At 39.9% G+C, this 1,036,121-nt stretch overlaps 3 protein-coding genes and 1 pseudogene across 9 annotated transcripts; 2 read left to right on the top strand and 2 right to left on the bottom strand.

Moving 5' to 3' along the window:
* The first annotated feature begins 16,294 nt into the window (after nt 1-16,294).
* Nucleotides 16,295-823,682, top strand: nckap5l (NCK-associated protein 5-like). Of its 6 annotated transcripts, none has more exons than XM_060827141.1 (21): nt 16,295-16,380; nt 169,741-169,858; nt 316,056-316,129; nt 383,495-383,558; nt 438,772-438,905; nt 509,153-509,243; nt 561,549-561,692; nt 637,361-637,429; nt 640,226-640,264; nt 641,394-641,513; nt 717,980-718,084; nt 734,770-734,949; nt 736,324-740,204; nt 743,330-743,507; nt 744,514-744,657; nt 755,070-755,157; nt 767,911-768,228; nt 769,201-769,355; nt 776,168-776,297; nt 777,347-777,519; nt 822,178-823,682. In XM_060827141.1, exons 2-21 carry the CDS (start codon nt 169,835-169,837, stop codon nt 822,460-822,462), a joined length of 6,396 nt encoding a protein of 2,131 aa, XP_060683124.1. In that variant the 5' UTR covers nt 16,295-16,380; nt 169,741-169,834; the 3' UTR covers nt 822,463-823,682. The 6 variants fall into 6 exon arrangements, with proteins under 6 accessions (XP_060683124.1, XP_060683123.1, XP_060683126.1 ...); XM_060827140.1 differs by lacking the exon at nt 16,295-16,380 and adding an exon at nt 74,409-74,511; XM_060827143.1 differs by lacking the exons at nt 16,295-16,380; nt 169,741-169,858 and adding an exon at nt 74,409-74,511.
* Nucleotides 616,124-617,097, bottom strand: LOC132817295 (DCN1-like protein 3; annotated as a pseudogene).
* A 562-nt stretch (nt 823,683-824,244) lies between the features above and the next one.
* LOC132817412 (ly6/PLAUR domain-containing protein 1-like) lies at nt 824,245-875,237 on the top strand. 2 transcript variants are annotated; one of them, XM_060827845.1, is made up of 4 exons: nt 824,245-824,374; nt 824,728-824,896; nt 825,349-825,486; nt 874,918-875,237. In XM_060827845.1, the coding sequence occupies exons 2-4, from the start codon at nt 824,848-824,850 to the stop codon at nt 875,151-875,153; spliced, it is 423 nt and encodes a 140-aa protein (XP_060683828.1). In that variant the 5' UTR covers nt 824,245-824,374; nt 824,728-824,847; the 3' UTR covers nt 875,154-875,237. The 2 variants fall into 2 exon arrangements, with proteins under 2 accessions (XP_060683828.1, XP_060683827.1); XM_060827844.1 differs by lacking the exon at nt 824,245-824,374 and having other exon boundaries at nt 824,620-824,896.
* A 131-nt stretch (nt 875,238-875,368) lies between these two features.
* Nucleotides 875,369-963,972, bottom strand: gpr39 (G protein-coupled receptor 39). Its single transcript, XM_060827843.1, has 3 exons — nt 963,950-963,972; nt 962,960-963,828; nt 875,369-876,020 (listed from the first exon to the last, which is right to left on the bottom strand). The coding sequence occupies exons 2-3, from the start codon at nt 963,777-963,779 to the stop codon at nt 875,455-875,457; spliced, it is 1,386 nt and encodes a 461-aa protein (XP_060683826.1). The 5' UTR covers nt 963,780-963,828; nt 963,950-963,972; the 3' UTR covers nt 875,369-875,454.
* Nucleotides 963,973-1,036,121: the final 72,149 nt, after the last annotated feature.

A 1,036,121-nucleotide genomic window follows, 5' to 3' on the forward strand; every position in this document is an offset into this window, starting at 1 on the left:
ACACAATGCTGATTGTAGCACAGTGTCTATTCATCTGTTGTCATAGTGTCTGCCCAGTTTTGCCAATATACCATGCCTCAGGCATCCTTGTCTACAGTGTATGAGGTAGACAACATTGGCCGAGTCACATGAATATCTGCCATGTACATGATGGGTAGTATTCCCATGATCTGACATGTCTTGCAGAGATTGCCATGGCAGGATTGTGTAGTGTTGTGGTTGATGTTGTCCTGAAAGCCGAATAGTTCTGCAAATGATAAGCTGTTTAAGGTTTGGTAGTTGTCTGAAGGCAAGAAATGGGGGCATAGGGATGATCGCAACAAGATGTTCATCATCACTGATGGCATGTTGAAGGCTGCGAAGAACATAGGACAGTTTTTTGCTTCAGTAAAGGGTACTCTATCAGTTGTATTCTGTGTCTGTCTTCTGAGGATATTGTTGCAGTTCTTTTCTGTGGCACGAATGCTCAAGCCATCAGGAGATGTGTTAATGCCAGATACACCTGCCGTGCTCACAAGATAACACAAAACATCATCCAAGCACAATGCAGCATCGCCCATACTCTAAAGACCAACTGCAACATTGTCATCAAACCAGTAGACAAAGGAGGAGCCATTGTCATACAGAATAGAATGGACTACTACAAAGAAACGTACTAACAACTAAACAATCAGGAACGCTACAGACAATTACCTGTCAATCTGACCAAAGAACACACCTGTCAACTCAACAGATTAATAAAGACCTTTGATCCAGACCTCAGCGTATCCCATGCACTCTCATCTCATGTACTTCTCGCATAGGAGATTTCTACTGCCTCTGAAGATACACAAAGCCAACACACCTGGTTGGCCAATCGTATCAGGCAACAGGACCCTGGATCAAAGGCATCTTGAAACCCACTGTACAAGGAACCACCAGCTTCTATCATGACCCTACAGATTTCTGACAAAAATTCAGCATCCACAGACCAGTGAAATCATGAACATTCCTTGTCACAATAGATGTTTTGACACTCTGCACCAGCATTCCCCATGATAACAGCATTGCTGCAACAGCCTCAGTACTCAACAACAACAATTGCCAATTTCAAGATGTCAAGTTACAACCCCTCTGCTTCATCCTTGGCCACAATTACTTCACTTTTATTAACCAGTTCTTCATCCAGACACACGGAACAGCCATGGGGACCAAATATGCCAAAATTTCCATGCTCAAGTTTAAGCAAGACTTCTTTGCTGCACGGGACCTCCAACCAATGTTGTACACCAGAAACAATGACAACTTGTTTTTCCTTTGGACTCATGATGAGGAATCATTGAAATAACTACATAGTGTTATCAATTAGTTTCATCTCACCATTAGCCTTACCATGGACTACTCTTCAGAATCAGTCTCATTCTTGGACACACGTACCTCCATTAAGGACTGACACCTCAATACCTCACTCTCCAGCAAGCCCATGGATAACCTCACAATGCTGCACTTCTCTAGTTTCCATCCTAAACATGTAAAAGAAGCTATTTCCTATGGACAAACCCTGCATTTACATAGGATCTGCTCAGGTGAGAAGGAATGCAATGGACTCTTAAATATTTTGAAAGATGCCCTCATAAGAATGGGATATGATGCTCAACTCATCGATCACCAGTTATGATGAGCCACAGGAAAAATCTCAATGACCTCCTCAGAAGACAGACACAGGGTACAACTAATAGAGTACCCTTCACTGAAGTGGAGAAAGTATGTCATGTTACTCAGCTGTTGACACTTTGCTCACACTGTCTGACACTTTTGAACACCTCCAGATATCTATTATTCGACCTGTCAACACTCCATTCACACCATTTGTCTGATCCTTTAATCTCTCTGCCCAATGATCACTCTGCCGATAATGTCTGTGGCTGTGTGCTTCTCTCTCATGTCACCCAATGAAGGGACAATGCTCTGAAAGTCTGTGATTTCAAATAAGCCTGTTGAACTATAACCTGCTGTTATCTAACTTCTGACATGATGACTTGTGTAGTATCCCTACCAATGATCCAGGAGGCCTGATTCAAGTCCCCTTGTTTAGAGATACATAATAAAATATTTTAGATAAGGTTCCCCAGAGTAGGCTATTGTACAAAATGCGGAGGAATGGGATTGTGGGAGGTACAGCAGTTTGGATCAGTAATTGGCTCGCTGAAAGAAGACAGAGGGTGGTGGCTGATGGGAAATGTTCATCCTGAAGTCCAGTTACTAGTGGTGTACTGCAAGGGTCAGTGTTGGGTCCACTGCTGTTCGTCATTTTTATAAACGACCTGGATGAGTGCATAGAAGGGTGGGTTAGTAAATTTGCAGACGACACTAAGGTCGGTGGAGTTGTGGATAGTGACGAAGGATGTTGTCAGTTACAGAGACACATAGATAAGCTGCAGAGCTGGGTTGAGAGGTGGCAAATGGAGTTTAATCCAGACAAGTGCGAGGTGATTCACTTTGGTCGGAGTAACCGAAATGCAATGTACTGGGCTAATGGTAAAATTCTTGGTAGTGTAGATGAGCAGAGAGATCTCTGTGTCCATGTACACAAATCCTTGAAAGTTGCCACCCAGGTTGACAAGGTTGTTAAGAAGGCATACAATGTTTTAGCTTTCATTAATAGAGGGATTGAGTTCCGGAACCATGAGGTTATGCTGCAGCAATACAAAACTCTGGTGCGGCCACACTTGGAGTATTGTGTACAGTTCTGGTCACCGCATTATAAGAAAGATGTGGAAGCTTTGGAAAGGGTGCAGAGGAGATTTACTAGGATGTTGCCTGGTATGGAGGGAAGGTCTGGCAAGGAAAGGCTGAGGGAGTTGAGTCTGTTTTTGTTAGAGAGAAGAAGGTTGAGAGGTGACTTAATAGAGACATATAAGATAATCAGAGGGTTAGATTGGATGGACAGGGAAAGCCTTTTTCCAAGTATGGTGACAGTGAGCATGAGGGGGCATTGCTTTAAATTGAGGAGTGATAGATAGAGGACAGATGTCAGAGGTAGTTTCTTTACTCAGAGAGTAATAAGGGTATGAAATGATTTGACTGCAACGGGAGCAGATTCGCCAACTTTAAGTACATTTAAGTCGTCATTGGACAAGCATATGGATGTATGTGGAATAGTGTAGGTTAGATGGGCTTCAGATTGGTATGACAGGTTGGCACAACATCGAGGGCCAAAGGGCCTGTACTGCGCTGAACTGTTCTATCTTCTATATATTCTCCTTTTACCAATATTTACTAGGATGAGAATTCTTGATTTTTCTATTCTGCCCAACCAAGAATGTGCTGGTGACATGGACTCTGGTGCTGCTAATTTCCTGACAGCTAGGATAGCAATAGTTCAATCATTGCTTTCTTTCTATTTCCGACGTTAGTAAAAAATAACTGGCCTCCATTCACACATCCCTTTAATATTATACCTGGTGTTGGATACAGAGCTGAAAATGTGTTGCTGGAAAAGCGCAGCAGGTCAGGTAGCATCCAAGGAGCAGGAGAATCGACATTTCGGGCATGAGCCCTTCTTCAGGAGGGCTTTTCCGAAGAAGGACTCATGCCCGAAATGTCGATTCTCCTGCTCCTTGGATGCTGCCTGACCTGCTGCGCTTTTCCAGCAACAAATTTTCAGCTCTGATCTCCAGCATCTGCAGTCCTCACTTTCTCCTGGTGTTGGATACACACTGGTGTGGGAAGTTTCGTTACTTAACCTGAAATTCAACTTCAACATGGCTAGAATGGATAAAGCAGAAAATAGCAGTGCAGTGCAATTATTCAGTGTTTTGAAGTGATGTCTTACAAAGTTTTGAGATTACTGTGCATATTTTGTCCTAGGCCTGGAGGGGAGTAGTGCCAAAATTCACAGATGATATAGAATATATAATTTGTTATTTAAAAGATCAAAGAAGACTACAGAGGTACAATTATGAAATGAGGGACTGGTTTAAAAAGTAAATCAGCACAACAAGATGCATTTAGATTAATGAAAACAGGACTAATTACACTCTTAATGGAAGTAGCTTCAGTGCTGTTGAAGAGCAAAGGGTTTTGGGAGTACATGGATACAGAAACTTAGGACATTTGAAGTTAATAAATCCCTAGCAAGGAGTAATGGAATTCTAAGTATAGGTGTATGGAAAAGCTAAGAGTCAATAAAGAACCTATATAAAACCTTCAGAGTACTGCATACATGAGTGAACTTAAGTGATGCATAGCATACATGCACTGATGTCAGCAGATGTGGCCATATTTTAATGGATTGAATAAAAAGTCCTCTTTAGACTTAGTTGCAATCACATATTCTTCAGAAATTTAATAACTGTTCACGGATTGAAAGAAGCAGCAATAAATGAACTGTTGAAAGACAAGGACAAACTGTTATACAGGAATTTGAAAGCAATTAGCCATGCCTGGGAGGAGAAAGAGTCAACGTTGCATGAACAAAACTGTTTTAACAACTGCTTGCTAAATGGCTGCCATAAATATAACTGATTCCCATACAGGAGTGAACTGCATGATAGTTGTGTCTTTACACAGGCAACTAGGCCAAATGTAACAAGAAACAGGGAACCTACTTCTGACAGGAGAGCTGGTCCAGAGATAATAGCACCAGAGGCAGAGTCAATAGTTTGGATGGAAAAATCTAATAGATTGTTAATGATATTACACCATAAACTTAAATGACAGTAAATTGTATAAGGATTCAATTCCAGCAGTACTTCAAAGAACAATAGTGCACAAGGATTGAACCTTGGACATCCAGAGACAGACACTGTTGTTTAGAATCATAGCTAACTCCCATAATTAATTAGGTTGTAGCTAAGCTGGGTTGTGCATCTTAACTTGATCACTCAAGAGAGCTTATTTTGGTTGCTACATGCTGTTACTTTTAAATAATTGTTTCAGTAATTGTTTGTCTATGAGATTTCCTAATAAGTAGTTGAATTAAAGGTAGCTTGCCTACAACATTGTGTAAGTTCTGCATATTTCCAAGGTGTAAAATAAACACACCTCATCCAGAATAATCACCCACTTGAAAGGAAATAAATAAATAAAAATAAAAAGATAAAAATCCATTCCTGAAACGATTGATAGAATGAGTAAATTAGTGGTTGTTACTCACAGAATGTTCAAACATTTGTTGATTTATAGGAATATTTCACTATATTTTCCAACAGCAGCAAATATTGTAATATCTTACGTTTTTAATTAGATAGTTTTTTGTAAAACTAATTATGTTTTCTAATACAAATACCCAGTCATAAGAACATGGAAAGTAAGAGTGGCGTAGGCCATTTTGTCCATTGAGCCTCTCTATCATTCAAAATAATGAATGTTGATTTTCTGACATAACACCAGAGTTATGCTCTATCTCTCAACACCCCTTGATGCCATTAGTGACTAGAAATCAACTATTTTTTCCTTGAATATATTAATTGACTTAGCCTCAAGTGGAGCATTCCACAAGTTGGCCCCCGTCTGAGGGAAGAAATTTCTACTCATCGCAGTCTTATTTGGTCTTATCCTGAGATGGCAATCCATGTTTGAGGTCCCTTCAGAAAGGGGAAACAGCATCCTGCCATTTGGTCTCCACAGTCTGATCAGAATTTTATATGTTTCAATGAGTTCCCCTCTCTTCTAAATTCCAGTGTATACTGGCCTGGTCAACTCAATCTCCTCTCATATGATAATTGTGCTATCCCAGAATTCGAATGATTTTTCACTATACTCCCTCTATGGCAAGTAAATCTTTTCTTAGATAATGAGACCAAAACTACACATAGTGCTCCAGGTGTGGTCTCATCTAGGCCCTGTGCAGCAGCATTAGGGCATCCTTGTTCCTGCATTCAAAGTTTCTTGCAATAAATACTAACATACCATTTGTCTTCCTAACTGCTTTTGTAACTTGTTTGCTTGCTTTCAGTGACTGGCCTACAAAGACACACATGTCACTTTGTATGTCAGTATTTCACATTTTAAATAATACTTTGGCATTCTGTATTTCTTACCAAAGTGGCTAACTTCACATTTATCCACATTATATTGCGTTCTGTCATGTATTTGCCCACCCACTCAGTTTGCCCAATCGTTGTGTAACCTTTTACATCTTTCTCACTATTCACAATCCTAACTAGTTTTTTTTTGGCACTAGCAAACTTGGAAACATTATATTTAATTCCCTCATCTAAATCAATGATATATATTGTGAGCAGCTGAAACCCAAGCACTGAATCCTGCGATACACTGTTAGTCACTACCTTTCCGTCTGGAAAAGACCCATTTATTTCCTCTTTCTTTTCTGTCTGCTAACAAATTCTCTGTCAGTGTACTACCTCCAAACTCATGTGATTTAATTTGGTACGCTTGCCTCTTAAGGGGTTTTCAAAACCTTTCTAAAACTTCACATCCACTGGGTCTCGTTTAACTATTCTATTAGTTACATACTCATAATACTTTAAAATAGAATAAAGAACTGCAGATGTTGGAGATCTGAAACAAAAACAGAAATTGCTGGTGAAATTTATCAGCTGATGGATAACAGTTCTAAACAAGAGTCACTGGACTCGGAATGCTAACTCTGCTTTCTCCCCACAGATGCTTACCCAGCTGTGTTCGGGAAGTTACTTGAGAAGATTCTGAGGGATAAGATATACATGCATTTGAAAAGTCAGGGTTTGATTAGGCTTTGACAAAGGGTCAGTTAGACTCAAAACATCAGCTCTTTTCTCTCCTTACAAATGCTGCAAGACTTGCTGAGATTTTCCAGCGTTTTCGCTTTTTTGGTTTCAGATTCCAGCATCCGCAGTAATTTGTTTTTATCCTTTGATTAGGAATAGTTAGCCTGGCATTGTGAGTGGGAGATCACAAATTTATCATAGTTCTTTGAGTCCAAGCAACATCCTTGTAAATTTCTTTTGCATTCTTTCCAGTTTTATACCATCCTTCCTATAGCAAGGTGACCAAACTGAATATAACGCTCCAAATGCAGCCTCACCAATATCCTGCATAACTGCCACATAACATCCCAACTTCTATACTCAATGCCCTGACTAAAGAATGCCAGTGTACCAAAAGCCTTCTTCGCTGCCCTGTCTATCAGTGACTCCACTTTCAGAGAACTGTGAACCTGAGCTCCAAGATCCCTCTGTTCTACCACACTCCTTGAGGCCCTACCATTCACCATGAAGCTCTTATCTTGATTTGACTTTCCAAAATGCAAGACATCACATATATCTATATTAAACTCCATTTGCCCTTTCTTGGCCCAGTTACTCAGCTGATCAAAGTCCTGCTGCAAGTTCTGATAACCTTCCTCACTGTCCACGATACCATCTATTTTTGTATCATCAGCGAACTTACTAATCATACCTTGTACTTTCTCATCTAAATCATTGATATAGATAACAAACAGTCATGGACCCAGCACCCATCGCTGAGGCACTCCACTAGTCGAATCCGACAAGCATCCTTCCACTATTACCCTCTATTTCTTACCATCAAGCCAGTTGTGTATCCAATTTGCCAGTTCACCCTGGAGTCCATGTGATCTAACCTTCCAGAGCAGCCTACCATGTGGAATCTTATCAAAGACCCTGCTGAAATCCATATTGACTATATCTACCGCCCTGCCCTCGTCAACCTTCCTAGTCGGTGTGGACTAGTTTAGGCCAAAAGGACTGACTCCATGCTGTAGGACTCTTTGACTCTATGACTTTAAGCTGACAGACCTGCTGAACTTTACCAGTAATTTCTGCTTTTGTCTCAAAATATTCTAGTTAATTTGTCGAACATAACTTTTTGTCTAATCTCATTGATAATTCCTAAATGCCATGTTATCACATTTTTTGATGTGGATGTGCCAGTGTTGGACTGGGGTGGACAAGATTAAAAATCACACAACATCATGTTATAGTCCAACAAGTTTATTTGGAAGTGCAAGCTTTCAGAGCATTGCTCCTTCATCAGGTAGCTTGTACTTTAAAATAAACCTGTCAGCCTATATCTTGGTGTTAAAGATGATCACAATGTTTATAAAGACTCTACCACTTCCCTTTTAGATTTAGGCAAGTCTGAATTTAATGAGATGAGATAAAAACTGTCCATAGTAAACTGGAAAAATATGCTAATGAGTAAAACAACTGTGGAGGATGCAAAAGGGCTTACATAAATGAAAAAAAAGCAGCATAGGATAGAAACAAAAAGTAGCAAATGGCCACAAAGCCATTTCCAAGAACTACTAAAAGGGATTATGGAAGGAAAATGCAAGAGACATCAAAATCAATAAGAATGGGAAAATGGCAGACATTGAATAATTACTCTGTCTCAGTATTTACAGTAGAAAAGAAGGATAGCGGGCTGGATGTCCCATAGAAATTAATGGTGAATCTGGGACAGGTTATAAATTATTATAAGTGAAGTATCAATAATGAGAAAATTAATGGAAGTGACAAATACCCAGGACCTGACTGTTCCCATTTGAGGGTAGTAAAGCAGCACATTATATGTACCATAACTATCATCTTTTAGAGTTCCCTAGATACTGGAGTAGTCCTGCTGGATTGGAAAATTGCACATGTCTGTCCGTCCCTTCTTTTGAGAGGGTGACAGAGGAAAACCAGGGAATTACAGTCCTGTTATAATCAAGAATGGGGTAACTGAAAACCGCAAAATTTTCAGTAATCAGGCAGAGAATCCATTTGGGATGGATTTATGACAAGTAGGTCATGCTTAGCAGACCTCATGAAAAGTGTTGAGGAGGCGACTAATGTAGTGGACAGAGAAATGTCTATCAATTTTGTTTGTACCGATTTCCAGAAGGCATTTGATAAAGTCCCACATAAGAGATTGTTAATTAAAGTAGAAGCCAATAGAAATGAGGGCAAATTGTTGACATGGCTGGGAAAATGGTTATGTGACAGGTGACAGAAAGTAGGGAAATGGATAGCTACTCAAATTAGCAAGATATGTCCCACCAGGATTTGTGTTAAGGTCTCAGTTATTTACATTAGTTATTAATGACTTGGATGATGGCATAGAAAGTCATATGTCTAAGTTTGTTGATGACCCAAAGTTGGTGAATATTGCAGATTGTGATAGTGATAGTGATATTAATAGACTAGACGAATAAATGAAACTGTGGTAAATCGATTTCAATGTAAACTACTTCAGGTACCTAGATCTTTAAAATGCGTGGATAAGTGCAGAAAATAATCAAGAAAGTTAATGGAATGCTAGCCTTTATATCTCGACAACTAGCGTAAAATGATGCAAAAATTCTGCTGCAGTTATGCAAAAGAGAAGCAGAAGGCTGGAAGATCAAAGCAAGCCAGGCAGCATTAGGAGGAAGAGAGGTCAATACCTTAGATGTAACCCATATTAAGGACTGGGGTTGGGTGTAAGGGGAGCTGCAGATAAAGAGGAGTGGGGCGTTGGGTTCGAGTCGGGTGGTGAGGTGGGGATAGACGAACATAGGTCGAAGGTACAACCTGGTTGGTTGATGGGAGGAATGAATCCAGTTTGTAACTGGAAGGAAGGGTTGATCAGAGGAATGGAAGGGAGGGGGAGGGGCTGGGAAGGAAGTCAGGGGAAGGGAAGGGAGGTTATTTGAAATTGAAGAACTAAATGTTTAACCCTCCGGGTTGTAGGCTGTCCAGGCAGAATTTGAATTGTTGTTCCTCCAATTTGCGTATGATTTGCTGTGGCAATGGAGGAAGCCAAGGATGGTCATGTTGGAAAGGGAGTGGAGAGGGGAATTAAAATAGGCAGTGACTGGGTGATCTGGTTGGCCCCTGCAGGCCCGGCTGAGATGCTCTGTGAAACATGCTCTGAATTTACATTTGGTGTCCCCGATGTAGAGGAGGCAACATTGAAAGCACCATATATAGTAAACTAAGTTGGAGGAGAGGCAGGTGAATCTCTGTCTCACCTAGAAGAACTGTCTAGGGCCCTGGATGGAGGGGAGGTGGGGTGGTGCGCGGGCAGGTTTTGCATCTTTCCCGGTTCCAGGGGAAGGTACCTGGAGGTTAGGGGGGTGGAGGGGAGTGGGTGGTGGTGGGAACCAAGGATTGGCGAAGGGAATGGTCCTTCCGGAAGACAGTGGGGGTGGGGGGGCTGGGGGGGAGGGAGGGGAAGCTGTACTTGTGGTGGGGTTGAATTGGAGTTGGATGATACGTTGGTTATAGAAACTGGTGGGGTGGTAAGTGAGGACAAGGGGAGTCCTGTCTTTATTGTGTTTAGCATGGGGAAAGCATTTAGAGCAGTGGAGCAGTTATACAAAACCTGTTTAGACACCACAGAGAGCAGATCTGGTCGCTACACCTTGCAGGGAGTATAATGGAGTCTTCCAAGAATGATATCTGGACATTAGGGGTTAGGTTATGAGTAGAGACTATATAACTTAAGCCAGCTTTCTCTAGAAATTAGAGGTTTAAGGGGTAATCTGATCAAAGTCTTTTATATATTAACAGGAAAAGACAGGCTAGATACAGATAAAATATTTCCAATGGTTGGGGATTCTAGAACTTGGAGACAACATCTAAGAATTAGGGCAAGAGCATTCAGGAGAGATGTTATGAAGCATTTCTGCACACATAGGGTGATAGATGCTTGGAACTCACTTTCACAAATGGTACTTAATTCTATATCAGTTGTCATTTTAATTAAGAAATACATAATGTTTTTATTAAACAAAGGTATTCAGAGATACGGACCAAAGGCAGCTATATGAAGATAGACCACAGATTTAGCCATTGAATGGCGGAACGGGTTGGAAGGACTGAATGCCCTACTCCTGTTCCTACATTCTTATGTTTCCTACACTAATGTTGGGTTTAATTGATACTACATCTGTAATTTCCAGTTTTCTCACTCCCATCTCTTTTCAGTCCTAGAAAGCTTTTATCTTCTTGGATATAGGAATGTGCTATGGTAATGAATACAGCACAAGCCTTCTTCAGCTTGATCTTGTCCTGGGTAATTTGGGAGGTCTACCAATATAAAATATAATTCACAGGATCCTTTTATTATACAGATTTTGGCTGTATCATCTCTGAAAAAGGATTGGTAACACTAAAGGGCAGGTGCCTTTTATTTGTTAGCTCTGTCAGATGCCATGTCATCACTATTAGGTCAATCAAATAATATTAAAGTTCATAAAAAATATAGCTTTCCTATTTTTGAGTACATCAAAGAACTTCTGGAAAGCAGAACCTCTGAATGAGGAAACAACTTTTCATATCTCTGAAGGTCAAGTTTCTAACAGGAATGATGTTCAATCTAGAATGAAACTGGATCAGGCATAGGTACACTGCATTCTTTTTGTCTTCAAGGTGAGCTTTCATCACTATTTGATGTGAGCATTGTGATTAAACGTCTGCAAAACCTAGGATTGTGACAGGTTTGCAAAGTGACCTCCAGTTTTAAGCTTATGTGAAAGATTACTGCAGTTGTTGGAGCAACTGGCCTAATACTATTTTAATCTATTTCTTCCTCAGGAATAATTATGCTTTCTTGAGATCTATTGTTCTTGTGAAAGTGAGAATTACACAGAAAACATACATGTTCTCATAAATGAATATTAATGCATTGTATGAAATCTGTTATAGGTGAAAATAAATTCAAAGGAAAAATTTAAAGGAAAATAACACAATTGCAGTATAAATTTGTTTTAGCAAACAATTTTGAATATTAGTATGTACTTCAGTGTAGAAAAAGGGACAAACTGATTTTTTTTAATTGTTTTTCATGCAGCAAATGTCATCAACAACCACGAACATGAAACGAATCGAAGAGTCAGTCCCATCACAGGAAGCAAAGTAGCTGACACCACATTGCTAAAGGCTTGGAATTTCCTCTATTAAAACAAACATTTTTTTTCTGCAGTGACCCTTCTGTGTTTTATATTCAGAGGTTCCATACTGTGACTAAAGAAGATTATGCAGCATTCCAGCATTGCTTCCTGAAAGAAATGTAATTAAAATAAATTAGTTGAGTTTAATATAATAGCGGTTGAGTTAAAATGAAGGGTGCAGAACACATTTTTTCAGCAACAATGCGCACACAATGCCTTAAAAATAATGTTTGATGTTCAATATTTTGCTGTCAATAGTACTTTAATAATCTTACATTTTGTCTTTTTTGTTATCTAATTGCAAAAGCTTTGGATCATCACTGTTCCAATATGGCTTGAATCTGACACTTTGAAACACCCAATGTATTTAACTGTCTTAAAGTAGAATTTGCAGTCTGAAAAGTGCTATTTCTCAAAGTTTAACATTGAGAACTAATATTTAGCTTAAAATTGTCAGAAAATTAGCCCAGCTAATCTGGACTTTTGTTACAGCTGAAAAAGTGCAGAAATGATTTAATACCTTTGCATCTGTTGTCAATTTTGAAGCAAAGATAACAATGTTTACTCTCTGGAGTTTATTATAAGGTTTCAGTGCATAAGTGACCATTCAGGTTGATCAGCACTCAGAAGGTTCTGCTAGTTACAGAGATTCTGAAGACTACAGAGATAGGACAGAACAAAATCATGAAGATATTTAAAGACGGTTTTTATAATATGTTGTGATTTTTATGGACTGAAAGCAATACATGTTATTAAGAAAAGAAAGTGAGCAGGAAATGTTCCAGAAGAGGACAGGGCATCAGAAGTTTAAATCAGTAGAGAATGATTAGGACTGCTTTGAATCTGGAAGCAAAAAAGAGATGTTTGAGCATTTCAGTAGCTGGTCTTATTGAGCAATACAGGGTCATCTGTGGATCAAATAGGACTGCAAGGTTACAAGCAGTCTGATTCAGTGTGAGACAGAGACTGGCTAGTGGAATGGAATTCGTGCTACATGGAGAGAATTTGAGATAGCGGCTGAAGATAATGGATGTTGTTATTGGAAAATGGATGTCAAGCATAAATTCAGACAGACTGAGGCAATAGCAGCATGAAATGAAGTGGTGCAAAGTAAATATCAGTGTATATGGATAAGCTGAACTTATGTCTGTGGATTATATTGCCAGATATCACCCTGTAGATGCGGAACCAGAGTGAACAAAAACAGGTCCTTGAGGAATGAAATACTCCATGGAGGCTGATATCTCATCACCAAGTCACCCTTTATTTACACAAGCACAGTACACAGACTCTGACTAGTCAGCTCAGAGCCAGTCCCTAGAGTGGTGCAAATCCCTGACACTCCTGTTAATATCTGTCAGCCTGGACTCCCTGATTTGCCAAGGTTAACAGCTCCAATCTGTAACTCATACTCAATGAGTTCCACATGGCCAATCTCGTCCTAATCACTACAAGGAATTCCAGAGATTATGTAGTTGAAGGATAGCTAGGAAGAGAGGCCAGTGCTGTATTTAGTGTAGCCATCATCAGGAATGTAAGAACAGAACAAGGTGAGGGGCCTTTGTATTGATTTGACCAATGAAAGAAAGGTGTACGTAGAGGATGGTGCAATTGTCCAAGAGAAATATCACAGACAGGCTGAAGAGCACAGAAATGAATATAAAGCTCTCAAGTCACAATCACAGGAAATTGTGACTTTGTTTAAGCTAACCTCAAATGCTGTGGAAGACATGAAGACCTGATTGGTCAGATTTAAACAGCTGAATGTGGGCAAAATAGGCACTAGTTTGAAGAGATGAATAATGATTGTGAAAGAGAGGTAATTATTTTGCTAAAGAAGGTAAATCATGCAAGTTATCTGAAGTAGGCTTATGCTGAAACAGACATTGGAAGTTTAAGTTAATAACTTAGAGCAATATTTAAATAATCACAATCTTTTTCTATATTCTTTTACAAACCTATGATGGCTATTATAAATGCATCCATTTTATAATTGACTTTAGCTAGGCTGTGGTGAGCCAATATTCATTACAATGATCAGACATTTAATTATTACACTGTATTGATTACCTCATCATCACAGCTCCCAATGGACAATTTCGCTTTTATCGAGTTTCTTTTTCACAGACCATACTTATTGAGAAGTGACTAATAACAATAAAGTTAATAAACCTTTTTAGATGCACATATCAGTGTCTTTTTGTGCAGTTATAAATTAACGTAAAGCATAGTCATCCATACAGTTAAATAACAGAAATCTCGAACTGAAAGGGTGTTATGTTGAACTGAGATTTATACTTTTAAGTTAGTAAACCACTTTGCAATTTAAATCTGGATTAAAAATCTAAAATAAACATGATTCCCCTCAACAAAATACTTTCAGAAATGCAAGCAGTATCTTATGCACAATGATCTGGATTTTGAGAACTTCTTAAGTTCAATATTTTGGAAATCGCGCAATGTCATAACACTCTTAAAAGTGAAGAGTATGATTGGATAATGTTCACTTTACTTGTTGTTGATTGATTTTTTTTATTTGAGTTAAGCATACCATGCTAATTTAAGTTCACATTGACTGTTTTAAGACTTACTGAACTACATTCCAAACATAAACCCCTATTCACATAAAATGTTACCTCGGTTATTTACTCGTCAAGATTCAGTTACAACATTGACAGGTTTTCAAATTTTTATCTACCATATTAGGGCAAATCTTAAACATTTTAGCTGTTATCATGCACAAAAATGTCTCAATTATCTTCAAATTATTTCCTGTACCGTATGCCCTAAATCCCTCTTGAATGCATTATGACTGGGCCTGGGGGTAAGTCAGAGGTCATATCCTCCCCTCACTTGCTTTAATAGATTCCTAATCCACTTGACAAGATCTGCTTTTTTCTGTAGCAGTTGCCAAAGGAAATCATTGTGGTAAGTTCTGTTCTTAGTAACTTTAACATATAGCTTAATGTGGAGAACTGATCTGCCAAAAAGGAGAAAACAATAGATAATCATGATGCATTTGAGCTGTTGTCATTAACTGACAGTACTCTGCTGTTCATTGAATAGAGTCTTTCACTATTAAAAAGCAGTGCAGTGGATTTGGGAGACAAAGATAACTTAATCCTATTCTTCCATAAATGTAAATTCATTTTCTTTTTATTTTGTTAGTTTTTCATGTTGTAAATCATAGAATTTAAATGGAGAAAATATCAATTATTGATCAACTTTAAATAATGAGACAACTTTACAAGTAAATGTATCACAATAAGCAAAAGATCGTGGGCAAGCTGTAGCGTTTCATAACTGTGTTCCTCATACATCTACAGAGAATATAATTTTAAATACATTCTTGCAGTGATTCAAGTAAGCATTATATCTTGCGATATCACTTTACAATCTGACTGTGCTAAGTAATTAAATGAATGACTGTCAAGATATTCAAAACCTGCGACAAAAATCATAACTAATTTGCAGACACACCAATGCTAAACTTATAACTAAAGTGAGTATCCCAAAGATTCAACTCCGTTTCAATTCGGTCAGCGAATAATGCACTTTTTAAAAATCGGCTGGTAACAAAACAAAATTGATATAAATTGTCTTATAATCTGTGGACGCAATAAGTTCAGCTCATAATATTTGGAACATCAGAATTTTTCAAAATACTTATTCGTATTCTTCTCTGACAAACTTGTCACTTTATTGATTCCTTCATTTAAAGTGATCATCACCGATCAGGCCAACATTTATTGTCCATTCCTAATTGCCCTTGAGAAGGTTAAAATGAGCTTTCTTCTTGAACTGCTGCAGTCCAGGTAGACCAACAATTAGAGAGTCATGAGGGAAATAGATCAGGTGAATGGCAAAGGCCTTTTCCTTGGGGTGATTTTAAAACTAGACGGAATATTTTAAGGTGAGAAGAGAACGATTTAAAAGGGACCTGAGGGGCAACATTTTCACACAGAGAGTGCTTCGTGTGTGGAATGGACTGCCAGAAGAAGTGGAAAATGCAAGTACAGTAACCACATCCAAAAAACATTTGGACAGGTACACGAATAGGAAAAGTTGGGAGGGATATGGGTCAAATGCAGGCAAGTGGGCCGTGTTTAGTTTGGGAAAGTTGGTCAGCATGGATGAGTTGGACAGAAGGGTCTGTTTTCATGCTGTATGACTCTATGGCTCTACGACACTATGTATGCCAAGATTTTGACCAAGCAACACTGAAGAAATGACAAAATATTTATAAGTATGGATGGTGTGTGGTTTGGAGGGGAATGTGCAGGTGGTGTCTTCCCATGCATCAGCTCTCCTTGTTGAATTGGAAACTAGGAATTCTTCTACAAATCCTTGCTTCCCAATTCAATGACTAATAGGTGTGACTAGTCTTTGACCTCTTCCTATCTTACACTGCTCCTCCTACACTTTTTACTAGGTCTGAAATAAAGGTCTTAGCTTGGAGTATCATTTCTCCCTCACTGGTCTTTCAGAAGTTCCTGCTTTTAAGTGCTTCAAACTGTGTGAGTACCTCTTAAAGCAATAAAGTCTTTAAAGCTGTAAACTCATGTGGTCTTGTGTAAGTTTCTTTTCCTTAGTCCATTGGATTGTTTTTTCCACAGTTGTACCTTGTAGTATTAAGTCATAGTGCCCACTATTGTACATCATGTGGTATTTGCACATAGAAGGATGATGCCACCATTTCTCAAACAAGATTGGAGTAAAGGCTTATTTGATTTACCTTTGTAGAGGTACAGCCATTAGACAATCTTAGCAAGAAGAAATTAAATGTAGTTATCATATGATAACAAGACACATTAGCTAGTTAGACGTTGTTACAAAGACAATTAGGAGACATAAATGAAATAGATAAGCATTGATCTTATTCAAGGTCCAGAGTTATTCTCCCAGTTTCTCTACTCAAGAATCTAGGACATCATTACTTTAGGTGAAGCAATGCAGGCTCTAATATCAACTCTTTCAGAACCATTATCTTCTAAACAGAAGCATCTTGCTGATGGGTTGCTTGTGCCGGTACTGTCCTTTACGAATGCTCTTAAGCTGCAGTGCCAGTCAAAGGGCCCCAATGATATCAGGCAAAGAGCATCACCTACAGAAGTGGATGCCACTGAGGCAGGCAAGTGAACACAATCTTTCAACATGGCAGCACAATTGGAATCCCCTCAGATTGATGGGGCAAGCCCTCTGCAGGTATATTAACAAACTGTGTAGTGGCCTTTCATCCTTGTGATCCTGAAGGTTGGGACATGGAATCTCTGGGTATGTGGGTATACCTACTAGAGAAGGTGCAAACCTTGACCTACTCTTGGGAGATAAGACAGGGCAGATGACTGAGGTGTCAGTGGGGGAGCACTTTGGGGCCAGCGACCATAATTCCATTAGATTTAAAATAGTGATGGAAAAAGATAGACCAGATCCAAAAGTTGAAGTTCTAAATTGGAGAAAAGCCAATTTTGACAGTATTAGGCAAGAACCTTTAAAAGCTGATTGGGGGCAGATGTTTGCAGGTAAAGGGACAGCTAGAAAGTGGGAGGCCTTCAGAAATGAGATAACAAGAATCTAGAGAAAGTATATTCCTGTTAAGGTGAAAGGAAAGACTGATAGGTATAGGGAATGCTGGATGACTAAAGAAATTGATGGTTTGGTTAAGAAAAAGAAGGAAGCATATGTCAGGTATAGACAGGATAGATTGAGTGAATCCTTAGAAGAGGATAAAGGAAGTAGGAGTAAACTAAAGAAGGAAATCAGGAGGGCAAAAAGGGGACATGAGATAGCTTTGGCAAATAGAATTAAGGAGAATCCAAAAGGTTTTTACAAATATATTAGGGACAAAAGGGTAACTAGAGAGAGAATAGGGCCCCTCAAAGATCAGTAAGGCGGCCTTTCTGTGGAATCACAAAAAATGGGGAGATAGTAAATGAATATTTTGCATCAGTATTTAATGTGGAAAAGGATATGGAAGATATAGACTGTAGGGAAATAGATGGTGACATCTTGCAAAATGTCCATATTACACAGGAGGAAGTGCTGGATTTCTTGAAACGGGTAAAGATGGAAAAATCCCCAGGACCTGATCAAGTGTACCCGAGAACTCTGTGGGAAGCTAGAGAAGTGAATGCTGGGCCTCTTGCTGAGGTATTTGTATCATCAATAGTCACAGGTGAGGTGCCGGAAGATTGGAGGTTGGCTAACATGGTGCTACTGTTTAGGAAAGTGATAAGGACAAGCCAGGGAACTATAGACCGGTGAGCCTGATGTCGGTGGTGGGCAAGTTGTTGGAGGGAATCCTGAGGGACAGGATGTACATGTATTTGGAAAGGCAAGGACTGATTAGGGATATTCAGCAGGGCTTTTTTGCGTGGGAAATCATGTCTCACAAACTTGATTGAGTTTTTTGAAGAAGTAACAAAGAGGATTGATGAGGGCAGAGCAGTAGATGTGATCTATATGGACTTCAGTAAGGCTTTCGACAAGGTTCCCCATGGGAGACTGATTAGCAAGGTTAGATCTCATGGAATACAGGGAGAACTAGCCATTTGGATACTGAACTGGCTCAAAGGTAGAAGACAGAGTGGTGGTGGAGGGTTGTTTTTCAGACTGGAGGCCTGTGACCAGTGGAGTGCCACAAGGATTGGTGCTGGGTCCTCTACTTTTTGTCATTTACATAAATGATTTGGATGCGAGCATAAGAGGTACAGTTAGTAAGTTTGCAGATTACACCAAAATTGGAGGTGTAGTGGACAGCAAAGAAGGTTACCTCAGATTACAAGAGGATATTGACCAGATGGGCCAATGGGCTGAGAAGTGGCAGATGGAGTTTAATTCAGATAAATGCGAGGTGTTGCATTCTGGGAAAGCAAATCTTAGCAGGACTTATACACTTAATGGTAAGGTCCTAGGGAGTGTTGCTGAACAAAGAGACCTTGCAGCGAACTTTCATAACTCCTTGAAAGTGGAGTTGCAGGTAGATAGGATAATGAAGAAAGCGTTTGGTATGCTTTCTTCTATTGGTCAGAGTATTGAGTACAGGAATTGGGAGGTCATGTTGCGGCTGTACAGGACATCGGTTAGGCCACTGTTGGAATATTGCGTGCAATTCTGGTCTCCTTCCTATCAGAAAGATGTTGTGAAACTTGAAAGGGTTCAGAAAAGATTGACATGGATGTTGCCAGGGTTGGAGGATTTGAGCTATAGGGAGAGGCTGAACAATCTGGGGCTGTTTTCCCTGGAGCGTTGGAGGCTGAGGGGTGACCTTAGAGAGGTTTACAAATTTATGAGGGGCATGAATAGGATAAATAGACAAAGTCTTTTTACCTGGGATCGGGGAGTCCAGAACCAGAGGGCATAGGTTTAGGGTGAGAGGGGAAAGATATAAAAGACACCTAAGGGGCAACATTTTCACACAGAGGTTGGTACGTGTATGGAATGAGCTGTCAGAGGAATGGTGGAGGCTGATACAATTGCAACATTTAAGAGACATTTAGATGGGTATATGAATAAGAAGGGTTTGGAGGGATATGGGCCGGGTGCTGGCAGGTGGGAGTAGATTGGGTTGGGATATCTGGTCAGCATGGACGGGTTGGACCAAAGGCTCTGTTTCCATGCTGTACATCTCTATGACTCTATGACTCTATGAGTGCTCCATGGCCCACTGCCAGAAAAACAACCTGTCTGGTTTGGCAATCTCAGCACACAGTGCCGATGCAAGGTAGCCCTCCTTTGTGGAATGTTAAATGCACAAGTTGCATTACGCAATTTGAGGAAATTCACTTGGAAACAAGAGTATGTGAGGGAAACGTTTCAATGCATTTCGTAATTATCTCTCTGTCTAACTGCCCCTTTCACCTTAACCAAGGAATCAGGAAACTTCAACCCATTAACTCTGTATTATCTCTACAGTTACAGGCAAATCCACTGACTATTTTCAATGTTTTCGGTTTTAAAATCCAATACATGCTGAGTGTGTTGCAATGATTGTCAATTACCATTAGCAAAAGGGAATCTGAAATATGTTTGTTATGAATATGCATAACCTGTTTCTCTGGTTTCTCTTTTCCTATTTCAAATCACTTAGTTTCTTCTCTGACACATTGGCTTCATTCCAACAGTGTTTGTAACAGGTAAAGAATTATTTGAAGACATTAAACAGGTTTTATGCAATTCATCTATGAGAAAATAATTGTAGCAATATTATATCCAAACTCCCACAACCCTTTGAGTGCAAATGCAAAGCCCATTAAACTATTAAGAATCTGACACTGGAGTCATGAGTCATGGTTTCAGGTCATAATTTTGGTCAGCTATGAAATCATAACAGATATTAAGATTTACGGTTCAGGTTTGATTTTGCAAGGGTGAGATATGAATTTGACCAATGTTGTTAAAATGCACACCTTTCGCATAATAGCTGCCTATTTATAGCATAAATACATTATGGTAAATCTATGCATGCTATGAGTTCCCAGGACTGTAAAGATATACTTCATGGAACCTGAGATGTTAAGGTTGTCTGCATTGATAATCAATATACACAATTACAACAAAATAAACCCCACAAAAGGCAGTGGTGATTTGAAAAGTGGTTTTCTATTTTGCTGATTATTCTAACAATTATTTTACAAATGCTAATGGCATGTTACTTCAATAGACACTTGCATGGTATCAACAGGAAAAGTAGAAATGATTTGTTCCTGACAATTCAAATTCATTTCATGTAGGCCTTATAACGTTTTGTTAATAAATATGAAAATATTCTGTACAAAAACTTGATGCCTTAGTTGTTAAGATTTGCAAATTCTGAGAAGTGTAGAGTTTCTGAGAATTCTCACAAATTAATGTTGAAAGCAAAGATTCCAACCACTAGCACAGGCTCGATTTTCTCCTGGCCCACATGAATATTAAAGAAAGCACCTAATTTAAAGAGCAGACAGCTCTACCCTCCCTTTCTGTTTCCTTACAATGGAATATCTGTTGCAGCAAAGAATTTTGAAATTGTATGAGCCAGGGAATACAAAGCAGTGAAAAGGAGTTAGATTGTACCTGTGGGGCTGCCAAAAATCACTTTGGCTGCTGCTTTCTAGGAGGTCTCAAGGCACTCATCCCATCTAGCCCCCACCCAACTCATCCTGCTCCCCAACCCCACCCTTAGCTGTTGGTAGCTTCAATCTGTTTTCTAGTAATCAATATGGTACATTTTAATAAATTAAAAATCAATGTGATTGTTGTGTCCTTTGAACACAATGGGAATAAATATCAGGTAAGAAGTAAAGTAGGCTTTTGACACACAATCCTGTCCATTGCATAAAGTTAAGATTCTGGTAGCAAAAGATCACTGGACATCACCAGCTGGTCAGCATTTATTGCATATCCCTAGTTGTCTTTGAGAAAGTGGTGGTGAGCTCTTTTTCCAAACCTCAATGCTGTTTGGGAGAGAATTCCAATATTTGTCTCACTGACAGTGAAGGAACAGCAATATATTTCAAAGTTCAGGTTAGTAAGTGACTTAGAGAGGAATGTGAGGTTGTGGTGTGCCCATGTATCTTCTGCCCTTGTCCTTTTAGATGGTAGTGGTCATGGGTTTGGAAGACGGTATATATGGAGCCTTGGCAAATTTAGTGCTACCTGAAGTGAAGCATGGTATCATATTAAAGTGCCTTTTAAATGACTTGAATAGGAGCTAATGAACAGTGATATTAAATTCAGTAATGGAGTTGGAGATGTATGACCACGATCTCTGATTGAGAAGCGGCTGCTGTATAAATGTACTACTTGGCTCCTTGTTTTTTTGCCTGAGTGCTTATTAATACATGAAACATAAATGTACTTTATAATAAATAGGATATAATGCGTTATTAAAGATCGAAAAGGAAGTTATTGTCAAGCAGTTTATAAAACCCAAATGATTATAAGAATATGAACTTACTGTGCAAAGTACTTAAGTATGATCTTGCATATAGTTGTGATATGAAACATCATGAAAAACATTTGGCTATGAATCCAGAATCTGGCTTTTCTAATGGTGCATTAGATTGATTGCTGATCTTTGTAGGTGGCACGGTGACTCAGTGGCTAGTGCTGCTGCCTCACAGCACCAGGGACCCAGGTTTGATTCCTGCCTCAGGCGACTGTCTGTGTGGAGTTTGCCTGCGTGTGTTTCCTCCCCCAATCCAAAGATGTGTAGGTCAGGTGAATTGGTCATGCTGAATTGCCCATAGTGTCAGATACATTAGTCAGGGGTAAATATCAGGTAGGGGAATGGGTCTGGGTGGGTTACTCTTTGGAGGACCAAAGGGCCTGTTTCCATCCTGTAAGTAATCTAATCTTTGCAACTCTGATTAAGCATGTTGCATTTGGTAGTCCTATATGTTAAAATTCAGAACCATTGTTGCAGTGTTTTGTTAGCATTGGTGTATTATAATTAAACATGAAATATATGACACCTGGAACAGAAAATATGTAATTATGAAAATGAAATACTGTTTATTAATGGGATGAGAAGGGATAGGGATGTGAGAAGCCATGAAAATATAGGAGTAACGTTTAACTGTATGGCAATTGACTAATTGAGCAGATTGGCTTGTTGTCTGAATATGCTGCGAGGAACATTTTGAGGGCTGTACCATACTAATATTAAGCATGAGGTTCTTGTAATGCATGTGGTAGTGTGCCTACCTGTGAGCCAGGGCTCAGGTTCATATCCCACTGCTCCCTAGGTGTGTATTAATATCTTTGAACAAGTTATAAGAAAATAACTATTAACATAAACATAGCTGGTTGTGGACACAGCTATTTTGGGAAATGTCCCGGAGGGGTGCAGAGGAGGGAGGGAGAGTGTGTGATACAATATTATAGATATGCCTAATTTCAGATTGCACTCTAATAACATTCACCACCCAAAGACAGGTCTGACCCATAGTAACATGTCTTTCACCACAATTTATATAAGATTAGATTCCCGACTGTATGGAAACAAGCCCTTCAGCCCACACCGACACTCTGAAGAGTAACCCACCCAGACTCATTTCCCTCTGACTAATGCACCTAACACTATGGGCAATTTAGCATGGCCAATTCACCTGGCCTGCACATCTTTGGACTGTGGGAGGAAACTGGAGCACCCAGAGGAAACCCACACAAACAGTTGCCCGAGGCTGGAACTGAACCTAGGACCCTGGTGCTGTGAGGCAGCGGTGCTAACCACTGAGCCATTGTGCCTAAAGCAGCAGGTTCTGAATCCACCCTAGCTGGAGCAGGTTTGAACATGTACTATGAGCATTAATCTGATCCACTCCAGCCATTGAGCCAACTGAACCAATAGGTCACCCAAGGAATCTGAGTTGCTGTGGCAACTTACACTTTGAGAGGACCTGGTGAGGTAAGGACCCAAGACAGACAGTCAGCATCACTTGACTGAGCAGGTGAGAAAAGAGCACTGATGCAGGCAGTCAAAGAAGAGATTGATTCATTTGAGTTGATCGGAATTTGTTCTTGCTGTACCACAAGGAAACAGTTCGTTTTTCATGAATCTCTGGAAAATGGTTAAGGTCTTGTCTGCTCTTTAGTTATAACATAGCCTACAAGACAACAGTCTGGTGGATGCAAGAGGAGGCCTCTGGTGGCAGTGGCAGCAATGCTAGGATGAGTCAAACATGGGTCCACTCTATTCTGGGGCCTCCTGCCGAGCAAGGAGCAGGTCTTGCACTGACTCTACTGGCCCAGATTTGCAGGCTGAGCCAAGGCTTCAGGTCTGCAGCTAGGCCTGGGTGCTGGAACGAGCGGAATCATCAGCAAAAGGGACAGGTGGAGGACCCCAGAACTGATGACTGGCGTCAACTTCTGAAGGATGGAGAACAGGAGATACAGAACCCACGCATCCCCAGCTTGGACACATTATCGTGATTGTCATGGCAGCGGTTGCAAGTAACCAAGATCCGAGGCCCCATTACAGAGACCCTGGCTGATGTCAAGCAGCGAATGGAGGAGCAGCAGAGGTGGAACAAGAAGAGAGAAAGATGAACTCTATTGCAGTAAAATCTTGCATTATATCCATTACATTCATTCAAGATGGCACCAGAACGTATCAACAATCTAAATCCAAAGTTGCCTGTACAATATTTTAAAAAATTAACTATATAACTAATAAATGAAAAATTATTCAGGATGGCAGGACAGGTGATACATCAAGGCTGCAGCTTTAGGAAGTTTCTATATACCGTTGTGATCCATGGGTACCATGTCTGAAGTAAGCTTTCAAAGTTCAAACAGTTTCAGTTCAAAGTTTATGAGCTATAAGCTGAACTACAGACAAAGCAGTGAAAGACAGAGAGAGAAATTTACCTGGACTCTCTGTTAGGTGGTAGTCTTAATACTTAAGATAGAGTTTTTGATTTGGACAGTGGTCAGAGACAGGAGAGTGTGACTGTGCAGTAGATAAAAGGATTCAGAGGACAGTGGTGCAGGAATGTTAGCCTCTGCAACTGTCCAATAGCTTTGAGATTGTCTTCACTTGTTTGGATCAGAGTCAGGGATGTAGCATGGATGGCTGAACCAACATTGGCACCATGCTACCAGAATCCATTCAAGATTGTGCATCAATAGGAATTTAGGAGTTGTAAAGGATAGAATAATGAGCAGGAGCCCAGCTGACTGCGTTGTTGTCAGGTGCCAGGATTTGGAACATTTGCCTCGAGCTTGAGAGAACTTACAGTGGTTGTAGGGTGATCCAGTGGTCATTGTCCACATGGGTATCAATAATGTAGGCAGAACTAGGAAAGCGGTTCTGCATAGAGAGTGTGAGGAAATGGGCACTAAATTAAAAAGCAGAACCTCAAAGGATTTAATCTATTGATTGCTAAGAATACATATGATGGTGTTAATTTTCCAAAATTCCTCAGTTTCAACAAAGATTCCATCAGGCTGGACAGTAGCAAATAAAATGCTTCCAATAGAGATAGGAGAGATAGAAACAGGAAGCCTAAGCCAGTCGGCTTGATGTCTGTCATGGGGAAGACGTTAGAATCAATTAACTATTAATCAGTTAGAATCAATCAATTTTGCATTTGAAGAATTCAAGATAATTGGAAAGAATAGACATACTTCATTAAATTGTGTTTAACTAATGCATTAGATATCTTTGAAGGAGTAACATGTGCTGTGGATAAAGAAAAATACAGTATTTGAATTTCCAGAATGGATTTGATAAGATGCCACATGAAAGGTAATTGTGGAAGATAAAATGGTGTAGTACATTAGCAACAAGATAAGATTTGCTGGCTAGCAGTAAACAGTCTATGTGCAAGTGGATCTTTTTTCTGTTTGGCACCAGTGAAATGCTGCAGGGGTCTGTCCTTGGGTCTCAGTTCTTCCAGCTTACATCAGTCACTTGGACAATGGCAATGGAAGTATTGTAGCTAAATGTACAGATGATTCAAAGATTACTTGGAAATTATGTTGTGAAGAAGACAAAGAAGAGATGGACATAAACAGCTTTAGTGAGTGGGCAAAAATTTGGCACATGGGGTAAAAGCTGGGAAAATATAAAAGTTGTTCACATTGATAGGAAGATTATAAAGTAGAATATTACTTAAACTGAAAATGATTGCAGAATTGCAATAGGCAGAACATTTATAAAATCATGAGGCATCCATACCATATTGGGTAAATAGACAAAGTTGTTTTACCTGGAGTGGGAGACTTTAAAGCTAGAGTGCATAGGCTTAAGGTGAGAGGGGAAAGATTTAAAAAGGGACATTTTCATGCATATGTTGGTTCCTGTATGGAATGGGAGAAAGTGAGGACTGCAGATGCTGGAGACCAGAGTTGAAAATTTGTGGTGCTGGAAAAACACAGCAGGCCAGGCAGCATCTGAGGAACAGACGAATCAACGTTTCGGGCATTAGCCCTTCTTCAGGAAAGAGGGCATGTCCAAAACGTTGATCCTCCTGTTCCTTGGATGCTGTCTGGCCTGCTGTGCTTTTCCAGCACCACATTTTTCAACTTCTGTATGGAATGAGCTGTCAGAGGAAGTAATGGATGCGGTTACAGTTACAACATTGAAAAGGCATCTGTCTGGGCAAATGAATAAGAAGAGTTTCGAGAGATATGGGCAAAATGCTGGAACACGGGATTGGATTAATTTAGGATATCTGGTTGACATGAACGAGTTGAACCAAAGGGTCTGTTTCTATGCTGTATATCTCTATGACTCTATGACTCTATTTGAGATTGAATCTGTAAAAGGTAGAATGCAATTAAAGGAAGTAATCAAGAAGACTCATTATTACAAGACGAGTTAGACATAAAAGTGAGGACATTATGCTTCAGTTATACAGGGCATTGATTAGACTGCATCTTGAATACTGAATGCAGTTTTGATCTCTCTCTTGCAGAGTAACTGTATTGGAGGCACTTCAGAGGAGGTTTATTAGATTGATACTTGGAATGAGTGGGTTGTCTTAAGTTGGATTGTTGGGCTTGTTTCCGCTGGAGTGTGACTCAAACTCTGAGACTCAAAACCTTAACTCTGTTTCTCTCTTCACAGTAGCTGCCAGACCTGTTGACTTTCTCCAAAGTTCTGTGTTTGTTTCGGATTTTCAACATCCTCAATATTTTGCCTTTATTATGTTCGATAGATTCTTGTGCAGCAAGGAAATCAAGGGTTATCACTGGTATGGAACACAGATGGAACACAGATGGAATGTAGAATTTTGAAATAGAAATGGATCAACCATGATTTTATTGGATTACAAGCCAATAGTCTACTTCTGTTCCCCTTTTGTATGTATATTTTAATCCGGACCTATGATTAGTCATGGTAATTTCTCCAATTTTCTTTTAATCTTGTGCCCATCCAGGAATCTTTGTTGCTGTTACTCCTGCCATTGCTATGTATTGGAAAGGTTTCCAAGTTAATTCCCAACCAGTTTTGCTAAGTTATAAACATACTTTATTTCTGCTCAAAAATGACATATTGTGTCAATGCTTTTTGTCTTGAATTTATCAGGACATTTTACAAGAATACACATTCAAGGGGAAAACCAATAGTTTGAAAGGAAAGGGTTGATTGTTTATCAAATGGTCTGTTATTAGCAGAGGTGTTGCTATGGAGAATGCATTTGTTAGTCTTGATTGAAAGTTACTAGCCAGGCCTTTTTAAATTTTAGACAAGACAGGTTAACAATGATTGGTTAGGATTTTGCTCTGAAAAATTAACCAGCAAATGAATACCTCCTTTTTTTGTTCAGTTGAAACACGTGCAGTACATGCACAACTTCTTTTTGTCTGCAAAGAATAGAGCACTGTTTATTAATTTATATAGCTTCCAGAATATGCGTGTGTGCTGCTCTGTGAGCCTCACTTACAATTCTAAATTTATTATCAGTACTATTCCTGGCATATTCAGAATTATCCAGCAAATGTTGTTCAATTGTTGATCACATCCAGTATTAGACAATATGTTGTGAAATTTGCAAGCATGGGCTTCAGGTCACTTTCAATATTTCCTTATTGTTCGTGGTTCAATGATCATGCTGCTTAATGATCTATCGGTCTTTGGGACATATTCCTATATTCCTGGCGTCACACTGATGCTGAAGTTCATATACCAGATTATTCATTTGTGAGAGGCAGAATGTCTTTTTGGCTTGACAACAGTATCCTATTAGGCGAAAGTGAGGACTGCGTACGCTAGAGATTAGAGTCAAGAGTGTGGTGCTGGAAAAAGTACAGTTGGTCAGGCAGCACCCGAGGAGCAGGAGAAACGACTGGGAATGTGAGTCGAGAGGATGGAGAGATAAATTGGAGGGAGTGGGGCTCGGGGGAAGGTAGCTGAGAGTGCAATCGATAGATGGTGGTGGGGGTGATGGTAATAGGTTAGACAGAAGGGTGGAGCAGAAAGGTGAGAAGGAAGATGGACACTCAGCACAAGTCATAAAGGCAGTGCCAAGTTGGAAGATTGGAACTAGGATAAGGTGGGGGAGGGGAAATGAGGAAGGGCATTTTTCAGGACCATGAGTGACCTGCTTAGAGTTTTTTTGAGATTAGATTAGATGCCCTACAGTATGGAAACAGGCCCTTCAGCCCAACAAGTCCACACCGATCCTCTGAAGAGTAATGCACCCAGACCCATTCCCCTGCTGGATATTTACCCCTGACAGATGCACCTAACACTATAGGCAATTTAGCATGGCCAATTCACCTTACCTGCATATCTTTGGACTATGGGAGGAAATTGGAGCACCCAGAGGAAACCCGCACAGACACAGGAAGAATGTGCAAATTCCACATAGACAGTCATCTGAGGCTGGAATCAAACCTGGGTCCCAGGGGCTGCGAGGCAGCAGTGTTAACCACAGAGCCATCATGTTGTCCCCAGTGATATTCAGTGAGAAATGATCTGTTCAGGATAATCACTATCACACAAAATGGCTTTGGTTCATTCTATTTCAGCATCAAGCTTGCGTAATGAACAAATTACTCAGACCCTAATTTTGAAGGCAACTTACACATGTCCAGGACAATGTGCAAAACGCTACTGATAGGCCTTCAAGCAAACTCCTAACATTCCCTGGGGTTTAGATTAGAGTGGTACTGGAAAAGCACAGCAGGTCAGGCAGCATCCGAGGAGCAGGACCTTGACCTTGTCAGAAATCCAACCACTATCAATCTCTTGGCATTTTACTCCCAACCCAAAACTTCTTTGCAGTCAAAGAATTTGAATCCCAATAGGGAAGCGAGTGATTTGATGTGTTGTAGAATTCTGTAATTAATTATCTAAATTCCTGCATCTGGCACACATTTGCAAGTCATTACTTGTTGTTTATTCTTGGGTTTTTGTCTTTAATTAATACATAAATTGCATTAGATACAATAATTTAATGGATAAAAATCAATTTTAATCTAAAAGTTAAATTTTAGGGGCTAACTTATCCATATTACATGCTTTCTTATGGGAAGTCTTTTATTAGCATGTTTTGTTTAGTAAGCTGCTTTCCAGAAACACATTATTCATGCTAAGGAAGTGATAGCTGTATTCTTACAAAGCCCAGAGGAAGCATACTCTTCCTGATCCAACAGAAGTAATTTCACTCTGATATCTTAGGGGCTCTTCTGCTATTTTGCCAGCTTTTACTAAACAGACCATCTATCCCAGACATGGTACTTAGTAAACAGTTAAAATGGCACTCCTATGTCTGTCATTTCCCAATTTGCATCAACTAGTAATACTCCTGACTGCTCAGTGAAAGGTCTTGAATAAAATAGCAGTGGGGAAGAAACAGGGCAAAGTTTACCACCCCTCTTTTATCTATGGGCATTAGGTGATAATACCTTTCTCCTAGAGTGTCACTAGGTTTCACATCTACCAATTCAGAGGTATTGATTGTATCTGCTTGTCTATGCTGAACATAATTTTCTACTTATTCAGGACTTACGTTAGAGGCAGTGGGATCCAGATAGTAATGATATAGTGAAAACAGGATAGTCGGAATCACAATGACAGATATGTTTCTTGCATCAGAGAAGGTGAATAATTCACTGCATGAACATGAGCCTTTATTCTGAGCTAGTACTCAGCTCAGCTGGGTTTCTACCCAATTTAGGTTCTGATCCATATATTGTACTGGGAAAGAGGAATGAATATTCCACCCATGTCAGCCAACATTGGGATCTTCATTTGACATCCTAAGAAATATGCCATCATGTCACCCAGTAGCACCAGGAGAACCCACAGTAATGCATTGAAGAAAATTTCAATCCTCAAAAACATAGAACCACAGAAAATAGGAGCAGGATAGGCCAATTGGCCCTTTGTGACTGCTCTGCTAATCAGTATGATCATGGCTGATCATCCAACTCAGCACCCTCTTTTCACTTTCTATTTATTACCCTTTGATCCCTTTAGTCCTAAGAATTATAGCCAACTCCTTCTTGAAAATATTATGTTTTGATCTCAAAAGCAGCCCTGAAGAAAGATGGCTTGTTGCTGAAAGGATTGACCATTTTGATTTGGAACAAAAACAATAGTTTTCCAGTGATTCATTTTGACCATGGAAAGTCCATGAGAATGCTAATGTTTCCAAATGTCCTTGCAGATCAAACAGCCTGCCTTGACAACTAAGGTAATACCCATTCTCAACAGGTATAAGGGAAAGTCTCCCATTGGCATTTCTGCAAATTGTTTGATAATGTGAGAATGTAATACATATGTGCCCTTCCAAGTACAGAAAAGGAAACTGCACTATGAATGACAAATATGGTATGTTAGGTTGGACAATATAAACATACATTTCTGAGGCTTCAGATGGAATAGTAGCTTGAACATAGTTGAGGAAAAGGTCAAGGAACAGATGGTGTAAGCATTGTAGATTGCAGAAGAAGGGCAGCTCAAAGCCAGAATGGCAGAAGGATGAAAATGTTCATCTGTGAGGAACACCCTTTTGGACAGCAACATTAGTTCTTAATTATCTGTCCTAGTTTCCTACAGACAGGAAAATTGTTTTTGGCTGAATAAGGGTTCAGTTCTAAGTGTTTTTATGGGTGTGGATCTTTTGTGAAACATAGTTGTTTTGTGTTTTGTGGGAAATATTTCCCAGTATTTCCAATTTCCTGCTTTTGTAGATCTTGTTCCCTTTCTCAATCCTGTGCATTTTAATTGGTTTAGATAATTATTTTCATCCTATTGTTTTTTGGTAAATCAAAACTTCAATATTGATGAAAAAAGAAGTCACATTTTTTGTCTTGCACTCATTGGGACACTTAGCAAAAAATACCAAAAAAGGGGAAATCAAACATTATACTGTACCAGAGAATCCTGATTAGTTGGTAAAGTGCGTCTGGGAGAGATACTGTCAAACCTTTAGAGATATTGTCAATATTGTAGATAGGCCTGAGTTATTTATTCATCTTAACAGCTTAATGCAGAAATAGGGTGCAAAAAGTCAACTGGCAGGATAATTCCTGATAAGATAAATTTTCACTCTATATCAAGCAAAATCATAAATGGGACTAAAGTTATCACTTTAGTTCCTGAAAAGTGTCCAGTCTACCTTAGCGTACCATGGAATGATATCTAATCTCAAATGTTTGAACAACAGGTGAAGCTAGATATTTCATGCTGCTCCCCTACAGTAGTAAGGTGAGCAATGTTCACCACTAATAAAATGCTGCCTTCGAGACAAAAAGACATCTGACCTATCACACAAATGCATAATATGGTATATTAATCTGTATGCTTGAATGATGTAGGTATGTAGCCATATTACACGAATGACTGGAGGATTGTATCAAGCAACATGTTCATCTAGACATGGAGAATATGCCAGTTAAAGATGACTGACAGATAACTGCCAAACCTTTGTTTCAATTTTAAACAAAGCATGTTGACTGGTGAAGGCATTGCCTTGAGAAGTTAGAAGGATAATGGCCGCTACCTATTTTGTTGAATTGAAACAGGTGCAGTGTATGTACTTATTCTCTCTGTCTGCAAAAAGCATGGTCTTATATTTTGCTAAATATAGCTTCCATTGCAAGTGCACCACACTGCAAGGTCAGCTGATGATTTTAGTTGGTTGCCAAGACAATTCTTTGTACACTCACAATTACTTGGCAAACATTGTCCGATTGGGAAATCACACCTGGTGATAATTTCTCTGCCTTGAATTTTGCAAGCATGGGTTTGGTTGGGTACAGTCAGTACCTTGCTTAATGCAACAGTGAAAGGAATATCCCATTTAGTACAATCCTTTCTTCTCCAACACACCTGACAAAATTGGTTCATTGAAATTAAAGTACAAGTTTCTTGTTGTTTCAAATACTCTAAGCAGAAATAAGAACTTGTCTTTTACCTCTTTCAATGCTCACACATCTTCTGTTGTTCCTGATGGACTTCTTTTCAAATTTTAGGGTTTCAAATAATTAGCCCTTTCTAACACATTGAATGCAACGAGAAAAGTGGAAGTGAAGCTGGTGCTGGCAAGCTGTTGAACATCACACTAACTACTAAATACAAAGTCCTGAGATTCTGGGAGGAAGCTTTTTCAGAGAATAATTGAATGTGAAAGAACTTCTGTCTGATTTTGTGCTGCATAAAAGGATTTTACATATAAGGTAATGGCTGTTGGACCTTGCCACAAGATAACTAGATCCTTACAGTCCTTGGAGCATATTTGTTTCAATTGATGGTTCTCTTGCTGTTATTCCAGGTTCAGCGTTGCAATTTCTGCATTGCTTAGATTGTTAAAATTAATATTTTAAATGTTGCATTCCCACAGACGTTTAGCATTTTTGGACACACATAGTACTAAAAGGCTGTAAATAACAGAAATACCTCATACGATGCACTTCCCTCATTTACATGACATATGGGAGCTGAGAAGGCACTGCAGATGTCTTGGATTCTCCTCGCCTCTAGATCATGTGAAAGCTGTCAAGAGAGTAGAGCCAGTAGCACACACCCTTTTGTTGATTATTATCAAATTCCTTAGCATAGATTCAGCTGTAAAAAGTGTGATCTTTGAAAGCGCTCACAGCTTGAACATTACATCTACAATTACATCTCTACATATCACCTCAGAAATGTGATCAGCAGCAAAGGAAGTCTTAAAGTAGTTGTTGGGTCTAGCCCTAATTTTCATTCCAAGAAGGGAACAGTGGATTTTCACCAGTAGTCCAATGAACTCCACAGTTTAAATCTTTTCAGCCAAGTGTAAGGTGCAAGTTTTCAGGCACCATTATAATCTCATCCAGTCTCAGAAAGTATTGGGATGCTTGCTCAAATTGCTTGACTGGATTATATACATGTTTTAGATTGGGATGTCTGTCCACTCCCAACATTGTTTGCACTGAAGACAAAAATGACAATGCATTCACAATCTAACAATCCTTTCAATGGTCTTCAAACATTCCCTGTAACTACTGCAATTTGTCTATGAATTTACTTATTGCAATATATTTAAATATATTTAACAATATATATACAACAATGCATTGAATTGGTGACCAGTGTTTCATTCAGCATAGATGAGAATTACCTGTTTATTTTGATGGCTAGTTGATCCAATTATAGTGCCTATAGCAAAGGGAGTATGACTACTATCTTTTGTTCTTTTGGCAAATTATACAAATAATCTATCTCTTTTTGTACCTTACTGCAAAAGAAATTGCATTACAATACAACATCAAATGTTTAGAAAGAATAGAAATTATTAATGTTTATGAACATTCTAAGTGCAGGTTATCATCAACTAGAAGAAGGTGAGGACTGCAAATGCTCGAGATCAGAGTCGAGAGTCGAGAAAAACACAGCAGGTTAGGCAGCATCTGGGGAGCAGGAGAATCGATGTTTCAGGCATGAGCCCTTCATCAGGCATTGATTCTCCTGCTCCTTGGATGCTGCCTGACCTGCTGTGCTTTTGCAGCACCACACTCTCGATCAACATTCTAAGTGCAATCAGGCCTTATTATCCCAGTTCATTCCTATTAGAGACCAGCTATTGTGATTAATACTTCAGCTACAAATATAATGTGCTGCACAGCAACCAGAATCATGCAGATACCTCTATTACATGATAGAATTTATTACGACATTTATGAAAATTTTGTGTTGCTGGATGGATACTGCCATCATCTTTCAAGAGATTCAGTATACTTTTAATCGTTTCTTGAGATAATAACATTCTGTTAATTGCCAATGCTGCACCAAATTATTCAGAAGAAGCTGATTAAGTTCACTTCATGCTTGGAATCTAATCCAGTATTTTTCTAAGCAATCAGCCAAGCAAACCCACCCAGAGTTGGATAGGAAATTGTGAACATACACAGTATTTAATAGATAATTGAAATAACTTGTATCTATCTTGATTTCATCAAATCAATTCAATTTACCAAGTGAATTGCCAAATTTACAGATTAGGATTGATTCTTGGTCTCTGTACAGTTAGCATATTTTAGGTTTTAAAAAAATCAACCCCGTCAGACACGTTTAGGGTGGATGTGACTGGAACTTGGACCTACAGAGGTACAAGAATTGCCACTGCATCACAAGAGCCCTTGAAGTCAGTAATGCAGACAATTGTAACTGATAGGATTCAAATCTGCACAGAGAAACCATAAAGAATTTCAAGCTTATGTCCTTAATAAAATGCAACATTGAGAACTGGTGTTGATAGGATTTGTACAGTTATGAGGAGACCACAGTGAATTTCAAATACAAAGTCATAACTGCTCAGCCATAGCTATAGCACTGATGGTTGATTCTAACTATGTGACTTCTTTTGCAGGGGATAGTTGAACAGGTGTTCTATTCTTGATGGTAGTCCAGTGATGTTTGTTGGAAGTACAGTACATATCTATGGACATTGGATGAGGATAGGCTTTGTCTTAGGTGTGATAATCCCAAAGTTGAATAACTTGCTCACTTCCACTTTAATATTCCTCAAAAATCCTGTTAGTGGTAATCATTAGTCATAGAGTGATATAGTTATACAGCATGGAAACAGATCCTTCAGTTCAACTCATCCATGCTGACCAGCTATCCTAAATAAATCTAGTCCCATTTGCCAGCATTTGGCCCATATCACTCTGAACCCTTCATATTCATATACCCATCCAGATGCCTTTCAAATGTTTTAATTGTACCGGTCTCCACCATTTCCCCTAACAGCTCATTCCATTCACACACCATCCTCTGCATGAGAAAGCTGCCCCTTCGATCCCTTTTAAATCTTTCTCATTCCACTTAAACCTATGCCCCTAGCTTTGGATTCCCCTACTCAGGGAAGAGGCCTTGTCTATTTAACCTATCCATGCCCCTCATGATTTTATAAACTACTGTAAGGTCATCTCTCAGCCTTTGATAACCAGTGAAAATAGTCCATGCCTATTCACTCTCTCCCTCTAACTTAAACTCTCCAACTTTGGCTACATCCTTGTAAATCTTTTCTGAACCCTTTCCAGTTTCACAACATATTTCCTGTAGAAGGGAGTGCAGAATTGCACACAGTATTCCAATAGTGCCCTAACCAATTATTCAAAGTTTACAAAAAGCGCCGAAATATCTTTTGAATTTTTAAAATGTTATTTATTCCATTTATAGAATTGTCAAAAACTTATACTTTTTCTTAAATGCTTTTTTCTTTAATAATTTTTAAAAAGATATTTCAGACAGCAATCTCAAATTCCATTGTTTGAAGATCTTAATTTCTGAAACTTATTTACAGTACTTTCTAAGGCCTTGGCATCCTTTGTTAAGGATGGCCCACAGAACTAGACAACACATTCTAGCTGAGGATCAATCAATGATTAATGAATGTTCAACCATAGAGTCATAGAGATGTACAGCGCAAAAACAGAACCTTCAGTCCAATTCGTCCATGCTGACCAGATATCCCAACTCAATCTATTCCCACCTACCAGCAACTGGCCCATATCCCTCCATCCCCTTCCTATTCATATAGCCATTCAGATGCCTTTTAAATGTGACCTCCACCACTTCCTCTGGCAGCGCATTCCACACACACACCACCCTCTGCATAAAAAAGTTGCCTCGATGTCTCCTTTATAATTTTCCCCCTCACCCTAAACCTATGCCCTCTAGTTCTGCAATCCCCCACCCCAGTGAAAAGACCTTGTCTATTTACCCTATATACGTCCCTCATGATTTTATAACCCTCTGTAAGGTCACCCCTCAGCCTCCTATGCTCCAGAGAAGACATCCCTAGCCTATTCAACCTCTCCCTGTAGCTCAAATCTTCTAATCCTGACAAAATCCTTGTAAATCTTTTCTGAACCCTTTCAAGTATCACAACATCCTTCACAACATAGGAAGGAGACCAGAATTGCACGCAATATTTCAACAGTGGCCTAACCAATGTTCTGTACAGCCGCAACATGACCTCCCAACTCTTGTACTTAAAATTCTGACCAAAAAAGGAAAGCATACCAAACGGCTTCTTCACTATGCTATCTACCTGCGATTCTACTTTCAAGGAGCTTAAAACCTGCACTCCAAGGTCTCTTTGTTCAACAACACTCCCTAGGACCTTACCATTGCCTTTCCAAATACATGTACATGTTATCCTTCAGGATTCCCTCCAACAACTTGCCCAACAAGTTGTCAGGCTCACTGGTCTATAGTTCCCTGACTTGTCCTTACACCTTTCTTAAACAGTGGCACCATGTTAGCCAACCTCCAGTCTTCTGACACCTCACTTGTGACTATTGATGATACAAATATCTCAGCAAGAGGCCCAGCAATCACTTCCATAAGTTCCCAAAGAGTTCTACGGTACACCTGATCAGGTCCTAGGGATTTATCCACTTTTATGCATTTTAAGACAACCAGCACTTTCTCCTCTGTAATATGGACATTTTTCAAGATGTCACCATCAATTTCCCTATATTCTATATCTTCCCTGTCTTTCTCCATCGTAAACACTGATGCAAAATACTCATTTAGTATCTCCCCCATCTCCCGTGGCTCCGCACAAAGGCTGCCCTGCTGATCTTTGCAGGGCCCTATTCTCTCCCTAGTTACCCTTTTGTCCAACAACCTTTCTTTTGTACTCCAATGACACTTAATTATAAATTCAAGGAATTAAGTTTTAAATAGCTTTATCATCTTGTTCTGACATTTTCAATGGTTTGTGAATGTGAACTCCCAGATCTCTCATTCCTATACTGCTGTAAAAATGGTCTCTTTTATTTTACACTAGATTTCTGATCCCTACTTCAAAAATGCTCAAATCCACACTTTTCAAGTGTGAGGGAGGTTTCTGATGAAAGGTTACACCCAAAACTTTGACGTCTCCACCTCCTGATGCCCCCTTACTAGCCATGTCCTTCCTGCTAAGATTTGCCAAAACTGAGTGTAGTACATTTAAATGGGTTTTATTAGAATACATGAAGATATGAATATGGAGCAGGCTACTGGTTACTTAAGCCTACACTGCCATTCAATAAAATCATGGCTGCACTGATTATACAAAGCAAACCCACCCCAATGACCTTTCACTCTTCCCTATCAAGAATCTATTTATACACCTGTGCCTTAAAGAAATCCCCAAAGGTCAGTGGCCTCCCCCAGAAATTTAATTGGATTCACATTAATACAATGGAACCACATCCACAAGCAACTACTCTTTCCACCATTGACATTTAGCAGTAGCAGTGTGTATCATTTACAAGATACACTGCAGAAATTCACCAAACATCCTTAGACAGCACTTTTCAAACCTATTTCCATCTAGAAGGACAAGGGCAGCAAATGCATGGGAATACTATTACTTGCAAGCTCCCCTCCAAATCACTGACTTGGAAATAAATCACCATTCCTTCACTGTCACTGTGTCAAAATCCTGGAATTCCTTTGCTAATACTATTGTAGGTTTACTAGGTAAAAACAATGACTGCAGATGCTGGAAACCAGAGTCTAGAGTGGTGCTGGAAAAGCACAGCAGTTCAGGCAGCATCCGAGGAGCAGTAAAATCGACGTTTCGGGCAAAAGCCCTTCATCAGGAATCAGAAATGTCGATTTTACTGCTCCTCGGATGCTACCTGAACTGCTGTGCTTTTCCAGCACAATTCTAATCTAAACTATTGTGGGTTTACCTACAGTACACAGATTACAGCAGTTCAAGAAGTCCGCTTACCACCATCTTCTGAAGGGCAATTAGGGGTGGGCAATAAATGCTCACTCCCATGAGTGAGTGGCACGGTGGCACAGTGGTTAGCACTGCTGCCTCACAGCGCCAGAGACCCGGGTTCAATTCTCGCTTCAGGTGACTCTCTGTGTGGAGTTTGCACATTCTCCCCGTGTCTGCGTGGGTTTCCTCCGGGTGCTTCAGTTTCCTCCCGCAATTCAAAAAAAAAAGGTGCAGGTTAGGTGAATTGGCCATTCTAAATTGCCCGTAGTGTTAGGTGAAGGGGTAAATGTAGGGGAATGGGTCTGGGTGGGTTGCGCTTTAGCGGGTCGGTGTGGACTTGTTGGGCCGAAGGGCCTGTTTCCACACTGTAAGTAATCTAATTTAAAATAAAAACCTCTGCCTCCACTTTCTTTTGAGGATGAAAATTCCAAAGACACTCATCTATTTGTAAGACAAAAAAAACCCTGTCTGCTGAGTCTTAAACAGTATTGTATAGTTTTACAGTCTTGCACAAGAGAAAACAGCTTTTCCAGATGCACCTCAGGATCTTACATGTGTTAGTCAAGTTGCTTCTTATTCGCCTATGATCCAACAGATACAAGACTCTCCAACTTTTCCTCATAAGCCAACCTGTTCATTTCAGATATTTGTCTAAAAAACTTCTCTGAACTGCTTTCAATGCATTTACATCCTTCCTTAAGTACAGAGGCTAACGTTGTACACAGTGCAGTAGATGTGGTCTAGATTAGAGTGGTGCTGGAAAAGCACAGCAGGTCAGGCAGCATCTGAGGAGCAGGCAAAACGACATTTCGGGCAAAAACCTTTCATCAGGAATGAGGCAAGGAGCCTCCGGGGTGGAGAGATAAATAGGAGGTGGGGGGGAGAAGGTGGCCAAGAGTACAATAGGTGGATGGAGGTGGGGATGAAGATGATAGGTTGGAGAGGAGGGTGGAGCGGATAGGTGGGAAGGAAGATTGGCAGGTAGGACAGGTCATGAGGATGGTGCTGAGCTGGCAAGTTGGAACTGGGTTAAGGTGGGAGGAGGGGAAGGGGATGTGGTTTCACCCGTGCCCTGTACAATTAAAGCATAACTTCCAAACATCTGCATTCAATTCCCTCCCAATAAGTAGCAGTATTCTATTGGCTTTCCTAATCACCTGCTGCATATACAACTTTGTGATTAATGTACTTGGATTCCCAGATCCAAGAGGTTTGTAATCTTTCATCATTTAAATAATACCATTTCTTTTTTGACTTTTCCTGCCAAAAAGCAGAAACAATTGAAAGTTTTTTAATCTCAATTCCCACCTTCACTTTCCCACTATCATTCTTTCTTTGGCACGATGGATTTTTAACATTGTCACAACCTGCAATAATAAACCATTAAATAAACTGTTAAATAAATAGCAATCAATAATACTCTCTAAGCTACTAAATGATCAACTACTAATCCTCTTTAAGTTAGACTGTCCAGATCCTTAATACCTGGGACAAATTATTGTGCATGTCCAATAAAAGCTACATCTATTCAACAGAGTAGAATGTAGTAAAATATCCAAAGTGTGACACAGGCTAACAAAGCCATAAGAAAAAGGCAATCTAAGCACTAGGCTTTAGAGATAGAATTGGAAAGTAGGAAAGATATGCGAAACCTATCTCAGACCTGCTTTTAACCATATATCAAATAATGTGTGCAGTTCTGTGCACCATGTTAGAAAAATGATATCAATGCTCTGCACGGAAGCTTTGATGATTTAGTGATAACAGAAATGGTATCAAGTGTAGGCATATCAATAAAGGACTGACAGGTTAAATCTCTACTGCCTTATAAAAAGAAGGCCTAGGCAGACTTTATTTAAGTTTATGAAACTATGAAAGGCTTTTTCTCCTGTGGGGAAGAGCATAACTAGAGGCCCTTAATGTAAAATAGCCACCAAAAAAATCCAATAGAGAATTCAGCAGAAACTCCTTCACCCAAAAACTGTTGGACATGAAACATAACAACACAAAGAATGGCTGAAGTGAGTCATATCAATGCTGTTAAGAGGAAACTAAACAAGCATATTAGGGAGAAAGGAATAGAAAATTGTAATCATTGGTTTAAATAAGAAGTGATTAAGGAGGCCTGAATGGGGCATCAACACACCTCATTCATGATGAAGGGCTTTTGCCCAAAACGTCAATTTTCTTGCTCCTCGGATGCTGCCTGACCTGTTGTGCTTTTCCAGCACCACTCTAATCTTGACAGGCATGGACTGGTTGGGCCAAATGGCCTGTTTCTATGCACTGTATCTCATGTAATCCTATGTAAATGCACATAGTGTAAGCATGTTTGTGCCAGGAAAATCTACTTACAAGATATTCTGGAAATTATAACATGTAGAAATCTGGTACCAATTAGGTGGCTGAGGTGTCCACTTCCTTTTCAACCACCAATTTCCTTTTAGACAAGAAATTGGCAGTCAGCAGGTGATAATTACAGCATCTTTCCCTTAGTGCCCAATAACTAGCAGTTCAAACATGTGGTAACTTTCCATATTTTAATGGACTTGAACCACTATATCTGAGTTCAGTGACAAAGTGTCTCATAAGTATGTTTCTCCAGTCCCAGTGCGAATATAAGTTGTGCCAGCTACACACACAAAAGTGAGTTAACTGTTGTTTGTGTTGACTCGTGGATTAATTCAGAGAAAGTGCTAGTCAAATTAAATACTTTTAGTTGTTATATTACCCTCCTGCTGCCCCTAACAGTCTTCTGTAAATACTTCATGTGGTTATGATTTCGCATAATGTACATTTGAAGTATTATATTATGCTTTTTGGAGAATACAAAGCAAATTTGTCATCCAGATCTGGAAATCCCCAACACTCAAGGCTAACAAATATTTTGTGAAAACTCCAGAAGGAAAGGAAGGCCTGTGTGAGGAGAAACTACTTGAACACATGTTGAACATTAAAATTGCAATACAATACAGCACAAAACAGATCTTTCTGCCCACCAAAGAAATCAGGATATGATTTTTTAATAGACATTCTAAGTTTTTAGGAAAATTAAGTGATTTTAAAAATATATATTTAGTTGTATATAATAACAAGAGTGAAGAAGGTAAATATCAACTGGTTTAACACATGTTTGATTCTGACTATATTTAGTTTCCTAAAGTACTCTTTACTTACAGTTTAATTCATGCACACATACTCTCAGCAGTAGGTCAGAACATTTGTTCCTTCCTGTTCTCTTCACTTAATCATGCCACTCTGACATCATTTCATCAGTACAGATTGTCATTAAATATCCTTCTGATGTTAATCCCACAACATTACAACAGCCCAAACGGAAAGCCATTTCAGTGATGTCATTGTCTTGAATAGTTGCTGGTTGCAGATTGTAGGATTTCAGAAAAATTGGGTCAATTTTTTGTGTGATTTCCTTGGGTCTGCAAGTTATAAATACTAATATGTGTTGATTTGGTAATACTTTCACAGAACAGGACAAAGTGGGTTCTGAAATTTAGAACTCAATACTCTCAGAAGAATTATAAGGGGGAGTTGAGCACTGAGAGGTGGAGTTTCCACCCAAGAGCTGGAAACGTCAAAATGGGTGGCACATTTTCTCGTGCTGGTAGCAGAAAATAGAGAAATAAATACATCTAAAAATTGAAACATAAAGATTAGAACTAGAAATCCTACACACAAAAAAGGAGACAGAATTCCAGGAAAAAGGAAGAGAGACCAGAAAGGAAAACAAAAGGAGTGCATTCCAGGAAAGGGTAAAGGAAAAACTGAAACAGGGAAGGGGAAAAGACAGAGTTCTATTTGAGATGACTTAAACTGAGAAGGGAGAATAACACTGGTGAGAGAACTGCACCAACTCAGACTTAATGACCAAATTTGAATACTTCAACCATTAATCCCGGAGTTTGATCAAGAAGAGGTGGACACTTATTTATATATTTGAAAGGTTAGCGCAAGAGTTAAGGTGGCAAGTTCAACAAGTAATGCTGGTATGACACTGCAGGCTGACAAGGGAAGCTCACAAATGTTGCTCCCTTCTGTCTGAGGAGAGTGCATTGACTATGAATAGCAAAGGGGGCTATTTTAAATGTGTACCAGTTAATGTCAGAAAAGAAAAGGCAAAAATTCCATACCCTCGTATTGGAAGTGTGTTGAGGCCTCACCGAGCATACCTGGATTTTAAACAGCTCAAAGCAGCTTGCTTTTAACCGTTGGGTATGCACACTTAAACTGAGACCATCTGTGGAAACCTATGTGAATTAATTCTCCCCAAGAGCTGAAAAAGTTAGTGACCTCTCCAATCTGGATGTATGCAGAGAAAGAAGGGGTAGCAGCACCTAGGCTGGTCGCCAATCCTGCTGAGAGCCAACAGTTAACACCCAGACCCATAACTTCAGGGATGCTAGGACCTGGAAATTGTCACAGACCAGAGAGTGATAAGGCCAAGATATAAGACAAGATGGACAGAAAAAGGACACCAAGCAATGAAAGTAGAATTGCCCCTGACCAGTAGAAGGCAGGATCTCAATGATAGACATATGGAAAGTGACTCCCAGTGCAGGAATGTAAGGCATGTAAAGGAAAATTATTGGGTTTGGAATTCAATAAAATTTTAAGCTGCAAAAGCATTGTCTATCACATTAATGGTGGTCAGTCTCTGCTCAGGCATAATAGTTGACAAGGACAGCTATTCAGAGTTTGTGTTTAAAGGATTGCCAATAGCTTAAACAGCCAGAGAGAGAAAATCAACAATCTTGACAAAATATGCTACTGGGGCAAAAAGAAAATTTTCCATTTGAAAGTAAATTAAATTCCAGCACACTGATAAAAGAACTCACAAGGAGACTATTGCTATGGTACTGGTTAAGTTTGCTTGCAGGATAAAACTTGTTACAGGTTTTGTAACAGTGGGTGAATCTGAAGCTTTCTAATATCAGATAGAAATTTTATTGGTAAAGGTTTGGTTAGCAATATGATACCTCTGTCTAAATGGAAATTTAGAGAGGTTCAGAAGCCTAGAGAGAGCTTATAAGCAGTAACAGAATGGCAGGGTACCGAAAGAGCTTTGGAAGCAATGGGACAGTAAATTCCGTGTGGGTTGAAGTGTCTCAGAAAGGGTCAATTGAATTAAATCAACAGGAACCAACAAAGAAGTTCAAGAAAATTCAGAAACAAAACTGAAGGTAGCAATTAAGTTGGGGTAGACCTGGAAGGAGATTAGAGTGGTGTTGGAAATGTGTAGCAGGTCAGGCAGCATCCCAAGAATAGGAAAATCGATGTTTCGGGCAGGGGCCCTTCATCAGAAATGAGGCTGGAAACCTTGAGGGATGAAGAAATGAATGGAGGGGGTGAGGCTGTGGAGAATGTAGCTGGGAGTGCAATAGGTGGATGGAGGAAGGAGTAAAGGTGATAGGTCAGAGAGGAGGGTGGAGCAGCTAGGTGGAAAGGAAGATGGACAGGTTGGACAGGTCATGAGGAAGGTGCTGAGCTGGAAGTTTGGAACTGTGGAAGAAGCCTTCCACATCCATCAAAGTTTCACCTGCACTTCCACTAATGTCATTTATTGTATCCATTGCTTCCGATGCGGTCTCCTTTACACTGGGGAGACTGGACGCCTTCTTGCAGAGCGCTTCAGAGAACATCTCTGGAACACCTGCACCAATCAACCCCACCACCCCATGGCCGAACATTTCAACTCCCCCTCCCACTCTGCTGAGGACATGCAAGTCCTGGGCCTCCTCCATTGCCACTCTCTCACCACCAGATGCCTGGAGGAAGAACACCACATCTTCTGCCTTGGAAAACTTCAACCCCAGGGCATCAATGTGGACTTCACCAGTTTCCTCATTTTCCCTCCCCCTACCTTACCCCAGTTCCGAAGTTCCAGCTCATCTTCCTGTCCCACCTGTCAATTTTCCTTCCCACATACTGCTCCACCCTCCTCTCCAACCTATCACCTTTACCCCTTCCTCCATCCACCTATTTTACTCCCAGTTACCTTCTCCCCACTCCCCTCCCCTCCCATTTATTTCTCCACCCCGGAGGCTCCCTGCCTCATTCCTGATGAAGGGCTCCTGCCTGAAACTTCGATTTTCCTGTTCCTCGGACGCGGCCTGACCTGCTGTACATTTCTAGCACCACTCTAATCTAGACTCTAATCTCCAGCATCTGTAGTCCTCACTCTCACCTAGTAGATCTGGAAGGGTCACTTGAATTAAACTGTGCTAAAGTTAGACCAGCTGAATCAGACAAGGTTAGGACATAACTCAAAGAAGTTAGGTCAATGGCTTTAAAAGAAGACAAAAAAGAGCCACAAAAGATAACAAGACAGGGTTAGAGATCTGATTAGCAAGATACTTCATGGTAAATTTAAAGGAAAACATAAGTACTTCTCAGAAAGATGAGGAGAACATGAGGGAGAAACCTCACTTAGTGGAAGTGCCATGCGAGTATGTCAGAAGTTGAACATCCACCTGATGTAGCCGTTTTTCTACATTATGTGGAACAGGTTAGAGGAAAATCCATTCCCAAAATGTAAGAACAAAAGTTGAGTGCAAAACCTACTGCAGAAAGCACTGATGGAGATTATCAGGGGCTTGCCAATGAGGTAAAAATAATACCTCCCACTGAGAGTTCAAAGGAACAAAGTTTCAAGCCTTGAAAAGTCCAATCATTTGGATGTAAATTGAAGACAACCTACAGTAGGTAAAGCCCAGATTATCACCCACCAATGTCCAGGAAATAAAATCTGTAAGAAATATCTGGATTTGAGGCATGGATTATAGAAGTGGGCAGTGAAAGTTAAAAACTCAGAAACAACACAACTGAGGGATGAAGCTTGGTTGCCAACATAAAACCAAGATTCAAACCCAGATTCAGATGAGGACAGTGAATGTAAAAAGTGTTTGTGCTGCACATCCCAAGTTTTGTCCCATTAGGTACACTGACCTTTGTAGCGGAATGCTGACTATTAAGGCAAGGAAGAAATATTGTTCATGTTCATTTCTTGTAGTGGGAGAGATGTCATGATAGTGGTAAAATATGGGCTATTCATTTACAAATCCAGTATCTGATTTCACTTCCGAGACAATCATGGATTTGAATGGTTTTTAACAAGGAAGAAATATGGACCTGAATTGGCTGCAGCAATCACCTGATGACAGATTCAGGTAAGTTCAGGAAACCAGTGTGGAATACAAAAAATCATCAGAAGTGAAATTGTTACTTTAAAACATGGAAACCATTCAATTGAGTCAGCTGTCAAGATATTTGCAGCTCCTGATTTCATTTATGAGAAGGTGCACATTTTGGAAAAGGTTACGACTATCCAGCTTGGAAAGACAATAGAGCCATACTAAGAGGCATAAATGAATCATATTTCAGTTGCTTTGTGGAGAAGCAAACAGAGAGAAAGAAAATGGTTTGGTACCAGCAAGGACTGGAAGTTTCTCTCTGTCCTTATTTTCTCCCTATTGTATTGAAAATCCACATCAGTAATCAGAACAAATTAGAAAGAAAAACTCAAGGATTTTACTAATTTTTCTATTGTTGCGAATAGAAGATATCAACAAAATCAGTAATGGTCTCAGGTTAAAATACAATAACTCAAGGCCTCAAAGAATGCTTTAAATGGCATAATCTTCCTATTATACTAGACAGTCTTCCCTTTTAAAAATGTATAATTTTATTTGTGTGTATAAGGTTGGGAATAAGGTACCTATTTTGATTCATTCCATTGGCTTCATCTCCTATATATTTGTTTAACATTGAATATTACATCATTATACAATACATCAGAAGTGGAATTTCATGACCTCTCTCTTTCTATGCTCTTCTGGACATTAACTGTTCTCCATTGTGTAGGGTAATTGTCTGGGAGGGTTAATTTTGGAGACTGCATTAGGCTCCTCTCAATCTGGTAATGTTACACAGTGTTTGGGTGAAGAAGAAAGAATCCAGCACGAGGTCTCCATGGAGACAGATGTTTTATCTCTGGTTCTTGATAATATTTGAAATTATATCAAAATAGTCCACATAACTTGCACCTACAACTACCATGCAATAAATCACATTTTTTTGTGTGAAATAAGTGCCCCTTCTCATTAAGAATCAATAATAATTTATCCTCTAGAATTGCAAATTAGATCAACCCTTAGATTCTACATCGAAAGAAGGTTTCACAGCAGCACTGTACTCCAAAGACAATTCACCAGTGGCTTGTACTGCAACAAACCACAAGCAATACTCTTTTACTGGTATCTGTTTCTTAACAGCATGATCCTTTTTGACAGACAATCTATTATTTAGGCATTGGATATCATCAGTGTAGATTTCATATTTTGTACATTTTTTAAATAATATAATCATTTTATATTGTATATTAAAGAGCTTTACATAGCATATTGATAGTTTCAGTAACAATTTTTAAGCATTCACAAATCCAATAATAAAATCATTGACCCATTTTAATTAAAGTTTGACTTGCTGGTCGATTTTAACTTGAATCAGTTCAAATTAATGAGAAGTTCACAGGCTACATTAATCTACTATTCACAGGTGGACATGCCTGATGATTGTGATTGTAAGCCACTTTGCTGTGCCTTTCCATCTTGCATTCCATTTGTCAGTTACCTCACCTGTAATATGTTATAGCTGTACATATAGACCATGAATAGAACAGTACAGCACAGACACAGGCCCTTGGCTCACCGTGTCTGTGTCAATCTGAAGCCATTCTAAATTAATCCCATCTGCCTGCACTTGGTTCATATCTCTCTAATCATATATCTGTCTAAATGCCTCTTAAATTATGCCAACATACCTGCTTCTATCACCTCCCCTGGCAGCATGTTCCAGGAAACCATCACTCTCTGTGTAAAAAAACGTCCCTCATACATCTCTATTAAACTTTTCCCCTCTCACTTTAAACTTATGCCCCATAGTATTTGACATTTCCACGCATGGAAAAAGACTCTGAATATCCACCCTATCCATGTCTGTCATAATTTTATATATACTCCTCAGTCCGACACTCCTAGTGAAAACATTCCAAGTTTGTCCAACCTCTCCTTATAGCCAATACACTCCAATCCAGGCAACATCCTGGAAAGCCTCTTCTCCACCATCTTCAAATCTTTCACATCCTTCCTATATTGTAATGATTAGAATGGAACAAAACACGAAATATGGTCGAACTAAAGTCTCATCCATTTTCTCAAAATTATAGAACTGGGTGTACAGAGTATAAGGAGAAAGTGAGGACTGCAGATGCTGGAGATCAGAGTCGAGAGTGTGGTGCTGGAAACGCACAGCTGGTCAGGCAGCATCCGAGGAGGAGGAGAATCAATGTTACTGATGAAGGGCTTATGCCCAAAAATGTTGATTCTCCTGCTCCTCGGATGCTGCCTGACATGCTGTGCTTTTCCAGCACCACACTCGTGTACAAAGTATAAGTTATTCTAGCTCTAATGGATATATATTAGACGATTGTGAACCTAAGGATGTTTGCTAAAGTCTTCCTAAATGCCTTTATTACTTGTGGGTCCAGGTCATGATTTTTTAAACCCTGATGGGAACATTTCATTTAGCAAAGAGATCTGTTAGCAAACAGGTTCCTTTATGTTCTTAGAAAAGACAAGCTAGAAAAGATTGTTTTTGACTCGGGGCAATTGGTAATTCCCTAAGTGGAATCATCAGTTTCCAGAATGCAGCAGACTGTAATAATATTTCTCTGCAATAAGAGATGCATGACCATGATGTCATTTGATGAAAATTGCACGTTTAGTTAATGGCAGGGTCTTGAATCACCAAATATCAATGTTATTTGCACCAAGAAAGTCAATTTAACTGGAAGAAACATAAGAGTTGGATGTACCAATTGTGGAAATCTTATTGCTGTATGTGAGCTTATTGCTCAATCTTATTGCTACATATGATGACTTACTGCAACTAATTTGTACCAGCATAGCAACTCTCTAGACACAAGTGTATACAGATGTTTGATGTTAAGGATATTGCCTCAGCTTCTATAGGAAGATTTTTTCCAACCTAAGTTTCCAATCTCCAAATCTCATGTGATATTTCACTTTAATTGTTTGGGGGTGTTGATAAGTTTCAGTTGTAGTATGCTAACACCTCTTAGGATCAAAGTCTTCAGTGTTTCACAAAATATAAGACTGAAGGCAGCATACCTGCATACAATATTAAAAGGTATTCATCTCATTTACTTTATTTTATTACCTACAGAGTGACGACACTGAGACTTGAATGCAGCTAGGAACAAAGATTAAGTTGGGAATTTGCTGTAGGTGGGCTATATCTGGTAAGCTTTTCTCAAGTCATATTGAGATTCTAAGTTGAACTTTCACTTAGAAAATTAAAATTACAAGCCTGGTTTACTAGAAACTGCCTGGTAGTGGAAGTGATGTCAAGCAGTTAAGATTAGTTTGCTGAATAGTTATCAATTACAGTAGCAGGAAGTTGCCTTAGCAGTTGCATCTTGGGTGTGAGTTATCAGACCACACTAAAACAGATAGGTCTTGCAGCTATACAAGGTGAGGATGACAAGGCCTGAGTGTGACAAGGAATAAATACTAACTTTGGGAATTTAGTGCAGGCAGGGATTTAGTGTCAAGGAGAAAGGAGGCAGTGCTTTTTATGCCTTTTATCATTCTCTGCCAACTGGTGAATTTTTAAAGACAATAATTAGTTTAGAAGGTAGGTGATTGGGGTGTTATTTGCCTGTGGTGATAACTGCTGGCAGCTTGTCATTGGAGTTGCTGCCACAAATCAACTTTTCCATCCTGAGTCTAAGGATCTGTTTGGCTAACAATGATAGCAGATGAGCCACTCATAAATCTTCACAAGAAGAGGCAATCGGTTTACCAACAAGATGCAATTTTTTGCAAGATAACAATATGTCAGATGAACTAAACTTGGAAGAATTGTAAACTGAGAAGGGGTGTGTGTAACTCCAAAAGAAGATCGACAAGTTGGTAGAGTGGGTGAATAGTAGCAGATGAGATTCAATGCAGAAAAGTGTAAGTTATTGCATTTTGGTTGAAAAAGTTCAATTCTAAAGGGGATGTTGGAGCAGATGGTCATGGGTATATAAGTGCAAAGATCATTGAGGTGACAGAACAGGCGGAGAGAGCAATTAATTAGGCATATAGTGTTCTCTCCTTTATCATAATGGCATAGAGTAGAAGAGCAAGGTGGTGATGTTGATATTTGCTTAAACCTCATCTGAAGTATTGTGTATAGTTGTGGGTGCCATTTTTTAGGAAATATGTGAATGCGTTCGAGAGAGTGCAGAAGCAATTTACAAAAATATTTCCAGGAATGAGAAACTTCAGTTATGAGGATAGTTTGAAGAAATTAGGAACTTTCTCCTTAGAGAGAAGATTTGATGAATGTTTTCAAAATTCGGCTAGATAGAGTAGATAGGGAAAAGCTATTCTTGTTTCCAAGTGAAAAGAAAAGAGGGGTTGTAGATTTAAAGTGATGAAGCAAGGGGAATGTGAGGGGGGAAAAGACCTTTTCATGGAGCTAGCAGTTTGGGTATGGAATACACTGCTGAAAATGTGGTTGAAGCAGCTTCAATTGAGCCATTCAAGAGAGTATTGAATAATTATTTGGAATCTAAATGGTGTGCTGAAATATGGAGAACGGCAATGGTGGCCCCAGATGGTAGAACCAGTATGGATATGATGACCTGACTGGCCTCCTGCACTAAAGTAATTCTGTGATTCTGCAAGGTTGTAGTTACATCAATGAGTTAGGCATAAGAGTAGCAGGGGCAAGAGATGGCATTCAGACATTGTTGGGATCGGCAGTTGTTATCTCTGAATCTCCACCCAAGACTGTATGATATCCCTAGATTGGTTCATATAATAAAACAATTGGTTTATGGCATTTAAGCTTTTATTTCTTTACATTGGGTTGATAGATTTCCACAAAGGTAATAATTTCTGGATTACTATCTGAGCCATAAGCAAATTGGGATAAGGTAAATAAGATTGAAGGGTAGAATGTACCTTCAAAGATTTGAGAGAGACAAATTGTGTTTTCGTTTATGGAGCATCAGCATTGGTCCCAGGGAACAATGGAACTGTACTGTTGTGACAATCTTCTCTCAAAGCATGCAGTGAACAGTGACCTGGCAAATCATATAGGTAGGTCTGTAGAGAGGCTTTTAATCAAGTAGTTGTGTTAGGGATTCCATAAGAAGAGACTTGAAGAATTAAAATGAAAGGACAAAGCAATAGTGCAGAGTAGCATACTGGAAAAGTATGACCAGAGTGCACAAATGTAAAAGTGCACCAGCAAATGTGGTCAGAGAAGAGCGAGCTTATTTTAAGGTAACAAAGGATGAGGAAGATTCAGGTGAAAGGATACTTAGAAATCCAAAGTTGATGCAAGAAGAAAGTATATCAACGTGCACAAAGTCAAATTGAACAAAAAATTGACAAATTGACCAGCTCAGGTACTCAAACTCCTCAGTGGATATTTTAGCTGCAGTAGTGCTGAGAGTATTTGCTGGTTGCACATCACTGCCATTTCTCCACAGCTGGTCAAGGAAGAAAGGCATCGGTCGTAGGTTCTGAGGAAGGGTCACTGGACCCGAAATGTTAACTCTGATTTCTCTTCACAGATGCTGCCAAATCTGCTGAGCATTTCCAGCAATTTCTGTTTTTGTTACTATTAGCACTATGCTGCCTCTGGCAAGGAAGCATTGGACTGCCTCCAAGGGCAGGTTGGCAATTGGAGACAAGACGGTACCAATAGATATCCAGGCAGAGGTGGAAACACATACAAACCCCCAAGAAGTCTCATCTCAGGACCCTCCTGAGGCGGCCAGGCCTTCCACCTCAACCTTCCTTGTCCCACTTAATTCAAGCCGTAATGGATTCATTTGCTTCTGGACAGGCCACATTCTGCATGACCATACCTTCAAGATACAAAAGCCCCAAAGGTTGACTACCCAAAGCTTTAAGGTGAATGGGCTTCATTCTCAGATCCCAGGACTGTATTGAAATGTAGTGAGAGGGAACACATAGGTGGCATGTGTGACACTTCATTGGATATGACTTATCGCACCTGTTAATAAATGTTCAGCTTTCTCCAACAACTGTGCGAGGGCATGTCTGCCCAGCTGCAACTACAAGAGCCTCACCATCTTGAGCACTGGACGATGTATGATAGTCCGAGCTGTGAATGAACAGTCCCCGCACCATGTACATAATATGAGAACTTGAAAAGTGTTTGCAACTTTGCCAAATGCACATCACAGCTATGAGTGAATTTGATTCATGATGCTGTATGATGTGATCAAGAGTGCTTTGGGTTAATTTTTGTAGTCTACCTAGGAGCTTAATGTCTGAAGTTCAGACAGCATATCATGTTCTCAGTTACCTTTCACTTGCACTATACTGTACTCCCAGACTGTTTACAGTGGAGGATGTTTCCCCTGAATGGGGGAATCTCGATCATGGGACACAGTTTCAGGACATGTAGGGCTTTCAGAACTGGGATAGAGAAATATATTTCTTCTTAGGGTAGTCAATCTGTGGAATTCTCTACCTTGGAGGGCTATGAAGACTTGATGACAGAATATATTCAAGAAAGGTTTGATAAATATTGAGACATTTAAGGCATTAAGGGGTATGGAGAGAAAGCGGTAATATAGCATTGAGATAGAGGATCAGCTTTCATGATAATGAATGATGGAGCAGACTCGAGGGACCAAATTCCTGCTCCTAGATTCTATGATCAATGACTGATGACAATCCCCCTTGATTTAACTGAGAACAATTTTCCTTAGAATTTGAGATGTGGCCACTGTACAGTGTTTAAAAAGTGAGGTCTGCAGATGCTGGAGATCACAGCTGCAAATGTGTTGCCCGTTTCTACCTCCTGCCCAAAATCCACAAACCTGCCTGCCCCGGCCGACCCATTGTCTCAGCCTGCTCCTGCCCCACCGAACTCATCTCCCAATACCTCGACACGGTCCTGTCCCCTTTAGTCCAAGAACTCCCCACCTACGTTCGGGACACCACCCACGCCCTCCACCTCCTCCAGGATTTTCGCTTCCCCGGTCCCCAACGCCTTATTTTCACTATGGACATCCAGTCCCTGTACACCTCCATCCCCCATCACGAAGGACTCAAAGCCCTCCGCTTCTTCCTATCCCGCCGCACCATCCACTGACACCCTCCTTCGACTGACTGAACTGGTCCTCACCCTGAATAACTTCTCTTTTCAATCCTCCCACTTCCTCCAAACTAAAGGAGTTGCCATGGGCACCCGCATGGGCCCCAGCTATGCCTGCCTCTTCGTAGGATATGTGGAACAGTCCATCTTCCGCAACTACACTGGCACCACCCCCCACCTTTTCCTCCGCTACATCGATGACTGTATCGGCGCTGCCTCGTGCTCCCACGAGGAGGTTGAACAGTTCATCAACTTTACTAACACCTTCCATCCCGACCTGAAATTCACCTGGACTGTCTCAGACTCCTCCCTCCCCTTCCTAGACCTTTCCATTTCTATCTCGGGCGACCGACTCAACACAGACATCTATTATAAACCGACTGACTCCCACAGCTACCTGGACTACACCTCCTCCCACCCTGCCCCCTGTAAAAACGCCATCCCATATTCCCAATTCCTTCGTCTCCGCCGCATCTGCTCCCAGGAGGACCAATTCCAACACCGCACAGCCCAGATGGCCTCCTTCTTCAAGGACCGCAGATTCCCCCCAGACGTGATCGACGATGCCCTCCACCGCATCTCCTCCACTTCCCGCTCCTCCGCCCTTGAGCCCCGCTCCTCCAACCGCCACCAAGACAGAACCCCACTGGTTCTCACCTACCACCCCACCAACCTGCGCATACAACGTATCATCCGCCGCCATTTCCGCCACCTCCAAACGGACCCCACCACCAAGGATATATTTCCCTCCCCTCCCCTATCAGCGTTCCGCAAGGACCACTCCCTTCGTGACTCCCTTGTCAGATCCACACCCCCCACCAACCCAACCTCCACCCCCGGCACCTTCCCCTGCAACCGCAGGAAATGTAAAACTTGCGCCCACACCTCCACACTCACTTCCCTCCAAGGCCCCAAGGGATCCTTCCATATCCGCCACAAGTTCACCTGTACCTCCACACACATCATCTATTGCATCCGCTGCACCCGATGTGGCCTCCTCTATATTGGTGAGACAGGCCGCTTACTAGCGGAACGCTTCAGAGAACACCTCCGGGCCGCCCGAACCAACCAACCCAATCACCCCGTGGCTCAACACTTTAACTCCCCCTCCCACTCCACCGAGGACATGCAGGTCCTTGGACTCCTCCACCGGCAGAACACAACTACACAACGGCTGGAGGAGGAGCGCCTCATCTTCCGCCTGGGAACCCTCCAACCACAAGGTATGAATTCAGATTTCTCCAGCTTCCTCATTTCCCCTCCCCCCACCTTGTCTCAGTCGGTTCCCTCAACTCAGCACCGCCCTCCTAACCTGCAATCCTCTTCCTGACCTCTCCACCCCCACCCCACTCCGGCCTATCACCCTCACCTTGACCTCCTTCCACCTATCCCACCTCCATCGCCCCTCCCCCTAGTCCCTCCTCCCTACCTTTTATCTTAGCCTGCTTGGCTCTCTCTCTCTTATTCCTGATGAAGGGCTTATGCTCGAAACGTCGAATTCTCTATTCCTGAGATGCTGCCTGGCCTGCTGTGCTTTGACCAGCAACACATTTGCAACTGTACAGTGTTTGCTGAGTGCAGGGCTGGCACATAGTATCAGTTTGAGATTGATGTAGCACAGTGAAATACAGCAATATGTCCACCCCTTTGAGTGGTCACTGCCGGAAACCATGAAAAGCTACCTTGCTTTGTATCTGCACTAAATGACAAGTCAAAATAGAAGTACTTTGAGCATTTAAGTTGCAGGTGAGAGGAAAGTGCAAAAATGCAAAGCAAGATAAGGGCATGGAGACAATGAACATTAACGTATGCATAATGTGAATGAGCACTAGCAGAGCAAGTATGCAGCCCTGAGAAACAGACGAGTCCAATCCATGACTTGGGTGCCTAGCTCTGTATGTAAAATGTCCTTGTAGCAGTATTACAATGAAAGGTGCCCATGCACTCTAATGTGTACTATTCAAGAGCAGAACCGTACTGTAAGTGAACTAGTGGTGCACCATTATAATGGTCTCAGGAATGAACCCTGTGGCACTCCACCCCTCTCTGATTTCTGTTGGTTAGCCAGTCCTTTATCCATGCTAATAAATTACCCTTAACCCATATGATCTTACCTTGTGTCTTAAAGTTTTTATGACACTTTAACAAATGCCCTCTGGAAGTCCATCTGGGATCCTTTTTGCTTGTTACATCTTCAAAGAACTCTAGCAAATTACTCAAACAAGATTTACCCTTCATAAAACTATCTTGATTCTGAAGGATTGTGTTTTGACATTTCAAATGTCCTGTTATTCCTACCTTAATAATAGATTCTAATAATTTTTCAATGATAGATGTTAAACTAGATGGTTTATAATTCCCTACTTTCTGCCTCCTTCTCTTTTTGAATGGGGATGTTAAATTAACACTTTTCCATTGGAACCTTCCTTGCTCCCAGGGAATTTGGAAATATTTGCAGCCAGCGGATCCACCATCTCTTAATTTTTGACTCACTTGTGGGATGTGGGCATCACTGACTGGGCCAGCACTTATTGTGTCTTCTGGTTGCTCTTGAGAAGGTGATGGCAAGCTCCCTTTTTGAACTGCCGCAGTTCATATGCTGTAGATAGACCCACAATTCTGTTAAGAAGGGAATTCCAGGAGTTTGACCTAACAACAGTGAAGGAGTCTGTCATGTTTACAAGTCTGAATGGTAAGTGGCTTGGAGAGAAATTTGCAGGTGGTGGTATTCCCTTGTATCTGCTGCCCTTGTCCTTCTAGATGGAAGTGGTCATGTGTTTGGAAGAAGCAGTCTAAAATTTTCTAGCAAATTTCTAAGTGCTGCTACTGAATGTTGGAGGGAGAGGATACTTGTTGTCATTTCCTTTAAGACCCCCGGATGGAGATCATCAGGCCATGGCACTTGTCTGTCTTCAATCCCAATAGTTAGCTCAGTACTTTGCCCTTGTGATGATGATTGCTTTAAATTCCTCCCTTTATATCACCTCTGTATTATCTATTACTATTGGGATCATACTCATGTCTTCCACTGAGGCAAGTGGAAAACAAAGGCAAAATATTGATTAAGTGTCTCCGCCACTAGATGATGCAAGTAACATACCAGAAATAGTGTGTGACCTTGGGTTTCAGAGATGTGAGGGTAGTGTCATGATGAAAGGCTGAATAAATTGTGTTTATATTCTCTGGAGGTTAAAGGAACAAAACATGTTCTCATTGAAAGATGCAAGATCATTAAGGGGCCTGACCAGGTAGATGCTGAGACATTGTTACCCTTTTATAGGATATGTAGACCGAAGAGAAATGGTATCAGGATAAGATTTGGTTCATTTAGGACTGAGATGAGAGAAATGTCTTCAGTCAAAGGTTTGTGAATAGAATTAAGGTCAGCGATACAGATTTTGTTCTCTTAGAAAATTGAGGAAAGTTTGAAATGGACAAGAAAATGGAGTTGAAGCCCAAGATCAGATGTGATCACATTGAATGGCAGAGGAAGTTTGATATGCCATATGGTCCTCTCCTGTTCTCATTTCCTCTGGTCACTCAAAGCTTTACTTTGCACTGCTGAGGGATAGTAGTATAGACTGCCGAAGGGCTTATGTAAATATATTCCAGTATAGCTTTCCGAGCCTGACCATGCCGCCTGGAAGTAAGTGATAGGTTGGAAGGTTCTTTCATACAAGAAGGAAGAAAAATTCCAAAATTCTTAAAGGCTAGTTGTGGAACAACTGGTAAGACAAGATATTTACCTGCCTATCTACTGGGCAGTGGGAAAGTTAATAGTCTGGTTTACAAGAAGAAACTCAGAGTCATTTACAAAAAGAAATACATTATAGAGGTTTGATTTTAACAGTCTAAGTTGAACTCACCCTTCAATCATTTTTTAAAATTGTGCAAATGTTTTGAACACTGGCAGCACCTTAAAAGATCAAGACCTAAAAGCAAGACCGAATTATAAAAGACAAACATATTAATTTCTTGATCAATGAAGCACTGTAGTTTTGGTCAAGATTTTATGTGAATCTTTTCATGATCAGTTAACTAAATGTAACACAGACTGCTTTTGTAAACTCAATGGCCTTTTGAATAAAGCAGAGAGTGAATGAACAGTAGTTTCCTTGTTAATCCTTTCAAATTAAATGGGATATTTTGCATCTTGTACTGTTTCACCCTTATCTTTCAAGTGCAGGGGTGAGCAACATATTGTAAACTTATGGTAAATATATCTTGGGGTAACAGAAAGTTCTGAATATTTTCAGTTCAATGATTGAATTTGGCACACACCCTATAAATCAGCATAATATTCCCTTGAAGTTCCTTCACAAAATTGCTACCTTGTAAGCTTACTATTGACATTGGTCATGTTTACTTTTCCTGCTTTAGTTAACTTCTGATGGTTATTTTATATAAAGATTTTCTGCCTAAATTTATGAACAAGGAAATAATAATAAACTGCATTATTTGACGTTATATAAGTAAATAACTTTGGAACTTTTCAAGATCCTTTCAGTTTGCTGGCATAATATACCCACTTGGCTAATGCTTTATGCAAGGCGAGGACAAAGCTTCTTTCCTTCCAAACATCCTTCAACCCATTGGCTTTGAAGTTGAATGCTGTAATCTTTAAACTTCAATCATTTGTGGCTTCAGCTTTTGAAGATGAAATTAGCTTTTCTTTCCGCTCATCATTCACAATATGCAAATCGATATTTAAAAGTTGCAATTTCCCATTTAGTGGAAATTAAATTTCTTAGGCTTATAATGAAATTAAAGGCCCAGAAGAAGCATCAAATAAAGTTGGATGCTTCCTAAAGGAAAGGAGAAAGGAAAGAAGAGTGCAAAAGCTCAGCATCTAGTCTGTAGTTGATCATCTGTAGTTTGCAAGTTAAAGAACAGTTGCCAGGGTAATGGATAGGTTGTGTTCACTTTCTCATGTAAAGAGACCGTTGCAGCATACATTGGAGGCTAGAATAAAGACTTGCATTTTTTTAAAGAGGCAGTTTGTTATTTAATATTTGCGAACTATGTTATAAGTTACAAGCCAGTCATCTCTTTTGTTTCATAAGAGGGTTTGTGAGTCTCCAACATCAGCATACAATTAATAATTTCAGGTAAGAGTTGTCAAAAGTGTGTTTCAGTTATGTCGAAGAATGATTTACTTAACCTTATGTGCACTCATAAACTCCAGTTTTTTGAAAAGTTAATATTCAAATGTACTTTAATTTATCATAATTTGATCTCAAAATCATGGATACTAATTATGTTCCTTAACTATTTGTCATAATTTTTTAACACTTTTTTTTTGAAAAATTTCCATATTAAGTACGGATCATCAATTTTGTTGTCTAGTTCGCTTAATATTTTGGATGTTTTATTTTGGGCACATTTCAAAAGTACAATTGTCAGCAAATATCATAATACCAGATATCCTTCTGTAGATATTAATATAACTCATTTATTATATGCCTCATTATGTTACTTTAAATTTTTACAAAGTAACTTTGTTTATATAAATTTGTTGCTTCGTGTGCTAAACTAGTTTCTCTAAGCTGCTGCAAATGCTCCAATAGTTTTCTTCATTCTTTCAGGAACTAATAAAAATGTATTCTTAGATTCAAGCAATCTAAACTGAAATTTTTTTATTAATGTCTTAGATATAAATATGCACTTTACCAAGGGTTCCAAATGCACAGACTCCCTGAGACAAGTATTTCAAAAATAGGTACTTACTGAAAACCCATCGCTAAATAATTGGTGTACAAATTTATTGTCATGTCAAAATAAAGTTGTGTTAAATTCAAACAGGCAAGAAGAAAAATAAATGATGATTCCTATTTGTCAAATACAGAGTGTTCATTTGATTAACAAATCTAAAGGTAGGAGGAGGATAATAGGAGGTTTTCATGAATCATATAAATAAATATTGATTTCTGGTGGCAGTCAAAACTATATCCTGTGTGGATTCTCACATTGAGTTCATTTAAGAATGCCACACAGATAGTAGTCATCTGTGGTGCTGTCACCACTGCCAATCCACAAACAATTTTAACCCATTTATTGCTAAAGGCAACTCATTCATTTCTATGTTTTCGTAAAAATAAATAACATTTTCTCTTTCCATTAACTATTATAAGAATGAATAGAGAATGCTAATGGGCTAAATACATCATTTCTTTTCAAGTGATTTGAACGTTTTCAGTCATTTTCTGTTTATAAGGTTCCTGTTACTTCGTAACTGTCATTTAAAAATTGACATGAAATTGTACACCGGATGCTAAAAGAGCAGTTAAGAATTTCAACGTACATTTTGGTTTAATGGAAATATATTTCACTTTAATTAATTCATCCAGGGTCCTGTATTTTGCAACAGGAAAAAGCGGAATTGTGGATCAGCAGTTCAACATGACATCAAATTAAATGTCATGAGGTTGACTCATAATCAAAACTGGTGATGTTAAGAAATGTTTCTCTTAATAAATGGAGATTTCAAACCTGTTGTACTCTCCATTCGAAATTATTTTAATCCTCCATATTTCAGTTTATCAGTGAGAGGAATTTGGTGAGGTCATAGTACATGCAGATATGGGCTTCAGTATTTAAAAATAGCTGCATGCAAATTGGAACATCAGTGGACTTTCATGACTACTTCTTGGCAACTAGAGATGTTAAATTAGAAATAAATGTAAAAAATGTAAATAAAAAGGTGGTGGTGATGGTGGCGAGGTGGGTGTGGTAGCTTATTCCTTGCTGTCAGTAGACAAACGTAGAATGGATATCCCTAATTATTAATATCATTTTATTTCTTAGTCTGTCCTTTACCTTCTATATGGGAAGTCACTGATACAACTGAAGGAATCAGAACCTTTTCTGGATAAGTGAACTAATGCACCAGATGTCACATCTCATTTGTATCTATCCCAGCATACCAACTATCACAGTTCTTGAGTTGAATATCAGTTGGTACAGAGGCTGAAACCACTGTTTCTTTTCAGCTCGAAGGAAGCAGGAATTAATTTTTTCAGAGTGACGTATGTTCCTTGAATGACTATAGAACATGTTTGAGGTAAGGTGATTTGCCAAGTTGAAATTACATCTTTTGTTCCTGGGAGAAAGAAATGTATCAGATTGAGTGTAGTTAGGATTCCCTTCTCTGGCATTAGGCCAGGACATCATGTGGATCTACTGTCTACTGATGTGATTGTGAAACTTTTGTTTGTGGAGGACTCCTGAAGCTCTGTATTATTGATACTCCTGTTAACTTTTTAAAGTGTGGCATTCAACCAAAAACATCAGTGTAATAAATACATAATAAATCCTACTCAACCAGCAAATCTAAAGATATGATTCCCTCGAGCTTATGAGATTCCCTTGTGCATACCATTGAATTCAACGATCTTAATGTGTCAATTTATTGATTGGACAGTTTGGTAATTATGGCTTTGTTCACAATATAACCTAAAGGGCATTGCTAGTACCCTATATTTGCAACAGGTATAAGGGAACCATAATTTCCCAGATATGTACATAAAAAAAGGACAAATCCACCTATACTTAATGTCGTCGAGACCTGTGGGAAAAGGAAAGGGCAGATCCTGTTATGTGGTTCCCTGAGTTGACTGTCAAAATCATTTTTCAAAATTCCTCATCGCCAGAACTTGCCAACAAACATCAAGTGATTGCTTGGCTAGTGTTGAGAAGAGCACTACCCATCAGAATCTAGATGTACACCTGCAATCTCTCCACCACCAAATGTTCCCCTCGAAACAGCTACAGGGTGGGGGGCAGGTGGCGTTGAAATTGTCACACATCTCTTTCTGGAATGTACCTTTGCAAAGAAGGTCTGGAGTGAGATGCAATGTTTTTTGTTGAGGTTTGGCCTGAGCAACTCCATGACGCAGGGCTCTGTACTCTATGGGCTATTCCCCAGGTGTACACTGAGCCAAAACTCGACTGAGCCTGGAGGACCATTAATTCAGTGAAAGACACTCTTTGGTCTGAGTTGACATTGGCTGAATATTGTAGACTGGTATATTCCAAAGTCCAGGACTATGTGCGGAGGGGAGCACTAAATCTCGGGGCAGCTGCTGCCATGGTGCAGTGGGGAAGAATCACCATCTAGGATCTTTCTGCCAAAGTGCAAGGAGAGTCCATCAAGATTGAAGATCCCCTCATTACCTTAAAAAGAATGTAAATAGTTTCCTGCATTAGTCAAAAACGCCTTTGTTTTGCAACTGCAGGGAATCTCTGAGGCATGTTAAATTCCAAAGTGTTGTTGGTTTTCTGTGCAATGTTTATACAGAACTGTTTTAGGACCTTTTGTATGCACTAATAGATTTTTTAAGAATGTAATATATCTTTGTGATTTAAAAACATCCATCCCATCCAATTACTGCACCATCAGTTTACTTTTTTCAATAACCTGTTCACTGATATTCAGTTTGGGTTCTGAGAGTGACATTCAGGTCCTGACCTCCTTAAAGTCTTCATTCAAACATGGATGAAAGAGGTGAATTCTAGGAGTAAGGCGAGAGTGAATGTCATCACGGCACATTTAACTGACTGTGACATTAAGGAGCCCGAACAAAACTGACATCAATGGGAATCAGAGCGGGGTAAATCCTCCATTGGTTGGAGTCATACTTGACATGCAGGAAGATGGTGATCATTGGAGGTCAATCATCTCAGTTCCAGGACATCACTACAGGAGTTCATCTGGATATATCCTAGCCCCAACCATCTTCAACTGCTTTATCAATGACCGTCCCTTCATTATAAATTTAGAAGTCGGGAGGTTTGTCAATGATTGCAGAATGTTCAGCACCATTTGTGACTCTTCAGATACAGAAGCAGTTTGTGTCTAAACGCTGCAAGACTGTGACAATATCCAGGCTTGAGCTGACAAATGACAAGTAACATTCATCTGATACAAATACCAAACAATCACTATTTTTCACAAAACAGAATTTCACCATCATCCCTTTGACATTCAATCTGGCATAACCATCCCTGAGAATGCCACCTTCAACATTGTGTATTTTACCATTGACCAGAAAATGAACTGGCTACAAGAGCAAGGCAGAGATGAGGAATCCTGCACCAAGTAAGGCATCTCCTGTCTCCCCAAAGCCCGTCAACCACCTACTCGGCACAAATCAGTAATGTGATGGAATACTGCCCAGTTTCCTGGATGACTGCAGCTCCATCAAGACTCACAAAGCTCAACACCATTCAGGACAATGCAGCCTGTTTGAATTGCACACATCCACAAACATTCACTCTCTCCACCATTAATGTCTAGTAGCAGAAGTATGTACCATGCACAAGGTGCACTGCAGAAACACAACAGGTTTCCTTGGCAGCGCTAACATCGATAAAGACAATGAGAGCAATTGCATGGTAACACCGCCACCTGCGAGCTGCTCTCCAAGCTATTACCCATCCTTATTTGGGGTTGAAAAGTATGGTGCTTGACAAATTAGCAGGTCAGGCAGCATCTGAGGAGCAGGACAGCCAATGTTTTGGGCATAAGCCCTTCATCAGGAATGTGGAAGGGGGCTGAGAGATAAATAGTGGTGTGATGACAGTCACTCTCACCTCATTCCTGGAATTCAGCTCTTTCATCCATGTTTGTATGGGTGGGACGGGAAGGGGAAGGTAGGTGGGAAGGTGATTGGTGGATACAGATGGGAGTAATTGTGCTAGGTCAGTGGGGGACAGTGGAGTGGATAGCTGTGAAGGAAGATGGACAGGTAGGACAGTTCAAGAGGGCGGTGCTGAGTTGGAGGGTTGGATCTGGAATGAGTAGGGGAGGGAAGATGAGGAAACTGGTGAAGTCGACATTGAAACAGTGTGGTTGAAGGGTCTCAAGGAGGAAGATGACGCATTCTTCCTCCAGTTGTCAGGTGGCTTGGATTCAGTGGTGGAGGCAGACCAGGACTTGCATGTCCTTGGGGGAGTGGGAGGGGGAGGTGAATTGATCGGCCACTGGGCAGTGGGGTTGTTTGCTGTGTGCCAACCAGAGATGTTCTCTGAACCGCTCCACGAGTTAACGTCCTGTCTCCCTGGTGTACAGAAGACCATATCGATAGCAATGGAGACAGTAGATGAGACGGGTGGATGTGCAGGAAAATCTTTGCTGGATTTGAAATGATCCTTTAGGGCCTTGAACGGAGGTGAGGGGGGAGGTTTGGATGCAGGTTTTACATTTCATGCGGCAGCAAGGGTAGATGCCAGGTGTGAAGGGTGGGTTGGTGGGAGGAGCGTGGACCATCATTATTTGGAAATGTATTGCTGTTCCTTCGCTGCTTAAAATCCTGGAATTCCCTTCCTAAGGGCATTGTGGATCTACCTACAGCACATGGGCTACATTGGTTTAAGAAGGCAGCTTACTACTGCCTTCTCAAGGGCAATTAGTGAGGTGCAATGAATGCTGACCCAGCCAATACCCACATTCCATTGGTGAATTTTTAAAAATTATGAAAATATCATATCCAGAAGGATTTAAATGGGAGAAATCCTAGAATGAATTTTAGGTCTTTTGATCATCATCTCTTCATGACATTGACAGGATCTGTCATTGCTGTGACTTTAGAGAAATACAGTAAGGGATCAAAACTGACAAGTCTCTGAAAAATAAATAAAATTTATAAAGGGAAATGCTCCATATTCAAATGCAATCATTTTAAAATCTCTCCATGGCATCCCTCCTCACTGATGTAAGTTCATGGACTAAAATATTACCCACAGTGCTTGTGGCCTCAGGCCCCCAGGCTGAAATGCAGGCCTTTTACCTGATCACATTCCTCCGCAGCTATTTCATAGATGTCTGCCCACAATTATCTCATGTTTCGATCACAGGCCCATTTGCAAGAAAAACCCACTACAACATCTGGATAAAAACAAATTACTGTGGATGCTGGAATCTGAAATCAAAAGAGAAAATGCTGGAAAATCGCAGCAGATCTGGCAGCATCTGTAAGGAGAGAAAAGAGCTGACATTTCGAGTCTAACTGACCATTGTCAAAGCTTTGACAAAGGGTCAGTTAGACTTGAAACGTCAGCTCTTTTCTCTCCTTACAGATGCTGCCAGACCTGCTGAGATTTTCCAGCATTTTCTCTTTTGGTTCCACTACAACATCTATCAGCCAATCAAATGCTATTGAGTTCTTTAGTAATGGCGACACCATTGAGATTGATTGACGTGATTCCTTTTGTCAAACACCACTGCCAGTGTGATGTGGCCTGAGTATTTCCCTACATGTTAGCTGAAGTAACATACATCAGAAATGTTGATACAGATGTCTCGAAGCTTATTAGCAGGACTTACGCTGTTATTTGAAACGTACACATCATGGGGGTGGGGGTGGGGAGGGGGGGGGGAATGATTCTGTGCTTGTTGACCAATTATACTGTTACATCATATGTACAATTCTTAACAAAATACATTGACTTCACTGCATGAGCATGGAGTCATTGCGAGCTTGGACCTTTATACTAGAGTGTCACCTGTTATAACGTTATGTAGCTATCCTAAAGTACACAGTCTCTATGGGCTGGAATCTATGTATCAGTAGCCGGTACTGGGATTGCAGTCTGCAAAGAAGAGATGCCCTGACCTAATAACTCCATCATACTGGTAACATTTTCGGAGCACCAGTTTCAGCTTCTCTCTTGCCCACCTGTCCTTCGGAGGTGTAAAATTCTGCCTGCTAACTCTCTTTCTCTCCATAGATGCTGCCCGATATGCTGAATATTTCCTTTTCTTCCTGTTTTAATTTCAGATTTCCAACAGTAGTTTGTTCTTGAATACTTAGACTATTAGCTAACTGTAGAAGAAAAATTTGTGAATGCATATGTTTGACTTGTTTTGTCTACCTCAGAAATGTGCTCCAGTATGACCAATATGTTCATTTCCAACTATTCTTGCTTTATTTACTGGCTTTTCCTTCTATGCATACATTCAGAATACATGCTTTGGACTCTTGTTTAATCATTCCTGTCTGTCTGTTGATTATCTACATTCAGTTATTAATTTGTTTATGATAAACTACATTAACTAGATCTTTCCTGACCTAATTAAGTTTCACCATCTGTTTGTACTGTACATGTAAATCTTCAGAAAACCAAATAGCAATGCATTCAAAATTTGAACTATAAGATTTTGACAGGTCTTGAGTTATTTCTGTACTCATGTCTAAGTTGATAATGCAATATATTATTATGTACCATTTAAAATATATTTAAAAAGCACTAAGTTACCCATGGATTTACAATAATTATAAATTCTATCACAGTGTTTTAGAAACAGCAACTTCAAGTCTTAGGTTCAGCAAGCAAACATTTGCTCTTGCAAATGCTGAGGACGAGACGAGGCTAGTTAGCCAGGTTAACTTATTCCAAAATGCAAGCGTTTAAGCACTGTTTATAATTGTTGATGTAATGCAGTGTATCTTATTATCTAAATCTCAGCAAAGGTTTCTGGTTTCTGCTGACTTCTAAGACAACTGAGCCTTCAGTTTTCCCTTATTTCTGTGATTAGTTTGTGGAGGTCAGTTAGCTCAGTTGGCTTGTTTGCAATGCACAGCGATGCCTACAGTCTGATTTCCATTCTGGCAATGGCTGAAGTTGCCATAAGGATTCTCCTTCTCAAGTCTCCCTTTGCCTGCGGCATGATGACCCTCAGTTTCAATCATCACCAGTTGTCTCTCTCGAATGAGAGAGCAACTCTATAATCTGATAAGTGTTTAGTGATTTTTATCTCTGTGGTCTGTGTAGAAATGGATAAATGTTACAATTTATGTTCTTAGCTAGGTTCTCAGAGGAATGGAAACATATCCCATCTTCCATACATTATTAAACATTTCCCATCATGCTTCACAAAAGAGTCAATTCTAAACTATTATTGCATTTAAGCATCAAACTTAATCAACTGTTTGACTTCAATTCAAAGAATGTTAAAACGTGGAGACTGATTATTTGGTTCATCAAACCTGAGCTGATGCTGTTCTCTACATAGACCACATAGTTTCAACCAAGTGTGAAAATACTGCTCTTTAACATTAGGTTTTAACAACTGCATCAGTCAAAGTTGTACAGGTGTAATTGAAAATGTCATGTGATTTTAGATGTACCATGTTGAAGTAGTCCAGAAGTAACTTTTCTCTTTAACCCTCTCCCATGCTTTACCAAGCAGCAATCATTATTGACACTAGTTCATATAGCCATACTCTGTTTTTTTTCTGGCACAGTGCATAAAACCTGCTTGATTGAAGGTGTATGTGTGAAATATAATATTGACAAATGTCTCTCACTTCAGGAATCTGATACAATATTTTACAAAGTCTAGTCTGTGCTTAAATACAGATCTTCTATCAAAATGTCATTACCTGAATGAAACCTACAATGCCACTATAGTGACGCGCTGTACACTGTCAATGCTTTTGTCTGTTAATGGAATCTTGTGTTAAACTGACTCGAAGTATTTGTTCCGTGGCTGTTGTAAATGTATACTGAAATAAAATCTGCCATTAGGACAGAAGTAATAGGGCTTATTCAGAAATTTCAATGGATCAACAATGTAAAGATTTCTTTTTCCTTACCTATTTCCTCTTCCCTAAGGGCACACTCCTGTTCATGGGAACAGTTGCTACTTACTTTGATTTGGACTGGATAGTCTGATATTGCTGGTGTCAGTTTGGAACTTGTTAATTAAACAGTTAAAGTCAAATTATTCCAGGGTTTGATGATATTTCATATCAAAGGTGGTTTTCAAATAATTTCACCATTATGACTCAAGCAAAGCATCCAACTCTTTGTTCATGTTTGAGCTGTTTCACTTTAGTATTTTAGCATTTAAAGTTAAAAAAATTTAATGATGAAACATATTTGATGATATTATCTAATTCCAGTTCCTAAAAGGGCCGGTATGAAATGCCTTACATTCCTTTTTGCCATAGAGGAAGTGTAACAAAAAATTACCAAACTGATCCCTGGGAGGAGGAATTGTTTTGTGAGAAGAGATTGAGGAGACTGGGCCCACATTCTCCAAGGTTTAGAAAAAATGAGAAGCAATTTCAATGAAGAATATAAATTCTTATAGCGTTTGACAGAATTGGCGTAGAAAGGACGTCTCTCCTTGCTGGAATATCTAGAATCAGGCATGTTTTCTCACATTAAGAGGTCAGCCATTTAAGAGGAACTTCACAACTGAGGCTGATGAATCATTAAAATTTTCTATCTTACAGTGCAAGGAGTATATTTAAAACAGACCAATTGCTTTCTCGATGTTAAAGATTTAAGGTTTATGTAGATGTTGAGGAAGAACAGCAAGCGAGGAAGAGGTGGAGAGGTGCTTCTGTTACTTAATGGTGTTGTTAATATGATTGAGAGGGATATCCGATGTTCAGAAAACCAAAATGTGGATACAGGTTGGGTGGAGATAGGGAGTGATAAAGGCAAAAAATCACTTGTGTGAGTGATGTATAGCCCACTCACACTAATCACACATTAAGGAAGGGGCATAAAAGAAGAAATAATAGGAGCTTGTTAGAAAGGTATGATGGTGATCATGGGTGATTTAAATCTACATAAAAGCCAGAAAACGTAGAGTCACAAGTGTAACCTAGATGAAGAGTTCATAGAATAGTTCCTTAGAACAGCATGTTTTCGAGTCATTGAAAGTGCGGATTATACAGATCTGATATTATGCAACAAAATTGGACTAATTAATGATCTCATCATGAAGGCATCCCTGGGTAGCAGCAACAATAATATAGTTGAATTTTACATAGAGTTTAAGGGAGAGAAGATTGGACCTGAGACTAGTGTTTCAAATGTTAGTGTAGTGTTTATGAAGGCTTGAAAGCTGAGTTGGCTAAAGTAAATTGGCCAACTAGATTAAAGGATAGATGAATAGAAATGCGGAGTTAGACATTTTGAAGGAATATTTTGGAATATGCAGAATGGATACATTTCAATGTGTAACAAAAATTACAAGGCCTAGACTTACCAGCTGTGATTAATTAGAAAAGTTAAATACGGCATCACATAAAAAGAAAAGTATATAACTGAGCAAAGGTGTGACTAAAATCCGGAAATTGGACAGAACATAAGAAAAAAGTAGAGTGACTGAAGGTTTAACAAGACAGGTATGGAAAATCCTCACCAGAAATCTCAAAACAGATAGTAATGTTTCGTAGAAATGCTTTGAAAAGAAAAGAGTTATCAAAGTGAGCACTGGTCCTATGGAAAGTGAGTTTGGAGAAATCATGCTAAATAAATAGTTGGCGATAAATGAATCAAACAGATATTTTGTATCAGTCTACCCACTGGGGGGACACAAGTAGCATCACGAAAATAGTTAACAATCAGGAAAAAGAAGCAATGAACTAAGGAAAATCACAATTGTCAGTACAATGATTGTGAGTAAATTGTTGATCTTATAAATCTTTGTGTTCTGACAGACTCTAGAAGGGTCTTATAAGTAGTGAAATTATTCATGCATTGGTTTTAATTTTCCAATATTTCATAGCTTTTGGGAAAATCCTATTAGATTGGAAAACAGTGAATGCAATTCTTTTATTCAAAAATGAGATAGGAAGCTAAAAACTCCAGGTCAGTTTATATTTATAAAATCTTTTATGTTTATAGCTGGCTTTCTTTTGATCTCTAACTTTTCCAACTTTATCAATTGTTTGGTCATTCTTTGTTGATTTTATATTCTGCCCAAACCTCTGACTTGCTAAGTTTCTTGGTATAATGGTATACTTTTCCTTTTAGTTTGATGTATCTTTAACATTTTAATTAACTGTAGATGGTGGATCACTCTCCTGGATTACTTTCTTTCTCAATGGAATGAATCTATTCTGTATATTCTGAAATGTACTCTTAAATGTCTGCCACTGCTTCTCCCATGACCCATCCTTTAACATTATTTACCAGTTCACTTTAACCAGATTGGCCTTCATGCCCTCAAAATTCCCTTTATTTATTATTTTTTTTAAAAAAGTCGCAGACCCACTTCACTCTCCCTCAAACTGAATGTAAAATGGTAAAATCTAATCATGTTATGGTTGATACAACTTAGGGGACCTTTGCTATGAGATGATTAATTAATCCTGTCTCACTGCACAAAACTGGGTCAAGAATAGCCTGTTCTCTTGTCAGCTCCAGAGCATGCTGTTCTGAGGAGTTACTTTGAAAAAATATTATGAATTCCCAAGAATTTTGAAAATCTCCTCAAAGTAGAAATATAAAAATTCCGGTATTTAACTGATAAATATTTGAAGAAACTAATTGAAGATTAATAGGACAACAGAGAATTCAGACAAAGGGGGCATTTCATATCCTTCAGCAACTCACTTTCTGTGAGTACAGACAGCTGCACAGGTTTGTGGATAGGAAATTAACCAACAAGAAGTGAATGTTCTTTTGATTAGAATTTATGTTCTTTTGAGACAAAGAAATTTCTAAGATTGTTTTAATTAATTTAGAAAAAAAAGAGGCTGAAGTGCCCCTTTGAACTGTAACACAGTGTATGGAATGAGCTCCAGAGGAAGTGGTGGAGACAGGTACAACTACAACATGTTGTCGGGTACATGAATGGGAGGGGTTTAGAGGGCTATGGGCGCCAAGTGCTGGCAAATGGGTCTCGATTAATTTAGTCGGCATGGACAGGTTGGACTGAAGGGTTTGTTTCTATGCTGTACATCTCAATGATTCCATGAGTTTAAGTGCACACAAAGCTGAAGAACACTCTGTTCCTTACAGTCAGCAACAGAGTAACTTTCTCATAACAGCAGTTACAGAATCTGTGTTCTTAAGGTAGGAAAACTCTTAATTTACACAAAGTCAAGGACAGCTGGGTTAAGATGATACTATCCAACATTTCTACACCAGAATGGCGAATATTAGAAACCTCATTTATGAACTGGGTATCCAGTGATATAGATTAGATTAGATTATTTACAGTGTGGAAACAGGCCCTTCGGCCCAACAAGTCCACACCGACCCGCCGAAGCGCAACCCACCCATACCCCTACATTTACCCCTTACCTAACACTATGGGCAATTTAGCATGGCCAATTCACCTGACCCGCACATCTTTGGACTGTGGGAGGAAACCAGAGCACCCGGAGGAAACTCATGCAGACACGGGAGAACGTGCAAACTCCACACAGTCAGTCGCCTGAGTCGGGAATTGAACCCAGGTCTCAGGCGCTGTGAGACAGCAGTGCTAACTACTGTGCCATCGTGCCGCCCACAATGTTGCCGACCTTCCTTCAATCATAACATCGGAAGTGGAATGGATGCTGCCTGAACTGCTGCACTTTTCCAGCAACACATCTTCAGCTTCCAGCATCTGCATTCATTCAAAGTTTGTGAGAAGATTTGTAGCTCGGGTGCTCTTTGTTGTGGTTCTGTTCGCCGAGCTGGGAGTTTTTGTTGCAAACATTTCGTCCCTTTCTAGGTGACATCCTCAGTGCTTGGGAGCCTCCTGTGAGGCGCTTCTGTACTGATTCCTCCGGCATGTATAGTGGTTTGAATCTGCCGCTTCCGGTTGTCAGTTGCTGTCAGCTGCAGTGGCCGGTATATAGGGTCTAGGTCGATGTGTCTGTTGATAGAATTTGTGGATGAGCGCCATGCCTCTAGGAATTCCCTGGCTGTTCTCTGTTTGGCTTGCCCTATAATAGTGGTGTTGTCCCAATCGAATTCATGTTGTTTGTCATCTGAGTGTATGGCTACTAAGGATAGCTGGTCGTGTCGTTTCATGGCTAGTTGGCGTTCATGGATGCGGGTTGTTAGCTGTCTTCCTGTTTGTCCTATGTAGTGTTTTGTGCAGTCCTTGCATGGGATTTTGTACACTACATTGGTTTCGCTCATGCTGGGTATCGGGTCCTTTGTCCTGGTGAATTGTTGTCTGAGAGTGGCTGTTGGTTTGTGTGCTGCTATGAGTCCTAGTGGTCGCAGCAGTCTGGCTGTCAGTTCAGAAATGCTCCTACCATACATCAGGAGCTTTTCTGAACTGACAGCCAGACTGCTGCGACCACTAGGACTCATAGCAGCACACAAACCAACAGCCACTCTCAGACAACAATTCACCAGGACAAAGGACCCGATACCCAGCATGAGCGAAACCAATGTAGTGTACAAAATCCCATGCAAGGACTGCACAAAACACTACATAGGACAAACAGGAAGACAGCTAACAACCCGCATCCATGAACGCCAACTAGCCACAAAACGACACGACCAGCTATCTTTAGTAGCCATACACTCAGATGACAAACAACATGAATTCGATTGGGACAACACCACTATTATAGGGCAAGCCAAACAGAGAACAGCCAGGGAATTCCTAGAGGCATGGCGCTCATCCACAAATTCTATCAACAGACACATCGACCTAGACCCTATATACCGGCCACTGCAGCGGACAGCAACTGACAACCGGAAGCGGCAGATTCAAACCACTATACATGCCGGAGGAATCAGCACAGAAGTGCTTCACAGGAGGCTCCCAAGCACTGAGGATGTCACCTAGAAAGGGACGAAACGTTTGCAACAAAAACTCCCAGCTCGGCGAACAGAACCACAACATCTGCAGTCATTGTGCAATCCTTGGCGAACAGGTAAAAACAATGTTCTGCATCATTGGCAATTCCTCAGAAACTAAAGTGGTCCATGTTCAAATGCAACAAGATATGGACAATATCCAAGAATGAGCTGACAAGTGCAAATTCATGCTGCACCAGTGCCAAGCAATGATTATCTCCAATAAGAGACAATCTGACTATCGCCCCTTGATATTCAATGGTGTTACTATTACTGAATACCCCACTATCATTGAATTCCCCATTATCAATATCCTGGGTTATAATTGACCAGAGACTCTATTGAACTTGCCACATAAACATAGGAGGTAGAAGAACAGGTCAGAGGCTAGGAATACAGCCCCTGATAAGTCAAAACCTGCCCACCATCAACAAAGCTTAAGTCAGGAGTGTGATGGAACACTCTCCACTTGCCTGGATGGATGCAGCTCCAACACTCAAGTAGCTTGTCATCAGATACACTGCAGAAATGTGCCAAAAATCTTTAGTCAGCACCTTCCAAACCCACGACCACTTTCATCTGGAAGGACAAGGACAGAAGTTACATAGGAACAATACCACCTGCAAGTTTCCCTCCAAGCCACTCACCATCCAACTTGGAAATATTTTGTTGTTCATTCACTGCTGCTGGGTCAAAATCCTGGAATTTTCTCCCTCAAGGCATTCTGGATCAACCTACAGTGCATGGACTTCAGTGGTTCAAGAAGGCAGCTCACCAGCACCTTCTCAAGGGCAACAAGGGATTGGCAATAAATACTGGTCAGCCAGCGATGCCCAAATCCCACAAATGAATTTAACAAACCCTCTCTTGAAACAATGAATGCAATTCTATTTTATAGTTCAAGCGATAAATAATTCTGAGAAAAGAACTTTAGTAATGTTGCTTGCCATTGGTAAGGAGAGGCATCACATAAACAACATATCTAGTCATTTCATTGTTAATTGAGAAGATGCAGAAAAGATCTGGAAGGTTCTTAAAGATCAGCTTATTTACAAAGTAACTTTGAGTTTAACTTTGAGCTGGTTATCAACCACCTGATGAAGGAGCAGTGCTCCGAAAGTTAGTGCTTCTAAATAAGCCTGTTGGACTATAACCTGGTGTTGCATGATTTTTAACTATTTCTGATGAAGGGCTTTTGCCCAAAATGTTGATTTTCCTGCTCCTCGGATGCCGCCTGACCTGTCGTGCTTTTCCAGCACCACTCTGATCTAAACTCTGGTTTCCTCACTTTTGCCTAGTTTATTTTTAAATTTGCCCACCCCAGTCTAACATGGGTATTTCCAAATCTTGAGTCAGACTGGTTCTATTTCCCAAGAGGAATTTATAAAGTGCTACATGGATTGACTGCCTGTATTGACTGCTGGCAGATTGTGTGCTTCTTGAGCAAAGTGTGATGTATCTGCAAATACAATTCTGCAAATGCAAATTCACCTCATGGACTTACATGTGTGTGTACATGTGAGGGAGAGAGAGAGGGTGTGAGTGTGCACATGTGAGTGTGTGCATGTGAGTGCGTGTGAGAGAGTGTGTGCTTGGTAGAGTGTGTGCATGAGTGTGACAGAGTATAAGCCTGAGAGAGGGTGCGTGCATGGGTGTGTGTGTGTGTGTGTGTGTGTGTGTGTGTGTGTGTGTGTGTGTGTGTTTGTGTGTGTGTGTGTGTCTGAGAGAAGGTCTGTGTGAGGGTGTGAATTTGTAAGAGTGTGTTTATATGTATGCTTGTGTGAGAGCATATATAGTGTAGTGGGGTCACCTATAGTGTGACATGAACCCAAGGTCCTGGTTGAGGCCATCCTCATGGGTACCAAGCTTGGCTATCAGCCTCTGCTTGACCACTGTGCGTTGTTCCATATCGTGTAGTCCTGAAGGACACCGCACAACAATGGCCAGATAAGCATGTTCCCTCCCAGCCGGGGAACACTTCAGCAGTCAGGGACATTTGACCTCGGATCTTCCGGTGACCATCATCTAAGACAGACTTTGGGATAAGCAACAACTTATGCTTGAAAGCAAATGTGAACAACCTTTCCCTGCAATCAGCTCTATGACAGTTCTGAGACAAGACATTCTTCTTTAAGGCAGAGGACAACAACAGAGGCGCATAATGGTCTGGCAGGTAGAAAAATCACCAAAACTTCACCCTGGTGTGTGAATTAGAAATACAATTACAAAGACTTGGATCCAAACAAAGATTTTACAAATATTAAAGCAGGCTAGTTATTATTACTGTTTATAGTGTTACATTGCCAAGGAAGAGATACCAGCTCAGACACTTTCGGCATATGCATGAAGAAATACAAGAAAAAACACATTGACGATGATTGTGTGGTGATAATGAGTGACCGCAATTAACAGCAAGACCACTAAGTCATCAAACAAGTGTGTCAGAGAACAACATGTACCTCTCCTAACAGGTTTATAGTCACAAGGTCAGAACATGTTACCAAACCTAAAAGCAAAGCATTGAATTTGAAATGTAAGCCTTGTGAACTCTATGTTGCCTATTTCTTACATTACCAAATTGCCATTACAGGCCTATTAATAACCATATATATCTGTTTGGAATAAGTTTTCATCTTGGGAAAAAGGGGATGTTATGTTATGTCTCATTGTCAGCATGTTAGTTTTCCATCAAGAGATATTCTTGTGATATCTTCACTGTATCACAGCATACAACCTGAGAGTAGAAAGATCTCACACTCTTTTTTACCTCAGATCTTTTGTGTGATAATCGACTGAAAGCATGCTCCTCTGTTGTAACATAATAGCTTAAAGTCTCGACATCTATGTGTCTGAGGAATGTAATATTTGTACGTTGTATTTTGTAATTATAGTAAGTATTGTTGGATTCTTTAACATCAGAATGCTGGCACCCAGCTTCTTATGTTACAGGAGACAACATATGCATTGCTGCCTCAGGCCAAAACACTCTGCTGGAGTATCTCAACGGTTAGCACTGCTGCCTTACAGCACCAGCGATCCAGGTTTGATTCCAACCTCGGGCAACTGTTTATGTGCTATTTGCATATTCTCCCTACATCTGTGTGGGTTTCTTCTGGTTCCTCCCAGAGTCGAAAGATGTGCAGGTAAGATGAATTGGCCATGCTAAATTGTAGTGTCCAGGGTGGTGCAGGCTAGGTGGACCAGCTAATGGTAAATATAGGCTGACAGGGATAGGGAGGAGGCTGAGTCTGGATGGAATGCTCTTCAGAGAGTCAGTATGGACTTGATGGGCCAAATGGCCTCTTTCAGCATTGTAGCCATCCTATGATTCTGATTGACATTGGAACACAGACAGTCTATATTCGACAGCAATGTTGAGAGGGTGCTAAGAAAATGGGCAGGCAATTTTATGTAGGAAGAGGGATTTAGGGAGGATATTACCATTAGAGCCCTTAATCCATGAACTGCCATGTCTAGTTAAGTTTTAGAGCACTTTGAATTTCAAATAACATGTTCCTTAAAATTAGTTATGTTCTTTTTAGGATGCTCATGTAATGTTGCAAATATATTGTTGCTTCACTGCAACATCATAAAGGCCAGGACAGTTCTGCAATATTCACAAAACATCCTTTAGCTCACTGAGTTAATCAAGATGCTTCAGGGGCTAGCTTTAGCTGCCACAGGCGTGCTTCAAATATAAATTACTGCAAATGAAAAAGTACATTCCTGTCCAATTAGAGTCCACACTTAAACATAGTTAGTGTTATCTATGGGTTATCAGATTGTGCAAGAGATTAAATTAGAGGATTAGAAAAAGAATTTTCAGTTAGAGCAGGAAAATACTGGGCTCTTCACATAACGTTGTCTGTGTCTTCATGTTAATACAAACATAGTGCATTCCTATTTAATTTTGAGAGGCCTGAGTGTAATGCTATATCACAGAAACAAAGGACGAATGTATTTGTTGGGGGTGTCAACTTTCCATACTTGCCTTTCTAAATCCTGGAAATTTGGCAGCTTGCCTGATGTGGTGGTGCATACAAATATTGACAGAACACTGTGGCATTTGTTATACCCCATTTAGAAAGCAAATTATTAAAGGTCTGCGAGAAGAACTCGAGTACTGTGCCTTTTTCAGTGCTGGCATGACAATTCACATAAAACTTACAGAAATCAGTTTCCCTTTACTAAACTAAGCTTCTCATTCATCAGTAGATTTAGGTAAGTGTGTGCAATTTTATGTTTTTTTAAATCCTGTGCTATCATATTTATTTGTTGTTCTTCAGTGCTGTTGTGATGAATTGGTAGCTGTTATAGTGACACTAATTAGTAGTTATCAGCCCAATTAAATTTGCAGTGTAAAAGATAAATTCAAATATGACATTCAAAATTGCTGAATGCAATTTCACCTTCGGGCATGGTAATTAACAATTACTGATTTGTGTGATTTTAGCAACTTAGTTAAAAAAAAATGATATGAAATAAAGAACAGATTCCATATAACCAATATAATGATTCATATTCTTGATCCAAGTTTTTTTGATTATGGATTATGCTCTGGCCAGTAAATCAACAAATTTGAACAGACTTTTCATATATTTATACAACTGAAAAGTTACTCAAGATGTCTCTTCTCTTCATCATACTCTAATATTGCTCACATGTCCAAATTGCGTCTAAGTGCTCCAAGATGCTGCAGGGCAAAAGGTAGCCCATGCTATTGTACATCAGATTATATTAATGCTCGCTCTTTTCCTTCTTGCATCAAATAAATCCTGCTTGACTTTCCACAGTTATTTTGATCAGCAAATTGCAGTTGTGAAATATTATAGCCACAAGTTTTAATTACCAACTCTGTGTTAGATAAGGAAGTGCATATTTGTACTTTATAGAGTTTTGCAATTGTTAAGAATTAAATCACTTTCCACAGCATATTTCAAAATGTAAATTAACGAACAGGCTGTACAAGGAAGCCAGGCAATAGTAATTGATGTGGAAATTAGTAAAGATAAAGGGCCATTGTTTTGAGCACAAATTAAATTGTGCTGTGTTGGAGTATTAACATACACAGAGAACTCAGATGATGTGTGAGCAAATGTGCATTGGCAATCTGTGTAAATGTCTTATTAATTGAACCCTGGATTACAAGTGATGAACAAAATGACTTTAGAAGGCCACGTGATGTTTAAGGAACTTGTTCTGGCAAAGAATTCTGTGATTAAAGTAGAATTCATGCTCCCCATTTTCAAGATCACATTTCAAAAGTCTAGAAAAGACAAACTTATTTTATTCAAAATCCTTTGCCTTATCAAGCTCTCTTAAAAAAAACCTAACAGGCGAAACTGATCTTCAGCAACAGTTGAAAAAAGTGATTGTAAATCAGCAGTCCATCATGCATGTTGCTCAGTAAGGACCCTCTTATGGCACAGTGATAGTGCCCCTACTCCAGGCCTGGGAGGCCCAAATTAAAGTCTCAAGTGCTCCAGAGATATGTAATAATACTCCTGAACAAATTGATTAGAAAAATAGATTAAACAAAAAAAGTGTTCCTTAGTGGAACAGAGAAGAAGAATGCTATTAAATTGGAGAGAGTGCAGAAAAGATTTATAAGGATGTTTCTGGGACTGGAGGGTTTGCGTTACAGCGAGAACCTGGTAAACTGGGACTTTTATCACTGGAATGTAGGAGGTTGAGGGGTGACAAGAGGGCATAATTTTAAGATGAGAGGAGAAAGATTTAAAAGGGTGCTTTGCATATGGAATGAATTGCCAGAGAGAGTTGTAAATGCAGGTACATTTATAACGTTTAAAAAACATGTGGATAGTGTGTAATGAACTTACAGATGAAGTGATGGATGCAAGTACAGTTACGATATTTAAAATACATTCGGATAATAGCATGAATAAGAAATGTTTGGAGAGATATGGGCCCAGCGTAGGCAGCTGGGACTAGTTTAGTTTGGGATTATGGTTAACATAGACTGGTTGGATCAAAGGGTCTGTTTCCATGCTGTATGACTCTATAACTCTAAATGGTACACCAAAATATATATCTCGAGTCAGTGTAAAAATATTGCCCCTTAAATCTTTTTAAAACCTTTCTCCTCTTGATTTAAAGATCTGCCCATAGTGAAAAGACACCAGCTACTTACCTTATCTATACCCGCCATGGTTTTATAGACCTCTATAAGTTCATCCTTCAACCTCCTCCGCTCCACTGAAAGAAGTCCCAGCCCATCCAAACTCTCCTTATAACCCAAACCCTCTATTCCCAGCAACAACTGGGTAAATCTCTTCTGAACCCTCTCCAGCTTAATAATATCCTTCCTATAACACAGCAAGCAGTACTCCTGAAGAGGCCTCACCGATGTCAATTACAACCACAACATATTGTCCTAACTTATATTCTCAAAGGTCTGAGCAAAGATAGCAAGTGTGCTAAATGCCTTCTTAACCACCCTGTCTACATGTGATGCAAACTTCAAAGAATTATTTACACGAACTCCTAGGTCTCTGTTCGACAGTGCTACCTAAGGCCTTACTTTGAATGAATAAATCCTGCCCTTATTTATATTACCAAAATGCAAAACCCTGTATTTATCCAAATTAAACTCCATCTGCCATTTCTCAGCCCATTGACCTAATTAATCATGATCTCTTTGTAATCTTAGATAACCTTCTTCATTATCCACTGCACCACCAATCTTAGTGTCATGTGTAAATTAATAACCATGTCTTCTATATTCTCATCTAAATCACTTATATAAATGACAAATTATTGGGATGAGGTTTTGTTTCAGTTAATCAATTCATCAGCTTAGATGCAAAATCAGCAGAACATTCAATGAAAACCTGAATTTCTATGCAGAATATGTTACATGCATTGATACTAGAAATCAATTTTATTCAGTGGTCAGTAGAAAAGGTTAGGCAGAAGTGGGTACTGCAGATGCTGGAGGTTAGAGTCAAGATTAGAGTGGTGCTGGAAAAACACAGCATATTAGGCAGCATCTGAGGAGCAGGAAAATTGACATTTCAGGCAAAAGCCCTTCACCAGGAATGGCTTTTGCCTGAAACATTGATTTTCCTGCTCCTCGGATGTTGCCTGACCTTCTGTGCTTTTCCAGCACCACTCCAATCTGTGCACTTAATCAATTTTAAAACATGAGTAAGATATTTTATGCTGTCCTGGGCATTTCAATCATGATTTTGAGAGTGAAGAAGGGGTTAAGGTGATGTTGGATGTTGATGAATTGTAAAATAATTACAAATTGCTGACAGAGCAGCTGTTTGTGCAGCAGATTGGTGCAATAACACGTAGCAAGCTGTAAGCTTGTCTCTATAATTCCCCGACCAGTCATTTTCTCAGTTCAGCTGGTAGGTTGGCAGGCTAGAAAGCAGAAATGAACCATTGTCTCACATGGAGAGATGACAGGAATTAATCTTCCCAAATGCCTCGAGGTGGTTAGTCATACAGTGATATTGGTACAGGCCTTGACCCCTCAGCTGGGGAATGTTGTTCAGTGAAGTCTGGGGATTTAAACAAGTGAAATTTTAAGATAAAATATCTAAACAGTAATTTTAATTCCTGAAAACTGTTTCAATTCTATTTTGGAAAATCTGCCAGTTGACCTAGTGTTTTGTCATTTATTTTTTTCCAACCAGATGTTTATGGAGACTGATATTATGCATCTTCACTTTAGCATTTCAAAGTCACATCAGTATAATTAGACATCATTACCTGACAGAATTTTTAAAATTCCCTTGTCATTTCTCTCACTGTTAAAGGAGATGTGCTTGCCTTTAAGAATGGGGTATTTGACCAAGTCAAAATTTTAATTCATGTTCACAGCATGCTAAAAATGTGCCAGTGCCAAGAATTCTGGAATGAATACAACTTGCAGGTTACTCATTAAATGTCTTGAGTAAATAGGCTAGAATTTACAAAAGGTGTGTGGAGGGATTAATAACAATCTGTTTTGGTTCATTGTCATTATCCCTTTGAAGCTGACAGCAATTCAGGATACTAGTCTTGCATGAATTAACATGGCAGTCCTGAATTTGCACTCTGTCCTTCTGAGCTTTGATACAGGGCAGAGCCATGGTTGTTTTTTTGTAGCCATATATAATTAAAATCAGTGAGAATGCCAACTTTCCAACTCCAACATAAACCCATAAGAATTTACACCTTGTTCAGTCTGGTGTTTCAGAGTTTTTAACAATGGTGTGATTAATAACATTCAATGAACATAACTGAACACATCTTAAAGGAGGCAAGAAGCTGAAGCATTTCACGTTGCTTTCTTCACAACACGGACTCAAGAAGCAGATTTGAGAAAGGGGACACCAATGTATGCAACATGCAAAGACGGTGCTGATTGGTTGAGACATCACTGACATGGAGATGCAATGAGAATAGTTAACTGTCAATCTTCCTTTTCAGATTAGGCAGGCATTGTCTGATTGGCAGGATGTTGCCGTGGCAATGCAGCAGAGATTGGCAGTCTCCATTATCTTTCTTTTTCCATGAAAGGAGTGCAAAGTACATGCTAATACCTTTATCATGGAATTAAAGGGGCCCTGGATACTGTCCAAATGTTCTTGTTCTCTCAATGTATAATCAATCGTGTCTCTTTGAAGTTTGTAGTTTTCTGTTTGGAGCCTGTCAAAAAACCTTTAATGTGATTGGCTGTTTGGATAACTTGGTGTCCTCACTGCAGCTCAGTGTTGGCATTGCTCAGCTGTAGCAACATTGCATGATGAGATGTGTGAAAATAATCACTCAGAAAGAGTTCCTTCATAGCTAGAGGTTTGTGCCCAACCTTTGCAACAGACCCAAACTGCAGCACTAAGTGATCTTACAACCACAAATATGGAACATTTTGGAAAGAGCAAACAGTGTCTTGCAACAATGTTATAGATTAGAGGAAATTTGAGTGAAACTAAAAGGATATTAAATTAAGCATTTTTCAGGGATTTCTGTAAAGTTTTGAGGAAGTTGTAGTAGACAAGTGGGAGAAGGCCTGCAGAAATTCATAGAATCTTAGAATCCCTACAGTATGGAAGTAGGCCATTCAGCCCATCAGGTCCACACCGACACATTGAAGAGCATCTCACCCAGATCCACACCCTATCCTATCCCTGTTACCTTGCATTTCCCATAGCTAATCCACCTCGCCTCTACATCCCTGGACACGATAGGCAATTTAGCATGGCCAATTCACCTAACCTGCTAATGCTTGAACATTAGTGAAAATACAATAACTGAATAGCATTGCCAATCAAATCTGTTTTCATTGCTTTTCATTAACTTCTATATTCATTTTTGAATCTTTGCTGCATGCTGCATTGCAGAAGGCAATGCCGAAACAATATTTTTGGAATAGACAGCTGGCTTAAACCTAAATCTTTTGTTTACATTTGAAAACTTAATCTGTCAATAGCAACTGGAGATTGGAACAAATTATTTTGAGGCTTACAGTGAAAATAGTATACCATTTAGTAATATTACTTCTCTACAATGAGAATGCTCAAGCTGTAAGCGCTTTATTTTCCCTCTCTCAGAGCATTGTGAATCTTTGGAATTCTTTTCCCCAGAGAAAAGTGGGAGCCATTCAATACTTTTACAGTAGAGTTAGAAGAATTCTTGACTAACAAGGAAGTCAAATGTTATCAACTCCATGGAGACATGGAGTTGAGGCTCAATTCCAGCCAGCCCATTATCTATACTGAATGGTATATCTGGTTTGAGAGTCTGAATGGCCCTGTTTCTAATTCATAGAACATAGAACATTACAGTGCAATACAGGCTCTTCGGCCCTCAATGTTGCGCCAACCTGTCATACAAATCTGAAGCCCATCTAACCTACACTATTCCATGTACGTCCATATGCTTGTCCAATGGCGACTTAAATGTACTTAAAGTTGGCGAATCTACCACTGTTACAGGCAAAGCTTTCCATACCCTTACTACTGTCTGAGTAAGAAACTACCTCTGACATCTGTCCTATATCTATCACCCCTCAATTTAAAGCTATGCCCCCTCATGTTCGCCGTCACCATACTTGGAAAAAGACTCTCCCTGTCCACCCTATCTAACTCTCTGACTATCTTATATGTCTCTATTAAGTCACCTCTCAACCTTCCACTCTCCAACAAAAACAGCCTCAAGTCCCTCAGCCTTTCCTTGGAAGACCTTCCCTCCATACCAGGCAACATCCTAGTAAATCTCCTCTGCACCCTTTCCAAAGCTTCCACATCCTTCTTATAATGCGGTGACCAGAACTGTATACAATACTCCAATACTCTGGCCGCACCAGAGTTTTGTATAGCTGTAGCACGACCTCATGGTTCTGGAACTCGATCCCTCTATTAATGAAAGCTAAAATACTGTATGCCTTCTTCAACCCTGTCATCCTGGGTGGCAACTTTCAAGGATCTGTGTACCTGGACACCGAGATCTCTCTGCTCATCGACACTACCAAGAATCTTACCATTAGCCCAGTACTTTGCATTCCGGTTACTCCGACCAAAGTGAATCACCTCACACTTGTCCGCATTAAACTCCATTTGCCATCTCTCAGCACAGCTCTGCAGCTTATCTATGTCTCTCTGTAACCGACAACATTCTTCGTCACTATCCACAACTCCACCGACCTTAGTGTTGTCTGCAAATTTACTAACCCACCCTTCTACACCCTCATCCAGGTCGTTTATAAAAATGACAAACAGCAGTGGACCCAACACCAACCCTTGCGGTACACTACAAGTAACTGGACTCCAGGATGAACATTTCCCATCAACCACCACCCTCTGTCTTCTTTCAGCAAGCCAATTACTGATCCAAACTGCCATATCTCCCACAATCCCATTCTTCCACAGTTTGTACAATAGCCTACTGTGGGGAACCTTATTGAATGCCTTGCTGAAATTCATATACACCACATCAACCGGTTTACTCTCATCTATCTGTTTGGTCACCTTCTCAAGGAACTCAAAAAGGTTTGTGAGGCTCAACCTACCCTTCACAAAACCGTGCTGACTGTCCCTCATCAAATTTTTTTTTTGTAAATGATTATAAATTCTATCTCTTATAACCTTTTCCAACACTTTACAAACAACTGAAGTAAGGCTCACTGATCTATAATTACCAGGGTTGTCTCTACACCCCTTCTTGAACAGGGGAACCACATTTGCGATCCTCCAGTCTTCTGACACTATTCCTGTAGACAGTGACAATTTAACGATCTATGCCAAAGGCTCAGCAATCTCTTCCCTGGCTTCCCAGAGGATCCTAGGATAAATCCCTTCCGGCCCGGGGACTTATCTATTTTCACACTCTGCAGGATTTCTAATACCTCTTCCTTGAGAACCTCAGTTACACCGAGGCTAGTAGTCTGCATCTCAGTATTCTTCTCGACAACATTTCTAGAGTGAATACTGTCGAAAAATATTCATTTAGTGCTTCCCCTATCTCCTCTGACTCCACACACAACTTCCCACTACTATCCTTGATTGGCCCTAATCTTACTCTCAGCATTCTTTTATTCCTTAAATACCTATAGAAAACCTTAGAGTTTATCTTGATCCTATCCCCCAACAACTTCTTATGTCTCCTCCTGGCTCTTCTGAGCTCTCTCTTTAGGTCTTTCCTGGCTACCTTGTAACCCTCAAGTGCCCTAACTGAGCCTTCACATCTCATCCTAAGATAAGCCTCCTTCTTCCTCTTGCCCAGAGATTCTACTTCCTTCGTAAACCACGACTCCAGCGCTCGACAGCTTCCTCCCTGCCTGACAGGTACACACTTATCTAGGACACACAGTAGCTTTTCCTTGAATAAGCTCTGCATTTCTAATGTGCCCATCCCTGCAATTTCCTTCCCCATCCTATGCTTCCTAAATCTTGCCTAATTGCATCTTAATTGCCTTTCCCCCAGCTGTAACTCTTGTCCAGTGGTATACACCTATCCCTTTCGATCACTAAAGTAAACATAACATATATTCATATGTTCACATTTAGAGAGTAAATATCAGACTATTCAGATTTGTTGAACAAGCCCATTTATGAGATAGGTTATTACCCATTTTACCCCAAAACATTTGATTAGTTTTTATTTCTGAGGAAAGGTCACTGGACCCAAAACATTAACTCTGATTTCTCTTCATAGGTACTGCCAGACCTGCTGGGCTTTTCCAGAAATTTTTGTTTCCATTTCTGATTTACAGCATCCACAGTTCTTTCAGTTTTTACTTAGTCTTCTATTTTGTTTGGGGTGAATTTCCTTACATTTTCCCACATTCTATCCTTAGAAATTCACTTCATTGCTTTTGTAATAGTGAAATGCATTGGAAAGGAATTTAACTCAAATTGGAACCCAAGACAACTGAAATGAAACATCAATGTTATAGTTTAATTGTGTTAAAGGATGAGACTTTGTGAAAGTAATGAAAGGATTCTATTTTCACTATATTAAGTACTGTAATCTACCCAGCTTCCAATTTTCAGTGTTGAAGCAATTTAAAATGAGAAAATAGAAAAAAAAACCCTATTGGATTACTATAGTGCCAACATCATTTTAATTCTGTTGGGAACTGGTTCGTTTAATTCCATTTTCCTATGGTTTTATTTATTTTATTCATGTGCTCTCCCTTGAAATTCCCTTAAATGTAACTTTAATTGTAATTTTCACAAACCAAAGACTGACATATCTACCACAATTCTCCTTAGCATACTTTATGTATTGATGGTCTATTGACTAATTTTATGAATCCTGTACACATTACAAACTAATATGTTCTGCAAACAATGTGGAGTTGGTCGACATAAATTGTCTGACTGGATGTGTGTTGGTATCAAGTCGACAGTCGTACACTGAATGCTGCTGATCGTATGTTCAATTTTTGACCAATTGTAATATTGGCGAAGAAATGATGTGCAGGATTTATTACCATTCCCCAAGGCAAGCAATTAATGCCAACTTTAAGGTCTCATCCTGTAGCCCCTGCTATTCAACCAGTGGCAGGTAAAGTTCCCACACAGGAAGCCCAAAAAACAAGCTCTCTTAGGATTTGTCATGGCTTATGTTGAGAACCCTTGCTGAAAGATACTCAGTGCCTAATTGAGAGACCTGTTATCACAAAGGGTAGGCCAACTGAAAACCATATCACTGCTCTTGCTTCTGACCGCTCCATTCCCAAACAACAGCCAGCTACCCAGTCCTAACCACCATCCTGCTGATCCTGGACCTCTGGATTGCTAGCAGCAACCACGTCTCCCAAGTGGTGTTGGCAGTGAGGACATATCAGTCTCTGACTGACTGGCAACTCTGAGGATGGAACTTCTGTCCTGGATTCTGGGCCATTAATGACACTTAATATGAGAAGCCTTCCCCAATAGAAATGACATGAGGCTCTGATCAATTCTCCAGGCAGAAGGTAAAACCCCTTCAAAACTAGTGCCACTTGCCTGTGTTTGGCCCATGTCCCTCTAAACTTTTCCTGTTCATGTACCTGTCCAAATGTCTTTTAAATGTTGTAAATGTACCTGCATCTACCACTCTGACAGTTCATTCCACATATGAACCACTGTCTATGCAAAAAGTTTGCATCTTTATGTCCCTTTTAGATCTTTCTCCTCTCACCACAAAAATATAACCCCTACTTTTGCACTCTCCTACTCTAGGGAAAAGACCCATTCGAGTCACCTTATCTATGCCTCTCATGCTTTTTTTGTTTAGATTACTTACAGTGTGGAAACAGGCCCTTTGGCCCAACAAGTCCACACCGACTCGCCAAAGTGCAACCCACCCATACCCCTACATTTACCCCTTACCTAACACTACGGAAAATTTAGCATGGCCAATTCACCTGGCCCGTACATCTTTGGACTGTGGGAGGAAACCCACGCAGAGAACAGGGAGAACTGCAAACTCCCCACAGTCAGTTGCCTGAGGTGGGAATTGAACCCAGGTCTCTGGCGCTGTGAGGCAGCGGTGCTAAGCACTGTGCCACCGTGCCGCCCACTAAACCTCCATAAAGTCATCACTCAACCTCCTATTCTCTCGTGAAAAAAATCCCAATCTATCCAACCTCTCCTTATAATTCAAACCCTCCAGTTCTGACAACATCCTAGTAAATCTTTTCTGAACCCTCTCCAATTTAATAATATTCTTCCTATAGCAGGGTGACCAGAACTGTACACATTACTCCAAAAGTGGACTCATCAACCTCAACATGACATCCCAACTCCTACAGGATGAAGTGTCTGATGAAAAATTATCCAGGTTCAAAATATTAGCTTGCTCTCTCTCCATTGATGTTTTCAGTACAGATTCCAGCATCAGCAGTAATTTACTCCTGTATTCAATGACCTGAACAATGAAGGTAACGATGCTAACCGTCTTCTGAACCATCTTGTCTACCTGTGATGCAACTTTCAAAGAACAATGTTCCCGAATTTCTCAGTCTCTTTGTTTAACAACAGTACCCAGAGCCCTACTATTAATTGTATGGTAGTAAAAGCCCTGTCCCTGTTCACCTCACCAAAATCCAATATACTGCGTTTATCCAGATTAAATTCCATCTGCCACTCCTCAGCTCATTGGCCCAATTGATCAAGATCCTTTTGTAATCTTAAAAAAAACCCTTCACTCTTGGCTATACCACCAATTTTGGTGTCATCTACAAATTTATTAACCATATCTCCTAAGTTCTCATCCAAATATATAAATGACAAACAACAGTCATCCAGCACCGAAACCTGTGGATCTGCAAGGGTGAACAGCAATGCCATATTTTCCACTTAGAGAGCCTGCAGTCTCTAGAACTTAACACCAAGTTCAATAACTTTTCAACCTGATCCCATCCTTCTGCAATTTTACCCACCCCACTCCAGACTCTAAAATGATATATGTTGCTTTTAGTACAATTATCCATTCTCACCTACTCCGAGGCATATTATCACATTATGTGGGGTGTTTTCAGCACAACTTACTAATTTTCACCTACTCTTAGATCTTATTAAATGCACCTTTAAAATATTTTATCCAAAATCCTCTATACAGGAGGAATTTAGGAACACAAGCAGTCCATTTAACTTTTTGAGTAGGTTCCATCAAATGTATGAATGAACTCGTTTAACCATGTTTCTTCTCTTTTTCTGGCAAAAAAAACTGCCTTGAAAATGCTTTAAAGTAACCTAGCATCCACATCACTTTAAAATTATGATTTGACATCCTAGGATAGTTTGTCTAAATCTATCCTGTATTACTTCTCTTTATAAATTTGAAGCTCTCAGTTAGATCACACTCAATCTTCTAAATTCAAGGGAATACAGAACAATTTCAGAAAGAAACTGCACACATAATTTAATTCATTAATTTCTAGTTTAATTCTGGTGAATCTTTTGTCTACCTTTTCCAAGGCTAAACAAAATTCCTGAAGCTCAGTGGCAAAAACACAACAAGATTTAAGGGCAGAGCTCTAAATCCAAAACCACAATTTTTCACATTTGATTTCCAACATTCTTGGGATGAAGGCCAGAATTCAATTTGTCCTGTTGTTAAGTTCTTTGTATGACATGTTTTTAAAACTAATTCTTTGTGCTGAGTTTACATGGACATCAAAATGCTGATGCTCCTCTGCAGCATCTGGACATTTGGCTTGAGGAAAGTATTGTGAATTGTTTGCTTCAAATCCAAAGTGGATGACCTCTGTCCTAAGTTAACACATGCTTCCACATTGTGACAGCAACCATGAAAATGTATTTATTCTTAAACTTGAGTAACAATACATGATCTGCTTCTACATATTCTGGTAAAACTAATTTGTCTCTGTTTATAGCAGCTTCTATGATGAACCACCCACACGACATTTACTTTGAATAAATAAATGCTCATTTCCAACATCCCTGATGAATTACAGCAATCAATGTAATTACATGTACTTTCAATCTTTTGTGTACATATTTACTTGCATATCCCTTGACTCCTGCTTCCTGTTCCCCGAGGATAAGAAGCTATTGTTAACAAAGTTTTATGCATAGAAAGCTTTTGTGGTTTGTTTAAAACCCCTTTCAATATATTTGTCATACAATTGGGCAGTTGATCCATTTATCCTTGCTTTCAAATCAAACCTTGCCTGGTTTATATGCATTTTAAATGACTAATTACAAATAGTGACTAACGTAGACATTCATAGAGGCTTCATCAAACAATTTGGGAAGTGAAAACAATATTAGAGACTCACATTCCAAAAATGTTGTCTCCTTTGCTCTCCTGAGGGAATGACTAAATGAGGTATAATTTCTTGAGACTGACTTTCCTTTCCAGCACCACAACTTACATGAACTGGGATAATGTGCGTCTACATACTATTTTATCAAAGGATGTATCAGACATCAGACTCACCCTTTCCTTACGTTGTTTACAGATGTAAATTTTACTTGAGGCACTTGATAGCCATCAATAATTAAGAGCAGCAATCCTGGACAGTGAAGATGACACCATTTATACTGTCAATTTCATGCAATAAAATATCCCAATGTGTTTCAGATGGGAGAAATCAAGTTGAGCGATATTGAAAAAACTGATTAGCTATAGTCAAGAAGATCATCCTGATATTTAAAGACAATGACCAAGATTTATGAAGATTTCTGATTCTAACTATTGATGACCCAAAACTCTGATTGAATTGAATAGTGATAGGGGAGGGAAATACATGAGAGAGTAATTTCATGCCTGGGACAGAGGGTTGGAGAACTGGAGGAATTTGTAAACAAGAACCAAGGTTTTGAGTCTTGTCAACTTAACCTTCACAAGTCAATAAGATAGATCATATAAGGTCAATCGCCCATTATACACTCACTTGATATTCCTTTATGCTGGGGAATGAAATATGCTTTGAATGCAATATTAACTATTTTATATTCCTTATAAACTGAGAGATATGGAAGCCCCATCTAATATAAGATGCATCAGTGGAGACAGTGATGAAAGCCAGGATTTTTCATTGTCATCTAAATCCTTGAATTGACCAACTATTAAGAGGGTATCCTTTCCCTCTCTCCATTCTACCTCTGAAAAAAATAGTTTGGAGGTGCATTGAAGCTGGGACATTGTTTAGTTGCGAGTGAGGCATTATAATCAGTCCATGATTCTTGGAACCACAAATCTATTTTGGAAAAATACAGTGTACTGTGAACAAGAGTAAGAATAAATGTCTGAGGAACTGAAATTTAATCTTTGGCTTGTGTAGAATTCCATTCAGATTAATGTTCAGGGCATTCTTTAATCACCTTCAAGCAAATAGATTAGTAAGAAGCTTTCCCGGGGGATCACTCACTGTTTATTAGATTTGATTCCCAATAGTATGGAAAAAGGCCATTTGGCCCAACAAGTCCACACCGACCTTCCAAAGAGTAACCCACCCAGACCCACTCACCTACCTTATACTTTACCTCTGACTAGTACACCTAACACTATGGGCAATTCAGCACAGCCAATTCACCTGACCTGCACATCTTTGGATTGTGGGAGGAAACCAGAGCATTCAGAGGAAACCCACGCAGACACGGGGAGAATGTGCAAACAACACACAGTCACCTGAGGTGGGAATCAAACCCAGGTCCCTGCAACTGTGAGGCAGCCACTGTACCACCCCATAAACATTCTAGTTATTATAGAACAGTATAACACAGAAGATCACCACTCAGCCTATCAATTCTACGCTAACTCTTTCAAGGAACAATCTAGTAATTCCTGCTCCCAAGATCTCTCTTCATGTGCTTTCCATTTTGTTTCCTTCAAATATTTATCCAAGTTATAGTTGAGGGCTACTGCCGATACTGCATCCATCAACCCTATTCACAGCATTCCACTCATTTCAAATAAATTGCTGTACTCTTATTGCCTCTGGTAATTCCACCAATCATATCGGGACTGGATTAGATTATTTAGTCCCTGAGCTTGTACCATTTTTCAATAAGATTATATTTGTCTGTGTTCAAATTCCATACACATATTTTTTTCAAAATGCCATAATGTTTGTGGATACATAAATTCTATTGGTTTCAGATTTAAAAATAACAATCAACCTAATGCTTTTTATATTATTATTCATTTGGAGGATGTGGGCATTGCTAGCTGGTCCAGCATTTATAGCCTACCCCTAACTGCCCTTGAGAAAATACTTGTGAGCTGCCTTCTTGAACTGCTGCAATCCATTTGATGTAAATACACTAATAATATTGTTAAGGAGGATGTTCAAGTGTTTGACCGAGAGACACTAAAAAAATGGTGATATATTAAATCAGCATGGTGAATGACAATGGACAATAGACAATAGACAATAGGTGCAGGAGTAGGCCATTCTGCCCTTCAATTCTGCACCACCATTCAATATGATCATGGCTGATCATCCTTAATCAGTATCCTGTTCCTGCCTTATCTCCATAACCCTTAATTCCACTATCCTTGAGAGCTCGATCCAACTCTTTCTTAAATGAATCCAGAGACTGGGCCTCCACTGCCCTCTGGGCAGAGCATTCCACACAGCCACCACTCTCTGGGTGAAGAAGTTTCTCCTCATCTCTATCCTAAATGGTCTATCCCGTATTTTTAAGCTGTGTCCTTTGGTTTGGCACTCACCCATCAACAGGTTTGAAGGCGAACTTGCAGGTAGTGGTGTTCTCATGTATCTCACACCATTGTCCTTCTATTAGTGGTGGGGGGAATGGAAGATGCTGTTTGAGGAGCCTTGAAATCACCAGTTGAGGAAGAGTTCCAAACTTGTACCCCCTCTGTGTGTAGAAGTTTTTCTTCAGTTCTCAGTTTGTCAACAGTTAGCCATTCCAATCAATACTATAATGGAATAATAACAAAATTGTGCTGGAGACACTCAGCAGGTTTGACAGCAATCTGTGGAGAAAGAAACAGAGTTAATGTGATCAGTTCTGCATGACCACACTGAAGAAGACTCATGTTGGACTCAAAATGTTAACTCTGTTTCTCTCTCCATAGATGCTTCCAGAATAGCTAAGTTTCTCCAGCAGTTTTTTTTTTGTTTTTATTACAGGTTTCTAGCATCTACAGTATCTTGCTTTTATCTTAATGTCACAACTAGAACTGTGCGCCACTTCTACTTTCTCTCTTTTTGCTGTTTCCCATTTGGATACAATTAAAATCTTTAGCACCAGAGGTGTGCATGAAAAACATGTGGGATTTAGTGAAAGGATGAGATTTTCCTTGGTGAAAGTCCCTGTCAGCTAACAATCTGCGGTTAGGTTATAATGGGGCTCCTGGTCAAACGGGGCTGTTCTGCACCAGGCCATAATCTAACTGTCCAATTTCGCATGAAAGTATTTTCCAAATTTATGACATATTTTTAAATATTTCACATTACACTGGTTTTACTTTATGCATGTGTGCAGCATCCTTTTATTTTGGACTAGATTAATCAGAGAGTTAAGCGTATTGGCATGTTTCATGGCTATCATGCATTGATAGTTATCGGCGAGCAGGGTACTTTTCTTTTACTATGGAGGAAACAATTTTGTGTTTTATTGTTCACTCTAATTTTTTAATTATGCCCTTGTCTTTGATATCCTAGCCAAGGGAAACAAGTTTTCTCTATCTAAATTTCTGACCACAGCAGTTACAGTTTACATTCAGTGAGGAGGAATAGCCTGCAGATGATAGAAATTCATGAAAGATCATCACAAATGTCTCCATCATTTCTTCAGCTATCTCCCTTGGAACTCTGGGATATTGTCCAGCTGGTCCAGTTTATTTACCCATTTAGTTTTTCAAGCAAATTCTCCTAATAAGCTCTGTCCTCTCGCTATCTTGAATGTTTGGGGATACTATTCGCGTGAAATGTGACATGAAATAATTGTTCAGTTTCGCAGCCATTATTTGTTCCCCATTACTATATCTCCAGCGTCGTATTCCGCGACCAATGTCCACTTCTACCTCTCTTTTGCCCTTTACATATCTAAAGAAACTCTTACAGTCTTTTATATTACTGGCTAGCTTACCCTCATATTTAATCTTCTTCTTCCTATTTCTTATTTTGTTGCCTCTATTGGTATTTGTAAGCTTCCAAATCCTCTGGTTTCCCACTGCCATTTGCCATGTTGTCTGATTTCTCTTTTGCTTTTATGCTAACCCTGATTTTCCCTGTCAGCCGTGGTTGCCTCATCCTCCCTATACCATGCTTCTTTTAGCTTGGGAGGAGTCTCTGCTGTTTCCCCTGAATTACTCCCAGAAACTCCTGCCATTACTGTTCCACTATCTTTCCTGCTAGCCGACTCTCCCAGTCAATTTAACCCAGTTCCTCCCTCGTACCTTTGTAGTTGCTTTGATTCAGTGGTAATATTGTTAATCTGATTCAATTCAAAGTTTGTGAGAAGATTTGTAGCTCGGGTGCTCTGATTCTATCTTCACCCTCTCAAATTGAAGAGTAGGTTCAATGATATATGATCACTGCCTCATAAAGGTTTCTTTACCTTAAGCTCCATTATCAAGTCTGCCTCATTGCACAACTCTAAATCCAGTATTGCCCGTTCCCTAGTTGCCTGCACCATAAGCTGCTCCAAAAAGCCATCTCGTAGACATTCCACAAATTCCTTTCCTTACAAACCACTGCCAACCTGATTTTCCCAGTCCAGCTGCATATTGAAATCCTCCCAATCACTGTAACTTTGCCTTTCCTACATATCTTTTCTACCTCCTGATGTGACATCTGACCCAGCTCCTAACTACGTTTTGTAGACCTTTACATAACTCCAACTATGGTTTTTCACCTTTGCCGTCCCTCAATTCTAACCACACAGATTCTACACCATCTGTCCCTGCTTTGAGTTTTGGGAACTGAGTGATGGGACTGCAAAACACTTTAGCATTGTCACACGCTCATACTTTAGATATTAATTAAAAATATTACATTGTCAATTCCATTGGAATGTGGCCACAATCTATTTTTTTGGCCAAATATTCTGTGTGTGCTATGGAAGAATGCAGACTTTTGAAACTGTTAGAAAAGCATCATATGAAGAGGACTTGAGTCTATAAAGAGATTAAGGAGGGTCAAGTGAACAGAAAAATATTGTTGTATGGAGCATCATAGGATGTATTGTCTGTGCGCTCAAAGATTTTGGTGGGTTGAATCGAAAGGTAGTGTATTATTTCAATGGCGGGATTGGCTTGAGGCACAGAAGAACCGGGCACCTGGATTACAAAATAAAAACTTTATGTGTGCATGAAGTTTTGAGGGAGCTAAGATAAATGTAGACATTTTCTGAAACAGAATACATTCAAAATTAGGGAAGATTTTCTACAGTTTTGCAGAGTAGTGGCGAGACCACATCGAGAGAACAATGGTCATACTGACATGCAAATCAATCCAGAGAAGATTCACTCAACTGACTCCTGTGTGGAACATTTATTTCAGGTGGAAATCTTGAACTGACTGACTCTGGATCTGGTGGAGTTTAGGCGAACAACATGTGATCTTGGTGACCCCAGAATATTCCAAGTATTCTTTTCAAGTTGAATTCTGAAACAATATTTCAGCTTGTGTGTGAGATTACCAGGAGCGGATGGACTATGAAACTGAAGGTTATCTCAGTTAAGAAGATGTTGGATGTTTTAATCCTCTCAAAGTGTCGAGTATTTGTGAACTCTCTTTCCAGATAGCAATGGAGGATAAAACATTGAATATTCCTAAGGCAGAAGCAGTCAGATTCTTGACTAAGAATGACGCACTAACATTGTAAGGGCAAAGGAGGAATGTGTGATTGATGTCAAAATCAGATCATCCACGATCTTATTGCATGACGGAGCTGTATTGGTGACTTACTCCTGATGCTAGTTTCTGCATTTCTGTTGACTTGAGATACTGAAAAAATTATGAGATGATTCTCATGAACATGAAGACATTTCCTTTCAGATTATTGGGCACAGTTTTCCATTGTGACTTTTAAACAGCACTCAAAAGCACTCAGGGAAGTTTCATGGTATTGGAGAAAGGTCAGGAGCGTAGGGCAAAGTGAAAGCCTGCCTTGAAATCAGATTGGGTTGAATGGAACTCTTTAATTCTGCTCATTCCTTTCAGTTCTTGTTGTGAGGTGAGTTTCATTAGCAAGGCCAGCATTCTGTTGTTATGTAATTTCTATTCAGAATATGGTGATAAATCTCAGGGATTCTTGTGGTACAGGAACACTAACAGGTATGTTACAAAGAGAGAAATAGGGTTCTGAACCATTTGATAGTGAAGGCAGAATGATATAGCTTCAGGTTGGTGTGCTGTGTGACCTTGGAGATTGTATTCCTCACCACTTGATGCTCACAAGCTATGGAAATAGTGAGACTACATTCTTTGTTTTCAAAAATTAAAGTGATAGTCATACAACATATAAACAGGCCCTACAGCCCAATACAACTACGCCAGTCAGAAAACACCAACGTACATTATTCCCAGTTACCTGAAAACTTATAGCCTACTATGCCCTGGCCGTTTTTGCTTAAATGCTGCATTGTATTTTTATACACTTAATGATAAGGTCCTAGGGAATGTTCTTGAACAAAGATACCTTGGAGTGTAGGTTCATAATTCCTTGAAAGTGGAGTCGCAGGTAGATAGGATAGTGAAGAAGGCGTTTGGTATGCTTTTCTTTATTGGTCAGTGTATTGAGTACAGGAGTTGGGAGATCATGTTGCAGCTGTACAGACATTGGTTAGGCCACTGTTTGAATATTGCATGCAATTCTGGTCTCTTTCCTATCGGAAAGATGTTGTGAAACTTGAAAGGGTTCAGAAAAGACTTACAAGGATGTTGCCAGGGTTGGAGGCTCTGAGCTACAGGGAGAGGCTGAACAGGCTGGGGCTTTTTCTCTGGAGCATCGGAGGCTGAGGGGAGACCTTATAGAGGTTTACAAAATTTTGAGGGGCATGGATAGGATAAATAGACAAAGACGTTTTACCCTGGAGTTGGGGAGCCGAGAAGTAGAGGGCATAGTTTTAGAGTGAGAGGGGAAAGATATAAAAGAAATGTCAGGGGCAACTTTTTCATGCAGAGGGTGGTACGTGTATGGAATGAACTGCCAGAGGACGTGGTAGAGGCTGGTACAATTGCAACATTTAAGAGGCTTTTGGATGGGTATATGAATAGGAAGGGTTTGGAGGGATATGGGCCGGGTGCTGGCAGGTGGGACTAGATTGGATTGGGATATCTGGTCGGCATGGACAGGTTGGACCGAAGGGTCTGTTTCCGTGCTGTACATCTCTATGACTCTATGACTCTACAACTGTCACTTAGACAAACATAAACTTAATGAAAATGGATTTAAGGGTTTGATGCAAAGGATTGTATTGTCTTGATGAGGTAACAAAGGGGACGGATGAGAGCAGTGAGGTACTTTTCACCGTTTAGCCCAGAATTGGATACAATATACCAACTAATGCCAAAATTATGTTTAATGAAATTTAGTATAATGTTCTGTCTTTGTACTCCTAGACAGTAATTCCATTTATAAAGCCTTGAATTGTGTGCTTTATTAGCTGGTTTGTTAACCTGTCCTTCCTCCTCATCTTGCTCCTCCTGCCTCCATTTTAAAATTGCAACATTTAGAATCTATTGTCTCTTCTTAGCCTTCTTAACAAAATGTATCAGCTCACATAATTTTGTAACAATTACCATTTGTCTGCCCCTTCCACCAACTCCTCAATATTATCTTCAAGTTTGCTAACATCTTCTTAACTGTTTCCTACATTTTGTTAGTTTTGTGTCATCACAAGATTTGGAAATTGTACCTTGTAAAAACTAGATCATTAGAGTCAGCAGTGATACTAGAACTGAACTTTGAGAAATGTGAATGTTAACTGTGTTCCAATCTGAAAACGACCTTTCATCTCAAACATTTCCATTTCTTTAACTAATCTTGGATTTGTGCTGTTGCTGCTCTTTTACACCATCGGCTACAGTTTTGCAAACAAGCCTAATAGGTGTTTTTTATTTTAACAAACACCATTTGAAAGTCCATAAACATTAACTTCACTTCCCTCATCCACCCTCTCTGTTATTTCATCATGAAAACACAATCCTGTGTGTCAAACTGTTAAATTCACTTTTGCTCTCCTTTAAATACATGTTCGTCCAAGTGGCAGTTAATTTACTGCAGACTATTTCTTAAAGTTTCTCCACCACTGAATTTAAACTGTAATAGCTAAGGTCTAACATTACTCACCAAGCTGTGACTAAATAAGTTAGATTGTTTCATATGCTGACTTGTTCCAGGTGAGTGAAGGCTGCTTTTTGTACTCTCTGAGGAAAGCTACAACAACATTTATGACAAGGTCATGGCACCTCCATTTTAAGCATGTAGGAATTCATTCCAGTCAGGGAATTTAACAAGATTGCTAAGTTTTAACTACCATTACATACAAATATATATTATACATAAGAATTAGGAGGAGCATTAGGCCATTGGGCCCCTCAAGCCTGTTTTCCTCATAAGATAATTGCTGATCTTATGGCCTTACATTCCCACCTCCCCTCAACCTTTCACCTTTTTGTTTATCAAGAATCTATCTTCTCTGTCTTAAAAATATTCAAGGGCTTTACTTCCATACATTGTGAGGAAGAGTTAATCCAATGACTCACAGCTCCCTGCGTAAAAAAAATCCTCATCTCTGTCTTAAATTGGCAACCGTTTTTTTAAAGCAGTGATCTTTAGTTTTAGAATCCCACAGGAGGGATCATCTTTTTAATGTATCAAGAACACTCAAGAATCTTTTATGTTTCAATCATGTTGACTCTAATTTCACAAAATTCCGGTGAATACATGCCAAGCCTGTCCAAACCTTCCTCCAGGACAACCAAGCATCTTTAAACAGCTTCCAATGTATTTACATTCTTCCTTGAATAAAGACACTAATACTCTACACAGTAATCTAGACATCATCCCAGTGACGCTCAGAATCACTAAAGCATAGCCTCCCTATTTTTGAATTCAGTTTTCCCCTTCCTCAATGAACAATAACGGTCCATTAGTTTTCTTGATTACACGTTGTACCTGTGTATCAAATATTTGTGATTCATGCACTAGAATAACAGATCCCCCTGCATCTTAGAGCTCTGCAATCTCTGACCATTGTGACAATATGCTTTTCTATATTTTTCTATATGATATTTCATTTGCCAGACCTTTGCTCAATCAGTTCACTTGTTGATATTTTTGGACCATAAGAACACTAGTAGTCCATTCAGTCTGCGACCCTGCCTTCCCTTAAATGCCATTTTCCCACAACACCGCTACATCACTTAATGTCATTAGACTGGATTTGAATATGTTCAATAAATGAGCTTCCAAAATCCTCTGGGACAGAGAATTCCAAAGGTCTACAAGCTTTTTGGTGAAGAGATTCCTCCACATCAAAATGACCTGCCCCTGACAAGGAGATTATGTGCATTGGTTCAAGGCCTCTAGTTAGAGGGAGCCCCATATCTGTATCCATCCTGTCATATCCTGTAAGAATGTTTTACATTTCGATGCGTTCACTTTCATTCTTTGAAATTCTAGAGTACAGACTCAGTATATCTCCTCAAAACAATACCACCATCCCAGGGATTAATCTAGTTATTGCAGTCCTTCTATGGCAAGTGTATCCTTCCTTTGGTACAGAGGCCAAAGTTGTAAACAGTAATCTAGGTAATCTCTCACCAAGGCTTTATACAACCAGAATAAGATATCTTTACTACTGTACTCAAATACATTGAAATGAACGTCAACATATCATTTGCCTTTGTAGTTTCTTGAGGCATCTACATGCTAGCTTATAGTGACAAGGACGCCCACATTCCTTTCAACACCCAACCTTTCACCATTAAGAAATACTTTGCTTTTGTTTTCCTCCCAATGTGAGTAACGTCACATTCATTCACATTATGGACATGTTCCAACTGTCGACACAGACAGTTCAAGACTTCTTGAAGCCTCTTTGTACTTACCTGACAATTTACATTCCCAGTTGAAAAGTGTGATGCTGGAAAAGCACAGCAGACCAAGCAGCATCCGAGGAACAGGAGAGTTGATGCTTCAGGAAAATAAGCCCTTCTTCAGGCACATGGAGGGGGAGTGGGGCTGAGAAATAAGTAGGTGGGTGTGGGTGGTATTGTGGGGAAGGTAGCTGAAGGGCTTTTGCCCAAAACACGACTCTTCTGCTCCTCAGATGCTGCCTGACCTGCTGTGCTTTTCCAGCAGCATACTTTTTGTCTCTGATCTCTAGTATCTGCAGTCCTCACTTTCTCCCAATTTACATCGCCATCCAGCTGGCACTAACAACAACTTTGGAACTACTACAATTGGTCTCCAAGTCCAAAGCATTTTTACAGATAGTTAACAGCTGTGGACCTAGCACTGGCCTTTCCATAACCTCATTTGGCACAGCCTGCTGTCCTAAGAATTATCTGTTTATCTACATCTCTGACTTGTATCTGTTCTCAATCCATACTTGTATATTACCCCAGTCCCATGCTCTCTAATTTTAATTACTAAACCTCTGTGTGGGACCTCATCAAAAGTCTTCTGAAGATTCCAAAAAACACCACAATCACTGGTTTTCCTGTCTATGCTACAAGCATCATCTTTGAAAACAGCAAAACATTGTCAGACATCGATTTCCCTTTCAATGATCCATGTTAACTCTGTCCAATTTTACTATTCTTTCCTAATGATAGTTTTGTTAATAGAATCAAATATTGTCCCTAGTATTGATTCAAGCCAAGAGGTCTGTTGTTCTCCATTCTTCCCTTACTCTCTTGTTAAATGGTGGAAATACAGTTGTGGCCTCCCAGTCAGCAAGAGACTTTTCAGATTCTACAGATCTATGAACATTATCTATCTATTAATTGATTATCTCAATTGCTACTATCTTCTACACTTTTGGATTAACTCATGTTTTCTGAGAGATTTTTCAAACCTCAATCTAGCCAATTTTTCAATTGCTATATTTTTCCTGACACTAATTTATTTAGCTCCTCAGTTTCACAAGTCCTTCAGTTGCCTAGAGTTCCTGGGAGATTTTTTTGTATACTCCTCCATGAACAAGTAACCATTTAGTTTCTCTGCCATTTCCCTGTTCTCCATTAAGACCATAAGCTACAGCAGTAGAATTAGACCGTTTGGCCCATCAGGTCTGTTCCACCATTCGACCATGTCTGAAATAAATACTATAAATTCTACTGTCCACACTTGTATTGGCCCACGTATATCCTTGATATTTTCTCCTTTTACACATCAATCGAAGCTTCACAGTCCACCCGTATGTTTTTTGCTATCCAGCATTCATAATCACTTTTCCATTTTCTTATCAGTTTCTTGGTCTTCATTTGCGGGGTCCTAAATTGCTCTCAAATCTCAGGTTTACTACTGTTTATGGAATTTATATAAAGCAATTCCTTATATTAAATGTAAGCTTTGACTTCTTTCATTAGAATAACTTACTTTCCACCCTATCTTTATGGCATGAGCAATGATTTTAGGAGTCAACTTTTGGTCCTTTCATCCAAGTCACGTATAATAGAATCCCTACAGTGTGGAAACAGGCCATTTGGCAGAGCAAGTCCACACCAACCCTCCAGACAGTATCCACCCAGACCCATTCCCCGAATTGATGCAACTAACCTACACATCCTTGAACACTACAGGCAATTTAGCTTCACCAGTTCATCTAACCTGCACATCTGTGGATTGTGGGAGGTAACCAGAAGACACGGGGAGAATGTGGAAACTTCACAGTCACCCGATGCTGGAATTGAACCTGGGTCCCTGGTGCTGTGAGAAAGCAGTGCTACCACTGAGCTACTGTGCTGTCCAAGTGGCCACCCAATATAAATTGCGATAAGTAGAGACCGCAGCTATGGTTCCCTATAGTACACCACATATTATGTTACCAACCAGGGAATGACCCATTTATGAACATAGAACATAGAACATAGAAAAATACAGCGCAGTACAGGCCCTTTGGCCCTCAATGTTGTGCCGATCCAAGCCCACCTAACCTACATTAGCCTACTATCCTCCATATGTCTATCCAATGCCCATTTAAATGCCTATAAAGAGGGAGTGTCCACCACTGCTACGAGCAGGGCATTCCATGAACTCACGACTCGCTGAGTAAAGAATCTACCCTCACATCTGTCCTATACCTACCACCCCTTAATTTAAAGCTATGTCCCCTCGTAATATCTGACTCCATACATGGAAAAAGGTTCTCATGGTCAACCCTATCTAAACCCCGAATCATCTTGTACACCTCTATCAAGTCACCCCTAAACCTTCTTTTCTCCAATGAAAACAGCCCCAAGTGCCTCAGCCTTTCCTCATACGATCTTCCTACCATACCAGGCAACATCCTGGTAAACCTCCTCTGCACCCGTTCCAGTGCCTCCACATCCTTCCAATAGTATGGCGACCAAAACTGCACACAATACTCCAGATGAGGTCGCACCAGATTCTTATACAACTGCAACGTGACCTCAGGACTCCAGAACTCAATTCCTCTACCAATAAAAGCCAGTACGCCATATGCCTTCTTCACAGCACTATTTACCTGGGTGGCAACTTTCCGAGATCTGTGTACATGGACACCAAGATCCCTCTGCTCATCCACACTACCAAGTATCCGACCATTAGCCCAGTACCCCATCTTCTTGTTATTCTTACCAAAGTGAATCACTTCACACTTATCTACATTGAACTCCATTTGCCACCTTTCTGCCCAGCTCTGCAGCTTATCTATATCCCGTTGTAACCTGCCACATCCTTCCTCACTGTCAACAACTCCACCGACTTTAGTATCATCTGCAAAATTCCCACCCAACCTTCTAGCCCCTCCTCCAGGTCATTTATAAAAATGACAAACAGCAGTGGTCCCAAAACTGATCCTTGTGGAACACCGCTAGCAACTGCACTCCAAGATGAACCTTTCCCATCAACTACTACCATCTGTCTTCTTCCAGCCAGCCAATTCCTAATCCAAACCTCCAACTCACCCTCAATGCCATACCTCTGTATTTTTTGCAGTAGCCTACCATGGGGAACCTTCTCAAATGCCTTACTAAAATCCAAATACACCACATCTACCGCTTTACCCTCGTCCACTTCCTTAGTCACCTTCTCAAAGAATTCAATAAGGTTTGTGAAGTACGACCTGCCCTTCACAAAACCATGCTGACTATCCTTGATCACATTATTCCTATCCAGATGTTCATAAATCCTATCCCTTGCAATTCTCTCTAAGACTTTGCCCACAACAGAAGTGAGACTCACCAACCTATAGTTACTAGGGTTATCCCTACTCCCCTTCTTGAACAAGGGAACCACATTTGCTGTTCTCCAGTCTTCAGGCACTATACCTGTAGACGACGAGGACATAAAAATCAAGGCCAATGGCTCTGCAATCTCCTCCCTTGCTTCCCAGAGAATCCTAAGATAAATGCCATCAGACCCAGGGGACTTATCTATTTTCACCCTTTCCAGAATTTCCAACACCTCTTCCCTACATACCTCAAAGCCATCCATTCTAATTAATTGTGACTCAATATTCACATCGGCAACAATGTCCTGTTCCTGAGTGAATACTGACGAAAAGCATTCATTCAGTGTCTCCCCAATCTCTTCAGCCTCCACACGCAACTTCCCACTACCATCCTTGACTGGACCTATTCCTACCCTAGTCATTCTTTTATTCCTGACGTACCTATAGAAAGCCTTTGGGTTTTCCCTAATCCTTCCAACCAAGGACTTTTCATGTCTCCTCCTTGCTGCACTTAGCTCTCTCTTTAGATCCTTCCTGGCCATCTTATAACTCTCAATCGCCCCAATTGAACCTTCACGCCTCATCTTTACATAGGCCACCCTCTTCCCTTTAACAAGGGATTCCAATTCCTTATTAAACCATGGTTCCCTCACACGACCCTTTCCTCCCTGCCTGACAGGTACATACTTATCAAGGACATTCAATAGTTGCTCCTTGAACAAGCTCCACATATCGATTGCACCCTTCCCTTGAAGCCTACTTTTCTAAGCCACGCATCCTAAGTCATGCCTCACCGCATCATAATTTCCCTGGCCCCAGCTATAACTCTTGCCCTGTAGTGCACACTTATCCCTCTCCATCACTAGAGTAAAAGTCACCGAATTGTGGTCACTGTCCCTAAAGTGCTCACCTACCTCCAATTCTAACACCTGGCCTGGTTCGTTACCCAGAACCAAATCCAGTATGGCCTCACCTCTTGTTGGCCTGTCTACATATTGTGTCAGGAAACCCTCCTGTATACATTGGACAAACCCCGACCCATCTAATGTACTCGAGCTATAGCTTTCCCAGTCAATATCTGGAAAGTTAAAGTCCCCCATAACAACCACCCTATTACTTTCACTCTTCTCCTGAATCATCCTTACAATCCTTTCTTCTTCGTCTCTAAGACTATTATGAGGCCTTTTGAAAACTCCTAACAGGGTGACCTCACCTTTCCTATTTCTAAGCTCAGCCCGAACTACCTTAGATGGTGAGTCTTCATCCATCGTCCTTTCCACCGCTGTAATACTATCTTTGACAATCAATGCCACACCTCCCCCTCTTTTACCCCCACCTCTGACCCTACTAAAACATTTAAACCCTGGAACCTGCAACAGCCAATCCTGTCCCTGTTCTACCCATGTCTCCGTAATAGCCACAACATCAAAATCCCAGGTACCAACCCACGCTGCAAGTTCACCTACCTTATTTCGTATACTTCTCGCATTGAAGTATACACACTTCAAGCCACCTTCCTGTTTACAGGCACCCTCCTTCGAGATTGATGCCATGTTCCTAACCTCCCTACACTCCAGGTCCTGCACCCTAAAGCTACAGTCTAGGTTCCCATGCCCCTGCAGAATTAGTTTGAATCCCCCCAAAGAGCACTAGCAAACCTCCCCCCAAGGATACTGGTGCCCCTCAGGTTCAGATGTAAACCATCCTGATTATAGAGGTCCCACCTTCCCCAGAAAGAGCCCCAGTTATCCAGAAACTGGAATCCCTCCCTCCTGCACCATCCCTGTAGCCACGCATTTAACTGCTCTCTCACTCTGTTCCTCGACTCTGTATCACGTGGCACGAGTAACTAACCAGAGACAACAACTCTGTTTGTTCTAACTCTGAGCTTCCAACCTAGCTCCCTGAAAGCCTGCGTCATCCCTCTTCCTACCTATGTCGTTGGTGCCAATGTGGACCATGACTTCGGGCTGCTACCCCTCCCTCTTAAGGACCCGGAAAACATGATCAGAGACATCACGTACCCTTGCACCTGGGCGGCAACATACCAAACGTGAGTCTCTCTTGCCCCCACAAAACCCCTATCTGTGTCCCGAACTATCGAGTCCCCAATAACTATTGCTCTGCTCTTCTCCACCCTTCCCTTCTGAGCAATGGGGACAGGCTCCGTGGCAGAGGCCTGAACCCCATTGCTTACCCCTGTTAAGTCCCCCCCACTCCCCCACAAGTATCCAAAACGGTATACTTGTTCTTGAGGGGAACGGCCGCAGGGGGTCCCTGCACTGGCTGCTTCCTCCCAGTTCCCCTCACTGTCACCCATCTGTCTGCAATTTTTGGAGTTACTACTTCCCTAAAGCTCCGATCTATGACCCCCTCTGCTTCCCGAATGATCCTAAGTTCATCCAACTCCAGCTCCAGTTCCCTAACACTCTGCTCTGCTCTGACTCTGCTCTGTTCCTGTTAATCAGCCAATCTTTTGCCCATGCCAGTATATTACCTCCTCACTAGGAGTTTTTGTTTTCTGTAATAGCCTTTGATGTTATACCTTATCAATGCCTTTTGGAAATATAAGTACAGTGATCCACTAGTTCCTCTTGATCCACAGCACATGCTTCCTCAAAGAACTCCAGTAAATTGGTTCAACAAAACCAATTTTAAAAAAGGAAACTTTAAATATATATTTGAAGAATGCTAATTTTAATAACTGAACATGTGTACCTTCTTAACTTTCATGAATATTGTAGCAGACAGAGAAGATGGTTGTTTCTTGTGTTTTCTTTGGCTAAGCCTGAGATATGTTGAGCTTTTTTGTGGGTATATTTGCCTCCAGGCCCAGTGAATTCCTTCGCCGTACCTTTCCAAATGCTCCTTGTTAATTAACTTCTCTGACCCTGTGGTGTCAGCCATCACCAGTTGTGGACCCATATTACAGTGCGTTGTTCTCAGAACAAGTCAGTGGATGTCTGTTGAAACATTGGTATCCCTTGCATCAGTGCCTTCTTTAAAAGATCGCTATGCATCTAAATGAGCAATGGCTCATTGATGGCAGAATTTGATCATGGAGAAGAGGAATTTAGCACTGTGATTCTCCACAGCGATCGGGACGTGCCAGTGGACAGGGTGATACAGGGTAGGTGACTACTTTTCTCAGAGCACCAGCAGAGGAGGCCATGCCACCTGAACCTGGCAACCTGGTTTGAGTCACCACTGGTTCACTGCAGTCTTCAGGGTGCAGAGGGATGGCTAGCAGTATTGAATGAGGGCCAAATGTCCCTTTCTGACAGAGACAGGGTGGTACCAAGAGGGACACATTCAGAGGAAGAGCCACAGATAGACCTTCAGGACTTTCCTCTCAGGACACTGCAGTGGTAACCTACCCTTTCACCTCCAACCGCCTTGCAAATCCCCCTCAGTCCACCCACCTCCCACCAACCCTTGTAATTTAAAACTGAGGAGGGTCAACTGGCCTCTGGCAAGAAGATTGTCCATGTATCTGGTCTGTCCAGACACAAGATTAATTCAGGGTATCCAGAGGCCTGTGACCAGTGGAGTGCCACAAGGATCGGTGCTGGGTCCACTACTTTTCATCATTTATATAAATGATTTGGATGTGAACATGGGAGGTATAGTTAGTTGCAGATGAACACCAAAATTGGAGGTGTAGTGGACAGCAAAGAAGGTTACCTCAGTGTACAGTAAGATCCTGATCAAATGGGCAAATAGGCCGAGGAGTCACATAGAGTTTAATTTAGATAAATGTGAGGTGCTGCATTTTGGAAAGATAAATCAGGGCAGGACTTATACACTTAATGGTAAGGTCCTGGGGAGTGTTGATGAACAAACTGACCTTGGAGTGCAGGTTCATACTTCCTTGAAAGTGGAATCATAGGTAAATAGGACAGAGATAAAGGCTTTTGGTATACTTTCCTTTATTGATTAGTACATTGAGGATAGGAGTTTGACCACCTCTGGAATACTGTGTGCAATTCTGGTCTCCCTGTTATAGGAAGGACATTGTGAAACTTATAAGGGTACAGAAAAGCTTTACAAGGATGGTACCAGGATTGGAGGTGTTGAGCTCTCGCGAGAGGTTGAATAGGCTAGGGCTGTTTTCCCTGGAGCATCAGATGCTGAGAGGTGACATTATAGAGGTTTATAAAATCATGAAGGGCATGGATAGGGTAAGTAGACAAAGTCTTTTCACTGGTTTGGGACAGTCCAAAACTAGATTTAGGTTAAGGGTGAGAGGGGAACGATTTAAAAGGGGCCTAAAGGGCAACCTTTTCATGCAAAGGGTGGTGCGTGTATGGAATGAACTGCTAGAGGATGTGGTTGAGATTGGTACAATTATAACATTTAAGAAGCATCTGGATTAGTACATGAACAGGAATGACTTAGAGGGAAATGGGCCAAATGCTGGCAAATGGGACTAGATTAATTTCAGATATCTGGTCAGTGTAGATGAGTTGGACCGAAGGGTCTTTTTCCGTGCTGTACTACTCTATGAGTCTAAGTGTCCCAGGGTACCCGACCAAACCTCCAGACCAACAGGCTCCACTGCTGAGCAGGCTCCCTCCAGGCTTCAACTCCAGAGAGTACTGAGGCATATTGGGAGGGAGAATAAAACATATTAAGGCCATCTTAGTGACACGGGTGACAAAGACTTGCACAGAATTGTGAACGTTTGTACAAACGTATGTGCTTTAACCGTACGTGTTTGTTAGTCTCCCTGTGTAGGGGTGAATATCATTGTTCGAGCATCAGGCATCACTTCATGGCCACAGATGAGTTCTATGGATAAGGTCTGTGCTGAGAGACCACTGCATTCTCTGGAAGCAAGAGAATCAATACATAAACACTGACACCTTTGGCCCTCCTCATACAACAACCTTATTATTTTGTTGCCTGTGTTCAAACGTGTAGCTGTCAATAGGTTGTCCAGTAGCATCTGTGGGAAGGGTTGAAGACACAGAAGGAGACACTGGTTTAAGTTAGTCAGGGAATAGGGATTCCCAGGTCTGTGTCATGGGTCTGTGAGCAAATTACTTTCCCTTTAAAAGCCCTATCACTGATGAGTGCTACAGGCTTCTTTCTCACAGGTAGAATCACTCACCCTACCCAGTCTGAGTGTGGCTACATTGTGTATTTTCAGTTCCCAACACGGTGAAAGGCAATAGTGAACACTGTTTTGCCAGGGGCTTCAGTCGCCTCTGAATGTATCAGTGATTCTATGATCATCCAAATCCCTTCCTGCTAGCACCTGCCATAAATCCCACAGGCTTCACACCTTCCCAGGGTTCCCACCATCCAAACCGTTTACACACATACTGTCACCTGACTACCTTTACTCCTCGGCCACCAGTATGTGAGGTGACCATGGTAAGTGCAGTTATTCACTGTCTTCCACTTGAACACAGAATGTTCCAGACCATGGACCACCTTCCTACTCACAATTCCCCTTTCCCAGCCATGCTTTACTCTATCTCCTCCTTTCCCAGCATGCTTTACCATATTCCCCCTCGCAGTTACTGTTGCTCCCCCCCCACCCCCCACAGTTCTAATTCTCCCTTCCTCAGAACCTGCAGCTCCTAGTAATGAAGTAAAAACAATGACTGCAGATGCTGGAAACCAAATTCTGGATAGTGGTGCTGGAAGAGCACAGCAGTTCAGGCAGCATCCAAAGTGCAGCGAAGTCGACATTTCGGGCAAAAGCCCTTCATCAGGAACAATTCCTGATGAAGGGATTTTGCCCAAAATGTCGATTTCGCTGCACTTTGGATGCTGCCTGAATTGCTGTGCTCTTCCAGCACCGCTAATCCAGCTCCTAGTAATGAAGGCTAACTTGCTGAGTCTAATTCAGACTACAATAGTCACTTTTACACCCATCCTCCCAAATCTCTTTTCCCTTAGTTCCTGTTGACAGTGCCACAGGACTGACCATGGCTCATTCCCTTTGAGTGACTTAACTGGACAGCTCGATGAGAAGGTCATTCATTTACCCAACTAATTCAGTCCTAAATCCAGACTGACCACTATGGAGCCACAGAACTGACTGTCATCCACCCTCCGAACTAGAGAGGCACCAATTCCCTGACTGGAATCACCTCGAACAGATACCTAACCTTGGCTAATTCCATGGACTGGTATGGGTGACTGCTTTTGTCTTACCAAACTGACTCTCCCTGATTGAATAGTGCTTCCATTGATTTCAATGAGAATGAATCCGTAAAACTATGAGACATCCTTGCTGCAGTGTGTCCGCCGTGGGCACGTGGTGTTTGTGTGAGGTTGATGTAGCACATGCAGTCCAGCAGGGCAAGCTGCCTGCCTGTGTTACTTCAATAATTGGCAAGACAAGGCAGGGATACTGTGAGTATGCAGGTAGCTGTTAAGTAAGCAAGCACTTAGAGAGCAAGTGAGCAGCCTGAGATGCTGCCTGGTCTGTTTCATGAGCGAAGTGACAGCCCTTGTGAGCAAGGAGACCCTGCTGCAGCCTTTCAGTGCTTGTTGCTGCTCTACGCTGAAATCCGACGCTGTACCTTCAGACCTTGTGCTCTGCCAGTGTATCAGGGAGGTGCTATGACAATCATTAGGGATGGCAGATACCAATGTCTCCATGTATGAGGGAATGCATGTGGCTGCTGCTTATCGAACTTGCCTGGGCTTCAGCTTGGTCATAGGTCATTTGGAGGTCATTCCAAGTCAGCATCGAGCTGAATCTGCCAAGTATTTCCATGTTGTGTTTTCTTGACTAAATATTGATGAGGTGAGTTGGGCTTTTATCAAGGTATTTAACAAGCAATAATCTGCTTTACTTGGCAACATTCAGCTGTTGTAAAGAGAAACTTGCTGCAATGCTTGTGAAAAGCATGAAAGATGGACTGAGTTTCTCCCAATGTCGAGGTCTGTGTCACAGAAGCTCTCATCCGATGCTGCCATAAATCTCATCGCAAACCATGTCATTCAGACCCCTATATAAGACCACCCAGTGTTAAGAATGCTGTAGAAATTTCTGTTATGGTCACATAACACTTGTGCTTCTCAGGCCTCAAAAATATCCTTGCTCAGTCAATCAAATTAAATGTGAACTGTTCCCCAAATATTCAAACCCACCCCCTGTACTATCTATTAGCTAGAATTGTGAAGAGTTTTATTGTTCTTGAGTGACTACAAGCATTTAATCAAGAAATTTCTTCCATTGCAGAAAGTGAAATAATGAACTTACATAAATGCCATTTTAAATAACTGAACCATATTGTTTTATTCAAAAATGAAGGAACAGTACTGAATTTCCATAAACATTTAAGTTTGCGTGAGAGAATAGAGCATGTGTTAGATTCATTCAGATTGTTTTCTGTCTTTGTCATGATTTGGAGGAGCCAGTATTGGACTGGGGTGGACAAAGTTAAAAATCACACAACACAGTTATCGGCAAACAGGTTGATTTGAAGGCACTAGCTTTCAAAGTGCTGCTTCTTCATTAGGTGGTCCACTTGATGAAGAAGCAGCGCTATGAAAGCTAGTGCCTCCAAACAAACCTGTTGGACGATAACCTGGTGTTGTGCGATTTTTTATTTGTTTCTTTGTGCTTGTGTTCCAGTTCTACCTTTTACCACTAGATGGCTCTATAATTTTACAATATCTTTGAAGAGCCACCATTTCATTAGTGGGTGGCCCTGACTGGGAGCTGCAAGGGTGTAGCCTATTGGAACAGGTAAAAGAGATCTGCAGAAAGGTACGCAAGAAAAAGAAAGGGGAAAAGTTTATTATCAGGTATATTATCAGATGCTTGTCCTTTCATCCTTTGTTAAATCTTTTGTTATTTTTGTAATAGTTTGTGGCAGATTTATGTACTCCTGCACTGAATGCTAACTGTGCTGGCTGGCTTGAAGATCCTTTAATGTATCAAAGGCATTTAGCAGCAGTAAAATCTCAGAGTATAGGTCTGCACAGTGGCCTAGAGGTAGGGGTGGCAATGGTGGATGATAACAGGCTACTACAGCTCTGACAGGTAAGAGTAGCTGGTGGAAAATAGCATACACAGAGAGGAGTGATTGCAGACAATGAATAGGGAAAAAGAGCTGCTGAAAAGTTAAAGGGAAACCTTTAAAGTCAGCAGAAGGAAAGGAGCTATTTAATGAGCAGCTGGTGAATGTTTGTTTAAATCTTATTTCTCTTAGTTACTTTTCTAATAAACAGAAGCAAAACAAAATAATTCAGTGCCATGAAATGCACATCCTACCCCATTTGGGAACTCTAGGACCTACCTGTGTCCAGGACATCACCATGAGTAGGAAATGTCATCAGTTGGAGGATATCAAACACTTGAGCAGCAACTAGTGCCATTGAGGTGCATCTGTGAGGCTGTGCACAATAATCACTAGCTGTTTACTATTGTATGTGTATATTACTTTTAAGAGGGATTTTGAGGGACTTCACGTGCTATGTGTATACAATGTTGTGAATCTGCCTGGTTGTTAGTCTATGGTGTGTCTAAAAGCCAAAGGGTCAGAAATCAATTGGTTTGCTGTCTTTTACTGTTTTAAATAAACTAACCCATGGAGTTAATCAATACCTGATTGATTGTTAGTTCATTATCATTAATATGACATGGTGAGCATTGGTGGAAACATGGTGCTGATGAAGCCTTTTATGCTTGAACAGATAACAATCGAGATAATCAACAGGTAGAACATGGTCAACAATCTTAAATTGTGGTACTGTACCGCGCATGATGCTTTGCTTGTTACATATGAGTGTGTTAAAAACACAACTTACTCAGAAGCGGCAAATCCCTCGTGAAAGGTATGTTTAATTGACTTGAGAAAGGCAAGTCACTAGGAGTGTACTAAATTGATAGCAAGCAAGGGAATATCAAAGGCATACTGTCTGAACATTCATAAAATTCCCTAATTTTATTTGGGATGCAATGGAAACGTTTAAACAGATTCAGAGCTATCGTTTCAACATTTGGGTGTGTCCGATGGAGAAAAGCAAATCATTAATATTTGCTCAACAGTTGGGAACAAAGTCCTACCAACTTTAATATTTCAGAATTAACATTAAAAGAGCCAAAAGATCCTTCAAATATATGGACCACACTAGAAGACCAATTCAGAGCCACATTAAACTTCTGTCTTCACCAACTACAATTCAAATCACTTATCCCGAGGTTTACAGAATCTGTATTTGACCTCATGAACAGATGTCGAGAAAAGGGCTAATAATGTCATTTTTCAGACTGGGAACTAGCAACCAAAATTGTTGAGTAGGTGGTCTACAGAATATTCCCGAAAAGATTTGCTAGACAGGCAGAAAATGTTTATGTCCAAAGAACTATTGAAGAATGGGTAGAATTATATACTGATCCTCGCAGGTCAATGAAGCTGACAGGTCCTAAATATAAGCTTGATGGCTGACACAACTACTCGAAGACCTAAACATAGAAACCTGTGGAAGGTGTGGCATTCTACATGCAGAAACCAATTTTTTAAGGAATGTGGCAGAAATGGAAAAGGCTGATGGTACAATGAGCAGTGCATCAACTCAAACTAAGAACAAGGAGTACCTTTAAGCTACAATACAGACCACCTAGTATCCAGGCAGAGGTGTATTCGTGAAATAATTGACAATGTGGAATCTGACAATTTGCCGCACTCAACAAAGAGTGTTTATGCTGTCACTCTCATTGAAAAGCATGAATGTCACTGAACCATCCTAATAACCTATCTTCTGAAAATTTTTGACTATTCATTAGTGGTTAAGATTGACACAGTATTGAGTAGCAAAATAAACCGCCCCTGTGAGTTTGAAAAAAATACAGTAACCACAGGCATGGGAAGCCATGTGAAAACCTACAAATGTAAAACTTTCAGCATACAACAGTTTCCCAATGCAATGTACCGGATCAATACTGCTGGATTCCAAATACAATCAATCTCCTGAATGTCACGGATGTTGCACAGCTGTTTGAATATACCAGGATACCATGACCACGTACCAGTCACAGACTATGGAATCAGTAAGACATGGGTGGCATAACAGAAGCTGCAGCATCTATTCAAGAAATAGGGCAGCAAGGTGGCACAATGGTTAGCACTGCTGCCTCACAGCGCCAGAGACCCGGGTTCAATTCCCACCTCGGGCAACTGTCTGTGTGGAGTTTGCACATTCTCCCTGTGTCTGCATGGGTTTCCTCCGGGTGTTCTGGTTTCCTCCCACAGTCCAAAGATGTGCAGGTTAGGTGAATTGGCCATGCTAAATTTCCCGTAGTGTTAGGTGTAGGGGAATGGGTCTGGATGGGTTGTTCTTCAGAGGGTCAGTATGGACTTGTTGGGCCAAAGGGCCTGTTTCCACACTGTAAGTAATCTAATCTAACTTGTAGAACTGGATTTGAAAGAAGAATGAAACACTTAGCCTTTTTCTGAATTAGTGGTGCTATAAGTTCAAACCTCTGCTCTGATTGGAAAAAGCTATGTTGACAGCTCAGAGGAAATCTGAGATGAAGTCTTTAGAAGATCCCTCTGCTCATAGAGTCATAGATTTATACAGTGCAGAAAAGGCCCTTCGGCCCATTGAGTGTGTACCACTTTACCACTAAAGGTATGCTATTCCCAATTTCCTGCAATTGTCCCATATCCCTGAATGTTATATTATTTGAAGTGTTAATCGAAATATTTTTTAAAGGTTTTAAGATTTTTGGCCTTCACTAACTTCCCAGGCAGTGTATTCCAGATTACGACCAGCCACTGAGTGAAAATGTTGCCCATCAGATCCTATTTAAATCTTTCCCATCTCATCTTAAACGTCTGCCCTCTAGTTTTGGACTCCACTCCCCCACCCCAGGAAAAAGACCTTGACTATTCACCCGATCTATGCCCCTCATGATTTTATAAACCTCTACATGGTCACCTCTCAGCCTCTAATGCTTCAGGGACAAAAAGCCTATTTTGCCTTCCCCTATAACTCAAACCCTGCAATTCCTGCAACACCCCCATTAAAGTTTTTTGCACCCTTGCAAGTTTAACAACATCCTTCCAATAGAAGGGTGACCAAAATTGTGCACAGTATTTTAAAAATGGCCTCACCAATGACCTTACATTTCCAATATGATGTTTTAACTCTGATACTCAATGTTCTGACCAATGAAAGCAAGCTTCCTGTTGCTATGAAGCAATCATCCCAACACCCAAAAATGAAGCTACATTAGAACATTATTTCAATGAGCCAACACACACAGCAACACAGAGAAACTAGGCAGAGCAGAGGAAAATCACCGATACAGTACATTCGAAAAGAATGGGTACCCAATGAACACAGTCTGCCAATTCCTCAGCAACAAACCCCAACATGTAGACAAAACATGTCCAGAAACCTGAGCCACCCTCCCCTACATCAAAGACATCTCAGAAATGACTGCCAGACTACTCAGACCTCTTGGCATCATGGTAGCCCACAAACCCACCAACACATTAAAACAGCAGCTAATGAACTTGAAACACCCTGTGTAGACAACAAGCAAAACTAATGTCATGTACAAAATAGCTTGCAAGAACTGTACAAACACTACATTGGATAAACAGGCAGAAAACCTGCCACCAGGATACATGAACACCAACTAGCCACAAAAAGACATGATGAAGGGCTTATGCCTGAAACATCGAATTTCCTATTCCTTGGATGCTGTCTAACCTGCTGTGCTTTAACCAGCAACACATTTTCAACAAAAAGACATGACCCAGTCTCACTAGTATCCTTACATACAGAGGAGGAAGGACACCACTTCGACTGGGACAACACATCCATCCTAGGAAGAGCAAAACAGAGACGTGCACGAGAATTCCTAGAAGCATGGCATTCCAGCCAGAACTCTATCAACAAACACATTGACTCAGATCCCATTTACCCCCCCCCGAGAAAAAGAACAGGAAATGACATCACTACAGAAATGGCGTCCCCACAGGAAATAACATGCCTAACCCAAGGAAACCTAAATATATAAGTAGAAAGCGGGCCATGCCACCAGTGATTCATCTGGAGGCTCATTGAAGATGTTACCTAGGATGGTGATGAAACATCTGAAAACGAACCTTCCAGCTCAGTGAGCAAACATATATCCATGCCTCCTATAAAAAACAGTGAACCCAGCACCAATCATACGAGCCTCCACAATCCAAAAAGCAACCCTCTACCATCACCCTCTGACTCCGATCATCATGCCAATTTTGTATCCAGTTGGCTAGCTCCCCCTTGATCCCATGTGGTCTAACCTTGCTAAACAGTCTACTATGTACAACCTTGTCAAATACTTTGCTGAAGTCCATTAGGACAATGTCTGCAGCTCTGTCCTCATCAATTTCCTTTGTTATCTCTATAAAAAAAACTCAATCAAGTTAGTGAGATATGATTTGCCATACACAAAACCAGGTTGACGATCCCTATTCAGTCCTAGCCTCTACAAATGCAAGGAAATCCTGCCACTCAGAATTCCCTCCAATAACTCATCCCTGTAGAGAATTCTGAGGGGTTCCTTCTGGTTCTAATGATATGGGTAGAAAGTAGAATGAGTTCCTGCAGATCTTCGGGCCATAGAAATAAGTAAACAGGATCTCAACAGTCACAATTTCCAGATTATTCCAAGTACTACTTGACAGTGAGAGTTAGAAATAGAGTGATACAACAGATGATGGAGTAGCTGCAGTGAAGATGCATGAGAGGGGTTCACTGGGACCAGTTCTGAGGAAGTGGGACCTTGACAGAATGGATAGGTGCATCTCAATACTGCTGGGATACTGATCTTATGGCTGGCTTGCTACTACTTGGGGAGAAACTTTTGGCAAGGCAACAGGAAGCATGCTCTAGGTTTTGAAAGAAGAAATAAGGCACTCCAGGATTAGGAGAAACAACACTACAGTAAGCAATAGTAGGGACAATGTGAATATCCAAACAAAGCGTAAATTAAGTTAACAGCAAGTATGTACTCCACAAACTGGGATTGGGTTAGGGAGTTGCAAGCACTGACAGCAACTTGGGAGAATAGAACTAATCAATAATAGTTCAAAAAGAGAGTAAGTAGGCAGTAAATATTCCTGATAAAAGGTGATCAGGGCAGATAGGCTCCAAAAGAAAGGAGCAGAGGTGGCAGTTTTGATTGGGAGAATGTTATAATAGACAATAGACAATAGGTGCAGGAGTTGGCCATTTGGCCCTTCGAGTCAGCACTACCATTCATTATGATCATGACTGATCATCCACAATCAGTACCCTGTTCCTGCTTTATCCCCATAACCCTTGATTCCACTATCTTTAAGGGTTCTATCCATCTCTTTCTTGAAAGTATCCAGATACTTGGCCTCCACTGCTGTCTGGAGCAGAGCATTCCACATGTCCACCACTCTCTGGGTGAAGAAGTTTCTCTTCAACTCTGTTCTCAATGCCCTTCTCCTTATTTTTAAATTGTGTCCTCTGGTTCTGGACTCACCCATTGGCGGAAACATGCTTCCTGTCTCCAGAGTGTCCAATCCTTTAATAATCTTATATGTCACAATCAGATCCCCTCTCATCCTTTAAACTCAAGTGTATACAAGCCTAGTTGCTCCAATCTTTCAACATATGATAGTCCCGCCATTCCGGGAATTGACCTCGTGAACCTACGCTGCACTCCCTCAAAAGCCAGAATGTTCTTCCTCAAATTTGGAGACCAAAACTGCACACAATACTCCAGGCGCGGTCTCACCAGGGCCCTCAACAGATGCAGAAGGGCCTCTTTGCTCCGATACTCAATTCCTCTTGTTATGAAGGCCAGCATGCTTTCTTCACTGTCTACTGTACCTGCATGCTTGCTTTCATTGACTGATGTACAATAACACCTAGATCTTACCCTTTACCGAACTTGACGCCATTTAGATAGTAATCTGCCTTCCTGTTCTTGCCACCAAAGTGGACAACCACACATTTATCCACATTAAACTGCATCTGCCATGCATCTGTCCACTCACCTAGCCTGTCCAAGTCACCCTGTATTCTCATAACATCCTCCTCATATTTCATCTTGCCACCCAGCTTTGTGTCATCAGCAAATTTGCTAATATTACTTTTAATGCCTTCATCTATGTCATTGTTGTATATTGTAACAGCTGCAGTCCCACCACTAAACCTTGTGGTACCCCGCTTGTCACTGCCTGCCATTCTGAAAGGGATCTATTTATCACTACTCTTTGCTTCCTGTCAGACAGCCAATTTCCAATCCAAGTCAGTACCTTGCCCCCAATACCATGTGCCCTAACTTTGCTCACTAATCTCCTATGTGGGACCTTATCAAAGGCTTTCTGAAAGTCCAGGTACAATGCATCCACTGGGTCTCCCTTGTTCATCTTCATAGTTACATCCTCAAACAATTTCAGAAGATTAGTCAAATACAATTTCTTCTTTGTAAATCCATCCTGACTGACCTATCCTGTCACTGCTATCCAAATGAGTAGTAATTTCATCTTTTATAATTGACTCCAGCATCTTTCCCACCACTGCCATCAGGCTAACCAGTGTATAATTCCCTGTTTTCTCTCTCCCTCCCTTCTTGAAAAGTGGGACAACATTAGTCATCCTCCAATCTGCAGGAACTGATCCTGAATCGATAGAACATTGGAAAATGATTACCAATGCGTCCATGATTTCTACAGCCACCTCCTTCAGTACCCTGAGATGCAGCCTATCAGGTTCCAGGGATTTATCAGCCTTCAGACCTAACAGTCTATTCAACACCATTTCCTGCCAAAATATATTCCCTTCACTTCATCTGTTACCCTGGGTCCTTCAGCCACAGTTACATCTGGGAGATTGCTTGTGTCTTCCCCGTTGAAGACCGATCTAAAGTACCTATTCAACTCTTCTGCCATTTCCTTGTTCCCCATAATAAATTCACCTTTTTCGGTCTTCAAGGGCCCAACTTTAGTCTTAACCATTCTTCTTTTTCTTTTCACATACCTAAAAAAGCTTTTAGTATCCTCTTTTATGTTTTTGGCCAGTTTGCCTTCGTACCTCATTTTTTCTCTGCGTATTGCCTTTTTAGTTATCCTCTGTTGCTCTTTAAAGGTTTCCCAATCCTCCGGCTTCCCACTCAACTTTGCTATGTTATACTTCCCTTTTATCTTTATACACTCCTTAACTTCCCTCATCAGCCACGGCTGCCCCTGCCTCCCCTTAGGATCTTTCTTCCTCTTTTGAATGATCTGATCCCGTATCTCCTGCATTATATCCAGAAATAACTGCCATCCCTGCTAGGGTATTGAACCATTGAACTTTTGCCAGCTCCTCCCTCATAACTCCATAGTTCCCTTTGTTCAACTGCAATACTGACACTTCTGATTCTCCCTTCTCCCTCTCAAATTGCAGATTAAAACTTATTATATTATGGTCAGTACCTCCTAATGGCTCCTTTACTTCGAGGTCCCTGATCAAATTCTGTTTGTTGCTCAACACCAGATCCAGAATTGCCTTCTCCCTGGTAGACTCCAGTACAAGCTGTTCTAAGAATCCATCTCAGAGGCACTCCACAAACTCCCTTTCTTGGGGTCTGGTACCATCCTGATTCTCCCAGTCTACCTGCATGTTGAAATCCCCCATAACAACTTTAGTAGTACCTTTGCAACAGGCCAATTTCAACTCCTTATGCAATTTGCACCCTACATCCAGACTACTGTTTGGGGGCCTGTTGATAACTCCCATTAGCTTTATCCATACTGACTTTGCATCTCCTGATTCCATGTCCCTCCTCGCAAGGGACTGAATATCATTCCTCACCAACAGGGCCAACCCACCCCCTCTGACCGTCAGTCTGTCCTTTCAATAGCACGTATAGCCTTGAATATTGATTTCCCAGGCCCTGTCCACTTGAAGCCACGTCTCAGTTATCCCCACAACATCGTACCTGCCAATTTCCAACTGAGTCTCAAGCTCATCCACCTTATCTCTTATGCTTTATGCATTCATATATAATATTCTTAATTTGTTACTCCCCTCACCCAGCCTATCAATCCCTATTTCACTTGACCATACTGTATGATCCCTTCTTGAGTTTTCTGCACCATTGATTCTGTTGTCTTTCTTAAGGTGATAGAGTTGGTTGTAAAAGCTTTTTTAAAATGTATGTGAGATCCTGGGCTTCAGAGACAGAATATAAAAGCAACGAAGCTATCATGAAGCTTATTATCACTAGTTTGGCCTCAACTGGAGTTTTTTTTTTGTCCTGTGGAGGATCCAAATGCTTTGGAGAGCACGCAGAAAAGATTTGGAAGAATAGTTGTGGTACATCAGTTATGTGGATGGATTGGAGAAACTGGGGTTGTCTTTCTTCGAGAAGTGAAAGTTGACAGGAGATTTAATAGAGGTATTCAAAATCATTGAGTAGACAGATAGAGAGAAACTGTTCACATTGGCACAAGCTTTGAGAACAAGTGGATGCTGACTTTAAAGAGAATGGTGAAAGCTGATAAAGTGAAATTTTTTTTTAATGTAGTGAGTGGTTATTGTACAAAAAGCATTGCTTGAAAGGGTGGTGAAGGTAGATAAATGTAATTTTCAAAAGGGATTTGGATGTCCTCTGCAAGGAAAGAAAATTGCAAATCCATAGGGAATGACTGGGGAATGCAACAATTACTCTTGCACGAAGCCACCCTGGACTGAAAGAGCCCAACTGCCTTCTTCAGTGCTGTAACCATTCGGTGATTTTTATAGAGTAAGAAGTTTGAAGTGGCTGACCAAGGTGATGCTGCATTATAGCGATCATTAGGTTGCTTTTAATTTTATAGCACACAGAATACAGGCCTTGATTATTTTTGTTTACATCCTTGAAACATTTTTGGACATTTTTGCAATGACATTGTTTTTCTTCTAGCATGATTTAATAAATAACTGGTATTATATTATTTTATCTGCCAAACTATGATCATTCTTAATATTGGAATTGTTTTTACACTAGGGCAATTTAGCTTAAAATATTTAATGTGGCAATATAGTTAATCCCAGCTACAAATCCAAATTGATCATTCTCAGAGTGCTGTCTGTTAATAACTGTAGCATGCTTTTCTTAAATGCAAAATCTTGGATGGATTAATCTGCTTATTGAGTACTGCTGCTTTGATCATTTCTTTACGCTTTGTCATAGGTAAAAAGATTCCATGATTGTTGTATAGGATTCTGAAGGACTCATTGAGACTATTTCCTTCTTTTTGATTTTGCTGTGTCACGAACCTGAGAGATTCTTTATCATAATCTACTGTGTATTTGAACTAAATATTAAATATTAACTGTGTTTTATGGTATTGTGGTAACATTCTGCCAAAGTGTTTCAAGCTATTTTAGGACATGCTAATTGAAATATTGAACTTTCCAGGAACTTTTGACAGATATGGAGATTAGATATGTGGAGCTGAAAATGTATTGCTGGAAAAGCGCAGCAGATCAGGAAGCATCCAAGGAGCAGGAGAGTTGACCTGTAACCATTGCTGTAGAAGGGCTCCTGAAGAAGGGCTCATGCCTGAAACGTCGATTCTCCTGCTCCTTGGATACTGCCTGACCTGCTGCGCTTTTCCAGCAACACATTTTCAGCTCTGATCTCCAGCATCTGCAGTCCTCACTTTCTCCTATTAGACATGTGGAGGCAAGGTGACTAAGTAGAGTAAAGCTACACATTAGCTTTGACCTCTTTGAACGATTGAACAGAGTTGAGGGACAAAATGGCACACTCATATTCCCAAGTGAGCTATGTCACCAGGCCATACATCTTGAAAAATGGCAAATGTCTGTCAAAAGAACTAAATAATTGACAACTCTTGGGTGCCAATATATTTATTTTTAAAAATTGATTGAGCAGAATAATGTTTTTAAACCACATCTGCCTTTAGACTGTTAATTTATAAACAAAACTCTTTTAAAAAATGTCATTTTCTCTTTGGCGCATAGTACAACCACTTGTTAATTTGTGAGTCTATCACACTGAAATTCTACTTCATTAGAAATCTTCTCTTGCTTTCCCACTAGACATGACATTTATTGGCAAAGAAAACATGAAATATGCAATTAGTGTGCAACTCACTGGCTCTTGTACTTCAGATGGCTGGCAACCGTAACAATCCATGTCTTAATTGATTTTGAAGTTCCGAACATGTTTGCATTATTTACTTAGAACTGAAGGATCTGAGAGGTTTCCTTTTATTTAGATCCAAATAATTCTTTCAGTTTTACAGATTATTCTTTCATAACTTTCCTTCTGATTGGACTTGTGCCCACAAAATATGGAGAATAATTTTGCTTGTGAAAGCATGTGAGGATTGGGCTGTTTATGGTGGTTTGAAGAAAGAATACTTCAGTCCGTAGGAACAAATTACTGCAGATATTGGAATCTGTACTGAAAACAACGTGTGCTGAAGTCACCGTGGGTCAGGCAGCATCCATGGTAAGAGAGCAAGCTAACATTTTGAGTCTAGATAGCACCTCTTCAGAGCTGAAGTGAAGTGTAGAGGGAGCAACATTTATGCTATAGTTTGGTGTGGTGGTGATGGGATGTGAGAATGACAGAACAATGGTACGTCTCCTGCCAGATTTGAAAGGACAGTAAGTGGGATGAGGAGGGCGATGGAAAGCCACAGACTCCCATAGCTATCTTCACGAAGCTCTTCAAACTGCATGTCCTGCAAGGGCTCCATCTGATTCTCCGAATTCCTTTGCCTACGTTGCATTTGTTTGGATGATACCATCTTCCAAAGCAGCGCTGCTGACATGACCCATCCCACTCACTGTTCTTTTGAGTCTGGCAGATGACATACCAGTGTTCTGCCATTCTCACATTCCGATCACTTAATGTAAACTACTAATATCTTTTCTCCACTAGCACCCTACACTCTGCCCACGCTATCATCCCCTCCCTGAACTATAGCATAAATGCTGTCATTCCACACTTCATTTCAGCTCTGATGAAGAGTCATCTAGACTCAAAACATTAGCTTGTTGTCTCTCCATGTATGCTGCCTGACTTGCTGTGATCTCTAGCATTTGTTGTTGTGAATACTTCAGTCACATTAGCATCAGATTCAAATTACAGAAGTGAAATCAATGTTCCTATTTAATGCCCTATTCAGTTGCTTATTCAAATTCAGTTCAAACAAAATACAAGTAACAAAACTACTTGTTCATATTTATTTGCATTTAAATATTATATATAAATGTAAATGAACCATAGTTCCTAGTGCAGCAAAATTAAAGCAAGCATCAACATTTTGAGACTGTTCCCAAAATATTTCAAGGTTTTGCCATGCATTTAGGAAAGAATTTGTATTTACACAGTGCCTTTCATAACCTCAAAGTAGTTACCAGCCAGTGACATAGTTTTGAAATGTAGTTGCTGTTGTACCTCTTGACCAAAAATGGAAAGGAAGGTGCTAAGGATGAGACAGGTCGCAAAAGAATGAAAATGCAATGAAAAAAAATGGCCTTCAGGAAATTTTCGGAAGAGTGAAAGAATTGTGAGAAAGTGGAGGTCTTAGTATCTACTTGAGAGTAAGAAGTAGGACAAATACTAATGCTTGAGCAAAGGAGTTAATGAAATGGGAGTAAATCAATTTTTGGAAGAGTACAACATATGAAAATGGAGGCAGGAGCCCTAGAGAATAAAGTGAGGTTGAAGAGAGTTCCATACTGGAGAACAAAGGGAAGAACAATGATCTGAAATTCTATTTATTGGCAACAGAAAACCAATAGACTACCATGAGAGGGAAGATGTGGTGAGGAAACTGAGGATATGTCCGTTGTGAAGCAAAGGGGCATGTTATCATGCAATAGCATGAGTTGCATTGCAGTTCAGCATTATATTCCAATCAATATTTGTTTCCCACCAGTTTAGCTCATACCCCATTACCTTCACTTTTTTAAAGGTATTTATTCAGAAGCCAACATGTAGATGTTACGAAGTTTTACTAGAAAAATCTATAGTGTTCTGTATTGCATTATTTCTGACATTTACAACTTGATTTTGTGGTTTTCTCAGTTATTCAGCAGAAAAGACGAATTTGGCATTTTTGTTCAAGAATTTTAGTAATTTCAGGAACTTTTAGCACAATGGAGTCAATGAGTACAAGTAGACTGCAGGTATTTTATATTCCTCATTCATGCTGAGGTAGCAAACTATATGTTTGTGCCGTCGGTAACAATCAAATACACTGCTGCTGATGTTGTGAGAGCTGAGGTGAACCTCCTGTTTGCTGTATGAAAGCTTGTTTCAGACCCTGCCATCATTTGATTATATTTTTCTCCTGTCTGCAGTAGTTTACTGCAGACCAAACCCGAAATAGATTTGAAATTGTTGTCAATAAAGAATTTGTTTTGTCAATTACTGAGATTTTGGCCACTGATACAGCAACTTTAATCCACAAGCCTGAATGAAGAAATTTTGCAGCTTGCATTGATCATGCTGACCTTGTATTGTAATGACCACCAGTTCCAGCTGACTTCTTGCTTTAAGATGAAAACTGAGTACTAAATTCTTCCCACTGATTGACAACTCCTTAAACTCAACTTCTATTATGCCAAGGGATGAGGCAAATACTGGAATATGACCATTTTCTCTTTGAAAGACAGTCTTTCTCTGTGAATGTCAAACACGATCAATTCAATGCGGGGAGATGATGGAATTGAGCCTGCAGCAGTTCTCCACTCTCAGTCCGAATATTGGATTGGATTTTATGGCTGCAAACTGGTGTGGGGCAGTGGTGAGGCACACCCAGCTCACATGAATGGAAAATATGATGTTGGGTCAGCATATGGTCTGCAGACCAATTCCTGAAATTATGTAGTTGGAGTAAGCGCAGAAATTGGAAGCTCATCTGTTTTGAAATTGCAAATTAACCAGCTGTTGAACTTTTTAAGGTCCCAATTACCTTCAATTTTTAATTTTACATTGCCTTTTTGAGTGTCTGATGGGAAAGTGTTTGAGAGTGCTTTCCTGCAGCTATGATCAAGTGACACAAAGGAAATGACCACCAGCGGGACAATGGCAGCATGTAGCAGCAGATTCTGCTGGGGATCGTGACAGCATCTATCAGTTTCTTGATTCATTTACTGATAGTTATTTGACCTTTTCGCAAAGAGACAAAGACAAGGGGGGAGTGGGGTCTTTTAACTGATTGCCATGACTGACTTCCTGTTTATGCCATAAACCCTCAGCCATGTGATATCCCAGCTTTGACTCCAAATTAGATGCAGTGCCCTTGCTTGCCCTGTCATTTGGCCACCTTTCTGCTGAGCTGTCACTAATTTGATTTGTCAAATTATGATAATGGCGGTAGAGTGGATGCAAACAAACTATCACTTTCTGTTCAATCTCCCTGATCCCACTGTAAAGGGGAAATTGGGAAAATGGAAATAGTCCATTCAACTCAACTAGTCCAATAATGCTTCTTGTTTTTCTATATTATCCTCAGCTTTCTTTTCATTCAACTACCTATCTTGTCTGTTATACATTCACATATAGAGCAAACATAATGAAGATTTTCATTATGCATTTCAAAGCCTTGAAAGCTCATCTATTAAAAGACGTTTCTCTTGCTCTGTTCCTGAATATTTTACATTTAACCCTATTATGTCTCCTGGTTTTAGATCCCTTACTCATATATATAGCCTATTTCCACTTACTCTGCTCCATCCATTTGCAATGTTAAGAACTCCTATTACTTCACACCTTAGACTTTGGAGAAACATAGGTTTTATTTCATTTGGTGGACCTGCATCTAAAGTCCTGGATTTGGTGCTGATTTAGCTGGGGCATTGGGAACTCCTGGTGTTGTGTGCTCCTCCTTGTTACATCACCCCACAATGAAATTTGCAGTACCTGGTCCAACTGGAGCCATGGTGTTTCCCAGTGGGTTTGTCAATCTTCCATATTCAGACTTGAAATGTTAACTGTTTTCTCTACACAGCTGCTGTCAGATTTGCAGAGTATCTCCAGCAATTCCTGTTTTTGTTCTGCTATTCCACCAGAGTATCAGTCTGATAAACATTTCTTGCACTCCCTCTGTAGTCAGAATGTCCTGCCTCAGAACTGCATACAACACTCCAGGTGTGCTCTCAGCAAGGTCCAGTACAATTGCAGCAAACCATCCCTGCTTCTGTACTCTCTTATGAAGGCCAACTTACCATTTGCCTTCTTCATCACCTGCTTTACCAGGATGCTTACTTTCGGCAAGCAATGTACAAGGACACTTTGGTCTTGTTACATTTCCCCCTTCTCCAATCCACAGTCATTCAAAAAATAATCTGCCTTCCTGTTTTTGCTACCAAAGTGAATGATCCACACTCATCCACATTATCCTTCATCTGCTATGCATTTGCCTACTCAGTCAACTTGTCTAAGTCAAGCTGAAGCATCTCAGCATCCTCTACACAGTTTCCCCTCCCTTCCAATTTTATGTTGTCTGCAAACTAACAGATTCCACAGATTTAGGATAGCATACTTCTCAGTGACAAAGTTTTTTTTGTCAAGGAAAGACCTGCTTCATTCCAATTTCATCTGACTGGGAGTTTACAAGCACCTATCAATTTGCAAACTGTGTCAACAGCATTTCACAACTAATTGAATCACAATAATTAGACTTTGTGGCATTAAAACACCATTACTTGTTAAACATAGCTGGATTTTTGCAGCAAAACAATGCAATGTGCAATATGTATTTTAAAAAACATGCAAAACATGCCATTATAAAATTTCACATTAACTGAGCATGATGGATCAGTTAGTTTTCTGCTGAAATGTAGCATGGATATTTGTTTACATCTGCTGTTGTTTAGTAGTGACACTGTCAAAATGTTATGGATTCAAACCCCATTCCAGAGACTTTAGCATCAACTTCAGTGCAGGACAGTTAGATTGCTCAGTGTCATCTTTAAACTGAGCGCTGTGGCTGAATGTAAAATATTTCATTCTAATATTTGATGAGGAATATCAGAATTCTTCTGATGTCTTAATCAAAATTTATGTCTCATGTAACATCCTTGAAACATATTATCTAAATACTTACCATATTGCTGTTTGAGAATCTTATTTTGTGTATAAATCAACTGCCAAGTTTCCCTTTATTACTGTGGCAAAAGAAAATTCACTTCAGTATCATAGACGATTGATTTAAATGAAATGCCTTTTGACAATGTCTCAGAATGCCTCACATACAATTAAGTATTTTTGAAATGTAGTCACTGATTATCTTGGCTTTATAACAGTGCTGCAAGTTCCTGGTAACTTAGACTTAGACTTATACATTGGGGATACCAAAGATAGACTGGGTTGTTGCTTTGTAGATCACTCCATTCAATTAATAACCATGACCCTGGCTTTTAGTGGCTTTTCATTTTACGTTACTGCTTAACTTCCACTCTGATCTCATTGTACTCACCCCTTCCACTATGTTCTCTCAGAACTCAATAAAAGTTTGAGGAGGAGCAGCTCATCTTTTCATCAGCCAATTCAAAATCTTCTGGACACAAAAGACAGCAACAATGTCAGATCATGGTTTGTGATCATTCTACTGTGTCATTTATTCCTCCTCTAGATTCATAGAACATAGGACAATACAGCACAGAACAAGCCCTCGATGTTCCCAGCTCGTCCCCCCTACTCTATCCCATCATCATCCATGTACTTATCTAAGGATTGTTCAAATCTCCCTAGTGTGGTTGAGTTAACTACATTGGCAGGTAGGGCATGCCACACACTTACCACTCTCTGAGTAAAGAACCTGCCTCTGACATCTGTCTTAAATCTATCATCCCTCAATTTATAGTTATGCCCCAATGTACAAGTTGACGTCATCATCCTAGGAAAAGGACTTTCACTGTCTACCCTATCTAATCCTCTGATCATCGTGTATGTCTCTATCAAATCCCCTCTTAGCCTTCTTCTTTCCAATGAGAACAGACCCAATTCTCTCAGCCTTTCCTCATAAACCTTCCTTCTGGACCAGGTAACACCCTGGTAAATCTCCTCTACACCTTTTCCAATGCTTCCAATTCTTCCCAAAATATGGCGACCAGAGCTGTACACAGTATTCGAAGTGTGGCTGCACTAGCGTTTTGGATAGTTGCAGCATGATATCGCGGATCTGGAACTCAATCCTTTTACCAATGATACCTAACGCACCATATGCCTTCTTAAAAGTACAATCAATTTGGGTGGTAACTTTCAGGGATCTATATTAATGGACTCCAAGATCCCTCTGCACATCTATACTACCAAGAATCTTTCCGTTGGCCCAGTACTCTGCCTTCCTGTTATTCTTCACAAAGTCAATTATCTCACATTTGGCTGCATTGAACTCCATTTGCCACCTCTCACCCCAATTCTGCAGTTTATCCAAGTCCCCCTGTAACCTGTAACATTCTTCCAAATTGTCCACTACTCCACCGACTTTAGTGTCGCCTGCAAATTTACTAATCCACCCACCTATGCCTGCGTCTAAGTCATTTATAAAAATGACAAACAACAGTGGTCCCAAAGCAGATTCTTGTGGCACACTACTAGTAACTGGACTCCAGGCTGAATATTTTCCATCAACCACCACTCACTGCCTTTTTTCAAAAAGCCAGTTTCTAATCCAAACTGCTAAATCACCCTCAATACCATGCTTCTGTATTTTTTCCAACAGCTTACCATGTGGAACCTTATCAAAGGTTTTACTGAAGTCCATGTATACCATGTCAACTGACCTACCCTCACCTACATGCTTGGTTGCCTTCTCAAAAACTCAGTGAGGTTTGTGGGACATGACCTGCCTTTGACGAAATCATATTGATTATCTGCAATCAAATTATTGCTTGCTCGATGATTATAAATCTTATCTCTTGTAATCTTTTCCAAAACCTCTCCTACAACGGAAGTAAGGCTCACTGAGCTTTAATACCTAGGTTGTCTCTAGTGCCCTTCTTGAACAAGGGCACAACATTTGCAATCCTCCAGTCCTCTGGTACTAAACCTGTAGACAATGATGACTCAAATATCAAAGCCAAAGGCTCTGCTATCTCTTCCCTGGCTTCCCAGAGAATTCTCAGATAAATCCCATCCAGCACAGGGGACTTGTCTACTTTCACTCCTTCTAGAATTGATAACACCTGTTCATAACTAACCTCGATCCTTTCTTGTCTAATATCTCGGACCTCATTCTTCTCCTCGACAATCTTTTGTTTTTTTGCTTAAACCATCACCATCCCATTTTGCTTTGCACCATTATTCATTTTATCACATTATCTCTTCTGCTTTCTTCTTTATCAGAGAATTTCCCTTTTGTTCTTTCCTCCTCACCTCTTTTTCTTCCTTCTGTACTTGCTTTAAAATCTGTTGTATCTTTAACTTTTTTCAGTGAAACATAACTCTGTTTTTCTCTCTCCACAGTTGCTGATTAATCTGCTGAATATTTCCAGTTTTTTTCTGGCTTTGTTTCAGATTTCCAGCAGAGTTTTGAACTTCTCCCATCTTCCTTTGCCTCTCTCAAGACCTAGCTATGAGTTGGATTCACTTCAGAATGCCTGGACCTGTGAGCTATGTTGGGATGGTCAGTTGGCATTGGCAGCTTGGTAGATTTTACAAAACTGAAGCTTGAGATATAATCTGGAGCAAGTCATAAATGGATACTACACAAGCTAAAGGAAGGCTGAAAAGAAATCTTTGGATCAGCAAGAGCCAACACAACAGGTCATCAAACAAAGGCTACGGAGTGCTTTCTCAGTTTTCCCTTTGTCCCTGTTTATTTTCCCTATTTGTCTATCACTGCATGTACTCAAGAGGAGTTTATAAGGGAACATTAGTTGTATTAGTAGTGTTATGTACCAGCGGTTTATAACTGTTTATCTGCAGCTAGAGTCAAATTACTTGTAATAAACATGATTTGGAGATGCCGGTGTTGGACTGGGGTGTACAAAGTTAAAAGTCGCACAACACCAGGTAATAGTCCAACAGGTTTAATTGGAATCAGAAAGCTAGTGTGCTTCCAATTAAACCTGTTGGACTATAACCTGGTGTTGTGCGATTTTTTAACTTTGTAATAAACAGTTACTCTTGTTAAGTACAGAAACCAGACTCCTGCTTTCAATCAACCTCACCCTGAACATGAGGTAAATTGGGGAATCTTAGTGCATTTTTAAATAATCTTTAACTTTCGTGCTAACTCTGAGAATAGCAGATCTTGATTTCTTGGACACTATCCCAGTGAGTCATGACACAAGACCAAGTTTGGCAGATTTTTTGATCTAGACGGGATCCAGGGTTAGAGTATAAGGCAGTTCGCATCTGACGGAATTATTAACATGAGAAGATAATTTCTATCTTCAAAGTGTAAAGGGTTATTCCTGAGATGAGCTAACCAGAGTTGTTGTGCGTATTCTACAAATTCTCATATGTCCACTCAAGGTGTAGAGAGTACTGAATAATTTAGTGTGTGGTGAAAGCAGTAATGTACACTCAGTCTTAATTGGAGCCTGATATCTCACAAGAGACAATAATCTATCATAGATGTAATTCAGTTAGCTACTAAATAATATATGACAAACTTTTGCTGCTTAACCAAGTTGGAACCTACCTTTTGACGAAAACGTTGTGTGAACATCCTTCCCCATCTGGGATCAGTGGTCACAATTTTATGATTTTTGGCAAAGTCCAAGTTGCGTTGAGTTAATCTGAGGTGTTTTGCCATGATGCCTAGTCAGTTCCTTTGCCATACCCCCTACTAAACCTGCCTCATTATTAACCTATGATGCCTCATAGGATCTCTCACATCTGATTTCCAGAGTAACTCACCACTCAACAGATATCCTGGAGTTCACCAGCATTCCTTGCCCTTGTGACGTGGACGCAGCTGAGCTGAGCTGTCTGTCTCGAGCTGTCCTGCATGGTTGTGGACATTTGCCTTGGACATGGGGATATTGGTGAGCTCGGAACTGGAGTACATGCTGAATAGGATTTCCACCCACCTCAGTTGCAGCAGTGGAGGCCATACCATCAGATCCGTGTCAGTCTGATCTAAGGTTGCCACATGGGTTAAATCGGCCTGGAGGCATGCACAGCAGTGTAGCAAAAGGATCAATGATCTCCTCCACTTTACATTCAACCATCTTTTCTCTGAAACCTCATACTCATTCTGTCTCTGCTACTCTACCTCCCACCAAAACCTTTGCTCTATCATTTTCATTGTCGTCTGCAACATTTGACGAGCTCGTTGTGACCCACCCAATATTTGATACCAATAATCCTGTGTGCTATCTGCACTGCCTAATCACTTGCTTGAGACCCCTTCCCACTTGCAGCAACAGTAGTAGCTGTGTCGCACACTTTAATCTCCTGTAATACCAAAATCAGCTGACAATAGGGCAGTGAGAGTCAAGACAGGTGATCTGCTGTCCATTATTCCGCTTCTCACCTCTTATAAGGAGAAGGTCCTGACTTAGACTGCCCCTAGCAGGCCCTGGACTGGTATCGGATGCTGCTCTTGACTTACTATGCTGGAACACCTTATGCGAAGGCCATCCCCTTTGACTTGACTGGAGACTGCTAGCAGCTATACAAAGCTTCTTGGCTTTATGACAGCACTAAATGGCATAGCAAGATATCATTAATATGAACCTGACCTCTCTGGATGAAGGTCAAAGTGCAAAAAAGGCAAGACAAGGATGTGAGCATTCAAGTGGGGTCAGAGTGAGTGAACGTTAATAGTCCAAGTGAAGAGCCCTGAGATGCAGCCGGTCCAATTCCAGAGATGGGTTTGAAATCCTGAGAGCACTGTGTCCTTGTAGCAGCATGATAATGATATTTTCTGGCACAGCCCGAGCTGCAGTACTCTAAGCAGCTCAGAGATACACCATGGAGGGGTCTTAGAATCTGGTATGCGTTCAGTGCTAGTGTATGTGGACATGGACAGTGTGTGCGGCTCGTGCCCTTAGAGCATGCCTTAAGATTTTGGTGCCCAGTTTCCAACATGAAGGCCATTTTGAAGAATTGGCAAGCTGCTCCATCAGGTGCTCCCTTTGGGTTTTCAATTTGGTTTTCTCTCTGTCAAGTTTGTTGGTGAATTTGGGAGGATGAGAGACTGAATATTAAACAGGCGAATTGTGCTGTTAACAAGGCATTTGACGCACGCTCACAGAATCATAGAATCCCTAGAGTGTGGAAACAGGCCCAACGAGTCTACACTGACCCTCCGAACAGCCTCTCACCCAGACCATCCCCTACACTATCTCTGGAATCCTGTGTTTCCCTTGGCTAATGCAGCTAACTTACACATCCCTGGACATTATGGGGTAATTCAGCATGGCTAATCCACCTAACTTGCATTTGGATTGTGGGAGGAAATCCACACATAAACAGGAGAACATGCAAACTCCACACAGTCGCCTGGGGATGGAATCAAACCTGGATTCCTGGTGCTCTGAGGCAATAGTGATAATCACTGAGCCACCACACTGCCCCATTTGAAAATTTTCCACAGCCTCATGAGAATCTCGATATGCAGTTTGTAAGGAGCATAAAAGATGGTGGGAGTTGCTGCTGACAATGAGATGGGCCTTGCTGAATTTGCCACCCAATTCTGCTACACATCTTGTCATTTGGACCCTTGTAAGATCCCACTCCATAGGTCAATTAACACCAGCAGGAATTTGCACAAGATATCCCAGATGATTCTGGCAGAAAGCAAGATTTACAATGGGCTGGCAGTGTTACCACATAGCATTGCAATAAGGCATATGGGATTAAAATGGCAATCAGTTCAGCCATGATTGTATTGAACAGCAGAGGAGGTTCACATTGCACAATGCTTATATTCTGCTCTTATTTTTATCATGTGTTAGGGTGTACATTCCTTTCAAAGAACTTGAAACCCAAACTTTGCAAACAGATATATATGTGAAGTTGCATTTTTAAGTAACCGCAACATAAATTAATTCTGCTAATTATAAATTTTGCTAGAAGCAACATACTTTTGCAGACATTGATTAAGTTAAGATTCCTCAGTTAACAGCTGCCTTTGTGATGCTGCTGGGGAGTTTCTCATTCATAGTTATTAATCCAGCAAAACATAACAGAGACCCACATGAGCACTACATTGGTGTGTCCTCTTCGGGATCAAAATGACATAGGAGATGTTACTTCTCTCAAAGTAAGTATTCCAGGACTATTTTCCTCAAGATTTATTTGGCTGATTGTATTAAGTTGCATATGTCACAGTTGGATTGCAAATGTAAAAGGATTCATTCATTTAATATTTTCCATTGTATTATATCGTGAAGAAGTAGATTTTCATCTAAGAGCAACAGCAAGTAAATCCTGAAACTTTGTTTTGAAAACTTTGCATGATAGTTGTTTAAATGTTCAGCAAATGGTAGAAAAGTAAACAAATGTATGCATTGGTACAATAAACTCTTTAATCCTGAATGCATGTTGCCTATGTTTTTAAAAAAAATGCTTAATTTTACCTTGTGTATTTTGAACTTTTGTGCTATTTTGGAAGTAGAGACGATGTAGGACAGTGTTTCAGAGCTTTCTCAATATAAACAGCTTCCATTAATCTTACTGTTACGTAAGAATTAAGAGGTGGATTAGTCTGTTTATTCACATAATTGCAGCAACCGCATATAATTGTGTTTTGTGATCGTCTTTGCAAACTGCCATTCTGGCATTGTTCATCCAGACATTGGTAATCAATTTACCTTGAGTGTCTGCTTATCTGAACTATTTTCTAACAGCTAAATTTGCATTTTATAATTTGTTTGAATACAACACAGATGTAAGGCATTTTTGTAATCTTACAATAATAGCAATTTTTGAGATTATAGAGATTTATCTTATTGTTTATTGAGGAGGAATTCCCTTTTGAAATTCTGTTGCTTTCCTAATAGCCCAGTGGTTATATTGCCACCCACTCAGGGAGGAATAAGCAAGTCATAGAAAGTAATAAGTATTTTGCCTAACTACTTCATACAATGCAAGTGAAAATGGAGAAGTTGGAGCAATTAGACAGAAATGATCTTGATGAAAAAGTGATGCTGAACATGTTGGTGAAAAGGAACATGCAAAAGCACCAGCTACTGAAGGCATACCTTCAAATGTCAAAAGAAGTTGGAATACAACTAGCAGCTGATCTGACTGCAATTATTAAACATTCTTGAACATGGATGTTGGCAAAAGATTATTACAAAGGTTGATTACTTTGGTCTCACATTGATTTGTTGTCTGTCTCTTTTAAATCCAGTACCAAAAAAAATGAAGCAGTTGAATTTTTCCAGAGGATAACCTGGAGATTTTTAGTTGGAGATTTCTAGATTCCTGATGTATGTACTCTTTTTCGGTCGATGATTTCATTCTCCTAGGAATTCAAGTGTGAACCACGAAAAATCAGGACTAAGGGGTTTCAAAGATAGGTACAAATATGAGACTTATGAGGTAATCACAAACTACCAAGAGAGAACAAAAGGCATAGCCAGCAAATTTGCTGGTATTATTGGAGAGTCAGATGTTTGCACGATTGCTCATAAATGTCAGTGTGAAACAGTGAAATGTGCCATATGATCAATGGTGATGTCGAGCATTTGAAAACTAGTTATTCTGCCCATCCATCAAGTTTTACTAGGTCAGGCTTCATTATTTCTTTGAAGTTGGCTTAGTGAATTCAAGATTCAAGGTGGCAAATTCAATATTGTTAGGGGCAGCAGCAATAAACTGCAACAGTGAGTTCAGAAGGTAAACCTTGAGGAAGATCACCCACAAGGAAGGGTGTCAACATGAAGCAGCATTGTTGTTTTTCTTGCTGAGGGGATGGTTCCTGGAGACATCAGAAGAACATGTAGACATGGAGAAAAGTGGCTACGGCAGTTAAATCTGACATTCCACACGCCACATTTGCCATAGAATTGCCAGAGGAGATTTAATAATCTCTGAAGGACAGCCAGGGAACTGAATGTACAGTTGCTACTGCATTAACTGTGAGAATAATGATTCATCTCAATTACATGCCATGCCTTTGCTGTGATATTAATTGGTAAAAGAAAATTTGCTCTTTGGACCAGAAACTCTGAACCACCTTAGGCATAATCATTGCTTCTCAAGCAGGGTTACACTGGACTAAAAGGCGAAGTGTTTGAATAGAGCCTGCACTTGAGAATGAAAGCAAATACCCAAGTGAAAATAAATGAAATTGTTCTTATTTGTAACTTTGGGCAGCTAAGCTATAGTAGATAATTGACAATGCAAGACAGATGAGCATGACATGCTTTGACAGTAGATGCCCTGATACGAGTAGCTACCCAGCAGTAACTGTTTTCTTCTTGCATTAAAAAAAACTAGTTCAAACAAAGACAAAACACAAGCATGGGAAGAATAATTATTTAAGTACATTTGGTCAAGGATGACATATAGAAAGTGCAGTGGGAGATGGGAATAATAGGATGTGAGCTGTCAAGTGGTTGGTAAATGAATGTAGAGGGAACAGCATAATTGGTTTCTGCTTTATGTATATCGATGGGCTGTTAGATTCAGATGGTTCCTTATTCAAAGGACATGAAATCAAAGTTTATTTTTCTTGTATCCTTTAGGAAATCTCATAGCATTAACATTGGGGTTGAAAGCATGCACTGTCACTCTCTGGTGTTACTATTACACTGGTCACAATGTGTATTTAAATATTTTTCCCACGTACCAATATGGCCAACTATACACTTTGTCTGGAGTAAACAAATCCATCATGTAAATCTCTAGAATAATCAACAACATTATTAAATTATAATGATAAAATTAATTTGAAAAAATATGCAAAACTGATTAACACATGTTTTAAAGTCTGAGAAATCTAAATAACTGTAAACATGTATGAGCATATACCAGTTAAAGAATAATAACAACACTTGCTTTGCTGATTAACTTTGGAGAAAATCCCTTTGGGCGTGATGGTCATTATGTTTCATAAAATAAGAGAATAAAGTATGAAATACACCAGATTGCCATTAGTCTGGTGTCCTTGTCCAATGAGACAGGTGGTTGTTACTAGACACATGCAGTTGTCCCTCTGGCATCTATTTTAATACAGTTCATTCAGGATATTGAAAGGAAGTCATCTTGAAGCCTTTCAAAGACAAAAGCTAAGCTAGGGATCTTTCTCCTCACAGGCTGGATGCTGACTGAGCTCCAAAACAATATTTAATCGCTGCATTCCTGGCAGCCATAAACTCAGACATGTGACTTCCATTAAGTACAAGCTGTTAACTATAATCATGTGACTCCCAGTAAATCCAAATCAGTTGACTAAAGTTGTGTGATTTCCAGTAAACAAATTCAGTTAGCTTAAACCATGTGACTTCCAACAAGTACCCTAAAAATGTTGAACCCCATGGTATCCTTTCAGTGACCGCCCCCCAAGAAATATATGTCCCATTAATTCAACTGAATCTATTTACACAATCCTTTAGCTTTGAATCCTCAAAAGTTATCAATAGGAAGATAACTGTTCAAAAGGAAAGTGAATAAAAATATGTACAAAACGTTTCAAAGAGAATGAGGTAAAAGCAGAACGCTGGACTCCATGCATTTCTTTCTCAGAGAGGTTCTATAGGGATAGTGGAACAATTGATTTCTTCTAGGCTGAGTCATGCAGACAAAGAATGCCCTGTATTTCATATCCAATTCATGTTGAATTTGCTGCTAAATGCAAATTCAGCCAGAGTTTGTTGCTTTGAATCTTTGTCTAGAGCTGACAGTAGAGGCATGAGTATGTGTGGATATGGCAATCCAATCAGGATGGTGTTAATCTTCATCATCACCCGCAGGGTGTGAACTTTTGTGGAGGTTCTCCTGTGCCTTTATTGCAAAGTCAGTCAAAGAGCTGAAGAAATTCCTGAAATTGACATGAAAGGCATTTACCATATCTGCTGGAAAAGCACAGCAGGTCAGGAAGCATCCAAGGAGCAAGATGCTCCTAGGCATCTCCTGCTCCTTGGATGCTGCCTGACCTGTTGTGCTTTTCCAGCTCTACCCTCTCGACTCTAATGACCAGCATCTGCAGTCCTCATTTTCTCTTAATTTACATAATCTGTCCCAGTTTTTCACAGTTCTCCTGTTGGAATTATAGCATTTAACTGGAGGAACCATATGGAAACATAAATGACAAATGATTGACCCTGGTACTGATTGTTTTGAAGAGGTTATGTTTCACAGCCACAGCTTTTGTACTGAGACCTCCATATCTGCTTCATTATGGTAAATAATCAAATTCTACTGTAGTGAATAAATGTGATTAAAAAGTAGAATTGTTGACGTACTCATTGAGTACTTAGTGAGCCATGCAGAGATACAGTACTTGGGATTTGTCCCATGCTTTTATGTCCTCTATTATTCTGGGCTGTCTGCTCAAATCTTACTTTTCTGTCAATAGCGGATCCACCCTTGCTTGCAGGAAGGAAACTCCAACATATCGTTAATTTATCTTATGGTGGGCACTTTATGAAAAGTTTCAATTCTGTCCAGTTCACCAACTCCATTTATATCATGGGATGAAGTAACCTGATTTCTTCATGACGTGGGTATCATTTCCCTGCATGGTGAACAGTGAGAGTCTTTTTCCTTAGATGGTAATAATTAGAGAGAGGGGACATAGCTTTAAATTGAGGGATGATAGGTATAGGACAGATGTCGGAGGTAGTTTCTTCACTCAGAGAGTATTAGGTGTATGGAATGCATTGCCTGCAGCAGTAGTAGACTCACCAATTTTACAGGTGTTTAAATGGTCGTTGGATAAACATTTGGATGAGAATGGAATAGTGTAGGATAGATAGGCTTCAGATTGGTTCGACAGGTTGGCGCAACATCAAGGGCTGAAGTGCCTGTACTGTGCTGTAATGTTTTATGTTCTATTAACTTCTGGAATAGTAAAAATAGAAAGACCAGTGTGAGATGGTATTCAGTGCCAAGGAAAGCTATGTAATGTGCATCATCAACAAAAATATCCATCAATAAATTGCATTAAGTTCAATGATCAAACTTTCCAGTGCTTGGATGCACAACCAAACCACTTTTAAAAAAGTCTTCAATGGGGATTCCACATCTAGCAGATAGCATCGAAAGCAAATGGGGTTTATGGATTTTGGCAGTACAGTCTTTGGTTATGCAACAAAAATATTAGAGTTAATGTTTCCTAAACATGTGTTCATTCAATCCTGGAGTAGACACGTTTTGTGTGGACTCCTTATGTAAATAAGGTTGGAGTGGTCCCATTCCATACTGCACTAATCAACATGAGAACTACACCAGAGTCACATTATTGATCAAAGATTTGGAGTGGGAATCACTGCAGCAAAGGAAGGAGAATAACTGACATACAATGTCCAAAAGCTGTGGAATGGGGACTAATGAGAATTGACAGAACCATGTAGCTGGGAATGAATAAGTGTGGAACCGAGTTTTACCAAAAGTCAGCTAAGTGTCAATTCTGGGGAGTTTTGTGGAGGGCTTCTCTCTGTGAGTGATCTTACAGATTCTCTGTTGCTCACCACGTTATGTATGCATCACATTTCTATGCCACTACTCTTGTGCTATGAAGCACTGACCTCATTATGTATGCACCACGTTTTTCTAGTGCTACTTTTGCATTATGACGCACTCACCCACGGTGCAACTGCTCAATGTTGAAGGGTCCTTTCGGGATTCATGTCACTCGAACCATATTTGAACCCCAGCCTTGCACCAGGTCAAATGTTGCCAACCAGGAACTGCCTTTTCTAATTGATATAGTGGGAGGGAAACCAAAAAGAAATCTATCCAAGGGCACACAGGTGGCGCAGTTAACATTTTGTTGCAATGTATTGTTATTTTACATCACCATCTGTCTGATTGACTGTCATACTAATTGCAGTTACAAGAATTTAGCTGTTCAGGTTACATGTACTTAGCAGCATACCATGTTGGAATCATGTCTAAAGGACCGCGACTCTTTCCCTAATGTCCAGTGAAGCAAAACACCACATGTAACACTTCCATCCCATTGTTAACATTGTTTTATTAAATGACAGGAAAAAAGAAGAAACAAACAAAAGAAGCTTCCTTTAACTCTGTGGCTAAAGAGGAGCTGCTTCCTTCGCAACCGACAACAATTTTACAGTCTATGAATGATGGCTTTAGCCAATTCACATCTGTTGGAAGCAAAGGTCAGTTCAATCCTAACGGGTTTGTTGCGCCTAATATTGAACTGCCCTATCATGGTGATGTTCCTCCTGCTCAAGGTTCTCACCTTCTTCCTTGAAGACTGTTCCCATTCTCCCAGCCCTTCAGTGTCCATCGCATCCCAATGAAAACTATATTTTTATAGATGAACATATATTTTCCCAAGTGACTCTCCATTGTCCATACTGTTTAGAGGCTGAGAAGATTCAGCCAGCAAGGTCGCCATTTACACAAACTAAAAGGGCGTTTAGTTTGAGAGGAGTGCATCAGCAGTCTTCTTTCCAAAAGATAATTTCAAGTTGCTGAAGGAAGTAATCATCATTCCATCACTTAAAATCTTCATGATGCAATTTTGGTTTATTTCCAGATAAAGGTTTTCAATCTCAGAAGCACTATTTTAGCAGGTCGTGTCTGATTTAGTTCATGCTACTCACACAAATGTTAATGGAATATAGACGATAAGTTGTGATGGCAAGTAGACGCCAGGATTCATTGCTAATAATCTGTAACTTGACCTTGAGTAAAATTGACCAGTTTATCTATGATTTTTATGCTGCTTCTGTTGAAGCAGTGTTCTCTTCATGAGTCATCTAATGTAGACTCTCCAAGCATTTTTGGACTGTTTAATGATATCTAACCTTTTGCTAAGATTGAAACGTTGACTAATCTTTGATGAAGCCACTAAAATGTCTATGACAGTTTGAACCATTATAAATAAGTACATTGTTATGCTGCTTCTTTTCATAATTATTCACTTTTTTATTTGTAATAATGAAGGGGATATCTTGGTGAAAAATGAGAATTCATGAGCTATGGAAGTTTCTCTGTAAAGATTAAGAATCAAGAAACATTTAATGTTATTGGTATTTCTTGAGAGGGATTGTATTTGGATTTCATTTTCAAACTTGAAATAGATAGGTTGGCATACATGAAGGCATACATCATGGTTAAAAGCTATGCACAGAATTAGGTTAGATATCGAAAGTGTTTCTTTCTACTGTGCTGTTGATATTTGTCACTATACACACGTCCAGCTTGTACAATGAGAATGCACAATTTCTGAAAAGGGCTGGATGAGTTCATTGTTTTGGCAAATATTGGCAAGGTCACTTTGTGATCTTCTGCAACTTGTTTAGATTGCCCTTGGGAGTTGAAAAAAAATATGTCTCCAATTTTTTTTCCCTGATCAGTCCAAACTTGTTTCTTGCATTTCCATAGAGGTTACAAGATGCAAAGTGCAAAGGAACTTTGAGAATCATGGAGCCTAATTTTCCCAATTGAGTGCAGTCCTAACATTTCCTTCATTCTTGGGTTAGTAACCAAGAAATGGTCATGGTGGATGTCAATAGTGAGGTACTCAGAGGCAGATAATTAAGGAGCAGCCTGTGGGCACTCTGTTCTCTTAAAGATGGTCATGGAACAGAGAAGTGGAAGGTTCAATGTTAGAGTCTGCAGCAATCTCCAGTTAGCAGGTCCACCAGAAGAGCTACACACTGCTGAGGCAGGTAGGAGACCATGTGACAATATCAAAATGGAGGTGATGTCATCATCCTTCACCAGTTGGCCCATAAATAGACCTATTTAACAATTCACTGCTGTTAGACAGATAGTCTCTGCTCTCCTGAATTCCTATGTCCAGTATTACCACTTGGGGGTGGAGAGCTATGGATAACAAACTAGATTGCTTTTAAGGCCTGAGAAAATTTAGCTAATTACATTTACTTGCAGAATGACTGTTTGTTTGATACAGGCTTTGTAGAACAGATATTATTTTCTTACCTCTCTTTTCACCATTTAGGATAACTTTCACTCAAACCCATTGCTACATCTTCCCAGTTTGTTAAACAGATTGTTACTTACAGCTTGTATTGACCCTGCGCTATATAGGTGTTGAAAATCAGAATTACGTGTCTATACTCAATATTGATTGCTCTTCTGATCTCGCCCAACTTAATTCGTGTTCAGCATGACTCTGTCTTCTGTAAGCATTGGAAGGATAGATAATCTAGACAGCACCAACAGTGCACAAAGATGATTCAAGATGAATATTAAAAATAAAATTAGTGTCAGTTTTGAGTGATGTCAGTCCTTAACAAAATGAACTAAGTGCTACTGAATAATGTCATTTGTATCAAGGTATAATATTAGTAATAATTCTTATTGGGAAATAGCAGCATAGTGGTAATTTTCCTGGATTAGGACCAATGTTCCTTCTAAGCAGTCTGCACATGATATTTTATTGTTCCAGAAGTTCTTGCTATGTCTAGGTCTCATAGGTTTCTGCAGCAAAAAAAAGTGGCGGAAGCATCGTCTCAGAATCCAGATCCCAAGGTAATGTTCTGGGGACACGCATTCGACTTCCACTATAAATGACAATGAAATTTGAAGTCAAAAAAAATCTGGAGCTAAATTAATTGAGTCTAATGGTTAACCAGCAACCACTGCTGTCAAAATGCAGTCAGTCCTTCAGGGAAGGATGTCTGATGTCCTTATCTGTTCTGGTCTACGTGTGACTCCAGCAATGGAGTTGATTCTCAACAACCCTTTAACATGACATTGAGAACGAATTAGTTTAAGGGCAATGAGGAATGGGCAGCAAGTGTCAGACTTCGAACTGATGCCAGCATCTGATACGAAAATAAAGCAAATAGTTCCCAAAACACACAGAATATATTTGATATAAAAGAGTTTAGAAGACTCCTAATATGCCTTTACCCTTTAATGAATAGTGAGTAGATAGTAAAGATTTTCTGAATGCCAATATTGTGAGGCATATTATAATTAGAATCGTTAAAAGGAATGGATAGTATTAAAAGTGGATAAATCCCCAGGACCTGATCAGGTGTACCCAAGAACTATGTGGGAAGCTCGGAAAGTGATTGCTGGGCCTCTGACTGAGATATCTGTATCATCAAAGATCACAGGTGAGGTGCTGGAAGACTGGAGGTTGGCTAACGTGGTGCCACTGTTTATGAAAGGTGGTAAGGACAAGCCAGGGATCTATAGACCCGTGAGCCTGACATCAGTGGTGGGCAAGTTGTTGGAGGGAATCTTGAGGGACAAGATGTACATGTATTTGGAAAGGCAAGGACTGATTAGGGATAGTCAACATGGCTGTGTGCATGGGAAATCATGTCTCACAAACTTGGTTGAGGTTTTTGAAGAAGTAACAAAGAAGATTGATGAGGGCAAAGCAGTAGGTGTGATCTATATGGACTTCAGTAAGGCGTTCGACAAGGTTCCCCATGGGAGACTGGTTAACAAGGTTAGATATCACGGAATACAGGGAGAACTAGCCATTTGGATACAGAACTGGCTCAAAGGTAGAAGACAGAGGATGATGGTGGAGGGTTGTTTTTCAGACTGGAGGCCTGTAACCAGTGGAATGCTACAAGGATCAGTGCTGGGTCCACTACTTTTTATCATTTATATAAATGATTTGGATATGAGCATAAGAAACGTGGTTAGTAAGTTTGCAGATGACACCAAAATTGGAGGTGTGGTGGGCAGTGAAGAAGGTTACCTCAGATTACAACGGATTCTTAATCAGATGGGCCAATGGGCTGAAAAGTGGCAGTAGGAGTTTAATTCAGTTAAATGCGAGGTGCTGCATTTTGGGAAAGCAAATCTTAGCAGCACCTATATACTTAGTAGTAAGGTCCTAGGGAGTGTTTCAGAACAAAGAGACCTTGGAGTGCAGGTTCATAACTCCTTGAAAGTGGAGGCGCAGGTAGATAGGATAGTGAAGAAGGCTTTCCTTTATTGGTCAGAGTATTGAGTACAGGAGTTAGGAGGTCATGTTGTGGCTGTACAGGACATTAGTTAGGCCACTGTTGGAATATTGCATGCAATCCTGGTCTCCTTCCAATCGAAAGGATGTTGTAAAACTTGAAAGGGTTCAAATAAGATTTACAAGGATGTTGCCAGAGTTGGAGGATTTGAACTTTCGGGAGAGGTTAAATATGCTTGGGCTGTTTTCCCTGTAACGTTGGAGGCTGAGGGGTGACCTTACAGAGGTTTATTAAATCATGAGGGGCATGGATAGGATAAATAGTCAAAGTCTTTTCCCTGGGTTGGGGGTGTCCAGAACTAGAGGGCAAAGGTTTAGGGTGAGAGGGGAAAGGTATAAAAGAGACCTGAGGGGCAACTTTTTCACGCAGAGGGTAGTACATGTATGGAATAAGCTGCCAGAGGAAGTGGTGGAGGCTAGTATAATTGCAATGTTTAAAAGGCATCTGGATGAGTATATGAATAAGAAGGGTTTGGAGGGATATGGGCCGAGTGCTGGCAGGTGGGACTAGATTGTGTTGGGATGTCTGGTCGGCATGGACGGATTGGACCGAAGGGTCAGTTTCCATGCTGTACATCTCTATGACTCTATGTCTCTATACGATTTCTCTCAAATGCTTTTAACTGTGAATGTAAATCAATTTGAGCCTGATTTGATGTCAAAGATTAGCAGAAATAAAACCAAAAAGAAAGATATTTTTATCTCATTCTTGTGGTATTCGGAATGTCGTTATTTATTTCCCATTAAATTCAGTTTGCAAATATTATTTTAATTTAAAAACATGTTTAAGTTCATAAAATTTGGAATACAAGAGTTCCTGTTAAACTTTACATTACAAAATTCAGAAATAAGAAGGATTATATTCAATTGTTTTCATCATTCTCCACACTGTGAACAGCACTTAGACAAGAAGATCGTGTTTATATCTCAGGTTGCCATGATGTAAGAAGGGAGGGTGTAGTGAAGCCACTGAGAAAGCTCAGTAATATCAATGGCTTGTGATGAACTCAAGCCTGTTATAGATCCCTTCTCAGGTTCAGTGGTGTCAGTCACTCCCTTAGGCAGCACTGAGTATCTTGGTACTTTGAGATTTTACTGCATACTGCCCTAATTATAAGGCAACATAATCCAAGAATGTATTAATAACATCCTTTGTGGTTTGGACCTTCACTTGTATTTCTTCAATTTCCCCAGTAGTCTGAGCCACAAGATGAAGTTAAGCTTGTTATGAAATGTTAAGTTGCATTGCTTCGCAGCAAGTTAAAGATATATGACAATCTTGGAATCACTTTCACTTCCTTTTAACTATCTTTGTATAATATATAAATCATGAATATACTCTGCTATCACTTAAGCTTTCAAGCTGTTTGAGCAAGGAAACTGAATGAGCAAGGATGGAGTAATCTGAATTGAAGAAAATGAAGAAAAGTAATGATTTTTTTTTGTGTGATCATGAGGGTTTGTGATGATTTGCCATGGCAGATTCGCTGCCGATGATTAGCCACTGCCGGTTCGCCATCAGCATTTCTCCACTGGGGTGGTTTGACCTCTGGAGACTATTCGCCACCGGAAATATATATATGTACTGATTCTTTTCCCTCCCGGCTGTTCTTTTATACTTCTCAGTCCCCTTTATTTATACAACAACATAGTACATATTGATAAAAGAGGAGGTAAAATAAATATCATTTTATTGGTTAATTCTAACTTTAGGAAAACATTCTCTCATAGCACTCATTGCGGCCTGTTCAAAGTCACAATGGATATACTGTGGTCTGCAATTAGGTATCAAGGACTTCACCATTTCAAACATGCATTCATACGTTGAACGTTGCTTATTTGGTAGAAGTATGTACAATATTGGATGAACCCCATCAAGTCTTTTTGCTAAAATACAATATGTGGATCCATCCATTACATTGGCCCCTTTGTTCACATCGCCAAAACTTAATCCTTGAACCACTCTTGGATAGTTTATCAAAAATATATATAAAACCATCGTGGTAAACCTTCTTATTTCCACGTTTACTAATAATTTCTGTTTCCTACTAAAAATTCCTGTTCCAAAAATACAAGCTTAAAAAAAAACTCTCCTGTAATGAAAATAAGTTGTTACTGAAACAACGCAAACACTACCTTAACCAATATAATGACAATTTTATATACCACCAATATTCAAAATATACGACTTACTTGCAGTGGCAAATCGTGTTCAGTGGCGGTAGCTAAGCGTTCTCGGTGGTCAAAGGGCAGTGGCTAATTGTCAGCGGCGAATCTGCTGTGGTGAATGGTCCCATCCCGGATCATAAAGCTTGGTTAAAGATCAAGGAAGCAGCATTTGCAATCATTTCAACAATTTCTCAGGACTTTCAAAATTGTACTTCATGTGGCATTGATAGGTTGGAAGGATGAGGAGTGTCTTGTTAAATGTTAGGATTATATCCACGTATATTTTACAGCTTCAGGATTAGTGCAGAAGCAAATGTGGACTCATTGGGTCATTCCTCTGGAAATGTTGTTTGTCTCTGCTGCTGTTTCTTAATTCACATCAACTTCTATTCATCTGTCACCATGTGCATGCTGACTTACATTAAATCCCAGCCAAGCAACATATTGATTTTAAAATTCTCATCCTTCGTGACTTTGCTCTTTCATATATCTATAATGTTTCCCAGCTCCTGAACCTTTCTAAGATATTTGCACTCTAATTCTGGCAGGTTGAGCATTCTTGCAACATGTGCCTGCTTCCCTCTCTCTCACTTTACTCCTCTTAGACACCTTAAAACATATTTTTCACCATTGATCTTGATAGTTCCTTATGTTTCTGAGTATCATATTTAATTTATGTGCCTTTATGAAGAGTTTTAGAGTATTTTGTTATGTTTAAGAAACAATAGTTTCAAAATAACCTTTTCAACATTTCTGAAATAATTCTTATGGGCATGAATTCAAATGATAAGCTACGTTTAACTAGTCAGTTTTGTTCAATATTTTAGACTATTAAAAAAGGTATTACTGCATCTTTACTGATGCAGAAGAACCAACAATAGCAGCATGAGTACTTGTGATACCTGGCCAATTGATTAATATTAACTTGATTCTAGAAAAGCAGATAGGGCAGGGATGTAGGTATAAATGGGCAGATGACCTACCCCACCCAATAACCTCTACGAAATTTGGATGAAAACTCACCCTTGTAAAATAATGAATCAGAAGATTTCAGAAGCAAAATTGGAGCTGAGGTAAGAGAAGATGCTGAAAAGCTAAGTTTAAAGTCTGGTTGATTAGTTATTGCAACAAGCTAGTGCAGTTGTAAGTAAGAAACAGAGAATATACTTGATGATCCAGAAAGAAAAGGAGTATTGTGATGAATTTTGACCTGGAAACAGTAGCAGGAAAATTTGTAATTACTTCAGAACGTTTGGGGAATGTGTGATTTTTGTCAAAAAGAACTTTGAAGACTTTGATGTTTCACAAAGGGATCAATTATAATTTTTGAAAAAAGATAAAAGATCCATGTGTCTGGCAACCCTTGACCTGGGAGCTAGATGACGGGAATTAAGTTTCAAAAAAAAACTGAAGCTGGTGCGGTAAGCAGACAGGAAGGGAAAGGATGAACTGGAGACCAGAGTGGTCAGCATGCCAAGTCAGAGTGCTGGATTCCTGAGCAGCTAGGAAGCACATTTTGGATTGTTCTGCTGTTTTTTATTGTCACTTCTGAATATGAAGATAAAAGCAGTTATAGTATGTTCAGGCTATCATGACTAAGAGAAGCTGAGAGCTGAGACAGTTTCAGAAACAATTTCACTGTTGTGTAGAATAATTGCAATGGCAGTATCTAGTTGCCTTTGGAGAATTGGTTAGACCCTTGAAGGAAGGGACTGGAATTCTGCACAAGAAAAATCCAAACTTTGAAGAACTTTCAGGCTCACATTGGGGTCATAGAGGTAGAATGGACTGCCTAGTAAAAGTGGGAGATTTGTATATAATTTATATTATAATTATATACAATTCATATTTAGTACTCTTTGATTTGTCTATTAGTATGCGTTTAATTTATGTTGATTTGAATTTGTATTAAAGTAAAATATAAAAATATAGAGCTGAAAATGTGATGCTGAAAAAGCGCAGCAGGTCAGACAGCATCCAAGGAGCAGGAGAATCGACGTTTCGGGCATGAGCCCTTCTTCAGGAATCTTTCTGAAGAAGGGCTCATGCCCGAAATGTCGATTCTGCTGCTCCTTGGATGCTGCCTGACTTGCTGCATTTTTCCAGCAACACATTTTCAGCTCTGATCTCCAGCATCTGCAGTCCTCACTTTCTCCTATAAAAATATACAAACTTGATCAGAAGTTTCTTCTTTTGGGATCATTAAGTAAATGTGGTTCTTTTGGTTTCCCGAATCTCTCAAGGATTTCACCATAATCATGAAATATTTATTAGCTTAACATTGATGAAATTGATAATGCAGGAAGAGAAAGATGGAATTAGATCACTGCATAAGGTGATTCCATCATTGTTCAGATGCTGCAATCAAGTGATTGTGCTGTTCTACAAATTGCAAAGAAACAATAATTTTCCAAAGAGATACAGGTGTCAATAAATATCACTGATTGCAAATGTGCAATTCAAAATTCCCATGTGTGGAGTCCTGAACATTATACCATTGAATTTGTGATATGTGCCACCAAGTACATGGAATGTTATACCCTTAAGTCTGAAGTGTTGAGATAACAGATGTTGAGGCCAATCATGCTTTGTGCCAGTATCAACTGTTATTGCCTGACATGTTTATACCTGAATAAAATCTGGATACTTGTCATTCTGGGTAGATTCTAATGATTCAAAAACAATTTTTGCCAATTAGTGTTTTTAGTAATGATTGCAAGAAAAAAATCATGCAGCTGGTAATGTGCATGATAATATGCTTGGATCTGTAGGACACAATACTTTGTTGGGGAAGACATGTAATACTTATCGCAAGATTATCTCCCAGGAGGTACCTTCTCTTTCTCAGAGTGTGGGAAGGCAAACTGGTGGCAGTTGAACCTTGGAGGTTGATAGAATCCATCAGTGCTAAGAAATATTATACAGGGCATTTTGGATCAGCCATGATACCTATTGTATAGTGGGTAGGCTCAAGGGCTGAATGATCTACTCCTGTTGCTATTTCTTGTTGTCTTATGGTCTAAAAATCTTTATTATCTCATTCAATGGAGAAAGAATTGCAACATCATCCCATAAATATGGTTTACCCTCACCTGTTACTGTTCTACACAAGATTGATGAGCTCTGAGTTGCTATTGTCCTTTGAAACAAAACTCAACAAGTTTCTGAGAGAAGGAAACATTTCCAGTTACAGGCGATAAGTTGCTATTTATGATTGTGATGAGTCATGAGTGTTCAAGGTTTCCCAGAATTGCATTGGAGAGTGTCAGAGGAATTTTCCAGAGCCTTTCTTTAGATTAACCTGCAAAATGTTTTCCCTCATATTTTGATGCTTCCAATAGGTAGTGTGCTTAATGGGTGGGTGCATCATTTGTTAGGTTGCTCTGTTTATAGCATCAGACAAGTTTGTGCCTGCTGAATTAGCTCCTGGGTTAGTAACACCTCAATTCTAAAATTTCTCCTCTTTCTCATGTTCTACTGTAGTCTTGCCACTCACAATTTGTAAAATCTCCCTTAAGCCTGCAACTATCCCAACCCTTAAGATCTTTGCATTTCTCTAACTCTGTCTTCTGGGTGTTCCTGCTCTTAATTTTTCCAGCATTGGCCTCCCTAGCCTTCTCTGACTCTCTCTCTTTTAAGATGATCCTTTAAAACCTATATCTATTTTTGGTCATAGAGTCACAATTCTGTACACACAGAATACGATCTTTTGGGCTCATTGTTTTTGACTGGGACAGACTCAATCACTTAAATATTCTAAAATCATTTTCTCACATCTAAATACTTTTTAAATGTTACGAGGGTTTCTGTCTCTACCGACCTTACAACCTGGTCAGCTGTTTTTAATGCAGGTTGTCAAATTTTATTAATTTCTGTTGTGAAGTTCCAAGAGATGTTTCCTAATGTTGCAATTTCTACATAAATGCAAGTTTTTTTTTCATTGATTTGAAGTTGCCTTTCTCTCATCCTAATCAATAAGGATGCCCAGGTATTTTTGAACACCAACACTTACTAATCTCTCCCCATTTAAGAAATACTCTACACGTCCATTTCTCCAATCAAAGTGTACACGATCTACATTCTATTTCATCTGCCACATCCTTGTTCAGTCGCTCAGCCCCTCTTTGAAGAGGCTATGCATCATTCTCACAATGCACATTCCTTGCCTAGTTTTGTCATCTATAACCTTGGACTTATTCCATTCGTTCCTGCATCCATATCATTGTAATAGGTTGTGAACAGCTGAGGCCCAAACACTGATCATCTAATAGCCCACTACTCCCAGCTTTCCAACATGGGAATGACCTAATTATTCTTACTCTCTATTTTATTTCCATTAACTAATTCTCAATCCATGCTGTTATATTACCTTGCATCCCACGTATTCTAATTTGATTTACTAATCAGGAGGTTATTTCATCCATTCAGGCATAAACATTGTATTTCAGTTCTGTACTCAGAGGGTAATGAATCTTTGGAGTTCTGTAAACCAGGGGGCTGTGAAATATCAGTCATTGAGTGTTGAAGATAGAAATCAGCATTTTTCTGTCAGTGACATTAAGGGATATACAAATAGCGACAGAAAATGATATTGAGGTGGATGATCAGCCATGATCCAGAAAGACAGAGCTGACTTGAGGAACTGAATGGCTGACTCCTGCTGCTATTTTCCTATACTCACAAAGCTAAGTTTTATTTGCTATAGTAATGCATTTTTTTTCCATCCTTTGTGTTGGTTGAGCAATTTTTGTATCAAAGAAAGAATTTTTATGTTTGATAAATTGTTCAATTATGAATTTTATTTACATGAAAATACATGGGGATTTTGGTATATTTGAATTGTTCACCATTTACTGACTTCTGTTGATTGATATCCCATATATTATATGTATAATAAGCATTTCGTTCCTATTCACTGAGCAGGAAAATTTAAATATTTTCAACATCTGAGTGGGTCTGTCAAGTAATGTCAAAATAAGTGAGACATTGAAGACAAAATTCAACTTGGACTTCAGTGGGAAGAAAAATCTGGGTCCACAAATAATGTTATAAGTGTTTTAACGAAGGCAAAAATAAAATGCTAAATTATTATGCTTGAACAAAAGACTGATTTATGTTTTGTACCATTGATGCATTTTTCATCGATTGTGAAATTAATATTATTTGAAGAGTTCTAGAAAAAAAGTTTTAAATCATTTATAATGTTATGGCTTGTGATTAGAATAAATTATAATTTCTCTTTGCCTAATTGTGTGTTTTAATATAAATTGAGTTGATCGCGAACATTTATTGCTATCTTTTTCCTATGAATGTTCATGGAAATTGCAATTACAATATGACTGAGTGAGGACAAACTTGCTGATTAGCAATCCTTACGAGTCGGCATTTTTATTAAATTCTTTGTAGCTGAAAATTGAAACGAAATCATGATTAAAAAGAATTTGCCGTCATAGTTTGCAGAAGATTTATTCTACCTTGTTAATCACTTTTCATTCTCATTGCCTTTAATATAAAATACTCGATGCGACATCAGTTAGATTTTCTGAGGTGCTGGAAAGCAATTATATTTTTCACAATGCCAATATAAGATAAAAAATTGCGGTGCAACACTAATAAGACTGGAATTTATTTCACCATGAGGAAATTAAAATTATAATCTGATAAATCTGAAATATTTTATTGTTGAGAAAACTATTCTATTTAAATGAGCAGTGCATTTTGCAGTGCAAACTGTTTTCTTGCCTAATGTTAACAATTTTGCTTCTCTCAAGGGCTTGCTTCCTTTGGAAACAACAAATTCCTATGCATTCCAAAGTGCGCTCTGATTAGCTCATAACTGATATTTAGTATCATTTCATGCACCAAAGCAACAAACTTACAAAGAAATGAAATGTTGAAATGTTGGGACGATGCAATTGTACACTTTTTTTTTGCTTTTACTCTGTTGGTTATTGTTGAGACTAAATACATCTTTACCAAAGGTTGATGGGTTTAGCTTCTAATATCTGAGAGCAGATGTTGATTAGATATTACAACATCATGAAACTTTGTCCCAGGTTACAGTGCATTATGTGAAAGATACAAATTGCACTTGGCATATAGTATCTGTGTGGAGGCTCTATTTGAATTGTAAGTATGACTTTGAAATTGAAAAGACAAAAGGAAGACTGAAGCATAAGAAAGTAATATAGAAAACAGATGGCAAGTAACTTACTTGAGAATTATTCAATTTGTCTGCCACTATTTCTACGTTGAATATTTGTTCAGTTTTGGCAAAAATCATGTTGGGTCAATGCTGTTTGGATATTTTCTATGTTTGTAATGTCGTCCATTGAAAGTCTGATGTAAACATTTTCCAGTGGTCACTCTCATATTAAAAGTGACCATAAGTACCTGCTCGTCCTACTTATAGCTGCTGTATACATATGCCCACTCACTAAGCTGCTGATGATGAAGGTGTTTACATCATCCTCTTCAAGTGTAGGGAGCTACAAGGCTTGCTTAGTTTTGTGTGGTAGAGCTAAGCAACTCCCTGGAATAACGAGAAGAGCTTCTTGAAATCAACAAGATATGGGTCCAGAAACTGCAATGGCCAACTAGCTGTTTCTGTATTATCGGCTAGAGTTGCATGTCAGAACAAGACAGAAATCCTATTGTAGCTGACTTCAATAAATTGCCGGGGAAATTGAGTACTTATCAAAATGGAATTTTCAATGTCCAAAAAAACTCCAAATCTTTTGCTTAGTGTGTCGACAAGTTCAGTAGGGCACGACTAGCAGTTAGAGGCAAGGCAGGAGGATTTAAAACCTGCTTTAACACCTACATAACCATTAAACTAAAGCTCTGACTCATCAAGGGCTGCCCTCACACAGCCCCTGCCCCCAAATTACACCACACCATCCGATGAGACATAACCTAACTAGACCCCACTGCCACTACCCACCTCCATGACACCACTGGACCTGACACCCACCAATCTCCATCCCTTCACTCCCACTTTACCCATCAATGCCACCTGCCAGCCTCAACAAACTCCACACTCCATTGCCTGACTCAATACTGAGCCACTCTAACCACAACACTGTTTACCTGATTCCCACCATCACACGGAGCAGGACAATTGACGTTTCGGGCATGAGCCCTTCTTCAGGAAGAAGGGCTCATGCTTGAAACGTTGATTCTCCTGCTTCTTGGATGCTGCCTGATCTGCTGTGCTTTTCCAGCAACACATTTTCAGCTCTCATCTCCAGCATCTGCAGTCCTCACTTTCTCCCAACATCACACCCCCACCAGACCTGACACCTGCCTCAACCACTGCCCGAGACAGCTGAAACCAGAACCTCACCCCACAGGATCAATATCGCCCCCGAAAACAACCCAACACTGCTGTGCCTAACTCCCACTGCCATTACCCACATCAGACCAAGCATTCTCATGTCCTCCCCTAGCGAGAGCTGAGCTCTCCACTCATCCACTTACCTGGCAATCTAACCCTTAACTAACCAGTACTTTACTCCCACTGACCTGGCACCCAACTGAATATGCCCCTCACCAAGCTGCTATGCACTTACTTCACATAATTCGCCTTTCACAGTAGCTGTCAAAGTGGCTACTGGATGTTTAGACCACAGAATACAACATTTCCTGCAGCAAAGAATTTCTGAGGTATTATTTACTGCATGCTGGCAACTGCTTACCTGTTACATTGATATGATTAATATTGTTGCAGAGACTTTAATGAGGAACAAATTTTAGGTCTCACTCCTTTGAAATCCCAAGTTGTTATGTCCACAATACATATCACCTCATTATAATGGGTGATGTATGTAGCACTTCTCAATATCACACCCTTTTAGACCCTTCCTGACTTATATTGTTGTTAAGCAAAGGTACTTAGGGATTTGAGCCAAAGGCAAGTATATGGAGTTACCCATAGATCAGCCATGATTTCAATGAATGGTGAAACAAGCTCAAGGAGCTGAATGACCTAATACTGTTCCTGTTTTCCATATACAACAATAGGCATTCCAATATTACAATATATCCCAAAAGTGCTAGTCTTGCATGTTCACAAATCCTGGAAGGTAGTAGAGCATGGAGCCAAGGTGTGCAATACTTGCCTTTGTAAATCCAGCAGGTTAGGCAGCATCCAAGGATGCTGTTCCTTGGATGCTGCCTGACCTGCTGTGCTTTAACCAGCAACACATTTTCAGCTCTGATCTCCAGCATCTGCAGACCTCACTTTTTACTTTGTAAATCCAGGAATAGATTACCAGAGCAGGGAGGTTATGCTCTAACCGCATGAAGTGCTGCTCGAGCCACAAATAAAGGATTGCACACCAGTCTGGGCACCACAATATAGAAATGATGTAATTGCAATCAACAGGGTACAGAGAAGATTTGGCAGTATGCCACCTGGGCTGGAGTGTCAAAGATAAGAGGAAAGATTGAATCGACTGGGGTTATTTTTCTTGGAGCAATGACAGTTGAGAGACCGGAGAAAGTATAAGATTATGAGGGGCAGGAAAGGGTGGAAAGGAAGGCACTTCTTCCATTAATGCCAGGCCAGAAACCAGGGGCATTGATTTAAGAGAAGAGAAAAAGTTAATTGGTGAGTTGGAGAAATGTTTTCCCTCTGACTGGTGGTATCTAGACACATTGCCCAAAAGGGAGGTTGAGTCAGAAACTCTCACAAAATTTAAATAATATTTTGATTCTCATTTGTGCTCCTTATCCTCCAGGGCTATGGTCCAAAAGCTGGAATACAGTTAGTTCCACAATAACACAATGTTTATGTTCTTGTGCATCCCCACATTATAGAAAAATACTGCTTTAAAAACAGCGTTTAAAGTGTTGGCTCTGTAATCGTGTTACTGCCAATACACATTATAAAAGTCTGCACTTTAGAAACAGTGTCCTCAATTTGTCAATCATGTTAGAGTGAATTCGCATTAATGAAACACATGTTATAGCGGAACGACCTGTATTGGATTAATATAGACAGCCGTTTGTTGACTAGCACAGACATGATGGACTGAATGGCCTCCTCCTGTACCATAAAACATAGAGAGATGTTCAGTGTGCCCTTGTGATTGAACGTTGAAGAGCATGATAGTGCTGAGAGGGCTGGGCTGGCAGGTGGCAGGTGTTCAGACAGATGGCAAGACAATAAGCTGTACTCAGCTTTCCTGCTGGGGTAATGCAACTTGCACTGGCCCTCACAGCCACCTCTATCCAAACTTGATGGATAATTACTCCGGGTATGCTCCTAGGAACGAGTAGCAACATGATCAGCCTCCTCATCCTCAATCACCAGGACCTACAAGAAGTGATCAGATGGGTAGCCATCAACCTAAACAAAACGAGACCTAGGAGTGAGGCTGCACTTCATTCAGGTGACGGACAGAAAAGACAGGAGACCTCCCTCCCCCAAGTTTAAAATCAGGGTTCTAATCTGATCCATTAAATCCCTTTGTTCCAATTGTATGACCTTAAACAGAGTGCCTCTGCTTACAGAAATCTGAATTGACAAGACTGCACATTAATATTGACACTCTTGATGGCCTGATTTAAAATGTCACATAAATTTCTATAGCAGATCTGAAATAATGATTAAAGAGTCTGACTCTATCTCACATGCTTTGCTTCCCCTGGCACATTGTTACAGACCTTCCAGCTTGTTTCGTGTGGTCTACACAAGGATGTTTGGAGAGGTCAGCAACAGATTATATTGACAGAAAGAAGTCCCTTTCCTGATGGAATATCTTCTGTGACTTAGATTAGTTTTCATGTAGTTTAGAAAATCTCCTTATGCATTGTCACATCTCTGTTTTCTGGGGTATCTCCAGTATTCACTTCACCGGCCTAATATTTGTTTATATTCATGAAGGTTTTTCCATTAATAGCATTAATAACTATGTACGTGATACACAGAAAATCTGTCATAGTTGGCTAATAATTGATGCAATTAAGTGTGGGATGTAGTTAGATTTTATTCAGGTCAATTTGTAGCTGTCTGAACTGATATTGAGTAACTGTAATCACTTGTGGTTTTCAAACTACTTGGACTGAATGGGGAGATTATAAAATAAACCCTGATTCACAGTGATTGGACTGTGGCAGCACTTGGAAACTATTTTCTGTTTAACGAAGTAAATGAAATAGATTGTGTTGAAAGCAGGTCAGTTTAGTTTTGGTTTGAGAGTTTCTCTCAAGGTATGGATGGTGGAGTATTGAATGAATTGGAGTTGCTGCTAGGTATGTGCAACCTGGACACTATGAGACCAATTAGATTAGTAAGTGACAAAGGCTGGAAGTGGCAAGTATAGGGAATCCTGAAGAATGTTCATTTGTTTTGGTGGGAAATAGAGCAACAACAGCTGTCAGAGAATCAAAACATTGTTATAGAAGACGAGGAAGCCATTCTGCCCAATGTGTCTATGACTTCATGTAGCTTTTTCATTGCAGAAAAACATTCTAAGGTACTTCACAGGATCAATGTCAAATAAAATCTGACATCAAGGACACATAAGGAATTCTGAAGAGAGGAGAGTTTAGATTAGATTAGATTACTTACAGTGTGGAAACAGGCCCTTCGGCCCAACAAGTCCACACCGACCCGCCGAAGCGCAACCCACCCATACCCCTACATTTACCCCTTACCTAACACTACGGGCAATTTAGCATGGCCAATTCACCTGACCCGCACATCTATGGACAGTGGGAGGAAACCGGAGCACCCGGAGGAAACCCACGCAGACACAGGGAGAACGTGCAAACTCCACACAGTCAGTCGCCTGAGTTGGGAATTGAACCCGGGTCTCGAGCACTGTGAGGCAGCAGCGCTAACCACTGTGCCACCGTGCCGCCCACGTTTTAAGGTCCATTTGAAAGAAGTGGAGACATTTAAGGAAGGAAGTTCAAAACTTTGATCATAGATACCTGAACTATGCCATCAGAAAATTAGGAATGCTCATGAGGCCAGATTGGGGGAAAGCACTTTTAGAAGTTTCTAAGCGTGGAAGAAATTACAGGGAAAAGTTGGAGTTGTACCTTTGAGGAATTTCCAAACAATGAATCCGAACATGAAATTAAAATATTGCTGTTATGGGGTTCTGAGGTTCAGATCAGGGTTAAACTGGTTAAGTAGTGAAATGTTCAGCCGGATAAGGTGGTGGAAGAATACAGTGCAGAGTTTCTGATAAAAACTGAGACAGATGATTTAATTATTGCCAATGTTAAAACAACAAAGAAGATGAGAAAAGCAGATTGTGTTGAAAGCCAAAGGGACAAAGGACTTTAAGGTAGTATTGTAAATAATTCACATTGATTTTTGATTGGGTGTATTAACTTACTGCAGTGGTAAATTAATATGTGGCGAATGGTAGAATTGACACCATTGTCACCTGAATCTGAGAACTTACATCACAAAGCTGCTTCAAAGAATCCCTTGGGGTTACTCTAAGAGAAGCAATGCGATCTATCAGTATCGTAACCAACAGTCATCCCTCAACCAATGCCAGAAACACATTTATTGCTCATACTTTCATTATCTGTGAGATTTGCTGCCATTTTGTTCCACACAAGTAGTGATTTCACTACTGGCCTATAAATACATTCTGAGGACTTGCTATATGAACACAAGTTCCTTCTTTCTTGCAATGCCTTTACAATAGGAAGTCAGGAATCTGTTTTCTTTGTTTTCAGACTATTTTCTATATTTATTGCATGCATGTAGATTGTTAGCAGAATCCTAGCACGGTTGAAATTGTATATATTGGAGGCTTACATGAAAAATGCTTAGAAATCATGATCATAAAGTCTTTTCCTTGTCATGATTCCAAATTACTAATGCTAGATATTTATAATGTAGTTAACTGAGAAGCTTTAGTCTCATGGTCCATTTATTAAGCTGTAGGATTGAAGTATCCTATGTAAAATATATATATAGTAAGATATTGCACATCTTGAGTAATTGTGTAATTAAAGGTTTGCTGATTTTGCTGCAAGTGGGGCATTCACTTAACAATGAAGACTGCTGTTATAACAGATGTTAGAGGTTTCCTTGAAAGGAAACTCCTCAGCATCTAATTATAGAGTGCGCACAAGATTAACAGATGTTTTGTCTTCACTGTAGATTAAATATAATGAATCATTTAATTTGCTTCTTTTCAGGCACTTAAATGTGACCTGTACATACAATTGAAATATGCACATATAATAATATTCACTTAAGACTGGTTCTGCTTAAAGTGAATAAATGCTGATGAGGTGCAGTTTAGCCATCATGATATTGAAAATGAAACAAGCTTGAGGAATCTCTGTCCCTATTTTTGTCAGTCAACATCCATGCAAATGGATTTCCACTCTGCACTGATGCTGAACTTGCCAATGAAGATGCAGAGCATGGCTTGACTTCAGAGTGAAGTGGTATGAAATTCTTTGAAGGCAGCAGACTCAATATTTTTTTCCTCAAATAAAGGCAAAATACTGCAAATGCTGAAAATCTGAAACTAACACAATGCTGGAGAAACTCAGCAGGTCTGGCAGCATTTTCTTCAGTTCTGTAGAAGAGTCATACAGCCCTTGAAACATTTACTCTGTGTCTTTCTGCACAGATGCTCGCAGACCTGTCTGAGCTTTTCCAGCATCCTCTGTGCTTGTTTCAGTATTTTTCTGTTGAAGTTGCTCTGTTATAATCAGAAGTGAATGCATGTCTTCAATCCCTCTGAAGATCAAAGAAACAGCCACTTTGGATGGAATCTTACCAGAAATTGAATAAGTGTCATTTTCATCAAGTTTCATGGTGCGTTTCTCTATGTGAGCCATAACAGGTTTTCTGGCACTATCTTCCTGAACTCACCTCATTAACTAGGTAATACGGGCCAATGGATTTTCCTCTTGTCCATTGATAGCCTGTTTCTCCCACTCTCTATCGGCAGAAATACTCATTATTGCTGGGACATCTCTGGATGTCTGGTGCTGGCATCATATTTAAAAAGAAGGTGTGTACTTGATCAAATGCTATGAGTATGGAATTGGCCTGCTTGGATTGTGACATTTGCCCCAGATGTGGCAGAGAAAGGAGATTCATGCCTAACTTTGTGGCAGGAACCCTGGAGACGCTGCTCGATTGCAATGGGACAGATGAGGAAATCACCCTCTTTCCTTAGGACTGGAAGAGGTGGACATGATGCCAGACCCTACCAGCCTGATCTGAGTTTGCCATTTAGATTAGTGTGGTGTCAATCATCTGGAGGAACACCCACAATGTGGCAAGAAATTGAACTTTACCTCTCTGCCAGGGACTGTGCCACCATCTTCCCTCTGCTATATTACACTCCTTCTAGCTCTTCTACTGCACCCACTCCCCAGCAAGCGTAATGCTCTACCACTCTTACTGTTACATGCAACAGCTTCCCTCGCTGATCCTTAACCACCAAATCTCCTAGTCTATTGACACCGCATGACCTCTGTCCTGTCTGTTCGTTCACACAGGAAACGTAACCATCTTTCCCTGACGAGCACCAGCACGAGCAACTGTGTCAGTTACTCTTATCTTATACAATCTCTACTTTTTTTTTCATTTCAGAAGAAAATAGCCCACAATCGGGCAAAAGAGCCAAGATGAATGGTAGGATGCCTGCCATTCAACTCTTCACATCTCATGAAGAAGGTTACCCCAGACTCCGTATTGATATTGGATAATGTCCTTGTCTTACTGGCCCCTTGACTGAAGGCTGCCTCCTTTATCTTACTCCCCTTTAGCTTTGAAACATGGCCATTTGTTTGAAACACATGCTAGTGCCTAGCATGTGAACAGGTGATACATGGTGTAGATTATGGTTGATGTCCAGTCCCTAGACTAATTGATATTGACTACCATGAGAAGCTGAAAAATGTGTTGCTGGAAAAGCGCAGCAGGTCAGGCAGCATTCAAGGAGCAGGAGAATCGATGTTTCGGGCATAAGCCCTTCTTCAGGAATGAGAAAAGTGTGTCAAGCAGGCTAAGATAAAAGGTAGGGAGGAGGGACTTGGAGGAGGGGCATTGGGAATGTGATAGGTGGAAGGAGGTTAAGGTGAGGGTGATAGGCCGGAAAGGGGGTGGGGGCGGAGAGATCGGGAAGAAGATTGCAGGTCAAGAAGGCGGTGCTGAGTCTGAGGTTAGGACTGAGATAAGGTGGGGGGAGGGGAAATGAGGAAGCTGGAGAAATTTGAGTTCATCCCTTGTGGTTGGAGGGTTCCTAGGGGGAAGATGAGGTACTCTTCCTCCAGGCATCCTGTTGCCATGGTCTAGCGATGGAGGAGGCCAAGGACCTGCATGTCCTTGGCGGAGTGGGAGGTGGAGTTAAAGTGTTCAACGACAGGGTGGTTGGATTGGTTGGTGCGGGTGTCCCAGAAGTGTTCTCTGAAACGTTCCGCAAGTAAGTGGCCTGTCTCCCCAATGTAGAGGAGGCCACATTGGGTGCAGCGGATGCAGTAAATGATGTGTATGGAGGTACAGGTGAATTTCTGACAGATATGGAAGGATCCCTTGGGGCCTTGGAGGGAAGTGAGGGGGGAGGTGTGGGCGCAAGTTTTGCATTTCTTGTGGTTGCAGGGGAAGTTGCCGGGAGTGGAGGTTGGGTTGGTGGAGGGTGTGGACCTATCGAGAGAGTCGCAGAGGGAGTGGTCTTTCCGGAACGCTGATAGGGGAGGGGAGGGAAAAATATCCTTGGTGGTGGGGTCTGTTTGGAGGTGGCGGAAATGACGAAGGATGATATGATGTGTCTGGAGATTGGTGGTGTGGTAGGTGAGGACCAGTGGGGTTCTGTCCTAGTGGCGATTGAAGGGGCGGGGTTCAAGGGCGGAGGAGCGGGACGTGGAGGAGATGCATCGTCAACCACGTCTGAGGGGAAATTGCGGTCTTTGAAGAAGGAGGCCATCTGGGTTGTTCGGTATTGGAATTGGTCTTCCTGGGAGCAGATGCAGCAGAGGCGAAGGAATTGGGAATATACAATAATTGACTTCTTGCGGTTCCTTCGATTTCCTGTCGATGAGATCAGAATACCGACAGCAGCAGAATAATGCAAGATCTGCAGACCAGATTTCAGATTCAGATAGGCAACAGTTATGAACTCTGATATTTGAAATATTATTAGGTTTCAGATCTTTCAGTTGGTTTTACTTTGTCTCTCACCAACAGAAAGAGAGAGAGCTTTTTTTTCCTTGAAAGCATTTCTGACAACCTGGAGCGTCGGAGGCTGAGGGGTGACCTTATAGAGATTTACAAAATTATGAGGGCCATGGATAGGATAAATAGACAAAATCTTTTCCCTGGGGTCAGGGAGTCCAGAACTAGAGAGCACAAGTTTAGGTTGAGAGGGGAAAGATATAAAAGAACCTAAGGGGCAACGTTTTCACGCAGAGGGTGGTACTTGTATGCAATGAGCTGCCAGAAAAAGTGGTGGAGGCTGGTACAATTGCAACATTTAAAAGGCATTTGGATGGGTATATGAATTGGAGGGATATGGGCTGGGTACTGGCAGGTGGGACTAGATTGGGTTGGGATATCTGGTCGGCATGGACAGGTTGGACTGAAGGGTCTGTTTCCATGCTGTACATCTCTATGACTCTATAACTGTGACTTCCAGGTCATAGAGTCATAGAGATGTACAGCACGGAAACAGACCCTTCGGTCCATGATGACCAGATATACTAAACTAATTTAGTCCCATTTTCTAGCACTTGACCAAATTCCTCTAAACTCTTTCTATTCATATTTGCATCCAGATGTCTTTTAAATACTGCAATTGAACCAGCCTCATCCACTTCCTGTGGCAGGTCATTCCATACATGCACACCCTCTGTGTGAAAAAGTTGCTTCTTAGGTCCCTTTTAAATTTTTCCCCTCTCACCCTAGACCTACGGCCTCTAGTTATGGACTCCCCCACCCCAAGGAAAAGACCTTATCTTTTTACACTATCCATGCCCTCATGATTTTATAAACCTCTGTAAGATCACCCTTCAGCCTCCGACGCTCCAGGAAAAACAGCTCCACCCTATTCTTCCTACAGCTCAAACCCCTCCAAACCTGCTTGTAAATCTTTTCTAAACCCTTTCAAGTTTCATAACCTTCCAATAGGAGGGAGATCGGAAATGCATACAGTATTCCAAAGTGGCCTAACTAATGTCCTGGACAGCCGCAACATGACCTCCCAACTCCTATTCTTGATGCTCTGACCAGTAAAGGAAAGCATACCAAACGCCTTCTTCACTATCCTATCCATCTGCAACTCTACTTTCAAGTAGCTATGAACCTGCACACCAAGGTCTCTTTGTTCATCTTTGCAAACACTCAACAACCTTAGTCCAGAAGGTTGTTGCTAAGCAATGAACATCACAGGTTTGAGAGATAGGACCATAAAATCCATATCTTATTTCTCTTAAAAGCTTTACTGAACACTTCACCCAATATTACATGCTTTTTCAGAAAATGGCAGATAATCCACAGTTCTTTTGAATTCCAGTTCCAAAAGAATTACACAATAAACACTCTGGCCACACAGCTCTATATTCCTTTTTCTCATAGTTCATAAACAGATATGTCTTCTTAACAACTTTACAGAGTGGCTGCAGAGAATCTATTTCCCTGGCTGGAAAGTCTACAACCAGAGGTTATAATCTCAGAAAATGTGGTTCAATATTTAAGAAAGCGACAAAACTTTTTCAGTTCCGGGAGTGTGAATGTTTGGAATGATGTACCTCAAAGGGATTGAGGGACATGAGGACAGGACAGACATATTGCTGCAAAGGTTCAGCTTTTGATCTTACTGAATAGCAATGCAGATGTGATGAGCTGTATGTTTTACATCTGCTCCTACTGCGTATGTTCTTGCATATTGTTTGGAACTTAAAGAATTGATATACCAGTAACAGTCAACACAAGTGATTGTTAGGTTTACAACAGATCCAAGTTATAACCTTTACTGATTTTAGTGTATTCCAAGTCTTCTGTTGCCTTCCAGTCTGATGATCACAATGTATTCCACATAACAAGAATTATGCTATGCACATCTGGATTATGCTCAAGATGTTATTAATCCAAGTCTGTGCCAGTTTCTGGGCCAACTTTAGCAGCAATATTGCAAATAATTTTTTATTGGAACTTGAATTGTGTTTTAGTTGTAGTACAATCAGATCTTGAAAAAAGTATATTGAATAAAGCGAGCTGACAAATAAATTAACTCACAGTTAGTGAAGTAGAAATTCACTTCCATATTTGTAGTTTACAAGTATTCAGATTCATGCAAAAGATAAGTTCTTTTTCTCTAACCATCCCAATTTAACCAAACCATAGTCACAACTATGTCAATGGACCTTAACTTTAAGTGAAGTGTAAAGCAAGGAACTGACATGAACCTGTCTGTTAGAAAAAAAAGTGTTTCCTCCATGAATCAAAACTGAAAGGAATATAACTCAAGAGGGATAAACATTTTTGAATCACTCAGAAAGGAAACAGAAAACCATTGTGTGATTTTTCTTTCACAACCTTGAGGTAAAGTGGGAGAATTTGGGGTAAAAGTCAGATACCATAAATACGTGTGCCCTTTAAGAAATTTAGGATACACTAAATTGACTTGTTAAAACCACTAATACAAGGCCTAATCCTTTGTGTACTGATTTACTGAACCTCAAGATTTGGCATGTCTGTGCAAACCGTATTGCATCATGTCCTAGCCTGTACCAAAAATAAATGTTCCCAGACCCATGGGTGGGTGGAATGTGAAGAAACTGGTTTTGAAACCACTATCACATGCATTCATCTGAATCACATTCAACAAGAAGGGTGCAGGTATGTTTATGTAGGCTTTAAGTTCCAAAGTTGGTTTTGCCTTGGACAGTGGTACCTTTGCTGCTCCTCACCTCACCTAAAGGCACGAGTCTGTTTGTTGGGTATAATTCCTTAGATCACTGCAATATCTCCGTCAAACAACAATTATTATAATCTGAATTTAGATTGTGAACTGGCAAAGTGTATTTGTGCCAGCTCCTGTTTTATAGTCATGCTGTAAATGGAGTAAAACTGTTTCATATTTCAGAATAATCAAAAAGATGAAAGATTCAAATGGGGAAGAGTTAGACAACTGTGTAGTTTTATTTATTTAATTTTTGAGAAGTGTGAAAGTAAGGCCTTAATCTACAGTTGCTTCAAGTTTGCAATTGTGTCTTAGCCGCTGTTTTCAGTGTCAGCTGCAAATTCTGTTCCTTAGCTGTAATCCCCATCTCTCTACTTACAGTTTCTGCAACTAAACTAGACCCTGAGATAAGATTACAACCATAAATTCACACCACTGTTAATGCCACTTATTTCTAGTTGTGTATCTGCCAGACCTCGTTCCCATCTCTGTTTATATGTTGCTGAAACCCTCATCATAGCTGTTATCTCTGGACTTCAGCATTCAAATGTGCTTTTGTCTGGACTCCCAAATTCTACCTGCCATTGTGGTCAGCTGTTGGCTGTATCTTCCCTTGCTTATTTTCAAACTTCTCCATTGCCTTGCCCATCTCTACCTTTGTAATTTTCACCAGATCTACAACTCTCCAAGATATCCTCTAATCCTGGCTTTTCAAAAATTATTGACTTTTTCTTGCTATACCATGGGTGGCTGTGCCTTCAGTTCCCAAGGCCCTCAGCTTTGGAATTCCCTCTCTAGAGTACTCTGCAAAACTACTTTTCCTCCTTCCTTGTTGAAGCTCCTTAAAACACACCTCTTTAATAAAGTTTTTGAATTCTATGAAGACCTCTTCAATTAGGCTGAATATTTCGTAGTTCTGTATATGTCATTTGGAATTTTATAGCTTACAATGCTGAAAAATATGTAAGTATAAATATGAAACCATGTAGAGAACTATTCAGTCAAATGAAGAATGAATGTAACAATTCCTTAAAATGTAACTTATCTGAAAACATTCTTCAAAAAGAAAGCACTGCAGCAGATTTCTCACATAAGAAACATTAGATTAAATTAGATTCCCAACAGTGTGGAAACAGGCCCTTCAGCCCAATAAGTCCACACTGTTATTGGCCCTCATTTGGTGAAGGGGGTGTTTACTTATGCAAAGTTACCTAAATGTTTGGCTTTTTCCTGTTTAGTGTAGGTATTAGGTTAAAATCTTCGAGTAAAAAGTGAGGTCTGCAGATGCTGAAGATCAGAGCTGAAAATGTGTTGCTGGTTAAACCACAGCAGGTCAGGCAGCATCCAAGGAAAGAAGGAACAGCCCTCCTGATGAAGGGCTCTGGCCCGAAACGTCGAATTTCCTGTTCCTTGGATGCTGCCTGACCTGCTGTGCTTTAACCAGCAACACATTTTCAGCTAGGTGTTAGGTTATACCAATGAGCAAGTGACAATTGGTGGTTCATGAAGTTTGAGGGAGTTGGAATGGTAAAGAGTAGATAAGGATTTTACACGTTCATGGGTGGTTCAAGCAGAAGGTTACGATGGTTCAGGATAGTTAGCAGTAGGATGTTTCTCTCTTGTGAAATACGAAGAAGTGGTTGGGGGTGGGCATTGTTCAAAATAAGAAGCCATCCAGTTAAATTGGAGTTTGTTGCAACCAGTCACTCAATGAGGTTCCCCAATTTAAGTTTTCAGGTGGGATACGTCTAACTGTTAAGCTCTGAGCTGTTTACAATGAGTTGAATATTATAGCCATTGCAGTAGATATTTATGGGGGTGTTGATGTTGAAGTTAACAGTCATTTTTGAGACTCTTAGCTCTAAAGGTTGCTTAAACCCCTTCTGCCTTGATTCCTTTTAGAGTCATAGAGATGTACAGCATGGAAACAGACCCTTTGGTCTAACCTATCCATGCCGACCAGATATCCCAACCCAATCTAGTCTCACCTGTCAGCACCTGGCCCATATCCCTCTAAACCCTTCCTATTCATAAACCCATCCAAATGCCTCTTAAATGTTGCAATTTTATCAGCCTCTACCACATCCCCTGGCAGCTCAATCCATATACCTACCACCCTCTGCGTGAAAAAGTTGCCCCTTAGGTCTCTTTTATATCTTTCCCCTCTCACCCTAAACTTATGCCCTCTAGTTCTGGACTCCCCAACCCCAGGGAAAAGACTTTGCCTATTTATCCTATCCATGCCCCTCTATAAGGTCACCCCTCAGCCTCCAACACTCCAGGGAAAACAGCCCCAACCTGTTCAGCCTCTCCCTGTAGCTCAGATCCTCCAACCCTGGCAACATCCTTGTAAATCTTTTATGAACCCTTTCAAGTTTCACAACATCTTTCTGATAGGAAGGAGACCAGAATTGCACGCAATATTCCAACAGTGGCCTAACCAAAGTCCTGTACAGCCGCAATATGACCTCTCAACTCCTGTACTCAATACTCTGACCAATAAAGGAAAGCATACCAAATGCCTTCTTCACTATCCTATCTACCTGCGACTCCACTTTCAAGGAGTTATGAACCTGCACTGCAAGGTATTTTTGTTCAGCAACATTCCCTAGGGCCTTACCATTAAGTGTATATGTCCTGCTAAGATTTGCTTTCCCAAAATGCAGCACCTCGCATTTATCTGAATTAAACTCTATCTGCCACTTCTCAGCCCATTGGCCCATCTGGTCCAGATCCTGTCGTAATCTGACGTAAAGGATGACAGGCAGGACTCCTAAGTGAGATACTTTTCTCTTTTTTTCATTTGCACCCCTTTGCAGGGGTGTTTAAATATCTGTTCTCAGAGTTATGACCCTCACAAGATGTCAGGCTACTAATACACGAATACTTGTGTTATTTTAGGTTTTAACCTCCCCTATTTGCTGCAAGACACTAAAGGCAAGACACTAAACTTCTGCATGAAGTAGCTTTTACTGAGAGTGGGGAGGTAGTCAGACCCCTTGTTATTGCTTCCTGATATACTTCTCTCTGTGTTAAAAGTTTGTCTGATACTCTGCAAATATATTATTCCAATGGTCTCACACTTTGCTAACAATGACTAAATTTGCATCTACAGTCATTATCGTTTGGCTGGAGTAGACCTCTTTTAGATAACACGCTTTGGAATTAAAAGTTAACAATATCCATGGTACTTGAGGTTTCTAATCCATTGTCATGACAAGCTAAAAAGGACATGCTATTCTGAAAGGGTTGTGAATCTTTGGCATTCTTCACTTTCAAGAGTTGTTTGTGAATGGGCAGCATACAAGGAGAACAATATATATATTACAGAGAATCGTCTCTTCAAATGTTGCCTCACTGATCTTTTCTCCTTGCCATGCTGAACCTCCATTTGCTCCTTCTTTATTAATTACTGCATATAAGCGAGTGCCCATTGGAATTCACATATCCTACAGTTCGTTTGGAAGGGGCAAGTTATTCCCATAGGTACACTATCTCTCAAAGGTTTTGTTAAGCTTAGACTCTATCTCTGTCACAAGTCGAAATGCATTACAGCAGTAGAGAGTTTTAAAAACTAAACAAACTTCAATTGCCATAGCACCCACTCTGGGAACATATTGATTACACTTGAAAATGTCTCCACAAGAACAAACGACTAATTGCAATAAACACAGATAGCACTGTAAACTCTACTGCAATTACACTGTAGCTCCAGACAATTAAAAGAACATCAATTCCACCTTCTCCATCTTATTTCCACCTTCTCCATCTTATATTGTATCAATAGTGTGGTCAGTCATCTCATTCTCAGTGCATGACTGCTGGATTAGATTACTTACAGTGTGGAAACAGGCCCTTCGGCCCAACAAGTCCACACCGACCCGCCGAAGCGCAACCCACCCATACCCCTTACCTAACACTACGGGCAATTTTAGCATAGCCAATTCACCTGACCTGCACATCTTTGGACTGTGGGAGGAAACCGGAGCACCCGGAGGAAACCCACGCAGACACAGGGAGAATGTGCAAACTCCACACAGTCAGTCGCCTGAGGTGGGAATTGAACCCAGGTCCCTGGCGCTGTGAGGCAGCAGTGCTAACCACTGTGCCACCGTGCCGCCCTAAGGGCCCAAACATATTTAACTGCTTCATCAACGATCTTCCTTCTATCATAAGATCATAAATAGGGATAAAAACAAAAATAGCTGGAGAATGTTTTGAGTCCAGTGACCCTTCTTCTGAACCCAAAACTTCATTTCTGAGGGAGGATCACTGGACTCAAAACATTAACTCTTTTCTCTCCACAGGTGCTGCCAGACCTGCTGAGTTTCTCCAGCTATTTCTGGTTTTGCTTCAGATTTCCAGCATCCTCAGTCCTTTGTTTAATTTCAGAAGGAGGGATGTTCCCTAATGGTCAGCATCATTTTCAACTCTTCATGCAATCTTTGCTCATTTGCAGCCAGACCTGTATTATATTCAGATTTCGACTAAAAGTGGCAAATAGCACTTGTACCACACAAGTGCCACCTAATAACCATCTTCAAGAAGAAAGAATTGCCATTTAGCTGTAATATATGAACTATTAATATTTAATTCTATTAACTAATTCAATATCTAAACAAAAAAACTGACAGATCTATGGTTGGTGGAACTCCAAAACATAAACAAAAATTGCTAGAACATCTCAGCTGGTTTAGCAGTATCTGTGGAAAGAAAGCAGAGTTAACATTTTGGGTCCAGTGACCTTTCTTCAGAAATGATGGTAGCTCGAAAAAGGATGGTGTTTATGCAGAAGTTAGGGTGGGAGGAGTAAATGATAGGTGGAGATAGAAACCAAAGAGAGAGAAAAACAGTTAGACAGACAAAGGAGTGGATAAAGACCAGTTTAGGAGAATGAATAGCTGCTAATGGGACTATTAGTAGCTACATGGAGCAGATATTGAGTCGATATGGACTCGATATTGAGTCCAGAAGGCTGCAGAGTTCCCAAGTGGAAAATGAGGTGCTGTTCTTCCAGCTTGCAATGAGCTTCACTGGAGCACTGCAGCAAGCCTGAGTCAGAGATGTTGGCCAGAAAACGTACAGGAGAGGCCAAGTTTCTAAAAAGCTCTGATGTGAATTAACAGTACATATGTTAGAGCAGCTCACCAGTGGTATTTTACACATACCATTGTTTATAGTATGGGAAAAGCTCAAGAACAAGGAGCAACAACCATTTCTTCTGTAGAAACTGCCAGAGACAAAGGAAAAGCCATTATATAAGATAGGCATTGAAGATTTCCCTTCTGTTTCAATGGCATCTTGATAGCCTTAACAATAGATGATCAAATCTCCTTCATTTAGTATGGATTCCTTCCAATGTATACCAGTAGCCATGATCGATGCTCGACTTGGGAAGAACTAACATTATAAGTTTGTTTGTTTGTCACAGAACGGCAATAAAATCAAAAAAGCAAGTAGAATGGAATATAAAAAACATCTCCCTCAAAGGCTTTGTTAATTTGTACAAGTTGAAATGCATCACATTGGGAGAAAATTTAAAAAAACAAAGAAACTTAAAGTGCCATAGCACCCATTCAGGAGCCGGTTGATTACATTTGTAAAGAGACTGCCTCAATAAGAACAAAGAATTTGTTGCAGTAAACAGAGAGAGCGCTGTCAAATCTATTGCACCGACACTGTCGTTTCAGACAATTATAAGAATATTAGAACCATGAAATTCTTACTTTTTTCCCTATTCCACCTTCCCCATTTTCTAGTTGTTGCATTTACTTGATTGTAGCATATGTAATGATTGTGAGATTCAGGATAGGTTTTACCTTTTATGTGATGTTTATACTTTAAATGATGATTTGAAAAAAATAATGCAACAAAATCTTACTTGCTATCTGAGAACTAGCTGACTGATTTCTTCATAGTTTTATTTATGTTCTAGCACATACTGAACTGAAAAACATTTGGAATGAAACAGTCAAATGACCTCCCTGTGTTCAATGTTCTCATTGAGAAATTGGCCAGGGGTTTTCACTGAATGTCTGTATAAACCTGTCTTCACTGGTTAGTGTACACATTAGGCTTTCTACAATTCCATGTGCTCTAAGTTAAAAATCACACAACACCAGGTTATAGTCCAAAAGGTTTAATTGAAAGCTAGTGCTTCCAATTAAACGTGTTGGACTATAACCTGGTGTTGTGTGATTTTTAATTTTGTACACCCTCAGTCCAACACCGGCATCTCCAAATCATGCATTCTAAGATTAACCTTATTGACAATCTCACAGATACATCTCAAGGCATGTGTTCACTACGCAAACCTGATGCTGAAATAGGGCATATCAAAGCCATCCTGTCGAATAATGGCTGCCTTGGTCTGATTACTTCTCAATCTGTGTCAGACAAACTCCTTGAAGGCCCTATAGCTGTCACTCTTGGTCCTAAAGAATGCTTTATCTATTCCAGGCTGAAGGCTAAAAGATCTCAAATGTTTGAGCAATAGGTGAAGCCAGTTATTTCACTGCTACTATGCAGTAGCAACACAAGTAGTGTTCACCACTAACAGGATCCTGCTATCAAGCCCAAGTCAGAAATAAGTAGTGTGGGACAGTAACAAAAATGGAAATGGCTGGTGAAACTCAGCAGGTCTGGCAGTATCTGTGGGAAGAAAGCAGAGTTAACATTTTGAGTTTATTGACTCTTCATTAGAACTCGTTAATGTGGTACAGTGTTGGTATGATGCCAGGTATATAGACCATATACCCAAAACTTTGTATCAAATGATATATCCTTTTGTTGTTTGCAATGAGCAAGGTACTGTCCGTACCTAAGCTCTCCGCGCATGCACAACTCACTTTCATAATGGATGAAATTCGGAAATTTGATTACATTTGCTAAATAATCTTGAATATATGAGGAATTATGCTGACAATCAATTTAGAATTGTTAGTTGGCCTCACAGTATGTCGTATTTGAGTGTACTGGAAGTTACATTTTTAGTACCTGTTTTCTGCAGAAGGAAAGAATTGCACATGGGTTGTGCCTGTTTCAGTTGAAAAACAACAGATGACAGCCATTCACTAGTTCATTTCTTAGGCCAATATCCTGATTAATCAGCATTAAACTGTGTGATTTAAACTTTAAACAAAACTTAGCTGTTAACTGTCAACCAGTATTAATGGGTTCTCACTCCATTACACACCCCTCTCACCAATCTGAGTCCACTTACCATTTACTTTCACTAATCAGCAGTCCCCGGTTATAGTGTAAATGTTGGTTTTTCCTTTGAATTTGATTTCATGTGAAATATTCTCAATACAGCAAAACAAAGAGCTTCCAAAAATATATATTTTTCTCAGCAATACTCAAATTCTGTACTACCAATGACTATCTTCATAAAAATCAAACTTTGTTATACCAACTTCAAAGTGCGAAGAGAGAAATGTATCCAGCCATCAAGACTTAGTCACAACAGAACCAAACTATCTCTCCTTGAGGTGCAAGGGTACTTGCAGCACTGAATTCCCCACTTTCAATGTCCTGGGGTTTACTACTGACCATAAACACTGTGACAACAGAGGCAGATGGAATCTGGGCATTCTGCAATGAGTAACTCATGCCCTGTAGCTTTGTGTAAGTCAGGACATAAGTCAGGAGTGTGCTGGAATAGTTTTGACTTACCTGGATGGCTGCAGCTTCAACAATACTCAAGAATCTTGACATCATGTAGATCAATACAACTCGTTTGATTGGCAACCTATTCACCAATCTCAACATTCATGCCCCACACCATTGAGGCATAGTGACAGCAATGTGTACCATCTAAAAGGTGCAGTACAGATATTTACTAAGGCTCCTCCTTCCCCACCCAGAGCCTCGAACACCTTAAAGGAAAAGGGCAATTTATATATGAGAACACTTCCATTTAAAGTTTTCCTCCAAGTCTCTCCCCATCCTGACTGGAAATATATTGCCGCTCCTTCAGTGTCACTGGGTCAAAGTCCTGGAACTCCCTTTTAAACAGTAATGTGGATGTCCGTATCATACCTGGATTGCTACTGTTCAATAAGGCAGTTCAAGAGCACCTTCTCAAGGGCAATTAGAACATAGAATGTTACAGCGCAATACAGGCCCTTAGGTCTTCAATGTTGCGCTGACCTGTGAACATAGTCTGATGCCCATCTCACCTAAACCATTCCATTATTATCCATATGTACGTCCAATGCCCTTAACGTTGGCGAGTCTAGTACTATTTCAGGCAGGCCATTCCACACCCCTCCTACTCTCTGAGGAAACTACCCCGATACCTGTCCTAAATCTATCACCCCTCAATTTAAAGCTGTATCCCTTCATGTTAGCCTTCACCATCCAAGGAAAAAGACTCTCACTGTCGATGCTATCTAACCTCTGATTATCTTATACATCTCGATTAAGTCACCTCTCAACCTTCTCCTCTCCAATGAAAGCAGCCTCAGTTCCCTCAGCCTTTTCTCGTAAAAGTTTTCCCCCATACCAGGCAACATCCTAGTAAATTTCCTCTGAACCCTTTCCAAAGCTTCCACATCTTTCCTATAATGCGATGACCAGAACTGTATGCAATACTCCAGATGCAGCTTTCCCAGTATCTTGTACAGCTGGAACATGACCTCTGAACTCAATCACCCTACCAATAAATGCGAAAACACCATATTAACAACCCTATCAATCTAAGTGGCAACTTTCAGAGATTTATGCACCTGGACACTGACATCTCTCTGTTCTTCGACACTGCCAAGAATTTTAACATTAGCCCAGTACTTTGCACTTCTGTTACTTATTCCGAAGTAAACTACCTCACACTTTTCCACATTAAACTCCACTTGCCCTTTTCAGCCCAGCTCTGCATCTTGTCTATGTCCCTCGGTAACCCACACCATCCTTTGGCACTATCCATAACTCTGCCTACTCTGGTATCATCCACAAATTTACTAACCCAATCTTCTATGCCCACATCCAGATCATTTATAAAAATGACAAATGGCAGTGGCCCCTAAACAGGTCCTTGCGGCACACCACTGGTAACTGAGCTCCGGGATGAACATTTCCCATCAACCACCACTCTCTGTCTTCTTTCAGCTAGCCAATTTCTGATCCAAACTGCTAAATCACCTTCAATCCCAAAACTCCGTATTTTGTGTGATAGCCTGCCTTGTGGAACCTAATCAAATGCCTTACTGAAGTCCATATACACCATATCAACTGCTTTACCTTAATCTACCTGCTTTGTCACTTTCTCGAAGAACTCAATAAGGTTAGTTAGGCACGTCCTACCCTTCACAAAACCATGTTGACTATCCTTAATCAAATCTGAGGCCCTCAAAGTTGTTAATGACAAATCCAGCTCATTGTGGAATAGTGTCTCAGTGTGGTCCTTTCTGGCTGCATGCTTCAAAGTAAAACAGTACAAACAGTGTCAGCTCAAACTGGAAACATGTATGTCTATTTTATTTCCTTCTAAGTTACACTTGATGCAAGGGGAGACAATGAGATTTGTGAATTCTCATTTTGTGCCCATATTAATTTATGCTAATAATCTCTGATTAGTGTTTCTAAATATATAAACGAGGCCTTGGATCAGTCTAGGAATTATACAGAGCATTAATCGGACAGACTGCTGGCGGAAACAAATCTTGCCTTGCTAAATTGTGGTCAGGTTTGAAGTGCACATATTATTTGTGTTTGTGGAGCTTCTAATTCTGAAAATTTTCTTTGATTTATAATTTACAAAAAGTACTTCCTCATTTTAAAGAAATATAGTCAAAATATTTTCCTAATTTTAAATTACGTTCCTGCTTTTTGAATCATTAATGTTTTAAGGGATAACTATCGGTTATTATAATGAATCATGCTGAATCATACAGCAGGTTTTAATAAAAAAATCAGAGACGTATAGATTGTATATGGTATTGCTCATAGTCATGTTCCAGCAATAGATGATTAACGAGTAGTGTCAAATGCTGCAGGCATAGTTTGAAGATGTAAATCGGAAGTCATACAAATAGCAATAATGAGCCCAACCCATAGAATGATCTATTTACTCTCTTTTATTCTTTTATTCTTATTGACAAATCATTTTGCTGTTTGCTCTGTTTTTCACATTTGGTGTATTTATTGCAACAAATGGTAAATGAATGAATGATGCGAAGTTACAGAAATTCTTTTGGACCCTTAACTTCTTTTGTACATAAGTACGTATCTCAAATCCAGAAACATTGTCATGTGTTGATAAATTCCAGTTTTACTGCCAAATATTTTGCATCATACAATATATCTGTGCTTTTTTCGCATATTCTAAAAATATTTTATTAAAATTTTGTTAAATTAGGTTTTTTTTCATTTTTAATTAGCAAGAGGATGAAATTTCTGTTGTGTTGAAACAGTGAGAAAAGAATTTCGTCTGTTAAATATTGTTTTACTGTGGGATAATGTGGACCCAGTGGTAGTGTCACTGGGCCTGAGTTTATGATTGTAATGTTCCCCACCCAATACATTGTTACAGGTATGCCAATAATGTTTTTAAAAGTGATGTAGTACAGAAGATCAAATTCCAAAAGTGGTAATTTACTGATGTACCATGAATACTTCTAAAAGGTACAGCTGGAAAATTACACTTTGTACTTTAGCATTCACCAGCTGTAAATAAGTGATTGCCCCAGTTACTGGAAGTGACGGGTTTGATAGGAGGTACGATTGGTGTAACAAACTTTTTTTTAACTTTAGAGATGTCTGATTGGTTCCATACTGAGTTCATTTATCTATTAATTTCGCAACCTAAAAGGAAAACAAAAGCCGTGGCAAAGATAAAACAGAACTATATCAACATTCAGATTACATTCAGTGTAGTTATATTTCCTTTCCTATTTCTGGCATCCAAAATGGATACTAATCCATCAATAAATCAGTTCTTTAGAGAGATGTAGCTTAGTCGGTAGAGAGAACATTTTAATAATTTTCAGATGAAGCAAATCTCGTGAATGAATAATAATTCAGCTATTTTAATGTGACTTTCCTGATTACTTCAGCAACAGAATAGAGAATGCAGAAGGCTGATAAGAAAGTGAATGAACTAATCCATTTCCAGAAGTGTATAAGAAGAAAGTAAGAAAGTGTGAAAGCATGTCTCATTGCAGCAGTATTCTGGTGAGTAACTAAAATTCCATTTTAAACATAACTATAAACTACATTAATGTCACTGTTGTTGCAAATATACTACATTTTAAAATATTAAAAAAGCACTGTTCTAAATCTTTGAGTTACGCCCATCGTAAACAAATTAAGAGTTTCATATTTTGACTTGTGAGTGACTGCGGGGCAATGGCAATTACTTCTAATATTTTGCTTTTGAGTTTTACCTTCTCTTTGGATAGGTTCTGATCATTATCATTATTGTTTGGTTTTGCCCAGCTAATTTAAAGCCCTACAAAGATTTTAACATAGTCATTGAAATTATTCTGAATTCTTTTTAATGAAGATAACAGGAAGTTGATTAATTATTCCTTACAACCTATAGGTATTTATGACACTGGTGAAATGATTCATTTGCCCTATTCCTCTTTCAAGCTGAGAGATGGTTTAGATGGAAGCTATTCTAAACTGCTACCAGGGATGAAAGTTTGCACATTTATTTACTATTGTATATTGAGGTTAATGCGGTACAATGGTTGTGACTCTACCTCTGACCTGCGAGAGTAAGGTTCAAGTCCCATGTTCTCCAGTGATGTGTGATAACATCTCTGAACAGGTTGATTAGAGAATATATAATCAATCTAGGATTGCTAATTAAGAGAATATTACACATTGAGGCTCTTGATGTGCAGTGGTAGTTTCTTTACCTCTGAGCTAGGAGACTCCAGTTCAAGTACCACTTGTTAGTTTTAATTTGTTGTTCTCCAACTGCCCCGGTGAATTAGTAATTAATTAGTTTGTCAAAAGGGTGATTTGGAAGTGGGCTATTAAATAAAATATATTGAGGGGTTCTTGAGGTGCAGTGGTAGTGTCTGAAAGTGTTGCTTTAAGAAGAAGTTGGACAAGACTTTGAGTTGTAAGGTCAATAACTTCACTATAACATAGAAAGTGTTATTTTTGTTATAATTTATTCAATCTTCCCATTCATAGGTATTTGTATCATTAAGCTTTTATTGGATAAAGCATAAAGAAGTGATTAATATTTAAATTGTTAACCATGTGGATTTCCAGTTCTGAGAAATAGAAAGGACTTGTTCTAACTCACATCTCAATTCTGCACCTTTTTTCAAGCATCATTTTTTGGTATAATTTCTGCATTCAGATAAAAGCTAATCATTTTATTTTGTTAAGTTCACTGCTAATTTTATGTTAAATCTTTTGGAAGAATGTTTTGTGCCATGTTTCAGTCAGTCCAATTTAATCTTCATTGATCTTCTGGTTTTAAAACTTACTGATTCTCCACATCAAGTAACTTCCTTGTCTCTGTAATACCAATCACCAGCTGAAGTCGACGGTTTAACCAGGATTTTTCCATTCTCTAGCCTCTCCCAATTTGTGAAGGTGGAGCACTATCCTAAAATTCTGATTACTGAGACATTGGCTTGGGTACAATATTCAAATGAGAGTGTTCATCATGTGTGTGAAGCTGCAGAGTAAGTTTTCCCAGGCTATGACAACGTCAAATTAGAATATCAGTGTCATAACTAAACCAAGATAGTGATCAATAATAGTATCTTTGTTCTTACTAATCAAACGGACAAGAATTAACTGAACATTTAAACATGTGACTTTCTATAAGGTTCAGTTTTAGGCTAAAGCTTAAATAGATTTTTTTTCAAAAATTATGATTATCATTCTGATGTTAATGGTCAATTTTTAGACTTGCAGCGCAATTAAGATTATTTTTGTTTCATAATACCCAACCCACCTCCCTCTGTCTCCAATCCTATGATACAGATAAATTCCAGGCATCAAATGCTTTTCTTTATTCATTCATGAGGTATGGGCAACACTGGCCAAGCCAGCATTCATTGCCCGTTCCTAATTGTCAGGAGGGCGGTTAAGAGCAATCACATTGCTGTGGGTCTGGAGTCGTATGTAGGCCAGACCAAGTAAAGATAGCAGATTTCCTTCCTTAAAGGATATTAGTGAACCAGATTTGATTTTCCTGACAAGCAATAATAGTTTCATAGTCATCATTGGGACTCTTAATTCCAAATTATTATTGAAATTAAATTCCACCATCTGCCATGGTGGGATTCAAACCCAGATTCCCTGAACATTACCTCGGAATCTGGATTAATAGTCTAGCAATAATACCACTAGGCATCACTTGTACCAGTTATATACCTGCGCTGTGGTCCTTCCTAACCTATCTGTTGCAACACGTCTATCCACATGAACAGGAGCTAATTGATCAATTACTTAAAATCATTCATCAAATATCTTGCAGTCTGCACAAAAATACTTGAACTTCTTCAGTTATTTGAGCGTATAACTAGTCAGATAGATGAGGGGCAAAAAGACAGTGTCTATGTGTTTTTAGTTAAAAATCACCTGATGAAGGAGCGTCGCTGCGAAAGCTAGTGTGCTTCCAATTAAACCTGTTGGACTATAACCTGGTGTTGTGTGATTTTTAACTTTGTACACCCCAGTCCAACACCGGCATCTCCAAATTATGTGTTTTTACAAAGCATTCAAAAAGGCACATGTGGGAGAGGTACGTGTTCAAGAAGAAGGTGCATGGGATTGGTGTTATAAATTAGTAAGATTTGAAGGATCATGCACAAAAGGAATTGTGAGAATAAATGATTCATTTTCTTATTGGTAGACTATACTGGATTGGTATTGCAAAGATCAGAGCTCCAGTATCCTCTATTTACAATTCATGCAATACCTTAGAGGCAGTTGAAAATGTGTTGCTGGTTAAAGCACAGCAGGTCAGGCAGCATCCAAGGAATAGGAAATTCGACGTTTCGGACATAAGCCCTTCATCAGGAATGAGGAGAGGGTGCCAGGCAGGAAATCCTTGTAGAGGGAGGAAGAGAGCTTCTTCAAGGAAGGCATCCTTGCAAGAGGATTCGCAGTAGGTTAAAATCATCGGGTAAAAAATGAGGTCTGCAGATGCTGGAGATCACAGTTGAAAATGTGTTGCTGGTTAAAGCACAGCAGATCAGGCAGCATCCAAGGAATATGTAGAGAGAGGAAGAGAGCTTCTTCAAGGATTCCTTGGATTCCTTGGATGCTGCCTGACCTGCTGTGCTTTAACCAGCAACACATTTTCAACTGTGATCTCCAGCATCTGCAAACCTCATTTTTACTCGAAGATTTTAACCTACTGCGAATCCTCTTGCAAGGATGCCTTCCTTGAAGAAGCTCTCTTCCTCCCTCTACAAGGATTTCCTGCCTGGCACCCTCTCCTCATTCCTGATGAAGGGCTTATGCCCGAAACGTCGAATTTCCTATTCCTTGGATGCTGCCTGACCTGCTGTGCTTTAACCAGCAACACATGTTCAACTGTGATCTCCAGCATCTGCAGACCTCATTTTTTATACCTTAGAGGCAGCTGAATTAACTGACAATACACAGTTAAATGGAAAAGTAAGGTGTGAAGAGGTGCAAAGAGACTGTGAAAGGATTTACACAAGTTAAGTGAATGGATAAGACCCTGGCAGATGGAATACAAGGTGGAATGTGAAATGATCCATTTTGACCAGGAAAATAAAAAATCACAAACACATTCTTGAGTGAAACAATAACTTGATTTTATAGGATGCTTTTAATATGATAAAATTTCCCAAAGCATCCTACAGGGGTGGTTTCAAACTTGACACCACCGCAGAAACTGTAAAACCTGTGCTCACACCTCCTCCCTCACCTCTATCCAAGGCCCTAAAGGAGCCTTCCACATCCATCAAAGTTTTACCTGCACATCCACTAATATCATTTATTGTATCCGTTGCTCCCGATGCGGTCTCCTCTACATTGGGGAGACTGGGCGCCTCCTAGCAGAGCGCTTTAGGGAACATCTCCGAGACACCCGCACCAATCAACCACACTGCCCCGTGGCCCAACATTTCAACACCCCCTCCCACTATGCCGAGGACATGGAGGTCCTGGGCCTCCTTCACCGCTGCTCCCTCACCACCACATGCTTGGAGGAGAAACATCTCATCTTCCGCCTCAGAACACTTCAACCCCAGGGCATCAATGTGGACTTCAACAGCTTCCTCATTTCCCCTTCCCCCACCTCATCTTAGTTTCAAACTTCCAGCTCAGCACTGTCCCCATGACTTGTCCGGACTTGTTCAACCTGCCTAGCTCCTTTTCCACCTATCCACTCCACCCTCTCCTCCCTGACCTATCACCTTCATCCCCTCCCCCACTCACCCATTGTACTCTATGCTACTTTCTCCCCACCCCACCCTCCCCTAGCTTATCTCTCCACGCTTTAGGCTCACTGCCTTTATTCCTGATGAAGGGCTTTTGCCTGAAATGTCGATTTCGCTGCTCGTTGGATACTGCCTGAACTGCTGTGCTCTTCCAGCACCACTAATCCAGAACCAATCCACTGGAAATATATGAACAGAAGTTGGTCAAAAAGCAGGGTTTGAAGGAGCAACCAAAAGAAGGAAAATGAAGCAGAGAAACTTGAGAAAAAAAAATTCTAGAATTTAGGGAGTTGGCATGAGATCAGGAAATAATGATGGATGTTGTTAAACCAATCACACCAAAGTAACATGTAAATACAGCAAGCAATTAAGAAAGCAAATGATATGCCACTATTAATACAAATCGAAAGCAGTAAAAAAAGTGAACCACTCTTAGCACAATTGTATAAGGGCTTATTAAGAGCACACCTAGAGCACTATATATAAATTTTGATCTTTGTACCTAAGCACGTGTCTCTTTATCTTAGAGGGAGTGGTTTCCAGAATATAGAGTTGGTTTATAGGGGAGATTGAGTACGCCAAGCTTATTTCTGTGATATTTTTAGGAATGGAAGTTGATTTTTTGAAATGTTTATGATTCTTAAAAATCTTGACAAAATAAATGCTTGCAGACATTTCCATGACTTGGGATATCTAAAACTGAGAAAAAGCCTCTGAATGAGGGATTAGCCATTTAAAACAGACATTAGGAAAGACTCCTCCATGGTGGAAAGGCAAGGACAGGTGGAGTGTGTAATCTCTCTAGAGTCTCACATTTCAGGTTTGTTGGTGAACAAAGGCAAACACTTCTTGTTTCTGAATGACATATCACTGAAAAGTGGGATAATACAGCCAATTCTTCTATAACGCTATGGTTGCATTCTTGTGCAACCTCGCATTATAGAAAAATCGCGCTTTAGAAACTGCAATTAAAATGTTGGCATTGTAATTGGTTACAGCCAACATACGTTTTAAAAGTTCATAGGTTGTAGAAACAGCGTCACCAAGTTGTCAAATGCATTACAGTGAATTTGCGTTGATGAAATGTTTACAACAGAACAACCTGTACTCTTTACTGGATATTTCATTGCCATTAATCATTTTTTCTCTATGCCAAGTCTGGTGTCCACCTAATTGCCAGTAAAAGAGAGTAGACCACTGACAAGACAAAACAGAAGAGGCACTTGTCTTGTGTAACAAGACAGTTCATTGCCTGAAAGAAATAAGTACAATTTATATTAATTTGCTTGATTTAATTATTTAGGGCCAGCAGGAGGTCTCCATTAATTCCTCCCAAAGGCTTCGCGACATCATCAAATTGGCTGTAGCTCAATCTAACCTGGACATTAACTTTACCAATACCATTACCTTATATACTATCTGTTGGACCTCAGTTACATGATGGATCCAAACATGCATTTAATTCCTTCAGTGGGAAGCAGGCCAATCGGCCCATCGAGTCCACACCAACCCTCCGCAGAGTGTCCCATCAAGACCCATACCCCTATCTATCCCTGTAACCCTGCGTTTCTCATGGCTAATCCACCAAGCCTGCATGTCCCTTGGATCTTATGGGGAATTTACCATGGCCAATTCAACTAACCTTCTCGAAGAAAGTGAGGACTGCAGATGCTGGAGATCAGAGCTGAAAATGTGTTGCTGGAAAAATGCAGCAGGTCAGGCAGCACCCAAGGAGTAGGAGAATTAATGCCCTGGGCATGAGCCCCCCCTCAGGGCTCCTGAAAATGGGCTCATGCCCGAAATGTCGACCCTCCTGCTCCCTGGATGCCGCCCGACCCGTTGCGCTCCCCCCCCCCCACACCAGCAACACATCTTCAGCTCTTGAAATGCAGGACAACTAACTGCATCAAAGTTTACTAAGCTTGATCCTCCTGCTCCTTGGATGCTACCTGACCTGCTCCGCTTTTCCAGCAACACATTTTCAGCTCTGATCTCCAGCATCTGCAGTCCTCACTTTCTTCTGCATTTCAAGACCCATGTTTTGAAATGTTGCTCTTGAATTCCAGTTTTAAACTTGCAGTTTTACTAAAAAAAAAATCATGCAACCAAACTTCTAGTCGGTGTCAGTCAAGATGTTGCTAAGCAATCTGTCTCTTATGTATACCTATGTAAGTAAACTTTGATGCATTTAGTTGTCCTGCATTTCAAGAGCTGAAGATGTGTTACTGGGGGACGTAGCGGGTCGGGCATCTGGGGAGCGGGAGGGTCGACGTTTCGGGCATGAGCCCTTCTTCAGGAGCCCTGGGGATGGGTGGGGGGGGAGCTCATGCCCAGGGCGTTGATTCTCCTGCTGCTTGGATGCTGCCTGACCTGCTGCGCTTTTCTAGCAACACATTTTCAGCTCAATTCAACTAACCTACACATCTTTGGATTGTGGGAGGAAACCTGGAGCACCCAGGGATGTTTTGACAAATATGTCCTAAGGCCCTCCAAAGAGGTATTAAACAAGATCTGACACCTAGCCAAATAGGAAATATTCAAACAAATGATCAAAGGCTTGGTCAAAGAGCTAGGATTTATGCAATGTCCCAAAGAGAGAGGAAGGGAGAGGATTCCACGGCTTAGATACTAGGCAGCTGAATATACAGCTACCAAAGTTGGAGCTGTTCAAAATGTAAAATGAATGCAGATATCTTCAAGGGTTGTGGGGCAGAGGAGGTGCATATAATGGTGCACAGCAGATGGTGGAATTTGAATTCAATAAATATCTGGAATTAAGAATCTAGTGGTGACCATAAGACCATAAGACATAGGAGTGGAAGTAAGGCCATTCGGCCCATTGAGTCCACTCCGCCATTCAATCATGGCTGATGGGCATTTCAACTCCACTTACCAGCGTTCTCCCCGTAGCCCTTAATTCCTCGAAACAACAAGAATCTATCAATCTCGGCCTTGAAGACATTTAGCATCCCGGCCTCCACTGCACTCCGTGGCAATGAATTCCAAAGGCCCACCACTCTCTGGCTGAAGAAATGTCTCCGCATTTCTGATCTGAATTGACCCCCTCTAATTCTAAGGCTGTGTCCACGGGTCCTAGTCTCCTCGCCTAACGGAAACAATTTCCTAGCGTCCACCTTTTCCAAGGCATGTATTATCTTGTACGTCTCTATTAAGTCTCCCCTCAATCTTCTAAACTCCAACGAATACAATCCCAGGATCCTCAGCCGTTCCTCCTATGTTAGACCTGCCATTCCAGGGATCATCCGTGTGAATCTCCGCTGGACACGTTCCAGTGCCAGAATGTCCTCCCTGAGGTGTGGGGACCAAAACTGGACACAGTACTCCAAATGGGGCTAACCAGAGCTTTATAAAGTCTCAGTATCACATCTCTGCTTTTATATTCCAACCCTCTTGAGGTAAGTGACAACATTGCATTCGCTTTCTTAATCACGGACTCAACCTGCATGTTTACCTTTAGAGAATCCTCGACTAGCACTCCCAGATCCCTTTGTGCTTTGACTTTACTAATTTTCTCACCATTTAGAAAGTAGTCTACGCTTTTATTCTTTTTGCCAAAGTGCAAGACCTCGCACTTGCTCACGTTAAATTCCATCAGCCATTTCCTGGACCACTCTCCCAACCTGTCTAGATCCTTCTGTAGCCTCCCCACTTCCTCAGTACTACCTGCCTGTCCACCTAACTTCGTATCATCAGCAAACTTCGCTAGAATGCCCCCAGTCCCCTCATCCAAATCATTAAAATATAATGCGAATAGCTGTGGCCCCAGCACCGAACCCTGCGGGACACCGCTCTGAAAAAGAATTTCTGAAAAAGAATTTCTGATAAATCCATTATCGATTGTCGGGTAAAACCCATTTGGTTCACTAATGTCCTTTAAGAAAGGGAGCTGCCACCCTTACCTGGTGTGGCTTATATGTAACTCCAGACCCACAGCAATATGTTTGACACTTAACTGATCGCTGCGCAATTAGGAATGGGCATTAAATGCTGCCTAGCCAACGACACCCTCATCCCGTGGATGAATAAATTTTTACAGAAAAGGACAAGGAAGGATTTGAAAATGAAGACAAAATTTAAAATTAGGATGCTGCTTGACTGGGAGTTGATGTAAGTTAGCATGCATAGGCATGATCGGTGAATGGGACTTGCTATGAATTAGAAAATCAGCAGTAGTGATTTATTTGAATGACCTCAAGTTCACAGCAGGTTGAATGTGGGAAAGCAGTCAACAGAGAATTGGAATAGTTCATTTTTGAGGTAACAAAAGCTCTTAGGCAAGGAGAGACTAAAGTTAGAAGATGCTGCAGAGGTGCAAATGTACAATCTTAGTGATGGCAGAAATATGTGTTCATAAACTCATTTCGGCAACAACTATCGCGTAGAGGTTGCAAAGAGTCAGCTTTTGCTCAGGGAGGCTAAAAAGAGATCAATTTTAAACATTCTCTGAGACACCGACAGCAGAGCAGAATCACATTTAAACATAAGAAAAAATACAGACCCCCTTACTTCCATTGTGTTCAGTTTATATCCTTCTTTGTTATGACCAGTTTTTGGGTGAGCTCTTCCAATTTTCTGACATTTCCATTTGGGATATCCCAAATCGTCTAGTTCCTCGGAGAGTGGGAATGAAGTGTCTCCCCTTCTTCATTCACCCACCCCCTCGGTTAGTTGCAGCAAGGTGGATCCCTTCCCTTGTGTTACCTTCCTCCTAGACCAAATGAATTGGTGATTTAGGAGGTGCCAATTTAGACTTTGTTAAGTTAGCAAAGGGAACTTTTTCTAGTTTTCTAGTTCTTAAATGTGAAAGAATAACATTAATAATATGACATGCATACTCCCAGATTAGAAATCAGAAGTGATCCCTAAAGAAAGTTCAAAAGATATATGGATCATTCTCCGAGTTGTTCTGAAGAGTGACTGTAGAATGTTGTGGCTGTTATAAATGGAGCATTGATGTTGGAATTGATCAATCGATTTTGAGATTCTTGGTTTCATAAAATAGGTTTTATTGATTTTTTTGGGTTCTGCTTCCTTTCAATGATGGCTAGTTGGGAATTTGTTTGACCTTTCTTAACCTGCAGTGCAAGGATGTTTAATGACAGTTTTCAAGTTGTGAACTTCACAACCTAGTAGTATGTCAGAGCATGATCACATGCAATCTAAAGTTCCAGTCATTTTTAAATCCCTTTTGTTTGTGTTTCGCGGGAAGAGTGAAACACAAACTTGTCTGCAGGAGATGGCATTTTGTGAACAGAAAGGTGAGTAATCAGCCTCTGATTATCTTTTCCATTTTAGTCTTTCTCTTTGAAATTCCCCTGACTTTGTACAGTATGACCTTTCATGAGTCCACACAGAACTCAACCGATCACTGAATTCACAGTCAGCTTTTGACTTTAGCAACCCTTTTTTAAAAAGCATATGTTGGGATTAAAAGTGAAATATGTTCAAATAACTTTGACATTCTGATCTGTGGTCCTGACAATCCTCAAGCTCAATTTTCAAAATACTGCTCAAAGGTCTAATTCTTCCGAGGTATTGTAACTACCACCAGATTGCTACACTGTGCTAATTTTCTCTGTCACGCTGCAACTTCTTATTTCTGGCTCATACCTCAGATTCCATCTTCTCCACAATTGCATAGCAAACCTGAAATGCAACTCCTTTTTCAGATCACTAGATCTTCAGCAGAATAGAAATTATTTCCCTTCTTTTAATGGTACTAGCTGCCATACTTTGGTAAGTAAATTTAAATGTCCCAGTGTTTCTTTGGAAAGCTACCCAGGTGTGCAAGTTGGAATTTTACAAAGTCACTGAACCTACTCAGAGTTAAGACACTTTTGGAATGTCCCAACAGTCGAGGGAATTTCCCATCACGCTTCCTAGAAAATTTCTGTTGAGTCCTTGATTCAGGATTTCTGAGGTGTCCTGTACTGCAACTTCTGGGAAACCACCAGCATATTTTCCATGATGTTTCTGGTCTCAGCTTTCAAGGGACACTATCGTCTGGCCATTCACTATGTTGTGCTATTGTCATGATGTCAATGCCCTTGTGCTGGTGCTCTCCCTGGAATATTTGAAAGAGCATAAGAAATAGGAGCAGGAGTAGGTACTTGGCTCTGCGAGCATTTCCCATAACTTCATGAATGAACTGATTATGCCCTTACCTCTACCCTTCTATCTGTCCTCAATCCTTCATTTCTTTATAGCTGTGGATTCAGAGCAGTGCCTAATCTTCATGGAACTCAGAATTAATGACACATTCAGCATCCGGATTTGCTCCTTGCATCTGAATATGCATCAATGAGCTGTCTCTGGATGAATCTTGAGATCACATCAGAGTTTTTGGCCTCAACAAATTCCTCAACTGGATCAGTAGGTAGTGAGCACACTCAGGCTCAGTGCGTCCATCTTTGTCAATGACCTGTCTGCTAAATTTGGGATAGCAGTCCCTGGTCTGATGTAATGAATCTCTTCAATTTTGGGGTCTTTTGAGTACAGCTTCTGCATAATTGTGTATTGCTCTGAAATGTAAAAGCTTTTTGGGCATGCAGGATAGTGAGGGGACTGCTAGGAATAATGCCCACTCCTTGGTAACTGAGTGACTTACACAATAGCCGACGCCTTACATTATGAGGATGGAGCTGTTTTTCTGTGTGATATAGAATTAGTTTAAGCAAGTTATTACTAATATTTTAATTTCGTTTTGAGTAAATTCTATAGGAATACTTAAACATGTTTAGTCGCTGAGTGTGCATGGTGAAGAGGCGAGTTTGTGAAGAGGGTAGCTACACTGGTTGAGAGCAGACCAAATGTTCTTCTGTCACCTAAGTAACATATAATTAAAGTTGACCCTAAATTTTTTGACATTAATTACATGTAATTACCTTTGTTTCTTTGGCTTTGATGCTTTCCTGCTGACATGGCAATCCATTCTTCATTTAATAACATGTCACTGTATTTTTTTTGTGCGTTCCAAATTGCTTTCTTTATCTCCTGGCAAGTAATGTGTTTGTAAGCTGTCAGTTCAGGTTTAATAACTTGGTAGAAAATGGAAGCTTGAAGTGACTGACTTCATTGAATAGGTATGCGTGATCGCATAATGTTATAGCTATTTTGAAGTAAAACTTTGATCATAGGTGCTTGTCTTAAATGATTACCAGGCAATTTTTTTCTACTTCACCATGATTACATATTAGTTGTGTTATGCACTAAAGACTGGGCTTATTACAGCTGCCATTTAAATGTCTGATAAACAGCATTAAATATTTGGGTGAATTAAGATTGTTTGGACAATACAGATTTTTGCCATGCCATCATCTTTATCTCTTCCATGATTAAAGGGCATCATTTGTGTGGTTGCATTTTTGCCTATCCTTGATTGCCCTTGAACTGAGTGGCTTGCTGGACCATTTCAGATTGCAGTTAAAAATGAACCATATGGAATGATTCACGTGTATGCCAGACTCTGTAAGGATAGCAAATTTCCCCGAAAGAACATTGGTGAACCAGATGGGTTTTTACAACAATTCACTGTAGTTTCATGGCCATTACTGAAACTAAGTGCGTTCAAGAAAATTTTCTTTAAGATGTCTAAAAGGGGTCATGAAATATTTTTAGCAAACAAAGTTAAGGAAAATCCCAAAGCCCTTTATTTTTATATAAGAAGCAAGAGAGTAATGAGAGTAAAGGTTGACTTACTCAAGGACAACGGAGGAAAATTACCAGTGGAATCAGAGAAAATGGATGAGATTCTTAATGAGTACTTTGCATCGGTTTTCATCGAGGAGAAGGACATGACGGATGTTGTGGTTAGGGATAAATATTTGATTATTCTAGATCAAGGTGGCATAAGGAGGGAGGAAATGTTGGGTATTCTAAAAGGCATTAAGGTGGACAAGTCCCATGGTCCAGATGGGATCTATCCCAGGTTATTGAGGGACGTGAGAGAGGAAATAGCTGCAGCTTTAATAGATATCTTTGTAGCATCCTTGAACATGGGTGAAATCCCGGAGGACTGGAGAATTGCTAATGTTGTCCCTTTGTTTAGCAAGGGTTGCAGGGATAATCCAGGTAATTATAAACTGGTCAGCCTGACATCAGTGGTAGGGAAGCTGCTGGAGAAGATATTGAGAGATAGGATCTATTTGCATTTGGAAGAAAATGAGTTTATCAGTGGTAGACAGCATGGTTTTGTGTAGGGAAGGCCATGTTTTATAACTTAATAGAATTCATGAGAAACTGACAAAGTTGATTGATGAGGGAAGGGCTGTAGATGTCATATACATGGACTTCAGTAAGTCATTTGATAAGGTTCCCCATGGTAGGCTGATGGAGAAAGCAAAGTTGCATAGGGTCCAGGGTGTACTTGCTCGTTGGATAGAGAACTGGCTGGAACAGGAGACAGAAAGTAGTAGTGGTAGTAGAAGTAGGGAGTTTCTCAAAATGGACAACTGTGACCAGTGGTGTTTCACAGGGATCTGTTGCTTGTAATATACATAAATGATCTGGAGGAAGGTGTAGGTAGTCTGATCAGCGAGTTTGTAGATGACACTAAGATTGGTGGAGTAGCAGATAGTGAAGGGGACTGTCAGGGAATGCAGCAGAATATAGATAGATTGGAGAGCTGGGTGGAGAAATGGCATATGGATTTCAATCCAGGTAAATGCGAGGTGATGCATTTTGGAAGATCCAATTCAAGACCAAACTATATGGTAAATGGAAAAACCCTGGGGAAAACTGATGTACAGAGTGGCCTGGATGTTCAGGTCCATTTTACCCTGAAAGTGGCAAACACAGGTCGATAGAGTGGTCAAGAAGGCATTCGGCATGCTTTCCTTCATTGGACGGGATATTGAGTACAAGAGTTTGCAGGTCATGTTACAGTTGTATAAGACATTGGTTTGGCCACATTTGGAGTACTGCGGACAGTTCTGGTCACCACATTAGCAAAAGGATGTGGATGCTTGGAGTTGTTGGAGGGAATTCTGAGAGACAGGATTTACATGCATTTGGAGAGGCAAGGACTGATTACAGATAGTCAACATGATTCTGTGAATGAGAATTCATGACTCACTAACTTGATTACATTTTTGAGTACATAACCAAGAGGATAGATGAAAGCAAAATGGTAGACGTTGTCTACATGGAGTTTAGATAGGCCTTTGACAAGGTTCCACATGGTAGACTGGTTAGTAAAGTTAGATCACAAGGGATCCAGAGAGAGCTAGCTAATTGGATGCAAAATTGGCTTGACAGCAAGAGACAGAGAGTGGTAGAGGGTTCTTTCTCGGCCTGGAATCCTGTGATCAGCAGTGATCTGGAAGGATTGGTGCAGGGTCCACTGTTGTTTTGTCATTTACATAAACAATTTGGATGAGAATTTAGTAAGTTAGTAAGTTTATAGATAACATGAAAATTCATGATACTGTGGACAGTGAAGAAGGTTATCTAAGAGTACACCATGATTAGCTGGGCCAGTAGGTTAAGGAGTGTTAGATGAAGATGAATTTTGATAAATGCGAGGTGTTACACTTTGGTAAGATAAACCAAGACAGGTTTACACAGTTATTGGTAGGGCCCTGGGGAGTATTGTTGAACAGAGAGACCAAGGGGCTCAGGTGCATAGTTCCTTGAAATTGGTGTGACAGGTAAATAGGACTGTGAAGAAGACATTTGGCACACTTGCCTTCATTGGTCAGAGCATTGAGTATAGGGGTTGGGGTGTCATGTTGTTGCTGTATAGGTCATGGGTGAGGCCACTTTTGGTGTACAACTTTTTCACACACAGGGAACTGCATGTATGGAGTGAACTGCCAGACGAAGTGGTAGATACAGGTGATAGTTACAACATTTAAAAGCCTTTTGGACATGTGCATGCATAGGAAAGGTTTAGAGAGATTTCGGCCAAACGCAGGTGAATGTGACAAATTTAGTTTAGAAAACCTGGTCAGCTTGGACAAGTTGGACCAAAGGGCCTATTTTTATGCTGTGTGATTCTATGATTGTACAAATTTAAATTACACCAATGGCTGTGGTGAGACTTGAACTTGTGTCTTCAGTGCATTAGTTTGGACTTCTTGGTTACTAGGATCAGTGGTGCTGGAAGAGCACAGCAGTTCAGGCAGCATCCACAGTGCAGTGAAATCGATGTTTCGGGCAAAAGCCCTTCATCAGGAATAAAGGCAGAGAGCCTGAAGCGTGGAGAGATAAGCTAGAGGAGGGAGAAAGTAGCATAGAGTACAATGGGTGAGTGGGGGAGGGGATGAAGGTGATAGGTCAGGGAGGAGAGGGTGGAGTGGATAGGTGGAAAAGGAGCAAGGCAGGTAGGACAAGTCCGGACAACTCATGGGGACAGTGCTGAGTGGAAGTTTGGAACTCGGGTGAGGTGGGGGAAGGGGAAAGGAGGAAGCTGTTGACGTCCACATTGATGCCCTGAGGTTGAAGTGTTCTGAGGCGGAAGATGAGGCGTTCTTCCTCCAGGCGTCTGGTGGTGGGGGAGCGACGGTGAAGGAGGCCCAGGACCTCCATGTCCTCGGCAAAGTGGGAGAGGGAGTTGAAATGTTGGGCCACCGGGCGGTGTGGTTGATTGGTGCGGGTGTCCCGGAGATGTTCCCTAAAGCGCTCTGCTAGGAGGCGCCCAGTCTACCCAATGTAGAGGAGACCGCATCGGGAGCAACGGATACAATAAATGATATTAGTGGATGTGCAGGTAAAACTTTGATGGATGTGGAAGGCTCCTTTAGGGCCTTGGATAGAGGTGAGGGAGGAGGTATGGGCACAGGTTTTACAGTTCCTGCGGTGGCAGGGGAAAGTGCCAGGATGGGAGGGTGGGTTGTGGGGGGTGGGGGGGGGGGGGGGTTGGACCTGACCAGGTAGTCCTGGAGGGAACGGTCTTTGTGGAAGGCAGAAAGGGGTGGGGAAGGAAATATATCCCTGGTGATGGGGTCTTTTTGGAGGTGGCGGAAATGTCGGCGGATGATTTCGTTTATGCGAAGGTTTGTAGAGTGGAAAGTGAGCACCAGGGGTGTTCTGTCCTTGTTACGGTTGGAGGGGTGGGGTTTCCTCATTTCCTCATTTCCCCTTCTCCCACCTCACCTTAGTTCCAAACTTCCAGCTCAGCACTGTCCCCATGACTTGTCCAGACTTGTCCTGCCTGCCTAGCTCCTTTTCCGCCTATCCACTCCACCCTCTCCTCCCTGACCTATCACCTTCATCCCCTCCCCCACTCACCCATTGTACTCTATGCTACTTTTTCCCCACCCCCACCCTCCTTTAGCTTATCTCTCCATGCTTCAGGCTCACTGCCTTTATTCCTGATGAAGGGCATTTGCCCGAAACGTCGATTTCGCTGCACTTTGGATGCTGCCTGAACTGCTGTGCTCTTCCAGCACCACTAATCCAAAATCTGGTTTCCAGCATCTGCAGTCATTGTTTTTACCTTCTTGGTTACTAGCCCACTGATATTACCACTTCTGCTTCAGATTTCTTTTGCAACATCAATTCAGTGCTTTTCAGTGAGAGCACCTGGAGGAGGAAGATCTTTGCCTTTGCATCCAACTGGTCCCAGGTTTCAGAATTGAAATGAGTAAAACTTTACAAGTTGGAATATTATTCTGCTGTTTTTGGAGTGCAGCCAGAAGGGCCTTGCAACAGGGTTTCAAAGCTGCAGGCTTTACTAATGATTAGTGTTCCATTAGATTGCCTGCAGTGTGGAAACAGGCCTTTTGGCCCACCAAGTCCACACTGACTCTCCAAAGAGTAACCCACTCAGACCGATTCCCCTACATTTACCACAGACTAATGCCCCTAATACTATGGTCAATTTAGCATGACCAGTTCATCTGGCCTGCATATCTTTGGATTTTGGAAGGAAACTGGAGCATCCAGAGGAAACCCACACAGACACGGGGAGAATGAGCAAACTCCACACAGACAGTGGAATCGGACCCGGGTCCCTGGCACTGTGAGGCAGCAGTGCTAACCACTGAGCCATCGGGCTGCTCTCTTTTCGTTGGGCATAAAATTCAGCCAAAGTTCAACCTTTGGTGACCTGAATATGCAAATACAGGTTGGGTCAAATCATGTGGAACCCATTTTGAGTGCATTGAGCAGTGGGCTCAGTTTGAGACTGGGTGGGGGTCAGTTGGTGCAGGAAACCACCTTAATTTTGGAAGAACATACACATTTTGCTTGAAGGAGCAGATGCATCTGATTCAAAGGAAATGCACTAGGTTGTGTATTTTGCAACACAATTTGACACAGCTTAAATGTTCTTCATGGAATCACTGTTAATCTCTCATGGTAATCAAATACATCACTGACTACATTATGAAACATGCTTTTTCTTCCTTCTTAAGATTAAAATAAGGGTTTCAATTTGGATAGTATCTTTTTACAAGGAATTAATTTGTGCATCTAATCCCTTCCCCTCACATGTCTTAGAGTACAATAACAACATATCTGGATTTAGCTTGCATTAAAGTAAAAAAATTGCCATCTGTTCAAGTGATAGAATATGCCCTTATAATGCATTAGCCCTTTTTCAATCAGAAAGACTGTGATTATAAGACCATAAGACCGTAAGACAAAGGAGTGGAAGTAAGGTCATTTGGCCCATCAAGTCCACTCCACCATTCAATCATGGCTGATGGGCATTTCAAATCGACTTACCCGCATTCTCCCCGTAGCCCTTAATTCCTTGTGACATCAAGAATTTATCAATCTCTGCCTTGAAGACATTTAGTGACCCGGCCTCCACTGCACCGCAGCAATGAATTCCACAGGCCCACCACTCTCTGGCTGAAAAAATGTCTCTGCATTTCTGTTCTGAATTTACCCCCTCTAATTCTCAGGCTGTGTCCACAGGTCCTAGTCTCCTCACCTAACGGAAACAATTCCCTAGCGTTCACCCTTTCCAAGCCATGTATTACCTTGTAAGTTTCTATTAGACCTCCCCTTAATCTTCTAAACTCCAATGAATACAATCCCAGGATCTTCAGTCGTTCCTCGTATGTTAGACCTACCATTCCAGGGACCATTCGTGTGAATCTCCGCTGGACACGCTCCAGTTCCAGTATGTCCTTCCTGAGATGTGGGGACCAAAACTGGACACAGTACTCCAAATGGGGCCTAACCAGAGCTTTATAAAAAGTCTCAGTAACACAACTGTGCTTTTATATTCCAACCCTCTTGAGATAAGTGACAACATTGCATTCGCTTTCTTAATCACGGACTCAGCCTCAGAGAATCCTCGACTAGCACTCCCAGATCCCTTTGTACTTTGGCTTTATGAATTTTCTCACCGTTTAGAAAGTAGTCCATGCTTGTATTCTTTTTTCCAAAGTACAAGACCTCGCATTTGCTCACATTGAATTCCATCAGCCATTTCCTGGACCACACTCCCAAACTGTCTAGATCCTTCTGCAGCCTCCCTACTTAGTACTTACTACCTGCCTGTCCACCTAACTTCGTATCATCGGCAAACTTTGCTAGCATGCCCCCAGTCCCTTCATCCAGATCATTAATATATAACTTGAACAGCTGCGGCCCCAACACTGAACCCTGCGGGACACCGCTTGTCACCGGCTGCCATTCCGAAAAAGAACCTTTTATCCCAAGTCTCTGCCTTCTGTCAGACAACCAATCCTCAATCCATACCAGTAGCTCACCTCAAACACCATGGGCCCTCACCTTACTCAGCAGCCTCCCGTGTGGCACGTTATCAAAAGCCTTTTGGAAGTCTAGATAGACCACGTCCACAGGGTTTCCCTGATCTAAACTACTTGTCACCTCTTCAAAGAATTCCAACAGGTTTGTCAGGCACAACCTCCCCTTACTAAATCCATGTTGACTTGTTCTAATTCGACACTGCTCTTCCAAGAATTTAGAAACCTCATCTTTAATGATGGATTCTAGAATTTTACCAATAACCGAGGTTAGGCTAATTGGCCTATAATTTTCCATCTTTTGTCTTGATCCTTTCATGAACAAAGGGGTTACAACAGCGATCTTCCAATCATCCGGGACTTTCCCTGACTCCAGTGAATTTTGAAAGACATCAACCAATGCCTTTGCTATTTCCTCAGCCACCTCCCTTAGAACTCTAGGATGTAGCGCATCGGGGCCAGGAGATTTATCAATTTTAAGACCTTTTAGCTTTTCTAGCACTTTCTCTTTTGTAATGGCAACCATACTCAACTCAGTCCCCTGACCCCCTTTAATTGTTGGGATATTACTCATGTCTCCCACTGTGAAGACTGATGCAAAGTACTTATTAAGTTCTCCAGCTATTTCCTTATCTCCCATCACTAGGCTTCCAGCATCAGTTTGAAGTGGCCCAATGTCTACTTTTGCCTGTCATTTGTTTCTTATGTATTGAAAGAAACTTTTACTATCATTTTTAATATTACTGGCTAGCCTACCTTCATATTTGATCCTTTCCTTCCTTATTTCTCTCTTTGTTAACCTCTGTTTGTTTTTGTAGCCTTCCCAATCTTCTGATTTCCCAGTGCTCTTGGCCACTTTATAGGATCTCTCTTTTTCTTTAATACTTTTCCTGACTTCCTTTGTCAGCCACGGCTGTCTAATCCCTCCCTGGATCGTCTTTCTTTTCTTGGGGATGAACCTCTGTACTGTGTCCTCAATTATACCCACAAACTCCTGCCATTTTTGTTCTACTGTCTTCCCTGCTAGGCTCTGCTTCCAGTCTATTTTTGTCAGTTCCTCTCTCATGCCCTCATAATTACTTTTATTTAACTGTAACACCATTACATCCGATTTTGCCTTCTCTCTTTCAAACTCCAGACTGAACTCTACCATATTATGATCGCTGCTTCCTAAGCGTTCCCTTACTTTAACATTTTTTATAAAGTCTGGTTCATTACAAAGCACTAGGTCCAGAATAGCCTGCTCCCTTGTGGGCTCCATGACAAGCTGTTCCAAAAAGCCATCCTGTAAGCATTCCATGAATTCCCTTCTTTGGATCCACTGGCAACATTATTTACCCAGTCCGCCTGCATATTGAAGTCTCCCATGATCACCATGACCTTGCCTTTCTGACATGCCTTCTCTATTTCCCGGTACATGTTGCACCCCTGGTCCTGACCACTGTTAGGAGGTCTGTACATAACTCCCATTATAGTTTTTTTGCCTTTGTGGTTCCTCAATTCCACCCACACAGACTGCACATCATCCGACCCAAGTCATTCATTGCCATAGATTATCTTTCCTCTGTGATCTGAATGTTAAATTGCTTTTTGCTGAGTCTCCTTTCTTCACATTCCAGTCACTACATGGGATTATCAAAGTCTATCTAGAGTTTGATTTAGTGTAATAAAGCTGTATTTTCTGGTCTATACAGGTTATGTTTTGTTTCAACTTAAAATCAATGGAATTGAAATTTCTGCACTTTCTATATCAGGTGGATGATGCAGCACATTGATTTTCTTCCCAAGCAGTGAAATCAAAAAGATCACCAATATATCTGACTTTGAGTCATAAAGTCTGTTCCTGATTCTACACCTGTACCACTTGTGTATTGCACTGAAAATTTCTGCTTCATTGTATATTTCTGATTTTGCAAGAGAGGAATTTATTCTGAGCAATGATGCTATGTGGAATTGACATGCCTGTTTTAAATTGGAAAAGAGTTATCAACGCTATGGGTGGAATCTTTTATAGGGGTGTCAAAGATATGGCTTTGGCAAGAATTGTGACATAGTGCATGAGAAATCCACCAAGACCTATTAAATTTTCAGAAGCAACTCACTGCATCTTTTATCTATGTTCTAGGAGTCAAGGCGAGATTCTTCTTGAGAGCGGCAAAAGTTGCCAATTAAAGGGAATTATTGCTTGTTAATGACCTTATTAACTGCATATCTTGGTTCTTTAATACTCAGCTTCCTTTCCTCCCACCTTCCTGAGCAATCTGGATGCCAAGAATTCTCATCATGTAAGTCAGAGTGGGTACATGGCGACTTCAGCTCAGTACTTGCTCCAGATGAGTTCTATGTTGGCTGCCACGCACCTCAGGCATATACTCCATGGACACAAGCCTCAGCCACCCTATGTCCACGGCCATTGGCAGTGGATATGTGTCAGTCTCTGAGAACCTTTGTGCCACATCTCCAATCCATCTACAGGATGATTCTGCACCTCAGTGTTGCAGCTCCTGGTGAAACGGCAACTTTCATTATATCCATCAAGGACAATTTGTAATTCAGGGACCTGTACCCAGCTCGTGGACTGGTCCATACTGCATAGAGTCGTAGAGATATACAGCTCAGAAACAGACACTATGATCCAACGTGTCCATGCCAACCAGATATCCTAAATTAATCTAGCCTCATTTACCAGCACTTGGCCCATATCCCTCAACTCTTCTTGTTCATATGCCCATCCAGATGCCTTTTAAATGTTGTAGTTGCACCAGCCTCCACCACTTTCTTTGGCAGCTCATTCTTTCACATGCCACCCTTTGCATGAAAAACGTGCCCCTTCGGTCCCTTTTAAATCTTTCCCCTGTCACTTATCCCCTTGTGTTCTGGACTCCCCCACCCCGGGGAAAAGACCTTGTCTATTTACCCATCTCTGGACTACTTGCTTGCTTGCTTAGTGTTCACTCAGTCTGTCACTTGTCAGATGCTCATACCACCCTTGCCTTGCCCTGTGCTTTTGCACTGTGCCCTTCAGACAGATGTACCAAACTCACCATACTGCTTTGGGGAGACTGGGCACCTCCTAGCAGAGAGCTCTAGGGAACATCTCTGGGACACCCGCACCAATCAACCACACCACCCCGTGGCCCAACATTTCAACTCCCCCTCCCACTCTGCCGAGGACATGGAGGTCCTGGGCCTCCTTCACCGCCGCTCCCTCACCACCAGACGCCTGGAGGAATAAGTCTCATCTTCCACCTCGGAACACTTCAACCCCAGGGCATCAATGTGGACTTCAACAGTTTCCTAATTTCCCCTTTCCCCACCTCACCCTAGTTCCAAATTTCCAGCTCAGCACCGTCCCCATAACTAGACCGGACTTGTCCTACCTGCCTATCTCCTTTTCCACCTATCCACTCCACCCTCTCCTCCCTGACCTGTCACCTTCATCCCCTCCCCCACTCACCTATTGTACTCTATGCGACTTTCTCCCCACCTCCACTCTCCTCTAGCTTATCTCTCCACGCTTCAGACTCTCTGCCCTTATTCCTGATGAAGGGCTTTTGCCTGAAATGTCAATTTTGCTGCTCCTTGGATGCTGCCTGAACTGCTGTGCTCTGCCAGCATCACTGATCCAGGTGCTGTATTACCATGCGATTTAGTACATATACAAAACCAGGAAGTTTGTCATTGTTGTCAGCAGTTTCCATTTAAGTCAAAGAAGACAGTTTTCTTTAAGGGAGTTAAGGGCAAACAAAAACAGAAAATGCAAAAGAAATTCAGCTAAAGAGAGCAAACAGAGTTAGTTTTTAAAGTTTACTGACTATTCTTCAGAACAGGGACAAGGGCAGTTTCTGATGCCAGATCAGGGGCTTGCACATGGTCAGTCAGTCATTCAGGGTGGTCAGAGTCAGGAGCATCTCTTAAAAAGGGATAAGGAGCTGAATCATAGGTAGCACACCACTATCCTGACTCTTTCAGGCCTATTGTGGGCCATTTGCCTCCTCGAATGAGAGGCAGCTTTTACAGAGATGTAAAGTAAGTGGCACAGCTGATTGCTTTGGTGCATGTGAGGAGGTGTCCTGAGCGAGTGAGTAGGCAGCAGAGCCGACATGCATCATCAATGGAGTCAGGGTTGGGATGTGTGACAGTGAGTGATGTTGCAAGCACCGGTGAGAGTGGTAGAGCATGAGGTTGGTGGGAGGTGGGTACAGGAATAATGATCGAGCAAGAGTGAGATATTGAAGAGAAAATGGTGGCAGTAATGCTGGCAGAGTGGAGAATGTCAACCTTTTAAATTTGGACTAATATCCCTGGCCACAAAGCAGGATATCAGTTTCCCATTGTTTGCTATTTCTGGGGAAAATGTCAGAAATTGTGCAGAGCAGTGCCAGACTAAAAGTACTTGTCCAGATGCACAATGGCTTTTTAAAGATGGAACCAGTTCCAGAATATTCTATCAACCCAGAGTTGTTCTGGCTATGGCAGGTGGTGGATTTAGGGCTAGAATTGGGTGAGAGTGATGCTATAAGGGTGAGGTTGACAGTTAATGAGGAAGTTTGGGAAGATATGGCAAAAGATCTTGCCATGCCACATGGCGAGAGTCCCTCTGTGAAACTTGATGCTTAAAAGTAAATTCATCTGTACAGTGTTGATGAGTTATATGACAATTTGGTGTTTATTTTATGGTTATAATTTGGAGAGCCACACCATCACTGATTTGTGTTAACGTTAGCTGATGTTAAGCAGAACTGTGATAAAAAATTAATTTGCTTCCAATTCTTGATGACCTGTTGATATTACAACATTTCCAAGGGTGCTGCTATAGTCCTTCCTGAAGTTCTTTATTTTGATGGTCATTCTTTGTTTGGCTTTCAATGATCTTCTTGTACAAATACAATGTTATCAAAAAATATTTAAAATGCAATTAAATACATATGAAAAATTGAAATAAAAAGTTTCTTACTCCAGAAATCATTATTTCTTCCTCAGACTTGTATGCATGTTTGCTCGGTGAATTCTTTGCCGATCTTTTCTCCCTTTATTAAAACATGACCAAATGTTGAAAAGATTGGCAGACTGATTGTTAACTTGTTGGGCCATGTACAGTACCTTTAGCCAACAAATCCTAGAGTGGGATTTGAATCCAGAACTATTGTCCCAGAACGTACTGAGCCAAAAAGCCTCCTGAACCGTATACAGTGAGTAACTAACCAAAGACCTTGGGTGGAATCCTATAAGGGCCTGAACAGTGTGGACCATGATAAGAAAAATGGGACAATTGAGAAGTTGGACCAGGCCTTTCTCGATATTGTGAACACCTCCTATTTTCAAACAGAGCCCTTGGCATTGAGATGAGATTCTTGATAGGCAGCGGTGAGATGCCTATTAAGGGGCATTATTGCTTGTTAACAGCTTCATTAACAGTGAATTGCCCCTCATTAATATTCAGCTTCCTATTTTACCATCCACTATCAATTACCTTTTACTGGAAGTGATCTGCAACCACAAAATATCAGGTTGAACAGAGTCACTCTCCATCTGATCAGCAAAAGCATGGACATCATTTACTCTAGATAGGAACTACCATGCCATTGCAAAATGCTGCTACACTTCATTTACAATCATATCATTAAGCATGTGTAATGCATGTGGTCTGAAAATATTGCGCTGCAAATGTTGATCACAGACACTGTCCACCATGTCTTTGTAAATTTCACATGGCAATCTCAATGAAGCAGATATTACCACCACTGACTTAAGAAGAGGTGGATATTTCTTATAATATACACAGTACTAGCAAACTTCCAAGGGCATTGTAGGGCACAGAACCAATCCCCCCTATATCTGCTCTGTGAGTACAATGACAGACACTACTACACACAATGTGAACTTCCATGTTTGATGTGAGGATAGGATGGGAAGCATTCAGAACACATGGAATGAGAGAAAGGTAATTTGAACATAAAAAGGAATGCGTGAAAGACAGCCTGGAGAATGATTGGTGCTAATGGGGACTACTAGTGGCTGACAGTGGGTTGATTGCGGTAGGAGCCTAGTGATGACAAGGCCTGGTGTATAGGATTTGGAGTAAGCACATGGGAGAAGGTGCTCAGGCCCTAAAATTATTGAATTTGATATTGAATGCTGAAAGCTGCAACATCCCCATCCAGAAAATGAAATGCTGCTCTCCCAGCTTGGGCTGAGCTTTGCTGGAGCACTGCAGCAAGCCTGAGACAGCGATGTAGGCCAGGGAACCTGATGGTGTGTTGAAGTAATGGGAAATGGGAAGCTCAGAGTTATTTTTGTTGAGAGAACATAGATATTTTGCAAAATGATCACCCAGTCTTCATTTCATCGGCCCAGTATGGAGGAGACCACATTGTGAGTGTCAAATACAGGAGACTAGATTGAGTAAACTGCAGGTAAATTGCTGCTTCATCTGGAAGATACATCTGGACTCTTGGATAGTGAAGAAGGAGAAAGTAAATGGGCAGGATTTACACATTCTGGAAATGCATAGGGAGTTGCTATGAGGGTGTGGGGAGATGTTGGGAGTGGACCAAGGTGTCCTAGAAGGAACAGTCCCTGTGGAAGGCTGACAAGGGAGGGGAAGGAAATATGAGCCCAGGGGGTGGCAGTCTGCTGGTGGTGGTGGAAATGGTGGCTAATGTGATTGTTGGTGGGGTAGTAAGTGATCCTATTGCTGTTCCGGGAGGGAAGAGAAGGAATGAGGGCTGGAGCGAGAGATGGGTCGGAGAACTGGCTGAGAGGCACTGTCAACTGCGGGAATCCTTGTTTGATGAAGAAAGTGAACATTTCAGAGGCCATTTTGTTGAAGTTGGCATCATCAGAACAGTTGTGAAGCAGATGGAGGAATTGGGTGAATTGAATGGAGACTTTATTAGAAGCAGGGTGTAAGGTTGTATAGTCAAGATAACCATGAGAATTGATAGGATTGTAATGAATACTGGTGGCCAGCTTATTCCCACTATCTTCTCCAAACCCACTGACTCCCATAGTTGGTCAGCATGGGTGGCACAGTGGCTCAGTGGTTAGTGCTGCTGCATCACAGCACCAGGGACCCAGGTTCTATTCCAGCCTTGGGTGACTGTCTGCGTGGAGTTTGCACATTCTCCCTGTGTCTGCGTGGGTTTCCTCCCACAGTCCAAAGATGTGTAGGTTAGGTGAATTGGCCATGCCAAATTGCCTACAGTGTGCAGGTTAGGTATATTAATTGGGGTAAATGTATGGGAATGGGTCTGGGTGGGATACTCTTTGGAGGGTTGGTGTGGATTTGTTGGGCCAAATGGCCTGTTTTCACATTTCGCGATGCTATACCTGCTTTTCATTTATATTATGGGTGAACTACACCCTCGAATCATTTTGCTTATGTTCACTTTCAATGGCCGTAAATACAAACTCTTTTTTGGAAATAGCTGAGTGCTTGGCTGTCTGTGACAATCCCCTACAGGATAATGATAGCTTGCTAGTCTGTAGTGGGCATTGGAGACAGAGTAGAGGTGACTTAGAAAGGATGAGAGGATGGGATGTGGCTAAGGGCAGGTAAATTGTGTGACCAAACAGTAATTGGGGCAAGAAAGAGGTGCTGTGTGTGGTAGGATGTGTCAGCTATGTGTCATGTACTGCAGCTCTTGGATTTGCTTTCTCATTAAATTGCCAGTGAAAGGTATCTCCACAATACCTAAACTTGGCCATTTTTAGACTGGAGTTAAAGGTGGCTCTGGTGTCAGAGATTCCAGTCTATTCTGGGATATCCAATCAGTGGCGAGTTCTTCTGACTATGAGAAGTAGTAGATTGGGCTAGCATTGTATGCAAAGGGTGCTGTAGAAGTGTGGTTGGTAGTTAATGAAGTAAGTTTGGGATGATATAGCGAAAACTCACTTGGCCTCATGGGAGAAAAGCGCTTTGTGAATCTCGACAAAATTAATATTTGGAGGGATATTGGTGAAGTGAAGGAATGTGGGACTAGTTTAGTCTGGGATTATGGCCAGCATGGACTGGTTGGACTAAGTGTCTGTTTCCATACAATATGACTTTGAGTCTAAAATTGACACTTAGCATACTATTTTGGATTTTCCATTCTAATTCATATTCTCCAATAATCTTTCATTATTGAATGAAGTATTCTGAGGTGAATGCAACCTAGAAGCTTCTTTACATTTTCATATTTCTTGTATAATTAGCTTGTTTTGCATATTTCACTTTTGCACAGTAGAAACAGAATTCACATCATTCCAGGCTTTGGGAAAATGCAAATTAGAATAACTCAGACACTAGGAGAACAAGTTTAACTCTTCTTGTACACATATTTACATAAATATCACCTAATGCATGAATAAGAATATATTTATTAGTGATGATAAGGCTATTTACGCTTCGATGGACATTTGCTCATTAGATGAATTTTTCAGCTAAGGTTCAATAACTAAAGTTCAGTGAGGATTTCTTATTCCTGACCACTATCCAGTGAATCATAGGGCTCATTAAGGTCCCCCAAGTTAGATGTCTGGTTAGAGGGATGAAGGTCTCTTTAACAAAAGGGACCTTAACAAAAGGGTCTACAGTGTATTCTAAAATGACTGTTTGAGGTCCATATTCTTAACTAATTATGTTGGAATTCAGCTCTTGATTGTCTAAAAGGGTCATCACATAGTTATACCATATACCAGAAAAGCCAATAGTAAATTCTCAATTTTTCATGTGTAAGCTATTCTTTACAAAAGATGAATGCACTGATTCTACTGAGTATTTCTAGCGGAGGTGAGGGTTAAAATCTAATTGTTGAGTTTATCAATAGCACACATCAAAAGGCTAGTCAGCCAAGGGGAAGGCAACATATTCCTACACTTTTGTTTTTGAATTTATCAATCAAGAAATTAATTTTACAGTTAAGCTTCATTGCACTATTCATCTGCAAGATCACCATTTCTAACCGATATTTTGTATATACAGTGGTGTTATCGCTGTATTCGTAGTAGAAATCAGCTCCAATTTTTTCCCGATTGAGAATATATGCAAATTTCTCATTTGTACTCACTCCTTCTTTTCACAAAATCAATTTGTTTCATATTTATTCGTGGGATGTGGGCATTTCTGGTAAAATTACAACCCTAATGGCTGTTGGTCCTGATGGATGAGATTTTATGGTGAAACATCTCAGTAAGCCTCACGAGAGAGAAGCCCTCAGTGAAACTCAACAAAAAATAATGTTTGGAGGGATATAGGCCAAGTGTAGGCAGGTGGGACTAAGTCAGTTTGAAAGTATGGTTGGCATGAACTAGTTGGACCCTAAAGAGGGGAAAGAAAATTGTTGTGACTGAATCCTAGTCTTGGTGACCTGTGTCACGATCAGGTGAGAAGGTGAATTGGCTTTCTTCTTTTTAACTCACTTGGTTGGCTGTAATGAAGATTTTAATTGTTTTTAAGCATACAACAGTATCATATTTTGATGAAAACACAGTATTAGTCAAGAGTAAGGAGCCAATTACAATATTTTTCTCAAGTGAAAACAAGAGTAATTCTATTACTTTCAGAAAAAAATATAAAATATGTACATAAAGTTTATAAAAGAGAAGAGCATCTGATGTGAAAAACATGTTTTTAACTGCATAAAATCTGTGTCCTTAGAGTTTTTGGGGTTTTAGGTTTAAGCTGACACCACAATTGTTTGTTAGCGACTGGAATCTTCTTCATTAGCAAAATTTGACTTCATACTGAATGGATGTTTTTCTAATGTGGTTTTCACAAGGTGTTTCTTCTAAGAGGCAGAGAGAGAGAGAAAGAGAGTAATCCCTTCAGATTCGCTGTAAAATCCACCAACCATCTCTCTGTCTTACCCAAAAACTGTTGAATGAAGTACAGTTCAGTTTTGTAATTATGTATCTGGCTTTACTGTTATTTTAAGCTTGATAATCTGCAGTTAAATGTTCCATCCCAACATTTAATATGTTCAGACAGTTGTAAATAAAACAGGAGATACAGATCGGAGTGACCGATTTCAATCGTATTGGTGACAAGTTAAGGTCAGACTGGGTCTTGTTTATTGATGATTTCATGAATGCACTCAACCCAAGTCAGGTGATTATAACGGCCATCTTGAGTTAGTGATTTCTCTTTTTAAAATCAGTTTAGTTCATGAAAAGTAAGAGACATTAATATCAGATGAGGGGAATCCAAATTTGATAGACCATTTCTACCACTATCAGAAAACATATCATGCTGTATTCTTATTTACATATTTTAAATGTTTGTTAGACCATTTCAGAATCAACCACATTGTCATGGGTCTGACATCACACATAGTCAAGAAGACATAAGAGCACTGGATTGTTTCCTCAAATGACTATATTATAACCTGTTATCACCAATTAGTTGGTTTTTGTGACAGTTTAGTTCTTCAGTCAAATTTTCATTTTCAGCATGGTCTGCACTTGCACTTTGAAATGACTGAGTTGTTTTAACATATTTGTTAACAAATATTGATTATGAAAACCATATTGAATGTTAATATGATGGAATGGACACTTACCTCACATTGAATTTGTAATTACATGCCTAAGTGCCAGTGAGAATAACATAACCATAGCCTACAACGTAGATTTATCAATGCTGTTTGTTTGGAACCTATTTATTTCTGTACAATTTTGTATACAACCAGTTCAACATAGACTAACAAACATAAACCCACTTGGGACTTCACTCTATGTCATAATTAAGTCTATTTCATGCCACATGTGTTTCAAAGCATTTCTTGTAGCCATAATAATAACCTTCTCACACGAAGCCTGATTATGAATTGCTCTATCATGAATACACTTGACTTGAACAGACAGGACCATTGATTGAATCCTTTCAACTTTTTGTTTGCATTTCTGCAAATTCTTTATCATGTACTAAGTCAACCTCTAAAAAAGATATCTATCTCTTGCCTGGTAAATTCTTTATTTGTATTTTTTTCCATTTATTTCTGACAGTATTCAAATAATGTTTTATAAGCTTCCTTATGGATTGATTCTCTGAAGGCAGTCAGGCTGATTTAATGGTAATATGCATAACTTACCTTGAGGCGATGGGGTGTGCAGATGTGGCACCATCACCTTACTGCTGTCAACACTGAATATGTAGGAGTGAATTCTATGGCCCAGTTGCGTGCAGTCCTAATGCTGGAATCCAGGATTGACCATGCCAGGAGTCAATGAAGTAGCTCTTTTGTGGGTTGTTTAGGACACAGGTCAGATAAATACCAGAAGCACGGAAATGAGAAATTATGGCTACACCGTGGAATTAAATTTGTTGAGTTTCAAGTTAAGAAGTTTGATATTGTATGTTGTTCTAATGAATTGCTTTACTTTATTGAAATGAAAGCCTTGACTGAAGCTTCAATTAAAAAATAAAGTAATTTTTCTTGATAGGAAGTCTCGACTACAATGCAATCCAAATGCGTTTGTCTAAATTAGAATTTTGTTTTGTTCTTGACTTCGTCTATGAACAAGTCATCAGTCATCAGATCCAAATTGTCTTGAGTGATTTTTCAGTTGGGTTTGTTTATTTTATATCTTTTATTATTTAATAGGAATCCAGGCCAAACCACTCAGGCAACAAATAATTCATTGCGTCTGTTGTGTTTGTTATTATTCAATCCTCTGAAATATTAGTTATAGACTAATTTGTAACATTGCATTAGTTGTTGCTGTCCAAGGAAAGTAAAAACCTTGTAAAACTAGTGAGAATTTTACTTGTCATATCAGTGTTGCTACCAAAGTTGTCTTTCATGACTTCTGCCATGTTTCATCCTTACTTGGGCTGAAGCCCATTCCTAGAACTACTTCTTGGAAATTCTGTGATTGAATCTGACTTCCCTCAACTCATATTATTGTCATTTTCTTGCTTGAGCTTGGTTTTGGTTGAATGAAATATTTTTGAGCTGGCCATTAGATCTGTAAGGTTCACTTCAGTTAACTGTTCTGTATCCAGGTGAAGGTCATATTCAGAAATAGTCTGCTGGACTTTTAGAAATAATGGCAGAAAAATAATGGAAATAAATAGCATATCCAGCAACATCCTCAGATGATTCCAACGCTCCTCCCCCAAGTCCCTCCTCCCTACTTTTTATCTTAGCCTGCTGGACACACCTTTCCTCATTCCTGAAGAAGGGCTCATGCCCGAAACGTTGATTCTCCTGTTCTTTGGATGCTGCCTGACCTGCTGCGCTTTTCCAGCAACACAGTTTCAGCCAACATCCTCAGAGAGAAAAGCAAAGGTAACATTTCAGGTTGATAACTTTTCAGCAGCACTGGAAATGGATTTTGCTCTTGCTTTTGATGAGCTTTTCAGTTGTTTTGTTCCACTGGGTTACATGTGAGAAAGAAGGATGTAGGGGTGCCTCTGTGCTTTTTCTAACATTGAATTTGAGCGTAAAATATTTGACCATTTTTTTCATGTTGCACTTCTTACTGAAAATTGTTGCTTTTATAAATATTTTCTGGTGTAGAAACTTTTGAATAGCTGTTGTATGATTTTCTTCATTTGTAGTTTTGGTGTAGGCAGTGCCTTGGAGGAAGGTAAATCAGAGTAGAAGTTGGAGCAGTCAGGAAAATTGGCGTCAAGGAAGGCAGAGGTCAAGCTGTGTTTTGGTTGTATGGAGGAAAGGCAAAGAATGAGAAAGGGCTGAAAGGATACTTGGCAGGGAGGATCTAGGGCATTGATACAATGTATACTTGAACATTGTCAAAAGTCACATGACATCAGGTTATAGTCCAACAGGTTTATTTGAAATCACAAGCTTTTGGAACGCTGCCCCTTCATTGCACCTGATAAATGGGCCGCGCTCTGAAAACTTGTGATTTCGAATAAATGTGTTGGACAATAACCTGATGTCGTATGACTTTTGACTATGTCCATCCCAGTCCAATACCGGCACCCCACATCATCACTTGGACATTAGTAGATAGAAAGACCAGAATGTTGTTAAGAAGATTAGTGGAGATAAAATAATCAAGACATTCTAAAATCATGGGTTTAGATCAGAGTGGTGCTGGAAAAACACAGCAGGTCAGGCAGCATCCAAGGAACAGAAAAATCAACGTTTTGGGCAAAAGCCCTTCATCAGGAATAGAGGCAGGAAGCCTCCAGGGTGGAGAGATACTCACTGAGATTCTTATGGAGAGAGGAGGAGAACTTCTTCAAGGTAGGCATCCTTGCAAGAGGATTTTCAGTAAGGTTAAAATCATGTGCAAGTGGAAATTAACATGGCAAAAAAAAAATCCAAACCGTTTTGGAAGGGGAATGAAATCTAGCATTAGGCATGGGAAATGCTTCAGGGAAGAAATGGCTGAAAATTGCTGAAGTATGTAATCTCAGCATTGAGACTGAACGAGTTATAGCTTTTCATAAAATTAAATGATCTTCAAGTAAAGATGTTGATGAAGACTCAAAACATTCTTATGAACAGGTTTAATTGTGAGAATGTTTTGAGCCTTTTTTTATCCATACAGGTAAATATCCAAGTGGAGGTCCAAAGACATCAAAAGAATAGTTTGAGAAATTTCATTGTTTCAGTTTTTTGTTTTAGTCTTGGTAAATTTTCATTACTGTTTATGGTCATCCCTTGAATCGTGAATCCAATTTAATGGAGAAGCATAATTGGATCTATGGTTGAGTTTCAAATGTCTATGGAATATACATCAGGCAAGTTGTACAATGGCTATCAGTGAAGATGAAAGATTTCTTAAATTTGTTAAGATTGATTTATTCAGCCTTGGTTCTAGAAATATATTTACTGTCAGTGGAAAGTACTGTAGACATAGGGAGCAATCTGTCTATCTGAACAGATAGGCCTGACGCACACTTGATATTGGGCTTCATGTCTCAATTACATGATATCACTGAGTACAAGATGAGTTGGCTGCCTCCAGGCATTTCCCCGGCAGAGACAAAAATGGGAAAAATACAATTAAATGGACAACTGAGACATACTGATCTGACTTGTCATTTCAAACAATATTCAAGAAGCTTGAAACCATCCAGGATAAAGCAGTATGCTTGATAATCACCACATCCACAAACATCCACTCCCTCCACCACTGATGCCGTATATCAGCAACGTGTACCATCTACAAGGTATGTTGCAGAAATTACCCAAAGATTCTTAGACAGCACTTTCCAAACCCATGATTACTAGCATCTATAAAGACAAGTGCAGCAGATATATGGGAACACCATCACCTGCATATCCCCTTAGGCACCCAACACCCTAACTTAGAAGTGTATTGCCATTCTTTCGTTGTCGCTGGGAATTTGTGGGTCAACTTACAGAATGGGGACTGCAGCAGATCGAGAAAGCAGCTTGCTGCCACATTCTCAAGAGCAACTCGGAGCGTACAATGAATGCCCACTCATCCATAACCCATGAGTGAGTACTGTTTTTGAAAAAAATGGAGGTCCATTAAAACCAGTACATTAAGTTCCCCTTATTACAGGCTTGTTACTATGTTTTCCCACCAGGCAATTGGGTGAGGGGGAAGAGGATAGGGGATAGAGATGCAATTGGGAAGTGGAGTCGTCTATGGTCTCAATGCTGCCATGGAAACAGGTAGAGCATTCTCTGCTCCTGCCAGCTCCATATATAATCAGCATTTTATATTTAATTTTCATGGCGGTCTCTTTAACTTGATTAGTAAGGCCACTTGCAGATTATGTTTTCCTGAATGGATTTGTCTCACTATCAATTAGATTGGATGCAGGCCATACAAATTGTACAATGAAGACCTGAAAACAAACAAGCAAACACACATGCACACACGCACTATGTCCATAAACCGTAAGGGGTACCTGACCGACAGGCTACAAAAAACAAATGTATATGGGATACCTGAAAAGTAAAACAGGCTATAAAGGGCTTAAACCTCCTGAATCTGTCTGCCACTGAGCCACTATAACATCAGTGGAGGTGCAGGAGAAACTGCATATGCAGCAGCTGAAACAACAAATCAAGTGGTGCAATGGCAGAAATTCCAAAGAAACTAGGGCTATAACAGAGTAGTAAACAAAAAGAGTATTGGCCCTCTCTCAAGACAATGTTTGCTGTTATTCAAACTATCTTAAGAATATATGTAATTTCTTCACAGTATCAATTACTATCATAATAATGAAAATAGCATGAGAGGTGTTAAAATCATCATGTTGATTTTAAACAAATACGCTTCTTGGAAATATAATTTTTAGATTTTTTTAATCAACTAAATGGACAATGTTAGAATTTAGACCTGTCCTTTATTTTAGTAAATAGGCTCAGGGAAGACTAATGGTCTAGTCATCTGTTTTTATTTAGGTACAGCTCTTTTTTTAGAGATGTTTGGAAAAAAGATAGCAAAACTGACAGATACTTGACTTCTGGATAATTTTTCAAGTTAAACTTATTCAATAAAGAAGTATCTCTTTCAATGAGTATAGATATTCCAGAAAAATATAATTTACTGAAAAAAAATTACAGAACACTGGGGCTTAGTTACAAACAGTCAACACTGCCAGACTCTGTAATTTTGTTGACATTTGTAAGTAATAGTTTGACTCCTAAACAACACATGAAATGTGTTTTGAATTCACAAAGGGTGTATTTAGTGAAGTCATTCATGGTAGGGAGATGTTTACAGGTGAAACCAATAACTAATTGAGTGTATTACATTCTTGGGAATGCAGGAGGAAACATCTTGTGAAACCACCAATGTTTGGAGAAAATAATTTGTGTTCTTTGCCAGAAATGGGAGATAGAAGAAGTCAAGATTTCTTGCAAATGATTTATCTCCTATTTCAAATGAAGCATAAATAAGCACAAAGAGCCAAACATTTTGACAAAAAAAATCAAGCAATTGACTATTCAACTATTCAAAACTGCAACTTATTTACAAACACCCTAATGAATTTTTGTACTAAATCTGCCTTTCTTCTGTTATGCCAGCGTAATGCCAGTGGAAAATGCAAGTTGGGGGCTGGGTTTGGGCCATTAAACTGTGGTTAATTCTTTGCAGTGTGACTGACTGAAGAATGTGTAAGTTATGAATCATTAGTAGGCAAATGAGAAAATACCAGTTTGTATACATTCTTGAGTATGCCACTAGGTAAAACACAGAGGTTGGAGAAAGGATTTAAATCTATCTAGCTCCAGTCTTTTTCTTTACGGACAGGTGAGGTTTGTTAATTCACTTGCAACGTATTTGATCTGGATGTTGTTCTCAGAACACTTTTTGTTTGAACAAAATGTTACTCTAGGCAATTCCTTTTAGTGCAGAGGTAAGTTTTCAATGTCAATTGTCGTCTCAAATATAGACAGTGTAAACATGTTATTCCTGTCTCTGATCTGAAGCAGACTGTCAAAAGTTAAACTCGGTTGTGGGATCAGTATATTGACATTTTTGGTATCTGATAAAAGTAGTTCTTTAGTAGAAAACTTGTAGGTTTGCCAACAGGTGGAATTACCTCCCTGACGCTAGTTGGCTCTCTTGTTTGTTTTTATCTATTTTGGGAAGAGGTAAGATATCTTCCAAAAATTTGACTTAATATTTTTAATCAATAGATTTAGAAGTTTTATCCAAATGCCTTTTCTGATATATTTTTCATTTTACTGCAATAGTTTATTCTTTCATTTGAACCTACTGTTTTCTATGTAGAGGATATTGGCAATAAAAGTTGTGCCATTTAATATGGCTTTAGCAGACATCTCAAAATGTCTTTAAATTGTATAAGAAATACATATAGCTAAAAAATTGCATCTTAATTCTCTCCGAAGTATTGCAGAGTAATGAGATCTAGTCAAAGCGTTAGTTGTGGGCATTTCTTTTTCCTTTCACTTTATGCAAGCTCCAGCTGCTTTTTCTTTTAATTTGTTTTAACTTTCTCTTAAGAAGTCTGCTGTGTTTCGGCTGTGTTGTGCCTCAGTCTTTTGTTATGGTGTCATGGTAAAATTGAAGAAGCAGCATGAAGAAGGTTACAAGGCAAACAAAGCGCAGATTTATGCACATATTTGCAATGCAACAGCAAAGTTGCATGTGTTGTAAATTTGCAGCTGGCACATAGCACATTGGTTTACAATTGTTTAACCTATTTGAAGTTCAACATGAAAACTTCTACATTTTGTCACTTCATTTGTACTAAACTCTGCAACATGAGGTTAACCTTGTAGCAAAATTCCAATCTACTTGTGAGTCTAAACATTTGAAACAATGGTTCTGAAGTGACTCATTTTCTTTCCGATGTGTGCAGTTGCCAGGCAGATGCTGTACTTTGCACTTTGTACCGGATGTCTTTTCATTTACTCAGATTACTGAGAGTAAGTGATTTTAAGTTAATGATACATTAAACTTTGAGGCATAATTTAAATTAACATGAGACATTTCACTGATTTTCTTTCATCTCTAGATATAAAGAGTAGCAAACCGTTCTCGTTTTCAGTTCTCTTACCTTCTCCCACCAGCCTGGAAACACACTTTCATTTATTTCATATTCATAGTGTCACATTCATGGTAACATATCACTTTTGTTAATATGTCATGATTTAATTGGTTCATGGGATGTGAGTTTTGCTGACAAAGTCAGTATTTAGTTCCAATACCTAATTGTCCTTGAGATGATAGCAGTGAGCACTTTCTTGAACCACTGTGGACCTAATGACGTAGGCATGCCCAGGATGTTACTCGGAGGGAACAAAATTTACTCTTCTAGTGATAGTAGAAATCTAACTTTTGCGTGAAAACAATGCTTGGAATTAAGAAAAAAACAAGCATTTTCTACTTTTGGAGATTGACAGCGAATAATGAAAAACAAAGCACTGTACTAGAAAGTATGCAGTGCTGTCTTTCCAAGCCTTATACGTTCAGGTAGAAATGTGAACACACAATGCTTGGATCAATAAATATTTCTTTCAGCCTTGGTATCTGGCTGTATCATTAAAAAGTGCTGAATAAACACGATGCTATTTGGGGTACTGTTGCTACACAGAAGCCATTTCATGGAAACAAATAGAACTAAAGTAGGAGCTGAATGTACCATCTCGTATTTTCTTTCTGATTAAATTTGAGGCACACAGGATGGTGCATTGCATGGTAGAGACAACTCTTGGTCTGAATGAAGGATTCTCTTGTATTAATTATGGTGTGAGCATGTTCCAAATTGCATCAAGTTCCATTCGTTCTTCACCTCTGTACTTACTGACTGACCATAGCTCCAGATCCTGCAAAGCTTTGAGTTTAACATTTTCATTTTTTTTCAGATTCCTGCATGATCTGACCTCATCTATCTCTGTAACATCCTCCATCTCTGTAACCCTTAGTGTTTATTCAGTTCTGGCCTCTTAATTATCTTCATAATATTACTACTGGTTGTCATGCTTACAAATGCTTAGGCCCTGAACTCTGGCATTCCCTATGTAAATTTTTCTCTCGCTCACTTCCTCTTTCTCTCTTCCCTCTTTAAGACACTTAGTGAAACATATCTCTTGGAGCAAATCTTTGGTAACCTGCCCAAATGTCACCTTACTTGACACAATGTCAAATTATTTCCCTAACTTGACTACAAAATGCATTAGGATGTTTAGGGTTGGCATGGTAGCTCAGTGGTGAGCATGCTGCCTCACAGCAACAGGTGCATGGGTGACTATCTGAATGGAGTTTGCACAATCTCACCACGTCTGTGTGAGTTTCCTCCAGGTGGTCTGGTATCCTCCCACAGCCCAAAGATGTGCAGGGTAGGTGGATTGGCCAAGCTAAATTGCCCATAGTGTCCAGGAATATGTAGGTTAGGAGGATTGGTGCAGACTCAGTGAACTGAATAGCCTATTTCTGCAGTGTAGTAATTCTATATTAAAGATACAATGTAAATGCACATTGAAATATAACTGCTGGACCAATTAATAATGCTCACTGATGTCCAGTTTGGCTTCCATCAGGGCCATTCAGCTCTTGAACTCATTATAGCCTTGGTTCAAACACGGACAAAAGAGCTGAATTCCAGCTGTGAGGTAAGAGTGACACCCCATGACATCAAGGCTGCATTCAACTGAGTGTGGCATCAGGGGATCTTGGCAAAGATGGAATCAATGGATATTGGGGCAAAGTTTCTGGTGGTTGGAGTTATAACTGACCCATAGGAAGATGGTTTTGGTTGTTGAAGGTCAGTCATCTGCAGAAATATCCTGGATCTGAGGAGTTCCTCAGGCTAGTGCCCCAGGCCCAATGATGTTCAGCTGCTTCTTCAATGATCTTCCTGACATCATAAGGTCAGAAGTGGGCATGTTTGCCAATGATTGCATTATGTTCAGCACAATTCATGATCCCTCAGATATTGAAGCAATCCGTGTTTAAATGCAAGATGATCTGGGCAGTATCCAGGCTTGGGCTGACAAATGGCAAACAGCATTCATCCATTTAAATGCCAGGCTATGACCATCACCAAAATGAGACAATCTCACTCCCGCCCCTTGACATTCAATTGACCATCGCTGAATCCCTCACTATCGATATCCTGGGGATTACCATTGACCAGAAACTCAACTAGACTTAGCACATAAACACAGTGGCTACAGCAGGTCAGAGTCGAGGAATACTGCAGCAAGTAATTCACCTCTTGACTCCCCAAAGCCTATCTGTTGTCTACAAGGCACAAGTCAGATGTGAAGGAATACTCCCAACTTGCCTGGATGATTGCAACCCCAGTAACATTCAAGAAGCTCAACACCATCTAGGACAAAGCAGTCTGCTTCATTGGCACTACTTCCTCAAGCATTTACTCCCTCCACCAGGGACACTCAGAAGCAGCAGTATGTACCATCTACAAGATTCACTGTAGAAATTCATGAAAGGTCCATAGACAGCACCTTCCAAACCCATGACTCCTTCCATATAGAAGCACAAGGGAAACTTGTGCTCAGCGGGGGTTGGAACCTGTGGAGTAGTTCCAGTACGCAGAAGGATGAGAGTAGGGAGGACATGGACAGGATTTCACAGCCACAGGAATGTGCTGGCAGACAGCAAGCTGGTTTGAAATGTGTCTACTTCAATGCCAGGAGTATTAAGAATAAGTTAGGTGAGCTTGCAGCATGGATAGGTACCTGGGACTTAGATGTTGTGGCCATTTCGGAGACATGGATAGTATTGGGTCATGAATGGATGTTGCAGTTTCCAGGGTTTAGATCTTTCATTAAGATCAAGGAAGACAGTAAAAGAGGGGGAGGAGTAGCTTTGTTAGTCAAGGACAGTATAACAGTGGCTGAAAGAACTTTTCACGAGGACTTGTCTACTGAGGTGGTATGGGCTGAGGTTAGAAACAGGAGAGGAGAGGTCACACTGCTGCGAGTTTTTAAAAGGCCTTTGCAAAGTTCCAGGGATGTGGAGGAGAGGATTGGCAAAACAATTCTGGGCAGGAGTGAAAGGAACAGGATGGTCATTATGGGGGACTTTAACTTCCCCAACATTGACTGGAAATGTTATATGGTGGAGGTGGGTACTGCAGATGCTGGAGATTAGAGTCAAGATTAGAGTGGTGCTGGAAAAACACAGCAGGCCAGGCAGCATTCAAAGAGCAGGAAAATCGATGTATTGGGCAAAAGCCTTTCATTCCTGGTGAAGGGCTTTTGTCCAAAACATTGATTTTCCTGCTTCTGGGATGCTGCCTGGCCTGCTGTGTTTTTCCAACACCACTCTGATCTTGACTGGAAATGATACAACTCGAGTAAGTTTGATGGATCAGTGTTTGTCCAGTGTGTGCAGAGGGTTTCCTGACACATTATGTCGATGGACAGAGAGGAGGGGAAGCCACACTGGATCTGAACTTGGTAATGAACCAGGCCAGGTGTTTGATTTAGTGGATCGGTGAGCACTTCGGAGAAACTGACCATAATTCTGTTATGTTTAATTTAGCAATGGAAGGGGATAGATACATGCCACAGAGCAAGAGTTATAGATGGGGAAGGGCAACTATAATGCGATTAAGCAAGATTTAGGAGACATAGAATGGGGTAGCAAAATGTTAGGGATGGGGACAATCGAAATGTGGAGCTGGTTTAAGGAACAGATATTGCCTGTCCTTGATAGGTATGTCCCTGTCAGGCAGGGAGGAAATGATAAGGTAAGGGAACCATGGTTTACTAAAGAAATTGTATCTAGTATTAAGCAGAAGAGGGAGGCTTATGTGACGTTGAAATGACATGGTTCAAATGAGGAGATGGAGAGTTACAAATTAGCTAGGAAGGATTTAAAAAGAGAGTTAAAAAGAGCAAAGATGGGACATGAGCAGTCTTTAGCAGGTAGAATAAAGGAGAACCCGAAAGCTTTCTATAGGTATGTGAGGAATAAAAGGATGACCAGGGTAGAAATAGGGCCAGTCAAAGACAGAAGTGGGAAGCTGTGTGTGGACCCTGTGGAGATCAGAGAGGTGCTAAATGAATATTTCTCATCTGTTTTCACTCAAACAAAGGAAAATATTCTAGGGGAGAAGACTGAGATACGGGATATTAGACTTGAAAGGACTGAAGTTAGTAAGGAGGAGGTGTTACCAATTCTAGAATGTGTGTAAGTAGGTAGGTCCCCAGGGCCAGATGAGATTTATCTGAGGATTCTCTGGGAAGCTAGGGAGGAGATGGTAGAGTCTTTGGCCTTAAGTTTTGAGTCATCATTGTCTACAGGTTTAGTACCTGAGGAAAATATTTCTATTTTTCTACTCTTATGAAAACTTCAGACTTCCACACATTATAATCCACCTGCTACTTTGTTGCCCCTTGCTTGACCATTTGAGGGGCTGCAGTGAGGTGAGCTGTCTCAAGTGCAGAAGGACAACCAAGCAGCTATGGATGAGAATGCTGGAAGAATTCCACCCCAGCTAAATTCTTTTGGTTGCTGAAAAAAATTTGGGCTTTGCTGAATGGGGCATATGAAGAGGGTAGGAAAGGTGTTAAATTCCACACATTGACTTTCATCATTTTCCCGGACAGCTCTCCTCATGACAGGATAGCTCACAGCTTCACTTATTTCTTTCCCTGAAGGCAACTCACATCCCATCTGAGGTTCTAACATTTCCTATTGTCCTCTCACTTTGTGCCATGCAGTCACTTCTTCCCCTTGTTAGAAGAGTTGCATAAGTGCTCCCATGCCGTGATAAAGCTTGGCATCAGTGCCATAAAGATAAGTGAAGTGCAGGATAGATGAAGTGCCTTCAAACAGGTTGGAAATCATTTGTTAAGAAGCAATGGTACTCTCTGAAAGAAGAGGCATTTTTTGCAACAGCTCCTGAATGGAAGTGCCTAGATCTCTTCAGTATAATGGATCAAAGCCCTCTGACAAACTACTGACAAGTGGAAAATGGACACAAATGGATACTCCCTCCCCCAACTCCCCACAGAGACCCTGAAGAGTGCAGTATGTCAGAAAGTGGACCCAACATCACTTTTACAGGACTTAATTCTTTATGCAAATTGAAACCCACCTCCCTTCACCTGAAAACCAAACCACCCATCCCAATTTGCTGTCAGTTGACCATTTCTTTCTATATCTATTATGAGCCTTTTATAGCCTCGTACTTTCAAATTTATACATCTTTTCAGCTATTAAAGGGAGCTTTCATTTCTATATATTCATGAAATGTTGTGTTCCACAATCAACTCCTGCATTAAAATGCCTTAAGGCCAACAACCAAAATGCAATCTCTTAAATTGTAATTGCAAATAAATCTGAGTTATAGACTGCAATTTAGCACAATGAATACTAGCTTGGTTTTAAAAAAAATTATGAACTTGGTTGAAGCAATCAAAATGTGAATGGCAATTCTTGATTATAATGAGGAATAAAAGGAGTAGATTTGGAGCTAAGTCAGAACTAAAATGAAAACTGATCAGTACCAAACATGAATGTAAATATTCAAATTTACATAATATTGAATAGCTTTTCAAATGCCAAGTTGAATTAAGGCATGCCTTTTTTATAACTGCTGCTTTCTTTGACATGATCCCAGAATGCAATTATTGATAAACTAAAATACACAATTACTTTTGCTTCCAGTTCTTCAATATAAATGAAGAGGAAAGGTGCATTTTGTGATAGCAAGGAACTTTCAGGCAAATTCAGTTCTGAAAGGAAAAGCTGAGATTTAAAAAAAGAATAGTTTAAAAGCCAATTATTTTGGCTGCTGGACACACCATACTCTGTGACAGATGTGATATCTATGATTCAAAAGTACACCTTAAGTAGGATCGTTTGCTCTCTCTGGTGCAGAGGGCAGAGGAGGGAAGGTTGGGTGATGGCATTACTGATTGCCATTACCTTCCTGCCTCTGCCTGAATTAAATTCTAGGTGGAAAGACTGACCTTCCATGTTCTTGAATCAGGTAATTTGCTGAATGTAGCTCAGGAGCTTTAATTAATGATCTAGAACTTTATTTGCTGGTATGTTGGCTATTTAGAAAGATTTGTCAGAGTTTATTAACCTAGTGTTAAAGGGTGAAATTGACCAGCAATGCTAAACAGGTTTTACAGTCATTTTTATTTTTTATTTTCCATTGACTTTGAAATAAGGTGAACATTTTATAAATTTTGACTGCCAATTCCTTATGAGTCAGCTCATGCTTCTGGAATTAACTAACTTGACTCACCTTAATGACCTGAATATATCTTCCAGATTTTGTGATAACAGCACTTACTTCCGGAATAAAAGCAAAATATTGCAAATGATGGAAATCGGAAATAAAATCAGAAAATGTGAGAACTACTCAGTAGGTCTGATTGTGCTTTGTAGAGAAAAACAGTTACCATTTCAAGGCAAATATAACTTTTCCTCAGAAACCTTGAAAGGTTCTGATGAAAAGTTATATTCAGCTCAAAATGTTGAACATGATTTTCTACTTCCTGAGGTGACGAAGATAATAGCGAATGCAAGTTAAGTGAGAGTGCAAAAATCAAAATCTTGCCTTTGAGGTAAACCTTTGCAATTAAGTCGTCCTCCTCACATGGTGATTTTTTTTTGCCAGCAGGAAACGAAGAGCCTTTATATGTGCATTTGCAGCTCATTAATTCCGCAACAGATTAGAATTAATTTCCCCTTCCCACTTGAGATACTTCATAAAACAGAAGCATGACTCCATGCACTAAGTGCGTGCCCATCATCTTTTCTCATTGGCCTTCAGTCCGGTTAAGTATGTCGCTTTGTCTGCCTCTAATGCAAATGAATGAGAGGCAGTGTTGAAGGTGACTCAGAATGTCCCAGCCATCATGATCCACTTATACCACTGCTGGATGCGGACCTATGGTAAAAAGACGTTTTCCACCATCCAGGCCATTGGCACTACATCCACAATCATCCACTATCTCACCGATGTTCATTAGCAGCGGAGTGTACTGCAGAAATTTACTGAAGATCCTCAAACACCATCTTCCAAACCCATGACCATTTCCATTTAGGACAAGGGCAACAGATACATGGGAACACCACCACCTCCAAGTTCTGCTCCAAGCCACTTACCATCCTGACTTGGAAATATATCATCATTCCTTCACTATTGCTGGGTTAAAATCCATCCCTAATGGCATTGTGGATCAACCCACAGCAAGTGGACTCCAGTGGTTCAAGAAGGCAGTGCAACAACACCTTCTTAAGGACAACGAGGAACAGGCAATAAATGCTGGCCAGCCAGCAATGCCCACATCATATGAGTGAATTTAAAAAAGGCCCAGGTGGCAATCCCATCCTGATAGCCTAAGGTTAGCAGCTTTCCTAAATTTCTTTGCCAGGCAATCATTTCAATGAGCTACTGGGATCTCTGTGGCATTTACCATTCTCTGATGTTCTTTTTACATGAGCTTACAAAGTTAGCTCATTCCTTGACATGGCTAGTCAAGCACAAGGGCATTTTGACTTTTGGGATTGTCCCACAGGAATACCCAATATTCATATTGCATGATGGCACCTCACCAGGAATCAGAGGATGCTGCCATGAATCAGAAGTCTTTGTCAACTGAAAAGGATTCTGTTCACTTAATGTTGAAACCTTTCGGGATTAGAAGAGCCAGATAATACAGGTCTGTGGTAAATGTCCAGGGAAATGTCACAATTCTCACATTCTGGATCACTCATAGGTACCAACCCCTTTCAAAGGCTTTTGGCCATAGAGGATGGTAGTTGGGTGACAAGTGATACAGGAGAAAGTGAGGTCTGCAAATGCTGGAGATCAGAGCTGAAAATGTGTTGCTGGAAAAGCGCAGCAGGTCAGGCAGCATCCAAGGAACAGGAGATTTGACGTTTCAGGCATAAACCCTTCTTCAGGAATGAGGAAAGTGTTCCAGCAGGCAAAGATAAAAGGTTGGGAGGAGGGACTTGGGGGAGGGGCGATGGAGATGCGGTAGGTGGAAGGAGGTCAAGATGAGGGTGATAGGCCGGAGTGGGGTGGGGGCGGAGAGGTCAGGAAGAAGATTGCAGGTTAGGAAGGCGGTGCTGAGTTCGAGGGATTTGACTGAGACAAGATGGGGAGAGGGGAAATGAGGAAACTGGAGAAATCTGAGTTCATCCCTTGTGGTTGGAGGGCTCCTAGGCGAAGATGAGGCGCTCTCCCTCCAACCGTTGTGTTGTGTCTGGCGATGGAGGAGTCCAAGGACCTGCATGTCCTTGGTGGAGTGAGAGGGGGAGTTAAAGTGTTGAGCCCCTCCCCCAAGTCCCTCCTCCCTACCTTTTATCTTTGCCTGCTGGACACACTTTCCTCATTCCTGAAGAAGGGCTTATGCCCGAAACGTCGAATCTCCTGTTCCTTGGATGCTGTCTGACCTGCTGCGCTTTTCCAGCAACACATTTTCAGCTCTGACAAGTGATACACTCTTTATCCTGATGGCATCTCTAATAAATCCTGTGAACACGCTCCATAGAGAAATGCAATGCCAGCCACATGTCCTGTATCATAGTGGTGTGCTGCCCTCTCCATAGTCTTTGTTTCCAAAGTGGGGATATGTTGGCTGGAGAGGAGATGCAAGAATAAGAGCAAGCTTCCAAAGAGGAAGATGAGGTTGAAAATCCTGAGTTAGACCAGATGATTATCCCAGTCCCAGCAGTGCTACAGAATACAATGAGCCTTTACTGAACCTTGCAACGAAGAAACATCCTTTGTGACTTTGCTATCAGTGCTATTAGTTATAAGTGTGGATATATTCCCTCAATTCAGTACCACATTTTCTCTGAGGACCTGAATAACCTACTTGCTGCTCCTAATTTGTATGTTCAAATGTTCACCCTTCCAGTCAATTAACAGGTAAATTAGTCATTGTCCACCTCACAGATTTCAATGTTGTAGTGTAGCTTTGAGAATCCCAAACATGAGTTCGACCATTTCCTCCCAAAGTCTGTGGACAAAAGATCGAGTTCATCAATGCTCTCAGTAAGTGCATGTATAGAGTTCACTAATTGGACATTGAAGTTACTCTATCTTTTCCCTCTCACCAAGTCTAGGTATAAGCCTGACATCTGCAGCAGGGGTGGAGAGAGCCTGCTAACTTGTACACCCTTATGACTTTGAAGACTATCATGGATGTTCTTTGAGTGCAGTGAAGGGCTGTGGCCTCCTGAGTGTTTCCTGCAAACAGATGCAGCCACACCCTTCTCGGCCTGAATTTCTGGAGGCAGAGGGGTCATTGCTAGAGTGGAGGTGGAGAAGAACTGCTGGGGTGTGCATTTGTCGCCCCTTCTCCCTGTGTGTGTCTGCAGGCAGCACTCTGTCACCTTGAGAAGATGGGCCACCTGTGTGAGGCTCAGGTATTTCACTCCCTTCCATATTACCATTAATGTTGAACAACCATGGCCAGAGGGCTTAATTGCAGGTCCAAGGGTATATCAGGCAGACACGCTACTGAACCTGGATCTCTAAGGTGGATGATTTTTTTCCATGTAGGCAGCAAAACATTTGCATGCTCGAACCACCACACCACTGAGAACATGGAAGGGCTCCTTATTTTGCTCAAGTCTGCCTGAACCTCTAGCAATTTCCTTGATATTTCTCTATCCTTCTCTGCTGTTTCCCCATATGACTTATGGCCAGATACAGAGGCACATCTTCAGCATGAGGCTGAGGGGATACTAGGTTGCCAACACTTCTCTGAGAGTCAGACACCTCCAGCATCCTAACCTCCACTGGCTGTGGAGACCTCAATGAAGTGCTCATCAGATTGACAGAGTACTCATCAAAGTAACAGCGTCTGTGCTGGTAAAGGATGCAGGTACATGCCATACAGGCCTAACCTCTGAAGGTTTGAAGGGCTTCCTTCTCTGAGATGCTGCTGATGCGGAGGACATCAGGCTGCAGTCTCTAATGCCATTTGAAGTCCTATGTGGCACTAGCCCCCACTGCTGAACAGACAAACTAGGAGCTGAATTAGACCTTTTGGCTTCTTGAGCCAGTTGCAATATCCCTTTGAACCCCTTGCTTGACCAGCAAGAAGGTGTACCTACCTCTGCCTCAAAAATATTTAATGAGCCCCCACCTCCACCACTTTCAAAGACAGAGTTCCAAATTTACACAAACATTCTCTCTCATTTCTGTCCTAATTTTAAAGCTGTATTCCCTACAAGAGGATATATCTTTTCCACGTGTAGCTTGTGAAGACCATTCAGGATCTTACAAATTCAATCAAGTTGCTCCTCACTCTTCTAAATTCCAGTGGAAACAAGACCAGCCTGTCCAACTCTTTCTGGTGAGACAACACATTCATAACAGGAACAAAAGCAGAAATTGCAATAAAAACTCAGCAGGCCTGGCAGCATGTGTGGAGAGAAATCAATGTTAACATTTCAGGTCCAGTAATCATGAGACATTTATATCAGATGTCAATCTAGTACATTTCCTCTGAAGCGTCTCCAATCCAATATTTCCTTAAGTAAGGAAACCAAAACTGCAGGCAGTCTTCAAGATGTACTCTCACTAATAGACTGTATAACCGAAGCAGAACATGCCTTGATGTTCATTTGAAATAATGAATAGCATCCTATTAAGGTTTCTTGATTATGTGCTGTACCTGCATATTAACTTCCGGTGACTTGTGCACAAGAACACTTAAAATTCCTCTGCATTCTTTTTCCAGTAAGGTAATACACCACTTATATTTTTCCTGTTGTCAGAAAAGGACAAATTAATTGCTGAATGTTCAGAATATCTTTTAGATTAGATTAGATTACTTACAGTGTGGAAACAGGCCCTTCGGCCCAACAAGTCCACACCGACCCGCCGAAGCACAACCCACCCATACCCCTACATTTACCCCTTACCTAATACTACGGGCAATTTAGCATGGCCAATTCACCTGACAGAGGAAACCGGAGCACCCGGAGGAAACCCACGCAGAACATGCAAACTCCACACAGTCAGCCGCCTGAGGCGGGAATTGAACCCGGGTCTCTGGTGCTGTGAGGCAGCAGTGCTAACCACTGTGTCACCATGCCGCCCGGCAGACCATTATGATTATTTTTGTGCTCATCCCGGAAAGAGCAGAGTGTAATTTTGGTCACTGAGTAGCTAACCCATTTGCAGCTTTCCATCAGTATAGGAACAGTCCTTGTCTTCCCTGGGCCTTCCCTCAAAAATAGGTAAGGATCTGCATATCCACCACGTCCCCACTAAATTTAATCTTCTCACCATGGTTGTGTGCCAGCTTCTCAGGCAGTGAGATGTAGAGAAGGATTGATTGTGATGGGGATGATTGCAGGAGCATTTTATGAACCTACATAACCATGTGTGGTGGTGAGCCATTCCCAGTAAGTGAGAAGGAAGTGCAGAGGGCATGAAGATTTAGTAACAAGGAGGCAGTAAGGAGTGCAGATGAAGGTCAGAGTGAATAGATGTGGAGCTGGAAAACACAGCGGGTCAGTCAGCATCCGAGAGACAGAAGGTCAATGTTTCAGGCCAAGCCTGAAACATTGGCATTCCTGTTCCTAAGATGCTGCTCCTCATGCTTTTCCAGCTCCACATCTTTTGGCCCCATGAAGAGTCAGTAGCTTGAGAGGTTGAGGTGGATATGAGTCCTTGATTCCACAGAAGCACTGTTTTTAATTGTGTACCACTTTACGTCATCTGCCACTATTCTGTAATGAATGAAACAATATCTAATTGGCATTTGCAGTAAATATATTAGTCATGCCTAACATTTTTTTGCAATGATATGAATTAGTTTTTATTTAGTAAAAGCAACTGTGCCTTTGTACTTTTCCCTGCTGCAGAGCAAAAGAAATTTAAAGGATCATGATTAACAATTTATTCAATTCTCAAGCTTGGTGGATGAGGAACAGTCAAGAGTTCCAGAAGGGTGCCCAGCTCCCTTCAGGCTGGAGCTTCTATGCAGAATAATCTGACGTAGGTAATAGAATCTCATATTTATAAATAAGATTAAAAAAAACACAGTATGCAACTGAATTACATCCATGTGCAAGAATAGAATGGCATTTTGGTGTTGCCTGCAAATGTTATGTTGCATTAATATATATATAAATATGTATATCTTTTACTGGTTGCAACCCCAATCTTCTGTGCTGCTTTATCCTACAAAGAGTAATAATAGGGTTTGAACAGACAACTCCAGTTCAAGAACTAGCATCATCTCATTCATTAGCGGTCACAGAGGCCTTTTTGAATGCTATACATTTAATACTGCTTTTTTGGAGTTTGAGCTATTGTACTGTCATATCAAATATAAAAAGAACACCTCTTTCACATTCCAGCAATGCCTGAAATAAGTTGCATTAGAATTGCACATTCACTAGAATAAATGGGGTTACTGTATTTTAGGATTTGAAATCCAAGTGCTATTTTCTACATTTATCGTCATATATGCTCATGTCCTTTTCAATTTATTAAGTTCTGTACTCATACCTGTGGATGAAAAGAATAGTAAAAATACTAAAGTTATGAACAGGGTGGGAAAGAAAGCACTTGCAAATTACAAAGAAGAGCAGCGTATGAGGATTGAGTGCCAGTGTTATAGAGAGAGGATGTCATGGTTAGCTTGATGGTTTGCCTCTGTGTCAAAACACACAATGAGGTAGAGGGTCAAAGGAAAGTAGCTATCAAAAGCCCCATTTATACTACAGCTGCGCTGGACGTGAATCATTACAATTTCACATGAAACTCTTCTACAAACAATAGTGATAAAACAGAATCCACAGCTGACGTGGAGAAAGAAACTTCCCTCCAAGTATGGGTTTCTCTCTACCTTAGTAATTTGAATCAATCCTGAACATTACTCCTCAAAGATCAAACGTTGGTAAAAATTCCAAGATGAGGTTTGAAATTAAACTGAGCATTTGTTCCTAATTTATAATAGCTTAGAAGGGCTCTTGTGGCACAGTGGTAATGTCCCTATCTCTGAACCAGGAGACATGGGTTCAAGTCCCATCTGCTCCAGAAGTATGTAATAACATCTCTAAACAGGTTGATTAGAAAGTATCATATAGTGATTTAGATGTCACTGATACCATTGGATATTTTACAGTAAAAACTAACGGTAACAGAAAATGCACCAAAATAGTCTGTATGTTAGGAAAATCCCCGTACAGACTATTCTGAATATGCAGACCTCGGTTGCTATGACAATTCCTGGCATAATATGACTTTTGGGTGAATACAACATACTTTATTCTTGGAACTCCTCCTTCTCCTAACTGATCTGCCAACACTCACCATCCCAATTCCCACATTGAGAAGATTTATTTCTATGAAATTCTTCAGAGCTTTTGGCATTACAGAGGAACCTCGATTATCCTGCATTCGATAATCTGAATATTGGATTATCCAGCAAGATCCCAAGGTCCTGATGCTTGGCTAAAATATTGACATTGGATTATCTGGAATTCAATTAACCGAACAAAACACTCCCCACCCATGTCCTTTGGATAATCGAGGTAACTCTGTAACTTGTGTTTGTGTTTTTATGATAGGAGATAAAAATAGAACGTAAGTAAGGATTGGTCGTATAGCTTCTTACACCTAATCTTCCATTCACTCAAATCAACTCAATTTTTTCACCATGTCTCTATATCACTTGATCCCTTAATAATCTTAGTCTTGAATATTGACCGCAATTTGGGGTACAGAATTGCAAAACCTCACAACCCTTTAATGGCGAAATTTCTCTTCATCTCAGTCCAAATGACTGATCCCTTATCCAGAGAAAACACCCTCTAATTCTACGCTCTTCAGTCAGAGGAATAACCTCCCTGTAGTCAAGCACTGCAAAATTTTATGTATTTCATTAAGATCAATTTTCATACTTTTAAACTCTAAAGTGAATATATTCTTTCTATCTCTCCTTATATTAAAACCTTCTTATGCTAGGTGATTAAATTGTGAAAGTGTATTGCATGGTAGGTATATTTTTCTTTTGGCTAAATAACTTTAACTGTACCCAGTGCTCCAAGTGTGGTCTCATTAAAGCTCTATATAATTGCAGCAGGATATCCTAATCTTTCTACTCCAACTCCAATAAAGGCTAACATACAATTTGCTTTCCTAATTATTTGCTGTACTTGCCAAGTTTACTTTGTGATTTATGAACAAGGAAACCCAACTTTGTCAGCATTCAACATTTACTAGTGTCTCACCATTCCTCCAAAGTGGATTATTTACATTTCCTTATTGTAAATTCTATCTGCCTCCTTCATTCCTGATCACTTGGTTAACAATAGTTATGATTTACCATTCCATTAAAAATTCACTTTCATCTGAAAAGTACAGGCTCAAACATTATTTTTGCTAACTAGCAGATAGATATCTTTCTACTCAGGCTTTATAGCCCAGAGGAAGGGGCACTACAAGTACACCACAAAAACCCTATTTAATCCATACAGATTTCTTTTTAAGTCAACATCATTCAAGATGCTATCACATCTGGGAGGAATTGAAGACTGCAGATGCTGGAGAGGTAGAGTCAACATGTTTGGTGCTGGAAAAGCACAGCAGGTCAGGAATTCCTGATGAAGGACTTATGGCTCAAACATCGACTCTCCCGCTCCTCAGATGCTGCCTGACCTGCTGTGCTCTTCCAGCACCACACTCTTTGCTCATGCTACTCCTTATAGCGAAGAGACTTGTACTCAGGCCTGTTAGCCCAGAGATAGGGACATGACCAGTGCATCACAAAATGCATGTGGTATTTAATTCAGCTGCACACTGGTGCAGCTCAACTTCAGGGAAGCCACTTCAAAGGAACAGCTCCGTCTTTCAGCATGTTCTCACCCACACATGTAAGTCTCCAATGTTTTTCTGACCATATTTTTCTGTACCATTAGCCCATGGTTCAGGCGGTAATCCAGCAATTGTAACCTTTGAAAGCATGGTAGTTTTCAAAATTTATGGCATAGCAGGAAGTAGTTTGGTCCTTCCGGTCTATGCTGGCGAGAACAGGGCTATCTGGCCGAATTTTTCTGTTTCTTGCTCCATACAGTCCTCGACACTACCGCACTTCAAGTACATATCCAGGAACATTTTTGTAAATGCATTGAGGCTATCAACCTCTATCACTCTTTCCTGTAGTGAATTCAACTCTCTTCTAATCTTTCTATCAATCATTTTAAAGCTGCAACTTTTGTTTATTGATCCCTTTGCTAAAGGAAATAGATCCTTCATGTCCCCCTGTAATTTTCTACATCTCATTTAAATCTCACACCTGCATTCTCTGTTTCAAAGAAAACAAGTCCAGCTTATTCAATCTGCCCTTACAGCTAAACTTCTCCACTCCTGACAATATCCTATCTATCTCTCTGGTGTGATTGCATGTTGCTTGTAAGAAAGCGATTTGTCAGCCATTCTCTTTGCTTTCAAGTGATTTTGACCTCACTTTGCTTCCAGCTTGCAAGGTCCCTTGGATCCCATAGGCTGCTATTTTTCTGACAAGTTTGCCATATGGGACCATGACAAAAATTGATCTAAAATCCATGCAGACTGCCTCAGCCCATTACCCTCATTGACCTCCCTTGTTACCTCCTCAACAAATTCAGTCAGGCATGGTCATCCCTTGACAAATTCATGCTATGTCCTTGCTTCAAAATGTTGGTTTTTACCCTTCTTTAGAATCTGTTCCAGGAATTTGTTGGTTAGTTTGATCATTGACAGTACTGCAAATCCTCAGTTTCTTCTTTTTTAAACAATAATGGAATATAGCAGTTCACTGCCACCACATTTACAGCCAGAATGGATTGGAAAATAATGGTTAAACTTAATGCCCTCACTAGTCCCTCTGTAGCTTCTTATCACCAGATACATTTCATCCAGGACTGGTGGTTTACATCAAATTTACAGAATAGTGACAGCATTGAAAGGAGTCATTCAGCATGTCAAGTGAATTCAGACTCTTTCCAAAAACAATTTCGTTCATGCTCTTCCCCCACACATTTCTCAAAGCTTCATAATTCTTTTTCCCTTTAGGTGCTTATTCAATTCTTATTTTTAAACAGCAATTGAATTTGCCTCCACTTGTCTTCAATATTCTATTATTTTTCATTTGCAGCCGAGAAGAAAGGAAGTAGTAATAAGTAGTCTTAGCAATCTGTTCTTTGCCACTCTTATAATCACAATTCAGCAAAGCTTTAATGCGTAATTGTTAATTGGCAGCTGCATGCGCATAAGATTTAATGTGGCAATATATACTGTTTTATGGATATTGCAGTTTCTGATTACTTTGAAGTCTGTGTGGTGCTGAAATCGTTCAATTCAGACGACATTTTATGGAATGCCTGCACATTTTGTTATCACATCCAAGTAAACATTGCTGCACTTTAATGCTCTTAAAACCCCAAAATAAACTTTAATCTTATCTGACAATTCTGATATGAACCAACTTTCTAGCTGTTAAACTGTTTATTGCACGTGGAAGCCCAAATTATACATTCAGAAGTGAGCTCCAGCCTCATTCAAGAAGAAAATAGTTTCTCAGTGATTTGACAATTACACCATTACACACTCCAACTATGTGTTGTGTATTGAATTTTGCAATTGCTATAAACCAACTTGGCAGGAACTTGCTTTTCAGTTACTGCCCAAAACAAAGGATAATGAGCTATGTGTCAGTACTTCCCCTTCACAATCTTCTTCAACACTAAATGATTAGTATATGAACTTTTATTCCACTATCAATAAATTTCCTATTCCCCCATTTATTTTCTTGTTTTTTTCTTCATACTTCATTTCTTTTTCTGTCTTATGTTTATATAAGTAATGATATTTAGGACTAAATTTTCAATCCAGCATCAGGAATATTAAGGAATACTATTTCGGGCTCATGACATCCCACTGCGTCAATGATTCAACAAGATTTTTGAAGGGAATTCGCTTGGATGATGACTTGGCTCCCATTTCAGGGCAGGTAGTGTGAGAACTAATTCTGGAGGGCTATTACAAAAGGCAAATTGCAAGCATAACTGGACTTGCCATGCCCTGGGGTAAGGGAGCAGTCAGGAAAGCAGAGAACCTGATGCCTCACGGTCCATATAAGTTTATATATGTTCACTCCTCAGTAGTCCTTAAACGTCTGTGCTCAAGAGACGACAATTGTTTGCTTTTGTTTGAGTGCCTCAGTTTGTTGTTCTTTTTCAAACATGAAACTTTATTAGCAGCCACAATCAATAATGGTTCTGTGATGTGCTCCTGACATCTATGCACTACTGTACCCAGAACAGAAACTCTTCCTGTTACTAACTTTAAACATTTGATTCTGTTATACTCCAGCCTGACAATAAGCTCTTCAATGAACCTAGCATGTTAATTAGAGATACGCGGTAGGCCAGCTCTCCCCAACATTCCCTTTAGTGATTATGATGAGGTGAGCCAGGTGGACCTCATAGAATATGAATTTCCTGATCGGGGCTGTTAAGCAAGTCCAATCAGAGAGCCCTGGCTGACAGATATAAACAAGAGTCTCAGAGGTTTCGTCCACTCTTGAGAGCTGGCTCTGATAAGTTAAGCCAGTGTCAAATTCTATGCACATGTAAATAAAGGGTGACTTGATGATAGGATATAGGCCTCTGTGGAGTTATTTCACAGTACATGAGGGATGCAAGTTTCACTATCGCATCACACTTTGGGTAAATAAGTTTCTTCTGAATTCTATTGGTTTTCTTGGTGATTATCTCATTTTGATGGCCTCCAGTTATGCTTAGCACTGCAAGGAAGCATTCTTTCTCTATCAAAACTTTGAACAGTTTTAAAAATCTTTATTAAGTCACTCCTTTTTGTGCAGCAGTAGTTTGTGAGGCATGTGCGTGACCATCTTGGAGAGGTATCATCATATCTAAATCAGGTTCCCATATGTAATAAATATCTATAAATGTTTGGAATGGTGCCAATAATTCATTAACAATGAAGCTAAATATGGATAAATGTGAGAGAGTTTTTTTTGTTAGAAAAATTAGGAGGTAATAATTACTTGAAAGGTGTCAGCCTAGGTGGCTTAGAGGAGTAATGGGATCTAAAGTATATTACAACAATGACAAAGGTTGTACTACAACTTCTAGGCCATAACAAACCAACTGAGAAATACTGAGTTTGGATTCTAAAGGGGTAAAATTGAAAATTCATAATTGTATGAAATCTCTATTGGAGTACCGTGTGGCACCATATTATAAGGAACAAATGCACTGAAGAAAATGCGCAAAATTTTTACAAGGATAATCCTAGTGGATTTACATATCAGAAAAGTGTGGGTGGGTCTTACCTCTTTCGACAAAAGAAGGCCAAGAAAGACCCTAGTCCAAGGCTTCCTCTCTCCCACCTCAGAAGTTAAGTATCAAGATCATGCTATTACTCCTATGTCTCACATACTGAGAAAAAGAAGGACTTACATTTAAAGGATGCTTTTCATGACAATAGAATATTTCTGAAATTTGCACACTTGCAGTAGCTTATTTGTCTAGAGCACATCTCCTCATGACCAGATAACGTGTTTTTGTGATGTTGACTGAGAAATAATAATTGGCCAAGTTACTAGGGATAATGCCTGTGGTCTTACTCCGAATAGTGCCATGGGACATTTTACATCCATTCAAGAGAGCAGCCATAACCTGTTTGTAATGTCTCATCTGAAACACAACACAATAAATGTGAGGTGCTGCATTTTGGGAAAGCAAATCTTAGCAGGACTTATATACTTAATGATAAAGTCCTAGGGAGTGTTGCTGAACAGAGAGACCTTTGAGTGCAGGTTCATAGCTCCTTGAAAGTGGAGTCACAGGTAGATAGGATAGTGAAGAAGGCGTTTGGTATGCTTTCCTTTATTGGTCAGAGTATTGAGTACAGGAGTTGGGAAGTCATGTTGCGGCTGTATAGGACATTGGTTAGGCCATTATTGGAATATTGTCTGAAAGATGTTGTGAAACTTGAAAGGGTTCAGAAAAGATTTACAAGGATGTTGCCAGGGTTAGACGATTTGAGTTAAAGGAAGAGACTGGACAGGTTGGGGCTGTTTTCCTTGGAATGTCAGAGGCTGAGGGGTGACCTTATAAAGGTTTATAAAATTATGAAGCGCATGGATAGGGTAGATAGACAAAATCTTTCCCCTGGGGTTGGGGAGTCCAGAACTAGAGGGCATAGGTTTAGGGTGAGAGGGGAAAGATATAAAAGAGACCAAAAGGGCAATGTTTTCACACAGAGGGTGGTACGTGTATGGAATGAGCTGCCAGAGAAAGTGGTGGAGGCTGGTACAATTGCAACATTTAAGAGACATTTGGATGGGTATATGAATAGGAAGGATTTGGAGGGATGTGGACTGGGTGCTGGCAGGTGGGACTAGATTGGGTTGGGATATCTGGTCGGCATGGATGGGTTGGACCAAAGGGTCGGTTTCCATGCTGTACATCTCTCTGACTCTATGACCTCTGACAGTGTAGAAGCCCCTCATCACTGTGCTGGAACAGCAGTCTCTAATTTATGTGTGCAACCCCTTAGTGAGGTTTCAACTCAGGGCTTACTGACACAGAGGCATGAGAGCAATGAACTGAGTCCTGACTGAAAGATTGTGACTCCACAAGCAATGTTGGATAATCTTGGAATAAAAACATTTTCATACATTTATGAAGATCCGAGGTACCTTTTGAGAATTATTGTGTTAACTTGAAAAGCTGTTCTTAATTTTTTTAAAATCTCAAAATGCATCACAGATATTACCTTGAACTACAGCAATTGTTATCATGTATACAGACACAATAACTGTTCTGCATAGAAACAATGACACAAAAAGCAAACTAAGTAAGTAGCAATGTTGAGGGAGGCTTGCGGTTGAAACTTGCAGAATATACCAAATAATGTTTGAATGATGTTATGAGATCTTTAATGGCTACAGAAACACGGAGATGATCTTCTCTGTCACACCATATCTGAAGGCATCTCTGACAAGGCAGCTTAAGATTTGTGCTCAAGTCCTTGAATGGGGTATGACCCTGAATGCAATGCAAGAATGCAATCAAGGAACAAATTCTAACAAGTTGTCATGCAGGCAGAGCAGAGCAGAGAAATGCCCTTTCTGCTTTTTATTACCATCATTTCTGGGCTCTAAAGGTTATCAAGCAACACAGTTAGAATTCATAATTAGCTTAGATTGCACATTTTAACGTTTTCGTTTAATAGTTCTGACTCTTAGTATTTCTTCATACTATGAACTTGTGTTTCAACCATAAAATGATTTCTTCCAAATGTATAATTGCTAAGTCACAGTACTTTTGATTCTCCTGCTCCTTGGATGCTGCCTGATCTGCTGCGCTTTTCCACCAACACATTTTCAGCTCTGAACTCCAGCATCTGCATTCCTCACTTTCTCCAAAGTCACAGTACTTTCAACTTAGTTTATGTTGTATGTATTAAGTATGTGCCTTTGCAGAAGGTTAATTGATACTGAAAACTTCATGTCATGCAGCATGCATTCTTCTAAGTGTAACTATTTTTACTGAATAGTTCAATGTGAAGTAAAGAAAATGAGTTTTGACCAGTGAATGCAATGTGTAGAATTAATATTGTGAAAAGATGTGTCTTGAGACCATGCATTTTCCTTCAAGATTAGTAGCTTATTCCCGAGAGAAATTGTTTTGTGAAAGTAATGAACTTACTTTAAATAATAATAGATTGAAATCACCACAAACAAATAATTGTAGCTTCTGTTTCCAGAAAACTCTTAGATATTTTATGTAAATTGCACTTCAATTTTTGTGGGATTGTTGGAACTTAGAAACATGAATAGCTATTTCATCCTTTGAGTCAGTCCTGCCATTTGTTGTGATCCCAGCTGATGTTATTACTGAACAAATCAGATCCCAGACCAAAATCTGACTTGATAGATCACTATTTTCTTTTGATTTTCACGTGACCATCTCTCACTGAATATAAACATGCAATGTTGCAGAGTTGGTATAAAAAATAAATCAGAAGTCTAATTCACAATAGAAAAGAAGATGAGATAGAAAAACTTAAACATGATGCATGAATTTTGAGACTTTGAAATAGACAGTAAAACATAATCCCATTAACCACAAAAACACTCCTTTACAGATCTCAAGAACACTCAAAAACACTCCTTTACAGTTCCTGAAAACAATCCTCATACAGTACTCACAAGAGAAGAATCCCTTTTTCTAATTCCTTGTTAGGTTTAATTTAACTGTGACTTCAACTCCCAGTCTAGAAAATCTGATTACCTTCACTGGAGCTTTCATACATCTGAGATTAAATTGCCCCAGCTTAAAATACCTCTTCAAGGTTTTATTTAAACAGTTCTAGTCTGGAGCTATTAATAAACTCCTTTCTTTAATGTAATGTATTTTCCCTTTAGGTCTGCTGTTTTATGCATCCATCTTCTCCCAAGGACTTCTGCAAAACATTTCCAATTGAAATGGAGATTCAACCCCTGCCCCTGCCAATTTTTTTCCATTGCTTCATTGTTAACTGTCTTACTCTACAAAAACCCGTCGCTCTAAAAGCTTTCTCTTCATCAAGTTGTTTTACAAGCAATCATCATGGCTACTGTAGTGCTTAAAAGCTAATCATTAAACACTACAGACATCCAGAAAAACCCATATGTCACTTCAAAATTCAAATATTTTAAACTAAAATAAATGATACTGAATTGGGAGGTATGGTTAGTAATTTTGCAGATGACACCAAAATTGGTGGTGCAGTGGACAGCAAAGAAGGTTACCTTAGAATGTAAAGGAACCTTGATCAGATGGGCAATTGAGCCAAGGAGTGGCAGATGGAATTTAATCTAGATAAATATGAGGTGCTATATTTTGGTAGGGCAAATCAAGACAGGACTTATACACTTAATGGTAAGATCTTCGGGAGTGTTGCTGAACAAAGAGACCTTGGAGCGCAGGTTCATAGTTTCTTGAAAGGGGAGTCACAGGTCGACAGGATAGTGAAGAAGGTGCTTGGTATGCTTGCCTTTATTGGTCAGTGCATTGAATATAGGAGTTGGGAGGTCATGTTGCTGTACAGGACAGTTAGGGCACTTCTGGAATACCGCGATCAGTCCTGACTCCCTGTTATAGAAAAGATGTTGTTAAACTTGTGAAGATTTTGAAAATAATGACAAGGAAGTTACCAGGGTTGAAGGAATTGAGCCATAGGGAGAGGATAAATAGGCTGGAGCTATTTTTCCCTGGAGCATCAGAGGCTGAGGGATGACCGTATAGATGTTTATAAAATCATGAGGGACATAGACAAGGTCTTTTCTCCAGGTTAGGGGAGCCCAAAACCAGAGGGCATAGGTTTAGGATGAGGGGGGAAAGGTTTAAATGGGACCTACGAGGCAACATTTTTATGCAGAAGGTGGTGCATGTATGGAATGAACTGCCAGAGGAGGTGATGGAGGATGGTACAATTGCAACACTTCAAAGGCTGCTGCGTGGGTTATGAATAGGAATGGTTGAGAGGGATATGGACCAAATGCTGGCAAATACGGTATCTTGTTGGCATGGACGAGTTGGACCAAAGGGTTTGTTTTCCTGCTGTACAGCTCTATGACTTTATAGCTCTCTGTATAAATCTCATCTAACCATTCAACCTACATCAGTTAATCAACGCAATCGAGGCTGAACTGTGATCTGACTTCATATGCTGTGTTTGCCTAATTGATAAAATTTCTAGCAATTTCAGACTCAAGAATGCCAATTTTTCTAGCATTAATTGTAATTTTTCCAAAGAAGGTTCCAAACGTCTTCTACCCTTTGAGTATTGAACTGTTCCTAACTTCACTCTAATGTGAATGTGAAAGATAAGGTGCCTTACGTTCAGGTGCATCACTGAGCTAATATCCCAGCAATGGAGCCAATCTTTTCTCACCCACCCACCTCCATTTCCACCTCTGGCCCCACTTCTGGAGGGGTTGACTTTTATTTCAGCCTTTCATCAACACCCGACCATGAAAATGAAATTGGTGTGCATTTGCCAGGAAAAAGGTGGGGGTTGCAACATTTGGAAGTGACTGTCTCATAATTTCTATCTCAAAGGAGAAAATTCAGCACTTTCTCTTTCTTTCTCTCTCTTTTTTCTCTCTCTCTCTCTGTCAATTTGATCAAAACCTTTCATATATGCTCTTTAGGACATCTCCCAGATTTTGTTTTGCCCATGAATCATGCCCCTCCCATCTCTTTCATTCGTACTTGAAATATATACCTTTGCTTTTCCGGTATTAGCCAGATTGAATAACTTTTCACTCTGGTAATATATGATCTCATTAAATCAGACTATACTTGTGGTGGGCAGGCTACTTTATCAATGTGTTACTGTTTGATATGGATATGAAAACATCTTAATCAGTACAAATTGCCCCAATGGGATTTAACTGAGATAATTTGATCCAACTCAACAAAGTGATTAAATATTGATAAGAAGTGAAGTAATTGAGATAAGAGGAATTTCATGTCATGTCAAAAGTATTTAACTTAACTATTTCTAAGGCAAATTGGTCATAATTACCACCTCAGCAGGTGCGTATTTAGGCAAATGGATCAATTACCCTCTCCAGATGCTGATGGTAAATGTCAAGTTATTTTTAGTAGTGCCTATTATTTATATGTTTCTTGGATCCTATTTGCTGTACTTTACTTGTCTGGCAAAGTAATTTAATTGAGCTAAGTAGTAATTATCAACAAATTGTTGGCCAGATTTGCCAACGCATGAAATTTGGGTGTCAAAATTGGTTGCACAGACAAAAACAGACAGTACATGTGTCTCATGAAGTGATGGAATGTATGCACACATCCCACTCCAGACGTGTTGAAATTTGGTAGAGGCAGAAAAAAAGATATTTTGAGTCTGCCTGAATTTCCAAAATGACTTCTCTGAATCAGCCTGCACTCACTACCCTTCCACTGAACCTATTCCAACTGGGCATCCTGGGGGATGTTTAGAGGAAAACTACAGCTTGCTCATCTCAAGCAAATGAGGACTAATACTCAATACTTGATATGTTTCAGGTTTAGGAATCAATCTCTGTGCTCAGTTTGCCCTGGCTTGCAAACATAAACCAATCTCTCGACTTTGACCTTTTTGCCATTATGGACTGAACCTTACTTTTTTTGTGAAGTCTGAGTTGCGTCGAGTTCTTTAGAGGGATTTCTATCATGGTGCCTCGCAAGTTTTGTTGTGCATCTTTCCAAATTCACCTCATTAACTATCTACCCTAATTCTGTGGTGTCTCTCACCATTTGATTCCCACACCATCTTGCCATATGCCATTCCCAGAACAACTTGCCTCTCAGAGAATATCCTGGATTTCATCAGCATCTCTTGCACTTTTGCCATCTTCAGGATCTCCTTGTGCATCTAAGCATGGTTAACCATGGTCAGTCTGAAACTAGTTCCTGACATTTGCCCAAGACATGGCAGACATGGAAATTGTCCCCTGCTCTGCAGATAGGAATCCAGGTGAGCTGCTGGACAGGATGGTGCAGATGTGGGACTTCCCTTTCCCCAGGACCAGCAGTAAAGGCCAAATCTCCAGATCATGCCAGCCTTATTCAAGATAGCCACCCAGGTTAAAGCAAACTCAACTGTTTAGAGGAAAGCATACCACTTTGGGAAGAAGATCAGCGCCCTACATACTATCAACTTAAGTGAGATCCATCTGTTTCTGATACCTCACACTCAATTTATCTCTGTCTCAAAACTCATTTCCCAACAAGGCTTATGCTCAACTACTCTTAGTATTACATGCAATATCTTGCCTTCCTAACTGTCATCCCAAAGCACCAGCGCTATTGACCCTGCACACCTTTTACCCTGCCTATTCTTTCACTCCGGACAACTCCCCATCTGCACCAAAGCAACAATTGTGCCAATCATTTGGTCCTCCTTAATACTCATTCCCCTCTCATTCTAAAGGAAATCAGCCCTTAATTGAGCAATCCAAAAGATGCACAGGTTAGGTGAATGGGCCATGCTAAATTGCCCATAGTGTTCAGGGACGCGTAGCTCAGGTGCAATAGTCACGGCAAAAGTAGAGTAATAGGGTAGGGGAATGGGGCTGGGTGGGATACTCTTTGGAGGGTTAGTATGGACGTTTTGGGCTGAATGACCTGTTTCTACTCTGTAGGGATTCTATGAAAAAAAAAGACTCAAAATGGGAGATTGGTTGTCATACATTTGGCTCCTCAAGAATTATGTGGGCAGCATCCTAACTCTGGCTGCCACAATTGGCTGACTGACCATGTGTGAAAGCCCCTGGACTTGTATCAATGTCTGCCCTTGATTTACTGTGCTAGGAACCCCTGAACAAATGATATCTCCCTTGACTTGATTGAGCCCTGCTCACAATCATGACAAACTTATTTTCTTTGTGCCTGCCCTAAACAACAAGGCAAGACAAAATTAATATAAGCCTGGCATCTTTGGCTGAGGGGGAAATGTATAAAAAGGAAACTGTGAGCTTCCAGGTTGGCTCAGAGTGAGTGCCATGACAGTGAGCGTAGAATATAGAGGTGCACCCTGGATCAGTCCATTAGGAGGCTGTCTGTGTTACAGAACACACAGCAGAATAGCAATGACAGTTAACAGTGTAGACTAAGGTGCAGCATTAAGATGCAGAAGTGTCCTGTTGTGGAATGGAGATTTGCCATGATTGTTCTTCGAAGTTGGCATATATCAGGTGGTAGTGTCTGCAGATGTGAGCTGTATGTGGTTGGTGTCAATGGAGCATACTTTGAAATATTGGTGTCCAGTGTTCAACATGGAGATCCTTCAGAGCAATTGGTGAGCTGAATTCACTAAGTTCTGGATCAGCACAGCAGTTCAAGCAGCATCCAACGAGCAGCGAAATTGACATTTCGGGCAAAAGCCCTTCAAAGTACCTGCTCTGGTTTCCATGTTGAGATTTCTTAATGTTGGGTTTGTTTGGTGCATTAGGCAAGATAGGAAACTGGATATTAATGAGGTGGATTGGGCTATCTGTATAGTACTTAATAGCAAGAATATGGCAACTTGCCACTGTCTAGATAGAAACTCGCCGCACTGTTTGATAAAAGCATAAAAGTTGAAGTAAGACTGTCCTAACATTGAGGTCAGCCTTGCTGGACTTCTCATCCGATTCTATCAAAAGCCTCATTGCCTTGACCCTGATAAGATTCCTCCTTATGAATAATAAAATGAATGTATTGAGAATGACCATTCCAAATTGCAAAAGAGTGTTTACATTGAATTATTATACATTCCAAATGTATGCTATGTTTTGGTGAAGAGTCAAAAAACTTGAACTCTTATTTCAAACTTACTTTATTGTCATTGAACAGATAGTACTGAATCTAACCAGGAATCAGCAAAGTGTAATTTTGAGCAGGTTTTATGGATGGTTTCTCTTTGGAAACCCAAACATGTTTATTCACACATTCTTCCCAAATTTGCCTCATTATTCTTCTACTTGTCACAGGCAGAAGTGGCCAAGACTGGAATCCGGCACTGTCACCATCTTTAAAGCCCAGACATGCACCCAGTCAAGTTCTGCCACATCTTATTTGCCCCAGATATGTCACACAAAAAGTAATTGGCACCCCATTTTGCCTTATGAGACATCCCACAGGGACCTGGAGGTCCTCGTGGACTGTGAGTGAGTGCCGTTGTTGTCCATGGATTGTGCCCTGTAACGTTAGTGATAGATGGGGGTTTAGAGGAGTAAGCAACAAGCTGAAATAGTCAGGTTGCCACTCTAACTTCCATGTTGGGTATTGCTCCTGTTTAGTTACTATGCAGTGGGAGGGAGAATGGGTGATAACAAGGAGGTGAGATGATATAATAATGAGGATGTTAATGCATGCAAATAGACATTGTGCAGTTCAGTCGTGCGAATAACGTCTTGCTGCTAACCCTTTGGTTGGAAAAGGGGACTCTTTGCTCTTGTGACAGCAAGATGCTCATCATTTCCAATCTCATACAATTCTCCCAACTTTCACACCCTGTCCACATCATTCAGGGCTGTAAGGATTCTGCCCATCATGTGTACACATGTGTGATATATATATATATATATATATATATATATATATATATGTATGTATGTATGTATGTATGTGTGTGTGTGTGTGTGTGTGTGTATAAATTTATTATTTGCGCATGTATTCGCATATATACACACAGTTATGTTTGTATGAAAAATAATAATTTTGAAGTGCTTTAATAAAACAGAATTTTATTTCAGGAATGAATAAAATTTAGTATTTCTTTTCAAAACAGCCCAGTTATGAAAATATTCTGACAGTAGATTTTGATTTATGAATGCAGAATGGCAATTCTCAACGTTAACGCCTTGATATTCATGAAGTTACTTTTCAATTTGCAAATAAATAATGGCAAATAACCATTAGCCTCACCAATGCTTTGGCAGCAAGAGCTGACCCTTGAGTAATTTCTTCAACTGAGTCCAATGAATCCTTGTACTAATCATCGATTGAAGCTGAACGTTTATGGTGAGGTACATATAGCTTTAATGATCAATTGAGAGCATACCAATTGAGAGCATACTTTGAACACAAAACATAACTTCAAACCATCAATTACATTGCCAATTGTAAAGTAATTTCATGAATATCAAGGCGTTAATGTTGAGAATTGCCATTCTGCATTCATAAACATTAGGAGATCATTACTTCAAATTATTAATTTGGTTTAAATGCTTGAGAGACCAAATTTCATTGATTATTGTTATGGTGCTTTAACTTAAATGATCAGGGTGAATACACTTAGAACAGTTATTTAGTTGGAGACATAAGCTGATCATATTTGCTTAAGGATCATTTTAAAAATGCTTTTAAGGGTCTATGCTTAATTGATTATACACACACGCTTGTAAACTATAGGAGTCTTAACTACCTAACAATGGAGGCATTAGCAGAGAATCTAACAAATGATATACTGGTATATAAATCAAATTCACAGTGACAAGAGGCAGTTAATGTTTAGATAATTTACACAGATAATGGATCTCTGCAATTATTTGCATGTTTTATTGCAATACGGAAGGAGACACTGCAGGTGGGACACTATTTTGTCAACCAGCAGTGAGAGACATTGTGACCTTTTAATACATATACAACATGGTACTGGTCAGTAGGCTATGATGGCCCATCGTGACCTCCATCTGCTATGCCAGCTGGCCCTCAGACAGATGGAAGAGGACATTATAAGAATGGCTCCGAGACGAGGGCAATCTCAGTCGATGAATGTATCAAGAAGCTATTCAACCTGGTTGCTGAATGGCATGAGCCTTCATTTCCAGATGTCTTTTGTGAGATAATGTACAGAAAAAGAAACTGCACAAGGTTAGAGTTGATGTCATTTCATGCAGTGCAAAATTGGACAAACTTGATAGGTCTATAACTTTTTACATAATTTTATGAAATTAGAACCAACAATGAGAAAAGCTTAAAATGGACAAATTGACAACTATTAAAACAATTGAATGTAATTCTTATTGGAATGGCAAACTTGTGTAAAGTTGAGAGACAAATGTTGACAATACTGCGAGAGAATTCCCCTAGTCCCCCTTGGTTCGTGCCATGGATTCTTACATGTTTACTGAAGGTAGACAGACCAACAGTAAACAGTCTGATCTGACAGATAGCAATAGATTCAACAATGCAGAATGACTAGAATTTTGTACTAAAGTGGTACCTTTTTATATGTTCAAGTAAAATTTGATGTAAACTTAAGAGCACTACCATTCAGCCAAGACATCAATATTCTCAGAAATCTTGAGGACATGAAGGCATTATCAAAATATAAGCTTTGTCTAATCCATTACCTAATATCTCTAAGCAATGAAGAATTCACATTTAAATTGATTATTTGTATTGGTTAACAACATATTTAACTGTGATCTTAACATTATTAAAAATCACATGACACCAGGGTATAGTCCAGCAGGTTTATTTGGAAACACTATCTTTTGTAGGTCCCTCATGAAGGAGCAGCATTCCAAAAGCTCGTACTTCCAAATAAACCTGTTGGACTAAAACCTGGAGTTGTGTGATTTTTAACTTTGCCCACTCCAGTCCAACACTGGCTCCTCATCAGCCTGACATTATTAAGAATTCTTAATCAGCTAAACTGGTTTGAGAAGTCAAAGGCATCAATTAAACAATAAAGTATGAGATATTGTAATGCAATTTACCACTATTTTATTCTTTTGAGCATGGCACTTTGAACTGCATTGTCAAAACAAAAAAAATTGTCAAGAATGTTATGGACCAGACTACACCATTTCAAAATATATCAAGGGGATAGCCTAGACCTTAACATTTACCTTATTTAAAGAATATTATGAGGTACTCTGTTCCAGATGTGATTTGATTTGACCACAACTAGGCTTTAAGCAAACACACTTTATTCTTACAACACAGCTACAATACAAACAAAACCAAGAAGAATTGGCATAACTTTAACTTTAATGAAATAATTAACAAAATAAGATATATGTTGTTGTGGTTCTGCTCGCCGAGCTGGAAGTTTTTGCTGCAAACGTTTCGTTCCCTGGCTAGGGAACATCATCAGTGCTGTTGGAGCCTCGTGTGAAGCGCTGCTTTGATGTTTCTTCCGGTATTTATATTGGTTTGTTCTTGCCGCTTCCGGGTGTCAGTTTCAGCTGCAGTGATTTGTATGTGGGGTCCAGGTCGATGTGTCTGTTGATGGATGTTCTTGCCGTTTCCGGGTGTCAGTTTCAGCTGTAGTGGTTTGTATATGGTGTCCAGGTCAATGTGTCTGTTGATGGAGTTTGGGGATGAATGCCATGCTTCTAGGAATTCTCTGGCTGTTCTCTGTCTGGCTTGTCCTATGATAGTGGTGTTTTCCCAGTCAAATTCATGTTGCTGGTTGTCTGAGTGTATGGCTACTAGAGATAGCTGGTCGTGTCGTTTTGTAGTACTAACGTAGTTTACAAAATACCATGCAAGGACTGCACAAAACACTATATAGGACAAACAGGAAGACAGCTAACAATCCGCATCCATGAACATCAGCTAGCCACAAAACGACACGACCAGCTATCTCTAGTAGCCATACACTCAGACAACCAGCAACATGAATTTGACTGGGAAAACACCACTATAACTGTTGATAATCAATGATTATTGAAAGGTATCAGAACAACAGGAGCTGAACCAATCTGCAAAATTAAGGACCATAAAACCAATTGCTTTCAACTACCAATGTCAATGCTATCGGTAATCTCCATAGAAATGGTGTGACGTTCAACTAACTTTTCAAGACCTGTTGGGAACTGATCTCTACTTTTATTTGAGAACTTTTATCTTTTGAACTTGCATACAGATTGAAAATAAGGATTATAGACAAACATTGTCTTAAGATTTATTTTGCTGAAACTGTGTTGCTGGTTAAAGCACATCAGGTTAGGCAGCATCCAAGGAACAGGAAATTCGACGTTTCGGGCCCCCCGAAACGTCGAATTTCCTGTTCCTTGGATGCTGCTTAACCTGCTGTGCTTTAACCAGCAACACATTTTCAGCTCTGATCCCCAGCATCTGCAGACCTCACTTTTTACTTTAAGATTTATTTTGTACATAATAATTAATAATCTCACTCTTTTTATTAATTCAAGAAAGCCAGGTCAAATTGGGTCATTTTAAAACTTAAGTTCTTTAGAGTCATAGTGAAAAGGATCCACAAGAGAAAAGATCACATGTCCTTGTTGCAATCTATTAAGGGGGTGGGAGAAAACAGAATCGGAGCCAGATCATCCCTCATCACCCATGAGCTGAACAGTGTGAGGTGTCCTTTCTGGAATCTAATGAATTGGGATCCTCGGCTGGAGCCAATTTGTAATGATAGTGATGTTGTGTTGCTGCCTCCACCTCTAACCTACCCAAGTCTTTGGTTGCAGACAAAAATCAATTATTGTGAGTTGAAAACCATGCCCTTTAAATGAAACATATCTGAATCCTGTTGACATCCATAAATGTGCTACTACTGTGTAGATGGAATTAAAATCCAATATATGCATCAGCTAGAGGGCCTGAGAATGATTTTCAACTTATACATTCTACCAATAATTAGATAATGGATTAGGATTTTCATGTTCTGTTTGGGCTTTCAACAAGGCATTTGTACAGCAATGACTGAACTGCAATTTAACTCTTTGTTAATCAAACTTGGAGGAATAGAGAGAGATAACAGTGTTATATTTAATCATATTTATTGCACTACAAGTTGAAGCCATCATGCATTTTAGTCATGTAATTTACAAAATTATATTCTCCTAAAGATAACACATGCTTCTCCATAGAAACTAAATTATCATAAGTGTAATAATTTTTTTATCAGAGAATGATAATTACTGTTATGATCTAAAGTCGTAGAACACTCAAAATCCATAAAAGCAAGATTGTTGTTAAAGTGATCTTCAATCGTCCATAGTTCAAAGTATGAATTATATGTTTCTAATGCCAATTATTTGTCTTGATCATAATGTACAGGTAACAGTTTAACTATAGCAACAAACAGTTATCCCTGTCATCACCAATCTCATGTTTCACTTCAGCGGTATGTCTGTGGTAAATTCACCTGTGGTAGTTTTATTTTCCCTGATTCACTCAACTTCTAACTATCACTTTGCGTGTACTGGGAAATATTGAAATATGTCCCTCTTGTTAAGAACTGCAGTTTCTTTTGGTTTTTATATTGAGATGTCTCTGCTCAGTAAATAATGTGTGCTTTGAGAAATTGAGCTTCTGAGTAAATTATTTACACAATCATTTGTACACTTCCTTTTCTTTTAATGTAAAAAAAATTCCAAATGTTTATGTAAACTTTCCAAAATTGTTTTCTAATTTTTCTTTAAGCGTAATTAGGAGAAATGTCGGCAGTCTATGATGGAGATGATATGTGTCTGGATGTTCTGTCAGATGACTAATGACAGAACAAAGCTATGAAAAGTGCCTAATCATGAGGCAGTGGCAAAAGAATGAAGTAAAATTGTGAGTGAGAGTATGGTGCAATTTATCTTGGCGAATAAGGTGAAATAGGAAAGTTGCTGAGGCAGCCAAGAGGATGATCAATTATAATATCAAGATGGTCCATCAGTTCCTTAAAACTGATGAAGTCAAAAGTCATACAACATCAGGTTATAGTCCAGTTAGTTTATTTAAAATCACAAGCTTTCAGAGCTGACTTAACCTGATGAAAAAGCAATGCTCCAAAAGCTTGTGATTTTAAACAAACCTGTTAGACTATAAGCTGGTGTCATGTGACTTGTGACTTTGTCCACCCCAGTCCAACACCAGCATCCCACATCATTAAACTTGATGGAGGTGAGTATGGAGGGATCAGGGGCTTGGAATTTAAACAAATAGTTGATAGTGAAAAACATAAATTAGGGTTATCTTTGCAATTGAGGTTGGGGCAATTCATATTTACCATTCACAAGGAGGCAGTCGCAGGTACCTGAATGGATCCTTCACAGAGTTTGTGAGAAGATTTGTAGCTCGGGTGCTTGTTGTTGTGGTTCTGTTCGCCGAGCTGGGAATTTGTGTTGCAGACGTTTCGTCCCCTGTCTAGGTGACATCCTCAGTGCTTGGGAGCCTCCTGTGAAGCGCTTCACAGGAAGCTCCCAAGCACTGAGGATGTCACCTAGACAGGGGACGAAACGTCTGTAACAGAAATTCCCAGCTCGGCGAACAGAACCACAACATCCTTCACAGAAAAAGGCAGTACAGCTATTGGCTTTGAATAGGATTCAAATCTTGGATGTGATGGCAAATAGGAACCAAAGAAAAAGTGATGGGTTGCAGTTTGGATTAAGAGAGACAAATTACTCAGGACAGAATGAAGAAGAGGTGGCATAACTGAGTGAAAGGGATGATCCAAAGGAGGTCAAGTTAAATATAGGAAGATTAAAGCAATTGTTTCGGGTCTAGAACAGCAGCCAAAATGAGCACTCAGTGGGCACCATCTAATTCTAATATGAAGAGAATTGGTTACAACATCATGAATATGCCCCTGTTGCACAGAGAGCCAGCATTGTGTTTTTACTGTACACAAATATATGCTCCGCAAACTCATGGGCAACAATTCTCTCATTATACTAATTATCTAGTTGCTTGACACCTACAATACATGCTGAAAAATGTGTTGCTGGAAAAGCGCAGCAGGTCAGGTTAGGTCAGACCTAAGATACATAGTGGTTCCCCTGTTCGGTATCAGGCTCCAGTTAAAAGTAAGTGCACATTAGTATAGGTTACATTGTCTTAACGTTAGAACAACTCCAATCAAACATACAGGACATATGTACAATGCCAACTAGTCGCTTCCAGGAACAGCCCTGGAATGCTGATGTGTTCAGTTTATTTCAAAATATCAGGTAACCATTTCAGATATAACTCTCTCTTGCTACATTCTTCTCTGCATGCTGTTAGCTTACATGCCAACAAAACTTTTTTTGGTTTCAGCCACACAACTGAAGCAATGGAGAATGCATTGAAGCAACTTTCTTCCTATTTAGGTCCCAACAATGGTAATACTCTGAAAGTCATGTTGTTGAATTCAATGGGCACTTTTCCTTCCAATCCAAGCCAACAGGGCAGCACTGTGGCTTAGTGGTTAGCAGCATCAGGGTTCAATTCCACCCCTGGCAACTGTGTGGAGTTTGCACATTCTCCCCATATCTGGGGAGATTCCTCTGGGTGCTCTGGTTTCCTCCTACAGATGTGCCAATTAGGTGCATTGGTCATGCTAAATTGCCAATTGTGTCCAGGGATGTGCAGGCTAGATGGATTAGCCAGGGGAAAGGCAGGATTATAGGGTAGGGTGGTGGATCTGTGTGGGTTGCCCTTCAGAGAGTAGGTGTGGACTTGATGAGCCAAATTACCTGTTTCCACACTGTAGGGATCCTATAATCAGCACTCCTGTCCGTATCTTCAAATAACAACTCAGCGCTTATCTATTTCAGGGATGATCCTTCATGTTCAATACCTGTTGTAAGTCACATCCAAACCCACGTGGATTTAATAACGGGGCCATGGAATTAAAATGAGTTTTTCATCTGATGGCTATGTTGCTTTACCTAAATCGTTCACCTTAAAAAAAAGTTGCATACATTACTTCAAAGTATAATCTACTTCGGATCCAACACCAAAACTGTTTAGTTGAAAAGATAAACCTGTGGCAAAAAAGTATATGAGACTTGACATGTATAAATCTTTGATGATAAAACTCAACTTTGTAACTGAGCAGATAAATTAGAGTAATTTTATATCATTTCTAAATGATAATTTAGATGATCAAGATACTTTGTACACATTTCTTTTAACATTGGGCTTTATATCACATTGTTGACTTGTAAGAAAATATTCTAAAATTATTAACCTTCAAGACACAGTGTGCAGCCAAAGTTCCATCATGCCAATGTTTAGAAGGCACATTCTTTATCTTGCAGAGAGATTTGAGAGAGACTTTCAAACTTCACTGGAATCCCAATATTAAAATGGGACTGCACTATTGCATGCAACAGAAGATTTGCTATTCTGTAAGTTTAGTGAATAATGCAAACACTTTACATCAGCAATTGACAAAAAGAGTGAGATGCTGTGGTGCTTGCTGTCACAGTGATATAGAAATCAATTAAGGGATTTGGTTACTCGCCAATGGACCTGCTCAATCTGATTAGCTTTGTATTGCAGCAAGTTATGTTCATGGGAAAGCAATGGCAATTGAGGTTTTCAAGAAACAAGTTCAGGATATGCATTTTGATATTTTTATGTTGCTCAGATCATCAAGGCAGGTTAGTGAGGTACCACAGATTAGAGAGTGCAGCAGTTAAATACTCCCCTTGTTCTCCATCAGTAGACAGAATGGCCCAAATGACAACCTGTAAGTAGCAAACATTAGCGTTTCAGGGATCAGTCCACAGGGTCAGGCCATCAGTCCCACACTACTCTAAATATTTCCAAATGACCGCAAAAACCTATGAACATAAATCTCACACAATAGTTGCAATGACAGCAAAATCGTTACAATGTTATTGGTGAAGTAATAAAATCCTGAAATCAATAATGTATAAATCTTCAGTGTTATTTTTATATTGTGACAAAGGTGTTGTGCTGCAGACTATTCCTCAGGAGACTTGAGAAAAAATGAATTGGGTCAAGGCAATAACAGTTGGATTCAACATAAAAAAAACCTTTTGAATCAAAATAACTCTGGTCAAAAGTTCCTTCAGTGTTAACATTTAGTTTCTGGAATCTTATCTTTATTCAGGAAACATAGTTTAATTCAGGATCAACTTTTACCATTGATTGTAAAATTGCCAAGTGTAGTTAGGTGCATAATGCTGCTGCTTGAAAATTTCGCTGCCAGATTGCATTGATAAGAGAAACAAACTTGGCATATTTGTTGCAATCAAGACATTTGAGATTGTTTATGTTTTGTTGAGATATAATTGGGAATTAAGATTATTTACTAAATATTTATACTATAAAATGATTAGAATCATAGAATCCCTACGGTGTGGAATCAGGCCATTTGGCCCAACGAGTCCACACCAACACTCCAAAGAGTAACACACCCAGACCCATTCTCCTACCCTATTACTCTACATTTACCCCTCAAGAATGCACCTAACCCACACATCCTGAACACTACGGGCAATTTAGCATGGCCAATTCACCTAACCTGCAATCTTTAGATTGTGGGAGGAAACCGGAGCACACGGAGGAAACCCACGCAGATTTGGGGAGAATGTGCAAACTCCACACAGATAGACTTTCAGAGATATTTATTTTTCTCTCACTTAAAGTCACTTAATTTTAATAAGAGGACCATATCCCTGACCCCTCCTTTTGACTGTGTGGAATTGAAATTTACTGTCTTCTACAAGAAACATGTCAAGTAGAGAATAATTCTTTTGGATTCAATGTGATTTCAAGGTATCAATGTGATTTTATATATACATATTTTGAAAATTACGTAACAGGAATAGCTAACATGCGCTGGTTTAATGCAAAGGAAAGAATAAGCATGAGGAAGTTCTATTTTCACAGTGACCAAGTACTGTGAGAACTGTTCTGATGACATATCTAATTGTACTGAAAATGTATTAATACATTATGTGTGTTTATGCTAGTTATTCTCCTTTATGTGTATTACTTTTTAATCTTGTTATAAAGTAGAATTTCAATGTAGTGTCAGTTCAAGGTGTTGTAAGTATTAAATAATCTGCAATGGACAAGCTAATATGGAGATGCCGCCAATGACTGTCAGTACTGCATAACTATTAGGGAATGTCACTCAGTCTTATTTATATGACATAATCTTACGTCAAAAGCAGTTTTGCTACCTGACTTTACAAATAAAAAGCGACAAGTCACAAATATGTCCTTATTCTCACATGTGCCATTTCATTTTAAGACATTTAGATAGAGCTCTTACTTGTCCATTGATCAACAATGATATTTTCTCCTTGCTAACCTGACCAGAATGTTTCCCAAAAGCTGTGAAAATCTGAGATTGAAGTAAGGTGACCTGCACACCTTCTGAATAGCCATTCATGCACACACAAATGCATTGGTGATTGCTCATCTCCAAATCTGTGTTTCAACATCAAGATGTGTTGAAAAATGTGTTGCTGGAAAAGCACAGCAGGTCAGACAGCATCCAGGGAGCAGAAGAATCGACATTTCAGGCATAAGCCCTTCTTCAGGAATGAGGAGTGTGCGCCAAGCAGGCTAAGATAAAAGGTAGGGAGGAGGGACTTGGGGGAGAGGCGTTGGGAATGTGATAGGTGGAAGGAGGTTAAGGTGAGGGTGATAGGCTGGAGAGGGGGTGGGGGCGGAGAGGTCGAGAAGGAGATTGCAGGTCAAGAAGGCGGTGCTGAGTCCGAGGATTGGGACTGAGATAAGGTGGGGGGAGGGGAAATGAGGAAGCTGGAGAAATCTGCATTCATCCCTTGTGGTTGGAGGGTTCCTAGGCGGAAGATGAGACGCTCTTCCTCCAGGCGTCGTGTTGCCATGGCCTGGTGATGGAGGAGGCCAATGACCTGCATGTACTTGGCGGAGTAGGAGGGGGCCACTCGGACTCAGCACCACTTTCTTGACCTGCAATCTTCTTCTCGACCTCTCCGCCCCCACCCCCTCTCCGGCCTATCACCCTCACCGTAACCTCCTTCCACCTATTGCATTCCCAACGCCCCTCCCCCAAGTCCCTCCTCCCTACCTTTTATCTTAGCCTGCTTGGCACACCCTCCCCATTCCTGAAGAAGGGCTTAGCACGAAATGTCGATTCTCCTACTCCTTGGATGCTGCCTGACCTGCTGCGCTTTTCCAGCAACACATTTTTCAGGTCTGTTCTCCAGCATCTGCAGTCCTCACTTTCAACATAAAGAGGGCAAATTCAAATTTCAAACACTTTTACCTGCACTGTATTGTGAAATTACTACTGTAAACTGTAATCCCATATAAAAGAAGTAAGAAACCACAAGGTTGTCGTTCTGCAATATCTTTTCTAATGTAGAAATCTCAATCAGGTTTGGTGTGGCCCAGGATACACTTGCAGTCTACCTTCATTACCTGATGTACATGCTGTTGTTTACATCTCTGAGCCCCTACAGTCCGCCAACTCTAGGATATAGTTGGAGCTTATAAATGCTGATATGACACAGGTAATTAATGGACTCCTCTGGTCTTGGCCCTAATAAACCTATTGGAAATACAGAGACAAGTAGGGAGAAATCTGGCAGAGATGCCAGAGACTGTGTAGAACGTTATATAGTCAGTATAGTAGGGCATCTAGAACCTTGAGCTTTGTCATGGCTCTTGGCTGGCTGAGAAGGGAACATTTTTGCCCATTTCCTCAGGGCCACACCAAGAAGTTGGAGTGGTGTTAGCCAGCCGTGACAAAGCAGTAAACCCACAATCCCTTTGCCAGTGAACCCAGAGCCTCCAGTAAATGGAGACAAGAAGGATGTCTCTGAAGGAGACCCTTGGAATTCAAGGTTTTCAAGAATCTTTGCCAAAATCATGGCATGCAAATGGGTATTGCTCTGAACAGGCCACTTCAGTGGATACTTATATTTGACACACACCAAGAAGTAGTGGTTGTAAATGAAAAGCTAAAGCAGCATAAAGACACACTGTATATGTATATTGACACACTGTATATTGACACACTGTGAAATTAGATATATGAATATTTCACTTTGTACTTTTGTTGTTTGATTATAATGCACATTATGTGTATTCTTTGGAATGTCCTTAATCAGAGGGAATATTGTACTGCCATGCTTCATGAAGGTTACTGAAGGACATCTCATGTATAAGAAACGATATGGCAATGTGTTAGAAGTCAGTCAATTAGATGCCTGTGTGTGGAATGTGACATGGCTGAACATGCAGCATTTGCTGACTTTCCATAAATATCATGCTGAGGAGATTGACTGAGATTACTTACAAGCTTGAGAAGTGATGTGCTTCTCATGCTCTCATGGCCCTATTGCTATTAATACCTTCAACTGCTTATTTACAAGTATGATGTTTTTTTTATTCATTCATGGGATGTGGGTGGTGCTGACTGGGCCAACTTTTATTGCCCATCTCTAGTTGCCTTTGAGAAGATGATAGTGAGCTGGCTTTTTGAACCACTGCAGTCCACTTGGAACATGTATACCCATGATGCTGTTAGGGAGGAAGTTCCAGGATTTTGACCCAGTGACGCTGAGGGAACACTAATATATTTCCAAATTAGGATGTGAGTGGCTTGAAGGGGAATCTTCCAGATGGTTGTATTTGCACGTATCTGCTGCCTTTGTTCTTCTCGATAGTTATTGTTATGCTGTCTAAGGAGTCTTAGTGAATTTCTACAATGGACCTTGTAGATGTTGCACAGTGCTGCTATTGATCATCAATAGTAGAAGGAGCAAATGTTTGTGGATCTGGTGTCAGGACGTGGAGAAGTCAACGTTTCATGTGTAACCCTTCTTCAGGTTATACCCAAAACATTGACTTCTCCACCTACTGATGCTGCTTGGCTTGCTGTGTTCTTCCAGCCTCCTGCCTATCCACTTTAGATTGCAGCAACAACAGTTTTTTTTTTGTCTTAGTCCTGTCCTGGATACTGTCAAGCTTGAGTGATGTCAGAGTTGCACCCATCCAGGCAAATGGGAAGCATTCTATCACACTCCTGACTTATGCCTTGCAGACGTTGGCCAGATTTTGGGTAAAAACAATGACTACAGGTGCTGGAAACCAGATTCTGGATTAGTGGTGCTGGAAGAGCACAGCAGTTCTGGCAGCATCCAAGGAGCAATGAAATCGACATTTTGGGCAAAAGCGCTTCATCAGGAATAAAGGCAGTGAGCCTGAAGCATGGAGAGATAAGCTAGAGGAGGGTGGGGTGGAGAGAAAGTAGCAGAGAGTACAATGGGTGAGTCGGGGAGGGGATGAAGGTGATAGGTCAGGGAGGAGAGGGTGGAGTGGATAAGTGGAAAAGGAGCTAGGCAAGTAGGGCAAGTCCGGACTGGTCATGGGGACAGTCCCGAGCTGGAAGTTTGGAACTAGGGTGAGGTGGGGGAAGGGGAAATGAGGAAACTGTTGAAGTCCACATTGATGGCCTGGGGTTGAAGTGTTCCGAGGCGGAAGATGAGGCGTTCTTCCTCCAGGCGTCTGGTGGTGAGGGAGCGGCGGTGCAGGAGGCCCAGGATCTCCATGTCCTTGGCAGAGTGGGAGGGGAAGTTGAAATGTTGGGCCACAGGGTGGTATGGTTGATTGGTGCAGGTGTCCTGGAGATGTTCCCTAAAGCGGTCTGCTAGGAGGCGCCCAGTCTCCCCAATGTAGAGGAGACCGCATCGGGAGCAACGGATACAATAAATGATATTAGTGGATGTGCAGGTAAAACTTTGGATGTAGAAGGCTTCTTTAGGGCCTTGGATAGAGGTGAGGGAGGAGGTGTGGGCACAGGTTTTACAGTTCCTGCGGTGGCAAGGGAAAATGCCAGGATGGGAGGGTGGGTAGTAGGGGGGTGCGGACTTGACCAGATAGTCACGGAGGGAACGGTCTTTGTGGAAGGTGGAAAGGGGTGGGGAGGGAAATATATACCTGGTGGTGGGGTCTTTTTGGAGGTGGCAGAAATGTCGGAACATGATTTGGTTTGTGCGAAGATTGGTAGGGTAGAAGGTGAGCACAAGGGGTGTTCTGCCCTTGTTACGGTTGGGGGGGGGGCTCGGAGGGCGGTGGTGCGGGATGTGGACGAGATGCGTTGGAGGGCATCTTTAACCACATGGGAAGAAAAATTGCAGTCTCTAATGAAGGAGGCCACCTGGTGTGTTCTATGGTGGAACTGGTCCTCCTGAGAGCAGATACGGCGGAGGTGGAGGAATTGGGAATACAGAATGGCATTTTTGCAAGAGGTAGGGTGGGAAGAGGTGTAGTCCAAGTAGCTATGGGAGTCAGTGGGTTTGTAAAAAAATGTCAGTGTCAAGTCGGTCGTCATTAATGGAGATGGAGAGGTCCAGGAAGGGGAGGGAGGTGTCAGAGGTGGTCCAGGTAAATTCAAGGTCAGGGTGGAATGTGTTGGTGAAGTTGATGAATTGCTCAGCCTCCTCACGGGAGCACGAGGTGGTGCCAATGCAGTCACCAATGTAACGGAGGAAGAGGTAGGGAGTGGTGTCACTGTAATTACGGAAGATCAACTGTTCTACATAGCCAACAAAGAGACAGGCCCGTATGTGTGCCCATGGCTACCCCTCTGGTCTGGAGGAAGTGTGAGGATTTAAAGGAGAAATTGTTGAGGGTGAGGACCAATTCGGCCAAACGAATGAGAGTGTCGGTGGAAGGGTACTGTTGGGGACATCTGGAGAGGAAAAAACGGAGGGCTTGGAGGCCCTGGTCATGGCGGATGGGGGTGTAGAGGGATTGGATATCCATGGTGAAGATGAGGCATTGGGGGCCGGGAAAACAGAAGTCTTGGAGGAGGTGGAGGGCGTGGGTGGTATCTCGAACGTATGTGGGGCGTTCCTGGACTGGGGGGAATAGTACAGTGTCGAGGTAGGTAGAGATGAGTTCAGTGGGGCAGGAGCATGCTGAGACAATGGGTCAGCCAGGGTGGTCAGGCTTGTGGATCTTAGGAAGGAGGTAGAACTGGGCAGTGCGGGGTTCCCGGACTATGAGGTTGGAAGCTGTGGGTGGGAGATCTCCTGAGGGTGATGAGGTTCTATATGTTCTGGGAGATGATAGTTTGGTGATCGGAGATGGGGTCATGGTCAAGAGGGCAGTAGGAAGAGGTGTCCTTGAGTTGGCATTTGGCTTCAGCGGTGTAGAGGTCAGTGCACCAGACTACACTGCGCCCCCTTTATCTGCTGGCTTGATGGTGAGGTTGGGATTGGAGCAGAGGGGTTGGAGGGCTGCGCGTTGTGAGGGTGAGAGGTTGGAGTGGGGGAGGGGGGGTAGAGAGATTGAGGCAGTTCATGTCCTGGCGGCAGTTGGAAATGAAGAGGTCGAGGGCAGGTAATAGGCCAGCGCGGGGTGTCCAGGTGGATGCTGTGTGTTGGAGGTGGGCAAAGGGGTCCTCAGAAGATGGCGGGAATCCTGATTGTGAAAGTAAGCTCAGAGGTGGAGGCGACGAAAGAATTATTCGACGTCATGGCGTGTATTAAATTCATTGATGCGTGGACGGAGGGGGATGAAGGTGAGCCCATTGCTGAGGACTGATCGTTCGTCCTCAGTGAGGGGGAGGTCTGGGGGGATGGTGCAAACTCGGCAGGGCTGGGAGCTGGGATCTGGTGTGGGTGTGGAGCGGGGAGTGGGGTCGGAACCTGTAACTGGAGTGGGTGTGGTGGTGGGGGGAATGGGGGTGGAGTCATGTGCAGGGGTAGTGTTCCCCTCGGGGTTCTGGGGGGTGGGGATAGTGACAGTGGGGTCTGTGGGGGGCGTATCAGCAGACTGCAGGTGAGTGGCACTGGTGGGGGTGGAAGTGGTGGTGACCACGGCAGTCGTGTTGGTGGAAGTCACTGAGTGTGTGGCATCAGCGATGATGTGAGGGGCGGAAGTGATGTCACGTGTGATGCGTGAGGAATTGTGAGGGGCGGAAGTGGTTGTGGGAGTGGCCATGATAGGGCCGAAGTGACATCATCAATCAGCGTTGGGGTGGCAGCCGCATGGCTAATGGCGTCTGGGTAGTTTCCGAGGCCAGGGGAATCTTCTGGAATGTTTGAGGAGTGCTGGTTATGGAGGTGGGTAAATAAATGTTTGTTGTACTTACAGTTTTTGATATTTGAGATGGAATTGAAGTACTGTTTGTTATCCTGAAACGTCGATTTTACTGCTCCTTGGATGTTGCCTGAACTGCTGTGCTCTTCCAGCAACACTAATCCAGATTTTGGGTAGTCAGGAGATGTGGGATTCCTCGCCTTTGATTTGTTCTTATGGCCATTGTATTTAAATAGCTAGACCAGTTTAGTTTCTCGTCAGTAGTAGCCCCCAGGATGTTGGCAAGGAGTTACTCTATGTAAGGCCAGTTATGTCTTTCAATCTGTGATAAAGTTCTGTTTCCTGTGGATGTTGGGGTTTGAGGATGTTGGTAGTGAGGTAGCTGTGAATGAAAGCTGTCAAAAGCTGCTGCACGTTAAGTGCAGGCAATGGCTTGCAAGTATTGGTCACAGTGGTACCTCATTCCAAAGCAAGATGCTCAAAGATGAGCTTGTTCCTGTCAGCAGTGCCACATCTCTCTATGGTCCAGGCATCTTAGAATGGTGTCACTCTCTCTCTGCCTTCTTCCCTGTATTCCACACTGTCATTGTCATCTGACGAGGTGTGCAATTCTTCCATGTCGTCAGTTGTGAATCTTTTTCGTTTAGCATTGCATATTTGACTATTTCAGCAGATAGGTCAAGATGTCGGAAGCTGATTTTCAGCGAGCCAGTGGTCAGTTTCCTGACTCCCCTGGCCAGTTTACGTCCTGCCTATTGACACCCCTCCATGGAGGCTGTCATGACAGCAGCCCTGTCAAGAGCAGGTAGCCCTTGTCACTCAAGATCAAACACTGCACTTGGCCAAGGGCCTCAGATAGCTGTGGGAGCTGAACATTCTGTGAAGCAATGAGTCATGACAGCTCCCTGAGAAACAGGCACAGTATTTTCGAGTGGTCACAATCCAGTTAAATATTAAGAAAGATAAAACCTCCGCTGACTGAAAATGCAGCTGGCTTCTGCCAGTAAGCTCTAATGGCTACTGGAGTACAGTCAGTTACGCTCTGTACTCATGGGAATTACACAATGACTTTAAAGTTAAAACTGCTCTGGTGGCCTGGCTGTCAGCATCAATTGATTGGCCCTTCTGAACAGGACATTGGTAAGTTCTATTTATTGCAGCCCAGGAGATGACACATATCTATTCCACATGGTGCCTTGGATATGCCATTAGTGGTAAAAATGTAGGAACACAGTAACACTGAGAATGACTGATATAGGATTCCTTCAAAATCCATAGGATTGCGTTCTTCTTGAAGGAGTGCACAGGTCAATGACCACTTCCTGGGAATACCTGAGCCATCCCTAGCATTGGACATCTGAAGGTAGTTGGTATCTATTCTGAACACATGCTTACATGCCAGTCCTCTTCAACAATGATGATGTCCCTGGTTGTCTATCTCGTGATCTCATACTGCATCTACTGGTACAAGTTTCTGGCCTTGTAGTCTATGTTGTTTTACATCTATGATCCTCTTCTGGCGGATCCACACCATCACTTCCTGAAGATGCAAAAATATTGGGTGTATGAGAGCCATTGTGAATCCACAAAGTGAACTTGAAAAGAAGACAGTGACAGATATGACACCTCTGTTGACATGACCTTCCATCTTCAGAAAATGATCCAATGGAAGTGCACGGCCATTCCATGATCACACTCAAAACCCCTTCCACCATACTGTGACCTCCTCCTACAAAACTGATCTCGTGTAAGCTCAAACTTCATTGGTAGTCCGATTTGTCAATATGCACAGTGATGCTGCAACAGTAGCATCCACCTCCACTCTCCCTCTGATAGACTACATCTCCTTCTGTTGTATTTCTGCACTGACCTCAGAAAGACTTCTGAGATAGCTCGATAACATTACAATATTTGACAGCCTGATTGAAAATAATCAATTTTATTTTCCATACATTGAATCAGCTATGAACACACTTAGACCAAATCATTCCTGATGAAGGGCTTTTGCCTGAAACTTCGACTCTCCTGCTCCTCGGTTGTTGCCTGACCAGCTGTGCTTTTCCAGCACCACACTCTCAGCTCTAATAATACAAGTCAGCCCAGTAACCAAAATGAACAAATTTACAATGTCACATTACTAAGTATAGTTAGCAGTTAATAAACTTCCAGATATTGTCTCAATATGAACCCAGTCTCTATGGTATGTGCACATGTGCTAACTTGCAAGATACTATATCACATCACATCTGTTTGCCCTTGACCCACTAAACATCGCACTGCTCCTTCCCCCATTATTTTGTAGCATCAATTCATCATCTTCACACAGAGATAACAGCCTGTGCCTTCATCTCAACTCTCCCACTTTACCTACCTGCTGTCAATCTGGGGTTTACTCCTTCATCCTTGACTTGCCGGTAGTATCCACCTCTCAATGATCATGTAGCTTCCCTCTCACCAGCTGAATCAAACTTGCCTCAAGCTTATTATCTCTTCTCTGACTGTTAATGTAGTGTGTATGTTACATTTGGCTCCCTTGGACATACAACATCACATTGCTACAATGATAGATGCCCTATGTAGGCCAGAGCTCCTTTTTGACATCTCCCCTCCCCCCACTCCCCCATTGACACATGGTAGTGCCATGTTATCATAATGTTTGAGGCCCTGAACACCACTTGGCAACCTAAATGCTTGCGCCATTTGAGGTCCTAACCACTACCACCGCAACCACCATCTCTTAACCCCAACCCTTTCTTGCCACCAATAGACTGTCCAGCTTCCTATTCTCCCCTTCCCTGTTGCTGAAATGGCCAAAGATGAAACCTAGCTTCAGAGTGCACAAGCTCATCTGGTGTACATCACCTTCAGATTATGAGGAAGCAGATGGCACATGCTTCCCATGTGCTAATGACTTTGTGAGCATTCTGGTACCCAAATACATGATAAATAGGTTCCTGCCTCTGGGTGAGCTGATGCCTGCTCTGCCGCTGACGTGCCATTGATTGAAATGCTATTGTTCAACCTGATGCAGGAAACTGCGATTTTAATGCCCTTGTAATGAATACATCGCCCCCACCCTCATTGCCAACCCTGTTTCCTGTTCTTACATGCTCCCATTAAGTAGCAGCCAGTGAGTAACTGAGCTGGATCATATGTGAATGAAACACAACCTGAAGATGAAATGGAAAAGTTAGATGTGTAATATTAAAAATAAGTTTGAACTTGTTTTATTGAATGTATTTATTTGTTGTTAAAAGAATGCAATGTATTGCATGTTGCACACAATTTGATACTAAGTAATTTGAAAACTGACTGTAACAAATAACTTATCTTGGTGCGCAAGTTGGTGAAGAGGTATCTACAAAGTGTTGAATGATATAACAAGTATTAATAAAATGTAACAATTCTTGTCTAAAACAGTGCAAATGAAACATGAGATAAAAGTCACTCTGTTAATGGCCCTGAAATATCTTTGGTTTATACTCAGAATAGATACTTGTGGAATCTGCCTCATGTCAGCAGTAAAAGAACAATTGGAAATTGTTAAGAAAAGACATGGGATAGCATTCTTATAAGGCTGTAAGAGCAAATATTTGATACTGCATATGAGAACTTTGGAGCTGTATTTCAGCACAGCAATTTATTTGATAGCCCTGTCATCACTCGTTCCATTTATTGTATTTTCTTTACAGATTTGGCAGTTATAAATCTGTTATCTTCAGGTACAGATGGGCGGCACGATGGCATAGTGGTTAGCACTGTTGCCTCACAGCGCCAGAGACCCGGGTTCAATTCCCCCCTCAGGCGACTGACTGTGTGGAGTTTGCACGTTCTCCCCGTGTCTGCATGGGTTTCCTCCGGGTGCTCCGGTTTCCTCCCACAGTCCAAAGATGTGCGGGTCAGGTGAATTGGCCAAGTTAAGTTGCCTGTAGTGTTAGGTAAAGGGGTAAATGTAGGGGTATGGGTGGGTTGCGCTTCGGCGGGTCGGTGTGGACTTGTTGGGCCGAAGGGCCTTTTTCTACACTGTAAGTAATCTAATCTACTGTGACTCCTCACTGTTTGCTGACTTCAGCTTCCTTAAATTTTATTTCATGACATTACTACAGCCTTTGAACAGTTTTGGGTCCCTTATCTAAGGGAAGACAGATGAGCGTTGAAGACAGTCCAAAGATGGTTCACTCGGCTGATACCGGGTCGGAAGGACTATCTTGTGAGGAGAGGTTGAATAGATTAGGCTGTACTGATTGGAATATAGAAGAACGAGAGGCAACCTAATTGAAACATACAGGACTTGACAGGATAGCTGCAGAAAGATTGTTTCTCCTTGTGGCAGAGTCTAGAAGCAGAGCATATAATCTCAGAATAAGGAGTTGCATATTTAAGACAGAGATGAGAACATCTCTGGGACACACACACTGAACAACCCCATTGCTTTGTGACTGAACACTTTAACTTTCCCTCCCACTCCGCCAAGGACTTGCAAGTCCTTGGCCTCCTCCACTGTCAAACTCTAGCCATCCAACACCTGGAGGAAGAATGCCTCATCTTCTGCCTTGGGACCGTCCAACCACACAAGATCCATGTTGATTTCGCCAGTTTCCCATTTCCCCTGCCCCCACTTTATCCCAGATCAAACCCTCTAAGTCAGCACCGCCCTCTTGAACTGTCCTACCTGTCCATCTCTCTTCCCACCTGTCGCTCCACCCTCCTCTCCAATCTATCACCATTACCCCCGACCTTCATCTACCTATCACATTCTCAGCTACCTTCCCCCTAGCTCCACCTCCTTCCCATTTGTGTGTCAGTCCCCTTGGCCCACAAGCTTCATTCCTGATGAGGAACTTATGCTTGAAACATTGATTCTCCTGCTCCTCAGATGCAGTCTGACTGGCTGTGCTTTTCCAGTACCACATGTTTCGATAGAGATGAGAAGAATGTCTTTTCTCTCAGAGTTCTGAATCTGTAGAATTCTTACTTGCAGATGGCTGTTGAAGCAGGGTCATTAAGTATATACATGTTTGAGATAGACAGATTTTTAATCAGTAGGGGAATCAAGAGTTATGGGGAAAAGGGAGGAAAGTGGAATTGAGAATGATTAAATCAGCCATGATCTCATTGAATAGTAGAGCTGACTCAATGGGCTGAGTGGCCTTCTACTGCTCCTATGCCGCATGGTCTTTAAGTTTTTGATGCAAATCTTTATATGGTATATATTTAAACGGATGTAACATAAATATCTACAGGTGACGACAAGACTGTAATCTGTTTCAAATGCCACGAGAAATCTTAAGACCAAAGCTTAAGTATGTTAAATAACCTCAAATTATAACTAACCATTGCTGTCTGTTCATGGATGCTTGCATAGACTTTACTTTCCACTCAGGATGCATATGCAAAAATCAGTTGATGGTTTGATATTACTTTTAATGTGTTGAAAAATAGCCTGCATTAATGGTTGCACAATTTTATAAGGTGCTGCTGTTTTTGCTGCAGATTCTTGCACTGTTCCTAGGAAGAAGCTTAGTGGCAGACAAGTTAATTGTGCAGGACATTATGAATCAGCTTCCTGATGGCAGCACCAAACTACAGTATTCAATTCTTGGAGGTTTGGAGAATGGTAGCCCCTTCCTGATGGCAAGCTTTGGAAAGCCCCTCTGCAAGCATCTTCATGTCAAGCATTCACATTAAAAGGCAATATCACCAGAATTGTGCATCTTTCTGATTGTGTTGTCCATGAGTTAGCAATACATGCCACAAGATTCCTAACTGCAGATAAATGATGTACAGCACATGAGGTGATCCACCTGCTGGAGTTGGAGGGAATAGAAACTGTTATTTCTTCTTTGGTGAGCATTGTTCAACAACAAGTGATGATTGGAATTGGATGGTGGCAATCAAAAGGCAATAGAGCAGGGTGCTCTGTGGGAGGAAGAAAGTCTGAGAGTTGGAGGCTGTCTGAGGCAGGGGATGGTGATTCCCAAAGTCCTGAGAGTTCAGGGTAACTGTGGGCAGCTGAAGGATATTAGAGCAAGTGCTGAGGAGGATGTATAGCAGATTGTGGTTTAGGAGGGGTTGGGGAGGGTGCCACTGTCCTGTACCACTGATAGCTGGTCATGGCTGATTAGGGGATTGAGAGAGCCTTAACTGAGATCAGGGCAAGGGTGTTGGAGTAAGACATGAGCGTGATTGTGGGAAGCTCAATGTTGGAGGCATGGTCCATAGTTCACTGTCACTATTTTCATTTCTAGGGTCACTGTTCCAGCATCCATGAACATGATACCAATGAGAAGTGATTTCAAGAGTGATCCTCCAGGATAGTAGTGATTGCTAAGCAGTGGGTGAAGATCAGGGTGTTTCTGATGCTGAGTATAGCATGTCCCATTGTGCTTAAATGCTCAGACAGGAAGGAAGGCCTTGGTAATTGGTCATTTCTGGTAGCTCTGTGCAGCTGCAGAGAAACTAATCTTTACTGTGATCTCCATCCAAGTCACCTTAGTTTGCCAAGAGGGCTTTCTGCAGCACAGAATCTGCAGTGGGGTTTTGAATCTATGGCAGGATGGTAAGAACTGTGATGTGAGCACATGATGATGACACAATATGGGGAGGGAAGTGCGAACAGATGTGTTTTCCAAAAGCTCTTCATATAGTGGGAATGATACTTCTGATTTTGAGTCATAGAAATGTACAGCATGGAAACCTTTGGTCCAATGTGTCCATGCCGACTAGATATCCCAACCCAATCTAGTCCCGCCTACCAGCACCCAGCCCACATCCCTCCAAACCCTTCCTATTCATATACCTATCCAAATGCCTCTTAAATGTTGCAATTGTACCAGCCTCCATCACTTCCTCTGGCAACTCATTCCATACCTGTACCACACTCTGAGTGAAAAAGTTGTCCCTTAGGTCCCTTTTATATCTTTCCCCTCTCACCCTAAACCTATGCCCTCTAGTTCTGGACTCCCCGACCCCAGGAAAAAGACTTTGCCTATTTACCTCATAATTTTGTAAACCTCAATAAGATCAGCCCTTAGCTTCTGACGCTCCAGGGAAAACAGCCCCAGCATGTTCAGCCTCTCCCTTGAGCTCAAATCCTCCAACCTTGGCAACATCCTTGTAAATCTTTTCTGAACCCTTTCAAGTTTCACAACATCATTCCGTTAGGAAGAAGAATTCCATGCAATACTCCAACAGTGGCTGAACCTGTACAGTCGCAACATGACCTCCCAACTCCTATACTCAATACTCTGACCCATAAAGGAAATCATGCCAAACGCCTTCTTCACTATCCTATCTACCTGTGACTCCACTTTCAAGGAGCTATGAACCTGCACTCCAAGGTCTCTTGTTCAGCAACACTCCCTAGGACCTTACCATTAAGTGTATAAGTCCTGTTAAGATTTGCTTTCCCAAAATGCAGTACCTCACATTTATCTGAATTAAACTCCATCTGCCACTTCTCAGCCCATTGGCCCATCTGGTCAAAATCCTGTTGTAATCTGAGGTAGTCCTCTTTGCTGTCCACTACACCTCCAATTTTGGTGTCATCTGCAAACTTACTAACTGTACCTGTTATGCTCACATCCAAATCATTTATGTAAATGACAACAAGTAGAGGGCCCAGCACCGATCCTTGTGGCACTCCACTGATCACAGGCCTCCAGTTTGAAAAACAACTCTCTACCACCACCCTCTGTCTTCTACCTTTGAGCCAGTTCTGTATCCAAATGGCTAGTTCTCCCTGTATTCCATGAGATCTAACCAAGCTAATCAGTCTCCCTTGGGGAACCTTGTCAAATGCCTTACTGAAGTCCATAGGTCACGTCTACCATGCTGCCCTCGTCAATCCTCTTTGTTACTTCTTCAAAAATGTTTTTCAAGTTTGTGAGACATGATTTCCCTTTGTAAGGAATGAATGCCTACCTGGATGCTCGTTAAATGCAGTGCCTGACCTTTGATACTATGAGATCGAGGTGGGAGTGTGAACTTTCTGTCCATCCCTGCCTTTTGATTTTTTGCACTTCTTGCCCATAAATAACTAATTGAACGGCCACTCTATTTTCAGTTGTCCTACTGTGAAACAGAATAGTCTTTCACTTTTTGTCTTGCCATGTGGCCTCACCATTATCAAAATTTGCATTTATTATCTGTGTAAAATAGCTTCTGTTGAAAGATCTTAAGCTGATATTATCAAGATACTTTGAAGTGATCCCATATGACAGCATATAAATGTGGTCTACCAGTGCCCAAGTTGGATGAACTTGTAAAAACTGCTGATTTTCATTTTCATTAAATCCTACCCAATGATTGCTTTTTTTTCTTTCCCAGTTGAAAATAAATACACCTCTCTTTGAATCAAGTATTTTTACTTTGCTGATTCACAGGTTAATCACAATTGTGAGAAGGTCACAAGACAACAGAATAGTGTGCTTTTATTGAACTCGCTATCGATATTTTATAATTAATCTGCTCAGCGATGTTGTTGTACACCCCTTTAGCAGGTGGGACTTGAGCGCGGATCTCCTGGCTCAGAAGTAAGGATATGCCTCATGGTACAGTCCATATAACTACATCAAGACAGAGGCACTTCTGCACTGAATTGCATTTCTGTCCCAAACAATATCCTGAAAATCTTAGAGGAGGCAGTATTGTGGCTAATGCTGCAAGTTTTCTTTTGTTCATGAAAAAATAGGACTGATGATTTTCTCCTAGATTTTCCCTGTTCTCCTTTTCATTAATGAATTCCTAGTCCCTTTGTCCCTCAGCTCAGTTACTATTTTTTAACATGTGGATTAGTGTTTGTTGGGAAACTATTCAATGCAGCTGAATCTGACGTCATGTTCAGGTTGTATAGGACATTGGTGTGGCCTCTTCTGGAGTACTGTGAGCAGTTCTGGTTACCCAGGAAGGATATTATGAAGCTAGAGACACTTTAGAGGGTGTTGCTGGAAATGGAGGGTTTGAGTTATAAGGAGAGGCTGGATAGGCAAGGACTTTTGCACTGGAGCATGAGAAATTGAAGGTGACCCACAGACATTTATAAAATCATGGGGTGCATGGATAAGGTGAATAGCAGGGTTTTTTTTGCCTACGGTTGGGAATTTCAAGATTAGTGTACACACTTTTGATGTGAGAGGTGAAAGATATTAAAAAAGATATGAGGGGCAACTTTTTCACATAGAGTTCATGTGTGGAATGTGGTGGATGTGGGCACAGTTACAATGTTTAAAGAACATTTGGATAAATACATGAAAAATAACTTTTTGGAAGCATATGGCCAAGAATAGACAGGAGGGACTAGTTTTGTTTGGGATTATGGTTGGCATGGATGGTTGGACTGAAGGGTCTGTTTCTGTGCCATATGACTCTATTACTGTATGATAACATAACAAAGTTGTGTCAGGATCTTCTTTACTTGCTTTGTTTGGTATAGAAACATAAACAGTCCACGTTATCAAAGAGTTACTTGGGTTTCTAGGCATATCGAACCATGTTTATTTAGAGCCTGCATTAAATTTCTGCAAATTGAATGACACGGTTCAATTTTTGTTGGCTACTAAAATGTGACAAGTAGCATCAGATGGATGTTTAGTAGCTTAATTAAACATTTTCTATGCAGTTGGAGGACTGCCAATTTAAACTGTAACTGTGTCAGTAGAGTGAAAAGTGGCCAATTTGGAAACAGTGAGATCAGACCGACCAGACAAATTGCCAATTGCAAGTCTCTCCACTTTTTGTCTGTCCACCGTGTTAAATCACAGTTAATGATTTTCATTGTTTAGAAAATGTTGTAACTATGCAGAAGCATGGATCTAGATTACATTCTCTTCACTTTGCATTTCTATTTTCTTGTGATATATTTTGCTTGAAAGGCACCATGCTATTTGGTATACACGTGTAATCTGATAAGTTAATCATTTAACGGCTATAATTGGTGCTAACCTAGATTGTCATCAGTTCTAGGTCAGAAATGGTCACTAATTAGTAAAAGTTAAACTCAACATGTTTGACATTACATTTATGCTATTTCTATCACAATGTCTTCCAAAAGATTAGTTAAGTCTTACTGAAACCATGTGGCTGAATTAAACCATAATCAGGTATTCACATTTCATTATTTGTTATTCAATAGCTCTTGCCATTCTGCCAAGTTGTATATATGGTTCTTTTGTATTGATGCTCAATGATGTGGCATGGCATCATATTTTCAAAATTGGAGCTGTAGTAGACAGTAAAGAGGGTTACCTCAGATTACAACAGGATCTGGACCAGATGAGCCAATCGGCTGAGAAGGGACAGATGGAGTTTAATTCAGTTAAATGCGAGGTGCTGCATTTTGGGAAAGCAAATCTTAGCAGGACTTATACATTTAATGGTAAGGTCCTAGGAAGTGTTGCTGAACAAAGAGACCTTGAAGTGCAGGTTCATAGCTCCTTGAAAGTGGAGTCGCAGGTAGATAGGATAGTGAAGAAGGCGTTTGGTATGCTTTCCTTTATTGGTCAGAGTATTGAGTACAGGAGTTGGGAGGTCATGTTGCGGCTGTACAGGACATTGGTTAGGCCACTGTTGGTGTATTGCGTGCAATTCTGGTCTCCTTCCTATTGGAAAGATGTTGTGAAACTTGAAAGGGTTCAGAAAAGATCGATAAGGATGTTGCCAGGGTTGGAAGGTTTGTGCTATAGGGAGAGGCTGAACAGGCTGGGGCTGTTTTCCCTGGAGCATCGGAAGCTGAGGGGGGGATCCTATAGAGGTTTACAAAATTATGAGGGGCATGGATAGGATAAATAGACAAAGTCTTTTCCCTAGGATCAGGGAGTCCAGAACTAGAGGGCATAGGCTTAGGGTGAGAGGGGAAAGATATAAAAGAGACCTAAGGGGCAACTTTTTCATGCAGAGAGTGGTACGTGTATGGAATGAGCTGCTGGAGCATGTGTGGAGGCTGGTACAATTGCAACATTTAAGAGGCATTTGGATGTGTATAGGAAGAGGAAGAGTTTAGAGGGATATGAGCCGGGCGCTGGCAGGTGGGACTAGATTGTGTTGGGATATCTGGTCGGCATGGACGGGTTGGACTGAAGGGTCTGTTTCCACGCTGTACATCTCTATGACTCTATATTTTCATTTTCTCTTGTTTATTCAGCATCAAGGAGCGTCCATTAGTCAGTAAAATACTCCATTGTACCTTTATTCAATAATTATTTTCACACAATTTTAGAAAGACATTGCTGCACATAAAAGTCAATTAATGTTTGTCTGAGTTGATGTGTTGATGCTTTCCACATTCTTGATCTAATCCAAGCACATTTGCCTGTGTCTGAATAACTGTGATGCAGACATGATTTTAAAAATGTAAGCATCTCTATCAGCTCCATTTATCCAAGTTGATCTACAGCTATTCTGTCTCTAGAATGACTGCACCAAAAAGTTAATACATTTTTGCGGAATTGGATAACATATTTGTGGGCGGCATGGTGGCACAGTGGTTAGCACTGCTGTCTCACAGCGCCTGAGACCTGGGTTCAGTTCCCGACTCAGGCGACTGACTGTGTGGAGTTTGCACGTTCTCCCCGTGTCAGCGTGGGTTTCCTCCGGATGCTCCGGTTTCCTCCCACAGTCCAAAGATGTGTGGGTCAGGTGAATTGGCCATGCTAAATTGCCCGTAGTGTTAGGTAGAGGTAAATGTGGGGGTATGGGTGGGTTGCGCTTCGGCGGGTCGGTGTGGACTTGTTGGGCCGAAGGGCCTGTTTCCACACTGTAAGTCTAACCTAATATCAAAAGCTCAATTTAACATAAAACCAAAAATCATTTATGACTGCTGTTCATTCATGCCCTCAAGCAAACAGCATATTTGCTTGGTGGGGTTACTTGGTTTAAAAAAAAATCACTGATTTCAATTCCAGAGTAACACATTCCATTTCTGTCAGTAACTATTTCAGACTTGTATATGAAATTCAAGTTAAACAAAATGCTATTATTTAAATACCTAATGGGTGATACACTCTACATCGCAAATCCTAAACTGTAACACATTTGGAGTTTTTTATGGTCCTTCCTGGTTTATCAATTCTAAAATTCTCTGTTTAGCATGCAATAATACAGAACATTCTTTTAATAGGTGCTATAAAGTGTAGCAGCAAAGTCACTTGCTACGTATAAGAAGTCAAATAAAGTTTGACACAGGAATGTTTTGTGGAAAATCGTGATGGAATTGCTGATGAATTTAAGAGATATGCTCCAAGGGATTTAAATGTGAGTCTGAGGTTTTGTGATTGACAGGTGCCTCTCCCCATGTAAAATATGCAGCTCACATCAAACAGAAATCACTGGAGTACAGAAACCTTTTACCAAATATTTAAGGTCATTGAAAGTGCCAGTCTGTGTAAATACTTCTATTACAATGCTTAGAATGTCTAAAGACCTCTTTTAAATAGATTTTTGAGAATGTAATCTTGTGATCGACTTGTTCTATGCTTGATTGTTGAAGTTTGTTTTCATACTTTCACTGGCTGATGAGCATGAGAAAATGTTCAGCCTTAAAATCTGTAAATGCTCAAGAGGTAAAACTGTAAACAAATAGCTATCATATGATACTAACTGCTTTAATCCACGTTTATTTGAAAAATAACTCTGTCCTGTCTGTAAGAATGTTGGGAAAAATGTTGACATTAGTGTAACAAGTGATGTAAGTGCTTCGATGACTATGACATTTATGTTTAGCACTGCTTTTACGCCAAATGACCCATGAACAATGGGAGGAAAAAAATATGTTTCTCTTTATTAGTTTTGTTACTGGTCAAATAGGGAGAAAAATGCAAAATTGAATAAAGCTCCAAGGAGAACTCCAGACTGAATTTTATACTCAGGTCAGCATTTTGAAGTAACATCATAACAGTAATAGAAACAACAGAATCTTGTTGAGGCAACTGAAGCTCAGCTTCCAGTTAGAAGGACTGTAAAACCCCCAACTGGCCTTTACTGAGGATGACACACTCATCTTGCACCACTCAGGCCAGCAATGACTTGTTCTCATGCCCAAGGGTCTTACTAATCAAGGATTGATTAAAATTGGTGATACAAAAGAGTCAATGGACTTGCAAGTTAACTCTGTTTTCTTCCCATTGATGTTAGCAGACCTGTCAAGTTGGCCAGCAATTTCGGTTTCGGTTTCTGTTTCAGATTTCCAGTGTCCATAGTCCTTTGTTTTCATTTATTATTTTCAATTCTGGTGTCTGGGTCAATGCTGGATGATCCTTATATTTTCATTTCTTTTGTCTGATGGCGCAGTGGTTGAATCCATTGTATGGCTAAGGAGACCATTTCAGAGGACAGTTAAGAGTCAACCATATTGCTGTTAAACTGGTTTCGCATAAATGCCAGACCAGATGAGAGTACCCAATTTTCCTTCCTGAAGTGATATTACAAAGTCAGGTGGTTCTTTTACAACAATTGATTATGGTTTCATGGTCACTATTAAACAAGATATTACTTCTAAATTCATTAATTGAATTCAGGTTTCACCGTGTACTGTGATGTGATTTGAACCCATGTCCAGAACATTAGCTTAGTTTTCTGGATTAAGAGTCTAGTTTTTAAAATCTCTCTCTCTCCTTCTCTGTCCTTAACTGAAAGCATACAATATCAGCAAAGAGAAGAATATGGGGAAGTGTACTGCTGACAGAAAACAGCCTTGTTTGACCTTCACTTTGCTACTTGAGGACTTTCCATGTTGCTGTGTTTAGCTGACCTTATTCCTCATTATAATAGAGGGGTAAGACAACCTCCATGATAACATATTCCTTATTTTGATGCTCACATCTTCAGTCATAGAGCCATAGAGTTATACAGAATGGAAACAGACCCTTTTGTTCAACACACCCATGCTGACGAGATATCCTAAACTGATCTAGTCCCATTTGTCAACATTTGGCCCATATCCCTCCAAATCCTCTCTATTCATATACTCATCCGAATGCCTTTTAAATTGTACCCGCCTCCATCACTTTCTCTGGCAGGTCTTTCCACACACATTGGAAAATATAGGAGGTGATAGATTCTCAGGGGAACGAGGCATGAACGGCCAAGTTTCTGGTATTGAGACTGGTTCGAATGCAACGAGGGGTACGTCAGCTTCCAACAGATCAATTGTATTAGGGGATTCTTTAGTCAGAAGTACAGACAGACATTTCTGTGGCCAGCAGAGAAAAAGCAGAGTGGTGTGTTGTTTCCCTGTTGCCAGGATCAAGGATGTCTCGGAGAGGGTGCAGAATGTTCTCACGGGGGAGAGGGGTCAGCAGGTCATTGTCCACATTGGAACCAACGACATTGGAAGGGAAAAGGTTGAGACTCTGAAGGGAGATTACAGAAAGTTAGATAGAAATTTAAAAAGGAGGTCCTTGAGAGTAGTAATATCTGGATTACTCCCAGTGCTACGAGCTAGTGAGGGCAGGAATAGGAGGATAGAGCAGATGAATGCAAGGCTGAGGAGCTGGTGTATGAGAGAAGGATTCACATTTTTGGATCATTGGAATCTCTTTTGGGGTAGAAGTGACCTGTACAAGAAGAACGGATTTTACCTAAATTGGAAGGGGACTAATATACTGGCAGGGAAATTTGCTAGAACTGCTTGGGAGGATTTAAACTAGTAAGGTGGGAGGGGAGGTGGGACCCAGGGAGATAGTGAGGAAAGAGATCGATCTGAGACGAGCACAGCTGAGAACAGAAGTGAGTCAAACAGTCAGAGCAGGCAGGGACAAGGTAGGACTAATAAATTAAACTGCATTTATTTCAATGCAAGGGGCCTAACAAGGAAGGCAGATGAACTCAGGGCATGATTGGGAACATGAGACTGAGATATCATAGCAATTACGGAAACATGGCTCAGGGATGAGCAGGACTGGCAGCTTAATGTTCCAGGATACAAATGCTACAAGAAGGATAGAAAAGGAGGCAAGAGAGGAGGGGGAATGGCATTTTTGATAAGAGATAGCATTACAGCTGTGCTGAGGAAGGATATTCCCAGAAATACATCCAGGGAAGTTATTTGGGTGGAACTGAGAAATAAGAAAGGGATGATCACCTTATTGGGATTGTATTATAGAACCCCCAATAGTCAGAGGGAAATTGAGAAACAAACTTGTAAGGAGATCTCCGCTATCTGTAAGAATAATAGGGTGGTTATGGTAGGGGATTTTAACATCGACTGGGACTGCCATAGTGTTAAGGGTTTAGATGGAGAGGAATTTGTTCAGTGTGCACAAGACAATTTTCTCATTCAGTATGTGGATGTACCTACTAGAGAAGGTGCAAACCTTGACCTACTCTTGGGAAATAAGGCAGGGCAGGTGACTGAAGTGTCAATGGGGAAGCACTTTGGGGCCAGCGACCATAATTCTATTCATTTTAAAATCGTGATGGAAAAGGATAGACCAGATCTAAAAGTTGAATTTCTAAATTGGAGAAAGGCCAATTTTGACAGTATTAGGCAAGAACTTTCAAAAGCTGATTGGAGGCAAATGTTTGCAGGTAAAGGGATGGCTGAGGTTGGCTAACATAGTGCCACTGCTTAAGAAGAGCGGTAAAGACAAGCCAGGGAACTATAGACCGGTGAGCCTGACCTCGGTGGTGGGCAAGTTGTTGGAGGGAGTCCTGAGCGACAGGATGCACATGTATTTGGAAAGGCAAGGACTGATATTCAAGATAGTCAACATGGCTTTGTGCATGGGAAATCATGTCTCACAAACTTGATTGAATTTTTTGAAGAAGTAACAAAGAAGATTGATGAGGGCAGAGCAGTAGATGTGATGTATATGAACTTCAGTAAGGCATTCGACAAGGTTCCCCATGGGAGACTGATTAGCAAGATTAGATCTCATGGAATACAGGGAGAACTAGCCATTTGGATACAGAAGTGGCTCAAAGGTAGAAGACAGAGAGTGATGGTGGAGGGTTGTTTTTCAGACTGGAGGCCTGTGACCAATGGAGTGCCACAAGGATCGGTGCTGGGTCCTTTACTTTTTGTCATTTACATAAATGATTTGGATGCGAGCAAAAGAGGTACAGTTAGTAAGTTTGCAGATGACACCAAAATTGGAGGTGTAGTGGATAGCGAAAAGGGTTACCTCAGATTACAACAGGATCTGAACCAAATGGGCCAATGGGCTGAGAAGTGGCAGATGGAGCTTAATTCAAATAAATGTGAGGTGCTGAATTTTGGGAAAGCAAATCTTAGCAGGATTATACACTTAATGGTAAGGTCCTCGGAAGTGTTGCTGAACAAAGAGACATTGAAGTGCAGGTTGATTGCTCCTTGAAAGTGGAGTCACAGGTAGATAGGATAGTGAAGAAGGCATTTGGTATGCTTTCCTTTATTGGTCAGAGTATTGAGGAAGAAGGTGGACATTTCAGAAGCTCCTTGTAGAAGTTGGCATCATTAAAACAGATGTGACAGAGATGGAGGAACTAGGGGAATGGAATAGAGTCTTTAAAGGTGTTGGGGGTGAGTATGTTGAGTGCGGGTAACAGTGGGAGTCAGTGAGTTTGTACTGTACATTGATGGCCAGCCTATTCCCAGAAATGGAAACAAAGATGTCGAGGAAGGCAAGGGAGGAGTCAGAGATGGACAAGTGAAGGTGAGAGCAGGGTGGAAATTGGAAGCAAAATTGATAAACTTTTCAAATTCTGGATGAATTTTGAAGTGATTGCACCTTTCCTCTATTCTCTTTCATAACATACCTATTTAAATATATTTAATTTATAAATACATAATTAAATGCTAGTTTTCTAGGGGAAGAGCTTATTATTATTGTTGTAGAAGAAGTAACACAACTGACTGACTTAAGTGTTACTCATGTTGAGAGTGTGTTGTTGGAAAAGCACAGGAGGTCAGACAGCATCCAAGGAGCAGGGGAATCACGGTTTTGGGCATAACCCCTTCATCAGGAATGAGGCTTGTGGGCCGGGGGCTGAATGATAAATGGGAGGGAGGGTGGGGCTGGGCGCAATGTAGCTAAGAATGCAGTAGGTAGACTCACTGAGATCCTTGTAGAGAGAGGAGGAAAACTTCTTCAAGGTAGGCTTCCTGGGAAGAGGCTTCACAATCTGGTTGAAATCAATAACGAGAAAGTGAAGACATCATGTGCTGGAGATCAGAGTCGAGAGTGTGATGCTGTAAAAGCACAGCAGGTCAGGCAGCAACCGAAGAGCAGGAGAATCGACATTTTGGGCATAAGCCCCTTCATCCCCTTGTGGGCTGGGGGACTGAGAGATAAATGGGAGCGGGATGGGACTGGGGGGAAGGTAGCGGAGATTGCAACAGGTAGACTCATTGAGATCTGTGTAGAGCTTCATTCCTGATGAAGGGCTTATTCCCGAAACATTGTTTCCCCTGTTCCTCGGATGCTGCTTGACTGTTGTGCTTTTCCAGCACTACACTTTTGACTCAGATCTCCAGCATCTGCAGTCCTCAGTTTCTCCCTGTTACCCATGTTGACTTGCATTGGGTAAAAAATGAGGTCTGCAGATGCTGGAGATCACGGCTGAAAATGTGTTGCTGGTTAAAGCACAGCAGGTTAGGCAGCATCCAAGGAATAGGAAATTTGACGTTTCGGACATAAGCCCTTCATCAGGACCTATTGACTTCATTCACCTATTGACTTGCATTGGGTCACTTCTAAACAAGTGTAGGTGTATCAAAAATGAGGTACAACAATCTCAAAACAAAAATAAAAACTGTAGTACAGTTGATTACTTTTGATTAATTTGCACTCCAGTTAATAGAGAAAAATAACCATTTAGCTTGGCCAAATATAATATTTGAGCTTCAGTTGTGGAAAGATTATGACAGGAACATTTTTTGATGTGGACAAATTGCTGTTCAGTGAAGTAATGTTTGTTTTGATTGCTCTATATATTTATCTACCCAGCTTGCTTCCATTATATATTTGGTGAGTGGCATAATCATTCCAATTTTGAAATGTTTCAGCTTTTTCCAGAAAATTAATTTCAATTTATAAATTGTAAGTATTAAATGCAGAGTGAGACTTAAGTACTTAATTATACAGTAGGTTTAATTACAGTGTCTTGTCGATCTTAAGAAATCATCAAAGTCAGCTTTTAGCCACATTGAAGAATTCTGGTGTTTGATGTTTCAAACCCCAAAAATGATTGTCTTTATGGAACGATTGGTAGTCTTCAGAACCTTTTGACTTGACAATCATAAACAGCTTCCATACCAGCATGAAAGAACTGTTCATGCCATTCATTTGCAGTTTAAAAAAGATAAAAATGAGTCGAGAAAAAGGTTTAGTATAGATGAAAGATACAGGGTTAATGATGTTTTTGCAAAATCAATCCAAGTATAGTCTTATACTTTTAAGGATGAAACATGAAAGGGAGGCAGATTTCATATGAAGGGAAAATTATGCACACAAAATGCATTCACAAGCAGTTAACTCTCAACAATTTAAATGGTTGTTGATAGGAGGAACAGACTAGGATAGCAGCTACAAACACTTGTGGGATGTGGGCCTTGATAGCGAGCCAGCATTTCTTCCCTCTCCTGAGTTGCCCTGAGAAGGTAGAGGTGAAGTGCTTCCTTGAACGACTGCAGCCCACTTGCTGTGGGTTGACACACAATGCCATTAGAGAGGGAATTCCAGGATTTTAATGCAGTGACAGTGAAGGAATGGCGATATGTTTCCAAGTCAGGATGATGAGTGGATTGGAGGGAACTTGCAGGTGGTGGTGTTCCCATGTATCTGTTACTCTTGTCCTTCTAGGTGGAAGTGGTTGTGGGTTTGGAAGGCACTGTTTGAGAATCTTTGGTGAATTTCTGCAGTGCATCTTGTAGATAGTACACTGAGTGTCAATGGTAGGCGGAGTGGATTGTTGTGGATATGGTTCTGAATAAGCAGGCTGCTTTGTCCTGGATGGTGTCAAGCTTCTTGAGAGTTGTTGGAGCTGCGTGCATCCAGGCAAGTGGGGAGTATTCCATCACACTCCTGGCTTGCGTATTGTAAATGGTGGCCAGGCTGTGGGGAGTCAGGAGATGAGTTCCTTGACACAGTAGTCAAGCTTCTGGCTTGCTCTTGTAGCCACTGTGTTTATTTCGCAGGTCCAGTTGAGTTTCTGGTTATTGATAACCCCCCAGGATGTTGATAGTGGGGGATTCAGTAATGGTAACATCACTGAACGTCAAGGCAGCTCACCACCACCTTCTCAAGGGCAAATAGGATTGGGCTATCATTGCTGGCCAGCCAGCAATGCCCAAGTCCCACAAATGAATCAAGCAAAAGATCTGATCCATTGGTTGTGGAATCGCTTAGCTCTTTCTATCATTTGCTGCTTATGCTGTTTAGTATGCAAGTAGTCTTGTTTGTTCACTTCACCAGGTTGACACTTCATCTTCAGATATGCCTAGTGCTGCTCCTGGCCTGCTCCCCTGCACTCTCCATTGAACTAGGGGATTGATCCCCTGGCTTGAGACTAATGGTTGAATGGGGTTCTGCCAGGCAAAGAGGTTGCAGATTGTGCTGGAGTACCATTCTGCTGCTGTTGGTGGCTCACAGCATCTCACAAATGCCCAATCTTGTGTTTCGACATCTGTTAAAAGTCCCATTTAGCACAATGATAGCGCCGCACAATGTGGTGGAGGTTATTTTCATTGTGAAGGTGGGACTTCCTCTCCACAAGGATTGTGCAGTAGTCCCTCTTACCAATATTGTCATGGACAGATCCATCTGGAGCTGGCAAATTGGTAAAGATGAAGTCAAGTATGTTTTTCCCTCTTGTTGGTTCCCATCACCTGCTACAGACCCTGTCCAGCAACTCAGTGGTTAGCACTGTTGCTTCACAGCACCAAGGACCTGGATTTGATTCCACCTTCTGGTTCCTGTCGGTGTGGGGTTTGCATATTCTCCTTGTGTCTGCGTGGGATTCCTCCAAGTGCTCCAGATTCCTCCCACAGTCCAAAGATGTTCAGGTTTGTGGATTTGCCATGCTAAATTGTCCATAGGATCCAGGGATGTGTACGTTAGGTGGGTAAGCCTTGGTATATATGGGGTAGAGGATCTGGGTCTGGGATACTATTTTGAGGGTCATTGTGGACTCAATGGGCCAAATGGCCTGCTTCCACACTAGCAATTCTGTGATTTCAATCTTTTTTTATTAGAGTTCAGAAGGGCTAATTTACTGCCTAAAAACACACTGCTGCACACTCGCTGCTCACAATGTGGTCTCCTCTACATTGGGGAAATGAAACATACATTCTGCCCACAAAGGTGACTCTAAGCTTTTGGTTCCTGCCACACCATCTGTTCCTTGGCCATGAATATACTTAATAACCTTGTCTGTACAATCCTTTGTGATAAAGAATTCCACAGATTCATAAACCTCTAAGAGAAGGAATTTCAACTCATTTCTTTGTAAAATGGGTGATCGATTCATCTAAGATTATGTTTTTTTGGACCACTCTCCCACAAGGAGGAACAACCTCTTTGCATCTATCTTGTCAAGCTCCCTAAGAATCTTATGTTTCAATGAGATCATCTCTCATACATCTAAATTCCTTTGAGTACAGGCCTAATCTACTCAACCTCTACATACGGAACCTCTCCATACCTGGAATCAACCTAGTGAACTTTCACTGCTCTGCCTTGAATGACATTATACCTAAGCTTAGATCAAAGGATCAAAACTGTTCATGAATTCCAAGTTTGATTTAACTCATGCCTTGCATAATCTTAGCAAACTTCCCCTATTTTTAAACTCCATTGTCTTGAAATAAAGAAGGGCTTCAATTTACCTGCCTTATTACCTGCTGAACTTGGATGCTGGCATTTTGTGTTTCATGCACAAGCATCCAGTTAAGTGATCTTATTTCTGTTTCATTATTCAAGAGTTGAAGCATGAAATGACCAAGAGTACCTTCTGGTCTGTGTATAATGTTACACTGAAGCTGCAGTGCCTTATAAATAAGTGATAGTTTTGCTATCCCATGATCGAAGTGGAAAGGCATGCAGACACGATCTGCTGGTGGAGATAATGCTCCTATGTTGCTATCATTTGTAACTGATAATTGTGACTTCTGATTATGTGGAATTGTGGAATTGACAATAACTTTATAAAATTGTGTTAATTATCACAATATGTTTTGTCGTTCTCAGATAGCTTGGAGACAAATTTATCATAAAAATCAGATTGTTTTGTCCATATGGAAATTAAACAAGGTTCCTTTGACAGTACCTTCCTCTTGTACCTAGAAGGGCCAGAGAAGGAGATGCATGGGCGTACCACCACTTGCACAATTCTCTCACTATGCTGACTTAGAACTATGGCCCAGATATTCAAATTGCCACAAAATCATTGAAACAGTACTGAAATCGAGATGTTGGGCCACCACCTCCATCCAAGGACAAGCCAAACAGGGATATGCCTGAGAATTCCTGGAAGCATGGCATTCCAACCATTCAACTCTATCAACTTAGATCCCATTTACCACCCTCTGAGTAAAAGAACAGGAAATAACATCACCACAGCAAATGACATCATCACAGGAAATGACATCACCAACACAAGGAAACCTAAACACATAAATAGAAAGTGGGTCACTAACACCAGTGCTTCAGCGAAGGCTCACTGATGATGTTATCAAATGCAGCACACTTGGTGAGAATTGCCCAACCAATTTAAGTTTCTGATGGACAACTTGCCGATGTCTGGTACAAAAAAAAATCCCCTTAACATCAGAGAATTCAAAGTGTTCTGCTTCTATTAATTTAAATTGGAGTAAGGCCAATTTTGACTGTATTAGACAGGGACTTTCAAAAGTTGATTTGGGGGGCCTATTCACAGGTAAAGGGAAGGTTAAGAAATGGGAGGCCTTTAAAATGAGATGATGAGAGTTCAGAGACAGTATGTTCCTGTTAGTATGAAGAGCAAGGCTGATATATGTAGGGAATGCTTGATGACTAGTGAAATTGTAGCTCTGGTCAAGAAAAAGAAGGAGGCATATGTCAAGTTTGGACAGCTGGGGTTGAGTGCATCCAGAAAGAGTATCGGAGCATTAAGAGTATATGTAAGAGGGAAATCAGGAGAGCAAAAAGGGGACATGAGATTCCTTTGGCAAATAAAGTTAAGGAGAATCCAAAAAGATTCTATAAGTATATTAAGAGCAAAAGAGTAACTAGGGAGAGAATACGGCCTCTTAAAGATCAACATGGCCAATATGTGTGGAACTCCAGCAAATGGGTGAGATACTAAACAAATCATTCATGTCAGTATTTATTTTGGAGAAAGACATAGAAGCTAGGGAACTTGGGGAAATATGCAATGTTGTTTTGCAAAGAGTTCATATTACAGAAGAGGAGGTGTTAGAAGTCTTAAGATGCATAAAGATAGATAAATTCCTGGGAGCTGATCAGGTGTTTCCTAGAACTTTGTGGGAAGCTGGGAATGGATTGCTAGGCCACTTGCTGAGATATTTGTATCATCGAGGTCCCAGAAGGCTAGAGGTTGGCTAATGTGGTGCCAATATTTAAGAAAGTATACAAGGAAAAGCCAGAGAATTGTAACGTGTTCAGCCTTCCATCAGTGGTGGGTAAGTTATTGGAGGGGACTCGAAGGGACAGGATTGACATACATTTGGAAAGGCAAGGACTGAGTATGGATAGTCATCATGGCTTTGTGCATGGGAAATTGTGTTTCACCAACTTGAGTCAGAGAGTGGAGGGAGAGGGTTGCTTGTCAGACTGGAGCCCTGTGACCAGCACTGTGTTATAATGATCAGTGCTAGGTCCACTGCTTTTTATCATTTATATAAATGATTTGGATGTGAATAAAGGAGGCATGGTTTGTAAGTTTGGTGGACAGTGAAGAAGATTATCTCAGAGAATAGTAGAACAATGAGCTGAGGAGTGGCAAATGGAGTTAATTTAGATAAATGTGAGGTGTTGCATTTTGGTAAGGCAAAACAGGACAGGACTTATACAATTAGTGGTAGGGACTTGGGGAATGTTGCTGAACACAGAGACCTAGAAGTGCAAGTGCATAGTTCCTTAAAAGTGAAGTTATAGGCAGACAGGGTGGTGAAGAAGACATTTGGCATACTTACCTTCATGGGTCAGAGTATTGAATATCGGAATTAGGATGTCATGTTGTGGCCATGCAGGACATTGGTGAGGCCACTTTTAGAATACTGCGTACAACACTGATCACCCTTTTATTGCAAGGATATTGTCAAACTTGAGAGGGTGCAGAAAAGATTTACAGGGGTGTTGCTGGAACTAGAGAGTTTTGAGTTTTCGGGTTATAGGCTGAATAGGCTGGATCCTTTTTGCTTAGAGTATCAGAGGCTGAGAGGTGATCTTATAGAGGTTTATAAAATTGGGAAGGGCATGAATAGGGTGAATAGCCAAGGTCTTTCTCCTAGAGTGGGGGAGGTCATAACCAGGGGGCACAGGTTTAAGGTGAGAGGGGAAAGATATAAAAATACTTGAGAGTTAACCTTTTCATGCAGAGGGTAGTGTATGTATGGAATGAACTGCCAGAGGAAGTGGTGGAGACAGGTTGACTTACATTTAAAAGGCATCTGAATGGATATATGAATAAGAAGGGTTTAGAGGGTTTTGGGCCAAATACTAGCAAATGGGACTAGGTCAGATTGGGATGTCTAGTCTGTGCAAACGAGTTGGACTGAAGTGTTTGTTCCGTGCTGTGTAGTTCTGAAATAGTTACCTAGGAAAAAATAGACAATTAAGAGCAGTCTGAATCCTGGGTAACTATTAAACTTTGATCACCCCTCCGCTGCCTCTGAAATTCCAGTCTCCTGTCAGCCTCAATGCGGTCCTTTCCACCTCAATATGACCCTTTCTCACCTGAATATGGCCCTGTCCCATCTCACTAACCTGAAGCCCCATGACCTGAACCACAGACAGCCCAGAAAACTCCAACATACCTTGCGTGGCTGTTGGTTCCAGTATTCCTCCCTACTGCCACTGGAAGCCCGAGCAATAACCCAACCATGAGGGTCTGAATTGCCAGGGTCTGACAGCCCCTTTGTCATCAGTCTGAACCCATGGGACCTAACACTCGACCATGCTGTCTTTGAAATCTTCCCAGTGCTATGCCTGACGTATCACCCCCAATATTATCTCAGCATTTCATTACTGACCTGGCATGCTACTCACCTGACCCGCTGTTTAACTGATACCCTGGTGTACTGCTTACACTTCAGAGAAGCTGTGGTTAGAAATCCCAGGTAAAAGTGTGGAGCTCAGCAATATCGTAATGAACTATGAGCAGCAATCTGGCTGTGCTGGTCAGTTCCGGGAATATATGGCCCTGTGTCACTGTTCCCTCTGGATCAAATACCGGACCATCCTTTCTAACAGCTCACTTAGAGCAAAAATCATGATTGATTGTGATGAGTCAAGAAGACAGCTGACACACCATGAATGAATTAAAAATAGATTCTGTGCATTGGTTTTAATCAGTTGGGCACTGTTTCCACTGAGGCTTCCAGAAATCAATCCTGATGAAGGGCTTATACCCGAAACGTTGATTCTCCTGTCCTCAGATGCTGCCTGACCTGCTATGCTTTTCCCGCACCACGCTGTCAACTCTGATCTCCAGCAACTGCAGTCCACACTTTCTACTTCCAGAAATCAAGTCAGTGGGGGTTGCGACCAGACTTCATTATGGAGTTCAGGCTGTTTATGTTAAATTTCACCCTGTATGTCTTTTACTGTACCTTTGGAATGAGCATGATTCCAATCCAATTGTTGCAACTGATAAGAATTTGAAATGTGGGTTGTGGATTACAGGATAAGTGCAATGCCTATTGTAGAATTTAACTTCAGGTATGTCACTATTTGAATCACATGCATATTACACCAAGTGATAAAAGCATATAATGATTTCCTCTTGTCTGTGTGGCTACAAATGTATTCTGTTCAATATTAGAAACATTACCTCAGTGAGAAACCAACAATTAAATCATTCTATTTTCCCATAATTTATGTAACTCTGGTATGATTAATTTCTTACAATGCTTTTGTGTTCGATTACCTAACCAAAGCAAACTTTAAAGATTGGATGAAAATAAATATTGTTATGGCCCGTTTAATAGCTGTTCAAGAAACAATGAGCCCATTCATTCAGCTGTCAGTGCCACATTCCTCACTACCCATTGCTCACCAAGTCAACTTTACTCGGAGTTATTTCCTGCTTTCACACTTAAAATCTCTTTCTCTCTTCTCTTCACTCGTGCTTCCCTGAGCTCACCTTGCCCATAATCCCATCCCCCTGTTCTTCTCTCATTACACGATTGACCACTAACTTTCACTCCTGGCTAAATGACATTGATGACTTTTCTCTCTCTTCAGATTTTGTTTCTTTCCCTTTCATAGTTGGCATCAACAACTCACCCTTTAACCGTTTTTACCATGTGAATGACTCCTTATCTTTAATATTCCTTTTGTCTGAAGTCCTTGAATATATTTTCTTCTAATGTTGCTCTTTCCAGCAAATATACATTTGAACTTTTTCTGGATTTCCAACACTGAAACTCCCTTTACCAAATTCACAGCGGACACCTATATTGTAGAAGTGGTTAAAAGATGGCAATTGTTGACTTCCGTCATCTTTCTTTTAATAGGACCGTTCAGAGATAAAATTGTTTTAAGAAAGAAAATAAAAACTCTGATGTAATTTGCCCACAGTGATCACTTAACCACTGCTTAAAGAGGTTCATGAAACTATCAATGAATCTGAACCAAAATTAACATGTCATTAAAATGATCAAATATTAGTCACTCAGATCCCCTTTGATGTCATTATCTAAAGGCACGGTATCAGTTCTTTATGGACCCTAAAAGCACTTGGCCTACTTTTTGTTTTGGAGATTATTATAGTTCCCATAATATTACATAGTGACCTTGATATTTACCCATATCAATTATTGTTTGGCATTTAATTAAATTACTAAATGCTATCTTTTCAAACAAGCAACAGGCATAAAGCATGATGCAGTAAATCAATTATTATACAGTGTGATTTGATGAGGCCATGGTCCTGACTCCCTAAGGCTTGTGTCAGTTTCTTGAATCATAGAATCACAGAATTCATACATTGTGGAAGCAGGCCATTTGTACAGTGATCAACTGAATAATGCAAGCTGGAAAGGTCTAATTCTGAGTTGACTTATTGGATCAGCATTATGTTTGTTATGATTGGTATACTTGCCTTTATTGGTCAATGCATTGAATAAAGGAGTTGGGAGGTCAGGTTGCAGCTGTACAGGACATTACTTAGGCCACTTTTGGAATACTGCATGTAATCCTGGTCTGCCTGCTATAGGAATGATGTTGTGAAAATTGAAAGGGTTCAGAAAAGATTTACAAGGATGTTGCCAGGGTTGGAGGGTTTGAGCTGCAGGGAGAGGCTGAATAGATTGGGGCTACTTTCCCTGGAGCATCCCTTATAAAAAATGTCTATAAAATCATGAGGGGCATAAATAGGGTAAATAATCAAGATCTTTTCCCCAGGGTGGGGAATTCCAAAACTACAGGGCATAGATTTCTGATACGAGTGGAAAGATTTAAAAGGAACTTAAGGAACAACTTTTTCATGCATAGGGTGGTGCGTGAATGGAATGAGCTGCCAGAGGGAGAAGGCTGGTATATTTACAATATTTAAAAGGGATCTGCATGGGTATATGAATAGGAAAAGTTTAGAAGGATATGGGCCAAGTGCTAGCAAATGAGATTAGATTTATTTAGGATATCTGGTTGGCATGGCCGAGTTGGACTGAAGGGTCTATTTCCATGCTGTATATCTCTATGACTCGAAGTGAAATAAGTTCTCCTGATTTAAGAAGACAAAAATTAATTTGGACTGTGTACTCTTTTGACTCTCATGAGAAATAGTTAGTCTCTTTACTGAATTGAAAGAGTAGATTTGGTTCCTGAGGTCATGATACTTTGTATTAAAGTAAATCTACCACTGAGATTGCATAAAATGGAATTATTTCTAAAGTAAAGCTAAGCAGTGTTTTGAAAAAAGTAAAATAAATGAAAAAATGAGAGAACAGATTTTAACTCTGTATGGTTTTAAAAGATAACTCATTAAATGTCATTTGGTACTGGCCTTAGTAATATGACTCAGAAAAAGCTGTCAATCTAAGACTTTTTAAATGAAAATGTGGTCTTTATTTATGTCAAGTCTTAATGATTTTCACACATAGCAAACTACACAGTAAGTTATGGGTTCTACATAATAGTTTCATAAAAATGTGCACTTTATCTGTACCTATGGTTATAGTTTTCCTTGTAGACGAGAAAGGCAAGAACTTTCAGGAAGTTGCCTGAAATAACAATTCAGGCTTTTGATCGGTTATCTCATGAATCTTACCATAACATAATATGTTGAACACTCTGTTCGTTACTTTTGTAAGGAAATATTGGGGAGAATCCACATTTAAATGAAGGAAAATTCTAATGATTGCTTGATGAGTAACCACTGGTAGAAAAATTGACCAACTATGTATCAGAATGTTACAATAAAACAAAATGTATTCCACAGCAAAAGGTTAAAGTACTGATCGTGTTTACAGGAAAGTTGTACCATTGGAATGCCACAGTTCAATGAGCAATATTGTACTTACATAAATTTGCATGGTTAAAACCACAAAAATACATTTGTCCATGATTTTCAAATTTGCTGTCATTGAGTTGTGCATTTGGCTTCTTTAAATGCCAGAATGTAGCCAAATATATAACTTGGGCAGAATTTTATAAAACTCCACTCGTGGATTTCCTGGTTGGAGAGCCCATAATATCTTCTAAGTAGTGTTCCCACCATCTTCCTGTCCATGCTGTACAATTTTGCATGGTACAGAGACAAAATCTAGGAGAATGGTTCATCTATGGGTTCTAACTCAAAAATAATGCCTTCAAGTTTTTATTTTGTTATTCATTCATGGGAGAGTGAAAGCTTCTTCAGGAAAGTGAGAGAATTATGTAATGTGACTAAATTTCAATACCATAGAGAGGGATGTCTGTCGGACAATGTAACCACAGTTGTAATTCTCTTCTGCATCAATGACATTCATTATAATGAACTTTCAGCAGCAGATGCTGCTGGTGAAGGAGATCAGCTGGAGCACTTGAACAGAGTCTTTCTGGAAAAATAAGGATGTGGCTGGAGATGGAGATCTCATGGAAGAAGAGACCTCCTGGAAGGAAAGTGCAGTCAAACTACTCAACACAGTGAATACTACAGGTTCCATTCCACGCAGATACCGTAACTGCTTCCACAATTAACCTTAATTTCTTTTCAGGTTTTCAATGACCTGATGCCAATGGAATAAATAATCTCTGCTTGAACTGCCCATGTGATCACATCTCATGTTAGAATGACATGTAACATAACAAAGGTATAGAAGAAATCAGTCATTCTTACATTGGAAGGTTGTGGCAAACAAGGGTACCACTGGAATCAGTCCCTCAACCCCAGCTGTTCACAATGCAGATAAACTCAATTATCCAAAGGGCACGGTGGGGAAGTATTTCGTTCAGTTAATCGAATTCCAGATAATCAAATGCCAGATAACATTGTTTAGCCAGACATCGGGAACTTGCAATCTTGCCGGATAATCCAATGTTCGGATAATCCAATGCTGGATAATCGCAGTTCCTCTGTATATGTCAGTGACTTGCAATTCAAGACCAAACTTAATATTTCCAAACTTATGAATGATTTTAAGCTAAGTGGGGATGTGTGTTACAAACAAATATAAAATGGCTTCAGATCAATTTGGATAGGCTTAGTGAGTGGGCATCAGCTTTAGCTCTTCACTACCCACCAACCTCTCAATCTTTATCATCATCCGTTAAAGGTTATAACTGATCTCGTGATTTGCTTTCACATATATGAATAGTTTGGCCCTTATATATTTTGTATGCATCCATACATGCAATGGTCATAACAATGAGGCAAATTACTGCCAAAGCTGATCTTGCCCTTATCAGACATCCAAATGTAGATTAGTGGTACATGGACAATAATAACAAAGACCTTGAAAAAGTTTACCTCATGTAAATCTAAAGACATTGAGGTCGGTTATTGGTACCATGGTTCTTCAAGTTGAGAAAAGAAAGTTTGACATTAACCATTAACATTAAAATCCCCTTGATCTGTACCATTCAGTAACAAACCAGAGGATGATTTTCTAACTTATTATTCACTGAAACCAAATAAGTGACAGTGTTTGATAATATTCAGAAGGGAAGGCAAATCTTCCTGTAGCTTTATATTAGAGCAAAGGGACATATTCCTGGAACCAAAGTAAAATAGAGCAAACATGTGATTCTACCTCTCTTTACTCCCAAAAGCAACATGAAAAATGTAGGTCCACATGCAGAAAGCTAAAGGCTAGAAAGGAAAACAATTTAAGCTGAAGCCAGCATTTTTGTCACGTGCAGACAAATTGATATTGTTCATTCTCTGTGACCCTCTGACAAATGGTTTTAGTTCATCTTGAACAGGTAATGACTGCCCCCACTAGGAACAATGCAGCTAAATCTCATATTTGAAATAGGTTCAAAGTACTTGTGTGTTACTTTGTGCTTTATTATATAATTTGTCATCTGAATTTTGTGAGGTTAGCACCATAGTTATTATCCAACCTTTCAAGTGATGACTTGGGTCATCTAATCATTAGGGAGTGGAATGCTTATATAAAGTAATATTAAGTTGATGCTTGGGGACAAGATGTAACAGTGAATTGAAGCAGGTGACATCATATGTGGTAAAAGTTAAACTCATTTGAGATCTTTCAGGAATTTAACTCCTTTTTTTCATTTTACAAGACTAAACACTTTCATTTAAGGATGTTCATAAATAAAGGCAACAGATTTGCACCGTTTGCAATGGCTGCATAAAGTTGCATTCACATAAAATGACTAGGAAAATTTTAAAGTTCTTTATGCATTACGGGTGGCCATGCATATTTTTGCTGCTGTGAAAAACAGTCAGAATTAATCAAATAATCTGGAATAAAAGAATATTTTAGTCTGTTGAATGTAATTCTACAAAAATAGATTAAGGTGGAAGAACATGAATGCTGGAAGATCAGGGTTAAAATTAAAGCAAACTAAGTGTGCAAATAAGTTGGAACCTGCCAATCCTGAAAAAAAAGGGGTAAAAAGTCCAAAGCTGCACAGAAGAGTTTGATTTCTGCCCAATTCAGAAAAAGCTGTCCTCTTCATCATTTGTTTCAGGTAATGTTTAAGAAAAGCTACATTGAGAATGTTTGTACTTTGCAGATACTTCACTTAAAACATACACTGAACAAAATGGTTTAGAAATCTATGGGAACTTTAATGGGGATCCATTATGGTGTCTCATGTTAGCCCAGCTGGATCAGTCTTAATGGCCATTGCAAAGGTTGACATTTACCTACAAATGTGATGCAATCAGGTCACTTAGTCTCCGGGATATGTACTGAAGGCACTAATTGCTTTTCCTTAACCAGCAGGTGATTGAGTTCTCCCAGCGAGTGAAAATAGGAATCTGCTGATGCATTGCTAATGTTGTAAACAGAATGCAGGAATACAAGAATTCTTCATTTACTGCATGAAAAATTGAATTGGTACTTATTATTTTTCCCTTGAGTAAGTTCTGATCCATATTTCTGTTGAGTGAATAGGCAGTTTTGTCTTCCCTTTTTCCTCTCTTTAAGCAAATGGTTGAATTATGTCTTTTAGTGCACGTTTTTCTCAATATGTTGATGATTACTATTTGCTTTGAGATGTCATCGATGGAATTCCTCCCTGGTTTGTTGTAATCCTCGTGATAATGGTTGATAGGGAATTCCAGGATTCAGACTCAGCAATGATGAAGAGAATCAGAAATAATTCAACAACTTGGAGGTGATTCTCCCAGAATATTATTGTTTTTGTTCATCTCAATAGCAGACATCAGACTGAAGAGATCTTGCTGTTGGTAACCTTGGTAAATTGCTGCAACTCATCCTGTATATTGTGCATCCTGCAGACACGTTATGCCCTTGATTGAAGAACCTAGAAGGCAGGAGTATGAATAGAAAATTGCTTTCTCCTGGGTGTTGCCAAGTTTGTTGAGTGTCTCTCTGCCTATGTATTTCTAATTGCAGTCTTGATATGTTTGTCTAGTTAAGCTTCCTGCTAATGGTAACCATAAAAATATTGATGGTGGGTGACTATGAAAGTAATGTGGTTGAAGGTCAGGGAAGATGGCTAGGATTTTGCTTGTTTGAGATTGTCATTAGCCAGGAGCTATTATGGAAGGAATGTGACCTGTTTCCTGTTAAAACAAACCTGGATGTTCCCCAGATATGTGCTGTAGGCTAGAAAACATTGCATTGCTATCAGAGGAGTTGTAAATAGATTTGAGCAGTGTGAATTTTTTACCTTCATTCGAGATCTTATTATGGAGGGAAGGTCACTGATGAAGCAGCTAAAGGTTGTTAGGCTTAACCTAGAAATATTCCTTCTGTTGAGGATTAAAGCATAAGCATTATTGCACCCCTCTGTACTTATCCTTCTTAATGCACAAGGTAATTTAATTCATAACAGCAAAAGTAATTTCTAGATTAGTATAATTTGCTTTATACAAGCAATTCCTGGATTGTGAACAGATTCTGTTCTGAAATTTGTTTACAAGTCGACCTTTTACTCAAGCCAAACACATTGTAGGACAATGTAAAGCCGTGGTTCATAACAGCAGAATGCATTTGTGTATTGGATATTTAAAATTACACTGTTGTATGGGATTCCGTTTCTAAGTGTGAATGTTTGTCAGTCAGACATTTGTCAATCAGAGACCCCTGTATTTACAATGATACGTATCATTTGGTCTGCATATTAAAAAAAAATCAGGGCAGTTAAAATGTAGAAAAGCTCAAATTTCTCAATTCTAGTTTATGTGAGAATTGAAGTGGTGTGAGCAAATTTCAGTATTTACCTTTGCTGAAGCAATTTACGAGGTACAAAAGCTTAGTTGAAAACAAGTTGCTTAAATGCTGTCTTATATTTCAGTAATATAGTCAATTGCTTCCACACCATGCTAAATATTTCAGCTAATTTGTGGAAATGGATGACACATTCAGTTCACCATTCATTATAAAAACAGGTCTGCAGGGATAAATGATTCTTAAGCCACTTGTTTTTTTAAGTATAATAACTTCTAAGACATAACAGTCTATGCTTAAACATCAAAGCAAAATGAATGCACTGGGTTGTAAACCATTGCAAAAATTACATGTATAACATTCTGTACTTTTTGAAGTAAAATGACTTAGCAGCAGCATTCAATCTACTCTGATAGATTACAAACACACTCTTAAGCTTTTCACATCAGCCTGATTCATTAAAAGTTGATTAATAACACAGACTTCAAAACAAAGGGTTCAAGGTCACCTTAAATCACAGGTGTGCTGTGGTTGGAATTTTAGAAAACTTGCTTGGAAACCAATTTGCAAAAAATAGTAAATTTAGTATTGGTGAATGATTTTTTTTGTGTGTGTGGATCCGATGCTTATCTCCAAACTATTCTTGATGATTGTAACAGTCATTTTATTCTGGCCAGGAAGGCAGTGCATTTCATGACTTTGACCATTTCTAATACTGCTCACTCCAGTTGTCTCATTCTTGATTTGGATCACATGAAAACAAACTCTGCACACAAACTTAGAGTTTCTGCTCATTTATGACCAACAAACCCAGCACAAAAGGTCATAGAATTTTAAGGACAACATTGCAATTTGAATTAAAATAAATCCATTAAGGCTAGTATTGCATCACCAAATCACCCTTCATTTACATGTGCCTAGCATTTAACACAGATGCAGCTAGCACAGAAGCCAGCTTCTTGAGTGAGCAGAACCTCTGTTGCTCTTGTTAATATCCGTCAGCCAGGACTCCTTGATTTGACCAGGTTAACTGCCCCAATCAGGGATCTCATATCCTATGAGATCCACCTGGCTGACCTCCTTCCAAATACTGCATGAACCTCTTGAATTTCTACAATTTTTTTGTTTGGTTTAACAAACATCACCCTACAGAAATGATGTGGAGGTGTTGGTGTTGGACCAGAATGGACAAAGTTAAAAATCACACAACACCACGTTATAGCCCAACGGGTTTATTTGGATGAAGAAGCTTTTGGAGCGCTGCTCCTTCATCAGGTAGCAGGATCTTGGGACACAAAGTTTATAGTAAAATATCAAAGTGTCATACGACTGATGTAAAGTATTGAACAAACCTAGATTGCTGTTAAGTCTTTAACTGGAAGAGGATTTTGGGTAATCAAAGATGGAGGGCGGAATAAATTTCCAGCTGTAACAGCTGTTCCTTTTTTGAGGTATTTTAGATGCTGGAGGTGATTTCCTCGAATTCCAGGAGCAGCAATTACTGTTTTATATGCTGTTGCATTGTTTTGGAACTTTGGAAAAAAAAGTTTAAAAAAGTAGTTTTAAAAGGGAGAAGAACAGACAAAGGAAGCACATGGTGAGGTCAGTGCAAGAGAGAGAGAGAGAAAGAAACTGGCACTGCCTTTGCTGTTTGAATTCATGAATCGCTGCACATTGGAGTGTGTCTGGGAAAATTAACAACCAGTGAAATTCACAACTGATCTTGGAGGAACTGTTGGGCGAAGTTCACATCACAGAATCAGATAAGTGTACTGTTGTTTTAAGTGCAGCCTATAGAAAGTCTGCAGTAGTGAGTACAGTCGGTTCTTTCTTGATTACATGTTTTTGGAGATATGTCTCTTGATTAAACTTAAAATATGAGCCATAACTATTAATTTAACATGGGGCAGTGTTTGTAGAGGAATAAAACAATGTTATTTTTTGGGTCTGCAGATTGTGAAGGAGTAAAAATGGCCTTTAGTAGAGTGACATGTGCTTCTTGTCAGATGCGGGAGTTTAAAGAGAGTTTAAGGGTTACTGCGGATTATATCTGCCATTAATGCTGTTGGTTGCAAATTTTATCAGATTGAATGGATCGATTGGACAGACAGTTAGAAGCAATGAGGAATTTGCAACAGCAACAGCATGTGATGGATGGCAGTTGTTGGAAGGGGGTAAGTCTCAGATACAGTCACATAGATGGGTTAAATCCAGGAAAGTAAGAGAGGTAGTTGAAAATGTGTTGCTGGTTAAAGCACAGCAGGTCAGGCAGCATCCAAGGAATAGGAAATTCGACGTTTCGGGCATAAGCCCTTCATCAGGAATGAGAAAACTCATTCCTGATGAAGGGCTTATGCCCGAAACGTCGAATTTCCTATTCCTTGGATGCTGCCTGACCTGCTGTGCTTTAACCAGCAACACATTTTCATCTGTGATCTCCAGCATCTGTAGACCTCATTTTTAACCTAAAGTAAGAGAGGTAGGCCACTAACGCAGGGGTCTTTTGCGGCGATCCCCATTTCAAACAGGTATGCTGTTTTGGAAAATGTGATGGATTCTCAGGGAAATGTAGCACGAACAGCCAAGTTTCTGGTCTTGAGATTAGCTCTAAAGCAACGAGGGGTATGTCGGGTTCCAAGAGATCAATTGTGTTCGGGGATTCTCTAGTCCGAGGTATGGACAGATGTTTCTGTGGCCAGCAGCAAAAAATCAGAATAGTGTGTTGCCTCCCTGGTGCCAGGATCAAGGATGTCTCAGAGAATGTGCAGAATGTTCTCAAGTGGGAGAGGGGCCAGCAAGAAGTCATTGTCCACATTGGACCAACAACATAGGAAGGGAAAAGGTTGAGATTCTGAAACGAAATTACAGAGAGTTAGGCAGAAATTTAAAAAGGAGGTCCTTGAGAGTAGTAATATCTGGATTATTCCCGGTGCTACGAGGTAGTGAGGGCAGGAATAGAAAGATAGAGCAGATGAATGCATGGCTGAGGAGCAGCTGTATGGGAGAAGGAGTCACATTTTTGGATCATTGGAATCTCTTTTGTGGTAGAAATAGCCTGTACAAAAAGGACGGATTGCACCTAAATTGGAAGGGGACGAATATACTAGCAGAGAGATTTATTAGAGCTGCTCAGGAGGATTTAAACTAGTAAGGTGAGGGGGGAGGGTGGGATCCAGGGAGACCGTGAGGAAAACGATCGATCTGAGACTGGTACAGTTGAGAACAGAAGCGATTCAAACAGTCAGGGCAGGCAGGGATCAAGGTAGGACTAATAAATTAAACTGCATTTATTTCAATGTAAGGGGCCTAACAGGGAAGGCAGATGAACTCAGGGCATGGTTAGGAACATGGGACTGGGATATCATAGCAATTACAGAAACATGGCTCAGGGATGGGCAGAACTGACAGCTTAATGTTCCAGGATACAAATGCGACAAGAATGATACAAAGAGAGGCAAGAGAGGAGGGGGAGTGGCATTTTTGATAAGGGATAGCATTACAGCTGTGCTGAGGGAGGATATTCCTGGAAATAAATCCAGGGCAATTATTTGGGTGGAACTGAAAAATAAGAAAGGGCTGATCACCTTATTGGCTTTGTATTATTGACCCCCTAATAGTCAGAGGGAAATTGAAAAACAAACTTGTAAGAAGATCTCGCCTATCTGTAAAAATAATAGGTTAGTTATGATAGGGGATTTTAACTTTCCAAACATAGACTGGACTACCATAGTGTTAAGGGTTTAGATGGAGAGGAATTTGTTCAGTGTGTACAAGAAAATTTTCTCATTCAGTATGTGGATGTACCTACTAGAGAAGGTGCAAAACTTGACCTACTCTTGGGAAATAAGGCAGGGCAGGTGACTGAGGTGTTAGTGGGGGAGCACTTTGGGGCCAGCGACCATAATGCTATTAGATTTAAAATAATGATGGAAAAGGATAGACCAGATCTAAACATTGAAGTTCTAAATTTGAGAAAGGCCAATTTTGACGGTATTAGGCAGGAACTTTCGAAAGCTGATTGGAGGCAGATGTCCGCTGGCAAAGGGACGGCTGGAAAATGGGAAGCCTTCAGAAATGAGATAATGACAATCCAGAGAAAGTATATTCCTATCAGGGTGAAAGGGAAGGCTGGTAGGTATACGGAATGCTGGATGACTAAGTTGAATGTTCGGTTAAGAAAAAGAAGGAAGCGTATGTAAGGAATAGACAGGATAGATCAAACGAATCCTTAGAAGAGTATAAAGGCAGTAGGAGTGTACTTAAGAGGCAAATCAGGAGGGCAAAAAGGTGACATGCAATACCTTTGGAAAATAGAGTTAAGGAGAATCCAAAAGGTTTTTACAAATACATTAAGACAAAAAGGTAACTAGGGAGAGAACAGGGCCCCTCAAACATCAGCAAGGCGGCCTTTGTGTGGAGCAGCAGAATATGGGGGAGATACTAAATGAGTGTTTTGCATCAGTATTTACTGTGGAAACAGATATGGAAGATATAGACTTTAGGGAAATAGATGGTGACATCTTGCAAATATTACAGAGGAGGAAGTGCTGGACGTCTTGAAACACATAAAGGTGGATAAATCCCCAGAGCCTGATCAGGTGTATCCTAGAACTCTGTGGGAAGTGAGAGATGTGATTGCTTGGCCTCTTGCTGAGATATTTGTATCATCGATAATCACAAGTGAGGTGCTGGAAGACTGGAGGTTGGCTAACATGGTGCCACTGTTTAAGAAGTGTGGTAAGGACAAGCCAGGGAATTACAGACCAGTGAGCCTGATGTCAGTGATGGGCAAGTTGTTGGAGGGAATCCTGAGGGACAGGATGTACATGTATTTGGAAAGGCAAGGACTGATTCGGGATAGTCAACATGGCTTTGTGTGTGGGAAGTCATGTCTCACAAACTTGAGTGAGTTTTTTTGAAGAAGTAACAAAGAGGATTGATGAGGGCAGAGTGCTAGATGTGATCTAAATATACTTCAGTAAGGCATTCGACAAGGTTCCCCATGGAAGAGTGATTAGCAAGGTTAGATCTCATGGAATACAGGGAGAACTAGCCATCTGGATACAGAACTGGCTCAAAGGTAGAAGACAGAGGGTGGTGGTGGAGGGTTGTTTTTCAGACTGGAGGCCTGTGACCAGTGGAGTGCCACAAGGATCAGTGCTGGGTCCACTACTTTTTGTCATTTACATAAATGATTTGAAATTGGGCATAAGAGGTACAGTTAGTAAGTTTGCAGATGACTCCAAAATTGGAGGTGTAGTGGACAGCGAAGAGGGTTGCCTCAGATTACAACAGGATCTTGACCAGATGGGCCAATGGGCTGAGAAGTGGTAGATGGAGTTTAATTCAGATAAATACGAGGTGCTGCATTTTGGGAAAGCAAACCTCAGCAGGACTTATACACTTAATTGTAAGGTCCTCGGGAGTATTGCTGAACAAAGAGACCTTGGAGTGCAGGTTCATAGCTCCTTAAAAGTGGAGTCACAGGTAGATAGGATAGTGAAGAAGGCGTTTGGTATGCTTTCTTTTATTGGTCAGAGTATTGAGTACAAGAGTTGGGAGGTCATATTGCAGCTGTAGAGGACATTGGTTAGGCCACTGTTGGACTATTGCATGCAATTGTGTTCTCCTTCCTCTCGGAAAGATTTTGTGAAACTTGAAAACGTTCAGAAAAGATTTACAAGGATTGTTGCCAGCGTTGGAGGATTTGAGCTACAGGGAGAGGCTGAACAGGCTGAGGCTGTTTTCCCCGGAGAGTCGGAGGCTGAGTGGTGACATTATAGAGGTTTACAAAATTATGAGGGGCATGCATAGGGTAAATAGACAAAGTCTTTTCCCTGGGGTGGAATCCAGAACTAGAGGGCATAGATTTAGGGTGAGAGGGGAAGATATAAAAGAGACCTAAGGGACAACTTTTTCACACAGAATATGGTACATGTTTGGAATGAGCTGCCAGAGGAAGAGGTGAAAGCTGGTACAGTTGCAACATTTAAGAGGCATTTGGATGGGTATATGAATAGGAAGGGTTTGGAAGGATGTGGTCTGGATACTAGCAGGTGGGGTTAGATTGGGTTGGGATATCTGGTCAGCATGGACGGGTTGAACCGAAGGGTCTGTTTTCATGCTATACATCTCTATGACTCTGTGACACTTAGAATGGGGATGCAGGTTTCGAGTGATTAGCATGTAAATCCCATAACTTTTTTTTTCAAGTCATAGTCCCAAGATAATTTAAGGTTATAGTCAAAACAATAACATCACATCTCGGACAATGCAATAAAGGAGTAATGTTAGAGTCTATCTGTATCCCAACCTTGTGTCAGACTAGTTGTATTTCTAAAGTAGGAATTTATAAAATGACATATGGCTTGACTGCCTACTGATTGTGTCCTTTTTGAACAAAATAGAATGCTTCAGCAAATACAAATCTGCAAATGCAAATTCACCCCATTCATTTGCATGTGCATGAGTGTGAGAGAGTATATGCCTTGAGAGTGTGTGTATGAGTGTGTGTGGTGTGTATGTGTCTGAGAGAGGAAGTATGAGAAAGGGCCTGTGTGAGTGTGATTGTATATAAGAGTGTGTGTGTATATGTCCACGTGTGTGAGTGTGTGTGTGTGAGAGTATATCGTGCAGTGGGCTCACCTGTAGTATGACATGAACCCAAGATCCCGGTTGAGGCCATCCTCATGGGTACCGAAGTTAGCTATCAGCCTCTGTTCGGTAACTCTGCGTTGTTGTGTATCCCAAAGTCCGCCTTGAAACTCCTCCAATAAATTCCTACTTTGAAAATAGAACCAGTCTGACTCAAAGTTGGGATCAGATAGAATCTAACTTCACACCTTTACTGTGTTGTCTGAGCTGAGATGTCATTATTTTTCATTAAACCTTAAGTTATCTCAGGATTGTGACTTGAAAGAAGTTCTGGGATTTACATATTAATCACTTGAAACTTGCATCCCCATTCTAAGTGATTAGAGACTTAACTGCAATCTCGGTTTGTTCAATACATTGCATCAGTTGTATGACACTTTGATCTTTTACTATAATTTCTGTGTCCTTAGATCCAGCCCCACTAGCTAGCAGATGAAGGAGCAGAGCTCTGAAAGCTTGTAAGTCCAAATAAACCTGGTGGATTATAACTTGGTGCTCTGAGATGATTAACTTGGTACATTTTGAAAGTCATTTTGGTTATTTCTAGAACAATTATTCAAAGGTGGTGGCCTGGACATTCTAACTGAAATGTTCACCCATTGTACTGAACTGGGCCCATTTTCAGCTTCTTTAATCAATGTATAGCAAGTTGCTACCCTAAAAAATATCAGAGGATATTTTTCAGGGCAATGTTTACAAATTGTATGTGTTGTCTGTTCTGGACCAGGCTAGAAACCCTCAAAACATTTCAAGAAAGTAGCCCAGACCCTAATTTTGCCCATTGTTTTAAACAGGTGCGAGATGGGTATTCCAGGAGGGATGCAGCTGGTCAAACCAATTAGTTTTAAACACAATAGGATTTATTTACAAGATTACTGAATGAAACACAAGCAAAAGAGAACAGAGTACAGAGTAACATAAACTTTCTGAAAACCCAACGGATTATCCCAATTTAATTATGCTGTTCCAAATACTTGCAGCAATCCCCATGAACACCACTTGGCTCAAAATGTAAAATCAAACACGGGTCTTACAGGAGAGATGTCACAGAGAGAGGATCAGCGTGGACCTGCTTCTTTGTGTCCAACAACTTTAAACACTACCTGACTGCTTTCAATGAATAGCCAGACTGCCAAAAACCAAATCAAACCAGAGAAAAGCTGACCCGGGAGAACTGGCCACTCCCCTTTCTTTGTATTTGTGTGTGTTTTTTTTAACTCGAACACCTTTTTCCTGAGGCAGTATCTGTTAACTATAATCAAACTGGCCCGCAAACCTATCCAAGCCCAGACTTTTTGGAACCAGTGTTTTTAATGACCTCCTGAAAAAAAAACCAAGGCCAACCTAACCATGTTAAAGGAGTAGCATCATCACTTGCCTGATGGCACTGGGCTTGACAGATATCCCATCAGCGGAGATGCAAAAATGTTTGAGCTGAAACCTGAAGGAAGGAAAACTCATCACAACTGACAGAATGTTTTCCCAGGTCACCATTTATGTTCAAAGTGAAACTCTATTCACACAACAATGCCATCCTACACTATACCACCACCTTCCATCCATGTAGCTGAGATAATCTTCCTTATCCTGACACTAATCATAAGTTATCTTAAATATAGATATTCTACTCTGCTAATAGGACAAGGGGGCTACATTTAGAAATATAGAAACATAACGCATACAGTTGAAATTGCAATGATTGTCCGTAACATAAAAGCAATCTGTTAACAAAGACCATAGAACCTTTGTAAAACTGGAGTCAATGTGAGAGATGAAAAAGCTCTTAGTTATTAGAATCTTATCTAGCACAGAAGAAGTGAATGTGGTTGTTCGAGGTCAATCACCTGAACCCAAGGATATTACTGCATGTTCTCCAGGATAGTATCCAAGGCCTATCTTCACCAACTTCAGCAATTACCACCACTTCATCATAATGATGAAGCATTCAGCTCAATTTGTAATTCCTCTCCTAACTAAGTTTTCTAGGCCAAGATGCAACAAAACCTGGACAAGATCTTACACTTACCTTGGAAGTGATGAGTACCAATATTACTCATCACTTAATAACTAATGTGTAATAGTCTAATCACAGCCTGGGACATGGAAGGATGGGGTTGCATATCAGGGCCCAATAACTAGGGTCTCGGGCTCTAACAGCCTGCTGTACTCAGTTCAGGGGTGGAACCACTATGCTTGGGTCAGTGGCCATGTACTGTGCCTTGGCAGTCCCAACCTCTTGGATTTCATCCTGCCTCTGAATCTCACCATGTTTCCATGAGATTCAATGGCATTACCTTTGCCAAACCCACCACCATTAACATCCTCGAAGAACCACTAAAGACCAGGAATGTAACTAAAACATTCACGTACTATGGTTACTTGAGAAGTTTGAGGATGAGTATAATGTAGCAAATGACTTATTCTTCAAATTTGTGCATGTTGTATAAAAATAACCATTGATGGGGGTGCTAAAGGTTTTGCACAGATAACTTTGTTTATAAGTGGTCTAAACCTTGCAAACAAAAATAGGCTGTCATTTTGGAATTCTTCAAAGCAATGGCTCAAACTACCAATGCATTGACAATTCAGCATGGAACTGGGATAGCTAATCATTTAAAGGCTAGCTTCAGGTCAAATGCATTTGAGTGCTGTTTCTGTTTAGGACTGCCAAATTCTGAACCATGCCAGTATGTTTTCCTGACACCTTTCTATGCAATATTATATTCACATGACAAGATGAAAGCAGTGAGTTTGCTTCTTAATTTTGACTCCATATGGATGACAATTTCTCCATTAGACCAAGTTATAAGTAACCAAATTTATTTTTCTTTTGGTGTGATGTAGCAAAACCTTCGATAAAATGAATGCAAGGTGTGATTTCTAAGTGACTGGGTTATTTTCTGGACTTTATGAGGTAAATTTTACAACTTAGTGGTTCTAGCATAGAACCACATTGTCCAGAGGGCAGATCAGATAGTTGGGTTCTATTTGTGGCTGTACAGATTTTCTGGTAAATAAAATTAATAATTGAGGAGGCCATGACTGGGGTATGCTGAATTCCATGCTTAATTGTGCAATCTGACCTTACCGTGCCAGATTCCATGCTGGGAGCATTAATTCTTGATACATGTCGTGATATTTTTCAATGCTAAATTTATTTTTCTCACTACTTCAGAGGAATGCGATTGCCCACAGAGCAGAATGTCTCTTTCCAGATCATGTTGTTTTAGGTGGCTTGTTTGTTACATGTGCCTTTAACAAGATGGACATTTACTGTGGTTTGATTCTGCAATGCAGACTCAGTTTTCTTCTTGACTCCTACTTTGAGGCATTTTTCATTCTATCAAACCTTCATGTATCAAACTAAATGTGTATTGAAGACTATCTCAGATTTACCTAATTTTGCTTTTCCATAATAAGCATATCAATGAAATTGTAATGATAATGGGACTGTTATCTCTTTTTTTTAAAGAATAGGCTTATTTTAGTGAGTACAATGAAATTATTTATACCCCAACAGAAAAAAAATCAAAGATTTTTAAAATTGAATTAGTATTGAATATAGACTAATTTTAGAAAGTGGTACTAAGGTGCAAAAGCAGTCCTGAATCTTAAACTTTGTGTTCGCCCCTAATTCATTATTAGTTTCCCAGGATTGTTTACTGAAAACAAAATGTTTGGCTTCTATTTCAGTTAGAAAATATTTTAATCTTGAATTTGTTTGCTTTCCATTTTTATGATTTTCATAAGCGGGATGGCAAGTTTCTCATGAGGTTGCAATGAGATGTTAATTGACTGGGAGTAGTGCTTCTTGTTCAGCCTCCCTTCTTAAAAAAATCTACCAAACCAGGTAGACATTGGAAAATCTTGACAAGATCAGAGTGCATGCCTAAAGGATTTAGTCCTCTACTTGCTCTAAGCAGCCTCCATGTTGGAAATCAAGCATCAACATCTTGTGCACACTCCATTGGCACCGGCCACATGTTCACCAATGCTGGCATCCAACATGTGCCTGCCTCTATGTACACTTATAGCACATCCCTGATCCATTTACGGGACACATCTGTACTTTAGTGTGAAATGTTTTTGTAATGCTACAATAAGGACACTTTGTGTTCAGGGACACACCCTGGTTCAGTGACTAGACTAGACAAAGCATCTCTTTGCTTGTTGTCAAATGCTCACTCACTCTGAGCTTACCTGGATGCTCACAACGTCCCTGCCTGGCATTGCCATGCCTTTTTGTGCTTTGTCTCTCAGCCAGAGATACCAGGTGCTCATATCACAATTGCCTTAGTCTAGTAAAGGACAATAGCCTTCAATCAGGGCTCCTGGCACAGTAAGCCAAGACTGCCTCCAGTATCAGTCCAGGGCCTGGTTGGGTGGTCAGATTCAGGAACCTGTCCTCGTTAGGGTTGAGAAGTGGAATGATGGGCAGCATATCACCTGCCTTCACCCTTTTTACACTATTGTGGACTGTTTTCCTCATGGCATGAAAAACAGGTGGATATTATTATACATGAAAGTTGTTGGCAGCAGCTTTCCCTCTAATTTTCTTACCAGCTGCACAGCCTCTGAGATCCACATGTGACAGGGATGTTTTGGTTTTAATACCTTTTAAAGTTGTGAATTAATTACTGTATGCCTCCAGCAAGCAAGTGAAAGTACCTGAAGAAAGAGAGAGGAGAGAAAGAAATGAACAGCGAGTCCTGACCAGCAAAATGATCATCTCACTTAAACTCATGGACAGGGACCATTGAAATGCCTTCTCAGTTTTTCCCTCTAACCAAGACACCATTTTTTTTTACATCTTCATGCGTGCCTATGTGTCTGTGTAGGGGTCTTTTATAAAGGGGTTAGAGTTTTAACTAGTAGTGTTATATGTTAATGGTTTATAATTGCTCACCTGTAATAAATAGTAGTAATTGTGAAGTAAAGAAGCCTAATCTGTGCTTTCTATTAACCTGGGACTAAAAGACAGGGACTTTTACATGCTTTTATAAATCTTTAACTTTTGTGCTGACTCCAGGAATGGTGGGGTGTGATTTCTAGTGCACTACTCCAGTGAGACATAACACTGGGAGACAATTTAGATTATTCTCTTACAGAATGGAGCTGTCAGGTGTTGTACACAGGTAGGCTACCTGTGCTCTGAGCCTGTGTAACCAAGTATTGCCCAAAAATGGGGGTGGAAATCCATTTTTTTAATGGATTGAATTCCTTGCTTGAATTCCTAATAATCCATGTCTCAGTCTTGGCACTTAATTGATTGTACCTCATCATCATTTTTAACAATCAAAGTAATGTATAAACATCCAACTTATGAATGCTTGTGTGTACAAACATGATCCTCTGCACGGGGTTAGTTTTAAAGACCCTACATATGAGCATTTCCTGTACTTACAAATAGCTACTTTACATTGTTTGACATTGCATTCTGACTTGTGTACAAATAGACTTGTGAATGGACTCCAAAACTGAACCCGTTCGCAAACTGGGAACTGCCCATACTCACTTAATTTGACACTTCAGAGTATGTTTTCTTGTCAAAATGAAATGGAAATTAATTATTAATATTTCTAATCAATATTGTTAATGACATACTTTACTAACCTATATATCTAATGTTCTGAAAGTTAAAATTATCATGAATAAATTTTACTTACTTTTAAAATAACTGCTTAAAGGAAACTAGTAAAATTCTAACAGTCAATAAAAGCAGCATGACCCGAAAGGTGATTTATCCTCATGCCAACATTTTCACTGAAAGTTTTAGAATCCAACAAGGGTGAAACTTCTCCTCTATTTTCAGATTGTTAGTCATCAGAGCAGTTTACAATAGTTGAGAAAATAACTGCTTCCGACTAGTTACTGGCTGTAGTACATTAAGCTTTGCAGTTGAATGTTTCTTGAAAGCGACCAGATTTATTGCTTTTGAGTGGAAACTGCACAAATTCATGAGACACATATAGATGGTAGTACAATCCAAGTAATTATTACCAGGCAGAAAACTGATTGAAAACCAAGTCTGGAATTCTACGTTCCCCATAGGAATGGGCTCATAGCTGGCAGGGGAGCATGATATTGGATGGCAATGTGGGCACACCTCCTTTGATTTCAGCTGGAATTTTACCAATAGCCTATAATACAACCTTACCTTGGATCAATGAGGCCTCTAGCCATTCAAGGGCTTCTTTTTTCCAGTGCAGGGGTAGCCCACCCATATGGTGAGGCTGGCAAGAAAACTGCTGTCTAAAAGGTTGTTTCAGGTATGCCTAATCCTCACGCACCTTATGCCCAACACAGGACATTCTCATGACACTTTCATCCTTGCTTCCAAACAAAAACCATTGCCAGGCCATTGAATCCCTACAGTGCAGATGGAGACTATTTAGCCCATTGAGTCTGTACCGATCCTCCGAAGAGCATTTTACCCTTCCATCCTACTCCATAAACCTGCTTTTACCATGGCAAACCCAACTAATCTGCATACTACATTGCAGTTTAGCATGGCCAATCCACCTAACCTATATTTGATTGGACTGTAGGAGGAAACTGGAGCACTGAGAGGAAACCCATGCAGACATGGGGAGTAAGTGCCACCGCTGGTACTGAGGAGCTGCCAGTCATCTGATTGACATGTGCCTTTCTCTCTAATTGGAATTGAGGTCATCACCTTTTTTTAGATTAGATTTGTTGTGGTTCTGTTCGCCGAGCTGGGAATTTGTGTTGCAGACGTTTTGTCCCTGGTCTAGGTGACATCCTCAGTGCTTGGGAACCTCCTGTGAAGCGCTTCTGTGTTGTTTCCTCCGGCATTTACAGTGGTTTGTCTCTGCCGCTTCCAGTTGTCAGTTCCAGCTGTCCGCTGCAGTGGCCGGTATATTGGGTCCAGGTCGATGTGTTTGTTGATAGAATCTGTGAATGAGTGCCATGTCTCTAGGAATTCCCTGGCTGTTCTCTGTTTGGCTTGTCTGATAATAATAGTGTTGTCCCAGTCGAACTCATGTTGCTTGTCATCTGCGTGTGTGGCTACTAAGGATAGCTGGTCGTGTCGTTTCGTGGCTAGTTGGTGTTCATGGATACGGATCGTTAGCTGTCTTCCTGTTTGTCCTATGTAGTGTTTTGTGCAGTCCTTGCATGGGATTTTGTACACTACGTTGGTTTTGCTCATGCTGGGTATCGGGTCCTTTGTCCTGATGAGTTGTTGTCTGAGAGTGGCTGTTGGTTTGTGTGCTGTTATGAGTCCTAGTGGTTGTAGTAGTCTGGCTGTCAGTTCAGAAATGTTCTTGATATATGGTAACATGGCTAGTCCTTTGGGTTGCGGCATGTCCTCGTTCCGTTGTCTTTCCCGGAATTGAACCCGGGTCCCTGGCGCTGTGAGGCAACAGTGCTAAGCACTGAGCCACTGTGCTGCCCCCAGTTGACAGGCATCCAGCTGTAAATTGGAAAGTTTTTTTTCCGTTTTTAACCAACTGTAAAATTGGGAGAGGACGTCCTAGCCACATGGAGATGGGTCCACCACAGATTTCTCAGCCAGATTGAGATCCTAGTGTTCTGCTTAACATTCCTGCTCTTCCAACCAGTTGAAAGGGGGTTGTTCAGCTCCACTTTTTTTTAACTCCTTCAAAGGCCTAACAAAGATTTTACTGACCCTAATAAAGATATTCTTTTCTTTTTGGCACACTTTAATTAAAACATACCTCACTACTTCAATTGGAGGAGTTAATTACAAGACATTTTGATTGAAAGAAAGAGATGTTTTGTATACTTATTAATCCAGAGAGAAATCATAAAACATCAAAGACACGCACATACCTAGGTAAATATTTTGAAATAGGAGAGTGTCTCATAGAGCAAGGAAGACAAAAGAAAATGCAGTTTAAAAGTCTTTAGAATTCTTGAGTGTTAGATTTTAATCTGATATTACAGTTCTTTAATTGATGTATATGTCCTCAGTAGTAGTGAAATTTTGTAGCTATAGAACATAGAAAGATACAGCGCAGTACAGGCCCTTCGGCCCTCGATGTTGCGCCGACCGAATCCTACCTAACCTACACTAGCCCAATAACTTCCATATGCCTATCCAATGCCCGCTTAAATGACCATAAAGAAGGAGAGTTCACCACTGCTACTGGCAGGGCATTCCATGAACTCACAACCCGCTGTGTAAAGAATCTACCCCTAACAAGTGTCCTATACCTACCACCCCTTAATTTAAAGCTGTGTCCCCTAGTAACACCTGACTCCATTAGCGGTAAAAGGTTCTCAGTGTCGACCCTATCTAAACCCCTAATCATCTTATACACCTCTATCAAATCTCCCCTAAATCTTCTCTTCTCCAATGAGAACAGCCCCAAGTGTCTCAGCCTTTCCTCATAAGATTTTCCTACCATTCCAGGCAACATCCTGGTAAACCTCCTCTGCACTCGTTCCAATGCCTCCACATCCTTCCTATAGTATGGCGACCAAAACTGCACACAATACTCCAGATGAGGCCGCACCAGAGTCTTATACAGTTGCAACATGACCTCAGGATTCCGGAACTCAATTCCTCTACCAATAAAGCCCAGTACACCATATGCCTTCCTCACAGCACTATTTACCTGGGTGGCAACTTTCAGAGATCTGTGTACATGGACACCAAGATCCCTCTGCTCATCCACACTACCAAGTAGCCTACCATTAGCCCAGTAATCCATTTTCTTGTTACTCCTACCAAAGTGAATGACTTCACACTTAGCTACATTGAATTCCATTTGCCACCTTTCTGCCCAGCTCTGCAACTTATCTATATCTCGCTGTAACCTACCACTTCCTTCCTCACTATCCACAACTCCACCGACTTTTGTGTCATCCGCAAACTTGCTTACCCAGCTTTCAAGCCCTTCCTCTAAATCATTTATAAAGATAACAAAAAGCAATGGTCCCAAAACAGATCCTTGTGGTACACCGCTAGTAACTGCACTCCAAGATGAACATAGTCCATCAACTACTACCCTCTGTCTCCTTCCAGCCAGCCAATTCCTAATCCAAACCTCTAATGTATCCTCAATGCCATACCTCCGAAGTTTTAGCATTAGCCTACCATGGGGAACCTTATCGAACGCCTTACTAAAATCCATATACACAACATCTACTGCTTTACCCTCGTCCACTTCCTTAGTCACCTTCTCAAAGAACTCAATAAGGTTTGTGAGGCACGACCTGCCCTTCACAAAACCATGCTGGCTATCCTTGATCACGTTATTCCTATCCAGATGTTCATAAATCTTATCCCTTACCATTCTCTCTAAGACTTTGCCCACCACTGAAGTCAGACTCACTGGCCTATAGTTACTAGGGCTATCCCTACTCCCTTTCTTGAACAAGGGGACCACATTCGCTGTCCTCCAGTCCTCTGGTACTATTCCCGTTGACAATGACGACATAAAAATCAAGGCCAATGGCTCTGCTATCTCCTCCCTAGCTTCCCATAGGATCCTAGGGTAAATGCCATCAGGCCCAGGAGACTTATCTATTTTCATCCTCTCCAATATTCCCAGAACCTCTTCCCTGCATATTTCCAGGCCATCCATTCTAATCATTTGTGACTCCATATTCACATCAGCAACAGTGTCCTGTTCCTGAGTGAATACTGATGAAAAGTATTGATTTAGTGTCTCTCCAATCTCCTCCGCCTCCACACACAACTTCCCACTACTATCCTTGACTGGACCGATACCTACCCTAGTCATCCTTTTATTCCTGACATACCTATAGAAAGCCTTTGGGTTTTCCCTAATCCTACCAGCTAAAGACTTTTCATGTCCCCTTCTCGCTTCTCTTAGCTCTCTCTTTAGATCCTTCCTGGCTACCTTATAACTCTCTATCGCCCCAACTGAACCTTCACGCCTCATCTTTACATATGCCGCCTTCTTCCCTTTCACAAGGGATTCCAATTCCTTACTAAACCACGGCTGCCTCACAAGGCCCTTTACACCATGCCTGACTGGTACATACTTATCGAGGACACGTAGTAGCTGCTCCTTGAACAATCCCCACATATCATTAGTATTCTTCTCTTGAAGCCTGTTTTTCCAATCCACACATCCTAAGTCATGCCTCACTGCATCATAATTTCCCTGCCCCCAGCTATAACTCTTGCCCTGCGGCGCACACTTATCCCTCTCCATCACTAAAGTAAAAGTCACCGAGTTGTGGTCACTGTCCCCGAAGTGCTCACCTACCTCCAAGTCTAACACCTGGCCTGGTTCATTACCTAGAACCAAATCCAGTATAGCCTCACCTCTTATTGGCCTGTCTACATATCTTGGTGAATGCATTCTTTTCCAGTTTGCTCCATTACTGGGCATTGTCTTTTGAGCAGCTAAGAGAAAGTAAAAAGTGGGTGAAACTTTCAAGTTTGCTCTTGCAAATTCATTTCTCTTTATCTGTTCTGCCAATGTAGCTGCTTAAATCATTTCTGCATTCCCATATCTGGTTTATTATTTTTTTCAAGCTGGGTAATTTACAGGGCAGTCTTCTGTCCCACAATATGTGAAACTTATCTATGAAGGTATAAATAAGGCAAGAGATACTGATTAGGTTTTCAATTTCTTTTGATAAAAATGTTAATATCAATTCAGACTGATTCTTGTTTCTTGATGGTTTCATAAGCTGCTTAAACTTGTGGTCAACTGAATGCTGCAGTCATTCTAAGTAATTTAAAAACATTTTTAATCAAACTTTTTTAACCATGAAGATCCCTGCATATTGAATCAGATGATGGAAGTTGAAAATTGATACTCATGTTTTACCACTATCATAGAGTGGCCCACGTTTCAATGAGGTGAAATTGTTTCGAACAGTTAATCGGTACAAAAAGTTGTAAACTCTTGTAATGGATAAAAAAGGAGAAAGTGAGGACTGCAGATGCTGGAGATCAGAGCTGAAAATGTGTTGCTGAAAAAGCGCAGCAGGTCAGGCAGCATCCAAGGAGCAGGAGAATCGACGTTTCGGGCATTCCTGATGAAGGGCTCATGCCTGAAACGTCGATTCTCCTGCTCCTTGGATGCTGCCTGACCTGCTGCACTTTTTCAGCAACACATTTTCAGCTCAGTAATGGATAAAAAAGTCTACTCTCTCAGCCAAAAGATTTAGCATCAAGAAATGAACCTTTATTTCAATTATTGCCAAAAATTAAATGATGAAATGACATTTTCCATTGCTATCTTCAGTGGTCTAATGACATTATAGAAGCAGACAGTTGGGAAAATAGTGCTTCAAGAAGAATTGGATTTTACATTGGATCAGCTTGGGGAAAATGTCAAAAATGATGAATCGGCAATAATGATTTCTGACATAACTCAAGAAAATGTTGATCTACTGAACAAACATAAATATTGAAGCATTCATTAAAGTAAATGTAGCAAGGTGGATTTAGTGACCTAATAATGCAGCGTCATGTAAGACAGGAATGAAATTCAGTTTGTGGTGTGGTAATACAGACAGTGTGCATACACAGTAAACTTCTAAACTAGTGAAAAGGTGACAAAACATCCAAACTGATTGGTTTACATACAGGCAATTTTTAACCTAGAACATTTGAAAACAAGTAATTACACTGCAAGCAGGGTAATGTATGGCCTTGTAAATTAAACAGTTGGTGTTCCCTTATATTTGAAGAGGATTGGCAAAATGCAGTGGTATGATGAAAGGCTAAGTACTTGAGAGCCAAAGGAGTAAAGTGTTGTAGACATAAAATCTATTTTTTAGTCAAGTTAAGGGTATGTATTTCCATTGAAATTTTGATTTGGGGTGCTTTATTGGATCGTTTCCTGGTAATTTAGAATACACAATCATTGTTTCTAACAAAGGAAGAGACTTCAATTCAAGGCCAAAAACATATTTTAAAAGAGCATTAACAAAGCCAATGGGATTTTGCGTATTAATCATCAATATGATTTTGGTAAACTAAAGGTGGAGTTAAATTACTAATAAGACTCCAAGTTTCACTGATATTAACATATCATAAAATTATGAAAGGAAGAGGTAAAATGAGATAGAATGCAAAATGAAGAAATTGTAAACAAGAAAGATTGAAAAAATGTAACATTTTTACAGCAATAACAATGTGCTAGGCTAATTGTCCGTGGACATTATTAATGATCAAAGTTAGAGAACACTAAATCTAACATAGATGGCTGACTGGTGGGTTAAATTACTAAGGTTGCAGATGATGCAAAGATTAGTCGGTTGGTTAATAGTGAGGTTGAGTGCCTTGGGCTACAAGAAAATGTAAACGCGATGGTCAAATGGGCTGATAGTGGAAGATGGAATATAATGCTGAAAAGTGTGAGATGATACACTTTGGAAGAAGTAATTTGACAACAAAGTATTCAATGAATGTCATGACATGAGGATGTTCTGTAGAATGAAGGGACTTTGGATTGTTTGTCCATAGTTCTCTGAATCTTGGCTGGTGAAAAAGGCAAATGAGACACTTGCCTTTATCAGTCAAGGCATAGATTACAAAAGCAGTGAAATCATATTGTAGTTGGATATAATTTTGGTGAGACCACAAGTAATGTGCACAGTCCTAGTCACCACATTATAGGAAGGATGCGTACGGGAAGGAGTGCAGAGGAGATTCACCAGGATGCTACCTCATAACTTAACTGAAAATTTAAGTTATGAGGAAAGGTTGGAAAGACTTGGATTACTTTCATTAGAGGAGAGAAGACTGAAGGGTAATCTGATTGAGGTGTTCAAGGTTAGGAGAGGCATGGACAGAGTGGATAGGAGCAAATATTCCCCTTAGTTGAAGGGTGAGTCATGAGGGGACACAAGTTCAAGGTGAGGGAAAGAAGCTTTGGGAGATGTGAGGAAACATAATTTAACCCGAATAAATACTTAAGGCAAATAACTCTATGCTTTAATGAATTACCAAGTTACTTTCTTTACTTCTTTGTAAATTTTCCCATGTACTTCCTAAATATTGTCCAATCATAAATTGCAGACATATGCGAAATATGTTCTTTTGCTTTTCTTAAACAGTTTAAGGTTTAAAAACCTTAATGTTAGAAAACTATTACCAATAGCTTTTGGAATTTAAGGGCTGAACTTTCCAGTTTATAAGCAAAGTGCTTTCCTCAAGTCAGATTCATGGCACTAGGTTTTCCATAGTTCATTGATGACTTTTTAGATTAGATTCTCTACAGTGTGGAAACAGGCCCTTGGCCCAACAAGTCCACACCACCCCTCCGAAGAGAAATCCACCCAAACCCATTCCTCTATCTATATTTGCCTCTTACTAACGCACCGAACACTGTGGGCAATTTAGCATGGCCAATGCACATCTTTGGATTGTGGGAGGAAACTAGAGCACCCAGAGGGTACCCACGCATACACAGGAGAATGTGCAAACTCCACACAGACAGGTGGGAATTGAACCCAGGACCCTGTTGCTGTGAGGCAGCAGTGCTAACCACTGAGCCACCGTGTCACCCACTCTTCATGTCATTTCAATTTATTTGCATCTTATTAAGAATTTTGGTGCTGCTTCTAATTCTTCTTCACTGAGAAACGTGATGGTAAATTCCGAGCATGGAAATAAGATAGTTGCTGCCCATTTGTGAGATTCTAAACTCACTGTTTAAACCTCGAGGGGGAAATCAGAATCTTTTTCTTGAGGTTGAGATTCTGAATGTTTCATTTTCACCATAGTTTCCCACATTCCTTGTCATTGTCCCTGCCACTCAAGAAAATTCCATCGTATGACTTTCAATGATATAACACTTTTCACAAACACCAAGGTGTTTTTTAGCCAATGGTGTACTTGTGAAGTGTAGCCATGGACACTAATGTGATAACGACCTGATTTTCTATTTTTGAAATAATGATTGAGGGATAAATATTGAGTGGGACATCAGAAACAACTCCCTTGCTCTTCTGTAAAATATTGTCACAGGATCTGTCTTATCCACCAGAGAGGGCAGACAGAGCTTCATCTAATCTTATCTGAAGGACAATGTTTCCAACAATGTAACAGTATTTCACGAGAGTGTCAACTTGATTTTTGTTTAAGTCCTAGTGTAGGATATGAGCAGACAACCTTGTGATTCACAGGCGAGAGCACTTCTAACCAACACTTCACTAAAAGATCAGGAGACACATATCAGAATATTTTCTTTATGATTAGGATAGTGATAATACAAAATTAATTCAGTAGGCAATTACAATGTTGACCATTCTCTCGGGAGTTTGAGATACCAATTAAAGGGAGCAGTGTTTTAGTCATACAGAGCCTTGGTAATGCAGTGCTGCTAATGGCTGTAACATCATAACACTGTGAGCTTATGCCTTCAGGAGAGGAAGGAAAGATATCCAGAAAATAGTCATAATCAAATCTCTTTGGAAACTTGTGGATCTAGGAATTAATTTTACACAATAACAATCGGCACTGAAGGCCACAGCACTTAAAATTATTTTTAGTGTTATGGTGTATAGCCAGCTGGTGTATATGAGTGGTCTCTATGGTAACAATAGAAAACCTCTTTAAACAGTATTAAGGTTAAAGGAGAACTGCACAAGTGACAAAGGTGATCAGTTCATTTTTATTTGGTACTTTTGTTTTATCTTGAGTGGATTCTAAGAAACAAGTAAATGCGTGCACCCCTAGTCTGTGGACTGGTACAAACACATTGAGGTATTCAGGTAATTTGTCAAACTCACCTTTGATAAATTGCAATGTCCAAGTTGTCACTAAATTAAAAATGAATCTGGAGGATTCAGTTATATCCATCACAACCTTTTCTCTTTGCTGCAGAAATATTAAGGTTGATTCTGACTTTGTGTGATAGTGTGAAATGAGTGACAGGAAGAAGCAGACCGCTTCACACTTCTGCCAATTTTATTTCACTGGGTCAATGGTAATAAATATTGGAAGAGAAATAAAACAGACTGTGAATTCAATTGCTCTCATTTTACACCATTTACCAATCTGATGTATTTGGACAAAATCCATTTACTAATCTGATGTTTTGGAAAATAGTCAAATGAGTCAGGGGTGCTCCATTAAAGACATGCATTTTAATCTTATGAATTCAGAAAATATATGAAATGGTCTGAAATGCTATTTTGGAAAAGTAGTTTGCATGTCTATTTCTATCACTGATGAGGATTTGAGCACCTTTATTGAATTTAATCAATTTTATACAGTTTGAATTGAAACTGCAAAGATGTGATTATTTTCACAGCTTAAATGTAACAGCTGTTACCATAGTAACAGGCACAATTTAGAGCAGAAATTCTTGGTAACAATGATATTTCTAACTTGCCCTTAAATTTCGACATTGGATGGAATCCTGCTAGAAATCAAGTGTAGTGGTCCCTTGCTACATTTGGAAGCTTTTTAGGTTGTGTGCTTGCCAGGGTAATATTCTATCTATGTTCATGTATCAATATAAGAACTAGAAGCAGGAGTAAGTAATTCAGCCCCTTAAGACTGTTGCGTTATTTGATATGATCATGGCTGATCTCATCTAAGCCCCAACTCCACTTTCCTGCCAGTACTCCATTGTCAATGACTAATTAAATATATGTCTATCTCCTCCTTAAATTTACTCAGTGCAAATGAACATAGAACTAGGAACAAGCTGTATTTAGGTATGCCATGCAGTAATAAGTGATAGTTTAAATTTATTTAGTGCTCCAATTTTCTCTCCAGTAAATAGAATTGATAGGAGCAGCACATACAGAATTCAGATTATTTGAATGACTTATAGTGGTCCAAAGCCTCAAACTATGATTTATGGCAAAATGAAACAGAAATATAATTGCACATCAATATTACCCATTTTGTTTGATTCTGCACACATATGAAATAATCACCAGATATTTCAGTAGCCTTTCTAAGTCTCTTTTATTAGAAGTAAATGGAGGAAAGCCAAGCCAATTCCCAGCCAATATCTGTAAAAAAGGCAGCCAATGTCAATCTAGTGGAGTTGCAAAATAAGGATTTCCTCACTTTGTCAAGAGTAATTTTACTTCCTTTCTGTCGAAGTATCATTGCTGTGTCTGTTTTTAATAATTCCATGTTCTTCACCAATCTGAAAAGCAACTGAATTGGTATTTTGGATACAAAAATTATATCTGTGAAGTGAGTGCTCATCCAAGGAAATTATGAGCTGATGCTTTTCTTTTCAAAGGATCAAATTTGAAGCCTTCAGCTATTTCCATACACAGATCAAAATTCTGTGCAAGGAATTACATGATGTTATTAATCACCCGAGTATTGATAGATTTATTGCTGCTTAAACACTTTCTTTTTTAGGGAATCCATTAGCAATGCACAAAACAGGTATTCTATATTTCTAGATCCTCAGGGCTGAACAATTGAATATCTCTAGCTTGCAAGGAATATTTTTCTTGTGTCACCTGAATTCTATCTAATGTTATTTTTGTTCCAACAAGACCAGTACAGCTGTTTTGTACTGAAATCATTCTCAAGTAATTTTATCACAGTTTTCCTTCTCTGTCAATTAATTTAACTCTAAATATTATTTTTCTCTGCTTTGGGTTTCAGCTTTCAGATTCTGTCAGAACTGAATGCTAATTATTTGCTTTTTACAAGTGAGTCCATAGGGGACAGTCATATGGAATATGTGGGAGTGGGAGAGATGTCTCCTAACCATTGTCACATGGATTACTTCAGTCCCATACCTTAAAATATCAAACTGCCAGCCCAGAGATTTCTGTGATTTGCCACTGCCCATTCACAGCAGTCCTTTGGTTAATCAAGTGCAAACACCTTCCTTCATATATGATTGAATATCAGATATTGATTCAGTTTTAACCATGACAAACTTTACTTAATAATGATACTTAAAAACCAGTAAATACAATGCAAAGTTAAACTCCAGCTTCCCAATGACTTTCAGAGCTTCATTCGGCATGTCAACATCAATGTAGACTGAATGTTACACTTGTATTTTAATATCAAAATTGTTCATCATAGTACCTTTCCATTTAATACAACTGTCTTAAATGTTCAGATTTTTAATATTTCTACTAGGCAAAAGGATAATGTGCTTTTTCATTTTTCTTGGGTATCCCTAGTTTTAATCACTCCATTATTAGTGGCTGTGCCAAGGTATGAACTCTGCAGTTTTCACCTGAAACCTTTCAGACTGTCTGCTTCTCTTTCCTCTATTCAGATGCTTGCTTGAAACAAATCTTAATGCTTGTTTGACCAAATCTTTCGACTCCTTCAGTGGCTCAGTATCAAGTGTTGTTCAACAACGATTTTGTGAATTCCTTGGAATTATTTACCCGTTCTGTTTCTCTCCAAACAAAAACTGGCATAGTTTGATTAGGCTCAATGATCTTGTTGTGATAATAATGAGGTCAGCCAGGTGGACCTCATTGAGTATGGGTTCCCTGATTGAGGCTGTTAATGTGATCCAGTCATTGAGCCTTGGCTGACAGATTTAAACAGGAGTATCAGAGGTTCTGTTCACTCTGAGAGCTGGCTCTGAGGAAACTGGATCAGTGTAAAGGACTTTCCAGCTGTAAATCAAGGATGACTTGGTGTTGGGAGTTATTTCAGACCTGTTTCTATGATGCAGATCCTATGTAACTTTTCAGTATTAAATGTGTTATATAAGTACAGGTTTTTGTTCAATGTTACTGTGTTTGATTATGGGCCAGTTTAGCTTGAAATGTTTATTCATCATTACTCTACATTTGTTTACCCATACATTTAATAAAATGAAATCACTGATTTACAGTTTATGAATAAGCAAGTTTTAAATTAAAATCTGATATAGGATGTTTGCTTCTGCTTATTTTGTGACTATAACATTGTTAAACAAATTTTGTCATACAATGAAGACCAACATTTAATTACATTTATGCACCAATGTTAAATAACTGTTTGAAGAAAAAAGCTGGAAAAACAATATAAATAATTCATATGTAAAAAGACTAAAATTTGATTTATAATAGCTTTTAATGTTTAGTATGTTCAACAGCTTCACATGATTCTTATCAATATAACTTTCCACTAGATAAGAAATTCTAGCAGGAATTGAAACTCTTATTATGCATTCACAAGTTTCAGCATAGAAGCAAACCACAGGTACTTAATAGAAACTAAGTCAACAAAAGAAAAATTAGAGGAAGAGAGTAACCAAAAATTTAGTTAAACTTGGCTTTTAAATATAGCTGAGTAAAAAGTGAGGTCTGCAGATGCTGGAGATCAGAGCTGAAAATGTGTTGCTGGTTAAAGCACAGCAGGTCAGGCAGCATCCAAGGAACAGGAAATTCGATGTTTCGGCCAGAGCCCTTCATCAGGAATGAGGAGAGGGTGCCAGGTAGGCTAAGATAAAAGGTAGGGAGGAGGGACTTGGGGGAGGGGCGATGGAGATGTGATAGGTGGAAGGTGGTCAAGGTGAGGGTGATAGGCCGGAGTGAGGTGGGGGCGGAGAGGTCAGGAAGAAGATTGCAGGTTAGGAGGGCAGTGCTGAGTTCAAGGGAATCGACTGAGACAAGGTGGGGGGGGGGAAATGAGGAAACTGGAGAAATCTGAGTTCGTCCCTTGTGGTTGGAGGGTTCCCAGGCGGAAGATGAGGCGCTCTTCCTCCAACCGTCGTGTTGTTATGTTCTGGCGATGGAGGAGTCCAAGGACCTGCATGTCTTCGGTGGAGTGGGAGGGAGAGTTAAAGTGTTGAGCCACGGGGTGATTGGGTTGGTTGGTCCGGGCGTCCCAGAGGTGTTCCCTGAAGCGTTCTGCAAGTAGGCAGCCCATCTCCCCAATATAGAGAAGGCCACATCGGGTGCAGCGGATGCAATAGATGATGTGTGTGGAGGTGCAGGTGAATTTGTGGCGGATATGGAAGGATCCCTTGGGGCCTTGGAGAGAAGTAAGGGAGGAGGTGTGGGCACAAGTTTTGCATTTCCTGCGGTTGCAGGGGAAGGTGCCGGGAGTGGAGGTTGGGTTGGTGATATGGAGGTTGGTGGGGTGGTAGGTGAGAACCAGTGGGGATACGGAGGTTGGTGGGGTGGTAGGTGAAAACCAGTGGGGTACGGAGGTTGGTGGGGTGGTAGGTGAGAACCAGTGGGGATACGGAGGTTGGTGGGGTGGTAGGTGAGAACCAGTGGGGCCTCACCTACCACCCCACCAACCTCTGTATACAGAGTATCATCCGCCGTCATTTCCGCCAACTCCAAACGGACCCCACCACCAGGGATATATTTCCCTCCCCTCCCCTATCAGCATTCCGCAAAGACCACTCCCTTCGTGACTCCCTCGTCAGGTCCACACCCCCCACCAACCCAACCTCCACTCCCGGAGGAGGTTGTTGCTGTCACAAATACATGATTGAAAAAGGGACAGGATCGGCAACATAACATTCCAGGATATCAATGTTTTAGACAAAACAGAGGAGGAAGCAAAAGAGTTGGGGAAGTTGTATTACTGGTTACGGAGCATATTGCAGCCATGTTGAGGGAGGACACCCTGGAGAGCTCTTGCAGCAAGGCATTATGGGTGGACCTCAGAAATAGGAAAGGTACAATCACAATGCTGGAATTGTACAACAGACCTACCATACACCAGCAGGAGATAAAGGAAGAAACATGTAGTCAGATTCTGGAATGATGCGAAAATAACAAAGCTGTTGTGGTAGGTGATTTTAATTTCCTTTATGTTAACTGGGACTACCTTAGTGCTGGGGGTTTGAATGGGTGCATTTTGTTAGGTGTGAGCAGGAGGGTTTTATGAACAGTATGTGGATAGTCCAACAAGGAAGGGGGCATACTAGACCTGGTATTGGGAAATGAACCCAGCCAAATGATCAAAGTTTTAGTGGGAGAGCATTTTGGGAATAGTGACCATAACTCCATAAATACTTGGATGCTTATGGATAAGGACAAGAGTGAACCCCCGAAGAAAGTGTTAAATCGGGGCAAGGCCAACTTTAACTGAATTAAGTAAGAATTATAGAATGTGGATTGGGAGTGGCTAATTGAGGGTAAATTCACATTTGACATATGGGAATCTTTTCAAGACCAGTTGATTTTCACAGGCATGTTCCTGTGAAGATGACGGATAGGAATGGCCGGATTCATGAACCTTGGATGACAGGGCAAATGATCAGCTCATCAAAAAAAAGGAAGCATACCTCTGCTGTAGGCAATTAATAACAGATGAAGTCTTTGAAGAATACAGAGAAAATAGGAAGGAACTGAAATGGGGAATTAGGGGGGTTAATAGGGGCTATGAAATGTCCTTGGACAGCAGGATTAAGGAGAATCCCAAGACATTTTGGTTATATATTAGGAGCAAGAGGGACCCAGGTTCAATTCCTGCCTCATTGTTTGCACATTCTCCCTGTGTCTGTGTGGGTTTCCGCTGAATGCTCTCATTTCCTCCCACAATCCAAAGATGTGCAGGTCAGGTGAATTGGCCATTCTAAATTGTCCATAGTGTTAAGTGCATTATTCAGGGGTAAATATTGGGTCTGGGAGGGTTGCTCTTTGGAGGGTTGGTGTGGACTTGTTGGGCTGAAGGGCCTATTTCTATACTGTAGGAAATCTAACCTAAAAAAAAAACCAAGGTAGACAAGTCTCCAGAGCCAGATGGGATCAATCCCAGGATACTGTTGGAGACCAGGAGGTGGAAGTAGCTGAAACCTTAACAGATATCTTTGCATCATCTTTGGCCTCAGGGGAGGTTGTAGAGGACTGGAAAATGGCCAGTGCTGTTCCTTTCTTCAAGAAGGCAAACACCAATCATCTAGATAATACAAGCCAAAGAGCCTGATGTCAGTGGTGGAAAAGCTTTCAAGAAGACACTGAGAGACAGGATTTATTCATATTTGGAAGTGAATGGATTTGTTAGTGTTAGGCAGCATGGGTTTATGCAGGGAAAGTCATCTTATCAATTTGATTGAGTGTTTTGAGGAGGTGACAAGAATGATTCATGAGGGAAGGGCAGTGATGTTGTCTACATGGACTTTAGTAAGGCATTTGATATGGCAGGCTGGTACAAAAGGTAGACACTCATGGAATCAAAGGTGAGCTCTCTTGATGGATTCAAAACTGGGTTGATCATAGAAGACAGAGAGAAGCACACTGTATGCTCTATGGGCAACCTGATCTTCACGGACGTAGGTGTCAACATGTGACAGCCTCTAACAACTGTCATGGTACACCTCCAACACACTTCTGCATTTCAGTGCTGCACCTTGTGTTGCATTAGTGAGTGTCTTTGTAATGTAGCCGCAAAGCCATTTTATGTTCAGGAACTTGCAACCAGCTCATGGACTGGATCTGGCTACGTCACCAGTATGTTTGCGAGCTGTCTTTCACTTTGAGCCTAGGATACTCCCAGCATCCCTGCCTGTCTTTATTTGTCTTTTTGTGGTTTGTCTGCTCAGCCAGAAATTACTAGGCTCATAGTATTTCCGCATTATCTTGCCATTTGGCACAGGTAAGAAATCATGAAGCTTGTTGTAGTTTATCAGCAGTCCTGAGTCAGTGGGGGGAATAGCCTTCACTCATGGGTCCCAGCTAGTATGTCAAGGGCATGCTCTGATACCAGTTAGTCAGCTGCTTTGGGGCAGTCAGAGTCAGGATGCTCACCACATAAAGGATTAGGGGCCAAATATTGGACAGCCCACTTCTCATCTTGGTAGAATGGGTACTGCAGATGCTGGAGATTAGAGTCAAGATTAGAATGGTGTTGGAAAAGTACAGCAGGTCAGGCAGCATCCGAGGAGCAGGAAAAATCAACATTTCGGGCAAAAACTCTTCAACAGAAATGAAAGGCTTTTGCCCGATACCTCGATTTTTCCTGCTCCTTGGATGCTGCCTGACCTGCTGTGCTTTTTCAGCACCACTCTAATCTTGACACTGCTCATCTTGATTCATTAAGTGGGCTGTTTTCCTCCTGAAATGGGAGAGAAGCAAAATTAAGGAGGAAGAAAATGGGTGGCACTGTTGTTATTTTGGGGGTGATGTCCCGAGTGAGTGAGTAGGTACACAGAGGCATACGTAATGATGTTGGTTTTAAGGTGTGTGAGAGCAAGTGAGGGAAGATGTTGAGGTAATAGTGAGACTGGTAGAGTATGACCCTGGCTGGGGTGTGGGTACAGTAGCAGAGATAGAGTGTATGTCAGGTATCAGAGAGAAGATGGCATACATAAGCTGATGGATTAGAGAAAGTAATTTACCATCTTTATATACTGGGATACATTCCTCAGATGGAGGACTATGCTTTAACCCAGATGAAAATCTTGGACCAGATTGGCATGCTCTAGAGTCATGGTCTTCTCTGCTGGTCTTTGGGGAAAAGGACCTCTTGAGCATCCATCACATATTGTCCAGGTCTCTGTCCCCAAAGTGGCTGCCGAATATCCCTTTTTTGCCATACCTGGAGCAATTATCAGAAACTATGCAGGGCTCCCATCTGACAATACTTGTCCAGGTGCACTACAACCTTTTAAGGATGGCAAGTGTGCCAGGGATGCTGATCAATTCCAGGTTATCCCAAGTGGCAAGATGTCTCAGGAACACCATGTGGTAAGATGAGGGTAGATGAGAGGGATGCCATAAGGTTTGAGTAAGTATTTATGAGATATGAAGTAAGTTTGATGAGATACAGCTCGGCGGGATCCTTCATCCCATGGAATACTGCTGATGTAATTTCCTGAATTTAAAGAGCTTTGAAAAATTGATGCATCTGCAATTTGTTCCACTTCATCTATTTTAATTCTCTCTGTTAGAAGCCATCAGGTCCTGAGATTTGTTTACTTTAAATCCCATTTGTTTTCCCATTGCCAATTCCTCACTTAAAGTTAATCCCGAAAAAGCCTTCGCGATTCGTTTATATGTTTCTGGAATTGAACTTTGCCCTTAAAACATGTTTTCATAAAAGTCTTCTTTTTGTTCTTTTCTATTGAAAGCTCTAAATTTGTATGAGTTCCTATGGAATGCATTAGTATATTGGTGCACTGAACTGTAATATAGTTCTTCAGTATGGTGAGTTTCTGAATGGAGTACTTCAAGCAGGGAGCAAGATTTCTTGTACGATTCAGTAAAAATTACTAATTAGGTGAACCAGTTTGGAGCAGTACCAGCAAAAGACATGGGAGCATGCAATTTGTCTAAGTAGATTTACTCAGAACTTACTGCTGAGTTGGCTTTTCAGACTACCATTCCAGTGATAGTGCTCTACACAAGTGTCTTCGACACTAGTTACTTCATCTCATCTTACCAACAAATCTTTCTAGATGTTGCTGCCTCATGTGTTCGGTAGTGCAAGGGGTGGTGCAAGAGATTGGACCAAATAACTTTTAAATAATGAAACAAATGTGAGGCATTGAATACTTCTTTGCCTTTTTTTTATTTATAGAAATTATTCAGGTGTATGATCATATTACTTCTGTGATAAAATTATTTTGACATTTAAGAGTGGATGACGTTTTGTCAGCAGGAGATCTAAGGTCTGGAGCACTCAACTGCTCATTTCACAAAAGATCTATAGACTTCAGAGTAAGCACTGTGCAAAACAACGGCCATTACCAGGGATTGAAACACTCCTGGAAAGCTATAGAATTCAAGTGTAATTTCATTTGAAAAAGAGAAAACTCAGGCCACTTTATCAGCATTAGGAAATAACTAGGCAGGTCACAGTGTTACCTATTTTAGTAGTGTTGACATTTTATTTATAATGAAGCCTTTAAAGCTCTTGAGAATATTCTAAATGTCAAAAAAAAGGTTCAAATTTTAAATATTTTCTTTTACTCATGATAATTTATGTCTGTTCCATTTTATGAAAACATTGTAAATAAAGTTACACTAATTGGTTTTCTTTCATAATAGATGCATCATAGTTTGATGATTCTTGGTCCCTATTTCTTTTTAACCAGTACGTACCCATAGTGTTTTTTTTTGCTGGTTTGTTCTTTCTCTTTTTGTCCTTTTCATTAAATACAAAACAGATAATTAACATAGCCACAAGAGCTGACAGAAGCTGTTGTTTTATTTTATTGATGCAATGCTGCTGTGATGTGAATCTGTATTGTTATTACAATTTTACTTCGCTAACATAAGGCATCTGTATTGTTGATGCCCAGAGGTGATTACAGCATGACAATATGAATACGAAAAATACAGTTCATAATGTGAATTCATATAATTTTTTTTCAAGTTAGCTATTTGTCTGTGTTCAAAGAATTGTGCATATGAAGGGTCTCTTTTTAAATAAAGGCCACTGATCTTCATTTACAAATCTTAAATGTTAAGGCCCTTCATCATAGGAACAATTGTGTTTATAATAAAATGTTTAATTGATTCTTGTTGAGTAAGATCAAAGCTAAAGACCCAAGTGCTATTTTTATAAGTTTGATTTATTTATTCTCACGCATTTGTTGCAAAATACTGTAGAAAGTATTATGTAGCATTGCCACTCTCCAGATCCATCTTGAAACGCAGAAAATAAACCAAACTATAAAATATGAATGAGGAAAAATGAAGGAATAAAGAAATTGTCCAACTTTACACTTCTTCTTGCTAAGTGTTCCATCATGGGCCATGGGCCTGGTGGCCAGGCATGAGGCCCCTTCTCTACGCTGCCACCCCTGGAATGAAAGTTGCCACTGTTCAGCGCCATCTTGCTTCCATTGATGTCCTTGCCACAATAAGTCCTCACTGGACCTTGGTAATGCAGACATGACTGATGCTGCTGGATACTGCTCTGGCCCAAACTCGACTCTGCCACTCCATGACTCTGCTTTGGTCTCACCTCACCAATGCAGCCATTGCTGATGCCACTGGGTCTCACACTGGGCCAAAATTCACGTCTGTCACTGCCTCCATGAATCTACACTGGATGCAGATGTCACCGGAAACCAAACTCACCTCCACCACAGGAGGCAAGAGTTGGCGCTAGGACCGCCTCGATGATGCAGAAGCCAACAGGAACCCAAACTGGCCTCCATCGTCACCACCATGAGTGCCCTGATGAGCCCACTTACCACTGCTGATACCATCACCATCACTGAGCTCTTCATCTAGAAGTAAGTAAAACAAAATAGAAGAGAAAAAAAGTGAGAGAAGAGGGAACAAAAAGAGAAAAGAAATGAAAAGAGAAGTGCATGGCGCAGACAAGCCCAGCACTCAGAAGTCCTACTCCACTGCCATCTTACCAGAAATATTTTAGGAGCTTCTTATGAAAAGATTAAACTTGAGTTATATGATCTTGAATTTTTGAGTGTATGTGCATGGGCCAACTTCTGGGTAACCTCAGGAAACTTAGTGGAGAACAGGGTTTCAATTTTGACCTGTAACCTTACCAGAGTTATTCCTGAGCAAGAGGGTTGGGGAAGGGAGGATGGTAGAAAACATTGTGTAGGTGTCGAGAAAGGGAACAATCAGGAGGCTTGAAGTGATCAGGTGGAAGAAAATGATCTTGACAGGGGAAGTCAATGGAGTTGGAGAAATAGTTAGGATGGCATCAAGTGGTGTCCTGACACAGTCTTCGGACGTGCAATGAACTTCAATGGGCTCCTGTTCCTCCCAGACCATTTTTGATAAAGTTTCTAAAGCTTAACACCACAAACCCCTTCAGGACCATCAATCATAATACACATAGACCGCATTTCCCTGGAAGGAACCATGTTCAGTGTAGTCATATTTTGAGAAGAGAAAGTCAAATTGTTACTCACCTCTTCTTTACATTTGTAAATGGTCCAATCCTCCTTTGGTCTAGTTTCTTGGATCTTTGTGTCCCCCTGCGAGTTTGACTGGCAGCCCCATTTTTGGAGCATAATTAGCACATGTCGCTTGTTCGCCATTTTGAGTGCCAAGATGGCCATTTTGCTACTGAAAACTGGTACAAAGTCAGCAAAGATTTAGAACTAGTAAAGTTTGGGAGACAGTTTAAATCTGAGCATAGTTTCAAGAATTAAATTCATTTAAACATGTTCTAGAAATGAGAAATGGATATCAATTAAAGTGACTACGAAGCTCTTGACTTTTGTGAAAGCTGACTTATTTTAGTAATATCATAATTGGAATCCAATGTCGAATTCTTACCTGATTTGGCCTGTTTGTGACTCCACATTGGTGCACCCATTAACTACCCTCTCTTATCGCTACTCAGTTGGACTCTCACCACATTCGCAACACAGCATGCAATGAGCAATAAGCCACTGCTTCCCAGACATGTCCCAGTGTGACCTGAGATGCTGAGATTTTATATTACCTCAGGTTATAAATTGGGGCGCAGAAGAGATGTTGAGGAGCATGAGGAGGGAGCAATATCAGTGATCAAGCAGGAAGAATTTGATAGCAAGATAGGAATTCTACAGTTAAAAATAAGCACACCCACCTATTCATAGATTTGCTTTGGCACAATTGGGCCTCAGAAATCAGTTCATTAGCCAATACTCACAATAACAATCCACAAACATTTAAAGGAGCTTTGTAGTTGTCAGAAATCAGATTGTGCTCTGTAGCAGCTATTGCTGCTTCTGACCTCATGACCCTAAAATCACATCTTGTGACTAATTGGATCACAACTCACAGTTTGGGAAGCCAAGTAATAAGCGTTCATTTTACCAGAGATACACACATCCCAAGAATGAATGAAAACAAGTGAAGTGCTGGTATGAGGACGGAATGAAAATGAGTTTGATGAGGAAAAGTGAATAGGAGGCATTCCCTGAAAAGGAATTGCAGCCTTGGCTTGGACAGAGAGTGTTCTGCAATATGGACGAGGATGAACAATGTATTCTTCTGCAGCACTTCCTTTGATGCTGTGACAGTGATGAATGAATCAATGATCTTATAACTGTTTATTATGCTATGGGTCATGGGGAGAAATGCTCAGATGATTTCTCCTGTTTTAAAGGAGTGTTTTGACTCAATTGAGTTTTGTGACTCTAAAACACTGATGAAAGACGTTTTCTTAAAAGTTTAAAGTAAAAGAGAGAATAGATGTTTATTTCACAACAACCAATACCACCCACTCAGATATGCTAGACACACATGCAAATGAAGAAAGTGTTTACAGCAGAGATAGTATTTCTAAATAGTCCAACAATTTACTGCTAAACTTGGATCTTTTAATAGAGGTTTGAAACATTGCAGGCCTACTGATTCACTTTAGTGCCATGTTAAGAAATGGGAGTGGAAGTTTCTAATGATGAAATTCAATGATTTATTGCTGTCAGTATGTTATTGGCTGTGCATCACTACAGATACAGCCAAACTGCTATACTGAAGATCTGATTTGGTTCTTCACATTAGTTGATAAAAAGTAGTCCCACGTTTTTGCCTGTTAAGTGGATTTTAAGCAGGATTCTTTCTTTGCTGGATCATATGCCTGCGTTTTGAGTCTTCTTGTCCTCCAGACTGAGAGGCTAATATGTGTTAGTAAATATTGCTTTTATTACAATCAAACTGATTTTTGACAAGTAACCAGGAATCTGTTTTTCCAGGATCCATACAAATGATCCCTGATGCTTTGGGTACTATACAGAATAGGTCTTAAAATTCAGCCATATGAATTGCTTTGTCATATAATTAATTTCCTTACTCTTTTATTCATTCACGGGATGTAGGTCTAGTTATTTGGGCATTTATTGTCAATCCCTAGTTGCCCTTGGGAAGGTAGTGATGTACTGCCTTAGTGAATTGCTGTAATCTATGTGCTGTAGGTTGACCTACATTGCCATTAGGATGGGAATTCCAGGATTACTGAAGGAACAATGATATGTTTTAAAGTCAGGATGATGAGTTAGCTTGATGGGAACTTGCAGTGGTGGTGCCCTTGTCCCTTTAGTTGATAGTGGTTGTGAGTTTAAAAGATGCTGAATAGAGATCCTTGCCAAATTTCTGCAGTGCATCTTATAGTTGGTACATGCTGCTGTGACTGTGTATGGATGGTGGAAGGAGTGAATGTTTATGAATGTGATGGCACATAAATAGGCTGTTTTTTTTTCTGGATGATGCCAAGCTTCATGAGTATTGATGGGGCTGCAATCATCCAGAAAAGTGAGGAGTATTCCATCAAACTTCTGACTTGTGCCTTGTAGATGGTGGACAGGCTTTGGGGAGTCAGGAAGTGACTTACCCACTGCAATATTCCTAGCCTTTGACCTGGACTATTAGATACTTTGTTTCTATGGCTAGTCCAGTTCAGCTTTTGCTCAATGGTAACCCCCCAGCCTTCAGGATATTGGCAGGGTGGGGGCGGTTCAGCAAAAGCAATGTCATTGAATGTCAAGGAATGATGATTTGATTTTCTCTTCCCGGACATGGTCATTGCCTGTAAATTATATTGCACAAATGCTACTTGCCACTTGTCAGCTAAAACCTGGATATTAGCCAGGTTTTAAAGTGTTTGTTTCAGTGTCTGAGGAAGCACAAATTGAGTTTTGAACATTATGCAATCATCACCGAACTAATCTTATGATGGAGGGAAGCCTGTTACAGATGAAGCAACAGAAGTTGATGGGCCGAGAACACTATCCTAAGGAAACTCGTGCAGAGATGTCTTTGAGCTGAAATGACTAACCTCCAACAACCACAACTAACCTCCTTTCAACCAATGTAGTTGCCATATGAATTCCCATTTTCTTCAATTTTGCTGCAGCTCTTTGATGGCACATTTGGCTAAATGTTGCCTTTGGTTACTTTTATTCACTTATGGGGTATGGGCATCACCAGCAATACTGGGTACTTATTGCTCATCCCTAATTGTCTTTGAATTGATTTGCTCCCTATAGCACTTCAGAGGGCAGGCAAAAGTCAACCACATTGCTGTGAATTTGGAGTTGCTTGTCAGTAAAATCTCATAATGGACATTGATGTCAAGGGCAGTTATGCTCATGGCCCCTATTTTCAGTTCGAACATTTTTTTTCTGAATTTAAATCTCTTGTGTACTCTGTTTTACCTTTATACCTATCAGTCTGGACTGTATATATTTAGCAAATGTTTGTACAGAAGTTAGCATGGTTATGCTGACATTTACTAACATTCCACTGAGCAAGATAGCTAACCATTCATTTTCAGAGGTTACTACCTTGTTTTTTAATGTTGTAGTGGTTTTCTGGAAGTTATATCATCACATAAACTCAAAGCAGCTCAAAGTAAATGGTCATGTTCATTGTTGTGATCTGTGTGGCACTCAAGTGATGGTCTAATTGACATAACGTGTTGGATTTAATGAGTCTAGTTGAAAGGCCAAATTCAGAAAGAGATGATCAGAGTTAATATTTAATCTTTCATGAGAACTGGAAATGCAATAGGGTTTAAGTAAGTGGAAGTGGGGAGGATAGAAAGCAAAGCAAAAGGGAAGACAGAAGAGGTTTAATGACAGAGCTGCAGGCTGAAAGAAGTGGCGATGAGGCAAACAAAGAAACAGGGGGAAGAGAAGATGCAGAGAAAATATCTTGCATGCTGCTGAAAAGCAAAAACAAGAGGAAAACTGAAACTTGCAAAGAAAGAGAAATACGATGTGGAGAGAACTTGTTCAACACAGCTTTGCATCCAGAAGGCCATTAGTGTCTAATTGAAAGACGAGGTGCTATTTTTCGAATTTGCATTGACCTTGATTGCAGGGAAACTATTGAGGGAGTATTGTAGAGAATGAAATTGTTGAAATATTTTGAACATAGTCCATTTGTATTCATATTAAAATAATATCTATACACTTCACCAAATCCTCAAGCCTGAACTATAATTTGCTGTATATTGCATCAAGTGAACTCAATCAACATTGTCCAGTTAATGAGTGAAATGTAGCTATCTTGCAGGGAGACATTAATTTTACGCCTTTAATTAAAACAAGCTTCCAGCTATCTAATACATGAAGCAAATTTAGGATGCTCCCACCCCTCTTCCTGCTTGAAAGAGGATGTTATTGAGATGAATAATGAGGAATGAGAATCCATCAACTGAAGTTATTTGTTGAAAATTGTACTTCCATTATTTAAGAAAAAATCTTTAAATTTTATTTCAGGATCACATGGATTCAAATAAATATGTACAAGAGTTGCGTAAACAGTTGGAAGAATCACAAAAGAATGTTCAGAAGTAAGTAAGAGAATGATATTTGAAAACAACTGATATTTGTATAGTACAGATCACGCACACAAAGTCTCTGAGCATTTCACAAGGATAATGTGGAAAGAGCAAAAAAATGAAGATGCCCAGAGGGCAAGAAAGGAAATAAATGGTATGCAGAGAAACATAGATTTGGAACTGAGCAAGTGAGAAGCAAGGTAGTGATAGAATTTTGGTCACAATTCAGGAAGTCAGTGAAAATGAGTAATAATAGGGCTTATGGTTTAATTTTATATGAGGCTGTAACATTCTGAACAATTTAAAGCTTGGGATAACATAAATGCAGAAGCCAAAAAAAATCAGAAAAGGCTGCCTGGGGGGTGGGGGGGGGTGATTAAGCTCATGCACAAGGTTTCAAAAGGGAAGAAGAGTAGAGAAGAAAATGGTGAATCATCTGGAATTAAATTTTAAAAAAACCCTCTTGATAGCATGAGAAGCTGAGCTTAGAATTGGGTAGCACTCTATAGATGTTTCGCATTGCCTAACATCTCATCATTAAGTAAACTGTGTTGTGAATGAAGCATTTTACCACTCTTGCCCTCAGTTTGGATTCTCAGTCTCTCATGGAGCAGCTGTGATGCAGAGATTGACAGTTGAACATGGAATTGGCAGGAACAAAGATTTGGATACACAAGGAATTTGAGGATGCATATGCAGCAGAGATTGAGTCCTTAATTTGGAGTATATTATTGTCTATTAGTACTTCATATTTGATGCCTTAAATAAGGATAAATGGAATGTGATTGAAAGAAAAAGTTTGTTGTGGAATAGAGAAATTCAGTACTCTGGATTCTCAGGTTGCTCTTTCGGTATTCTTAGGGATGAGTTTGAACTAAATGTGAGCACAAGATCTACTTTCTTGCATTTTTTTTGATAGTCACTTGTTTGTATAGAAATTGAGTATTGTGGAAAAAAAGATGTGCTGTCAAAGGTTTTTGTCTTACAATCAACAGGAGAGATGTAGGAATACCAAATTTCTAAGGGAGCAATAATTTATGTTGAGCCACAGAGTCATACAGCACAGAAAAGGCCCTTCAGCTCATTTAGTCTCCACCAACAAAAACTACAATAAAAGGTGTGCTAATCCCAATTTCCGGCACTTGTCCCATATCCTTGAATGTTATAACAGTTCAAGTGCTCATCCAAATATTTTTTAAAGGTTGTAAAGTTTCTAGCCTCCACAATGTTTCCAGGCAGTGCATCCCAGAATATCATCATTCTCTGAGTAAAAAGGTTTTTCTTCCTATCCTGTTTGAATTTCCTGCCCCTTACCCTAAAATTATGCCCCTTCATGATTGACCCCACAATGAAGGGAAAGAGCACCTCACTGCTCACCTTATCCTTACCCCTCTTAAACTTATACAGCTCAATCATGATCCCCCCACTGCACCCAGTCTTTCTCTGCTTGAAAGAAACCAATCCTAGCTTATTTAGTCTATCATAGCATCATAGAGATGTACAGCGTGGAAACAGACCCTTCGGTCCAACCCGTCCATGCCGACCAGATATCCCAACCCAATCTAGTCCCACCTGCCAGCACCCGGCCCGTATCCCTCCAAACCCTTCCCATTCATATACCCATCCAAATGCATCTTAAATATTGCAATTGTACCAGCCTCCACCACATCCTCTGGCAGCTCATTCCATACATGTACCACCCTCTGTGTGAAAAGGTTGCCCCATAGGTTTCTTTTATATCTTTCACCTTACAAGGTTTGTATATTTCACCTCTTTTATATCTTTTCTATCTTTCACCTCTCACCCTAAACCTATGCACTCTAGTTCTGGACTCCTCGATCCCAGGAAAAAGACTTTGTCTATTTACCCTATCCATGCCCTTCATAATTTTGTAAACCTCTATAAGGTCACTCCTCAGCCTCCGACACTCCAGGGAAAATAGCCCCAGCCTGTTCAGCCTCTCCCTATAGCTCAAATCCTCCAATCCTGGCAACATCATTGTAAATTTTTTCTGAACTCTTTCAAGTTTCACAACATCTTTCCGATAGGAAGGAAATCAGAATTGCAAGCAATGTTCCAACAATGGCCTGACCAATGTCCTGTGCAGCCGCAACATGACCTCCCAACTCAATACTCTGACCAATAAAGGAAGTCATGCCAAACAGCTTTTTCACTATGCTATCTACCTGTGACTCCACTTTCAAGAAGCTATGAACCTGCACTCCAAAGTCTCTTTGTTCAGCATTAAGTGTATAAGTCCTGCTAAGATTTGCTTTCCCAAAATGCAGCACCATGCATTTATCTGAATTAAACTCCATCTGCCACTTCTCAGCCCACTGGCCCATCTGGTCCAGATGCTGTTGTAATCTGAGATAACCCTCTTCGTTGTCCACTGCACCTCCAATTTTGGTGTCATCTGCAAACTTACTAACTGTACCTCTTATGCTCACATCCAAATCATTTATGTAAATGACAAAAAGTAGAGGACTCAGCACCGATCCTTGTGACACTCCACTGATCACAGGCCTCCAGTCTGAAAAACAACCCTACTCCACCACCCTCTGTCTTCTACCTTTGAGCCAGTTCAGTATCCAAATGGCTAGTTCTCCCTGTATTCCATGAGATCTAACCTTGCTAATCAGTCTTCCATGGCAAACCTTGTCGAACTTACTGAAGTCCATGTAGATCACATCTACTGCTCTGCCCTCACCAATCCTCTTTGTCACTTCGTCAGAAAACTCAATCAAGTTTGTGAGATATGATTTCCCATGCACATCTCTAATCAGTCCTTGCCTTTCCAAATACATGTACCTCCTGTCCCTCAGGATTCCCTCCAACAACTTGCCCACCACCGACGTCAGGCTCACTGGTCTATAGTTTTCTGGCTTGAGCTTACCACCCTTTTTAATCAGTGGCACCACGTTAGCCAATCTACAGTCTTCTGGCACCTCACCTGTGACTATTGATGATACAACTATCTCAGCAAGAGGCCCAGCAACCACATCTCTAGCTTCCCACAAAGTTCTCAGGTACACCTGATCAGATCCTGGGGATTTATCCATCTTTACCCGTCTCAAGACATCCAGCACTTTCTCCTCTGTAATATGGACATTTTGCAAGATGTCACCATCTATTTCCCTACAGTCCATATCTTCCATATCCTTTTTCACAGTAAATACTGATGCAAAATATTCATTTAGTATCTCCCCCATTTACTGCGACTCTATACAAAGGCCGCCTTGCTGATCTTTGAGGGGCCCTATTCTCTCCCTCGTTACCCTTTAGTCCTTAATGTATTTGAAAAACTCTTTGGATTCTCCTTAATTCTATTTGGCAAAACTATCTCATGTCCCCTTTTTGACCTCCTGATTTGCTTCTTAAGTATACTCCTACTTCCTTTATACTCTTCTAAGGATTCACTTGATCTATCCCGTCTATACCTTACATATGCTTCTTTCTTTTTCTTAACCAAACCCTCAATTTCTTTAATCATCCAGCATTCCCTATACCTACCAGCCTTTCCTTTCACCCTGACAGGAATATACTTTCTCTGGATTCTCATTGTTTCATTTCTGAAGGCTTCCCATTTTCCAGCCGTCCCTTTACTTCCAAACATCTGCCCTCAATCAGCTTTTGAAAATTCTTGCCTAATACCGTCAAAATTGGCCTTTCTCAAATTTAGGACTTTAGCTTTTAGATCTGGTCTATCCTTTTCCATCATTATTTTAAATCTAATAGAATTATGGTCGCTGGCCCCAAAGTTCTCCCCTACTGACAACACAGTCACCTGCCCTGCCTTATTTCCCAAGAGTAGGTCAAGTTTTGCACCTTCTCTAGTAGGTACATCCATATACTGAATCAGAAAATTGTCTTGTACACAGTTAACAAATTCTTCTCCATCTAAACCTTTAACACTATGGTAGTCCCAGCCAATGTTTGGAAAGTTAAAATCCCCTACCATGGCCACCCTATTATTCTTACAGATAGCTGAGATGTCCTGACAAGTTTGTTTCTCAATTTTCCTCTGACTATTAGGGGGTCTGTAATACAATCCCAATAAGGTTATCATCCCTTTCTTATTTCTCAGTTCTCCTTATAGTTCAATTGTTCCATTCATGGCAACATCCTGGTGAACCTCCTCTGTACCTGTTCTGGTGCTATCACATCCTTCCTCTAGTGAGGTGACCAGAGCTGCACAGGGTATTCCAGCTGTGGCCTAACCAGCTTTCTGCTCAGCTCCCGCATTACCTCCTTGCTTCTATATTGTATCCATGACCAATGAAAGCAAGTATCCCATATACTTGTTAACTATCTTATTCAAATGCTCCTTTGACTTCAGGGATTTGTAAATAATTACCCCAAGATCCCTCTATTCTTCTAATTATTCCTCATCTTGTTTCTTCTTCCAAAATGCATCATCTCGCACTTATCAGAGTTCAATACCTTTTATCACTGCTCTGCCCATCTGATCAACCCATTGATATCTTCTTGCAAGCACACCCATCATCTTCCCTGTTAACCACCAATCTGGTGTCATCTCCAAACTTGCTTAAGATTCCACCATATTTTCATCTATATCATTTATGTATATGATGACCAATAAGGTCCCAGTACTGATCTTTGTGGTACATCGCAGTACACCGGCCTCCAGTCACTCAATCAACCTTTTTACCACAACCCTTTTTATCCTCTTACGAAGCCAATTTCTAGGCCATCTCACCAAGTTTCCCTGAATTCCATCTGCTTTACCCTTTTCAATCAGTATTCCATATGGGACCTTGTCAAACGCTTTGCTGAAATCCAGGTAAAATACTTCCACTGAACTTCCCTCAACCCTCAATACCCCACAGTTTTGATCACATTTTTGAAATATTCTAACAGATTTGTTTGGCATGACCTCCCTCTGATAAAGCTATGCTGACTACTCCTAGTTCATTGATGCTTTTCCAAATGGATATTAATTCTCTCTCCTTCAGAAGTTTCTCCAACAGTTTCCCAATATTGGGTGACAAGCAAAAGACTGATGAGTTGGCAGGTAGATGTTGTTTGATACATTACTATGGAGAATGCAGCAAGTAACAATGACTGTGAAGCTTTAGTTTAAATTCAAAAAAGGCAAATGCTCAGGTAGAGTGTTTCCCAAGCTTTTGTTTAATTGAGAAGGCACCAAGTCTGCACACTGTTTCATGGCAAGGGCTGGGTTATTAGGTTAATAAGGGTTATTACAGAGGTATGAAGAAAGTGTTGTTTGAAATAGCTTGGGGGAAAAAAAAGACTAAAGAGAAGGTCAGTAGATGAGCAGTGGCAGACATTTGAATTGATATTTCATGATGCTTAACAAATATTTATTCCAGTTTAAAATAAGAACTCAAACAAAAGAATGAACCAATAGTTAGCAAGGGCACATAAGGACTGTATCCAATCAAAATGAAGGAGAAAATTGATTCTGAACGTAAATTGGCAAGAAATAGAAGGAAATAAAAAGTTTCTTCAGATAAAGAACATAGAAACGTAGAAAATAGGAGTAGGTGTAGGCCATTTAGCCCTTTGAACCTGCTCCCCCATTTGTTATGATCATGGTTGATCATCTCGCTCAATAGTCTGTTCCTCCTTTTCTCCCATAACCCTTGATCTCTTTAGCCCCAAATGTTATTTCCAACTCCTTCTTGCAAACATACAACATTTTGGCCTCGACTGATTCAGTGGTAGTGAATTCCACAGGTTCACCACTGTCTGGGTGAAGGAATTCATTGTCATCTCAGCCCTGAACAGTCTACCCCGTATCTTTAGAGTGTGATCCCAGGTTCTGAGCTCCTCATCATCGGAACATCTTTCCTGCATGTACTCTCTCCAGTCCTGTTAGAGTTTACAAGTTTCTATGAGATACCTCCTCAGTCCAGCAAATATAATCCTTACCAATTCAACCTCTTTTTCATGCATCAATCCTGCCATCCCAGGAATCAATTTGGTAAAACTTCACTGCATTCCCTTTTTATCATGAATATCTTTCCTCAAACAGGGAGACCAAAACAAAACTCAATATTTCTGGATTTGGTCTCACCAAGGCCCTGTATAATTGCAGCAAGACATCCTGCTTCTGTACTCAAATCCTCTCTTTAAAAATGCCAACATACCATTTGCCTTCTTGACCACCAGTCAGATTTGTATCAGAGTCAAAAAGTGTGGTGCTGGAAAAGCATCCAAGGAGGAGGCGAGTTAACGTTCTGAGCATAAGCTCTTCATCAGGAATGAAGGGGGTGGAAAGGCAAAGGGGTCGAGAGATAAATGGGATCAGGGTGAGGCTGGGGGGAAGGTAGCTAGGAAAGCAATAGGTAGATTGGGATGGGGGTGATGGTGATAGGTCAGAGTGGAGGGTGGACCATATAGGTGGGAAAGAAAATGGACAAGTAGGACATTTCAAGAGGGTGGTGCTGAGTTGGAGGGTTGGATCTGGGATAAGGTAGGGGAGGGGAGATGAGGAAATTGATGAAATCAACATTGATTCCGTGTGGTTGGAGGGTTCCAAGGCGGAAGATGAGGTGTTCGATCACCAGTTGTTGGGTGGTTAGGATTTGGCATTGGAGGAGGTCCCGGATTTGCATGTCCTTGGTGGACTGGGAGGGGGAGTTGAAGTGGTCAGCCACAGGGTTGTTTGGTGTGTGTATCCCAGAGATGTTCTCTGAAACATTCCGCAAGTTGGCATCCTGTCTCCGCAGAGTAGACGAGACCACATCAAAAGCAATGGACATGATAATTGAGATGTGTGGATGTACAGGAAAATCTCTGCCAGATGTGGAAGGATCCTTTGAGAATCTTGGATGGAGGTGAGGAAGGAGGTGTGGGCATAGGTATTTCATCTCTTGTACTGGCAAGGGACGGTGCCGGAGTGGAGGGTGAGTTGGTGGGGGATGTGGACCTAACAAGGGAGTCATGGATGGAATGGTCTCTGTGAAAGGCTGAAAGGGGTGGGGAGGCAAGTATATCTCTAGTGGTGGGGTCTGACTGTAGGTGGTGGAAATGGCATAGGATGATGCAATGTATATGGAGGTTAGTGGGGTGGAAGGTGAGGACCGGGGGGTCTGCCCTTGTTGCGGTTGGAGGGGTGGGGTTCAAGAACGGAGGTGTAAGAAGTGGAGGAGTTGTATTGGAGGGTATTGTTGAGAACACGGGGAGGTAAATTGTGGTCCTTGAAGAAGGAGGCCATCTGGGATGTTCTATGGTCGAATTGATCCTCTTGGGAGAGGATGTGGCAGAGGCGGAGGAATTGGGAGTAAGGGATAGCATTCTTACGGATGTGGGGAGGGTGGGCATGGTGCGTTGAGGTAGTCCAGGTAGCTGTGAGGGTTAGTGGGTTTGAAGTGGATGTCTATGTTGAGTCGGTTGCCGGAAATGGAGATGGAGAGGTCCAGGAAGGTGGGAGGGGGAGGGGGGGTGGTGGTGTCAGGGTGGGAGGTGTTTGTGAAGTTGATGAACTGTTCAACCTCCTCATGGGAGCGTGATGTAGCGCCAACACAGTCATCAGTGTAGCAGAGGAAAAGGTGGGGAATGGTGCCTGTGTGACTGAGGAAGATGGACTGTTCCACGTACCCAATAAAGAGGCAGGCATAGCTGGGACCCATGTGGATGCCCATGGCTACCATTTGGCACAAAGTATCTGCAGTCCTCGCTTTCTCCCTGCTTCATTTGTATGCATACTTTTAGCAACTGGTCTCCAAGGGCACCCAAGTCTCACTACATATTTCCCTCTCTCAACTTATAGCTGTTCCGATAATAATTCACCTTTGTGCTTTTGCTCCCAAAACGGTTCAACTCACAATTATCCACAATATATTGCATCTGCCATGCATTTATTCACTCTCTAAGTTTGTCCCAATCAGTCTGAAATATCTTTGTATCTGCCTCACAGCCCATCCTCTAATCCAGCATAATGCTGTCTGCAAGTTTAGAAATATAATACTTAGTTCCCTCATCCAAATCATTCATATATTGTGTGAAGCTGAGGAGTTAGCACTGATCCCTGTGCTTGCCATTCAGAATGAGATCTATTTATTCCCATTTTTTTTTCTATTTGCCAGTCAGTTTTCTAACCATTACACCCAATTGCATGTTCTTTAAATATACATACTCACCTTTTATATGGGACTTTTGTCGAAAGCTTTCTGAAAGTCGAAATAAACATTACTTGTCACATCCTTGAAGAATTCCATTAGATTTGTCAAGCATAATTTCCCTTTTGTAAACATAGTAAAAATATTAAGTTTCTCACTCCACAAATGCTGCCAGTATTGCTGAGTTTTCCAGCATTCTCTCTGTTTGTTTCAGTCCTCCCATCATTAATCTGCACTGATTTTACATCAATGTGCCCTCAGTAATTTGTTGAAAATGTGGTGCTGGAAAAGCACAGCAGGTCAGGCAGCTTCTGAGGACCCGGAGAGTTGATGTTTCGGGCAAAAGCCCTTCAACAGGAATGAGGCTGTGAGCTGAGGGGGTGGAGAGATAAATGGGATGGGGTTGGGGCTAGGGAGAAGATAGCTGAGAATGTGATAGTTAGATGGAGCTGGGGCTAATGGTGATAGGTCATAGAAGAGAGTGGAGTGGATAGGTGGGAAGGAAGATGGACAGGTAGGACAGGTCATAGGGGTGATGCCAAGTTGGAAAGTTGGATCTGGGATAAAGCGGAGGAGGGAAATGAAGAAACTGGTGAAATCCACATTGATGCCATGGGGTTGGAGGCTCCCAAGTCAGAAGATGAGGTGTTTTTCCTCCAGGTATGGGGTGGTTAGGGAGTGGTGATGGAGGAGGCCCAGGACCTACATGTCCTTGGCAGAGTGGGAAGGGTAGTTGAAGTAGGGTTGGTTGGTGCGGGTGTCCTGGAGATGGTCTCTGAAATGCTCTGCACGTAAGTATCCTGTCTCCCCAGTATTGAGGAGACGCATCGGGAACAACGGATACAGTAAATGACGTGTGGAAGTGCAGGCGAATCTTTGATGGATGTGGAAGGCTCCTTTGGGGAGTTGAGGGGGGAGATGTGAGCGAAGGCTTTGCAATTCTTGTGGCAGGGCAAGGTGCCGGGAGAGGAGGGTGAGTTGGAGTGGGGGTGGGGGGGCATGGACTTGACAAGGTAGTCACGGAGGGAATGGTCTTTGCAGAAAGTGGATAGGAGTGGGGAGAGAAATTTATCTCTGGTGGTAGAATCCGTTTGTAAGTAGCGAAAATGGCAGAGGTTGATACGATGTATACGGAGATTGGTGGGGTGGAAGGTGAGGACCAGAGGAGTTCTGTCCTTGTTGCAATTGGAGGAGTGGGGTTCGAGGGCGGAGGTGCAGGAAGTGGGTGACATGCGCTGGAGGGCATCATTGACTACTTGGGAGGGGAAATTGCTGTCTTTGAAGAAAGAAGCCAACTGGTGTGTTCTGTGGTGCAACTGGTCCTCCTGAACACAGATGCAGCAGAGGCAGAGGAAGTGGGAATAAAGGTTAGCATTTTTACAGGAGGCAGGGTGGGAGGAAGAGTAGTCCAGGTAGCTGTGGGAGTCAGTGGGTTTGTAGAAGATGTCAGTGTTGAGTTAGTCAATGTTGATGGAGATGGAGAGGCCCAGAAAGGGAAGGGAGGTATCAGAGATGGTCCAGGTGAATTTTAGGTTGGGGTGGAATGCGTTGGTGAAGTTGATAAACTGTTCAATCTCCTTGTGGGAGCAAGAGGTGGCACCGATGCAGTCATCAACGTCGCAGAAGAAGAGGTGTGGAATGGTGCTGGTGTAACTATGGAAGATGGACTCTTCCACATAACTGACAAAGAGACAGGCATAGCTGAGGTCCGTGCTGATGCCCAGGGCTATCCCTTTCATCAAGCGGAAGTAGCAGGATTCAAAGGAGAAATTGTTGAGGGTGAAGACCAGCTCAGCCAAATGAATGAGAGTGTCAGTGGAAGGGTACTGGTGGGGATGTCAGGAGAGAAAGAAACGGAAAGCTTGGAGGCCTTCGTCATGGTGGATGGAGGTGTATAGGGACTGAATGTCCGTGGTGAATATGAGGCATGGGGAGGGGCAAGGGAAACGAAAGTCTTGGAGGAAGTAGAGGGCATGGATGTGGGATATTCCTGGATCAGGGTGGATAGGACAGTATCGAGGTATGTGGAGATGAGTTCGGCCTACCTATGGCACTCTCAGCTACCTCCCCCAGCCCCAGCCCCCTCCCATTTATCTCACTACCCCCTCAGCTCACAGCCTCATTCCTGATGAAGGGCTTTTGCTCAAAATGTCAACTCTCCTGCTGCTCAGATGCTGCCTGAGTTGCTGTGCTTTCCCAGCTCTTTCCCACTCTCAACTCTACAGCATCTGCAGTCCTCACTTACGCCCAATTTGTTGAAAATGTCTATCATGAACTTTGCCTTAATGTTGTACGAATTTGAGCATCTGGAATAATCGATGATATAAAGCTATAATTTTTTTATTGAAATTAGATTTTCTTAACAAATGATCATTATGTAATGTATGTGATTATAATTTTATTTCTCATTGGCAATGAATGCATGTTTTTTCAGCCACAACTGCAGTTCATAGATCATTTTTGTTGTTTGATCTTATTTTGAATAATGTTCAGATATTTGAAGCCTGTAAATCAGTTATCATGGAATGAAGGGACAATTCATTTCAGATAGAATTATATGATAAGGCAAAATATTGCCACAATATATGAGAAATAAAAGGTGACAGTAACCTTGGTGAAGCAGTTACATCTGAAACAATTCGAATTTATTTCTTCCACGTTGAGTAATGAAATGTCACCATTCACATCTTAACTTTTAATAAAGACAAATCAATCTCAAAAAGCTTTCGATGTTACGTAATCGAGTATTGGTTATTAAAACAGCCCACTGAGGAATATATGCTTTTCAAGTATATCAAAATTCTTAATACAGGGGTTTAAGCAACATATCATTGTTTAAATGTAAGCTGACAATGTTCTGTAGAATAAAAACAGCATGTAATATAAATTATAACCACATATCTTTAAGAACAAAATCTCTTTTGGATATTTTGAGGCTTTTAAAATATTAGAAACATTTTGTTGTTGACTTTAATTAATGGCTTTTTTTGGAACAGGTTTTAGTTGAGCTCTGACTTTTACAGCTTTGGTCTTTTATTACAATAATATTTTAACAAGAATAGTTTTATTTTCATTCCAGGAACAAAGGTTGTTTCATGCAATTTTCTCTTTTGGTTTACTTGTTCACATCCCAATACTTAAAAGAATAGGGTCCCTTTCAGCACAGCAATGTAAAACTGCTTACAAACCGTTAACAGACATAAAAAGATATATAGCTGAAGGCCTCTAAGGAACATTGCAAAACACTAGATATACAGGGGTGCTACTAGAATGTCTGTAGCCAGACAGATGTCCTGATAAATCAGCCCACAGTATTTCTCAGGCTTTATTATTCTGAGGATTTGTGGTTGGCTGATGATTGTAACCATTGGGTCATTGGTCATTGAACCTGACATTGAACGATAGGGTTGAGTTTGCTTTGAGCAAGCTAATAAAATCAAGGACACAAATCTTGAATGGTTAGCTTTGCAGGCATAATAGAAACCCATGTGGGTTTATAACAAGCAGACAGAGCCAGCTACACCTCAAAATGAAGTCACAGTACAGATAGAAAATGTTTATCTGATGCCACATTTCACTTAAAGAATGTCAAGTTTATGTTTTGAGAACGCAAGTACGTTCTTTTTTTCTCCGTGGAGTTACATCTGTTACGCAACATTGAAATTTACCACAGAATCCACAAGTAGGAGGGCCAATTATTTTATAGCATGTTTTTAGGACTTCGTTCAAATGGTTGGTCTGAATGAATCGAGCCTTCGACTTGTGTCGTACATTGTAAGTATAGGTAATTGTTCACTTATTCAAAACCCATGTTACTTTAGCAGTACTAAGAATTTCTGATGTCTTCCCATTTTGATGAGATGAGAAAAGCCCAAGGGAACACAAAACATTTGCAGAATCTGAGCTACAGTGATCCCGTTTTTTTCAACTATAACCCTTGGAAGTCTACATTTGTTTAGATCTAAATGTTCCCATGCCTTGATTTAAATAGGCATAGTACTCTGTGAGATTTTGGCTTTGTGGAGTTAAAGAATATTTTAATAATTGATTTAGGTGAATAGTTGCCTTTTAAAATGTTGTGAATATATTATTTAATAGTCTATAGTTATGTTGACACCTAATTTTGGGGAAGTAATTTTTAGTTGATGAAATAAGCGCAGGTAAATACAAATTTTAAATGTACCAGTACATTTTTTTTCAGAAAAATAGTGCTTAACGTGGTGAATGGCACAAATAAAATTCATACATTACTGTTTAACAAATTACAAATGACTTTCACCATTTGTTCTCATTCATGTTATCTATCTTTTGTCTTAGAGCAGCTCACTTCCTTTCTATGCACGTCTTTAGCAGCATTCTCATTTTAAAAACCATCTGCTATAGTGCAACTTCTAGAAAATGTCTTCTTTAAAACAAGTTGTGTTCCACCAGAAAGCTTTGCAAAAGGTTTCTGTTGAATTTAGAGTAAAGAGCTCTTAAAGAGAAATACTGATTGTGGTTCCAACTGATTATAGTTGAACAAAAATGAACTGTTACTATCTTGAAATATAGAATTTTATTTAATTGACCCATTAAAGGAATTTTAAAATGTTAAATATATTCTAATTGTTGAACCTAAACATAGTAATACCTCACAACATCATAATGTGCTTCATCAAGTGCAATGATGTGAAAAGACCACAAGATTGTTAATGTGAAATTGAGTGAAATGTAAAGGGAGTTTTTTAAAATGTTGTCACAGAGATTGAGGTATTTTCTTTAAAATAGAATGTATGTTCCACACGATTGGGTAATGCAATATTTTGAAGCAGGTAGACCGATTCCCAGTAGAGAAAGGACAATGTATGGGTCAAGATCATCCAACATTAAATTTTGACATTGATATAGAAGTGAATCAGGATTTCATTTAGAACAAAAAGGATGTTATGTATTAAATTGGAAGGCGGCCAGAAACCCAACAGAATAATCTGCATGTAAATACGAGGCTGGAGACAGCATGTGGTGGCCTGGGCAGGAGAAGCAAGGCTGGCAAAGCCCAAACCTCCTTGCAGAGCCTGAGGGGCATTGCTGCTCCTCCTAATCTACAAGACTATCACAGCAAATGTTACGCTTTCTTGGAGTTTTCTCACAAATGTCTTCCATGTGAGTGTTCTTAGCTATGTTAGAGCAAGTGATGGAAATGTCTTGGGAAAACTGTACAATGCTCCATGCATTTCATTTGCCACACCTTTCTCATTAATCAGGGGATGTGGGGTGGGGAAACAGGTGATGGTAAATTCAGTCCCACGTATTTTAAATAATAAATATTTATTTGGTGCATGGAAAAAATGGTCAATTAATATTTTATTCCCTGAAACTAACTTCAGACATGTACACTTTAAGACACGATTGATCTTCAGAGAAGTCACAACCTTCTTTTTCTTTCCTTGCTGAACCTTGGGAGGAGCACTGTCTTTGCTTCTCATTGAAGAAAATGAGTCTACATGTAGCAGTCAAAGATTTCTCTGTGCAGAGGTGCTGGATGCTGGAGCATTTCCTGTGAGGTGCTGCCACTGATAGACTGTTATATATTCAAATCAGAGAAATACAGTGGATGTTGGTTCATGAGCATGAGTTTCTTATTGGTTATGGGAAAACCCTTTTTATCTCTTTTATCATTTTTATACATAATTCATAGAAGTGGAATCTAGACCAGCTCTTTTTAATTCTCCCGTTATTCTTACCACATAACTAGCATCTTGTTTATCTGTTATCAACCTCTGTACTTTATTGTCAGACTAAGTTCTGGTAGAACAAGTCAGTTTAACAATTGTGCATACTCTTGTTTGTCTAAAACATGTATAGTTATTTTGAAATGCATTAGGACAATTCAAGTTATTCATGCTTATTGGATAGATTTTTAAAAATGATTTATTTGCCTCCTCAAAGAATTCCAGTGGACTTATGAGGCATGACCTATTGCTTCAAAAATAAGCTGACTATCCCCTTATCGGTAATATACGCTTTAGATTAACACTAATTATATTCCATAATGGGCTCTCAGGCATTTCCTCCCCTACAGCTTTGCTGGAATAACTGGTGTGTAATTCCCTAATTCATCTCTCATTTTGTTCTTAAATGTTGGGACTACATTTCTTCCAAATCGCCAATGTTTCTGCTGTATTCATAGATTTGTTAATGAAATAGAATGAAGAGTTTTCCTTATTTGGAAAACACTAAACCACTGTCATGAAAACAATGTTGATTGGAAAACCCAAATTTATTTTCTACGATGTCTCCATATTGTCCAAGTTCTCTGCCATATGTGATGTCTGTCTCCAGAGTGTTCAGCCTAGGTTTCGTACAGAGTTGCCTTCGGAAAACATCCTTAAAAAAACACACACACATGCAACTATCCTGTCATCTGTTTCACTTTCAGCCTTTTGCCATTCTCTAGTCATCTGGCCAATATTATCAGTTTGTTCAGTGCCATGAGAGCTTTATGGTATGAACCTGGACCCACTAAGAAACTCTTAAGAAAGCAACATGTTTATCCCATTACAGTAGATTGAACTGAATTGAATTTAATTGGGGCTTCAGACTTGAAAGCAATTTTCAGCAACCAGTGTTTGTTCCGTTTGTCAGTGGCTTTCCTGGTCATGCTTCAACAGAAACAGCAACAGTAGAGCTGAATGACAACACCACAACAAAACAAAAACAGACTTATAGCCGATATATCTGTTCAATACAGAAAGTTGAATCTTCAGGCATTGCACAAAAACGTAAAGAAGAATGGATGCAAGAAAAAGACAATATTGATGAGAGTGACAAAAAGAAACATGCTCGCTCTTGAGGATAGTCTTCAATGAGTTGAAATGGATAGAATGTTTTGGAATGATATCCAGGTTTGGGGTCTAGGTGGCTGGGGGTGAACAGTCTTGAGGTAAATGATATCATAGAATCTTTACACTTTGGAAGCAAGTCATTCAGCTCATTCAAAGAGCACTATAATCCTGCATTTCCCATGGCCAACCACCCAGCTTGCACATCCCTGGACACGATGGGCAACTTGACATGGTCAATCCACCTAACCTGCACATCTTTGGACTGCGAAAGGAAACCAGAACACTTGATGGAAACCCACACAGACACAGGGAGAATATGTAACCTCTCACAGCCATCCAAGGCTGGAATTGAACCCTGGTCCCTGGTGGTGAGAGACAACCATGTTAACCACTGAGTCACCATGCCAAATAATACCATCCTACAGCAAGTTGCAGCATGGTTTAGAAGTCGATTGAAATACAAGAAATTGTAAGTAGGTAAGTAGGGTAGATTTAGATGGGCATCTCATGGATTGGAGAAAAGTTGAAAGTGATGTTTCCCAGGAATTGATGTTGGGATTCTTGCTTTTTCTGATTTAAATAAACAATTTCAAATCGTGTGTTGAGGGCAAAATCTCTAAATTTGCAGATAATACTATGGTAGAAAGAATAGGCAACTGTGAGGATTATGCTGAGTGACTTCAGACGGATGTTGGCAAGTTGGCAAAACGGGCAGATGCCTGGCAAATTAATTTCAGTGCAACTGAAGGAAGATGTGATGGAATTTTGGTACTTCCAACTTTATAAGCTGGTCACGATGGTCTTTCAATAGCAACAGACTGAGTGTCTGGTGAGATTACACAAGATTACAGAGAATGTCAAAATATGCATATTCTGGAAAATCTTTTCGCACTAATGAAACACAAGGGTTATGTTCTACTTATGAACGAGAGTCCACAAGATTTTCCATCATTGGTTAGTGTTCCAGATGTACTGTCAGATCACTAACAGTAAATGTAGAAGTCCCTTTTTTTTTCATTCAGAATGCTCTGCAGTACCAATGGAAATGATCTCTCAGTTTCTGACTGCACATCTTCCCGTATCGCAATTGATCACTGAAGAGATTTTTGGTAGTTTAGCCTGACCCAGCTCGGGACAGACGATAGGAAGGGTTTCTGCCTTCCTTGGTTGTGATGTCATCTGTGTAAGTTACCATGCCGACTGAAGGAGAACCTACAACGTTTGCCAAACTTCTGCACCTGATGTTCCTCTCCACCTTCTGGGGAATGCAGATATGGGTCACATTTATATCAGGTCTGATCATGGGCAGTAACCTCACGAGACACACATTCGGCTTCATTCAGAGCAGACTTTTTCCATACTACTTTCACCTTGGATCTTTCTGTGCCTTCTTTAATTTATCCATCATACTGGAGTCTTGTGAAGAAATGAATCTACACTTTGCAGTTTCCTGTTAATTTACTGCTTTCTTCATCCTAAACTTGAGAACACAAAGCTAGAACTTCACAATGTCACAATGCTGTTATTGCAGTTTAATGGTGTTTCTTCAATGTGAGTACAGAAATAAGACAGATAAATCCTTGGCTGGAAAGATGGTGCAAGAGGGAAACTTCAGACTTAGAATCATAGAATTTTATGGTAAGAACAAGGGTCATTGACCCATTGTTTCTGTGTTGGCTCCCAAAAGACCTATCCAGCTAGCCCCATTCCTTAGCCCTACCTCTGTATTCCTCCATATTAATCACATCTGAATATTTATCCAGCTTCTTTTGAAACCTTCTGTTGAATCTGCCTCCACGATTTTCCCAGGCAGTGCATTCCAAATCTAAATGAGTCAAGAAGTTCCTTCTCATCTCATTCCAACCTCTCTTGCAGACAATCTTGAAATTGTAATCATTAGTTACTGATATGCCAGCTTTGGAAACTGAATATCCTTCTTTACCCTGTCAAAATTGAACACCTCAATAACACTTCCTCTTAATCTTCTCTGCTTCAAGGAGAGTAAGTCAAATTTCTTTAATCTTTTGGATAAATACATGATTAGGAAAGGTTTGTAGGATGGTGGGCCAAATGCAGACAGGTGGAAGTGTTTAGTTGGGGAACATGGTCGACATGGATGAGTTTGGACCAAAGGGTCTGTTTCAATACTGTATAACTATGACTGCATGACTGTATAACCAATAAAATGTTTAATGTCCAGGTCTTCTTCTTGTTCAATTTTCTGGATTCTCCTTTGTTCTGGAGATGATCTGTATGATTGATTTTTAAAAGATGATCATGCATTGCTAAACTGCTGAATGTGGCCCAGTTTGCCACAGTAAAGGAATTGAATATCTGTGCTGTACAATCTTGTTTCTTGTGATGCGTCCTTGCACCACAACATTGCCACTTCAGAACGAAAGTTCCCACCTTTTCCACTTTTTTGTCAGACTTCTTGTGAGGTGAGGCAGACATCTTTGGGTTTAGTGAATTTACAGTCTCAAAATAAACCTCGAAATTATATTGAATACCTTCCCAAGATTGCACTTTGTGCTTGGCCTAGCCTTCTCCAGTGAATTGCCTGCTGTAGCATCAGGCCTAATGCAATAAAGTAGGGAGGATGTCATCAAGAGTTTGAACAAACATATCCATTACCATTGTATGACCACATGAAATAGCTGTCTTATGTAAATCCTCAAGGGACTGGGCATGGTCGATAACAAGGGGTATGAGAATTTGACATTTTGCCAGGTGCAACTTTTCAGAAAGTGTTGCAGACACAGAGAGGTGTGAGAAGGCCTCACCATCATTCCAAATCTTGCACCTGCAGGTTTACTTACTCTGACTTAGGTCTTTTGAAAAAGAACATGGGGTCTTATGATCCTCAAGAATAGTTTATTGCTAAAACATTTGAACAAAGCATGATAGTCACTTAAGAAGTCAGCACAGACACAGATCAGCCATCTTCCGGGACCAAGAAAGAGTTGATTTCAAAACAGAATTCCTCTTGAAGACACTCCACACCATTAAGAAATTATCCTGGATAATCTTTGTCACGACTTGCCTTTTGGCTGTTCAATGTTGCCTTCTCAGATAAACACTGCCTAACTTAGATTTTTGTTTTCACCCTAATCACCATGTTCTGAAATGTTCTCATGTGGGGTCTTCGTGTATGCTTAGGACAGACTTTGTAGGTTAATTTTAAACAATGATTATTAACATACTGAACATGATGGCAAAATTACATGTGCTGTGCTGTTCAGATTCCAAGTTTTAGCAGAATACTACCATGTAGCTACTGAGGTCACAGCTACAATATAGCCTACCCCTCACCTCGTTAAACAATAGTAGTGATCTGAATGCTTTTCTGTTTATTATTACTGTTTTAAAATGAGAATGACTGACACCCTTTGATGTTCAATCTTAACTTTATTCCGTTACGCACCAGAAGTGGTTCTTGACACCAAAACAACCTGGCTCCTGTCTTCCATCTCTGTGGTGAAAATCCAGCCTCATGCATTTCAAATTTGTTGGACAGGAACAATAAAGGAGAAACATTGGAGTTTTTTCCTGACATGTAGACTCCATCCAGTCATGTGAACTGCATCACAGCTCACCCCACCTTGTCAAGGCCAATAAATGCTGTTCAGCCAGTGAAGCCCCCTTCCCAAGAATGACTAAAAAAAGGGAGAGATTGAAATTGAGTGAAGAGTCTGTTAGCTGCACATGAGCACATTTATAATATTTTTAAAGTAACCCCAGGACAGTGAGCGGAATAGAAACAGAAATGAATGATGCAAGGAGCATGTGTAATGTTACATTTATGACTTTGAACGAAATACAAAATCTTTTCTTGAAAAGAAGACAAGAAATGGAATTGATTGTAAGTTCTTAACAAGGAAGTGTAATGACATTTTTGAAAGTACTGACTTTCAAACGTTAAAGAAGCAGTTTTCTCTTACAGCAAGCTTGGGGGCCTGTGGTTGATAATAAGGATCTTAGATGGGAATGATGGAGAGTTTGATGTCCATTTCAACGAAGAGTGTAGAAAGCAAAGGAAGTGAATGGATGAAGACTGGAAATTCAGGAGGATGGAAACACATAGAAAGATTAGAGCATGACCTTGATATTGAGGTAAAAAGAAATGCATTTATTCTTTGTATTTGGTGTTTGAGGTGGGCGTTTGAGGTTGTCATGGATGAAACTCAAACAGAACGATTACCAACGTAGAAAAAAGGTGAAAATATTTACTGTAATAACAGTGTAAGAAGTGACGATGAAAAGGAATTAATGGGTGGTAATTTTCTATGAATGGTGACTATTAAGTTACTGGATTGTCATAAGAACCTGTCTGGTTCATTAAGGTCTTCAGAAAAAAGAAGTCTGCTATTCTTTGCAAGTCAGGAAGCATCTGTGGAGAGAGACACAGAATGAACATCTCAAATTCAGATAATCTTTGGAACTGAAGAGATTGGGAAATGATGGTATTTACGCTGTTGACAAAGGGGAAACATGGATAAATGGACCAAATGTTGAGGTACCAAGAGCAAAAGATCATGCAAGTGCTAATGTTGATAAATGAGGTATTGAGATGTAAAATAGGTCTGAATGGTAAATTTAAGAGGAGAAAATAGACCAAATCTGTTGAAAGCAATGCAAACATGGCACACAAAAAATGTGGGAGGATTGGGGGCTCATGAAACTAGAAGAACATGTTCATGCTGTCAAGTGTTGAATTGGAGGACAGGACTCAACATTGAGTTCAACAACTTCAGAGCATGAACACTGTCCTCCATTTTGATTAACCCCCAACCCCACGCGCCCTGTCCATGTCTTTCCAACAAGAGCAGTTGAGAATGAGCACTGACTGCTCACCTAGCCTTATGATATTCATATTGCATGAATAAATAGGAAAAGTCTGCTAATGAATAGCCCGGTTGATGATTGCTTGACCATTGTCATGCTTAAAGACCGCAACTATGACTGTACTAGTGACAGTAGTAACTTGTTTCATAAAAAAAGTCTAGCATCTAAATGGGATGAGGGAAATAAATTTACAATAAATGTGGCAGAGATTATAGAAGCCATCACTGTCCTCATGGGGAATAGGAAGATGAAGGGAAAAGCCACACTCTGTAAGGGATTGAAAAGTGTATTTCTTCCAGATGGACACATGATGAAAAGTCTTTTTTTCAGAAGGAGCACTGACTGATGAAGGAAATTGGTAAAGGCAGAAGAATGAAAATAAGTAAGTGATCAGACAGCTGTGTTAGTGATGGACAAATATGTAAATCAGGTCTTTAATATGCATAATGTTTAAAGGGAAGTTTTGAAGATGTGGAATTAAATGAAGATACAAATTGAGAATAACACATTGTTCCATTCAGAAGCTGATGCTAAGAGGGAGGAGATTTCATTGAGCAAGTAGTTTGGAGGACAGAGTAAAGACATAATTTGGAGTGGAAGGGGATTTTTGCTGGAATTTATAGTATGATGTTGCTATGAAATTAGTTTTGTATAATCACCAGCTCTCCGGGAAATTGTTTAAATAAATGAAGGACTGAGACTATATCCATATGTACAGACTTTTGAAATTAGAGTAGAAACAATCAGGAGAGAAGTGCATAAATTACACATGCATGGAACTGATTGAATGTCAGAGGTTTGCTTTTTGTAGAGGGTAATGGATGTTTAAGAAAAGTTGCTCGTTTATGCAGCGAATGCACATTCTGTACAGTAGTTTGAGAGGCACGCAAGTTTCTAGATGAGGCTGATATCACATTGCTGAAGAAATAGTTGGGCATTGGATGTACTATAAGATGATCACTGTAGTTATCTGAAGTTTGATTTAGAGATTACTGCACGTTTCCTCTGTTTTCATCTTTCTTTCAGCTCTCTCAGAAGATTGTGTTGCTGTATATTGGAAGATAATATGGTAGACTGCGATAGAGTACCCAGTTGCACATGACTGTGTGGGATATCCTCATTGGATCACTTTCTATTTATATTTTGTATTTACAGCATTAGGGGCAAATTAATTGGATAAAAGCAAAAGAGTGACAGCCCTTGACATCAAAGTCCCATTTGACTGAATGTGGCAATAAGCAGCCCCAGCAAAACTGGAATCAAGGGGTATCAGGGGAAAACTCTTCATTGCTTCAGACCTATCTGGCAAACATAAAGATGTTTATAGTTTTTTGGAAATCCAATTAATTCATTAATGAAGGAGAGTCACACTAAACTCAAAACATTAATTCTGTTTTCCTCTGTCTCTCCATGGATGTGGCCAGTCCTGCTGAGCATCTCCAGCACTTTTTTCAGTATATTCTTTTCATTCACCTGTGGGACATAGGCTTTGCTGGCTGGCCTCAGATGCTCTTGAGAAGGCGGTAGTGAGCTGGCTCTTGAACTACAGGGAGTGCTGCTGAACAAAGAGACTTTGGAGTGCAGGTTTATTGCTCCTTGAAAGTGGAGTCGCAGGTAGATAGGATAGTGAAGAAGGAATTTGGTATGCTTTCCTTTATTGGTCAGAGTATTGAGTATTGAGTTGGGAGGTCATGTTGCAGTTGTACAGGTCATTGGTTAGGTCACTGTTAGAATATTGCATGCAATTCTGCTCTCCTTCCTATATTGGAAAGATCTACAAAGATGTTGCCAGTGTTAGGGGATTTGAGCTACAGGGAGAGCTTGATTAGGCTGGGGCTGTTTTCCTTGGAGCTTCAGAGGCTGAAGGGTGACATTATAGAGGTTTATAAAATCATGAAGGAAATGGTTAGGATAAATAGACAAAAGTCTTTTCCCTGGGGTGGGTGAATCCAGAACTAGAGGTCGTAGGTTTAGGGTGAGAGGGGAAAGATAGAAAAGAGACATAAGGGGCAACTTTTTCATTCAGAGGATTGTACATGTATGGAACAAGGAAGTGGTGGAGGCTAGTACAATTGTAACATTTAAAAGGCATCTGGACGGGTATATGAATAGGAAGAGTTTGGAGGGATATAGGCCAGGTGTTGGCAGGTGGGGCAAGATTGGATTGGGATATCTGGTCACATGGACGAGTTGGACTGAAGGGTCTGTTTCCATTATGTACATCTCTATGACTCTATGCTGTAGGTTGACCCACATTGCCCTGAGGGAGGGAATGTCAGGATGATTTATACAATGACAGTGAAAGAATGTAATATATTAGATTCTCTACAATATGGAAACAGGCCCTTCAGCCCAACAAGTCCGCACTGACCCTCCAAAGTGTAACCACTCAGACCCATTCCCCCACCCTATATTTACCTCTGACTAATGCACCTAATATTATGGGCATTTAGCATGGCTAATTCACCTGACCTGCACATCTTTTGGATTGTGGGAGGAAACCAGAGGAAACCCACGGAGAGAATGTGTAAAGTCCACGTAGACAGTTACTCGAACTGGGAATCAAACATGTGTCCCTGACACTGAGGCAGCAGTGCTAACCACTGAGCCACCATGCCGCCTGTGTTCCAAGTCAGGATGATGAATGACTTGGAAGGGAATTTGCACGGGGGTAATGTTCCCACATTTCTGCTGCCTTTACTCTTCTAGGTGGACAGATAGATTTGGAAGATGCTGTCTAAGAATCTTTGGTCAATTTCTGCAGTACATCTTGTAGATAGTACACACTGCTGCCAGTGAGTGTCAGTAATGGGGGGGGGGGGAGGTGAATGCTTATGGATGTGATATCAATCAAGTGGCTGCTTTGTTCTGGATGGTGAGTGTTGTTGGAGTTGCAGGCAAGTGGGGAGTATTCCATCACACTCGTGATTTGTGCCTTGTAGATGTTGGATAGGCTTTGGGAGTCAGGAGGTGAGTTACTCACCGCAGTATTCCTAACTTCTGACCTGCTCTTCTAGCCACGATATTTATATGTCCATGTTTGAACCAAGCTTGTCATAAGGTTGAGTTTCTCGTCAATGGTAACCGTGAATGTCGATAGTGGGACTTCACTGATAGTAATACCATTGACTGTCAAGAGGCTGTAGTTAGATTGTCTCTAATTGGAGAAGGTCATTGTATGGCACACATGTTACTTGTCATTGTCAGCCCAAAGCTGGGTAATGCCCAGATCTTGTAACGTTTGAACATGGAGTGCTTCTGAGGAGTTACAAATGGTGCTGAACACTGTGCAATCATCAGTGAGCATCTCCACTTCAGATCTTATGATGAGGGAAATGTCATTGATAACGCAGCTGAAGATGGTTGGGTTGAGGACAATGAGGAACTCCTGCAAAGATGTCCTGGAGCTGAGATGACTGATTTCCAGCTACCACAATCGTCTTCCTATATGTAGGTCCAACTCCAACTTAGTGGAGTGTTTGCTCCCACACCCCCTGACACATTGATTCCAATTTTGCCACATTAGGTCGAATGTGGCCCTGATGTCAAGGTCTGTCACTCTCACCTCACCTCTGGAATTCAGCTCTTTTGTCCATGTTTGAACCAAGCTTGTCATAAGGTTGTGAGCTGTGTGGCCCTAGTGAACCTCACACTGGGCAGCACTGAGCAGGTTATTGCTGAGTAGGTGTTGCTTGATTGCATTGTTGTTGACACCTTCCATCATCTTACTGATAATCGAGAGTAGACTGGCTGGATTGGATTTATCATGTACTGTACGTACCTGAGAATTTTTCCACATTGTTGGGTAGATGCCAGTGTTACAACTGTGCTGGAATAGCTTGGCCAGAGGAGCAGCAAATTCTGGAGAAGAAGGCTTCAGTACTATTGCCACAATATTGTCAGGGCCCATAGCCTTTGCAGTATCCAGTTCCTCCAACCGTGTCTTGATGTCACATGGAGTGAATCGATTTGGTTGAAGACTGGCAACAGTGATGCTGGGGACTACTCAAGGAGGTCAAGATGGATTATCCACTTGGCACTTTGTAAACATTTGTGTTTACCAGCATGCCATTGCTGACTAATCTTTCCTTCTTTATATGTCATTTCCCATACTCCCACATGTCAGATGGAAACTACACATGAACAATACTGACATGAATGTCTGAGTGGATATCTGGTCACTCTAGGCCATATAAGTGAGAGAAGAGAAGATCAGAAGAGCTGGGAGAGTGGTAGCAGTCTTCTCAGGAGGAAGATGAAGATATTGAACAGGAGGAATTTCCCCTTCAGTGTGAAAGACTACTGTAACATCATGCACAGGAAACAGGATTTAGTTGCTACCCGGTTCCTGTAATTTGAGGTGGGTGCAGTGGTCACTCATTGATTATAAACTTGCTGCTGATTGAAAGGCAAACAGCCCTGTTTGTTCCCAGAGGCAAATGTACCTTCTGTTTGTTTTTTCCTTTGTCTTTGCTGTTGCTGAATAAAGGTGAAGGTTGTCAACCAGTTGAAATGTTTTCATTATGCAGTGGTCACACATGGAATTATGAAAAGATGTTAAACTACCCTGGGCACTTGAGAAAGATAATATTCCCTTAGGCAGGGTTTGAGGATGTGATGAGGTTAAGGGTGGGTAAGCTGTGTAGCTTGGTTCTTAAATAGTGATAGATTAATAAGTGTACAGTTGCATTTGCAATGAGTTGAAGATGTGCTATTTATGTACATTGAGAACTTTTTTTTTGTTCCCCTTCCATGATGGGGATAGTAGAAGATAACTCTTGGCTGGCATTGCTTGACCTGTTGAGGCAATAAACATGGTGACAGTGCCAGGAATTCCGGGAGCTGGCAGCAGGGGTGAATATTCTGTCGCTGGGAAAAGGAAGGATATGAGGAGTGAGCTGTCATAAAGGCATGGTGCCTAAGTATAGTGGGGTGACAAAGTTAAAAACCACACAACACCAGGTTATAGTCCAACAGGTTTAATTGAAAGCTCACTAGCTTTCAGAGTGACGCTCCTTCATCAGGTGGTAGTGGAAGGCTCAATCATAACACACAGAATTTATAGCAAACATTTACAGTGTGATGTACCTGAAATTATATATTGAAAAATTGATTGTCTGTTAAGCCTTTCATCTGTTAGAATACAGTGATAGTTTCACTTCTTTCATGTGTAAATCACAAAACCTTTCTTTAAAAAAGTTGCATTCTCGTGTTAGCTGCTAACAATGGTGATAGCTCGACAATATGTTGAAGGTGTTGGCCCCCTGTGGTCTCTGTCTATGCCACGATGCTTAGATTGATTCTAATCTAAAAAGTGAGATAATGGGGTTTTACATAAATTCATGCAGTTTTTGAACTCAAAGTTCTACATGAATGCATGCAGTTTTTGAGCAAAGTACAATGCAACCCTGCAAGTACAAATTCACCCCACAAAATATATGTGTGCATGTGGGTCTTTGTCTGTGTGTGTGTGTGTGTGTGTGTGTCTGTCTGTCTGGGTTGGGGGTTGTGAGTGTGAGAAAGTGTATGTGTGTGTGCATAGTGAGTGCAGAGTGTCTTAAGTCTGTAAGGGGGTGCATGTGTGAGTGTGGGAATGTGTGTGTCTGTAAGGGTGTGTGTGGGTGTCTGTGTGCACGTGTGTCCATGTGTATGTGAGAGTGTGTGTGTGTAGGAGTATCTATGTGTGTGTGTAGTGCAATGGTGATCACCTGTAATGTGACCTGAACCCAAGGTCCTGGTTCAGGCCCTCCCTATGGGTACCGAACTTAGCTATCAGCCTCTGCTCAGCCACTTTTCTCTGCTGCCTGTCCCAAAGTCCACCTTGGAGGATGGTCACCCGAAGGTCCAAGGCTGAATGTCCTGGACCACTGAAGTGTTCCCCAACTGGGAGGGAACTCTCCTGTCTGTTGATTGTTGTGCGGTGCCCATTCATCCTTTGCATCTCCAAATCATATAGTGGGGTAAGTTTTGGAAAAAATAAGGTGACAAATCTCCTTAGAGCTCAGACAGGAACTTCCTCGAAAATCATTAAAATGAACATTTAACCAATTTCTGATTGAATTCAGCTTTAAGTTAATGTTTCAAATCAATGACATGTTATCAGAAATGGCAAACAGAACCTAATTTTGATGAATGATCATTGACCTGAAAAGTTAAATGTTTCTCTCTCCTGGGATGCTGCCAGACCTGCTGAGCATCAGTATTTAACAGTCTCAGCATGATGTTGAACTCTTCTTCCATTATCTTCACCTCCGCACCCATTTCTTTGGACAAGAGTCCTCTCCCCATCCCAACAGGTCTCTTCACCCAGCTCCAACACTCAGCCTCCATCTGGACCCATCCCTCTGGCCTTTTACCTGCACTCGACCTGCTCACTGAGAACTGTTGAAGTGACATTGGCCTTGTTATCACACAGTCTGCCATTTCACACTACCTACTGTTGGTCACTAACAGTCTTCTTTAACAGCTATTCATCCTCCCAGCCAGATCGTTATTGATCCTTTGTCTGTCGAATTGTTCTTCTTTCTTTGGGCTCCATCCCCGCATATCATTTATCCCTTACTTCCTCCCTCCACCCATCTTCTGCATATAAACCAACATTTTCCAAGCTACCATCAGGTCTGAGGAAGAGTCACCAGACTCGAAACATTAACTTTGATTTCTCTTCACAAATGCTGCCAGATCTGCTGAGCTTTTCCAGCAACTTCTGTTTTTGTATGGTTTTAACTCAAAATTATAGTACCTACAGTCCTTTGCTTTTGTATGAGTGAAGATGTTTCTAGACATTCCAAAGCCCGACTGGGAAAAAAAATGTCAGTGTTCAGCATTCTGCCCAAATTGTCAGCATGATATTTTGATGGAGGGTTCCCACCGAATGCTTCAATTGACTTCTCCCCAGAGGTTCAGTGGATATTTCAGAGGTTAGGTGAAAACTTCACACACCTGCCATTGTACGTGCCTGAAATTCTGATGATATACACCAGAACCCATAATTTACAAAGCTGATGATATGTTAGTTGCAGGCACTTCTGGAGATTTTCAGTGTGTTTGGGAAAACATGATAGCACATGTTTAGAATGCAGCATGAAACAGAATATAATGGAGCTCGAAGTTCTCTTCATCTCAAATATGTGAGGTAAAGTTACATCGAACAATGAACCTTAAATGACATTAGATATTAAATTCAAATCTTTTTCAGGGAGAGTATATGACTTGATTGACATATGAATAATTAATATTGGATACTGGTTAGAAAGCACCATATTTTATTAATTTACTGTGCTTTAGCAAAACTCAGACTTGGGAGAGAAATAGATAAGAATGACCCAAATGTGCCCCCAGCTTCAGTTTTTTGTTCATTACTTTGCTTACAAATATGTCAATAAAGAAAGGGTTTGGGAGAAAGTAGTTAGGTGGTTGTGAGGGTATCCTATCATGGACATAAGTTCATGAATAGGAAAAGTTTGGAGAGATATGGGCCAAGGGTAAAAAATGAGGTCTGCAGATGCTGGAGATCACAGCTGAAAATGTGTTGCTGGTTAAAGCACAGCAGGTTAGGCAGCATCCAAGGAATAGGAAATTCGACGTTTCGGGCATAAACCCTTCATCAGATATGGGCCAAGCCAAGCAGGTGGGACTAGTTTAATTTGGGAACATCAGAGGGTCTGTTTTCATGCTGTATGACTCTATTACTCTATGACAGGACTCAGATTTTTAAAGAAGAGTGGTATCCAACACAAAATATTTTCTCTCCATTTGCAACCGGACCTGCTGAGTTTCCCAAACACTTTCTGTTATTATTTTAGGTTGCCAGCTTTACAATGTTTTGCATTTACTTTAAGACTTTGCTGTGATGTTTCAGATGGACAAAATAACTTCAAGAATCACTGAAGAGAAAAACTGTCAAAGTTGAAACCAGTCAGCAAGCCTGACATTAAAAGTCAGTCAATGTTCTAATCTTGAAGAAGGCTACTTTACCTAGCTTTACCTGCTTTACCTAGGCATTCCTGATGAAGGGCTTATGCCCGAAATGTTGATTCTCCTGCTCCTCGGATGCTGCCTGATCTGCTGTGCTTTTCCAGCACTATACTCTCGACTCTGATCTCCAACATCTTCAGTCCTCACTTTCCACTGCTTTACCTATCTGCAGAGGTTGCTACAACTAAGAGACCTGTATTGCATGATAAGATAGAAAAGTGTACAAGAAAATATTAAAATAAAATATATTAACACATTAATAAGCCAGAAAATGTATGTGTTCTTGGCAAATGTGTTTCAATATAGATAAGTGTGAGATGGTACGTTATGGTAAAAAGATTATTGAGGCCATGTACTATCTGGATAATAAGCGTAAAATTAATAGTCCAGCAAAGTGATGGAGTGTTCAAGATGAACAAAACACTAAAGGATAACAAGGCTGTTTTAAAAATAGATCAAATACTAGCAGATTTTTAAAAAGATAAAAATGAAATCTTATCTTAAACTTATATAGAATCTTTGGTCATATGGAGTATTGTGCACACTTTAACTAAACTATTTGTTCATGGAATGTGACTAGCTTCTTGCCCAAATGTTCTGTCAGCCTTACTCCCTTTTTGTCCCATGGTGACAGATGCTAACGCCATTCGAAAACTGGAAACTGGGTACCTATTAGGCAAAAGTGAGGACTGCAGATGCTGGAGATCAGAGTTGAGATTAGAGTGGTGTGGAAAAACACAGCAGGCCAGACAGCATCCAAGGAGCAGGAAAATCGACGTTTCGGGCAAAAGCCCTTCATCATTCCTGATGAGAATTTTGGCTTCCATGCCATTATTTTGTCTTCAGTGAAACCTGATAATTCAGCTCCATGTTCTTCCCTTTAAATAAACGCAATTTAACTTATTGATTGCTGTTACCTATAACAAAAAGAAATGAAGTGGAGAGAAATGAAGTTACATATAATGAATGAAATGCTCCTTGATAATTTGATGGTGACATATTCGAAATTCCTCCCAGTTGCTGTCAGCTCATCTGCAAAAAGAGACATATTAATGATATGTTTACATGTGACATCAGTTTGATTTGTCCTGTTATACACATTGAAAATGCCACACAGAACAAGAAAGGAAAAAAATAAAAACAGGAAGTGCTGGAAATATTCAGCAGGTCTGGCAATATCTATGGAAACAGAGTTAGCGTTTTGAGTTGAAAGTAACTCTTTCGTTTAATTCTGAAGAACATTTTCTATATTTATTTCTTATTTCCATCAAGCATAGTATTTTTCCTTTACCTTAGCAAGCTAAAAGGAGTTAATTGATTCTGGGGTTTCTCAGTGGTTAGCATTGCTACCTCACATTGGCAGGGATTTAGGTAGATTAGCCATGGGAAATGCAGGGGTAGGGCAGAGGAGCCTAGGTCTGGGTGGGATGCATTTTAGAGGGTTGGTGTGGACTTGATGGGTTGAATGGCCTGCTTCCATACTATAGGGATTCTATGATCCAAATGCTACTTACTCAATCAAATTTGTGAGTGAAGATCTCCCTTGCATAAATCCATGTTGACTATCCCTAATATGTCCATTCTTTTCCAAATGTGAGTAAATCGTGTAGCTAAGAATCTTCTCCAACAATTTCCCTCAACTGATGTAAGACTCACTGGTGTATAATTTCCTGCATTATCCATGTTGCCCTTCTTAAACAAAGGAGCAACATTGGCTATTCGTCTGGGTCCTTGTCTGTGGCTAATGAGGTTACAAAGATAAAGTTATGGGATATGTTGACCCATATATGGGTGGGCAAATCTGACTGCATAATTATCATCATTTGCTTCTAGACATAAGGAGACTGGAAAACCAATGTCGTTGAGGCCAGGCAGTGTAATGAATTATTTCACTAATTCTTGTAAATCAAAAACTTGATTGGGTCAATGGTGTACCACTGTGGTGAGATGATGTTTCATCCCCCACTTTGCACTTTCAGTGGGATAGGTGGAAAATTATAAATCAGATGTAAATCTTCAGTCTCCAGAGTGAATTGGAATTTCACATCCAAGATATATCACTCCACGTTATTTCTGTACAATACTAATTTAGTCCACTTTAACAGTACCACTGCAGTATTTATATGAAGCAAAATGATATTTGCATTGATTCAGTAGTTGAAGTTTTCTTAAAGTCATTACTTTATCTTACTGAAAGTGGATGCAATCTATCCATATTTACCTATTGCAAATTTAATTTTTTTTATCTGCTCAACCTTCTCACTCCTAGTAAGAAAAAAAATTTTCTTTCAGAAATCCTTCTTTATACCATCACCTCTGCTAATATATCAGTGAATCCATGTTGTATGCACTAACTGCGGTAGTGCTTATTTTTTTCCCCAGCACCTATGGTGTGTGTGTGTGCAGGTGTGAGACACAGTGAGAGACACAGGTGCAGGAAATCTTTATTCAGTTTCCACCACCGGGAAAACACCCGAGTGGCCAGTGACAAGCAGTGCCTTTCACAAAAGGCAATGCTGTGTGATCATATATGCACCTTGTATTGTACAAGTGACAATTAATTCAATTTACACACAATATTCACAATCCATTGTGTAGTTGACAGTGCAAGTTTTTATCTTAAAACATTAAAGCTGCTCTAATTATATCTGAAGCTCAGATGAAATGCAATTTACAACAATTTATGTTGTCAGAATAATATAGGTACGCGTTCTTAAAGGGAAAGGTAGCATCATCGTTACTTGATTTTGTGTTTTTTTAAGAAAATGAATTCATATATAAATTCAGTTGAAATGAATACTGTTATTGTAAATTAATATTTATGAAGTCTTGAATTCAGAATGGCCCAGAAATAATTCCTGACCAACATGAAATAAAAACTAATCCACATCAGTATAAACGACAATGGGCAGGGTGGTGAGTATTGAATTCACTTAACTCCATCACCTGCAATGATAGTGAACAGTATATGCCATTTTTTTGTGGATGGGAATGATTTTTGTTGTGTCCTATGGTAAAAATGATGGCTGTGCCATAGTGGAATTAATTATAAAAGTTTGCATTACTCTTGCGCACACGTAACCAATTAAGACACTATAAAATTCTAGATGCTAAAGGCAGTAACTATTTTGGGATTTAGTCAATAAGCATATTTTCAACAAATCCTTTATCAATTTAGTTGCATAGATCAAGCTTATCTAGAAATGAGAAGTGGAGAGTGTAGCTGTACTACAAATTTCTTGACTTGAAGTAGTTGCAAACTTTATTTATCTCTGATTTATTTATGTTTTTAATAGCTGAGAAGAAACATAAACCAAAATAAAACTACAATAATGAAATCTTGCAGTTATCCATCACAGTTATTGAGATAGAATTGGTGGTATATGATTATCTTTTGTATCATGTAGCAGGTCTGCAATTTCCCAGTGAACAGGTTTTAAGGTCACAATGTTATAGGGAATTAATGCCAAATTAGATCATTTCAGCTTTTATAAAAAAACATGTTATTCAATTTGGGTGGGTTTTCAAAGCACTGGAGATGAGGGGCTGGGGGATGGGTGGGTCTGAATAAATGAAATAGTGTAGCTAAGGTCAGACTGAATGAGGAAAAATAAAGGAAAATATAAAATGGGAATCATTAGCACACAGCCAACTCTAGCTGGGAAATGACTGGCAAATGTAACCTTTTCTATGGTTTTAAAATAAGAGCAAGGATAATATTATGCTTCGTTCTTTTTTAATATTTGGAAAGCTGGGAGTATTTGGCTCACTTTAACACTAAAGTTTATGTTCTAGCTGTAAACAGACCTATGGAGATAAGATAGAAATTGGGCTGAGGTCTGATGTTTGAGGCTCATATCCTGCAAAGACACCCGAAAAAGATTGACTTGAAATCAGATGGTATGTTTTAAGGTTTATCAAATGGTCACAGAAAACAGGAATAGGTAAATTCGAGGCCTAAGCATGGTTTAAGCCTCCTTAAAATGACCAGAAAAATAAGCACATTTCCCATGAACTTTATCAAACTCTCACTCTCAAAATGATCACTGCCAATTGGAAAGCAAAGGTTAACATGGATAGATGTCGACTGCATTTCACTTTTCAAGATTTTTAAATTTTTTACAACGATACAGTGCATGACTAGTTGCATGTGTATTCACATGTTGCTGAATAGCTTAATCTATAATTTACACACTTTGTGCTTTACTGAACACATAAACAGGCTGAGCAAATAAGGCAACAGATGAAGATTTGTGCAGCGCAGAGTTGAAATAATACTGATACTTTACGAAGAAAACATAATGTGACATGGTGGAATCATGGAAAACAATAATGACTATTTTTTTATTGATTACTGCCCGGGGTAGAATTTGTACTTGGTCAGAATGGTGCACAAAGTGATTGCTGGTCACCTGATACAACAATTTGATTCATATAAATTACCCTGGAGATACACATTTAGCTGCATCATGCTTCATGCTACAAATTGCTAATCCGATTAGAGTAATTGTTCATTTAGTTCATTAGTAACAAATGTTTGGCGATGGGGAATGGTTGTTGTCTTTAAAATGGATGGTATATGGAGCTTTTTAATTCCACTTCCCAAAGTGCCTTTCCATTCACAATAACCCGGTTTTCAGCAGACAAAAGAAACATAACCCTTCCCCCTGCACCAACTTCCCTAACCCCTGCTGCAGGCACAGATTTGTCAGAGCCATTCAGTTGAGACTGATTATGATGGCAGCAGATGGGCTTCACTCGACAGCAGATCCACGGTAGTTTCTTAGGGACAAGAATTAATAGGCCCAGTTGTAGGATCGCACACAGAGCATCAGCAGTACGCTCTTGATCTGCTGTAAGCTCCGCTCCCCGAGGAAACTGCCACCTTCAAAGCCAGCGGCCGTCCCTAAACACATGTTAAGTGCCCCTCTCCCTGAGAAATCAGTGAAGCACAACAAAGCAAAGGGAGAGATTGTTTTCACTGCTGTGGCAGGGTTTGGACTGCAAACTGGAGAGAAAGTTTATCAACTCTGGATCTTTGTTTGGTGCTGTTTGATTGCTTTGAGGATTACTCTGTTATGTGAAAGACCTCTGCTCTAAGGATGTTTTCTCATAGTCTGGGTAAGAAGCATAAACCTTGCAATATATTCTGGCACTATTGAATTTATGGTAAATGTTTAACAAGCTGTGTTTGTGTGGCATTTTACTGCAAGGTCTATGTTGAGGACAACTTAAGTTCTCAGTGGATAAATCAGCCATGCTGCTATGCTGTACTGGATCAGAAAATCAAGGCAGTACTTTTTTAAGAGTGCATAATATAACTATCCTTCATTATTGAACAATAAGAAATTGTGTGGATATTGAGATTTTTGTTCTTCCTGGAAGGTAAACTGAGCTTTGATTATATTAATGAATGTACATTTTTTAACTTAACTTGCAAGGTACGTATGATTTGATGACATGCAGCATTTTTAGTAGAATGTAACTGTTGTCACTATTTCTAAGAACGTCTGTCTGTGAAGCAGACGATAGGGCCAGCGAAAGACTCATTATTTGGCTGGGAAACACAATTGTGTGCCCTGTTGCTACTGGCAACTGCATGTGCTGAGTCGCCATCCAGCTGTAAGCTGCTTAATTCTGTACGATAGAAGAGAAATATGATCATTTTAGAGTATGAAAGCAGATATTGAAGCATTAGTTCGCAGTCTGATTAAGGTTTTGTTTTGTGGATTAATCCAGTAACATCCCTCATGATCTTGTCTATTGAAACGCATTCTGCATTAAATAATTGCGCGGTTTAATTCCATCCCCCCTGCACGTACACTGCATCTGATAATCACAGCTATCTTCCTGACTTTGCTTTAATTCTTGGTCACTGCAAGGAACTGTCCCGCAAGAGCTCTTCAGAAACACATGTGGAAAATGATGGATCTTAATAATGCTGAAATTCATTTCGGTGGATCGAGCATCTTTGTAGCATGTAAATGAAACATGTGTGTGCCACACTTTTTTTTGCTGGGAATCTCTCGTGGGACTTCTCCAGTGGTGAATACCATAAGGCACCGTGGGAACTATTTTCGGCACAGGACTCTTCCTTGTGTGCAGTTTATCAACAATTATTACATTGTGTATAGAGAAATCTGTGTGTTGGCCTTGTACAATAATTTCAACTTCAGTTAGTAGATATTTGAGGAATGTAGATGATAACATTTTATGTTTTTTGAAATGTCAGGGATGACTCTTTTAAATGCTAATTTAGGTAGGAAACATTTGACAACTTCTCTAAATGTTGGAAGTAGTCCAGTGAAGGATGAATGTTTTAAATAATTAAGATAATGTATGCAAAAGGACATTTTCATGTTATCACCACACAACTATTTTGGCTGCATATATTTGGATGGTTAAATTGGGAGCCTAAATGAACAGAAATATGTTCATTACTATGTGGCTGAAAGGTTTTAGTTTAACATTTAATTGTTCATTCTTTGGAATTTCTGTGGTGTCATCTTTATTTAAACATATAATGATAACACACCGATTGTAGATCCGATATTACTGACAAAATGTTCATGTACTTTCTCTCAACTCTCAGTTCTGATACTTCAATGGTCTTCAATGTTTGCATGATTACATTTTTAGAATCTCTTCATAAATTATGTTTTTCAATTTGAACACTTTTGCTGAATGGTCTTCAAGATTGTAAAGTACTTCAAATAGCAACGTTACAGGTTATGTCAAAAGTTTTAAATTAGGTAGATTCTAATTTTAACCACGTTTTTTACACTGCAGTACAAGCTCACGGTTTTACTTTTTGCTAATTATTGTCGTGATTACTTTCAAGTGAAGTGTACGATTGCAACTTCCTTGCAGTTTGCAGATTTGATGATGCTTTGTGTCAGAAAATTTGCTTGATATGAAAGGTCACGGCAGGTTACATGCAAAATAAATATTGCAAAATGATCTCATATTATTCAGAACTTGAAAATGAATGTTGTTTTTGGGATTACTATGCTTGTCAGCAAAGCATAACACATGAGTAACTTTTTTTAATATGCTGGACTTGGACCGAAGCCAATTGGCCCCAGAAAAAAGTTTCCATGTGCTGCTACTGCACTTAGGAGAAACAAACTGCTGTTGCAGCAATATTTTTGTTTACCCACACACAGCAAGTAGTGGTTTAGGATTTCATATCTTCTACTCTGTAGTAGTCTGTTACATTTTTTTAAACTAATGTAATTTTTTTTCTTTATAAAGTTGCTACATGGACATATGAGGAAACTGATTTGGAAAGAAGTAGCTCCGTTTTAAGTTAAAATGTAAACTAATATTTACCACCTCCAGTTGTATTACACCATTATTTGCTGAAATGTTACGATAGTACTGTTGATTCACCAATCTACCTTTGATAAACTGATTATAGTGCAAGATAAAAACAAAGGTTGTCAGCTGTTGTGATCTGCTCGGAAAATATGCTTTGTCCAGGCAAAGCCCACTAAGCACACTCGTTTACATCAATTATTGAACATCTCAAAGCTGGCTGTTGCTCTCAACTGACTGAAAGTCATTTCATTCCTGATCAGTTTTGGTCATGCAAATACGTTGATTTTGAAGGAATTATTAAGGCTAAAATTGTCAGTTAACCACTCAGCGATATGTTTTAATTGCACATATATTCCACACCCCCCACCAACCACTCCCTTGTCAGATCCACACCCCCCACCAACCCAACCTCCACCCCCGGCACCTTCCCCTGCAACCGCAGGAAATGTAAAACTTGCGCCCACACCTCCACACTCACTTCCCTCCAAGGCCCCAAGGGATCCTTCCATATCCGCCACAAGTTCACCTGTACCTCCACACACATCATCTATTGCATCCGCTGCACCCGATGTGGCCTCCTCTATATTGGTGAGACAGGCCGCTTACTTGCGGAACGCTTCAGAGAACACCTCTGGGCCGCCCGAACCAACCAACCCAATCACCCCGTGGCTCAACACTTTAACTCCCCCTCCCACTCCACCGAGGACATGCAGGTCCTTGGACTCCTCCACCGGCAGAACACAACTACACGACGGCTGGAGGAGGAGCGCCTCATCTTCCGCCTGGGAACCCTCCAACCACAAGGTATGAATTCAGATTTCTCCAGCTTCCTCATTTCCCCTCCCCCCACCTTGTCTCAGTCGGTTCCCTCAACTCAGCACCGCCCTCCTAACCTGCAATCCTCTTCCTGACCTCTCCGCCCCCACCCCACTCCGGCCTATCACCCTCACCTTGACCTCCTTCCACCTATCCCACCTCCATCGCCCCTCCCCCTAGTCCCTCCTCCCTACCTTTTATCTCAGCCGGCTTGGCTCTCTCTCTCTTATTCCTGATGAAGGGCTTATGCTCGAAACGTCGAATTCTCTATTCCTGAGATGCTGCCTAACCTGCTGTGCTTTGACCAGCAACACATTTGCAGCATATATTTCATATGAAAGTTCATTTATTAAGCCAAATTGGCAATGAAGTTATATGTAGAAAATGTTGCACGCAATGAATTAATACATAACCAATTAATAATACAAAAGAATGAATATAATGAGAAAGATTTTATTCAGATTTGTATTTTAAAATCAAGTCTTATTTAATGAAACACTTTTTCTTTATCTGGAAGATTACACTAATACTGGATCATCAGCATTACTTCAGTGTCTGATTACCATATAAGCATCTGACAATACATTAGAAGATAAGCAAACTGACTTTCAGGTTAAATACCATTGGTATAACAATTTCTATACTAGAAATGTGTCTCAAAATGTTGGGAAATTCACCAGGCTCTTTTCGTTCCAAATCCCTTTTGTTTTGGAAACAAGCCAAATTAGTATGACGTAGTTGTTTTGACTTTAATTAAAATTCAGCACCAATGTTGTTTTTTCTTAGCTTCATTCATTGCACTGCAGTAAGATATGTAGGATTTGTGAGCACTCCTCAAAGATATTTCAGACAGCTTTCTTTGTACAGCGCATACCTGTGCAGTTTCCACATGTTTCAGTATATGCTAGTGTTGTAGAATATTGCCTTTCCTTTGGTGTTGCTGGGCCAACATCCTGGAATTCCCTCCCTAATAGCATTATGGTTGTACCTACACAAATGGACTGCAAAGGTCAAAAAAGTCAACTCACCTTCAGCTGATAACTTAAAGGGGATTTTAATAGTAATTAAAGGATATATTGCAATCTGGTCAACATTTTAGAATATCATTTTGTATTTTTGTGTAGATATATTTACTCTATACTAGCAAGTATTTAGAACCGTTCAGTTTTTCCTGTTTAAAAATTCTGTACTTTTGAGTAGACATGTTTGTTAAAGTAATCATTTTGTAACAAATTTGCTTTCCTAGTGCCTTCGTTTAATTACACTACTGAACCAAATATATTTTATTTGCCTCAGGCACCCCATGAAGATCATTTCATTTTAAACTTTACTACAAAAGTTTTTTTGCCCTGTAATATTATATTGATATTTAATAGGAGCTTTTGTTTTTTTCATGCAACAACTTTTGTAGTTGTTACACACCAATCACTGAAGAGCTCCCTTTTTTTTGTTCCAGAAAGTCACAGCATGTATGCCTGGGGAAGGAGTATAACAGAACAACCATTCACTGTTTTCCCAATGGTATCACATGCCCCAGTATTTGGCAAACAGGAATGGTTTTCCAAATGGATTTTCTAAAGGACAGAGCCTTTTTTAATATAATTGAAAAAGCTATTGTTACTTTGGAAACATAAACTTATTTTGTTACAGCACACATATGTTAACTTATTCATCTTAAAAGTGCTGTTTACTGATTATGCAATGTTAAAACTTACCTTTGTCAATCTAGATTTACATAGAAACCCAAGACAGTACTGTGCTTTGCTTACTTATCTAGTTGTTCTTTTACAGTATTCCGCACATTATTATTTTTGTTTCTAGTTCAGGATGTGTGGCTTCTCTGATGTAATGTTCCCATAATTGTACCTGAAAATACTGTCTATTTTCAAATCTGTGGTTATGTTTTGTGGAGTTACAAAACAAGACAAATGGTTGCCGCTGAATTTGATGAGAGATTAAAATTAGCAGTAGCATTCCTTTATTCTTAACTGCAAGGATCTTTTGTGGCTACAATCATGACTTCCTGACACTATTCAAAATGGCTGGCTCAGTGCTGGAAGACAAGTGAAACATATAGACTAAAAATTAAGTATTTTAGCACAAAAATAAACAGATTTTTGCACATAAAGAAAAATCAGTGTTAGCAAAGGTAGTTTGCATTGCATGAAAATGTAAAATAATGCACCATTTTCTGTTCAGTATGCTGTTCCTATTAATTCCATTCACTGTGTTGAATAGCTGTCATTCAATACAATGTTTCTGAGTTTGAAAAGAGACTGAAACATTGTAGTTGTTATTAACTATGACACTAATCAATGCCTGTAGTCTTACCACTATTTGATTTGGTGCAATAAGTGGTCCTGCTGTTGCAGCTTCTTCACAGTCTCAATGGATGAAAATCTCACTGGACGTGTATCCATTTTGACAACAATTCCTTATCCCTCCCCTTTTATAAAGATCTATAGAGATGCAGTGGGCCTGAGCTTGATGTCTTCAGTTAATCATCTAATTTGTCAAAATATGCTGCTGCTGCTTCATTCTGTAGCAGCCTTGCAGTTCTGGTTACAATGAGGTGGTAAACAATAATGCCATTAGTTAGTAATTGATGTTTTAATGCTTTTGGGTGTATGAATATGGGTTCGTAGTAAGTAGCAGAGTAACTATTCACATAAAACTGAATCTCCTGCCTAATATTGGGAATTCTCTTTCAAACTAACTATGCGCATACAATATACATATGGGCAACTATATACTTTTCTTTGACTTTTTCTTTGCTTATTAATGAGCAAAGAAAGTCAATGTTACATTGTAAAATGGGAGATAGGAAAATATTTTCTTTTGTATGCGTCTCTACAATATTTTACAAAGTTATCAAATATGTCAGGTTGTCAATTTATTTCAATGCGTATCGTTGTGAAATAGTTATTGAAGCTAAGATTATATGCACTGTTGCAATGATAAGGCTGAAGTTATCGATCTTCAAAATTTTCAAGTGTTTCCATTTACATTATGCAATCTGTAGAATGTACTGAGATTTAATTCTCAAATAGAATTACATAAACTCTCCAGCATATGTTTCTCTTCATGGAAAATGATATCTTGTTTTATAAAGCATGTGAAATCCGCATGATAAATACTATCTTAAGTCATGAAATCTTATGTTCCAAGAGTGTGAAAATCAGTTGTGTGACTCGAGTTTTATCTTCTATGTAAACCTGCTTTTAATTCGTAGTGTTGTGAAGAGGGATTCACTGTCATACCCACATTTGAATTGAGATATTACAGATCTGTTGAATAAACTCAATTTTCTTCAAAATATACAGTAATTTATCCATTGATTGTGAAGAAGCCCATTTTATGAAATAGGGGCAACAGTTCTTCTACAGATTACATATGAACAATAGTCCAAAGACCCGCTCAGGTTTATTAACTCTATTTAAGAACATTCAGTGTAGCTGGTTTTGTGAGTACGTGTACTCTCACTTGCCACTAAATTTCAGCACAATGTAATAGCTAGGGCCAGATTTCCCTTTCCACTGTGTTGGCAGTAAAAGCTGACATCCATTGTGTTGTCAACCTGCAGCCAAATTGAATTGTAGCTTCAGTGAAAGGGCCATTTAGTGTGATGTAGTTTCCCTTCTGGTGCCTTTAGTCTGCAGAGCCAGTGCCTTACATTTTCCAAGTGTGCAGTGGGCCTCAGTTAAAACAATTGGAAAAATCCGTTGCAGATGCAATAACTGCAGGTGATGTTACATCTGTTGCAGCACAGATGTATTGCAATAATGATTTTACATTATCATGCTAATTGATATATTTGAACTGATAATCATGCATATCTCAATATCTGAATGCAATTTATGATGCAGACACCATAGCTGTGTTACCAATTATATCACTGTGGCCACGTTTTTGAGGATAACAGCTTTTCTTTAAACGTTAATTGCTTCATTAACATGTCAGTAGCATCTGCATTGTTCAGCTTTGTATTGAATGGATCATAGAAACTTTCACTGATGCTAATGTTTGCACATCAGCAGGAGAAATTCCAGTTTAGCAAAGTCTGGTAACTTGGCAGATTTATAAGCAATCTGACATAAAAATTACACTGCCCATTACAAAATCACACTGCCCTTTAGTATGGAGAACTCTAGCTCCTGTTGAGCTGAAATTTAAGACAGAATAGAAGTACTTCAGGAAAACAAAATTGGGTATTACTACTTTTATATGATTTTCTGAAACCTACATGATACTCTTAGTCCTGCAATCTCAGCATGTATTTTATCAAGAACGTTATAGTTCCTTCTTGTTAAAGGAATCATGCTTCCTGTTCAATAACCAAAGTAGTCTTTGATAAATGGGCTCTGGTGTGAAAATCTGTAGGGCTTTAGGCTTCCATTAGGAAAGTAACATAATGCTCTCCAAAGGTTGTGCCATGTTCTTCTGACAGCCCATGCAAGGAGCATGTAACTAGGAAGGCATAGTTAGGACATTAGGACTCCCATGCTGAGACTTCCCACTAGCATTGCTTATTTGGCAACACATTGTAATTCAGAGTCTGGCATACCTGATATGACAAGTGAGTTAGTTGGTGGATTCTACAGGGGAATCCACAGCACATTTATTCATACATTCATGAATGCTACTTTTAGTATTAGTATTTAATGGAAACAGTCAGATATTACTTATGGACCATTTAACCAAAAGTACATCTTTCTGTTTCTTTTGTGTGCCACTTTCTCTTTTCACTCTGTCTCTCTCTTGTGTGTATGTATATGTACATACTTCACTCACGCTCACTCTTTCCTTCTCTCTCAATCACTCAAGTGTTATGGTGCAAAAAGAGACCATTTGGCCTATTGTGTCTGCATCAGCTCCCCAAATGAGCATCATGTCTTTATGCAGGGATATGAAGGAAGGACAGGAGATTGGCACTTTTGCTTCTGTGCACATAATCAGTCAAAATCCTCCTTGAAGGCTTCAAATGAATCTCCCTTTTCCACATTTCCTGGCAGTGAATCCCAGATGTGAATCACTTTGTGTTTCTTAAGAACAAAGTATTTCCTCCCCTAACATTTGGTCTTGCAAATCCCTTCAGATTTGCGCCTGCTTGTTCTCAATCCTTTTACCAGCAGCAATAGTTTCTCCCTATCTAGTTTCCTCATGATGATAATTTCTATCAGATCTCCTTTTAGTCGCCTTCTCTTCAAAGAGAAAAGTCCCAACTGCTCTGATATTTCCTCATGAAATTTCTAAGAACTATGCTCATAAATGTATTCTGCTCTCTCTCTAATGCGCTTATGTCCTTATAATATGGTGCCCGTAACTTAGATAATTCTCGACCTAAGGCCTATACATATTCAACATCACCACCTTGCTGTTGTCCTGCATGTTTCTATTAACAAAGACCAGATACTACATGCTTTATTAACTGCATTCTCCACCTGTTGTAACACCATCTGTGCAGATACTCACCCAGGTTCCTCTGCTTTTGCACCCCTTTTAAAATTGTCTCCCTTAGAAGCATGGAAACATAGTCACAGGAATAGGACATTGGATGCCTTGATGAAGGGCTCCTGCCTGAAACGTTGATTTTCCTGCTCCTCGGATGCTGCCTGACCTGCTGTGCTTTTCCAGCACCACTCTAATATTGACTCTAATCTGCAGCATCTGCAGTCCTCACTTTCGCCCATTGGATGCCTGGAGCCTGCTCCACCATTCATTATGATCATGGTTGATCATTGAACTCAATGCCCTAATCCTGTCTTGTCCCCCCCACCCCCCACATCCCTTGATTCTTTTAGCCACAAGCTATATCTGCCTCCTTCTTAAAAATACATTGTTTCTGGCCTCAACCACTTTCTGTAGTGAATTCCACAGGTTTGCTACTTTCTGGGTGAAGATATTTCTCCTTATCCTGGTCCTTAAAGGTTTTACCCCCTTATCCTTAAACTGTGACCACTGGTGCTGGACTCACCATTGTTGTGAGCATTTAATCTGTCTAATCCTGTTAGAATTTTATAGGCTTGTAATCAATTCCATCTCTCCTCCCCTCGTCCGTCTAAACTCCAGTGAATACAATCCTAACCAACTCAATCTCTCCTCATGCATCAGTCCTACTATCCTAGGAATCAATGTGCTGCTTTCCTCTATTACAAGAACAGTTTCCTCGGATAAGGAAACCAAAACTGCATAACATTTCAGTTGTGGTCTCACCACTGCCTTATATAATTGCAGCAAAACATCTTTGTTCCTTTCCTCAAATCATACAGTTTGCTGCCTGCTGCACCTGCGTATGTGTTTGCAGTGACTGATGCACAAAGACACCCAGGTCATCCTTTTCTCATTTACAGCCATTCAAATAATCATCTTCCTACTTTTGTTATATTGCTCGTCTACGTTCATCCTACCAAAATGCATCACCTCACTGTTCTGCACAGAATATGATTTGCCACCAATCTGCTCACTTCACCAACTTTTCAATGTCCTTTTCAAGTTATTCACAGTTCTCAGAGTTTCTTATCATCCACACATTTTTAAATTGGACCTGTACTCCATGGTCTAGATCTTTGTGTATCAGGAAAAGATGATTGTCCCAAAGTTGTCTTCAAGGGAAACTCCTTGACAAACTTTTGTCTTGCTCAAAAATAGATCCAATGGCCATTACACTTCTTCCTATCTCTCAGCCTGTTTGATTTGATTTATTTATTGTTGCGTGTATTTTGTCACAAAATACAGTGAAAAGTGTTGTGTAGTGTTGCCACTCTCCAGTGCCATCTTAAACCACAGAATAATAAATGAAAGCATAGAATATAAGGGCAGAAAAATGAAGGAAAAGTGTCCAACATTTATAGTCCTTTTTGTTAAGTGCTCCACCATGGGCCTGGTGGTCAAGTAGGAGTCCCCTTCTCTGCGCTGCCATCACTGGAACAAAGGTCACCACTCAGGCGCCATCGTGCCTCCACTGATACCCTCACCATTATGAATCCTGACTGGACCTCACCAGTGTAGACACCACTGATGCTGCCAGGTACTGCACTGACCCAAACCTCACATTGCTGCCATGAGTCTATTTCAGGCCCAGCTCGCCCTTGCAGCCACTGCTGATACCGCCAGGTCTCGTACTGGACCCAAACTCGCCACTACCTCTGCTGCCTCTGTGGATCTTCACTGGATGCAGACACAGCTGGAAACCCAGTCTTGCCTCTGCTGGAGCAGCCATAAGTCAACATTAGGACCACCTTGTCAATGAGTATTCACTGAGAATCCAAACTCTCCTCAGCCACTGCCACGAATCCGCTCTGGGCTCATAATTTAGATCCATCTTGTTACTATACCTTTTTTAATGTCCTGATCCATAACTGTTCTCAAGTGCCTTTTGGAAGTCCACGCACGCCCCATCAACAGCATTTGGTCACACTCTCTCATTTGTCCAAATCATCTCACATATTGAACAAAAGTGGTCGTCGCCAAAACACTGAATGAACACTACTACCAACTTCCAAGTACGTTGTTTTTAACTCTCTGGGCTACATTTCTTGACAGATATTCATGATCATCCCATCTGGAGTAATGGTTCTCTGGCCACTTGTTGATATTGTTTCCAGGTGACCTCAGTATGAATGTTTGTTTGAACTCTCAACTCACTAAGAATTAGTTCAGTAGTGGAGCTTAGCCTTTGCTTTTTATTTTGATGTTGATATGTTTATTTGGATTAGTTTAGAAGCAGTAAAGTGGAATATATTTTTGAACATTATTTTATGGAAACTAGTAGTGTTTGACAGACTCATTGAGTTGTTACCTCAACAGTTTTATTTAAATTTCTAAATGGATTATTTCACATAACTTTTTAAGACTCACTATTGTTTTCGTATGGCATATACATAATGCACACTGGGTGAATGGATAGTGAGTGTATGGCTACGTTTTGTAAAATATACCCTTCGATCGAAACTTGGGAACATTTTCAAATTTATGACTGCTCTGAGATGCCAAGAACCATGAACTAGAAGCTGACTAGATTAAAACTGTGGATGGTGGTAATGAACAGTATGACATGCCCATCGTTGCACTGGAAACTGCTAGATCACAAGTTCAGGACATGGACTTGCCATTTGAACCTTTAATCTATGATAGAAAAAATTGCAATGATGCATCTGAGGGTGAAAATCCATGAGGATGTCCTCTTCCATTCTTAGAAGCCTCTGAATCCAATCTTTGCAGTTTAGCCTTCAACACATTTATCTTCTTGAGACTGATTACTAGTGGTCTCGGACTTAGCCTCACGCAGAGTCATAGAGATGTACAGCATGGAAACATCCCTTCAGTCCAACCCGTCCATGCCGACCAGATGTCCCAACCCAATCTAGCCCCACCTGCCAGCACCCGGCCCATATCCCTCCAAACCCTTCCAATTCATATACCCATCCAAATGCCTCTTAAATGTTGCAATTGTACCAGCCTCCACTACATTCTCTGGCAGCTCATTCCATACACGTACTACCCTCTGCGTGAAAACGTTGCCCCTTAGATCACTTTTATATCTTTCCCCTCTCACCCTAAACCTATGCCGTCTAGTTCTGGACTCCCTGACTCCAGGGAAAAGACTTTGCCTATTTATCCTATCCATGCCCCTCATAATTTTGTAAACCTCTATAAGTTCACCCCTCAGCCTCCGACACTCCACGGAAAACAGTCCCAGCCTGTTCAGCAGCCTCTCCCTGTAGCTCAAATCCTCCAACCTTGGCAACATCCTTCTAAATCTTTTCTGAACCCTTTGAAGTTTCACAACATCTTTCTGATAGGAAGGAGACCAAAATTGCACGCAATATTCCAACAGTGGCCTCACCAATGTCCTGTACAGCCGCAACATGACCTCCCAACTCCTGTACTCAATACTCTGACCAATAAAGGAAGCCATACCAAGCACCTTCACTATCCTATCTACCTGTGACTCCAATTTTAAGGAGCTATGAACCTGCACACCAAGGTCTCTTTGTTCAGCAACACTCCCTAGGACCTTATCATTAAGTGTATAAGTCCTACTAAGATTTGCTTTCCAAAAATGCATCACCTCGAATTTATCTGAATTAAACTCCATCTGCCACTTAGCCCATTGGCCCATCTGTTCCAGATCCTGTTGTAGTCTGAGGTAACCCTCTTTGCTGTCCACTACACCTCCAATTTTGGTGTCATCTGCAAACTTACTAACTGTACCTCTTACACTTGCATTCAAATCATTTATGGTAAATGACAAAAAGTAGAGGACCCAGCACCAATCCTTTTGGCACTCCACTAGTCACAGGCCTCCACTCTGAAAAACAACCCTTCACCACCACCCTCTGTCTTCCACCTTTGAGCCAGTTCTATATCCAAATGGCTAGTTCTCCCTGTATTCCATGAGATCTAACCTTGCTAATCAGTCTCCCATGGGGAACCTTGTCGAACACCTTACTGAAGTCCATATAGATCACATATACTGCTCTGCCCTCAATCTTCTTTTGTTACTTCTTCAAAAAACTCAATCAAGTTTGTGAGACATGATTTCCCATGCACGCTCTCTTCAACTGAATCCTCCTTTTCCTGACCCACAAGCCACAATCAGTGAAGATTGGGAACAATATTTCATCCTCACTAACAATCAACACTGGAGCCCCCCGGGGGTGTGTACTCATCCCCCTACTGTACTCACTATATACCCAAGCATTTGGCGTTGCCAAATATCAGACTAATGCCATTTACAAGTTCACTGATGACACAACCATAGTCAGTCGAATCTCAGATGGCGATAAAACAGACTACAGACGGAAGGTGGAAGACCTATAAAAATGGTGCACTGGCTCTCAATGCCGGCAAAACCAAGGAGCTTATTACTGACTTTCAGTGGGATGTTACTGATGCCCCCCCCCCAACCTGGTATGGCAACTATACCATTCAAGATCGGAGAGGGTTACAGAGAGTGGTGAACTTGGCCCGGACAATCACAAAGGCCAGCCTCCCATCTATAGAATCCGTCCACCATGCTCACTGCAAAGGAAAGGCCGCCAGCATTCTCAAACATCCATCCCACTCTGGCAATATTTTTTTACAACCTCTACCACTGGGGAGAACACATAGAAGCCTGAACATACACACCGGCCGGTTTTGAAACAGTTTCTACCCTCCTGTTGCTAGAATACTGAATGGACTCTCAAACTCTTAACATTCGCCTGGACCTGTGTTTATGTTTTTGCTGCTGTTTACCTATTATTCACTCATCTATGCCACTTAGCTCTGTGACCGGCTTGTATTGCTCGCAAGACAAAGCTTTTCACTGTGCTTCAGTACACGTGACAATTCAACTCAATTCAATTCAGTTTAAACAGGTTCAGTACACTTCTTGAATTTTATACCATTTATTCTTCTCAGTTCATTGTTACTGACATTCTGAGTCCATGCACACCACACTAGATGCATTTCCCCTCATAGTCATACTTTCTGAAGCAAGATCATCTTTGCAGAAATCTATGCTGATGCTTACAGTTATTATCTATTCTCAGTATTTAGGTATTTCTTCCTTTAATCATAAATTTTAAAGTATTCTCATCATAGATGTTAATTTAGCTGACTTAAATGATCTGTCTTGGCTCTATCTTTATTATTGTAATTGGGAATAAAGAAATAAATGCCCATGAACCTATTGTTTGTCAGAATGGAAATAGTCTAAAAGGATTTTGAAAATATTGCCAATTTTGATTACCTATAGAAAGGCAAAAGTAACACAGTCTAATACTTCAATAAGAGTAAAGGTTATGGAATTCAAAGAAGAGTGGTTTAAAGACTAACAGAGACTGGATTTAAATGCTTCTAAGAATGGGAGATGAGATCCTCATGGATTTTCTGTTTTAAAAAGTGATTTTTTTAAGAGAAAGGTTATCTCTCTCTTCTACCTTTTCCCCACCCCACCCACCATTTGAAAAACCTGAAGTGCATCCCCTTGTGCAGCATCAATTATTCTTTGACAATCAGTTTCAATATTGAGGAAATACAAACATGCTGTGAATAATAAATATGTTGGTCCATTAGTGTAGCTGGAATGCAACATAAGAACATAGGCATATAGGAACAGGAGTAGGATAAGCTTGATGGGCTGAATAGCCCCCCATGTAATACAATTGTGGTTGATCTAACACTTGAATGCTTCTTACTCACCTCATCCCCATAACCCTGTATGCTGCTAGTAATAACAAGTCATTCAATCTCCATCTTAAATACACTCAAAGACTGAGCTTTCACACTCTTTTTGGTAGAGAGTTCCAACCCTTTGAGAAAATTAAGAAAATCTCCTCATCTTGGAGCTAAATGGCATCCTTTTTAAAAAAAAATGTGTATCCTAGTTCTAGACTCCCTAACCAGGGGAAACAGCTTATTTGTGTTCATCTTGTCTATATCCTTTAAGAATTTTGCAAGTTTCAATGAGGTTATGTAACATACTTCTAAATTTCAGTTGGATAACTCTAACACCATAGGATAGTCCAGTTATCCTAGGAACAAGTCTGGTGAACTTTTGCTGCACTCTCGGAGGCTGGTACAATTGCAACATTTAAGAGGCATTTGGATAGGTATATGAATAGGAAGGGTATGGGCCGGGTGCTGGCAGGTGGGACTAGATTGGGTTGGGATATCTGGTCAGCATGGATGGGTTGGACCAAAGGGTCTGTTTCCATGCTGTACATCTCTATGACTCTATGACTCTGCAGCAATAATGAATTTCCTGAGATAAGGAGATTCTCAGTGACCACAGTATTCCAGGTGCAGTCTAACCAAACTCTTCTACAACTGAAGCAGGACTTCATTACTTTTGTACTCAAATCCACTTGTAATAAAGACTACCAGTCCATTTGCCTTCCTAACAGCTTGCTGCACTTGTATGCTAACCTCCAGTGACTAGTTGACAAGGACATTTAGATTCCATTCATCTCTGTACTTGCCAGTCTCTTGCCATTTAAGAAATACTTTGGACATTTATTTATTTCTGCGCAACAGAATGGTTTAATATGTATGGGGAGCCAAATATCCAATGTCTTCATCAGTGTGTGTGGAGTGTTGGTCCATGCCAAAGTGGCAGCAGGATGGTTGTGGTTCTGGTGTCAGAAATACCCTTTCTTCCCCCACCTTCTTTCTAGCATTTAAGTATAATAACTAAACAGCAAAGGATGTTGAATCTGACTACTCTGCAAGAATCTCAAAATTATAACAGTAAGCACTAGACTTCTGAAGGATGCTTTCAAAACAGAAGGTCAATAAAATTGGAGCAGAAATAGGCCATTCAGCCCATGAAGACTGCACTGCCATTCAATGAGATCCTGAGCAGCTGATAATCATCAACTTCACTTTCCTGCCTTTTCTCCGTAACCCTTGATTCCTTACTGTTTTAAAAATCTGGTTATGATGATTTTTTGGAGGATCTGTTTTTAATTTAGCTCCTGACTGTTCAAATTCCATCAGCAGAACCTTCTTTTTAGACTTACAAATGTTGTTGGTACCAACATGAACAACAACAATTGGATCCCTCTCCTTCCTTTCTAGGTTCTTCTCTAGCCTCAATGTCTTAAACCTGGCACTGAGCTGGCAACACAGCCTTTAAGAGTCTCTGACTCATGGCTGGAGAGGACAGCATCTGTCCCCTTATTTATACTGTACCCAACTCCTTCAAGAATTTTATTTTTCATCTTTGGTCATTGCTCAATGGGAATGTTTTGAAAACAGTTGAACCCCAGGCAGATGCATTAATGAACTGTAGGTGAGGCATGTTTCTCCTTTTAATCAGTTTCAAGAATGCTTACAATGAGATACAAAAGGCATCTATTGTTTTAGCTCTTTGGCAAATTTTGAGATTATTTCTAAACTCTTTAGTGAACATGTTATGCTCAGTCAACTTTAGTGGTAGTTCCATACATTGAAAAGAGATGCAAAATGTTATAACAGCTTTTAAAGTGTTTAGGAGGAAAAAATCCTCACTGATCCAGAAAATGGAATATTTCCTGTCCCTATATCTTTTCACTTGCAGTAGCTGCTAAAAGGAGCAAATACCACCTCTGCCTGTCATCAAAACAAACTTGTTAAAGTCTTAGTTCATTATTTCAGGTAGTTCAACAGTCTCATGTATAGGTTCCTATTGGCAGGTGAGAAACTAGGTAAGTTTGAAGTGCTGTCATTCTCTTGAAATATGAAGAGTTCAGCCTTTCTAATCTGGATGTTGCTGTTGCCATCTGCAATATTTGAGGATCATAATTCAATGTATTCACATTGCCTTTTTGCTGAATGTGGAGACCAACCTCTCGACATTTCTGCTTTTTGATATACCCTCTGAGAAGGCTGGTAAAACCTGAAGATTGTTCAATCAACATCCCAGTCTCAAAAGAGATCTATTTTACCCTTAAAAATACTGCTAGTGTGCATCATTACTAATGAGATGATGTTGGATCTTTCTGCTTACTCCCATCAAGGCAAATTATAACACTTCCCCTGACAGATATGGATGAAACACTGCAGAAAATGGTTGATGGGGAGTAAAATTTTGAAAACATAAGGAGATGCTAAGTTTGAATAAACATGAAGAAAAAGCTGGTGGAAGAAGAAAAAGGTCATCCAAAAAAAGGGGAAAGAAATGGACTGTGATATTGATAAATATGCCGTGGTAGAAGTTGGAAAGAATATTAAAGTTCAAGCAAGGATAAGAAAAGAAGTTAGCATTCCACAGTTCTATAGACTTTTATCTGTGAATGTTTAATATATATAATATATATATATATATATATATATATATATATTAAACATTCAAATCAAACCTGTAAATATGGACATTTGTTTAATTTTGAAGAGAAATGCTACATTTTCTATAAAGGACTATAAGCTTCAATTTGGATAGACTTGGAATGTAATGAACTCAGTTGTAACTCTCCTTTCAAACCATGAGTATTTGTGCTGTAAAGGCACTGTGCTCAGTATGGAAATAGAGTATTTTCAGCATGTGGCAAAATGTTAAGCTTATAAGGTTTTAAACTGAACAGTATTTGAAGCCTAGTTCAGAAAATCACTCTTTACATCAGGATAATTTCTCACAAAAATAGAAATCGCTAGAAAGGCTGAGCAGGCCTAGCAACATCTGTGGAGAGAAAACAGTGAACGTTTCAGGTCGAGTGCCCCCTCCTCACAACAGATGCTGCCAGACCTGCTGAGCTTTTTCAATAATTTCTGTTTATGTTTCTGACTTACAGCATCTGCAATTCTTTTGGTTTTTATTGAGGATAGTTTGTCACTTGATTGGTAAGGGATTTCCAAATATGTACTTTCACTACTCCTGATAACTTCAGTTGCTTCCATAACACACAGGAATAGATTTTAAAAAATGCATCTTCCTCTTCCTTGTGACCACACAAAACACATTATTTTCATTAAATTATATTACTATGTTATCGAACACCAAGATCTGCCCCATGTCAAACAGACAGCTTACCAATTGATTGGGATAGATTAACATTCAGATGTCTATTCAAATAATAAACATCTAAGGTAACTCTAAACCTGACCATCTACAATAACTCTGAGAGATTTGCCTCTCGAAGAAATCTGAGAGCTTTGTGCTTGGTGTCATGATTTCAGTATTGTCTGAACAGAATGATGGAATCTGAATTCTATCAGAATAAATGTGAGCAGTTATTTTAGTTTCTAATGCCTCAATACAAAGGAATCCAATGGTTTTATCTCAAACTGTCAAAGTTGATTAAAAATGAAAATCGTCATTAGCCAAACCTCCGTGTATCACATTGGAAGCCAATCATAAGAATGTTTTTAAAAAATTGTGCTGTATTATAGGTGCACAGGATGCTTCGGCAAAGTGCAATCCTGATCCTAACAAGAAATATTTCAAAAATAGCCTTGCAATAAAACATTGACATCAAGCTCCAGAAATCACTCTGCTGATATTAGATAACTTTGTGCCATGTTGCAGTTCTATTTTCTACTCATGAATCTCTGCCAGTACGTTATTTAAAAGAAAAATCCTTGAGCTTGTTTATGTGCAGGAGTTGTGGGTAGGGTTTGGCTGGTGTGGAGTTATGTAAATGCATTGCAGGCCCTTTTGCTTGGCTGATCTCAGAGTTACTGCAAACAATTGAGGAAATCTGCATGCATCTGAACAACTCAAGATTGGCAAAAATTAATTTTGTAAATATCTGCAGATGAGCAATGGTGCAGCGCTCACCCTTGTGCTGTAATTGTGCCAAACTTTCCAGGAAATTCCAGGCCAATTAAGTAAGTTGTTTGGAAAGCTATTGTTGAATTCATAAAGACAGTTGCATTAACGTATAAAGTCCTGCAGAAGAAATACAGTGCTGTGTATCAACAAATGCCTCTTAACAAATAAGTTATTATTAAAATTAACCATTCATCTTTTGGCAACGCAACAACTAAATGTTGCTTTAGTAATCATTGACCAGTTGAAACTTTGGAAAAGGACAGATTTGAGATAGTGGATGCTGTTTTGCTTAGATTTGGTTATTCAAACTGTGCTGGACATAATAAGATGTATAACGTTTAGGCTGTCTTTTTTACTGCAAGGTAAAATGGAATATATTATAGAGCAGGATTTAGCCTCCTAAGAAGGCTTCAGGAGATGAGCGCATTTTTGACTCAGTTATGACAAGGCAGAGACCTAAGCAAAAGCTTATGGAAAGTGCAATCCAAAATTCAATACCTGAACACAAAGGAGGTGATTTTGCTGCACATGAACTGAGAGATATTTTAGGAAGAAGCGATCTGAGGAAAAGGAATGTGTTCCTGTATTAATGATCAAGCGGACAGCTAATGGATAAACTAACAGATCAGATAAAAGGAAAAGGATGGGACGATCCAAGTATTAGGCAAAAGTGAGGACGGTAGATGCTGGAAACCAGAGTTTAGATCAGAGTGATGCTGGAAAAGCACAGCAGGTCAGGCAGCATCCGAGGAGCAGGAAAATCAATGTTTCAAGCCATTTCTGATGAAGGGGTTTTGCCCAAAATGTCAATTTTCCTGCTCCTCGGATGCTGCCTGACCTGTTGTGCATTTCCAGCACCACTCTGATCCAAATACTAGTTTGTCAAACAGCAACATATAGTTTTGGGGTAAATGAAATACCAGTCAGGAATGTTTCCCTCTATCCCACTCTGCAGCATTGTTTGATAGGTTGAAGCTGCAGAATACCTATGTGGATATTCAGGTAATTTTCAAGCCAAATCTTAGATCACAGGTGGTAGAGTAATTTGGGAAGTGCTAGAGTTTGAAAGGTGTTTATATAAATACTATTGATTTTCTTTGTCAGCATGGCTTTCTGTATCAAAGAATAAGTTTGCCAGTGTGATACGGTTTGTGTGCAGTCCTATATCTTGGCTTATGTGTCACACACAGCCACCCAGGTATCTTTAAGTTTATTACAACACTAATTCACATTGTGCAAATTTAAGATATTATAGCATAGTCTGGGCTTTGTAGTTACTGATGTTACTGTAGATACATAACTGAATGTGCACTGTACATTGACTCTTTTACACTGAGTTCCTGCTTGAAGATGAAGCAGATACCTTTATTTTATACTGGAATATTATGTGTTTTGGCAGTTTTACTAGACTGACTCCAATTCTGTTTCAATAATACACTGTCTCTTTGTTTGGTTCTTAATACATGTGCTAAAATTAAGAGCAGCGTGGAGAGAGTCTTATTTATCATTATATTGACAGTCCAACTTAAATTTAACCAATGGCTTTGGAGTAAGAAGGGACACATTTTTTAAAAATGGAAATAGCTTTGACCAAAGTCCCAATATTGAAAGAATGGAGTTTGCAATCAGCACCTTCGTCTTCCAGTTAAATTAAGGAGCTGAATAAAATAATAAAATAATTTTTTAAAAATCATTAGGCTGCTGCAAAGGTTACATTTCATGAAAAGCAAAGGTGCAGAATTTTAAAAGTGTGTTGCTTTTTTGTTAACAACTTCACAATGGATTTGTTTTCCGCTTAATAGGTGATTTTATGTTGTGATAATTAACTAATTCAGTTATATCTGAATAAGTAACATTTTGACTGAGTTCTGATTTTCACTGAGAATCATTGTACCTTGATCGCAAGCTGAACTGAGCACAACCATCAAAATCATTTTCTCAATAGCAGGAAGTATTGCAGCTATGAAAACAATATTATTTCTTGCTCGATTGTGCAGCTTTTATTACTTTTACATTCATAAAACCATTGCATTTAATTGCTGTGTGTACCTGTTCAGTTTTAATAGTTTTGGAAATATCCATCAGCAGATCTTCAGCTGTTAAAGCTGTGTGGATATTACACTCGGTGCATCATTTACTCCATTTCCATCAAGACATCATGCAGTTGCCCTCTTTGGGATGCAAAGACTCTGTAAAATTAAAAGTTGGGACATTTTGTGAAAATGTACTTAGTAAAATTGAATATTTATCTATGAATCAAAGCTTTTCAACCAATTTTACACAAGCTATTATAGCTGAGAAATATAAATGCACACAGTTTAAATTCTGTATGTTTCCTATACTCCTAATAATGAACACCAACTAGCCACGAAACAACACAACCAGCTATCCTTAGTAGCCACACACTCAGATGATAAGCAACATGAGTTCGACTGGGACAACACTACTATTATAGGACAAGCCAAACAGAGAACAGCCAGGGAATTCCTAGAGGCATGGCACTCATCCACAGATTCAATCAATCAGCACATCGACCTGGACCCAATATACCGACCACTGCAGCGGACAGCTGGAATTGACAACCGGAAGCGGCAGGTACAAATCACTATAAATGCCGGAGGAAAGATCACAGAAGCGCTTCACAGGAGGCTCCCAAGCACTGAGGATGGCGCCTAGACAGGAGACGAAATGTCTGCAACACAAATTCCCAGCTCGGCGAACACAACCACAAAACAACTAATAATGTCACAAAAATAAAATAGTGTAGATACTAGAAATGTGAAATAAAAAGAAAATATACTGGAGGAACTCAGACCTGGCAGCATATTTAGAGAGAGAAAAACAACTAACATTTTGAAATAACTGGATAGAGGCTGTTAACCTACCACCAAGTCACTCTTTATCGAAATGTACATGGGCTCTGACCAGCCAGCTCAAAGCCAGTCCCGAGATTGAAGAGACCTTCTGAATCTCCTGCTTATATCTACCAGCCAGGTCTCCCTGATTGGCCCAGGTTAACAGCTGCAATCAAGGATCTCATTGTCAAAGATCCACTTGGTTCAAGTTCCAGTCACTGTACATTGTAAGTCTGACCGATTTTGTCTGAAGAACTGAGTTGTGTAGTCAGGCAGCAATTGTGCCAGCTGTTGGCCTTCCTTTGGAATCATGATTCAAGGGGCAGTATTCTCATTTAGCAAGAGCTAGCCAGATAGAGGCCAACAACTCCTTCTCTCAGTAGTCTCATTAAGGAGGATGTGGCTGCTGCTGGAAGGATGGCCCCAGATACCCAGGATCGCCAGGTACTCGGGCCTCAAGTAAGGACTATGGGGGGAGGGGGGGAAGGAAGTTTCAGAAGCAACGATGATGTGTTGACTCTTATCTGGCTCTCTTTTCCTTGTGTGTACGCTCTCGATCATGCACTGATATGTCTTTCTTTCAAGAAAGCCCTCCACTGAGGCGATAAATGGCTTGCACCTTTTGACTTATTGTATACACTGCATGGCAAGTGTTCCACTTGTGGATGGGTTAATTCCAGCAGCAGCTGAATGAGGCCCTTAAGTTCTTAATTAGCCACTTAAGACTCAGTTGGCAATGCGGTGGGAAGATCGACCATAGAAGTTGCCCACAATTTGGTTCTGGTGGAGAGAAGGTACTGAGATTGAAATATAACACTACTCTGCCAACTTAAATGAATCTTCCTGTTCCAAGTTTGCCATCAGCAAGTACAGAAGGTTCTGCTGCAAGAGGGTACTTTCTTTGGGCAATCCAGAATGGGGGAACAGCATCATAAAATTAGCGGTAGGCTAATTAGGAGTAAAATCCATGAACGCATTTTATTTGATACAAAAGATAGTGAGAGCCTTGAATTCTCTGTCCCCGTAGACTGACAGATACTGGTTTAATTAATGTTCAAGGCTGAATTTTTTTGTTGGGCAAGCTGAGGAAGGGACTTTGGGATTCAGGTGACCCATAATCTAATGGAATGGTACAACATGTCTCAGGGACTAATTTGAACCTTTCTTCCCACTGCACATATGTATTTATCCTGGACATGCAGGTACAGTGCTCTCTATCTCTGCAGGTCTATCCCTGTGATTCTCGTTCTTTCTCTCTCTCTGTTTTCCCTCTCCACTACCTCATCTGAAAGTTTAATAAGCCATTGGAGAAATGATTGAGAACCAAAATATATTGACAAATTTCACAAGTCACCACTGAAACAGTCATGGTCCAGGGTGAAAACTTAAAACCTCCTTTTAAACTTTTATTCTTCTGGTCTGTCATAGACCTTTCCCTTTTTTTTAAAAGAAAAAGATACCTGTGTTGTATTATTACATTTGTTGTATTATGTTTTGTGGTTAGTAAGTAGTAAAATTCCCTCTTTCCCTCAAGAAAACCTTGTACTTGGGTATTTCATTTTGATTGAGTGAAATATGTTCCATTTTGAAGCTGCACAAGCAAAGCAATTGAAATCATTGCTGCTAAGAGAAGGTGGTTAAAAAGACTCTCCCCAACTGGTTGTAACATGAAACAGTAGGAACCGTGAATTAAATTTCACATCAATAATTTCTCAGATTAGTGAATTTGTATGCACCAGTATCATTGTTTGATTGTATACTCCTTTTATGGTGGGGTAGATGGGAAATGCTGAAATAAATTGCTGGGGTTTTTAAGGTGAAATATTGAACAGGTGAGTCACTTGCTAACGTTTCTAAAAAATGCTAATACTTAGAAACAACAGCAAACTGTTGTTTCTATCATAATCAGCAAAACCAAACATTCAGGTGTTTAGCATCACTGACAAACCAGACATGTCATTAATTGCCAGTATCAGAGACATGTCAAGTGATCCAGGAACAACCAGCTGTGGGTGAAAGCCACTTGGAGCAGCCAGCACTGAGAAAATGGTGGAATGAACAATGAGCCAATTAGCATCAAAATGGAACTCTTTAAAACAGAGAGCTGGCTTATGATCTGCAGCACAGACCCCACCACTTAGATTGCCTGTGTTTATGGAAGACAGCTGCCTACATCAGACTTGTACTGCTAACTAGTTATCAGCACCAGCAGAATGATTTTTTTTGCCTCTGCTGTTTGCACCTGGTTTAAAGTGTAATTATGATTAAGTCTTTTCATGGTTCTTGGTGACCCTTTCACAAGTACATTATTTAAGGATGAGAGATGAAGTGATTGTAAATGGAACTGCTTGTACTCATTGAAATTTGCAACAAAGCCTCGCTGCCACCAGTGCCTCCCGGCACCGCTAGAGCTACTGGGAGCCCTTCCTGCTCGCTGTTCGAGCATTTCGTTTTTGTAATGGAAGGTACACCTCTCTCTGCCTGTGTCCTTATTCCTGACAGCCAGGATCTCAGCCTTAAAGTATTAGAGGATCCTGGCCCTGATGCATGTCTACCTGTTTTGGAAGGAAGCATTACAAAAGTGCTCTTTTTAAATCTCTTGGAAATCATATCCACTGTGGAGAACAGGAAAATCACACAACCCCCAATGAACCTGACAGCGATGAGGAGAATAACATAGTGGCTGGCCCAAATGGATTAAACTTGTGTCGAGGTTTATCAATTTCTAATAAAGATCTATCGAAGAAATGCTGTTGTTAGATATGTTATTTCTTTACTCGGAGAGTAGTAAGGGTATGGAATGCTTTGCCTGCAATGGTAGTAGATTCGCCAACTTAAAGTACATTTAAGTCGTCATTGGACAAGCATATGGACGTACATGGAATAGTGTAGGTTAGATGGGCTTCAGATTGGTACGACAGGTCGGCGCAACATCGAGGGTTGAAGGGCCTGTACTGCACTGTAATGTTCTATGTTTTGCTTCTGTTTCTTTGGGTTTGAAAATGGGTGTAGCAATAACAGATTTAATGCATGCTCTTTGTGTGAGTTTGAACTACTGCTTGATCTTTCTTTCTTTCCAATGGTCTCAAACAGGTATTAGGGCTGTTACAACAATGGTAAACATGGATTATCAATATTCAACTCCCATAATTTGATTTTAATATCTGAGTCTTTCATGGAGTCAATACATTTCTCATACATACAGTCATTGTTAAAGCACTTGTGCCCTCATGCACACAGAAGTAAAAGGCCATAAGGGGATCATGTCCAGAATAGAAAGCAGAGTTGAGATAAGTGAGGAGGAAGGGAGCATTTTCAGAATGGCAACCTGTAACTAGTAGAGTGTTGCAGGGATCAATGCTCACGTTTAATCGTTTACACAATATGCCAATGTCCAGAATAAGGACAGTGAATGTTCTATCGACAAGTTTGCATATGACAGAAAAATAGGTGTGGTGACTGAGTGTGCAGAGGGATGTAGACTGGTTAGACAAGTGACAGCTTAAATATAATGTGGGAAAATGTGAGTTTACGTACTTTGACTGGATGAATAGAGGAACTGAATGTTATTTAAGTGGAGAAAAACTGTAAAATGATGCAGTGTAAAGGAGTTTAGAAGTGCTTCCGCAAAAATCAAATACAAGTTCAGCAGGTAATGGGGAAGGCAAATGGAATATTGATCTTTATTTTAAATGGAAAGCAATATTTAAAAAAAAAAGTCTTGTTAAATCTATACCTAGTACCAGTCAGACCACAGCTGGAATACTTTGAACGGTTTTGGGCCCTGTATTGAAGGAAAGATACACTACCATTAGAGACAGTCCTAATATGATAATACTATGGCTTTAAGAGCAAACAGCTTTTGAGGCCTTGGGTTTTTTCTTTAAAGAAGTTGGAACAATAGAAGCAGCATGAATGGGTGGAGTCAGGCTCCCACAGAACCAGGTTTTAGTTTAGCTTTCAGTAGTTACTGAGGTTTTTAAAGCTGGTTGGTAAAGCTGCTACATCTTTCTGTCTGTTACAACTAAAGGCTTGGGTTCGCTCTCAATGGCAAAATCTCATTTAAGACAATTTTTTTTTACAGAATTTGCCTTTGCCAAGGTGTGTTTGTGGGATGTTACTATATTGGAACAATTTCTGTTTAGTAGTTAAATAATCAATTGCTTTGTTAAGTTTTCTTATTACAACTTTTTACAATTCCTTTTTCTTCTGTTCGTATTTTTAACTGTAGGCTAACAATAAAATATATTTTGCTTAAAGCCGGCTAGTGTGACCTATCGAATTACATCTGGAATGTAGCATCTTACATTTTTGCTTCTTAATTACGATAAAATTTAGGGTGTGGGCTGTCCTTTTTATGACATTTGCAGTGCTTTTGGTCTGGTCCATAACACATGGAAGGTTCACTCGCTGATATCATGTATGCTGGGACTATCTGAGAAGTTCAGTAGGTTAGAACAATACTCAACAAGGTTTAGAAAAATGAGAGTTGACCTTGAAATATATAATATTCTGAGCAGACTTGACTGCATGTACATAAGTTGTGTCCCCTTGTAGGAGAGTCTAGGACCAAAATACCTTATCTCAGAATAAAGGTTCATACATTTAAGAAGCAGGTGTGTAATTTCTTCTCTGAAGGTCATAAATCTGTGGAATTCTTTACTGCAAAAGGCTGCTAAGTCTGGCTTACCAAGTATATTCAAAGCTGGAATAAACAAATCTTTCATCAGAAAGGAAATCAAGGTTTAAGGGGGAAAGGAAGAAAAGTTGTGTTGGAGTTTATTAGATGAACCATGATCTCAATTGATGATCAAGCAGACTGATTGGTGGAATGGTCTGTTTCTGCTCCTCCATCTTGTGGTTATATGATTTAACATGAATATTTTCAGTGTAAATAAATATTAAATGAAGCTTGTTAACATTTCCCAGAAGAAATTGACAGAAGAAATTGGAAGAGTATAACCAGGGTGGGAGGGGTCTTTGCTTCAGAAAGGCAGCCAACATCATCACTGAAAAGTGTTGATGGAGTCCATGGATGGAAGCTTGGCTTGTGAGATGGCCTTGGCTGTGTTCACAAGTCTCTGTAGTATTTTACAGTCCTGCGCAGAGCAGTTGCTGTACCAAGCTGTGATGTACCCAGGTAGAATGTTTTATATGGTGCATCTGGGTCAATGACATCAGTGAGGTAATTCTGAAGCTACTGGAAGGAGAATCATTGTCCCTGCATGGCTTACCTCAATGATAAATCATTATAATCCAAGCATGGTGCCTCATAAAACATGTAAAGCACAGTCCAATGCAAACTCCAGAGATACGAGGCCCTTAGTTAAATCACCAAACTGACATATTTCAGTCAATGCAAACCACAAAACTGAAGTAGATTCTATGATACTCTGAAATCTGCCACATGCCCCATTTAACTTGTTCATTACTGATCCTTGGTGTCAATGAGTTAACAACTGCATTTGGAACAGTGTGAGGAATGTTGGGCCCTGTATTCTAAAGAAGGATGTGCTGGCTTTGGAGAGGGTCCAGAGGAGGTGAACAAAAATGATCCAGAGAGGTAGGGCTTGTCATAGGAGGAGCAGTTGAGGACTTTGATCTGTACTTAGAGTTTAGAAGGATGAGTGAGGTGGGGTGGGGTTCTCATTAAACTTAGAGAATACTGTGAGGCCTGGATAGAGTGGACGTGGAGACATCTGTCTGGAGGCAAAGAAAAAGAGAGTTAAATCTGCCTACCAAGCAGAGAGTCTATACAGCAATAATCCTCCATGCTGTGCTATCCATATGCAAAACCTGAACTCATTTTAGATCATGTTGAGAAGCACAACTATTTTCACTTGAGTTGCCTTCTGAAGATCAGATGGTAGGACAAAATACCAGACAATTATTCACTCGAGCTGGCATCCCAAGCATTTACGCCACAAATCAGAGTCGAAACTGAATTGGGCTGGTCATGCAGCCAGGATGCCTGACACTGTTATTCCAAAGAAAAGTTTCCATGATGGAAGTGAATCTGGGTTGTGCTCCCATTGTGGTCAAATGAAGCACAATAAGTGCACTGTGAAGACTGCACTTTCGAATTCCAATATCAAACCTCTTTTCCTGGGAGAAACTCACTCATGGACTGCATCTCATGCAAACAAATGAAAAATGTCGCACCTTCTTCAAAAGCAATCACGAAGCAGAGAGAAAATACGAGGAGTTGAGATCCTGAATCAGAAACTCAACCAAAACTGAATCAGCTGTGATATCCTGTCTGTTTTGCAACAGAACCTTCTGGGTGCAGGCAGCCTTTAGAAGTCACCTACATAGACACTAGTGTCTAACGAATCTTCCCAATGGTGAACATGGCCACCTTTGTCTTGAAAGACCAGAAGTGAGAGTGTTCTGTTACACCTCATGGTCAGTATGTTAGTATAGCTTGGAAAAAATGTTATGATGACAACATTATGGCATTTATTCCTGATGAAGGGCTTTTGCCCGAAACGTCGATTTTGCTGCACTTTGAATGCTGCCTGAACTGCTGTGCTCTTCCAGCACCACTAATCCAGAACTATGGCATCCTGACCTAAGGGTGTGAAGATTTCATAGTCCACCTTCACTCTCATCACTTGAAACATGATTTGCTTCAGATGGTTTGCTGCTATGTTTAACTGGTGAATGCTGAAGTACTGGTGAATGTAGTGTTTGTATGCAGTAGTGAGCTGTAATGAAGGTTCGCTTCTTCAATATCATGGTATTGAGCAAAAGCAAAAGCACTGCCACATCAGGTAAAATATTTGAATAAAAGCTAAAGCAAGGCAGATGCTGGAGATCTGAAATAAAAGTGTACTTCAGAAGTTCAGTAGGTAAGGCTGCATTGGTGGAAAAGTTAATATTCAGAGTCCGATATGATTCTCCTTTGTAAGATCCACTGCTTGAACCAAAATCACACTATAAACATGATTGAAGTGAAATAAGAACAAAATAAAGGGTCACCAGACCTGAAACATTTAACTCTGGTTTTTCTCCACATATGCTGTGAGACCTGCTGAGTTTCTCGAACTGTTTGTGTTTCTGTGTGAGGGAGGAATAACCTGGATTTCCTTTCTTTTAGAAAAGAGAAAGCTGAGAGATAGGTAACCTTAGAGAACCTCTAGTACAGGAGTACAATAAAGTAGGACTACTTGTAGGGGAGAACATAACCAAAAAGCTAAATATCAATCACTGATCCATGTACTAGAGATTTCAAGAGTAGTAAGAATGTGGAATGTACTACTGGAATGATTGGTTGACACAGAATACACACATTTAAGAGGAATCTGGATAAACATGTGAGGGAGAAAGGAATAGAAAGGTATATTGACTCTGAGATGTGGATTGTGGGAGAAGGCTCATGTGAAACATAAGCTGAATAGCCAGTTCAGTATTGTAGACTTAATGGACACTTTTGTATGTCAATAACTTACTACACAACTTGCCAAAATTATGATAATAGTGGGATTTGTTACAATTTGATCAAACTTTTAATTATTATTTGAATCACTACCTTATCATTTTGATGCTTGACAATATTAAAATAAACTAAAATATGGAGATCCCATCCATAGCAATGTTAGTTAGAGTATTTCTTCATTTCTGCTTCACAAGAAAATGATTGAAATTTTTCATAAAGAAATGCAATAGACACCACAGTGACTTTCAATACTTAACCTCCACTACCTCTGGATCCTGTCCTTTTTCAAACTGATTAGCGATCAGCATCATTTCCCCCATCTCCATCAGCCTTTCCTATGCAGTGAAGGGAGTTTGAATTAACTTTTTCCAGTTCTTTGGCATGTCATCAACATAAAATTGTGCCTCCTATGGTACTTAGTAACAGTTAAATTTGTAAGTAACACTTTGAAAGATTATATGGATGGACACTTGATGTTGCCAATGGGAAGTTCACAGTTATAGATTATACACGTGCTGGTCTAAGCTTGGATCTTGGGAGCTTTTTTTGAGCTGGGTTTTAATCTTGACTGAAAATAGTGGGGTTTTAAACAATGAATCGAGAAGGCTGCTTCACTCCAAATGATAACAGGCAAATTTAAATCAGCTCATGTAAAGCTGGAAAATATACTTTGCAATCATCACTGTTGGAGCTGAAAGGGCAATATGCTCCTGAGGAGTGCCAATTCATTTACCTTTCAATAAAATTGTTTTACTGACATAACAGCACTGAAACAAACAGCATGCTTCTTCATACTAGATAGGTAGAAGTCATGCTTTATGGAAAATATTATTGTAATAAATTTTTAGCACCTTGACATAAAAGTAAATAAGCTACATTAACTTTATCCTTGCTGTCAGAATCACTTAATATTTTAACATCAGTCGGCCATTTCTTCCAGTATTGGTTCCTACTCCCTGCTGAAATTAATCAACAGTGGGTGAAAACATGAAACCCGACTGACATTTTTATTATCCATCCAGGTTAGATCACACAGGCATTATTAACTCAGTTCTTGATGACAGTCATTTTGAGAATTTGTTCAATTTGTTGAGTTAAAATATAATTTCCTATCTTGTAATTATAATGTATTCAAATTTGAATATGATCAATAATGCCATGGAAACTTGGAAAATGTTCCAATCTCTAATGCTGACATCTATCCTTTTTGAATGCAAATTTCTTTCCTCTCAACTTATAAAGGAAAATGGAAACTATAAGACAGAATCTTGTGTCTTCCTTTGTCTGGAGGGGGCTTTTAATCAAATAGTTGGTAATGGCCAACTTCCCACTTTCACCCCAGTGATTGTACTGCAGCAGTGTATGAAACTGCAGTACACTGTCTCCATGGCAATTAAGGACAATCACTAAATCGTCATAGCTGGCAATGCCCACATCCTGTGAACTTTTTTTAAATAAACGTCTGTGGCAGGAAGGCTTATAGACAGCTGTCTTTCCTGTCATCAGTTGAGGCTCTTGAGTGGGTAATCAGTGCCCTCGAAAGGCCTCCTCTTGGTCCTGTTGATATAAACCCAGTGACTGGGGTGGGAATCATCAAGCGGGGATCATGAAAGCATACCCTTGTAGGGATGGCTGTTGAGGCCTCCAGAGGAAGATCCCTTGCTTAAGGCATGGAGTGCCTGACTGAGGGATTTGGTATCAGAATGTATGACCCGTTGTGATCCACACCCCTGCATTTATTACATGACCTTCATGACCACCTTCATGACCTCACGCTCAGATACCTCTGTCCTAGGATTCGGCATGGTTATCAGGCCTTTGGTGGGTGTCGTACCAGTAGCACTCAGCATCTCCTCAGTGCTGTTGCCCAAAGAGACATCCAATTCTGTGTTAAGTGCCTGAGTGGAACAGTACAGCTATCCTATCTAAAATAGTTATGATTTGGAGATGTCGGTGTTAGACTGTCACAGACAATCACCTGATGAAGGAGTGTCACTCTGAAAGCTTGTGTGCTTCCAATTAAACCTGTTGGACTATAACCTGGTGTTGTGTGATTTTTAACTATCTAAGATAGGTGATGCAGGCGGCACCTGAGACTCTCACTGCCTCTACCAGCTTCTACTGAATGTGTCTCAAATTGCAATGCAAACCTCTTCTTACTTGTGGGCATTCCATTTAATTCATAATATGGAATTTAACTCATCATCCATGTTATGATGATCCCGACAGATGGGAACACCAAACAATTTAGATTCCATTGTAAAATCCAGCTTGAGACCATAAGTTGTTGTTTTGGCAATTTGATTGCTGTGATCCTCTGGCACAAAAGGCTGCCAATGTTCTTTATTAATGAAAGAATATCACTATTTATTACACACTCAAGGGAAACACATTTTTCACTACACATGAAATATTTGAAATGGTAACATTAATTTCCACCCTAATAACAAGCTTATAGGTACTTAAACTTCAACTGGGGCTCACCTTGTTTCAACTATAAAATTCCATATTCATTGAACATGGCTGTACTTGGTTTCGTTCTGGCAAACCTTTTAATTGACATTATCATCATGAGATAACGACTCTTCATAACACCTTATTAAAATGCAAACACGGGTCATTCGTTGCTTTATGTTTCTGAAACTCATGCATTCAGCAAACTTGTAGGATGCTTTCCTCACTGACACCTTAAAGCCTATTGTCTTTCCATATCCCTGTCTTGCTGTGTTAAAATTTGGAGATGCCGGTGTTGGACTGGGGTATACAAAGTTAAAAATCTCACAACACCAGGTTATAGTCCAACAGGTTTAATTGGAAGCCACACTAGCCAAAAGCTAGTGTTATAGGATGCCTTGTTCGATAACCAACTCAATTTTTCTCTCCTCTGCTTTTGTTTTCTAAAGGTCTGAACTCTACACATCCAAGGTTTTGCTTTCAAAATCCTCATTTAAAAACATGTGAACAGATTTATAAATGATCCTTTACCACTCTCCAAACTCCAAAATGAATCTGCATCTGTGGTGGTCTTAATACAAAATATTGATCAAACTTATAGCAAATGATTCTGTCTACTATTGACTTCAAACTTTCAAATAGAATAAATACATCATGAACCTTCATCATGTTAATTAATGGCAAGTTTCAGGAATTAATTATTAATTCTATCGCAGCACAATTGTTACACAGTGACATTGTCATCAATAGCCATAAGAAAAAAATCTATTACATCAGTATTCCAACCACCTTTGTGGTTCAATTTATTCTTTAGTTTTATTTGCCAGAAAAAGTTTTATTTTTAAAAATTGTAATAGTTTAATTACTGTTTATGCAATTGCAGATATTAACAAAATTAGTTCATTGTGAAGATTTTTTAAAATCAAATTAGTTCATGGAGACATACAGTTTTTAAAATCAAATTAGTTATGGAGACATACAGCAAGAAAACCCTTTGGTACAACTTGTTCATGCTGACCAGATCTCCTAAATTAAACTAGTCCCATTTGACAGCACTTGGCCATGTCCCTCGAAATCCTTCCTATTCATATACCCATTCAGATGCCTTTTTAAATGTTGTAATTGTACCAACCTCCACCACTTCCTCTGGCAGCTCATTCCATGCACACACTGCCCTCTGCATGAAAATGTTGCCCCTAAGGTCCCGTTTAAATATTTCCCCTCTCACCCTAAACCTGTGCCCTCTAGTTATGAACTCCTCCACCCCAGGGAAAATATTTTGTCTGTTTAGCAGGAGAATCAACGTTTCAGGCAAAAACCCTTCATCAGGAAAGCTGAAGGGCTTTTATGTGAATTGTCGATTCTCCTGCTCCTTGGATGCTGCTTGACCTGCTGTGCTTTTCCAGCACCATACTCATGACTCTAATCTCCAGCATCTGCCATTTTTACTTTCATCTTGACTATTTACTCTATCCATGCCCTTCATGATTTTGTAAACCTCTATAAGGTCACCACTCAGCCTCTAACGCTCCAGGGAAAACAGCCCCAGCCAATTCAGCCTTTACGTCTAAGTCTGAAACACTAATAGTCCTAGAATCTGATTGTCAGGAAGCAGAAGTCTTACAGTGTGAATATTTGTGCAAAGTTTCTTGTTCTGAAAGTAGTACGAAAGGGATATATGGATCCAGAAGTAATGGACATAGTAATAAGCGTGTAAATAAAATTAGGCTCTAGGCTGATCAAATTGTGAGTGGTTGTGGGATGACTGTGATGTAAACAGAAGTGCAGATATGGAAATAATGTCAAGAGTCTTGCAGTTGAGCAGATTAGGATGGAGGACTGTGTGGCTGTGCAGGCCAAAATTGGATCATTGTTAGAGAAATCCTGAGATCTTGGAGTAAGTGGCATTTTGGAAAGTGGTTTAGAGTGTGTGAGTGTGTTGGGTCATGTCTGTAACTATTGGGAAGGTGCCTGAGATGTGGAAAAGTTCTGGATGTTAGATCTAGCATCATTATAACGGGGAGTGGGGACTTCTAGGAAAAATGTATTTTTTATCTACACTATTCTCTTGACCAAAAAACTGAAATAATGATTTCTCTATGTTGATCTGTGAATCCAGTGTTAAATGGTTAAAGTACTTAGTATAGTTGACAGTGTATTTGCTGAGATGAACATTGCGCAAGTGCTGAAGCTGATGCGTAGGCCTTACATACCCTGGATCATTACATTCTTTAAACTATTAATTTGCAAATTTGCTGTCATGAATGTGGCAGAGGTGAGGAAGATGTTGGGAAAAGGCATGACTTATGGTTTGGCAGCAAGATGAGGGACTCTTGGTGATTGCCGCAGGTAGATGGAGACACAAAAGGAAAAGGAAGCTGACAAATGTAAATGAACAGTAATAGTATATCTTTCCTTGGGGTCTCGGTTAAAAATAATAGTGCTGGGCTGGAAGAAACAACATGTAAATTTAAAGCACTAATTTTTGGAGAATGAAGGCAAGTGTTACTATGATGAAACAAAAACAGAAATTGCAGGAAGAATTGAACTGTTCTGAAGAAGGGTCACTGGACCTGAAACGTTAACTCTGTTTTCTGTCCACAGATGCTGCCAGACCTGCTGGGTTTTTCCTGCAATTTCTGATTTTGTTTCTGATTTTCAGTATCTGCATTTCTTTAGTTTATTTGGTACTGTGAAACATTCTGTTAACACAACGATTACAGCAATGTCACTGGTAAATATACATTTTAAGCATGACATGTAGGTATAATAGGAAAAGTATGGAAAGAAAATATTTCAGTGATTATTAGAGATTGCCAACTTTTTGCAGGGGAAGAAAACTTGTTGACATACAATCAAATATGATAGCACAGAATGAATTTAAAAATTCGGTGTGTTTATGAACTGGCTGAAGAGCTGAGGTTATAGGTTAGTAGTAAGTCCAATATGAAGAATTTTTTTCAGAGCATAGGTGCTAATGTCATTAGTCTAATCTAAATCTTGACCAGTCCTGGAGATGAGAGTAGAGTAATTACTTGCAATGTGCCATTTGTTCTATTGAAAGGCTATATTGAATGATTGTATTATTTTCCAGTGCTTTTTACAATCAAATTGTGCCAGCTTTTTTGCCATTGAACCAGGACCAGTAAATCTGGTTAAATTGAAATATTAAATTGGTCTCATTTTGATTGTAGAATGGTTTCATGAAACTACATTGAGTTTTTTTTCAGATCGCAACATGATTTAATGTATCATTAGTTTTCCACAATTGTGTTTTGGTTTAAGTCATACCTAAAACTGTGACAAATAACTCCTTTGAATACCATAGCTCAATCCACTGGAACTTGATGGAAAGCTACTACATTTATGAGTTAGTCATTGAAGTCTGTGTGCTGTAGATCTAACTGGGGAATTGCTGTGTTACTGCAACAAATGGGAAAGTTGCAAAGAGCACCTGCAGCACCAAAGTATTCTGACCATCTCTTCATGTTTGTTTTCTTTGTAGAGAGAAATTGGCAGTGGCCCGGTTACAACGGGTAATTGCAAGAAGTGAAAGTCAAGGCACAATGGTATGGTATATATGTCCCTTATTTATTTCTCTTGCTCACATGTTTAATGTCAGTACTAATGGTTTGTAGTGAGCAAAATATTCCATGTTGAAGACACACTGTTGTTTTATTACATTAAAATCCTTTACGTTGTGGCTAGAGCTGTTTGTCTGGAATGTTTTTTAGAATTTAGAATTGCTACAGTGTGGAAACAGGCCCTTCAGCTCAACAAGTCATGCTGTATAACTCTACGAGTCCACACCGACCCTCTGAAGAGTAACCCACCCAAACCCATTCCACTACCATATATTTATGCCTGACTAATAACTTATACTATGAGCCATTTAGCATGGCCAATTCACTTAACCTGCACATCTTTGGATTGCAGGAGGAAACCCACATAGACACAGAGAGAATGTGCAAACTCCACATAGACAGATGCCTGAGGTGGGAATTGAACCCAGGTCCCTGCTACTGTAAGTTAGCAGTGCTAACCACTGAGCCACCATGTCACCCTGTTAAATGTTAAATCAATAACAAAATGGTTTTGGGAAGATAGTCAAATGGCAGCAGATCGTTAAGGATAGCATTTACAGATTGTAAGGGAGAATTTTGCTAGTTATTTTCAGCATGGTTTGCATGTAGTTTAAAGTAATGGAAATACAAAAGTGCTCAAAACTCATACTGCTTCACTTCAATTCCAGAATGTAAGTTCTAGATGGTTGTGTTTCAGTGGTGCAACCATTTAGAACCAGTTAATTTTTTTTAGAATACGGAAGCCTAACTAATTTGAAAAACTTGAAGGTTCTAAATTAAAGTAGATAGAATTTAATGCCCTGCCCACAGTGAGTGAGATAGGTGAGGTAGGAGGATACAGTGGCAGGTGAGTAGTCGTGTCAGTTATAGGGTTGAGTTGTACAGCATGGAAACATGCTCTTCAGACCAACTTTCTATGCTGACCAGTTTTCATAAACTGAACTAGTCCCATTTGTTTGTGTTTGGCCCACATTCCTATCCCTTGCCAATCCATGCACCTGTCCAAATGTCTTCTAAATGTTGTAATTGTACTTGCTTCTACTACTTCCTCAGGCAGCTTAGTCCATATATGAACCGCTCTGCATGAAAACGTTGCCCTTTGGGGCCCCTATTAAATCTTTTTCCTCTCACTATAAACCTATGTCCTCTAGTTTTGGACTCCACTACCCTGGAGAAAAGACCTTGGCTATTCACCTTATCTATACCCCTCATGATTTTATAAAACTCAAAGGTCACCTCTCAGCTTCCTACAGCCCAGGAAAATAAAGTCCCAGTCTATCCAGCCCCTCCTCAAGACTTCCAGTCTTGGTAAAATGTTTATAAATCTTCTTTGCACCCTTTTCCAGTTTAATAATATCCTCTCTAAAGCAGAGTGACTAGAACACTTTGCAGTACTCCATAACAGCCATAACATGACATCTCAACTCCTGTACTCAGAGCTCTAACTGATGAAGGCAAGCATGCCAAACACTTTCACCACCCTGTGGTGCTTCTTTTAAGGAACAAGGCACCCCTAGATCTTCCTGTTCAACAACACGCGCCAGGGCTTAACTGTGCAAGACCTGCCCTGCATTGTCTTAACAAATTGCAACACTTTGCACTTATCTGCATGAAATTCCATCTGCCATTCCTCAGCCCACTGGCCCAGTTGATCAAGGTCCCATTGTACTCTTAGATGACCTTCATCAGTGTTCACCATGCAACCTATTTTGGTGTCATCTGCAAACCTACTAACCATGCTTCCTATAATCTGATCCGATATATGTTTATATAAATGATGAGAACAGTGGACCCAATATTGCTCCTTGCGGCGCATAGCTGGTCAAGGGCCTCCAGTCTTAACAACTTTCTACCGCCATTCTCTGTTTCCTACCATCAAGCCAATTTTGTGTCAAATTGTCAAGCTCTCGAATTGTCTATGCCTTGTGATATAACCTTAATAGCCAGTCTACCATGCGGAACCTTGTTGAACACTTTGCTGAAGTTCCCATAGGGTTGTCAGGAGGAGGCTTACCAGGTTGAACTCAGGAAGTCAGAGAAATGATTTTTGTAGTGGGGGTGTTGGGAGGTGTCTAGCCAGTGTGTTGGATCTGGGGGAGTCCAACTATCCAGAGGTTTGGTGCTATATCCAGCGGGCCTGTGGTGCAGATGTTAGGTCTGGCAGGGTTGGGCTAAGGGATTGGAGTGCTGATGGTAGGTGGGTGTAAGGTCTGGTTGAGGGCGTGGTTCTCAGGGTTCCAAGAGTGGGTCAGTAGTTGCGGGAGTTGGTGGTGAGGCACATGCTCAGTTTAATAGTTGTTCAGTTGCTAAAATAGGTGTTAATGCTCTAGCATTAACCTTTCTTGGTAACTTTGAGATTTAACTAATAAGTAAACCTCTAGTTTCCTATTTGTGTGGGGCTATTTTTTTGGAAGAACTCAAATGCAAGGGAATTGCCCATGCAAAGTTGCAATGTCCTGAGTAATTCTCACAGAATCTGTTGAATTGATGATTCTGTGTGGTTTGAACACAGCTTTCGTCTGTGCAGCTCCAGTGACTCTGGCTGTTGGAGTATCTTGGCCATTATCTTCTTGTACTCTAGCTGTAAGCACTTTAACCATTAATTACCAATGTATTCTTTGCTCTTCCATCTATTGAACCTTCATCATTGAGTTATTTTTTCCTAATGTTACCTTCTTTTTTACTTCAAACTATTTACAGTTAGGTATGTGATTCGAAAATTAAATATAAGCCATGACATAAAATCCTTAATTAGATTGGCTGTCCTAATAAATGCTCTACAAATGAGTAATACAATAATATAGCCAATGTACAAACAAAATTCAAACAGATGAATGGTAATTTTTTTATGCACTGACTGTTTTCTAAACTATGTATTGATAACAGCAACCATACTCTCAGCAAAATACGCTGTAGAATGTAGAGAATGATGTACGGCTGAGAAATGGAATTTGCCGTTGTGGGATCACACATGCTTCGCTGTAATTGAGCAAGGTCTCAAAACTTTTTAAGAGCAGCGTTTCCAATTTTGTGTTTTAATGCAATCCTTAAAGCTGCAGACTCTCATTCATTTCAAATAGACAAATGACAGATGTGCTAATGTCAGCAAATTGTGGAAGCAGGAAGGTTTAACACCTGCTGAGGTCCAAAAAACCCCACTTTTTAAATAACTTTTAATTAGACAGTTCTGTATAGTAATTTGTTGATATTATAAGCAAATCAGATATAATGGCAGTTTTAAAAACATTTTTACTATTTTATACTTTTGGATATTTATAAATGTTTTCTGTAAGTACAAAACTGGATTAATATTTGCAGACAAGTAATGAAGATTAAAAGGAGCTATTTAATTAGAGCACATTGTAATTTTGGACTGAAATATTGTGTTCACTAAATTTAGGACAGTTGGATGAAATATTTAACCATAGAAGACATCTTGTAGCATTTCTAAAATATTTTAGTTGCTAAATGAGACTTCAAAAGAAGAAAACAGATCTTAAAAGAAATTTCCTTCAGGTAACAACTGTATTTAGTCAAATTAATAAAATTTCATCAAAGTAAGGCAAAGAAATGAGTTATCTTCATCTGCCAAGACCTGTATTGCTACAAATTATTCCTGCCATCTACATAGAAATTAATTGAATGTGATTTTCTTTTGACATGATGTGCCTCTAAAATGTGTTCTGACTTTGAGCTTGGTTGAGCTGATTTACTGGAATAATTAGGATGAAATATTCTTTATTCTTCTAACACAAGACGTAGGTTGGTTGGTTGGTTATCCAGGTAAGCCAAACTTTAAAACTGTAAAACTAACTTATGTTAACAATCAGTGTTATTGTCAGGAGAGCTACAAGACAACTTATTTTTAAAAATGTCAGAAATTTAAATATTCACATTCTCAAAACTTACAATAGACATAAAAGGTATGGATATAATTCTTGCTGATGCAATGCACTACTGGATAGACACTTACTTCAGTGGAAAAAAATGTTCATTTAGATTATTTTTTCACATTGAGAGGGATAAGTTCTCTAACTTCATTTTGTTTTAAAGCTTTGTGCCTATCAAACTTGAATTTTAAGCAGCAGGTCCAACAGTATCCAAGCCTACCTGTTCCTGAAAATATAACCCTTGCTTTAGTCATGCCAGAGCAGCCCTGTTTTCCGGTAGGACTATGTTGACTCTACCTTAACCCACAACCTCTGCTGAATCAGCTATTCCTCTGACATTGTCCTCTTGTGCAACTTCCATTCATCTTTTTTGACCATCTCAGTCATTTATTCAGTTATGTTGGCCTTATAATTAATGGAAATCTCTTCTGAAAGTCTTCTGACCCTCCATCTTCCTTTTGTTCTTGAAACACCTTAAAATTCACCTGTTTGAAAAAAAAAACGTGCTCAGATTTTCTCATAATAGCTTTATCTTTGGCATGGTGTCTCATTTTTGAATTTTTCTGGTTTGTTTTTGACCCTATGCAAAGCCTTTGGGAATTTCTTTGCATTTAGAAGTGTGTTACAACGCATATTATTGTAGGTATTTTAATGACAAATGTACTTCATGCTATTGGGAAATAGTAGTAAATAGAATATCTATAAATACAGCTCTGAATATAAGAATTAATGATAGAAATTATTTCAGGTTATTTGAATTGTTTAAGATTTCTTTACAGTATAGCTTTTTTTATCCACAGTTTGTACTATTACTGCCTTTTTTCTATTTGCCATGCTCCACTCTCTGCCCGTGAATGTGACTTCCCCGTGTATCTTGTAAACTTTAGAGTGAATGTAGATCCAAAATTAATAATTCCTTAAACTTGTCAGAAGTTTATTGCCAATTGAAATTCACAAGAAATCCCTGTAGATAATCTGTAAAAGTTCAAAATTCTGCTTTGAGTATAAGTTGCTGGAGTTGTGAATTGATGTTCTGATCAAGTAACTCACTAGTTCTTGATACCTGAAGGAGGCAAAAATACAAGAGAAGGACCGAGAACAGCTCTACTAAAAAGCCATCATTCCATATGATTGTGATTTCATTATCTCAAAAATGGGGTCAACGTTGCTAAATTCTGCATGCCCTGTTGTGGCTTCTGCAAAGGATATCAAAATATATGGCATGGACAATTTGCTATATAATTAAGACCATATTATTCCTGTATAAGACTGTAGTTTGGTCATATTTGTCACGTGATGTGTATTTAAAATCATACACATAGTGGGTGATAGAGAAGCCTTGGGAAGGAGTGGTGCTGAAAGTGTTCCATTTGGCTTTGTGAGTAGTGACTTTTTATTTCAGAATACACAAAATTGAAGATTCGTTGGGAGTATTTTAAGTGCATTTATATGATGTATTGTTTGAATTAAATGGATTTGGCAAAATGAGGATGAACATGGGAGTGTTAGATGTACCATAGTTGCCTTTATGTGGGAATGGTTCACCTCTGGAATATGGTGCCAGTATGATTGGTATGTGCAACAGTTTATAAACTAGCAATGTAAATTCATCATTGAGGCAAATGTCGCTTGTTAGGGATGGCAGTGAGACTTGGTCACTGACCTCATGGCTTTCCGAATTCCTGGAACTTGTTTGATCATTTCTGGAGGGTTGGAAGAATTTTCTAGATATGTTTTCTCTGAATTGACTAGATTTTTAAACTGATTTCTCATTTGATTAGATGACTAATGTAATCTGGAATTTATGAAGATTCACTATATCTTGACCATTTGGGACATGTGTAATGAACCACGTGACATTTTCTTGTTCACCCTTTCATATGCAGGACCTGACTTCACATTTTAATTTCAAAGTCCATATTTTGTCAGGACTCTGATAAGAATGTTAATGTGCATGCTTTTTTTTGAAGTTTACAGTAATTTTGTTTTTCAAAAATTTTGTTTCCTTTTCACATTTTTATGGAATATTTCCATTTTTTCTGCATCACAAGGCTGAAGCATCAACATCTATTGTGGGTAAACGACCTGCAGTTTTATGAAAGCCATCTTCTAATTTTCCATGTGGCATATCTTGTGGGGATCTCTGGAATTCATGTGTTTCCCAGCCTTGCTTGATTTTCTCGGATGATTTGTAGCATCTTGAAGGGTGTGGCACAGTTGGCCAACATCTGGGTAACTTGTGATGTTAATAGTTGGAGCCTTATCACACATTTAGAGACCATGGTTAGAGTTAGCAGTCACTGACAAAGTTGCTGAGCTATTTCTTTTACTGCTCAGATGGGGTCTGAGCAATTCTATGCCATCAGTATCTCCTCCAAGTTGAATTTTTGCACTAGTTAAGTCTTTACCATTTGTTTTCACAATGAAGATCGCATGAAAAATCAATGTTTTGATATTAATGTCAACATTTTATTTCGTTGGCATGTTTTAAAATATTTGGGAGCTAGAATTTATACATTTGTCATTTTTGTCAATAAAAGATTAGTTTTTTAAATTGCTGCATTAAGGTCAAAAGGTTGACAAACTATTCATCCTGATTTCACAAAGCTAATCTCTCCAACTAAAGATAAGAATTTGAATATATGATTTAAAAAGTTGCAGATTAGAAATGCATGCAGCATTTTGAATCTTTGCAATTAAATTACAAATGAAATTTCTATTCTACCTCAGATCAGGAACTTCTAAACTTACTAAAGAGCAAAAATTGTCAAATAATGTTTGTGTCAATAGAGGTTTATAAATAGTTTTTAGACTGGTTTAATTGTACAGACTTGAGCAACAAGAGAAAGCTAATATAAGTTACAGAAGGAGCGATCGAAGATGATTTATAGGAGGTTTGCTCAACAAGGAGGGAATTGGAAAAACCAAGGGAACTGGTTAGGGAGTACCACTGGCAGGACCATAGCAGCTAAATAAGCATTTGCTGATGAGTGAGCAAGGTACAAGGATAATATTCTGAGTTTTAGTAAGAACAGAGAAAATGGTAAAAGAGCGGGTGGTGTGGCACTGTTAGTCAAAGACAGTATTAAGTTTGCAGAAAGGATGTTTGAGGACTCCTCTACTGAGGTAGTGTGGATTGAGATTAAAAACAGGAAAGAAGAGATTATCCTGTTTGGAGTTTTCTATAGGTCTCCAAATAATTCTAGAAATGTAGAGGTTGGGATAGCAAAGACAATCCTCGATAAGGGCAAGAGTGACAGGGTAATTGTTATGGAGTCCTTAACTTTCCAAATATCAACTGGGAATACTATAGTTCAGGTATGATGCATCAGTTTTTGTCCATTGTATGCAGGAGGGTTGCCTGACGCAATACGTAGACAAACCAACAAGAGGCAAGGCCACATTGGATTTGGTACTGGGTAATGAACCTGGCCAGGTGTTAGATTGGAGGTAAGTGAGCATTTTGGTAATAGTGACCACAATTCAGTTATGTTTACTTTAGTGATGGAAAACAACAGGTATATACCACAGGGCAAGAGTTATAGTTGGGGGAAAGGCAATTAGAATGCGACTGGGCAAGATATAGGATGGGGAAGGAAACTGCAGGGGATGGGCACAATTGAAATGTGGAGTTTATTCAAGGACCTAAACTTGATAAGTATGTACGGTCAGACAGGGAAGATGTTGTTGAGCGTGGGAGCTGTGGTTTCCTAAGGAAGTTGAATCTTTGTCAAGAGGAAGAAGAAGGCTTATGTTAGGATGAGATGTGATGGCTCAATTAGGATGCTTGAGAATTACAGGCTTGCCAGGAAAGACCTCAAGAGAGAGCTAAGAAGAACGAGGAGAGGACATGAGAAGTCATTAGCGGATCGGATCAAGGAAAACTCTAAAGCTTTCTATCACTATTGCATCAATAAAAGAATGACGAGTAAGATTAGGGCCAATCAAGCTTTGTAGTGGGAAGTTGTGCATGGAGTCAGAGGAGATAGGGGAAGCACTAAATAGGTGTCAGCATTCACACTGGAAAAGACAGTGTGGTTGAGGAGAATACTGAGATACAGGCTACTAGACTAGATGGGATAGAAGTGCATAAGGAGAAGGTGTTAGCAATTCTGGAATATGTAAAAATAGATAAGTCCACTGGGCCGGATGTGATTTATCCTAGGATTCTTTGGAAAACCAGGAAGGAGATTGCCAAGCCTTTGGCTTTGATCTTTCTATCATCATTGTCTACAGGAATTGTTCCAGAAGATTGGAGGATAGCAAATGTTGTTATCTTGTTCAAGAAAGGGAGTAGAGACAACTCCAGAAATTATAGACCTATGAGCCTTACATTGGTTGTGGGTAAAGTGTTTGAAAGGGTATAAGAGATAGGATTTATAATCATCTAGAGAGGAATAAGTTGATTAGGGTAGGTTGTGCCTTACAAACTTTATTGAGTTCTTTGAGAAGGTGACCAAACAGGTGGATGAGGGTAAAGCGGTTGATATGGTGTATATGGATTTCAGTAAGGCATTTGATAAGGTTCTTCATGGTAGGCCATTGCACAAAATATGGAGGCATGGGATTGAGGGTGATTTAGTGGTTTGGATCAGAAATTAGCTAGCTGAAAGAAGACAGGGTGGTGTTTGATGGGAAATGTTTATGCCTTACTGGTGGGTACTGCATTGATCTATTTTGGGTCCACTGTTGTTTGTCATTTATATAAATGACCTGGATGAGGGCATAGAAGAATGAGTTAGTAAATTTGTGGATGACAGTAAAGTCGGTAGAGTTGTGGTTAGTGACGAAGGATGTTGTAGATTGCAGAGAGACATAGATAAGCTGCGAAGCTGGGCTGAGAGGTGGCAAATGGAGTTTAATGTGGAAAAGTGTGAGGTGATTCATTTTGGAAGGAGTAACAGGAATGCAGAGTACTGGGCTAGTGGTATGATTCTTGGTCATGTAGATCGGCAGAGAGATCTCTATGTTCAGATACATAGATCCTTGAAAGTTGCCACCCAGGTTGATAGGGTTGTTAAGAAGGCATATGGTGTACTGGGCTTTATTGGCAGAGGAATTGAGTTCCGGAGTCCTGAGGTCATGTTGCAGTTGTATAGGACTCTGGTGAGGCCTCATCTGGAGTATTGTGTGCAGTTTTGGTCGCCATACTATAGGAAGGATGTGGAAGCTTTAGAACGAGTGCAGAGGAGGTTTACCAGGATGTTGCCTGGAATGGTAGGAAAATCTTATGAGGAAAGGCTGAGGCACTTGGGGCTGTTCTCATTGGAGAAGAGAAGGTTTAGGGGAGATCTGATAGAAGTGTATAAGATGATTAGGGGTTTAGATAGGGTAGATACTAAGAACCTTTTACCGCTAATGGAGTCAGGTGTTACTAGGGGACATAGCTTTAAATTAAGGGGTGGTAGGTATAGGACAGATGTTAGGGGTAGATTCTTCACACAGCGGGTTGTGAGTTCATGGAATGCCCTGCCTGTATCAGTGGTGAACTCTCCTTCTTTATGGTCATTTAAGCGGGCATTGGATAGGCATTTGGAAGTTATTGGGCTAGTATAGGTTAGGTAGGATTCGGTCGGCGCAACATCGAGGGCCGAAGGGCCTGTACTGCGCTGTATCCTTCTATGTTCTATGTTCTATGTTCTATGGTGTGTTAGCTTTTATTAGTAGAGAGATTGAGTTTCGGAACCATGAGATCATGCTGCAGCTGTACAAAACACTGGTGCAGCCACATTTGGAGTATTGCGTACAGTTTTGGTCACCATATTATCGAAAGGATGTGGAAGCTTTGGAAAGGGTCCAGGGGAGACTTACTAGGATGTTGCCTGGTATGGAGAGGAGGTCTTACGCAGGAAGGTTGAGTGACACAAGGCTATTTTTGTTATTGAGAACAAGGTTGAACGGCGAATTAATTGAGACATATAAGATAATCAGAGGGTTAGGTAGATTGGACAGTGAGAGCCTTTTTCCTCAGATTGTGATGGCTAGCATGAGGGGACATGGCTTTACATTGAGTGGTGATAGATATTGGTCAGATATTACAGGTAGTTTCTTTAACTCAGAGAGTAGTCGGAGCATGGAACTCTCTGCCTGCAACAGTAGTAGGCTCGCCAACTTTAACGGCATTTAAATGGTCATTGGATAGGCATATGGATGAAAATGGAACAGTGTAGGTTTGATGGGCTTCAGATTGGTTCACAGGTTGGTGCAACATCGAGGGCCGAAGGACCTGTACTGTATTGTAATGTCCTATGTTCTAATTATACTATATATGAAGGGAATTGACAGTTTTGAAAACAAGGGCAAGAATTTTAAATCAAATTTTGTCAGGATGGAAAAAAATTAGCATGATTTGGTGTCAGCATCAACACAGGCTGTAACATTTCACTTGAAGTTTTTGGAAGGTTAAACAAGTCGAAAAAGTGACCAAGGCATGGTCAAGCATTTAGGTGTTGAAGGCAGAGAAAATTCACAGAGGCAATGCAAGTAAGCCCTCATTAGGTCACTAACGTTTCCTGGTACCAGTCTGCTGTTCTGAGAGTTTGTCTCCCTCGGTTGATCTCATTCAAGTTAAGGGCTCTTGCTCTCGTTTTCTGTCTCCCTGTAGAGCTCTGCTGTCATTTTGAGTACATCTGCCCGATTCTCCATGTGAAGGTAACTTTTAATATTGCTGGAAAACTTTCACTTAATCATTATAGCTGTCTGACGGACAGCTCGATGAACCAAATGCTTACTTACTAACCTGACGCTTCCTCTGTCTGCTGCTGTGATTTGCCATACTTCAATTAAAAGCTGCCACTCCTATTTATAAGATCCGAATCCCTCCTCCATGCATTGCTGTTGAGCTGAAATTATGCAACTGGTGTACCAATTAATTACTAACGAATGGATCTTTGTTTTGTGGATGTTTCAGCTCATCATGATCGGAAATTGAGGCTTGGAAGTGGTGTCCATTAAATCCAGTGGTTAGCTTTTTCTCTGCCTAGCAACTCTTCCTAACCTACCTGTAGTTTTACAGAAGGTGGCCATTTAAGCTTTTTGCCCCATCACCCACTAGTATTTTACCTGCAGCAATGGGAGGTATATGCTACTCAGAAAGCCCAACACAAGCTCGTGTTGAGTAACCTGCTTTGCAGATTCCCTCTGTCCATTATAGGTACTTTCCCAGGTCATAAATCCCATTTTTTTTTTACCTTTTATTAGCCTCTCAAACCTGTTGCCCCCTCATATTCCTCTGCTTAGAACCCCATAGATCTATATGGGCTCTAGATCATGGTGGGACTGCTTCTAGTCTTAACAGTTGCCATTGTTTTTGGTGTTGCTGGGGATACAGAGCTGCTAGACATTTGATGTGGTGGGCTGTTCCTCAACTTGCTGACCATGGAGTTTTGGACAACTGTGTTGAATAAAAGCCAGCGCCAGATGCCATTTCTAAAAGGAGCACTTTGCATGCTTGCTGTGTATGATATGGATTGAAATTGGGATATTAGTAGAGAACTAAAGTTTCTAGTTTTCAGAGAATGAGTCAGAGTAGTGATATTCAATTCTAAAAGTATTGATTAAAAATCCCTGATGAACAATTATGAATAGAATTTGATTTATTTAATATTGTAAATAAGTGATCCTTGTATTATGGTCTCTTGTTATAGATAATAATATCGTTGGTAAGTAACTATCATTGTGTAGCATGTTTGAGATAATGGATAATGGCTACTTAAAATATGGAACGCTGACTTAAAGGAGTTTCTTAGTTCTGAGTAATCAATTGTTGTGGTAAAATGAAGCACAATAAGGAATATGAAATTAATTGATCTACTTGGTGATCTGAATTGTCTAGAAACACGTGCATCTAATTTTTTCCTCTGCATTCTGCATTAGTAAGTCAGTTATAGATTTTGCTAAGACAAACTAAGACCTGATTCTAATCTAGTGAATGGGTCTAACAGTCTAGACGCTGAGAGAATATGAGAAACATGAGCCATCACTACCAAACTACATCTTGTTCCTGGAAATGATTCCGTTTTCAGATCATTTTGGGGTTATTTAATTATAATTCACTTTATCTGAAAAGAAATGCTATTTTTCAGGTCAGTGTTTCCAACCAGATATTGCTCACTTTCTTATCTTTAAAAATACAAAGAGGTCCTAAATGGCTGTCATAGTATTAGTTTGAAAAGTACCACTTTTTAAAAGGGACTTTGACAATTCTATAATGAATAAAGACACATCAGGCCAAATTCAAGGATTTGCAAAACAAGGATTCGTTTTGATCACTTCAGATTTGGAGCTCATTTTGTAAATTACTCTTGCATTCTTATGGTCAATTCAGAATTATTGAAAAAATTGAAACATTCCCTTATTGGGCTGTGTGCATCCTGAATTCAAAATGACTGACATCATGTTTTTCCCATCGCCATTTTCTGTCTTAAAATTATGGAAACATTTGAACGAATTGGTTAACACCATATTGCATTACTTTTCACGTAATCAAAAGACTCAGAACACAGCATCTTAATGTAAGTTAACTTCTATTCGGGAGGAGACTTGCCAAGATGATCTGTAAACTACCATCTATAATTTATTTCTGTGACCCATAGAAAGCAAAACTAATAAACCTGTCAGGTCTGTTTGTTTCAGTGTATATACCCAATACAGTGTTCTTTACTGGGCTATTGATCACTTAAATTTCAGCTGACTAAAAATTATTAAACCAGAACCTTTAGGTTCAAGAATTATATGAGTTACACTTGAGCTGTAATTCTGATGGGGAATCATAACTTGCAATATAACCCACTTCCACTGTACTGATAGCCTTCTGCGGAAGGAGACTGGATTAATGGTACTGACTGTGGACTCTGGTTGGAATCCCACCATGGTAGGCATTGAATTCAAATTTCACCAAATAACTGGAACTAAAAACTAGCCTCCTGTTGTAAAAACCTATATGGTTCATTAAAAGCCTTTCTCAACTGCTACAAAATCAAGACAAAAGATAAAATCAGTTGCACCATCTGGCATTGATCTAGGCACCAGGAATAATAACAGAAAATATGTCCTATCGACCCTTCAAATTTAATCATTACCAATGTCTGGAAGCATGTGCAAAATTCTGGAGATCTCTCCCATGGACTTGCAACAACCTGACAGTCATACTTGTAGAATTATGTGTGAATAGGTAACGTTCCAAACATCACCACCACTGTTTCTGGTAATGTCCTGCCCCACAAACAAACCCAGAGGTGGTGGCATGTAGAATGTAGTTGGTAGGGATTCCCCAAGAGTCCTTAATTTTGACTCTTGACCCCATGAAGTCTTGTAGCATTAGATTAAATATGGACAAGGATGTCATGTGCTGATCACCATACCCTGTAGAGGGTTCTTCAATATCCACCTCTGTATTCTTGGTAGTATCTCTGCTGCTGAAATCCTAAAGGGAATATGTGCGAGACATTATTGAATGGTGATTCTACCAAATTAGGTGGGACAGATTTTTAATAGATCTAGCAATTCAAAACTGGTCAGCCATGAGACACTGTGGGCCATTAGCAGCAGCAGAATTGTATTCAACTGTAATTTGATACCTCATGTTACAGTATATTTTCAAGTGTAGTATTGCCTTCAGGATAGGATGAGATCAATAGTTCAATGAAGAATACAGGAGCAGCAACAGACTTGTATAAATGAGGAATCAAACTAGTGAGGCTACAAACAGTAGAAGCAGCATGGAAGAGCTAAATGATCCAACAACCACTAAATCAGATCTAAGTCCTGCCTCATTCAGTTGTGAAATGTGATGGACAATGAAACAACAGACAGGGAAGGGGGGCTTCACAAATAGCATTAGGGGAGCCCAGCGCTTTTGCAAAAGTTAAAGTTGATGTATTTGCACGATCATTTGTCAGAAATATTGTGTGGATGATCTGCCTTAGCCTCCTTCTGAGCTCCTAAGTATCACAAATGCCAGTCTTAAACCATTGCATTCCAATCCAGTTGATAACAAGAAACTACTGAAGACAGTGCATATTGCACAAGCTGTGGGCCCTGACAACATTTCAGTAATTTACTAAAGACTTGTGCTCCAAAATCAAACAGTCCAGCCAGTTACTTCTCTATTAGTGCACTCTCAATTAGCTGCAAAGTGGTGGAAGGGATTGTCAACAGTGCTATTGAGGTATTTGCAAAAGAAAAACACTGCTCACTGATATTCATGATTTGGAGATGCCGATGTTGGACTGGGGTGTACAAAGTTAAAAATCACACAACACCAGGTTATAGTCCAACAGGTTTAATTGGAAGCACACTAGCTTTCGGAGTGATGCTCCTTCATCAGGTGATAGTGGAGGGCTCAATCGTAACACAGAATTTATAGCAAAAATTTGCAGTGTGGTGTAACTGAAATTATACATTGAAAAATTGATTGTCTGTTAAGCCTTTCATCTGTTAGAATACAGTGCATTCATGTAGAACTCTGAGCTCAAAAACTGCATGAATTTATGTAAAACTCAATTATCTCACTTGTTAGATTAGAATCAATCTAAACATCAGGTCATAGACAGAGAACACAGGGGGCTAACACCTTCAACATATTGATTAGCTATCACCATTGTTAACAGCTAACCCGAGAACGCAAGTTTTAAAAAAAGGTTTTGTGATTTACACATGAAAGAAGTGGAACTATCACTGTATTCTAACAGATGAAAGGCTTAACAATCAATTTTTCAATGTATAATTTCAGTTCCATCACACTGCAAATTTTTGGTATAAATTCTGTGTTACGATCGAACCCTCCACAATCACCTGATGAAAGAGCGTCGCTCCAAAAGCTAGTGTGCTTCCAATTAAACCTGTTGGACTATAACCTGGTGTTGTGATTTTTAACCACGTAAAGTCTACAATGACAGTACTGCAAATGTATCCTTTAATACTGTAATTTTGCTTAGTTATTAAACAAAATTAAAATGGAAAATTTAAAGTTAGAAGTTTATTTTGTTAAATCATGAGAATAATGTTAGATGGTTGAACATTGTCAAGAGGTTTTACTGCAAAAATATGTCGTATTCATCTTGCAGGCCTGTCTTGTATTTATTATGTATAGGAATATTGATTCATATTGCAGTTTTCCATCATCCAAGAACTTCTCCCTAGTCATTGAATCATACAACATGAAAATAGGCATTTTGGCCCATATCCCTCCAAATGTTCTGCCCATTCCAGTTAAATAGGAAGTTTAAGAATATTTTTAGTTTTGTCAGAAGTTTGTCCTGTGTGCTGCAGTTGGTCTTGCACAATGTATGTCCACTGGGAACAGGCATTGATGATTTTCTAGGTCTAGTCAAGATGTCTATGTTGAAGAGAAAGCTAGCGATAGAACTGAGAACATCATTCATTGCTGTCTTTTGATTAACTTGGGGCTATATAAATGTGGGTAACATTGGACTGGACTTTTGCAACTGAGATGGTTAATGTGGCAGGATGGGGGTGAAAGCTAAGTCAGATTCATTAGAAGGCCCTCTTCAGTTGTTTGTGATTTTATTCCAGTTGTTTTAAAAGCTATTAGGTGCTTGACCCCCAAGCCCCTCCCTTGCCACATGCTGAGCATACATTATTGACTGACCTGTGGGGCCATTTAGTGATGGGAGGGCGAAAGAATTGTACAACAAACTAATAAAGGTCACCCTCAAGTATACTTCATTCAGAAAAAGGACAATTAATTCAGAAAATCCATTGCAAGACTTTTAAACCCCCTTGAATGGTTCATGGTTATTCAAAAACACATCAGACAAGTTAATCTTTTAATAGCTTGTTAAAGCTCAAAATACAAACTTGATCCTCTTGTTGTGATCAGTGCTTTTGAAGCTTAGCCGAACATTCATAATGGGCTCAGGTCAACTAAGAGGTCTCGGAAAATATAAACAATGAAGTCTATTGAACCTGCAGGGACAAATTGAAATGTTCAGTGCAAAGCTATACCAGATGGCCTGCCATTGAGGCAGGTCAAAAGACCTGTGTTTATTTTTACTCTGATAGCTGGAGTTGTTTTTCATCTTTGAAGGGCTGGAATTTAAATAATGCCAGCTAATGACATTTAAATGGACGTGATGCAACCTTCTAGATGTTTACATCACCCCCCCCCATCATAAATTCATGACTCCCATAATTCAAGACCATTGGAAGAGAGAAAATTGCACATGTTTGAAGTTATCACTAATTTTGACTCTGAGTAAAAAATGAGGTCTGCAGATGCTGGAGATCACAGCTGCAAATGTGTTGCTGGTCAAAGCACAGCAGGCCAGGCAGCATCTCAGGAATCGAGAATTCGACGTTTCAAGCATAAGCCCTTCATCAGGAATGAGAGAGAGTAGCCAAGCAGGCTAAGATAAAAGGTAGGGAGGAGGGACTAGGGGGAGGGGCGATGGAGGTGGGATAGATGGAAGGAGGTCAAGGTGAGGGTGATAGGCCGGAGTGGGGCGGGGGCGGAGAGGTCAGGAAGAGGATTGCAGGTTAGGAGGGCGGTGCTGAGTTGAGGGAACCGACTGAGACAAGGTGGGGGGAGGGGAAATGAGGAAACTGGAGAAATCTGAATTCATACCTTGTGGTTGGAGGGTTCCCAGGCGGAAGATGAGGCGCTCCTCCTCCAGCCGTCGTGTTGTTGTGTTCTGCCGGTGGAGGAGTCCAAGGACCTGCATGTCCTCGATGGAGTGGGAGGGAGAGTTAAAGTGTTGAGCCACGGGGTGATTGGGTTGGTTGGCTAATTTTGACTCTGCCAAGTTGAGTTTTCCTGTCTTCAATTCATGCCTATATCCTGGGGATCTGCTGGACATGGAGTGAGGACTTTTTGATGTAGATTGCATGGCCATTTGTTGCAGTCTCTAGAGTCATTCTGACCCATTGTCCATGGTCGGTTCCAGCTTTTAAGCTCCTCTCTTTGTCCAGGCCTTTCTATGTCCATGGGTGCTTGCCTCAGGTATTTAAATAGACTTAGTCCCAAGGTCATTGTTTGGGTATTGCAGTCAGTTAAACCAACAGGTGGTAGTTGTGTTCAGCCACTTTTCTGCTGGCACAATAGTATCTTGGAATTTCTGCCTCTTCAAGTTAACTTAAGCGTGAAATGTAACAGTGTTTCACCCAAGATAGAGTACAAAGGCTATGCCTGCAATCCAAATTGCATGTTTGACTGTCTTGATTTGTTTATCATAGAAACTCAAACTTGAGCCAGCGTTAAGGATTAGTTAAGGTCAGTGGCTATACTTTAAACTTTATAAAATATTTGTTATGACATGGACTTTTAGAAATAATATCAAGAAAAATGTTAATGATTCAGGAAGGTTAATTTTGAAGCTCAGTTTTTTTGTCATATATTGTATTGATAAAAAGATAATGGTATAAAAAGTAAGATACCCTTTATTGGCAGGATCATGCAGCTTATTTTTCATTCATAGTGAGTTCAGAAGTAAGTCAGCTTTTGTTGAGTTATTTTGCTTCCCTGTGCAGTCTGAAAAATAAAGCAGTTTTGTAATTTTTCTGACCTTTACTCACTTTTCTTTTAAGATTGCCTTTGAAAAATTGAAGTAAATATGAAGACAATCAATTCCTACCTACCAATTGATTACCTACCAAGCACATCCTTATCCTTAAGAGATTGAGAAGCACCATTGTTGTTGATAGCATAGTTAAAGGAGAATGAAAGTTGTATCAGGATCCCAAGGTGACCTTTGTTTCCCTTTCTAATAGACGCTGAAGACATTTGCAGCATCCATGAATGAGATTTTAAATCGCTCAAAATCCATTCAGATTAATAGTGTTAAAGTAGGGTTCCCCACAATTCGAAGTCAGATTAGACAGTAAGTCTGAATTCTTCTTGGTTGGAATGGCCATTAAGAACTTCTAAGTAAGGAACGGGTCAATACTTTGTTGCTTTCTCAGTGCTGCATGTTTTTCATTGTTCACTCATCGAATTTAGACATTGAAATAAAAGTAAATTGTCGTGACAACAACTGATTTGTATAGTGCATTAAGCATAGAAAACACTTAAAATCACTTCACTGAAATAATACAAGAACATTAGAACTAGGAAGCAGGAGAATGCCATTGGCTTGTCCTGCCATTCCATGAAGTCATGGAATCTTCTTTTTGCCAGCTTGACATAGCCTGCAATTCACCAGTATTTGAAAAATGTATTTACCTCCTCTTAACGTTTTGTGACCAAACCTCCACATCTCCCTGAGGAAGAGAATTCCAGGCAGTCAGTACCTACTGGGAGAAGAAATTCCTTGGGACTTTATCAAAAGCTTTCTGAAGATTCAAATGTACCACATTCACTGGTTCTTCCTCGTCTATTCTATTAATTATATCAAAAAGCTCCAATATGTTAATCAAACTGATTTCTTTTTTAAAAATCTGATGTTAAACGAGCTGGAAGTTTTTGTTGCAAACGTTTCGTCCCCTGGCTAGGAGACATCATCAGTGCTCTGGAGCCTCCTGCGAAGTGCTTCTTTGATGTTTCTTCCGGTATTTATAGTGGTCTGTCCTTGCCGCTTCCGGTTGTCAGTTTCAGCTGTCCGCTGTAGTGGTTGGTATATTGGGTCCAGGTCAATGTGTTTGTTGATGGAGTTTGTGGATGAATGCCATGCCTCTAGGAATTCCCTGGCTGTTCTCTGTCTGGCTTGCCCTATGATAGTGGTGTTTTCCCAGTCGAATTCATGTTGCTTATTGTCTGAGTGTGTGGCTACTAGGGATAGCTGGTCGTGTCGTTTCGTGGCTAGTTGATGTTCATGTATGCGGATTGTTAGCTGTCTTCCTGTTTGTCCTATATAGTGTTTTGTGCAGTCCTTGCATGGTATTTTGTAAACTACATTAGTTTTGCTCATGTTGGGTATCGGCTCCTTTGTTCTAGTAAATTGTTTCTAGTAATGTAGTTTACAAAATACCATGCAAGGACTGCACAAAACACTATATAGGACAAAGAGGAAGACAGCTAACAATCCGCATACATGAACATCAACTAGCCACGAAACGACACGACCAGCTATCCCTAGTAGCCACACACTCAGACAACAAGCAACATGAATTCGACTGGGAAAACACCACTATCATAGGGCAAGCCAGACAGAGAACAGCCAGGGAATTCCTAGAGGCATGGCATTCATCCACAAACTCCATCAACAAACACATCGACCTGGACCCAATATACCAACCACTACAGCGGACAGCTGAAACTGACACCCGGAAGCGGCAAGGACAGACCACTATAAATACCGGAAGAAACATCAAAGAAGCACTTCGCAGGAGGCTCCAGAGCACTGATGATGTCTCCTAGCCAGGGGACGAAACGTTTGCAACAAAAACTTCCAGCTCGGCGAACAGAACCACAACAACGAGCACCCGAGCTACAAATCTTCGCACAAACCTTGAATCTGATGTTAAGTTTGTGTAATCCCATTGGTATTTCCGAACTGTCCCATTATCATATCCTTTCTAACAGACTTAAGCATTTTCCCTACTCCTAATGTTAGGATGACTAGTCTGGAACTTTTTACATTCTCCCTCCCTCCTTTCCTAAATAGTGAGGATATGGCTGGTCCTGTTCAGTTCCTGGTCAGTTACAACCCAGGATTTTGATAGTGGAAGATTCGGTGATGATAATGCCATTGAATGGCAAGGGGTGATAGTTATATTCTCTTGAGTTGAAAATAGTCATAGCCTGATATTTCTGTGTTGTGGATATTACTCACTATATATTAGCCCTGAACATTATCTGGATCTTGCTGCACTTTGGAACAGACTGCTCTGAGGAGTTGTAAATAGTCTGAAAGGTTAAACATTAAGAAATAATTAACAAGCAAATCTGGAAACTAATCTTATGTTCATCTTCCTGAACAATGACTCCATATCAGACACTTGGTGCCATGAAGTGACATTCTACTACATGTGCATGGTATGTGCTTGATTTATGCCCAGACTCCAAATTATTTGTGGAAAAATGTGCAATCAGGCAAACATTGCTTGAATGACTGATTAAAATGCTATCTCTGTGATCTACTTTGTACTGTCACTGTTTATTGTACAAAATATAGATGTATCTAAGTGCTTATAGTTTTTTGTATTGAAACTTGAAATATCTCATTAATAGATGCTTCTATAGAGTTGTCTTGCTCAGTACTGAGTTGTCAGGTCAGATATAGAGCTGTCATTGTTATGAGTTTTTGTGATGGAGTGTGCAAGTTTGAAGTACGTGGGATTGGGAGCAATACACTGACATTGTTAAAAATCACACCACACCAGCTTATCGTCCAACATATTTATTTGGAAGTGCAAGCTTTTGGAGTTTGGTGTTAAGGATTTACATATTAATGAATCAAACTTGCAATCTATTCCAAGTGATAAAGACTTAACACCAATATAGGTTTGTTCAATTCATCACATCAGTTGTATAACACTTTGATCTTTTACTATAAATTTTGTCTGCTATGATCTTGCCCCACAAGCTACTTGACCAAGGAGCAGTGCTCTGAAAGCTTGTACTTCTGAATAAGCCTGTTGGACTACAAACAGATATTGTGTGATTTTTAACTTTGTCCACCCCAGTCCAGCACCGGCATCTCCACATCATATACTGACATAGATTGTTTCTTGTTTCCTTTTCAATTCTCAATGTGGGAAAAATTGGGTCTTTTCTAAGGTTACTGGCAGTGATGAGAGGAATGTAATTGAAATTGGTGCTTGAGCCTCAGTTATTGACAACATGCATCACTGTTGAGATGAGGGAATCAAACGTAATCTTTCCAAGTTTGTTGACTGAAAATGGTTGGGAGGATATAAAGAGCTTTCAAGGCAATTTAAACAAGGTGAGTGAGTGGGCAAGTGCATGATAAATAGAATGTAAAGTGGATAAGTATGAAGTTTTCCATTCTGACAGTAGGAGAAACAGAATGGCAGAGTATTAATCAAATGCAGATCAGTTGGGAAGTATTCATTTACAAAGGGATTTTTTTTCTTGTAATTGAAAGCAAACATGCAGGTCTATCAAGCATTTTAGAAGCCAAATGGTATTTGGGTCTTCACTGCAAGAGATTTTGAGTATAGGACTTAAACCTTACTGAAGCTGCATAGGGCCTTGTTGAGACCGCATCTGGAATATTGGAGTGTGCAGCTTTTGGTTCCTACCCGATGAAAAGATACATTTGCCGTGGAGGGAGTGCAACAAAGATTCATTTCATTTGATTAAAGGCAAAATCCTGCAGATGCTGGAAATCAGAAACAAGCACAGGGAATGCTGGAGAAACTCAGCCGTTCTGTCGGCATCTGTAGAGAAAGAAACAATTCCTCTTGAGAACAAATGCATATCCCCCAAAGTTTAAGTATTACCTGAAGTGGGATGGCAGGTTTCACATATGAAGAGAGATTTGACTGACTGGAACTGTATTCACTGGAAACAGGAGAAAAACAGGGATCTCATTGAAACATTTAGCTGGATGCAGGGGGGTTATGTTTCCCCTGGAGAAAGGGGAAAAAGGTGTCGCAGTCTCAGGATAAGGAATAAGCTATTTTGGAGTGAGTCAAAACACAGTTTCTTTACTGTGGGTATTGGATACAGGGACAAAATCTATGTGAGGAATGGACAGATTTTGGGAGTTAGACCATAAGATATAGGAACAGGAGCAGGCCATTCGGTTCATCGAAAGCTTGAAAGTGGAGTCATAGGTAGATAGAATAGTGAAGAAGGCATTTGATATGCTTTCCTTTATTGGTTGGAGTATTGAGTACAGGAGTTGGAAGCTCATGTTGCGGAATATTGGTTAGGCCACTGCTGGAATATTGCGAGCAATTCTGGTCTCCTTCCTATCGGAAAGATGTTGTTCAATTTGAAAGGGTTCAGAAAATATTTACAAAGATGTTGCCAGGTTTGGAGGATTTGAGCTATAGGGAGAGGCTAAACAGGCTGGGGCTGTTTTCCCTGGAGTGTCAGAGGCTTACAAAATTATGAGGGACATGGATAGGATAAATAAACAAAATCTTTTCCCCACGGAGTCCAGAACTAGAGTGCATAGGTTTAGGGTGAGAGGGGAAAGATATAAAAGAGATCTAAGGGGCAACTTTTTCACGCAGAGAGTGGCACGTGTATAGAATGACCTGCCAGAAGAAGTGGTGGAGGCTAGTACAATTGCAACATCTAAAAGGCATCTAGATGGGTATATGAATAGGAATGGTTTAGAGGTGTATGGGCTGGGTGCTGGCTGGTGGTTCTAGATTGGGTTGGGATGTTTGGTCGGCATGGATGGGTTGGACCGAGGGGTCTGTTTCCATGCGGTACATCTCTATGACTCTATGACTCAATGACTCTTCTCCACCATTCAATCACAACTGCTATGTTTCTCAACCCGATCCTCCTAACTTCTCTCCATAACACTTTGATCCCCTTATTAATCAAAAAGCTGCATAGGCTTGGATAGGCTAGGAGATCCAGGCTATCTAACAGTTTGTTAAATGCACTCAATGACTTGACCTCCACATCCTTCTGCAGTGATAATTTCAACAGATTAACCATTCTCTGACTGAAGAAATTCCTCCTCCTCTCAGTTCTAAAGGAACTCCTCGTGTTCCAAACTCTCTGATGAGTGGAAACATCTTCTCCACATCCGCTATATCTTTGCCTCTCAGTAATCTGTAAGTTTCAATGAGAGTCTCCCCCCACCTCACCCCCAGCATTCTTCTAAACTCCATCGAGTCCTCAACCTCTCCTCTTTTGACAACCCTTTAATTCCTGGGATCACTCCTGTAAATTTCCTGTGGACCTCCTTCAAAGCCAGCATGTCCATGTTTAAACACAAAGCCCAAAGCTGCCCAGAATATTCCAAGGTAAAATATCACATGACACCAGGTTATAGTCCAATAGGTTTATTTGAAACCACAAACTTTCGGAGTGCTGTTCCTTTGCTAGATGAAGTGTCACTTCACCTGATGAAGGAACAGTGCTCTGAATGCTTATGATTACAAATAAATCTGTTGGACTATGACCTGGTGTCATGAAACTACTGACCTTGTCTACCCCAGCCCAAAACCAGCACCCCCATATCACAATATTCCAAATGCAGTCTGACCAGAGAACATGGGAGCGGAAAATGTGTTGCTGGAAAAGCGCAGCAGGTCAGGCAGCATTCAAGGAACAGGAGATTCGATGTTTCGGGCATAAGCCCTTCTTCAGGAAACGTCAAATCTCCTGTTCCTTAGATGCTGCCTGACCTGCTGCGCTTTTCCAGCGACACATTTTCAGCTCTGATCTCCAGCATCTGCAGTCCTCACTTTCTCCTCAGAGTACTGATTTAGATGATCAGCCATGGTTAGATCGAATGGCAGAGCAGGTTTGAAGGGCTGAATGGCCAATTTCTACTCCTATATGCTTCTGATACCAGAAATATGAAGTTAGGCCAACCATATGTATATTTCAGCTAAATTTCCAATGCAGTTTTTGTTGATATTGGTGAATCATTTTAGAGTCTAGCATTCTTCCATTAGTGCACGCTTAATGTAATGTAATCTGAAGACAGAGGCAATGTTTTGCGTGGACCCTCTATGGTTGTGTGCATATAGTTTTGACTTTGCTGTAAATTAATAACATTATTCATTGTTGCATAAATTCAAATTGCAATAGACAGAATGTTTTCTGCTTCTGTCTGATGATATCACCATAAGATTGATCAATTTTCATGGCAAACTGGACAGTTTTCCTTGAAGATGCTGTGGTGGATGAGGAGGGGGGGGCTTGAAGGGAATAACCATGAACAGGAAGATTATTGGGGAGCAGCCAGGAGACGCATGTACTGCGAAAGCCATTCTTTGGAAGGCGAGTCATGTGAGATTGGAAATATTAACTCTGTTTCACCCTCCGCTGATGCTGCCAAACCTTCTGAGTTTCATCATGTTTTTATTTCAAGTCTCCAGTTTCAGTGGTACTTTGTATTTATTCTTTCACTAAAGCTCGTCCTTGTGTTGGACCAGTCCAGCCCCCATCTCAGACTAGGTCATGCAAAGATTATATCAGACCAAGCCGGGAGACTAAATTGGTAAGCAGGTTTCTTTTGAAAAAAAGGTTGACCTATTTCTGTTCGAGGCGTGCTGGCAAATACAGCAGCAGGCAGATGATATTTCCTCCAGTGAAACCTAATGTCTCGAACATGATTTGTAATGTTTGCATTAAATCAGAACGCTGACAATGAAGTATTACATATTTCCACAAAATTTGTGTGGCTATGTTAAATTGTTCAGTGCAGGAATTGGGTTGAAATGTCTTCAGGGACAGGTTTACTTGGGAAAATGTAATTCATTTGAAAGCACAGAAGCTCAATGGAATAATACATTACAAACTTTTAAGAAATGTGTAGTTAAATTATAACGTTTCTTCATTTTTTGCAGCTAGTCAAAATCAGTCATTGCAATAACAAGACATTTATGAAGCTTGAAATTGAGTTGTTACAGATTAATGCAGTTTTGGATGATGGAAAAGCCTGAGGCTTTTATTTACCATGTACACAACTGTGGATTCAGTCAAAATGATCAATGCTTTCATTCCTTTCACACCTGCACCCTTTGCCACTAAGTCTCCATGCTAAATGACTATGATGTCCCTAAAGTATAGACTCCCTTCCTGTGGTAACAGGGGATGATTTATGACTATTGCAATTTTTTTGTTGGCACTATTAGCACAATTTAATTTATAGTACACAATAGAGCAATTAATGTGTGGCCAGGACATGCTATTTGTTGGTTCAGGTGGTTTATTCTGTAGGAAAGACCTATATGGAGTTAAAACCGACCATTTAATGACAAGAACTATTATATCTGTGTCTTTCAAGTAAATCTGCAGCTAACCTTTGGTTAATCAGCCTCTCGTGTTAATTATGTTTTCCCCAATGCTGATTTGACAGTTTAATTTATCATTCCAACTGTAAGCTCAGCATTTACTTAGCTAAGTCATTAAATCTGCTGGGTTTGTTCGCCTCTGAGTTTGAACAGTTGTATTTACTGTAGTTGATTTTATTTTCAGCATTTTTGTTTAGATCAGGTTAAATGAAGATGTATTTATTCAATTTTCCTCTTAACGTTGAAATTATTCCATCATTTACATTTGACACTTGACCTGTTGAAAGTAAGCTCTTTGTACTATAAACATAGAACAAAAACAGAAACTAGTGGAAATGTCCAGCAAGTTGATCAGAATCAGAAAAATATCGATTAAGCTTTTGTGTGAGATCTTTTGTCAGAATACTGTATTGAACTTTCACATTTTGGATTGGGACTCAAAATAGTTGATATCTGGGTCCAATTTAAGGGTTAAGTGTTCTCTCCAAGTTTTACCCCCGTTCCTTTGTACAATCAAATTCCAACTGAGTTTGTTTGTCATATTGTGCAACTTGGAAAATGCTTTTATATTTTTACATTTATATTTTTATTCATTTGTCTCAGCAACACTGATAACCAATATTACTAATAGCAGCACTGGCAAGGGTAAATTATAAATAACTGGTTTCCCTTTTGAAAGTATTCGTGTCTTGCAGTTAGCAAACTTCACAATTCAAACTTTAATTCAATCAAAATCTTTGGCTAATCCAGCCAGAACATTTTCGTTGCAAAATATTACTATGAAACCGTTCTCTCTCCAAGCTTTACACTCGTCAATTCCATGAATGTTACTGAGCCATAAATTGAGTCGTTGGTATATCCTTGGGGCAGAAACAAATTTAGCTGACATTGTCTGGCACCCAAAAGGCTTTCTTCTCCCTCTTGTTTTTTTAAAAAAATTGACCTAGTTTCTATCACAGCATTCTCTTCCTTTGTTGAATATCCTACAAATACAGATAGCTGATGATCTTCAGGAAATCGTGAAAGCCCTGCTGAGTTTTCACCATCCCTCCAGACCTTCCCCTCACTGAGGACGAACGATCAGTCCTCAGCAAAGAACTCACCTTCATCCCCCTCCGTCCACGCATCAATGAATTTAATACACACCGTGATGTCGAACACTTCTTCCACTGCCTCCGCCTCCGAGCTTACTTTCACAATCAGGACTTCCGCCCACCTTCCAAGGACCCCTTCGCCCACCTCCACCACACTGCATCCACCTGGACACCCTGCGCTGGCCTATTACCTGCTCTCGACCTTTTCATTTCCAACTGCCACCAGGACATTAACCGCCTCAACCTGTCTACCCCCCCTTCCCCCACTCCAACCTCTCACCCTCAATGCGCAGCCCTCCAATCCCTCTGCTCCAATCCCGACCTCACCATCAAGCCAGCAGATAAAAGGGGCGCAGTGGTAGTCTGGCGCACTGACCTCTACATCGCTGAAGCCAAATGTCAACTCGAGGACACCTCTTCCTACTGCCCCCTCGACCATGACCCCACCCCATCACCAAACCATCGTCTCCCAGACCATACAGAACCTCATCACCTCAGGAGATCTCCCACCCACAGCTTCTAACCTCAAAATCTGGTAACCCCGCACTGTCTGGTTCTACCTCCTTCCCAGGATCCACAAGCCTAACCACCCTGGCCAACCCATTGTCTCAGCATGCTCCTGCCCCACTGAACTCATCTATACCTACCCCAACACTGTCCTATCCCCCCTAGCCCAGGAACTCCCCACATCGTTCAAGACACCACCCACACCCTCCAGCTCCTCCAAGACTTCTGTTTCCCCGACCCCCAACGCCTCATCTTCACCATGGATATCCAATCCCTCTGCACCTCCATCCGCCATGACCAGGGCCTCCAAGCCCTCCGTTATTTTCTCTCCCAACATCCCCAACAGTACCCTTCCACCGACACTCTCATTCGTTTGGCCGAGCTGGTCCTCACCCTTAACAATTTCTCCTTCGAATCCTCCCATTTCCTCCAGACCAAAGGGGTAGCCATGGGCATATGTATGGGCCCCAGCTATGCCTGTATCTTTGTTGGCTATGTAGAACAGTCGATCTTTCGTAATTACACCGGCACCACTCCCCACCTCTTCCTCTGCTACATTGATGACTGCATTGGCGCCACCTCATGCTCCCGCAAGAAGGTTGAGCAATTCATCAACTTCAACACATTTCACCCTGACCTTAAATTTACCTGGACCGTCTCTGACACCTCCCTCCCCTTCCTGGACCTCTCCATCTCCATTAATGACGACTGACTTGACACTGACATCTTTTACAAACCCACCGACTCCCACATCTACCTGGATTACACCTCTTCCCACACTACCTCTTGCAAAAATGCGATCCCGTATTCCCAATTCCTCCGCCTCCGCCGTATCTGCTCCCAGGAGGACCAGCTCCACCACAGAACACACCAGATGGCCTCCTTCTTTAGAGACCGCAATTTCCCTTCCCACATGGTTAAAGATGCCTTCCAACTCATCTCGCCCACATCCCGCACCTCTGCCCTCAGACCCCACCCCTCCAACCGTAACAAGGACAGAATGCCCCTGGTGCTCACCTTCCACCCTACCAACCTTCGCATAAACCAAATCATCCGCCGACATTTCCGCCACCTCCAAAAAGACCCCACCACCAAGGATATATTTCCCTCCCCACCCCTTTCCGCCTTCCGCAAAGACCATTCCCTCTGTGACTACCTGGTCAGGTCCACGCCCCCCCTACAACCCACCCTCCCATTCTGGCACCTTCCCCTGCCACCGCAGGAACTGCAAAACCTGTGCCCACACCTCCTCCCTCACCTCCATCCAAGGCCCCAAAGAAGCCTTTCACATCCATCAAAGTTTTACCTACACATCCACTAATATCATTTATTGTATCCGTTGCTCCCGATGTGGTCTCCTCTACATTGGGGAGACTGGAAGCCTCCTAGCAGAGCCCTTTAGGGAACTTCTCTGGGACACCCGCACCAATCAACCACACCGCCACGTGGCCCAACATTTCAACTCCCCCTCCCACTCTGCTGAGGACATGGAGGTCCTAGGCCTCCTTCACCGCCGCTCCCTCACCACAAGACGTCTGGAGGAAGAACGCCTCATCTTCCGCTTTGGAACACTTCAACCCCAGGGCATCAATGTGGACTTCAACAGTTTCCTCATTTTCCCTTCCCCCACCTCACCCCAATTCCAATCTTCCAGCTCAGCACTGTCCCCATGACTTGTCCTATCTGACTATCTTCTTTTCCACCTATCCACTCCACTCTCCCCCGGCCCCTGATCTATCACCTTCATTCCCTCCCCCACTCACTTATTGTACTCTATGCTACTTTCTCCCCACCCGCCACCCTCCTCTAGCTTATCTCTCCATGCTTCAGGCTCTCTGCCTTTATTCCTGATGGAGGGCTTTTGCCCGAAACGTCGATTTTACTGCTCCTTGGATGCTGCCTAAACTGCTGTGCTCTTCCAGCAGAATCTGGTTTCCAACATCTGAAGTCATTGTTTTTACCTTTAGTGGTTTGCCAACAATTTTAAAATAATGCTTTTTAAATTTAAAAATGTGGCCTATTATATTGTTTGTGTCACATAAACTATACCTTGCTATTTTCTGATCCTGCTCATTTACATAAAAGACCAGTAAAATGGCAAATGCATACTTTTGAAAAGGCTGAGGAAAATGTAAAGAAACAGTTTGGTGCTGTTAGTGGTGAAAAGATGAATAATGAATTTAAGTCTTGAAGACTGAAGGTACGGGGGTCCCTGATTTTTGTGAGCACAGTCCAAGACATAGTTATGATTTTGAAGACCTGACCTACAAATATTTCCCATACTATGAACAGTTGCTTTTCGTTGTCCTGCATTGTGTTCCAATTTGTATACAATTCGACTTGCGAATGGACTAGTGAACGGAACCCATTATGAACGCAGACACTGCCTAAAGTCTGCATTTTTATTTCCAAATGTCAAGTAAGTCAATTTTGTTGAAGTCAACATTTAAGCACTTGAAGTATGTTATTGTCACTGAACGGGCTGAAGAAGTAAAATTTTTAATATATTAAAAAAACTTTTTAATGTAGCAAGATGTCTCAATTGAGGCACTTTATGGATGTGTTATTAAACGTGATACTGAACCACATAGGAGATATCAGGTTTCATATAATTAGGTTTTAAGGAGCATCTCAAAGGAAGAGTGAGAGATAGAGAATTTATGAACTTGGGACCTGAGCATCTGGCCTCCCGCGGTGAAGTAACTAAAACCTCAAAGCACCTGAGTTGGAGAAACACAGATCATTGAAGGTTGCAGGACTGGAGAGGTCAAAGCAATGAGAAATGAGAAAAATTCAAATAAGATAGAGAATCTCAATAATTGAGGGCATTGATGGACCAAGAGTTAATGCAGATCAGCATCAGAGGGCTGAATGAAAATTGGGAATTAGAATATAGGCAGCAGAGTTTGAAGTTTAAATGAATGTAGGTTTATTGAGGTAGATGTGAAACCTGCTAGGAGAGAAATTGGAGTAGTCAAGTCTAGAAATTTAAAAAAAAAGATAAAGTTTTCACCAACAACCAATTTGTGCACAGCAAATAATACTGACCAGGTAACATGTTTTAAATGATTCTGAAAAAGGGTCACTGGATCTGAAACATTAACTCTGACTTCCTAACACAGTTACTGCCAGACCTGCAGAGATTTTCCAGCAAATTGAGTTTTAAATGATGTTGATTGAAGGATAAATATTAGCCATTGCATCAGAGATAACTTCCCTGCTGTGTTCTTGTCACATTATGAGAAGGAAGGGCCTTGATTTTAATATCTCATTATTACAGATACAGGGTTTGGGAAGCTAAGGTTTTGTTCTTCAAAGAAATTAAATAAATTTTCAAATGGTGGGCACCAAGACAATAGCGATCTAACATAATTAACTGCCAGTGGTCATTGGCTGAGTGGATTTTGCACAGCAGGTCAGGCAGCATCCGAGGAGCAGGGGAATTGATGTTTCAGGCATAAGCCCTTCATCAGGAATGAGACTTCTGGGCTGGGAGCCTGAGAGATAAATGGGAGGGGGCAGGGTGGAGGGGCAAGGTAGCTGAGAATTAGAGTTATCTCTCCTCCCCCGGCCCACAAGCCTCATTCCTGATGAAGGAAGGGCTTATGCCCGAAATGTCGATTTTTTTTCTGCATTTCAGTTGCTGCCTAACCTGTTGTGCTTTTCCAGCACCACATTCTCGACTCTGATCTCCAGCATCTGCAGCCCTCACTTTCTCTTAGCTGAGTAGTTTTTGACAATTAACTTACACAGTATATATTGCCAGCACCCAAAATACGGTACTTTAACGGGGATGAGTGGAGATAGAGAGGGATGGTAGGCTTTGGCTCACAGCAAAGACTTTTTCTCATAAGGAGAAAAGATTCTTGGAAAGGGATAAGCTAGGGAAGCTAAAGACAACACCATATTGAAAGCAAAAAATATTACATCAAGGCAAAAATTAGTGGGAAGCCAGAGGATCGAGAAAGTTTCAATAAACAACTATATGAGTAATACAGAGAGAAAATAAACTTTTTAGAGCAGCTTGCAAGAAATATCAAAACAGCCAGCAAAAATTTCTTTAAATATATAAAAAGGAAGAGAGAAGCCAAAATTTAACAAAGGTCCCTTAGAGAGTGAGGCTGGAGAAATAATCACAATGAACCAGGAAATAGCAGAGGAGTTGAATAAATACTTTACATCTGTCTTCACTGTAGAAGAACATTCCAATATTATTGAATGTTTAGGGGACAAAAGGAAAGGAAATAAATGCCAAAATACTCATCAGAAACAAAAGTGCAAGGGTAACTAATGGTCTAAAGGCTAATAAGTCTCCTGGATGTGATTGGATTTATCCAAGGGTATTAAAGGAAGTAACTATGGAGAGAGTGGATGCAGTAGTGGAAATCTTTCAAGAATCATTTAATTTTGGAAAAATCCCAAAATTGACAATATAATAAATACCTCTATGAAAAAGGAAAGCATTCAAAAACAGATCCTCAAAAAAGGCAGTTAGCTTAATATCTGGCTTAAAGTTAGGCACATAGTAACCAAAAAAGCTGTGGGTTCACAAGCTGTCAGTTGCCAAGAGAAAATAAAGCATTGTTTCCACATACTGGGCCTCGTCTTCAGCAGGATCAAACAAGTTAAGCTTCCCAAATAACGGCATGATGCCAGAAATGATTTTCCCAACTCAAAGGCAACTGTTGCAAATGAATTTCTTCAGGAGCATGCTTTTCTCTTGTCACCACTGAAATAACACCACAGAGAGGCCTGTATCCTGTCACCAAGTCACCCTTTACTTACACATGGAACATCCATGACACTGAGCCTCCTCAGAGTCAGCTCTGAGTGAACAGAACTTGTAACACCCCTGTTTATATCTGTCAGCCAGTGCTTCATGATTGGGGCTGTCAATCAGGGAACTCATATGTTCCATGAGACTGAGCACATTACATTTACTACATCCGGTAATGTAACAACGTTAGGCTATTATAAATGATATAACAGCTGAACATTTAGGAATGCATAATATGATCATGCAGGGTCAGCATGACTTTATGAAGTGGAAATCATACCTGATAAATTTACTAAAATTATTTTGAGGTAACAAGCGAGATGGATCAAGAAGAAGCAATCTATGTAATATATGTGGATTTTCAGAAGGTGTTTGACAAGGTACCACGTATTGGGCTGTTTAATAAGATAAAAGCCCATGATCTTAGAGGTAATATATTAGGATAGTTAGAGAATTGGCTAATTAATAAAAGACAGAAAGTTGGCATTAGGGGAGCATTTTCAGTATGGCTGCCTGTAACAGGTACAGTGCCACAGGGATCAGTGCTGAGGCCACAGTTATTTATGCTATATATTAATGGCTTGGATGAGCAAAGTGCATATAGTATAGCCAAGTCTGAGGATTACACAAAAACAATTGGAAAGGCAAGTGGTGAAGATCTCAAGTTTGCAAAGAGATATAGAGAGTTTAACTGAAATGGCAAAACTTGGCAGATGGAACGTAATGTGGAAAAGTATGAGGTTATGTACTTTGGCAGGAAAGATGACAAAGCTGTGGAACAGAGGGATTTGGATAGTAGGGAAGACAAATGGACTGCTGGCCTTTATTTCAAAAGGAAGGGAGTATAAATGTTGGGGAATTTTGCTGAAACTATGAAACTATATAAACTACAAGGCACTAATTGGATCACAGCTGAAATGCTGTGAATAGTTTTGATCCTTTTTATCTATTGAAAAATATATTGGCATTGGAGTCATCCAGAGAAGGTTCACTAGTTTGATAACAGGTCTGGAGGGAGTGTGAGACGTGGAAATGTTGAACAGATTGGACCAATATTCATTTGAGTATAGAAAAATGAGAGGCGATTTTATTGAAATAAACAAGACATTTCGAGAACTTGACAGGGTAGATGTAAAAAAGCTTGCTTCCCTTGTGGAACAGCCTTGGACGAGAAGGCATAATCTCAGAGAAAGGGCCATACCTATAAGACACAGATGTATGGAGATTTTTTTCAGGCTAGTGAATCATTGGAATTCTTTACTGCAGAGAGCTGTAGAGCTGTGTAGTTTAAGGCTTAGAGAGACAGATTTTGAATTGGTAAAGGAATTAGGAAAAACGTAGGAGCTGAGCAGATCAGCTATGGTGTCATTGACTGGCAGAGTAGACTCTATGGACTGAATGGCCTACATCTATTGCTGTGTCTTATCGTCTTATTTAATTTGGCCATTGACATTGGAAACTCAGTTGTGTACAAAAGTTAATTAATGAATAAACTCCACTGTTGATTCCTCACCAGCAGTGCTCTACTAGATTTTTATTCCTTTCCTTCTTAATCTCAATTGACTGTGTATTCCCTACAAATGACTTCAACCTTACCATATTCATTTGCAAAGCTTTTCAGAACCTTACCACAACCTAACTATGTAGCCAGACCAACATCCCAGTGAAGGATATTAAGTGCTTTTAACTGTCTACTTCACAACGTGTGAATACCTTATGAGTTTGATTTCCTATCTGCTTGTAGTCATCAACACTGCAGCTGTGTACTAAGATATACTCTTGGCTCAATTTTTAACCTGACAATCGAGAAAGTAAATCAATGCCACAAAGATTGCTAGGTCTTTGTGGTAATTTTTCTTGAAGTTAGCAGCAGTTGTCTTCTCTTTCCTGCAGTTGCAAATACTTAGTGAAGCTTACTTTCCTAAAATAAGTAGTAATGCAAATCATTTTCGTAATTTAAGAACATCTTGGGCATATACATCAAAGACTCATAGAATTCCGTGGAAAGATGTGAATGATCTTTTATGCTAATTGTATAAAACTACACATCCACTTTTCTAATGAGCATATCAATGTGTGAGAGCATGGGGAAAAAACAGGAGAATGGCACAAAGTCATGATAGTCATCTGATGAGCCACTGCTGGCAAGGTGGGCTGAATGTTCCTGCTGCCTCATAATCACTTCTGTGATTCTGTGAGCATGTATGTTAATTTTTGAGTTTTCTCTTTTAGCAACATGCTGTAGTTAAGTGTAGATTTATGAAGTTGTGTTCTCCATAAAAAGAACGAATGGCAATGGTGTCTGAGCATTACATTCATTTGAAACCATTTATTATTTATTCATATGAACAGAATTTTTGATTGTTCCCAAAAGGAGTAGGTTTGACTTCAGCCTGATTAAGGTAGCTGTGTTCTAAATAATTGTTTACGGACTCTTGATAAATGAGGATTGAACCAGATGGGAACCAATATTTAGATATGATCTATGCAAAAAGACAGAAAATGAACAGCCAACATTAAGCCAGATATTGTGTCCCTGTGTTTGATAAAAAAAATCACCCACTGGATTCAGGAATTGTGTCCTGATTAAACTGGTGAATGTGGAAAAATAATTAAATTAGCATGTAAACGTGGTAGATGAGATAAGATGCTCTGTAAAACAAGATTATAAACTTTGTGACAATACAGTAGAACAGAATGGAATCTGCTGGGAGTTATTAATATTCAGGCATTGAATCAAAATTTCTATAGCCTATAGATTTTCTATTGTACAATTGTATTGCAGTGTATCATAGATAATACCAGTTTTCATGGCGTAACTGTAGATAACTTTGAAATCTTTTGTAACAGTGCATTACTTTATCAAGTTGACAGATTAAGATGAATGACACATTGATTCCCATTCAATAATTCATCAGGTTCTAATATGCATTCAGTTATGCATTTATTACTTTGTATCTCATGCCAAACCTTTCCCTCGTTAGACAAATGAGAAAAATGTTAAGTAGAAATTCAGTGAATACAGTTCTACAAATTGTTGAAGAAAAACTGTTAGAGGAAGATCTGACAATAGTTTTCAGACAGGATAGGTAGGCACCAAGAAAGGTAGGGTGGGGGGAGTATTGGTTAAAGAATTGATTACAGTTGTGAGAAGGGATGATGTACTAAGCAGGTTAATGAATAACTCTTTATCACTGGAGCTTTGGGATAAAAGGGACAGTCACACTACTCTGAGTATACTACAGACCTCCAAACATTGGGAGCGAGACAGAAGAACATGTATGTGGACAAATTACTGTCTGTAGGAAAACGAGGATAATAATAATAGGAGATTTTAAGTACCCCAATATCAACTGGGTTTCAAACAATATAAGGGACATTGAGGATGAAATATTCATGTACTGTGTCCAGGGAATGTTTTTATTAAACAATTTGTGACAAGCCCCAGTGAAATGAGACACAATTCTGGATTTAGTTTTGGGTAATGAAGATGGGCAAATAGCTGAAGTGATCACATTGGGGGTAGTGACCACGGTTCAATTAGATTTAGTAATATAATGGAAGAGAACAGAGATAAACCCAGAGTAAAACTTTTAAACTGGGGGCGGCAAATTTTACAAAACTGACTAGTGATTTAGCTGAGGGGAACTGGACAAGACTGGTCTAGGATAAATCAGTGATAAACCAGTGGGAGGAACTAAAAAGTAATATCCTTGGGGAACAAAACAGACATGCCCCCTCCAAACATAAGAAATAGTACTGCCAAGTCTAGTCATCTTTGGTTGTCTCGAAAAATACAGGGGAAGATTAGACAGAAGAAAAGCTTATGATAGTCACAAGAAACTCAACACTCCAGATAACCTAGAGTTTAGAAAGTACAGAGATCAAATAAAAGAAAGAAATAAGAAAATCAAAGTGAGGGCATGAAAAAATACTAGAAAGCAAAATGAAGGAAAACCGAAAGATGTTTTACCAGTATATAAAGAGCAAAAGAATAGTTAAAGAATAAGTCGAACCTATTGGAGATGAAAGAAACTTGTGAAGATGCAAAGGCTATGAAATAATTTGAATTGATTTTAAATGAAAGTTTTATCTATATTCACAAAGGAAATGGATGATCTAGATATTGTAATCCAAGAAGGATGAAAACAGCCCCATAAAGGTAGAATAAGTCATGACAGGTGGGGGGGTTACTTGACATTTAACACCCCACCCCTTATGCAGACAGCAATCTTACTCAGACTGCCCTGAGTGGCTGGCTGACTGACTACGTCCAAATCCCAGACTACAATTGGAGACCGCCCTGGATTTAATGTGCCAGAGCCTCCAATTGAATGCTACCTCCCTTGACTTGGCGAGGACTACAGATAATTATGACAAGCTTTTGTCTTTATCTGAACTGAACAGCAAGGCGAGGCAGAGATGTTGTGAATACCCAGAAAAGCTCAGAGTAGGTGGGCATGATGATAGCAAGCAAAGAGCCCAGAGATGCACTCTGGCCCAGTTCCTGAGCTGGGTGCACAGTGTCCTTGCTACACCACTTTTACAATGATAGTTGCTGGTGCTCCACTAAAATGCAGAATCCTACTAGAAATGGATGGGAGATGTTCCATGAGGGCTGTCAGACACAGGCTCATGTCAGATATCAATATCTGTGGGCATGAGGTGTGTGTGACCTGTACCCATAGAGCATTCCCAACATGGAGATTGTTAAGAGCAAGCAGTGAACTGAAGTCACCAGGTACCAACCAGCTCTGACTTCCATGTCGAGCATTCCTGATGTTGAGCTTGTTTGGCACATTTGGTACAATAGGAAGCCAATTATTAATAAGAAGTTGTCATGAAGAGTATTTAACAAGCTGTAATCTTAACTGGCAGCCCACTGCTACCAGCAGAACTCTCACTATGTCGCTCGGTCAGAGCATTAAAGGTGCAAACAGATACTCCTGACGTCAAAGTAAGCCTCACTGGATTTGTCATTCTATTCTGTCACAAATCTTATCATAATCTAGATTGCTTAGGCCCTCATAAGTTTGCACGCAGAATTTCCATAACAATTGTAGCACAACTACAATATTTGGAAGCTTCTGATTTGTTTTGTCTGATTTTTGTCAGTTTTGCATTGAATGCTACATGTCATTTTTTTCTGTCATTTGCAATATATTGATACTGCATTAGATCTAGCTTGAAGTGCTGTCAACCTCAAGGGTATGGTGGCATGACAGTTTTCAGAAAAATACCCCTGCGCAACACATTTAAAATGGCCTTTTCAATGAATGTTGCCTTTTTATGCCTATTACTGGAAGGAGAGTAGGAGCAACGTGATAGCACCACAACTGTAGGTAGTGAAACAGTAAATTCGCTAGCTCAGCAACAATGATTTTTTTTAGTAAACAGTGTCAACATGTACATCATGTTTAAGCATAAATCAAGTGTAGGTTTGTTCCCAGTGAATTTTCTCAGCAGACAATGCAGCTTTGCATTTATGATACAAAGAACCTTTCCAGAAAAATTGTGCCACAATATCTGGGAAAAGTCAAAGTACATCTGGCAAAGATGTCAAACCTGAAGATGTACTGACACCAACAGAAACCAGACAGAATAGGAATTATAATCCAACCAGTTAAGTTACTCCTCATTTCCACCATGTGATATTTTTATTATTGCTCTTTACTTGGGCACTGGTGGTTCCTTCCTGCCCCAGGCAGGAGTTTTATAAATCTATGGGATTCGAAGTCTATTTTAAGAGACGCTGTTAAACTGGGACAGAGCTTCTGTTGAAGATACCATGGCAGATACAAAATTTTACGACTTGATTTTGTGGAACTTAGGTTGAATTTGCAGCTCTGGGCCACAATAAACAATGGTTGAGTTACTGTCTGTGGCTCTCTTCCACCACCATCTGGTAAAACCATCTTGAACACCTCTGTCTTAACATACGAGACTTCAGTAGCTTCCCAATATCTCCAATGATGTTTCCCTAGGGACTCATTTCAGTTGGGAGTGTACTATGCAGTTTAATGTTAATTATTCCCCACTAAAATATCTCTGCCTTCACAACACACATCCTGGGCAGTTGTTCCCTTGATCATGAAGGTTTTGTTGCCTCTGTTCAAATTTTTCATGGACCATTAGGTTTGCACTACCCAAACCTTTTCCCACTGTGACACCATTTCAGGGCTTCGAAATTGTCACAAATCAGTGTGGGAATGGAGAGAGCAGGCAGGTGGTGATGGGGAAGCAAGGTCAGGAGGTGGGAGAAAGAAAAGCTGAGCATTGGAGGGAAGAATTTATGGAGACTGGGGACTGAGCACCTTGATGGCCATTCCTGTTGTGGAGTTTACAACACCAAACTTTCATCTGTGAGCCCAACTTGTGAAGCCCTGGAATAAAGTCTTTCCAAAGTGCCTTTTCCTTGATTGATTCTTGGGTGCTGTCATTTCAATTTGACAAAATTGGCTGAGCCAGACTCTGATTGCTTCCAACTCATCACACACATTTCAACCAAAGAGAGAGAGTAAATTGATTTTCTGATACCATAGAGAGGGTTGATCTTTTCTTAAAAAAATTGAGCTGTTAATCATTTTATATAGAACATATCAACCTAATGTCAGTTCATCATTGTCAAATAGAAATAGTTTTATTAAATCTATCTTATTTCTTTGATGGGCACTGATTATTCTTCCTTGTCTAAATACTAGAGGAATCTATTGCCCTGACCTGTTAAAGAGTTCCTGCAAAAATATTAAACAATAACCTGTAATTTGAAGATAATAAAAATATATAATAAAACAAAAATCCATTTAGTTGAGGAGTCGATCTATTCACAAAGGATTTGTGGACTGACAGTGAAGATAAAACTCCTTCACTGTTAGCTTTTGGATTATTTAGTGTATTGATGCCATAAATTACAGTAAAGAAAATCAGTATAGTTTAATGTTACATGATTTTTCTGCAATACTTTTAATTTGATATAATGAACCCAGAATGCGCTTGAATGTTAGTTATTTTCATAGATCTTGAAAGGACTTTATTTTTATGGTTTAAGTGGATATTTTCACAACCCACTTGGGACTGTGCACTGATAATCAAACTCCACTATTCCCAGAGTCATCACAAAAGCTAAAGGTTTCATGACATCACTCTCAAGGTCCTCAATTTCCCTGTCTGATAAACTCTCTTTAACAGAAAACACTCAGGTTATGTATTTAACAAGAAACTATTATTTAATATAAAGAAACCAATTAAAATCACAGACAAATGGAATTATAAATTTTCAGCATCACAGAATGGTAGAATTGTTACAGAAGACAAAGGTATTCAACCCATTGCATCTGCATCTGCTCTTCAAATGAGCACCATTATTGAGTGCCAGTCTCCTGCTTTGTCCTCATAACTTTGCCACATTCATTTTGTATCCAAATAACCATATTTGGTTGAGTACCTCAATTGAAACTGCCTTCATTTGAAATTTGCAGGCTGTGTATTCCATTTCCTAACTACTTGCTGAGTGAAAAGGTTTTTCCTCACTTCACTCTAGCTTTTTTTGCAGATCACTTTAAATGTATGTCCTCTTCTAACTGGATTGAGAACTTTTCTCCCCAATTATTCTATCTAGTCCACAAATTATTTTGAAACCTTGATCTACTCTCCTGTTAGTCATCTTCTCTCTAATGAGAACAGTCCTGACTTTTTCACGTGGTCCTCATAACTCCAGATGCTCACCCCTGTTTAACTTCTTGTAAACTGCTTCTATACTTTTGTTCAATATAGTCACATCCTTCCGATAATGTGGAGTCCAGACTGTACACAATAGCCAGCTGAAGCCTAACAAGTGATTTATGCAAGTGACTCTTGCACTATAACTCTACAAGCTGAAACTCTGCTGAACTCCTACACACTGATATAAACAAAAACAAACAAGTAAGCAACGGATGTTATGAATAGATTAAAAGAAATACTGAGAAATACAGTTCAATAGCAACACGCCACAGGATTTGATGAAACACCCTGTTGCTTCCCAAGTTCTTCTGACCTCTGAACTTTTCATTTCTTTCTAACTTCTTTCAGTACTATACTGCAGAGATAGGGCAATTGGGGCATCAACTGTTTGGACACTGGTTAGAGCAAATGGTGGGTGAGAGTAACTAGCTGTTTTCTAGATTTGGATTATTACACAATTATACAGAGAGAGAGAGACTTTTTCTGTTGTAGCCTGGAGACCTCTGTCCCTCTACTGTTTACTCTATTAACCTGCCCAGGAGCCAGTCAGACAAGTGTTGCTGTGCTGCTACTCTTGGCCTTCACAATTGATTATGATTACAAACAGATTACAAACATATCTCTGCATGAGTTCCTCAGGTACTGTCCTAGATGCAATTAACTTCAGCTCCTTCATTGATGAACTTTTCTCCATCATAAGGTTAATTGATGATTGCACAATGTTCAGCATCATTCACGACTCCTCAGATACTGAAATAGCCTATGTTTAAATGCAACAAGATCTGGACAAAGTCCAGGTTTGAGCTGACAAGGAGCAAGTAACATTTGCACAATGTAAGTACCAGGTAATGACCATCTCAGGGATTGGCAATGAATGTGATGTGCGATGAGTGAATAAAACAAAATGAAGAAAAGATTCCGGGAATGCTTGAATGTGGATTAGCCCTCTTCACCCCCTTGCAATTACATTGGTGGACATGTCTGAGTGGTGTACCCAAGGCTATTCTAGTGGGTTCAACATTATGGTACCTAATGTGAGTGGATTTGGGATAAGCAGAGCTTGAACCTGCTCCCTTTGAGATTCTTCAGCAACTCCTCGGCAGCCATAAAAGATTTGCCTGAGTATGGACAGCAGATTTCAGATGAGCTTAAGTTTTGAGAAAGTATAAGATGGAATGTGGGCCAGGAAAGCTTTGAATTAGTAGAGTCCCATGGCTAAGAGTTTTAGCTGTCGGTTCGGCTGAATCTCAAGAGAAGTGAATTGAATTGAATTGAATTTATTGCTAAGTGTACCGAAGCACAGTGAAAAGCTTTGTCTTGCGAGCAATACAGGCAGATCACATGGTTAAGTAGCATAGATAAGTAAATAATTGGTAAACAGCGGCAAAAACAAAAACACAGGTACCTGCAAATGTTTAGAGTTTGTAAGTCCATTCAGTATTCAAACAACAGGTAGGGTAGAAACTGTGACAAAACCAGCTGGTGACAGGAGAGGTTGAAGGAAAGCTTTGCCAGGGTAGGATGGGTCTTTGAGAATGCTGGCGGCCTTTCCTTTGCAGTGGGCCTAGTAGATGGATTCTATAGATGGGAGGTTGGCCTTTGTGATTGTCCAAGCTCAAGTTCACCACTCTCTGTAACCGTCTCCGATCTTGAATGGTATAGTTGCCATACCAGGTATTGATACATCCAGACAGAATGCTCTTGGTGGTGCACCTATATAAGTTGGCAACGGTATTCAACATCATGCTGAATTTCCTCAGCTGCCTGATGAAGAAGAGACATTATTTGGCCTTTGTAATCAGTGCATCCACATGAAGAGTCCAAGAAAGCTTGTCATGGATGACCCCTCCCAGAGCTTGACACTTTCCATTCATTCCACCTCTGTGCTGTTAATGTGTTGAGGCACATGAGTAACATCCTGCCGAAAGTCAATAATGAGTTCCTTGGTTTTGCTGGCATTGAGAACTAGGTTATTCTCAGTGCACCGTTTTTCCAGATCTTCCACCTCCTCTCTGTATCTGTTTTGTCACCATCTGAGATTTGACTGACTATGGTGGTGTCATCAGCGAACTTGAAAGTGGCAGAAGAGTGACATTACAGTGGTGTAAGTAGTTGATCTTTTCTAAGGTGAAGCAATTTGGGATTGGAAGCTGAGGTCAGTATTATCAGATCTGAGTTTGTGGACTGTCTAGTTGAACCTCCAGTAATGGCTTAGAAAAGAGCTTGTTCGCAAGAGCTGGGTGTGGACAATTACTGCGTTGTATGGAGACAGTGATGAATGCATTGGTACTGTGTAGGGGGAAGGCTCAAATAGCAATGAGCCCCTTTATAACTGGGGAGAAAGGTCATGTAGTTAACAGTTGTCTAAAAGTAATCCCGTGGAATTGAACAGATATTCATTACTTTAATCCTGTTTTCATTAATCTTTCCAGTGGACATTGGTTGCACATTCTGTAATGTTTTTCTAAGTATTTTGGGTATTAATTAATTTTCTTGAGTTGAATGCTTGTAATACCACTGTCAACCTGTCCAGACCAGATACATTATTGAGGCCAAACAATCATAGGAGAGATCATTGGAATGGGAGAGCAGGAGAGGCGTGCATTGGAAATGAGAAGGCTGAAAGAAGAGTTGTAGTAGGAGGCTGGGCAAACTGAAATGGCAATGAAAGAGGTGGAAAGTATCCTAGCCCGAAGACTCTGGAAAGTGAGGATTGAAGAGGAGGACAAAAACTGAGAATGGGAAGAGGAGTGGAAACTGTGAAAGTGGAAGATATGATGGCTGGAATGCGGAGATAGTTCATGTGTGGTGGACCAGTGCACCGACAACATGCTCAAGTGGAGCTGTAGATGATTATAGTGTCTAATCAGAAGGAGCAGTGTTTGATCTCAGCTAAATGGAATGAATGAGGAATGATGAATGAGCCTTTTATGGGTTGGAGGGAGAGAGAAGTCAGCTTTACATGTCCAATCGCAACTAAGATAGTGTGGAGAGAGGCCAGTGCACTCTCCTCTAACTGTACTATGTTTCAGTCACCAGGGAAGAGAAGCACGTTTGAGGGGCTTTATGAGAGTTGATCAAGAACGTGATTCAGCATGTAAATAAAATGAGAGAGGTCAACAAAATCCATAGAGTTAATGAGCTGCTGAGGCTAAATTTTCAGAATAGTACAGTTAGTAATGGAGAGAGAATGTTAGAGACTGGAGGCAGACAGAAATGGGAAAACTGACAAAAGATATATGTTTAGATAGTTGAAATTAGGGGAAAAACTTTACTATTAATTGGATATTTTCATCTGATTAAACATCTGGTATGGTCAAAATCCATCATACCACCAGCATTCAAAGTTGTGAGGGTTTCACCCATTACCTATAACTTGGGCGGCACGGTGGCACAGTGGTTAGCACTGCTGCCTCACAGCGCCTGAGACCCGGGTTCAATTCTCGACTCAGGCGATTGACTGTGTAGAGTTTGCATGTTCTCCCCGTGGGTTTCCTCCGGGTGCTCCAGTTTCCTCCCACAGTCCAAAGATGTGCGGGTCAGGTGAATTGGCCATGCTAAATTGCCCGTAGTGTTAGGTAAGGGGTAAATGTAGGGGTATGGGTGGGTTGCGCTTCGGCGGGTTGGTGTGGACTTGTTGGGCCGAAGGGCCTGTTTCCACACTGTAAGTGATCTAATCTAATCTAATGGTTCCCTAACACTGTAATGATACTGTGCCTATAAAGAGGATTTGTTCTGTGATGCCTCTCTGGCAGAGAGGTGTTGAGAGTGGTGATGGAATGTCTGCTTCAGGAGCAGTGGATAAACAGTTAAAGAAGCATGAATAGGTGGAGTCAGGCTCATTCAGACCCAGGGTTTTGGTTTTGCTTTTGCTTTCAGTTGAAGTTGGGGTTTGATGCTGACTTCGAACAGTTAGCCAGTTCTCTATCCAACTGGCCAAATTTCCCTCTATCCCATGCCTCCTGACTTTCTGCATAAGCCTATCATGGGGAACCTTATCAAATGCCTTACTAAATTCCATGTACACGACATCCACTGCTCTACCCTCATTCACATGCTTGGTCACCACCTCAAAGAATTCAATAAGACTTGTAAGGCAAGACCTACCCCTCTCAAATCCGTGCTGGCTGCCCCTAATCAAGCAGTGTCTTTCCAGATACTCATAAATCCTATCCCTCAGTACCCTTTCCATTACTTTGCCTACCACTGAAGTAAGACTAACTGGCCTGTAATTCCCGGGGTTATCCCTATTCCCTTTTTTGAACAGGGGCACAAATTTCGCCACTCTCCAGTCCTCTGGCACCACCCCCATTGACAGTGAAGATGAAAAGATCATTGCCAACAGCTCTGCAATTTCCTCTCTTGCTTCCCACATAATCCTGGAAATATCCGGTCAGGCCCAGGGGACTTGTCTATTCTCAAGTTTTTCAAAATGCCCAACACATCTTCCTTCCTAACAAGTATCTCCTCTAGCTTACCAGTCTGTTTCATACTCTCCTCTTCAACAATACTGTCCCTCTCATTTGTAAATACTGAATAAAAGTACTCATTCAAGACCTCTCCTATCTCTTCCGACTCAATGCACAGTCTCCCACTACTCTCCTTGATCGGATCTACCCTCGTCCTCGTCATTCTCATGTTTCTCACATGTACATAAAAGGCCTTGGGGTTATCCTTGATCCTACCCGCCAAAAATTTTTCATGCCCTCTCTTAGCTCTCCTAATCCTTTCTTCAGCTCCCTCCTAGCTATCCTGTATCCCTCCAATGCTCTGTCTGAACCTTGTTTCCTCAACCTTATGTTAGCCTCCTTCTTCCTCCTTACAAGACATTCAACCTCCCTCGTCAACCAAGGTTCCCTCACACGACCATCTCTTTCCTGCCTGACAGGTACATACATATCAAGGACACGTCATATCTGTTCCTTGAAAAAGTTCCACATTGCAACGACATCCTTCCCTGACAGCCTATGCTCCCAACGTATGCTCTTCAGATCTTGTCTTGTAGCATTGTATTTACCCTCCCCCCCCCCCCCCCCCCAATTGTAAAACCTACCCTGCTGCACGCACCTATCTCTCTCCATAACCAAGGTGAAAATCACAGAATTATGGTCACCATCACCAAAATGCTCACCATTAACAAGCCCATCACTTGTTCCAGTTTGTTACCAAGTACCAAATCCAATATGGCCTCCCCTCTGGTCGGACAATCTACAAATTGAGTTAGAAAAGCTTCTTGGACATGCTGCACAAACACCGTCCCGTCCATGACTACTACCCTGTGGCTTCTGCACCTTTCCAAAATCTGTTTTCCAATCTGTTTCTCCACATCTCTGCTGCTATTGGGGGGCCTATAGTAAACACCCAACAAGGTGACTGCACCTTTCCTATTTCTGACTTCAGCCCATACTACCTCCAAAGGCAGATCCCCCTCGAACTGTCTTTTCTGCAGCCGTTATACCATTTCTAATTAGCAACGCCACCCCCCCTCCTTTTTTACGACCCCCCTAACCTTATTGAAACATCTGTAACCAGGAACCTCCAACAACCATTCCTGTCCCTCTTCTATCCACGTTTCTGTGATGGCCACAACATCATAGTCCCAAGTACCAATCCGTGCCTTAAGTTCATCCACCTTATTTCTGATATTTCTTGCGTTGAAGTATACACACTTGAGCCCATCTCTGTGTCCGCAAGTATTCCCTGTTAGTGCTACGTTCTCCACAGCCTCGCTACATTCTTGGACATCCTGAAAAACAACTAACCTACTTGCTGGACTACAAGTCCGGATCCCATCCCCCTGCCAAATTAGTTTAAACACTCCCAAAGAGTGCTAGCTAACCTATCTGCCAGGATATTGGTGCCCTTCTGGTTCAGGTGCAACCCATCCTGCTTGTAGAGGTCCCACCTTACCCAGAAAGCAGTCCAATTGTCCAAATACCTGAAGCCCTCCTTCCTACACCATCCTTGCAGCCACGTGTTCAACTGCACTCTCTCCCTATTCCTTGCCTCACTGTCACGTGGCACCGGCAACAACCCAGAGATGACGACTCTGTCCGTCCTAGCTTTTAGCTTCCAGCCAAACTCCCAGAGCTCCTGAATGACCTCCCCACCCCTCTTCCTACCTATGTCGTTGGTGCCAATGTGCACCACGATGTCTGGCTGCACACCCTCCCCCTAAAGGATTCTGAAGACACGGTCCGAGACGTCTCAGACCCTGGGATCCGGGAGGCAACAAACCATCCGAGAGTCTCGCCCATGTCCACAGAACCGCCTGTCTGTCCTCTAACTATAGAGTCTCCTATAACTAGCGCTCTCCTCCTTCTCCACTCAAATAACAATCACTTACCTTCCCAACCAGCTCTGCGCACCAACTTCACTTCTGCCCAGCTCCCGCCACTCTCTGGTGCAAAAAGCCATTGATTCCAGCTTGCATTCCACTAGGGTCACTCAGGTCCTGACCTCATTCCAGCCTTGCTTCAAACATGGACAAAAGAGTTGATTTCCAGAGGTGAGGTGAGAGTGACAGGGTTTGGTATCAAGGCCTTATTCACCGAATACGATATCAAGGAGCCTGAGCAAAGCTGGAATTCATAGGAATCAAGATAGACTCTGTTGGTTGGAGTGATACCAGGCACGAAGGAAGATGGTCACCATTGGAAGTAATTCATCTCAGATCTCGGATATCTATGCAGGAGTTCCGAGACCCAATCAACCTCAGCTGCTTCATCAAGCACCTTCCCCACCCCCCCCATCATTATGTCAGAGGTGGGGCTGTTTGCTGATGACTGCACAGGTTTAGCACCACTCTCAGATACTGAAGTATCTATGTCCAAAATGTAACAAGATCTGGAGAGTATCCAGGCTTGGGTTGACAAATAACAAATTTGTTTTGGAGAAGTGAGATTCCCCAGCATAAAATTGATGGTAGGTAATATTTGTGCTCGTGTTTTGTGACCTCAAGTTGTCCTGTGAAGAAATTTTGATGTGTGATCACTGTTGGTGACTGAGAACTTTTTAATGCCTTCATTAGTAATCTGATTTACTTTGTTCATTCCTATTTATTTCTGTTAAATTATGTGGAGTCATTCACTTCTGTTGACACAAATTAATGGCAAGTTCACCTTATCATCAAAAACAAGCCAAGGGATTTATTATCTGAATCGCATCTACTCTCTGTAAGTTACGTTATTGACACAAAGAAAATGACATCAAGTATATAATGAAATGAAATCCAACTAAAACAAAATAAACTGACAACATATCAGAAATTCAATTATATTCTATTTAAAAGCCCTACAAATTAAATCATTTAAAATACAATCTATAAATTGTTGATATTTATATTATCAAGTATTTACTAATTTCTTTGATAATTTTACTCATCATGAAATATTTTCTGAGAATTGATTTAATATTAACAATACTACTCATACAAGGAGTGCTTAAGTTAATTGTTCAAGTTCACATGGGATCCATGGAGAGAGCCAATTGATTCAAGATTAGCTTAATGGTAGAAGAAAGGGAGGTGGTAGAGAAGTGAAATTCTGACTGGAGGCCTGTGACCAGCAGTGTGTGCGCGAGGATCAGTTCTGAGTCCATTGTTGTCCATCATTTATATCAACGATTTGGATCAGAATGTAGGAGGTCAGGTCAGTAAGTTTGCAGGTGACACCAAAATTGGTGGTGTAGTAGACAGTGAAGAAGGTTATCTGAGTACAGCAGGATCTTGATCAGATAAACTAGTGGGCCAAGAAGTGGCAGATAGAGTTTAATTTAGATAACTTTAAAGTGTTTCATTTTGGTAAGGGAAATCAGGGGAGGAGAGTGTTATGGAATAGAGGGACCCCGGGGGTGCAGGTACCTAGTTCTTTGAAAGGGGCATTGCAATTAGACAGGGTGGTGAAGAAGACATTTGGACTGCTTGCCTTCATTGGTCAGGACATTTGAGTATAATCATTAGGATGTCATGTTGTGATGTATAAGACATTGAGGCTACTTTTAGAATACTGTATTAAAATCTGGTTATCCTGCTATTGGAAGGATATTGTTTAAAGGAGAAAGAGTACAGAAAAACATTTACAAGAATGTTGCTGGGACTGAAGGGGTTGAGTTATAAGGAGAAGCTGGATATGCTGGGGCTATTTTCTGTGAAGTGTTGAAGGCTGAGGGGTGACCTTATAGAGGATTGGACACTACATTGGACAAACAGGCAGAAAACTAGCCACCAGGATACATGAACATCAACTAGCTACAAAAAGACATGACCGTCTCTCATGAGTATCCTTATATACGGATGAGGAAGGACACCAATTCGACTGGGACAACACATCCATCCTATGACAAGCCAAACTAAGACACGCACAAGAATTCCTAGAAGTACGGTATTCCAACCTGAACTCTATCAACAAACATAATGAGCTAGACCCCATCTACCACTCCCTGAGAAAAGGAACAGGAAGTGACTTCACCACAGGAAATGACATCACCAACCCAAAGAAACCCAAACACATAAATAGAAAGCTGGAAGTTTCAGCAATGTTTCGCTTGAGGCCCACTGAAGGTGATGAAACGTCTGGAAATGAACCTGCAAGCTCAGCGAGTAAACCTACATCCAAAACCTCAACCTGAGCTACAAATCTTCTCAAAACTCACTGACTTTGCATCAGTGTTTACTGTGGAAAAGGACATAGAAGATATAGAATGTAGGGAAATAGATGGTGACATCTTGAAAAATATCCATATTAGAGAGGAGGAAGTGCTGGTTGTCTTGAAACACATAAAAGTGGATACATCCCCAGGACCTGATCAGGTGTACCTTAGAACTCTGGGAAGCTAGGAAAGTGATGACTGGGCCCCTTGCTCAGATATTTGTATCATTGATAGTCACAGGTGAGTTGCCAGAACACTGGAGGTTGGCTAATGTGGTGCCACTATTTAAGGAAGGTGGTAAGGATAAGCCAGGGAACTATAGACAGGTGAGCTTAACATTGGTTTTGGGCAAGTTGTTGGAGGGATTCCTGAGGGACATTATGTGCATGTATTTGAAAAGGCAAGGACCGATTTGGGATAGTCAACATGACTTTGTACATGGAAAATCATGTCTTGCGAACTTCATTGAGTTTTTTGAAGAAGTAACAAAGAGGATTGTTGAGGGCAGAGCGGTAGATGTGATCTATGTGGACTTCAGTAAGGCATTCAACAAAATTCCTCATGGGAGACTGGTTAGCAAGGTTAGATTTCATGGAATACAGGGAGAACCAACCATTTTGACACAGAATGGCTCAAAGATAGAAGACAGAGGTGGTGGGGGAGGGTTGTTTCTCAGACTGGAGGCCTATGACCAGTGGAGTGCCACAAGGATTGGTGCTGGATCCACTACTTTTCATCTTTTTATATACATGATTTGGATGCGAGCATTAGAGGTATAGTTAGTAAGCTTGCAGATGACACTAAAATTGGAGGTGTAGTGGACAGCGAAAAAGGTTATCTCAGATTACAACGGGATCTTGATCAGATAGGCCAATGGGCTGAGGAGTGGTAGATGGAGTTTAATTTAGATAAATGCATTTTGGGAAAGCAAATCTTAGCAGGACTTATACATTTAATGCTAAGGTCCTAGGGAGTAACAAAGAGACCTTGGAGTGCAGGTTCGTAACTCCTTGAAAATCGAGTCACGGGTCGATAGGATAGTGAAGAAGGCGTTTGGTATGCTTTCATTTATTGGTCAGAGTATTGAGTATAGGAGTTGGGAGGTCATGTTGCAGCTGTACACGACTTTGTTTAGGCCACTGCTGGAATATTGCGTGCAGTTCTGGTCTCCTTCTTCTTGGACAGATGTTGTGAAATTTGAAAAGGTTCAAAAAAGATTTACAAGGATGGTGCCAGGGTTGGAGGATTGGAGCTATAGGAAGAGGTTGAATAGGCTGGGGCTATTTTCCCTGGAGCATTGGAAGCTGAGGGGTGACCCTATGTAAGTTTATAAAATCATGAGGGGCATGGATAGGATAAATAGACACCTGAGGTGGGGTGTCCAGAACGAGAGGGCTTAAGGTGAGAGAGGCAACATGTAAAAGAGACCTAAGGGCAACTTTTTAATGCAGAGGGTGGAATGAGCTTCCAGAGGTAGTGGTGGAGGCTGGTACAATTGCAACATTTAAAAGGCTCTGGAAGGGTATACGAATAGGAACAGTTTTGAATGATATTGCCTGGGTGCTGTCAGGTGGGACTAAATTGGGTTGGGATATCTGGTCAGCATGGACGAGTTGGACCAAAGGGTCTGTTTTTCGGTGCTGTACATCTCTATGACTCAATTACTTGAGTCGGGATGGGTCTTGATCCATCCTATCTGTGGATGATGGGGAACATGGATGGGCTCAGTGCTTTAACTACCTCTGTCCTTGCCTCCAACTTACCTGACCCTCCCTTCCCTATGTACCTCTTCCAACCCTGTTTAGATGCTAGGCAGCACTAATAAAGAAAGAGTGGAAAAATAACAAGTCAAATCCTTTCTTTGAGTTTCTAAACATGTAATTGATATTTGAGCAACACATATTGTTCAGCCAGGCACAAAACATCTTTCACCACATATTGATAAGTCACTGGAAAGGAAAATTTGATTATGTTGTGGGAAAACAATTCTTTGCATAACAATTAATATGTTCTTTAAGTTGTTGTGGTTCTGTTCGCCGAGCTGGGAATTTGTGTTGCAGAGGTTTCGTCTCCTGTCTGGGTGACATCCTCAGTGCTTGGGAGCCTCCCGTGAAGCTCTTCTGTGATCTTTCCTCCGGCATTTATAGTGGTTTGTCTCTGTCACTTCCGGATGTCAGTTCCAGCTGTCCGTTGCAGTAGTCGGTATATTGGGTCCAGGTCGATGTACTTATTGATTGAATCTGTGGATGAGTGCCATGCCTCTAGGAATTCCTTGGCTGTTCTCTGTTTGGCTTGTCCTATAAAAGTAGTGTTGTCCCAGTCGAACTCATGTTGCTTATCATCTGCGTGTGTGGCTACTAAGGATAGCTGGTCGTGTCATTTTGTGGCTAGTTTGTGTTCATGGATGTGGATCGTTTGCTATCTTTCTGTTTGTCCTATGTAGTGTTTTGTGCAGTCCTTGCATGGGATTTTGTACACTGCATTGGTTTTGCTCATGCTGGGTATCGGGTCCTTCGTTCTGGTGAGTTGTTGGCTGAGAGTGGCTGTTGGTTTGTGTGCTGTTATGAGTCCTAGTGGTCGCAGTAGTCTGGCTGTCAGTTCGGAAATGTTCTTGATGTATGGTAGTGTGGCTAGTCCTTTGGGTTGCGGCATGTCCTCGTTCCGTTGTCTTTCCCTTAGGCATCTGTTGATGAAATTGCGCGGGAATCCGTTTTTGGCTACATAGGACATAAGACACACTACATAGCTACACACCACTATAAATGCTGGAGGAAACATCACAGAAGCGCTTCACAGGAGGCCCCCAAGCACTGAGGATGTCACCTAGACAGGGAACGAAATGTCTGCAACACAAATTCTCAGCTCGGCGAACAGAACCACAACAACGAGCATCCGAGCTATAAATCTTCTCACAAACTTTGAATGTTCTTTAAGTACTTGATGTGTGAAGGTCATCTTGGAAGTAAAGCAGCAAGTGTTTAAATTAATAACTTCTCCAAATCACTATTGAATATTTAAGTGATCTAGCGAGAAGGTTTTCATCTGTGATATGTTCAACATGTCAAATGTTATACAGACTACAGAAAACAAGCATTCTTATGAAATCAGATGCAGTCTCAGCAAGGAACTTCAACCCTAACAGCAAAATCTTCATTCATTATGAAGCTTGTACTCAGATTAATAATGAATAAATAAAAATATAGCCAGTAACAATAATTACTTGAATACCTGAGATTTTCTGCAGTCTAGATTTAAACTGTATTGGATTATTTTAAAGCTATTATTGCTTTACAATGTGTGATAAATAATTAAGGCATTCTTTTCCAGTCCCAAACACCGATTCAATACAAGTATTACCAATCTCGAATTTGTATTGAGCCAGTTGTTTGACTGGAAATGGATGTAGAGAGTTAGTACTTTATATGCAAAGGAAGAAAACAAATGCTGCCCAGTTTCAAATGTGATTTTGGGCATTTCCAATCCGTACCGATAATAGATATCACGTAGGTGGTTGGTTACTTCACCAAGACATTTTCTGATTCACTTTTCATTTTTCATTTTTGTTCAGCTACTCAACTGCAGGTTTCAATGAGCACTGTCCTGTGACTTTCTAGTTTTGAAGGTTAGAAATCAATTGGCTTCTATTGTTTTTACTGAGTATCAGCTCCCCAAATTTAGATTACTAATTCACACTCAATTAATTCTTAACAGTCATCATCTGTCCCCTCATTCCATGAGGTTTCAAGCATTCTTCGGATCATATTAACTTATAACTTTTATATGGTATATCGGCAAATGTGGAGAACTGATCCTGCATTAGTGGAGGAAGAAGATTTGAGCAAGAAGATTTATGTTCATCCTAGCACTGCAAATGTTTTTTTTTAAAATTAAGGTTTAGGATAATTTAACTAACTTGCACCAGTTCCTTTTCAGGTTGCTAGCTTGGTGCAACAGTATAATCCATATATTTGTCCTTAAGAATTGCAATGGTCAAACTGATGGGTCGAAAGGGGTGGAGCGGAAGGTCCAGTAACCAGCACAGGATTATGTTGTGGCTATAATTGTTGGATCCCCCATTTGATGGCCTGTGTGACAATTATTCAAGGTGCCCAACTGATTGTCCTCTTCCGTTCACTGGTATTTAGGTGAGAAGGTTGTAAGTTACTCTCATATATTCATGAGAAGTGTTGGAAGAAGGTAACTGACTTGGATAACATTATATCTCTGATCAGCTTTTGACAGTTGTATAATTATGTTGTCACCTAATAAATAACCATGATAGCAACCTGGTTGAATTGGTAAGAACATGACAACGTCTTAATCTCATGTAGGAATGGATTACTTAAATGGTTATTTTTGATTAACACATAATTATGGATTTTGTGAACCTGTCCAGAATAAGGTTTGTTTTATTGTTGCCTAGATCCTGCCTTAGAGCCATTGGGAAAAGAAATAATTAGTGTGTCCAAATTATTCTGCTTCAAAAACAAAAAAAAAAGTTGAAGTAATTAAGCAGGATTTTATGCATCTGTTTGAGTAGATCATTCACTTCAGATGAAGGAGAATACAATATGCTGAGGGTTAGATATGGATGATAACATTTGAGACATTGTGAAGGCTAAATGTTGACTGCAAGACAACAAGAAAATTTATAATGCTATTAATGCAGCTTCTAAAGTTATTTTCAGTTGTAAAACTAGCAAAGACTCTGGAGTAATTTACCTGCTTGCATTGCTGACCAGGGAATTGGAAAATCTGAAGCATTCAGAAGGAAGAGATACTTGAGAAAAAAAAAGTTTAATACTTGTCTGAATTTTTATTTGACCCACATTATCATGTACATTCTGAAGTTTTATGCTCTAACTGGAGCTGTGTTTATTTACATTGCTTTTATAGTTCTAATTCAAACTTTTCTCCTCAACTCCTACTTTGGAGTCTGACATCAGTCCTACTCTATTCTCACAGATTTCTACATGAGGCCCTGGATCACTTGATCTGCAGATATTTCCCTTGTGGAGTCAATGTAGTAGTTTAAACCTGCCATAGGAGGCATTTTTCTGGAGGGTAAATCCTTGCGGTAGTGCATGGAAATTAATAGAGAATTATACCCTAGAGATGGGCATCTCCAGTCAGTATTGCAGTTTAATATTGACTAAGACATTCATGCTGAAAAAGAACAAGATTGCATGAAAAAACAGCGGGGGATTAGAAAATAAATAACATTCTTGGATCAAAAAGTAAACTTTAGAGTGTGGTCAGTAATGCTATGATCAGACCCCAATGAAATTCTCCAATTTGTTACAGTTCAAAATGCCTTAAATTGTGAAGTTCCTGGGTGTGGAGACATGAACTGTTTCCTGAAACCTTTCTCTCACACCTCTTTAAGGTTATGTTTTAAAAGGAGCCAATTAAACCAGACTTTGTCGAATCAACAAAAAGAATGAGCTTATTAATCTTTAAATGTGAGAAGAATTTGTAATCTTACAGCATTTGGGGTGAGAGTGAGTCCTCTTGTTGCCCTATATTCAGAAGAAAGAGCTGGGCTGAGGAGTGGCAGATGGAATTCAACCCTGTCAAGTGTGAAGTTGTCCATTTTGGAAGGACAAATGAGAATGCGGAATACAGGGTTAACGGTAGGGTTCTTAGTAAGGTGGAGGAGCAGAGGGATCTTGGGGTCTACGTTCATAGATCTTTGAAAGTTGCCACTCAGGTGGATAGAGCTTGTAAGAAGGCCTATGGTGTATTAGCGTTCATTGAATTCAAGAGTTGTGAGGTGATGTTGCAGCTGTACAGGACCTTGGTAAGGCCACATTTGGAGTACTGTGTGCAGTTCTGGTCGCCTCACCTTAGGAGAGATGTGGAAGCTTTGGAGAGGGTGCAGAGGAGATTTATCAGGATGTTGCCTGGAATGGAGAATACGTAATATGAGGATAGGTTGAGAGTGCTAAGCTTTCCTCATTGGAACGGCGAAGGATGAGGAGTGACTTGATAGAGGTTTATAAGATGATCAGGGGAAAAGATAGACAGTCAGAGACTTTTTCCCCGGGTACAACAGAGTGTTACAAGGGGACATAAATTAAAGGTGAAGGGTGGAAGGTATAGGGGGGATGTCAGGGGTAGATTCTTTACCCAGACAGTGGTGGGAGCATGGAATGCGCTGCCTGTGGGAGTGGCAGAGTCAGAATCATTGGTGACCTTTAAGCGGCAATTGGATAGGTACATGGATAGGTGCTTAAGCTAGGACAAATGTTCGGCACAACATCGTGGGCCGAAGGGCCTGTTCTGTGCTGTATTGTTCTATGTTCTACTTTTTTTTAAAACTGATTCCCAGCTCTGAATGAGAGAGGGTATTTTCCTGCAACTCATAATTCAGGAACAGCTCTTCCACTGTGACCTTCACAGCATGCCAATTCTTGGTAACTGATAGAATAGCCACTAATGGTGGAGTGATTAATACCATCTGGGCTGGTACACAGAAGAGCATTCAGTTCCCCAGTGTACTCCAGTAAAGTTAAAATGCACTTTCTAACGCCAGTCTCAAAACATTTGCCTGCAGTTTGGGACATAATATGTTATGGTGGCTAGCTGTAAAACAGGGGTCATCAGTCCTCATTATATTTATAGTCACGAGATCATAGCCTCGTATCTTTTGACTTGCTTCTTCTTCCATTTGAAGAGCCATTGTTTGAATTTCTTATTTTATCCAGAGGTGTGAGATTTCAGGGATTCTTAATCTCTCTCTCAACCAGACAACCAATTAGTTTACATTGGTAGCCATTTTTGGCCATACCAACCCTCTTTTTCAAAAGCACATCTTGGAATAATAAGTTAAAAATGTCCACTGTACTCTGGGTCATGACAGTGTTGATTTAGAATTGTCTTGTTTGGTAACAAATGTTAATTTTTTTTTATCTCTCCGGTGCTTTATCTGTCTTTCAAATGAGAAGAAAAAGGGTTGCTTAATTTTGTACAGATTGTATTCCCTTTGCTGCTGGTTACAATCTTGTGTTATATTGATCAATTTTCCTATAATCTCATCTTGATTTAAAGTAGACATGAAGAGGAATTTCTTCTGAGGGTGGTTAATGTTTGGAATTCTCTTCCTGATTGAGTACTAGATACTGCATTATTGATTGCATTCAAGGCCAAATTAGACAGATTTTAGATCAAGCGATATGGGTAAGCATGAAAGAAAGCTAAGCTCACAATCAATGCATTGGTCTTACTGAGTGCCGGAGCAGGTTTGAGAGACCAAATAGCCTATTGCTGCTTTCAATTGTTATGTTCTTGTATTCTTATAATTGTTGCCCAGTAACATGCTCTGTATCCTTTGTGGTAAGGAAGAAGTTTAAACTTTCTCCGCAGATTAATGCCTAATACAGGTTACAGTTGATTCAAAACAAATACCTTTATTTGCAAACAATGAGCTGTGTGAGGATTTCTTCTTACCCTATATTACACTTTTGCTATTTCTTACATCCTTGAAGAACATCCCATTAACAGCACAGCACCTGTTGTGTGGATTCCTTCTAGAATTCTATTCAGTCATACTAATAAAAGATATGTATTAATTCTTCTATTTTTAAAATTGTAAAATCAATAAAATCACTAGAAATGTTCAGAGACAATCCTTTGGTTTTCTACATTTGTTTGTTAATTTTGGAACTTGCTTTTGACAAATTCCATGAAATTTCTGCTTTTTCCAGTGTGAAAAGCTGATGGATGAATTGGAGGAAGAACGATGTTTAAGGCTTGAGACTGAAAAGCGATTACATGAAGTTATCCTGGAGTCTGAAATTAGTACATCTCAGATGCAAGCTTTGCAGGAGCAATTTGCCAGGTAAGGACAACCTGACATTGTTGCATTATAAAACCACTAAATAGTGAGGTGATCCACACATTTTATCCACAGCAATTTGTCAGAAGCCTGCATTTTAGCTGCTCTTATAAGTTCAAACACCTCATTTCTGTTTAAGAAATGAAAGTCAAAAGAGATCTAATAACTAGTAAAAACCAACATCTGATAACATTGCATGAATTACATTGATTTATTTCTGTTGACTTTAACCAGGACCACATTAGGGTAGATTTGATTCTGGGGTGGATTTGATTATACATCTATATACATTGGAAGTGGCCTTTAAAACGAACCCAATCTTATATCTCCACCTTGAAATTAACTTCATTAAATTCTTACTATTTTCTGCAAAATATTTTTGATTGTTTTAAAATTGGACCTTCTGGCCCAGGATGGGCACACCATGCTGTACCTCAAAACCATACTCTCCACATGAGAAGCTAAAGGAGATAACTGTCTTCATGACAATAGATTAGAGATTACCCACTCAAATTGAACTAATTTGAATGTTGACTGTTTGAATATATACAAAACAGCAATTGTTTATCCAATGAGATTTTAATGTGTTTTGAGGACTTTGTTTGAAAATAATCAGTGGGTTAATTTATTTGCACTTTTAATTTCTGATTCCATCAATGATGTGCTGAGTAGTTTAGATGTCTGCTCGATCCAATTCAATAGCATTATAATACTGAATCTTGATATTACACAGGAATTTGTGTTGGATAAACTGAGCGTTTGGTCTCATTGTCTGAGCAAGCTTGAGGCTACTCCCAAATTATACCACAGGATTCTCTTCCTCTGCAAAATGTGAGCAGTCTTGGCGAGTGGTCCTCGGTGGTGCTTTCCACCTAAGGCTAGAAAGCATCTTCTAAAGATCTCGTAAGCCTTTACTGTAATAGTCTCTCAATTCACTTAGCTCAGTGGGACGTTACTGCTGCTTTAAGCTACAGTATCTGCTACTGGAAAGCACCCTCAGGCTTTTTAGAATTCACATCCATCATGAATCTGTAGGGGGCTGACAAAAAAGAGACCTGTCGTCCTTATTGAATTATGCTATCAATTTTCATTGTTACATTCCTCTTGTTTTGAATTGCATGATTTCAAACACTGAATTATTCAGAATACATTGAATAGGAATGTATATGGGCTTGGTGCATACCTGTGGGGGGTGGGTGAACGTTAGGTTGTGCTTCCACCACCCCCAGTTGATTTGTTGATGTGAGCTGCAGTCTTTCTGAATTTCATGTTTATAGCGAGAATTTCCATCGATGGTACAAAGAACGAGCAATTAACATTTGCTAGAAGGGAAATTGAATAATTTATTCAGCAATCTAATAACAAAAAAATACATTTTACTACATATTGAATTTAGCAGTTTAATCAAATAGGTCTATCTGATGTATCTGTGCTTGTATATTTCTCACTATTAGGGGTTGGAGTCATTTCATGAAGTAGAACAGTGGATCACTAGGATAGCACTTATATTGATTTTCCATTACATTTTTCAGAATTCTGTTATTTCATACATAAATTACTATAAATTATATGAAAAATTTTGACAACACTAATTTGGCTAAGTAGCTATTTCCACAAAATACCCTTACTGGGAATTCAACTAATTCTGTTGATACATTATTTCGAAATTGACATGCTGGAATTAAGACCAGCATTTTTTTTACTAATTTTAATGAATGTTTTCCATAATTACAAGTTTAGTGTTTTGTAATCACTGTGGAAATGAAGCAGTTTACATGTAGTGCTTTAAACTCTTGCTTGCTGTACTCCGACCAGTCTTTGTTTTTAAATTCCCATCTGACCAGATTGTCTGCAGTTCTCTGCATTCTTGTGCTTTCTCAAATTAGGGATTTTTTTTTAAGTCTTATTTAAGCAATGTCTGTTTGATTATATTTGCAAAGTAAAGGAAAAGGACCATCAGTAAAATAGTGGAGTAACATCCACACACAAATGCCAGACAATCCAACAAGAGGCAATCCAACTCCTTTACATTCAATGGTGTTACCATCACTGAATTCTCCACTGTCAGCATCCTGGGGGTTACCATTAACCAGAAACTCGACTAGACTCGCCATGTTAACACAGTGGCTGTAAGAGCAAGTAGGAGGCTGGGAATACTGCGGTGAGTAACACATCCTGACTCCTAAAGTCTGTCTACCATCTTCATGGCACAAGTCAGGAGTGTGATGGAATACGTTGCACTTGCCTGGATTAGTGCAGCTCCAACAACACTCAAGAAGCTTGACAGCATCCAAGACAAATCATCCTGCCAGATTGGTGCCACATCTGTTCCCTCCACCACTAATTCTCAGTAGCTGCAGTTTGTACCATTTACAAGATGCAGTGCAGAAATTCACCAAAGACCTTCAGACAGCACCTTCCAAACCCACAACCATTTCCATCTAAAACGACGTGGGCAGCAGATATTTGGGAACACCACCATCTGCAAGTTCAACTCCAAGTCACTCACCATCCTGACTTGGAAATATATCACTGTTACTTCACTGTCTTTGGGTCAAAATCTTGGAATTCCCTCTTTATTGGCAATGTGGGTCAACCCACAGCATGTGAACTGCAGTGGTTCAAGAAGACAGCTCATCACCACGTTCTCCAAGGCACCTAGGAACAGGCAATAAATGCTAGCGATGCCTGCATCTTACAAGTGAATACATAAATAAATGTACCATTCAAAGAAAGTGCAGAAGTAAAACCCAATGAAAAGCACCTTTTCATGAACTCATGACTTAAATCAGTGTGAAATAGTGTCTTCTCTTTAAGTACCCTTATAATGCTCTGTCAAGACACTTCATTCAAAGTAAAACATGGATGAAATTCTGATTAGATTTTTCTGGAATGGACACTAAAAACTGCCAACATGGCAGCTGATGGGTCAGGTGAACTTTTGTTTTAGCACCCACTACTTCACATCATCAGAAGATTCACAACAAAATGACAAGGGTGGGCTGCCCTGCTTATTGACATAGCAAGACAAAAAATACACTTGCGAATTCATACCTTCTGTTTGTGGACATATTCAAGTCTCGACACTGGTGAACTCCGAGACTCTGAATTCAAACACAAAATAAAAGGAGCTGTAGAGAAACCAATTCATCATTGGTAAATGTGAATAGTCCTATCAATTCTCTGTTGGATAGCCTTGACTTCTAACTTCAAATCATTCTAGGTGGACAATAGAAGTATTGATCATGTGATTGAAACTGACTGCACATAATGAATCTTTCCATGCTAGCACCTGCAGAGATAGCAGCAGAAAGAGCGGTACAAATAATCCTTTCAAAAACTGGACACTACAATATCTTAAAAGTCGCCATGCCTCTTCCTTTCTAAGGCTATTACTGTAGAAACATCTTGTCCAGACAAGAACACTGCAGGTAACTAACTTTAAGACCTACTGAAGTTTCATCTCTTCAAAGGATTCCTGCTGTAATTCTAATACGTGATTCTTATTATTGAAAACACCCAAATTATCCTCCTGGAATGAAATTACTTTGTTCACTATACTGTTCCTAAGATCAGTCAAACATGTCAATTACAAACTCTCCTTTAGTTTATGACTTATAAAAATGCACTTTCCTGTTTAACTCTGTTTTTTTGATGTGTACATGTGGATACCAAGAAAGAGCTGTATTCTTTGCAATGAGCCTGTGAATATGTAATCCTCTTTATTTAAACCTACAAGCTGGCAGCAATCACACCACCTTCCCATTTATGCCTTAGTTAAGTTCTGAGCAGGAGTGTCCAAACTCCACCTTCCCAACCTCTGCCAAATGAGACTCCAAAGTGGTAAATCAGTGATGTCTGGTGGCTCTTATTGGGTGGGGAAATGCCCTCCACCCAACTGTTTGTTTGGAAGATGAAATGCCAGGCCTTTCTGTGAAGTGTCAGCTTGTATATCTTACCAGCTCAGTAAGCTAGCAAAAGCAGAAGTTACCACCATGCTATTGGGTGACAAATTTTGATTTCCAGTTGTCTGCTTTTCCTGCTGGAAGAAAATTGACAATGTTGAAGACCATGGTAAATAATGGTAAGTGACATATTTGAGAATGTGGGCATCTGCGAGGTAGGAGATGGCTGAAGGAGCTGCACAAAATGGCTTCTGTTTGGCTAACTTGGTCTGTACTGAGCCAGGCAAATACTCGTGACTCAGATCAAACATGAAACCACAGACTGATATAGATCCGATAAAATACTCTAAATTATATAACCATTAAATGCAGAAGTAACAGTTTAACCCTAACCGCAGGGCAGAACAAATACAATTCTGGGAAAGGTTGTTTACAAGAAATTGTGATAGGTTAAGGCAAAAGTGCAGACCTCTGGGAATTTGATTGATTGATTGTTATTATGCGATCATGCTCCATTTCTGACTATGAACATTGTACATAAGCTCTTTGCAAACTCTAGGTCGTTGGATGCTTTTGGTAGTCTAGCAGTACTCATACTTCTGGGTGATCAGAATCTACCGACCTGGCTGTATCAAAGAATGAATGATTGCTTGTGTGACTGATAAAGAGTCGTTTACAGGTATGTTTATTGACCGATCCCACAAACCCAAAGACCAGGACAGTAGTTCGGGTTCTCATGTTTACAATGTAAAATATCTTGTATTGCTGAAAAAAGACCGCTTTTCATCTTGCACTCCTCGGGACTCAAAGGGAAAACCAATACTTACTTGAGAGAAGAGTGTTGATTCCTTGGCAAGTGGACTGTGATGGAGGTGTGGAGAATGCTCCTGTTAATGCTGATTGGCAGTTTACTGCCAGGCTATGTTTAAATTTTAATTCAGGAAGTTTGATTAGTCAGGGAATAAATGAACCAGTGAATGACTGTTGCCTATGTTGTTAAGTTGAAACTGTTGTCGTGCACTTGCATGTTCTTTCTGTCTGCAAAGAACAGGATGATGTCTTAATAAAAGCCAAATATTCACGATAGTTGAGATCCAAAATAGTAAAGTGTTGGATAAACGCAGCAGATCTGTCTTCATCTGTAGAGAGCGAAAGACTTAACACTTTAAATCTACTTTACTTTTGCTTCTGGAGCACTCCCTGTGTATTGATATATGCATATATGTTATTAAGTGTATGTGTATTCATAGTTTGCACATTCTCCCATGTCTACGTGGGTTTCCTTCAGATGGATTGCTCCAAAGCTAATTGAATCTCCTTTGGAAATTGGATAACCTGATCAATTTAGGAATCAGTGTCACCTCTTTTCTCTTTGTAAAAAGTGTCCAACAATGAGGAACTTAAAAATGGTTACTTTTTATTAGGATGTTATAAGGTTTGAGCTATATGGAGAGGCTGAATTGGCTGGGGTTATTTTCCCTGGAGGAAAATAGGGGTGACCTTATAGAGCTTTTAAAATTGCGGAGCATAGATAGGGTGTATAGCTAAGGTCTTTTCCCCAGGGTAAGGGAAACTGGAGGGAATAGGTTTAAGATGAGAGGGGGAGGATTTAAAAGGGACCTGAGGGGCAACATTTTCATGCAGAGGGTGGTGCGTGAATGGAATGAGCTGCCAGAAGAAGTGGTGGAGGCTGGTACAATTGCAACATTTAAAAGGCATGTGGATGGGTATATGAATAGGAATGATTTAGAGATATATGGACCAAAAATAGGATGAGATTAATTTAGGGTATCTGGTCGGCATGAAGTACTAGGTCCAAAGGGTCTGTTTCCGTGCTGTACAGCCCTAAGAGGATCTGTATATGTATCGTGATAAATCTTACAGTTTAACAGAATATGTAGACACATTCCACCATGATTAACATAAGGGTTAACATCATTAGAAAACATTATACAATTTCAAAGTCTAGGTACCTTTGTTTCTGAGATGATGCTGTGTACCATGACATTGTATACTTTTTCTGTACTTCTAAACTTGAGGAAACATGACATTAATAGTTAAATTTTAAAGCCACTGCAACAATCTAAGTCCCTTAGCATGTCAAAGATTGTATAATGCAGAAGATGCTGGATTTTGATCTTATCCTTTACATATGAAGCTGCATCGTAACACTGTCCATAGTTTACTTTGCAATATGTTGAATGGAATTTGCTACTTGGCTAAGCAAAGGTGAGGACTGCAGATGCTGGAAACCAGAGTCTACATTAGAGTGGTACTGGAAAAGCACAGCAGGTCAGGCAGCATCCGAGGAGCAGGAAGATTGATGGTTCAGTCAAAAGCCCTTCATTAGGAATGGAGACCTCCATTCCTGATGAAGGGCTTTTGCCCAAACTGTCATTTTTCTTTGCTACTTGGCTGTCATTCCTTACTGTCGAATATTTAACGATGTGGCTCATAATGGGTTTATCCACCTGACCATCTGCCTTGAACGTCCTATATTCCCACTTGACCTTTGCATTTGGACAGAAGCAATATCTGATTCAAATTCACTTCTCTCAAATTAGGAGGAAAGCCATACCTGTGATAGGTATTTGATCATTTATGGGGTAAGTGCGGACTGCAGATGCTGGAGATCAGAGTCAAGAGTGTAATGTTGGAAAAGCACAGCACTACATTGCTCCTTCCTCAGCTTCAGCAATGTAAAGGTCAGATGTGCACGTTGAGTTGGTCGATGTCACCCGCCTCACCCACTCCAACCTCTCGCCCTCACAACGCGCAGCCTTCCACTCCCTTTGCTTCCACCTCAACCTCACTATCAAACCCGCAGACAAGGGGAGCGTGGTAGTATTGTGGCACACTGACCTCTATACTGTGAAAAAGTGAGGACTGCAGATGCTGGAGATCAGAGCTGAAAAATGTGTTGCTGGAAAAGCGCTTTTCCAGCAACACATTTTTTCAGCTCTACACTGTGAAGCCAGATGCCAACTCGCAGACACCTCCTCCCACTGCCCCCTTGATCATGATTCTACCTCCTTCCTCAGCTTCACAAACCTGACTAGCCCAGATGACTCATTGTCTCAGCCTACGCCTGTCTCACCAAACTTATTTCTTCCTACTTCAACACCGTCCTGTCCCCCTTAGTCCAGGAACTCCCCACATACGTTCGTGACACCACTCACGCCCTCCACCTCCTCCAAGATTTTTGTTTCCCCGGCCCCCAATGCCTCATCTTCACCATGGACATCCAGTTCCTGTACACATCGATCCACCATGACAAAGGTCTCCAAGCCCTCTGTTTCTTTCTCTCATACGGTCCCAACAGTTACCCTTCCACTGACACCCTCATCCGCCAGGCTGAACTGAACCTCACCCTCAACAACTTCTTCCAATCCTGCCACTTTCTCCAAACCAAAGGGGTAGCCATGGGCACCGGATGGGACTGAGCTATGCCTCCCTGTTTGTCGGATATGTAGAAAGGTCCATCTTCCGCAGTTACACAGGCACCACCCTACACCTGTTCCTCCGTTACATCGATGACTGTATCAGTGCCGCCTCGTGCTCCCATGAGGAGGTTGAACAGTTCATCAACTTGACCAACATCTTCCACCCTGACCTCAAATTCACCTGGACCATTTTGGAAACCTCCCTCCTCTTCCTGGACCTCTCCATCACTGTCTCTGGCAACTGACTAACCACAGACATCTACTACATGCTCACTGACTCCCACAGGTACCTAGACTACACCTCCTCCCGCCCTACCTCCTGTAAAAATGCCATCTCTTATTCCCAATTCCTCCGCCTCCACCGCACCTGTGCCCAGGATGATTAGTTCCACGTCAGAAAGTCCCAGGTGGCCTCTTTCTTCCTTGACCCTTCCCACGTGGTTGACGATGCCCTCCTCCACTTCACACATCACTGCCCTTGAACCCCACCCTTCCCAACGCAACAAGACCACAACCCCCCGGTCCCCACCTTCCACCCCACCGACCTCCACATCCATTGCATCATCCTCCGCCACTTCTACCACCTCCAAATGGCCAGCAAAGATATATTTCCCTCCCCACCCCTATCAGCATTCCGGAAAGACCATTCCCTCCGCGACTCCCTTGTCAGGTCCACACCACCCACCAGCCCACACCATTTCCCTCACCTCCATTCAAGACACCAAGGGATCCCTCCACTTTTGTACCTCTACCAATGTCATCTACAGAATACGTTGCAACTGGTGTGGTCTCCTCTACATCAAGGAGACAGGACGCCGCTTTGTGGGTTGTTTCAGAGAACATCTCTGGGACACCCACACCCACCAACCCCACCACCCTGTGGCTGAGCACTTCAACTCCCCCTCCCACACCGTCAAGGACATGCAGGCCCTGGGCCGCCTCCACTGCGAAGCCGTGACTATCCAATGTCTGGAGGAAGCATGCCTCATATTCCACCTTGGGACCCTGCAACGACACAGGATAAATGTGGATTTCAACAGCTTCCTCTTACCCCCTCCCCCCACATTATTCCCGTCCCAAGCCTCCAACTTGGCACCGCCCTCTGGACCTGCCCATCACTCTCCCCTCTGACCTATCACCTTCTCCCTCACCTTCATCCACCTATTCCTTTCCCACCTACCTTCTTCCCCAACCCCAGCCTTTTATCTCTCAGCCCCGCCCCACAAGCCTCATTCCTGATGAAGGAGTTATGCATGAAACGTCGATCCATGTGATAATTTTATTAATATATAAATTTTTGAAATCAGATGACACGGATAGGTAACTTTCCCAAAATATTTGCTGAACACGGACATTATATTGGATCAGAATTAGAAGAACATTTTGCAGAAATGAATAGACTTCCTTTTGCTAAGTCTCTAGTCTGTGGGCTGATGAAATTCCTATCATAGTTACATTAATTACAGCTAACGTTCAACACTCATGTGTCCAATAGCAAAAATTACTTGCATGTTTAACATTTTTTCCACACCATAGGATCATTACTGGTTTGCAAAATGTTTTTTTTTAAGCGGATTCTGATGCTATGCATCTGTATATTTTTAGAACATCAACTAGCCATGGGTTTAGGTTTTACTAACTGATTGGAAGCAAATGAGGTGGGAGGAGTGACTGTATTATGGCACGAAGCATGAGAAGGCAAGCACATCCTCTTTTTTTCACTTTGTAACCTGCTATTACCAAAGCAAATTGGGCCAGGAGGCCATGCTGGAACATGGCGGGAAGATAATTAAGTCTAAAACAGGCAATTAACTGTACTTTAGCATGACTTATTAAATTTTACACCAGCTGCATGGGAGCACTGGTGCTTCGGAGCATCCCCAGCTTAACCAGATGCAGGGTGAGTGAAAGGTCCATGTTGGCTACGGTTTGGAAGCATGAACGGACGGGGATTTGGCAGACATGACAGGATTGACTGTTATTTCTGCCGCGCAGTCAGCAGGCATAAATATGTCTAGCTTAGTGAGGAATGCCACGTGTCTGCCTATCTTCAACTTGGCACTTGTATGTGGAGAGCAAAGGGAGTGGAAGATCCTGAAAATTAGTTGCAGCTATTTGCATGGGCATACTCACTCAGGCATTGGACCTCCAGTGATGAGGAATGCCAGGGATGGGGACAGCATCGGAATAATAGCCAGAGAGGCAATAGGAGAATGAGGCTGAAAGGGCACAAGGTAAAGGGGCATGCATATGGTCACTTGCTTGCAGAAGAGGTTGCCCATCAAAGAATGCTTATCATCAGGGGCTTAACTTTCTACAAATACCAGAGCAGCAGTTTCCAGGAAGAGGATCACCGAGCAGCTGTTGTGATGGATGATAAGCTGAGCTTTATGTGAAGTTGGAGGAATTGGGATAGTGGGTCTTTTTCTGGTTGGCAAAATGTAACTAATGGAGTACCATAAGGTTTTGTCTGCAACCCTAACTGTTTACAATTTATATTAATGACTTGGATGCAGGGAGTATAGAAGATACTATAGTAAAATTTGCAGATGACACTAAAATAGGTGAGAAATTAAGTTGCAATAAAGAAATAAGAAATTTACAAAATTGAATATTGAATAAACTAAGGGAATGGGCCAAAATTTGGCAGGTGGAGTTTAAGATGGATAAGAGTGAGGTTATCTATTTTGATTGGAGGAAGATGAAAGCCATCAGTTTGTCTAAGTGGAGAGGAAATTCAGAGTGCTTCAGTGCAAAGGGATCTGGGTGTCCTTGTCCATGAACCATAGAAACTTAATATTCAGGTGCAGCAAGTAATAAAGAAGGTACATAGAATTTTGGCATTTATTGCTAAAGGAATGGAATAGAAATGTAGGGAAGTGTTGCTGCATTTGTGGGACTGCACCTGGAATATTGTGTACAGCTTAGATCTCCTGACATTAGGAGGGTTGGATTTGTGCTGGAAATAGTTCAGTGGAGTTTTACTAGATTGTTTCCAGAGGCGAAGGATTTGACTTGAGAGATTTGAGAAGTTTAGGCCTTTACTGTCTGGAGGAGAAAGTGAGGATGGCAGATACTGGGGATTAGAGTCAAGAGATTAGTGCTGAAAAAGCACAGCAGATCTGAGGAGCAGGAAAATCAATGTTTCAGACAAAAACCCCTCATCAGGAATCTGGAGTCTGGAGTCTAGAAGAATGAAAGGAGGTCTAATTGAGGTATCCAAGATGCTGAAAGGATTTGACAAAGTAGATATAAAAAGGATATTTTCTCTTGTTGGGTAATTTAAAATGTGGGGTCATAGTATCAGGATCACAACTGGAAGATTTAAATGCAAAATGCGGAGAAATTACTTCTCTCAAAAGATCTTGAATCTGTGCAATTCACTACCCAAGAGTTTGGTGGATGCCAGTATTAGAATTAGTAACAGGTTGATGGCTTATAAGGAGTGGGTAGGAAAATAGATTTTAGGCCGAGGTGGGATCAACCATAATTTGTTACAACACGGGGTAAACTCTCCTGCTTAATTTAAAACCAGCAACACAGAAAAGATTTATCCCATGCAGTAATCTGTAAAAATTCGAATGGCCAAGAGCGATGTAAACTAAAAATTAACAACTTTATTTCTTAAAGTATAACAGAGAATAATTAACTAACGACTATTTACAATTCCTTACCCTAACCTATGTTTTACCTTCCCTTTTATAATACTAGTCTGATAAAATTCCCAATTAAGGTTTACAAAACAAAACTACTTATCTCAAAACCAGGCAGCTTTCAGTTATTCTATTTGGATCTCCCTGTGTCTCCTTTTCTTCTTCTTCGGAATTTCTGCTTCACAGGTTACTGAGTGAAAACGGTAGCTTAAAGAGAGCTATTTTTCAGGCAGGAACAAGTGAGGACTGCAGATGCTGGAGATCAGAATCAAGAGTGTGTTGCTGGAAAAGCACAGCAGGTCAGGCAGCATCCGAGGAGCAGGAGAATTGACATTTCGGGCATAAACCCTTCATCAGAAATGAGGCTTGTGGGTCGGGGCTGAGAGATAATTGGGAGGAAGTGTGGGGTTGGAAGGAAGGAAGCTGGGAAAGTGATAGGTGGATGAAGATGAGGGAGAACATGATAGGCCCGAGGGGGGAGTGATGAACAGGTCTGGAGGGCATGCTGGGTTGGAGGCTAGGGACAGGGATAATGTGGGCGGAGGGGAAACGAGGAAGCTGTTGAAATCCACGTTCATCCCATGTGGTTGCAGGGTCCAGGGTGGAATATGAGGCGTTCCTCCTCCAGGCATCGGGTAATAACGGTTTGGCGGTGGAGGCGGCCCAGGACCTGCATGTCCTTGATGGAATAGGAGGGGGAGTTGAAGTGTTCAGCCACGGGCTGGTGGGGTTGGTGGGTCAGGTATCCCAGAGATGTTCTCTGAAACGACTCACAAGAAGTTATCCTGACTTCCTGATGTAGAGGACCACACCGAGTGCAAGGGCGAAGTAGATGATGTTGGTAGAGGTATAGGGAAATTTCTGATGGATGTGAAAGGATCCCTTGGGGCCTTGGACCTGTTGTTGGCGCAGGTTTTGCAGTTCCTGTGGTGACAGGGAAAGATGCCAGGAATGGGTGTGGGCCGGTGGGGTGTGCGTGAAACTGGTGAGGGAGTTGTGGAGGGAATGGTCTTTCTGGAACATTGATAGGGTTGGGGAGGGAAATATATCTTTGGTGGTAAGGTCCATTTGGAGGTGGTGGAAGTGGCGGATGATGATGCGATGTATGTGGAGGTTGGTGGGGTGGAAGGTGAGAACCAGTGGGTTCTGTCCTTGTTGCGTTAGGAGGGGTGGGATTCAAGGCGGTAATGCATGAAGTGGAGGAGGTGTGCTGGAGGGCATCATCAACCACATGGGAAGGGAAGTTGCAATCTTGGAAGAAGGAGGCCATTTGGCAATTTCTGAGGTGGAATTGGTCAACTTGGTATCCGAAATAGAATTGGTCATCTGTCAGAAATTTACTTGTACCTCTACCAATGTCATCTACAGCATTTGTGGTACTTGATGTGGTCTCCTCTACATCAGGCAGACAGGACACCCTCTTGTGGATTGTTTCAGAGAACACCTCTGGAACACCTGACCCATCAACCCCACCGCTCCGTGGCTGAATGGTGGAGCTGGTTCGAGCAGCTAAATTGCTTACTGCTGCCACTAGTTCTTCTGTTCGGTGATAGTGGCATGAAAAATCACTGATGCAAAATCTCTGTGCCTCAGCATCTTTGTAAGGATCTTATAAAGGCGTATGTCATCTCCCAATCTGTAGATTAAAATGGACACAAATGTCATGTTTCAAGGGGCCAGCAAGTATCTTGTGCTTTTATATGCCAGGAAAATTTATAGTGTTTGAGCTATTGCTGCGTTTTGCCAGGCTCTGGGTGCAATCTGCTACACACATGGCCATCAAGGCTTTTGCAGACTAACTAAAGACTTTTACCAACAGGAGTGGCTTTCAGTCAATTTGCACAAAATAGCCTAGGACTACCTTCAAATCTGTGCAAGATTCTCTAGAATTTACCACCAGTATCTATAAACTGAGGCAGTCTTGCTCTGTGCACCCCATGTGCATTCATGGTTACTGATGTCTGCACAGCACCAAAACACAAATGCAGAGGAGAAGTACAACAGTGTAAACTCAAGCAATTATTGATCAGGCCATGGGGTTTCTGAAGGTGAAGGCCAGAATAAACCTAATCGAACTTCAGTATTGCCCAGTTAGGCTGTCATGCATTGTAGTTGCGTTGAGCTCTGCTTTAAATAATGAGGACACCCAATAGCTGATACCAGCTCAGTGTGAGGAGTTAGAGGACAATGCTGGCTTGATGGAGCAGAATGCAGTGGAGATTGAGGGTGCACAGGCAGGGGCTATACATTATCTGATAGGGAAATTTGTGATGGGCTAATATAGGCATATTTGGCAAAATACTGCAATGTCTAGAAATCTGAAATAATAAAGCTGAAAAGACAGAGCATATTTGTGAAGAGAGAGAACAGAGTTATTATTTTAGGTGTGAGAGTTATCAGGCAAAGCTCAGGCAAGTGGAAAAAGTTATTAGGGTTGGTGGACCATTGTACGAGAGCGAAAGCTCTTTCCATATAATAAGTCTGTAAAGCTAACCTTGTGTGCTGCTCTATGCTCTTGTAAGAGCTGGATAGCTGACATTGATTGCTATTGTGTAAAGAAGATTGACTGAAGGTTTGGTGAAGGTATAAAAAATTATGATCAGATAATTTAGATCAGGTCATTCAACTGCTGACACATATGGGAGCCCTGAATTCATTCTCTATTTCTGATTTCTTTCCTTCAATGAAATGGATGAACCAGATAGTTTTTTAGGACAATTGATGTTAGTTTGTAAATTGAGGTGACTGGACCTGGAGCAATACATTAGACATTTTACATTCTTTTCTTCACTCATGGAATGTGGACATTGTTGCTGCCCAGCATTTATTTCCCAATCCAGCAGTCCTTGAGAAGATGGTGGTGAGCTGCAGCCTATGCCCTGAGGCAATGAACTCCAGATTTGACAACTGTGAAGGAACAGCAATATATTTCCAAGTCAGGACGGTGAATGGCTTGGAGGGGCAATTGCAGGTGGACATGTTCCCATGTATCTGTCACCCTTGTCCTTGTTGATGGAAGTGGTCATAGGTTTGGAAGGTACTATCTTTGGAGAATTTTTGCAGTCAATCTCATTAGATAGTAGACACCACTGCTCCTGAGTGTTGGTGATTGAGAGACTGCATGCTTGCGGGTGTGGCATCAATGAAGCAGGCTGCTTTGTCCTGGACGGTGACAAGCTTCTTTAGTGTTTTTGGAGCTGGACCCATCCAGAAAAGTGGAGCATATTGCATTACACTCTTGATTGTGCCTATAGAGGGTGGACAGGCTTTGGAAAGTCAGGAGGTGATATACTTGCTGTAGTATTCCTAGCCTCTGACCTGCTGTTGTAGTCACTACCTTTGTGGTGAGTCCATTGAGTTTCTGGTCAATGGTAATTCCCAGAATATTGATAGTGGAGGATTCAGAGATGGTTACACAGTTGAATGTCAAGGACAATAGTTAGCTTATCTCTTATTGGAAATAGTGATTACCTGACATTTGTGTGACATGAATGTTACTTGCCACTTGTCAGCCCAAGCCTGGATACTGGCCAGATGATGATGCATTTGAACATGGGGACTTCTTCAATATCTGAGGAGTTGTGAGTGGTACTGAACATTGTCTGACAATCAGCGAACATCCCCACTTCTGACCTTATGATGGAGAGAAGGTAGTTGAAGCAATTGAAGATGGTTGGGTCTCAACACTATCCTGAGGAACTTCTGCAGAGATGAACTGAAATGATTGACCTGAAACAACTACTTCTTACGTGCCAGGCATGACTCTAATTAGCAGAGAGTTTGCTCCTTGATACTCATTGATACTGGTTTTGCTAAAGATCCTTGATGCCACAGTCATTTGCATGTGGCTTTGATGTTAAGGGCTGTCACTCTCACCTCACCTCTGGAATTCAGCATTTTTATCCATATTAAAACCAAGACTATAATGAGATCAGGAGCTTTAGTGAGCCTGGTAGAACCCAAACTGGGCGTTACTGAGCAGATGGCACTGTTGAAGGTACCTTCCATCACTTTGACTGATGAGGTAGTAATTGGCTGAGTTGGATTTGTCCTGCTTTTTGTGTATAGGACATACCTGGGCAATTTTCCACACTGCAGGATAAATGCCAGTATTTTAACTGTATGGAACAGCTTGACTAGGGGAGCAGGAAGTTCTGGAGTGCAAGTGGATTATCTACTCTGCACTTCTGGCTGAAGTACTTAATACTTTGATATATAAAGTTCAAGGTCCCGTAGTTTTGCTAACTGCTCAATCAATCATGTCCTATTGCCTTCAGTGAGCAATTGTACGTGAAACCCAAACCCCTCTGACCAGCCAAGCTTTGTCATCAATTCTGTAATGCCTATGCCTGACTTTTAGCCACAAACAACATCTCACACTTCTTGTATTAAATTCCATTAGTCTTTACATTCTGATTTATCCTGTTGCAATCAACTGATATCATTCTTATTGTTCACCACACCACCCAAATCTGGTCTATGACCACGCATACGACCATATGACCTCGAAGCAGAAGTAGGCCTCTTGGTCCCTTGAGCATGTTCTATGATCAATTAGATCATGGCTGAGCTGATGACTCCACATTCCCACCATCTCACAGTAACCTTTTCATTACCTTGCTCAAGAATCAATCTACATCTACCTTAAAAAGATTCAAGGCCGCCTTTTCTGTGCTTTTCAAGGAAGAGGTATCCAAAGATTAATCTTGTTTGTTTTTGTGCCCGTTATTTTTTGAATAAGAGCATTATGTTGACAGTTTTCCAGTGTTCTGGGACTTTTCCAGAACCCACGGATTCTGAGAACATTACCAGTAGTTCGTCATTACCTCTGAGCCTATTTCCTTTAATATCCTCGGATGCAACCCATTAATTATTATCACACTTATTAGCCTTTAGAACCAATAGTTTTCCTAGTACTCCTTCTCTTGCGACAGTTGTTATTATTTATTTCCAAGATCATTTAGTATCTTTGGAATTCAATTCATGTTCTCTACAGTGAAGACTGATGCAAAATATTGATTGAACTTTTCTGCCATTTCCTGGTTCCCCATATTATTTCCTTGGGGGAATTGTCTAAAGGGGTGATACTCACTTTGCCCTCTTTCTTCATTTTTATATTGATATTACTTACAAGCTTACTCTCAAAGTTTATTTTGTTTTTATTTATTTATTATTGAGTCATCTTATGTTGGTTTTAAAGAAGTTCACAACCTTCTGGTCAACCATGAATTGAATCTTTTGTGTATTTGCATGTGACTCAGATAATAATCCAGAAATTATTACCGTTTGAATTTCTGCTGCATAATTTGTTGGCTAGCTCCACATACTGGCTATGCAGAACCTCTTGCTTGCCCTGCCTGTCAATGACACCCATGTGGAACACGACAACTGGATTCTTCATCTCCCACTGCAGGTTCCTCGTCAGCCCTGAGCAGATCTCCGGATTCCTGGCACTTGTTCAGGCAATATGGTCTTCTGCTGCAGAAAGCAATGTCAATCCCCTTCATTACAGTATCTACTTTAGCTAAAATTCCTTTTCACTGGCCCAACTTGAGAGATTTCCTGTATTATGGTGCCTTAGTCAATTAGCTCAATTACCTTCCAGTCCACAGTCTCATCCAAATAACCTGAAAGGCCCTCAATCCTCTTGTCCCATTGGAATGGTTGAGACTCCTGCACTCCTCCCTACCTTATTTGCATCCTTTGCAATTCCACCCTCTTTTCCCTGGTCAGTGACAAAATCAGAAGACTCTGTCTTACTAGAGGCAACTACTTCCTGGTCCAAAATATCTGAGTGAATTCCTTTCTTGATGTGTTGTGATGTATGCAAGTCAGCTTCCAGTTTGTTAACTCTGAATGGATCTGACGAAGCTATCACCACTTAGCATAGACATGTTTTCCCTGGATCATGCTGGCATCCAGGAATCTGCAAATACTGTAACCACCATCCTTACTATGTTGTAATTAACTACTTTTTAAAAACTTTAAATGAATCATCGGCCAGTTTTGAAAATTTACTCAGTATTTCAATATCCAAGCCAATTGATCGTTTCTCCTTCAGTGTTTTACGCATCCGGAATAGGGATCAATCTCCATGCTGATGCTGCCAATCTAACCTACTTGCTGTCCAGTCAATAGAGGTAACTGCCCCACCCCAATTCGCCCAAAAAGATCCTGAGTTGCTGTAGAAACATGCATTTTAATGTACATGCATGTTGAAGCCTGGATCGATGGAGATTGTTAGTAGGGGCTTCAATGTTCATTCCATCACATGGCTGACCAGTGATCTCCCCTGCTTTCTCACCATTGTCATTGGCATATGTTGAGGGATTTACAAGTTAATATGCAACCTGTTTTGTTTTTTGGCAGAGTGAATCCAGTTTACTCAGCTACCAGGCTCTGGAGTGGAAATTGAACCTGGAGTTTCTGACTTAGGCAGGTTTCAAAATCCATTGCAAGACCTTCCCAAGTCATTAATGTACTTCAAAAAAGTATTTTCAAACAGCATTTACTGCTCTAAACCGAATCTCTGAATCATGGAATAATGCACAGATTTTGGATAGGAAATGTTATAGCAGTCATATTGTTTAGATTAAGATTTGAGTTAGCTAACATTTTTATTGTATAATTTGTGCTTTCTCACAAAAACAGTTAAGACCTTTAAAAGCAGCACAGGTCTATAATGCAGACAGCTTGAGTGGCATGGTTGTTTGTTCAGTAAGGTTATTAATCATGTTTCTTAATAATAAGTGACAAACCAGTTGACTCTGAAAGGTTGTAGTAATCTGAATGCACCAGGCATAGCTTTAAATATGATTTATCAAACACCATGAACAAAAGGCTTACGAACTGATGTCAGTATGTATCTATCGCCGCATGAAAGCAGTGTGCTGCAATTAGCATAATCAGGCTGGCATACGGTATTCTTGAACTTCACTTCCTTACGAGGGTACATAAGTGAGGCCTTGACCTCAGTGTGTCTTGCAGGGAAAAAAGCAAAGTTTGCCCAAGGCTAGTTTAGATGCCTCTGGAACACTGACCATGTGGAAAACATTACAGTTTGCTCTCCATGGCCTGCCTTCTCTGTATTTCCTAGTCCACATTTATATTATGAATCTTTTGCTCCCTCTTAACTTGCATAAAAATATGACTGTATATATAAACTGAAAATGTGAAGACTCAAATTTATGGAATGTGATCGTGATAGCACACAAGTATATACAGCTTTCTATTCTAGAAATTTTAATTTAAAACATTCTCAACAGTTCTAAATAAAGCCGAACTATTAATGTAAATAGCTAATGCTGGAAACACATGCAAGGTTAGTGGACTTCTCAATGGAAAAAATCATTTCACATTTGGGTAGAACCTTCCATTAGAATGTAATGAGTGTGACATGCAAAATTGAAGATTCTCCTTTACCTGCTTCAGTCAGAACTCATTCGAAAGAAAGAGCTCCATTATTGCGTAGGTGCCATCCAATTATTTTGGTTTATATGAATTGAATTCTGACAACAAAGCTGTAACAATGGAAAAACAAAATAAAATAATATGAATAGCTAACTGGGTGACAGATACATGAAAAACCTGAAAGAACATAATTTATTAAAGCTGAGAATCAGCAAGACCACTATGTATTAACATTTAAAGCTGTCAATTGTCAATTAGTTTGCTGATTATCATATGTCTTGAGACTCATGACAACATGAGTATTTGTTTATGTATCGTTTGATTTGATCTTCTACTTAAATTCCAAAATCTTGGTCATCCAGAGTTTGCTTTTGAAGAAAGTGTGGATTAGAGGTTAAAGTTGCAGTGCTTTATATGCAGCCTACCTTAATTTCCAATTGATGTATCCTTCTGCAGCTATCTTGCCAGACACAGGACATTGCAAAAGTACGCTAATTTAATGTTTTACAATGTTTAATATTTCTTACTTGTACTGTGTGAGATTATTCAGCAAAGGAATGAACTTGGAGAATATTAAAAATACTTTTAACTTGTGATTTTTCTTGATTCAATCAGTGCGGGTATTATTTTCAGTCTGCAATGAGTTAGTTGATGACAATTAGACCATCAGTAGGATGGGTGCAGTTGGTTTCAGTGTAGCTGTCTTATAACTCTTTACTTTAAAATATTTGTCTGTGAGTTTGATGAGAATGGGGTCAGTTACAGCTCGGATGCACTCCCTTCATAAAATGGTCTTCCTTGACTGACTGTTATGGCTCACATGTAAAAAAGCCTTTCGGTTGCTTGAAGTTCCAAAATAATGCAAGTTCATAAATTGTTATTTTAGAGAAAGCTTAAAAAGAGCAGTTAGAAGAAAAACCTACTTGTGTGGTTGATGCATTATATGGCGTTTTTAGTGAAGTGTCATTACTTATACAAATACAGAACGGATAAGTCCTTGGGGAAAAAAAATGCCCATGTCACGAGTGAGGAGTTATCAACTTTGTCGAGGATTGAACACTATTGGTTTAATTGAGCTATCTGAGGGAGGGAGACAGCAATATTACTTCTTGTTAATATGAAATTTAATTGCAGTAATATGCTTGATTTCTGTTGGCTTTAATGCTACAACAACATAAAGAGCAACTGACTTCTGTGTGGTGTTGCCATAACTGGAATATTTTCTGAGCTCCACGACTAACAACAACAAGAAGATTACCTTGCATTTACATATTACCATAAACATAACAAAGTATCCTGGGAGACTTTGTATGAGCATTCTAAAACAAGATTGCACAGTGCCTCAAGGTGATATCAGAGCAAAAGCTTGGATAAAAAGAGAAGTTTTAATAAATATCTTAAAAGAGAAAACCCAGCCAGAGAGACAGAAAATTTTAGAAAGAGTTCCAGAACTCAGAAACCAAGCAGCTGAAGACATGGCTACCAGTGATAAAGCACCAGTAAATCACTCGAGGCCAGGATTAGAGCGCAGATATCTCGAAGAGTTGTCGGGCTGGAGGAGAGGACAGCTTCAGGGACGGATGAGGCCATGGGCAATTTGAAAACAGGAACGAGACTTTTCAAATTGAGATGTTACTTTACCAGGAGCTAGCGTATGCCAGCAAGCATGAGGTGATGTGTGAACAAGTTTTGGTGTAACTTAGGACAGGAGCAGATGACTTCAAGTCCTTGTGAAAGGCTGACTAAGAGTACACAGAAATAATCAGGCCCAGTGGCATCAAAAACATGGACGAAAGATTCAATTAAAGTTAAACTGAGGCAATGGTGGAATCTGACAACATTGAAGAGGTCAAAATTGGTGACCTTACTGATTTATCTGATTTCTCACAGACGTGCCTGAGAGATTAAGTGTTCATTCCTAGAGATCCTGCATAATCCAGGAATGTTGGTGGCTCCAGTTGGTTCATTTTTATATGGGGTAAAACTCATCATTGTTTTTAAGGACCCTTGTGAAGTGATTTTCAGGAATGTCAAGTAAAATTTTACTGTGTATGGATTTGTAGTGTAAGGTTGATGTCAATTTGGCAATAGCTTTCACCAAATGGATAGTGAGAAATGAGAACATGTTGCACTTGTTTGGTCAAGATCATCATCAACATTAAACACGAGCATATTTGATTAGATTAGATTACTTACAGTGTGGAAACAGGCCCTTCGGCCCAACAAGTCCACACCGACCCGCCGAAGCGCAGCCCATCTGTACCCCTACATTTACCCCTTACCTAACACTACGGGCAATTTAGCATGGCCAATTCACCTGACCCGCACATCTTTGGACTGTGGGAGGAAACCGGAGCACCCGGAGAAAACCGACGCAGACACAGGGAGAATGTGCAAACTCCACACAGTCAGTCACCTGAGGCGGGAATTGAACCCAGGTCTCTGGCGCTGTGAGGCAGCAGTGCTAACCACTGTGCCACCGTGCCGCCTAGCTTGCAGCCTCCCAAGAGTTGGGGAGAGATTGGTCCCTGGTCAAATGCCTGACCTGAAGAAGCTGGAATCAAGAGCCATGCCCTTTCTTTTGCTGTCAATTCACTAATCCTTTCCACTCCCCTTCCATGATTCCCTCCATTTCTTTTCTCTGTGATCCCTACACATAGCAACAGCAATAGCACTGCCTCCCCATGGCCACTGGCATTGTCATTCAGTAGAGCTCCCAGTCTCTGGCAGGCCACTAGCTTTTGGAGGGGGAACCTTCTACGTTTAGGGTTTTGGATTCCTTGAAAACCCACTGTTGGCTGGTTAAGTTTCTGGCTCACAATGTGGTGTTTTCTGAAAAGGTGGGATTTGAGGCTTTTCTCGGCACTTCAACTGAATAGTGAAGACCCAGCTGTATCCACAAGATTTGGTTCTTAACTGAAAGTCACTGAAAATGCTTCTGACGATTCAACTACAAGTAAGTGGGGGACAAAACATACCAATTAGTGAATGGCTTCATCTAGTCTATTTTACTACTTTGATTTTGTGTGAGGTGATTTTTGCACGTGTGTTTAAATGACGTTGCTATTTTCTGTAATAGTTACCACCTTGTTGATTGAGAAATCTGATTTGTGTGAAAGATGTGGGATTCTCCTGCTACTTTTCTCCCTTTCATAATCCCTGCTGATGTTACTTTGTTTCACAGTTTGAATTTTTTAAATTTTGCCTGCAGTAGTGTATTGAATCTGTGCAGCAAATTTTGTTTCCTGATTAGATTATATTTTAAAATATGTTATCACTCGCCGCATTATTAGGAAGTGGCTTTCGTCCGAGATTATGTATCATGCAAAAGAAGGGAGGGACCCCTTCCTCATCACATGATAACTTTCCTGTTTTAGGCAGGGCTCTGGGTTTCAGCGAGTAGTTATTTGGCAGTGGATTAAAGGGCGATTCTGTCTCCATGATGATGTAGGTCAGATGCTTGCAAATGTTTGGCGAGAAAGAAATATCCTTCCCAGTAAAAGTGCAAAATACCACATGCTATGTAGCTGGAAGCAATCTGTCATACAAGAATGAAGGGGGCTGAAACTGTTGGTGTAGCTTAACCCATATGTTCTGCATAGAATTGAAATTTATGAGTAATGAAGGCTCCATGTGGACTAATTCAGAGTTGCACAGTGTGAGACCAGTCTAATGCTTTATATATATTATGTATATATGAAAAAAATCAGTTCTTGTGCAGCTTTTGTAAGGACTCTCTCTCACCGGTCAGAGAGACAACGGTACTGATAATGTCTCAGAACCCATTCAAGAAGACAGTCTCGCTGATGTTCCTCACAGAAGAACCTGAGTTTAGGCTGATGCTGAGAGATGCTGTCTCCAGGTAGTAAGAGATTTCTAACAGTTACTTCAATAGTCATTTGTGTGTGTCAAAACATATTTTAATCTGAAATACTTTCAGCAGGTTTTGTTATAATGTCAGCTTTGGAATATGTGGGGTATTTTTTTTTCCAATGTTTATTAAATGCCCTGTGATGATTTGTTGAAATGTTGTTAATCTCCTCTGAGAGCTCAGACTCTATATTTGGAGAATTCTCCCTTCACTAATGTTAGAATAATTTCTTAGTTAAAAATAAGCAGGAGCTAACAATAAAAAGGCAGCAAATGAGACCACACCATCCAGATTGGTATTTTTAGAGACAAGCAACTAACAAATGCTACAAGAGTAACATAAAAGAATTGTCGGAAAGCAAATGATTTAAAAAAAAATGCAATTGTGTTTTATTCAATTAATGGTATAAACTGAGTTTGATTACAGCGTACAGCAGTTTGAAGTGAAATATTCTTCCTCATGCCTGCAGCTTTTAATCTGAACTTCCTGCTTTTGTGGAGAGCCAGACTTCCTAGTCAAACATGGTTAGTTTCAATGCTAAATCTTTTTTTGTTAAAGATGTTATACAATTCCTCAAAACATAACATGGTTACTGTTTGAGCTTGATTCATATAACTTTTCTCTTTGCATTTTGATCAAAAGTGTACCAACCAAATGCAGTCTGAATATTGATCATCTGTTTCAAAAGTAGCTAAGTAATTGGTTTGTAGCTGCATAAAAAAGTTTGCAATCTGGTGTTTCAAGCTTTGGCACTTTATGCGAAACACAATTGTTTACAAAGACAAGAATTTTCATTTAAGAGGCAGACTCCCGAACACTCTCATTTTGTCTTTTCACAATGCAAAAATGAATTTTTAATTTTGATCTTTTGATGGTCTCCTGTTTGCAGCTGTATGTTAAATAAATAATACTGTGTAAATTTATGTATATGTGCATGCATATGATTATCATAAGAATCTCAATGCCACTTGATTTGCCCTTAATTACTAAATACAGTTTGCTTAATCAGATTGTTTGTTTGGGGAAATGCATTTATACACTAGTGTGTATGTTGAGTTGCCATAGCCATGTGACATTCTCGGGATATAGGAACAGAAGTAGACCATTCAGCCTATTGAGCCTGTTTTGGCTATAATTAGATTACAGTTGATCATACCATTATGCCACTTTCCTGCACTATCTGTATACCCCTATCAGTCTCCAGAAAAGCGTTGATTTTTGTCTTAAATATGCTCAAACGTTAATCTTTTGTAGCTTTGGAATTTTTTACTTTAGTTCTGACTGGAGCCTAGTAGCTGCCTAGTACAGAATAGTTATGAGTACTGATAAATCTGGAACATACATAGTCCACTTTACTCATTGTAATAACATGCTTCAAGGCCCTCTTTCCCATATGAATCTGATTCTCCACTCTATTTGTTACACACATCACTTGGGCTGTGTGTCCCTTACTGACCAGAAGGTTTGAAAAACCGGTCTTTTGTAGAGAGCCTTACTGAGTCACTGGCTAGTTTAATTTTTTGGTATAATAGTTGAAATATCTTCTAGTGAACCTGTTCAGAGTTATTTATGCACTTCTGGTACAGGTGGACTTTAACCTGGACCTTCTGGCCCAGAGGCAAGACACTTTTACTGCACCATGAGCCCCAGTACAGTAAGTAATTGACTTATTCAGTTGTTACACCTCAAGAGTAGGTAGGACTTGAAGTCAGGCCTTCTATCTCAGGGGTACATGATTGCTGTACCATAGCATCCTTTTTGGAAAAATATTTTTCTATGCAACCTGTTATGACATGCCTCTAGAACAGGTGGGAACAGAACCTGAGCATCCTAGCTCAGCGTTATGGATGTTACCGTTGTGTCACAAGAGGTCCGGTACTGTGATCAACATCAAATAAACAGATCACTTTCAGCTAGCTGATAGATAATTACCAGGCAGTTCTCTGTTTAACAGTGTAACCTAACTTAATTGAATGCCTATTCAAGAGACTGACTCTTAGCCAATATTTAAGCCTGGGAAGGAACTTAACTTATGACACTATTTCATTACACACTCAGTCTGACCCTCATTCAGAAGCCACCACAGAATCCTGATATAGTTGCTATCTGTACAGAGCAAGAGGCCAGCATTTGGAATGTCATGTCAGAAGGGTGCAACTGAAATATTTTTGGATTTTGAGAACTGTGGGAAAATCAGCTAGTGTAAGAAACAAAGGGCAGTAACTGGAACAGATACAAATTTGTACTGCTAGGTGAGTCAGTATGGCTTTAATTTTCCAGTCCCTGCTCCTGTGGAACTGAAAAGTGATTTGAATCAAAAGTGGACTTTCTTCCAGTTTAAATAGCAAAATAATGAGAGTTAAGCCAAGTGAAACAGAAGACTGAACAAATCAAATTAACAACTGTTTCAGTGCGGAGGGACATAGTGTTGCAAGCCGTTTTTTTTACCTTTGACCTTACTGAGAAAAGAACAGCAAGACTGGAAAAATTATGAAAGCCTTAAAGACCTATTTGACTCCTTGACTAATGTTATTTATGACCAGTGTATGTTTAACATCAGAGTTCAGGAAGAAAAGAAGAAATATTTCCAGGAGGGGAAGGAGAAAGATGAAGGCTGGACTACAAGATGTAAATATTTTGGGTAACACCACATGACAGAAAAGGTCACATATCCAGCATCGGGAAATAGTTCTCTAGCTGCAAAAATCCAACTCATTTGTACATGTCTTTGTTCGAAAAAATCTAAGCAAACCTAGATAAATGGTTATTGGTGAGATTTTGAATGTTCATTCTAATAATCATGCTATCTGGAAAATCATAAGCTTAGCCGATATAAGAAGTGGCTCAAGCTGATAACCCTAAAATGAAGCCTTCCAATGTAAGACTTTGATAGCATTATCACCATATAGACTGCACCAGTTAGATGATTGACAGTTAACTGCCCAGCTTGAAGTTTAAATTTTAAACCAAACAGATTGGCTCTGACTTTGGTCAAGATATCACCCTGAGATATGAACCAGAAATTAGTTGGTGAATTTTCTATGGCTATGTATCTACCAATTGGAGATCATTTCTCATCAATTTGATTGATTTAATTGAAGAGGTGTATAGGTGAGGGCAATACTAAGTGGACTTCAATGCTTTTGCTAATACAGCTTTTGATAGCAGACAATATCAAAGGTAAGAGCCTATGGGATCCAAAGAAGTTTGGCTAATTAGATCAGAATTAGGTGAATGGCAGTAAGCAGAGGGTAATGGTTGTGGGAAAGTGGAGGTATTAATGACGACAGAGGGAATGGTGGTGGTGGGGTGGGAGAGAATCGGTGTAGCGTTAAGGTAAGGGGCAGGAAGCTTAGAAGTGGTGATGTGAGGAAACCTTCTTCACTCAGAGGGTGGTGGGAATCTGGGACTCACTGCATGTAAGGATGATAGAGGCAGAAACTCCCATAACATGCAAGAGTTATTTAAGTGTATACATACAATGCTAAGGCACAGAAAGCTGTGTGGGCCAAGTGCTAGAAAATGGGATTGAGTGGTTAGGAATGTGTTTTTGACTGGTGCAGACTTGGTGGACGGAAATTCCTTTTTCTGTCTTAAAGACTTCAGTGACTTTGGCCCACTTGCCAACCAGTGAAACTTGTTTTCTGATTATGTTCATATTGGTCGCAAATAGTCCTGATGAGTTCAAGATGAAAAGCTTGAATGAAATGTCTTTCTTTTTTAACAATAGTTTTCTACTTACTTAAAACCAAAGTGACACCCTTTACCTCGCGTTGAAACAGGTGTTACATTGAACACGAAAAGCAAAAAAATCTGTGGATGCTGGAAATCAGAAAACAAAGAAATCGCTGGAAAAATCCAGTAGGAACAGCGGCATGTGTGGAGAGAAAGTAGGGTTAATATTTAGGTCCAGTCATCCTCTTCAAAATGGTTCTGAATTCCAACCATTAACTCCGTTTTCCCTCCACCGAGGCTGCCAAACGTGCTAAGTATTCCCAGCAATCTTTGCTTGTGTATTTGAAACAGGCGTTAGTTTGTTTTCAACCCGTGCTTGTTGTTTCAGGGTAAATTAAATGCTAAACATCTCTTGTTAAGAGAAAGGTAATTACTGTCCTGCTTGCCTGCTCCCAAGGATCAAACCACCTTCTCCCTCGCTCACTGTCTTCCTCTTTCCTGACCACCAATTATGTATCTTGTTGACACTGATGGTCCTGATTCCTTCCTGCCTTCAAGAAACCTAGCCTATATTTTACTATAGATTGTTTAAACTTAAATAAACAGAAAAGAGGAAATGTCCACATATGTGCGCAATTCAAAAGGAGCCACTGGATAGCAGTAAAGATCAGGAATTCTTTCTTATTGTTAACTTTCCAGTTCAATGATCCATTTATAGGAATCAGTTGCCATCATAATTGAGAATAGTAAACTCAACACAGACCAGGCACTGAACTTTTGTCTTGTTCTTTTAAAATATATATATATTATATGAACTCTGGGGTTAAAAAATATTTCATTTAACATGCTATTATAGCTGTACAAATACGGCTTTCAGACACATTCAAGGACATAAGGGATACACTTAGCTTGTTAAAACAAGGAACAGCTGTACCAGTGGGATGATATTGCCATGTAACAAAGATGATCAAATTGACAGAAGGAAGTTACAAAGTTTTGCCAAGCTGGTACAATTCACCTTTGGGTCACACACATTAACAGTTTTGTTGCAACAGTATTTTGAGACATTGTTCTTGGTTACAAATATATCAACTTACAGATGCAGCCATTCTGATTGCTGAGTGTAGCCATCAAATTGATGTGTCAATTTCCTTCCTTTTAAAATCTAACAATTCCTCTTTGTTTTGCAATTTATTTTCTCCATGACCTTCCTCCTCAGTAACCAGCATCCGATCTTGGCATCAGTAAGAATCAAAATCGTCACTTAGTTTGAGTTTTATCTTGTTTTATTTTGTTGAGCACCATTGAATCAGTTTCTGTTTTGCTCAGACAATTCCTTTTGCAAATTGGCTTTGCTAGTTGTGGCAACATCTAACCAATAATTATTACCTCAGATAAGCACCTTTTTTTTTATCTCCAGTTAATCTTTATTAGTCATTTCTGTTGTTGTGAGATTAGACACTCAGGCTTTGGGAAAACTGATAGGAGAAAGTGTGGACTGCAGATTATGGAGATCAGAGCTGAAAATGTGTTGCTGGAAAAGTGCAGCAGGTCAGGCAGCATCCAAGGAGCAGGAAAGTCGATGTTTTGGGCAAGAGCCTTTCTTGAGCCCTCCTGAAGAAGGGCTCATGTCAGAAACGTCGACTCTCCTGCTCCTTGGATGCTGCCTGACCTGCTGCGCTTTTCCAGCAACACATTTTCAGCTTTGGGAAAACTGAAACTGGTTGCAACTATATAAAAGGTCGCAGAGCATCACAGCTTAGAGAATGATCCTAGTGGTGTGATACAAATTGAAGAAGATGGAGACTAAATCAAGAGATTCAATAGGCAAATACATAAATGCTGCAGCTGTTTCAGTTGTTTGAAGGTATCTTAAGTGTAGCAAGACCATAAGATGCAGAGCAGGCCCATCGACTTGGCTGCTATTCAATCATGGCTGATAGTTTTTTTTCAACCCCATTAGCCTGCCTTCTGCCCATAACCCTTGATCCCCATAGCAATCAAAAACCTAATGTCTCTGTCTTAAATAGACTCAGTGACTTGACCTGCACAGCCCTCTTTGACAATGAATTCCACAGATTTACCACCCTTTGGCTGAAGAACATCCTCCTCATTTCATTTCTAAAGTGATGTCCCTTCACACTGAGGCACTGCCATTGGTTCCAGTCTCTCCAACTAGTTGAAGCATCTTCTCAACTTCCACTCTATTCAGTGAGGTCCCACCTCATCCTTCTAAACTCCATTGAGTATGGACCCCAAGTCCTCAACCACTTCTCCTATAACAAGCCCATCATCCCAGAAGCATTCTCATAAACCTCCTCTGGACCCCTCCAAGGCCAGCATAATCTTTACCATATTGACAGTTGAGGTTTCTGCACGCATTTTGATTTGACAGATGTTTCCATGATTATACCTTGAGTTTCATTCATGACTTTGGAGGCCTTAGAGTCAACAGTCTGTAAACTCTGAGACTACTGCCACTGACCCCAAACATAAATACTTTGCACCACCTTCTTGGTATAACAATTGAAGTCTTCCATTGATCTCTTTGAATCAAACCACCCACACTTACTGCCAGGAAGACTTCAGAACACATCACGTGAATACTTTCATTTAGCTTGATTTAAAATTACAGTTTTGAATGATGTATTAAGCATGATAGTTGCAATAACACCCAAAATGAGTTAATAAGTCAGTTTGTTGGCAAGTTAGAATTAGTTCTCCCTATTCATCCTTGTTTTAACCTGCTGGTCATTTTCTGTATGTATTCTTGAAGGGTGTTATTACATTTATAACATTACAGGATAAAGAAGTGCCTTGGTTAGATACGAGCTACAGCATTGAATGTGGAGCTGAATGAACATTATTAAAATCCAGCTAATTTTACCTTGTCAATGAGAGTGTAATTTTGAACAATGTATCTCTACACACCACTCTTCCCTATAAACCACCATTGATCTTTGTAAAGCTACTTGCAAGACCATTAGTAGTCAGCAATTTTCAACAGAAATATGCATGTACATAGAGCTCATTTTCATTTCAATGCTTAATTAATTCAATGCTACTGATCTCTTAACATCGTGCAACTGATGCAGCATTGGCTGCTTCGTGGGACAGAATTAATCTATTGAATCTTGCAGCAGCTTTAAAGAAATGGATTCCTGCTGCTGCCAGAATGAGATTCAGGGTGGATTGGAAGTACTGAGGATTTGGCATTTGCCATTAGCTGTGTTCTTTTTAGTTTAACATTCTCCCCAGTTATTGAAGCAGGTGCCTTCAGTGATTTGTGATTTTAATTGCTCCTAACTTCAGCATCCTCATGCATTTAGGGTCAGCTAGTTTCTTCTTCATTTAAAGGTTTCTGCTTTCACTTTTGAAACAAATATATTTACTTCAAAAGACTGATTGACCATAAAATATTTAACCCCTTCAAGGTGTTCAACAGAAATTGCATTGACCCCACCTGTTATTAAGTTGATAACTTTTTAATTCTGTTAAGAAAATGCACCAAACATTTGCCACATGGATAGGGAAATGCACCATCAATACAAGGGCGACCTCAAGACTTGGTGCAGTCAGCCACAATCTGAGTGATTTGAATTCTCACATTTGTCTTAGAATTTTGCAGACTGGTAATAGGACACCGATTGACATTTGTGATGTACCTAATGGCAGTTGGGAAAAGTGCCATGGACATGGAAAGGTAGACTGCTGAGGGAGGACACCTTGGAGAGCTCATCCAGTGAGGCCATAGGATTAGATCTCAGGTGTAAGAAGGATGCAATCACTTTCATGGCATTATACTATCAACCTCCCAACAACCAATGAGTTATAGAGGAGCAGCTCTGTGGACAGATTATGAAAAAAAATTGAAAACAACACGATTGTTGTTGTGGGTGATTTTAACTTCTCTGCATTAGCTGTAATGTGCTAAGTTCCAGGAACTTGGGTGGGGAAGAATTTAACTACATTCAAAGTGGCATTTTGTTTTGAAGCAAGTATACAGTAAATGCCAGAACCCTTAGTAGCATCAACTCACAGAAGGATTTAGACGTACAGTGTGCCCAGTTCATTGAAAATGTCAAGACGAGTGAATAAGGTAGTCAAGAAGGGATATGGTATGCTGCCTTCATCAGTTGGGACATAGACTATAAAAATTGGCAAGTTATGTTGCAGCTGTAAAGAACATTAGTTAGACCAAATTTGAAATATTGTGTATGGATCTGGTTGTCATACTACAAGAAGCTTTCGGAGGCTTTGGAGAGGGTACAGAAATTGTTTACCAGGATGTTGCCTGGTTTGGACGATATTAGCTATGAGGAGAGATTGGTCAAATTTGGTCAAGGGTATGGTGCTGGAAAAACACAGCAGATCAGGCAGCGTGCAAGGAGCAGAAGAATCGACGTATTGGGCATACAGCCTTCATAAGGAATTCCTGATGCTGCCTGACCTGCTGTGCTTTTGCAGCACCACACTCTCCATTCTGATCTCCAGCATCTGCAGTCGTCACTTTTCTCTGGCCAAATTTAGTGTGTTTTCAGTTGAATGTCGCAGGATCAACTGTGGGGTGACCTAATAGAAGTTTACAAAATTGAGAGGCATGTATAGAATGGATAATCAGAGTCTTTTTTTCCCAGGGTGGGAATGTCAATTACTAGGCTTAAGGTAAAAGAGAGGTAAATTTAAAGGAAGTGGGAGGGGCAGGCTTTCTACGCACAGGGTGTAAGGTGGTGGAGATGAATACAGTAGCAACATTTAGGAGTTTTATTAATAGATCTATGAATAGACAGGCAAAAAAGATATACGGACCATGTAGAGTGAAGATTTTTAGTTTAAAAAGGCATCATGTGTTGGCACAGTTTTGGTGAGCTGAGGGGTCTGTTCCTGTGCTGGACTGTTCTTTGTTCCTTATAAAAAAAACTGAGGTCTCATATGGCCCGTCAGGTGATCATTAAAGAAAACAAATGACACTACTTGAAGTGAAGCAGGGCAGATATACTTGGCTAATATTTATCCCTTAATTTCATAGCAATAAACACATTATCTGATCAGGATCACATTGCTGTGTCTGTGAGCTTGCTGGCTGTGTACATGTAGTTGTTACGTTTCCTGCATTACATAAGTAACAATGCTGCAAAAGTACTTAATTTCCTACAAAGTGCTTTCTGATGGCTGTGAAAGGCACTTTACAGATGCAAATCTCTTTAAAGGGGTCTGCTCTTCTGAACACAGATGTGCTCAAATTGAGAGGAGTTTTGATAAATTAGGCAGAATATGTTTCCATTGGTGGTGAATAAATAACCAGATTTAAGATATTTGGCAAAAGACCTAGAGGGGAGATGAGCAATTTTTTCTAATCATTGGGTTGCTGTCATCTGGAACACACTCCTTGAATAGATTGGAAGCAGATTCTACAGTAAACTTTGAAAGGAAAATATTTGCGTGTTTTAGGGAATGAGCAGTCGTGTGAAACTAATTGGATGTTTGTTTCAAAGAGCTGCCATAGACATGATGGAATGAATGGCCCCCCTTCTTCACTGTAAGTTCAATGAAGCTCAGAAATCAATGTATGCTGAATATCACTGTTGATCATTTTTGTCAACCATCAATTCAATTAATACCAAATCCGATCTAGTAATTATCTGTCTCAAAATGTGAACACAATTCTGCTACTTTTATAGCCAGCTGAACTGTAAATGACATAATATGTTCATTGACTCAACTGTTTAACTGATAAGTGCATAATAATGTGCACATTTATTGTGGAACGTTTGTGGATAAAAATAGTCTTCCTACAGATATTGTTATGTGTGAGAGTTTTGTGTTGCTAACTGTGTTTGACAAGTTTTGCCTTCAGGGCTGCCCTTATGTATGCTGCACCGTCAGAAACCACAGTTGCACATCCAGGATTTATGTGATCTGACAAAGATACATTATCCATGTTTACAAAGATCAACATTTAAAAACCATAGATTCTTAAGTAGTTCAGCTGATTTCAATCCAGAGTTACCCTTGAAATACTTTGTTTTTGGACACGTTTGATTTACTATGCAAACTAGTTTTTGCTAAATTTTCTTCAATAATTTTCTTTCATTCCATTACCTCTGTATTTTTATTTACAAGGCAATGTGAAACATGGGAGCAACATTTCCATAGTGGCCCTGCTCTCTCATGGGAAGTACGGAGAGTGGTCCACTAACCCGACATTTGTGACCCTAACCTTAGTCCATCTTCCAGGATTGTTCAGCTCATTTAAGTATTTGGGGCAGATCCACACACTATTTACAATGAAGCTAGATGCCTGTTTCTGGCTGGTTATGCACTGTGAGGTGAGAAGAGGGCAATTTGTATATACCACAATTTAAATTTGTCCATTTCCTTACTATGGGAATGTAAACGATGAAAACTCTAGGGAGAGGCTGAATAGGCTGGGACTATTTTCCCTGGAGCATCAGAGGCTGAGGGGTGACCTGAAAGAGGTTTATAAAATCCTTAGGTACATGGATAGGATAAATAGACAAGGTTTTTTTACTGGGGTGGGGGAATCCAGAACTAGAGGGCATATGATTAGGGTGAGAGGGGAAAGATTTAAAAGGGACCCTGGGGACAACTTTGACACAGAGGGTGGTGCGTACATGGAATGAGCTGCCAGAGGAAGTGGTGGAGGCTGGTTCAATTACAGCATTTAAAAGGCCTCTAGATGGATATATGAATAGGAAGGGTTGAAAGGGATATGGGCCAAGTGCTGGCAAGTGAGACTAGATTAGGTTAGGATATCTTGTTGGCATGGACAGGTTGGACCAAAGGGTCTGTTTCCGTTCTGTGCGTCTCTTTGACTCGATAAGTAAACTATTCACTTTCACCTCTGGCTTCAGTTGTGCTTGAAACCAGAAGAGAAAAATCATATGTACTAATCACTTGCCCTCCCAGTTCAAACAAAAGAATCGTTGGAAAAAAAACAACAGGTATCAGTTAAAATAGTCCATGCTTGGATTAAAGTGCCTTTTTGACAAGTTGTCTGTTAAATTTCAAACCATTATACCTATTCAATAAACAGTCTCCAGAAAATTGTTCATTCACATGTCTTAATATTGTTGGATGCTTTTCAGCTAGATTGTTGAAAAAAAATGACTAAGTAGCTTCTGAGTGATCAGAGTGAACAAAAGTTTCCATGGTGGTATCTTGCATAAGAGAAAGTGAAGCTAGAAATTATACTGAAATCGTCTCATACTTCTCGGGAGCTTACTGGACTAAAAACTGAAATGCAAAGCAACCAATAGCAGGGTGTGTAGCAAGATAGATTGCCAGTTCTATCATGTGATCTGGGCTGAGACAAGCCATCTAAACTACTTGTTTAGTGAGTAGTATTCGAAGCCGGGACAGACTTTAATTGTTGACTGCCAAAAGTAATTTAAATATCCTTGGGTTAACTGTGTGTTCAAACAGTATGTGCAGAAAGAATTATGGAATGAAATTAACATGTTAAAAACATAATGTTCAGACATCAAAGCAATTCAGGTAAGCTTTGTTTTATATCATCAAGAATTAATTGAGTTATGAAGAGAATTTTTTTAATGTTTAAGAAATTTATTGCAGCTTTTTTCTAAATCTCATGACTTAATTTACTGACAATAATTATTTTAACTTACAGTTATGTTGACAACTACATAGTTAATAAAATGCATTGCAAGTTTATGTATTAATATATCAAATTAACAGTATTATATATTAATATATTAAGTTAGCAGTATTTCAGTGCTATGCCATTTAAATCATGGCAGGGCTAAATCTCTACTGCTGATGAGTCTCATTGTGCACAGTAAAATATTACTCATGCTCAACCTTGTGAAAGTGATTCTGATGTGTTTTCAGGTGGTGTTTTTGTCTTGAGAGTAGGTGTAATGGGGTCAACAACCACTGCTTCCTGTTTTTAGAAGAGATGTCTCCTGACTGAGCAATTAATGTGGGTTGTCAACAGACAGAACTTAGTTTTCTGAATGCTAAGCACATCAAATGATATGGGGATAGTGGGCAAAAGTGGTGTAGTGAAGATAATGGACTATGACTTGTTTGAATGGCAAAAGTCTCACTGGGTTGATTGGCCTACTACTCTTTTTTACAGTGTTCCTATCTGTTTTTGATTCAGCTTCTGAACAAAGTTGATGTTGGTAGACTGTCAATTCATGACTTTGCTATTAAACATGAGATTGAAAACTCTCCTTGCCTCCGTTCTGAACATCAGTATAAAATACTATGGTGATTGGTATCCAGTATTGAAATGATGATGACAGAAATTGCAATACTCTTGGTAGCAAAGTGAATTAGAGAGAACCTCATCAAAACACACAAGAAGTTAAATGAAAGCAGATGGTTAATCTTAAATAAAATGTTAACTTCTACCAAGTTCAGAATAGCTAACACACAAAGTAATCATTTGACAGAATGATCTGGGTAAGATCATTTTGTTAAACCACAGTGATAACTAAATAGGGATTGTAGGCTATAACTGGAATAATATGTGAAGTGGGAAGAGTATTATTATCTGTCATGTGCATAGAGATATAGTGTAATGAATAGCATTGATCATGCCAGATATGATTGATATTGTAATTAAGAATAATTAAAATTCAGCATGGTTGTCCTGCTACCACTTGCACCTCCTGAGACAAATGTTTCAGATTCACTTTTGATTAGGGTGCAACCTAGGGTGCTATTTGATTGCAGGAATCTGGTGGCAGAAAGATTTGAAAAGCAAGCATGATGTTTGAGATGACTTAAATCAAAGCTGCATAAGGTTTCTGCAGTTCTCAACGCCTTCCTGCACCACAAACTGCATTCTTTCATCACCAATTCAATTTAACAATTAGGAGTTTATTCAGTGTTGTGGAGGAACAGAGCAACCATGGGCAGTGTTCACAAATTCTTTAAGGATGCACGACAGTTTGAGGTGGGTCAGGAACCAAATGGCATGTTTTCCTTTTAATAGACGAGGCATGGAATACAAGACCAAGGAAGTTACAAATCACACAGTGCCAGGTTGTAGTCCAGCAAGTTTATTTGGAAGAACTAGCTTTTAGAGTGTTGTTCCTTCATCAGGTGGTTGTGGAGGTTAAGATCATGGTCACAGAATGTATAGCCAAAGGAGTCCAGTGTCATGGAGATGTGATACCGTAAACAATCTTAGATTAAAACTTTAATCTTTTGTAATGGGATATGCTTGTTTCTGTTCTTTGATATGTAAATCCCAGAACTATTTTTAAATTACATTTTCAAGATAGTTCAGCTTTTTAAAAAATAGTTGTGAAGTCTGTCTGTGTCCCAGTGTTATGTCAGACTGACAAACCCTCTGTTTAATTTTGCATGGAATCATGCAATTTTTGAGCAAAATGAAATGTAATTCTGCAAAAAGAAATTCACCCCATAAGCTTATATGTGTGTGCATGAAGAAGTGACAGATTGAGAATGTGTGTGTGTGTGTGTGTGTGTGTGTGTGTGTGTGAGTGAGAGAGAAAGGGTGTGTGTGTGTGTGTGTGTTGGTATGAGTGCGGGGGTTGTATGTATGTGCATATGAGAGAGAGCTTGTTTATGAGGGAGGGTCTGCATGGATGTGAGAGTATGCTGGAGTGTGTATGTGTGACAGAGTGAGTATATCATGCAGTGGGGTCACCCACCTGTAGTGTGACATGAGTTTAAAAGTTCTGGGATTTACATAGCAAAGAACGGTGGCACAGTGGTTAGCACTGCTGCCTCACAGCGCCTGTAGACCCGGGTTCAATTCCCGACTCAGGCGACTGACTGTGTGGAGTTTGCACGTTCTCCCCGTGTCTGCGTGGGTTTCCTCCGGGTGCTCCGGTTTCCTCCCACAGTCACAAAGATGTGCGGGTCAGGTGAATTGGCCATGCTAAATTGCCCATAGTGTTAGGTAAGGGGTAAATGTAGGGGTATGGGTGGGTTGCGCTTCGGCGGGTCGGTGTGGACTTGTTGGGCCGAAGGGCCTGTTTCCACACTGTAAGTCTAATCTAACAGAAACCAGCATATCCCATTATAAAAGATGAAAGTTTTAATCTAAGATTTTACTATATCACATCTCCATGACACTGGAATCCTTTGGCTATAAATTCTGTGACCATAATCTTAACCTCCACAATCACCTGATGAAAGAGCAGCACTCCAAAAGCTAGTGCTTCCTAATAAACCTGTTGGACTATAACCTGGTGTTGTGTGATTTTTAACTTTGTCCATCCCAGCCCAATACTGGCACCTCGAAGTCATGAAGACCAAGGAAGTTATGTTTGAGGTGTAGAAAACACTTGTTCATTCAGAGTTTGAGGCCAGTCACCAGATTACAAGAAAGGAATTTTTGCAATGAAAAGTGTCTAGAGGAGATTTACAAGGATTTTGCCAGAACTGGAAAATTTCACCTCTGGAAAGGTTGAAGTAGGGCTGTTTTTCTTGGAACAGAAGGAGCTAAGAATAGGCAGTCATAATTTATTTATTTTAGAGGGATCAAAAAGGATGTGTGATGTGTAAAATTAAGGTAATTGGTTGGATAATTGGAGGGAAGCTTTTTTTCTCCAGAGGGTGACAGGGACCTGAACTCACTGCCTGACAGGGCAGTGGAAGCAGAAATTCTCACTACATTTAAAAAATACATAAATGTCTACGTGAAGAATTGTGCCTTCAGGGTAATGGATGGGAAGGTTACCGTTGACTAGCCCAAACAGGTTGTGGTGAATGACCCCTTCTGTGTGGTCACTTTTCTGATGAGGTTCATTGTTCCACCAATAACTACCAGACTGTTTGCGACCTTGCTATCCGATCTGAGGCTGACCCGAGTTTCAAACCATATTAGGGTTTTTTTTAATATTCATTTAGGGAATGGCTAGGCTAGCATCTATTTCCCACCCCAACCACCCAGAGGGGAGTGAAGAGTCAATTATGTTGTTGTGCATCTGGAGTCACATGTAGACCAGACCAGGTAAAGGTGGTTGTTCCCTTCCCTAAAGGATGTTATTGAACCAGATGGGCTTTTCTTGACATTCAGCACATTTAATGGTCATCATTCATCTCGTAACTCCAGATTTTTATTGAATTCAAATTCTACTATCTTCCATGGTGGGATTTGATCCCAGGTCCCCAGAACATTGCCAGGGTCTCTGGATTAACAGTCCTGCAGGAATACCACTAAGTGGTCATTAACTCTACCTGGATTTTCTCAGACCATCCAGGAATTTTGGCCTTTTGTCCCATGCCCCATGTCTGGTTTTCTCATGCTGTGTTCTGTTATAGATTTCTTTAACCTTGTGCGTCCCTTCTCTTGTGCATGCACTGGATACTGCTGCTTACTGACTCCGGCTTGTAACATTCACTTCAAGTGTCTATGCAGCTCAGAGGTTCCGTGTGTGCCACATCGGCTTCCACTTCTGGAAGCTAATACACATGGAGAGAATGTTGCCAGCCCGTGCGTATCAGTGTAGAATCTCTTAGCCAGCAGGTGGCACTGTCTGAACTAAAGTAGATTGTTTGACGAGCGCAGGAGTGATGGGTCAATGGCATTTTGTATAAAGCAGGACAGTGGCTGTTGCTTTTTGAACGATCTCAAAGTTACCGAGGATAGAATCTGGAAGATACCCAGTAGTGCAGGTTTTGAGGTAACAAAGGTTTGGGTGAGGCATTCTGCATCAGAATAATTGTCTGATTCACCCCTGTCTCAAGCTATGAAGATGCTAAAGGGTGGTCTTGGTGATTGTATCTTGAGGTCACAAGCACATCTTGGCATCAAATATGAACATTCTGATTTAATACCATTCTTTTGTCAGGGAGAAGGATGATGTTGGTAGGTGTGGTGAAAGTAGTCATTTATACATATTAAAGCTTTCAGCAGTTGGGTTGTAAGTAGTGCTATGTGAATTTGGTCTGGGTGTACGAAGGGGGCTGAATAATTATCTTGTGTGAATTTCTGTGGCCATGAATTTGAAGCACTAAATACCTAAGTAGCTGACTGAGGCCCTCCTGAGTGATGAGCTGAAAATGTGTTGCTGGAAAAGCACAGCAGGTCAGGCAGCATCCAAGGAGCAGGAGAATCGACGTTTCGGGCATGAGCTCTTCTTCAGCCTATTTTCAGCTCTGATCTCCGGCATCTGCAGTCCTCACTTTCTCCTCCTGAGTGATGATGTGACTATGTTTGTAGGATGAGAGGTTTTATGATTTTACAAGAGCATGGCGATGACTTACAGCTGTGTATCATCAGTGTATGTATGAAAACAAATACTTCATTTGGATTATATCACGCAGGGCAGCATATGGATGAGAAACAGGGTGGGGACAAGGATACTTATCTGGATGAAACCAAAAGTAATGTAGAGAGAAGCAGAAAGACAAACAATTTTAATGATATTCTGGCTATGGTTAGGTAGATGAAAATGCAACTAGGCAAGTGCAGTTGCACAAAAGGTTACTGTGCAAGGTTAGAGCTCATTCAACCATATGAATCAGGAGGAGGAGTAGGCCATTTTGCCCCTTGAGCTTATTCTGTCATGTGATCATGGCTCATCTGATTGTGACTTCAACTCTCATTGCCATGTACCTCCGTTGGCCTTCCAATATTCCAGTCATGGGTTAGAATAATATTGAGGATTAGGGAATGGATAGGAAACAGTTATAGTAAATAGTCTCTTCAGGTCAGCAGGTTGAAACAAATGGGGTTATAAAATTTTAATGGAAATGACTTAGGCGCAATGTCCAATTTTGCTACTGATAGGAATCTAGGTGCGCAACCAAGTGCAAGGAGAATGCAGAGAGGTTGCTAAAGGACTGGTTAAGTAGGTGTGAGGAAGTGAGACATGGAGTATAATGTGTGGAACATGTGAACAATTCACTTTGATAGGAAAAATTGAAAAGTGGCTGCTTTTTAAAATGTGAGGCAATAGGAAATGTTTACATGCAAAGAAATCGGAGTACCTTTCCATAGCAATCACAAAGTTAACGTGCAGGAAGGTTAATAATACATTAGCATATATTACAATGGCCTTGAAATATGGGGTTAGGAAGGAGAAGCTTTAGAAACAACATCTCATTTTCCTTTTAGGCACTTAACCTCTACGACACTGTATTGAGTTCTACAACTTGAGAGCATTGCCTCTATTTTACTCAAGTCTCCACACACCCGTACACGCGCACACATCCTACCAGGCTGTCTTGTCAACTTTGCTCTTAGCAGCAGAGCCATCTTCTTCTTTTCCACCTTCATTTTCATTTATTTTATATCTCTGTCTCCTTTACTATTATTCCCTCTGTCCGTTGCTCGGGGCAGCCTTAAGTCTGTTGCACTCCTCCTCCCCCTCTGTCAACAGCATAATGTTCATCATTTTCCAGTCTCTTAAAGTTCTGAAGAAATCATATTGGAGTTGAATCATTGGCTTTACAACTTACTGATGCTTCTGTTTAATGTATTCCTTCAACCTTATGAACTGCACAATAGGCTTTTAAAGTTGTGGTCAGATATTTCATTGCTTATTTGGATTACTACATTAGTACTGAGTGACATGTTGCACTTCTTACAACACGTTCTTGAATTAATACAGTAATTAATATTGCTGACAGAGCATTACATCTTTGATCTTTTACTTGATTTAAAACATTAAGATTTAAATTCGCTGTTTTTCAAAATTTTAGTGCACTATGGAGAGGAAAATAACTTGACCAGCTGAAAATTCAAAGTGAAAATATGTTACTTGAGATTGATATTTGTCGCTTCTTTATATTCTAACCTCTTGTTTCACAAGGTTCTGTTTCTCCATTCCCCTTGTCCTATCTGTCTGCCATTCCTGTTGTCAGTTCAATTAGTAGTTTCCACAGATACAAGATCATGGCTCGAAGATGACATTTTCCTTTGTTTATTGTTCTGCTTTATATTTTCCTCTGACTGCACAGCAGGAATCAGAAACTCACTGTGTGTGGGATTGTGATTTAATTAACATCTTAAAACTTTGAAACAATGTGTTGAAATTCCAACCCTATATACCACAATACACAAAATGTTGGGTGAGGTTGGCAGTGTCATTTGGGATTAGTAACAGTAATGAAGGGTGCATACCAAAAAAATGTCTTTTTGGAAAATGACGTATCAAAATTAGTTACATTTTAAAACCTCAATCTGTGCTTATCATTCCTAAAAAGTGACAGTTGGTGAGTCTGAGCATGACTAGTAGCATAATCTTTTTTGTAAAAGATATTGAAGGAAGTCCCTCAAGGTCTTTGCTTCTTATGCTGTCATGATCTGGCCAAATTAAAGCATTCTGGATAGGTCTGAAATGATACCCGGGATTCTTATCGCAAGTTTAATAAAAACTCCTTTCAACTGAATGAGTAACTTAGAAGTATAATGAAAGTAAGCAAAACATTGTAAATAATCAAGTAAAATGGAAGTAGCATAATGTGTATGTATTTAATTATAAAGAAGTTAAAAATAATTGGATTGTGATATAAATTTTCATAAGCTGACTAAATGAATCCTGAATTAGTGTTTTTTGTGAATTATGTTCTGCTTATAAGTTGAAAGATTTATTTTATTGTCAACAGACATTAATTATTCTGTTTATTTCACATGCTTAAACTTTAGATTTAGCTGCTACATATTTCATTAGTGTAATTAATTTGAATTGGAATAATATTGACTTTAAAGTACATTAGCCCTCCTTCCAGTATGTGATATGAGTTGCCATTAACTACTCTCCAGAGGTGCCTGGCTGCTGTTTTGTGAATTTAGTTAAAAGGAATTAAGTGTTATATTCACTAGCCTGTCTCTATTACGAAGACAACATGATTTGTTTAGTTACTGCAATTGTGGCTTTGTAACTAGATATAAACATTCAGTAAGGTGGCATACAGGCAGTTAGACAGCATTGGGCTCATAATTCTTTATTAGCACGGCAATAAACATAATTTTTGATATGATTGGGTAACTGGAAGAGTGTTGTGAAAATTACTCATTTTAATCTGCACCCATGACTTAACCTGACAGTAATATGTCCATGTTTGGAGGTTGAAAAACAACAAAGATTCATTAAGTGATTAAGTAATGAATTGATAGATGGAGTTTAATGTGGACAGTACAAATCTATTAACCAGCCTGAGTCTTGGTATGGCAGGAATGACGCATACGGAGAGTTTGAATCTGTTGGGATGATGTTTGCTGGAGTTCTGCAGAATGAGGGGAATCTCATGAAAACTAAAAAAATCTGAACAAAATTAAACAGGATAAGTGCAGGAAGGATGTTCATGATGTTGAGGGAGTTCAGAACTACAGGTCACAGTCTGAGGGTACAGTGTAAACCATTTAGGACTGAATGGAGAAATTTCTTTACCTGGGGATTAGCGAGCCTGTGAAATTTGCTTTTACAGAAGCCTGTCATGGTCAAAATATTGGATGATTTCAGGAAGGAGTTGGATCTAGCACTTGGGGCTAAAGGGATCATAAGATATTGGGGGAAAGTAGGAATAGGCTTTTGATTTGGACGATCTGCTATGATCAGAATGAGGGAGAAGGTTCTGAGGGCTGAATGGCCTACTTTTGCTCCTGTTTTCAACATTTCTATGTTATCCAACTTGGTATGGAGTTTGAAAATGCAAGTTATTTCTTTGGTGAGTGCTTTGTTATCACATCTTTTCTATCACATCCTAGCACTTTTTGCCCCTTACAGGTGTTAAGCTAACTGATCTGTAATTCTGTTTTCTCTCCTTTTTTAAAAAAATCGTGGGGTTGTGTTTGCATCTTTGAATGTGTAGGAACTGTTCCAGAGTTACAGAGCTAGGGAATAGGAAGAGTGCAATTACATTACTGAGTGCAATATATAAACTCCAGTTAATGGGAGGGATATAAAGTAAAAGAAATCTGCAATGTGATTAAAGGTGTAAACATTGTACAGTAGATATAATGGGGGAAGTTATCCCAGTCGATATATGGATAATTAGTGGTAGTTTGAAGCAGCCGTGAGGGCCAAGCATTCCTAGATTGTGTTCAAGGGAATTTCTTATTGCAGAATGAATGCAGGTCAACAAGAAAGAAGGTATTGCTGGATTTGGTTCCAGGAACGACTCAGGCAGATGAAGTGAAAGTGGGGGAATATTTAAGGACCGTGATCATCATTTCATAAGGTTTAGGATAGAAAATGACATTGGTCAATCCAGTATGAAAATAGACAACTGACAGAAAGCAAAGGTTAATGGAGCAAGAACAGAGCTGAGCTGGGCTGGATAGACGCTAAAGGTTAGTGTGAAATATAACTGCTGGACAATGGGCTATTTTCAAAGAGGAGATGGTTTGGACACAGGCTAAATATATTGTGTTAAAGGGAGGTGTAGGATAAATTAATCTGGACCTCCCTAGATGTCAAAGGAGATAGAAACTAAATAAAAGAAAAAAAAGTGTGCTGAGTAAATACACTTAGTTAACATGATGGGTAAATACCTTTGAGATCCAAACAGTATACAGCAGGTTCAGAAAGGAATTGATAAATCAAATCAAAGATGCAGAGAAGAGTTATGATAAAGAATGCCAGCTAATATAAAAGGAAATCCCAAAGATCTCTGCAAGCAATTGTAAAAGTGTGGTAAAAGGAAAAATAGAGCCAATTAGGAATGAGTAAGGGGATTTACAATTAGAGGCAAGAAGCACAGCTGAGATAGTAAATGATTACTTTGCATTTTATTAACCCATGAGGCAGATGTTTCCCAGGACATGGTGACAGAGGAGGAAACTCAGTCACTAAAAGGCTCAAAATAATGAAGAGGAGGGCTAGGATAAGCTGTTATACTCAAAGTTGATAAAGCGCTTGGATTAGATGAAATGCATCCAAGGATGAAGGAAGAAAAGGTAGAATTTGTAGAGGCACTGGCAATTATCATTTAATTTTCCCCAGATTCAGGATGGTGTTGGAAAATTGGAGAATTGTAACCATTATACCCTTGTTCATAAAACCAAAGAAGTTTGGTGCAGCAATTTCTTTTTAAAAATTCACTTCTGGGATCTGGGTATTGCTGGAATGGCCGGCATTTACTGCCTGTCCCTCATTGTCCTTAGGAAGGTCCTGCTGAGCTACTGTCTTAAATTACTGCTCTTTGTTTTATGTAGATATAACCACAGTGCTATTAGGGAGGAAGTTGCAGGGCACTGCAAGAATAGCAGTATGTTTCCATGTCAGGATGGTAAGTAGTTTTGAGAGGAACTCCAAAGTGGTGATCTTCTCCTGTTTCCAATTGCAGTTCAGTTTAACTTGTGTAGTGGGGAAATATTTTGTCCCAGTTATTCAAAATAGAATCAACAGTCATGTGGAAAAATGTCAGTTTGATTTTGAAGAGTCAACATTGATGTATTTCATGAAAATTAACTTGCTAGTCTTTTTTTTTGGAAGCAATAAAGGGTTAAGGGGGAAAGCTGTTGATGTGGTGTTCGTAGACATTGCCTCAATTGCTATTCAATATTAAGCCCCCTGACCCTCCTTCCATTCCCTCACCACACCCACACACTGTCCTTGCTCCATCCAAACAAATCCATGCCCATCCACCCATCTTTGGATGGCACCTCATGTCCTCCATACCACCTCATGAGCACTTTCATGCCCATTCACCCAGCAAGCACTCTGCGCAGCACCACTGAGTCCTAGGGGAACTATGGTGTGTGAGGAAAATGCATAACGAAAACCTTTCTGTTACGATATAATACAGTAAAAGTTTTAACCTACCAGACTTAGAAAATATCAGCAGGAGAAACTATAAGTACTTGATATCTCCTTACTATGTGCAAAAGCCATTGAACAATTGATTAACTAGATCCAAGAAATAAGCTGTCAAACCATGTTTTCCCTTATGTGGACCTGTTCCAGCAGACTAATGGATGTTTAGGCTCTCAGCCAAGCCTTGCTATGAATTTTAAATAGACATTTAACAATTTAATCCCACGGTCATATTCAAAGATACATCATATTGAAAATAACTCTCAACCATAAACCCATATTTTAAAAATCCATGTAGATCCACTTAAGTTAAAACCTGTATTAAAAGTAAGTACTTATCCATTTATTAAATAATCCTTTTTAAAAAATCTTAAAACTCTAATCAAAATGTGAACATAGCTGAGTGAAGTATTTCTGGATTTTTTTAAATGAAACTTGAAGAAGCAATCATCATAACTCTACCTATCAAAAATACCCTTGGGAAATGCCAATAATGGACTCCATTGAACTGAAACACCAGATGGGCTTTTTACTGAGCTGCAGCTGCTGTCCCATTTCTATTTCAAAGCCGATTACTAGTCAATCAATGAATTGGTGCAAGTACGTAATTTTTAAAAAAAAATGTTAAACAGCTGGGCTTTGTTTTAAAGCTAAACATTTTTGAGCATTTAAATAACAGTACAAAACATGACAGGGAAGTTTCTCATCAAATTTTCCTCCAGTGTTTAATGCATGGTGGCACTTTCTTCATTGGGAAAAGTATTGTAATGCACATCAGTCATTGCATAGAGATTATCAATATAATGGTCAACTTGCATTTGCAGAATAGAATCCTAACAGTCATGACAGTAAAAATTCACGACTGACTTTACACCATCTGACTATTGAAACTGATTGAACATTTAATTTTTAGACTTCAAAGCCTGTTAACAAAAGAATTTCAAGAAAGCAAAGAGTTGTTATATGTTCCACATTTGGGGTTGAAATTCCGCTGTGGTTCATGACTCTTCTGATGTGTCTTCTCCTGCAAAACCTTACCCTGGTAATGAAATATGCAAGGGTGCTGGGTGTGCAATCATGACCCACTGCCTTATCCCAAAGCCATCTACAACCAAGATGGTAAGGATGAAATTGAGTACAATCTGCCAAGTTTAAATCATCATGGCTTGTCTGTTTGCAAAATTGTACTGAAGCATGAAAATTCAAGATCAGGTCTCATTCCAATAAACTGTCTTTGCACCTCCTCCAAACTTAACATAATATTTCTGAGCTAATTAGTTGATTAATTAATTAAACCAGTCAGTTAGATTTTTCCTGATGATGCTGTGAGATACTGGGAGAAATTGTCATTTTCTTTGACCAAGTGGAATTAAGAGGATAGAGCTAGTTTCAGTTTCATAATTTGTGTAAATGACTGAATTTCCCAAAATGTCAGCCGACACAGACTTAAACCTACAACTTTCGCACCAGTATTCCACAGCCAACATGGAGCTGTACCTCAACACAGGAAAGCGCATTGCTTTCTTTTACATGTAATGTAGCTATGTTTCAATGAGGTATCTCTCTAAAGTGTTCCAGGCAAATGAGGAGAACACCTGTATTGGAGTTTCAGATTAAAACAGGCCACTTGTTTTTGCACATAAAAGAGAGCAAATCTGCTCTTGCTCAATTTTTTGCCATTGGAAGCAGTTTGGGATATTTCAGATCTATGAATATACTCTAAAGATCTCTACTCTTCACAGTCCTTTATTTCCTTTTCCATTATCATTGGGAATCAATACTGAACATGGTGGCTGTGGAAGTAGCTTCTATGCAGATCAGTTGTTAAAAAAATTGAGTTGGCCCTTTCCACTTCTGATACTCATTTCTTTAACCTTTCTCTCCTCCTCTATTTCTGTTTCTTGCTTGTCCTTTTTTTAAACTATCACTTTAGTCACTGTTCTGTTTTATGTCACTTGCCTCCTTGTTTTTGAAACAGGCTGTTTATTTACCATCATGTTTATACAGTTGTTGATGAACTCAAAGGAGGCTCAGGAGAGGGGCTCATAAACATCAAACAGGATGGTGTTTTTTTTGGCAGAATAGGCACAGAGAGCACTGTGGGAAAAGGCTGTTGAATTCTTTATTTCTTTTGTCACAGAGGTACTTGCCAACCTTGAGCACATCACTTTCCCTGATGAATACATTGGTGCAGCTTTGTTGTATCATACACCGGGCAGGTATGTAGTCCCTAGAGGAGCATGTTGCTTTCTGAGAGGGAATGAGAGGAGTATGACCGACTAAGATTGTTCACTAAGATAGTGCTTCCCACATGCTTTGGCAGTTTGATCCTGTTTTAATGTCTCAGACATGGTGTGACGTTGGAGTGAAAATTTAGTGGGCTTCCCAGAGCTGTTGAGCAGCGGACTAAGTGGATGTTGGGGGAGTTAATGGGCGATGCAAGGTTTTTTAACAAAAAGAAAGCAAAGATTTTCACAGACTCTTTTTGCAGCAGCGATCAACCACCTGGAAATATGCCCTGTTAGGCTGCACTCACCAATAGGTTAAAAGAAGCAAGAATTTTGAGAGATTTCTTAGCTGTTAGAAATTGGTCCAAACTCCACAGCATCTATTTACTGTCTCCGAGCTCACAACCTGAAAATGTCTTGTGATTCTGCTTGAGATCATGAGCCAAAGTTTGGGAAAATCTTGCAGCAAAATTAAGCATTAAGGAGCATCATGGCTAATATTTCCCAAGTTTACCATGTCCCAATAATGCCAAAGCTTCACACACATTCTATCTGCATTTTGAGAACAGTTGATATATGCTGGTACTTTTCTATAAATTTGTCTGATAGCAAACTCTAAGATAAATTTAGAACACAGAGCTAATTAATTGGATCAGACCTCCATTATTGGAGGACCCATAGCTTCCCCTTTGCCCTTGGCATGAGAACAAGTCCTGCAATTGCCCAACCCCAGTTGTAGTTGAGAACGTTTATGAGTCACGTGCTGAACTGCACAATGTGGTATAGGAACACCCACGATGCTGTTAGGAAGGAATCCTCAGGCTTTTGACACAGTGGCAGTGAAGGAATGAAGCCACAATTCCAAAACCAAATTGAGTGTGATTTGAAGGAGAATTTGCAGGTGGTGGTGTTCCCATGCATATTTTACTCTTTTTTACTAGATGATAGAGGTCATGTGTCTGAAATGTTGTGTTTACAAAGCTTAGTGAGTTTGATTCACTATTTCTAGAAATGAAACTCCATTTCATTTCTATTACTGTGACCTATTAATTCTAGCAAAAATACTAATTAAAAGTTAAATCCCTAAAAATAAGGCTTGCTATTTGATAGCAATGTACACATGCATTTTTGTGCAGGGAATTTAGCTGGATTAAAACATTAAGCATATCCGATTGAGTGTTATGCAATGAGACTGAAGATTTTTTGAACATGAGGACAAGTATTTTAGAACCAAAGTATTGCTACTGCAAAATTATGTAATTTATAGGGAGGAAGAATTTATATAAGAATGTCTAGTAAGAATTGGTAAAGAAAAACAAAAGATTACTTTCAATTAAACTTTCACAATTCAGAATATTTAATAAAAGATCTCTTTGTGCCTTCAGTTGTTTGAGTAAATTTTTAAATCTCATTTTTAACTGTCTTACTTCAAGACAGATATTTCAATTTGATAGCAATCAAAAATAGATTTTGCCCTTTGAAATCAAAGTTATATAGTGATCAGATGTTCATTAAGTGATCCATCAATTTGAGGAGTTCTTAGAATATCTGTCTGTCATAACTTGTAAACAATTTTATAAATTGTGTTACATTTTTGAGTGAAAAATACAGACTACTTTGTCACTAATGCATGATGTGAATAACCAGATTTCTTGGCACCCTATAGTTTCATTGCAAGTACTAGTGTTTTCAGAAGAAAGTGAACCTGTGCAAGCTGTGAAAACAAATTGTGCATGGAGTCTAAATATCAAATTGTTAAAGTTGTAGTGATTTTACTTGCAATCTTATGCAAGTTGCATAAAGTTGTTCCCAGTTAAAAAGAAACATACAACTCCAGATTCTGCTATTTTGATGATCTCCAGACCAGCTCCAAGTTCTATTCCAGCAACTTGAGCTTAAACAAAGCTGTACTGTCAATATTCTAACTTGCAAAAGTTTCCATTCACTCTGCACTTGCTGGCCTACATTGGTTTCTGAGCCACTAATACCTTTTTAAAATTCTCATCCTTGTGTTCAAATTCCTCTAAGCGCCATCCCTCCTCCCCCCTCTCTCTGTAATATCCTTCACAGAGAAAGGTATAGAGGGATTTGCTAATGGAATTCGATGAAGAAGGATGTAGGAGGCCAGTGTGAAGAGTAAATACCTTATCAACTGGTTGGCTTGAATCATCTCTCTCTGCGCGTTGTGAACTCTATACAATGTTGATAGCAAAAGCAAAGTCATTATAGACAAAAAGATGGCATCGCTTTCAAAATGAGGAAGGGCATTCTGCACAAAAAAGAAGATTATATACAAAACAGCCTGTTTTTGTGTGTGTGTGTGTGTGTGTGTGTGTGTGTGTGTATGTGAGAGAGTGCGAGTGAGATATCTTGAATGTATTGCACCAAATATGTATAGCAAGTATAATTCTAGTTTGTAGTGAAGAATACAACATTGGTAGATTCTTCAGGGTTTATTGGATACAGTAGTGAGCATTATAACCTGAGATGTGTGAAATTATTTTGAGCTATGATAGCATTGGAGATAGAGAGGGTTAAAAGAACTTCCCCCAAATGGGGTAAGAAAAACATGGTGTTGTCCATGTTCTCAAAAGCAGTGTAAAGGTGCCAGCTATCAATTGCATTTTGTATTCTGCAGCAAGATCACTGCTTTTCTTTGGTGTTCTTAAGTGTGATAGAATTCAATACTTCATCTGTTTAAATGATGTCGAAAAGCCGGTGTTGGACTGGGGTGGACAGAGTTAAAAATCTCACCAGGTTATAGTCCAACAGGTTTATATGGAACCACTAGATTTTGGAGTGCTGCTTCTTTCTCGGGTGGTTGAGAAGCAGGGCCATAAGACACAATTTAGAATCAATTTTAGAATATGTAACAGGTTCAAGTTCATTAATATTTAAATCCCAGAACTTCCCTTTGAGTCATAGAGTCATAGAGATGTACAGCATGGAAACAGACCCTTCGGCACAACCCGTCCATGCCGACCAGATAGTCCCACCTGCCAGCACCTGGCCCATATCCCTCCGAATCCTTCCTATTTATTTACCCATCCAAATGCCTCTTAAATGTTGCAATTGTACCAGCCTCCACCACTTCCTCTGGCAGCTCATTCCATACATGTACCACCCTCTGTGTGAAAATGTTGCTCCTTAGTTCACTTTTTTATCTTTCCCCTCTCACCCTAAACCCTCTAGTTCTGGACTCCTCAACCCCAGGGACAAGACTTTGAATATTTACCCTATCCATGCCTCTCATAATTTTGTAAACATCTATAAGGTCACCCCTCAGCCTCCGACGCTCCAGGGAAAACAGCCCCAGCCTGTTCAGCCTCTCCCTGTAGCTCAAATCCTCCAACCCTTGCACCATCCTTGTAAATCTTTTCTGAACCCTTTCAAGTTTCACAGCATCTTTCCGATAGGAAGGAGACCAGAATTGCACACAATATTCCAACAATGGCCTAACCAATGTCCTGTACAGCCGCAACATGACCTCCCAACTCCTGTACTCAATACTCTGACCAACAAAGGAAACCATACCAAATGCCTTCTTCACTATTCTATCTACCAGTGACTCCACTTTCAAGGAGCTATGAACCTGCACTCCAAGGTCTCTTTGTTCAGCAACACTCCCTAGGACCTTACCATTAAGTATATTAATCCTGCTAAGATTTGCTTTCCCAAAATGCAGCACCTCGCATTTATCTGAGTTAAACTCCATCTGCCATTTCTCGGCCCATTGGCCATCTGGTCCAGATCCTGTTGTAATTTGAGGTAACCCTCTTCGCTGTCCACCACACCTCCAATTTTGGTGTCATCTGCAAACTTACTAACTGTACCTCTTATGCTCGCATCCAAATTATTTATGTAACTGACACAAAGTAGAGGACCCAACACTGATCCTTGTGGCACTCCACTGGTCACAGGCTTCCAGTCTGAAAAACAACGCTCCACCACCACCATCTGTCTTCTACCTTTGAGCCAGTTCTGTATCCAAATGGCTGGTTCTCCCTTTATTCCGTGAAACCTAACCTTGCTAATCAGTCTCTCCTGTACACCCTTGTCGAAAGCCTAACTGAAGTCCATATAGATCACATCTATCGCTCTGCCCTCATCAAACCTCTTTGTTACTTCAAAAAGCTCAATCATGTTTGTGAGACATGATTTCCCACACACAAAGCCATGTTGACTATATCTAATTATTCCTTGCCTTTCCAAATGTATGTACATCCTGTCCCTCAGGATTCCCTCCAACACATAAGACCATAAGACATAGGAGCAGAAGTAAGGCCATTCAGCCCATCGAGTCCACTCTGCCATTCAATCATGGCTGATGGGCATTTCAACTCCACTTACCAGCATTCTCCCCGTAGCCCTTAATTCCTTGTGACATCAAGAATTTATCAATCTCTGCCTTGAAGACATTTAGCGTCCCGGCCTCCACGGCACTCTGCGGCAATGAATTCCACAGGCCCACCACTCTCTGGCTGAAGAAATGTCTCCGCATTTCTGTTTTGAATTGACCGCCTCTAATTCTAAGGCTGTGTCCACGGGTCCTAGTCTCCTCGCCTAACGGAAACAATTTTCTAGCGTCCACCCTTTCCAAGCCATGTATTATCTTGTAAGTTTCTATTAAATCTCCCCTTAATCTTCTAAACTCCAATGAATACAATCCCAGGATCCTCAGCCGTTCCTCATATGTTAGACCTACCATTCCAGGGATCATCCGTGTACATCTCCGCTGGACACGTTCCAGTGCCAGTATGTCCTTCCTGAGGTGTGGAGACCAAAACTGGACACAGTACTCCAAATAGAGCCTAACCAGAGCTTTATAAAGTCTCAGTAGCACAACGGTGCTTTTATATTCCAACCCTCTTGAGATAAATGACAACATTGCATTCGCTTTCTTAATCATGGACTCAACCTGCATGTTTACCTTTAGACAATCCTCGACTAGCACTCCCAGATCCATTTGTAGTTTGGCTTTACATCTACCCGAGAACTCTGTGGGAAGCTAGAGAAGTGATTGCTGGGCCTCTTGCTGAGATATTTGCATCATCAATTGTCACAGGTGAGGTGCCGGAAGACTGGAGGTTGGCAAACATGGTGCCACTGTTTAAGAAGGGCGGTAAAGACAAGCCAGGAACTATAGACCGGTGAGCCTGACCTCAGGGCAAGTTGTTGGAGGGAATCCTGAGGGACAGGATGTACATGTATTTGGAAAAGCGAGGACTGATTAGGGATAGTCAACATGGCTTTGTGCGTGGGAAATCATATCTCACAAACTTGATTGAGTTTTTTGAAGAAGTAGCAGAAGGTTGATGAGGGCAGAGCAGTAGATGTGATCTATATGAACTTCAGTAAGGTGTTCGACAAGGTTCCCCTTGGGAGACTGGTAGACTGATTAGCAAGGTTAGATCTCATGGAATACAGGGAGAACTAGCCATTTGGATACAGAACTGGCTCAAAAGTAGAAGACAGAGGGTGGTGGTTGAGGGTTGTTTTTCAGACTGGAGGCCTATGACCGGTGGAGTACCACATGGATTGGTGCTGGGTCCTCTATATTTTGTCATTTACATAAATGATTTGGATGCGAGCATAAGAGGTACAGTTAGTAAGTTTGCAGATTACACCAAAATTGGAGGTGTAGTGGACAGCGAAGAGGGTTACCTTAGATTACAACAGGATCTGGACCAAATGGGCCTTGGGTTCATGTTACACTACAGGGGACCCCACTACACTGTACAGTTTTTTGCACACGCTCTTACATGTTCACACACTCATGCAGACCCTTTCTCATACACACACACATACACGCCCCACGCTCTCTCACACGCATGCACCCTGTCAAAGGCGTATACACCAACCCACTCTCACACACTTTACCACGCAGACACACACTCTCCCATGCATTCACACACACACACACATGCTCGCTTGCACTGTCCCTCTCTCCTACACACATACAAGTCTATGGGGTGAATTTCTATTTGCAGAATTTGTATTTGCAGATACATTCTATTTTGCTCAAAAAATGCACACCAAATAGGCAGTCAATACATGCAGTCAATTCATTTAATATTTTGTAAACTCCACTTTGAAAATAGAACCAGTCCGATGCAAAATTGGGATACAGACAGACTCTGACCTCACACCTTTCATGCATTGTCTGAGCTGAAATGTCACTTTTAAAAATATAAAACCTTAAGTTATCTCAGGAATGTGACACGAAAGAAGTTCTGGGATTTACATATTAATGAACTGAAACCTATAACTCATTCTAAAAGATGAAAGACTTAGCAACAATCTAGTTTTGTTAAATGTATCATTTTACTTGCATGACACTCATCTTTTGCTATAAATTCTGTGTCTTATGGTCCTGCTTCACAACCACCTAAAGAATGAGCAGTACTCTGAAAGCTATGCTTCAAATGAACCTCTTGGATGATAACCTGGTGATGTGTGATTTTTTTTAACTTCACCATTTAAAAGCTTTGCACTGATTGCAGTGGAAAGATGCTCTGTAATAGGTTTAACTGCTATGTTATCCTAATTTATAACGTTAAAAACATTGCACAAAGGTGATATTGCCACATTTTTGTACGTACTTCGGTTGTCTTTATTTTCTTTGAGAATTATGGACTGGTGACATCCCAAGAAGAGACCATGTGCTGGGTCTCTGCAAGAGCAATTTATCTAGTCTGTGTCCCATGCTCTTGTTTGATAGTCCTGCATTTTTCTCCCTTCAAGTGTTTATCCAATGTCCTTTGAAAGTCACAATTGAATTTAATTGTACCATCTTTGCAGGAAGAACCCTCTAAATCACTTGCTGAGAATGGAAATAGATTTTACTTAGACTACAAAGACGTTTGTGTGACTTGCTTTCAGTTTCAGATTCTTTATTCACCAAACCAATCATTAGCTCGTGCACAGAAACAGGCAGGGACTAGTTTCTTTCCAGTGTTTGTTTCCTTTCATTGGGCAGAGCCATGTCATAATAATAATTAGGATCTGAATGCAGTGCTTGGCACATTGGCTCCTGTTCAGTTGTGCTGTACTGACTCTGCATTCAACAATGTAGCACTTAAATTATAGTTCCCATCTCAGCCAAAAAAACTAATGCAGTGCTCCCCGATATTTGTTTTCTATTTGGAAATCTGGGACCAGGAATATAATTTTAAAATATTCTTTCACTTTTTTCCTTGTTCTTTATATGGAAGCAGAGACATTTATCAATGAAAGCCTTTGTGTTTATTTGGCAACAAGATAAACACATGCTGCACAGTTAATATATTGCATGTTTTTTCACCTGTGGTGATAAAATGTGGTGCTCAAATCGCACACAAGTTTAACAGCTGCACTGCAAGAGATGCATCATACTGAACAATACCATGTTTGTTTCCTTCCTGGTCATTAAGAATGCACTTATTATATGTTGATGATTTAATGGTGTATATGAGAATTAAGCAGAGTTGGGAGGATCTGTAAATCGGGTTAGCTAACTCATGACAGATTTAATAAAGGCATCAGCTGATTTTCTACCATGCAATTACATAATGTATTTGTGTGTTTAGGATCTTTGGAACTTTCTTGATGCTTTATTGAATTCGATTATTTCAGATTTTGACTTTTTTTGTGTCAGCAAGTAAACTCGAGTTGAATTGATGCTTAAAGCAACAATTCTTGGAAATATAGAATGTAAGCCAAATTTAACTGGAAGAGGAAATATAATAGACACGTCCTCTGTGTGCCTGTGTGGTCTGCAGCAGACTTGGAGGATGGTTCAACAGTGAACCAAAATATATGTGCACACATATATTTATGCATAAATAATGTAACTGGCTCACTTAGGCTTTAAGTTGTAGCCTCATTAGCTCCCAAAGTATACAATAGTGATTTGTGAATCTGCAAGCTACTGTCAGTGTTGCATACATATTGGGGTCCTTGTATAACTGAATTAAATATTAAAGGCTAGAAATGGTATGTAATATGTTGGAATATTAGGAGGAAAAAGTGTAACATATCAAATACTTTAACAAATCATGATGTCTGCTGTTTATTATCTGGTTGGGATTATATTTTCAAATATGCTCTGAGAATTTTGTGTTCGATCAAACTTTGAAATATCTGGGAAACCTGACAACAATATCACCAACTTGGAAATGGGCATCTTCAGAACATAATACCTAATAAATATGAAGCCTAAATTACCTAAACTTCAAAGCATATTTGTTTCCCTTATCACCTCTCAAAATGTGAAATTGTTTACACTTCAGATATCTGAGCTTTTGTGTCGAATCCAGTTATTTTACAGAAGTTTTCAAAGGTATTCTAAACAGCTGGTTCTAAAAAGGAAATCTGTAAAGTTTCACTATTAATGGTATCCTAAGACTGCAGAGACAACACAACATAACATCACATTTTGGTTTCATACAGTACTTTTAAAATGCTTTGAAATACATAATCGCAGCATAACAATTGACTATTCAGCCAGTGTTTAGTGCTTACCTTCCAATAGTCATGATCTCACTAACCTACACTGTTTCCATATCACCTTTAATTCTTTAGCCAAGTGTAATGTATAATTTTGATCATTGACAAAGTCACACCACCATCATTCCTTCAGAACTGGTAGTAACTTCTACTTTTCAATGAGGGGTGGCATAGTTATTGATCAAGAAATTTAACACTGTTTTGCTCCATAGATATTACCTTACAAGCTGCATTTTAGCAGTATTTTCAAATTGTATATTAATTATTCCTTGAACCTCGATATGCAGAGTTCAAAATGGAAATCCACATGTTATGGTCAGTGATTCTACACTTGTATAGTCACTCATACTATCATTGAATAATCACCATTCAACTGGTGAGAACTTGGAGTTTTCACCTTTATTTGTTGTATAATAGGCAATGCTGTCTTGTATGAGGTATAATAGGTTTTTAAATAATGTATTAATAATGTTGGAGAAAAGCTTGCTGGCCATAAATAAGCATATGTATATTTGTAGATTTTGTGTTTTCTATTGTGATAAAGTTCCTCATGTCTAAAATATAACTAATTTTAAAAATACTTCATGTTTCAGTTGCTACCTTTATGCCATATTGATGTCCTAAGCATTTATTCAATTCTGTAAAATGTGGTTTAGCAAAAGTAAAGCAAAAACTGTCAGAAACACTCTGACCTTTCATCATCTCTGGAGAAAGAAATAGAGCTCACATTTCATGTGGAGTGACCTTTGAAAAACTATGCAACTTCCTGGTTTGATCTCTGAGATTACTTCAGTGCTTACCTTGCTTGAGGATATTCCTGTTGCTATATACCTGTAGAGCCCTTGCGGTTGTGTCAGATTCAAATCAGTGTCCATGTGACTTTTGTGTGCAGCTTTCTTGATGGCCAGTGTCAGCACCGTCTCCACACTGTCGATCTCAAAATCTGAGCATTGGTTTCTGCCTGTAACTAATTCTGGAAGTGATTTCCACAATTTTATTGTTCTTGATGAAAAGCAGTTTCTCTTGCACTAAATCATTCATCATTGCATTTGATGGTCCTCCTTCTTAACTTCTCAACTATGGAAGCAATAGGCTTTACTAACCAGCATTTGGCATGAACACTGTTGTATTTGATCTTCTCGAAAAAGCCTCAATTGTATTTGCTGCAATTTTGAATCTGTAATAATTTTAAATTATTGTCTCTGAATACTGAAATAACAAGTTAGTAAAAGAAATTCTGAACTTTAAAAATGTGTTATAAAAGTAGAGAAAGATATCAATAGGCATAGGATGGAAAAATATGCAAATATATGGCACTTGTGGTGTGTTGTATATATTATAACATATTAGTGGCACTACTGTCTAGATTTGTTGACTTTTTGCAGTGTTAAAGTTCAACACCACATTCAAAATCTCTTGCTTCCTGATATCTGTGAAGCAACTTCCTGTGAACTTTAATTCTGACTTAAATACTCAGCAGCAGATTTCAAAACGTGCGCCAACAGGGAGAATGTCATTTTTTGAACTGTTCCACATTATCTTCTGTTCAGCAGAGGAAAGCTGTGTTGATATGCAAAGACTTCCAAAAATTGCCATTCGATGCTATACATTTTACATAATAATATCTACTTGCAGAGGTAATCTATATGCTGTAAATGAGCTGTATGTCTTAACATGACATCTGTTTCCAATTCTTGGTGTTGTCCTTCTATTGGTAGATTGCACCTGCCTCAAAGAATTTTAAGAGGTAGGATGTTTCAGTCAGCAAAGAAGTGGTGAAAGCAGCATTATGTATTTAGTACCTAATTAGAAGGAAGGTTGGCTGGCTGTATTTCAGCAATAACAGATTCTCTGTAATTAATTCAGGTTTGTGAAGTTTAATATTTTATACTGTCACTATTAATTTACTTTAATATATTTGTTTCATTGTCATCTTACTTGTATTCGACAAATGTACTTTATAATTCCTGTTACCAGAACTTAGTGGACTGCATGATATGTAAATTATTCTCTTCAGGGATTTCTAGCTTGTGTGGAAGAGAGCTGGCTAATGTTAGTCATTAATACAATCAGTAAATCTTTGTTTCAAAGTATCTTTGGGATATCAAATTGGAATGAAAAGAGGTCACCAGAAGGTTCAACTCAGTCAGATATTTGCCTTCATATGCTGCTTGAATCTTAGTGGACAAGGAAATTGCCAAGTGGAACTACTATTTGAATCACTTTTAAAGCATTTCTCATAGAGTATCCTAAATGACTGAAGAACTAAATGATTCATGGTCAGTGACTACGCCAAGTTAGTGTCAATAATGATATCAGTAAAATAGCAGGTACAAAATAATGATGAATCATTACTTGAAATAACTATAATAATTATCTTCTTAATGTCTGTCAAAGAACCAGATAGCCAAATGTACCATGGAAAGGAAAAGTCACCATAGTCTTACCAGACTATAGTGATGCGCTCTCTCAATGTGCACTTTTTCTGCTTAATGCAATGATTAATTCTAAAGTAGTGTATTTTGATAGAGACAGTTTTTATATTCCTCATCTTGCAGCACTAATTCTGCATTTGAATGTGGATTATTATTGATGTTGAAGTGTTTAAAACTACTAAGAAGTAAAATCTTCTACTATCTTGTAGTTGAAAATAGTACCAGGGCACTGATGTTTCAGTTTCTGTTGAGAAAATTCTCTCTGCCTAGGTATTTCTATGTAGAAAAAAAATGATGGTGTGATATTTCCCTCCCTGACGTGAGAATGATGAATTAATTGGGGGAGCATCCAATAAGCATATTGTTGCTGTCAGAAAAGTCTCTTAGAATTACATTTTTCTTCCTGAGATGGAAAGATCAAAATTTTACCATCAGTTGGCAAGAAGGCTATTAGCATGTATTTGCATCTCATTAAGTCTCCAAGTTCCCTTAGCAATTATATCTTCAGGATGAACTTCTCAAATTGAAAAAGTCAGCGCATCAAAAATTCAACACAGAAACTAAACAAGTACCTGCTAATTTGCCACCTCAATGACATCTCCTGGTGAATTTACAGCTGCACTGGCTATTTCCCTTTACTTTAGAAGGAACTGGAGAGCAAAGGTAGAATGCCGGCTAGGCTGTGATAAGGGCCAGTATAAGTCTGCTGAAGATGAGGTTCTGGTGCAAGAACAGGTCAGACACTGCTATACAGTCCAGTCAAGAGATGCATTGCTGTGGTGCGTTTTTGTTGGGGTGGTGATGGATGGGGAAGAGGAGAGAAATGCAGATACCTTCTGAGGATGAAAGTAGGGCTGAGAATTGTGAGAGAATCCTTTAGAAGGATCAAAGAGAGGACAATATGACAGTGATATATAAAAGTAAAATACAATGGGTGCTGAGAAACTCAAGTTCGTGCAGTGAAAGCAGAGTCAGCACTTTGATTCTGCTATAAATCATACTGGACTTAAAGCATTAACTCTTCCTCTGTCTTCATAGATGCTGCCAAATCTGCCAAGTTTCTTGAGCAAATTTTATGATAATAAAAACTTACATTAGATTGCTATGCTGGATATTGATGCTAATATGGTCATTTTGAATACTTTGAGAGATCAATCTCTTATCAATGCTACCAGTTTGTCACTCATCTGAGAATGCTCCTTTTGAGAGGTTGTTCATTATAATCCGTTAAAGTGTTTCACATTGCAATTAGACTGCAACAATCCATTGCCATACCTCCTCATCCTTTCTGCTCATGCTCAGCTGTGATAGGCTGCAGTTTGTACATCTGTGTTGCAAATAGAAATTAATGTGAGTTTGCTGTTGAGCATCTGAGTAGACTGTAACAGCATCCCTTTGAGAAGGGCAAAGGACCAACATTTTCCTTTCATAATTTGTGGAAGGTTCACACATCCCACCATTTCTTCCATAAGATGAGTGTGACAAATGATGTACCAGACGCTGTCCCGTAACATACCTTTATTCTTAGTATCCCATGAGGTTCATCTGTATCGACTTGACTAAAAATCCCAACTGGGAGAAAGTGAAGACTGTGGGTGCTGGAGATCACAGTTGTATGTGGTGCTGGAAAAGCACAGTTGGTCAGGCAGCATCCAAGGAGCAGGGGAATCGACGTTTTGAGAATAAGCTCTTCTTCAGGAATGAACGGCATTCTTGATGAAGAGCTTACGCTCAGAACATCGATTCTCCTGCTCCTCGGATGCTGCCTGACCAGCTGTGCTTTTCCAGTACCACTCTTTCATCTAAAAGTCCCAACTTGCAGGGCATATTTTCCTGATGGGTAAGACTGCTCACTTTGTTGCTTCTAAGAGTAACCAAATGCCTGTTGATTACAATGGCGAAAATACTTTTATTGGTTTAAAGTACTCCACATCTTGCAAATGTTAGAATTTAATTTGGCCCTTCTAATACAGCAAGACTACAATCGATACTAGTACAGTGGATATGTATATATATATTTACAAAACTAGTGTATTTACAAAACAAATTGAAAATCTATGCCACCATTATGCACGGAGTTATTTTGCTTTGACTTCCTCCCACTTCTTCCAGGTGCAGGCCAACCACCGACAGCTGGGAGTGCAGGGAGCCTGCTGTGTGGTATACCTGATGACAAATTAAGACTTAAGTTGTAACCTGGTGGTCTTTGGCCTGGGGGATACAGGCCTGCTCAGACCCTCCTGCCTAAGTGCAGACTCAACCTCTTTTGTCTTGAACTGCTGCAGCCATTAAGGTCATAAGCAGGGGCAGAAGAATGCCAGGGCACCTTTGGACAGTGCTAAGAAAGTGTTGGGCTGTCTCCTCCCTGTGGATGCCAGCCGGCATCTCCTATCTCCTTGATAGGAAGGGGCACTCTGAGTGAGGAGTTGCAGTCCCTTCCACCACTCTCACTTTGTCATTGATGCTGACCATCCATGGCTAGAGTGATGGAGTGCAGGTCCAAGTGCATATCCGGCATGTCACTGAGCACTCTACTCGATCTTAGGTCTCTTTCCATGGAGATGGTCATGTGCTCATACGCTGACACCACCACAACCGCCATTGAGAGAATGTGGGCAGGGCTCTTTCAAATTTTGTTCCAGCCTACTGAAGGCTTCCAGCATACCTGCCCGATGTTCCTGTTCCTCTCTCTGTAGGTGGTCTTGGAGCCAAGTGCGAGAGCAGGTTTTCCACATGGCCTGAGCAGGTGCCTAAGTCTCTAGAAGTTCTTTGAGTGTCACAGACCTTGGACATTTCTTCCTCCAGTGACTCTCAACACTGTGACTGAAATAGACATTGTGTTGTGCTCCTGACTTCAGCTAGCATGCTAATTGAGGTGATTTGTCCCTGTTCTGGTGGAAAGTGTAGGTGACTGCCTTGTTCGATACACCTACAGATTTCACAGGCTTCCTCCTTCAGAAGTGATGCTGGCTCAGAGTCTCAGGCTGTGATCTCCTTTCTGGTTGACACATCTGAATGCTACCTGCAAAAGTAAAGGAAACGAATTACTTAGTGATGATGAAGAGAAATTTATGTAGAACTTTAACTGATGTGTGGTACTAATCTTCCGCAGCCAACTGGATGGCCCTTTCCTCAAACATTAATACTTTCTCTCTCCCCAGATTCTGTCAGACCTGTGGAGTTTCTCTGGCACGTTTTGGTTTTATTACAGGTGATCAGCATCGGCAGTATTTTGCTTTTAGGTGAGCAGCTTGATGTCTACCATTCTCTCAACAGTCTTGCCTCTCTCATTGCAATATTGGACCATGGTTTCTTGAAAAGAGGTAGAGAGAAGGATCCAGTGTGAGGGAAATGGTAACAGCAACAATTTATGAGCACAGATAAGTGTGAGGTACTGAGATGTCCTCAGTAAGTGATTGATTAGCAAGTGTAGAATGTAGGAGGAGTCAGTGTGGGCAAGATGAAGCAACTTGTCAAGGTTGACATTGTTTAGTCATACTACCAAGTTACATGTCATCCTTTATATCAGACTTCTCTTTTCCATTGGGCAGTTACCTAATTTATTTAATCAGTTGTCATAATCCAGCACTTTAATCATTCTGATTGATCTCTTGTGTATTCTGTCAATAGCTGCAATGTCCTTTTAGTGTTGCGATGGTCAGAGCTGCAGAAAATATTGAGATTAGTTGCAGCAATAACTTATGGGAAATCATGCCTCACAAACTTGATTGCGTTTTTTGAAGAAGTAACAAAGAAGATTGATGAGGGCAGAGCGGTAACTGTGATCTATTTGGACTTCAGTAAGGTGTTCAACAAGGTTTTTCATGGGAGACTGATTAGCAAGGTTAGATCTCATGGAATACAGGGAGAACTAGCCATTTGGATACAGAACTGGCTGAAAGGTAGAAAACAGAGGGTGGTGGTGGAGGGTTGTTTTTCAGACTGGAGGCCTGTGACCAGTGGAGTGCCATAAGGATCGGTGCTGGGTCCACTACTTTTCATCATTTATATAAATGATTTGGATGTGAGCATAAGAGGTACAGTTAGTAAGTTAGCAGATGACACCAAAATTGGAGGTGTAGTGGACAGTGAAGAAGGTCACCTCAGATTACAACAGGATCTTGATCAGATGGGTCAATGGGCTGAGAAGTGGCAGATCGAGTCTAATTTAGATAAATGTGAGGTGCTGCATTTTGGGAAAGCAAATCTTAGCAGGACTTATGCAGTTAATGGTAAGGTCCTTGGGACTATTGCTAAACGAAGAGACTTTGGAGTGCATGTTCATAGCTCCTTGAAAGTGGAGTCACAGGTAGATAAGATAGTGAAGGCGCTGTTTGGTATGGCTTCCTTTATTGGTCAGAGTATTGAGTACAGGAGTTGGGAGGTCATGTTGCGGCTATACAGGACATTGGTTAGGCCACTTTTGGAATATTGTGTGCTGTTCTCGTCTCCTTCATATCGGAAAGGTGTTGTGAAACTTGAAAGGGTTCAGAAAAGATTTACAAGGTTGTTGCCATGGTTGGAGGATTTGAGCTACAGGGAGAGGCTGAACAGGCTGGGACTGTTTTCCCTGGAGCGTCGGAGGCTGAGGGGTGACCTTATAGAGATTTATAAAATCATGAGGGGCATGGATCGGATAAATAGACCAAGTATTTTCCCTGGGATGGGGGAGTCCAGAACTAGAAGGCATAGGTTTAGGGTGAGAGGGGAAAGATATAAAAGAGACCTAAGGGGCAACTTTTTCACGCAGAGGGTGGTAAGTGTATGGAATGAGCTACCAGAGGAAGTGGTGGAGGTTAGTACAATTGCAACATTTAAAAGGGCATCTGGATAGGTATATGAGTAGGAAGGGTTTGGAGGGATGTGGGCCGGATGCTGGCAGGTGGGACTGGATTGGGTTGGGATATCTGGTCGGCATGGACAAGTTGGAATGAAGGGTCTGTTTCTGTGCTGTATATCTCTATGACTCTAACACCTGTGCAACCAGTCCAGGCATTAGCAGCAAGTCTGTTATAGAGTTATAGAGAGATCAGGATTAGCACTGGTAACTCATCACTTGGAGCTGACATCCCAATTCAGTCAGGGCTGTGAGCCATGCTGTACATCTCTATGACTCTATAAAGGGTCATGCCACTATTTCAGCTGAAACTGTCTAAAATCTTGACTAATTAGAAATGGTATAACGGCTGCAAGGATGGTGTAGGAGGGAGGGCATCTGGTATTTGGACAATTGGACTGCTTTCTGGGGAAGGTGGGATCTGTACAAGCAAGACAGGTGGCACCTGAACCAGAAGGGAACCAAAATCCTGGGAGGTAGGTTTGCTAGAACTTTTCAGGGGGGTTTAAACTAATTTGGCAGAGGGATGGGATCTGGACTTGTAGTCCAGCAAGTAGGTTAGCTGTTTTTCAGGATGTCCAAGAATGTAGCGAGGCTGTGGAGAAGGTAGCACTGACAAGGAATACTTGCGGACACAGAGATGGGCTCAAGTGTGTATACTTCAACGCAAGGAGTATCAGAAATAACGTGGGTGAACTTAAGGCGTGGATCGGGACTTGGTACTACGATGTTGTGGCCATCACGGAAACATGGATACAAGAGGGACAGGAATGGTTGTTGGAGGTTCCTGGTTACAGATGTTTCAGTATGATTAGGGGGGGTGGTAAAAAAGGAGGGGGGGTGGCTTTGCTAATTAGAAATGGTATAACGGCTGCACAAAGGCAGTTTGAGGGGGATCTGCCTTTGGAGGTAGTATGGGCTGAAGTCGAAAATTGGAAAGGAGCAGTCACCTTGTCGGGTGTTTACTATAGGCCCCCCAATAGCAGCAGAGATGTGGAGAAACAGATTGGGAAACAGATTTTGGAAAGGTGCAGAAGCCACAGGGTAGTAGTCATGGGCGATTTCAACTTCCCAAATATTGATAGGAAGCTCTTTCGATCAATTAGATTGGATGGGGTGGTGTTTGTGCAGTGTGTCCAGGAAGCTTTTCTAACTCAGTATGTAGATTGTCCGACCAGAGGGGAGGCCATATTGGATTTGGTACTTGGTAACAAACTGGGACAAATGATGGGCTTGTTAGTGGGTGAGCATTGGTGATGGTGACCACAATTCTGTGACTTTCACCTTGGTTATGGAGAGAGATAGGTGCATGCAACAGGGCAGGTTTTACGATTGGGGGAAGGATAAATACGATGCTGCAAGACAGGACCTGAGGAGCATAAATTGGGAGCATAGGCTGTCAGGGAAGGATGTCGTTGCAATGTGGAACTTTTTCAAGGAACAGATACGACGTGTCCTTGATATTTATGTACCTGTCAGGCAGGAAAGAGATGATCGTGTGAGGGAACCTTGGTTGACAAGGGAGGTTGAATGTAAGGAGGCTTACATAAGGTTGAGAAGACAAGGTTCAGACAGAACGTTGGAGGGATACAGGATAGCCAGGAGGGAGCTGAAGAAAGGGATTAGGAGAGCTAAGAGAGAGCATGAAAGATTTTTGACGGGTAGGATCAAGGATAACCCCAAGGCCTTTTATGCGTATGTGAGAAACATGAGAATGACGAGAACGAGGGTAGGTCCAATCAAGGAGAGTAGTGGGAGACTGTGTATTGAGTCAGAAGAGATAGGAGAGGTCTTGAATGAGTACTTTTCTTCAGTATTTACAAATGAGAGGGACAGTATTGTTGAAGAGGAGAGTATGAAACAGACTGGTAAGCTGGAGGAGATACTTGTTAGGGAAGGAAGGTATGTTGGGCATTTTGAAAATCTTGAGGATAGACAAGTCCCCCGGGCCTGATGGGATATATTCTAGGATTATGTGGGAAGCAAGAGAGGAAATTGCAGAACCGGTGGCAATGATCTTTTCATCTTCACTGTCAATGGGGGTGGTGCCAGGGGACTGGAGAGTGGCGAATGTTGTGCCCCTGTTCAAAAAATGGAATAGGGATAACCCCGGGAATTACAGGCCAGTTAGTCTTTCTTAGGTGGTAGGAACGGTGGGCGGCACGGTGGCTCGTGGGCGGCACGGTGGCACAGTGGTTAGCACTGCTGCCTCACAGCGCCTGTAGACCCGGGTTCAATTCCCGACTCAGGCGACTGACTGTGTGGAGTTTGCACGTTCTCCCCGTGTCTGCGTGGGTTTCCTCCGGGTGCTCCGGTTTCCTCCCACAGTCCAAAGATGTGCGGGTCAGGTGAATTGGCCAAGCTAAATTGCCCGTAGTGTTAGGTAAGGGGTAAATGTAGGGGTATGGGTGGGTTGCGCTTCGGCGGGTCGGTGTGGACTTGTTGGGCCGAAGGGCCTGTTTCCACACTGTAAGTCTAATCTAATCTAAAAAAAAACAGTAATGGAAAGGGTACTGAGGGATAGGATTATGAGTATCTGGAAAGACACTACTTGATTAGGGACAGCCAGCACGGATTTGTAAGGGGTAGGTCTTGCCTTACAAGTCTTATTGAATTCTTGAGGAGGTGACCAAGCATGTGGATGAGGGTAGAACAGTGGATGTAGCGTACATGGATTTTAATAAGGCATTTGATAAGGTTCCCCATGATAGGCTTATGCGGAAAGTCAGGAGGCATGGGATAGAGGGAAATTTGGCCAGTCAGATAGAGAACTGACTAACCGTTCGAAGTCAGAGAGTGGTGGTAGATGGTAAATATTCAGCCTGGAGCCCAGTTACAAGTGGAGTTCCGCAGGGATCAGTTCTGGGTCCTCTGCTGTTCGTAATTTTTATTAATGACTTGGAAGAGGGAGTCAAAGGGTGGGTCAGTAAATTTGCAGACAATACGAATATTGGTGGAGTTGTGGATAGTGAGGAGGGCTGTTGTCGGCTGCAAAGGGACTTAGATATGATGCAGAGCTGGGCTAAGGAGTGGCAGATGGAGTTCAACCCTCTCAAGTGTGAGGTTGTCCATTTTGGAAGGACAAATAAGAATGTGGAATACAGGGTTAATAGTAGGGTTCTTTGTAAGGTGGAGGAGCAGAGGGATGTTGGGGTCTATGTTCGTAGATCTTTGAAATTTGCCACTCAGGTGGATAGAGCTTGTAAGAAGGCCTATGGTGTATTAGCATTCATTAGCAGAGGGATTGAATTCAAGAGTCGTGAGGTGATGTCGCAGCTGTACAGGACCTTGGTAAGGCCACATTTGGAGTACTGTGTGCAGTTCTGGACGGCTTATTTTAGGAAGGATGTGGAGGGTGCAGAGATTCCCCAGGATATTGCCTGGAATGGAGAATAGGTTGAGATTGCTAGACCTTTTCTCATTGGAATGGCAAAGGATGAGGGGTGACTTGATAGAGGTTTGTAAGATGATGAGGGGAATAGATAAAGTAGACAGTCAGAGACTTTTTTCCCCCAGGTACAACAGAGTGTTACAAGGGGATATTAATTCAAGGTGAAGGGTGGAAGGTAAAGGGGGGATGTCAAGGGTAGGTTCTTTACCTAGACAGTGGTGGGGGCATGGAATGCGCTGCCTGTGGGAGTGGCAGAGTCAGAATCATTGGTGACCTTTAAGCGCAATTGAATAGGCACATGGATAGGTGCTTAAGCTAGGACAAATGTTCGGCACAACATCGTGGGCCGAAGGGCTTGTTCTGTGCTGTATTGTTCTATGTTCTATGTTCTATATTGTGGAATTCTGAGCCACAGTGGTTAATTTATCATCTTACCACACAGCTCTCCTTTGAGAGAGAGAGAGAAATACACAGTCATAATTAAACTAAGCTTCAGACAATGAACCAGTGAACATTGTTTACTATTAAACAGGTAACCAAAAAGCATTCAGTACCAGAAGTTATAATTGTGAAATTAATTAATAATTTTTGCCAGGTGCTTCTGTATTTCTTGTGGGAGAATAGCAGGGCATATTGTAAAATGTCTGGTTACTCGTTTTAAGGATTAAACACCAGTTTCTAATTTTCAGCTGACCTTGGAAAATATTAGAAGAAATCACAAGTTGTTAATTGAATTTCCTAAGATCTTATGTGCTTTGGGACTTTTCACTGTGTTGAAGGCAGATTAAATACAGGTGATTGTTAAAAATGTTTATCTGAAATTATAAACTTTGGAGGTAACTTTAATTATCAAACAAATTAATATAGTTAATTTGATTTTGTTATCTTCGTTTAATTAAATATTAACATTTAAAAATATCACTTAAAACACTTATTTTACCTTATCACTGAGAATGGCATAAATTGTAAATCAAATAATGCATTCAGTGTTACATCATTAAATGTTTAAGAGTAACACTGTTCCTGGTGACAAAAGTGGCCCTGCTGAGGAGGGGAATAGTTTTTTTGACTGTTGGCTTTTAGTGTTTCTATCAATGTCTGGAAGTCTGAAAGATAGTTATTGTATTTATGAAACTTTCACGGTTGTGCGTGTGTGTTGTTTTGCTGTGTGGTTGATGTAGTCTTGTCTCTGGATGGTTGGAGACCAGATGTATAATCAAGATATATATCTGGGGGGGTCACAGAGGTCCTGATGCAGCAACCCTGTTGGAATTCCTTGGGAGGTTTGATCATCTGATGGACTATATTCCCTGGGACACTTTGCAAAGGTCTCTGACTCTGACTCTGACTTGAACTCTGAGTCTGGGAGTTTGGACAGTTCCAACTTATTTAGCTAGATTGCTACCAGGCAATGTTGTAGACAAAATGTTTGGTCTTGATATATGGTAAGTATATAACTGAATCACCTCCTTCATTCACACTGCGTCCTGAATGCACCAACAAACCTATTACTTCAGACTTGATCTAACCAGACCAGCCAACTACACTCCTGACTTGAACTATCACTTGCTTGCTCCCCTGACTAATCCTGAGTAGCCCTGTGATCTGACCACTCCCTGAAGTGAATGCCATGCCTGAACCAACTCAATGATCTCCTGACTGGCCTACCCAGCTATCCACCTCCTGCATGGGTCACTTAAACCACCTACACACCCGACCCACTCCTCATCCATCCCCCCATTCAAACTGAAAATTCAAACTAGCCTTGTGGGAACTAGTGTCATTAAAGGGAAGGCTTGCCCATTCTTTCCATGCAATGTAATGAAGCTCTCCAACTGTATTCCTGTTAAAGCCAAGCTGACAAGATCCAGCAACAAATGTGACGCAGCATTGGGGTACCCAAGTTCAAGTCTTTTAGCATTTCCCTTAGGATTATAATGAAAACTTTTCAAGTGTCAGCGGTGTGCACAAGAAATGTCATGCTGAAGTGGGGATGCTGTTTAGCAATGAAAGCTGCCATCAGCTGATATTGCTTCTGCTAAGGGTAAGCTATAAAACAGAGAGGTACTTTATTTCAGCCAAAGCTTTCTTGCACAACTACATTGCCAATGATATGAGGCTTATTCACAAAAATAACATGGGTGGGTTTTCAAATTTCAATTTAATTGGCAATAGTTCATATTATATTGGCTTCATTTTATTTGTGTATGCGCATTGGTAATTGGTTGAGAGCAGTTTTGTAAATGTACTGCCAAACGTCATGGTTGACAAGTATTGATGGTACATTTCCTTTATTGTGGAAGAAGCATTGACCAGCATTTGAACAGAAATCAGCCGTGTGTCTATTTCTTTAAGTTTCATGGTAGGTTTCTCACTGTAAAGCCGAACAAGATTTCTGTCTCAGTTTTCTGAATCGAGCCTCACTGCTTGTGCATTATGCCCATGTGGGCCCCTGCTTGTGCATTATGTCCATGCTGCAGTACTCAATATAGAGAAGGTGATCTACTCCCTGATCTATACATTCTTCTAATCCTCAGAAGACTGCTGCCACTCTCCCAGCTCATCAGTGCCCATCACATTGTCTATCCTCTGAACTGATCTGAGAACCCAGAAGCTCATCTTCAGCAGGCCTCTTGCCTGCTGCATGTTAACCCTGGTTGAAGAATGGGCTGCATTGTATCTATGCTCAATCTTAGTCAGGAAGTTGTATAACTGCACCATCAGCCTTGGCTTTGAATAACCATCCTTGCAAGGCACCCAACCCCTAAATGTTTAGCATACTCCTGCGTACTTTAGGACTTGGAGGACTAGAAAGGGCATGGAATGCTTTACATGGACCTTTGATATAGAAACCCTTACTCTGATGAATGAAGCAGTAGCCATTGCAAGCAAAACCAATAGAAGATTGAGTGCCGCACAATTACTGATATGTTGTCCTCCAATCATTCCCAAAAGGCAGCATTCCACATTGGTTAATGCCATTCAAGGTGAAAAGAAATCAGTTCTGTGTCCTTGTGCAGCCTATGACCTCTTGGACTTTGAATTGTGGCCTGCAAATGCCACTTTTTAAGATTGCGTGTGATTAATTTGACTCTGCAGATGTAACAGTGATCAATTTATAACAACCAGTGACATGGTCAACATTGCATTTGACTAGGATTTGTATCTCCCACAATTGGACGCTGCATGCATTTCACATGCAGGGAGCTATAATTCCAGATGTCTTCAACTTATACTGTGAAAGTGCCTGATTAGTTCATTTGCCCTTTGAAGAGCCTTGTGTTGCTCACAAATGGAGCCTGTGTTCTCAGACAGGAAGAAAAACACATACTTTCCCCCCTACCCCTAAACTCAATGTGCGGCCGCAGCCATTTTTCATTTCCAGTGTTGCTTTACAAGCTGCATAAGTATGGCAGGCAATGCTGGTCACGTTTGGTGCAACATACCATGGACTCAGTCTGGCAATCAGAACCTCCTACATCACAACAGCAAGCAATTGTTTACTTGTCACTTTTTCTCTTGCCCTCTCCACCAGTGACCTCCCGAAAATTATCCAGAATGAAGTGAGCATGTGCAACAGCTAACTCCCCCACCCTAATGTTCTGGAATAGTTAGGAGGTCTTCCGTCAGTTGAACACATTTTTGGGAACAAAATCTTTCCTGTACGCGGTTACTGGAATACTGTTTTCAAGAATTTTATCATCTCCTTTAAGATGCTATGTTTGTTTAAAGTCAAAATGTTTATAAATGTTTTCATTAATCTTGCATTATAAAAAAAAATTGAGGACTGCATTCCATTGGATTTTTAATATATTGGATGCAAGAACATTATTTAATTTAGAGTATAAATTTAATTTTGTATTTCAACTCTGCTCAGCTATAAGGTGTCTTTATAGTTTGTGTGTATATAGATATTTGTGGACTTGATTACGGTCAGATTCTGAGCAAAGATTATTCCACTCTGTCACATAAAACTATGAACTACTGTCTGAAGTGCAGATTAGATGTGGTTAATGCTGATTCACATTTGGCCAACAGATGGTGCAACTATTCATGTTGTGCACTGTTAATAAAAAAAATACTTGCGCAGCAACTGGATAATTATAAGAAAATGGATGATGAGTTAATCTTGTTAACTCTAAATCCTACTGAAATACCACTGTGTAACCAAATCAATGTGCTGGTACATGTCTGCTTGCAGTGCAGATGTTTTTTTTAAAAAAGACCTATGCAATCGCACGATGGAAATTATTAGAAGTGTGTGTCTGTTATATCAAAGATATGTTTCTATGATTCTGTGTTTCATGTAACTGTTTAGTAATTTTATCATACAAGAGTATTTAAAACTAAAATTGCTTCTTTATTCTTTCATTGAATTTGTTGATTATTAACCCCAGTATGTCCCTGAGAAACTGCAAGGATGTCAACTGTGTGGCTCTCTATGCTATTTGTCACAGTCACTTAATGACCATCCAGTTAAAAAATAAACTAGTACCAATGCTGATTATTGTTTCTTTCCCTCTTTTTCAAAGTGAAAAACTTGTGGCTTGGAAAGCTCAGTGTAGTATAATTATTTTATGCTGTTCCTTTCAAAGGAGCAAACATCATTGAATTGAGATGGCATTAAATGATGTTCTTTTACTTTTCAGCTGTCAGATTGGATAGATCAAGACTCAACTTTCATATGACGGAGTATTCTAGGCTCTTAAATGTGTCCATGCCCACATCAGTTTGAACCTTGGATGAGGCTGGAAGTTTTAGGACATGTGGCTTGTTTTTATTGTACATGCTACCACTAAATCATCCTCTATGGAGGCTCATGCAGTGTACTTTATAAAGAAGTGAATTCCACTGTGATGGCCAGTTGTTGCAGTGAGTTGCTATTGAGTGACATGATGTAGTCCACTGTAACCTGGCTATCTCTCACTGGTCTCCAGCTTGTCAACCAAAGCTTGGCAAGTCCTCACTGGCATAAAGTGAAAAGCAGAATAAGTCATACTTTGTTCAACCAATGTGCCTCTTAACAGCTACTCCAAAATAACATTTAGCAAACGTTGCTTGCCTAGCTCTAAATAGCATGTGTCACAGAGACCTCCCATAACAAAAGTTAATCTTGGGGGGAGAAAAGACACATCAGTGGGGAAAAAAAAAATACATGTAACAAATCCCTTACTTTGTTTCAGGATGGAAGAGACTGTAAGGAGCCTACTCCAGAATCAAGGCACACTAGGGCAGAGTTCAGGAGCCACAGCTGACGTTTTAAAAGCACGCCAGGTATTGTTCCATTTGATCTGCGGTGTTTAGTTATTTTGACCAAGGATATATATGACTCAGGCTTTACAAATAATCTAGTTTGAAAAAAAAACACAATATTACAGCATTTGAAAATGAGACTTGCAAAGGTTCAAGTTAGAGCAGACGAGAAAAATCTGCTCTGAAAGATATCACTGATCTCAGCTGAGTTCAACTATGAAGAGAATGAAATATTGAATCCTTAAGCTGTATTTTAGGTCTTTGTTCTTATGGCCCTATAACTTCAAATATCCTCACTATTCTTCTCTCACTGCTGCTGATAACTAACCTTTTGGCCTTTGTAAGATCATCCTCCTCTATTCTTCACATCATGCTGGCCTTAGTGACTTTTCTTTCTCAATAGACAGCTAGCATCCATTCCCTTATAGTGAGAAATCTCATTATTACTTGTGCAGCTGTATTAATCTCTGCTTTACTGAACATGCCAAATCTAAATTTGGGTGGCACAGTGGTTAGCACTGCTGCCTCACAGTGCCAGAGACCTGGGGTCAATTCCCGACTCAGGCGACTGACTGTGTGGAGTTTGCACGTTCTCCCCATGCCTGCGTGGGTTTCCTCCGGGTGCTCCGGTTTCCTCCCAAAGTCCAAAGATGTGCGGGTCAGGTGAATTGGCCATGCTAAATTGCCCGTAGTGTTAGGTAAGGGGTAAATATAGGGGTATGAGTGGGTTGCGCTTCGGTGGGTCGGTGTGGACTTGTTGGGCCGAAGGGCCTGTTTCCACACTGTAAATAATCTAATCTAAAGTGACTAGAATAATCCAGAACAATATTTAATTTTTTTCATCCTGATCTCTTTCAGATCACACTTGTTTCGTTTCCATTGACTTAGCTGTTCCAACACTTTTTCCTCCATATTTTCCAATGTCCCAATCATACTTATGATTATCAAGTTAAAAATCTCACAACACCAGGTTATAGTCCAACAGATTTATTTGGAAGCATTAGCTTTCAGAACGCCGCTCCATCATCAGGTGGTTGTGGAGTATAAGATTGCAAGACTCAGAATTTGTAGCAAAAGCTTACAGTGTGATGTAACTGAAATTATATATTGAAAAAGACCTGGATTGTTTGTTAAGTCTGTCACCTTTTAGAATGACCAGGTTGGTTTCAGTTCTTTAGATGTAAATCGCAAATCGTTTTTTAATCGTTACATTCTCAAGTGAACTTCAACTGTTTTCCTCTGTCTTGGGCTTTATCTCCACTATTGTTTACTCTTCCCCTCCCTCATGCTAACTTCAGCATAAATGACAGTCTTTTTCTAGTTACCATCAGTTCTGAATGAGGGTCACTGGACTCTGATTTCTGTCCACAGATGCTGCCAGATGTGTTCAGTTTTTCCAACAATTTCAGTTTTTGTTTCTGACTTCCAGCATCCACAGTTCTTGTTTTTTTTTGTTTAGTGTGAATTCTGTGAGAATATATGAATTATTAGACAAAAACATAATGACGTTTTTCAAAAAAGTATTGATACAAAGATAAACAATAGATGTGGGGAAGACAATGCAATGCATTAGCATTGCTGCCTGATATTTGCTTGAAGATTTTTAAGGTGAAAGGATTGAAGCCTTGAAGTAAGAATTTAGCAGCTGCTGTAGTTTCTGTAGTCGATTTTGTGGAGGTTACCTTTAGAGATAGACAGGGGGATGATGAAGTGCTTTTGCCCAAAATGTCGATTTTCCTGCTCCTTGGGTGTTGCCTGACCTGTTGATCTTTTCCAGCACTACTCTTATCTCCAGCATCTGCAGTATCCACTTTCGCCTTTAGTGGTAGACATTCAAACCTACAAGTAGACAGAAAGTAGAGAAGACTTTGAGACAGAGAGAGAGAGAGTGTGAGAGGTGGGGGACGGTGTTTCTTGCATATTGCTAGTGCTGTGGTTTCGGCATTTTCTGATCGCCTGGATCTGATAGCAGATAGCTGGATATCTGCAAAACCTTTATCTCCAGCTGTGGAGTCTATTCTCTGAGGATGTGCTCTCTGAAATCTTCCTGGGAGCTCTAGTTTAAAAATGATGGGTCACAGCCTGTACAAATCAAACTTCTGATGGTTACTATGTTAACCTTTTCTGAATCATTGTCCCACAAAGCAAAGGTCAATTACATTGGAATTCATTGTGTGAACTTGCTCCAGTCTTTTCTGTCTCAGAACTTTTGAATACTCACACGTTCAAGGACTGACTGTGTTGTCAGAGTGCTGAAATGGTCATTTTGCATCTTAGAGTGCCAATCTGAGGACCACTATGTTTAATGTGTATGTATGTCTAAATTTGGGTATGTTGAAAATAATGGGAGGATTGTAGCAGATAGGTGGACATAGACTGGTGAACTTGGCAGACATTGGCAGGTGCTGTGTCATCGAGAGAAATGTGAAATAATGCATTTTGTTGGAAGAATGAGGAGGGAGTAAGTTGAAGTAAATTACTTAATTTTAAAGAGGATACAGGAACAGTGAAGAAGGTTACCTCAGATTACAACAGGATCTGGATCAGATGGGCCAATGGGCTGAGAAGTGGTAGATGGAGTTTAATTTAAATAAATGTGAGGTGCTGCATTTTGGGAAAACAAATCTTACCAGGATTGACATATTTAATGGTAAGGTCCTCGGGAATATTGCTGAACAAAGAGACCTTGGAGTGCAGGTTCATAGCTCCTTGAAAGTGGAGTCGCAGGTAGATAGGATAGTGAAGAAGGCATTTGGTATGCTATCTTTATTGGTCAGAGTATTGAGTACAGGAGTAGGGAGGTCATGTTACAGGACATTGGTTCAGCCACTGTTGGAATATTGCGTGGAATTCTGGTCTCCTTGCTATCGGGAAGATGTTTTGAAACTTGAAAGGGTTCAGAAAAGATTTACAAAGATGTTGCCAAGGTAAGAGGATTTGAACTACAGGAAGAGGTTGAATAGGCTAGGGTTTTTTCCCGGGAGCATCGAAGCTGAGGGGTGACCTTATAGATGTTTATAAAATCATGAGAGGCATGATTAAGATAAGTAGACAAAGTCTCTTCCCTAGGGTGAGGGAGTCCCGAACTAGAGGGCATAGGTTTAGGGTGAGAGAGGAAAGATATAAAAGAGACCTAATGTTCAACTTTTTCATGTTGAGGATGGTGCGTGTATGGAATGACCTGCCTGAGGAAGTGGTGGAGGCTAGTACGATTGCAACATTTAAAAGGTATCTGGATGGGTATATGATCAGGAAGGGTTTGGAGAGAAATGGGCCGGGTGCTGGCAGGTGGGACTAGATTAGGTTGGGATATTTGGTCAGCATGGATGATTTGGACCGAAGGTTCTGTTTCTGTGCTGTACATCTCTATGACTCTATAGCAGATACCAGAGCAGTATACACGTAAATATTCAGTGGCAGGACAAATTGAGGAAACTGTTAAAAATGCATATAGTATTCTTGGCTTTATAAACTGAGTAATAGAGTATAAAAACAATGAATGTATACAAATCCTCGATAAGTCCTGGCTAGAATGCCCTTGAAATGTATGTATTTCTTGATACCATACTGAGGAAAGAGTTGTACACCTTCAGAGTGTGCAAAGATTTACTAGAATGATAGCAACAACGAAAGACTTCAGTGTATGGGGATGCATGAGAAGCTTGGAGTGCTCTTTAGGAAGGGAAGGACCAGAGGAGATATGATGAGTACCTTTACTGAAAGGTTTTGATAGAGTCAATAAGGGGAGACTGATTCCAGTGTCAGAAGTTTTAAGATGATTCTTAAAAGAAACTACCGAAAAGGGTGATTTTCTTCTGCCTTTCAGAAGAGAATTGGATAAATATTTGAAGGAAAAAGCAAAAGAATGACCATGAGCTAACAACAGTGGAGTCAGCTTAGTTGGGAAGTTTTACCAAATGAGCTGAGACAGTGGCATCAAGAGATTAGTGATCTCCTGTATTCCATTACTTAATTCTGTTCTTTATTATTTTTCTTCAAAGTAAGAGAAGATTTTCATTCTCCCTGTGCATCACAGACTGTATGGAACAATGTTTTGAATGCTACACCTTGGAAATGATGTTAAAATGGCACCTCTGGTAAAAGTAACTGGTTTTATAAACAAGAAAAGGAAATCCTGGGTGGATACCAGCTGTGAAATGTTTCGTGATGTTGCATTAGTGAAATATCATTTTCAGCTAAAGGAGTAGTTTGACCTTTCAGTGAAATTGGTGTTAGATTCATTAGTTTCCTTAATGCTGCACACATAATATGGTAAGGAATTGAATTCAATCTGCCCTTACTTAGACTTTCCCAACTCTTCAGCGCAAAGTATTTTGGTCATAATGTTGCTACTGCTCAGTGAAGTGAGAGGACTAGGGTATCTCAGGCCTAAACCTACAAACTATGTGTCTCCTTTAACATATGGGATTTAAGGGATAGGAAATAAACAACCAAGTGGCAACTTGTAGTGTCAAATCAGGCTGACAAAGAATAATAAGCAGTGAAAGAAATTTATAAAGCAAATTGATAAGGGAAAGGAAGAGAAAAGGATAAATTTAAAATATGCCCTAATTTGTCCCTGAAAATTTTAAAACCTGAAGACCTCCACACTTATGATAATTTATTGGCAGTTATTAACAACAATTAGATATTTAAGGCTCAGCATACAAGGGTTAGGTCATATTTGCAGGTCAGAGCAACAGCATAAAGTGCAAGACATGACAATTTTCTGTTCAACTTCTCATCATGCCCTCTCCATGTTTATTTTCAGACCAGACCATACCGTCAATCCCATTGCCACTAAATTATTGACTACTCCATTTCCTGTCTTGACCCCATGTTAATCAGTCTTGTCAACCCTCAATCTCTTTAGGTGCAGTATCTCTATCTCCTTTAAATCTGTAATGAACAGCAGCATTCACCAGAAAAAAACAATCCCTTGATCTCATTATGCTTGCAACTCATCTCCACCCTATAGTTCCTGTTCCAAATCCTTGAATATATTGCCTTTTAAATCCATTTGTATCTTTTTTTAGTAGCTCCATATTTGAAAGCCTTCCATCAGGGTTCAATCCCTGCTATAGTAACAAATCCGTTCTTATTAAAATCACAAGTGTCATCCGATGGCACTGTGATAGAAGTAACCTTTCCCTCCATACCCTTTTAAATTTGTCTAAACTTTTGGTAACATTCATCACTTCATCCATCTCCAAATGCACTCCACTGTTATCCAACTGGTTGCTTGATTTCATTCTCATGTGATTAGATTAGATTACTTAAAGTGTGGAAACAGGCCCTTCAGCCCAACAAGTCCACACTGACCTGCCGAAGCGCAACCCACCCATACCCCTACATTTACCCCTTACCTAACACTACGGGCAATTTAGCATGGCCAATTCACCTGACCCGCACATCTTTGGACTGTGGGAGGAAACCGGAGCACCCGGAGGAAACCCACGCAGACACGGGGAGAACGTGCAAACTCCACACAGTCAGTCGCCTGAGTCGGGAATTGAACCCGGGTCTCAGGCGCTGTGAGGCAGCAGTGCTAACCACTGTGCCACCGTGCCGCCCACAATGATGCTGCTCCTTTAACAAGATTATTCTGTCATAGAAACATAGAAATGCACAGCATGGAAACAGACCCTTCAGTCCAACTTGTCCGTGCTGACCAGATATCCCAACCTAATCTAGTCCCACTTACCAGCACCCAGCCCATTTCCCTCCAAACCCTTCTTATTCATATACCCATTCAGATACCTTTTAAATGTTGCAACTGTACTAACCTCCACCACTTCCTCTGACAGCTCATTCTATACACGTACCACCCTCTGCATGAAAAAGTTGCCCTTTAGGTGTCTTTTCTATCTTTTCCCTCTCACCCTAAACCTATGCCCTCTAGTTCTGGACTCCCCCACCTCAGGGAAAAGATTTGTCTGTTCTAGCCCGGCCCCTCATGATTTTATAAACCTCTATACCTCTTTTTTTTTCAGAGGGATCGTAAAGACACAGGTTCTGATGTGTCTGGTTTGGATGGGTTTGATTATAGTTAACAGATAGTGCCTCAGGCAAAAATTAAAAAATAACACTTGTACAATGAAAAGGGTGTGGACAGTTCTCCCAGCTCAGCTTTTCTCTGGTTTTGGTTTTAGCAGTCTGGCTGTTCAGGGCAACCAGTCAATGATTTGAGACTGCTAGTCAAGCAAGCAGTTCCATGCTGATCCTCCCCCTCTCTCTGATATCTCTCCGTAAGACTCTGTGTTTGATTTTACCTTTTTTGTTAAGGGGTGTTAATGGGGATTGTTGCAGGAATTTGAAACAGCATCACTAACTTGGGGTAGCCTGTTGGGTTTCCAGATCGCTTAAATTATTTTGTATTCTGTTCTGTTTTGTTTGTGTTTCATTTGGCACTCTGTAAATAAGTTCACTTTTGAGGGGTTTTGACTCCTGGAATATCCACATTACACCTGCTCAAAACGACTAGAAAAGTTAAGACCTGGGCTACCTTCTTGAAATATTTTGACGGGGTCTGGCCTGGTCCATAACACATATTTATGTTACAGTTCCTGATGAGACTGCTAAATTTATGTTATGATCTAGTTAGGGTTCAGTAATATTTGGCATGATGTGGACAAATATTACATTTCTAAGTAGTTAGTAAGAGAAGAAAGCCTCAAGATTCAGTATTGAACAAACAAGCTAAGTTTTCTAACTGTGCAGAGTTTTAAGAATCTACCATTTATATTTTTTACAAATTTTATACTCCAATATTCAGAAATAACATGAGGGAAATGGGAATTAACAGCCAAACTGTGGTTGAACATCCATTAGAATAAGTTAAACAGCAGATGCATTCAAGAGTGATCACATGGATATCTCACCAATCTACTTAGATACTAGTGACACTCTGGCCTTGGTGTTTTTTCCCAAATTGGAAAGTCTCTTAGTTGGGGGGAGGGGGTAAATAAAATGTAGAATTGGCCTGAAATTCCAAATCCCGTCTTGAGCATAGCACTTCCCATTTCCAAAAGAGTGTGAATAGAGTTAGATTAGATTAGATTACGTATAGTGTGGAAACAGGCCCTTTGGCCCAACAAGTCCACACTGACCCGCTGAAGCGCAACCCACCCATTCCCCTACATTTACCCCTTTGCTTAACATTACAGACAATTTAGCATGGCCAATCCACCTGACCTGCACATCTTTGGACTGTGGGAGGAAACCAGAGCACCCGGAGGAAACCCACGCAGACATGGGGAGAACGTGCAAACTCCACACAGTCAGTCGCTTGAGTCGGGAATTGAACCCGGGTCTCTAGCGCTGTGAGGCAGCAGTGCTAACCACTGTGCTGCCCACTAACTTGGGCTTCATACGCAAACGGTTCCTCGAGGCATTTGGCCATTCAAATGGTCAACTCTCTTCGTCTAAATGCCCTTTTGGTACTTTTTATTCCCCCACTGGAACTTGCAGTTCACAGCATTAACCAACTCAGAGTGAATCATTTTAAGATAACCAGGATACCTTTACGGAGAGGTGATGCACCTTAGTTGATAAAGTTCAAATACAGGAGTGAGGGTTAGGTGTTCTTTATAGAAGCCAGGTTCAGTATCCTTTCATGGGTGGTTTCAGATATCCTTTGATGGGTTGGTCAGCTACCCGTTTCAGATTACTAACTTGCAGTAGAGATTGTGTGTAAAAGGTGCATAGATCTTGCAGAATTGTTAAATCTATTTAAAATAAAAACTGTCAAGAAGTGTCAAGGCTTGTATGCAACATATTTCTTAATTGTGTTCTACCCTTTGGCAAAAGGATTGTGCTAGTTTTCACATGTTCAATCACAGCACTAAGCTCCACCTTACAAATATCTCTCTCGACTCTTGCTGAACTGTCAGATTCCAATACTATATGGATAGTGATTTTTTTCCAAATAAATGTTAGGGTTGAACCCTGATGGAAGGTATTCAAATATGAAGTTTGCAAAGATGTGGGAATGGATTGCTTTTACGTCCTGCTCCATTTACTGACTACCATTCCCATCTCTTTCCTTGACAACAATCTGAAAATAATGAGTCTATTCACAACATTTTGTGTCCTATTTGACCTTGCGATGACCTTCCATTTGCTTCATCGCTTTGACCACATATTTCCACTTCTAGTATAGCTCAACTTGATCCGTGTCACAGTTCATCTGCTGAAACATTGATCCTTTTGCTATCTCCAGACCTGACTGTTACAATGCATATTTGGAGGGTGTCCCACATTCTAACTTTACAAACCTGAGGTCATTGACAACTTTGAATTGGTCCATGTCTGAACTGGTACCATTCATCTATCACTTCTATTCTCAATATCCTACATTGGTTCCCTGTCAGTCAATGTTTGGTTTTAAAATGCTTATCATTGGTTTCAAACTCCTTCATTGTTTCATGCCTCCTCCCTGTTTGTATAATTGTCTCTAATCCCACAACTGTCTGAGATACTTTACTCCTCTAACTGCAGCATCTTGAGCATTTCTGATCTTAATAGCTTCATCCATGACCACATCTTAAGTTGCCTAGGCCTTGACCACCATGGATATTTTCATTGAAAGATGTCATACGAGTTCCCATTCTTTGCAGTCCACCTTCCCAGTGATGTATTCATGAGGTGAAATGACTGCTAACCTGCGTGAGACACACAGCAAATGTAAGTCCTGCCTCTGCTCTTGGTAGGGAGGCAGTGGTAGTGCAGTGGCAATGCTTCTGGAGTAATAATCCAGAACTCCATGCTAATTGGGACTTGGGTTCAAATCCCACCATGGTAGAGGGTGGATGAACATTTGAATTCAATAAAAATATCTAGAATAACAGGGTAACTTAATGACAGCCCATGTAATTGCTGTTAATTGTCATAAAGCCTGATCTGGTTCCCTTGAGAGAAAGACACCTACTGACCTTGCCTGACCTGACTCTTAACTGTCCTTGAGACTACTAGGCATGAGCACTAAATGGCCTAACCAGTGATATCCTCATTCTCTGGATGATTCTTAAAAAGAAATTGCTGTATCATTTATGAATAAATTACTGCCTCACATTTCTTTTTGACAAAACATTCTGGGCTGTATGTAGCTGACTTTGGAAGGTCAGAGCACCAAACATACATGTTTATTAATAGATCATGGTCTCTTTCAAGCAGACTGTATGTGACTTGAAGAGGATATAGGCCAGTTAACTGACTTGACAGGAGAATGATGCAGTATGTAAGAGAAATATGAACCATAACATTTTGAAGCGAATAATAAGATGAAATGTTTGCTAACTGGTTAAAAACTTGAACAAGAGTAAGGGAAGCAGAAAGATGTGGGCAGTTATACACACCTACACCTACATACATACCTGAGAACTCTTTGGGAAGCTAGAGAAGTGATTGCCGGGCTTTTTGCTGAGATATTTGTATCATCGATAGTCACAGGTGAAGTGCTGGAAGACTGGAGGTTGGCAAACGTGGTGCCATTGTTTAAGAAGGGCGGTAAAGACAAGCCAGGGAACTATAGACCAGTGAGCCTGACCTTGGTGGTGGACAAGTTGTTGGAGGAATTCCTGAGGGACAGGATGTACATGTATTTGGAAAGGTAAGGACTGATTAGGGATAGTCAACATGGCTTTGTGCGTGGGAAATCATATCTCACAAACTTGATTGAGTGTTTTGAAGAAGTAACAAAGAAGTTTGATGAGGGCAAAGTAGTAGATGTGATCTGTATGGACTTCAGTAAGGCGTTCGACAAGGTTCCCCATGGGAGACTGATTAGCCAGGTTAGATCTCATGGAATAAAGGGAGAACTAGCCATTTGGATACAGAACTGGCTCAAAGGTAGAAGACAGCCGGTGGTGGTGGAGGGTTGTTTTTCAGACTGGAGGCCTGTGGAGTGCCTCAAGGATCGATGCTGGGACCTCTACTTTTTGTCATTTACGTAAATGATTTGGATGCGAGCAAAAGAGGTACAGTTAGTAAGTTTGCAGATGACACCAAAATTGGAGATGTAGTGGACAGTGAAGAGGGTTACCTCAGATTACAACAGGATCTGGACCAGATGGGCCAATGGGCTGAGAAGTGGCAGACGGAGTTTAATTCAGATAAATGCGAGGTGCTGCATTTTGGGAAAGCAAATCTTAGCAGGGCTTACGCACTTAATGGTAAGATCCTAGGGAATGTTACTGAACAAAGGGACCTTGGAGTGTAGGTTCATAACTCCTTGAAAGTGGAGTCGCAGGTAGATAGGATAGTGAAAGCGGTGTTTGGTATGCTTTCGTTTATTGGTCAGAATATTGAGTACAGGAGTTGAGAGGTCATGTTGCGGCTGTACAGGACATTGGTTTGGCCACTGTTGGAATATTGCATGCAATTTTGGTCTCCTTCCTATCGGAAAGATGTTGTGATACTTGAAAGGGTTCAGAAAAGATCTACAAGGATGTTGCCAGGATTGGAGGATTTGAGCTACAGGGAGAGACTGAACAGGCTGGGGCTGTTTTCCCTGGAACGTCGGAGGCTGAGTGGTGACCTTATAGAGGTTTACAAAATTATGAGAGGCATGGATAGAATAAATAAACAAGTCTTTTCCCTGGGGTGGTGGAGTCCAGAACTAGAGGGCATAGGTTTAGAGTGAGAGGGGAAAGATATAAAAGAGACCTAAAGGCAACTTTTTTCACGCAGAGTGTGGTACGTGTATGGAATGAGCTGCCAGAGGATGTGGTGGAGGCTGGTACAATTGCAACATTTAAGAGGCATTTGGATGGGTATATGAATAGGAAGGGTTTGGAGGGATATGGGCTAGTGCTGGCAAGTGAGACTAGATTGGTTTGGGATATCTGGTCGGCGTGGACACGTTGGATCGAAGGGTCTGTTTCCATGCTGTACATCTCTGTGACTCTATGACCTGTAAAACCGAAAAAGCTACAGGGTTATAGATTTTTGCAAAAAGGTAGCATTGAGTATATAAAAGTGAAAGTTCTGGCTTGTGACAGACTTTTATTATTATCTCAAAGATGTGCTGTGAAACTTGGGATCATTTGAACAATTGTATCTGGCTGTCATTAGAAAGTCTCTGTAAAGCAGCTGAAGGGACTCTGAAGAATCTGCTGCAGCATCATGTAATATGTGTTTAGTTGTTGGCTGAAGGAATGTTTCATTTTTGAAAAAAAACACAAAATTGCATTTTGTGTATCAAAATCGCAATTAATTGTTATTTTCTGGGCCACTTAAATGTTAAACTTCCTCTTTGCTACTGTTAGCAACAATGAATGCAAATTAAGGCATTTCTTGCATCCAGCGCAGGCATTTAATTACCTGTTTATTAATCCATGCATATATGTCAGTATGTTTTCTATTCTCAACCATCCCGGCATCTCTCAAAAATGGTAGGAGTGCAGGAGAAGTAGACACTTGATGTGAGTACTGTGAACATTTCTTTGGGAAGAATGTAATGGATATGGATATGGATTTTATTGTTAACTGTGAATAAAAAAAACTTTGGTTGTAATGAGATAGGCAAATGAGATTCATTTATTGGAAGAAAGTACACTAAGTAATACCTGAGGTAGTGTTCAAAATGACGACAGATTTTTGTTAATTTAAGTTGGGAAACATTGTTTCTGCTGAGCTAATTTGTATCCTCTATTTTCAATCAAGAATTTAAGTCGCATCAGAAAAACAAAGGAGAGATTGTTTGTTAAAAAGATTACTTATACATTGAATTTTCAGACTAAACTAGCAATAGAAACAAATTTTTTACAGGCTTTTACAAGGAGTGTAGATAAATATTTGAGAAGAAAATTGCAGAACAGGTAAAGGTTGGGGAGATGAGACTAATTGAATAGTTATTCTGGAGAGTTGGCAAGGATGTAAAGAGCTGAAATACCTCTCCCTATACTGTACAACACTGAGAATAGAAAACAACAAAATGCAATCAATTCAAAATGTCTGGAAGAATAGACTGAAAATAATTGAGGCAGTAATTTTACTGAAGAATTCTGGTGACATCATGACCCACAAGGGAAGTTTGAGAATAGCAGTAGAATCTCTGAATTGATTTTCACCATTTAATTCCCTCAATAACATTTAAAATTATATATAATCTATACTGAATATAATTTTACTGATGTATGACAATAATCATGTATTATTGCTTCATTGTTCTCAGCATTGTAAGAACAATGTAACTAACAACTTGGTGCACTGTGCATAATTACAGTGGTTTACTGAATAATTATGTGTTTAATATGTATTAAGTGAGGCTTGAAATGCATCATTACTAGGCTGTCCTCTGTTTTTGTGTACACAATGATTTCCAATAAATTAACAATTTACTGAAGAATTAGACTGCAAATTTAATGCAAAATAACATTTAGAGATAGTTACTAATTGATTCAGTTCCTTCTGAAATGTAGGAAAAATTAATGAATTTATAAACTTTTTATGCAAACATTAGGAGCAAACATTATGCAAACCTGTTGTGATATCTCAGATTTTGTTTCGTAGTGCAAGTTTAACATTGAATTTATGTAATTGGTACAACGAAGCCAGCAAATCAACTGACGTAAGCACGTTATAGAATTAGCTTTTCCAAGTTTATACTACTACTGGGTAAACAACATATTAATTGACTTTCAAAACTTTGAATCTGTTAAATGATTGAACACCAAATTGAAGGTATCTGCCATCTCATAAATGGATGAATGTAATGGCTGAATGTTATTCCTTCTCCAATTAGCTTTTGGATTTTGTGTTTATAGAAGATGGGAAAGTAGATGCCGCACTAAAGGTGAAGGCATTAATCATGTTTAAATTTTTTTGTTCCATTCCAGTCTTTCCATTTTAGTTGCCAATCAAACCAAGTCTTAGTTTTCTGAAGTCACCATGCAGCAGTTTGATGAAATCATCACAGTTTCTACTTTGGAACTAGAGGCATGGTCCTGTCACTGCTCCTAAGGGTGCTGCTAAGGGTGCTGCTATTTGATGTTTACCTCTAGTCTCAGCTGTGAGCCTGAGTCCTGATCACTGATCCTCATTAAGGAGGAACAAGAGATACTTTTCTTATCATCACAAACCTTTCAAGAAAATTTCAACTCCTCAAAATGGAAATTAATGTTCTCACTTAATGTAGTTTCTAAAGCTAACAAGCTAATATTAAAACAACTTGGAGCCTGATTAGTTTTTTTTGTTTTATTTATTTTCTGGACAAATGCAAGGTGATGCATTTTGGAAGATTGAATTCAGGTGTTCAAGATCGAATTCAATAAATAGCAGCACCCTTAGCAGCACCCTTAGGAGCATTGATATCCAGAGGGATCTGGTGTACAGGTCCCTGGCAACACAGGTGGGTAACACAGATGGATTGCTGGTTTGGAGGGCTTTTGGATATGAGGAGAGGTTCAAAGTTTGGGAGAAGATTTGTAGCTCGGGTGCTCGTTGTTGTGGTTCTGTTCACCGAGCTGGGAGTTTTTGTTGCAAACGTTTCATCCCCTGTCTAGGTGACATCCTCAGCGCTTGGGAGCCTCCTGTGAAGCGCTTCTGTGATATTTCCTCCGGCATTTATAGTGGCTTGTCTCTGCCGCTTCCGGTTGTCAGTTCCAGCTGTCCGCTGCAGTGGCCGGTATATTGGGTCCAGGTTAATGTGTTTGTTGATTAGAATCAGTGGATGAGTGCCATGCCTCTAGGAATTCCCTGGCTGTTCTCTGTTTGGCTAGTCCTATAATAGTAGTGTTGTCCCAGTCGAATTCATGTTGTTTGTCATCTGTGTGTGTGGCTACTAAGGATAGCTGGTCGTGTCGTTTTGTGGTTAGTTGGTGTTGGTGGATGCGGGTTGTTAGCTGTTTTCCTGTTTGTCCTATGTAGTGTTTTGTGCAGTCCTTGCATGGGATTTTGTACACTACGTTGGTTTTGCTCATGCTGGGTATCGGGTCCTTTGTCCTGGTGAGTTGTTGTCTCAGAGTAGCTGTTGGTTTGTGTGCTGTTATGAGTCCTAGTGGTCGCAGCAGTCTGGCTGTCAGTTTGGAAATGCTCCTGATGTATGATAGTGTGGCTAGTTCTTTGGGTTGCGGCATTACCTCGTTCCATTGTCTTTCCCTTAGGCATCTGTTGATGAAATTGCATGGGTATCCATTTTTGATGAATACCTTGTATAGGTGTTCTTCCTCTTTTTGCAGTTCTGGTGTACTGCAGTGTGTTGCGGCCCTTTTGAATAGTGTCCTGATGCAACTTCATTTGTGTGTGTTGGGGTGGTTGCTTTCATAGTTCAGGACTTGGTCTGTGTGTGTGGCTTTTCTGTATATCTTCATGCTGAATTCTCCGTTCGGTGTTCTCTGTACCATCACGTCTAGGAATGGGAGCTGGTTGTCCTTTTCTTCCTCTCTCGTGAATCGGATTCCTGTGAGTGTGGCGTTGATGATCCGGTGTGTGTTCTCTATTTCTGTGTTTTTAATGATTACAAAGGTGTCGTCCACATATCTGACCCAAAGTTTGGCTTGTATTCGCGGTAAGACTGTTTATTCTAACCTGTGCATTACTGCTTCTGCTATGAGTCCTTAGTAGCCACACACACAGATGACAAACAACATGAATTTGACTGGGACAACACTACTATTATAGGGCAAGCCAAACAGAGAACAGCCAGGGAATTCCTAGAGGCATGGCACTCATCCACAGATTCTATCAATAAACACATCGACCTGGACCCAATATACCGACCACTGCAGCGGACAGCAACTGACAACTGGAAGCGGCAGGTACAAATCACTATAAATGCCGGAGGAAACATCACAGAAGCGCTTCACAGGAGGCTCCCAAGCACTGAGGATGTCACCTAGACAGGGGACGAAATGTTTGCAACAAAAACTCCCAGCTCGGCGAACAGAGCCACAACAATGAGGAGAGGTTGGATAAACTTAGATTGTTTTCATTGGAAAGATGGAGGCTGAGGGGCAACCTGATAGAGATCTACAAAATTGAGAACCATAGATAGGGTGGATACTTAAAGGCTTTTTCCCAGGTCAACTACACGAGGGCACAGGTTCAAGGTGAAAGGAGGAATGGGGGAGAAGTGTGGGGATATTTTTTCAGAGGTTGATGGATGCCTAGAACACACTGCCATTGAGGTGGTGGAAGCAAGCATGTTAACAATGTTTGTGATGTGTTTTGATAGACACATGAATGGGAAGCATAAAGAGGGATAGAAACCACATATGGACAATAAGTGGTGGATCCAAAAAAGGAATTGGAATTGGCACAGGCTTGGAGGACCAAAGGGCCTGTTGCTGTGCTCTGTTGTTCTTTGTTCTTAGTTCTTATTCATGGAATATGGCTGGCATGGACAGCGTTAATTGCTCTGGAGAAGGTAGTGATGAGTTATGTTCCTGAATCAATGCAGTCCTTGTGCTGTTGGAGAGGAAGTTCTAGGTTTTTGATTAGCAGCAGTGAAGGAACAATGGTTTGGTTCCAAAGCAAGGTGGTGATTGATTTGGAAGGGGAGCTTGCAGGTGTTCCCATGTGCCTGCTCACCTTGTCCTTCTAGGTGTTAAAGTTCATGGATTTGGCAAGCGCCATTAAAGAAAGCTTGGTGAGCAGCTGTCATGCATGTTGCTGTTGTGTTACTCACTGCTACCACTCTGTGCTGGTGAAGGAGGAAGAGAACGTTCAAGGTGACAGATGAAGGTTCAGTCAAGTAGACTGCTTTATTGTGATGTTGAGCTTTCTGAAGTTGGTTAGGGCTTCACACAGCCTGGCAAATGGAAAGCATTCCATTATTCTCGTGACTTGTGTAATTTCCCCAGAATTTCCAAGGCTTTCTGCCAAAGTTCCAAAGAAGAGTAAGAGATCATTTGGAGAAATTCATCCACAAACCTTATACAAATTGCCTAGTGAATTCCTATAAAAACAAAAAGATACTGTCGCTTTATTCTAATAACTTATCGGTTATCATTTGTTCCGTTTCTCTCAACTTTATTTGCACCCCTTATTCAATTGTATCGTTCCATTTTCAAATAGTTGACTACCTTTTTTGGAAGTAGTTATGAAAGGAGATTAGAAGTTAATTGTTTGCCTTTGAATTACTGTCAAGGCTGAAATAAATATTTTACTTGTTGGTTTAATAAGATCACAATTGATTAAACAATTCATGGCTAATTATTTGATTACAGTTTAAATACTAAATTAACAAGAGTAGCGAGGAATGGTTATGTTGAAATCATGGTTTTAACACATCCCTATGAATCTGGAATGTTATTTTGTTGCCGTGGTGTTGAATATTATTACAGTTGTCCAAAATTCTTGTGTGCATGATTATTACAATTTAAAATTCATATTGAGGTCATGAAACATTGCATTTGAGCTTTGTACTGGCCAAATTAATTGGAAAGAAAACAATAATTATCTCTGTTCAATTTCCAGCAAATGATGATGCACAATTCCTCAGATGTTCACTAAAGTGTCAGTTTGAGCATAGTTTGCAGAATCTGGAAGTAATACATAATGAGCAAAAGATGTTACTTGAAAGTCAATTTTTTTTGAAAATGAATTAAACAAGTGTCCACCAAATGGTTTATGAATCTATTGGATAAAATAGGAAGTGCAGTAGTTTGTTTAACCTAGGAATTGATCTGACAATTCCTGTGCTTAGTTTTGTTGTGCAGTAAATAATATGTGAAAAAATGTGAATCTTATGTGGTGTTGTGTATTTGTTAATTATTTGAGCTAGCAAAAATACTATTGTCTCCTTCAAACTAAGTCATTAAAATGTGTTAGCTCGGTTGCTGAGATATCCCTGATTAACTGGTCACTCCACAGCTCTGAAATGTTCTGATATGCAAATGAATACATTAGTGACCTTGAAAATGAATTATGGATGAAAGTATATTCATGCAAATTATCAATAATTAGCTGGAATATTATTGAGCTTTTAACTCATGTGTTTGCTTCACATCGAACTGAAATTTTTACTTTGAGGACATAACTTCTCAATCAACGCAAAGGAGCATTTGATTGACAACACTGTTAGTGAGAAAAGCATTTTTAATGTAGCTTTGTGAAACTGTCATTGAGACTAATGGATTTGGATTATTTAAATTTTTATGCACTTATTGAAGGGTGCCTTGCTTATGCATCAAAGTATGGAAATAATTGTTTTCAAAGCCATTTTTTTTGTTCATTTGCAGCCCGACTGGTGTCTATGTCTTCATAATGGGTTTGTATTGTCTAGAATTTCGATAAATAAGAGGTGATCTAATTGAAATACACACATTCTTGGAGTTAGACAGGGTAGATGCAAAAGCCAACGTTTCCCCTGGCTGAGTAGAGCGAATAAGGGGCAAGCCACTTAGAACTGTGATGAGGAGAAATTTCTCAATTCACTGGGTAGTTTTGCAAAGTTGTCAAGCAAAAACATGAAGGCTTTTGGGCCAAAGGCAGGTTTACAGATAATGCCACAGATCAGCAATTACCTCATTGACTGGTGGAAAAGGCTGAAAGGACTGAATGGCCTATTCCTGCTCCTAGTTCCTAATGGGTAATGAATCTTTGGAATTCTATACCCTATAGGACTATATAAAATCAGTAATTAAGCATGTTCAAGACAGTGATAGATTTCTAGATACTAATGATATATGGAGATTGTGAAGGAAAATGGCATTGAGATAGGTGATCATTCTCAATCACATTAAATGGCAGAACAGGATCAAGGGGCTGAACAGCCTATTCCTGCTCTTAAATTTCTGTTCCTATGCTCTAATTAATTATTGAAGCCTTTGAAATAGTTTCCACTGGTGTACCAAACTGTTGAAATAACATTCTAACAAAAACGGATTCCTCCATTGCATTTCTCAGGACATGAGCAAACCATTTAAACTGAACTTGTTCTTTATCTCATTATTCATTCACGGGATGAAGACATCACTGGCTAGGCAGCATTTTTTGCCCATCCCTAATTGCTCAGAGGGCAGTTAAGAGTCGACCTACATTGCTGTGGGTCAGGAATCACAAGTAGGCCAGACCAGGTAAGGATGGCAGTTTCCTTCCCTAAAGAATCAGATGGGCTTTTCCAACAATCAACAATAGTTTCATGGTCATCAGTAGACTCTTAATTCCAGATATTTATCGAATTCAGATTCCACCATCTGCTATGGCAGGGTTTGAACCTGTGTTTCCTGAACATTATCTGGTTCTTTGGTTTAACAGTCCAGTGATGATACCGCTAGGCCATTGCCTCCCTCTATGTAGGGAAATATATGCATTAAATCAAAGGAAATGCTAGATTGCCTAACTAGATTGACAATCTGTTAATGCAAGTTCAGATGAAAAATGCATTATTGTGGAAATGCCAGATCTCATTATTAAGGTGTCACAAAAATCAGATGTAAAAGCTAAGGGAGAGCAGCACATTGTGTTTTTTTACTTAACACAGCAATCCATGTGTAATTCACAAATGTGAAAGAGCCACTAGGTGGATTAAAGCCCAACATACTTATGGGCATCTTAACATTTTCATTCTAGCATTTTTCATTAAAAAGACCACTGCTATAGCCAACAAGTGACTATGGATGTAAATTTAGTGACTGGTGAAACTAGAACTACTGCAGTCCATGTTTTTGGACACATGAATATTAGGAAAGCAGAAGAGAAGACATGAGAAGCAAAGTGAAAACTAATGGCAAAAATAAGACACAAGAAATAAATAGACAAATTTACAGCTAAAATGAGGATGTCAAAATTGATCCAACTGGGGGAAAATGATCTATTCAATTTGCAATTGAACATGCACAATATCAGAATGTTACTTGCTGGGCATAGGATATGGCCAAAGAAATGTTGGGTTTATTAGAGCTCTGTTCCACCTCTGAAGTTGCTGGACATAAGTTGGAGGTGCTGGTGTTGGACTGGGGTGGACAAAATTAAAAATCACATAACATCAATTCTCATCCGACAGGTTTGTTTGGAGGCACTAGCTTTTGAAGCACTACTTCGTCATCAGGTGGTTGTGAAGCAGAATCATACGACACAGGATTTATAGCAACAGGATTGCTGGATGTAATATTAAACAAATTTAGCTTGAGTCTTCCATCTTTTAGAATGATCATGTTAGTTTCAGTTCCTTGAGTCACTGAAATTATCCTTCTGTGTTAAAGGCACTAAATGAATACAAACTGTTATTTTTAAGAGGGAGGCGCTGAGAGGTTAGAACATTGGAGAACCTGAAGCCCTGGAGGTTTAGCGTTTCAGGAAGACCTCTGTTATTTAAATTTCACCAAAGTATTTATTATCTTGCATAAATTCTGAAGTAGAAGAGCTATTCTTTAAAGATGCATTCAAAAACGGTCATGCTGCAACTTGTTCATGTTCACTACACTTGTCACCTACTTGTATACTTTCATCTGTTATGCCAGCTTTGAGACAATGAGATTTCGGTGTATTCCAGGGCAGTTAATGTGATGGTGCTAAATGATTTTATTAATTGTAGCCATAGAGCTTTAGCTGATCTAGGAAATGCCACCAATCCTGCACTGGACATCAGGAGACCAACTATAAGCATGTAGAGATCAGAGGATAGTCCTTGTTTTTGCCATCTTTCACTTTTAAGAAAATCTGAGAGATAGAGGTTTTGAGTCAGAGGATGTTAAATGCCAGTTACCTTGGACGCATTTAACCTCAGTTGTGAGATTCCACTCTGGACGCTGGCATGGTTCCATAGCTTTTTGTTTTATACTTAGCCTTGTCACATTAAGATGCTTTTCAGTCTGCATTCCAGTAAGGCAGGAGAATGTGTTTGGCAATGTATGTAAGATGTCTGGCATTTGCAACAATGGGTCTATGATATGATCTCTGAATCATTTTTTAGATTAGGCTAGATTAGATTACTTACAGTGTGGAAACAGGCCCTTCGGCCCAACAAGTCCACACTGACCTGCCGAAGCGCAACCCACCCAGACATTCCCCTACATTTATCCCTTCACCTAATACTACGGGCAATTTAGCATGGCCAATTCACCTAATCTGCACATTTTTGGACTGTGGGAGGAAACCGGAGCACCCGGAGGAAACCCACGCAGACACAGGGAGAATGTACAAATTCCATACAGACGTTTGCCTGAGGCGGGAATTGAACCCTGGTCTCTGGCGCTGTGAAGCAGCAGTGCTAACCACTGTGCCACCTCTTATCATTTAGTTCAATATTGGATAATCAAGCTGCATTCATAATCATTAAATTCCTGTTTGTTGGAGCTTTCTGTATGCAAATTGCTTGCCACATGTCCCGCATTACAGCAGGACCACACTACACAAAAAAAAGCTTCATTTGCTTCAAGGTTTTTCAGGCTTCCTGAACTCAGAAACCATCATAATAAAACAAGAGGGTCTACTTAGAAAATAAAGTGTTCATGCAATGTACTGAATGTTTTTCCATAATAATTTTAGGAGTTTGGAAATCTCTGCATGTAAGTGTAGCTGATTACTTGTTGAATAAGATGAAATATATTTATGTCACTAAAATTAGGAATTTATTGAAGGATAACAGTGTATGAAAATGATACAAATATCTCACACATTGACTATAGACTGATGATCTTCAAACATTTCTGAATACTTTTATCCCTGTGAAATATCTTAAAGTGCAAACAAATGATCATATCTTCGTGATTACAGAGAGTTATTGGAATTTGGAACTATTAACATGCCATGGATCTATGTTTGAATTAGCTATTTAAAGTTGCTAGGTTTTATTGGCTCAGCATCTTTACTGAAATGAATTGGGTCAAGATTGAAATGTTGTCTTATTACTTCTGACAAAGGAACTTGCATTGCTACACAGCTGCATCACAGCTTAACATATCCCAAACCACTTGGATTGTTCTTTGAAATGTAGTCACCACTGAATTATAGGAGAATATAATGCAATTTGCAGATCGTCATGCCCACAATTAAGTAAATTAATGGCTTGATTGTTTTTAGGGACTGTTGAAGGAAGAATCATGTCCAGAGGTCCAGGAGAGTTTAGATTAGATTAGACTTAGATTAGACTTACAGTGTGGAAACAGGCCCTTCGGCCCAACAAGTCCACACCGACCCGCCGAAGCGCAACCCACCCATACCCCTTACCTAACACTACGGGCAATTTAGCACGGCCAATTCACCTGACCCGCACATCTTTGGACTGTGGGAGGAAACCGGAGCACCCGGAGGAAACCCACGCAGACACGGGGAGAACGTGCAAACTCCACACAGTCAGTCGCCTGAGGCGGGAATTGAACCCAGGTCCCTGGCGCTGTGAGGCAGCAGTGCTAACCACCGTGCCACCGTGCCACCCACTTCTCCATCTTTCAACCATAACCATGTTATTTCAGATTTCCAAAGTTTGTGGGTTTGGAAAATACTTCTTGCTGATTCATTTTGTAAATTTGTGTAAAATATTGATTCACGTGCTTGTCCTTGTTCAAAAACTTGATCAGTCTTGTTTCCAAATTGTTAACCATAGCGTGCTTTCTGATTGAAGGGAACTTGTCATTTTTTGTGGAATCAAACACATCCCTTGGAAATTTAGAAAAAAGCTTCATACCTGTAATGGCAAGGCTATATTTGGCTGAGCCAATGTATTTTTGAAGATTACTTGTCAGTAATCCTTTACCCCATTCATCTTGTATTCTCTTTAGGCAATGCTTCTTAGCCAGTCTTTCTCACAGAACCACAGAGATTTATAGCCCAACCATTCAGTCCATTGTGTCTGTGTTGGAACTTGTTTAAAGCAATCTAAAGCTAATCACATTTTTATGCTGCCCTTCTGTGTTTGCTTCAAATGTATTTGTACTGTTCACTTAAAAGTTTCTATGTCTGTCTTTTTATCTCTCTGTCTGTGTGTGTGTCTCTCTCTCTGTCTCTTTTTCTGTATTTCTCTCTCTCTCTGTCTCTTTTTCTGTCTTCCTCTCTCTTTGTCTCTCTTTCTTTCTTTCTCTCTCTCTCTCTCTCTCTGAGACTGTCTGTCTGTCTGTCTGTCTGTCTCTCTCTGGCTGTCTGTCTGTCTGTCTCTCTTGCTCTCTGTCTATTATATCTGTCTTGCTCTCTATATATCTGTCTGTCTGTCTCTCTCTCTCTCTCTCTCTCTTCCTCTCTCTCTCTCTCTCTCTGTCTCTTCCTCTCTCTCTCTCTCTCTCTCTCTGTCTCTGCCTCTGTCTGTGTGTCTCTTGTCTGTCTGTCTATCTTTCTGTCTGTCTGTCTCTGTCTGTGTTTCTTTCTCTCATCCTCTGCCTCTGTCTGCCTCTCTCTGTGTCTTTATCTCTCCTTCTCTCTTTGTCTGTCTGTCTGTCTCTCCATTTGTTTGTCTATCTCTCTCTCTGTCTGTCTGTTTCTCTGTCTCTGTTTGTCTCTCTGTCTCTGTCTCTGTCTCTAGCTCTCTCTGTCTGTCTCCGTCTCTCTCTCTATATGTCTGTTTGTTTCTCTGTGTCTCTCAATGTCTCTGTCTCTCTCTCTCTCTTTGTCTCTCTGTCTGTCTCTCACTCTCTGTCTGTCTGTCTCTCTCTCTATATGTGTATATCTCTGTCTGTCTGCCTGTCTCTCGTTCTCTCTCCCTCTTTCTCTATCAATGTCTCTGTCTCTCCCTCTGTCTTTGTCTCTGTGTCTCTATATATCTGTCTGTGTCTCTCTGTCTGTCTCTATATATCTGTCTCTGTCTGTCTGTGTGGCTCTTACTCTGTCTGTCTCTTTGTCCCTGTCTCTGTGTGTCTGTCTCTCTCTCTCTGTGTCTCTGTCTGTCTGTCTCTCTCTCTGTATCTTTCTGTCTCTCTCTCTCTCTCAATGCCTCTGTCTCTGTCTCTCTCTCTCTCTCTTTGCCTGTCTGTGTCTCTCTGTTTCTATATATCTGTCTGTCTGTCTGTCTCTCTCTCTGTCTCTGACTGTGTGTCTCAGTGTCTCTCACCTCTGTGTATCTCCCTGTCTCTGTATGTCTGTCTCTCTGTCTCTGTCTCTTTCTCTCTCTCTCTGTTTCTGTCTCTCTCTGTCTCTGCCTCTGTCTCTCTTTGTCTATCTGTCTGTCTCTCTTTCTCTCTATTAATTGTCTCTGTCTATATATATATTTGTCTGTCTGTGTCTGTCTGTCTGTCTCTCTCTCTCTGTCTTTTGTACCTCAACTTTTCAATTTTTACTACTTTGTCGAGTAATTTCTCTTGACCTCTAAACTCATTCTTTTTAAAAATTTAAACTTCAACTGATGACTCCTGTCACTATCTTGTCAAAAATGTATGTTTATATAGTGTTTAGGATAGCGAAATCATCCACAAGAGTGATGCACAAACAAAATTGACACCAAGCCACATGAGGAATTAAGACAGGTGACAAACTAAGACATAGGCTTTAAGACTCTTCAGAAGGAAGACAGAGGTTTAGACATGGAGAATTCCAGAGCTTTGTGCCTAGGAAGCTGAAGGCGTTGTCACATATGAAAGAGATTAAAATCAAAACGTGTAAAAGGTTAGAGGTGAAGTAATAAAGATTTCTGAAGATAGTAGTGTTGACAAAAGTTAGAATTAAAGAAAAGTGAGGCTGCTGAGGTATATGATGAAGATGAAAAACTTAAAATCGAATTACTGCTGAACCAGGTGCTATAGTGTATCAATGACCACAGAGTGACGGGTGAACATGATTTGGTACAAGTTAAGATAAAAGCAACAGAGTTTTGAATTAGCCAAGGTTTCTAAGATTGGAAGATGAGTTTGACTAGGCAAACACTGAGGAAATAGTGGCATGGATGATGGTTTCAGCAGTCAATGAATTTAGACATGGCAAAGTTGGAAGACATTCTCCCAGTTAATCTAGGTGATCTTGGTGATGGAATGGACATAAAGAAAAACTCAAGAAGTATAAGGCCATTAGCTCTATCTAGCCTTCAACAAAATTATGACTGATCTGCTCCAGGCTTCAACTCCTTGTGAGTTCATCATAGCTATCACCTCATGTGTATTTCAAAGATCCAACTACTTCTTTAACTGTTTCAGAGATCTGATCTCTACAAGTCTAAGGTAGAGAATTTCTGACAATCCCTGCACTCTGGGAAGAAAAGTCTTTGCATCTCCATTTTAAATGATATCCCTTCCTTCTGTTACTGTGTCCTCTCGGTCACTATTCTCCCACCAGTGGAAATATTTTCTCAATATCTACCCTTCAGATCCCTCAGAATCTTGTATGTTTCCATAAGATCAGTTTTTGGTAGAAGAGAACAGGAAGTTGATTGACAAAGAATGGTTTCAGCAGTTCCCTACCAAATACATTCAGACCTTGCCTTTACACTTAACAGAACTAGGATCAAGACTATATCTGTGACAACAAGCAGTGTGATAGAGTTAATGTTTTTTAATGGGATAGAAAGACATAGAAGGTGACCCACGACTATGATTAGGCACACTAGTAATTGCAGAATTCTTTGTTTTTATTCATTCATGGGATTTGGATATTGCAGATTTATTCAGCATTTATTGTCCATCCCTAATTGGCCCGGTGACAGTGGTAGTGGATAGCTGATGTGAACTGCTGCAATCCTTGTGCTATAGGAGTGTTATTCAGGAATTTGACCCAGTGACAGTGAAGGTGCAGCAGTATAATTCCAAGTGAGAATGATGTGTGGCTTGTAGGGGAACTTTCATAAGGTGTTGTGTTCCCACATCTCTGCTGTCTTTAACACTTTAGGTAGTAGAGGCAGCAGGATTGGAAAGTGTTGTCCGAGAGCTTGGTGAGTTGTTTCAGTGTATTCTGTTGATGGAACCGCTATTTGTCAAATGTGAAGGGAATGAATGTTGAAGGTATTATTTGGGGTACCAGTCAAGTGGATTGCTTTGTTCTAAATAGTGTTGAGCTTCTTGCATCTTTTTGGAGCGGCACTCCATATGTAGAAAGAATTCTGTCACACCCTTGAGAGTGCATTCTTTATGATGGATAGGCTTTATGAATAAGGAGTTGCATAACTCACCATTGGATTCCTAGCCTCTAAATTATTATTGTCACCACAGTATTTATATGAGTGGTCTGTACATAATAATAATTCCCAGGATATTGATAGTGGAGGACTTGGCAATGATGGACGTCAAGGGGTGATGGATAGATTCTCTTGTTGCGTTGGCATTTGTGTGGCATGAGTGTTGATTGCTCTTTGTCAGCCCAATTCTGATTGTTGTCCAACTCTTACTACATTTAGACAAGGTTTAGTATTTGAGGAGTCACAAAATTGAACAATGTGCAGTTGTCAGAACAAACCCACTTCGGACCTTGGCAGGGAAAGATGAAAGATTACTGAAGCTTCTGTCAAAGGTTTGGCCAAGAATACTGCCCAGAGGAACTCCTACAGAGATGTCCTTGAGCTGATGTGATTGTAGCCTCTAATGATCTTCCTTTGTGCCAGGTATGACTCCAATCAAAGGAGAGTTCTCCCCTGATTCCCAATGACTCTTTTGCTCGGTATTTTTGATGGCACATTCAGACAACTGCAGCCTTGATATCAAGGGCAGTCATTCCCAACTGACTTGGAGCTCATCCCTCTTGTCTACGTTTGAAGCAAGACTGTGATGAGGACAGGAGGCAAGTGACCCCGGCTGATTCCAAACTGGGTGCCAGTGGAGTAGGTTATTTCTTTGCAAGGGCAATTTTAATACTATTGTTGATGACACTTCCATCACTTTACTGATCATAGAGAGCAGTATGATGGTCTTCTAATTGGCCAAGTTGGATTTAACTGGAATTTCTGTGCACATGTCATACTGGGCAATTTTTAGCACTCCTATGTAGATACCAATGTAGCTGTACTGGAACAGTATAGCTGGGGACGAGGCAAGTTCTAAAACACAGTTTTTCAATGCTATTACCTGAGTGTTAGTCATTGCAGTATCCAGTGTCTTTAGTTATTTCTTGACATCACACAGAATGAATAACATTGGCTGAAGAGTGGCATTTATAAAGCCAGGAACCTCAGGAGAATGCTGGCTGAAGATTCTTACAAAAACTTTACCTTTATCTTTTGCACTGATTTGGGGCCGTGCACCATTGAGGGTGGAGATATTTGTGAAATGTCCATCTCTAGTGAGCTGTTTGATTGTCCACTACCCAGCCAAGGTTGTGGTATATAATTGGACTAATAATCTAGGAACCCAAGCTAGTGGTCTGAGGACACAGATTGAAATCCCACCACAGCGTCTGTTGTAATTTAAATTGAATTACTTTAACAACCTGGAAGTGGAGCTAGCTTCGATCATGGTGAGCACTATGGCTACTATCAATTGTCATTAAAATTCATATAATGCGCTAACATCCTTTCAAAAGGAAATCTGTCGTCCTCGCCAGATCTGGCCAACATGTAACATCAAACCCACAGCAATGAGGTTGACTTTCAACTCATGCCTGAAATGGTCGAGCAAACCACAGTTAAGGATGAGAAATTAATGGTGATGCCCATGCGACTAGAAAGAATTTGCTTTGAAAATGACTGGAAGTGTAAGGATTGCAGAGTTTAGGTCTGATCTGTTGATTAGATTTTTTTTTGGAACAGCTTAGTTCTGCCTATCACATGCTGCTTCCATTGTTTAGAACATTAATAAACCTACTTTGCAGTTTTACCAGGTTGACACCTCATTGTTAAGTCTACCTGGTGCTGCTCCATGCGTGCTCTCCTGAACTCATTATTGAATCAGTGTTCATCCCCTGACTTGATGGTCATGGTTGAACGAGGGATATGTGGATGATGAGGTTTTAAATTCTGCTGGAAAAGAATTCTGTAAATGGCCCACTGTACCTCATTATGTCCAATCTTGAGTTGCTGTATCTGTTTAAAATTTATTCCATTCAGCACACTGGTGGGGGTTTTTCCCAATGTGAAGTTGATATTTTGTCTTCATAAGAGCTATGACTATGATAATATTGCAGACAGGTGCATCTGCAACAGGCAGATGGATGAGGCCAAGTATACTTTTCTGTTTTATTGATTCCCCACTTGCCGCAGGGCCAATCTATCTGTCCAACACAGTCAGTAGGGGTACTATTGAACCATTCTCTGCAATAGATGTTAAAGTCCCCGACCCAGTGTGCATTCCATTTTCTTGCCTCACCGGATGCTCAACATTGAGGAGTACTGATTCATCAGCTGAGAAGGTGCTTTGGAGGTTTCCTACTCATGTTTGATCCAATGTCATCAGAGGGTTCAGCTCCCTCCTGACTTCAGACAGCTATGCCACCATTTGTGATCGGTCTGTCCTTTTGGTGGGACAGAGCATACCCAGACATGGTGATGGCTGTGAATGGAGCAGCATCTGTATGGAATAATTCCTTAAGAATGACAGTCTCCGTCAGGCTATTGCTTGACTAATCTGAGTGACAGCTCTCTCAGATGTTTGTCACAAGGTCTTTTCACGGTCAACTGGGATACATTGCCATTGTTATTTCAAGTGCCTTTCTCGAAGCCAGTGGTACAGTTTTGTTCATATGGTAAAAGCCAGCCGTTTGGCAGTGCGACATGTATTTATAAGTGAATATGGAATTTTTTTTTCTGACAATCAGATGAAAGATTTTTCATGATTGTTCTTTTTTGGTATTTTTGAAAGTTTTATTAAACAGCATCTTGGCACTCTCATTACCTCAGGTCTCTGCCAGTTGGTAAAATTAATATTTCCTGATATCATCTGGTTCTTCTAGTTCTTTGCTTACTATGGCTTTAATATCCTGCCTATAACAAAGTACCTAAACTGCTGACAGCAATTTATTTGTACCTTAGTCCTTTCTTTATACATAAGTAGTTTTATAGTATTTCCCTATTTGGAAATTTAAATTGTTATTGAACTTTACCTTCAGTCTCAGTTTTAAGGAATTATTTATTTGAATAATGTCCCTTAAATATATAGCACCATTCATTGCTTTACTTCCTGAAAAGGGCTCATTTAATGTTTTGACACAGGAAATTGTATTGTCACCTATCTGCTCATGGGACTAATTTCGCAAAGCCCTCTTTATTTATTCCACTTCACTACTTCCCAAGCTCCCTACTTTAAATCCATTGATTTTGATGCAGTGGGTGGACTTTTCCCCACACTGTGTGGTTTGAATAATGTCAAGTGGGAAAATACGAGAATAAAAAGTTTCTGATTTTAGCCAGTACGCAAAATTTTCCCAATTTTTTTAGGCTCAAGGTGAATTTGGAATCAGGCCATTGAGCAGCGACTACCTTACCTCCACGTATTTATATCTCATTAAACCCTAACTCACCTTAATTATTTGTCCTTGGAATTATCCTCTTCATCATGAACAATTCCCAGCAGGTAAATCAGAACAGGTACCTGGCACCTGCAGCTCAGCAAATGTTTATCCTGGCCACCATCCAACAACATCCCTCCATATTCCAAAGCCTCCATCCTCCTCAGCCCTTCATCCACACAAGTCCACGTCAGCAGATCACCAACCTGCTACATGTGCTGTGGGGCCTAAGCTCTCACCAATTTAAACATTCCAAACTTGACTTTGAAGCTCTGAGGCAGCTATGAATCGTATAGTTTTGTTAGGTTGTTTTGCTGCCAGAGGGAGAGAGAGAGAGAGAGACACATGAAGAGGCTGCAGCTTATGGCCCTGAGCTTATGTCTTGAACGCTCACTTGCTTTATTGCTTGCTGGGGAGGCTGTTAATTCATATGTACTTCACATTGCGTTCTTCATGCACAGGGTCTTTCAAGATCAGTTATAGGATACCAGTGTCTGCTACTTGCATTGTATTTTGGCACAGGAGGAGCACTGAACAATTAATCTCTCATTCGGGGTGAACATAACATAACATATAAAAACATAAGAACTAGGAACAGGAGGAGGCAATTTAGCCCCTCAAATCTGCTTAGCCATTCAATATGGTCATGGCTGATTTCATCTTAATTTCCCAGACTGCTCCCCAGAACCTTCAGCCCAATACTAATTAAAAATCAACCTCCTCCTTAAATTTGTTCATTACCCTAGAGTGTGATGAATGCTGGGACAATGAATTCCACAGATTCACCACCTTTTGAGAAAAGTAATACCTCCTAATTTCTGTTTTATATCGGCTACCCCGTTATCCTGAAATGGTGACCTCTTGTTCCAGATTGCCCCAGAACAGGAAACTTCCTTTCTGCGCCTACTTTGCCAATCCCTTTAGTGTCTGGTATGCCCCAGTAGGATCTCCTTTCATTCTTCTGAACTCGAGACAGTATAGACCCAAACTGTTCAATTTCTCTTCATTAAGCAAACCCTTTGCCTCTGGAATCAATCTAGTGAACCTCCTCTGAACTTCCTCCAATGCAAGTACATCTGTCCTCAAATAAGGGGAGTAATGCTGTATGCAATACTCCTTTATGCATTAATGCCTTGAATAGTTGCAGCAACACTCCCTTACCTTTATGGTGTATTCCTTGAGCAATAAATGCCAAAATTGCATGTGCCTTCCTTTATCACCTATGATACCCTGATACTGATGTACATCTCAATGTGCAGCTTTGTGTTACACGTCTGCATCATGTGGCATGTGGCTGCATGTCCTTCAAGCTTGTGGCAATGCATGAAAGCAAGAAGGGAACAATCCTTACTGGGATGGAGACTAACTAGATTTAGTCAGAGATTCACCACTGACAGCCGTGAATGATTTGATTACAGTACACCATGGTAAATCACACTCAGTCAGATACTTGGTTTTACTGGAATCTGAGGATCCCATGTCTTTTCATTCCCAGGATTGAGTCATGGTTAGAGATGCGTGTCAAATATAGACCCACTAGTGATTTCAGTCAGCATCCCATTGAGATGTCATTTTTGCAAGTGGACCAGTAATTCCTGTCATGAGGCCAAGGGAGAAATCAAATATGATGGAATTAGATGGAAATGCAATTATTGGTGTTAGCAGGAGAAGTGTGTGTCTCCATTGTGTGTGTTGGAAGCAGAGAGGGCAGCAAGGGTTAGTCATTTGGGAAGATGAAGTGCATGAAGGCTGTTGAATGATCATGCAATAACGAAAGTTGCAGCCTTGTGTGGCAGTAGCAGAGTAGGTGAGTGTTGGGTCTATGATATGAGATAGGTCAGTATGACGAGCAGATGGTGAGACTTCGCCCGGTGGTGTGCAGAAGACCATCAATCATCTTTCTACATGACTGAACGTTTCTTTTCATGTGAGATGCAGCCCTGACCTGGGCTGCATTTTGTATTCAGGCTGGCTGTGTGTGCTGGCATGGCTTCCTGTGGTGGTTGGTCAGCAAAAGGTCTGTTCTTGTCTTCTCCACCCCATCCATGAAGTGGAGAGCAAGCTTTGTTTTCTTGTGGGCCATGTGTTCAATAACAATGATCAACTACTACAATGCGAGGGCCAGATCCTGGTTTTCAGTGTCTGAAGGAGTATGCAGCTGGATTTTAAATGGGTGCTAGGGGCAGGAATGGCAGATGGTTCTGGTAGCACTGTATGCTTCTGTCTGACTGTCCAACTATCTGATTCCCTGAGAAAGGCGCCCAAGAGTTAAATTGCATATTTAAATATGGTGAAAAGCATAAGATTGTATGATAAATGTTTCTCCATGCTATGGTGGATGATGCACCATGAATATCGCTTGACAAAGCATTACAACTGCAAATGGGAAAATTCTGCACTATCTTACTATGCCTAAATCTAAATTCCTTATGTCAATAGATACATAAAAGTTTGTCTTGAATGCATTAGCCATTGTATTTATTTTCTAAGCATCCAGTTTCTTTCATCCAGCTGTAATATTTCCTCTAATACTGTTAATCCCTAATTTCTGTCGCAATTCTTAGAGGTACCGTATTGATTTTTTTCTGAAGTTGCGCTACATCTAGTGTCTCTCATTACAGGTAGGTCACTTATGTAGAAACAAGTGTATAGCTTGTCAAACCTGATTTGCCTTAAGAAATGTATGGTTCCTGTGTCTCAATAGATGTTTATGTATTTTCTATCAAATGTGTGGATGAACTTTAATACAGTGGAGAAATATTTAACCAGATACACCACCATTGTATATACAATTGCAGTCGTCAGTTCTAATTTTGCTCAGATTATTTTGTTTTAGAGCTGTGCATATTGATAGCTGGGTGGGATACTTTGTAAGCTTATTCACAAAATTGTGACGACAGATAACTGAAAGCACCGAGTGCCTGTTGCCTGACAGTTGGCTACACTCCTTCGCATTATCATTACTCTGTAAAGTTTTCTCAGGGATTCAAGTGATATATCAAAATGGTGAAGAGCCCAAGATCAGCTATGATCATATTAAATTGCAAAGAGGATCTTTAGGCCAACAAGTATGTTTTTGTATTACAATGGAAGAAAACCAAACAAAAAAACCTTCTATAGCTGTTTTCACAAGGGGTAAAACCCCAGCATTTCAAAAGGTTTTTTTGACTTGATGTTTTTTTAAAATCATTAATAGATCTCTGAGCAAATTGAATCAAAGAGGAAGGAGACCAGGATTCTGTACAGAACTCAACATATTTCAATTTCAGTGGTTACGAGAGTGTATCCTCATTTTAAATGCTCGAAGTGTAAAAATGAAACTGTTATTTTAAAGCTATCTGTGAGCCGTAAACATCAGTATGGGTGACTTCAATTATGCTTTCAAGTATTTTCAGTCAGGGAAAAATCAGCACAATTGTATTGAATTACAATGTCACGGAATTCCTCAGTATTTTGTCATTGGCTCTCTGTGGCTTTGTGGTTAATGGTCAGTGCAGACAGTAGGTTTACATTATTCTTCTGCTTCAGACTTTTTTTATTGTTTTTTCTAATTGAATCCAGTGTTTCCTATTAGGAAGCTGAACAATGGCCAAATACCTAGGAGTGGGGTTTGTTGATGTAGTGTGATTAAGAGAACACCAGAGATTTATCGAACCTGCACTAAGTTGTTTTGATACTCACAAATATTCACATGCAATTCGATTTAATGCTATACATTTTCTGTGTTTAACCAAAACTTTAAGAGAATTGTTACTCGAGGATAGATAACAGAAATTGATTAGAGTGATGGGTTTATATATTCAGAATAACTTACAGATGCATACTGTCTTGGATTGTTCGTTTTAATGAAGAGGAAAGGAATTGGCGATGAACCATTGTACGATTGTGAGGAAACATGCTTGAATGTCTAATTAATGAGATGGGTTTTCAGCAAACATTTTAAAGGTGAGGGAGGAAATAGAGAGAATTGGGGAAAACGTTCCAGAGAGTAGGACAGAAACATGCAAAATATCTGCCATTAGCAGATGGAGGGTAAAGTGAAGGCAGCCAAAGTAAATGTTCCAGCTGACAGCCAGGATGGTTTTTTTGTTTTTGTTTGCTTCTTAGACAGGAGAGTAGAGTCATTTCCCTCGCACCCAGATTACCAGACCCGACTTAGAAGAAAGTACCTTGCGCTGTCAGATTTTCATTCTAGGACTTATGGGCATGTGCAGGGGTGGGGTCCTGGTGATAACTCAGAAGGGCCAAATGTAAGCCACAGGGGATGGCAGGTGTGGAAATGTGCTGTTTAAAAGGTTTGGTGATTCTCGACTTTGTCACTGTTGTTTATTTTGAAAAAGCAGATCTCATCAACTACAGACTCTGTCCTTCATCCATGTCAGCCAATGCATCCTCATGCCATTCCACCTAATCCCATCTGCACTTGACAGCTGTGATGCCAACGTAGTGTCAGTTCCTGATAAGATCCCTCCCACCATTTTTTCCCTTTACACCCTGTGCCATTTCACCCAGAGTGCAACAGGAGAAGACATGGATGTGTGCTAAGTTGAAAAAGAATTAATTGTCAAGTGTTTATGATGAATTCATGATCCTTAAAACAAAGACACCAACAAATATCTATTCATTGCAAGTGACTTCATTTGCTACTTAATCTCTCAAAAGAAACAAGCATTTGGATTCATGGCATTTCAAAGACTTTACAAATATTTAGAATAATCAATCAAAACTGTAAACTAAGAGGCACCCAGCCATGGTAATGACATGTTGTAAAATCATAGAGCTACTTGCGGAACGTTTCAGAGAACACCTCCGGGACACCCGGACCAACCAATCCAACCGTCCCATGGCTGAACACTTTAACTCCCCCTCCCACTCTGCCAAGGACATGCAGGTCCTTGGCCTCCTCCATCACCAGACCATGGCAACACGACGCCTGGTGGAAGAGCGCCTCATCTTCCGCCTAGGAACCCTCCAACCACAAGGAATGAATGCAGATTTCTCCAGCTTCCTCATTTCCCCTCCCCCAACCTTTTCTCAGTCACAACCCTCAGACTCAGCACTGCCTTCTTGACCTGCAATCATCTTCCCGACTTCTCCGACCCCACCCCCTCTCCGGCCTATCACCCTCACTTTAATCTCCTTCCACCTATCGCATTCCCAACGCCCCTCCCCCAAGTCCCTCCTCCCTACCATTTATCTTAGCCTGCTTGGCACACCCTCCTCATTCTTGAAGAAGGGCTTATGCCTGAAAAGTCGATTCTCCTGCTCCTTTGATGCTGCCTGACCTGCTACGCTTTTCCAGCAACACATTTTTCAGCTCTGATCTCCAGCATCTGCAGTCCTCACTTTCTCCATGTTGTATAATCAGTCGTGCACCACAAATCCTTTAATGATGTCCCTCAGGCCTATGCCAACAGACAGTGAATAGACAGCTGGGCTTTTTTTTAAACTGCTGAAGGTCCTAGGGAAAAAAATTGAAGGCCTGAAGATTTAGATGTCTTGATAGCTTGGTAGTTTCATTGAGATATTGTAGATTCTTGGAGCTCTTATGATATTACCTATTGTTTATGCACAAACATGCTTATTTTAAATTATCCCAAAATGTAATTTGGCCTCTTCCAAAGAGCATCTTACCTCTCCAAAGTGTGTCTCTGGGTCTCTCTAAAGGATGCTCTACATCTTCAAAGAAATTAATCAGATTTAGTTCTCTCCTGAAAAGTTGAAAGCATCCTACCATTGAAATGTGGATCTGACTAAGGACAGTTGCACTTTACTATGTGTAGCTGTCTATGTGAACCACAGAAATGAAAATTACAACCTCCCTCTGTTCTCTCAACATCCACTCATTGGAAATGATGGGTGCCAATCCTAAACAGCAAACATGTTTAGGATTGAGATGTTGTGGAATTGGGACTCTGGCATCATTTTGACGAAGCCAGAGACCCTCTCCATCTTTACAAAAATTCAGGACTTAGTGCTTCAATCACAGATCAGGTTGTCAATACTTTGTGAGAAAAGTCAGTTGGGAAACTGTTAATATTAGCCAGTTTACAGAATCACTGAATTGTTATGGTGCTAGAGGTAGCAATTTGGCATATCATGTCTGTACCGTCACGCTAAATGATCAGTATGACGTGGTACCTATCCCTGCCTTTTCCCTGTAACCATTCACACTATGTCTTGGGGCTAATCATCGAACACCCTCTTGAATATTCCATTGAAAGTGGCGTCTACGACTTATCCAGGCTGTACTTTTCAGATTCCTAATGATTCACTGCGAGAAAAGGATTTTTGAAATTGTGTTTTCTCCTTTTGCAATTCAATCTAAATCTGTCTATTCATTCATGACCCTTTACAAGTGAGAGCATGTTTGTCTGTGCCCAGACTGCTCATGATTTTGAAAGCTTCTATCAAGCAGTCCCAACTTTTCAAATCTATCTTCATAAATGATAGATTGGAATCATCCTTGGAACCATTTCCTGAAAACAGAAGAGTTCTGTTCTGCTTTCTGTCCAATCTTTTTCACTTTTTTCCTGTATTGTTGTGCCCAGGACTGTGCCAACTAAGGACTAGTTGATGTCTTATACTGTTCAGAATCACTTCCTTGAACTAGAGTTCTGTCCCCCTTTAAGAGTCAGTCATAGAGATGTACAGCATGGAAACAAACCCTTCAGTCCATCCTGTCCATGCCGACCAGATGTCCCAACCCAATCTAGTCCCACCTGCCAGCACCCGGCCCATATCCCTCCCAAATGCTTCCTGTTCATTTACTCATCCAAATGTCTCTTAAATGTTGCAAATGTACCAGCCTCCACCACTTCCTCTGGCAGCTCATTCCATACACATACCATCCTCTGTGTGAAAAAGTTGCCCTTTAGGTCTCTTTTATATCTTTCCCCTCTCACCCTAAACCTACACGCTCTAGTTCTGGACTCCCTGACCCCAGGGAAAATACTTCGTCTATTTACCCTATCCATGCCTCTCATGATTTTGTAAATATCTATAAGGTAACACTGCCTCAGCCTCCGATGCTCCAGGGAAAACAGCCCCAGCCTGTTCAGCCTCTCCCTGTTGCTCAAATCCTCACACCTTTGCAACATCCTTGTAAATCCTTTCTGAAACCTTTCAAGTTTCACAACATCTTTCCGATAGGAAGGAGACCAGAATTGCAAGCAATATTCCAACAGTGGCCTAAACAATGTCCTGTACAGCCGCAACATGACCTCCCAACACCTGTACTCAATCCTCTGACCAATAAAAGAAAGCATACCAAACACCTTCTTCACTATCCTATCTACCTGCTACTCCACTTTCAAGGAGCTTTGAACCTGCACTCCAAGGTCTCTTTGTTCAGTAACACTCCCTAAGTCCTTCCCATTAAGTGCGTAAGTCCTGCTAAGATTTGCTTTCCCAAAAGCCAGCACCTTGCATTTATCTGAATTAAACTCTATCTGCCACTTCTCAGCCCATTGGCCCATCTGGTCAATATCCTCTTGTAATCTGAGGTAACCCTCTTTGTTGTCCACTACACCTCCAATTTTGGTGTCATCTGCAAACTTACTAACTATATGTCTTATGCTCGCATCCAAATCGTTTATGTAAATGACAAAAAGTAGAAGACCCAGCACCGATCCTTGTGGCACTCCACTGGTCACCGGACTCCAGTCTGAAAAACAACCCTCCACCCCACCTTCTGTCTTCTATCTTTGAGCCAGTTCTGTATCCAAATGACTAGTTCTCCCTGTATTCCGTGCGATCTAAACTTGCTAATCTGTTTCCATGGGGAACCTTGTTGAACGCCTTACTGAAGCCCATATAGATCACATCTACTGCTCTGCCTTCATCAATCCTCTTTGTTACTTCTTCAAAAAACTCAATCAAGTTTGTGAGACATGATTTCCCACGCACAAAGCCATGTTGACTATCCCGAATCAGTCCTTGCCTTTCCAAATACATGTACATCCTGTCCTTCAGGATTCCCTCCAACAACTTGTCCATCACGGAGGTCAGGCTCACTTGTCTATAGTTCCCTGGCTTGCCTTTACTGTCCTTCTTAAAATGTGGCACCATGTTTGCCAAGTTTCAGTTTTCCGGCACCTCACCTGTGACTATCGATGATACACATATCTCAGCAAGTGGCCCAGCAATCACTTCTCTAGCTTTCCATAGAGTTCTCGGGTACACCTGATCAGGTCCTGGGGATTTATCCACCTTTATGTGTTTCAAGACATCCAGCACTTCCTCTTCTGTAATATAGACATTTTGCAAGGTGTCACCATCTATTTCCCTACATTCTATATCTTCCAAATCTTTTTCCACAGCAAAATACCCGTTTAATATCTCCCCCATTTTCTGTGGGTCCACACAAAGGCTGCATTGCTGATCTTTGCGGGGCTCTATTTTCTCCCTAGTTACCCTTTTGGCCTTAATGTATTGTAAAAACTGTTTGGATTCTCCTTAATTCTTTTTGCCAAAGCTATCTCATGTCCCCTTTTTGCCCTCCTGATTTCCCTCTTAAGTGTACTCCCACTGCCTTTATACTCTTCTAAGGATTCTATTCTCCCTATACCTTACATATGCTTCCTTCTTTTTCTTAACCAAACCCTCAATTTCTTTAGTCATCCAGCATTCCCTATACCTACCAGCCTTCCCTTTCACCCTGACAGGAATATACTTGCTCTGGATTCTCGTTATCTCATTCCTGAAGGCTTCCCATTTTCCAGCCATCCCTTTACCTGCGAACAATCAATGCCCCCAATCAGCTTTCAAAAGTTCTTGCCTAATACCTGTCAAAATTGGCCTTTCTCCAATTTACAACTTCAACTTTTAGATCTGGTCTATCCTTTTCCATCACGATTTTAAATCTAATAGAATTATGGAAGCTGTCCCCAAAGTGCTCCCCCACTGACACCTCAGTCACCTGCCCTGCCTTATTTCCCAAAAGTACATCAAGTTTTGCACCTTCTCTAGTAGGTACATCTATGTACTAAATCAGAAAATTGTCTTGTACACGCTTAACAAATTCCTCGCCATCTAAACCCTTATCACTATGGCAGTCCCAGTCTATGTTTGGAAAGCTAAAATCCCCTACCATAACCACCCTATTATTCTTACAGATAGCTGAGATCTCCTTACAAGTTTGTTTCTCAATTTCCCTCTGACTATTAGGAGGTCTGTAATACAATCTCAATAAGGTGATCATCCCTTTCTTATTTCTCAGTTCCACCTAAATAACTTCCCTGAATGTATTTCTGGGAATCTCCTCCCTCAGCACAGCTGTAATGCTATCCCTTATCAAAAATGCCACACACCCTCCTCTCTTGTCTTCCTTTCTATCCTTCCTGTAGCATTTGTATCCTGGAATATTAAGCTGCCAGCCCTGCCCATCCGTGAGCCATGTTTCTGTAATTGCTATGATATCCCAGTCCCATGTTCCTAACCATGCCCTGAGTTCATCTGCTTTCCCTGTTAGGCCTCTTGCATTGAAATAAATGCACTTTAATTTATTAGTCCTACCTTGTCCCTGCCTGCCCTGACAGTTTGAATCGCTTCTGTTCTCAACTGTACCAGTCTCAGATTCATCTCTTTCCTCTCTATCTCCCTGGGTCCCAGCCCCACACTCCCCCCCCCCCTCCCCCCAGCCACCTTACTAGTTTAAATCCACCTGAACAGCTCCAGCAAATTTCCCTGTCAGTATATTAGACCCATTCCAATTTAAGTGCAATCCATTCTTCTTGTACTTCTACCCCAAAAAAGATTCCAATGATCCAAAAATGTGAATCCTTCTCCCATACACCTGCTCCTCAGCTACGCATTCATCTGCTCTATCCTCCTATTCCTGCCATCACTAGCTTGTAGTATCGGGAGTAATCCAGATATTACTACTTTCAAGGCCCTCCTTTTTAAGTTCCTGCCTAACTCTCTGTAATCTCCCTTCAGAATCACAATCTTTTCCATTCCTATGTTATTGGTTCCAATGTTGACAATGACCTCCTGCTGGCCCCTCTCCCACTTGAGAACATTCTGCACCCTCTCTGAGACATCCTTGATCCTGGCAATAGGGAAGCCACACACCATTCCGTTTTTTTCGCTGCTGGCCACAGAAATGTTTGTCTGTACCTCTGACTAGAGAATCCCCTAACACAAGTGATCTCTTGGAACCCGACCTACCCCTCGTTGCACTCGAGCCAGTCTCGATACCAGAAACTTGGCTGTTCGTGCTATGGTCCCCTGAGAACCCATCACCCCCTACATTTTCCAAAACAGCATACCTGTTTGAAATGGGTATAGCCACAGAAGGCTCCTGCATTAGCTACCTACCTCTTTTACCTTTCCTGGAGTTAACCCATCTATGTGTTTGGAGACTTCCCCACCCCCCCCACCTCATCGCATACTGTTGCTGTTGCAAATTCATCATTGCTTCTGTCTCTCCAAACAATCCACTCGATCTGATTAGATTTGCAACCAACAGCATTTATGGCAGATATAATCCGTAGTAACCCTTAAACTCTCTTTAAACTCTCACATCTGACAAGAAGCACATATCACTCTAATAAAGGCCATTTTTGCTCCTTCACAATCTACAGACCCAAAAAATATCACCGTCTTACTTCTCTACGAACACTGAATAGTTAAATGAATAGTTATGGCTTATATTTTAAGTTTAATCAAGAGATATATCTCCAAAAACATATAATCAAGAAATAACCCACTCTACTCACTACTGCAGACTTTCTGTAGTCCACTTAAAACAATTCATTTATCTGATTCTGTGCTTCACCCCACAGTTCTTCCAAGATCCGTTGTGAATTTCACTGTTTGTTAATGTTCCAAGACGCATTCCGATGTCCAGCGATACATGAATCCAAACAGCAAAGGCAGTGTCAGTTTTGTTAAAGCTGAAAGTGTGTTGCTGGTTAAAGCGCAGCAGGTCAGGCAGCATCCAAGGAACAGGAAATTCGATGTTTCGGGCACAAGCCCTTCATCAGCTTGTGCCCGAAACGTCGAATTTCCTGTTCCTTGGATGCTGCCTGACCTGCTGTGCTTTTCCAGCAACACATTTTCAGCTCTGATCTCCAGCATCTGCAGACCTCACTTTTTACTCAGTTTTGTTAAAGTCAATATTACCTTATGCATTATTAATTGCTCTCACCATCTGCCCAGCTACCTTTAGTGACTTATGAAAATTGTACATGCGGGCTTCTCTGCTCTTGCATTTATGAATACTAGCCTTTATTTTGTGTTTCCTCTCAGTTTTTCTTTTATCACCTATTCACTGAATGATAGGAATCAAACAACAATGCGTTAATGGATTTTTTTTGGGCTGGAGGAAAATTTTAGTGGATTTACACCCTGCACACGGCTCTACATTTAACCTAATCTTCCACACATCTGCCCACTCTACCAAAAATGTCTTTTTGAAGGTCTATAGTGTTGTCCTCACTTCTGAATTTTGTATCATCTTCAACCATTGAAATTGTCTTGTGTATACTATGGTCTACATCTTTAATATATTACATGTCTTTAATTCTGCGATTGATATGTTTTATGGGAGGCTTGCTTGGAACACTAGCTCCTGGAGAACTAAGGCACCATGTTTTCAAGAAGGAGTTAAATAGAAGGAATCTAAGGGCAGAAAGAGGGAACAGGGTACTGAGTTGAATGATTAATGGCGGAGCAGGCTCGAATGCTCAAATAGCCTACTCCTACTCTCTTTCTGTGTTTCTGTAAGGGATAGCAAGAGTCTTGGTGATGAGTGAAGTTTCACTACAAACCTTTCTCCAGCCCAAAAAGTCCATTCACTATTGTCGCCTGATTCCTGTCACTTGGTGAATTTGGTATCCATGTTGCTACTGTCCCTGTTTTCACTCAAGTCTATTGTGCAGCACTGTTTGAAATCCTTTTATAGGCCATTTCCACTGCATCAATGGCATTACCCACACGAATTGTGTCTGTTATCTCTTCAAAGTATCCTAGTCATGGAAATTTTGAACACAATTGGAACCTATTGGAACTAGACTGATTGGTAGGAAATGTCACTGAAGCTTCTTTCGATCCAAATCTGCAAAATGGTGGATGTTTTCTTACTTTTTCTGTTGGGGTTTAGAAACTTAAAAGCATGTATGGTTGACAGGTCACTTAAAAAACACAAGTTAATGTTTGGATTAAACTCTTAACATCGATTAGTTTCAATTATTTTGTCTCATTATACCTCGCCAAAGCCTATTAACAATTAAAAATGTTTATTTAAAATTATTAAATTAACCCAAGTATAACCTCAATTCAGCTGATCCCTTTTTGCCCTGAGCCATGTCGGGGAGATGAATGTAAAAGAGAAGTCGTTTTGTTTTATAAATCGAAGAATTGATCCAAAATCCTACAAACCAACCAGGAAACAAACATCACCAGCAGGGGGCCAAACCCAGCTGATCAGAGTGTTCGAGTACAATGTCGCACATAAGCTCTGAGTGATCGCATTGCGTCCAGCACCTGATTTGAAGTGCTGGACTATTGAATGGGTGGGATAATGGGTGGGTTTCAGTTCACAAATTAATCATTTCTTTGAGGTTGGATTTCCAGTGGTTAATTAGAAACTTGCAAAATTGTGTTGAATTCTCTGAAATACATGAGCTTTCATGCATGACATATGCACATCATCCAGGAATAATAACATTTCCCTTCAAAGACACAAATACAGCAGGTTTCAGAATAATGGAAATTAACCCTCATGCACATTTTCTGGAAAAGAGCCATTTTCCCTGAGCATTCTGTTATGCACCTTCACTTAAATGAACCACTCTTGAGCATGTCTTCCTTTCTCTTTAAAAATAAACCCCCCGGGAATGTCAGTTATGTTAACGTATATCATGATTCTATGATTTAGGACTTAGTTGAGCAGGAACTTCTTCACCCAGAGGGTTGTGAATCTGTGGAATTCCCCGCCCAGTGAAGCAGTTTAGGCTACCTCGTTGAATGTTTTTAAGGCCAAGTTAGATTTTTGAACTATAAAAGAATTATAAGTTATGGTGAGTGGGCAGTTAAGTGGAGCTGAGTCCACATAAAGATCAGCCATGATCTTACGGAATGGCGAAGCAGGCTCGAGAAGCCAGATGGCCTGCGTTGCTCCAGTGTCTGACATTCTTATTTCTTGCGACACGGTATTTTTATGTTAACTACTTACTTAACAATACCATAGGAGACTCATTCAGAGGTGTCTTTTGAAAGATTGGCCTTTCTGGGTACTACATTTCTAAACCTGACATTCAGTGTTTCAAAATGTAGGAATGTAGGAGTAGGTGTAGTGGTGTAGCATGGTGGCTCTGAGGTTAATAGTGTTGCCTCACAGTACCAAGGATCTGGGTTCGATTCCAGCCTCAGGTGATTGTGTGGAGTTTGCATGTCCTGACTGTCTGCGTGGGTTTCCTTTGGATATGCTGGTTTCCTCACACAGCCCGACGATGTGCAGGTTAGGCGAATTGGCCATGCTAAATTGCTCATGGTGTCCACAGATGTGCAAGCTGGGTGGTTTAGTCATGGGAAATGCAGGGTTACAGGGATTGGGTGGGATGTACTTCGGAGGGTCGGTGTGGCCTCAAATGGCTGAATGGCCTGTTTCCATATTGTAGGGATTCTATTTTATCATTCAGTCTCTTGAACCATTTTCACCATTTTAGAATATGGCTGATCACACCACAATACACATTCCCATGCAATCCCCATTTCCACTGATGTTATTAGTAACTGGAAATCTCTGTCTTTAACTTATCTAATGTCTGTACTTGAACAGCTGTCTGGGGAGAGAATTCCAAAGATTCATCACTGAGTGAAGGGGTTCCTCCTCATGTTAGTCTTAAATGACTTTAATTCTGAGATCATGTCCACTGGTTTGAGATCCTACAGCCAGGAGAAATCCCCCTTTTCTACTTCTGTATTGTTTACACCTTCAAGAATTTTGTACGTTTCTGAGATTGCCTCTCGTTCTTCTAAACTCCAGAAAATATAGGCATTGTCTCCTTAATCTCTCCTCATAGGACTGTTCTACCATCTGAGAAATCGCTCAGATGAATCTCCACTAACCGCCTTTATGGAAGTACTTCCTAAACATTTTCCCATTGAGACCCCATGTGGTGCTTTCAACTTATCACAGCAGAGCAGCAGTTGCTTGCCTGGGCTAGTAACCGGAAATGCCTGAGAGATTTGGAGTTGTGGGGAGCTGTTGAGAGCAGTAGGGTGAAAATTGCCTTGTGGTATTATCGCTGGCCTGATAATCCAGATATCCAGATAATGTTCTGGGGACGCGGATTCAAATCGTGTCATGGCAGATGTTTGAATTCAATTTAAAAAAAACACTGAGAATTAAGAGTCTAATGAGGACCACATATCTATTGTTAATTTTTGAAAAAACCCATCTGGTTCACTAATGTCTTTTAGGGAAGGAAACTGCTATCCTTATCTGGTCAGGTGTACATGTGACTGCAACAGCTGCACCAATGTGGTTGACTCTTAATTGCCCTCAAGGCTATTAGGGATGGGAAATAAATGCTGTTGAGCCAGTCATACTCACCTCCTGTGAATGAATGAAGAAAAAAGTAAGCTGTTATTCTACAGTTTTTTTTAATGAAAAGTGATAATTACCTATCTCCCAAGAAGTGTTTAAGGACAGGAATCAGGTCTCTACAATTGGGTAGTTAGGCCACAAACCATTAAAAAAAAATGGAGATTTCAAGGGGTCTTGCAATATTTGCTTTTGGTTGGAGCTCCATGGCAGGCATTTCTACATTGAGTTTTGACCCCAAGGTTTTGGAGTTGGCAACCTACAATTTGGGAAGCCCTGTTATATTGCAAGTATATCCTCTCTCATGAAAGGGGAATATATACCTTAAGTGAGGGCTGACCAGTGTTCTATACAGTTGAAGCAAGATGATTTCTGTGTTCAAAAAGGTTGTTAACTTGCACCTGAACAGAATATTAATTAGAAATTTACACAAACTGGTTGTTACATGTAAAAGAGTGGACTACATAGATAACTGTTGAAAAAGAATCTGATGCTCTAAGTCTGCATAGTACTCAGTAGGCAGATCCAAACTTGCTGACCTGTTGCAGTTAAAATAATATTTGGCAGAATCTGAGAATGAATACCCAGTTGTATTTAATTAATGTCAACACATTGATACAATTATGTAATCTCCAGTGTGCATCAGGGATTAAACTGAAAATGCCCAACAGCTGGGCAATTTCTGACTTTATCTCAGAGGTGTTGAGGGATTTTTGAAAGCTTGGCCATGTATAATAAGTGTCTTATCAAGATAAGGAGCGTGATGCAATGCTAAATGCTTCTTCTATGAGTCTCTCTCTTCCCTGGCCTAGGCTAAAGCTCAATGATCAGCATGAGGGTTTGATGCTTGTTGAGAATAATCTTTGACAAGAAAATATAATAGGCTGGTTGCTAGGAGTTTGCAATAACAAGCGTTCGTTATTTTTTGGATTGTCTATTGTCAAGTCAGTTCCTATTATTCAGATTCACTGAACAGTAGCAGTAATATTTTCCCAGCTGCCACTACCTTTGGAAACTTCAGGCGCAATCTCAACACAATTTAAAATTGTTGTTATCTATTACAACTGAATCTGCATATCTACATTTATGCCCATATCCATATCATAACAGAATTTGCACATACGTATTTTTAATCAGTTCGTACATTAATTGATGTTGTAAGTAGTTTGCTTTACATTGAAACATCAAAAACAGGAGCAGGAGTTGGCCATTCAATATCATGAACCTGGGTGGCATGGTGGCTCAGTGGTTAGCACTGCTGACTCATATCACCAGGGAGCTGGGTTCGATTCCAGCCTCAGGCGACTGTCTGTATGAGGTTTGCACATCCTCCCAGTGTCTCTGTGGGTTTCTCCTACAACCTAAAGATGTGCAGGTTAGGTGAATTGGCCATGCTAAATTGCCCATAGTGTTCAGGGATGTGTAGGTTAGGTGTATTAGTCAGGGATGAATATAGAGTAGAGGAATGGGTCTGGGTGGGTTACTGTTTGGTGGATCGGTGTAGGCTTGTTGGATCAAAGGGCCTGTTTCCATACTGTAGGGATTCTATGATTACACCTGCTTCACCATTCTATATTATAACAGCTGATCACTGAGCTCATTGTCTACTCCTGCCCTCCCCTCATTTCACTTGATTCCATTGATCACGAGAGCTTTATCTACTTCCTTGTTGAAAAGACCAATGCTTTGGCCTCAATCAGTTTCAGTAGTAATGAATTCCAAAGGCTCACCACTCTCTGGGTGAAGAAATTTCTCTCATCTCAGCCTTTATTCTTAAACTAGGACCCCTGGTTCTGGACTCTTCCTGCCACTTGGGAATGTCCTTTCTGTGTCTAATCCTGTTAGCAATTTCAATAACATCCTCCCTACTTATTCTTCTAAACTCCATTGAATACAATCCTAACGAACTTGATTTCTCCTCAGATATTAGTTCTGCTATCCCAGAAATCAATTTGGTAAGCCTTTGCTACAATTACTGTGTAACAAGAATATCTTTCCTCAAATAAGAAGATCAAAGTGTATGTAATATTCCAGGGGTAGCCTCACCAGTGCCCTTTACATCCTTGTACAAAGATCAACTTAGTTTAAAAACTGAAAGAACTGGAGATTCTGTAAATTAGAAGCAAAAACAGAAGTTGCTGGGGAAGATCAGCAGGTCGGGTAGCATCTGTGAGTTAATGTTTCGGGTCCAGTGACCCTTCCTCAGAACTTGGTTGCCTTCTTTACTGCCTGCTGCACCTGCACACTTACGTTCACCGACTGATGCATAAGGACACACACAAGTCACGTTGACCATTCTTTTCTTTCATTTTATATCCATTCCAATAATAATCTGTCATTATTTTTTCAGATGTTGTGCCTTTCTTCTGTAAATAATCTGTCTTCACAACACTATTCAAAAATAAACCCTTGACCCGCACCATCCTTGCAAACTAGTTTCTCATCTTCAATGCAGCTTTCCTCTTCAAATTCCTTAACTGTGTTGTTGCCGCTTAAGTTTGTTCACATTTTTCAAAGAAATCTATGTTTGAATCTCTCCATTTCCATCCTTGACATAGCAGCGAAACAATTCTTGTCACAGTCACAAATGACATCCTGTGTGCCTGTGGCAAAAATAACTTTTTCCTCCTTGTATTTCTTATCCTGTCTGCAGTCTTTGTGACAGTCGGTCATGCCATCTTCCTCTGCCATTTCTCCACTGTTTTCCAACTGGATGGGATTGTTCTCATGTAGACTCCTTTTTATCTATCTAATCATAACTAGAGTATCATTTGGAATCACCTCTCTTCCTGCTCCTGTGCCATTACCTCAGGTATCCCCTAAGGATTGATCCTTGGTTTCCTCCTATTTCCTATCTTTGCGCTACCAATCAGTGATCTCATACAGCGTAAACTTTCACACATGTACTGTAACCATTCAGCTCCAGCTCGTCACTATCTCTCTTAACTTCTTGACTACTGCAATTTTCAGACTGCTTATCCAGTATCCAGTTCTACTTGAGCAAAATTTGCCTAAAATTAATTATTACAAAGACTGAAGCACTCCTCACTCCAGACCCCATAACTTCTACCAAATCCATCCCTCTCCCTGGACAGTCTGACATTAAGCTAACCTGTTCACAATATTTTATCTGGTCCAGGCTGAGCTTTGAATCTCATTTGTGCTGTCACTAAGATTGTGTATTTCCATGTCCATAACATTGACTGACTTCAACCTGGTCTCAGTTCACCTGCTACTGAAATCTTCATGTATGCCTTTGCAGTCTCTAGCCTTGACACTTTCTTTGCGTACCTACCTGAGTCTTGCAGCATTCTAGACTGCCTCACCTTGAGGTTACCTAAAGCTCTGCTACCTGTGCCTTAACTTGGATCAAGTCCCATTCCTTTATCATCCAAGTCAAGCACCCCCTTGGTTTGAAAATTTGTATCCTTGCTTCCAAATCCCTCTATCGGCTTATTCCTCCCAAATGCTTTTATCTTCTCTGGCCCAACAATACTTGGATTTGCCCTCCCTTGATTTTAGTCAGTTATGTATCTCCAGTCGTAATTCAGCTATAGTTGATGGCTGTGCCTTTACATTGCCTCGCCCTGAAGCTGTGGGCTACCTTCCCTCCACATCTTTGTTCCCTGACATCACTTCCCACCTTAAACATTCTTTAAACTTTACTACCTTAGCTAATATCACCTGGTGTGACACTGTTGGACTTAATTTCATGTTGCTGCCCTGAAGAGCCTTGATATGTTTATTACAGTAAGTTGCTATTGTTGGTGATGGTGCTAATAGGTATGCTTCTGTTCTTGTGAAAGGCAGGGATATTAGTGACAGGGATTGGAGTGCTTCCCATTAATGTATCTACTGACACCATCCGTTGTTATCAGGTCAAGTAGAGCCTTTGTTCTTACTACCCCTTCATTTTCCAGTTGCAGAACTGAGCATTTGCGGTAAAATTTTGTTCCTGTGATATTTATTCCTTACACCCTTCCTTTGAAGAAGTCTTGTTGTAATTCTATTGGGAAAATATTCCTTATGTTGAGAATCTACGTATTGTCACCTGACACCATTTGTTTTTACCTCTGTTGATTTGTAGATTGTTAACTCCAGTGCATTTCACAGTCTATACTATTCCACATTTGGTGCATTTCACCCAGCAGGCAAGCGTTCAATTGCCAAATCCAGATTCTGCTGTTTTTTTTAAAATCAATTGGTTTTATTGGAGACTAAGTCTAATCTTTTAAGTCATGGCTCCAGTGTTTTAAGCGTTTAAAACAGATTTTTGCAGATTTTATTATTTAATATACTGAATGTTATTAAAGCATGGATTTCCATCTTTTAAAATTTATTCTTAGCTATTTCATGTTTTGAGGATTTGCATGTATTGTCTGTCAACAGTAAACAATGGGCTCAGTACATTTTAAAAATGCTGACCTAGATTTTACAAATAACGAAAAGAGCTTGCTGTTCATGACAATTGCTGCTATATACAGAATTCTGTGTGCCTTTAAGCAGTGACATATCAAAGTATGTTGGAAATAATGTGGCTCCCTCTACAGGGGGTCTGGCTTTTGAATAAATATTGTGAGCAACAACCTGCATCCTTAATGAATCAGATTATAAATATCATTTCTATGAGCTGCAGTTTAAACTAGAAAGCACAAGCTCCACATCTAAATGGATAGAAGATCAAATTAAGAAAATAAGATGAAAATGGGGAAGGTAGATGATTTTGCGTGATTGGAGGTGCTAAAAAAAAACCCAACAATAATTAAAATCTGAAAGAAAGCCCCACAATATTTGTTAAAGTTTATGTTCAGTGCCAGGGAGGTTGTTTGTCAGTAATTTAAAGCTCAACTCATCATTTAAAATTCACTTCTATCTTTTTCTGACATATCTAATAGGAACATACAAAATATTCATGCTCTGACAAAAATTGCCATGCAAAGCCTCTCACCAGGGTATCAGTGCATTGCTGCTTGAAGAAATATCCAAAAACTCAACAGGCATTTCTAGATTTTCATACTTAATCATGCATGTGTGGATAACCAGACGTTGTTGCTTCCAACCTAACAATGAGTGCTGTTATATTTACACTTCAGCTTAATTCAAAATAGGACTTTTTAAAGAGATACAATGTAATTACAAATTAATGTAAAAAGTCAGTGTTAATAATTTTATAATCTAGAAGATGAATCTGGTAAGTACTGTCACTTTAAACATAAAAGACCTCCCGTTTAACTACAAATCTGGAGTGATATTAAATATTTAACTGTCATCTATCAGTCGACACACTTGAGTACATGAGAACTTAAGAAGTTGAGCGTATTATACTTTGAACAGTTTAAAGTTCCTGTTGACAAAAAAAATGCATAATTTCAGAGCGTTCTTTCCAAAAAAAACACATCACCAATGGCTCATGGAGCAGTCAAGCGAAATCCAGTTTCCCACAATGCATTAGTGATCCTGCTGGTGAAAGATTGAGGATCTACAGGGCATGAAGCTCCATCAAGTGGTGGTATTGTGCAACTGTCAGTGTGAACAGAAGTGGAAACCCACTATCTAACTGATCTTTAAGGAGATTAAAAACGTGCCAGCTTTCCAAAATAAAGTGGTTAGTGCTTGAACCAGTTAAGCTTAACAGCAAAACTGTTTTGAATGACAATCTGAGAGAAAGCAAGCTCTTGGTTATGAAAAAGCAGATTCTGTGAAATGGGGAAGGTGGTAGGAATACTCTGTGGAGTTGACGTCTGGAGAATAAATTACACAGAAGTTACTAGGATAGAAAACTCAGCAACAATGTTGGAAGTGTAGTAGTCATTCCACTTTTGCTGTTCAGGATGAATATTGACAGTATTATCAAAGTAATGAAAGTAAAAGATTGAATTAATCTTGCTGCTTTAGTGATAGGTTATCTGAACCTGCTGTTTCTGGAGCTCCATCTCATTGTTGAAGTATGCAACTACAGGACTGACTGTGTGTAAATTGAACAGTGTCCCAATAAGAGCTGCACACACAATGTATGTTATAGATATTCAGAAGATACTTTAAAGTGCATGTTATACTGAGAATTTCTCAACTGGAGAGAGAAATCTCACAGAATCTATATTGTTTAAAGAATTGGCTATTCAACAGAAAACAGAGTTCAGAATTTTTTTGGTTGGTGAGATGTAACTAGTGGAGTGCCACAGGGTTCAGTCCTTAGACCTCCAACTATTTACAATCTACATTAATGACTTGGATGCAAGGATACAAGGTACTATTGGAGAAAGTGAGGACTGCAGATACTGGAGATCAAAGCTGAAAATGTGTTGCTGGAAAAGCACAGCAGGTCAGGCAGCATCCAAGAAGCAGGAGAGTTGATGTTTCGAGCATGAGCCCTTCTTCAGGAATGAGGAAAGTGTGTCCAGCAGGCTAAGATAAAAGTTACGGAGGAGGGACTTGGGGGAGGAACGTTGGAAATGTGATAGGTGGAAGGAGGTCAAGGTGAGGGTGATAGGCCGGGGTGGGGGTAGGGGCAGGGGCGGAGAGGTCAGGAAGAAGATTGCAGGTTAGGAAGGCGGTGCTGAGTTCGAGGGATTTGACTGAGACAAGGTGGGGGGAGGGGAAATGAGGAAACTGAGTTCATCCCTTGTGGTTGGGGGGTTCCTAGGCGGAAGATGAGGCGCTTTTCCTCCAGCTGTCGTGTTACTATGATCTGGCGATGGAGGAGTCCAAGGACCTGCATGTCCTTGGTGGAGTGGGAGGGGGAGTTGAAGTGTCGAGCCACGGGGTGGTTGTGTTGGTTGGTCTGGGTAACTGTGAGAGTCGGTCGGTTTATAGTAAATGTCCGTGTTGATTCGGTCGCCTAAGATAAAAATGGAAAGGTCTAGGAAGGGGAGGGAAGAGTCTGAGATGGTCAAGGTAAATTTGAGGTCAGGTGGAAGGTGTTGGTAAAGTGGATGAACTGTTCACCTCTTCGTGAGAGCACGAGGTAGCGCCGATACAGTCATCGATGTAGCGGAGGAAAAGGTGGGGTGTGGTGCCAGTGTAGCTGCGGAAGATGGACTGTTCCACATATCCTACGAAGAGACAGGCATAGCTAGGGCCCATGCGGGTGCCCATGTCTACTCCTTTGGTTTGGAGGAAGTGGAAGGATTGGAAAGAGAAGTTGTTCAGGGTGAGGACCAGTTCAGTCAATCGAAGGAGGGTGTCATTGGAAGGGTACTGGTTGGTACGGCGGGAAAGAAAGAAGTGGAGGGCTTTGAGTCCTTCATGATGGGGGATGGAGGTGTACAGTGACTGTACTTCCATATCCACCACAAATTCCTCTGCACCGCCACACACATCATTTACTGCATCCACTGCACCCGATGTGGCCTCCTCTATATCGGGGAGACAGCCCGCCTACTTGCGGAACATTTCGGAGAACACCTCTGGGACACCCGGACTAACTAACCCAACCAATTGTTAGGACAATTTCCCATTTTGTCAAACTCATGGGAAGGTGAAGGAAGATATGCCATTTTCATTGGACTTCTTTTCCCAACCGTCATTTTCTGATTGATTTACACATTAGCAATATTGTGCATTTAGTCACATTGGACTGCATGTTGTACTTTTTTGGCTAAGTGCTAGGTACAATGAGTTTTTTGTGAAGTCTTGCACATTTTCTCACCATGTCTTTCCACATTCTCCTCATTAACTACTTGGGCTGTCCCTATGGTGTCTCCCTCATTTGATTAAATTACCACTTTACCATGCCTTGGTCATGGAACGACATACCATTATTGGGAAGTCATGGAATTGATCAACATACCAGGTGCTAGTGTGCCAAGCGGGACTCTATCAATGTGGAGCAGCCCTGCACACTTCATGACATTTGCCCTGGACCTGGCAGATCAGGAGTATTTGATGCCTTGTTTTGTACACAGGGGCCTGAATGTCCTGCTGGAAGGTGTGGTGCTCAGGGAGGACATCCTCTCCCCCAGGATTAGAGGAGACCACAACACCAGACCATGCCAACCTGGCCATCAGGATCAATATCACTTTGAGTTTGTCTCTGCTATTGTACCACTTCCCACCAAGGCTCCTGCTCTACCACACTCAATATTGGCTGCAATGTCTTCCCTCAATCACTGTCACCAATCACAATCACTGTCACAACTAATTCTACATGCTGTCTGTAATACCTACTCACTCACCCCTCCTCCTTCTCCACCCACACTGCAATAGCTGGACTATCTGCTCTCATCTCCCTTGATACCTGCTTCTCTGTTATTCCAGGAGGAAAACAGTTCCCAATAAGCCACGAGTAACAGGAAAAGTGTTTGGCTGCCAGGCATTCAGCTTCTCACCCATTATGTGGCGAGCATTGTGTGGAGGCTGGCTGGGACCCACTGCGTGAAGACCATATCTCCCTTGCTTTGACTGTGGCCTGCTAACAACCATGACAAATTTCATGGCTTCCTGTATCAGTGGTAGTAATGTAATCCTGTATCATTAGCTGAGGCTGCAAAACACATAAAAACAAGGCATGGCACGTCAGGGATAAGGTGAATATGCATTGAGTGAGCACTATGAGAGCAAGTGAACACCCTTGCGATGCAGCCTGGTCAGTCCATGAGCTGGATTCATTGCATCTGAAACAACATTCAGAAGCATGCTGCAAGTCGATCAGAGATTTGTCATGAGTGTTCTTAAAGGCTGGCACTTGTCAGATGCCCATGTCTGTGTACATGAGGTCCCTCTGGCTGGCACCCATGGAACATACCCTGACATGTTAGTGCTCGGTTTCCAAAACAAAGGTTCTTGCAAGCATGTGACAACCTGAAGTCGCCAGCTACCCCCTCTGGTTTACAGGTTGAGATTTCTTACTGTTGTTTAGATCAGACTGATTCTGGAAAAACACAGCAAGTCAGGCAACATCTGAGGAGCAGGAAAATCAATGTTTCTGGCAAAAGTCCTTCGTCAGGAATAAAGGCAGGAAGCCTCCCGGATGGAGACCTTTTGCCCAAAACGTCGATTTTCCTGCTCCTCGGATGCTGCCTGACCTGTGCTTTTCCAGCACCACTCTGATCTCAACTCTGGTTTTCAGCATCTGCAGTCCTCACTTTTGCCCTGAGATTTCTTACTGTCCAGATGGTTCAGCGGGTTTGGTTAGTTAAGAAACTGGATATTAATGAGCCAAGTTTGTGACACTAGAAAGGTATTTAACAAGCTGCAGGCTCCCTTACGTGGCAATTCATCGCTTTCTGGCCAGAGTTGGTAATATGTGGAGCTGGAAATAGCACAGCAGGTCAAGCAGCCTCGGAAGAGCAGGAGGCTTGATGCTTCAGCCATGAACCTTCATCAGGACCACATTATTCAGGCCCCTATAAATACCATCCCTTTTATTTCAGTGAATTTTGGTCCGATATAGATGTAATTTTGCCAAGTAGGTTCCATGACAGAATTGCAAATGTTGTTGATCTGCTGAGCATTAAATTGAATCCGAGGGTAATATATTTGAATTGTTTGGTGTCCAATGCTAAAACTTTATTTTAAATGTTTTTTATTATTCTGATGTCTAGGGTAAACTGTCAGAAGAAGCAGCAGCTTGCAAGGAGACAGCAGCAGATATTAATGTAGCGACTGATCAGTATTCAAACAGTGCAAGTAGTACTGTGGAACAAGAAAGAACGGTGCACCTTTTGGAACGATTGCGAACACTAGAGGTAAGCAAATGGTGAAGTTTGTCTCCAGTAGGTTGGACCAATTGTCTTGCACCAATTGATGATTTAGCACATGAGCAATTTTAAATGTCAAATGAAACGTACCTGTTACCATTTCTAGCACCACTGTCTGATGAACCCCGATAAAAAATTTTTGCCAAGCTCCCCATGGCAGATTTACTCAAGACAGGTGGGTGTACGTACAAATGTCCATTTATTTATTTTGACTATGCTCAAGTCATGGCTGCGGTAAAGTCAGTAACCAAGTAGCCAAGAACCCAAATGCTATGAAAATATTACTTGATTGCACAGTCTCTGATGTTTTCTATCATTGTGCAGATGATCAAGAGAAAGCTAATGGGATGGTAAAAGGCCAAATTAGATTTATTCTGCTCTTAATGTGTAGGACGTACTTGGATAAAATTAGATTTAGTCTGTTCTTTATGGTTAGGACATACTTGGTTAAATTCCCTCATTTGTTGGTAGATGTCAAAGTAGTAACTGTGCTGGAATAGCTTAGTTGAGAGTGCAGCTAGTTCTGGAATTCAAGTCTTCATATTATTGTTAGAACGTTCTCAGGACTCATAATCTTTGAAGGATCCAATGTCTTCAGCTGATTGTTGGAATCATGTGGAATGAATTAATTTGATTGAAACTGGCAATTGTAGTGCTGCAGACATCAGAAGGTGGCACAGACGGATTAACGTGACTGGATGAATATAATTGCCAATACTTCAGCCTGTCTTATGAACTGAGGTGTTGGAATCTCTCATTATTGTGAATGAAGATATTCTTCAGTGAGTTTTTCACGACCATTGATGACATGATGTGGTAGGACTACAGATCTTAGAGTGATTTGGTTGTAGGATCTTTTAGCTGTCTTTATGGTATGTTGCTTCCACTGTTTAGCACACAAATATTCCTGTGTTATAGCTTTTCTGGTTGACACCACCTTTTGATACACAGTTTCTGCAATCTTTCTTGAACCAGGTTGATCAGTTCACTTGATAATTGATAATAACATAGAGTGGAATGTATGCTGGAATAGAAGATCATAAATTTGCTATTGACAGTGCCCATAGCATCTGCTTGGTTTGAATTATCAGGTTTGTTCTGAATCTATCCTTTTAGTACAGTGAGAGAGCTGCACAACGTAATGAGAATGCATTCAGTGAAAAGATGAAACTTCACCTTTGTAAGAACTGTCCCTGTACTATCATTTACAGGTACATTATTGAGGACCAGATCTAGTTGATGTTTTTTCCCCTTGTTGGTTCATTCTACACTGATTGCACTCCCAGTCTGCAGTCAAGTTTTTTGGTACTTTGTTGGTTCAAGCAGTAATGATTTCCAGTGCCTAGTTTAGTGCTAGGTAGTTTGAGTGGTTTGATTGCCTAAATTGGGCTCTGGTTGAGCCACTCAACACCTCTGTTGCAACCGGTAAAATTGTGTCGTATGTGAAAGGTCTGGTGCTGGGAGGCACAGTGCCTTGCTTTATAAATTCATTCACCTGCTTTCTTGCCCATAAGTAGCAGTTCAGCCACTCTTGGTAATGTACAGTGTGCTTCCCCAATCCAAATAATTCTGAGCTCCTGTTAACCTCTGGGCTTTTTCTAAGAGGTGTTCTATGTAGAGGAGTACTGATTCACTGGTTGAGGGGCAGGGCCATAAGTGACAATTAGTAGGTGTTTCCCTTGCCCTTGCCACAAGACCATGCAGTCTGGTTTTAATGTTGAGGACTTCCTGTGCCACTCCCTTCTGATCATGTACCTTTGTGTCACCTCGCATGGATCTATCTTGCTGGTGACACAGGATGTACCCCTGGGACAGTGATGTTCAAGCCTCTCGAAGGTGTGATATTGTGAGCAGGGCTGCCACTCTGTCACCTTACTAATCTGTGTAATAGCTCTTTCAATTTTGGCACAAGTCCCCAGGTGTTACTAAAGAGGAGTCAAAGTGTGATGCTGGAAAACACAACAGGGATGTTCCTGGATGAAGGGCCTATGCCCGAAACATCGACTCTCCTGCTCCTCAGATACTGCCTGACTGGCTGTGCTTTTCCAGCGCCACACTTTTCGACTCCAACTCTCCAGCGTCTGCAGTCCTCACTTTCTCTCAATTACCAAGGAAGACTTTATGGAGTCAAAAGGTCTCGTCATTTCTGTTCACTGTGTCAATGTCAGATTGTCCATCCTGCTATATTAGATTAGAGTGGTGCTGGAAAAGCACAGCAGGTCAGGCAGCATCCGAGGAACAGGAAAATTGATGTTTCGGGCAAAAGCCCTTTTATTCCTGATGAAGGGCTTTTGCCCAAAACATCAAATTTTTTGCTCCTCGGGTGCTGTATGATCTGCTGTGCTTTTCCAGCACCATTCTAATCTAAACTCTAGTTTCCAGCATCTGCAGTCCTCATGTTTGCCATCCTGCTCTGCTGTCCATTTTACAACCTCAATTTGGTCAAGGAAAGGCTGCTTAACAGATACTACCTACTCGATTAAAATTGCACTTTGGTTACTTGGGCCAGTGACGGACACATGCCATTTATGATGTTTTATAGATCTACTTGCTTTCCTGCCTACAAATGAACAGTCTAATCCAGGTCAGTGTATACGTGAGCAAATCAAAGATAGATGTGCTTTGATTTTAAAAACAAGAAGTTAACACTTAACAGTATTCTGGCTATCATCCATAGTTTTTAAATTTGTTTCTGGATGTGGGTGTCCATTCCACACTGCCCTGGAGAAGGTTGTGGTGAGCTGCTTTCTTGAATTGCTACTTGAAGTCCTTGAAGTGTAGGGACACCAATAGTACTGTTAGGGGGAGGGAGTTTAGGATTTTGACCCTCTGACAATGAAGGATCATTGTTATATTTCCAAGTCAGAATGCTGTGTGGCTTGTAAAGGAACTTGCTGGTAGTGAGGTTTCCATGCATCTGCTGACCTTGTCCTCTTAGATTGTGGAGATTATGATATTGATTGCTAATGGGAAACATAGAACATAGAGCAATACAGCACAGAACAGGCCCTTCGGCCCTTGATGTTGTGCCAAGCTGTGAACTATTCTAAACTCATTCCCCTGCACTATCCCATCATCACCCATGTACTTATCCAAGGATTGTTTAAATCTCCCTAATGTGGCTGAGTTAACTACATTGACAGGTAGGACATTCCACGCCCTTACCACTCTCTGAGTAAAGAACCTGCCTCTGACATCTGTCTTAAATCTATCACCCCTCAATTTGTAGTTATGCCCCTTGAACAAGCTGATGTCATCATCCTAGGAAAAAAGACTTTCACTGTCTACCCTATCTAATCCTCTGATCATCTTGTAGGTCTCTATCAAATCACCTTTTAGCTTTCTTCTTTCCAATGAGAACAGACCCAAGTCTCTCAGCCTTTCCTCATAAGACCTTCCTTCTAGACCAGGCAACATCTTGGTAAATCTCCTCTGCACCTTTTCCAATGCTTCCACACCCTTCCTGTAACGGGGAGACCAGAACTGTACACTATATTCCAAGAGTGGCCGCACCAGCGTTTTGTATAGTTGCAGCATGACACTACGGCTCTGGAACTCAATGCCTCTACCAATGAAACCTAATACACCATATGTCTTCTTAACAGCACTATCAACCTGGGTGGCAACTTTCAGGGATTTATGTAAATGGACTCAAGTCCCTCTGCACATCCACACTACCAAGAATCTTTCCATTGACCCAGTACTCTGCCTTTCTGTTATTCTTCCCAAAGTGAATCACCTCACATTTGGCTGCATTGAACTCCATTTGTCACCCCTCAGCCCAATTCTGCAGTTTATCCAAGTCTCACGGCAAGCTGTAACATTCTTCCACACTGTCCACTACTCCACCAACTTTAGTGTCATCTGCAAACTTACTAACCCACCCATCTATGCCTGCATCAAGTCATTTATAAAAATGACAAACAGCAGTGGTCCCAAAACAGATCCTTGAGGCACACCACTAGTAACTGGACTCCAGGCTGAATATTTTCCACCACTCACTGCCTTCTTTCAGAAAGGCAGTTTCTAATTCAAACTGCTAAATCACCCTCAGTCCCCTGCCTCTGCATTTTCTCCAATAGCCTACTATGTGGAACCTTATCAAATACTTTACTGAAGTCCATGTACACCACATCAACTGCCCTACCCTCATCAAATGCTTGGTCACCTTCTCAAAAGACTCAATGAGGTTTGTGAGACACGACCTGCCCTTGATGAAACCACGTTGACTACCTGAAATCAAATTGTTGCTTGCTAGATGATTATAAATCCTAACTCTTATAATCCTTTCCAAAACATTTCCTAAAACAGAAATAAGGCTCACTGGTCTATAATTAGCTTTGGTAAGTTACTGCGGTGCATCCTGTAGATGGTACATACTGTTATCACTGTGATCATGGCAAAAGATGTAGATAGTGAAGGTAGTGGATGTGGTGCCAAATAAGTGCACTGCTTTGTTTTGGATGTTGTAAAGTTTCTTAGTTTTGTTGGAGCTGCTTTCATTCAGGCAAGTGAATACTGTTCCCATCACATTCCTGACTTGTGTCTTGTAGATGGTGCCCAGGCTTTTGAGAGTCAGGAAATTAATTACTCATTACAGAACTCCTAGTTATTGATTTTGTAACTGCAGTGTTTGTATGCTAGCCCAGTTCATTAACAGAACAAAGGTAATTCCCAGAATGTTGAAATGGGAACTCAGTGATGCTAATGCCATTAGATGTCAATGCGATGGCTTAGATTCACTCTATTGGAGATGGTTGTTGCATGAAACATTTGTGGCATGAGTACTACTTGTCGTTTTCATGTAAAAAAAATTCATGGCATTATTCAATTAACAGCAGGGATGTAATCCTAATGTGCTACCTCATGTTTATTTCTCAACCAGCAACATTAATGCAGATATTTTGATCATTAATCTCACTGTTTGCGAGAGTTTGCCAAGAAAAAAAAACAGTTGCTGCATTGCCTTGCATTACATCAGTGATGATTGGTTAAATGTTCTTAATGGCTGTGAAGTGCCTTACAATATCCAGACATCATGAAAGACACAATTTAATTACAAATTCAGGCTTTATTGAAGTTAAACACAGCATTTTTTGTTGATCTGCATATCCAATTTCATTTATTCAAATACAATTACTTTCAGAAAGTAATATTTTGAGCTTCTGTGTATGAGTGATCTAATTCATGCAATGCAATACATGAATTAGGTTTGAGAGAAATGAGGGAATTTGGACCTTAAATCTTTCATGACTGACACATTTTCTTCACTCTGTCTGAATCACTGGCAGGCTCAGTGATTGTTCTAATTAATAATCAACACTGATATCATTGTACCAAACAACTGCCGAGATAATGGGGGAGAAATAATTGAATATAAAATTTACAGCATACTTGAGTAAAGTGACATAAAATTTCAACAAAGTTGGATATTATCATGTACATGCAGTACACATATTTGATAAACATGACCACAATACTTTACATGAATAATTAAAATTGTAATTGTAATCACTGCTGATTAAATTTACATGAAGCCCCATAGATAGCATCCTTGTACTGATCTAGACCAACACACTGTGAGATCATGATAAACATGATTGAGAATTTTATGTGGCCTATATTGGTCCATGCATCACGCAGCACCTCAACCATTGACGCACATGGGTGTGGGGGTGGGGTGGGGGCATAATTTTGTGTAGGAATACATCTAGTGGTCTTTGGCATCAGTTACACTCATTGTTACACAATTATCTGTTAAAACTATTTTGTGAGGCACGTGCTTGAAAATCTAAGCAAATAACTGAAAACCTATTCAGTATGTGGATGTACTTATGAAGAAGCAAAAATTGACCTTCTCTTGGGAAGTAAGGCAGGGCAAGTGACTGAGGTGTCAGTGGGGGAGCACTTTGGAGCCAGTGATCATAATTCTATTACTCTTAAAATAGTGATGGAAGATGATAAAGCTGATCTAAAAGTTATGGTTCTAAATTCGAGGAAGGCCAATTTTGATAGTATTAGACAAGAATTTTCAAAAGCTAATTGGGAGCAGATATTTGCAGGTAAAAGGTGACTGGAAAATGGGAAGCGTTCAAAAATGAGATAATGAGAGTCCAGAGACAGTATGTTCCTGTAAATGTAATGGACTAGGCTGGTAATTGTGGGGAATGCTGGATAAGTAGAGAAATTGAGGCTCTGAGGAGAAAGTGAGGTCTGCAGATGCTGGAGTATCAGAGCTGAAAATGTGTTGCTGGAAAAGCACAGCAGGTCAGGCAGCATCCAAGGAGCAGGAGATTTGACGTTTCGGGCATAAGCCCTTCATTCCTGATGAAGAGCTTATGCCCGAAACGTCGAATTTCCTGTTCCTTGGATGCTGCCTGACCTGCGCTTTTCCAGCAACACATTTTCAGCTCAAATTGAGGCTCTGGTCAGAAAAAGAAGGAAGCATAAGTCAGGTATAGACAGCAGAAATCAAATGAATCCCTAGAAGAATGTAAGGGCAGTAAGAGTATACTCAAGGGAAATCAGGAGGGCAAAAAGGGGACATGAGACAGCTTTGGTAAGTAGGGTTAGGGAAAATTTAAAAGGATTCTACAGCTACATTAAGGACAAAAGAGTAACCAAAGAAAGAATAGGGCCTCTTAAAGATCAGCAAGGTTGCCTATGCGAAACTGCAGGATATGGGTGAGATACTAAATGAGTATTTTGCATTGGTGTTTACTGAGGAGAAGGACATGGAAGAAAGAGAATGTAAGGAAATAAATAGTGATATCTTGAAAAATGTCCTTATTACAGAGAAGGAGGCGTTGAATGTCTTAAAATGAGTAAAAGTGGATAAATCCCTGGGTCCTGATCAGGTACATCCTAGGTGCCAGGGAAGTGATTGCTGGGCTCCTTGCTGAAATATTTGTTTTATTGTAGCCACAGGTGAGGTGCTGGAAGACTGGAGGTTGGCTAGCGTGATGCCGTTATTGAAGAAAGGTAGTAAGGAAAAAACTGGGAACTATAGACCGGTGAGCCTAATGTCAGTAGCGGATAAGTTGTTGCAGGGGATTCTGTGCAACAACGTGTACATGCATTTGGAAAGGCACGGACTGATTAGGGATAGTCAACATGTCTTTGTGCATGGTAAATCATGTCTCACTAACGGTACTGAACATTTTTAAAGAAATGTAGAAGGTTGTTGAAGGCAGAGTGGTGGGCATTTTCTATGCCGCCTTCATTAAGGCATTTGAAAAGTTTCAGCATGATAGACGGGTTAGCAAGGTTTGATCATATGGAATACATGGAGAACTGGCCATTTGGATGCAAAATTACTTGGAGAGTGGAGGTGGAGGAATGCTTTTTGGACTGGTGGCCTGTGACAGCGAAGTGACAAAAGGATTGGTGCTAGGTCCATTGCTTTTCACCATAAACGACTTGGATGTGAACACAGGAGGAATAGTTAGTTAATTAGCAGATGACACCAAAATTGGAGGTGTAGTGGACAGTGAGTAAAGTTACTTCAGAGTACAATTGAACCTTGATCAGATGGACAAAAGAGCCGAGGAGTGACAGATGGAGTTCAATTTAGGGTATATGAACCGAAAGGGTTTGGAGGGATATGGGTCAGTTGCTGGCAGGTGGGGCTAGATTGGCTGGGATATCTGGTCAGCATGGACGAGTTGGACCCTGTTTCTGTACTGTACATCTCTATAACTGTAGATAAATATGAGGAGCTGCATTTTGGAAAGGCAATCAGGGCAGGACTTTTGCACTTAATGGAAGTTCCTGGGGAGTGTTGCTGAACAAAGAGACCTTGGGGTGCAGGTTCATAGTTTCTTGTAATTGGAGTTGCAGGTAGACAGGGTAATGAAGAAGGCTTTTAGCACACTTGCTTTTATTGGTCAGTGCATTGAGTATAGGAATTGGGAGGTCATGTTGCGGCTGTGCAGGATGTTAGTTAGGTCACGTGAGAATACTGTGTTCAATTCTGGTCTCCCTGCAACTGGAAGGGTGTTGTGAAACTTGAAAGAGTTTCAAAGTTGTTGCCAGGATTGGAGGGTTTGAATTATAGGGAGAGGCTGAATAGGCTGGGGCTGTTTTCCCTGGAGCGCCAGATGCTGAAGGGTAACCTTATAGAGGTTTATAAAGTCATAAAGGGCATGGATAGGGTAAATAGTTGAGGCCTTCTCCGCAGGATAGAGGATTCCAAAACTAGAGGGCATAGGTTTAAGATGAGAGGGGAATGATTGAAAAATGACCTGAGCAACAACTTTTTCATGCAGAGGGTGGTGCGTGTATGGAATGAGCTGTCAGAAGAAGTGGTGGAGACTGGTACAATTATAACATTTAAAAGACATCTGGATCGGCATGTAATTAAAAAAAGTTAAGACAGATATGGGCCAAATGCTGGAAAGTAGGATTAATTAGGGATATCTGGTCAGCATGAACAAGTTAGACTCAAGGGTCGGTTTCTATCTGTACATTTCTGTGACTCAGTAACTGCATAGTGAGTGAAATTGGGAACTCACAGCTTGAATGACCAGGACAAGCAAGTGGGTATCTTTTTTAGCAAACAAAGCCAGAAATTACTGGAGAAAATCAGCAGGTTTGGTAACATCTGTGAAGAGCAAATAGTGTGAAAATTCAGTTCTATTGAAGGATCTCTGGACATGAAATATCTTCTCTTGTGGATGCTGCCGGACCTGCTGAGTTTCTCCAGCAATTTCTGTTTTCATTTTTTTCAGATCTCCAGCATCCACAGTTCTTTACTTTATTCATTTGGGTATCTTCTTTACTACTCAGACCCAGCAGTGACAGGATTGAGCTTGGGTGGATCCAATACAAAGTATGGTTCTGAGAGAGAAATAAACAAAACGCCAAAAAGATTGAATTAATTACAAATGATACACAATGCAGAACATTTAACCGAATGGTGCTGTCAGAATTCACATTTCTCCTTTCATTTCTCATCCATCAGCATAATGTTCCATTTACTTTTTCTCCATATGAATATTTAAACCCTGTTTTGATGCATATATAATGTGCCAACCACATCCTGTGGTTACAAATTCCCCATTTTCACATGTTTTTTGATAAACCAGTTTCTTCTGAATTTTCTGCTATTAGCTAGGTGGCAATCCTATATCAGTGCTCTTTACTTTTGCTGATTCCCACAAGTGGAAGCTCCCTCAAACAAAAAGAGACTGAAGCTCTTTGTCCTTTGCTGTTAGAAATAAAGGTAATTCCTGGTATCACCTAGGGGCATTGAGAGCTAGGACCAGGGGGCTGCTGGGAAGTCAAATTCCTTCTTTAAAAACTTGCCTCATGGAATCAGTGGCCTCCATTTTTGCAGCAGCAGAAGGAGCGGTGAGAGCAAGGAGGTAAATTAATCCTTTAATAACGTATCTCATAAATAGACAGAACACACGCTGAGCAGGAAGGGACAGGGGACTGCTGAGTAAGTGGGGTAATATATTTAGGTGGTTGCTTTACCAAAACACTGCTTAGGTTGTGTCTCCCATTCATCCTCCTCCTCGAAACAAAAAAAAGGTTCTGAGTGCAGATTCGGTAAGGTTTCTACATTTTTCAATAGTCTCTTTGGGAATTCAGAACAGTGGGAATGGATGTTAGGGCAGCTGCATGCTCCTCCTATAGGATACGGGAGTTAAGGATCACCACTAGTGTCCCAACTGATTTCATCTGTAGGAAGCGCAGCAAACTCTAGCTCCTCGGAAACTGCGTTAGGGAACTGGAGCTGGATGAACTTCAGACCATTCGGGAGACCGGGGGGAGGGTGGGGGGGGAGAAGAGTTGCAGGCAGGTTAGTGTCACCTCAGGTACAGGAAAATGGTAGATGGATTACAGTCAGAGTTGGAAAGGGAACAAGCAGAAGATGCAGGGAACACCTTTTTTTTGGTTACTTACAGTGTGGAAACAGGCCCTTCGGCCCAAGTCCACACTGACCCTCCGAAGAGCAATCCACCCAGACCCATTCCACTACATTTACCCCTTCACCTAACACTACGGGCAATTTAGCATGGCTAATTCACCTAACCTGCACATCTTTGGACTGTGGGAGGAAACCGGAGCACCCGGCGGAAACGCAAGCAGACACAGGGAGAATGTGCAAACTCCATACAGACTGTTACCTGTGGCGGGAAGTTAACCCAGGTCCATGGTGCTGTGAGGCAGCAGTGCTAACCTGTGGCTGTCCTACTCAATTATAAGTATACCATTTTAGATACTGTTAGGGGGCATGGCCTACCAACAGAAAGCCATAGTAGCCAGATCTGTGGCTCAGAAGGGAAGGGGGAGAATAGAAAAGCAATAATGGGAGGAGACTCAGTAGTTAGAGGCACAGACAGGAAATTGTGGTCGCGAACAGGACTCCTGGAAGTTATGATGCCTCCCAGATGCCAGGGTCTGGGATGTCTCTGACTGAGTTGACAAGATTCTGAAGGGGGAGGGTGAGCAGCCAGACGCTGTGGTCCACATTGGCACCAATGACATAGCCAGGAAAAGGGATGAAGATCTAAAAAGTGATTTGATGGAGTTAGGTTGGAAGCTAAAAAGCTGGATAACTTTGTCCTGCTGAGACAGGCAAGGAATGGTAAGGTGAAGTAGCCTTGGATGACAAGAGAAGAGAAGGTTGTCTTCACGAGGAAGGAGGAAGCTTACTTAAGGTTGAGGAAGCAAGGATCTGGCACAGCGTTACAGGATTACAGAGTATCTAGGAAAGAACTCTAAAATGGACTGAGGACAGCTAGGAGGGGGCATGAAAAAGTCTTGGTAGGAAGGATTAGGGAAAACCCAAAGGAGTTCTTAACCATAAGGAATAAGAGAATGATCAGAGAGGGGGTAGGACTGATAAGGGACAGTGGAGGGAACTTGTGCCTGGAGTCTGAACAGGTAAGGGAGGCTCTAAATGAGTTTTTTGCTTCAGTGTTCGCTGGAGAGAGAGACCTTCTTGATAGTGAGAACACAGTGGACTTAATTGGCTTGAACAGATTGACATTAGGATAGTGGATGACCTGGAAATTCTGGGAAACATCAAGATAAATAAGTCCCCAGGGCTGGACCAGAGAAATCCAAGGTTACTTTGGGAAGCGAGGAATGAGATTGCAGCACCTCTGACAATGATCTTTGCATCCTCACTCTCCGTGGGAGTCGTACTGACTGCATGGAGGGAGGTGAATGTTGTTTCTCTGTTCAAGAAAGGGAATAGGGAAATCCCTGGTAATTACAGACCAGTCAGCCTTTTGTCTGTGGTAAGGAAGGTACTGGAAAGAATTCTGAGAGACAGGATTTATAACTATTTTGAAAAACATAGTTTGATTAAAGATAGTCAGCATGTCTTTGTGAGGGGCAGGTCATGCCTCACAAGCCTTATTGAGCTCTTTGAGGTTTTGATGAGACAAGTTGACAAAAGTCTGATGGTGGATGTGGTATATGTGGATTTTAGTAAGGCATTTGATAATGTTCCCCATGGTAGTCTCACTCAGAAAGTTAGGAGATTTGGGATACAGGGAAATTTGGTTGTCTGGATACAGAATTGGCTGGCCGAGAAAAGACAAAGTGGTCGTAGATGGAAAGTATTCCGCCTGGAGATCAGTGGCCAGTGGTGTCCCACAGGGATCTGTTCTTGGGTCTCTGCTCTTTGTAGTTTTTATAAATGATTTGAATAAAGAAGTGCAAGGGTGTCTTAGTAGGTTTGCTGATGATACAAAGGTCGGAGGTGTTGTAGATAATGTCGATGGCTGTTACAGGCTAGAACAAGACATTGACATGATGCAGAGCAGGACTCAGAAGTGGTAAATGGAGTTCAACCTGAATAAATGTGAAGTGATTCATTTTGGAAGGTCAAATTTGAATTCTGAATACAGAGTTAAAGGCAAGATTCTGTGAATGAGGAGGAACAACAGGATGTTGGGATCCATGTTCATAGATCCCTCGAAGTTGCCACCCAAGTTGATAGGATTGTTAAGAATGCGTATGGAGTTTTGGCTTTCATTAACAGAGGGATTGAGTTTAAGATCTGCAAGGTTTTGCTGCAGCTCTGTAAAACCCTGGTGCGACCACACTTGGAATATTGTGTTTAGTTGTGGTCGCCTTATTATTGCAAGGATGTAGATGTTTTAGAAAGGGTGCAGAGGAGATTTACCAGGATGCTGCCTGGATTGGAGGGCTTGCCTTATGAACAGAGGTTGAGTGAGCTTTGGCTTTTCACGCTGGAGAGAAGAAGGAAGAGAGGTGACTTGATAGAGGTATACAGGGTAATGAGATAGAGTAGGTAGACAGAGACTTTTCCCCAGAGCAGAAATGGCTGTCATTTGGGGTCATAAGTTTAAGGTGATTGGAGGAAGATATAGGGGAGATGTCAGAGGTAGGTTCTTTACACAGAGTGTGGTGGGTGCGTGGAATGCACTGCCAGCAGTGGTGGTAGAGTCAGAGACATTAGGGACATTTAAGCAACTGCTGGATAAGCACATGGACGGATGTAAATTGAGGGGTGTGTAGGTTAGTTTGAACTTAGATTAAGATAAATGCTCAGCACAACATTGTGGGCTGAAGGGCTGTGTTGTTCTACGCTCTATTGTTGCTTGTGGGTGTTTTTTTGCACTTTTGTGGTACCCTGAAATCTATTTAATAATATGCACCCATGCACAATAACCAGGGTTTGATCAAGAACTGGAAGAACTGCTGATGCTGTATGAGTCAGAAACAAACACAGGAATTACTGGAAAAGCTCAGCAGGTCTGGCAGCACGTGTGAAGAGAAATCAGAGTTCATGTTTCGGGTCTGGTGACCCTCAGTTCTCCAGATTTTGACACAAATCTATCAAAGCCTGTCTATTTATAATTTTTATCTGCCTAGAAGTAAAGCCTTTGGTTTGGCTTAAGTTTGTGTTTTGAGTTTATTAGCTGTGTTTTTCCTTTGTGATTTGTATTTTGCATCAGATCCTTTAGTTCTAACCCATTTTTATTCTTATTTTGCTAGTTAATATGTGAGCTCCTTATTTGTCATCCTAAATGTTTTGTTTTGCACTTGAATTTCCTAAATCCATGCACATCCAGGTTTGTTGATGTCTTATAACTTTTTAGTATTCTCCTGTGTTGACTAGCTCCCCACATCACTATCATCAGCCCTCTGTACCTTCCCAGAAAAATAAAACAGTATGGTATTTGTGCTCTCAATCACACAAACACAAATACACTCAAGGCAAGTGCAGTTGGAAAGAATAATGCACTTTTATGAGTTAGGGGAAAAAAAGGAATAGTTCATCATTCATATGACGTCTTGTTTTGGAAGAAGCACATTGCAGGCCTTATGAAAGTTCTTCTTTATATCTGAAATGCAGTTCAAGTTAGTTCAGCAGCTGAAGTCATCTCCAGAAGCCACTTGCAGAATTTGTTTGAGTGATGGATTTTCTGAAGGTCATGAAGTCATTCTTTTATGGTCTCATTATCAAAGAGCTTAGTTTGCAATGTTGTTGGCCTGAGGATTTTAGTATTAGAGACATAAAATGTTTTCATTTTTCTTTGCGCCTTCTGCAAACATTATTTCTCATTTGAAAATTGAAAAGGACAACTGGAGCTGCTTTATTTTGCAAACTCTTCAGAATTATGATTTCTTTACCAAATATTGTGGTGTTCTTTGCATGAGCATCAACCTATTTTTTTTTCTCTCTGGGTTACTCTCCCACCAATTTATAACATCCACTTTGAAAAGTTAAGGTAATTCCTTCCTATTTTTCAAAAAAATCTATTCAATTCCAGAATGTCTTCCAATGGTGTTTGAGGACATATATTATTAGTCTGCAATGCACCTTTTTTGTCTGTCTTTAGCATATAACAAAAGCGAGAGATGTTACAAAGCCAGGTCTTCTGACCTCTGTGGCCAAATTGGAGTATTTTGTCACTTCAAAAGAAAGGCAGTTTAGAAGATTCCATAGTAATAACATTTGACTACCAAAAATTGCTGCCTATTACCCATTTCTTTGAGAATGAGCTGATGAGTTGCCTTCTTCAATCAGAGCAGTCCATATGGTGTCAATGCACCCACATTGCTCTCAGAAAGGGAGTTCCATGATTTTGACCAGTGATTCTGAGGGAACAATGATGTTTTTCCAAGTTATGTATTTCAAATTGTGTAGAAGATTTATGATAGTGGTAAACATGAAAGATAAATTTTAATGACCATCATCTGATAGTAATGCCTGAAATCTTTCATGGACTAAAATACTTCTGCAGACAGACAATTACTGACCAAAAATGGTTGTCATGATCATCTGTCCACAGATTAAGGTTTCATGAGACCCATGTGAAACAAAGGCATGAAACAAAGCAGCAATATCATTGTCAAGGAATTCAAATGTCCTGTTTTGATTCACACTTTTATGATAAGTTTGTATTATCAAAGAACAAAGTCTCACTTGCTAATTTAGCCAGCTTGGAGTGATAAGTTGAACCAGACTTGGGGAAAACCTACTGAACCATATTACAACAGCTGTTTTTGAGCAGCAGAGCACAAGGAAAGAACATTGACTTCTCTCTCTCTCTCTCATGTTGTCTGTCTCTCTCACGCAGTCTCTGTCTCTCTCTCTCATGCTGTCTCTCTCGTGCTCTCTCACGCGCGCTCTCTCGCACTCACTCTCTCTCTCTCTCTCTCTCTCTCGCGCGCTCTCTCTCTCACATTCTCTCTCTCTCTCGTGCTGTCTCTCTCTTGCGCTCTCTCTCTCTGTCTCTCTCTCACTTGTAATGGTACACTGAGGAAACAGCCATTCACTGAGAACCCAAACATAGCTACAACCTTCACTGTTGTGGAGGATAGCAGTTAAGAATTAAGCAATGTTGTTCTCCGATTTAAAATCTAACTCTTCAAGGATTTTTTAAATGACATAGTAATTCTTCTCCCTTACTGCATTACAAGCCCTTTTAAACTTATTATTGATGTTTGTTGCTGTGTTTTTATTACTTCCTGACTTTGAGTAAAATGATATTCCTCTTTCTCTCACTCATGGAAATCTTATAAATAACATTTTTAATTCATATAGATGGCCACCGATTTACAAACATTCGACTTCTGAACACTCGTACTTATAAATGCAATCTTGTATGGGGTGAAAGTTTAAAGATCTGATCTATGAATATTTCCGGTATTGGGAACAGCTCTTTTATTTTGTCCTGCATTGTATTCCGACCTGCTATCAGATCGAGTTGTGAGTGGACTCAGGAACTGAACCCATTTGCATTCTATATAATATAGTTGCATGCCAAAACAAACTTTAAAAAAAATTGTTGCAACTGAGGAAGAGGAGACCTAAAAGGGAGTCTGATTCCTCTTCTTCTTCACCTGTTCATAACAAATAGAAAAAGATATGCATGTCCTACAGTGTACAGTAATGAAGAGTAAGCCATGCTCCTAATGCAATGAGTTATTAGGGTGTCAGACTTTACTCAGTGGTTCCATTCTTTTCTGAGTCAGAAGGTTTAGGGTTTAGAATCACTTCAGAGATTTGAGGTCTATTTGAGATCTATGATTCAGCTCAGTATCAAGGGATGATTCTGGTATGCCATTGAGTAGCCTGCCAGAATGGTTATGTGCTTAGCTGGGGGTTCCAAAGAGCCTGCAGGGCTGAAATAGAATGGCAGTAGAGATTGGAAGGCCTTAGTTTCCATTCTGCAGGCCTCAGCTTGAATTTGAAGGTAAGTTTTTTTCTTTAAATTCACTCATGTAGCATTTATTTCCCTTGTCCTTGAGATGGTGGTGGCGAACTGTTTTCTTGAACTGCTGCAGTCTATTTAGCTAGGTACACCCATAATGCCATTAGGAAGGGAGTTCTACGATTTTGACCCAATGACACAAAGGGAACAGTGATTCTGAGCCTTTGACCTACTCTTTTAACCATTAAATTTGTGACTAGTCCAGCTCAGTTGGTCAATGATTACACGTTGACAGTGGAAAATTCTGTAATGGTAATTCCAATGAATGTAAAGGGTCAGTGGATAGATTCTGTCAAGTTGGAAATGGTCATTGTCTGGCATGTGAATGTTACTTGCCACTTTTCAGCCTCAACTGGATTTTGTCAGTGCATTTGGACATGGGCTGTTAGTATCTGAAATGTTGTGGATGGTGCTGAACATTGTGGAGTCATCAATGAGCATCCCCACTTCAGATCTTATTATAGAGTGAAGGAGCTGAACTTGGTTTGTCTCCAATATTACCCAAAAGAACTTCTACAGAGATGTACTGGAGCTGAGATGCCCAATCTCCAATAGCCACAATTATCTTCCTATGTGCTGGATATGATTCCAAACAGTGGAGAGCTTTCCCCTGGTTCCCAGTGACTGTAGCTTTGCCAAGGATCCTCAATGTAACAGGGATATGCCTGTTGGCATCTCTTGCAGAAAAGGGGTTGAGGCAATGAATACCTGAAGAGATGGACCTTTTAAAAACAGATTTAATATTGAATTATTTATGAATGCTGCAGCTGAAATTCAAACGTAGCCTCAGGACTCTCAGCTAGAGCTACAAATGGATGTAAAGGGCTTAAACTTTCCAATTGAGTTAAAACAGACTGTAGGAGTCTTCAAATTAAAAATTAAAACCTTTTTGTAACCTGGGATGTACATGAGCCCTCCAGTTGGTAGAGCAAGATACAGCCTTGCTGTGCTAAGACACTCAGCTCGTATCTTAACCACAAGAACAGTAGGCATTATCGACAACTAAAACTGCATTGCCTCAACACAGGAGTGGCAGTAAATCCATTGCTCAAATGTATTCCCACATCAATTGCTTTTGAGGTTGAGAACTGATCCCAATGGGAAAACAATAACTTTGTTGATTTTTGAATTTTCTGAAAATAGAGGTTTTGCTGAAGCTTTCATCAGGACAAATGCAAGAACGTCACACCCCAATTAATGGGTCCTTGTGTATGGATTTGCCTCTTCCAGCAAGGAAGCATGTTAAGAGCATCATTAGTTATCTAAAATTGGTTATTAGTTTAATATAGGATTGGGCAGCATCAGATGTACAATCATGGAATCACATCTAATATTAAATATTTTATTTTGAGTTTGACAGGTGCGAATTAATGTAATTGCTTCATTCACTCCTAAAAAGACAATTCATACACAGCGACCTATATTTAGTTTGAATTCAATCTTGTTATCTACCAGGTTGGGATTTGAACCCATGCCTCCAGACCATGAATAATTAGTAAATTACTAGTATTACCACAAGCCACCATTTCCCTGGAATGATTGTTTGTTAAAGTTGCATAGGGCTTTAGTGAGACCACAATTGAAAATTCCACTGAGGTTTGGTCTCCAATTTAAGACAGAATGTGGGACGTGTGTGGGAAAGTGGACCTAAAGGCAAAGATCAATTATGTTCATACTAAATGGCAGGGAAGAAATGAGGGGTCAAATGGTCTACACCTGTTCTTATTTGTTATCTTCTTCCTTTATTATTTTACAGTGAGTGATAGGAACCTCTTTTGAAGGAATTATTTTAGGTGTCACAACATACTTTTAAAAACCCTGGTTGGAAGTTAATTCTGTATAAATGCACATGCATGCTATTTTTATTATATTCTTTCAGAAAAATGGAACTTGACATAAATCAGAAATTTATTGTGAAAAATCAAGAAACAATCTATTTGCCTGAAGTTGTCAGATCTTTTATCTACACAATCTGTGCCCTGTACTTGCTTCTTACCATCTTGATTCACATTTGAAACATGACAATTTTCTGAAAAAAAATACAAGCACCTATAAATCCAAAATTGAAATTGGCTTAAAGTATGTTTAAAAATGAAGGAATTCTTCATCTGTGATCACCTGACAATATTGAGACCCTTGCTTTTGGACCTCAGGGTTTGTTTTTACAGAAAGTGGTGGCTGAAATGTTCTGCCTTGGTTTGTTCAAATAGTCAAAGGCTTTTTCTATGACATTGGTTCATTAATGGATAATAAATCAGACATGCTGTAGAATGAAAAGTTGGCACTTACATTCCATCCTTGTGGCACATTGGAGCTGAACAACCACATTTATGAAAATGAAAAATCATATAAGCAAAACTGCAGTGTCTTACAATTGTCCTGTCATTAATAAAAGATTTTGATGTGTCAGGATGTGCTTTGGAATATTTTCCTCTTATTACTATCCCTTAGACACGTTCTTTAAGTGTAGAAGACAGTTTCAAGATAACTCCGATTGCTAACCTTTCATCTTTGTTCCATATTTTAATGCTTTGTAAAGATGTAATGAGTTCAGAACAGATAAGAAAGAACAATGTACTTTTTAAAGCTGACTTCAGAGTAAGGAAATGTAATTGTTTTGGAAATGAGACCATGAATAAAATTGTTTTTGAATGCATATACAATTCTAAAGTGCATTTCCTGGACAAATGCTGGGTATAGTGGTTTTTATTTTTGAACAATGCAGAAATTTGTGCTGCTAATCAGATGACTGTTATCATTACTTCTCTTGCAATCTAACTGAAGTTGATATGACATATTATCCTGCAGTGCTTTGAACACAATATTTTTAGTAATTTAGTGCTTTTTGTAGTAATTTATCCCCCTGTGTGTCACAAATAGAATACTGCTGAACGGCATGTTAATTCAACATTTCTGTTATGTCACAGTTTGCATTAATTGGTCTAACCACTTGCCTGATCCATTATTGAAGTGTCAGGTGCGGGCAAGAACCCATCCCCATTACAAAGATCAAAACCTAAGTTTCTCAAAAATGTTATTATCAGGATTGATTTGAATTTTCAGAGCATCATGTCATTATCTGTTATAACTCAAGGACAGATAGAATACCCAATTATGTTTGTGCCATTTCTGCTAATCTAAATACAAAGAGCCACAATAACTCCCACTGTCCCATCTCTGCTAATTTATGGGTCGTGAAGATTGCTGGCAAGATCAGTATTTGTTGTCCATTCCAAAATGCACTTGAAAAGATGGTCCTGAGCTGCCTTATTAAATGCTGCAAGCTTTGGAGTGTGGGTGCATCCACAGTGCTGTTAGAAAGGGAGCTGAGGATTTTGACCCAACAATAGTGAATAAACAGAGAATATTTTTCCAAATCTGGACGGCGTCTGACTTCCAGGGTAACTAATTGGTAGTGATGTTCCCATGCATCTGCTGCTCTTATCCTTCTATGCAGTGGTGGTTGCCAGTTGAGCATTTTCAATGTCCTGGATGATGCCAAGCTTCTTGAGTGTTGTTGGAGCAGCACTCCAGGTGAATGGAGAGTATTCCATCAGATTCCTGACTTATGCCTTGTTGATGGTGGATGGCTTGGGAAGATGTTATTCCTACCTTCTGGTCTGTTTTTGTAGCCAAATATTTGCATCGTCAGTTCAGTTCATTTCTGGTCAGAGGTATTCCCCTGGCTGTTGATGATGGGGGATACAGTGAGGTAATGCTATTGAAAGTCTATTGGAGACTATAATGCTATTGCAGATGTTTGGATTTCCTTTTGTTTGTGGTGATCATTGCCTGTCAGTTGTGTATCACAAGTGTTAGTTGCCATTTAATCAACCTATCCCTGGAGGTCTTGGTGTATATGGGTGTATGCAAATTCAGTATCTGAAAAGTTATGAATAATGCTAAGCAGTGTGCAATGATCAACAAATTTTGCCAATCCTGACCTTGTGATATATGGGACGGTGATGAAGAACTACACAATTATAACCATCTTTCTTTGTGCTTGGTATGTCTGTAATGAGTGGACTGTTCTCCCCTAATTGAGCTAATGAGAGAGGCTAAATAGGCTGAGGCCAAACACTCCTGGAATGCCAGAGTCTGAGGGGTGACCTTACAGAAGTTTATAGAATCATGAGGGGAATGGATAGGGTAAAGAGACCAGGTCTTTTCCCTGGGTTGAGGATACCAGAATTAGAGGGCATAGAATTAGGGTGGGAGGGGAAAGATATAAAAGGGACCTAAGAGGCAACTTTTTCAAGCAGAGGGTGGTGTGTGTATGGATTGAGCAGCCATAGGAAGTGCTGTAGGCTTGTACAATTACAACAATGAAAAGGCATCTGGATAGGTCTATGAATTGGAAGGGTTCAGAGGGATATGGGCCAAATGCTGGCAAATGGGACTAGATTAATTTAGACTATCTGGACGAGTTGGATTAAAGAGTCTGCTTCCATGCTGTACATCTCTATGACTGCAAGGGAATCTGTTTTTGCTAAGTTTCCATGCTATGCTGTATCAAATGCTGCATTGATGACAAGGGCAGTCACTTTCACTTTACCTCTTGATTTGATTTGTTTTATTAACGCCGCATGTGCCAAAATATAGTGAAAAATATTATGTTGTGTGCTAAATCAGAGAAATCAAACCTTACATAAGTTCAAGAGGGTAATAGAATGCAGAATGTAGTGATACAGCTACAGAGAAGGTACAGAGAAAAATCAACTCTAATAGCAAGGTCTATTCATAAGTCCGATATTTCAAATTGATAGTGTGCCTCCATCTGCCCCTCCCCATCCCAATTTTACTGGTGGTGTCGGGTGGCATCAGGCAGCCATCCTGCCAGTGGGCCATTGACATCCTGAAGTGGACACTTAATACTCACTTTAAGGGCCACATTTTGCTACTGGAACTTAACTGGCAGAGAAGACCTACACTAAGTACCCAGCCCAAAAGGTTTCTCTGTATGGACTGCTGGTATACAGGATGGGTTCCCTCCTCAACAAGTCCACTGGCTCTATCCTGGAGGGACTGCTGTGTTATTTCCCCACTCTGCTACTGCTCACACCATGGGGTTTCTCAGACTCTAATGCTCCTACCCACCTCCCGGCACTGGTATCTTGAGCATCCAGGAGACCCCACACCCTGCAGTTAGTGTGGATTCAGTGTATCTTAAGTCATGAGCTCAATTTACATCCAATGATTGTTGCTCCCAGGACTGCTGGAGAATGGGTGACTTCTGGCCAGCATGTTTCTGAAGTGGGACATATTGATCCAGAAAGGCAAAAAAGTCTCATTGGCAGCTTATTAATGGCCAGTGGGTTGCCATCAGGCAGTTGCAATTCCCCCTTCACCATCACCACCTCCAACATCTATAATTGACTTTTGGGCTTTGCCAGGAAATTTTCCTGTGTAATTCACCTCACTATTTTAATATTGTGAATTTTTTTCTTTGTACTCATAATGTTGTCCAGAATATTAACATTCAATCTTTGGTAACTACAAGAAAACATGAGCAGGTTTTGGGTGACCATAAATGCAAATATGGTTGTCGTTTTGCATCATGGTCAGAAATGTGTGGTATAACTAGTTAAGTAATGCAACATTGGACTGAAAGGTGTCAGCAAAGTCCCATAGCAACATCTAGTGGTAAAACAATCAGACTTTAAGTTATCTGTCTTTTTTTTTAACAACAACTATTTACAGAAATCTTAGCATCTCTACTTGCAGCTTGAAAATTTGGAAAAGCAGATGTTTCTCTTTTTTGACAATATACATGGTGTTGTAGGTTTAGTAATAACCATTAAACTAAATGACAATCAAAACTACATTACAATACAACAGATGTGCTGCTTCCTACATTTAATAGAATGAATGCATTTCAGAAGTATTTAACAAACAGCTTTTGGGTGTTGCAAGTTTGTGAAATGAGGTTTTGTGTCCTGAGGATGTCTTGAAGTCTTTTGAACAGTCTCATTGCCTCATAGCTCTGAGACGTAGGGAGAAGATTTACGATGTGATTATTTTTTTCAGTTTCAATAAAATTGTTAGATATTCTTTTTGATATAAATTCCACACTGAGCATGAATCAGATATATGGGAATGATGAATTCTCAGTGTGTAATCTATGGACATGTGTTCTTTAGAACTGTGACATCTCAAAAGGGATCACAAAAGGAGGAATGCAAGTAGCAGGTTTTAGGTTTGTACTCTTTTCTAGTCACCCCTTTTCTGATGCGTTAGATCCAAAATAGAAGCAGCTAACTAAATATTTTTAAAATCTTCAGTATTGTAGAATGTTTCCGAGTTATTAATGTGACTGAGTCCTACCCATCAAAATGATCAGTAGCAGCTTTTTTTTTCCACTCGACCATTATTTCAAAGGAGAAAATGCAACCCTAAAGGGACAGCTTTTCCAGAATAATCTCAAAGGGACAGCATCATTTCCTTAGCAAAAAAGAAGTGACACAGTTCCTTTGAATGTTTTTTTTCTCACAGAGAATGATTTTGAAATAGAAAGTCTGCAGGGTTTAAGATTTCATTTTTGTTCTCAGTGGTTCATTCTTGAATTGCATGCCAAAACCCATTGGGTGTTTCTTTCAGATATTTCTCATAAAAGTAACATTCTGCCATACAGCATTTTACAAGTTTCTGTGTTTCTTTTCTTTCAGTGGTCACGTGCTACGATAGTGTTTGGTATTAAAGGAAATCCTGACAAACCAGTACCTAATTGAGATTGTAATGAATTTTAAAATGTCAGAAGATCTAAAGGAATATTTTCTGACCATTAGGCCAGACCATACCAGTTAAACATTCAAGTTGCATTTTGCATGCTGCATTGTGAATTCACTGTTAATCCTCCAAGCTTACTAACGATACCTGTGGCATGTATGTAGCTATGATTGTGAACATGAGAAGAGAGATACAATGTGGTATGAGATTCTGTCCTGATCTGGATCACTGACAGTCCTGAAATATTGGCCATTCTTTTGGACTGAACAATGATGGAAGAAGAATAAGTGATGGGAATCAGTTTAAGATGGAGCATCAACAGGGTTTTCAATGCAAGAAGATATTGCCTAATACTGAATGTTTTGAGAGTAAATGAAAAGACAGACAAGAAGAGTAACACAATATTGGCAATAAGCAAAAAAGAGTCAGCATTGATTTCTTTTCTGTGACTCCCTCCATGCATTAAAGATTTTCACTGGATGCCTTCTCCATTTTCGTATATTTTCAGAGTGCTTCTCAATTTTAGATTAGTATTTTTTTTGTGGATCATCTTGTTGCAGAAACAACAATCACAAACGCAATGGTTTAAATTTACCATGTGCCTTGGGGCCTCAATGTATGGGTGAAGAGTGTTTCCTGACTTGCAATTGGTGACCGTAGTCTTGGCTTCACAATTTTCCCACAGACAGACTCCCAATAGGCCACCAACAGGCCTGTCATCCAATTAAGGTTGGATACTCCTAATTTTGCCAAGCTTAGTCAAAATGTAAGCAGCTCTAAAGCCTTAGCAACAGCAGCAGTACCTGGAAAGGTAATTGCTGCTGAAGCAGGCAGGGCACCTCATGCCTCTGAAGGGAATAGGTAAAGGATGAAACGTTCAGGGCACCAGGGGTTAAAAGACAAAGCACTGTGTGTGATAGTTGAAGCGGATGACTTCCTTGCCTATTGTCCCCTTTCAGGTCATTGACCTCTAACACTGGTGGCCCCTGGGCTGCTGAAGAGAAACTGTCTACATTGAGCTGATAGCCTCCTCACCTGTCATCAGTAAAATATAAGAAATGGGCTAGTAAAATGGTCCTTAAGTGTACAAACAGACTGCCTGCCTCCTTGCAACATATTGTGCTCTCTGTTGAGATGAAAAAGAAATGATACAGAAATAAATTGTAAGCACTTCACAAAAATGGAAGACCTCATTTTTAAGAGTTGCAATGATCTAGAAGTCTGATGATTAACTTTATGTCTGGGAAACAGAGATGCCGTATTCCCTAGTATGGCAAACGGAGTTTCAGCATTTCTAACTCAAGGGAGCATTGCCCACCATTTGACAGGTCCTTCATGCTCTGTCAGCATCCTGACCCCTGCTACTGAGTGGGGTCATGCTCTACCAACAGCCAGAAATCCAAATTATCTTCAGTAAGCTGCTGCAGAGAACCGACTGGTATACATAGATTGGTGGAACTTAAATGAGGTTGAATTATGGATCCACAGAAATGTTATAGCAGAGGAAGAGGTTATCTAATCCATTCTAACTGGACCAGCTAAATAAGCCAGCCCCCAATTCTAGTCCCACTTACCAGCACCTAATCTGTAACTTTGCAGATGATGCTTCAGATGCAGATGCTTATACATGAGTTGAGAGTTTCTGTCTCAACTACCAAACACCACAGTAAGTTCCAGACTGCCAGCACCCTCTTGGTGGAAAATGTTTTCCTCCAGACCCCTCTAATCCTTTCTCTCGTCTCCTTAAATCTGGAATAATAGCATTGAGTGTTAGAATTGCTAATGTAGGCAGACCCCAGGCACACTTTTCTCTTATGGCAATCAGCTAGTAATGACTGAATAGTGCCTGCCTCACAAACCCATTAGGTGAGGATCTAAAATACGCAGGTTTGACCGACTTTCTTGAATATTGGGAATATTGTCACACTAATTACGGGGGAAGTACACTTGTATGTATTGTTGAGGCCAAAGCTTTTCCAGTCCAAATCAACAGTGATCATTAACAGCACTTCAAGCTTCATTCCACACACACATCACCACTGATAGACCAAATAGGCACACATATAATTAGAATATGGATTACATGAAAGGTAGCAAGTGTGGTATCAAGGAGTTCGAGCAAAAAATGGAGTCAATAGGTATCTACTGGTTGGACTCACCTGTCTCAAAGGAAGGTGGTGGTGGTTGTTGGAGTTCAGTTATCTCAGCTCCAGGTTATCATTACAGGATTCCCTTAGGGTTGTGTTCTTCCCAACTATCTTCAACTGCTCCACCATCATAACGTCAGAAGTGCGGATGTTCACTGATGATTGCACAATGTTCAGCACCATTCATGATTTTTCACACACTGAAGCAGTCCGTATCTAAATGTAGCAAATCTGGGCAGGTTTGAGCTGATGAGTGGCAAAATACATTCTTTCAAAACAAATGCCAGGCAATTACCATCTTCAGCAACAGATAATGTAACCATTATCCTTGCTGTCTGTGCTAGACATGAATACTTTAATTTTTAAAGTAAGAGAGTTGATCAGTACATATATATATGATATGAAAATTGGAGTGGTAAATAATGAGGAGGGTATTCTTAGATTACAGGAGGATATAGATGGGTTGGTCAGAAAGGCTAATCAGTGGCAAATGGAATTCAAACTGGATAAAATTATTTGGATGTGAACATAGGAGTTATGATTAGTAAGTTTGCAGATGACACTAAAATTGGATGTCTAGTGGACAATGAAGAAGGCCACTTCACATTACAATGGGATTTTGATCAGATGGCCTGATGGGCTGAGAAGTGGCGATGGAGTTTAATTTAAATAAATGTGAGGTGCTGCATTTTGGAAAGGCAAATCAGGACAGGACTTAGATGTGTAGTAGTAAGGTCCTGGGGAGTGTTGCTGAACAAATTGACCTTGAAGTGCAAGTTCACTGTTCCTTGAACATGGAATTAGAGGTAGATAGGATAGCGAAGAAGGCATTTGATATGCTTTCCTTCATTGGTCAGACCATTGAGCATAGGAATTAGGAGGTCATGTTGCAGCAGTATAGGATATTGGTTCAGCCACTTTTGGAATACTGCATGCAATTCCAGATCTCCCTGCTTTAGAAAGAATGTTGTGAAACTTGAAAGGGTTCAGAAAGTACTTACAAGGGTGTTTCCAATTTGAATGGTTTAAGCTATGGGGAGAGGCTGAATAGGCTGGGTCTATTTTCCCTGCCATGTCGGAGACTGAGGGATGACCTTATAGAGATTTATAAAATCATGAGGGACATGGATAGGGTGAATAGCCAAAGTCTTTTCCCCGGGGTAGGGGGATCCAAAACTAGAGGGGATAGGTTTTAAGGTGAGAGGGTAATGATTTAAAAGGGATCTTTGTGGGCGGCACGGTGGCACAGTGGTTAGCACTGCTGCCTCACAGCACCTGAGACCCGGGTTCAATTCCCGACTCAGGTGACTGACTGTGTGGAGTTTGCACGTTCTCCCCGTGTCTGCGTGGGTTTCCTCCGGGTGCTCCGGTTTCCTCCCACAGTCCAAAGATGTGCGGGTCAGGTGAATTGGCCATGCTAAATTGCCCGTAGTGTTAGGTAAGGGGTAAATGTAGGGGTAGGGGTATGGGTGGGTTTCGCTTCGGCGGGTCGGTGTGGACTTGTTGGGCCGAAGGGCCTGTTTCCACACTGTAAGTCTAATCTAATCTAAGTCTAATCTAATCTAAGGGGCAATTATTTTTCCCGCAGAGTGTGGTGTGTTCATGGAATGAGCTGGCAGAGGAAGTGGTGGAGGCTGGTTCAATAACAATGTTCAAAATGCATCTGGATGGGTAGATGAATACAAAGGGTTTAGAAGGATATGGATGAAATGCTAGCAAACATGACTAGATTAATTTAGGATATCTGGTTGGGATGGAGGAGTTGCGGCACGGTGGCACAGTGGTTAGCACTGCTGCCTCACAGCGCCTGAAGACCCGGGTTCAATTCCCGACTCAGGCGACTGACTGTGTGGAGTTTGCACGTTCTCCCCGTGTCTGCGTGGGTTTCCTCCGGGTGCTCCGGTTTCCTCCCACAGTCCAAAGATGTGCGGGTCAGGTGAATTGGCCATGCTAAATTGCCCGTAGTGTTAGGTAAGGGGTAATGTAGGGGTATGGGTGGGTTTCGCTTCGGCGGGTCGGTGTGGACTTGTTGGGCCGAAGGGCCTGTTTCCACACTGTAAGTCTAATCTAAATCAAAGGGTCTGTTTCCATGCTGTACATCTCTGATTGTAAGTGTGTGATGATGGACTGAGGCAGGTCAAACAAGGCAAGAGGATGATGAACTCTGGAACACTAGAAAACGTCAAGGATCAGAAGAACCTTTGTGTGCTATCAACAGGTCCCTTAATGTAGCAGGACAAGTGGAAATTGTGGGATATTTGTCTTTATTAGTTGAGTATTGTATGTACTTCTGGCATCCATATGATAGGAGGGATGTGATTGTCCTAGGGAGGGTGTCAAGCAGTTGTACCAGGATGTTTCCTGGGCTGGTCAGTTTGGGTCGGAAGAGAGATTGGATACACTAGCATTGCTTTTTTTTGAGCAGGGGAGACTGGTGGTGGTGGTGGTGGGTGGGGGTGGGGGGGAGCTTTACTGAGTTATTGCGATTGAAATATGCAAAATTATGGAGCATAGGGTAGGTAGGGTAAAAGTTCCTTCCTATGTGTAGGAATCAAAGAATGAGGGGCCATAAACCTAAAGGAAGGGGCAGGAAGTTTACAGAGGATGTAAGGAAAATGTTTTCATCCAGAAGGGAATGGATTTTTAGAGCTCACTGCCCAATAGTAGCGCACTATTAGAGGCAGAATCACTCATAACATTGAATAATCTAGATGTGGGAAGTGCTGGCAAAAGGGATTAGAATAGTTAGGTGGTTGTTTCCTGCTCAGCAATGGATTGAAGGGTCTTTTATGTGCTGTCAACTTCTATGATTCTATCCCTTGACATTCAGTGATATTACCATTACTGAACTCCCCAATATTAACATCTTGGGATTACCATTGACCAGAAACCGAACATGTCCTGCCATATAAATACAGTGGCTACAAAAGCAGGCCAGAGGCTAAGAATACTACAGTGGGTAGCTCACCTCCTGATTCTCCACAGCCTGCCCATTATCTGCAACGCTCTATTCAGGAACGTGATGGAATACTCCCCTGTTGCCTGGTTAAGTGCAGCTCCAACAACACTCAAGAAGCTTAATACCATCCAGGACAGACCAGCTCGCTTGATCATCACTATATTCACAAATGGCCACTCGCTGCAGCATCAATACTTAGTAGCAGCGGTGTGTACTATCTGCAAGATACATTGCAGAAATTCACGAAGGTTCCTTTAGCAGCATCTTCTGAACTTCCATCTATTTCATCTAGAAGGACAAGGAGCAGCCCCACCACTTGCAAGTTCCCATACATACCAGATGTTTTCCTGTCTTGGAATGATGTCGCTATTCCAGTAGTGTGACTCTGTCAAAATTTTGGAACATCCCTCCCTAATAGCATTGTGGGCCTACCCACAGCACATGGACTGCAGCAGCTCAAGAAAACAGCTCACATTCTCACAACCACCTGATGAAAGAGTGGTGCTCCGAAAGCTAGTGCTTCCAATTAAACTTGTTGGACTATAACCTGGTGTTGTGTGATTTTTAACTTCGCTGCTTTTGAGAATGCATACGAAGTATGGGAACCAAATACTGACATAGTCAGTGATGCTGACATCCCATGAATGAATAGGACTTATGAAAATATTTGGGAGTAATTTCTTCACATTATTGTAAAGATTGCTAACAAATATGATTGAGTTAAAAACCCAATTAGTTGTATTAATGAAATGTAATTGCTGTTGTAAACTGGCTGCTGCTGTAACATTGCTGTTTATTCTGTTGTTCAGGAGTGTGCAGATGGGGAGAAATGGATATTACAGTATTACAGACAGAATTTATGCATTCTCTCCTTCCCATGGTCAGTATGTTTTGGTGAAAGATGAGGGTTTCACACACTTGCTCTCTCTCACATACTATGTGCACTGTTATAAATAATAATTGCTGTGTCACATTTTTGATCTCTGGGTATCCATATGCGAAGTTTGTTGTTTATTGGATGGTTTTGATGCTTTAAGCTGAAATAAGATACCTGAAAAGTGAATAATTTTTAGTAGGCTTTAGATTTCTTGTTGAATCTTGAAAATTGGTTTTCAGATAAGTTTTACCTTGGAACAAGATTTGTACTCTGGATACCTGATGTCGGTCAGTTTTGAGATTGTGTCATGTACTGACTGAAATAAACTGTACTTCACTGGCTTTTGATGGAACTGCTAACAACCAGATTCCAGTTGACACTATATGCAGAGCATGAAAACATATCTGCCTCACCACATGTCTCTTCATGAACTCTCGATGAGGTGGAGACATGTTTGTCATGTCGCAGGACTAGTTCATAGGTTCAAATTCCACTATTGCAAACGGTGAAATTTGAGTTCAGTAACATCTGGAATTAAAAGCTCTTCCAAAGCAACTGCGTTATTATTGCTGATTGTTATAAAAAGCCAACTTGTTTACTAATAGTTTTTAAGGATAGTTTCAAGGTTCCTCTGTCTATACCTGTTGAGGTCCACCTGTGACCCTGTACTCACAACAATGTGGTTGACTCTCAACTGCCCTTTGAAATGGCATAGCAAGTTAGTCAGTTCAAAGGCAATTAGGCATGTGCAATAATTACCAATCTTGCCAGTAATACCTGAATCTCATAGTAAAGTAAAAAGAAAGGTTCCAAGTCTTTCCCAAATGAGGAGTTGGTGTTAATGTTGATTCGAACACCCGGTATTGTGGACTAATATCTCAAAATTTGATACAGTCAGTGGCCTTGTTTCAGAATGACACATTTGATGTGATTGGTTTCAGAGAATGTCATTTGCACAGATCAGTCTGAAATATCCTTCTGTGTTGGCCAATTCTCAAACCAGGAGGTATATGAATTCCTGAAAGGCTGTGCATGTCCATGTTTTATTAGATTTTTACATGTGACTTGGTACTCCCCAAAGTTTGCCTGCTACAGATCGCATGATTTGCCACAACAATTTTAATAGTTTGTTTGTGTCCTGTTTATTGCTTTTCAGCCCATTTACTAAACATGTTAATTTTGACTTGCATGCTTTTTCCAGAGCTGCTTCCCTTGTGTTGTTTGGTTGTCGCATATAGTTTGGCACTCATGACCAGAAGGTTCAAATTCAGTCTTCATTCTTGGCAGAGGAGGCTGTTTGTCTTTTAGGGATGTATAACATTTAAGCACAGACATGAATGGCCAAACGATCTCCATCGTGCTATGACAATTCTATGATTATTTTCCAGTATTCGACATGATATTTTGCATATTCAGTGTAAATGTAATCAAGAGGGGCCAAATACTGTGTGGGTACATTAAAAGAAAGTCATGTCTGAAGCTGCAAAAAAAGAGAGAATTTTGTTCAAAATAAAACAAATTAATGTATGCTTTAATCAGCAAAACACATTAAACAAATTTCACACTAACCATCCCTTTCAGAAGAATTTTTATGTAACTTTACAAAAGTTCTTCAGGGCTACTTAATCATTGAAAAATATATTTTATAAATTATGGTTAAAAGGTAAACAAACAGTAATCTGTTTATATAATTTGTGTTGTCTGTTTTTCTTTAAAGAAAAGAACCCTACAAGTTGTGATTGATCACATGAAAAAACATATTATGATACAGCCCACTGCATAAAATGAAGCAGTTATTTCCAGCACACACAGACTATGCTAATAACTCGAGCATGGTCGTGTAAAAAAAATTGAAAACACATAGAATAATTTTCTTTTTGTTTCTGTTGGGGGTTAATAACCAAAACCATGAACAGCTTGACTTTGCAGACTTCCAAATAAAGGCTTAATTCATGTGTGAAAATCTGATTGCTGCTGGGTGACGAGGAATCAATGAGGACTTGAGGAATGTATTTCACACTGACATTAGCTTCTGCATCAGTGTCTTCATTTAATAGCATATCTATGAATTCTATAAATAGACCATTGTTTACTTACCCTTTAAGTATGATGTATGAAAATGCATTTTCCAGTGATAAAGTGGCACTGAATAATTATTGCAAAGGTACATGCAAATTCTTCTGAATAGGATGTTTGGTCCAAAATTTATTCAACATGTTTTGTTAATTAAAACATATGTTTATGACAAATTTACCCACTCAAAGACTCTTAAATAGAACTTCTATGCAGTAGCGTTTTAGTATTGAGAGCTATTGCTGTGATCTTTGAGTAGCATTTCTATATTATTAATGCCAAGCTACCTATGTATGTAGTCTTGTGAGATAATCACAGAGTCATAGAGCTATACAGCACTTATCTCTCGACCCTTCAGGCTCTCTGCCTGTATTCCTGATGAAGGGCTTTTGTCCGAAATGTCGATTTTACTGCTCCTCGGATGCTGCCTGAACTGCTGTGCTTTTCCAGCACCACTAATCCAGAATCTGGTTTCCAGCATCTGCAGTCATTGTTTTTACCTATACAGCATGGCAGCAGACTCTTTAGTCCAACTTGTCCATGCCTAGCAGCAATCCCAAATTGATCTAGTCCCATTTTCCAGCATTTGGCCCATATCTGTCTAAATCCTTTCTACTCACGTACCTATCCAGATGCCATTTTAAATATTGTAATTGTACCAGCCTCCACCACTTCCTCTGGCAGCTCATTCCATACATGCACCACTTTGTATGTGAAAAAGTTGCTCCTTAGGTCCCTTTTAAATCATTTCTCTCTCACTTTAAACCTACAGCCTCCAGTTTTGGACTCCCCCACCCCAGGGGAAAACCTTTGGCTATTCACCCTATCCATCCCTCTCATGATTTTATAAATGTCTATAAGGTCACCACTCAGCCTTTGATGCTCCAGGGAAAATAGCTCCAGCCTATTCAGCCTCTCCCAGTAGGTCAAATCTTCCAACCTTGGAAATATCCTTGTAAATCTTTTCTGAACCCTTTCAACTTTCACAGCATCCTTCCTATAGTAGGGGGACTAGCATTTCATGCAGTATTCCAATAGTGGCCTGATCAATTTCCTGTACCGCTGCAACATGACCCCCAACGCCTATTCTCAATGTACTGACCAACAAAAGTAAGCAAACCAAATGTTGTCTTCACTATGCTGTCTACGTGCAACTCCACTTTCAAGGAGTTATGAATCTGCACTTTAAGGTTTCTTTGTTCAACAACACTCCCCAGGACCTTACCATTTAGTGTATAAGTCCTGTCCTGATTTGCTTTTCCAAAATGCAGTACCTCATATTTATCTAAATTAGACTCCATCTGCCACTCCTCAGCCCATTGGACCATCTGATCAAGATCCCATTGTACTTTTAGGTAACCTTTGCTGTCGCCTACACTTCCAATTTTGGTGTCATCTGCAAACTTACTAACTATATCTCCAATGTTCATATCCAAATCATTTTATGTAAAGTGATGAAAAGTAGTCGACCCAGCACCTATAATTGTGGCACACTGCAGGCCACAGGCTTCCAGTCTGAAAATCAACCCTCCATCACCACCCACTGTCTCCTACCTTCAAGCCAGTTCTCGCTGTATTCAATGAGATCTAACCTTGCTCACCAGTCTACCACGAGGAACCTTGTTGAATGCCTTACTGAAGTCCATATAGATCATGTTCACCATTCTGCCCTCATCAGTCCTCTTTGTTACTTTTTCCAAAAAGTCAATCAAGTTAGTGAGACATGATTTTCCCTGCACAAAGCCATGCTGACTATTCCTAATCAGTCCTTGCCTTTCCAAATACATGTAAACCCTATCCCTCAGGATCCCATCCAACAACCTGCCCAACACTGATATCAGGCTCACTGGTCTATAGTTTCCTTTTCCTTACCACCTTTCTTAAATACAGAAAGAAAGTACTTTGTGGGCCTTTGGTTAGATTGCACTTGCATAGAACCAATTTTGACACATTGATATCGCTTTGGGACTTTGCAAGGCAAATTATTAATATCATACAGAAACACTGTTTGTGGGTGAATTGAAAAAGAAAAATTGGACTCTGAAGACATTGTTGAAGCAAATTGTTATGTCTTCAACAATACGAAAACATTTTTTTTTAGAATCCAGAAGTCCGGGTATTTACTAAAAAATGGAACTCTAAGGTTCAGAATTTAAAACAAATGAATATTAATCAAATAAATTGAAACTTAATACTGATAGTCCATTTTAAATACTCAGTTAAAGATATTGAAGGTACCATGAACTCAGATCCTTATAATCTAAACTAAACTTCTTGGATGGGCTATAAACATGGAGTAAAATAAATTAAAATAAAACAAACACTTTCAGTCAACACAAGATGTTTCAAATGAACTCTTTTTGAAAGGATTGTTTTCTCTTCTACAATCTGGTTGTTACAAAACCTAAAAAGTAAACTGTTTCAATATAGAATGACTGCCTGTAACATTCCTTTATAGTTAAGTTATTGACTCCTTTCCTTAATTGTTTAATTTCTCAGTACATTGGTCACAAGACCATTATTGATTGTTTTTTTAATTGCCAAAAATTAGATTCAAGAGAAACCTTATTATTAAAGGGATCGTCATCTAAAATAAAATGTAAGTTTTTTTTAATTGCAAAAAACATGGTGTCACCGGTTTACCTGACTCACTGGGTGAATAGGTTGTGTAATATTCCTAAGCTTTTTTTGGCTACAACTGCAGTATTGTATCCAGTTCTGGGTGCCACACTTCAGAAGAGATGTGGAAACTTGGAGAGGTTTAGAAAAAAAAAATTACCAGAATAGTTCTTGGCATGATGATCACAAGTTGCTTAGATAGTCTGGGCAGGCTGGAGCTGTTCCTCTTGGAAGGAAGAAGGCTGAAGTGAAATTAGTTGGAGGTGTTCAAAATTGTGGATGAACTAGGTTAGAGAGAATTTGCCCAAGTGGCAGAGGAATTGAATCCAAATCAGAGAGATTTGTTGTGACTGACAAAAAAAACCAAAGGCAGCATGAAGATAAATGCTTTTAATGCAATGAGCCTTACGATCTGACGTGTACTGTCTGGGTGGAAGCAGATTTAGTTGGACTTTTAAAAAGGAAATTGAGTCAGGCTTGAAGAGAAAAAAATGCAGGGCTATGGGAAAAGGATGGGAATAACTAAATTGCTCTGGCAAAAAGTCACCATAGATATGACAAAGTAAATGAGTCAACTTTTGTGCTTTAATTGTTGCATAATTTGATCTGACACATGGCAATCAGACCATCTCCGCATGCCTGTTAATTGGATTATCCTGTGAGGAGAAATTAAGTGAACTAGGTGGAGATTACATGATACTCAGAAGAATTGGAAACAAACCCTTTGAAATGAATAGTTAAGGGGCAAATATTTCCACTGGCTTTGGAATCTAGAACAGAGGTTCAGAGTTCCAGTACGGCTTGATGGTCTGAATTTCTGAAGTCCTTCTAAGCTCTTGATTCTGTGGGTTGAATTTTACCAAAAATAACTAAGTCTCAATTTGGAAGTTTTCATTGGATTTCCCTGACTGAGCTTTGGTGAGTTATCTCAAATACTTTTACAGTACTCACCTCACAATGTACACACAACTCCTCTATGGGACTTGTTCTCACACTGTCATGCCCTCATCAGCATTGGAAGTACACACCACAGCCAGAACCTTCCAGAATTCCTGCTGTCATCAACATATTTAAAGCCCAGTAGTGCATTATGTCAAACCCTGTAAGCCAGGAACTGACCTTCACAGTTATCGCTTGGGAGGAATGGCTGATGAGGTAAATTGGCACTCTGATTTGCAGACAGGGTCCTGGATGCCCTGGTGGACAAGTGGAGGAGAAGAGGGCTATCCTGTTTGCTCAGGAATACCATTGGAGACCACGGCACTCAAAACTGCCAGTCAGGTCTGTAGATACCACCAGAGTCAGTGCACTGTCAGACAGAACACGCAGCAGTACAGGAAGAAGGTCGATGGCCTACTGCATTCTGCAAGAGTAAGTGCCATCATCTTCCTCTCTGCATCCCAATAAACTGACCCCAGTCTCTCCAAATGATTTCCCCAGAGTTTCCACCATAGCATAGCTCTCTGATAATCCCTATCTGATTTTTAGAGAACAGAATCCAGGATTGACCATGGCTCACATCCTTGACTGATATTGGAATGTCAGCTCCAAATGATGGGTTACCAGAGCTATTCCTGATCTCTCTGTAGCTCCCTAACAGACTTGCTGCTGGACTGGTTGCACAGGACTTGCAGGGCTAATCATGGCCCACGCCCTAGATTGCAGTAATATAGACTCTGCCCTGAATTTTGCGAGTGATGTTCATCCAAGCCCCTGGATTAATATTGGATGGTGTACTTGACTTAATATGCTGCTACCCCTATGACTGAAGACAGCCCCATGGACTTGACTGAAGACTGTTCAATTTTGGTTGATGTATGCTCAGTATATTTGCTATGTGAGTTGCTAGTACGTGCAGCATTGATGTAGTAAGGTGCCTAACAGCACATTGTCCAGCCTTTTGACTAATTGTTGCTGGCAAACATTACGGCAAGTTGTCTGGCTTTGACCAAGTGTCTGCACTAAAAGGCAGGGAGAAACAGAAGTATGATTTTGAATGAGGCAGCGAAGCGCATAAAGGCAAGGCATAGCAAGACAGGGATGCTGTCACCATCCATGCATATGGGAAATGAGTGACTGCTAAGAAAGCAAGCAAAGAGCTTAAACACCAGTAAGAAGGCCAGTGATCAAGTCAATAGATTGAAAAGTCTGCTGTATATTGCTTTTTGGTTTTGAATGTGCAGCTTATTCTCACTCTGAAAGGTTTAGTTAATATATAATATTCATTAAACAATCCAAAGCATAATTAAAATAATATAGTTGAGTGGATACCAACAAAAAGAAACAAGTTGCTCTCTTTATTGTTATTGACAATGTACAAAATCTTTTGTTAATCCAGCAGCACAGTACAGTACTTTTCTCCTACGTCATTTTTCTAGTAAAGAAGTCATTGAACAAAGACTTAAGTATTTCCAGCATTTTTATGTTTTTATTTCAGTCTCCAGCTTCTGTCATATTTTACTTTTACTAATTACATATTACTTCATTACTTATTGAAGTATTTCCTCAGATAAGTTTTGAATTTAGCCACCCTTCCAGCACAAGCCGTGTTTTATTGTTCTGTTGTCGTGATGAGGTGAAATGTTGTTCTCAACTGCATTTTGTTTAGTCCCTTTAGAAGTGTAAAATAAAACTCTCAATCATCATGTAACAAGAATTTGCCCAATTTATTTAATCCATTGTCATAATCCAATCTCTTTGTCGTTTCAATCATTCTATTTGTTGTCATCAGGATTCTTTCAATAGCTCCAATATTCATTTTGCAACCAACTCAACTGCTACAGCATTCTTAGTACTGCCGCATCAATGGCTTATAAAGTCTCACTGCTTTTTTTCAGTATTCACCTCATAATACTGACTAAAAGCTGACTTATATTACTGACTGCTACATATCATTGTTGTAATAACCGGAATTTATTGTCAGTCAGGTTTCCCTAGTCTCTTTCATTTAGCATACGCATTATTCTCTTGACATTAAGGAAATAATTCCTTTGTGAATTTTGGCCCCATGTGAATCAATTTGCATTTATTTTAATTGAATTTCACTTGCCACCTGTCTGTCAGCTCCCAACTCTATTCAAATAAACCAGCCACTTATTCTGTACCATTTTGATCATTACTAGTTATGTATCATCTGCCCATTTAACCACTGTACTCTTTCATGCTTGTTTCTTTTTCTCAATGTAACTAAAATATTTTACTTCTCTTGTCACATTCAATGTATTTTCTGTGCAGTTCAAATGCTACTTTTAACCTCTGGGCTTTGTCTTGAATCTGTCCCATTTTCCTTCATGGTCTCAAATGCCTCCTTTGTGAATTACTTGTAGCTCTGTTCAACCAGGCAGAAGTGATCTTGAACCTCATTGCTTTGCTTTGTTTGGCTAGGTATTGATCTAATGCATTCACAATCCTTGTCTCAAAAGACTTCTGCAGTTCCCACCCACTTATATTCATTTAAAATAGACGTTTTAAATATATACATTTGCCAATTTGTAAAATTTAGATTAGAGTGGTGCTGAAAAAGCATAGCAGGTCAGGCAGCATCCGAGGAGCAGGAAAATCGACGTTTCGGGCAGAAGCCCTTTATCATGAATGAATGGCTTTTGCCTGAAACGTCGATTTTCCTGCTCCTCGGATGCTGCCTGACCTACTGTGCTTTTCCAGCGCCTCTCTAGTCTAGACTCTGATCTCCAGCATCTGCAGTCTTCACTTTTGCCCAATCTGTAAAATTTGACAATTTTGTTTTATTTTTCACATCATTAATCCCTGCATTTCAAATGTCATCATGTTAGACTCACTGTTACTTAAAGCCAAAATTTGTGCTGGAAGTTTGATCATATTTATTCCTCTTAGCATTCCAGGGCCTGAGCATGCACGCACAACAAAACATAAGATGATGTTCCAATACAGGAGGGCTGTATTATTGAAAGTACCATCTTATGGATGAGACATTAGATTGAGGCCCCCAAATGTGTGCTTAGTTGGATGTAAATGATCCAAAGAAGAACTGGGGAATAATTACCTTATCTCTTGGTCAATATTATTCATCAATCAGCATCATAAAAACAGATGACCTTTTTTTTCATTTCATGGCCATTTCTGGGTGTTCACCACATGTAAGTTACTGATGCATTTCCTGTTTTATATCACTAATGACATTTTGAAAGTGTTTCATTGACTGTCAGTTCTTTAACATGCCTGATGGTCAAGAAAAACGTGGTATGAATGCAAGTTTTCTTTTAACAATAAAATCAAACCTTTTCTCTTGTTGGTTCTTCAACAAACTGGATTATAAAATAATCTTTTATGAAATATAGCGATCATTTTCTCTTTTCTGAGGCATTGTTATCCTTGGTATCCTTGCCTTTATTGGTCAATGCATTGAGTATAGGAGTTGGGAGGTCATGTTGCAGCTGTACAGAATATTGGTTAGGCCTTTTTTGGAATACTGCATAATATTCTGGTCTCACTGCTATGGGAAAAATGTTCTGAAACTTGAAAGTGTTCAGAAAAGATTTACAAGGATGTTGCCAGGGTTAGTGGGTTTGAGCTATTGGGAGAGGCTGAATAGATTGGGACTATTTTCCCTGGAGTGTTGGAACCTTGAAGAGGTTTCGAAAATCATGAAGGCCACGTCTAGGCTAAATAGACAAGGTCTTTTCCCTAGGATGGGGGAGTCCAAAACTAAAGGCTGGAGGTTTAAGGTGAGAGGGGAAAGATTTAGAAGATATGTCTAGGGCAACTTTTTTACATACCATAAGCTGCCAGAGGAAGTGGTGGAGGCTGGTACAATTACAGCATTTAAAGGGCATCTGGATGGGTATATGAATAGAAAGGGTTTAGAGGGATATGGACCAAATTTTGGCAAAAGGGATTAGGTTTATTTAGGATATCTGATCAGCATGGACAAGTTGGACTGAAGGGTCTGTTTCCATGCTATACAGCTTGATGATTCTATGATGGTAAATTTCTGGAAGGTTGAATTCTCTAACTATCATGTTTGATCACTTGTTGGTCATTGTCTTTATTTCAATTATTAGTGGCAAATCAAAACTTTGATTCAGGCTTGGAGCCAATACTCTTCCAATTCTTCACCTTTGTTATTATCTACAATTTTACCCAAATACCCTTAATTTAATATATTCAGAGCAATGGTACTTCTTTTGCACTTTAGCATTGAACAGCCTAAAAGTTATATTAAGCCACTTAGTCAAACCACCAATGTTAATATTTGGACTTAATTTGAAAATTGTTCTGATGACAGCCATCAATGTTGATCTCATTTATCTTCAGTACATTGATCATGATGGTAAAGTTATGAATAAACTTTCAGAAATTCAAGTGTATATTCATTTGGGGTTAATGCAATTATGAAAGCTATTGGAGTCATGAAAGCATTTAATCTACTCTCTAACCTCAGAATTATATTCTGGGAATGCGAATTCAGCCTTCTCTCATAATTTTATTTATTTTCCCTCCTTCCTTGATATCCTACCTAAAAAAAAGTCTGTTGATTGCAGTGTTGAATAATTAATTGACCCTGCTTCTGTAGCATTTTGCCTGAAATTAATTTTAATTGGTGCGATCAATTCCTAGCTCAAATTTTAGGGATTATGCTTCCATATTCCGCAACAAAATTAAACTGTACAAGAATTAACATGTCGTGGTTCAATTGTATAAAACTTTGGTGAGACTGCACCTGGAACATTTTATACAGTTTTGCTCCCCTGAAGTAAGGTAGGGTACATTTTCCATAGCGGGAGTGCACCAGAATATTCCTGGAAAATCAGAATTGCCCAGTTGGAGAAATTGATGGGACAAGGCCTATTTTTTTTTAGAGTTTAGAAGAATGAGTGGTGATAATTCAAACTTCAAAAAATTCTATAAGACTAAAAGGGTGGATACATAACAGCTATCTCCACTCGCTAAGGTCTGGAACCAGGTAACACAGCCTGAGAAAAAGGGGAAAGCCATTTAGGACTGAAATGAAAAGAATTTCTTCATTCCTAGATTTCTAGATACTAATGGCATCAAGAGATAGAGGAATTGCAAAACAAAATGGTGTTCAGGTAACTGACCAGCCCAGAATCGAGAATGCTGAGCAGGCTGAAGGGGCTGAATAGCCTTTTCTGCTCTTGTAGTCCCCTGTTTTTATCAATATGCATGCTTTTTGATTATATCACACCCTGAATTTGTCACAGAATACACACTTAATATGTGCAATCTGTCTTCATAGCTTAAGTCATGAAAATTGGTGAATTTGTGCTCTTCTCCCACTTGTGTTGGTATATGCTTTCTGTGGTTTGCTGCCTCAGTGGTGATTGGGGGTTGGGAGGTGTGATGAGTTGTCCTGACCAAGGCTCTATATAGCTGAAGAATAACTTATTCACTTTTGATTGCCAACCACTTGAGATAAAGGTCACCATTCCATTAGCTTTTTTGATTATTTTTTGTACCTGTGCAGTTGTCTTTAGTGATCTGTGCAGTATCCGTTAATAAAACAATTCACAGTTGAAGTTTATATCTTCAATTTATTTGGATTCTCTAAAGATACTGGACAATTTATCCTTTTTAAAGAAAGCGATGTGAAGGAGAGTTCATCACGAGTTTGTTTAGTTTCACACACTTCAACAAATAAAATCAATATACCTGTCTACAAAAAGAATGGTATTGCACAAAAGACACGAAAATGTATGTAGCTGCTTTAACTCTAAAAAGAGTGCTCGCTTCTGTCTTCCTATAGGATCATCATTTCAGGAACTGCAGTTTTGACCTTTTCCTAATGACATCTCAAAAGAACTTGACTTTCAGTTGGACTGTATAACCTTTAAACCCTTCATCACCTTTTTTTTGCACTCTTAGCTATATTTGAAAGTCCATTTGTGAAACAAAATCTGTTCACTCATTCTGCAGTTATTTCTTTTTTTTTGTTTTAAAAATAAAGAAGTTCATCTAATTTTACTTCTTTCTTAGAAGGCATCAAATCTGATTTGGTCATTCTATGAGCTGGGAAATTTGAAGTTGTATTTCGCAGGATAAATCAAAATTGTTTTCTTTGGAATGTATGTTATTTGAGAAGTTTCACCTCAGATCAATGTAAATGATTTGTTTTGATCATTATGAAGGATAAGTGCAACCTCACTTTGACAGAGTGGTCTTATATCATTCCTGAGATGGGGACACAGAGTTGGCTAACATTTTAGCGCATCATACCCACCTTGGGAGTAAGTGCATTGTCTTATGGACCAGAGCAGACCCTCTCGAAATAGGTTAAAAAGGTAGCCTAAATCTTACTTTCTATTATTTTGAAAATAACTGTGAGGTAGTGAACCAGATGCAATTTGATTAGTCAGACCCCTCGACAGTAAGTAAAACATATATTTATTCAAACATTATTATTAAAATACAACCAAAGAAAGAGGAATTTGGAATAATTTAACTCAATTTGAAAACTTAATGAAATAATAGATTATTTTACAGCGAAACATTAACTGTTCCAATATAGAAACATCCCATAAACACACCCTTGGCAAAAGGCAAATTCAGAAAATGAATTGTCTCACATGCCACACTAGCAGCCCAGGAGGAAATGTATCCAGAAAAAAACAGCGTAGCAGCCAGGAGATATTCACAGCCTTCCAATCCTGCTAAGACTCCGACAACAGCTGCTCAAAATCCCTCTACCCCACCAATTCAAGTTGTTTCTAATGTTCCAATCTTTTTTTAAAAAAACCCAAGGCCTCACAAGCTGTTTACTCTAGTGATTTTGGTAGACTGATTGACACCTCTGCCTTAAGACATCTCTTCAAAAAAAAGGACAAAATATCCTCTTTAAGTCATAGCATCATCACATAATGAGCAGAATCTTTGTCCAAAGGAGTTGATGCAGACTGGATTCAGATACTGTTTGAAGGTAGAAATAGGTGTTGACAAGTACTTGACAGGTTTTTGAAAGTTCTTCACAGCTTCACCCAACACATCTCATTCAATATTAGGCCCTCTACACTTCATCCCATTTCTCCTATCTTTGATTTCACATTGATAAAATTACATTCAACACCCTGTAATCCTACCAAACAGCTATTTCTAATTTAAATAATATTCATTTCACAACATTCACCCCACCTCCCTCTACCTCCAATCCTATGAAACAGATTTAGTCTGGGCATCAAGTTTTTTTTATTCATTCATAAGTTGTGGGCATCACTAGCTAGACCAGCATTCATTGCCCATTCCTTATTGCCCAGAAAGAGCAACCACATTGCTGTGGATCTGGAGTCACGCGTCGTCCAGACCAGGTAAGGATAGCAGGTTTTCTTCCTTAAAGGATATTAGTGAACCACATGGGCTTTTCCTGATAATTGACAATGGTTTTCATCATTAGACAAAGTTAATGCCAGATTTTTATGGAATTCAAATTTCAGTATTTGCTGTGGTAGGAATCAAACCCAGAAAATGACCTGGGTCTCCAAATTACTATTTTTCTCTCCACTCTGCAGGAACCCTGCCTCTATTCCTGATGAAGGACTTTTGCACAAAACGTCGATTTTCCTGCTCCTTGGATGCTGCCTGACCTGCTATGCTTTTCCAGCACCACTCTAATCTAGACCTCTCCAAATTACTAGTCCAGCGATAATACCATTCGGCCATTACCTCCCAATAATCATTTATGCCTAATTGAAAAAAAGAGTTATTCCTTAAGGAATAAGGACTTTGCTTCAGCTAAAAATAGGCTTTGTTTAAACTTATCACAGAGCCAACTCTGTTGGGTTCAGGTTTCACTACCACTGCATTTGAGTCATGTCCCATCTTGATTTCCCCTCCTGAGAAGATCAGATCAGTTTGAAATGGATGCAGGAATTCCAGACTGGATTCTGGTACCATTTTTGAATAGGCCGTTGTATTTCCATGACTCCGTTTAGATTTTGGCCAGAGTCTGTGAAAGGCATTTAATTTATACTTTCCAAATGTAACTTGTTCTTTTACTTGTTTTCTTTTGGTGTCAAAGAAACTTTATATCACTAAATACTAGCATAAACCAAATCATTTAAGAAGAACAGCACATTGGAAACAGTTGATTACATTTACAGCAAACTGAGTATGGTGGTTTTTATAAAACTGTACTGCAGAATTATATATGAATCTCATGACTATAATTGAGCCATTTTAATCAGTAATACAAAAGATGATGCACATATTGGTTTTGCATATCTTTATTTATAATTCCATAAAAGCAATTCCATGCACTTAGATTGTCTCTTTTATAAAACAAAGCACCACTCTACAAATATCCCTATTAGGAAAATACATTAGAAATTCTTTGGTCTTGGTGTTCAGTCTCTGAAAAATACAAATTGAGTAGCTGTCTTAACTTCCTGATGATAACCATTCAAAGGAGGTGCAGGAATAATCAAGATTCATGTAACAATTTAATGTTTCTCAGCATTAAAATGGTGCGGGAAGGCTGGAGCCTATTTATAAATAATAAAGGCACAAGTAGTTTTCATGTTGGGTTTTTGAAATATTATCCATTGTAATACTCAAGGACCGGTCTCTACTCAATTGTGTCGTTTGTATATTTTATTGTGCCTGTTACCTTGAAACTGTATGGAAATTTATTTAAAGCTGTCTAGCATCTAAGTGCTTTGTCTTAGTATATTTGTTCATTTGAAGTATGGATGCATATCTCATCATGTTTAGTCATTTCGGAAGCCCATGGGCCTCCAGCAGCATTTCTCTAAATTGTGCAAGATGTTTTAAATTACTTGTTTATGGCAAGGTCGTCACTGATTGTTCTGAATTCGCCCTTGGAAAGTGATGTTGAGGCACATTCTTAAACTATATATGGTGCAGGAGCTGTCAACAGTGTCCTTAGGGAGCGAGTTCTAAGATTTTGACCCAGTCAAGATGAGAAATTTCCCAATCAGAGTGGTGTGTACCCTAGAGGGCAGTGTTTAGGTAGTGGTGTTCTCAGATTCCTGAGCAACCTCTCACCAAATATTAATGTCTGAACCACCTGAGCGAAGGAGCTGCCACAATGTTTCCAGCACCATCAACAGTGTCATAATCCCACATGATGGGAACCTCAGGAGGAGGATGAGATAAGTCCATTTGTGGGTACATCTGACCAAAGGTGATAAAATTGCTTCAGCTTTGACCTTTTTATTATGCACTGAGATTCCCCATCATCAATGATGATGATCAGCTAGTTATTTAAGTATATATTACAATTTGGCATGCATGTAGTCTTACTAGTAGCTTCACCAGATTGGCACTTACTTGGGTATGCCTGATGCTGTTCCTGGATTGCCCTCTTGCACTTTGGCTTGAAGATGATTATTGAATATGAAAACATGAGATTACAAGATTTTAAAATATTATTTCATTGATTTACGACTTGTTGACTCGGCTAATTCCTGATGGTGCTTCAGAATATACTTCATCAACCACTGCAGTATCCATGATATTGGTGCACCTAGAAGTTTGCAATAGAATAGGAAGTATGATATCTAAGGTTAAATGATTTGATTTCACTTATTGCTGTCATCTGTACTAAGATACTGTGCAAAGTGTTGATTTGTGTGCTATATAGACTATACTATACAAAGTGCAACAGGGTAGCAGAATAGAGTGCAGCATTACAGCTGCAGAGAAGGTGCAGAGAGAGAAATCAACATGAACATTTGAGATATCCATTCAAAAGTCTGATAATAGCAGGGAAGAAGCTGTTCTTGAATCTGTTCATACATGTACTCAAACTTTTATATCTTCTGTCTGATAGAAGTAGGAAGGAGATAATTTAACTGGAGTGGGAGTAATCTTTGATTATATTGGTTGCTCTCCCAAGGCAATGGGAAGTATAGATGGAGTAAATGGATGAAAGGCTGGTTTGCGTACTGAATGGATGAACAGGCTATGTTCATGACTGTAGTTTCTTGTAGACTTGGGAAGAGCAGTAACCATGCAGTGCTATGATGCACCCAGATAAGATGCTTTGGTAAGAGTCTTTGTGGACATGTCGAATTTCCTTAGCTTCCTGAGGAAGTAGAGATGTTGTTGTGCTTTCTTGACCATTGCTTTGATATGGGTTGACCAGGACAAATTATTTGTAATCATCCCTCCCGGGAACTTGCTGCTGTTGACCATCTCCATCTCAGCACCACTGACCCAGACAGGAGTGTGCCCTCCACTCCACTTCCTGAAGTTGATGATAATCTCCTACATTTTGCTAATGTTGATAGAGAGATTGCTATCTTCACATCATCCCACTAAGCACTCAGTCTGTTTCCTGCATGGGGAAGACAGTGAACAACCTTCGATCATGCATTGCAAATTAACTTTAAAATATTAAGTGTATTTTCTTTTCCTTTTACAATCTTCCAGCGCTTTGTTTCACTTTCTATAAGCGGGTGACACATTTTATTCAGTCAAACTCTGTGGCTATAATAACACTCAAGAACAAACTGAACAAAGCAAGTCATTGACCCAGCTGCACATTCAGGTGAAAGTAGAAGTTCCTACCATGCTGCATTGAAGAGCATTTGAGGTCTTCCAGTGTCCAAGCCAACATACATATTTCACCAACTAAAACATTAATTTGTCATTTTTAAAATATTTATTGGAATATTTTGCACAACTCTTGTGGAAGAACTATAAACCAAAATTACCAAACAATTCCTGAATGAGGATATTACCAATAAGATATAAATTTTGTAACATTTTTACTTTAACATGAATTGGAATACTGCAGCAATTTGTGAATGGTTTCTAGGTTTATCAACAAAACAACAATGAGCGTTACTCACATGAATTCATTGGCTTTCAACATGGAACGTACAGTGGTAGTACAAAAATGCAAATACTTTCTACTGTATTTCATTCAACCTAAGAAGCTTAAGACGGTACTTCTTTATTTTCTCTGCACGTTATACTCCATCATCTCCCCAAACTCTACCATGAATATACTGTACCTCCACCAACTTTTTAGCTCTATTTTCACTTCCTATAAAGTATTTAATTATTAGTTTTTTAAAAAATAGATTTTCCAATATTTTAACAGCTTCCTGATTCCACTTTACAGCTCACACTTTTGATATACAACAGCTCCCCCATGTTTACTTTGCGTTTCCCAATTCTTATGTGTTTTCATGACTATTTTAATAGCTGTATCTAGGAAAGACAATTTTGAAGCTCTTTTACACAGTAATAAAATAGACAACATGTAGATGCCTAATTTACCAGTATTTGGAATTGTTGTGACTTGATACCATATTTCTGGCTTATGATAGTAATGCAGAGTTTGAATTTTGTAGTGTTAATAAGTAGACCGAGTTCTGCTTACTCGATGATTCTTAGGTATTTCAGTAATAACAAAGGGTAAGCCCAAGTGCACATTACTACAAGGAATTAAACATGATGAGAGACACTAGATGGGCTTCCTTTAATATCAATCATTTCTTTCTCAAAACTCTCAAATCATGCTTTTATAATACAACATGGAATTTAGATCCTATATAAAATAGATAGCAGTCTTGCTCCTAGTTAAGTCATGAGTTGTTATTGAAATATTAACAGAAGTGAACAACTGCTATTTTGAAAATTATTTTTCATAATGGGAAATCTAATTGAAAGTTATTGTATGTTGTAACAGTGAATAATAAAGAATAGATAAGGCTTGATGTTCGTAGCTTCACATGATTGAGAGAATGCAGTGCACCTATCAGGAGTATAGGGACTGGAAAACATATTTGTATTGACAAGACAGTATCATGTAAGACAAACCGTTTGATCTACAAGGGAATGAAAGGTTAGAGGAAACTGCAATGAAAGTAAAGTTATGGTCACAATGCAACCAGTCATGATTTTATTGAATGGTGGAGCATGTTCAACAGACTGAATAGCCTACTCCTGCTCCTATTTCTAATGACCTAATGCTTATTGTTCTCCAACAAATTCCTGCAATTGGAAAGGCATTCATTAATAGAATTCTTAATGTTCTGCAGGTATGGTTAATATTTCCATGACAATTAGACATTATGTAATAAAACAACTGCAAATGATTCCTTTCTCCCAATTTGCTCCTTTCACTGTTCGTTTGAAATTCTTATTGGGGCATAGTTTCATTGGCATCAATACTTTACCATTCTCTCGATTGTTTTTGTGTCAGCTTTGATGTTGAGTACCAGAACCCAACTTAATCGGAAGACTATTAAACACAAGTCTGAATCCATGCACAAATGGACAAGTATAGCGTCACCCTACCTGCATCTAGGCTGGAAGCAACTAATTCTCCATATACCATGGGCCTTTAACATTAAAGAAGCATAGTGGTTTGCACCAAAGCTGACCAATTTGGTCTGTTGTACTTGTTTTGGCTCTTCATCAGATAATTTAAAAATAATTCTAATGTCTTGCACTCTTCTGATCTCAATATTCTTCTGCTTCAAATATTGATTCTTCATTCTTCAAACGAAACATTCCTCTTGTGGAACGGTTTCTTCTTTTCTCTGCTTTGTTTCCTTGTTTTTAAAGCAGAAGCCCAGGATGTGACTCAGTTGCTGGGTACTGTTGTCATGGTTGCAGCAGTTTCTCTGTTAGTGAAATCTGAAGGAGGAATTTGCTGTTAGTGCCTGTAAATTCATTTCCATAGAGCAAGTTGTCATACATATTTTAATTTGTCTAATTGCACAGTAAAGTTAACACACCTAGGTCACTGCTTCCAGTTTTTTCTTCAGTGTGACCCCATTTTAACACTTGAAAATTAATATGACCCTAGATGTTAGCAGAAACAAAACAGCAGATTAGCATTCAGTATTTGGGCCCCTCTTGTGGCACACTGATCGTGTCTTTACCCCCTGGATCGAAAGGCCTGGGTTCAGGTCCCACCTGCCCCAGAGGTATGTAATGACATCTCTGAGCAGGCTGATTAGAAAAATAGGTTAGGTATTGCATAGAATAATATATATTGCATCATATAATTCCAAAAATCTATATTTAAAGTGCACTGTAAAAATGTTATTTGCTTATGCACTTGTGTAGGTTTTAACCAAGCTGCCATGTTCCTTGGTGACAGAGAACTCTGTGAAACCCCTGTTCATGACCCCACGCTCTCTCATAATCTCTGTCCAATACTCCTCCCCACATATACATCATCCCTCCTCCCTTTCACCACACCCCCCAAACTCACTCACTCTCCAACCTTCCTTCACAGCACCCTGCTCCCGTTCCCCCCCCCTCCCCTCCCCAAAATCTCACATCATTAGTCAGTCGCCATCCCTTCTGGCCTTTTAGCTTCTTGGTCTGTTTACCCATATCTGTGAAGTTGGCTCACTAATCTGGTATAATCTAAAACAGCCATAGAGGCACGGTCATATTTGAAGCCATCACTCATCTTCCCAGTTCAGGGACATGACTTCACATTTTCTTCTGAACATTGACAACACTCCAAACACAGACATCCTGGGCTGACTTCTGAAGTTAAAAAGCACTGCAGGCTTGCCGTTCATGCTGTGCTATTCAGTGGATTTGATCCATTTGTTCCAGGGTTGGCCTGCTAAAGCCTTCAGATTGAGTCATTGCTTCTCCTCAGTCATCATTGCTCCTTGAAGGGACACAACTTGTAACCGTGTTGCTTTAGTTCATGTAAAAACAATGCTTTATTCACTGACAACAGCAAAATGCTTCATGCTGGAAAGCAGCAAAGTAATTTACTTAAGCTAATGAATTCTTCACCTTGAGTCCCAACTGGAGAAAATTGTCTTTTTCTATTCAATCTAATAACATTCTTTATGAATTCAAATGGATTCTCCTCTAGATTTCTAAGGCCTAATCCAACTGCACAAATAGGAACTTAACATAGAATGAGGCAGGTAGTTTGGTCATAAAATTAGCTTGTATCTGTAGGATAGGGGATTTTATGGTCATAGTGTCAGCATCACAAATCTCTGTTCTTACCAGCACTTTTCTATTCCTAAGATTATGCTCGTCATTGTACCATGCAGCTTCTCCATTGGTCTTTCTTGACCTGTATGACTCAGAGCAATCCACTTGCACTTTGTTGCTTCCTTTGGAATGAAAGTAAATAGATGATAAGTTATTATCCATTATGAAACCACAGCCACAGGATGCGGCATAAATCCTATCCATATTGTTAACCTGCCATGCTACAGAAAGCCATCCAAGTTGGGGGAAGCCAAAAGGAATGTAGTGGTAATAGGGGGCAGCCCAGTTAGTGGTCAAACACTGCTCTTTGCAGCAAATGGCGTGAGTCCAGATAGAACATAGAAACGTACAGCACAGAACAAGATGTTGGGCCAAGGATTAATCCTACTGTAAAATAAAATAACTTATCCTATGCACCCGTCTATTCACTACTATCCATGTGTACTTCCAGCAGTCACTTAAATGTCCCTAATGACTCTGCGTCCACCACCACTGCTAGCAATGTATTCCATGCATTCACAACTCTCTGTGTAAAGAACCTTACTCTGACATCCCTTCTATACCTTTCTCCTAATATATTAAAACTATAACCCCTCGTGCCAGTCAATCCTGCCCTGGGGAAAGGTCCCTGGCTATTTACTCTATCCATGCCTCTCATTATCTTGTATAACTTAATCAAGTCACCTCTCTTCCTCCTTCTCTCCAGAGAGAAAAGTCCAAGCTTAGTCAACCTCTCTTCATAAGGCAAGCCCTCCAGTCCAGGCAGCATCCTGGTAAACCTTCTTTGCACCCTCTCCAAAGCCTCTGTATCTTTTCTATAGCAGGGTGACCAGAACTGGACACAATGTTCCAAGTGTGGTCTCACAAGAGACTTGTGGAGCTGTAACAAAACCCTTGGGCTCTTAAACTCAATCCCCTGTTAATGAAAGCCAAAATACCATATGCTTTCTTAACAACCCTATCCACTTGGGTGATAACTTTGAGGGATCTATTTAATTGAACACCAAGATTCATCTGTTCCTCCACACTGCCAAGAATCCCGTCTTTAATCCTATATTCAGCATTCGAATTCAACCTTCTAAAATGCATCACTTCGCATTTATCCAGATTGAACTTCTTCTACCATTTCACAGCCCAGCTCTGCATCCTATGTCACGCTGCTGCCTGCCTCGATACTATCAACGGCATCTCCAACCTTTGCGTCATCTGCAAATTTACTCACCCACCCCTTAACCTTCTCATCCAAGTCATTTATAAAAACTACAAAGAGCAGAGGCCCAAGAACAGAGCCCTACTGGACCGCACTCAACACTGACCTCCAGACAGAATACTTTCCATCTACAACCACTCTCTGCCTTTTGTCAGCCAACCAATTCTGAATCCAGATTCCTGACTTTATGAATGAGCCTACCATGGAGAACCTTATCAAATACCTTGCTGAAGTCCATATACACCACATCCACTGCTCGATCTTCGTTGACCTGTCTTGTCACCTCCTCAATGAACTCAATAAGATTTGTGAGGCATTACCTGCCCCTCACAAAGCCATGCTGACTGCCTTTAATCACACTATGCTTTTCCAAATAGTCATAAATCCTATCCCTCAGAATTCTTTCCAAAACTTTGCTGACCACAGACGTAAGACTGACTGGTCTGTAATTGCCCGGGATTTCCCTATTATCCTCCTCGAAAAGAGGGACAACATTCGCCTCCTTCCAATCCTCCGGTATGACTCCCATGAAGAGTGAGGAGGCATGGGCTTAGCAACCTCCTTTCTCACTTCCTGGAGCAGCCTAGGATAAATCTGGTCTTGACCTGGGACTTAGCAATGTTAATGTTTGCCAACATTTCCAGATAGCGCTGTTGCCTGCCTGTTTTAGGGTTTCAGGACATGGACTCTGGACTGGAGAGGAACTTGCAATGGAGGGGAGAATCCGGTTATCATTGTTGAACGAGGAAAGAGGTTCTACATAGCTAGTATGAGGCAGTAAGAAACCCAATTAATAATCCAGCGATTATTACCTTTTGAGGTTACTACCTGAGCCACATGCAAATTGGCATACAGTAAACAAGGTTAGAGAGATGAAGGCATGTCTGAAAGACTGGTGTGTGAGAGGTAGGTTATAGTTTGTGGGACACTGGTACCACAAAGCTGGTCCTTTTTTATATAAAAGCTGTTCCTTTTCTCAAGGATACTGTGTCGTCTGTTTTGTTAAGAGGGGTTGTAAAACACTCCGGGCTGTGAAATGGCTGGGTTTGGTACAGAGATAAAAGGGTATTTGAGAGGCCTTTTTGTTTATACGTAAACAGATGAGACTTTAAGCCAAAGCTTTTATGTTTAGAAGTGACCTGGATGATGAAAGGGTAGTGGCCAGTCTTGGAAACAGAAGTTAAGTGAGGAGTTCAGCTGTTGGCTGTGTGGAAACAGGCTGCTAAACTCTCTCTTCTTCTGCCCTTTTAACTTCGACTTGTAAGCCTTTGTTTCATTTTTACTGTGATTAAGGGATCTGCTTATTGGGACTGTTGTGTATATTTGGAACAGCATGATTAAGTCTCATTTGGATAGACTGATTTCTGTTGAGGTACTTTATTCTGTTCTTTGTGTTTCATTGTGTAATTTTGTGAATAAATTTCTGTCTGTTTTAAAACCTGGTAGTCAAACTAGCTAATTTAATCTGGATAATTTTTATTGTACACCTACCAAAACAAATTGCAAAGTCATAGTCTGAGCTGCTTGCTTAAGAATGTTTTGAGTGGTCTGGGCCTAGTCCATAACAGATTGGGGGCTCTTTGCAGGATTTTAAACAGCAAGTGGTAGGTCATAGTGCCTTTATTTTGGGTGTTGATTTGGTTGGGTAGACAAAGCTTGGGATAGCAATGGCTTTTTCAGTCGCCAAAACTTTTCTGGAAGTAAACGTGGTGACTTTGGAAGTTTGGCAAAAGCTGAATAAGATCAAGCTGCAGGAATCAGCAGGTAAGCTGGGATTGGACCTGCCTGCTTCGGTGAGGAAAGGAGAGATAATTACAGCAGTAGCTCAGCATTTAAACTTGTTGGAGAAACCATCAGAATCTGTAGAGATGGCAAAACTTCAATTGCAAATGAAGCAGCTTAAGTTAGAGGCAAGCGATAGGAAAAGGCAGCAGAAATGAAACAGTTTGAGTTACGGTTAAAAGCAGAAGGGAAAGAAAAAGAACAAAGCAGATGAGAAAGAAAAAGGGAGAGAGTTTGAACTTCAGAAAGTGACACTTAAAAAGGAAAGTCAGCTTAAAAGGATGGAGATGAAGGCTGAAAGCAAGTCTAATGAGGAGGAAAGTGGGGATGAGCAAACCCATGGTGGACGAGTGCCCGATGAGAAACTGTTTAAGTGTGTTCATGCATTGTCTGTGTTTGATGAGAAGGCTGTGGAAGCCTTTTTCATCACATTTGAAAAAGTGGCTAAACAGATGCAGTGGCTAGTGACCATGTGGGTTTGTGGATCCAAACAACACTTGTAGATAAGGTAGTAAGGTCTTCGCAACACTATCAGAGGAGGTACCTGGGGAGTATGAGGAGGTGAAAAAAGTCATCTTAAGTGCATATGAGCTTGTACCAGAAGCTATAGGCAATTTTTCAGGAATCTAAGGAAGGACCCTGGTCAAATCTACATAGAGTTTGAAAGGATGAAAGAGTAACTTTGATAGATAGATAAGAGCTTTAAAACAAAACAAGTCTATGATGCCCTTAGAGAGGTTATTATTTTGGAGGAATTCAAAGGTTCACTGCCTGAAGTAATGCAAACTCATGTGGAAGAGCAGAGAGTTAAAAAGGCTGATGATTACAAGCTGGTCCATAAAACCCGGTTTGGCTTCCAGAATCAATTCCTGTCCATGAGGGATAAAAATTGGGGCAAAGAGAAATCCTTAAATGGAAAGGGAAAGGTAGATCTCAGTGAAGATCGTAAGGAGAACTTACCACAGGGTCAAAAGGAAACCCTTATGGAGGACAAAGAAGCTTAAAAAGTTCCAGCGTTTTCATTGTAATAAAGTGGGCCAGTCTTGGTGGGCTAGGCGGAAGCCAGATGTAGCAAAACCGGACAAGCCTGGGAGTTTTGTTGGACTAATAACAAGAAGTATAAGGCAAGTTAGACCACTGCCTCAGAGTGTACAAGATGCTCAGAGATTGGTTAAGGAGGAAGCGTGAGATCTGCTTAAAGAATGTACATGCAAGGGTAAAGTTTATTCACATAAGCCAGGAGTAGCAGGTAAAGAGATTACAATATTAAGGGACACAGGCTTCTCAGTCTGTAATGCTGAAGGATGAGGAGATATGTACTTCTGAGGGACTATTGCCAGAAAAGGTACTGGTAACAGGAATTCATGGTGAGACAAAAAGTGCTCAATTATGTAAAGTGAGGCTAGAGAGTCCAGAGAAGAATGGAGAATTTGTGGTAGGAGCACTGGACAAACTCTCAATTCCAGGGATACAATTTGTCCTTGCAAAGGATATAGTTGATTCAGTGGTAGGTGTGCCGGCTACTCTAGTTGAAAGCCAGTGGAGATGCAGGCAACTGAAGAAATGCAGGACGTTTATTCAGAAATTTTCCCAGATTGTGTAGTAACAAGATCACAGAGGCACAGGTTGAAGCAGGAGAGATCAAAAGGCACAGATAAGGAAGCTGACATAGCTTTATCAGGGGCTTTTTTTTATCAGATAATTGGGACAGAGCAGGAACAAATAGGGTAAACATGCAAGTACCTTTAGCTCTGCTAAGCTGCTTAACTGACAGCAGAAAGATGAGAATTTAAAACAGTTATATCAAATGGCATATACAGAGAAAGAGAGTGAATACATCCCTATGTGTTATTACTTAACAAATGATGTCTTAATGAGAAAGTTTGGGAGAAGAGTTGTAGCTCGGGTGCTTGTTGTGGTTCTGTTCGCCGAACTGGGAATTTGTGTTGCAAACGTTTCGTCCCCTGTCTAGGTGACATCCTCAGTGCTTGGGAGGCTCCTGTGAAGCGCTTCTGTGACATTTCCTCCGGCATTTATAGTGATTTGTACCTGCCACTTCCGGTTGTCAGTTCCAGCTGTCCACTGCAGTGGCCAGTCTATTGGGTCCAGGTCGATGTGCTTATTGATTGAATCTGTGGATGAGTACCATGCCTCGAGGCCAATTCACCTAACCTGCACATCTTTGGACTGTGGGCAGAAACTGGAGCACCTGAAGGAAACCCACACAGACACGGGGAGAATGTGCAAATCCACACAGACAGTTAGAACATAGAGCAGTACAGCACAGAACAGGCCCTCAGCCCACGATGTTGTGCCGACCATTGATCCTCATGTACGCACCCTCAAATTTCTGTGACCATATACATGTCCAGCAGTCTCTTAAATGTCCCCAGTGACGTTGCTTCCATAACTGCTGCTGGCAACGCATTCCATGCTCTCACAACTCTCTGTGTAAAGAACCCACCTCTGGCACCCCCTCTATACTTTCCTCCAACCAGCTTAAAACTATGATTCCTCGTGTTAGCCATTTCTGCCCTGGAACTGGTTTTGGTTAATATCATTATGTGTGCAAACTAGTGGCACTATCTCAATTGTAACAATAGATTGCAAACTTAACAAGCTGAAACACAATGCTTTTAGCTAAAGATTCCAGATCACTGTGGTTTTATTTTTGGGGGGGGGAGGGGCTTTGAAAGAACTCAGGTGCTTATCAAGTGCACAAGGAAACAAACTTTACAGATGTGAGTGTACATGTACTGCAAACCCTGGTACCTGTACAGTATACAGCGTACATACAACAGCACAGTCCTAACCCAGCTACCAGCTCAACGTACTGAAAAACTACATGGCTGCTTGAAGGACTGCAGAAGTCCTGTAACTTTGAATGCCACAGCACCTCTCCAATTCTTGATCAGTAAACTGGTAAATGTTTAATACTGTCTTTCATTCTATACTGTTTCCACGGCTACAAACAGTATCATACACAGCAGCAGCTGCCACCTCCCCCCCCCCCCCCCGCCCCCCACCTTGCTCATTCGTTCACTTTGTCAAAATGAGTTCTGGCACTACTTACCTTTTTAAACCAAGGAAATTCATGAAACACCACAATTATAGAAGCAAAGACAAAACTCTGCAGTAATGATGTCAAACTACTTCACACCAGTAGTATTCAAAGGCGGAAACGGATGCTGCTTTTGTTAGGGCAACTAGTGAATTACTGCATACTTTTGTCAACAAGCATTTTAGAAAAGGTATTCCCCAACTGCTTAGAAAGTGCCTATAAATTATTACAGCATCTTGGAGCCCTTTTAGCAACAAGGCAATTGAGGGTGGTGAGGACCAGTAAACTACATACGCTGTCAGTTTATGTTATTGCTCACTACTCATCATCTGTTACTTGGTAGTCTGTAGCAATTTGTCCTAACATTTTCACATTTGCAGCCTCTGTAACTAAGTGTAATGGTTCTTCAGCCAGCCCTTCTTTCCTTCGCCTCTCCGTTTCCCACTCTACAAATGTGTCAAACAGGCTTGGTCAGGCCTCATCTTCGCTATAGTTTGTAAGATCGGGACCTATCACCTGAATAAAATTCAAGAACATATTCCACGTATCTCAAGAGATTCCCTTTATTCCGGGTGGGTTTTCAGTTAAGAAGCTCAGCCACTGGTCCAACATGAAAGGTACGTTCTGTGTGAACACGTTTCCAAAGAGCAACAGCTATTTCCCTCCATAACGATCGCTGACCTTCCTCAGAGACCAGCCCAAACTGAAATGTAAATCGATACAAATCCTTGAACTTGTCTTCAACCTTGGCTTCATTCATAAGGCTTGGGAATCTGGCATGGATTCCATCAATACTGTCTGCATTTAATGCCTTGCACCCTTCAACAAAATCTTTCCTGGTAAACTTGCACTTAGTAGCTGCTTGAACTTTCCATGCTAACAACAACACTATGAACTCAGTAGGATCCACAGAAGGTCATTGCAAAACCACTCCATGCCCTCCTCTAAGATGGCATCCTCATGAGCGTCTTTATACCTGCTAAACAATTCTTCCGCACGCTTAAGAGAGAACTCCTCATGATATGAAAATGATTCTTCTTTTTTACTATCTCCAGAGTGAGCGAGTTGGGGCTGGGTTGATTCCATATATCAGTTTTCTTTGTTCCATTGGCAGGTATATCACCAGAAGCTTTTGCACACATCGAGCTAAACTCTTCACCAGGGCTGGCAGTTTTCTTAACATGTGATTTGCTCCCAGATTCTTTATCTCCAGTTGTACTACCCAGAGATGAAGGGGTGTTTCTGCACTTGGTGACACACTGGCCCATGTTTGTCAACTGCAGCTCTAAAGCAGTCCCCTTCCAGTGACACTCCGTTGCTGCTCCTGCTGCTCCATACACTTCAACTTGGCATCAGGAATGCTGTTTACAAAGAAAAGAAATAAACGCAGCAGTTACAAGTGGCCCAAGGTGGGAATTGAACCTGGGTCCCTGGTGCTGTGAGGCAGCAGTGTTAACCACTGAGCCACTGTGTCACCCTTTTGAAGTGAGGTAAAAATAGGCTAAAATACAAATACATTTTTACTGGCTTGGACTACACAAGGACAGAGTTGAATTTTGCCAAACATGTCAGCTAATTACAGGCCATAATAGCACCTTTTAATACATATTCTAGCTTTTGAGGAATCTTTCACAAGAGCCTTGATTGATTGTGTAGGTCCCCTACCCCAAACAAAAAGTGGGAATAAGGATTTATTAACAAGAATGGATGTGTCGACTAGATTTCTAGACCCAGTACCATTACGCATTATCACAGCAAAAAGGATTGTAGAAGAATTACTCGATGTTTTTACTAGATAAAGACTACCAATAGAGATCCAGTCTGAGCAAGGATCAAACTTCACACCCAACCTATTCAAGGAGGTTATGGATAGCTTGGGAATAAAGCAATTCAACTGTACTGCGTACCATCCAGAATTGCAGGGAGTGCTAGAAAGGTGGCATAAAACACTAAAGACCATGTTGAGGGCTTATTGTCAAGATTATCCAGATGATTGGGATAAGGGAGTTCCGTTTGTTCTTTTTACAATTAGAGATGCATCAAATGAATCAACAAAATTCAGTCTATTTGAATTAATTTTTGGGCTTGAAGTAAGAGGACTGTTAAAATCGATTTAGGAGAAATTAGTAAGTCTGAATTCAGAGACCACCCATTTGGACTATGTGTCAAATTTTAGAGATCGATTAAATAGAGCTAGAGAGTTGGGTAGACGGTATTTAAAAGTATCACAGCATACAATGAAACAGGAAGCGGACAAGAAATCACAAAATTTGCAATTTTGCAATTGAGGATAAGGCAAGTGTTACTTCCACTAACAAGTCACCCTCTAAAAGCCAGGTTTAGTGGACCATATCAAATCAAGAGGAAATTGAGTGAGGTGAACTACTTGATAAAGATTCCAGACAAGAAGAAACCTCAGAGTGTATCATGTGAATATGCTCAAAGAGTATTTTGACAGGGAAGGAAAGCGAGAGGAGAAGGTGTTAATGATTACAGCACAGAAGGAATAACCAGGTTCAGAGGATTCTGAATTGGACATTCCTCAAATCAAATTGGATAAAGAGGAAGTTGTCAGAAATTGGGATAAATTATTGAGTTACCTTCACAAGAAAATCAAAGTGACCTGAAAGAGTTATTTTTATCACACGGGGAGATATGCAGAAGTGAACTGGGAAGTCCTAACCTAATTGTGCATAACGTAGATATAGGAGATGCTGTTTCGATTAAGCAAAAACCTTATAGACATAACCCTCTAAAGTTGGCACAAGTTCAGAAGGAGATAGAGCACATGCTCCAAGATGACATAATCAAAGTGAGTTACAGTGACTGGAGCTCACCCATAGTCATAGTGCCAAAGCCAGCTAGTACCCAACGGTTATGTGTGGACTATGGCAAAGTCAGTGCAGTTACAAAGACTGATGCATATCCAATTCCATGGTTGGAGGACTGTATCAAAAAGGTGGGACAAGCAACTTACATTTCTGAGTTGGACTTACTCAGAGGCTACTGGCAGATACTTCTGTCAGAGAGAGCAAAGGCAATTTCAAATTTCATTATGCCAAATAGACTATATCATATAAAAGTCATGCCATTTGGCCACTCTGGCCACATTTCAGAGATTGACTAATAAGGTCATTGCTGGATTACTCAACTATGTTGTTTACGTTGATGATCTGGTGATTTTTAATCACTCATGGAAGGAACACTTACAGCATTTATCGGACTTGTTCAATTGACTGCGGAAGGGAGGCTTGGTGGTAAATCTAGCTAAAAGTGAATTTGCCAAAGCCCAAATCACCTTCCTGAGCCACGTTATTGGACACAGACAAATGGCCCCATGGGATGTAAAAACGGTAGTAATTGGGGAATTTCCCCTACTGTTGAAGAAAGAAACAGAACTATGGTTCCTGGGATTGAGTATATTTTACTCAATGTTTGTGCTAAATTTTAGCAGTATGGCTGCTCCACTCACTGAATTGTTTAAAAAAAGGGCAAGAGGTTTCAGTGGACAGCCGATTGTCAAAAAGGCATTTGATTGTCTAAAAACTGTGTTAACCCATCACCCCAGTATTAGCCACACCTAATTATATGAAGCTATCAATGCCTGTGATGTAGGTGTTGGTGCAGTGCTCCTGCAGGAAGATGATGAGTGAATAGAAAGACCCATCGGGTATTTTTCCAGGAAGTTGAATGTTCATCAACAGAAATATTCAATGGTAGAGAAAGAGACTATGAGCTTGGTGTTGGCATTACAACATTTCAGTGTTTATATTACCAGCAATGCATCTGAGACAATCATATACACTAGTCATAACCCATTGACATTTGTGGAAAAATTTAAGGACAAAAGTGCCAGACTGTTTAGATGGAGCTTGACGTTGCAGCCATTCAGTTTGACAATTGTGTGTGTGGCAGATTGTGAAAAAGTGATTGTCGATGTGTTATCGAGACTTGAATGCGATACAGAGGCTTTCGGTGGCGAGTGTGCCACGGCCTGAATTCACACGTAGTTGTACATGTTTGCATGAGTATAGTTAGTATAGTATATATGCGTGTTTTAGACTACTAACCAGTTTGTTTTTGAAGGGCTTTAAAAATGAATCCATCTTTTGATATTGATGACTAATTTTTTTTATGAGGGGATGTGTCACAAATCTGGTCCTTTTTTCTAAAAGCTGTTCCTTTTCTCAAGGATACTGCGTCCTTTATTTTTTCCAGAGAGGTCATAAAACACTCCGGGCTCTGAAACAGCTGGGTTTGGTACAGAGATAAAAGGGCATTGAGAGGTCTTTTTGTTTATACGTAAACAGATGAGACTTTAGGCCAAAACTTTTATGTTTAGAAGTGACCTGTATAATGAAAAGGGGAGTGGTCAGTCCTAGAAACTGAAGTTAAGTGAGGAGTTCAGCTGTGGACTGTGTGAAGAAAAGTTGCTAAACTCTCTTCTTCTGCCTGTCTAACTTTCACCTTTAAGTCTTTGTTCCATTTTTACTGTGTTTTAAGGGATTTGCTTATTGGGACTGTTGTGTGTATTTGGAACAGCATAGTCCAGTTTGGATAGACTGAGTTCTGTAGGGGTTCTTTAATCTGTTCTTTGTGTTTCCTTGTGTAATTTTATGAATAAATCTTTGTCTGCTTTAAAACCTGGTTGTCAACCCACTGTACACTTACTGAAAAAAATTACACAGTTATGGTCTGGCTGCCTGCTTAAGAATGTTTTGAGTGGTCTGGCCTAGTCTATAATACTGGGACAGTGTGATCTGTACCTTTTGGGATAATCTACACATGAACTGTAATGGGGTTAGTGTTCTTGTGAATCACATAACTGGGGAAGTAGAGCAGGTTTTAAACTAAGCAATGGAGACAAGGGCCCCAATATGGAAGCAAAAACAAAGAACTGCAGAAGCACAAACAGAAAGTTCTGGAGAAAGTCAGTAAGTCTAGCAGTACCTGCAGAGAGAGAAACAGAGTTAACGTTTTGAGTCCAGTGACCCTTTATCGGAAATATTAACTCAAATTTCAAAGATTGTGGTAAATCGGTGTGGGGAAAATGTGAAAGAAGAAAGAATTACTGTGGGAATTGTTAAACAGACAAAGAACAGGAAGGGAGAGAGAATGCAGATCTAAAAGCAAATCAACAGAAGACTAATAGTGCCAAAAATTATCAAAGGACAAAACCTAAGACATAATAGCATTCAAACAAAACAGATGAACCAGGAGTACAAATTGAGATAAATTATTACTGTCTAGTATCCATAACCAAGACATGATTGCAGGATAACATAGATTGGGACCAGAATATTGAAGGGTATGTGACATTTAGGATGTAGTGGGGTGTAAAAATGTGATGGATGAGTGGTTCTGTTTATTAACAATGAATAGAGAGTAGTGACCTAACTTCGGGTAGCTGTGATATAGAAGTAGTCTGTGTGGGGATGAGGAATGACAAAGACAAGAGGTCACTTGTGGAAGTTGTATCCAGGCCCCCAGAAGTAATCACATGGTAAGACAGGGTAATAGGGGAGCATGACTAGGAGCTTGTCAAAAGGCTATAATAATTATCATCGAGGCTTTTAACCTACATACAGAGTGGAAAAATCAGATGATTAAAGTAGTCTTGATGAGGAATTCCTTGAACATTTCTGGAATAATTTCTGACACCAACAGATGATGGCACCAACCAGACCATATTAGGACCTGGTTTTGATCACTGAAATGGGATTGACTATGAACCTCATAGTGAAGACACCCATGGGCAGCTGTGATCAGTGCATGATTGAAATATATATATTGTTTAAGGGAGGTAAGTGTGGATCAAAGACTGTGGTTTTGAACTTAGACAAGGCTAATTGTTAAGGCATGAAAGCAAAGCTATGGAAAGTGAATCGACAATTTAGGGAAAGGAAGAGGTCAATAGAAATGCAGTAGCAAACATTTAAGGGGATGTTCCAGAAGGGGGAGAATCAATACATTAAGAAAATCAGAAAAATTGAAGGGAATGGATCTGTCTTCCAAGGCTAACTGAAAAAGTCAAGATCAAATCAAACTCCAAATAGAAGACACAGCAGTGAATCTGCACAGTTACTGCCTTTGCTGTATCTCTGGACATCGGAGTGCATCTAGGAAAAATTAACAAACAGTGAAATTCACAGGTGGCCTTAGAGGAAGCTATGTGGGAGAGCTCACAGCACAGGAACAGATAAGTGCATAGTTTTTATGTGTAACCTTGTAGCAGTGAGAGAGTGGGTTCTTTCTTTTTTATGTATTTTATTGAGATCTTTTTCTTGATTAAATTTTAAAAATATAAACCATAGGTATTAAGTTAGCCGAGATCTTTCTCTTGATTTCATTTTAAAAATATAAACCATAAGTATTAAGTTAGCTGAGATCTTTTTCTTGATTTCATTTTAAAAATATAAACCATAAGTATTAAGTTAGCCTAGAATATATTTTTATATAGTATGAAGACATTGCTATTTTCTGGGCCTGTGGTTTGTGAAGGAGCAAAGATGGCCAATGATGTGCTCTTCCTGTTGGGTGTGGGAGTGTAGGAAGAGTTTTTATGTTACTGATGATGATGTCTGCAAGAAGAGTCTTTGATTCTGAATCCTGTCAGGTCAAATGGATCGATTGGAGTGACAGTTAGAGGCAATGAGGAATTCACAAGAGCAAGGGGATGTGATGGATGGTAGTTATAGGAAGGGAGAAAAAACGCACGTACATTCACAAAGATGGGTTAACTCCAGGAAAGCTAGGAGGGGTAGTAGACAGGCAGTGCAGAAGTCTCCTGTGTCTATCCCCATCTGAAAGGAGGTCCTTGAGGATAATAATATCTGGATTACCTCCTGTGCTATGGGGTAGTGAGGGTAGGAATAAGAGGATAGAGCAATGAATGAGTGACTGAGGAGCTGGTTTATGAGAGAGATTCACATTTTTGGATCATTGGGATCTCTTCTGAGGTAGAAGTGACCTACACAAGAAGGACCTGAATTGGAAGGGGTCTAATATACTGGCAGGGAGTTTTGCTAGAGCTGCTGGGGAGGATTTAAACTGGTAAGATGGGGAGGTGGGACCCAGAGAAAAAACAAGGAAAGAGATCAATCTGACACCGGTACAGTTGGGAAAAGGGGTGAGTCAAACAGTCAGGGCAAGTAGGATCAAAGCAGAGAACAAGGTAGGACTGATGAATTAAACTGCATTTATTTCAATGCAAGAGGCTTAACAGGGAAGGCAGATGAACTCAAGGCATAGCTAGGAATATGGAACTGGGATATCATAGCAATTACAGAAACATGACTCAGGGATGGACAGGACTGGTGGCTTAATGTTCCAGGATACAAATGCTACAGGAAGGATGGAAAGAGAGGCAAGAGAGGAGAGGGAGTGGCATTTTTGATAAGAGATAGCATTACCGCTGTTCTGAGGGAGGATAATCCCGGAAATACATCCAACTAAGTTATTTGGGTGGAAACTGAGAAATAAGAAAGGGATGATCACCTTATTGTGATTGTATTGTATACCTATCCAATAGTCAGCAGGAATTTGAAAAACAAATCTGAAATGAGATTTCAGTTATCTTTAAGAATAATAGGGTGGTCATGATAGGGGATTTTAACTTTCCAAACATAGACTGTGACTGCCATAGAGTTAAGAGTTTAGGTGGAGAGGAATTTGTAAAGTGTGTATAAGACAATTTTCCGATTCAGGATATGGATGTACCTACTCGAGAAGCTGCAAAACTTGACCTACTCTTGGGAAATAAGGCAGGGCAGATCACTAAGATGTCAGGAAGCGCTTTGGAGCCAGCGGCTATAATTTTTAGTTTAAAATAGTGATGGAAAAGGATAGACCGTATTTAAAAGGTTAAAGTTCTAAATTGGAGGAAGGACAATTTTGATGGTATTCGGCAAGAACTTTCAAAAGCTGATTGGAGGCAGATGTTCACAGATAAAGGGACGGCGCGAAAATGGGGAGCCTTCAAAAATGAAAAACATGAGTTCAGAGACAGTGTCTACCTATTAAGGTGAAAGGCAAGGTGTAGGGAATGCGTGATGACTTGAGAAATTTGAGGTTTTGGTTAAGAAAATGAGGGAAGCATATATCAGATACAGACAGGAGCGATCGAATGAATCCTTAGAAGGGTATAAAGGCTGTATAAATACTTAAGACGGAAATCAGGAGGGCAAAACAAGGACATGAGATAGCTTTGGCAAATAAGGTTAAGGAGAATCCAGAGGGATTTTGTAAATACATTTAAGGATAAAAGGGTAACTCTGGAGAGAATAGGCCTCATTAAAGATGAGCAAGGCAGCCTATGTATGGAGCCGCAGGAGATGGGAGAGATTCTAAACAAGCATTTTGCATCAGTATTTACTGTGGAGGAGGCTATGGAAGATATCCAATAAAGGGAAATTAGATTAGATTCCCTATAGTGTGGAAACAGGCCACTTGGCCCACCTGTTCCTTCAAAGAGTAACTCACTCAGACCCATTCCCCTACATTTAACCCTGAGTAACCCTAACACAGTGGGCAATTTAGCATGGCCAATTCACCTGACCTGCGCATCTTTGATTTGTTGGAGGAAACCGGAGCAAACCCACACAGATACTGTCCCGGGGTGGAATCAAACCTGGGTCCCTGGTACTGTGAGGCAGCAGTGCTAACCACTGAGCCACCATGCCACCCAATAGATGGTGAAATCTTGAAAAATGTCCATATTGCAGAGGAGAAGATACTGATGTCTTGAATTGCATAAAAGTGGATAAATCCACAGGACCTGCTCAGCTGAACCTTAGAACTCTATGGGAAACTAGGGAAATGATTGTTGGACTCCTTGCTGAGATATATGTATCATCAAAAGTCACAGGTGAGGTGTCGGAAGACTGGAGGTTGGCTAACGTGGTGCCACTATTTAAGAAAGGTGGTAAGGAAAAATCAGGGAACTATAGACCGGTGGGCAAGTTGTTGGAGGGAATCCTGAGGGACAGGATTTACATGTATTTCGAAAGGCAAGGACTTATTAGGGATAGTCAGCATGGCTTTGTGTGTGGGAAATCAAGTCTCACAAACTTATTTGAGATTTTTGAAGTCATGAAGGGGATTAATAAGGACAGAGCAGTGGATACGATCTATATGGACTACAGTAAAGCATTCGACAAGGTTCTTCATGGTAGACTGAATTGAATTTATTGCCATCTGTACTGAGGCCCAGTGAAAAGCTTTGTCTTGCAAGCAATGCAGGCAGATCATGTAGTTAAGTATCATAGATAGTAAATAATAGGTGAGCAGTGGCAAAACAAAAACACAGGTACAGGCGAATGCTAAGAGTTTGTGAGTCCATTCAGTATTCTAACAACAGTAGGGTAGAAACTGTTACGAAACTGGCTGGTGCGTGTGTTCAGGCTTCTGTACCTTCTTCCTGATGGTGAAGGTTGTAAAAAAGCATTGCTAGAGTGGGCTGGATCTCTGAGAATGTTGGTGGCCTTTCTTTGACAACGGGCCTGTTGGATGGATTCTGTCGATGGGAGATTGGCCTTTGTGATTGTCCATGCTGAGTTCACCACTCTCTGTAACCGTCTCCGATCTTGAATGGTACAGTTGCCATACCAGGTAGTGACACATCCAGACAGAATGCTCTCAATGGCACACCTATAAAAGTTGGTAAGGGTATTTGTCGTCATGCCAAATATTCTCAGCTGCCTGATGAAGAAGAAACATTGTTGGGCCTTTGTAACCAATGCGTCCACATGAAGAGTCCAAGAAAACTTGTAGATGACCACTCCCAGGAGCTTGACACTCTCGACTCGTTCTACCTCTGTGATGTTAATGTAGCAAGGTTAGTTCTCATTGAATACAGGGAGAACTAGCCATTTGGATACAGAACTGGCTCAAAGGTAGAAGACTGGAGGCCTGTGGCCAGTAGAGTGCCATAAGGATTGGTGCTGGGTCCACTGCTTTTTGTCATTTATACAAATGATATGGATGCAAACTTAGGAGGTAGAGTTATAAGTTCACAGATGACACCAAATTGGAGATGTAATGGACAGCGAAGAAGGTTACCTCAGATTACAACTGGAATTTGATCAGAGAGGCCAATGAGCTGAGGAGTGGCAGGTGGAGTTTAATGTAGATAAATGTGAGGTGCTGCATTTTGGAAAGGCAAATCAAAGCAGGACTTATACACTTAATGGGAAGGTCCTGGAGAGTGTTGCTGAACAAAAAGACTTTGGAGTGCAGGTTCATAGTTCCTTGAAAGTGGAGTCACAGGTAGATTGGATAGTGAAGAAGGTGTTTGGTATGCTTTCCTTTCTTGATCAGAGTATTGAGTGTAAGAGTTGGGAGGTCATGTAGTGGCTGGACAGGACATTGATTAGGCCACTTTTAGAATACTGCCTGCAATTCTGGTTTTCCTCCTATCAGAAGCATGTTGTGAAACTTGAAAGGGTTCAAAAAAGATTTACAAGGATGTTGCCAGGGTTGGAGGGTTTGAGCTATACAGAGAGGCTGAATAGGCTGGGGCTGTTTTCCCAGGGGCATTGGAGGCTGAGGGGTGACCTTATAAAGGTTTATAAGATCATGAAGAGATTAGATTGAATAAATAGGGCTTTTCACAGGTTGGTAGAATCCAAAACTAGAGGAGAAAGTGAGGACTGCAGATGCTGGAGATCAGAGCATCCAAGGAGCAGGAGAATCGACGTTTCGGGCATGAACCCTTCTTCAGGATTCCTTGGATGCTGCCTGACCTGCTGCACCTTTCCAGCAACACATTTTCAGCTCCAAAACTAGAGGGCATAGGTTTAAGGTGAGAGGGGAAAGATTTCAAAGGGATCTAAGGGGCAACTTTTTCACACAGAGAGTGGTGTCTGTATAGAATGAGCTAACGGAAAAAGTGGTGAAGGCTGGTACAATTACACTATTATCCAAGTGTCCAATTGTAAGTCCAATTCAATCTAATCTCCTCATGATTTTATAAACGTATATATAAGGTCACCCCTCAGCCTCCAATGCCCCTGGGAAAACAGCCCCAGCCTATTCAGCCTCTCTGTATAGCTGTAAATCAGTAATTGAAAGGTATGGAGGAACTCAAAATTATAATTACCAGGGAATTAGTACAGTTAAAATTGCTGGACCTAACAAATCCCCAGGGCCTGATGGATTTCAATCAAAGATCTTAAAGGAGTAATCAATGAGATAGGTGTTGTCCCAGTTTAATTTTCAAAAAATTCAAAAAACATTAGACCAGGGAAGGTTCCTTTAGATGGGAAACTTGCTAATGTAACTCTTTCATGCAGAAGTTAGAGGACAGGGGTTCAGGGGAGGCAAGGCAGGAAGCAGGAAACTACAGACCAGTTAGCTTAATATCGATCTTGGGGAAAAAGTTAGAAGCCATTATTAAAAAGCTTACAATTAGACACTTGGATAACTTTGAGGTAATTGGGCAGAGACAACATTGTTTTATCAAAAGGAAATCATATTTAATTAATTTATTGGAGTTCTTTGAAGAATTGACTTGTGCTATAGATAAAAGGAAACCAGTGGATGTTTTGTACTTAGATTTACAGAGGCATTTTGATAAATTGCCACATTACAGGTTATTGCAGAAAATAAAATCTCTTGGCTAACAGGAAGTAGGAATAACGGGTCTTTTGCAGGCTGGCATGATGTCATGAGTGTTGTGTCACAGTGGTTGGTACAAGGGCCTCAACTCTTCACAATTTAAATAAATGATTTGGATGAAGAGAAAGAAGGTATCTGCTGCTGATAAAGATAGGTAGGAAGGTGAGTTGTGAAGATCTCACAAATCGAGGACAATGGAGGAAAGTGTGAAATTGTCCTTTTTGGCAGAAAGAATAAAAAAGTATATCATCTAAATGACGAGAGGTTGCAGAGTTCTGAAATGCAGAGAGATTTGCATGAATCATGAAAGTTTAGTGTATGGTTACAATGTGTCGTCAGGAAAGCTGATAGATTGCCAGGTTTTATTGCAAACAGTAGTAAATGCAGGATGAAGGAGATTATGTTTCAGTCATACAGGGCATTGATGATGTTGTATCTGGAGGACTGTGTACAGTACTGGTCACTGTACATTTGGAAGGATGTTAGTGCATTGAAACTGGTTCAGAGAAGGTTTACTAAACTAATACTGTACCTGGAATGAGAGGATTGCCTCTTGAGGAAGGACGAAAATCTAGATTAGGGGACTAGTTTAAACATGCTTCTTTCTCTGCCATATTTTGGAAGCAGGAAACTGGTTTGAAACAAAAATAGGGATTGCTGGAAAAGCTCAGCAGGTCTGGCAGCATCTAAGGGGAAAAATCAGAGTTAATATTTTGGGTAGTGTGACCCTTCCTCAGAACTGATTTGAAATTTGGTTGCAGTGTCCAGCTGTTTTAGTTGAAGTTATTTCTCTGAGTAATCTCATTGCAACTTGAAGGAAGATCTAAGTGACTGCAAACTTATTTTCATTACGCAGACTGTGTTATATATTCAATTTATATGAATGCACAATCAATTTGCCACTCTTTAGCTCATGTTAGTGGCAACAATCAGAAACCCCATGTTAAAAAACTCAACTTTTTAATTTGGACCTTAACATAATGTGAACTTGGCATAATTGTCATAAAAGGTGCTTACCTCTGAAGAATAGAAAGTTGGACAAATAGCCAGCATATATTGGTGATATTGCAATATTTCTGTGGAACCAATGTGATAATTCCAGAAATATTTACTGTTGTATTGAAAATCCAAAAGTAGTATTGAAAATGAGCAAAATTACAATATGCAGAATTCCTTACAGAAGGATGATTTAACAACTATTTTCACGTATTGAGATTTTGATATCCCAGAAGCCAGCTGTAGCATTTGTGCAGAATTTTCATTTGTGCTGTGTCACCATTGCTGAAAATTCAATATCATTTAATATTTATTTTTAAATTGATACTTTTGCTTCATTTAACAGTCTGAAATGTTGGTCCCTAAGCTTTTGGTTTTGTTCTGGTCTGATTTATTGCAGACCAATCTGGCATGCTTTTCTGTGAAGCACCTTGGGATTTTATTCCACATTGAATCCTACAGCAAAACCTTGCATTTTAAAGTGTCAGATTTGGCGATTTACCTTTGCAACTAGTCTATTGTTTGTCCCTTCGGTCCACAAAATTGACTTGTTCTAGTGTTCTCTGTTGAAGATAACATCAAATCTGGACTAAAAACTAATTTGAGCACTTATTCATAATGAAATTCAAAGCATAGCTATATTTACCTATTTTGCATTTTAAAATGACATTTATTTTGTTTCAGTCTCTGCACAAATCTCATCAATACTATGAAGCCAAAACCTTTTTATTTGACATTATTGTTTGGAACCTCATGAACAGTCTCATCATAAATTTACAAAAAAAAATGTTCTCACCACTTAAATCCTTCATTAGATTTGTGTTCATTGCATAGGTTCTTTACCAGAAAAAATATAGATGTATGTGTTTCTGTTTCATAAGAGTACATTTTTCTTTCTTTTTGTTGAACTTTGGTATGGTAGACCTCCGTCAACCTTTTACTACCTGGGACCTTTAATGGACTAAATTGGTTTGAAACTGACTTAAGGTGGAACCAACGTATTTGAGCGATTTTTGTGAAACCATCACTTAACAAACGAAAATGAATTAAAATCACCATTTCATCCAAGTATCATCTAGTGACTCAAGTCTTTATTTCTGGTTTGATTTAAATCCCTATGCATGTTTCATATATTGGCATTAACGTAATTTACACATTACCAAGCTTGAAGATACAAGACATCAATTAAACAACTGTGATATCATGTTAAATCTAATATCTGAAGCCTGTAAGGACACTGTTAAAGAAGAAAGCCAAATCTTCGTTGTCATATTTATGCTTGACAGTTCCATTATTAAACTTTGAGTTTTGTGTGCAGGTGTGTGTATGTATGTTAGATGTTGCATTTTATTATTTTTCTTTGTAGTTATTGAGTAATGAAAGTGATCTTTTGTGAACTCAATAAGACCATGTCACTGTCTTCCTATTTGATTCTGGTTAACTAGTGAATTATATTTTAATTGGAGTGTGATAAAGCTGCTTATTAAAAAAAAACTATAATATTTTTGCAGCCAACTTAGCTTTAAAAAAGGGGAACTAATTCAATCCTTGTTCACTGATCACAAAATCTTTGACATGAAGAATAATCTGCCATTTTTTTATCTATTCATGAAACCAAATAAAAGATCTTGACTTCCTATTATAACATGACCATTGTCTCCCTATTTAGAATTGTTTTTAAGTCAGCTTTTAAAGAAAAGCACAGAGAAAAGGCCCACAAATATGTGACGAGTTGGAGATCTGAGCATCAAATCCCTTAAACAGGGTTCATGCAATGTTCTTGCATTGTTCATCATTTTCTTACCCTGAGCCATGTTCTCCCCTCACACAAATAAAAGTAGATACACATGTAAACTGTATAAAAGTTGAAAAGAAAAGTTTGTTTTAAACAGCCTTCATCCAATTGCAGTGTTTAAAGGACATTGTTGCCTCTAAATATAACAATCATGAAGACAGTGAGTTATTACTCTTTCAGGAGAATTGAATTACTCATTTTGAAGTAGGTTCTCTTGGGATAGACTTGAGAAACCAATAACCTGAGCACACAAAAAGATGTATTAAAGTCATCTTGTGTCCATTATTCCAATTAATTTTTAGTATTTGTGTATTCTTTTCTTTGTTATTTTATCACGGTCAAGATAGTAATACCTTTGTTTACAAGTTTATCTTCACAAATTACTTTGTAGATTATAAATTAGTGCACATCTAGACTAAAAATATTCCACTAATGGAAACTAGATTGATTTAAGATGCGCAATAAAATATTTGAATTGGGATTTCCTGGAACATACTGAAATAGCTGTTACACCAAAATTCACATTTTCTTTTGTACTAATCTTACATAGAACTGCAATGTACAGAAACTGTAAGGTACAGCTCTGCAGTACAGTATCGTAGCAAATTAAACCAATCCCTTCTGCCTGCCCTTGGTCCATATCTCTCCATCCCTTGTATATTCATGTGCTGATCTAAACATCCCTTAAGCGTCCTTAACGTATCTGTCTCCATCTCCCTGGCAGTGTATTCCAGACTCCTGCCATTCTCTGTGTAAAAGAAAAACAAGTTGCCCTCACATCAGGAAATGAAGGGCTTATGCTTGAAACGTCGAATTTCCTATTCCTTGGATGCTGCCTAATCTGCTGTGCTTTAACCAGCAACACATTTTCAGCTGTGATCTCCAGCATCTGCAGATCTCATTTTTTTACCCATCTCATAATTCTGTCAAGTCTCCCCTCAGCCTCCACAGGTCCAGAGAAGACAACCCAACTTCTTGTAGTATCTCCATATAGCTTAGTCCCTCTAATCCAGACAGCATCCTAGTAAACCTCTTCTGCACTCCCTCCAAAGCCTCCACTTCCTTTCTGTAATGTGGTGACCAGAATTGAATGCAATACTCTAAGTGCAGCCTAACCAATGTCTTATAAAGCTGCAAAGTGACATGACATGATGACTGTTGTATTCAGTTGCCTGACCAATAAAGGCAAGCATGCCATATGCCTCCTTCACCATCCTGTCTACTTGAGTGACCAATTTCAGGGAGCTATGGATTTGAACCCCAAGATTCCTCAGTACATCAATGCTGTTCAGGGTCCTGCCATTAACTGTATACTTTTCCTTAATTTCTGATCTCATAAAGTGCAGCACCTTACACTTAGCTGGATTGACCTCCATCTGCCATTTCTCCACCCATATCTGCAAGTGATCTATGTCCCGCTGTGTCCTTGAACAACTTTCTATGCTATCCATTTTCCTTTGATCTTTGTATCGTGTGCAAAATTACTAACCCACCCATCTATATTTTCATCAAAATCATTTATTTATATATATCACAAGCAGCAGAGGTTCCAGTACCAATCTCCTGTGGAATACCACTAGTCATGGACCTCCAACCAGAAAATCACCCTTCCACCATTACCCTCTGTCTTCCAAAGGCAATCCAATTCTGAATCCATGCAGCCAAGAATCCATGGATCCCATGCACTTTAATCTTCCAGATGAGTGTACCATGAAGGACTTTGTTGAAAGCCTTACTAAAATCCATGTAGACAACATCCACTGCTGTATCCTCATCAATCATCTTCATGACCTCTATGAAGAATTCAATCAAGTTAGTGATGACCTGCCCTGCACAAAGCCATGCTAACTCTCCCTAATTAGGCTATGCTTTTCCAAATACATGTAAATCCTATCCCTAAGAGTTGTCTCCATTAGCTTCCCAATCCCCAATCTCTGATCTATAGTTTCCTGGATTATCCCTATTTCTCTTCTTGAACTGAGGAACAACATTAACTACTCACCAGTCCTCCAGTGGCTAGCGAGGATACAAAAATATTGGTCAAGGCCCCAGCAATCACCTCTGTTGCCTTTCTCATTAACCTGGGGTAGATACCATCATGCCCTGGGGACTTCTCCATAATGTTCTTCAAGAACCCAACATCACTTCTTTCTTGATATCAAAATGCCCTGCCATATTAGCATGCTCCACACCAATCTCACTATCCTCCATATCTCTTTACTGGGTGAATGCCGATGCAAAGTCCTCATTTAGGATCTCTCCCATATCATCTGCCTTCAAGCACAAGTGCTCTCCTTTTATCCTTGAGTGGTCTGATCTTCTCCCTAATTATCCACTTACTTTTAACCCTACTTGTCAAGGTTATTTCATGGCCCCTTTTTGCTCTCCTAATTCTCTGCCAACAGAAGTTCAGCCCAAATTTTCTGTGGAGTCATTCATTTTAATGATGTGGAGTGAAAGTGACGCACAATCACAAAATGTAATGAACTCCTTTTGTTTGCTTTCTCTTCTCTTTCTTTTTCCTTCATTATTATGCAGAAAAGTTTTATTATATTTCCTGAAAGCAATCTGAGGTTTGATCTTCAGCTAATATTTACTACTTCTGTGGGGGTTTCTTTAAGGGATTTCTGTTGAAATTTCATAATCTCAAATATAACGCCCACACTGGGGAATATACTTTATCCTCTGTTTTCAAATAAAGTTAGAACATGCCCAACATTTTTAAAACTACTTAAATAAATTTCCGTTTCTTGCAGAACATTGCATTGTAATGAATGCCTTCTCCAGGAACTCTTAACATTTCCTTTGTGCATGTTTTTTTTATTGTTGCTCTAATAGCCAAATGAGCTAAAGGTACTTTTAGCTTCATTCTTCCTATCTTTGATCCTCCCATTGCATTTATGCCTGCATCCAGTTGGACTATTTTGAAATCTAGTAACAAAATGTATTCTTCTATTCTTTGTGCCACTGAGGAATGTCTCAATAGTTCCATCATGGCTAAAGGTAATAGCTGTTTACATAGAATTTCTTAAGGTAAAGTCTTTCTCTCTGAAAACCTGACAACTATTTGAGAGGTGACATAAACATACAGGACACCTTAACGTCATCACTAACCTAGAAGTGCCTGAATTGAATTTTGTTAATCTTTTAGAACATCTGTTAAAATTCAACTGAATGACTGTGTTTTCTATGATCACACCACAATTTGTAAGTGTTTAATACATCACTATCTTTACAGATTTCATCCAAGAACTTTAGCAGAAGATCCAAACCTCTATAATTATCCAATTGATGGGTATCTACATCAACAATTCTTTCTTCCTGATTTTACCTCTTGTAGGAAGCAATATACGAGCATCTGTCTTTTGTTTCCTTTTGATAGGAGCATAATGCCTGTCCATATACTTATGTTTTTCCTTTAGTCATAATGTTCAAATTCTGAGAATATCAGAATATATTCAGACACTAGGTAAAAACAATGACTGCAGATGCTGGAAACCAGATTCTGGATCAGTGGTGCTGGAAGAGCACAGCAGTTCAGGCAGCATCCAACGAGCAGTGAAATCAACATTTCCTGATGAAGGGCTTCTGCCCGAAACGTCGATTTCACTGCTCGTTGGATGCTGCCTGAACTGCTGTGCTCTCCCAGCACCACTAATCCAGAATATATTCAGACACTATCAATTTACAGTACAAAATCTCTGCTATTTTCTACATTGGGCACCAGGTTTGTAATTTTTCTCAATGGTTTTGCTTCGTTTTCAGCCTGCAGTCAACCACTTCTGGTACCATATTATTTTGCACACAGCTAATTAGTGAAGGATCAAACTGGAGCCAAAATCTACACATTTGTAAGCGTAACGATTCTTGCCTCCAATAACAACAGAATCATAGAATTTGTAGAATCATAGAACCCCTACAGTGTGGAACAGTTCCAGTTTGTGTCAGTTTGTTACTTTAATAAACCCATTTAGAGATGTTATTACCCACTTCTGGATCAGATAGGACTTGAGCTTTGGCCTTCTGGCTCAGAGGCAGAGGCATTACCACTGCACCATAAGATGTCCAGTTTGTATCTATGTGGGTGTTAATTTAATGTTCATTAATTGTGTATAATTAAACTCAATTAATATACACTTAGTAGTTATGCTTAGGAAGGTTATTCCAGCTGCAAATATATTTTTGAACACAGTGGGATGAAGAAGTCTCATACATTTCTGATGTACTGAGATTGATACAGCCTTTATTAAGTATATTAGATGGGTGTAGCCAACCTTAAAAAAAACACTGAAAATCTTTGTTATGGCAAATTCAGATGAATCCATACTGTTGCTGCACCAAACAGTTAGGGGAAGCTCCATCCCAATCTGTTGGTTGCACAAATATAGGAAAGCCATACAAACATTGCAGAAAGGTGTATCTATATAAATGAATGGCAGAGGATTTCAGTAAATGTATGTTGGAAATAGTACAAGGAAGTTTCTGTATAGTAATATTTTGGTATAAATTGGGATAAAACAGTTGCTTACACAATTCATTGGGGATTAAATAATGTAACTTAGCTGCAGTTATAACTAAATTTTCTTGGAAGTCCAAACCACTCAAGCCATAAAGGTTGAATGAAGAATATGAAGCTGAGAGACAATAGGGTACACTTTACAGCAGTCCTGCATGTTTTTCATGTTCACTGAACCACGCACAGTCTGTAAAGCTCCCAAAAGCACTTTCCACTTGCATCTAGCTTTTTTTTGCTTTTTATTTGACCATTTTGTTTAGGAGCTGATTTTTTTAAAAAGTATAATTGTTTCCTTTGTATATAAAATATATTCAAGAACTTGGCAGCAACATTCAAGTTCATTAACAATGTTGCGACTCAAAGTAGAAATCAGTGCAATTTAATGGAAATGCCCTCTAGTGGCTAAAATAAATCCTCTGGATTCCTCCGTTTCAAGTCAACCATACTAAATGTGGCTTTGATGACATAGATGCTTCACACACATTTAAGGTCTCAATTCACCTGATAATAAACGTTCACAATATACACATTATTCATATAACTCTACAGTATCCTGTTTTAACGCGTTTAACTCTATTAATGTTTTCACACACTTTAGTCTATAAAAGTTGATCACTTTAAGGCTAAACTAGTGTGATTTCAAGAGTAGTTGGCTTAATTTTGAAATCCAAGCTGCAAACCTCAGGGATTTTATTGCTGTCATCATGAGCAAGTGCTGCCCTATGTTTAAATATGTAAACAATTGACCGCTTTTACTCACAAGCATTGTGTAGTTTTTTTTAATGTGGTGAATTCATGCCTAAGATGGAAATCCTACTAATGTTTGAGAGTAGCAGTGATAGGTGGCATTCAGGCTCATTAGGCCAGCAGGTTCCAGGTTCGACCTACTTTCATAACTGTTGAACATGATTTCCAGATTTCCTATTTGGGTTGCTTGATAAAATAATTCTTTGATTAGAAACAAGCAAAGTAATATTTTGAGTCGAAAACAGAAATTGCTGGAAAAACTTTAGCAGGTTTTGCAGCACCTGTGGAGAGAAATCAGGAGTTAATATGTTGGATCCAGTAACCCTTCTTCAGAACGGCTTCCTTTGTCTAGTAGAAGAGGATAATGTGATGAGGTTTTGCTGTGTTTTTCGTATACCACATTGTGCGTGTTATCATTCCAAAGAATTTGGATGACTAGTCAAGCTGTTCTTCACTACCATCAATTTGCTCAAGATATTAATGTAGTTTATACATACCTCATCTTTTTCTCTTTAGACTTATCAAGTATTAATAATGCATTTTCATTTAAAATCATTTAAAATGTGAACATTATAAGAGTTAGATTTCAACTTTTTTTTGCTATTTTGACAAAAGGATGTAAATGTTTGAGTACTTTACCTAGAATGCGATTCACATTCTGAAAGGTCACAAGTCCTATGTTGTCTCAATTCAGAATCTGAAATATCTTTGCACATCCCCTTTTATGCGTATTCTAGAGAATTTCTGAAACCTTAAATCATTGTTTGTTGATGTGCATTTAGTATTTGGCTTGATCAGTTTTTATTTGCAGTTAAATGTGTTTAAAGCAAGTATATTATATACTGAGAAAAAACAAATTCCAAATTAGTCTTTTTCCATTGTATTTAACAAAATTGTCTGAAAAAACTGTTTTACAAAGATTCATAATTCACAATGACCTCGTACATTAATTTGAATGTTTGACATTTTTGGCTGTATCAGTCTTTCTTTGCAGAATACAGTTAATATATTTCCTGTACTGTAGTTTTGTAATAGTGCAGTTAACATAACAAATTTGATTAAAATTTGGTACTGCCTAACCTTTGCGAAAAGAATTAAAAACATTCCTTTATAAATAACAGTTTAATGAAATTGTGATAGAATAATATAGTTCAATACTTCTGCCATGAGCAACATATCACTTATAGGTCATTCAGATATGATTAATTGGGTTTTTGATTTGTAAATTAAAAATGAGTAATAGGCACTGTTGTTTCAGCAAATGATCATACATGTTCATATTCACCTGGTTTGTATTCATACTTTAACCCTTCATTTGTTTGGTGTTAAAATAGCAAGGTTAATAATAATGGTAGTGATTTTAGATCATTAAGTGGGCTCTTTTCCTCTGTTAGTGCTAGTTTTCTAAAATAACATGTAATGCTAGTAAACATGCACAGCAACAACATAACAGCAGCAGGGTGGCAGAAAAATCAAAGCCAACCAAAAAATTCCAATGGAGCCATGGTAAAAGGCAGGCAGTACCCAACAGTGTCATAGATCAATGGCTGGTCTGGCACAGCTTGTGCAAGATAATATTCTTGAATGAATTTGAAAGTACCACTCGAAACTGCTGGATGAAAATCTAGAAGTTGTGCTATTTGGTTTCTGATCAGTTAATTCCAGGGTTCCATATTTTAGTGAAAGACAAAAATTGGACAGTTTGGCAAAATGGTAAATCTTAATTAAATAGACGTATGTAGTGCATTTACCTGCATTTCAAATTATGGTGACTGCAGATAAAGCATTGTCTTTGTACCAGTGCCTTTGGCTCCTCACTGATTTTTATGATAGATGACAGCCTGAACTTATATTGATGTGGATTCTTTTTTCAATTCAATTGCAGGCAGAGAACTCAGCCTTAGCCTTAGAAAATGAGCATCAGAGAGAACAGTATGAACGATGTCTTGATGAGGTAAGATGAGAAAGTTGCAGAATATTTTGAGATTCGCTTTGCTTCTGTCAACCATTTTCTTTCAATAATTTGCATTTACAGAAATATTTCACATTAGATAAATCTATGTATGTGATTTTAAAGCTATCAGCAATGTCAACTGCATCTCAAACAGGTGTGGTGCAGGTAAATACTTTTCTACAGTTTCTCCAAACAACGTACTTAATTTCAATTTCCAAAGAACTTCCTTTTTTTAATATAACCTGTTTTCCCATCTCATTTCTTTATTCCATGTCTGTTGAGACCAGTAACTTAGTCAGAACTTTGGGCAATTTTATGTCGTGAACTTTCAGTATCTCTAAACAGGCTGAGCCTGGTCAAATTTGATTAGAACCCTCGCAGTTGTCAAAGAGGAATATTTCATCGAAGCAGATTGACCTATATTTTAACTCAGATCTTACAGCAGAAAAAGTGGTGTTGTATTTCAATGCTCTAGCCACTGTCTCACATGTTGTTTTACTATAATTATGCTTTCAACCATGAACAAAATGCTCTCATTTGATGCACAGTCCATTGTGTTGGAGTTTCGTAATAATTAATTTTGACTTTTAATACTCACTGGGTACACAATGAGATTTGATGCATTAAAAATATGTTGCTTTTAATGTCATGAAACTTATATTGTTGCTGATTTTAATGGAGTAAGTTATTCTCACTTTTTTTTTAGTTTTTGTTTCCAACTGCATCATTGCTACCAGTAAAGGCACTTAAAACATGAATTCTGGGTTGCTTTCTTTCTCACTAATCTAGGAACAGTGACACTATTCCCACCTTTTGCTGGTGGGATCTGTTAATCCAAATTAAACCAGACGTAGCTTAAGGCTTACCTGGCCTATATTACCTGGTTCTTGCTGCTCTGTTCACCTGCTCGAAGGGTACACAAGAAAATCTGAGTGAAGCATGAGATGCAAGAAAGACCCAATATCTGCACAACAAAAGATTTAGTACATGGTGAAGTAGAACTTTGGAACAATTTCAGTATAATATGCCAACAAACTTGGGTTAAAGCTGCAGCATACATTTGTTACCTTGATATAAGACTGCAGTGTAAACTTCTGAAAGGTGTGAGATACAATACTTAAAATGTTACAAGGTCAGAAGTCAAATAACACCATGTCATAGTCCAACAGGTTTATTTGAAATCTCGAGCTTTCGGAACATTGCCCCTTCATCAGGTGAAGTCAGGTGACCACCCCAGTCCAACACCAGCACCTCCACATCACAAAATGTTACCTCATCCTTTCTGACTGCTTTTAGATTCTTTTCTAATGTTATATCATTAATTACATAGAATCTGATGGCGTGTTTCCCGAACACCAGCAATTTTACTTTGGTAGTCAGGTTAAGATGGTAGTTTTTCAGTAATTAATCATTTGTAATTTGATTTTGTCAGTTATATTCTGTGGTCTGTATGTTCTAGTCAAAGAGCTCTTTATCATAACTGATGCATATTGCAATGTTTTAAAACAATTGGTTGCCTTTTTAGTACTAAGTTGGACCATAAGATATCAATATTAATCAAGGAATATTTCACTGTCAAGAAACTAGTACTACAATTTGCTTCACTTTGCCACTTGGTTTTTTTTGTTCAGGAAACCAAAAGCAATGTTTGCATTGCAGTAAGAGAATTACTGCTGAGTAAATATTGATCTGTACCTCATACATTAAATTAAAATCATCTCAATGTACCTTGCAGATTAAATATTTTCTACATTTTAGAACTAATAAAAATTTATGACATTGAAGGCTGCCAATTGGTCAACTCATGTCTGCAAGCTTAAAAAAAAGCTATTTAGCCTAATACCATTTTCCAGCTCTGGATCTGCAGCCCTGTACATTTGAATAATATATTAATATTTTTGAAAGGTGCATGCATACTTGAGAGACCAGGAGAAGAAAGATTTGAAGCAAGATGCTCAGCAGGAGTGGGAAGATAAGAATTAAAAACAAGAGTAGGCCATTCAGTCCATTGAGCTTGAGCTACAGTTCAGAGATTATGGCTGGTCATCAAACCCACACCATTTTTCCCCATTATTCCAAATGATGTCATTAATATCCAGAATCCGTCAACTTGAGGACCTATGTACATACTCAATGATTTAGCTTCTGCAGCTTTCCTGGGGTAGACAACTCTGATCAATCACCACTTTGAGAGAAGAAATTGCTCCTCATCTCTGTGCTATATAGTCTGTTTCTTGTTCTGAGACTGTCTACCCTGAATTCTGGATTCACCAGCCAGGGAGACATCTGTTCCACCACTACTCTGTCATATCCTGGAAGAATTGCTGAATGTTTCAATGAGGCCACCTCTCATTCTTTAAAATACTAGAGAATGCAGGCTCAGTTTCTTAATAATCTTAAAGAGCAATCACTCTAAACTTCTGTTACACTCCCTTAATGGTCAGAACTGGTATGGTCTCACCAAAACTCTATACAAATGCAGCAAGGTCTCATTTGTCGAAAGCTGATCTGTTGAATTCAAATTTCATCATGTGAGTCTCTGGACTATTAATTCAATGATCTTACCACTTCAGCACCACTTCCCCACTGAAGTTACTTGTCAAGGAGATGGTGTAAAGTGTGCTATAATAACAAAATTTTAGGTTAAAGCCAGCAATTTGCACAACTACTCAAAGATTGAATTGTATGAGCTTTTATGCCTAATTAATATAAAATGCAATATCATTGAAGAGTGGGTAGTGATTTTTGAGAAATGTAACAAAATTGTTGCTGACAATGATTCTATTTCTTTCAAAGGTTGCCAATCAAGTTGTACAAGCATTGCTTACTCAAAAGGTAAATCTATTCACTAACTCCCCACATTGACCGATTCTTATTGTTAAAAAGCCGATATATACAAGATTACCAAGTGAACTGCAAACTGAATGACTTACTGTTTCTCAAGAAGCAATGACAGTGAGGTTGAGAACAATACAAATGATGTTGTGGGACATCAGATGTGCTGGCCATGACTCAGATTATTTCATTACTCCAACAGAAGCCTCTAGCAAATTCAGGTTCAATGATTTTTTGAATTGGTACAATTTATTGTTGTAAATAATGTTCCACTGTCATAGCTTGCATTTTAACAGGCACTGGTTGCATTGGAAAAAGTCAGACTCTTTGTTAGTCACATATATTCTCAAATCTTCCACAAATAGTCCTGACAGTACACAATGATGTGGCACATCTTTTGAAAGAAAGGAAAATTAGAGGAAGTCACATCAAATCCTTCTTAGGTTTTTATTCAGTTGGGCACAATAAAAGATTGAACAAGGAGGGAATATTATTGGGTGTGGTGTCTTGTTTTAGAAATAAAAAAATGCAGTGCAATACTTGTGTGGACATGTAAAAGATATCAATCATCATGTGGTATTGTCATTAGTACATGTTTCTGTGGTTTTTAATCTCTTTATAAATTACTAAATTAAACCTGCAGGGAGCAAAACAACCCAGCAAGTTTAGGTCCTGTATGTTTGTGTCTTAATCATGTTATTTGATATTGAAAAACAACTCTACCTTAGTGCTTTTGTTCCCTTATGTGGTGTACATTGCCCCTCTGCCAAAACAATGGTGTCGATTAATCTATTCATAATGATGGGTAATACTCATATGAAATATTATGTAGATGCCATGTACAGTGAATCTAGCCTTTTGCCTCCAAAAGCAAATGGCTGCTTTGCTTAATGCTCCTTTGTGAAGATGACAAAGTGTAATAATAGCCAAGCCTAAGACTGGGGATAAAGGGAACTCAGATTTCAGCTCACTGGACAATATCACTAAAAATTTATAGCATCAATTGAACCCCTTAATTGAAATTACATTTGTTTTCTCATCCTATTGTATTGATTGTCTGAAAAAAGATTAATAACAAAAATGAGCTATGTTCTTGAAATCTTCTCCTTCAATACAATTATACCTACAGGACTTAAGAGAAGAGTGCCTGAAATTGCGCACGAGGGTGTTTGATCTTGAACAACAGAATCGAGCATTAAGTGTTCTTTTCCAACAAAGAGTTCGCCTAGCCTCTGATTCCCTTCTACAGGTATGTGTATTTACATTGGCATTTTTTCTGTCAGTTTTTTCATGCTTAATATTAGTCGTCTTTCAAAAGACTTGACGTCAAATTAGATTAATTCGTCACCACATTGAGATAAAGTAATTTTTTCTAGAAATTTCTAACATGATCCACACTTGTTGCAATCAACGGGCTTTCAATAAATGTATCTTTATCCTTTCATTTTCACTACTTATAAACACTGATATTGACTGGAAGGTAATAAATAATGCAAGAATCAACTGGTCAATGTAAGGCTCAGACACAAATAAAAATAAATGTCCTTATTAAAGTTCTCAGATTATATTGCTATAGTAGTTCAAACAGTTATTCAATGGAGAAAATGACTTCAGAAACAGTGATTCAGAAATTTATGTCATAAAATGTAACCTTAGTCTGTCATTCTGGAAATGCATTATGAAAATGAATAAACTTGCTAATGTATGCTTGCCTCAATAACTGGTTCTTTAATTGCATTTTGTGATTTGAATACATAAAATTGCAAGCCTGTCTGATTGTAGTTAAACATTCTGTAGTCATGATAAAACACTTGAAAAGTCTAATTCACTAGTTACATTTTCAACTTCAATAAGAATATTTCATTGTGACTACTTTAGGAAAATGTTCAAATGATCTATAGGGCAGTTATGGTGAACTATTGACCGAAGTATATTAGAGACTAAGACTGTTGACAGATGCTGTTGTAACTTCAGGACAATAGTTTACAAATTACGATTTGGGAATTGCAATCTGTTTTCTGTCTTATAAACCTGACATCTAGATTTAACTATTTAAATGCTGTCCTGGACAGCCTTCCATCCTTTACCTGCTAAACTTTACACTTCAAAAACCCTGTTAACCATTTATCAACTTGCTTCATATGGTGGGCCTTTAACTGTCCTCTGAAATAGTCAGAGAGCAAGCAGTTCAAGAGCAGTTAGGGCTGGGCAACAAATCCTGACTGTGATAGTAATACCCAATACAAATAAAAACATAGACATACAGTGCTCTTAGTATAGAGTTACATTCCAAGGTAGTTCACAGAAATGTAAACAATTTGGATGGATGCTCATAGAAGGATAGGAGTTGGTCATTCAGCAAATCACCAACCTTCAAGTCTGTTCTGCCAATTAATTCCATCATGGTTTATTTGTGTTTCAATTCTATTTGCTCATCTTTATTCCATATCTCTTAATACTTGATCTGTCAAAAAGCTATTGACACAGCCTTGACAATTTATGGGAGAGTTTGAAACTTTTGTAACCATTAGTGTGATGAGGTGCTTCCTGACCCAATCCCTGAATGACGCTGCTCTAATTTTACAGTTATGCTCCTTGGTTCTGTAGTCTGTCACCAAAGAGAGAGATACAAAGAGGGATGACCTTTAACATTGTCAAAGAGGTGAGCTTTAAGGAGAGTTTCGGAAGAAGGAATTTCAGAACCTAGGCAGCTGAAGTCACAGCCCCAATGATGGAGTGCTTAAATTTGTAGATGTGCAAAAGGCTAAAATTAGAGGAATGTTATAGGACTGAACAATATTAGAGGTCGAGGTGGAAGGAAGAGATTTTTAAAATTATGCCTTTTCTTAATCATGAGCCAGTGTTAAATAGAAAACATGGGGCTGATGGATGAACTGAACTTGATGCAAGTGTGGGAACAGGTAGTAAAATTTTCATTGAGGTTAAGTTCATGTGATTTAATAATTGAGAGTCAGCCAAATGTTCGGGATGGTCAAGTATAGAGGGAATATTGAGGATTTGAGCTGTGGATGGAGTGACAAAAGTGTGCTGCTGGGTGATGTTATGGAAGTGGAACTGGGCATTCTTTGTGTTGCAACAATTGTATGGCCATCCTAAGAAATAGCTAAGTGAAAGAACTTGCCTTGGAAAGCCTGAAGGCAGATTTGACTTGATGAGAAGATGTTGAGAGTGGGGTTGTGTGCAGCGCTGAGGAGCAGGGGGCAGCAGAGAGAGCTTCAATGTAACCACTTACAAATAATTTATTATTCACATTTAATATTCACTTTTAATTTATATCTAGACAACCTCCCGACAATGCTGCTTGTATGACTGATATACAATTTCTCAAGTCTTGTTGCTTCCATTCAAGACATGTTATGTTTTGCTCCATTTGATAATGATGTGATTTGAAAGATCTGAAGGGTCACTGGACTAGAAACATTAATTCTGCTTTCTCTCCAAGGATACTGACAGACCTGCTGGATTTCTCAGTAATTTCTGCTTTTGTTTCAGATTTCCAGGATCTGCAGGGTTCGTTATTTTATTTCCTGATTTGAAATGTTTGTTAAACTTTTTTTTGCTGTTGTGTTAGATGTAAAACCTGGACTGGAGTCACAAATTTGAAGTTCCAGAAAAATTGGGCTTGCCGTTTGAAAATTTCCTGCGAGTGTCGGCATTGAAATGTGTTCTATTCTCTACAGAAAAAATGATTTGCCCTGCGTCAGGTTCAGGCTCTGTTTTATAGCATTCATCTTTATGGATTTTCAGGCAATAATTATACTTGGAAAATATGTAATAAAGAGCGCATTTATTCCTCAGAAGATAACCCACCTTTTAGTTCTCAAAGGGTCAACAAAATCCGATCATCGTTCAACAGATAATATAAAATCAAGATAAAGATTACATTTACAGATTTCTTTTCAGTTGATAGATTGAGGAGAAAGCCCAATAGGAAAAAGTCATAAAGTATTTGTAATAAAGGTTCTTATCTTGCCTTATAATTTGGTAAAACTGAAATCTAATCAAAACTGCAATTGATTGCCAGGTTCCCAGTCAAGTGATGAAAGAAAGGATACTAAATAAAATTTAGACTTCTAACGTTTTTGCTGTATTTGCACGGAATGTGTACTCTGCAATTTCATATAGCCATTCAGTAAATTACCATACTGCAAACTGTATTATATTTGATAATTTTGCAAGCACTACAAAGATTGATTGGCCCATTGTTGTAATTAATATCACATATATCTGAATTAGTATTTTGCATTAAAACATAAGGAAAATACTGAATGCTTATATTCTGAATTAAAAACAATGTGCTGGAGAAACTCAGTCAGTCCACCTGCATCTGTCGAGAGAGATACAAAGGGCTTTTTCTTCTGAGGAATGGCAATCATAGTTAGATTGCACATTTCTCCTACTTTGTGCGGTTAAGAAAGAGTTTTGGCAGGAGATTCAAATCATGACTGTTGCAGTAATGCAGAGATTACCTTAACGGCTCCTCCTTTAAACTTCAGGATAGTTGGAGGATGTCAAGCCTATTCCCCTTTTACACAGCAGTAGTTGCCATCATCTGAGATTTAAATGGTCCAGTCACACCACCACTATGACACCTCCTATGAAAAGTTAAATATATAAGGTAAATTGGGCATGAGAGCACATGGTTGGAAGAGTGCCAGGTAAGTTACCGGTGGCACAGTGGTTAGCACTGCTGCCTCACAGCACCAGGGACCTAGATTAGATTCCAACCTTGGGTGACAGTCTGTGAGGAGCTTGCACATTCTCCACGCGTCTAAGTGGTTTCCTCCAAGTGCTTCGGTTACCTCCCATAGTCCAAAGGTGTGCAGATTATATAGATTAGTCATGCTAAATTGCCCTGTAGTGTCCAGGGTAGTATAGTTTCTGTGAATTAACAATGGTAAATGTGGGGTTATGAGAATAGGGTGTGATGCTGTTTGAAAGGATCGGTGCAAACACAATGGACTAAACGGATTCCATCGGCATTGTAGTAATTCTGTGATTCTAAGTGATGGAGCATTGGTGGCCTGGAAGCATTGGACCGGCAAAGGGGAGTTTCAGATTGTCTGGTCTAGCAGTGGGGTGGGTGTGGCAGGTCAGAAACAAAACGATGAAGACTGGGGTACATCAGTACTGTGGGGGAGGGAACTTACAGGTGCTGGGCTGTTGTGCTCAGTAGCGGGGAGGGAGATGTAGCTGGGCGCAGAGACACTGTGTTAGTTTTAGCACTGTGGAAGAGTATTGGGTCCTAAGAGAAGATGCTGTACTAGGTCTTACTGGCCAGGGTGTTGTCACGTCCAGTGTTAAGGAAAGGGGTGTATTGGGATGCATGGTGGGACTCAAGTCCCAGTGGGAAGAAGGGTGTCAGGCCTAGTGGTGGGAAAGGAGCGTTCAGTCATGGGTGCGAGGGGTGTTATTGAAGTCCCTTGGGGGATGGGGAGTAGTGGGTCTGGCAATTGTTGGGGTGTCTAATATCAGGTCAGGGTCTGGGTGTGTAAGATGTCGGGGCACTGTAAGGGATTTAGGAGAAGTGTGTGTTGTAAGTTATGGTGTCAGCATTATAGTTCTCCAGTGTAAGATCTGTTTTTCATAGTCTAACCTTTCATGGATAACTATTACTTGTATTACAACAGCACCTCTGAATTATCTAATTTAACTGGATACTTTTGGAAGGTTGCAGGCATAGGGGAAATGTCCCAGTGAAATCCTGAAATTCTTGGCAATTTCCTCGGCATCTGCTACATCAGGAATTCTGCAGTTCCCATACATAATTCCCACCTGAGCTGCAGAAATGATTGTCTGACATAGGAAAATTCAGCCAAGAATTAACTGAAGTAAAAAAGTGAAGATTTTTTGAAATGATTTTAAAATCTGCTTTTATATTTATAGAGCTACCAAACTGACTGTGTAAAGCAAAACAGGAACAGCTGAAGTGAACAGTAGCAGGGCTACCATTAAATTTTCAGCTGAGATGAGAGACCTCAGGATTTGATTTCCTGCTATAATAATGGAGATTTGAATTATTTTTGTTTTGTCTATTAAATTTTAGTTGTAGATTAAATATAATTATTGTTCTCGCAGTGCAGTTTATATGATATGACATGAAACAGTAAGATCACAGTGATCTTCAGGAGACAGTGCAATTCCTTTTAAAACTGTTTTGAATTTTTGCATAAAGGCCAGTTAGAAAAGCACTTTATTTTGGAAAAGACTTGCATTGATTTATCATTCTCTGGATTTTTCATTACACCATACATGAAATTGTAATGATCCAGACATGCATTGAGAACAACAATGAGGCCATCAGCCATTATTAATTGGTCAGCTATTTTCAGTGATCACACATGCAAAGTTAAACTGTTCAGGTTGACATGTCCCACCAAAAGGTAGGCTATACCAGACTTCACCAAGAGATTCAAATACAACACAAGCACAAATGCACTGTAAAAATATGGCAAAATATTTTGGGCATTCTCATTCAAGCCTAAATGAATTTTTAACAGCATAAAAGTCTTAGTTACTATCAAATCATTTCACTGGCACTGAAGGTTAGCTTTTACAAATCTGGACTCCCATTTCTGCATGTTTTAATTATTGTTAAATTTACAGATTTTTTCTCTCTCTCTCTTTTAAATAAATGCATGGGATGTGATATTGCTAGCTAGACCAAAATTAATTGCCAATCCCTAATTGCCGAGAGGTAATTTAAGAGTGATTGCTTTGAGTCTGTTGAGACCAGGTTAGAATGGAAGACATGACTGAACCAGATGGGATTTTCTAATAGTCATAATTTCATAGTCATCATTAGACTCTTAATTCCTTATTTTCTTATTGAATTCAAATTCCATAGTCTGCCATGACAGGATTTGAACCTAGATTCACAGAAAATTACCGTGGTTATGCCACTAGACAGTTGTTTCCCTTCAGCTGCATTTGCTTTCTCAACATGATTTTTAAATTGGATTTTGATAATTTAACTTCTAAATTCTGGTTCAGACTTTGAGCTGGAATTCCTGGTCCAACAGAAGCAGGGAATGAGGCAGAACTAGGAGCAAAATTGGAAAACAAAATCCCATTGGGTCAGCTTCCACTTGTAGCTGCGGAGGCCAGAGCCATTATTTGAAGAAGCTACCTAAGAGTTTCCTGATGAAGGGCTCCTGCCCGAAACGTCGATTTTCCTGCTCCTCGGATGCTGCCTGACCTGCTCTGCATTTCCAGCACCACTCTAATCTTGACTCTAATCTCCAGCATCTACAGACCTCATTTCATCTACCTAAAAGACAGCCAGGTTGGGATAACTATCAATGTCTCCCCTCCAGCATCTCAGCATAGAACTCATGGGATGCAATGGCTTCAACTAGAGGCTGTTCGGAGCAGGGCTACTCCCTCTGTACTAATGGCCTGACAATAGCAGCCACAAGGGCTTTTAAACATTTTATAAACTTGCAGGGATTGTCTCTGCTTTGAGCCCTGGTGGTCTCCTGTGTGTCTTAGCACTGTCCACCTCTCTTAGTTGGACTGCCAGCTGTATACTGCAGTGGACCCACTGATTGGATCTTCAATGGTCCGCCTGTACCCTTAATTGAACATGGCATCACAGAGACTGCATCTTAATTGACTGCTTCTGTTCTGGCTATCAATAAAAGATTTAATTTACGCATGTAGTTTCTAGACCAAAAGAACTTAAAACATAAGATGTAAACAGGAGAGTTCCTTAATAGGGTCAGCAATGCTTAGAGAGAGGTTTATAAAATTCCACGAGCAATATAAATTATTTATGTGTGTTGCAGAATCAAAGACCAGCAGCAGGAAGGTAAATTGATTTTTATATTTTTGTTTAAGTATCCTAGAGCATGCCATGAGATGTGGGGTAAGGCCTTAATTTATTTATTTTCAGTGCACTTTGCTGTCAGAAACAGACGGTTCAGTTCACTTGGGGCTTCCTGAGGGAAGAGTTGCTGGATAAGTTGCCCTAGCTTGCATCTCGTGGAAGACGTCTGTAGTGACCCTCACAGGAGCAGAATAATCAACTTGATTAGTTCATGTAAAAAGAGCTATGCTGAAGCCATAGGAACAAACAGTAAAAAAGATGAGTTGATAGCATGTCCCAGATAGCAAAATGAACTGAAGAGTACACAGGAATGAGGTCTTTAAAGAAAATTTGGTTTCACTTAATCAGTAACGGAAGGATCATCTTGTAATTTGGCATATTGAAGATTAAGTCAAATAATAAGACTTTCAAGTAAATTTTGGAGGGCTGTGGCATATCTTTTTATGTTGCTCTCAGGAAAATGAAGATTTCTTAAATGTGTGGACGTGCCAGTGTTGGACGAGGGTGGACAAAGTTAAAAATCACACTACACCAGGTTTATTTGGAAGTACAAGCTGTTGGAGCACTGCCCATTCTAATAACCTGTGGATTTCTAACCAAACAGTTCTGATTTTGAAGCTGCAAAACCAACCTTTAAATGACTGTTTTCCCTAAACTCTCTGATATTCCTTTAAGGAGAGAAAACTAAACTTGCTTATGGTACTAATCGGGTCTCTGGTGAACCATCCTAATGACTCTAAATTAAAGTCAATCTTATTCTGAATTGAAAACATACTAATGACTTCCAGCGTTTAATTTACCTTTTGTAAGCCATCACAGTATAAACAATTTTCCATTAACACCAATGGAGTTCACAGTAGCCTGCTTACTGAGCAATAGATACTGGATTAGATTATTGTTCCAGAAGGACTTTTTAACAGTTTGTTAATAAAAAAAATACAACTAATCAAGACCCAGAAGTTAATATTTTAAAATCTCAGCTCCAAAACTGATATAAAATGCATACCTTTCATCACAATATTATTTCATAATTATGCATATTAAATTACATTCTCCATTTAGCTGTTTATAGGCACCAACCAGCTGACTGTAATTTCTAATCATAAATACACACTAGCTAACCATAAACAAGGACAAGATGAAAAGAGATTGTTTTTTCAAAGGATGATAAAGTTTTTACAATATGGAAAGGAGCCCTTCAGCACATCGTATTGGCACCCATCATCAGACATCCATCTATTCTAATCCAGTTTTCCAGCATTTCGCCCGTATGCATGAATGCAACACAGTTCAAGTGGCCATCTAAATAGTTCTAAAATGTCTTGATGGTTCCCATCTTTAATACCCTTTCGGACAGTCAAAGAAGAATGAATAAAGGACGAACATTGTAGCACAGGAACAAACCCTTTAATCCACCAAGACTTCACCAGCATGCGATGCCTTTCTAAACTTAAAAACCTTTTTGCCTCTATGCTGTCCATATCCTCTATTCCCTGCCTATTCAAGATGCCTCTTAAACATTGCTATTATATCTGGCTCCACCACCACCTCTGGCAGTGCATTCCATGCATTTAACACCTTCTGTATAAAAAAAACTACCTCTCATAACTCATTTAAACTTACCCCTTTTACCTTAAACCTGTGTCTTTTAATGATTGACATTTCTCCCCTAGGGGAAGAAAAACTCCAACTATCTATCCTACCCATGCCTCTCATCGTTTTGTAAATTTCTATCAGGCCACATCTCATCCTTTGACATTCGAGTGAAAACAAACCAAGATTCTCTAATCTCTCCTCATTCAGTTCTAACTATTCACACCCCTCTGAGTGAAAATTATTTTCCTCAAATCCCCTCGAAACCTCTTGCTGCTTGCCTTCAAACTGTGCTCCTAGTTATTCACCCGTGTGCTAAAGAAAGAGGTTTCTCCCTATCTAATCCTTTGTATACCTCAATCAGATCATACCCCTCCCCTTAGCCTTCTCTACTCTAAGAAATTTAACCACACCCTATCTAGCTTCACTTTTTAGCAGAATCACTCCAGCCCGGGCAGTATCCTGATGAATCTTTTCTGCACCCTCTCTACTGCAATTGCATTCTTTCAATATTGTGCTGACCGGGACTGCATACAGGACTCCAGTTGTGGCCTAACTAATGCTATATACAGCTCCAACATGACCAATTTGCCCGTATATTCAGTATGAATAAAGGCAAGTATCTCGTTATGTCGTCTGGTGCACCTTATCTACTTGTTCCACTGCCTTTACCGATCCATTGACATGTAGACTGAAGTCCCTTTGATCCTCTGTACATCCTGCCATCCTACCATTCAGTGCGTACGCCCTTGTCTTTTTAGTCCTCTCAAAATGCATCAGTTCACATTTTCAGGATTACATTCCATTTGCCACTGTTCAGCCCATCTGTATTGTTCTTTATCTTAAAGCTTACATCCTCACCACCACCAATTTGCATATCACACTTCTACTTTGAAGGATTTCATCATTAACCTCCAAATTTTCACTTACCATATGATCAATATTTAGGATTGTGTTTGTGCTAACAATTTTTTTAAGTAGCTGATCAGCTTTTACTGATTTTTTTTAGGTGAATATCCCTGCATCCATTTAGCCATTCTCTTAAAGATCCATCTTTCATGCCTACTTTTAATTAAAACGCTGTTAATTTAAATTGTTGTTATGTCTCTAATCCATTAATAACTTCAATAAAGTTTTAATCTCCTTTTATGCAAAGCTTTATTCTTTCAGACACTATCTTATCAATTTGCCAGAATCTATTTATTTTGTGCTGTATCCATCTTACCTTTCTGGACTTGCAGTTACTGTTCTGTTGACCTGTTTGTTAAATTTTCAGCTCAGTTAATTAACGCCTGGTGCCTTTTTATCTTGCTGAACTTGCCTTTTTTTTCCCCAATCCTGTAGCCTTATCTTTTACTCTCAATTATCTTCCTCTAATCTCACATTGAACCTAACTAGATCCTGGTCACTATTTTCCAATTGTTTTCTTAGTTTCACATCAGCTTCGTGCCCCATTCTTTTCCAGGAACTAACTTAAGCAATGTTTCTTTCTTTGTTGAATTCAATATGTATCGATCAAAGAAGTAGTGCTGACTGCATTCTAAAAGACCATTTGTACTTTAACCACATGCATTACCTTCATTCTAGTGCATCTCACAATAGTTGTAGTTCCTTATTTTTGTTGCTTCATATCACTTTCAATTGTATTATCACCACATTTATCTTATCACAACTATTCCTATTCAAAATTCTGGATGAATTCATTTCATACATTTCCACTGTGCTCTGCACTGATTAACATTTAAATATTTTCTTATTTCTTGGGCTGCAAACTGGAAACATTTGCCTCTAATTAGCTATACTGTTGATCTACTTTATAGAACTTATGCAGGCTGAGATCAGGATTTTCAGTGCTACTGCAGGCGTTTTGCCCATGGAATAGCAATGTAGGAAAGCAGTTGGGTTTTTCCAAAGCCAGAAAATCTCTTACTTTACACACCAGCCTTTGTCAATCTGAGACCTAAGTTGAACTTGTCAATAGGCATAGTCTGTGAAAACACAAGCATGTGAACAAGGAGCAGGAGTAAACTATTTGGCCTATTGTATTTCTAAACCATCACGGCTGATTATAACCACATTGCTGCTCACCTCTGATAACCTGTAAACTCCTTGCTTAACAAGAATTTATTCACCTGTATCTTAAACATAACAAATTGCAATTCTGCTTCCACCATCTTTCCACAAAGAGAGTCCAAAAGACACTCAGCTCTCTGACAGGAAAAAGGTTCAATCTCCGATTTAAATGAACAACAATTACTTTTAATCAGTGACTCCTAGTTTTAGATTCTTCCATAAGAGGGCATAACATCTCCACATTCACCCTTTCAGGACACCCTCAGGATTGTATTTATTTCAGTCAAGCCCCACTTGCCCTTCTAAACTCCAGCAGAGGGAAGCCTAGATGATACAAGCCATTCCTCATGACAAACCATTCATTCCTGTGAAAGTCTGGTAACCTTCCTCTGAACTGTGTGCAACACATTTATGTTTTTAAATAAGGTGACTAATGCTACTTTCCAGATGTGATCTTATCTGTATCCTGTATAAGTGAAAAATAGCCTCCCAATTGTGATCTACTCCCCTCACAATAAATGATGATATTCTGTTAGCTTTCCTAATTCATTGTTGATCTTGTGTACCAGTATCTTAAGATTCATGCATGAGGAAACCAAAATCCTTCTGCTCTCAGGGCTTTGCAATCTCTTAATATAATGTGTGTAGATAAAAAAAAATTACAGTGCAGAAGAGGCCCTTCGGCCCTCAATGTTGCACCTACCTGTGTAAACAATCTGAAGCCCATCTGTCCTACACTATTCCATTTTCATCCATATGTCTACCAAGTGACCATTTAAATGCCCTTAAGGTTGGCGGATTTACTACTAGTGCTGGCGGTGCATTCCATACTCTCTGAGCAAAGAAACTGCCTCTGACATCTGTCCTATATCTATCACCCCTCAATTTAAAGCTATGTTCCCTTGTGCTAGCCATCACCATCCAAGGAAAAAGGCTTGCACTCTCTGCCCTATCTTACTCTCTGATTATCTTACGTGTCTCAATTAAGTCACGTCTCAAACACCTTCTCTCTAATAAAAACAGCCTCAAGTCCCTCAGCCTTTCCTCATTAGACCTTCCCTCCATACCAGGCAACATCCTATTAAATCTTCTCTGAACCCTCTCACAAGCTTCCACATCCTTCCTATAACTGGATGCAATACTCCAAATGTGGCCACACCAAAGTTTTGTACAGCTGTAGCATGACCTTGTGGCTCCGAAACTCAATCCCTCTACCAATAAAAGCTAACACACTGTTTGCCTTCTTAACAACCCTATCAACCCTGGGTGGCAACTTTCAAGGATCGATGTACATGGACACCAAGAATCATACGACTGGCTCAGTATTTGTTATTCCTGTTGCACCTTCCAAAGTGGATCACCACAAACTTTTCCACATTAAACTCCATTTGCTACCTCTCAGCCCAGCTCTGCAGCTTATCTCTGTCCCTCTTTGGTACTATCCACAACTCCACGAACCTTTGAGTCATCCACAAATTTACTAACTCATCTATCTACGCCCTCATCAAGGTCATGTATAAAAATGACATAAAGCAGTGGACCCAAAACAGATCCATGTGGAATACCACTAGTAACTGAACTCCAGGATGAACATTTCCTATCAACCACCACCCTGTCTTTTTTCAGCTAGCCAACTTCTGATCCAAACCACTAAATCACACTGAATCCCACACCTCCATATTTTGTGTAATAGCCTACTGTGGGGAACCATATCAAAAACCTTAGTGAAATCCATATACACCACATCAACTGCTTTACCTTCATCTATCTGGTTGGTCACCTTCTCAAAGAACTCAGTAAGGTTTATAAGCCACAACCTACCCTTCACAAAACTGTGTTGACTATCCCTAATCAACTTATTCCCCTCTAGATGATTATAAATCCTATCTCTTATAATCTTTACCAACACTTTACCAGCAACTGAAGTAAGGCTCACAGGTCTATAATTACCAAGGTTGTCTCTACTCCCCTCTTGAACAAGGGAGCAATACTTGCTATCCTCTGGTCTTCACACCACTCCTGTGGACAATGACGACATAACGATCAAAGCCACAGGCTCTGAACTCTCTTCCCTGGCTATCCAGATAATCCTAGGATAAATCCCATCCCCAACAGTATCCAAAACGGTATACTTGTTATTGAGGGGAATGGCCACATGGAATCCTTGCACTGCCTGCCAGTTCCCTTTCTGTCATCTGATAGCAACCCATCTGCCTTTTTCTTGTGCCTGGAGTGTGACTCAATGGATATTGTTATTGAATCTCATTTTCAATGTTTTCATTAAGAAAAGTGCCACATTTACCACCTCAAAAAGAGAGTTTCTGCCACTAAGGCTTTTTTAAAACTAATATTCTGATCTTTTTAGCTTCCTTAGCTAAGCGGGAACATTTATCTCCATCTCCCAAAAGAAAAATTAAAAACACTGTTACACTCAAGAACCCCTCTCAGAGTTTGCTTGAAAAACATCTCCAAAAACAAAGAGTTTCATGCTCCTGGTATCTCCCAATGATGGAAATGTTAAAACATTATTTTAATGTTTTCAATGTTTTGCTTCCCTAAATAATAGATTCTCATTTGGGTGCCTAACCAATTCACCCACCCAATTAGCTTTCAAAATAAAGGGAGGCCACGGCTTAGTGTTATTATTGCTGAACTATTAAGCCAGAAACTCAGCTAATGTTCTGAGGACCTGGGTTCAAATTCTGCTGTGGCAGATGGTGGAATTTTAATTCAATAAAGAATATGGAATGAAGATTCTAATGATGGTCATGAAACCAATTCTGACCCTGTCACTTGGCCTGCAACATTAACTCTGTTTCTTCTGCACAGATGCTGCCAGACTTGCTGATCTTTTCCAGCAATTTCTATTTTTGATTTTGAAACTAGTGTTGATTGTTAGAAAAACCAATCATCTGGTCGACTAATGTCTCTTTAGGAAAGAAACTTTGTCATCCTTACCTGATCTGGCTTGGATGTGACTCCAGACTCACAGCAATGGTTCTGACTCTTAACTGCCTTCTGGGCAATTAGGGATTGGCAGTAAATGCTGGCCTGGTCATTAACACTAACATCCCATGAGTGAATTAAAAAAAAAGAAATTCGTCTGTTTCAATTTTGGAAGCTGCTTCAATTTTTGTGAAGTCCTACTTTGACAAACTACAACGTCCTTACATTTTCAAAGTTAGATTGCTGATGCAAAGTAACTCGAATCGTTCTGCCTAATTTCTAATCCACTGGACTTAAAAGCCCCAAAGGCCTGCCTTCTGATTTTGAATTCTGTATTAAACCTGGTTATGACGATGTTCTCAAATTCAATGCTCTCACCTCACAATAAATTATCTGTGTGCATAAAAGAGATGTCTGAAACATCCATCCCTGATTCATCAAGTAAAGGATAACAAGGTCCTATTTTCAACTCAAGGCAGCACAATTTTAACAGAACAGACCTTGTTGAACATCTCAATTTTTAAATGATCTTTTAATATCAATTGATTGTACGCTGATATATTGTTGCAAAGAAAATCATCAAAATTGCTTTTTCTGCTATCGATAATTCTACTCTTTTATCAATTATTAATCCCATCAGGAGACATATTTTCTGTGCAAATAATCTATGTAATAGGGCCAGCCGGTCCTTTATCTGGTGCTTCTGCATATACTCTGAATTCTTGAGGCGTCCTTGTGCTGCAATGGTAGGAGAAAGTGAGGACTGCAGATGCTGATAATCAGAGTCAAATTGTGTGGTACTGGAAAAGCACAGCCAGTCAGGCAGCAGCCAAGGAGCAGGAGAGTCAACATTTTGAGCATAAGCTCTTCATCAGGAATGTTGGGGGGAGGGGGGAGTTGGGGTGCAGGGGAGCTGAGAGATAAATGGGGGGTTGGGGCCGAGGAGGCTGAGACATAACTGGGAGGGTGGGGCTGGGGGAAAGATAGTTGGAAATGCGATAGGTAGATGGAGGTAGGCTATGATGGTGATAGGTCAGAGTGGAGGGTGGAATTGATAGATGTGAAGGAAGATGAATAGAAGGACAGTTCAAGAGGCCGGTGCCGAGTTGGAGGGTTGAATCTGGGATACGGTCGGGGGGGGTGGGTCATGAGGAAACTGGTGAAGTTGATATTGATCCTGTTTAGTTAGGGGGATGGGGGGTGTGATCCTAAGGCAGTAAATGAGGTGTTCTTTCTCCAGGCATCGGTTGGTGGTGGAGGAGGCCCAGGACTTGCACGTCCATGGCGGAGTGAGGGAGAGTTGAAGTGTTTGGCCACAGGATGGTGGGTTGGTTTAGTGTGTGTATCTCAGAGATATTCTCTGAAATGTTCCGCTAGTTGGCATCCTGTCTTCCCAATGTAGCGGAGGCCACAGTGAGAGCAACGGACACAGTAGATGATGTTTTTGGAGGTGCAGGAGAATCTCTGTCAGATGCGGAAAGATCCTTTGCCATCTTGGATTGAGGTGAGGTATGGGCGCAGGGATGAGGGAGCAGGTTTGGACACAGGGGTGAGGGGGGAGATGTGGCATATCACCATCACCCCCCAACTTCATCTACCAATGGCATTCCCAGCTACCTTCACCCCAGCCCTACCCCCTCCTATTTATCTCTCAGATCCCTTGTCCCTCCCCCACCCACACATTCCTGATGAAGGATTTAAGCCTGAAATGTTGACTCCCCTGCTCCTTGGATGCTGCCTGACCAGCTGTGCTTTTCAAACACCATACTTTTTGACTCTGTGGTGGTAGTGTACCTACCTCTGAACCAGAAGGCTGGGTTCAAGCCCTGCCTGATCCAGAGTTGTGTCCTAACATTACTGATGAGGTTGATTAGAAAATATTTTACATCTCTTATTGTCTGAAATTTATAATTTATTAATGTGCCGTCTAAACTATTTGTTGCCATTTAGATTTTCTGTTCACATGGGCTTTTCTTTCATTGATATGACTGGTCTGTGCTGTATTTCTTGGCCTTGTTTATGTGTGTGCCCTTTGTATTGTCTTCTCTCTCTTTCTGGACCATTGCTGTTTCATCTCCTGCTGGTGGTATTAGGGTTTCTTTCAAAGGTTTGTTATCGTTTTTCAGGGATAGATTGGCTCCCACAGGCACCGTTCAAACTTCTACTTTTTTTTTGCCTAACATATTTATTCTTCATGTTCCCAATTCATGGCCCTAACTTCCTGCCCCTCATCCTGTACATTTAACCAGCTATGTTTTCCAATGGTTTTCCCTACATTGCTTGTAATCACATTTCTCCATGAACTAACTCTTTCTGGTAACTATTTGAATTTACTGCCTTTTTTTTATCATAGCTCTTCGGAACTGATGGCCTCATTTTGATCATCAGAACTGATCTCTTCTGTATCATGATGCCAGCTCATGTTATTACTAAACAAGTCAGATCCCAAACTGAAACCTGGCTTGATAGTTTTTTTTTCAAATTTAATAAGATGGTCTTTCACTGAAACATGAGCACATAATGAGGCAAATTGGTACTTAACAATAAGACAGAAAATTATTATGCAAAACAGCCGATGTTACAATAGAAAAAAACCAAGCTATTTGATATATCACGACTTGGAAGACTTCAAAGTAGAGAACAAAAATACAATCCTGTTTATTCCAACACTATCATGTTATTGTACTCAAACACAGAGCGAGTTTGCTTCTGTGTCAGATTTAAAGGTTTAACTTAACGGTTTCCTTGAATGTTTGGCTTTGAGCGTTTGATAGTCTGTTCCTTGATTATTCACACAAATAAGTTTAGACTTTGTTAACTTTGCATAGCCCCTTCAAAGTCTAAATTACTCTCCCCAAATATCAATAACACAGCTTCAATTTTTTAGTGGAGAGGTTGTATTGCATTAAAGCAGTACGATTCTGAGAGCTGCAAATATGGTAAATTTGTCAATCTTCCATATCCGTCTTCATCTGCTCTTTTTCTTATCAATGGTTTATTTAATAACAGTGAACTGTTATTACATCAGTAGTAATCAAATGATTGATTCTGCTCATTTGTAAGGATTGACTAGATTCCCTACAGTATGGAAACAGGCCTTTCGGCCAACAAGTCCATACCGACCCTCCGAAGAGTAACCCACCCAGACCCATTCCTCAACTTCACTCCTGACTATGGGCAATTTAGCATGACCAATTCACCTGACCTGTACATCTTTGGATTGTGGGAGGAAACTGGAGCAACTGGAGGATACCCACATAGATATTGGGAGGATGTGCAAACTCCACAAAGTCAGTTACCCAAGGCAGGAATCGAAGCTGGGTCCCTGGCGCTGTGAGGCAGCAGTGCTAACCACTGAGCCACTATGCCGCCCTAATCTTTTAAAATATTTTAGTAAGTTATCATTCCCATTTCTGAAACTGGTAGAATTCTGAAATCTGTTATTTTTGTTCTGATCCTTATTCTGATATGATCCCAATTGATGTTGTTACTTGACAAGTCAGATATCTGAATGAAACCTAGCTTGATAAATCATGCTTTGCTTTTAATGTGATGGTCTTTCAATGAAACATAATGCACACAAGGCTATAGAGGAGCTTTAACCAATAAAACAGTAGTTTATTACACAAAGGAAAAGCAATATAAAATATACCAAGCTATGTGCATATAACACAATTCAAACGTTTTGAAACACACAGCAAAACAAAATCCCATCTAGTCCCCAATACCTCACTTCTTAGTTAATCAAAATTCTGAGTTATTTTCTTCCCGATCTGTAAGTTTGGCTTAACTCTTTCTTTCCAATTTTGGTCCTGTGAGCTGTGAAGGTACTCACACAACTGATGGTTTAAATTTTCTCGGGTTTTAAAATTTGCAACATTTTAACAAATACTGGACTGGAAGTATCGCAAACTGAACTTGCTCAGTTAGGCTATTTCCTCACTTTATTTCCTTATCTGGTCTGAACGAACTACTTTTCAAGGAGAGATTTAATTGCACTGAACCCAACAGCTTTTGATCTCATTTTTAAAAAATCTTGTGCATCCTAAACTCTGCTAAGCTAATGGCTTAATGCTTTCTCTCTCTTACCATAAACCCCTAGAATGTAAATAAACTTTCATTAACATTTCAGAGATCTTTCAGCCACCTTCTTTCTCTGATGCATACTAATTTGAAAGTCACCACTAGTTTAAAATTCAAAACATACAATAGCATATATAAATCAAACATTTTTTCATCACATTACTCAGAATCTAGGTAGCATTTTTAGCCACTCTATCCTACATGCTGTGGTCATGTGGTGGCTGTTTATTACTGTATAATTGATAGATTCTGCCACAACACATTCATCACAAACTTCTTGTGATCATCTAGCAACCTCTTTAAGATCCGTGTTTCCATTTTCTGAATCTTCTGTTTTGTATTTAGTTTTAAATACTCCATTGCATTATTTGAAACAATACGTGTGTGATCGTATCTTAAATCATATTTAAAAGATTGATTCATTTCACTTGAACACTTCTGGAATTCATTGCTGTATTCTAAGTCTCAAATTCTCTTTGATTCTCAAAATTGTGAAGTCCTGTTGTCCTTGTTACCCATATTAAAATTGCTCTTTTAAACTGTAACCTGTGACCTGTATCTATGTGGGTCCACCAACCCTTTAAACAATGTGTCCTCTAGTTTATCTCTGACGCATCATGAACAGTGGAATTTAGGCATTGAATTTCAAGATTCCTCTTGGCATGTTTGAAGGCAGGGACTTAGAAATTTCGAGTCCATCCTGCCACATTCCTGCCCACATCTGACCTGTCTCCATATTGCGGGCCTGGGGAAGATGTCTGGCCACTGTTTGCACTTTGGTCTATTAAGGTCCTTAAGTGGTCAGTTCACTGTCACTTTAGGGACATAATCTGCCTCTCTGCGAGTTTTGTGGCCTGTGCAGGCATGGTGAACAGACCACAACTTTCACTGTATGGACTGCTGATAGGCAGGAGGATGGGTTCTCCTTTTGAGAGGGTTGTTCCTTATGGCCATCATGGGAACAACCCCACCCTCCCTCCAAGATGGTATCACCCATCTCTCCCTGATGACCTCTGCAGCCTGTGTCCCCAGTGTGTTTGTATCAATTAATTAACCTGTGTAAAACCCCTGAGTTGATATCAAATACTGGAGACATCTCTTCTGCTTCTCGAGGGGCTATGTACAGTCACAGCAGGTGCCATTACATTCCTCTAGCACTGTGAGGATTACAGAGCTTGTCCAATTGGATTGGTTGGTAGCTCTCTAGAGAGGGAGTTCCTTCTTGATGGTGACAGAATCTGATTGTATTAAGGCCACTCCCAGTTTATATTACAGTGGGACAGCCAGATTTCTGGTCACTGAGGTGTCATAGCATCATAGAGATACACAACACGGAATCAGATCCTTCAATCCAATTTGTCCATGCCAACTAGATATCCTAAATTAATCTAATCCCATTTGCCAGCATTTGTCCCAGATCCCATGAAACCTTTCCTATTCATATACTAATTTAGGTGCCTTTTAAATGTTGTAATTCCCTGTGCCTATTTATCCTAACCATGCCCCTCATGATTTTATAAACCTCCATAAGGTCAGTCCTCAGCCTCCAACACTCTAGGGAAAATAGCCCCAGCCTATTCAGTCTCTCCCTACAGCTCAAATCCTCCAAGCCTGGCAACATCCTTGTAAATCTTTTCTGAACCCTTTTGACTGACTGATCATGTGTTGGTAAACCATCCCCTAGTGAAGTTCTCCACTTCGTTTTGCCAGCTGATCTTGATAACTAAAAGGTTCCCATTTCCAAATTGGGGTTGGTGCATTGAAAGGGCAAATTTGGCATGGCAGGGTGCAGCCAAAAATTGATCCCCTATCCTTAATTTTACACTTTCTATATGGCCAAAATCTATTCGAAGATGTTTATGTGAACTGCTCTAATGCCAATATGTCTACGATCATGAATCTTTAGAATGTGAAAGCATCCATTAAGATTTTTTTCAACATACCTCAACTGAGGTTTTGTTATTTATGCTAATTATCCTCCCGTCTCCATAATTCCTGCACTTCAATTTTCTGTCAACATTTTAACATTTGTTCTCTGGATTTGTTCTTGAGAAGATGCTGTTGGACTTCCTTCTTTAACCACTATAGGCCATGTGATATTTTACAATGTTGCCCCAGCACTAATACTGTCTCAGTAAGCATTGATACCACTGATGTAATATTTGCCATGAGACAGCTGGAGTGCATTAGGGCGTAATCTAGTCATGATTGAAAGGAAAATGAAAACTTAAAAAATGAAAATTTAATAAAAGACCATGTTTCTTAAAATGGCTTTTCTAAAATGCAGACAAAAGGAATAAGTTAAAAACACAACTAATTATATTGCCAGAGTTTAGTTAATTGGGTTTGCATTCCTGAAAAAGCTAACAATTGCTTTAAGAAATTAAATTGAGTTCATTAAATACCTAATTTACCCATGAAAGGCAATAATTATTTAAAATATTCCCAATAAAAAGACTGTGAACAATTAAAATAAATAAGTAAAATGAAAACCATTCAAGGTTACCACATGTAAATGTCATAATGATTTCTCGTGTGATGTGAGCAGTCACTGTTATCACATTTCATATGCTTCACTTATGCTTAATAACAACACAAAGTAAAATATTGCAGTCAAATTCAGCGGGACCATGTGCATTCTGTTGTAAAACTATTTCAAATACTTCATTCGCTGAATAATCAAAAGACATTGCAAAGGAAATTAGATTATGGACTGTCTGGATAGGTGCTTTGGAATTAAAATTACTGTGGAGATTAGACTGAGGGAGCCTGTATGTAATTCAGAATTATAGTTAGCAGAATGAGGTCATGAAAGGTTTGCCAGTTCAAGTCGTTGGAGCCTGAAATAAGCAATAATCATGTCCATTTTTGGGTATCAGGTTTTACATTATTTGTTTTCTCTCGGGGCTTCAGCAAGCAGCTTGAGTTTGAAGCTCAGCATCTTTAGTCTCCCTTTCAAGGGTTGTGACACTATTGACAGAATCAGCTAACTTTGCTGAGAATGCAAAATGCAGTTATCTCATGGTAAAAGCTGCACAAGGCTGCTCAAAGAACATCAGATGGGTTATGCAGTGTACTGCCTTTTCTCAATGGATGAAGGACAATTCCTTTCATATACAGAAAAAATATTTATCGTAAAATCTTTAATGATAAAGGAACAGATTAATAAGCAAAAATTATTATAATCGTAATAAATATTCATTAGACTTTGGAAAATGTTATTTGAAATTAATATTCAATTAACCTATCCCTGTCTGACAAATTATTTTTCTTCCTTAATAACAACTTCATGCTGAAAGCAACTACAAAAGTGGAATTTTCCTTTCGGAATTTGGCGGATGGGGTAAGGGTCAGAACTCCAACACCTTCCTCCTCCGTTCTACTGAACTTTATGGCTTGAAGACCCATAGACTCTTTTCTTGACTCTCAGCCACCTTAGGTGCTTAAGTGGGCTATTTAAGGCCATTTATAGGCCTCCTCCTGTTTCTAATGCTCCTATCCAAATGGTGATCATGAGTTTCATCTTTCAAGGTGCACAATGAGCAAACCAGCAAGTGGAAAGGAATCCCTTCACTCAAGTTTATTTTGTGTGTAATGAGGGTCCAGGCATAGGGATAGAGAGGGCGACTCACTGTCCATCATCCTCCACTTTGTGGCCCCCTCTTTTGCCATCACTCCCCTGTGGCTGGGGATGCAGTGATGATATCTAAGCCTTGCGTAGGTGTTGTGTTGGCAGCAATAGGAGATCCCCTGTTCAATAGAGCTGCTCAGCCTCCAATTGGATAATATTGCTCAGTGGAGAAGATCTTCACCCCTGAAACCAGCTGGAAGTAAGGTTTAACTTGTGGAGACACTTGTTCTTCGGTCAATAAGCACGACCCCTATCACCTCCATAAATATCACCCAGCAGTGATTTTCTATGTTCAACTTCTGGCAAAGCAGATTCCAGTAGAGGAAGTGGTCGCATGGGAACCCTGTCCATATTGTTGAAGTGAGATTGAAAATCAGCCAATCTAATTGTCAGATAAAGGGATGACTAGATTCTCTGGATCATTGAAATAGCAGTAGGATGGCACCTGAATAGAATGCTTCAACTGTTGATCTTCCTTGTTCTCTCTGCTATAGATACTTAATTGCAGTCATTTCACAATAATATCAAGCAATATTTAAAACAATACCTGAAATTTGGACAAATGTTCGATAATGTTGCTAGAATCCGTGCAACAACGTGCAAAATGAAGGCTCCCACAGGGCATGAGATGTGATTGGCTGATAAATCAAACTATTTTACAGAAATCACTGCCACTCACCCATTCTGATGTTGCTGTTCCTTGCTGACTATTGTGCTAAACCTTGAGCCAATTTGAACTAGTGCAGAAACTGGACCCAGAGGTGCAGTTAATGAGACCTCTTGGCTAAAGCAGCTTTAAGATATGCAAAGCTAGGTCTCAGGGAGTGAAAGTCAAGTAAAACTCATTCTTCTGGATCTAAATTGAATAGACTTTATAAATACAATATAGACATAAAATTGTTGCATTGATATCTGCCTATGTGTTTTTATGAAGCAATGAAGAGTTATTAACTATGGCTTTCATTTAATTGTGACTCTTACATTGAAACAAAATACAGAAGAGACAGCAGAGTATTTGTTCAGATTTTTACTTAAGCCTGATGCAGTTTTGTATTTCATCCCTTTACAGTACTAGCAGTTGCCATGTTAGACATATGTATCTTACTGTTGTGCACACTGGCTCAAAGCACTGTTTGTCCACCCCTCCCCCTCAAATATACATCAAAAGCCATTGTCCTCTAGCATTAGTTATCCTATTGCATTCAGCAATAATATCACAAATAATGCAATGTAATTAACTTGGTTTTAGCTTCATAGATTATAATTAGTGAATGAGTACAGCCGAATTGAAATCAAATAGAATAGATAAGGAAATCAGCAATGGTTTAACTGTTTTGACAGAGAGAAATGAGTAGTTCAATCCCTAATTTACAATCTTGTCACAAAACTTATAATCTAAATCTGCTGGTAGATATGTAAAAGCTGAACTGTCAGGCTCTATTCATATTGCTCTCTAATGCTTTCGTCAGGACACTTCCTAGAATAGCAAAGCTGTCATTGTGCAATGCAAGATATCGATCTAGATTTCTTTCAATGTCTTCAGCAGTGCATTTAGTTTCCCTCCCAGGCACAAAGGCTAGAACTCAATAATGGTATTCATTTTCCAGACATCCATGCATCTTTTGATATCATTCAAAAGGTTCAAAATATATTCTGAATGTCAAAGTAGTGCCATAGGGCTAAAATATCATTGAGAATTATGGTTATTGCAACATTTAATAGCTACAATTGTGTTGTGCATTCAGTGACCCAGAAAGGACACTCCTAACTTGGTACTGCTCATTACTTCTTCCTTTTAAGAAAAGGATTCCTAAGCATTTTTTTTTAAGAAAGCAGTAGTCAAAATGCTGGATGTTTTCTTGTGAATTTATCCCACAAGTGACATTGATTATGGAATTTTTACTTTTCACTAAATTAAAAACTTAGCTAAGAGGAAGAAGCTTAGCTCATTTATATACGCCTTAAGTTTACCTTTGGAAAAGCATTGTGGTGTAAAGTAAGTATGCAGGAGAAAGTTGGAGTCATTACTTAAAATAAGTAACCAAATAACAATGAATAAATAATGACTAAAATCAATAATACAATTTACACATGAAAAGCAAATAATTATGTTTTAATGCAATGTTATGAGACTAAAATCGATAATTATTTTCTAAGCTGTGGTTTTACCAGGGCTGTCTGTTCCCTGGGAGAGAAGGCAATCCCTGATTTTCAAGAAGCATATCACACAGATACTGTGTTAGGGGCAGACTTTCACCGCAAAGCCTGATACAGCAGCATGTTGAGCAAACACAGCAGTGCTAGAATCTAATAATGGGTGAATCTGGAATGACAAAGGGGAAGAGGAGGCGATGAGGAGACCTGGACCCCCGTAGAGGGACAGGTCTAGGGTTTTAGAAAAGGATGGAAAAAGAGAGAGAGATAAGAAAGTAGATTGGTAAGGTCCTGTGGAGTGTTGCCAATCAAAGGAACCTTGGAGTGCAGGTTGATAGTTCCTTGAAATTAGAGTCCCAGGTAGACAGGGTAGTGAAGGCGTCGTTTGGTATGCTTGCCTTTATTGATCAGTGTAATAAGTACAGGAGTTGGGAGGTCATGTTGCGGGTGCACAGGACATTGGTTAGGCTACTTTTGGAATATTGTGTGCAATTCTGGTGTTCTTGCTTCAATAAAGATGTTGTGAAACTTGAAAGGGTTCAGAAAAGAAATACAAGGATGTTGCCGGGGTTGGATGGTTTGAGCTATAGGAAGAGGCTGAATATGCTGGGCTGTTTTCCCTGGAGCATCTGAGGCTGAGGGGTGACCTGATAGAGGTATATAAAATCATGAGGGCATGGTTAGATGAATAGTCAAGGTCTTTTCCCCAAGGTAGGGGCATCCAGGACTAGAGGGCATAAGTTTAGAGTGAGAGACGAAAGATTTAAAAGGGATCTAAGTAAAAATTTACTTAGGTGGTGCGTGTATAGAATGAGCTGCCAGAGGATATGGTGGAGGCTGGTACAATTACAACATTTAAAAGGCATCTGGATGGGTAAATGAATAGGAAGGGTTTAGAAGGATATGGTCAAATGCTGGCAAATGTGTCTAGACTAATTTAGAATATCTGGTTGTCATGGATGAGTTGGATTGAAGAGTCTGTTTCCTTGCTGTAGAGCTCTGAGTTGAAAGGAAAAAGGGAGTGCATTAACATCCTGGGTCAGGGTTGAGGGGGTGGTTAGTTGCTATCCCAGTGCAGTTGCTGTTGATGTGCCCCTCCCTTCCCATTTTCTCAAAGAAGCACTTTCAAACATGACAACCTGGTCCACCTTTCGATCTTCAGTATTTTATGGCTGTACAGATGGAATTTGGACCGTAATTGCCAGTTAATTAGGGTTTTAAAGGTCTAAGCGTGTGCTAGTTGGTGCCTCTGAGTTCTGTGGAACAAGTCAGATTGGACAAAGGCTATGCACCTGACATATTTTATGTGCTACATCCTCCACCCAAAACACACCCAACAGCTGGCAGTGAAGTTCAGCCCCGAGTTCTTTTGCTTTAAAATGTAGTATATTTCAATCGAACAAATGAGGATCCAAAAGAGCTAATTTTGCTGCAAGTTTGGTGGTATGTTACTGCATGCAAAAGATGCTTAAAAGTATTCATTGTTGTTTGATTTGAACTGTTTTCAGTTCATTTTATTAAATATTATTTTAAAATCAAAGTGTCAACTTCATTTGTCCAAAACATCAATTAGGCAGGTATTTTAATTGCATTCTTTTACCAATAATCACTACAACAAGTTCATTCTTGCCTTTTGATACTTGTCACTGCAGTTTAGGTGAAATAAACTTGTATTCTGTTCATGTTTTTGAATTTTAACAAGCAAGTATATCTAAGTTCTGGATTAGTGGGGCTGGAAGAGCACAGCAGTTCAGGCAGCATCCGAGGAGCAGTAAAATCGACGTTTCGGGCAAAAGCCCATCATCAGGAATTATTCCTGATGAAGGCCTTTATTCCTGATGAAGGGCTTTTGCCCGAAACGTTGATTTTACTGCTCCTCAGATGCTGCTTGAACTGCTGTGCTCTTCCAGCACCACTTATCCAGAATCTGGTTTCCAGCATTTGCAGTCATTGTTTTTACCAAGTATATCTAAGTGACCTGTGAAATCACAATGTGCTCAGGTGCTGTTGGATCTGTATATGTATCAGCACAAGGCAATTGATTTTCTGTTGGATCACGTAATTTCACTCATATACACAAGAAACAGTAGTATACATTTTGGGATTGAGATTCCCTGGGAGTCTTCATCATTGTCTGTGGACCACATGAAGTCTTGTGGCATTAGGTCATTCATGGGCAAGGAGACCATCTACCAATTGCCCATAACCCCCACCCCCTCCTAGTGAAACTGATGAATCAGTACTCCTGCATTTTGAAGAAGCTTTGGGAATAGTAAACGCACAAAATGTGCTCTGGGTGGGAAACTTAAATATCAATCATCAAAAGTGACCGAGTAACCCCACTACCGACTGTGCTGTTGATTCCTAAAGGCAAAACTGCCAGACAGGGTGAGCACTAAGTATACCTAAAAATGAGGTGTCAACTTAACGAAGTTAGAACAAAGGACTAATTTGTATGACAAACAGCATAACCTGTATGCAGAAGATAGGGCTAAATTATCCCACAACCAACAAATCTGATCTAAGCTGTGCAGTCCCACTACAAATGCCAGGGAACAACTAAAAAATTAACAGGAGGAGGAAGCTCCATAAAGATCTCTTAACTCAATGCTTGGAGACTCCAACATACGAGAGCAAAAAAAAAGCGAATGTTTTCAGCCAGAAGTGCCAAATGGATGATTCATCTTGGCTTTCTCCTGAGGTCCTCAGCATCACAGTTACCAGTAATTGGCCAATTAAATTCACTCCTCATTATATCAAGAAACGGATGAAGGTATACGATACTGCAAAGGTTATCGGTCCTGACACTTTCCTAGCAATAGTACTCCAAAACTGATCTCCACGTCTAGCCAAACTATTTCAATATTGCTACAAAAAGCAATGTAAAAATCTGTCAAGGTATGACCTGTACATAAGAAGCGGAATATGTCAAACCCAGCCAATTACCTCTTCATCAGTCTAATGTCAATAGTCAGCAAAGTGATGGAGGAGTCATCGCCAGTGTATAATCAATAATCTGCTCACTGATGTTCCTTTTGGGATCTGAAAAGGTCTCTCACTGTCTGAACCTATTACAAATTTGATCCAAGCATAGAAAAGTGGGATGAACTTCAGAAGTGAGATGAGAGTGACTGTCCTTGACATCATGGCAGTATTTGGCATGGTGCAGCATCAAAGAACATTAGCAAACTTGGGGTCACTGGCTGGAGGTATACCCAGGGGGCAGAAGAATGGGTGTTGTTGTTGGAGGCCACTCATTCTTGTCCTCAGATATCACCATGGGAGCTCCTCAGGATAGTGTCCAATGTCCAGCCATCTTAATCTGCTTCATCAATGACCTTTTGCCCATCAGAAGGACAGAAGTAGGCCTGTTCACTGATGATTGTATAGTGTTTAGCTCCTTCTGTGACTCCTGAGATAGTGACTTAGTCCATGTGCTTGTGCAGCAAGATCTGTGCATGATCCAGTCTTAGGCTGGTAAGTGACAAGTAATATTCAGGTCACACAAGTCCTATGTGATGGCCATTTATGACAAAAGCTATTTCCCCATGATAATCAATGACATTACTATTACTGAATCCTCCTCTCTCAACATCCCTGGGGTTACCATTGACCAGAAACTGAACAGGAAAAAATGAATAAATCATGCAGTTACAAAAACAGGTCAGAGGCTAGGAATTCTGTAGCAAATAATTTGTCTCCTAACTTGCCAAATTCACAAGTCAGACATATGATGAAATGCTCTCCACTTGCCTAGAGAGTGCTGCTCACCAATATTCAGTTTGGAGCTCCATTTAGTATATTTTTATTTAATATGCACAGGGCCTCCTTACTTAAAGTTGTGGTATTATATCTGAAAATTGGTAGTTTAAATTAAACAAATTTTAAGTGAAGCATGATTTTCTATACGAATCAGTAATAAAGTAAGAGTCTAGATGTCACTTGTCTAGAAAAACCAATATACTGCAGTGCTTTGTATTTAGCTGATGACTTGAAAACTAAACAAAGTCAATAAACATGAAAGAGATACCATATTAAATAAAGGGAAAGCATTGCAATTCACATGGTGGTTTTTAAAACGGTCTTTTCAGGGAATTCAGTGGGCAGTTTTTTACCAAGGCAACATATTTAATGACAAAGTAGCATTCATTGAACAATAAATTGGTAATCACAGTCTAACAAATACTACAACACCAATAAACAATATTAGAAACTAACACAGAAAATGCTGGAGACAATAAACAGGTCTGGCAGTATCTGTGGAGAGAGAAAAAGAGTTAATATTTTGAGTCCATTATGACTGTTCTTCAGAAGTATTCTCTCTCCATAGATGCTGTCAGATCAGTTGAGTTTTTCCAGCATTTTCTATGTTTTCTTCCTTGTATTCTATCCAGTAATATTCCAGAAAGAGAGATTTGGTAAACAGAGCTCATCCTTTTTGTTAATTCTCCATTTTTTTGAGGTTAGGTTGCTGATAGAAAACATTAGCCTGTCTTGCATATTGAAAAAAAACTCCTCAGTATTTAAGTGCATCCATATTTGACAGCATCATCTATGTTTCATACAAATTAACTAGAGAGACAATAGGTCCCCTTAAAGATCAATGAGGTCATCTGTGTGTGGAACTACAGGAAATAGAAGAGATACTAAACAAATATTTTGCATCAGTTTTTACTGTGGAGAAAGAAATGGAAGTGAGGGAACTCGGGAGATAAATATTGATGTCTTGAAAATGGTCCACATTACAGAATCTGCTGGAGGTCTTTGAAAAAACATAAAGGTTGATAAATCTCCGGGACCTGATAAAGCATAACCTAGGATGTTGTGGAAAGTTATGGAAGAAATTGCAGGGCAGCGAGTAGAGATATTTTCATCATCTGCAGCTACAGATGAGATGCCTGTGTACTGTAGGGTGGCTGGTATTGTCTTTATTTAAGAAAGGCTATAAGGAGAAGGCTGGGTACTATGGACCTATGAGTCTGACATGAATTGTGGGTATGTTATTGGACAGGATTCTGAGAGATAGGATTTATGTGTATTTGGAGAGGAAAAGGCCAATTAGGGATAGTCAACATGACTGTGCATGGGACATCGTGTCTCACAAACTTGATTGAGGTTTTTATGGACGTAACCAAAACAATTGATGAGGACAGAGTGGTAGACGTTGTATACGTGACTTCATTAAAGCCTTTGACAAGGTTAGTAAAGTTAGATCACCATGGGATTGAGGGCGAGCTTGCTAATTGGATCCAAATTTGGTTTGATAGTGGGAGACCGAAGGTGCTGATAGAGGGTTGTTTGTCAGACTAGAGGCCTGTGACCAGCGACATTCCACAGGGATCAGTGCAAAGCCCACTTTTGTGTGTAATTTATATAAATGGTATACATGAGAGTTTAGGGAGGCATGGTTAGTAAGCTTGCAGATAACACTAATATTGTTTATATAGTCACAGTGAAGAAGGTTATCTAAGATTAGAAAGGGATCTTGATCAGTTGGGCCATGGGCTGAGGAGGGGCAGATGGAGTTTAATTTGAATAAATATGAAGTATTGCATTTTGGTAAAATGAACAAGAGCAGGACCTATACAGTTATTGGTAGGCTTCTGGATAATGTTGAACAGAATAATCACTGGATATAGGTTGATGGGGTGGTTAAGAAGGCATTTAGCATGCTTGCCTTCATTGCTCAGACCATTGAATATATAGGTGTTGAGATGTCATGTTGAGGTTGTACAGGACGCTGGTGGGGCATCTTTTGGAGTTCTGAATACAGTTCTGGTCAGCCTGTTACAGGTGGGATTTTATAAAATTGGGGAAGGTCTGAAAAGATTTACCTGAATGCTGTCAGGAATGGAGAAGTTAGGTGATAAGGAGAGAATGGATGTCCTGGAACTTTTTTCATCAGAGCATGAGATTGAGGAGTGATGTTATTGAAGTTTATAAAATATGAGGGGCACAGATAAGGTGAATAGCAAAGGTCTTTTCCCTCTAGCGGGTGAGTTCAAAACTAAGGAGTGTCTTTTTAAGATGAGAAGGGAAAGATTTAAAAGGGACCTGAGGGGCAACCTTTTCAACAACAGATGGTTCATATGTGGAATGAATTATAAGAGATAATGGTAGATGCAGATACAGTTACAACATTTAAAAGACATTTAGATAGGCACGTACATAGGAAAGGTTTAGAGGAATATGGACCAAACACATGCAAGTGGGACTGGTTTTATTTGGGAAACTTGGTCAGCATGGACAAGTTGGAATGAAGGGTCTGTTTTCATGCTGTACGATTCTAATATTATACCTTTGACATTCGAGTGACAGATAAAAAGAAATAAGCTGACACTCAGTTGCAGAATCACTGACAAAATGTCATTTTCACAGAAGCAATCTGAGATCATTGTCAAGTTTCAGATTGTGCGCTAATTTGTTTCTTTGGGCTAAATGCCAGCTTTTGCATCACACCTGCATGCTTATATAACTTCACTAACAAACATTTGAATGCATTGCTTGAAGTTATTCATTTTTAAAGATCATGTGGATTGTTTTCTTTCCTTTAAAACACCCTGGACCAATGCTGGTTTCAACAGAGAGATTGGGCAGGTGACATGCTCCCAAGTCTTCAACTATGCCCTGAAAATAGCTTTTGGGAAATATGCAAAAGCAGTCAGAGACAAACCTCTTTTTCTACTTCCCACCAATGCTCCATCTCATCATATTGTCTCCTCCTTTTAATTGTTTTTCCAATTTTTACATAATGTTACCAGTATTACATAAAAGGTAGAGGTGAAATAAAATAACTGAAAATGTTATGATAAAACAGCTTGTCAAGATGTTGATATGCAAAGTCTTTGGTTGGAGTGTGACTGCATTTGAACATAGATAAACTATTAGCTGAAGAGAGAGCAAGGAAAGCTAGCTGCAAGGGAAGTCATATCAATAGCATGGTATAAGGTGTAGTGTAGTCAGTAGAAAGTTGACTCCTTCAGTCAATCCATACAAATGACATAAACAGATGTTTGTAGCAATTGAATTAAGTTACAGGAGACTATGAATACAGAAATACAGAATATTCCTAGAAATATGCTTAATGTTACACAAATACCAGCAATTACCATCGTCAACATGGAAAAAAATCTAAACATCTCCCCTTCAATGACATTGCCATCACAGAGTCCACCAGGACCAAAATCCTGGGGCTTAGAATTGACCAGAAACTGAACTGGAATGGCCATATAAGTACCATGGCTACAAGGACAAGTCACAGGCTGGAAATTCTGCAGAAAGAAACCACCAATTCCCTAAATGCAACCACCATGATGGAATTATCTAGTTGCCTAATTGGATGTAGCTCCAACAACAAATGATTTGAAACCTATTCACCACTTTAAGCATTCACACCCACAACAGCAACAAAGTAATTGGAAACCGATTCATCACTTTAAACATTCACACCCACAACAACAACACAATGATTGGAAACTCATTCACACCCTTCACCACCAGTGCACAGTGGCAGCAGTGTATCATCTGCCACTATTGAAAAATTGGAAGTTGTCCATTTAAAACGAAGACGAAGCAAAACTATTTCTTTGGAATGGTCTTCACAAAATGGTAGTGGGCATTGCATCCTTGAGTAGTCTTAAGACAAAGGTAGATAGATTCCTATTTAGCAAGAGGTGAAAGTTTATCAGGGTGGCCAGGAATGTGGATTTTAAGCTATAATCCAATCGTTTGTCACCTTACTGAACTGGCAGAGAGGGCTCAAGGGCAGAATAGACTTCTCCTATTCTAACGTATGTATCTGAAAAATTTACTGCAGCAACTTTCCAATGCCCTTTTAATAGCACTTCCCAAAACTGTGGTGTCTGCCATTAAGAGCAGGGCAGAAAACACTGGGGATTTCACAAACTGAATATTGCTCAAAGCCACATATCATTCTCATTTGAAACTTTAACACTTCGTTCCTCCGCTGCAGCAGTTCAACAAGGCAGTTCACCATTACCACTTTGAGAGAAACAAGGATTGGGCAATAACTGCTGATCATGCTAGCATTCCAAGAACATTTTTAAAAATTTAAATTGCATCTGATCAGAATATGACAGATTGATATAATGGAAATAAAATACGAACTGCTGAAATGGATACTCCACAGAATGAACAGAAGTTACAATTGAAAGAAGCATAACCTAACTCTTCCATTTTTGCATATAATCAAATGGAGTACTAGTAAACAAAATTAATATAATATTGGTTAATAATGCCAAATCATTTGAATTTATGTTCCAAACTGTCAAGCTAAAGCTGCACAGTGCTCACATCAAACTATAGCTGAAGTGCTGCACTTGATTCCAGTATTTGCAATGTAAAGAACTGTGTTGTCAGTGCAGGCAGAGATCAATAAAACTGATCCCAAATGTCAGGCAAAACTGCAGCAGTAAACTTGTGGGGATCTGAAGACACAACATTTTTGAAGAGGCACTGGCTATGATCTGATAGATAAAAGTAGAATCAAGAGAGGAAGAGTTTATTAACAAATTCTATTTCCTCAATCTATGGTATGTACAATGTTAAATGTCTACTAAACTTTTCTCAAAAAACATTCTTGCAAGAAACTGAGAAAGAATGATAATAGAAAGATAAGAGTGCAGAAAAGGTGATGAATGGTGACACGTTTTGCAAGATATATTCTGCATTTTCACTTATGAAGTATTGAAATATTTAGGACATCGTATGTAATAATTTTGTTAAAATAAGATGCTACTAAATTCAAATAATCAGACAGAGGTAGAGGGTATGAGAACTAAGTCTAATTGAAAGTAAAATAGACAAGAAAGAGTTCTAATTAAAAGGAACTCAGCAGGTGCCAGAGCATGCAGTTTAAAGTCTCATCCTTTTGCTATTGTTCACTCTCACTCAAGCCTCACAGTCACCCTCCTTTCTGCACAAGCCACGGTGGAGGAGTCCAGAACTAGGGGGCATAGATGCAAGGTGAGAGGGGAAAGATTTAAAGGGACCTAAGGGGCAACTTGTTCACGTAAAGGGTGTGTGTGATGGAACAAGCTGGCAGAGGAGGTGATGGAGGCAGGTCCGATTCCAACATTTAAAATCCAAACATCCAACATCTGCATGGGTACATGAATAAGAAAGGTTTAGAGGGATATGGGCCCAATGTTGACAAATGGGACTAGATCAATTTAGGATATCTTGTCAGCATAGACGATTTGGACCGAGCGTCTGTTTGCTTGCTATACATCTCTACGACTATATAGGAGATGCACACTACATGCAAATTTTCAACATAATATATAGATACAAAGATCTTGTATATAGGAGTACTTTCATTTTACTAAACCTAGTTCCATTGTGTTTGTCATTCTTAAGGACATTTTTAAATTGGCCTCTCAATATTAAAATATTACATTTATATTACACTGCAAATAAGAAGAGGGTGATAATCAGCTTCAGAATTTGGTAATTCCAAAGGCCTAACCTATACATGACGGTTTATATAAAATTCAAAAGCTGAAGTGATAGTTACACGTCTTAAAAGTACTGTTGAAACTTTAATGCACCTCTGTTTTAATGCAATTTGAGTTAATTACAATGACTATTATGAGAAAACTACATTTTTTCCACTAGCAAGGCAAACTTAATAGTATTTGATATCTCCACCATGTTTGTAAAACTGATCATGGCGACGTCATGACAGAATCTAGTAAAGAAAGTGGCATAGTGATTTCACATTCCGTAGGATCTTTTAACATGAAAGCAAAGGGCAAACCTCGAGCTGATGTATGCATAAATCTTTTACTGGCAATACAGTTATTTATGGCTTAACAAAAAGAAGTGGAATGTGTTAAGATTTGCAAAATAGAATTTGAAACTGGTCAAAAATCTTCATATCCATTTATATATTACAAGTTTTGAACCTTATATATTAGTTGATCAGGCTTTTAGCACTATACAAATAAATTATATAATTTTTATTTTAAAAACACATTTCCTTTCGGTTGATTGCAAAATTAGTGTGTAAAACTAACAAAAAAATGATAAAGGAAAAATCATTTGTGAAATTCAGAAATTGCACAACTAATTTAAAGAATCACTTTGAAGCTTTAACAGGAAGTACATAGCAGTGGAAGAAGTTTTATAGAATCATAGAATCCCTACAGTGTGAAAGCAGGCCATTTGGCCCATCAAGTCCACACCAATCCTCCAAAGAGCATCCACCTAGACCCAGCCCCCATCCTATCCCTGCAACCCTGCATTTTCCATGGATAATTAATCTAATCTGCACATCCCTGGATACGATGGACAATTTAGCATTGTTAGTCCACCTAACCTGGACTGTGTGTTTGGACTGTGGGAGAAAACCGGAGCACCTGGATGAAATCCTGGCAGACATGGGGAGAATGTGCAAACTCCACACAGACAGTCGCCTGAAGGTGCAATTGAACCTAGGTACCTGGTGCTGTGAGGCAGCAGTGCTAACCACTGAACCACCATGCTGCCCAATTTAACACTAATTTATTTAATTGAATGGATCTTCAAAAGTATTTGACAAGCTATAAAATTTATGATTGTTGTTATTGTACATGTTAATTACATATTAATTATTTCTAAATTGAATTACTGCTACTTGAAATTTGGCCAAGAAATCTTTCTTGGGAGGAAGGAGTGTGTTGTTAAAGGGATAGAATACTAAAAATACCTTCGTCAATTAAAGCTAAAAGCACATCGCAAAAAAAACATGCAAGGAGATATTTTATTTGATATTCAATTTTGTTAGGCCATTTGATGTATAAAAGCACACTTAGGGGGAGGGCAGTAACTACAAACAGAACATAATACAAGACAATAAAATCGATTCATACCTGGACTACTTCTAAGTTATTGGTGTCTCTTGGGGAATCTGTATTGTGTGCAGCAGCTTGCCGTAAAATATCCACTGTGTAACTGTCAGAAGTTATTGGGTGAGAATACTGTATATAATCCTTGAGTTATTAGAAGAGACATGATGTTGCTTTGAGTTTAATGGGAATGTTTCATACTTAGATGGAAAAAAATTTTGTTTCGGTCTAATAACCACCTCTGTGATGATTCTGGATAACAGAACACACATTTAACCCATAATGTAAAATTGCATGTGAAAGAGGTGGTTGCCTATCTTGTACTAATTGAATATTAAATAACTGGAGGTTAGATCTTTTCTGACTGTCATATGGAGAGTGTTAGATTTACAACTGATTTTTCCAATAGAAGGCCAAAGATTCACAAATAATCCAAAGGTAATATGTTTCTCAATGAAGTTATTTGAGGTATGGAGCCATTTCCGTGAGTGAAAATAAACAAAATATGAGGCCATATATGTTATATGGGCCTGCCAGATCACATCATCATATGAGCTGCTGCTTATGAATAAAGTTCCTGTCATCACCATCATCTTTAAGAGTGGTAAACTACAGTGCTCAGCCTCATATCATAGAGGGAAACACTTCACGGTTTAACAGTAAAAGTGTCTTGTAGTAGACATGATTTTGGTCCATTGCATTTCAGTATCTTGTTGCAGGTTACACTGATATGATAAATAATGTCATTACAGATTTTAAGAGGGACCAGATGCTAGATTTAACTTTTCTAGATCCTAAGCTACTCTTCCAACAATCAAAGAGTGTGGTGCTGGAAAAGCACAGCTGGTCAGGCAGCATCCAAGGAGCAGGAGAGTCGACGTTTCGGGCATAAGCCCTTCATCAGGAATTAAGCCTAAACATCAATTCTCCTGCTCCTGCTGCCTGACCTGCATTGCCTTTTCAACACCACACTCTTCGACTCTGATCTCCAGCATCTGCACTCCTTGCTACTGTCCTTTCTTCTGTTCTTTCTTCTCTTTCAACAAGTTCACACATCATCATCATCGTAATAGCTGGTGCTTATGCTGCTCCGTCTTGATTCTTTCACATACACAGGCAGCAATGTACAGTATGCAAACCTCTGTGTTGTAGCTGGATTAATTACTGAATTTCCAATTTATTGTCAGCTAAACAGACCAGTGCTCAACCTGCAGTTCAACATCTTGCTTTGCTCATAACTTTTCCTCTGTCCAGAAAATGAAGTAATGATACTTTAGTTCAGAGCAAAGTTGATTGTGAGATGAAGGGAATGGAAGAGCATCATAAGTTATTAGAGTTCTGCACCATTAATCAGGATGCTTACTCTAGTGCGTAGCATATCACAAGAGTAACAACCCCATCAAGCAGAAGAGCAGAGAGTAGCTATCATTCCTGATGAAGGACTTTTGCCCGAAACATCGATTTTCCTGCTCCTCGGATGCTGCCTGACTGGCCATGCTTTTCCAGCACCACTCTAATCTAGACTCTGATTTCCAGCATCTGCAGTCCTCACTTTTGCCCAGAGATTTGGCTGTTGATCTGAGTTGCACTGTCAAGGTTTTAATCAAAGAGAGATCCTATAAAGTGGCTAAGAACAGTGGGAAATCAGAAGATTGGGAAGGATACAAAAACAAACAGAGGATAACAGAGTGTAATAAGAAATGAGAGGATCAAATATGAAGGTAGGCTAGCCAGTAATATTAGAAATGATAGTAAAAGTTTCTTTCAGTACATAAGAAACAAACGGCAGGCAAAAGTAGACATTGGGCCACTTCAAACTGATGCAGGAAGCCTAGTGATGGGAGGTAAGGAAATAGCAGGAGAACTTAACAAGTACTTTGCGTCAGTTTTCACAGTAGAAGACATGAGTAATATCCCAACAATTAAAGGGAGTCACGGGGCTGAGTTGAGTATGGTTGCCGTTACGAAAGAGATAGTGCTAGAAAAGTTAAAAAGTCTTAAAATTGATAAATCTCCTAGCCCCGATGGGATAAACCCTAGAGTTCTGAGAGAGGTGGCTGAGGAAATAGCGGAGGCATTGGTTGAGATCTTTCAAGAGTCACCGGAGTCAGGAAAGGTCCCGGATGATTGGAAGGTGGCTGTTGTAACCCCCTTGTTCAAGAAAGGATCAAGACAAAAGATGGAAAATTATAGGCCAATTAGCTTAACCTCGGTTGTTGGTAAAATTCTAGAATCCATCATTAAGGATGAGGTTTCTAAATTCTTGGAAGAGCAGAGTCTGATTAGAACAAGTCAACATGGATTTAGTAAGGGGAGGTCATGCCTGACAAACCTGTTGGAATTCTTTGAAGAGGTGACAAGTAGGTTAGACCAGGGAAACCCAGTGGATGTGGTCTATCTAGACTTTCAAAAGGCCTTTGATAAGGTGCCACACAGGAGGCTGCTGAGCAAGGTGAGGGCCCATGGTGTTCGAGGTGAGCTGCTGGGATGGATTGAGGATTGGCTGTCTAACAGAAGGCAGAGAGTTGGGATAAAAGGTTCTTTTTCAGAATGGCAGCCGGTGACGAGCGGTGTCCCGCAGGGTTTAGTGTTGGGGCCACAGCTATTCGCATTATATATTAATGATTTGGATGAGGGGACTGGGGGCATTCTAGCGAAGTTTGCAGATGATACGAAGTTAGGTGGACAGGCAGGTAGTACTGAGGAAGTGGGGAGGCTACAGAAGGATCTAGACAGGTTGGGAGAGTGGTCCAGGAAATGGCTGATGGAATTTAACGTGAGCAAGTGCGAGGTCTTGCACTTTGGCAAAAAGAATAAAAGCGTAGACTACTTTCTAAATGGTGAGAAAATTAGTAAAGCCAAAGTACAAAGGGATCTGGGAGTGCTAGTCGAGGATTCTCTAAAGGTAAACATGCAGGTTGAGTCCGTGATTAAGAAAGCGAATGCAATGTTGTCTCTTATCTCAAGAGGGTTGGAATATAAAAGCAGAGATGTGCTACTGAGACTTTATAAAGCTCTGGTTAGGCCCCATTTGGAGTACTGTGTCCAGTTTTGGTCCCCACACCTCAGGAAGGACATACTGGCACTGGAACTTGTCCAGCGGAGATTCACACAGATGATCCCTGGAATGGCAGGTCTAACATATGAGGAATGGCTGAGGATCCTGGGATTATATTCACTGGAGTTTAGAAGATTAAGGGGAGACTTAATAGAGACGTACGAGATAATACATGACTTGGAAAGGGTGGACGCTACGAAATTGTTTCCATTAGGCGAGGAGACTAGGACCCGTGGACACAGCCTTAGAATTAGAGGGGATCAATTCAGAACAGAAATGCGGAGACATTTCTTCAGCCAGAGGGTGATGGGCCTGTGGAATTCATTGCCACGGAGTGCAGTGGAGGCCGGGACGCTAAATGTCTTCAAGGCCGAGATTGATAGATTCTTGTTGTCTCGAGGAATTAAGGGCTACGGGGAGAACGCTGGTAAGTGGAGTTGAAATGCCCATCAGCCATGATTGAATGGTGGAGTGGACTTGATGGGCCGAATGGCCTTACTTCCACTCCTATGTCTTATGGTCTAATCAGTTCTCTGTGGACAGAGATAAATCTAGGATGAGTAAACCCTCATGAGTAATAACTTCAGATGCCAAGGAAAGGATGACATCAAAGCTGATGAGCTAGAACTGAGATACTTGAAGCACAGCTGGCAGAGCAACAATCAGGGTAAAGTGCAGAAATGAAATGATTTACTGGGACTGGAGGTACATCAGCCTTTGAGTTGGCTGATATCACTGGCCATCGGTCTACAAAGGAAAGTAAATAGGCTACAAACTGATATCGATGCTACTGCCGTCTTGACTGCCCCATTCTCTTCACTTATAGCCAGTGATCAGAGGGAGCAAGGAATATTTTAAACATGCTAGCAGCCTAATTTTGCTGTTGTAACTAGTTGAAAAGTTTTGTGATTGCTGCCTACTTTCACATTGCAAATGACAGAATATTCTTCGCTGCTGCACTACATTAGAAAGAATTTACAGATCTGCACACTATGAATAAATAATTTAAGTTTTAATATAACACATGGCTTGTCAATTTTATTTAGACTACTGCAGAGATTTTCTATCTAGCAGTATCTTGATTTCCCCTTTGTAATGGAAAAGTAAGGAAATAACATGAACGAGCTGTGTGTGATTGTAATGCTGAAGACAGGGCTGCAAACAATGATCAATGAATCCTTGCCACTTCCCAGAAACTGGAAGCATTGATCAAGGCTGAGTTAAGATCAAAAGGATCAAAGAATATTGCTGAGCATGAAAGATCTAAGTTTCTTTGAAAATGTTCATGAAAATGAATAAAGCAGAAGAAACTCCTTAAGTGTAAATAAAATAAGGCATAGATATGCTAAAAGCACTTCTGCACTTTGCCAAAATATAATGAAACTGGTTTTCCTTTGCTTTGCATCCACATGTTTTCAAATGCACAAAGCAAAATGAAACTTGGGGGCGGAGGGCATCAGTCAACCCACTGTCGGCCTGCCTGTGTACTCCAGGCTTTGTTACGCTTTGAAGACATAATTGTTTAAACTGTGTGATAAGTGAGGTAAATTGATGCCAGAGTTGACTGCAGCAAACTTGCTTCATTTCAGGTTGCATTCTTTTTAAGCCAGGTATTGAGTTTCTTGCACTGGGTTTCAGAGGTTGATTGGGGAAGACTGACAATCTTTGACCAAATTAATCAGCAAACAGAGGGAGAAAGGAACAAAATAACTTCCATCAATGAAGTAATTTTTAACCATTTCAGGATGTTGCAGAAGCATTTTGCAGCCAAGATGTTACCATGCCGTTATTAGAAATATAGGCAAATGTTCCTGTCAATTGTACACGGAAAGAGCCCACATAAAGCAACAAAAAAAACGAGCTTTAATGGCTGCTGAGGGGGATATGGGGCCTTGAGAACTCCCTGATCCTGTCTCTGAAAATACAGTGTAAGATCTTTTTGTCTCGTTGAATATCAATTCATACAAAATATGGCCAGTTTCACAATGCAGCCCTCCCTCAAAATGACCCTCAACTGATGAGTTCGATTTTGTGCTCAAGTTCCAACATGAGCCTACTATCTTCTAATTTAAAGTGTCTGGTGAACCAGATTGATACCAGATTAAACTGTACCCAAATAAACTGAGAGTACGTTTGGACCATCCTGAACATTTAGTCGATGTGGAAGACAAATGCAATCTTTATTTTCCTCTTTTTTTTAATTGGCCGAATCCCAATAATCAACGTACCTTCCCAAATAAGCAGCTGATAAACTGAACAACATCTTTGAGTCAGGTGCATTACCTGGGCAACCTCCAACTTCTCCAGTTCATTTGTGATCTATGCATTATTCTGTGTGCTGCCTTCAAAGTGATTACCTGAATTTCCTATCTTGGATGGAACTGTAATTGCAGTTGCTGTAAAGAGGTACAACAATAGAACTCCATGTGAGGTGTTGGATTGGACTCCTGATGATGCCCATAACTGATTCCACTGTGAATCTGTAGGGGCAAAAAAAAATGAAGAACACTCTCAGAACATGATTTTGTGCAGCAGCTTTGGCTAAAGAGTGGGCATGGATGCATGCTACACTTGCATAGCAAAAAGCAAGTGTTATTCAAGTCATAAGCTGGTGCAATGTCTTACCTTCCATTTAACTTCGAAATGCAACCAGAAATGCACCCCACCCAGATAGACAACAAATCCAACAGCATAAGTTCTTCCTTCCAACAATGGACAGAAACTCACTGTCAAATTGCTGCAAACACTTGATGCAGACTCAGACTACATGTGTGTTAAACTATTTAATAAATAGTTACATTCAGATGTTTTAAGGTCAATCTGTGTACTGCTGTCTGAGGGATTCTTTTTGAGCTGTAATGTACCTGCTGCCTGTGCAAAAGCATTTTTAAGACAATTTTTAAAATCACTTTAATAATTCCATGTCATATCGCGGATCTTTCATGATGTCTGTAAAAAGCCAGTCTGTAAGATATAGCTCTTTAGTAACATCAAATATTGCATCAGCATTTTCACAGTGATGAATAGAGATCTAGCACAAATGCTACTTATCCAACTTTAGAATGAAACACAGGTGGCTCCATAACTATAGAACTAAAGAACACATCAATAGAGAAGGAGGCCATTCAATCCTTTCATAATGTTAGGAATAGGCCTTTGGCCCCTCAAGCCTGCTGCACCATTTGTTCATGCTTATCTCATTTTAATCTCAAATCCACATTCCTGGCTATCCCTGATAGTCATTGACTCACTTGTTTACTAAGAATTTATCCACCCCTGCTAAGAAAATATTCAAAAACTTTGCTTCTGTCACTTCTTGAATCCCAGATTCATGGCGGAGAGAAAAAAATCTTCACACCTCTGTCTTAAATGGGAAACTTCTCATTTTCAAGCAGCCATCCCAAGTTCTAGATTCTCCCACAGGAAGAAATATTCTTTCCACATTGAAGACTTCAGAGGGTGTTTGACAGGAGCAACCAAGTCACCTTCTGTTTTTCTCAACTCCAGCAGGTACAAGCCTAACATGTTACACCTTTCCTCATCAGACAATGTATCCATTCCAAGTATTAGTTGTCTGAAGCTTCTCTGACTGCTTTGGTGCATTTACACGTTTCCTTAACAGTGAGGCCCATATCTGTCATGGCTGACCATGGGTTCCATCTTCGTTGTTTTAGCTTTCTGCTTCCCTGAAGCAGCATCGCTTGTGACTGAAGAGACCAATGCTGGAGTGACAGTCCCAGTCATAGAGGTCATATCTGTATGTGGTTGTTGATCTGCTAGAACTGCTGCACTTCTTCCTGTGTGCTCGCTTGTCTGCTGCAGTGCCCATCTGCTTCTATTCCTCTGTTTTGAAGTGTTGGTTCAGGATGCTTCTCTATCTCATGTGGTCAGCCGCAAGCCTTTCCCAGGACTCCACAACGATATCAAGTGCCTTCATGTCCCTCATTCAGACATCCTTGTAATGCAGCTGGGGACACTCAGTGAGTTTCTTCCCGAATACAAGCTCTCCATAGAGGATATCCTTTGGGATGCGGCCCTCCTCCCTGGGGTGGGCGTGGCCCAGTCAGCGTAGTCTCTGCTGCCTGAGCAGAGTATACATGCTGGGAAGGCCAGCACGAGATAAGACCACTGCGTTGGACATTGTCTTGCCAGGATTGCCCAAGGTATGGCAGATACTTCTCAAGTGGAAGGTGTTCAGTCTTCTCTCTGGTCTGGCATATGAAATCCGTGTTTCACTGCTATACAGCAGTGTGCTTATGACGTAGGTGTTGTAGGCTGACATTTTTGATTTCACTGTCAGCTTTGGATTTGCCCATACTCAAGTCATGGGAAAGCAAAGATTGAGGCTGCTTTCCTGATACTCTTGTCGATCTGTGTCCAAGGAGAGATTATCAGTGATGGTAGAGCCAAGGTAACTAAACTGATGGAAGACACTGAGTTTGTAGTTATCGATGGTGATGACCAGCAATGTCTCTGTGTCCTGTCCCAGGCCGCTCGTCTTCTTCAGACTGATAGTCAGCCCAACATCCTTGAAAGCATGAGAGAGGTGGTTTATCAGTAACTGGAGTTCCTGCTGGGTGGGCTTTGCACCTGCAGCATCATCGGCAAACAGCATGTCCCTGATGAGTGCCGCACTCACTTTTGTCTTGGCTCTGAGGCGGGCCAGGTTGAAGAGCCTGCCGTCTGATCTAGTGTGAGGGTAAATCCCCTCCATTGCAGTGCCAAAGGCATATTTCAGGACCACAGCAAAAATATTCCCAAAGAGTGTGGCAGTGAGGGTGCAGCCTTATTTGATGTTGCTGCAGATGTCAAAGGCACTGTCCACTTAGTGTTAATGTGGAAGGATCAGATCATGCTCAGCAGTTTCAGTGGGCAGCTGGTTTTCAGGAGAACTTTGAAAAGGCCGTTTCTGCTGACCAAGTCAAACATTTTGGTGAGGTCGATGAAAGCAACATACAGTGACATTTTCTGTTCTCTGTACTTCTCCTACAGTTGACAAAGGGAGAAGATCATGTCTGCCGTTGAACCTTTAGCTCGGAAGCCACACTATGACTCTGTGCATAAATGTTCTGCCAGTTTCTGTAGGCGAGTCAAGATAACCCGAGTAAAGGCTTTGCCGATAGTGTTGAGGAGAGAGAGAGAGAGACGGTTGTTGCCATCACTTTTCTCACCTTGTTCTTGTAGACAGCAATAATTTTGGCGTCTCTCATGGCCTGTGGTACAGTTCCTTTGTGCCAGCGCTGATAGAGGACTTCATGCTATGGGAGCAGGAAGCTAGTCTTGCAGCATTTGATCAGACCAGGAGGAATCCCGTTGCTACCCTGGGTCTTACCTGAGGCCAGGCTGTCAATGGCCTTGTTGAGCTCTTCTACTGATGGCTCTGTGTCAAGCTTATCCGTGGTCAACAAGCAAGTGGTGGCATCAAGTGCTGAAGCAGACACAGCATACTCTCTGGAGTAGAGATCAGAGTAGTATTCAACCCATCCCTCCATCTTTGTCTGTGATTAGTTCCCCAGTAGAGGATTTGAAGAGGGCTGTCTTGCTCTGAGCTGGTCCTAGTGCCTTCTTGATGCCTTCATACATTGCCGTAATGTTCCCCGTTACAGCGGCCGTCTGAATGACCTCTCTTGGCTGTGTCCACTACTCGTTAGCGCAATGCCAGGTGGTCTGCTGAACCTTCTTTCTGGCAGCCCTGAGAATCTGAACATTCTTCCCACTAGCTGACTGCTTGTCCTCAGCTAGGGCAACACGCTTGGCTTCAGCGACAGGGGTCATCTTGGTTGCTTTAGCCTCAAACCAGTCATGCGTCTTGCAGGTCTTCTTCCCAAAGATAGCCAGGGACCTGCGGTGCATGGTATCCTTAACAAAGGAAATTTGTTAAAGTTTCCTTAATGTTTCCTTAACAAAGATAACCAATAGTGTGCACTGTGCTTCAGTTGTCTCACCAATGCCCTGAATAATTTAGACATAATCTCCCTACTTTTATATTCAGTTCTCCTCAGAATAAGCAATGACACTCTATTAGCTATGCTAATTACTTGCTTTAACTGCATACAAACCTTTCACGATTCATGCACTAGGACACTCAAATCTCTGAATTGCTGAGCTCTGCAACTTGTTTTCTATCATGAAGACTTCTTTAATCTAATAGATACTGACCCTCCTTTTCCATAAGCCTCAATCCGGTTAATTAGCCTCTTATGTGTTACTTTTCTGAATGCTTTCTTGACATTCATAAAGTCGACAGCCATCACGTTACTTTCAACAACCTTTACCTCAATGAAAAAAAATCTAACTGCTTTTTCGAGATCCATATTGACGTTCCTTGATTCACTCAAAACTCTTTCAATGTCTGTTGTATTTTCCTTGGATGTGGATTTCACAACGTACCCACCACTAAACTAACTGGCCTGTAGTTGCAAGGACTGTGCAAGCATTTTTTTCTGAATAATGGTTTATTTGCTATTGTCCACTTTCCTGACAGCTTCACCACATTGAAGAATGATGAAGTAATTCAGGCATTATCTCCGCCCCTATTTAACAGCCTGGGATGCGAGTCTCCAGATCATGAGACTAATCTAACCCAGTCACAGCCACCTGTTCAAAAAGTGAGGTGCTGGAAAAGCACAGCTGGCCAGGCAGCATCTGAGAAGCAGGACAGTCGATGTTTCGAGCATAAGTTCGTCATCAGGAGTCTCCACATTACTGATGAAGAGCTTATGCTCGAACCATTGACTGTCCTGCTCCTCGGTTGCTGCCTGGCCATATGTGCTTTTCCAACACCTCACTTTTTGACTCAGATCTCCAGCGTCTGCAGTCCTCGCTTTCTCCACATGGAACCTATTCAGTCTCATTTCCTTGTCAATTGTCATATGGTCTATGCCTCCGTCAACTTCCTTTCTTCTGATGTTTTGCCAGATAACTCCTCCTTGGCAAACACCAATACAAAGAAACAAAACAGAAGTTGCTGGAAAAGCTCAGCAGGTCTGACGGCATTTGTGCAGAGAAATCAAAGTTAAGGTTTTGGGTCATTTATATCTCCTATTCTACCCTGAGTCTCAAAGCATATATTAACTTCTTTATCATCAATGCAGGTCACTCTTACAACCTGTTTACTGTTCGATGCTATTAAGGCTGGTAGAATATTTTTGGGTTCCTTTTCTGTTGACTGCCATTATACTCTTTTATGCTCTCGTGGAACAATGGGCAATATTTAAGGAAGTAACGTATTGTATAAGTACATTAAATCAAGAATGAAAGGGCTATTTACGATCAATTTAAAGTCACATTTTTGTTATTATCACTGCAGCCTATTCCCACACTGCTATTTGTGCATGCAGCTCAGCAGTGTTACTCGTGACTCTGTGTATGTTTACACACATGCATTGCAGTCCTCCTTTGTTTTGTTAGTAGTCTTTTTTAGTCTGTTCCTGTCTAATATCATACTATCTCATTCTCTAAGACAGTTCAGTACATTTACTTTATGCATCCTATTCCTCTTTTTAACTTCTTTCTGCTGTTGCCCAACCCCCTGCCAATTTTGTTAGATTCTTCACAATTAAACCAGGAATATTTCTCTGAATCCACTGATTCCCATTCTACTGAGCTGCAAAATATCCCTTTTAAACAGATGACTTCCAGCCCAGAAATAATTCCCTAGATTCTCCCTCCCTCCCTCCTGCTTGTGCTTAAAGCAAACTATTGATCCCTCTCTAACTTTCTGTTGAAACTTCAGCTCTCATCTGGCACTGGATGTAATAAAGATATTATAATCTTCAAACTCCTACTTTTTAAACTTATTCCCTAACTCCTTAATATCTGAACTTTGGACCTCCATATCTACCCTCTCCAACTCCTTGGTATATTTATGTCACCTCTTTACTTGAGCAATACCATAGTCCTTTACTTTTCTCTCTTTCTGTGATACTTTATTCTTGTCTGGTTTCGAATGTTTATATATTCTTCCTTTTAAAAGATACAGTTGTTCCTACCTTAACTGCAACTTATCGGAATGTTTATCTTCTAGCAACTCGATGCCAACAAATTATACATAGAGTCATAGAGGTGTACAGCACGGAAACAGACCCTTTGGTCCAACCCGTCCATACTGACCAGATATTCCAACCCAATCTAGTCCCACCTGCCAGCACCCGGCCCATATCCCTCCAAACTCTTCCTATTCATACATACATTAAATGTTGCAATTGTACTAGCCTCTAACATTTCCTCTGGCAGCTCATTCCATACATGTACCACCCTCTGCATGAAAAAGTTGCCCCTTAGGTCTTTTTTATATCTTTCCCCTCTCACCCTAACCCTATGCCCTCTAGTTCTAGACTCCCCTCACCCCAGGGAAAAGATTTTGTCTATTTATCCTATCCATGCCCCTCATAATTTTGTAAACCGCTATAAAGGTCACCCCTCAGCCTCCGACACTCCATGGAAAACAGCCCCAGCCTGTTTAGCCTCTCCCTATAGTTCAAATCCTCCAACCCTGGCAACATCCTTGTAAATATTTTTTGAACCCTTTCAAGTTTCACAACATCTTTCCAATAGGAAGGACACCAGATTTGCACGCAATATTCCAACAGTGGTCCAACCAATGTCCTGCTCAGCCGCAACATGACCTCCCAACTCCTGTACTCAATACTCTGACCGATAAAGGAAAGCATATCAAACGCCTTCTTCACTATCTTATCTACCTGCGACTTCACTTTCAAGGAGCTATGAACCTGCACTCCAAGGTCTCTTTGTTCAGCAATACTCCCTAGGACCTTACCATTAAGTGTATAAGTCCTGCTAAGATTTGCTTTCCCAAAATGCAGCACTTCACATTTATCTGAATTAAACTCCATCTGCCACTCCTCAGCCCGTTGCCCCATCTGATCAAGATCCTGTTGTAATCTGAGGTAACTTTCTTCGCTGTCCATTACACCTCCAATTTTGGTGTCATCTGCAAGCTTACTACCTTTATCTCTTATGCTCACATCCAAATCATTAATATAAATGACAAAATAACTTAGAACACAGATACTTAGGGGTTCAGGTACATAATTATTTAAAATTTGCATTACAGGTAGACAAGGTAGTTAGGAAGGTGTTTAGCATGCTTGCTTTCATTGCTCAGCTATTGAGTATAGGAGTTGGTGCATCATGTTGAGGTTGTACAGAATGTTGGTAAGGCCTCTTCTGGAGTACTGTGTGCATTTCTGGTTGTCTTGTTACAGTAATGATATTATTACATTAACGAGGAATTCTGAAAAGATTTACCAGGATACTGTCAGGATTGGAGGGTTTGAATTATGAAAATAGGCTGGGATGTTTCTCACTGGAGCGTCAGAGGTTGAGGGGTGACCTTATAGAGGTTTATAAAATCATGAGGGGCATAGCTGAGGTGAATAGCAAAGGTCTTGTCTCTTGGATGAGGGAGTTCAAAATTAGATGCCCGAATTTTCAGGTGAAAAGGGAAACATTTAAAAAGGACATGAGGGGCAGTGTTTTTACAGAGAGTGGTTCATGTGTGGAATGAACTGCCAGAGGAAGTGGTGGATACAGGTACACATTTAAAAGACATTTGGATAAGTGCATGAATAGGAAAGATTTGGAGGAATATGGACCAAATGCAGGCAAATGAGATAGGTTTAATTAGGGAACATGGTAAGTGCGGCTTAGTTGGACCAAAGGGTTTGTTTCCATTCTATATGACTCTGACTCCCAGTCCCTTAGTGACCTTTTTTAATTGATAACTCTTGGCACTGACTCAAGTTTTAAAAACCTCTGATAAATCTCTGGGCTTTCTATATTGAATGAAAGTAGCCCCATTATTAGTCTCTTTTATAACTATTGAATACTCTTTGTGGCTTTTATGCTTTTTCTATGATACAGTGGCTCAAACTCCAAATGGTATTCTCACTTTTGATCTAGCTGTTTATATGAACTAATATTCATGATTTTTCTTTTGCATTCATTGTACCATTTCTAAAATCCAAAACGCTATGGTCACTTTTATTGGTTCATATGACTCCACTTGATTTTTCAAAGAAATATGTATTTACTACTTTCAGCTTCCTTATTCATCCATAACCCTCAGCATTCAACTGGATATTCAGTCAAAAATATATCTGTGATTATTTGTGAATCTGGACAAACGTCTTTGTTTTTGTATGAAGCACCGGAGATGTTGACTGCTTATTGGCCTTCTCCTGAAATCCTGACCAGCAGCAAATTCTTTTCATTCACCTTGTTTTCATAACACCACAACTGCTAACTCATCAGTATGCACATCATGGTGCATCAACATCGCAAAGCATTTTGACATTCAGCATATGGACCGACATCTGCTCCTGCCACAAAAATAAACCAAAAACTGAGTTAAGCTAACTCCTAAAATTAACTATGTAAGTACTAAAAAGTTACAGCTATGCTGAAGTTATTTTATGATAAACTGAACTGAGAATTCAAATCACTCAACCTTTACATATGTGCTATATAGCCTTGGCTAAGCTGTTCAATCAAATTACTTTCTTTTTGTTGATCCATTGTTCCCTGCTTAAAGCATGGTTAGTGGAGTGCAGTGTCTCTGTGTTGAGATTGGTCTTTTAAAATGAACTGTTTCTAACATCTCATAACTCTATATCTGATCGTGGGTGTCTCTGATGCCTTGCTCTGCATGTTAAGAACTGTGAGCTATTCTCAGTGTTGATCAGCCATTCACAACTCTAATTTAGTTTAATAAATGAGAACTGAGTAAATTATGTTGGGATAATGTCATAGAAAATCTAGGAATAGTGTGAGGATATTCAGCCTCTCAGGCTGTTTCTGCCACTCAGAGATGATTGTTGATATCTTGACATCACAGAATGATGAGGCTGACAAATGTTATGAATCACAGATGTCAAATTATTTGTTGAGTGAACATCTACTTTTGGTGGGAGAAATCCACACATACTTTATCAAACAAAAGTGTATTTTGTTTCCCGATTTTACAACAATGTTTGGCTATAATTTGAAGTTGACAGACTCTCACCACAACAGAGAAGATCTGTGTGTGTATTGTATCAATTCTTTTCAAAATCTTACAAATCTCAATCGACTCATTCCTTAATCTTCTATAATACAGGAATTATAAGCCTAATTTATGTAATTACTCATCATAACCCATTCTTCATGCTCAGGTAGCACCTAACAAGCGTTACAATGTTGCAAACACTGCAAGAACAAAAACTGAGCAAAATGTCAATATTAACTAAACCATTCAAAGTACTTAACATCCTTGAATCACAGCACGTACGCGCATATATAAAACGGAGGGGCTGCACTGTGGAAGGAAGCAAAATGCTGTTGTTATGCTGTCCATGTTATTGTGGATAAACATACGTGAAAGATAGGTCAGTTCCTGCTTTACTAGATGGGTGCTTACCAGATTAATATTGGTGTGGACTTCATGGCTTTCATTCCAAATGAAACATATTGACGGCATTGAATTCAGGAGATCCAGATTTTATTTCGCACCATGATAAGGGAGAAGAGAAAACAATTGTATATTTTTAAATGGTTATGTATTCAGTGTTGCAAGAGTTGAGCCTGTTGCCTGTCAAGTCTTATTTAGTTCTTCAGCTGGACACTGGAAAAAGTATCAAAAGACTGTAAAATAGTATTAAAATTGCTTGAGAACAATAGAAATGTATCTTGCATTGCTGCAGCTAATCATGCAAATTTATAGATTAGATTTATTTATTTTTATTGACTTTAGTTTATGAATGTTGTTGCCCATTCCGAATTGCCTTTGAGAAAGGTAGTGCACTGCGCTGACACGGCTGATGAATTTGTTAAACTTGTTTTGGTTTATTTAAGATATTGTGACAATACTATGACATTAAGAGGTGCATTTTGCCCTATTTTTTATGAAGAGAGGTTGCAACAGAGGTGAAAAGTGGTCTGTTCCAATCTAATAGACTAAGCAGCTTGTGAGGCCTTGGGGTTTTTTAATGTTGGAACAATAGAAGCAGCATGAAAGAATGGGGTCAAGCTTCTACAGTGCCAGGATTTTAGTTTAACCTTTGTAGGATCCTGAATCTAGATATTCCTCTCTCTGCTCCAGCTAAAAGCTTTGGTTCTGTTCCTGCTGCTGGAATTGCACATGGGACAAATTATTTTACTGAATTTGCCTTTACAAGAGTGTATTTATGGATCGTTACGATATTAGAACAATTGTTATTCAGAAGGTAAATAAGCTATTATTCTGTGAAATTTTCCAGTAGAATTAAGTTAGTCCAAATCTTCCTTTAGTTTGTATTTTAACTATGGTATTATAATAATAAACTGTTTTGCTTCAAGCCTAGTAGGTTGACCAATCAAATTGCATCCAGAACACAATGCCTTACACTTGCCTTTAAAAAATAAGAAAAGTTGGGGTCTAGGCTGTCATCCTAATATATATTTTGATGGGTTTATTCTGATCCATAAACAACATCCTTTGTTTTTCTTTCTCAGTAATATTTCAGCCAATTGTAACTAATCCTCTGATTCAAGCTTCTCATTTGCAAATAGTAATTTGCTAACCATGCATCCTGGATGATTGCAGTTTACACATGAGATCCACTGCAACTGTAATGCATTAATTCAAGTTTAATACAGCCAGCCATGCAGTTGCACAGTTAAAAGTGCTATCTTTCACCATCTCTCCTTTGTCGTTCTCTCTCATGATACTACCTGCACCTAATTCCTTTTTGACCTCTCTCAATGTAGTTTGCATATGTCCCAGTGTAGCTGCTCATCCTGTACCTGCATGACCACCTCCCAAGTTCTAAGGTTGTCCCATTCTTAATCTCATTTGTATCTTTATGTTCAGCAAGCAATATTACCTGCAACTAAGGATCAGCTATTAGATATAAGATATACACACATATATGATGCACAGCTTTGCTTTTCTCACAACCACTTAAGCTCCATGACTTTTATTTTCTCTTGAGTGATCCAACAGTGTGATCATTGATCAGTTAAAAGTATTTTCTTTCTGAATATCAGTAAGATCAAAGTAATCTTTAACTTTCTGGGAGGTTATTTGTTCCCTCTTTTGTAAGGACTCAGGAGGCTACCAAACGTAGCAGCATCGCCACTTGAGTGGTAAGGTGCTGCACCAACTGCTGGTAGTTTGATGCTTTTTGGCTCCAGGACCATATTCAGCTCTTTAATATTTCATTTCTGGCTTCTGATCTTTTGCACTTGGATTACAGTAACATGGAAAAAAGCCTTAAAAGATGAGCGTTGTGCATAGGGACCCTGCCGAAACTCCATTACAGCAGACTGGACAGTAACTGCTCAGCAAGTTGAAAAATGCACTGGGAAATTCTCTTGATCTTGCAAACCTCTGAAAGTATCCATGTAATTCATTAAATGTGGAATGTTCCACTGCAGTTAAGGAAATAGTCACTCAGGAAAAGCTAGACTATTAAATCCCTCGTCTAACTCCTGAGTAATTATTCAACTGACCTCCAACTTGTATAGTAACATAGAAACTGGGAGCAGGAACAAGCCCTTTGGCCCTTTTGAGCCTGTTATGTCCTTCAGTATAACCATGGCTGATCCTCTATCTCGGTAGTTCCCAAACTTTTCAGCATCAAGACACACTTCAATGAGATGAAAAAATTCCATGGCACATATAATGATTCTCCGCAAATGCATGATGTCAGAAGTCTACTCTTCTGCTCTTCTGGAGGCTTGTGTGTGCACAATTGATAGGGACATCTGATGTTAGCAGATTCTGCCATTAATAATAGACACCATGGCTCTGGAGGAGAGCGGAAGCTTGGATATAGGCTCAGTGCTCAGGACAATGCTTCTACTTCCTGAAACTATCATAACATATTTCTCAGTAATTGAAAACCACAACTCTATCTCAGTACCACATGCCTACCTTTGCCTCATTACAATGATGCCTTTAAAATTTAAATGTTTACCTCTTTCTTAAATGTATTTAATTATTTGGCCTCCATGTATTTTGTGGTGGTGAACTCCAAGGGTTCTCAAAAGGGGCACATCACATTTGCGAGCTCTGCTGCCATGACTTCCCTTTCGATTAAGCATGCTTATTACTGACTTTAGAGAAGTATAATGATGGCATTGACTTTAATTCACTGCAAACACTCCCACTGCAATGCAAAGTCCTTTCCTTCATTTTTTGAAGCATAGCTTTAATTCTTGTCTTTGCTTCTCTAATGCTACTTTATTATCTTATAACAGTGGCCCAAATTTTCTCAAATCATTTGTTTAAAAACATGTACCTTACCAATTTTACAGCCAGTTTTAGACGATCCCTAAAAAACAATTTCTTACTAACTAATTAACGTATAGGCTGCTCCCTCACAGGACCTGCTATCTGACATCCAAAGTATACGGTACAAACTTTGAGTCTCAGCCCCAGTTTATAGCCTCCCACTCCTAGCCACTCAATCATAGGTCCCACTGTCTCTCTAACTTTCAGTGTATGTGGTACAGACAAGAAGCTTCGGCCCTGATTTACAGCCTCTTGTTCTGAGCTGCTCCCTCACAGGTCCCAATCTCTCTGACTCGCAGAGTTAAGTTTTACACCAACCAGTTGCTTTCCCTGCACTGAGGACATGACATTTCTGTTGGTTTCAGTGCACGTAGACTTCAAGTTCTGCATTTTCTTTCCTTTTACATTCTAATCTCAGGCAACCGCCAATATAACTAGGCTTTTTTAAATTTCTTAACAACAGTTGATGCTAGGTGTGATTCTGACTTTCACTTTAATTGCAAAAGGCTTACTAATTAAAGTTCCACTTTGTCTCAAATTTCTAGTTACTCACACCATCACAGCCTCACATCTTTATGGCTTACTCTGACCAAGAATGAATTTTACTTAAATTGCAGCTGTTGGGATGGGATTTGAACCCAAAGCATTAGATCTCATGGAATCCAGGGAGAACTAGCCATTTGGATACAGAACTCGCTTGAATGTAGAAGACAGAGGGTGGTGGTGGAGGGTTGCTTTTCAGACTGGAGCCCTGTGACCAGGGGTGAGCCACAAGGCCCTCTGCTGGGTCCACTGCATTTCATCATTTAGAGAAATGATTTGGATGTGAACATTGGAGGTATAGTTAGTAAGTTTGCAGAGGACACCAAATTTGGAGGTGTAGTGGGCAGCGAAGAAGGTTACCTCAGAGTACAATGGGATTTTGATTAGATGGACCAGTTGGCTGAAGAGTGGTAGATGGAGTTTAATTTAGATAAATGTGAAGTGATGCATTTTGGAAAAGCAAATCAGGGCAGGACTTGTACACTTAATGGGAAGGTCCTAGAGCGTGTTGCTGAACAAAGAGACCTTGGAGTGCAGGTTCATAACTCCTTGAAGGTGGAGTTATAGGTAGACAGGATAGTGAAGAAGGCATTTGGTATGCATTCCTTTATTGGAAAGAGCATAGAGTATAGGAGTTGGCAGGTCATGTTGTGGCTGTACAGGACATTGGTTAGGCCACTTTTGGAATATTGCGTGCACTTCTGGTCTCTTTCCTATCGGAAAGATGTTATGAAACTTGAAAGGGTTTGGAAAAGATTTACAAGGATGTTGTTGTGGTTGAAGGATTTGAGCTATAGGGAGAGGCTGAATAGGGCTGTTTTCCCTGGAGCATCGGAGGCTGAAAAGTGACTTTAAAGCAGTTTATAAAATCATGAGGGGCATGGATAGGATAAGTAAACAAGGTCTTTTCCCTGGAGTGGGGGAGACCAGAACTAGAGGGCATAGGTTTAAGGTGAGAGGGGAAAAATTTAAAAGGGACCTAAGGGGCAACTTTTTCACACAGAGTGTGGTGCGTGTATGGAATGCACTGCCAAAGGAAGTGGTGGAGGCTGGTACAATTACAACATTTAAAAGGCTTCTAGATGGATGTATGAATAGGAATGATTTAGAGTGAAATGGGCCAAGTGCTGAAAATACGACTAGATTAGGTTAGTATATCTGGTCGGCATGGGTGAGTTGGACCGAATGATCTATCTCTGTGCTGTACATCTCTATGACTCTCTTTATCTAGGCTTCTGGATGATATTTCCCACCATGCCCCTTTGCTACTATCCTTTACCACACATCCAGCCTTAACTACATCTCCTCCAAATCCCTTACAAGATCCAGACCCTGTCCTGACAAACCCTCATTTCCCCCAAGACCCCAAACCATCCCACTAGATCTGAGACTTGACTATACTTCCCCCATTCACCTCTTACTAACTCCAAACTCCCTGCAAATTCTCAGCTGTCACACCCAAATCTCCTTCCTAACTCCAAACCATACCACTCCCTCAAACAACCTCTATTCCAGACTCTGACCTCTCATTTCCTGCAATCTGGAAAAACTGCCAGACTCCAACTTTGCCCCAGCCAGACTCATTATCTCCCAGGCACCGCAATGTATCCTGAACAGTCCATCACTTTACTGAACCCCTCGCTATCTTGCAACCTGACACCTATGGGCGGCACGGTGGCACAGTGGTTATCACTGCTGCCTCTCAGCGCCAGAGACCCGGGTTCAATTCCCACCTCAGGCGACTCTCTGTGTGGAGTTTGCACATTCTCCCCGTGTCTGCGTGGGTTTTTTCCGGGTGCTCTGGTTTCCTCCCACAATCCAAAAATGTGCAGGTTAGGTGAATTGGCCATGCTAAATTGCCCATAGTATTGGGTGAAGGGGTAAATGTAGGGGAATGAGTCTGAGTGGTTACGCTTCGGCAGGTCATTGTGGACTTGTTGGGTCAAAGGGCCTGTTTCCACACTGTAAGTAATCTAATCTAATTTACCACGTTTTCAAAGGAGCTGTCAAAATGGCTATCTGTGATGTCAGACATTTAGCTCACAGTATAAGAAGGTCATTTTAAAGGAGGCATGGCTTGCCTTCCCTAACTTTTCAGAACTATGTGCAATCTGCAAGAAGAGAAGTGTGCCATCTCTGAAGGGATTCTGATTGGAATCTCCTGTTAGAAATGTGCTTGCCACTTCTTGGAAATCCTCAATTTCCCTGGGCCATCAATAGATCTAGAAAAGTAGGGATATGAAGCTTATCACTGCATATCATGGTTTCGAATGGTGACTTTAATTAAAGATAGCATCATGCTCTAAATGTACTTGTTTGAACGGTATAGCTACACCATGGTTATAAATGATACTCTTGGTTCAAGGAGCAGGCTTTACGATTGCAACCATTATTGTTGTAAATGTAGTTGAGATGATAAATTATTCCAAATACACTAACAGAAGGTATTTCTTATCACAGGAATTAACAGCCAAACACATTGTAGGTTAGATTTAAACTGAATGAACCAACAAAAACTGAAAATAAAGGCCATGCAAAAAACATGATATAGTGTTAGGTCGATTTTAATTGTGTTCCTTTTCTATTCGTAAACAACCAAGCATCTGTATTTGGTGTAAAACTGTAAAAATGTTCAACCTGTGGCTTACAATAGTTTGTTTCAGGCAATTTCATTTTTATAAAAGCTTATTGAGTTTAAAGAAAAGGTTGTCAACCCCTGGAATAGGGTTTGAGCTGCCTTTCAATCCTGACAAAAGCTGTTTCATGAGGCATTCCAAAGGCTTTAATTGATTTTTATCCCTATATTTTGACCGTCACCTTCAATTTTCCTCGTACTTTTGAATTTTACCTTCATTCAATTTTCTTCTCATCATATTCACTCAGTTCTGCATCAAGTTTCTGACATGCTAATCGATTGCCGGAAAAAATTGGATGAAAATTGCACATGTACTGTGTCAAACCATTAAGGTCAAAACTGCAACCAGACCAGTTGTTGTTATGAAGGATTCCAGTTTTAATATTTTTTTGAGGACTCCTCTGTAACTGTTTGTGAAAATCAGTTTATTTGGAATAGTGAGGGGATATCCCCTTCCTGAGGAACACATTTGAGAATTGCATATGAGAGCTGGAAATCAAACAGCTAGTCTCGTTGAAAGGTTTCTGGAGGCCTTTAGAACATAGAACATAAAACAGTTATCATAAAAGTTCACTGAATAAGCACTATGGGACATTTTGTTTTCTTGTGAAAGGCACTTACTGGAAGACCATAAGACAGAGGAGTAGAAATTAGGCCATTCGGCCCATCAAGTCTACTGTACCATTCAATCACAGTCAATAGGTTTTTCAATCCCATTTTCCGGCTTTCTCCCCATGACCTTTGATCCTCTTGGCAATCAAGAACTTATGTATCTCTGTTTTAAGTATACTCAATGACATTGCATGACAAGCTAAAAGAAAGACACAAAATTCTGGAGAAACTTAGCATGTCTGGCAGCATCTGGCAAGAGAAAAGCAGAGTTCATGTTCCGAGATTGGTATGTCTCTTCTTCAATGCTTTCCATGACTTCAGCAAATTGCTTGAGCTTGTTTGCTGCAAGTCACATCTTTAGCTAGCTGCTTAGACTGAGTGGAAGTCACATCTCTGAGTTTGTGGCTAATGTGTTTTGTGGCTGTTTTGATTTTGTTAGGTACTGAGTTGGGGTACAGCCTGAGAAAAGAGTGAACCTTGAACTGAGTCTTTGCCCCTTTCCTGAGGAACACATTTGAGAATTGCATATGAGAGCTGGAAATCAAACAGCTACTCTTGTTGAAAGGTTTCTGGAGGCCTTTAGAACATAGAACATAAAATAGTACAGCACAGTACAGGGCCTTGGCCGACCTTTTATCCTACTCTAAGATCAAACTAACTGACATACCCTTCATTTCACTCTCATCCATGTGTCTATCCAAGAGTTGCTTAAGTGTCCCCCATATATCTGACTCTACTACCACTGCTGGCAATGCATTCCACGCACCCACTTTCTCTGTAAAGAAACTGCCTCTGACAGGTTAAAGGATCTTGTCTTTAACCTTGTAATCTGCATTCAAATTTGACCTTCCAAAATGTATCACTTCACACTTTTCCAGGTTGAGCTTCATCAGCCACTTCTTAGCCCAGCTCTGCATCCTGTCAATGTCCTGTTGCAACCTACAACAGTCCTCCCCACAATCCACAGCTCCACCAACCTTTGTGTCATTGGAAAACTTACTAATCCACCTTTCCAATTCCTCAACCAAGTCATTTATAAAAATCACAAAGAGCAGAAGTCCCAGAATGGCTTGCTAAAATCAATTTACATAGCATCCACAGCTTAACCTTCATCAATGTGTTTTGTCACATCCTCAAAGCATTTAGAAAGGTTTGTGAGGCAAGACCTGCCCTTAACAAAGCCCTGCTGACTATCTCTAATCAAATTGTGCTTTTCTAAATAATCATCAATCTTGTCTTTCAGAATCCTCTCCAATAATTTGCCCACCACAAACATAAGACTGGCTGGTCAGTAATTCCCACGATTATCCCTATTGCCTTTCTTGAACAAGGGAATAACATTTGTCACCCTCCAATCATCTAGTACTAGTCCAGTGGAAAGTGAGGAGCACAAAGCTCATCACCAAAGGCACAGCAACCTCTTCCCGTAGAAACCTTTATATATATCCCATCTGGTCCAGGGGACTTATCTATCTTCATGTTTTTCAAAATCTCGAGCCTTTGCGTTGACATTTCCCAAACGAACTGCATCTGAAGCAATCCCAATGCCAACCTCTGTGACTTGCCTACATGTACAGTAAGGGACACCATTGAAAGCAGAGTGGAATATTTTATCATGTAATCTTTTATTCCCTGAAAATTAATGAGTACTTAACCAAAGTATGATTTTATTTTCACCCAGAGTGAATCTCTGCCGAGAAAGTTGTAGTTTACTTTTAACTAGTATGTTTGTTTGACTACACATGTGTTTGGGTTAATTATAAGCTTAAATATTTATACTTACTTCAAAATCAGATTTTTTTGCCCACCCCCACACCCTGGTCCTGTCAGAACATGGGTTGCATTGAGTACAGCCAACCCATTCTTATGCAGTCTTAGTCCTATTATCACAATACATATGCTGCTTTCAGCATAGCTTACCCATTCTCTCCTATTCTTAACTCTCGTTATCATTTATTCAGCTTCTGGCTATTAGCAATATTTGTCTACATACCCCTTTTATATCTCCCTCTTACCGGGCTCTGTCTCCACCTATGTGCTCACCTCCCCCAATCCCATCTTCACCACTCTTTTCTAACTGCTGTTAGTTCTGATGTAGAAAGTCACTGAACTTGAAACTTTAATTAAGTTTTCTCTCCACATTTGCTGACAGATCTGCTGAGTTTCTCTAGCAATTTCTCTCTTTGTTTCAAACCTCCAGCATTAGCAGTTCTTCATTTTAGTTTAGATAAAGCATAAAGTTGGCTATCTCGGTAACTGGGTAAAATATCTTGTGACCAGTGAGGCTTTGGCCTACAGAGGCAGTGCTCTTTCCAACCTCCATTGTAACAGTGTTTACAAGTAACCAGAGGGAGGCTATGGCCTAATGTTATCATTGCTGGACTGTAAATCCAGAGACCCAGGTAACAATCTTGGGACCTGAGTTTGATCTTCCCATAGTAGGTGGTGAAACTTGAATTCAGTAAAAATCTGGAATTAAGACTGATGATGATCATGAATCAGATTCTCAGGGGAAAAAGAAACATTTGGTACACTGATGTCCTTTAGGCCTACATGTGACTCCAGACCCACAGCAATCTGGTTGACTTTAATGCTCAATAAATAGCCCTTAGCCAGTGACACCCTTAAAAATAAATAAAATATTTTTTTTAAAATTCTGTCAGTTAATAGAAATAAAAATTGGATGCCATTTATGAAATTCATCACAAGAGCCATAAATGATACATTCCATTTATGTTGAGATGTTGCGTGCATTTATTTTACTGCCATTTAATTTATTTTTAAAACTCACAAATCACCTTTGTTGATTTTAGCTATTTTCTAATCGACCTGTTGATGTTATGACACACTACTAGAGGAAGTGGGACTTGCATTTAGAAGATAACAGGCCAAGTTGTCCTATGACCATTTGATCTTGAATGTTTAGAAGTTAAACATCTGTTTGTGGCAAGTTGCTTAAAATACAAAATGATAGCGTTACAGGAAGGGAAACTGAGTGTCTGGGAAATTAGTGAATGTGGCGAGAAACAGTCTTCTCAGTTAAAAATTAGATTGAAAGATTATGAAGTTAACAGCACAAGGATTGATGAGGAAGAGTAGAGTGGATGAGTTGACAACATAGTAGAAATAAAGAAACGTGAAGAAAATGTGATTGGAATGAAACAGATATATGAGAGTAAAATTATTTTCATAAAATATCCAATACCAATTAACACATTTTAAAAAATGAGATTCTGTACTTGAGTTGCATACCTTCAGTGCCTGAGAGATTATTTGGCAGTAATTAACATTTATCACATAATTAGAATGGGAGATACACTTGAAATGATGATTTAACATTGTGGTGAGCTGAGACCATACTTAGTACTCAAATACTGTAGGCTCATGCCGCTCAATATGTTTCAATCATATGGCAATCAACAAGATGTTGCCTCTGTGAAACTAACAGTGGAGTGGCCATCCTGGGCAGCAGACTTTGTCAATCATACCTGTCCTTTTGCTTGAAAATGCTATGATTCTTGCAGACAGAGGATGTACAGTGCCATTGACCTCACAATTGTTTTGAAAAAAAATTAAATACTTAAAAGCAATGATGATTGTGAGTGTTGTATAAGGGTCTGAAAGAATCCAAAAAGATTCATACTACTGATGAATGACATAAACCTGACTGACCATTAGAATCCTGACAGTGTGGGAACAGGCCCTTCAGCCCAACAAGTCCACACCACCCCTCCCAAGAGTATCCCATCCAGACCCATTACCTGACAAATTTCCCCTGATTAATGCACCTTACACTTTCCTGGACATTATGGGCAATTTAGCTTGACTAATTCACCTAACCTGCACATCGTTGGACCATTGGAAGAAAACAGAACACCCAAAGGAAACCCAGACAGACACATGGAGAATGTGCAGACTCCACACAGACAGTCACCCGAGGCTGGAATCAAACCCCGGGTCCCTGGCGCTGTGAGGCAGCAGTGCTAGCCACTGAGCCACCGTGCTGCCATGATATGGACTTGGAAGCAGAACAACTTAGGATCTTGATGGAGTAAGATCGAAAACTGAGCACCTCATTATAGTCTCTGTAACAATATTTGTTATATCACTGTAACCTGTAACTAATTCTAACCAAACAAAGCAATTTCCTGTTCAATAGAAGAGCCTTTCTCAGATCAGTTGAATGGATCAGGTGGAGCAACATGTAGCAGCAATGAGGAATTTACACAACCAAGAGGATGTGAAGGATGGCAGTTAAAGAACATAGAAAAGTATAGCACAAAACAGGCCCTTTGGCCCACGATGTTGTGCCGAGATTTAACCTATGCACCCCTCAACTCACTGCTATCCATGTGCATGTCCAGCAGTTGCTTAAATGTCCCCAAGGACTCTGCTTCCACCACCACTGCTGGCAACACATTCCATGCATTTACAACTCTCTGCGTAAAGAACTTACCTCTGACGTCTCCTTTATACCTTCCTCATAATATTTTCAAACTATGACTCCTCGTACCAGTCAATCCTGTCCTGGGGAAAAGTCTCTTGCTATTGACTCTATCTATTCTTCTCATAATTTTATACACCTCGATCAGGTCTCCTCCCTTCCTCCTTCTCTCCAGAGAGAAAAGTATGAGCTTAGTCAACCTCTCTTCATAAGGCAAGCCCTCCAGTCCAGGCAGCATCCTGGTAAACCTTCTTTGCACCCTCTCCAGAGCCTCGTATCTTTCCTATAGTAGGGCAACCAGAACTGTACACAATATTCCAAGTGTGGTCTCACCAGGAACTTTCAGAGCTGCAGCAAAACCTCACAGTTCTTAAACTCGATCCCCCTGTTAATGAAAGCCAAAACACCATATGCTTTCTTAACAGCCCTATCCACTTGGGTGGCAACTTTGAGGGATCTCTGTACTTGCACACCCAGATCCCTCTGTTTCTACACACCACTAAGAATCCTGTCTTTAATCCTATATTCAGAATTCAAGTTTGACCTTCCAAAATGCATCACTTCACATTTATCCAGGTAGAACTCCATCTGCTATTTCTCAGCCCAGCTCTGCATCCTGTCTATGTCACGCTGCAACCTGCAATAGCCCTCAATACTATCAACGGCACCTCCAACCTTTGTGTCATCTGCAAATTTATTAAACCACCCCTCAACCTCTTTATCCAAGTCATTTATAAAAACTATGAAGAGCAGAGGCCCAAAAACAGAGCCCTGCAGGACACCACTCAACATTGTCCTCCAGGCAGAATACTTTCCATCTACAACCACTTTCTGCCTCTGTCAGCCAGCCAATTCTGAATCCAGATAGCCAAATCTCCCTGTATCCCATACTTCCTGACTTTATGAATGAGCCTACCATGGGGAACCGTATCAAATGCTTTGCTGAAGTCCATATACACCACATCCACTGCTCGACCGTCGCCATCCTGTCTTGACACCTCCTCGAAGAACTCAATGATTTGTTAGGCATTACCTGCCCCTCACAAAGCCATACTGACTGCCTTTAATCACACTATGCTTTGCCAAATAGTCATAATTCCTATCCCTCGGATGCTTTCCAAAATTTTGCTGACCACAGACGTAAGACTGACTGGTCGGTAATTGCCAGGGATTTCCCTATTACCTTTCTTGAAAAGAGGAACAACATTTGCCTCCTTCCAATCCTTCAGTATGACTCCTGTGGAGAATGAGGAGGCAAATATCCTCGCCAACGGCTTAGCAATTTCATTTCTCGCTGCCCGGAGCAGCCTGGGATAAATCTGGTAATAGGAAGGGAGAAAAGTGGCAGATACAGTCACATAGGTGAGTTAACTCTGGAAAAGGTAAGAGACGTAGGCAGTTACTGCAGAAATTTTCTGTGGCTGTCCCCATTTCAAACAAGTATGATGTTTTGGAAAATGTATGGGGTTATGCATTCTCAGGGGAACGTAGCATGAACAGCCAAGTTTCTGTATTGAGACTGACGCCAATATAATGAGGGGTACGTTGGGTTCCAAGAGATCAGTTGTGTTTGGGGACTCTAGTCTGAGGCACAGCCAGACGTTTACTGACCAGCAAAAAGGGGATATGAGATAGCTTTGGTAAATAAGGTTAAAGAGAATCCAAAGGGATTTTACAAATGTATTAAGGACAAAAGGGTGACTAGAGAGAGAATAGGGCTCCTCAAAGATCAGCAAGGCAGCCTTTGTGTGAAGCCACAGGAGATCGGGGAGATACTAAATGAGTACTTTGCAGCAGTGTTTACTGTGGAGAAGACCATGAAAGATATAGAATGTAGGGAAATAGATGGTGACATCTTGAAAAATGTTCATATTACAGAGGAGGAAGTGCTGGATGTCTTGAAATGCATAAAAGTGGATAAATTGCGAGGACCTGGTCAGGTGTACCCCAGAACTCTTGTGGGAAGCTAGAGAAGTGATTGCTGGGCCTCTTGCTGAGATATTTGTATCATCGATAGTTACAGGTGAGGTGCCGGAAGACTGGAGGTTGGCTAACATGGTGCCACTATTTAAGAAATGTGGTAAGGACAAGCCAGGGAACTATAGACCAGTGCCTGATGTCAGTGGTGGGCAGATTGTTGGAGGGAATCCTGAGGGACAGGATGGACAAAGGAACCTTGATTATCCAAACGAGATGGGAGGGCACTATTTCGTTCAGATAATTGATTATTTGGTTAATCGATACAATGCCTCTCCTCTGGGGCTCAGCGTTTTCTGTTAAGTCTGCTCCTCGTTCAGGAGATTGCAGCACACTGGCTCCCATCAGTCCAGACAGTTCTCTTCAGCATTTTAGTGAGCTGAGATTGCTTTTAATCATTGTAAACAAAAGATGTGATCAGGATTGAAACAGCTCTTTGATGTAATGTTTCTGTTGGGACCTTGAGATCTCCTACGGATATTCCGTAATCAGATAATTGATGTTCAGATAATCGAGGTTCCTCCGTACATGTATTGGAAAACCAGGGACTGTTTAGGAATAGTTAACATGATTTTGTGCGTGCGAAATCATGTCTCATGAACTTGATTGAGTTTTTTGAAGAAGTAATAGAGAGGATTGATAAGGGCAGAGCGGTAGACATGATCTATATGGGCTTCAGTAAGGCTTTTGACAAGGCTCCCCATAGGAGACTGGTAAGCAAGGTTAGATCTCACAGAATACAGGGAGATCTAGTCACTTGGATATAGAACTGGTTCGAAGTTGAAGACGGGATGGTGGTGGAGGGTTGCTTTTCAGACTCGAGGCGTACGTCCAGTGGAGTGCCACAAGGATCAGTGCTGGGCCCAGTACTGTACATCATTTATATAAATGATTTGCACATGAGCATACGAGGCATAGTTAGTAAGTTTGCAGATGACACCAAAATTGGAGGTATAATGGACAGTGAAGAAACTACACCTCCATCCCCCATCACGAAGGACTCAAAGCCCTCCGCTTCTTCCTTTCCTGCCGTACCAACCAGTACCCTTCCACTGACACCCTCTTTCGATGGACTGAACTGGTCCTCACCCTAAACAACTTCTCTTTCCAATCCTTTCATTTCCTCCAAACCAAAGGAGTAGCCATGGGCACCTGCATGGGTCCCAACTATGCCTGCCACTTCGTAGGATATGTGGAACAGTCCATCTTCCGCAGCTACACTGGCACCACCCCCCACCTTTTCCTCCGCTACATCGATGAATGTATTGGCGCTGCCTTGTGCTCCCATGAGGAGGTTGAACAGTTCATTCACTTTACCAACACCTTCCACCCCGACCTCAAATTTACCTGGACCATCTCAGACTCCTCCCTCCCCTTCCTAGACCTTTCCATTTCCATCTCGGGCGACCGAATCAACACGGACATTTACTATAAGCTGACCGACTCCCACAGCTACCTAGACTACACCTCCTCCCACCCCGCCCCCTGTAAAAACGCCATCCCATATTCCAAATTCCTTCGTCTCCGCCACATCTGCTCCCAGGAGGAGCAGTTCCAATACCGTACAACCCAGATGGGCTCCTTCTTCAAAGACCGCAATTTCCCCCCAGACGTGATTGACGATGCTATCCACCACATCTCCTCCACTTCCCGCTCCTCCGCCCTTGAGCCCCGCCCCTCCAATCGCCACCAGGACAGAACCCCTCTGGTCCTCACCTACCACCCCACCAACCTCCATATACATCATATCGTCTGTTGTCATTTCCGCCACCTCCAAACAGATCCCACCACCAGGGATATATTTCCCTCCCCTATCAGCGTTCCGAAAAGACCACTCCCTCCGTGACTCCCTCGTCAGGTCCACACCCCCACCAACCCAACCTCCACTCCCGGCACCTTCCCCTGCAACCGCAAGATATGCAAAACTTGCGCCCACACCTCCCCCCTTACTTCCCTCCAAGGCCCCAAGGGATCCTTCCGTATCCACCACAAATTCACCTGTCCCTCCACACACATCTTTTACTGCATCTGCTGCACCCTCTATATTGGGGAGACAGGCCACCTACTTGCGGAACGTTTCAGACAACACCTCTGGGACACCCGGACCAATCAACCCAACCACCTTGTGGCTCAACACTTCAATTCCCCCTCCCACTCCATCAAGGACATGCAGGTCCTTGGACTCCTCCATCGCCAGACCAAAGCAACATGATGGCTGGAAGAAGAGAACCTCATCTTCCGCCTAGGAACCCTCCAACCACAAGGGATGAACTCAGATTTCTCCAGTTTCCTCATTTCCCCTCCCCCCACCTTGACTCAGTCTAATCCCTCGAACTCAGCACCGCCTTCCTAACCTGCAATCTTCTTCCTGACCTCTCCGCCCCCACCCCACTCCGGCCTATCACCCTCACCTTGACCTCCTTCCACCTATCGCATCTCCATCGCCCGTCCCCCAAGTCCCTCCTCCCTATCTTTTATCTTAGCCTGCTGGACACACTTTCCTCATTCCGGAAGAAGGGCTCATGCCCGAAACGTCGACTCTCCTGCTCCTTGGATGCTGCCTGACCTGCTGCGCTTTCCCAGGAACACATTTTCAACAGTGAAGAAGGTTACCTCAGATTACAATGGAATCTTGATCAGATGGGCTAATGGGCTGAGGAGTAGCAGATGGAGTTTAATTTATATAAATGCAAGGTGCTGCATTTTGGGAAAGCAAATCTTTGCAGGGCTTGTCCACTTAATGCTAAGATCCTGGGGAGTGTTGCTGACCAATGAAATCTTGAAGTGCAGGTTCATAGCTCCTTGAAAGTAGAGTCGCAGGTACATAGGATAGTGAAGAAGGTTTGGTATGCTTCCTTTCTTGGTCAGTGCATTAAGTATAGGAGTTGGGAGGTCATATTGTGGCTGTACAGGACATTGGTTAGACCGCTGTTGGAATGTTGTGTGCAATTCTGGTCTCCTCCCTATCGGAAAGACGTTGTGAAACTTAAAAGAGTTCATAAAAGATTTACAAGGATGTTGCAAGGGTTGGAGAATTGAAGTTACAAGAGAGAGAAGCTGAACAGGCTGGGGCTGTTTTCCCTTGAGGGGTGACCTTATAGAAGTTCATAAAATCATAAAGGTCATGGATAGGATAAATAGACAAAGTCTTTTCCCTGGGGTGGGAGAGTCCAGAACTAGAGGGCATAAGTTTAGGGTGAGAGGGGAAAGATTTGAATAAGATCTAAAGGGCAACTTTTTCACACAAAGGGAACGAATGTTAATGGAACGAGCTGCCAGAGGAAGTGGTGGTGGCTGGTGCAATTGCAACATTTAAAAGGCATCTGGATTGGTATATGAATAGAAAGGGTTTGGAGGGAAATGGGTTGGGTGCTGGCAAGTGGGACAAGATTAGGTTGAGGTGTCTGGTCAGCATGGACGAGTTGGACAGAAGGATCTGTTTCTGTGCTGCTCATCTCTATGAGCATAAGTGTTCTTTTTCTCTAAGCCACCTGCCCAAATACACCCTGTACATCTCTCTCTCTCTCTCTCTCTCTCTCTCTCTCTCTCTCTCTCTCTCTCTCCACACCCCCCCCCCACCCCACATGGTAAGTGCGGGAAATGTTTTAGCTACACATGCAACATCGTAAGTGGCAGTATGGATTTCATTTCGTTGTTTCATACAATCAACTTGGACAGAGACACAAAAACACCAGATGCTGGAATCCAAAGTAGACAGGCAGGAAGCTGGTAGAACACAGCAAATCAGGCAGCATCTGGAGGTGGAGAAGTTGATGTTTCGGATGTAACTATTTTTAAGGACCCTCTCATACAACCTACTTGCAGTGGTTTGAAACGTTTTGGGATCTGATTGAGACATATAAGATTATGAAAGGATTGGACACTCTGGCAGCAGGAAACATGTTTCTGCTGATGGATGAGTGCCGACCCAGAGGACACAGCTTAAAAATACAGGGTAGACCATTTAGGACAGAGATGAGGAGAAACTTCTTCACCCAGAGAGTGGTGGCTGTGTGGAATGCTCTGCCCCAGAGGGCAGTGGAGGCCCAGTCTCTGGATTCATTTAAGAAAGAGTTGGATAGAGCTCTCAAAGATAGTGGAATCAAGGGTTATGGAGATAAGGCAGGAAGAGGATACTGATTAGGAATGATCAGCCATGATCATATTGAATGGCGGTGCAGGCTCCAAGGGCTGAATGGCCTACTCCTGCACCTATTGTCTATTGTCTATTGTTTTGAGCAACTTCAGGCTCAGCACAAATTTGCATGCCGTCTACAGACAGTCAGCAGCAGGGAAGAGCTGAACATTTAAGAACTGTGTAAAAAATACATCCGATTCAGGACCATAAGATGTAGGAGCAGAAATAGGCCATTCAGCCCATTAAGTTCTGCTGTGCCACTTAATAAGATCCTGCTGATCTGAATCCTTAACTCCACTTTCCTGACTTTTCCCTCTAATCCTTAATTCCTTTACTGATTTAAAAATCTGTCTGTGTCTTGAATATTCTTAAGAAGCCAGCCTCAGCAGCTCTCTGTGGTGTAAAAAAAACCATAGATTCACTGCCCTCTGAGAGAAGAACTTTCTCAGTCTTGTATGTATGACTTTTTATTCTGAGATTCTGCTGTCTACTTCTACCTAGAGTCTCCCTAAAGAGAAAACAACCTTCCCTCATCTACCCTGGCAAATCTCTCATAATCTTGTATGTTTCAATAAGATTGCTTCTCATTTTTCAAAATTCAAATGAGTACAGGCCCCACCTACTGAACCTCTTCTCAGTGGACAGTCCCTCCATACCAGGTATTAGCCTAGTGAACTTTCTCTCAACTCCTTCCAGTTCCAATATATCTTTCTTTAAATATGGGACCCAAAGCTCTTCATAGCTCTGATCCAACCAGTATTTCATATAGTTGTAGCAAAACATGCCTACTTTTATATTCCATTCCAAATGACATAAAGACCCACATTCCATTTGACTTCTCCATTAACCATTGAATTTGGATGCTTGTTTTTTTTTCATGGTTAATGGTTGAGGAGTCCCAAAGGCCCTTTCCGTCACCTCCTGCAGTCTTTCTCTATTTAAATAATACTCAACCCCTGTCAAAGTGCACAACTTGTCATTTTCCCACATTATATTCCATCTGCCAAGCTTTTTTCCCACTCCATTAACTTGCCTAGTACCTCTAAAATCTCCTGTGTAGCCCTCAACATATGCTTCCCCATCAATTTTTGTTGGCTGTAGTACATTCACTTTTCTCATCCAAGCATTGATCCTGATGGCATTCCATCAGAGGCTCCAGGAGTATGAGGCAGCTGTACATCTCTATCACTCTGAGCTAAGATAAAATCCCTAGTGGGAAAGGGACATTTTGAAAAGAGCTATGTTACAGGTTGGGAAGTGAAATGTAAAGAAAGTATTTAAAGCTCACATCAACCAGAGTGAGGGGTCATATAAGGCACTATATAAATAAATAAAATCAAGGCTCACAATTGTTAGTTTAACTGAGGTCACAGACCCAGGGATGTAGCAAAGTCAGAATTGAAGCATTGAAGAGATAGATAATAAACCTCAGTAGCCATTGTCCCATGGAAGAAGGACATTATGAGTCTTTATTAAGGCTACAGAAAAAGTTACTGTTCCTTCATTAAACCACTTTAAAGCAGGAAGTATTTATTTAAAACACAGGGAGCAAAGATCATCCTGAAAAACACCACGAAAGAACCAGGAATTGTCGTTAGATTAGATTACTTACAGTGTGGAAACTGGCGCTTCGGCCCAACAAGTCCACACCGACCCGCTGAAGCACAACCCACCCATATCCCTACATTTGCCCCTTACCTAACACTACGGGCAATTTAGCATGGCCAATTCACCTGACCCGCACGTCTTTTTTTGGATTGTGGGAGGAAACCGGAGCACCCGGAGGAAACCCACGCAGACACGGGGAGAACATGCAAACTCCACACAGTCAGTCGCCTGAGGTGGGAACTGAACCCGGGTCTCTGGCGCTGTGAGGCAGCAGTGCTAACCACTGTGCCACCGTGCCGCCCACAATTAGAGCCAAAGAAGTCAGGGATTTATTCAGAAAAGAACAGTTAAAGAAGCGAGAATCAACACTTGAAGCTGCATATGTTGGATGTCATTTATTGAGTTAAAAATCACACAACACCAGGCTATGGTCCAATAGGTTTAATTGGAAGCACTAGCTTTCGGAGTGGTGTTCCCTCATCAGGTGGTTTCACAACCACCTGATGAAGGAGCGTCGCTCCGAAAGCTAGTGCTTCCAATTAAACCTGTTGGACTGTAACCTGGTGTTGTGTGATTTTTAACTTTGTACACCCCAGTCCAACACCAGTATCTTCAAGTCATTTATTGAAGCTATAAGCAGTTAAATTCATGCAGTAAAACCACTAAAGAAACAGGAATCCTTCTATGAAGCTGGGGAAAATGCAGTTATCATTCATTCTAGTCACTAAAAGTGCCAGTTCTGCATTCAAGCCATGAACAATGGGAATCCTCCATTATCACTGTAAAAAGACAAGAATTCTGCATTTGGCTGCAAAATGCAAGGAAACATTACAGTACAATAGCACAGAATGGCAGCATTGTGATTACTGCAAAATATTATTATAACAAAAAAAACATTTAACCACATGGAGATCTGTCATCAGAATAACAATGCCAGGAAGAATTAATATCAGAGGTGGGCAAATAGAATGCAAAATTTGGAGATCTTGGAGCAAACACTTATTAAGATACCGAATACCTTCCCAGTTAGATATTAAATCACAAACAGAACAAGTTACTACATAGGTATGGCTGATGATGATATAGCTTAACGAGGGAGGAAAGAAGCAACAGATACTTTCAAAGAACTGCTGATAGCCTTTGACAATTACTTCAACCTCAACTAATAAATTTCATGAAACAGCAAGATTTAATGGAAGAGGGCAGTATCCAGAAATCTATAGATCATTTCATTAATGATTTCCACATATTAGTGGAAAATGTGACTATGGTGATTTAAAGTCAGAATTCACAAGAGGCAGAATGTTATCAGAATTATTGAGTCTTTGTCAGGTTGATTATAGTCAAAGGAAGATTTGACTTTCGAGAAAGCCAGTCAGATGGAAGTGAAGCATCAGTACTGAAGTAAGACAAATCAATCCTAATAGAAGATGATCAGCTGCATAGGCAATGAAAATCCATTCAGTTCTTGAGGCAAAAACTACAAAAGTCACATATGACACAGTACAGTGATTAGTGCAGGCACTGGCACTATCAGTCCTGTCAGGTATTGTGGAGCAAGAAAATCCTTAAAGGCAGAGCCAGTGTCCAGTTATTAAAAGTGAATACTTTATCAGTCACACAGTAGCCTAAAGTAGGACACTATTTCAGAAAAGCAAGAAATCAAAGAGCTACCACACAAAGAGGTTAATAAGAGAGAACCTTATCCAGCAGAATTAAAATCTCAAGTATACAACTGCAAATTGCAGATGTTACATTTTGACAAGGTGGTAGTGATATCAATGGTCATTTTGGAAATTTCAAGTTAGATACTAGGGCAGGTATCACTATATTAAAGAGAGTGATCCATGATACATTGTTGCAATGTTTCAAGCAATACTCAGATTTAAGGATCCAAAAAGAGGAAGGCACTATTCTGCCATACTCATATGGAGATACAGTTCAAGAGAGACAGTTCAATGAACAAAGGTTTCTTAATATTTTTATACATTTTGTACGACATTTGTCACCTAACCATGAATGATGCAAGACGATTACAATTATCAGTGTTGAATTAGAAGGCTGGACAAGCCTCCAGTTATGATAAAGGTTTAACATTGTCAGACGAATCATATTGCTACTGCACCTGTGTCCAGTGACCATGACCCAGCAATTATCTCACTAATGTCAACCATTTTCTCTACTTGTGCATATATTATTGTGGTTATTTTACTTGATTTATTTAAAAGTTTCATGTCTCCCCTATTTGAGTAGTTCTGAATGAAGCTTAAAATTCATTGTTTTAACCCTGAAAGCCAAGCCAAGTTTACCCTCCCCACTCCTTGTACCTTTCAGCTTGCTAGATACCTCTGTACACTGCTACATATCTGTTTGTCTAACTAATTTCTGTATGTATTGAACATCCCCAATTCTTCCCTTCTGGCGCTTGGTCATTCCCAAGGAAGCAGTTACCAATTGGATTGTCCCTCCTTGCTCCCAGATTCCAGTGGTCAGTCAGTAGGTTAGATTTGAGATTTCCAATAAGCCTGTACAGCAATATCACCAACCTGCACAGAAACTGAGGGCTACCTTCCTGCAAACTGTTGAGTATTGGTTTGCCAACACTCATCAGTGTCTACGTCAAATATAATCGCCCCTTCATTAGTGATTCCAACCTGAATTACCAGCTGTACCACCACCAATATGCGGGACACAACTCTAGTCCAGTGACGAGCAACCATCCTGTTACTCCTGCTCGAAACTGTCTGTCACCACTTGGATTGTCTAGTTTGCTGTTTACATCCTCTTCCAGTTGACTTGTCTGATACTGCTTCATTGCTATGCAGGTCTCTCTCCTCATCAGGAGATGCTCTGTCTGCTGGGAGATTCTCTTCCCATGGGGAAGCAAGTCATCCATTAGATTATCAGTTATGTTAACCTGCTCCCTGCAGGGAGGCTGGTTGTTATTTATCACCAAATGTCCAATTATCATGATGGTTTGAGTGTGAAAACAGGAGTTTGAGTTACTCACTGGGCAGTTGATATGACTACTACTACTGACGCTCAAGAGTGCTCACACAGTATTTCACTTCTTCACTGCCTTAGTTTGTTTTGGGTACCGGAAATTTCAAGGCACAGTTTAGAGTGTTATTAAAACCATATGTGCCTCTCATTCCTAGTGATACTGGTAGTGAGCAGCTTGTGTCCTCGCATTAAGCCATGTATTTCCTTTGTTTTATCTCCCATGATTCCTGCACCCTAAAATGTTTTGCCATCATGATGGTTACATTCAAATCAAACTAGAAATTCTATTTGAATTTGACTTCTAAATGGTATTGCATAAAGGAAGCACGTTTGCTATAGCCACCAGCTCAAATTCATTCAGAAACACTGACTGGCACTACACAATTATGTTGGTAATTCAACATTTAAAAAAAGAGGTTTCAATTGAATTGGTCACTTTGGCACAGTTCAGCTGTGTGGTTATCCTGTGTGATCACTAAGGGGAGCTCAGCAGCTTCCCTCATTCCAGCCGCAAGCACTGAACAGTTGAGTTGAAATGTGAGTCTGAAATCAGCACACATTGGTTGGAATATTTGATAACAAATTAATTAAATAGTACTTAATTGGACTCAACTAGCTGCATACATCTACAGTTGAGTGGATGATGCTGATGCTAGACTATGCATGACAACTTTAAGTCTAACAGAAACCTTCATAGCTATACTTTGTACCTTAATCCCTGCTTTTTCCCATTCCCAACTACCTGAAGCTACTCATGGTCATACCCAGTTAGTTAACACAAGTGACATTGCTTGAGATTTTATAGGACAGGACTGTTCAACCAGCTCGATGTCTTCTGCAGCTGTAGTTGCCAAGAATCAGTGTTGTGTCATGATTCACTGGGGAAGTGTGCTAGTAATAATTCCCCACTATTTCTGAAGTTATCACATTGTGAAAAAAAATAGTTTAAAAGTTCCCAGTTTACTTGACTGACAAACCAAGTTTGATAGAAAACATTCACCTGGTTTCTGTACTTAACAAGAAAACAGCTATTTATTGCAAATTATTTTTCTTATCTGATAACTGCAAAGAACAAGAAGCTGCAAACTTATAATTATCAACAAAATCCTTATATATACAAAAAGGTCACACCGAAGCATGACAAGACACAAATATAAAATTCACTGAAGCACGCAGTTCTGGTACTGGTCTGGATAATGGACAACAATGCAATGTTTTTCCTCTATTCCCTTTTAGTTCATTTTGACTCTTGGATGAGAACATGAAATTGTGGAAACACCAATTCTGAGTGTTTACCCTTTCAGCATCTTGCGTTTGCCAGTTTCCCTTTTCAGGAATCTACAAAGAGAGTAGAGTAGCCAGCTTCCCTGGATTTTCTTGCACTTTTCCACTCAAAAGTGAGGTAGAGAGAGAAAGTGAGAGAGAGATATGTAGGTGCTTTCTTTTTTCACAAGCTAGATGTTTCTTCAAACACAAAAACTGTAACAACTCACCCAGGAATCATTCAAGAAGTTGTTCAAATGTTGAGCAGTCCTGAACACACAGACACAACTGGCCCAGGATGGAAAACTAGTCAAAGATCTGTCAGTGAACAAAACTGTTCGGAACACTTTCCCATGAAGCCAAGATGTCTAGCATCCACTCCTTGTCCCCTACTATCTCCCACCCCTGTGCTTGAACAAGCCACTGTTATAGATAGAACTCAAGATGGTTTTGGTATCTCATTTTTGAAATTGCAGCATCTTCTTATCACAGTCCCTTGGTTTAAACCACTATCTTTTGCCATTTTGAAGACCACATAATGAAAAATAAAAGTTGTCTTTACAACTGTGATTTCCGTGCACCTGTAAAAGATGACAATAGCAGACCCTCTGTCGGAGAAAGTGAAGACTGCAGGTGCTGGAGATCAGAGTCAAGAGTGTGTTGCTGGAAAAAGCACAGCAGGTCAGGCAGCTTCCAAGGAGCAGGAGAATCAGTATTTCAGACATAAGCCCTTCATCAGGAATAGCAAACCTTCTGCTTGTTTTCATCAGTTGAACCTTAGTATTCTTTGCATTACCATAGATTTGTGTCCTTTGTTTCCACCAGCCTTTACTTTCCAGGGTTTCAATGTTGAGCTGTTCATCTTAAAGGTTTTTAAGAACCTCATAATATGAATGTATACAAAACAAGTCTCCAGAGACCCCTCACAGCTCACTGAACAAATCTAAAGTGAAACTATAAAAATGTTTTCTTAACATTTGAAAATCAAAATCAAGTAGTACGTTGCTCCTGTGCTTCAGAACCCAGGCTCTCAAAGAATGTTATTTTATGGATTAATATACCATTAACCTAGAATGAGTTGCTAACGTGCCATAAACTACTTCCTCTATCACAGTTGACCAAAAAGGCCTGTAGATCCAGTCATAAGAAAATGCTGGAAACAAACCTACCACATGGTGAGGTTCAAACTCTTGTTTATCTGCATATGCAACAGTGAGAGGGGGAATGCCTCGCTCTCAGTTGCTGTATTTTTAGAAACACATGTTCTGTAATTATTGAATGGACCCATGCATTCCTTTACTGCTGAAATAGCTTTGAATCACCAACATGCAAACATTAGGTATGCCTTGGCTGTGGCTACTAAGAGCACTGGGAGGTGACAATATAAAGAAGGGGTTAAGGTTTGATATCTATGGAATAATTGTGGTGATAACTGGCATAGAAATAGCAAACAGTAACAGACAGAAAAAGAGGCATCTGTCCGAATAATTATTTGTTCAATTCGAATCAACCTAGGCCTATTGACCTTGGGTCTTGGAGTGAGACACAAACCAGTAAATTTGCTATTATATATATGCAGACGCATTTGGAATTTTCATTATGTTGGCATCTCCCAGGTAATGAAACATTTTATTGATTTTCTTTTTAGTTTAAAGGATTCAATGAGCTGCTGTGAATACAGTTGAAATTCTTTATCACGGATCTTTAGGAGGGCAAGTCTAGTAATAGCAGTGGAACACTTAGTGGCAGTAGTCAGTGATTGAACTGTAGATGTGAATTGGTTTTCAAACTTCAAACTCATTCCAGGAATATGTGGAGAAAATGTAATTTTGACGGAATCTCTTTACGCTCAAAAAGACACTGCCAAAAGAAGCCTCTGAAAAAAACAAAATAAAAACTCCAAATCCTTGAAAGTTGATGGTTTGAGGGAGAGTTTTGTGTGAATATATTGTTCCTTTGAGAATCCTGACACCTAAAGATACAGCACACTGAGAGTTCAGTTGTTAGAGCTTAGGCTTAAAATTGTGATTAATGGTTAGGTTTAATGTTCAATTTTTATTTTTGTCTTGGTATCTTGATAATTATTTTCTCACTCAATTACTTATTCACTTCATTCATGCATTGCAAATGTGTGATTAATATGAACTGGGGGAAAATAATTTTAAAATGTTAACTGGAAAAATGCTTGCTGTATGTTGGATGACCATACTTTGACTGCATCAATTTTCAAAATGTCTTGATTCTAGCATATTTTTTAAATGAAATAATTTCAAGATGCAACTCTCCCAAGGTATAGTGCAGTATCTCTCAATGCTTCACACCAAAGCAAGATATAGTCAAATGAAAATTGCTATGTTCATCATAAGCCTTGCCTGAAAACGTTGCTGAATATATTGGAAAAATCACTTTTGCTATTTCAATGATTCAATATTTCTGAGCCCCACACTTTAGAAACTTTGAAGACACTGAAAATAATACAGAAGAGATTTATAAGTATGGTTTCAAGGATAAGAAACTGTAAAGCTAAGAAGAGAGACTGGACATGTTGAAACTGTTTACCTTGGAGAGGAAAGGCTAAAAGGAAATGTAATTGTAGTTTTCAAAATCAGGATGGGTCGAGATAAAGTAGATAATGAGAAATTGTTCCCAGTCTTAAAAGGATTGAGTACATGGGGGGCACAGATTTAAGGTAATTTGCAGAAGATACATATGGCACAAAGAAAATGTTCCCACCCAACATGTAGTTAGAGTCTGGAATGCATTACCAGGTGGAAATCAATTCAGTTGAGTCATTCAGGAGATTATTAGATGATTATTTGTACAGCAACACCATGCAGGGTTCTGGGGAAAAGGCAGGAGAATGACACTAAATCATAACATTCATTTGGAGAACCAGTGCAGAACACAGTGGGCAAAATGGCCTCCCCCTGCACCAAATAAGTTTCTGATTCTATGATTGTTGGACAGCAGTTGATAAACTACAGTAGATTTTTAAAGCAAATATCTTTGGTAAAAATAATGCTATTCATGCAAAATTTCAAACCAACTAATTACAGTTTGCTGTCATATGCAGCAAAGCTAGTAATAAAACCCATAAAACCTGTTCAAGCATGTAGCTGTGCTGCAGTAATTCAATGTTTGTTCAGTACTGCAATATCAATATTTATAAAAACCTTGCCTTTACTATAGCTAAAGTAACAAATATGTGGAAAAATACAGGCAGAAAACATTGGTAATTAGTACACAGATTACTAGTAGTAAATTAGCATTGGTTTACCAGCCCCTTGAGTGCTTTTGAACTGAGGAATTGAGTATATAATCAAATAACATGCAAATATTAATGCCCCAGATTCTGAGTCTCCAGATCCCAAGTGCAATTATTTTCTATTCATTTTAATTATCTTTAACGGATGACATTAATGACTTTGAGTTAGAACTCTTTAGAAGGAAACGCTATGAAGGAAGGTGATGTTCAAATTTGCCTGTGGGTCTGAAAATAACATATATATATTGGTTCCTAAATTTAGTACTGTCAAGATTTTTCTGTATCATGTGAGTGGTGATCACATTAGTCACTCAAAATGCTTTCATCATTATTATTCATTTAATGTGTGTAAAATTTAAGTATTGTTTAAATTTGTATAGTGTAACTGAAAGCATCTTGGAAATTAACATTATATTGTATGAATGAAAAGGCTAGATTTATATTCCAGTCATTTATTTATTTCATCCCCATTTAGCAAATTCTTTCAAGCTATTAAACAATGTGAAAATGAAATATATAATAATTACAAGAATGTAGTCAAAAAGTGTTTAGGCAAAATTAGTCCTTTACACTTCACACATTGCACACTTACTCTTCTGTAATGATTTTTCCATAATAAACTAATGATAAGTCAGTCCTCTTTCTTCAACAATATTTTCCTTAAATAGTAATAATTTGATATGAATGATTTTAAAATATAATTTATAATTAATTTACTAATGTCAGGAAAAATATGTCTGTTGGAAATGTTGGAATATTGCATGCAATTCTGGTCTCCATCCTATTGGAAGGATGTTGTGAACATGAAAGATTTACAAGGATGTTACCAGGTTTGAAGGATTTGAGCTATGGAGAGGTTGAATAGGCTCGGGCTGCTTTCCCTGGAGCATCGGAGGCTGAGGGGTGACTTTATAGAGGCTTATAAAATCACAAGGGGCATGGATAGGAATAATAGACAAAGTATTTTCTCTGAGGTAGGGGAGTCCAGGAGAAGAGGGCATAGGTTAAGGGTGAGAAGGGAAAGATAATAAAAGAGACCTAAGGGGCAACTTCTTCACTCAGAGGGTGGTACGTGTATGGAACGAGCTGCCAGAGGAAATGGTGGAGGCTGGTACAATTGCAACATTTAAAAGGCATCTGGATGGGTATATGAATAGGAAGGGTTTGGGGTGATATGGGATGGGTGCTGGCAGATGGGACTAGATTGGGTTTGGATATCTGGTCAGCATGGACAAGTTGGACTGAAGGGTCTGTTTCCATGCTGTACATCTCTATGACTCTATGATTCTATGTCACAGTGTCTTTACCAGCAATATTTGCCACTTGACTTTGCTATTTGAAACTCTATTTGAACTTTTTCGCTTGTATAAATAGAAAGATGCATATGATGGCTATAATAGGTTAGCAAACAATTTTGTTCAGTAAACTGAACAAAGAAATTTGGGCTTATCATCAAGCTTGCTGCCAACTTGCTAAAGTCAGTCAATAAAGCTAATTTTAAAAATACAAAGATTTTCTGACAAAATAGTACATATAATGAGAGTTGATTCATCCCAAACCTTATTAATATTGTAATCATTTTTGGTATATCCAAGCAACTACCGTTTTATCATATGAACCACTGCAGTTATTCATTTGGAAGAAGAGTCAATTGGAAGTAATCCTAACATTTCTGTTTTTCCTTTTTGTCACCAACTGCTGTGTAAATTATTTTACAGAAACTTCACTCACGGATTGTAGATCTTTCGTCTGGGGACCTCTTCTCTAATGCAGAGCGGAACAGAAGTCCTATCCAGTCAAGAATTACAGAGACTCAAATTCATGTAAGTTCTTTTCTTTCTTAGATTCTTTTGCATCCTGTGAAACAACCATCCTATTTTTGTGTCAAAGCTCTCTGTAGATGAAAAATAATGTTCACCCTTAAAAACATTATCAGAAGAGTATATTAAAAGGCACTCTCATTGTTCCACTCTAAAAATGTTTTCTGAAATTCAATATCATCTCCCCAATGTGTGTCACATTGTACAAAAAGGAATAAATCTCAGGTCATTTCCCTGAGACACTTTTTTCTAGTATTGATTACATCTCAGTCTCTCTGAGAAATGGGATGGAGCATTTTATTAAAGTCCATGTACCACATTACTCATCCTATATTTATAATATATTATGTATGAACTTTTAAAAATTCATGTGCTCTGCCTTTTCAGCAAAGGTTTGCAGACATGAAGAAACTAGTCAGTGAAGGCTACGGTTTGTACATCTCATATACATCTATATGTTGAGACATAAAGTAAATACAAACAAAGCCAATTTGCTAAATATCCTGTGAGAAGTTTTAGTTTATCAGCAGCAAAGTTAAATGCAGCATTTCTATTCATGAAGCTTTGTAAGATTTTATAATGTGAGAATAATGATTCACTCTATTTAAAATCTACTGAAAGCAACAGACTAAATGTAATAGTTATGTTTTAAAATGTAAATAAAGGTAGTTAAGCTGACTACATCTTATGCCTTGGTAACAATAGAAGAACCATTATACTTTGCATTCTTGGAATTTCTGACCTTTCAAGCCTCATAAGTAATAACAGATTGCCGGACACAGGACAAACAAAGCAGACCAGTCAACTATTTCAGAAATATTATGTTTTCTTATCTTGCTTTATTGATCATTATCCATGAAATTATGTTGGTATAATTGAGAAGCTAATATCAATAGTTTACATTTTATTCCCACATGTATTTTATTGACTAAAGCCATTTTTATGTTGCATAATTTCTGCATTTGATCGAAGGAAGGAGGAAATAAACAATCAAATTTTTTCTTTATAGTTGAGTTGTACTCATCTGAAATCTCATCAGCTGTAAGGTGATTGCTATCCCATTACTGAAGAAAAATACAAAGTGTCAATGTGTATGATAACCAAGAAGGTGTAATTGTCTACAAGTGGCATGAAAATGAATGACACTATGCTGCATAACTTAGTTTAGGCTAAAAATTGACTAGATAGTAACCTAATTTGCTTCTGTGATTTCTGTAGAAACATCAAACTGATTTGAGCTTTTTGCATTTTATGGTAAATCAATTGCTTCCGTGATAAGCTGCAACCTGACAGTCATTTATGGTCAATATAATATAGTTTTGAGAGCCACTAGAAAAAATTGTCACTAATGATTAAAGATTTTGACACAACTCGTAAATAATGCACTTTGTTATTCAAAATAGTGCACAGGGATTATCTTCTAGCAATATTTGCACTTCTTTTGTGATTTAATTCTATTTCTGCATAATGAATTAATTATTTTCAGATATTTATTTAAAGCAAGAGTGCAAATTACATTGAGCAGCTTCTTAGTTATACTGTGGGTTACTCTATTTACATGCTTGACAGGAGAGGGCATGCTGTTTGCATTCTCATTTTTCATAATACTAAATGAGTGAGAAAGAAGAGCAATAAATAAAGATTCAACACTAAATTCAAAACACCTAGATGATCCAATTGGCTGAGTAATTTTTAAATCTCGTTTCACGCTTGACTGCATTTGTAGTCTACCGATATGAACCTCACATAGTGTGAAATAGTCTGATGGAGTGCATCTTCTGATGTATTAAGATTCAAAATGATTCCTCACCTATTTGTCAGAATTTCTCTTGAATTCAGGTCTGAAATTTAGAACTATGTCGGAAATAGTGAATTATGTTAATAGTTTGATCTAGATTGCTGTAAACTGAAGCCTGAAATCTAAGTTGCCTTTTTTATTCTGTCTTAAATTACTAAACAATCTATATCAAGTTCAGGTAAGAAAATTATGGATCTTAAGGATTGTCAGTTGCTTTATAATCCCATTGAAAATATTCCACATTATTCTGCCACCTGTTTGTGCACATCTCAGACAGAAAAGATATTAACAGAAAAGTAGTTTTACAGAATGAGTGGCAACATGAGTATAATGATCTAGATTTTGCTGTAATAATAACAGAGGCTACATTATTTTAGGAATAAATTGAAAAATAATGCCTGCCAATCACTCATGCACAGTAAAAGTGGAAACCAAAGTTTTGTTGTCCAACTTGATCTGCTAATCCACGAGCATCAATAGACTGGTACTTCAGTGACATGCTCAACATTTATCTCTGTGAAACTGCCAGTAAAATCACCCGTAAAAATTTAGGATTGTCGATTGACATGTAAGAGAATTTTTTAAAGCCAGATAAGTCTTGATATATAATTCTTAAAAATAAAACAGAGGAAAATAATTGACTTGAATAAATTTAAACATTCACCTGGGAGAACACAATTATTTCTACAAGCTGGAGTAATTAAAAGTGCCACAATCGGAGGAGACTGAATCCCCTGCTGAGATTTTTGTTTGAAATGGATGAATGGCACTGAATATCTTTGGATTCTTTCTTTGCCCTTGTCTGCTTCCTGTCAAACATGCTTGACAAAATTTCACATAACAACCATCTCTACAACTTGTTTTCTCAACAAAATTCAGAAAATAAATTTCTCTCATCAAACAATATATCAAATTAAGGTTGCATTTGCACTGCAAGTTTGAAACTGGACTTTGCACTTTGGATAGAAACATAGAGACGAGGATCAGAACTAGGGTATTCAACCTTCAAGTCTGCTTTGCTAATCAATATCAATATGGCTGATCCTCAAACTCAAGGCTTTCTCTCTATCTCTCTTGATGCATTTAACATTTTTTTAAAAATGATCACTCTTTTTCTTGAATGCATTCATAGCCTCCACAACCTTCTGTAGGAGTGAATTCTGCTGGATGGCCACCTTCTGCGTGAAGCAATGTTTCCCTATCTCAGTCCAAAATGGTCACCCCCCATCCTGAACATGTGACTGTGGCCATGATTATCCTTGTCTGACTCCTTTCGATCAAGTTTGTAACATTCTTAAACATTAAGAATAAGGTCTGGGTCAGAGGTTTCACCAAACAGAAAAAGCATATATGTCTTTAGATTGTGAAAAAAGAAAACTTAAATGAGATGTAGATGGACATAGCAAATACCTATGGCACTAACGCTTCATGAATGAGCAGTAGATTTATACTGTACATGATGTGACACACTGTCTTCCCAGGAATCTCACACTGCTTCCCTCAGGTCAGCAAATGCTCTGATTTTAGATTATTATGGTGGGTTTAGTGTCATTGGGAAGTGATTTCAGTTTTAAACTGCTGTTAAAATGGCAGTATAAATGCAGCTAAAACTGAAAGGATGAACAACTTATTGAAAAAAATAATTTTATTTTTCCACATTGACTGAACTTTCTTATTCTTTTGCCATCATGCTCATTTTGATAGGTTTTGAGGAATTTGAGAATGTACATGCAAATATTATAGTGCAGCAAATAGTTTGTAGCCTGTACATGAATACTAATTTCGAGGTAGCTAACAGAAATTAGAAATGCAGGATTCAAATCTTGCGTGCATGAATCCTGACGGATCTAATTTTCTGTATCACAATTTAGGGAAAATTTAATCTGCACTACAAAGAGGTGCAGCCTGCATTTAAAAAGAATCATCAGTACGGTCAGAGATTAGATTCCAGATTGCATGCAATGACATGACAACTTGGAAGAATCTGTGAGCATGAAAACCTCATGGTGTGCTGAGGTTCTGCCGACAGTAAGCACTTACTCATAAAAGATGGGTTGATCTGAATTTCTGAGGCTTGAGTAGAATTCATCTTAGAAAATCTTATAACACAGAAGCAGACCTGTTGGCCCAATTCATCCATGTCAAGCAAGTTTCACAAACTAAGCTAATCCCACTTGCTGGCATTTGGCTCATATCCCTCTAAATCTTTCCTATCCATGTACCTGTAAATGTCTTTTAAATGTTGTAAATGTACCTGCATCTGCCACTTCCTCTGGAAGATCATTCCATATGGGCACCACCCTCCACGTGAAAAGGTTGCCCCTCAAGTCCCTTTTAATTCTTTCTCCTCTCACCTTAAAAATATGCCTCCTAGTTTTGATTTCTGCCACTCTAGGGAGAAGAGCTTTGCTATTCACCTTATCTGTGTCCCTCATGGTTTTATAAACCTCTATAGGGTCCCTTGTCAACCTCCTATGCTCCAGTGTAAAAGGTCCCAGCTTATCCAGCCCCTGCTTATAATACTAACTCTCCGGTCATGGCAACACCCTGGCAAATCCTTTCTGAGCCTCCTGTATTTTAATAATATCCTTCTGAAGTCCTGTGGTTTTAGTTACTACATAGAAAATAAAGAATTGCTTATGCTGGAATTCTGAAACAAAACCAGAAATAGCTGGAGAAACGTCTGTGGACTTCTGAAGAAGGGTTACTGGACCCAAAGTGTTAACTCTGGTTTCTTTCTGGATGCTGCCACTGCAGTCTGTGCTATAGAGAGTATTTGGAATAAAGTTGACTCTCACGCTAGTAGATCCTGTCAAGTTATCCCAAGGACATCTGTCACGTTACAGTGCCTGCAATTCAGATATCAAGTAATTGTCAGATGTTATGTCTGAAAGAACCAACAATGTGTTCACTTTCATGTTGATCCTGTTCAACACTCAGTTTCACCAAAACGACAAGGTGCGCTCAAGTGAAAAAAACATTACAGATGACATCCCTGTAAGCATTTATGATTCCTACATCAACCTTCTGGCCTACATGAACAAAAATGCTTTGCACACATGCATTGTGTAAGATAGTATTTGATGGTTTAGGTGGCAGCTAGTCTCTGAAACATTAATCATGGTTTCGGATATTGCTAAGTAATCTTCGTACTTCAATATACTTTTGTGCTACAATATACTTTCAAGCCATCCCAAGGACAGCAGTCATGTTAAACAGCAGCATATCACTTTTGAGAGAAAAACCATTGGGGTGATGACCAGTAATGGTATTAATAAAGAAATGTTTATACATCCATGGCTGTTGATTCAATTAAAAAAAACTCTTAATACCAGAGGAGTGCCATGAGATGCAAGCACGACCAACTGTTTACGGGCTTCTCCATCTTCACCACAACGAGGAGTGTACAGGTCATTCTGCTGTAATGCTCCTTTCGTTAATGGGAATTCACTATAATGTGATTGCCGAACTGAGGATACTGTTTCCATAGCACTAACTTTCAAAGCATATATCGATTCCAGCCCCATTAGTCTAAATGGTGCTGCTATTATGTGATTTTCTTATAACACGGGATTGCACAAGAACAGAACTACCGTGTTGTAGTAGAACTGATTGTGTCCAGTTTTATCAAGATGAAAGATTGTTAAATCCCATAGCTTTCACTTATTAATGCACTGCACTGAAAGTTCTTCTTATTACCAGCATATTGCTTCAGCCAGAATCTTGGTCAACTGCTTCCCTCCCACTCCTTATTGCACAAGTGATTTGAACAAAAAGAATCATAGAATGTTATAGTACAAAATGAGGCCATTTGACTAATCATGTCTGTACTAGCTCTCACAAGAGCCACCCAGCTAGTTTTATTCTGTAGCCCTATCTCTGTAGCCCTGTAAATGAATATATATATATATATATATATATATACGAGCTCTCTTTTGAAACCTCATATAGAATCTGCCTCCACCATTCTCCCAAACGGCACATTTCAAAGCCGAAAGACTCTCTGAGTAAAGAGGTTTCTATTCATCTCACTCTGACCTCCCCTACTGATGATCTTGAAATTGTGACCCCCCCAGTTAATAACATATCAATTACTGGAAACAGAATATCTATCTTTACCCTGTCAAAATTCCAAAGCAAAGGTCCTAACAACATTCCCTGGCGAATACCACTAACAACTCCTCTCCAATCTGAGAAATACCGACCCATTGTTTCCTGTCTTTTAGTTAATTTCTAATCTGTACTGGCTAGGACCCATCAATCCGAAGCACTTCTAATTTCCCAACCAACCTGCCATGTGGCACCACATCAGATGCTTTCTGAAAGTCCAAATATGCAACATCCACAACACTATCCTCATTCATTGCCTGTGTCACCTCATCAAAAAATTAGATCAAATTTGTCAGAAATGACCTGCCTTTGACCAAGCCATGTTCTCCGAGCATTTATCTATCATATTTCAGATTATGATGTCAGTTTTCACATTACTCATATCAATGGTCTATGGTTTCCCAGATTATCCTTTGTCCCTTTCTTAAAGTCACATTTGTGAGGGAGATTCAAGATGGCGGTGACCCAGCAAGTCTGACTCTGTAGTGCTCTGCCTAAGACTTGGGCAAACTGGGGCGTCTGCTTTCACCACACCTTTTAATTAATTTAAAATAGCTTTTGCCCAGCATACTTAGTCATTTTGCATCAAACTTGAACAGTTTGGTGTTGTTCTTAAAATGACTCAGGGCAAAAATTCCTGAAGTTCACAACAGGCAGGGACCCCTCCCCCACCCCCTCCAGCAGCAGTAGAGATGTCCCCGGCTGCCTCAGGGGATTTAACTGTGGAGGCAAGCCTGATCTCCGTGATCAGCAAGCTGCAGGAGAGGATCAATGCCTTCATCGAAGAATCCAGGAGCATGTGGGAGTCATTCTCAGTCATGCTGCAGCGAGTCTGGACCTTGGAGGAGCACATCGAACACCTCGATAATCAGGATCGTCGAAAAAATATTCAGTTGCTAGACCTTCCCGCATGGGAAGAGGAAGGCCAGCTTGCAGTATTTTTTTGGAGCAATGACTCCCTCAAGTATTCAAGTTGGTGTCCGGATCAGGCCAGGTACGGGTGGAGTGGGCCCACCGAGTTGCTATACGCAGGCCTGGGCCAGCCAGCGCCCCCGCCCGGTTTTGTTCCAGCTCTAATGCTATAAAGAGAAGCAGATGCTCCTGGAAGCCTCCAGGGTCCTGACGAAGGATCCCCGGGACATGATGCACAAGTGTTCCAAGATTGTTATTCCAGGATTTTTCTCTAGCCATGGTCTGCAAAAGGAGGGCATTCGATGAGGCGAAGAAGCGCCTAAGAGACCTAAACATCCAACATTCCTTGCACCACCCAACAACACTGCGCTTCAGAAGGATCAGTACATGACTTTGGATCATTGGAGAAGGCTAAAGAATGTTTGGACTCTCTTAAATAGACTGTCAGATTCAAATCGTATGGATAACGATTTTGCTTAGTGCCACCTTCCCCTGGTTTACCCCTTCTTTCCTTCTCCATCCCTTTTTTGTTCATCACCTTTTCTAGGGGGCAGGGAAGGGGCCTTATTTACTAATCACTATGCGTATTTGATTTATGTGGGAGGGGGGTTTGTTTTGTCCTACATTTTTTTAGAGTGGGGTTCTCTTCTTCTGTCATCTTACTTAGTTTACTAATCATTGCTGCGTTTTTAACCTTGTAGTTTTATATATTTATATTTTGTATTATGATCGCTAAACGCACCTAGGTGTTGGTGTGGGGTGTGGGGGTGTCGTGGGTCACTCACTTACAACTTTGATTTTACAGAACACTTGAATTTGTCTACTCCTTTTTATAATGCCTAGGTTGAGGGCGGGGCACTAGTTAGGAGAGGTTATGTTGGGGTTATTGATAGGTAGTCACACCCCCTGGGAGCAAGGGGGAGAATCTCCTTTCAAATGTGTTTTGTGCTTTTTTTACTTTGGAATAGTTTTTAATTGTATTGGTCTTCATGGTCTTTACTCAAGGTGTTTTGGGTGGGGTACTTCCTCCTGGGGGGTCTTGGGCTTGCTTGGACGATCATGGCTAGCTATTCGCTTAGGTGGAACATCAAGGGGAGTAATTTGCCAATCAAAAGTAAGCAGATGCTATCAAATCTTACAAAAGAAAGTGTTGATATAGCTCTTTTACAGGAGACACATCTACTTGACAAAGTGCACTTAAAATTCCAACAGGATGGATATGACCAGGCGTTTTTCTAATCCTTTAGCTCAAAAAGTAGGGAAGTAGTCATTCTCATTCGGAAGAATCTTCCTTTTAAAATCTTCAGCCAGATAAAAGATGAATCTGGATGGTATATACTGATCAAAGCCCTAATAAATGGAGAGGAGTATAGGATTTGAATCTTTATTGCCCCTCCCAGCATATCCCTTCAAATTTGTAACAGAAGCGTTCTCTAAGTTGATGGCTTTTGGGGCCCGCCATTCAATTATAGGAGGAGATTTTAATTGTATTATGGACTCAGAGACAGATAGGATACCCAAGAGTACTATGGGTATATCTCTTGCATCCAGACAATTGGCAGATATGAATAAGGAGCTAGGGCTAGTCGATGTTTGGAGGTGTCTTCACCCCCAGGGCAGAGACTTTATGTTCTTCTCTAACACACAGAATGTCATACTAGAATTGATATGTTTTTGCTCCCTCAACCCTTTTGAATTCCATATTGTCCTACAAAATAGGTAACACAGCAATCTCTGATCATGCCGCAGTATATATGGAAGTTAAGACTAGGGACGATGGGACAGGCCCCCAACATTGGCGTATGGATTCCTTTTTAATGAAGGATAGCAAATTTATAAAATATTTTTCTCAAGAGTTCAAAACCTTTCTGGAAATTAATTCAGGTACGGTCAGTAATCCATCGACGATGTGGGAGACCATCTCATATTCTGTGACCCAGAAAAGACAAAAGGAAGAACAACAGCACCTGCTTGAGGCTCGCTTGAAGGCAGTTGAGACAGCGTATGTTGATAGGCCCTCTACACTAAGCTACAAAGGATCACAGCCCTTAGGACAGCCTTGAATACTGCACTTACCCAAACAGCAAAGAGGGAAACGTTATTTGCAAAGCAAAGATTATATGAATATGGCAACAAGTCTGGCAGATACCTAGCATATCTTACTAGGAAAAAAAGGCTCCTCAAGCTATTACGTCCATTAGGGAAAGTGCTGGTACTCTGACTTGCAATCGTACAGCCTTTAGAAAGTTCTATTTTGAACGGTATAAATCACAGGATTGTGAGGATAGAACTAAGAAGATGGAGTCCTTCTTTAAAAACTTGGCTTTTCCAGATTTAACCTCAGAGCAGGTGTGGATCCTGAATGCTCCCCTGGTGACCCAGAAACTACTCGATGCAATTAGCCAGCTTCAGAGTGGCAAGGCACCTGGACCAGATGGATTCCAGGTTGAATTTTATAAAGAATTCATAGGGGAACTGGCTGGTCCAGTTATAGATATGTATAATTACTCCTATAGTCAGGGCTACCTCCTGCCTTCATTGAGAGAAGCAAATATTTCTCTCATTCTTAAAAAAGGAAAGACTCCAGAAGATTGCTCAACATATAAACCAATATCCTTGCTAAATGAAGATTTTAAAATCCTTTCTAAAACGTTAGCATTAAGATTGGAGAGGGTCTTATTCTATTTCATAAAAGTAGACCAGACGGGGTTTATCAAGGGCTGTAGATCATCTAACAACATTAGAAAGGTCTTAAATTTGATACAAGCCTGTCAACAGGAAAGAATACCGAGGATAGCTGTCTCCTTGGATGCAGAGAAGGCATTTGAATGGTCATATCTTTTTTACACACTGGAAAGGTTTAGTGTTGGAGAGGTATTTTCTAAATGGGTCTCAATATTTTACAATGACCCCAAAGCAGCCGTGATTAACAATAGTTTAGGTTCAGATAGCTTCAGCGTGGGTAGGGGCTGACGTCAGGGATGTCCTCTCTCACCGTTATTATTCATACTAATAATTGAACCACTAGCGGAAGATATATGAACTGACTCTCACATAGTGGCTTCGAGGGTTGGTTCGGGTAAACATAAAATCACTCTCAATGCAGATGATGTCCTCCTGTTCTTAAGCAATCATTTGATATCCGTACCCCACTTAAGTCAAGTAATTAATCTATTTAATATGTTCTCAGGCTACAAAATCAATTTTACAAAATCGGAGGCCATGCCGTTGGGTGGTCTCGTTAGTATATCCAATTTATCGGACGAACCTTTTTGCCCTTTCAGTGGTCACTGGAGGGTTTTCTATACTTAGGTATTTTTATCACCCCAGTATTTGGTCAGCTGTATAAAGCCAATTATATACACTTACTAGAGAAAATAAGACAGGACCTTCAACACAGGGAAGGTCTCCCAATAACCTGGTTAGGCAGAGTAGCTCTAGTTAAAATGAATATTCTGCCTCATCTCTTATATCCTATGAGAATGCTCCCTTTGATGTTGCATAAACTACATGGCTGGCTTGGTTCCTTTATTTGGAATCATAGACAGCCCTTTATCAAATTAGAGAAGCTGCAGCTTCCACAAGCAAGGGGAGGACTGGATTTTCCAGCCTTTAGGAGGTGTCAGTTGAGCTCGCTATTCGGCAGTGTAGCTGATTGTGGGTCACAAGAGACCCAATCAGTTTGGTTAGACATCGAGAACTCCCAAGCAAAGTGTCCCCTCATCAATCTTTTATTTTTAGATAAGAAGAGAGCTTTTATGGACTATTGTAAAAACCCTATTGTGTTAAATACAATTAAAGCCTGGAGGATAATGTGGTAAGATGAGGGTAACTTACAAAAAAAACTCTCCTTAAACTCCTATAGTGGGAGCATGGGGTTTTCAGCCAGGGCAGACAGATGCTACATTTCAAACCTGAAGGTCCAGAGATATCTCTTGCTTAGGGGACCTATACGATGGGGAGGTTATGATGTCTTTTGAGCAGCTGCACCAGAAGTTTGGACTGCCTAATGGAGACCTTTTTTGGTATTTCCAAATACGAGGTTATATACAGAAGAAGACCACATTATTAGACAGTACCTACAAATTGGATAGGGAGAGAACAGTACTATGGCTAATGACCCTCGGTCAGTACTCTTTATCACTCATTACATAACGAGGTATCGAAATTCATGGAACAACTGTTTAAATTATGGAACCAGGAATTGGGGTTAGAAATTCCATCAGATATGTGGGAGGACACCTGGGAAAATGCCAGAAAGATCTCTATTTGTAATAAAACTCAAGCTATTCAATTAAAGATACTTCATAGGGCTTATATAGTACCAGAATGACTGGCAAAATTTAGGGTAGGAACATCCCCAGTGTGTCCTAAATGTAAAATAGAAGTGGGCACTCTCACACACTGTTTATGGACATGTCATAAGATTCGCAAATACTGGGAGTAGCAAATGCTCTGACAGAAATCTTGGGAACGAGATTGGATTTGATCCAGTGTCTCTTCTCCTGGGCTTTTCAAATCTGCCCTCCCTAGATGTACACGAGAGAAAACTACTCTCCATTCTCTCTTTCTGTGCAAGGAAAGATATCTTGGTTGATTGGGTAGCTGAGGGCCCTCCAGGACTTTCAAATTGGCATAGGCTAATCATGGAATACATCCCCCTTGACTTCCTCACAAATATGGTGCACCAAAAAACAGAATTATTGTATAAAACGTAGCAGCCCTTTCTGAACTGTATAGACACAGATATTTCGGCCATATTGTCAAGGGCTTTTGTCTAGCAGTGATAGTGGTTCTAGCTGGTCCGCCCCCCCCCTCCCCCTCCCCCTCCCCCCAACCACCAGGGGGAGGAATCCTGTATAAATATGGGTTTTATTATTATTTGATGTTAATCGATTTTGAGTACATACTTAATTATTTAATTATTATGTCATGTCTTACTAGTAATGTAAGATTTTATGCTTTGGTTGTTTGTAGGATAGATTAGTAGTTAGCTGAATTTTTTTTCTCTTTTTTTCTTTTGTTGTGTTTTGGTTATTACTTATTTATTTTATATATATTTAATTGTATATTAGTGTTTATATTTGTTTGTATTACTTTGTAATTTTGTAAAAAATGTTAAAAAATCTCTTTTTTTCTTTCAATAAAAATACCTATTTAAAAAAAAGTCATATTTGCAATCCTACAGTTCCCTATGGCTAATCTTGTGTTAAGAGTGGCATGAAAAATGTTGTGATTTGCTCCTTTACCCCTCTCAGCAATCTAGGATACATCCCATCTGGGCCTGACAACTTCTCTACCTGGAGTTCAGTCAGCAGTTTTACTACCTATACTTTATCTATCACCACGATATTCAATTGTTCAACACCCGTATTTTCAATTGGGCCATTGTCGCCATTTTATAGTTTGGTAAAGATAGATGCAAAGTACTCATAAGAACACTAAAAAAATAGGAGCAGGAGTAGGCCATCTGGACCTTCAAGCCTGCTCTGCCATTCAATAAGATCATGGCTGATCTTTTTGCGGCGTTACTTACCCGCCTTCCTATACTGTTCAAAAAATTATCTATCTTTAGCTTTAAAAACATTCAATGAGGAAGCCTCAACTACTTCTTTGGGCATGGAATTCCACAGATTCACATCCCCCTGGGTGAAGAGGTTTATTCACAATTTGGTCCTAAATCTGCTCCCCCTAATTTTGAGGCTATGCCATCTTGTTCTAGTTTCACCCTCCAGTCGAAATATCCTCTCTACTTCTATCTTCTCTATTCCCTTCCCTTTCAATAAAAACCCTCTTCATTCATTTAATTCCAATGAATATAATCCCATTCTACTCCATCTGTCCTCATAAGCCAACCCTCTGAACTCTGGAATCAACCTAATGAACCTTCTCTGCATTCCCTCCAGTGTCAGTACATCCTTTTTCAAGTAAGGAGACCAAAACTGCACACAGTACTCCAGGTGTGGCCTCACCAACACCTTGTACAGCTGCAACATAACCTCCCTGCTTTTAAACTCAATCCCTTCAGCAATGAGGACAAAATTCCATTTGCCCTCCTAATTACCTGTTGCACCTGCAGACCCAATCTTTTGTGATTCATGCACAAGGTCACCCAGGACCCTCTGAATAGCAACATGCTGCAATTTTTTTTACCATTTATATATTTGTCCTTTTTATTGTTATTACTACCAAAATGGATGATTTCACATTTATTAACACTGTACTCCATCTGCCAGAACTTTGCCAACTCACTTAAACTATGTCCCTCTGCAAATTTTTAAATCCTCTGCACTTTGCTCTACCACTCATCTGCAAACTTTGACACACTACACATGGTCCCCATCTCCAAATCATTTATGTAAATTGTGAATAATTGCGGTCCCAACACTGAACCCTGAGGCACACCAACAGTCACTGATTGCCAACCAGAAGAGCACTCATTTATCCCCACTTTTTGCTTCCTGTAAGTCAACCAATCCTCTATCCATGGTAATGCATTGCCTGTAACACCATGCATCTTTACCTTATGCTGCAGCCTTTTGTGCTCATTTATTACTTCTGCTGTACCTTTTGCCTCAGTGAGTAGCTTACCTCCTTGTTCCTTATGGGCCCCACTCTATCCTTCATTAATCTTTTAATTTTAATATATTTGAAGAATATTTAACCATTTGTTTTCATGCAGCCTGCCATCCTTTCCTCCTGCTTACTCTCTGTCTTCCTTCTTCCAGCCTTTGCCCCTCTGCTGCATATGAGATATGCTTCCTGATTTCTATTGCGTATTGTTCCAGAATGCATCGTATGCTTTCCTTTTCTTCCTTAGTTCCTCATTACTATCCTCTTTCGTTCTGGTGACTGATCACCCACACACTGCTATCTCTGTACTCCTCCTGTGCCATTGTGAGCAACTGGACTACTTTTTTGCCATGACCAAAACTTGCTGTTTTAAAGCTCACATGCTTTACTATCTGCCACACCAGGCAAAAGTGAGCACTGCAGATGCTGGAGATCAGAGTCAAGATTAGAGTGGTGCTGGAAAAGCACAGCAGGTCAGGCAGCATCCGAGAAGCAGGAAAATCGGCATTTCGGGCAAAAGCTTTTGCCTGAAACGTTGATTTTCCTGCTCCTCGGGTGCTGCCTGACCTGCTGTGTTTTTCCAGCACCAATCTAATCTTGAATCTGGCACACTACCAGATCTTATAGCTAAATGTACAACAAGTAAGATTCTCTAGTATGCTGCTAGCCTATATAACTTAGGATGAAGGGCAGCCATTGTCCAGCCTGTTGGATCTACTCCAGATTATTGTGTTTGCGGCACGGCCAGGTCAACATTAATTTTGTTATTTTGAGTTCTCATACTTAAAAGCAATATAAATCATGTAATCTGCACTATCTGGTCAATTCATTTCTCCCCACCTAAGGATAGTTTTGACCTTTCATTTTTTAAAAAAAGTAGAGCAAAGTGCTTAGTCTCATTCCAGAAACAAGTTGGATAACATAAGCATTCAAATATTGTATTATCCAATCCAGCCTTTCCACATTTTTCTAAAGTTTCCCAAGAGATTAATGTATCAATACCATTCAACACCAGGCAATGAACTGTGATAAAATATCTTGCAGAAAAGCATGAAAACTATGATTGATAGATAATGCATGAAACTTGAAACCTCAATTATATGAAATTGGATACAAAGTAAGATTAGATTGAAAGTACGCAAGAAGTCAGTCAACATCTGTGGTGAAGGACAGCAAGTCGAACATTCTACACAGAGACAACAAACGCAGCTAAGGGTTCAACTCCTAATTCCACCCACGCCCACTTGCTAGCATATCTAAGAATTAAGTACGAATGTGCTTTTCTCCCAGTGGGCATCAGCTGGTCCACCTCTTATTACCAATGTCCACAGATTCTGCTTCTGATGTTTGTGTTGAGCTTTGCGAGGGCTCTAGTAAAAACCAATGACAGCACAATCAAAGTGGGAATTGCATAAAGAAATGAAGTGACAAGATACATAAAGTGGAAGCCCTTACTTGTGGCCACAGTGGAGATGTTGTCAAAGGAACCATTTAATCTGTATTTGGCTTTCTGTGTCTCATGTTATTTTCCCACTGGGAGAACCAACCATGTGCCAATCAACCACACCTTCTTGTGGCTATTCACTTCAACACCCCTCCCACTCCACTAAGGACATATCCATTTTGGGTGTCTCCACCGCCTACACAAGGCCACTGGCAAAACAGAGGAGGAACACCTCATCTTCCACCTTGTGACCTACACCCACATGACATGAATGTTAAATTCACCATTTTCCAAATCTCCCCTTCCCCACCACATACCAAATCCAACCCTCCGACTCAGATCCGCTCTCTTGACCTGACCTACATGTCCATCTCTGCAACTCATTGCTCCACCTTCTTATCACCATCACCTCCTACCTTCACCCATTTATTGCCAGAGCTGAAAATGTGTTGCTGGTCAAAGCACAGCAGGTTAGGCAGCATCCAAGGAACAGGAAATTCGACGTTTCGGGTCAGAGCCCTTCATCAGGAATGAAGGGATTTATTGCCATCCCACCTCACTTTCCCCTAGCTCCCCCACCCCCATTTATATCTCAGCCCCCATTCCCCTCCCCAGGCCTGAAGAAGGGTTATGCTTGAAAGATCAACTCTTTTACATCTCGGATGCTGCCTGACCCGCTGTGCTCTTTTCAGCGTCATGCTTTATCAACTCCAGCTAGGATGTCAAGTATCGAAACCAAACTCAGACATTCAGACTGAAGGACTGTGAACTGAAAGTTACAGTTGGATCAAATTCTACTAGCCCAGCAGTGAATATGAGGTCCAGCAGCATTCCACCACATCAACTAGCCCTATTATACATGATGTTCTGTATATTCTATATATAACCTTGAAATGAAACTCTGAATAGTTTAACTTGTTTGTAATGCGCTCTGCATGTGGTTTCCCTAGAATCTATCAAGTTGGGCTATACTGCAGTACCTGGATGATATCAAGTCAACTAAATCATAATTGTCTGCCTTATGAAAGAAAAATGAACCTATGCTTTGATTTGTAAAATGGGAACTTTGCATTTTATTTTCTCAGATTAGAGTAAAGACATTTTTAATTTATTAAACATAAAGCACTTTGAAAGAATGGAAATCATTACCATTGGTAATACATTTATTTAAGGTTGGAACTGACTTGAGAGAATAGATTTTAATATAGAACCAATCAAGTTTGTATCTTATTCTTGATATGGATCAAATTGAGATATTTTGCAACCAACAAACTAATCCCAGAAAATGGAGGAGAAAAATTATAACAGGCCAATGAAAGTTGAAAAGATGGATTAAAGTTTTGTCAAAATTGAGTCAAAATCTATGTACAAAACTTTAGTTTTTTTTAAACAGCTCCTGACAGATCTACTTGTTTCTAAAGTAGATAGATTTTTGCAATTTGTATGAATTAATTTCTTCTTGGGATCCTGTATCCTACTGCTATGTGGTGATGAACTTTGCTATCCATTATGTGGATTGATTTGACCTTTATTCCATAGGAGCACAGCAAAATAAGTTTGGAATAGGGCAACAACGGAAAAGTAGTCACATCAGCATTTCAAACAAAGACGTCATGAACTGGATTGAAATTGAAGGATAGAAATTACTTTTTGTTACATTTTTATATTCACTAGCCTCAGCATTTAATGCAGTAATATAATGGGGATAGATATTTCAAAGACTTAAAGTGAAATAAAAATGTCTGTTTGTACATTTGAAGTGATCTGTTAGCAGTGAATGAAGGGGCAGTTTCAAGTGGGGAGGAGCAGTTCCAGTATGTGACAAGTATTTCCTCTTTTTTTTATTAACAGGGAGCTCTGGAGAATGTACCAACTATTTTGAAGTGCCAGAGTCAATTAAATCTGGCAGTACCTACTCAACTCTATCCCAGGAGCAGCTGTAGCAGCAGTGAACTCTCTCTCTCAAGTGCCTGCAGTGAACATTCAAGTGGCTCCTTTACTTGGAATGAAGGAAAGACATGCAGTAAGAGGGTACAGTTTGAGTCCTATTGAATGAACTTCATTTGACAACCATATTTCAAGAACATTAATGCAGTTGGCTGATAATAGCACTTCTTATTAAACAATTTTAAAAGTGTTAAGCCCAAAGTTCCTGGGAAGCACCTGTTGGCACAACAGTGGCAGAGTGGAACAGTTGTCTGCCCTATCCTTAGGCTGCAGCCATTGTCCTGAATCCAGGGAATGCGGTCATTTACAAATGACGCATGGGTAGTATATTGCTGTAAGAGTACATCAGCATCACTTAAGCTGAAAGTCTGCTTGGTGTTACACCACTCTAACAGTGGAGAGGACCAACAACATCACAAAGATTGGTTATCCTTCATAACCTCACGCACCTTGTTGAACAAAAGGCTTTTTAACCTCTTTGGAATCAAATGTATTTGGTTTGGATCTCCTTACTGGCATCAACTGGATGAATACCAGCTAATCCTTAGTTGCCAAGAATTCTAAGGAAACCTGAGGGTTCAAAGGGGAAAAATTTTCTAGAGAGCCAATGAAACTCCTATATACATCACCATAATAAAGGACTTTGGATTGAAAATTAATCTACTACATGCACAAGCAGAAAAAAAAAGAATCTGAAGAGAATTGTGATTATCTCAAATACTGTCCATTGTTACTCATTCTTCAGCTTTGATTAAGGCAGAGGTTAAGGACCTTTATGTCAAGAACAAGTGATTTAACAAGTTTAAAAAATGGCAGCACTACAAATAAGCAGGCATATAGGGAAGGCAATGGCTCAACGGTACTATCACTGGGCTGCTAATCTAGACATCCAGGTAATGTTCTAGGTACCTGGGTTCAATTGCGTGACAGATGTTGGAATTTGAATTCAATATTTTTTTTAAAAATCTGGAATTAAGAGTCTAAGGTGACCGCAAAACAATTGTCAGCTGTTGAGAAAAATCCATCTGGTTTGCTTATTTCCTGTTAGGAAAGAAACTGCCATCTTTACCTGGTCTAGCCTACCTGTGACTCCAGACACACAGCAATGTGGTTGTCTCTTTGGGCAGTTAGGGGTGGGCACTAAATTCTGGCCTCGCTAGTGATGCCCTCATCCTGTGAATGAATAATAAAAAAAACAACTACAACAGATTCCCATGTGTATACCCAATCTCAAATAACAAGAATGTGTGACTATGGTAGCCTGCTTCTTTCCCGAGGCTTTTGCCTGTTTACTTGTTCTTAACCATTTCCTATGAATAAAGAAAATATGACATATCCTTTTGTCATTTGCCATTCTGTAAGAATCAGTTACCAAACTGTTAGAAAATTGGGATCATTCATGATGCAAATATTTATCCGAACTTGTTGATTGACTTAGTACTTTCTTTTTACTTATAGTCTTCTCTAAGCTGGGAAAAGAGACTCAGTATTGGCTCCTCACTTCCCAGCAACCTCTCCAGTCCTGCTGAAGAACTACCTCCAATTCGAGAGAAAGAAAACCACATCCTGGAAGGATTAAAGAAGCTACAGAAGAAAAAGCCTCTGTCAGAGCCATCCTCATTTGTGTCAAAATGGGCTTACAAGGATTGCATGAACTCAAATGAAGGGATTTACTCTCTTGGTCTAAAATGTCAGAATCGCTACAAGACTAAAGATCAAACATATCTTAAAGCTGTCAATAAAGACATGTGCCTAGAGCAAAGTAAAATATTTGGGTATGATTCTGACTCCCATGATGATCCAGATGATGACTGCACAGCAATCCTAACCACCAAAATTGAGGTACCAAGTAAAGACTGCAAATCATTCCGCAATAAGCTAACGCACAGTGTTTCTGATAGTTTGTTCAGTTGGGATGGCAGTGTAAAATGTGTTTCAGAAAGGCTTACACACACAAACTCAAGAGAAATGCCTGAAAAGTTGACTAGTTTTGTCAGTAGCTTTCAATCAAGTGAAAAACAGTGTCCAAGCAACAAGTCACCTGCAAAGAAATTGCAATTCGATCTGACCAAACCACACAATAAAGATTTAACTATCCAGCTCTCTGACACTGAAGATATTGAAATGTTAGATGAAGTGCATCTAGAATGCAAGGAGGAAATAAATTCTTCTGATTTTGTAACAAGTTTATTGACTGACAAACGGTCAGCGAGTCATGCAAACTTACTCAGTTGCAAAAACACATTATTCTCATCTGCAGACAAAGATGAAGACCATTTTTCAAGTTGCTCTGACAAAAGGCCAAAGACTTTGAACTTATTGGAAGAGAATTGTCAGTCCACCAAGTCTGTAAAAACATCATCTGCTGAATGCCTTACAATAGTGTTTGATGCTGAAGATGGCCAGCCAATTAAATTTAATTCCCAGCAGATAGCAAGTGTCACTGTGTCTTCAAATGACATTTCTAGTCCAATTGCTTTAGATGGGACTCACCAGCAAACTATTTTTGCTAAAGATGCTGCACTGATGCCTCAAGGGCTGATGGGTTGTCAAGGAGGAAGTGATGCAAAGAATTATACAGTTTTAGAGTCATTGCAAGGTCATGCCGAGCAAAAACAGTTAGAAGACCCAGATGTCAACAAGACAATATTTAGTTCGAGTGTTCATACAGATTCTGTAAACTCTGACAGGCCATTGACACCGCACATTTTTCAACAGGAAAAATTATTGAAGCCAACTTTTAATGCAGACTATAAATCAAACTGTGTATCTTCTGTATCTTCCCTGCAGACATATTCTACTCAAAAGCCACGTCTAAGCAAAATACCTAGCAGAGGCAAAAGCTCACCTCAGAAAGCCTGTAAAGTAAACATTGATCTTACCAATACATTTTCAACATCTCCTTTTATCCAAGACAAGTCGCAATCATTATCAAATGCAAAACTTGCCAAACATTTAAAAATGCCAAGTATTAGTATTAATCACTGTTTAAAAGGTGGATCTGTCAATCCAAAATGTAGCCCACAACTTTCTCAGAACTCTAAAATTACATTCCACTGTGAAACAGAAGACAACCGTGCCAATTTAATACAAGGATCTTTGTATTCCAGAAGACAGATGACCGATCACGGAGAACATCCCACACAGGATAAACATGATCATTTGGAACACGAAGAAATCAATTCTCCATCACCTCCAACTCCACCAGGGAGATCTACTTCGTTACTATTTAGACCAAATTGTGAACATTCGCTGAATATAATGACAAAAAAGGAAGAACCAATTCCTGTTGACACAAACATGGATACATCTGCATCTTTAAACACGCATAGGATTACAAGTTCTGTGTCAACATGTGTTCAATTGACTAAAGAAGTACAAAGTCAGCAACCACAGAACACCCCAGATGGGGCCTATGTGTGCAGTTCCCAATATGAAAGAAACACATTTCAAAACTCAGTACAACAATCCCAAGAATCAAATGGAGTTGCTAAAGATTTGACAGTGGACTCTTTTGAAAAAAGATTTCAGAAAGCAAATTGTTCAAATACTTCCACATCAGTGCACAGTCAACCTTGTCCCCAAACTGCTGGTAAAGCCATTAGAAGTTTAACATGCATTCATGCAAACCAAAAGTATCCATCTGCACAAAATACCTTCTCTGCCAAAGCAGTGCAATTATGTGAAAATGAGTTGATGCAACAATGCAAACCATCTAATGTTTTACCAGCATCTTCACAGTGTTATGCCTCAGGTATAAATGAACCATCACCTCAGCCACAGCCTTCTGGTCTGTCATCTCCTTGTTTCAGTAATATTTATGATGAAAAAAACTTGAAAACTCGCATTCCTGTTGGACTGAAAGGATTCTTAAAATCTCCCCCATTACTGAGAAAAAGTTCGACTGTACCTGGGAAGCATGAGAAAGATACCATTAATATCTATTCTAAAGGAAATGCAATTCCAGTGAAATCTAGACAGACTGATATATCAAAAAATACAAAATCTCTGGAACAAACAGATTCATTAGTTGACTTCAAGGAAAGTGGTGACCTTCAAGATGACCTTATTGTTAAAATAGGTTTTCCTACAGACTTTGAGGATAAAATGAAACCTGACAGAAGCATAGCTGATGGGAATGATGTTGACAGCATAGAAATTAAGGCATTTAAGAGGTCAGTTTCAGCTAATAGCAAACCAAACCTTAAACCAGCCCTGGGCATGAATGGTGCCAAAGCTCGAAGCCAGAGCTTTAGCAATCAGACTGGGGAGAAACCTTTTGTTTCAACGGTTGATGGGCCAGGAAAGGTACGAACACAGATAATTACAAACACGACAGAAAGAGGCAATTCATTGACAAGGCAGAACTCTACTGGTGCAACAGAAGCAATGCAAACAAAACCTGCTAATAGTTCATCAGCTACTCAAAGTCCTTCACATTCTCCAAGAATAGGGGATTTTTCCTATTCACGCCAAGCGTCCTATGGAAGTGTAAGCAGCTCAAGCAGCCATCACAGCAGTCCTAGCAAGTTACCCTGTAGAACACCACCAAAGGGAGATGGCCATCTTAGTTCTTTTAAGTGTGATGGCAACCAGTCACCACCTCAGAAAGAAGTCCGAAGTCTAGCTCTAACTGATAAATCCAGTGAGAAAAAATCAAAACAAACGCCTCAGAAAGGGAAAAATATACTACAGGCAGGATATGAGTATCAGTCTTCATCACATTACTCTCCATTGGAAAATCTGAGCAAATTGCAGAGTCCCACCAAAGTGAATATGGTAAAAAATGTCAAGAAACAAGAGAACCTCTTAAAAAGGCCTGAGACTTCAGACAAAGTATCCATTTCTACTTCCGCTTCTGGAACTCAATGTAGCATTGAAGCAAAAGTCATGTTGGGAATTCAACAAAATATGCAGAAGGTGCAAGGACAGGACAAGTTTCAGGTATCAGAGATAAAACAAAGGACTGGACCTTCAATAGCCAAATGGTTTGGGTTTCGAAAAAGCAAGTTACCAGCTCCGAATAACAAAAAGTCTGAAACTTCAAAATCCAAAGATGAAAAGAAAGAAACCAAAAATGAAATCAAGCAAACAAAATTCGACAAAAGGAAAGACAAAAGAAAAAGTGAAAAAGCCTGTGAGGATAATGAAGTTATGATAAAAGATACCTACTTTAGTAAAAAATTGGATGGTGCTTCTCCAACTTCTCCAAGCAAAGGTTGTGAGATCTCACTGCACGAAACACACAACAGTAGAAAAAGTAGCCTTGCATCAAAACACCATGGCCATAAGGATCATGATTCAACAAATGACCAGTTCATGAAGGAACTTCTACACAGGTAACAATCTTAATTATTTCATCTTAAGTATTGTTTCACTAGATTTGATACTTCAATTTGTCATGATAATATTGCACAATATAATGTTATTTATCAGCAGACATCCTTTATTCCAACTCTCTGTTCTTATAAAATAAAAAGCAAAAGAACTGCGGATGCTATAAAATCAAAGACAATAATAGAAATTGCTGGGAAAGCTCAGCAGATCTGGCAGCAACTTTGGAGAAAAATCAGAGTTAATGTTTCAGGTTGAGTGACCCCTCCTTGACCTGAAATATTAACTCAGATTTCTTCCAGAGATGCTGCCAGACCCCTTGAGCTTTTCCAGCAATTTCTATCCCTGTTCTTATAGCTCTATACAGCAAAAGAGAATAATTGCAGTTGAATTTCATATTGCGCTATCTGATGCTTTGGTTTTTACTTTAGTCCAAATGTCAGTAAAGTTTAAATGTTTGTGTATTAATTAAAATTAAACACGATGGATGGAAATTGATTGTAGTCCATTTCAAGTTCACAACTGCAGTGCACCAACACTGTCCATCTTAAATGGAAGTCTAGAGGACACTTTGAAACTGAATCTCACATTTCATTTGCTTACTTTGGGTTTCTTGTCTCACCTCCACAGGTAACCTTTTCCTCCTCCAAAGCTAAATGCAGGCTGCTTTTGGTGCTACCAATGATATTAGATAAATTTGAGGGGTTGTGTTAATGATAATTGGAAGGGAAGAGGTGACTGTTTATGCTCTTCTCGCAGCATAGCCAGGATCTTTGGTACACTTGAAAAGAGAAATGAAGCCGTGTTTCTTTGGTGACTGCATGGATCACTGAAAAATGCAAAGTGGAATGGGTTCTATAGCTGTTTCAAAGATAGCTGATCAATTTTCACAAGATTAAGATCCTAATTTCCATATGTAAATAACCTAATGCTTCTTTTAGGCAGCTACATGAACTACCTAATAATGAATATAACAGTTTAACTGCCATACTTTCTCATCAAGATGTTCCTGAAATTAGTGCTCATTGTGTTGATTGTACGCCTATAAAATGATTCCCTTCCAAGAAATCTAATGACCATGTATGCCACAATTGCCTTTGGAATAATTTTAACTTGATATGCAAATGAAAGGTAAAAACCCACCTGGTAAAAATAAATCTTCCTTAATGCTAAGCAAACATTCAAGTCTTCACAGCAAAGTTTAATTCAGAAACAAATACTTTTTTACCAACACTGTTGACCTTTGGCTTGTTGGCAGTTTCTATATACCATAGTTTAAATAGAGATAGCATTAGTGTGTAAATGAGTTATTCCTGAAGCTCATCTTTATAAATAGTAGGAGAAATTATTTCTCTATATCAATGAATGTTAACTCTGAGACTAGTAAGCTTAAGTAATACTTTTTGATTTTATCAAATACATTTTTCATAATTCCATGTGTTGTTGTATTAATTGCATAATTCTCTTTATTGGCATTAAATGATTTGTTCATATCTGCATCAGAGTTGCTTCTGAGAGGTAACAGTCCAAAGATGTGCTGGTTAGGTGCTATGCTAAAATTGCTCAATGATGTCCAGGTATGTGCAAATTAGGTGGATAACCAAAAATGTGCAGGGTTACAGGGATAGTTTGGAGTGGGTTTGCGTGGGATGCTCTTCAGAGGGTTGATGGGTTGAATGGCCTCCTTCTGGACTGCAGGGACTCTATGATATTTGACAGTTTCAGAAAGTACACATTTTGTAACTTATTGGTCCAGAATTTCCCATCAATCAATGAGTGGGGCTAATGGTCCTTACTACATAATTGTACAACAACTTCACAAGACTCCTGAAGTGTAATGTTAGTGTCCCTGTTATAGTTCAGAAAGTCCAAGTCCAAGTTCAAGTTCCATCTGCACTGGAGATATGTCCAAACAGATCGATTCAAAGTACTTGCAACTTCAGATGTGTGGCATATCTATAATTAAGTTTAAATATCCATAGGTTGCTGTCAAAGTTGTGCCATTTTACTATCAGTTTCACAAGAATAGCATCTTCCTGTCTGCCTCACCATTGAATGCTGCAAAGTTCCTGTATTTTTGAGGTAGAAAGTTAAATCTTGTCCATTCCATTCTAAGTTCTCTTTTAACAATGTGATGACAAATAACTGCTCTGGGGTACTGAAAAGTTACCAATACAAATCTGAAGGATCATTCCTGCAGGTTTTAAGTTGTGATTTTTATTTTTAGCTTTTCCATTATGTCTTTTTTTCTCTCTCCCTAATTGTACTTTGCTCTCTTTCCACCTGGTCTAATTTATACATTGTCCTTAGTCCTTATGCTGTTAATTACACAATCCATTAATCTGATTGATTCAGGTGATTAATTGTTGTTTGTCCTGTTCACTTCGGTCCCAGATGTTTGGTTTCCTTCAATGTATTGTTATCAACTTGCAAATTCAGCAACTTAGCACCCAAAACATTTTAAAATGTAATGTTTAACAGTAATAACATAAATCTCAAATTAGTGGCAAACAATGTTTGATTCCCATTATAGCAAAATCTTGGTTATCCAACATAAAATAACAGTTTTGCAAGATATGTGTTTCCCTTGAGATTTAGCATTTGACTTCTTTGTCATCCTAAGACCTGATGTAACATATGATCTTACTGTAACAATGTACATGAGTAAATTTATAGAAGGTAAATTAAGTTTAATCTTAATTATATTTGTTTTTCTTAAAATAAATCAATTTATGCATTTATCTTTTGTTTATTATTGTCATTCTAAATGGGGACTTTTTTTTCAGATAATTTGTCCACATGGGTGTGTTATGTATACAGACCAATACTAAAATTGTTGTGTGTATTATCATAAGTATAATGCCAGCATGGGCAGTGACGAGGTGTATCAATGTGACTTATTCACTGGAGTTTCACAATAGACAAACTTTCAGACAGACCAGTTATGAATATTTTTCATGCAAATTGCAATGGGCAGATTATATCAAGGATAAGTCAGAAGCATTTATCATTCAAAGTTCTGGTGACAGAAAGATACAACAAGGTTACTTATAGCATTAAAGTAGAATGAGCAATTGACTGATTGAAGAAGGATGGTGCAATTCATCAGTAGAATCGCTTTTACCTGCAGAGTTGATAAGAAGGCTGTTCATCAGAAGGAAAATGGATCAAATCATGTTTCCTGCAGGAACATGTCTAAGGGCAACTCCCATGGCTCTGTATTTCCTAGCAACTCTATCAGTGCTCAGGCAAACCTCGGAATGAATTATAAAATGAAGCCAGCCACAGAGATTCAAAATGAAATTCATGTAAGTTCAAACTCTTTTGACCTTATCTTTTAATGAAAGGACATTTGCTAATAATCTAACTCAGAATAATTAAAGATAAACTTACTAAATTTTATTCAGATATATTTGTGGTCTGCAATTGAGAAAGCATATGATAATCAAGCCATTTTGAAAGTAAGAAATTACCTTAAACCATGGCTATGGTACAATTACCTTGAAATTGGATAGAGACAGTTCTGCTAGCACAATTACAGTGTAGAAAAACACCCCTGTTTTCACATCCTAGCTTCTTAATGAGGCCACAAACCATTCCCCATAAATTGGGTAGGCCCTCATGACACAAGTGAGCAATTTGTTAACATCAGAATGGGACCCAATTATTTTAACAGGGAGATGATGAGATTCAGAAAAGGATTTAAAAAAAAATAAGTGGAACTTCAGGGTCAATAGCTTTCGAGTAATTGTTAAATACTTCCAGAATATTCCGGTTTTCTTGTATTTAAATAGTGCTGTTTTGGCCACCAATATTGCTTCATGAAACCATTTGGATATATCACTTATTTTTGACGTTTCACGGTATGTTATAATGTGCATCAGTTCATATAACTCATCAACTAAAATAACAATAACATTTTATAAATATTAAGTAGGTGATTTTCCTTTGCTATTTTGATTCACATAACTTGTCATATAAGAGTCCCTTTTTTTCTGTCAGTCCTTGAATAATGTTAACTTTAATAGATAGAATACTCCTGTTGGCAAGTTGGGGCTTGTCCCTTGTATTATAAAATGCACATTTCAAATTACAAATGTTGATTTCACTTTTTATTGTAGTATTACCTTTCAGTAATATTAGACTGATACCAAAAAGATACAACTGATAACTATCCGTTAATCGCATCTGTGCATAATATCAATAATGGCACAATCTCAGTAATATCTGAAAAAATATAATTTTATCCCGATATTACTTTTAGTCATATTTCTGTGTTCTCATAGTAAGATCATGAATATTCCTTAATTGCAGAAGGAGTCGCTAATTGATTCTGAGGGTGAAGGTGATTCAAATCCACATGAAAGTTACGTTGAACTGTGGCAGCTGAATGATCCATCTCCAGGGGACCCATCTAATTGGCAAAGTTTAAGTTATGACAACCAGGGGGACGTAAAGGTAAAATTAAGTGATCACATTCTTGTAGTTTTTGGCAACCTATTGTCACAAGTTAAACCCAAGGTACAAGGTACATTGTTCTGTTTAAACACAAATGACGATTTGTGGAAACGATGACAAGATAATACCAGTGTCAACTGTTCAGAAAATTGACACAAAATGTATCCCTTTTGTTTTCTTTGCTAATTTGAGTAAAAAAAATTTTAAAAACTTAAGAAGTATTAGTAAAAATTGTTTGCTGCTGTGCTGAAGATTTCTAACAGGCCCATTACAGGTTGTATTACCATGCGTTATGGTAGGCCAATAGTATGATTCAGCTGTACCCTCTTTAGTAATGAAGAAGAAGAATTGTTATGAATCCTCCTCAACACCATCATAACCAGTTTGTAGTGAGTGCACCCAATCCTGTTTCAATATGGGATGCTAGCATTTGATACTGTGGGAAGTGATAATATTGTGTATGGCCCTCATAGATCACTGAGATTCACTGCAAAAGATGGTAGTGTATATTGCATAAATGCACATCTTTGTGTACTACACTATTGTGCATCCTTTATGGGTGGATGATCTCAGAACATGCAAGTAATTCTGTACAATCTTCGAGTCAACTTAATCTTATTTATGTGTCCTTCCTGAAACATTAATAATCTTGTTTGTTTTTAGTTACCCTGTTAGAAAATTATCCATTGCCAATTCTATACCCTTAATTTTGATGTTTACAGTGAGGATTTTCAGAGGGTTATTTTGTGCAAGAAGACTTATCATTGCAATGTATTTTCTTCAGTATTCTTCAGAATTTCTAAATATAATTTGTATCGTCCTTTCACTCCTTAAGCCATATTGCAATGTAAAATGGTTCACATTTATTTTGCACGCAGAGTTCTTTTTGTATATAACTTTAAAAAAACTGCTTTCCCTCTAATTCTAAAATACAATAAAAATATTCATCCGTTTTGTGCTTGTCTCTTCTTCCAGATTTTCTGAATGTTTATCAGGTTTTTTTTAAAAAAGTCACACTTGCTGCTTTTTTAGTGTATTTGCAGTCACACACTTCTCACGAAAAATGTATCAACCGTACTGTACTCTAAGGATTAACTCTGTCTGTCTGTCTGTAGGTTCGAACATTTAGCTGTTCTCTGCTTTTCCTGGAAAAGTACTGCATACATTGATTGTCCTCTTTGTGAAAATATTCCATCAGTTCTGCATCCATCTCTTTTAAACGTCTGTCCTATTTACTGCAATTAAGTTTAAAATAATAAAGTCTTCTAAAATTAACCTTTCCCTTCCTTAACTACATAGATTTTGAGAGATTAGCTCTTGGATATCTTTTTCATCACAGCATAGATCATGATTCTCCATTGTTCTCCATAGACCATTGTTCAGATTCAGTCCACTGACACAAAGGATAACTACGATGGCTCAATAGTTAGCTCTGCTGCCTCACAGTGCCAGGGACCCGGGTTTGATTCCAGCCTCGGGCGACTGTCTGTGTGGACTTTGCACATTCTCCCAGTGTCTGCGTGGGTTTCCTCCGGGTGCTCCGGTTTCCTCCCACAGTCCAAAGATGTGCAGGTCAGGTGAATTGGCCATGCTAAATTGCCCCATTAGTCAGAGGGGAAAATGGGTTACTCTTCGGAGGGGTCGGTGTGGACTTAGGCTGAAGGGCCTGTTTCCACACTGTAGGGAATTGAATCGAGTATTTGCCGTAACGTGTTTTCCGTGTTGGTTGACAATTTGGTGACAGTATTCTGACAGGAACACAACACACACAGAATTTCATTAATTTGCATTCCATTGCTTTGGCCTTGTAATTCTATATTCTAATATATTTTCTCACTTTGCATTGGTTGAACAGGTTAAATCAGCTACGACTCTTAGGGGTCTTCCAAGTTCATCGTTTGCTATTCTAATTCCATTCTTGGGTACCTGTTCCCAGCTATATTTCTTACCTGGCTGCCATATTTTATGATTTTCTGCATTAGAATTCCATTATTCTGTCCACTGATACTGACTATCTGGGAACTGACTCTTCCAGCTCTGTAAACCCTCCTGAGAATCATCTTGCCTTCTGACACAGGGGTGGTTTTATGAAACTTCATAACAAGAGGAATGACGAGATACATAATTCCCAAGCAATTATAAGGGATTACTTTTAATATTTCTATAACATTATCAAATAAAGAGAGTTGAGAGAATGATCTAAATTTTTTTTATTCAAGGTTTTGCTGTCAAACGTATACAAATATTTTTAAAAGCTCACAGTTCAATTATGATGTTTTTCAGTTCAATAAAATCTATCCTTTTTTTGACATTTTATTTTAAACACCTCGGGGGGGGGCGGGGGGGATAAAAAGACAAATCTTAAGAAAAGCTTTCTTTCGCCTTCTATTGTGATTTGTTAAATGTCTAATGCTAATAAATCTTCTGTTACTGCTACAATGCTACTTAGGCACATAAGCATATCTAAAATTGACCTTGTACTGTCATCAAGAGGACAGTGCATTGGAAGTCGGGAAATGTGCATCTTGCAGGAAATTCAATCCTTCTGATCTAAAACTTTGATAGTGAGGTATAACCTCTTATCAGAGTCATTTAATTCAACCGCGGTTCACATAATACGAGGCTGGCAGACTAAAGTATGCCTTCTCTAAGCAAGCACTTAAAAGATGTATGTTGATTGTGATTTTTCTCTTATTTCAAAAACATCTTGTTCCATTTAGAGAAAATTTCTTCTGTTTTCCACCCATCTTTGTAGAAAAATTCTTTACTAACATATTATGTTAGCTGAACTAACATATTTTAAGTGTATAATTTGGATGGACTTTGCTGCATTATCTGAATATTATGATGCAAAAAGTGCTGAGATGCATTTGAATTATGTAAATAGAAACAGTTAAGGATATCTTTATAATTCATTCTGACCTGTGTCAGGTTGTCTCCTTCATCTTGAAAAATCTATTCTGCCTGCTTCTGTCTTAGTGCATAAACACTTTAAAATTAGTTCTGTACAACATTTTACCAAGAAGGAATGACACTCTGCATCTTGAAAGATCTTCATAGTACTCGGCCTTTTAAACGTTCAGTTGTAGTCAGGTGAGAAATTTGCAAGATTGTCAAAACAATTAATAATTATTTCTCAAAGATTGAATTAAATGGGCATAAAAGTAATGGAATTTTTAAAAAAGAAAATTGCTAATCAAAATTATTGTTTTCAGAAAATTAGCTTTTACGTCTCATGAATCGGTTCAAATCATTGGATACATTTTCCTTATTTGCTGCTAAATCACAAAGGACTGTGTGCCAAATAAATACTATAAATAATATTTATTATTGATTGATAGATATTATGATTTGGAGTTTCCCTAATTGTATGACAAAGGTCATTAAAAATATCTTAGACTTTGCTATTACATTGGTTATTAATGATTGCAAATCAAGTCATTTTTGATCCATTACTTTTTTAAATATTCACTCCTACAAAGGCCAATGCCTGTATATTTATGACAATTTCTTAAGCCTTACATTGATCTGTGCTTTGTTAATTTGTGACATCTTGTAAACCGACAGTTTTGTAGGATGTCAGCTTTAGCAGCTTTTGAATTAAGAGAGAAGCATTCATTTCATTGACTTTGTTCATGAGATTACTGAGGAGATGTAACATGAAATGCCTCTTCCCTGACTGTTTAAACCAATCAAAACAACAGCATTGACCAGAGACTGCTTTGTTTTTATAAAAACCTGGCTACTGAGAGAAAAACATTTTAAACAATGTCAGCTTAATTGGACTGACAACTTGCAGTTATACAAAGTATACCTGTATTCGTGTTGTGGGTTTGGATTGAAGTGGAACCCTAATGTTATTTTGGCCATTTAACGCAGTTGCACATAGTTTATATTGATTTAGCAGCAGGCCATTTTTAGGCCTGAATAATAAGATTTATGCTAACAGTTCGGTGACTTCAGTATGCAGCATGACTTAGGGATGTAAATTCTGGAGTATTATGTCAGCTCCATCTGTTATTACAGAAATTCTAAAATGTTATTGCATTGTTGGATAATCAATGCGGATAAGTCTCAGTGGAGACAGCAAAGCCAAAAGAGGCAGAATCAGTGGCTCTGAGTAATGCTTAGTATAACAAAAATATACACTGTCAACTTCCTTCACAAATGATGATAGTATACGGTGATTCAGTAGTGTTGCCATGTTCCTTTTTGTGATACTTGTGAGCAAAGATATGCTTGTAGAGGAGTTATCTGTGTAATTTTTGATTTGTCTTGTTTTTCCTTGGTTTGCGTAGGCTAACAATTATTGTCCATACTTAATCCCTCTGGAGAAGGAGGTGGTGAGTGTTTTTTAATTCGTTCGTGGGTTTTGGGTATCACTAGTTTCCCCAGGATTTATTGCCCATTCCTAGTTGCCCTTGAGATCATTTTGATAAGCTGCCTCCTTGAAACACTACATTACATCTGGTACAGGTGGTGTCTCAAAGTGTTATGGCGAGTGTTGTGGGATTTTTTCCCAGTGACACTGAAGGAAAAGTGATGTTTTCAAATCAAGATGGTGAGGGGCCTGAAGGGGAATGGGCAGGTAGTGGTTTTCCGATGTATCTGTTGTCCTTGCCCATCTAAGTAGTGGTGATTGTGGGTTTAGAAGGTGCTATCTAAGAAGCCTTGATGAATTTCTGCAGTGCCTTTTTTAGATGATACACATTGCTGCTACCAAATGTCTGTGATGGAGGGAGTAAATATTTGTGGATGTGCTTTCACTGGCACGTGTCAAGTGTCTTTGCATTATTGAAGCTGCACTCATCCAGGCAAGTTAGAAGTATTCCAACACACTCCTGATTGTGCTATGTAGATTGTTTTAGGAATCAAGACGTGAGTTACTCGCTGCAGCATTTCTAGCATCTGATCTTCTCTTGTAGCCACAGTAATTATGTGGCTAGCCTAGTTGAGTTTCTGGGAGACAATGAGGTCTGCAGTTGTTGGTTGAGTTTCTGGTCAATTGTAATCCCCAGGGTGTTGACACTGGGATATTTGGTAATGGACATGCCATTGAATGTCAAAAGGCAATGGTTAGATTCTGTTTTGCTGGATGTGGTCATTGCATGGCATTTTCAGGGCATGAATGTTTCTTTGCACTGGTCAGGCCAAATCTGGAATCTTGCTGCTCTTGGACTGCTTCAGTATCTGAAGAGTTGCGAATGGTGTTGAACATCATGCAATTAATGGCGAACATTCCCACTTCTGACCTTATGATGGAGAGCGGGTCATTGATGAAGCAACTAAAGTTGCGTAGCTCAGTGGCTGGATGATTGGTTTGTAATACAGTTTGATGCTAACAGAATGGGTTCAATTCCTGCAATGGTTGAGGTTACAATGAAAGACTCTACTTCTCAACTTGCCCCTTGACTGCGACACGGTGATCTTCAGGTGAACCCACCACTACTCGTCTCTGTCTCTGTGTTATGAGGGAGCTGACCTGTGGAGCAGTGGCAACTTTACTTTTTTCTTTTATTGTCATGGTTATGAGTCTGTGTACCTCCGCTCCTGTCTCCTCTAAGTCTGTGCATTTCAGAATTAATTTTATATCGATTAGGTTTTGTTTTAACCCTTGAAATGGATTAGCCAAGTGTCACACATTCACCAAGCTTCCAGCGTGCTATATTCCTATATGTCCTTTTACATATCTATATATTTGTCTCATTTCTGTATCCATGGGCATCCACAATCACTAAGGAAAGTCTAAGGTCAGGAAGTGGTGAAGTGAAAGCATCAAGAGGTTGAGGTGAACAAGAAATCAGCTGAACTTCTAAGACGCATGATCTAGGAGATAGAACAGTGCAGTAAAAGAATGGGCCATTTGGTCCATAATGTCTGTGCTGACCATGATGCAATCCTAAATTAATCCCATCTGCCTGCACATGGTTCATATCCCTCTATTCCCTGTTTGTTCATGTGTCCAAGTGCCTCTTAAATGTTGATATCGTATCTGCTTATTCCACATCTAGTCATGTTCCAGTCACCTTCCATCCTCTGTAAAACACTTGCCTCACGCAACTCCTTTAAACTTCCCATTTCGCGTTTTAAACAAATGTTCCCTAGTATTTGACATTTCCACCTTGGGAAAAACACTCTGACTTTCCATACTATCCTCGCCTCTCTTAATGTTAAACTTCCATCAGGTTGACACCTGAGCCTCTGAAGTTCTAACCATACTGATTCAAGTTGTCCAACCTCTCCTTATAGCTAATACACTCCAGTCCAGGCAACATCCTTTTGTGCACCCTCTTCAAAGCCTCCACATGCTTCCTATAGTATGGTAACCAGATTTTGATCATGACGGAATTGTCCTAAGAGAAAACATCCAATACATTTAACCTATTTTCCTTGGTATATAACGAGATGATAGGTGACCTAACTGAAATATGTAAAAGACCTAATAGTTACTGGAAAGATGTTTTGCTTTTCTGGGGAATCTAAAATGCTAGTTCTCAGTCTCTGGAAAAGGGGGTAGGCATTTTAGACAAATGAGAGATTTCTTTACACAAAGTATTGTGAATCTTCACATTTCTCTACTCTAGATATCAGTGACGGCTGGTGGTATATGGTGAAATTTGAATTCAATACAAAAAATAGAGTTAAAAGCTAGCCTAAAAGCCATCATGTAATCACTATTATTATACTTAAAAATGAGTGTAGAGTTAATTAATATTGTTCAGGGAAGGAAAGATGTCTTCCTTACCTGGTCTGGCCTACATGTGATTTCAGCTGTAGATTGACTCTTAACTGCTGTCTGCTTAAGATACTTGAGATGCCCACATTCCCAGAATGAATATAAAATAAATCTGAATATGCTCAGTTATTGTGTAAGCTAAAGTCAACAGATGTTTCAGGAATGTGGATAATGTGGAAAGGGAAGCCAAAGTGGTAGATCAGTCAAGAGGTAATGAAGATTCAAAGGGCCACATTGCCAATTTTTATTTCACCTTCAGGCTCACATGAAGTACAATAAAGGGCGCATTTCAAGCTGACAAATGTAGCCAACAAATGACAAAATTAAAGCAGGCAATCTAAATTTACACTGTAGGAGACTGAATTAAATGTTTTAATGAAGTATCTCACCTCTTGACACACTCAAAGCATGATATGCATTGCTAAAGAAATGGGAAAGTCTGCCTGATAGTTTAAGCCTGATCCACCATTGAGGATTGATATTAATGCTAGTGTTTCCATAGATTAACTTTGAAATTATCACCTTTTAAATGTAGTCTGTATCCTCTGGTTCAAATTTTCTGTATATGATAAAACAGCATCTCATGAATTGTGTCGCTTTAGAAGCTAAACAGAGCAATCATTTATGTCCCAACCCCCTCTTTTTGCAGTAACAACATGCCCAATTTTTGTAATCACTCACGATAATTCAGTCATTTCATGCCTTCAATCATTCTGATTGTCCACTTCTGTATCTTTTCAAGAGCTGCAATATCCTCCGTGGCAACCAAGACTGCAGGTAGTATTGAAAGCGCTGTTGCAGCAATAATATGTAAGATGATGGGAGTACCTCACTATTTTTGCTCATTATTCTTCTTTTTATTTCATCTCAACATGTCATTTGCCATACACAACACTGTCTAGCACTACTGTTCAATTTATTGGCAATTAGGACAGTCATACCTCCTGCATTTTCCAACTATATTAAGTAATAGTCATTTTTTTGATTATTTTTGTCTGCATGTGAAATGTTTTACATTTTTCAGTATGAAATTTCATCTGCCATCTCTCTGCCCAATTGCCAAGTATTTTCAAATCCTCCTGTAGTTTATCCTGTTCAGCTTTTCAATCTGCAGTCTATATTAGCATAATGTAATCTGCAAATTTAGCCTCTGTACTTCTGACTCCTCTCTCTGGGTAATTTCTTAAGGCCTTCAAAAAAAGTTTCCAAAAACCTTTACTGATAACATTTTTGAAGTCTGATCAACTACACCATCAGGCTTGGAGGTCTATCAAACAGCCACATATACAATTGGGTGTTCATTTTAAACATTCCTGCTTTCTGCGTGTTCAAAACCAGCATGTGCAGGGGAAACTATGTAGGAATTCTTATACTTGAATGTTTCAATGCTGTAGTAAGTGCCTGTTCAGTCCTTTCACATTTAAAATTCTGTCAGTTGGTAAGAAGCGATCTATATGGCGGCAAGTGTGCACCAAGCTCTTTCATTACTGGCTATATTTTTTCCCCTCATTTCTGGGAATTTTTCCCTATATCTCATTGTTCCTTGGAGAGTTATAATGAACTGCTTTCTTGAGCCACTTCAGTTATTCTGATGAAACCATTCCCAAAGTACAGTGGAGAGTTGCAGGACATTGATCCTGCAATGTTGGAAGAATGGTGACATACTTCCAAATCATTATGTTGCATGACTGAGACTGGAATTTGTCATGGTGTTTCCATTTGCCTATTGTCCAAGTGCTTGTACATATTAGTGTTTAAAGGATTGTGGGCTGCTGTGGAAGAAAGCTTTAGAAAGGCTTTGAGGGTAGAGGAGGTGAGCCTATTGCAGAATACGCAGTGTCTGAAATGCTGTTATAGGTACAGTATTTATTTAACAGAGTGGGACCATTGTGGCGCAGGCGATTTGGCGTGGGCTGTTTGGCGCAGCCCATTTAGGTGCAGAACTATTTTGGCGCAGCTCATATTTATTCCTTTTCAGCCTTAGTTAAAAGCATTAATGAAAGCAATAAAAATAAAAATAATGTTTATTCTCTTTAGTAAAAATGTTAAAAAGAAAACAAATAAAAGAAATAAGTTACTTATGAAAAATCTAAAATATGACGTTTATTCAAAATTATGGGCAATCCCTGGGAAATACTCAACATCATTTTTGTCACTAAATCTTCTTACGAGTGTTTGTATTCTAGCGTCTGCTTCCCTGAATTTCTTTAATTTCAATGGAATTTCGTGCCCTGCTATGAGATGCTCATAGTTAATGTCCCTTCCTCTTTGAACTTTTTGTAAATTGTCAATAAATTTCCAAATAACTGGATGTTCCACTCCAAGTTCGCATTGTAATCTCCTGGGGGTAGCTTCTGCGTGATTGTTTGTTCTGTCCTCATTGTTTAAAGTTTTTTCATATAAATTCCACATTCCATCTAGCGGTGGATTATTGCTTTCATTAATGCTTTTAACTATTCCTGAAAAGGAATAAATATGAGCTGTGCCAAAATAGGTCTGTGGCAAAATGGGCTGCGCCAAATTGCTCGCACCAAAATGGCTGCGCCAAATGGTCCTAAACCCTTTATTTAACTGGTCCAGTTAAGTTCATGGTCAGTATTATACTGGAGTTGCTAATGGCATTAAATTCAGCACTGACAGTGCCACTGAATATGGGAAGATTGTTAGACCTTCTTTCATAGCATGTATGTTACTTGGAATTCAACATACAGCCACTGTGTAACTTAGATCTGCTTAATTGCATGCAATCCTTACAAATGCCAGCATAAGACCCATATCTAATATAAAACAGTAACAGCACTGTAGAAATCAAATCTGTTGTGTAAGTGATCTGTTAGTTGGAGACATCAAAAACCTTGAGCAGGATTGGGTACCATTTTATTTGTAAGATTTGTACAAAAATAATACTGTCGCATTACTGAACAATGTAATGGTGTCTACAGATCAACAAAGCTGTAAATATGATTCCTGATGAAACGTCGATTTTCCTGCTCCTCAGATGCTGCCTGATCTGCTGTGCATTTCCAGCACCACTCTAATCTTGACTCTAATCTCGAGCATCTGAAGACCTCACTTTCGCAAAGCTGTAAATGTGTATGAGACTTTGAAGTTCTGCACAGAACACTTCCCTATCATTGCACAATGAATTCTGCAACATAGAATGCACACAGTTTTAAGTGAAGAAGAACTAACTCAATTACTGAACTAGTTAGAAACTTTCACTGGTGCAACAGTATAAAATAGATTGTTAATAAATGTCAGATCTGGTATTCATACTTGGGGTTGCTTTGCTTAAGTGGCCAGTGGGTTTAGAATATGGTCTGCCATGATGGATAAAAATTTGAAATCTGCTTTCAGTGACATGCTTATTGCCCAACATTGGTGAGTTCCAAACAAAACTCTCATGTTTGTCAGCCTGCATAAATATGAAATATTAAAGATAAGATTGGCAGGTAGGGAGCACACGACATTTGGTTAATTTAGTTATAATTTGTTGTATTATGTTGTGTCTCACCAAAAGACACAGCCAAATTTAGTAAGGTTATGAAATTACTGTTGTTGGCTGAATATTTGATTTAGAAAACAAATTTGTTTGTTTTGTCGTTAATTCATTGATGTCCACATTTTTCACAATGTATTCACCTGAAGTATTTCAATGCACCTGTGATTGCTGCAGATTATGAGTGTTCCGGAGAGAATAAATGTAGATCCAGATAACGTGAAGGAAGCTATCGCTGAATCCATAGGCCAAGATCAAATTATAGGTATGAAACGTATCTAAATGAGATTATTTTTTTTTTATATAGTTGATTTATGTCTGGTGTGCTTAAAACTGAAACTGAAGCATATATTAAGAAAGAATATAAACATCTTTTCAGTACATTAGCTTAGAAAAATTGAAACATTTAAACATATTTTTCAGATTGTATTCATTGATCACTTTCAAAATAACCTGTTCTTTAAGGTGTCCTTTTAAAATTTAATTTAACATCTGTATTGTACCTTCATTGAGTAAGATTACTGTATCTGAAATCTGATAGGAAAGTACCAAAGCTGTTCACTTTATTGTTTAGTGTTTGGTTATGAATAAGATTCCGTACTGGACAAAAATCACAAGTACCCATTTTCAATACCACAGTTGTTCTCTTACAAAGGTATATGGTAGTCTCAGTTTTCTCTTTCTATTAAAATTGCTGGCAGATACAACATGGAACCTTGTAGTAAAACTGTTATTTCATTCAGCTCCTTTGCAGTGTACATAAGTTAATATGTTCTTGGGGACGGAGCTCCTGAGACCCATTTGTGAAGCAGATAATATAAGTCTCACTTCAGAAGGAAACAGTTAATGGTGAATTTTACAGAAATATAGTACTATTAATCTGTGTAAAAAAGACAACTATTAAGTTCGTTTAAACCTGTTTGGACCACCATTTCAACCCAACCTACTTAATCTGTTGAAGGAAGGTCACTTAAAATTCTGAGTCATTGGACTAGAAATGTTAATTATGTTTCTCTCTCAATAGATACTGCCAGACCTGCTGAGTTTCTACAATATTTCTGCTTTTTTCATTCCATATCTCCAGCATCTACCTTTTTTTTAGTTTGTGTTTCATATGATTTTATGACTTCCAAAATTATTGCAACTAAATTCTAAAATTTATAAAGTTTTGGTGATTATTGGATTCAACCATGGAACCACAGTAGATGTTGCCATTTGAAAATTCATTGCCCATACTATACAGAACATTAGTTTTTTGTCATTAATATTGAAAATCATCTTTATTCCGCTCAACCTCAACTTTAACCATATTTTCATTCTGCTTTTTTAAAAAGGATTAAATCAACATTAATTACGATTGCTTAGACTTTGTACCAATTTATATTACCACATAGAAAAGTCTTCTAAAGTCACGGAATCATGTTAATATTGTACATATCCTCTAGTTCTATACTCATAGTTGAATACCACCACATAATCTTCATGCTGAAAACACCTTGTACATGTTGTGTGACACTATCTCATTGCTACATGAAATTTTTCACTATAACTCTTAACAACTCAAAACTAGTCTTCATGAGGCAATGTGGACATCAGGAAAAATATAGAATCATATTCAACTGTGATATACAATCCCGTAATCCAGCATATGCTTTACTCAACTATTATGACCAAGATAGACCACTAATACTGGATAAAAAGGATTTTACAAGACCCTGTCAGGAGCAACACCAGGAATGTCTGAAAGTGAGATGCCAGTGAGGTGCTGTGCACATAAATTCTTGTATTTCTAAAATTCTGACAATCATTGAATTTAACCATAGGACCACAATTGGTGCTTCCATTTAAAGGCACAGCACAGGACTACATGCCACTAGCTGAAGTCATACATAGCACGAAAGTGTTGGTTGAGACTAATCTCAGTCCCAGGACATGGACATTAGAGCAGGATTATGAATGGCAGTATCCTAGACCAAACTCTTTTGAGTGACGCCATAAATGGGCTGAGTTGCCCTTGTCATTCAGTTTGCAAGTGAGAAATGTTGTTGATTACTGTAGGAATCGCTGAGAAAGCCTGTGCAGACAGAATGGGCTGAGTGGCCTCCTGTGCTGTAACAATGTTATAATTCTGTTATTGCACATTGTTCAGTTCCATTCTTAATTAATGAGATAAATGATCAGTTTGTACCCTGCCCCCCTCCAAAAAAAGACATTGATGTGAATGCTTGGATTGTTACTATCTCGTGAATCTCCTCTCATGTCACCACCACCTAAGCTATTTATGCTTATATAATTCTGGCCTCATGAGGATCTTTGATTCGAGTTGGCTAAACATTGGGCTTACTCGGACTTATGCTCTAGAGTTCTTTCCTTAAAACACATCACCACTCTATATCACCTTTTGCTTTTAAGATGCTCCTTAATTCCAAGCTCTTGACATTCTGTCCAAATATCTTTTTCTGTGACTTGGTGTCTAATTCTGCTTCAAAATGTTCCTGTGAAACGTTTTGGGGGAATTTATTATGCTAATGAAAATATTGAAATACAACTTGTTGAGCTGTTAAGTAGTGCACAAGTCACTCACATGAAAGGCAATGACAATGCCCAGCAAGAAAGATTATAACAATAGACTTGACATTAACTGACTTTACCAGTGTTGAATCATCCACCATCAACATCTGAGGGGACACCATTGAGAGGCAACATGGTTAGATCAACTAGATAAATACTGTGGATAGTTGAGTAGGTTGGAAATTGAATATTCTACAATGACTGATTTACTTACTGACTGCCTAATGATTTTCCACCATCTTTGTGATAAGGCATCATGTCCGCAATGGAAGGTGGTGAATGAGAGAGCCTGGAGGGATAACTTTATAAATGCAGTCTAGTTTTCTTTTAATTAAATAAGCTTTAAGATATTTTGAAATAATATTAAGTTATGAGAAGTTACAACCCATGGGAGATTGGTTAGATCTCACGGAATACAGGGAGAACTAGCCATTTGGATACACAACTAGCTCAAACTTAGAAGACACAGAGTGATGATGGAGGGTTGTTTTTCAGATTAGTGCCCTGTGACCAGTGGAATGCCACAAGGATCGGTGCTGGGTCCTCTACTTTTTGTCATTTATATAAATGATTTGGATGCGAGCAAAAGAGGTACAGTTAGTAAGTTTGCAGATAACACCAAAATTGGAGGTGTAGTGGAAAGCGAAGAAGGTTACCTCAGATTACAACGGGATCTTGATCAGATGGGCCAATGGGCAGAGAAGTGGCAGATGGAGTTTAATTTAGATAAGTGCGAGGTGTTGTATTTTGGGAAAGCAAATCTTAGCATGACTTATACACTTAATGGTAAGGTCCTAGGGAGTGTTGCTGAACAAAGAGACCTTGGAGTGCAGGTTCATAGCTCCTTGAAAGTGGAGTCGCATGTAGATAGGATAGTAAAGAAGGCACTTGGTATGCTTTCTTTTATTGGACAGAGTATTGAGTACAGCAGTTGGGAGGTCATGTTGCAGCTGTACAGGACATTGGTTAGGCCGCTGTTGAAATATTGCATGCAATTCTGGTCTCCTTCCTATCGGAAAGATGTTGTGACACTTGAAAGGGTTCAGAAAAGATTTACAAGGATGTTGTCAGGGTTGGAGGATTTGAGCTCTAGGGAGAGGCTGAACAGGCTGGGGCTGTTTTCCCTGGAGTGTTGAAGGCTGAGGGGTGACCTTATAGAGGTTTGCAAATTATGAGGGGCATGGATAGGATAAATAGACAAAGTCTTTTCCCTGGGGTGCGTGAGTCCAGAACTAAAGGGCATAGGTTTAGGATGAGAGGGGCAAAATATAAAAGAGACCTATGGGGCAACTTTATCACACAGAGTGTAGTATGTGTATAGAATGAGCTGCCAGACGAAGTGGTGGAGGCTGGTACAATTGCAACATTTAAAAGGCATTTGGATGGGTATGTGAATAGGAAGGGTTTGGAGGGTTATGGGCTGGGTGCTGGCAGGTGGGACTAGATTGGGTTGGGATATTTGGTCGACGTGGACGGGTTGGACCGAAGGGTCTGTTTCCATGCTGTACATCTCTATGACTCTACTTGCAGCCTTAAATTGGGTATGCAACCTCTGAACAAAGTTGTACCTAGTTATTTAGTATCTAGATTTATCTACTTTTTTCTCTTGAAACTTGAGTTAATTATTTGCAGGAATTGTATATAGGGGCCTCTGTCAGTGCGTGCTTATCTTCACTGAGTGTTGCATTGATTATTCCAACTTCCTATGGTGAAGAGGCTGATTTGAGCATACAGTACTGGTAGGTCTTCTCCTTCTTTAATTGTAATACATAGTTTTAAAGTTTAAAGATGGTATATTGGTTAAATGAAATATACATCCTGGGCATATGTGGGATTCACAAAAAAAGCCATGGATTCCCAAAAGAAAATATCTGCAGGAAGTGCCATTAGATGCTTGAACTTGAATTGTCAGTACTTCAGGAGCAGCTGGAATCACTGTTGTGCAACTGAGAGGCACAGATGTATGTAGGTGTCGTGTATAGAAAAGTGGCCACATCACAAATTAAACGTGTATACAGGCAACAAGGGAATAAGTGTCTACCAAGCCTAAGAGAACTAAGTCTAAGAGGTAGGCAGTACAGGGCTGCCTCAAGTCTATCTTCCTGGCTGATTGGTATTCCAGTTTATGTATTAATATGAGGATGATGGTCCCTCAAGAGAGTGCAGCCAGAGCCAATCGCTGGACACCACAGGCATTGCAGCTCTACAGTGGAGGTGGAAAGTGGGGGAGGAAAGTCTCTGGGTTAATAGGTCTGCTTCTGGAAAAGGTGGAACCTGTACAAGGTATATCGTCTACACCTGAACAGGAACAAGGTAAACATCCATGCAGGGAAATTTGCGAATGCTGTTTGGGAGGATTTGAACAAGATTGACAGAGGGCTGGGAAGCTGGTAGCAAATTCAGAACCTGGAGGCACAAAATGAATAATAATGAGAAACCAAAGAGGGAGAGATTAAAAAGTGTACAGGGTAGGAATTGGGCAGTATTAAAATCTACAATGTAAAGTGTAACAAGTATGACAAATCAAGTCAATTAGCTAAGGGCACAGATAGACACATGACAGCAAGATACCATTGCAATAATGAAAACTTCGCTTACAGTGAGGCAACAATTTATGAAGAGAAATTTCACCATTATAACCATAAGACCATAAGATGAGAGACATTTGAATCTATTGCAGTAGAGCAGTTCAATAGCAAATATTCATCCTTCTCCATTTGAGAGATTTTCCCAGCATTAAGTGAGAAGTCAGAGGGTGGCTATATCCTTTTCAAATATGAAAATAACAGCAGCTCAATATCACTGGATATAGAGTTTTCAGCAGGGGATATAAATGTAAGATGTATCATTTTTGGTTGAAAAATCAATTGTAACTGTGAGAAAGAATGATACAGTAAATGAAGCATCAAATGAGGCCCTGTAGTATGAGTTAAAGAAAACCAACAAATGGGCAGTCACACACTGGTAAATATATACTATGGATCTCCAAATAGTGGGAGAGTGTTTCAGGAACAAATATATATGCAGATTTCGGAGTGCAAACATAATAGGGCAATATTGGTTGTGACTTCAGTTATCTAAGTATCACTTTGAAATGTACGGAATGGGGACACAATGTTCTTGAACTGTTTTCAAGGGAACATTTTTAGCCAGCATGCAATAAGCCCGATAAAAGTTAGCGCAATTCTAAATTTGGTCTTCGAAAATGAAGTTACACAAGTGGATGGAGAAGCACCGGTGATTATTTTAGAGATGGTGATCACAATAGTTAGGTTTTGCACCATTATGGAAATGTTCAAAAATAGGGTAAATATTCTATTTTAGGGAAGGACAAGCTTTTCAAGGCTAAGAGGTGATCTGGTAAGAATGGACTGGTAACAACTACTTCAAGGAAAGCCAGGGATAAATCACTGGGAGGCGTTCAAAGCACAATTCTAAAAGCCATACTTTGGGAAGCTTACAGGAATTTAGAAAATAACAGAGGTGAAGTGGAATTGGTCTCCCTCCTATCAGAACGATGTTGTGAAAGTTGAAAAGTTCCAGACAAAATTTACAAGCACGTTGCCAGGGTTGGAGGATTTGAGGTATAGGGAGAGGCTGAACAAGCTGGGGTTATTTTCTCTGGAATGTTGGAGGCTGAGGAGTGACCTTACAGAGGTTCATAAAATCATGAGGGGCGTGGATAGAGTAAATCGACAAAGTATTTTTCTTGGGGTGGGGAAGTCCAGAATGAGAGGGCATAGGTTGAGGGTGAGAGGGGAAAGATTTAAAAGGAACCTTAGGAGCAATGTTTTCACTCAGAATGTAATGTGTGTATGGAATGAGCTGCCAGAGGAAGTGGTGGAGGCTGGTACAATTACGACATTTAAAAGGCATCTGGATGTGTATAACAATAGGAAGGGATATCAATTTAGAGGGATATGGGCCAATTGCTGGCAAAAGGGAATAGATTGGTTAGGATATCTAGTCGGCATGGACGATTTGGGCCGAAGGGTCTGTTTCCATGGTGTACAGCTCTATGACTACAGAGAAGGTTGTGCATATCACTTGTACCTAGTGCACGGATGCAGAAGCTGTGGATATGGTCAATCTGACTTTTGTGTGGCCAAATTACGAGACACAAAATTGAGAGATAAGATTAACCATTACTTGGAAAAGCATCATTTAAATGTGGAGGGTCTGGAAAGTTTTGAGCAAGTAACAGAGAATTGATGAGAGTAGGGCAGTAGATGTTGTGTACATGGAGCTGAAAAATGTGTTGCTGGAAAAGCACAGCAAATCAGGCAGCATCCAAGGAGCAGGAGAATCGACATTTCGGGCATGAGCCCTTCTTCAGGAATCCTGAAGAAACATTGATTCTCTTGCTCCTTGGATGCTGCCTGACCTGCTGCGCTTTTCCAGCAACACATTTTTCAGCTCTGATCTCCAGCATCTGCAGTCCTCACTTTCTCCTAGTTGTGTACATGGTTTTCAGCAAAGCATATGATAAGATTGCACATTAGCAGATTGATCAGAAAAACGGATGCAGGGGAATGTGGTGAATTGGATTCAAAATCGGATCTGTGACCGGAAGCAAAGGATCGTGGTCAACAGATGTTGTTGCGAATGGAAAGCATTTCCAGTGGTTTTCCACAAGGCTCGATTTTAGGTCCCCTGCTGTTTGAGGTAAATGTTAATGCTTTAGACTTTATGAATAAAGTATGGTTCGTAAGTTTGCAGATGACAGAAAAATTGGCCAGGTGATTAATGATAGAGGGTGGCTTTCGACTGAAAGAAGATAGCAGTGGTTGGGTTGATTGGGCAGAAAAGTGGCAAATGGAATCAAGGGTTATGTTGAAAAAACAGAAAAGTGGAGTTCAGGATTATCAAATCGGGCATGATCTCATTGAATGGCAGAGCAGATCAGCTGAATGGCCTATTTCTAGACCTCTGTCTTATGGTATTGAATTCAAGAGCAGGGATATAATGCTGGAGTTATTGAAAATGCCAGTTAGACCACATCTGGAGATGTGTACAGTTCTGGTCACCATAATATCGGAAGGGCGATATGACACCAAAGGTAGTATGGAAGAGATAAAGAATAATGTTGTTAGAGATTGAACATTGTAGCTATGAGGCAAGTATGGATTTCTTCCTTTGGACAGAGGAGGCTGAGACACACATAATTATGAAGGGTTTGTATAGAATGGACAGGGAAGACCTAGATCCCCTAGAGGAAATATTAATTAGTAGGGAACACTGATTTAAGGGAAATTGGCAGAAGGAGTACAGGCAACCTGAAGAAAAATATTTTCCCCCAGATTTTGGTGGCATATGGAAATAAATGCCCAGTTTTGTGGTTAAAGTTGAAGTCTTCAACTTGTTTAAAGGAACCTGGATCTGGACGTGAAGTGCCATAACCTGGAAGGCTACTGACCAGATGCTAGAATATGGGATGGGAATGAGTGGCTAGTTGTTCAGCTGGTGCAGACATGATGAACCAAATGACCACTTTCTGTGCTGTAAATTTTCTGTGGTTATGTGGGAAATGGTCACACTTCAGAGCTCATAGTTTGGTGGAGTGGGGGGAGGCAATATATTCCCATGGACAAAGGATTGGCCAACTAACAGGAAACTCTTTTTAGGTGTTGTCTTATCACATCCCATGAATGAACAATAATTAAATGAAAACAGCAATGACAGCCTTTTGGGGATGTAAGTTTTAGATTTCTAATATCAATTGTATATTTCCTGATTTCAGTCCTTATTGCTGGGATTTTAATTTTAGCACTCTGCTGAGTAGTGCTCAATTCCCCCACAAGAGGAAATAGTTTTCCTGTATTTCTTTTAATGAATCTCTTTATTATTGAACAGATCACCCCAAACATTCTAAACACAAATGTGCAATCAAAGTTTATGCAACTTATTCCTGTAATTTAACCTATCAATCTGACATAATCTCTGTCACATTCAAAATGCCTTTCCTGTGATGTCCAAAACTGAATGCACTACTCCAGGTGAATTCTGATCAAGCCACCGACAACTGAAGCACAACTTTCTTAGTTTTGTGTTACAACTCCCTTGAGATAAATTCTAGAATTCAATTTACAATTTTAATGACTTTTAACGATTTGTGTGCATGGACACTTAAATCCATTAGTTCCTGCGCAATGCTTCACTCTCACCATTTGGAATACTTTGCTGTCTTATTAGATGACTTAAAGGTCCCCAAATCCATTGCTGTTACTTTAAATGCTATTGATAACGGAAAGAATAGTGAAGTTAATCACTGGAGTTTGATTGGTTTTAAATATTTCTAATATTGCTTTTCATAATTGTGTAGAAATTTCACAAGGAAGATACAAATGTCAGAATGTTTAATATTGAAGAAATATTAGGGATTTTCAGAGATGTTATTACACACCTCTAAAACAGGTGAAGCTTGAATCTGGTCCTCCTTGCTCAGAGGAAGGGACATTATTACTGCAACACATGAGTCCCCAAAATAAATATTATCTTTTAAATGTAAAGTACAATAGACTATGGATCAACTACCAATTGTGTGTTTGGTTTGTATGTTTGTCCTGAAGATAATTGATGATTGATGTGACAACAGCGTAAGGTTTGAATATAAGAGCTAAGAGCAGTCGGCAATTCAGTCACATCTTGACTTCACCTTCACTTTCCTGCCTGATATCCATCTGCCTGTAACAATGCTGCTCTTAAGTATAAGTTATGCATTACTTAGAGGCCTATTTACTGCACAGGTCTTGAATACACTTGGCATATTATGTACAGAACTCAGGTTCCCAACACTTCACAAAGTGCATAACTGCAGCACCTGCTAAGATCTAGGAACTCTCTGGGTCAGCTGTACAGAATTTATTATCTTGCTGGCCCATTTTTCTGAGGAGACCGCCAAGTCGACACTGAGGAACCCATTCGTAAACTTACGGATATTATATCCCTTACCTTAGAGGCACATGTTAGTGATCTTAATGAGGTCAGCCAGGTGAACCTCACTGAATATGAATTCCCTAATTTGAACTGTTGGTCTGGTCCAATCAGTGAGCCCTGGCTGCCAGATAAGAAAAGGAGTGTCACTGCAGAAAGGTGGCAGTGTGGGGAAAAAGGAAAAAAAAGCAAAAAGAAAAGAAAAAAAAAGCAGAGTGCCAGTGATTTTGTTCACTGAGAGCTGGCTCTGAGGGAGCTGGAGCAGTTTCAAAGACTCTCCGTGTGTAACAAAATAGAGACTTGGTGACAGGATATTGGCCTCTGTAGAGTTATTTCAACGATGACCAGATTATTTTGATTATTTTGCATGGGATGTGACAATTGCTGATATTGCTGTAATTTATATATAAAAAAAAGGAGTGTCAGACATCCTATTCATTCTGAGAGCTGACTCTGAAATAGCTGGATGAGTGTCAAGCTCCACAAATAAATAAAAGGTCACTTGGTGATGAGATACTGCAGAGGTACTTCAGCATGCTTACCTTCATTGGGCAGATCATTGAGTATAGGAGTTGGGACATAATGTTACAGCTGTACAGGACAGTGATGAGGCTACTTGTGGAACACTATGAAAGTTCTGGTCACCCTTCAGTAGAAAGCATGTTGTTAACTTGAGGGGATGCAAAAAGGATTTATGAAGGTGTTCCCAGGATTGGAGGATTTGAGTTGTAGAGAGAGGCAAAATAAGCTTGGGCTTTTTTTCCTGGAGTGTCGGAAGCTGAGGACTGACCTTATGGAAGTTTATAAAATCATGGAAGGCATAATAAGGGTGAATAGCCAAGGTTTTTGTCCAAGAGTGGAGGAGGCCAAATCTGGAGGATATAGTTTTAAGGTGAGAGGGGAAGATTTTAAAAAGGACTTGACGGGTAACCTTTTCACACAGTGGGTGATATGTGTATGGAACAAACTGCTAGAGAAAGTCGTGGAGTCAAGTACAATGACTTTTAAGAGTGTATGAGTAGGAAAGGTTTAGAGGGATATGGGATAATTGCTGATTAATGGGATTAGGTCAGGTGGGGATATATGATTTGGCGTAGACCAGTACGACTGAAGGGTATGTTTCTGTTGTATGATTCCATGATATCCTCTGAGCTACACCAGGCCCCAACATATTAGGTCACAAAAATAGAAGATACTAGGATGTGGAGTTGCTGCCCTTTACCCTGTCTCCTCTGATGCAAGGCACTCTGATTTGTGTGATAACAGTCATACTTGAAATACTTCAATTAGATACTGTTTATTTTAAATATGCAATGTTGGTTTAAAGCACTCCCATCTCTCTGTGCTTGCTAAGTTAGTGTAAATTAGTGACAAAAGTTTTGTTTAGAACTGGACTGTCACTGTCCTAACAAAAATAAGGTTTCAATGGAGATAATTAGGTGAAGGAGTTTTGAGAACCAAAGGTCTATCGGCTCAGAGTTGGCAGGAAATAAATTAGTGATTCAAGTATTTTCTTTATTACTTTTCACAAATATGGAACAGAATTTGCGATCACTCTGCATTTCTAGGATTTCAACTTACTTTTTCAGTTGCAATTATGTTACTTCAGTCAAGGTCAGGACATTAAAAAAGTGTGTGGGGAAGAAGTATTGTAAACATTTTTGTTTGAAGTCTAATTTAATAATTGTACTTGTTATCTTAATGAATCATCATTGGGTGTAATGAGTAAACTGCTAGGAATAATTCATGAATTATATGAAATAGGTAGGATGTGCTTGAGCATATAATGTTGTTTGATAGATTTACTTTTCTGTATAACTGTAAAGCTTTGTGCTTTTCTCCCACACTAGAATACTAAAATTATAGAGATGATATAGAAAGACCAATTCAGATTAATAGAGGATTTTTGCTTATTTTTATCTTAATAAAGTTAAGGTGCAATTTCTATCCCAGAACATGCAGGAAAATCTTAACACATCAGGCAGCGTCATTAGAGAAAGAAGTTTCAGGTTTTAATGTTTCAGGTCAATGAGCCTTTGTCAGGTATTGACATTGATGTGGTCCAGTAGTGGCATCAAAGGCTAATGTACTGCAATTCTGTCGGCTGACTACTAGCTTGAACTCCTCCTCCTCCTCCTCAAATGCTGCCTGGCTCTCTTTGGCTCCAGTCCATAGCACTCCTCCACTTCTTCCTGCTTGAAGTGGTATTTAAACTGTGCTCAGTTGATTCTTAAAGACTGCACCCTGGATGGGTGGAGGTAACCTAGATGTTCCACTCTAATGATCAGTGAGAAGCGAGTCAGTCTTTGAGAGTAGATCACCAAAAAAAAAACAACGGTCATGCAAAAGCTGTGCTGAGCTGCAGGAATCATTGTTGAACATATTCAGACTATGAACTTCTAACTTCATCTGTCTCTCACAATCCTGGCTTATTTTAAACCACCCAGAAATAATTGTGAATATAATGGTGGGAAACTGAGTTTTTAGCATCTGTAGTCTCATAAAGTTATTCCTACTTCGTGGAGAGGGGCAAAATGTGTAACGAAATTTGGAGTGTCAACACCAGTAGAGAAAACCAGCAACAACATATTATACCATACTTCAGCAAATCAAGGTAAATTACTAACCTTAGTAGTGCTGTCATGGTTCAACCAAATGCATAATTCCATTGCTCCTGATATCTGGTTGCAGACATAAGGAGGGACAAGGCAATAGCAGGATTTCAAAGCAAGGATTAGAATTTTAAAACACAGCTGTTGCTTATTTGGGAGTGAGTGCCGATTGACATCAAGTGATTGCTGAATATGACTTCACGCAACTTGGAATCAAAGCATCAGAATTTTGGATGGGCTTTGAATGGCCTCATGAGCTTGCCCAGTTTGTAATTGTTCCACATTGGATGTCTGTGTCTTCAGCTGCAAAGAACAAAGCTCTGAAGTTTTCTTCTTAACAAATTTTTGCCTCTCTTTACTTTAAGACACTTCTCAAAACTTACCTCTTTTCTCAAACCTTTTCCCATGTGCTCTAGTGTTTCCTTATATAGATTAGTGTCAAAATTTGCTTTATAACATTCCAGTGAAGTGGCTGAAAACAAGGTAAAGGTGTTGTAGAATTGTGAATTGTTAGGTGGAGGTCAGCCAAAAATGCATGGGAATAGCCAAGTCAGGAGTAACATGGAGGAGGGTTTCAGTAGCAGCAGTTAGAACAAATTGCTTCAGGCATGTATATCCATACAAATAAAGAAAGTGCCTTGTGCTGTATTTCTGTGAAAGAGGTGAACATGAACAATACATTTCAAAACCAGAAACTTTGAGGAATCACTTAGAATTTGCTTTGCAGAATTGCGTTGTGAGAATGTTTGCATCAATATGGGGAAGAATTTTTCGTAATATTAGTATTTATTCCTTTAGCAAATCTTTCCAAGTTGTTCTTCCCTGCAATCATGCATTTTATTGCCTGAAACTGTCAGTATTTCCAATTCCTCCAACCACTCATATTCTTCCATTTAACTCAGGGTCCAGCTGTCAGATGAGAACATTGGACAGTGGAATCGGAACATTTCCCCTTCCCGATTCTACAAACCGGATAACAGGAAGGCATGTTCCCAAAACAAGAACCTACCTTGAATGCGACCTATCCTTATCCCTGCAGGAAGCACCCCATCTGATCAATGTTTCTCAAAAAGCAAAAACACTTGAACGAGAAGTGCCTTGCCGAGCTGAATGCAGCACTCCTGGGCCAGACAAGATTGGCCATTCAACGTCCGATCCTACAGTGGCTGCCAAAGCTGTGCAGGCATTTCAAAGTTGCCTTCCTAAGCCATCTACAGCAGGTAAATGTCAAATGTACTTTTAACAAGTCACATTTCCAAATCTCTTTGCATAGTGTGATAACAGGTCATGGAATAAAGAGATTAATTAACTTAGAGAATATGAGTTGCTGCCAGAAAAGCATATCGCTATGAAGTCTATGAAGAGGCAACTGGCAGGATTTTAAATCTATTGGCATTTATCATATTCATATTAAAATTTTAAATGTAAAACCTCACATTAAACTCATGCAACATGAACAATTTCTAATAAAATGATTTGTGCATCAGTGATGGTTTTATCATATTATTCCATTATACTTCATATTTGAAGGTTATACAGCATAATCATCATATAGCAATATAAATTGAACATTAGCATATAGTAATTTAAACAATATTCCTTTTGTCTCAAGTATTTGTACTGATAATGTATGTATTTGTGAGCAGCTCGTGTGAAAAACCTCAGCTATACATTATCTGCTGTGCAGCTCAGTGGTCACGTATGTGACCTTATTTCTGATATAGTGCAGGCTATGTGATTAAATACTGTCATTATAACAAATTGAATAGAATCCACGGGCAATGGATTGTTTTATGAAGACTGGGTAATAGGAAAAGTCTGTAGAGATCTTGTTGCACGACGTCACCATACTGACAATGGCAGAGTACGGTCTCTTAATTAACATGTCAAGATGTCAACATCGCAAGATATTGTAAACCAGATAGTCAGTGTGTCCATGTTTGCCACCTGGTTACTTGCTAGCTGACTTTATTTTCTGTGCACATCTATAGAGAAAATTGCATGCATTCTTATATAACTATATTATTTATTATACAGTTATGAATTATTTTACCAAGAATAAAATATCAAAATAAATAAATTGATAGATAATTTCTGTTAAATTATGTTGAGCATTTGCCCTTAACAGAAAGAGTAACTTTGTTCATTTAAAGGGGAAGTTGAAGCAAATAAATGATACAATTCTATTCTAGGATTCCTGGTGCCTAAATATAAAGTACAAGATGATATGAACCAGCAACGTCTTCCTGCCCAACTTCCAAATATTTGTAAAAGTGAACACTCACGCTTTCCAGAGAAAATGAAAGATTTGCCGCAGCCAAGTAGCTCTCGAGTGCTGAGTACACAGGTATGACATAATTGTGTTTAAAATTTAAAAAAATGATGTTTTAATTCAGGAGAAACCTTTAATGCCTCTCCAATACATTTTCTGGTTTAGAATATATGTTAGATATATATTGTCATGTTAGTCACTTCTCAATTAGTTTTTGTTCAGAAGATCACATTAAACCTTTATGAAAGAGGCTCCACATACAGACTAAATATTAAGAGTATATTTGCAAGCACAAACATTCTCAAAGTTGAATAAGTTCTTATTTAATATCTAAACAGGATGGGTGAGAAAAGACAGATGACTTGATGTGATTTTGATGCTGTAATCTAACTTGGCTTTCAGATGACAGTCATAAGTGCTTGACATTGCTTTCACTTTTTTGACATTTTTGAACCCTTGCTTATGTTATCACTTTGCAGTCACATTGATATCCATCATTCTCGAGACACAAGCAGTGATATTTTCCTGTATCAATGAAATAAATCACAATATCATTGTCAGACGTGAACCTTTAGCTAGAAAGAAAATGACAATAGAAAACTACAAATCAAAGTATTGTAAAGTGTTTATATAAATTGCCCAGAAAAATATAAGCAAGTGTTTTTCCTTCTACAGGAATGTTGCAGAGTAGCAGTGATATTTATAAAGTGCTCAGGCTTTACCCTCTAATGTCTTCCTTTCCTAAAGCAAAATGCAAAGTGTTATGCAGTGTGTGAGACAAGATTATAAATGTGTCTGTGGATATGCTATATGTGTGCCAAATAATTACAGGTGAAAGGTATGATCACTTAAGCAAATAAATACTGCATACATTATAATTGCATATATCCCATCATTATCATTGAAAATACAATCAACATAGTAATATAAAAAGCATGAAAGACAATTTATTTGGGAGTTATTGATTACTGGACATTATAAATAGCTATGATTTACCTTACTGAATTAATTCTATAATTAAGTTGTACAATGAAGCTTTTAAATTGCAAAAGCCTACAAAAAGTACAAGTGTGAAAAGTAGCTGGGGATGTTTTTTTTTGCTGGAAGTGAAATCCAGGCCAATGTAGATTATGTTGCAGGCACTGACGCATTGAGCGTAATAGGAATCTTAACAGCTTGAGCATTGTTGCTTCTTTTTACAGTATCTTAGTTTCTTTCCATATTGTTGGCATTTAGCACACAACAGACTTTGTTATATTGTAATAACATTATCACTTGGGTACAATTACTTGAGTGATTCGGCTTCTGAACCCTGAGATGAGATTAATTTTATTTCCAAATTCTTTCTGTAGAATTGTGGGAAATAAGTTTTAGAGATGTTTGTGTGTAATGGCATTTGCTTCTAAATCTTACATGTTGGGGATCTAAAAAAAACTTGATTTTGAAAGAAGAATTGTAAAATATTTGCAGAAAGTGAATGTTTCGTGGTGTCTAGGATTTAATTGCAGCATTTATTCAACTGCAAACCCATGAAGCCTGGTACCAGGGAAAGGAAATGACCTACTGATTACCACCTACTGCCATCATCCCCTCCCTATCCTTCCTGACAGACAAGTTGATATTCTTGCACACTGAACAGCACTTGGACCCAGTACTGAAGATAACAAGGGTGCAGAATGTACTCTGGGTGACAGTCTGTCTAACATCAAGAGTGGTTCAACAGCTCTGCTACTGATCAAATTCTAATGCATCTGTTCATATCAGTTTAAGCAAGATCATCCATCACACAGTCCCTGTGGAGACCAAGCTCCATCGTCACACTGAGAATATCCTCCATTGATTTGTCTGGCATTATCATTGTGTAGGATAGATTTCAAACAGATCTAGCAACTGAGCATCCATGAAATGTTTTGGGCCATTGGTAGCAGCAGAATATATTCAACCATAATCTGCATCTTCATAGTCAACATACACATTTTCAGCTCTGATCTCCAGCATCTGCAGTCCTCACTTTCTCCTAGTAATTATACAGGGCCTTGAGGAGACCACAACTGGAATATTGTGTTCAGTTTTGATCTCCCTATTGAGGAATGATGTTCTTACTATAGAGGGAGCTCAGTGAGGTTTTACTAAACTAATTTCTGGGATAGCAGGACTGATTCATGAACAGGGTGTTAAATTGGTTAGGATAATATTTGTTAGAGTTCACAATAATGGGGTGGCGGTGGGGGGGGGGGAGGGGTTGGTTCTCATAGAAACCCAAACATTCTAATACAACCAACCAGCGTGAGGGTGATTGCAGGAAAGATGTTTCTGATGCAGGGATAGTCCAGAACCAGGGGGTCACCATCCAAGGATATTGGGCACACCATATAGCACTGGGAGAGAGAGATTTCTTCTTGCAGAGAGTGTTGAGCCTATGGAATTTGCTACTTGAAGCCAAAATATTGTATAAGACCATAAGACATAGGAATGGAAGTAAGGCCATTCGGCCCATCGAGTCCACTCTGCCATTCAATCATGGCTAATGGGTATTTTAACTCTACTTACCAGCATTCTCCCCATAGCCCTTAATTCCTCGTGACATCAAGAATCTATCAATCTCTGCCTTGAAGACATTTAGCGTCCCGGCCTCCACTGCACTCTGCGGCAATGAATTCCACAGGCCCACCACTCTCTGGCTGAAGAAATGTCTCCGCATTTCTGTTCTGAATTGACCCCCTCTAATTCTAAGGCTGTGTCCATGGGTCCTAGTCTCCTCGCCTAACGAAACAATTTCCTAGCGTCCACCCTCCTTTAGATTCAAACATCTAAAGCCATCCCTCCTCCAACATCTCTTTACTGATCTATTTTCCTATACCGATTCAGTAGTGCATGGCACTGGAAGCAATCTTGAGATTATAACCTTGGTCTTCCTCCTTAGTCTACTACCTAACTCTCTCAATTCCTGCTGCAGGAGCTCATTTCCTTTTCAACCCATGCTAGTACTAACATGTACCACAACTGCTGACTGTTCTTCCTAGTTTTCTGATTTTTTTTACAACTCCATTTCCCTTTCCTTACCTTATTTCTGCTCGTTCTTTGTCTTTTTCTGCAATCTCTAGTTTTTTTTTTTGGCCTCTCCTCATGCTCGAGCTGCATTAACAATAACTCAAAGTCACCTGTCTGTAGTGGTTCCAAGGATTCTGACGATCTCACTCTCTCGTGTGAGCTGGTCTGCTACTTGGGAACCAGTCACATGGTTGTTGGCAGGCAGAAAGCTTATATCATCAACTGATCATCATACATCAGTTAACTACTTGTTGCTGGCAAAATCTCGGTGTGCACACTGTCTTGTGCCAGTTTGTCTGCGACTTAACGTTTCTGACTTGTTTCCACTTTGTCATCCTCGAGGCTCAGCATTTTCACAATGCATAACTACACATTTGTTGTGGTCTGTGTGCATTTTGGCAAAGGTTTTGATAAGGTTTCTAATGGCAGACTATTTAAGAAAGTAAGACCCAATGGAATCTGAGGCAATGCCATGTTGGATTCATAATTAGTGAAAATGCAGGAGGCAGAGGGTGATCCTGGAGGGGTGTTTCTGTGATTGGAATTCTGTTACCAGTGAGGAGCTGCAGGGTGCTGAAGTCTTTGGTGTGGTGAATCTTAATGATCTGGACTTAAATTTTGGATGTATGAGCAAAACATTTTCAGACCACACAAAAAAATTGGTGGGATGATAAATAGGAGGATAGATGCAACCAACAGGAAATTGTGAATGGACTGGTTGGGTAAGCAAAACGGTGGCAAATAGAATTCAATATGACAAAGTAGGAGGTCAACGTAGCTGGTGAGAGCTAACATGTGAGATTCAACTATGAATGTTCGGAGGACCCTGAATAGTACCAAAGATCAAAGGGACCTTGGTGCGCGTGTCCACACATCTCTGAAGGTATCAGGGCACTGATTAAAAGGCATATGAAATACTTGCCTTTGACAGCTGAGGCATAGTTAATAGTTTGCATCAATTATAAAATTATCAACTATAATTGTCTTAAAAGAAATATTGGTCCATTTGACCTGGTGACCTTTGATGTAGAAGCAGTAATGATGGGAAGGAAGTTATAACAAAAAACTCTAGCTGTCAGACGTAAAAAAGATCTACAAGCAGAGGGGGCTTGCAGGCAATGCACAGATACTGGCACAAAAAGAAAGCAGACAGAGACAGAAAAGGAACACACAAAACTCTTGTGAAGAGATGAAGCAAATTGCTATCTGGAAGAGATCAGTTTTGCTGGTTGGCAGAAAAGGAACAGAAGCTCCTACAGGCATTGGAAGTGGGCTGGAAGTGTCTAAAACCTGAAAAGCTGTGTGAATAGCTTAGTATTGCCAAAAAGCTGGATGTTTTCCCAGAAATGGCCAACCTGAAAACTGGTTATTGGTTGGTTGCTTGAAAAGGAACTCTGGAAAATTGCACCTCTGGTTCTGCTAGGACCTGAGGGAGCAAAGGTTCATAGAGGTGTGCCTGACTGATGGTAAGCATACTTGTGAACATAAACGTGAAAATTGTTGTCAGGTTGAACACCTCATCTACATGAAAAAATTAGCATATTGGAGAACTGTGACTTTTCTGCCAAGGGGTAATGTGAACGCTGATGGTTACAGAAAAGTGTATTTTTACTAGATCAAATGTTGAGGTGAAGTTTACCTTTCTAGTTGGAGTACTATTTGTCTGTTATTTTATGTGTACATTGTGTTGGTTCTTGTTCATAATAAGGTAAAAGTTGCATAATTGGAATTTTGTTGGTGAGATTTTAGTTAGGGATTATTCTGTAAATTTGACTATGTTGGTTACAAAAAAATGATTCTAAACAAAAATCTTTGTTAGAACATTAGCTTTCAATGGCTTTTGTCTTTTCTATGGTTTAATTCAAAAAAGTGGCATGCAACAGTTTATGAAACATGTTTTGATAGGCAATAGAATAATAACAGATCAATGTTAATGTATTATCTGAAAAAGCTGTGTCATAATGATGGTTGGGTTGCTCATTTTATCCCCCTGACCTTTTTAAGAAAATTTAATTTGGAAGCAGTTGCCTGCATGAGGGATGTTTTGAACCCAAAGTATTTGTTCTATTTTATAATTGGTTTCTGTGGTCATCAAGGTGTGAAATGGGCAATTTGACTTTTGGCAACTGGTGTCTATATCATATTCTCTCAGCCGAGATCTAACATTATGCTATTAATGATATAATAAAGCTATCTCTAGTTTACTCCAGTATTTTTGAAAGTATGATCTCAAAATATATTTTTACTCAAACTTCAGAATTCCCACTCCGTTATTTCTCTTGCCCCCAGTTTCTCAAATTAGCAATCCTTCCGGGCTCAGAGATCAGATTGCTCTTTTCATGATAGTACATTGTTGATTTACAGTCTAGAATTGAGTCCACTAGGAACTGCAGAAACTTTTTAAAAAAAAAATCTTAGATACAGGCAGCGAAGAATGGAGACTCCTATCCTATCTGCTTTTAGTAAAGCAGTCCTAGAACAGTGATAAAAGGATACAGTGAAATCCTTACATTTGGTGTCCATTTTTTAAATATACATTTTAGGTAATGTTTTATTAAAAGAATAGTGAATCCAGAGAAATTAGGCCCTTTGTAAAGTTTGTCTAATAAATTCTACATTGGAGCATTACTCAAATAATGACTCATATCCATTTGCAGACAAAGTTGGATTATGATTATAATTAACATGCATTACCTGACTAATCATTTAAATCATACCTTTTGTTTTCTGTAACTGAAAAAAGTTTGTTCTGACACATTGAAATGATGTAGCCTCAGAGGTATTGATTTGAAATAAAGAGAAAATTGGGATAATTAATTTATCATCTATTTAAATAAATTTAAGAGTACATTTTCTAAGACTATGGAACTGTGTAAAGGACTAATTACTGAAAGGCCATCAATGAATACCTCAAGGAATAAGATGTTTATTAGTCTACTTATTTTTAAAAAAAGGTTAATTTCAGCTACATTTGTCTAGTTAATCTTGCAGTTTTTAAATTACCTGTGACTTCAAATTGATTATTCCTTCCTATGTGTCATCTAAGAACAAATCTATTGGAGTCATGAACTCTCTATGCTTTTTTCCTAGCTAGAGAGATGTATACCAAAGTAAGTGCTGTTGTTAGAAAACACAAAATATGGAACAATTTACTATGTATCAGATAAAATATTAAAATGATTTGTCTTGCAAATAATTAATTACATTGAAGTGCAACTGCCTTTTTCGTAAATAAGTGTGCTTGCCAATGTACTTTGCATATCATTCATTGTTAGCAGTTGAGTAAGGATTTTTGTGATGGCCTTGTTGTCTATCCCTATTGCCATTGAAGTTATGGTGGTGAGGAAAGGTGCCAATCATCTTATCCTGTTTTTGTTATTATTAATATGCATGATTATTTGGGTTGAAAGTTTCCATTAAAAAGAGTTTTATTGCTGCCATAATCTGATTTTTAGAATTGGTAGATAAATCCTATAGCCATGTTTTTAATTTATGCAAAACTCTGCTAAAATAGCATAATAGTCTATTGAAATATTGCCTTCTGTTACCACAAACAAAGGTTTTGGATTAGAGCATTTTACTTCTGTATCTGAACATACTTGAAAAAAAACCTTAAAAATAAAATTATATGAATCTATTTGCTTCACAATGCTAGTCCCACCAAAACAAATGTGAGATAAATGTTTGCAGCAAAATCTTAAGAGGTAGTGTACTGGTTTTGAAATTTATATTTTTCTCCCTCAAATGCAAAATGGAAACCTTTTGGCAAAACGTAATGGAAGTATCTGAATGAAATGAATAGATATGTTCTAGCGGCTGTACGATTGTTTTTGCAGGAGCAAGCCATGCATCTCTGTTCATACTCAGCCAGCAGCAGTGACAATGAAACAGAAGCAGAATTTGGGACAAATGAGACTGGAACTGAGCGTAAGGAATTATTCAGCAAAATGAAAAACAGCAAGCATGGTAAAGTAATTTTAAAATCTTATATCTTAACCTTAAGCAGTTACTGGTTCCACAGCAACAAATGTTCTTTAGACACTGTAAATTCTCCTAATATCCCATGGCAGTTTATAGTCCTATTTTAGTACAAGTTTACTTTGGCTCATTTTCAAAACGTAATAGTAAAAACATCTATGACAATCACATAAATGATTTAGGTGTAACCAATATACTTGTAGAAATTAAAAGGGTTTTAATGTCCTGTGCATATAGCAGGCAAATAATTTTGACCTTTTTTATCATTATGTTGATTAACCACTTTTAATTTATTTGCTTTTTTTTGTTACACCCACTTTATTCAAACAAACTACAGTGGCAGCTACATTGCAGACAAAAAATGTTTTCCACCTCCTACTCACCGTTTTTATTACCTGCTTTCTGTGGATACAGCTTCTATTTAGTTGTTTATATTCCTACATTTGTAGATTTCAGTAGCAAAGATGAGACTACTTTTCATTTACTTTAAAGAACAAAGCCTTTATATTCCTGTGGATGACTTTTCAAATAAGTCTCAGTAAAATGAAACTTTTCCCCATCCTATGGATACACTGAAAGTGGCAGGTGAACGAACCATCCACCTACATCGCCACTTTGCAAAATCCAAAGAGTCCTGACATCACTGGAGTAATATTGGTTCACTTTACCTTTCCTTTTTCTCAATTATAAGTGAGCCAAATTCATATTGGACATTAACTAACCTCAATACTTTCTTGTTAACCAGGCCATATTGTCTACTTTAGTGGGATAACATAAAATATTAAGTTTTGTGGGCATAAAGTAATAAATATTAAAATGGTTTCACAGCTGCTGTGTTAGTGGCTTCACTGTTATGAGCAATATAGATTTTTGATGCCAAGTGGAGCCATGATCAATGTGTTTCTCAGTGGTGGTTGACCAGACAACCTTGTTAATTTCCCCATAACTTAATCTTACATCGTATCACAGAACACCTAAGGGTCAATGATTAAATTCCATATTTGTGTTTTATAAGCTTAATCTCCATTTTCTTTCAGGAAATCAGCAACACCATAGTGACAAATACTCATGCTTTGGAAGTGCATCGACAGCTCTCAGCTTCTGTCAGCCAAATCTATACATGCATTATGGAAAGGAAATGCAACAATTCGGTGTTACACAGCTACGTAGTAACCTATGTAACAATGGCAAGGTTGGTGATAATCCAAGTGTAAGTATATAATTTAATGTGTTTGTTTTTCATTACAATAGTTTCTCATATAAACAATATAACACTTCTGTATTTTAATAATTGATCTTAATGATATTATGTGGATGTCTGAAACATTGAAGTTGCTATTATTACTCTATCACACTCAACTGTGCATGATTTAGAGTTGCAAAAATAAATATCAAATAATACAGATACTGGGAATCTGAAATATAAACATACAACACTAGAGACAGTTAGGAGTACAGGCAGTATCTGAAGAGAGAAACAGCATTAATGTTGATGACATTTCATCAAAATGCTGTATGTTTTACTGGTAACATCAGACACATGCAAATAAAAATGACCTTGATTTTTGGCTGAGTTGGCACTTATCATCACTATTTTTGTTTTGATTATCTATTTTTGTAATATCTATCCAATACACTGTCCAATAAATCAATATATAATCATAAAATATAATGGTATTTTCCCTGTTCTATAATTTCTATTGGCAGTTTAAGTATTTTGTCAATTGGTCCCTTCATCTGTTGTGTTGAAACTACTGATCATCTAGATTTGATTTATTCTGAACACTGGTTAATTATTGTCACATGTATTTTGTTACAAGTGTTTTACAGTGTCCACTCCATGCTGCTCTAGATTTCCACTCTATTATTAATAGTTCCAGCTATTTAGGTATTAGTCCCCTCCCCTTTAATGTTACCATCTATTCCACCTTTGCAAAAGCAAAATAGCAACATAAATGTTTCTGACCTTGCAAAAAACTATTGTCAGCACCTCCTCCTTCATCTGCAAAATCCTCAAAATTATTGTGCCTTCCAAATTCACACCCATCTCTCATGTAATTCTCTGCTTGAATCTTTCTAATCCATTCCATCCCAAGGTCTCAAAATGTCCCAAGCAATATTCAAAGTGACAAACTGCTTGTGATATAATTTCCCAAACTCGTCAACTCATCAGCAATCTTAGATATATCAGACGCCTCTCCTTATAAATCTTATTCTCCATTGTTCGGCTCACTGGGACTAGATTAATTTAGATTTACTCTTTCTTGTCTGAATATCACAATAGGATCTTAAGCAATCACTTCTGATCCTTCCCCGTACCATTACTTCCAAAGATTTATCTTTCACCCCTTCCTTATGTTCGCTGTGTCCCAAACAACCAAATTTTTACATTTAAATTATAATACCCGTCTCTTTTCGATACTTTTTCTTTTTTGATCTCATCATATGCTGTCATATTGGTTGCTCAACATTCAATCTAAAATCAGTTGTAATTTCCATAGACAGGAATTTCATTTCTTCCTTCAGGATTATATCCAGGCAGAACCAGAATAATTTTCAGAAATCGCAAGTTGAAAAGCTGATTTTAAGCTTCCAGATATCAAATAAATGTTCCTGTTACTTTGTAAGCTGAACACATAAACAATACCTTATTTTTAAATCATTATTGAGTGGAAAGACTGGGTGAGAGGATTTTAAACTAGTGGAAAGTGCACAGGCTTAGTGGAAGAGAATTTACAATTTTTAATGGAATGCAAATATTTTAATGAGGCTGTGTACCTCAGGTTTTACTCATGTTTTGACACAAATGCCGTGGGCTGTTTTCAAGTGCTTGGGAAATCTGGCAACTGAACGGGGACATAAACCACAAGATCTAACAATTTAGATCTTTTTCAGCTCTGCTCATTTGCCAGAAGGAACAGACGCTTCTCAAAAGCCCTCTCCCCACCATCCCCTACCCCCAATTTAGCCAGCTTCAGTTCTTTGCAATTATAACCACAAGCACCAGTCTCAACCAGACATTTCTCATCTTACCCCAGCCTCCAATCTCAAACCTCCCTACCCAAACTTTCTCCAATTGCTCTCCCTCAATACAGCATTCCCAATCTCCCTACTAAACCTTCCTTTGACTCTGATTTCAGCATCACTTAGCAGATTTGGAAAGTCTCCAACTTGCCATTTGCACCTCAGGAGAAACTCCACTAACGAGTGGATTCTTCGCTATGGCTGGAAGAGTGGGAACAAGATAGCATTATTCCCATTGCCCTAGTTGAGAGCAATGATATGCACAGCAGTTGCTGAGGGCCACAGACAGACCGTTCAGAAGGCCCAGGGCCCACCTCGGTTCTCTGGTACTTTGTCTCTGTTGTTTAATTATTAGGTCCTCCAGTCCTCAATACCTTACCCCTTTATCGCTCAGTCTGTGTACAGCTGTGTTGCAAGGACAATGACCTCTGCTTCAAGGGAATTACCACATATTCTCCCTGATATCTCATTCTCCTGCCAGCATCCGCCTCTGTGCACCAACATAGTCCCATGGCACTTGATACTACCTTAAGCAAACCCATGCATTGCCCTTTGTCCTTTCATGTCAATGCACATGATCCACCCTAAAAATACTTCAGAAGCCATGTTCAAGTGAAATAAAGGTTCAAGTGTCTTTTACAGTCTTTACTATATTGGTAAAGTTACCATAAACCTATCATAGGGCTGCTCTCTCATTGGACAGGATGAGCTGACTGGTAATGACCCTCAGGTGAGGGGAAGGATTGAGAAGGAAAATCCTTCAGTAACTTCAGCCACTGTGGGGCTGTTGGCATCACTCTGCATCACAAATCTATAGTCCAGCCGACTAAGCTATATAGTACGTAAGATATACTCTCATTCGTGAACTTTTGAGTACCTAATCCATCATAAATCTAACTTGTGCTTATAAACCCATAACAAAGATAGCTACCTTTTTAATAACTGAACTAAGCCATCAATCATTTGAGAATTTAGTCATGATTGTAGTGGGCCCCACCTATGCCTGCCTCTTCATGTACCTGGAACAGTCCATCTTCCACCATTACACTGATACTATTTCTCACTTCCTCACTCCCACCCCCACCCTCCTATTTACCTAACAACCTCCCCACCCCCCCCCCGACATTCTTGATGAAGGGCTTATGCCCGAAATGTCAATTCACCTGCTCCTCGGATGCTGCCTGATCTGCTATGCTTTTTCAGTGCCACAGTTTTCGACTTAGAATGAAGTCAGCATGCTGGAATGAGTTCCCTGATTGGATGAGATTAATACTCCAATCAGGGAGTCCTGGCTGACAGATATAAAGGGGGAGTGTAGCACGCGGTGTCCACCAACACCTTGGAGTTGTTCAGGGAGAGGTGGGCGCCACAGGGAGTGGAGTGCATTATTTCCCCCTCCAACTCTATTTTGATTTAGTCCCTGCCCTCTCCATCACTGTTTGCTCACACAGCATTGCCCTTTGATGTGAAGGGCACTGCTTGTCACTGGCCACTCAGGTGTTTCCTTTCTTCCTGGTGGTGAAAACTGAATAAAGATTCATGAAAAAAATGGGGAGTGTCAGGCATGCCGACACTCTGGTACCTGACACTCTCTCAATGTGAACTTATTTAAATCTACTGCTTTTTAAAAATAAAAAAAGTCAGTATGTGCATAAATATTAAATAAAAGATTCAAAATGCAAAGTTACTTAAAGCTAAGCCCTGTAAAAGTTAACTAAAAGCTGCTTGTGCCATTGAGAGTTGAAGAAAAATGTTCTTGGAGTAATAACCATTGTTTAATGATATAACCCAGGGATTATCAGGATTAATGCTTGGGCTGTTTTTCAGAAGCTATTATCTTAGCAGAAAATCTTAAATGAAATAACTCCGCAGAGGCTGGTATCCTGTTACCAGGTCACCCTTTATTTACATATGAACAGTTCAAAACTCTGATATGGCCATTGGTGAGAAAGTTGGGAGAATAGGAGAAGATCATCAATGATTAGATTTTCAAAGTTGAGCACAAAATATCCAATTCTCCAATCAAGTATGGAATGGCAATACAAGAATCTCACTAGTGAATAGTGAGAGACTTATAAGGATGCATTAGTGTGCCATTATTACCTTATCTTTCCTCATTTATGAGCAGCTATCCCTCCTCCCATTAACCAGACAGAGATCAGATAATGACAGTGGTATCAGATAGTGATACCAGTGGCTTGAGACTGTAGCTTGTTGCTTGCTTCTCTGGCCCTCCATTTTGGACTAAAAGTAATCACTAATATTTCAGGCCACACTCCATGGGTGACAACCACGTGCAACCTAAATGTAACCTTAAGGTACATAGAGGTACATACTTCAATGCTGCACTTTGAAACCCATTGACAGGACACCGCAGAGGGAAAAACCCTCAACTCATGAGTTGGACCAGGGTACATTCCAGGGTTTCTTAGTGCTCATGAACTTTACAGTATCTCTTCCCTGCCTTGCCTTGCTTTTTTGCTCATTTCCCCCTCAGCCAGAGCTTAGACTCTCAGTATGTTTGTCTTGACCTGCTGTTTGGCATAGACAAAGCCAAGCACAGAACATAGAAAATTACAGCACAGAACAAGCCCTTCAGCCCACGATGTTGTGCCAAGGATTATTTCTAATCTAAAATAAAATAACCTAATTTATGCACTCCTCAATTCACTGCTGCCCATGTGCATGTCCAGCAATCACTGAAATGTCCTTAATGACACTGCTTTCACCACCAACGCTGACAACACGTTCCATGCATTCACAACCCTCTGCTTAAAGAACCTACCTCTGATGTCTCCCCTATACCTTCCTCCTAACACCTTAAAATTATGACCCCTTGTGCCAGTCAATCCTGCCCTGGAGAAATGTCTCTGGCTATTGACTCTATCCATGCCTCTCATTACCTTGTATATGCCGATCAGGTCACCTCCCTTCCTCCTCCTCTCCAAAGAGAAAAGTTCGAGCTTAGTCAACCTTTCTTTATAAGTCAAACACTCCAGGTCAGGCAGCATCCTGGCAAATCTTCTTTGCACCCACTCCAAAGCCTCTGTATCTTTCCAATAATAGGGCGATCAGTACTGGACACAATATTCCAAGTGTGGTCTCACTAGGATTTGGTAGAGCTGCAGCAAAACCTCGAGGCTTTTAAACTCGATCCTCCTGTTAATGAAAGACAAAACACCATATACTTTCTTAACAACCCTATCGACTTGGGTGGCAACTTTGAGGACTGTTCCTCCATATTACCAAGAATCCTGTCTTTAAATCCTATATTCAGTAATCAAGTTTGACCTTCAAAAATGTATCACTTTGCATTTATTTTGATGGGACTGTATCTGCCATTTCTGAGCCCACCTCTGCATCCTGTCTGTCGCGCTACAGCCTGCAATAGCCCTCGAAACTATTAATGGTACCACCAACCTTTGTGTCATTGGCAAATTTACGTACCCACCCCTCAACCTCCTCATCCAAGTCATTTATAAAAACTACAAAGTGCAGGACACCGCTCAACACTGACCTCCAGGCAGAATACTTTCCATCTACAACTACTCTCTGCCTTCTGTCGACTAACCAATTCTGAGTCCAGAAAGCCAAATCTCCCTGTATCCCATACTTCCTGACTTTATGAATGAGCCTGCCATGGGGAACCCTGGGGAACCCTATCAAATGTCTTGCTGAAGTCCAGAAACACCACATCCACTGTCCAACCATCCCCGACCTGTCTCATCACTTCCTCAAAGAACTCAATAAGATTTGTGAGCATGACCTGCCCCTCACAAAGCCATGCTGACTGCCTTTAATCATGCCATGCTTTTCCAAATACTCATAAATCTTATCCCTCAGCGTTCTTTCCAAAACCTTGCTGACCACAGACATAAGATTGCCTGGTCTATAATTGCTAGGGATTTCCCTATTACCCTGTTTGAAAAGAGGAACAACATTCACCCCCCTCCAATCCTCTGGTCCAACTACCATGGAGAGTGAGGAAGCAAAGATCTTCACCAGCGCTTAGCAATCTCCTCTCTCGCTTCCTGGAGCAGTCTAGGATAAATCTGGTCTGGCTCTGGGGACTTCTCAATCTTAATGCTTGCCAAAATTTCCAGCACATCAACTTCATCAATCTTGATCTATTCAAGCCTATTTCCCAGCTGCTCAAACTTCTTATTTACAACAAGGTCCCTTTTCTTCGTGAAAACTAAAGCAAAAAAACTCATTTAAATCTGCTTAGACTCCACACAAGTTCCCTACGCAATCCCTGACCCTACCTTCTCTACCTTCATGTGTGAGGGAGCAAGAATGTAATTATGTGTGTAGGATGGAGTGTACGTGTTTAGGGGGGCAATGCGAGAGATTGTGTGCGCACATGTCAGTGTGGGGTTGTAGGAGGGGGTAAGTGAGAAAGTGAGTGTCCTGAAACTACTTGTACCAGAGATGCATATAGATGCCTACACCTTCTCTTGTCCTTTTCCTCAAAACTGTAACTATAAAGCAGATAGGGAGAGGAGGAAGGCCTAGGTAGGAAAGCAGCTCACATGTGACCCTCTACTTTTGTATGAATTCCAACTCAGAACCTGTTCCAAAAGAGAGAAATGCAAGATCAATGATTAAATGATATATTTTGTAGATTTGGAATGGTGAATTATATTGAGTGAAAAATGAAAGTAACTTACTTGACTACGTTCACCTAACAATGGGTTAAATTAAATATTATTTTTGCCAAAGCTACTGTTTATATTTTCCTGATAATGCAGCCATTATAACACTAATGATGTGTAATAATGAATAGGAAGCAGCAACATTGTGTAAATGTATTACGTTATGATAAAATAGGCTTTATAAAGCTATGATCGAGTATGTTGGCTACAGTTCTGAGAATAATAAGTGTGTTGCAATGTTTAAAATACTGCAGTAGATTTATGGCTTGTCTTGCAACACTCTAATATTTTGAAAATTTAAAGGTACGTTGAGCAGTGGAGAAGAAAACATGATCTTTATTAATGGTAATTAATATAAGACGCTATCCAATCCCCTCTACCTTTCATATACAAGATGCAGCAAAATTTATAAAAATTCATGGGAGAAATTAATGCATATATTTACAAGATGAAACAAGCTGAATAACAGCTATTGAGGGGCATGTCCTATATAACTTATCAACTATCAGACTTATTTCTCCAAAATGTCATTCCAGTAAATAGAAGCTTTTTCTTTCCCCTTTTACCATGATTAATGGGTTGAAACCATGAAAATCAATTCATAAGCCTGTATTGTTTTTAAGACTTAGAGATTTCATGAGTTAGTTTTGCCACCTGATTGCATTGCATAGTTTCCAGAAAAAATCCTGCTTGATTTAAAATTGGTCATTTTGTTTACAGTTGATATTGTCCTATAAAAAATGTACAATGAATTTTCAGCAGAATGCCAACCTTGACAGAATAGAAATGTGCTGATCCTTACATTGAGAAATAATTGACAGTTTTATTTTAACTTGGCATTTCAAGTGGATGTGCACACTTTCTTTCTCGAGCCATTAGTTACTCATCTATTTACACAATTTTAGAAAAAAAAATTCTAAATATTCTTTCTAATGGAGTTGTTTCGGTAGTAATGAAGTAGCCACCAAAAATTAATTAATTATATGAACTTCATCTGTAATACACTAGTTCTGTAATACACAAGAGATTTGCCTATCAGTATTTAACTTTTCAGAATGACAAATGGGAGGCACTGACCATGAAAGTATATTGGCTCTGATGCCTTTGTATTTGGTCCAATCCTACAAATGTCCTCAGCAATAAATTGTTCACTACAGAAAGATCTATATGGTATTTAAATTGAACTTGCAGGATTCTGAACATTAGGTTTTTAAAAAAAGGATTATAATGGTTTGGTGATTACAGCAGCAGCGTTTTTCCCTTGCTTGCAAGCTACGTTCAAATGCAAGATTTTTTTTAAACATTGAAAATGCATAACCTAAAAAGCAAGGGTGAATACCAGTTAACCATAATCTAATTTTTGACAATAATGCATTTAGGTGCAAAGTTAATTTCAGTATTTCTTGATACTGCTCATTAGTAAAGAAGCAACAACATGACTGCAGCAGAGTAAGATAACTTGGGGCTGCCCATATCTTTGGGATAAAATCCATTTTAGAGCTTCAAATTTCATTTTTGTGATCACAAATTTCATTTGTGTGTTGGATGCTCTAATTCAGCCAACCTTTTAGTTGTATAGGGCATGCAAATAAAGCAGACATTACTAGAAATCTCCTTTTGAGTTATTCCTGAATGTAAGGATCAATATATTTCCTTTCCAGCAGTATTGGTATTGTGCTGGAAAATTCATTGTTCACATTTTGCAGGACAAGGTGAGCTGCTTTAAAAAAAATCACTGCAAATTTTACATCAAGTCGGGACAGTTTTTAGGGAGTTACAATCAGGTTGTAAAACTGCCTTATGAAATCTTTCTTGGCAGTGATACAGGCTCATTAATGCATTTCAATTGTCTCTTAATCCAGCATTAATCATGGTGAGAGGGAAAAACTAACTTCTAATGAAATTCAGTGACATTTTGGAAAGCAAAATCGGATGGTTAACATATTACTGTCTTGCTGCTGTTGAGCTTGCAAATATTTATGCTGCATTTCACCCACGGGCTTTTAGCAATTTTGAAACTTTTGTAAAACAAATTTTGAATTTGAAAGAAAGAAGGAATTCAACATATTCTTGAATTAGTTGCCAAAACAATAGGATTTTCTTCTTGACTCTTTAGCTATTAGGACTCCCTAATATGTAGTTTGTGATCCAAAGCCAATTGATTAGATTAGATTACTTAGATTAGATTACTTACAGTGTGGAAACAGGCCCTTCGGCCCAACAAGTCCACACCGACACGTCGAAGCGCAACCCACCCATACCCTACATTTGCCCCTTACCTAACACTACGGGCAATTTAGCATGGCCAATTCACCTGACCCGCACATCTTTGGACTGTGGGAGGAAACCGGAGCACCCGGAGGAAACCCACGCAGACACGGGGAGAATGTGCAAATTCCACACAGTCAGTCGTCTGAGTCGGGAATTGAACCCGGGTCTCTGGCGCTGTGAGACAGCAGTGCTAACCACTGTGCCACCGTGCCGCCCTAATTCTAGGAAGCCAGACACAAAATCCATGTACAAATGGCAGGAGCTTGCACATCTATGCTCCATCTGTTGACCCAAGTGTTGAGTTGTTCAATTAGAAATCCTTAAGAGAGACTCCTGGAGACTACTCAACAAATAATCTGGTTCTATATTGCTCATTTTTGTGGAACCAGGAGAACTGAAGTATTCCTCCTGGTTGGTAAGATTTATCCAATCTCCTATCAGTGCAAAGATGCTCCTGTTGATCAGCTGCATTTCCATCCCATACCTGAGCTGCCAAATAGTTCAGCCAGTGACCAAAATCATAGACCCCAGGGCTGTTTCTGGCCTAAGTATCTTGCCCCAAGCACCAACCTGGCATAACGAGCCCCCCAGAGCATTGATTATTGGGCACTGATGTAACTCCTGCCTTGGATTTGGTGCGGATGTAAGCCAATTTTCCAATCATCCTGACCACACTGTTTTGAATACAAATTCTTAATGAAATATTTTCCAAGCTGCTCCTGCTAACTTCTCTGATTAGCTAATTAAGGACCATAGGAGTTAAGGAGGTTTTATACATCAGTAACTTGAAAGACCTTAGAGGTGATCTTCACTTCTCTGATGCCCTGCGAATCGGGCAGAATTTTTTAAAAATAGTGCTGCATTTTTGCCAGTAGGTAGTCAGTCCTTCTATTTGAAACCATCAGAACACTAACATTATTACATAGAAAGGTCCTACATTGCTTCAGGAAACCACATAAAAATTTGATTTCCATTAGCTTTACTGTCATTCTACAGCCTCTCTACAATTATTAGGTGGTACAAATTGGGAAAGTGGCTTTTATCAATTATATCTAAATGAAAATCTGCTGTTAGGTAAATCATTAGAACACTTTTTTTTTTCTGACGTTGGTTGGGTAAATTTGAGCTACCAATCTGATTGTAGCATATTTTGCCATTGACTGTGGTTTTTACCATTTGAAAGATTTTTTTTTATGGACCCCTCAAAACATTTTTAAGCAGGTAGCCCAGACCGTAACTTTGCTGTTTGTTTTAGGTAAGTGTATAGTGGATATTCCCCGAGTAAATTAGCAGGTCCAACTACCAAGTTTTAAAAAAACAGAATTTATTTACAATATTACAGAATGAAACACAAAGGACAAAAAATAGAATCCTGGATAACAACTTATCCAAAAACCCGACAGGCTATTCCGACTTATTAATGCTGTTCCAAAAATACTTGCAACAATCACAACAAACAGACCCCCTTAGAACAAGGAGTGCACATGACACAAAAAGTTACAGGTTACCAAGTCAGAAGGAGGGGTGAACCAACAGCCTTTCTTCACATACACACTGCTGCTGAACTGAATCAAAACCTCTAACCTAAACGAAGGTCAACCTAACAGCTAGCCGGCCCACTCCCCTTTGATTATTCTGGTTCTTTTTCAGACATGAAGGTCTTAGGCCAGAGGCATTACCTGTTAGGGTTAAACAGAAAGGGCCCCAATAAACCTTTCAAACCTAGCCCAGTTGTAGTGTAGCCAATGACCCACACTCGGGTGGGGGGGGGGGAGCTAAGCTCAAGGGCATAGTAATCTTCTAAAAAGACCAACATTGTGACAATATTCCTTCATCTTCAGATGACCAGCTTCTAACTTGATGTGCGAGATTAAAGTCTGGTGAATGAATAGCTGTATCGTAAGGCCAATCATGAGTCAATGACAGCTTCTAGTATAGTAGGCAATAGACACCACACACTAGTTTAGGCAATGTGATTTTGAAAGATGATGTATGTGCAGTGAATAGTGCCCTAAGTGAACGCATCAACTTGTGTAAACCTACAGCCTCACCTTACTGTTTCTATTTGTCCATGGAGCAATTTTCATGTGTTTTCTTTGAAAGACATGGCATGGGATGCAAGCATGGCCTGCAGACTGACAAATCTTATTGATATATCTTGTTGCAACATGGAAGCAGAAGGAGGGAACAAAGTTCACAGCAGCAGTGATTTTGACTACAACAGACAAATGTTAGTTCTGGCAATTGACAGCTGGTCTTGCAATGAGAAATGATACTGGAATGCAAGCTCCTGTTTGCTTCTCTGATCATTAAAGGCATGAGAATTAAGGTGAATATACACTGGGATGAGAAGGCTTCAAGTGAGCTATCAATGCTGACCGCCTTGAATTAGCTCATGTCCTTCATGATGCTTCCTTGTATTGTTGATAAGGTTACTTGAAAATGCTTTTCAATCAGTGAAGGAAGACATGCAGGTTTATAACGTGATGAATCATCTACTACTTTATAATTTTGAGTCCAGTCAGCTGACCAAAATGTTTTTGAGAAATTGTGTAATTGTTTGAGTTTCATAAACATCTATAACAAAACCTGTGGAGACAGAAGTCTCTCCGCTTCATGAATTTGTGGTGAGTACTTGTGTGTTTCTTTTTAATACATATACTCCTAATATATTAACGGCACTTTGCTTCGTTTGCACAACCAAATTTTCTTTCTGATCCCATTTTGGAGTCCTTATCTGTTTTTGGCATTCCTCAGTTTATTTTTCTATTGATTCCCTTATCTTTTCCACTCTTGAACATTCAAACATGTGTTTTCATGGTTTCTCTTTCTTTCCAATTTGTTTCACAACTTCATCCAGAATCCAATATCTTCTATCTTGTTCCTTCACTAACATTCTTATAATGTGGCTGCAGTGTGTATTTCCTACAAGATTCACCTCAGCAACTTGTCAAAGCTTTTGTTGTAGCACTTTCCAAACTGAAAGCTACCACCCCACAGAAGATAAAGGCAGTGGATGCATGGAAATACTACAACCTCTAAGGTCCCCTCTAAACCGCTGACCATTCTGATTTGAACACTTATCACCATTCGTCACTGTCACTGGATCAAATCCTGGTACTCTTTACCTTTTGTCTCATTGCACATCGTACAGTGGTACAAGAATACCAATATGTCTCTTCTCAAGGGCACGTAAGAGATGGACAGTAAATGCCAACCTTGCTAGAGTTCCCACATTATCAAGATTTGTCTTGAAACAAATAATCTTTCTCTTACATGATGTTCATATTGTTTGTCAGCAATTTTTTTGCATCCAGAAATCTCCCTGATTAAAACTATACCATGGATCTATCACATCTTTTCCCTTTTTCTCCCATTTTATCACTTCATAATATTTCATATATACTTCCCACTCTTTAAAAAAAAAATGAGTTTGTTTAAACTCTGGTTGTTTAATCAGCTTCCTTTTATTTTTTACCCTCACCTCTAAAGATGGATGTCAGGGGGGATCCAAGATGGCGGCGACCCAGCAAGACTGAGTCCACAGTGCTCTACCCAAAACTTGGGAAAAGTGGGCTATCCACCCCCACCACACTCACTAAACCATTTATAATAGTTGTTAACCTTAAATAGTTACCTATTAGTACATTTAAATAGTCTAATACTAGCTGGAAAATGAGTAAAGGGAAGGGAACAGGCGGCTCTAAGAAAGCAGGGACCCCTCCCCCACCCTCTCCCTCTTCAGCTGCAACAAAGGTGTCTTCAGCTACTTCAGGAGATTTACCAATGAAGATGAGCTTTGAGGAGATGTTTGCCAGGTGGGAGGCGAAGATTGATGCTTTTATCGATGAGTCTCGGCAGAGCAGAGAAGCACTATCAGCCGAGCTGCAGAAGCAGGGCAGAGACATTCAGGAATTGGAGTGCCGAGTCAGAGAGGTGGAGTCGAAGGCCGCAGCCTCAGAGACTGCGATAAAATCAACAGCCGACCACATCCGTTTTCTCGAGAATCGAGTCCAGAACCTAGAAAACCACATTGATGACCTCGAAAATCGATGTCGTAGAAAAAATATTCGGTTGTTGGGCCTTCCCGAGCAGGAAGAGGGAGGCCAGCTGACAGCATTCTTAGAGCATTGGCTGCCACAACTTTTAAATCTGCATAATGGATCAGGCCAGGTAAGGGTGGAATGGGCCTACCGGGTCACAGTACGTGGGCCCGGCTCAACCCAGCGCCCACGCCCGGTCCTGTTCCAGCTGCAGAGCTATAGGGAGAGGCAGATGCTCCTGGAAGCCTCAAGAAATCTGGGAAAAGATCCCCAAGCTATGACCCACAAAGGATCCAGGATCATGCTGTTCCAGGACTTCTCCCCAGCTTTGGTCCGAAAGAGGAAGGCATTCGATGAGGCGAAGAAGCGTTTAAGGGACTTAAATATCCAGTACTCCTTACGATATCCAGCGACGCTACGCCTTAGCCACGAAGGATCCATATATAACTTCGGATCACCGGAGAAGGCTAAGGAATTCTTGGACTCTCTTAAATAAGCTGTAAGAGATTGTGGACGCTGGTCTGCCTTTCCCATTATTTTGGTTTACATCCCTTCATCTTTTCTTATCTTTCCCCCTATGTGTGTATGTATATATATATATATATGTTGGGGCGTTTGGTTAATGTTGATGGGGGGAGGTGGTTACCTTATTCTATTTTACTTCTGTTTTTAGGAGCGGGGTTGTTTTTCTTTCCCCTGTTATTTTGTGGTATTATATTTAAGTATTACGTGTTGAGATTGTAATCTTATAGTTATATATGGTATTAATATTCCCAAATATATTTAGATGTGGGTGTGGGTGGGGGTGGGGTGTTCACTGTTAACTCTAGCTTTATATTATATTTGAATTCTCCTCATTTTATTGAGGAACACCTGGGTCAAGGGTGGGGCACTGGTTGGAAGAGGGTAAGATGGACTGTGGGAGAGGAAGTGACGCTCCCTGGGAACAAGGGAGAAAATCTCCAATTCGGAATGTTTTATATTTTTTATACTTAGAAAGAGTTTTTTGTTATATTGTTTTGAGTGTATCAGAGAATCTTTACTTTTGTAAATCTTGTATGCTCCATGCTCGGGATGTTCTAGATAGGGTTTCCCCTCCCGAGGGGTCTCGGATCTGTCCAGATGATTATGGCTGAACAGTCGGTTAAGTGGTGCACCTGGAATGTCAGGGGGAGTAATTCGCCAGTTAAAAGGAAGAAAATATTATCAAATCTTAAGAAGGAGAGAGTTGATATAGCTCTCCTACAGGAGACACACCTGTCGGATAAAGAACACTTAAAATTACGACAGGGCGGATTTGATCAGGCCTTTTTTTCCTCTTTTAATTCAAAAAGCAGGGGAGTCGTTATCCTTGTCCGGAAGAACTTCCCTTTGAAAATTCTAAATCAGATAAAAGACGAATCTGGACGATATATTTTGATTAAAGCCCTCATAAATGGAGAGGAATATGGGATCTTAAATGTATACTGCCTCCCGGCACACCCCTTTAAATTCATAACGGAAGCTTTTTCAAAACTGATGGCCTTTGGTGCCCGTCATACAATTATAGGGGGAGACTTTAATTGTATTATGGATCCGGAAATAGACAGGATTCCCAAGAGTGCCGCTGGAGTATCTCCAAGATCTAGACAACTGGCGGACCTGAATAAAGAATTAGGATTGGTAGATGTATGGAGATGTCTCCATCCACAGGGTAGAGATTTTTCTTTCTACTCTAATCCACATAAATGTCACACAAGAATTGATATGTTTTTTGCCCCATCGATTTTTCTAAACTCTATAGCAACCTGTAAAATAGGTACTATAGCAATCTCTGACCATGCCGCTGTATACATGGAAACTAAGGTAAAGAACAATGGGACATCTGCTCGGCATTGGCGTATGGACCCCTTCCTGATAAAAGATAGCAAATTTTTAAAGTACTTCTCCCAAGAACTTAAAACTTTTTTAGAAATTAATACTGGTACGGCTAGCAATCCGTCCATGATGTGGGAGACCATCAAAGCTTATGCACGAGGTTTGATCATCTCCTATTCAGCGACCCAGAGGAAAATGAAGGGAGAGCAACAGCGTCTGCTCGAAGCTCGCCTAAAAGCAGCCGAAACAGCATACGCTGATAGACCTTCTATCACAAAATTGCAGAGGATTACAGCTCTTAGGACAGCTTTAAACACCGCGCTTACTCAAACGGCTAAAAGGGAAATATTATTTGCGAAACAAAGATTATATGAATATGGCGGCAAACCGGGTAGATACTTAGCATTTCTTGCAAAGAAAAAGAAAGCCCCTCAAACTATTCCGACCATCAAGGAAAGTACAGGTACCCTGACTCATGATCATAAAAAGATCAATGCGACCTTTAAAGAATTTTATTCTGAACTATATAGATCGCAGGATTGTGAAGATAGGATTAGGAGGATGCAGTCATTTTTTAAAACTTTGACCTTCCCGGGCCTGACTCCGGAACAGGTGTCGGCCCTAAATACCCCTTTAACAGTCCAAGAAATACTTGAGGCAATTAGGCAACTTCAGAGCGGAAAAGCACCGGGCCCGGATGGTTTTCAAGCTGAATTCTATAAAGAATTTACAGGAATATTGGTTGACCCACTTATGGATATGTATAATTTTGCGCATAGTCAGGTCTGTCTCCCGCCCACGCTGAAAGAAGCAAATATTTCTCTTATCCTCAAAAAAGGAAAAGACCCAGAAGATTGTGCATCTTACAGACCAATATCCTTACTAAATGTAGACTTTAAAATTCTCTCAAAAATGTTAGCACTAAGACTAGAAAGGGTACTGCCATATATTATAAAGGAGGACCAGACGGGATTTATTAAGGGCCGCAGATCATCCAATAATATCAGAAGGGTCTTGAATATGATCCAAGCCTGTCATCAGGGAAAGATACCAGGAGTAGTAATTTCATTGGATGCGGAAAAGGCATTTGATAGGGTTGAATGGTCATATTTATTTTACACATTGGAAAGGTTTGGCGTTGGACAGGTGTTTACCAAATGGGTTTCAACATTGTATAATGACCCCAAAGCAGCTGTTATTACTAATGGGTTAAGATCGGATGGCTTCAGTGTGGGTAGGGGCTGCCGTCAAGGATGTCCTCTCTCACCATTGTTGTTTACACTGATAATCGAACCATTAGCAGAAGCCATCCGGACTGATCCTAACATAACGGCCCCGAGGATTGGTACAGGTAAACACAAAATTACCCTCTATGCAGATGACGTTCTCTTATTCCTCAGTAATCCTTTAATGTCAGTGCCTCGTCTAATTCAAGTTATTAATACATTTAGTGCATTCTCAGGCTATAAAATTAATTTTTCAAAATCGGAAGCCATGCCAATGGGTGGTCTGGCTATGATACCCCACTTAATGGACAGATCCCCTTTTCCCTTCCGTTGGTCCCTGGAGGGCTTCTTATATTTAGGTATTTTTATCACGCCAGTATTTGATCAGCTGTATAGGGCTAATTTTGTACAATTAATGGAAAGGATAAGGCAGGACCTCCAGCGATGGAGAGACCTTCCGATTTCCTGGCTAGGGAGAATAGCATTAATTAAAATGAATGTTCTGCCCCGTCTCTTATATCCTATGAGAATGCTCCCGCTGATGCTGCCAAGGCTAGCCCTACGTAAATTATATGGCTGGTTGGGCTCCTTTATTTGGAACCATAGACGGCCCCTTATTAAGCTGAAGAAGCTACAGCTTCCACAGGCAAGGGGAGGACTGGACTTCCCAGACTTTAGGAAATATCAGTTAAGCTCCCTACTAAGTTACATAGCTGATTGGGTTTCACCTGATCCACAATCAATTTGGCTGGATATCGAAGCCTCCCAAGTAAAGTACCCACTTATTAACCTTTTATTTTCAGATAAGAGGAAAATCATTACAGACCACTGTAAAAATCCCATAATATTAAACACAATTAAGGCCTGGAATATAATGCGGCAAAATGAGGGTAACTCACATAAAACATCCCCCCATGCACCAATAGTAGGCGCATGGGGATTCCAACCGGGGATTACAGATGCCACCTTTAAACTCTGGAGATCCAGGGGCATCTCATGTTTAGGGGACCTATTTAAAGATGGGATCCTGATGTCCTTTGAGCAGCTGCGTCTGAAATTCGGAATACCTAATGGGGATCTCTTTCGATACTTCCAAGTTCGAGATTATATACAGAGGAAGACTACATTAATAGATAGTCTTTATAAATCAGACAGAGAACGTAATGTCTTACGACCAGCGGGGGCATCCTCCGTTAGTACTATATACCATTTGCTACATGATGGAGTCTCAGGAGACATGGATGACCTGCTTAAAACATGGGAGCAGGACTTGGGGCTGGAAATCTCTGAGGATATGTGGAATGACATTTGGGAAAATGCTAGAAGAATTGCTATCTGTAACAGAACTCAGGCTATCCAACTAAAGATACTTCATAGGGCCCATATAGCTCCGGCTCGACTGGCAAAATTTAAGGCAGGAGCATCTCCAATGTGTCCCAAATGCAAAATAGAGGTGGGTACTCTTGTACATTGTCTGTGGACTTGTCAGAAAATCCGCAGATACTGGACTAAAGTGGCAAATACCCTGACAGAAATTTTAGGAACGGAAATTAGGGTGGACCCTGTATCTCTCCTTTTGGGCTTTTCGAACCTCTCATCTCTGGATATGCATGGGAAGAGACTAATTTCTATTCTCTCTTTCTGTGCAAGGAAAAATATTTTGGTGAACTGGGTGGCTGAGGGCCCCCTGGACTTTCAAATTGGCACAGATTAATTATGGAATATATCCCCCTTGACTTCCTCACAAATATGGTGCACCGAAAGACTGAATTATTTTATAAAATATGGCAGCCCTTTTTGAATTATATAAATGCAGATATTTCGGCTATCCTAACAAGGGCTTTTATTTAGTGAAGATTTCAGACCGGGCTGCTCCGGGGCCCCTTGGGAGAGGAATCCTGCGCGAATACGGGTTTTATTATATTTGATGTTTATACATTCCGAGCATGTAAGAGACTTAGGTATACACTCTGGTTAGTTATAGGTTAGATTAGTAGAAAGTTGAGGTTTTTTTTTCTTTCTTTTTTCGTTTCTTTTTTTTTCTTTTTTTGTTTTCTTTCTTTCTCTTTTCTTTGTTAAATTATGACTATTGTATATATGATTTAATTGTACATCAATGTTTGTATTTGAGAGTTTTGTTTATTTTTGTAAATTTGCAAAAATGTTAAATTTCAATAAAAATATCTACAAAAAAAAAGATGGATGTCAGAATATAAATCCAGTAAATCCAAAATGGTTCTTTTCTTCTACTTTACTTATTGTTCCCTTTTAATCTGTTAATACTAAATCAATGCTCCATTGATCCCTTGGGGGTTTCTTAAAATGTGGTTGTTGATCAAATAAATGTGTGCTCAAGAGAATCAATTTTCTAAGCTTCCTCTATAGTTGACAACAGATAACTACTAGTTACCTGTTGATGTTACTAAATTCATGCCGTTGCACAATTTCATGGATTCTTCGAGTTTAATGATAGCCTATGTTTATTAGGACATTATTTTGAATGCTTTTGTCATGCAAAGTTACCTTTCATCTTGGCTATGATTAGTTTCTCTTTTCATCAGTCAGACTGTCAATTTCAAAGAAATCTATGCAATAGGACATTGGAAATAAACTCCATCCATTTGCCTTTATCACATTTCACATTTTTTTTCGAATGTTTGGTGATTAATACCAACTTCATTTTATGTGTTTGGAAACAAATATTTAAATCTTAATGTCCTTATTTCTCAGGCTAATAAATCATTCCTCTGGCTTTCTGTAATTCTGATGTGGCTTGAGTGAGCTGCTTGCCTTATCTCTTCTCTCGGATGTAGCAGTATAACTACTCAAAGTCACTTGAATATAGATCGGTCCTTTCTTTCATCTCTGAAATTGAAACAAGTTGGAGTCAGGTGTTGGCACATCTCTTGTGTCAGGCCACTGTTTGCTTGTCGTTTTCACCTATTTCAGATGTTAACCTATTACACAACCACCTTAAGTACTATCATTCCTTTTTCAAACAGGAGTGAGGAATGTAGATTACTGATATTTTTCTAAAAACTTTATCTGTTTTTGATTTTGGATCAATTAATACGACTACTTATTTATAATCTATCATACTGTGAGGAGTAGATATTTAACCTCATAGACAAAAACCTTAATGCATTAAATGTAGACAGTGATAGATTTATACTTCTGAAGTTGGAAAATCAATCTCTGAAGCCATATGATTTACTAATCCAAATATCTTCAAGTGGTTTGTGATAATACTGCACAGTACTTTTCTTCGCAAAATTTACTGATTAAATCTCTGTAGACGAAAAGCAATGGCTAAGAGTTCTTTTCCAATTTGAGCATAGTTTATTTCCACTTCTCAGAGATCTTGAGACATAGGGCACACAAGCTAATCTTCTTACATGTGGAATGTTCCTATTCATTCTTCAGAAGCAATAAGATGTTTAAAGGCATAGGCTACCCTTTCTTGCGTTTCATTATTCATAACCATCAGATCAATCAAACCATGAAGCTACATGTTTTTAATGCTGAACTATTATTGTTCTAGTGCATCAAAATTAATCTAGTGAACTTCATTCAGGCACTTGTCATTGAGTTAGCTCTATGGAAAGTCATACTATTTCTTCATTGGGAGCAATTATCTCCCCAAATCTGGGGAAAACCTAGTGCAGATATTTAGTAGTTCTAGGAGTTTGCTATAAATCTAGTTTGTCAATGGATAGCACTTAAACACTGCTTTAACTATAGCCAGCCCGAAATTTAGTTCACATCCAGACTATTGGCTCAAGCATGATGCAGGCAGCTTGACCTCCTCTTTAGCCATATCATTCAGCACTACATTTTACGTTGCACATCTTGGATTCCATTTATCCTTGTTCAGTTTGACATCTTTAGTTGGCATTTATTTTACTATAATTTCTGGATTTCATTCATGATCTCATTCATAGCAATATTTTAGTCTGAAGTATCATTTGGCACAATAGTACTTTCTTTTTTGGGGGCATGGACCAGTGGAACAGATCATGGCATTCAGAAGGCTAACCTCTCCTACAATGGAGGTAGGTAGCCATTGCTTCTGGTGGAATTTTCTGTAGCCATGTAGCAGCCAAAAAGGAATAATCCTCTTGGGAGGCTACTTCAACATAGTTGGTGATCTCTACACACTGAAGTCCTTTCGCCTCTCTCGGCTCATATAATGGCTATTTATGTGTACTTATTTGGATTAAATGGCCACCTACTTTCATTTGATGAATTCTCCAAGCACCCAGCACAGCTGCAGAGGGCTGGTGAAATCATAGTTGCATAGTCTGAACTAATGCTTAAGACTGCAAAGTATGTCTAATTATTTGTTTCTTCCAAATTGTCTTGAATGTACCATTAGCAGACTAATTTATTTATCTAATACAGCATACCAAAACTTAATTATTTGCTTCAAAATCAACTAATGGTTTTATTTTCAATAGTTCAGGCTAGACATTATCAATGATGTAGGTAGTAATTACATTTGAGGATATGGATCATTTGGGAGGCAGAGGGGGTTATTGAGAGAAGTTACAGGGAGGTAGTCATTCCTCAGGTTCAAGAAAATGGCAGATTAGTTACAGTCAGGGGACGGAAAGGCAACCAGCAGGCAGTGCGGGGATCCCCTGTGGCCATTCCCCTCAACGATAAATATACCGTTTTGGATACTGTTGGGGAGGACGACTTACCAGGGGAAAGCAGTGGGGGACAGGGCTGTGGCACAGAGTCTGTCCCTGCTGCTCAAAAGGGAAGGGGGAAGAGGAGCAGAGCAGTAGTCATTGGGGACTCCATAGTTAGGGTGACAGATAGGAGGTTCTGTGGGGACAAGAGAGACTCACGGTTGGTGTGTTGCCTCCCGGGTGCCAGGGGTTTGTGATGTCTCTGATCGTGTTTTTGGAATCCTTAAGGGGGAGGGGGAGCAGCCCCAAGTCATGGTCTACATAGGCACCAATGACATAGGTAGGAAGAGAGATGGGAACTTAAGGCAGAAATTCATGGAGCTAGGATGGAAACTTAGAGCTAGGGCGAATAGAGTGTTGTCTCTGGTTTGCTGCCCGTGCCATGTGCTAGTGAGGCAAGGAATAGGGAGAGGGGGGAGTTGAACACGTGGCTACAGGGATGGTGCAGGAGGAAAGGTTTTGGGTTCTTGGATAATTTGGGCTCTTTCTGGAGTAGGTGGGACCTCTACAAGCAGGATGGTCTTCATCTGAACCAGAGGGTACCAATATCCTGGGGGGGAGATTTGTGAAGGCTATTGGGGTGGGTTTAAACTAATCCAGCAGGGGAATGGGAACCAAAATTGTAGTTAGAGTATGGAAAAGGATGAGAGTAGGGAGGTCCAAAATCAAGTTTCAGGGACGCAAGATGGCACCGGCAAGCAAGAAGTTGGTTTGAAGTGTGTCTACTTCAACACCAGGAGCATCTGGAATAAGGTGGGTGAACTTGCAGCATGGTGAACTTGGTACCTGGAACTTCGATGTTGTGGCCATATCAGAGACATGGGTAGAGCAGAGACACGAATGGTTGTTGCAGGTTCCAGGATTTAGATGTTTCAGTGAGAACAGAGAAGATGGTAAAAAGAGGGGGAGGTGTGGCATTGTTGGTCAAGGACAGTATTACAGTTGCAGAAAGGATGTTTGGGGACTCGTCAGCTGAGGTAGCATGGGCTGAAGTTAGAAACAGGAAAGGAGAGGTCACCCTGTTGGGAGTTTTGTATAGGCCTCCGAATAGTTCCAGAGATGTAGAGGAAAGGATAGCAAAGATGATTCTCGATAGGAGTGAGAGAGACAGGGTAGCTCTCATGGGGGACTTCAACTTTCCAAATATTGATTGGGAACATGATAGTATGAGTACTATAGATGGGTCAGTTTTTGTCCAGTGTGCAGGAGGGCTTCCTGACACAGTATGTAGACAGGCCTACAAGGGGCAAAGCCACATTAGATTTGGTACTGGGTAATGAGCCCAGCCAGGTGTTAGACTTGGAAGTAGGTGAGCACTTTGGTGATAGCGATCACAATTCTGTTATGTTTATTTTAGTGATAGAAAAGGATAGGTGTATACCACTGGGCAAGAGTTACAGCTGGGGGGGAAGGCAATTGTGGTGTGATTAGACAAGATTTAGAAAGCATAGGATGGGGAAGGAAACTGCAAGGGATGGGCACATTAGAAATGTGGAGCTTATTCGAGGAAAAGCTCCTATGTGTCCTAGATAAGTGTGTACCTGTCAGGCAGGGAGGAAGCTGTAGAGCGCGGGAGCCATGGTTTATGAAGGAAGTGGAATCTCTGGGCAAGAGGAAGAAGAAGGCTTATGTTAGGATGAGATGTGAAGGCTTAGGGTGCTTGAGGGTTACAAGGTAGCCAGGAAAGATCTAAAGAAAGAGCTCAGAAGAGCCAGGAGGAGACATAAGAAGTTGTTGGCGGATAGGATCAGGGAAAGCCCTAAGACTTTCAATAGGTATTTAAGGAATAAAAGAATGATGAGAATAAGATTAGGGCCAATCAAGGATAGTAGTGGGAAGTTGTGTGTGGAGTCAGAGGAGATAGGGGAAGAACTAAATGAATATTTTTCGACAGTATTCACTCTAGAAAATGACAATGTTGTCGAGGAGAATACTGAGATACAGGCTACTAGATTAGGTGTGATTGAGGTTCACAAGGAAGAGGTATTAGAAATCCTGCAGAGTGTGAAAATAGATAAGTCTCCTGGGCCGGATGGGCTTTATCCTAGGATCCTCTGGGAAGCCAGGGAGATTGCCGAGCCTTTAGCATTGATCGTTAAATCGTCATTGTCTAAGGAATAGTACCAGAAGACTGGAGGATAGCAAATGTGGCTCCCCTGCTCAAGAGGGGGAGTAGAGACAACCCTGGTAATTATAGACCAGTGAGCCTTACTTAAGATGTTGGTAAAGTGTTGGAAAAGGTTTTAAGAGATAGGATTTATAATCATCTAGAAAACAATAATTTGATGAGGGATAGTCAGCATGGTTTTGTGAAGGGTACCGTAAGAGTCGGTGTTGGGTCCAGTGCTGTTCATCATTTTTATAAATGACCTGGATGAGGGCATGAAGGGTGGGTTAGTAAATTTGCAGATGACATGAAGGTCAGTGGAGTTGTGGATAATGATGAAGAATATTGTAGGTTACAGAGAGACATAGATAAGCTGCAGAGCTGGGCTGAGAGGTGACAAATGGATTTGAATGCAGACAAGTGTGAGGTGATTCACTTTGGTCGGAGTAACCAGAATGCAAAGTACTGGGCTAATGGTAATATTCTTGGTAGTGTAGATGAGCAGAAAGATCTCAGTGTCCATGTACACAGATCCTTGAAAGTTGCCACCCATGTTGACAGGGTTGTTAAGAAGGCTTACAGTGTTTTAGCTTTTATTAATAGAGGGATCGCGTTCCAGAACCATGAGGTTATGCTGCAGCTGTACAAAACTCTGGTGTGGCCTCACTTGGAGTATTGTGCATAATTCTGGTCACCGCATTATAAGAACGATATAGAAACTTTGGAAAGGTGCAGAGGAGATTTACTAGGATGTTGCCTGGTATGGAGGGAAGGTCTGGCAAGGAAAGGCTGAGTGAGTTGAGGCTGTTTTCGTTGGAGAGAGGAAGGTTGAGAGGTGACTTAATAGAGACGTATAAGATAATCAGAGGGTTAGATAGGGTGGACAGGGAGAGCCTTTTTCCAAGTATGGTGACAGTGAGCATGAGGGGGCATAGCTTTAAATTGAGGGGTGATAGATATAGGACAGATGTCAGAGGTAGTTTCTTTACTCAGAGTAGGAAGGGTATGGAATGCTTTGCCTGCAACGGTAATAGATTCACCAACTTTAAGTACATTTAAGTCATCATTGGACAAGCATATGGACATATATGGAATAGTGTAGGTTAGATGGGCTTCAGATTGGTATGACAGGTCAGCGCAACACTGAGAGCCGAAAGACCTGTACTGCGCTGTAATGTTCTATGGTTAAGTGACTTTGAATTAAAGCAAATTATCACCTATTTACTGAAGAGATTCAATAAATCACTGATCATTTTAAGACTTTCCTTATTTATAAATGTGTTATTATTGCCTCTTGACAAATTAATTTCCAAACAGACACTTTTTTAGGTGCTGAAGAGCTTATGCTCGAAAGGTTGACTCTTTTGCTCCTCGGCTGCTGCCTGGTCGGCTGTGCTTTTCCAGCACCACACTTTTCAACTCTGATTTCACATCTGCAATCCTCACTTTCTCCAACTTTTTATGTGAGACCTTGAGATCAATCTGTAAATATAAAAAAAAGCTTTCCTTTGAAGCCATTTTGTTACTCAGTCACCAATTATCAACTTTACAGATTGGTTTGTTATTGTTTATTCATGGAGCCTTATTTCCCACAGGTTAAGCAAAATTTAATGTTTCTTTTAGATCAGTGTGTACTAGTTTTCAAAAGTAATACAACAATGAGAGAATATAAGTGTAACAATGAAGTGTCTTTTTTTTCAATGATGTATCATAATTTTTTTTTCTTTTTATCATGACTCTTATGTCAGGGTCAAAAGTTTGCTTTACTTGCTATGGACCCATAATTGATTTTGAAACCAATTTTAATAAGGTCACAAATACAAATTGAGCAGCAAGGGGTTCTTGTAGTGCAGTGATAGTTTCCCTATCTCTGATTAGGATAGCCAATAATTGACCTTTTTAAGGGGCTGAATTGATGGCAATTTGAGAGGTTCTTAACCAGAGTTTAATTACTGAGGTGGCAAGAGGAGGAAGACCTCACAAGGACCAACAAGTCCTATTATGTCCTCACTACCTCCAGGAAAAGGAATTTTACACCCCTGTCAGGTTGAGTTCATCTTTCAGTATCATGGAGCAGATTCAGTAGTTATTTTCTACATTTTGTGCAATAATGGTTAAACTCATAACTGTTATAAATATAGAGTATGTTGTGGTTTCTGTTTGTTTATCCAGTTAATATTTAATAAACCTATTTGGTAGGTTATAACTTAAAGCACAGCCTTAGGTGAAGTCTTTATTTTAACCTCTTTCTGTAGTCAAGGAAAATGACTTAAGGCATGTTAATAAGCTTACTGAGTCCCTCAGCAAGTGTAAAGTGATCCAGATGCTGAGCGGACTTTAAAAAAAAATACACTCCAGAAGAGTTGGTAGACATCTAATGGATGTACCTTCCAAAGAAAAAACTCCAAAATACATCAGTAACCTTCATCCATGTCACTAAAGACCTTCCTGAATGTGTCGCTGTTTTTTTTTCTCCTTTCCTTTAATTTATGAACTTGGAGCATTTCACTCAAATGTCCTTATGCTCCAAGTGTATTACACTACAAACCACTGGCAGCATAGCTTTTTTCGAGTGTTCAGTCTATTCCAACAGTTTTCAAATAGTGAGTTTTGAGAAGATTTGTAGCTCGGATTGTGGTTCTACACGTAAGTTTGCTCGCTGAGCTGAAAGTTCATTTTCAGATGTTACGTCACCATACTGGGTAACATCATCAGTGAGCCTCTGGTGAAGTACTTGTGTTAGTGACCACTTTCTATTTGTGTTTAGGTTTCCTTGGTTTGGTGATGTCACTTTCTGGTCTTAGGAACTGACATCACCACCCCAAGGAAATGTAAATATGCAAATAGAAAGCAGGTCCCTAACACCAGTGCTTCACCGGAGGCTCATTGATGTTACCTCGTATGGTGATGAAACATCTGAAAATGAACTTTCCAGCTCAGTGAGCAAACATACTTATAGTTTTCAAATACTAATTGGTTTTCAATTGGGTTTAATTTTCTCCCTTTCCCTTGCTAAATGTTTAGGATTTCAACCTTATTAACATTCTGAATAACCAGGTTTCAGTAGCTAACTGCACATGATTCCTAATACTTCAAAACTGTCTTGTTTCCATTATTTTACTTGCAGTACCATAGGTTTCATTCATTTCCTAACACACAAAATTAAAATATGAAAATTAATTAATAAAAACTGGGCAATTTTTAATACGGAGAGCTTATCTTAATGTCCACATTGCAATGATCTCCAGGTTCAGATCACAAGTTCAAAAGATCAGTGACAAATGTTTTCATTGCCCCATTTGTTGGCAATCAATAGAGTAGCAATGAGTGATATTGGTGATGTCTTGAATTTGATTTGGGTTTGTATTATCAGCTACTAAAACTATTTCACTTGTTTGTTGATTGGTTACCGTCATCTAGGTTTTCTTTTTCTGTGAAAGACCTTGCAGAGTGATTGCACTTTCGGCAGTTAGCATTTACATTTTCATATTGAGTAATTTTGCAGCTATATCACCACAACACAAAGATGGGAAAAAGGAAGCTACGGTGTCAGTGCCATATTAATCACACTGAATAAGCACAGTATCTGAAGAGAATATAGATACATGGAAGCTGAAATTTCAGGTTCACACTATTCTTAGTTCTAGATGTATCCCCTACTGAAACAAGAGCAAATAGAGCAACAATAAATTGCTTTCATTTCTGATATCATTCAGGATTTGTTATTACCAGTTAATAAGCAGGGGGAAAAACATCCTAGCGTAATAAATAAAACCTTAAGAAATAGAACAGGAGTAGGCTCAAATCTGCTCTGCCATTCAATTAGTCATAAAGATGTGCAGCATGGAAACAGACCCTTCGGTCCAACCCATCCATGCTGACCAGATATCCCAACCCAATCTAGTCCCACGTGCCAGCACCCGGCCCATATCCTTCCAAACCCTTCCTATTCATATACCCATCCAAATACCTTTTAAATGTTGCAATTGTACCAGCCTCCACCACTTCCTCTGGCAACTCATTCCATGCACATACCACCCTCTGCATGAAAAAGTTGCCCTTTAGGTCTCTTGTATATCTTTCCCCTCTCACCCTAAGCCTATGCCCTCTAGTTCTGGACTCTTCCACCCCAGGAAAAAGACTTTGTCTATTTATCCTGTCCATGCCCCTCATAATCTTGTAAACCTCTATAAGGTCACCCCTCAGCCTCCGACACTCCAGGGAAAACAGCCCCAGACTGTTCAGGCTTTCCCTTTCATTCAAATCCTCCAACCCTGGCAACATCCTCTTCAATTTTTTTCAAATTGTGAAATTCCATTTATTTTTCTTTTAATTGATATGGGATTAGAAAGCATTGCGGTTCAGTAAGGTAGTGGCCATATATGAAGATGAAGATTTTGGCCTCCTTTGTACAGCTGCATTCAAATACAGACCATCTTTTCAGATGAGTATGGTTCCGACATCTCATTGGAATCCCAGTGAATTTATTTTTCTAATTAAGAGCACCATAGGAACTATTGCTTGTACTCAATAGATGAAGATTTATATCTGGTATCTTTTCAACCTCGTTATTCAGATTAAGTAACCTTAAACCAAAAGAAGCACCAATAAATTCTTGTTGTTTATAGAGGACTGGATGTTATGGTGAGGGATGAGTTTTATGCACCCTGCACAAATTTTGGGGCCAGCCTTTCCTTGTCTTTGCTTAGCTGAACTATCCCGACTTACATTTGAGTGATGACCCTTTAATGAGGATGAAGCAGGTCCTCCATCCATCTTCAAGGTGGTGTCCCACATAAGCCGAGATGATGCCCCTCTGGCTACCTGTAAAATTATGAAAGGGATTAGAATAGATGAAATGGCCATGGGTGGAAGCAGCTGATGGCACAGTGCCCATCTGATTCATCCATCTAATTGATTTTTGCCTGTGCCTGGCACATAAAATTCAATCCATTTGATTTGTTTTAAAGGATGATCGCATTTGCACTTCATATTCATATTCATTCCTAATTAAATAAATGAAACCTTGTATGATTTGCTACTTGCTTTCAAATACTAAAGTCTCCATTAATAAGAACTATGGGCATCGCGATTTAGCACACTGTCCTATTTACTTAGAAACCTGATGCAAAGTCTGTTCAGAGAAATGAATTGGAAGTGTTACTATTCCTAGCCCTTGAAGACCTTGTGTGAAACTAGTTTAAAGATTCTTAATGATACTTGCATTGGGTATTTGTTCCCAGCTGTTCAAAATTCCACATCAATTGGCATGTGAATTGGCAATCTCACTCAGTGCAAGTGAAAAGAAAGAAACTTGTATTTAATTAACAACTCTCATATCCTCAGGCCTTGCCAAAGGCTTTGTAAACACTGCAGTACTATTTGAATATTGGGACATCCATTAGCTGATTTGTGCAAAATGAGATCTCGCAAACAGTAATGGGACAGCTGACTTGATGATGCTAGTTGAAGGATGCATATCAAGCAACACAATTTAAATTGAACGGAGTGTGTTCCCAACACAGGAAACAGGATGCTACCTTTAAAGATGGCTACATATGCACCTGACTGTGCATATACAGCTACACATACAATGCAGTTTCAACAGCAAGTAACAGGAAGCCAATTTTGTTATTCATTAGTATACCTCAAAAAAGCTGCAAAGCACAAGTGCATCAAGTAACAGATGTTAAACAAAAGTTGATGGACTATAAAATATAATCATACTGATTTCCACCAAAATTAAAAATATGACAAGGATACCTTCTAAATGCAAATCTGAGTTGGTAAAATATAGCAAAGTGTATTGTGTCTGTTAAAATACAGCGAACATGTACTGTACAGTTTTCCAAACCCCAATTCTAGAAACTGGGTTTTCAGTAGCGCAGGCAAGTGGCCTCTTTTTATGCTGTAAACTTTGTAAAAAAAAACTTCTGCATTAAATTGAAGCATCTCTGAGTTTAACAAAAATTGTATTTCTTTGACATCATGGAAGGTGAAGTATATTCATATTTCTGATGGCCTGGTTTTGTATCAGGAGTGCGATGTGAGATCGGCAGACTGAGCATTAGTTTCCCTATAAGTTAATCAATTTTGCCTGGGACTTGATTTTAGTGCTGACACCCTTGATTTATTCTTTCCACTTGATGCTGCAGCAGTCAATGTTGAGCCATGACATCAACTGGACTCACCTGAGGGTACTTGGATCTTAACAAGATGCTGTTTAAGTACTAATTGAGTAAGTTTGTTATTGCAGCTAGTACGGAATGGTGCAAACTGTAACCCAACCCCAGTTGATTAGGTAGCCAAGAAAATTCCACCTTGATGAAGTGTAAGCTACTGAGTGAACACCTGTTTCTGTTTCAAATGCAATGCATTTAATATACCAAATGGCAATTGTGCAATTGGCTATAATAGAAAAGGTAATGCTTAATGCTTTGTGTTTTTTTTACTTAGTGCTTTGTCACCAATTTAAACAATCGTTCAATTTAAAGTTTAAGTGGTGGAGGCTGTGTTGTGGTGAGCAGGTTTGACAGATTAGATTTAGCATTAGCTAGGTAGCTAGTCATGTCATGAATCAGCTGGTACACTTTTCATTACTTAAACTGCATTTGTGGCTGCTACCACTGTGCATGCATGCCATAAAATTGTAATCTTACTCTTAATTGGCATCTTGCAGTAAAATACTGCATAAGTTATTGTAAATCACATCTCCAGGGCTAATGAGACACAAGTTCAGCGTGGGTTTTCTCCGGGTGCTCCGGTTTCCTCCCACAGTCCAAAGATGTGCGGGTCAGGTGAATTGGCCATGCTAAATTGCCCATAGTGTTAGGTAAGGGGTAAATGTAGGGGTACGGGTGGGTTTCGCTTCGGCGGGTCGGTGTGGACTTGTTGGGCCGAAGGGCCTGTTTCCACACTGTAAATCTAATCTAAATCAAAGTGCATTTGGGAGGGGATCTTGGCAGTAGTCTTCAAAGTATTGGTGCCAAAGTAGTACAGTTTCTACTTGACTTCTAGAGGTTCATTGGCAGGGGTATTTCTACTCAATTTTATCAATTTAATGTAGAAGTCTTAGAATGCATACTTTGCAGTATTAAAAGAGGTCACTTGCCCATTATGCCTGTTCCAGCCCAAAAGAAAGCCACCCAGTTTGAGACCCAGTTTCTAGAATTCCAGCCATAGACTTTCAGGTTAAAGCACTTGAGATGTAAAGGCAGAAACTTCTTAAGTGAGTCAAGGGTTTACGCCTCTACCACATTTTTCAGGCAGAGTATTCTAGAGCCCGCGAGTTGAAATTATTCCCCCTTTTATTTTTGCTGACAGTCACCTTAAATCTACTCTTTAATCAATATGAAGATAAAGGGTCTCTTTCATTCCATTTTGTCTGAGCCCCTCATGGTTTTGTATATCCTCAATCAAATCATTCATTAGCCTCTTCTGCTCCAAGGAGAGTGGCCACAGCCTGACCAGACTTTCCTCTCATTGCATTCTTCCAGTCTTGGTTACATCCTTGTAAGCTTTCTATGTTGTGCACTTTCCATTATAATTACATCCTTTCTGCTGAGGTGACCAGAACTACACACAGCTGAAGCTTGATGTGCTAATTTAACTTTTGGCATTAATTTATTTTTTTAATGAAATATGGTTTAAATTAAATTAATTGCATTGGATATAGTCTTGTTTCATTTCTGAATAGTGATCTGTTGCAGTCTTGTTCAATGATAAAGGTCACACTCTTTTAAATAGTCCAGTGCTTCTCATGATCAAATGGCATGGATGCACCGAGTTATGCTGGATCAGTTGTCCTGAACTTAACAGATTCTGAAGATCAGTTCAATTGACCTAGTCTAGACCATAAATGCTGCTGTTTTGTTTTTTTTTAAAGTCAACTGTTCACAAATTATCTCACCTGGTATGCATGTGGTGCTTGTTCTATTCCATAGGGCAACAAGGAATGGGCAGTAAATTCAATATTGCTGATGTTACAAGAGCAAATTGTTTTTTTTTAAAACAAGGGTGCCAGAAGTACAAACCTTCAGCACTCTTCACATTTAATGTTTAATTTTCAACAGCATGAATAACAAACAAATAATAAATATTTTTCAGACAAGCTACAGGAAATATTTTGGATGAGAAAAAGTTTTCTTTTTAATTGCACCATTGTGCAAAAGCATTTTGTGAGTGGTGGTGAATCAGCTGTCTTTTTTGCACTCTGCATTTCTTTCCATTGAGATCGGTTCATTTAAAACGCTCTCAAAAGGTCAGTCTTATATTCCATTTTGTAATGTCTTGAGTTACTTTTATGTGAACTGAATAAAAATTAATTATGCAACATTTCGAAGTAAACTTAAGTATTGAATGTTTCTTGCAACCGAGAATGGAGAAAAAAAAATGTTGTACTGATATTTCTGTTTAGTATTCAAGGTCAGCTTCAATTTCCAATGGGTTTCATTAAAACATTAATTGCAGAATGTCATATTTTCATCATGTGGATACAATTATGGTGCTAGTATTAGCCTGTAGCAGATTGTCATCAGTGTTGGAACAATGCATTTTATTCCCCTGAGTAAGAAACATTTTGCCATGATTAGCAATGTAAAGTAGTATTTCTTTTCGCACACTAACTGAAGGCACAGGCTCTTTAATGGTCATCATTGTCACTTGCTGTACATACCTTATTCACCTAACTATTCTATTTCTCTGAATCTTCTCTGTGAGGCCTGGAATTTCTTTCAATTACCATTGCGTAAGCCTTGCTGCTTTTCTTTCCAAGGAAATTAATGCCTAATTTTAAAATAATAATTGAAAAGGACAAAAATTTTTTTAAGGTTCCTTAACTGGACCAGGACTAATTTTACTGAGTTGTAAAGGGTTGGATCGGAATAAAAGTAGGTAACCAGAACAATGATTACATAATGGGCAGCATTCAAAAAAGGAGATTCGGAATAGGTAGACTCATTCCTTTTATGGCGGGCAGGGAGGACACCCAAAGCTAGATTTTGCTGGATAACATAAGATGTAACAAACTAAAGTGAAGTAGAAACATGAAACTTATGACAAATGTATTTGATCACTATAGCATTGAAATCCAGGCTGAATGCTGAAAATTGAAGGTAGATTATGAAAGTAGATCAGTGGTTAACATAAAAGAGAATGCAAAACTATTTTATACAGATGAATTGTAAAAGGGTGCTCAAAGTAAGACTGATAACAGACCAAATAGGAAACCTGGTTCTGGAGGCAGATGATATAACTGGGGTATTAAATGAGTATGTTATTTTGATACATATTAATGAGCTGGACCTGAGGTTATAGGACATTATTTCAAAGTTTGCAGATGCCATGATATTCAGAATTTACGAAGCAAGAGAGTTGACTTTTCGGGCATAATCCTTCATCAGGACTCGAGACTCTCCAGCATCTTCAGTCCTCACTATCTCCTATTCAGAATTAATATTAAACAAATGTGGAGGGTGGTAATAGACAACTGAAAGACATAAACAGGTGGGTAAAATAGGACATCAAATGACAGATTTAAGTTTAATGCTGAGAAACATGAAGCAATCCATTTTGGTAAAAAGAATGAAGAGAAATAACAAAGTGAATGGTGCAAGTTTCATAAAGGATGCTTGAATATAGAAACAAGAGTGTGGGTAAATACTTGAATCTTTAAATGTAGTGGGACAAGATAAGACATTTTTAAAGGTGTATGTTGTAATTTGCAAATGAGTTACTCCAAATCTTTAAAGAACCGTTTATAAAACATCTGGAGTATTGGATTTGGGCCCCACACTAAAGTAAATGTGTGGAATCCTTGGAGGGGAGATAATGGAGGTTTATTAAAATGGTACTAAGGTTAATCAACTTACAAGAAGATAAAGATGATATTTGATATAGGTGTTTCAAATCCTTAAGGGTTTTGACAAAATAAGTAGAAGGATTTGTTTTCAGTGACAGAAGGTAACCAAAGAATGGGTCTTGGGTGTTTATCAAAACAATTAGAGGTGACACAAAATAAACATTTTTATGCATCAGCATTTGTGCCACACAAGTGACTGCCAATAACATCTCCATCAAAAAGGAACCTAATTGTTTCAATGAAATTTCAATAGCTGTATCCCCACTATTAACATCCAATGGTTGCCATTGACTAGAAACTGAACTGGCCCATTATCTTCATACTGTGGCTACAGGTGCAAAGTCTATAGTGAGTTACACATCCCCTGAATCCTCAAAAGCCTGTTCACCATTTACAAGACACAAGACAGAAGTATGATGGAAACACTCTCCATTTTCCTGGATGGGTGCATCTCCAACAACACCCAAAAAGTTTGACATTATCCAAGAAAACCTGATTGGCACCACATTGACCACCTGGCGCATTCAGTTTCTTGACCATCAAATGATAGTAACAGTAGTATGTACCATTGACAAGATGCACTGCACTAACTCAACAAGACTCTTTCAACTGTACCTTCTCAGACCTCTATCATGAGAAGAACAAGATCAGCAGATGTCAGAAGTACACAAGATTGCGAGTTCCCCTTCCTGTTGTATATCTTCCTGTCTTGGAAATAAATGGTAGTTCTTTCGCTGTCACTGGGTCAAAATCCTGTAACACTCATCCAACGGAACTTTGAATGTTTCTATACTAAAGAAGTAGCTCACACCATCTTCTCCGGAGCAATTACAGATGGTCAATAAATTTTGGCCTAGCCAGTCAAATGTGTCTCTGCTGAATGAACAAAACAAAATACAGTAAGTTTTCATTTCGATTGTACTCCCTGGAAGAATGATGGAAGCTGATTCAACAATTAGTCATTGAGGAAATTCCTGATGTCCAAATGTTTAGTTATTACCTATGAAAATGAGAATATGTTGAACCCATCTAATTAGTGCCACCTCCCTGCTCTCTCTTCATATCTTTTCTATTATTATACAAAACAAAGCTATAACAAAGACAAGTGATTCTGATGGTGAGGCACCAGTGGCACAGGGTGCAAACAGAATGAATCCACCAACACAGTTTGGAAGTGACAGGAAAAACTCCTAGAATTTTTCCCAGTCCCTGGTATTAATTTGTTGGTAATATCATAAGAGTCCTTTTGACATATTGTTAGAGTGCCAGGTATTGCCTGCCCAATTTCAGTTCAAGATAACACTTGCTGTGGTAGGAATGTTAGTTTCAGAAAGTAAATTTGTATATTTCTGACTTTAACAATAGCTTTTTGAAAAATGCATAACAAAGGGAAGGTGTACAAACTATGTTTTTGTGACTCTGCATACTGATAGAATTGCTGTTCTGATAGAACTGTTCTGGTGAAAGAAATGAGAGACTGGATCAAGTATAAATTCATCTCCAATGGACCCTGGTGATGAAATGTGGGGGAGCTTGACTAAGTTTGAGCAACTGTTTAACGCTGATTCATATCCTTTCCCATCATTATGCAAATTTTGCACATCCAAGAACATTAGATGATATAACATGTTCTTGAGCAACAAAGTGTTCCATTTTATCCTCCACACATTAAAGTTTCACATTGATACTGAAGCAGGCCACAAAATAGCAGTACAGAGACATTGTTATTTTATGTGGAGAGTACAATGCTTTAAAAATAATATCTATATTTGCAACTAAAAATTCTGTAGGTAAAAATTAGTAACATAAGCATTCAGTATTGAAGCTAAGACTTCACAGAAGACACTCCATCTAGATCAATGAGCTTCTTCAGTAAGTATCTCATACATATACAATATGTCTCAGAAGATAGGAATTTGATTTCTGATCTCTGCTTAGTTAATTGATCTCCATTTAGGGGGGTTAGAACTTCATGCTAACTCCATGTATTGTCTCTAAACTATTGTGAAAGGGAGAAGTATTGGTCTGGCTCTCTGTTCCTGACATTTTCTAAGAGCCTGTATTGGAAGGGTTCTTATGAATATTCTCTCAAGGCTTAAGTGAGGTTTGACTGAAACTCCTCATATGAGAATAACCCTTGGCTAACACTCTGGTCTCAAATTTCTTGGATTGAATTTATATAGAAATTTTGCCCACATTTATGCTGATAACACTGCCTGCCTTGCCAATATGTGTGGTATGCCAAATTTCCTGCGTCGAAACAAAAGGTACAAATTGACACAAGCAGAAATGTAGAACCGTCAATTTGTTGCCCAGAGTGGTGTTATACTCTGCGGTGTTGATAATAATGTGCTTGTGACTTCATTACTCCCTTGTTTATGAATTTTTATTGTAAGTAACCAAAACTAGACGACTTCCACAGCTTTATCAAGTCTAGTCTGAGCACATAACCCAGTTTAAACATCAGATTTTTCAAACTTCTGCGGACAACAATACTTGAAAGTAGTAGATTTTTCAAAACATAATTTCCCCAGTCACAGTAGTAATGTGATTGTTAAAACAAAATACCACCCATAGGCTAGTGAAAAAGGATGCCACCAGTTTGAGTTTAGTTTCAGGCATTCTTTAATAGCAGCAATTTTAAGGAGTTTCTACTCCAATGTTTGTTTTGAACATCTCTAATAACCTTTCACAGAATCCTGAGCGACTGATATAAACTCTTGTGGCATACATCACAGACCTGGAGGCCTGAACTGACCTCCATTTATCATTGAGACATTTCCTGACAGCACAGAACTTAGATAGGCTTCTTCCCTGTGTATTTTTCCATTCTTTTAACAGATGCTTAATAGAGATTGTTTGAAGACTGCAAAGAGGTTTTGAAAGGCAGCCTCTGCTATGAAGGGGCAAGGGCTTAACAAAAGATTCTCATTATTAAACACAGTAAATGAAATGATTGCATTACTAATTTTGAAAACAGCTCTAGCTCCTATATTTGGCATGCAGTGTCAACTAGCATTGAACTTTATTTTATTATTTGTAATTAAGGGTTGGAAGTAGTAAATTTAACAATTATCAGTCAACTTAAGGTTTTTACAGCTGTTGAACTAGAAAGGGAATTCCTCAAAAAATCTGTTTTATTGAAAATATTTTGTAATTCACTAATCATCTTGGAATGTAACTAGGTACATTGTACAGTCACTCTGGGAATATTATACAAGCTGCCATCTTTCCATGATCTGGAGCTGTAGCAGCCGAAATGCCAAACCTTGTTTTCAGTAGTGAATAAGTAATAAGGCTGTCATCTGAATAGATGACCTACATAAAGCACATTAAGAAAGAATATTGCCTCATCACTGAGGCCGTGTTCAGAAAGTCATAAAATCAGCTCAGTTCTGGAATGTGAGTCCTTGCCGCTGATTTGTGCCTTAACGTGATCTATATCAACTTTGACCAATGACCGATAATAGCAGTACAGAACTGAATTTCAGAACAAGTGAAAGCATGCCCACAAATTACCAATGCAGAAACACAATGATATTAAAATTTGGAGAACAAACATTATAAAATTAAATGTTTCATCCAACATTAATTAAAGATCTCAAACATTAATGTGCACCTAATAAAAGACAGAAGGGTACTGGAGTGGATGGTAGGCAATGTGCAGCACATTGAAAGAAGGTACTTGCAATGTAATAGTTGTGAACTTTAGGGGTTTGGAACAGTTGTAAAAGGTGTTGCATTTGGTAACATTCTATGATTTGGCAGTACTGCAGATGACAAACCTTGTAGCTGTTAAATGGATGGGCCACAGTTTCAGGAAGAGGAAATCTCAACATCTTTGAATTAGAGGCAAGCTCCATGATCTGTTATTTGGTGCAGAAGGTCTTGGGGTGTTGTGGCATGTATTGTGGTTTGTTCTGCAAATCCGAAATCAAAAGTTCTGTCTTTGCATTGGTAATATGTGGGCATACTTTCACTTGTTCTGAAATGGCCAGATCTGGTTACATTAAGAGCACACTATGTCACAAAGCTAGTCCCTTTTTTCTAAAAGCTGTTCCTTGGCTCAAGGATACTCTCCTTGATTTTTTTCAGAGGGATAATAAACCACGCCAGGCTCCGATCAGGCAAAGGTAAGAACTGGAGGTCAGAGTCAAAATTAGAGGGGTGCTGGAAAAGCACATCAGGCAGCATCCGAGCAGCAGGAAGATCGACATTTTGGGTAAAGGTCCTTCATCAGGAATGATGAAGGGCTTTTGCCTGAAATGTTGATTTTCCTGCTCCTCAGATGCTGTCTGACCCGCTGTACTTTTCCAGCACCACTCTAATCCAGACTCTGATCAGTCTAGTTTGGTACAGAGATTAAAAGGATTTTGAGGCCCTTTGTTTATATGTAAACAGATGAGACTTCAGGCCAAAGTGGTCATGTTTTAGAAGTGGCCTGTATAAAGAAAGGGGTGTGGTCAGCTGTCTAGCTGAACTGAGCAGTGTTAGTTCAGTCTTGAACTGGTTGTAAGTTCAGCGCCCTCTCTCTCTCTCTCTCCATTCTGGCAGCATTGATTGGAAAAAAAACTGTAGCTGGCCAAACTATGATTATGCCATCTTAAGGACAATTACTAGACTTATTATTCTCTATCCTAGCTGGTCGGCACTGCTACATCATACTTCCATGAATTGCTCACTCCCTCTCTAGCTCTTCCATTGGGACGGGTTGATGCTCTCTCTTGCTATGTTACTCACTCTTTCATCTTTGCTCAACATCACCTTGCCATGCTTTCTGCAATACAAAGTGAGTAGCTATTATTTAAAAGTTTAGTTGATATTGTAGTAAAATTGATCATCTAATTTGTATTCAAGTCACTCCTCTTGACAAGAATGCAATTTGATTTTTCTCAGTGACAACAGCAGTTACCACGTGTTTAATCAGTGCAATTTATCACTTTGATGTTAGTCTGTCTGTTTCTGACGTCTGTCTCAAGCAGGCAGCATCTGTTTTTTTTAAAAAAGATCATTCAATATAAGCTTTATCTGAATCAGGCATTTTACGTTTGTCCTCTAGCATTTTCTCAAATACCTTTGAAAACTAACCAAACTGAAAATGTTTGGGACTACAGGGACGCATTGCATCCCTTTAGCCAACTAAATGTTGCTGATGCATCCAGGGCAACAATGCAAACAGTGTATATTCTAATTGCAGTATGTATCTTTGACTAACAGGGTGATAACTCTGGACAAGAATATTAAGGAGAAAGTGAGCACTGCAGATGCTGGAGATCAGAGGTGAAAATGTGTTGCTGGAAGAGCGCAGCAGGTCAGGCAGCATCCAGGGAACAGGAGAATCGACGTTTCGGGCATGAGCCCTGCGATTCCTGAAGAAGGGCTCATGCCTGAAACGTCGACTCTCCTGCTCCTTGGATGCTGCCTGACCTGCTGCACTTTTCCAGCAACACATTTTCAGACAAGAATATTAAATCCAAACATAGGATTCTGAGAAACACTGAAGCTTTCAAGTAACATAGAATCAATTAAGGACACAACAGATGACTTTATACTTTAAGTCCAGTCAAGTTATTGTAAAACATGTGCTTTCGGTGTCTTTTTTATCTTAAATTCTGAATCTTAAATATTTCAGCTATTAACAAAAGAAATTTTTCCACTTCCTTTATTGATGGATCCTCCTTACTGATAATTAAGGACTTTTTTTTGCGTCCTAAACAGTTTTTCTTATTGACAGTTTTCTAGTTCCTTCTTATATATCTAGTTACTACATGCTTTATCGTTAGTTTGGATTTGTTGATTAAGATGAAAGCTGGATTACTGAGACAATAGTTTTTCCCCAATCTAATGGATAATACATTGCTGCAGGTTAACACTCACTGATGCCTTGGTTGAGTTCAGGGCCTCATTATGTTGGGAAAATATAGCTATGATCTGGCATTCTACTTTTTGCAGCCTTTTTTAACAAATTTATAATTTACAAAATTTCAAATGCAACATGCCATATTATATATTCTATTATAAGATTTTATATATCATGGCAATGTAATACTACATTAAGTTTTATTATATGTAGGCAAATATGAGTATACTTTGATTACATGTGGATGAATGTGCAGTCATAAAGTGAAAATAGCGAGCATATAAAATACTCTACATGCTGAACTGAAATTAAAAAGTTCTGTCACATTGTCAAAATACTTTGATAGAAATTAATCTGAACTGTTTATTTAGGTCCATACTCAACCTTGTATGATCAATGTGGATTTGAAGAGACCCTAATAATCAACAGAAATCGACCTTATTGCCTGCCCACTCACTGATGCCACATGTTTTAAAGGCCATCTCAATCCAGATTAAGCTCTTCTTATATAAGTGGCTTGATCCCTGTTTATAAAGCCACGCAGATTTAGAGTCTGGGTCAATGTCCATGTTTATTAGGGGCAGCACATTCCACTGCTGAAGTAGTATACTTTGTTACTCCCTCGGTTATTTTTATTCTGCTCAGCTAACATTGTGTTCCTATTATGTTTAACTGATATTTTATTCATAATCAATTAGCAGTAAATCATCTTTCAGTAATTCTCAAACTCTATTCATTTCTCCTCCTCTATGTTTGGCACATTAAAGTTATTGACCATATGAAGACTTTTCAGCCCATAACAACCTATGTTCTATACTTCATGCATTCATTCTGCTCCTCATGACAACAATTTTTCACTGAGAGTAGTCAAGATATATCATCAGTATTAAAATGATGGGATTTCCCCACACTAACCTGACCACCCTTCCAATTTTTCTTGTTATTTTACAGGTCACACCAGCACAATTTCTGTCAATGCATAATTATTACTTCTATCATTTCTATAATATGAAATATTGTAGACAAATGCATTTTTTAATCCTTCAAACTCAGTTTAAATTGATTTGTTATAATACCTAGTCGTTGTAGACAAATAATTTGAAGATTAATTCAGTCCCATTGTAATGTCCTGTTATGTGATCAGATTACATTTAACAACTAGACAGCACCATTTTGCAATTATACCTGAGAAAGTTTGACTGTTATTCTAAGCCTATCAACCTCCAACACAAATCAGTAATCAAAATCAATGAACTTTTGTATCATTCATTCTAGCGACTTCCTGGTTGAGTTATTCACAGTGAAACACCATTAATTTACTGTATGTGGTTGAATGATATTGATACATGAAAGTATGAATCATTATTGACAATTTGAACACAGGCAAAGCTCTATTTAACACATACCAATAAACACCTATTTGTACATAAATGTGATGATCTTATGTGGTTTATAAACAAAAAAAAAATACAAGACTAGGCAAGTATTTAATGTATCTTTTTCCATCATGTCCTTAAAATACCAACTGATACTTAAACCTGTAGTTAATATCTGGTCACTGCTTAAAAATGTCATCATTTGCTACATTTTACAGGTTACCTGCAGGCTACTATCTATTCTTTCTGATCCTTAATCAAAGCTCTGTATTCCAACTTCTGTGATTATTATTTTTGTTTCCCTTGTGTCCTAATGCTATCTTGCCAATTTCTGTTCCAACTTCTATCCTTATAATCCGCCCACCATTGCTCAGTTACTTCCAACTATTCTAACCAAAAATCTGGAACGTTTGAGCAACCTCAGTAATTTTACCGCATTACCTGTGGAAATCTTTGCCACCACAGATATGTCAAATCCAATGAAATAATATAAATTTACAGTGAACTGCCTTGGTTTCACTTTATGATGAGTAATTCTACAATCATTTATAGCATGTTATAAAACCTATTTATTGAGCCATAAAAACAGCATTAATATCTGGGGAGACTTTTTCCACGAATCTTATGGACAACGTAGCAATGTTTATGGATTTATGTATAGTTCATTTCTTGCCTTTAAGAGCCAACCTCTCCCTCTGTCAGCACTTTTGCCTCCCTATTTAGTTAGCACTACCATGCCTAACACTCCAGTGAATGTTCTCAGTCCTGCCAGGTTGAGGTTATGCACTTTGGTGAGGCATAGACAACTTTCTAAATGGGGAAAGTTTTGGAAATCTGAAGCACAAACAGATTTGGGATTCCTAGTTCATGATTCTTTTGAGGTTAACATGTAAATTCAGTTGTCCATTAGGAAGGCAAATGCAATGTTAGTATTCATTTTGAGACAGCAAGAATACAAGGGAGCAGAGATTATTGCTAAGGCTGTATAAAACTCTTGTCATTTGGAATATTGTGAGCAGTATTGGGCCCCATATCTCAGGAAAGATATGCTCTGCTTGGAGGGATCAGAGGAGGTTTACAAGAATGATCCTGAGAATGAAGGGATTGTCATATGAGAAGTGGTTGGGACTCTAGGTCTGTACTCAATGGGCTTCATAAGGATGGGGGACAGAGGCGGGAAGGTCTCATTGAAACTTAGCGAATACTGAGAGACCTGGTTAGAGTGGACATGGAGTTTCCACTAAAAGGAGAGAGTAGTACCTGAGAGCACAGCCTCAGAGTGGAGGGACATCCCTTTAAAACTGAGACGAGGAGAACTTTCTTCCATCAGAGGGCGTTTAATCTGAGAAACTCATTTTTGCATAGGGCAGTGAAGGTCAAGTTATTGAGTGTATTCAAGAACCTATCTATCTCTGTCTTAATTAGAAAGGGGATCAAATGGAGATGGCAGGAGAATGGGGTTGAGAAACATTATCAACCATGATTGAATGATGGAGTAGATTTACCTAATGGCCTAATTCTGCTCCTTTCTCTTATAATATAATATTATATAATTTTATAATCTCTGAATGTAATCCCCGAATGTGCTAGATTAGATGCATTTCTTCCTTCTGATTGAACTTTATACCCCTTTATGTTAAAATTAATAATCATCATTGATTCATTAACTTATTCTCTTGCAGGACTTTGAAATCTAGAATGGCATAGATTCAATTATCTTCCAGCAATCCTCAGGATTTTTAAAAATGAGGTTTTTTTTTGTCGCAGAATCATTGCTTCTTGATTTATCTTATTTTGACCAATGATGGTGTACTGTTCTGTAGACTTTGGTTTTATTAATTTCTTAATAAAAAGATGATTAAGTTTTCAGTGCAGCAGGATAACATCATTATAGGATTATGTTTGTGTCATACAATACCACTAATCTGTTAACCTAGCGTTCTTATTCCATTAAATAGACTGAAAATAAAGTAAAATCTAACTAGAACTAAATGCATAACTGAAATCAAATGAAAATATCTTTTTTTTAATATTCTTGGTTAATCATTACAATATCCCCTCCTCTTCCATAGAAATGTTAATGCTTTTTGTTTTTATGTCACCAGTTATATGAAAATAACATGATATAAGAAATTTAATTTTTTTTATATTTATTGCCCACACAGCCCACAATATCTGCAATAATGACTCTATAAATTAATCGTTTACGGTGTTTTATGATACTCCTTCCTAACTATCTTTTTGGCTGTCCTTGATTCCTTGATCCTTGTTTCTGACATGGCATATCTTGGACACATTGCTTTTATACAACTGTTGCTGACATTGACCTATATACAGATGGCTTCACAACTACTCTTTCCTCTGACCTTTTCCTTGACTACAAAGTGCAGTACAAAAAACAGCTAATATAGGAGAAATGAATAAGGCCCCCCCAAATGATCTTTCTCACTTTCTGATCTGAGTGGGTACAACTGCCTTTTTTTTTCTCAGTTTGCAAGATGCCATTATTTCACATTCACAGCAGCTAAAGCAGGAATTACCAGATCTAGGAATAAATCATGCACTTTATCTTTTCAATTGGGAAATAAAGGGAAGAATAAACGGTAGTTTGGAATATCCAACTAAATAAGCACCACAGTTCTTGTAATTGCTAACCAATGGATAATGATGGATCTAACATGATTTAATGCATGCTTGATAGATAATCATTGTACCATATTTTAGGTGGGCATTGATTTTCTTCTTGCACTAAGACGATCTCCTAAGTTGTAGACTGTTGTTTGCTGTATTTGTTCTATGCAGCCTGGACTTTGTAATGCCTGACTCCAATTGCATTTTTTTTCTGTCTTAAAGTATTAATATATTGGAATTCCTCAGGTCAAAATGTATCTCATATGTTATTCAGTAAAGGAGTCATTCAAAAAACAAAGAAAATATGAATATTTTTGACCTTCATTTTCAAACGGTTTAAACAAAGTCTGTTACTGATCCTTTAAAAGAAAGGTCTAAGGACAAGCAATGAGTTTCAGCAGAGTATTGAACTATGGGGCCAAATGCAGTTGATGCCATCCAAGCCTGCTGCCTTTGTTTGGCTTACATTTCAATTTGGATACAAAGACTTGTAAATTTATTGTGACTCTTAAGCCTGATTTTGACCTGGCAGCACGGGCATTGTAGAATACAAATATATTTAGCTAATCCAGTTTGCAGATGACCCCAAAATTGGAGTTGTAGTAGACATTGAAAAAGGAATGGAATCTTGATCAGATGGACGAATGGGCTGAGAAGTGGCAGATGGAGTTTAATTTTAGATAAGTGTGAGGCGCTGCATTTTGCAAAGGCAAATCAGGACAGGACGTATAGGCTTAATGATAAGGTTCTGGAGAGTGTTGCTGAGAAACCTTGGAGTGCAGGTTCATAGTTCCTTGAAAGTGGAGTCATAGGATAGTGAAGAAGGTGTTCCGTATGCTCCCTTTTATTGGTCAAAGCATTGAGTATAGGAGTTGGTAGGTCATATTGTGGCTGTCCAGGACTTTGGTTGGGCCACTTTTGGAATATTGTGTGCAATTAGATTAGACTTACAGTGTGGAAACAGGCCCTTCGGCCCAACAAGTCCACACCGACAAACCCACGCAGACACGGGGAGAACGTGCAAACTCCACACAGTCAGTCGCCTGAGTCGGGAATTGAACCCGGGTCTCAGGCGCTGTGAGGCAGCAGTGCTAACCACTGTGCCACCGTGCCGCCCACTAGGTCTATGTGCTATAGAAAGGATGTTGTGAAACTTGAAAGGATTCAAAAAAGATTTACAAGGATATTCCAGTGCTGGAGGGTTTGAGGTATAAGGAGAGATTGAATAGGTTGGGGCTGTTTACCCTGGGGCATTAGAGGCGGAGTGGTAACCTCCATAGAGGTTTATGAAATCATGAGGGAGATGGATAGGGTTAATAGACAAGGTATTTTCCCTTGGGTGGGAGGGCATAGGTTTAAGGTGAGAGGGAAGGATTTAAAAGAGACTGATAGGAGAAAGTGAGGACTGCAGATGCTGGAGATCAGAGCTGAAAATGTGTTGCTGGAAAAGTGCACCAGGTCAGGCAGCATCCAAGGAGCAGGAGAGTCGACATTTTGGGCATGAGCCTTCTTCAGCCCTTGGATGCTGCCTGACCTGGTGCGCTTTTCCAGCAACACATTTTCAGCAAAAGAGACTAATAGCAACTTTTTCATGCAAAGGGTAGTGTGTATATGGGATGAGCAGCCAGAAGAAGTGGTGAAGGCTGGTGCAATTACAATACTTAAAGGCACCTGATTGTGTATATGAATAGGAAGGATTTGGAGAGATGTGGGCCAAGTGCTGGCAAATGGGACTAGATTAATTTAGGATATCTGGTCAGCATAGATGAATTGGAGCAAAGAGTCTGTTTCCTCGTTGTATATCTATATGAGGGTAAAAATAAAGAATTCATCATGAGCCAGAGTGCTGTTAGTTTGTTGCAAAGATGACTGGGCATTGATGAAAATTAACTTGATGTAGAAAGAAATTTCTACTGACATGGTTTCAGATTTGTGAAGTGTTATCTTAAATGGAGCATAATTATGCTCTGACCATCTCTGTAAAAGAACCTACCAGTTTTATTGACCATGCAAGTAGAAAATGAAACGTGTGTCTCCAGTAAAGATGCAACATGAACCTCTCCCTCCCAACCCCCAGACCAGGAGCTGGCTATATTCCAGAAATAGGATATTCAGCCTTTTGGTGAGGGATCCTGTACCTTTGCACCAGAATAAATTAATACCACTGCAAGGGCAGTATAATGTTATCGAAAACCACCCAACCTAAACCGTAGATTACCTATTGCTTTATAAGATTGTAATCTCCTGGAATTTGACTTATTACAGAATATCAAACACGTGAAGAAAGAGGTGCCAGATTCCAAGTTGTACAGCCTGCCAACCGTCTCGTTAGACACCCTCAACAGGATCAACTCCACCCGTCTGCACATCACAGAAGAGGAGAAAAACTGTCCTACCAAGCCCGAGGCTGAGAAAGAGAGCGTTGGAAAAAAGGAAGAGCCGTCAACAAGGTCGCCTGAAAAAAACAGTGTGGACAATCTGGAATCACTTAGCGACTCTTTGTACGACAGTTTCTCATCGTGCGCCAGTCAAGCGTCTAATGAGGTGTAGGAGTCAAAGGTAGAATAGGCCACTAAGCAGCTACGTTCGAATAGTACCGGAGCGAAATGAACGGTGTCGCCGGTTTCAACTGAAGGTGGACAAGACATTCTTCGGACAGTGGAATACAGTTAGAAATAAAAATGGGAAACGCTGCATAAATGAATGAACTTACTTTTTTTAAAAGGAAGACAATTTTGCACTGTATAAATGTAATTGTTACTTTCTGTAAATTAGAAAATGTATCTGTAGCGAAATCACGAAAGCAATAAATGGCAAAACAGTGGTGCAATTTTTCCTTCGGCTCACGTGTTCAGCCGGACAGCATGAGATCACAAGTTCGAGTTGACTTATTTTTCTATATCTATGTTTGGGGTTTATTTGAATTGAATTCTAATAGGAAGGAATTATTCGTACTTTTGGAAACATTAAATGTGGCATTTCTAATAGTGCGCATTATCTTTAAGCAGTTTTTTTTAAGACAAAACTTATCAACTGCAATATTTGTATGTAGGAAATAGACGGACTCAGTCCAGAAGATGCATTTGTAACTCTCAGGTGACTTGACATTTTTGAAGAAAATGGATAACTATTTCCCACCGCCTACGTGGTTTTGTCCATTTTCCTGTTTTATTTTTCAAAGCCATGTCAGGGATATTTGTAACATAACTGTAGTGTGTTCATTTTAAATGTTGTACTCCATTAAGAGCACGTCTCCCGGAACGAGTCAGCCGAACCGCTCTGATCATTTTCAACTTCCCGTTTTTAATCGTTTGAAGAACTTCGTCCTAAATCCCAGCTGCAGTTGCTGTGGGGAAACGGTCTTCTTCACAAGAAGATCCCGCAGCTCCGAGTGGAGCTTCCCGCCTCTGGAGATATCCCCACCCCACCTTGTTTATTTACTGTGAGGCTTGTGTTCATAGGTGTGGGGAAGGGACCACATTTCAAATGGTGTGTATTTTTTCTAGCTGTGAGATATTTATATCTACTTTTGTACATGGAATTGTAAAGTAGTATATTTGATATTTTCTAGCATACTGTACACAAGTTTTTGGATTGGAACGGCTGATATAAAGTGTACCAAGTGTAAAAACAAATTCTGGCGGTACCAACAGTGTTACTTCAGTATCCGGTGCAATCTTAGATGTTTATATTAGAAATTGGTGTCAGATGTTCACGCAAGGAGATTGCCAGAACAAATAAAAACAATGTTTTTTGCTTTCAAACTTTGAGCAAGTGTTTCTGTCATTATGTTACAAATCGTGCACCTTGGTTTGTTATTTACCGCTTTACTTCCAACAATACAATAGGGAGACAGCGAAGTCACGGTTTCCAATTTGAAATGGTCTTTGCTTCCAATGAGAGCAAAGTAAATGAACCGTGTTCCTCCAGGCTTTAGATGGTGAGCCGAGCGAATTGCTAAATCCCGTCCCCACTCTGCCTGCCTGCTCCTGGAAGCCCTACTTCGGGATCGATGGTGTTGCAAGCTTGCAGCCTACCTGCGGTTATTTAACAATAAAGCACACTAGCGCCGATTGTAGACATTGTCAGTGTACTTTTATTCAAAGCAGGGATTTGATCAGTGAGCCGTGATTGCAATAATGGAAAAAAAGGACGAATGCAAACGCTTTCAAGCGTACAGGTAATCAGCCAGCGTTTCCGATAAGCCGCTCTAATACTGTTACAGTAACGTCTCATTGGCGTTAACTGTTTGAAGTCTGTAATTGGAGCTCCATCAGCCGGCTGCAGCTTCAGAAAGAACCTTTCGTTTCTACCTCATCTGTTCCAGGTTATTGCAGAATTCAGCAATCTTCAACTGGATTTACAACTGGCTCAATGCCCCTGAAAAAAACAACCGCTGCCACAACATTCACTGGTCATTCTATCAAACTCACAAGAAATTGTTTGGGAAGGAAGAAAACAGGTACATTCCCCAACCCGTTCACTTGTTTCATTTATATTCAGGAACCTCCTTTCTCCTCTCGGCCGACCCCCCCTTTTCCTTAAGTCTTACAATATGCATGCATTCTCGCCCAATCAATACTTGGTGTCGTTTGCTTCTCCTTTCCCTGTCCCTCGATTGTTTCTCACGCCCGCATTTCTTAGTTTTAACGTCTCAGTAAGTCTCTGTCTTCGCCCCTCCTCCCGCTGTGCAAATGTTAACGATGGATCTCTCCGAATGCCAAGTGAGAGATGACTGCTGTCACGTGGTGCGACTATTTGAATCCTCTGTCCATTCCCAGTCCAGTCTCTCCTTCTCAAACTCACTTTCCTCAGGCTCCCAGCCGAGGGACCACTCTGCAGATATGGCCGGATCAAGGAAGCTCGCTTAAGACCCGCCACTGCTCGTTCACCCCTCCCTAATCTCGTCATTGTTCTGTACAGTGGCGGAACAGAATGGAGCTCTTCATTTACACAACTTTCTGCGGATTTTTAGCGTCCACAGGTAAGCTGACGACTTGCATTGAAGTCTATTTCACAGGATTCCGAAATTGTCCCCAAAACCAAACCAAAAGTGGCATGCATATCCTCTCCTGCGGGATCCCCTGTTTGGTTCAACCAATTGCCAACTGTTTTTTAAAATCAGTGTCATTTCAGGCTTTTGTAGTTTATTAAGAATAAGTCAATATGTATTATCTGTTGGAGCGCTGGCAAGTTAATTAATAACAATAAAAGTTAATAAGGACCATAAGTGAATCAGGAACGAATGATCAACGCTTGTATACAATCTTAGACTTGGAATTGGGTCCGTGATGAATCTGAAAATTTATTGCACTTATTTCACTCTGCCCACCTTCACTGTCATCTCAATGGCGAAGTCTTTAGATAAATAAACAGCTGAAATCTCGACTTTGCACAGTCGATCAATCCACACCATATCCATGTTAACTTTTCCAGGGCTCGGCTTTCAAATCCAGTGTTACCAATGTGAAGAATTCCGATTAAACGACGATTGTTCGTCCCCGGAGTTTATAGCAAACTGTACAGTCAACGTGCAAGACATGTGTCTGAAAGAAGTCATTGTCAAAAGTGACGGTAAGGAACCATTCCTGAGATCCAGTGCGTTGGAGGATATTAATTCAAGTCCATGAGTTTTAATTTACCTCCGGGTGCGACGACTTTTAGCCACTGAATGTAAACATAAATAAAAATGGATTATTTTGCCACTGTAACCTTGTAATTAGAATTTCTTCCTCTCGACTAGATACAATAAACATCCCTAATTTAATTTTTATAGACCAGCCAATTTCTGCCCAGAGTGAAATATAGCCTCCATCAAGTGGTGGTGCTGGGATTCTTCTGAATGTAGGTCTTTGCTCATTGCAAAATAACTAAAATAAATCGTAGCAACATATAACGTGGTTTATCGATCTAGCTACCCATTCAATGTTTCTTCTGTTTCTCCTTATCTGACGTTCCTCTGTATGGGAAAGAGATTAAATCTGGCACTGGCATGATTACACCAGGAAGAAAATAATCACAAATTGAATTGTAAGATTTAAACTGTGCATGGATGTAGGATGCTGCCCTCTTAAAACTTCAAGAAATCACTTTCCACTTCCAGGCTAATTTGGGTAAAGACCCATGCACCAAACCAGGTTGAAGTGAGTAAATTGTGAATTTTGCATTGAAAAGTCTTTCAAAAGTTTGAATTCTGTTCAGATTGGAAACAATTGAGACTTTTTTGATTAAAATGTATGATATTTGAGAAAAAGAAAGTGACATTAAATTGATGAGGTCATGCCAAGCAATTGGCATACATTTTCAAAACTTTGAAAATGCTGAGCTAATTTCAAAGTTAGAAAAAGTCATAATTCATCAGATTCAGTACTAGCTTGTCTACAATGATTATGTGACCACTTTTAGGATCTGCTAAAAACAATGTATATTAAAATACACTTATAGCTGACAAATATTGTAGGGAGAATTGTAGGGGAAATATAAAGATTAGGATGGATTGTTTGAAGTCATGAATGACTTATATAGTGGAATGGAATTAAGATGCAACAATTACGTTGTGACTGATGTTTCTCACACGATAATTTATATTTTCTTGTGACATTACACTCATACAAGTGATAATATGAGGAATGTTCTGGTGCATAACAATCTTCATGTCTAAACCTTCCTTGAAATTTATGAAGTCATATCGCCATACAGCTGGTGATCTTTCACTCTAAGCTACTCATTGAAAAACAGAACAAAAGACGTTGCACGCACAATGTCCCCCAAAAGCTTCAGATATGCTTTGAAATACTGCAAATCCATTGTTTTCATAATCCCTGTCCTGAGAACAGGTGTTCACTAAGACTTCACTTTAATGTGGATGTTGTTTCAATGGGTAACCTCCCATGACCATGGTATTGCAAAATTTATAAGAACTACCTCGCTATAGAATTTCACTGCAGCAATCACATGAAAATTATTTCTTGCTGACCTGCAATATTGATATCATAAAGAAATATTAATGCTTTCAACCAATAGCGTATTGCTCTGTCTGAGACTGTGAAAAAGCTCATAAAATAGGTGGCACTGACATTTTCTACAACAACAATTAAAGCTTTAATTATGCATTAAATGCATGTGTATGGTAATTACATGTAATATGCGAAGGTCAGACATTCTTGGTAAACTATTTTGCTTTAGCACTTCTGACTGTGCTGCTTAAATCTATATGTAGAGATACATTTGTGGAATTGGGTGCACTACTGAATTCAATACTGTAATTAAACTTTACGGTTAATTTGGCATTTTATGAACTGAAATTTCACCATCATAACACATGATTTAATGAGAGACTTTTGGATATATTGCAGTTGAGCAATTCAATAGCAGGTATTCATCCTTCTCCATTTGGGAGATTTTCCCAACATTAAGTGAGAAGTCAGAGGGTGGATATATCCTTATCAAATATGAAAACAAGGGTAGGGTAGTAAGATGAGTTTTGGATTGATTAGCAGAACCAACATAGGAGCAAAAGATAAGAGCTTCTATGTCGTAGACTCAAGAGTTTTGTGAGAAATTTGGATTCTATACAGTGCTTTACTCGTACATAATTGTGAGGGACTGTTATGTATTGTCTGAAATGTTTATTTGTCTTCTCTGGGGTGTGAATGTACTGAATTTACAAGAGCAGGAGGCATCCCATTCTCATAGTTGATAAGGATGACCAAGCAAAGACCTTGATTTTAATTTCCCTCTCTACTTAATTTTGCCAAGGATAAATTCCAAGACATCAAGGATGAGGACATGTATAGTGTATTGCAAATCTGGGATCTCCAGCAAAAACAAGCACCAGAGAAGTTAACAGGAGAAGGCTGTTGCACCTCCGTTTCAATGATCAATGAGATTGTGACTAACCTGAATACCAATTCCACCTCCCTGTCTCAGTTTTAATCCTTTAATACCTTTGGAAGGCAGAAATCTATCAGTTTGAGCTAGTATCTTTTGCTTTTTGTTTTGGAGAGTTTTACACTTCTTTTGTCTGAAGAAATATTTCTTGCCTGGCCATCTGAATATCCTAGCCATAAGATTAGAGTCATGTTTGTTTGTTCCACACTTTCCCGGCAGTGTTAAACTACTTCCTCTACTGTTTGAATTCCTTTTAAAATAAATCTTAATCAAATTCTCCCTTAAACTTTGTATTTCAGGAAAACCATGCACAGTTTCTGTCATTTCTCCTCAGAACTGAATCTCAGAATACCGGTAATGTTTTGGTTAGCCTGTGCTGCATTCATTCCTAAGCCAACATATCCTTCCAATGTTCAAAGTTCAGTGCCCAAGTATTGTTTAATTAGTGTTTTGTATTTATGTGCCAAAACTTTATCAATTTTAACTCTCTATAATACTATATTTTTGATCACATTTATATCCTTTAAATTTTCATGGTCAGTGTTAATGGACTTCTAAACCCATTCAAACCATTAACTAGATTTTTGCCATTTAAAAAGTAATCCTTTTTGATCACCTCATAACTATCCCTGTTGAAATCCAACTGCAATTCTTTTGACTACTAATTTAATTTATCCATTTGTCTTCAGTTTGATGCTCCTGCCTCCATTGCATACTAAACCACTTATGGTTGTGCCATTGGCAAACTTTGACAGAAGACCATAAGGTATAGGGACAGAATTAGGCCTTTTAACCCATCAAGTTTGGTCCTCCATTCGATCATGACTGATAAGGCACTCTGTTATGTTCTCTAAGTCATGAATATTTATAATGAATAATTTGAGCTCCCCATAGCACAACTTCTTGTAGGGTCTTACTAATCACCTTCTTCCTAATTGGTTCCAAATCTTTTTTTTTATATTTGTTTTTGACTGTCTAACCATTTCAATAATTTGCATTCACTTCACTTAATTTTTGTTTTAACTAATAGAAACTTACATGAAATCTTATTGAATGCCTTCAGGAAGTCCATATACACTATATTCATAAATACTCTCCAGTCGACTGCTTGCGTTGGTCCAAGACCTACATTTGGCAACCGTATAATTTCTCCCTGATGAGCTCAAATCTTTCAAAGTGAGCAGCCACTTTATTTGACTAAATTTTACGAAAATAAACTGTTAAGTGTCCATTTTGGGGTATTTTAAGAAGGCTTTGTCTCTGTGAGATTTAACAATTTCTTTCAAACAATTTTCCACTGCTGACCTCTTAATAAATAAATTCCAACTGATACAGTAGAGCAGTGCTTCACAGGAGGTTCCAAAGCACTGATGATGTCATCGAGAAAGGGGGACGAAATGTCAGCAAACCAAATTTCCAGCTCGGCGAGCATACCCACAACAACTGCAACCGGTACCTGAGCTACAAATCTTTACACAGACCTTGAAAATGCAACTCTTACCCTTTTATATGCACATCCACTGCAGATGTACTCATCGCTGCCAAGACCCTCCAGGATTTGTGCCATCAGCATGACATTTAAAGCCTTGCTGTGCACAAGGTCAATCGCTACCATTACAGCCACAGAGCCTTTCACAATATCTGTAGTGAAAGGGAAACAAAGAAGAAAAAGTTTCTGAAGGCATATAGGTGTCATTTCATTGCAAAGTGAATCTCACATTTATCACTTTATATTTACACTATTATCTGTCTGATCAATTGTCATAATAACTGCTGCTACAAGTATGAAGCTATATGGACTACCTGTCCTAAATACCAACCCATGTCAGAACCCTGGTTAAAGGAATACTATTCTTCCCTAAATGTTTGATATAGCATAAGATCTTGTTATTGTTCAACGTGGGATCATCACATGTTGGAAAGCCTTCAAACACTGGGAAAGTTGCTAGAGAAGGTACTGAGGGATAAAATCTATTTATATTTGGAAAAGAATGGGCTTATCAGTGATTGGCACATGGTTTTGTGTGGGGTAGATTGCGCCTTACCAACTTAATGGAGTTCTTTGAAGAAGTGACCAAGTTGATGGATGAAGGAAGGGCTGTAGATGTCATATACATGGACTTTGGTAAGGTGTTTGATAAGGTTCCCCATGGTAAACTAATGGAGAAAGTGAAGTCACATGGTATGGAGGGTGTTCTAGCTGGGTGGATAAAGAACTAGTTGATCAACAGGAGACAGAGAGTAGTAGTTGAAGGGAGTTTCTCGAAATGGAGAAAGTGACCAATGGTGTTCCGCAGGGATCAGTATTGGGGCCACTGTTGTTTATGATATACATAAATGATCTGGAAGAGGGCACTGTTGGTATGATCAGCAAGTTTGCAGATGACACGAAGATTGGTGGAGTAGCAGAAAGCATAGGGGACTGTCAAAAAATGCAGGAGAATATAAATAGACTGGAGAGTTGGGCAGAGAAGTGGCAGATGGAGTTCAATCCAGGCAAATGTGATGTAATGCATTTTGGGAAGTCTAATTTGAGAGTGAATTATACAGTAAATGGAAGAGCCTTGGGAATAGTTGATGAGTAGAGAGATCTGGGAGGTCAGGTCCATTGTACTCTGAAGGTTGCTGCACAGGTGGATAGAGTGGTCAAGAAGACATATGGTATACTTGCCTTCTTCGGACGGTGTATTGAGTATTAGAGTTAAAATTGTACAGACATTGATTTGGCCACATTTGGAATACTGTGTACAGTTCTGATCGCCACATTACCAAAAGGATGTGGATGCTTTAGAGAGGGTGCAGAGAAGGTTTACGAGGATGTTGCCTGGTACAGAAGATGCGAGCTATGAAGAGAGTTTGAATAGGTTAGGATTGCTTTCATTAGGGAAAAGGAGATTGAGGGGGGACCTGATTGAGGTCTACAAAATCATGAAGTGTATAGACAGGGTAGAAAGAGATATGCTTTTTCCCAGGGTGAAGGATTCAATAATGAGCGGTCACACTTTCGAGGTGAGAGGTAAAACGTTTAAGGGGGATACATGCAGCAAGTACCTTACACAGTGGGTAGTAGGTTCCTGGAACACATTTCCAGCAGAGGAAGTGGAAGCAGGCATGGTAGATTCATTTAAGATGCATCTGGAAAGATGCGTGAGTAGGTGGGGTGCAGGGGGATACAGATGCTTAGGAATTGGGCGACAGGTTTAGACAGTGGATTTGGATCAGCTCAGGCTTGGTGGGCTGAAGGGCTTGTTCCTGGGCTGAAAACTTTCTTTGTTCTTTGTTCTTTAAACAGGGTTGAAAGCACTAACTTTTATTGAACAACAGGGAAAATGAAGAAAGATATACACACAAATAGCCACATTAGTTTCTGAGAATAGACAGAGGCTGCTTACCTTATGAGCAGCAACAAATTTATAGTCAACGGATGAGCACTTCAAATCTATTGGAAGTGAGTGTCATCTAATACCTGCCTGGTTTGTTGCACCTGCTATTGCACTCTGTCATGCTGAAGGTGATGTTTGTCCTGCTCAATTTCCTTCTCTTTCTCCTTGGAAGGCTGCTGTCACTCTCCAAGCACTTCAGCATCCATCACATCCCTCTTTGCCTGCTCTAGTTGAGCAGAACACAGCATACAAGGATTATATGACACACTCTGTCTGGACTGGACTGCAAAGTATCCCCAGACCAATCCTAGCATCTGAACCTCATCTTCAGGAGGTCTATCATTTACTCCATTGTATCTACAGTCTGCCTCAATCAGAAGGGTGCATAATAGAGTCATCATACAGTGTAGCCCTCGTATCCCAGTAACCATCACTTGTAAGGTACCTGTCCCTTCAAATCAACAGGAATGTGAGATTTTTCAAGGATATGGATATCATTGTAGCTTCCACACTGCCTAGTGCAGACTTCTAAAATGTTATGCTTGTGACCAAATATGAATTGATCTTTCTCTATTGATGATATCAACCATGTTATGACATGGTGCTGTCAATACAACATGTGTACAGTCTGTAACACCCTGCACCTGGGTCAAGTTTACAGTGTTAGCAAAGATTACTGCCTGAGTTGTAGCACTGACACCCCCACAGAGAAACAGTAGGAGTGGTGTGATTGGTCACAAATTGCATTGATAACAACTTTGATATATTTGTGGACTGAGGATTGAGAGATCCCACACAAGCTCCTTAGAGTATCCATGAAAGTAACCAGCGCAAAAAAATGTTATGCAGTCTCTTAAATGTCCATCAGGACAGGATGGCCATCCCCCCATCTCTGCAGATCATTAGTCCTTTCCAGTAAATGACACAGTTCTGCAGTGATCTCCCAGGGCATCTTCAATCTGTAGTGGCAATGTACCTCATTTATCTGAAGGAAATAACATTGACGACAATAGACTCCAGGCCTTCTGTACCTCCTTCACATCCCTGAGAGGAGGAGACCTTTAGCTGTGACTTCTTCCTGTGGATGTTGTTGTACAGCTGCTGGAGGTTACTAATGGTTCTTGGTTTGGCTACTGCATTTGTCCTCATTTTCTTTGAGACTTTGAGACTTGTTGCGTCTGGCCACACAATCCCTGCTGTGGCTAAAGTCATTAGTCAGAGTTCGGATGAACCTGTGTAGGGAATATCAAAAACAGACTAGGGTTCTTAGTATCATGAGCAGTCAGTATTCATAACACACATAAATGACAGTTTAGGATGGTCTTCAATACAGTGAAAAATGGAGGTCACCAACAGAAGGGCCATGCAGTGCCTAAACAAGGAAGTTTGACTTGGCAACCTTATTCTGTTGCATGCAGCAAAAGCCTTGTGAAGCTGAATAAACAAAGGTATGTGCAGTGGTATTATTGATATCTTGTCACCCTCCACCTTCCAAATAAAAATCAGCTTGGCACATAGGAGCAGATTGGAAAGTATAAATAATTCAGTATGAGAGGAAATCATCTCCTTGCTCTTGTGCAGCATGTGAGACCTTAGTTTCTCTTTGTGAATTATGGTCCGCAGGTGACAATTTTAAAGATGTCTGTGATTACCTCTTCTTCACAGACACAATTATGACCAATTTGTAATGGTCAAAAGACATGACTTGAACCAGGGTCTGCATTTGGCATAGCAGGCCAGTGCATGCATTTCATATGCAGAATTTTATAATTGCACATATCTGAAACTAGTCCTGAGTCAGTGTCTGATGAATGCAATTGCCCATTGAGGAGACTCATGTCACTCACAAGTAAGATTCATGTCCTTAGACTGAAAAAAAAACAATTATCTACATTAGAGTGGTGCTGGCAAAGCACAGCAGGTCAGGCAGCATCCGAGGAGCAAGAAAATCGATGTTTCGGGCAAAAGCCCTTCATCCCTTTTTAATCTTTTTTTTCACTGATGAAGAAATGATTTGTTTTTAGTGACTTCCATCGCAGAGGAAATTAATGCATTAACAATCATTTTGATTTTTTTGCCAATAAAATATAAAAAAAAGTTGGTCCATCTGCTCCAGGTATGTGGAGGTGGGTACTGCAGATGCTGGAGATTAGAGTCAAGATTAGAGTGGCGCTGGAAAAGCACAGCAGGTCAGGCAGCATCTGAGGAGCAGGAAAATCGATGTTTCAGGCAAAAGCCCTTCATCATTCCTGCTGCTGATTCTCCTGCTCCTCAGTTTCTGCCTGACCTGCTGTGTGTTTCCAACACCACTGCTCCGGGTATGTGGCAATCATTTTTCCTTTTTAAAATTCAAATGAGGATGAAAGGCAATCCAGGATGTACTTCAGAGAGTGAGGCACAGGCTCAGCCTGTTAATCTTGGTGAGCCAAACCTTCACATTCCTTTCTTTCACTCTCTGACGCTATCAATTCTGTATTTCCACACATTCCTACCTAATACTTTCATTGAAGTCTTCATCTCCCAGTAATACCCCCAAACAATTGGTTTATTCTTGCTAACAGTAACATTGAACTATCCTTCCAATGAGGTCACAGCAGAGTGCAGTGACCATCACTGATTCTGCCCCGCCCGTAACCTGCCATAGCAATCCACGTCCTCCACTGTGCTGTTATCTCCTACAATTGACTTGCTCCTACTACAATTATTATCTTCTCTGCATCCCAGCATGCTGACTTCAATTCCTATAATTGACTTCCCCAGTTTTTCAAGCATATTCGTCGAGCCTGATAACTCTCTTGACTCTTGTTCAATAGTCCTCCAGGACAACTATGGCCAACTCCACTGACCAACTTAGAACACCATCCCTGACTAATGAGTGGTCAGATTCCTGACTAGCTAAAGTCACCATAGTTCCAGAGAACCATAGGCTGCTCTCTCATTTGAGCAGGATGTCTGGTGGTGAATTTTGTAACCTAAGGGTCACCATACATAGAGCATAGAACATAGAACAGTACAGCACAGAATAGGCCCTTCAGCTCACGATGTTGTGCCGACCACTGATCCTCATGTATGCACCCTCAAATTTCTTCGATCATATGCATGTCCAGTAGTCTCTTAAATGTCCCCAATGACCTTGCTTCCACAACTGCTGCTGGCAACGCATTCCATGCTCTCACAACTCTCTGTGTAAAGAACCCGCCTCTGACATCCCCTCTATACTTTCCTCCAACCAGTTTAAAACTATGACCCCTTGTGTTAGTGATTTCTGCCCTGGGAAATAGTCTCTGGCTATCGACTCTATCTATGCCTCTCATTATCTTGTATACCTCAATTAGATCCCCTCTTCTCCTCCTTTTCTCCAATGAAAAAAGTCCGAACTCAGTCAACGTCTCTTCATAAGATAAACCCTCTAGTCCAGGCAGCATCCTGGTAAACCTTCTCTGAACCTTCTCCAAAGCATCCACTTCTTTCCTATAATAGGGCGACCTGAACTGGACGCAGTATTCCAAGTGCGGTCTAACCAAAGTTTTATAGAGTTGCAACAAGATCTCATGACTCTTAAACTCAATCCCCCTGTTAATGAAAGCCAAAACACCATATGCTTTCTTAACAACCCTGTCCACTTGGGTGGCCATTTTAAGGGATCTATGAACCTGCACACCAAGATCCCTCTGTTCCTCCACACTGCCAAGAATCCTATCCTTAATCCTGTACTCAGCTTTCAAATTCGACCTTCCAAAATGCATCACCTCGCATTTATCCAGGTTGAAGGGCAAGATCAAGAGGACAGGATTAGATTAGATTCCCTACAGTATGGAAACAGGCCATTTGGTCCAACAGACCTCCGAAGAGTAACCCACCCAGACCCATTCCCTAATCCTATATTTACCCCTGACTAATATACCTAACACTATGGGCAATTTACTTGACCAATTCACGTGACCTACACATCTTTGGATTGTGAGAGGAAACCCACACAGACATGGGGAGAATGTGCAAACTCCACATAGGCAATCGCCCAAGGTGAGAATTGAACCCAGGTCCCTGGTGCTATGGGGCAGCAGTGCTAACCCTTGAGCCATCATGCCATCATGATCTTCATGGTGATCACTGTTGGCATAGGAGTTGAACCCACACTCTTGGCGTCACTCTGCATCACAAACCAGCAGTCCAACCAACTTAGCTAACCGACCTCACTGATATTTATGTCGCTTCTTAACTAACTTACCACAACTTTCAGAACTAGTTGTGCTGAACCTACAGACCTGACTGGTCCATTACCAAGTCTGCAAAGTTTAACAACTATCCTATGTGGCCAACTGACTGTATCCAAACCTGTAAACTGAGATTGGACACTGCCTGTGCCTGTCTATGATAAAAATCCATGACTTACCACAGTCACCACTTAATGTGTTTGCCTTGTAACTACTGCCTTGCAACTGGTGTGAGATTGATGAAGCATGATACTGTACAGTAACAAGTGCATCCGCTCGACTGTTGACTGGTGGTAACCATAGCAAGCTGCAGCTTTGTGTCTGCTAACAGGTAAGGAAAACAGAAGTACAATCAGTTATTGTAAATTCACTCGTGGGATGTGGGTATTGTTCTCTGGCTAGCACTTGTTGCCTGTACTTAGTTGCCCTCGAGAAGTGGTAATGAGCTGTGTTCTTGGCCTGTTTGACCAGTCCACATGCTGTAGAGGCTGATTCACAAAGCACTTAAAGAAGGAATTGTCGGATTTTCAGACAATGCCAGTGAAGGAAGGGTGATATGTTTCCAAGTCTGGATGATTATTGACTTTAAAGGGGACTTGCAGATGGTGATGCTCCCATGTATCTTCTGCCCTTTCCTTTGAGATGGAAATGGTTGTGGGTTTGGAAGCTAAAGTCTAAGGATCTTTCATGAATTTCTGCAGTGTATCTTGTAGATAGTCTGCACTACTGCTACTGAGTATTGGTGGTGGAGGGAGTGGATGCTTGTGATCAGTCAAGCGGGCTGCTGTGTTTTGAATGATGTTAAGCTTCTTGAATGTTGTTGGAGCTGCATCTATCTAGGCAAGTGGGGAGTATTCCATCACACTCCTAAGTTGTGCCTTGTAGATGGTGGGCAGGCTTTGGGGAGTCAGAAGGTGGGTTATTCGCCTCAGTATTCATAGCCTCTGACCTGCTCTTGTGGTGACTGTATCAATGTAGAGAGTCCAGTTGAGTTTCTGGTCAATGGTTAAGCCCCCAGATGTTGACAGTGGGGGATTCAATGACGGTAACACCTTTGGATGTCAAGTGGTGCTGGTTAGTTTGTCACTTATTGGACATGGTAATTGCCTTGAATGTTTCTTGCACTCGTCACCCCAAACCTGGATACTGTCCTGATGTTGCTACATTTAAAGATGTGCTGCTTTAAGTATCTGAATATTCACAAACATTTTGCAATCATCAGTGAACATCCCACTTCTGATGGAGAGAAGGTCATTGATGAAGCAGTTAAAGATCGTTGATCTAGGAGACCAGCTGGAGCAACTCCTGCAGAGATGTCTTGGAGTTGAGATGACTGACCTTCAACAACCGTCTTCCTATGTGCCATATATGACTCCAATGGGAATCCCTTGATTCCCATTGATTCCAGTTTTGCTAGTGCTCCTTGTTGTTCAATTGTGGCCTTGATGTCAATTGATGTCACTCTCGCATCACCTCTGGAATTCAGCTCTTTTGTCCATTTTTGAACCAAGGCTGTAACAAGGTCAGGTGCTGAGTGGTCCTGGCAGAACTTAAACTGGGTATCACTGAGCAGATTATTGCTGAGCAGGTGCTGCTTGATAGCACTGTCGATGATAAGTTCCATCACTTTACTGATGATCAAGAGTGGACTGGCAGGGTGGTAATTGGCTCAGTTGAATTTGTCCTGCTTTTTATGTACTGGATATATTTGGGCAATTTTCCACATTGTTGAGTAGATGCCAGTGTTGTAACTGTACTGGAACAATTTGGCTAATCCACTATTTGCTGTCAAACAGAAAGAGTCAAGTTAGGTGGAGAGGTACCCGATGATTGACACCTCCTTGCTATGGGTAGTGGATCATGACCATAAGCAACTTGAGCAGCTAATTCACCATGCCCAAGCTCCTGGACTAATATTCGATGACATTCTTGATTTACTATGTTATTACCACTTGCCTGAACAGTGTCTCTCTCTTGAATTGATTAAAGTCTACTCACCTTAGACTTCGAGACATGCCATTTGTTTGAAGCATGTGCAATGTGCTTGCTGTTTATGAGCTGACACACGGCCAGGCGTGAGATTAATGCATCATGTTACTGTACAGCAACATACCAATGCCTTGACTGATCACTGCTGATAACCATGACATACAGTCACAGAAATGTACAGCACAGAAACAGACCCTTCGGTCCAATTCGTCCATGCCGACCAGATATCCCAGCCCAATCTAGTCCCATTTGCCAGCAACTCGTCCATATCCCTCCAAACCCTTCCTATTCATATACCCATCCAGATGACTTTTAAATGTTGCAATTGTACTAGCCTTCATCACTTCCTCTGGCAGTCCATTCCATACATGTACCACCCTCTATGTGAAATAGTTGCCCATTAGTCCCTTTTATATCTTTCCCCTCTCACCCTAAACGTATGCCCTCTATTTCTGTACTCCCTCATCCCAGGGAAAAGACTTTGTCTATTTATCCTATCCATGCCCTTCATGATCTTATAAACATATATAAGGTCACCCTTCAGCCTTCGATGCTCCAGGGAAAACAGCTCCAGCCTGTTCAACCTCTCCCTATAGCTCAAATCCTCCAACCCTGGCAACATGCTTATAAATCTTTTCTGAACCCTTTCACATTTCACAGCATCCTTCCGATAGGAAGAGACCAGAATTGTAGACAGCATTCCAAAAGTGGCCTAATCAATATCCTGTACAGCTGCAGCATGACCTCCCAACTCCTATACTCAGTACTCTGACCAATAAAGGAAAGCATACTAAACACCTTCTTCACTATCCTGTGACTCTACTTTCAAGGAGCTATGAACCTGCACTCCAAGGTCTCTTTGTTCAGCAACAATCCCTAGGACCTTGCCATTAGGTGTATAAGTCCTGCTAAGATTTGCTTTCCCAAAATACAGCACCTCATTTTTACCTGAATTAAACACCATCTGCCACTCCTCAACCCACTGGCCCATCTGATCAAGATCCTGTTGTAATCTGAGGTAAACAGCTGCCTGGCTTTATAATTGTGATAAAAAAACAGTCAAGATTGAATCACTGTCAATCTGTTATCACTGGCTGAAGTGTTTTTATTCACTCATGGATGTTGGCATCACTGGTTGGGCCAATATCTTTTGCCCATTCTTGGTTGACCTTGAACCACTGCTATCCATGTGTTTTAGGTAGACCCACAGTGCCATTAAGGTAGGACTCCCAAAATTTTGACCCAGCAAAACAGAAAGAATGGTGATATATTTCCAAGTCTGGATGGTGAGTGACTTGAAGACGAACCTACAGGCAGTGGTGATCCCATGTATCTGCTTTCATTGTCTTTCTAGACAGAACTGGTTGTGAGGAGAAAGTGAGGACTGCAGATGCTGGAAATCAGAGTCAAAAAGTGTGGTGCTGGAAAAGCACAGCCAGTCAGGCATCATCCGAGGTGCAGGAGAGTCGATATTTCGAGCATAAGCTCTCATATTCCTGATGCAGAGCTTATGCTCAAAACATCAATTCTCCTGCTCTATGGACGCTGCCTGACCTGCTGTGATTTTCCAGCACCACACTTTTTGGAACTGGTCATGAGTTTGAAAGATGCTATATCAGGAGCCTTTGTGAATTTCTGCAGTGCATCTCGTAGATGGTATACACTGCTGCTATGAAGCATTGGTGACAGAGGGAGTGTATGTTTGTGGATATGATATCAGTCAAATGGGCTGCTTTGTCCTGGTTGATGTCAACAAAAAAAAAACAAATCTTTGCCATTTAGCTAGAGCTAAAAGGACAACATGACAAGACAAAGGAAAGCAACACGAGGCAAGATAGGGATGCTATGAGCAGCAAAATAGGTGCAAAGTAATTGAGCAAGGGAATAGCCCTGAGAGACATCCTCATCCAATCCATGAAATGGATGCCTGCCCCTGTGTGCAGAGTATCCTGGAGCATCTTTGCAATGAGAGATGCTGATGCACTCCAGAGGGCAGCAATGAGGCAGATATTTGTACTGTAAGTGGATTGGAGATTTACACATTGCTGGTATGCATTTGATGTTAATGCCCATGAATATGGGCTGCGTGCAATCACTGACCATGAAGGTGCCTCCATGAACGTGGAGGTTGTCAGAAACAACTAGAGATGCTGCAGCATCCGGGTAACTGCTCTGACTTTCGTGCCGAGGATTCTCTTCCCAGTTTTACCCTGTGGGTTGGAAAATTAGAAACTGCATATTAATGAGGTAAAATTTATTCGAAATGAAGGTGAAATTGAGTGATAATCCATACAACTTGATTGCCACTCACTACTGAGAATCTTGTCTCATCCCCTACCAAGTGGTTGGAAGACGGGACCTTTTGTTATCACTGTTGAGAAGGTTCTTGTTGGATATCTTACTTAACTTTTCCACTTTTCCTTCATGGCCTATGTTAATCAGGGGCTTAGAAGTTTCTATTCAAGGTTCCAATTGCTTCTCCAACAAATCTTAGAAAGCTATTTCCTGGTTTTACTCTTCATCTTGCTTAAATAATTGTGATAGTGTACTGTGAAGACTAAAATACATTTTTCAATGCCTGCCATTTCTTTATTTTCATTTAGAATATAGCTAGCATTTTTTGATTTCCTTTTTACTTCCAACAAAATTATAAATTATTTTTGACTTATTCTTGATATCCCTCATTTATTTTTAATTCCCTTCTGCATTTCTTGTTATCTTGTTTTGATTTGGAAATTTCTTCCATTACACTGGATCCGCACAGTTCTTTGCATTTTTGTATGTTTTTGTTCATTAGCCTTGTAATATTGCTCACCTCTTTCATGAACGTAACTGTTTTATTTTGAATCTAAAACATTTAGTACTTGGGGATAGAAATTGATTTTGGATTAAACTCAAAATTTTTTGAACATCTCCCCACTGTTCACAAAAGCGGTTTTGGTGACTTGATGCTATGACTGTAGTTTGGATTCACTCCAATCTCAGCAGTAACATATTGCACATTGATCCTACTGCCAGGGAAAAAAACAAAGTGATCCAGAGCTTTCATACGCTTATGACTACCAACCCGTTCAAAATTCCTAAAAAACTTGGTTGTTTCCTTAAAAGGATGATTCAAAGGTAAAGAAGAATAGTATAACTTTTGAGAAATTGAAATGGCTCCTGACTTTAGTATTATTGCCTGCAGACTCTTGCATTGAGACCAAGATTGGATCTGATTAATCTTTTCCAAATGAAGTTCTTAAGTCTTTGTGTTAAAAATTCCACTTGTTTGGATGACTGTGTGGGCTGCAGGTTAGGTAAACCAACTTGTTACGGCACGCTGATAAAACAAGACATTCAAGGCGGATTTAAGAAGGAATATGGTCATAGCAGGAACAGCGTATTGAGGGGGTTTAACACTTTTCTATGCAGGAAAGAATGTAAATAGTAGGGGAAAGATATTTCCCATTATGGTCTACATGCTCTCAAACAGTAACCATGATGTAAGAAGAAGTACTGAAGAAGAAATATTTGATGATGGTGATGAAAGCTGAGCAATAATAATGGGTAATTTTAAATCTATATTTAAACTAGAAAAATCAAATTGACAATAGTAGCATTAATGAAAAGTTTACAAAATGGTTTGAGATAAATTCTTCAAGCAGTGTGATCTAAAACCACCTGAAAACAGGTCATAATAGATTAGTTTTGTATAATGTGACAGGATTAATGATAACACCATAGCAAAGACCCTCGAAGTTAGCACTGCTGCCTCACCGCACCAGGGACCCACGTTCGATTCCAGCCTTGGGCGACTGTCTGTGTGGAGTTTGCACATTCTCCTCATGTCAGTGTGGAATTTCTCTGGGTGCTCCGGTTTCCTCCCACAATCCAAAGATGTGCAGGTCAGATGAATTGGCCATGCTAAATTGCCCATAGTGTTAGGTGCATTAGTTAGGGGTAAATATAGGGTTTGGAAATGGGTCTAGGTGGGTTACTCTTCGGAGGGTCGGTGTGGACTTGTTGGGCTGAAGGGCCTGTTTCCATACTGTAGGGAATCTAATCAATCACAAAATAATTGAATTTTGCACTCAGTTTGAAAGGGAGAACATGGGTCTAAGGCTAATAGTTTAAACTTAAATAAGGGTGACAGTGGGCATAAAAACTGAGCTGGCTGAAATGAATTGGGATATTATGCTAGGATATAGTTCAGTAGAAAATATTGGCAGACATTTAAAGGGATATTTCATAACATTTAGAATAAATACATTCCCATTATAAAGAAAAATTCAAAGGGGTAGGTGCACCATCTGCATTTAAATGAAGAAGGAAAGAGTCAAATGTAAAGAAAATGTATAATATTGTGCAAAGTTGAGTGACACCTATATGATTGGTCAAAATATAAAGAAAATGCTAAAAGATTAATCACTACAAGTGAATGCAGTATCTACAAAAGCAGAAGTTGGGAACACTGCGGCGAGTAACCCATAAATTATGGCATAAAAGAAAGCTAGTTAAAAATATAAAAGCAGCTAGTAAGAGATTCTATATATATGAATAAACAAAAAGTATAAATAAAGTGAGTACTAATTCTCTAAAAAGTGAAAATGGAGTGTAAATAGTAGATAATAAATTACTGACAAATGAATAAATACTTTGCTTTTGTCTTCTCCATAGAGTATATAAAAATATCCCAGGAGAGGAACTTAGCTAAATTAAAATCAGTAGAAATAGTACTGTGTAAATTGATGGAACTGTGGTTTGATAAGTCTTTTGATCCTAATGGACTTCATCCTAAGGTCTGAGAAGAGGGGTCAATAAAGTAATGGATGTGTTGGTGTTAATTTTCCAAAATTCATCAGATTCAAAAAAGATTCCATCAGACTAGAAAGCAACAAATGTACCTGTCTATTCAGGAAGAGAAAGATGCAGAAAATAGGAAACTCTAGCCCAGTTAGCTTGATGTTGGTCCGTGGAAAAGTGTTAGAATTGACCATTAACAAGATTGTAACTGGGGGGCAGGCACTTGAAAAAGTTCAAAGCAATTGGAAAGAGTCAACATAGTTTTTAATTTTACTTAATCATTTTGTGGGATGTGGGCATTGCTGGCTGGCTAGCATGATTTGCCCATCCCTAGTTTTTTTTTAGATTAGATTAGATTCCCTACTGTATGGAAACAAACCATTAGGCCCAACAAGTCCACACCGACACTCCGAACAGTAACCCACCCAGACGCATTCCATGACCCCTGATTAATGCACCTAACACTATGGGCAATTTAACATGACCAATTCATCTGACCTGCACATCTTTGGATTGTGGGAGGAAATTGGAGCACGCGGAGGAAACCCACACAGAGACAGGAAGAATATGCAAAATCCACACAGACAGTCGCCTGAGGCTGCTCTTGAGAAGGTGGTGGTGAGCTGCCTACTTGAACTACTGCAGTCCACCTGCTGTGAGTTGACTCACAGTGCCATTAGGGACGGAATTTGACCCAGTGACAGTGAAGAAACAGTGTTATATTTCCAAGTCAGGTTGGTGAGTGACTTAGAGGAGAACTTAAAGGTGGTGGTGTTCCCATATATCTTCAGCCATTGTCTTCTAGACGAAAGTGGTCATACGTTTGGAAGCTGCTACCTGAGGATATTTGGGCAATTTCTTCAGCGCATCTTGTGGATAGTCCACAATGCTGCTACTGAGTATCAGTGATGGAGAGAGGGGATGCTTGTGGATTAGGTGACAATCAAGTGGGCTGCTTTGTCCTGGATGGTGTCAAGCTTCTTGAGTATTGTCAGGGCTGCACTCATCCAGGCAAGTGGGGAGTATTCTATCACACTCCTGTCTTGTGTTTTGTAGATGGTGGATAGGCTTTGCGTAGTCAGAAGGTGGGTTACTCACCACAGTGTTCCTAGCTTCTGCTTTTGTAGACACTGCATTTATGTGGTGAATCCAGTTGAGTTTTTGGTCAATGATAACCCTCAGGGCATTGATTGTTGGGAATTCAATGATGGTAACATTGGGCAGTGGATTGTTTATCTCTTATTTGTGATTGTCGTAGCCTAACATTTGTGTGGTGCGCATGTTACTTGCCACTTATCAGCCAAAGCCTGGATATTGTCCATATCTTTTTGCATTTGAACATGGACAGCTTCGGTACCTGAGAAATTGCGAGTTGTGCTGAACATTGTGCAATCATCGGCGAATATCCCCACTTCTGAACTTTTGATGGAGGGAAGGAGCTGAAGATGGTTGAGCTGAGGACACTACCCTGAGGAACTCCTGCAGAGCTGTCCTGGAGCTGAGATGATTGATCCTCCACAACCACAACCATCTTCCTTTGTGCCAGGTATGACTCTAACCAGAGGAGTGTTTACCTCCTGATTCCCATTGATTCCAGTTTTGCCAGGGCTCCTTGATACCTTACTCAGTCAAATGTGGCCTTGATATCAAGGGCTATCACTCTCCCCTCAACTCTGGAATTCGGCTCTTTATCCATTTTTGAACCAAGGCTGTAATGAGATCAGGAGCTGAGTGACCCTGGCAAAACCCAAACTGAGTATTACTGAGCAGGTTGTCGCTGAGCAGGTGTTGCTTGATAGCACTGTTGATGACCCGTTCCATCACTTTACTGATGATGGAGAGTAGACTGAGTGGGTGGTAATTGGCTGGGTTGGATTTGTCCTGCTTTTTGTGAACAGGACATACCTGGGCAATTTTCCACATTGTTGGATAAATGCTAGTGTTGTAACTGTACTGGAAGAGCTTCAATAGGGGAGCGATAAGTTCTGGCGTACTCATCTCCAATACTATTGCCGGAATGTTATCAGGGCCCATTGCCTTTGCAGTATCCAGTGGAGTATTTTCAGCTCTGATCTCCAGCATCTGCAGTCCTCACTTTCTCCTCGAAACTTGAGAGTTCTCAAGGAAATGAGAACGATGGTAGCTCCCAGGTTATTGAGTGCAATCTTCTAAGAAGAGCAACCTATGACCATAGATCACTTGCACGTTAATGGATTGGACCCTTTTCTCTTGTTGAACTGGGCCGAATTGAGAAATGGTCTTCTCAGCATGACATGTGGACAGTCAATCACATACAGCTTCTGAGGGAAGCCAGCTAAGATGGCAAAGCCTACAACACTGACCTCATCATAGGGAAACAAGATGAAGTTATGTGATCTTGAACAAATTGCATCAGTAACAGCCCAAATACAGATGGAGATGGATGAGCACGCATAGGTACCCAGTGGCTCAATGGAAGGACCTAGTTGCTTGAAAGTTCAATGCAACCAGGTCCTTGACAGCCACCAAAATAAAATGGCCACTTACTCCTTCAGGTTACTGGGTGCACTCTAGTGGGTGTCAAAGTTCTGTGACATTATCATGGGATAACGTCAGTCTGCACCAAAACTGAACCTCACTCATCCAAGAAAATGGCTGAGGCTGATTGTCTCTGTAGATTCCAGGTGGATGCAAAGTGAGTATGCACTAAGAGGAATACAATAACTCCTGTCCCAGCATGCAAAGTGACCTTGCAGCAGCATTTCAATGAGAGGAGCAAGAGTGTGCCACAGGGTAGCGTTGAAATGCAAAAGAATATTAAAAGTGGTTAGCAGATGTGGCATGATGAGATCATGAAGCTGGTACATGCCAATGTCCATGGCTGTGCGGCACATGCAGAGTGTACTCTGAGATGTTCATTACTGTTGTCCAAGCTGGAGGTCTGAAGACGTATGTAATATAGGTGCATATCTTATAATGTTGTAGTTGTGTTCCAGTAAAACCTCACAATAGAAAATTGCACAATTGAACTAATGGGGCCTCTGGGAAAAGTGGGGTTAGGGCAGACCAGCAGAAAATATAAGTTATGGTTGTTCAAAATCACCCACAGGTCTAACACAATGTGTAGCATGACCTGAATGAAGGTTTAAATCATATTTGTTAATGAAAAAAAGTAAATTTAGCACATTATATTGAAAAAAATGTTGTTAACACAGAACGGGTCATCATCATCACCACCTTCAGGTACGGTTGTGGTCACAGAATTGGATGGCGGTGGTTGATTGCGTTCTGATGGTTTCTTGGGGGTTGGTTTAGATTGTGTGATATTCAAGTACTATTACAAATTAGAAAGGCAAATAGTATGTATAAGAGTAGTGCAATCCTGCAGGAATAATATGGGAATTGCATAAGAATATTCTTGTCTCAAAGGGACAGCAATGAACATTCATTAGTTTAATTTTTAAGCTGAAGTATAGTACAGTACCTCACATGCTCTGACAGCAGCTGACATCAGCACATGCACAGAATGAAGTAAACCAATCACTGCTGGAATTGCATTATTGTGAACAGAAGTCAGCATTCTCAAAAAATACTATTCCCTAAGTTTTCAGCGATATTACAAACAAATTGCACTGCCAAAACACACTTTATATGGGAACTATCTGTACGTTGAAGACATTCGATTCACGCTTTGACTTTTATGCTGGGTATTTTCAGCATGCAGTTTCTATTTTTTCCTTTGCCTGGTTCAAGAAATAGAGTTCCTTCTTCCTCACAATACACATTGGCCAGCTCAGAGTCAGTCCTCAACTGAGGAAATTCTCCTGGTTATGTTTGTTTTATTAGTTATAAAAGCCATCTCAAGAGTCAGGAGCCCAAGGCACACTGACTGTGGTCAACCCACTCAAGAGCCAGTTCCCCACAAACAAATAAGACCAAAAACAAAACCCCCCAGTCACACAGTGGCTAAGGCAAGCCAGCTCAGAGTCAGTCACTTGAATTGAGAAGAGTTTTAATCAAACATGCAGTTTTTACAGGAAGAAAGAAAACACCAGAGTGGCCAATGACAAGCAGTGCCCTTCTCATCAAAGGGCAATGCTGTGTGATCAAAAACATGAAGGGGATGACACCGGTTAAATTAAAATAGATTTGGAGGGGGAAATAAAATACTCCACTCCCTGCAGTGCCGACCTCTCCCTGAAAACCTTGAGGGTGTTGGTAGACACTACGTGCTCCTTCTCCAGGGATACCCAGGCACAGACATAACCACAGAAGAGGGGCAGGCAATTGGCCATAACGACACTCTCCACAGCCTGCTGCCTGCACCTGTTTATGGCCAGTTTGGCCAGGCCCACAACAAACCCACAATTTCTATCCAACAGGTGACAAAATGGTCACTTGTATATTAATGAGACAAGATTAGGTAGTAATTATGATGTAATGACTGATAATCCATAGTGGTAATCCAATTACGAGTGCAAATCTTGTTTTGACGTTGAGGCAAGGTTGAAAAAGATTACTTTTTGATCCTGACTTTGGCAAGGGCCCCACTTGACATTTCACCTGATATGCTCACAATTGTAATCAAGTCCCAGGTTGTTCAAGCCTTGGAGAGATTCCACCTGATTTTGGTCTCTTATGAGTGAGTCCAGAACATTGTTTGAATAATAGGGAGCACCCTTTTATGACAGAGATGAGGACAGCTTTGTTTCTCAGAGAGTGTTGTGGGACTGTGGAACTCCTAGCCTCAGAAAGTGATGGAGATAAGGTTTTAAATATTTTTAAAGTACAGGTAAATGTTTGACAAGCTAGGGAATCAAAGGTTACTGAGGCTAGATGGGAATATGGCATTTGGAACACAAACAGATCAGCCAAAATCTTATTAAATGGCAGAACAGGCTTGAAAGGCTAACTGGCCTCTGTCTGCTCCTAATTAATGTTTGTATGTTCATACCACCAAGAGGTGCAATCTTGGATTCTTATCTCAAAAATGATGCCTATTGAGTGTCTTGTAAAACAGGTTTCAACCTGCAGGTGAAAAAAAATCACAGTTTTGTGAGGTTCTAGAGAAACAAATTTGACAAAAGTATTATATTGTTTGGAGGATTTTAAATTATGAGCTAGTGAGGGCAGGAATAGAAGGATAGAGCAGATGACTGCATGGCTGAGGAGCTGGTGTATGGGAGAAGGATTCACATTTTTGGATCATTGGAATCTCTTTTGGGATAGAAGTGACCTGTACATGAAGGACGGATTGCACCTAAATTGGAAGGGGACTAATATGCTGGCAGGGAAATTTGCTAGAACTACTTGGGACGATTTAAGCTAGTAAGGCAGGGGGGTGCGAACCATGGAGATAATGAGGAAAGAGATCAATCTGAGACTAGTACAGTTGAGAACAGAAGTGAGTCAAACAGTCAGGGAAGGCAGGGACAAGGTAGGACTAATAAATTAAACTGCATTTATTTCAATGCAAGTGGCATAACAAGAAAGGCAGATGAACTCAGGACATGGTTAGAACATGGGACTGGGATATCATAGCAATTACAGAAACATGGCTCACGGACGGGCAGGACTGGCAGCTTACTGTTCCAGGATACAAATGGTACAGGAAGGATAGAACGGGAGACAAGAGAGGAGGGGGAGTGGCATTTTTGATAAGGGTTAGCATTACAGCGGTGCTGAGGGAGGATATTCCCGGAAATACATCCAGGGAAGTTATTTGGGTGGAACTGAGAAATAAGAAAGGGATGATCATTTTATTGGGATTGTATTATAGACCCCCTAATAGTCAGAGGGAAATTGAGAAACAAACTTGTAAGGAGATCTCAGCTATCTGTAAGAATAATAAGGTGGTTATGGTAGGGGATTTTAACTTTCCAAACATAGACCGAGACTGCCATAGTGTTAAAGGTTTAGATGGAGAGGAATTTCTTAAGTGCGTACAAGAACATTTTCTGATTCAGCATGTGGATGTATCTACTAGAGAAGGTGCAAAACTTGACCTACTCTTGGCAAATAAGGCAGGGCAGGTGACTGAGGTATCAGTGGGGGGAGCACTTTGGGGCCAGTGATCATAATTCTATTAGTTTTAAAATAGTGGTAGAAAAGGATAGACCAGATCTATAAGTTGAAGTACTAAATTGGAGAAAGGCCAATTTTGACGGTATTAGGCAAGAACTTTCGAAAGCTGATTGGAGGCAGATGTTCTCAGGTAAAGGGACAGCTGGAAAATGGGAAGCTTTCAGAAATGAGATAACGAGAATACAGAGAAAGTATATTCCTGTCAGGATGAATGGAAAGGCTGGTAGGTATAGGGAATGCTGGATGACGAAAGAAATTGAGAGTTTAGTTAAGAAAAAGAAGGAAGCATATGTAAGGTATAGACAGGATAGATCGAATGAATCCTTAGAAGAGTAGAAAGGAAGTAGGAGTATACTTAAGAAGGAAATCAGGAGGGCAAAAAGGGGACATGAGATAGCTTTGGCAAATAGAATTAAGGAGAATCCAAAAGGTTTTTACAAATATATTAAGGACAAAAGGGTAACTAGGGAGAGAATAGTGCCCCTCAAAGGCAGCCTTTGTGTGGAGCCGCAGAAAATGGGGGACATACTAAATGAATATTTTGCATCAGTATTTACTGTGGAAAAGGATATGGAAGATATAGACTGAAGGGAAATAGATGTTGACAACTTGTAAAATGTCCAGATTACAGAGGAGGAAGTGCTAGATGTCTTGAAACTGTTAAAGATGGAAAAATCCCCAGGACCTGATCAGGTGTACCCAAGAACTCTGTAGGAAACTAGAGAAGTGATTGCTGGGCCTCTTGCTGAGATATTTGTATCATTGATAGTCACAGCTGAGGTGCTGGAGGACTGGAGGTTGGCAAACGTGGTGCCACTGTTTAAGAAGGGCGGTATGGACAAGCCAGGGAACTATAGACTGGTGAGCCTGACCTCGGTGGTGGGCAAGTTGTTGGAGGGAATCCTGAGGGACAGGATGTACATGTATTTGAAAAGGCAAGGACTGATTAGGGATAGTCAACATGGCTTTGTGCATGCGAAATCATGTCTTACAAGCTTGATTGAGCTTTTTGAAGAAGTAACAAAGAGGATTGATGAGGGAAGAGCAGTAGATGTGATCTATATGGACTTCAGTAAGACGTTCAACAAGGTTCCCATGGGAGACTGATTAGCAAGATTAGATCTCATGGAATACAGGGAGAACTAGCCATTCGGATACTGAACTGGCTCAAAGATAGAAGACAAAAGGTGGTGGTGGAGGTTGTTTTTCAGACTAGAGGCCTGTGACCAGTGGAGTGCCACAAGGAACAGTGCTAGGTCCTCTACTTTTTGTCATTTACATAAATGATTTGGATGCAAGCGTAAGAGATACAGTTAGTAAGTTTGCAGATGACACCAAAATTGGAGGTGTAGTGGACAGCAAAGAGGGTTACCTCAGATTACAACAGGATCTGGACCAGATGGGCCAATGGGCTGAGAAGTGGCAGATGGAGTTTAATTCAGATAAATGCGAGGTGCTGCATTTTGGGAAAGCAGATCTTAGCAGGACTTATACACTTAATGCTAAGGTCCTAGGGAGTGTTGCTGAACAAAGAGACCTTGGAGTGCAGGTTCATAGCTCCTTGAAAGTGGAGTCGCAAGTAGATAGGATATTGAAGAAGGCGTTTGGTATGCTTTTGTTTATTGGTCAGTGTATTGAGTACAGGAGTTGGGAGGTCATGTTGCGGCTGTACAGGACATTGGTTAGGCCACTGTTGGAATATTGCATGCAATTCTGGTCTCCTTCCTATTGGAAAGATGTTGCAAAATGTGAAAGGGTTCAGAAAAGATTTACAAGGATGTTGCCAGGGTTGGAGGATCTGAGCTACAGGGAGAGGCTGAAGAGGCTGGGGCTGTTTTCCCTGGAGTGTCGGAGGCTGAGGGGTGACCTTATAGAGGTTTACAAAATTATGAGGGCATGGATAGGGTAAATAGGTAAAGTCTTTTCCCTGGGGTTGTGGAGTCCAGAACTAGAGGGCATAGGTTTAGGGTGAAAGGGGAAGGATATAAAAGAGATCAAAGAGGCAACTTTTTCACGCAGAGGGTGGTACGTGTATGGAATGAGCTGCCAGAGGAAGTGGTGGAGGTTGGTACAATTGCAACATTTAAGAGGCATTTGGAAGGGTGAATAGGAAGGGTTTGGAGGGATATGGGCTGGGTGCTGGCAGGTGGGACTAGATTGGGTTGGGATATCTGGTCAGCATGGACGGGTTGGAATGAAGGGTCTGTTTCCATGCTGTATATCTCTATGACTCTGATTGAGCTTCTGAAATATAGAACACTAAACAAATTTAACTCACCAATGTGGTGGCTTAGTAGTTAGCACTGCTACCTGACAATGCCGATTCTACCTTCAGGAGACTGTGTGGAGTTTGCGTGTTCTCCTGATTTCTGCTGCGTTGTCCAGTTTCCTCCCACATTCCAGAGATGTGCAGGTTAGCTTGATTGACCATGCTAAATTGCCCTGTACTGTCAGGGGCAGTGCAGATTACGTGGAAGATAGCCACAGTAAATGTGGGGATAAGAGTGGATGCTCTTCAGCAGATTGGTGAAACTTGATGGGCTGAATGGTCTCTTTCCATACTGTAGGAATTCTATGTGTCTAATATTTTATTAAGATCATAACACAAAAGACAGATGTCATTACAAATGTTTTGGTTTGTTTCAAACAAATTATTTTAATTTATTTTTTTAAAAAGCCAGACATCTTGCTTGTGATGCCTTCCACAATAGATGTACCCATCATTAGGCACCAGTGTATATATCATTAAGAATTGGTCCTTGGGCAAACACTGGATGATTGTCAATGCCAGCGAAACTGGACCCCTGCATGTGTCAGCATTGTAAGAGGAGGAACTGAAGAATTGATAGTGAAGATCAGAGATAAAGGTTATTCATACATGTCCTCTCTTTAAAGGGCTTAAAAGTGAGAAGGCAATCAGGCCCTGCAATGGCAGTAACAGAAGTAGAAAAATGGCATCAGTCAATAAAGAGCATTTTTTAATAAAAGAATATTATCAATTTACGGAAGTGGAAAAAAACGAGCTTTCAATATTTACAAAGGCCCAATTTGATGAATAAAAGTTAAAAGGTGCTATGTGCAGGACAATTGATGATTTCCCTTGATCAAGTCAATATTTGATTGATCTCCGAAGGAAGTTTCCTAACCTAATAAAATGTTGACATTTCAGGCTATTTGAGATTCCTGGATTTGTATGAAATAACGTTCATACAATTTCACCATAGGAAGGAATGCTAAATTAAAATTGAGATTATTCTTGAGTTTATTTATTGGATCTGACTTGTTAAAATTTTGGGGAGGTTACAATAACAACTGTGTGGATAACTGTTTATTTTTTGTTTGATCTGCTTGATATCATTTACATGGTGTTTGCGACAGAATGGTTTTTGTAAAATTACTTGCATTAATAATTTTCATCTGATTCTGTGTTTTTGATGCAATCATATAATGCAATTAATTGACTGGAAAGTTGTAAATATTCTTGTATCTGTCATAAAGTAATTGATATTTAACTAGAGTAAATTCAGAAAAAGGAGAATACAGATCAAAATTATATACTGGCCTCAAATGATTAACCATTTGTGTGCTTTATTAATAATAATAGAATATAACAAAAGAGTGTTTAATGCTGGTTGACCTAATTTTCTGGATTCTTTTTAAGACTTTTATTTTGATTTCTTACAAATGCATATTAGAACCATCTTTTAGCAGAATGTAAGTTCGCCAATGGTTGATATTCTAAATCCTTTTGAAACAAAGATAAATCTGTATCATTAATTTCAGAATAGTTCAAACAAAATTAAATAATATTTTTCAAAGGACCCCGAAAATATTGGTTACAAATTGTTCTCGAAGTTAATAATAATGAGAGGTTGGTGTAAACATTAATTAAAAAGAGATGTGATCATACTTAAGAAGAGAGGTGATAAATTTCCCTTCCATGCTTACTCAGTCTTAGATGGGTGATTACTGGCAGATAAATTTTAAAGCTGAAAAATGTTTTGCTGGAAAAGCACAGCAGGTTAGGCAGCATCAAAGTAGGATGCTGCCTGACTTGCTGCGCGTTTCCAGCAACACATTTTCCAGCTTTGATCTCCAGCATCTGCAGTCCTCACTTTCTCCTAGATAAATTTTAAAGACAAGCATGTGAGGGATCTGAATATGTATTGGTCTCTAACATCAAGCCGTTACTGGCAACCTACTTGTAACCAGAATAAACAAATCATTTGGTCAGACGGATTTTTATTTTTCTGAACACTAATTCTTTCCAACTACTTGACATTTAATGATGTACTTGATTATATTTGTATATTTGATAGCTTAAATAAGAGAGAGGTAAATCCTCAGTAAAGATAAAGCAGGAAACAATTCCAGTTTTATCATAGCTGAGAAGTCAGCAATGGTGCCATACAAGCTTCAGTTTTAGAGGTAGGCACGGGTTGAAAGGGACAACAGTGCAGTCATTCTATGTCACCACTCTCCACTGTATTCTGTTGTAATTAGACTGACAACTAATAACTTTACATGAGTGAATGATAGGGTTTGCCATCAGGAGTAGGATTAATAGCACCTAGAGTCATGTTCTCTTTAAATTCACCACTGATTATTTTGCACATGGGGCATCATACATCTCCACCATTTATTTCTCTACATTGAAACTGGGAACTGATTATTCCCCAGGCACAAATTGAAAGAAAATCATACCTATTATGTTTTAGCTCTTAAATGAGAATATTCTTGACACCATGCTATTCTTCAAATGGTAGCTCTTGTAGTTGTACTAAGACAGGCAGCATTGAAAAACTGGGAAAATAGTGTCTTGCCATTTGTGCTATAAAGGTATAATTTACTATTCTCCTCCGTACTGTCTTGTTGCAGAATAGTACCATGTCACCAGAAATTAACCAGAAAAAAAATGAAAATTATTATTGCTTCTGTGTCAAGAATATATTTTATTCTAATATATTAATGCCTGCATACCTTGTCACTATTACTTTGAGGAGCAATTGTGCCTGATTTTACTGCGAAATTGTGCACATGAACTATTAAATGGGCAGTGCATAGCTGAAAGTGGTATTGAGGTCAGTCTGATTTTAGCTGCTGAACATGATTTCTAAAACATCAGTCAGATTATTCCCCTGGCTCATCAAAGCAATTTTGGCTTGAAGTCCTGGACTGTGTTTTAATCACCTCTTAGAGAGGTGCTGCAATCATTCAGGGAAAATAAATGGAAGTTGTTACAGGGGAACTGCAATGATTTCAGGATGGCAGTCAAGGGTGAGAAAGTGACCCTGAAGGTTTTTAACATCTCCTGAGAAGCTTTGCTGTCAGATGTAATGTTTAGGAAAGATATGTTATTTCTTCAAAGAGGAAGGGTAATACCTAACATTGCTCGGAAAGCATGTCTGAAGTTGATGCAAGAAGTGGTCAGAGGACTGGTAACTAATGCAGGAAAGTTTAAGTGGCCTGATTAAATTCAGAATGGTAAGTACAACTCCTCCTTTCCCCACTGCAGAGATCCACAGCTGCTGCATGCCTTCTCCACTACTCTGCCTAGTCCTCAAAGACATATCTATTGGGGTGGACCGCCAACAAATGGTGAGAAAATTGAAAAGTCAGAAGAAACCTATTTGACCCGTTTCTCCTTGTCAGTGTTAGAAATGCAGGTACCTTTAAAGGTCAAACAGAATAGCTCTAGAACTGTCTGAGAGCAGATGATGCTCATCTTGATTAGAAAATATATCAAGAAAATGTTCTTTCTTAGAAAAAAGGAAGTGTCCTTCTCCTGTGGGGACTTGGGTTCTGGACAGGGAACGTGTCCAGAGGAGAGAGAGGAAACTGATATTAAACTATAGATTTACAAATTTAGAACAAAATCCTTGTAAACTCTCAACATATTTTGATGGTTATTTCAACATATGGCCATCATTCTGTCAAGCATTCCTCATGAAAAGATGTGTTGCACAGTTTCTTCAGATATTTAAAAAGGAAAAACTTAAGTAAAGTGACTTTGTTTCTAGCAAGTGAGAATGGGGAGTTAATAGTAGATAATAAGCAAATGGCAGATGAAATAAAAAAGTATTTTGCTTTTGATCTCACTATAAAGGATATTTAAAAAAAAATATCATTGTAGCTTTAAATCAGGATGCTGAAGGAAGAGAGGAACTGGATGAAATTATAATCACTCAGTGAGTAGTCGTGAGTAAATTGATAAAGCTGTGTGTGGGGATGTCACCAGACAGTGATTGATTTCATCCTAAAAGAGGTGACTAATGAGTAACAGATGGATTTATGTACATTTGACAGATTCTGGAACATTTCCATCAGACTGGAAAGTAGAAACTTTAATCCTCTAATCAAGAAAGGAGTCAAAAACAAAAAAAAACTCTGTAGGCCAGTTAGCTTGGCACCTGTTTGGAAAAATGGAAGGTAATTGGGAATAGTCAGTATGGGATTCTGAGGCGAAGTCATGTTTCATCAATTAATGGAATTTGTTAAAAATATGTGTGCTATAGATAAAGGGGAACATAACGTTGCAAACCAAATTTCAATTTCCAAGAGGCAATTGATAAGTTGCTACATAAAAGATTATTGCATAATGTAGATGAAGGGCTAAATATTAGCATGGATAGAATATTAGCTGCCCGTCAAAAAACTGACTGGAGGCATAAATCGGTCGTTTCAGATTGACAGACCATAAGACTGAAGAAACAGAAGTAGGTCATTCAGCCCATCAATGACACTATGAGTGATTTGATTTCCTTCAACTCCACTTCTCTGCCTTTTCCCCATAATCCTTGCATCATCTACTGATTAACAATCTCTCTATATCTTATTCTTGAATGTCATTAATGACCTAATCCTTTGCAGCAAAGAATTCATCAGGTTTATTACCCTTTGAGAGAAGAAATTCATCATTATCACTGTTTTAATTGTATGACCCCTTATTCTGAGACCGAACTGCCTCCAATGCCTCTGTGTTGTTCGCTAGATAAGGGGCCTAAAACTAATCACAGCATTCCAGCTCTGGTCTGACTAGTTTTAGCAAACCCTTCTTAGTTTTATGTTCCATTCCTTTTAAATAAAAACCAATCTTGCACTTGTCTCCCCTTTAACCATTGAAATTAGTTCTCAATTTCTTTTTGTGACCCACGGATGAGGACTCCCAAATCTCTGTTCTGTAGCTTTCTGCAGTCTTTCCCCATATAAATAGTGTTCAGTTCCTCTTCTTCCTGCCAAATTGCATAACCTCACATTTACCCACATTACATACTATCTGCTAAGTTTTTGCCCATCCACTTTACCTATCTGTATACTCTTGCAAACTCTTTGTGTCATTCTCACCATTTGCCTTTTACCTATTTTTGTATCATCTGTAAATCTACATTCACTTTTCACATCTAACTCATTAACTATATTGTAAATAATTATGGGTCCAGCACTGATCTCTATAGCACTCCACTAGTTGTAGGTTATCAACCTGAACAAGTTCCCTCCTTATTCCGATCCTCTATGTTCTATTACTTAGCCCATCTCTATCTATGCGAATGTAATATCTCCATCACTATGAGCTCCTACAGTATTAAGTAGTGTTCTGTGTGGTACCCTATTAAATACCTTTTGAAAATCCAAACATATCACATTAACTGCTTCCTCTTTATTCCATTTGTTACCTTCTCAAAAAAATCAAATAAGTTTGTCAGGCATGATTTTTCATTCATGAAGCCGTGCTGTTTCTGTTTTATCATATTATGGATTTCTAAAATACTCTAATATTTTCTCAACGCATAATGTTAAGCTAACTGGCCTATTTATCTCCTGTCTTTTTAAATAAACGTGTTGTATTGACTCTTTTCCAATCCTGTAAAATGTTTCCAGAATCCAAGTATTCCTAGAAGATTACTGCAAATGCATTCATTATGTCTATAGCTATTTCCTTTAATATCCTAGGATGCATCTCATCATGTCCCGGGACTTATCAATCATGAGCCCCATTAATGTTCCTACTTCTTTTTCACTAGTGATTGTAATTGTATTTATTTTCTCTCTACTTTTGAATGTATCCTTGAATATTTAATAATTTGGAATGCTATTAGGGTCTTCTATAATGAAAATTTATGTAAATAAAGAATTCATTCAACTCCGCTGCTGTTTCTTTGCTGCCTTGTTCACTTTGTTCATTTTGGTTTCTTGCTTCCTTTTTATATATTTAGAGAAGGTCTTGCTGTCCATCTTGATATTACTTACCCTCAAAGCTTATTTTCTCCCTCTTTAATATGTTTGGTCATCATTTGTTAGGTTTAAAACTTTCCCAATCCTATGGTTTACTACTAATCTTTGCACACTTTTTTCTTTCAATTTGATGCTATCCTTAACTTCCTTGGTTAACCATTGTTGTGTTATCCTCTTCCGAGAATTCTTCTTCCACACTGGAATATGTGTATGCTATGAGTCATGAGTTACTTGCTTCTGTTATTGTTCCTCAGCAGTCTTTGTCATCTTTTACTGAAACAGAAGTACACAATGTTGCAGATTTAGTTTTAATCATAAAACAGAAGTTTATTTTGCACAAAAAATGAATGTCAAAGTAGAATAAATAAACTATTCCCAGATAAAATAGATTTAAAGATTTCAAAATATATGGTAAAACACAAACCCGAGAACATTCCTTTATAATATTAAACACCAGAGAGAATCTGCTTTTCTAACACATTTGTAGGGCTTAATTTAATATGGCTTTAGTTCCACAGCTGTGAATCTGATGATGTCTTCATATACCTGGGCTTAGATTTTCTCAGCTTCAAACAATGCCTTCAGATTTTTAACCCTTCTTACACAACGGACTATTTACACATCCTGCTTTAGTCAAGACTTATTCCCAAACAGAAACTTAAAAAGTTATTTTCAAGGTATAGGTGTTTCATTTGGAAGTAGTTTAGAGGAGGTGTACAATATACATACCTAGAATGATTGGATTGTGTTATGAGGATAGATTGGACAAACTGATTATATTTCACCTGGAGTTTAGAAGAGTGAGGGATGCCTTGATTGAAGTGTGCATGGTACTGACTGGTCTTGACAAGATGGTCATGGACAAATTGTTTCTTTTTGTGGTTGGGTCCAGGATCGGGATGCACTAATTTTGAAATTAGGGTTCCCACATTCTGGACAGAAATGAGGATTTTTTTTTTCCTTTTGAGGATTTTGAAATGTTGGAACTCTGGCTCAGATAGTTAGAGGGCAGGATCATTGAATATTTTTAGGTGGAGCTCAATAGGGTCTTGTTTGGCAGGGGAATTAAAAGTTGTAGTGGCTAGATGTGAATGTGGAATTCAATACACAAATAGATCAGCCATGACCCAGTTTAATAGTAAGAGTAGGCTTGAGGTACCAAATGGTCTACATTTGTTCCTATTTCATATGTATGTGCATTTGCCCATGATGGTATTGGTGGGAATGACCAGTACATAGTTCTGTAGAAAAAATACCAACTTCACATTGAGAACATCCTTCATCATTTAGCACTTTCACCTGATAAATATGGTAGATTCAGAGCAGATATATTAACTGAAAACTAGCCATCAATGAGGTAGTGAGACTCATCAGCAACAGCAGAAAAAAAATTAAATCATTAACTATAACTTCACAGCCTGGCATTTTCCTTACTCTTCCATTTTCTGCAACCAGGGAATTAATCACAGTCAATTGAGTGTAGGAGATTATGACAGTAGCAGCATCAGATATACCTGAAAATGGGATGCCACCATTTTGAAGCTATAACACAGGACAACCTGCATACCAAACAGTGGAAGCAGAATATGATAGTCCAGAGCTAAATGATTCCATAATTGACTGATGGGATCAAAGATCTGCAATCTTGCCACATCCAGTCCTGAATGGTGGTAGACAGTCAGACAAATGACTTAGATTATATTACTTACAGTGTGGAAACAGGCCCTTCGGCCCAACAAGTCCACACCGACCCGCCGAAGCGCAACCCACCCATACCCCTACATATACCCCTTACCTAACACTACGGGCAATTTAGCATGGCCAATTCACCTGACCCGCACATCTTTGTGACTGTGGGAGGAAACCGGAGCACCCGGAGGAAACCCACGCAGACACGGGGAGAACGTGCAAACTCCACACAGTCAGTTGCCTGAGGCGGGAATTGAACCCAGGTCCCTGGCGCTGTGAGGCAGCAGTGCTAACCACTGTGCCACCGTGCCGCCTAAGAAGAAGCTTCACAAATATTTCCATTCTCAATGATGGCAGAGCCCAGCGTAAGTGCACAATGTTGAAGCATCAGCAGCAATCACTAGTCAGAAGTATTAAGTGGATGATTGATCTTTGCCTCCTTAGAGATACTTGGCATCACAGCTACTAGTACTCAGCCAATCTGATTTATTCCACATGATAGCAAGAAATGGCTGAAAATACACATGGGATACTACAAAATCTATGGACCCTGACAATGTTCTAGCTAAAAATAGGACTAAAGACTAGTGTATCAGAATTAGCAGCATCCCTAGCTAAAATGTTTCAGGTTTTACCTCTCAATGTGGACAATTGCGCAAGTTTGTCCTGTTCACAAAAACCAAGACATATTCAACCCAGCTAACAGTCTGCTATTAGTCATCAGAAGATGAGTATTGTTGATAATGCATTCAAGCAAGTCTTAATCAGCAATATCCTGCTCATTGACACTCAACCTGGGTTGCACCTGAGCAACTTTGCTCCATACCTCATTCGAGGCTTGGTCCAAAGAGCTGAATTGAAGACATGAAGTGAGAGTGATTGCACTTAATATCAAGGCAGCAATTGAACAAAGGTATCCTAACTAAACCCAAATGAATGATAACCATGGGAAAAACTCTATTGGTTGTAGATGACCCGAGCATAAGACCATAAGATAAAGGAATAGAATTCGGCCATTCAATCATGGCTAATATGCTTCTCAACCCCATTTTCTTGCTTTCTCTCCATAACCTTTGATCCCCTTACCAGTCAATAAACTTTCTATCTCAGCCTTAAATACACTCAATGACAAGGCCACCACAGCCCTCTGAGCAATGAGTTCCATAGATTCAATGCCTTGTAGCTGAAGAAATTCCTCCTCCTCCTCCTCTCAGTTCTAAAAGGCTATCCCTTCATTCTGAGGCTCTGCTGTCAACTCCGATTCTCTCCTACTAGTGAAAACATCTTCTCCATGTTCATCCTATCCAGGTCTTCTTGTAAGAGTCACAAGAAGATGGAGTACTGGGCTAATGGTCGGATACTTGCTGGTGTGGATGAGCAGAGGGATCTTGGTGTCCATGTACACAGATCTCTGAAAGTTGCCACCCAGGTAAATAGTGCTGTGAAGAAGGCATATGGCGTACTGGTTTTTATTGGTCATGTTGCAGTTGTATAAGACTCTGGTGCGGCCACATCTGGAGTATTGTGTGCAGTTTTGCTCGCCATACTATAGGAAGGATGTGGAGGCACTGGAATGGGTGCAGAGGTTTACCAGGATGTTGCCTGGTATGGTAGGAAGATCATATGAGGAAAGGCTGAGGCACTTGGGCTGTTTTCATTTGAGAAAAGAAGGTTTAGGGGTGACTTGATAGAGGTGTATAAGATGATTAGGGGTTTAGCTAGGGTTGACCATGAGAACCTTTTTCCATGTATGGAGACAGATATTACGAGGGGGCATAGCTTTAAAATAAGGGGTGGTAGGTATAGGACAGATGTTAGGGGTAGATTCTTTACTCCGCGAGTCGTGAGTTCATGGAATGCCCTACCAGTAACAGTGGTGGACTCTGCCTCTTTATGGGCATTTAAATGGGCATTGGATAGGCATATGGAGGATAGTGGGCTAGTGTAGGTTAGGTGGGCTTGGATCGGCGCATCATCGAGGGCCAAAGACCCTGTACTGCGCTGTATTTACTATGTTCTATGTCTCTTAGTGTTCTGTAAGTTTCAATAAAATCCTTGCTCATCCTTTTAAACTCCATTGAGTACAGACCTAGAGTCCTCAATTGTACCTCTTATGACAAGCCCTTCATCTCTTGGATCATTCTTGTAAACTTCATTTCGACTTCCTCCAAGGCCAGCACATTCTTTATTAAATACGGGGCTCAAAACTGCTCGAATATTCCAAATGTGGTCTGACCAGAGCCTCATACAGCCTCAGAATACAAGAGCAGAAATGTACTGCTAACGCTCTTGAAATGAATGTCAACATTGCATCTGCCTTCCTTACTGTCAACTTAACTTGCATGTTAACCTTAAGAGAACCCTGAGCTAGGACTCCTACATTACTTTGTGCTTCATATTTCCAAAGCCTTTCCTCATTGGAAAATAGCCTATCCCTCTATTCTTTCCACAAATGTGCACACACATTCCAACATTGTATTCCATCTGCCACTGCTTTACCCACTCACCTGGCCTGTCCAAATCTTTCTGCAGCCCCCCCCCCAAACATTGCCTGTCTCTCCACCTATCTTTTTGTCATCTGTAAACTGAAGAACTATGCCCTTAGTTCTTTCAGCCAGATCACACAAAGGCATATGGTTGTGCTGGTTAGAGACTCATCATCTCAGCCCCAGAAAATTGATAGAGGAATTCCTCAGGCTAGCATCCTAGGCCGTATCCGCTTCAGCAGCTTCATAATTGACTTTTCCTGCATTTTAAGATAGGGAGTGGGGGGAGGTGAGGGGGTGGAGGTGGCGGGGAGAGGTGGGGAAGGTGGTCACTGCTTGTTTCACAATTTGAACCATTATTCACAACTGCTCAGGCACCATAGGAACCTTTGGCCACATGCAGCAAAACTTTGTCAACATTCACACCTGAACAAATAAATCACAAGTACATTTTTTCCTTCACAAATACCAGATATTTTCCATTTCAACAAGAGAGACTTTGCGATATCTCTACGGCTGCAGGTCAACTGTTGATTGTGTTCTGCTCAGGAGGTACCCAGCCATAGCAGCAAGGAACAGAATTTTTTTTTTATTTTGGCTGCTTTTATCTATCCTAATTAAGATGCAGTGACTGACTGTCATAAATAGTGCATCTGTGACCTGTGTGATCAATTGTAGGTGGCTGACTGAGATACCCTTGGCTTGTTCCTACATGATAATCTGGAAATATCCTGAGGCATAAAGGTAGAGGAAGTTTTTCCAGTTACTGCACCGCTCAACAGTCACCTCTACTTCCAGGAGGCCGCAGCATTCAATGACTATCTGTCTGCCTAATTTCAGCCTCTTGAGGCACTGCTCCTCAGACAGGTTACGAAAGTGACCTTTGGTCTATGAAGTGGGAAAAACCTGTTGTGACTATGCATTCTCCCCAGCTGTCTCCTCTGAAATCCTCCGCAGCACCTACTCAGTATATTGATGCTGCTGGGCTTGGTGCTCTTGCTTCATCTTCTGCCTCCTGCAACCAGCACAAGGTAGCAAAGGCAGTAACCAGGTTAAATATGGATGCCGAGAAAAAAACACATGAAAGTCCAACAAAATGTGCAATAACAAGCTTCCAGTTCAAAGTACTGTAGTCAGTTACAGGACCTGCAATTAAGCTGAGCTTACTGCATTTTCAGCATTCTATTGAGCAGCATTCTCTAAAAGGTAACATTCCTGCTTATCTGCAGTAAAAGCCTCAACCCTGCAGAAATTTGCTGACACAAAAATGGTAGCAGACTGAAACAGTGACTGTGGGGCAGCATATACACTTGGCTCACATTAGCTTGGCACTCATCCGTTCGTGAGTAACTGGGAGTTGGGGTTAAAAGGGGAGATTTGAATAGATTGCATTGCTTTTAATGGACTCCCACAGATTATAGAACTTTGGAGCCATTGAGTTACATATGGTCCAGGGTAATTTTACAGAGTTATACATTTTCTTGGAATTGCCCAGTATTTCTTGAAGTGTTTTAGCAGATTGCTGGGAGTCACTTCTGGCTGCAGCTTGTGTGTCTTTGTCTCATGTCTAACAGTGATGTGCTCTTGCTGTCAGGCACAAGGTGGAGTAGGTACCCCAGGGGAATGGAACTAGAAGATTGCAGGAGTATAACATACTTCTTTCTTTTATTGAGTTGATAGTTATCAAAGAACCACTGCCCCACTCCACTTACATAGAAGAGCCCTTCCACATGTTCTGACGCTGGGCCAACTCTCTTATTTTATTTCCTATAGGTTGATCAAAGATTACAGGGAGAAAGCAGGAGAAAGGGGTTGAGAAAGGTAGCAGCCATGATTGAATGGCGGGGTCGTCTCAATGGGTCGAATGGCCTAATTTCTGCTGCTATGTCTTATGATCGCTCTGCAGTGCTCAGCAAAGTAAGAAGAAATAGAATAAGTAGAAGGACCTTGGTCAGAATTTGTGTTTGGTCCTGACATGTAGTTCCATTGAACTTAATTTTATGAAGTTGTGTCTCAAAGGTTTCAGAGTCTCCTCATTATGACAGAAGAGTAAAACCAATTATGCAAAACTTATAGGACCACAACAAAACATGTTTGGCGACATAATTTCCAGGATGTGTAGAAATGGAAAAAAAGAGGGAGAATGATGGCCTTCCTAATAAAGGGATGATGTTGCCTTTTGCTGTCCTTAACAATAAAATATACTTTGTCTCTTCTGACCCAATATTGCTTGTGTGTAAATTGTGTGCAATGTACTATAATTCCTTATAGTTATTCCTTCATTTGAATTCCATTATGATATTCATGCACCTTTTAGGCAGGTGTGCTACATGCCATTTCCAGTGAAGAATTCTGTTAGTTATGGAAAATTGCACAAATTCGCTTTCCGTCTGCTTAGCGGAACTACACAATAAAATCAGCCATGTATGTGAAATCACTTATGCTTGGTGAGGCTCATACAAATCCCATGTGGCCAGAATTAAGACATTGAATAAGTGCTTATTTTGAGACTGTGTTGCAGGAATGTGACAGAGTAGTATTTTTGAATAATTTGACCAGTATCAAAATTGTAACAATGACTTTTACTTTTCCTAATTAAACTGTGATATGACTAATATGTAAGGTCAAAATAGGACCAGATGGTAGACATTCCTGGCTGATGCCAGTATGAGAACTTTTCAAAATTCATAAGAGCTAAAAGTCAAAGGCTCAGAAATATTACACCTCTTTCTATTTCAAAAGGAAAAAGGGATTTGTAAATTAATTATCAACTGGTTAACCCTACCTCAAATACTAAAATAACAACAAACAATAATTAAAGATATAACAAATTATTTCTTGGAAGATGTGTGACTAAATAAAGATGGTAAACATGGATTTATGAAAGGTAGGTCTTGTTTGACTTCATGGATGAGAATTTTTTGACATTATTTGAATAAATGTATTGATTCTGGAAAACATTTGACAAAGAACTGCATCAGAAAATGGTTGAGAAAATTAGTACCTGTGATATAAAGGCAGATTTCATATGGTTGTAAATAGATCTTCTTAGTCTTGGAGGAACAGGATGCTGTTTTAATTTTACAAGCCCTCAGTTGGGTCACTGTCTCGACCTGCATTATCGCTGCATGGAAATGAAAATCGAACAGTTATGGTATTAAACCTGTAACCCAGTGGACGTTAATTCAAATGCCACCATGATCAATTATTAAAGTAAGTTCAATAAAGCTGTTTATTTGTGGGCTACTTCTGAAAAAAAAATGCTTCTTGATTGTTATTAAAGCTCAATTGATTAATTAATGTATTTTAGCAAATGAAAGGCAACCAGTTAGCCCTAACTAATTTGACTTTTATGTGACTCCAGACAATGCTATCTGTTTTATTTTTAGGGTACTGAATGATAAGAAATATCATTCATTATAAAACGACAAACCGACCTTTTGGAAATGCATTTTGTTGTTATATTAAGTTAGTGTGCTGTATGTGTCTAGTATTCTCTTAATGCAACCTATTTAATGGAGAGTAAATAGAATTAATTGTTTTCATGGAACTAATTTAATGTGATATTTTATATTTTTGAGAGATAAAATGTGGTGAGAATTTCACAGAAATTATACTAATATTACACAATGAGGAGTGTCTGGCAAATTTCAGACAAGATGTGAATACATTGGCGAGAGTGCTGAACCACTTTACAAGAATGTTAAAAGGCATCTGGGTAGGTATATGAATAGAAATTATTTAGAGGGAAATGGGCCAAGTGCTGGCAAATGAGACTAGATTAATTTAGGATATCTGGTTGGCATGGACGAGTTGGACCAAAGAGTCTGTAACAATGCTGTACAACTCTATGACTCTGTAATGGTTCCACAGATGAGAAGCTTCAGTTATGAGGATAAATTGAAGAAGTTAGGACTGTTTCTCTTGGCAAGCAGAAGGTTGATAGGAGATTTAATAGAGGTTTTCAAGACCATGAACAAGATAGATAGATTAGATAGATAGATAAGATAGATAGAAACAAAGAAAACTGTTCCTGCTCATAAAATGAACTAGAATGAGAGCATACAGATGTCCGAAAGAAAAAAGGAATCTGTGAGAAATAACATTTTTGCACTCAGCAAGTATTTAGGGAATGGATATCTGGAAATGTGGTGGAGGTAGTTCAATTGTGGCAGTTAGGTAGGCATTGAACAATTATTTGAATTAAAATAATGTGCAAGAGTATGAGGAAAGATGCAGGAGCTTGGCAGCAGATAATCATTTTTGTTTGAAGAGCTGAAGCCTGCATGATAGGCTGAATGGTCTCTTCCTGTGTTAGAAGATTTCTGTGATTAATGTTCAGGGTAAAGTGAAAGTAATGAAGTTTAGCTGTTATAGGAATTTGATGTGAGGCTGCATAAATGAAACAATGTTTGCTATAGACTCAAAATGGCCTGAATTTGTGGCTACCCCAAAATGACATGATGTCAGTTCTACCGTGTAGAAACATGATTTTTCTTGTCACATATGAGGCAAGATTTTGGTATTTTGGTTGGGATATTGATGCGAGGTCCTGACCATGCTGTGTATAGAGAGCTGTTACCCAGTAATGATTTTCCCTGAGAGGTTCTGTTAGTGGCCAAGTGATGATTAAGGACAGAAGACAAGGTCCCTAAGCTGGTGGGCCGAATAGTAGACCAAACAACTCAGAAGGAATGATCTCAGTTAAGTGAGAACGTCTGTCCCCTCTCAATACTTTAAAATATTTTCAGTTAGAAAGTTGCCTTGCTCCCAGCCCTGGCAATGGACAGTCACTAGGGAGAGGTCCCCAAAGTCAGGATAGGATGTCCAGGTAGCTGGCCTATTGATATCATCAGGATGGGGTCCAGAAGTCCAGCCAGCCTCTAACAACAGGCCTTAGTTGGGTATTGATTTACCGTAATTAGCTACTCACCACATATAGGTGGATGACCCTTCTACCCTGATCCTCTATTTGAGAAAGTGGCCCAGCTGGAAAAATGAATAGCCAAACTGCCACGCCAGTTAGCGAGACAAATTTAGGTGTTGCTCACTGTTTTCCATTTACATACCCAAATAGGAGTGAAAATCAGCCTACAATGTTTCAAGAGTTGCTAATCTGTTTCAGATATAAGGGGATATTAGAACTTATTGTTCTTTGTTGCTTATTTGCTAACTCTTGCAATCTTGCAAACAGCACTTTAAAACATAGACATCCTTTTACAGAAGTGCGAATTAGGTGAATAAAGTGCCTTTTGAGTACTTAGGATATATCCTGCAATCAGAATAGCCAAACAGGCCAAAAGAACTAAAAACAGGCATTAGAAAAGTTTTTGCAGATTCCAGCTCCCTAAGAATGTTAATAGAAACTTACATGTCAAAGATCTCCTGATTTCTTCATTTTAAGGCAATCAGCTGCCCCAGTTTTATTAACAAAGAATGGCTTCTGGGGAGCTAAATGGATCGTCTATAGTTATAGCTACATGGCACCATACTATGAACCTTGGAAAGGAGCACAGCACAGATATAATGAAGCTCAAATTCCAAGTAAATCGTAGAGCAGGATTTCCACCAATCTCAAACAAGTAGAGATGCAAGGAAAGGTTATTCCTTGCTGAATTGTTTCGCAGAATTTGTCAAAGCATTTTCTGACTGCTCTATGGTTCATGCCTTCTCCTTACAAAGAACGCTATAGCACAGGTGAAGGAAGAGCAAGATAAAGTGGCAACATGAAATTAATTTTTGAGCCAGTGGATGAGTGATTTCTTCATGACCTTGACAATATTTTTTTCAGAATTGTATAATTCCTTAATGCTGTGATCTGTATTTGTAAATTAATGTGGCATGAAACATTGCATTTACACTGAAGTCACTCAAAGATCAAAATATTTTGCTGAGCTGTTCTATTATTCTAAATGACTGCAAAAAAAATTCAGAAAAATATTAAAATTGAATCTATGCATTTGTTGTTATGTTACGTCTCAAATATGGTTTTGTGGTCTACCATGTGTTTCCATTTTTGCTTGTAGTTTAATTCTGATTTATAAAAACTAATCTGCCAATTCATTCTCAGGTAGCAGGAGCAAGTGTGCTCATTAGCTCTGGAGTTACAGTAACAGGCTGCTAGGATTCTGATATCTCTAGAATGCCTTGTTATAGGCACTGTAAGGACCCAGCAGGTAAATCAGACGTATTCTCTGATTGTAACTCTCTGACATTGCGATTGCCATGTCCATCCATGAACATACAAAGTAGGCCACTTGGCCCTTTGAGTCTACACTGACATTCAATAAGATCTGATTTTAACTTTGACTCTACATTCCTGAACACCCCTAATAATCTTTCATTCTGTTGGTAATCAGGCTCATCCTTAAAAATATTTAAAGAGCCTGAAACAAAAGTCAGAAGCTGCTGAAAAAGCTCAACAGGTCTGGCAGCATCTCTGGAAAGAAATCAGAGTTCACATTTTTCAGAACCCAGTTCTGAGGATTGGTCACTCAACCCAAAACGTTAACTTTGATTTCTTCCCACAGAAAGATGCTGCCAGACCTGCTGAGCTTATCCAGCAAGTTCTGTTTTTGTTTTTGATTTACAAATTCCACAGTTCTTTTGGTTTTTAAAGAGTTTTGAGGAAGAGAAATCCAAAGACTCACCACTCTTTAAAGAGTCTTAAAATGTCTCTCAGTCTTGAATGTCTTAAAAACCCTTTATTTTTAAAGTATGATGTATGGAGACTTGATGTTCTGGTGAGGATTTAAATGAAGAAATAGCTACAACTACATCAAAATCCAACTGCTGGGTACTCCTATAGTTTGTTTACTGATGTACAGTGGATAGCCAGGATGTCTGTGAATCTCTTGCTTTAAAGTTGTACCCAGCTGAGCTCTTAGTTGGGCAAACAAGTGTCAGTACAATTGGAGCATTAGACCTCTAAAGTACTGCACTGAGCATCATTGAGAGGTGATTGCCATATGCCTTCAATTTCTGCTACTGAGGGCTCCCTTGAAGATGACGTGGAGGTGTTGGTGTTGCACTGGGGTGGACAAAGTTAGAAATCACACGACACCAGGTTATAGTCCAACAGGTTTATTTGAAACCACAAGCTTTTTGGGACGTTGCTCCTTTGTCAGTGAAGTCACTTCACCCGTCAAAGGAGCAGTGCTTTGAAAGCTTGTGATATTGAGTAAATGTGTTGAACTATAACCTGGTGTCATGTGACTTCTGACTTTGTCCTTTGAAGATGCTACAGGACATTCATTTGTTCCAAAATACAATGAATATATCAGTCACCATTTTTCAAACTTCCCACATTTCAGGAAATGTTCTTCTGGATTGGACAAACTTCAAATGTCAAAATTATTTAAGAAGAGAAGAAAGGAGAAATTGAATAGCTGCGGGCCCCACTCTAATGTTGAAAGATTCCTGGAATCTACCATCAAAAATGCATTTGAGTGTATCGTCTAATCAAAGAGCATGACATTGGATCTACAAAGGGTAGTTCATGCCTGATTATAAGGAGATCACTCACAAATGGTTATCTGAGTGCCTCATGCATGAATTGCAGAAAACTAGCATGTAGGTACAGCAGGTAATAAGGAATGCAAAAAACAACTTTGACATTTATTGTTAAAAAATAGAGTAGAAATGTACAGAAGTGTTGCTTCAGCTGTATAAGGTATTAGGGAGTCCGCATCTGGACAGTTGTGTACAATTTTGGTCCTTTTACTTGAGGATGTAGTTGAACAGGAGGTAATTCAGAGGAGGTTCACTAGATGGATTCAAGAGATGAAGGGTTTGTTTTATGAAGTGAGATTAAGCAGTTCAAGCCTATACACTTTGGAGTTCAGAAGAATGAATGAAGATCTAATAAAAGATGCTAAAAGAGTTTGACAAGGTAGACTGTAGAAAAAATGTTTCCTCAATCTGGAGTGAGAGATCATAGATTTAGGGATAAGGGATAGCAGGTTTAAAACAGATGACAAGAAGTGATTTCTATTAATTTGTGGTATTCACTACTCTGGAGTATGGTGGATGCTAGGATAATGAGTAAATTTAAGGTTGAGATAGAAACATTTTATGAGATTAGTCATGAGCCTATCAAGTGACAGAGCAGGCTCAAGAGGCTAAATTGACCACTCTTGCTCCCAAGTAGAGTCATAGAGTCATAGAGATGTACAACATGGAAACAGACCCTTCGGTCCAACCTGTCCATGATGACCAGATATCCCAACCCAATCTAGTCCCACCTGCCAACGCCCGGCCTATATCCATCCAAACCCTTCCAATCATACACCCATCCAAATGCCTCTTAAATGTTGCAATTGTACCAGCCTCCACCACATCTTCTGGCAGCTCATTCCATACACGTACCACCCTCTGCGTGAAAAAGTTGCCTCTTTGGTTTCTTTTATATCTTTCCCCTCTCACCCTAAACCAATGGACTGGACTCCTCGACCCCAGGGAAAAGACTTTATCCTATCCATGCCCCTCATAATTTTGTAAACCTCTATAAGGTCACCCCTCAGCCTCCAATGCTCCAGGGAAAATAGCCCCAGCCTGTTCAGCCTCTCCCTATAGCTCAAATCCTCCAACCCTGGCAACATCCTTGTAAATCTTTTCTGAATCCTTCCTGAAGAAGACCAGAATTGCATGCAATTTTCCAACAGTGGCCTAACCAAAGTCCTGTACAGCCGCAACATGATCTCCCAACTCCTGTACTCAATACTCTGACCAATAAAGGAAAGCATACCAAACACCGCCTTCACTATCCTATCTACCTGCGACTCCACTTTCAAGGAGCTATGAACTTGCACTCCAAGGTCTCTTTGTTCAGCAACACTCCCTAGGATCTTACCATTAAGTGTATAAATCCTGCTAAGATTTGCTTTCCCAAAATGCAGCACCTCGCATTTATCTGAATTAAACTCCATCTGCCACTTCTCAGCCCATTGACCCATCTGGTCCGGATCCTGTTGGTAACCCTCTTCGCTGTCCACTACACCTCCAACTTTGGTGTCATCTGCAAACTTACTAACTGTATCTCTTACGCTTGCATCCAAATCATTTATGTAAATGACAAAAAGTAGACGACCCAGCACCGATCCTTGTGGCACTCCACTGATCACAGGCCTCCAGTCTGAAAAACAACCCTCCATCACCACCCTCTGTCTTCTTCTACCTTTGAGCTAGTTCTGTATCCAAATGGCTAGTTGTCCCTGTATTCCATGAGATCTAACTTTGCTAATCAGTCTCCCATGGGGAACCCTGTCGAACACCTTACTGAAGTCCATATAGGTCACATCAACTGTTCTGCCCTCATCAATCCTCTTTGTTACTTCTTCAAAAAACTCAATCAAGTTTGTGAGACATGATTTCCCACTCACAAAGCCATGCTGACTATCCCGAATCAGTCCTTGCCTTTCCAAATACATGTATACATGTGAGCATTGAAAATAAAAGTTCTGCACTAAGAATTATTAGCATAGATGAGAGTGCACACAATTGGAGGTAACTTGTAAACATTCACTCCCTCCACAAAGTGCACTAACAGTAAGTGCACTGTTACAACCAGCTTAACCAACCTGATATAGTACCTATTACTAATTAACTGTTGCAATACAGTAACATCCCATAAACACACCCCTTGTCAAAAAGGTGAATTCAAACACAGATTCTTACAGGCAGAAGGGTACAGCATCCAGAGAGAGATCGCAGAGGAAAGTCAAAGGAGTTCTTTCCTGAAGCTTGAAACTTCCTTGCACTCAACAACTTAACAATACTGCTTCAACAGCACCTTCCAAACTGGTGTCTTCTACCACCTCAAAAAAAGGGTAGCAGATGTCTGAGAGCATGACCAAATCTTCCTCCAAACCAGGCACCATCCTGAATTGGAACTATATTGTCAATCCTTCACTGTCATTTGGTTTAGTTGTTGGTTAGTTCATTTGGTTTTACATGGTATGCACAGTGACACCAGCATAGTGACCTTCAAGTCACAAATTGTCTCTGTCTAATGAGAGCAGCCGTATAATCTGGTAAGACTATGATGACTTTTCATGGGTCAAAATCCTGTGCTCCCTCACAGCACTATAGATGTAAAAGAAAAAAAAAGTGGCTTTGTAATTAAGTGGTAAGTGACAGCAACTAGGTATAATGGAGGGCATCTCTGCTGGTTAAATTGTGAGGCCAGGTTGTATAAATTCAGCTTAAATTCTATTGAGGATTGACCTAGTCATGGTCTTTAACATTATAATATGGATGCAATAGAGTTGATACAGAGAAACTATTTTCTCTGGTGGGAGAATCCAGAGCAAGAAATATCTTCATAGAGTTAGGGCAAGGTTACTTGGAAGTGAATTCAAAAACATTTTTCAAAATAAAGTTTAGGGAAATCTGGATCAGTTTTCCCAACAGTGAATGCAAGATTAATCAAGATTTTCAAGACTGAAATTGCAAGATTTTTGTCAGGTTGAATTAATAATGATTTGGAACAATAGCAGAATTCTGGCGCTGGGTCAGGTCATTCATGGTCTGATAGAATGCTGGAACAGACTCAAGGCCAGAATTGGCATATTCTGTTCCTCTGTTTTGAACAGTCGAATTATAGAAAACACACCAAGTTGTGAGAATGTTCTGCATACATACAGATTTTGGGCATCTTTGTTTCTCTAAACCATATAAAGCTTCAAAAAATTATTGCTAGATAGATTACATTTACCTATAACATTTATCCTATCAAATTTGAACAAAATTATTTTCCCTAGTTGTATTAAAGCAGCAGTGATTCTTGGTAATCTAGTCCAATTGCTTAGCATTTACAATTATGAAACTGTAAGTTGTTAAAACTTTATTGTATATGTACCAGAGGCTAATCATATAGACCAGTGCTGCTGAGCTTATTACTACTTACAGTGTGGAAACTGGCCCTTCGGCCCAACAAGTCCACACTGACCCGCCAAAGCGCAACCCACCCATACCCCTTACCTAACACTACGGGCAATTTAGCATGGCCAATTCACCTGACCCGCACATCTTTGGACTGTGGGAGGAAACCAGAGCACCCGGAGGAAACCCACGCAGACACGGGGAGAACGTGCAAACTCCACACAGTCAGTCGCCTGAGGCGGGAATCGAACCCAGGTCCCTGGTGCTGTGAGGCAGCAGTGCTAACCACTGTGCCACCATGCTGCCCAATGTTCTTTTAGTTCTGACACCTTCCTGAACTTTTCCTACTTTGTATTAGTACATCAGAAGCAATACACTTTCTGCCAATTCCTTTTTGGTCTTCTGTGCTGGACACCTTAGGGAGGGAGGCATCATGCCGTGCTTCCGGAAGGACATCCAACTCTTTGGAGAATTGCGAACTTGGCTTTCCTAATTCTGATGTGCTCCACCAGCCAGTGATTTTGCAAAGACAAGATTTACCTTGACTACCCCTTTTAAATCTAATCTACAAATATCTCCTAATTTCAGTTGCCAAATGATTATATGGCATTTAGTTTCTTTTATTTAACTGTCTGAGTGGGTGTTGAAGGAAGCCACTTCTGTGATTCTTTAAATATATTCCAGCCGATGTGACAGGTTGAAATACAGCACTTCACATAATAAAAATCAATGTTAACCCATAAATAAGACGTTGCCAACCAGTTTAGATCAGTTAGAGGGCTGGATTTCCTCACAAACTGAATAGGCATTTATTTTAAACAGGTTAAGTTCTTTGTTAAATTAGCAGATAGAAATGGCACAGAAATATCTTTAAGAATTTGCTAATATTTCTAATTGTAGTTTTTAACTTTGCGTTCTCAGGTTTAACAACAGTAAATATTTGTACTGCACAGTCTATTGATTAACTTGCGTCGAGAAATCAAAAACAATTCTGTATGATCCTTAACTAGAACTCCACTCTAAGGTTTTAACTATGGTATGTACTCACTCATACTCCTCCCAAAGCTGATAAAATGCAAGAGTTATGTGTTTAACATTGTTGAATCAGTGAGCAGGTTTGGGTAGTTAAATATTTTGAAGTGAATACCTGTCAGAGCTCACTTTTGCTTTTAATAGAAGTGGGATTAGGGAACGACCAAACTGTTTGCAGAATGTAGGCCACTCCTTGGAATATTTAAAGGAGATTTGCATGTCTCCATTTTAACATCATCATTATTCTTAACATTTACGCACCAGCTTTCACGAGGATTGTGAAATCCAGTGACTAAAGAAAGATATGACAGAAATTGACTTTCTGCATTTATAACATTGCTTGTGGGACCAAGAAAAGCAGGATTAGTTTACTATCGCTCAACAGATAGCATAAACTGTATAAATACTTTGCCCGTCCCCACATGACTGTCTGACCATCCATCATCCACAAATCCTTTAAAAGCAGATCCACTTTTAAATTCATAACAATCCCTATGAAACCCACAGGGCTGAATTTTATGCCAGGATATGTTGCTCAGTTCCCTATTATAAATTCAGTCTCGAGCAGACCAATTTAAAAAAGGAAGACTGGTCTGCAGCAATAACTTGCCTTAATGAGCAGAAAGTGGGACTTCTGTCCCTCGGTGAGAGGAATCCCTTACCCAAAAGCTCCCAACCAATCTGATTGGCCAGCATTTTTAGTAGTCTCAACAGCATTAATAGAGAGGACAAGGCCACCAGAGAGTAACAGGCCAAGGCTTTTGAACAGGAAGGAGTCAGACAGCATGAGAGGGAGGGGTATAAGGGACATGGAGTTGGTTGGATTATGGAGCCCATGTGTGAGGGCGCCAATGGCAGAGGTACATCTTGGAGGTGATGCCACCCACTGCTCGCAAGCCATCCCCAAATATTGTATTCAGCCTTTTATCCCACCATTTCAGAAAAAAAGTTCACCCAGTCTGCACGGTCAGCTTAATGGCTTGCTAACAAAGTTCAATTACCAATTAACGATTCAAAATTTCAGAGCAGGCTGCTGATTTCAGCAAAAACTCCAGTTCATATTTCCTGCTTTTCCAGCTGTTAAATTGCCTTGCCCTATTCCATTTTCATCTACAGATTGTTATTGGACTCAATGAATCCCTGGGCCCTGCGATAGTTCATCTCTCTTTAGGATTGCCATGAGGTTCAGAATAGGGACAAATGTGATAATCAGGCATGTTTGATTTATGAATGTAGAATATACTTCCAATTAATTTTCATGTGCATCTAAAGAGTAAAGTGTTTCTGTTCACAAGTTAACATTCTATTAAGAGAGTGAAGTACATATATACAGTCATATTGATGTTCACACATTTATGTTCATATTTAAAATATCCACGATATTTCAAAAAATACATTAGCAGAATTAATGTAGCTCCAATTTCTGTGAAATGTCACAAGTAAAGCATTTAAAATAAAAATGTTTCTTGAGGGAGCTATTCTGCACATCCGTCAAGACAATAACTCGTATATTTCAGCATTCAGAGTCTCCTGTAATAATTGCTAAATGCATTGCTACATATTTGTTACCCTTCGGCCTGGGAATTTCTTTGGAGCTGCTCCCATTCCTTTGCCATAAGTTTGCAAGAACAGCAGAGGTCCTCAAAGCTAAACTTGCAGTAGGGAAGGCTTGAAAACAGCTAAAGTCTAGTCACCAAGTATTCAATCCTACGGATAGCAGTAGCCTGCAGGTTTTGCAACAATAAAGTGAAAAAAAATCTTGCCGTAAGTTTTAACTGAACACAGTCCCAAAAGACTGATAAATTGAATTACAAAGACCTACAGATTATCTGGTTAATATTTGATGTATTCTTATGGCGCTGCTACTGTTTAAATGCAGCGATACTCCTTTCCAGACCGATCTCTTCACTTACACACTTGTCTTCGTAAAAGACAGGCTGAAGATTCCCTTTCAAATTCAATACGACTTCAAGGTCCAGGAAGCAATCCAAGACCATCACCCCAGCCCTTTTCAATGTAAAGGCTGGAATGTCTTTTCCTACTTTATGCACCAGGTTAAGAAGATATACAAATCCTTTTAAAACTTAGGGATCCTTTTCAGTGACCAAATTCTCCATTACAATGTCCTTGTAAGGGCTAGATAGAGGCTCAAAGCTTAATAAGTCTTCCAAAAACTCCTAATCCAGATCAGATTCTAACTTATTATCCAACTCATTTGCCACACTGAGTGACAGCAGGAATGTGGCAGATGCGCTAAAGATTTTCAAACACATTTATCTTTATATAACAGTGAATGATAGAATACAGAATAGTAGTGTAAAACTGAAATTCATCTTAACATTGCTGTTTTTCTACTTACAGGAGTCATGTATCGGAAGTCTTGCGCTGCTTCTACATCTTGCCTCATTACATCAGCAGGCTATCAGTCATTTTGTTCTCCAGGAAAGGTGGGATCTGTGTGCATCAGCTGTTGCAACACTCCACTCTGTAATGGACCCCGTCCCAGAAGAAGAGGAAGCTCAGCGATGTCTTCAAGAGCAAGCCTAAAACTTTTAGCTGCAGTTGGAATACTCACATCAGCAATTCTTCCAACATAAACATATAAAATGAAGGAAACTCAAGTGTCATTATTGATGTAGGAGTCTTGACATTTCCTACCTTGCTTTGCTGTCCACATTTCACATGCTGTGTAACAGCTTACATTACTAATAACTGAGAATCACCATCTAAAAGCATTAAAAGACCATATTCTTGACACAGAGACAATTGCCAATTCTGTGGTTGCTTTATTGAAATTTTACATGGTATTATAAAAATGACTTTTGGAAAAATCACTGACAGCACTTTGAAAAATTTCTGTGTGGTTTTTGCTTGATATATTTACATTTATTAAGAGCTTCATATCTCAGTTTCATTGACTCCATTCGGCCGCTGCGTTAGGTGTAGCTCAGATATGATTTCTGTGGAGGGAAGCTTTGGGTTCATGTTCAACAAGCTGGGCCCTGAAACTGAGTTGGCAGAGTTAAATCCATCTGGCTTTGTTGTTCGGGTCTCGCAGTTTTGATGTGACAATGGCTCAAGTTCAACACCTGTGTTCGAAAGATCCTTATTGCTTTTCTGGCGTGAAGAGTTGTATTTGAGTGTGACACGGAGTAATGACCTTCTGGAGTGAGTGGTGCTGCCCTTAGTGGCATGGGTTCTCTTTAGTGTCTGCATGTTTACATGCTCTATAGGCTTACAGCGTAGTACCTGCATGAAAACTGCCCTGAACTGCTTAGAGGACAGATTATACAACAATGGATTTAATACTGAGCTGAGATAAAATAAAGTATCTGAAACAGGCAATAGGGTTATAAAAGCTCTGAAATATACCGTTGTCCACTGTGACTTTTCTTTGGATGCTGCCATGATACGACGTATTTGCAATGGAGTCCAACACACAGCTAGGGCAACCACAATGAGCACTGTAGAAAGAAAACAAAATGTTTCTGCAAAAGTCTTACAGTATCACCTCTGTTCATAAAGCATACATTCAAACAAGCCATTGAAGTAGTGACCTAAGGTTAGAAACTACCAGAAGCTAGTTCCATTTGTCATGCATCAGCTCTGAAATGGTGCAGAGAAGAATGCATGGGAAGTATTTGCAGTGCAGATACATGCTGAATATATATTTTAGTCCTGCTTCCGTGTACTGTGTATTTAATAACTAAAGTGACTTCTTAACATGATGATGTGAATAAATATCAGCAAGAATCAACTCTGATCTGAACTGTCATGTGAAACACAGTCTTCATATTATTGATGTGCTTTATTAAGCTCCAAGATAATAAGTTGAGTGATATTATCAATTTGCCATCATAATAATAAATGAAGCCAGTCAATGAACAGCATAGAACAGTATCAATAGTCAGTTTTGCATGTACTGCAAGCTTATTTTTTCCTTACACAATGTGTTTATTAGCTGCATAAACATTTTGGTTTATTACACATTGACTCAATTTTCAGTGTATGTCAATGGATTGAGCAATCAGAATACCCACCTAATGCTGTCTATGAGAGGTACAACCCATTTAGAAGTCAGGATTTGCTTGCAATGAATTGGCAAGCTGCCTGTACAGGCAAATTATGCTTTTCCATGCTTATGTTCAGAAAGAAACAGAGACATTTTATCATGGCTGGTTCCTATTTCAAAATTAAAGTTATTTTTGCTTTAGGTGGCAGATGTCAATGTTCAGAAATGAAAGGTTGTGGTTAGGGATAATAAGCTAGTTGGTGAGCAAGGTTGTATTAACTCCACTACACACAACACACATAGATAAATATATTAGATGTTGTCACACACACACATATATATAAATAAAATATGTATGTACACATACAATAGTCTTCACTTTGAGTCCCTGCAGTTACCCGAGAGAGGAGACATCCATTCTTGAAATTGATTTAAATTAAAATCCAGATATCAGAGGTCAAAGAGAAGTGTGTAATTACACAGCACCATCCAAATTCCCCTGAGTGATTGCATTTAAAAAAACAACAACAAATTTTAAGTAAAATATATCACGTTGAATTTTGTAATGGAATTTTCACTTCGATTCACAAAGCTGACTAAAACCTGATCATAAATTATTACCCTTACGATATAATTAGTTGTATACTTTAGTAAAATAGTTCCTGCTTGCTTAATAGCCAGTACTGTACTATTACCATCATTCTTCAGGAATGATAGAATTACCTGTGGTGCTGATGAACAATATCTGCCCGAGGCAGCTATTTTACTGTGCAACATCTTCTAAAGCTTATTTCAGCACTTCTATTGGATTTTCTAACATCTCCATAGCAGCTTAACAGCTGCCATATTTTATACATTACGACATGAGAAGAAGATATTTAGAACTGTGAAATTTATCCAATTACAGAGATACAAAAGAACTAAAAAACAAAAAAAGAAAGAATGCCACTGTTGCAGTAATAGATCTGGGCTGTCACTTCATAATGATACGTTCCTGCTTCTAATTCACTGCAATGAATAGGAAATCCAGTTTACTGACAGCCCAGTGAATCATTCACATTTATTAATTACAAACAATAACTTGCCAGAAAAGGTCTCTTTATCATTATCATAGTGTGTTAGTTAGCAAAATATCTTACCACAAACCTATTTTACCATTCTTTCAAAATGAAATTCATTGCTCCTATTTATCAATTGGTTTAATTTGTTACAATACTGTTCAAAAGATTTTGTCAAAAGTAGGAATATTATGGAATTACCACTCCAAATTGTTGCTTTATATGAGAAAATTCGCAAAGCCTTTAAAACTTTTTATATTGTTAAATTTGATAGGCTTTGGTATACAAGCATGAAAAGTGTATGAACTATGATAATTACTGATTTGATTGCATTGGTGTTATGCTCCTTTTTTTCCATATATGGGTGATATAAAATTTGGTTACTAAAAGAAGAAAACCCAGAATCACCTTAGGAGCAAGAAAACATTTTGACCATTGACATTTCTGATAATTTTATCGAATGAATAAGGTGCTTTTTTAAAATATAAAATCCTAGTCAAAATAACTGCAAAAGCAGTATTTACAAAAACCTGTTTAATAAAACTTATTTTTCATATTAACTGATGAATTTTACAAATTCCATGCATAATTATATTTGAAAATTGAAATACAATAGAGTGAGGGAAGAAAGAAAAAGTAATGACTTAAAACATTCTAAAAAGTGTACTTAAGTGGTATGGACTGATAATAAAGCACTAAGTGCTTTCTCCACATTTATGTGATTGCACAATTCAGTATAAATGGAAACCAATATAAGCAATCTGGCTTATTGAGTTTCATCCCAAATGCTGGTAAAGGATGCTGCACAATGCTCATAACTTACTTTCTGTCCCTGAGAAAGTCAAATTAGAGACTGCTACTTCTGCCTGCCTTGATCTGCCTCCTGTTGAGTGAACAATGGCATAGAAGCTTGGTACAAGTTTTCTTCAGTGACATTCCCTGCTGATAGCATTTGGAGGTGGCAGTATGAGATTGTAAAAGGCTGGAACTTCAAATTATGGTAAAAGCAATCACTGAGCACCAATTTGGCTCAGTTGGTAATAGTGTGTCACCTCATTTCAGCAGCTAACACTTTTGCCTTCTGAGTCAGGCTGTGGATTCAAGCCCCACTGTAAACCTGAGCACAAAAGCAGAAACGTCACTGCTGAACTGTTGGGAATGCTTTTCTTTGGATAAGTCATTAAATCAAATTCCTGTCTTCCTGCTCAGGGAAACAAAAGATCCAGCAGAATAATTTGTGAAAAATGGAGTAACATATGATTGTACTCTTGCTGATATTCCTCTTTCAGCTAATATCACTAAAAGCAGTTTACTTATCTGGGCATTTACTGAACATGACGTCCAGCTGTATATGTCTATACAGTAATTTCATTAATTCATTTAAAAGCCATTTGGAACAACCTGAGGATATGATAATGTGCTATTGAAATCGTCACTATTTTGTTCTGACTTCATCTGGTAGGACATCTCAGTCTTTAATCTAAGTCTCCATTGTAAATTGTACTAAAATATTACATTACAAATATAAAAGAAGAAAAATGGATAATTATTTATTGTATAAATATATATTAATACAGTGAACCTTGATTTTCAAAGATTTTTGTTTCTTTCTCAAATTGCCTCTTCAAAGTAGCACCAAGCAAATTTCTTTTAATAAAAAACTAAAATAATTAAAGTTGAATTTTCTAACTGATTGTATTGTTGCCACTAAATAATTAGAAGTTTAAACCATTTTCAGAGGTTTACCTCTCCAAAGATGTTGCCTGGAGTTACTAATTTTCCTAGAATTATCTGCTTTTCAGATCTACAATAGCTGCTTTCACAGCCTACTGTCATTATATGACATGCAATTAACTTATTTCCTCAGCCTACTACAGGTGTGATTCTTAAAAAAAGGTTATAAATTCAGTTTTCATGTGCAAGATAGAACTTCAGAAAGAAATTGCAGTTATATAACTCATTATAAAAATTGCTCAGAAAGTCACAAATTCTGCAATGATAGTGAATTATTTTGGCATGTTGTTATTTTATTTGGATGAATGTAGCAGTCATTTTGTGTGCAACAAGGCCCAACAGCATTGAGATGTTTGACCAGTCAGTTTTGGTTGAAGGAGAAACAAAGATTACAGAGGTTCAGTGATTAGCATTGCTGCCTCACAGCACTAGGGACCCAGGTTTGATTTCAAGCCTTGGGAAACTGTCTATGTGGAGGTTGCACATTCTCCCTCTGTCTCTGTGGATTTTCTTTGGGTGCTCCAGTTTCCAACCACAGACCAAAGGTGTGCTGGTTATGTGGATGGTCATGCTAGGTTACGCATAGTGTCCAGGAATGTGCAGGCTACATGGATTAGCCATGGAAAATGCAGGGCTACAGAGATAGGGTAAGGTATGACTCTGGGTGGGATGCTCTTTGGAGAGTCAGTGTGGATTCAATGGGCTGAATGGTCTGCATCTGCACTGTAGGAATTCTATGAACAAGGTTTAACATGTACCCGAGCCAACAAATCTGAAAAAGGCACTGTCCCTTTTGAAGCTCTCTCCTCAAAATGGCATTCAAGCTCATGTTCATGTTCAAGTTATAGCACAGACCATTATTTTCTGACCAGAAGTAGACCTGTAGTTCCTAAAATCCAAATTTGTTTCTTCTAAACTCCAGACATGAGGAAATGTGCGAGGGCTAATAATTACTTCATGTACAGCAACTCCACATATAAGACTTAACTGGTCTTTCATAATCAGTTCTCATCAACATATTACAAAAACAAAGGTCACACAGCAAAGGAACTGTTATGACATGGGGTAAACCCTCCTGCTAAATTTAAAACCAGCAACACAGAAAGGATTTATTCCATGCACTAATCTGTAATTAACAACTTTATTTCTTAAAGTATGACAGAGAATAATTAACTAGCCACTATTTACAATTTCTTCCTTTAACCTATCTTTTACCTTCCCTTCTATAATACTAGTCTGATAAAACTCCCAGTTAAGATTTACAAAACAATACTTCTTATCTCAAAACCAAGCAGCTTTCTTGTTTCTATTTGGATTTTCCTGTGTCTTCTTTTCTTCTTAGGAATTTCTGCATCACAGGTCACTGATCGAAAATGTAGTTTTAAGCGAGCTATTTTTCAAGCAGTTTGTTTACATTCTGGGTTTGGCAGTTTTCCTCTCAACTGTTCAATTTTCCCCAATCTTATACCCCAAAGCATCAGGTTGTGTCATTGGTTTTTAAGATTGCCAATATACTAAATTCAAACTGGATTGGAGTTTAATATTTTTGGGGGTATAATTTAAACTGATTGGCCAAATTTGAATTTGTTATTGTTTCCAGGCAATGCGCTAATCAAATTGTTCATCCAAGTGCTATATTGTTGCTTTATTGAGAACATTTAGTGCTCTGTCTGGTAGTTCTGCTGCTTTTAACTCTCTTAAAGTACATCCACATCTTCATAACACAACTAATAACATAACTAACAGAAAGTGCTGGAGAAACTCAGTAGATCTGTTTGCATCTGTAAGAGGAAAACAGAGTTACCATTTCAAATCCAATGGCCCCTGCTCAGTTATAAATAGAAACCTGAAGCCAATAACCAAATATTAAGAATAAGGACAGACTTGCACTTATATTGCACCTTTCAGATCTGTAGAACAAAATGCTCAATTAGTTTTATTCTTTGAAGTCAGTTACCACAGAACAATCTACTAACAGGAAGGTCCTACAGACAGAAATGAGAAGAATAACCAGTTAAGTTGTTTTGGTGTCATTGAATTAAAGATCAATATTGACCATTCTTTAAAAAGGCATACTTTTTTTTATATCAGATAAAAAGTGATGAGGCAGGATTTGAGGATTCCTTAGTGTTCACCCATCACATATCAAAGTAGACAAAATTCAGGCATAACATGTTCCATCTTAAGTCTTACCCAGATTTCCTGAATTTAAATCCTGCTCAGTTGCACTGTGGATAGACCAGAACTTTAAACAGAAGGTTTTCAGTTGAATATTGCTGATAAGAGAGTGTGTTGTCAAAGTATTTTTGTCTTGCACTCATCAGAATAACCACAATAATGCTAAGTTTCAAAGCATCATAACAGTTTATACTGCAGGAGCGAAAGGTGCTGGTTGGTGGGCAAATCAACTCTAATTGGCTGAGGCATTACCATAGAGAAAACAAAGAGGCATTAAAGGATCCCCAAGTTTCTGGATCATTTAAATAAGCTTACAATGTTTAACCATGTTCCTTATGATTTCAGAGATTTTGTCACTGTGTATGAATGTCTGAAGCTCTTAGCAAGCATAAATGAACCACATTACAAACTTGACTGATTATCTAAATTGGTTGTTAGCTAGATCGGCTCCTCAATCTCTCAAAGACATTCACATCTTTTTTAAAGTGCGATAACCAGATCTGGATGCAATACTCTAGTTGGTATTTAAAATTCATTGTTATTTCACTACTTTTGTATTTTGTGCCTCTATTTATGGAACTCAAAATCCCACTTGGTTTGCTAACCATATTCTCAATAACCCCTTCTACCATCAAAGTTCAATGAAAATCTGTCATCAAGTTCTGTTTATTGTTATATTTTTAAAATTATTTTATAACTTCAGAACAGATTTGGACAACAAAATTGAAAAATATAACGCATTGATAAATACCTTAAGGCAAGACGTTATAATGTCATATACAGTCCTATTAGCAATTGCTCAAACTCTGCAAACATGCATGTTCTGACAAGCAAAGGTGTAGAAATGTGTATATCCTTTTAAAATTTTGTTCACAGTTGTGCTCAATATTATATAGTATCTAAAATATGTTCCAAACCGCATAATGAATAAAGTTTCTAAAATAATCAAGTTGAAAAGACTCAAATGTTTGTTGGACAGGGTTATAAGAGTAATGTTTTTGAACTTTGGGTGAAGCTTATAGGAATTTGAATGATGTGAGCTTTAAAGTGCGGTCAGGACTATCTTGACATTGAGATGATCCCACCTCATCTTTTACACTTTTTCATAAGTGGCATGGTGAGATTCTTGCCAGGCAGTGGCGAGATGATGATTGACAGTGAGTAACGATTGTTAGGATTCTTTCTGATGGCTCAACTTGTCTTATTAATATTCCAGGTGCAATCTTATCAAATTCACCCAACAAACTGGTTGGCAGAAAAACCCAACAAAGAAACTAGAGCAGGTGCTTGGTAGTATCAGATCCCCAATTGCTCTAAATGACCTCCATATTTGACACCAGGTATCAACACCTCAGCATATATTTCATGGGCACTAACCACAATCACTCCATATCCATGAACTTGGGCATCTGATGTGCGCCATGACACATCTCTGTTCCACTTACCAGTCCTGCATTTCACTGGCACACCTTGGGCTGTACTGACAGCTCTCATTATTTTGCTGTTGCAAGGATACTTTGCTCTGAGGGATGTTTACCCAGCATCTGGATTGGAACAGGTTCCTACCTGGGCTCTTTGTTAGCTGTAATATCGCTCTCCCCAGCCTACCTGGATTCTCACAGCTTTCCTACCTTGCAACGCCTTGCCTTTTTTGCACTTTGGGCCCACAATCAGAGGTATCAGGCTTATGGTACTGAGCCATTTAGCACAGACACAAAGCCAGAAAGCTTGTCCTGATTGTCTGCAAACCTGAATCAAGTCAAAGGAATAGAGTTCGCTCAGGGGTTCCCAGCACAGTAAATCAAGGAAAATCTCTGGTACAAGTTCATGCCTTGCTCAGAAAAGTCAGAGTCAGGATGCTCTCCTCATAAGAGATGAGTTGCTGAACGATGGTCAGCACTTGACTTTTCTGCAAGATTATGGACAGTTTGAATGAAAGAGAGGCTGACATTACAGAAGATAAAAGTGGGTCACCCACCTATTAGTATTAGTGTAGATAGGGAGGAGTCCTGGGGGAATGAATAGAGGGCCATGCAGGGTTAGAGATGTCATGGGTTATGGTGAGTGAGGCTGGGTGGGGAAGGTATCGACAGTAATGAGAGTGGTAGAGCGTAGTGCCCAGCTGGGAGCTCGGTACTATAGATTAGATGGAGTGAGTGTGAGGTGTTGCAAAGGTGGTGGCGGGACTTAGCCTGACAAAGTGGAAAAGATCATTGATCTTCTTTCTTAAATGCTGGATATTCCTCCAGGTGGCTGAGACTGTTCTAACTTGGAAGGCAATCTTGGACTGGGCTGGCATAGACTGGTGTATAGGTTTCCACTACTGGTCCTGGGGGAAGAGGAAGTCCCATATTGGCACCAGCGCATCCAGCTGGTCATGAAAGCAGGTCCCCATTTCTTCCCATGCTGAGGGGAAATGTCAGGAACCTTGCGAGGCAGCTCTAACCGACAGTGCTTTCCTGGTTGTACCACCGCGTTTTGAAGATGCCATTTGTGCCAGGAATACGATTCATTTCTAAGATGTCCAGTGACTCACTCTGCAGATATGAATTTGAGTAATATATTGACAGATAGGGTAATGTTAATTTAATAAACTGATAAACCTGAAACAAAATGCGAGGTAGTGCTGACTTGGAACTACTGGGTGGTTTTAAAAGTCTATCTTTTTTTGCTCTTGGCCATCAGGGGAGGAAATCTACTGTCCTTAACTAGCCTAGATCACAAGGGACTTCAGATCAACATTATGGTGTGGCTAAACTGACTTTTAAAATGACTGAGCAAGTCACACACTGTTTTAAAACCAATGCTTAATAATAGATGTGTACCTATGAGCAAAAGAAAATCATATTGAAACAAGTTGAGTGCCAAAGCAAAATAACAATGCTTCATGTGCATGAACAAAGTTATAACTGGTCTTCTCTCACTTTACGGCTTTATAGGAGACCATTCCCACTGTGACTTCCTCGTTAGGTCCACGCCTCTCCACCAACCCATCCTCCACTCCCTGTATCTTCTCTTGAAGCCACAAGAGATGTCGAAACCGCACCCACATTTCCCCGTACACCTTTGTCCAAGGCCCCAAAGGATCTTTTTCACATCGGCAGAAATATTCCTGCACATCTAAACACCTCATCTATTGTGTCCATTGCTGTCAATGTGATCTGTTCTACAATAGGGAGAAAGGATGCCAACTCGCGGAATGCTTCAGGGAACGTCTCTGGGACATACCCACCAAACAACCCCACCACCCTGTGGCTGAACACTTTAGCTCCCCCTCCCACTCTACCAAGGACATGCAAGTCCTGGGCTTCCTCCACAACCAAACTCAATCCACCCAGTGACTGGAAGAAGAACACTTCATCTTCCGCCTCAAGACCCTTCAACTGCACGGCAACAAAATCAACTTCACTAGTTTCCAAATCTCCCCTCCCACTCTACCTCATCCCAGAATGAACCCTCCAACTCAGCACCACCCTCTTGAACTGTCCTATCTATCCATCTTCCTTACCACCTATTCATTCCACCATCCATAAGGACCTATCACTATCACCCACCCCAACCACATCTACCTATCGCCTTCCCAACTACCTTCCCCTCCCACCCCCACCCTTCTATTTATCTCCCAGCCCCCTTTCCCCACTCCACTACATTCCTGATGAAGGGCTTATGCTTGATATATTGATTCTCCTGCTCCTCAGATACTGCCTGGATCTGCTGTGCTTTTCCAGTGCCACACTTTTCGACGTCCATGAGTCTTTCCTAAGTTTGACTGCTTGCAATTCTATATTTAAGGAGGACAGCTGAGAGTCATTGAAGATGTATATATTATGTATATATCACAATATATATTTACTGACTCAGTGTCAGGATTTGGCTATACAGTTGAATATAATGAATGGAAGAGATAGATTTAATGAGTAAAGTGACACTTCCTAATTCAACACTTACATTTTTTAACATTCTGTGTGGGAACATGCACAGATGCATATGTTCTGAGAAAATATTTGAAACTCAGATTTCTTCCAAACTGCTGCGTACCTCAGCTTAAAATTAACTGTCTGTTTCCCAGCTATTGCTAGCTGCAATCCAAAATGTTAACCACAGATTAAAATTTCAATTTTTTTTAATTCACTTGTGGAATGAAGGTGTCACTGGCTGGCCAGCAATTTTACTGTCCATCTCTAGCTGCCTTACAGACATCTTGATTGTACTTAAATCTGCATCACAGTGGTCTAATTGCATGATACAAGAGCAGGTCAGATGCTGGGAACACTGTGGCATGTAACTCGTATCCTCACTCCCCAAAGACTGGTCTACAATCTACAAGGCACAAGTCAGGTCTGTGATAAAATACTCCCCACTTGCCTGAATGCATTTCCAATAATACTCAAGAGGCTTGACAACAGCCAAGACAAAGCTTGACTGGCGCAATGCCCACAAAGGGTGGCTCAGTGGTTAGCACTGTTGTCTCATAGCGCCAGGGACTTGAGTTCAATTCCAACTTCGGGCAAATGCCTGTATATAGTTTGCACATTCTCCCCATGTCTGTGTGGGTTTCCACCAAATGTTCCAGTTTCCTCCTACAGTCCAAAGATGTGCAAGTTAAGTGGATTGGCCAAGCTAATGTTCAGACATGTGTAGGTTAGATGGATTAAGCATGAGAAATGCAGTGCAGGGATAGGGTAGCGGGATGGGTCTGGATAGGGTGCTCTTTGGAGGTTGGCATGAACTAGTTGGGCCCAATGGCATGTTTCCGTGCTGTGGGAATTCCATATTTTTTTAAAAATCCACTCGCTCCACCACCAATGCTCAGCAGCAATGTGTACTATCTACAAGATGCACTGCAGAAATTCACCAAGGATCCTTAGCATCTTCCAGACCCATAACCACTTCTATTTAGAAGGACAAGGGCTGCAGATACATGGGAATACCACCATCTGCAAGTTCTCATCCAAGCCACTCATCATCATGACTTGGAAATTTATTGTCTTACTGTTGCGGTTGCTGGGTCAAAATCTGGAATTCCCTCCCAAAGGACAATGTGAGTCAACCTTAAGCCTGTAGATTGGAGCAGTTCAAGTAGGCAGCTTGCCAGCAGCTTCACAAGGACAACTAGGAAAGGCAACAAATGCTGGCCAGCCAGCAACACCCATGCTCCACAAATAAATAAAAAAAGTTCACATTTTAACCTGAGGTTAGCATTTTGGATAAAAGTTGGAAAACAGGAGGTAAATTTTAAGCTGGGGCACACAGCTTAAAATCAGAATTTTCTCAGAACATACACATCTGTGCCTGTTCCTACATAGAATGTTTAAAGATATACAAAAGTATTGAATTAGAAAGTGTCACTTTACCCATTAAATCTATTCCTTTCATTCATCATGTTCAACTGCTCTGTAAGTACTGCCTAAGCCCTGTCAACTCTAATTGAGCCATCTTCATGCTTCCAATATTCAAAACACAGGTCTATTAAATCATTCTTTAAACCTATATACTCTGTCCTTAATTTAATAGACTTTGCTTTTTATTATGATTAAATAGCAAAACCTACCACATTCCAGGAAATAGAGAAATGGATAAGTTGGAGCAAAGGACTGAGTTTGTCATTTCAAGTAAATTCTGGGAGAAGCAAAACTGAGAAGTCAGACCGCACGACTAATGCTGGACAGAGTTATAGTGTGTCAAGTTTACATTGATAGTTTTCATAAAAAGCAGTAGTAGTGTCCCTACACAGGATGAGGAGGCCCAAATTCAAGTCCCATCTGATCCAGAGGTGTGCAATAACATCTCTGAACAGATTGATTAGAAAAATAGGTTAAATAAAAAAAAACATAATGAAAATGTTGTCAGGAAGAGTGCACAGACATCCTAAAGGACTGTTGTTGTGGAAAGGAATTATCAATACTAGAAGGACATTAAATAAGCCTATCTATTTGCATTCCCTCTGCTTTTCCAATCTCATCAAATATGCTCACTTGCACTGCTTCTTCTCTCATATTAACATACCCTAGTATTTTTTCTTTAAGGTTTTGTCTATTTACATTACTATCAGGCAGAAACACAATGTGAACTGTTGATGGCCCAATGCTGAGAAATTAAATTTCGCTATTATCAGTGAGCAGCAGCAACTTTTTTGTCCTACTGTTCCAATGACATCTTAAGAATATAAATTAGCTTAAAATTATAATTTGGACATGTAATATAAATGCAATATGTCATGACCAGTGGTGAAATAAGACAAATAAGCAATGCTTGCAGCTCACCATTACTCATTCATGACACAACACTCACTGAAAACCTTCCAAATACAAATCACTCCCTGCAGGAAGTTTGCATTCTGTTAAATGCTCTAACACTAGTTTGTTAATGATTTAAAATTTCTGAAGGTTCAGCCAGAAGCCTTCAAAGCACAAATATAATATTTGTTAAACTCTATTGCAGTTTGAGAAGGTTTGTAGCCATAGTAACATTCCTTACAAACTGCTTTACCGTGCTTGCTTACAGAGAATGTTGTAATGACAAACAGTATGATGACTGTGTCACCAATATCACCTGGTGCTACAAATGGTCATTATTTTAGAAGAAGAAGGTAGGAATTTATATACTAGCATGTTGCAAAGTTTAAAATTTGATATATGACAAAAGAGAGGTAGAACACAGAACATAGAAAAGTACAGCACAGAATAGGCCCTTTGACCCACCATATTGTGCCGAGGATTAATCCTGATGTAAAATAAAATAACAACCAATGCACCCCTCAATTCATTGATATCCATGTGCATGTCCAGCAGTCACTTAAATGGCCCTAATGACTCTGCTTCTACTACCACCAATGGCAACGTATTCCATGCATTCACAACTCACTGCATAAAGAACCTTCCCATGACGTCCCCAGTATACCCTTCTTCTAATATCTTAAAACTATGACCCCTTGTGCCAGTCAATCCTGTCCTGGGGAAAAGTCTCTGGCTATTGACTCTACCCATGCCTTTTATTAGGAGAAAGTGAGGACTGCAGATGCTGGAGATCAGCGCTGAAAATGTGTTGCTGGAAAAGCGCAGCAGATCAGGCAGCATCCAAGGAGCAGGAGAATCGACGTTTCAAGAAAGGCTCATGCCCGAAACGTCGATTCTCCTGCTCCTTGGATGCTGCCTGATCTGCTGCGCTTTTCCAGCAACACATTTTCAGCCCATGCCTTGTATTACCTTGTATACCTCAAACAGGTCACCTGTCTTCCTCATTCTCTCCAGAGAGAAAAGTCCAGCATTAGTCAACCTCTCCTCATAAGGCAAGCCCTCCAATCCAGGCAGCATTCTGGGAAACCTTCTTTGCACCCACTCCAAAGCCTCTGTATCTTTCCTATAGTAGAGTAACCAGAACTGGACACAATATTCCAAATGTGGTCTCACCAGGGACTTGTAGAGCTGCAGCAAAACTTTGCGACTCTTAAACTCGATCCCCCTGTTAATGAAAGCCAAAACACCATATGCTTTCTTAACAACCCTATCCACTTGAGTGGCAACTTTGAGGGATCTATGTACTTGCATACCAAGATCCCTCTGTTCCTCCACACTACCAAGAATCCTCTCTTTAATCCGATATTCAGCATTTGAATTTAACCTTCCAAAATGCATCACTTCACATTTATCCAGTTGAACTCCATCTGCCATTTCTCAGCCCAGCTCTGCATCCTGTCTATATCACGCTGCAGCCTGCAGTAGCCCTCTATACTATCGACGGCACCTCCAACCTTTGTGTCATCTGCAAATTTACTAACCCACCCCTCAATCTCCTCATCCAAGTCATTTATAAAAACTACAAATAGCAGAGGCCCAAGAACAGAACCCTGTGGGAACCCACTCAACACTGACCTCCAGGCAGAATATTTCCCATCGACAACCACTCTCTGCCTTCTGTCAGCCAACCAATTCTGAATCCAGATAGCCAAATGTCCCTGTATCCCATACTTCCTGACTTTATGAATGTGCCTACCATGGGGAACCTTATCAAATGCCTTGCTGAAGTCCATATACAACACAACCTTCGTCAACATGCCTTGTCAACTCCTCAAAGAACTCAATAAGATTTGTGAGGCATGACCTGCCCCTCACAAAGCCATGTTGACTGCCTTTAATCATGCTATGCTTTTCCAAATAGCCATAAATCCTATCCCACAGAATTCTTTCCAAAACTTTGCTGACCACAGACGTAAGACTGACTGGTCTGTAATTGCCAGGGATTTCCCTATTACCCTTCTTGAAAAAAGGAACAACATTTGCCTCCTTCCAATTCCATGGAGAGTGAGGAAGCAAAGATCTTTGCCAACGGCTTAGTAATCTCCTTTCTCACTTTTAGGATAAATCTGGTCTGGCCTTGGGGCCTTATTAATCTTAATGTTTGCCAAAATTTCCAGCACATCAACTTCATCAATCTTGATCTGGTCAAGACTGTATCCCATCTCCTCAAAGTTCTCATTTCACTACAAGGTCTCTTTCCTTAGTGAAAACCGAAGCAAAAAACTCATTTAGGGCTTCCCCTATCTGCTCAGACTCTACGCAAAAGTTCCTTACGTTATCCCTGATTGGCTCTACCTTCTACCTGATCATTCACTTATTCCTCACGTATGAGTAAATGCCTTTTGGCTCTCCCTAATCCTTCTTGTCAAGCCTTTTTCATGCCCCCTCCTGGCTTTCCTCAGTCCATTTCTGAGCTCCTTTCTAGCAAGCCTGTAATCCTCTAAAGCTGTGCTAGATCCTTACTTCCTCCACCATACGTAAACTGCCTTCTTCCTTTTGATGAGAAGCTCCTCTTTTCTCATCATCCAAGGTTCCTTAATCTTATCCCTTCTTACCTGTCTCAGAGGAACAAACACGTGCATCACTCGTAACAACTGCTCCTTAAACTGTCTCCACATGTCTGCTGTGCCCTTTCTGTGGCATAATTGCTCCCAGTCTATACTTCCCTACTCTTGTCTAGTAACTTCATAATTTCCTTTTCCCCAATTAAATATCTTCCCTTGGTGTAACTCCTCCTTTCTCTCTCCAAGGCTATGATAAATGTGAGGCAGTTGTGATCACCAACGTGTTCTCTCACTGCAAGATCTGACAACTGTCCTGAATCATTGCCGAGCACCAAATCCAAAATGGCCTCTCCCATCGTTGGCCTGACTACATACTGATTAAGGAAACCCTCCTGAACACAACTGACAAAAATGGCTTCATTCAAACCACCTGCACTAAGGAGGTTCTAGTTGATATTGGGAAAGTTGAAATCACCCATAACAACAACTCTGCTATATCTGCATTTTACCAAAATCTGCCAGCCTATGAGTTCTTCTATCTCCCTACTGCTATTAGGGGATATGTAGAAAACCCTCAATGATGTGGCTGCTCCCTTGCTGGTCCTAACTTCCACCATACTGAATCAGTAGACAGACCTTCTTCAACAACCTTCGTTTCTGTAGCTGTGATGCACTCCCTGATCAGCAATGCTACACCCTCTCTTCTTTTTCCACCCTCCCTGTTCTTTTTAAATGTTCTAAATCCTGGAACATCAAGCAACCATCTCTGCCCCTGTGAAACCCTCGTCTCCATTATGGCCACAACATCATAGCCCCAAGTACTGATCCATGCTCCAAGTTCGTCACTCTTATTTCTGATGCTCCTTGTGTTAAAGCAGATACACTTTAACTGATCCCTTTGTTTCATTGTATGAGAAACCTTCCTGATAGATTCACTACATCCTGTCACTGCCTCATCTACAACTGCCCTACTCTCAGATATGTAGCTCTGATTCCCACCCCTGCCAAACTAGTTTAAACCCTCCCAAACCACACAAGCAAATCTCCAACCCAGGACATTCATGCCCCTGCAGTTCACGTGCAAGCTGTCCTTCATGTACAGGTCCCACCTTCCCCAGAAGGCATCCTAATGGTCTAGGAATCTGAAGCCCTCACTCCTGCACCAGCCTCACAGCCACGTGTTATGCTGCATTCGCTGACTGTTACTCACCTCATCTTGTGGCACCGGTAGCAAACCCAAGATCACTACTCTACTTGTCCTGCTCTTCAGCTTCCAACCTAGCTCTCTGGAGTCATGTTTCAGATCCTCAATCCCTTTCCTGGCTATATCATTGGTGCCAATATGTACCATGATTTCTGGCTGCTCACCCTCCCACTTCAGAATCCAGTCAACCCGATCGGTGACATCCTGGACCCTGACATCAGGGAGGCAACATATCTTCCAGGAGTCCATGAAGTTTACTTTTTCCTTTCACTCGGTGCAATCCATCCAATTATGTGCAATTCCTCAATAATTTGACCTTTTAAGAAAATACTCTTTCATCCTCAAAAATAGTGGTCAAAGCTCCAGAATACTTAGCAACCATTATCTTTCCAATATTCAATTCTGCTTTTTAGTGCCCCATGGAAAATATTTACCCTTGTCCCATTAGTGCTGTGTGTTACGCAGAGTAATCAGTCATTTCAATTTGTGTCTATCCCAATAATTACCAACCTTGATCCCAAAGGTATATTTGTCCATACATTTGTTAAAAAGGTATTTAATCATATTAGCTTCTGCTGTGAATTCGTCCAGCTTATCAGTTATATGTCAGTTGCCAAACCTCTAAGATTGCATCAGAATTTCCAAGAAGAGAAGCTTCATGTATTGGAATCTCATGTAAGCAATTCAAGAAGACAATTATAAAGATATTAAAAAATGATTCTGTCTCATGTTCTTTGAAAACTTATTTATTAGTTGTTGAAATACTGGAAATGGTGGGGCGGGTGCGGAATGGTGATAAGACTGACTTTGTAGAGCTGATGGAGGTGGAGGAGGAGGAGGAGGTCAGGAGGTCAGTGCTTATCTAAGAATATCATGTTAGCAAAATTCCTTACCTTGCAATAAAACATATTTCAACCATAGCCTTGTTTGGACTTGTTCATTTAAAAATATGCTTAGCTCTTTTGAATGCAGTCTTTCAGATTATCTGCCTAAATGTCTCTCTCAAACAATATATTCTTAGCATGAATTCACACCACAACTGTGAAATTGTTTTGCTTTGTGTCATTTATAGCTAAAATGATGCCAAAATCTGTTATGCGGACTTAATCTGACATTCGAGTGAAGCAAATCGAGAGCCCTGAGAGGTGCAGTCTATTCCACTGCACAGACAGATTGAGTCAGGATACCCAATTTATCTTTCACGTGTTTAGTATTCAGTGCAAGCCGGAGGTATTGTGCAACTTCACTCTGTGTTGTGTAAATACGCTGTAAAAATTCTGAGATATAGCCTTTTCTTGACACCAACATGATGACATTGTGCAGGATTTTTAAGGCAATTGCATGATCCAGGAATTTTGAGTGAAATAAAACTTCCAAAATCAGCATTAATTAATAAAGAATTAGAATTTATTCAATGGACTTCTAATAACTATTTATGCTGCTGTTAGTTGCTTATTTACACTATTTTTTCCAGAAAACTGAAAAGGTACGAGCATGCATGACCGAAACAGTTTCAAATAATTGAATTAATGCAGAGTTATGAAGGTTCTAAGGAGAGTTGCTGAACAAAGAGACCTTGGGGGTGCAGGTTCACAGTTCATTGAAAGTGAAGTCGTGGGTAGCTAGGATAGTGAAGGAAGTGTTTGGCATGCTTGCTTTTACTGGTTAATGCATTGAGTATAGGAGTTGGGAACTCGTATTGCAGGTACGCAGCACATTAGTTAAGCTGCTTTGGAATTCTGCATTCAGTTCTGGTCTGCCTGCTATAGGAAGGATGTGTGAAACTTGAAAGTGTTTAGAAAAGATTTACAAGAATGTTGCCAGTGTTGGAGCGTTTGAGCTATAGAGAGAGGCTGAATAGGCTGGGGCTGTTTTCCCTGGAGGGTTGGAAGCTGAGGAATGACTTTACAGATTTAGAAACTCATGAGGGGCATGGATGGGGTGACAAGCCAAGGTCTTTTCCTCAGGGTAGGGGACTGCAAAACTAGAGCGAATTGGTTTAAGGTGAAAGTGGAAAGATTTAGAAGGGATCTAAGGGGCAACTTTTTCATGCAGAGGGTGATGCATGTATGGAATATGCTGCCAGAGGAGGTGGTGGAGCCTGGTACAATTACAAATTTAAAAGGCATCTGGATGAGTACATGAAAAGGAAGTGCTTGGACGGATACGGGTCAAATGCTAACAAATGGGACTAGATTAATTTAGGATATCTGGTCAGCATTGATGAGTTGTATAAAGGGTCTGTTTCCATGCTGTACATTTCTGTGACTCAATGGTATTGCAGAGCTGATCACAAATTTATTTCTGAACCAATATTCTACTCATGGATATCTAAGCAACATCATCAGAAATTTCAATTTTACAACTGAATGAACTTGCAATATGTGTAAACCCATCGACTCAACTGTGTTTCAACCTTGATTCACTCATAACTTACAAGCTCATAGATAATGGCTGGTAAAACATGATACAACCAGTCTCTCAAATCTTACCTTCATATAAATATAGCAAAGTAATTAAGATTGCAATTTATTTGCCCTTTGGAGATTATTCCTTGAAGAATGTGAGATGGCTTGACAAATTGGAATCTCTTCATTTAGAACCAGTAGTCAATTTTCAACACAGGTTTGTGAACTCAATATCTAGAACAATTCAAGTTCTTTCTTTCTCGAGGGCAAGGTTGTCAGGACCACATAAGCTGTAATTTGGAGGGTGCAAACTCTGAGGCAGTAAGGGCCATCATGAATTCTGAATGAGTTTTTAGAATACTTTCTAACAGGCTCCCACTCTCTCAGTTCTCACTGAGCAGTCATGACAATTTTCAAGCCTCAACATACTGTCACAATTCAATGCACAGTTTCAGAAACATTTCTCCTGAGCTCACCATCTCACACCACAATTTACAGCCTGTAATTAGAGGAAACTTTCAATGTTCATTCTGAGCGAAATGCAAAGACAGAGTTGAAATAAAAGTATACCAATGAACAATGCAACCCATTACAATACAACTTCTGAATCAGATAAGCTTTGTTTTGAAAGAGAAAATGGCAAAATTTCTTTCATCACAAACAAAATTAGTTACCTGGTCTGCTGAAAACAGTGCCAGTGGGAAATCCAGTTTAGAGCAATTCAGCTGCTCAAAAGAAACAGTCTTTTTTTTCTCCTCAAAATTTTCTGCATAATTATTTCTAGCAACATTATCACTGATTCTAACTTGCTGTTTTACCTTCTCATTCATTAGAACCTTGGGCCCAATAGGAAAATGAAGCCTTCCAAAACAAACATTGTTTTGTATAAAAATACAAGTCGATGTGCATTATCACTTATAATTATAACTGTCTCCTATTTGCTGCAATGAATTTTGTTGTCCCTTTTTAATTTGATTTTCTTATCAGCTTCATAATCTGAAGCAAATAGATGAATTTTTCAAAAACTTTGAATTTGACATTCATGTGTCTTCAATACTCCGCATCACCATTTTAAAACAAGAGGAGTCAACAGATATTTTAAAAATTGATTCAATTATCTATTCCTGCAATTCCAGAAAAATTGTACTCTGCAACATCTCATCTCAGGTTCCACAATCTTTATCAATGGATCACAATATTATCAAATACAGCCTAAAAATGTTGTGCTGAATATTTGGACTGCTGTCTCAGTTAGATTGCCACTCTTGCTCCTTACTGGCCTTGCTCTATAGCTTCATATGTTTGGCACACACTTTTGAGGCAGGTCTGATATGGGAATCTTCCAGTGAACCATTGGATCAATGCTGAAGGCCAAGCCACTCCCATTTCTCACAGCAGTCACTGCAGTATTCCAAGTTCTAAATATTCAAAGCCTCTTTGAGACACTATTGATTGGTGTGTACAGTAGTTGGACTAATGAGCAATGTGGCAGGTAGATACATGAGTAAGGGGATGGATAGCAAAGGGATTTGGGAGTCCTCATCTATGAAATCACAAAGAATTAGCAACTAAGTAATAGGAAGGCAAAGGTAATGTTGGCCTTTATTTCTGTTTTTTTGTTCACTCATGGGATGTGGATATTGCTGGCTGAGCCAATATTAATTGCCCATCCCTAATTGCCCTTGCAAAGTTGGTGGTGAGATGCCTACTTGAACTGTTGCAGCCCACAAGCTGTAGTTTGAAGCACAATGCGCTTAGGGAGGGAATTCCAATTCATAGGGAACACAATATAAGAGAAGGGACATTTTAGCTAAAAATCATACAAAATAAAGTCAGACAGTAGCTGGAATACTGTGAACAGTTTTGGGCCCCTTATCAAAAGAAAGACATATTGGCATTGGAGGCAGTCGACAGAATGCCAGGTTTGGAGGATTTGTCTCTTGAGGAGATGTTGATTAGAATGGGCCTGCACTCATTGGAATATAGAAGAATGAGACAACCTTATTAAGACATACAAAGTTCTTGGAGGATTTGACAGAGTAGATGAAGAAAGGTTATTTTCTCATATGGGGGAAGTCTAGGACCAGCGGGCATAATCTCAGAAAAGGTCATTGCATATATCAACACAGATGAGGGGAAATGTCTTCTCTCAGAGGATTGTGAACCTGCAAATTCTTTACTACAGAGAACTGTTAAGTCTGGATCATTCAGTATATTCAAGGCTAAAATAGATAGATCTTCAGGTAGTAAGGGAATTAAGAGTTTTGAGGAAACAGTAGGAAATTGTTGTTGAGAATTATTAATCAGACATGATTTCATTGTAAGACTTGATGGGCCAAATTTCCTACTTTTGCCCCTTACTCTTATGATCTTATGACAGGTGGGTGGGCAGGAGGTAAGAGGTAGGATGTCAGATGGCTAAGGTTGTGGTGTGCCAGGTTAATGGCCAAAGAGAATATAGGCATGTGAAAGGTAAGATGGTAGGGTGGAGGTAAGGTACCAGATGGGTGAGAAAGGACGCAGGATGAGAGTTAGGTTATGAGTAGGTGGCACATAATTTGGTATGGGATCAGATTGGCAAGTAGGCAGGCAGGAGATAGGATGAAAGGTGGGTGAGGGTAGCCTTACAGCAGGGTTGGAGATGGTAAGGTGACAGGTGGGCGTGTGAAGGAATAGGCTGCCAGCTATTTGGGTAAAGAGATTGGGTGCCAGGTAAGTGGTGGACAGATGAGAGGTAGGTTGGTAGATGGGTAAGAGACAGAGTGGCAGCTGGGTTGCTGAGGGAGTAGAATGCTAGATAAGCCTGCAAAGGAATAGTTGGGGGAATGCTATGAAAACCAAATGATGAGGAGATAATTTGGCAGAGAATTGGTGAGGAGATCGGGTGGAAATAGGTGAGTGAGAGGTAGGGCATTGAGTAGCTATTTAGTAGGCAGCAGTGAGTAAGTAGTGATTGTGACGGTTAAGTACTTGAGGGTCCAGCATTGGAGGTGGGTAAAGGAATGGGGTGGCAAATAAGTGAGGGTTTGCGTGGCAGGTGGGTAAATGGGAGTTTTGGAATGGGTTGGTCAGGGGATGTTAGGTCTTTTTGGGTTGGGCTTGTTGGGTCAGTGTGTGGCAATTTCAGGTCATAGGTTTCTGGGTTATATCAGATCATTAGGGGCTGTGTGAGTTGTGGATGATTAGTTATATAGTTATCCAGGAGGTACCATTTTCCTGGAAACCTATTCATTTGCAACACTTTGCAGTCTCTGATTCAGAATTGTTGACTTTATATGTAGGTTCTGGATATAGGTTTGCTCGCTGAGCTTGAAGGTTCATTTTCGGATTAGGTAACATCTACCCAAGGAAACTCAAACACTTACATAGAAAGTGGGCTACACCACCAGTGCTTCCTCCAGAGACTCACTGAAGATGTTACCTAGTATGTGACGAAACGTCTGAAAACGAACCTTCTAGCTCAGGAGAAAACCTACATCCAGTACCTCAATTTGAGCTACAAATCTTCTCAAAACTTTATATGTAGGTTTCTAGAAGCTCGGTAACTGCTCGTCTGAGGTTAATCTTCCCAGATAATTTTTGTAATTTTGTACAATTTGAAGCATTCTGATGCAAATCAGTGAGGTTATATTCATTCTGCGAAAAACTGGAGATTGGAGATTCTGTGACATTAAGTCAAGAAAAGTAACAAGTGTGTTTTTATACAGAGACAAAAAACTAAATAAGATGTTGCAGTTTACAGTTTCAAATTACTATTTTAACACAAAACATTATCAATACTATGGTTGTGGTTAAAACCTTTGGTTTGGCTATCAGTTTTATGGTGATCATTTCACTGCATCTGACATGATAACTTCTCCTTCACATACTATTTGAAGCCAGTATTTACTCACAAAAGTAGCTGAAAACTTGTCTTAATTCTATAACTGTTTAATTAAAGTTTAGCTGCTAACATGATGATATAAAACCTAGAGTATTAATCTTTAAATCTCATTGACTAACTCAAAAGCTTTGGAATTTGCTTTGAGAGAAAAAGATTAAAAAGGAGCTTGATCACTGTAAAATGGCACCCTGACCTGAAGTGACCAGCTGAACAGGAATCTCCAAAGGAATGTTTCAGTAACATTCCTCATGTCCACGACACCATGAAAAGGCTAACCATAGGGAATTACATGGATATTAAAATTCATTATCTGGAATTTGCATTGCACACAATGAAGCCTCCAATTGGTCTTTGGGGAAAAGACCACTTGAAAAGGAGTCTTTTTGAAAGTAACACAATCCTCTACAACTTGTATGCAAAGAAGACTCTCATCTGCTTACTCCCCTTCCACCCAGAAATAATATAAATAGAACCTAACAATGGACACACACTCTTTGCTAAAAATAGGTGGCCTCATTGCAGACCATCATCGAGTATACACACACCAAAACGTCTCTCCTATGAGAAGACATGACTATGAACTCATGGTTTTGTTATTATAAAGCAATAAAATCCAATAACATCAAGAAGGACGACTCCTTACACAATGTAAAACCACTCCTACCTCATAGTCAAGCTGGGATGCCGTTTCTGCTAAAGTTTGGAATATACCGCAAATGAATTTAAAAATTAAAGGAAATTCAAGTGATACAGCTCCCATTCTGAAACTGTAAATTGCAACATCTTATTTAGTTTTTTTTATTTCCATGTAAAAACACACTTGTTACTTTTCTTGACTTCATGTCACAGAATCTCCAATCTCCAGATATTGACAAAAAAAAACTAAATACATTTTAAATGATATTGTCTCCTGGATGACAACCAGTGTTGCACCTATGAGCACTTCAGGATCAATATCATAATCTATAACTTGGCCACCTAAGAATTTCCATTTCCTCCTGCCCTCATTTTGTTCTATTTCCTTACATATTATTGTGTTGTAGAACACAAGATGGGTTTTCATCAGTTAAAAAAAAACTTATCTCAATAAATTTGCAATAAGCTAACTCGCTAATTTTAGTTAACTTAAAGAGATCTGTCTGATATGTTCTTCATAGCTTTATTGCAACCTCTTGTGCACACTGAATTTGAAAAGGAAGGTATTTGTTTAAATTTTCATATCTGTTATACCATTCACTGTGCCTTGGTACACGTGACAATAAATTCAACTGGACTGAACAGTATGAATACAGCAGACAAACATATAACATAAATCATTTTATAGGTAGTACATAACATGTGTGTTGCTGAAAGAGACACATTATGCTTAAATAAAACAAAGCATGATGAAGAGTCACTGGACTCGAAATGCTACCTCTGCTTTCTCCCACAAATGCAGTCAGACCTGTTGAGGTAATTTCTGCTTTTGTTTCACATGTTGCTGAAGCTTTTTGTATTTATTCATCAAGACAAATGAAAGGATGTCAAATTTTAAACAGTCACAACCATTTATGTGGCAGGACAGAAAGGTGCTCATTGATTGACAAGTCAATTCTGATTGGCTGAAGAAAGATGAAGAACAAAGTGGATAGCGAGATCCTCGCGAGCTTTCCGGTATTTCAAAAAGGCATAAGGGGTGTAAACATTTCTTTTATTCATAGAGAATGGGTCCCTGTCTTTGAATGTATGGCAGGTTTACCAAGCATAAATGAATAATGTCATGAACTCAACTGATTGTTAATGCATACTCAGAACTGTTTAACAAATGCTATCCAATCATAAAATCACATGCAACAGTGGATATTGGGATTCAAATGCTATATGATTGGTCTGATCAGCAATTGTATGAATTAGACCCTTCCCATTGGCTTAATTTTAAGTTTGATGCAGAAATAGAACACATTAAAGCTTTCCTGACAGTCAATGGGTGTTAATTCTGACCAGATGGTTGCTCATTATGTATTAAGCAAACTTAAAATGGTCAAAGGCTGCTACTTCTGGGTATTAAACTTACCTGGTTTACTTCAAAAAGAAAGGTAAAATATCTCAAAAAATTAATCATGAGTTATTCATTATTCCACATTATAGGAAGACTGTGATTGTACTAGAGAGAGTGCTGAGGAGATTAATCAGGCTCCTGCCTTGGCTGAGGTTGCAAGTGGGGAATGTTTGTGTGACATGACTTACTCACCCTTTGTCAGCGTCAGCCTAGATGTTGTCCAGATCCTGTTGAATTTGAACATGGACTGCTTCAGTTTCTGAAGAGTTGTGAATGGTGCTGAAAATTCTGTAATCATTGACAACCATCCCACTTCTGACCTTATGATGGAGGGAAGGTCATAAAGCAGCTGAAGATAGTTGGGCTGAGGACAGTACGCTGAGGGACTCCCACAGCCACGTCCTGGAGCTGAAACAACTGACCTCCAATCACCACAACCATCTTATGTGCCAGGTATGACTACAAACAATGTAGTGTTCTTCTCCCTGATTTCCATTGATTCTGGTTTTTCCAGGGCTCCATGATTCCATCTTGCCACACTTAGTCAAATGGAGCCTTGATGTCTAGGACTGTCACTCTCGCCTCACCTCTGGAAGTCAGCACTTTTGTCCATGTTTGAACCAAGTCCATAATAAGATCAGGAGCCAGTGATCCTAACGGAACCCAAACTGGATGTCACTGAGCAGGTTATTGCTGAGCAGATGCTACTTGATAGTACTTTTGATGACACCTTCCATCGCTTTACTGATGATCAAGAGTAGACTGATGGAATGGTAATTAGAGTGATGGATTTGTCCTGCGTTTTGTGTACAAGAACAAACCTAGTCACTTTTCCACAATGTTGGGGATATAGCAGTGTTGTAACTGTACTGGAACAGCTAGTCTAGAAGTGCAGCAAGTTCTGGAGCACAGCACTATTGTCAGGGCACATAGTCTTTGCAGTATCTAGTGTCTCCAACCATTTCTTGATATCATGCAAAGTCTATCAAATTGGCTGGAGGCTGGTTTCTATGATGCTGGATACCTCTGGAGGAGGCTGAGATGAATCCTCCACTCAGCACTTCTGGCTGAAGATTGTTGTAAATGATTCAGCCTTATCGTTTGAACTGATGTGTTGAGCTTTTCCACCATTGAGTGTAGGAATATTTCTAGAGCTCTCTCCCTTTATTGAATGGTTTAATTGTCCACCAGCACGCATGGCTGGATGAGATAGGTTTGCAGAGCTTACATCTGATCCATTGGTTATGGAATTGCTTAGCTCTGTCTATCACTTGCTCAATATGCTGATTGGCATGCAAGTAATCCTGTTTGGTAGCTTTGCCATTAAAATGTCACCTCATTTTAAGGTACACCTGCTTCTGCTCTTGGCATGCACTTCTGCACTCTCCATTGAACCATAACCTCTGGCTTGATGATAATAGTTGAGTGTGAGATATACTGAGCCATGAGATTGCTGATTGTGCAGGAGTACAGTTCTGCTGCTGTTGATGACCCACAGCATCTTATGGATGCCCAATCGATCTATTTGGAGTCTATCCTATTTAGCACAGCGATAGTGCCACACAATGCAATGGAGGGTATTCTCATGTGAAGGATTTTGCGGTGGTCAATTTTACTGATACTAACATAGACAAATGCATCTGCAGCCAACAAATTGATAAGGATGAGGTCAAGTATAAAAGGGTTAAAAGACTTGAGCTACAGTGAGACACTGAATAGGTTGAGCTTGTTTTCCCTAGAGAGTTGGATGCTGAAGGGTGACTTGATAGAGGTTTATAAAATCATGAGGGGCACGGATGGAGTAAATAGAAAAGGCCTTTTCCCTGGGTAGGAGTCCAGAACTGAAGGGTATACGTTTAAGGTGAGATGGGAAAGATTTCAAAGTGACCTAAGGGGCAATTTTTCATGCAGCGGGTGGTGCCTGTATGAAGTGAGCTGCCAGAGGAAGGGATGGATGCTGGTGCAATTACAACATTTTAAAACCCATCTGAATGGGTGCTAGAATAGGAAGGATTTAGAGTGATAAGGGCCATATACTGGCAAATGGGACTAGATTAATTTAGGATATCTGGTCAGCATGGACAAGTTGGACTGAAGGGTTTGTTTCGTGCTGTACATCTCTGTGACTCTACGATTCAATGATTTTCCCTCTTGTTGGTTCCCTCATCTCCTGCCGAAGGGTTTGTGGATTAATCTAGTGATAATACCACTTGACCATTGACTTCCCTGTGGGAACAATAAGATTGAAGCATTTTAGAAATTTTCAGCTGGATGTGCCTAGTGGATAAATCCATCTCAGTCTCCTCCAGAGGAGCCCAATGTCACAAATGCCAACCAATTCAAATTACTCCACAACTTACCATACCACTAGCCAAATTATTCTCATAGAGCTACCACATTGGTATTTAATGATGTGGAAAATTGCTCAAGTATGTCCTGTACTCAAACAAGCAGATCAAATCCAACTTGACCAATTGCTTCCCATCAGTCTACTTTCAATGATGAGTAAAGTGATAAATATGTTAACCATGGTGCTATCAAACAGCACATGCTCAGAATAACCAGCTCAATGTCACTCAGTTTGGGCTACGGCGGGACCACTCAGCTCCTGATGACATTACAAACTTAGATCCAACAGAGAAAAAGTGCTGAATTACAACGGTAAGTTGTAAGTGACTGCCATTGAAATTAAGGTTACATTTGATTGAATGTGACATGAAGGAGCCCTAGCAAAACCGTAGACTTAGCAGACCATATCCAAATGTCTGGACAATATCCAGATTTCATCTGACAAGCAAGAAGTAATAAACATAGAACATTGAACAGTACAGCACATGAACAGGCCCTTTGGCCCACCATGTATGTGCTGACCATGATGCCATTCTAAACTAAGTTCATCCACCTACACATAATGTGCATTCCCTGCTTGCTCATGTGTCTTGCTCATGCCTCTTAAAATTTGCTAACGTATTTGTTTCTACCTCCTCCCCTGATACTGCGTTCCAGGCAGATACCACCCTCTGTGCAAAAAAAAACTTACCTCACTCATCTCCCTTAAAAACCTTTCCCCTCTCAGCTTGAACCTATGCCACCTAATATTTGACATTTTCACTCTATCCATGCCTCTTGTAATTGTACATATTTCTATCAAGTCGTCCCTCCGCATCTGTGCTCCAGTGAAACTGACCTCCCCTTATAGCTAATACACTCCAATCCAGGCAACATCCTGGTTAACCTCTTTCCTTCTCCAAAGCCTCCACGTCCTACAAATGGTATTGCACATAATACTCCAAATGTGGCCTAATTAAATTGATCCACACAAATGTCATCTGACCATCTTCAGCAAAAGAGAATCTAACAATGAGCTTTATAGTCAATGGCATAAATATCTTGATGGTTACCATTGACCAGTAACTGAAGTAGACTAGCTATACAAATATAGTGACTACACTAACATGTCAAAGACTAGGAATTCTGCAACATGTAATTCATCACCTGACTCCCCAAACCATGTCCACCATGTCAGGAGTCTGATGGGATAACCGCCACTTATCTGGATGAGTGTATATCTAACAATGCTCAGAGGCTTGACACCATCCAGGACAATGCAACCCACATGATTGGCACCACATCAAAAATATCCATCCCCTCCACCATCAATGCTCAATCACAGCAGTGTGTTTTATCTACAAGATGCATAGGATGTTACAAAACCACAACCACTATTTAGCTTGAAGGACAAGGATAGCAGGGACATGGGAACAACACCACCTGCAAGTTCACTCCATGTTACTCAACATCCTGACTTGGAAATATACTGCTGTTATTTCAGTGGCAGTCTATCAACATCAAATGGACTCTAAATGGTTCAAGAAGACAGCCCACCATTACCTTGATAAGGGCAACTATGGATGGGCAATAATTGTTGGCCTAGTCCACATCCCAGGATTGAATGAATAAAAAGCTAGCTTCCAGCACTCATAACAGAATCCTTCTCCTGCAAGCCAGGACTAATGAGTTGTAATTTTCCTATGACATTAACAGTACACTTGCACTCAAGCCCTGTCTAGTACATACAAATCAAAGTTCACTAGCATACCTTCTTCCACTCACGTATATTGACCAGTGTTGCAGTTGGTCTTTATTCCTTTTCATGCATATACCTACAAGTGCAAATGGCACATAAAAAATGCCTGCAAGACTGTCCTGCTGTTGAAGTGAGGGAGAGGTCGTCAATAACCTATTTATATTTTCCTGTTATTTCTCTCTTTCTGTTTGAAATTTTCCTGACACTTTGTAGGTGTGTCATTCCATGGATTTCACACAGACTGTTGCCAGACAGCACTGCATTAATGTCAGCAGTTTACCTTCTTTGTCTGCAACAATCCTCTTACAATGATACTTTCAGAAGTTAAGAGTTAAGACAATGTCTGTAGTATAGGAAGTCCCCAGGTTACAAATGTCCCGTAATTATGAACTGAACTCTGGCTTCTCATTTTTAAAAATTATTTTAAAAAATATCTGAGTTCCATACAATGTTTCATCCTAATTAACGGGCATACTAATTAACCTGTCTCTGTTCTGGCTAACACAAATCGGACTTATGAACAGCAGAAAAACACAACTTGTTCATTACCTGGAGACTTCCTGTTCTTCAGGGTTCTGATAGAAACATATGAAAGTACAATCAAGGAAAAGGAATAGGCCGCTCAGCCCTTCAGGCCGACACCACCATTCAATAAGATCATGGCTGATCTGATTTTAACCTCAACTCTACATTGCTGCCTGTCGCTGATGTTCTTTCATCCTCGTGGTAATTAAGAATCTATCTATCTAATCTCTCGCTAAAGATTTATTGCCTTTTGAGAAAGGGAATTCCAAAGATTCACAACCTTCTCAGAAAAAAGAAAATGTTTCCTCATCTTTGTTTAATGATGCCCCCTTACTTTAAAACTATGATCCCATGTTCTAGGTTCTCCCTCAAAAGGAATCATCCATTCAACATCCACCCCCTCAGGATCTTATATGTTTCAATTAAGTGAACTGTGACGCTTCTAAACTCCAGACGATATCGTCTCATCTTTCCTCATGATGTATTCTGCTCATTCCAAGTATTAGTCTGGTAAACCTTCTCTGAACTATTTCAAATGCATTTACATCCTTTTGTAAGTACAGTGACTGATACTGTGCACAGTACTCCAGATGCAGTCTCACTAATGCCCTGTATAATTCCCTTATCTGTTGTCATGACAAAACATGGTGTCTGCTATCATGTAGTCAGGTGGGCAACCTTGTGAGAAGATGTACTTTATTACAGCTATACAAAATTCTGAGATATTTCTCTCCCACTCTTTATTGACTATACTGAATTATATTGCATAAAGGTTCTCTGATTCTCAGAGGTTTTGTCATGCAATTATTCCTTTCTGATGTTTTCCTTAGTACTGTCCCTTTTATGTTGCAGAGGAGTTTGTGCAACACCAGATGCATATGCACTTACCTTAATTGCATCATTTGTGTTTTTTTAAGCAACATATTATCTTTTCAAGTGAAGTGAAAGAACAATAGCAGCAAGAAGAAACCAGTCAACTTGTCATGTTTGTAAAGGGCATGCATGGCTAGAACAGGCTATAACCACCAAAGGTGCAAGACAGAGTGATCTTCATCACTTTTTTTGCTGACTTACAGACTGGAAGTTTTCCTGTGGTTCCTTTGCTTCTTAGCCAGTGGCGAAAAAGACCAGAGAAGCATCAAATCATGCAGCACAGAGGAGACTATAATGCCTATACTGGCTGCTTTAAAGAACTATCCAATTAATCACACTCCTCTGCTCTTTCTCTGTGGACCAGAATGCAAATTTTTCCCAATCAAACATATTTTTAAAACTTTTATGAAATTTACTGTTAAATCTGTTTCTGGTCATTTTGCTAATTACTTAAATTGTGTCCTCTAGGCAGTAAACCTGCTGTCAGTGCAAACGATTTACTCTATCACAAATACTCATAATTTTGAACACATCTATTACATCCCTGAACTCCCTTAATTTGCTCCAATGACTATAATCTCAGTTTGTCTAGTCAACCAAACAACTGCTACTATTCTAGTACATATCGAACATTTCTCCTGTACCCTGTTCAAGATTGTGATATTCTTCCCTAAATACTTCAGCTAAGACCTAAGGAGTGATTTATAAACGTTTAGCATACTTTCATTACTTTTATACACTACGTAGAAAATCAAGGTTACTGAATGAATTTTTACTCAACAGCAACATCAACCTGTCCTGCCATTTTCAAAGGTTGGTGTATGTAAACTTCAAGGTCTCGCTGTTTCTGCACCTCACACAATCGTCTGTCAAATGTAGGCCAGGATTTTGCAATAACAATGAAGGCAAAACTGCTAGCACTCGCCATCATTTATCATCAGAAACGGAGGAGTTCATACATATCTAGTTAAATATGGAAGTCAATGCTGTCAGTTGTCTATACTTCTTCAAAGAATATACTTTTTAAATTTCCTCCAGAATGTAATCAAGTTGAAATCACTGCCTTGATGAGGACTTGCCTTTTTATGCTCTTTGTTTTGTAAAAATTATAACCTTTTGAATAAGGTATATCATTAACTAGTGTAACTAAGTTAATTACTGCTCAATAATCACAGTGTCCCTGAAAAACATGTTTGTGTTGTAGAATGTCAAGTTTCCTCATTATGATGCAAATAATCACATTTTAAATCTATATCACAATTTCTATCATTATCCCACATTCATCAACCTGCTATTCTATTATTTTCACAAATTCTATTTGTTACAGACTCTTGAAAAATGTTTACTAAAACTTAAAAGTTGAGCATATTTTGCTGTCATTAAGAATGCTCCATTATGATTGCTTTTTACCCTGTTGATGACATAATTATTGTCCAATGATTAATATTCCTTGATTTGGCTCCCGGTTCAAAGAAGAGGGCAATCCTCTTCAGAGCGATCACCAGATCAGTGCCATATCTTTCTTTGAGTTTTGTAGCAAGCACCTTCACTTTGTTGCTGAGTGCAAAATCTAAGCCATTTCGTCAATCAAGTGTCAAGCCAAATTCTCTGGAGAATTACATGTAGTAAAAAAATTAACTATACCTTTACTCAAAGAATAGCTGCTGAGCGTATGTGTAATAAAACATGTCACAGCAAAAATCAATTAAATGAAATCTGAAACAATAGGGTTCTAAGAGATGTGTTATGTTAAATGAAGCCTTTATACTTCTTTTTACATTCCCCATGTTCCTCTGGCTGTGTTTTCTTTTGTGTGTTTTAATTTGGCTCTCAACAAAGCAGACCCACTTTTTTTCTTTATACATGTAACATTTGCACCTATTTTGTATATTTATCAGACCTCCACCATGATTATCACCTCCTTTGCCTTTTGCTCTGCGTACCCTCACAATGTGTCTTACTTGATCCTTTTCCACATCTGTCCGCAGAAGCTAAATCCTTCCATTTTCCAGGTCATGTCAGGTCTACAAGGTTATTGCAAACTAAAAACATGTACTCTGTTTCTTCTCTCCACAGATGGTGCCACACCTTTTAGGTTTCTCCAGAATTTTTCTGTTTTTTATCTGACCCACTACACACTGCTCCCAGCCTGCTTCACAGTGATGCTGACCCACTACACACTGCTCCCAGCCTGCTACACAGTGATGCTGACCCACTACACACTGCTCCCAGCCTGCTTCACAGTGATGCTGACCCACTACACACTGCTCCCAGCCTGCTACACAGTGATATTGACCCACTACACACTGCTCCCAGCCTGCTTCACAGTGATGCTGACCCACTACACACTGCTCCCAGTCTGCTTCACAGTGATGCTGACCCACTACACACTGCTCCCAGCCTGCTACACAGTGATGCTGACCCACTACACACTGCTCCCAGCCTGCTTCACAGTGATGCTGACCCACTACACACTGCTCCCAGCCTGCTTCACAGTGATGCTAACCCACTACACACTGCTCCCAGCCTGCTACACAGTCATGCTGACCCACTGCACATTGCTCCCAGCCTGCTTCACAGTGATGCTAATCCACTACACACTGCTCCCAGCCTGCTTCACAGTGATGCTGACCCACTACACACTGCTCCCAGCCTGCTTCACAGTGATGCTGACCCACTACACACTGCTCCCAGCCTGCTTCACAGTGATGCTGACCAACTACACACTGCTCCCAGCCTGCTTCACAGTGATGCTAATCCACTACACACTGCTCCCAGCCTGCTTCACAGTGATGCTGACCCACTACACACTGCTCCCAGCCTGCTTCACAGTGATGCTGACCCACTACACACTGCTCCCAGCCTGCTTCACAGTGATGCTGACCCACTACACACTGCTCCCAGCCTGCTTCACAGTGATGCTGACCCACTACACACTGCTCCCAGCCTGCTACACAGTGATGCTGACCCACTGCACACTGCTCCTAGCCTGCTTCACAGTGATGCTGACCAACTACACACTGCTCCCAGCCTGCTACACAGTGATGCTGACCAACTACACACTGCTCCCAGCCTGCTACAGTGATGCTGACCCACTACACCCTGCTCCCAGCCTGCTTCACAGTGATGCTGACCCGCTTCACACTGCTCCCAGTCTGGTTAACAGTGATGCTGATTCACTGCACACTGCTCCCAGCCTGTTTCATAGTAACACTAACCTGTTGCAGACTGCTCCTAGCTGCCTCACAATGATACTGACCCACTGCACACTGCTCCTAGCTACCTTACAGTAATGCCGATCTGCTGCAGACTGCTTCACAGCAATGCCGATCTGTTGTACACTCCAAGATCATTGACTGAGTGATGCTTCATTATGGCAGATGGACCAACGCCTAGAGCGAATGATCATTTTTATGGAGTTCCTTAATGAGAACAAAAGATGGAGAAGATAGGGAGAGAATTTCTAAATTTGAGGCCTAGATACCTGAAGGCATGGCAATCAATAATCCAAGATAATCCAATTTGAAGGAATGAAGGAATATCCCAAACCTTTGTGTTGGATATTTTGCTGATATGCTTTGTGTGGTCTCATGGATAAATGTTTTGGTTGCTCATTGATCTGAAGGTAGGAAAGGGAAGGGTATTTTATCCAAGAATTGAAACAGCAAAAATCTTGTGGGAAGAATTGAGAGATTATAATCTAAAAGCAATTGCATATTTTTTCCCCAAGTCTTGCTCCACCTTCCATTGATGGCAATTTAAAATCTTTCCCATTTTGACTGGAATTGGGCAGCTTTTGATTTGTACAACCAAGTAAGATTAGGCATTAGTCACAATCTAATGACAAAATGGGTACTTGTAAGATTATAAATTAATCATCTGAATCAATGTGAACAAATTCTCGGGCTGCTGGGCTGTTTCTGGATAGAAGTCCATCTTAAATGTGAGTTGTTGGTATTGGAAGTTGATTGATATGACTGCCATCTCATTGTTTTGGTTCTGTAATCTGCCAGTTTTTTTTGCACAAATCTCTGAACTGCCAAAACTTGCATGTGAATATATTATCCTTTTGGAATACTAAATGCTATTTAATTGACTGGTTAATGCAGTAAGAGATGTGCTGTCCCTTGATGTTTTAAATTTGGTAACTACGCAGGGACTCAGAATGAGATCTATTATTGTTCAAAATTACTAGTCAGTAAGAAACATTTGTTTGTACCTGACAGTTAAGCACTGCAATTACTACCTCTCATCTGGGATTTCTTTATTGTTCCCCAAGTACAGCAATCAAGGAGAAGCACTTCTCTACCTCATTAACCAGTCTATTAGAGAAAAGACAAGCAAATCAGAGGGAAGTGTCAAATTACCTGAGTCAAGGAACTAAAATCAATGGAAAATGTCAATAGCTCACAAGTGAGATACGGGCTTAAGTTACTGAGCCTAGATTCAAAATTATTGTGCCCATTTAAATGGCAGAAAATGGCTGTAACAATAACCAGTTTAACAAGATAGCTGCCCTTTCCTGGGTTGCATGATCATTCAGGCCATGCTAAGTTAGTTAGTGCTTTTTTTTAATGTAACCTGGTGGCCACTGCAAACGAGTGCATGATTTATTCAAATTAGTCCCTGCTTGGCTTTCTAAACTTGTTTTAATGTGAAGTTCAGATCTTCAGCTGCCCAACAAGCTGCCCTTAAAGAGTTTTCTAGAGGCTGCACAGAAAAGGACCCTCAACTCGATGTTTTCATTGTGGGGTCTGCTCTTCTATGTGCCACAAACTGCCTGCAGGTCCCTTATCCCCACACACTGCGAGCTCCTGCCTTGTGCATCTAAACTCCCTTGTGGATCATTCAACAATTGCTTGGCCCTGAGAGATGAAATGTATCAGGGTACTTGATTGACACATACATCTCATCTAAATAAAATGAGGAGGCCTGAGGATAACAATACTTAAATCCTCTCGCCATTCTATTTTGACTGGTCACTGCTACTTTCCACTGAAATTAGGCTCAATTTGTAGCATCCGTTAGTTAAGATTGACTCAGATGTTTGGTGATATCTCACCCCAGCTTTACAGGTGTGAAATAGGAACCTGAACATTATAGACAGTAGACAAGGTCTTCCTGAGAGTCAACCCAATGAAAGCGATGGGCCCGAATGGAGTTTACCAACCAAACCCTCAGATCTTCTGTGGACTGGCTGGTGGAGGTATTCACCAACATCTTCAACCTCTCCCTTTTACAAGCCAAAGATTGCACTTGTTTCAAGAAGACCTCCATTATTCCTGTACCTAAGAATACTCATGCAACAAGCCTGAATGACTACCACCCAGCGGCTCTGCCCTCAATAATCATGAAAGGCTGGTCATGGCCCACATTAACGAGTCTCCCTGCCTGCCTCACTCCCCTACAATTTGCCTAGCAATGTGATAGATCCACAGTGGATGCCATAACCCTAGCCCTCCACTCACCCCTGGAACATCTGGGCAACAAGGACACCTATGTCAGAGTTCTGCTTATTGACTATTGCTCTGCCTTCAACACCATTATTACTTCACACTGATGTCAAAACTTCAGGAACTTGGTCTTGGTCCATCCTCTGCAACAGGATCCTCAATTTTCTGACCCACAGACTGCTATCAATGAAGTTAGGCAACTGCATCTCTTCCACAATGACACGCAAAATGGAGTCCCCCAAGTATGCGTCCACAGTCCCCTACTGTATTCACTGTGCATCCACGACTGTGTTGTCAAATTTCATATGAACGCCATCTACTAGTTTGCTAATGACACCACCGTAGTGGGACAGGTATCTAACAATGATGAGTCAAAATATAGAAGGGAGATAGAAGGTTTGGTGTGGTGGTGCAATGAGAACAAACCCTCTCTCAACCTCGGCAAAGCTAAAGAACAGATCATTGACTTCAGAAAGAAAGGAAGAGAACACGTCCCCATCTACATCGATGGAAGTGAGGTTGAGAGGGTGGAGAGCATCAAATTCCTTAGAGTGACAATAACTGACTTGTCCTGGACCCCTATAGGTGCGATAGTCAAAAAGGCATAACAATGCCTCTTATTCTGGAGGCAGCTCAGGAAATTTGGCATGTCCATAAGGATCCTCACTGAATTCTACAGCTGTGCCATTGAAAGCATACTGTCTGGGTACATACTGGCCTGGTAAGAAACTACAGAAGGTGGTGTGCACAGCCCAGACTATCACAGAAACCAACCTTCTATCCACAGACTCCATATGCACAGCTCACTGCTGTGGAAAGGCTGCCAACATCATCAAATACCCATTGCATCCCAGTAATTATCTTCTACATTAAGCTAAGAACATAATAAGCAGCAGTAGGCATCTGGCTCTTCAAGCCTGCTCCACCATTCAATAAGATCATGGCTGATCTTTTCATGACCTCAGTTCCACTTACCTGCACTCTCACCATAACCCTTAATTCCTTTATTGTTCAAAAAAAATCTATCTTAGCTTTAAAAATGACACTGCTTCACTAGACATGGAATTCCACAGATTTACATGCTATGGATGAAGAAGCTCCTTCTCAATTCAATCCTAAATCTGCTCCCCCTAATTTTGAGTCTATGCCCTCTTGTCCTAGCTTCGCCCTCCAGTGGAAACATCCTCTCTACTTCTATCTTATCTATTCCCCTAATTTTATATGTTTCTTTAATATCCCCCCTCAATCTACTGAATTCCAATGAATATTACCCCAATCTACTCAGTCTCTCCTCATAAGCCAACTCCCTCAACTCCAGAATTAACCTAGTGAACCTACTCTGCACCCACTCGAGTGTATCCTTTCTCAAGGAGACCCAAAACTGCACACTGTACTCCAGGTGTGGCCTGACCAGCATCATGTACAGCTATAACTTAACCTCCCTGTTTTTAATCTCAATCCCTTTAGCAATGAAGGGCAAAATTCCATTTATCTTTTTAATTACATGTTGCACCTGCAGACTAACCTTCTATGATTCATGCACAGAGACATCCAGATCCTTATGCACAGCGGCATGCTGCAACATTTTCCCATTCAAGTAATAATCCTTTTTACTGTTACTCCTACCAAAATGGATGCCTTCACATTTGTTAACATTGTACTCCATCTGCCAGACCTTTGCTCAGTCACTTAAAGTATCTATGCTCCTCTGCAAAGTTTCACAGTCCTCTGCACACTTCGCTCTGCCACTCATTTTAGTGTCATCTCCAAACTTTGATACAATACACGTGGACCCCAACTCCAAATCATCTATATAAATTGTGAAATAATTGCAGTCCCAAAACTGATCCCTGAGGCACACCACTACTTACTGATTGCCTACCAGAATAGCACTCATTTATCCCCATTCTTTGCTTCCTGTTAGTCAACCAATCCTCTGTTCATGCTAATACTTTACTTGTCACACCATGCATCTTCATCTTATGCAGCAGCCTCTTGTACTGCACCTTGTCAAAGGCCTTGACCTAATCCAGGTACACCATATTCACTAGGTCCCTGTTGTCCACCTTGATTGTAATGTCTTGATAGAATTCCAAAAGATTTGTAAAGCATGACCTGTCCTTCATGAACCCATGCTGCATCTCCCCAATGGGAACATTTCTATCTGGATGCCTTGCTATTTCTTCCTTGATAATAGACTCAAACATCTTCCCCACTACAGAGGTTAAGCTAACCGGTCTATAGTTCCCCATCGTTTGTCTATCTCCCTTTTTAAACAGCGGAGTCACATTTGCTGTTTTCCAGTCTGCTGGAAAAGCCCCAGAGTCCAACAAATTTTGGAAATTTCTTGCTTTTTCTCCCACCATTTCTTTTAGTACCCTGGGATGCATTTCATCAGGGCCAGGAGACTTGTCTATCCTTATCTCCGTTAGCTTGGCCAACACTATCTCTTCCGTAATAATGATTGTTTCCAGGTCCTCACCTACCTTCATCTCTTTGTCAATTTCTGGCATGTTATTAGTGTCCTCCATTGTGAAGACTCGGCCATTTCATCAAATCCCATAACTAAATGCACCTTCTCATCCTCTAAAGGACCAATGTTTACTTTAGCCACTCTTTTTCATTTTATATATCTATAGAAACTTTTACTGTCTGTCTTCATATTCTGTGCTAGTTTTTTTTCTCATATTCTACCTTACTTTTCTTTGTAGCTATTTTTGTGGCTTTCTGTTGGCCTTTAACACTTTCCCAATCTTCTAGTTCTTGGCTACTTTGTATGCTTTCTCTCTCAATCTGATAACCTCCCTTATTTCCTTGGAAACCCATGGCAGATTACACTTTTTTTACAGTCTTTTCTTTTCACTAGGATGTGCCTTTGCTGAGCACTTTGAAAAATTACTGTTAACTGTCACACCATAAAATTTTTGTTTCCAGTCTAAAGTTCTCACTCATCCTATTGTCGTCTCCCTTGTTTACGTACAGGACCCAGGTATTGGAATTAATCTCACAATCTCCATCTACATTCTAAACTCAACCATATTGTGATCGCTTCTTCCAAGATGATCTCTGTCTATGAAGTTATTAATTATTCCTGTCTCATTACACAGGAGCAGATCTAGGATAGCTTGCTCCCTCGTTGGTTCCATATGATACTGTTCAAGAAAACTATCGTGGATACAATCAATGAACTCCTCCCCAAGGCTACCCTGACCAAGTTGGTTTGACCAATCAACATGTAGAATAAAATCCCCTGTGATGATTGCCATATCATTTTTACAGGCATTAGTTATTTCTTTGTTTATTGCCTGCCCCAATGTGATGTTATTATTTGGTGGTCCCTATAGACTATGCCCATCAATGATTTTCCTTTAGAATTTCTAATTTCCCCCCAAATGGATTCAACCTTATTCTCCATAGAACCTATATCATCTCTCAGCATAGCCCTGATGTCGTCCTTGAATATCAGAGCTACCTCACCTCCCTTACCTTCCTGTCTGTCCTTCTGAATAGTTTGATACTCCTGGATTCTGGATCAGTGGTGCTGGAAGAGCACAGCAGTTCAGGCAGCATCCAACGAGCAGCGAAATCAATGTTTCGGGCAAAAGCCCTTCATCAGGAATAAAGGCAGTGAGCTGGAAGCATGGAGAGATAAGCTAGAGCAGGGTGGGGTGGGGAGAGAGTAGCATAGAGTACAATGGTTGAGTGGGAGAGGAGACGAAGGTGATAGGTCAGGGAGAAGAGGATAGAGTGGATAGGTGGAAAAGAAGATAAGCTGGTTGGACAAGACCGGACAAGTCATGGGGAGAGTGCTGAGCTGGAAGTTTGAAATTAGGATGAGGTGGGGGATGGGGAAATGAGAAAGCTGTTGAAGTCCACATTAATGCCCTGGGGTTGAAATGTTCCAAGGCGGAAGATGAGGCATTCTTCCTCCAGGCGTCTGGTGGTGAGGAAGCGGCGGTGAAGGAGGCCCAGGACTTCCATGTCCTCGGCAGAGTGGGAGGGGGAGTTGAAATGTTGGGCCACGGGGCGGTGTGGTTGATTGGTGTGGGTATCTCGGAGATGTTCCCTAAAGCGCTCTGCTAGGAGGCGCCCAGTCTCCCCAATGTAGAGGAGACCGCATCGGGAGCAGCGGATACAATAAATGATATTAGTGGATGTGCAGGTAAAACTTTGATGGATGTGGAAGGCTCCTTTAGGGCCTTGGATAGAGGTGAGGGAGGAGGTGTGGGCACAGGTTTTACAGTTCCTACGGTGGCAGGGGAAAGTGCCAGGATGGGAGGGTGGGTTGTAGGGGGGCGTGGACCTGACCTTAACTCCCAGTTGTGACCATCCTGTAACCATGTCTCTGTAATGGCTTTGTTCAAATCATATTCATTTGCAATGATTTGTGCCATTAACTTATCGACCTTGTTATGAATGCTACGAACATTCAGGTAAAGTTCCCTTATGCTAGTTTTCATACCCCTCATAATTTCTAACATCTCTAATAATATCTCCTGAGTTATCTTTCCTTTTCACTTCTTTCATATCCTGCCTCATACTTAAGCCCTTCTGCACACATGCTAACCTGCTGCTTACCTTTTTATTTACCATCATACTTGCTGTTGGTTTTCCTTTCCCTGTAATCTGTATGCCTCTGTCTAAGTATTTTTGATCTGTACATCATTTCTTACCATGATCTGCTTGTACTGCTCGTAAATAAAGCTTTTCACTGTACCTCAGTACACGTGACAATAAATCAATCAATTGATCAATCAAACATCATTCCAGGGTATAGATCTGTAATCTCCTGCACTATTAGCAGCTCTGACAAAGATGCCCAAACCTGGCAGAACAACCACAGGTTAGGTTCCTTGTATATGCATACAGGAGGTCACACACTTTACAAATCTGTTTGTAGCAGGTCACGCTATATTACATGTATATTGCAGTCAGTATTCTTAGACACAGTAGCAAGACCAGGAATTCTTACAGAGATGATTAGAGGTTCATTTTAGAAAGGTTTATTTACGTTGTTTAAGCTGTCTGTGCCACAGTTCTGCATGTACAGCTTTGGCGCCTGTGGTGCTTTTCTTAGCAATGTCCCAGGCAAGTGTTTGCATTAAAGATGGTGTGGCTCAAAACCTCCTGGGTGAAATGAAAATCACATCTTTAATTAGAGACTGCAAATTCTCATGAAAATAAACCTCCCTTTCAAAATAAAATTGGTCATTTTTTAAAACTAGATCGTGAACCAAATAATCCTTGTACTAATTTGCGATGGTCCCTGAGATAACTGGTTCAAGACGTGACTGCAATTCTCCACAACGTAGCACTTTTTGTCCTGATGGGGGACAGCAGGTATTTTGGCAATTTAAATAGATAGGCTGCAGTTTCATTCAATTTTAAATCCATGTATTACTTTGCCTCAAGAGTACAAGACAGGACTTTGTTTAGGGCCAGCTTCTCTGAGTCTAACCAGTTCTATGAGTGCAAACAGATAGATGCCAATCAAGATCTTTAGTGAGAGGCCATAATTGTTCAGGCAAAGGGTGGTGATAACTCATTAGAGAGAAGTGAGTACAGGCAGGATGTTTGTGGTGACCAGCAGGAGCAAGAGAATGAGAGGCAGTGAGTGAGCAAGGGCTCAGGTCAGCAGTGGCCAGGATGGTGCAAGCACAAAACAGTATTGCCACCAACAGAAGGGCTCATTGCAATGACAAAAGCAGTGGGATATATTAATTGACAGAGTACCAATAAATAAAAATGAGAAAAGAGATTTATTCTCAATATTATTCAACAATGTAAAACGTTCCTCTGTTGACTTAATCCAGCTGCTTCTTCACAAATTCTGGGCTTGTTATTCTTACTATTCTGACAGAGATGTATTCCAAATGTTGAACATTTATTCTGTTTGTCCTAAGATTTGATATTGATAGTTTGAAAGTGTACACTTGCCCAATCCATATAGCTTATTTTAGATGTTTTTTAATTAACCTGTTCAGAGTCAAAAATCACACAACACCAGGTTATAGTCAACGGGTTTATTTGGAAGCACTAGCTTTTAGAGTGCTGCTACTTTATCAGGTAGCTAGTGGGGCAGGATCAAAAGACACAGAATTTATAGCAAAAGATCACAGTGTCATACAACTGATGCGATATATTGAACAAACCTAGATTGCTGTTAAGTCTTTGATCATATTCTAAAAGATGAAAGACTTAACAGCAATCTAGGCTTGTTCAATATATTGCATCGGTTGTATGACCCTATGAACGTTTGCTCCAAATGTTGTGCCCTATGATCCTACTCCACTAGCTACCTGACAATGGAGCAATGTTCTGAAAGCTTGTACTTCCAAAGAAACCTGTTGGACCATAACCTGGTGTTGTGTGACTTTTAACTTTGTCCACCCTGGTCCAACACTGACACCTCCACATCATGGAGGAGAAAGTGAGGACTGCAGATGCTGGAGATCAGAGCTGAAAATGTGATGCTGGAAAAGCGCAGCAGGTCAGGCAGCATCCAAGGAGCAGGAGAATCGACGTTTCAGGCATGAGCCCTTCTTCAGGAATCCTGAAGAAGGGCTCATGCCCGAAACGTCGATTCTCCTGCTCCTTGGATGCTGCCTGACCTGCAGCGCATTTCCAGCAACACATTTTCACCTCCACATCATGGGCCGGTTCAGAGATGTCATTATTCACCTCTGGAGCAGGTGGGACTTGAACCCAGTTTTCTGATTCAGTATCTGGAAGTGGTGCACAACTTGACCCACTCTTGGAAAATAAGGCAGAGCAGATGACTGAGGTGTCAGTGGGAGAGCACTTTGGGGCCAGTGACATTCTTCTATTAGTTTTAAAATAGTGATGGAAAAGAATAGACTGGATCTAAAAAATAAAGTTCTAAATTGAAGGATGGCAAACTTTGATGGTATTAGGCAAGAACTTTCAAAAGTAGGTTGAGAGTGGATGTTCAAAAGTAAAGGGATGGCTGGAAATTGGGAAACCTTCAAAAATGAGATAACAAGAGACAACATGTTCCTGTTAGGGTGAAGGGCAAGGCTAGTAGGTGTAGGGACTGTTGGGTGACTAGAGAAATTGAGGTTTTTGTCAAGAATAAAAATATGTCAGATATAGGCAGCAAGGATTGAGTGATTCCCTCAAACAGTATAAAAGCAGTAGGTGTATACGTAAGATGAAAATCAGGAGGACAAAAATGGAACATGAGATAGCTTTGACAAATACGGGATTGTACAAATATATTAAGGACAAAAGGATAACTAGAGGAGAATAAGGTCCCTTAAAGATCAGCAAAGCCACCTGTGTGTGGAACCGTAGGAGATAGGGGAGATACTAAACAAGTATTTTGTATCAGTGTTTACTGTGGAGAAGATATGGAAGATAGAGAACATGGTGAAATAAATAGTGACATCTTGAAAAATGTCCATATTACAGAGGAGAAGGTGCTGAAAACACATAAAGGTGGCTAAATCTTTGGGACATGATCAGGTGTACCCTAGAACTTTGGGAAGCTGGGAAAATGATTGCTGCGCCCCTAGCTGAGATACTTATATCATCGATAGCCACAGGTGAGGTGCCAGAAGACTGAAAGTTGGCTAATGTGGTGCCACTATTTAAGAAAGATGGTCGAGAAAAGCCAGGGAACTTCAGGCTGATGAGCTTGTTGGTGGGCAAGTTGTTGGAGGAACAGGAGGGACAGGAGTTACATGTATTTGGAAAGGAAGGACTGATTAGGGATAGTCAACATGGCTTTGGGAAATTGTGTCTCATGAACTTGTTTGAGATTTTGAAGAAGAAACAAAAAGGATTGATGAGGGCAGAGTGGTGAATGTGATCTACATTGACTTCAGTACGGCTTTCGACAAGGTTCCTCATGGTGGACTGGTTAGCAAGGTTAAATCACACGGAATAGAGGGAGAATGAATCATTTGGATACAGAACTGGCATGAATGTAGAAAACAAAGGGTGGTGGTGGAGGGTTGTTTTTCAGACTGGAGGCCTTTGACCAGTGGTGTGCCACAAGGATCTGGGCGGGGTCCACTGCTTTTTGTCTTTTATACGAATGATTTGGATGTGAACATAGGAGGTATAGTTAGTAAGTTTGCAGATGAAACGAAAATTGGAGGTGTAGTGGATAGCGAAGAAGGTTACCTAGGCTACAACAGGATCTTGATTAGATGGGCCAAAGAGCTGAGGAGTGGCAGATGGAGTTTAATTTAGATAAATGTGAGGTGCTGCAGTTTTAAAAGGCAAATCAAGGCAGGACTTATACACTTAATGGTAAGGTCCTGGGGAGTGTTGCTGAACAAAGGGACCATGAAAGTAGAATCACATGTAGATAGGATAGTGAAGAAGGCCTTTATTGGTCAGAGCATTGAATTTAGGAGTTGGGAGGCCATGTTGTGGCTGCACTGATCATTGGGGTGGGCCATTATTGGAATATTGCACGCAGTTTTAGTCTCCCTCCTATAGAAAGGATGCTATGAAATTTGAAATGGTTCAGAAAAAGTTAAAAGGATTGCCAGGATTGGAGGGTTTGAGCTTTAAGAGAGGCTGAATAGGCTGGGGCTATTTTTCCCTGGAGCATTGGCAGCTAAGGGGTGACCTTATAAAGGTTTATAAAACCATGAGGGGCATGAATAGGATAAATAGATAAGGTCTTTTACTGGGATGGGGGAGTTTAAAATTAGAGGGCATGGGGTTTAAAGTGAGAGGGAAAAGATCTAAAACGGACGTAAGGGACAACTTCTTCGCACAGAGGGTGGTGAGTGTATGGAATGGCTGCCAGAGGAAGTGGACATCTGGATGGGTAAATGAACAGGAAGGGGTTAGAGGGAAATGGGTCACGTGTTGGCAAATGTGGCTAGATTCATTTAGATTCTCTGGTCAGCATGGACGAGTTGGACCAAAGGGTCTTTTCCCGTGCTGTATATCTCTATGACTCTGTGACTCCTGGCCCAGAGGAAGAGACCCTACCACTGTAGCTTAAGATACAATTTACTTTAAAGTATTATTTCGAATAAGTAACAGATGCATGTTACAATTAGCTCATCTGGTTGGGACTGCGAGTGTGGATTAGAATAACCTCAATGTCACATTGAGGTGGCCAGCTGCTGATGCTGTGAAGTCCTGCGTTGTACTATTGTCCTGTGAAAATAGCTGTCGTTGATACAATCACAAGTTCAATTGATTTCCTGCCACTATTCCGCAGACTGCATACAATGAGGAGGGGTAAAAATTACATTGGTATTCGTTCTGCTACTGAAATTGCAGATACTTCTGTTGTGTCAGTTAAACTCTAAGGATGGTCAAGAGAAGTAGTAGCTATTTTATGTTAGTCTTTAATTTAAGTCAGTCTTAGTGGCGCAGTCAGTCAGCACACCTATTTGCTAACCATAAAGGTTACTAGTTTGAGACCATCCAGGAATGAAACCTTTATTGACAGAACTCTTGTAACAAAGCCTTAGTGTCTTTATCTTTGGGCCAGAAAGCCTGGGTCCCACCTGCTCCAGACTGTTGATTTAAAAATATCTACATTGGTGTTACTGTTTAATGACATCTGTGGTAATTTTCCTGACTGCTGCCCCCTCCCCAACCCAGCAACTAACATCCTCCTCCATCCACCAGCCTCTTAGGGACTTGGTGAATTTCTGCCCCATGTCCCCAAATTATTGATCCAGATTAGAAACTGCATGTGCCTCTGGAATATCCAATGCCTGCTATCCATCCATTCAGACATTACCCTTTTAACAGGTACCTAATGTATTGTTTAACCAATTTCTTATCCATGCACAAGTTTCCCTTTCAATCTCCACAGTCTTGATGTTAATTAGGGATCTTTCATGTGGAACTTCTGCAAATGCTTTCTGAAAGGTTAAGTATGCCACATCACAGTTGACTTCTCATTTCCTCTAGAAAAAAAAATTATTTCCCGTCTACACACTGTTGTTATCTAAGTTGTTGTGTTGATAATTATCAATTTACTTGATAATTGATCTCATTATTAAGAATAATTAGATTGTACCTGCTGGTGCCTGTTTTATTATCAGTTTTTAAAAATGTGCATTACATTTGTTTATTTCCAATATCTTTTTGGCTAGTGACTCCTCCACAGCAATTTTCCATGCTTCATAAATGTCCTTGCTGGTCTGTGTAAAATTCTGTGAAAAGTATCATCTAACAATGACAATGTGGTAAAGCTTTTACAACCAGCTTTGGATATCTGTCTCATTATATTGAAGTCTTATAAATTATGGTATTATGTACTCCTTTTATTTCTGCAGAGTGTGGTGAATTGGGAAAGGCGTATTTTCAAGTCTGATCTTGTGACTATTCTCCAGATATAATCATGCAAAATGATGTAATGATCTGCTAAGGACAAGTACCCTGCTCATCTCACTATGCCGTTTATTCTTTCACTTTCCTCTTCAGTTGCTCATTGGAGCCTCCACATTTTAATTTCAATGAACAATGTGACTAGGAAAAAGAATACATGAGATGGTTTCCTATATGTTGTTTCTTTTGTGCTTAAAGAAAACACCCATCCACTTCCTGAAGGATCATAATGCAAAATGTTTAACCATTATATTCTTACTTATTCTTATCCTTTAACATTTTCTATTCTCTAATAGTCCACTTACTATTAAGGCATCTTTTGTTTCATTTTTAGTACTTTGTCTCTGTGGCTATCCTGTTTCTCTCCTGAACTCATTGGACTTGTTGTATGTTGTTATTGTGAGTCCTCCTTTTTGCTGTAAGATTAGATTAGATTACTTACAGTGTGGAAACAGGCCCTTCGGCCCAAAAAGTCCACACCGACCCACCGAAGCGCAACCCACCCATTCCCCTTTACCTAACACTACGGGCAATTTAGCTTGGCCAATTCACCTGACCTGCACATCTTTGGACTGTGGGAGGAAACCCATGCAGACACAAGGAGAATGTGCAAACTCCACACAGTGTCCTCAGTCGGGAATTGAACGCAGGTCTCTGGCGCGGTGAGGCAGCAGTGCTAACCACTGTGCCACCCAAGGTTCATTTTTGCTTTATGTTTCATTTTTCATTTGTTTATTAATCCATTTAGACTGTTCATTTTGCCTAGACTTGATGTTTTAGGATATGCTATTGCTGCTGTATAGCATCATTCTTTAAAATGGATTCCATTTGTCTTCCATTGAAATGCCAATAAACATCTTCATGTTCATTGCCTGTGTTTTAATAATGTTTTACAGAGCATCAGGGATTAATATTGAACTGAATTTGTTCTCCTTTTAATGTCCTGGAATTTGCATCTCAAACCATGACAAATATGATTTGCCAATCATCTATGGATAAATCTAAACTGAACAATTGATTTCTTTAATTCAATTATCTTCGTAGATTTACTACATTTAAAGTACAAAACTTTCATTTGCATTTATGCATTTTAAACTCTCATAGCAAATCAAATTAAAAGCTGTTGAACTGATATTTCTCAAGATTATTTAGTAAATTGGTTGTCTAGATTATGAATGAGGTTATTTGTATTAACTATAGCAATTCATTACAAGTGTTTATTCTTAAAACTACAGATCGACTCTGATTACCTTTACTGGCCCCTCTAACACACATTAATTAATCCAATCCGACTGTTTTACAGAGAAGTTATTAAGTTGGTACTCCATCACTTTTTTTCATTTATAGGCTCTTCAATCTCAATAATGTGTGTTTATTTTAATTGCAGTAAGTGTTGATGGAATAACTAACAAATAGGAAATTAGATTGCCCTTACAAATTGAGATTACAGGCTCTCAAAAAATGCACCTTCATAGGCACTCTTAGCATTGTAACACAATGAAAACCCTAGACTGGATTTTGTGGTAAAAATAACAGCAAAGCTATCACTGTTCATTGTTATTAAAGAATAAATTGGATAGTGACACTGAAATTACATATGCCCTCTTACTCCCTGTTGCCCTTCTCCTCTAGAAATGTGACTGGAAGAGTATTTTGACCATTCAAGTGTGAACAAATTAAGTCTTGTAGAATTTTTAATAAATGATAGATTATTGTTCTAGCATTGAAAATTAACTTTTACAAGTATAGAATTTTCTTTGTTCAAGTTTTAATTATTGTTGGAGATTTTCAAATAAATAATAAAATATTGATTTTTAAAAACTTTTTCTTTCTGATTCTTTAATCTCTCTTTCCTAACCCCCATCTTTGGGAATGACATTTTCTTAGCAATTAGGCCAGTGGGACCCTCATCCAATTAAGTACAATGGACCAATCAGAGAGCCAGCAGCCTCAGTAACCCCATCACCAGCAGTGGCTATGTCGGAGCCTGCAGCTGCTCAGAGGGGGGCAGCTCAATGGTCAGGTACCCTTTCAGGACTGTTCAGGTTGGCCAGGGGAAGCTGGGGACTGGTAGCTTAGTGCCTATGATTAAGAAGGGGATTGGAACATGGAAGCATCTCTTGAGTGCACCACAGCCATTTGGCTCTTTAATTACTTTAAGATGCAGCGCAAAAATTAGAAGTGTGACCAAACATAAGTGAATGATTATTCATGCCTCAGAACAAATATGGCCTGTTCTTTTCCAATCTATATCAATTCAAGCAAATTGTTCTCATATCATTTTGTTCCATCATCTGTCACTGTTCTCTGACAGAAAGAAGTAAGAGTTGATATCAGATTTCCAGCACTCCATTAATAGTTCTTTTATAGAAACTATACGGTGGTTCATGTTTTCATCACAGATTACTTTGTACATGTGCAGGGTTGAGGTGGGAGACTGTTCAGGGATTTGTACATAGACTCTGTTTTGTATATTAATGTGCTGCATCATGGGCTCAACTTCCATTAAGATTTTCTTAATTACAGATCAGAAATAAGTTACATTGTGGCTTTGAAAAGCATCAAACCTATTGTTGTACAAATAATTAAAAGCTTTGAAGCTGATCATTTGAACAATTTGTCTAATAATGAATACATTTAACTTGGACAACAACACAGAGAATATTAAATATTTATATCTAGCATGTATGGGAAGTACATATGTGAAATAAAGTACTGGGATGCATATACATAATTTTCATAAATTTACTTGGACTATTGTTTGTCTTTTTAAGAAACTTTAGTATATTTTCCTCATGTCCTGATTTCTGCCATATTCACCAGTTTCTTTTCAGCTGTACTCCTGCATGGCCACACAACAAACTGCGCAGTGCTGTCCATTGAACTAAACATACATACCACAAATAAAGTTTGGAGACATCGTTGATCACCATTACGCATTTTTCTCCATTTATAACCCGTAAGAACATAAGATACAGGGGAATAATTACTCCATTCAGCTCATTAAGACTGCTCTGCCATTCAATCATGGCTGGTACATTTGTCAACCCCATTCTCTTGCCTTCTCCTTGTAACCTTTGATCCCCTTACTAATCAAAACCCTATCGATCTCTGTCTTCAATACACTCAATGACTTGCCCTCAACAGCCTTATGCTGCAATGAGTCCCACAGATTCACCATCCTCTGGCTGAATAAATTCCTCATCATCTCAGTTCTAAAAGGTTGTCCTTTCACTCTGAGGCTTGTGGCCTTGGGTCATAGTCTCTTCTACTAGAGGAAACATCTTCTTCACATCCACTCTATCCAGAGCTTCTCTGCAACCTCCCCCCACATCCTTCTAAACTCCACTGAGTACAGAGCCAGAGTTCTTACCTGTTCCTTATATTACTAGCCCTTCATCTCTGGGATCATTCTTGTGAACCACCTCTGGATCCCTTCCAGGTCCAGCAAATCCTCCCTTAGATACATGGCCCAAAACTGTTTACAATATTCCAAATGCAGTTTGACCAGAGCCTTAAACAACTGCAGTAGCACATTCCTGCTCTTGTATTCTAGCCCAGTCTGAAATGAATGCTGACATTGCATTTGCCTTCCAACTGCTGACTGCATCTCCATGTTAACCTTTATGGGGAGGTGATTGTCTTGTGGTATTATCACTGAACTATCAATCCAGAGACCCAACTGATTTTCTGGGGACTTAGGTTTGAAACCTACTATGGCAAAGAGTGGAATTTGTATTAAAAAACAAAACCTAGAAATAAGCGTCTAATAATGAATCCATTGTGGATTGTTGGAAAAAACCATCTGGTTCTTAATGACCTTTAGGGAAGCAAACTGCTATCCTTACCTGGTTTGGCCTGCACGTGAATCCAGACCCACAACAATGTGGTTGACACCTAACTACCCTCTGGGCAATGAGGTATGGGCGATAAATGCTGGCCTAACCACCAATGCCCTAATCCCGTGAATGGATAATTTAAAAGAGGGACACTTAAGAAAGTTTTCTCTCCAATCCACAACATCTGTTGTAAACAGAAAGGGAATGAATACTTGAAAAATGCATAAGGAAAGTACAAAAACATGACAGAAAGTGAATAATAGGATTTCTGGTCATGTTAGGGTGAATGCCTCATTAGGTTAAATAGAAATGATTCCTTCAGTCTTTTTGTGATCAGAATTTAGATAGGTTCAGCAGGGTGCAGTCAGAGCTGGTAGTAATGAGCTTTTGTGATAAATTATGGCATTTATTGCAAAGGTCCCTATTCTTCTGTGCTCCGGGTGTTTTCTTATTGTATAACAATGCTGCATAATCAAGTCAATTGTGTAGTGAACAGCAGATGAATTAAGTCTGAAGTATCTGTTTATTACTCGAAGTGCACAGTAACAAACATGACATAGCATCAAAGCATATATTTTCTGTCTGTATCAAAATTGATCAAAACTTTTTCCTAAAGAAACCCATTATCAAATGTTTTTCACAAAGCACAAAGAGCAATTATTAGTCCTCTTGAAATAATGGACGCTCAGCAGCTCAAAGATGGGCACTCAAGCCAAGATGCTCCTTGCTGCTGCAAATCGGTTTCTGAAATTAAGGTAACTGGTTTAATTTGGTCTCTTTAAGAAAAAACCAAATGTGCTCAATTTTAAAATAACAGTACCAATGACTTTGAAAAAATTAGAGAAGAAGAGGTTGATGGATTACAGCCAACAATATAAATGTGGTGGTACCATTTAGGATGTAGCACCTAATGATCTTTAAAAGAATGATTCTAATGCACTACGACCCAAGGCGGCACAGTGGCTCAGGGGTGGCACAGTGGCTTTGGGGAGGCACGGTGGCTCAGTGGTTAGCACAGCTGCCTCACAGCATCAGGGTTCCAGGTTCGATTCCAGCCTTGGGTGTCTATCTGTGTGGAGTTTGCACATTCTCCCTGTGTCTGCGTGGGTTTCCTCCCATAATCACAAAGATGTGCAAGTTAGGTGAATTGGCCATGCTAAATTGCCTGTAGTGTTAGGTGCTTTAGTCAGACGGAAGTGGGTATGGGTGGGTTGCTCTTCAGAGGGTCGGTGTGGACTGGTTGGGCCGAAAGGCCTGTTTCCACACTGTAGAGAATCTAATGTAATTAAAAAAAACCTTTTGCATGGTTTAAGCAAGTCTCTGGGAAATGAGAGAGTGATTAATTTTGCTGGCTACCTCTCTTTAAAAGAAGTTAAATTTGCAACTTTGAAACACTTGTTATGCTATTGTAAATGCTGCTGTGATTTCTTGTGTCTTATATGAGGTGGGGAATCAGTGGGGTTGAAAATGCAGTCAGGGAAAGCAAAAGCGTCAGATTCACCTTGGCCTAGATTACAGAATTGAGCAGGGGTACAAATTTAGTGGAAACCCCATGTCACCTGAGCAATTCCAAAGCTGCACTGTTTGCAATGCAACACTTGTTAGTTTATGTTCACTGATTCAGTAATAGAACTGTTCCCATTAAGGCAGAGGTTGAGAGTTCTTATTGTGGTCTAGACACTTCAGCAAGAAATCCAGGTTGACACACTCTATGCTATATTGATTAAATGCTGCACTACCTCCTTGATGAAAAGCCAAGGAAATGCCATGTCTGTTCTTGCAGGTGGGTGTAAAAGATCGTATGGCAATGTTTTTCAAAAAAAGCAGATTTCTCTGTAGTTGGACATGTATCTATTCTTCCCACCAAAACAAATTATTGGAAGTTATCGCACTGCTATTTGTGAGATCTTGCTGTGCATGAATTTGCTATCATGTTTTCAATGTTGCCATGGTTGTTACAGTTTATAATAGCACTTCAGATGTCATAAAGTGCTTTGAGTGTCTTTCATCATGAAATCACAGAATTTAGAAAATCACAGAAGTGTTACGGTGCAGAAAAAGGCTATTCAGCCCATCCAGTTTGCACATTAATAACATATCCCATTTTCTTGCTTTGTCCCAATGCCTTTGCACATTATTTTTATCCAAATGATCATCTATCATCTACTCAATTGAGCCTGCCTCCATCATATTTCTAGGCAGTTCATTCCAAATCATTAGTACTTCCCATAAAAAATGTTTCTTAATTTGCTATTCATTTTTTTTCTACATTACTTTATATCTGTGCCATATGGTTCTTAATCCTTTTATAAGCATAAAACGTCTTTCCTATCTACTCTATCCAATGCACTCACTTTTGAAGCCTCTGTTAAATCTCCTCTTAACTTTCTTCCCTCCAGAAAAAATCCCAATTTCTTCAATCTATCTTCTGTCCTGAAGTTCCATATCCCTGGAATCATTTTGTAAACTACTTCTACACTCCCTCTAATACACTGACATTCTTCCTGTAACATGGCACACAATATTGTACACCATAGAGATTGAGATGCACAGATGTTTCTTCACCCAGAGAGTGGTGAAACTGTGCAATTTGCTGCCACTGAAAGCAGTTGAGGCTGAAACTTTTTATGATTTCAAGAAGGAGTTGGATGTAGCCTAGGAGTCAAAGAGATTAAATGATATGCAGTAAAAGCGCTACAGACTATTGCGTTGGTTAATGAGTCATGATCATAATGACTAGTGGGACAGGTTCAAAAGGCTGAATGGCCTACTCCTGGTCCTATTTTCTTTGTTTCTGCTACTCCAGCTGAGGTTTAAAAATCTCTAGTATAAGTTCTTGCTCTTGCTCTTGCTCTTGTTGTCTATTTTCCTGTTAATAAAGCTGAGGATAGAGTGTGCTGTATTAATGGCCCTCTAAACATGTCCTGTCACCTTTAGTAACCCATGTACACATGCACCCAGGTCCCTTACTACAAGGCCTTTCTTTCTTTCCATTGGTTCTCTGTCACCCAGTATATTGGTTTCAAAACGAAATCCTTATTTTGAAATAAAAAGGCTTGGCAACCTTCTTTCTGCAATTTTACTGAAAACTTTGTCCTTAATCATGCATTAATCTCTTTTCATTTGAGTTTAGTGTTTCTCTGCTCTTTCTTCAGCTCCACCATCAGTGAGTGAGATTGCAGTACACAAAAAAAGCCTTAACACCATCCAGAACAAAGTAACTGTCATGTTAATATTCTTTTCCTCCACTAACAGTGCTTAGTGCCAGCAGTGTGCACCATCTACAGCATATGCTGCAGCAATTCACCAATGCTTCTTTGACAACACTGTTGAAACCTATGGACCTGACTACCTAGAAAAAAAAAGACAGTAAGCACATGGGAGCATCATGACCTTCACGTTTCCCTCTACACCTCACAATATTCTGACTTAGAAACATTACAGGATTCCTTCATTGTCTTTGATTCAAAATCCCGGAACACTTTCCCAACAGCACGGAGGATGTACCTATATTACATGGACTGCAACAGTTTGGAAATGTGGAGAAAAAATCATTTTCTTCAGACTAATCAGGGCTTTGAAGTCAATTTTGCCTGCGCTTGCATTTCCCAAATTCCATAAGTCAATAAAAAAAACCAATCAAAACTCAATATTCTATTATTTTCTTCCCAAATTTGTCTGTCTTACCTAACTCATATCTGTCTCCAAAAGTCCTCCTGAAGTGACCTGTTTAACAACAAACTTAATGTATATTCCCCAATTCTTTTTCTGGCCTTTTCTCAGTAGCAACAAGAAAGGTAGAGTATGGCAAAAACAATAAACAATTATTTGTTTGAATGTTAAGTTTGATTGTTTGGGCTGTTGTACTAAAACTGTTCGACTGTTCAGAATCAAGATAATTGCTCAGTAAAGAACACATTTTATTGGATGTACAGCATAAAGGTCACATCTTTTCATCCAGTCTTAGCAATATATATCCTGAACATAGGTCATGGGCCAGATATGTAGTGAAGCAGCAACTCCTAAGAGCATCCCAATTTACTATTGACAATTGCTTCTCATTTTCCACATCAGTGCTCATGGTAGTCTCTGGGTGAGATTGCAAAATCAGTGCTAGATTGTGCCAAACAATAGACTGTTTGATGGGAAACCCCCATGTCCATTATAAATTAATTTTAATTTAGAAATTTTACTTTTGAGAATGCAAACTATCATTCATTTGGATTGAACTGAAACCTAATTATTTCCAGAGATAAAAATGCTCTTCACTAAACTTTTCACAACCATAACACTCTCTTTTTTTCTCATTTTCCATGAAAAACATTCTCTAAAATTCAATACCAAGTGTAAAGTTCAGGTAAGTGAAGACAGAGGGCAAGAATAATTGGATCTAGGTGCACCAACATAATGCAGTCCTCATTTTAAAATCATACATTTTATTTCTACTTTGATTTTATACAATTATTTATAGCATAGCAAAAATGCTTACAGCAATTCAGGAAGCAGAGAAATAGATTTGTCTGGAACTCTTGAGTTTCGCTTCAGTGTGGGTTAAGGAGCGATGAGGGTCAAAACTGAGTCACTAGAATGGTGGGAGGGCTTTAATACTACTGTGACAAGGTTGTTGAGGCAGCTTATTAACAAAGGAATGTGTCCTGGAAAAGTTGGTGCAATAATGTGATCAAAGTACAACTAGGCGTAGTAATATTTTAGAGAAAGGAAGTGTGAGTAAAAATATTATTTTAACCTTGAGGAATGCTAATGAGAATGAAACTGAAAACAAGCTGGTTTCAAATATTAATGTTCAGAAAGGCTGCAATTATAATACTGAATCTCGTTTTGAGTTTGCTACTTCATAAAAGATCTCAAGGCCATTGAGTGAGAGTGCAAGAGACTGAATAAGATGGGATGCAAGACTTTGAAGGGACATAAAGAAATCAAATCTTCTTTACAAAACAGAAAAACTTAAGATTTGATAGTTATTTGTCAGTATGTTGAGAATGGGCTGTGGAGCCACAATATGGCTCTCACCAAAGTAGTGCAATACATGCCAACAAAAGCATAAGAAGATCTTGCAAAAGTCAAGGTCTGAATAAATGAATTAGTTTCCATTTTAACTAGAAGCAATATGTTTCAGTCCAGGTACATCATAGATCAAGTCAGAAAAGGTCAAATTACTTTCAATGTTAAAAGTTTCCTGAGGTGTGTGGCCCAGGTTTAAGTCACATCTGCTCCAAAATGTCTACAAAAGATCAGGGAAGTGCTCTTGTGCCTGAGGCAGTTGTAAAGCCTCCATCTATGGGTGAGAAGGCCCACTGGCTCCTAGAAGTGTGTCCTAACAGATTTGGCCCGGTTAATTAAAATGTATCAACATGGAAACAGGAGTTGGCCATTTACCATTTTACATTCAATTAATTGGTTAGTTTGTGATTTAATTGTGTATGACTTCACAATTTTCAGTACCATTTCTAACTCCTCAGATACTGAAGTAGTCAATGCCCAAATATAGCAAGACCTGAACAGTATCCAGATTTGGATTGAAAAATGGCAACAATATTCATACCACTCAAGTACTAGACAATTACTTCCAACAAGTGAGAACCTAATCATTTCTTGAAATTCAACACCATTTCCATTAATGAATTTTCCACTATCAACAATCTGGCACTTACCATTAACCAGAAACTGAACTGAACTAGCCATATAAATACTGTAACTATGAGGACATGTCAAAAGCTAGGGATACTGCAGTGAGTAAGTCTTTGCTTGACTCCACAAAGTCTGTCCACCATCTACAAGGCACAAGTCGGGAATAAGATGGAATACTGCATACTTACTCGGATGAGTGCAGGTGAAACAATACTCAAGGAGCTTGACACAATCCAAAATAGGACAAAGCAGCCCATTTTATTGGCATCATATCCATAAATCTTCACTCCCTCCACCAACAATACTCAGTAGTAGCAGTGCATACCATCTGCAAACTGCACTGCAAAAATTCTCAAAGACTCCTTAGACAGCACCATCTAAACACACAACCACAAGAGCAGCAGATACATGGGAACAACATCACCTGCAGAATTTCCCTCCAAGCTACCGCCATCTTGAATCGGAAATATATTACTGTTCCTTCAGTCTTGCTGAATCAATATTCTGGAACTCCCTCCCTAATTGCATTGTGGGGCTAACTACAATTAGCAGAGCGCAGTGGTTCAAAAGGCAACTAGGCAGCACCTTCTCACGAGGAACTGGCGATAGGCAATAAATGCTGGTAGTGAGTAAATTTTAGTCATGCTACATTATGCAAAACCAATCATACTCGCTGATGATGCCAATGACATTGGTGTTGTGGTTGTCTTATTGAAAGATGACAAGATGGGGACTGAATGACCTGCCAGATATTTTTCAAAGAAGTTGACAATATGTCAATAAAATTGAAAAGGAGACATTAAGTCATTCACTAGCTAGGTATCATTTTGAAATATAAATTGGTAACAACCTGGAAATACCTAAAAAGAAATGAAGAACTGTTGCTGCTGGAGATCAGAAACAAAATCAGAAGTTGCTGGAAAAGCTCGGCAAGTCAGGCAGCATCTCTGGAGAGAAAGCAAAATTAATGTTTCAAGTCCAGTAATTTCTGATTGTGTATCTGGAGGATATCAGTTTTTATATACTCCACAATCCTTTGATTTTCTTAGAAAGATTCTGGAGGAAGAATTTGCAATTATTTTGATTGAGCTTAATTCTCCAACTGTATATTCTGAATATTTTTCACATGCTTGGGAAAGAAAATGTTACATCAAGCAAACATGTGCAAGACATTGGGAGCTTTGGTAATAAGTAACTTATGTAAAATATTATTGTTTAATTCAAAGTATAGCTAATGTCAACTGTTATAGTTGTTAGTATGACACAAGAGTAATATTAAGGTAATTTTGATGAGCAATCAAAATGCTTCTTACAAATACATTTTAATTCTTCTTGGGGGTATATTAGGTGCACATAATATAAATGAGATCTATTTTAAGTTTTTGATTTTCAAATTTTGAAAAGAGTCATGTGTTTTTATTGTGTGTGTTTGAGGTGGGGGGAGGTGGTGGAGGTAAGGGCTTGACGTATTTCTGTAGCCTTAATGATTTAAAATAATTTAATAGAGATGTAGCTTTCAGAACAGATGCTGTCATTGTGTTCATCAGGAGAGATTTACATATGCACCAGATAAATTCACTTCAGTTTTGCAATTGAGTTTTATTTAAGATTAGGGTTAACACTCACAGTTCAAAACAAGTCTTTTTTAATTTTCAGTTTTGTGACAGTTCTGCAAAAGTTCTTGGATGAAGATGGAGGTATAAAGAACTGCTTCTGAGAAAGGAAAAAGATAGTACAAAAACAAATCTTAGAGAAAGAAGTTTAGTAATTGTCCTAGATCACAAATGTTTAGATAGAACTCTGAAGAGGTTACTTAAAGCTGAGAATATTTAATCTCCGATGCAAGTTGTTAGGTTTCCCAGGCTGGGAGGTGTAGTCACAGTTAAATTAAATCTATTGAGGTGTTAGAGAAAAAAGATTTTTTCTGGTGTGAATATGGAACAAAGAGTGTTTTTGCAAACTGTACAGAGGTGATTTGGGGATTTATAAAAGAATATTTTAGGGATTAATGGGATTATGTTTTACCATGTGTTTCAAATCTCTAAAAATTATGTGTAAGTAGTTAGATTTTATTGTAATTAATCTACATTCTTTTTGTGAAGTAACCTTTAGTTTTATTTTAGTAAGGCCAAATCTGCAAAATTGCGTGCTTATGGTTCTGAGACAATGCCTTCAGATAATCAAACCAAAACAAACACTGATCTATCAAGCCGGATATCAGTATGGGATCTGATTCGCTCAGTAGTAACTTCAGCTAAGATGATAACATCTTCTTATTGAAACAAAGATAAGATCTTGATGGGTTTAGATATGATAGATGCCAGAAGTATGTTTTGACTTGTGGAGGAGACAAAGACTATGTATGACACCGTAAAAATGACTCCTCTCATTTAAGGCAGAGGTGAGAAGTTTTTTTCTCTCTCGCATTGTCATTAGATTGGGGAAAAAGCTTCCTCAGATGGAAGTAGAAGCTGGAACACTGAATCTATTTCAGCTGAGTTAGATAGATTTTTAATAAACAAGGGAATCAAGGATTATGGAGCACAGACAGGAAAGTCGAGTGAAAACCAACCACTCCCAACACCTTCTTTTGCCACCTCAAGCGGTGTAAAACATGTGCCCACGTCTACCCCCTCACCTCCGTCCAAGGCCCCAAAGGATCCTTCCATATCTGGCAAAGATTTTCCTGCACATCCAAACATAACATTTACTGTGCCCATTGCTCTTAATATGGTCTCCTCTACACTGGGGAGACAGGACATCAACGTGCGCAATATTTCAGGAAACATCTCTGGGACACATACACCAAATAACCCCACCACTCTGTGGCTGACCACTTCAACTCCCCCTCCCATTCCACCAAGGACATGCAAGCCCTGGACCTCAACCACCATCATATCCAAGTCAACACACCAGGATGTCCCATTGCATCAGTCAATGGGACCCTGTGTGAGAACACTCTGGCGATGTCAAAGGCATCTTGAAACCTATTGTACAGGGGACCCCCAGCTTCTGTTGCCACACTACAGATTTCTTACAGAAACTCAGCACCCACGGACCAGTCAAACCGGGAACATTCCTCGTCACAATGAATGATTCAGCACAATATACCAGCATCCCCCACAATAACGGCATTGCGGCAACGGCCTCAGTACTCAACAGCAACAACTGCCAATCTCCGAGTACTGTTCTATAACTCATCTACTTTATCCTCGACCATAACATTTTCACCTTTGACAACCAGTTCTTCATCCAGACACATGGTACAGCCACAGGGACCAAATTTGCACCCCATATGCCAACACTTTCATGCACAGGTATGAACGAGACTTCTTCTCTAAGCAGGACCTCCAACCAGCACTATACACCAGGTACATTGCTGACATTTTCTTCCTCTGGACCCACGGCTAGGAGTCACTGAAACAATTACACGGTGATATCAACGAGCTTCACCCACCACCAAACTCACCATGGACTACTCTTGACTATCTGTCTCATTCTTGAACGCATGCATCTGATGGATGGGCACCTCAATCTACTGCAAACCCACCGATAACCTCACAATGCTACTCTTCTCTAGCTTCCATCCGGAACATATTAAAACAGCCATCCCCTTGGACAAGCCCTATGCATACACAGGAACTGTTCAGATGAGGAGGAACGTGATGGGCACATGGACGTACTCAGGGATGCCCTCATAAGAACAGGATACGATGCTCAACTCATCGTCTGCCAGTTCCAAAGTGCCACAGCAAGAAACTGTAATGACCTCTGTAGGAGACAGACATGAGCTGCAACCAACAGGGTACCCTTCATTGTCCAATATAGAGTCATTGAGTCATAGAGATGTACAGCATAGAAACAGACCCTTCGGTCCAACCCGTCCATGCCGACTAGATATCCCAACCCAATCTAGTCCCACCTGCCAGCACCCAGCCCTTATCCCTACAAACCCTTCCTATTCATACACCCATCCAAATGCCTTTTAAATGTTGCAATTGTACCAGCCTCCATAACATCCTCTGGCAGCTCATTCCATACATGCACCACCCTCTGTGTGAAACAGTTGCCCCTTAGGTCTCTTTTATATCTTTCCCCTCTCACCCTAAACCTATGCCCTCTAGTTCTGGACTCCCCAACCACAGGGAAAATACTTCGTCTATTTATCCTATCCATGCCCCTCATAATTTTGTAAACATCTATAAGGTCACCTCTCAGCCTCCGACGCTCCAGGGAAACAGCCCCAGACTGTTCAGCCTCTACCCGTAGCTCAGATCCTCCAACCCTGGCAACATCCTTATAAATCTTTTCTGAACCCTTTCAAGTTTCACAACAGCTCTCCGATAGGAAGGAGACCAGAATTGCACGCAATATTCCAACAGTGGCCTAACCAATGTCCTGTAGAGCCGCAACATGACCTCCCAACACCTGTACTCAATACTCTGACCAATAAAGGAAAGCATACCAAACGCCTTCTTCACTATCCTATTTACCTGTGATTCCACTTTCAAGGAACTATGAACCTGCACTCCAAGGTCTCTTTGTTCAGCAACACTCCCTCGGACCTTACCATTAAGTAAATAAGTCCTACAAAGATTTGCTTTCCCAAAATGCATCACCTCGCATTTATCTGAATTAAACTCCATCTGCCACTTACTTCTCAGCCCACTGGCCCATCTGGTCCAGATCCTGTTGTAATCTGAGGTAACCCTCTTTGCTGTCCACTACACCTCCAATTTTGGTGTCATCTGCAAACTTACTAACTGTACCTCTTATGCTTGCAGCCAAATCATTTATGTAAATGACAAAAAGTAGAGGGCCCAGCACCGATCCTTGTGGCACTCCAATGGTCACAGGCCTCCAGTCTGAAAAACAACCCTCCACCACCACCCTCTGTCTTCTACCTTTGAGCCAGCTCTGTATCCAAATGGCTAGTTCTCCCTGTGTTCCATAAGATCTAACCTTGCTAATCAGTCTCCCATGGGGAACCTTGTCGAACGCCTTACTGAAGTCCATATAGATCACATCTACTGCTCTGCCCTCATCAATCTTCTTTGATACTTCTTCAAAACACTCAATCAAGTTTCTGAGACATGATTTCCCACGCACAAAGCCATGTTGACTATCCCGAATCAGTCCTTGCCTTTCCAAATATATGTACATCCCAGGAGCCGAGAAACTAAGCCATGTTCTTTGCAGCCTGCCACACATTATCAATGAGGATGAGCGCCTTGCCAAGACCTTCCCCATACCTCCACTTTTCGCCTTTAAACAGCCACCAAACCTCAAACAGATCATTGTTCATAACAAACTGCCCGACTTTCAGGTCAACACCATGCGACTTTGTCACGGTGGACGCTGCACCATTACATGTGGGGATACCTCCCACCATGTACTTGGCAGGTACTCATGCAACTCAGCCAATGTTGTCTATCTCATAGGCTGCAGGCAAGGATGCCCTGAGGCATGGTACATTGGCGAGACAAAACAGAGACTATGGCAATGCACAACAATCATCAGACAGTAGTGTTCCCTCCCAGTTGGAGAACACTTCAGTGGCCTGGGACATTCAACATCAGATCTTTGGGTGACCATCCTCCAAGGAGAATAGGCAACAACAAAAGGTGGCTGAGCAGACGCTGATAGCCAAGTTTGGTACACATGGGTATTGCCTCAACTGGGACCTTGGGTTCATGTAACACTGCAAGTGACCTCTTTGCACTATACACACACACAGACAGAAGCACACATAGATACAGACACATAGACACTCCTACACAGTCACTCACTCCTAAATACACGTACACACAAACTCCTAAATACACGTACACTCATGCAGCCCTCTCTCATATGCTCACACATACACTCCCAAACACACACATGCACCATGTCACAGATTTATACCCCTTTACACTCAGACTCATATACACACTGTCTCACAGACACTCATAACCTCACCCCTCACTGCCCAAACACACACCCACATGCACACATACACATAGAAGTTCATGGGTGAATTTGTACTTGCAGAATTACATTTTACTTCTCTCAAAAACCACATGAATCATGCCAAATCCTACCCATCTAACACCTGGTGGAAGAACGTCTCATCTTCTGCCTTTGGACCCACCAATCTCACAACATCAACATTAATTTCACCAGTTTCCTCATCTCCCCTCCCCCCTCCTCTTTCCAGATCCAACCCTCCAATTCAACACTATTTTTGAACTCTCATACCTGAACATCTTCCTTCCCACCTATTCACTCCACCTTCCACTCTGACCAATCACCATCAGCCCCCACCTGCATCTACCTATGGCCTTCCTAGTTACCATCACCCCAGCTCCATCCCACCCATCCCCCTTTCCATTTATCTCTTGGTCAGCTGCAACATCCTAGAAGTAGTAGAAAAAGGACAGGGACTATATTTTGCTTTGGATTGAAAAGGATGTGCAAACAATAAATTAATTTAAATAGAAAGATATATGATCTAAACATTAGGATTCCCTAATATTTAGTAATATTTATTGAGTAAAATTTCATGTGACTGAGTGGATGTTCTTTTGATCTTCTAGTACTAATGCCGATAAATAAATAATGTCTTCTAAACCTTCATCTGATATAGGTTCCTACTGAAACTTCTGTTCATCAGTCATAGCTTCATTCAAGTTGCTTAACAGTCAGCAAGACTATATGGATAAAAGTCACAAAGTAACTCAATTTGTCCAGAGCCCACATTAGCTATTTTAATCAACCCGTACTGACATGTTGTGACACATCTCTACACAGGTGGGACCTGAACCTTTTGATTCAGAGATAGGTACACTACCACTTCACCATTAGAGCAGCACAACTTAGATTGGATATTTTATAAGCCACAGAGAGATGCTATTTCTTTTTGGAGAAACACAGGAGCGGATGAGATTTGAATCCAGACCTCCTAACACAGAGATAGGGTAGCTACCATTGTGCCAAAGATCATCATAGCCCTCTTTATTCTTTATTTTAAACCCAGAAGTGCTTTCACGGACAAGTGAAAGTTTTTCTTTCCCACTATCACATCACCTGTGGCAATTCACTCACTATCCACGACCACCAAATCACCCATGTTTTCAACAAATCAATTTACATGCAAATGCAACTGCATGGGCAATGCAATATCACCAAAGGTGAAGGAAATGTAATGAGGGAGAGATGGGACTAAGTCAAAATAGAGTTGGAGGAGGCAGTAAGGTACCCTACCCCCTGCAGTGCCCACATCACTCTCAAAGCGTCGAAGGTATTGGTGAACACTGCATTTTCCCTCTCTAACATTATCCACCCTCAAGTGGGTACAGACAAGAGCCATGGAAGAGAGGCAGACTGTTAGCAACTATGGGTCCCTTTACTGCCCACTGCTGGATCTGTTAATAGCCAGCATGGCTAGACACGGAAGAAGGTTTACTGACTTGTCCATACCCCTATGTTCCAGATGTCCAAAGATCAGGAGAATGGGGCTGAAGTGCTGCCAAAAAGATGCCAAAGATTTTTCAAATAAATGAAAAGGTGTATAATCATCCAAAAGCAATATATACTTGTTCCACAGACTTAAAGCCATGCAAAATAAACAGTTAGCTGGGGTTCTGTGAGCCACCACAATCTACGATTGCACAGGAACAGCACAGTTTATTCTGTTGACCTCAAGAAAGAGTGGTTAGTTTTCTCATCTTCAGGGATTTGAACGTGATTGAAATATTAGTAAAGTGTAGCATTAGCTAGTTACGTGACTAGTAAATAATCTTTTTTGCATTAGCAATAAGGGTAATGCACTTTGGCTCAAAACTCCTAGAATTTTCAAAAGAACAGTAGATGAATAAAGATATTGAGACTCTGGTCAAGAATAAGGAGGAGACAAATGTCAGGTATAAACAATTGGGATCAAGTAAATCTCTTACAGGTATAAGGGGAGTAGGGCATTCTTAAGAGGGAAATCAGAAAGATAAAAAGGGGATATAAGATATCCTTGTCAGAGAAGCTTAAGGATAATCCAAAGGTTTTACAAGTACATTAAAGGCAAAAGCTCAACTAGGGAAAGAATAAGGCCCCTTAAAGATCAACAAGATCATTTATGTGTGGAACCACAGGAAATGGGAGAGACATTGAACAAATAATTCACGTCAGTATTTACTGTGGAGAAAGACATGGAGACTAGGGAACTTATGGAAGTAAATATTGATGTCTTGAAAATAGTTTACATTACAGAAGACTGGGTGATGGAAGTCGTAAAAAACATAAAAGTGGATAAATCTCTGGGACCAGATCAGATGTATTCTGGGGTATTGTGGGAAGCTAGGGAAGAAATTGCAGGGCCCCTAGCAGAAAAAAGTTGTATTATCTACAGTCATGAGCGAGGTGCCAGAGGACTGGAGGGTGGTTAATGTTATGCCTTTATTTCAGAAAGGCTGCAAAGAGAAGCCTGGGAAATATGGACTGGTGAGTCTGACACTAGTGGTGAATACATTGTTGGAAAGAATTCTGAGAGATAGCATTGACATGCATTTGGAGAGGCAAGGAATATTTAGAGAGAGTCAGCATGATTTGTGCATGAGAAATCTTGATTGAGTTTTGTGAGGACATGACCAAGAAAATAGATGAGGGAAGAATGGTGGATTTTGTCTACCTGGACTTTAGTAAAGCTTTTGGCAAGGTTTTGTAATGGTAGACAGGTTAGTAAAGTTGGTTCACATGGGAGTCAAGGAGAGTGTGCCAATAGGATACAAAGTTGGCTTGATGGTAAGAGACAGAGGGTGGTGGTGGAGGGTTGTTATTCAGACTGCGCACCTGTGATCAGCAGTGTTTCACAGGATTCAGTGCTGTGACCACTGTTGTTTGCTGTTTATATAAACAATTTAGATGGGAATTTAGGAAGCATGGCTAGTAAGTTTGCAGATGATGCCAAAATTGGTGATAGAATAGACAATGAAGAAGGTTATCTAAGAATACAACAGGACCTTAATCAATTGGACGAATGGGCCAAGGATTAGCAGATACAGTTTAACTTGGATAGATATGAGGTGTGGCATTTTGGAAAAATGAACAAAGGCAGGACTTATGCAGTTAATGATAGGGCCCTGAGGAGTGTTGTTGAACAGAGACACCTAGGGGTTCAGGTACATAGTTCTTTAGAAGTTGTGTCACAGGTAGGCAGCTTGTCTTCATTGCTCAGACCATTGAGTATAGGAATGGGGAGGTCATGTTACGCTAGTATAGTACATTGGTAATCCCACTTTTGGAGTACTGTGTATGGTCAGGCCACCCTGCTCTGGAAAAGATGTTATTAAATTGGAGAGGGTGTAAAAAGGTTTTATCAGGATATTGCCAGACCTGGAAGGTTTGAGCTATAAGCATAGGCTGGGATATTTTTCCCTGGAGTGTAGAAGGTTGAGGGATGGACTTATACAGATTTATAAAATTGTGAGGACATGGAGAAGGGTAACAGAGTTCAGGACTAGATCGAATGGGTTTAAGGTGAGAGGGGAAAGATTTAAAAGGGACCTGAGGGGCATCTTTTTCACACAGAGGGTAGTTCAAATGTAGAATGAACTTCCAGAGGAAGTGGCAGATGCATGTCTAGTTACAACATTTAAAAGACATTTGGACAGATACATGAATAGGAAAAGTTTAGATGGACATGGGCCAAGCACAAGGAAGATGTGTGCAGATGTTAATTTAATTTCAGGCATTAGGATGGCAAAGTTATCTGCTTAGGTGGATGTAAAAGTTCCCATGTGGAGGAGCACAATGTTTGCAGAAGAACATTGGTTTTGCCAGTATCCCAGCTTACCAATATCAGCAATCAATTCCATTCAATATAGATTAATTATTGATTATGCCGGGTGGAAATTGATTGACACATACAAAACTTCAAAAGGAATTAAATTGTTGTGAAGTCCTTTGTAACTTCCTGAGGAAATGAAGGATATTTTTCACATCTTACTAGCAGTGCTGCTACAATTTCAGCTTTTGGAAATCAAGCCCGATATGTTTATAATATACGAACATTTCAATTATGAACACTGAAACTGATTAATATTTGACAGGATGTGCACTGGGAAAGATTAAAGATAGGCCCCTGAAGGACTAAATAGATTGGAATTGCTCTTTGTGTGCCACGAGGTAATTACTCACATGGTAAATCCAATAAATTAGAGAACACCACAATATTAATCATTTGGCATTGAAATTTTTTTTAAAGTCACAGTAAATGAAGCATATTTATTATTTATATAATAAACTACTATTTACTTTGGACTTACCTTCTATAAATGCAATGCACATTTTAATTCTGATTTTTTTTATCAACAACTTAAATGAACTAGTGTAGTTCTTAAACTTCCAGCTATATGTATATGTTTGGGGACAAAACAATTGATCCTGACTTATGGACTGTGTCGTTTTCCTCACTCCAAGCTTAAAGGCAGCTGTCATTTTTAGGCTCCAGCCTCATTTACATTTTATCAGTGAGCTCTGTAATGACAAATAAGGCACCTGATGCAACTCATCAGATTTGGCTCTTGGTAAATTAGTCATCAGTACATTTAGTGCAATGGGCTTGTTGTGGTTGCAAGAATTCACATGGAAATAATAGCCTAAATTAATTTTCTGGGAATTTGCTGGGGGACATAGGATGAGCAGAAATTTGGCTGTCTGGATACAGAATTAGCTGGCCTATAGAAGACCAGCCAATGGTGGAAGATGGAAAGTATTCAGCCTGGAGCTTGGTGACCAGTGGTGTTCCACAGGGGTCAGTTCTGGGATCTCTGCTCTTTGTGAATTTTTATAAATGACTTGGACGAGGAAGTGGAAGGATGGGTTAGTAAGTTTCCTGATGACACGAAGGATGGCGGATTTGTGAATAGAGTGGAGGGCTGTTGTAGGTTGCAACAGGACATTGTCAGGATGCAGAGCTGGACTGAGAAGTGGCCGATGGAATTCAACCTGGAAAAGTGTGAAGTGATTCATTTTGAAAGTTTGAATTTGAATACAGATTACAGGGTTATAAGCAGCATTCTTGGCTACATGGAGGAGCAGAGGGACCTTCAGGTCCACGTTCATAGATCCCTCAAAGTTACTACCCAAGCTGATGAGGTTATTAAGAAAGCGTATGGTGCGTTGGCTTTCATTAGCAGGGGGATTGGGTTTAAGAGCTGTGAGGTTATGCTGCAGCTCTATAAGGCCCTGATTAGACCACACTTGGAACATTGTGTTCAATTCGGTTGCCCCATTATAAGAAGGATATGGAAACTTTAGAGAGGGTGGAGAGGAGATTTACCAGGATGTTGCTTAGACTGGAGGGTATGTCCTATGAAGACAGAGCGAGGGCTTTTCTCATTGGAGTGAAGAAGAATGAGAGGTGACTTGATAGAGGAGTACAAGATGATGAGAGGCACAGATAGAGTGAATAGTCAGAGACTTTTTCCCAAGGCAGAAATGCCTATCATGAGGGGACATAATTTTAAAGTGATTGAAGGAAGGTTTAGGGGAGATATCAGAGGTAGGTTCTTTACACAGAGAGTGGTGTGTGTGTGGAATGCACTACCAGCGGTGGTAGTATAATCAGATATATTAGGGACATTTAAGTAACTATTAGAAAGGCACATGGATGACAGTAAAATGAAAGGTATGGAGATTAGTTTGATCTTAGTGTAGGATAAAATGTTGGCACAACATCGAGGGCCAAAGAGCCCGTACTGTTCTATGTTCAATGAACTCATAGAATTGAATGACATTTACAGTACAATGAAGGGCTTTTGCCCGAAACGTCGATTTTACTGCTCCTCGGATGCTGCCTGAACTGCTGTGCTTTTCCAGCACCACTCTAATCTAGACTCTGGTTTCCAGCATCTGCAGTCCTTGTTTTTACCTATTTACAGTACCAAGACTGGCCATTCAGGGTAATAGGTCTGTGCTCCACAGTAACCTTCTCCTAATTTATTTCACACTATCAACATCTCCTTTCCACCTTTGAGCGCATAACTAACTTCTCCTTAATCAATGTTATGCTAATTGCCTCAACCACTCCATGACACAGCAAATTCCAAATCTCATCCAATCTCTGGGCAGAGATCAGCTAGAAGGTGTGCAGTGGGCTGTAGTTGGGAAACAGGGGTTTTATTTACTAAGGGATAGTGTTCTGATGGAGCGAGATGATCCTGAATACTTTCTAGGGTTAACATTTTTGCTCTAGGAGAAACAATGTACAACCTTAAAATGCTCCAAAGTTACAAGCAATTTTCCTACAGATGGTGAAGAAAACCTTCAGCAGTTAAGTGTCTGAAGCAGACAGGGGAGAGAGGAGGCAGCTGAATACCCTGCCCTTTCAATTACAAATGCTTTAAAGCGCCTGCTCCATCTTCTGCATTACAATATTGGATTGGTTGCACCTGACTCAGAAAAAAGGGACAACAAAGGATTCAGGCTTTACTATGTTTGCATTACCAGGCAGTAAAAGAATATCAGCTTTGTTGTGTTTGGGGAGGAAACTCTCATTTAGTTATGATTTTATGCAAGATCATGGAGGAGACTCAACCATTTTGTGTGTACCATAAGGACTTTCAATGATGAAGTTATTGAAGTTCAAACTGCCGTTTCATGTTGGCTAATATCAATTGTTTCCCATAGTAACAACCTCATCAAATTTCAGTATATATTGATTTCTGTATCTGTATTTTTATTCATTATCTTATTAAAAGAAAGAAAATTAATAAAATAATAAAATCCACGGGACCACTTTTGTTTTAAATAAGTTTCTATAAATTGCAGTGGTGATCACCAACTGTGATCTATGGCATATGTTGAAAATCATAGAATTTAGATGAAAAGCACAGCTAGTTTGTCAGAAATCTGATGCAGCTCAGAACATGTATGCTTTGAAATAAATAGATTCTGCAGCAAATTGTTGTGTCTTCTCTCATCCTTCATTTTTGTACTGAAGTGCTTTGATGGTTAGACTCTTAATTAGCTTTGCCATTTTTGTCACAAGCTCCATCATACTTTCTTGCTGTATGAGCACATCGATCAGATTTTAAAATGAATCTCTTCAGTTGTTGAGCTCTGTCCAGACTAATCAGCTACTAGTTGCTATAAATGCATAAAAAAATCAGAAATTGTAACAATCCTATAAATTCACCAAATTCACATTATATTTATCCATAGTCTGTTTGTGTGTCTGATAATGTAACAGGACAATTCCTGAAGGTCACGATGTCAGAAATCATTAAAAAGAGAGACAGATATCTACGTGATATGTGCATCTATGAATTTATATGTATGGAATTAGGAATAAAAAAAACATTGCTCCAATTAATAAAATGGTGGACAGGCTCCATGCACCAGTCAGTCTGTAACAGTTTCAGCAGAAACAGGATGTCATGGTTTGCAACTCAAGAAAACTGCATGCATTCAATATCCTGTGAGGTTATCTTTAAACTAATTTGAGAGATGTTGGGCTTCAGAATGAAAAACAAAGATGAAATGAAATGTGCACAGAGGCCTTCGCCTACCAATAGCAGTAGAATAAAGAACAGTTCAGAAATAGAGGTGGTCAGACAAAGGAAATTATGGGATGGACTAAGATGGCTTCAGATTTAATATATCTTAATGTCCGAAGTATAAACAAGATTGGTGGCTTTTCTAGTGGTGACATGGATAGAAAATTAGCAAAGGAACAGAAAGCAGAGCCTGACTGAGTAGATCTTAGAAAACAGGTTTAACTTTAACACAATTAGATGACATCACAAGACAAGATGTTCCAGTATAAAGACCCTCAGTGCAGTCAGCTATCACAGTCTGTCATATGCAACTTTACAGTCTTGTCCTGCTCAAGGAATGACTCAAATTACAGAAGGACAAAAGAAGCATTTCAAAGTCTGTCTGTAGGCTTCCCTCATGAAATGCAGCATAGGTGTCAACGCATGGGAGACCCTTAGTAAAGAAGAATCCAATTTGGAGGAAATTGATGCGTGAAGGTACACAATTCTCAGAGAATACCTGGCTGCAAGAGGAAGTACGGATAAGGAACCGTGAAAGGAATGGAAAAGATCTCAAGACCAATGACAAAATTGCCACCTCCTGGAAGCACCTGTCAAATGCGTGGTTGAAGATGCGGTTCCAGGGACACGCTCGTTAGCCATGAAAGGACTCACAGAACCCAGGACCAGAGACATGGAATTTCCGGGGTGGACAATAATTCTCATTGGCAGGTGATTGCCATTGCTGATCACAATATCCATAACATCAGTAAGGACAGATGCAAAACTATGTGCAAATCTGACAACTTATAAGTGTGGAAACAGATAATTTTGTTCATCAATTTCATAACAATTGTCTAAAACAAAAACGCAATCTTCATGGTATATGTTACAGGGAATCACTTAGACCATTATATAATGGCAGTGATGTTTGACCCAAGAAACCACATCAGGCTTTGACAAAGGATTGTTTTCAGAGTGGATTAAATGTAAAGGTGTTGGTGTTGGGTCCACTGGTCTCTACGATATATGGTAATGATCCTGAAATAATTTGAAAGCATGAAAATAACATGATTCTGAACTGGAATATATAGTGAAGAGGATAGTATCGATATTAGGACAACATCTAAGAAGTTTGGAGATATGTTGCAGATGGAATTTAATTTTGAAAAATGTGAAATGATTAATTTTGATGGGAAGAATAAAGAAAGCACTTCATGGGATAGTCAACATGGCTTTGTACGTGGGAAATCATGTCTCACAAATTTGATTGAGTTTTTTGAAGAAGCAACAAAGAGGATTGATGAGGGCAGAGCAGTAGATGTGATCTATATGGACTTCAGTAAGGCTTTCGACAAGGTTCCCCATGGGAGACTGATTAGCAAGGTTAGGCCTCACAGAATAAAGGGAGAACTAACTATTTGGATACAGAACTGGCTCAAAGGTAGAAGACAGAGGGTAGTTGTGGAAGATTGTTTTTCAGACTGGAGGCCTGTGACTAGTGGAGAGCTACAAGGATCGGTGCTGGGCCCTCTACTTTTTGTCATTTACATAAATGATTTGGATGCAAGCATAAGTGGTACAGTTAATAAATTTGCAAATGACACCAAAATTGGAGGTGTACGGGACAGCGAAGAAGGTTACCTCAGATTACAACAGGATCTTGTAATGGGCTGAGAAGTGGCAGATGGTGTTTAATTCAGATAAATGCGAAGTGCTGCATTTTGGGAAAGCAAATCTTAGCAGGACTTATACACTTATTGGTAAGGTCCTAGGGAGTGTTGCTGAACAAAGAGACCTTGGAGTGCAGGTTCAGAGCTCTTGGAAAGTGAAGTCGTAGGTAGATAGGATAGTGAAGAAGGCATTTGATATGCTTTCTTTTATTGGTCAGAGTACTGAGTTCAGGAGTTGGAAGGTCATGTTGCGGCTCTACAGGACATTGTTTAGGCCACTGTTGGAATATTGCATGCAATTTTGGTCTCCTTCTTATAGGAAAGATGTTGTGAAACTTGAAAGGGATCAGAGAAGATTTACAAGGATGTTGCCAGGGTTGGAGGATCTGAGCTACAGGGAGAGGCTGAACAGGCGGGGGGCTGTTTTCCCTGGAGCGGAGACTGAGGGTTGACCTTATAGAGGTTTACAAAATTATGAAGGGCATGGATAGGATAAATAGACAAAGTTTTTTTCCCTGGGGTGGGGGAGTCCAGAACTAGAGGGCATAGGTTAGGGTGAGAGGGTAAAGATATAAAAGAGACCTAAGGGGCAACGTTTTCACGCAGAGGGTGGTATGTGTATGGAATGAGTTGCCAGAGGAAGTGGTGGATGCTGGTACAATTGTAACATTTAAAAGGCATTTGGATGGCTATATGAACAGGAATGGTTTGGAGGGATATGGGCCGGCTGCTGTCAGGTGGGACTAGATTGGGTTGGGATATCTGGTTGGCATGGACGGGTGGACCAAAGGGTTTGTTTCCATGTTGTACATCTCTATGACTCTATGACTCTAAATACTGTATAAAATTAAAAGTCATTGATCCAAAGGTTGTGTAGTAACCAAGAGACAAATATCTCTCAATACACATCTTTGAAAAACCTGGAAAATGTTCAGTTTTGTGCTGACAAGTAGCAAATAGAATTTGCACTACATAACTGCCAGGCAATGACTACCTCCAATATGGAAGGTTCAAATCAATATCTTTTGACTCAATTCATTAGATTACCATCACTGAATTCCTACACTATCAAGAATCTGGAGGGCTACCATTGAACAGAAACTGAACTGAACTGGAGTAGCCATACAAATTTATTGGCTACAAGAACAGATCAGAGGAATATATACTACTTACCTCCTGACATCCCAAAGCCTGTCCACCACCTGCAATCCACAAGATAGGCTTGTAACAGAACAATCCTCACTTGCATGGGTAAATGCAACTCTAAGAACACTCAAAAAGCTTGACCTTATTAGTACCCTGTACAGCACCTTAAAAATTAACTTCTTTGATAATCAATACACAATGTACATCATCTACATGATGCATTATAGCAACTCACTTAGGTTCCTTTAAAAATACTTTCCAAACCGTCAAGAAGATCGCCAAAAGCAAATGGTTTGAAACTCCAGTCAAGTCTCCCTCCAAGTCACACACATGTTAACTCTGTAGTCGTTCTTTCACTGTTACTCGGTCAACATGCTGGAACCGGATATCCTTAATGGTTATTCCTAAAAGAACTGTGAGTGTATCCATACCAAGTGGATTGCAACAATTCAAGAAGGTAGCTCACTACCATCTTAACAATGGCAATTACAGACAAGCAATAAATTGTGAGCTACCCAGTGTTGCCCACATCCCATGAAGGTATTGAAAAGAAAACAGAGAACAAAGGTTAATGTAATTGACAAAAAAACCAGAGATGACATGAGGAAAACATAATATATGCTGAAATATTATGAACCGGTACATAATGAAACAAAAAGATGATGGGAATGGGTTCAAGATTAACTTTCAAAAAGGAATTGAAAGATTTGCTATGCAGATAGGAAGGCCAGGGAAATGGAAAAGGTTTAGTTAGCTCAGTCAAAGAACTGCTATAGGCATGATGAATTAAATTATCTCTTTTTGTGCTACACTATACTACGATTCTTCAATAACTTGCAATATGAGAAAACTTCACCAGTAAAATATGTGTCAAAATTTTCTTTAGTTAGTAAATGTGTAAAGTCAACTGACCAAATGAAGATTTTTGTTAACATAATTCTTACACTAGTGGAGGTTCCTGGAACTGTATCTTCCCGATACTAGATTTTATTTTTTTTTCAGATTGCATAATGAAATCCTGAAATAAACATTCCTGTTGTAATAATAAGAATATTTAGATCCCAAGAACATTGTGCAAATAAATTCATTACGAATCATTATTTGTAAGTTTAAAATAAAATCCAAATGAGCAAAAATTTTCATGAGAACATATTTAATAGAAGCTACATTTTAAACAGTTGTCTGGAATGCATTACTTCACAGCTGATCCTCTATCTGGAGATAAGGAGCAAGTTTGAACATAAACTCAAGGAAAAGAAAATACTTTCTCAATGGGTCCCACTTTGAATGCAATTTGCTACCATTTTAACATACATGCTTGAAACAGAAACTCTTAGCTTGAATTTTGTTTCCCTATCTAAACCCTCCTTCTATATATTTTTCTATTATTCGTTACTTACCATCATTTCTCATCCAGCATTTAAAATTAACAAAATGCATTTAATTATCTTTAGATTCTACTACTTACTTTCTATGAGAACCATGGTGAAATGCATCAGAAACCTGATACTGAAAATCGGTTGCTGAGGATATTCATTCCCCCAACCATGTTTGGAATGAATGAAGATTGACAAGTTTTGAAATTTTGATACCATTTTTATGCTTCACGCATATGAGCATTTTTCTTTGACAAGGTATCTCATCTGCAGCACTCTAGCCTGTCCACAACAGGACAAATTAATCTACCAACAATTCTCCATGGATTAGTTCTCACTTCAGTGACTCTGATTCAACAAGCAATGACTGAATCTGTATTTGAACTTGCATTTAGAAGCAACACACTTTGAGCAACACAGATAGGGAAAGAAATTAATGACAAGGGGAGCAGAACAAAAAGCTTTGTTGCTCTTATTTTGTGTGAGAACTTTTTGGATTCACATAGGATGTGATTGTTAAGTCATTCTTATGAGAAATTGTCAACCCATACTTAAAATAGGACATGATTGGTAAAATCTACTTTTATCAAATTGAAGGAAATCATTTCCATTGAGAGATGGAGTCTCTACATTATGAATTTCACAGAGACATGACAGGCAGATGGTTTACAGAGATTGGTTTATGTATGTATAGAGTGAACTTCCTGAGGAAGTGGTGGGTGTGGGTATAATTAGAATGCTTAATAGACCTTTGAATAAGTAGATGAATAGGGAAGGTTTGGAGGGATATGAGCCAGGAGCAGGGAGGTGGGACTGGTTTTGTTTGAGATTCTGTTCGGCATGGATTGATTCAACTGCAGGTTCTGTTTCTGTGCTAAACGACTCTATGTGTATGCGTCCAGATTTTCAAAGGGTCACAAGGTTAGGACTTGCTGTAGATGGGATTTGAGAATCATGTGTACTCAGGAACAATGTCAGAGTCTTAATGAATCTAGTGCACTTTGTAGTTATCAAAAGCTAGAGAGAATGAACAGCAAATTCCACAGCCCCTTAAACTCAGACAGGGCTTGATCAGAGAATTGTCTAATTCAGTCTTGAATTTCTAAAGTTTATCTTGGTGAATCTAAACAGTCTGATTGATGTCTGAACAGCTTGCGGGTTTGCTGCAGGGCCTAATAATGTTTAACTCTCAAAAAAGAATTGCAGATGCTGGAAATGAGAAACAAAAAAAACCAGAAATTGCTGGAAAAGCTCAGCAGATGTGACAGCCTCTATGGAGAGAAAGCAGAATTAACGTTTCAGGTCCAGTGAGCTTTTTTCAGAACTGATTGTAGCTAAGATGTTGGAAGGGGGGAGAAGTAAACAATAGATAAAGATGGAGCCCAGAATGAGACAACAACAGTTGGACTAACAAAGGAATGGATAAAGGTCACAGCCTGGGAGAGTCTAATTCATGCTAATTGTGACCATTAGTAGCTGGCAATGAGATGGTTGTGGTAGCAGGCAATGTGATTACAAGGTCTGGTGTGTGGGGTTGGGATAAGGACATGGGAGAAGATGCTCAGGCCCTAAAATTATTGAACTCAATATTGAGTCCCAAAGTTACAGAGTCCCCTGTTTTTCCTTTACACTGAACTTTTCTGGAACACGGCAGCAAGCCGGAGACAGAAGTATTATCCAGGAAACATGGCCATATGTTGAAGTGACAGGCAACAGGAAGCTCAGGCTCATCTTTGCTATCTGAACATAGCTGTTCTGCGAAGCGGTTGCTCAGTCTGTGCTTCATTTCCCCAGTGTAGAGGGGACCACATCGTGAGCAGCGAATACAGTGGAACGTATTGAATATACTTGTAATTGTTTTACATGGTGTTTTGGAGCCCTGCTTGTGCTGTTGTAAACATTGGACCTTCTTTTTTTGATAACTGGTTCTATCTTTTCCAACAATAATGACTGTCTGAGGAGCTTCCAGATCTCAGGAAGGCAGTGACTGCCCCAAACATGGTTGCTGCTTGCTCTTATCACTGTCACTGGGCAGGCAATTGTCACCTGTTTGAAGTGTTTGGCATTCATAATCAAGTGCTTACCTGCTGCCCAACTTAATGCATTTGAATTTAAAAATAACAATGCAGGAGTGACATTGTTAAGGTGTACTATCAGCACCCAGAATTTACCTGGGTATTGGGTTTTCAACCCCACTTTGAAAATCCAATCCACGGTATAACCGTCATCTCAATAAATCACATCAACTGAGAGAAACTACATGTTATCTTCAAAGCAATAAAGTTTGTTAAATATAAAATAAACTTAAGGTGTATAATTGCATAATTTATGAGCTGCTTTTTTTTAGTAACGTTTGGAAATGTGAACGTTATGTACCAAGGATAATAGATAAGTACAGCACAGAAACAGGCCTTTCGGCCTACAATGTAATCTTTCATGGTTTGGAGCCTTGAGGGATGCAAAAGAACAATTTCCTTCAAGTCTACGTGCTAGGCCCTGGAACAAGCTGTGAGTTGGGCCAATGACAAAGAGGAAGTATATTTTGAATGAGAATAGACACTGGCTGAGGCTAATTTCAACATTCAAAAGGGTCATTAACTTCACTGGTTGCATGTGTCTTTGCCTAAAAAGATCAGCTAGAGACCTTGGTTGAAAGAGCTGGTGACTTTTAAACCTGTATTATAACTCTGGTTTTGTACATCTAGAACAGTTAGATGGCTAGGCTATTTATCATAAATTGCCCTGCAGTGAGAGAGTGAGCTCATCCATTCTAAGCATTAAAAAATTGTCATGTAATTGATGAAGAGATTCATACGATATCAGCTGCTGAAGAATCTTTGCTGGCAGTGTTCAAAAACCCCATAAACAAACTCAAGTATTGAGTAGTGTCTACCTTGATTAGATTGCTAAAAAATAGCATTTTGTTCATCAAGTGCCTTACCTCTGAACCCATCTAATTACTGGTCAATAATCTTTGGTATGATTTGCATTAGTGTTATGATCAAAAGGGCAGTGACAATTTTGTAGGAAATTGTCTTGCTTAAAATGTGGTTTGAGAGGACATTGGCAACAAATCAGTAATAGAATGCCTATAAAGAAGCCAAAATCCCTGCTTCAAGGGGGCAAGTTTCAGACAAAGGCTTCTCCATCTATCCTGTTGAGGCCTAAAATCGCACAGACATTTATCTAGTTGTCAACTACTGGCAGGAAGAGGTAAACATGATCCCTTTAAGGTCAAGTTGGTAATGGAATATTGGAATCCAGTCAATCCCCTGTGACAGATTTGATAATAAAACACACCATACAGGCAGCTCCACAGTACTCTAAACAGCCAGACAAGCAAATGGATGAGACTGGGATTCTTCCCAAGGAGTTTTAGACAACCTTGAAAGTACATGATGTATGGGAGTAATGTCTGATACACAAGCAGCAGGATACTCAGAGCATTCATTTTCAAAACATTGAAGCCTCACATGTGTCCTTCACACTTTGGGACTCTTAAACCTTACTTGTCCCTGAGTTATCTGACTTAAGCAAGTGTCAATGAGTTCCTACAAGGTATAAGTGTACTCCCCATTGAAAAAAAGCAGAGATTATGCGTATAGGTTTCTCAGTAATTTGGTTTGGAAGCTGTTAAGGATGGTGATGAGTTTCTGTGCTGGTCAGACGCACACCTGATTAAAACTAATTGAGGATACACCATATAACTCATACATTTAATCAAATATTATGTATGTACCTTTAGTTTCAGTGTGTCCTAAATTAATTTCACTACATAATACATGCATCTCAATGTCTTGTTAAAGGGTAAAGCATTTAAAATTATACCACATGATGTGCTCTACTGATTTGAAATTATATGTCCAATGACACCTCATAGAGCTTATAATGAGCTTTTAATGGATTTTCTAAAAGAATTCTTTTTAAGTCTATTAAAAACATATTCCAAGTATCACAAAGTAATGCTTTTCAAATTTGAAATATTTTGCAGAGTTTGATGAGGTTTCTTAAATTTGAAAATCCACAATGTAAGATGCTATGAAAGTTGGCAAAAAGCATCGAAGGAGAAAGTGAGGACTGCAGATGCTGGAGATCAGAGCTGAAAATGTGTTGCTGGAAAAGCGTAGCAGGTCAGGCAGCATCCAAGGAGCAGGAGATTCTTCAGGACATTCATTCCTGAAGAAGGGTTTATGCCCAAAATGTCGAATCTCCTGCTCCTTGGATGCTGCCTGATCTGCTGCGCTTTTCCAGCAACACATTTTCAGCAAAAAGCATAGAAGGTAAAGTAATTCATGAAGTGACAATTGATTTGAAAAGCTTGAAGATTGTGGGTGGAAGAATAAATCAGAGGAAATAAAGAACATCATGGTTTCAAGATCCTGGGAAAGATAGAGTTAGAATGAGAAACTTTGAAAAGATTGCCAAAATCAATACAGTGAGGGATGTAGAAAATAAAACAGAATATGTAGAGCAACATCTTTGGAGCTTTGAAAGAGCAAGAAAGGAAATTCACGTGTATTGTTCCAGTTTCTTTAATAAAATAAAGACTAGAAATGTTGTGACAGAGAGACAAATTGTAGACCAAAAGCAAAAAATGGACAGCCTGTCAAATGAAATGTTCTATTTACATATTGTAAATGTGTGAGGCAGGAGGATAGAATGCTTTATTCAAATATGGGGCAATATTCAAATGAGATAGATTTTAGATTTATACGAATTGAAAGCTTTTGGCATGAAAGGAAATTTGATGTTTGTAGAAAAAGGAGTAGAGAAGATATAGGAATTCTATTTGAGTTAATAATGTCTACATATAAAAGTATGTAACCATACTTTCAAGAAAGTGTCATGCATGACTGAAAGTCATCTGACTTAATACTCACTCTGATAAAATTCCAATGTAGTTCAGACATGTGATCATGTAAATTCTCTTCAATTGACTTAGTCTTCTGCTTTGTATGCATCCTTCCTTTCTTCACCACTTTTTGATGACTGTGTCTTTAGCTGCCCTGTTTTCTTGTTTGAAATTCATTCCTTATCTCCTGTTTCACAACAATTTTCTCTTCTATCCAGGTCCTGTTTGAAACCACCTCTGAGCAAACCAGTGGACATCATCCTCTGATTGCCTTCTTTGACTTTTCATATCTTGTTTGTTAAGTGTGTCCCTGCAAAGAGCCTTCTGGAAATTGCAATGGAAAATTACCCCGTGTCTAAAAGCCACTGAAAAATCTCCTTTTGAAGTTGTGTTCTGACTCAATTAAGCATAATACAGTTGTTAGCTAGGAAAGGTTAGGAGATAAAATACCTGTTCTAATTTTTGGGTAACAAAGAACTGCCAATGTATCACTGACCACCACTGACTCAACCATATTCCTGACCTGACCTGACCCAGCCTGACCTGACCTGATATCTCCACCTCCCTGTCGGATTAAATACATGCTGTCACCTCCTCCCTGACTGAACGTGACAACTCACATGACTGTGACGTGGCCCAACACCCCAGGTTTCAGCTTATCTTTGGGCTGCATCTCACGACGTCGTGAAAGATTCACATTGTTCTACACCGACGCAATTTGTGAAAAACCCTGCCACTGGAAAATATGGCGGTGCCCAAATAAGCATTATGAATATAATTGAATGGAATAGAATAAAGTCACTGGCAGTACTGGCAGGGTAACTGCGCTTTCACATTTTGCAATGCACACTGAGGTTGTTTTTGGGCTGTTTAGCAAATATTCTCTTATCTTTTCTCCCCGAGTGTAACATTTGTTTTTAATTATGAACCTAACCATAATGAGATCAATGGTTCCGAATAAATGATTTCCACTTTTAAGCTGCTTACTAGGCTCATTTCATTACCCGGAATTATGTGAAGTAATTGAATCCTTCCTTGTTGAATTAGATGAAGGGCTTATGCTCGAAACGTTGAATTCTCTATTCCTGAGATGCTGCCTAACCTGCTGTGCTTTGACCAGCAACACATTTGCAGCTTAGAAATATATAAACTGTGACTACAGTCCAGGACATACTGCAGAAACATTTTGCATTCTTCTTTATGAACACTTCTATGACACAATCCATCTTTCAATATTTAAAATATCCTACAGTTGTAGCTGTATTGTATACATGCTTTTAATTTTCTGCAAATTCAATTTTGGTTTGGATATGACAATTCTTTCACTCTCTTCATCAGTAAATGGACTTAGGTGATAGAGAAAAGACAGGTGTCTCAAAGTTAAAGACTGTTATTGAGGCTGACAAGTGGCAGCCAAATTAAACTGAGAAATGTTTGACTTGCTTATTCATTTAGAAATCAGAATAATTTGCAATGTGTTTTGAATTTTTATACTTGTATTTTAGAACAACACACATACATGTTTTAAAAGTATGCCTGAACACTGACTTTTCAAAATTTCCTATTCTTTTGCAGATGCTTAACAAAACCAATTGTTCTTATTACATTACAATAAAGTTTCAAAAGTGATTTATTTGGCACATTTGTTATATTAAATGGTAGTGAGATGAGCAATGATGCTATTATCTTATGTTAGTAAGTAAATTAATGAAGTGATGTAGATTGAGTAACATCATCAATCAGGTTAACACACACTATCCATGCTGTGCTCTCACACAAAATGTGTATACATCATTATTTACAGACGTTAAAGTTAGCCACCATAGAGGTGTTCATTGAAATAGTATAGTTCAAATATATTTATAGAATAATGTTGTGTTAATATCAGAATTTATTCTGAAAGTTTATGTGCTGAGCAGATGTCAGATTATTATGTTCTGTAAATATACCTGCGATTCTTTATATGAAACTATCTCCTGCAATAAAAACCAACAAACAGAAAACACATAATTATGAATGAGTGCTTGCCAGTTTTGAAAGGCCATTTCAAAATACTCTATGGAAAAATGGGTACATGCATTGGAAAGGTCAGTGTAGTTGCAGTTTGACTCATATGCAAACAATAGTCAAAGGACAGCAAGTATGTTGATAGTTTGTTGACTGATAAAAGCATACTTATTGTTTCACTATAAATATTCCCAAAGCAAACAAAGAATGATTTTTTTTTCACTGATATATTGTAAAGAGGGAAAAGCTAAGTTCTTACTTTGGTTCTCAATATTATGGTCAACTTTCAAATTAAATGTATCAATACGATAAATTCCAACTGGAATTGAAGAAAAAATATGAACAAGTACAATTAATAAGGGGGTCAATTAACTTAAGTAAATTGCCATTTCCCAATGCTATTAAATCTTTAATTATCTATGACAAATCATGTTTGCTCCATATATGAATGTCACTAGCGAGCTTTAGTCAAGACTGTAAAATGACACAGCACAGTTTCCATGTGAGATTACTCTCTGTATCATAAAGTTGCATAGAAGTAATCAGCTGTGGGTGAAATACCGCAGTTCCAACTAAAAAAAACACTGTTACGTAATTATGTGCATTTATCCTATAATTGCACAAATGTTAACAACACTCATAATGGACCTTTAGAGAGCTCCGACCGCAGTTGATAGTTGACTGGGAAGCAAATTTGCACATGCAAAGAGGAATTCTTCCCACTAAGCTTGAGCTAACGCTGCAAAATAATGACCTAATGGGTAAGGTAATCCTGAACAAGCAGCAGGAAGCACATCCTTAAAATACATTCATTTAGGTGGCTAAATTGTGGCTCTGATAGCATGCATCTAAAATCTCAGGATTAATCTAAGTGCCATATAGTGGGGAAAGAGTATAAGCCGTATGAGACAAATAACAAGATGAATGTTTATTGTCAATCCTTTACAGGCTGATGACTTGCTGCACCTATGAAGTCGTTATAAAGGAGTGGAATCATAATTTCAAATTGATTTCATATTGGAGGTGCTAGTCACTCATAAAATTATCAAAGAAAATTGCAAGGAGATGTCAATGAGGTTGGGAAAATCCTATAGTGTGGCAGATAGAATTCAATGTCAGTCAGTATAAGGCAGTAATTTAAGTTTAAAATGCTATCTATAATTATGTTTTAACTGGAAGGAAGCTCAGGACGTTCAAAGAATCATGGCCTTTCTTCTCTTGCTGACCTGCATGATTAATATTTCCAGCCTTTTGTTCATTACTCTGTAAAATCTCTCTGCCTTGATGTTTCATTTCATAACTTTAAATTCCATCAGATTATTCAGTGGAACACCCTTTAAGAGGGACAGCACTGATTTTAAAAAGAGCATATTGTCTGTAACAAGTTTGTTCACCACTTCTGAGTATACTGGAAGGCAGCAACGCAATCAGGATACCAGAAGCCAGCAACCCACTCAGTTTTGTACACCAGTCAGATAAATTGCTTGAGAATAGTAGTCAGCATGCTGTCCACCTGTCGAATAGTTTTGAAATCATAAACCAGGTGGCCGCAAAGCAAGACATTTGGTCCAAATGGTGACTGTAAATGAATGCTGCTTAGACACATAATGACTGGATGTGGTGTACTTTGTTTATGCTAAACTCAATTTTGTTCCCAGTATTTACGTACGAGTTACATTGGCATTTAGAGAACGCCGTCTTGAAAATCTGTTTATGTCACAAATTTATGTTTTAGTCAACAGGAAATTATGTAAATGAATGCTAAGACAAAAAAGACTATCTGTTTGAAATTAAGCCAGCGACTGTTCAACAAATTCTTTAAGTAATACTGCTGTGAATACTTTTTGCCAAGTGCTGAGTGATTTCAGAGTGTGATGAATATCAAGTACTGGACCATATCAAATCACTCATAGATCCTGCAAGTACAGGAAAACTATAATTTAAAAAAATTATTCAGCTTCTAATGTAATTTAGATCTGCAATCCAGATGCTGACTGAGTTGCTCTTCCCACGATATGGTAGGTGATGCACATCTGGCTTCCATTGACTATGCACTTCGGACTTGCCATAGGGCATTGTGTCATGGATTTTCTAGGTATGTCTTGTAAAAAACAAGATGATCACATTGAGCCAAGAAGGAGCTGGTGGTAAAGTCTGTCATTCTGTCTTAAAATATTAAATTGATAGGCCTTTTAAGAGATGTCAAAGTAAATTGAAATACTGAGTCATGAATCTTTTTGGGAACAAAAGTGACCTCTGGCATAGCCAAAATGGGGCTAGAGCTCTGATTTTCTAAGGAGAGAGTGAGGTCTGCAGATGCTGGAGATCAGAGCTGAAAATGTGTTGCTGGAAAAGCGCAGCAGGTCAGGCAGCATTCAAGGAACAGGAAATTCGACGTTTCGGGCATAAGCCTTTCATCAGGAAGGGCTGATGAAGGGCTTATGCCCGAAACATCGAATTTCCTGTTCCTTGGATGCTGCCTGACCTGCTGCGCTTTTCCAGCAACACATTTTCAGCTCTGATTTTCTAACCCTGCTTGAAAACAGGGTCCCAACATTTCTGTCAGAGGGGAATGGGAATGAGCTGTAAACACATCTGTGCTTCATAGAGGTGTCTCCATATGTGTAAAACTGCTGCTACCTTCAAACAGATCCAATTTTCATCACTAAGATGGTTAAGGATTGATATGTGAGCTTTTAGAATTTTGAACAGAAAGTCTGAAGCTTCCAGAGTTATTTGGAGAGGTAAGTACTCTTTTCCATAGATTCAGGTTGACCTTTGAGGAAAGTACTTATTGTAGTGATTGTAATGAGGTCAACCAGCTGGTCCTCATGAAATATGAGTTCCCTGATTGGGGCTGTTAATGTTGTTCAATTGCAAATCCTTGGGTGACAGATAAAAAAAGAGGAATGTCAAATATTTTGACACTCTGAGAGCTGACTCTGAAGAGATAGTACTAAAGCCAAAGAAATTTGTGTAAGTATAGGGTGACTTCATGACAGGATATTGGCCTCTGTGGAACTATTTCACATACCTTTGGGGAAGGTCAAGTGCCCTTTGGGATTGTTAAAAGTAGACATTCATCATAAAAGCTGATCCAACAATAGTGATTTTGCTATTAAGGAAAGTGGTCTAAATAACGATAAAAATGTTTTTTCTTATGAAACGAGGTTTTGAAAAATGATGGTACTTGGGTATTTTATATTTGGAGCTAATATGATAAAATAGGGATAACATTAAATGAGCCCTGGAAAGTTTATCAAGTAACTGGGCATCGTAACAGGGGTTTAATTTTGTGTAAGACTAATGTTCAGCAGTGGAGGCTCCAATTACAATGAGCTCCATCTCAGCCATGGTGAAAAAGCGAGACAGCCATTCCAGCCCTCCACTGGTTAGATGCTGCACCATCCAATTAAGTGCCACCTTCTCCTGTGTTATGATCAAAGATGAAAACCTCACAATCTTGTGGATTTTATTTTAATTCCAGAAGTGTTTATTTTTAAATGAAGACTGATGGAAAATGGCTGCAGACAAAAATTAAGTGGCTGTCTGGAGAAACAGACTGCTGGAAAGTAACACATAAAGAGTTAAAGAAATTTCAAACAGATTATGATCTCTTGTAGCTACAAAGATAATGAGGGGTTGGTGACACTTGACCAACAGATTATGTCCCAGATGCAGACATATTTTGTTTTATTCCCTTTGAAGAATACACAAGAACATGGCTAAAAAGTTAGCTTTAACCTTACTGGTGAGCTAGTGAGACCGAAGCCTCTCATATGTACCAGTCAGAGTTCAATTGCTAGTGTGCTATGAAGTTCTCAGTTGAATAACAATGGCCTGTTTACCCCTATGTTGCAAGTAAAGACTCTCACTCTGAATGTTGCAAACCAGTTAACAAAGGGAATAGGACAATACAAGAATTCTCTCTCATCCTGAATACTATTATTTAATCATGGTGGAAAAGATTTGGAGGTACCAGATCAAATCACAACCATTCTGAAAACTAAGGATTGTTCAACTATCAATACCAAGCTACTGGTAACCTCCACAAGGGAATAGGATCCTTTATGAATTAACCTTGTTGCAGCTAACCAAGAAGGTGTGAATAAAAAGTGGAACCAATTCATCCTTCCCCACCAGGGAGCTTAATAGTTTGAGGAATCCCATGCTGAACCATAATGAATTGGGAATCTCACATTAAAGAAGAGGAGGTGCTGGAGATCTTAAAATGCATAGCAGTAGATAAATCCCGGGACCTGACTAAATGTATGCTAGAAAATTGTGGGAAGCTAGGGAAGAAATTATGAGGGTCATAGTGGAGATAATTGCATCATTGACAGCCATGGGTGTGATGTTGGAAGACTGGAGGATAGCTAATGTTGTGCTTTTATTTAACAAAGACTGCAAGGTAAAGCCAGGGAAGTATAGACCAATGAGTCTGATATCAGGGATGAGAGTGTTTTTTTGATTAGATTAGATTAGATTACTTACAGTGTGGAAACAGGCCCTTCGGCCCAACAAGTCCACACCGACCCGCCGAAGCGCAACCCACCCATACCCCTACATTTACCCCTTACCTAACACTACGGGCAATTTAGCATGGCCAATTCACCTGGCTTGCACATTTTTGGACTGTGGGAGGAAACCGGAGCACCCGGTGGAAACCCACGCAGACACGGGGAGAACGTGCAAACTCCACACAGTCAGTCGCCTTAGGCGGGAATTGAACCGCCGTGTCTGTTGGAGGGTTTTTGAGATACAGGATTTGCATGCATTTGGTGAGGCAAGGAACTAACTAGGGATAGTCAGCATGGCTTTGTGCATGGGAAATCATACCTCAGAAATTTGATTAAGTTTGTTAAGAGATGACCAAGAAGACAGGGAGGGCGGTGCAGTAGACATTGTCTCCATCGACTGTACCAAGGCCTTTGACAAAGTACAGCAGTTAGAAAGGTTAAATCACATGGGATCCAAGAAGAGCAGGCCAGTTTGATACAAAATTGATTGATGGTAGGAGACAGAGCATGGTGGTAGAGGGCTCTTTTTCAGACAGTAGGCCTGTGCTGTGAGGATTGATGCTGGGTCCACTGTTATTTAAATGAAATGGATGAGAATCTTGGAAGCATGGTTAGTAAGTTTACAGATGACACCAAAATTGATGATATAGTGGACAGGGAAGAAGGTTATCTAAGAGTACAACAGGATCTTGATCAACTGGGCCAGTGGGCCAAGGAACAGCAATACAGTTTAATGCAGATAAATGTGAGGTGTTGCATTTTGGTAAGACAAACCAGGACAGGACTTTCACAATTAATAGTATGGCCTTGGGTAGTGGTGTTGAATAGAGAGACCTAGGTACATGGTGAAGGTACATATTTCCTTGAAAGTGGTATTACTTGTAAGAAGTGGCACTCTGAAAGCTAGTGCTTCTAATTAAACCTGTTTGCTATAACCTGGTGTTGGGTGATTTTTAACACATTACATGCAGACAGAGTGGTGAAGAAGGCATTAGGCTTGCTTGCCTTTTTTCTGTCAGAGCACTGAGTACAGGAGTTGGGATGTCATATTACAGATGCACAAGACATGGTAAGGCCATATTTAAAGTACTGCTTACAATTTGAGTCGCCCTGCTATGGGAAGGATTTTACTACACTGGAAAGGGTACAAAAAAAAGATTTACATAAATGTTACCAAGATTGGAAGATTTGAGTTACCAGGAGAAACTGGATATTCTGAGACGTTTTTCTCTGGAACATAGGAGGCTGAGGAGTGACCTTGTAGAGGCTTATAAAATCATGAAGGGCATAGGTAAGATGAATAGCCAAGATCTTTTACCCAGAGTAGAGGAGTCCAAAACTAGAGGGCATAGGTTTTAAGTGAATGGGGAAAGATTGAAAAGGGACCTGAGGGGCAACCTTTTCACACAGAGGATTGTACTTAGTGTATGGAATGAGCTGCCAGAGGAAGTGGTAGAGGTCAGTATAATTACAACATTTAAAAGGTATTTGGACAGGTACATGGATAGGAAATATTTAGAGGGATATGTGCCAAATGCAGGCAAATAAGACTAGTTCAATTTAGAAGGACCTGTTTCCATGCTGTCTACCTCTATGACTCTATGACTCACCCAGAGTCTGGTCATAAAACTGACATGAGGGAGAGAAGTGAGGCAGTGATTGTGATGCAATATGTTTCAGTGATATATTGTCATGGTTGAATTGTTGAGAAGAGAGTCCCAGCTAAGTGATGTAGGCGTAGGGTGTTAAGCTGTGCTCCAACTGAAGAGATTAAGGTGCAGCTATGAATGTTGGGTTTGAGTCAGGATTGACAGGAATTGTTGGTGGGTGAGTGCTGTATGTTGAAACAAACTGACATATTCACTATCAGTGACTATTGATGTGAAGACATAAAATTGCTACAACATTGCATTCAGGTCCTTAGTACTGGCATTCATCATCTGCCTGTCATAGCTTTGATAAATTTTGTGTGTGATGACCCTCACTTCATGGGGATAGAACACATATTTTCTTCTCCTTTATCTCCTGCACCATCTTATTTGCTGCAGCCTCAGAGAACTTTACAATATGTTCTCTCCCCTGCTATGTTATGTATCCTCACATCCTCATACTCGAACACTTTTCCACAAATGTCTAGGTCCTGCTTCAACCTTAAAGCACCTCCATGCTAAGAGGTGGAGACTGACTTTGAATATGCAGGCTGGCGTTAGAAGTGAGCCTTGCTTGAACCTCCTACTCAGACATGCAACCACTCAATGTACTGCAAGCAGCAATCATGCAAATAATAGGGAGCACAAAGATGGCATATCCACTGTATCAGAAGCAACAAATACAGTTTAATGACACATTACAATCCCTGTGTCTGTTTTCAATGATTATCAAAGTGCTGGAATAAAATCTTGGTGCTGCACATTATGATGTGTTCCCCACATCCCAATGTAAAAGTGTTAGTCCAAATCTCCCTCATGCGGTGCTGATTCACTCCTCAGTGTTTTACCAGAGGTCACCTCGTCAAATGACTTAAGGCAGAGCTTCCAACATCTCCATCCCATCCCTTTTGAGGGAGGGAGGGAGGGAGGGAGGAAGGTGGGTTCTCCAAAACTTGTTAACCATTCAAATGAAAAACATTTCTCTGGACCCAGCCACACCACTGGAAGCAGGTGGCCACTTCTGGAATTGCATTCAGTCCCTTATAGCTCATTCAGACATTGGTGGTGAGCTTTATAATGCAGAGATCCATAAAAGATGAATTCCCCCTTGCCCAGCCTCAAGCCCAAGTGATAAAAGTTGCCAGGCTAAATGCTTAGTGAAGGTCCCTCTTGCAAATGGGTTAAGTTTCAGTAGTGGCAAGGAAAGGGACCTTAACCTTAGTGGACCCACAGCAAGTTAATTTGTTTATGCTGATTAGATTTTGCTGGGAGCTTTTATGGCATGATGCCCAATTTTCATGTGCCCTTCTCCAGCTGCCAACTCACCCAAGGGTCAATAAAATCCAGTTGTCCATTTCACAAAATTCAAAATGTATCAATGCAGTGAGAAAACAGTTGAGATATAAAGGTCAGTTTCCATTATGTAAAGCTAGAGAAGGAATGAATGGAATTACTACCTCTTGCAAATTACACATTTACATTTAGGCTAGCACAATTGTAATATACACTGATATAGTTTTCCCACATCTTATTATCTTTAACAAATTTTAAAGCACAATTAAACCATACTACGCCATCAGAAAGCACTGAGGTTCTTACCTAAAAATATAATGCTCTGTTTTCTTGACGTTTTCATGGCTGCACTTGTAGGCTTTGGTTGATCTTTGTTTTTGCTAGCTGTGTTGTTAGACTTCATTCCAATTAAAGCATTCATCATCTTTTTGCACATGAATGCAACTGAGACCAGTATCACAACGTATACAATGAAGGCACTGAAAATACTCAATTGGAACACAATCTGATGGGAGCTGAGGTTGGTGCAAATAGTCAGGTTTGATTTTCTAATGTCACAGTGCTTGCGAGCATGGATGTGAGGATGGTCCTCATATGCCTCAAAGGGATCCTCTACCCCCATTGCAAAAAGGAGAGGCAAGGCTACCAAAAATGAAGTCAGCCAGACAAAGCAGATCAGCTTCACTGTTCTTGAACCAGAAAACGATTTATACTTGAAAGGGTGGCAAATTGCAATGTAACGCTCAAAACTCAAAGTGGCAACGTGCAATATTGTAGCATAACTGCAGGCTTCAAAGAGGAAATTATAGATTTTGCATGTTGCATCTCCAGATGTTGCTGAGAATGGATTCCATATCACGCTGTACAATTCTACGGGCATTCCCAGTAAAAGAACAAGTAAATCCGCACATGAAAGACTGATCATGTGATCTGCAACACTCTTCTGAAGATATCCTTTCCTTTGAAGAACGTGTGCAACTTTTATAGTTAGACTGTTTCCAATTATTCCAGCCACAAAAATAATACTGTACAATACTGTAAGGCCTATTTTAACCGATTCTTTCACGGCAAAATCAGGTACATGCTTGTGGTTGAAAAAAGTTTCACAATCAATATAACTTTCCATGATTAAAAGCAATGTAATAAAACGAAGTTAAATCTCCAAAACAGCAGTACTGGAAGGAAAGAAGAATAAGAAGAAGTCAGATACACTTCATGAAAAGTAAGCACATAAAGACGATCAATTCCGTAAATCTAACTCACAATTTGCTTCCATTTAAAACAAGTAAAGGTCACCTTCGTAGATAATACGAGAAATCATATATTTTTTTCTTTTTGCTTTCCGATTTCCGATAGTTAAAAAAACTGAACTGTTACAATTTTCTATTTGACTGAAAAATTTCCGGAAGTAACAAGCCTGCAAATAAAATCATTGAATGTGAACTTTGGTAGATTTAGTTAAATATTAATTGGTTAAACTTGGTGTGACACAGTTGAAGCTCTGGAGCAACCAGTACTGACTGCGCCTTTGAACAAGTCAGCATGATTGGATAAGAACGTATAAACAAAGGTGGGGTGTTCCGAAAAAATTGTGTCTTCTACTTCCAAAGCAAGTTCCAGCAAATGATTAGTTTAGAATAAATATTATTATTTCTTCCCTCACAATTTACTTTTTGGTTTCATCTAGCTATCAAATCTTTTCCAGACATTCACTGACCTGTGGGTGAGTCAGTATTTGTGTTTTCTGACTACTTTATAGAACTGTATGAATAAAATAACATTTCATAGAATTATATGTAATCTCCAGCAATAAAATGGACAGATTGACTCATTAGTCTACATCAGTGTTTATTCTCCACACAGCCCCACTTTAACTCTTGCAAGCATGCTGAAGAAATTCCTCCACCTTTCACTCATAGTTTCAAATGGCATCTCTATCAATGTTCCCCTGTCTTTCTCTGCATCTCTATCAGGTCTTCAATAGCCAATCCTAGGGGCATATGGAGCTCTGCAATTGCCTGGTCTCCAGCTGTCCTGAGTATAAGAGACCTCAACCCTCACAACCTCCCTCAGCTGCAGGAATCTCATGCAGATTCTCAGAGCTCACCAGATTGTAACTATGAGCCCAATCATAAACGTGCAGCCACTGAGGTGAATGCTTCTGATCCGGTGGAGTGTGCAGGAGAGAGCTGTGATGGTGCATCCTTCCAGTTTGTATTATCATTGTCCTTAGCAGTAATGATAGAGCTGGAGGTGGAGATCAAGCTGGTGGAAGACTGACTTACCTCTCATTTTGGCTGCTAGAACCTGAGGTGCAAATACAAAGAATTAACTCATTATTACGTATAATCCCTTTCTCCATTCTCTTTAATCCACTAGTTAACATAAGACCGGAGGCTTCCTCATTCGACTTTCCTCCACTTGGCTTGGGTTTGGCCAGGACTTGCCATTTGTTAATCAACATTGTGTCCCTCATTCAGGTCACATTGTTTGGGAGTAAGGGCCTTTTGTTGCCATCCTATACCTCCTTCTAATAATGTATGATCTCAAGAGCACCCGCAGCAAAGCATCAGTGATCTGTGGGGCCATTCAGTGTCATCACTCACACAACAAGTCATCATGGTCAATAGGCAAACATTTCCTGGTAGCAGTTACAGTTTTCTAAAGCTTCTCAGACAGCAAGAGTAAAGTTCCTAGCCTAAAGGGAATGAATGCCTGTTCTTAAATGATGGTGCCTCAATATCTGACCCATGAGTAAATTCTGGGGGCATCAACTTCCTTTTCATCTTTGCTGCATGATTTACCATGCTCCATGCCTATGCATATCTTACTGGCTGGCCACTGTATGATCATGCAAGGTCAAAATCATATGCACTTCTGGTTTCATACTGACAGCCACTGACAAGATTCAACACATCAAATTATAGTCCTGTGAGGGAGAAAACATTCAATCCTTCAATGCATGCCCAATTTTTCAAAGAGCAATCCAATCATTCCCTCAACCTTTCCTTTTGCATATATCCCTGAAATGGTTTCCCTTTTCAAGTATGTATCCAATGCTGTTTTAAAGACTATGATTGATTCTGAATTTACCACCATCTACCATCAGGTTGGGCACTCCAAATTCTAACCATCTGTTTCAATAGAAAGATTTTCTCTTTTGCTAGTCTTTTTAAATCTCCATCATCTTTAAGTTCTAAGGGTTTGATTCATGTCCAGCACATTGATGTTGTCCCAAACGTCCACCATATTCAATACAAGTCAACGTCCAAACAGATGATCAAATTCACATTTGAACTGAAACAGACTGAAATAAATTCAGTGTGGCATGGTTGTACCTTCATGAAGTATTGCAAGGATGTTTTAAACACTAATCACAGCACTCTGCCCCTTCCTTGACCTTGCTCAAGATTAGTCAATCATGTTTGTGGTATCCGAGCATCCAAGAAATTTATTTGCTCATCCCCTGAAACAAACATTATGGATTCTCAATCTTCATTGCCATAGCAATTTGTGGCGTGTGAGTTTGACATTTCCTTGATCCCAGCCTTCTTATTCTGTTCGTTTTTTTCTTTCTTTTTCCCTAGACTGGCATCTTGCACTTCCTTCTAGAGAATTTACTTGTAGAGAGTTCTCCACTTTTTGTCATTTACATAAATGATTTGGATGTGAGCAAAAGAGGTACAGTTAGTAAGTTTGCAGATGACACCAAAATTGGAGGTGTACGGGACAGCGAAGAGGGTTACCTCAGATTACAACAGGATCTTGATCAGATGGACCAATGGGCTGAGAAGTGGCAGATGGAGTTTAATTCAGATAAATGCGAATTGCAGCATTTTGGGAAAGCAAATCTTCGCAGGACTTATACACTTACTGGTAAGGTCCTAGGGAGTGTTGCTGAACAAAAAGACCTTGGAGTGCAGGTTCATAGCTCGTTGAAAGTGGAGTCTCAAGTAGATAGGATAGTGAAGAAGGCGTTTGGTATGCTTTCCTTTATGGGTCAGAGTATTGTGTACAGGAATTGGGAGGTCAATTTGTGGCTGTATAGGAATTGGTTTGGCCATTGTTGGAATATTGCATGCAATTCTGGTCTCCTTCCTATCAGAAAGATGTTGTGAAACTTGAAAGGGTTCAGAAAAGATTTACAAGGATGTTGCCAGGGTTGGAGGATTTGAGCTATAGGGAGAGGCTGAACAGGCTGGGGCTGTTTTCCCTGGAGTGTCGGAGGCTGAGAGGTGACCTTATAGAAGTTTACAAAATTATGAAGGGCATGGATAGGGTAAATAGGCAAAGTCTTTTCCCTGGGGTTGGGGAGTCCAGAACTAGAGGGCATAGGTTTAGGGTGAGAGGGGAAAGATATAAAAGAGACCTAAGGGGCAACTTTTTCACACAGAGGATGGTACGTGTATGGAATGAGCTGCCAGATGATGTGGTGGAGGTGAGTACAATTGCAACATTTAAGAGGTATTTGAATGGGTATATGAATAGGAAGGTTTGGAGGGATATGGGCTGGGTGCTGGCTGGTGGGACTAGATTGGGTTGGGATATCTGGTCGGCATGGGCGGGTTGGACCGAAGGCTCTGTTTCCATGCTGTATATCTCTGTGACTCCATGACTCTAACTTATGGCTAGTTATAAAAAACATGCTACTGTACCCTGGGGTTTACATTTGCGTCCTATTTCCTCCCTCAATGTTGCAGAATGAATATCCACATGGTGCATGCTATTTCTTCTGCCTGTGTGTCTGGGTTACAAAGTATTGTGTTGATACCAAAGTCCATTAGTAAATGGTCTGTGTGTACAGTACCACACATATTGGTGTCATGCCCTTCTGGCTAAGTTTATATGTTGAATTCATATCTTTCATGGAATAATATTTCATTAAAAATATTTTAAACAACAGAAATGCAAAGTATTACATCAAAGATCTTTGGTACTAGTCCAGTGTGCAACAAAATCAGTCTAAATTAAGACTGTAACAAGACTTGAGACGTAAACTAAATGAACTGGAGTGAAGTTTGAGTGAAATTTTCATCTGGGTTCATCAGATGAGGACAGCAATATTCAACTGGCATCTTGAGTCTAAAGTTTGAAAAGATGTTCTTCATAAGTAAAATTAAACTTGGACTGTTTTATCAAATAAAAAGTTCTGTTTATTCAATGTAATATATTTAATTAACCCAGGTCAAAGACTATGAGACAGGATACATTAAATAAAAATGAGTCAATGTTTTTGAGTTGGTTTTATATTCAAGGTGTTATGATTTCATTGGAGACTAGTGATATTTTTGATTTTCTTAAATGCTGAAAATCCAACTAATTACTAAGTAACTAAGGCACAATTTTACCATACAAAATCATACAACATGAACTATAGAACATTACAGCGAAGTACAGACCCTTTGGCCCTCGATGTTGCGCCGACCTGTGGAACCAATACGAAGCCCATCTAACCCATGATATTCCATTTTCATCCATATGTTATCCAATGACAGTGAGGTCTGCAGATGCTGGAGATCAGAGTTGAGAGAGTGATGCTGGAAAAGCACAACAGGTCAGGCAGCATCTGAGGAGCAGGAACATTGACTATTTGGGCCGGAGACCTTAATCAAGAATAAGGCTTGGAGTTTTGGGGGTGGAGACATAAATGGGAGGGAGGTGGGGCTGGGGAGAAGGTAGCTGAGAGTGCAATAGGTGGTTGGAGGTGGGGGGTAAAGCTGATAGTTCGGAGAGGAGGGTGGAGCAGATAGGTGGGAAGAGTCATTATTTTATTCCTGATATACCTATTGAAAGCTTTAATAGCCTATCCGCCAATGACTTCTCATGTCCCCTCCTGACTCTTAGCTCTCTCTTTAGCTCCTTCCTGGCTAACCTGTAACTCTCAAGTGCCTTAACTGAGCCTTTACGTCTCATCCTAACATAAGACTTCTTCCTCTTGACAAGAGATTCAATTTTTTTAGTAAACTACAGCTCCCTCATTCGACCACTTCCTCCCTGCCTGACAGGTACATACTTATCAAGGACACGCCGTAACTGTTCCTTGAATAAGCTCCAAATTTTAATTGTGCCTATCTCCTGCAGTTTCCTTCCCCATCCTATGCATCCTAAATCTTGCCTAAGTGCATAATAATTGCCTTTACCCCCAGCTATAACTCTTGTCCTTTGGTATATACCTATCCCGTTCCATCTCTAAAGAAACATAACCGATATGTGGTCACTATCACCAAAGTGCTCACCTACTTCCAAATTTAATGCCTGGCCCTTATCATTACCCAGTACCAAATCTGATGTGGTCTTTATTGAACCTTGTCCCTTGTTGGCCCATCAACATTCTGTCGAGAGTGTGGTGCTGGAAAAGCACAGCAGATCAGGCAGCATCCAAGGAACATGAGAATCGACTTTTTGAGCCAAAGCCTTTCAACAGGAATGAGGGTATTTGCCCGAAACATCGATTCTCCTGCTCCTTGGATGCTGCCTGACCTGCTGTGCTTTTTCAGCACCACACTCTCGACTCTGACCTCCAGCATCTGTAGTCTCACTTTCTCCTGTCTACATACTGTGTCAGGAAACACTCCTACACACATTGGACAAAAACTGACCTATCTGAAGTACTCAAAATGTAGTATTTCCAGTGAATATTTGGAAAGTTAAAGTCCCTTATAACAATTACCCTGTCACTCTCGCTCATATCGAGGATCATCTTTGCTATCCTATCCTCCACATCTCTGGAACTATTCGGAGTCCTATAGAAAAATCTCAACAGGGTGACCTCTCCTTTCCTGTTGGGGGGGACTTACCAAGGGTAAGCCATGGGCTACAGGTCTCTGGCATCCTTCCTGCCACTGTAATACTGTCCTTGACTAACAATGGCACACCTCCCCCTCGTCTACCATCTTCTCTGTTCTTACTGAAACATCTAAATCCTGGAACCTGCAACAACCATTCCTGTCCCTGCTCTAGCCAGTCTCCGAAATGGCTGCAACATCAAAGTCCCAGGTACCAACTCATGCTGACAGTTCACCCACCTTATTGGCATTGAAGTAGACACACTTCAAACCACTTTCTTGCTTGCAGGTGAACTCTTGCGACCTTGAAACCATACTTCTGACCTCACTACCCTCAACCTCCTGTACACTGGAACTACAATGTAGATTCCCATCTCCCTGCTGAATTAGTTTAAACCGTCCCAAATCGCATTAGCAAATTTCACCCCCAGCATATTGATACCCCTCTGGATCAGGTGTAGTCCATCCTCTTTGAGGAGATCCCATGTACCCCAGAATGAGCAACAATTATCCAGACATCTGAAGCCCTCCCTCCTGTACCATCTTTGTAGCCCCGTGTTCAACTCTTCTCTCTCCCTATTCCTTGCCTTGCTAGCACATGGCACGGGTAACAAACCAGAGATAACAACTATGCTTGCTCTAGCTCTAAGCATCCACCCTAGCTCCCTGAATTTTTGCCTTAAAATCCCATCCCTTTTCCTATCTGAGTCGCTGGTGCCTACATGGACCACAACTTGGGGCTGCTCCCCCTCCCCCCTCAAGAATCCCAAAAACATGATCCGAGACATCACAAACCCTGGCACCTCAAAGGCAACACACCAACCATGAGCTTGTCTCGTTCCAACAGAACATCCCATTGTCCCCCTAACTATGGAGTCCCCAATCTCTGCTTCTCTTCCCCCTTCCCTACTGAGCAACAAGGACAGACTCTGTGCCAGAGACCTGTAGCCCATGGTTTACCCCTGGTAAGTCCTCCCTCCCCCCCCAACAGTATCCAAAACAGTTTGGTGATGATTTGCCGCCGATGATTAGCCACTGCCGGTTCACCACCAGCGTTTCTCCACTGGGGTGGTTTGACCTCTGGAGACTATTCACCACCGGAAATATATATATGTACTGATTGTTTTCCCTCCCGCCTGTTCTTTCATACTTCTCAGTCCCCTTTATTTATACAACAACATAGTACATATTGGTAAAAGAAGAGGTGAAATAAATATCATTTTATTGGTTTATACATAAAAATGAGTTACAAACACTTGTGGTGGCGAATCGTCCTCAGTGGCCAATGGGCGGTGGCGAAGCGCCCTCGGCGGTGAAAGGGCAGTGGCTAATCGGTGGCAGCGAATCAGCGGTGGCAAATGGTCCCATCCCGATCCAAAACGGTATACTTGTTGTTGAGGGGAATGGCCACAGGGGATCCCTGCACTGCCTGCCAGTTCCTTTTCTGTCCCCTGACAGTAACTCTTCTGCCTTTTTCTTGTACCTGAGGAATGACTATCCCCCTGTAACTCATCTCTGTGAAATAACTTGCCAATTTAAAATAGAATAATTATTTAATGATACAGTGGCTTTGCTGGTTTTCTTAAAAAGGGTGTTGCCAGAATGTCCCTTCAAACAGGAAGTTGGTAAACAGCTTTTCAGTTCTCCCTGGGTGTTCTGTTTCAAGTGAGACAACAGAATCATAAATTGGGAGGGTCAGGGTTCACACAGACCCAGAAATGTTTTTGCTCCAAAATGTGCTGCTCCCCTCGCCAAGCTCTTCCAGTACAGTTACAACACTGGCATCTACCTGACAATGTGGAAGTTTGCCCAGGTATGTCTTGTGCACAAAATGCAGGACAAATCCAACCTGGCCAATTATCGCCTCATCAGTCTACACTTGATCATTAGTAAGGTGATGGAAGGTGTCATCAACAGTTTTATCTCTCCACCCTTCAGGCTCTCTGCCTGTCTTCCTGATGAAGGGCTTTTGCCCGAAATGTTGATTTTCCTGCTCCTCAGATGCTGCCTGAACTGCTGTGCTTTTCCAGCACCACTCTAATTTAGAATCTGATTTCCAGCATCTGCAGTCATTGTTTTTACCCAGTGCTATCAAGCAGCACATGCTCAGCAGTAGCCTGCTCACAGATGGAATTGGTTCCACTAGGGCCACTCAGCTCCTGCTCTTCATCACAGCTTTGGTTCAAACAAAGGCAAAAGAGTTAAATTGAAGAGGTGAGGTGAGAATGACAATCCTTAACATCAAGGTCAATTTGACCGAATATGGCAAGGAGCCCTAGCAAGCTGGAATTATTTGGAATCTGGGAGGAACTCTCTGCTGCTTGGTGTCACTATGACACTACCCTTGCTTTATTTCACTATTCTTTAGTAAGCCAACATGGTTTCTCTTGTCATGTCAATGCAGTATCTCAGATGCATCCTGAGGCTCCATCATTGGTCTCATTTAACCTCAACTATTAGCTTCTCCTTCAAATGTTAGTATCGGGTTAACTTCACATCTACATTGATGAACTATGTTCCACCACTCCATTACTTCTCTAAATTCAATGACTCTCTGTGCTGAGAGGCTCTGAAATGGAAGCAAGTCCTGGATTTCCTCCATTTTGAAAGATCAAGTCTATGTATTTTTTAGGCTATCGTAATTTGTTCCCCAGATAATGACTTTACTTTTCCCCAGTTGATCAATGGGGAAGAGTAAAGAATACACCAAAAGGTGTTGACCCCAAAGATAATTAACACATCGCACACCCTCTCCAAGTGTAAACCATTTCCTTCCATCATAACTTTATGTGCCCCTGCCTAATTCACCTGAAACTTCCACTACTGCTGAAAATTTTATCCATCTTCTTCTATCCATGCCTATGGGGTTTTTTCTATCCATATTAATTTAGATTGTTTCACCTTTCTTATCATTTCAACTGAGCTTTCAGTCTTCTGGCACAGTTTTTGTCAATTTGCTCCCTGTATTCCTTTTATCTATAGCTTCTCTCCTATTTGTGAAATGCCTTGGGATATGTCTAATACTAAAGGTCCAATATAAATATAAATTACTGTTATTGAATCTTGGGGAAGTGGCAATGCTATTTCCTGCAATAAAAGGATCAGCTGGTGGAACTCAACTTGGCAGTAAGAGAATTTAGTTCTATCAGAGATTTAGCCAATCATTAAAGCTATAGATTTGCTGTAGATGCTTAATTAATTGTTCTGTGATTGTACTTAATTGAATTGGTGTGAAAAGGACACTTCCTCATGTATTAGGTTGATTTCTGAGAAGTTCATTTTTTTCTAATTTTCCCTTCTCGTGTGTTTCAAAAATGGAGACAATGACAGGAAGTACCCATAAGAAATGTCCTGGCTATAACATTGAGAATGTAAAAAGGTAAAAAATGAGGTCTGCAGATGCTGGAGATCACAGTTGAACATGTGTTGCTGGTTAAAGCACAGCAGGTCAGGCAGCATCCAAGGAATAGGAAATTCGACGTTTCGGGCATAAGCCCTTCATCAGGAATGAGGAGAGGGTGCCAGGCAGGCTAAGATAAAAGGTAGGGAGGAGGGACTTGGGGGAGGGGCGATGGAGATGTGATATGTGGAAGGAGGTCAAGGTGAGGGTGATAGGCCAGAGTGGGGTGGGGGCGGAGAGGTTAGGAAGAAGATTGCAGGTTAGGACGGCGGTGCTGAGTTGAGGGAACCGACTGAGACAAGGTGGGGGGAGGGGAAATGAGGAAACTGGAGAAATCTGAGTTCATCCCTTGTGGTTGGAGGGTTAGCCTGCCTGGCACCCTCTCCTCATTCCTGACGAAGGGCTTATGCCCGAAACGTCGAATTTCCTATTCCTTGGATGCTGCCTGACCTGCTGTGCTTTAACCAGCAACACATGTACCCTGTAAAAACTCCATCCCATATTCCCAATTCCTTCGTCTCCGCTGCATCTGCTCCCAGGAGGACCAGTTCCAACACTGCACAGCCCAGATGGCCTCTTTCTTCAAGGACCGCAGATTCTCCCCAAACGTGATCGACGATGCCCTCCACTGCATCTCCTCCACTTCCCGCTCCTCTGCCCTTGAGCCCCGCTCCTCCAACCACCACCAAGACAGAACCCCACTGGTTCTCACCTACCACCCCACCAACCTCCGTATACAACGTATCATCTGCCGTCATTTCCGCCACCTCCAAACGGACCCCACCACCAGGGATATATTTCCCTCCCCTCCCCTATCAGTGTTCCGCAAAGACCACTCCCTTCGTGACTCCCTCGTCAGGTCCACACCCCCCACCAACCCAACCTCCACTCCAGGCACCTTCCCCTGCAACCGCAGGAAATATAAAACTTGCGCCCACACCTCCTCTCTCACTTCCCTCCAAGGCCCCAAGGGATCCTTCCATATCCGCCACAAGTTCACCTGTACCTCCACACACATCATCTATTGCATCCGCTGCACCCGATGTGGCCTCCTCTACATTGGGGAGACGGGCCGCCTACTTGCGGAACGCTTCAGAGAACACCTCAGGGACGCCCGGACCAACCAACCCAACCACCCCGTGGCTCAACACTTTAACTCTCCCTCCCACTCCACCAAGGACATGCAGGTCCTTGGACTCCTCCACCGGCAAAACATAACAACACGACGGTTGGAGGAAGAGCGCCTCATCTTCCGCCTGGGAACCCTCCAACCACAAGGGATGAACTCAGATTTCTCCAGTTTCCTCATTTCCCCTCCCCCCACCTTGTCTCAGTCGGTTCCCTCAACTCAGCACCACCCTCCTAACCTGCAATCTTCTTCCTAACCTCTCCGCCCCCACCCCACTCCGGCCTATCACCCTCACCTTGACCTCCTTCCACCTATCACATCTCCATCGCCCCTCCCCCAAGTCCCTCCTCCCTACTTTTTATCTTAGCCCGCCTGGCACCTTCTCCTCATTCCTGATGAAGGGCTTATGCCCGAAATGTTGAATTTCCTATTCCTTGGATGCTGCCTGACCTGCTGTGCTTTAACCAGCAACACATGTTCAACAATGTAAAAGGGTATTACACTAAATGTGCATTATTTTGCTCACAGCATGTTAAGGATGCTGCCTGGATGCAAAATAATTCTTTATCAATTGGATAGGCATAAAACATTTACACACTCAGCCATGCCATATCTTTGCACAACACTACAACTCTTCAGATGACAACTGGAACACTGTTAAAGATTTGCATTGTAAATACTTTTAATATATTTTGAAAATTGCCAGTTCCAATATTTAAGTAAAAATTGATGCCTGACATCAAATGATGTTATCAATACATTTTATGCCATTTGTCTCTATAAACATCACAACCACCATTTCCTCATCTCATGCTGGAAGACCTAAGTTAGGAAATGACCATTTCAGGGCTATTGAAAAGACCTTCAACTATTCTCAGGTATCACGTTAGAAATTTTAGGGAAATCAGTTGCTGTATTAAATTATAGATTTGACTAATTAAAACTTTATTCCATACTTGAAGTAGCTATATATTATTCTGTGAAATAAACCCAGAGACCATTAGCCAATCTGGTCAACTTGGTTGACAATCACTACATTCTGAACTCTTAATGGATTCCGAATAGTGCATATTGTTTCCTCATAAGGCATTGCACTAAACTGATCATAATTTGCATGCTTTACACAAATGACTATTTTTAGCCTTGTTGAAATACTTAGAGGGCAGCTTAACTATTCTTATCTATTCCAATCTATATGAGGTGTTATTTCTTGAATAGCCATAGGATGGGAATTGGTGGGCTAAGCAATGAACAAAATCAAAAACTCCTCCTACCCTGGTTTTACACTCTTCAAACCTCTTCCGTTGGGAAGAAGGTATAAAAGTTTGAATATATGTACAAACAGATTCACAAACAGCTTTTTTCCAGCACTTATCAGACTTTTGAATGGACTTCTCAAATGTTAATTCTGATCTCTCTCTCTCTCTGCACCTTCTCTGTAGCTATAATACTGCATTTGACATTCTGTTCTGCTACCCTGGTGCACTTTGTATACTACGACCTGCTTGTATAGCATGCAAACCATCGCTTTTTACTGTATCTCATTATATGTGATAACTATAATTCAAGTAATTAATCAAGGTCTTTTGGGATGTTTACAATTTGCCATATTGACCAGTATGGGATAGTGCTGTAGAGACAAGCATATATAATTTAGAACATAGAACATAGAACAATACAGCGCAGAACAGGCTCTTCAGCCCACAATGCTGCGCCGACCTGTGGACTTTTCTCAGCTCATCCCCCTGCACTATCCCAAAAGCATCCATGAGCTTATCTAAGGATTGTTTAAATCTCCCTAATGCGGCTGAGTTGACTACCTTAGCAGGTATGGCATTCCACGCCCTTACCACTCTCTGTGTAAAGAGCTGGCCTCTGATATATGTCTTAAATCTACCACCCCCCAATTTGTAGTTATGCCCTCTCATACAAGTTGACATCATCATCCTATGAAAAAGTCTTTCTCTGTCTATGCTATCTAATCCTCTGATCAGCTTGTATGTCTGTCTCAAATCCCCCCTTAGCCTTCTTCTTTCCAATGAGAAAAGACCCAAGTCTCTCAGCCTTTCCTCATAAGACCTTCCCTCCAGACCAGGCAACATCCTGGTAAATCTCCTCTGTACCTTTTCCAATGCTTCCACATCCTTTTTGTAATGGGGCCACCAGAACTGTACACAATACTCTGAATGTGGCCGCACCAGCGTTTTGTATAATTGCAGCATGATATTGCGGTTCCGGAACTCAATCTCTCTACCAATGAAACCTAACACACCGTATGCCTTCTTAATAGCACTATCCACCTGGGTGGCAACTTTCAGGGATCTATGCACATGGACTCCAAGATCCCTCTGCATATCCACACAACCAAGAATCTTTCCATTGATCCAGTACTCTGCCTTCCTGTTATTCTTCCCAAAGTGCATCACCACACATTTAGCTGCATTGAATTCCATTTGCCACCTCTCAGCCCAATTCTGCAGTTTATTCAAATCCCCCTGCAACCTGTAACATTCTTCCAAACTGTCCACTATTCCCCCGACTTTAGTGTTGTCTGCAAATTTATTAATCCATCCACTTATGCCTGCGTCTAAGTCATTTATAAAAATGACAAACAGCAGTGGTCCCAAAACAGATCCTAGTGGAACACCACTAGTAACTGGACTCCAAGCTGAATATTTTCCATCAACCACCACTTGCTGCCTTCTTTCAGAAAGCTAGTTTCTAATCCAAACTGCAAAATCACCCTCAATTCCATGCCTCTGCATTTTCTCCATCAGCCTACCATGTGGAACCTTATCAAAGGTTTTACTGAAGTCCATGTATACCACATCAACTGCCCTACCTCATCTATATGCTTGGTCACCTTCTCAAAAAACTCAGTGAGGTGCTAGATGATTATAAATCTTATCTCTTATAATCCTTCCCAAAAGCTTTCCTTCAACAGAAGTAAGGCTCACTGGTCTATAATTACCTGAGTCATCTCTGCTGTCCTTCTTGAACAAAAACACATTTGCAATCCTCCAGTCCTCAGGTACCAAACCTGTAGACAATGACGACTCAAACATCAAACCCGTTTCCTCCGGGTGCTCCGGTTTCCTCCCACAGTCCAAAGATGTGCGGGTCAGGTGGATTGGCCATGTTAAATTGCCCGTAGTGTTAGGTAAGGGGTAAATGTAAGGGTATGGGTGGGTTGCGCTTCGGCGGGTCGGTGTGGACGTGTTGGGCCGAAGGGCCTGTTTCCACACTGTAAGTAATCTAATCTAATCTAATCAAAGCCAAAGGTTCTGCTATCTCCTCCCTAGCTTCCCAGAGAATCTCAGATAAATCCCATCCAGCGCAGGGCACTTGTCTACTTTCACTCCTTCTATAAGACCATTAGACCATAAGACATAGGAGTGGAAATAAGGCCATTCGGCCCATCGAGTCCACTCTGCCATTCAATCATGGCTAATGGGCATTTCAACTCCACTTACCCGCATTCTCCCCGTAGCCCTTAATTCCTTGTGACATCAAGAATTTATCAATCTCTTCCTTGAAGACATTTAGCGTCCCGGCTTCCACTGCACTCTGCGGCAATGAATTCCACAGGCCCACCACTCTCTGGCTGAAGAAATGTCTCCGCATTTCTGTTCTGAATATCCCCCCTCTAATTCTAAGGCTGTGTCCACGAGTCCTGTCTCCTCGCCTAATGGAAACAATTTCCTAGCATCCACCCTTTCCAAGCTATGTATTATCTTGTAATTACCTTCTAGAATTGATAACACCTGTGCGTAACTAACCTCAATCCTTTCTAGTCTAATATTTCGTACCTCACTCTTCTCCTCTACAATATTCACCTTTCCCTGAATAAACACTGGTGAGAAATGTTCATTTAGACCTCTCCAATCTCCACAGGGTCCACACTCAACTTCCCACTTCTGTCTTTGACTGGTCCTATTCCTACTCTAATCATCCTTTTATTCCTCACATACCTGTAGAAAGCTTTAGGCTTCTCCTCTATTCTATTTGCTGAAAACTGTTCGTGTCCTCTCTTTGCTCTTCTTAACTCTCTCTGGGCCTGGCATGTACTACCCATCCCTAGTTGCCCTTGAGAATGTGATGATGAGCTGCCTTCTTGAACCACTGTGTCATTTGCTGATGATAGACCCACAATGCCCTGAGGAAGGGAATTCCAGATTTCCCACCTAGCAACAGTGAAGGAACAATGAAATATTTCCAACTCATGATGGTGGTTGGCTTGGAAAGGAACTTGCAGATGGTGGTGTTCCGTGTGTTGGCTGCCTTTGTCCTTCTAAGTGAAAGTAATCATAGGTTTGGATGGTACTGTTTAAGGATGTTTGATGAATTTCTGTACGGCATCTTGTAAATAGTACAAACTGCTGCTAATGAATGTCTGTGGTAGAGGGTATAAATGTTTATGGGTTTGGTACAAATCAAGTGGGCTGCTTTGTCCTGGATTGTATGAAGCTTCTCAAGTGCTGTTGGAGCTGCATGCATCCAGGCAACTGACTGCCTGGCATCCAGGCATCATGCTCCTGACTTGTGCCTTGTAGATGGTGGACAAGCTTTGGGGAGTCAGGAGGTCAGTTACTTGCTGCAGTATTCCTAGCCTCTGACTTGCACTTGATTTATTTGGCGAATCTTGATGGGTTTCTCATCAATCGTAACCCGTTGGAAGGTACTGGAGGGAGATTCAGTGATGGTAATGCCATTGAATGTCAAGGTGTGATGGTCATATAGTCATATAATAAAAACAGTGATTTCCTGGAACATTACTTGCCATTTGTCTGCCCAAGCATGTATACTGTCGAGATCTTATTGCCATTGAACTTGGACTGCTTCAGTATTTGAGAGTTGTGCAATCATTGGCGAACATACCCACTCTAACCTTACGATGGAGGGAAAGTTATTGATAGAGTAACTGAAGACCATTGAGCCTGGGACAGTACCCTGAGGAACTCCTGCAGAGATGCAGGAGCTGAGATAACTGACCTTCAATAATAATAACCTGCTTCCTATGTGCCAGGTATGACTTCAACCAGAGACGAGTTTGGCCCTAATACCCATTGATTTCGTTTTTGCTAGGGCTCCTTGATGCCATACTCGGTCGAATGCAGTCTTGATGTCTAGGGCTGTCACTCTCATCTCATCTTTATAATTCAGCATTTTTGTCCATGTTTGAACCAAAGCTGTAATGAGGTCAGATGCTGAGTGGTCCTGGTGGAATACAATCTGAGCATCATTGAGCAGGTTATTGCTGAGCAGGTGCTGTTTGATAGCACTGTTGATGATACCTTCCATCCCTTTACTGATGATCAAGAGTAGCCTGATGTGGCTGTAATTGGCTGGGTTAGATTTGTCCTGCATTTTGTGTACAGGACATAATTGGGCAGCTTTCACACTTTCAGGTAAGAGCCAATGTAACTGTATTGGAACAGCTTGGTGAGAGGACATTGGACAAACAGGCAAAAAACTAGCTGCCAGGACACATGAACATCAACTAGCCACAAAGCAACATGACCCTCTCTCACTAGTATCCTTACATACAGACAAGGAAGGATACCATTTCGACTGGGACAACATATCCATCCTAGGACACGCCAAACAGAGACAGGCACGAAAATTCCTGGAAGCATGGTATTCCAACCAGAACTCTACAACAAACACATTGACTTGGACCCAATTTACCACCCCCTGAGAAAAAGAACTGGAAATGACATCACCACAGGAAATTACATCACCACGGGAAATGACATCACCAATCCAAAGAAACCCAAACATATAATTAGAAAACAGGAAACATCAGCAGTGCTTCGTCTGGAGGCTCACTGAAGATGTTACCTAGTATAGTGACGAAACATCTGAAAATGAACCTTCCAACTCAGTGAGCAAACCTACATCCAGAACCTCAATCTGAGCTACAAGTCTTCTCAAAACTAATTTATTTTATTTGCTAAAAAACAAATTAGAGATAAAGAACAAGACACCAAATCTGATCACATGTTGTCAGATTTGCCATGAAAAAGTAAAGAATTGTTACTAACAACATCACTCCTCAAATCTTTTGGAAACCCTTCAGTCATCTTAATGAAGGAATATCTTCATTCATCATTAATGATGAGACCATATTAGTAAAAAGATTACCAAACTTTACAATGAACAAGATTTAGAATAGTAAAAACTTTAACAGCTTTCAGTTTTAGCGCAATAATAACAATTTTTACAACAAAGATTCAAAGATTTAGCCAAACAAGAAAACAGCAAGGCAACAAGATGTGTATAGTCTAAAGAGTTCAAAACCCTAACAACGATAATCCAAATAAAACTACAATCGCCAATCAACAATCAGCAATGCAACAAGTTTCATCTGTACTGCTTACCATTGCAGGAATTCAAGACCCCAGATCCATTTCTTAGACCTGCAAATTGGTAAATTGGTTGTAAGATTATGAACAGTCTTAGATTGAAGACCAAAGTAAATTCAGAAGAGTTTAGCACAATTCTTCACCAAATAGGAAAAGAAAATCATATCATATGTTAAATAGATAACAGACTGTTAAGAAACATAATAAGATTAATTACATTCTAATGAATTTTGATGAATATTTCACTTCAAGGACAGCTAGTATATGAGCAAGATAGCAGGTACCAACTCCTACCAGATAAATACATTAATGACCTCTATATATTAATTGAACCATACAAGTATGGAAACTTACAACAAAAGCTTATTTGTGCCAGAATTGCCTTTGGTCATTAAAATCAGTTACTGAATGGTTTCAATTAAAAGTGGATCTGACTCCAGAACGAGCATTCCAAATAACAATAGATACAGAGTCGACAACATTTGTCGACAAAGTATTATCAGTCAGCAAAATACTATTTAAGTCAGACAGGGTGACTACTTAAAGCACAATAGAATATTCAATTGGGGAGACGAACTCTGATCTGTAAAAATGTACTGTATGTGACACATTACTCTTTCCTTGGAGACTGAACATAAAAACCTAATCCAGATGTTAATGATGAAGAAAAAGAAACCAACTATTTTTTAAAATATTCATTCCCCATACCTTTAGGAAGCATTAATTGTACCTTTCAGATAGATTTGAAGGTCCTATCTCTTGCAAGCGTTGGTATTTAATCATATTGTTTCAATGTACCCATCCTCCATCCTTATCACCGGAGCCACATGCCGAACTGGATTGAAATCGGGCACCACTAGCAATGTACCACCACATTCAAATAAACCATTGGTTTGTACTATTCATTCAGCATGTTCCTGACTGACAGCTTGAATAAATCCTTGATCTAATAGAAGATAGCAGAGGAAAATAATTCTCACTACTTTAACTGGAATATTTCATAGACTTTTAACAGACTTTCTTTACTCACCTTTTCCCACAGATAAATCAAGTCAAAGACTTGGGGAGTGGAGGGGGTTAGGTGTGTTCATCAATGGTTATGGTGAGGGGAAAAAACACTTGAGAGATTTAGGGCCTGAGAATAGCATTGCAAAGATGTGACAAGGCTGCTTGTCACTGAGTATGAATAATAGTGGGGGACAAATTAACTAGAGAAAGTGAGAAGTATGTGGATTACACAGCAGAAACATTAACTCCCATTTTGTGAATGTGAGAAACTTGTGCCAGGAAGCAAATGACAAAAATTAGGAGCAGACTGACAATTAGCCTCTCGAGTTCCACCATTTAATAGGATCACGTTGTGTTTCAACTTCCACATTCCTTTCTACCATTGATCACCTTTGAATCCCCTGTCTAACAAGAATCTACCTATCTCTGCATTAAAATATTTGATGACTCTAATGCCATCGCTTTTTAGGCAGAGTTGCAAAATCACATAACAGTGTGGACTAGTTCTGGAAATAATCCTTTCCGCATCCACATCTACATCTGGTGTGCCATAAGGATCCATATTGGGTCCCCCTGCTTTTTATTATTTACATAAATAACTTGGATGTGAACACAGGAAGTTTGGTTAGTAAGTTTGAGGTGACACCAAAATTGGAGGTGTAGAGTTCAGCGAAGAAAGTTACCTCAGAGTACAACGGGATCTTGATCAGATGGGCCAATGGGCTGAGGTGTGGCAGCTGGAGTTAATTTAGATAAGAGTGAGGTACTGCATTTTGGACAGTGAATCAGGGCAGGACTTATACACTTAATGGTAAGGTCCTGGGGAGTGTTGCTGAACAAAGAGACCTTGGAGTGCAGGTTCATAGTTCCTTGAAAGTGAAGTCACAGATAGATAGGATGGTGAATAAGGGATTTGGTATCCTTTTCTTTATTGATCAGTGCATTTGGTCTAGGAGTTGGAAGGTCATGTTGCAGCTGCATAGGACATTGGTTTGGCTACTATAGGAACACTGCATATAGTTCTGGTCTCCCTGTGATAGAAAGGAACTTGTGAAAGTTGAAAGAGTTCAGAAAAGATTTTCAAGCGTGTTGTCAGGGTTAGAAGGTCTGGGCTATAGAAAGAGGTTGAATAGACTGGGACTATTTTCCCTGGCGTGCCAGAGGTTGAGGGGTGACCTTATAGAAGTTTATAAAATCATGAGGGGCCTGAATAGGGCAAATAGACAATGTCTTTTCCCCATGGTGGGTGAGTTCAAATCTGGAGGGCATAGATTTAAAGTGAAAAGGGAAAGATTTAAAAGGGATCTAAGGGGCAACTTTTTCATGCAGTGGATTGTGCATGTTTAGAATGAACTGCCAGAGAAAGTGGTGGAGGCTGGTACAGTTACAATGTTTAAAAGACATCTGAATAGTTATATGAATAAGAAGAGTTTGGAAGGTTATGGGCTAAATGCTGGCAAATAGGACTGGATTTATTTAGGATATCTGTTCGGTACGGACGAATTGAACTGAAGGGTCTGTTTCCATGTGTAACTCTATGTCTCTGTGACTCTATCCACCTTGTCAAGATCTTTCAGGATCCTATACACTTTATTAAGTTACCCCTCACTTCTCTGAACTCCAGTGGAAACAAAATCAACTTGTCATGGGACAACTCAAAATCTCAGTTATCAAACTAATAAACTTACTTCAAACCATCTCTAATAAATCTATCTTTCCTTAAATTTGGAGACCAAAGCTGCACACAGTATTTGAGATATGTCTCACAATACCCTTTATAACTCAAGCATAACATTCTTGCTGATTACATGATATAACTGCCAATGTACCTGCATTGTATCTTCTTGTTACTCACACACTAGAATACCTAGATACCTCTACACCTTAGAATTCACAGTCATTCTCTATTTAACTAATACTCTGCTTTTGTTTCTCCTGCCAAAATGAACGACTTCACATTTTCCCACATTTTACTCCATCTACCAAATTTTTGCTCACTCAACCAGTTGTAAAATTCCGCATGTATCTTTCACAACATACTTCAATATCAATCCTTGTGTAATCTGTGAGCTTAGCAATCATGCCTTTTCTCCACACTTCTAAATCATTGAGGTAAATTTTAAAATGTTCAGGCCCTTGCACAGACCCCTATGGGATTTTGCTTTTTTACATCAATCAGTAAATCAACAATCCATTCATGTCTTCTGACAGCCTAACAATCCGCTATCCACAGTAATATATTGGCCCCTACACCATGAGCTTTTATCTTTTCCAATAACCTTTGATTTTGCATTTTATCAATTGCCTTCTGAAATCTAAATATAGTACATTTACACATAGCGCATGTCACCCATAGCACATACTCCTTCAAATAAGGCCTAATAAGTTAGTTCAACAAAAAAAACATTCTGGTCTTCCCAATTGCCTTCAGTTTTTCTAAGTGAAGATATGATCTCTTTAATAACCAATTCTCACATCTTCCTCACAATAGATGTCAAGCTATCTAGCCTATAGTTTTCTGTTTTCAGTTTTCTGTTCACTACCTTCTTGAATAGAGGGGTGATATTTGTCACATTATAATCTTATGGAATAATTCCTGAATCCATGTAATTTTGGAAAATTAGTGCTAATGCATTTACTACTGTTAAGATCCTAGGTTAAAGTCAATCTACAGCTGGAAAGTTGTGTGCCCACAGCTCTAGCAGAGTACTTAGTACTGCTTCCCTAGAATCATAGAATCCTTGCAGTGTGGAAGCAGGCCATTTGACCCATCGAGTTCACACTGCAAAGAACATTCACCCAGATCCAAACTCATCCCTGTAACTCCTGCATTTCTGATGGCTAATCCACCTAGCCTGCACATCTTTGGACTGTGTGAGGCAACTGGAGTACCCGGTGGAAATCCACACAGACAGGGAGAGAATGCGCCAACTCCACACAATCACCCATGGTTGGAATCAAACCCGAGTCCCTGGTGTTGTGCTATTCACTGAGCCACTGTGCCACTAGTTCCTCTCTTCCTTCCACTTCCTCAATTATAGATATTATTGGAATGTGTTTTGTAACCTAAAGACAGAAGCAAAACATTTGTTTATTTCATTTGCATTTCCTTATTATCTGGTATTCCCCGTTCTCACTCTCTAGAAGACCAACATTCAATTTCATTGTCAATTTTGCATAGAAATGTTTGCTGTCCACTTTTACATTTCTAGCTAGCTTTCTCTCATAGATTAATTTCTTCCTCCTGGTTAATATTCTACTGATTTTCTGCAGTTCACAATATTCTAACCAAACATCTGACCTAACACTCATCATTGCATAATTATATGCTATTTCCTTAATAACAAATGCTTTCTTCTTTGAATAACCATGGATAGTAGATCCTTTCTTTCGAAATGTGTGGAGTAGACTGACTAGCATTAGGAGGTAGAGTTAATGAAATAGACTATTAATAATGTAGCAATAAGATTGGAGTACAATATGTCTCTCAATACTGTGTTTTGTTGTATTTAGTCTTATTACATCATAAGTAGTTTTGTAATGGCATCCATGCCTGAAGAAAGTTTTGACAGTTCTTGACTTTGTCTTCTCCTTAATCATCCTGCCTGGAACCCAAAATCAAGAATGGGGGTACAAAATCACATTATGAAAGAGTTATAATGACTTCAGAGGATGAGTTAGCTTCTGCATTTCAATCCAACAGAATTTTGTTGACCAGAAAAGTCTCGCATTGAATGCAAGCATTCTCATATCCTGGCTGAAAATGGATTGAGCTGAAGTGTTTATATCTATGAATGGCATAGATGACACAGTTAGAGGGCATTTCATGAGACAGTGTGAGGTATGTGACCACTATGTAGACTGTTACCCCCTCATTTAATATGTGGGACGAGCAAATAGTCCTGATGAAACCTCTGGAGTTTGACCAAATAGAGATCTGATGGGATTATGTATATCCAGGAGCATATCCCAGCTTCCCATCAAAGCAGTATAAGTAAATATGAAATAGTGGATATTGTTTATCATGCAATTGAACCCCTTCACGTTCTTGTAATGTCCCAAACAAAAGCTGGTATAAGGTTGGCAAATGAAGTTTACTTCTCATTGATTTGTTGTTTTTGCAACATATAATCTCATGTTGCTCTCATGTAATAGAGAAGTATGCTAATTTGTTCTCCTTTGATTGGGTTTCCAATGCTGCATCTATTCAAAATCATAGGAATTGTGCATTCCACATTTACTAATCAATCAAATGGAACTTCTCTGGTGAAAAGATCAGTACTGACAAATTTTGTTGCATTGGCTGATTGTTAAAAGGCACTTGTGGTAGTTGATTATTTTCTTGACTTGAATGATGATTATGAGAATTTGAAATCACCTTGTACTACACTTGTTTTGTTGCCTTATTGCATTCTTGGTTAATTTTAACGTTGTTGTTGAATCTGTGTTGCTCTAAAAGTCATTGTTGTAGTGCTAATGTCAAAAGCTATTGAAGTTAGTGTTGCTTTAATTTTGTTTTTCCAGGTAATAATTGGCATTTCTTTGCCAATGTTGCATCTTCACAGAGATGAAACAAGACATTGTTTCTCCCCATGTCAAAAACCTCCCCTAAAAACCTCAATACAACTTGCTTTTAGTCAAGAATTTTAGCCTATTCAGCACATAGTCCTGAGTCAGGATGATATGTAGCTTGGAGGAAAACTTGCGGGTGATTGATGTTGTCAAGCTTCTGTTATTTTTGTCCTTCTACATGGTAGAGATCAAGCGGTTGTAAATTGCTGTCAATGGGCCTTTTCAATCGAAAAAAAGTGTGAAATACTCACTAAATGTTACCAGTGTTGAGGGATTAACTTGTAAAACGGAGAATTTGTGAGGAAACAAAAAAAATTAAAATGATGAATGAAAAATAGGATAAATAAATTTGTTTAGACTAATCTGAGAGTGGATATAAATTTATGTTAATTCTAAAAGTAATTAAGTGGGAGGGCAGAAAAATTTTGTCAGCTGTGAAGTTGTCTTCTGAAAACTATGGTGGAATCAAATTGCATTTGATTAACAAATTTACACAGTCTCTTGACAAGTGTCACTGCATCTTTCTACCTGAATTCAAAGTGCAAGCAAGAGAGTGGGATTGCAATGTTTAGGTTGTGGAAATATAAAATACAGGTGTAGTGAGTCATATGTTTCTGTAATATTCTTGTGATTCAATAGTCCTGATCTTAACTCATTAGATGTAGAATCTGTGAAAAATAACAAAAAAAATTAATTCGTACAAGTGTTTCTAAGGACAAGGGAAGAAGTGAATGATGGTGATCACAAAAAAATTCTAAGAGATAGGCTAGACTTTGATCTCTTTACTATCTATTATCATGGAAAAGGCTTATCCAGATCAATATTTAACATCTGCCGTGGATGGATTTCTACTGGGTATTATAATAGATTTTTAGCAGGTCAAAGGTTATTTAATAATATACAGTTGACAACCTAGAAAATTCAGTGCAATCTATTTTTCCATCACATATCCTTGTAATGACTTTGGTAAACCAACCAGTGCACTGACCTCTGATCTACACTGCAGGAGAAATGAGCCCTTATTCAGGTTCATGCCTAGAGGTGTATTTTAATGCTTAATTTGGCTCCGTATTCATTCTGAATAAACCAATTCACTTAAAAAGACATTGCTGCGCCCATCAGTAAGTATAATTAAAGAGTAATGCTGATTGAGATAATATTAATTCTTGGCTCATCTCAGTGATAACCAACATTAAGACTGGTGACAATTGAATTTATAATATTAATTATTTTAGTTAACTATATTAATTTGAGCAACAGTCACATATTTGTGAATATATTTCTTACATGCATAATGATAACCAGAACCACAAAGTATTGGACAGCTTGTGTAGACTAACTTACTGATACAACAGAAAATCAATTCCCACGATTTCCTTGAAATGTCTAGCAACCTACTTCTCACATGATTTCAGCAATAATTCCATAGCTTAGACAAAGAATGCAACCCTTCAGTTGTAGGGATACATTTTTTCAAGTGAAATATCATATTACCATTATTCCCATCTATGTGAAAATGTGACCCAAATAAATAAGTAATCTTGAAGGGCATGAACATCCATATGCTTTCCTAGCTCTGCTCCTCCATCCTGAATTCATCCCAGACCTCAAGTTTTTTCAAGTACTGCAATCAGGCAATGTACTACATGACCAATATTCTGCTGATAATGTAAGTAATCACTTTGTTCATATTCTATTTTTCTTTATTGAAATATTATCATTACAATTTTAAATTTAAGTATATTTACATGTGTATTTTACATCATAAATTATTATTATTTAGTTCTTTTGTCTCAACATTTATTCTGTTTATTTGCATTGCTTGGCTTTATGAAATGAAACCTTCAGAGATAATATACATTAACTCTTTGATCAAGTCGCAGATTGCAAAATACGTGGTTCTCCTATAACACTCAATTTCTTTGGAAGTTTTCACATCACGATCCTTGGGAATGTCTATCACTATGTCCCTGCCCACAAACAGAGGCATCAGTTTTCTATTGTCTGTCATGTCCAAGGCCAATGTCAGGAACCATGCTGGCCGGCTCTGGCCTGACAGCTGTTGTCTGGGTGCACAATACCTTTTTAGCAATCACGCTGCCCCACAGATGTTGGTCCATTCTGCGATATCATGGAAGTGGTCAGTTGTTTTGGAAATGACACATGGTATGATAGTGCTAGAATGTGCGAGAGGGGCACCAAAGTGTGGGGTAGGCAATAAATCAGGCGTTTTTCATAAAATAAGGTGATAGACATTCCAAAGGATAGTGATGTGAAACCTTCCAAAGAACTTGACAAAACTATCACTTAGTGGAAGAAATCAAGACTCAGCCCTTGATTTATTAAGATAGGTTTCATTCTGAGGTCTGACATGTGCTGTGTTAAAATTGAATGGGATCAGAAGACTGGCTGGAATGTAATGCAGTCAGCGGGTATAGATGCCAGTCGAGAGTAATCAATTGAAGATTCTGATGAATTACAGTATACAGTACCTTACAACAGGTTAGTTACAGCAGGCCAACATTTACTTCGACTGTGCTTTCATTTATGTTAGGCTAATTATTACTTTTGTTTTAATTTTTATTGGTATTTTTGGTGGTTCACCCCGAGCCACCAAAATAGCAGAGCTTCAAATTTTGTTGGAGACCTGGAATTCGTTTTTTTCCCAAGTTCAAATGAAATATAGTTTCGTATTTTACTTGAGTGAGACAAACCTATGAAGTTCTCTGAAGGTACAGGATAGCTGAATAAAGCAGTGTTCCTCAGAAGATAATGATAGATATAGTAAATAATGGAACCTTAAAGTGAAGAGTTAGTCTTACTTCCAGATTAAAACTTTTGGAATAAAATCTTGAATAAGTTATCCAAACCTGAGTACAGTGGAATAGTTCCTGGTAGAATCCATCACAGTTCCTGTTTTAAAGTTGAAGTCACAAATTATTTAAACCTATGGTGTATTACACAAGTGGTGATTTGGAAATTGCACCAGGTGTATGCTTTGGGTATTTTTCCATTTATTTTCAATTAATAAAGAAGTGTTTTCATAGAATCATAGAATCCCTACAGTGTAGAAGCAGGCTATTTAGCCCATCAAGTCCACACCAACCATCTGAAGAGCATCCCATCCAGACCTATTTCCCTCCCTATCACTGTAACTCTGCATTTCCCATGGCCAACCCACATAGCCTGCATATCCCTGGACACTATGGGTAATTTATCATGGCCAATCCATCTAACCCATACATCTTTAACTGTGGGAGGAAACCAGAGGACTCGGACATAACCCATGCAGACATGGGGAGAATGTGCAAACTCCACGCAAAGAGACGCCTGAAGCTGGAATTGAACGTGGGTCCTTGGTGATGTGATGCAGCAATGCTAACCACTGAGCCACTTTTAAAATATATTCTGTGTTTAAAGTCTTGGAATTTGTAGTACAAGCAGATAGTTTGGATTGTTTTATTTTATCATCTGTTTTGCAATAACTTCTAGTTCATTGATAAGGCAAAATCATTGCATGCTTACCTTTCATACTTTTAAAACCAAAATAAATAAAACTATAATCTGTTAAGCCTGGTAGCTCTCTGGAATCTGACTTGCCCAGTAATAACATCTAGCAGGATCATAATAAGTGGGGGCTCATCCAGGATCTTTGAATTCAATGTATTTAAGACAGACCTGTGTCTTTTTCTTTAAAGTCAGAAGTTGATTGATACCAGGTTATAGTCTAACAGGTTTATTTGAAATCACAAGCTTTTGGAGCATAGCCCCTTTGACAGGTGTAATGAGAGAGAAGCACACAGAACACAGAATTTATAGGTAGAGGGATTAAGGGCAGAGAGATCGAAAAGTCATACAAATGGTGTGAGTGGAATGTTGAATAATAAGTCTCTGCAAGTGACCAAGAGTGTCAGACAGTGTGAGTAAAGTGCCAACAGCTGAATAACAAGCAAAGGGATGATTTATAATCTGATTAAATGAGGCAGAGATATGATTATAAAAATTAAAAATAAGGTTGTGCTGGAGACAAGCCAAATGAATGGCATAACATGATAGATATAAAGGTCACATGCTGCGGGGTCTAATCAATGTAATGAGTAATCCAAAACTGTACAAACTAATCAAGGTAGAGAGATCATAACAATTCATCAAGATGATGGTGTCAAAAAAGGACAGAAAAGAAGATTTTTACAAATACAGAACAGTTTTGTGAGATTACATGTAATGTGGCACAGTTGAGGCCATTTTCTTTTGTATGGAACTTGGCTATTGATTTCTGCTCAGCTATTCTGTGTTGTTGTGCATCTCAAAGACAACCTTTGAAGATGCTTACCCAAATTGAATATCCTTGATCGCTGTTCCCTGAATGGGAGGGAACATTCTTGTCTGGCAATTGTTGCGCTGTGTCCATTCATCCATAGCATTGGAGCTGCATGGCCTCACCAATGCTTTGAGGCATCCTTGACTGCAATGTATGGGATAGACAACATTGGCAAATCACATGAATATCTGCCTTGTATATGAGGGGTGGTGTTCCCATGTGTGATGGTAGGGTAGCAGCCTCCTGGCAGCTAAAGTACAGATAGATTGCTAACTTGGCCTAACAGCAGGGATTCTGGGTACATTGGCCAAGTCAAAAGTTTAAAATCACAAACCCCACACATCAGATACAATGCAAATACAGGAGCCAGATACTAATGACATTTGTATAATGTAAAAAGCAACAGTTATTCTACACTACACCTCCAGTAACTTACCCACTAAACAAAGGACAGCCCAGACAGAAATGCACAGAGTCCTGCTGTACAAAGAAACTGACAGTAGCATCCTGTCTAAAAGATTGATTCTTACTTCAAACTATTAAGTGTATCTCCCTGATTGGCCAGAAGTACAGATAGTTCTAAAAAAAACTAAAAGGTATATAAAAAGAGTTCACCTGCAGACCTCGTTCTTGGAAGCATTCTCCGAATCTCTGGAATTGTCTGAGGCCTTCCAAGGAGACCAGCATGGCAAGAGGCAGAGACCAGCTAACCAGCCAGCCAGAGAGAGGAAGAAACAGAGCCACAGAGTGAGCGACTGGTTAAATTTACAGGAGACTTGGGAAATATTGTAACATTAAGGGGGCCATAGAATTAAAGATTAGATTAATATTAAATACTATTGTAACTTTGTTCCTAATAAGGTTGGGACCGTTTTATCGGGGTACTGGCTTATATTCATAATGATTTGACTGCTTTGTTATTGTAGTACACCTGGGCAAATTCATTCATAACATTCTCGTTGGAGTTGTCTGTGACTTGATTAAAGAGGAACCAGACAACCATAGTATCCATGTCGATGGTCTGACATGACTTGCAGAGGTTGCCGTGGCATGGTTGTGTGGTATTGCGATCGGTGTTGTCCTGAAGGCTGGATAGTTTGCTGCATACAATGATCGGTTTAAGCTTTGCTGGTTGTTTGAAGGTGAGAAGTGGAGGCGTAGGTATAACCTTGGCAAGATATTCATCGTCATCAATAACATGTTGAAGGCTGTGAAGAACATGGCATAGTCTCTCCACTCTGGGGAAGTACTGGACTTAATCGTTCGTATCCTGTGTCTCTCTTCTCTCTCACTTCACCTGACGAAGGGGCTGCACTCCGAAAGCTTGTGATTTCAAATAATCCTGCTGGACCATAATCTAGTGTCATGTGACTTTGCTCACCCCAGTCCAACACCTGCACCTCCACATTTTTGGTTAAAGTAACAAACTCAGAGTGATTTGGGAGCGTAAGGTGGATGTCTTGTGGTGCAGTTTATTGCACAGAATTTGAAGGTAACTTTAGAGACATCTAACAGTTGTCTTTTTTAAAAAAAATTATTGATTTTTCTCCAAAAAAATGACAGCAGAACAAGGTGCAATCACAAGCAATAAGCAACTGTCAACAAAATCCCGACTGACTACCCTCCCCACGGCACATACCTCCTCCAGAATACAAAGAAGACAAAACGACAAACAACCCTAATAAATATAAACATACAAAAAACACAAATCCATAATAAATTAGACTAGCAAAAGAAAAAAAGAAAACAAATAAAAGTTACAAAAAATCATCACAACAGATGATACCTCAGTCTGTTCGTTAAAAAGTCAACACCATTAACATATGAAAGAAAAGGGTTCCAGATTTTAGTAAATTTGTTAGAGGCGCCAGATAAGGAGAATCTAATCTTTTCTAATTTAAGTAAGTATAGCACATCTCTAATCCAGTGTATATCAGTAGGTGAAATTAGGGATTTCCATTTTAACAATATCAATCTTCTGGCCAATAGGGTAGTGAACACTAGCATGTCTTTTTTAGAGGAAGAAAGATTAGGTAAAGAAAGTGATACCCAAAACAAAGCAGTAATAGCATTAGGAATGAGATTTTCACCAGATACCTTAGGTAAGGTGTTAAAGATATCAGTCCAATATCTACTTAAAGAAGGGGAAAGCCAGAACATGTGCATATAAATTTGCTGGAGTTTCTTGATACTGATCACAGGACGGAGACACCTCCTCAAATATTTTTACAAGTTGCGCTTTGGTGTTGTGGGTGCAGTGTAGAATCTTACATTAACCAAAACAATGTTTTGCACAGACTGAAAATCTGTGCACCCTTTGTAAAATCTCATCCCACACAACACCTGGAATTACCTCTTCCTGATCTGCCTCCTAGATAGCTTTATAGAATCAAGAGAATCTGAGCAATTTTTATGAACGTTTGAATAAATAGCTGAAATTATCCCTTTTAATGAAGAAAGCGATTCTAAAAAGATTTCAAAATCAGAATCATTAGGAAGAGTAGGAAAAACCTGAAATGAACTATGGACTAAACTGCGAACTTTGAGATATCTAACAAAGTGGCTTTTAGGAAATGAAAACTTATCAACTAATTGTTGAAAAGATGTAAAAACGGCATCAACATTTAATCTTTCACAGTTTTTATTCTTAACGTGGTCCAACCAGGAAAGTCACTATCCACTGAGAATGGGGAAAAACATGATTTGCCACCTTTGCAGAAAATGACTGAAAGCCAAAGTAGTATCGAAATTGAAACCAAATTTTAAGTCAGGATAAAACAATTGCATTTTTTGTGTAAAAAGAGGTTGAAGAAAGGAGAGGTGAATGAAATAAAGCCTTCAATGTTACCAGTTGAATGGAATTTGCCTCAATAGTCAACCAAATTAGGATAGCATCAAAGTTCTCATATTGGAACCAATAGTTCAAATTTCTTATGTTTGCTGCCCAATAATAAAAATAATTTGGCAGCACCATTCCACCTGGTATCTTAGGACTCTGTAACAATTGTTTTTATAACCCAGACTTTTTTTTATTCCAAATAAATTCAAGAATGAGAATATTCACTTTACAGAAAAAGAAGAGGGAGGAAAATTGGTATACATTAAAATAAATAAGAAAATTGTGGGAAAATATTCATTGCTGGACATCGGAGTGCGTCTGGGAAAATGAACAAACAGTGACATTCTTAACTTATCTTGGAGGAACCTGTTTGGGATATGTCACAGCACAGAAGCAGAAAAGTGGATATTTTGAAGTGTGGCCTTACAGTAAGTCTGCAGTAGTGAGTAGAGTGGGTTTTTTCTTGAATATATGTTTTTTTGAGCTATGTCTCTTGATTAAATTGAAAATATAAGCCATAAGTATTAATTTAACCTGAAGCAGTTTTTTTTAGATTAGATTCCCTATAGTATGGAAACAGGCCCTTCAGACCAACCAGTCCACACCGACCCTCCAGACCCATTCCCCTCTGAATAAAGCAACTAACACTATGGACAATTTAGCATGGCCAATTCACCTAACCTGACTGTGGGAGGAAAGCGGAGCACCTGGAGGTAACCTACGCAGACACAGGGAGAATGTGCAAACTCCACACCGTCACCCAAGGCCAGAATTGAACCTGGGACCCTGGTGCAGTGAGGCAGCAGTGCTAACCATTGAGCCAACATGGCGCCCCATAATGTTATTAGATTAGATTCCCTACAGTATGTAAACAGGCACTTTGGCCCAACTGACCCTCCGAACAGTAAGCCACCCAGACCTATTTTCCTTTGACTAATTGACCTAACATTATGGGCAATTTAGCACAGCTAATTCACCTGACCTGCACACCTTTGGACGTAGGAGGAAAATGGAGCAAATGTGCAAACACCACATAGACAGTTGACCGAGGCTAGAATCGAACTGGAGTCCCTGGTGCTGTGAGGCAGCCGTGCTAACCGCTGAGCCACTCTGCCATCTGGAGCAGCGTTTTGTAGAGGACTACAACTATAATTAGCTAAAAAAATGTTAGAAATGAAAAAGAAGACCTAGAGAAATGAAAAGACTTTAATAATACAGAGAGATTAAAATTTAAACTCTGAAGGGAAAAGGAAATTAGAAAACATAAGTTTGCAAAAGAAAGGCTTCGAATAAAGAAGGAAGAACGGGGTAGTAACTCTGATGATGTATACTGATTTGATTTAACAAAGAATCTATTTTAGTGCCTGGATCTAATTATGATCGACTCAATAAATATTTTTCCTCATTTGAGACAGTTGATTAGAGAGATGAAAGTGGCTAAAAGAGTTTTGGACCTTAATGCTATAGAGTGTTTTGACAGGTACAGCTGTGACTTGGGCATCACTGGCTGGCCAGCATTGATAACCCATCGCTTTTTAGCCTTGAAAAGGTGGTGGTGAGCTGCCTTCTTGAATTGCTGAAGTCCAATTGCTGTGGGTTGACCCACAATGCTGTTAGGGAGGGAATTTCAGGATTTTACCCAATGATCATGAAGGAACAGTGGTATATTTCCAAGTGACATCCTCAGTGCTTGGGAGCCTCCTGTGAAGCGCTTGTGTGCTGATTCCTCTGGCATTGCTGGAGGAATCAGTACACAAGCGCTTCACAGGAGGCTCCCAAGCACTGTGGATGTCACCTAGAAAGGGGACGAAACGTTTGCAACAAAAACTCCCAGTTCGGCGAACAGAACCACGACAACGAGCACCCGAGCTACAAATCTTCTCACAAACTTTGGTATATTTCCAAGTTAGGGTGGTGAGCATGTCAGAAGAACAATCTACTGTGTATGACATTGGCAAAGAGGCAATACTCAATGCTTATTAACTTGTGTCTGACACTTCATAATTGAAATTTAGGACTATAAGAAATCAACCTAATAAAATATTTGTGGAATTTGCAAGAGACAAAAATTGCTGTGTGATCACTCGTACTAGAGTTAAAAGAGCATATAAGGGAAAGTATAATCAATTCATAAAATGCATTCCCGCAAATTTGAAGACTTCTGCAGATAGGCATCAAATATTCAAGGCGGAAGTAGGTACTGCAGCTGCTGGAGATTAGAGTGGTGCTGGAAAAGCACAGCAGGTCAGGCAGCATCCAAGGAGCAGGAAAATCGACGTTTCAGGCAAAAGCCATTCATCAGGAATGAGGCTGGGAGCCTTGGGGGATAGAGAGATAAATGGGAGGGGGTGGGGCTGGGGAGAAGGTAGCTGATAGTGCAATAGGTGGATGGAGGTGGGGTGTCAGAGAGGAGGGTGGAGCAGATAAGTGGAAAGGAACATTGACAGGTGAGACAGGTCATGAGGACAGTGCTGAGTTGGAAGGTTGGAATTTGGGTAAGGTGGGAGGGGGAGGAGAAATGAGAAAACTGTTGGACTTCACCAGTTCTGCTCCTCGAATGCTGCCTGACCAGCTGTGCTTTTCCAGCACCACTCTAATCAAATATTCAAGGTCAGAGAAATGGAAGTTCGGTGAATACCAATGATATTTTGTACAGTGTTTCCATTATGTTGCGAGGTATGATAGAGGCAATAATGCAGATCTATCCCAATAGTGTCACCCTTCCTTGCTCATCCTTGAAACTTCTATCCTTAGAAGTTGCCAGCCATTTTTAAATTCTCTTCCATATTGTTCCATCCCAAATCCATGTTCATTTTTTGCACATCTCTGGTAGAGGGCCAGAGTTAGGGTGTACCTCCTATGAAGAGGACACATTTGAGCTGCCTCTGCTTGAATTGCACTCATTGAAAGTGAGAAGAAGCAAGATTAAAGCATCTTGGAAATTTTAAATGGCAAGTAAGCTATTGAAATGTTAGATCAGGAAGGTATCACGATGAAGTGATTGTCCTGCAATATATAATTGCTGAAATCAGAAAGCTACTAGTATTTCTGAGGAAGGGTCACTGGACCCAAAACATTAACTCTGATTTCTCTCCACAGATGCTGCCAAACCTGCTGAGCTTCTCCAGCAATTTTTGTTTTGTTTCTGATTTCCAGCAATCACAGTTTTACCAGTTTTTAGCTATTGGTAGCTGTTGTGCAGGGAACAGGGAAAAGGTATGTGTGTGTTTTAAATGAGAATCAGAGATCATATAAGTGGGCTGTAATAGATGGTGAAGGATGTAATGCGGAGGAAGTAATAGATCATTATGTTGCGGAGAGAAATGTCATCATTTTTGAAAGGGAGATATAGAAATGAAGAGCTTTGTTAAGTCATTATTTATGTAGGTAAGTTTAGTGCTTTTTGTACTCCTTTTGGCCCCTAATGTTTGCATACATGGTTATACAATTTATCTCTATCCATTTGGGAACCTGCTTCCACTGGGGGATTCATGGCTTTTGTTCCCAGCTTCACTTTACCCAACCCTACTTCTGAAACTGTGCTGGGAATTTGGTGCCTGATCTGAGATTCCTTCTTCCCATTCTTTCAGAGAACTTCAAGAGAGAACGCAGAAGGAAGTGCAACTTTCTTTGAAGGGATGATTTCTGTTTTAAGTTCACTTATGACAGAATTCATGTGAAATGACACTAATATTTTTTGTGTCTTTAATGTAAAAGGAAACCTACTTCACAAATTGGAAGTTATTCCAGGAGGTAATTAAGGTCTTTGAAGCACATGTCTGATTCCTCATCCTTCTAAGATATGTTAGAATAAAACTCTTCACATAAATCTCTTGAATTGCTATATGATTCTTTAATTTTTTTTTCATTTTGATTGCCTATCATCCTTAGATTTTATTTTCTCCAAATTGCCTTAGATTTCATTTTCTTCTACATAACTCACACTGCTACATTGATAGAGTATTCTGGAATTGGAAGTTTACGATTTTGTCTTTAGCTTTGTTAACTAATTTAATTTCTGTACAAACTCAATATCACATATATCTTTAAATCCTATTCATATATATTGTCATAATGACACAAAATGTTGATGATTAATTTTTAAATCCCATCAAGTAATATAGAAACCCCAGACTTTAGTTTGAGAGAAAACAATTAGAAATGAGCTGGAACATCATAGGATGACCTCCAAAGTTCAACAGGAATTTCAAAACTAAGTATCGAAATAAACTGCTGAAGCTGTCTACACACTATAGGAAGGCTTTCCAAGACTAATTACCTAGACATTAAAATTTATCCTCTGACATGTATATTTCACACTGAGACTTTGAGTTGCCTTTGGGAAGGGATTGCTTGATTGCAGGCATTGTCAGGGCAATGACCATCCAGCAGTGTTCATTACGCAAAGAGAAGGATCGAAACTCTCTTGATCAGTATCAAATGAAAACAGGGGAACTCTGGCAATCGATCATCAAAACATTTCATTTGAAATGGATTTTCCCCCATTGTGGACTAACAGCCAGCAGACACAGATCGAAATCTTCTCCAATGAGAAGCTATGATTATAAGCTTCTGACTTTGCTACACAAAACTGTAAGAAGATAAAGAAGATCTCAAAATTCCCGTTATAAGCAAGAATATACCTCAGTGATAGAGCAATTAAAATTAAAAGGAGCTTCAATGCCCATTCAGGGGACAAAATAAATATGATTGCAGTTCAACAAAATATTGTGTCCAGAAAAAAAAACTCTCAACAGAATTTAAAAACCAACATTGGAACAAATAATTCCTCCAGCTAAAAACTATTTTTCTTTCTCAATTCCACCCCTTCTCACTTTGGGTTTTGTTCTGTTTGCTTGCATGCTAATGTGTGTGTGGGTGTATATCTTGCAGAATTTAAGATGGGTTTTTACCTTTTGCACATAAAAACATGTAGAAGCAGGAATAGACCATGGCTTGTAAAGTGGTACTACCATTCAATAGGATCATGGCTAATCTTGGGCTCAAATTTCACTTTCTGCTTTGCCTTATCCCTGGATTCCCAACAGTCCAAAAATCTGTCTATCCCAGCCTTAAATGTATTTGATGATGAGTGAAGTAATTTGTCTTTTCCTTAGTCTTAAAAGATGGGCTCCTTATCCTGAAACTGTGCAATTGCATTTTAAATTCCCTGATCAGCAGAAACAATTGCTCAGCATCTACACTATCAAACCCCTTCAGAATGTGGAAATTGAAATGAGATAAATTTATAACAAGTTTCAGTTATTTTTAACCAACTTATTCAGATACTTAATGACACCCATCTCGAACAGCTGGGACTCCAACCCAAGCCCCCTGGTTAAGAGGTAGGGATACTTCCACTGCAACACAAGAGCTCTTTGACATTTTTAATCAACTTGTTTGGATATGCCATAACACACCTCCAGAATAGTGGGAGCTGAATCTGATTCTTCTGGTTTAAGAGGTAGGGATACTATCATTACACCACAAGGGCACTTTAATAAGTTTTATGCATTATTTGAGTAAGTTTACAATAAACTAAATTTTAAATTTAAAATAATTCTGACCAGTTCTTGTTGCATGTTGCAGGACATATTAAAGTAGAAAAAAAAAGCCCTGTTTAAAAGTTCAGCACCCTGTTATACCAATCTCAGGATCTCAGGAATGAAAAAAAAGAGGAATTTGTTTACCCCTCTGGACTAATGACACCTACTACTTGAAGAAATAATTCAGTTGAAATGAGAGAATAACAAAAGAGCAACTTCAGTGGAGCATGTGTCTCAGTACTGGATTAATGTTTGTACAATATTTCCTGGCATAGAGTTACTAATTGCATGATAATTCATGAGTCATTATTTCAGCTAGTCTGGGAATGTAAAATCCTGGAAAATAGCTGCAACATAATGGAAACTCTGACGATTGCTTGGAAAATTTGTGGAGAGGCAAGATGTTATAGCCAGCAACTACATTAAGGGACATAGTTGTGTTTGCTGATTGTGTACAAAATGTACTCAGCTTTATTTAATAACAAACAAATGGAATTGGAATTCTATTATGTGTTTGGTTATTACCAAAGTTCTTATTTATTTATTTGTTCTGTTAAGCCTACCTTTGTCTGTTCTCAGTAGTATTGGTTGGAATGTTATCTCAACAGAAGTGGAGTGGAGTGATGTGGAGGGCTTGGCAAAGATTCTGGAACCTACTTCTTTTCTCAGCCTTAGTTCTTTAACTCAGCCATAGCAACAGTACCCTACTTGCTAATCAACCATAGAAAATAAGTATTGTAACACCCTGCAATTGCCTAATGATTCTAGTTGAAAGGATCTCTGATCTTGGGATCAGATCAGAATGGCTGAACTGAATACTGCTCTCTGAAGCTTCAGTCATGAAGACAATAGCTGGGGAGGTGGCAAGCTGTCCTCTCCCTCTCCAATCCACCCATGTCTCAAGCTCTTCTCTGGAGCTCCTGCAGATCTTACTTCAGGTTCTGAGGGACAGAAGTGAACTGCTGTTGTGTTGCCCATAAACAGGAGTAAGAAGCCAGCCTCTCAAACTAAGTAGATATGTATCAAAATGGCTAAGGAAGTCAGAAACTGGAATGTAGTTCTACAAACCTGGATTTAGTGCTCAATGAAATTCCCAGAATGTAGGAGCACTGGAAAAGTATCATCTCATCTTCACATGTCAATCACTACTCACTAATTTTCCAAACATTCTTCCACATGGCACAACTCAGGACTACACACTTTGACTACACATTCCCATTCAAACAGCCAACATATCTTTATGTCACCTGAACACTTAAGCCTCAAAGTTCACCTGCACTACTAGTTTCATTCAGGAGCTGACCCTTTAAAATGGAGGTGAGACATTTCTTCAGCCAGAGGGTGTTGGCTCCAATGGTGCTGCGGAAGGCTGTGAAGGTCAAGTCATCAAGTGTATTTAAAATAAAGATAGGTAAGTTCTTGATTGTAAGTGAATCAAGGCTTACAGGGAGAAGGCATGAGAATGTGGTTGAGAAACATATCAGCCTGATCGAATGGTGGAGAAGACTCAGTGGGATGAATGGCATAAGATCTTAGGATCTTATGGTGATTCCTCCTATCTATACAATCAATTCCACAAACTCATAGCCTTTCCCTGCAGGAGAGTTGATAACCAGATTTCCTGACACAAAACTGATAAGCACCTTGGTGACCACTGGCAATGTGTGCCTACTCAATCCACAGCGAAAGAGATCATTTCTCAGGAGACTGTTACTGATATCTGCAAGCTGTCATGGAATACTAAGCATCATGGTGCATTGGTGCTGAGACATATTGAGAGTTTTTCTCCTCTGCTTTTAATCCTTACATTGGGGATATTATATCTTTTGAGTTGAGGTTCTGTTTATCCCTGCTGTCCTGGTGTTGCTCTTGCTGCTGTTGGTGTGGATGTTGCTGGTCCTCTTGTTCCTCATTAGAGGTGCAGTGTGGAGCTGCGCAAACTCTTGTTTCAGTGAAGACTGACAGCAAGGAAGATATAATTAAGGCGAGTAAAATCTAAGGTAGATGCAATGACTTCTAAAAGGTTGGAAGTCACCTGGCTCATTTAACAAGTGGAGTGTGCACAAGCCTTTCACATAAGCAGCTCAGCAATTATCCAATTCCACTGTTCAAAGGCAATTCAGCCTGACAGACCCAGTGAATAAAGACTCCCTTGCTAAACTCTCATCTCATTAACAATGACAAGTGTTCTGACCTCTCAGGCCAGAATCTTGAATCAAATTCACAATTAATTACTAATTTTCATATTGAAATTATTTAACCAACAGCTTTACTTTTGGGTGTTCTGGTTCAATTTGTGGAGTCTAGCCATGCAGAAAATAATTCCTGTTTCATAATGTGCGACCTGTAATGTTTCTTTCCTTAAAAGGTGATTCTCCCCATACTCAGTGTCATTATTTTTCAATGAAGTTCTCATTGATAGTCTTTTACCATCAATCTTAGTAATCGAAATATTGCAGGAGGAGTGCTTAGTATACTTCCCAACATCATGGTGGCTCAGTGGTTAAGCACTGCTGCCTCACAGTTTCTGGGACCCAGATTCGGTTCCAGCCTCGGACGATTGTCTGTGTGGACTTTGCACATTCTCCCAGTGACTGAGTGGGTTTCCTCCGGGTGCTCTGGTTTCCTCCCACAATGCAAGGATGGGCTGATCAGGTGCATTGGTCATGCTAAATTGTCCAAGACAGGTAAATGTAGGGTAGGGGAATGAGTCTGGGTGGCTTACTCTTTGGAGGGTCATAGAGTCATAGAGATGTACAGCACCGAAACAGATCCTTCGGTCCAACTTGTCCATGCTGACCAGATATCCCAATCCAGTCCCACCTGCCAGTACCTGGCCCATATCCCTCCAAACCCTTCCTATTCCCACACCCATCCAAATGTCTTCTAATTGTTAATATTGTACTAGCCTCCACCACTTCCTCTGGCAGTTCATTCCATACATGTACCATCCTCTGCATGAAAAAGTTGTCCCTGTGGTTTCTTTTATATCTTTCCCCTCTCACGTGTGTGCAAGCGCGCTTCTTGCTTTCATTCCTAAATATAGTTTGTCTGTATTAACTGCAAGCACTCTGATTCATCAACAAACTAAAAACCCATCAGTCCTGAGACAGCCAACTGAAATGCTATTTAAGATCCAAAATATTCAATCATATTGGTTTCTGCTGATTATAGGAAGTATGCAAAATTGATAATTGTTACACATGGATAATTTTGGGGAACTTCAAATGTATTCAATTAGGGTGATAAGTGCCTCTGAAATTAGATTAGGAGAATGCTGAAACACAGTCTATTTTAAGCACATAAGCTAGGTCGTGTGGACTTATTGGGCCAAAAGGCCTGTTTCCACACTGTGGGGAATCTAATCTAATCTAAATCAACAGCAAGAAAACAAAATTAACTTATCTCGTTAATAGTTGTAGGATATTACTGTGGCCAATTCACCTACAGCCAATACGCTTCAAAATAATGAATTGTTTGTGAAGCAGTTTGCAGCTATTCTGAAAGATGCAATAGGGTATATAAATCAAAGTCTTTCCCTCAAAAAGAGAGCACAATTTAATTAAACTACTAAATGTCTAATGGCTCAAAATAGCACTTGGCATTATTTTGGGAATGATAGGTTACAGATTCAATTTGTACTCAGGTTTTAGGTAAGCACTCTTATACTGAACAGTATTGGGTACAGGAAAATCCCATCTTCAAATTTTGGTCTGTCCTTGGCTATTTTAATGAAGATAATGAAATCTGCAAATGTCCTCAATATGAAGATTTAAAGGGAGAAAATCAGTGATTAACTGAATTCCATATTTAAACTAGTGAACTGATTGCTATCATGTTCCAACAGTTAAATACTATTTGTTGCGGTTATTGGTAACCACCTATTAGTAAGTGTAATTGCCCATCCAGAAAATCATTGGTCCTGGTTTCAGTGGGTGCTTGCATGTCCGATGAGCCTGGTCTAGCAATGCACCTCTGACCATACATTTGAGGTGTTTCCAATAAGTGAAAGTGGTCCTTGGTCTTAATAGTTTTATCATTCCTTCGTCTGGTTCCTTTTTTATAATTCCTCTGGCTGATGGGTGTTCTTAACGAATTGTGTCCCTTCATACATGTGTCTCCTCCAAGTCAATTTCTTCTGAATAAGAGTCTCCCATGTGCTGACATCGATGTGGTATTTCATGAGGGAAGACTTCATGATTTTCTGGATGGGCAACTACACTTATTAGTAAGTGGTTACCAATAACAGCAACAAATAGTATTTCACTATTGTAACATGATAGCAATCAGTTCACTAGTTTAAATATGGAATTTAGTTAATCACTGATTTTCTCCCTTTAAATCTTTGTATTGAGGACATTTGTAGATTTCATTATCTTCATTAAAATTTCACACCTTGAAATTCTTCCTTTGTCCTCCTCTCATCTGTGTGCCCAGTAGAGTTGGTTTTGGATGATCATGGCCTTGATGCTGGTGTTTCAGGATGGTCATATTAGTAAGCCTATCTTCCAAGCTGATGTGGAGAATCCATCTCAAACAGTATTGATGGTACTTATCGAGGGGTCTATATGTAGTCCAAATTTTGAAGCTGTATAGAAGAGTTGGCAGGATAATTGCCTTATGCGTAAGGATATCAGAATCAACACAGAGATTATGGTCATCGAAGATTCTCATCCTTAGGTGTCTGAAGGTGGCAATCACAGTTTGGATGCAATATTGAATCTCCACCTTCAGTAAGAGGTAGATTCCCAGGTAAGGAAAAATGTTTCATGCTTAGGAGAATTTCTCCATTGATCTTAATTGATGAATGTACCAAAACTTGACCCAGGATGGGGTGATAAAGGATTTGAGTCATGAGGTTGAGATTGAGTCTTTAGTATGCTCCCATGAAAGAATTAAGTGAGGTTTGAAGATTGTCTTGCGAGAAAGGGCGGCACAGTGGTCAGCACTGCTGCTTCACAGCGCCAGAGACCCGGGTTCAATTCCCACCTCAGGCAACTCTCTGTGTGGAGTTTGCACATTCTCCCCGTGTTTGGGTGGGTTTCCTCCGGGTGCTCTGGTTTCTCCTACAATCCAAAACAAAAATGTGCAGGTTAGGTGAATTGGCTGTGCTAAATTGCCCGTAGTGTTAGGTAAAGGGGAATGGGTCTGAGTGTGTTGCGGGTCAGTGTGGACTTGTTGGACCGAAGGGCCTGTTTCCACACTGTAAGTAATCTAATCTAATCTAAAGCAAAGGTAAAATATTCATCTGCATACTGAAATTCACAAGTGCGGTCAGTGTCATTTTCTTCTTGGATTTCAACTGGAGAGTTGAGACTGAAAAGCTTTGCATCTACCCCATAGACATTGGGAAGCTTGTTGTTGACAAGAAGAATGGTGGTAACAAAGGTGAGAAAAGTGTGGGGACAATAACTTATCCCCTAGACTTCAAAAGATTTTGTCAAACCACTGATGAGGACAGTCTTTGACATCTTGTCATAGAGAAGATGGAGGATGTTGATGAATTTCACTGGAGAGCTGGTGTTTGACAGGATCTTCCAAAGCACTTCCTAACTGGCTGAGCTAAAAGCCTTAGTCAGATCAATGGAGGCCACGTGGAGTAGTTATTGTTGTTTCTGATGAACTAAGAAAGTGAAGGAGCTGCAACTGCCAGGTTTTCTTCAGAGCCACCAAGACAATTTTTGGATCCAATGCCTTTGACCACAAACCAATTTGGAATAAGAATGGGACCCTTTGAGAGAGAGAACAAAAATCAGCATTCAATAAAGGGAGCTCTTCAAAAGATCACTGAAACCATGATGCAATCATCAATAAGGATGTGTTTGAGGAAGTCCCACAATTCCCCATCAAAGATGATATTGAATTCCATTTAGGGTGGCAGAAGTTGAAGCCACCATTAGAAACAGGAAGATTGGAAAAGCCATAAGAGTAGACTGGATTGCAGTGGAGATTTTCATACTTGGAGGAATAGAGTTTACCTGTCATCTCCATCAACTGTTCCTGAAAATCTGCAATGAAGAAATCTCTGCCTCTCTCAGGGATGCTGCTATCATCATTGTCTTCACAAAAGAAGATAGACGACTGTGGGAGCTACTGGGATATCTCCCGACCAGATGAAAAATTTGTAGGTATGTCCTGTATACAAAAAAAATAGGAGAAATCCAACCCATCTGTCTACTTTTGATCATCAGTAAAGTGATGGAAGGTGTCATCAAAGGTGCTACCAAGCAGCACCTGCTCAGCAATAACTCACTCAATGACACCCAGGACACCTCGGCTCCGGTCCTCATTACAGCCTTTGTTCAAATATGGACAATAGAACGGAATTGAAAATGTGTTGCTGAAAAAGCGCAGCAGGTCAGGCAGCATCCAGGGAACAGGAGATTCGACATTTCGGGCATAAGCCCTTCTTCAGGAAGAAGGGCTTATGCCCGAAACGTCGAATCTCCTGTTCCCTGGGTGCTGCCTGACCTGCTGCGCTTTTTCAGCAACACATTTTCAGCTCTGATCTCCAGCATCTGCAGACCTTACTTTCTCCTCCAATAGAACTGAATTGCAGAGGTGAAGTGAGAGTGACAGCCCTTGACATCAAGGCTGCATTCAACTGAATGTGTCATCAAGGAGCTTTTGAAAAACTGGAATCAATGGGTATCAGGGACCAAACTCTCTATTGTTTGAAGTCATTCCTAGCATACAGGAAGATGGTTGTGATTGTTGGACGTCAGTTATCACAGCTCCAGGACATCGGTGCAGGAGTTCCTCAGGATGGTGTCCAAGGACAAACTATCTTCAGCTGCTTCATCAATGACCATCCCTCCATCATAAAGTCAAAAATGGGAATGTTTGCGGATGATTGTACAATGTTCGCAATTCCTCAGATACTGAAGCAGTCCATGTTCAAATGCAACAAGTTTTGGACAATATCCAGGCTTGGGCTGACAAGTGGCAAGTAACATTCACGTCATATAAACACCAAGCAATTACCATTTCCAATAAGAGACAATCAAACCACTGCCCATTGGCATTCAGTGGCATTGCCATCACTGAATCCCCCTTTATCATCATCCTGGATTTTTCCATTGACTAGAAATTTAAATTTTTCGTTTTAAATTTAAACTTTCACAATTCCCTAAGTGCCCAGAGGGCAGATAAGAAGCAATCAAATTACTGTGGGTTGGGAGTCACACATTGTCCAGACCAGGTCAGGATGGCAGTTTCCTTCCCTAAAGGACTTTACTGAACCGAATGCTTTTTTTCCAACAATCGACAATGGTTTCATGGTCGTTATTAGACTCTTATTTTTCTACAGTATTCAGATTCCACCAGCTGCCTGGTGGGATTCATAACCAGGCTCCCAGAATATTACCTAAATTTGATAGCCACAATACAGATCAATCTCTCTCCATATGCTTATAGTTTTAAGTGCTTGTAATTTCTTTTGATAATTTTGATGTCTTGACATTGAATCAGGCTGTTCATCCCAAAGGTGTCACAGTCTCACTCCTTCAATGTCTTGCAATACATCAAGCAATACATAGCAAACACCACTCCAGTTAATCACATAGAAAATAGGAGGAGGGTAGAGCATTTACCTCCATGAGCCTGCTCTGTCATTCAGTTAGACACTGGGTGATCTTCCATCTCAGCTAGTTTTTCCTGTGCTATCCCTATTACTACTTGACAGTTTTGATGTCTAGAAATCTATTGATGTCTCTTTTGAATATTAACAATGACTGTGCCTTCACAGCTCTCTGGATTGAAGAATGACAAGGATTCACCATGCTTAGTATGAAGAAATGTCTCCTCTTCATTGTCCTAACTCAGACCTATCTGAGAAATGAACAGGAGCTCTTCCTACTCTGTGAAGCAGCACTACACAAATATATTCTGCACTCACTCTTGGATGATTCCAGCATATGTGCTGTCCTATGTCTCTCCGTCACACTACATTTAATTCTATTCCAGAGGATTCATAATTAGACTAGAGTTTCATCCCATTGATTATGAACAGGTGGAATATCTAGCCCAAACCTTTCTTTTTACTTACCTCTCTTGAAAAATGAATCAACTATCTTAACATCACTCAATTTTCTCTTAAAGCACAGTACAGAACTATTGCCTGATGGGTGGGAAATTAATCAAAGTTGAGGTTAGTCCAGACTATAAATCAGGCTACATGCACCCTATATCTACCAGTGTTAGATTTGTCGTGTGCTATGATCTCATTATGACAAAGAAATTCACTCAGAATGATGGGGAAATTATTATTCTGTGATATTATTATGCACAATTTTTTATGATCAATTGAAATTTTTGACTAAAGTTAGCAGAAACTGAGCAAAACTCAATCAAAAATTAAGACCTTACACAATGGTATAATGTACCATTGGAGCTGACTAGATGAAAACTTTGGGAAGTGAAGCATTTCAAAGGTGTAATGTAAGAGAATACTGAAAGATACCAGAGAATTCAATAATTAGATTTGAAACTGTTCACTGTATTTATAATCAAGAATATATCAGATCTTCAATGTCATACATAAATATAAACAGAATGTTTCCTGAGCTAAGGCTGTTGAGAGCTCGTTATACATCCAACCCAAAACATTGTATGGTATTGATTTAAAATTTAATGCAATACTGTTATTATTGGTCATAGGTTCTTTTCTGAAGTTTTCACTCGAGCTGTGATTTCTGTGCCCTTTGAGGTGAACCAAACCAAACTCAAAAGGTCATGTCAACATTTTGAGAATAGAGTGGTGATCTTTTAACTCTGAACTTCAACATCGTTGTTGTTTACAAAAAAAAAGTTTCTGTAGGGAATTAGGATTGCAAGAGCATTGTGTCAAATAACAGTGATTTGTTGTTGCATTTTGGGAAATTAGCAAATACATAATGGGAGTCGTTCTATTGCAGGAAATATCATGGTCGCAGTCAGTCTGTGAACTGGCCCTCATTAAACCAGCCAAGGTTGGTGAACTGTTTGTTGGTTTGTGCACCATTTTCTCTCATTATTTCAATTTATCTACAGCTTTTCACCCAAACAACCTTGCCATCTATCAAGCAAAGTGGAGCTGTCTCATCGATTTCCATTCTTATGTATCTAAAATAGCCAGACCATCTCTGGCACTTTTCTCCATCACTACACAATTACTTGTGAAGACCTATAGGATCTATCTTTGCCCCAAGTTTATTTTTAATTAATGTGCTTTCCCTTGATGATATCATCAAAACTGTGGGATTGAATATTAAACACCTCCCCTGCCCCCCAACATCAGATGAGCAGAATTCCGATTTGAAGGTCTCAAGCCTTCACAAAGCAAGACTCCACTCCCATGCGCACACATCTGACACTACTTTAACAGGAAAAGATCACAAGCAATATCCCATCTTAGGCAAGCTTGACTGTCCATGAACATATTTAAATCAGGCTATTACATTACAATTACGAGCCTGGCTTAAGTGTAATTGCAGTTGGTAATGTTTCTTGAACATAGGAAACCGATTAGCAAAATGGAAGCAGGAGTCTCTGACAACAGAAGGTAAGTATTTCTCATAGCACTCCCTGTGGCCAGAAGGAGTAGCTCTCCTCTGTCCTTGAAGCAAGACTTTCATCATCTGTTGTCTCTCTTTAATCTTGCATGGCTTTTAAAAACTTGCTTGGAGAATTGACATTGTTTTTCTTAACATTAAGATTCTCATTTCTGCCTATCTTACTCTGTTTCTTTACTGTCTCACCAATGCTCATGTTGTTCAGGGGCGGTGAAGGCTCTGCTCAGAGTATTATGTAAATTTGTTTTTAAGGCTGTGTTCTCCAGTGTATCAACTATAATCTTTGTGTAAAAGCCAGGAAACAGTGCATAATCCCATAAAAGGATACTAACTGCACAACCCACAAGGCAATTCACCCTGCTGTCTTTTTACCCACTTTGCATGTAGGATCAATGAATCATAGAGTCGTTAATCACAGAAGGAGCTCATTCTGCCTATCATGTCTTCTCCAGCTAATTTCTTGGAAATACTATCAAATTACATTTATCATCAGGCACATGTGACACACAACACTCCTTTTGAGATGGAAATGCCCTTTGTATATCTGAAGTCAAGATCATTCTGATTAAAAGGCCAGTCATCAATGATTGCTTCCTGACTATGCAAAGAATTGTCAGTCATCTTTCCTTAGAACGAGGGTCAAAATCAAATCTTGATAAATTGTGCTTGAACTTAATTTATTCTCCTGTTAATATTATTAAACAAAAATAATACAGCCAAATCGGAAATTGCAGATAAATAAGTTCTTTGCCAAATAATATATCTTAACCAAGATTAAGGGACGTAATTTGCATATGGTTTCAAGATGGGAGTGTAGTTAAGGATTAGATTTTAATGAATCCAAGTGGTACATGGACAAATATTACTGATGATTCCTTTTATTGGCTGAATAGTTATTACACAGATAATGACTCATATCTGAGAAAAGACATGTTTGGTCAAAGCTTTTCATCTTGCTCTCATCATGAAAATTTACAAGGAAAAACATTTATTCTGGATGAAAGAAGAGGGCTGATTTGTTGGCAAATACATTCTTATTAGTAGGGACCATCAAAAATGGACCAGTTAATAACGATGGACAGTTAACTGCCAAGATTTGTTTACACTTTTAAATAGTGATGTGCTATTTTGCTGTGTTGAAACTGGCACATGGGTGTACATGTTTTTTTTCTGTCAACAGAGGATGGGGTCCTATGCATTAAGATACATAACTTTCAGTACATGGAAGTGCAGCATATGGTGAGACCAAAAGATGATCTTAAATTGGTTAAAAGCATAATTCCCAGAATCTCTACAAGGTGGAAGCAGACCATTCAGCCCAAGTCTACATGGACCTTCCAAAAAACAACCCGCCTAGACCCATTCCCCTTCCCTGTAACTCTGCTTTTTCCATAGCTAATCTCTCTAACCTGCACATCCCTAGGCACTACAGGCAATAGAACAAAAGTCACCCAGCTGTGGAATTACAATTAATGTTGGAAATGGTTTTGAATTTTTTGCAAGCACAGGCTCTTTAGATATGGTCAATACCTTGCTTGTTGTGAACAATTGAAGAGATGCATTGTATATCTGCAAGTGTGAGTGTACGAAGAAAAGATTTTTCTGCAATGCTCAAGTTCTGTACTACCAAATGACTCTCTTATGTCATCAGCAACAGTTCCACCTTTGAAGTTAGAAAGCGCATTCAGAATTCTGGGAGATTGCTAATTCTGCTTTCAGAATTGTCATATGCATTTGAAGCAATGATTTTATCAGGATAGAAGGATTATTAATGAATAGCAAACAATTCTATTATTTTGACTCACAAAGTATGACAATTAATGATATTTATGTAGTTGATGACAAAAACATTGTGACAAATTCTGAAATAGGAAATACACAAGAAAACAAAGCTGTTCCTTTTCTATAAATTAAACACTAATCAGTAATATGATCAATATTTGATTTCAATCAAAAGGTTCAAATATAATTTTTTTGACTTAGTAAAACAAACTTGAAGCAGTGTACATGAATACTAACAATGCTGACATTCTATCTAAACAAACCAGTAAGGAATCCCTATGATCTGCTTTTAAAATATTTGATTCTTCCTGAGTTGGGTTTTCAATGAGAATATTATATACTATGCTCCTTGTGCAAACAGTAGTCAAAGACATACAGACATTTTAGAGACTAAAGCTGTCATTAAAGTTAATTCAAAATAATTGTGAAACATTTTGACTAAAGCAGTGCCTAATTATATTATAATATATGTAAGGAATGATCAGGATACTATCCCTACCCTGACAAATGAGGCAGTATGTCAAGTCAAACACAGGTATGAAAGAGATTTCCATTTTAAAATATGTTGACCAATGACTAATTCATCTCATGGAAGTGATGTTGTTATTTATTGCAATGACAAATATAAATTCAGACTCAACATAATGACAATGATTTATTTTCAACAAGTGTGACACAATAAAAATCAAAATAATTTCAGAGCAGCACTCGTTACATTGATGAATTCTATGATGATTTCAATTCATTGCATTGTTAAAATATTTGTTTTGAGAAGTTTTATTTCAAAAATATGCTTTATTCATAAAAATCATCTATAAGCACACAGAGTCATAGAGATGTACAGCATGGAAACAGACCCTTCGGTCCAACTCGTCCATGCTGACCAGATATCCTAATCTAATCTAGTCCCATTTGCCAGCACTCGACCCATATCCCTCTAAACCCTTCCTATTCGTATACCCATCCAGTTACCCTTGAAAATGTTGTAATTGTATCAGCCTCCACCATTTCCTCTGGCAGGGTATTCTATACACGCACCACCCTCTGTATGAAAAAGTTGCCCCTTAGCTCCTCTAAATTTTTCCCCTCTCACCCTAAACCTACACCCTCTAGTTCTGGACTCCCCCACCCCAGAGGAAAGACTTTGTCAATTTACCCTAGCCATACCCCTCATGAGTTTATAAATCTCTAAGGTCACCCTTCGGCCTCTGATGCTCCAGGGAAAACAGCCCCAGCCTAATCAGCCTCTCCCTTTAGCTTAAATCCTCCAACCCTGGCAACATCCTACAAAGGTTCTAAATCATAACTGTATAATCTTTGCAGACAGAGAAAAAAAATCCAACAAAACACTGGAATCCTGACAGTTCTCAGAGATTCTCTACTGTTGCAAAAAAAAAGCATTTTCTATTTCTGCATCTAACCTTTTGTATTGATTTTGAGACACCGAGAGGGTCTAGCAACTGAACAGATACTTGCTATACTTTGGCAGAAAGACCTTAGACAGTGGTTTTTCCCCACTGTACCTTGGTAGCAGCTGCCCTAAGCTTTAATGCCAGTCCCCAACCATAGTGCTAGTCTGCAAAATTCGGTCAAGGTCACCTCTTTACAATGGAATACCAAAACGTTTCAGAAGACCAAAGAAGGTCTTTCATTGAGTTGATGGTCCTCCAGGCACAGTTGGTGTTTGCTTCAGTTTGTGTCCTGGGAATAGCCTGTAAAGTACAGAGTTCTGTGACTTGGAGCTGTTCGAAATGACAAAAACCCTTGCATCCCTCCAGACCTCCTTCACAAAAGCAGAAGGAGATGGGTGACAGTCTTCTCCTGCAGCCACTTCTGCGGCAGTGTGCAGTGGTAGAGTCTGGGTGTACAATGAAGGATCGCACAGGTCATACCCTTCTCACTACCAGCCAAGCAGTGGCTTGGTGCTTGTTGGAAAGGTCTGGTGATGAGGCATTGTGCCAAATGATTTTGACAGTCTGCTCAGGGAACAACCCAACAGAATCCACCCTCTCCTTTTGCTGCATGGTCTTGAGGACACTTTGTGCTAACCACTTCCTCATGATCATGTGATCAAGGGTGTTTTCCTTTGCAAATTTTTCCACAAGGGACAGGTGACTTGAATGCTCCAACTACTTGGCACCCAGGCCGTGCCCATCCTTTGTAACACCAGGAACAGGTAGACCCTCTGATGAGATAGAGGTAGAGTAGAACTTCTGAGCATAGTGCTTGTTCATTCTGTCTGCTTCACTTTACTTTGTTTTCCTCTTTTATTTTACTTACCTCTTGTCGAAGAGCTCTTTTTGGGAAACAGGCCAGGCCTGCACCATCAGCAATCCTGAGAGTACATCACACTGATGACCAGGTTTTTCCCCAAGACAGAGAGGGAGAAGTGGGTCTTCTGCCCAGTTTCTGCCTCACCTTGGTGATGCACTCCACCTACATTTTTGCACACACCCCTGCCTCTCTGAATCATAGTTTCAGCACATTCAACTAACCTGTCCTGATGGTGAAGGATCGGTCAGCCTGGTTCCCAACGAACATGGGCCACTCTCTTGCCTCGGCTGCTGAGGCCAGTTCAAGCTGGTTGCAGATGCTCATGAGCCTATAAAATATCAGTGGAACAAGCAGAAAACAGCAATGTCATCCATGCTCAGGGAGGCATTGACCTGCAGGCCTTCACTGCATTGAATCGTCACCACTCTCAAACTTGTATCCTCCCTGATGACAAAAAATTCTATAAATGCACAAACAAGGCAGTAGAAAGAGGGTAGCCCTGCCTGACTCCAGGTCCAATCAGGAAGCTTTCTGATTGCCACTCATTTATTAACGATGTTGGTTTGGAGCAGTTGCATCCAATTGCGGATTGTCTCCCGAAAGCCTATTTTGGAGAGCACATCTCTCATATAGGTGTGTGGTATCCTATCAAATGTTTCCCCCGGTACTGGCTGATAAGACAGGTGTCCATCCCCTTGTCCTGAACATAGGCAGTGATGTGGGTCATGACCTGCGCAGACTGTATGGCATCCCTCATTGATACAATGGAAGAATACCATATGAATGTACATTATCTGCCTCATTGAATCAACCAGAGTCAAACAAATTTCTTCACTTTTTCCTGTGTGAAATACACATACCGCAAAATGGTCTCGTCAGATCCATTTTAGTAGTTCAGCCTATGATCTTACAACTAAATGCAGCCTTTTTCATGTCTTTGTCATTGCACAGATACTCACCTACATTTATTATCTTAGTTGACTAGAATATCAGGTTAGTGTGTTATTCAGAACTGTAAACAATACTCAAGGCAAGGTCAAACTGGTTCTTTACCAAACTAATTATGCTTCCAGAGACTATATCTTATCTTCATTAGCTGTGGTTCAAGCGTCCTCTAAGACTGATAGTTAAATGTTCCACACACTTAGACACAAATCTCTAGTCTGGTATTCCCAATGTAATACTGAGGAGTACAATGTTAATATAGCAAATAGTTAAGCAGTTGACTGAAATTAATCGATTAATTAATTGATTGGGTAGGTATAAAGGGGGAATGGCGGGGGTGGGAGGGGTCTTCTGTGATACAGTGATAGGTGTTCCTTTTTTTGAACTGCTGAAGTCTGGGTTCAACTCCCAACCTGCTCCAGAGATGCATAACAATGTCTCTGAACAGGTTGATCAGGAAAAAAGAAGATTGAATAGTTAATAAACTCTATCCAAAGGAAAGGTGTCTTAGTATGGCATCTCACTAACTGCTGAGATTCAAATTGTCATTGACAGCAAAGAATGGTTACCTAAAGGTGAAGATCATAAACTAAATTACAGAAGTTGTAACGAGATTTACTTTGAAGAAGAATGGCTAAAACCAGGTAAAAGCTGTCAAGATATGATTTCCCATTGATGTTTGTGAAACTGAATCTTACAAACAATGGAAAAATGAAGTGGATATGTGGAGGTTAGTTATATCATTACTAAGAACAAATTACTCTCACTTCCTACAAACCAAGACCTAGCATAAAGTCATGTGGACTTGCAGAATTTTACAAAATTCTCTCATTTTAATTAATTTTGTTCAAAACTATTTGTCTTCATAAGTTTTAAACGAAAAGAAGACTGAAGTTTTTATCCTTGAGGTAATGGCCAATACTTATTCCCCCAATAACATCACTAAAAGCAGATTGCTTAACCATTATGTTACTGTTTGTGGGAGTATACTGTTCACACGTTGGCCTCTCCTTGTATGTAATAATAAAATGCTTAATAGACTGTAAAATAGTTTGAGGCATCCAAATTACATAAAAACAATCAATACAGCTGCCCTCTTTCAGAAGTATCAATCTATACATCGTATTTGCTCCATCCGCAAGGCTACATTTGTCCACCTTTGTAAAATCACTCAACTCCACTTCTACCTCTGTTCATGTGCTGTTGAAACACTCATAATATTATCACTAATATTTATACCACACATAAGTTGAATTCATCCAAATGTCTGCTGCCAATATTCTACATACACCAAATGCCATTTACCCTGCATGACTTACATTGGCTTCCATTGCAGAAATGTTGCCATTTTAAAATTTCTATCGTGACTGTGCCCCTTCCTATTCTATCATCCTCTGAGATTCTTTTGTTTTCATTTAGTTGTTCCCAGGAGTGTGTTGATAAAGATTACAGGAAGTGTGATTAAAAGAAGTGTATATCTTACTTAGCATACTAATTTCTGACTATGTACAGGTTGAGACTTCACATGAGGTTTCAAGATATAACCATCACCCAATCACATCAGTTGGTCTCACAGTACTTCTTTTGATGACGAAGACCCATTCGCTTCATCATTTGTTTTAAGACGTTCCTTATAAGACATCTAGTAGACCAAGCTTTTGCTCAATTGTCCAACTATCTCATAGATTGGTGTCAAACATTGTTTCGTAAGATACCTGGGAAGAGTTTTACTATGTTAACTAGTTGATATAAATGGATGCTGTTGTTGTTGTCATTAGATTAGATTAGATTCCCTACAGTGTGGAAACAGGCCCTTCCGCCCAACAATTCCACACCGATGCTCCAAAGAGAAATCCACCCAGCTCATTTACCTCTGACTAAGGCATCTAATACTATGGGCAATTTAACTTAGCCAATTCACCTGACCTGCACATCTTTGGATTGTGGGAGGAAACCGGAGCATCCGGAGGAAACCCACGCCGACACGGGGAGAATGGGCAAACTCCACACAGATAGTCGCCCAGGCCAGAATCGAACGTGGGTCCCTGGTGCTGTGAGGCAGCAGTGCTAACCACTGAGCCACTATGCTGCCCTAGGAGACCACTCCACATCCAAGTCACAGCCATCAACCCTCAAAATTCATGTGTTGCTTTTTCTTTTCCTCCACTTCATCATTGCTTTGTGTCTCTCTATGCCGGCAGCATCACCCTCTTTCTTCTTCAAAGTAACACTGTGCTTATTTTTCTCTAATTCTCCTTTATTTCCTGCATTTTGAAGCGTTTCCAACTGGCGTACACAGGTATTATTCTCCAATTCTTGTAGTCAGTTCAATACCCTGTTTTTATGCCCCACTTTGTTGTGTTTGCCAGTTTTGCTATTATGGCATTGATTTCTGGACTTGTGCTTATAGCACTTGCTGGTTGTAAGCTCTGTTCTCCCTCTAGCTATTTTTTAATGCTAGGACAGCACAAATGGCAGCATCCATTAAAAAGAAATCCAATACCAAGTTAATAAAGTGCCCAAGAAGTACAATAGACAATCTGAACACATTGTAAATTCAGTCTTGCACTGAATTCCAGTTACTTTACAAATCCAAATGACCTGAAACAGCATTTCATAGATGTCCCACACCTCTTGCTTTTAGCACTTTCAGAAATCAAACTGAAACCTAACCCCATGGTTATACCAACATCCATGTATTTTATCATAAAGCAGCATACTTTCAGTTCTGCTATAACATGTTTCTTCGATGCAAATCGTCTATAATGCGACTGAAGAATTGAGACTGTTATTTGTAAAATGCAAACTTTCCTTACCTGTTTTGGTTATAAAGCAATTCCGGCCCCATTAATTTAAATGGGATGGCTATTGCACAATTTTCTTATAACACGAGATCGCACAGGAACAAAACTATTGCATTATATCAGTTAAAGCCTCTGAGTTAATCCAGACTAACACCATTTTGTGACAGCAGAGACAGGACAGACTCAATAGAAAAGCAGTCCAACCTATTGGAGACAACTGATAGAATCAGAACAATTCCAGCACAAAAGGGGACATTTTTGCCAGTTTTTCAATTGAAGCTATTAATTGAAGACCTTCTCCTTTTAGTGTCTCTGATGGATTGTTGCCTTCACTGACAAAGCTTTGAAAATATTCAATTCTTTCCTGTAACTCCATGAGATTTCAGGCAGCTGGTTATATGAAAGTGAATTCTGCAGGTTGCAAGGGAATGTCAAAAACTAGGATGGTTGCTGCTGCCATATTCTTTTCATTTAATTTCAATTCTGTGTATTTTTCGAATGCCCTTTAAAAATGACTAAATAAATGGACAGCTGTACAACTCTGAAAATCCAGATTTAAGTCACATACATATATGAATGAACATAGGAAGAGGAGTAGGCCATTCAACCCACTGAGTTAGCCTGCTCCACCATTTAATACAATTGTGGCTAATCATTCAGAATCTTTTACCCGCACTTTAAATACCCTCAAAGACTGTGTGTTTCCCCAGAGGTCTAGGGTGGAGAATTCCAAACATTTACTACACCCAATGTAAAAAACTCTTCATCTTAGTCTCAAATGACACCACCTATATTTTTAATTTGTGCCTCCTTGTTTGAGATTCGCCAATTGGGTAAACATTTTATTTGCATCCAGCCTGTCTATCCCTTCAATGATATCACATTTTATTTTTCAAAACCTAGAGAATACAGGAACAGATTATCCATTTTCTTTGCATCAGGAAGGCTTGCCTTCCCAAGAAGAAGCCTGGTGAACTCTTTTTCCTCTCTCTCCTTGATAATAATATTTTTCCTGAGACAGTTAAAAATCACACAATACCAGGATCTCGTGCAACAGTCTTATGTGGAAGCACTAGCTGTCTCTTTATCAGGACAACCGCATGATGAAGAGGCAGCACCTCGAAAGCTAGTGCTTCCAAATAAATCTGTTGGACTATAATCTGGTGTTGTGTGATTTTTAACTTTGTCCACCCTAGTCCAACACCGGCATCTCCAAGTCATTTCCTGAGATAGGGAGACTGAAACAGCCTGCACAACTTTAGATGTGGACTAACCAAGTTCCTACACAATAGAAGCAATCCCTGGTTGCTCCTGAAATCAAATCTCTTGGTGATATGGGTTAACATTCCAGAAGAATTCTTAACTGCTAATTATTCCAAAAGAGGGCTTAATTGCCTTCAGTGACTTATTAGTGAGGCCCTTGGCATATCCACAATTTCCAACCTCTCAAGATTTAAGTTTTTTTTATTCACTCATGGGATGTATCCATCACTCACATTACTACCATCCCTGGTAGCCCCTTAGAAGGTGGTGGTGAGCTTCGCATTTTCCACATCGTATCACAACATCTGCCATATTCACGCCCAATCACCAAGCATGTGCAAATCTTCCTCAAAATGTTTTATATTTTCCGCACATCACACATTCCAGCTTATCTTTGTCTCATCTATAAATTTTGAAATATTATTTTTGATTCCCACATTCAAATATGTTGTGAATAATTGGACCTAAGTACTGATCCTTGAGATAGCCCACTAGTCACAGTCTGCCAAAACAAGAATCATCCATTCCTTCCTACACTTGCTTCCTGTCTGTTAGCAAATCCTTAATCCATGCCAGTACATTATCTTCTACACCATTTGCTTTAATTTTGTTAACAGTCTTACTGTGAGGAACCTTTTCAAAAGCCAAGCTAAAATCCTAATATATTGTAACCATTGACACCTCTTCATCAATTTTGTTAGTGAAATTCGCACAAATCTTCAACAGTTTTGTCAAACAATCTGTCAAGCAATTTTCAATTTGAAAACTTATGCTGACTATGCCCATACCAATCATTTTTATCCTGTGTTCATTTATCACATAAATATGATTGATTCCAGCAGTTTCCCTACCATTGATATAAAGCTAATGGGTTTTCTCCTCTCCTTTCTTAAATAATGGAGTGTCATTTGTAAGCTTCCAGTGTACAGGATCTCTGGAATTGTGTAGGATGATCACCAATACATCTACTATCTCTGTAGCCAACCCCTTTAACACTGACATGTCAAATATCTGGTCCTAGGGACTTATCAACTTTCAGCTCCATTAATCTCGACAGTACAACCATCTTACTGAGACTAAATGTTTCAACACCTCATTCTCCCTGGTCTCTTGATTCTCTAATTCTGAAAAATTTCTTGCCACTTCCTCAATGAAATAGACACAAAAACATCATTCAGATTCTCCATTATTTCACTGCTCTCCAAGTAATTTCTTCTGACTCTGCTTTTACTGGATCCACATTATCCTTGTCAAATGTTTCCTTTTTATAAGACCGTAGAAGCTGGATGTATGTTTGCTCGCTGAGCAGGAAGGTTCATTTTCAGATGTTTCGTCACCATACTAGGTGACATCATCAGTGAGCCTCTGGTGAAGCACTGGTGTTGTGACTCACTTTCTATTTATGTATTTAGGTTTCCTTTGATTGGTGATGTCATTTCCTGCAGTGATGTCACTTCTTATTTTTTTCTCTTAGAGGGTGGTGAATGGAGTCCAAGTTGATGTGTTTGCTGATAGAATTCTGGTTGGAATGCCATGCTTCCAGGAATTATCATGTGTGTCTCTGTTTGACTTGTCCTAGCAAGGATGTGTTGAAATTGAAGTGGTGTCCTTCCTCATCTGTATGTAAGCATACTAGTGATAGCAGGTCATTTCTTTTGTGGCTACTTGATGTTCATGTATCCTAGTGGCTAGATTTCTGTGTGTTTGTCAATGTAGTCTTTATTATAGTTCTTGCAACACATCCACCCTATGACAAACAAAACAGAGACGCACACGAGAAGACTAAAACACTTAATAGAAGACAGACAGGAAATGACACCACAGGAAATGAGATCACCAACCCAAAGAAACCTAAACACAAATAGAAAGTGGTTTACACCACAAGTGCTTCACCGACAGCTCAGTGATAATGTTACCTAGTATGGTGAGAAAATGTCTGAAAACGAACCTTCCAGCTCAGTGGGGCAAACTTACATCCAGAAGCCTAAGCTGAATTACAAATCTTCTCAAAACTCATTTCGACTGTAGAAGCTTTTATAGCCCATTTTTATGCTTTTTACTAGATTGCATTTGTATTCTTTTCTTCCTTTCCATATCAATTTCTTAGTTCTTTTTTCTATTCTAAAAGACTTCCACGCAACAGATTCATTACTGTACCTGGTCATGTACAAGCCTTTTCTTTAAATTGCATGCAATTCCGCACATACTTTGTCAGCCATGGTTAACTGACATTTGTTCCGTTATTGCACCTGAAAAAAGTTGCTATAACCTGTATCATATTTCTTTAAAGGCTGCCTGTTAAACTTAAATAAATAAGAACTCGGAGCAGAAGTAGGCAATTTACTCCTCAATTCACTCAATACAATCATGGCTGATCTCGCCTTGACCACAACTCCACTTTCTTGTCTCACTCCTCACAACCCTTCAATCCATTACTAATAAAGAATCTGCCCAACTGCTCTTTCAATTTGTTTAGTGTCCTGACATCCACTTAACTTGGAGGTGGTGAATTCCATGGATAAATGACCTTTTAAGAGAAGTAATTCCTTCTCATCTCAGTTTTAAATCTGCCCTATCCCTCTCCCAGCCTAAAATTGTGACCACTTAATTTAGATTGCCCCAGAAAGGGGAACATCTACTCTACATTTACATGGTCAATCCTCTTGCATACCTCAATTAGATCTCCTCTCACCCTTCTTAACTGTAATATCCTTGAATATTCAGTTCCCACTCCTGGTCACCATACAGCCTTGTTTCTGTAATGGCAATTATATCATAACAATATAACTTTATTTGTGATTTTAGATCATCTATCTTCTTGTGAATACTATGTGTAATAAAGGTAACTTTGTCCTTTAGTTATCATGTGCAATGAACTAAACCCCCTGCATGTTGCTTCTGTGATATGAGCTGATAAAGGTTACTGAGTGTAGTCAATGAAAGTGCAGAAACTATTTCAGAAACAGAAATTGCTGAAGAAACTCAGCAGGTAGGGAAGCTTCTGTGAAGAGAGAGTATACTTAATGTTTTGAGTTCAGTGATGCTTTTTCAGAATAGTTCTGAAGAGGAGTCACTGGAAATCAAAATGTTAACTGTGCTTTCTCTCTACAGATGCTGTCAGACCTGCTGAATTTCTCCAGCGATTCTGGTTTTTGTTTTAGATCTTCAACATCTGAAGTTCACTGTATTTTATTTTGCAGGAATGTTCATTACATTCTCAGAGAAAACTAAGCATACAACAGAGAAATGTCTGTTATTTTGCTTTTACATGAACTTATTATAAGTTGCCCTTGCAATTGAAACATTTTCAATTTACATCAGAAATAATGAGTTAAGGTAACTATTACAAAATTTAAGTTTATACCTTAATGAAATTAACAGTAACTCTAATAAGAAATATGAAAAATCTAAATCAAATGTGGGCAGCATAGTGGCACAGTGGTTAGCACTGCTGCCTCACAGCGCCAGAGACCCGGGTTCAATTCCTGCCTCAGGCGACTGATTGTGCAAACTCCACACAATCTCCCTGTGTCTGAGTGGGTTTCCTCTGGGTGCTCCGGTTTCCTCCCACAGTCCAAATATGTGCAGGTTAGTGAATTGGCCATGCTAAATTGTCTGTTGTGTGTGGTGCAGGGATAAACGTAGGGGAATGTGTCTGGGTGGGTGCGCTTTGGCGGGTCGGTGTGGACCAGCCAAAGGGCCTGTTTCTACACTGTGAATAATCTAATTGAATCTAAAAAAATATAGAAGTTACAAGTTACAATTAGAGATGGGTGATAAATGCCTGAGGCACTATCAAACACATCCCACAAATGAATAAAAACATGTAATTAAGTTCAATCAATCCATATCAGCTTTTACCATGGGAGAAAAGATACTTCAAATGAAATCTTGTGTCCAGGGTAACAATTTACTTCATGATAAGGAATGAAGGGACAGTTTAATGGAGAAATAATATTTCTATTACACAAGATTGACTAAAGTGAAATTTTGTAAAGTTTCACACAAAGTAACTGAAAGAAAATAATCCAAAACAAACAACATTTTAAATTTCTTTCATTTTTATAGTCTGCTTAAAAACACCACACTATTTGTACAGTTATTTGGCTGGAAATAATTGATGCACTTTTTAAATTTATCTGATGGCAAGAAAGCTTAATCTATTTGAGATCTTGTTGTGTCCTCCAGTGATACATATTTTAAAACAAAAATAAAGTAAACAATGGTTACATTCTAATAAATCATCAAGGATTCTGAGTAATATTTTAATAAGGTGGAGGTTTAAATGTTTGACAAAAATGTCATTACTTTCTAACAAAGACTGCACTTCAATTACCTAAATTCTACCTACAGGCATTTTCAGTTTGAAAATGTCATTACGTCTATAAGTTACCTTTCAATGAAAGTAATGGTGCAGAAAAAAATAAATATCAATCTAATGGTCATAAATAGATGACTGTGGATTTTGTTAAGACTTCAGAAGATTTTGTTTTATAATACAGTATAGTTTTCTTTGCGAAGTAATAGCTTATTCTCATTCTTATTGAGGAAAAAAAATGCACTGATCAATTAAAATATTTGCTTGGGAGTTTTCTTTAATTGCTTAGTTTACTTTTACTTAGCATGCATTCATTCTATTAAAGCTAATATCATTTTTACTGCTTTCTTACATTTTTGATTCTTAGGTGTGCTGTGAAATGTTACTTGTTTAAAAAGGTAGAGTTGCCATCACTTTACCAGATCATAGTGCTGCTTTCTCGAGAGAGAGAGAGAGAGACTATTGGTATCTGAGGGTCACCACTGCTCAGAAGGAAAAGGTTGAGAAGGAGAGTCCTTCATGATAACTTCAGCCAGTGTGGGAATTGAACCCAAACTCGCATCATTCTGCATCACAAACCAGTAATTTGTTCTTACACCTCTGCTAAACCTACCCATGTTCAGCCACAAGGACATGTTTCAGAATACATGGACAATCTCTCTGTCTGAGAAGCTGTCTGAATCCACTTGCTTTCTGATCATAATATAATGATGCAGAAATTATTTATTTCTCTAGCATTTGTTGAGCACTTTTTCGGTGCAATATCCTTTTGTATGTTTAATTCATTTTTGTGGGGTTTCTACCCCATGTGGGAGTAAAAAATTGTCAGGTTTTGGACCTCCACACAACCCATCCATAGGCAGTTACTTTTAGGTATTCGTGAATGAGGAGACCTGAATTATAATGCACTAAGTTAGGTCGATTATGTAATGCCAGCTTATGTAAGTTATGTAATGCCAGCAGTCTTTACAATTTGCAAAAATTGGCTGATTTGGATCCTTTAGTCAAAAGAGGCTTTGGAGAGAATCACTGGAGTTGAAGAATAAGTTTAAGAGTTCCTTTTCTTATGTCTAATTATTGCCCATGCACTGTATCTATCCTTCTGATCCCCTCCCATTCATGTGTCTGCCAAGGTGTTTGCTACCACCACCTTCACAGGTAATACATTCCAGACACCCATCAAATCAGTGTGAAAAACTTTCCCCACACTTCTTCCCTAAACTTTCCCCCTCTCACCTTGAATCTGTGCCCTCTCGTACTTTACCTTTCCACCCAGGGAAAAAGCCTCTGACTCTTGACTCGATCTATGCCTCTTATAAGTTTGTAGACCTCTATCAGAACACCCCTCCAACTCTGTCTTTCCAGTGAAAACAATCTGAGTTTATCCAACCTCTTCTCATAACTAAAACCCTCTAGACCTGGCAACATCCTGATTCACCTTATCTGCACCCTTTCCAAAGCATTCACATCCTTCTGGTAGTGTAGTGATCAGAACTACATGCAATATTCCAAATGTAGCCATCTAAAGTTTTGTACAGCAATAACATAACTGGTTAAGCTTTTTTTATTTGATGTCCCAGACAGTGAAGGCAAGCGTGCTGTTTTCCCTCTTGACCACCTTATTCACCCATGTTGCCACTTTCAGGGATCTATGGACCTGTATGTCTGTATTTGGATACCTGATTTGCCATTTCCAATAAATCTTTACTTATCTGAAGTTTTCGTGGTAGGTGGGAGAATGAGTAATTATTACATTTTCAAGATAGGTAGTGTGTTAGTGTTCACTGTACCCAATAAACAAACAAGACAAGTAACTCATCCACAATAACTTTGCAATGAATAAAGATGTTGACCTATATTTTTTGATTTTAAATGGAGTTTTAGATAGAATAAATTCTGTAAGATACTGGGGTTCATTTTTACTTCAATTGTAAGACCTAGTCAATTCTAATTATAAACTGACTCAGTTTTGGTAAAAAGCCAATTTAAAAGATTCACTCATCTTGATTCATTACAAAACCATTACAGGTACAATTTTGTTTTAACAAGGCCAAAAGAATTTAAGAAATTTACTAGAATAAGTAGAAAACACTTGATACTCAATAAATGCAGTGAATTCAATCGATGCATAACAAAATACTCACTCATGGTTGTTGGCGAACTGGATGTATGACTCTTTGTTCTGTTGATATTCATCTGTCTCATCTTCCATTCTGCACACTGGATTACTAAGAAATCACAGCATACTGACCTTTGCTAGTCGCTATTTCCCATGATTAAAGTTACCCTAATCTCTAATTAGTTTGCCAGCTCATTAATAGCATGTGGTTAATCTCAGACAGGAAGCATGTGCTCAATTCCTAACTGTTATCTTTAAAAATGATAGTCATCTTACTGATAGCATTGCACCTATTTCCCGACTTGTTCCCTGAAATGTCAATAATTTGTAGAATTACTATTTTAAGATGGCTTGCCCTCCCCTCCCCCCCCACTTAACTTATTAACTTCATACATACCTACCAAGTAAAGAAGGCTTTAAGAGAGTAATTTGTGCACCTAAGAGTAAGCAATGTTATCCATAAGTGATTTTATATCATTCCAAATATCTAGCTGCCTTCTAAATATTTTTAAAACTTCTAAAGTCTATTGATACACTTTAATTAAAGAACCATTTATTAATTAACTAACGTCACTTTTGAAAGATTATATTGACTTTTTGTTCTCCAAAAGGATTTAAAAAAGAGTCACCAGTAGCAGTGGTGGACTCTCCCTCTTTATGGCCATTCAAACGGGCATTGGAGAGACATATGGAGGGTAGTGAGCTAGTGTAGGTGAGGTGGGCTTGGATCGGCGCAACATCGAGGGCCAAAGGGCCTGTACTGCACTGTATTTTTCCATGTTCTATGTTCTATTTACAAGAATCACCCCTTATCATTGTATTGAAGTACGTTAACACTGACTTACAAAAGTAAGATAGAACAATATACATGAAGCTCAAAACAGCAATACAAACTAATAAATGCAGTCTTGTTACACACTTTAAGTTAAAAATGAAACCAATATAAAAACACAGAAATGTCTTTGAAGTAATAGTTGTTTTAACTCAAAGCATTTTCACATTTGTTAGCCCGAATTTATATGAGCTGAAGCCATTTAAAAAAAAAGTATAAACCCACAACTGTACTTATGTCCCTTCGCTTAGAACTATTTTAACTATAATTAAACAGAACAATAAATTAGTTCCAAGCTTGATTAATCAAGTCAAAACTATTGAAAAAATAACTCAGTACTAAAAACTGGTTCACATCGTTGTGTACAAGTGAAACTATGCTCCTTAGATATCTTTGATATTGAATTTGTTTTGACAGTATGATGCAAGATATGCAATTTTTATATATATAATAATAATTATTTATTTCGGATTTGTATTTTGAACTAGTGGCACATGGCTTTTGGTCTGTGTGTATAAGACGGGGGGAGTGGGTTTAATGATTAACACGCCAGCAGTTTTAGAGTTATTATTTCTTAGAGCTGGCCTGGGAGAGAGTTCCTGGGTTTGCATTGGGAGAGATTTATGAGCGGGGTAAACAGTCTGTTTTCAGAGGAATCAGGAGCTAGCTGATTATTTTTATACTTGGGGAAAACTCCCCACTGCTTGAAAATAATGTTGTTTTGCAGTTTGTAGAATCAGAGCATCTTGACTGTGCGGAAAGAGGCCATTTGTCCATCGACTCTGCACTGATTCTCTGAAGAACATCCCACCTAGACCCAGTACTCCCCCAACCCTATCCCCTCAATGCCCACATATCGGCTAACCTACCTTTCCCACACGTCCTTGGATGCTCCCGTGCAATTTCCATTGTCAATCCATCTAACCTACACATCCTTGGACTGTAGAGGAAACTATAACACCAGAAGGGAACCCATGTAAACACAGGGGGAGAATGTGAAAATGCTAGACAGTCACCCAAGGGAATTGAACCTCTGTCCTTGATAGTGTGAGGTAGCAATTCTAATCACTGAGCCACTATGCTTTCTGATCTAGCTGAACTTAGCTGCATGAAACAATTATTCTTAAAGAATGGAGTAAATTCAGAAAAGTTATGAATGGATTTCCTCAGTTTAAGTGAAAGCTATGGACCAGAAATCTTTGAATAGAACCATAAAGGGGTTGTTTAAAGTTGAGAAAGTCTAAACCACAATAAGAAGTTATCAAACTCTCAAGACTGGGAATTGAAGGAGATAGGTCGAATCTATAGATATGATAGAGAAGGAAACTCCCTCTGGTGTTCGAGTACTGTAAAACAAATGTGTTGGAATAGACACAATTGTATTTTACTGTGTTTTGAAATATTTCAAATTGTGCTATATGTAAAGTGTTTGCCTTTTCTATTGCAAAACAGAAATGCACAAAAATCTTAAAACTAAATCTACATCAATCCGTGCTTGTGTTTCAGTGAAAGACCACCTCATCAAATAAAAATAAAACATGATCTATAAGCCAAATTGCAGTCTGGGATCTGGGTTATCTAGTAAGAACATCAGTTGGATTGGAACGTCACTCAAACGTTTCAGCCCAAGCTTGGCCTGAACAAACAGGAAAGGAATGGTGATGTATTAATGAGAAAATTCTGCTTTTGATACCAGCACAATAATTGGTATATTTTTAAAAGGGAAACATTGATTCTATAAAAATGGTATTGTCACAATAAAGATGATGCAGCATGATGTCATGCTATGCTCGGTGAAAGTGAGTACTGCAGATGCTGGAGATTAGAGTCAAGAGTGTGGTGCTGGAAAAGCACAGCAGGTTAGGCATCATCCAAGGAGCAGGAGAATTGACACTTCGATCAAAATCCCTTCATTAGGATCTGACACTATGCTATGCTCTCATGCTATGCTGTCATCTGCAATGAGGAAATATCAATACAAAATTAATAGTCTAGGCTGATTTTACTAAAGTATAGAAGAATTAGTATATGAACTGGGAGCAAGACAAGTCATTCCACCTCTTCACACCTGCTCCATTTAATAAAATCACGGATTATGATAACTCATACCTAGCTGATACCTTTGACTGCCTTCTTAGACAAAAACCTAGCTACATTTGCCTTCAAAACATTCAGTGATCCTTCCTCCACCAGTCTCTGTGGAAGAGAATCCCACAAGACACACAACACTCAGAGCAAATGAATCTCCTCTCCAGCTTAAGTGGGCAACCTCTTATTTTTAAATAGTGTTCTCTAGTTCCAGTCTATCCCACAAGGGGACATAACCTATCAGCATACATTCAGTCAAGGTCCCTCGGGCTCTCATATGTTTTAATAGGATCACCATTTATTCTTCTAAAAGTCAATGGAAACATAGAAACACAGAAAATTTGAACATGAGTAGACCACTTAATGTAGCAGGCCTGCCCCTCTCATTCAATGTTATAACGTCTGATCATCCAATCCAATACCCTGTTCCAGCTTTCTCCCCGTAACCTTTGATTGTTTTACCCCCAAGTACGACATCAAACTCATTCTTGAAAACATTCAATGTTATGAACTCAACTGCTTTCTTTAACAGAGAATTAGACAGCCTTACCACACCCAGGGCAAAGTAATTTCTACTCAGTTCCATTCTAAATGGCCTATCTCCACATCCTTAATCTGATTCTTGGTTTTAGACTCCTCTGTCATAGAGAACATCTTTTCTATGTTGACCAGCCTAATCCTGTTGAGATTTTATAGGATTCCACTCTCTGTCCCACCATTCTTCCAATTCCAGTGAAGACTAGTGGTGCTGAAAAAGCACAGCAGGTCAGGCAACATCTGAGGAGCAGGAAAAATTGAGATTCAGGCAAATGCCTTTGATGAAGGGCTTTTGCCCGAAACATTGATTTTCCTGCTCCTCGAACGCTGCCTGACCTGCTATGCTTTTCCAGCACTACTAACCAATACAATGTCTATTCATACTTCAGTCCTACCATACCAGGAAACAGTCTTCTTTGTTGTCGTCCCTCTACTGCTAGAACATCCTTCCTCAGATAAGGAGGCCAAACAGCACACAATACGCTAGCTATGGTCACACCAACGGCCCTGTACAATTGAGGCAAGACATCCCTGCTCCTGTACACAAATCCTTTCGCTCTAAAGGCTAACATACCATTTGCCTTCTTCACCACCTGCTGGATTTGTGTCCTTACTTTCTTACTGGTGCACAAGGCCACCCAAGTCTCATCGTCATCCAGGTAATAATGTTTTATCCAGTTTTTTGGTACCAAAGTGGATAACATCAAATTTATCCCCATAAAACTTCACCTTCCAAGCAATTGTCCACTCACTCAACTTGTCCAAATTATAATGAAGAACTCTGCATTCCCTTCACAGCTCACCCAGCTTTGTGTTGTCTGCAAATTCCTGATGAAGGGCTTATGCTCGAAACGTCGAATTCCCTATTCCTGAGATGCTGCCTGGCCTGCTGTGCTTTGACCAGCAACACATTTTCAGCTGCAAATTTATAAAAAATTATATTTAATTCCCTCATCTAAATCATACATGTATAATATATTGTGAGTAGTTACGGTCCGAGCACTGATCTTGGCAGTATACTAATAACAGCCTGGCATTCAGAAGAAAAACCTGTCTGCCAACCAGTGCTCTATCCATGTCAGTACACTACCTCTAAACCCATGTGCTTTAACTGTACATGCTAATTTTTTGGAACCATCAATACAGACCCAGGCATGATCAACCTTTCATTTAAAAAACATTCCTCCCACCTCTGTTAACTTCAGAGGTGATTTGATAAAAGTACTTTAAAGTTCTGAAGGTGTGGCGCACAGCAGACAGAAACATATAGGTATATACAAAATTGCAAGAGATAGAGGACGAAGGAAGAAGAATTTACACATTGTTGTGGGATATCATGCTAAAGTTAACTATTAAATCAGAGACCAAAGCATTAATTTTCCTCAGAACTACCATCTGCTGTAGCTTGACCAGAAATGTGGAAGCAGCTACAAAATAAACAACCCTGACCAATGCAATGAACAGTTCGACTATTAGTTGAAGGGACGCAGAACAAATTAGCCAGATGGGATTAGAACTATCCCTCACTTTGAGTAGAAAATGGAGTGCTTAGGCTAACAAATATAATTCTGTGCTTACTTTACATGCAGCTTGACAAACTTTTGTTCAAACCCTGTTTGGACTTCTATTTTTTTACCATTGTTATGTGAAGAAAAATAACGTATAACACAGCAGTTATTGGATGGATAATCTGTAAATCTAACAACACCAGACAACTACGTGACTATTGCTTCAATTTCCACCATCTACATTTAACAAATCCACAATTGAAAAGAATGAATGAGGTGACACGGGCGTTTATATGACAGTTGAAATATTCAAGACTTTTTTGAATTGAAGTTGGTTTTTTGAGTCATAACATTGTTTAATGAAGCTTTAAATGGCCTACTTTTTAAATGTTTCTGCCTTTCATTTATGCAGTGCTGTGTCTGAAGCACTGTGCCACTGCACTGCCCTCTAGTAACAAGAGAAAGAACATTCTTTTTCCGAACCCAAGAATCTGAACAAATTAGCTTTGCTTTTTTCAATATTCAAGTACTCTTAATTGACCCCAAGAGGATAGCGAACTGGTAGTCGGCGTTTGAGAAGAGTTTGATATGATTAAAAGAGGTTTTGATAGAAGCATTGACTAATGAAAACATTACTGACTGGCATACTGAATGAAGGCACTTTCTAGAGTTAGAAAACTACACGTAACAAACCTGAGAACAGCATTTGATGGGCGAGCTGGAACTGAAGAAACTCGTCAGGGATATCAACAACAAAAGTATGAAGCAGATATTGGTTTGCTTCGATTCTCCGGCACAGTTTATACAATAGGTTCATGAATGAGAAAGTCTGTCTGTGACTGGTTCAAGGTGCAGCTGCCAGCAACTGCTGAGAGAAAATTAGGTATTTGACAAAGGAGACATAGAAGGGTGAAGGGTGGTAAGATGGGGGAAAGGAAAGGGGGGGAAAGAGGGAGCAGGGAAAGGGGGGATCAGAGGTTGGGAAGAGGGAGAGAAGAGGAGGAGAGAGAGAAGCGGGGAGGGAGAGAGAGAGAGAAGCAGGGAGAGGGAGAGAGGGAGAGAGAGAGAAGCGTGGAGGGAGAGAGAGAAGCGTGGAGGGAGAGAGAGAAGCGGGGAGGGGGAGAGAGAGAGAGAGAGAGAGAGAGAGAGAGAGAAGCGGAGAGAAAGAAGAAGGTAGAGAGAGAGAGAGAGGGAGGGAAGCGGGGATAGAGAGAGAGAAACGGAGAGAGAGAAGTGAGGAGTGAGAGAGAGAGGAGCGGGGAGGGAGAGAGAGGAGCGGGGAGGGAGAGAGAAGGGGAGAGAAAGAGAGACAGAGAAGCGGGGAGAAAGAGAGAGAAGTGGAGTGGGGGGGGGAGAGAGAGACAGAGAGGGGAAGAAGAAGGGAGAGGGAGAGGGAGAGAGAAGCGGATAGAGAGAGAGAGAGAAGTGGGGAGTGAGAGAAAGAAGCGGGAGAGAGAGAGAGAGAAAAATGGAGAGAGAGAGAAGCGGAGAGAGAGAGAAGAAGAAGGGAGATGGAGAGAGGGTGAGAGAAGTGGGGAGAGAGAGAGAAAGAAGCGGGGAGTGAGAGAAAGAAGCGGGGAGAGAGAGAGAGAGAAGCGGAGAGAGAGAGAAGCTGAGAGAGAGAGAGAAGCGGGGGGAGAGAGAGAGAAAGAGAAGCGGGTTCAGAGAGACAGAAGTGGAGAGAGAGGGAGAGAGAAGCGAAGAGAGAGAGACAAGTGGAGAGAGAGAGAGAGAGAAGCAGGGAGAGAGAGCGGGAGAGAGAGAGCGAGAGAGAGAAGCAGGGAGAGAGAGAGAGAGAGAGAGAAGCGGGGGGGACAGAGAGAGAAGCAGGGGGAGAGAGAGAGAAGCGGGGGGAGAGAGAGAAGCTGACAGAGAGAGAGAGAAGCGGGGAAGAGAGAGAGAGAAGCTGACAGAGAGAGAGAGAAGCGGGGGAGAGAGAGGGAAGCGGGGAGGGAGAGAAACGGAGAGAGAGAGAAACGGAGAGAGAGAGAAACGGAGAGAGAGAGAAGCGGAGTGAAAGAGAGAAGCAGGCAGAGAGAGAGAGAAGCGGAGTGGGGGAGAGAGAGAGAGAGAGAGGAAGAAGAAAGGAGGGGGAGAGAGGGAGAAAAGCGGATAGAAAGAGAGAGAAGCGGGGAGAGAGAGAGAGAGAGAGAAGCGGAGAGAGAGAGAGAGAGGAAGAAGAATGGAGAGGGAGAGAGGGAGAGAAGCGGATAGAGAGAGAGAGAAGTGGGGAGTGAGAGAAAGAAGCGGGGGGAGAGAGAGAGAGAAGCGGAGAGAGAGAGAGAGAGAGAGAGAAGCGGATAGAAAGAGAGAGAAGTGGGGGAGAGAGAGAGAAGCGGAGAGAGAGAGAGAGAAGCGGAGAGAGAGAGAGAGAGAGAGAAAAGAGGGTGGGGGGAGAGAAACGGAGCTGCGAGAGAGAGAGAGAGAGAGAGAGAGAGACAGACATACACAGACTGACAGAAAGACAGAGGCAGTCAGGGCGGGAGAGGGAGAGCGAGACGTGGGAAAGAGAAAAAGAGATGGGAGAGATAGATACAGAGGGAGGGATAGATAGACAGGGGAGAGATAGATAGACGGAGCAGCGAGAGAGATAGATGGGGGAGAGAGAGAGAGAGGGAATGACGGGGAGAGAGACTGGCAGACAGACACGGGGGAGAGAGAGCAAGACGGGGAATAGATAGACAGGGGAGAGTCATAGAGATGTACAGCATGGAAACAGACCCTTCAGTCCAACCCGTCCATGCTGACCAGATATCCCAACCCAAAGAGAGAGAGAAGCGAGGAGAGAGAGAGAGAGAGAGAGAGAAGTGAGGGAAGAGAGAGAGAGAGAGAAGCGGGGAGAGACAGAGACCGAAGCAGGGAGAGAGAGAGGGAGGGGGAGAGAGAGAGAGAGAGAGAGAAGTGGGGGAGAGAGAGATTGAAGCGGAGAGATTGATAGAAGCAGGGAGAGAGAAGCAAGCAGTGAGAGAGAGAGAGACAGAAGTGGAAAGAGAGTGAGTGAGAAGCTGAGAGAGAGGGAGAGGCGGAGAGATAGTGAGAAACCAAGAGGAGAGAGACAGGAGGGAAGAGTGAGAACAGGGGGGGGTTGGGGGGAGAAATGAGGGGTGAATGATGGGACAGGGCAGGAAGAGTGATGGGAGAGTGATGGTGAGCAGAGGGGATTGGGGGTGGGACAGTGACTGGGCCGGTGTGACGGCAGCTGGGGTGTTTTTGGCGGGGGGGGGGGATGTGTGATGGTGTGGAGAGTGATGTGGAAGGGAGAGTGATGGGGCGGCAGTGAGAGAGAAGTGGGGTAGAGGAAGAAGTGGGGGAGAGAGGGAAGGGGAGGGAGAAGGATGGAGAGAAACTGGGAGGGAGAGAGACGGGGTGAGAGAGACGGTGGGTGGGGGGGAGGGAGGGAGTGAAGAGAGAGCGGGGGTGGGAGCGTGGAAGAGAGAGACGGGGGAGAGGGAGAATGAAGAGTGAGAGCGAGATGGGGAGGGGAGAGAGGGGGAGATGGAGGGCAGGGGGGAGAGAGGGGTGTAGAGCGCACGTGTGTGTGTGTGTGTGTGTGTGTGTGTGTGAGGGGAGAGGGTGGGGGAAGAGAAACGGAGCTACGAGAGAGAGTGAGGGGGAGAGAGAGAGACAGACAGTCACAGACAGAAATACAGAGGCAGACAGGGCGGGAGAGGGAGAGCGAGACGGGGAAAGAGAAAAAGAGATGGGGAGAGATAGATACACGGGACAGATAGATAGACAGGGAGAGATAGATAGACGGAGCAGCAAGAGAGAGAGAGAGAGAGAGGGAGATGGGGAGAGGGAATGACGGGGAGAGAGACAGACAGACAGACACAGGGGGAGAGAGAGACCGAGATGAGGGAAAGAGACAGAGAGACAGAGGATAGATAGAAAGGGGAGAGTCTTGGAGATGTACAGCATGGAAACAGACCCTTCGGTCCAACCCGTCCATGCTGACCAGATCCAATCTACTCCCACCTGCCAGCACCTGGCCCATATCCCTCCAAACCCTTCCTATTCATATACCCATCCAAATGTCTTTTAAATGTTGCAATTGTACCAGCCTCCACCACTTCCTCTGGCAACTCATTCCATACACGTACCACCCTCTGTACGAAAACTTTGCCCCTTATGTCTCTTTTATATCTTTCCCCTCTCACCCTAATCCTATGCCCTCTAGTTCTGGACTCCCCGACCCCAGGGAAAAGACTTTGCCTATTTATCCTATCCATGTCCATCATGATTTTATAAACCTCTATAAGGTCACCACTCAGCCTCCGACTCTCCAGGGAAAACAGCCCCAGCCTGTTCAGCCTCTCCCTGTAGCTCGGATCCTCCAACCCTGGCAACATCCTTGTCAATCTTTTCTGAACCTTTTCAGGTTTCACATCTTTCCGATAGGAAGGAGACCAGAATTGCATGCAATATTCCAACAGTGGCCTAACCAATGTCCTGTATAGCCGCAACATGACCTCCCAGCCTCCTGTACTCAATACTCTGACCAATAAAGGAAAGCATACCAAACGCCTTCTTCACTATCCTATCTACCTGAGAATCCACTTTCAAGGAGTTATAGACCTGCACTCCAAGATCTCTTTGTTCAGCAACACTCCCTAGGACCTTACCATTAAATGTATAAGTCCTGCTAAGATTTGCTTTCCCAAAATGCAGCACCCCGCATTTCTCTAAATTAAACTCCATCTGCCACTTCACAGCCCATTGGCCCATCTAGTCAAGATCCTGTTGTAATATGAGGTAACTCTCTTCGCTGTCCACTACACCTACAATTTTGGTGTCATCTGCAAACTTACTAACTGTACCTCTTATGCTCACATCGATCTCATTTATGTGAATGACATTAAGTACTGGACCCAGCACCGATCCTTGTGGCAATCCACTGGTCACAGGCCTCCAGTCTGAAAAACAACCCTCCACCATTACCCTCTGTCTTCTACCTTTGAGCCAATAGACAAGAGACAATAGGTGCAGGAGTAGGCCATTCAGCCCTTCGAGCCTGCACCGCCATTCAATATGATCATGGCTGATCATTCCTAATCAGTATCCGCTCCCTGCCTTATCTCCATAACCCTTGATTCCACTATCTTTGAGAGCTCTACCCAACTCTTTCTTAAATGAATCCAGAGACTGGGCCTCCACTGCCCTCTGGGACAGAGCATTCCACACAGCCACCACTCTCTGGGTGAAGAAGTTTCTCCTCATCTCTGTCCTAAATTGTCTACCCCGTATTTTTAAGCTGTGTCCTCTGGGTCGGCACTCACCCATCAGCGGAAACATGTTTCCTGCTGCCAGAATGTCCAATCCTTTCATAATCTTATACGTCTCAATCAGATCCCCTCTCAGTCTTCTAAACTCAAGGGTATACAAGCCCAGTCGCTTCTGTCTTTCAGTGTAAGGTAATCCCTCCATTCCAGAAATTGACCTCCTGAACCTACGCTGCACTGCCTCAATAGCCAGAATGTCTTTCCTCAAATTTGGTGACCAGAACTGCACATAGTACTCCAGGTGTGGTCTCACTAGGGCCCCTGTTCAGCTGCAGAAGCACCTCTTTGCTTCTATACTCAATCCCTCTTGTTATGAAGGCCAGCATACTATTAGCCTTCTTCACTACCTGCTGTACCTGCATGCTTGCCTTCATTGACTGGTGTACAAGAACACACAGATCTCTTTGTACTACACGTTTACCTAAATTGATTCCATTTACATAGTAATCTGCCTTCCTGTTCTTTCCACCAAAGTGGATAACCATACATTTATCCACATTAAACTGCATCTGCCATGCATCTGCCCACTCACCTAACTTGTCCAGGTCACCCTGTAATCTCCTAACATCCTCATCACATTTCACCCTGCCAACCAGCTTTGTATCATCAGCAAATTTGCTAATGTTATTACTAATACCATCTTCTATATCATTAACATATATTGTAAAAGCTACAGTCCCAGAACGGATCCCTGCGGTACCCCACTGGTCACTGCCTGCCATTCCGAAATGGAGCCGTTTATCACTACCCTTTGTTTCCTATCAGCCAACCAATTTTCAATCCAATCTAGTACTTTCCCCCCAATACCATGCGCCCTAAGTTTACTCACTAACCTCCTATGTGGAACTTTATCAAAAGCTTTCTGAAAGTCCAGGTACACTACATCTACTGGATCTCCCTCGTCCATCTTCAGTTACATCCTCAAAAAATTCAAGAAGATTAGTCAAGCACGATTTCCTCTTCTTAAATCCATGCTGACTCTTTCCTATCCTGTTACTACTATCCAGATGTGCCATAATCTCATCCTTTATAATAGACTCCAGCATCTTTCCCACCACTGAGGTCAGACTAACCGGAATATAATTTCCTGCTTTCTCTCTCCCACCTTTCTTAAAAAAGTGGTATAACATTAGCCACTTTCCAATCCTCAGGTACCGATCCCGAATCTATCGAATTCTGGAAAATCATCACCAATGCATCCACGATTTCCCAAGCCACCTCCTTCAGTACCCTGGGATGTAGACCATCAGGCCCCAGAGACTTATCAACCTTTAGACCTAACAGTCTCTCCAACACCAAATCCTGGCAAATACAGATTCCCTTAAGTTCAGGTCCTTCAGTCACTGTTACCTCAGGGAGATTGCTTGTGTCTTCCCCAGTGAACACAGATTTGAAGTACCCATTTAATTCTTCTGCCATTTCTTTGTTCCCTGTAATATATTCCCCTGTTTCTGTCTTCAAGGGCCCAATTTTAGTCCTAACCATTTTTTTGCCTTGCACATACTTGAAAAAGCTTTTACTATCCTCCTTTATATTATTGGCCAGTTTACCTTTGTACCTCATTTTTTCCCTGCGTATTTCCTTCTTAGTAATCCTCTGTTGTTCTTTAAAAGCTTCCCAGTCCTCCGTTTTCCCACTTATCTTTGCTATGTTATACTTTTTCTCTTTTAACTTTATATGTTTCTTAACTTCCCTCGTCAGCCACAGCCGCCCATGCCTCCTCCTGGGATCTTTCTTCCTTTTAGGAATGAACTGATCCTGCAACTTCTGCATTATACACAGAAATACCTGCCATTGTTCCACCACGGTCATCCCAGCTAAGGTATTGCCCCATTGAACTTTGACCAGCTCCTCCCTCATAGCTCCGTAGTTCCCTTTATTCAACAGAAATATTGTCACTTCCGACCTTACCCTCTCCCTCTCAAATTGCAGGTTGAAACTTATTGTATTATGGTCACTACTTCCCAATGGCTCCTTCACTTCGAGGTCTCTGACCAATTCCGGTTCATTACACAATACCAGAGCCAGAATTGCCTTCTCCTTGGTCGGCTCCAGCACCAGCTGCTCTAAGAATCCATCTCTGAGGCACTCCACAAAGTCTCTTTCTTGAGGTCCAATACCATCTTGATTCTTCCTGTCTACCTGCATGTTAAAATCTCCCATAACAACTGTAGTAACATCTTTACCACAGGCCAATTTCAGC

The sequence above is a fragment of the Hemiscyllium ocellatum genome, chromosome 7 (genome assembly GCF_020745735.1).
Source record: "Hemiscyllium ocellatum isolate sHemOce1 chromosome 7, sHemOce1.pat.X.cur, whole genome shotgun sequence".
Lineage (NCBI taxonomy): Eukaryota > Metazoa > Chordata > Chondrichthyes > Orectolobiformes > Hemiscylliidae > Hemiscyllium > Hemiscyllium ocellatum.

Excerpts from the sequence above, each read along its gene's own strand:
- nckap5l (XM_060827141.1), top strand. The coding sequence starts at position 169,835 with ATGTCTCATTGCAGCAGTATTCTG. Across the intron at positions 316,130-383,494 it reads TCACAAAAGAATGTTCAGAA|AGAGAAATTGGCAGTGGCCC; the intron begins GTAAGTAAGAGA and ends TTTTCTTTGTAG. Across the intron at positions 641,514-717,979 it reads CCTCTGATTCCCTTCTACAG|AAACTTCACTCACGGATTGT; the intron begins GTATGTGTATTT and ends ATTATTTTACAG.
- LOC132817412 (XM_060827845.1), top strand. The coding sequence starts at position 824,848 with ATGGAGCTCTTCATTTACACAACTTTCTGCGGATTTTTAGCGTCCACA. Across the intron at positions 824,897-825,348 it reads CGGATTTTTAGCGTCCACAG|GGCTCGGCTTTCAAATCCAG; the intron begins GTAAGCTGACGA and ends TAACTTTTCCAG. Across the intron at positions 825,487-874,917 it reads AGTCATTGTCAAAAGTGACG|GAGTCATGTATCGGAAGTCT; the intron begins GTAAGGAACCAT and ends TTCTACTTACAG.
- gpr39 (XM_060827843.1), bottom strand. The coding sequence starts at position 963,779 with ATGGAAAGTTATATTGATTGTGAAACTTTTTTCAACCACAAGCATGTA. Across the intron at positions 876,021-962,959 it reads ACAGAGCATTATATTTTTAG|TGCTCATTGTGGTTGCCCTA; the intron begins GTAAGAACCTCA and ends TTCTTTCTACAG.